The following is a 1,153,433-nucleotide window of genomic DNA, read 5'->3' as shown; positions in this document are numbered from 1 at the left end:
GAGCACACCTCCAGCTCTATAACATGCATATAATAATGGACTCTCTTTCAGCACTTCATATGATATTCTGGAAACCACTTCCAGCTATATACGGTATTTTTCGCTTTATAAAACGAATGGTGTGCTTTTTAAATGTCTGACACTGATACATCGCCGGCTGCTATGCTGCACAGCGCGGCCTGCGATGTATCAGCGAGGAGGGGCTGGAGGCCGGCAACTGCTGTTTAACTCGCGGGGGGCCCGGTGCGGTGAGCCTAATTGTCCTAGACAGAAGAAAAAAATACATCTACCTAGTGGGTGTGCACTCCTTTATAAGGGGGTTAATTAGTCTGATTTACTAATAATTTATCTTCTGTCCTAGACGGGAGGAGCAAGACATTAACCCTTTGTGTTGTGCTTCCTGTAGGACGATAAGATAAGGAAAATGTAAATATTGGTCTGCCAACCCACCAGCTATACAACATATTGTCACTGGATATAAATGACATATTCCAGTTGTTTCAAAGAAGAAACATTGCTTCAGTAATGTGCAGTCTCAGGCCGACATTATTTAAATAAAATGGAGCTAATGCTTTGACAGACTTGTCATATTGGCACAATATTCAACAGAATAATCAGCCCTCGTGGCTATTAGCAGTTAACATCTTGTCCTATATGTGGTCTCCTTTATCATCAAGGAAGTCATACAACTTACCCTAAGGCCTCTTGCACACGACCGTATGTATTTTGATGTCCACAAAAAACAGATCCGCAAAAAAATACGGAAGACATCTGTGTGCATTCCGTATTTTGCGGAACAGAACAGCTGGCCCCTAATAGAACAGTACTACCCTTGTCCTGATGCGTAAATACGTTCGTGTGTAGGAGGCCTAAGAGGAAAAGATATGACTGTTACAGAGGGAGCGCAACTTCGCTCCACTAGATCATTCCGTGCATCTCGGGACTCCTATCTGCGAGCATGCGCACTTACTATTCTGCCCGTGGAGCGCATCTGCGTTCCACTAGTAGGAGGGGTGTGTATTCCATGTGACCTCCAACAACATGACTTATTTACACCTTCCTATAGCGGGCACCGTCACAAGCGCTGTGAACCTCCTTGAACGCCGGTGGCACAACAGGGACACCTGTTGCCAATTATCATGGGTCATTACAGCACATATAAAGGACCTTGGGGCACATAGACATTCACCCCCGAGAAAGCCGGACTTCACCAGCGATACGCGTGGGGCATTATTTCTTCACCCAGGCCCACCTTGGTAGTCCTTATACCTTTATCTTACTCAGGTACTTGGCGTTTTGATGCCATATTATCACTTGTCATTTATCTATTGTGGATTCTATAGTGCATCTTTGCTGTATATTACTGGATACTGTTATTTTGGTCTAAACACATTGGGCCAGATTTATCATTACTCTGACAGCTCACTCCACTTTCACATATGGCTAAAGTCAGTTTTTGCCAAGTCAGATTTATGAAGGTCCCTTTAAGACTGTGATAAATGTGGTTTGCCCATAGTCGGATTTAGGATTTGTAAATGGTTTCAAAAAGTCGCATCTATGTAAAAAGTCGCATTTGTTATGCTTTTTTAAAAGTCGCATCTGTGGGGAAGTCGTATTCTAAATGCATTAAAAAGTCGCATCTGGGGAAAAAAAGTCGCATTCGAAATGTATTGAAAAGTCGCATTTAAGGAAAAAGTCGCATTGGAAAGGCATTAAAAAGTCGTACTTTATTATTTATTCCTATGTAAAAGTCGCAAAGTCTTATATTTATGCTTAAAAAGTCGCATAGACATATATAAATGAGGAAACAGTCGCATTTATACCTTCATTCCCTGAGGTACATTGAAAGAGAACATGGCAAACATGGATCCATCGATGATTAATGATCTGTTTGTCCAATTTCTCCAAAATTATGCCCCACAGCTTAGCAGACATGTTAGTAATAATTCAAATCCGGAAGTAACAGCATCTACAAGCCAAAGTATTGTCCCTACAACCAATGCTTCAACAATACCTGATTTAGAAGAATCCGAAAATAGAGATTCCTCAGACAATCAGGTGCCTGTGAATACAGAAGAAAAGCGAAGGGAAAAAAAAAATTCACCGCTAAAGAAAAAAAAATATTAGTTGAAAAGGTAAATAAATGGGAAAAGTTTGTTATTTGGACAAAATGCAAGAGTATATGTAAATATATTACATTGAAAATATATGTAAAAATGGCTAGATGTGTGCCTTTGAAACATTCTTTATGTCATGAGTTTGTGGGGCATTCACTGGCGGAGAAAGGGCACATTCATGTGGTGTGTAATACTAATCCTACAAACATTTTAAATTTAAAAAAAAAATCAAGTCTAAATTCAATGGAGATAAAGTAGCAAAAAAAGTATTGGTGGTGGCTACTCTCCTATATAGCCTATGGTGTGGTGCTGCAAGTCCAGGAAGAGGACACCCTACCTCTCTAAATAAAGTGGAATTTGAACAAAAGTGTATGGACGAGCACTCTACCAATTGGCACACATTTATTGTAAATAATAAGATATAAATAGCTAGCAATATAAAACATATAAAACAGCACAATAAAAATGCAAATGCAAGTACATCAGTATAACCACAATGGGGTAATTGGTTGTAATCAATGTCCAAACACTCCTATGACAAAGATGTCTACATAGGAATTATCACTGAGTACCACTGAGGAAGGGAGAGTGATAATTCCCGAAACGCGTCTGGGTTTTACGCCATATACCTGTCGACATCTTTTCAATTGCATGGCCATGCAGACAGGACTTTGATATTTGTAAAACTAAATATCAGAAAAAATTGCAGTTCGGAATCATCGGACGGAATGCAAGGAATACGTCACTACCGGATCATACAGGAAGTGACGCAAGTGCTACTCCGCGAGTATTGAACGCGGACACCAAACAGAGCAACGTATGACACCGGCCCCACATACCATCCAGTGCGCTCTACCCGCATTGCAGGCAGTGGCGTCTCTAGCTTTCAAATTTTGGGGGGGCACACTGGGGGCCAAGACAAAAGTAGGGGGGGCAGCTATAACAACGATACATTTACACAAGTACGCTTAGAAATGCTGCAATACTTTACCCAATACCTAAAACCGCAACAGGGAAGAAAAGTCCAGCTGTCTGTGGATGACACTTTTATAGAGAGGGGGATCTGTGGATGACACTGCTATGGGGGGGATCTGTGGATGCCACATACCGTATATAGCATCTTATGCTATATGTGTCATCCACAGATCTACCCCATGACAGTGTCATCCCCATTTCCCCCTCCATAACAGTGTCATCCACAGATCTCGCTCCCTATAACAGTGTCATCCACAGATCTCCCTCCCCGCCTCTCACAGGAGTGTACATATATAAAATAAACATATTTCACATGAAAACGTACAGTTACTTGGCTTGGCCCTTGGGGATCTCGGACACCACTTCAACACTTGGCCGGGGGCTCGGCGGAGCTGATGTTGTGTTTTATCCTAATGAGAAAGATTTCATAATAAGGATTTGGAGAAGGGGCAGAGGGATAGCAGAGCAGAGAGATGCTGGTGCTGCTACTAGGGGGTCATACCATGGGGGAGTAATAAAACCCACCATAATGCCCCCCAGTAGAAATAATTCTCCTTATAATGTGCAAAACATACCCCCTTATGCCCCCAGTTGAGCTAATGTCCCCCATAATGTGCCAGTATAAAATACCCCTATATAGTGCACCAGTAAATGCCTCCATAGTGCTCCTCTCCCCCCTTCCTGCTAGTGCCCCCCATAATGTACCAGTATAAAATGTCCCATATATCGTGCCCCAGTAGATGCCCTCAGTGTCCCCCATAATTTGCAAGTATAAAATACCCCTTCTTAGTGCCCCCCGTAGATGACTCCATAGTACTCCTCTCTCCCCTTCTCCATAGTACCCACCATAATGTGTCCCAGTATAAAATGCTACTGTACAGAGCCCCCCATATAAAACACCCCTTCTTTGTGGCCTCAGTAGATGCCCCTATAGTGCCCACCAATAATGTGCCAGTAATAAGTGCCCTCAATAACGTGCCAGTAACAAGAGCCCCCCAATGTGCCAGTAATAAGCCCCCATCACGTGCCAGTAACAAGAGCCCCCATCATGTGCTAGTAATAAGCCCCCCATCACGTGCCAGTAATAAGCCCCCATCACGTGCCAGTAATGAGCCCCCCATCACGTGCCAGTAATGAGCCCCCCATCACGTGCCAGTAATAAGCCCCCCATCACGTGCCAGTAATAAGCCCCCCATCACGTGCCAGTATTAAGCCCCCCCATGTTCCAGTATTAAGTCCCCCATCAGCATGTGCCAGTATTAACCACCTCAGCCCCCAGTGCTTAAACACCCTGAAAGACCAGGCCACTTTTTACACTTCTGACCTACACTACTTTCACCATTTATTGCTCGGTCATGCAACTTACCACCCAAATGAATTTTACCTCCTTTTCTTCTCACTAATAGAGCTTTCATTTGGTGGTATTTCATTGCTGCTGACATTTTTACTTTTTTTGTTATTAATCGAAATTTAACGATTTTTTTGCAAAAAAATGACATTTTTCACTTTCAGTTGTAAAATTTTGCAAAAAAAATGACATCCATATATAAATTTTGCTCTAAATTTATTGTTCTACATGTCTTTGATAAAAAAAAAATGTTTGGGTAAAAAAAAAATGGTTTGGGTAAAAGTTATAGCGTTTACAAACTATGGTACAAAAATGTGAATTTCCGCTTTTTGAAGCAGCTCTGACTTTCTGAGCACCTGTCATGTTTCCTGAGGTTCTACAATGCCCAGACAGTACAAACACCCCACAAATGACCCCATTTCGGAAAGTACACACCCTAAGGTATTCGCTGATGGGGATAGTGAGTTCATAGAACTTTTTATTTTTTGTCACAAGTTAGCGGAAAATGATGATTTTTTTTTTTTTTTTTTTTTCTTACAAAGTCTCATATTCCACTAACTTGTGACAAAAAATAAAAACTTCCATGAACTCACTATGCCCATCACGAAATACCTTGGGGTCTCTTCTTTCCAAAATGGGGTCACTTGTGGGGTAGTTATACTGCCCTGGCATTCTAGGGGCCCAAATGTGTGGTAAGGAGTTTGAAATCAAATTCTGTAAAAACTGACCAGTGAAATCCGAAAGGTGCTCTTTGGAATGTGGGCCCCTTTGCCCACCTAGGCTGCAAAAAAGTGTCACACATCTGGTATCTCCGTATTCAGTAGAAGTTGGGGAATGTGTTTTGGGGTGTCATTTTACATATACCCATGCTGGGTGAGATAAATATCTTGGTCAAATGCCAACTTTGTATAAAAAAATGGGAAAAGTTGTCTTTTGCCAAGATATTTCTCTCACCCAGCATGGGTATATGTAAAAAGACACCCCAAAACACATTCCCCAACTTCTCCTGAATACGGAGATACCAGATGTGTGACACTTTTTTGCAGCCTAGGTGGGCAAAGGGGCCCATATTCCAAAGAGCACCTTTCGGATTTCACTCGTCATTTTTTACAGAATTTGATTTCAAACTCCTTACCACACATTTGGGCCCCTAGAATGCCAGGGCAGTATAACTACCCCACAAGTGACCCCATTTTGGAAAGAAGAGACCCCAAGGTATTCGCTGATGGGCATAGTGAGTTCATGGAAGTTTTTATTTTTTGTCACAAGTTAGTGGAATATGAGACTTTGTATGAAAAAAAAAATATATAAAAAAAATCATCATTTTCCACTAACTTGTGACAAAAAATAAAAAATTCTAGGAACTCGCCATGCCCCTCACGGAATACCTTGGGGTGTCTTCTTTCCAAAATGGGGTCACTTGTGGGGTAGTTATACTGCCCTGGCATTTTCCAGGGGCCCTAATGTGTGGTAAGTAGGTAAATGACCAGTGAAATCCAAAAGGTGCTCTTTGGAATATGGGCCCCTTTGCCCACCTAGGCTGCAAAAAAGTGCCACACATGTGGTATCTCCGTACTCAGGAGAAGTTGGGGAATGTGTTTTGGGGTGTCTTTTTACATATACCCATGCTGGGTGAGAGAAATATCTTGGCAAAAGACAACTTTTCCCATTTTTTTATACAAAGTTGGAATTTGACCAAGATATTTATCTCACCCAGCATGGGTATATGTAAAAAGACACCCCAAAACACATTCCCCAACTTCTCCTGAGTACGGCGATACCAGATGTGTGACACTTTTTTGCAGCCTAGATGCGCAAAGGGGCCCAAATTCCTTTTAGGAGGGCATTTTTAGACATTTGGATACCAGACTTCTTCTCACGCTTTGGGGCCCCTAGAATGCCAGGGCAGTATAAATACCCCACATGTGACCCCATTTTGGAAAGAAGACACCCCAAGGTATTCAATGAGGGGCATGGCGAGTTCATAGAAATTTTTTTTTTTTGGCACAAGTTAGCGGAAATTGATATTTTTTATTTTTTTCTCACAAAGTCTCCCGTTCCGCTAACTTGGGACAAAAATTTCAATCTTTCATGGACTCAATATGCCCCTCACGGAATACCTGGGGGTGTCTTCTTTCCGAAATGGGGTCACATGTGGGGTATTTATACTGCCCTGGCATTCTAGGGGCCCTAAAGCGTGAGAAGAAGTCTGGAATATAAATGTCTAAAAAATTTTACGCATTTGGATTCCGTGAGGGGTATGGTGAGTTCATGTGAGATTTTATTTTTTGTCACAAGTTAGTGGAATATGAGACTTTGTAAGAAAAAAAAATAATAATTCCGCTAACTTGGGCCAAAAAAATGTCTGAATGGAGCCTTACAGGGGGGTGATCAATGACAGGGGGGTGATCAATGACAGGGGGGTTGATCAATGACAGGGGGTTGATCAATGACAGGGGGGTGATCAATGACAGGGGGGTGATCAATGACAGGGGGGTGATCAATGACAGGGGGGTGATCAATGACAGGGGGGGTGATCAATGACAGGGGGGTGATCAATGACAGGGGGGTGATCAATGACAGGGGGGTGATCAATGACAGGGGTGGTGATCAATGACAGGGGTGGTGATCAATGACAGGGGGGTGATCAGGGAGTCTATATGGGGTGATAACCACAGTCATTTATCACGCCCGTGTAAGGCTTCATTCAGACGTCCGGATGCGTTTTGCGGATCCGATCCATCCATCAGTGGATCCGTAAAAATCATGCGGACGTCTGAATGGAGCTTTACAGGGGGGTGATCAATGACAGGGGGGTAATCAATGACAGGGGGGTGATCAGGGAGTCTATATGGGGTGATCACCACAGTCATTGATCATGCCCCTGTAAGGCTTCATTCAGACGTCCGGATGCGTTTTGCGGATCCGATCCATCTATCAGTGGATCCGTAAAAATCATGCGGACATCTGAATGGAGCTTTACAGGGGGGTAATCAATGACAGGGGGGTGATCAGGGAGTCTATATGGGGTGATAACCACAGTCATTGATCATGCCCCTGTAAGGCTTCATTCAGACGTCCGGATGCGTTTTGCGGATCCGATCCATCTATCAGTGGATCCGTAAAAATCATGCGGACATCTGAATGGAGCTTTACAGGGGGGTGATCAGGGAGTCTATATGGGGTGATCACCACAGTCATTGATCATGCCCCTGTAAGGCTTCATTCAGACGTCCGGATGCGTTTTGCGGATCCGATCCATCTATCAGTGGATCCGTAAAAATCATGCGGACGTCTGAATGGAGCTTTACAGGGGGGTAATCAATGACAGGGGGGTGATCAATGACAGGGGGGTGATCAGGGAGTCTATATGGGGTGATAACCACAGTCATTGATCATGCCCCTGTAAGGCTTCATTCAGACGTCCGGATGCGTTTTGCGGATCCGATCCATCTATCAGTGGATCCGTAAAAATCATGCGGACATCTGAATGGAGCTTTACAGGGGGGTGATCAGGGAGTCTATATGGGGTGATCACCACAGTCATTGATCATGCCCCTGTAAGGCTTCATTCAGACGTCCGGATGCGTTTTGCGGATCCGATCCATCTATCAGTGGATCCGTAAAAATCATGCGGACGTCTGAATGGAGCTTTACAGGGGGGTAATCAATGACAGGGGGGTGATCAATGACAGGGGGGTGATCAGGGAGTCTATATCGGGTGATAACCACAGTCATTGATCATGCCCCTGTAAGGCTTCATTCAGACGTCCGGATGCGTTTTGCGGATCCGATCCATCTATCAGTGGATCCGTAAAAATCATGCGGACATCTGAATGGAGCTTTACAGGGGGTTGATCAATGACAGGGGGGTAATCAATGACAGGGGGGTGATCAGGGAGTCTATATGGGGTGATCAGGGGTGATTAGGGGTGATCAGGGGCTAATAAGGGGTTAATAAGTGACGGGGGGGGTGTAGTGTAGTGTAGTGGTGCTTGGTGCTACTTTACTGAGCTACCTGTGTCCTCTGGTGGTCGATCCAAACAAAGGGGACCACCAGAGGACCAGGTAGCAGGTATATTAGACGCTGTTATCAAAACAGCGTCTAATATACCTGTTAGGGGTTAAAAAAAACACATCTCCAGCCTGCCAGCGAACGATCGCCGCTGGCAGGCTGGAGATCAACTCTCTTACCTTCCGTTCCTGTGAGCGCGCGCGCCTGTGTGCGCGCGTTCACAGGAAATCTCGCGTCTCGCGAGAGGACGCGCCGGCGCGTCCAGGAGGAATGAATCAACCACCTCCAGGACGCGTCTGTGCGTACAGCGGTCCGGAGGTGGTTAAGTCCCCCCCCATCATCATGTGCCAGTTTTGTAATAAGCCCCCCCCAATGTGCCAGTAACACTATTGTAAAAAAAAAACAAAAAAATAACACTTATACTTACCTAAGTGTCAGCGATGCGATGCAGCCTCTTCCTGTGTCCCACGCTGTAATGTAAGGCTCAGGCGGCACGATGACGTCATTGCGCCGGCCTCTGATAGGCTGCCTGCAGCCAGGGGCGTACATAAAAATCACTGGGCCCCATAGCAGGAATCTAAATTGGGCCCCCATTCCCCTTTTATAGCCCCTCCCTTTGTTCCATGAACTATTCTTGCTGCTGCGTTTTATAATTTATGCCATCAGGGCCGGAATGGGATTACAAAACAGCCCTGGCACACAAAAGAGGTATAATAGATGCAGATGTATATTATATACAGCAGTGTACAGTTATGTGAGGTACGCGGTATAATAGATGCAGTGTGTACAGGTATATAGTATATTCCCTAGTGTTCTGATATGTGAGGTACAGGGTATAATAGATGCAGTGTGTACAGGTATATAGTATATACAGCAGTGTACTGATATGTGAGGTACGGGGTATAATATATACAGTGTATACAGTATATACAGTAGTGTAATATGTGAGGTACGAGGTATAATAGATGCTGTGTGTACAGATATCAGTACACTTCTGTATATACTATATATGTGAGGTACGAGGTATAATAGATGCAGTGTGTACAGATATATAGTAAATACAGCAGTGTATTGACACCTCGTACCTCACATATCAGTACACTGCTGTATATACTATATATCTGTACACACTGCATCTATTATACCTCGTACCTCACATATATAGTATATACAGAAGTGTACTGATATCTGTACACACAGCATCTATTATACCTTGTACCTCACATATCAGTGCACTGCGGTATATACTATATATCTGTACATATTGCATGTATAATACTGTGTAATATATGCAGTGTGTGTGCATGTATGTGTGTGTATCTATATATATATATATATATATATACAGAGCAGTATATTGATGTGACACATAGAAGGTATAATACTGTAGATGCAGTGTTTATAGAAATATGTGGTCAGTTATACATTATAGTCACTGTGAGGTACATGAGGTAGTGGTAACTGTCTGAAGTAGTATACATGAGTGAGCAATGAGTAAAAACAGGGCATGGAGGGGAGGTAAATGATGAAAAGTGGAGGACCTCCTCTTACCTCTCCATTCCAGTCTGTATGGATCAATGCAGAGCTGCTTGTGAACTTTTAATACTTGCTGTTAGGGGTTGAAGGACCTGTGATGATGTCATCACAGGTCCTGGCAGATGTACCTTTGAAACCTAGGAACTACACCATTTTTGGTGCAGTTCCTTTGCTAGATTCTGCAGGACCTGTAATGTTGAAAATTATGTCATCACAGGTCCTGGCAGATGCACTGTTGTAACCTGGGAACTACACTTTACACTGTGCAGTTCCCTTACAGGACCTGTGATGACATCATCAAAGGTCCTTTAGCTTTAGAAAGGTAAACAGGAGTAATTAGGGGGCGGGGCCTCTCCTCCACTTCGGTGCCTGCCTGCAGCCTATCAGAGGAAAGGGAAGGGACACGCCTCTCCCTCCTCTGCCACAGGCAGTTTACAATAGAGATGAGCGCAATGGAAGCGCTCATCTCCCTGTGCCCGGCGGCGGCTGCTCACTTGGAAGGGGGGGGGGGGGTCATTTTAGTTGGGGGGGCACAGCATGATGTAGGGGGGGCCGTGGCCCCCCCCCCTGGCGACGCCACTGACTGGTTATTCCAGCTAAATATCCACTTATACAAAAAATAGCAATCCATGTCCTTACTATGTTTGGTTCTACATACACTTGTGAATCTGCATTCTCCACTATGAATCTGGTGAAGAACAGATACCGCACTCAGATCACAGATGAGCATTTACACCAGTGTGTTCGAATGGCAGTCACCCCCTTTGTACCGAATTTCAAAGGGCTGGTGAAAGAGAAAAAATGCCAATTTTCACACTAAAAACAATTATAAATCTTTATGTAAATAGTTATACAAAGTTTGCAAGACATTAAATCTTTACGGTTGGCGTTAAGCTCGGACCTTCACCTGACTGCAGACCCAGGTATGTGGACCTTTAATAAAACTAGTTGAGTACCCCTGACCTAGTGTATCAGGACACAGGTCCCTGCCTAGATCTGAGGAAACTCAATCGGCAATATAGACTTCCTTCACGGAAAAAAGTTTAGTTCCGCTAGAACAGATTTGTGCTGCGGCTTCTTGGAGCTCCCACAGCACTTTCGTCAAACATCGCCTAGACTCCAGGCGCTCTGAGGGGGTGGCATTCGGACGCACCATTCTGTCTGCCGCCCTCTCATAAAAAAGAGGTATTGAGTACCTATTAGGTGGGACCCTCCCAATTTGTCCGTGTTACTTGCTAGGTCCCCACTTGTGCTGCTGGTTAGGACGTAAGGGAAGCGTTAATTTTAACGTAAATTTATTTTCCCTTAGTCCTAACAGCAGCACACAAATTTCCCATCCTTGTTTTAGTTCCTACTTGATAATAAAGCACTGGGATGTGGGCAGTCTGCCCTTTATAGGGGTGGGTTTTACTAATTATTTAATTAGTGCTTGGTAGGGAATTTATTTTCAACAAAAATTCCACCTGTCCTACCAGTTTCACAGGGGAGAACTCCCCACTTGTACTGCTGTTAGGACTAAGGGAAAACAAATTTACGTTAAAATTAACGCTTATCACTGTTGTGATACGTGTTTAATGAAGCAAGCTTCAGATAGTACATAGTACACAAGGCCAAAAAAAGACACCTGTCCATCCAGTTCGGCCTGTTATCCCAAGCTAAGAAGCTTTATAAAGATTTGGTTCCGAGGTACTAGTTAGAACCAAAGGAGAGTTCGGGTTCAAGTTTTAAAGTGGTTTTCCACGTTAAAAATCTATTACCAAAATGAAAAACTATCTTTAGCTCATCGAAGCCCATACATTCTAATACTGTAGAGATGAATTACAGTATTATACCTAAGTTTTGAACGAACCAACTTCGGATGACGCATCCGAAGCTCACTTTGCTCAACACTAATGGCGAGGTGATCAAAAAATAGCTGTTCTGGCATTTTTATTTAGTTTTTTTTCCCACATAAAGCCATTTTTGGAAATAAGTTTGAGTTGCCATATTCTGAAAGCAATTTTTTTTTCTGGCGATGGTCTTATGTGAGAGCAGCCTTTTTAGGATGAAATGATATTTTCATTGGTACCATTTTCGGGCACACATGCCTCTTTGATCGCTCGACATTAGGCATTTTGTAAGGAGAGGTGACAAAAAAAAAAATTAATAAAATAATGGCTGTTCTGGATTTTTTTTTTATTTTTTTTTACAGAGTTCACCTGACGGGGAAGAAAGAGCACAATATATTTTTAGAGCCAGTTACAGACACTGTGATACCTAGTCTTTTTTTCCAAAAAGTTAATGGCTTGGCAGGGGAAAAAGGCGCTTGAAACTTTAATTTAGGCCTCATGCACACAACAGTTTTTCGGGTCCGCATCAGAGCCGCGGTTTTTGCAGCTCGGGTGCAGACCCATTCACTTCAGCATAAGATGCGGACAGCACTCTGCGTGCTGTCCGCATCCTTTGCTCCGTTCCGTGGCCCCGCCCAAAAAAATAGCATGTCCTATTCTTGTCTGTTTTGCGGATAAGTATAAGCATTTCTATAAGCTTCCGTTTTTTGCAGCTCTGCGGACCGCAAAAAACTGAACGGTCGTGTGCATGAGGCCTTATAGAAAGCTTCCCCCCCCCCCCCCTTTTTTTTTGTCCCAATAAGGAACTTCACATTTTGGTGGGGGGGGGGGTCTAATCCCTTTTACAACATGGTAGAATACATGCTGTGATGAACTGCATTGGAACTTTCAGTTTTGCACTGATTGCTGGCCTAGAATACTCAGGATTCTGTAGCCTAATCGTATCACAGGGTAGACAATGGGTGAGAAAGGGTGTCCCATCCCTCTGCAAACCCAGTCTCAGCTTTCAGCAACAGCCAGACCCGTGCCATTTATCAGCCAAGCACAATCAGCAAACCAAGTTAATTTCTCACAGCGCTGGCCATGTATAGCACTGGTTGATTAAGAGTTCATCCTATCAGGTGTGCTGTTGTGGAGGTCACTGGGGAAGTGATCTTTTGTACAGATATCACAATCAAAGTTTCGGGGCAGCAGATTGCGCCGTAGCCATTTATTACATGTAAATTCAGCTCTTCATCTCCACTGAGGAGCAGACGATCGGGAAGGAACCCTTCCTTCCCAATAATTGTTTGCATGATGGGCACATGCAAAAGGGCCGTGAAGTCTCAGAATCTGACTACGGCCTTAGACCATTATCTCGGGTAATACCGCAGATAATCAGTCTAGACCAGGGATGCTCAACCTGACACCCTCCAGCTGTTGTAAAACCACAACTTCCACCATGCCCTTCTGTAGGCTTATGGCTGTAGGCAGTCTGGGGATGAGAGTTGAAGTTTTGCAACAGCTGGAGGGCATTGGGTTGAACATGCCTGGTCTAAACCACAATCTTACCTTCCTACTAACCCCCTCCATCCGCTGTCAGTTTAAATCTGTACTGAACTACTAAAGCAAACATTCTTCTCCATTAAACTGGTACAGCACAACAGCCTGGACCATGTTTTTTTGCATAGCTTTAAGTGCTGACAGCAGGGGAATGGGGGTAGCAGGAAAGAAACTGGAGATCTGCACTCTTTATGGGCAGTACTACTCATGTTTTGCTGCTGATAATAGTCCATAATTGTGGTGACCCACCTCCCTTTAAATACCTACTAGATAACCAGATGTCCCTTTATTATGGCTCAAAACACATATGGCGAGATCAAAACTAGTGGCAAGGAAAACTGGATTGTTGCCTATATCAACCAGATTCCACCTCTCATATTTAAGAGCTCCAGTGGAAAATGGAAGCTGGACTCTGGTTGCTATGGGAAACTAAGCTAGTTTTCCTTTCCACCTGCTTTGATAAATCTCCCCTATAGTTCAGGTTTTTTTACTCCTGAAGACTCCCTTATGCAGTTTTGTCGGCCAACTATCCAGTTTTTGGCAGACTAGGCAACAGACCAACATGTGTGGGGAACTCCTAAGACTACAATTACATGAGTCCAAAACAAGGTGTGAATATACAAAACAATATATATAATATTTGTCATTTAAACACTCCTTTTAAGATCCACTCCCGATCTTAGCTTTCAAAACTGCATGCTGAAACCTGACTGGGGGCAAGTGGGTTTCATAGTGTCTGGGAGAAAGAATCTTCTATTCTGAGAGTAGCAGACAAAAAGGCGTGACAGGGTTCCCCCCACTCCTTATTGACAACACTAGAGATATGAAATTTGCTTATTTTGAAATTCAATCACACTTAAGGTGAATTGCAATTTGGATTCCATTACCACAGACCATAACGCAAATCTATGATAGAATGCCTTTAGAGGCATTCCGTCATAATAGAAGTCATGGGCTGCAAAATGGATCCGATTGAATGCAGAAGGGATTTCTTTCATGACAGCTGCTGTATCAGCTAATGCAGTTTGGGCTGTACCCCTTCCAACTTATATAAAATGCACCATACTGGTATGCAGTCAGTTTTCACCAGTTTGAGCAAAGTTAATGGTCTCAAAAATACAGCTCAAACAAAACCCAGTTATGCCAAATAGACTGCCGCAAAATAGTTTATTAATCTGACCGACGGAGTAACTGACAGATTAAGATATTGTGACGCTTGTGAACTCTATAAAGAAAGGCTAAGAACAAATCCTCCAAATAAGTGACTTTGACCAAGAAAAAAAAAAAAAAGTTAAAGGCAAGTGTTTTACATCAAGTGGAAAGTCACATGAGGCTGAGTAAGCGATTAAGTGTAACATACAGCAAGTGTCACTGATGTCAAGGAACGGGTATTTGAAATACAACTTTATTATGATCTAAACGAAAAGATATGGGAATGACAGTAACAAACAGGATTCACCACTGGATATTGTGTGATGTGACTGTAGCAGTCTTAATATTGGAAATTTTAGGGAATATCTGCAGTCCCAAACAGCTAAATATGCAGGTCCAAAATATGAAGGATTTATTTAGTTTGTTTAACTGCCACATTCACTCCGAAGCCCATTCATCTCCTTCAGCATCCCAAAAAGATTAAGCATATGCTCTGTTCAGCTAGATAATAAGGTGGCAAACACGCTGCACCACTGACATCACAGGACAGTTGCCTATAAAACTAGACTTCTGACTCTGGGCTCCACTTCATTCACCTCACAGATCATCATCTTCATCTGGCAGTGCTGTGGTCTGGGCAACCTGGTGATTAAAGGGGAGAGGGAAAAAAGGTTACTTGTGATTTGTCCAATTCTGCGTAGGTTCAACAAGATATTAGTTTACACAGAATTAAAGGGACCGTTCACAAATACACAACCTGCCTCCCCTACCAAGAGGACACTTAATGGGGGATAAGTATTTTTATATGGGCATTTAGTAGGACAGGCATTTTCTATTTACTAGTGGCATAAAAGACATCACTAAATAGAAAATTCAGTGTATTCCAATGTAGTGCTGCCTATATTGGAGCATACTGTGAACAGGCCGTTCACAACAGTTCCTGCCATCCCCACACAGGGGAGCCATTACAGTTCAGATGCCATAATCAAATGCAATCCTGGTAACTGAAGGGTTAAATGTCTGCAATTGGTATCGCCGATTACAGACATTAGCCTCAAGTGTCTTCTGTAAATTAAAAATTAAAAACAGAAAACTGGCAAACTTCCCCCATACATTTATGGCAGAGGTCTGGAAAAAGGCTGAACTCACCTGTAGATCGATCTCATATTGTGCTGCAAGTGCAGGATCCATAACCACCTCTGGTGGTGCAAGAGCAGGCATGGCTACAAATTCAAGGTTAGGATCACCTATCAGTTTTCTGGCAAGCCAAAGGAATGGCTTTTCAAAATTGTAGTTACTCTTTGCGGAGATATCGTAGTACTAGAAAGGAGATAAGTATATTTGATAAGTTACAGAACAGGACAAACCGAGGACAACTGCAATATGGGGGGGGGGGGGGGGAGAGAGAATCTCATTGAAGTTCTAAAATAAACCAACCTGAAGATTCTTCTTCCTATGGAACACAATGGACTTTGCTTTAACTTTTCTGTCCTTGATGTCCACTTTGTTGCCACACAAGACTATGGGGATATTTTCACATACTCGTACAAGATCTCTATGCCAGTTAGGTACATTCTTGTATGTGACTCTTGAGGTAACATCAAACATGATAATGGCACATTGAGCTATAAAAAATAAAATAAAAAAATTTAAGTGTTAAAGGGGTTGTCTCATCATAGACAACGGGGGCACATCGCTAGGATATGCACAGTCTTATAAGTGTGGGTCCCACACCTATATTGAGAACTGAGCCCCGCTAGGTGGTGGCTTGAGAACTCCGGTCCAGCCACAACCAAGCCGGCTCCCCATAGAAGTGAATGAGCGCGTCCCCGCACATGCTGCCCCTTCTCCTATTCATTTCCATGGGAACAACAAATAGCCGAGTCAACGCTTGGCCATTTGAACCTGCCCCATAGAAAAAAAATAAAGGACGGCTGCGCATACACAGAGCGCCCTCCTTCACTTGCGGGGCTCTGTTCGACATGGGTGCAGGTCCCATTGGTGACAGTTTTATTACTCCAAAATAGAGACAATGGACACAGTAAAAAATAAATTATTGGAAGGGTGCACAATGTAAACTGTAGTGAAGCCTCTTACCAGTGATTTATAAGCTTCATTCTGAGCCTCATGTGTCACATAGCCACCAGTGACTTCCCAGATAACAGCATATTGTGGACAGGAAGTCGGTTTCTCTATGTATTTCTATGGGAACTTCAATGTCAGTCTCAGGAGTGACTAGAGAAGTAACTGACTTCCTATGCTGCATTAGTTGGAGATCAGACTGTCCTGTCACAGCTGATGATCAGAACGAATGTTAGAGTCAAAAGTAAGACGACTACATGTACCCTTCTAACAGGTCAGAAGAAAAATTGTGACAGTCTTTAAAGGGTTAAACTCATCTCATACATTGGTGGTATCTCTTATCTAAACACTACAGAAGTGGGTCCCATTACCATCTCCAGAACAGGACCTCTAGAGTGAAGACAGCACTGCGCATGCTCTCCATTCACTGCTGTAGGAGTTCTGGAAAAAGGTCCCATAGTAGTGGATCAGATCACTGCATAGATGGCCACCTCTCCATTCACCACTATGGTAATGATTGAAATAGCAGGGCTCCAGCTTAGCTATTTTCCCAAGCTCCCATAGAAGTGAATGTTGAGTCGCCTTCACTCTGTGGGGCCTGTTCTGAATATAAGAGCAGGACCCAGCTCAGCAACCTGCAACATATCCTAGCAATGTACCACCAATATCTAAGAATAACCCTTTATGACAGATAAAGATCCATGTCAAAAGCATTCAGAGTACTTCAAGCTACTGCTCAACTTGATTGTACCCCAATTATTCCCCTCACCCATGCGACTAGGATCTCCCATTCAGGACAGGAGGTGCCCGAGGAGCTCTGGCTCCTACCATTGCTTGGTGCTCACCTCAGGAGGTCTGGGTCTACTACACTGTAAAAGGGACCATCCCTGGCGGCGTGCTTGGGAGTCTGCTTCAACAAGTCTTAGGCCGGCCTTTGCTGCCTCTTGGGTCTCCAGGTCCTAAAGGCTATGGTTAGATCAGCTGGAGTTGCATATTAAAGGGTTTCTACCACCTCATTTTGACCCAATTAGCTCTCAGACACTAGTGATCTGCTAGTGTCTGACCTACCTAACAATGCTATTCTCAGACCTGTGTGTGGATCCGTTTCACTAAAAAACTAATTTATTAATATGCTAATGAGCCTCTAGGTGCTATGGGGTGTCTTCTCAGCACCTAGAGGCTCGGTCTACTCACATTGTATGCTGCCCCGCTCATCCATTAAGCCCGCCCATCTCCTCTTGAATGCCATCCTCCATCTGAGCCAGCGGATGAATTTTCACGCCTGCATTCTGCGCAGTGAATGTCTGACCGCTGCCTGCACAGACATCTCGGTCATCGGCGCAGTGGAGATGTCTGTACAGGGAGCTGTCAGACATTCACTGCGCCGAATACAGATGCGCACGCGCGAGAATTTATCCGCTGGCTCAGATGGAGGATGGCATTCAAGAGGAGATGGGCGGGCTTAATGGACGAGCGGGGCGGCATACAATGTGAGTAGACCGAGCCTCTAGGTGCTGAGAAGACACCTCCATAGCACCTAGGGGCTAATTAGCATATCAATAAAAGTTTGTTTTTTAGTGAAACGGATCCACACACAGGTCTTAGACTAGCATTGTTAGGTAGATCAGACACTAGCAGATCGCTGGTGTCAGAGCCAATTAGGTGGTAGAAACCCTTTAAGGACAAAGGACCTAGAGAACAATTACTATCTTCCCTTCCTACCTTTTCTAAAGCTGCAGACTTCCTGGTGGACGCCTCTACTGATATGATCCGTTTTTCTGCCAGAGCAGCTGCCATGTCTAACGCAGCTAGATGGGATATCTGGCTTAAAAATAAAATTCGTATGGAGATGAGAAAATAAACTGTAAATCTCCTCTTCCAGGATTGCAAGCTTGGATTTGGAGGATGCATATAACCATGTTCCAAGCCTGCTTCCTCCCAAAAGTTTAAAAACAGCAGTCTGGGTCCAGGGAGAGTTACTGCATCTCCAATAGAGCACTAGGGTCTCTTAGGCTCCCAGAGTCTTTACCAAAGTAGTAGCAAAAGTAGTGGCTTTTGCAAGACTGTCTGCTGCCCTGGTACTTCAGTTTGCTAAAGTTGGCAGTAGAGCCTCAGTGGCCCCTTCCGTTGAAGGATGATCTTCTGCACCAGGGTCTGCTAGTCCATTCCAGCCTGGAAATTCTCCATCTCGGGGTGAATTTTTTAAAGGGAAGTTTGGTCTAGAAGGGAGATTATCCACCAAAGTAGTCGCCACTATGCTGAAGAGTAGGAAGGTGGTTCTCATGAAAATATAACAAAGTTGTGTTTTTTTTAGCCTTTTTAGGACACAGCCCAGACCCCTTTAAGTCTCCTGAATTTGCAAGCATGGCTAAACAGGAATCTTAAAGCATCTATTGAAAGTCCAGGTAGCTGCTTTAAGTTATTTCTTTGATTCCAGATTAGCAGATCATCCATGGATTAAAAGATAGTCGGTAGCATCAAGAATGCACCCTTCTTTCAGACCAGTGTCTGAACCATGGGATTTGAATACTGTTCTTTCAGCCCTACCGCAAAAGCAGTTTGAACCATTAAGTGGGATTTCTATTAAAATGCTTACTTTCAAAATGGCCTTCCTTTTAGCTATGACATCTGCTAGACAGGTTTCAGAAATTCAGTCCGTCTTTCCTCCTTATACTACCATTTTAGAAGACAAGGTGATTAGGCCGCTTCCATCATTTCAGCCTAAGGTGGTCTCTGATTTTCATAGAATTTAGGATGTGGTTCTTCCCTCCTTCTGTCCAAGTCCAACCAATATATTGGAAGAAAGATTCCATTGCCTGGATGTCAGAAAGTGTTAAGCATTTTAGGCTACTTTCACACCTGCGTTCAGGTGTCCGCTAGTGAGCTCAGTTTGAAGGGGCTCACGAGCGGTCCTGAACGCAGCCATCCAGCCCTGATGCATTCTCAATGGAGGCGGATCCGCTGAGAATGCATCAGTCTGCCAGCGCTCAGCCTCCGCTCAGTGAGCGGACACCTGAACGCTGCTTGCAGCGTTCGAGTGTCCGCCTGGCGGTGAGCGGATCCATCCAGACTTACAAAGTTAGTCAATGGGGACGGATCCGCTTGAAGATGACACCATATGGCTCAATCTTCAAGCGGATCCGTCCCCCATTGACTTTCAATGTACAGTCTGAACGGATCCGCTCAGGCTACTTTCAGACTTAGAAAATTTTCTAAGTATTAATGCAGACGGATCCGTTCTGAACGGATGCGAACGTCTGCATTATAGGAGCGGATCCGTCTGATGAAACAGACGGATCCGCTCTGAACGCTAGTGTGAAAGTAGCCTTACCTAGACTCCACTTCATTTTGGAGAATAGATGAGAATCTCCTTATTCGGTTTTTGGGTAAAGCTAGAGGGTGCAAAGTCTATTAGTGTTATTGCTAGATGGGTAAAGAACTATTTCCCTGGCTTATTCTTCTCTTAACCAGACTCCTTTGGGGCTCATTCCACCAGATCTGTGGCAGCCCCCCCTCCCCCCCAATTTCTTTATCTTAGTTTATTCTCGCATGGGTGCTGTGAACACAATTACACTTACCGGTAATTGTCTCTTGAAACCCATGCGACTAGGACCGCCAATCCAGGACAGGAAACCTGAAGAGATAAAATGGTTTACACCCCCCACCACACCTCAGTGATATATATTTGTTAGTTTCTGTTTTCAACCTAGTTGGCTGGTACACCTCCAGCGGTCTGTTTATTAGAATCACTGAGGTGTGGTGGTGTGAACCATTTTATCGCTTCAGGTTTCCTGTCCTGGATTGGCGGTCCTAGTCGCATGGGTGCCATCATGGGTTTTAAGAAAGACAATTACCGGTAAGAGTAATTGTTTCTTCCCCCTTCAAGAAGAATACTGAATATGGCTTGTGTTGGAGCATACGAGTATTGCCTTCTCATGCAGAACAGAGATCTACAGAAAATACTGCATATGTACAGCGTTCCCCCTGAGATGTCAAAAATGTCTCTATCCGAGTATGGTATATTGTGTTTGTGTTACTTATACAAGACTAGAGAACACTAAACACAAACTAAAGATTTAACATGTTATGTTAGACTTCACATACGTCAGACAATTAAAAACACAAACAGGACTCCTAAAAACCTTACCCTGAATGTAGTAACCATCACGAAGACCACCGAATTTCTCCTGACCAGCAGTATCCCAAACGTTGAATTTTATAGGACCTCTGTTGGTATGGAAAACCAGTGGGTGGACTTCAACACCAAGTGTGGCTAGAATTGGAAAAAATAAAATAAAAAAAAGTTTGAATTTTAGAAAGTCAAAATTATTGCCTTTTCCTTCAATTGACATTGTAATTCTACTTTAACATGCAATGCACCAGCACCTGAGCGCCGCACACAACAGGCTGTGAGTAAAGTCATTAATGCCATCTAAACAGCTAATGACCTGACAACTTTCAAACAAGACGAGAGTGCGGATTAGGTCTGGATGTGTTGTGAATGCGTTCAGTGAAAAATGTGCAATTTTGCCAACAAAGTCATTCAGTTTGGTCTGCGGTAGTTGTTTTTATTGCGCAGGTGCAATGCACTTTAATGCGCTTTGCACACACACATGATAAAAACTGAAGGTATACAAACATCTCCTAGCAACCATACATGAAACACATAGCATCCGCACTTGCTTGTGGATGAGATTTTCACACAGCTCCATTCACTTCTATGTGCCTAGTGTTGCGTGAAAGTCGCAGAATATAGAGCAAATGCGGCTTTTTTCACACAACACAAGTGATACGTGAAAATCACTGCTCGTGTACACAGATCCATTGAAATGAATGGGCCCGGATTCCGTGCAGGCTCAGTGTTTGCATCACGCATTGCACCTGCACGGAAAACTCACTCAACTTACAAAGACAAAGTTAAAGCCACCCATACACATATTTTTGGGGAGAGGCAGAAGACTCAGGCTTAGTTCACATCATTGCTGCGTTCTCAGTATTCGCTCCCCTGGATGAGCTACTTTGTACAGTTTGTCATTCGATGGGAGAAGTAGAAAAATAGGACTTTCTTCTGTCAAAAACTGACTTCTGATGAAATGGATACATACTGAGCACGCAGTAGAAATATATAAACCACAAGGCCTAGTAAAAAAAGGACTAGGCAGGCTTAATTTCAAAATGCCTGATCCTGTGCCCTCATGGTAAACAAGGCATATGACAGAACAATCTCTGCATTCTGTGCCTATGCCAAGCCACACTACAGGTTGTGCAGTGGGTACATCTTGATATCCTCAGAATGTCATCAATAGTTGGTGGGGTCCAACTCCCTGCCCCAATCAGCTGGTTGAAGAGATGGTGCACCGCCTCCTCTTCACGTTGGCTCACCCATCTCAGCAGTGCAATTGCTCATCCCTTTGACTTGGAACGTGGTGAGCACTTACAGTTCGTCAACAGAACTGCCCGCTGGATCTGGATGCAAACTGATATAGTAATTTGTAGACGATCTGGATCAGTCTGACAAATGCATTGAAATACCAGATCAGTCTCTCCAGTGTCATCCGGAAAAACTGACCCAGCATCATTTTTTTTTTTTTTGCATTTTTAAAAAGAACACTTAATGTCGGATCCGGCACTAATACACTTCAATGTAAATTAATGCCGGATCCGGCATTCCGGCAAGTGATCAGTATTTTTGGCCGGAGATAAAACTGCAGCATGCTGCGGTATTTACTCTGTCCAAAAAACGTAAGAGGGACTGAACTGATGCATCCTGAACGGATTGCTCCCTATTCAGAATGCATGAGGATAAAACTGATCAGTTTCCCCCCGGTATTGAGTTCCTGTAACAAAACTCAATACCGGTAAACAAAAACGCTAGTGTGAAAGTACCCAATACTGCACAGCAGCTGAACGGGAGAGGATCCGGGAGTCCCCCCACATTGAACTATCCTAAGGAGAGGTCATCAATGTTTACCCGCTGTACAATCCCTTTCACAGGGTTTTCCCACTACTGGTGGAACCTTCACTACTGGGGCTCCCCTCTGCACCAGTTTGAATAAAGCTCCCTCGATAGGTCAGATCAAGCGTTCTGACAATGAAGCCAATTCCTTCCCTATTAAATAATGCTCACATGCAGAAGATACATTTAAAGGGGATTTCCATGGACACTAAGGGCAGAATGAAGTATATAAATACTCCCCATCCCCTGAGTACACTACTGGCCAATCAATGGCTACAGCCACGTCCACCTCAACCAGCTAAGTGTCCAGGGCCAGAAATGATGAGCAGCATCAGAACGGCAGAGAGCATTTTATACCCAAAATACCACTGGAAAACGTAACCCCTACATACACATTACTCAAGGAATGCAGTGCTCATCACAACCCAGCAGCGGCCATTTTATGTCAGACGCTCCAGACCCTCCTGGTTAGAACTCAATTCTGCTTACCTACGTATTTCTTCTCAAATTCACCAGTCAAGTGACGTTTTACAAAGGTTGTCTTGCCAGTACCACCATCACCGACCAAAACAAGCTGGAAAATACAAGAAACACCGTTAGAGGGGTTTGGGCCATTTTAACCTTGCCCCAGAACATGGCACACTTGTAAAAACTGATACCTGTCGCTTGGCAATCTTGTGGACGGGACCATGTGCACTGCTGCAGCCAGTGAATGACCTCAGCAGCCAGGCTTGGTGGCACCACATGAGAGGCCAGTGATTAGCTGCAGTGGCACACATGACCCGGTAGTAAACAATGGGGACCAGAAGGTTGCCGAGCCTGGCCAGGGGATAAAAACACTCACTACTGAAAGATTGAGTAACTTACCTTAAACTGAACTTGAGGTTCTCCTTGGGCTGCCATGGTTTTTATCTGGTTAAAAGAAACAAATTTGCATGTGCAACATTTAGATTTCAACAGTGTCAGCAACATGAGAAGCAGCATTGAGCCCTATATAAGAGGCCTCATTCAGAAGACAGTGGGTGTGGGGCACACCACCCCCAGGACACCCACCACCATGTGCACACAGAAGCCCCCTGATGACAGATCCCTCTGGATCGGGGCAGGAAGGCTGTAACCACCGCTTTGTGCCACACCACCCAGATGCCTCCAGCTCCCCGGGGTGCACCGATCACCAGGGAGGCTCCTGAAGTTCCCTCTGCCCACGTGATGCCAGGTTCTCCAACGCGGAAATTAGAGGGATACAAAGGAAACGGCCGACACTGACTGAGGGCGAGGACACCCCAAACCCCGGGCCAGACAAGGAGGAGGGGGCTCCCGCCATTCAACAGCACATGTGGAGGATGAGCGGGCACTAATGGCGGCTGCGCGCTTCCTGCTCTCCCCCGTCCCAGGCCTGACCGCCCGGTGCCCACGTTACAGGCTGCCATTGTTCTCCGCCCGGGGATAGAAGCGGGCGGCGCCCACAACATGCAGAGTCACGGGCAGCCCAGGCCCGACCACCCCGCACAGCGCCGACCCCAAGCCATGAAGAGGAAAGCGCGCCAACAGCGCTCTCCTCCCCGCCCCCTGTCAGGGGACCCTGCACCGCCGTCCGGTCCAACTCACCAAACAGGATCCCCCCCAGAGCTACGCCAGTCAGCTAGGGGCAGATTACACTGCTGCTATACGTAGCGGGCGAGCGGTACGACTAAAGATGGCAGGGATGAGCGGCGGATTGAGCGCTAAGGCCGGGCGGCGCCTTCCGCGCAGGAGCTCTTACCTTCCAGAAGCGTCTGTGAGGCAGCGAAAGAAAATGGCGGAAGCGGGATTCAAATAGCAGGGCGCGCACTGGGTGGGAGGGGCGATGACGTGGGAGGGGAGACTGACGTCACTGCAGCCAGCACTGCGGCGCGCGGGATCCAAAAGGGCGGGAAGGTTTTGTTCGAAGCACGAGAGGATTCATTCCATTTCCTGCGAGTTTCAGAAAGAATGGCCGGGAGCGCAGCGTGGTGTGCGTGTAGTGAATGCTACCACCAATGTCTTGTCTGATAAATGATTAAGACTTGAAAGTTATGGAAAAATGAGGCGATAAAGAGCCATATTTACTGATGTGTATACTGACTTTATTTTGGGCGTAGGTTTAGGGCTCATTCACACCAGTCAGTTTGCTGTCTGGATGGGATGAGTGTAGGGAGCACAAAGCATGGGGACTGACCCCAGACCCATTCATGTCAGTGCAGGTTTTCACACATTCAGGCAAAATGGCATCAGAGGTAAGCCACCTCCGTCACTCCGGCTGTTGTGGAACTACAACTCTCACCATGCACACTTGCTCAGCTGTTCTCAAAAATCACCTAGAAGAGAATGGAGCATGCTGGGAGTTGTAGTTTCACAACAGCTGGAGTGCCGAAGGTTGCTCATCCCTGTGTGTTCTTCATGCAGCTCCACAGGAGCGAATGGGGCTTGTGTGAAAAATAAGACATCCGGAAGCAATGCGTTTTCTGCTGATGATTTCAAAGAGATGGAAATTGTTGTTTTTCACGCACGTAAAAATTGCTTCTAATCCGGAAAATAAAAAAACATACACTGAACGCAGTCGCAGAAAGACGGATTGAACTTGTGTGCAAAACCATCCGTTTTTCCTGGACAGATCCTGACACAATCTGTACAGCTCGTGTGAAAGCTCTAAATCATCTGCACCTAACCTGACAGGGGCCTAATAGCCGACATATTCAGCCTGGTGTACAATCCTGTCTCTAACTTAGGGGTTAAGTAACCTCTGGAACTACAGATCCCAGCATGGTCCATTCACTTCCTTGGGAGTTCAAAGAACAGCGGAGCAAGTGTGCATGTTGGGGTTGTAGTTTCATAACAGCTGGAGGCTGCTTACTCAAGACCTAAGCCAACTAATAGCTGGTATGGCATACCTCCCAACCGTCCCGGATTGCAGTGGCTGTCCCGGTACGGGGAAGCTATGTCCCGCTTTATGGCAGCTGTCTCTGTCTCTACGTCCATAGGAAGTTCTTTGCGGCGCATTTGTGCCCAGCCGCGTCCCAACTGCCGGGTCCTTAGACACGCCCATCTCATTAGTATTCACTTCGCTGGGCGGTATTTCTCAGTCCCCGACATTCGGAGATCATGCGCATGCGCCCGGCACCCTCGCTCGCCGGGATCACATTGCGCCAAGTGAATACTAATGAGATGGGCATGTCTAAGGACCCGGCAGTTGGGACGCGGCTGGGCACAAATGCGCCACAAAGAACGCCCCTTGGGCAGAAAGGAGAGGTGATTATAAAGATTATTTTTAGCGTTTTATAATGCGCACAGGGATAATACTTATATGAATTGGGAACTTATTATAAGACCTAGGGGGGCATATAAAGAGCTAATTATGCTCAGAAGGCCTGTCAGTGTCCCTTTAAAAGCAGATATGTCTCCAAGCCCATGAGATGGTTTTCATACTGACGGTTTTACCGCTGGTCCCGATTCAGCCAAAGTACCCTCTGCTAGAGCGCTCTTTGGCTAAATCAGACACAGGGAGACAGATGACAATCTATAAAAACACACACACATCCTAAGATAAAATGTCCGCATAATAACATTTCCACAACAGGGGAAAGATGATGAATTCTGTTTTATCCATGTTAAGTTTTAGAAAGCGAAAGGCGAAGAAGGATGATATAGAACAGTAGTGGCGAACCTATGGTACAGATGTACACCCGCACCCTGAAAAAAGTCTATGGTGTACCAATATGCCTTCGACTTCTCCTGCTATTCATCAGAGCAGGGTGCACTATGAACAGCACAGGCAGCGTACTGAATGTATGCAGGCTATTATAGCTAAATGATAAAGTACATGGAAGATATACTATACTGGACTATAGTACTGCCGTGTTGGCACTCTGCGATAAATAAGTGGGTTTTGGGTTGCAGTTTGGGCACTCGGTCTTTAAAAGGTTCTCCATCACTGATATAGAAGACAGACATTGTGGGATTCTTGTCTCCTTTGCTGGCTGGATTTATTTTTCCATCACGTTATACACTGCTTGTTTCCATGGTTACAGACCACACTGCACTCCATCAGTGGTGGTCGTTCTTGTGCACTATAGGAAAAAGCATCAGCCTCTCTGGTGGCCGGGACCATGGGACTGCACATAGGCTAGTGCTTTTTCCTATATTGTGTAAGCACGACCACCACTGATGGATTGTCCTATATTGTGCAAGCACGACCACCACTGATGGATTGTAGGGTGGTCTGTAACCATGGAAATGAGCAGTATTATAATGTGATAGAAAAATGAATCCAGCCAGCAAAGGAAGCAATATGGACAATAACAAAACATTAGCAAGTGGCTTGTATTAAAGGGTTTCTGTCAGCAGGAAAATGGTTATTAAAAGTCAACTGAACATAACTATATTAGTGCCATCTCACTGCCTGAAGCCTTTATTGAGAAAAAAATAACTTTTATAATATGCAAATGAGCCTCTAGGTGCAGGGTGGCGTTGCTCCGTTCTCCCACCTCTGGCCACGCCCTGCTACACTTGATTGACAGGGCCTGACAGCGCTGGTCTCCTTTTGCCTTGCTACATGATAAATGCCACTTACTGAAGTGAGACAACCCCTTTAAGGGGACTGGCTGGGATTAGGTGTATAGTTATGTTTTGGGCGGAGTTAGAGGTGTGGCCTAATGTGTAAAAAATCTGCCGCTTTGTGCACCGCACAATGTGTCCCTCTTAATTCGTTTACAAAGTTGGGCGGTATGGTATGGAGTTACACCAAGGTGTATCAGCACCCTTTTTACCATCCAGTCTGAGCCCCTGGGAGAAATCTGGTCAAGGTCTATTCAGACATTGTAAGTGAACGCCATTTATAGGATTAGTAAATCTGCCCCATCTCTGGCACTCTCTCTTGGTCACCATAGATATTGCAGCTGTAATTACAGCTTCTCTGTGCCATTCACTTGAATGGGATGGAGTGTAAGTACATCTGCTCCTTCCCATAAAGTGAATGAAACGGAGCAGCTGTAATTACATTGCTGACAGCGAGCAGGTAAAGAGAACGCAGCGCTGCGAGAGCCGCCTTCTTTTTCAAACAGCCGATCCTTCAGTAGAGATGGGTGAGGACTTGTATTTTTGTAGGGTAAGTTTGTTATTTACAGCATCCACATTGTTGGTTAAAAATATATCATTTATTTATTTTTATATATATATTTATTATTATTTTTTTTTTTATGAGAAAGCATTTTTAAAGGGTTTTTCCCATGACAAACACATATACCCTATCCATAGGCCAGGGGATAAGTGTTCAACCTCTGCTAATCACTAATATACCATATTTTTCGGACTGTAAGACACACCTTTTTTCCCTTTCTCTTGCTACTGGGTTTGTCTTACAAATACTGACGGTGTGGCCTAAGGGTACGTTCAAATGGGATGGATACGCTGTGGATTTGTGTTCACAAAGTCCACAAGGGTTTACAGCACCAGCAAAGTCAATGAGATTTCTTAAAATCACTGAAAAAAAAAAAAAACACACTATGAATGATCTGCGGTACGCCTTATAGATCTGCAGCATGTCAATTTATGCAGTGGATCTCTCCCACCTAGCAGTGTTGTCGTTTACGTCACTGGCACAAATGGGCAGGCTTTAGTGCTGCCCTAGACGTTTTAAAGGCCAGCGGGCTCACTGCTAATCAGAAGCCTCTGCCTAGCTTTTCCCATGGAGAGCCCAGTACGTAACTAGATCTCCAAAAAATGCCTTTGCCCTGCGCAATTCAGTGCAGGGTAAAGGTTAGCATCGGAGCACAAGATGCTCCGATGCTCATAAAAGGGGGTCAACCTGGGTGAAAATGGGGATATGTCCATGTTCAAATCTATGCTAACATGTGTAGAGTAAACCTATCCCAAAAATGGCACTATGGAATACCAATATACACTGCCTGTCCAAAAAAAAAAAGCGACACCTGGATTTAACTAAGCAAATAGTTATGAGCCTCCTATTAGATAATTACTGCATGGGCGATTATCTTTCAGCTGGCAACAAGTTATTAAACCCCAACTGGTGCAATGAGTTGCTTCTCATTTCTTAAACAACCATGTCAAAAGACACATCTCGTGGTCGTGTAAAATATGTTAGTCTGTTTGAGAAGGGTCAAATCATTGGCATGCATCAAGCAGAGAAAACATCTAAGGAGATTGCAGAAACGACTAAAATTGGGTTAAGAACTGTCCAACGCATTATTAAAAACTGGAAGGACAGTGGGGACCCATCGTATTCAAGGGAGAAATGTGGCGGGGGAAAAATCCAGAATGATCGTGATCGGCGATCACTTAAATGTTTGGTGAAAATCAAATCGAAGAAAAACAACAGAACAAAGGGCTATGTTTAATTTTTGATTGAAATGTCTTTATTACAATCAGTCGTCATACATACATACTTTAGTACTGTGACGCAGCACAGGCCACGAATCAGTACATAATAAATGACTCACAATCGTCTTTGCGAGCATGGCATTGTTATGTAAAGCACAGGCTAACCTACACTATACATCGCAATGAATGCTACACTAACATACCTATTCAATCACAAAACCTTCCAACAAAGCATTTAGACAGTGATGTGGGAAGGAGGGGGTAGAGGGGGGATCACATGCCCTTAGCTTTATTGAGAAGACAAATACAAACGGGGGAGAGGGGGAAGGAGAGGGGTTTAGTCCTCTTCTTCTTCGTCGACGTCCAAGATGTTGTAGTCCTGCAGCATACTATGGATAAGTCTGCGGCACTCCAGGACGGACTTGTTCTCCCTCCTGAGAATGAGACGGTTCCTAGCAAACCAAATAGCGTCCTTAAAACAGTTCATAAGGCGCCAGGCCTCCTGGATGGCTCCAACAGTATGAATCCTAGGAAATAGTCCGTACAGCACCGAAGTGCATTGCAGGCTGTTCCTGGGCACAGAGTCTTTGAGTTCATGTTCCAGGGCGTCCAACAGGCGCTGCGCAAAGCGGCACTCCCAAAACAGGTGGTAAGATGTTTCCTCCACGAAAGGGCACCTGGGGCAGTACCAGGTTTTGCACAGATTGCGGGCATGCATGAATGACCGTATTGGCAGTCCGCCCTGAATGGCCATCCATGACAAGTCCTTATGCCCGTTGGTCAACCTGTTTGACGACACATTAGTCCAAACTGTCTCTACGGTGTCGTCCTGGATCCCTGGAATTGACTCAACCACATCCTTTGCTCTGATGAGTTTGTGGATAGTTTTTGGCGTCCACAAGTCGGGCTTGAGGCCCTTCAGTTGGTGTTCCCTCACAAACCTGATGACGTCCCCGTAGAACCAGGGAGCGTGCCAGTTGTAAGGGATGGAGCTGTCCCACTTGTCCCAGCCCAGACCCCTCCAGAGGGGCAGGAGGAAAAAGCGAGACATAGCCTTGCACGCAGAGCCGTTAGCAGTTCTCAGAGTCCGGCGAACGCTGTCACAAACAAAGGCGATCCGCAATAAGGTGGGGAGGTCCAGTATGCCCTTTCCGCCCTTGCGGGGCTCTTTGTACATGATGGCTCGCTTCACTCTGTCCATCTTAGATCCCCAGATGAAGCGAAACACTGTCCTGGTGATGGCCCTGGAAACGGTGGCAAGAGGGGGCCATGCCTGTGCGGTGTATTGTAGCACAGGCAAAACTTCATTTCGCAGGACGAGTGCTTTGCCTTCAATCGTGAGGTGTCTAAGGCTCCACAGTCCAATTCTTTGGTTGACTTTGGCCAAGCGTTCTTCCCAAGACTTGAGGGCTGCGCCTTCCTTCCCGAACCAGACTCTTTTGATGAAGCCCGACAAAGGGCTATGTTTAATAGTGAAAGTAAGAGCATTCCCACACGCACAATGCGAAGGGAACTCAAGGGATTGGGACTGAACAGCTGTGTAGCCGTAAGAAAACCACTAATCAGTGAGGAAACCAGAAAAAAAGGCTTCAATTTGCTAGGGAGCATAAAGATTGGACTGGAGCAATGGAAGAAGGTCATGTGGTCTGATGAGTCCAGATTTACCTTGTTCCAGAGTGATGGGCGCATCAGGGTAAGAAGAGAAGCATATGAAGTGATGCACCCATCATGCCTAGTGCCTACTGTACAAGCCTTTGGGGGCAGTGCTATGATCTGGGGTTGCTGCAGTTGGTCAGGTCTAGGTTCAGCAACAGTATGTGCTCCAAGAATGAGGTCAGCTGACTACCTGAACATACTGAATGACCAGGTTATTCCATCAATGGATTTTTTCTTCCCTGATGGCACGGGCATATTCCAAGATGACAAATTGTGAAAGAGTGGTTCAGGGAGCACGAGACATCATTTTCACACATGGATTGGCCACCACAGAGTCCAGACTTTAACCCCTTGAGAATCTTTGGGATGTGCTGGAGAAGGCTTTGTGCAGCAGTCAGATTAAGAAAATTAATGCAACACTGGATTGAAATAAATTTTATGACATTGCAGAAGCTTATCGAAACAATGCCACAGCGAATGCGTGCCATAATCAAAGCTAAAGGTGGTCCAATGAAATACAGTGTGTGCCCTTTTTTTTTTTTTTGGTGGCGACTTATTTTTTGGACAGGCAGTGTATATAAGTATATAAAAATAGTCTTTATTAAATTAATTACAAGTATACACTCACCTAAAGAATTATTAGGAACACCTGTTCTATTTCTCATTAATGCAATTATCTAGTCAACCAATCACATGGCAGTTGCTTCAATGCATTTAGGGGTGTGGTCCTGGTCAAGACAATCTCCTGAACTCCAAACTGAATGTCAGAATGGGAAAGAAAGGTTATTTAAGCAATTTTGAGCGTGGCATGGTTGTTGGTGCCAGACGGGCCAGTCTGAGTATTTCACAATCTGCTCAGTTACTTCACGCCCCCCAAGACCCAACCTGCCATTGAGACCTTCATTACCCTTATCCAGCGAGACATGTCCCAATTCAGGAAAAATTTAGCTATGGACAAATACAAATTTATGGATAACTGTCATGGTCTTACCTTCTTGCTGTTCTCCTTCGTTTGACATGTGCTGGCGGCCATCTTGGTTTCTGGGTTTCTTGTAGCCTTCCACCCTGCGGCTCCTCCTTCCCACTGGGAGGAGCTGGATGCCTAGCTCATATATATAGGAGGTCTGTGGCTTCAGTTCCTTGCTTGGTCCTCCTGTGTTCACATGCTTCTAAGACTGCTGCTGCTTCTGGTTCCTGATCCTGGCTTCGTCTGACTACCCTGCTGGTTCCTGATCCTGGCTTCGTCTGACTACCCTGCTGGTTCCTGATCCTGGCTTCGTCTGACTACCCTGCTGGTTCCTGATCCTGGCTTCGTCTGATTACCCTTCTGGTTCCTGATCTCTGGCCTCTCAAAGACTCTGCTTCGGTTTCACCATTCGTTTGGACTTTTGCTTTACAGCTTTATTTTCAATAAAGCCTTCTTATTTTCACTTATCTCTTGTTGTACGTCTGGTTCATGGTTCCGTGACATTAGGACCAAGCCATGAGTTCTGACGGTACAGGGCCATCCTCGCTACCCATGCTGGTTGCCAGACTTGATCAGCAGGATCACCTGTTGGGTCGGTTCGCTGTGGCGTTGCAAACCCTGCTTGAACGCACGGCTCATTTCGCTCCCGTTGCCGATGGGTCGGTTGTCGCTCCTACTGCCGCTCCGGTTGTTGCGCCAGAGTCTACCCCGACACCTGTTGTTGCGCCTGCGGTGTTTCGGGGTATGAGCGGTTCTGCCCCTCTTCCACAGCGCTTTGGGGGAGAGCCAACTCAGTGCCGAGGTTTCCTTAACCAGGTGGGCATTTATTTCGAGTTGCTGCCACATGCCTTTCCTACTGAGAGATCAAAGGTGGGCTTCTTGATCTCGCTGCTCTCGGACAAGGCCTTGGCCTGGGCCAGCCCTTTATGGGAGAACAACAATCCGGTGGTTGCCGAGTTTTCCGGTTTTGTTGCTTCTCTTCGGAAGGTATTCGATGTGCCGGCTCGTGCTGCCTCTGCTGCGAAGCTCCTTATGTCCATCAGACAGGGTTCACGATCCGTAGCTGAATACGCCATTGAGTTTCGTACCCTGGCAGCAGAGGTGGGCTGGAATAATGAGGCTCTGGTCGCTGCTTTCTCTCATGGTCTCTCGGATGCCTTGAAGGATGAGGTTGCAGCTAAGGACCTACCAGTGGAGCTCGAGTCTCTTATTTCTTTCCTGATTTTGATTGACACCAGACTCAGGGAGAGACCGTGCCTCCCTCTCCTCCCATGCCTCCTGGGGATGACTTGTCTGGGGGTGAACCCATGCAGCTGGGGTTTGCTCGCCTGTCCGAGGGGGAGAGGGTACTCCGGAGACGCGAGGGTCGATGCATGTACTGTGGTCTCGGTGGGCATTTTCGGTTGGCATGTCCGAACCGTCCGGGAAACGCTCGTACCTGAGATCCTGTCGGGGGCAGATCTTGGGTGGAGTCTCCTCGTCCCCGGTTTCCCGTGTTGACAAACCACTGATCACTGTTGTCCTCTCCTGGGTCGGGGGCTCGGTGACGACCCAGGCGTTGGTGGACTCTGGTGCTGGTGGTTTGTTCATTGATAGTGTGTTCGCTGCCGCCAATTCCATTCCTCTGCAGGCTCGAGGTTCCCCACTGGCTCTTGAGGCGATAGACGGCAGACCCCTTCTGTCGTCACACGTGACTCATGAGACCCTTCCAGTGGGGATAGCCATTGGTGCCGTTCACAGAGAGTCGGTCTGCCTCCAGGTTATTTCGTCTCCACACTACTCGGTGGTCTTGGGCTACCCCTGGCTCCAGAAGCATAATCCGACTTTCGATTGGAGATCGGCCGAGATCCTCTCGTGGTCACCGCAGTGTGGGGCTAGTTGCATCCATGGGTCTGTCAAGTTGCTGTGTACTTCCTCGGACTCTCTGTTGCCTCCTGAATACGAGGAGTACCGGGATGTATTCGAGGCCATCCGAGCTTTTGAGGCCCTAAAGTCCGCTTTTGTGTCGGCTCCGATTCTGTCGCATCCCAACCCTGGGTTGCCCTTTGTCCTCGAGGTGGACGCGTATGAGACGGGAGTAGGCGCCCTTCTGTCTCAGCGTAGAACACCAGAGGGTCCTCTGCTTCCTTGTGGGTTTTACTCCCGGAAACTGTCTTCCGCGGAGTGCAACTATCAGATTGGTGACAGGGAGTTATTGGCCATCGTGCAGGCCCTTAAAGAATGGAGGCACTTGCTCGAGGGTTCGGTGGTTCCGGTTCTCATCCTGACGGACCATAAGAATCTGACCTACCTTTCTGAGGCCAAGAGATTGACACCACGTCAGGCCAGATGGGCTCTGTTCTTGTCACGTTTTAATTACGTGGTCTCCTACCTACCCGGTTCCAAGAACATCAGGGCGGATGCCCTATCACGGCAGTACTCCGAGCTGTCCAGGGAGGAGTCGATTCCGACTTCGGTCATACCTCCGAATCAGATCCTGGCCGCCATTCGCACCAGCCTGACCTCTCCCCTGGGTGAGCAGATTTTGGCGGCTCAATCTGGTGCTCCCTCTGGGAGACCCAACGGCAGATGTTTTGTGCCTGAGGAGTTGCGCACTCGGTTGTTGCGAACCTACCATAACTCCAAGACCGCGGGGCATCCTGGAAAGAATCAGCTGTCCTGGGCTGTTTCACGTCTGTTCTGGTGGCCTTCCCTACGTTCCGACATCGCCGCATATGTAGCGGCATGCTCCGTTTGTGCCCAGAGTAAGTTCCCTCGGCACCTTCCGTTGGGCCTTCTGCAACCCATAGCCACCGGGGAGCGCCCATGGTCACACCTGGGGATGGATTTCATTGTGGACCTCCCTGCATCCCGAGGCCATACGGTCATTCTCATGATTGTGGATCGGTTTTCCAAAATGTGCCACTGTGTTCCTCTCAAGAAGTTACCCTCTGCACAAGAGTTGGCCACGATTTTTGCCAGGGAGGCCTTCCGGTTGCACGGGTTGCCCAAGGAGATTGTGTCGGATCGGGGGAGTCAGTTTGTGTCCAGGTTCTGGCGCGCCTTTTGCTCCCAGTTGGGGATTTATCTCTCCTTCTCCTCGGCCTACCACCCTCAGTCCAATGGGGCCGCAGAACGATCCAATCAGGCCTTGGAGCAATTCCTTCGTTGCTATGTCTCCGATCACCAAGACAATTGGGTTGACCTTCTGCCTTGGGCTGAGTTTGCCAGGAACACGGCTGTGAACTCTTCCTCTGGGACGTCTCCCTTCATGGCCAATTATGGGTTCCAACCTGCCGTGTTACCGGAGGTATTCTCTCCCCAGGATATTCCGGCTGTGGAGGATCACCTTTCCGTCCTACGTGCTTCTTGGGTACAGATCCAGAAGTCCCTTGAGGCCTCTGCGCAGCGCCAGAGACTCCAGGCTGATCGCAGACGAGCGCCTGCTCCTTCCTACCAGGTCGGAGACCGTGTATGGCTGTCCACCCGCAACCTCAACCTTCGAGTGCCCACTCCCAAGCTGGCGCCTCGCTTTGTTGGTCCCTTCCGAGTGCTTCGCAGGGTAAACCCGGTAGCCTATGCCCTTGCGCTTCCTCCTGGCATGCGGATCTCTAACGTGTTTCATGTCTCCCTGTTGAAGCCACTGGTGTGTAATCGTTTCACTTCCTCGGTTCCTCGGCCTCGTCCGGTCCGAGTGGGCAATCATGAGGAGTATGAGGTGAGCAATATCCTGGACTCACGCCTGGTCCGCGGTCGGGTGCAGTTTTTGGTCCATTGGCGTGGTTATGGTCCAGAGGAGCGTTCCTGGGTTCCCTCCGCAGATGTCCATGCTCCTGCCTTGCTCCGAGCCTTCCACGCACGCTTCCCTCAGAAACCGTTTTTTGCTCCGCGGAGGAGGGGCCCTTGAGGGGGAGGTACTGTCATGGTCTTACCTTCTTGCTGTTCTCCTTCGTTTGACATGTGCTGGCGGCCATCTTGGTTTCTGGGTTTCTTGTAGCCTTCCACCCTGCGGCTCCTCCTTCCCACTGGGAGGAGCTGGATGCCTAGCTCATATATATAGGAGGTCTGTGGCTTCAGTTCCTTGCTTGGTCCTCCTGTGTTCACATGCTTCTAAGACTGCTGCTGCTTCTGGTTCCTGATCCTGGCTTCGTCTGACTACCCTGCTGGTTCCTGATCCTGGCTTCGTCTGACTACCCTGCTGGTTCCTGATCCTGTCTTCGTCTGACTACCCTGCTGGTTCCTGATCCTGGCTTCGTCTGATTACCCTTCTGGTTCCTGATCTCTGGCCTCTCAAAGACTCTGCTTCGGTTTCACCATTCGTTTGGACTTTTGCTTTACAGCTTTATTTTCAATAAAGCCTTCTTATTTTCACTTATCTCTTGTTGTACGTCTGGTTCATGGTTCCGTGACAATAACCTAGATAATACGGAGAGACAAGCTCTTTCGACTCTCAGACAGAAGAAAGACCTTGTTCTTAAACCAGCGGATAAGGGAGGAGCTTTGGTTGTCATGGACAAACATAAATACATAGACGAAATTAATCGTCAACTTAATGATCAATCTGTATACGCTAAACTATCCAAAGATCCGACTAAATCGGAGACAGAGAAAGTACAATCAGTACTACAACATTACCTTGGACTCGGGGTAATTGACGAGTCGGTGGTCACCTTCCTATCTAAATCCAACCCCACTATGCCTGTCATCTATATACTACCCAAAGTACACAAGGATCTTTTGAATCCCCCAGGCCGACCAATAGTGGCCTCTACTGATTCTGTTCTTTCACCTCTATCCATTCTGCTGGAAAAAGTCCTGACTCCCATAATTCGAGGCACTAAATCGTTTTTACTTGACACATCCTCTTTCCTAACACTACTTGACGATCTACCCCCATTATCCGCAAATACCTTTTTAGTAACATGGGACGCAGTAAGTTTATACATGTCCATCCAACACTCGAAAGGCCTACACGCAGCCTGCAAACTACTTTCCTCACAGGACATACAACCCAGCTTAATTGACTTTTACATGGATTTACTTGAGCTTGTTCTACTGAGCAATTCTTTCCTTTTCCAGGATAACTACTACCTACAACAACAGGGTACCGCTATGGGGTCCAATGTGGCGCCTCCCTATGCAAATTCATATATGGCAGATTTTAAAGAGACCCATGTTTACCCACACTCATTGTTTCGTACACAAGTACTTACATGGAAGCGTTATATTGACGATATTTTTTGCATATGGGAGGGCCCACTGGACTCCTTGCTTGAATTCCACACATTCCTCAATTCCATTTACCCAGAACTGCAGTTCACTATCCATTACCACTCTGATTCAATCAACTTCCTAGACACCATGGTTACTAAACTGCCTACCGGGTCCCTTACTACAGATCTATACAGAAAGTCAACAGATCGTAACAGCCTACTGCACTTTTCCAGTTTTCACTCCTCAAATACTAAAAAGTCACTCCCACATTCTCAATTTGAACGGATACGCCGCATAGTCAAAACAGTCCCACTTCAACAAACCAGAATAACAGAAATGAAACAGCGATTCCTAGCGCGAGGCTATCCTCAACATTTTCTCCATGAAACAACTAAACCCAGATCAGTTAAACAGACAGGAGTAGCTAACAGGATACCTTTTGTTCATTCCTTTCATCCAAGTGCCAACAAGATAATCAATAGTATTAGGACCCACTGGCCCCTTTTACAAAAGGCCTACCCAGATATTGCTGAGTTTAAAAACCCTATATTATCTTGTACACGCCGTCCCAAGAATCTACGGGACCTAATTGTGAAGGCTGACATAGGCCTGGCTAAGACCACCCTGAGACAGACATTTATGCAGAAACAAAAGACAGGAACATTTCCCTGCATACATTGTTTCCAGTGCTCAAATGTATTGAAAGGACCCCAATTCTATCACCGACAGTCAGGTAAAAGCTTTCCGATTCGCGGCTTTTTCACATGTGAAACCAATTTCGTCGTATACCTGTTAATGTGTCCCTGTGGAAAGATATATGTAGGAGAAACAACTCAAAAGATATGTGATCGTGTATGCCAGCACAAATCAAATATCAGACGTAAAAATCTACTACTTCCAGTACCGGCACATTTTGAGTCAGCAGGTCATAATCTATCGCAACTAAAATACCTTGTAATTGAACAGGTGACACCAAGTAGGAGGGGAGGTGATAGAATTAAATTGTTAAAAAAGAGGGAAGCATACTGGATCCATACGCTTGATAGCCTGGAACCCAAAGGATTAAATAGGGAATATGAAATTCACAGCCTTATCTGAATCATCAATTATACACAGTACTATGTACGGAGATACAATATTATGAACCACGCAATGATATCCATTATTCAGTACCTAATATGCTCTCCCTTTCTTTAACATACAACATTTTTATTCCTGTTTTTCACTATATTCATAGACCCTCTTATGATAGGTCCGTCTGGGACTTATGTACCTCTATACTGTATATCTATGTATGTGGTAGCATGTGGAGATGCAATTTCCACCACCATCTCATTTATCATGTCATTCCTTTTTAGATGAATTAATTACACTGCCCTTCACATCCTGGAGTCATCCATAGTATATTTTTCACGTTATGGTATGTTACATGTATATGTCTTATGTCCGTACGTCGTATGCCCATATTATCTATGTTCATGTACCTTGTGTCCATATATTCTACTTTCCCCCTATATCCTTTCCTATGTACGCCCTGTCTTTTGTCTACTTGTACCCTTCAAACCTTCACTTTCCCTCTATACTAAGCGCTGGGACTATGTGCGCTCCAGATATCCCCTATAATCATAACGGTGCTCAGAGCGAGGCTTGACACGCACTAGTACTGTCTGCGCACGCGCAACACTAACATCTCAAGCGAGGCTTGAGGTGCATCTATGTAACACATACCGGATCTTATCCCGAACAGAACCGAGGCTTGACATGCACCGGAACCTATTGCGCATGCGCATTACCCCTTATTACCGGATGCGCTCCCTTAAATAAGGGCACGCGTCCTGAGCTACACAGGCGCTTCCCAGATAGTGCGATTGCACTTTTACCCTGACGCCAACATCCTGGATATCTACCCCAAAGCGGCAGAAGGTAGGATATATTCCAACTCTATAGTATTAGCTATGTATACCTGTTTATAGGCTGGTGATTGCAATACAATCTTCCCTGCGTACTAGGTACATATGATGAGTAGCCAAACTATATATCCTGTTATCATTACCATCCCAATCCCTCCCTGCTCCATCCCTCTTCCCTCCTCCCAATCCTTCTCATTTACCCATGGATCCGCCTCCAGCTGTTCCATATACTTGTGTTCCTTTTCAACATAAGGATATCTAACCTTAGTTCTACCGGGTGACTGAACCATATTATCATGACAATGCGTGTTTTTCACTCCTGTAACGCTGCTGTTGCTCACGGATTATCTAAGTACACTATGGACTCCTTTTCAAATGGACATTATACCCCTTAACATGTTCTCCATTGAGATAGCCTCACCATGGGACCTGACCACAGTACCTACACCAAGGATGTCTGTCTGACTAGGGACGGATATACGGATATGTCCGGCCACTGACTGACAGGTGGACAAGATTACAGAACCTTCTGGACTCCAATTATTGCTTTATACCTGTGTCTTATTCCATGTTACTTGCCATGGTACATTATGCAAATATTTATATGTAAGATGTGATTACATTGCTCACTTTATTTTTACCTTTTCTTTTCCTTTTGCTGTAGTCTGATGAAGGCCAATGTGTGGCCGAAACGTCACAAATTGTACACAGCCGCAAATATCTATTAAAGAATTCCTTTTTTGCAAGTTTTTATATTCTTACTGCTCAGTTACTGGTATTTTCACGCACAACCATTTCTAGGGTTTACAAAGAATAGTGTGAAAAGGGAAAAACATCCAGTATGCGGCAGTCCTGTGGGCAAAAATGCCTTGTGGATGCTAGAGGTCAGAGGAGAATTGTCACGGCTGAGGATGGGGGAAATCCTCAGCCGTGTGGAGCCCGGTGATGTTACGGCTGCTTGGCCATGAAGACAGGATTAGGGAGCAGGTCACCTCCTAAACGCATCCCTAACCTGACCCTGGCTCCTAGCTACATGAGCCAACCTTGATGGTAGGAGGGCCCATGCTCCGGAACCTAAAAGTCCCTGCTAGCCCTCAAGATGACCCTCACCTAGGAGCTGAGTAAGACAAGCCCACTCCTCCTAGACACGGAGGAGCAGGAGTCTCAACGGCCAAGCTGCAGGAAAAGGGGAGACATAAACAGCTCTATGGATATGGCAGGTGAACAAAGAGTTCCACCTACCTGCCACAGCCTTGCTGACTGGATCCCTGTGTTAGCAGGGTGCAGATCACAAACGCATCCCCACACAGGGACCCAGATCCATAGCTGCACAAAATCACATATAAAACATCACACGGACATCACACATAACTAGAAATAACTTAAAGCGACATTATGGTTATGACCACAGGGGTGGCTCTTACTGGCAGGTAATAAAGACATGAGGCTGCTCTCAGCTAAGCATGGCTGAAGCAACCTGCAGGCCTGCAAAAGCAGTGAGGCTTTATAGGCCAAGAAGCCACACCCCACAGTCGGACACACCCAGTGCACACACACACTAGGAAGGAGATTAACCCTTCCAACACCAGGGAAGGGAAAACACCACTTAAAGGAGATGTGCACACAATAACATAAAAAGGAAGTGCACACATACACACATAACACAAAACCGCATGCACAACGTAGCGAGCTGCAATGGCACAGCTCAGCCTGCTACGCTGCCACATACACACTGTTGCCAGCGGCAACCACAGGTGAGGCAAATACCACAGCCCTCACCTGTGATTGAACACCAAAGAAAACCGCTGACAACCGCATGCGGTTCAGGAGTCACGGTCATAGCCATGGCCGTGACACTCCCACCCCTCAAAGCCCCCCCACCAAAAAAAGACACGTGAGGGACTCACACAAGGGGATGAGAGAAGGGGACGTCCACTCTCAGGACATGGTTCCCAGAAAGTCGCTGTCAGCTGCATCCTCTCCCAGCACACAACACAGCCAGTCCGACGAGGCCTGCAGCCCGCACCAGCGACACGGAAAAGGAACCACTGAGAGTGGACGAGGGGACTCTCCACTCACGTCCCCACTCCAGTCGCTGCCAGCAGACACTCCTAACCAGCACGCAGCCGGACCACTTACGGAGTGCTGCCAGCAGACGACCAGAGATGGGAACATGGAGAGGGACGAGGGATCCCCAACACGGACACGGAAGGTAAGGTGGCGGGGAATAAGCCACCAACCGTGCCGTTAACGGAGAACCCCCAGGAACGCTCTCCCTCCGGAGAACGCGCATGCAGGCCACAAGGATATGGCACTGCATGCTGCACCCTCTTTCGAAGGTGTGCAACTCGCACACCAAACAAACACCCTAGTGCTATAAAATCAGGGGGACGCCAAACGAGGCAACGGTGAAGGGAAGGCGGGGAAACGCCACTCACCGCGCCGTCAGAGGCGAAACCCCCAGAACGCTCTCCCTCCGAAGAGCGCGCATGTAACCCTTCCGCAGAGGGCGGTACATGCTTCACCCTCTTTCGAGGGATGCATACTCCCACCCCTCAAAGCCCCTCCCAACAACAAAAGGGGAAAGTTGGTGAGGCATAAGAAACAATGGGAGGGGGGGAGGGGAAAGACAAACAAAAAGGGGACACCAACACGGACAACGGTGAGCTGGGAATGGCGGGGAATGCCACTCACCGCGCCGTAAATGGTGAGCCCCATAACGCTCTCCCTCCGGAGAACGCGCATGCACCCCATCCGTAGATAGCGGTGCATGCTTTACCCTCTTTCGAGGGAGCGCCACGTAAGAAGCGACTGTGGTCATACTGTCACGGCTGAGGATGGGGGAAATCCTCAGCCGTGTGGAGCCCGGTGATGTTACGGCTGCTTGGCCATGAAGACAGGATTAGGGAGCAGGTCACCTCCTAAACGCATCCCTAACCTGACCCTGGCTCCTAGCTACATGAGCCAACCTTGATGGTAGGAGGGCCCATGCTCCGGAACCTAAAAGTCCCTGCTAGCCCTCAAGATGACCCTCACCTAGGAGCTGAGTAAGACAAGCCCACTCCTCCTAGACACGGAGGAGCAGGAGTCTCAACGGCCAAGCTGCAGGAAAAGGGGAGACATAAACAGCTCTATGGATATGGCAGGTGAACAAAGAGTTCCACCTACCTGCCACAGCCTTGCTGACTGGATCCCTGTGTTAGCAGGGTGCAGATCACAAACGCATCCCCACACAGGGACCCAGATCCATAGCTGCACAAAATCACATATAAAACATCACACGGACATCACACATAACTAGAAATAACTTAAAGCGACATTATGGTTATGACCACAGGGGTGGCTCTTACTGGCAGGTAATAAAGACATGAGGCTGCTCTCAGCTAAGCATGGCTGAAGCAACCTGCAGGCCTGCAAAAGCAGTGAGGCTTTATAGGCCAAGAAGCCACACCCCACAGTCGGACACACCCAGTGCACACACACACTAGGAAGGAGATTAACCCTTCCAACACCAGGGAAGGGAAAACACCACTTAAAGGAGATGTGCACACAATAACATAAAAAGGAAGTGCACACATACACACATAACACAAAACCGCATGCACAACGTAGCGAGCTGCAATGGCACAGCTCAGCCTGCTACGCTGCCACATACACACTGTTGCCAGCGGCAACCACAGGTGAGGCAAATACCACAGCCCTCACCTGTGATTGAACACCAAAGAAAACCGCTGACAACCGCATGCGGTTCAGGAGTCACGGTCATAGCCATGGCCGTGACAAGAATGGGCTGACTGATTCAAGCTGATAGAAGAGCAACGTTGACTGAAATAACCACTCGTTACAACCGAGGTATGCAGCAAAGCATTTGTGAAGCCACAACACGCACAACCTTGAGGCGGATGGGCTACAACAGCAGAAGACCCCACTGGGTACCATTCATCTCCACTACAAATAGGAAAAAGAGGCTACAATTTGCACGAGCTCACCAAAATTGGACTGTTGAAGACTGGAAAAATGTTGCCTGGTCTGATGAGTCTCGATTTCTGTTAGGACATTCAAATGGTAGAGTCCGAATTTGGCGTAAACAGAATGAGAACATGTATCCATCCTCTGATGGCTACTTCCAGCAGGATAATGCACCATGTCACAAAGCTCGAATCATTTCAAATTGGTTTCTTGAACATGACAATGAGTTCACTGTACTAAAATGGCCCCCACAGTCACCAGATCTCAACCCATGAGAGCATCTTTGGGATGTGGTGGAACGGGAGCTTCATGCCCTAGACTTGCATCCCTCAAATCTCCATCAACTGCAAGATGCTGATCTATTAATATGGGCCAACATTTCTAAAGAATGCTATCAGCACCTTGTTGAATCAATGCCACGTAGAATTAAGGCAGTTCTGAAGGCAAAAGGGGGTCCAACACCGTATTAGTATGGTGTTCCTAATAATTCTTTAGGTGAGTGTACATGATAAGACAATTTGGCAGAGATAGACATGATGTAAAAATTGATACAGACAAAGACGTGGCTAAGACGCCCCTAGCAAGATAAGTCACCTTAAGAGGAAATGTAGGAGTATATCCTGCCACAACCTCCCCAAATATGCTACTGTTACCTATAGTGGCAAAATTGCACAACTAGTATGAATCAAATAAACCGCCTTGATAATTGGTGATGAGTCATCTGTAGGAGGTCACAAACCCTAATGCAGTGTCACAAATATTATGTACAGATGACACCAAAATACTGTTTTGCAACCTCATTAATCCATCACAATCTCTAGTGCACCATTGTAACTAAACAATGATGTCAAACGTGCAATTCCACAAACAATTAACCCCACATAGACACAGTAGCCTAGGGTTAAGAGTATCTACTCCGCTGTAATCACATAAATAAGGACATGATAAGTCACTGCTAGGACTACGCCTCAATCACCTGAGAGATCAGATATGAGTCTGTACACGAGGCGGCCCTGCTGGCCACGCCCCCTGCACTGGCTGAGCTGCTGTCTGCTCTCTCCCTGGATTCTTGAGGAAAAACATTAAAAGGTTTCTGTCACCAGAATTAACCCTATTAAACTCGCTGACAGTGATGTGCTGTCAGCTGAACCTAACTAGTCTATTCCTACTTTTATCTATGCCCCCATTGCTGCAGAAATATAACTTTTATAATATGATAATTAGCCTCTAGGTGCAGGGGGGCATTGCCCCTGCTCCTAGAGGCTCCGTTCTCCCACCTCTGGCCACACCCTGCTACATTATATTGACAGGGCCAGGCAGTGTTGGTTTCCTATTGCCGGCTCTGTCTGCCATGTAAATCTCGCGCCTGCGCCGTCCCATTCAGTATTCGGCACAGTGAGTGAAGGGCACTCGACGGCTTACTGCCTGCGCCGAATACTGAACGGCTCGAGATTTCCCCAGGGCCGGCAGTTGGAGTTGAAGGCTGCCTGGCCCTGTCAATCTAGTAAAGCAGGGCGTGGCCAGAGGTGGGAGAACAGAGCCTCTAGGAGCAGGGGCACACGCCCCCTCCCCCTGCACCTAGAGGCTAATTAGCATATTATAAAAGTTTGATTTCTGGAGTAACAGCATAGATAAAATTAGGAATAGGCTAATTAGGTTCAGCTGACATTAGCAGATCGCTAATGTCCGCTAGTTTAATAGGGTTAATTCTGGTCACAGAAACACTTTAACCCCTTCAGTAGCACAGACTCAGGGCTGAAGGCTTTACTGAGTAGCTGCAGGCAGTGAGGAGACAGATGCTGGACATAGAGCCGACAGACTAGAGCAGTTCTGCAGAGCATTGCACAAGAACAGGTAGGGGGGAGATCCTGTGTGTATGAGCAGTGTCACTGTACTGTCTTGTAGTCCTACACATATAACATGCTGCTGAGTCTCCCAGCAGGCAGACATATCGCTCAGGGCAGCAATCACTCCCTTAGCAGAGCAGGGGGAGGGGCACAAATATTCATGATGAAAACCTCAGAGATTGTTGTTATTGCAGGTAAACAAAGGGCCAGAAGAGAACCAGGGAAATGAGAAAATTTATAATTTTTGGCCTAAAACTTGCTTAGCTCAGTTATATATTGCAGCCCATCAGATTTACAGTGCTATATTTAAATTTTTTTTCATAACTCAGACAACCCCATTAAGGGTTTGTTCACATGTCCGTATGTGTTTTGCGGATCCGCAAAACACGGACACTGGCAATGTGCGTTCTGCATTTTCATAGAAAATGCCTTTTCTTGTCCGCAATTGCGGACAAGAATAGGACATGTTCTATTTTTTTGCGGAACGGAAGTGCAGATCCGCAAATGCGGATGTGGACAGCACATTCTGGCCCCATTGAAAATGAATGGGTCCACACCTGTTCCACAAAATTGTGGAATGGATGCGGACCCATTTTGCGGACGTGTGAATGGACCCTAAGACTGTCTTGAAAAATGTCTTAATAAATGTCCCACTTTATCTCCACTGCAAAAAATCACTGTCCATATGAATACTTGCAGCCACTTGCTAATGATTTCTTTTTCAATAAGTACTCTTTTTGGTTTTTAAAAAGTAAAAGCCACTTTTTTCCTCATCAGAGAAAGGCCTTATGCACACGGCCGTTTCGTGCATTGGGGACCGCAAATTGCGGTCCCCAATGCACAGACAACATCCAGATCCGGCATGTTCATGCGTTTTGCTGTGGTTTTGAGATCCCATGGTGAATCTCAAAACCAAACAGCAAAAACACACATAAGAAAGTAGCCTAAAATGGAAATGGATGGTTCACTCTTTGGAAAAAAGTCTTACTACAAAAAAGTCTCCTTACTGAATACAAGCTTTGGTCAAAGCCACAGTGCCCCTCCCCAGCCCAACTCCCCTTTCTTAGAACTTACAGCTATAATTTCATTCCCCAACCAGACATTGAGTAGCCTCAAGTGTCCCACACTCTCAAATTTCAGAGCCACAACAATCCACCCTAGTCCACCCCCTTAGTAGTTGGAGCCATACCTCTTCCTAACTTACCCCTTTCTTATTAGTTACAGCTATAATTTAATTCTCCAGCACACACCGAGTAGCTCAGTAGTCAGACACAATTCCGACAGCCCAAACCCCTCTCACTGGTTACAGTCATGGCCTCCAAAGCACCCCTTCTTCAGATATCACAGCATTAGTAGTTACAGCCACAATCATCCGCCTCGTAGTAGTAACAATTGAACCCCCCCATTGATAATATCACAGTTGCTGTGTGTTTACTGTGCCTTGAAGGAAGCTTCTGTGGATGGTACTGAGTGTAGAGAAGGATCCTGTCAATTCTAGATTTGGCACTTAGTAGAAGTGCTCATCCACTGAATATGAAATGTTCATGGAGCAAAACTTAGTCAAAGGGTCCAAAGTTTTAGTTGGGATGGTTTAAGCAGTTTTTAAACTAAAGGGCCCATGAGCTTTTAGCTATATCTCTGATAACCTCAATTATAGAACACGAAATAGGTGGCATAACATATCATCTGAAATTATAGACGTCTTTGTAGCTATTCTATACATCTCCTCAGAATATTGCGTGCACCTAATTTGTAATATACACCGTGGACCACTATGATAAATTTGGCACTTCTATAAACCCCTTTTGCACTGGCTACATTTTAGGATGAGTAAATCTGACAAGGCTATAAGCCAAACCAGAATCTTCTCCATAAGATAAAGAGACCAGCTACTACCAATAGATGACACTAGGGAGAAGTTTTCCATCTTCCTGGGTGAGATCGGCTTTGCATATCTTTTTTTCTGGCCTATAAAAGACTCCCTATGCCAATATCCCCCTCAGGCACTCTCACACAGCCAAACAGTATTTTGCCCTGAAATCATCTGGGGTAAAAACCGTGAAACAGTTGTCTGCAGATAAGTTACTTTTCTTATGAAGGAGATTTCATGGTTTGGATTTTATTTTTAGTCATGTTGCAAGGTCTTTTACAGGCTTGTCCATTTCTAGAAAGAAACGAGACAACACTGGGGATTAGCCTGAAATACAGAACTGACCAATACTTACCTAGCAGATCCAGTGCAAGAACTCTGGACCAGAAGACATCAGAAGATATAAAGGAAACCCAGTAGTCCCGGGAGAGTGCTGGAGGTGCGGGTTACATAGGGGTATATTGCTTCATATCTTCTGGGACTGCCCCAAGATACGCCCTTACTGGACTGGAGTAGGCACCCTCCTGAGTGATATTTTTGCAGTGGAAATCTAACCTGACCCTCTGTCCTTCCTGCTTAATGTGGTCCCCATTCAAGTTAAAAAACACTCACTTAAAGGGAACCTGTCACCAGTTTTATGGTGTCCTAACTAAGGGCAACATAAATAAGTGATTGATTCTCTTAGCAAAATGCTGGGTCACTTTCTTTAATTGACCCAGTCAATCTGCCAACATCTTGTATTGAAAAGCTCCAGCTGATAATGATGAGTCATGAATATTCATGAGCTCCTGACTCTCCCCGCCCACCTGCTGCTGCATGACAGTTTGTTTCCATATGAAACAGCAGCAGGTGGACGGGGGAGTGGCTATAGCTCTGAATTAAATATACGCTGGACTCAATGACATCACGACGGACTCCAATCAGCTCATTAGCATGTGGCATCTTTGTGTGTATATTATGAGATAACCATCTGTCACACCAGTAAGTGAATACATCTAAGGTACTTTTTAGTAGTTAATGATTGTATATAATTAGTTAGATTATAATCAAATATCCACATGACAGGTTCCCTTTAAGTTATTACTATTGATACTAACGGCGGCTCGTTGTCTAATCTCCTGATGTTGGAAAAGCCCCGAACTGCCACGGGTTTCCGATTTGTATGCTAGGATGACAGAGGTCCGAACCCTGGAATACTCCACAGCTATGTTTCAGGACAAAATTGTACTCTTCAACGCCATATGGGATCCCTGGGATGATTATTGGGCTACGAGGCAGCCTTAACGATCTTGTGAGAATGATGTGTGTGTCCCCCCCCCCCCCATTCCATTGTGTCACTGTCTTTATTTGTGTTGTCTCTCTGATATTAGTTTGATAAAGTATTTCTTCTTGAGAGGCACTGGGCTCTCGGGTCCCTGAGGTGCCCCCCCCCCTACTACTTGATCTTGATGTCTTCCTGTTCTAGGATATGCTGCTCAGTGGTCCTATATTGGACTGATTAAAGACAGACGCAGTTTTCCTCTGTAAACTTTATTGTTATATTGTTGCTCGACTTTTCACTTTCTATCATTGAATATTATTGAATGTCGTTAGTGCTCAGTCAATGTGAATGTGATGCTTTACATGTTTCACAGAAAAAATGTGGGGGGTTGAGTCCGCACAACCCGCCTGTAGGTGCAGATCACTATGGCGAAATACATATACAAACAGAAAATGCACATGTGGTCGCACACTACATCCAGCATTCTGCCCTGCCTCCATGCTGGATTGAGACATTGGTGTACATTTCGGCCAAAGCGTAATAAGCCACTCACCGCGTCAAGGCCGCGGTGAGTGGCTTATTACGCTTTGCCCAAAATGTACACCAATGTCTCAATCCAGCATGGAGGCAGGGCAGAATGCTGGATGTAGTGTGCGACCACATTTGCATTTTCTGTTTGTATATGTATTTCGCCATAGTGATCTGCACCTACAGGCGGGTTGTGCGGACTCAACCCCCCACATTTTTTCTTTGTAGCTTATATTGGAGGCGTGGCGATCTCCTTTGAGTCCTGCACACCTGACCAGTCAATCTGTCCTGGAGGCTGGTTTTAAAGTCAGTATAAAACTGAGTCTGCTTATATAGAACCTACCAGTAGCCATTTGGCTCCAGGAGAAGTATATGGTGGGCTCAGCATGCATGTTGGTACTTGCATCCCTGGATCCGATGAAAGCTGTAATGGCACCGGACGGGGTTAAAAGCAGAGTGTGCTTGGCTTGCATGCTGACCTGCATTCCCTGGACTTTATGTGGCTGTCATGGCCCATAAACAGGTAGGAACAAGAGTTAGGGACCACTCAAATGAGACGGCCTTGACGCGGTGAGTGGCTTATTACGCTTTGGCCAAAATGTACACCAATGTCTCAATCCAGCATGGAGGCAGGGCAGAATGCTGGATGTAGTGTGCGACCACATTTGCATTTTCTGTTTACATGTTTCACCCTTTACTTTGTACTAATGTGAATGAATCTATTGTAGATGTGCTTTGTCATTTCTATAATCTTTAATAAATAGGAAAACTGTCACCTGCACTATGCTACACTCATTGGCAAGGGTTTACTACATTTGTCTGAATTTAGTAAAAGTGTTTACAAATTTGCCACCTAAAAAAGAGGTCTTTTTGGTTAACAATCCTCCGTAGCTGTTGCCTTACTTTCACAACCTCTGACTCAGTAGTTGTAAGTAGGACCATTTTAGTCTTGAAGTAATTAAAGGATAACTCATATTTTCACTCAAAATTCAATTTTCATATAGATTCGTAATCCATAATCACTAATTATTGTGTTCACATACCACTTGTTTAATAATATTCCGTCCATAGCAACCACTCCTCACAAGACTTCTTTCTGATTATGTTCTCAAGATGGCCACCGATGCCCTTACCCTGAGGCTTAGACCTCCCTCCCTAACTACCCAGAATTAATTTGGCTCATCTCAGGAACGCGCAGCCTCACCCCAACCAATCGGCTTTCTCCAGACTTAAACACGCCCTCTTGCTCCTGAGTAATTGCAAATTTTTATAGCGAATATTCTAATTGCAAATTTTTATTGCGAATATCGGCACTATCCCGGTCCGATGGGAGCCCGCACGCAGCATTCGGGACTGCCCACTACTACGTCCTCCGTCTTCTGTATATAGAAGATAGGAGACGGAGGACACCAAGCAACGCTGTTTTAGCCGCACCACTAAAATGCCTGGGGGAGGAAAGAACATGCTGCAATTACTAGGTAATTCAATACCCATACAAAAGTATTAACTAGGGAACTAAGGTAAACTTAGTCAGACCAATCCAATTACATAAAAAAAAAATATGACAGTTACCCTTTAAGCTTCTGTAAAAGCAGAGTATAAAAGAGGCAAGTACCATGTATGATAAACTTCTGAGGATAAATTTCAGTGCCTCCCACTGGAATGAAAGTGGGGTTGGATCTTGTGAATGATGATCTACAATGGTGCTTTAACCTCTTAAGGACATAGGGCGTACAGGTACGCCCTTGTGTTCTGGTACTTAAGGACACAGGGCGTACATGTATGCCCTGTGTATTTTCGATCACCGCCGCGCGGCGGGCGGCGATCGGAACCCCGTGCCTGCTCAAATCATTGAGCAGGCACTTGGGGCAAATGCGCCGGGGGTCCGGTGACCCCCCCATGTATGCGATCGCAGAAAACTGCAGGTCAATTCAGACCTACAGTTTTCTGCGTTTCCGGGTTATTCGGGTCTCTGAAGACCCGATAACCCGGAACAGGATGGTGATGGTGGTGTGATTTCACCCCACCAATCACCATCCAGCGACCCTGAGTGGCAGATTCAAAAGAGGCAGGCGCTCCTCTCCTCCTCCTTTTGTGTTCTGGAGCCGGAGGAGAGAGGAGCTGCCTGCACGTGTGTCCGCCATCGCTGCCAGCACCCCGATCTGTGCCCCCGGGACCCGATCTCTGCCCCCAGGACCCGATCTGTGCCCCAGCACCCCCCATCAGGTACATAGGGAAAGTTTGGGTTAGGCAGGGAAAAAAAAGGGAACGTTAGTTTGTGAACTTTTATTGCATCACCCTAAGTTAGGGTGTCTGGGGTCCACAGCACACAGCTGTGTGACCCTAGACCCCCCAGGGGTGCTGCCGCTTTTTTTTTGTGTTTTTTTTGTGTACGCTGACTGTGGCCGGCACTCTTAGCGTCCGGCCACTGTTAGCGCATCGCACACCCCACCGCTGATCAACTTCGGACGGTTGATCAGTGGTTTAGAATTTTTTTCCACATCTTTTGCCCTTTTTTTTTAGTTAGTTATTTTTTTTTTCTGTTAGTTTTAGGGTGAGTTCGTGAACACCCGTGCCCCCACACACACGCACACCAAATAAAGAGTTACACACACGCACATACACACGCAGACACACACTCCCCTATGGCCCGCCAGACGTTCTCGGCCGAGGAGGCATACGCCCAGCTTGCCTCCGACTCCGAGAGTCCCAGTGAGGACGAGGATGACCTCACATTCCTGTTGTCATTTGCGTCCTCCTCATCATCTAGCGATGATGATGAGCCCCCAAGGCGGCGGAGACGCCGCCAGGCGGAGCAAGGGGACCGCCATGTTAGGGACCCTGTGGCCCACACTAGTACGAGCAGCTCTGGGGCTCGTACTGGTTTCCCGGCCCACCAGTTAAATCCACCGGAGCACCCTGCCGGTGAACTTGTCTGGTGTAGCCCAGAGCGATACGAGCCCGTGATTCCTGATTTTGTAGGCCAATCAGGAATCCAGATTTCCACAGTGGGCTACACTGAATATGACCTTTTTGTCATTTTTTCAGTGACCCACTGGTAAATCTGATGGTGGAGCAGACAAATCTGTACGCCCAACAGTTCGTCGCTCAACACCCGGGCTCCTTTTTGGCCAGGCTCGGTGGCTGGACGCCGGTCAGTGCAGCCGAAATGAGGAAATTTTGGGGCCTCGTGCTGCATATGGGCCTGGTCAAGAAACCCAGTGTCAGGCTGTACTGGAGTGGGGACGTCCTATACCAGACCCCACTTTACAGTACGGCCATGACTCGCTCCCGGTGTGAGGCCATCCGGAAATGTCTGCATTATTCCGATAATGCAGCATGTCCCCCCCAAGGTGATCCTGCCTATGACCGTCTGTATAAGATACGGCCGGTCATCGATCACTTTGGGGCCAAATTCATGGAGGCCTATGTACCTGGAAGGGAGGTCGCGGTTGATGAGTCTCTCATTGCGTTCAAGGGGAGACTCATTTTCCGCCAGTATGTGCCCTCCAAGCGGGCGAGGTATGGCGTGAAACTGTACAAAATTTGTGAGAGTACCTCAGTGTACACTTACAAATTTCGTATATGCGAGGGGCGAGATTCCCGGATTCAACCCCCAGAATGTCCCCCCACTCTGGGTGTTACCGGGAAACTTGTGTGGGACCTTATGTACCCACTGCTGGATAAGGGTTACCACCTTTAAGTGGATAACTTTTATACCAGTATCCCCTTGTTCCAGTCCTTTGCCGCCAGATCCACGTCCGCTTGTGGGACCGTGCGGAAAAATCAACGCGGCCTCCCTGCCCACCCCCTCCAGGTACCTATCCCCAGGGGTGAGACCCGTGCCCTTACCACTGGAAACCTGTTGCTGGTCAGGTATAAGGACAAGAGGGATGTCCTTATGCTGTCCACAATTCATGGTAACGGCATCACCCCTGTCCCTGTGCGAGGTACCACGGCAACGGTCCTCAAGCCCGATTGTATCGTCGACTACAATCGGTATATGGGAGGAGTTGATCTCTCGGATCAAGTCCTCAAGCCATATAACACCATGCGCAAAACCTGGGCATGGTACAAAAAAGTTGCGGTCTACTTGGTACAGGTTGCCATGTACAACTCTTTTGTACTATCCCGAAGCGCTGGCAGCACAGGGACATTCCTCCAGTTCTATGAGGCAGTCCTCTCGGCCCTGATCTTTTCGGACCGGGAAAGAGCAGGCCGGAGTACCTCGGGAACTGTAGGCGCCCGGATCGTCCCTGGCCAACACTTTCCAGGTGTGGTCCCCCATACTGGAAAGAAGGGACGAACCCAAAAAAAGTGCAGAGTGTGTCGCAGGAGGGGGATACGGAAGGACACCACTACTCAGCGCGACACGTGCCCCGATCATCCGGGCCTCTGCATTGATGGTTGCTTCAGGGAGTATCACACTTCCATGGAGTACTAAATTTATATCTCAATTTAGCACTGACATCGGATAAAAAAAACTGGTTCTCAGACTTGAGACACCCAAAAAAACTAAAATAATTTATTAAAAGTAGACATATTAGGTATCGCCGCGTCGGTAATAATCTCCTCTATAAAACTACCCCATGACCTAACCCCCCAGATTAACACGGTCCAGAAAAAAAAAAAAAAGGCGCAAAATATTTTTTTTTTCACCTTACATAATAAAAAGTTTAATAGCAAGCGATCAAAAAGTCATATAGCCCCCAAAATAGTGCCAATAAAACCGTCGTCTCATCCCGCAAAAAATAAGCCCCCACATAAGATAATCGGATAAAAAAATAAAAAAAATTGACACTTAGACTTTTTTGTATCAAAAAGGATAATATAGTCAAAAACCTAAATAATTGTAAAAAAAGTAGACTTATTAGGTATCGCCGCGTCCGTAAGAATCTCCTCTATAAAAATATCCCATAAACTAACCCCCCAGATTAACACGGTTAAAAAAAAAAAAACTGTGCCAAAACCGCTATTTTTGGCACTTTTCCATTTCAATCAGTTTTTTCCGGTAACAAAACAAGGGTTAACAACCAAACAAAAGTTTAAATTTATTACTCTAATACTGCAGTTTACAGAAACGCCACATTTGTGGTCGTAAACTGCTGTATCAGTAAAAGGGAGGCCGCAAAAGGAAAGGACCGACATGGTTTCTGGAAGGCCGATTTTGATGGCCTTTTTTATTGACACCATGTCCCTTTTGAAGCCCCCCTGATGCCCCCCTAGAGTAAAAACTCCCTAAAACTGATCCCATCTAAGAAACTACACCTGATTATCTGATTATACAAACTTTATTAACCCTTTAGGTGTTCCTCAACAGTTAATGGCAAATGGAGATGTAATTTCAGAATTTCAATTTTTGGTAACCTTGCCTCACAAAAATGTAATATGGAGCAACCAAAAATCCTATTTACCCTAAAAATAGCCCCCAAAAAAATGCCACCTTATCCCGTAGTTTCCAAAATGGGGTCACTTTTAGGGAGTTTCTACTCCACGGGTGCATCAGGGGGGTTGAAACAGGACACGGTGTAAATAAACCGTCCATAAAAATCAGCCCTCCATAAACCAAACGGCGCACCTTTCACTCTACGCCCCGCTGTGTGGCCGTTCAATAGTTTACGGCAACATATTGGGTGTTTCTGTAAACGGCAGAGTCAGGGCAATAAAGATACAGTCTTGTTTGGCTGTTAACCCTTGCTTTGTTAGTGGAAAAAATGTGTTAAAATGGGAAATTAGGCAAAAAAATGAAATTCTCAAATTTCATCCCCATTTGCCAATAACTCTTGTGCAACACCTAAAGGGTTAACAACGTATGTAAAATCAGTTTTGAATACCTTGAGGGGTGTAGTTTCTTGGATGGGGTCACTTTTAGGGAGTTTCTACTCCAGGGGTGCATCAGGGGGGTTGAAACAGGACACGGTGTAAATAAACCGGTCCATAAAAATCAGCCCTCCAAAAACCAAACGGCGCACCTTTCACTCTACGTCCTGCTGTGTGGCCGTACAGTAGTTTACGGCCACATATTGGGTGTTTCTGTAAACATCAGAGTCAGGGCAATAAAGATACAGTCTTGTTTGGCTGTTAACCCTTGCTTTGTTAGTGGAAAAAATGGGTTAAAATGGAAAATTTGGCAAAAAAATGAAATTCTCAAATTTCATCCCCATTTGCCAATAACTCTTGTGCAACACCTAAAGGGTTAATGACGTATGTAAAATCAGTTTTGAATACCTTGAGGGGTGTAGTTTCTTAGATGGGGTCACTTTTAGGGAGTTTCTACTCCAGGGGTGCATCAGGGGGGTTGAAACAGGACACGGTGTAAATAAACCAGTCCATAAAAATCAGCCTTCCAAAAACCAAACGGCGCACCTTTCACTCTACGCCCCGCTGTGTGGCCGTACAGTAGTTTACGGCCACATATTGGGTGTTTCTGTAAACGGCAGAGTCAGGGCAATAAAGATACGGTCTTGTTTGGCTGTTAACCCTTGCTTTGTTAATGGAAAAAATGGGTTAAGATTGAAAATTAGGCAAAAAAATGAAATTCTCAAATTTCATCCCCATTTGCCAATAACTTTTGTGCAACACCTAAAGGGTTAACAACGTATGTAAAATCAGTTTTGAATACCTTGAGGGGTGTAGTTTCTTAGATGGGGTCACTTTTAGGGAGTTTCTACTCCAAGGGTGCATCAGGGGGGTTGAAACTGGACACGGTATAAATAAACCGGTCCATAAAAATCAGCCCTCCAAAAACCAAACGGTGCACCTTTCACTCTACGCCCCGCTGTGTGGCCGTACAGTAGTTTACGGCCACATATTGGGTGTTTCTGTAAACGGCAGAGTCAGGGCAATAAAGATACAGTCTTGTTTGACTGCGAACCCTTGCTTTATTAGTGGAAAATATGGGTTAAAATGAAAAATTTGACAAAAAAATGTAATTCTCAAATTTCATCCCCATTTGCCAATAACTCTTGTGCAACACCTAAAGGGTTAATGACGTATGTAAAATCAGTTTTGAATACCTTGAGGGGTGTAGTTTCTTAGATGGGGTCACTTTTAGGGAGTTTCTACTCCAGGGGTGCCTCAGGGGGCTTCAAATGGGACATGATGTAAATAAACCAGTCTATAAAAATCAGCCTTCCAAAAACCAAACGGCGCACCTTTAAAGGGTTAACAACGTATGTAAAATCAGTTTTGAATACCTTGAGGGGTGTAGTTTCTTAGATGGGGTAATTTTTGGGTGGTTTCTATTATGTAAGCCTCGCAAAGTGACTTCAGACCTGAACTGGTCCCTAAAAATTTAGTTTTTGTAAATTTCTAAAAAATTTCAAGATTTGCTTCTAAATTTCTAAGCTATGTAACATCCCCAAAAAATAAAATATCATTCCCAAAATAATTCAAACATGAAGTAGACATATGGGGAATGTAAAGTCATCACAATTTTTGGGGGTATTACTATGTATTACAGAAGTAGAGAAACTGAAACTTTGAAATTTGCAAATTTTTAAAATTTTTTGGTAAATTAGGTAATTTTTTGTGCAAAAAAAAATTTTTTTTTTACCTAATTTTACCAGTGTCATGAAGTACAATATGTGATAAAAAAAAACAATCTCAGAATGGCCTGGATAAGTCAAAGCGTTTTAAAGTTATCAGCACTTAAAGTGACACTGGTCAGATTTGCAAAAAATGGCCTGGTCCTTAAGGTGAAATAAGGCTGTGTCCCTATGGGGTTAAAGTTGTGAACCCCTCAGAATTATCTATATGTCTGCATAGATGTGATCTTGAATTACATCAGATCTTCCAACAAGTCCTAAAAGTAGATAAAGATAGTCAAATCAAGTAAAAAATCCTGCACATCGGCGTGGAGGAATTGTAACCCCTTTCCCATTACAAAACAGCTTTAGCTCTGTTATGTTGGTGGCTTTCCTCCCATGAACTGCACGTGTCACATCGTTCCACAACCTGTTTATTGGATTACGGTGAAGATTTTGATTTGGCCATTCAAAAACTAACTTTATTCTTCTTTAACCATTCTTTGGTACAATGACTTGAGAAGATAGTCTTGATGCATGACCCACATTCTTTTGAGATGCAGCTCACAGACAGATGTCCTCACATTTTCGTTTAGAATTTGCTGGTATAATTCAGAATTAAAGGGGTTATCCAAGACCTGTAATGCCACCCCATATGCCTGAGCCCCTCACAGAGGTTGTACTTACCTCGCTCTCCAGGTTATGATTGAGGGCAATGCCTATTTAAAGAGGACCTTTCACCTTGAAAAACATTGTGAACTAAGTATGCTGCCATGGAGAGCGGCGCCCGGGGATCTCACTGCACTTACTATTATCCCTGGGCGCTGCTCCGTTCTCCCGTTATCCCCTCCGGTATCTTTACTCACTAAGTTATAGTAGGCGGTGTCTTCCCTTGTCCTGTGGGCGTCTCCTTCTCCTAGGCTGTAGCGCTGGCCAACCGCAGCGCACAGCTCACAGCGTGGGAGAAAAAAAACTCCCAGGCTGTGAGCTGTGCGCTACGATTGGCCAGTGCTGCAGCCTAGGAGGGGGAGACGCCCACAGGACAAGGGCAGACACCGCCTACTATAACTTAGTGAGTAAAGATACCGGAGGGGATAACGGGAGAACGGAGCGGCGCCCAGGGATAATAGTAAGTGCAGTGAGATCCCCGGGCGCCGCTCTCCATGGCAGCATACTTAGTTCACAATGTTTTTCAAGGTGAAAGGTCCTCTTTAATGATCATCAAGCTAGCATGCATGCTTGACAAAGGGGGTGGACCCCCGAAACGTAGCTACATTCTTGCTAGGCACCACATGTGCTGAACCTCAGAAGAACCCTTCTGGAGTTGAGTTGGGAAATCAACGTTTTTGCACCATTGTGGTTCTGTTGTGTGATTAATGTTTATGCCTCCAATGATTTGATTGAGCACTGGTTTTGTTTATTCCTAAGTGTGGCGGAAGATTAATATTTAAAAAAAATGTCTTTTGAAGAAATATATAAATGACTTAGAATGTTACTGATACCTTTGGATTTATTGATGAGGAGAGGTTGTGTATTTTGCATGGGGCCGAATTGGCCGGATTGTCCTTTAGCAAAACGAAGGAAAACATTAAGATTGACTATCCACACAAATTGGAAGCATTAAGAAGGAATTGGGTTAATGCTCCATGCCTCGACTCTCACGGAATATGTTAAAGTAAGGCCTCATGCACACGACCGTTGTGTGCATCCGCGTCCGTTCCGTCATTTTTCACAGTTTAGCGGAGGTCCCATTCATTTCTATGGAGCTGTGAAAAAAAACTGATAGTCCTCCATTTTTTCTCTGCGCCCGTGATCCGTGATTCCAGTCCGTCAAAAAAATATAACCTGTCCTATTTATGTCAGTGGAAAACGGAGGACGGACCCATTCAAGTCAATGGGTCCGTCAAAAAAAACGGATGCACAACTGGTATGTCATCCGTGTCCGTGTCCGTTTTTGGTGCAATAAAATTACACTTTTCATTAATTTTCATCATTTTCAGACAAAAAAAAAGGAAGACACAAGGAAACACAACTGAAGCTAAATCGGACACGGACCACTGAAGCCAAATCACTGACAGTGAAAAAACACTGTCGTGTGCATGAGGCCTTAAGCTCATACCAAGAGGACTCCGAAGTCCTGAGCTTCCCATGCTGATAAAAGATGATGTGACATATATACAAAAATTGTATGCTTTATGCATTTAATTTATTTTATGTTATTGACTAGGGCTGCAGCTATCGACTATTTATGTAATCGAGTATTCTATCGATTAATCCAACAATGAATCGAGTACTGTAATAACAAAAAACTAATTAAAAGAATGTTTTTCTTTATAAAAACTCATCAGACCCCCCCCTCCCATGCAACCAGGTTCCCCCATGCCATCAGGCTGCCCGCCCCAGTGCCATCAGGCTGCCCGCCCCAGTGCCATCAGGCTGCCCCCCAGTGCCATCAGGCTGCCCCCAGTGCCATCAGGCTCCCCCCCCTAGTGCCATCAGCTGCTCCTCAATGCCATCAGGTTCCCCTCAGTGCCACCACCTGCCCCTCCAGTGCCATTAGCTGCCTCCTCAGTGCCATCAGCTGCCCACCCAGTGCCATTAGCTTCCCCCCAAGTGCCATCATCTTCCCCCCGTGCCATTAGCTTCCCCCCCCCAGTGCCATCAAATTCCCCCCAGTGCCATCAGCTGCCCCCTCAGTGCCATCAGCTGCCCCCTCAGTGCCATCAGCTGTCCCTCCAGTGCCATCAGGTTCCCCACAGTGCCATCAGCTTCCCCCCAGTGACATCAGCTGCCCTCCCAGTGACATCAGCTGCCCCCCAGTGGCATCAGCTGCCCTCCCAGTGACATCAGCTGCCCCCTCATGCCATCAGCTGCCCCCCAGTGTTATCAGCTGCCCCCTCAGTGCCATCAGCTTCCCCCCAGTGCCATCAGCTTCCCCCCAGTGCCATCAGCTTCTCCCCAGTGCCACCAACTGCCCCCCAGTGCCATCAACTCCCCCCCAGTGCCACCAGCTTTCCCCTAGTGCCATCAGCTTGCCCCCCAGTGCCACCATTTTCCTCCCAGTGCCACCAGCTTGCCCCCAGGGCCTCCAGCTTCCCCCCCCCCCCAGTGCCATCAGGTTCCCCCAGTGCCATCAGGTTGCCCCCAGTGCCACCAGCTTGGCTCCCTGTGCCACCAACTGCCCCCCAGTGCCACCATCTCCCCCTCCTAGCCAGGTCCTCAGCACCAGTGAAATAAAATAATTACCTTTTCTGTAGGGGCGGCACTCCACAGCTCGTCCATCTTCTCCGCACGCTTCACTGTCATTCTGACGTCACACAGCGTCATGTCATAGTGCGCGCTTACATGCACTATGTCCTGACGATGTGTCAGAAGGAAAGTGCAGTGCGTGGAGGGTTGGCGGGTGACCATGGAGCGGTGAGTAATAGCAAGCGCTTCACTCACGCTCCATGGTCACATGACACAAACGAATGCTCAATGCAAAACATTTGCATCGAGGATTTTTTGTGTCGAATTACTCGATTCAAGTGATTGTTTCAGCCCTACTATTAACCATTCAACATCTGCAAACATCAATTTCGACCGTGCAAAAAGAAATTCAGTCACTGGAGAATTAATTTAAATCTTGTTCTACAATTGAGATAGAAAAAACACAAGATGATCTTAATGAAAAAAATGGAGAAATTAAAGATGTCTATTCTTGAAAGTAAAATTATTATTTTTTTAGCAGGATTATGTTCACAACAGAGTATACACATGGGCAGAGGAACGGAAATGGAAACAGAGGAGATTGGCCAAAATAGTGTCCATATCTGCTGATACATCATTGAGTGAATCTGAAGGTGCAAGTGGAAAGGGTGGATGAATGACATTGAGATCTTCTAAGGGTCCATTCACACGTCCGTTATAACACTCCATTTCCGTTCCGATTTAAATCGGAAAGTTTTTTCGGATCCATTAATTTCAATTGCCTCTGCAAAAATGTGGACACCAATCATAGTGCTGTCCGAATCCGTTACGTTTTCCTATTTTCGAGTATGCGGATCCTGAAAAAAAATTAAGCTTGTCCTACTTTCTGTCCGTTTTTCGGGTCCGTTGTCCATTCAAGTCAATGGATCCGCATAAATGCGGATGACATGCACAAAAACCATCCAAATGTCATCCGATTTTGCGGATCCGTTGACAGGAAAATGGATGGAAAAAAAAACTGAATAACGGAAACACGGAACGGATTCGGAAGCACTTTAGTAAAAAAACAGAAGGTTGTACTGAAAAACGGATTCGCAAAAAAAAGGAACGTTTATCTGGAAAGGTAAAAATACTGACATGTGAATGGACCCTAAAAAGAACAATACCACACAAGGATTTTTACCCACAGATGTGTCATCAGAAGAGATGGATATAAACAGCAGCGGATCTGTGACTCAGAAGACAAGAAGAAAAGTGAAAGGGAAAACCCGGGCTCAGAAGTCCAGAGTAAGGGTCCATTCACCGGCAATGTGCAATTTGCGGACCACAGATCGCCTGCACTATAATAGAAAATGCCTAATATTGTCCGCAATTGCAGATGCGGACATGTTCTATTTTTTTGCGGAAACGGGAGCACGGATGCGGATCCGCAAATGCGGATGCAGACAGCACATTCCGGCCCCATTTAAAATGAATGGGTCTGCACCCGTTCCACAAAATTGCGGAACGGATGGGGACCCATTTTGCGGACCTGTGAATGGACCCTAAACTGGCAGTAAACATATCCTCTAGATTTCTAACATCAGGTGAACAGTTGGTATTAGATAAAGGATTGGGATTTGTTCCAACTTTTTCACTACAGTCATTTGATTTTTTTGGTTGATTTTCATAAGTTTTGTTGTAATTTACAGATCAAAATGTATTTGGCTGATAAAGGAAAATCTTGTGTAGATAGGAGTACAGAAATCCTGGCGAAGCTGCGGACTAAATCTAGTTTTGATCCTGCAATTGACTCACATGTTATTGTCGTTCCAGCAGTTGGTTATTAATGAAGTACTCAATAAGGGTCCATTCACACGTCCGTAGAATGGGTCCACAAGGTGCAGACCCATTCATTCTCTATGGGGACGGAATGGATACGGAGCGCACACTATGTGCTCTCCGCATTTCCGGAGCGCGGCCCCCGATTTCCGGTCGGCGGCCCTCGAAAAAATAGAACATGTCCTATTCTTGTCCGCAATTGTGGACAAGAATAAGCAGTTCTATGGGGGTGCCAGCCGGGTGTATTGCAGATCCGCAATGCACTACGGACGTGTGAATGGACCCTAAATGGGATAGGTACAGCAGTGACAACAGATCTAATTTTACATAGCAGGAAAAACAGGCAGTGGAATCTTTGATTGAAGATAGTTCTATTATCATAAAAAAAAGCAGACAAGGGAGGTGCTACTGTGGTGTGGGATAAAAACCTCTACACTGCCGAGGCTCTATCCCAATTATCCAATACTAATATATATCTTAAGTTAACAGGGGATCCCACTGTACAGTATAAAAAAGAGATTAATTCCCTGTTGGACGAAGCGTTTCAACAGGGTGTCATTAGTGATACTCAAAAACGGGTTTTGATGAATGAAAACCCATGAGTTCCAGTGCTGTACCTGTTGCCAAAGGTACATAAGAACCCCCCAGGACGTCCTATTATCTCAGGAGTGGGGTCCTTATTGTATCCTTTAGCTGTATTTGTAGACCATTATTTGCAAGATATTGTATGTCGATTGCCAAACTGTCTACGTGATACCAGCGATTTTCTGAGTAAGATCCAGAACATTAATGTAGAGAACGTGACTTGGTTATGCACTTTGGATATTAAAAGTCTTTACACTAAGGACCTTAAGCGGTTAAGTGACTGTGCGACTGTATGGTGTTCCTCATTCGGAACACAGCCTGTCCAGTAAAGGTGTCATGTCCCTTCCAGCGGAGAAGTCTGCTGATCCTCCCAAAGCCCTCAGCCTGGTAAGCCTCCTCCTGGGTGAAATTTCTTATGTAGCACCTTTTTTTAGTGTGGGGGTGTTGAGTGTATTTTCACCTTTGTTCATGGTGGAGGTTCCCATGTTTAAACAAAAGCTCCCTTCTAAGAGATTGTTTTTTTAGATTTCAGGGCAGAGATGCCAGTAAAAGAAGAAATGTGCTATTTGCAAGAAGCAATTAGCCACCCATATTAAAAAGCCTTTTTGTCAAAAATGTACAAAGTCATGTCAGATGAAGCTCCATCTTTGGTTGAGAGTCTGAAATCCATCATAAAAGAGGAAGTAAGCTCTGCTATTGATGCAAAGATAGCTTTAATTCCGCAAAAACCCTCTACATCCAGATCTAATCCCGAAACTAAGGTGGATATGGATTTTGATTTAGACAAGGGTGAAGTTTCATCTAATGCTGACTTGGCCTTATCTGATGATGAATCTGGAAGGCCTTTATGTTCTATAGAAGAGACTGATTCGTTGCTCAAAACAATCAGAGCTACTATAAATATAGAGGAGTCTAAAGAGCCACACTCTATACAAGTCCAAATGTTTAAAGGTCTGGGGGAATAAAAGAGGCAAGTTTTTACTGTCCATGAAAACATAAAAAAGCTCATTTTTGAGGAATGAAAGGATTCAGAAAAGAGATCGGGCATTTAAAAAATCTTTAAAAGAAAGTATCCGTTTAATGAATCTGATTCGGCTCACTGGGATAAAACCCCCAGAGTGGACACCCCTATAGACAGGATCTGTAAGAAATCATCCTTACCCTTTGAGGATGTTGGGCTCCTTTGAGACACCATGGATAAAAAATGTGAATCAGTTCTTAAAAGATCCTGGGAAACCTGTACGTCCATGCTAAGACCCAGTATTGCGGCCACTTATAGTGGATATAAAAATTCTACACACCCCTGTTAAAATGTCAGGTTTCTGTGCTGCAAAAAAATGAGACAAAGATAAATCATTTCAGAACTTTTTCCACCTTTAATGTGACCTATAAACTGTACAACTCAATTGAAAAACAAACTGAAATCTTTTAGGTAGAGGGAAGAAAAAAATATAAAAATAAAATAATATGGTTGCATAAGTGTGCACACCCTTAAACTAATACTTTGTTGAAGCACCTTTTGATTTTATTACAGCACTCAGTCTTTTGAGTATGAGCATGGCACATTTTGACTTGGCAAGATTTGCCCACTCTTCTTTGCAAAAACACTCCAAATCTGTCAGATTGCGAGGGCATCTCCTGTGCACAGCCCTCTTCAGATCACCCCACAGATTTTCAATCGGATTCAGGTCTGGGCTCTGGCTGGGCCATTCCAAAACTTTAATCTTCTTCTGGTGAAGCCATTCCTTTGTTGATTTGGATGCATGCTGAAGTTCATGTTCAGCTTTCTAGCAGAAGCCTGAAGGTTTTGTGCCAATATTGACTGGCATTTGTAACTGTTCATAATTCCCTCTGGCTTAACTAAGGCCCCAGTTCAAGCTGAAGAAAAATAGCCCCAAAGCATGATGCTGCCACCACCGTGCTTCACTGTGGGTATGGTGTTCTTTTGGTGATGTGCAGTGTTGTTTTTGCACCAAACATATCTTTTGGAATTATGGCCAAAAAGTTCAACCTTAGTTTCATCAGACAATAACACCTTTTCCCAAATGCTTTTGGGAGACTTCATATGTGCTTTTGCAAAATGTAGCCTGACTTTCGTCTTGCCACTCTACCCCTTAGCCCAGACATATGAAGAATACGGGAGATTGTTGTCACATGTACCACACAGCCAGTACTTGCCAGATATTCCTGCAGCTCCTTTAATGTTGCTGTAGGCCTCTTGGTAGCCTCCCAGACCAGTTTTCTTCTAGTCTTTTCATAAATTTTGGAGGGACGTCCAGTTCTTCACTGTGTTCCATGGTATATCTAATGCCTTGGAAATTCTTTTGTACCCTTCTCTTGACCGATACCTTTTAACAATGAGATCCCTCTGATGCTTTGGAAGCTCTCTGTGGACCATGGCTTTTGCTGGGGAATGCGACTAAGAAAGTTTCAGGAAAGACCAACTAGAGAAGCTAAACTTTATTTGGGGTAAATCAGAGGTACTTTAAATGATGTCAGGTGTATGCAGACTCCTATTTAACATGATTTTGAATGTGATTGCTTAATTCTGAACACAGCTACATCCCCAGTTATAAGAGGGTGTGCACACATATGTAACCACGTTATTTTTTTTTTTTTTTGTTTTCTTCCCTCCACCTAAAAGATTTCAGTTTGTTTTTAAATTGAGTGGTACAGTGTATAGGTCACATTAAAGGTGGAAAAAGTTCTGAAATTATTTATCTTTGTCTAACTTTTTTACAGCACAGAAACCTGACATTTTAACAGGAGTGTATAGACTTTTTATATCCACTGTGTACTGCTAGGACCCTTTCATTGTGGTTATCCCAGCTTTAGAAACACTTAATCTCCGGTACTGCAAGAGAGGATATCTTGTCCTCTATGCAGTTTTGAAACAGGCCTCCAATTTCTTGGCAGACGCATCAGCGGATCTGGTGAAACTCTCTGCTATATCTGTCTGGTTGAGATCTTGGTCAGGGGACACTACCTCTAAAAGTAGGTTATGTGGTATCCTGTGAAGGGGACAGACTCTTCGGATCAGCACTGGATGATATACTGGAAAAAAGGGGTTCCCGACAGAATCCAAATTTTTCCATCAACGCCGTTCCTTTTGTAATCAAAAAAGGAGTAAACCTGTTCAAAAGAAGAAAGATAGTTCAGGTTCCTGGCAGCCCCCACGAGAGGCAGAGGTAGGGGTTTCCTATTCAACCCTGATAAGTCCGCTAAACAATCTGGACTATGACGCCAGAGACCCAGTGTGTGTGTGGGGGGGGGGGATTAAAATGGTTCATCTCCGCTTGGGAAGATATTTCAATATCCCCCTGGATTCTAGAGATCATTCGTTTAGGCTACAAACTAGAGTTCTCTTCTCCCCCTCCAGAAAGGTTCCTAATAAACAAAAGACTGAAGGAGGAAGATCATCGGCTTCTGGAGTCTCAGATTTTCTTGTTGCTGGAAAAAGAGGTAGCTATCCCGTTCCCGGAGGATCAAAAGAGGATGGAGGTTTTACTCCCCAGTTTTCCTGGTAAAAACCAAACAGCTCTTTCAGGGCTATTATCAATCTAAAGTACCTCAAAAAGCACATCACATACAAGAAGTTCAAGATGGAGACAGTCAAATCAACTATCAATCTGTTTTCACAGGACTATTTCATGATAACACTCAACTTAGCAGATGCCTACTACCATGTGCCGATACACGTCAGTCATCAGAAATATCTGAGATTTGCTGTCTTCCTGAAGAATCACCTGGTTGATCTGCATTTCCAAGTTCTCCTGTTCGGTCTCTCATCTGCCCCCAGGATCTGACACAATACATAAGGGACAATCCATACATAGAGAACAGGTGCAGGGAAAGGCGGCATCCACAGGAGGAAGACACAAGGGCAGTGATTCAACATAATATCCAATATCAATCATAATAAAGTGCAAAGTGCCAAAATTATCAAACGTATGTAACACAGAATCAATTACCCATTATGTGCTTCCACCGAGATGGCGCCAGCCCCGAAGGCCGTTTTGGCGAACCTTCGTTTGGGGGTTTGCCGAAACGAGGGTCTGGGCTGGCTCCATCCCACATATTACAGACTAGATGTTGTTGCTAATAGGGATCTGTCCTTCGGTCATAAGGTTTTGTTCGCATTGTTCCCCCTCTATTTGTTGATTCCTTTGTTAATCCTCCTGTTTAGTGCCATTGGGGAGGCGTATGGAAAAGATGATAATTACACTAAATTGGATTTTCCATTTAACCTCCACAATGGCACTCGAGATTCCCACCCTAATTTTACTCTTTTGTGAATATTATGAGAAAGTTTTGTTGTGTCTCTTTTTTTGTATTCTTTCTCATTTAGCATATTTTGTGTTCCTGGATATTTACTGGACATGGTAAAGGGGAGGAGGCTTTTAAACTTTTACTCTCCACATTGTTTCCTGTCCCTGGGAGGTGGGATACCCTCCTGTTTAGTGCTGTTGTGGAGGCTAAATGGAAAATCAAATTTCTGGTAAGTGTAATTATAATCTTTTGAACAATGTCGCGTCTTGAGTTGTCCACATACCGCACATATTTTAACATGGGTGAGGTATGTGGATGACGTGTCCTTGTTGTGGACGGGAAGTGATATTGAACTGTCAGAATTCGTGTTGTATTTGAATTCTTGTCATCCACTGATTGAGTTTGCATTATCTAAGAATCAGAACAGTATACAGTTTTTGGATGTCGAAATAAAGAAAGAAGGGCATAGCCTCCCTACTGCATTATATGCCAAACCCATTGATAGGAATAATTTGTTGAGAAGAGATAGTTATCACGCCCCTCAGGTATTCAAAGAAACACCCAAAAGTCAGATGACACGGGTTTGGTGTATATGCAGCAGCGATAGTAAATATAAGATAAATATATTAGAAATGATTGAGGAATTTGTGGCCAGGAGGTATAAGAGAGATCAGTTGATATAGTTAGCACAGGAGGTGGGTGAAACACTAGAGAAACACTTTTAGAAAAGAAAATTAAAAATAAAAAGGATGATAAAATATCGTTTTGTTCTACCTATGATTCACATGCTGCGTTAATTCTACGAGCGGTTTTGAAGCATTGGCATGTTCTGGCTCAAGATACTAAGTTTGGAGGTTGCTTTAAAGAGAAACTCTTCTTTATGTATAGAAAAGAGAAATCTTTGGCCAATCAATTAGTTAATGCAGACATAGCTCCAAAAAAGATAAATAGACAAACGTTTCTGTCTGCTAGAAAGCGGGGAACTTTTCCTTGTCTTGGGCGTCAGAGTCGCAATGGTATATTATTATGGGTGAGTATATACTACATCCACTTTAAGGTTCTAAAATCGAAATAAAGGGGCTTCATACGTGTGAGAGTAAGAACATAATCTATATGTTGAAGTGTCCCCGTGAAAAAGTTTATGTGGGACAAACCTCTAGATCGGTAAAGGTGAGACTAAATAAGCATCGATCTACTAATCAGAACGGACTCTTCTAAAGAACAGCAGCTTAAGAGCAGTAAACAAGAAAAATCTCCTCCTAAGAGAAAGTTTGGAGAAACCACAGTAGCTAGACTTTTTTTTAAGCTAGACATAATATATGTGCAGTCGCGTACCATGCCCAGAAGCAATGAGCGCCAATACAGATAGAAGCGCTTATTGCTGGAGCGCTGACGCCCACATACTGCGGCAGGGCACGGGAGAGCATAGTTCCCTGCCTGTTCCGCTGCCGATCACCGCCATAGGATTCAGGCCTAGTAGGCCTAAGGCCTATGTGGTAGTGAAATCCTTGCTCAGGCGTGCGCGATGATGTCATCGCACACGCCTGTGTCGGGACGCAGCAGCACAGTGAAGTGTGCGCACCTTTCTCTGCGAGCAAGCGCCTGAACATAGGTGAGTATTTAGCTTTTATTTTTATTTTTTTATGTGCCAACTTTGGGGGACACAGGAGGACATGTGGGGGCGAAATATTATGGTGGGATACTGTGTGGGGGCAAATTATTATGGGAGGGATAACTATGTGGGGGCAATAATTATAGGAGGGATTTCTATGTGGGAGCAAATTACTATATGGGGCAATGTGGGGGAAACTACTGTGTGGAGCAAATTACTATGTGGGGCAGTGTGGGGGAAATTACTGTGTGGGGGAAACTACTGTGTAAGGGACACTACTGTATGGGGGCAGTGTGGGGGAAATTACTGTGTGGGCGCAGTGTGGGGGAAATTACTGTGTGGGCGCAGTGTGGGGGAAATTACTGTGTGGGCGCAGTGTGGGGGAAATTACTGTGTGGGGGCGCAGTGTGGGGGAAATTACTGTGTGGGGGAAACTACTGTGTAAGGGACACTACTGTATGGGGGCAGTGTGGGGGAAATTACTGTGTGGGCGCAGTGTGGGGGAAATTACTGTGTGGGCGCAGTGTGGGGGAAATTACTGTGTGGGCGCAGTGTGGGGGAAATTACTGTGTGGGCGCAGTGTGGGGGAAATTACTGTGTGGGCGCAGTGTGGGGGAAATTACTGTGTGGGGGCGCAGTGTGGGGGAAATTATTGTGTGGGGGGCAGTGTGTGGGAAATTACTGTGTGGGGGGGCAGTGTGGTGGAAATTACTGTCTGGGGGGGCAGTGTGGGGGAAATTACTATATCGGGCAGTGGGGGGAAATTACTATATCGGGCAGTGGGGGGAAATTACTATATCGGGCAGTGGGGGGAAATTACTATTTCGGGCAGTGGGGGGAAATTACTATTTCGGGCAGTGGGGGGGAAATTACTATATGGGGCAGTGTGGGGCAAATTACTATATGAGGGCTGTGTGGGGGAAATTAATGTGTAGGGGAAGTGTGGGAGAAATTACTGTATGGGGGCAGTGTGGGGGAAACTACTGTGTAAGGTACACTACTGTATGGGGGCAGTGTGGGGGGAAACTACTGTGTAAGGTACACTACTGTATGGGAGCAGTGTGGGGGAAATTACTGTGTGGGGGCGGTCTGGGGGAAATTACTGTGGGGGCAGTGTGGGGAAATTACTGTATGGGGAAGTGTGGGAGAAATTACTATATGGGGGCAGTGTGGGGGAAATTACTGTGTGGGGGCAGTGTGGGGGAAATTACTATATGGGGGCTGTGTGGGGGAAATTACTATATGGGGGAAATTGCTGTGTGGGGGAAATTACTGTGTGGGGGAAATTACTGTGTGGGGGAAGTGTGGGGGAAATTACTGTGTAGGGGCAGTGTGGGGCAAATTACTATATGGGGCAGTGTGGGGCAAATTACTTTATAGGGGCAATGTGGGGCAAATTACTTTATGGGGGCAGTGTGGGGGAAATTACTGTGTAGGGGCAGTGTGGGGCAAATTACTATATGGGGGAAGTGTGGGGCAAATTACTATATGGGGCAGTGTGGGGCAAATTACTATATGGGGCAGTGTGGAGCAAATTACTGTGTGGGGGCAGTGTGGGGGAAATTACTGTATGGGGGCAGTGTGGTGCAAATTACTATATCGGGCAGTGTGGGGGAAATTACTGTATGGGGGCAGCATGGGGAGCGTTGCTATTGGGGAGGCACTGTAGGGGCAATTCTATTATTTCTGGGGACACTATACAGGGATTATTGCCTGGAGCACAATATAGGGTGTTATTATTACTGAGGGCACTCTAGGGGACATTATAGCTGCTGTGGACACTATAGGGACATTTGGGGTAATTTATCAAACTGGTGTAAAGTAGAACTGGCTTAGTTGCCCATAGCAGCCAATCAGATTCCACCTTTCATTTTTGACAGCTCTTCCTGAAATGGGGAGGATGGGGAGGTTCATGGAGAAATTGAGAAATCTAACGTGTCTATGTTGCAAACTCTGTAGAGACGAGATGCGACTGAAAGAATTTGTCATGGCGGTCTAACGAAGGAGAAGAGGAAAGAGAAGGTCTACATGACAGGAGATGTCCCTGGATGTAAGAGGTATGTGGTCAAGTATTGGGGGGCAGGGGGGGCTGCCAGAGAAAGGACCCCCCGGGTTCCAAACACCCTAGGCACGCGACTGTATATGTGATCTATATACAATACTAGAAGAGGTTATGTGCAATGATAACACTCTGATGGAGAAGAGGCTACTACAGAGAGAAGTATATTGGAGAAGTAGACTTGATGCTTTGAGCCCAAAAGGGTTAAATGAGAATTGTAAGTTTAATGTGTTTTTATAGGACCATGTTTTGAGGTAAGCTATTACTAAGTGCTGTTTAACCCCTTCAATTCCGGGCCTGTTTTCACCTTCCTGCCCAGGGCATTTTTTTAAAATCTGACATGTGTCACTTTATGTGGTAATAACTTTAAAACGCTTTTACTTATACAGGCCATTCTGAGATTGTTTTCACGTCACATATCGTACTTCATGACAGTGGTAAAAATGAGTAAAAAAAATAATTTTTATTTATAAAAAATAGCAAATTTCCACATTTATATTTCTCTACTTTTATAATAGATAGTAATACCTCCAAAAATAGTAATTACTTTACATTCTCCATATGTCTACTTCATGTTTGGAACATTTTAAAATTGACATTTTATTTTTTTGGGACGTTAGAAGGCTTAGAAGTTTAGAAGCAAATCTTAAAATTGTTAACAATATTTCCAAAATCCAAATTTTTCAGGACCAGTTCAGTTATGAAGTCACTTTCTGGAGCTTACATATTAGAAACCACCCATAAATCACCCCATTTTCGAAACTACACCCCTCACGGTATTCAAAACTGATTTTACAAACTTTGTTAACCCTTTAGGTTCCCCACGAGAATTAAAGGAAAATGGGAATTAAATTTAAAAATTTCACATTTTTTTAAGCAGATTTTAAATTTTTATCTATTTTTTCTTCAACACATTAAGGATTAACAGCCAAACAAAACTCAAAATCTATTACCCTGAATCTGGGGTTTACAGAAACACCCCATGTGTGCTCAAAAACTGATGTATGGGCGCACAGCAGGCTTCAGAGTGGAAGGAGCACCATATGGCTTTTGGAGAGCGGATTTAGCTGGAATGATAATTGGGAGCTATGTCACACCGTACAGTGGAAACCCCCAAAAAGTGACCCCATTATGGAAACAACACCCCTAAAGGAATATTTCAAGGTGTGTAGTGAGCACTTTGACCCATCGAGCTTTTCACAGAATTAGGAAACGCTTGGCTGTAAAAATGAAAAATTACAATTTTTTCCCAAAAAAGTTGCTTTACACCCAAATTTTTCACTTTCACAAGGGGTAACAGGACAAAATGCACCCACATTTTGTTCCCCGTGTCCCCCCGAATACGCCAACACCCAATATGTGCTCATAAAATGATGTATGGGTGCATGGCAGGGTCCAAAATGGAAGTAGCGCCATAGGGCTTTTGAAAGACAGATTTTTGCAGGATTTGTTTTTGGGAACTATGTCACATATAAAGACACCGTGAGGTACCGCTAGAGTGGAAATCCCCAAAAGTGACCCCATTCTGAAAACTACACCCCTCAAGAAATATTTCAAGATGTGTAGTGAGAACTTTGTCCTCAAAGGTAAAACATGGAATTGGCTGTGAAAATGAAAAATTTAAATTTCTTTCAAGAAAAATTGACTTTGGGCCCAAATTACTCACTTTCAAAAGGGGGAACTGGAGAAAATGTACCCCCTAATTTATTGCCCATTTTCTCCTGATTACAGTAATACACCATATGTGCTTGTATACTGCTATATGGGCATACCACAGGGGTCAGAAGGAAAGGAGCACCAAATGGCTTCTGGAAGGCAGATTTCATCGGAATAATTCACAGGCGACATCTTGCAATTGAACACACCCTGAGGTAACCCTAGAGTGGAAACCCCCAAAAAGTGACCCCATTCTGAAAACAACACCCCTAAAGGAATATTTCAGGTGTGTAGTGAGCACTTTGACCCATCGAGCTTTTCACAGAATTAGGAAATGCTTGGCTGTGAAAATGAAAAATTTAACTTTTTTTCACAAAAAAGTTGCTTTACACCCAAATTTTTCACTTTCACAAGGGGTAACAGGACAAAATTCACCCACATTTTGTTACCCATTTCCCCCCGAATACGCCAACACCCAATATGTGCTCATAAAATGATGTATGGGTGCATGGCAGGGTCCAAAAGGGAAGTAGCGCCATTGGGCTTTTGGAGGACAGATTTTGCAGGATTGGCTTTTGGGAACTATGTCGCATATAAAGACACCCTGAGGTACCCCTAGAGTGGAAATCCCCAAAAAGTGACCCCATTCTAGAAACTACACCCCTCAAGGAATATTTCAAGTTGTGTAGTGAGCACTAAGGCTGGGTTCACACTTGAGCGTTTTACAGCGCGTTCAAACGCGCTGTAAAATGCTCAACACATGAAAACCAATGCTTTCCTATGGCCCTGGTTCTCACTTGAGCGTTTTACAGCGCGTTTGAACGCGCTGAAAAACGCCCTACGCTCAAACAAGTTCTTGAGCTTCTTTGGGGCGTTTTGACGCGCGTTTGTGGCCATAGGACACTGCAGTCAATCACACAAACGCGCGTCACCCACACCCACATAGCTGCTTTACACCCACATTTTTCACTTTCACAAGGGGTGACAGGACAAAATTTACCCCACATTTTGTTCCTCATTTCCCACCGAATACGCCAACACCCAATATGTGCTCATAAAATGATGTATGGGTGCATGGCAGGGCTCTAGATACAAACAGCTAAATATGGATTTTGCTGACCTGAATTGGCAGACATGGATTTTAGCTGCCATGTCACATTTAAATAATTTCCTGAGGTCCCCAGAAATAAAAAAAAAACAAGAAGTGACCCCATTTTGAAAAGGTGGAAAGGGTACTTTTTAAGTGGTGGAAAGGGTACTTTTTATCAAACAGGTGTCTCACAGAAGGCAGAAATACTAGAGAGAGGATTTCAAAGCACACATTTGTAAAAATAAAAAATTATTAGCAGACTCCAATTTTTCATTTTAACAAGGGGTTAAAAGAGAAAATGCACCCCAGTATATGTTACCCATTTTCGCCTCATTTTGCGAACACCCCATATGTGCTCTTAGCCTGCTGTATTGGTGCACAGCAGGCCTCTACAGGCAAAGTCCAAAATATGTTTTTTGCAGGCCTGAATTGGCAGACATGGATTTTAGCTGCCATGTCGCATTGATTTTTTTTTTCCTGAGGTCCTCAGAAATGAAAAACCCCAAGAAGTGACCCCATTTCGGAAACAGCACCCCCGTATGAACATTTAAGTGGTGGAAAGGGTACTTTTTCCAAACAGGTGTCTCACAGAAGGCAGAATTACTTGAGGCAAGCATTTCAAAGCACATATTTGTAAAAATTAAAAATTACTAGCAGACCCCAATTTTTCACTTTTACAAGGGGTTAAAGGAGAAAATGCACCCCAGTATATGTTCCCCATTTTCTCCCCATTTTGCGAACACCCCATATGTGCCCGTAGCCTGCTGTATTAGCACACAGCAGGCCTTTACAGGCAAAGTGCAAAATATGGTTTTTGCAGGCCTGAATTGGCAGACATTTATTTTAGCTGCCATGTCGCATTTAAAAAATTTCCTGAGGTCCCCAGAAATGAAAAACCCCAAGAAGTGACCCCATTTCGGAAAGAGCACCCCCGTACGAACATTTTAAGTGGTGGAATGGGTACTTTTTACCAAACAGGTGTCTCACAGAAGGCAGAAATACTAGAGAGAGGATTTCAAAGCACACATTTGTAAAAATGAAAAATTACTAGCAGACCCCAATTTTTCACTTTCACAAGATGTTAAAGGAGAAAATGCACCCCAGTATATGTTCCCCATTTTCTCCCCATTTTGCAAACACCCCATATGTGCCCGTAGCCTGCTGTATTAGCACACAGCAGGCCTTTACAGGCAAAGTGCAAAATATGTTTTTTGCAGGCCTGAATTGGCAGACATGGATTTTAGCTGCCATGTCGCATTTAAAAAATTTCCTGAGGTCCCCAGAAATGAAAAACCCCAAGAAGTGACCCCATTTCGGAAAGAGCACCCCCGTACGAACATTTTAAGTGGTGGAATGGGTACTTTTTACCAAACAGGTGTCTCACAGAAGGCAGAAATACTAGAGAGAGGATTTCAAAGCACACATTTGTAAAAATGAAAAATTACTAGCAGACCCCAATTTTTCACTTTCACAAGGGGTTAAAGGAGAAAATGCAGCCCAGTATATGTTCCCCATTTTCTCCCCATTTTGCGAACACCCCATATATGCCCGTAGCCTGCTGTATTAGCACACAGCAGGCCTCTACAGGCAAAGTGCAAAATATGTTTTTTGCAGGCCTGAATTGGCAGACATGGATTTTAGCTGCCATGTCGCATTTAAGAAATTTCCTGAGGTCCCCAGAAATTAAAAACCCCAAGAAATGAACCCATTTCAGAAAGAGCACCCCCGTACGAACATTTTAAGTGGTGGAATGGGTACTTTTTTACCAAACAGGTGTCTCACAGAAGGCAGAAATACTAGAGAGAGGATTTCAAAGCACACATTTGTAAAAATGAAAAATTACTAGCAGACCCCAATTTTTCACTTTCACAAGGGGTTAAAGGAGAAAATGCACCCCAGTATATGTTCCCCATTTTCTCCCCATTTTGCGAACACCCCATATGTGCTAAAAGCCTGCTGTATTGGTGCACAGCAGGCCTCTACAGGCAAAGTGCAAAATATGGTTTTTGCAGGCCTGAATTGGCAGACATAGATTTTAGCTGCCATGTCGCATTTAAAAAATTTACAGAGGTCCCCAGAAATGAAAAACCCAAAGAAATGACCCCATTTCGGAAAGAGCACCCCTGTACAAACATTTTAAGTGGTGGAAAGGGTACTTTTTACCAAACAGGTGTCTCCCAGAAAAGATTATGTAGTGATTGTTGGAAAGTGGGTATGCAAGTGAGGTGGACTATATCAGAGATATGGAAATATTACAGGGCACATAAAGGATGAAATAAAAAATCCATGGATGAGTGGTAGGTTCGGAAGCATTCTTTCATGCAGAGGCCTGGTTTATCAGGGCAGGTGTCGCACTGATAAATGGTGTCCTTTCGTATTCCCCTTTTGTACCAAAGCCAACATCTTTTTTGGGTCTTTCCCCTTTTTGCTGTTTGTGGCACTTCACCAGGGAAATGTTGTCCTGGTACAACACGGGCACCATGACCTCCTGAAGTACTCGGGCCCTCCCCTTCCTGACTTTGGAAAATTAGGGCCTTGATTACCGCCTCTTGGAACTGAAGGAAAGTTCCTGTATGGCCTGCAGTTCAATGTAAAATGTACGCATTGTACATTGCCATCTGTACAATGTATACTGCAAGCTTTTTGTACCACACCTTAGTTTTACGCATGGCACTGTAGGGCTTCAGAACTTGATCGGACAGATCAACCCCTCCCATGTGCCTGTTATAATCAAGGATGCAGTCTGGCTTGTTGACAGGGGTAGTGGTACCTCGCACTTGGGCAGGTGAACTGGTGTTTGTGTGAATGGTGGTAAGTACCAGGACATCCCACTTGTCCTTGTACTTAACTGCCAGCATGTTCTCATGGCGGAGAGCCTTACTGTCACCTTTTCGGAGTAGTTACCCTACCAGGGATCTAGGGAGCCCTCTCTGATTTTTTTCACACTGTGTCGCAAGCCACGGTACCTCGGGCTTTTAGGGACATAAATAGGGGGATGCTGGTGTAATAGTTATCTACATAGAGTTGATAACCATTATCCAGCAGTGGGTGCAGTAAGTCCCACACAATCTTGCCATTAAGTCCTAGGATGAGGGGCATTCAGGGGGTTGTATCCTGGAATCTTTCCCCTCATAAACCCGGAACCTGTAGGTGTACCCGGAGGTACTTTCGCACAACTTGTACATTTTTATTCCGTACCGTGCCCGCTTGCTGGGTAGGTACTGGCAAAATTTAACCCTTCCTTTAAAATGTACAAGGGACTAAATATGCTAATTTATTTTTCTGCGGTGAACACCTCTGTAAATTTTGAGTTGAGGTGCTCCAGAAGGGGTCTTATTTTGAATAGACGGTCAAAATTTGGGTCATTTGGGGGAAGGGGGGCACTGTGCATTATCATTATAATATAGGAATTTCAAAATGGATTCAAATCTTGGGCGGGACATGGCCATATTGTAAATTGGAGTGTGGTACAAGACATCTGAACTCCAATATTGTCTCATTATTTTTTTTTTTACCAGGCCCATATGCAGCAACAGTCCCCAAAACTTCATAATGTCTGCTGCATTTACAGGGGTCCAACCTAGGGGTCTAGCATATGAGGATGTCGGGTTTTGAGCAATAAACTGCTGGGCGTACAAATTTGTTTGGGTCACCATCAAATTCATGAGATCGTCAGAGAAATAGATTTTGAAAAAATCTATTTCTGTGAAGCCCGTGCAGTCAATCTGATGGAATTTGGGGCTCATAATCCTCAGGCAGTGTGGTCCATAGGGGATCACTGGGGGGGGGGGGCTACTTCATCTCTCCTTGGGGGGGGGCCCTTGAGGGTCCCTCATCACCGGATGACGATGATGATGAAGGAGTAGAGGAATGTGGCATCCTCTTCTCCCTCACTTGCAGACTCCATTTCAGAGGCAAGGATGGGGTATACCTCTTCAGCGGAGTACATTCTCTGGGATGAATTGGACATTTTTATTTTTATTGGTGTACAGTACAGCCCAAAAGTTTGGACACACCTTCTCATTCAAAGAGTTTTCTTTATTTGCATGACTATGAAGGCATCAAAACTATGAATTAACACATGTGGAATTATATACATAACAAACAAGTGTGAAACAACTGATAATATGTCATATTCTAGGTTCTTCAAAGTAGCCACCTTTTGCTTTGATTACTGCTTTGCACACTCTTGGCATTCTCTTGATGAGCTTCAAGCGGTAGTCCCCTGAAATGGTCTTCCAACAGTCTTGAAGGAGTTCCCAGAGATGCTTAGCACTTGTCGGCCCTTTTGCCTTCACTCTGCGGTCCAGCTCACCCCAAACCATCTCGATTGGGTTCAGGTCCGGTGACTGTGGAGGCCAGGTCATCTGGCGCAGCACCCCATCACTCTCCTTCATGGTCAAATAGCCCTTACTATCAAAGTTTGCCCAATTTTTCGGCTGACTGACTGACCTTAATTTCTTAAAGTATTGATGGCCACTCGTTTTTCTTTACTTAGCTGCTTTTTTCTTGCCATAATACAAATTCTAACAGTCTATTCAGTAGGACTATCAGCTGTGTATCCACCTGACTTCTCCTCAACACCACTGATGGTCCCAACCCAATCTATAAGGCAAGAAATCCCACTTATTAAACCTGACAGGGCACACCTGTGAAGTGAAAACCATTTCAGGGGACTACCTCTTGAAGCTCATCAAGAGAATGCAAAGAGTGTGCAAAGCAGTAATCAAAGCAAAAGGTGGCTACTTTGAAGAACCTAGAATATAACATATTTTCAGTTGTTTCACACTTGTTTGTTATGTATATAATTCCACATGTGTTAATTCATAGTTTTGATGCCTTCAGTGTGAATCTACAGTTTTCATAGTCATGAAAATAAAGAAAACTGTTTGAATGAGAAGGTGTGTCCAAACTTTTGGTCTGTACTGTATGTAAAGTGAAAAGTGTCAGGGGGGTGTAATGACCGGCGTCACGCAAAGGGAGGGAAATGGGAAGGCCCTGTCCAAGGGAGAGGGAAAGATGGTGACCCCTGACTCACCTTGCGGCTGATTAAATGGCCAAAGAGAAAAGGGGAGAAGGCGCTCATAGGTGGTGGTTGACAAGATATGTTGTTATTTGTTCCCAGCCAGGGTGAGTGGTTGCTACTCACCTTGGTTAGGTTGTACTTTTGGTAGTACAGTTCTGGTGGAGGTAAAATCGTGGGGTGATGTGGGTTGGTGCAGCCGATTAACGTCCAAGTTGACCATGGGCGGGAGCCAAGCCGCCACTTTGGTGCGAATTGTGGTGTATGAGGAGGGGGCTCGTCTGCACTGGGTTCATGCAGTGAGCGGGTGAACACAAGGCGCAATTCACAACCCAGTTGAGGATACGAAGTATTTTTTATTTTTTGATTAGCAAAGACGACGCGTTTCGGGGTACGCAGACCCCTTTATCAAGTCTAAAAAGAACAACACAAAATTTGATGGTATATTATGTATAAAAATACAATTAAAAATGAAAATGAATGTAAATATATAAAAATATATAAAAATATGAATGGACGGGTCCATAAGTATAAGTGGACGAATCAGTGGATAAAATAATTTTGTTTGGTTAAAACAAAGACGAGAAAGTTGTATATGCATAAATATAAATATAAGCTTGCGTATAGAGCGAATAAAATGATATAATAATAAGGGATAAATGAATAAATACATATATGCAAACGGATGTGAATTTCTTAAAATCTGAGCAGGTGTATGTGTATGTGGTGCTGGGTGGTTCTATTTGGTTGTATGGTCTGAGTTTCGACTAGGGGTGATCGATGTATACAGGGAGTGCAGAATTATTAGGCAAGTTGTATTTTTGAGGATTAATTTTATTATTGAACAACAACCATGTTCTCAATGAACCCAAAAAACTCATTAATATCAAAGCTGAATATTTTTGGAAGTAGTTTTTAGTTTGTTTTTAGTTTTAGCTATTTTAGGGGGATATCTGTGTGTGCAGGTGACTATTACTGTGCATAATTATTAGGCAACTTAACAAAAAACAAATATATACCCATTTAAATTATTTATTTTTACCAGTGAAACCAATATAACATCTCAACATTCACAAATATACATTTATGACATTCAAAAACAAAACAAAAACAAATCAGTGACCAATATAGCCACCTTTCTTTGCAAGGACACTCAAAAGCCTGCCATCCATGGATTCTGTCAGTGTTTTGATTTGTTCACCATCAATATTGCGTGCAGCAGCAACCACAGCCTCCCAGACACTGTTCAGAGAGGTGTACTGTTTTCCCTCCTTGTAAATCTCACATTTGATGATGGACCACAGGTTCTCAATGGGGTTCAGATCAGGTGAACAAGGAGGCCATGTCATTAGATTTTCTTCTTTTATACCCTTTCTTGCCAGCCACGCTGTGGAGTACTTGGACGCGTGTGATGGAGCATTGTCCTGCATGAAAATCATGTTTTTCTTAAAGGATGCAGACTTCTTCCTGTACCACTGCTTGAAGAAGGTGTCTTCCAGAAACTGGCAGTAGGACTGGGAGTTGAGCTTGACTCCATCCTCAACCCGAAAAGGCTCCACAAGCTCATCTTTGATGATACCAGCCCAAACCAGTACTCCACCTCCACCTTGCTGGCGTCTGAGTCGGACTGGAGCTCTCTGCCCTTTACCAATCCAGCCACGGGCCCATCCATCTGGCCCATCAAGACTCACTCTCATTTCATCAGTCCATAAAACCTTAGAAAAATCAGTCTTGAGATATTTCTTGGCCCAGTCTTGACGTTTCAGCTTGTGTGTCTTGTTCAGTGGTGGTCGTCTTTCAGCCTTTCTTACCTTGGCCATGTCTCTGAGTATTGCACACCTTGTGCTTTTGGGCACTCCAGTGATGTTGCAGCTCTGAAATATGGCCAAACTGGTGGCAAGTGGCATCTGGGCAGCTGCACGCTTGACTTTTCTCAGTTCATGGGCAGTTATTTTGCGCCTTGGTTTTTCCACACGCTTCTTGCGACCCTGTTGACTATTTTGAATGAAACGCTTGATTGTTCGATGATCACGCTTCAGAAGCTTTGCAATTTTAAGAGTGCTGCATGCCTCTGCAAGATATCTCACTATTTTTGACTTTTCTGAGCCTGTCAAGTCCTTCTTTTGACCCATTTTGCGAAAGGAAAGGAAGTTGCCTAATAATTATGCACACCTGATATAGGGTGTTGATGTCATTAGACCACACCCCTTCTCATTACAGAGATGCACATCACCTAATATGCTTAATTGGTAGTAGGCTTTTGAGCCTATACAGCTTGGAGTAAGACAACATGCATAAAGAGGATGATGTGGTCAAAATACTCATTTGCCTAATAATTCTGCACGTAGTGTAGAAAAAGAGTTTTTTCAAAAGACAAATGTATTTCTGAATGTGTATGTGAGTATGTCAGAGATACTGTGTATGGGTCATATATTGTATAATAAGTACCTGTATCCTTGTCACCGTAGGCTAATTGGAGGTCACTTTTGTTGGAGATCCCTTATTTGGGGGGTGTATGGCGGTCCGCACTGCTGTGATGGGTGATAAAGTAATGTTTAGTAGGGTGGCGTTTGTATATAGAGATGGGAGGGACAGAATCAGCAAGAGGTTCCTATACAGTAAAGGGTAAGTGAGAGAGATTCTACTGGTTGGGCTGTGTTGCATGGTTTGTTTAATGGTACAGGTGGGAATAGTTTGCTGCTACCCCTGCTACCCATTCACGCCCCCCAGCAAACTATTCCCACCTGTACCATTAAACAAACCATGCAACACAGCCCAACCAGTAGAATCTCTCTCACTTACCCTTTACTGTATAGGAACCTCTTGCTGATTCTGTCCCTCCCATCTCTATATACAAACGCCACCCTACTAAACATTACTTTATCGCCCATCACAGCAGTGCGGACCGCCATACACCCCCCAAATAAGGGATCTCCAACAAAAGTGACCTCCAATTAGCCTACGGTGACAAGGATACAGGTACTTATTATACAATATATGACCCATACACAGTATCTCTGACATACTCACATACACATTCAGAAATACATTTGTCTTTTGAAAAAACTCTTTTTCTATACATCGATCACCCCTAGTCGAAACTCAGACCATACAACCAAATAGAACCACCCAGCACCACATACACATACACCTGCTCAGATTTGAAGAAATTCACATCCGTTTGCATATATGTATTTATTCATTTATCCCTTATTATTATATCATTTTATACGCTCTATACGCAAGCTTATATTTATATTTATGCATATACAACTTTCTCGTCTTTGTTTTAACCAAACAAAATTATTTTACCCACTGATTCGTCCACTTATACTTATGGACCCGTCCATTCATATTTTTATATATTTTTATATATTTACATTCATTTTCATTTTTAATTGTATTTTTATACATAATATACCATCAAATTTTGTGTTGTTCTTTTTAGACTTGATAAAGGGGTCTGCGTACCCCGAAACGCGTCGTCTTTGCTAATCAAAAAATAAAAAATACTTTGTATCCTCAACTGGGTTGTGAATTGCGCCTTGTGTCCACCCGCTCACTGCATGAACCCAGTGCAGACGAGCCCCCTCCTCATACATCACTTTGCGGCTGGCACCTGACTGCCCTGACGTCCCTAGACGGGTTCCTCACCCGTACGCCGATCACGTGCCTAAACCCTGGCTTTCCCTAAGATGAGCCCTATGTAGTGAATGGGGCGGTTGGATCACTAGTCCGCACCACTGACACTAAGAGGAAAACACCAAGGGGAGGACAGACAATACAGACAAACATATAATCCCAGGTGGGCGACAACAGCAGACCACCAAAGCCCAACAGGGATCCGGAGGGTAACGTTCTGGAACAACAACCAGGGAACACAGCTACACAGCTCCAGGGGGTAGGTATAGAAGTCAAGGCAGGAAGCTCTATATCTGGCAACCAGAGAAGGGAGAGATGGGAATATAAGGAGGTTGGGATTGCTGGACAAGAAACAGCTGAGGAGGAGAAGCTACGGATCCCTGAGTGAGCCAAAAAGGATTGCAAGGCAAACCCAGAAAGCTACCATTAATAAACAGCACTGTCTTTAGACATAGAGCGCGCGGCCACCCGCTGCGACTTCCTGACCCCGGGTATAACGGAGTCAGGCGTGGCTCTTGACACCCTCGTGACAGGGGGTGTATATAGTGATTTAACACGTGAGGGGGCTTGTAATGAATTGATTAAAATAAAATTTATGATAAGGAAAAAAAGAGAGAAAGTTTTAAGGACTCTATACTGACAGGGAATGTCCCACAGGATTGGCGCATGGCAAATGTGGTGGCAATATTCAAAAAGGGTCCAAAAACTGAGCCTGGAAAGTATAGGCCGGTAAGTTTAACATCTGTTGTGGGTAAACTGTTTGAAGGTTTTCTAGGAGATGCTATCTTAGAGCATCTCAACTGAAATAAGCAAATAACGCCATAACAGCATGGCTTTGTGAGGGATCGGTCATGCCAAACTAATTTAATCAGTTTCTATGAGGAGGTAAGTTCTAGACGTGACAGCGGCAAATCAATGGATGTCGTATATCTGGACTTCTCCAAAGCATTTGACACTGTACCACATAAAAGGTTAGTATATAAAATGAGAATGCTCGGACTGGGAGAAAACGTCTGTATGTGGATAAATAACTGGCTCAATGATAGAAAACAGAGGGTGGTTATTAATGGTACACACTCAGATTGGGTCACTAGTGGGGTACCTCAGGGGTCAGTATTGGGCCCTATTCTCTTCAATATATTTATTAATGATCTTGTAGAAGGCTTGCATAGTAAAGTATCAATTTTCGCAGATGACACTAAACTGTGTAAAGTAATTAACACTGAAGAGGACAGTATACTACTACAGAGGGATCTGGATAGATTGCAGGCTTGGGCAGATAAGTGGCAGATGAGGTTTAACACTGACAAATGTAAAGTTATGCACATGGGAAGGAATAATGCAAGTCACCGGTGCATACTAAATGGTAAAACACTCGGTAACACTGACATGGAAAAGGATCTAGGAATTTTAATAAACAGCAAACTAAGCTGCAAAAAACAGTGTCAGGCAGCTGCTGCCAAGGCCAATAAGATAATGGGTTGCATCAAAAGGGGCATAGATGCCCATGATAAGAACAAAGTCCTACCACTTTACAAATCGCTAGTCAGACCATACATGGAGTACTGTGTACAGTTCTGGGCTCCTATAAACAAGGCAGACATAGCAGAGCTGGAGAGGGTCCAGAGGAGGGCAACTAAAGTAATAACTGGAATGGGGCAACTACAGTACCCTAAAAGATTATCAAAATTAGGGTTATTCACTTTAGAAAAAAAGACGACCTAGGGGATTTTTTATTCCCCTAAAGTGGGGAAAATTGGCTTCTACCTCACAGTTTTTTTTTTGCCTTCCTCTGGATCAACTTGCAGGATAACAGGCCGAACAGGATGGACAAATGTCTTTTTTTGGCCTTATGTACTATGTTACTATAAGTGAAAGAATAAGATAAAAATTTTGAAAAAAAGGCTCCCAAAAAAAAAAAAAGGCACTAAACCTGAGCAGACGCAGTCAGTAATTGACAGTACTTACCGGCGCTCAGCAGGTGCAGGACCCACGCACGCAGACGGCACGTGTGTGGGTTCAAAAACCTAAACTAGTACTAACTAAAATTGACATATATATCTGTATGTGTGTATATATATATATATATATATATATCCAACAAAGAAAAAACAGCAGCACTATGTGATGAATCCTGGTGCAAATTCCTCAGACCACGGGCAATGTAGTCATCAATGGTAGTAGTTATATACAGAGCTTTGTTTCTGGTGGAACGCACCGGAACGGCGTTCCGCCACCTTTTGACATCGCAGCCTGCCATGCTCCAGCATCGCAAGCTGCGATGTATCAGCGGGGAGGGACTGGGAGGAGGAGCTGGGGGCCGGTGCGTTCACTGTGCTCCGGCCCCGCCGCTCCAGTACAGTTATAAAATGTGTAATTCAATTAATAATGATTCATGCTGCCCCCTCTGTAGTATAACATTCAATATATCCTACTCACAGGGCTACTGTTATATCGTAATGCAGGCCGGCCGGGCAGACGAGCGGCAGCGTGACTGACTGACGTCACGTGCCTGCCCGGCCTACTTTATGAATGAAGTAGGCGGCGCAGGCACATGACGTCAGTCAGTCACTCTGCCGCTCGTCTGCCTGGCTGGCCTGCATTACGATATAACAGTAGCCCTGTGAATAGGATATATTTAATGTTATACTACAGAGGGGGCAGCATGAATCATTATTAATTGAATTACACATTTTATAACTGTACTGGAGTGGCAATGGGGGGGTCTGTGGATGACACTGTTAAGGGGTGGGGGGGGGTCTGTGGATGGCACTGTTATGGGGTGGGGGGGAGTCTGTGGATGGCACTGTTATGGGGTGGGCGGGTCTGTGGATGGCACTGTTAAGGGGGGGTCTGTGGATGGCACTGTTATGGGGTGGGGGGGACTGTGGATGGCACTGTTAAGTGGGGGGTCTGTGGATGGCACTGTTATAGGATGGGGGGGTCTGTGGATGGCACTGTTATAGGATGGGGGATCTGTGGATGCCATCCACAGATCCCCCATAACAGTGCCATCCCCAGATCCTCCACCCCATAACAGTGCCATCCCCAGATCCCCCATTAACAGTGCCATCCCCAGATCCCCCATTAACAGTGCCATCCCCATCTGGGGGGTTTCTTTGCTGGGCTGGACTTTTATAGCCCCCCCAAATTTTACTTGCATCCCTGTTCTCTAAAGGGGCGGTTTTAGGGGGCTGTCCTAGGGGTGGGTAGGGGCGGGGCCAGGGGAGGGGGGTGAGTTCCACCACCTTTTCTCTGAGAAAAAAAGCCCTGGTTATATATATAAAAAGGAAACTATATGGCAGCACCACTTCACGATGGTAGTCAAGGATGCTATGTCCCAGGGTATAACTTCTTACCCAAAAATGTAGAAGGAAACGGACAGCACTTCCAAATAGAAAACCGTAATTTATTCAGCCACAGTGGCACAGTGAGGCAACGTTTCGGCTCAAACACAGAGCTTGAGAAAGGCTCTGTGTTCGAGCCGAAACGTTGCCTCACTATGCCACTGTGGCTGAATAAATTACGGTTTTCTATTTGGAAGTGCTGTCCGTTTCCTTCTATATATATATATATATATATATATACAGTACAGACCAAAAGTTTGGACACACCTTCTCATTCAAAGAGTTTTCTTTATTTTCATGACAATGAAAATTGTAGATTCACACTGAAGGCATCAAAACTATGAATTAACACATGTGGAATTATATACATAACAAACAAGTGTGAAACAACTGAAAATATGTCGTATTCTAGGTTCTTCAAAGTAGCCACCTTTTGCTTTGATTACTGCTTTGCGCACTCTTGGCATTCTCTTGATAAGCTTCAAGAGATAGTCCCCTGAAATGGTTTTCACTTCACAGGTGTGCCCTGTCAGGTTTAATAAGTGGGATTTCTTGCCTTATAAATAGGGTTGGGACCATCAGTTGCGTTGAGGAGAAGTCAGGTGGATACACAGCTGATAGTCCTACTGAATAGAATTTGTATTATGGCAAGAAAAAAGCAGCTAAGTAAAGAAAAACGAGTGGCCATCATTACTTTAAGAAATGAAGGTCAGTCAGTCAGCCGAAAAATTGGGAAAACTTTGAAAGTAAGGGCTAATTGACCATGAAGGAGAGTGATGGGGTGCTGCGCCAGATGACCTGGCCTCCACAGTCACCGGACCTGAACCCAATCGAGATGGTTTGGGGTGAGCTGGACCGCAGAGTAAAGGCAAAAGGGCCAACAAGTGCTAAGCATCTCTGGGAACTCCTTCAAGACTGTTGGAAGACCATTTCAGGGGACTACCTCTTGAAGCTCATCAAGAGAATGCCAAGAGTGTGCAAAGCAGTAATCAAAGCAAAAGGTGGCTACTTTGAAGAACCTAGAATATGATATATTTTCAGTTGTTTCACACTTGTTTGTTATGTATATAATTCCACATGTGTTAATTCATAGTTTTGATGCCTTCATAGTCATGAAAATAAAGAAAACTCTTTGAATGAGAAGGTGTGTCCAAACTTTTGGTCTGTACTGTATATATAAAAAAAAGGAAAATAATGGCGGCACTGGAAGAATAACACAAGGAGGGTGCTATGTCCAGGGATGTAGCAGCTTACCCCGTCAATAGAAGATGAAAAAACGGACAGCACTCCAAGTAAAAGCTGGTGGTGTTTATTCACCCATGTGGATGGCAACGTTTCAGCTCATGCAAGAGCTTGACAAAGGCTTTTGCATGAGCTGAAACGTTGCCATCCACATGGGTGAATAAACACCACAAGCTTTTACTTGGAGTGCTGTCCATTTTTTCATCTTATATATATATATATATATATAGCAGAAAATAATTCCACGGCACCTCCAAGGCATAAAATAAATTCAGGCTTTATTCACTAGACACGTGACGTTTCGATCCACCTCCTGGGATCTTTTTCAAGCAGTGACAAACATACTAGTGCATTGTGCATATTTATACAGCTTCACATCATTAATCAATCAAAGTGCTGATTGTTCCAATAAAGAAAATATAGCAAAATAATCATCCAAATACATCATATATCAATTTATAACGTGAACAAAGGTATTGACATAGAATACAGCGTATGTGCTTAAGGCTTCATTGCCAAATAAAACGGTCATAAATGCATATAACAGTGTATGGTCATCATAATCATAGGTGCACACATCTGTGGATGACTCGATAATTGTATATTTAGTGCAGGTGTACCTTAAAAACAGGCAGGAGGAGGAAGGTCCTAGAGCGGGCGCGGGAAGGGGTCCACATGGGTTTTGGCGTGTAGGTCAATCAACTGCGCATGTCGCAGGACTTTTAGAAACATTCCGATCACGTGATTCCATGTCCGGTCACGTGATCATGGCCACTACGTTCATTATCCAAGTATCTGTAAGATCCGACGTCATGCTTTCCACCTATCTAACAATAGGATACCATTGGTCACTGTCTACACTGAGGACAGCATGCAGATTCGACAGATAGTCTCACGACATTGGCCTATCCTGAGAAGTGGACATGAGGGGATTGAAGAGTTCAAACTTCCTCCCCTCATGTGATATAAACGAGCAAGAAACTTAAAAGACAAATTGATACATACAGACATCGGCCCACAACGGACGTCTGGTCAAACATTTTTACGCTGTCCTAAATTAGGAAGCTTTCCTTGTTTAAACTGTGTAAACTGTCGGTATATGCAAAAAGGCAGTTTTTTCTTCATCCCATGAAAAATACTACATTAAACATTTCCTGACATGTGAATCGACCTATGTGGTGTATATATTGTGGTGCCCATGCCAATTACTATATGTTGGTGAGACGACGCTGGATTTTTTAACATCTATGTTTATCTTTTTATTTCTATCTCCTTGCAGTTAAGTGATGAGGATGTGTCCTGATTGTGAAGGGCGAGTGGTGGAATGTGGCACGACGGGATTAAGAAGGCGTTGAAACAACAATATAACTATCTACTTTCCGCATGAGCAACTGTAATCCTTGCTGTTGCTGATCGCTATGTTAATTTGTTCCAACTTTGTACTACTATATACCTTTTTATCTTGTAGCCTATGGGCTAGAATATGGGCCTGTTTGGCTAGACGTCCATTGCGGGGGGGTCGGGCTCTTGTGGTTGCGTGGTGGCCCCGGCCGGATGCGCGGCATGATGATGGTCCTCTGACCTCTATGACCACTGCGTTGCCATGGGTTATTCTGTGATATCGGTGATTGGCTCTTTAAGTGATAGGCGGTTGACACAACCTACTTTTACCATATAGGATAGAGTTATTATCCCCATAATCTAGAGGATGAATCCTCCTTTTGATCAGGTTGGCATCCAGGGATGGCGGTCGCCCGACAGGGATGATGTTCTGACTTGTGATCGTGTGTTACCAGCACAGGATACACTAGTCTGACTCCTCGTACGACTAGGGGAACTGCTAATTATATGGATACTATGTATACCTTTTTCGCTATATATAGCTGACAGTGTAATGATTGTGTACACATTACTATGGACATAGAGGGCCAATAGGACCTTATTATAGTTGTGCGGCGGTATTGCTGCTTTTGACATTCATTACACTGTAGGATTCTGCTAGTCATTGTTTGACACTTGGAGCTGATCCCGATGCGCAGTTTCTTACCTATGCCGCGGGTGGTCAGACATGATGCTGTGCGCCAGGTGCAGTGGGGTCAGGATGCACCCTTGGGCCGACTCTCCCGTATGATTGTACGTCGCGTCTCTATAGAGATGCATGCGTTCCACAAGCCTTTGGAGCGCATGACATCTGACCTAGTTCAATGGCGTGAAGGCCTACGCAGACGTGTGCGTTCCACGGTGGAACGCATGACGTCGGATCTTACAGATACTTGGATAATGAACGTAGTGGCCATGATCACGTGACCGGACATGGAATCACGTGATCGGAATGTTTCTAAAGGTCCTGCGACATGCGCAGTTGATTGACCTACACGCCAAAACCCATGTGGACCCCTTCCAGCGCCCGCTCTAGGACCTTCCGTGGAATTCTTTTCTGCTACGTATTTGAAGGGAGATCGCCTTCACAGCCGTGGGCACTCTGTCCATACTGTACATACAGCGGTGCTGCCCAATTGCCATATTTGTTATATATATATATATATATATATATATATATATATATACTTAGCAAATAACGAGGCAGCACTTCCAGCTTTTGGTGACAGGGTGACGACCCCAAAACTTTATTCCCAGCAACGTTTCGGCCTACTCAATGAGGCCTTTGTCAATCTATACAACAGTGCTTGCTATTGGGTATATATACCCACCAATCAATACACACTCAGTGCAATCAGTTAAAACACATGTTATCAATAGGGTCACAGGATCTTCCATAACAACATTATCACATGACATTCAGTGTCTAATACATGTTAGTGTCAAATCAATATTTGACATATACACGATCTATAAAACAAATCAACAGTGATCATTATACAATCTGAATTCGGTTCATGTATACATTACGGTTTAATATACAACAAAAGTGTCCCTTGAGTGCAAAGTCCAAAGTCATAAGTGAAGTGCAGACATGCTCTGTGCATCAAGGGTTAAAATTCCTTATTCGTGATGCAGCTGCATCATATCAAAAGTTAAAAATTAGTGGAGCTTACCGCCCATGGACCCGCCGAGTCAGCCAGCGCTGGCGTCCCCCCATCTGCAATGCACATGCGCCGGGCCAGACGTCTCTCACCCACCTCCCGAAGCAGCCACGCAACCACGCACACTCCCTGGAACGCACCGTCACCCAGTGGAGCGCATCGTAGGCGCAGCAGCGGAGGGAGGAGGGCAAGGACATGTGACACGGCCGCACTAGCACCGCATCTAGGGGGCGTGTCAGTGGCCATGGTAACACAGGGTAAATATCCCAGTGCGGCGAACGGCAGGGGCATCCAGACGAACACATCGTGCACAATAGCTATGTCAGTCTTCATCTCAGTGTGCAGGGGGGCCAAGGGACGGCGACATATGGCACCCGGTTCCCTGACCAGACATGCCCATGGCGCCCCCTTCAGCCATCCCCCACATTGAGAGACAAACTAGTGCTGCTCCAATGGGAAAAACCCTTCCCATCTACATGCACTTAACTGTGGTGTGCCAAAACAATGCCGTCTGGCATCCAGGTTCAAGGCCAGTACCATGGCATCCAATGCCACCATCGTAATTGTGCAGATCAGGTCAAAACATCATAGTATGCACCATGTGACTCGTCCAAGAACACACCCGCCGTTTTCGCCAGTTCTTCATACGATGGTCACTGCTTCGCTAGCGTACTCAGGGGGTCCACACGCGGCACCATCCACCAAAATAGACAAAGGGTCATTAGGCTTGTCCAAAGAATCTCTGAAACAAACGAAAGATGTATGAAAATACGAAAAATACAATAAGTTCAAAGTTGGCACTGTTGTATACCCTCCTCACCAGACAAGACGTATCAGACCCCCCACGTTCGATAAGCTAACTACACACTCTCTATCCACATAATTCCCATCTACATTCTGCATTAAGGCCGTCGGGCTTAAGTGAGCGTAACTTATGGATCCACATAATCTCACGCTGCTTCAACAATCTTTCCCTGTTACCTCCCCTTTTGAGTGGAGGAATGTAATCTATCACCCTAAACTTAAGGTTCTTTTCTCTGTGCCCAGCTTCAACAAAATGCTTAGGCACAGGGAGGTCCTTCCGTTTTTGACAAATGGAATACCTATGATAGTTCATTCTCGTCTTCACGTCACAAGTAGTTTCCCCAACGTAAAAAAGGTTGCAGGGGCAAGACAGGAGATAGACGACAAATGAACTATCGCATGTTAGGAAGTGTCGTATTTCAAACTGCATGTTTAATACTGGGTGCGTGAATTTCTCCCCTTTCAGCATATAACTACAATTCACGCAGTTCAAGCACGGATAACATCCATACTTTCTGCGACCTATATAGGTCTGGACAGAGGCCCTGTCTCCAGCTACCTCTGCTCTGACCAGTTTGTCTCTCAGGCTGTCAGTTCTCCTATATGACATTAAGGGGGTTCAGCAAATTCTTTCACGTTGGCAAAATTACTATTCAGTATAGGCCAATATTTCTTGATGACATCTACTATCTGGTAGCTGCCCTCAGTGTAAGTAGAAATAAATGGTACTCGAACTTGGTTGTTGACTCTCTTGGGGCCCTTAGGCTCCAGATCGTCCAAATGTCTCTGGACCAATTTTTTGGGGTACCCTCTATTGGTGAATTTATCAGCCATTTCTGATAATCTCTTAATCCGTAATTGTGGATCTTTCACAATCCGCTGCACTCGGAGAAACTGACTCTGTGGCAGTGATTTCACCATGGACCGCAGATGGCAGCTCTCAAACCTCAGTAGTTTGTTGCAATCTGTCGGCTTAGTGAACAGATCAGTCACTAGTCCGGTATCCTGCTTCTTAACATGAACCTGCTCGGTGGAGTGCGTAAGAGTAAATTGGATCTCAGTATCCATTGTGTTCAAAAATTCATGGAACTTCGCCAACTCATTCTCAGTGCCGTCCCAGATGACAAAAACATCATCTATGTATCTCCACCACCCCAGCACATGGCTGAAGTGGTGGGACACATAGACGTGTTCAGCCTCCAGGCCCGACATGAAAATGTTGGCGTAAGTCGGCGCCATATTAGAACCCATTGCGGTTCCTCGCAATTGAAGGTAGTAGCCATCTTGAAAAGCAAAATAATTATATCTGAGCACTACACCGAGCAGTGTCAATAATGAACTCTTTACATTCATTAGTGTACTGTGTTGGAACCAGACACTTTCTGACTGCCTCCACACCCCTATCGTGATTGATAGAGGTGTAGAGGCTAACCACATCAAAAGATGCTAGTATAGTACTCAACGTCATTTCCACGAGTGCAATTCTGTCCAAAAAATCGCTTGTGTCCCGTATATATGATTTAGCTGAAACAGCAAACTGCCGGAGGATCTTATCTAAAAAAAATCGCTAAATTGGAGAACACAGACTCCCTCCCGGAGACAATAGGTCTCCCCAGGGGGTTCTGTATACTCTTGTGAATTTTAGGTAACACGTATATCAATGGTGTCTTAGGGTGTGCAACCAGTAAAAAGTTATACAGAGACTCATCAATCAGACCTCCTATCTTAGCTCTGTCTAATACCCTGGTGATGATTTTGATCACCTCAAATTTGGGGTCATGATTAAGCCGTCTATATATTAGAGTGTCCCCCAGTTGTCTCTGAATCTCAGAGATATACCATTTGGTGTCCATTACAACAACGGCTCCCCCCTTATCGGCGGGCTTCCCCGTTAGGGACCCGTTGCTGCATAGTTCACCCAAGGCCTGTATCTCTGCAGACGTCATATTTGGATGTCTGAGACCACTAGTTTGCAAAGAACCCTTTAAACCTTCAATGTCTGTCCTCACTGCATTGATATACGTGTCTAAAGCTGGACATTTTATCTGTGGCGTGAAGTCACTCTTAGCATGTAATCCAACACTACGAAGAGAGAGTTCACAACCATGTACATTATCACTACTAGTCGACTGTTTATTAGCTTCAGAGAACCACACCTTCAATTTCATGTTTCTAAAGAACTTCTGTAGGTCAACTTCAAGTTGAAACCAGTCTATACCAACTGAGTGGCAATAGGATAGACCTTTAGATAAAAGATCAGTCTGTGCAACTGTCAGTATATGGGAAGATATATTTACCACTACTGATTTCTTTTCCTCGTGGGCCGGCTCCTTGCTGTTCGTTGATCTTTTTCTCCATCTGTATTGTCTTTGTCCCCCACGTCTGGTCCTTTTGGATCCAGGGTTGGGCCTAAAAAACGATCATCTCGCCGTTGCTCGACTTGTGTGGATCCCACTTCCGCAGCTGGTGCCATTCTATTCGTAAAATTACTGCTGTTTTTCTTGATGTTGTTAATATTACCATAGAAGGGTTGACGTCTTTGGCTTCTTTGTTCCTGCCATGTATACACGTTACCTCGTCTGTAGTCTTCCTCATCTCGTAGCCATTTGCGTCGTTTAATCATCTCCTGCTCTTTTCTGAATTTATCCAGATAAGCAGAACAACTGGTTAAATATGCATCATAGTCCTGTACAGGGAGGGCATTCTTCAACCTGTTATCAGCCTTTTCAAGCTGCTCACGTGTCGCTCCCAATTCACGTTGGAGAAACTCCAAATTGAGCAATATCACATCCAAGGCGTATTTATTGGAGATCTGCGTGAATTTGTGCGCAAATTTGCTGTTAGCTGGGAACAGACTAGGCTTCAATTGGGAGCGCATCCCCCTTGGAATTCTGTGCGACTTATAGTACTCAGCTAAGGTCGCTAGATGCAGTTCCATTGAGGCCAGCCGTTTCCCATCAGCCTCATAGCCTTTCTTAAGCTCTGTAACAGATGGAGTGGATAGAAATGTGCAGTCGCTCACCAAATCGTGGAGAATCCTCTCCTCGTCCTGCCTGGTGTAGGAGAATACATCGGGGGGGTCTCGCTCAGATGGATCCGGCATCTTCCATATATTGAGTGCTAAGCTGCTAAGTCCTTATATAAAATCACAAATACCGCAGCAGCAGAGTCAGACCACGTGCACTGGGTGCAATTCCTCACAGAGGTAGGCTTCTCCTCCACGATACGTACTTAGCAAATAACGAGGCAGCACTTCCAGCTTTTGGTGACAGGGTGACCATATAAAACTAGCTAGCACTAACTGATTTCTTTAAAAAAAAAAAAAAAAAGGCACTAAACCTGAGCAGACGCAGTCAGTAATTGACAGTACTGACCGGCGCTCAGCAGGTTCAAGACCCACGCACGCAGACGGCACGTGTGTGGGTTAAAAAATTAAAAATACTACTAACTAAAATTGATATATATATATATACAGTACAGACCAAAAGTTTGGACACACCTTCTCATTCAAAGAGTTTTCTTTATTTTCATGACTATGAAGGCATCAAAACTATGAATTAACACATGTGGAATTATATACATAACAAATAAGTGTGAAACAACTGAAAATATGTAATATTCTAGGTTCTTCAAAGTAGCTACCTTTTGCTTTGATTACTGCTTTGCACACTCTTGGCATTCTCTTGATGAGCTTCAAGAGGTAGTCCCCTGAAATGGTCTTCCAACAGTCTTGAAGGAGTTCCCAGAGATGCTTAGCACTTGTTGGCCCTTTTGCCTTCACGCTGCGGTCCAGCTCACCCCAAACCATCTCGATTGGGTTCAGGTCCGGTGACTGTGGAGGCCAGGTCATCTGGCGCAGCACCCCATCACTCTCCTTTATGGTCAAATAGCCCTTACTTTCAAAGTTTTCCCAATTTTTCGGCTGACTGACTGACCTTCATTTCTTAAAGTAATGATGGCCACTCGTTTTTCTTTACTTAGCTGCTTTTTTCTTGTCATAATACAAATTCTAACAGTCTATTCAGTAGGACTATCAGCTGTGTATCCACCTGACTTCTCCTCAACGCAACTGATGGTCCCAACCCCATTTATAAGGCAAGAAATCCCACTTATTAAACCTGACAGGGGACACCTGTGAAGTGAAAACCATTTCAGGGGACTACCTCTTGAAGCTCATCAAGAGAATGCCAAGAGTGTGCAAAGCAGTAATCAAAGCAAAAGGTGGCTACTTTGAAGAACCTAGAATATGACATATTTTCAGTTGTTTCACACTTGTTTGTTATGTATATAACTCCACATGTGTTAATTCATAGTTTTGATGCCTTCAGTGTGAATCTACAATTTTCATAGTCATGAAAATAAAGAAAACTCTTTGAATGAGAAGGTGTGTCCAAACTTTTGGTCTGTACTGTATATATATAGTAGCTGGCACAAAAAAAAACACAAGTTTTGAACAGCACTTGCCAGTCACAGCTCACAGACAGAAAAAATGGTGCAGAGCCCAAAAAAAGCCAAAAAAAGAAAACCCCCAAAAAAGGACGGAGAGGGGGGTTAAGGGGGGACAGGGACAGGGAATGGGGATCTGAAACAGCTGCAGATGAGCAAAAGATCACTACAGCTGTTCCAGATGTTGTTTTTTTTCTTCTTCTGAAAAGCTCTGAAGGAAAAGCACTGATTTATGTAGTAGGTCCACAAGTCCCAGCCGACAACGAGCAGCACAGAGGGGCACAGGTCCTCTCTGCAAGCAGTCAGCAAGCTAGAATGGCTGCCTGCAGAGAGGCACCAACGGTTCTTTCTGCTGCATAGAGCTGCCATTGGCTGGAGCGTTGTTCCAGCCAATCGCAGCGATGGGAGGGGACATCAGCTGGCAGTTCGCCTAGCTTTGCCTTACTCTCTGCATGAGCTCTGTCAGTCACAGCGAAGGGGCAGGGAAGGGGGTGTGGTTACCGTGACTTGAAGCAAGGAGGCCGCTGCCTCCTTGACTTCAAGCATGTGTGGAGAAGCGCAGGGGATAAAAGAACATTTTTAGTACTTTTGCTGCATCTGCCTTCAGGAAGAAAGGCATCATCAGAAACACACTGCGGGCTACACGCAGGTACTGCTGGCAGCTTGGGATGGTTTTGGGAAGTTCCCTTTAAGAGCTGATGGAGAATTCAGTGATCTGTTACATAACTGGTGGGACTGTATTAAAATAAAACACTTTCGGTCATGTATTTTCTATAATTTCTAAAAGTTGTAAGAAATGCATTGACCCTACCCCAGAGTTAGCTCTACTGAATGTTAGATCAGAAATCATGTCAGGGAATGCTGATGGATTGTGAACATAATTTTATTTCTTTGTGCCTGTAAAGCTGAGAAGATCCAATCGGTGGAAGAAGTGACTTACATGACATACTGGCTTTAACAGATCATATCTGTGAGCAGTAGGTAGCTTCTAAAGGTCCCTTTACACGGGATGACACAGCAGGGGATTGTCGGGGAGCATTCATTTAAGCGCTTGCTCATCAGTGGAGGAGACCACATCATTTTTGTAACCGCATGAATGATCTATTACCCAGTGAACGAGTGTTTTGCTCGTTCATTGAGTAATCGGTGCCACCTTTACACCGCCTCTGTACGCTCGTTAGTGATTATCTGCGGGATTCTCGACCTCTGTATAGGGCCCTTTAAGGTATTACATAGCCCTCCATTTCTCTTCTGGATGATAATGAATTGATATCAGTACGCCCATACCAGTCATTATTATCATCAATAGTATCTCTCTGTGGCTGTGGCCTGAGGCGCTCAGACTGGCATGGGCTCATAGTAATGAACTTCTGAAGAGGATGAAGGGGAAGGAGATTCAAACAACCTTGGACATGTCTGAGGGAATGGAGAAGAACACTCACCAGTACGTGAGAGGAAGATATCTTGCAAGAAGTGTGGACTTCCAAGATGACGCTGGGCTTCAGTACTGTCATGTTTGGCCATTTGGTGATCTGCTAGAGGAGCAGTATCAGCCAGCCGAGTCTGAGCTCTACGAGGAGCTTAGGATTTTGTCAGATGGTACTATGGCTCTTCACTGCATCTGCAGATCTTGTGTTGGAAAGGAATCCAGCAGCAAGTATAGCTTATCCAACATGCCTCTGGGCTGCAGTCTTCCAGCAAGTGATTGATGGAAGTTTCGGGAGTTGCCTCCCCCCCCCCCACCACCACCACCACCACTACCAATCATATATTGTAACTATCCAGAGGATAGGACATCAATATTGAACTCCAGGAAAACCCTTTTAATATTTTTTTGATTAATGTAAACAATGAAAATCATATGACTGTACATTACAATCTCTTTATAACAAAGCTAGAACCAGCCCTGTACATGCAATTGCAAAATAATTCAGATCCAGGTGCTGGTTTGAAAACTGTAGAATATTTTTGGTGGAAAAACCCCTTTAAAAGAACAAACTTGGCAAAACTGATGACAGTTGCAGTTGCCATACAGGGAAAGTAAAGCTAATTCCAGCTTCCATAAAAAATTTAAATCTAACTTTATCACAAATTAGTTTAAAAAACAGTATGGTATGCATTAACAGGCACCAAGCTTCTCCGCTTACACTTCAAGCCCTTCCCTTACGAGCTCTTAGTCATAGCTATGTGATAATCATAGCTATTTTGGTACTGTAATTGGATTTAACATTGCTACTACTACCCAGAAACCAGCGTCCCTTCCATTCACTTGATTTTTTACTCTGTCCTAGAGCTCGCCACTGTGGCGTGCCTAGGGTGTTTGGCACCTGGGGCGGGTCCTTTCTCTGGCACCCCCCACCAATACTTTAAAAAAATTGCACACAGTAGTTTTGGCCAGATATGTACCCTCTCATGGTAGTTATGCCATCACTGTACAATTTTCACAGTAGTTATGCCACATTGTGCCCCTTTAAAGTACTTATCCCTCTCTGTGCCCATTTCAAAGTAGTAATGCCCTATCTGTGCCCCCTTAACATTTGTAATGTCTTCTCTGTGCCCCTTCAGAGTAGTTATGCCCTCACTGTGCCCCATAACAGTAATAATACCCTCTGTGCCCCTTCATAGTAATAATGCCTACTCAGTGCACCATAACAGTTATGTCCACCTACTTTACAAGAGTAATGCTCTCTGTCCCTCCTTCACAGTAGTAATGCCATCTGTTCTCCCTTCATAGTAGTAATGCCCATTGTGCACCTTCATAGTAGTAATGCCCATTCTGCCTCTTAATAGTAGTAATGCCCATTGTGCCCCCTTCATAGTAAAATTGCCCACTGTGCCTCCTTTACAGTAGTAATGCCCATTGTATCCCATTTATAGTAGTAATGCCCATTGTGCCCCCTCCATAGTAGTAATGTCCATTGTGCCCCCCTAATACTAGTAATGCCCGTTTTAGTAGTATTGCCCTTTGTGCCCCCTTTGTAGTAATAATGCCCTCTATGCCCCCTTTCAGGGCCATCTTTAATATTGATTGGACCCTGGGCAAAAATTTACTTGGGCCCCCTAGATCCCGCCTTCCCACACCCTAGCATGCAATCACACCCTCTACCACAACACACACACACACACACACACAAAAAAAAAATCCACACACCTGGTAGAGTCCAGTGAATTACTGTAAATACTTCCAGTTCTGAAGACTCCAGCGGCTCAGGATCAGTGCTCTGGGCAGCTGGGCTCAGGCTGGAAGTGGGCACCGCTCTGCAGTTCAGGAATGAGACCGGGGCTTGGCTCACCCTAGTGTTACAGTGCACCCCAGCACCCCACAGTATGCAGTATAGCACCCTATAGTATACAGCACCCCACAGTATACAGTAGAGCAGTATAGCACTCCACAATATACAGCTCCCCACAATTTACAGTAAAGCAGTATAGCACCCCACAGTATACAGCAACCCAACGATATACAGCACCCCACAGTATACAATAGAGCAGTATAGCACTCCACAATATACAGCTCCCCACAGTATACAGCACCTCACGGTATACAGCACCTCACAGTATACAGCACCCCAAACTATACAGAATACAGCATCTCACAGTATACAGCACCATAAACTATAGAGAATACAGCACCTCAATGTATACAGTATACAGCACCCCAAACTATACAGAATACAGCACCTCACAGTATACAGCACCCCACAGTATACAGCACCCCAGGTATACAGTAAATCAGTATAGCACCCCACAGTATACAGCAACCCAACAGTATACAGCACCCAACAGTATACAGTAGAGCAGTATAGCACCCCACAATATACAGCCCCCCACAGTATACAGCACTCCATAGTATACAGTAGAGCAGTATAGCACCCCACAGTATACGGTAGAGCAGTATAGCACCCAGTATACAGCACCCCATAGTATACAGTAGAGCCGTATAGCACCCCACAGTATACAGCACCCCATAGTATACAGTAGAGCAGTATAGCACCCAGTATACAGCCCCCCACAGTATACAGCACCCCACATTATACAGCACCCCACAGACCCCACAGTATACAGCCCCCCACAGTATACAGTAGAGCAGTATAGCCCCCACAGTATACAGCACCCCATAGTATACAGCCCCCCACAGTATACAGCTCCCCACAGTATACAGTAGAGCAGTATATCCCCCCACAGTATACAGCACCCCATAGTATACAGCACCCCACATTATACTGTAGCTTACAGTATCTTAGTATAACAGCCCCTGTCACCCTTTCCTGATGTAATCTTCATAAAAAAAGCTCCACAAGTCTGGCAAACTTCTCCTGCAGCAACACTCCTGGTAGACAGGACCTTTGATGACCTCATAGCCATGTGACCAGTAATATTGCTAGGTTACTGGTCACATGGTGATGATGTCATCTAAGGTCCTTAAAAGAATCACAGCTCTCACAGTTCGCTGCCTGGAGTGCCGGCAGGCATGGCACCCCCCTGTGTAGCTGACAGCCTGACACCCGGGGCAGTGGCCAGCAGGGCTCAAGAGGCAGCTGCCTTGGGCCCCCCAGGAGCAACTGGGCCCGGGGCAGCTGCCCCTTTTGCCCCTTGTTAAAGATGGCCCTGCCCCCTTTGCAGTAGTAATAATGCCCTCTGTGCCCCCTTTGTAGTAATTTTGCCCTCTGTGCCCCATCCATGGTAGAAATACCCTCTGTGCCCCCACCATAGTAGAAATGCCTTCTGTTAAATAAAAAAAAAACACAGTACCTACTCACCTTGTCCCGTTCCTGAAGCTCACAGTCCTCTCCCCGACAGACACAGATCGCTCTGTAGCACTTTGTGGGCGGAGCTTATGCAGATTTATGGGCTGCAGGCTCTGCCCACACAGGCCGGTAGCGCGATCTGTGTCTGCAGGCTGAATGGTGGAGCGGGGAGAAGTCTTCCTGCTTCACCATTCAGTGTGGGAGAGACACAGCGCAGGGAGCTGAGTGACAGGACCACAGCTCCCAGCGCTCCTGCAATGAACGCTTCCATCTATATTGATGGAAGCGCTCATTGCTTCTAGGCTCTGGCACCTCCTGATAGCCGACATATTGATTAATATGGATGATTTCAACCAAAATGATTGTTTATGAAGTGAAATATAACAATGAACAATAGTTTGGGCTGACCGATCATTATCTGGAAAGAAGTCAGACATATTTGACCTTTTGGTCTGATAGTCGCTAATCCACAATCTTTCCATATAAGAACATTCCCAGTGAAAGATTGTTCGTCCTTCGCCCAGTGTCACTGAACATGTATGGCCAATCTGAATGAATTACGGCCAGTAGAGACTAAAATGTGTATAGCTGCTTCTGCCTAATAATCATTCGCCAGTCCCAGGAAATAGTTAAGGATGGATCATGTGACTATTTAACCTACACTGACTATCTTTTTGGCACTGCTCAATTGTTTTTGTGCCTTGTTAACTTTGACATTGGGATCTTATACCATGGCAGTCAGCATGTGAGCTACCACTCGCAACACCATCTTGATTGCTGCTATACCTTTTTAGATTATTGTCCTTTATCATGTGTTGCTGTAATTATTTGTATTTAATTACTTAATAAAACTTTATATATTCTTTGTATATTTTGTGTATGTGTATCCCTATGGGATAGGGTTTGCTTTCGGGTTTCATCATTATTCTGATGTCACATTTGACACTATACAGCATATCCCAGGGGTGCCAGGAAGAACAGTAAAGGGAATAAAGTGTATTTATATACATGCATGGGTGGGCCTTAGCACATAATAAAAGGATGGCAGCTGCTGGCATATAGTGGCTCTCATATCTCATAGGTCATTGCAGGTTGGCACTTCCATAGCAAAGGACATATAAGATAAGATACATCTTTGCTACTAACATCTCTGTCTCAGGCTGTACACTGCGTGCAGAATTATTAGGCAAATTAGTATTTTGACCACATCATCCTCTTTATGCATGTTGTCTTACTCCAAGCTGTATAGGCTCGAAAGCCTACTACCAATTAAGCATATTAGGTGATGTGCATCTCTGTAATGAGAAGGGGTGTGGTCTAATGACATCAACACCCTATATTAGGTGTGCATAATTATTAGGCAACTTCCTTTCCTTTGGCAAAATGGGTCAAAAGAAGGACTTGACAGGCTCAGAAAAGTCAAAAATAGTGAGATATCTTGCAGAGGGATGCAGCACTCTTAAAATTGCAAAGCTTCTGAAGCGTGATCATCGAACAATCAAGCGTTTCATTCAAAATAGTCAACAGGGTCGCAAGAAGCGTGTGGAAAAACCAAGGCGCAAAATAACTGCCCATGAACTGAGAAAAGTCAAGCGTGCAGCTGCCAAGATGCCACTTGCCACCAGTTTGGCCATATTTCAGAGCTGCAACATCACTGGAGTGCCCAAAAGCACAAGGTGTGCAATACTCAGAGACATGGCCAAGGTAAGAAAGGCTGAAAGACGACCACCACTGAACAAGACACACAAGCTGAAACGTCAAGACTGGGCCAAGAAATATCTCAAGACTGATTTTTCTAAGGTTTTATGGACTGATTAAATGAGAGTGAGTCTTGATGGGCCAGATGGATGGGCCCGTGGCTGGATTGGTAAAGGGCAGAGAGCTCCAGTCCGACTCAGACGCCAGCAAGGTGGAGGTGGAGTACTGTTTTGGGCTGGTATCATCAAAGATGAGCTTGTGGGGCCTTTTCGGGTTGAGGATGGAGTCAAGCTCAACTCCCAGTCCTACTGCCAGTTTCTGGAAGACACCTTCTTCAAGCAGTGGTACAGGAAGAAGTCTGCATCCTTCAAGAAAAACATGATTTTCATGCAGGACAATGCTCCATCACACGTGTCCAAGTACTCCACAGCGTGGCTGGCAAGAAAGGGTATAAAAGAAGAAAATCTAATGACATGGCCTCCTTGTTCACCTGATCTGAACCCCATTGAGAACCTGCGGTCCATCATCAAATGTGAGATTTACAAGGAGGGAAAACAGTACACCTCTCTGAACAGTGTCTGGGAGGCTGTAGTTGCTGCTACACGCAATGTTGATGGTGAACAGATCAAAACACTGACAGAATCCATGGATGGCAGGCTTTTGAGTGTCCCTGCAAAGAAAGGTGGCTATATTGGTCACTGATTTGTTTTTGTTTTGTTTTTGAATGTCAGAAATGTATATTTGTGAATGTTGAGATGTTATATTGGTTTCACTGGTAAAAATAAATAATTGAAATGGGTATATATTTGTTTTTTGTTAAGTTGCCTAATAATTATGCACAGTAATAGTCACCTGCACACACAGATATCCCCCTAAAATAGCTAAAACTAAAAACAAACTAAAAACTACTTCCAAAAATATTCAGCTTTGATATTAATGAGTTTTTTGGGTTCATTGAGAACATGGTTGTTGTTCAATAATAAAATTAATCCTCAAAAATACAACTTGCCTAATAATTCTGCACTCCCTGTATAGCAGCTAGCCACGATACAGCCAGAGGGAGTCAGGTGAGTGAAAATTGCATATACCTGCTCTCACTCCCACTCTAAAACTTCTGTCTCTGGCTACATTTTGCTGCAAACCTGGTCTTTTTTAAAGCTTAGATTCTTTTTCTTAGGGTACTTTCACACTAGTGTTATTCTTTTCCAGCATTGAGTTCCATCCTAGGGGCTCAATCCCGGAAAATAACTGATCAGTTTTATCCTAATGCATTCTGAATGGAGAGCAATCCAATCAGGATGCATCAGGATGTCTTCAGTTCAGTCTTTTTGTCTTTTCAGGACGGAGATAAAGGGTACTTTCACACTTGCGGCAGAGGATTCCAGCAGGCAGTTCCGTCGCAAACGGATGGTATTTGTCAGACAGATCCGTCTGCGGATCCGTCTGACAAATGCATCGAAATACCGGACCCGTCTCTCCGGTGTCATCCGGAAAAACGGATCTGGTATTTTTGATTTTATTTTTTTGCATTTTTAAAGGTCTGCGCATGCGCAGACCGTAAAACCGGATCCGTTTTGCCAGAACACCTAATGCCGGATCTGGCACTAATGCATTTCAATGGAAATTAATGCCGGATCCGGCATTCCGGCAAGTGTTCAGGATTTTTGGCCGGAGAGAAAACTGCAGAATGCTGCAGTATTTTCTCCGTCCAAAAAACGTAAGAGGGACTAAACTGATGCATCCTGATGCATGCTGAATGGATTGCTCTCCATTCAGAATGCATTAGGATAAAACTGATCAGTTATTTTCCGGTATTGAGCCCCTGTGACGGAACTCAACACCGGAAAAGAAAAACACTAGTGTGAAAGTACCCTAATACCGCAGCATGCTGCGGTTTTATCTCCATCCAAAATTCTGGCAAAATGGATCCGGCATTGCGGTCTGCACATGCTCAGACCGCAAAAAATTTGAAAAAAATAAATGCCGGATCCGTTTTTCCGGATGACACCGGAGTGACGGATTCGGCATTTCAATGCATTTGTCCTTCTGACAAATGCCATCAGTTTGCATACGTTTTGATGGATCCTGCAGACAGTTCCGGCGACAGAACTGCCACTTGCCTTGTCGCAGCTAAGCTCTGTTCACTTAAATGGAGGATGGCTTAGCGATGAAATGGAACATGGATGACGTCGGCATCATATTTGCATAAAGCGTAGCAATTCTATAACGGAGGATTACTAAGGTATTGTGGGCTACTTTAAAAAATCGAAACCAGATATAAAATAGTGTGGGTAAAAGCTAGTGCAGTATGATTTCTATTGTGGTGGGTGAAAACTGGTGACAGGTATCCTTTAAAATTCTCTTTTTAAATTTCCACATTGTCTTCAACAAAAGCTTAAAATTGTCTTGTCTTTTAGTTTCAGATTGTCTTCACCAAAATGTTTTAAATTTGCCTTGTTGCCTATTATTTATAAAAAGAAGACATCCCTGCCTTGTACTGTTATGTAGTGGACAACGTGGGCAACTCCTAGGAATTGCCGTTGTGCGGCAAGGTATCTGCCACCATGGACATGTGGAGCAGCTGTTATGGCAAGGGACAGTACTTCTCTTTCACGGTCCACTGCGTCAATGTTTTGCACAGGTCAGTTCCTATTGACACCTCCATGTTTGTGTCGGTCTGGTTTCACGGGCAAGGTAGTCAGTGACAATGGCAGGGACGTGCATTTGAGGGAAATAACACATGCTCCCTGCATGGTGCAAGTGATAAATGTAATAGTACTGCACTTTTTAAAACAGTATCATGGCTTGCAGAAGGTGCTGGCCACGTGCAGGAGAGTGTCTTCACGTTACAGCTATCCTTATGTGGAGAAGCCCCTCCTGGACTTGCAGCGACTGAACAGTCTGCCTTTGCACTGTTTCATCTGCAATGTTCCAACTGACTGGAATTCCACCTTGCACATGTTGAAGGGTCAGTACAAGCAGCATAAAGCAGCCTATGATTACATCATTCACAAGACCACTAAAGTAGGGTCATGTGTTATTTTAAGCGCAGGCAGTGGCAGCTCATCAGGGAGGTATGTTATGAACTCAGGCCCTTCAAAGAGGCCACCATATTTCTGAGTAGGGACAACAGTGGCATCAACAATGTCATCCCCCTTGACATTTACATTAAAGCAAATGCTCACGCTGAAGCAACATGGGATGGTTGAAGAAGATCGGCTTCCACATCTTACTCACTACCCTGTAGCTATTGTGGACCTCAACAGACAAAGTCCTATAGAAGAGGATGAGTAGCTATGACTGGAGGAGGAGTTGGTGGCGCAGAGGGGACATGCAGTTTTCTCAGGCACAGCTAGGAGATGATGATGATGACAACGACACTGGCCATACCCAACCAGGGAGTGTTTCCTTGATGCTGAGAGAGAGGCAAAATTGGTGTTTTACGAGGATGCGCACTGTACCCAGCTTGCCACAGCTTTCGGTGAGTGGACACCTGTTGCTCGGGTATCTAACCAGGAGTCCCCTCACTGAGTCAAGTAGCAGAAGTCACTGCAGCAGCCAATTCCGTTTGATGAATAAGATGGAACAGTTTTTTCTATCACTATTTTAGCCTGATTGTCACGAACAAGCGGGTGTGAACTCACTGTGCCTCGTGTCCTAGCTCCTTTAAGGTTGTTGTCTAAGTGAACCCCTCGATCCTCACAGTACCCCTGATGGTGGGAATAGACGTTCCTGAGGGGAACACCAGGTTGCTACCTCTTGAGGAGGATTGGCACATGAGGCAGCTGGTCCAGGCCAACCAGGAGGTACCTGAGCAAGGTACCAGAGGTACAGGCATTGTCAGCAGGCTGAGTCATAACCAGGAGCAACAGTGCAGGACCGAAGAATGGCAGAGGTGAAGTCAAACAGGCAATAGGCCAGGGCAAGCAGCACAGGTACAGATCAGGCAATCTGTGTCGGCAACAGGAGAGTCAATGCAAGGAGGCAGGGATCAAACAGGTAGCAGAGTCCAGGAATACAAGTACGAGTCAGGAACACAAGCAGATATCAGGAACCTTAGCAGGACATAAGGACCTTGACACTGAGGCACCTGGGAAGGGTGCTGAGCCATTTATATATGTGCAGGAGGGCTAGGATTGGTCAGCGAGGTCACATGACCAAACCCATAAAGCACAGTAAGTGACGCGTGCCGGCCCTTAAGGAAGTGCTGCAGGGAACAAGAAGCAAGCATGCTGTAGCCAGGGCTGAGAGGAAACTGTGGAGCGGATCCCAGAACTGTACCTACACAGACAGAGCCCAGGACTGCAGCGGTGAATGGGAAGCATTGGCAGCAGATCACCGCTGAACACGGCACCCGGGACTGCGGCGGTAAACAGTGGTGCACAGCAGCCGCTGTTACACTGATACACATCAGCACCATCTGAACAACCAGGTTCAGCCCTAGGTTCAGGGGCTATTCATTGCCAGCACAATCATGCCGCTGTCTGTCCATAATGCTTCATACTGTATTGAAGATGCTCTCCCCTTGCTGCCACTACTACTACCCCTACACAGACACACATTTCCTGTCAGGTTCCATAGTGTACTGCTGATGCCACTGCAGCTATTACTGCCACTACTACTACCCCTACACAGACACACATTTCCTGTCAGGTTCCATAGTGTACTGCTGCTGCCACTGCAGCTATTACTGCCACTACTACTACCCCTACACAGACACACATTTCCTGTCAGGTTCCATAGTGTACTGCTGCTGCCACTGCAGCTATTACTGCCACTACTACTACCCCTACACAGACACACATTTCCTGTCAGGTTCCATAGAGTACTGCTGCTGCCACTGCAGCTATTACTGCCACTACTACTACCCCTACACAGACACACATTTCCTGTCAGGTTCCATAGAGTACTGCTGCTGCCACTGCAGCTATTACTGCCACTACTACTACCCCTACACAGACACACATTTCCTGTCAGGTTCCATAGTGTACTGCTGCTGCCACTGCAGCTATTACTGCCACTACTACTACCCCTACACAGACACACATTTCCTGTCAGGTTCCATAGAGTACTGCTGCTGCCACTGCAGCTATTACTGCCACTACTACTACCCCTACACAGACACACATTTCCTGTCAGGTTCCATAGTGTACTGCTGCTGCCACTGCAGCTATTACTGCCACTACTACTACCCCTACACAGACACACATTTCCTGTCAGGTTCCATAGAGTACTGCTGCTGCCACTGCAGCTATTACTGCCACTACTACTACCCCTACAAAGCAAGACTCTCCTGCCGTGTTTGTCAGGCTTCATACTGTGCTGCTTCTGCTGCCACTACCATGATCCCTACATAGCTGCACATCTCCTGCCTTGTCCTTGAGGTTCCACATCCACACTGTACTGTTGCTGTTTCCAGAAGAGATCAGCCTCATCTAGGGAGGAATTCACATTAGAAACTATAAATATAACACATGAAAAGTAACAAAAGCAATGTATAAAAATATGATAGGTCTGATCTTTTGTTAAAACCCAGAGGGATTCTGGTATCCAAAGTAAGACTCCAGAAGGCGTCTCTAAGGTCTTCTGTTTCTTATTACGGCCCCTTCTAGGGCAGTTTACTTTTTTCAGGCCTGTCACCTGTAGTGTTGAGCGAACTTGTGTTTCAAGTTCGGCGTCTAAAGTTCGGGGTCGGGTTATCGAAGAATCGCATTATGGATTCCGCTACCACGGACCATAACTTATGGTCCGTGGTAGCGGAATCCATAACGCGATTCTTCGATAACCCGACCCCGAACTTTAGACGCCGAACTTGAAACACAAGTTCGCTCAACACTAGTCACCTGCAATGTATCAATATTTTCTTTATGTTAGAAAGCTTCAGATAGGCTGCAGTTATTAGGATTCATAATATACGAAATAGGTTCTGCAGTGTGCTTCCTAAGCGGTCTCAAAGTACATCCCACGTATTGGACCCTGCAGGAAATGCATGCAGTGACCTGAACAATGCCAGTACACACCCGGAAGCACGCGCTTCTGGGTTTTTGCTCTCCCAGATGTCGTGGTCGCATTTAGGCCTGGGTCTCTGCTGTGTGAAACAAAATGAGCGTTTTATCTATGCTGGAAGAATTAATTTTGGATTTTACGTTGGTACCTGTTCTAACTCAGGATTTTTCTTCTCTGCACAGATGTCTCATTTGTTATATCGCATGGAGTGGTGAGCTGATTATACACTTTCTTTTTCTTGTTTGTGCTTTGCCGGAAATGCCTCTCTTATCCCACGCACTCTCTCCAGCTCTTAAAAGGCCAGTGCATGCACCCTAACCTTCCCCAGCCAATGGAATGTGACTGAGCAATAGATTCTAGTATGCTAGTTTTCCTGCAAAGGTGTGCCATTAGATTATTTGCCTGTTCCATGTAAAACTTCTGCCGACTTCTGGAATTTGACCCTTCGCTGCTCTTGCCTGATCTCGGCCTGTCCCTAACTATGGTCTTGCATGATCCCTTGGTGCTCTGCATCCGTGTCTCTTGACCCTTGTTGTTCAGCAGTCACTTGATCAGAGAATAATCTAAGAGGTATTGGCTATGTGGTTCCCCTGCAGAGTCCAGATCCTTACAGAGGGCTTAAAATGTGAAGATCTGGGAAGCTACTTAAATAAAACCCTTATGAGAAGCCCCAAGTCAAATTTGTTAATATGATTTTTTATTTTAATTTGTAATGTAGGTTTTATTAGTGCATAGGAAAAGTTGTCCTGGCTACCAGTGATGCAAAATGTCCAAACACCCCTGGCAGTAAAAAGGGTTAATCCTTTGTAGAGCTGTACAGTGTGGTTTGAAACAAGCAGAGCATTACATTAGAAGAAACAGTTTTTGAGCATATACAATTTGAAGATGTCATTGGAAGAGTTCTCTGGCCTTATAACCTTACAATCATATTTACTCTGCTCTGTAATTAAATTAATGTCAGCATAAAAATAAGCTGTTCTGCGCAGAGGTGTATAAATGTTGCATATTAATATTGCTGACGTCAACTACTTTCCATTCAAAATCAGATCATATTTCTGAATGTTAGAATGCCTCCTATATTAGGCCAAGATATTGTATTAAAATGTATTTATGAAAAACGTACTAAAATACCTGGCTGTGACGCTCTCCGATGTGATTGGATCGCGGCACAGCCAGGGAGAAGGAGACGCCCATTGAGAAACCCTGGCGTCTACTCCTCCCTGTACCGATGCTCAGAGGATTTACATACTTAGCGTGAAAACTTCAGAAGGGTGCAGCGGGGCTTAGGGGCGATGTTTAAAAAAAAAAATGGGTGGCAGCATCAGCAGGGGGTACCCCGCAAGTACAGGTATTTAGCTCCTATAAGTAAAACAGATGCAGGGCTTTTTTTCTCAGAGAAAAGGTGGTGGAACTCACCCCCCCTCCCCTGGCCACGCCCCTACCCAACCCTAGGACCACCCCCCTTACCCGCCCCTAAGACCGCCCCCTACCCACCCCTAGGACCGCCCCCTCTACCCAACCCTAGGACCGCAAGTAAAATTTGGGGGGGGGGGGGCTATAAAAGTCCAGCCCAGCAAAGAAACCCCCCAGATGGGGATGGCACTGGATCTGGGGATGGCACTGTTAATGGGGGGATCTGAGGATGGCACTGTTATGGGGTGGAGGATCTGGGGATGGCATCCACAGATCCCCCATCCTATAACAGTGCCATCCACAGACCCCCCCCCCCCATCCTATAACAGTGCCATCCACAGACCCCCCCACCCCATAACAGTGCCATCCACAGACCCCCCACCCCATAACAGTGCCATCCACAGACCCCCCCACCCCATAACAGTGCCATCCACACCCCCCCCACACCCCATAACAGTGCCATCCACACCCCCCCACCCCATAACAGTGCCATCCACAAACCCCCCCACCCCATAACAGTGCCATCCACAGACCCCCCCACCCCATAACAGTGCCATCCAGAGACCCCCCCACCCCATAACAGTGCCATCCACAGACACCTCCACCCCATAACAGTGCCATCCAGAGACCCCCCCCACCCCATAACAGTGCCATCCACAAACCCCCCCACCCCATAACAGTGCCATCCACAGACACCCCCACCCCATAACAGTGCCATCCACAGACCCCCCACCCCATAACAGTGCCATCTACAGACCCTCCCACCCCATAACAGTGCCATCCAGAGACCCCCCCCACCCCATAACAGTGCCACCCACAAACCCCCCCACCCCATAACAGTGCCATCCACAGACACCCCCACCCCATAACAGTGCCATCCACAGACCCCCCCACCCCATAACAGTGCCATCCAGAGACCCCCCACCCCATAACAGTGCCATCCACAAACCCCCCCACCCCATAACAGTGTCATCCACAGACACCCCCACCCCATAACAGTGCCATCCAGAGACCCCCCCACCCCATAACAGTGCCATCCACAAACCCCCCCACCCCATAACAGTGTCATCCACAGACACCCCCACCCCATAACAGTGCCATCCACAGACCCCCCCCCCACCCCATAACAGTGCCATCCATAGACCCCCCCCCACCCCATAACAGTGCCATTCACAAACCCCCCCACCCCATAACAGTGCCATCCATATACCCCCCCCACCCCATAACAGTGTCATCCACAGACCCCCCATTGCCGCTCCAGTATAGTTATACAATGTGTAATGAAATTAATAATGATTCCTGCTGCCCCTCAGTAGTATAACATTCAATGTATTTGTACTCACAGCCGGCTACTGACATCGTAATCCAGGCAGGCCGGGCAGAGGAGCGGCAGCGTCACTGACTGACGTCACGTGAGTGCGCCGCCTACTTTATGAATGAAGCAGGCGGCCCAGGCAGGTGACGTCAGTCAGTGACGCTGCCGCTCGTCTACCCGGCCGGCCTGGATTACGATGTCAGTAGCCGGCTGTGAGTACAAATACATTGAATGTTATACTACTGAGGGGCAGCAGGAATCATTATTCATTTAATTAAACATTGTATAAGTCTCTACTGGAGCTGCGGGGCCGGAGCACAGTGAACGCACCGGCGCCCAGCTCCTCCTCCCAGTCCCTCCCCGCTGATACATCGCAGCTTGCGATGTCAAAAGGTGGCGGAACGCCGTTCCGGTGCGTTCCGCCAGAAAAAAAGCCCTTAACAGATGAAAGGTCCTCTTTAAGTACTGATTGGTTCTGTCCCCTTTAATATTATCTTCTATATTTTGTGTAATGATATTCCTTGTAATATAGTGAGTTAGGAATAGTTAGACATACACAACCTCCATGGTGCTAAGGCTGCAATCCTGAGTGGTTACCTTAGAGACATGCATGTTGCACACTAGACATCCTTGGGAGGAGGGGCTGAAGGGCAAAAAACCTGGTTTTCACAGACATTTAATTGGCATTCCATTGAGGAACTTCATCCAGGTAGAATGAATTGATTGAAACACTATTTCTTTCTTGTGATACCCTGGGGTTTCGACCATGTGATACGACATGGCGACCAGAGTCCCACCCATATTGTTTGGGTAGTCCAGTGAAATTTATTATTTACTTTTGCTACTTTGTATGTGATTTGTCTGTTTTACCTTATATTCACACTTAGTAAATATATTTATTCACTTAGCCTGCGTAAGCTTATTCATTCTCAAATCTTTCGAATTCATGTTATAAAACAAAAACATTTATGTTTTTTTTCTGAGTTAAAAGCAGAATGGGGGGCATTTAAAATAAGGGTGAGGGTATACTTACATGTATCTCTTTCTCCAGCATTGTTGTCTGCGCAGCGGCACCTGTCAGTACATAATATAAGAAGGTGACTAACCCATATTATCAAGAAATGGAACCTCCCCAAATGCATTTTAGTTATAATACTCTTTTCCTAGAAGTGGCTCTCTCTTAAAGGGGTTGCTCATCTTTAGGCCTCATGCACAAGACCATATTTTTGATCCGTATCCGATCCACATTGTTTGCGGACTGCACACGGACCGGTTCATTTCTATGGGTCTGCAAAAAAAACGGACAGCACAAAGAACTCATTCGTGTGCTGTCCGCATCTATGCAGCCAGGCCGCAAATGATAGAACCTGTGGCTTTTTTACAGTGGATCCCACGAAAATTGCTCTGCATGGGAGACACGTCACTGCTGCATCCGGTGATCGGCTGCAGCGGTCATGTACCCTGCATCAAACAAGATGTTGATGCAGGGAGACCCGGGACCTGCAGAGCCAGTGGGGGAAGTGATGGAGCCGAAACATAGAGGCGGGGATCAGGTACGTATGATCACCACTGCATGTCCAGCCATGCTGTGGGGTAGTAGAAACATCAACCCCTTTCAGACCATCTCCCATTTAAAGGGGATTGTCAAGTAAGAAAGTTTGAAAGTTATCGGTGGGGGTCTGATTGTTGGGTTGGGGGTCCTATGTTCAAATCCTGATGGTTTAGGAGCCCGTGCATGCACCCTGCTGCTTCATCCATTCTCTATAAGACTGTTGGAAATAATCAAAGGCGCCCTCAAGTCATATGTAGACACTTTCCTGGAGGAGGGTTGCTACAAACATGCTCCTGCACACTAGATTTGGAGAAGGCCTCTGGATAAGACATGGAACAAGGAGATACTATTAGGGACCGTTCACACAGTGGATTTTGCCCCCAGAATTTTGGTGCAGACAATAGGAGGCAGCACTGCAGTTCATGGCTTGGCGGATAAAGGGGTTTCCCAGGCTTTTAATATTGATGACCTACCCTGATGATAGGTCAGATCGGCAGTTGATGAAGAGAAGGTACGCGCCTTGCACACGTGCAGTCTCTTGTCTCTCTTCATGCTCGCTGCTGCTATGTCTATGGCAAGCAGGAAGAGAGACAGGAGACAGCATGTGCACGGTGTGCCTTCTATTCATACAGCTGATCGGCAGGGGTTCTGGGTGTCGGACCCTCGCCGAACTGATATTGATGACCTATCCTGAGGAGCCTGGAAAACCCCTTTAAAAGAAGGAACCGTGTCAAGAAGGGATGTGTCTGCAGCATCTGAAATAAATAACTGTAGCAGAAACCAGATTTAGGTAGCATCAAAATCTTAGGTTATAGCCCCCAAAACCAGGTATTTATTATAAAATAACAGTCACAAACTATTTAATGACAAATAATCATGAATCAGTACCAATATAGATTGAAAGTCATCAGAACCTGTCGTTTTCAGTGAGACTGGACAGCAATCTCATGTGTTTGGGGTGTTACGACCCCCGATGTCGAAGGAAAGCAGGACTGGGCATGCTGGATCTTAAACCAGTCTGGCAGTGTAATATTTACATCTCCACATTGTAAATCCATGTATGCTTTGCCAAGTCAAGCATGCAAGTCGAGAGGAATATCTGTCAGCTGAATGACCACTGAGCCGACAGCTATTGAATGAGCGTAAATGTGATGAAACTCTGGCAGGCAGAAGAAGAAATAACCCCCTCCAGATATATTCCTTGTTCTAATTCACCTAGAACCTCAGTGTTGCAAGGCACAAGGCCTAGCCAAAACAGCAGAAATAATCATTAAATTATTCCCACTGAGAATATGAAAAAAGAGGGGGGGGGGGGGGAATAAAAAGTATGGAATCAATATTGTAGTAGTTAGCAGTATTTCCACTAGAGGGCGATGATAACCACAGGCAATTTGTTTTGAACTTGAGAAAGTTGCAAAAAATTGCATTTAAATAGCTTCATCATATTCCCAAAGCCATGATAAAAATAGAAATAATGTTAATTACAATAAAATAATAATACAAGATTATCTGACCATGTTCCCATAATGATAATCAGATCACATCAAACTCAGAGACAGGGTGCCCTCATAATGTCACAATATTACCCCTACAGACAGTGACCAAGAGTATAAACCCCATAAAGAAAGCCAAAGAAGCCCCACAGAGAGTTGCCTACTAGAGATCTGGGGGAGAAGGCTGCAGCATTAAAACACAGCCTTATCCAAAACGACAGCCCGAGTGCTTGTATATGCCAAGGTAATGGGTCAGTGAAAAAAACTGAAAGTACACGGATGAGGTCCATGTCCGGTCCTTTTTCCCTGATGTTTGCTAAGAAATCTTGAGTGTATATCATTAAGTTATTTTTTTTATCGATATGATAAACTGATCCTGATACCACACAGACAGAAAACAAAACTGCAGGGTGAGGTGAATTTTTAACCCTTTCACCCCCAAAGTTTTTTAGCGTTTTCGTTTTGCGCTCCCTGCCTTTCCAGAGCCATAACTCTTTTATTTGTCTGTTCACATAGCCAAATGAGGGCATGTTTTTTCAGGACAAGTTGTACTTTTCAGCGCCACCATTTAATATTGCATATAATAAAAAAAATTCCAAATGGGGTGAAATTGCAACAAAAAAGCTGTTTTTCAGGTTTTTTTATTTACGACATTCGATGTGCGATAAAACTGATTAGTTACTTTTATTCTACAGGCTAGTATAAATCTGGCGATACCTTATATGTATAGTTTTTCTTGCGGTTTGATAGTGATAAAAAAATAAAAAAATAAAATTTTCGCCATATTTTGACCCCTATAACTTTTTTGTAATTATGTGTATAGAGCTGTATGGGGCATTATTTTTTGTGGGGCGATTTAAACTTTTCATTGATACCATTCTGGGGTGTGTATGACTTTTTGATAACTTTTTATAAAATTTTTTTATAGAAAATGAAGAGACCAAAAATGGCGAATCGGCCATTTGGACGCTTTTTTCCGTTTTGCTGTTTGCCGTATGGGGAATATATTTTTATACTATGGGCGTTTTCGCACATCGCGACACCCATGATGTGTATTTTTTTTTTTTTTTTTAGTTCTTTTATTTTTATTTTGGTAAAGGGGAGTGATTAGAATATATATATATTTTTTTAAACTTTTTTTTTAACACTTTTTTATAGTTCCCATAGGGAACTATAACAATCAATCATCTGATTGCTATTATCATAGACTCCAATGCACTAACATTGGAGTCTATGAAGATTCTACTACTTTCCTATGGAGCCCTATTACAGGCAAGGGCTCCATAGGAAATACTATGCAGCAGCCTCCTGTCATTCATAAAGACAGGGGCTGCTGCATACAAGCTCCGGCTCCTCCGATCGCCACGGAAGGGGGGGGGGGGGCGGAGCACCTCCTAAAGCGAGCGCTTTCGGTTTTCAGCGCGCTCAGATGCATCTGAGGGGTTAAATGTCCGAAAATGGTGCCATCTAACCCCTTCCCTCCCTCTTTAAAGATGGCGCTCAGGAGCGGGCACCATCTTTAAAGAGAGAGGGAAGGGGTTAAATGGCACAATTTTCAAGTACATCTGATATATTATCTAACTTTTTTTTTTTACTAATGACCTATGCTCTGGTCAATAGTATCTGATCAGTGGGGGGGTCAGACACCCGGGACCCCCGCTGATCAGCTGTTTGAGAAGGCACCGTCACGCACAGTAGCCGTGGCCTTCTCGCAGCTTTCTCTAGGCCGTGTGACATCATGTTTATTGGCCACATGGCCAAGGTGCAGCTCAGCATCAACCTTGTTGAGCAGGGAGAAGGCTGCGTCGGAAAAAACGGATTCAAGTTATATAAAATATGAGATGTACCTGAAAATGGTGCCATTTAAAAATTCGCCTCACCCTGCAAAATAAACAAGACCTTTTATGGCTATGTTTCGGAAAAATAAAAATTCTAGACATTTAAACTGCAGAGATGCAGCTTAGGCAGGGTGCTGAGTCTCCTTAAAGAGACCATTCTTGGATGGAGACTTACTGGAAGTGATCCATGGTATGGAGACTTAGGCTAGGGCTACACGACAACATGTGTCGCGCAACATTTTGTCGAACCAATGACAATTTTAATAATGATAGTCTATGGCAGTGATGGCGAACCTTTTAACCACTTAAGGACCACAGGCTTATACCCCCCTAGTGACCAGGCCCTTTTTTACAAATCGGCGCTTCACAACTTTAACGGTTTATTGCTCGGTCATGCAACTTGGCACCCAAATGAATTTTACCTCCTTTTCTTCTCACAAATACAGCTTTCTTTTGGTGGTATTTGATTGCTGCTGACATTTTTAGTTTTTCTGATATTAATCAAAATAGACCGCAATTTTCTCAAAAAAAGTGTATTTTTAACTTTTTCTGGTAAAATTGTTCAAATATAATTACATTTCTATACAAGTTTGTGTCAGAATTTATTGTGCTACATGTCTTTGATAAAAAAAAATCCAATACGTGTATATTTATTGGTTTGCGCAAAAGTTATAGCGTTTACAAACTATGGTACAAAAATGTGAATTTCCACATTTTTAAGCAGCTCTGACTTTCTGAGCACCTGTCATGTTTCTTGAGGTGCTAGAATGCCAGGATAGTATAAATACCCCCCAAATGACCCCATTTTAGAAAGAAGACACCCCAAAGTATTCGCGGAAGGGCATGGTGAGTTCATGTATGATTTAATTTTTTTTCACAAGTTAGCGGAAAATGACACTTTCTGAGGAAAAAAAATAAATAATAAAGTTTCCATTTCTGCTAACTTCTGGCAAAAAAAAATTAAATCTCCCACGGACTCACTATGCGCCTCAGTGAATACCTTGGGGTGTCTACTTTCCGAAATGGGGTCATTTGTGGGGTGTGTTTACTGTTCTGGCATTTTGGGCGGGGCTAAATTGTGAGCAACCCTGTAAAGCCTAAAGGTACTCGTTGGAGTTTCGGCCCCTTTACGCACCTAGGCTGCAAATAAGTGTCACACATGTGGTATCGCCGTACTCAGGAGAAGTAGGGCAATGTGTTTTGGGGTGTATTTTTACGTATACCCATGCTGGGTGAGAGAAATATCTCTGTAAATTGACAACTTTGTATAAAAAAAAATTAAAAGTTGTCATTTACTGAGATATTTCTCACACACAGTATGGGTATATGTAAAAATCACCCCAAAACACATTGCCCTACTTCTCCTGAGTACGGTGATACCACATGTGTGACACTTTTTTGCCGCCTAGGTGCACAAAGGGGCCCAAATTCCAATGAGTACCTTTAGGATTTCACAGGGCATTTTCACGCATTTGGATTCCAAACTACTTCTCACGCTTTAGGTCCCCTAAAATGGCAGGGCAGTATAAATACCCCACAAGTGACCCCATTTTGGAAAGAAGACACCCCAAGGTATTCCGTGAGGGGTATGGTGAGTTCATGTAAAATTTTATTTTTTGTCACAAGTTAGTGGAATATGAGACTTTGTAAGAAAAAAAAAACAACTATTTCCGCTAACTTGCGCCAAAAAAAAAAATCTTCTATGAACTCGCCATGCCCCTCACGGAATACCTTGGGGTGTCTTCTTTCCAAAATGGGGTCACTTGTGGGGTATTTATACTGCCCTGGCATTTTAGGGGCCCTAAAGCGTGAGAAGAAGTCTGGAATCCAAATGCCTAAAAATGCCCTCCTAAAAGGTACTCAATGGAATTTGGGCCCCTTTTGCGCACCTAGGTTGCAAAAAAGTGTCACACATGTGGTATCGCCGTACTCAGGAGAAGTAGGGCAAAGTGTTTTGGGGTGTCTTTTTACATATACCCATACTGTGTGTGATAAATATCTCTGTAAATTACAACTTTTTCCATTTTTTTATACAAAGTTGTCAATTTACAGAGATATTTCTCTCACCCAGTATGGGTATATGTAAAAATACACCCCAAAACACATTGCCCTACTTCTCCTGAGTACGGCGATACCACATGTGTGACACCTTTTTGCAGCCAAGATGCGCAAAGGGGCCAATGAGTACCTTTAGGATTTCACAGGGCATTTTTACGCATTTGGATTCCGTGTGGGGTATGGTGAGTTCATGTAAGATCTTATTTTTTGTCACAAGTTAGTGGAATATAAGACTTTGTAAGGAAAAAAAATAAATAAAAAATTCTGCTAACTTGTGCCAAAAAAAAAATCTTCTATGAACTCGCCATGCCCCTTAAAAGTGATTTTTATAGCGCCCCAGCGATTTTACAGTGTTTTTGCAGTGATCAGAAAAAAAAAATATTCTGTCACTGCGGTGGGGCGGACTGAACGCAAGTGTGCGCACGGGCGAACACTGCGTTTTTTGTAGAGCCTAAGTTGACCTTAATGTACTGATATAGATCTGATTGCGATCAGTCTTGATCACTTACAGATACTATATAGTACTAGTGCTGATTAGCGACAGCGATGACGCTAATCAGTGACTAATCAGTGACTGCGGTGCGGTGGGCGCTAACTACCTAACAAGTAGCTAACTAACTGACAGTGATAAGGGACCCTTAGGCCCCATTCACATTTCCACAATTCTGTTCCGCATTTTGCGGAACGTAATTGCAGACCCATTCATTTCTATGGGGACAGACTTTGTCCCGCTCGGATCCGGAATTGCGGATCTGCACTTCCGGGTCCGCACTTCCGTTCCGCGAAAATATAGAACATGTCCTATTCTTGTCCGCAATTGAGGACAAGAAAAGGCATTTTCTATATAGTTCTGGCAATGTGCGGATTCTTAAAATGCGGAAAGCACATTGCCGGTGTCCGTGTTTTGCGGATCCGCGGACGTCTGAATGGAGCCTTACAGGGGGGTAATCAATGACAGGGAGGTGACAGGGGGGTGATCAGGGAGTCTATATGGGGTGATCAGGGGTTAATAAGTGACAAGGGTGTGTGTGTGTAGTGTAGTGTGGTGCTTGGTGCTACTTACAGAGCTGCCTGTGTCCTCTGGTGGTCGATCCAAGCAAAAGGGACCACCAGAGGACCAGGTAGCAGGTATATCAGACGCTGTTAACAAAACAGCGTCTAATATACCTTTCTGATACGATTTTTAAAACATCTACAGCCTGCCAGCGAATGATCAGCGCTGGCAGGCTGTAGTTTAACTTCAGAGCTGCGCGCCGCGTTCACGCGAAATCTCGGGTCTCACGAGATGACGCCAATAGGCGTCGCTGAGACCTGTCCATTTGATAATCAGTCTGTGCATCATACATAACGATGTCTATGGTTGATCCGTGCATCCGCTTTTTGCCCTCCGTATTCGACTGACCCTGCTCAGATGAAAATTATTTCATATCAGTGGTGAGTGAAAAATAGACCAAACATGGATGCCATCCATGTTGTCTCAGTGTTTTTCACGGACCCACAGACGATAATGGGCATGTTTGCTCCACATCATGGACCATAGTAGTGCATGTCTCTGTGAGTTTTTCACTGACCAAAGGGCAGTAAAAAAAAAAAAGACTCATATGTGAACAGACACATTCAAATCAATGGGTACATGTGCTGTCTGCGAAAAAGGCAGACAGCACATGTCAGTGAAAAATGGAAATGCCCAAAGCCCCGTTCAAAAGACTGTATTTTTAGTTCGCATCTGATCCGCATTTTTTGTGTAACATCCTGAAGTATGTCACTAAACTTCTGTTCCCCTGCTTCATAATGTTAGGTATATGCATAATGTCATCTGTTATAAGTTTGCATAATTTTCCCCATAATGTGCATTTTCCAGGTCTGTTGCATTGTATTTATGCTGTAATATTCATGTACACCAGCAGGTGGCAGCAGTATGTAGCAGAACCAAGCCAGTTAGTATATCTAGACTGGAACAGACCATTCCAGGCTAGCTTCCCCCTATCTGAGGAGGTGTGGAATGTTCCCACTTCCTGCCTCATGGGGAGGAAAGAAAGTTCTAGTTAGTGTACCAGCCACCCCGGCTAGGGGAAGGCTGTGTTAGTAGGAGCTCCCAGAAACAGGGATCCCAAGACAGGGTCGAGCTTCGGCTGAGGCCAGGATCCCTCTTCCCAGCCTGAGTCATCTACCTCAGTGCTGGTTGACAAGCAAGCAGCCACCTCCAGATCTACAGAGCTCCAGGAAGCCATTCCCTGCGAGCAGAACTGTGAGTGTTTAATCCAAAGTCCAGGAGAAGCCAAATTCCTCCTTCAGCTAGTCAGGCCCATATCAAGCAGACCATAGACAGAGCAGAAGACAGATACCTGCCAGATTCTTAAAGGCGTATGTACTAGATGCAGAATATATAGATATATAATTCCTGCCACATATTGCCAACACCTGCTGGGACCTAAAGACTAATGCTGTAACATTGTGTGGATCTCAAGCTGCATCTTATAACACCAAGTAAAGACAAGTTGGACCCTATTCTCTGTGTGGAATTCCATCATTCCTACATTACTCCTATTTACAACACTAAATTTTGTTGCATGTGAGCCAGGATACAGGAGTCCAGCCGTACTACAGGTAGGAGACACCGTTGACACAATACAGAGACAATATCCCCCTCTGGCATTCCTTACCTAGTACGTGTGCTCATACCATCTTAAAGGGCCCTTTTACAGTACCTGCGCAAGCTGCAACTGGCGTCACGAACTTAGTTACACCTAAATCTGACCCACTGCATAGCAGCCCCAATGACCCAGTGTCCTGCTCATTGCATCAAGTGGCATCACGAACAGGATCGGATTGTATTGTGTGTCCATCCCTAAACAGCAGAACCGCATCTAATTGCACCAAAAAACGGACTTAAACCGCATGCTGCATAGTATAACAATCAGGGCTGAAGATTGTACAGAAATTGCTTAAAAAAGTGATTGTCTTACTTGCATTGCTGTGCCAAAGAGAGCGCTGCACGTGCGCTACAGCATTCAAATAGTTAAATTCGGCATTGTGGAATTCGCCATATTCGTTTAAAATGGCGCCCTGTCTTTATGCCCAAAGACAAAGGAACCAAAGAACGCCCTCTCAGGAGCGCGAAAATGCTGTCTACGCCCCCCAGAAGCGGGAAAATCCAGCGACACCCCCTCCAGAAAGGCGCGAAGATGTCGAATACGCCCCTTCAGGAGCGGGAAAAATCGAGACTGCCCACCATGAACTTTCTATTGTGCACCGAGGTGATAAAGTCTCCACCCCCTGGGCTGCACCCTCAGAACCTGCTATTTGCCAGAAGGAAGAAGAGGCCAAGATGGCATTTCCCCAGCCTAAATGGAATCAGATGACGATATGTGGTGAAGCTGTCTATGAGGAGCACCCACCGGAGATCCATGTCTCCCGAATAATAAAGAAAGGTGGATCCTCGATATTTGCTACCATGCTGGAGGCTGTGGATTCCTCCCCGGCCAAGGCCGAAGCACCACTCACCTTGCCCAGCATTCCGGAGGAGACCGCCGCTGAAGTCCAGGCTCCTGCTGCCAAGAACTCAAACCTGATGGAGTTCCCGGAGGCCGTGGATCCCTCCGCCAAGTCAAGTGCCACCGCGGAAGAGGACGTGCCTGCCGGAATGGAAGTTGACGTCGAGCCGTCCACCGCAGAGGCCGTCGCTGACGTCACCAGCATCCAGTCTGCGGCGCAGATGAAGATGGAGCTACAGGATCGGGACCAGGAGACACCGGAACCGGCCGCCCGGCCGCATCGTCAGGTAGGAGCAACCCCGCTCCGTGAGGCCCAGGCCCAGGCCCGGTCCGTGTCCGTCCCACGGCCAGGTCCTGAGACCCCAATACCTGCCGTCAGGCCCAGGCCTGCATCGCGTCCTGCGACACCTGCCAATGTCACCGGACCCCAACCTGCACCGCTGTCTGTGCATCCTGGTGCGGTGGAGGCGGCTGGAGATTCCACTCCACCGCCCAGCTACGCCAAACTGAGCAGCCTAAACCCTGACGTGCCCCACGAGATTACAGCTTTCGCCCAGACCGCATGGGAGTACAAGTCGGCGGTCGAGGAGTGGGCAAAGCAAGTAATAGATGACCCCCAACCAGGCGACCCCAAGTTTGCCAGGAGGACTGGAACCGTCCTATGGTTTTCAGTAGAAAGAGGCGTGGATTTCCTCCAGGACAATCACTCGGGCACTGAGGTGTTTGTAGGCCGCCAGTCCGTAAAGAGACACTATTTGCCCCAGGAAAGGCATAACTTATATATTGGGGACCAGGTGGAATACACGCCCATGAGGTCCATGCAGGGACTCTTTGCAGCCAGAGTGACCCTGCTCCAGAAACCTCTCTCCCCTGCTGCCATCACCCCAGAGACCTAGCAGGAGGATCCAGGCTCTGCAGCTAAGACCAGATGTCTGCAAGAGACCCCAGACGTCCGGCTGGTCTTTAAAGAGAAAGCGCAACCAGCCCCTGCACCTTTAATTCCTGACCTTTCACCGCCACCAACCCTGAGGGTAGGACAGATAAACAACAGCGTCCTGACCTTCAATCCCAAGGTCCAGCCCTGCTTCATGCCACCCTACATGCTCCCATGGAAGCAGCCACAGGCTAATGTTCCAGCACTCCCTGAGCCTTTGAAGCCCAAAATTCTTCCCCTTCCTGCACCGGCTGTGGATCCCGGTCTGCAGCAAGCAACGGCTACGTTCTCCAGGTTGGCTGTCCAACCAATACCTACAGTCACAGGTAGAGGCCGCTGGCGCACTACAATCAACACTACCCTAAGTCACCAGCAGAGGCAGGAGTTACCTCTTATGCATTTTAGCAGCTCGAGTAGTGATGAGGAGCTGGACACCTACCTGTAGGGTGTCTTCACTACAGAAAATATACAAGTGACATTGTTTGGGAGCCACGCCATGGACTGATTGCCTGACGGGTGAGGACCTGTTGGCATTGTTGTGTATTTTAACCCGTTCTGTTCCAGGTTGCCATTGTTTGTCCTCATCCAGATGGTCATGTCAGTTAGGACTCCCCCCCCCTCAGCACTTAACCCCTCAACATCCAAGTTCAGTGTTTTATCCCCTTTCTCAGGTTACCTGATAGCCTGTTACTGCTATTCTTTTATTAACTTTTAACCCTTTAGATTACAATTAACTTTTGCCCTGTGGATTGCAAAGAACTTTTATCCCTTTCCAGAGGATTCTACTTTAACCACCTCAGCCCCTATGGCTTAAACACCCTGAAAGACCAGGCCACTTTTTACACTTCTGACCTACACTACTTTCACCGTTTATTGCTCGGTCATGCAACTTACCACCCAAATGAATTTTACCTCCCTTTCTTCTCACTAATAGAGCTTTCATTTGGTGGTATTATATTGCTGCTGACATTTTTACTTTTTTTGTTATTAATCGAAATTTAACGATTTTTTTGCAAAAAAATGACATTTTTCACTTTCAGTTGTAAAATTTTGCAAAAAAAACGACATCCATATATAAATTTTGCTCTAAATTTATTGTTCTACATGTCTTTGATTAAAAAAAAATGTTTGGGTAAAAAAAAAATGGTTTGGGTAAAAGTTATAGCGTTTACAAACTATGGTACAAAAATGTGAATTTCCGCTTTTTGAAGCAGCTCTGACTTTCTGAGCACCTGTCATGTTTCCTGAGGTTCTACAATGGCCAGACAGTACAAACACCCCACAAATGACCCCATTTCGGAAAGTAGACACCCTAAGGTATTCACTGATGGGCATAGTGAGTTCATAGAACTTTTTATTTTTTGTTACAAGTTAGCGGAAAATGATGTGTTTTTTTTTTTTTTTCTTACAAAGTCTCATATTCCACTAACTTGTGACAAAAAATAAAAAGTTCTATGAACTCACTATGCCCATCAGCGAATACCTTGGGGTGTCTTCTTTCCAAAATGGGGTCACTTGTGGGGTAGCTATACTGCCCTGGCATTCTAGGGGCCCAAATGTGTGGTAAGGAGTTTGAAATCAAATTCTGTAATAAATGGCCGGTGAAATCCGAAAGGTGCTCTTTGGAATGTGGGCCCCTTTGCCCACCTAGGCTGCAAAAAAGTGTCACACATGTGGTATCTCCGTATTCAGGAGAAGTTGGGGAATGTGTTTTGGGGTGTCATTTTACATATACCCATGCTGGGTGAGATAAATATCTTGGTCAAATGCCAACTTTGTATAAATAAATGGGAAAAGTTGTCTTTTGCCAAGATATTTCTCTTACCCAGCATGGGTATATGTAAAATTACACCCCAAAACACATTCCCCAACTTCTCCTGAATACGGAGATACCAGATGTGTGACACTTTTTTGCAGCCTAGGTGGGCAAAGGGGCCCATATTCCAAAGAGCACCTTTCGGATTTCACTGGTCATTTTTACAGAATTTGATTTCAAACTCCTTACCATACATTTGGGCCCCTAGAATGCCAGGGCAGTATAACTACCCCACAAGTGACCCCATTTTGGAAAGAAGACACCCCAAGGTATTCGCTGATGGGCATAGTGAGTTCATGGAAGTTTTTATTTTTTGTCACAAGTTAGTGGAATATGAGACTTTGTAAGAAAAAAAAAAATCATCATTTTCCACTAACTTGTGACAAAAAATAAAAATTTATAGGAACTCGCCATGCCCCTCACGGAATAACTTGGGGTGTCTTCTTTCCAAAATGGGGTCACTTGTGGGGTAGTTATACTGCCCTGGCATTCTAGGGGCCCAAATGTGTGGTAAGGAGTTTGAAATCAAATTCTGTAAAAAATGCCCTGTGAAATCCGAAAGGTGCTCGTTGGAATGTGGGCCCCTTTGCCCACCTAGGCTGCAAAAAAGTGTCACACATGTGGTATCTCCGTATTCAGGAGAAGTTGGGGAATGTGTTTTGGGGTGTCATTTTACATATACCCATGCTGGGTGAGATAAATATCTTGGTCAAATGCCAACTTTCTATAAAAAAATGGGAAAAGTTGTCTTTTGCCAAGATATTTCTCTCACCCAGCATGGGTATATGTAAAATGACACCACAAAACACATTCCCCAACTTCTCCTGAATACGGAGATACCACATGTGTGACACTTTTCTGCAGCCTAGGTGGGCAAAGGGGCCCATATTCCAAAGAGCACCTTTCGGATTTCACTGGTCATTTTTTACAGAATTTGATTTCAAACTCCTTACCACACATTTGGGCCCCTAGAATGCCAGGGCAGTATAACTACCCCACAAGTGACCCCATTTTGGAAAGAAGACACCCCAAGGTATTCGCTGATGGGTATAGTGAGTTCATAGAAGTTTTTATTTTTTGTCACAAGTTAGTGGAATATGAGACTTTGTAAGAAAAAAAAAAATCATCATTTTCCACTAACTTGTGACAAAAAATAAAAAATTCTAGGAACTCGCCATGCCCCTCACGGAATACCTTGGGGTGTCTTCTTTCCAAAATGGGGTCACTTGTGGGGTAGTTATACTGCCCTGGCATTCTAGGGGCCCAAATGTGTGGTAAGTAGGTAAATGACCTGTGAAATCCGAAAGGTGCTCTTTGGAATGTGGGCCCCTTTGCCCACCTAGGCTGCAAAAAAGTGTCACACATGTGGTATCTCCGTATTCAGGAGAAGTTGGGGAATGTGTTTTGGGGTGTCATTTTACATATACCCATGCTGGGTGAGAGAAATATCTTGGCAAAAGACAACTTTTCCCATTTTTTTATACAAAGTTGGCATTTGACCAAGATTTTTATCTCACCCAGCATGGGTATATGTAAAATGACACCCCAAAACACATTCCCCAACTTCTCCTGAATACGGAGATACCACATGTGTGACACTTTTTTGCAGCCTAGGTGGGCAAAGGGGCCCAAATTCCTTTTAGGAGGGCATTTTTAGACATTTGGATACCAGACTTCTTCTCACGCTTTGGGGCCCCTAAAATGCCAGGGCAGTATAAATACCCCACATGTGACCCCTTTTTGGAAAGAAGACACCCCAAGGTATTCAATGAGGGGCATGGCGAGTTCATAGAAAAAAATAAAATTTGGCACAAGTTAGCGGAAATTGATTTTTTTGATTTTTTTCTCACAAAGTCTCCCTTTCCGCTAACTTGGGACAAAAATTTCAATCTTTCATGGACTCAATATGCCCCTCAGCGAATACCTTGGGGTGTCTTCTTTCCAAAATGGTGTTATTTGTGGGGTGTTTGTACTGCCCGGGCATTTGAGGGTCTCCGCAATCATTACATGTATGCCCAGCATTAGGAGTTTCTGCTATTCTCCTTATATTGAGCATACAGGTAATGAGATTTTTTTTTTTCGTTCAGCCTCTGGGCTGAAAGAAAAAAATGAACGGCACAGATTTCTTCATTCGCATCGATCAATGTGGATGAAAAAATCTCTGCCAAAAAAAGAAAAAGGAGGGGAAAGGCGTCTGCCAGGACATAGGAGCTCCGCCCAACATCCATACCCACTTAGCTCGTATGCCCTGGCAAACCAGATTTCTCCATTCACATCAATCGATGTGGATGAATAAATCATTGCCGGGATTTTTTTTTTTTTATATATACAAAGTGTTTGCCAAAGTATATGAACACCGCCACCTCCTCAGCTCATATGCCTCGGCAAACGTATCTTTTACTGCAGAGGAGAAATCTCGTCTTGCAGCGCCGCATACACCGACTTGCGTGTAATCTGACAGCAGCGCAATGCTTCTGTCCGAATGCACATCAGTGCTGCAGCTAGTCGATCGGTTGGTCCACCTGGAAGGTAAAAAAAAGAAAAAACCAGGCCGCAACGCAATAAATTTATTAACTTTAGAACAGAACATATTAACTTCTTTTTTACTTACCGGTAATTTTTTTTTTTTGTTTAGTTTTTTTTTACCTTTATAGAACAAACCTCTCCTTCCCCATGGGACAATGTGCAAAGCGCAAATCGCCCAAAGATGTGGCGAAGTACGTTATGCACTTTATCCCAGGTGAAAGGAGAGGTTTGCAGCAGCTGTGAGTAAAAGGGCCCTAATAGCCCTGTGTGCCTGTCCTGTGAGATGCAATCCCTATGCTAGGTGTACCTGTGTGTGGTACTTCCAGAAACACTCTCCTAAGCATAGGGCAGGGTGGTCAGGACAGTCAGGACAGAAATAGCGGGTGTCACGCCTTATTCCACTCCTGCTACAGACACATTTTTTTCGGGGTGGCGGTTGGGTTGAGGTACCAGCAACGACACTGGGGAAATGTCGCTCGTGTAGACGGCTAACTACACTGGTGGATGGGGCCACGGAACCTTCTGGATATAGGAGGTTCTCGATGTTCTCTTCCTGGAATTTGATGAAGGATCGTGTTCTCCCAGCCTTACTGTAGAGAACAAAACTATTATACAGCGCCAATTAAGTTAAATATACAGACACCTTCTTATACCAGCGTCTGGTTCTACGGGAAACTAAATAGGGAGCCAACATCTGGTCATTGAAGTCCACCCCTCCCATGAGCGCATTATAGTCGTGGACTGAGAGGGGCTTTTCAATGACACGGGTTGCCCTTTCAATTTGGATTGTCGTGTCTGCGTGAATGGAGGAGAGCATGTAAACGTCACGCTTGTCTCTCCATGTCACCGCGAGCAGTTCTTCATTACACAAGGCAGCCCTCTCCCCCTTTGCAAGACGGGTGGTAACGAGCCGTTGGGGGAAGCCCACGCGACTAGTTCGCGCGGTGCCACAGGCGCAAATCCGTTCTAGAAACAAATGCCTAAAGAGGGCCACACTTGTGTAAAAATTGTCCACATAAAGATGGTACCCCTTGCCGAATAAGGGTGACACCAAGTCCCAGACTGTCTTCCCACTGCTCCCCAGGTAGTCAGGGCAACCGACCGGCTCCAGGGTCTGATCTTTTCCCTCATAGATCCGAAATTTGTGGGTATAGCCTGTGGCCCTTTCACAGAGCTTATACAATTTGACCCCATACCGGACACGCTTGCTTGGGATGTATTGTTTGAAGCCAAGGCGCCCGGTAAAATGTATTAGGGACTCGTCTACGCAGATGTTTTGCTCAGGGGTATACAAATCTGCAAATTTCGGGTTGAAATGGTCTATGAGGGGCCGAATTTTGTGGAGCCGGTCAAAAGCTGGGTGGCCTCTGGGACGGGAGGTGGTGTTGTCGCTAAAATGCAGAAAACGCAGGATGGTCTCAAATCGTGTCCTGGACATAGCAGCAGAGAACATGGGCATGTGATGAATTGGGTTCGTGGACCAATATGACCGCAATTCATGCTTTTTAGTTAGACCCATGTTGAGGAGAAGGCCCAGAAAAATTTTACGTTCGGAAACTTGGACTGGTTTCCACCGGAAAGGCTGGGCATAATAGCTTCCCGGGTTTGCGGTTATAAATTGTGTGGCATACCGGTTTGTCTCTGCCACGACTAAGTCCAAGAGCTCCGCAGTCAATAACAGCTCAAAAAATCCCAGGGCCGAACCGATCTGAGCTGTCTCAACCCGAACTCCAGACTGGGCGGTGAAAGGGGGAACTACTGGTGCGGCTGAAGTTGGTGACTGCCAATCAGGGTTTGCCAGAACCTCAGGGATTCTAGGGGCTCTACGGGCCTGTCTGTGCGGTGGCTGCGACGGGGTAACTACTGCACGTGCCACCGTACCAGCTTCAACTGCCCTTCTGGTGCTCGCTACTTCACCATGTTGTACGGCAGTGCTGGTACTAGGTCCAGGAAGGGCTGCGCTGCTGGTGTATGCCTCACCACGTGATCCGGCAGCGACAGCCCCACTCTGCTGCTCTTGAAGCGGATCCTGCGCAACCTGTGGTCTAGCGACACGGGGCCTGGTACGCCTGGTTCTATCAGGGACCTCCACCTCCTCGTCCGAACTTTGGGTCAGAGAGCCACTGCTTTCTACAGGTTCATATTCTGACCCGCTAGATTCGTCAGATGAGGGTTCCCATTCCTCATCCGACTGGGTCAGAATCCTGTAGGCCTCTTCAGAAGAATACCCCCTGTTTGACATTTTGGACTACTAAATTTAGGGGTATTCCCTGAGACTACCCAAGAAAAAAAGCAAGCCTGTCTTACAAAGGGGAGGCTAGCGAAGTACCGGAGGCCGCTGCGGTTGATAAAAAATATCAAAACTGATTTTTTTATCGCCGCAGTGCGTGTAAAGTGAATGTGCAGTGATCAAAAAAAAATAATTTTTTGTCACTGCGGTGGGGCGGGCGTGGGTGAACGCACGTGTGGGCGACCGATCAGGCCTTATCGGGCAAACACTGCGTTTTGGGTGGAGGGCGAGCTAAGGTGACACTAATACAATTATAGATCTGACCGTGATCAGTTTTGATCACTTACAGATACTATAAAAGTACAAATGCTGATTAGCGATACGCTAATCAGCGAATAAAAGTGACTGCGGTGCGGTGGGCTGGGCGCTAACTGACGCTAAACTACCTAACCAAGGGGCCTAAACTATCCCTAAAACCTAACAGCCAATACTAGTGGAAAAAAAAAGTGACAGTTTACACTGATCACTTTTTGTCTTTCACTAGTGATTGACAGGGGCGATCAAAGGGGTGATCAAAGGGTTAATTGGGGTGCAGGGGGGTGATCTGGGGCTAAGGTGTAGTGTTGGTGCTACTCACTGTGAAGTCTGCTCCTCTGCTGGATCCAACCGACGAAAAGGACCAGCAGAGGAGCAGAGAAGCCATATAACAGATCATATTTACTAATATGATCTGTTATATTGCTTGTGATTCGATTTTTTAAAAATCAGCAACCTGCCAGCGACGATCATTGGCTGGCAGGTTGCTGATGCAATTCTCCTTGAACTTTTGCCGGCCCGCGATGCGCATGCGTGGGCCGGCTGTGACCGAAATCTTGCGTCTCGCGAGAGGACGCGCCGGCGCGTCCAGGCGGAATGAAACAACCACCTCCAGGACGCGTCGCTGCGTTCGGCGGTCCGGAGGTGGTTAAGCACTTCCAGGAATAAGGTTCACTCAAGTTATTGTTGAGCCTATCCTTGCACTTATAAAATTTGCACTATTTTATCAAATGTTTGCAACATAAAAGCTTGCATATAATTGCCATGCTATTTAATAATTTATGCCATTGTAACCAGTTTACAAATGTTATATAACGTTCAAGATATCCTGCCCATTGTGTGTATTATCTTTCCAGGTGCCACAATGTGAATTTATGCACTATTCCAAATGATTGCACTTAACCATTGCACTTAACAAAAAATGTAGCCACTTACCTAAAGTATGCCTTTTTACAGCTCTTGTTCACCCCCCTTATACGGACTGTCATCAGATGGACGTTGTACATCAATGGCCTACACCCGGTGATGTATACCCACAGGTACCCAGGGTAGGACCAAATGGTAAGTCCTGACAGGTCTAGTTTCACAGGTACCCCTGCTGCTTTGGGAATCGCTAGAAGCCCTAGGCTGCTCCTTCCCGCTTGTTAAATGTTCCGGATTGTTCCCATCCGGAGGTGTCTCATTCCAGGAGCGCAAGGGATTAAAGACCCTCCTCCTGTGACATTGCCAGAAGACACGGAGACGACGCATACCTCCCCTTCTGAGCCTTTTTGCCTAAGGTAAGGCGCCTCAAACCTTAGAGCCACTACTTAGCTTCCTCATAGACATCATAGTGATCGTGCTATAAGCCAAATTTCTTCAGGCTATGATGCAGGGAAGGGAATACAGGATAAAGCCACCCTTTCATTTGCGGGCATTCCATTACATAATGGCGGGATTACGGAGTAAAGACACCCCCATGCTTTCTTTGGTGTTTAAAGGATCCAGAACATCCAAAGTCAGTCAGTAAAGGTTTTGCTTTGTGCAGTTATAGGTTACCTGGTTATACCAAGATAAGGAAACTGTGTGTTGGACACCTTATGCTAGCGGGCAGGAACCTCGAGGAAACCGTATAATGTTTTGTCTTTGTATGTCATTATATGTAAATTCATGCAGCACTTTGTATTAATTGGGTACCCAGAGCTCACTCCTCCCCCGCCTATCTTGCGCCGAGGACGGCTTCACTTAAAGTAACGGGGTATGTAACATCCTGAAGTATGTCACTAAACTTCTGTTCCCCTGCTTCATAATGTTAGGTATATGCATAATGTCATCTGGTATAAGTTTTCATCATTTTCCCCATAATGTGCATTTTCCAGGTCTGTTGCATTGTATTTATGCTGTAATATTCATGTACACAAGCAGGTGGCAGCAATATGTAGTAGAACCAAGCCAGTTAGTATATCTAGACTAGAACAGACCATTCCAGGCAAGGTTCTCCCTATCTGAGGAGGTGTGGAATGTTCCCACTTCCTGCCTCATGGGGAGGAAAGAAAGTTCTAGTTAGTGTACCAGCCACCCCCTGTTGGGGTAGGCTGTGTGAATAGGAGCTCCCAGAAACAGGGACCCCAACCTGGGATCCAAGCCTCTGCTGAGGCCCAAGATCAACTTTCCCAGCCTGAGTTCCTTACCTCAGCTGGATGACAAGGAAGCAGCCAACTTCAGAACTATCAGATCTCCAGGACGCCACCATCATTCCCTGCGAGCAGTCCTGTAAGTACAGATTCCAAATACAAGGAGAAGATAAGTACCTCCACAGCTAGTCAGGCCCAAACCAAGCAGAACATAGACAGAGCAGAAGACAGATACCTGCCAGATTCTTAAAGGCGTATGTACTAGATGCAGAATATATAGATATATAATTCCTGCCACATACTGCCAACACCTGCTGGGACCTAAAGACTATTGCTGTAACATTGTATGGATCTCAAGCTGCATCTTATAACACCAAGTAAAGACAAGTTGGACCCTATTCTCTGTGTGGAATTCCATCATTCCTACATTACTCCTATTTACAACACTCAATTTTGTTGCATGTGAGCCAGGATACAGGAGTCCAGCCGTACTACAGGTAGGAGACACCGTTGACACAATACAGAGTACATGAGCTATAACATGTATATGTATGTCTGCTCTACAGTCCAGCAAAAAAGATAGAACATGTCCTATTCCTGTTTGTTTTGCCAAAGAGAATAGGCAGTTACATCTGGTCCACAAAAAAACGGATGCAACACAGATGTTATCCATCATTTTTGTGGATCCGCATAATGCCTCATTCACACATCAGTGTTTTTGTGAGTGTTTTCTATCAGTGGTTGTGAGCCAAAATACAGAAGGTATAAGGGAAAGATCTGCACCTGTTCTGTGTTCTGGACCAACACTTGGTTTTGGCTCAAAATCACTGATGGAAATCACTGACTGAACACTGATGTGTGAATGAGGCTTATACATATGAATGCACCCTGATACTGATGACTCCCGGCACCCCACTCTTCCTAGGCCGCTGACGTCACATACATCAGTCACATTCCCTAGCTTTACAGCCGCTATACAACGGATGGTGATGTGCTTGGCGAGCTGAGAGGAGGCCACAGGGCTCTCTGGAGCTCCACAGCCTCCTCAAACAGGACCCCCACTGATCACCTACTGAGGGTAGGTCGTATGTATTAAACACTCGGAAAACCCCTTTAAAGGGGTTATCCAAAGTCTAACACATGCCCCCCAATGCCCGGGGCCCTTATATAGATTATACTTACCCCGTTCCCCGGCACCCGCGTTGCTCCTGACCCCCACAGGGCCGCTGCTGCATCTCCCCTACCGCGTGGATCAAAACATCTGGAGACAGGGGAGCAGCCAATAGCAAGCCGCAATGGGGATGAGCCTCCCTAGCATCGCGGGAAATGCAGTGGCGGCCATGGAGCGGGTCAGGAGCAACGCAGGTGCTGGGAAGCAAGGAAAGTATAAAGCCTCATGCACACGACCGTTGTTTTGGTCCGCATCCGAGCCGCAGTTTTTGCGGCTCGGATGTGGACACATTCACTTCAATGGGGCCGCAAAAGATGCAGACAGCACTCCGTGTGCTGGCCGCATCTGTTGCTCCTTTCCGTGGTGCGCAAAAAAGAAATAACTTGTCCTATTCTTGTCCGCGCTTTGCGGACAAGAATAGGCATTTATATTAAAGGCTGTCCGTGCCGTTCCGCAAATTGCAGAACGCACACGGACGCCATCCGTGTTTTTCGGATCCGCGATTTGCAGACTGCAAAACACACCACGGTCGTGTGCATGCGGCCTAAGTAATAGGCTGTTCATATGCCTATTTCTGAAGCACCTGTTCTACTTTTATAGAAGTCAGATAAAGGGGGAGAGGCAGAGGGCGATTTTTTCTTTTTTATTTAATCCCATTTTTTTACTGAAAAATTTCAATTTAAATAGAAAACAAAAACTGTCAAGTTGTCAGAAATGCGGAGAGTGGGGCTTGGAAGTGTGGGACGGAGCCGTACTGGGTCACACACTGACTCCGTGCATTCCCTGACAGCCGGGATTTCTCCTCATTCCATCCCCTCAGGCTCTCGGTGTAATCCCGCTCTGCAGCGCCCTCGTGCGGTACAGCCCACACTGACATGACCACGCCTACTCATCCTTCTCCCTTGCCGAGCTCCGACTTGGCAAAAAGAGGAGCAGAGAACGCGCATGCGTAATTGCCTCTGTCCCCCCTCCTGCTGCTCCCAACAGCGGTGGTTGCTGTGGTACCGGGCGGAGGGAAGTAGGCGGTAACCCTCCGGACAGACACCGGTAAACAAGCCTCCTGGCTGAGCGGAACGTTCGGGCATGAGGGACCGGCTGACTGAGCTGTCAGCGGTAAGTGCTGCAGAGGAGACGCTGGGAAGTAACGGTTCTGGGAGGGAGGGCGGTGGAATGGACGCGCCCGTGTGGGGTGACTGTTGTGTGCGGTTATGAGGCGTTATTTTTGTGCAGTGTGCGACATGTGCATAGGACTGTCTCAGCAGGCTGCAGCATACAAAGTCCATGGGAGGTGGCAGGACTGTGCCCGGGACTTCCCGAGGTGTGGCGCTGCCGGCCGAGTGTCATTGGGCTGTGTTCACATCTGTCATGGAACTCGCCAGATCGGCTCCCGTTCAGTCTGAGCCCTTAGTCCAGCGCTGCACGGCGACGTGTATTGTGCGACAGCGAGCTTGCGACTGTTTTCGGACAGTGACTTGGCGGTAGACGCACAGAATGGGCTCCTTTCACAGAATAGGGTACTTTCACAGAATAGGGTACTTTCACAGAATGGGCTCCTTTCACAGAATAGGGTACTTTCACAGAATGGGGTACTTTCACAGAATGGGGTACTTTCACAGAATGGGGTACTTTCACAGAATGGGGTACTTTCACAGAATGGGGTACTTTCACAGAATGGGGTACTTTCACAGAATAGGGTACTTTCACAGAATGGGCTCCTTTCACAGACTGGGCTCCTTTCACAGAATGGGCTCCTTTCACAGAATGGGCTCCTTTCACAGAATGGGCTCCTTTCACAGAATAGGGTACTTTCACAGAATAGGGTACTTTCACAGAATAGGGTACTTTCACAGAATAGGGTACTTTCACAGAATAGGGTACTTTCACAGAATAGGGTACTTTCACAGAATAGGGTACTTTCACAGAATAGGGTACTTTCACAGAATGGGCTCCTTTCACAGAATGGGCTCCTTTCACAGAATAGGGTACTTTCACAGAATAGGGTACTTTCACAGAATAGGGTACTTTCACAGAATGGGGTACTTTCACAGAATGGGGTCCTTTCACAGAATGGGGTACTTTCACAGAATGGGGTCCTTTCACAGAATGGGGTCCTTTCACAGAATGGGGTCCTTTCACAGAATGGGCTCCTTTCACAGAATGGGCTCCTTTCACAGAATAGGGTACTTTCACAGAATAGGGTACTTTCACAGAATAGGGTACTTTCACAGAATAGGGTACTTTCACAGAATAGGGTACTTTCACAGAATAGGGTACTTTCACAGAATAGGGTACTTTCACAGAATGGGCTCCTTTCACAGAATGGGCTCCTTTCACAGAATAGGGTACTTTCACAGAATAGGGTACTTTCACAGAATAGGGTACTTTCACAGAATGGGGTACTTTCACAGAATGGGGTCCTTTCACAGAATGGGGTCCTTTCACAGAATGGGGTCCTTTCACAGAATGGGGTCCTTTCACAGAATGGGGTCCTTTCACAGAATGGGGTCCTTTCACAGAATGGGGTCCTTTCACAGAATGGGGTCCTTTCACAGAATGGGGTCCTTTCACAGAATGGGGTACTTTCACAGAATGGGGTACTTTCACAGAATGGGCTCCTTTCACACTTGCGGAACTGCCCACCGGATCCGCCGATCTGGATGTGAGACTGAAAGCGGATCCGGATCCGTTTCACAAATGCATTGCGAGAACGGATCCGTCTCTCCGCTTGTATTTTTTTCACAGTTTGCGCAGACCGGAAAGAGGGATCCGTCCTTCAGGTGTTTCTTAATGCCGGATATGGCACTAATACATGTCAATGTAAATTATTGCCGGATCCGGCATTCCGGCAAGTGTTTTGGAATTTTGTGTCGCGCGACAACCGTAGCATGCTGCAGTATTATCTACGTCCTGAAAAGGCAAAATGACTGAACTGAAGACGTCCTGATTAGAGAGGAGCGAACTTCTGTTTTAAGTTCGGCGTCTAAAGTTCGGCCTCCGGTTAGCGGAGGATCCCGATATGGATTCCGAATTCCGTTGTGGTCCGTGGAAGCGGAATCAATAATGACCATTATTGATTCCGCTACCACGGACCACAACGGAATTCGGAATCCATATCGGGATCCTCCGCTAACCGGAAGCCGAACTTTAGACGCCGAACTTAAAACAGAAGTTCGCTCCTCTCTAGTCCTGATGCATCCTGAACGGATTTCTCTCCATTCAGAATGCATGGGGATAAAACTGATCAGTTATTTTCCAGTATTGAGCCCCTAGGACGGAACTCAATGCCGGAAAAGAATAACGCTAGTGTGAAAGTACCCTTACACTCTCCCTTTCTGCTATTGAGATCCGTCATATAAGCGGGAGAAAAACCCTTCTGTTTTGTCCCCCTTCATTGTCAATGGAGGAGAAAACTGAACTGAACAAAACTGAATCCGTTCCGTTCCATTTGGTTGCATGCCCACCGCGATGTGATGCGGAGCAAGACGGACACACAGTGTAAGTTAATGGGGACGGATCCGTTTTCTCTGGCACAATAGAAAATGTATCCGTCCCCCATTGACTTTCAATGGAGTTCATGACGGATCCGTCTTGGCAATGTTACAGATAATGTGACCGGATCCGTTCATAACACAAGCAGGCGGTTGAATTATCAGTAACGGAAGTGGTTTTGCTGATCCATGACGGATACAGCAAAAAACACTGGTGTGAAAGTAGCCCGAGTCGCTTTTCGCCCGCGACTTCCATTAAAGTCAATGGAGTAAAAGTCACGTGATTTATGACCTGCCCCACAATGTCCATCAGGGGTGGATTTTCTGCCACGGAGGCGTGGCGGTATGTTGTGTGTCACATTACAAGGCCATTGCCCATCGTTAGGAGCAGTGACGCCTTGGGGCTCATGCGCACCACCGTTGTCTGGGTCCCCATTTACTTCAATGGGGCCACAAAAGATGTGGATGGCACGCCGTGTGCTGCCCGCATCCGTTGCTCCGTTCCGTGGCCCAGAAAAAATTAGAACATGTCCTATTCTTGTCCATTTTGCAGACAAAATCAGGCATTTCTATCATGGGCTGCCCGTTCCGTGTTTCAAGTTGCTGACTGCCAAACAAGTCGCGGTCGTTGACGGACATACGGATGCAGAAAGCACACAGATGATCCACGTCCGTTCCACATATGGGTAGAATATGTCCTATACCTGAGCCTGAGGCCTAAGACATGTGTGCTCTGCTTTGTCCCAGGTACAGCACCACACCTGTCCATGTCTGGTATTGCAGCTCGTCTCCATGGAGTACATGGGGCTAGGCTGTAATGCCACACACAACCTATGGATGGGGGGGAGCTGTGGAGCCATGTTTTTCTCAGTTTGTACAATCTTCTTAAATGAATTGTCCAGCTTTTTTATCCCTTTTTTAAGGTTCATCCCCAGGATGAAAGATTCGGATTGTCCCCAGTGTAATATTGAGTAGAACAGAATGAGGGGGGAACGAATCATTCTTCGCACATTCAGTTCCCTGTGTAATCAGGCCAGTGCAAACGAGCGCCGATGGATGCGTGATCAGGCAGTGTATACTACACAGACCGGTATCGGAGGATGATACTGTACTGTATTTACTCAGCTTTATTCCAAATTTGGAGCAGTTTTCACTGTAATTGAAATTATGTGACCCCCCCCCCCCCCCACCTCTCGTCATACTGCCCCCTTTGGACAGCGCTCCCATCCATAACATAAATGGCTGCAGACTGAGGGGTACGTGACCATCATCGCACCTCCCCCATAGACCTGCACCACGTTTCAATGAAGGAGGCATGGTGACGCAGCTGGTCGCAGCCATTTTGGAGTGGCTTTAGTTATTGTGAGAAAGGCCTCAGACTTGTAATAAGGCTGAATGAGGAGGTGCCAGATGGTCCTCCGTGGGGGCCTTCACATGCCGCAGGTAGTTGACAGGGGCCTGCAGAAGTCCACGTGCCACCAGAGCACTTCCATTCAGGTGACTGATTTTCATTCCCAGAAATTTGCTGCATTAGAGGGTATTATTGGGGGTCATTTACTAACATCACTACTCCTGTTTTTGCAAGACTCCTTTTTGTGATTCTTTGTCACACGGGCATTTTTCCGCTGTCCTTGCCACTTGGGAGTGGTGGGGGCCGGGCAGAAAAGAGGCTTGAAAATGACCCCGGTCAGAGGCTGGTGCACTTTTCACTCCAGGTGCACGGGCTGGTCACTTCATAGACTCCTCAACATTGCAAGCCCGTGTTCACATCTGCGCTGTGTTCCGACAGAGGAACAGACTGCCGGAGTTCCCTGTATCCGGTACAGCCCGATACCAGCGCGCACTGCTGGGTCCCCATTCACTATCATGGCGGGGCCAGACACAAAATGCCGCATGTAGTACTTTCTGTCCATCTGAAAGCCGGCACGTATCCTGGATACAGTGAACTCCTCCACCAGAACAGACTGCCGGAGTTCACAGCGCAGGCGTCAGTGCACCCTCACACCGGGTTCACATCACTGTTTAGCTTTCCCTTCTGATCTGTCAGAAGAACATAAAAAATGGGTTCTTTTATTCAGTTTGTGTCACTTCTGAGATTAGTTATTTTTGACGGGTGGGAAAGTACTTTTGCAGGACTTTTTCCAACGTCAAACAGACAGAAGTGACACAGAGTGATCCTCATGGATGCTCAAATAAAGAAGCCATTTTTTTCTGTTCTTCTGATGGATAAGAAGGGAAAGCTAAACAGTGACGTGAACGAACCCCAAGATGGCAATCTCCGTGGGCAATGCCATGAAGAGGCCTTCACAAGGGAACGTCCCTCTGGTCCTACTCTTGGCATTCTGATGTGAGATGACACAGTGTACGGTAGCTGATTCCTCCAGTCTTCATGTCCGGTACACAAACAGCTCAGCGTTACATTGTTTTGGTCATGGAACCAGTGGTTCGGCCATTTCTCCAAAGTGTCCCAGGAGCCGTATTTCAACCAATCAAGCCAGACCGCATGTTGCTCGTGCTACTGTGAGCAGCCTGCATGGCCTAAACGTGCTACCATTGCCTGCAGTGTCTCCCATCAAGCACATCTGGGGCGGCATTGGTTGACAATTACGTAGGGAGGTGCCAGCTGGAGATCTTGATGATTTGGGGCTCAAGCTCTTTTGGCGTGGCAGAACATTCCTCAGACAACCATTGATAACATGTCAAAGCGTGGCAGTGCGGGTTTATCTGTGAGTGGCGCTCATACTGAATACATTGAGAGATTTTTAACCTGTCTATCCATCCTGTGATTCCCATAATTCCATGACGTTTCCTTCTTGGAGTTGCAGTTCCAGTGTTGAGGAGCGTGTGTCTCGGTAAAAAATGTTTTCTGTGACAATTGGAAACTGACCTGAGTAGAAGGAAAAGGAAATCCTTTGCTAGAGGAAATTGTTTGCTTTGTCCATCTGTTTACATTCAGTTCAATAGTTTTTTTTAGTAGTGGGAGGAAAAGAGGGTTACAGACCACAGATACACTTGTCTAAAGCTGCTCGCTGTACGCAGGCACAGGAGGACTGGGCATGTTGTGTACCTTATGCTTTCTTGTGCAGAGTGATAAGGCACTAGGGGACCCGTCACCGCTCCTGACATGTCTGCTGAAGTAACTGCTTGCATTCTCCATCTAATAAGTCAGGAGCATTATTCTTATGACTCTGTGATGTGCCATTCCTTTATTATTCCTGCTAGAAGTTCTGAAAGAATTGCTAGCAGTTTGCAATGAAGGTCCAGATGGGTGTTACCAATTAGGTGTGTCCCTGCTCAGTCTGACAGTCGCAGCACTGACTGGATAGTGTCAGACTGTGCATGGAAAGACATGTCAGGAGATGCTATGCGTTCTCATGGTATGATTAATATATATATATATTTTTTTACCGTCTAAAAGAAAAACAGTTTGCTGCCCATGGCTGCGCTGTAATTGGTTTCTATGGGTGACAATTCTTGATAAACCTGTGGCCGATGGTTCAGCATCCCTTTACACACTCCAGTATTGAGCATACACGCTCCTCCCGTTCTCAGCAGTGCCAGTCTCTGCCCAGGACAAGCTTCAGAGTCATTGGTGCCATGAGATGTGGAAATAACCTAAAGCTGTTTGACTATACAGCAGTCTGCAGTTTTCAGCCGCAATACATGTTGAATGCCACAGATTGTGTAAAAAAAAAAAAAAAAAAAAGAAATCTCTGCGTCTCAGTCACTTATCTACCAAGACTCCTCTGCACCCTGGAGAACAAAGTTCTGTCTCTTTTCCCAGAGTGTGGGGGAGGGGCAGTAATCGATCATGTTTCACTCCTAGCCTGTAGGAGTCCTCTTTGGGGGCTCTGGTCTCTCCTCAGCCAGGATACACATCTGTGTATTTTGCCTCTGGTGAAAAATCTGAATCTGAAGAGATGTATACAGTGAATGTGTACTCACAGAAGGGTGTCCCCGCCTCCCCAGGACAGGAAACAACGTAGAAGCTCAAATTTAAAAGGCCCCCTCCCTTTACCTGCTTCAGTTGTTGTTTCCTGTCCTCAAGGGATCGCGTGGGAACCGCTTCTGCAGTGTCGGGAGTACAAATGAAGTTTTGCACGGCTTGTCAGTTTGCCCCATTCGGGAGGGTCTGTGCAGGGGACGGGGATTGAAGAGGGCCTGGCGCCTCTGTCCCGTTCCTTTTGGCGTAAGCCCTTCAGTGAAGGCAGCCCCGGCATCCGCTTCCCCGGTGACGGTACCTGGGGAAGCAAAGGATCGCGCCTGCATGCGCCTAACAGGACGGAACTTCTGGGCAGAGTTGTGCTTTGCCAGGTCTCTGCGCGTCACTTCCGCCAGCACATAACGTCAGAGACCTGGCGGATATCGGAGGAATGTCGGGAGCAAGGAATGCAGTAGACAGCGTCCTGCATGTGCAGCATGTCCGCTCCCTTGGACGTTCCTGACATGTCCCGCAGACCTGTGGATCCTTCTGCCGCCCAAAGCCTGGTAAGCCTCCTCCTAACAGTTGTGTCTCACATGTTACCTCTATTTGGGGAAGAGGGAGCACAGTTATATTGTTTCTCTCTCCCACTGGTGTTGGTGCTAGCCTTCATTTAAAATTCTTAGTTGCTAATTCGGCCCAAAATTCTTTCTTACTTTTATAGGGCAGGGAGGCCAGCACCCTAATGACCTCTAGGGGAGATTTGGCACGGAGAAAATGTGCAAAAAATCCCTGCTGTCTAAGTCTAAAAAGACGCTTTGTCCTAGGTGTACAGACAAAGTAGTAACTGAAGAATCGCCAACCTTCCTAGAATCAATAAGAAATATGATCAAGGAGGCAGTAAAAGCGGTGATAGATGCAAGATTACCACCAGGTTACCCCCAACCGTCAACCTCACAGAGATCACAGATAGCAGAATTCCCATGTGATCCAGACTTCGATGAGGGTGAAATATTTTCACAGGCAGAGTCAGAATCTTCTGAGGACGAATCGGGGAAGCCTTTTTGTATTCCCGAAGATACGGAAAAATTATTAAAAACAATAAGAGCTACTATGAACATTTAAGAACGTATAGGAATCTCAATATAGTTAAAGTTCCCAAGATCGACGCTCCAGTTGCCCGCATATCAAAAAAGACTTCTTTACCTTTTGAGGACATGGGTCTTTTCAAGCAGGCATGGGAGACAAACGCAGCTATGCTGAGGCCAAGTATAGCGGTTAGGCTACTTTCACACCTGCGTTAGGTGCGGATCCGTCTGGTATCTGCACAGACGGATCCGCACCTATAATGCAAACGCTTAGATCCGTTCAGAACGGATCCGTTTGCATTACCATGCACAAAAAAAAATATATATTTTTTTTTTTGTTCATGATAATGCAAACGGATCCGTTTTGACTTTACATTGAAAGTCAATGGGGGACGGATCCGTTTGAAAATTGAGCCATACTGTGTCATCTTCAAACGGATCCGTCCCCATTGACTTACATTGTAAGTCTGGACGGATCCGTTTGCCTCCGCACGGCCAGGCGGACACCCGAACGCTGCAAGCTGCGTTCAGGTGTCCGCCTGCTGAGCGGAGCGGAGGACAAACAGTGCCAGACTGATGCATTCTGAGCGGATCCGCATCCACTCAGAATGCATTAGGGCTGGACGGATCCGTTCGGGGCCGCTTGTGAGAGCCTTCAAACGGAACTCACAAGCGGAGCCCCGAACGCTAGTGTGAAAGTAGCCTTACCTGTACCTCCAGATCATTATCGGTCTGGTTAACCCAGCTGGAGGAACAACTGGCGGCAGGTATCCCCAGAGAGGAGATCCTGGCCTCTATCCCTATTTTGAAGAAGGCCTCAAATTTTTTTGTCAGATGCCTCGGCGGATCTAGTAACGCTCTTGGCTAGGTCTGCTGTCTTATCAAATGCCATTCGTAGAGCTGTATGGCTCAGAACCTGGCCCGGGGATGCTACCTCGAAGATTTGTCTGTGCTCCATTCCGTGTGAGGGGGATAAGTTGTTTGGTTCAGCCTTAGATGACATTTTGTAGAAGGCATCAGACGGGAAGAAAGGTTTCCCTTCAGACTCAAGTTTTTTCCAACAGAGACTGTCCTTTAGGAGCCAAAAAAGGATCAGATCAGAGGCGGGAAGACATCTCTAAAGATGGCAATCCTCAAGAGGAAAGGGGAAAGCTTTTTTGTTCACCCCAGAAACCACTGCAAAGTCTTCACAATGACGCCATATTTAAGGTAGGAGGCAGATTAAAAGATTTGCCTCAGCCTGGGACAACATTTCTACCTCCCTTTGGGTAAGAAATACCATAAGAGAAGGTTACAAGCTAGAGTTCGCTACTCTTCCCAGAGATTTCTACACCAGCAACAAGCCTTTGAGTCGACTAAAAAAACAGCAGGCTCTGGAATCGGAGATAATATTGCTGCTACAAAAACAAGTCATAATTCCGATACCAAAAGATCAGGAGGGAACAGGGTTTTATACTCCAGTCTTTTTAGTTCGAAAACCAAACAACTCTTAGAGTAATAATAAACCTGAAAAGGTTGAACAAGAGCATAGCCTACAAAAAATTCAAGATGGAGACAATCAGGTTAAAGGTAAATCTCCTGACTCAAGACTCCTACATGGTAACTCTCGACCTTTCCAATGCATATTACCATGTGCCCATTCACAAAAACTATCAGAAATATCTCAGACTGGCGATATTTCTGAAATGAGAGAAGCGTCACTTTCAGTTTCAGGCCCTTCCCTTTGGGTTGTCCTCAGCCCCCAGAATTTTTTTCAAAGATCATGCCAGAAGTGACAAGTCACCGTCACCTTCACCTTCAGGTATCTTAATCATTCCGTATCTGGACGATTTTTTATTTTTTTTTGCAGCTCCGTCCCTCCAAATTCTCCAGTTATATCTACAGATTGTTCAAAATAAGTTGCAGGAATTGGGCTGGTTACTAAAAGAAAAGTCAGACTTAGTTCCCAGCAGAGAGAAAATATTTTTGGGGGTCAAGTTAAACTCACACAATCTCCATGTCTTTTTTTCCCTCTAGAAAAACAGATTTCTCTATCTCCAAAGATCTCTCTGTTTTGCAACTCCAGAACAGTATCCTTCAGAGACATCATGACGCTTTTAGGCCATTTGATGTCCACAATTCCAGCAGTGCAGTGGGCCCAACACCACACAAGGCCACTACAATCATTTCTCCTGGAGAACTGGGATGGAAATCAGAATACCCTAGACAAGAAGATAAAAGTTCCTTTTAAAGGTAAAGCAGTCTCTCCTGTGGTTAAGAAGAAATCTTCAGTCAGGAGTATTTGGGCGACACACATATCAAGTCGTTATTTCTACCGACGCCAGCAATCACGGATGGGGAGGCAACACCAAAGATCAGGTAATACAAGGAGTTTGGTGTAAAAAGAAAAATGGCAGAAGCATCTTCAAATCTAAAATCAACTGTAAAATCCCATCATGTAAAAATTCTGTCCGACTATTCCACCGCTTTGAAAACCAAAAGAACAAACAAGTAGAAAAATTCTGCTCCCTCTTCTTAAAGGATCAGCTGTTTTTTGTGGGCACTCTCAATACCGAGAGTGCTGATGAAGGCGATAGAAGAAAAAGTGCAGATGATTCTGATGGCCCAAAAGATCCTGGTTTCCCCTTCTTTCCGACCTCATAGCTGGGGAATTCTGGATTCTCCCATCATATCCAGGCATGCCTCAGGGTCCGGTATCTCATCCATGTGTGTTTCAATTACTCCTAACAGCTTGGAGACTGAACAAGCTATATTGAAACAAAAGGGTCTGTCAGATCCTGTAGTATCCACCCTTCTGTTGAGTAAAAAGGACACTTCGTCCAAGATCTACAGAAGAACATGGAAAGCCTTCTTAAAATTTGCAGGAAATAAATGGTGTCACTATCGAGATCCGGATATTCCCCTAATACTGGAATTCCTACAAGCAGGTCTAGATAAAGGGCTCAGACCAAGCACCCTTAAGATGCAAGTTCTACAAGATCTACCCCTAATAAGACGATTCCTAAAAGGGACAACAAGACTATTTCCATTTGTCCACTCTAATATACCTCCTTGGGATTTAAATCTGGTTCTTGATGTTCTGATGGATACGCCCTTTGAACCCTTACAGAATATTCCTCTAAAACTTCTGACATTTAAAACCACCTTTTTATTGGCAATTACATCGGCTAGAAGAGTTGGGGAAATCCAGGCCTTTTCCTGCAGACCACCTTATCTCTGTCTTAGAAGACAGCATTATTCTAAGGCATACTCCGATGTTTTTGCCAAAAGTTGTTTCCAGATTCCATCAACAGCAGGAGGTATCTCTACCTTCCTTTTGTCCAGATCCATCCTCAGAATGAGATAACAAATATCATAATCTGGATGTAAGAAGATGCATACTAACTTACTTAGACGTCCCCAAAGAATTCAGAAACTCTATCTTGCATCTCCATGGTCCATCTTCTGCAGTATCGGGGTCACCATAAAGGATCTGCAGCAAGCAAGACTACCATCGCAAGATGGATAAGAAATACCATTTGAATTCTGCTACATTCAGAAGGACTTGACTCCCCCTAAAGGGATAAAGGCACAGTCTACTAGGGCAATTTCTGCCTGATGGGCAGAATATGCCTCTGCATCTGTGGATCAAATATGCAGGGCAGCCACTTGGGCAAACCCTAGTATTTTTTTCAGACATTACAAACTGGATGTACTCCATATTTATGATTTATCTTTTGCCAGAAAAGTATTATCTGCGGTAGTCCCACCCAAAAAAATCGTTTTTTCTCTGTTACTCCTTCTGTGAGTGCCGTTGTGGAGGCGGCGGGGAAAAGAGTTAAATTACTCTTACCAGTAATTTAATTTTCCAATAGCCTCCACAACGGCACTGGAGTTTTGTTGCACCCCGTGTGTCATCCATTTTCCACATACACTACTAGGCTGTAAATTAGTTTCCAGAGCATCTCCTACCAATGGTTTGTGAAAATCACTGACAGAACTCTGATGCCCTCTTTGTTCTGTCAGTAGTTTGCATGGACCCATAGACTTAGTCCACATCACGGAACACAGTATTGCATGTCTCCGTGTAGTGGAAGTAAACGAGATCAACTAAATAAATCAATGGGTACGCGTGTTGTCCGTAGAGAGCGCACACAGCACTCTTCTGTGATCCACTAATGTGTGAGAGAGGCCTAAGACTGGTTTGGTCTGACTCAAAATATTGGGCCAAATTTACAATTTGCATTGTTTAATTTGTCTAAATCTGCAATGTGGGCGATCTCAAATATATTCCCACAATAACGATATTAAGAAATGTATAGCAATGATGATATAAATCACGATGGATACCTATTTTAAAGCAAAAACACTTGGGACCACAACAAGACATTATACTCTATAGATCGGTGAGCTACCAGGAGACATTATACTATTTGAAGGCTTTAACTTATAGCCCCATACTTTATAATGTCTCCTTGTTGCCCCCATACAGTATACAGTAATGTCTATTTGTTGCCCCCATAGTATGAGGGCCATAAGGGGATATTATACTGTACGGGGACAACAAGGAGACATTATAATGTATGGGTCTTGTACAGTAAGATGTCTTTGGCATTGCCCCCATACATTATAGTTGTCTTTTTGTGGCACTGATGCCCCACACCATGTAATAAGGACTGAGAACATGGATTTAGAAATGAATGTGGACCAAAAATACGGTTGTGTGCATGAGGCCTTAAAGGGTTTCTATCACCTGAAAAATGGTTATTAACCTGGCTGACATTAGCAATGTATTAATGTCAGCTGAACATAACTATATTAGTGCCATCTCACTGCCTGCCGCCGTTATTGAGAAAAACTAACTTTTATAATATGATAATTAGCCTCTAGGTGCAGGGGGGCGTTGCTCCTGCTCCTAGAGGCTCTGTTCTCTCACCTCTGGCCACGCCCTGCTACATTTGATTGACAGGGGCAGGCAGCATTGGTCTCCTACCTCCCTGTCTGCAGTGTAAATCTCGCGCTGTTCAGTATTCGGTGCAGGCGCAGTGAGTGAAGGGCGCTCGCCGGCTGCCAGCTTTGGCGGGGTTTCTTCAATTAAGATGGGAGAGGACAGCCTCTCCGTGATCAGGTGGATGAGATAAGTATAATTTTATTTTATTTTTTTAACCCCCGAGCACCTTAATGTGACAAGGGGTGGCAGTCATTGCACCTGCTCCATACAATGAAAAGCGGTTCGTGACGAAGTTAGGCAAAGCTGCCGAATCAAATTTTTCAAAACTTCGCTCATCACTAGTAATAGTGCCCCCTACAGTACCCCCAATAGCAACCCTAATAATAGTATTGCCCTCCATATTGTGCTGAATAATAATGCCCCCACAGTACCCTCAATATTAATAATGCCCCCATAGGGCATTAATACCCCCCTATAGTGTTCCCATTTATATAATGTACTACCCCACAGTATAATGACCCCATATATAATGTGTAAGAATGTATAATATATTCATATCTAATGTGCTCTCCCACCAGTATTTCGCCCAGTAGTGCCCATAGATATATAAAAAAAATATAATAAAATTATACTCTCCTTTGTCCATCTGCGATGCAGGCCACTGCTTTCTTCAGGCCACAACGCCTGAGTTGCCCCTTCCCGGTGCAGGCAGTTTCAATGACATCACTGCAACTAGGGTTGTTTCGATGCCAAAATTTTGATTCCTTTTCGATACTATAAAAAAGTATTGCGATACTCGATACCATTCGATACCACACATAAAATAAAATGCCCAAAAAAGCCGTGTACATTCCGCATTTTATGGAACGTCCGGCCCATAGCGCCACCAATGATAATTAATGTTTAATATACAAATACAGCCGGCGACAGAAACACATTGCCAGCACCCAACCTCTGACAGGGTGCTGCGATCAGCTGCAATTAACCCCTCAGGTGCTGCACCTGAGGGGTTAACTGCCGTGGATCGCAGCGCCCTGTCAGAGGCAGGGTGCCGGCAATGTGTTTCTGCCACCGCCTGCATTTGTAATGTATTAAACGTTAGTTATCATTGGTGGCGCATTGGCCACAGCCCCTCCCCTCTGCGCTCTCATTGGAGGCAGCAGCACAGGGGGGAGGCAGAGACTGCTTCCTTCTTCCCTGTGCTGCTGAGAGCAGCGCGATCCATACTCTCTGATACTGGGCTGTGCAGTAGCACAGCCTAGTATCGGTAAAAGACAAATCCCGGTATCGTATCGATATCGAAAGTTCGATACCCGAAACAACCCTAACTGCAACCTCCTGTGATGTGTTCACGTGCCTACTTCATCGAGCCACCCATGACCCGGCACAGGAGGCCTGTGGGGACGGGAGCTTAAGGCTCCCATGCCCCGTAGTGAACTGCTGCCCCCCTGCCTCATGGCAGAATCAGGTGTGACGTCACAAAAATACTATGGTAATTAAGAATCTACGATATTGCTGTTTCTTAAAGGGAACCTGTCACTGGGATTTTGTGTATAGAGCTGAGGACATGAGTTGCTAGATGGCCGCTAGCACATCTGCAATATCCAGTCTCCATAGCTCTGTGTGCTTTTATTGTGTAAAAAAATTGATTTGATACATATGCAAATTAACCTGAGATGAGTCCTGTATGTGAGATGAGTCAGGGACAGGACTCATCTCAGGTTAATTTGCATATGTATCAAATCGATTTTTTTACACAATAAAAGCACACAGAGCTATGGGGACTGATATTGTGGATGTGCTAACGGCCATCTAGCAACCCATGTCCTCAGCTCTATACACAAAATCCCGGTGACAGGTTCCCTTTAATACTGCGGTACATCATATATACTGGTATATTGCCTAACGCTAGAACAGATGCAGATTTTTTTATTTATTTTTTCCTATGGAAAAACCACAGTGTAAGGGCTCATTCAGATGGCCGTATGCGGTCCGCAAAAATGCCGATCCGTTATTTTGCGGATTAGATGCCCCGTTCATTTCTGTCCTGTTCATTTCTATAGGGCCCTTTTTCTTCCACTGCACGGCTCAACAAAAAAATTAAACCTGTCCTGTACTTGTCTTTAAAATCAGGACATGGCCCTATTGAAGTCTGCTAGCATTTCCTGCTGCTCTATGACATTGTCTGCCTACCTTTAAGTCTTCTGAAATAATGACCCCTAAATCTCTTTCCTCAGATACTGAGGTTAGGACTGTATCACAGATTTTATATTCTGCTCTTGGGTTTTTACGCCCCAGGTGCATTATTTTGCACTTATCAACATTAAATTTTAGTTGCCAGATTTTTGACCATTCCTCTAGTTTTCCTAAGTCCTTTTCCATTTGGGGTATCCCTCCAGGAACATCAACCCTGTTACATATCTTTGTGTCATCAGCAAAAAGACACACCTTACCATCGAGGCCTTCTGCAGTTTCGCTGATAAAGATATTAAACAATATGGGTCCCAGAACAGATCCCTGAGGTACCCCACTGGTAACAAGACCATGGTCTGAATATACTCCATTGACTACAACCCTCTGTTGTCTGTCCCTCAGCCACTGCCTAATCCATTCAACAATATGGGAATCCAAGCACATCGCCTGTGAGTACAGCTCATTACAGCGGAGGTCAGGCTTAGAGGCACAGCATTATAAATCGTTACAGCTGAGGTCGGGCAGAGACGCACAGCATTATAAATCATTACAGCTGAGGTCGAGCAGAGACGCACAGCATTATAAATCGTTAGTGGAGGTCGGGCAGAGACACAGCATTATAAATCGTTACAGCGGAGGTCGGGCAGAGACGCACAGCATTATAAATCGTTACAGTGGAGGTCGGGAAGAGACGCACAGCATTATAAATCGTTACAGCTGAGGTTTGGCAGAGACGCACAGCATTATAAATTGTTAGTGGAGGTCGGGCAGAGACACAGCATTATAAATCGTTACAGTGGAGGTCGGGCAGAGACACAGCATTATAAATCGTTACAGCTGAGGTCGGGCAGAGACGCACAGCATTATAAATCGTTACAGCTAAGGTCGGGCAGAGACGCACAGCATTATAAATCGTTACAGCTGAGGTCGGGCAGAGACGCACAGCATTATAAATCGTTACAGCTGAGGTCGGGCAGAGACGCACAGCATTATAAATCGTTACAGCTGAGGTCGGGCAGAGACGCACAGCATTATAAATCGTTACAGCTGAGGTCGGGCAGAGACGCACAGCATTATAAATCGTTACAGCTGAGGTCGGGCAGAGACGCACAGCATTATAAATCGTTACAGCTGAGGTCGGGCAGAGACGCACAGCATTATAAATCATTATAATGCTGTGCAGTCTGGGAAATCGCCCCGCCCACACGGAGTGTGTTTCCTGCGGTGAACATGCTTGTTTGAAACTGCCTTTACGACTGCCTCATCAGAAAAGCGATGCCAAACGTGTTGTATATTTTTGTGCAAGCCCCATTATGCACATTAATTTGCAACTTTTTGCCTGTATATGCTGCACTTCATTTTTATCCTCAATTTCTTTAACAGGTGGGAGGATCGGCGCCTACCCAGCTTGACAGATTTAACATTCCTTACACCAGATAATTGGTATACATTGCACCTGAAGGCTATGGCAGCTGGTGCACGTCGTCATGTCTCTTAATAAATTCAGCACATCTCACTGCAGCACAGATAAGATCAGGACATATAAAACAGCAGTCTTCAGAAATTCCTCACTGGCCTTTCGGGCTGCAGGTGACTGGATCTAAGGGTGTATTCACACATGGCGGTTACTGTGCGGTTTTGCTGTGCGGTTGCGACGTTTACAGGTGGAATACATTTATTTCATATGTTTCACCTGTAAAAATTACAACCACTTTAAAGTTTCTTCAGTGTTCTTCTTTGTACAGGTTTAACCCCCGGTAAAAGGACATCGTTCACGTGTCGGAGTGGTTCTGTCTCCAGGAAACGTGGTTGAGTTTCTCTTGTAAATGCTCCGATACTTCCTCCTCTAATTCATAACCTATTTTGGAGCCTCATGAAAAGAAGCCATAATGATGTTGTAATAGGAAATCAATAGTCCCCGCTGGCTTCTAATGCAGTAGAAAAATGACAGCTTGCCCCATAACCCTGCAATTACACCGGGATGTGCAACGCTTACATGATCATTCTCCTACGTATAACGGTACGGCCTTCTCACGCCGGATGTGTCGCCCTATATCCACCCATGTGCTATCGCATCTACAGTATAAATTCTTGATCAGAAGATTTTCTTAATTTCCTCTTATATTTTTTTTAATCCTGTAGTTAAAGGGGTTTTCCAAATGTTTTATACTGATAACCTATTCTGAGGATAGGTCATCAGTGGGATGAGATTCCGACTCCCAGCACCCTCCACCCCCCCGATCAGCTGTTTAAACAGGTGTATTCCTCCTGCTAGCGCTACGGCCTCCTCGCAGCTTACCACATGCAGTGTTGTCCATTCAATGGCAGATGTACTTGGTATCGCAGCTCTTGGAAATAGAACTGAGCTGTGGCCTCTTCAAACAGCTGATCGGCAAGGGTGCTGAAAGTTGGAACCCTCCTGGGGATCGGTCATCAGTATAAAACATTTAGACAACTCTTTTTTAAAAGGGTTTTCCAGGCAGAAAATATGGAAAACTGAATCGTACCTCAGCTAATCTTTGATCCCCCTGATGCTCCCGTTCCGATGCTGCCCCATACCTCACCGCCCTCTACTTCCTGTCCAGCTATGACGTGTCAGAGGACATGTGATCGCTGCATCCAATCACAAGCTCCTGTGTGAAAACATCCCCTCTGGAAGAGGAAGCAGAGGCTGGTGGGGGAGTATTCAAGTACTTTGAAGCCACACAAGATCTTCACTGTACAGAAAACAATTATTTTCTTTCTTTTTGTCAGTGCTTTGGTTAATTCTGCAACTTTTTAACTTTTATACATTGCTGAAAATAGTACAAGCCTGAAGTACAGTGACATCTGTGCTTGTACGTTCTGGTGATTAGAGGGATAACGTGTTTTATGTAGCAGGTTCTGCAACTTAAAGCATATTTTTTTTTAATATTTTTTTTTTCCTTTCCGTTCTCTGCTCCTCGTGGAATAAATCACCACCTCAGCAGTTGTTGTGACGAAGTTAGATTTTCCATGTTTTCTTATAATTTTATACAACAATGCTCAATGGTGTTTTCTTTTAGTCCAAATTTCCACCTTGTTGATTGTAAGCTGCATGCAGAGTTTGGCTTGCTCAGACACGACTTGCCGCTGTATTTCCCAGTGACACATAAAGATGAGGCCTTGGGGAAGGACATTCCATTCAGTAACCCTCACTTCATTTTCTCCCAGCTGTTTTTCTTCTGTTTTACTTCACTTGACAAATGCAGCGGAGTCTATAAGAAATAAAATATCCAATGGAAAACAATAGGATCCACTAATCCACTACATGTTATTTTTAGTCTTGTGGCAAAAGAAAAACCATATAGTTGTCAACACAACCTTAGAATGGAGGCAAACACTGCTGACAGAAAAGTAATAAAGTCACGTTTTCCCCAACAATATGCACTCAATACCCCATAAAGTGAAATCAGAATGTTAGATTTTTTTTTTTTTATTGATTAAAAAGGAAAACCTAAAATTTGGCAAAAGTATTCAAACCTTTTGATGACACTTGAAATGTAGCTCTGTGAGCCTCCCATTTCTTTTGATCATCTTTGAGATGTTTCTACACCTTGATTGGAGTCCACCTGTGGTAAATTCAGTTGATTGGACATGATTTAGAAAGACATATACCTGTGTATATAAGGTCTTGCTGCTGCAATGCATATCAGAGCAAAAACCAAGCCTTGAGGAGGAAAGAACTGCCTGTAGAGCTCTGAGACAGGATTGTGTAGAGAAGGGTACAAAAAAATTATGTTGTGCTGAAAGTTCCCAAGAGCACAGTGGCCTCCATAATTCTTAAATGGAAGAAGTTTGGAACAACTAGTACTCTTCCTAGTGCTGGCCATCCCTCCAAACTAAGAGAGGTGGCCAAGAACCCAATGGTCACTCTGGCTGAGCTCCAAAGATCCTGTGTGCAGATGGGAGAAACTTTCAGGAGGTCAACCATCACTGCAGCATTCCAGCAATCTGAACTTTATGCCAGAGTGGCCAGAAAGACGCCTCCACAGTAAAGGACTCATCATAGCCCACCTGGAGTTTGCAAAAAAGCAAGGACTCTCTGACTGTGGGAAACAAGATTTTCTCGTCTGATGAAACCAAGATTGAGCTTTTTGGCCTCAATTATACGCATCATATCTGGAGAAAACCAGGCACTGCCCAATACCATCCCTACAGTGAAGCATGGTGCTGGCAGCATCATGCTTTATTTTTTGTTTTTTGTTTTGTTTTTGGGACAGGGAGACTGGTCAGGGTTGAGGGAAAGCTGAATGGAGCAAAATACTAAGATATTCTTAATGAAAAGCTGGTCCAGAGTGCTCTGGTTCTCAGACTGGGCTGGAGGTTTACCATTCAATAAGACAGTAACCCCAAAGCATACAGCCAAAACAACACAGGGGTGGATTAGGGACAATTCTATGAATGTCCTGGAGTGTCCCAGCTGAAGCCCTGAATTAAACCCAATCAAATATCTGAAAATGGTTGTCCCATCCAGCCTGACAGAGCTTGAGAGGATCTACAGAGAAGAATGGCAGAAAATCCCCAAATCCAGATGTGCAGATCACATGGCATCTTGCCCAAGAAGACTGGAGGATGTAAGCACTTCCAAAGTATTAAGCAAAGGGTCTGAATACTTATGTCAATGCAAGATTTCAGTTTTTCCTTTTCAATAAATTGTCAAATATTTTGAACATTCTGGGGGTCATTTATCAAACTGGTGTAACCTACAACTGGCTTAGTTGCCCATAGCAACCAATCAGATTCCACCTTTCATCTTTCACTGTTCCTTTGAAAAATTAAAGGTGGACGCCGATTGGTTGCTATGGGCAACTAATACAGTTCTACTTTACACCAGTTTTTTTACTTTTTATTTATTTTTATTTTAGCACAAGACTGCAATATAACAAAATGTGAAAAAGTGAAGGGGTCTGAAGATGCACTGTGTATTTTATTGGGTAACTCAGTGGATTACTGAATTTTATTTGCATGCTGTTACAAAACTAATCCAATTCGGGTGCTGATTTGAAAAAATGACCATTTACCTGCCGAACAATCCCTTTAACTATACTTACTGGAGACGCAGCTCTTTATAGCACCTCTGTAAATAGTTACTCACACCATTCTTTTTCAGCATTTTTTATTTTTTTTTTGTCTTTATTTCCACAGGCTAAAGCATCTGAGGAAGATGGGGATTCAGTTGTCATTATTGAGAAGGAGCAGTTTATGGATGACTTTTACCATCAGGTAGGGAAGAGCTTTAATACTATGATTGTATTGAATCATTGTTCTTTAGACATGCATGGAAGTGTTTCTGTTGCTCTAAACTAGTTCATGGAAATCGGTTAAGATTCACTTCACAACAAATGTCATAGCTTAGGCTGCAATACAAAATCAAACACAATGTAACAGCACTTTGCAAGCACAGAAAATATGAATTAATGCTATACTCACTATATGAAAAAACCTGAGGTACTTAGCAAATATGTTGATCAAAATAATTTTTGCCCATCCACCACGGCAAAGTGACCTCTTTTGAATGGGAACCGAAACTAAATGCTACCTATTTTGGTGCCAACCAGCCTCTGACGGGCCCACTTTTATGGGCCTACTTTATTAATGGGGTTGTTATGGTGGCCTATCCTCAGGATAGCTTATTAGTACAGGAGGACCGGTAAGCGTTCAATGCAGATTTCCCCAGGCTCTGTACTCGCTGCTTCCTGGTCCTCAGCCGCTCGCTGTACTGTGACTGCGCACAGCGTGAGGACGTTGGCGCGCTGTGAAATCACACTGTGCAGTATCTGATCACAGTACTGGAGAGGTAAGTTGATTTATTGTTTATTTCTGATCTCTGAATGGGGATCTGATCTGAATGTCTAAATGGGAGTCTTAACATGGTGGTCTGATACCTTGATATATGTCAGAAATTCATAACTGGTGTAGATTTGCCTTTCTTGCACATGGACTGCTAGAACATGCGCCAAATTTATTTAGCTGCCTGTGCCTAGGGGTGGGCGATATATGCGATATGGACGATATAATAAGGCTGGTTTCACATGGGCGTTGCGGATTGGGGCCGGATGCGTTCAGAGTGCGTTCAGTGAAACTCGCACTATTTTGCAAGCAAGTTCAGTCAGTTTTGTCTGCGGTTGCGTTTAGTTGTTCAGCTTTTTCCGCGCGGGTGCAATGTGTTTTGATGCGTTTTTCACGCGCGTGATAAAAAACGGAATGTTTACAAACAATATCTCTTAGCAACCATTCACGCAGCCCCATTCACTTCTATGGGGGCCAGGGCTGCGTGAAAAACGCAGACTATAGAACATGCTGCGATTTTCACGCAACGCAGAACTGATGCGTGAAAAACAACGCTCATGTACAAAGCACCATAGAAATGAATTGGTCAGGATTCAGTGCGGGTGCTAATCGTTCACGTCACGCATTGCACCCGCGCGGAAAACTCGCTCGTGTGAAAGGGACCTAAATCTGTGCAACGATACAGATTTTGCCCATATCGCATATATCGCCGGACCGCGATATGACCACGGAGCGGAAGTGAATAGACTAAACTTCTCACTGCTCCGTGACTCCGGCTCCCGACTCCGCACCGCGCTGTACTGTAGTGGCCAGGGCCTGGCGTGCACACAGCGTCAGCCCGCTCGCTGACGCTGTGTGTGACGTCAGGTCCTGCAATGCATGCTGGGAAGAAGACGCGACACCTGCGGACTGCCGACTCGCCGAGCACCCTGCAGGAAAGGTAAGTATAGCGATTCTTCGGGGGGAGAATAATCTATTTTCAAAGGATGGCCATGGGGCTGATCTGATGGCACTGGTTCTGGGGAACATGTAATGTCTGAGGCAGATGATGAAAAATGCCATGGGGCTTGGGGGCTGATGGCACTGGCTCTGGGGGACATGGCCAGGTATGGGATATGGCTGGCATATGCAGGCTACATTTGTATTTAGGCATATTAACTATATTCATTGGGGGCGCAGTGGCCACCGCCCCTTCCTTCTACTCTCCCTCTTCTCAGTATTATATTAATTGCGGCCCCCCACCACACGATTAAATCATTGGTAGTAGTGGCCCCAGGCTGGCAGCTTCTGATCGGAGCCCCAGCAGTGTAATTGCGGGGCTCGGATCAGTTACCATGGCAGCCAGGATGCTACTTAAGCCCTGGCTGCCATAGTCGGCTCCCTGCTGCTGTGTGCACTATGCACAGGGCAACAGGGAGAGTGTGAAGTCCTATTCCCTCTAATAGAGCTCTATCAGGGTGAATAGGACAAGGGCTCTAGCCCCTAAGGAGACTAATGGTTATTAAATAAAAAGTTGGGGGGAAAAAATTATAGAATATATCGCACATGCTTAAAATTATATCACAATATAGATTTTAGGCCATATTGCCCACCCCTACTTAGGCTGTGCCCCTCAATAAATTTGATGCATGTTATTCCAGTGCACTTTTTAGTAATCGAAATAGAAAAAAGTAGATGGAAACAGCATGTCCCCTTTTGTAGTAGTGTTTGTTCCAGATTCAACATTCAAAAACGTACACAGATATGCCTCACCTTCATCATGCACAGGGATGCGACCCACCTCCATCTTTTTCTGATTAGGCATTGTGTTCTCCACTGTTTATTTTCACTCTCTATGTAGATACCAATTCATTGTATTTTGATTGGCCAACCACGACAATGACCCCAGTGATGTCATGGGGTCAGGGTGATGTCATCATTTGGTTATTAAAGGATCTTCAGCCGAAATGTTTAATCTGGTCTCCATCTACTTTTTTCTATTTGGATTATCTGATGAGCCTCATTCTCAGGTCAGTGTTTTGGTCCGTTATTTCCATCAGTGATTGTATAAGGTATAAGGGAAAGATCTGCCCCTGTTCTGTGTTTAGAGCTGCACCTGGTTTTGGTTCAAAATCACTGATGGAAATCACTGACCAAACACTGACGTGTGAATGAGGCATTACTGTCAGAAAGTGAACCTCTTTCCCAGGAGACATGCACCCACAAATTTGGCCCTAGGACTGCTGTCCTTTCTACAACTACTTGCACTTCTTTAATAAATGTGGAGCACCAGCCCAAAATAGGACCTTTCACAGGGAGTACCGTCCGCTGATGCTGCCAGAATTTTTCTGTTTTTGAAAGACCCCTTGTCTGCCCTGCTGTGATTCCCCCGAAGTGTTGGCGCCCAAAATGTTAATGCGTAGCATTGGTACAGGGAGGAGGAGACGGCTGTGTTTCTGAGTGGGCATCTCCTTGGCTGCAGTTCACCTTCACCCTGGCTGTGACCGGCTACATTGTAGCGCTGCATAACTTCCCATTTCACAAGCATATCATGGAAGATCCTCTGGAATGTAAACTCTTTCCTCCTGTAGCATGCCTTCATGTTTGACAGTGGTGGCTCCATATTACTTCAGATGTATGAATGCAAAGCTTCTGATTTACATCTGAAAGTCAGAAGCTGTGTGACATAACTCTTTCAATTTTTATTATTTGCTTCCTTAGGTAGAAGAAATAAGGAATCACATTGCTAAAATATCAGAAAATGTCGATGAGGTGAAAAAGAAGCACAGCACTATTTTATCGGCACCAAACCCAGAAGAAAGTAAGCGCTTGTAATGCACGTACAGTTATCAACTCTGTGCTGGGAGTTGAATTTTATATATTTTTATACGGAGCTCCAGAGCCCCATGCCTAGTCCACATACTGCATTCTGTTATTGAGTTGAATATATAACGGTATACATTCTGCTCCTCAGCGCCTTCTAGTGGTGGCAGCAGGTTATCTTTTATACATACATCTAGGCAGGGCATTTGCAGCTATGTATAAGCGAAATGGAGCATAAACGGCCCCATATAATGCATGGACGGCTCATGTCCGCCAGAATTGTTAGCAGCACTCTCTTCTGGCTCACACAGGGAGGTCCTGAGGGGCCATGTCTATACCACATAATAGGGCATATGGACACAGCTTGTTTTTATAAGACAGTCCCCTTAAAGGGTTTGCGCCACTTAAAACATTCTACAGTTTTCAAACCAGCACCTGGATCAGAATATTATTATTGCATGTATTTACAAATTTAGTATAGCCAATGAAATCTATCCGTATAGCGCCACCTGCTGTATGCTCTTTTGGGAATTTCTCTGTCCACCACACGGAGTTGGACGCACACGCTCGGTTCCGTCAACTACAGCAGATAGGACATGCATCTTGAGAAAGAACATGTCCCCTGAGCTGCCAGCTTGAAATAAATCTAGCAGGGCAATTGGAGCAGTGAATGGGGCGATCTCTGGATCCATGTCAGGTACAGGGCTGGTTCTAGCTGTGTTAGAGATTGTAAATATTATTATTATTATTTTTTTACATTAATCATGGGATAATGCCTTTAAGGTGTCACCTATTTAAACGTGTGTCCCCATAATACATCATATTAATTTCTAGGGGTATTTTATAGAAATAATGAGGAAGGGCGAAGAGAATTTGAAACTGGGACGTTGACAATAACAGGAAATAGCAGAATATAGCTGTAACCAGATTTCATCAGACTTTGTCACATTTTTTTTAATGTTAGTTACTATGCTCCCGCTGAATGCCTCTGCAGCAACTTCCCAACTCCCCTTCGTTAAGACATCAGTATGTGGGTGTCTGTTTATATACAGCAAACAAAGCTGCAGTTTAAAGCATTGTGGATAGAGCAGTAGGTTGATTTTAGAATACCTCAGACTCCAGTTAGACCTTGCAGATAAGCTGCAGTCATAGATGGTAACTGTGCCTTAAAGGAGTTATCCTGGACAATAATATTGATGACCCCTCTTTATCAGATTGGCAGAGCTCTGACTCTTGGGACCCACATAGGAAAACACATGTAGAGCTAAAAAAGAAAAAGTGCACATCCAGTGAAATGGCTCCTGGTGCAAAGCGGATACAGTAGCTGTTTCTTTGTCTCTTGGAATTGCTGAGGCAAGGTTTTTCTGAATAGATGTGGCAGCTATGTTTTTATGCACGTATAGTGAAGAATTTTGGGATTGTGTTTTTTTCCAAATCTTGTTTTTATTGTGAAGTTTTAAGTTGGAACAGTAAAGCAAAATAGTTGTGTATACAGCATGAGATCTGAAATGACATTATCATCAGAGGTCGCTAGTAACTCAATCATACAAAAGGACGTATTATCGAGGAAAATAGAAGCACATGGCAGTTGTCCTATACTGAAAATGGTCATTCAGAAGCACACAGTACAAGATATTCTTTGTATAAGGAAAGAAAAAGAATTAAAAGAGGATAGAAGGAAGAGAGAAAAAAGAAACCGCAATACCCACCTGGATAGGGTAGGAACAGACTAGGGATCGACCGATATTGACCTGTGAACTGTCAGGCCGATAACTTTTATACCGATATTCTGTGCATTATCATTTTTGAGAAAAAAATTAAAATTCCTACACAAATCTGCTGTTAAATGAACCTGTTTTATAATATAAATCTAATGCAAACAATTACGCCCAGAGCTTTATTATAATATATAGTGCCATATCCAGCAGCTCCCCCCCTCACTGACTACCATGGCCTGCTTGCTTGTTATCATTTAGTATAGTTGCTTTATTAATTTATAATTTACATTTATAATATACTAGTGCCAAATGCCAATTTCCACCACCCCTCCCCACCTCAGTGACTAAGTGAGTAACTACTCCAATAAACAACATAGTATTAGACGAAAGAAAAGAAAATAACCTTTTTAGTAGACCAGAAGAAAAGGTGGCAATTTGGCAAACCAAGTGGTCCAACTGGGCTGGCACACAAGCGGCAGAGCAGACTTGGACGGCACACGGCACTGCAGCCACTCCTCCAGACAGCATTACTTCAGGGCCAGGACTTCAGCTCCTCTCCAGAAGTCCCGCGATTCGTGCACACGCCTTGTTTTGCCACGCGGAGCCACGAGACTTCGAGACAGCTAAGGGCGCGCGCCCCCCCCCCAGACGCATTGTCAGCAAGGTTAGTTGCCGATACCGATAATTTTGAAAATCATGAATATCGGTCGATAACTTCGGTAAATCCGATAATCGGTCGATCCCTACTACAATAGAGGAACATCATCGGAAGGTAACTGAAGACAAGCCTGCCAAACATGATTGGGTACCTATTCAGCTGGGCATATTCTATCCTGGACAGAGTCCTATTCAGAGACGCCTCCTGCAAAGTGGCAATAAGGAGTCCGCAGTCATCACCTGAGTCAGATGCATATTAAGGCTACTTTCACACTAGCGTTTTTTGCGGATCCGTCATGGATCTGCAGAAACGCTTCCGTTACAATAATACAACCGCATGTATCTGTCATGAACGGATACGGTTGTATTATGTCTTCCATGACGGATCCGTCTTGAACACCATTGATAGTCAATGGAGGACGGATCCGCTTTTTATTGTGCCAGATTGTGTCATAGCAAATGGATCCATCCCCATTAACTTACATTGTGTGCCAGGACGGATCCGTTTGGCTCCGCTTTGTCAGGCAGACAGAAAAACGCTGCAGGCAGGTGTCCGCCTCCAGAGCGGAATGGTGACTGATCGGAGGCAAACTGATGCATTCTGAGCGGATCCTTTTCCATTCAGAATGCATTAGGGCAAAACTGATCCGTTTTGGACCGCTTGTGAGAGCCCTGAACGGATCTCGCAAACGGAAAGCCAAAACACGAGTGTGAAAGTAAACTAACAGAGGAGGACCAACGGAGAAAATGGTCTCTACCCATGTCTAGTGGAAACATCGGGTTATCAAATAAGGGAGTCCTAAGGCCAGGCTGATAAGAGAGACCCTTTTTGAATAAAGAGCCTCTCCCAAATCTGCAGGGCACATGAGGTCAGTGGAGAGAAATGAGCGAGCGAGGGCCTATCCAAAGGTGAGATCCATGGGAGGGATCGTAAATACAATGGGCTAATCTTGGCTTCTATATTTACCCATTGATGATGAGTTCAAGTAAAGGAGCTGCTTGATGGTACACCTGGAAGACTGGTCCCTCCCCTGGACTTCGGTCAGACAAGGGTTGAATGACCTATACGGGGTCTCTATGATCCACAGACAAATTTTCTAGTCAGACTCTGCAGACTTTTAAAAATTGCATTTGGTAATGAGGTCGGTAAGTCTGATACAGATAAAGAAATCGTGTGATGTCCATCTTAAGTACATTTATCCGACCAAACCAAGACAGCTGTGACCTGTCATAGGATTTAATGTCTTGCGCTGTATAGTGCAATAAGGGTAGATAGTTCAGTGTATACAAATCAATATACTAGAATGAGCCTGTACCCCCAGATACTTAAAGGGAATCTGTCACCTGCTTTTACCATTTAAAGCTGTCACCATTGCCATGTTCACTAAAGTACCTTATTTCCTGGAGTGGTCTTCTTACTTTATTTTGTTTTGTCATTTTGATAAAAAAGCTCTTTTTCTGATATGCTTATGAAAGCTCTAAGGTGCCCAGAGGGTCTTTTTTTTTCACTCTCTGGAGCCCAGTGCAGTGCCCAGCCCGCCTAAATTTGAAGCCCAAGAACGCCTCCTGATCCTCAAATCGAGTGCCTATCCAATCTAATTTTTCTGCTATTAAATTTTTAGTGACTGTGAGGGTAATAAGTCACGATACGAGCACCGGTACCATCCACTTGGAGGTAGAGCCACCCTAAGATTTTTCTATATGCCTCCTGATCCTGAAATAACCTCCCACAGCCCCGGCAAATGGTTCCGCCCTCTCACCACGTAATCTTCTGCCTTCAAGAAATGCCCCGTTCTTCTTCCTGTCGGCCGCCAGAAATCTTGCACAGGCGCAGTACCGCAACAGCCTCAAAAGTCTCACTGGGCATGCGCCGAGCCCAGTGACGTAATCTGAGCTTGATGATCGCGCAGGCGGTACTGCGCCTGCGCAAGATTTCTGGCGGCCGACAGGAAGAAGAACGGGGCATTTCTTGAGGGTAGAAGATGACGTGGCGAGGGGGTTATCCCGGGGCTATGGGAGGTTATTTCGGGATCAGGAGGCGTTCTTGGGCTTCAAATTAAGGCGGGCTAGGCACTGCAGGGGGGTGTCACTGGGCTCCAGAGGGGGGAAAAAAACGCCCTTCTGGGCACCTTGGAGCTTCATTAGCATATCGGAAAAAGAGCTTTTTTTTAATCAAAATGACAAAACAAAATAAAGTAAGAAGACCACTGCAGGAAATAAGGTACTTTAGTGAACATGGCAATGGTGACAGCTTAAAATGCTAAAAGCAGGTGACAGATTCCCTTTAATAGCTTTCTGGTGCCTACATTAAGTTTCAACTGCGTGACCAACTTCAATGGTAAGGTTAGGTTAAGGGCTCCAGTTTTGGAATAGTTTACATTGATATTACTAAGGGTCCCAAACCTGTAGAATACTTATAACAGAACAGGGAGAGAAATTAGGTGATTGGTGACGCAGAGCAATAAGTCATCGGCATAAAGGCCCGATTTGTGATGATGTTGACCTAATGTAATTCCTTGGGTATTGAGGGAGTTATGAATTTCAACAGCCAGATGTTCCATAGCAATGACCTACCGCAGAGGGGACAAGGGATAGCCCTGTCTAGTGCCATTAGTGATGGGGAAAGAGAACCATTTACCCTAATCCATGCAGAGGTATAGAGGGGGTATATTTTATGTAGAAAAGTCGAGCCAATACCTATTCGAGGGCAGCGCGCAGAAAGGTCCAATTGACCCGGTCTAAAGCTTTTTCAGCAATGACTGAGATCAGGCAAGAGGGGATGGCATTTTAAAGGGCACGGGAAATCGTTATCACGGTTTTGTTAGTATTATTCCCAGCCCCTCTCTGGGGTATAAATCCAGCTCTGTCAGTATGTATGATTTTGGGTTGGTATTGTGGAGCGCATTTATCATTGCTGAAGGTTTAAGGAGGCGCCGGCCGCCACATAACTTCTGCATATCCACCGCCGATTCTAAACGTAAGACCGCTTACTTGCTGTCTTACATTTAGACCAATTTCTGCGCCTAAAACACAAAAGTGGCATATATCTGTTTGTAAATGACCCCCTGTGTGTTTTAAAGAGCATTTGATGCATTTCATGGTGCACAACATATTTCCAGTTCATTTGATGTTGATTTTATGAATACCCTTCCGCTTCTATTATTTCAGAAACAAAAGATGAACTTGAAAGTCTTAATAAAGAAATAAAGAGTATTTCCAATAAAGTCCGAACAAAGTTAAAGGGTAAGTCCAGCACCACATGTTGTTTGTGCAGTGCAGCTGTCTTGGTTCATATCTACGCTTGGATTTCCATTTTTCTGCTGCCTCAGTGAAACAGAAAAATGAAAATATCGGCACTGCCAGATCACACAAATGATGTCCATTGACTATAATGGGGCCTGTCAGTTTTCTGTCACAGTGGTTGTTCTTATTCTGGAAAAATAGTGCAGTACTCTGCGCTTTTTTTCCCCCTCTTTTTTTTTTTTTTTTGTGGCAGAGCCTCAGACTTAGATGTGAACCAAGGCTAATAAACCTGTTCTGATGTAAAGGTTTTAGTGTAAATACTTTACTGTCAGAATTTTTCATTTCTGTGATGCTTAAAAAGGGTACCGGACAACGCTGACAATTTGCCTGCAGTTGTGCTGAATATGTAACCATTGACAGAGTTTTAGCATAGTCATGGCCGGGTACTGTAACATCCTTTTTCCAGGTGTCTGAGAAATGTGTTGACTAATGTGAAAGCCACACTTCCCTTTTGTGGTAAGTCAGTGACGCGTTTGGATCTTTCAGTGTTGATGGTCACCCCTCGCTTACAGAATTCATCTGCAATGATAAGATTGTATAGAATAGATTGTGAAAATCTAACCGTGGTGTTTCCCGTAGTGACAAATCCACCTTTAAACTGGAACTATTGTCTCTGGTTATTTTTAACCCCATAAGGTTATTTTTAACCCCATACATCTACGGCGCTGGTGGACGTTACTTAAGGACCAGCGACGTACATGCACGGCGGGCTGATTGGGCGGGTCCAGGAGCTGCAGTCACTGATAGCCGGACCCCTGCTGTATGCGACGGCATCCGCATTAACCCTCGCACTGCCCCCGTCAGTGCTCACCGTGGCACATGCAGGTGCCTTCCTTAGGCATCGTGGCTGCCTTCCGTGACAGACCGTGAGATTCAGCCCTCTGGATCTCACAGGCAGGAAGCTGTAAGTGTACTACAGTGTGTCATACACTTACAGCCAATGCATCACAATACAGAAGTATTGTAAAGGGAATCAGACCCCCAAAAGTTGAAGTCCCAGATTGGGAAAAAAGTAAAAAAATAGTTTTACAAAAAAATTTAGTTTCAAGTAAAAAAAAAAAAAAAGCGTCCTTTTCCCAAAATAAAGTAAAAAAAAAAAATGTAAAAAATAGGGGGAAAAAATAAAAGTAGACATATTAGGTATCGACCGGCTGTATTAAAATATCACATGACCTAACTCCTCAGGTAAACAGTGTCAAAAATTTTTTAAATAAAAACTGTGCTAAAAAATGAAAACTTTTTTTGGTCACCTTACATCACTAAAAGTGCAACACCAAGCGATCAAAAAGGCGTATGCCCCCCAAAATAGTACCAATCTAACTGTCACCTCATCCCGCAAAAAATGAACCCCTACCTAAGACAGTCGCCACAAAAAAAAAAAAAAAAAATATGGCTCTCAGACTATGGAGACAGACAAGATGCCGGCAGCGTGAGCAAGTGGATTAAGGTGAGTTAAATTTATTTATTTTTTTAACCCCTCCAGTGCTATTTTACTATGCGTTCTGTATTCAGAATGCTATGATTTTCCCTTATAACCATGTTATAAGGGAAAATAATAATGATCGGGTCTCCATCCCGATCGTCTCCTAGCAATCGTGCGTGAAAATCGCACCGCATCCGCACTTGCTTGCGGATGCTTGCGATTTTCACGCAACCCCATTCACTTCTATGGGGCCTGCGTTGCGTGAAAAACGCACAATATAGAGCTTGCTGCGATTTTCACGCAACGCACAAGTGATGCGTGAAAATCACCGCTCATGTGAACAGCCCCATAGAAATGAATGGGTCAGAATTCAGTGCGGGTGCAATGCGTTCAACTCACGCATCGCATCCGCGCGGAATACTCGCCCATGTGAAAGGGGCCTAAGTATCGCCGCGTCCGTAAGAACCTGCTGTATAAAAATATCACATGACCTAACCCCTCAGGTGAACACCGTAAAAAAAAAAAAAAAAAAAAAAAAAAATAAAGTGTCGCCTTACATCACAGTGTAACAGCAAGCAATCAAAAAGTCATATGCACCCTAAAATAGTACCAATCAAACCGTCATCTCATACCGAAAAAAATGAGCCCCTACATAAGACAGCTGCCCAAAACATAAAAAAAACTCAATTTAAAAAAATGCTTTATTATGTAAAACTGAAACAAACAACTAAAAAAGTAGTCATATTTGGTATTGTCGTGACCGTAGCAACCTGCTGTATAAAAATACCACATGAGCTAACCTGTTAGATCAGTGCTTCTCAATTATTTTCTGTCATGCCCCCCCTAGGAAGAAGAAAACATTTTGCGCCCCCCGCGCGACTGTAAATAGTATCATTTGTCTATAAAATTGTTATAAGTACACCTCTGCATAACACTGTATCCTTATTAACCTATAAGAGAATAAAAAAAGAAAGAAATGTGGATCGGACACACACTTATGGGTGGATCTGTGGATGACGGACACTTATGGGGGGATCTGTGGATGACTGACACTTATGGGGGGGATCTGTGGCTGGCACTGTTACAGGGGGATCTGTGGCTGGCACTGTTATATATGTGCCATCCACAGACCCCCACCCCATAACAGTGCCATCCACAGTGCCCCCCCAGCCCATAACAGTGCCATCCACAGACCCCCACCCCTTAACTGTGCCATCCACAGATTCTGTGTGCCCGCCGCCGCCGTTTAAAGTTATTAAACATGCCCCCCTCACTCCTAATAGTACCGTATATCCGAATTTCTTCTGTATAATGCCGGCAGGCGGCCGGCGCGTCCCTCAGTGACGTCACTTGTCTGCGCCGCCTGCTTCATTCATAAAGTGGGGGGGGTATGTTTAATAACTTTTAATTCAATAATACATTTTATATTAGTATACCGGAGGGAGCGGTGGGGCGGGGCTATAGTACAGTGACTGCACCGCCCCACCGCTATTGCCGGCCCCCAGCTCCTCCTCCCAGTCCCTCCCCCGGCCCCCGCTCCGTACATCGCGTTCAGCGCCTGCGCCGGCCTCTGATCAGACGGGAGATGAGCGCTTCCACAATGGAAGCGCTCATCTCCCTGCCGCATATTACACTGCGAGCTGTCGACCGCCCGGTGCCCCTGTTGCTATGGCGCCCTGTGCGGCCGCACAGCCCGCACACCCCAAAGGCCGGCCCTGAACGAGCCCCTCTTTACGGAGCCTGGCGCCCCCCCTGGGGGGCGCTCCACTATTTGAGAAGCACTGTGTTAGATGAACATTTTAAATAACAAAAAATAAAAACGGTTCCAAAACAGCTATTTTTTGTTACCTTGCTTCACAAAAAGTGTAATATAGTGCAACCAAAAATCATATGTACCCTAATATAGTACCAACAAAACTGCCACTGTATCCCGTAGTTTCCAAAATCAGGTCTTTTTTGGGGGGGAGTTTCTACTCTAGGGGTGCATTGGGGGGTCTTCAAATATGACATGGCAACTTAAAATTATCCCAGTGAAATCTGCCTTCCAAAAACCATATGGCGTTCCTTTCCTTCTGCGCAATGCCATGTGCCCGTACAGCAGTTTACTACCACATACCACATATGGGGTGTTTTTGTAAACTGCAGAATCGGGGCAATAAATATTGAGGTTTTTTTTGCTGTTAACCCTTGCTTTGTCCATGATTAAAATGGAAAATCTGCCAGAAAGTGAAATTTCATCTACATTTTCCATTAGTTATTGTGGAACACCTAAATGGTTAAGAAAGGTGTAGTTTCTAAAATGTGGCCATTTATGGGTGATTTCTATTATGTAAGCCTCACAAAGTGACTTCAGACCTGAACTGGTCCTTACAAAGTGGGTTTTGGAAATTTTCTGAAACATTTCAAGATTTGCTTCCAAACTTCTAAGCCTTCTAACGTCCCCAAAAAAAGAAAATGTAATTTACAAAATGATCCAAACATGAAATAGACATATGGGAAATGTAAAATAATAACTATTTTAGGAGGTATCCCTATCGGTTTTAAAAGCAGAGACATTTAAATTTAGAAAATTGTGAATTTTTCAAAATTTTTGGTAAATTTGGTATTTTTTAATAAATAAAAATGAAATATTTGGACTCAAATTTACCAGTGTCATGAAGTACAATATGTGACGAGAAAACAGTCTCCGAATGGATTGGATAAGTAAAAGCATTTTGAAGTTATCACCACGTATAATGACACATGTCAGATTTGCAAAAAATTGCCTGGTCCTTAAGGTGAAAAATGGCAGGGTCCTGAAGGGGTTAATATACTGTAGGGACAGATGTAAAAAAAATTATAATTATTTTTTAGCAAAAGATGTTTCTTTGTACTAGAAAACATGGTGTAGAGAGTCTCCTTATCGAAGCTCCATCTGAGTCTTGCTAAGGAAAGTTTGTCTTCAGATGTACTGAGCGCTGAACATAGGTTTCCAGCCTGCCTCTTGTTACTATTCCAGTCCCTGACTATGTACATGTGTCCTAACTATCACTGCCCATCTCCTTGCCTATCTGACTTGTTACACACAGACGTCTTCAGCGCTCAGTAGAACTGAAGACAGATTCTCCTTAGTAACACTAAAGAGATTTGCTAAGATGTGTCGTGCTTGTGCAGTTCACCGCCAGGCCTGGGTATCCGCACTGTTCTGACCACTGTAGCATCGGCATCACTCCCAGCAGTGCGCGTGCGCCAGCTAACTGCCTTCTACTAGGACTAAGTATAGCTGGCTGCCGGGCCAGGCGATGAACTACGCACGCGCAGGATCTCGGCTGGCCAGATGTGGGCTTAGGGAGGAGAGATGCACGCAGAGGGGCCTGGGCACTTACTCCCTGAACGCCGCCCCTGGGCACTTGCGAGCCCTCATTTGCAGATTATTAAAACCACTTGTTGCTCTTTATGAACATCAGAAAAAAAGAAGAATACCATTTAAATGTTTAGTTGTGCTACAGCATCATGTAAGCAGCGCAGACTGCGACATTTTGGTGACAGACTCCCTTTAAAATATAATAACTTTACAGGAATGGTTACTGGTGGCAACAGTGCCATGCAGTTGGCTGGTTGTGCCTCCCACTGCTACTGGTGAATATATGGATATGCTTACCCCACAATGTTGGACCCCAGCTAGTTGATTTAAAACAAGGCTTCTTGATTTGGGTTAATATTTTGAAAATATGTTAATGTGTCTTATCAAAAAATTACTTGTATGGTTTGTAGCGTTGAATTTTTAGAAATAACTCTTCATACGTATAATTTTTTTGTAGCTATTGAGCAAACAATTGATCAAGATGAGAATGCCAACAGGTCTTCTGTGAATTTAAGAATAAGAAAATCTCAGGTAAGGTTCACGGTTGAAAAATTGGAGCCAAGAGTGTGAGATCTGGGGTAAAAAGGGTTCAGGATTTTGAAAAGCGTGCTGTTCATGACCACAAGGTGGACATATACGTACTTTTTTCACACATATACACACAGAGTAAATATCCTTTTGATGAATCCGATTCTGGAATTTAGGATCACGCCCCTAGGATAGATGTGCCTATAGCAAAGGTGTCTCGTAGGTCATCACTTCCCTATGAGGATTTGGGTATGTTAAAGGATCCCATGGGTAGGAAAATAGTATTTAAAGAGTACATGGGAGTTTATTTGTTCATTATTTAATATTGCAGCTCCCTGTATGGCTAGGGTCCATTATTCTTTGGCCTTATCATTTATAATCTCATATTAGGGATAAGTCGTCTAAAGAACAGATTTTGAGCGCTATTCCAAGTATTTCCAAGGCGGCAGATTTTTTGGCGGACAAGTCAATGACGTTTTGAGACTATTCTCGTTCCTCCTCTCTGGCCTATTCAGCTTTTAGAGCCCTGTGGCTCAAGAATTTGTCGGGCGATGTTGCCTCAAAGGCTAAGCTTCGTGGTATCCCTTGTGAGGTATAACGCTTACTTCCTTTTTGGATAATATCCGTGAAAAAGCAGGAGATAAGAAAAATGGGTTCTTGCTCCTTTCATAGGCCATATGGTCCCTTTCGTCAGAACAGGATGTTCAGTAAGGAGAAGGAAAATAAGTGGAGATCTTCTGTGTCCAAAAACAGAGGTTTTCTGTTTAAAAGCCAGGCTTCTGGGTCGGGAATAACGCCAGGATGAGGGGAAGATTAACCTGGATAAAAATATCCAACTCTTGGATTCTAGATTCCTTGACAGGAGTTCAAGCTAGAATTCAAAAGTCTCCAACTGGAAACATTTTAGCTGTTATTTATGTGTTGGGGTCCATTTACACTGCAATGTGCGCTACGCACAGCGGCAAAGTGCGCTACGCATTTTGCGGACCGCATATTGCCGGCACTAATAGAATATGCCCATTCTTGTCTGCAATTGCAGACAAGAATAGGACATGTTCTATTTTTTTCGGGAACGGAATTGCAGACCCTGAAGTGCGGGTCCGCAATTCCGTGTCCGGGCAGTACATCATGCTGCCCTATAGAGCCCAGGCCTAAAAAGAGTCAATCTACTTGAGAAGAGTCCTGGTTATTCATAATCTCCTGCTCTCCCCTCCGATCTGCGGGTGATTGGCAGTTCTCTACTAGAGAGAAAGGGAGAAAACTAGGTAGAAGCCTATCAATCATCAGCAGGTGGGCAGGAGAGCAGGAACTTATGAATAACCAGGACTCTTCTCAGGTGGCCGGGACTCTTTTCAAGGCCTAATCTGCAATGATTGTGATGTTGGTTCTCTGCAACCACTTACTTTTAACTTTTAAATGACAGAACTCTGAAATAAACTCACCTGTCTCTACTTTATTCTGCCGTTAGTATGGGCAGCACAAAGTTGATGACAGGTTCCTTTTAACAACCCCTTTAACCCAGTAACATGATTGCATTGGTCAAGGTCTCCAGTATTTGTAGTGAATACCCCTGTTTCTCCTCTCTATACACAATGAAAGTGTTTTGTCTTCTTATTCCTCAGCATACAGTATTGTCCAGAAAGTTTGGGGAAGTTATGATTGCATATAATGAAACCCAGATTCAGTTTCGAGAGCGAAGCAAAGGACGAATACAGCGTCAGCTGGAAATAAGTATGATGCCACCTAACCTAGTGTCAGAATGCTCAGAAAATGGTTAAAGGGGACCTAAACCTTTTGTGAAAGCACAATGGTGCAGCAGCCCTTCTCGGAGCCCTCTCCATTGTTGGGTTTCATCTGCTTTGTTCGGCTTCTCCAGCGTGCGGAATATGGATTCCCAGGACATTTTGTGGATCTGTATATCACATGCTGGAAATACTAAACAGAGCTGAGCACTCTGAGATGTGCTGCCGCACAGCCATGCTACACCAAAGGTTTAGGTCCTAAACATATCTGCACATATTTTTTGATGTTATTATAATACTGTTTTTTTTGTTTTTTTTTCTAGTGAAGCATATAATTAGTTGATATTAAACCTGTTTAACTAATGTGTCCTCCTTCACATGGCTTACAACTATCCCAATGATAATAATGAGAATGTCCTTGCCGGGCCAGCGCTGTGCTCCCTGGTGTAACTAGGCTGTAGCACTTCTGGATCACGTGCCGTACATTGCCTGTTGTGTCTGCTTGACTGCGCAGGCACGACCCGCGTACATTGTGGATTGTATTCAGGTCTGGATCAAGTGCTCAATGTACAGCAAGTGATCCAGGAAGTGCCGGGGCCCAATTACACCGGGGAGCGCAATGCTGGCTTGTTTTTTTTTTTTTTTTTTTAATAGGCTTTTTTTTTTTATTTTGAAAATCAAGAGTATACCAATTATAGACCATAGTAGGAAAAACAGTATCGGTCATTACAAGTAGGTTACATATCAAAATCATTGCTCACCCATTAGATTGGTAAGTCCATTGGTGGTATTCCCCCAACTGGCATCCACATTCAAACACCATTCACACACACATTCACCCGGGAAGTGACTTGGACCATTCCTAGCTGATTTAGTTCAACATTCCGAAACCGAATTTGCACTTAACCAAGTGCCCCAAATTTTCTGGAATTTCTCCGGAACCCCTCTATCTTCATACGTTAGTTTATACATGGGAAGGGCCTTGTTAATAATTTTGATCCAGTGCGACACACTCAACTTTTTGGGGGGCTTCCAGTTGAGTAGCATCGACTTCCTTGCATAGAACATCAATAGCCTATACAAAATTCTATCGTATTTGGTTTGAAGAATGTCATTAACCAAACCTAACAAGCTAACTTCTGGTGCAACCACCGCTGGGTGTCCCAACCTAGCGTTAAGATACCTGTGCACCTCCGTCCAGAACTCCTTAATAACTGAACATTCCCAAATCACATGAAACAGAGTCCCTCTCCCCCATTGCACCGTGTCAAGTATCCGAATCAAGTCTGCGCATACCCACAAGACGCACAGGAATGAGGTATATTCTATGTAACCATTTGTTCTGAATCAGATGATCCCTTGCACCAATCACTGACTTTCTCCAGGAGGCAGTCAGCTCTTTCTCATGTGAGGTCTCCAGTATAGGTATGTCCACCCGCCACTTGAGAAAAGCTTTCGCTAGCAGCGAAGGTCGGGATGAGATAAGGAAACCATAGAAGGACGAGACCATTTTGTAATGAGTCGCCCTTCTGGCTATCTTCTCCACCGCACCATATTCTAATCTCAGGGGGCCGCTCCCAAATTGTGCTTCACAGGCATGCCGCAGCTGCAAGTACCTGAAAAAGGAAGCCGGCGGCAGATTATACTCTGCCTGTAAAGCCGAGAACGTTTTAAAGACTCCCTCATCATAGAGCTGGGTAAGGTATTTAATACCTGTCTTTGGCCAGAATACAAAGTCAGGAAGAGCAGATAATTCCACTAGTTCAGGATTACCCCATAGAGGCATCACTGGAGACTTAACAGTGCTCTGTTCGGCTCTCCTCTTTCCTACCACAAAGACATTCCATGAGCGTAGTAAGATGCTTCACCTGAAACTTCCCTGCTCGATATACCAGGTTCGGATATATCAGGGCTGCCTCCAACACCACCGCCGGATTGTGCGAATCCGCCTTGATCCACCATAATTAAGTTGAGTCGCTATATAATATAGGTACATGTCAGGCAGTGCCAGCCCCCCTCTTTCATATGGGGCTCGTAAAATATCCCTAGCTATGCGGGGCACAGACTTATTCCATAGGAAGGGTGATATCAAACGCTCCAGGCTCTGAAAGTGAGATTTAGGCAACATTAGTGGAGCTGCTCTATACAAGTACAGCAGCTTGGGTAGGAGCACCATCTTATAGCCATTAAACCGTCCAATCAGAGAAAGTGGTAGCGCCTCCCAGGCCTTCAATTTCTGTGTAACATACTTCACTACGGGCTGCACAGGTCTTAGTTGATATGTTTTGGTGAGGAATGTCATCTACTAGGTACAATGCCGATTTCGACCAGTTGACTCTGAGTCCCGAATATGAACCATAGGAATCAACCGTCTGCAGAAGGGCTTCGAGCAAGGGACCCACATCTCCCAAGTAAATCAACATGTCATCTGCGTATGATGAGATTCTTTCAGAGATACCCGCAATCTCCCACCCCCGTATCACAGGGCTGTGTCCAATGCTGATCGAGAGAGGTTCAATCACCAATGCAAACAGGAGAGGTGACAATGGGCACCCCTGTCTGGTGCCCCTCTGCAGAACAAAGGGTCTGGATAGGTGCCCATTGACCCGGACTCTGGCTGTCGGACGCGTATAGAGCATGTGCAGCCATCGGAGGAAGGATTGGGGGACCCCTAACCTCTCCAGCACCGCCCACATAAACCCCCACTCCACAGAGTCAAATGCCTTCTCGTTATCTATTGACGCAATTGCCCTACTGCCTGCATTGTCGTGCGTTACCTGAAGATTAGTGAAAAGACGTCTCAAGTTTATATCTGTCGCCTTCCCGGGCATAAAACCCGATTGATCCATCCCCACCAACATCAAGATGACCGACTACACTTTCGCCAAAATTTTGCCAACACTTTCGCCAAAATTTTGGCATCCGAGTTAATAAGTGAAATGGGTCTATACGAGCTACACTGATCCGGTGGCTTCCCTGCTTTATGTATAACCACTATGGTGGCTTCGGAAAATGAGACTGGTAGGGATCCACACTCCAGAGCCTGTTTATAGAGGTTGCTGAGTCTTTTGCTCACCTCCTCGACCTGAAATGTGTACCACTCCACCGGGAAGCCATCCAGACCAGGAGTCTTACCCTTTGCCATTGACATAATGGCAGTTTGAATTTCTAGCGGGGTAATGGGGCCATCCAACGCCTGCCTATCTGCATGTGCGAGCCTTGCCATAGGGACGGTCTCTAGAAACCGTGAGATTTTTCCTGCAGTTCTATTAATTTTGGAGGTATAGAGTGCCGAATAATAGGTAGCAAATTGATTACAAACCTCTTCCGGCGAGGTAAATATATCTCCCTTCTCATTTCTAATGGCAGCCAGCAATGCTGGCTTGTTAATGACAATCTCATCATTAGCAATCTGACAACTGTACGCCACATGAAGGCGGACATATTAGTTAAAAAAAATGCCAGATATCCCATTTAAGGGTGAGCTCCCAAGACAGTCAAATTGTGTTTTAATATTACTGCTGCTGCTGTAAAACCACAGCATTTTGCCACAATTTTGCAAAAATCATAGCAAAAAACGTGAGTTATCTGCAGTGTGTGAACTCTCCCTTGGAGCAGAGCGTCAGGTACAGTAATTTGTACAGATGGCTGGAATAGATGTTTGTGCACCAGCATCGCTCCATAGACCAACCTAAAGACCATTTCAGCAGATTTTCTGTAGAGAATTAATTTTCTCTACAAAACCATTTTACTAATCCGACATTAAAGTCAGTTCTGTGTTAACGTGACCTCAAGTCATTTATTTACTCTTTATGTATCTATTAACTTGGCAAACCCTACAGTTCTTCATGCGGGATCTTTTCTTGCAGAGCTCTCACGTGTGGCCGGCTTTGGTCCTTGAGATGTTGCTCTGTTTTCTGAGACAATCCAACAAGGCTCCCTCTGCATGGGTGTCCTTGCTGACAATTCAGCAATAGTAAGCGAGGGGCTGCTAGGTGACAGTCGCACCATTTGCTCTACCTCTTGCCCTGGAGATTAGTGCAGAGGAGGAAGTGGAGTCCATTTCGCATGAGAAGGCTTACTTCACTCAGCTTCCAACAGGAAAGAGCTAGAGCGACAAAGTTCACTAAGCCCAAACTTCCTTTTCTCTTCCAGCATGCAGTCACATGCACACAGTACAATAGATACTAGTGCAGTATCCCACTTCCCCACCTCCCTTTTCAGTGGTGATTGTATTACACTGCATAGTTTTTAACAGATGAGGTTTTTAAACCTTTTTGTAGAAGCTGCATACATGGAACCACAAACTGCTGGAAGGCTAGGAGATGGCCCTTTCTCCCAGTAACATCTGTTCACATGCGCTAATTTGTGCAGGAGAGTTATAACTAGGGTTGTCCCGATACCACTTTTTTAGGACCGAGTACAAGTACCGATACTTTTTTTCAAGTAGTCACCGATACCGAATACCGATACTTTTTTTAAATGTCATGTGACCGTTTTGGGGGATCTGTGGATGACGCACTGTCATGTGGGGGATCTGTGGATGGCACTGTTATGGGGGACCTGTGGATGGCACTGTTATGGGGGATCTGTGGATGGCACTGTTATGGGGATCTGTGGATGGCACTGTTATGGGGGATCTGTGGATGGCACTGTTATGGGGGATCTGTGGATGGCACTGTTATGGGGGATCTGTGGATGGCACTGTTATGGGGGATCTGTGGATGGCACTGTTATGGGGGATCTGTGGATGGCACTGTTATGGGGATCTGTGGATGGTGCTGTTATGGGGGATCTGTGGATGGCACTGTTATGGGGATCTGTGGATGGCACTGTTATGGGGGATCTGTGGATGGCACTGTTATGGGGGATCTGTGGATGGCACTGTTATGGGGATCTGTGGATGGTACTGCTATGGGGTGGGATATCTGTGGATGGCATTGTTATGGGGTGGGGGGATCTGAGGATGGCATTGTTATTTGGTGGGGGATCTGTGGATGGTGCTGTTATAGGGGATCTGTGGATGGAACTGTTATGGGGAGGATCTGTGGATGACACTGCTATATGTCATCCACAGATCCCCCTCATAACAGTGTCCCCCAATACACCGGGCCCCGCCGCTCACCGAAGTATTTATAAACGTGAATCCTTATCCTGTTGTTAAGTTGAACTAACGCTGCCCTCTCCCATGTTCCCCTGTATCCCCCTGTATCTCCACAGCACTTACTTAAGCTTCCATAGCAGGCAGAGCGGACGGCACCAGTAACGTCACTCACTGACGTCGCGCGCCTGCTCCGCCTGCTTCACTCATAAAGTGGGCGGAGCAGGCGCTCTACGTCAGTGAGTGACGTTACTGCTGCCGTCTGCTCTGCCTGCTATGGAAGCTTAAGTAAGTGCTGTGGGGATACAGGGGGGACATGGGAGAGGGCAGCGTTAGTTCAACTTAACAACAGGATAAGGATTCACGTTTATAAATACTTCGGTGAGCGGCGGGGCCCGGTGTAAGAGTACAGTGACTGCACCGGGCCCCGCCCATAGTTACGCCCATAGTATTCTATTTATGTATCGGGGCGGGGTATCGGCGGCTGAGTACCGCCGAGAAAACTCGGAATCGGTCCCGATACCGATACTAGTATCGGTATCGGGACAACCCTAGTTATAACAATAGGTACATGACTGGAGCAGCCTAGAGACTTAGGGTACCTTCATACGACCGTATGTATTTTGTGGTCTACAAAATATGGATGACGTCCGTGTTTCAAGTGTTTTTTTGTTTTTTGTTTCCCCTATACCTATATGGACATGGAAAGCACACAGATGTATTCCGTGTGCTTTCCGTAACTGTATGTTCATTCGGCAAAAGATAGAACATGTCCTAATTTTGGCCATAAATGTGCACTACGGACTCCTTGAAATCAATGGGTCCACAAAAAAAACCCAGATGCAATACAGACGTCATACAGTTGTGTGACTGCACCCTAACTAAAGATTCTTTTATATGGGCAGATTTCTGGCCTTCAAGGTGATTTTTAAAGGATAACTGTCACATTTAGACAAATAAATACCGGATCCATTTTGCCGGATGACATCGGAAAAACGGATCCGGTATTTTAATGCATTTTTCTGACTGATCAGGCATTTTTCAGTAAGGCAAAACGGTGCACATTTCAGAGTGGCCTTTCATTGTTGGCAGTCTAAGGCACACCTGTGCAATATTCATGCTGTCTAATCAGCACCTTGATATGCCACACCTGTGAGGTGGGATGGATTATCTCGACAAAGGAGAAGTGCTGACTAACACAGATTTAGACAGATTTGTGAACAATATTTGAGAGTAATGGGTCTTTTGTGTATGTAGAAAATGTTTCAGATCTTTGAGTTCAGCTCATGCAAAATGGGAGCAAAACCGAAGTGTTGCGTTTATATTTTTGTTCAGTGTATATACCTGCTGCACGGTCCTCCGTGCTACCTCCGCAGTCTCCATCTTTTGATCCCCACACTGTTTACATCCTGCAGTGCATGGTCAGATGGTCCGCTGCAGCCAATAACTGTCTTCAGTGGTGACATGCTATTTGTGGCCACATCACTGCTGAAGCCCTTTATTGGCTGCAGCGGAGCATGTGACCATGAGGGAGGCAGTTTGGAACAGGTAAGTATGAATCTTCTGTTCCAGGAAACAGGCTCCGGGCACTTGTTTAAAAATCGTTATTACAGGAAGCCCCCATTTAACAAGCACCAGTCAATGATGTAGATCCTTGTTTAAGGATCTTTTTAAAAAGCCAAATAATTGCTTGAGTGATCGGCTGCAAGAAGGCTCGACTGTTTCTATTATTGTCAGTGCACATCCCCTACTACTACTATTACTACTCACTAAAGATCATTCTTAGGCCTCATGCACACAACCGTTGTTTGGGTCTGCATCCGAGCCGCCGTTTTGGCTGGTCGGATGCGGACCCATTTACTAAAATGGGGCCGCAAAAGATGCGGCCCCGCTAAAAAAATATAACATGTCCTATTCTTGTCCGCGCTTTGCGGACAAGAATAGGCATTTATATTGCCGGCGCCCGTTCCGCAAATTGCGGAATGCAACACGGGCGGCTTCCGTTTTTTGCGGATCCGCGGTTTGCGGACCGCAAAAAACGCAACGGTCGTGTGCATGAGGCCTTATATGAATCTCTGCTGGTTTGTTGGCTGCTTGCTGGGCACCTTTTCACTGGGCGGTGATTGGGAATGAGTTCTTGCAATTGTGAGCGTTCCTCTGATTATTTGCCCTTGTAAAAGGCTGTGATCACACTTGCATTAGTTCTTTTCTATCTGAATTCCACTTTTTGATGACCACAAAGTTAATTAAACTATTCTATCAATTACCAAAAGGAAACCTGACATTCATTATAAATAACCCATCCCAGAACTGATCCATCATATCCACAAGTGGAATTATGCCAGTCCATTAGAGGTGAAAATATATCAAATGTAATAAAGAAAAATGCACAGTTGTCCCCAGGTCACAGACGAATAACATTCCTTATAAGAAATCTGGCTCTCATGACAAATTTTCTTAAAGCAGATTTCTTATCACAAAATAAAGGGGATGTATCGGTCTGCTGAGCTTTTATACCCAAGGGCACCGAATAATCTAGCTAAATCAGCGAAGACAGAACACAGTGGATGTTGAGTCCCCTATAATTATGAGAATTTCTCTGCTTCTTCCCATGCTTCTACAAAGCAGGCGTCAGTCATTGGCAACAGACGGTGGGAGAGGAAGGGAAGCCCTCTGTATTGGGTGATCCAAATTCATCCCCATACAGAGGAGATGATGTATGATTGTCTTCACACAGTCATTATTTGCCAGCAGCACATCCCTGAATACACTGACAATGATTGTATGTGTCTCGTAAAAGATGTGATCAACTGACGAACAGCACATTTACATGGGGCAAATATTGGAAACCAGTGAAAGAACGCTCATCCATTAATCCTTCACCTATGTAAAATTGCCTCTCTCATATCTGACTTCTCTATAATAGAGAGTATTTAGCACTAAATAAGTTTGTGGGTATTTTTTCATTTTGTTTTTAGTCATTCTGAATTTTTGCTTGTCTTTGAGTGTTAATCTTTGTTTTTCCAGCTGGAAAAACAACCACAGATGATGAACTGGAGGAGATGCTGGAGAGTGGGAACCCGTCAATATTCACATCAGATGTAAGTGTTGGGACTGGGTTACAAGATCCATTCAGCAAGCAATGGTAAAAGTTAGCCTTCTACAACTGATCTCTCCTGGTTTAGATTATTTTAGATTCTCAGATCACGCGGCAGGCGTTAAATGAGATTGAATCAAGACACAAGGACATCATGAAGTTGGAATCAAGCATACGGGAGTTACATGACATGTTCATGGACATTGCAATGTTGGTGGAGACTCAGGTGATTTTTAACTTTATTTTATTTTATACATTCTGTGCTATAGAGAAGCCGATTAGTTGCCCAAAAATCAGAGCTGGAAACTGCTTAGGACAACTCGCTGCCCCTCATGTACTAGCTTCGGTAAATCTTCCCAAAGATCATGTGTATTGGTAAGACTTGAAGTTACACGTACTTGTATATTAGAAATATACATGTTAAACATTTTTTGTACAGGATATGTCCTCTTTGTCCTGTATTTCTCTGTATATTTTGGAAAGAGTATAACGACCTGATTGGATGGGATTGCTGAGACTTTTATCACAAATTTTGCACATCAGGGTATATATAATAATAGCTTTCAATATTAACAGTTCAAGCAACCTCTGGTTCACATTATCTGGGGAACGAACAGAATACTTATATAGTGACGCTCTTCAACTTTTTAGCTGCAGATCTACTGATTCCCGAGCTCTTCTTCTGTCATCCAAGATGGCCGCAAAGCTTTTCATAATACCTGATTGGCCAGTAATGCCCACAGTCTTTGACTAACAGATGCCCAGTATGCACCAGAGAAGCGGTTTGGTGATCTTGGATGACAGTAGAGATCAGGAACTCATGGATCTGCAGATCAGCTCAACTGACAATAAGAAAAGGAGGGCACCAGATAAGTGTTTTGTTCATTCCAAAGTCAATGTGAATTTTTGTTTTCTTGAACCAGACAGTCGCTTTAGGCCACTTTTACATCAGCGTTGTGCTGTCCAGTTTTGAGATCTGGCACAGGCTCTTAAAACCACAGCAGTTCAGTTCAGTTTTGTCCCCATTCATTGCCAATGGGGATAAAAGTGAACAAACCAGAATGCATTCCATCCCGATTTGTTGTGTTCCCATGCCAGACACAAAATCGCTGCAAGCAATGTTTTTGTGTGCGGCATGGGAAACTGAACAAGCCAGATCCGGTACCAAAAACCATATAAGTCAGTAGTGCCGGATCTGTGTTTTTTTTTGGTTTTTTTTAGGACACGATTCCGATTTCTTAATTTTCGATATAATACAATCGGATCCATTCTGAACGGATGCAGCCTGTTGTATCATTATAACGGAAAGGCTTTGCTGTGGTTTTGAGACACCCTGCCAGATCTCAAAACCATACAGCACAAACACTGATGTGAAAGTAGCCTTAAATGTCATGATAGACTTGACAGTGTTCACACACGTTAGAGTACTTTCACACTTGCGGCAGAGTATTCTGGCAGGCAGTTCCGTCAAAACGTATGCAAACTGATGGCATTTGTAAGACTGATCAGGATCCTAATCAGAAAAAAAAAAATCCTGATCAGTCAAAAAGACTGAACTGAAGACATCCTGATGCATCCTGAACGGATTGCTCTCCATTCAGAATGCATGGGGATAAAACTGATCAGTTCTTTTCCGGTATAGTGTGAAAGTACCCTTAGGCCTCATGCACACGACCGTTGTGTGCATCCGTGGCCGTTGTTCCGTTTTCCGTGATTTTCTGCAGATCCCATTGACTTTCAATGGATCCGTTGAAAACTCGGAAAATGCACAGTTGTTCATCCGCAGCCGTGATCAGTGTTTTCTGTCCGTCAAAAAAATAGGACCTGTCCTATTTTTTTGACTGACACCGGTTCACGGACCCATTCAAGTCAATGGGTCCGTGGAAAAAAAACGGATGCACACAAGATTGGCATCCACGTCCGTGGCCGTAGGCTACTTTCACACAGACGGATCCGCAGATCACAAGATTGGCATCCACGTCCGTGGCCGTAGGCTACTTTCACACAGACGGATCCGCAGATCCGTCTGCATAAAAGCTTTTTCAGAGCTGAGTTTTCACTTCGTGAAAACTCAGATCCGACAGTATATTCTAACACAGAGGCGTTCCCATAGTGATGGGGACGCTTCAAGTTAGAATATACTACGAACTGTGTACATGACTGCTACCTGGCAGCACCCGATCTCTTACAGGGGGCTGTGATCCGCACAATTAACCCCTCAGGTGCCGGATCTGAGCGGTTAATTGTGCGTATCATAGCCCCCTGTAAGAGATACAGTGCTGCCAGGCAGGAGGGGGCACACCCCCCTCCCTCCCCAGTTTTAAATTCATTGGTGGCCAGTGGGCCCCCCCTCCCTCCCCTGTATTACTGTACATTCATTGGTGGCCAGTGCGGCCCCCCCCCCCCCCCCCCCCCCTCCTAATTAAAATCCCTCCCCCTCCATCATTGGTGGCAGCGGAGAGTTCCGATCGGAGTCCCAGTTTAATCGCTGGGACTCCGATCGGTAACCATGGCAACCAGGACGCTACTGCAGTCCTGGTTGCCATGGTTACTTAGCAATTTTTAGAAGCATTATACTTACCTGCGAGCTGCGATGTCTGTGACCGGGCGGGCACTCCTCCTACTGGTAAGTGACAGGTCTGTGCTATAAGCAATGCGCCGCACAGACCTTTCTCTTACCAGTAGGAGGAGTGCCCGGCCGGTCACAGACATCGCAGCTCGCAGGTAAGTATAATGCTTCTAAAAATTGCTAAGTAGCAGTAGCGTCCTGGTTGCCATGGTTACCGATCGGAGTCCCAGCAATTAAACTGGGGGGGGGGGGGATTTTAATTAGGAGGGAGGGGGGGCCCACTGGCCACCAATGAATGTACAGTAATACAGGGGAGGGAGGGGGGGCCCACTGGCCACCAATGAATGTAATACAGGGGAGGGAGGGGGGGCCCACTGGCCACCAATGAATTTAAAACTGGGGAGGGAGGGGGGTGTGCCCCCTCCCGCCTGGCAGCACCTGATCTCTTACAGGGGGCTATGATATGCACAATTAACCCCTCAGGTCCGGCACCTGAGGGGTTAATTGTGCGGATCACAGCCCCCTGTAAGAGATCGGGTGCTGCCAGGCAGCAGGGGGCAGTCATGTACACAGTTCGTAGTATATTCTAACTTGAAGCGTCCCCATCACTATGGGAACGCCTCTGTGTTAGAATATACTGTCGGATCTGAAGTGAAAACTAAGTGAAAACTCAGCTCTGAAAAAGCTTTTATGCAGACGGATCTGCGGATCCGTCTGTGTGAAAGTAGCCTACGGACGCGGATGCCAATCTTGTGTGCATCCGTTTTTTTTTTTCTCTGACCCATTGACTTGAATGGGTCCGTGAACCGTTGTCCGTCAAAAAAATAGGACAGGTCATATTTTTTTGACGGACAGGAAACACGGATCACGGCCGCGGATGAACAACGGTGCATTTTCCGAGTTTTCAACGGACCCATTGAAAGTCAATGGGATCTGAAGAAAATCACGGAAAACGGAACAACGGCCACGGATGCACACAACGGTCGTGTGCATGAGGCCTTAGGGTTCTATCACTCTAGCGTTTTTTTTTCTAGCATAGAGTTCCGTCACAGGGGCTCTATATCGGAAAAGAACTGATCAGGCATATCCCCATGCATTCTGAATGGAGAGTAATCCGTTCAGGATGCATCAGGATGTCTTCAGTTCAGCCGTTTTGACTGATCAGGCAAAAGAGAAAACCGTAGCATGCTATGGTTTTATCTCCGGCGTAAAAAAAACTGAAGACTTGCCTGAATGCCGGATCCGGCATTTTTCCCCATAGGAATGTATTAGTGCCGTATCCGGCATTCAAAATACCGGAATGACAAGCGGAGAGACTGATCCATTCTCGCAATGCATTTGTGAGACGGATCCGCATCCGGATCCGTCTCACAAATGCTTTCAGTCACAGCCAGATCGGCGGATCCGGCAGGCAGTTCTGACGACGGAACTGCCCGCCGGATCACACTGCCGCAAGTGTGAAAGTACCCTTAGCCCTCAGTCACACACTTCTCTCTTCTGCAGGTTGTTGATTTTGTTTTAATATTTGTAATTATTATGAGGGGAAGGCAAAAAATATTATTAAAAAATCTGTACATATTTCGTTTTCTTACAAATACTAGTCTTACAGAGGTTGATGGGGCTGCATAAATGAATAATAGGAAGCGTTACCAGAAAAATGGCTGCCTCTCTATAACCTTTCTTAACAAATTGTTTAATGCTCTGTTATTTGCTGCTGGTTTTATCCCCTGAAGGACAGAAATCGAGGTAAAAGATTCACATGTCATCTGTCAACGTTTGCATTTTCATTCCAGCACATCCAAGTGACATAAAACATGCATTCATCTATGTTTGATGCAGTCACTGCCATTCGTATGCATGGATCACCAAGCGTCTGGGAGTTCTGGGGATTTAGAGTCGAAGCCCAATTCAGACACTTTATTTTATTCTGTCAGCGCTCAAAGTTATATGGCAGAGGTGCTAAACCTTTCCGCTATTATGACACCATGCACGAGTTACTTTGTGCTGGTATATTGGACAATAAGGGATACATGAGAATAGTTCTATTGCCCTTCACAAAAAGCACATAATCCACTGGGATCTGCATCTAATTCAAGAACAGGGGTCTCCGTCATCTTGGGAAGTCATGGTAATAACCAGTATAACTTCATTCCTAACGTACAGTGCATTCAGAAAGTTTTCAAACCCTTTTTTACTTTTTTCCACATTTTGTTATGTTGCAGTTTTGTGCTATAATGAAAAAAAAGCTAATTTTTGCCCATCAATCTGGACCCAATACTCAATAATGACAGTGAAAACAGATTGTCAGAAATTTTTGCTAATTTATTAAAAAAGGAAAACCAACATTTTGCATGGTCATTGTCCTGTTGGAAGTGAACCCTTAGCCCAGTCTGAGGTCCATAGCACTCTGGATCAGGTTTTCATTAAAGGGATTGTTCGCTTTATTTATATTGATGACTAGGGATGAGCAATTCGTATAAAACTTTGTTGTAATACTGTATAGAGCAGAAGCTCCGTACAGTATTAGGAATGTATTGGCTCCGATAACACTTCACAATAACTTCAAAAATTAATTTGTACTGTTATAAACAATTTCCGAAACTCTGGTTCGGTTCCAAGGTACCACTTGGAACCGAAGTCGCGAGACTTCGCAAAGTAATAACTTCGGCTCATCGGAGCCAATACATTCTAATACTGTACGGAGCTCCTGCTCCATACAGTATTAGAACGAAGTTTTCTCGCCCATATTCCTTGTGGGACACAGGAAACCATGGGTATAACTCTGCTCCCTAGGAGGCGTGACACTAAGTGAAAGCTGTAAGCCCCTCCTCCATCAGCTATACCCTTCAGCCTGGAGAAGAGACTGCCAGTTTTTTGCTTAGTGTCCAAGGAGGCAAGACACCCCCTGCTTATGCAGGGTTGTTTTCCTATGATTTTTTATTTTTGCGTTATTTGTTGTTTTTAATTCGGTTTTTTTCTACCTACAGGGACAACAGAGGCGCATTAGACCCCTCTGTTTCTCCCGGGGTTGAGTTGCGCCAGTGCCGGTAATTCCGCACTGCCGCCTCCCCCACAGAAGACAAGGTGGACCAGGGCAGCCTCGCTCCCCTGCGTCCCGCCAGCTCAGGGTCGCCCGCACGCCAAGTCCCTCCCCCGGCTTCCTGCCACTGCGGTGCCAGGAGCTGAAGGGGCGACCCCGCTGGATGGATTGAGGGCGAAGACAGCGTATGGTGAGACAGGCTGCTCCAGCCTCCCCTTCCTCCCTCCCACCGCTGCTACAGGCCTCCTGGGCTCCCATGGCCACTGTTACTACATGGCCACTGCTACATCGTGCGCCCACCCCTCCCCCCCCCCGGGCATATATCGGGACCGTTACCGGGCAGGGGAGTTTATCTGGGCAAGTCCTTGGCAGGGACGCTGCCTTCAGGGGACGGCTGCAGGAAAAAAGCAAGCCGTCTGCCACATCCAGGCGCGGAGGGGGCCGCTTTCTTGGCGTGAACGGCGCCATTTCAGGCCGGCACTTCATCATCCTTGGGGGTTAAAATCATTTTGCCGCGCGCGCGCGGCTCTGCTTCAGAGCGGCAGAGAGGGGGCGGAGCTTCCTACATGCGCTCCGCTACTTCCGGGTTCATCGCACAGTGCTGCGTGGAATCCTCTCTGCAGTGCGATCCGAAGCCGGTGCTGCTGCCTCTCCTCCACAGCCTCCTCAGTCTGTTCCCCTTACCGCTGCCGCTTGCATCATCCGGGTCTGGTAGGACTTTTAACCCCCTCCGTGCCACAGTACTGTCGCTTGGGTGTTATCCCCGTTCCTTTCCTTGGGGTCTCCCACTTTAAGTGCAACATCTTTGTTCCACCATGTCAGACCCTTCTACAGCCGCCAAGCCTTGGTACCATGCCTGTACTGCTTGTAGGGAACCCTTTCCCCGGGGGCAGTCTGATCCGCACTGTACTGCATGCCGAGCTCCACCGCAGCCTCAGTCGCCCGCTGTGTCGCTCCCTGCTGCCTCTGACCCGCCTGACTGGGCTAGATCCCTGTCCCAGGCCGTGGAAAGCCTCACTCATGTCGTGGGCCGCCTAATAGACAGGCCACCTACCCCGCAGGACGCCTCTCTGATTGTCGCGCCCTCCGGGTCCACTGCTTCTGCCGCTGCAGCGGGTTCACTCTCTTTTAGTGACCCCTCCCGAGCTAGGCACTCTCAGAAGCGTATTAGAGTAGAGCGAGCCTCCTCCTCGGATGCCTCCCTCTCCCCGCCACGCGTGCGCACCCAGACGAGCCTCTCCTCTCCAAAGGATTCGCTCTCTGAAGGTGAATTGGCGGTTTTCAGATTTGGAAATGGACTCGGCCCTGCCGTCCAAGCTAGCCTCAGCGATGGGTCAACTCATCTCTGATATTCGTGACACCTTTAAGGTGCAGGATGATCCCCCTAGCTCGGACGCAGCTAGCGTCTCATTTATCAGACCCAGGCAGGTCTCAAAAGTCTTTCCAATCCACTCTGATTTCTCCTCTGTGGTGTCTAAGGCTTGGGCTCGCCCGGACGCCCGTTTTGTCAACCCCAAGAAGCTGGACATTTGTTATCCTTTTCCAGCCGATGTCGTGGCCACATGGTCTTCCCCACCCAAGGTGGACCCCCCTGTGGCCCGGCTGTCAAAGAACACGGCCATCCCTGTTCCCGACGGGTCCTCTCTTCAGTCAGCGGAGGACCGTCGCATGGAGACCCTTTCTAAGGGCATTTTTGCTGCCTCCGGTTCTGCTCTCAGACCGGTTTTTGCCTCTGCTTGGGCAGGGAAAGCAATCTCTGCTTGGGGTGCGCAGCTGGAACAGGAGTTGGACTCGGACGTCCCCATCCAGGACCTGCGTTCCTTGGCCCAGCTTATTGTTCGGGCCGGGAATTTTGTTTGTGAGGCCTCCCTTGATGCGGGAGCCCTTATTGCACGCTCCTCCGCCCTGGCAGTTTCCGTCAGGAGGGAGCTCTGGCTGAAGGTTTGGAAAGCGGACGCTGCCTCCAAACGTTCCTTGGCGGGGCTACCGTTTGCGGGTTCCCGCCTTTTCGGGGTCCGCCTAGACGAACTTATTTCGGAGGCCACGGGTGGTAAAAGCACCCATCTTCCTCAACCCCAAGCCAGGGGCGCCCCCCGCGGACGCCCTGGTGCGTCTCGTTTTCGGGCCTCCCGCAGGGCCTCTGGGGCTCCCACCACAGCTGCCGCTTCGGCTCCTCCCCAGGACAAGCATAGGAAGCCGTTTTTTCGGGCGCAGCCCTCCTGGCGCAAAGCCGCAGGCTGCCCGCACACCCGCAGCAAAGCAATCCTCTGCCTGAAGGCGCGCCCCCACCCACCCGGGTGGGGGGCCGGCTCCTCCTTTTCAGGGACGTCTGGTTGCCTCACGTCTCCGACGCCTGGGCCCTCGAAATTGTGTGCTCCGGATACAAAATCGAATTTGCATCCTTCCCTCCAGATCGGTTCTTTCGCTCCCGCCCGCCACGGGACCCGAAACGCGCGGTTGCGTTCTCCGCGGCCGTTCAAGCCTTACTGGACAGGGGGGTGATTACCCCCGTTCCTCTAGAGGAAAGGTTCCAAGGGTTCTACTCGAACCTCTTTGTAGTTCCCAAGAAGGGAGGTTCCGTGCGGCCCATTTTGGACCTCAAAAAGCTCAACCGTTTTCTCCTCCTTCGACGGTTTCGGATGGAGTCCCTCCGTTCCGCGGTGGCTTCCCTGGAGCAGGGAGATTTCATGTCTTCCATCGATATACAGGATGCCTACCTCCATGTTCCGGTAGCCCGGTGTCACCATCGCTTCCTCCGATTCGCCGTGGGGGACCTCCACTTCCAGTTTAGAAAAGAAGATGGCTTCGGCAGCATTCCGCAATATCAAAAATACTTTAATCGTACCTCCAGACACAGATGGCAACGAACGTTTCGACTGTGTAACAGTCTTTGTCAAGCCTAATGACACAAAATCTGATAGGCATATATATACCCCCCTCATATAAAATACACACCCCGTTACATCATTAGTGCAGATCACTACACAATAGGATACACATGTTCATACTTTAACTCACAGCTAACGACATGTCCAACGAACTCGTGTAGTTCTCCTCGGCGTTCCCTTATCTGTAATGCGCAGTCGCGTCTCAACCCATCTAAAACCCGGAAGTATCATACGTCGCCATGGCGCCCAGAGGCGCACGTGTCTCTAGCCAATGAGCTGCCAGAGGGCCTCACTGACGTCACAGACTGCGCGTCAACCTCGTAACACTCACCCAAGAGCGCACATCCGTGCGTCGATGGCGTGGGTCACATGAGGTACGCAGCCAGTAACAACATCGCGCAGGTACCGGCGCCATGACAACGAAGACGCCACGATCCACGCTGCTTACTGTGGAGTAAATATGTGCTATCCGTATCCAAAATGAACTGGTTTGTGCAACATATAGACAACACAGATAATAGCCCGATTACAGAGGGACATCAAGCCGGACTGTACATATTCATGATCATAACAGGTATAGGGCAAAAACATATCATAGCAAGTACAGATAGCAATACAAACAGTGTATCCCATGTATACTTCACATATGGATCATCATCATAGCACTTTGACATATAAATTTGGGGACCAATCCCCCGGTGGATGCGCTACATATAGGTTAAAATCATAATGTCCCTATACTAAGAGGACAAAACAATGACACACATCAATCGATGGATGAGACATTGAACTCTAGATTCAAACCAAAGGGTTGACCTCATGAGTGCTGAGGATTTTACAGTATACAAAGACAAGACCACACAACATATTGCACGACATAAGTTGGAAGTGGAACACGTCAAGAGAGATAAGTGGCATAGAGACTTAGATGATTACCAGTCTGGCAAAATATACAACTGGCAGTCATCTCAGCCACAAAGGTTTAATAGGCGTAGACGGGGTAAACGCTTTGATCAAGGCAGATTTGGCTTCAGCACTGGGGAATCTGATTCCGCTGACGAATCAGGTGCGTCTAATTTTTTAGGCCCAAGCAGAAAAAGAGGGGAGGGCGATATAGAAGGGGTGGTAGGAAACACCACCGATCCAACAAGAACCCTTCCCCCAATATCGATAGAGGCCCCCACCCATATCCAGGGGAGAGTAACGAGACGCGGACAGCGGAAATGATGAACCTGGTCGTGAACATCTCTTCCTTCCAGCTTGACAAAGCACAAATTAGTGTGCTAAGCCGTGGCCTAACATTCTGCCCTACAACATCAAGGGACTGGTTCGAGTTTGAGCTCGACTTACAAAAGTTCTTTAGACGCTTGAGACTGAAGGCTTTTTTTTCAGTTAGAAATATTGATGTACCTATTAGTCAACTTGATGTTTCCACTGATACCTTAATGTGCAAAAACTTCGATTTACGCAATAAAAGTCACTTTACTCCACCGCAAAACAACCATGTGATTGAAACCTACATCAGCTTTGTCAGGAAACGGATCGAGCAATTGAGGGTGGAGGGAACCCACCAGTTCAAACACAACCTATCTCAAGATGAGAGGCGGGCTGTTCTTGAACTGGAACACAACAAGCAATTGACGATCAAGCCAGCTGACAAGGGGGGCGCCGTGGTCGTGATGGACACCTGTAAATATATTGATGAGATCAAAAGACAGGTAGGAGATATTAATGTCTATGAGATGTTGGGCAAGGATCCGAGGTGGGACATAGCAGATATCATAGGGGTGTTATTGGATGAGGCTCTTAGTCAAGGAGTCATTGACGATGAACTAAACAGCTTTCTGCGGGTGAGCCATCCGATCACCCCTGTGATATATGTATTACCAAAGATCCACAAGAGTCTTGTGGATCCCCCTGGCCGACCTATAGTGTCGGGCAGGGGTTCCATCTTTAATCCTGTATCCATCTTTTTGGACAAAGTGTTGCGGATCCACGCGACCACGGCTCCCTCCTATATCAGTGATACTGGCCATTTCTTGACAAAGCTGAATTCACTTGATTTGCCGGCGGAGTTTTTGCTTGTGAGTTTTGATGTTGTATCCCTGTATACATCCATTGATCACTCTTATGGTCTAAATGTCGTCGATGTGGCCCTGGCCGGCACAGGGCTCTCTCCTGGGGCGCGCCGGCTGATCCTCGCCCTCCTGGAGGTGGTCCTGAGGAGGAATTATTTTCTCTTCGGGGACACCTTCTACCAGCAAAAGCGGGGTGTGGCGATGGGGTCCAATGTGGCCCCCACCTACGCAAACATCTTCATGGCGGAGGTGGAGGATCGGCTGGTGTATCACTCCACATTTTTTGAGAGAGTCCTGTGCTGGTGGCGCTACATCGACGACATTTTCTTGATTTGGACGGGGACTGTGCCTGAGTTGGATGAGTTCCATGCGCACCTGAACTCTGGGGTCCGGGACCTGCAGTTCACCGTGATGCATTCTGCCCGTGAGCTGCAGTTCCTTGACGTCCGAGTTCAGGTGCTCAATGGAAGGATCTGTACTGATCTCTTCCAAAAACCTACAGACAAGAACACCTTGTTAATGTATGACAGTAGTCACCCTCAGAATATGGTAAGCTCCCTTCCGTGGAGTCAATTACTTAGAGTACGTCGCATCGTATCAGATGACACCCTCTTTGAATTCAGAGTTGATGAGATGTGCGATAAGTTTAGTAAGAGAGGTTATCCCACCAAATTGATTAACCGTACCAAGCATAGGATTACATCTATGGAACGTTGTTCCACTTTGGTAAAGAAACCACAGAAACATGAGACCCCCCGAATTCCATTTGTATCCATCTTTGGGAGTGATAGCGGCAATATAGCCACCATCCTACGTCAGGAATGGCAGATCCTGCAGAAAGGATTGCCTACAGTCACTGAATTTTCAGTTCCCCCAATGATGGCATACAAACGGAGCCCCAACCTACGGGATAGATTGGTGAAAGCGGATATAGGGGGTAAGGACATCGAAAGACAGAAAAGACTAGCACCAATGAGGAATGGTAATTTCCCTTGCCTTTCCTGTTGCAACTGTGGTGGCATCATGAAAGGCGACGGTTTTACACATCCCTATAGTGGTAAACGGTTCAAAATCAAGGGTCACTATACATGTAAGTCCACAGATGTGGTTTACATGATACAGTGCCCATGTAGCTTGATCTATGTGGGTGAGACTACGATGGAATTGAGGGAAAGAATTAATAAACATAAAAGTACAATAAGAACAGGTGCACTCGACAAACCGGTTGCCAAACACTTCATTGATTGCAAACATTCTATCAATCAATTGAGATTTCGGGCTATTGATAGCGTGGGATATTTGAGAAGGGGTGGGGACAGGAAGGGAATCCTGAGGAAAAAGGAACTTAAATGGATCCATACCCTTAGGTCCCTTCAACCCTTTGGTTTGAATCTAGAGTTCAATGTCTCATCCATCGATTGATGTGTGTCATTGTTTTGTCCTCTTAGTATAGGGACATTATGATTTTAACCTATATGTAGCGCATCCACCGGGGGATTGGTCCCCAAATTTATATGTCAAAGTGCTATGATGATGATCCATATGTGAAGTATACATGGGATACACTGTTTGTATTGCTATCTGTACTTGCTATGATATGTTTTTGCCCTATACCTGTTATGATCATGAATATGTACAGTCCGGCTTGATGTCCCTCTGTAATCGGGCTATTATCTGTGTTGTCTATATGTTGCACAAACCAGTTCATTTTGGATACGGATAGCACATATTTACTCCACAGTAAGCAGCGTGGATCGTGGCGTCTTCGTTGTCATGGCGCCGGTACCTGCGCGATGTTGTTACTGGCTGCGTACCTCATGTGACCCACGCCATCGACGCACGGATGTGCGCTCTTGGGTGAGTGTTACGAGGTTGACGCGCAGTCTGTGACGTCAGTGAGGCCCTCTGGCAGCTCATTGGCTAGAGACACGTGCGCCTCTGGGCGCCATGGCGACGTATGATACTTCCGGGTTTTAGATGGGTTGAGACGCGACTGCGCATTACAGATAAGGGAACGCCGAGGAGAACTACACGAGTTCGTTGGACATGTCGTTAGCTGTGAGTTAAAGTATGAACATGTGTATCCTATTGTGTAGTGATCTGCACTAATGATGTAACGGGGTGTGTATTTTATATGAGGGGGGTATATATATGCCTATCAGATTTTGTGTCATTAGGCTTGACAAAGACTGTTACACAGTCGAAACGTTCGTTGCCATCTGTGTCTGGAGGTACGATTAAAGTATTTTTGATATTGCGGAATGCTGCCGAAGCCATCTTCTTTTCTACACGTATACGATTTGGCCTGATGGATCAAGGGCCTACGGTTAGGCTGCTGCATTGACATAGACGCATTATCCTGAGACCGCACAGTGCTGCTTCTACACTACTATTTGTCTCTCCACTTCCAGTTTGTCGCCCTTCCCTTTGGGCTGGCAACAGCCCCCCGGGTGTTCACCAAGGTCCTGGCCCCGGTTTTGGCCTTACTCCGTTCCAGGGGTGTTTTTCTGCTACCGTACTTGGACGATATCCTCATCAAGGCTCCGTCCCTTTCTCAAGCGGTTGCCAGCGTGGATCTCACTCTAGAGACTCTGACGAGGTTCGGTTGGGTCATCAACTTCCCCAAGTCCTCCCTTCCCCCCTCCAGACAACTGGTCTTCCTGGGAATGCTTTTAGACACGGGAGCGGCGGAAGTACGTCTTCCCTCGGAAAAACGTCTGATCCTCCGTGGGGCGGTTCGGGGTCTCCTTCTCCACCGTCGACCGTCCTTCCGCTTCTGCATGCGGGTCTTGGGGCAGATGGTTGCCTGCTTCGAGGCGATCCCGTTTGCGCAGTTTCACTCCCGCCCTCTCCAACGGGCGATCCTCTCCTCCTGGGACAAATCGCCGCAGTCTCTGGATCATCCCTTCCATCTATCGCCTCCGGTGAGGTCATCTCTCCGCTGGTGGTTACAGTCCCCTCTTCTGGGCAGGTCTTTTCTGCCACTCAACTGGTTGGTGGTTACAACCGATGCCAGTCTCTTGGGCTGGGGAGGCGTGTTTCCTCCCCGATCCGTCCAGGGCATTTGGTCTCCATTGGAGTCCAAACTCTCGATCAATGTCCTGGAGCTGAGAGCGGCCCTTTTGTCTCTACGACACTGGACTCATCTGTTGAAGGGTCATCCAGTTCGTGTACAATCGGACAACGCCACGGCTGTGGCGTACATAAACCACCAGGGGGGCACTCGCAGCGCTGCTGCAATGAGGGAGGTCTCCAGCATTCTCCGTTGGGCGGAAGCCCACGTCCCGGCCCTATCGGCAATTTTTATTCCAGGGGTGGACAATTGGGCGGCGGACTTCCTCAGTCGCACCACTGTCGACCCCGGCGAGTGGTCTCTTCACCCGGAGGTATTCGAGGCCATTTGCCTTCGTTGGGGCATACCGGACGTGGACCTCATGGCCTCCAAGTTCAATCACAAGGTCCCCGCCTATCTGTCCAGGGCCAGGGATCCGGGAGCTTGTGGAGCCGACGCCCTCGTTCTTCCTTGGCGAGGCTTCGCGCGTCCATACATATTCCCTCCCATCCCACTCCTGCCCAAGGTCCTTCGGAAGATCGCGGCGGAAGGCGTCTCGGTGATTCTGGTCGCTCCGGACTGGCCCCGCCGGTCTTGGTATGCCGACCTCATGCTGCTCCTGGCAGACGCGCCCTGGCCGCTGCCCGCCAGGGAAGATCTTCTCTCTCAGGGACCGATCTTCCACCCGCGTTTAAGGTCCCTACGTTTGACGGCGTGGTTGTTGAGACCACCGTCCTGACACGTAGGGGTTTTTCTGCGGACGTCGTCCGCACCATGATCCGTGCCCGCAAGCCGTCCTCTTCTAGGATCTATTATAGGACCTGGAGGACCTATTTGGGGTTCTGTGCCGATCTGGGGATTCCTCCGCTCCGCTTTTCTCTCCCCACCGTTTTGTCCTTCCTGCAGAGCGGACTTGCCCAAGGTCTGGGTCTTAGTTCTTTGAAGGGTCAGGTGTCTGCGCTGTCCATTTTGTTTCAGCGCCCACTGGCCCCCCTTGGTCCTGTCAAGACCTTCCTTCAGGGCGTGGCTCACGCGGTTCCCCCGTACCGGCCTCCGGTACCGCCCTGGGACCTGAACCTGGTTCTCTCAGCGCTCCAGGCTTCTCCTTTCGAGCCTCTGCGGACGGTTTCCTTGCGACTTCTGTCCTGCAAGGTTTTTTTTCCTTGTAGCCGTCACCTCTCTTCGGAGGGTGTCCGAATTGGCTGCACTCTCCTGTCTGGAACCTTTCCTAGTGTTCCACCAGGACAAGGTAGTTCTTCGTCCGGTCCCTTCCTTCCTTCCTAAGGTGGTCTCCGTCTTTCATCTGAACGAGGACATCGTTCTCCCCTCTTTGTGTCCTTCCCCTTCCCACCCTAGGGAGAGGGAGCTTCATCGCCTGGACGTTGTCAGGGCGCTCAAGGTTTACCTGGAGGTAACCAGCTCTTTCAGGCGTACTGACTCGCTCTTTGTGGTTCCGGAGGGGTCGCGCAGAGGGTTGGCGGCATCCAAAGTTGCTATCGCCCGTTTTGTCAAGATGGCTGTTACTGAGGCTTATCTCGCCAAGGGCAAGGTTCCGCCCCTCGGTGTTACCGCTCATTCCACTAGAGCGGTCGGGGCTTCCTGGACTCAGAGAAATCGGGCTTCTACGGAGCAGATTTGCAAGGCGGCCACTTGGTCCTCCTTGCACACCTTCACCAAGTTCTACAGGGTGCATACTCATGCGTCGGCTGACGCTGCTTTAGGCCGTCTGGTGTTGCAGGCGGCAGTTGATTGATGCCTCTGGTGTTGGTCTAGTTTGTTCTGGTCCCTCCCTTCTGGGACTGCTCTGGAACGTCCCATGGTTTCCTGTGTCCCCCAAGGAATATGGGCGAGAAAAGGAGACTTTTGTATTACTTACCAGTAAAGTCTCTTTCTCGCTCTTCCTTGGGGGACACAGCACCCGCCCTTCATTTGGGTTTACAGTTGTGGTTCCGGCTTGGTTGCCCCCGTTGGGGCTTGACGGTTCTTTGTTCCGGTTGGTGGTTATCTTTCACTACTTGGACACGCAACTGGCAGTCTCTTCTCCAGGCTGAAGGGTATAGCTGATGGAGGAGGGGCTTACAGCTTTCACTTAGTGTCACGCCTCCTAGGGAGCAGAGCTATACCCATGGTTTCCTGTGTCCCCCAAGGAAGAGCGAGAAAGAGACTTTACTGGTAAGTAATACAAAAGTCTCCTTTTATGCGAATCGACTTCGGATGTTTCATCCAAAGTCTATTCACTCATCCCTATTGATGACCTATCCTCAGGTTAGGTCATCATTATCAGATCTGATAGTTGACATAGGCCCTGGAAGGGCTGAAACGCATCCTATGTAACAACAGATGTGAAATGAAATAAAAGCATATTGAGTGCCGGCATTATCCACTCTTAATCAATATCAGATCGGCAGGGGGCTGTCTCCCTACATCCCAGCCAGCTGTTTAAAGAGAAAGCAACACTCGTACGAGCACTGCCTTTATTTCCCGTCCCATGGAAGGGAATGGGATAGCTTAGATGTAATTACACCTGCTCACTGCTGTAGTTGCAATGGCGATCAGGTTGACAGTGCTTACACGAACGCTGCGTTCTATTCAAACAGCTGATATGGGGAGGTGCTGGGAGTCGGGGCTCCCCCGCCGATCTGAAATTGATGACCTATCCTAAGGATGATACTTAGAATTGAGGCCAAAAATTTCAGTCTTCGTCAGACCGAACAATCTTGTTTCTTACAGTCTGGGAGTCCTGTAGGTGCTTTTTTGAAAAACTCCTGACGGACTTTCATGTGTCTTACTGAGGATAGGTTTCTTTCTAGCCAATCTGCCATAAAGTCCAGATTGATGGGAGTGCTGCAGTGATGGTTGACATTCTGGAAGTTTCTCCCATCTGCACACTGGACCTTTAGAGCTCAGTCAGAGTGACCATTGGTTTCTCTTACCAAAGAGGTTTTCCCTCAATTAATTAGTTTGATGGGGCGGCCAGCTCTAAGAAGAGTCCGGGGTATTCCAAACTTCTTCCATTTAAGATTGGTGTAAGCCACTGTGCTCTTGAGAACTCTCAGTGCCACAGAAAGTGTCTCTGAGCTCTACAGGCAGTTCTTCCCCTCTCATCGCTTGGTTTTGGTTCTGATATGCATTGATGGCTGCAAGATCTTATATAAACATGATGTCTTGCCAAATCATGTCCAATCAAATGACTTTCACATGTGGACTCCAATTAAAGTGTAGAAACATCTCAAAGATGATCAAGAGAAATGGGAGGCCCCAGAGCTAAATTTCAAGGGTTGTGTCCATCTAAAATGTAAGTTTTTTTCCTTTTGAATCAATGAGCAGCAATGTCTTCTGTTCTCACTTTCTCATTATGGGGTATTGAGTCCAGACTGATTGGGAAAACTTGAATTTCTTTTTTTTTTTTTATTTTAGCACAAGGCCACAACATGACCTCTCCAGAGGTGACAAGGCTTCTTCAGCATAAGAACTGTGAATCGGGGGCCTAGTCTACCTCAGGACGTGGTCAGTCACAGCAGGAACAGTGGACATTTATAAAAAAAAAAAAAAAAAGGCTTAAATGATATCCTAGAACTAAATAACATTAATGCTTATAGAAATGTGTAGGAGTAAAGTTCTCACTCTGCTTCCCTTAATTCCCCACAATATAGTTGCACAGTATTGGAGAAAGCGCCAGCCTCTGTGGTGGCCGAGACCGCGCAGAGTCCAGCCTTTTTTCATATTGCAGGGTGGTCATAAAACCATGGAGCAGTGTGTAATGTAATGGAAAAATGAATCCAGCCAGCAAAGGAGGCAAAATGGACATTCACTTTCTCTACATGATGAATGCCACTTGCTGAAGTGACACAACCCCTTTAATGGGTAGACTCCTTTAAGTCTTATTGGGCAACAGTTTTCTGTAACTTTGAACTCTCTTGTCACAGGGCGAAATGATAAACAATATTGAAAAGAATGTGGAAAATTCTGTTGATTACATTGAACATGCCAAAGAAGAAACCAAGAAGGCTGTGAAATTTCAGAGCAAATCGCGCAGGGTAAGTTCATAAACGTATATTGAAGAACGCTGGACCTTTCTTTATCAATAGCCACTAATCGGATTGCATTGCTCTCAGTGGCTCCTTGATGAGAAGCACACTTACATACCTTCGCTGAGCTGTAGTAACCTTTGTATTAATTCACTTTTTTTATGCTTACAGAAAAAATGGATCATTGCTATTGTAGTGTTGGTGGCGATTGGCATAATTGCCTTGATCATAGGTTTATCAGTTGGCCTCAAGTGAACCCTTGGTTGCCTTTGTAATTCAGCCTCTGCCCATGAGGCAGTAAGTAACCCATTTCTTTTCTTTTTTCTGTTCTCCTATTATACCATCAACCTGGAAATGCATAATATAGGATTGCTGGCGCAGTGCTTGCCAAACTGGTTTAGGCTACTTTCACATCAGCATTTTTGGTTTTAAGATCCAGCAGAAGATCTCAAAACCGGGCCAAAACTGTTCCGTTGTGTCCCCATTCATTATCAATGGGGACAAACCTGATAAGTATGCACCAGTTCCGTTTTGTGACTGGACACACAATCTTAGCAAGCTGCGGTTTTGTCTCCAGTCTGTGAAACTGAACAAACCAGATCCGGCATTAAAATCCATGTAAATCAATGGTGCCGGATCCGGTATTTTCATTACAGAAAAATCTGGCACCTATTGACTTACAATGATTTTAATGCCGGATCTGGCTTGTTCAGTTTCTATTTAATACAACCGGATTTGGACAAAACAGATGTATTAGGCCTCATGCACACGACAGTATTTTTTCACGGTCCGCAAAATGGGGTTCCGTTGATCCGTTTTTGTTTCCGTGTGCCTTCCTTGATTTTTGGAGGATCACCAGACATGAAGGAAAGTGAATAAAAATCTAAGTCAAGTTTGCCTTGCAAATGATAGGAAAAAAATGGACGCGCGGATGACAATCTTGTGTGCCTCCGTGTTTTTTCACGGATCCATTGACTTAAATGGGTTCGCGAACCGTTGTCCGTGAAAAAAATAGGACAGGTCATATTTTTTGGACGGACTGGAAACACGGACGTGGATGACAAACGGTGCATTATCCGAGTTTTCAACGGACCCATTGAAAGTCAATGGGTCCGCATAAAATCACAGAAAACGGAACAACGGACACTGAACACAACAACGGTCGTGTGCATGAGGCCTTAAATGAAACTGAAGTGTTTTATTCAGGTTTTGAGATACTCTGCCGGATCTCAAAACCAGAATAAACAACGCTGATGGGAAAGTAGCCTTATTTAAAGGGGTGTCCTTATGGATACATTCTATAATTGGGTGACGTTTTTCGTAAAGCAGGTTGATTGTATAAGTGAACATTGCAGGTGTAGAGTACGCTTGTACACAATGGCTTGGGACAAACTTGTGCACATCCTTCTGGTTACAGCCTCACAGTTGGTCGGTGTCTGTCTTTAAGAAACCACACTTGTCTGTGTCACATCAATATGACACTGGAAATTCCCTCTTTGGTGATCTAAGATAATAAAAGAATGCTAAAGGCGCGTTTAGACAAGCAGATAATTGTTACATTTCGAAAGCTAACGATATTGGACGTTAATCATGTAAATGTATGTAGCGACTGAACGCCTACACTAAAACGCTCATTTCACACTTGTAATATAAATTATTGTGTAATCTTTTGACAATGTGAACGATGTAAAAACAGGCGTTTTATGTAAATCGTTGCTGTCTAAATACAGTGAACAATCCTCAACTAAGCAAGTAAACCATTCCACGCCACCAAATTTGTAAACGATAATCTTTGCATGAAAATGCTTATGTCACCGGCTTTAATTTGCTAAAGGTGATTGTGTCGTTAATCTGCTGAATAATTACCTGCGCATCTAAATTCACCATTAAGGCGCATTTCTACTGTGGATCTTGAGGTAGATACTTTGCAGTTTTTCAACGTGGATCTGTTAGGTTTTCTGCAGCAAAATACATCCTTTGTAGATTTACCCCTAAGGGCTCATGCACGTTGGATGCTTTGCGGTCTGTATATTGCGGATTTGTAAAACACTGATACAGGCCGTGTGCATTCCGTATTTTGTGGAACGGAGCAGCTGGCCCCTAATAAAAATAGAACATGTCCTATTATTGTCCGCATTACGGACAAGGATAGTGCTGTTCTATTATTTATTTATTTTTTGCGGAACGGACATACGGAAGCGGAATGCACACTAAGTAATTTCCGGTTTTCATATTTTTGCAGCCTCATTGAAGGGTCCTGTATATAGACAGAAAAAAACAAAACAGAACGAACGCAAAAAAAAAAAAACAACGAACGCAAAAAAAAACCATTCGTTTGCATGAGCCCTAAGGCTGATTGACACAACCATACTCTGACCAGGAAACGCAGTCCATGGGTCAGCTGCTCCTCTGCCCTGACTGCATCATAGTGTTTTCTGATACAGTTGGGTCCTATCTGATCACTGGTCTAGTGTTGGGAGTACAGTAAATTAGACCAGCGATCAGATATGAACGGACAATCATAAAACACTACCATACAGTAAGTTCTGGTCAGGAGAGCCTTGGTCGCTCAGGGAGAGGCGGCCGACTCATGGACCGTATTTTCCATACCGAGCTCGCTCGTGTGAATCACTCTTAAACGGAACCTGTCACCATGAAAATGCAATGTAAGCTACAGACACCATGTTATAGAGCAGGAGGAGCTGAGCAGATTGATATATAGTTTTCTGGGAAAATATTCTGTATGATTTTGTATTTTATACATTTATATTCCTGCTCATTCTGGGCTTTGAAGTCAAGAAGTCAATCCTATCAGTGATTAAAATGTTTGACTGAATCTTTTACCACAAAACTATATATTAATCTGCTCAGCTCCTCCTGCTCTGTAATATGCTGATTGCAACTCAGACACCACATTCAATGTGACCGAATCACTGCTTTTGATGGTCTGCTTTTTCAGTTGCTTATGGTCAGATTTCATTTCAGTGATCTGATTGCCCTTTTAGTAGCAAACAAGCTGTGAAACTGAACATTTAGGGGCAGATTTTCTAAATCTATAGATGGTGTAAACTTCGACAGTCTAGCCCTGCAGCACATTTATTACAGTGTCTCATGCTGGTGATTCATCTGGTACACGGACACTTTTGTCTCACCCTGTACCAGCTATTGGTTGGCTTAGGTAGAGACAGAATTTTACACCAGAATTGTGGCACAATTTTTGGAGCAAAACCTTAGGCCATTCCCTTTATCCACAAAGCCTTGCCCCCTTTCCAAGTGGGTCCAAAAAATTGGAGAAACCCTGGTTGCACCAAAATTGCACTAAGTTGCTCCACTTTTTGGACAGATTCTAGGCGCACTTTAGTAAATCGGGGGCCCTTTGTGACCTCCGCTGTATATGTATGGTGGAAGTTGTGCAGCAGGTGCCATAGCCGCTGGGTTTCTGCTTTTTCAAACAGTAGAGACCCGCTGCACATGTATGCAATCAGCCGGCAAATGTGACCACTGGTGACAGATTCCCTTTAGGCCTCTTTCACACGGGCGTCCTGGATTTGCTCCAGATGGGTTGCGGGAAACCCGCAATGCATTTTGCACCCGCGTGATAAAAAACTGAATGTGGTACCCAGACCCGAACCCGGACTTCTTCACTTAAGTTCGGATTTGGGTTAGGTGTTGTGTAGATTTTATTATTTTCACTTAACATATTTATAAGGGGAAATAATAGCATTCTTAATACAGAATGCTTACTAAAATGTCGATTGAGGAAAACTCGCCTGTGTGAAAGGGGCCTTAGTGTCATAACTGTATCTACATATACAGGGCTCAGACCTTTATATTTGTAAACCCTACTCACTGCAGTGACATGCCGTTCTTGCACATGTGACCCCTTCGGCCAGTGATTGGCAGCTGCGATCATGTGACCTCATCATTTCCCATGTGGCCCAAAATGGTCAAGTTTTTTTTTTTTTTTTTTTTGTGTGGACACCGTTGTATGTTATCTCTATGTCAGATATTCTGACCATAGGAAAAGCCTCTCATCTATTATTAAAAGGAATTAACCTTGTAAGATGGTTGCCCTTAATGTCTCCTCTGCTTCCCCACCATCAACCTTCTTGGGTTCCCACCACTGCGATGTGTCCACCAACCACTGCTGGCCAGAGTGGACATTTTGTCTGAAGTGATATTCCATGGCACCAAGTGGCCACCACGGTTATGTGGTCATCTTTATAGAGTATATGTCATTGCATCACAGTGGTGGGAAACCATGGAGTCTCAGTGGATCAGAAGCTGGAAGCGAAGTACTGTCTATTACAGGGTTTTATTCTCATTAAGGAAAATTTTCACTACTTTCCTTGCTGTAAAATCCCTACCCCCATAGCCACGATAATGCAAATGTTTTACCTGCTTTCCAAAACCCCTGGTTTTATCTAGTTTTCTTGATCAGATGGACTGCTTTTCAGTATGGCTTCAGCCTAACACAAGCATATGTACAGTGCAGAAAATATCCACATGGACTGGAGAGCATGCTGCATACTTCCACATGTGAAGCTGCCATGGATTGCCCGCAGACGTTCAGCCGGTTTTACCTATTAACCTGTGGGAAAAAGTCTCTCCAGTAAATGAAAGCTTCAATGAGAATGTATTTTTTATGTTTAGAAATATTTAAATTCAGTATGTTACCAGTATGTTATGGGAGGGCAGCATAAAACGGTGATGGAGCAGGGTCCCAGAATCATTGGGGCACAGGACCTTTTGTTAAAAAATTCATGAGCAGCGGCTCCACTTGCTTCTGGATGATTGACCCCTTTCATTTTATACGGTGTCTAGCTGGGAGCTCATAAATACTCTCTCCCCCACCCCCAAAAAAATAAGGAAGTGACCCTGCATTTGAATCGGGGCCTCTGTCACCATTGTATGCTGCCCTCAGCACAGATTCCCTTTAATGGCAATGTAATGTAGGCATTTCCAGATTCCCTTGTGTGCTAAAATGTCTTTATTTTTCCCTTTCAGAAAATGATCTTCATTATCATCTGTGTAGTCATCTTGCTGCTAATTCTTGCAATCATCCTGGGTACAACTTTGTCATAATGATTCCACCAAGAGAAACATCTGCCAGACCATCTCGGCGTGCCAGCCTTGCGCCCTTTATTTAGGTTCTTGGTGGCCGCAGTGACAAACAAAACACCTGGTAGTTTTCTTTGTATAGGTCCTTCTCTACAAAGCAGGAGTGGGGTAAACGGCCGAAGACTAAAACGCTAGCTTTTTATCATGAGAGAAGTGAAGTACAGGGTCATCTGTATAAAATCTTAGCAGGATATACTCACCAGTTCACATAACAAAGAAATTTTTAGGTTAATATATTTTTGTCATTCTATGTATATTTATTTAGATCTAAGGCTGTGTTCACATCTGAATTAGGTCTTCCACTTTCCTGTTCCTTTATACAAACAGAAAAATGGAATTCAAGCCGTGATAGATCCGTGGCCCAGCGGATTCCATTGACTTAGAATGAGGTCTATCGGGTTCCGTCACTGAGTCCGTTGCCGTGCCAGAAATAAACAGCACTGTCAGATGTAACAGAATCGGCATCATAGCGGTTGTGAACACAGCCTAGCGGCATTATTGTAATCATGTTATGGTTTGTTCTTTACAGTCCATTGCAACTGCAAACCTCAAATGCTGCTGCACCCAGTGTTAATTTTGTATATTGCACATTACTGTATTTTAGGGAATAATTATGGGGTTATTTGTCCTCCCAAACAGATTATTTTTTTTTTTTTGTGGACTTATTACATTTTCATAGAATTCAAATTTTAGCATGACATTGTATACAGAAGTAATTTTAGTTTTTTGCCCCCTCTGGAACACATTTCAGTCCATTAATACTACGTCTGCACTTCTCAGTGCTGTCTGTTCCTATTGTTTGCCTGTGATATGATTCACTTAAAGTGATTGTGACGAGTTTTAGCGCTTTGGGATAACTATATGGTAACAGGTCCTGTTCCCGTCTACATGGAAAGGCAGGTCACAGATTCCCGCCGCCTCTTCTTTCATCTGTATGGTGCTGACAGAGACTGAAGTGCCGTACTCGACGTCTCTTCGATGGTCCTATACAGAATGAATGGAGCAGCAGCACTGTTGGGCAACCTTTTATTCCATTTGTGATTTGGTGGGGGTCTCGGGTCAGATAGTTATCCCCTATCTTGTGGATAGCTTTAAAACTTGGCACAATCTCTTTAAAGTTGTTCTGCACATTAGATAGATGTTGGCAGGATCAATCGACTAACTCATGCTTATGGAGTCTCTCGACTATCCTCTTCTGTCTCATGTCAGGGGGGAAGGTGGAATTGGACATGTTCAATTAAACCACAGCCTGGTAGATCTAGCAACTGCTTTTTCCCCTCTCCCCAGTGAAAGAAAACAGTTTATAGTGGAGTTGGGAAGAATAGGCATTCGGCTAACCTATGGCCGGCTTTAGAGCTTTATCATTTTCTATTTTAACATATAGTGTTAACGTATTTTGCGTACTTTTCTTTTTCCTGCTGTGAGCACATTGTGCCTGCTTTGTTTTCATATATTATTTTGCAGCCAAAAGGCTTCCATGAGAAGAAAAATAGCTGTAAAAGGAAATTAGTTGTTCCACCAACCACTACAGTGCCTTGCGTTGGCTCATGGGCCTGTCACTGGTTTGTCACCTTCAATTATTGTTAAAATAGACATCTTTTAGGATAACACTACTGTCTTCTAGTGCAAGCTATCAAGTACATTCAGTTATATGTTGGGGGGGACAGTCTCCCAGTATCTGCTGAGACATGGACAAGGCAGGTTGGATTTTTTAGTGTGATCTTATTGTATCGGATCCAGCTACTAATGAAATGGCATGAACGCCTAGCCAGAGCGCACAGTGTCCGTCCCGTGCTGTACTGACCGTGTGGCATCAGAGACTATCCCGTAGTTTATCTACTATTTTGTGTTCCGGCAATGTAAACTCTACTGCATCATGCAACGACTCTTGTCCGTGTATATTACGTAACTTTCCATGGACATTACGTAGAAGTTTGGGTCTGTGACATAACAGGGGAAAATTAGCATCTACATTATCAAAGTTAAAGGGGTTGTCTCATCTCTCCGTTACTAAGGCTGGATGCGACACAGTTCTGACCACCTCCAGGCCGGGAAACGGCACTGAAACGCCATAGCTTGTTGTGCTATGCTGTTTCAGTACCTCTCATGCACGCTAATGAGATCTGCTGTTTCCCAGACAGGAGGTGGTTGGAACGGTGTCTCATCTTGCCTTAGTAATGGCGAGATAAGACAACCCCCTTTAAAATATTGTAAAACAAGCTGTCACTTTTCCTCAGTATGGCAGCAAGCAGTTCAACTAGCGGTGTATATTCACCTCCTCACCTTCCTTATTGTATTGTGCAATACAGACAGAACATGGATCTGTAGATGTTGAAGATGAGCCATAATGGCAGACGTGCAAATGGGCCTAACATTAATGCCCTTTACGCTTGATAGTATACATGAAAGGGCAGATTTATCAGTACTGTGTCTGGGACCAGTTTTCATTAAAGAAGTTTTCCAGTGTCTAGATATTGGTGACCTGTCGTCCGAATCAGTCATCAATTTCAGTTTGGTAGGGTTCGAACACCAGACACCCCCACGATCAGCAGTTTTCTGGCTGCTGGCGCCACTGGACACAACACATTGTATGCAGCTGGAAGTAGGAAGCTCTGTCCATTGTGTTGTCTCCAAATTTTGAGTTGGGGTATTTCTCCCCTGACCCCCCCCCCCCCCCCCCCCCCCCCCACGTGCCCGCGATCAGCTGTATGGGGAGATGGTGCGCACGTGCCGTCTCCCTTCTCTCATCCAGTCCGCTGCTGCTGTCTATGGTCTTTGTCATAGACAGCGGCGAGCAGGAAGAGAGATGGGAGACGACTGATCGTGGTGGGGGGAGTCTCCCCGTACAGCTGATCGCGGGGGGTGTGTCTGGTTAGGACCCCCGCCAATCTGATATTGATGACCTATAGTAAGTCAATATAGTAAAAGCCCAGACAACCCCTTAAATAAATGTGTTTTAATGGTAAAAACATAAACAAAATAAACATAACTACATCAAAAACTGTGGAAAAAGGCATGTATATTTTTCTGATACAGTTTCCACTATACCTGAACTGGCAATATATGCTTACGGTATGTGAGGTTACAGGCAGTTAGGTTACCTTCAAGTGTGCCACAGATGCAATGGAGACGCAGGTAATTTTGAAGAGAAAGCAGCGCTTGCTTCAAACAGCTGTGCCGGCCAATGGGCTCATACATTTGAAGATGGAGGCTTCAGGTGTTTGATAAATATGGTGGTAGTCTCCTGAGATTTTTTATAGTCTAGACACGTTGATAAATCTGCCCTGAGTTTAACAATATCTATCTTTTATTTGTAGCAACATTTAGGGATTTTTTATTATTAAATATGTCATAGGATTATTTGTTCTTTTTATAATGCACATTTGATATTATGTAAAATAACTATTATTTGTTAAGCTTTATTTGATATGAAATGAAGTAAGGTTAAATACTGCAGTGCAGATGTACCTGGAATTGACCGGTTACCCCTTTGAACCGGTATGATATTTCCTTGGGTCAGCTGTGTGGGTTGCACCTTTTTAAGCACTGCCTTTCTTGGGGTAGGTTCACATGTGGTGCATTTGCTGTGGATTGTCCGTCACAGATTTGCATGGAAAATCCACAGCATATTACATCACCAAGAAAGTGATTTTACAAAATCTCATCTATAAGCTGCAGAAAAAAAATTTGCAACCTGACCTGTGCTGTGGATTTCACTGTGAAATCTGCCCCATATCTGCAGTATTTTTATGGTATGACTTCAGCAGCAAACTTTGCATTAGGGCCCATTCACACGACCGTATATATGTGTCCGCATCCGTTCCACTATTTTGCGGATGCTGTCCCATTCATTAACAGGGCCGCAAAAGATGCAGACTGCACACTGTGCTGTGCGCATCCGCACTTCCTTTCTGTGGCCCCACAAAAAAAGATGTCTTGTTCTTGGCCGCAGTTGCAGAAAAGAAAAGGCATTTCCGTCATAGGGCTGGCTATTCCATTCCGCAAAATGCGTAACGCACACGGCTGGTATTAATGCTCTGTGGATCCGCAAAAATGGATATGGTCGTCTGAATGAGACCTCAGTATGTGAATTTTGCTGCGGCAGAATTCCAGCAGAGAAAGAGCGGACCCATCCCATGTGTACCTACCCTAAAACATTTCAAAGGTGCGTAAACTGCAGTTGTAATTTTTTTTCCTTTGTATGTAAAGTTTTTCTAAAATTCAGTGAGATATTTAAATGTGAACATTTACAATCCTGTTTTAATGAAGGGTTATTCCATTATTTAATTTAAATTGACATATACAATCCAATCATGGATGACGATCATTTTATCTGATCTCCTAGGTAATATGGGTTTACTGCACTATTAACAGTGGAAACATGGGTGCTTTTAACACTATATCAAAGTCTAAAAGACAGACAGTTGTCATGCCAAAATGTTTATTAATAACCTTATCATGGTATCACTAATATCAATGAACATGTATGTGTAAGCTGTTTGGTAGGTTATTATTGTGCCTTGCGTACCACTGAAGTGCACATGTAATGCATTTTATCTCATAGACAGTAAGCCTTAGAACACTTCCTATAGCATTCACACTAAGGAATGTACGCCAGAAAACTGTTATTCCACTGGCCTCAGAGTTTTAGTTCCCATGCATGAAATGGGTGAGAAAGTTGTTTTCCTGTTTAATGCAACAGACCCCTCTTTTTAAAAGGAACCTGTAACCAGTCTGCAGGCGGCATGTTATAGCGCAGAAGGAGCCGAGCAGATTGGGGTTTATAATTAGTGTTGAGCGAAGCGAGCTTCAGATGCTTCATCCGAAGTCGCTTCATTCTTAACTTTGGAATAATACTGTACGGAGATTAGTCTCAGTACAGTATTAGAATGTATGTGCTCCGATGAGCCGAAGTTATTCACAAAGTCGTTGAATAAATTCAGTAATTGATTTTTAAAGTGGAAAGCCACTGTAAAACTTGAACAGAGTTCGGTTTCAAGTTTTAAAGTGGTCTAACTTCGGCTCATCGGAGCCCAATCATTTGAATACTGTATGGAGACGAATCTCCGTACAACTTGCTTAGAATGATGGTACGCCCAGAATGATCAGGGTTTGAAATAAATAAAATGTGAGTAAGACAGCGTTCACACTGCATTTTAGCCCTTTGGGGGGTGAACATTTGCATACCTGACTATTCACTTTAATGTGGGAAAGTCCATTGGATGAATCTTTTTGACTTGGTTTCTGTTCGCTTGTGTCTTTTTTGTGGTGTGGTAGACTACTCTAATTTGTCCTCCAAAAAGGATGGACGTACACAGAAAATAAGTCAAATGGAGTACAAAAGTCAATCCTCATTGAAGTGAATGGATCCATCGCGGCACACATGTTAATACCTTTGTCGGGGATTCAAATTTATACTCCTAATGGAAAGCAGAGTGGAGGGCTAAAAATGTTAACAATGCTGCCTGCGGGTAGGAATGGACATGTACAATTATTCTACATGACATTCCAAGGTAATACAGGATTGTGCCTTCACAGGGGAGTAGTCGCCTCAGGTTTGGGTCAAGGTACTTTCTTTTCAGCACTAACTGGGAGATTTATGTTATTCATAGCAACCAATCACTGCGCAGCTTTCATTTCACATAGGGCTCTTGAAAAACAAAAGCTGTGCTGTGATTGGTTGCTGTGGGCAAGGAAGACAGTTTTTTTTTTTCTTTGATACAGTTTCATGAATCTAACTAAGAGTTTCCACTTTGAAAGAATTTTAAATGGGTTGTCCTATAAGGACAGCTTATCCTCCATTTCACTGGATGGGTTATAAGATCTGATTGCTGGGGCCCCTGCTGATCACGAGAATGAGGGCCGTTCTCCCATGTTGGAGTAGAGCAGCATCCACACGTGCACGCTGCTGCTTCCATTTAGCTCTGTGGGGCTGCCAAAGATAGTCAAGTAGTCGGCTATCTCCGACATTCCCGGTGAATGGTGGACACACATGTGTCTGACACTCCATTCAAACAAGGAGCTGAGGGGTCCCAGCGGGTGGGCTCCCACTAAACAGACACCTATCCTCCATCCTTTGGATAGGGGATAAGTTGTCTTCATGCTTTAATGCGCTGTTTTCAGGTCCCAACCATTAACTTTAACCATTAACATTTCATTGTCATTTCAGCAGCTCCTTTTAGTGTATATACCTATTATAGATTTTACTCTTATTTTATAGTTGCTTATTTGAGAACAAGTGGCCCTTTTGTGTACTTATATTGGTAGGTGTATTTGTAAAGGGCTGGTGTCATAATGGCAAATTCCTTGGATTCATGTGTAATAGATTCCTTTATTTCCAGTCCTGGCTGTATTTTGCAGCAGCACCATGTTTTAGAAGATTGTACACATTTAGAACGGCCTAATTCTGTGAAATGTGATGCTTTGTAAACTGTGAGTTTTAGGGGATTAATTCAATTTGATTTATGTACTAATACATTTTCCTAATAAAAATGCACTTTACTTGCAAACAAAGCCTGGTTTTCTTTCCTGAAAAGTAAATTGACAACGGATAAAATTATTGATTCATAAGACCTTCTTCTCCAAGTATACCTACAGGATCTATTTAGTCCTTTAAATCTTAAGGAATAATGTTTTGTCCTCACAGGATGGCAATTCTGCAGTTTTTTTTCCATCCAGATTTGTCGACAGAAAATCCACTATACGGAATACAGTAGCAGGAAAGAGGATGAGATGTTAACAAATCTCATCCACATGCTACAAAAATTGACCTGTGGGGCATGTGAATTTATACTGCAAACTTTTTTTTTTTTTTTTTTGCAGAGTTCAATAGGGAAGTCAAAGGAGGTCATTTATCAAAGACTGGCTTTTATAGCCCCTGCAATGCGAAGGAGGCGCAGGCCTCGTCATAAATTAGGCTCATCTTCTGGCAGTCCTTGCACCTGGAGTGAAAACGACGCCAGTTTCTGAGTCGTTTTAACGCCTCTTTTCTGTTTCATTCTCCTTGATGGCCCTACCTCGATCGATGACCCTCCTCCCTGATTTGAGGTCTGCAGCTAAGAGAGGGTACTTAAGGTAGTGGGAATAGTGTGTATCTCCTCTAATCATGTCTTGGCTGGGTAACCATACCATGGAGGGCCTATCAGTACTCGGTTATTGTAAGTCTCTATTTCTATGGGGATATTTAGTTAGCTGATGGGTTGTGACTAATCCTTTTTCTTTTTTTTTTTTTTTTTACCTGTGTCTTTCCTCTGTATGTACAGTCAGGTCTGTAAATATTGGGACATCGACACAATTCTAACATTTTGGGCTCTATACACCACCACAGTGGATTTGAAATGAAACCAACAAGATGTGCTTTAACTGCAGACTGTCAGCTTTAATTTGAGGGTATTTAGATCCAAATCAGGTGAACGGTGTAGGAATTACAACAGTTTTCATATGTGCCTCCGACTTGTTAAGGGACCAAAAGTAATGGGACAGAATAATAATAATAATCGTGAATCAAACTTTCACTTTTTAATACTCAATTACAGCCTGAAGTCTGAAAGGCATAGACATCACCAGACGCTGGGTTTCATCCCTGGTGACGCTCTGCCAGGCCTCTACTGCAACTGTCTTCAGTTCCTGCTTGTTCTTGGGGCATTTTCCCTTCAGTTTTGTCTTCAGCAAGTGAAATGCATGCTCAATCGGATTCAGGTCAGGTGATTGACTTGGCCATTGCATAACATTCCACTTCTTTCCCTTAAAAAAACTCTTTGGTAGCTTTTGCAGTATGCTTTGGTTCATTGTCCATCTGCACTGTGAAGCGCCGTCCAATGAGTTCTGAAGCATTTGGCTGAGTATGAGCAGATAATATTGCCGGAAAAACTTCAGAATTCATTCTGCTGCTTTTGTCAGCAGTCACATCATCAATAAATACAAGAGAACCGGTTCCATTGGCAGCCATACATGCCCACGCCATGACACTACCACCACCATGCTTCACTGATGAGGTGGTATGCTTAGGATCATGAGCAGTTCCTTTCCTTCTCCATACTCTTCTCTTCCCATCACTCTGGTACATGTTGATCTTGGTCTCATGTGTCCATAGGATGTTGTTCCAGAACTGTGAAGGCTTTTTTAGATGTTGTTTGGCAAACTCTAATCTGGCCTTCCTGTTTTTGAGGTTCACCAATGGTTTACATCTTGTGGTGAACCCTCTTTATTCACTCTGGTGAAGTCTTCTCTTGATTGTTGACTTTGACACACATACACCTACCTCCTGGAGAGTGTTTTTGATCTGGCCAACTGTTGTGAAGGGTGTTTTCTTCACCAGGGAAAGAATTCTTCGGTCATCCACCACAGTTGTTTTCCGTAGTCTTCCGGGTCTTTTGGTGTTGCTGAGATCACCGGTGCGTTCCTTCTTTTTAAGAATGTTCCAAACGGTTGTTTTGGCCACGCCAAATGTTTTTGCTATCTCTCTGATGGGTTTCTTTTGTTTTTTTCAGCCTAATGATGGCTTGCTTCACTGATAGTGACAGCTCTTTGGATCTCATCTTGAGAGTTGACCGCAACAGATTCCAAATGCAAATAGAACACTTGAAATGAATTCTGGACCTTTTTATCTGCTCATTGTAATTGGGATAATGAGGGAATAACAGACACCTGGCCATGGAACAGCCTAGATGCTAATTGTCCCATTACTTTTGGTTCCTTAACAAGTGGGAGGCACATATGCAAACTGTTGTAATTCCTACACCGTTCACCTGATTTGGATGTAAATGCCCTCAAATTAAAGCTGACAGTCTGCAGTTAAAGCACATCTTGTTAGTTTCACTTCAAATCCATTGTGGTGGTGTATAGAGCCAAAAATGTTAGAATTGTGTCCATGTACCAATATTTATGGACCTGGCTGTAAAGAGTGAGAAAGACCGCTCTCAAAACAAAAGCAACCCATAGTAACAAAAAAGACATTTGTCCATCCAGTTCGGCCTGTTATCCTGCAAGTTGATCCAGGGGAAGGCAAAAAAAACCTTGTGAGGTGGAAGCCAATTTTCCCCACTTAAGGGGGAAAAAATTCCTTCCCGACTCCATTCAGGCAATCAGAATAACTCCCTGGATCAACGACCCCTCTCTAGTAGCTATAGCCTGTAATATTATTACACTCCAGAAATACATCCAGGCCCCTCTCGAATTCTTTTATTGTACTCACCATCACCACCTCCTCAGGCAGAGAGTTCAATAGTCTCACTGCTTTTACCATAAAGAATCCTTTTCTATGTTTGTGTACAAACCTTCTTTCCTCCAGACCCAGAGGATGTCACAGTCCTGGGGATAAATAGATGATGGGATAGATCTCTGTACTGTCCTCTAAAATATTTATACTTCGTAATTAAATCTCCCCTCAGTCGTTTTTTTTTCTAAAGTGAAAAACCCTAATGTTGATGTAGTTGCCCCATTCCAGTTATTACTTTAGTTGCCCTCCTCTGAACCCTCTCCAACTCTGTCTGCCTTGTTCACAGGAGCCCAGAACTGTACACAGTACTCCATGTGTGGTCTGACTAGTGATTTGTAAAGTGGTAGGACTATGTTCTCATCACGGGCATCTATGCCCCTTTTGATGCAACCCATTATCTTATTGGCCTTGGCAGCAGCTGCCTGACACTGGTTTTTACTGCTTATTTTGCTGTTTATTAAAATTCCTAGATCCTTTTCCATGTCAGTGTTATCAAGTGTTTTACCATTTAGTATGTACGGGTGATTTGCATTATTCCTTCCCATGTGCATAACTTTACATTTGTCAGTGTTAAACCTCATCTGCCACTTCTCTGCCCAAGCCTCCAATCTATCCAGATCCATCTGTAGCAGTATACTGTCCTCTTCCATGTCAATTACTTTACACAGTTTAGTGTCATCTGCAAAAATTGATATTTTACTGTGCAAGCCTTCTACACAGAAAATGTGCAATTTTTTTTTGTGAACTTTGAGCTACTTATGTAAATAAGTTGTACCCCCCTTTAAAGATGAGCTAAAAGATATTAGACAAGAAATGCAGTTGGTTATGTCTGAATGTACTGTATCTGAACCACGTCTGTCGACTTCTAAATTTAGGTATAGTAGAGTGGATATTTCAGAATCTTCCTTGTCAGATTCTGAAGACCCATCTAAGAGTATTGATTGTGATTCTACAGATTCCTCAGGCTCTTATTCTGAGTACAAAACATACTTATTCTCGTCTGATAATACTAAAGAACTGATGAAACTATGGATGAAAAAAATAACAGGGACAGTCCAAGATTAAATTTTTTCTGGGCTTAAAGAAAGAAGGAAGTTTCTTCTTTTATATAGAAACCTTCATTTGTTAAGAAGGTATGGAAGGCACCGAATAGGAAACTTTTCACACTAAAGGTTGTATTACACAGCCTGATGTGGGGTTTAATCTCCTCCGCAGCATGGGAAGGAGCAAACGCTATGCCATCGCCCATCCCGGCTAGTGGTTAGCTGGTGGCAGATCGCTATTAGACACCACGATATGCCACTTGCAAAGAATTTTTTAATATGTCAAAAGATTGGGGTTGCCAGATGATCGAGCAATTAGAGGCAGTATTAAACTGCCAGATGATTGCTAACAAGCGTTCATGCGTACGCTCGTTAGCTATTATCTAGCAAAAAATCAGGCAGTGTAATACTGGCTTTAGAACTGTTAGACGCAGATTTTCACGAGAAAGATTACGTTTTGCTTATAAATGCAAAGCTGGTGAAAAACACTAATGCTCTTCCTTTTGAGGACATTGGATCTTTTAAAAGATCCCATGGATAATAAAAAGTAGACACTTGTCTTAAAAGATCATGGTAGACGGCGGACCCATTAATTAACTTCAAGAGTTCTGAGGCCTGTAAGCAATGACACCAGAGATTGGGTGGGAGGAAGACTGAAGTATTTAATAGAGGATTGGTAAGAAAATTACTTCAAATCCCTGTGTGACAAATATAAGAGAAGGAGGATACAGCATCTCAGTTTGTCTTCCTCCACCCATTCCAGTATTCAAGATTACCCCAGTTCAAAAATCTCCACAATTACAACAGGTGTTAAAAAAAAAAAAGTGTCAAAAAAATCAAATGGGTCTAATCGTCTCATAATATATCTGAAGAATCTCAACAAATTCATAAGATGAGTCAAAGTGGAGATAAGCTCCACAATAAATGTTAAAAAAGCAATTTCATGGCTTCTTTAGACTTTCAAGAAGCATACTACCATAGTATAGCTGAAGTGGACCCTTCTTCATTTTTTTCATTACAAATGCTTTCTTATTGAGATTACCTCCACTCCAAGAGCTTTTACAAAAGTCATGGCTGAGGTGGTGGCCCATTTGCGAAGAAAGAACATAATTGGGATCCCTTAGTTGGACAACCTACTGATATTAGGCAGTTCAGTATTTGTTCTGTAGAACAGTGTGTTTCCGACATATCCGCTCCTTTGCAAGTTGGGATGGATAATAAACTGTTTCCATCTTAACCACCTCCGGACCGCTGTACGCACAGACGCGTCCTGGAGGTGGTTGATTCATTCCTCCTGGACGCGCCGGCGCGTCCTCTCGCGAGACGCGAGATTTCCTGTGAACGCGCGCACACAGGCGCGCGCGCTCACAGGAACGGAAGGTAAGAGAGTTGATCTCCAGCCTGCCAGCGGCGATCGTTCGCTGGCAGGCTGGAGATGTGTTTTTTTTAACCCCTAACAGGTATATTAGACGCTGTTTTGATAACAGCGTCTAATATACCTGCTACCTGGTCCTCTGGTGGTCCCATTTGTTTGGATCGACCACCAGAGGACACAGGTAGCTCAGTAAAGTCCCACCAAGCACCACTACACTACACTACACCCCCCCCCCGTCACTTATTAACCCCTTATTAGCCCCTGATCACCCCTGATCACCCCATATAGACTCCCTGATCACCCCCCTGTCATTGATTACCCCCCTGTCATTGATCAACCCCCTGTAAAGCTCCATTCAGACGTCCGCATGATTTTTACGGATCCACTGATAGATGGATCGGATCCGCAAAACGCATCCGGACGTCTGAATGAAGCCTTACAGGGGCATGATCAATGACTGTGGTGATCACCCCATATAGACTCCCTGATCACCCCCCTGTAAAGCTCCATTCAGATGTCCGCATGATTTTTACGGATCCACTGATAGATGGATCGGATCCGCAAAACGCATCCGGACGTCTGAATGAAGCCTTACAGGGGCATGATCAATGACTGTGGTGATCACCCCATATAGACTCCCTGATCACCCCCCTGTCATTGATTACCCCCCTGTCATTGATCACCCCCCTGTAAAGCTCCATTCAGACGTCCGCATGATTTTTACGGATCCACTGATGGATGGATCGGATCCGCAAAACGCATCCGGACGTCTGAATGAAGCCTTACAGGGGCATGATCAATGACTGTGGTGATCACCCCATATAGACTCCCTGATCACCCCCCTGTCATTGATCACCACCCCTGTCATTGATCACCACCCCTGTCATTGATCACCACCCCTGTCATTGATCACCACCCCTGTCATTGATCACCACCCCTGTCATTGATCACCACCCCTGTCATTGATCACCCCCCTGTCATTGATCACCCCCCTGTCATTGATCACCCCCCTGTCATTGATCACCCCCCTGTCATTGATCACCCCCCTGTCATTGATCACCCCCCTGTCATTGATCACCCCCCTGTCATTGATCACCCCCCCTGTCATTGATCACCCCCCTGTCATTGATCACCCCCCTGTCATTGATCAACCCCCTGTCATTGATCAACCCCCCTGTCATTGATCACCCCCCTGTCATTGATCAACCCCCCTGTCATTGATCACCCCCCTGTCATTGATCACCCCCCTGTAAGGCTCCATTCAGACATTTTTTTTGGCCCAAGTTAGCGGAATTATTATTTTTTTTTCTTACAAAGTCTCATATTCCACTAACTTGTGACAAAAAATAAAATCTCACATGAACTCACCATACCCCTCACGGAATCCAAATGCGTAAAATTTTTTAGACATTTATATTCCAGACTTCTTCTCACGCTTTAGGGCCCCTAGAATGCCAGGGCAGTATAAATACCCCACATGTGACCCCATTTCGGAAAGAAGACACCCCCAGGTATTCCGTGAGGGGCATATTGAGTCCATGAAAGATTGAAATTTTTGTCCCAAGTTAGCGGAACGGGAGACTTTGTGAGAAAAAAATAAAAAATATAAATTTCCGCTAACTTGTGCCAAAAAAAAAAAAATTCTATGAACTCGCCATGCCCCTCATTGAATACCTTGGGGTGTCTTCTTTCCAAAATGGGGTCACATGTGGGGTATTTATACTGCCCTGGCATTCTAGGGGCCCCAAAGCGTGAGAAGAAGTCTGGTATCCAAATGTCTAAAAATGCCCTCCTAAAAGGAATTTGGGCCCCTTTGCGCATCTAGGCTGCAAAAAAGTGTCACACATCTGGTATCGCCGTACTCAGGAGAAGTTGAGGAATGTGTTTTGGGGTGTCTTTTTACATATACCCATGCTGGGTGAGATAAATATCTTGGTCAAATGCCAACTTTGTATAAAAAAATGGGAAAAGTTGTCTTTTGCCAAGATATTTCTCTCACCCAGCATGGGTATATGTAAAAAGACACCCCAAAACACATTCCCCAACTTCTCCCGAGTACGGAGATACCAGATGTGTGACACTTTTTTGCAGCCTAGGTGGGCAAAGGGGCCCATATTCCAAAGAGCACCTTTCGGATTTCACTGGTCATTTACCTACTTACCACACATTAGGGCCCCTGGAAAATGCCAGGGCAGTATAACTACCCCACAAGTGACCCCATTTTGGAAAGACACCCCAAGGTATTCCGTGAGGGGCATGGCGAGTTCCTAGAATTTTTTATTTTTTGTCACAAGTTAGTGGAAAATGATGATTTTTTTTTTTTTTTTTTTTTCATACAAAGTCTCATATTCCACTAACTTGTGACAAAAAATAAAAACTTCCATGAACTTACTATGCCCATCAGCGAATACCTTGGGGTCTATTCTTTCCAAAATGGGGTCACTTGTGGGGTAGGTATAATGCCCTGGTATTTTAGGGGCCCAAATGTGTGGTAAGGAGTTTGAAATCAAATTCTGTAAAAAATGACCAGTGAAATCCGAAAGGTGCTCTTTGGAATATGGGCCCCTTTGCCCACCTAGGCTGCAAAAAAGTGTCACACATCTGGTATCTCCGTACTCAGGAGAAGGTGGGGAATGTGTTTTGGGGTGTCATTTTACATATACCCATGCTGGGTGAGATAAATATCTTGGTCAAATGCCAACTTTGTATAAAAAAATGGGAAAAGTTGTCTTTTGCCAAGATATTTCTCTCACCCAGCATGGGTATATGTAAAAAGACACCCCAAAACACATTCCCCAACTTCTCCTGAGTACGGAGATACCACATGTGTGGCACTTTTTTGCAGCCTAGGTGGGCAAAGGGGCCCATATTCCAAAGAGCACCTTTTGGATTTCACTGGTCATTTACCTACTTACCACACATTAGGGCCCCTGGAAAATGCCAGGGCAGTATAACTACCCCACAAGTGACCCCATTTTGGAAAGAAGACACCCCAAGGTATTCCGTGAGGGGCATGGCGAGTTCCTAGAATTTTTTATTTTTTGTCACAAGTTAGTGGAAAATGATGATTTTTTTTATATATTTTTTTTTTCATACAAAGTCTCATATTCCACTAACTTGTGACAAAAAATAAAAACTTCCATGAACTCACTATGCCCATCAGCGAATACCTTGGGGTCTCTTCTTTCCAAAATGGGGTCACTTGTGGGGTAGTTATACTGCCCTGGCATTCTAGGGGCCCAAATGTGTGGTAAGGAGTTTGAAATCAAATTCTGTAAAAAATGACGAGTGAAATCCGAAAGGTGCTCTTTGGAATATGGGCCCCTTTGCCCACCTAGGCTGCAAAAAAGTGTCACACATCTGGTATCTCCGTATTCAGGAGAAGTTGGGGAATGTGTTTTGGGGTGTCTTTTTACATATACCCATGCTGGGTGAGAGAAATATCTTGGCAAAAGACAACTTTTCCCATTTTTTTATACAAAGTTGGCATTTGACCAAGATATTTATCTCACCCAGCATGGGTATATGTAAAATGACACCCCAAAACACATTCCCCAACTTCTACTGAATACGGAGATACCAGATGTGTGACACTTTTTTGCAGCCTAGGTGGGCAAAGGGGCCCACATTCCAAAGAGCACCTTTCGGATTTCACTGGTCAGTTTTTACAGAATTTGATTTCAAACTCCTTACCACACATTTGGGCCCCTAGAATGCCAGGGCAGTATAACTACCCCACAAGTGACCCCATTTTGGAAAGAAGAGACCCCAAGGTATTTCGTGATGGGCATAGTGAGTTCATGGAAGTTTTTATTTTTTGTCACAAGTTAGTGGAATATGAGACTTTGTAAGAAAAAAAAAAAAAAATCATCATTTTCCGCTAACTTGTGACAAAAAATAAAAAGTTCTATGAACTCACTATCCCCATCAGCGAATACCTTAGGGTGTGTACTTTCCGAAATGGGGTCATTTGTGGGGTGTTTGTACTGTCTGGGCATTGTAGAACCTCAGGAAACATGACAGGTGCTCAGAAAGTCAGAGCTGCTTCAAAAAGCGGAAATTCACATTTTTGTACCATAGTTTGTAAACGCTATAACTTTTACCCAAACCATTTTTTTTTTTACCCAAACATTTTTTTTTTTATCAAAGACATGTAGAACAATAAATTTAGAGCAAAATTTATATATGGATGTCATTTTTTTTGCAAAATTTTACAACTGAAAGTGAAAAATGTCATTTTTTTGCAAAAAAATCGTTAAATTTCGATTAATAACAAAAAAAGTAAAAATGTCAGCAGCAATGAAATACCACCAAATGAAAGCTCTATTAGTGAGAAGAAAAGGAGGTAAAATTCATTTGGGTGGTAAGTTGCATGACCGAGCAATAAATGGTGAAAGTAGTGTAGGTCAGAAGTGTAAAAAGTGGCCTGGTCTTTCAGGGTGTTTAAGCACTGGGGGCTGAGGTGGTTAAAGGGCAATATTTTTAGCAACTATGTTAGAATCGGTATGTCACAAAAGCCTTCTCCCCCTCAAAAGATTGCCAAGATCCGGAATCTATTAGGAGATTTTCTTGCTCAACTTTTTTTATTCTATCCAGGAGGCCATGTATCTTCTAGGAACGTTAACTTTCTGTATTTTAGTGGTAAATGGTCTCAGGCCTACGGTAAATTGTTCATTCGTGGATATTTAGGTTTTTAGTGGTGGTGGAGAGATTAAAACCTATAGTTAGAGCAACGGTTCCTCCCTGGGATATAAATGTACTTCTGGTGGGTCTTTTGAAACTATGATGCTTAAATATCTCGCTCTGAAAACACTTTTTCTGATGGTTGTAACATCTGCTCGTAGAGTAAGATTAATCCTCTGAACACGGGTGAACCTTTCTTTAGAATCTCAGAATATAGGATTGTGTTAAAATTGGATCATTCCTTTTTAAAGTTGTCTCAAGTTTTCACAGTCTAGAAGAGATTGTTCTTCCCTCATTCTGTGTAAAGGAGATTTTTCATAGGCTTGATGTGAGACGTTCTGTTCTATCTAGATGCTACTAAATAGTGGAGAAAAGTTATTTGGCTGGATAAAACTTTCCATTTGTAAATCTTTGAACAAGGAGGTTCCAGAAAAGTTAAGAGCACACTCCACTAGGGCTGTGTCAGCATCTTGGGTAGAAAGGGCAGATGCATCCATGGAACAAATTTGTAAGGTGGCGACATGGTCAAGTCGTCATACGTTTATAAAACATTACAGAATAGATGTCCGCTTAAAACAGGATTTAGCACTCTGCAGGCAGGCTATAGACCCCTCCCCCCAGTTGGTAAACTGGTATATTTCACGGGAATGCCATCATGGAGGACTAAATGAGAAAACTGGATTACTCTTACTGGTAATTTCCTTTTCCTGAGTATAACCCCACCCAAACAAATAAAAGGAAAAAGTCATAATATTTTGACTCTCTCTCTCTCTCTCTCTATATATATATATATATATATATATATATATATATATATATAATATAGTACAGACCAAAAGTTTGGACACACCTCATTCAAAGAGTTTTCTTTATTTTCATGACCTATGAAAATTGTAGATTCACTCTGCGGTCCAGCTCACCCCAAACCATCTCGATTGGGTTCAGGTCCGGTGACTGTGGAGGTCAGGTCATCTGGCGCAGCACCCCATCACTCTCCTTCATGGTCAAATAGCCCTTACTTTCAAAGTTTTCCCAATTTTTCGGCTGACTGATTGACCTTTATTTCTTAAAGTAATGATGGCCACTCGTTTTTCTTTACTTAGTTACTTTTTTCTTGCCATAATACAAATTCTAACAGTCTATTCAGTAGGACTATCAGCTGTGTATCCACCTGACTTCTCCTCAACGCAACTGATGGTCCCAACCCCATTTATAAGGCAAGAAATCCCACTTATTAAACCTGACAGGGCACAGCTGTGAAGTGAAAACCATTTCAGGGGACTACCTCTTGAAGCTCATCAAGAGAATGCCAAGAGTGTGCAAAGCAGTAATCAAAGCAAAAGGTGGCTACTTTGAAGAACCTAGAATATGACATATTTTCAGTTGTTTCACACTTGTTTGTTATGTATATAATTCCACATGTGTTAATTCATAGTTTTGATGCCTTCATAGTCATGATATTCTGTCATATTGCTTAAACACTGAAATTTGGTGGTAGTATGTGTGTGTATGTGATTTAGACTGTCCAGTAAGACACTCGGGAGGAGTCAGATTTATTCTTCCTGTCCCTACATGGTTGGAGGAGGGTAAGGTTAGTGCCTTCGTGATGAGCTCATAAACAGCAAATTACCGGTAAGATTAATCCAGTTCTTACGCCTGCTTCCAGGAGTAAATGTGGATAAATTTTCCGGGCCAGAAACCTTGGCCACTGCCACTCCCGATTTTTGTCACGACAGCATAAAAACGCCCGTGCAACAAAATTTTGTTGAACAGGCATTTAACCCCTTCACGCATTATGAATTACCTGTATGTCATAATGCCTGAGGGGATATATAAAGCGGGCCCGCTCCATACACGGCAGGTGCTGGCTGTATCATACAGCCAGCACCTGTCCGCACTGACAGGAAGCGGCATGAGCACCGCCTCTGTCATTTAACCCCTCAGGTGCTGCGATCAACACTGATTGCGGCACCTGAGAGTGAAGGCAGAGGGATGCGGCTCCCTCTGCCTTCCGATTTGGAGCCCCAGCAGTGAAGCGCTTCAGGCCTACCATGGCTTTCTCCATACTGAGCTATGCACGAGGCATAGCTCAGAATGGACAGTGTGAAAATCCTATTCACCCTAATAGAGATCTAGGGGATAAAAAGATCCCATGTACTAGGCACCTATTAAAAAAAAAAAAAACACCAATATACAAAAAGTTTAAATCACCCCCCTTTCCCACTTTTACATATAAAAATATATAAACAATAAAAAAACATATTGGATATATCCGCTTCCGAAAATGTCAGAACTATTGAAGTATAAAAAAACATTCCTGTACGGTGAATGCCGTAACGAAAAATAAAATTGAGCAATTAAATAAGTGATCAAAAAGTAGTACGTACCACATATTGTTAGAACTGACCCCTTGTTGTAGGTGGGTACAACTCAAGTAGGCCAGGACATCCAAAGTGGGCAGGGCCGGCAACACCATAGTGCATCACAAAATACCACCCCCAGCAGAACCAAATACCACAGTGCAGCACAAAATACTGCCTCCTCTGCTGCAGTGTTCAACTGTATCGCTATCCTGCAGCCCCATTGGAGCGGATGGTTCTGCATACGGGCCGCAAAACCACGGAACAGACACAGAAAAAATGTGTGCATGAGCCCTTAGGCCTCATGCACACAGCCGTGTTCCGCGGCCGAGAGCGGTCCGTGGTAACCCGGCCGGGATTCCTTCTGACAGCAGGAGCGCACGGCGTCATTGGTTGCTATGACGTTGTGCGCTTCATGCAGCTGCTGCTGTACAGTGATACACTCTTATGATCTATACGAGTGTATCACTGTACAGCAGCGGCTGCATGAAGCGCATGACGTCATAGCAACCAATGACGCCGTGCGCTCCTGCTGTCAGAAGGAATCCCGGCCGGGTTACCACGGACCGCTCTCGGCCGCGGAACACGGCAGTGTGCATGAGGCCTTAGACTGTGATAGAGGAAGGGGGGCCATGTAAAACTTGAGCAGCACTGAGATATGTAAGAGAGGACCTTCGTTATCGTGCCAGTTGTTTAGGCATGGATTATATCCTTTGTGCAGGAATAGAAGTATATAAACTGTACTTCTGTGTACATTTCTGTAAATGGGGCAGGGGGTTGTATAAACCAACTTATAATTAGGCTACCTGAACACGACACGGATTACTTACGTTTTTCCCGTGTGGATTCGTTCGGAGACACCGCAGCATAATAAAGTACTAGAAGAGTCTAAGATTAGACAAATCTCATGCACACTTTGCTTTTCTTTTCCTCTCGGAAACTGTCATCCAGATTTTGAAATCCCCAGCATGTCAATTTGTAATTTTTTTGTGTGTGTGGGGATGGATGCATTGCAAAGGGTGACATCTGCAGAAAAACAGTGGTGTGAATTTGGTACAGAAACACAAACCCCCATGGAAATCTGTGCGGATTTTCCGTGTGCAGGTTGCCTTATTTGCCTCTGATTAGTGCAGGTTAGACAATGACAATCCTGAAAACTTTTTAACAACATTGTCAATAGATGGGCAATTCTTTTCCTGGGTCAGTTTGCATTGGATCATCATCCCCCGTCTCCCATATTTACGAGCCTCATAAGCCAGTACTAAAATTAGAACTGGCAAATTGCCTTCTACAAAGGCAATGGGTCAAACCTTGCACCTGTGAAGTAGCTCAAGCCTGTGTCATTCATACTGATTGGACCTGAAGTCCGACGCCACAAGTCAACTAACTAAATAGACTCCTGCTTTGGTGTGTTGGTCTATATGCAGTCCTGTTTTTACACCGTTTGGACTGAGTGAGGTCAAGACTCGCTACAATTTTTTTTCCCTCCAGGAATGGACAAGACTGAAGATCTGGTATGTACTGACTGTGAATTCTGTGTCATCTGCTCCAGCGGAATTGTGTCTAGTAAATAGCCTGGTGTAGAGGACACGTGCTGTGACAAACGTTAGGCAGTGTGATCTGTATTTCAAGAGGACCCGTCGCCTCTCCTGACCTGTCGGTTCTAGTAACTACAAGCATTCCCCATGTAATAACAATTCTGGAGCATCTATTCTTATGAATCTATGTTGTGCCATTCCTTCATTATTTCTACTAGAAGTTATGAATGAATTGTTGACAGCTTGCAGTAAAGGTACAGATGGGTGTTACCAGTTGGGGTGTGTCCTAGCAGCACTGAGTGGAGAAAGTAAGACACGCCCACTACTGGTAACAACCAGCAGTGCCTTTACTACAGACTGCTGGCAATTTACTTGTAAAATTCGAGCAGGAATAATACAGGAATGGCACAAAATAGAGACATAAGAAGAGATGCTCCAGAATTGGTATTACATGGGAAATGCAAGTAGTTATTACAACAGACATGTCTGGAGAGGTGACGGGTCCTCTTTAACGCCTTGAGGACCCAATGAAGTTTCAGAATTTGCGTTCTGGTGGTCATAACCTACTTGCATAATGATGTATGAGGATAGGCTACCTGCACATGGGTGTCTATTTACAAACAGAATTTCCATGCTGATTTCTCTGCACCCAAATCTGCATGTTACGTGGATTTTGATGCGGATTTTCCTTGATCTCTCACTTGGCATTGCAAAGGCTGAAATCCACACAAACAATTGGCACGCTGCGGATTTCAAAATTTTGTCAAATCTTATTCACTTTACTGTATTACGCTGTGTTTTTCCTCATGAAAATCTGTGCGTAATCTACAATGTGTGCAGGTACCCTAAAGGTGCGATTTTCTGACACATTAACACTTGGGGGACATTTATAAAGACCAGCGTTTTACACGACGGTCTTAATCTCTACCCTGCTTGCTTTAGATGACTTTTTTTGCACCACTTTTCTGGAGCAATGGGGATGAAAAATGTCCCCCTTAATCTATACTAATAGGTAGGAAAATGATTCTGCCACAGGTTTTATTTATTATGATCGGTATGTATGTTTATACATGACATGGACATATTATTACGGTTATGAGGATCCGAAATATTTGATATGTTTACGATTTTATTAAACCGTATTATGAAGTTGTTGCTATATTTTTATTTAATGTACATTGTTTCAATACAGTGCTCCTTCAAGTTACAATATTAATTTAAAATGAAGATTTAAAGAAAAAAAGGCTACTTTCACACTAGCTTTTCTATTTTCCAGTATTGAGATCCATCATAGAGTCTCAATACAGGAAAAAAAAAGCTTATGTTTTGTCCCCATTCAATGTCAATGGGGACAAAACGTAACTGAACAGAACGAAATGCACCAAAAAGCATTCCTTTTTGTTTGGTTGCTTTCCCATACTGGAGAGCAAACCGCAGCAAGCTGTGGTTTTCTTTTCGTCATGGGGCACAATGTAAGTCAATGGGGACAGATCCGTTTTCTGTGACACAGTAGAAAACAGATCCGTCCCCCATTGACCTTCAATGGAGTTCATGACTGATCCGTCTTAGCTATGTTAAGGGGGTCATCCGAGAGTATAAAAATGTCCCCACATACGCCGGGCCCTCCACATTGAATTTACTTACCCCGCACTGCTGTTTCTCCCCGTGCACAGATGAAAACAGTGGTCGGGGGGGATGTTGTGCAGCCAACGGCAGGCGGGGACGGGACAAGCCTCCCTAGCATCGCGGGTGATGCTAAGGAAGCTGGTCCCCGCCTGCCATTGGCTGCTCCGCCCTCCCCCCGACACCGGATGTTTTCATCCATGCACGGGGAGAAACAGCAGCGACGGTGCGGGGACCAGGAGCGGCTCAGGGAGCAGGGTAAGTATATTCAATGTCGGGTGCCCAGCATATGGGGGGACATTTTATACACTCGGAAAATCCCTATTAAGATAATATAACCAGATCCATTCATAACTGATGCAGATGGTTGTATTATCAGTAATGGAGGCGTTTTTGCTGAACCCTGCCGGATCCAGCAGAAAACGCTAGTGCGAAAGTAGCCTTAGGCTACTTTCAAACTAGCGGCAGCCTTCTCCGGCAGGCTGTTCCAGCGGGTGAACAGCCTGATGGATCCGTGCTGTCGCTAGTCCGCTCCGGCCCCATTGACTATAATAGGGGGGTGGAGTTAACTATAATGGGGTTCAGTGGAAGTCTGGCCACTACCCAACAAATGTGCTGGGATTTGGCCAGAAAAAAAACACTGCATGCATCGTTTTTTGTGGGGCAGTCCACTCCGGAAAAGCCTGCCGGAATGTCGTACCGCATATGTGAAAGTAGTCTTAGATGGAACAAGTCCTTACATATACCAGTCAGGAATAGATTCTGGAAGCTGTAAACCACTTTCTATGATGAGGACAGGGGTTTTTTCAGGGTCATATATAGCACACAATGTACCAGAAGGGTAAAATGGAGCCGCCCTCACCTGACATCCAAAAGAGCATCTTGGCACAGAGGGCAATACATAACTGTGCAGTATAGAAGAGCTACTAGACAACCAACAAGTGTGTATCTTACAAGAGAAACGGTCATGTTGATCGGTTGGATTGGCGTCTGAGGCATTGTATGTCAAGTCTAGTTTCCACTTGCGATGGCCCGGAAAAAACCATTGAAAGTTGAATATATTTTATCCTGAGGTCATTTTATCGTGAGGGATCACATTCTGGAATGGTGTGAAAATGATTTCTTCCAGTTTTTAGTAATAGTGGCTGATTTTTCACATCATCATTTCTAGTGCTGCTTCATTGGCGAGAGTGAAGCAAGTGTTTCTGTTTAGCCTGGAAATGACTTTGTATACCTGGATGGAGATAATCTGTATTAGCTGATGAAAGGGCACAGCTGAATCTTTTCTAATACGCGGCTCCACCCCCTGCTAGGGATAATAGCATACTGCAGGCTGTGATTTCATTCTGCATGGAGCCCTAGGAAACATCTCCGTTTAGAGATGGGTCCACTGATTATATTCTTGTAGAGATTTGCAGTGATGGTGGAAGTTGAAAAAAGTTGAATCCTCAGCATCTGTACGGAATCCCTTTCCAGCAGAATCAGATGCATTGTACATCTGTAGATCAGAACTGTGAGTATTAGAAACCAGCAGAAAGGTTTTAAACTATATATTAAAGGCCGGCTACATGACATTATGGCATCTATAGGCATCCTGCAGAGTGGATTTTATTTGCTGTTTGTAATGATATTCATGTCCTGTGATTCTTAAATAGTTAACGGGTATGGCATTTTACTTTTTGTGGTCGTTACAATTGACAGTGATTTTTACGATTTCTGTAGTAGTCTAAAGGTATATTCACACGAAGCAGATTTTTATTTATTTTTGCAACAACGTCTGCGATTATACCACTCGTGATTGGGGCTTGAAGAAACTCGTGTATTTGTTGCCAAAACAACCATTCAGTCGCAGAAATGTGTACAACAAATGAATGTTCCCCAGGACTGCTAGCAGTTACTTACTCATATTACAGACACCTTCTAACGGTAAAGTCCCTTTTAAAAATGTTTTTTTTAATTTATAAGTAAATGTACTGCATTTGGCACATAGCCTAGTTTTAGCATTAAGGAGCGGTAACCTTTTCCACCTTGTATTACAGCTGTTTGTTTTCTCTTCAGCATCACTGTATGAGATGCAAATTTTGCAGGACTTGTTTTAGGAACCATTTTGGGGGGCATATAATGTATTGAAGCTGCTGTGAAACTACAACTCCCAGCATGCACACTTACTCGTCTGTTTTTGTAACTCCCATAGAAGTGAAAGGAGAATTCTGGGAGTTGTAGTTTCAGAATAGCTGGAGTGCAGGAGGTTGCTGATCTCAGGAATACGGAATGTCTCTTGTGGTGGAGTCCCAAACCATTCTATTCAGCCTCAGCCGCAGGATCACTCCCACTGATAGTAGAGGTAACACTTTTGGTAGGCAAGTGTCTACTACAGAGATAGGTACACCCAACTATTCTTTCTTCTAAGGAAGTTTACGGGACACTAGAACCAGAAAATCATTCTTCAAAAAATACTGTAAATTTTTTTTCTAAGAAGTGTACCTGAGAATAAATCTTATAGTAACTCCTTTCATGTGACTTGGGCAAGTTACATGTCCCTGGAGCAGGCTGGTGACAGCAACAAGTTCTTGCTTCAGGCTAGTTTCATGCTCGAGAAAATGTTCTCTTTGACCCTAGCTTTTGCCTAACTCTCCTTGGCTCTGCTGACCTAAACTCACTGCATCAGTAATCTATGATGCTGTGAGATCCAGCCCGACCATGAGTCTACTGTCCTGTAACTCACCCTATCGTGTGTAAAGCATAGTAGATTCACCAAAGGAGCCAAGTAAAAAATTTTTTTATTGTTTGCCAAAATAAAATCAAGATTATTACATGTAAAATAAGGTAGCATTTATATTAGACTGCGCAGTAACTGCCCACAAAATTTACACTATGATGTATACTGACTAGGGATGAGCGAACTTCATACCACGGACCATAACGCAATTCCATGATGGAATGCATAACAGCCTTTAAAGGCATTCCGTTATTCATTCAATCATAAAAGAAGTCTATGGCCTGCATAATGGATCCGTCCAGTTTTCGTTATCCTGCATAACGGAAACAGGACGGATCCGTTATGCAGCCTATAGACTTCTATTATGACCGAACGAATAACGGAATGCCTTTAGAGGCTTTCTGTTATGCATTCCATCATGGAATTGCGTTATGGTACGTGGTAACTGAACCCATAACGCAATTCAGCATATACCCCAACCCGAACACGAACTCTAACTTCAAAATATGAAGTTCACTCATCCCTAATACTGACCCACCTTCTTTTATAGGAGTGCACTGAATCTCCCATAGACTGCAGTGTTAAAACATTGCAGTCTATGGGAGAAGTGATCAGACAATCGCATGTTAAAGTACCAGAGTGGGGGCTTAACATAAGCCTAAAAAAGTAAACTTTTTTTAAAACGTTAAAAATATTCAAATCATACCCTTTCCCCATTTTAAAAATAAAAAAAATAAAGATCATTGGTATTGCCGCATCACAAAATGCTTTAACTCAAAAAATCCAAAAGCATTTAACCTACACAGTGGACACCGAAATATAAAAATATCAAAATGGTTTATTTGCCATTATTTCACTGCATCGCCTTTCCAAAAACACTTTAATAAAAATCAAAAAGTCATACACATTTCAAAATGGAATCTATAAAAACTACAGATAGTCACACAAAAAATGAGCCCTAACACAATTCTTTAGACATAATTTTACAAGTTATAGGGGCTAGAAGATGACGATTCCAAGAAAAGAAAATATTATTTTGCAAAGTTAAGTGCTAAAACACAAGAAAAACTATAAAAGTGTGGAATCTCCCTACTTGTAATGCCCTGCTGAATTAAGCCAGTTTGACCACATAGGGAATGCCATAAAAATAAAACCCATAAAACTGTGGCGGAATTGCATTTAAAAAAAAAAAAAATTTCCAATTCCATTCCATTTGGAGTTTTTTTTTCAGCTTCACTCAACGTCATGGGGCCAATTAGAAAGTACAACTTGTCCCGCAAAAAGCAAGCCTTAATATGAATATGTGAACAGAAAAAAATAAAAAATAAAGTTATGGCTTCGGGGAGTAAAAAATGTAAACGGAAAATTGGCCTGTCAGGAATGGGTTAAGAGACATTGAAGATGTAAATGAGGACTTAGAAGGAGAGAGTGGGGAACAAAGATTTGTGTGCACCTTGGAGAGTGGGGAACAAAGATTTGTGTGCACCTTGGTGACCAGAGACTATCTATGGCCTCCAAAAGTCTCAGATGGTTGCATCATCTTTAAGTAGAAAAAGCAGCTCTGGAGCACAAACCAAGGAGTGACTAGAATATGTCCAAAAATACACTAATGTGTTACAAAAGAGTAGAACAAAGAGGTGAACTGCAAAGCAATATATAGAGTAGAATATACGTCTGATATGAGTACAGTATATAGCAACGCTGCACAAGAGTCTCGCATCCATATTGGAGTCTGACCCTTTCAATGTCAGTATATGTAGAAGTATCTAAAGCTAAATGACTACTTAGCACTGATTTGTTTTCATCTTTTACTCTTTATTAGCAATGATGTAGTGTATTCTATTATTCCACTGCAGTTTTATTTTTCAGGATAGGTTACCAGCTGCTCCTGCTATGAGTAATGTGTTGGACTAGATGCCCTAGTGATGCTGACAATACCGGAGCTATTTTTAAATCTATACTGCAATCTGTGCAGTCTATGCGGTTCTCTTGTATCAACTTCAAATGGAAAGTTCTTTTTATGTGTCTCATTATTTCTGCTGTAAGAATATCTGCAGAAGGTTTTCCCACAAACGCCATGTAGTTTGCATCTATCTGGGTAATTAAAGGGGGGAAAAGCTGGATGAACGCAGAATCTACCTTTCATGTATATCGCCCTCCTCCCAATATTAATACTGAGCTGTACTCGGGAACTGTCATGCTCAGTAGACTACAAGCAAAGGCGAACTATCTGGAATGAGTGACTGGTGGAGGAGAACTCCATGGCTTCTATAGAAGCAAAGTATTTCAGAAGAATATTTAATTAACTCAGATCTAGGATGTGTTATTTTTGTGTTCCCTTTATTTTTTTGAGCAGTGTATTTTGGCCTTTACATAGTGAGCGGTGCAGTAATGAAAGGCATGGATATGTTACTTAGACATTGTATATTGAGTGCCTCAGGTACTTCACACCTGGTTCTTTCTTGATGATACATACAGTTGCAAGAAAAAGTATGTGAACCCTTTGGAATGATATGGATTTCTGCACAAATTGGTCATAAAATGTGATGTGATCTGATCTTCATCTAAGTCACAACAATAGACAATCACAGTCTGCTTAAACTAATAACACACAAAGAATTAAATAATACCATGTTTTTATTGAACACACCATGTAAACATTCACAGTGCAGGTGGAAAAAGTATGTGAACCCTTGGATTTAATAACTGGTTGAACCTCGTTTTGGCAGCAAGAACTTCAACCAAACGTTTCCTGTAGTTGCAGATCAGACGCGCACAACGGTCAGGAGTAATTCTTGACCATTCTTCTCTACAGAACTGTTTCAGTTCAGCAATATTCTTGGGATGTCTGGTGTGAATCGCTTTTTTGAGGTCATGCCACAGCATCTCAATTGGGTTGAGGTCAGGACTCTGAGTGGGCCACTCCAGAAGGCGTATTTTCTTCTGTTTAAGCCATTCTGTTGTTGATTTACTTCTATGCTTTGGGTTGTTGTCCTGTTGCAACATCCATCTTCTGTTGAGCTTCAGCTGGTGAACAGATGGCCTTAAAGGGGTTATCCCATCTTAGACAATGGGGGCATATCGCTAGGATATACCCCCATTGTCTGATAGGTGCGGGTCCCACCTCTGGGACCCGCACCTACAAGGAGAACGGAGCGGAGAAACTTGAGGAGGGCGCACTGCGCATGCGCAGCCGCCCTCCATTCATTTCTATGGAGCCGCCGAAAATAGCCGAGCGCTGGCTCGGCTATTTCCCCTCACCCATGACGGCACCCCATGCGACCAGGGACCTCCCATCCGGGACAGGAAACCTGAGAAGATAAAAGGTTCACACCCCCACCAAGCACCAGTTCAGGTTTCCTGTCCTCCGGATAGGAAGTCTCTGGGAAGCTCACGTTGGATTTCACGTTGGTTCTCACCTACAGCCGGGGGGAGGCCTCCCCCAGGTGGCGTCATGCTCTCCGGGGCTGCTGCCTACAGTCTGGGCCTCTTCCCCCACATTCCGGCGCTGGCCTGAGGGAGCCGCTGTGGCCGTGTTCAGGCGGCTTCCCTCCTTGCTCCCGGGTTGCCCGTCTTCCTGCGGCGTCGGAAGGGGCGTCTGCGCATGCGCACGCCCCGACGCGGGGGGGCGGGGCTTGACCCGGAAGTCGGGTTGAGCGCCGATGTGTGCCCTGGCGCGTCTTTTAAAATATAAATGGGGCAGAGGGGGGGAACCCAGCCGGCTGATGTGGCACACAGTGTGGTGCTGAAGAGGCTCTTTGTGGTCCAGCAAGATGTCAGAGCCTGCAGACGGACGCGCCGAACCCCTGGAACCCTCAAGGCCCGCGAGTCCGGTACCAGTCCTGAGGAGTGGGGGCTAAAGAAGGTGGTGAGATATATCCTTTTTATTAATGGGATGTTATCTGCTTGATTTGTGTAGGTGGCAAAGCCCCCCAAAAAAGCGGCCTCAAAGACGAAGCATAAGGAGTGTGCAGGATGTAAGGTCCCCCTAGCTTCCTCCTATTCTAAGCCATTATGCTCCCCATGTATTGATAAGTTGGTGGCAGAGGAGTCACGGAGCCTTTCCAGGAATATGCGATCTTTAATAAGATCTGAAGTGAAAGCCTCCCTAAAATCCTTAACTACGAATCGCCCGCAGTCTCCGGGAAGATCTCCGGATATGAGGGATTCAGATATAGACCATTCTGACGCGGAGGAAAAAGAGGCAGGCCAGTTACTCTCTGATGATAATACTTCGTCAGCAGAAGAGGAAACAGGGGGATCCCTTTTCTCGCCTGAAGATACCCAAAACCTCCTTAAAGCGGTCAGAGCGACGATGCAGTTAGAAGAGGTGAAACAGGCTAGATCGACAGCAGACGTTGCCTTTCAGGGGTTAGGTCCCAGAAAGCAGAGAGTTTTTTCCATTCATGAGAATGTGCAGGCATTAATTAAAAAGGAATGGAAGAATCCTGATAGGAAGTTTTTTATTCCAAGTTCTGTCAAAAGGAAATATCCCTTTGATGAAAAGGTAGCAGCCTGTTGGGACAAGGCCCCTATTGTTGATGCTCCGGTGGCAAAGATTGCCAAGAAGTCTGCTCTACCGTTCGATGACCTGGGTAACCTATCTGATCCTCTGGATAAAAAAGCGGATTTTTATTTGAAGAAGGCCTGGGAATCATCCTCTACCTGCTTGAGGCCGGCGGTTGCAGCGTCATGGGTCTCTAGGTCACTACATATCTGGCTGGAACAACTGGAACAGCATCTCAGTGAGAAGAAACCAAGAGAAGAAGTTTTGGCCTCTCTTCCCACCTTTTTTAAGGCTGTTGATTTTTTAGCCGATGCCTCCACAGATATAGTTAGGTTCTCAGCCAGATCATCCGCCTTATCCAATGCAGCTAGAAGAGCTATTTGGCTGAAGTCCTGGAAGGCGGATCAGGGTTCTAAGGCTAGGTTATGCGCTATCCCCTGTGAGGGTGACAGGCTCTTTGGGTCTTCCCTTGATGATATACTTGAAAAGGCCTCAGATAAGAAAAAGGGTTTTCCAGCTCCTCAACGCCCCCCCTTTTTTCGTAGATACCAAGGCAAAAGGTTAGGCAGTATGATAAAAGGGAAAAGGATAGATTTCCTAAGAAATCCGGAGGTTTTCTCTTTAAACCCCAAGATCAAAGGCCCAAAGATAAGCAATGACACCGAATCCCAGGTAGGGGGAAGATTATCTCTTTCTCCCAGCCTGGAAGAACATAACCAAGAACGGCTGGATCCTGGGGGGAATTGGAGAGGGGTTCCGGCTGGAGCTTCTGACCCGTCCCCTGGACTCGTTCAGGCTAACAGATTACCCCAAGGATCTAGTCAAGAGACAGGCCTTAGAGTCAGAGGTCCTGCTGCTTCTGCGAAAAGGGGTGGTTGTCCCGGTTCCGCAGGCAGAGAGGGGCAGGGGTTTTTACTCTCCTCTTTTTTTAGTAAAAAAACCCAATGGATCCTTTCGGGTAATCCTGAACCTGAAGAAATTAAACAAATTCCTCAGCTACAAAAAATTCCGCATGGAGACCATAAGGTCGGCCATAGATCTCCTATCAAAGAATTGCTGGATGGCGACTCTGGACTTAGAGGACGCGTACTACCACGTGCCAATACATGTGTCCTCCCAAAAATATTTGAGGACAGCAGTCTGGGTTCAGGGGGAATGTCTACACCTGCAATACAGAGCCCTCCCCTTTGGGGTTTCTCAAGCCCCCAGAATCTTCACAAAGGTGATTGCGGAAGTAGCCTCCTTCCTAAGGTTGTCAGGGGTTCCGTTGCTGCCATACTTGGACGACTTCCTATTTATTTCCCAGACCAAAGAGGGCTTGATTCAGAACATCGAGGTTTCCTGCGCCCTGTTAAAGAGCCTGGGCTGGAAAATAAATTGGAAGAAGTCTTGCCTAACACCATCCCAGAGTTGTGTATTTTTAGGTATTCTTTTAGACTCCCGAGTAGAAAAGTCTTTCCTCCCGTCCGCCAAGATATTCTCCATCAGGGAGCATGTTTGGGATCTTTTCAGATCCTACCTCTGCTCGTTCAGGAGGGCAATGGCAGTGCTGGGCCACCTGACAGCAACCTTTCCAGCGGTCCTATATGCACAGGCTCATACAAGGAAGCTACAGTCATGCATCCTGCGCCAATGGGACGGCTGCAAGCAGTCGTTGGACCGGATTTTCCACTTATCCGCAGAGGCGAGAGTGTCTCTTCTTTGGTGGACTGTGACAGAGAATCTCTCAGCAGGAGTACCATGGGCCTTTCAGGATCCCATTGTAATAACAACGGACGCCAGCCCGTGGGGTTGGGGGGCCCACTCGGAGAACAAGGGTTGGCAAGGGAGGTGGGATTTAAACACCAGGAAAGCCACCTCGAACTTCAAAGAACTGAAAGCAGTAGAAATGGCCTTAAAAGCGATAGCTCCAGACATATCCTTCAGAAACATAGTTCTATACTCAGACAACTTGACTACAGTGGCATACATCAACCATCAAGGCGGAACAAGAGTTCCTTCTCTGGCAATACTCTGTCACCAGATCTTTCAGCTAGCAGAACAGAGACATCTATCCCTGTCGGCAGTCCACATAAAGGGGAAAGAGAACATAGTAGCCGATTTTCTGAGTCGCACCCAGCTAAAGCAGGGGGACTGGTGCCTAAACTCAGAGGTCTTCTCCCAGTTAACGCAGAAGTTCGGCCTCCCTACGGTCGACCTATTTGCCTCCAGAAAGAACAGGAAAGTGGAAAGGTTCTTCTCCATAAATCGTCTGGACGATCCAACAGCTTTAGATGGATTAGCACAGAACTGGACTCAGGAGGAGGGTTATGCCTTCCCTCCGTTTTCCCTAATTCCGCAGGTCCTGAAAAAAGTCCAGAGGGAGAAAGCAACGATTACCCTAGTGGCCCCAGTGTGGCCGAAAAGGTCCTGGTACTCCTGCCTCCTAGACCTAGCAATAGCCCCCCCTTGGATTCTCCCCCCTCGGGAGGATCTATTATATCAAGGCCCGATCCTGCATCCCAGTCCAGAATTTCTGCATCTGGCAGCATGGAGGCTGAGAGGGGGATTTGGTTAGGTCGGGGTCTGTCCCAATCTGTAGTTTCCACCATGTTGGGAAGTAGGAAAGACACCACGGCCAGAAAATGTAATAAAATCTGGGAAGTCTTTTCCTCCTTTCTAGGGATCAATCCTGACCCCTTCTCTCCTCCAAATGTCTCTAGGGTCCTAGATTTTTTACAAGCTGGCTTGGATAAGGGGCTTAAGGCTTCCACCCTTAGAGTACATGTGGCAGCCTTGAGTTACTTCTCCCAGCTGGCCCTGCATCCTTGGGTTAAGAGGTTTCTGTCGGCGGCCTCCAGGATCTGTCCTTCGATAAGACCCTTGTCCCCTCCTTGGGACCTAAACACGGTCTTGACGGCCCTGTCACAGAAACCTTTCGAGCCCCTGTCAGACTTGCCAATAGATATGCTCTCTTTCAAGATGTCCTTTTTACTGGCCATTACTTCAGCTAGGAGGATCTCAGAGATTCAGGCTTTCTCGGCCTTTCCTCCTTATACCCAGGTCTTGGATGACAAAATTATCATTAGGCCTCTCCCGTCTTTCCAGCCAAAGGTGGTTTCGGACTTCCATAGAAGTCAGGATGTTGTCCTTCCATCTTTTTGCCCTAATCCCTCTAATAGTTTAGAAAGGGAGTATCATTGCCTGGACGTCAAAAGATGTCTGCTTGCTTATTTAGAGTCTACCTCGGCCTGGAGGTTGGATGAAAACCTCCTTATTCGGTTTTGGGGTAGAAATAAGGGGCAGAAAGTGTCCACGGCGGTTATTGCTAAATGGGTTAAAAGGGCCATTTCCGAAGCCTATTTAGCGCAGGGTCTCTCGCCCCCTTCAGGGTTTGGAGCCCACTCCACTCGAGCGGTAGCTACGTCCTGGGCCGAGAGGGCGGATGCCTCCCTGGCCCAGATTTGTAGAGCAGCAACTTGGAGCTCTCAACATACCTTTTTAAAGCATTACAGGCTCCAACTTCACACGGATTCCGCCTTTGGTAGGAAGGTGCTTCAGGCGGTTGTCCCCCCCCTAGTTCTCATTAATAGTCTATCTCGCATGGGGTGCCGTCATGGGTGAGGGGAAAACAACATTGCTTACCGGTAATTGTTTTTCTCGATACCCATGACGGCACCCCCGAAATTTTCCCTTCCCTATAATTAAAGTATATAAAAAAATAAATAAAAAGCTTTTAGTTGTCCTTTATTAGGTTATATGCGGAGTAGCCCGCTACTTCCTTATTGGTTTCTGAGAGTTTTCTCTCTCAAGTATTGAAGAGATATAATGTACCGTATTGGATCTCTCTCTCTCCTTTTCTTACGTGTATTCACCTCCGGAGTACTGTTTATTACTATCACTGGTGCTTGGTGGGGGTGTGAACCTTTTATCTTCTCAGGTTTCCTGTCCCGGATGGGAGGTCCCTGGTCGCATGGGGTGCCGTCATGGGTATCGAGAAAAACAATTACCGGTAAGCAATGTTGTTTTCCGTCAGCCCCATAGAAATGAATGGGAGCGGTGGCCGCGCATGCTTGGTGCGCTCCCATTCACTTCAATGGGAGAGGCGGGGAGCTGCGCCTGGTGGTGGACAGACCCCGGGAAACCCGGGGTCCTCCAGCCACAACTCTCCCCGGCTCCATTCTCCTTGCGATATGCCCCCATTGTCTAAAATGGGATAACCCCTTTAAGTTCTCCTGCAAAATGTCTTGATAAACTTGGGAATTCATTTTAACTTCGATAATAGCAATCCGTCCAGGCGCTGACGCAGAAAAGCAGCCCCAAACCATGATGCCCCTACCACCATACTTCACATTTGGGATGAGGTTTTGATGTTGGTGTGCTGTGCCTCTTTTTCTCCACACATAGTGTTGTGTGTTTCTTCCAAACAACTCAACTTAGGTTTTATCTGGCCACAGAATATTTTGCCAGTACTGCACATCCAGGTGCTCTTGTGCAAACTGTAAACGTGCAGCAGTGTTTTTTTTTTGGACAGCAGTGGCTTCCTCTGTTGTATCTTCCCGACCCTCTCTAGGATTTTTCTTCACCTCATTGAGCAGTCTGCGCTGTGCTCTTGCAGCCATCTTTACAGGACGGCCACTCCTAGGGAGAGTAGCAGCAGTGCCGAACTTTCTCCATTTATAGACAATTTGTCTTACCGTGGACTGATGAACAGCAAGGCTTTTGGAGATACTTTTATAACCCTTTCCAGCTATATACAAGTCAACAATGCTTAATCATAGGTCTTCTGAAAACTGTTTTGTGCGATGCATCATTCACATCAGGCAATGCTTCTTGTGAAAAGCAAACCCAGAACTGGTGTGCGTTTTTATAGGGCAGCTTTAACCAACACCTCCAACCTCATCTCATTGATTGGACTCAAGTTGACTGACACCTCACTCCAATTAGCTCTTGGAGATGTTATTAGTCTAGGGGTTCACATACTTTTTCCACCTGCACTGTGAATGTTTACATGGTGTGTTCAATAAAAACATGGTAACATTTAATTCCTTGTTTGTTATTAGTTTAAGCAGACTGTGATTGTCTATTGTTGTGACTTAGATGAAGATCAGATCACATTTTATGACCAATTTGTGCAGAAATCCATATCATTCCAAAGGGTTCACATACTTTTTCCTGCAACTGTATATGAGCATTGCATGTACGTTTGACCTTAGCAACAATAGTCAGACGGGATCACCTTTAAACATTCTGCAGCAGTGGATAGTAATAGCCATCTATATTATTCATACAGTATTTCTATTCTAGGCACGAGGCTTTTATTCACACCTCTGTCTACGCAGATTGTTGAGTGGCGCTGCCCTAAAAATTTACTATAGGGTCTTCAGCTCTTGCTTTTAACCAGTTATACCCTATTAAGGTTTTTTTTGTTTTCTTTTTAAAGGGAACCTGTCGCCTGGATTTTGGGAACAGAGCCGAGGACATGGGCTGCTAGCAGATCCGCAATACCCAGTCCCCATAGCTTTCTGTGCTTTTATTGTGTAAAAGAAAAATACGATTTGATAGATATGCAAATTAACCTTAGAGGAGTCCTGTCCCTGAGATGAGTCCAGCGTGAAGGAGCCCAGCTCCGCCCCGCATCCTCCGAATCTCCTCCTTGCTCCCCAACGTCACAAAGCTAGAGCGCCGTAATATCACGATGTGCGAGCTAGCGCATGCACAGTTCGTTCCCTGAGGCTGATGCCAGCACAGGGAAGATTACGGTGCTCTAGCTTTGTGACGTCGGGGAGCAAGGAGGAGATTCGGAGGATGTGGGGCGGTGCTGGGCTCCTTTACGCTGAACTCATCTAAGGTTAATTTGCATATCTATTAAATCGGTTTTTTTGACACAATAAAAGCACACAGAGCTATGGGAACTCGATATTGCGGATGTGCTAGCGGCGATCTAGCAGCCCATGTCCTCAGCTCTATTCCCAAAATCCAGGTGACAGGTTCCCTTTACTGTTTTTATATGCAGTGATCGTATGAATTTTTTTTAAACGTTCAATCTGTTAGGTCTTATGTGATTTTATTGATTAGTAGCTCCACTGATCCCTAGAATGGCACAACAGTGCACATGCTGAACCGAACTTGAGATCCCCATTATGAAGATTGTGGGAATCCCAGAGGCCCTCAGTGGTCATTTATTTATTACCTATGCTGTGCATAGATTAATACATGATTTGATGGGAAAACCACTTTCAAGGACTTTACAATAGCATGAAGAAAAAGTAAGTTATGTCAGCAGGTCAGCATTATACCCATACAACAGTAAAATTAGCAATTTTAATGCAATCATTAAGATTCAGTTATTTCCAGTCTATACAACAATTGACAAAAAGCTGATATTGAAGAGGTTCTCTGAGCTTTTAAGGCCCCTTGCAGACGAGCGTTTGTCACGATGCGAGGGCAGCGCAGCTCCCGGCCTGAACTCCCAGTGCTGCCGGGGGTCAGATAGCATTATATTGATTTATGATGCTATGTATCCCTTACAGTTCTGTAATCTATTGTATAACACTGACCTAATACTGACAGTCTTATTCAATACATTCCAGAACTGTAAGGGTTACATAGCATCATAAATCAATATAATGCTATGTGACCCGGTCAATGCTGGGAGGTCAGGACAGGAGCTGCACTGCAGCCTCGCAGCGTGACAAACGCTGGTCTGCAAGGGCCCTAATATTGATGACCTATCCTCAGGATTGCGTGGCGAGGGTCCGACACCCGGCAATCTGGTGATCAGCTGTATGAAGAGAAGACGTGCGCTGTGCATGCTTGCCTTCTCCCTTCTCTCTTCCTTCTTGCTGCTGCTATGTCTATGGCAAGCAGGAAGAGACAGGGGACTGCGTGTGCCTTCTCTTCATACAGCTGATCGGTGGGGGTGCCAGGTGTTGCAAAGGATAGGTCATCAGTATTAAAATCCTGAAAAACCCCTTTAACCACCTAACTGGTTTCCCCAAGTCCAGCTCCGGCTGTGGGAAAAATAGCTAACTGTTCTGCCTGAGCTGGGCTGCTTTAGATGCTGCTATCTCCTGAAGCCCCCTCAGGCTCCTGGACCCGATAGCGACTGCTACCTCTGCACCCCCTATAGCTACGCCCCTGCTCCTGAATGGTAGCAGTAACAGAGGAGAAATCAAGTCGGGAATAATCGCAGGTAAAACCTGCTTTTACTTTTACTTTCACTTTCAGCTGCATACACAGCATCCCGATTTCTATTGGTGATCTTTTCCCATGTACTGACAGCTTGTATTGTCTGAAAGCTTGGAAAGTCAGCTTTCAAACAACACAAAGCCCATATCTCTAGCTGGTACCAGAGATATGAGCAGCTAAAGCAGCTGCCCCCCACCCTCCCCTTCAGTGCAGAGAAGGAGAATGAGGGAGCAGTTACATAGCTGACAGGCTGCAGGGAGAGAAAAAACTGTAGAAATGTAGTAGTATCATCAATGTAGTGACCCACATAATAAAACTGTTATTTTTACCACACAGTGAACGCCGTAAAAAAAATAAAAAACACAAAATAATTAAAAAATTAACATTTTTTAATCTTTCCCCTAAAAATAAATTAAAAAGTTATATATACAATATTTACCCCCAAATGGTTCCTAAAAAAAACTATAACCAATCCCACAAGATAAAATAAAAAAATTTGAAGAAAAAATGTAAAATTATGACTGCTAGAACACAAAGACAAAACATTATTGGTTTTTAAGGCTAAAATTAATGATGTCACTAAGGGGTTAAAAATGCAATAGTGTCCCCTGAATTGTGCACCGACAAGATTTACTGCAGACACACATTAAAAATCTACAATAAAAAAGTGACCTTTTTGGGAGAGTTTTTCTAATTTTAATGTGCCTGTTGGCTTAACCTATGTCGCATATCTACATAGAAAATGTCACTGGTTAGTAAAACGGACAAGTCAGGAGCCTTCTTTAACCCCTTAAGGACACGGCCATATTTCACCTGAAGGACCAGGCCATTTTTTGCAAATCTGACCAGTGTCACTTTATGTGGTGATAACTTTAAAACGCTTTTACTTATCCATGCCATTCTGAGATTGTTTTTTCGTCGCCTATTGTACTTCATGACACTGGTAAAATGAAGTAAAAATTTTTATTTATTTTTTTATAAAAAAAAATACCAAATGTACCAAAATTTGGGAAAAAATTAGCTAATTTCTAAGTTTCAATTTCTCTACTTCTATAATACATAGTAATACCTCAAAAATAGTTATTACTTTACATTCCCCATATATCTACTTCATGTTTGGATCATTTGAGATATGCCATTTTAGTTTTTGGGGATGTTACAGGGCTTAGAAGTTTAGAAGCAAATCTTGAAAATCTTCAAACCCAATTTTTAGGGACCAGTTCAGGTCTGAAGTCACTTTGTGAGGCTTACATAATAAAACCCACCCTAAAATGATCCCATTCTAGAAACTACACCCCTCAAGGTATTCAAAACGGATTTTACAAACATGATTAACCCTTTAGGTGTTCCACAAGAGTTAGGCCTCATGCACACGACAGTTGTTTTTCTTGGCCTCCGTTCCATTTTTTTTGCGGATAGGATGGGGACCCATTCATTTCAATGGGTCAACAAAAAAATGCTCATAGTTCATCCGTTTGTGTTCCGCGTCCGTTGTCCGTGTATAGTGCATGTCCTACTTTTTTCACATTTGCGGACAAGGATAGGCATTTTTTACAAGGGATCTGTGGAATAAAACGGATCCTCCCAAAAAAAACAGATGCCGCATCCGTTTTTTTGGCGGACGCACAATTTTCGGACGCAAAAAACAACTGTCGTGTGCATGAGGCCTTATTGGCAAATGGAGATGAAATTTCAGAATTTTAATTTTTTGCCAAATTTTCCATTTTAATCAATTTTTTCCAGTAACAAAAAAAGGGTTAACAGCCAAACAAAACTCTATATTTATTGCCCTGACTCTGTGGTTTACATAAACACCCCATATGTGGTCGTACACTACTGCACGGCCACACGGCAGGGCGTAGATGGAAAGGAGCGCCGTGTGGGTTTTGGAAGGCAGATTTTGATGGACTGGTTTATTTACACCATGTCCCATTTTAAGCCCCCCTGATGCACCCCTACAGTAGAAACTCCCTAAAAGTGACCCCATTTTGGAAACTACAGGATAAGGTGGCGGTGTTGTTGGGACTATTTTAAGGGTACATATGATTTTTAGTTGCTCTATATTACATTTTTGTGAGGTAAGGTTACCAAAAAAAAGAAATTCTGAAATTTCATCTCCATTTGCCATTAACTGTTGAGGAACACCTAAAGGTTTAATAAAGTTTGTAAAATCAGTTTTGCATACCTTAAGGGGTGTAGTTTCTTAGATGGGGTCACTTTTATGGAGTTTCTACTCTAGGGGTGCATCAGGGGTTCTTCAAATGGGACATGTTTTAAAAAAAAAAAAAAAAAAAAGGCTATCAAAATTTCCAGAAACCATATGTCGTTCCTTTCCTTTTGCGCCCTGCCATTTGGTCATACAGCAGTTTACGACCACATATGGGGCGTTTCTGTAAACTGTAGAATCAGGGTAATAAATATAAAGTTTTGTATATCCCTCACTATCCCTGCCTAAATCCGCCTATCCCTACCTGTCTCTACAGACTACAGTGCCTGATGGCACAAAAAAAATCTCTTTTCCAGGGCAGCACAGCTGAAGCTCCTCTCTCCCCGCTCCATGGACCAGTATGGGCGGGGAGAGGAGCTCCGGCAACTCAAATTTGCTGCTCTGCCCGCCCAGCCTCTCTGCCAGCCAATCAGATGCGATCCTGAGAGGTGGCGTGACCGCCACCCCTCAGGATCTAAGGACGGTAATTGGTGGTGTATTATCACACCACCGATCACCGTCCTTTCCGGGTTATCGGGTCATCAGAGACCCGAATAACCCGGAAACGCAGCAAACCGCAGGTCTGAATTGGCCTGCAGTTTGCTGCAATCGCCGACACGGGGCATTGTCCAATGGTGCCTGCTGAATGATTTCAGCAGGCACCGGGTTCCGATCACCACCCGCCCTGCGGCAGTGATCGTAACTACACAGGACGTACCGGTACGTCATGTGTCCTTAAGTACCAGGACATCATGCCGTACCGGTACATCATATGTCCCCAAGAGGTTAAATCATCTGCATTGCCAAGATCAGGACAAGTGGACTGATCTTGTGTAGATACAGTTTTGCCAGTACCTATGTGTGATGCATCCTGTGTATATCTGTACATGTGCTACCTATATCTAAACATGTATAACGAAAGGCCTGCTGCTGGCCATCCGTGGCACAAAGGTGTCAGAAGTGATGAAATAATGTGATGATTAAAAAGTGGTGGAAGGACATTTTGAAACTTGCTAAGAAATTCATGCAAGAGCTAAGTGGTACAGAGATATATAGTACAGCATTAAGGGAATCTGTCAGCAGTTTTGACAATACTAAACTGCTGACAGCTCTGTATTGATAACCAATTACTTTGAGCTGATTGAGAAAGGGTCCAAAGACAGACCCTTGGTCACCTGAACAGATATTGATTATGGAGGTGCAATACCTGAAGAGGAATGCATTTGAATAGTTATTAATCATTAAAAGATCAAATTCAGAATCCTAATACAGTACTGTTCTATAAGTTTAGATGAGACTTAGAACCACACATGTCTGGAAGTGGAGTGAGGGGTATTACCATCTCAGACATGTTATATTCACCTGATATAACATAAATGCAAAAAGTGTGTGTCCCACCTCTGGAGATCAGAGCCTCCCAGACCCACCTGGTGAGGTGGCTGCCTCAGCCTACTGCAGAATGAATGTGATGCTTTCTCCATTCAATTTTATGGGCGTTGTGGAATTAGTCAAGCCTTTGGACATTTGCTAATTTTTCTATACTTGAATGTGGCAGCCAAAGATGTTCATACATCTAAGATATAGAAATGCATTCATTTCACATTCAGGTTGATCTGAACTCTTAGGTTAATAGTTGGAGTGAGCATAGTTGCCTGTTTCCGTATCTCCCTTTTACAATAATTACAGGTAACTATACATGTACAAACATTATGTCACTACCAGAGCTTTGGGACGTTCTCACAGCTCTGTTTCTCCACCCCTGTGATGATGTCACTACTAGAGCTGGGAGGACTTCTCACTGCTCTGTTTACTTTTGGTTTCCTTCCTCCCAGCTGTTCCTCATGCGTTTGATTTCCCTCTCTTTATATCACCCCTCCTCCTATTGTAGGGCGTGGATTATAGTTCTCATTTCAGTTGTAGCTCTTGCTTTAGTATCTTCACTTGTAGCTATCAGTTCACTGGACCTGTGTTCTGCTGCAGCAAGCACTCCGGATATTGCCAGCTGTCCTTGAATCCGTCTTCTCTGCGGCTGCAACACCTTCAGCTAAGTGTACAGACATTGTTGTGTACCTGATTATTTTCTGACTGGATCTGAGGTGGCCACGGTTCCCTCCATATACTGAGTAGGGCACCGGTGGCCGTGCCCCTTCCACTATTGTAGGGGTTACAGTGGTCATCAGTCTTAGGTACGTGGGCATGCCTCGTTCCGCCATTTGGATCCGGGCATGTGCTTAGCAGCATAGGGAGAGCTTTGAGGGTCTGACAGGGGTCACCCTTTATCCTCCCTATTTTTGGTCCGGTCAGTAGCTCTTTTACTGTGTATACTATTGTTGCTCACATAGAGCCGTGACATTATAATCCACCAAAACCGTCCTTTTTTGACATGGATCCGCTTTCTGGCCTGGTTGACCGCATGCAGGGTCTTTCTTTGGAAGTAGCGGATCTCCGCCAATCTATGACTCAGCTTCAAGCATTGGGCTCTGCTCCGGCTCATGGAGTCTGTTGCGAGCCAAAGGTCTCACTTCCGGAAACGTTCTCCGGGGGCAGTGAGAATTTTGTTCGCTTCAGAGAGGCATGCAAACTCCATTTTTGCTTGTGTCCCCACTCCTCTGGTAAGGAGGAGGCGCTTGCAGCCTTTTCTAAGATTAAAGAGAGTTTTGCGTCTGCTCCCGTCTTGGTGCATCCCGATGTTTCCTTACCTTTTTATTGTTGAGGTGGATGCTTCCGAGGTGGGTGTGGGTGCGGTTTTGTCCCAGGGCCCTTCTCCTGCCAAATGGCGACCCTGTGCCTTTTTCTCTAAAAAACTCTCCCCGGCAGAGAGAAACTATGATGTGGGAGATAGGGAGTTGTTGGCCATCAAGTTGGCTTTCGAGGAATGGCGCCATTGGTTGGAGGGGGCCAGGCACCCTATCACCGTTTTTACCGACCATAAGAATCTGGCATACTTGGAGTCGGCCAGGCGTATGAATCCGAGACAGGCCAGATGGTCTCTGTTCTTCTCCAGATTCAATTTTGTTGTTACATTCCGACCTGGGATAAAAAATGTGAAGGCTGATGCTCTCTCTCGCTGTTTTCCGGGAGGAGGAAACTCCGAGGACCCGGGTCCCATTTTGGCGGAGGGGGTAGTTGTTTCTGCTCTATATTCCGATTTGGAGGCCGAGGTCCAGGCTGCCCAGACTGAGGCACCTGCCCGTTGTCCTTCTGGGAAGTTGTTCGTGCCTCCTGAGCTACGTCACAAACTCTTTAAGGAGCATCATGATACGGTTCTTGCTTGTCACCCCGGGAGTAGAGCCACGGTAGATCTCATTGCTCAGAGATTTTGGTGGCCGGCTCTTCGTAAGTCGGTGGAGGGTTTTGTGGCTGCTTGTGAGACGTGCGCTCGCGCTAAGGTCCCTCGTTCACGGCCTTCAGGTTCCCTTCTCCCGTTACCCATACCTTCCCGTCCTTGGACACACCTGTCCATGGACTTTATCACGGATCTTCCTCGTTCCTCGGGGAAGTCGGTGATCCTGGTGGTGGTGGACCGTTTTAGCAAGATGGCTCATTTCGTACCTTTCCCTGGTTTACCCAATGCTAAAACGTTGGCGCAAGCTTTTGTCGACCATATTGTTAAATTGCACGGCATTCCCTCTGATATTGTTTCCGATAGAGGCACGCAGTTTGTGTCCAGGTTCTGGAAGGCTTTCTGTTCTCGCCTGGGGGTTCGGCTGTCCTTCTCTTCTGCTTTTCACCCGCAGTCGAATGGTCAGACTGAGCGCCTCAATCAGAATCTGGAGACATATTTGCACTGTTTTGTGGCAGAGAACCAGGAGGATTGGTGTTCATTTCTCCCTCTTGCTGAGTTTGCTCTGAACAACCGTCGTCAGGAATCTTCTGATAAGTCACCATTCTTTGGTGCATATGGGTTCCATTCGCAGTTTGGGACATTCTCGGGAGGGGCTCTTTCTGGTTTACCTGAGGAGGAGAGATTTTCCTCGTCTTTGTCTACCATTTGGCAAAAGATTCAGAGTAATCTTAAAAAGATGAGTGAGAGGTATAGGCGTGTGGCTGATAAGAGACGTGTGCCTGGTCCGGACCTGAATGTGGGTGATCTGGTGTGGTTGTCTACAAGAAATATTAAACTGAAGGTTCCCTCCTGGAAATTGGGTCCCAAGTTTATTGGGCCTTATAAAATCTTGTCAGTCATCAATCCTGTTGCCTTCCGTCTTGATCTTCCACGGGTTTGGAAGATACATAATGTATTTCACAGATCTCTCTTAAAACCATATGTCCAGCCCACGGTACCCTCCTCTTTGCCTCCTCCTCCGATTTTGGTTGATGGCAATCTGGAGTTTGAGGTTTCCAGAATTGTGGACTCTCGCATTGTCCGCGGTTCTCTTCAGTACCTCGTTCATTGGAAGGGTTATGGTCCTGAGGAGAGGATGTGGGTTCCGGTGTCGGACATTAAAGCCACTCGCCTCATCAGGGCATTTCATAGGGCTCATCCTGAGAAGGTGGGTCCTGGGTGTCCGGAGTCCACCCGTAGAGGGGGGGGGTACTGTCACTACCAGAGCTTTGGGACGTTCTCACAGCTCTGTTTCTCCACCCCTGTGATGATGTCACTACTAGAGCTGGGAGGAGTTCTCACTGCTCTGTTTACTTTTGGTTTCCTTCCTCCCAGCTGTTCCTCATGCGTTTGATTTCCCTCTCTTTATATCACCCCTCCTCCTATTGTAGGGCGTGGACTATAGTTCTCATTTCAGTTGTAGCTCTTGCTTTAGTATCTTCACTTGTAGCTATCAGTTCACTGGACCTGTGTTCTGCTGCAGCAAGCACTCCGGATATTGCCAGCTGTCCTTGGATCCGTCTTCTCTGCGGCTGCAACACCTTCAGCTAAGTGTACAGACATTGTTGTGTACCAGATTATTTTCTGACTGGATCTGAGGTGGCCACGGTTCCCTCCATATACTGAGTAGGGCACCGGTGGCCGTGCCCCTTCCACTATTGTAGGGGTTACAGTGGTCATCAGTCTTAGGTACGTGGGCATGCCTCGTTCCGCCATTTGGATCCGGGCATGTGCTTAGCAGCATAAGGAGAGCTTTGAGGGTCTGACAGGGGTCACCCTTTATCCTTCCTAGTTTGGGTCCGGTCAGTAGCTCTTTTACTGTGTATACTATTGTTGCTCACATACAGCCGTGACACATTATTACTGGGACTCCCTGCTAACTCCCATTAATTAGACATTTATGGCCTAACCAAGTGATATACCATAATTATCTATAGTAGGAAACCCCATTTTGTGCTCTATGGTCATGTCTGAGCGAATTATTTTTATTTTTTTAACAGTCATTTGTTCATTATTAAACTAGAAAGCTGTAATTAAATTTACTTTTATTTTTCATGGTGGGCTGTAAAAACACAGTAAATTTCCAACAATTCACAGGAAAACAAACTTGACTGCAAGGTGTGAATGTACCCTAAATTGTTTAATACACTTAATGGGATAGCTTGGGTGGAGGCTATAATGTTCTAAGTACATTTACTTGGTGGCTCCATTTAGTCCTCTTGTTTTGATAAAGGGGTTTTGCCATCTGGGACACTTATGGCATATCACTAGGATATGTTAGAAACGTTGGATATGTGTGTGTCCTATTCCTATCCTCCGAATGGTGTCCATAATTAAATGGATAGCAAGCCAAGCATGTGCAGGCACCTTCCATTCCTCCAGCATTGGCTCGGCTATTTTCAGAAGTCCCATAGTGGTGAATTAAGGGGAGACCACGATTGCGTGGCTTGCTCTTTTCACTGCTATATTATTTCTGAAAGTGGCTGATTGCACTCGCTTGACTATATTTAGAAGTCCCATAGTACTGAAGGGAGCTGACACTGTGCATGCGTGGTGTGCTGTCAATTCACTTTGAAAGATAGGAGTGGGTCCCAGAAATCCTACCAATATGCCATAAATGTCCCAGATGGGACAATTCCTTTAAGTGCAAATACAGTCATAGCGTTTTATCTATTAGATAAATACCTTATGTTAAAGTAGTCTCTGCTAGTGACAAATCTCCTTTAAATTTTTCAAATAAGACATGTCACTTAAAATGTCAGTAGGAATCTTTTCTGAACTCGTCACTGATGCCCTGATCACTCTTTAACCACCTCAGCCCCCAGTGCTTAAACACCCTGAAAGACCAGGCCACTTTTTACACTTCTGACCTACACTACTTTCACCGTTTATTGCTCGGTCATGCAACTTACCACCCAAATGAATTTTACCTCCTTTTCTTCTCACTAATAGAGCTTTCATTTGGTGGTATTTCATTGCTGCTGACATTTTTACTTTTTTTGTTATTAATCGAAATTTAACGATTTTTTTGCAAAAAAATGACATTTTTCACTTTCAGTTGTAAAATTTTGCAAAAAAAACGACATCCATATAGAAATTTTGCTCTAAATTTATAGTTCTACATGTCTTTGATAAAAAAAAAATGTTTGGGTAAAAAAAAAATGGTTTGGGTATAAGTTATAGCGTTTACAAACTATGGTACAAAAATGTGAATTTCCGCTTTTTGAAGCAGCTCTGACTTTCTGAGCACCTGTCATGTTTCCTGAGGTTCTACAATGCCCAGACAGTACAAACACCCCACAAATGACCCCATTTCTGAAAGTACACACCCTAAGGTATTCGCTGATGGGCATAGTGAGTTCATAGAACTTTTTATTTTTTGTCACAAGTTAGCGGAAAATGATGATTTTTTTTTTTTTTTTTCTTACAAAGTCTCATATTCCACTAACTTGTGACAAAAAATAAAAAGTTCTATGAACTCACTATGCCCATCAGCGAATACCTTGGGGTCTCTTCTTTCCAAAATGGGGTCACTTGTGGGGTAGTTATACTGCCCTGGCATTCTAGGGGCCCAAATGTGTGGTAAGGAGTTTGAAATCAAATTCTGTAAAAAATGACCTGTGAAATCCGAAAGGTGCTCTTTGGAATATGGGCCCCTTTGCCCACCTAGGCTGCAAAAAAGTGTCACACATCTGGTATCTCCGTACTCAGGAGAAGGTGGGGAATGTGTTTTGGGGTGTCATTTTATATATACCCATGCTGGGTGAGAGAAATATCTTGGCAAAAGACAACTTTTCCCATTTTTTTTTTTTATACAAAGTTGTCATTTGACCAAGATATTTATCTCACCCAGCATGGGTATATGTAAAAAGACACCCCAAAACACATTCCTCAACTTCTCCTGAGTACGGGGATACCAGATATGTGACACTTTTTTGCAGCCTAGGTGGGCAAAGGGGCCCATATTCCAAAGAGCACCTTTCGGATTTCACTCCTCATTTTTTCCTGAATTTGATTTCAAACTCCTTACCACACATTTGGGCCCCTAGAATACCAGGGCAGTATAACTACCCCACAAGTGACCCCATTTTGGAAAGAAGACACCCCAAGGTATTCCGTGAGGGGCATGGCGAGTTCCTAGAATTTTTTATTTTTTGTCACAAGTTAGTGGAAAATGATGATTTTTTTTTTTTTTTTTCATACAAAGTCTCATATTCCACAAACTTGTGACAAAAAATAAAAACTTCCATGAACTCACTATGCCCATCAGCGAATACCTTGGGGTCTCTTCTTTCCAAAATGGGGTCACTTGTGGGGTAGTTATACTGCCCTGGCATTCTAGGGGCCCAAATGTGTGGTAAGTAGGTAAATGACCTGTGAAATCCGAAAGGTGCTCTTTGGAATGTGGGCCCCTTTGCCCACCTAGGCTGCAAAAAAGTGTCACACATCTGGTATCTCTGTATTCAGGAGAAGTTGAGGAATGTGTTTTGGGGTGTCTTTTTACATATACCCATGCTGGGTGAGATAAATATCTTGGTCAAATGCCAACTTTGTATAAAAAAATGGGAAAAGTTGTCTTTTGCCAAGATATTTCTCTCACCCAGCATGGGTATATGTAAAATGACACCCCAAAACACATTCCCCAACTTCTCCCGATTACGGAGATACCAGATGTGTGACACTTTTTTGCAGCCTAGGTGGGCAAAGGGGCCCATATTCAAAAGAGCACCTTTCGGATTTCACAGGTCATTTTTTACAGAATTTGATTTCAAACTCCTTACCACACATTTGGGCCCCTAGAATGCCAGGGCAGTATAACTACCCCACAAGTGACCCCATTTTGGAAAGAAGAGACCCCAAGGTATTCGCTGATGGGCATAGTGAGTTCATGGAACTTTTTATTTTTTGTCACAAGTTAGTGGAATATGAGACTTTGTATGAAAAAAAAAAAATAAGCATTTTCCACTAACTTGTGACAAAAAATAAAAAATTCTAGGAACTCGCCATGCCCCTCACGGAATACCTTGGGGTGTCTTCTTTCCAAAATGGGGTCACTTGTGGGGTAGTTATACTGCCCTGGCATTTTCCAGGGGCCCTAATGTGTGGTAAGTAGGTAAATGACCTGTGAAATCCTAAAGGTGCTCTTTGGAATATGGGCCCCTTTGCCCACCTAGGCTGCAAAAAAGTGTCACACATGTGGTATCGCCGTATTCAGGAGAAGTTGGGGAATGTGTTTTGGGGTGTCATTTTACATATACCCATGCTGGGTGAGAGAAATATCTTGGCAAAAGACAACTTTTCCCATTTTTTTTATACAAAGTTGGCATTTGACCAAGATATTTCTCTCACCCAGCATGGGTATATGTAAAATGACACCCCAAAACACATTCCCCAACTTCTCCTGAGTACGGCGATACCAGATGTGTGACACTTTTTTGCAGCCTAGATGCGCAAAGGTGCCCAAATTCCTTTTAGGAGGGCATTTTTAGACATTTGGATACCAGACTTCTTCTCACGCTTTGGGGCCCCTAGAATGCCAGGGCAGTATAAATACCCCACATGTGACCCCATTTTGGAAAGAAGACACCCCAAGGTATTCAATGAGGGGCATGGCGAGTTCATAGAAATTTTTTTTTTTTGGCACAAGTTAGCGGAAATTGATATTTTAAATTTTTTTCTCACAAAGTCTCCCGTTCCGCTTACTTGGGACAAAAATTTCAATCTTTCATGGACTCAATATGCCCCTCACGGAATACCTGGGGGTGTCTTCTTTCCGAAATGGGGTCACATGTGGGGTATTTATACTGCCCTGGCATTCTAGGGGCCCTAAAGCGTGAGAAGAAGTCTGGAATATAAATGTCTAAAAAATTTTACGCATTTGGATTCCGTGAGGGGTATGGTGAGTTCATGTGAGATTTTATTTTTTGACACAAGTTAGTGGAATATGAGACTTTGTAAGAAAAAAAAAAATAAATTCCGCTAACTTGGGCCAAAAAAATATCTGAATGGAGCCTGACAGGGGGGGTTGATCAATGACAGGGGGGGTTGATCAATGACAGGGGGGGTTGATCAATGACAGGGGGGGTTGATCAATGACAGGGGGGGTTGATCAATGACAGGGGGGGTTGATCAATGACAGGGGGGGTTGATCAATGACAGGGGGGTTGATCAATGACAGGGGGGTGATCAATGACAGGGGGGTGATCAGGGAGTCTATATGGGGTGATAACCACAGTCATTGATCACGCCCGTGTAAGGCTTCATTCAGACGTCCGGATGCGTTTTGCGGATCCGATCCATTTATCAGTGCATCCGTAAAAATCATGCGGACGTCTGAATGGAGCTTTACAGGGGGGTGATCAATGACAGGGGTGTAATCAATGACAGGGGGGTGATCAGGGAGTCTATATGGGGTGATAACCACAGTCATTGATCACGCCCCTGTAAGGCTTCATTCAGACGTCCGTATGCGTTTTGCGGATCCGATCCATCTATCAGTGCATCCGTAAAAATCATGCGGACATCTGAATGGAGCTTTACAGGGGGGTGATCAATGACAGGGGGGTGATCAGGGAGTCTATATGGGGTGATCACCACAGTCATTGATCATGCCCCTGTAAGGCTTCATTCAGACGTCCGGATGCGTTTTGCGGATCAGATCCATCTATCAGTGCATCCGTAAAAATCATGCGGACATCTGAATGGAGCTTTACAGGGGGGTGATCAGGGAGTCTATATGGGGTGATCACCACAGTCATTGATCATGCCCCTGTAAGGCTTCATTCAGACGTCCGGATGCGTTTTGCGGATCCGATCCATCTATCAGTGGATCCGTAAAAATCATTCGGACGTCTGAATGGAGCTTTACAGGGGGGTAATCAATGACAGTGGGGTAATCAATGACAGGGGGGTGATCAGGGAGTCTATATGGGGTGATCACCACAGTCATTGATCACGCCCCTGTAAGGCTTCATTCAGACGTCCGGATGCGTTTTGCGGATCCGATCCATCTATCAGTGGATCCGTAAAAATCATGCGGACGTCTGAATGGAGCTTTACAGGGGGTTGATCAATGACAGGGGGGTAATCAATGACAGGGGGGTGATCAGGGAGTCTATATGGGGTGATCAGGGGTGATCAGGGGTTAATAAGTGACGGGGGGGGGTGTAGTGTAGTGTAGTGGTGCTTGGTGCTACTTTACTGAGCTACCTGTGTCCTCTGGTGGTCGATCCAAACAAAGGGGACCACCAGAGGACCAGGTAGCAGGTATATTAGACGCTGTTATCAAAACAGCGTCTAATATACCTGTTAGGGGTTAAAAAAAACACATCTCCAGCCTGCCAGCGAACGATCGCCGCTGGCAGGCTGGAGATCAACTCTCTTACCTTCCGTTCCTGTGAGCGCGCGCGCCTGTGTGCGCGCGTTCACAGGAAGTCTCGCGTCTCGCGAGATGACGCGTATATGCGTGACTGTGCGCAGGGCTGCCACCTCCGGAACGCGATCCTGCGTTAGGCGGTCCGGAGGTGGTTAAAGGGAACCTGTCATCATCTTTGTGCTGCCCATACTAACGGCAGAATAAAGTAGAGACAGGTGAGCTGATTTCAGCGGTCTGTCAGTTATGAGTTAAAAGTAAGTGGTTGCCGAGAACCAACATCACAATCATTGCAGACTGGGACTGGAAAAGAGTCCCAGCCACCTGAGAAGAGTCATGGTAGTTCATAATCTCCTGCTCTCCCTGCCCACCTGCTGATGACTGACAGTCTTCTACCTAGTTTTCTCCGTTGCTCTCTAGGAGAGAACTGCCAACCATCAGCAGATGGGCGGGGAGAGCAGGAGATTATGAATAACCAGGACTCTTCTCAGGTAGATTTGACTCTTTTCCAGGCCCGGGCTGCAATGGTTATGATGCTGGTTCTCAGCAACCACTGACTTTTAGCTCATGAGTGACACACCGCTGAAATCAGCATTTCTGTCACTAATTTATACTGCCCTCAGTGAGGTCTGCGTAAAGTTGATGACCGGTTCCCTTTAATCGGCCAGACCCCTTTGGCATTGATCAAAGATTTCTGTCACTCTCCAGTCATTAAAAGCTTTTGATTTTAAAATGCTAAAATGTGCAAATAAGGGTTTTCTATGTGTTGTATTTCATGGGCTTTGCTTGTAGATAACAAATGAATGAAGATAAATCTCCACTTGTTATCATGTTTAATGAAATGAAAGACCTAGTTCATAATAGCCGTACATAACTTCTTCCCAAAATTAAGTCTAGTACAAAATGTGCAGCCTCCTTAATATCCAGCATTATTCGAGTAGAGTAGATGAAGCATAGGATACACTGTACTGTATTGTACAGTATATACAAATCTACGTGTGGGAGTCTTTCAGAAGCAGAAAATATTGGCCTTGAACATTTCCTCTCTCAAACACCTTCACTTTCTACAATCCTGACACTTAAATGGTCACTACCTGTTCACACACCTTTGCATAAATTAAGTGAGAAGTCCGCTGTGACATATTTGAGGAAAGAAGTTTCTGAATTACAGGAATTTACAGCCACCTACCAAGAGAAATGTTCTCAACTACACACTCTGGTGCATGGCCAACAAAGGTATTATTGAATTGCGAAGACAACTTTTTGGATGTGTGTGACGCAGATAGAAATTCACACATGCCATTATCACAAAGTTTATTGGTGATCATTGCCATTTCCCAGGTTTCTTTAAAGGGGTTATCCAATACTATAAAAATGTCCCCCATAAGCCGGGCCCCTCACAGTGAATATACTTACCCCGCTCCTGGTCCCCGCACTGCTTAGGAGGCTCCTTTCCCTCCCACCCCTGCCATTAGCTGCTTCCTCCAACACCAGATGTTTTCATCTGTGCACGGGGAGAAGCAGCAGTGGCGGTGCAGGGAGCGGGGTAAGTATATTCCCTGTTAGGGGCCCTGCATATGGGGGACATTTTTATAGTATTGGATAACACCTTGTAGACCCTTGACGTACTAGTACTACATGGCCTCCAGTGCCCTAGTATGTCAAGATGATCGGGCGGGCACTCGTAAATTTTGGATTTGTTTTTATACATAAAGGTAAAATATATCTACTCAAATTTAGCCTGAGAGAAAAAAAAACCTCTCAGGCTATGAGCTGAGCGCTGCGATTGGGAGAAGGAGACGCCGGCAGGCTCAACTGGGTGGAGCCGAACATATGAAGATACCGGAGGCTATGCCGGGAGAACGTAGCGGCGCCCAGGGATCACAGTAAGTGCAGGGAGATCCCTGGGCGCCGCTCTCCATGTCTGTATACTTAGTTTAGATTTTCTCTTCTAGTGAAAGGTCCTCTTTAAGTACAATGTGTCATGAGAAAAAAAATCTTAGAATGTCTTGGATAAGTAAAAGTGTTCCAAAGATATTACCAAATTGACACATCAGATTTGCAAAAAATGACCTGGTCTATAAGGTGAAAATGGCCTCAAGGGGCCATTCAGTGCTGTATATATTATCAAATGCAACCTGCTACATTTACAAGTATTAAGACTTTTTTTTTTTTTAGCATAAATCTCCTGACAGATGAATCTCTTGCATATGGGCCTTTCACTATGTGGAAAAGGATAGTGTTCTATTGAACCATTTGGATGTCTTTATCACTGTCATGAGTCAAGTTTTTGATGACCCTAATCATTGTTCCATAGCTGAAGCCAAACGGTATAATCTGCGGTAAGGAAAACCTTCAGTTGTTGAATATACAGTAACAAAGTGCAGAATTCAACTGTTGGGTAGCTGATGCTATTTAGAAGCTAGCAGCCCAGAAAAAACTGTTTCAGCAAGGACTTTCTGAACAAGTACAGGGTGAACTGTCCATGGTGGAAACCCCAGTTGATTTGCAGAACTTGATTCAATTGTTTATCAGAATAAATAAGAGGCTTGCTGAAAGAAGAAGGGAAAAACTGTGGGCGTGTTAGAATAGACCTGCCTATTTTTTCAATCAAACAACCCATCAAAATACTGACTCTTTTTAAACCATATAAACCTATGCAGATTGACATTCGGAAACCCCGTACTACAGCAGAAAAAGTGAGATCATTTACAGAAAATCATTGCCTTTGTTGCAGGGAATCGGAGCATTATGCTCTAAAGTAGTCAAACAAGACCCATAGAACGATTGCTGTCACTGATGTCAAAGAATGGATCAAATCGGAAACATCTGGACAATCAGACTCGAAAATAAATTCTATTTTTCCTTTAGCACTGGGTGATGTCAATATATTAGTAACATAGTCTCATTTAGTTGTACCAATCCACATCTGCACTGAAACACATGAGAGTTCTTGTTCTGCTATAGTGGACTCTGGGGCTGGAGAAAATTTCATGGACATCCGCTCACAACCTCAGGGCTCCAGATGGCGACCAAAATGGTCGCCAATGCGACTTAGAATTTACAAATGGCGACAAGAGTTTTTAGTCTTGTCGCCATTTGCGACTAGACCCACCGCCGCAGCTCTGCCATTGAATACAGCGGCGGGGCACAGGAGATGATAGTTCTCTGCCCACCGCCGAAGTTCTTCTCAGCAGCGCAGTGGAGAAGGAGTCTCTCCCTCCCCCCTGTGCTGCTGCTGCCGAAGAGAAGAGAGACTGGAGGGGCTGTGGCCATGCCACCAATGAAGATAACTGACCTGTTAATACAAATACAGGAGGCGGGTGCCGGAATCAAATAGCCGGCACCCGACCTCGATGACAGGGAGCTGCAATCCGCTGCAGTTAACCCCTCAGGTGCAGCTCCTTGTCATAGAGGTCGGGTGCCAGCTATTTGACTCCGGCACTTGCCTCCTATATTTGTATTAACAGGTCAGTCATCTTCATTGGTGGCGCAGTGCGCCCCCCCAACACCCCAGTATAATAAACATTGGTGGCGCAGTGCGCCCCCCCAACACCCCAGTATTATAAACATTGGTGGCGCAGTGTGCCCCCCCCAACACCCCAGTATAATAAACATTGGTGGCGCAGTGCGCCCCCCCAACACCCCAGTATAATAAACATTGGTGGCGCAGTGTGCCCCCCCCAACACCCCAGTATAATAAACATTGGTGGTGCAGTGCGCTCCCCCCAACACCCCAGTATAATAAACATTGGTGGTGCAGTGTGCCCCCCCCCCCCAACACCCCAGTATAATAAACATTGGTGGCGCAGTGCGCCCCCCCAACACCGCAGTATAATAAACATTGGTGGCGCAGTGCGCCCCCAACACCCCAGTATAATAAACATTGGTGGTGCAGTGCAAATGAGGGGTAAAAAATAAAAAAAATATTAACTCACCTCCTCCAATTGATCACGTAGCTGCCGGTCTCCTGTTCTTTCTTCAGGACCTGCGGTGATGTCACTGAGCTCATCACATGGTCCATTACCATGGTGATGGATCATGTGATGAGCGCAGTGACGTCACCACAGGTCCTTTTCCTCACAGATGAAGACCGAAGAGAAGCCGGGCTGCGCGAACAAGTGGATTAAGGTGAGTTAAATTTTTATTTTTAACCCCTCCAGCCTTATTGATACTTAGCATTCTGTTTTAAGAATGCTATTATTTTCCCTTATAACCATGTTAAAAGGGAAATAATAACATCTACCCAACCTTGAACCCAAACCTGACCTTCGGTGAAAAAGTTTGGTTTTGGGTACCACAGCAATCGTTATTGCACTGTTAACAAAACCTGGAAACATGGTGCTGGATTGATGGATCACCACTATGATCTGGGCCTGTCGCTCATAAAACTGTGCAGCTTCACATTCTCTTCAAGCCTGATCATCATGAAATCATTTTTCTCTGATGGTTCCCAGTGATTTTGGGTATTTCTTGGCTGTCTACTCACAGTCCATCCATAAACTGGGAAACACGCAGTATACAGTTCAATTTTGAATTTTGTCAGCTAAATTGTTTGTCTAAACCTGTTTCTTCATTGCCTCAGAACTCATCAATACCTGAACTTTCCACTTGATACCCCCATGATAGAGAGAATGTCAAGATGTCTGTAATAAAGAAGAATACAGATAAGCTACCTCCACTTCGTACATATGATTGTCTAATAGAACTGTTACCTGTTGCTAAAATACCCTTTGCTCATATTTACTCTATTTCTGAACTAGAACTGAAGTTCTTAAAGGAATATATTGATGAGCATTTAGAAAAAGGCTTCTGTTGACCATGTACAGTATGTCTCCAGCTGGGTCACCTTTGTTTTTGTGGAGAATAAAGATTCCACCTTATGTCCCTGCATTGATTATAGGGAACTTAATAATTTCCCAGTAAAAAAAAAAATATTCTCTCCTTTAACCATTTCGCTACCAGTGCCGTACATGTACGGCGCTGGAGTGAAGTGCAAACATGGTGCCCTCTCGCGCGTGTCATGGCCGGCAGGTCTCCATTCACAGTCATTAAAGCCTTTAGAGTGTGATAACGGTATCTAATGGGTGAAAAACCCGGAAGGTCACGCTTCCGGGCTTCTTACCAGCATCCTCTGCAGACAATGAGGATGCCGGTAATTGGTTTCAGTCCGCTGGGTCTCTCTGAAGAGACCCAGGGTATTGAAGCTGCAATTCTTATTTTGGCCGGCAGATGGCAGGCCACCATAAGAAATTAGCAATTCTCCTCTCATCATGAGTCTAAAAGACCAATGAGGGTTCAGAATTAAAAAGAGAATAATGGGTATTGTAGACTCAAATGCAAACTTCAAACCCATAAAAAAAAGTTTAAAAAACAAAAAAATATAGAAAACATGTTAATAATATAACTTTAAATCATACCCCTTTCCATAGAATAAAATACATAAATAACAAAAAATATAAATATCATGGGTATCATCACGTTCGAAAATGCCCATACTAATAAAATATAAAAATATTTGATGAATGGCGCAACGGAAAAAGGATCAAAATGGCCAATTTGCAATTTTTTCATCGCTTCTCTTACCCAAAAAAGTAAAATGCGATCAAAAAGTCACACACACTCCAAAATGGTATCAATAAAAACAACAGATTGTCCCACAAAAAATTAGTCCCACACAGCTCAGTAAATATAATTATAAAAAAGTTGTGGGGGTCAGAATATGGTGATATAAAAAAAAGTTTTTTCAAAGTTTTAAATTTACTTTGTACACTATTTAGACATAATAAATTATACATATGTGGTATCGTTGTAATTATACTGACCCAGAGAATAAAGGATACAGGTCAGTTTTGGCGCAAAGGGAACGCCGTGGGAACAAAAGCCGTGAAATGGTGAAGGAATTGCATTATTTATTTTTCCAATTCCCGCTTCCCACTACATTGTATGCCAAATTAAATGGTGCCATTAGAAAGTACAACTTGTCCCACAAAAAATAAGCCCTCATATAGCTATGTGACTGGAAAAATAAGGAAGATATGGAAGAAAAAGAAAAACGCAAAAACAAAAAAATCTACGGTATCCTAAGGGTTAATCGGAGAGCTACTTGAAAGACTTCGTGCAGCTAAAATATTTGCTGAGCATGATCTCAGAGGAACCTATAATCTCTATGAATTCGTTCAGGGGATCTATGAAAGACTGCTTTGCGGGCACGATATGGACACTTTGGATATCGTGATGTCTTTTGGACTTTGTAATGCTCTAGCCACTTTCCAACACTTTATCAATTATGTTTTCAGGAACTTACTGGATCAATTTGTTATTGCCTACTTGGATCTTAATCTTTTCAGAAAATCTGAATCAGCATGGCAAAAATGTCTGCACTGTTCTACAAATATTTCTAGAACACCACTTCTATAATAAGCTTGAGAAATGTGAATTTGAGCAGACTACCATTTAAGGTCTAAATATGGATCCCAGTAATATCAAGGCTGTTGTCAATTAGCCAATTCCCAAAAATGGAAAAGAAGTTCAGAGATTCATTGGTTTGCTAACTTCTATAGAAGATTTGTAGGAAATTTTTCCAAGATCATTGCACCAAATCACATTAAATAAAAGAAAACTGTGCCCTCTGCTTGGACAAAAGAGGCTCGGGATGCTTTCACTAAATTAAAGACTCTCTTTACTTCAGCACCCAAAATAATTCATCCAAATCCAGAGTTGCCATTTACTATTGCAGTTGATGCATCTGATTTAGCTGTAGTGACTGTCCTGTGTCAGCAGTCTGGAGACAATGTGGTTGGACCCTTTTGCTTATTTTTCTTGTCAAATCTTCTCATCTGAAAGAAACTATCATTTTGAAAATGGAGAACTGCTAGCAATTAATATGCATTTTCTGAGTGGAGACATGTTATGGAGGGAACTACTAATCCTATAACGGTGCTTACTGATCATAGAAATCTGGAATTTATCCTTTGCACCAGAAAACTGTCTTGATTGCACTACCTCCTTCCAAAGTAATGAACACCATTGTAATTGTTCTAAACTGTCTCACAAAGATGTCCCTTTTCATTTCAACTAAGAGACTGTTGAACTTATGATCCAGAAAGTATTCAGATGTTATGGAATTCCTAACAATGTGGTTTCAGATCTAGGCGTACAATTTACTTCAAAATTTTGGAAAAGCTTTTCCTCTGTTCTGAGAATTGGAATACATTTGTCATCTGCTTTTCACCCTCAATCAAATGGACAACCTGAAAGAACTAGCAAAACTCAAACTTGAAACTTGGACAGTACTTATGATGTTTCAGAAGTTATCTTCAGGATGACTGGACTAATAATATGCAAAAAATGCTCTGAAGGTGTCCATAACCTTAGGGTACTTTCACACTAGCGTTTTTCTTTTCCGGCATAGAGTTCCGTCCTAGGGGCTCTATACCGGAAAAGAACTGATCAGTTATATCCCCATGCATTCTGAATGGAGAGCAATCCATTCAGGATGCATCTGGATGTCTTCAGTTCAGTCTTTTTTTACTAATCAGAGATAATACCGCAGCATGCTACGGTTTTATCTCCGGCCAAAAAACTGAACACTTGCCTGAATGCCGGCATTTTTTTCCCTTGGAATGTATTAGTGCCGGATCCGGCATTTTAAAATACCGGAATGCCAGATCCGTCCTGTTAAAAATAAATAAATGCTGGATCCGTTTTTCCGGATGACGGATCCGGCATTTCAATGCATTTGTAAGACAGATCAGGATCCTGATCAGTCTTACAAATGCCATCAGTTGGCATACGTTTTGACGGATCCGGCAGGCAGTTCCGGCGACAGAACTGCTTGCCGGATCACTCTGCCGCAAGTGTGAAAGTAGCCTTAGTAGTGCCCTTTTACAGTTTTTTTTTAATCCATTCTAAAAAGTATAGTAATAAATATGTAGTTTATATTACTGATTCACATTCACATGTGTCTGACTAATGTATTTTCCCATATGGGACATAAAAAATGGATAGAATTAATAAGATCTTGTTTAGGATGTTCTCAAGAAGCACTTCATTCAAGAATGCGATCCTTGCCTTTATAATGGACATGTGCATGATTAACTCGAGCATCTTACCCCCACTTTATCATTATTGAACAACTGCTTTTAGTGAAAGGGAAAATATTGACCGATTGTTTAACTGTCATTGTAATGTGTGCACAAGGCTAATGTATTTACACTTAATTCCTATTACTGCACATATATCCTGCACAACAAGTATACATTTCTGGTTCACAATATTGATTGCCTATCCTCAGAAATCAGACTGATAGGGATCTGACTCTTGGCACCCCACAAAAAAAAAAATAATAATGTGTGTCTGTATATATATATATAATATTTATTTATGGCTATCAGAAAATGGTGACACAAAAACATGATTTTTTTTTTCCTTTTAAAAATGCTTTTATTGTGTAAAACTGAAGAAAAAAAAATTAAAACTGCCAGGACATTTTTTGGTCGCCTTGCATTCCTAAAATCATAATATCAAGAGATCAAATAGTCTTATGTACCCCAAAATGGTACCAATAAAAACGTCATCTCATTCCACAAAAAAACAAGCCCTCATTCAAGAAACAAGAAAAAAATATATAGCTTTCAGAAAATGGTGGTGCAAAAACATGATTTAGTGTTTTCAAAAAATGGTTTGTGTAAAAGTGGTAAAAATAGTAAATTGGTATCCCTGTAATCGTAATGACAAGCAGAATAAAGATGTTATTTTCCCATACAGCGTACACTGTAATAACAAAACCCAAAAAAGAATGGCAGAGTTTTTGCCTTTTTTCTTTATCCTGCTTCCCAAAAAGTAAAATAAAAAGATCAAAAAGTTGTATGTACACCAAAATGGAACCAATTATGGCAACCTGCAAAAAAATAAGCCCACACACAGCTTTACTGAGAGAAAAATAAAACAAAAAACATATGGTTCTCAGAAAATGGCTGTATTACTACCCCAGAGGCTGTTCAAAAGCAACATGGTGCCCATAAACCAATCCATCAAAATTTTCACTGCAGAAGCCAAAATTTGGTCTTTCCCTTCTGAACCCCCCAGTTTACCTCCACATTCATGGCATTTCAGTACCCAGTAGAACCTTCCTAACAATTTAAAGGGTGCGGAGTATGAAAGATGTAGAAAAGCCATATCTGTGTAATTTTTTTTTATTCTTTGCTCATTCATTTTTTGCAAAACACCTGAGTTGTCAAAATGCTCACTCCACTTCTTGTTAAATCGCTTGAGGTATGTAGTTTCCAAAATAGGGTCACTTGTAGGGGGTTGCCACTGTATGGAAATGCAAAAGTGATGTAGTGCCTGAAAACCATTGCAGAAAAATCTGTGCTCCAAAACCCAAAAGGCGCTCCTTCTCTCCTGCCGTGTGTCCATACAGCAGCTTATGTTCACATTGATGGCATCCACCATTTATAGAATCTGCCTATCAATTCTAGTAGTGTGGTGAGAGTATTAGATGGCACGAGTAGGGCACAACATATTGTACACTGTAATGACATTTCTGTGGAAAACTTGCAGATTGTACTTCGCATGGTCCACTGTGAATTACTTTGGTGCCTCTACCATCATCAGCACAAAATAAGTAAATAGCCACATTGGGCCTCAAAGAGAGCATGGTGCTCTTTTACTCCTGAGCCCTGTTATAGGTTCGGGGAAAAGATTAGGGCCAGATGTAGGGTGTTTCTAAAACCAGGAGGCACAGCAGAATAATAAGAGGACTTGCTTTTCACACTGGCATACACTGGGTGCAATATATTGGCATTGAAATGGCATCTGTGGAAAAATTGCAATATTCACTTTGCACCATCTGCTGTGAATTAATTTTTGCAAACACCTGTGGGTCCTAAAGGCTAGCTATACCCCTAAATTCTGTGCCAGCCAGTGCTCTATAAATGCACATGGTTTTCTTTCTCTTCTGAACCCTGCAGTGTTCCCAAAATCAGTTTTAAATAATTTGAGGGATATAGTTTCTAAAATGTGGTCATTTATGGGTGGTTTCTATTACGTAAGCCACTCAGTGTCTTCAAAACTGAATTGCTCCTTAAAAATTTCTCTTTTGGAAATTTTGTTGAAAATTTGAAAAATCGCTCCTAAAATTCTAAGCTTTCTAATGTCCTAAAACATAAAGTAGAGAAATCCACAGCACTCGTCCAATTCAGTGAGTGGTTTTTTATTCAGTAGTTAAGCAGCATACAGTACATAGCGATGTTTCGACCCTCAGGTCTTTATCATGCTGCCTAACTACTGAATAAAACACCACTGATTGAATTGGATAAGTGCTGTGGATTTCTCTACATTGCTGTTCCTACTGGGATCTCGAGCCAGGACCCCTCACCGTGTGCACCGCATTGCCCTGGATGCATACCAGGTGACTTAAACATTGAATATGGATTTATCCCACTAAGGGGCTTGGAGAGGCTTTTTTTTTTTGTTGTATCTAAAACATAAAGGGCCATTTACAAAAGTCGATATATGGTCAATGTTAATTAATAACTATTTTATGAGGTATCACTGTCCTAAAAGCAGAGGAATTAAAATTTAGAAAATAGCAAATTTTTCCAAATTGTCTGCAAATTTGGGATATTTTTTAACCCCTTAACCCCTTAAGGACACAGCCTTTTTACACCTTAGGACCAGGCCATTTTTTGAAAATCTGACCAGAGTCCCTTTAAGTGCTGATAACTTTAAAACGCTTTGACTTATCCAGGCCGTTCTGAGATTGTTTTTTCGTCACATATTGTACTTCATGACACTGGTAAAATGGAGTAAAAAAAATAAGTTTTTTTGCACCAAAAAATACCTAATTTAACAAAAATTTGGAAAAATTTGCAAATTTCAAAGTTTCAGTTTCTCTACTTCTGTAATACATAGTAATACCCCCAAAAATTGTGATGACTTTACATTCCCCATATGTCTACTTCATGTTTGAATTGTTTTGGGAATGATATTTTATTTTTTGGGGATGTTATAAGGCTTAGAAGTTTAGAAGCAAATCTTGAATTTTTTCAGAAATTTACAAAAACTCAATTTTTAGGGACCAGTTCAGGTCTCAAGTCACTTTGCGAGGCTTACATTATAGAAACCACCCAAAAATGACCCCATCTAAGAAACTACACCCCTCAAGGTATTCAAAACTGATTTTGCATACGTTGTTAACCCTTTAGGTGTTGCACTAGAGTTATTGGCAAATGGGGAGGAAATTTGAGAATTTCATTTTTTTGTCTAATTTTTCATTTTAACCCATTTTTTCCACTAACAAACCAAGGGTTAACAGCCAAACAAGACTGTATCTTTATTGCCCTGACTCTGCCGTTTACAGAAACACCCAATATGTGGCCGTAAACTACTGTACGGCCACACAGCGGGGCGTAGAGGGAAAGGTGCGCCGTATGGTTTTTGGAAGGCTGATTTTTATGGACCGGTTTATTTACACCATGTCCCATTTGAAGCCCCCTGATGCACCCCTAGAGGAGAAACTCCCTAAAAGTGACCCCATCTAAGAAACTACACCCCTCAAGGTATTCAAAACTGATTTTACATACGTCGTTAACCCTTTAGGTGTTGCACAAGAGTTATTGGCAAATGGCGATGAAATTTGAGAATTTCATTTTTTGGCCTAATTTTCCATTTTAACCCATTTTTTCCACTAAAAAAGCAAGGGTTAACAGCCAAACAAGACTGTATCTTTATTGCCCTGACTCTGCTGTTTACAGAAACACCCAATATGCGGCCGTAAACTACTGTACGGGCACACAGCGGGGCGTAGAGTGAAAGGTGCGCCGTTTGGTTTTTGGAGGGCTGATTTTACTGGACTGTTTTTTTGGCACCATGTCCCATTTGAAGCCCCCCTGATGCACCCCTAGATTATAAACTCCATAAAAGTGACCCCATCTAAGAAACTACACCCCTCAAGGTATTCAAAACTGATTTTACAAACTTTGTTAACCCTTTTAGGTGTTGCACAAGATTTAATGGAAAATAGAGATACAATTTCAAAATTTCACTTTTTTGGCAGATTTTCCATTTTAATATTTTTTTTCCAGTTACAAAGCAAGGGTTAACAGCCAAACAAAACTCATTATTTATGGCTCTAATTCTGTAGTTTACAGAAACACCCCATATGTGGTCGTAAACCGCTGTACGGGCACACGGCAGGGCGCAGAAGGAAAGGAACACCATATGGTTTTTGGAAGGCAGGTTTTGCTGGACTGTTTTTTTTTACACCATGTCCCATTTGAAGCCCCCCTGATGCACCCCTAGAGTAGAAACTCCAAAAAAGTGACCCCATTTTAGAAACTACGGGATAGGGTGGCAGTTTTGTTGGTACTAGTTTAGGGTACATATGATTTTTGGTTGCTCTATATTACACTTTTTGTGCGGCAAGGTAACAAGAAATAGCTTTTTTGGCACCGTTTTCTTTTTGTTATTTACAACATTAATCTGACAGGTTAGATCATGTGGTAATTTTATAGAGCAGGTTGTCACGGACGCGGCGATACCTAATATGTATACAATTTTTTTTATTTCTGTAAGTTTTACACAATGATTTCATTTTTAAAACCAAAAAAATGTTTTAGTGTCTCCATAGTCTAAGAGCCATAGTTTTTTCAGTTTTTGGGCGATTATCTTAAGTAGGGTCTCATTTTTTGCGGGATGAGATGACGGTTTGATTGGCATCTATTTTGGGGTGCATATGACTTTTTGATTGCTTGCTATTACACTTTTTGTGACGTAAGATGACAAAAAATGGCTTTTTTTACACCGTTTTTATTTTAATTTTTTTACGGTGGTCATCTGAGGGGTTAGATCATGTGATATTTTTATAGAGCCGGGCGATACGGACGTGGCGATACCTAATATGTATACTTTTTTTTTATTTATGTAAGTTTTACACAATGATTTCATTTTTGAAACAAAAAAAATGATGTTTTAGTGTCTCCATAGTCTAAGAGCCATAGTTTTTTCAGTTTTTGGGCGATTATCTTGGGTAGGGTATGATTTTTGCGGGATGAGATGATGGTTTGATTGTTACAATTTTGGCGTACATGCGACTTTTTTGATCACTTTTATTACCTTTTTTGGGAAGTAAGGTGGGCAAAATTTCAATTTCATCATAGTTTTTTATTTTTTATTTTTATGGTGTTCACCGTTTGGGTAAAGTAACATGACTGTTTTATAGATCAGGTCGTTACGGACGCGGCGATACCAAACATGTGTAGGGAATTTTATTTTTTTCATTTTTTATCAGTGATAAATGTGTTTTTTGATTTTTACTTTTTTTTTCACTTTTATTCACTTTTTTTTGACCCAGACCCACTTGGTTCTTGAAGATCCAGTGGGTCTGATGTCTGTATAATACAGTACAGAACAATATATATTGTACTGCACTGTATTTTACTTACACTGAACAGATCTATGCCTTTCAGCACAGATCTGTTCAGCACCATGGACAGCAGGACGCCTGAGAGGCGTCCTGTTGCCATGGGAACCTTCCCCGTCTGCTCAGAACTTCGCAGACGGGGAAGAGTAAGGAGGGGATCTCTCGGGGGGCTGTCTGGGGGCTCTCTCCCTCTCCATCGGGGGGCTGCAAAGGCACAGCAGCCCCCCGATGGGAGAGGGAGGGAGCTCCCTGCGCTGTTAACCTTTTTCATACAGCGGTCCGTACGGACCGCTGTATGGAAAGGGTTAAACGGCTGACATCGCATCGCAGATGTCAGCCGTTTATACCAGGGTGCCAGCAATGTGCTGGCACCCTGGTATACCCACTGAACACCAATGAATTTTCAAGGGGAGGCGGGCGGGGGATCGCGATCCCGCCTGCCGCACCGCCCGCCTCCCGCACCGCCCACACCGCCCGCAACCCTCCCCCTGCACCTCCCGCCACCATAAAAATCATTCGGGGGTGCAGGGGGGGTGAATAAAACTTCTTTTAGGCATATAAAGTTTCTGATCCCCGCGGTCAGGGACCGCGGGGACCAGAAACTGCAGAAATCGCAGCAAACCGCAGGTCTGAATTGACCTGTGGTTTGCCGCGATCGCCGACATGGGGGGGTCACGGGACCCCCCCGCGCATTTAGCCTAGGTGCCTGCAGTGATCGGAACAACACATGACGTACCGGTACGTCATGTGTCCTTAAGTACCAGGACATCATGACGTACCGGTACGTCATGTGTCCTTAAGAGGTTAAGGACTCAGCCCTATTTCACCTTAAGGACTTGGCCATTTATTGCAAATCTGACCAGTATCACTTTAAGTGCTGATAACTTTAAAACGCTTTGACTTACCCAGGCCGTTCTGAGATCATTTTTTCGTCACATATTGTACTTCATGACACTGCTAAAATTGGGTCAAAAAATTATTTTTTATTTATAAAAAATACCAAATTTACCAGAAATGTTTTAAAAATTGCAAATTTCCAAGTTTCAATTCCTCTACTTCTATAATACATAGTAATACCTCCAAAAATAGTTATTACTTTACATTCCCCATATGTCTACTTCATGTTTGGATCATTTTGGGAATGATATTTTATTTTTTGGGGATGTTACAAGGCTTAGAAGTTTAGAAGCAAATCTTGAAATTTTTCAGAAATTTTCAAAAACCCAATTTTTAGGGACCAGTTCAGGTCTGAAGTCACTTTGTGAGGCTTACATAATAGAAACCACCCAAAAATGACCCCATTCTATAAACTAAACGCCTCTAGGTATTCAAAACTGATTTTACAAACGTCGTTAACCCTTTAGGTGTTCCACAAGAATTAATGTAAAATAGAGATACAATTTCAAAATTTCACTTTTTTGGCAGATTTTCCATTTTAATATTTTTTTTTCCAGTTACAAAGCAAGGGTTAACAGCCAAACAAAACTCAATATTTATGGCCCTGATTCTGTAGTTTACAGAAACACCCCATATGTGGTCATAAACAGCTGTACCGGCACACGGCAGGGCGCAGAATGAAAGGAATGCCATACGGTTTTTGGAAGGCAGATTTTGCTGGACTGTTTTTTTTTAAACCATGTCCCATTTGAAGCCCCCCTGAAGCACCCCTAGAGTAGAAACTCCAAAAAAAGTGGCCCCATTTTAGAAACTACGGGATAGGGTGGCAGTATTGTTGGTACTAGTTTAGGGTACATATGATTTTTGGTTGCTCTATATTACATTTTTTGTGAGGCAAGATAACAAGAAATAGCTGTTTTGGCACAGTTTTTATTTTTTGTTATTTACAACATTCATCTGACAGGTTAGATCATGTGATATTTTTATAGACCAGGTTGTCACGGATGCGGCGTACCTAATATGTATACTTTTTTTTATTTATGTAAGTTTTACACAATGATTTCTTTTTTTGAAGCAAAAAAAATCATGTTTTAGTGTTTCCATAGTCTGAGAGCCATAATTTTTTCAGTTTTTGGGTGATTACCTTGGGTAGGGTATTTTTGCGGGATGAGATGACGGTTTTATTGGCACTATTTTGGGGTGCGTGTGACTTTTTGATCGCTTGCTATTACACTTTTTGTGATGTAAGGTGACAAAAAATTTATTTAGCACAGTTTTTATTTTTTACTGTGTTCATCTGAGGGGTTAGGTCATGTGATATTTTTATAGAGCCGGTCGATATAGACGCGGCGATACCTAATATGTATACTTTTTTTTTTATTTATGTAAGTTTTAGACAATAATATAATTTTTGAAACAAAAAAAAAATCATGTTTTAGTGTCCATATTCTGAGAGCCATAGTTTTTTCAGTTTTTGGACGATTATCTTAGGTAGGGTCTCATTTTTTGCGGGATGAGACGACGGCGTACATACGACTTTTTTTTATCACTTTTAATATCTTTTTTTGGAAGTAAGGTGAGCAAAATTTAAATTTCATCATAGTTTTTTTTTTATTTCGCTAATTTTTATTAGAAAATTAGAGCATACAACATCTTCCACAGTGTCATATTACAGTATAATTTGCTCATCACATTACAAGTATTCCATAGTTTTTATTTTTATGGCGTTCACCGTGCGGTTAATATAACATGACCGTTTTATAGATCGGGTCGTTACGGACGCGGTGATATATAACATGTATAGGGAATTTTTTATTTTTTTTTATTTTTAATCAGGGGATAAATGTTTTTTTTAATTTTTTACATTTTCCCCCCACTTTTTTAACATTTTTTTTTTTACCCAGACCCACTTGGTTCTTGAAGATCCAGTGGGTCTGATGTCTGAATAATACAGTACAGTACACTATATAGTGTACTGCACTGTATTTCACTCACACTTTGTCTGAACAGATCTCTGCCTTTAGCACAGATCTGTTCAGCACCATGGACAGCAGGATGCCTGAGAAGGTGTCCTGTTGCCATGGGAACCTTCCCCGTCTGCCACAACTGAGCAGACGGGGAGGGAGGAGGGCTCCCTCCCTCTGTCACCCCATCCTGTCCGGGGGCTGCAAAAGCACAGCAGCCCCCCGATGGGAGAGGGAGGGAGCTCCCTCCCTCTTCACCTCTTCCATACAGCTGTCCCTACGGACCGCGGCATGGAAGGGGTTAAAATGGCGGACATCTGCACAGATGTCTGCCGTTTGAATCGGAGTGTCAGCAATGAGCTGACACTCTGATTCAACCGCTCGGCCATCCTGAAAATAAATGGGGGGCGGGCGGAAGATCGCACACCCGCCCCCCACACTGCCGCACGCCTCCCGCCCTCCTCCCGCACCGCCCGTAATCCTTCCCCCCCGCTGCGCCGCAGGCACAAAAACACAGAGGGCTGCAGGGAAGGGGGGGGGGTTAACTTTCAAAAATATGGGCACTTTGAGGTTTCTGATCCCTGCGGTCACGGACCGCAGGGATCAGAAACTTGCATAAGCGCTAAAAACCGCACGTCTGAATTGACCTGCGGTTTGTAGCCATCGGCAATGCGGGGTGGTCACAGGACCCCCCTAGGCATTGTCACAGGGTGCCTGCTGAATGATTTCAACAGGCACCCTGTTCCGATCACTGCCGGCCGTGCGGCAGTGATCAAAACTACACAGGACGTACCGGTACGCCCTGGGTCCTTAAGGTCTCGGGAAACAGGGCGTACCGGTACGCCCTAAGTCCTTAAGGGGTTAATAAATATGAAATAAATTTTACCACTACCATGAAGTACAATGTGTCATGAGAAAACAGTCTCAGAATGGCTTTGATAAGTTAAAAGATTACAAAGTTATTACCACTTTAATTGACACGTCAGATTTGCAAAAATAGTCTCTGTTAGGAAAGTTAATCATGAGTGTCAGGAAGAGGTTAAGTCATTAGTGAAGCCCATTGCTGATGGGCAATATATAAATGCTAACAGTCAACAATCCAGTTCATCCCAAAAGTATTTGATGGAGTTTATAGCAGAGGTGGCTAGTCATATTCGACCACATCAAACTTAAAAAAATAAATAAATATGTATGGACCCTGCTACAGGTAAGACCTCTGCCATTGTGTGGATGCACGCAAGGATAATGTCCATTTAACTTAAATATATCAATCTTTTAGTCTATTAACATACACCGAACATCCATAACATTAAAACTACTTTCCTAATGTTGTGTGGGCCACTCCTGTGCCACCAAATCTACTCTGATTCATTAAGACCTGGACTCCATAGGATCTCTCAAGGTGTCTGCTGGTATGTGGCATGAAGACTATGGCAGCAGATCTTTTAAAGTGACACTAAACCAGAATTCAAACTAATAAAAGATCAACACACACAATTTATTATAATCTCCATGTCTTCCCACTCCTCCCTATCAACCTTTTGATGCTAGTGCATGGGATCCAGCAAGTTTAGGAGGGTGCTGGGTTTAGGAATCATACTTTCTCTACACACTGAGAGTGGCCATTTTTTGGAAGGAATCTCTTATTTGGCAATAGTATGAAATAAATACAGTGCCTGCTATAGTACAGTAGTAGTATACACAGTAACACCAGACAGCTGTACCTCAAATATTGACTAAATAGGGGAGCATTGTGTACATACTACTGTATGTACCAAGTGTGGCCTCCATTACAGCTGTTACCCAGCATTCCCACACTGTTGTGTTCTAAATTTGCCTAGTTATTTAGTGATAAAACCAATATAAAAAACAACCTTTAGGGTGCTGGGAAAGCTGGGTGACAACACTCAGAAGCTGCTTTGTTGACCACAAGCTGTATGCATTGCTCTGTTTACCCCTTCAGGACCCTGCCATTTTCCCCTTAAGGACCAGGCTGTTTTTTGGAAATTTGACATTTGTCAATTTATGTGGTAATAACTTTGGAACGCTTTTACTTATCCAAGCCATTCTGAGACTGTTTTCTCATGACACATTGTACTTCATGATAGTGGTAAATTTCAGTCAATATTTTTTCATTTTTATTTTTGAAAAAATCCCAAATTTACAAAAAAATTGGAAGAACTTTCCAAATTTCTATTTCTCTGCTTTTAAAACAGATAGTGATACCTCATATAATAACTATTACTTTACATTTCCCATATGTCTACTTTATGTTTGGATCATTTTGTGAATGCCATTTCTTATTTTTTTCAGCTTTGACCGTGGCATACATTGGGTTAATACGCTAGTATCTGTGTTTTCAACGGCGTATGCAGCAGGGGCCCAGCCGTCAGTGACTGCTGGGTCCGTGCAGCTGATCGGGTGGGCGCAGCTGCTGAACCCGCCCAATCAGCCCGCCGTACATGTACTGGTCTTCAAGTCACGTCCACCAGCGCCATACATGTATGGCGGGGGTCCTTAAGGGGTTAATGATAATATTTATGTATATAGCGCCACCATATTTCACTGCGCTTTACAATTTAGGTAGATATGATATGATGGATTGCAGCAATGTGTGTATTTTATATAATGAAAAAGCCCATCAGCAATTGTCATATAGCATTCTCACTAACCTGATTTGCTGTCTAGGAGCCTGGAAAAGCTGGGTAGGAATCTCTGTGAAAGTGCAATAGACAAATGCAATGACAATTTCTCAATATTGTCAAATAGCTAAGCAGAATTACCTTTCAGACTAACATGGTGTGTGGAGCTGTAGCCAGACTGCTGAATACTAAAACTAGTTAAATCAATCCCAGATTATGCCATTACATGTTATATTTGCCTTTCAGGGTCCTTGGGCAGTTGGGTAACACACCATGTGAAGCTGTAATAGGGTCTTTTAAATACAAAATCTACCTAAATAAAACCCCAAAGTGTGTGCACGTGAAACCCGTGAGCATTGTGGGTTAAAACGTGTCTGGGGTCTGAATGGCAGTAGCCAAAGAGCAAACATAGCGCCTTCCTTAGACGACGAGAGGACTTCCCATTGTAGGGGCTTGCTTCCCCCAATAGCCAATCCAGTGAGTGGAGGCATGGCTTTGCCAGCCAGCGTTCCCTCCCAGCTATGGTCTGCAGAGATTAAGGGTTAGAGCTGGGATAGAACAATGCTATGTTACTAAAGGGACCTTAATATCTATCCCTTGGCTTGTACTGTATCTATCAAGCAGCACCATCCAGTGATGGTGATTACTTGTGACGTGCAAGGATGGGTGGTACTGTAGCAATGCAGATGTGGGTGCAAACAGTACACTGTACTTTACTGGGGCAGTTAGGTAGATGATTCACACAGGGACTCTCAAATGCAAGCACATTCTTTATAGATGGCTTTAGGTTGAGTGTATGGGAGAATAGGTAGTTTACTAGTCCCCTCTGAGAATCTCTACAAGCAATGCAAGCCCCTCTCATCCGTCCAAAGAGTGTTTGCATACTCTGTGCCTAAACTCCTGCTTGGTTTTCCCAACATGGTCAAGGGGGCAATCACATGTAGTCAGGCATACCACTCCACTAGCTTGACAATTCATAAAATCTCTGACAACTTCCTTATTCGTCGATGCACTTCTGAATGTGTGAATGTCTTGTTCACCCAAATCTGTTAGAAAGTTATCACCTCGTAATGGGGGAGAAAAATGGCTATGCACCCAGTTGGAACTATGTAAAGTCAACACGTCAATTGATGCCAATAATGTGCTGTTATTCCTTCCATCTTGAGCAACAAGTCAGACATGCGGTCAGGTCCATTAATATTGGGACATTGATACAATTATAACATTTTTGGCTATATACACCACCACAATGGATTTGAAATGAAACAAACAAGATGTGCTTTAACTGCAGACTGTCAGCTTTAATTTAAGGGTATTTACATCCAAATCAGATGAACGGTGTAGGAATTACAACAGTTTTCATATGTGTCTCCCATTTGTTTAGGGACCAAAAGTAATGGGACAGAATAATAATCATAAATCAAACTTTCACTTTTTAATACTTGGTTGCAAATCCTTTGCAGTCAATTACAGCCTGAAGTCTGGAGCGCATAGACATCACCAGACCCTGGGTTTCATCCCTGGTGATGCTCTGCCAGGCCTCTACTGCAACTGTCTTCAGTTCCTGCTTGTTCTTGGGGCATTTTCCCTTCAGTTTTGTCTTCAGCAAGTGAAATGTATGCTCAATCGGATTCAGGTCAGGTGATTGACTTGGCCATTGCATAACATTCCACTTCTTTCCCTTAAAAAAAACTCTTTAGTTGCTTTTGCAGTATGCTTTGGGTCATTGTCCATCTGCACTGTGAAGCGCCGTCCAATGAGTTCTAAAGCATTTGGCTGAATATGAGCAGATAATATTGCCCGAAACACTTCAGAATTCATCCTGCTGCTTTTGTCAGCAGTCACATCATCAATAAATACAAGAGAACCAGTTCCATTGGCAGCCATACATGCCCACGCCATGACACTACCACCACCATACTTCACTGATGAGGTGGTATGCTTAGGATCATGAGCAGTTCCTTTCCTTCTCCATACTCTTCTCTTCCCATCACTCTGATAAAAGTTGATCTTGGTCTCATCTGTCCATAGGATGTTGTTACAGAACTGTGAAGGCTTTTTTAGATGTCGTTTGGCAAACTCTAATCTGGCCTTCCTGTTTTTGAGGCTCACCAATGGTTTACATCTTGTGGTGAACCCTCTGTATTCACTCTGGTGAAGTCTTCTCTTGATTGTTGACTTTGACACACACACACCTACCTCCTGGAGAGTGTTCTTGATCTGGCCAACTGTTGTGAAGGGTGTTTTCTTCACCAGGGAAAGAATTCTTTGGTCATCCACCACAGTTGTTTTCCGTGGTCTTCCGGGTCTTTTGGTGTTGCTGAGCTCACCAGTGCGTTCCTTCTTTTTAAGAATGTTCCAAACAGTTGTTTTGGCCACGCCTAATGTTTTTGCTATCTCTCTGATGGGTTTGTTTTGTTTTTTCAGCCTAATGATGGCTTGCTTCACTGATAGTGACAGCTCTTTGGATCTCATCTTGAGAGTTGACAGCAACAGATTCCAAATGCAAATAGCACACTTGAAATAAACTCTGGACCTTTTATCTGCTCCTTGTAGTTGGGATAATGAGGGAATAACACACACCTGGCCATGGAACAGCTGAGAAGCCAATTGTCCCATTACTTTTGGTCCCTTAATAAGTGGGAGGCACATATGCAAACTGTTGTAATTCTTACACCGTTCACCTGATTTGGATGTAAATACCCTCAAATTAAAGCTGACAGTCTGCAGTTAAAGCACATCTTGTTTGTTTAATCTCAAATCCATTGTGGTGGTGTATAGAGCCCAAAAATTTTGAATTGTGTCAATGTCCCAATATTTATGGACCTGGCTGTATCTCTGATATATAACTGTAGAGCCTGCACAAAAGGATGCAATATCTCATCCAGATAAAACCCCAGATTTTGATTAATACTGCCAACACCAGATACAATAGGCCTACCTTTCAAGTGTTTCAGCCCCTTATGTTTCCCTTTGGTAAGGCATAAAACGTGGCCGTAACTGGAAAAGTCTTAAAAAGAAAATTGAACGCCTCCTTACTAATAATTATGTTACCCAATGCCTCCAGAAGAATTCACTTTAACTCTTGTAGAAATGTAGGGCCTGAATAAGATAGGATTGCCATGTTCTATCTAAATCAGAGATTACTGACCCTGAATCTTGCTGTAGATTAAACTATAAACTATGATTACAATCGAATCTACGACAAGATTCAGGGTCAGTAATTTCTTATTTAGATAGAACATGGCACAAAAGTTTGATGACTTGCGTTCTATTACTCGCTGTTAAATTGAATCTACCTGTTTTTTTTTCCAGAGATGGTATTGGCTGAGAGTTGGAGGCTGGGCTCCACTGTACTCATCTAATCAATCCCTGAGTGTTCCCAGCTTGTCCCCCTCTCTTGTGATCTTTCCTCTTTCTTATTACCCTTTTCCAGTACCCCTCTCTTTTTCACTTATTCTGAAGAGAAGATCTCTGGAATAGTATTTTTGGAAAGGGACTTATTTAGGAAGGAGTAATGGTTGTTTCACACAGCACGATTTGCAGGCTGATTATCGGAATGAACATTCGTATGAATGCTTGGTCCTGATATTACAAAGTTATAAAAGTTCCGTAGGCGGCGCTCACCTGGTCAGTCTTGCAGTGAAAGCACGGACGGTGCTTGGAAGGGGCACCAGTTGCAAACTGTATGAAAATAAGACGGGATGTCCAGCTTTCCAATAAAGTTGTTCTTTATTCCAAAATAACACAGGATAAAAAATAATCCAACACGGCAAGCAGGTCTACATGTTTCGGATGCTCTAATACTGATCCTTATTCATGACACAATGGTTGCTGAATGGCCACATACTTAAATAGCTGAACTTCCTAGCACTCGCAGGTGGTTTGGATTAGCAGGAGTGGACACACAAATTGGGTTCCGCCTACTCTCCAAATGCCATGTGAGTATAGGAGCAAAGATACATATAGAAATAAAAAGTTGGATATGTCAAAAAACACAAACTGTTTTCAAAGTATATCTGAGCAAAGATCAGTAATGCAGGATTAAATCATGTTTGCGATTTAACCCTGCTGGGACTCGGAAACCCATACAAAAAATCCAGTAGGACTCCCTGTTAAGGAGCTTACGCTTATAGTCACCACCTCTGGCAGGAGGATTAACCCTTTCTAGGGCCTGAACCTGAAAACCTGCGGTATCTCCCTGATGGGAGACCGCAAAATGTAGACTGGCCGCTGAAACATTTCTCTCTGGTATGTGGAATGTCTGAAAGGTGTTTACAGATTCTGACTTTTAAACTATTGGTTGTGCATCCAATATATTGCAAACTACATATAGAGCAAGTAATGCAATACACCACATGGTTCGTGTTGTAATTTACATATTGTTTGTTAAGGAGTTGTGAGTTGCTGTTGAAACAACTACTGAACCTGTTTTAATGTAATTGCAGCACGTACAAATGCGGTGGCCGCATTTAAATGTGCCTTTGTGTCTCAGCCAAGCACTTTTTTCTTTTTTACTGGTGTCACTATCAGTGAAAAGACTTGGGCTAATTTTTTGCGCAATAGTCGGTGCACGACGTGCAATGCATCTGACACCTGCTGAGCTGATGTCAGACGGATACTGGAAGCCTGTGCTAGCATTTCTCCTGCGGTGTTGCTATTAGTGTGTGAAGAGTGGGAGAAAAGGGTTGCATTGACAATCCAACACAATGGGCAGCACATTGAACACATTTTATAAGTGGTCAGAAACTTGTAAATAACTCATGAAAGAATAAAGTTACGTTAAAACCAAGCACACCATTGTTTTTCTTGTGAAATTCCCAATAAGTTTGATGTGTCAAATGACCCTCTTCCTATTGAAAAAACAAAAGTTGGATTCAAAATGGCCGACTTCAAAATGGCCGCCATGGTCACCACCCATCTTGAAAAGTTTCCCCCCTCACATATACTAATGTGCCACAAACAGGAAGTTAATATCACCAACCATTCCCATTTTTATTAAGGTGTATCCATATAAATGGCCCACCCTGTACTTTTAAAACAGTTTGTGTTTTTTGACATATCCAACTTTTTATTTCTATATGTATCTTTGCTCCTATACTCACATGGCATTTGGAGAGTAGGCGGAACCCAATTTGTGTGTCCACTCCTGCTAATCCAAACCACCTGCGAGTGCTAGGAAGTTCAGCTATTTAAGTATGTAGCCATTCAGCAACCATTGTGTCATGAATAAGGATCAGTATTAGAGCATCCGAAACATGTAGACCTGCTTGCCGTGTTGGATTGTTTTTTGGATGTGTGTTATTTTGGAATAAAGAACAACGTCTTTTTTGGAAAGCTGGACATCCCGTCTTATTTTCAAACAGTTGGTCTTGATATTAGACTCATGTAAAGGTGCCACTGATTACCCGATGAATGAGCGAAGTGATCTTTTGTGCTAACCCCCGTAATCATCGTTTCTCGGCAGCAGGCGGTGCTGTGTGAATCGCAATCTGATGCCCAGAAAGAATGAAGAGGCTCATACAGTGGAGGCAATTGCTGCATGTAAATGTGCTTTAAGCCCTTTTTTCTTTAAATTTCTGTCACGCACAAATTGTTGGTGCTTCCTCCCTCTGATCATTTACAGAAAATGTTTAACTGTACCCTGCAATATGGAATCATTTTTAGTAAACTGAGGGTCATCCCTCAATTTTAATGCTTGCTCACATTGGTCATTTTTTTTATTTTTTTTATTTGCTCTCCCAGGAGGACTTCTCCTCTTCCAGAAAGATGTGCATGAACCTCAGTGACCTACCCGTTTCTTCTTCCATTTCCATTTATGTATTCTCTCTGTTGGGGTCAATGTTATTCTCGACCCTCCAGGGACAATCTTATTTTTAATGTAATGCTCCAAAAACTTTACCACCAACTGTTACAAGAATTTTATATCTTGAGGTTAATTCTTTGAATAAGGTTTTCATATTTGTAGTCATTCATTGTTGTATGTAATTTTTTTTTTTAATAGTGTTTTTTATTAATATAGATTTTTGTACAATGTACCACAGACATGCATGGATAAATCTTGTATATCAAGTTACAAACAAGATGCTGAACAAGAGCAAATAGCAACATAGAGAAATGACCATTATCCGTAGTTTACAAATAAAGCACTGAACAAAGCCTTTCCTCGTGCCACGTCCTTTTATAATAACTGTAGTCATCTGAATTGAAATCATTATCAGAAAGAAAACCCATGAAAACATTCACAGGCGATCACCTACTATAGATAAGAAAAGGCAAATAAAGGATAAAGAACATAAAAAAAAGATGCAAACAAGACAGACACAAGAACAATAGGAAGAGGGGGAGGACTTAAAGGGACACTGACAGGCCCAAAAAGCATATTTAGGTATATATATGACAGTACAGGTCTTATAAAGTGTATAAGAATCATCTAAGTATCCCCCCTGTCCACCTTATAAATAAAGTAAAATGAAGTTTTATAACCTGCTTGAATCGTCTTCAATCTGCCCAAGGGGCGGCGTTTCATCTCCACTTGCGCCCAGCCAGCCTCACCACAACTGCCGTTTGAAGCGCCGCCCAGCTCATCAATATTCACTTCGCTGGGCGGCTACTAGTGTCCCCTCACTGGCTGGGATCGCATCGCGCCTGCGAACAGTCTGATTCTCAGAGGCCGATGCAGTCTCTGCTTTATGCGCATGCGCAGGGCACAGTTCATAGTAGCGCTTCAGAGCGCTGCTCTGTTACATCTCAAAAGGGGTTAATTAGTGCGCAGGCGCGATATGATTAGTGAGGATTAGTGCGCCGCCCAGCGAAGTGAATATTGATGAGCTGGGCGGCGCTTCAAACGGCAGTTGTGGCGAGGCTGGCTGGGCGCAAGTTGAGATGAAACGCCACCCCTTGGGCAGATTGAACACGATTCAAGCAGGTTATAAAACTTCATTTTACTGTATTTATAAGGTGGACAGGGGGGATACTTAGATGATTCTAATACACTTTATAAGACCTGTACTGTCATATATATATACCTAAATATGCTTATTGGGCCTGTCAGTGTCCCTTTAAGGCAGAGAACCATATCCGTGCAACGTCACAGTCTAGTTAGCCAGAAGGAATCCCAGACATCCCATATGGTATCCTGCAATAGTGATGTCAGGTACTCCATAGTCCTGGATGCATGTTAAAAACATTCCAGGGCATACCGCTTTGCCATAATCCATCAACGTGTTTCAACTGCTACACAGTCTTGAGTCTGTAGTCATGAGTAAGACCTCATGCACACGACCATTGTTTTATTCCGTGTCCGTTGCGCCGTTTTTCGTGATTTTCTGCGGACCCATTGATTTTCAATGGATCTGTTGAAAACTCGGCTAATGCACCGTTTGCCATCGCGTCCGTGATCCGTGGTTCCAGTCCGTCAAAAAAATATAACCTGTCCTATTATTTTCACGGAAAACGGTTTGCGGACCCATTCAAGTCAACGGGACCTCTAAAAAACGCGAAGGCACACAAGATTGTCCGCACGTCCGCGTCAGTTTTTTTCCTATCATTTGCATGGCAAACCTATCTTAGACTTTTTTTTACATTCCTTTGTCTGGTGGTCCTCCAAAAATAAAGGAAGACACACGGAAGCAAAAACGGACATGGATCACGGAACAACGGAACCCCATTTTGCGGACCGATAAAAACAACTGTCGTGTGCATGAGGCCTAAGACTGTGTAACTGTTAAAAAGCATTGACGGATTCCGGCAAAGCAGTATGCCCTGGAATGTTTTTAACATGCATTCTCAATAAAGGTGAAAATACTTTTTAACCCTTCAGTGCTGGATGAACTGTTTACTGCATGTCACACGCAACTGGAGCAGTGTCCTGTGCACGGAGGCTTTATACTGCTATAGAAGCTGGCGTGAGTTCTCTTTTTTGTTCACTCCATAGTCCTGACCTCAGATACCCTGGAGTACAGATCAGAGATCTGCGGTGGGTCAGAGGGTTTCCAGTACTTGGCTATGAGGCAACAAGCTGGCGTCATCACCAGCAAGAACAAGTGGAGCTTGTGTTTCTGCATGGGTGTAGGTGTAATATTCAGCAGGTAGGAGAGGGGCTCCAGGGGAACATCACATCCTAAGAGGTCACATAGGATCAATTGAACATCGTGCCAAAAAGCAAGGATGAGCCCACATTCCCAAAAGATATGATGAAGTGTCCCCCTAGATCTTCCACACCTCCAGCACAGCCCTGAAACTGTTGGATTCATCCTAAGGAGGAGATTAGGAATACGATACCAAAATATTAAGGTTTTCTTTAGCTAAGTCAGAGAAGGATAACTTCGCCGCTCTCCTCCATATGAGGCACCAGGTGCTGTCCGGCAGAGTCCTCCCGGTGAACCATATAAGAGTGGCGGGGCATCCATTCCCAAAGAGGTACTAAAAGTATAGCATATATTTTATGCTTTTCATGCATATAATCCATTTCAGGAGGGTCTTCTTCTGCAAAGGCTTTCAAACGCCGTCGGAAGAGAGGCCACTAACCCTGAAAAAAACGTCTGGGGAAAATGCCTAACCTGGGTGTAAAAAAATAATAATTAGCTGTCAAGGGGAGTTTAATTTAGTTTGAAGTGATAAAAAAGACAACATCTCCCTTGCGAACGGGTCAACCACGTCTGAAAAAAAAAAAATCCTTCGTTGAAACCATGGTCTGCTAACAGACCCAGAAAACTATCTGGAAGGAGTGAATGACACAAAAATTATGTCATGAAGGAATGTGGTGAAGCCAATGGAAACTTTCTGCTACAGGTCTGCCATATGGATCTGGTCAGTGCCATAGGACCAAGAAGTACCCCGGCAGTGGAAGGGTCATAAGGGCTTCACCATAAGAGAGAATTGGGGTGAGCAGGAGCTAACCATAATCTCTCTATTTGCATACAAATAGATTAAATCGATACGGAAGCCCAGTGCGTATTCTTTTTCTGTGAATACTTCTCATGCCTCGGGTGACCTTGTGTCAAAATTTGGTTCCCCTCATAAGAAACTTGCCATACTTGCTATAAGAATCTAGAATAAAGTAGCCACAGATGGTCTGAAAACTGACTCCCGACAGAGAAAAAAGAAATAACAAATAAATGCTATTTGCTGAAGTGAGACAACCCCTTTAATGGAGTTCCTGAACTCTGAACATCTTTTATCTTTTTAATATAAAACAAGTAAAGGTTAAGTTTTATTTGTAAAACACACAGACCTGACTTTGGTAATGCATTAATGGGGTCGTCTCACTTCAGCAAACTGCATTTATCATGTAGCCAAAGTTAATACAAGGCACTTACTAATGTATTGTGATTGTCCATATTGTCTCCTTTGCTGGCTGGATTCATTTTTCCATCACATTATACACTGCTTGTTTCCATGGGTTATGTCCACCCTGCAATCCAACAGTGGTGGCCGTGCTTACACACTATAGGAAAAAGCACTGACCTCTCTGGTGGCCAGACGGTATTTTGGCTGCAGCAGTGACTGTTATCTCTGGAAGTGAGCAGTGTATATTGCGATAGAAAAATGAATCCAGCCTAATGAAGCAATATGGACAATCACAATACATTGCTAAGTGCCTTGTATTAACTTTATCCACATGACAAATGCCATTTGCTGAAGTGAGACAACCCCTTTAAGTAGAGGTTTGCCTACCAGGAGGCAGCTATCAGACAACCCATGGGTACTTTATGCTTGAAATCAGTGCAATATATTCTTGTAATGTCTGCCTGTCAATCTATCTTGATACAATGTCCCCTCCTTGTTATTAGGAGCCTTCCTCCTACTGTGATAACTGTACACGATACACTGAAAAGGATCTGCAGATGGTTATCAGTAAGTGTGCTCCCACCCACGTCCACAAGCATCAGCAAGCTTGCTTCATTGATGCTGCACGCTTTACTCATCAGGTATATAGAAAGAATACAGCAGTGCTGAGTCCATTCCCCAGTAGCTACGCATGCAGAGTCTGTGGCTCCTCCATCTGCTATGATGCTTTTGTTGGGCTGAAGAAGAGAGATCAACTCTTTTCTGCTCCTGGGATTAAGCACAGTCTTTATATTGTACAGATTTTTCTTTTTTGAATGTGTGAATAAGAACGCTTCATCCTGCAGCTGATGACCAGAGAAGGACCTGCTTCACGACCTGCACATCCAGGCTTCGGGGGCGCACAGACTCCAGTTCTTCAGTCGTTCATGTCCACCTCTTGGGTCCTTGGCAGTTACAGACACTTTCCTCACGGTGCTGTTTGTCAGAGAGATACTTGTTTTCTTAAAGGATATGACACCTTTTATTATCCTTTTTTAAGGAAATGCATGCACTTCTTGATTCTTTGAAAGAACAGAATAGACTTCTTTATATGGTGCATGCAAAGTCAACATTGTCAGTGAACCTGAGACACAGTGACCTATCATTCCACCTGGAGTCTTCATGAGAGTGTCTTCGGCAAGGTCTAATGGCCACTATCTAAACCGATGATCATTGGCTTCCAATACTTGCGGAGATCTGGAGCCCTGTCTGTTTTCCATGGAGTTTGGAGGTTTTCTTAAGTCATTATCAAAACACTGCTGTCATATCTTCATCCGCTGTTCTCCCTTTTTACCCTTCACTGACTTCTTAGAGTTACATTTTTCTCAACACTAAATGGGACAAGGTACCTATCACACAGAGGACACCAAAAAGGTATGTTCTTAATTTGTCTTAATAAGGACTCATTTAAACTACTGTATATCTGTGTTCGTATTCATTTTGATGGGGCTGCAAAAGCTGTACTTCAGTCCCGCGGCCCCGTAAAAAAGATAGAGCATGCCCTATTCTAGTCTGTTTTTGTGGACAAGAATAGGCATTTCAATCATAGGGCTGTCCTTTCCGTTCCGCAAAATACGAAACGCACACGGCCGGTATCCTTGTTTTGCGGATCCGCAATTTTCAGACCGGAAAACGGATAGGTAGTCTGAATGAGCCATTATAGTCTCCATACAGAACTGCTGGATATAGCGGACATAGTTGGTCGTTGTCAGTGAGCTGGTGGGAGTAAAGATTAAAAGAAGCATAAGGTTATGTGGTTGGAAGGCGGAATGATTCACCAGTCACCAAGCAATAAACTTCACAATGATATGGAGATAATTAGTCTTAGGTTCTGGGAATGTACAGAATCAGATCTATTCCATCTGGAGATAACAGAACCCTGACACAGCAGAATACAATGCTGCTATGACTCTGGTTCTGCTCATAGGTCATGATACTTTAATGTTTCTGTATTCTCTGTTGTATTGATTTTGCTTATTTTTCGCCCTTGCTTAGTAACACATTACTGTCGGTTTTATATACTCTTCTCTATTATGTTTTACATTGTATCCAAATAACAAAATAATGTTTCACTCCTTTTTCTAGATTTTGACATTTCTAGTGTATTGTGTCATTTGTCTTTGTTGGATCTAACTGTCCTGACATTCCGTTCCAGGAGAGGAGCAATGATCATGCTGTTACTCTCCAGGAGGATTTGCACACTGAAACCAAGGCTGAAAAGACAAGAAGGGACAAGGAGAAGAAAAAGTTGGTGAGTAATTATATGTGTAAACCAGTAAAAGTAATAGGATGAGGAGGAGCGGTGGTACTAGTTTAACGATGCGTATCTAATGTCTTCTCTCAATATGTTCTCATAATCTCTAATTTTTCTGCTGCGTCTTAAAGTGTACATAAATCCAAAGGTTTCATCCTTGGTACACCACACACAATCCCATATGTACACAAAATTTTCTATCATCGTAGAAAAATGTTTACATTATCTGACATGTTAACCCCTTCCTGACATGGCGATTTTCTGTTTTCGCATTTCCATTTTTTACTCCCTGCCTTTTTCATTTTTCTGCTAACATAACTATATGAGGGCTTTTGCTGGATAAGTTTAATATTGTGATGGCACCATTTAATATTGCATAAGATGTAGTGGAAAGCTGGAAAAAATGCAATTCTGCCACAGTTCCCTTCATTCTCTGGGTCAGTATACTTATGGTGATACTATATTTGTACAGTTTTTCTTGTGTTTTAATACTGAAATTTGTTTTCTTCTCATTGCCATATTCTTACCGCCATACCTTTTTTAAGTTACGTCTACGGAGCTATGTGAGGGCTTATTTTTTGCAGGAGGATCTGTCGTTTTTATTGATACCATTTTGGGGTGTGTATAACTTAAATTTTTTTGTAGGAGGTGTAATGATAAAAAAATTGCACATTGGCCATGTTGATTTTCTTTCCGTTACGTCATTCACCATATGGGATACATTTATTTTGTATTTTAATAGTAGTGGTGTTTTCGAATGCAGTGATGCTTATGATGTGTTTTTTTTATTGTTTATTTAAATTTTGGGAAAGAGGGGGTGATTTGAATGTTTATATAGTTTTTATTTTTATTTTATTTTCCTTTTTTTAGCACTTCGAATGGACCCAACATGCAATTATTATATTGCAGTTTGTATAAAATAATGGAATTTTATTAATTACCATATACAAACATTGGTATTAGGCCCCCTGCACACGAACGTGTGCTTCCCATTGCCACATTGCGGACCGCATTTGCATATACGCAATACACGGGTGCCGTTCCGTAGGCATTCCGCATCACAGATGCAGACCCATTCACTTGAATGGGTCCGCAAATCCAGAGATGCGGAATGGTGAGGAATGGAAGCACGGAATGGAATGCTACAGAAGCACTACTAGTGCTTCCGTGGGGTTTCGTCCCGTACTTACGTTCTGCAAAAAGATAGATCCGCTGCGGCTGCCCCACGGACTGTGTTTATGCATTGCAGCCTGCATTTAGCGGGCCGCAGCATGACCACGGGGTGCACACGTTCGTGTGCAGGGGGCCTTAGGGATGAGGTAATCGACTTTGAATGAAACATCCGAAGTCGATTGGCATAAAACTTTGTTAGAATACTGTACGGAGCGAGCGCTCTGTACAGTATTAGAATATATTGGCTCCTATGAGCCGAAGTTACTTTGCGACGACTTCGGGTAATAACTTCAGAAATTTATTTCTACTGTTAAAAACCTTTTACCGAACTGTGTTTCGGTTCCAAATGGTACCTTGTTTTTGGAAGAAAGCAGCCATTTTTTCTAGTCATGTACAATTCCTTTAAGTGTCATAAAAATGTGTGTTGTTCATCCTAGTCAGAATTACGGATTGATTGGTGACTTCAATAACGCAATCAGACCATCAGAAATTCTGCTGCGGAAAACCTACCCATATGGATATACCCTGCTACCAATTTGCAGTAGATTTCACCTCTGCAGGACAATTTCAGCTGCCGATTTTTATTAAATTAGGCCTGTATTTTTTCGAGAAAACTGAAATTTTTCTTCCGTATATAAGTGTGCAATTAAGTCTACTGCTTCTTCCTATTCTACCTTGTATGTGTATAAACATTTGCAGGCATCTGCCCCTGTTGAGGCAAAATTTTAGCATGCATGTTTAAAACAAGCCACGGTTTCTTTCAATACTACCGTTTGTGTCTATAAACATGGACAGGCATCTGCTCCCCATTAAGGTATAATTTTTGGACTGCTACTTCAGAACAAGCCACTGTTTTTCCCGATACCGCCATGTGTGTTTAAACACTCGCAGGCATCTGCCTCCAACGAGGGACATTTTTTTGAATGTTTATTAGTTTAAAAAAAGCATAAATCCAACAGAACACTGTTTATAAACAAGTTGTTTTTTTAACCCCGTCAGCCATGCGTTCACCCATAGTAGTGTCACTGTCATCATTTACTATTTTACTATTGCTATCTTTGCGCTAAAGAGCTTGAAACTGGGGAAGGGGGGGGATTTGAAAAACTAAAAAAGGAGGCAAGTGAAAAAAATTATCCTATGAGACCTCAGAATATTATATAGTAATTTTAAGGCCAATTAGAGAACTGACTCAACTTTAGAATCGGACTTGAAACGAATTTCAAGAACTTTGTTCATCTCTAATTGACATTACTGCCATTCTTTTCATTCCTTGAGCTTGGTTGTTCTTTTTCAATAATTCCAAATATGAGTCTTTGGGACTGGACGAACAATTTATATATGAAGGGGAGGAGGAAAAAAATCCTCCCTCTGGGCACTGAAAATAAATATAAAAAATATTATGTACCGTAATTGGTTTAAAGCCAGATGGAACCCCAACAAGATTACCTGGCTTCAAAGTAGGTCACAATCCAGAAAGATATATATATATATATTTTTTTCTAAAATGTTTTTGATCGTAGTAATGTGATACAGGAGCAAAATAGAAAAGTAATTATTTCTTCTGATGATAACATAATTAATACTTGTAGCAAATCATCTTAAAATACCCAGTACTATTAAGTGTTAAAGCAGGCACCATGCCATTCAGACGGGTCTGCAAACTCATTGCTCCCCATAAACTGAACAAGTGGGTAATGCATATGGAGCCACCCACATCAATCTGTCTTAGATAATGAGAATGTATCTGCATGCATCCCCTGCCAGGGATTTACTTTTACTAGTCACGCTCTGCCTTGTTGGAGTGGGAGTTGGGAAGACATTATTTCAGATTTTCATTTGTATTTCAGGAACATGTTGATGATGCAGTATAATCCATTTCTGTGCAGAATATATCCTCTATTTATTTACATAATAAGGTCCACATTTAGCATCTTCTCCAGAGGAATGTGTTCATATAGAAATTCTGTACAGCAGGGGTGGCCAACCCGAGGCTCACGAGCCGCATGCAGCTCCTTGCACCTTCATTTGCGGCTCGCAGGGGAGTGGTGCGGCCAGCTCTTACTCTCCTCTCTGCAGCTAGCAAATTAATAATCTGCAGCAGCAGCGCTTCACTTACGTGCTGCTGCAGACAGTAACATCCGGCCTGGGTCCTGCCCCCGTCAGCTCCGTGGTGGAAGGCTGGAACATGGCGGAAGAGTGGAGAGGACTCAGAGTGCAGAGAGCTGGCACGTGACTCAGTCACTCACCCCACGGTCCCATCTGTGAGTGTGTCTGTGTGTGACCTAATGCCCGCCCCCAGTCTTCTCAGTGCCAGCCCAGCAGCCAGATTCATCAGACCGCAGGCTGTGTCTGTGGGGGCGGCAAGAAGTGGCGCAGCAAGCAAGGAGGACCTGCTTCCAGCTCCAGCAGCAGCCAGAGTGAGCAGCAGCCAAAGCTCCATCCATAGTAAATTTAAATGAATGTTAATGATGGGCAGCAGGGCAGGGCAGTGGGCACTCAATCAGAGCAGCAGTGGCAGAGAGACTCACTGAGGCCAGAAGCAGCCATTTTAGTCCGATTACAGCCACTCTGCAGCTTTGGCTCTAATGTGACTGAAATGGCTGCTGCTGGCCTCAGTCTCTCTGCCACTGCTGCTCTGTTTTTTTTTTCACAGGTACCACTGCCCAGCACACCAAGTGTGTTTGAGCATATGGGCGGTCGTCTAAGCATGGGGCGGTCATCTGAGCATGGGGTGTCATCTGAGCATAGGGCGGTCATCTGAGCATGGGCGGTCATCTGAGCATAAGGCGGTCATCTGAGCATGGGGCAATCACCTGAGCATGGGGCGGTCATCTGGGCATGGGGCGGTCATCTGGGCATGGGGCGGTCATCTGAGCATAAGGCGGTCATCTGAGCATAAGGCGGTCATCTGAGCATGGGCTGTCATCTGAGCATGGGCTGTTATCTGAGCATAGGGCGGTCATCTGAGCATGGGCGGTCATCTGAGCATGGGGTGTCATCTGAGCATGGGCAGTCATCTGAGCATGGGGGGGGGTCATCTGAGCATGGGCGGTCATCTGAGCATGGGGTGTCATCTGAGAAATATTAAAACACATTGTGAAAAACAAAGATTGCCAAAAGTCTCACTAAAGCTGTTTACACTACAGGTAGTAGTGGTTTAAATACACTTTTAAATGTTTGAAAACGTAATTGCAATAATACTGTTGTGTGCACACATATTTGTGTAAATGTATAGCTTGTGGCTTCTGGCAGTCATACATTTTTTTTTTCTGGCTCTTTGTGTCTGTAAGGTTGGCCACCCCTGCTGTACAGCATCATAGCTAACCTGCCACAGTTAACCCAACAATAGTTGTCCTCTACTGTTTGCATTTTCCCTGGGGAACCAGTAGTTAAAAATATATTTTCTTTGAATGAGGATCATATTATCATCGAGCCATCTTTTCCCTCCTATGCTGATTATCTGCTGGTATCTGTGGCTTCTGCTCTAGGTGAAATGACTCATACTTTTCATACAGTTCTAGAATCTCTGAACTTGTTTCTAAGTCCAATTTGTGTTCTATTTCTGGCTGGAAGAATATGAACTTACTTCTCTGGCTTGTCAGTCTTCTCTCATAAGATCCAAATCCATTTATCCACAGATCTTTTATCTCAAGTGAAAGATCTCTTATGCCAGGGTATTGGCCTATATTTATACATCTAGACGTCACTGAAGACGTCTGTAGGCATCAAAATCTTGCATGCCGCACATTATGTTGCCTTTGGTCCATACATATGTGTCATATATCTCAAGTGTTCTGTCCATCCATCATGTATATCAGGGGTGGCCAACCTTACAGATACAAAGAGCCAGAAAAAAAAAAAATGTATGACTGCCAGAAGCCACAAGCTATACATTTACACAAATATGTGTGCACACAACAGTATTGTTGCAATTATGTTTTCAAACATTTAAAAGTGTATTTAAACCACTACTACCTGTAGTGTAAACAGCTTTAGTGATACTTTTGGCAATCTTTGTTTTTCACAATGTGTTTTAATATTTCTCAGATGACTGTCCATGCTCAGATGACCCCCCCATGCTCAGGTGATTGCCCCATGCTCAGATGACCGCCTTATGATAAGATGACCGCCCCATGCTCAGATGACCGCCCTATGCTCAGATGACCGCCCTATGCTCAGATAACAGCCCATGCTCAGATGACAGCCCATGCTCAGATGACCGCCCATGCTCAGATGACCGCCCATGCTCAGATGACCGCCCATGCTCAGATGACCGCCCATGCTCAGATGACCGCCCCATGCTCAGGTGACCGCCTTATGCTCAGATGACCGCCTTATGCTCAGATGACCGCCTTATGCTCAGATGACCGCCTATGCTCAGATGACCGCCCTATGCTCAGATGACACCCCATGCTCAGATGACCGCCCATGCTCAGATGTCCGCCCTATGCTCAGATGACACCCCATGCTCAGATGACACCCCATGCTCAGACGACCGCCCCATGCTCAGATGACCGCCCCATGCTCAGATGACCGCCCCATGCTCAGATGACCGCCCCATGCTCAGATGACAGCACTATGCTCAGATGACCGCCCCATGCTCAGGTGATTGCCCCATGCTCAGATGACAGCCCTATGCTCAGATGACAGCACTATGCTCAGATGACCGCCCCATGCTCAGGTGATTGCCCCATGCTCAGATGACAGCCCTATGCTCAGATGACCACCCATATGCTCAGATGACACCCCATGCTCAGATGACCGCCCCATGCTCAGATGACCGCCCATGCTCAGATGACCGCCCATGCTCAGATGACCGCCCAATGCTCAGATGACCGCCCAATGCTCAGATGACCGCCTTATGCTCAGATGACCGCCTTATGCTCAGATGACCGCCTATGCTCAGATGACCGCCCTATGCTCAGATGACACCCCATGCTCAGATGACCGCCCATGCTCAGATGTCCGCCCTATGCTCAGATGTCCGCCCTATGCTCAGATGTCCGCCCCATGCTCAGATGACACCCCATGCTCAGATGACACCCCATGCTCAGATGACACCCCATGCTCAGATGACACCCCATGCTCAGATGACACCCCATGCTCAGATGACACCCCATGCTCAGATGACACCCCATGCTCAGATGACACCCCATGCTCAGATGACACCCCATGCTCAGATGACACCCCATGCTCAGATGACACCCCATGCTCAGATGACACCCCATGCTCAGATGACACCCCATGCTCAGATGACACCCCATGCTCAGATGACCGCCCCATGCTCAGATGACCGCCCCATGCTCAGATGACCGCCCCATGCTCAGGTGATTGCCCCATGCTCAGATGACCGCCCCATGCTCAGGTGATTGCCCCATGCTCAGATGACAGCCCTATGCTCAGATGACCACCCATATGCTCAGATGACACCCCATGCTCAGATGACCGCCCCATGCTCAGATGACCGCCCCATGCTCAGATGACAGCCCTATGCCTAGATGACCGCCCATATGCTCAGATGACCGCCCCATGCTTAGACGACCGCCCATATGCTCAAACACACTTGGTGTGCTGGGCAGTGGTACCTGTGAAAAAAAGGCAGAGCAGCAGTGGCAGAGAGACTGAGGCCAGCAGCAGCCATTTCAGTCAGATTAGAGCCAAGGCTGCTGAGTGGCTGTAATCGGACTAAAATGGCTGCTGCTGGCCTCAGTGAGTCTCTGCCACTGCTGCTCTGATTGAGTGCCCACTGCCCTGCCCTGCTGCCCATCATTAGCATTCATTTAAATTTACTATGGATGGAGCTTTGGCTGCTGCTCACTCTGGCTGCTGCTGGAGCTGGAAGCAGGTCCTCCTTGCTTGCTGCGCCACTTCTTGCCGCCCCCACAGACACAGCCTGCGGTCTGATGAATCTGGCTGCTGGGCTGGCACTGAGAAGACTGGGGGAGGGCATTAGGTCACACACAGACACACTCACAGATGGGGCCGTGGGGCCGTAGGTGGGCACATCAGCGGCTGGTGGCAGGAAAAAGCACTGCAGCTTTGCCTTCTCTGCCGGAGGAGGAGGCGGAGCTGCAGTGAGTGACTGAGTCACGTGCCAGCTCTCTGCGCTCTGAGTCCTCTCCACTCTTCCGCCTTTTTCCAGCCTTCCACCACGGAGCTGACGGGGGCAGGACCCAGGCCGGCTGTTACTGTCTGCAGCAGCACGTAAGTGAAGCGCTGCTGCTGCAGATTATTAATTTGCTAGCTGCAGAGAGAAGAGTAAGAGCTGGCCGCACCACTCCCCTGCGGGCCGCAAATGAAGGTGCAAGGAGCCGCATGCGGCTCGTGAGCCTCGGGTTGGCCACCCCTGATGTATATAATGTTCTACTGTTTCAGAGCCCTAATACTCAAAATGTTAAAGTCCTTGACTGCTCAGTGAAGTTGCTTTGTTGGTATGAGATGAAGGTAGTCACGATTCAAAAAAAGAATGATAGAGCAATAGGTATGACTCCCATTTGTGTAGACATTTTGTCTAAGTCTGGGCTGCCACGCTCAGGTACACACACACACTCATTCTGCAAGGACCGGAAGAGCATGTGTATAGAAGGAGGTGCAGGCATTTTGTCATGGCTTGTTTGAATGATGCCCAAAGTCTGGCCCAGCAGCACCAGGCACCATAGTATTTTATTGTGTTCAAATTGATGTCAAGATAAAACATAAAGGCAAACAACTGTTAATAATATATAATACAAAGTAGAACGCTAATTTTCAGGATAGAACTCTTCATTATATACTAATGGTTAAAAATGTTTCCTTCAAAGACAAGTTACGCCTCTAGACTTCCTCCCCTCTTCAAATCCAGCAGTATTAAAAAAAAAAAAAAGTTACATTATCTCAGCAGCACTCCTCAATTAGAAGCAATCCCATTTACAGAGCGCTTACTGCATTTGGAAAAACATATGTTTGCATATATTCCACATCCTAACATCCACTTTGATTTCATATCCCAGGTTCATTCAAGAATACAACCCCCAATTTACAGTTATATCACTCACTTGCTTTTACTACTGTGTAACTGTCATTCTTTTTTTTTTTGTAATGTATTGGGGCAGTGTTGTTAACCATTTTTGTAATATACTTTAATTACTGAAATCGCACATTTCTGTTAGAAAATAGCTCTAAAATGGCCCATTTTGTGCATATGGTATATGGAAGAGAGGCGGTGAGGACAGCAGCAGTCAGTGTGGAGCGTGTCTCTACAGTTTAAAGGCTATGTACACCATTGGTCGCAATTTTTTTAAAATTTTGCCTTGTACTCATTTTGAGCTAAAAACTATTTTTCCATTGGTCTTTATTAAAAAATATTGATCCGTTTTCCCTGCACAGGTTTGAGTTTATCTAGTAGCTGGTTCTGAATTTGTCAGGCAGGGAGCTGATGGGCTCCTTATCTCTGATCTCTGACAATATTAACACTCATTATAGCTCGGTTCTTATTTTACTGATAAGAATGTGGCTTAAATAAGTGTTTGACCTTTTAATAATTTACAAATAAGGGTTATAAGATGACCTGCACAAAGTGAAAGTACCATTCACACACCTAGAAAAACAGTTAATCCTTTGTGAAAGAACGGCTCAATAGTTGTATTAAAGACCAATTGAAAAAATTATTTTTATCCGAAAATGAGTAAAATAAAAACATTAACAAATTGCCTCCGAAGGTGTATATAGCCTTTCAGGAAACAGAAGACAGTGAGCGTTGCTAATGCACAAAGTGGTTCAAAATGGTCAGTGTCACTGACAGTTACACTTTATATTGAATATTGTATGGCCCTTTTCTTCCTCTTGCCCCATGAAAAATATTCTACATTTTTCAAACCATCATCTGGATCTTAATGCTTTTGTAATTGGATGCAATAAAAATGCTGTTTGTTTTTTATTTTTCTGTCCACCACAGTAACATCACTGAGGTGGTCGCACAGGCTCAGTTCAATGTTTCAAATGCCACCAACTGTATCTACTATTAGAAGCTATGCCACTTACAGCAAAAGAGGTGCAGCAGAAAGGACACACCCCATGAGCTGCCAGTAGTTGGAGCAATGAATGGAGAAATCTCTAAATCTATGTGAGATACAGGGCTCGATGTAACTTTGTTAGAAAGAGATTGTCATGTACTAGACCAGGGATGGGCAAACTGCGGCTCTCCAGCTGTTGTAGAACTACAACTCCCAGTATGCCCGGTCTGCCTACAGCTATCAGCAGGGCATGATGGGATTTGTAGTTTTACAACAGCTGGAGAGCCGCAGTTTGCCCATCACTGTACTAGACTATGTATGATTTTCCTTTTTCCGGTTAATCATGTGTTAGAAGGCCTGCACTGCTGTATCTGGTATAGTATAGATATCTCTTACATTTCGCCAGCTCTGTTAAATATAAAAGATACTGGCCTTGCAAATTCTGCCGTCAGCCCTTCAGAGCATTAGCAGATGTGCTGTGCTTGTGGATTTGTATCCTAATACATTTTCTCGTTCTGCTGCCAGTACAACACTTTTTGGGACACTCCTGTAATAATAGGTGAGTTTCCAGGCGAGGCCTGACCTTTACCCATTATATTGTGGCTAATAGGATGGTTGGCAGGTTTTGTCAGAAGCCTTATTACGAGGGAAGTGCCTGCATATACAGAGAAACCTTCCACACAGTAGACCATTATGGATGTTAACCTACTGCTAAAACCCAACTTTTTAGCTTTATACGTGTAATGTGGAGCTTCCGTATTTTAGTAAGCTGCCGGTTTTCTGTTATATTGAGTATGTTATTACAGTGCAGGCAGCATGGTGGCTCAGTGACTAGAACTGTTACCTTGCAGCACTGCGGTCCTTGGATTGAGGCCATGAAGCTTGTATATTCACCCTGTGTTGTATGGGTATCCTCTGGGTGCTCCAGTTTCCTCTCACATGCCAAAAATATAGATATGTTAATGTGGAAATTGACATTGTGAGCCCAGATGGGAATAGAGACTGATGTAAATGATGACAGTCTCTGTACGGCGCTGCAGAATATGTAAGTGCTATATAAATAAAATTAAAAGATCGGTAAAGTAAAGAGTACATTTTCCAGCAGACCTATGGACCGATATTACAAACTTGTCTTCTAAATGTTGCCCTATTACGGTAACCCCTGACCATGGATCCTATAAGGGCATATGGACATCATGGAGAGGTTCTTTTTTGGATAGGATTACAGAATTAGATGTAATAAAGCCAGAAACGTTGCGTCTAAACTGCATATTCCTCCCTCTGGTAGTTTTTGTTTTTGATCCTAATTTCAGGTACATATTAGTTTGACGGCCCCTTAGATCATTTAGAATATAGAAATCAATTTCATTTATCTTATTATAGGTTCTGCTAAGGCCCCATGCACACGGCCGTTGTTTTGGTCCGCATTTGAGCCGTAGTTTTGGCAGCTCAGATGCGGACACATTCAGTTCAATGGGGCCGTAAAAGATGCGGACAGCACTCTGTGTGCTGTCTGCATCCGTTGTTCCGTTCCGTGGTCTGCAAAAAATATATAACATGTCCTATTCTTGTCTTGTGTGCCTCCCGTGGCCTACAGTGGGTCCGCAATACACTGGCACCGGCCGTGTGCATTCTGCATTACAGATCGCGGAGCCATTTACTTGAATAGGTCCGCAGTCACGGAGATGCGAAATGGAGGCACGCATCGAAAACCCCACGGAAACACTACGGAGTGCTTCCGTGGTGTTTCTGGCCGTGCCTCCGCACCACAAAAAAGTAGCGCATGCACTATTTTTTTGCGGTGCGGACCGTCTGATGCGGATCACGGACCCCATTCAAGTGATTGGGTCCACGATCCGCATGCTCCTGCCCCACGGTCTGTGCCCGTGCATTGCGGACCTCAATTTTCGGTCCGCAGCACGGAGCCCTTACGTTCGTGGGCATGAGCCCTTACAGTGTTTTCAACAAGATTCTATCCCAGATCACCATTGCATCCAATAGTCTCGACAATTAACCCCTAAACCCATTAGTCACGGACTACCCTCATCCTAACAAGCCTCTCCGTAGACCACCACTTTTCTAACTGCTATGTCAGCTTGGGTTTTATCCCACTCAGTTTTGAACCAACATAATTTTCATAATTCTACTTACCTAATTCATTCTCACTCATGCCCTTCATCTTGTAGCACCATCTGAGGATTTGCTCATTGCTCGGTCCATTCTATTCAAATAATAATTATTAAATTATTAAAGTAGATTTGTCACCATAGTATGATGCCCTATTTTGAATCAGCATGTTACTGGAGCCACTCTGCTGTACTGGTAGCCCAAAGGTACAGAAGAAATGTGCCATTTGGTTAAAAGCAGCAAACACGAAAACCAGCTGACCCTGTATTCATAAAGAGAATGCTACTCTGCCCCCCAAACTCCAGCCACCTCTTCCCCCCACAACTGACTGATGGACAGATCTGCTTATATACACAGCAGCCATCAGTCATGGTGAGGCAGGAGGACTCATGACCAGTAGTCTGCTGTATTCTGTGTGTCTCCATTTTCCAGACAGCTACATATACTATATTTATTGGAGTCCAAAGGTACAGTGGACCTGTCTCCGTGTTATGCTGACCTGACAGTGGGCATTATATTAAGGTGACGGAGCCACTATTGTGGCTATTTTTCACTTTAATGGTTGTATGTCTTTGTGAAGTTTGGTGAACTGATTTATCGGTGCCTGCCTGTGACATGAAGGAAACACTACAGAAAATATCACAGCATTTGAACTGCTCTATTGATAGGCAGAGTACAGAATTTCAGTGTGCCAGCTATAATTGTTTGGGCACGGCTACCAAGTTGATCATTACATTAGTGGCTCTTGGCAGCTTCTGTGCTGAGTCGCGGTGGATAAATTAATGATTACGCCAAAGAACAACACAGCAGAAGTGAAAAAGGAAATGCAGACTGAAATATGAAAGAGATGTAATGCTTTCATAGGGAAGTTTTCATCCCATACTGTTTTTGAGAAATGTGCCAAACGTATAGTCCACTCTCAAATATAGCGCAAATTGTGCAATTATGTTTACCAGGCATTCACAGAATGATAGGATTGTCCATCTATTCCATCCACAATAAATATAAGAGGAATGATTTATAATTCAGCACAATGCAAGTGTACTTAAAGAACCCCTCCCAAAATGTTTACAGACCTATAAAGCTAACTCACCCCAATATTCTAGCAGTGTGATGTGCTTCATCCTAGCTTAGGCTACTTTCACACTGGCGTTTCTGGGTCCGCTTGTGAGATCCGTTTCAGGGCTCTCGCAAGTGGCCCAAAACGGATCAGTTCAGCCCCAATGCATTCTGAATGGATAAGGATCCGTTCAGAATGCATCAATTTTGCTGCGTTTGGTCTCCGTTGCGTTTTTTAGGCGGTCACTGAATCGCAGCTTGCAGCGTTTTGGTGTCCGTCTGACTATGCGGAGCCAAATGGATCCGTCCTGACTTACAATGTAAGTCAATGGGGACGGATCCGTTTTCACTGACACAATATGGTGCAATTGAAAACGAATCCGTCCCCCATTGACTTTCAATGTAAGTCAAGATGGATCCGATGGAATAATGCAAACGGATCCGTTCTGAACGGATACAAGCGTTTGCATTATCGGTGCGGATCCATCTGTGCAGATACAAGACGGATCCGCACCGAACACAGGTGTGAAAGTAGCCTTAGTTACATCCATGCATTTTAAACCCTTTCATTATGGCAGCTCCGAGTCTGACCACTAGTCCAGAACTTGGACAAATGGATTTATTTTCAGGGCCCAGGGAGCAGTGAGTTTAGTGCTCCTAGTCCTAGAACAGGTATTACTCACCACTCCCTGTTATTCTTCTCTGAGGGCCTGTGATGCGCTAAGTCCTGGGGGCACACAGCTTCAGGACAGGATGTAGTGCATGTAGCTATATTCTACTGTATGATGAGAAATGTAGGCTACAACAGGTATGCCCTATACCCAAGGGTATAGCTTTGTATTTTCCACCTTCGAAGAGCATAACTTTTTTATTTTTCTTATTTTTCGGTTCAGTATAGCCATACGAGGGTTTTTTTTGTTTGTTTTTTGCAAATAGTACAAAAACCTTTTTTTTTTTTTTTTCAGTCAATGGAGCTGTGTTTGGGCTTGTTTTTGTGGCCTGTAGTTTTTACTGGTTATTATTTTGGTTGCATGAGGATATCAATGTACCAGAATAAAGGACCCCAAAATGATACCATGTGGTATCACAGAGGAGGGAAAAATGTTAATGTAAAGATATATTGAACACAATTATGTCACTTTACAAGGATAATTCTTGTAACTTATGATCCATAGACACCACTTACACTTGAATGGAGCTGGGACCCCTTAGGCTTGTTTCACACAAGCGATATTGGGTCTGTTCACTGAAAAACTGATGGTTTCGCACACAAGTCTAAACAGTTTTGTCTGTGATTGCATTCAGTGTTTTACTTTTTTCTTCGAATGGATGCAGTCAGTTTTGATGAAATTTTCACACTTGTGAAGAAAAAAACTAAAGAATTACAATCTATATCACCCAGCAACCATCAGTAAAAAATGCATTGCATCTGGATGCCTTGTGTTTTTCATGCAAGCCCCATTCACTTCTATAGGTCCAGGGCTGTGTGATTAACAACGCTCATGTGCACAGACCCTTTGAAATGAATGGGTCAGGATTCAGTCCAGATGCTATCCGTTGGCAACATGCATCACATCCGGATGGAAAACCCGCTTGTGTGAAAGAGGCCTTAGCTGTTGGGCTCTGTCTTCCTCCTCAGTATCCGGCCAATAAATGATCATTATGGTATATGGTGGATTTGCCATGATATTCATTGATGGTCTCTCATTATGTATGTAGGAATTTTTAATATTGTCTCAATACTTATTTATCATGTCATTTCAAGCTTCATTTAAAAATTCTACCATAGTGTTTAGTTTTTTTTAGCAACCTAGTCACAAAGTGTCATTTAGATTTTAATTAGGCAATCCTGGCTGTAATGCCGGCCAAACACTAGAGATTGTAGACATTGTAAAGGGCCAGTTTTGGACCTTTTTGTGACATAAACATGGCAGATGCTGACCAGAGGCAGAAATGTGGAAAAATTGATCTGCTATGCTTGATTTTTTTTCTGTTGATGCCGAGTGCAGTTGGCAAAACTTGGAAAGTTGCGTGTGCCTAATAAGGGATGAGCATCAGTAGAAGGGCAGGCGAGGTCACAGAGCCTAGCCAAGGTCGCTCTCCCAATTTTTGTCAATATATTGTTTTAACTTGTGAAGAAATGGAGGACTAGCTCATTGTCTGGATGTTACTGACAATCACCTCATTCAAAGGGAATGTGTCATGAGAAAATATTCCTATTTTTCTAAATCACGCTTTTATGTGAAGCACATTTTTAAAGAATTTCAGTATATAAATTTAAATAAAAAAATCCTGCAGTTTTCCCACTGGCCACTAGGCCTAATAATAGGCACCACTTCTTGGTCTGTACAGATCACTTTACTGCAGTTATCTCCTTATCATTACAGGCAGGATTAGAATGACAGATATCATCTCTGTGTATAGATAAGACACGTGATCCTCCATTCACAATAGGTGATTGTCAAAGCTTATGTACTACTTGCTTGGAAAATGACCTCTGCACAGATCACAGGGCATGCCTAGAAAAATGTCCTATAGAAGTCAATAAGTCAGCTCCAGACCATTGTGTCTATGGCCCATGTGACTGCTGTAAAGCAATTCTTTAAACACTTTCCAAATGCTGTTAAGAACAGCTCAGACAAGATGGCCACCCCCATAATCATGTTCAGGAAAGAGAATAAATACATCTGTAATCAGAAAATAAAAACAGATTAGGCTATTTTCACATCTGTGGCACCAATTCCTACAGGCTCTTCCAGCAGAGAACAGGTTGCCGAAGTTCTCCGTATCTGGCACTGCTGGATGCTACCAGAATGCCCTCCGACCCCATTAACTATAATTGGGTTCGGCGGAGATCTGGCTCCAATCTGGCAAAAATTCAATGAATTGGCCAGACAGAAACCACTGCACGCAGCAGTTTTTGTCTGGCCTATGCTGGGGCATTCTATGCCAGAACAGCCTGCTGTAAAGCGGAAATGTGAAAGTAGCCTTAGAAAAAAGGACATACTGTGCTATCTGGTTTTAACTGGTGACACATTCCCATTCCCTAAGGCTAGGTGTAGGCACAATGGGAATGTATACAATGTATGCAGTGCTTCTAGGGGAGTAGAACATCACTGCAAGGTGGAACACGCCTCAATTATTTCCAAATCTGAAAGCAAAAACCTCAGTCCGCCTCTGTATTAAACTGGAGATATACAGAGGTGCAATAAGTTCCATACAGATTTACGTATTACTGACCCATACGGAACGGATACGGAAGACATACAGATGCATTCTGTATGCATTCCATTTTTTTTGCGGAACCATTGACTTAAATGCAGCCACGGAACGTGATTTGCGGGCAATAATAGGACATGTTCTATGTTTGAACGGAAATACGGAAACGGAAGGAATAAGGAGTACCTTCCGGTTTTCTTTGCGGATCCATTGAAATGAATCGGTATACGGAGCGCAAAGAATGGAAACGGGGAAAAAAAACGTTTGTGTGCAGGAGGCCTTACTGTAATGATGGTTTCTTTGAATGTGCACTGTTGCATCACAGGCAATAAACGTCTTTCACTGTTTTCTTACTTTTTTATAGCAAAAACCTGCCAACAGTAAAGTAGCGAGTACAGCAAAGCAACCAAACCAGAAAGCTAACAGCAAGGACTCTGAAAAGCCCAATGCAGCGAAAGTCCCAAAAAGCAGGGTAAATGGTTGTGGCTTTTTGCATGTTCACTAGTAATGAATTAGAATGGTACGCATATATGAATATGGTACATATCATCCACAATGTTATCCAGTAAAAGCTAATTAGGGTTTCAAAATCTCATGCGCATGGTGCAGAAAGAGTGGAAACTGACCTGCAGTGCGGATTTTGAAATCCACAGCATGTCAATTATTTGTGAACTTTACCTGCAGATTTCACCCTTTGCTATGCAGAGGATGAGATCTGGGGCAAATTTGCTTGATTTTGGTGCAGAAATGCTGTGAAAATCCTCATATGCTACACTGCTGTGCGCATATACATAACTTCTGCACCCTAGCACTAAAATGAAGCTGCTCCTACTAGAAAATGATTTCAATCAATGGAATTGGGGAAAATACATTGTAGTTTGGATGCTTCAAATCAATTCATAATGAACCAGGTCCTGAATTTCACAAAAATTTGTCTGAAAACGAACCTCATTAGCCAATCAGGGATGGTATCAGGCACGGAGATGTCTGTGCAGAATGAGCAGATGACATTCTGGGTTTTGCTGTTGATGAGGATGAATGGGCCTATGCAGTATCTAACGATTTTACATAGTATACAGAGATACAAGCAAGCATCTATTCATACGTAATAGGGAGGGTATAGGGAAAGAATAGAACAAAATAACTGTGTAGAATACTGGGAACATTTGTCAGGGAAAGCTTTGACGGAGTGGAGGGCTGGAGGACAGTAGTTAATAATACAACTGCTGAAGAACCTTATTCTAGCAGTTCTGCGTTATAAAACCAAGAATTTGTTTTTAAATTTATATAGAGAAAAAGCTGTTTTTTTCCTCCAAAATCTCAAGTTGATAGGCTTATTGCCAGCACAGCACCCCAATAGTATTCTGCTGCTAAGTAATTGCACCGTTTTTTAAAGATCAAAGTCACAGAACCACCACCAATGAAATGTACCCTTTTATTTCTTATTCAGTAAGATAACCCCAAAAATGTGTAATATCAGGCTACAGACTCTCCGTGCTCCATAAAGCCCTACCTAAAAACAGAATGGGCACCCCGATGAGGGTGATCCCATGTCAGGAACCTGTTAGATGACCTTAGATGGCCCTGATCTGGGATAGAAACCACCATCAAATCAACATCAGTTTTCCAAAAAGTGCCAAATGACACTAACATATAATATATTCAGATATGACTGTATAGATCATATATGCAGATGTTAGATGTTCAGGTATAAAAATATAAACCACATAAGTAGATGAAGCCAAGATGCCTGTATATTGTTATAATACACGGTAAGCCCGATAGATCACAAGCAAAATGGGCCAAAAGCCCCAGAAAAAGTAATGCAGATCACATTTTTAAATGGACGTTACATGGAACCTATATGTTGTAAATATCACAGAATCCAAAAGAAATTAGACAACCGCCATACAAAGTGGCCTACTAGTCCCAACGCGTTTCCCTGCAACATTCAGGATACAGTTCACCAGGGGACAGTCAATTCAACCTGTTATGTGGTTATTATATAGTATGATAAAAGATATGGTAAGTTGATTAAACTGGTTATATGGTTGTTATATAATGTGATGAAAATAATAAATCCAAAAGCCAATATTTACTTGTGATCATACATAGTTTGAACGGTATAGGTAGGGTCAAAGCAGACCAGCAAATACTTCTCGCCACACTCAGATACCACATAGCGTTATGTACCCACTAGTATACAAACATATGTATCTCCTACAGATATAAGAAGTATATGGCTGCATAAAATATAATGGCTGTGAGGTTCTGTAAAGCTGATGTGTTGCTTGGGAGGATCAAAAGATTCATATGAAATCAGATAACTGCAACAAATTGCCAGCAGATATCTGGTGTCACTGGATCAGTATACTTGCATGCCACTCAGTAGTTAGGTGCCAGTAATTATGTCACTTATGGTAGGTGCCTGGTCCTGGTTGTGCCATAGTTGTGCTGTTCAGGTCAGGATGCTGAATGCCCCAAATAAAGGACAATTTTTGGAGGCTTTGTATTATGAAAAAGTATAACACATGTGACGGTGCTGTGTGTTTTTAAACATGCTATTTGTTAACACCGTCAACTATGTTTTTACTCATAGCTATGTATGTCAGTGTCACTCTGACATTATTTGCTATTGATATCATTGCATTACAGGGCTTGGGGATGGGGGAGAGAAAAATGAAAATATACATAAAAAATTAACAAAAAAAAAGGGTCCTAGGGGGAGTTATATACCAATTTTCTGGACAATTGGAGCAATTTTGGTTCGGGAAGAATTGATTCAGGCGACCCTGAAATGAACCGAATCTCAAAAGGTTCGCTTATCTCTACTTTGAAAGTTTGAGAAATATTATGCATTTGTGGGTTATGCTTTGTTAAAGGAAACCTGTCTTGTTAAACATGGTGTCTCCGCCACAGGCAGCATGTTATAGAGCAGATTGATATATAGTTTTGTGGGAAAAGATTGATTTAAATTTCTGCTCATTCTGGACTTTGGAGGTAAAGGTAGTCCTATCCGTGATTAACAGCTGTCCCTCTGCCACAGCTCAGGAGGAGCTGGAGTGGAGGATGAGGGTGGTAGTGGCTCTGGCCTCAACAATTTATCACAAAAATGTATTTATTTGGCTATCCTCTTGCCATTGCTCCCTTGGACCGGGACAGTGACAGGAGGGCACACTCTGGTTGTAGGGCTCCTGCCTGATGGTAGTTGGGGTGCCTGTGACGTTTTCTGTATGGGTGCAAGGCAGGGTGTGTGGAGTGCAATGCAATGGCCAGAGTATGGTGTAGAAGTAAAAAAAAAAAAAAAAGGCCAGAGGTATAAGAATAAATGTCTCTCTTTAGTACAAAATTGGGTTTTTAGTACATCTAGTTATAGCAGACCCAGGTCTAACTGTACACAGTGCAATTATCTCCCAGATAACGATGTATGGATTTAGGCCAGGATGGGAGTTATGGCCCCTTTTTCCTCTCTATCTTGCTATAGTCTCTTTCAACAGAACCTATGGTGGGAAAAAGTACTCGTGCAATAATGACCATAGTGTCCACTGAAGGATACAGAGTTTTCGTGATACGACTGGCCAATTGTATCGTGTCCAGGTGTGAAGGTGTCGTGTCCAGGTATGTCTTAACAATGTCCCCTACAGCAGTAAAATCTTGGCAGCTTTAAATAGGTTGCCTTACTGACTCCAATGTTCAGCAATGCAATCCCTAAGTTCTCAATTTCTCATCTTTTTCTTTCTCTCCTTCTGTAGATGATGCAGAGATCGATGAGTCTCTGTAGGTTTCTGGGCCTGAGAAGAGGGAGCATGAGGCAACATGTCTCTCTGTCTCTAAACTCTCACTCTCAACTCGCTAAATAAGCTGGGGGCGGATCTGGATCCTCACCCAACCTCCTGCCAGGGCTGAGCCTGTGCCATCCATACACAGCAACACTGGGCACAATACATAGCATAACATTGCAACACATTAAATAACAAACCATTTGCAGATACCCCCTGCTCTGGGGTACTGGGCCTCTATGACTGATGACTGGGACTACAGAGAGAACTGTCAATCACTAAGGCCTCTTTCACATGGGCATTGCGGGAAAAGGTGCGAGTGCGTTGTGGGAACATTGTAATGCGTTTTGCACTCGCGTGAGAAAAATCGGGCATGTTTGGTACCCAAACCCGAACTTCTTCACAGAAGTTCAGGCTTGGGATCAGTGTTCTGTAGATTGTATTTTTTTCCCTTATAACATGGTTATAAGGGAAAATAATAGCATTCTGAATACAGAATGCATAGTAAAATAGCGCTGGAGGGGTTAAAAATAAAATAAAATATTTAACTCACCTTAATCCACTTGCTCGCGCAGCCCGGCATCTCTTCTGTCTTCATCTTAGCTGTGTGCAGGAAAAGGACCAGTGGTGACGTCACTCCGGTCATCACATGGTCCGTCACATGATCTTTTACCATGGTGATGGATCATGTGATGGACCATGTGATGACCGGAGTGACGTCACCACAGGTTCTTTTCCTGCACACAGCTAAGATGAAGACAGAAGAGAAGCCGGGCTGCGCTATTGTACTATGCATTCTGTATTCAGAATGCTATTATTTTCCCTTATAACCATGTTATAAGGGAAAATAATAATGATCGGGTCTCCATCCCGATCGTCTCCTAGCAACCGTGCGTGAAAATCGCACCGCATCCGCACTTGGTTGCGGATGCTTGCGATTTTCACGCAGCCCCATTCACTTCTATGGGGCCTGCGTTGCGTGAAAAACGCACAAAATAGAGCTTGCTGCGATTTTCACGCAACGCAGAAGTGATGCGTGAAAATCACCGCTCATGTGAACAGCCCCATAGAAATTAATGGGTCCTGATTCAGTGCAGGTGCAATGCGTTCACTTCACGCATTGCACCCGCGCGGAAAACTCGCCCGTGTGAAAGGGGCCTAATAGCATTGTCTTCTTGACTTCCAGCCAAGAATGAACAGAAATGTAAATGTATAAATGTATAAAATACAAGTTATACTAAATGTATAAATATATAAAATACAAGTTATACTAATCCTTTTACCACAAAACTATATATCAATCTACTCAGCTCCTCCTGCTCCATTACTCATGGTACCTATAGCTTACATTTCATTTTCATGGAGACAGGTTACTTTTTTTTTTCTTTTATTTAATTTAAATCTTTATTGTTTTTTACATCATACAAAAAAAGTTATAACAATCTTTTAGTTACATAGCATTATATACCCTCCCCACCCTCCTCCCTTATTCATTGTCTACTCCCTCTTGAAAAGAGGAAAGAAGGGAAAAAATATATAAAAATCCTCACACCTCTTGCCCCTCTCTCACCCCTACACCCCCCCAGCCCCAACCAGCAACACCCATCGTCTCCCGGGGAGTAACTATATTAGCCATTTCTGCCATATTCTAACAAATCTTTGTTTTTTCTTAATATTTGCCAGGTGAAATTCCTCTCTAACAAGTGAGATTTTAGTAAACTTCTCCCATTCTCTGACCGTGGGAGCCACACTGCCTCCCCCAAGTTTGGATGCAATTTCCCAATGTTGTGGGGCCTCAATTTTATCACCCCCAGTATACATGTCTCAAATTGGCTGGGGACTTTAAACCGATGGTGTTGCTCTATTCTGTCATTGACCTTTCCCCAGAACTCTTGAGTCTTTATACATGTCCAGAGTATATGGACATCGTCCACCCCTACCTCTCCACATTTTAAACAACAAAAATGTTTAGGTTTATAACACTTCGCTAATATCTTAGGGGAGTAGTACAGGTGGTATAATATATTAAATTGGGTAATCCTATGGGAAAAGTTCTTAGAAACCCTATTTTTTTCCTTTATGGCCAATTCCCAAAACTCTTCTTGCTGGGGATTTATGTCATCTTTCCATTTATACATTAAGCTATTGGCTGCTTTTTTCTTAGTCTTTTGATGCAACAGACATTCATATATTTTAGAAATTAATTTCCTCCCTGCTGTTATCCTGGAGATATTAATTAACGGCTGCGGAAGGGTATCAATTTGTGTACCTTTTTCCTAGCGAGATTCGCAGTGCTTGTTTTAATTGCAGATAGAAAAACCTCAGGTCTATATTGCCCGAACCATCCTCATTTTTAAGATCTTCATATAGTATTATATCCCCCTGTCTCCATACCTGGCCCAGTCTGTAGACACCACGTTTCCACCAAAGTTTCTGCTCAATTGACTTTAATTCTGTAAGGTGTATATTGTCCCATAATAAGGTGTCAGCATGGGGTCCAAAGTACACTTGCCTCCTTCCAAACCCCATCAATTCAAATAGCGGTATCTTACTACATCCCTGTTGTGCCAAAATTCCTGCTTCTATTAATTGGAAAATAGTACAAATGTCTAACCTATAATTTATCCCTGCAATCATGGACTTATATCTTTGCGTATTACTCCACATTATCATGTTTTTATATGGCCAGCGATGAAATAAAGTTCCAAATCTGGGATGGATAATCCGCCCTCCCTCTCTTGGATATACAATATTTGTGCTTTTATCCTTGGTTTTTTCCCTCGCCTTATCAAATCCATTAAATGGCTAGCTATTATTTTAAATATTTTTTGGGGGATTATTACCGGAGAATTCCACAAAATATAATTACCTTTAAAGGGAGTTTGTCACCAGGAAATTCACTGTTAAACCAGGCACAATTCCTCGTAGGGCTAGCTCAGCTAAATGTAATAATACCTTTCACTTAGCAATCCATTGCTTCATTCTGGACAAGTAGTACTGCCTCCTACTTGAGGGGCAGTTTAATGCTTAATCATCTCGTCTGACCCTGTCAATCAGGATGGAGAGACATGGGCTGCAAGAGGAATCAGGGTGCACATAATGACTTGGGCCACCCTATTTGCACTTAATGGATGAAAAATAATATTTCTCCAGAATTAAGCAACAGATCGCTAAGTGATAGGTCGCTACCGGGCCCAGGAGCCTGAGGGGGCCCAAAGACCATTCTTGTGCTGCGTAGGGCGACACCGGTATTATAGTAAAAGTGCATGCTGGTCAAGTTACAACTCTGGCTAGAGGGAAGGGGATAGGTCAAGAATTTGTCATGAGGGGGTGCCGTTTCAATTTTTGCCTCAGGAAGCATGAAGGCTATGTGCTTCCCTGCCTCTGGTCACAAAGCACTAAGGGAATGGGGCCTAAGCTGAACTCTTGAACCAGGGCCCATGAGCCTTTAGCTACGCCCCTGGCTGGACCTAAAGGCATTGTGCCAGGTTTACCAGTGATTTCCCTGGTGACCGACTCCTATTGGAAAGACGACTTCTCGGTATAATTTCAGTTGGTTTATACTCTAAAATACCTTTCCTCTCTTTTTAGATATTTAAAAGGATACTTAAAAGGCTTTTGCAGGATTTTATAACTGATGACCTATCCCCAGTATCTGATTGGTAGCGGTCTGACACCTGGGACCAATCATATGTTTAAGAAGGAAACGGCGCTTACCAAGCATAGCACATTGTATAGTGGCTGTACTTGGCATAACGCTCAGTCCCATTCATTTGAATGGGGCTAAGCTGCACCTAGTCGATATGACCGATGAACCTGGCCTAGGAAAAGCTGTGAGAAGGCCACGACCTGTAAGTGCTGCTGCCCTCTCGAACAGCTGATTGGCGGGTCCCGGGTGTCGTAACCCCCACTTATCAGATACTCTGGATAGGTCATCAGTATTAAAGTCTCAGAAAACCCTTTAATTTTTGCCCCAGTATAAGGCCTCATGCACATGAACGCATGCTGGCCGTTCCGTGAATTGGGGACCGCAATTAGTGGTCCCCAATGCATGAGCATCATCCGTGTGGTTGCCACAGATAGACCCAGCCCCATTCAACTTGAATGGGTCCGTGGTCCAATTTTTTTTTTGCGGTGCGGAGGCAAGGAGAGAAATTCCACGGAAGTGGGATGGGTCGGCATCTGTGATATACAGCCGGTGCCTGTATATTGCGGACCTGCTGTTTGCGGGCTGCAATACGGGCACAGCCGGGCAACAGCAGTGTGCATGAGGCCTAAGTCATAGTTCTATTAGCAACAGAAGTGGCACTTCCAAAAGTAAAAAGTTAAATTATTTTGATTGTATGTTGTCAATTGTCTGTTTTTGTGCCTATAATTTTTTTAATTTACGGTATGTTTACTGTACGTTTGAGAAGTATGGGTATATATTTTATTGTATTAAGCATCACATTTTGGAGGCTCCTAACAATTTAAATAAATATTTCCATGGCATGGAATAAAGGACTCTACAGAGGACTCTATATCATCCAGTAGTTGTATATAATTATAACTGCCCTTTCAGGTGTTTATAAGATGTTGTAAATAGCTGATGGTCACATTCTTTCCCTCCATTTTAAATGACCGTTATGACGTGTCAAATCACTAGTAGAACTACAGTTTAGCTAACATTCTCAGGACTCTATAGCAAATCAAAGTATTAGCCACCACCTGTTCACAATGGGTTGAATTGCCACAGTATTGGTAGCAACATCCATAGAAGTTCAATTTAAACATCCGAAGATTTATTATGGTGCACTATTATTCTAGAATGACAACATATAATCTCAATATTGAAGATTATTACTAGTAAGTATCCCTGTCATTAGGTACCTACTACCTAGCATATCATTCGACAACTGGTTTTAGATTAAAAATTCAAAAGCTAGATTGGTATGTATTGGAACAGACCCTGTCCGGGCCCACGTGGTGAGTGGTATACTGGCTTGTTTATTTTATGTCCAGCAACTGGTCAGTGGTATGGTCACAGTCTGTTACCCAGTGGTCAGTGGTGTATTCAATGGCCTGATCACAGTAGCGGTTATATTTCAATAACCTGCTCGTCATCTTAAGTCCCTGTGAGGTCTTTGACGACTGAAACTAATACCTGTTGCCTAGTATCTTAATCATGCCAGAAACTGGAACGGATGACATTACTGAATGGGCACCGTGATATTACTTCATAGGAGACAAGATGGACTGACTGTCACTTTGTTCAAGAGTTACAAGAGGAAGCAATCTGAACCTATAGCTTTGACTGGATTTAGAGTCTACATTCTTGTCCTTGTCTAGATGGGTTGAAAGTTAGGATCCCTCTGGGAGCCCACAGAACTGCTCTCTTTGTAACTGTCCCTCTCTGTCAATAAATTCATTAACGAGAATTTTCCCAAACATAGTAAAATCATTTCCAATATCCTGTTATCCTAATAAAAATTCCATTTAGCTGTTGCCTTTTTAGTTTCTATGAGACTAGGACTAGGTTTTGACATAACCAGCAAATTTAACATCCGATGAGAGACTTCTGGTGGAGCTGTAAAGGAGGTCCTGTTTCTTGTCACCCAGATTTCTCAGGAGCAGATGTAGTGAAGAACGTCTGTAGGGACCTCGACAGCAGAAGACATTCCATCATGGTGTATTCTCTGGTGATATTATCAATATTGTGGGGAAATTCTCACATACTGGAAATTGTGTGGATTCCCTGTTGTCTAATTACTGGTTTTCAGCTTCTGACACCATAGTTCTTTTTCTATGCCACAAATTGCCATTGGTTCTTTAAAAGAAGCAGTGATAATTATTGTTTAATCTTCCCCAGTACTTGAAATTCAAATGCCTTACAGCAATTTAACATCAGTCAGCCTTGTATTCTACAATTTGTGTGTTTAGCATCTCATCAGCATGTGCCATTATGGAATAAACCACATTACCCTTTTGATCTAGTTTCTGCTCACTCAGGTTCCCAGTAATATCTGTGACTGTGACACTACAGTTCTGTGACCTGGGGTTAATATCCTGTAATTTTTCCTGACCCACAGAGGGCTCGGTTGTATGCCACTGATCAGATATATGGAGCCGGAATACCCAGCAGTGTAATGTACACAGCAATACTTTGTACATATACGTGTAGAAAGTATTGTAAGAATATTCTCATATATTTTATTAGAAAATACTGGAGTAGTTGATGGGGTCATTTAGTAAAGACTGGCTAGTCTTAGTACAAAGTCAGCTGATGTAGGATGCAACCAGTTTAAGGGCTATTCTAGTTTTGTGATATTGATGGCCTATCCTCAAATGAATAGCAAATGTTTGAAGGGACCATGGCGCTCACTGGATTGTTGCATCCCCTTCAATGTTGCAGTCACCATTGTAGTGGCGGTGCAGGGTAATTACAGATTCCTCTCCCATTCACTTGAAGGGGAGGAACAACTGTAATTCCAGTGCACCGCCATTACAATGTAGATGGCATACAGGCAAACACTGAAGAGTATGCAGCTCTCGCATGAGTGCTGTGGCCCATTCAAAAAGCTTAATGACAAGGATACTGAGAGTCAGACCCCGCCAATCAGAAATTGATTGTTTATCCTGAGAATAGGTCATTGATTTCATGAAACTAGAATACCCCTTTTAGAGGCTCAAGATTCTTAATAAATATGTCACATTTGTGATGCTGTGTGTCAGAAGGAGCTAGGAGATGGCATGCACTTCATTTATACTTTACACCAGTTTTCCAGTATAAATTATAGTAAATGTGCCAGGCCACGATAGCTCACCTCTTTCTGCTAACCTCTGCCCACATTTAAGAAAGTGGACTTTTGCATACAAAAAAACCTAGGAGATCATTTATGATACTGAAATACGCCTATATTAGGCGTATTTCAGGCGCAGATTGTGGTGCAACGGTTGGCTTCTCCCCCTCGCGCCAGGTCTAAAAAAGTGGACATGGCGTGGGTGGGGAAGGGGACGGACTGGTAGGTTTACCTTTTTACCTGATTTCCCTATTTCAGGCATAGAAAAAGGTCTAAATGTAAGACAGCTAGCAAGCTAAGCTGGCTCCTCTCTATACTTCGGCGGAACCACAGCCAGCTTAGGGGCTTATTAAGACCGGTGTCTAAAACACTGGTCTTAATAGATGTGCCCCATAGTGTACAGATTTAGTAAATGACCCCCGATGTATATATGTGAGTGCTGTATTGTAACAGCTTTCGTGGTGTAGGAGTTCATGTGCTTAAAGAGGACCTTTCACCGATTCTTACCCTATGAACTAACTATACAGATATGTAGAGCGGCGCCCGGGGATCTCACTGCACTTACTATTATCCCCGGGCGCCGCTCCGTTCTCCTGCTATGCCCTCCGGTATCTCCGCTCACTAAGTTATAGTAGGCGGAGATACCAGTCCTTAAGTTATGGTAGGCGGAGTCTGCCCTAGCGCTGGCCAATCGCAGCGCAGAGCTCACAGCCTGGGAGGTTATTTTCTCCCAGGCTGTGAGCTCTGCAATGCGATTGGCCAGCGCTAGGGCAGACTCCGCCTACCATAACTTAGGGAACGGAGATACCGGAGGACATAGCAGGCGAACGGAGCGGCGCCCGGGGATAATAGTAAGTGCAGAGAGATCCCCGGGCGCCGCTCCACATGTATGTATACTTAGTTCATAGGGTAAGAATCGGTGAAAGGTCCTCTTTAAGTATGCTGTGTTTTCCATGTTTGGTGGTGTCACAAAAGTTTATAAAAAGCCAGCCTTTCTACCTTTAAAGGTTTTCTCCGGGAATTAAAATACTTAAATATTACTTTATTACTTCAGATATATTCCTAAATACCTTTCATTAGTTATAATGGCTTGTTTTGTCTGGGGAGCAATCATTAGGAGAAATAAAATGGCCGCCGTCCTATAAGTACACACAAATCCTGTCCTAATGACACAGGAGAACAAGTTATATCAGAACACTGAGCTAAAGAGCTGACTCATCTTACACTCCGCTCTGTGTGTCAGTGATAATGATCCTGAATTCAGATGATAAGATCTTCAGCTGAGTCTCTGAGGGAATGGAGTTCATGAGGAGACATGAAGTACAGAGAGGATGGACAGGACAGACTGTAGTAATGGAGACTGTATACAAGAGCTGCTGCTCATTAGCCACATCCCCACCCTTCTCTCTGTACTTCATGTCTCCTCTTGAACTCCATTCCTACAGAGATTCAGCTGAAGATCATATTAAACGGTATTCAGGATCATAATCCCTGACAAGTAGAGCAGAGAGGAGGATGAGGCAGATCTTTGACTCAGTGTCGTGAAGTAGCTTGTCCTATTGTGTAATTAAAACAGGTTTTCCCTACGCCTCCACAACGGCAGTAAACATGGAGATTATCCCGCCTTCTCAGGGACAGGAAAACAGCTTTGTGGATCAGCCCATATAAGGCCCCCTCCCTCTTACCTCTCCAGTTGTTTTCCTGTCCCTCAGAAGGTCAGGACTTGCCGGATCAGTCACGCGCCCAGCCTTTTCGGTTTGTTATCCCGGCTCTGGCCGGAGGGCTGAGGCAGGGGATAGGGTCGCGGAACTCTACAAAAAGTTCCTCCTTCCCTGTGGTTTAAGCCCAGCGTTGCTGGCCACCCCGGGCTTTTGGATCCGCGTCCAGTGCGGACCGGCCCTGTTCTGCGAGCCGGGGGAGCGTTCCTGGGCCTGGGAGCGCTCCCCACACATTTCCCCTATGCGCGCCGGCAGTTGAATTCTATGTGACGTCGGAGGCCGGAGCGTGACGCGAGGGGGGGGGGGGCGGAGCATAATGTCGTCATCAGTGGGAACCAGGAAGTAAAAGAGCGCGGCTGCCGGCGTTCCAATGCAGCTCCTGCGCTCTTCTCCTGAGAAAGATGTCCCAGCAAGCTGACGATTCGCCCAGGCGGCCCACAGATTCCTCCAGGCCCTCTAGCCCGGTAAGCCTCCTCCCATTACTAAATAACAGGGTGCCTTATCCTGTATGGGGGTCTCCTTGGTGGTGGTTCTTTACCCTTCTCTTTTAGAGACTAAGGATAAAACTTTCCTCTCAGGGTAAAGAATCCTCAAAAAAGGATCCACCTTTGAAGAAAAAATGCGTAATGTGCAAGAAATCGCTGTCTGGTACATACAAGAAATCATTGTGCCAAAAGTGTTGTGACAAGGTTGTGTCAGAGGAGACCCCATCTTTAATTGAAAGTCTGAAAACCATAATCAGAGAAGAAGTGGGTGCAGCTGTAGAAGCTAAGTTATCTACATTGTCTCCCAGACCATCTACCTCAGGAGCCGTAGTCTCTAATGTGCAGGACTCTGACCTGGATGAAGGTGAAATTTCCTCTGGGTCTGACTCTGATATTTCAGATCAAGCAGGCGGTAAACCTCTCTGTTCAGTTGAGGAGACGGATTCCCTACTGAAAACAATTAGGGCTACAATAAACCTGGAAGAGCCCAGAGAACCCCTTTCAGTACAGGACCAATTGTTTGCTGGATTAGGGGACAAGAAAAAACGAGTTTTTCCCGTCCACCCTCACATCCGAGCATTAATACACTCAGAATGGAGAGACCCTGAGAAAAAACAATCCGCCTCTAAGCGGTTAAAGAGAAAATACCCTTTTGCGGAAGAAGATTCTGTGGCCTGGGATAAGACCCCTAAAGTAGATGCCCCAGTAGCAAGAATCTCCAAAAAAACTGCCCTTCCATTTGAAGACCTCGGCCTTCTTAAAGATCCGATGGACAAAAGATGTGAAAACCTCCTTAAAAAGATGTGGGAATCCTCTATGGCCACTCTAAGACCAGGGATCTCTGCAACTTATACGGCGAGAACCCTGGGCCTTTGGTTGGGACAGTTGGAGGAACATCTAGAGTCAGGCACTCCACGAGAAGACATCCTAGCTTCTATACCTATGCTAAAACAGGCCGCTAATTTTATGGCAGACGCGTCAGCAGACATAGTGAAGCTTTCAGCCAGATCTGCTGCCCTCTCTAACTCTGCTAGAAGAGCAGTATGGTTACGCACCTGGTCCGGTGACACAGCCTCCAAAAAACAAGCTGTGCACTCTGCCATGTGAGGGAGATAGGGTGTTCGGTACGGCCTTGGACGACATTCTAGAGAAAGCTTCAGATAGAAAAAAGGTCTTTCCTACAGAATCAAAATTTTTTCAACAAAGGCGGTCCTTTCGGTCCCAGAAGCGGGGTAGGCCGGACCAAAAAAGAAGGGACACTAGACCAGCCTGGCAGTCCAATAGGGGTAAAGGCAGAGGGTTCCTGTTTAACCCTGACAAATCGGCCCACACCTCTACTCAATGATGCCAAAAGCGTAGTGGGAGGAAGACTGTCCCAATTCTATCCTGCCTGGGTAAATATCCAGGCCTCTCCATGGGTTCTGTCAGTCATAGAAAACGGGTACAGTCTAGAGTTAAAAACCTGCCCACCAGACAGATATATGGAGAACCCTCGTCCGGGGGAGATAAGCCAACAAACTATGGATCATCAGTTGAGACTTCTGCTGGAGAAAGGGGCCATCATCCCAGTCCCAAAGCAGGAACAGGGGAAAGGGTTTTACTCCCCGATCTTCTTGATAAAGAAACCAAACGGATCGTTCAGATTAATAATAAACCTGAAAATGTTAAACAAATACATCATATACAAAAAGTTCAAGATGGAAACCATAAAGACAGTCATCAGCCTGATCCCAAAAAGCGGCGCCATGGTAACATTAGATTTGGCAGATGCCTACTACCATATACCCATCAGAAAGGAGGATCAGAAATTTCTGGGACTGGCGACATGGTTCAAGGGAGAGCTGTGCCACTTCCAGTTCCGGGTACTTCCGTTTGGTCTCAGCTCAGCCCCAAGGCTTTTCACAAAGGTCATAACAGAAGTATCCAAGTTCTTTCACCTAAAGGAAATTCTATTTTTTCCGTATCTAGACGATTTCCTAATAGCAGCCCCATCATCGTATCGGTTACTCCTGCAGCTCCAGACAATCCGGACCACACTTACCAACCTGGGGTGGATAATCAATACGGAAAAATCCTGTCTCATACCCTCAACCCAGATAAACTTTCTAGGAGTACTGTTGGACTCGGAGAAAATGATCTCTTTTCTTCCTCTGCAGAAACAAGATTTCCTGATCAGGACAGTGAGAAGATTTCAGAGACAGAGCTTGGTCTCTTTCAGAGAGATGATGGTCATCCTGGGTCTAATGACATCCACTATCCCTTCAGTAAAGTGGGCACAGTTCCACTCAAGGACCCTCCAATCATTTCTCTTAAGGACCTGGGACAAAAAACAGACATCCTTAAACAAGAAGGTAAAAATCCCTCAGGCGGTAAAGACATCCTTGAATTGGTGGGCAGATCGGAAAAATCTTTTGAAACGAGTACCCTGGAGACCATCAGACCAGGTAGTTATTACTACAGACGCCAGCCAACAAGGATGGGGAGCCCACATGGAAGAGAAACTAGCTCAAGGCCAGTGGGGTCTTGTTCTGAAAAAAGCCTCCTCCAACAAGAGAGAATTGTCCGCGGTTTGGGAAGCCCTGAAAACATTTGCACCCTCCCTCCTGCAGAGGAATGTAAAGATCCTGTCGGACAACTCTACAACAGTGGCGTACCTGAACAAACAGGGCGGCACAAGAAGCCTATCGCTAGCCCTGGTGGTGAGAAAAATCTTCAGTTGGGCAGAAAAGAATATTCAGTCCCTTTCAGCAGCCCATGTGAGAGGAAGAGAGAATCAGGTGGCGGACTTCCTCAGCCGGGACCAGCTAAACGCAGGAGAGTGGATGCTAAACCCTCAGGTATTCAAGCAGATCTGTTCCAGGTGGGGAACGCCGAAGATCGACCTGTTCGCCAGAAGAAAAAACAAACAGGTTCCAAATTTCTACTCTCTGGCAGTAGAAGATCAACCCTTAAAGGTGGATGCGCTCTCGGTACCCTTGCCACCAGTCCTGTTATATGCATTCCCACCATTCTCCCTCATACAGTGGGTCATAGCAAAGATTTTGGAAGAAAGAGTACGAATCATCCTGATCACTCCATTTTGGCCCCGCAGATCATGGTTTCCGATCCTGAAGATTCTAGCAGGAGAACAATTCTGGATCCTCCCTCCTCGCCCAGACCTTCTACTTCAGGGTCCGGTTTCTCATCCTCAAGTCACCCAACTCCGTCTGACGGCCTGGAGGCTGAAAGAAACATCCTGAGGAAAAAAGGTTTCTCCGGGAAAGTAATCTCCACCTTACTTCTTAGTAGGAAACCGGTCACCTTGAAAATATATCTAAGGGCCTGGAAATCCTTTCTACTCTTCGGGGAGGATAAATACGACCCGTCAGGAGAACCTCAGATGTCCCTCATACTGGACTTTCTCCAAGCAGGGTTGGATAAAGGCCTCGCAGTAAGTACACTAAAAGTTCAGATAGCAGCCTTGAGTGTATTTATGGACTGTAAACTGGCTAACATGGAAATAATAAAAAGGTTTTTTAAGGCGGCCGTCAGGATTCGCCCTAGGTTAAGATCCCTAGTGCCTCCTTGGGACTTAAACTTGGTACTGTCCAAGCTTATGTACCCTCCATTTGAGCCAATTACAGATATACCCTTAGGAATTCTTACTCTTAAGACATCATTCCTGCTAGCCATCACTACGGCCAGAAGAGTAGGCGAAATACAAGCCTTTTCTATCCTGCCTCCATACCTTTCCATTTCAGACGACAGGATCACGCTAAAACATGCTCCAGAATTCCTTCCGAAAGTAGTCTCTAAATTTCACTGCCAACAGGAAATTATCCTTCCCTCCTTTTGTTCTCAGGCAAAGAACGAAAAAGAGAGACTTTTTCATAACCTGGACGTCAGGAGATGTGTCCTCCAATACCTGGAAGCCACTAAGGAGATTAGGAAGACTAATCAACTTCTAATTCAATACCTGGGCATGTTGAAGGGAAAAGCTGCCAGCAAGACTTCAATATCAAGATGGATCAAGTCCTGTATCTATCTAGCCTACCAGACAGAAGGTGTTCCTCCTCCACCGTTTCTCAAAGCTCACTCTACCAGGGCCCTAGCCACATCCTGGGCCGAGGGTGCTTCAGCTTCCTTAGAGGACATCTGCCGTGCAGCCACATGGTCCAATCCATGTACATTTTTTAGACATTACAAATTAGATGTTTCTGCAAATAGGGATTTAGCCTTTGGGCGGAGGGTCCTATCTGCAGTTGTCCCACCCTAGGCTGTTATCCTATGTTACTTCCTCCATGTTTACTGCCGTTGTGGAAGCGTAGGGAAAAGACTTACATTACTCTTACCGGTAATCGTTTTTTCCCTTTAGCCTCCACAACGGCAGGAGGAATTCCCCCCCCCAAAAAAAAAAAAAAAATCTACTATATATAGATATACATTATTTAATACGTATAAATACTTATATGTGTATATTCTATTGATGAAATATATATGTTCTTCTAAGTTAGAGCAGACTGGCTCTGATATTTGTTACTTTTGTTCTTTATTAAACCTTCCTTGCATTTATCTCTGAGTACTAGGTTACTAACTGGAGAGGTAAGAGGGAGGGGGCCTTATATGGGCTGATCCACAAAGCTGTTTTCCTGTCCCTGAGAAGGCGGGATAATCTCAATGTTTACTGCCGTTGTGGAGGCTAAAGGGAAAAAACGATTACCGGTAAGAGTAATGTAAGTCTTTTGTGCATACTAATAGGAAGACATGCATTTTATTTCTCCTAATGATTGCTCCCTTGACAAAACAAGCCATTATAACAAATGAAAGATATTCTGGAATATATTTATAATAAAGTAATATTTAAGTATTCTCATTTTCTTAAATACCTTCAAGGGTACAGCTCCATGTAGCTAAGCCACTCCCCCCAGAGGGAGCCAATGGCTGCACAATTTTACCGCTCATTGGTTGCTAAGGGTGGTATGACATGGCCGCATGTGGCCAGCCTCACTGTCAGACCATACCCTAATAGTAGTTGGACATAAGCTAATGTGTTGAGCTGAAGCCCACTGTTTGGTCTGCAAAGTGTTCAGCAGGAGGGGCTGAAGTGGTGCTTTAGCACTTATTAGATATTGCTGGTTCTGGTGGGAGTCAGCTGTGAGGTGAATCTTGGTGACACATTCTAGCTTGGTCATGCTGAAATCTCCAACAGCGTACTGCCTCTTTATCAGTGAAGTTCTATGGACTGCTACATGTGGGCTTACAGTTTGCAAAATATTGCTGAGAACACTCTTGCGAACTGGAAGAGAGAGAGCTAGCTCATTGTGATGACTTTTTAAGAACTGAGCCTCTCCAAACCTGAGAAGGTTAATTGTACTTCTCTCATGATTGGATGGCTGTTAAGCCCAAGTAGATCAGACTTTGTTGGCTGCATCATTAGTAAAGCTGACCAGTTGCTGCAAATTTATCATGTCAGAACCATTCTTCTTGCTCTGATGCCACCTGTGCCACACTATACAATTGAGGAGAGCTGCCCCTGAGCTCATAGATGAGCGCCACCAAAACAATTTCAGCCCTTTTCTAGAAAATGTAGCCAATATAGGCAGTGGCTGGGTTTGTAATGGCCCCAATGCTACACTGGGTCCCCCAGAAACCGTAGAGGTGTCACCACATGTTGCTACTCTCCAAAGGGGATGTAAGGCCCCCCCATTGTGAAATAAGTCCACAGAGTCAGGGTCTACAGTAAACCAGAGTGCTTTATTTGAGGAACTCAAGTGTATAACAATACAGGCAAGGCTTCTCCTACCTGGCAAAAGTAGGTTTTGTGCTGAAGAAAGTCAAGAGCTAGCTGTCCCTTTCTCTCTCAGAAGGCTGGTACACTTCCCAAAGGGTGGTGGCCCAAGGTCTGAGGCTCAGTTGTCCGGCTGGCTCCCTGATCAGAAGGCTGTTAACTCAGGGTCTGTGGCTCAGCATCTCATTCTCTTCTAATGTTCACTCATGCAGTCTGCCAGAGTTTTTTCTACTAAACACTGGTCCCTATCTGTAGACAACTAAGGGCTCTGACTGCTCTCCTGATATACAGTTTCAAGCTAAACTAAAACTTTTTAAATGAAGGTGTGGAGTGAAGAAGCATAGCCTAAACAGAAACATTGTTGCAATTTCTGTTATAAACTTTTATAGAGTATCAATGCAACACTATCAAAATTATTAAGCTGTTTTTCCAGACATAAACAAGTCTTCAGAAGTAAACAACAGAGCTAAACCAGACAGTCAAAAGGACAGTGTGTTAGTTTTTTCTCTTCAAAACTTTGCATAGTCCCTTATAGTAACTTCGGAAGATTTCTAACTCCTCAGTGTATAGGTAGGAAGTCCGGTATTAGATGGCTGTTCATTAACCTTTTCCACAGTGCAGAGCAGAAACTGTGCAAATGAACATGGTATATTACAATAAACATATAAAATGCAGTTCAATAATATAAAACAGTATATCCCTTCCAAGTGCCCTAAAGTAGTGCGTTGATAGCTTTGTGTAGTAGCACAACGGGCAAATGTCCGCAGTCCAAAGTATACTTGCTCCAGGGCACTACATATATAAATGATACTCATTGGCTAGTCTAATAGAATATAAAATAATTATTACAGTGAGAAACATTCAAATTAGTAGTGTTCATATGAGAGGGACATCCCCTTAGTAACAATCAGAATGGGCCACCATTATGGTTTGCAAACAAAAGGTTCTTCTGAAGTGTTGAGTTCTTCACAGGATCTTGCCATCAGTATAGACACACCACAGTAATAGGCATCTGGGCACTTGGTTCCAAAAACACAAAAGTGACTTCAAAAGGACATACTGTATTTTGAAGGCCAGAGTTACAGAATATTGAATTGGTTTATGACTTATGTAACCTGGAACAAAATCAACCATAAATGATGTACTGTGTATGCATTTCTGTTTTCACATAACTAATATAAAAGGCTACTTTCACACCTCTGCTTTCCCTTTCTGCTATTGAGATCTGTGATAGAATCTCAAAAGCGGTAGAAAACGCTTCAGTTTTATCCTCATTCATTGTCAATAGGGACAAAACTGAACTGAAGGGAACAGAGCGCACCAGAATGCATTCCGTTCCATTTCATTGCGCTCCCAAGACACAAACAAAAGTGCTTCAAGCAGTGTTTTTTAGGCCTCTTTCACACGGGCGTCATGTTTTTGGCCCGGATAAGATGCGGGTGCGTCGCAGGAAAATGCATAGTACAATAGGGCTGGTGGGGTTAAAAAAAATAAAAATAAAATTTAACTCACCTTAAGCGACTTGTTCGCGCAGCTCGGCTTCTCTTCTGCCTTCATCTGTGAGGAAAAGGACCTGTGGTGACGTCACTGCGCTCATCACATGATCCATCACCATGGTGATGGATCATGTGATGGACCATGTCATGAGCACAGTGACATCACCACAGGTCCTTTTCCTCACAGATGAAGGAAGAAGAGAAGCCGGGCTGCGCGAACAAGTGGATTAAGGTGAGTTAAATTATTTTTTTATTTTTTAACCCCTCTAGCCCTATTGTACTATGCATTCTGTATTAAGAATGATATTATTTTCCCTTATAACCATGTTATAAGGGAAAATGATAATGATCGGGTCTCCATCCCGATCGTCTCCTAGCAACCGTGCGTGAAAATCGCACTGCATCCGCACTTTTTTGCGGATGCTTGCGATTTTCACGCAGCCCCATTCACTTCTATGGGGCCTGCGTTGCGTGAAAAACGCACAAAATAGAGCATGCTGCAATTTTCATGCAACGCACAAGTGATGCGTTAAAATCACTGCTCGTGTGCACAGCCCCATAGAAATGAATGGGTCCGGATTCAGTGCGGGTGCAATGCGTTCACCTCACGCATTGCATCCGCGCGGAATACTCGCCCGTGTGAAAGGGGCCTTAGTGCGTCATGGGATACTAATCAAGACGTATCCGTCATGAAACACAATGTAAGTCAATGGTGACAGATCCATTTTTTTAACACGAAAAAAGGCGCATCAGGCGCTGATTGATGTACAGTGGATTTAGTGACGGATCTGTCTTATTCATTTGGGATATAATACAACCGGATCTGTTCTGAATGGATGCAGACAGTTGTATTATATACTGGATTCGTTTTTGCTGAACTCATGACAGATCCAGCAAAAACGCAGATGTAAAAGTATAATAAATGCAGAAATCTTGCCGCTGTAGTCACTGCCTCTTTTTACACGCAGAAATCATAATATGTCTCATTCACACGTGATTTTCCAACAGTGATTTTGAGCCAAAACCTGGTGCGGCACTAAACATAGAACAGGTGCAGATCTTTCCATTATATCTTATCTCTGTGTAGCCAGGGCCGGTACAAGGCAGGGGCCGAAGGAGCGGGTGCCCTGGGCGCTACCATTTGCGGACAGGAGGGGGGCGCAGGTGAAGTGCCAGCCACGGCCCCCCCTACATCATGCTGTGCCCCCCCATGTGCCCCCCCAACTAAAATGACCTCCCCCCCCAAGTGAGCAGCCGCCGCCGGGCACAGGGAGATGAGCGCTTCCATTGCGCTCATCTCCATTGTAAACTGTCTGTGCCAGCGGAGGTGCAGGGGAGGGAGAGGCGTGTCCCTTCCCTTTCCTCTGATAGGCTGCAGGCAGGCACCGAAGTGAAGGAGAGGCCCCGCCCCCTAATTACTCTTGTTTACCTTTCTAAAGCTAAAGGACCTTTGATGATGTCATCACAGGTCCTGTAAGGGAACTGCACAGTGTAAAGTGTAGTTCCCAGGTTAGAACAGTGCATCTGCCAGGACCTGTGATGACATCATCTTCAACATCACAGGTCCTGCAGAATCTAGCAAAGGAACTGCACCAAAAATGGTGTAGTTCCTAGGTTTCAAAGGTACATCTGCCAGGACCTGTGATGACATCATCACAGGTCCTTCAACCCCTAACAGCAAGTATTAAAAGTTCACAAGCAGCTCTGTATTGATCCATACAGACTGGAATGGAGAGGTAAGAGGAGGTCCTCCACTTTTCATCATTTACCCCCCCCCCCTCCATGCCCTGTTTTTACTCATTGCTCACTCATGTATACTACTTCAGACAGTTACCACTACCTCATGTACCTCACAGTGACTATAATGCATAACTGACCACATATTTCTATAAACACTGCATCTACAGTATTATACCTTCTATGTGTCACATCAATACACTGCTCTGTATATATATATATATATATATATATATATACACACACATACATGCACACACACTGCATATATTACACAGTATTATACATGCAATATGTACAGATATATAGTATATACCGCAGTGCACTGATATGTGAGGTATGAGGTATAATAGATGCTGTGTGTACAGATATCAGTACACTTCTGTATATACTATATATGTGAGGTACGAGGTATAATAGATGCAGTGTGTACAGATATATAGTATATACAGCAGTGTACTGATATGTGAGGTACGAGGTGTCAATACACTGCTGTATTTACTATATACCTGTACACACTGCATCTATTATACCTCGTACCTCACATATTACACTACTGTATATACTGTATACACTGCATATATTATACCCCGTACCTCACATATCAGTACACTGCTGTATATACTATATACCTGTACACACTGCATCTATTATACCCTGTACCTCACATATCAGAACACTAGGGAATATACTATATACCTGTACACACTGCATCTATTATACCGCGTACCTCACATAACTGTACACTGCTGTATATAATATACATCGGCATCTATTATACCTCTTTTGTGTGCCAGGGCTGTTTTGTAATCCCATTCCGGCCCTGATGGCATAAATTATAAAACGCAGCAGCAAGAATAGTTCATGGAACAAAGGGAGGGGCTATAAAAGGGGAATGGGGGCCCAATTTAGATTCCTGCTATGGGGCCCAGTGATTTTTATGTACGCCCCTGGCTGCAGGCACTAGGCCGGCAGCCTATCAGAGGCCGGCGCAATGACGTCATCGTGCCGCCTGAGCCTTACATTACAGCGTGGGACACAGGAAGAGGCTGCATCGCATCGCTGACACTTAGGTAAGTATAAGTGTTTTTTTTTACAATAGTGTTACTGGCACATTGGGGGGGCTTATTACAAAACTGGCACATGATGATGGGGGGGACTTTATACTGGCACATGATGATGGGGGGGAACTTTATAGTGTCTGTGACTTTCAAAGTCCCACAGTCCTTTGTTCTATTGCTTTAAGTATATTCTTGTTTTGAAACAACATTGATTCTTTCTTAAAAACGGGGGGGGGGGGGGGCAGTTTGCCATCTTCGCCCTGGGCACCAAATGGCCTTGTCCCAGCCCTGTGTGTAGCCTCCAATCCTGTCTTTGGCCCGCAATCACTGATGAAAATCAATGACCAAAACACTGATGTGTGAATAAGGCCTCATGCACACGACCGTTGTTTTGGTCCGCATCCGAGCCGCAGTTTTTGCGGCTCGGATGCGGACCCATTCACTTCAATGGGGGCGCAAAAGATGCGGACAGCACTCCGTGTGCTGTCCGCATCCGTTGCTCCGTTCCGTAGCCCCGCCCAAAAACTATAACATGTCCTATTCTTGTCCGTTTTGCGGACAAGAATAGGCATTTCTACAATGGACCGCAAAAAACGGAACGGTCGTGTGCATGAGGCCTTAGGCTACATTTACACTAATGTATTTTGTTGCCATGTCCGTTCCGTTTTTTTTGTGGATAGGATGCAGACTTGTTCATTTCAATGGGTCCGCAAAAAATGCGAACAGCACTCTGTGTGCTGTCCGCATCAGTATGTCCGTTCTGTAGCCCCGCAAAAAAAATAGAACATGTCCTATTCTTGTCCGTTTTGCGGACAAGGATGGTCATTGTCACAATGGATCCGCAAAAAAAAAATGATTGCGGACCGCAAAACACATACAGTCGTGTGAATGTAGCCTAAGGCCTCTTTCACATGACCGTTTTTTTTTCTGTATACGGTCTGTAAACGGAACCATTCATTTCAATGGTTCCGCAAAAAAACAGAATGTACTCCATCTGCATTCCGTTTCCGTATTTCTGTTTTTCTGTTCTGTTGAAAGATAGAACATGTCCTATTATTGCCTGCAAATCACGTTCTGTGGCTCCATTCAAGTCAATGGGTCCGCAAAAAAAACAGATCACATACGGAAATGCATCTGTATGTCTTCCGTATCCATTCCGTTTTTGCGGAACCATCTATTGAAAATGTTATGCACAGCCCAATTTTTTCTATGTAATTACTGTATACTGTATATACCATACGGAAAAAACGGAACAGAAACGGAAACAAAAAACGGAACAACGGATCCGTGAAAAACGGACCGCAAAACACTGAAAAAGCCAAACGGTCGTGTGAAAGAGGCCTAAGGCATAAGACCTTCAGTATGCAGCTTGTATGCAATTATCAGAAAAGAACACTAGATGGCAGAGTTGTACATATAATTGTTGAAGAATCTATCCCAAATCAGCACTCTAACATAGTAACATAGTACATAAGGCTGAAAAAAGACATTTGTCCATCCAGTTCGGCCTGGCATCCTGCAAGTTGATCCAGAGGAAGGCAAAAAAAAAACTGTGAGGTAGAAGACAATTTTCCCCACTTTAAGGGAATAAAAAATTCCTTCCCGATCCAAATCAGACAATCAGAATAACTCCCTGGATCAACGACCCCTCTCTAGTAGCTATAGCCTGTAATATTATTACACTCCAGAAATATATCCAGGACCCTCTTGAATTCCTTTATTGTACTCACCATCACCACCTCCTCAGGCAGAGAGTTCCATAGTCTCACTGCTCTTACCCTAAAGAATCCTCTTCTATGTTTGTGTACAACCTTCTTTCCTCCAGACGCAGAGGATGTCCCCTCGTTATAGTCACAGTCCTGGGGATAAATAGATGATGGGATAGATCTCTGTACTGACCCCTGATATATTTATACATATTTATTAGATCTCCCCTTAGTCGTCTTTTTTCTAAAGTGAATAACCCTAATTTTGATAATCTTTCAGGGTACTGTAGTTGCCCCCATTCCAGTTATTACTTTAACAATGATATACTAAAATAATACCTTTCTTATTAATATCATATATTAGCCACAAAGGACTTTCTATTGCTGACCACAGTAATATCTTACCAAACAGTGATAACTTGTATACTGGCGATGGCGTAACTGGAAATGACTGGGCCCCACAGCAAATTTTTGAACAGGCCCTTCCTCCCAAGCAACTTCTTCGCAACCCCCACTCCTGTGGCAAGTAAGTCGATGCCCAACACCCGCTCCAACTCTTTACTACAGTGTCACTGTATATAATGTCATTGTATAATACTGTTGAGGGCAGGGCTGCCATGAGGGGGGTACAGCTGATACTCCAGTAAGGGGCCCGGACCCCGAGGGGAGGGGGGGCCAGCCGGTCCCAAGCCTTTTATTTTATTTTTGTGAGTCAGTCAGTGAGTGATAGGCCGCGTTGCTATAGGTAATCCGTATCCTGCAGTAACTTTAAATCAGCGCTCATCTCTTTACTACCTTACACTAAGCTCCGGTAACAGGCAGTGCGGGCTGCGCTCACTCACTGACGTCACGCGCCTGCTCCTCCCACTAGGCGACGCAGGCGCGTGACGTCAGTGAGTGAGTGCTGCCGCCCGTACTGCCTGTTACTGGAGCTGAGTGTAAGGTAGGTAGTAAAGAGATAAGCGCTGATTTAAAGTTAGTTACTGCAGGATACGGATTACTGTTTATAAATGTATACTCCTGTGAGCGGCGGGGAGGGGGATCTGTGGATGGCGGCACTGTTATAGGGAGGGGGATCTGTGGGTGGCGGCACTGTTATAGGGAGGGGGATCTGTGGATGGCGGCACTGTTATAGGGAGGGGGATCTGTGGATTGCGGCACTGTTATAGGGAGGGGGATCTGTGGATGACACTGTCATGAGGTGGATCTGTGGATGACACATATAGCATAAGATGCTATGTACGCTATGTGTCATCCACAGATCCCCATAACAGTGACTGGAGAAGACCTGCTGATAAACACACCTAGGCCACCACCAGTCAAGGTAAAAACTTACAGTTGTCAATAATGTAATGTAGTGTAGGGCGTCATGTAATGTTTTGAGGCCAAAATGGCACAGATGACCACCAAGAATATCTAGAATATCTAAAATTAGCTGGTCAAGTAAAATGTTGCATGCAACAATCATTAAATAGTTGGCCTACAAAAAAGGATTGGGTCAAAGGGCATGGTCAAGGGGCGGCAAAATGAGCTTTCGCCTAGGGTGGCAAAAATCCTTGCACCAGTCCTGTTCGCGCGCCGCCGCCTGCCAGTAAATTCTGGTTTGTAGGTGCGGCGGGAAGTGGAAGCCTTAGCGAGGAGTAGGAGGAACCAGACCGAGGCGAGACCAAAGACCAGAGTCCACAGACTGGAGCGCAGACTGGGGTGGGTCCTTGGGGGTGGAGGGGGGCTGGGAGGCGGAGTCAGGACGGATTCTAAAGGGACGGAGTAGGAGCGGGCCACGGGAGGGGGGGGCCCAGGCCTTGAGCTGTGTAAGGGGCCCCAAAATTTCTGATGACAGCCCTGGTTGAGGGAGCCCTGACAATAAAATCTTTTGGTTCCTCCTCCTGGATGGGCCCCTTTTGAGTTTGGGGCCCAAAGCAGCCGCCTCCCCTGCTTTCCCTATAGCTACACCACTATATACTGGATTAGTCCTCATTTATACCGTATATTTGTAAGCAATTAGTGAAAAGGGGGCCTCTTACTCCGTTGGGACATGTTCACATGTGGCAGAGAAAATCTGTTTTGGGTCTCTTTAGGCAGCACGTTCAGATCAGACCAGATCCCTAAATTTATTCAAACGTCATATCAGACCCCAATATACTTACTGCCCTGATTCCCCTTGCCTCTTCTCTTCTTGGTAACCCCTTCACTCCAGCTGCTTACATCAGTCAGCATCAGGCTCCACACAGAAGGTCCGTTCTCTGGCTAGTGTCATAAGCGACCCTTATTTAAACCCTCTCAGACAAGGTCCTTGTGTGCTGAGCAGGGACCCGCTTGTGACAGTGGGCCCTATACACTATAAATTTTTCCCCTGGAGTATACAGGTCCTTCATTATTTTCTGTAATGTACTGATAAACATTAGACTTTCATATATTTTAGATTCATTACACACAACTGAAGTAGTTCAAGCCTTTTCTTGTTTTATTATTGATGATTTTGGCATACAGCTCATGAAAACCCAAAATTCCTATCTCAAAAAATTAGCATATCATGAAAAGGTTCTCTAAACGAGCTAATAACCTAATCATCTGAATCAACTAATTAACTCTAAACACCTGCAAAAGATTCCTGAGGCTTTTAAAAACTCCCAGCCTGGTTCATTACTCAAAACCGCAATCATGGGTACGACTGCCGACCTGACTGCTGTCCAGAAGGCCATCATTGACACCCTCAAGCAAGAGGGTAAGACACAGAAAGAAATTTCTGAACGAATAGGCTGTTCCCAGAGTGCTGTATCAAGGCACCTCAGTGGGAAGTCTGTGGGAAGGAAAAAGTGTGGCAGAAAACGCTGCACAACGAGAAGAGGTGACCGGACCCTGAGGAAGATTGTGGAGAAGGACCGATTACAGACCTTGGGGGACCTGCGGAAGCCACCGTGTACAGGCGTGTGCAGGAAATGGGCTACAGGTGCCGCATTTCCCAGGTCAAGCCACTTTTGAACCAGAAACAGCGGCAGAAGCGCCTGACCTGGGCTACAGAGAAGCAGCACTGGACTGTTGCTCAGTGGTCCAAAGTACTTTTTTCGGATGAAAGCAAATTTTGCATGTCATTCGGAAATCAAGGTGCCAGAGTCTGGAGGAAGACTGGGGAGAGGGAAATGCCAAAATGCCTGAAGTCCAGTGTCAAGTACCCACAGTCAGTGATGGTCTGGGGTGCCATGTCAGCTGCTGGTCTTGGTCCACTGTGTTTTATCAAGGGCAGGGTCAATGCAGCTAGCTATCAGGAGATTTTGAAGCACTTCATGCTTCCATCTGCTGAAAAGTTTTATAGAGATGAAGATTTTATTTTTCAGCATGACCTGGCACCTGCTCACAGTGCCAAAACCACTGGTAAATGGTTTACTGACCATGGTATTACTGTGCTCAATTGGCCTGCCAACTCTCCTGACCTGAACCCCATAGAGAATCTGTGGGATATTGGGAAGAGAAAGTTGAGAGACGCAAGACCCAACACTCTGGATGAGCTTAAGGCCGCTATCGAAGCATCCTGGGCCTCCATAACACCTCAGCAGTGCCACAGGCTGATTGCCTCCATGCCACGCCGCATTGAAGCAGTCATTTCTGCAAAAGGATTCCCGACCAAGTATTGAGTGCATAACTGAACTTAATTATTTTAAGGTTGACTTTTTTTGTATTGAAAACACTTTTCTTTTATTGGTCGGATGAAATATGCTAATTTTTTGAGAATTTTGGGTTTTCATGAGCTGTATGCCAAAATCATCAATATTAAAACAAGAAAAGGCTTGAACTACTTCAGTTGTGTGTAATGAATCTAAAATATATGAAAGTCTAATGTTTATCAGTACATTACAGAAAATAATGAACTTTATCACAATATGCTAATTTTTTGAGAAGGACCTGTATAATAGTACATGGGCTAACTGAATAGGACTAATTTTAGCATGATTGATGTACCCCGTGTGATCACCTACTGTACTATTCTACAGAAAAAGCTGTTGGCAGGGCCCCTAACAAGAGCTTCATCAAGTGTACTATGCCTAAAGTTAATGTCCACCATTGTGTCCTTACATGCAAAAATCTGGACTGATTATTTTATAGTATATTTAATTGAAGGAGCTCTTTTTCTTACTTTATAAATTCCCTTAATTTCGCATAACTCTCGCCACTAGGTATTGCTAGCTGCCAATGAATTTGTAGAGCTGCTATTGCTTTCAGTAGAAGTGGTATGCAATAGGCTGTTGTGTCCTGCCTGCAAGCTGTCTCTCATCTCTGCTTAAAGGGGATAACCCACAAATACCATTTATCACCTATATACAGAGTAGGTGATAAATGTTGGATACCAGTGGTCGGAGCCTCAGTATTCTCAAGAAAGGCAGTCCACTGCCCACAAGTGCTGTGCAAATGAGCATTAACTGCAGAAACACTCTACAGGACAGCATGGATATTGAAATGTTGCAAAACACGTCTGGCTGTCTACAAAGGGTTAACAACATTGGTTTCTTACACTGATGGCTGCATTGGTCCTATGTAAAGTCTACAGTTGTAAAATGTTTTGAGACTGACACAGATGCTGGTTTTTACAAAGTTAGGCCGAGTTCACACGAACGTGTGTGACCCGTGCCTGTGCTGCGGCCCACAAATAGCGGGCCGCAATGCACGATCGCCGGCCGTAGGTCAGCCGCATCGGATCGCGGACCCATTCACTTTAATGGGTTCGCGATCCGGCCGTTCCGCTAAAAGATAGGACTTGTTCCATCTTTTTGCGGAACGGAAGTACGGGACGTAACCCCACGGAGGCACTCCGAAAGTGCTTCCGAGGGGTCCCGTCCCATGTGGCCGTTACGCGATTCCGGATTTGCGGACCCATTGAAGTGAATGGATCCGCATCCATGATGCGGAATTCACACGGAACTGTGGCCGTGTATTGCGGCCCGCGATTTGCGGGCCGCAATACGGCCACGGATCACACACGTTCGTGTGAACTTAGCCTTATTGTCAGATGTTTCTATGGTATACTGAAGAACAATTATAAGCATTTCATGAGTTGTTTAACTTTTATTGATAAATACATCAAGTTTATGGAAAGACTCAATATTTATTTTGATGCTTCAAAATTGTGAGCCCACTCCCTTGGATGGGAAGCAACCCCACACATAAATACCTTTACGCCAGTTGGTGCATCTGCACACACAGTGGGGTGAAAGTTTTTAGAGGATGGCCTGGCCTGCCAAGAAGAGCAGCAAAGAAGCCACTGATCCCTAATAAAAACATCAAGAACAGACTGACATTCTGTAGGAAGTACAGGGATTGGACTGCGGAGAATGGGGTAAAATTATATTCTCTGATGAAGCCCCTTCTGGCTGTTTGGGACATCTGGAAAAATGATTGCCCAGAGGAGAAAAGGTGAGCGCTACCATGAGTCCTGTGTCTTGCCAACAGTAAAGCTTCCTGAGACCATTCATGTGTAGGGTTGCTTCTCATCCAAGGAAGTGGGTTTACTCACAATTTTGCCTAAGAACACTGCCCTGAATAAATGGTATCAAAGGATCCTACAAGAGCAACTTCTCCCAATGATCTAGGAGCAATTTAGTGATGAACAGTGTGTTTTTCCAGCATAATAGAGTACCATGTTACAAGGCAGAAGTGATAAGTAAGTGGCTCAGTGAACAAAACATTGAAATTTTGGGGAGAAAACTCCCAGATCTCAATCCCATTGAGAACCTATGGTCAGTCCTGAAAAAGTATGAGCACAAACAAAAACACAGAAATTGTGAGGAGCGCTAGGCACTGGTTAGCAAGAATGGGTTGTCATCATTTATGATTTGGCCTAGAAGCTGATATCCAGCATGCCAGGATGAATTGCAGAAGTCTTGAAAAAGAAGGGTCAAAACTGGAAATATTGAGTCTTTGCGTACACTTGATGTATTTGCTAATAAAAGATAAACAAAACAAAAAAATATGAAATGCCTATACTTGTAATTCAGTATACCATCAAAATATATGACAAAAAGATCTAAAAACACTGAAGGAGCAAACTTTTTCAACCAAAATTTGTCAGCCTTAAATCTTCTGGCCACGACGATATAAACAGATGGTTGCAATGACACAGATCACTTTAGCTTTTTTTTACTGGTGCAGTTAAGTGTCAGTGACTCCTCCATGATGCAGGGGTAACTTCAGTAGGTAGAGTGTAGACCTTGATCAGACTGACTGTGGTATCTTTCACCTCTGTTGGAAACTGTTTCTTGGACTTTGGGTCTACATATGGACTCTTTTCAGGGTGATGACCTGTACATGGAGCCCTGGATTGCTGCAACAGTGCCCATTTATCACTAAAGCCCTGTCCAGTGTCAACATACACACCTCCCATGGTCATAGTGCAGCAAGCCCCTGAGGAGCCGGTGCAGAGAATGGGAGCGGTAGTGGCCCTAATGAGATGTTGTGCCACAGTGTGCTCCCTAAGACCGTTGCTCCCTGGGGATCGGCGCAGTAGAAATATAAATCGAAGAATGAGGCCAGAAGTGGACGTATAACTGTCTCTTTTTACTATGTGCAAAATATAACTATTGGTAGATCCAATAACTGCAGATTAAAAGTACAGTTTCGGGCACCAGTTAAGAAGGTATGAAGGCAGGTTGGATGGCTGCAAATGGGAACTTGTGGGTAAAGGTGTCCACTGTAAGGTTCAGACTTGAACTTTATCTGGCCTAGTGATAGTTTTGGGTGATGGGTGTCTGAGCTGTTATCCTTCACCTTGCAGCAGTGTATGTAATTCAGGATTTTGCTGTTCACTCTGCTGTCTTATCTCTCTAGTGTTTTATTGAGGAAGGATTAAGTTAGTCTCTCTGGAGAATCTTTCCAAGGAGCGGGGCTCTGCAATGTGTTTCGTCTCCCATCAAAGACTACTTAGAACTCCACCTCCTGGCAGGAAGCAGTACCAGCCCACTCCTACCAAGAGAGAATGAACAAGGTGATTAGCCCGGTTCCTGACAACCTTTGCCATCCACTTCTCCTCTTACTGGATTATACGGCCACAGCAATGAAAAATACATTGCCTTACATATAAAACCATTGCAGATACCTCCAGGCAATAGTAGTCAGGGCCAGTCTTATTACTGCTGCTAGTTTAAATGTCAGAATAAGGATATAAATGTGTAGTATTAGGTAGAGGAAAGCCGTTGCCATTTAAATGACACATGAAAACACAAACGGTATAACAGATATATACATTGCATTACCTGGTCCTGAAAACCAGAGCAGGGACCACACCTCACTCTACCGCTGTACAGTGCCATCTTGCCATCTCATGCACTGCACTAAGCTGTATGATGAGAGTAATTGGACATTTGATGGTACACTGAGGTTAGGTTCGCACAGAGTTTCTTCAAAGAGGATTTGAGGTACAGTTTCCAGGCAGGTTTTTCAACCAAAACCAGAAGTGGATTTAAAAGAAAATATAAAGAAAGGACTTATACTTCTACTTCCTGCTGGATTTACTTCTGGCTCTTGCTGAAAGGCCTGCAGCAAAATCTGTCTCAAAACCAACTTCACAAAACTCAGTGTGAACCTACCCTCGGGCGGAACATTTTATGAGGGTAATATCTGAAGTCAGTTTTGCTTGAGTTTGAGTTGGCTACTTAGGGCCAAATTTATCAAATGTCACACCTTTTTTGGTAAATTTAGTGCATCTTTGTGTGTATGTTTGCGGTAAAATCTGCCACTGATTCAGCAACGGAAAACTTGTGTTTTACTGCTACTGAATCCCCATTCAAAACTCCATCAACAATTTCCCATTGACTTCAATGTAAAAAGCTTGACTGTTTCCACAAGTCCTTGGTCTCTTGGTAAAGTGTGTGTAAAAACTCTAAAGCCACCACCAAATTACAAAGCTGCCACCAAAAACGACCTGTTTACTGATTCTGCTACTGCTCTGAAACTGATGTAGATTTTATCCGTGTGAACATACCCTGAATCTGACACTTATGTCTATAAATGCTTCTCCTGTCTTCTACACATCCCCTATAGGAGTAAATTTGCAACTTTTAAAAAAAAGTTATAAATCTTAAGCGAAACGCCTTAATATGTCTGAGCACATCCACCTTCCCATCCATTTTTCAAAGCCAGAGCGAGTTATATAATTTTTCTGAAACTAAGCCCAAAAAGTCTCAAAAGCCCTTTTTTGAGACTTTTTAAAGCCAGAATTCTGGAGTGCATTGCTTGATAAATTCCCCCTAAATGTTTGGATAGAGGCTAAGTGTAACGGTCGCGTACACACACACACAGGGGGGAGGGAAGTGACCACTGCGCTCCACCCTTACCCCTGGTCCTGCCTACTTGCCTCGCGAGTCCTAATGACAGGGGACAACTGGACGGCAATCCCTAACTTGGAGTAAGTGTAGGGATGACAGACAGACAAACAACAGGACGTGAACGGACCGAGTCAATACCAGGAAAGCTACAAAGTACAAATGGAGCAAGCAGAGAATTGTCAGGAGAAGCCGGGGTCATAAATACCAGGAGAGACGTGAAGTACCAAAGGAGTCAGCAGAGGATCGTCAGGAGGAGGCCGGGGTCAGAATACCAGGAGAGCAGCAAAGTACACAAGGAGCAGGCAGAGGATCGTCAGTAATTCAGCAGGAGGTAAGTACGCCAGGAAAGACCAAATCACAGGTGGAACCTAAATTAACAGGCAACCTGTGGCCAGCAGGCTGCCTGTATTTATAGTGGGGAGTGAGAGTCATGTGATGTGGCCAGCGTCACATGACCGACAGACCAACCAGTCGAGCACCGAGTGATCAGCTCGGCGCTCAAGGCAGACTTAGGAGCAGGGAGCCACCCAGCTAGTAAAGCCGCCCTGGGAACGAGGTAAAACACAGATCCTCGTTCCCGAAGCTAAGCAGCAGGTCTGCGGCTAATGGGGGACCGAGTGTACCTTCGGAACCCCGTTACACTAAGCACTAAACCACGCTTCTCTTTGTCTTAAATGCTGGGGAATTACAGTTTTTTTCCATCCACTGAAGTGGAACTAAAAATGAGAGATTACAATACTCTGTCTGAAGTCATAAAAAATGTACGATCATACAGAACATAAAAATAGTATTGCTCCACTTAAGTATGCAAAAAGGCACTTGTTACAGAGCACCCCGCTGTTTAATACCCTCTATATTGAATTAATGAGAACATAAATTGTTGGTGTGTGTGCACCGCCATCAGCCTTTACGTGGTGACTAGCGGATCCTAGGCCTTTTACACATGATGGTCATTTGCATAAGTAGACACAAGTAGGTCTATGACCTGTGAGCCACTGGGCTAATGAATCTGGCTAATCTTTTCTATCTATGAACTTAATATTACTAAGCCACAAATATAAGAAGAAAAACCATAATGGCCCATATTCACTATTTATCTACAATTTTAACACAAAATGTTCCATCTAGTGTTTTGGACAGTTTTTTTTTTCCTTTCGACATGCTCAACAAGAAGACATGGCTTAGCAGAAAGGAGACATTGCATAAAATGTGCTTTTTGGTCCAACACTTTTTGTGTAAAAATCTAAAAGAAAGATAACTAAAAGTTAGAAAGTCAGTCTATAGATGCACCAAATTTATCAGATTGCATGAGCTACAGTGATAATTCTGGAGCATATTAGACTCCCTGTCGATATCTACCCTGTCTTATGTCTAACTTCTACAAGGCCACTGTATACAGTACGGAATTCAGGCAAAACCAAAAAAAAGGTGGCTATCGGCCATTAATGAGCAGATTAAGTAATATTTGCTGGAGAAAAGAGTTCTTCATATGCCAGTAAAACACTTCTACATCCCTGTCTTGAGGTCCCAGCATACCCTGGTATGGTTCTAAGTGCATAACAGAGGGCAGAGGAGAAATCTTTTAACTTTTCAAGGCCTTATTCTATACATCAGTTTTCTCAACAGACAGCACATGTATCCATGGATTTGAAAGCATTTATTCATATACGCTTTTGAGTCATGCACTCCTATCGTCCATGGTGCAAACCAAACATGCCTGTTAAAGTCTATGGATCTGTAAAAACCACTGACAGAACACAGATGGCATCCATATTTTGTCACTGGTTTGGAAATCCCCTTTTTAGTACCCTCACGGAGGGAAAAAACAGACACACAAATCAGCATCCAACCCTTCGCAGACATTTTCACCGATGAAACATTGTTTTGTTACAGACATGGACGGGAGATGTCTGTGAAGGGTCCGTTGCTAATCTGTATTTGCCCTTTGTGGATGACTATTTTTAGGCAGTCAAAATGAATGGAGAGCACACCGAGCAAGCACAGCCATCGCTCCTTTTTCTTTCTATGGGGCTGAAGGTGGGACCCGCACCTATCAGACATTGGGGCATATCCTAATGATATGCCCCCAATATCTGAGATGATATCTGGCCTATGGACTTCAGGATCCAGCTTTTTTATCTCTATCTTTCAAAAGCCATAACTTAGAAGGTTTTTTTGCTAGACAAGTTATATTTTCTAACAGCATCAGTTTTGGATACAATTAATATCATGTTATACATTTGAAAATTATTTTTGTAGCAACAGTGTTAAAAAAGCACTTCAATTCTGCCATTGTTTTTTGTTTTGTTTTTATAATGTTTTTATGACGTTCATCCTGACATAACTTTATTGTGCAGATCACTATGATATATTAAAGTACCACATTTTTATAGTTTTTATGTTTTCCTACTTTTCCACAAAAAACTTTTTTCTTTTTTTTTTAAATAACATGCATAACCATAACACGAAGCTGTGTAAGAGCATTTTTTTTTCATTGGTGCCATTTGGTACTGTGGGGATTCACTCTGGTAGTTAGGCTAAGCGGGCGCAGTACAGAGGCAAAATACAAGTTCATAATTCAAATTTCAGTGTTTATTCACACATGGTGCCAAAAACAAAACGCCACTTTTGCAGTGTTGGTGTTACTTCACACCCAATGGCAAGTTAATATAACAAAAAGTCACCTTGGTGGCAATTCTGCCTCAAAGTCCAAATACAGGCTTTCGGTGGCCTGTTCCCCTGACACACGGGGCTCGGCTCTCCAGCCCAGCACGGGCCTCAGATCCCAGCACACAGACATGGCTTCTGAGCCCAGCTGCCAATTTAAGGACAGCCAGGTGCTTCCAAAACCCGAACCAGCACTTAAAATCCTCACCTGGATCCTCAGCCCAGCAGCAGATGCTGGGAGGAAAATACCTGTTTTCCCAGACTAAACCTCTCACTTTGTCACATACCCCCCCCCTTGTTCAACCCTGAGGGGGTGAACACAAGCCAGACAGTGTACCCGGGGCAGGGCATCCGCGTTTCCCTGTAACCGGCCTGCCCTGTGTTCCACCGAAAACTTAAAGTTGACCCGGGCATTTCAGTGCTTGGCCTGGCTCATCCACTTGAGAGGGGAGTGGTCAGTCACCAGGCGGAATTTTCTCCCCAATAAATAGCGGAGAGACTCGAGTGCCCACTTGATAACCAGGCACTCTCTCTCCACTATACTATACCGGGTCTCGGCTGGGGTGAGCTTACGACTGAGGAAGACAATGGGATGCTCCGCCCCATTGACTTCCTGAGACAGTACAGCACCGAGGCCTACTTCAGAGGTCTTTTGAAGTCGGGCGTCACCAAAACCGGGGACCCGCACAGGGCCGACTTCAAAGCGGAGAAAGCCTCTTCTGCCCGATCATCCCAGCGAACCATCATTGACTTGTGTCCCTTCAAGAGCCCTGTCAATGGCGCAGCCGCCGTAGCAAAGTGGGGGACAAACCTCATGTAATAGCCAACCATTTCCAGGAATGACTTTACTTGCCTAGTGGTGACAGGTCAGGGCCAATTTCGTATTGTCTCTATTTTGTTCACTTGGCGCCCAATGACATACCCCAGGTACTTAGTCTCCTCTAATCCTATCGCACATTTTTTGGGTTAGCAGTTAGTCCAGCTTTCCTAAGGGGTGCACTTTTGGTAGATGACTTTCCCAGTCGGTACTATGAATAACAATATCGTCCAGGTAAGCCGAAGCGTACCGGCGATGTGGACGAAGTACAATGTCCATAGGATGTTGAAAAGTGGCAGGGGCGCCATGCAGACCAAAGGGTAACACCTATATTGGTTTAGCCTTTCTGGTGTGATGAAGGCAGTTTTCTCTTTGGCACCTGCCAGTACCCTTTCGTGAGGTCCAAAACAGAAAAATACCGGGCTTGTCCTAACCTCTCGATAAGATCATCCACCCGGGGCATGGGATACGCATCAAATTTGGAAATCTCGTTCAGTTTACGAAAATCGTTACAGAACCGTAACGTCCCATCTGGCTTGGGTATTAAGACTATAAGACTGGCCCACTCACTTTTAAACTCCTCAATGACACCTAGTTGCAGCTTTAACTGCACTTCCTCCGAGATGGTTTGTCGCCAAGCCTCGGGTACCCGGTATGGTTTTAACCGGATTTGCCAGGAAAGGGCAAAACGCGCGTCGAGGTATAATCCTGTCCAGACATCCGGTGCTTCCACAAGTTATGGGTAACTAGTGCACTCCTATTTTTAGCTATAGTATTCTTATGTGGTTGTTATTTTGTTGATATGCTACCGTTGCCGTGTCCTTGCTCGGTATACACCTTATACTCGTGACCTAGCCTTCTCTTTATCATTGCAGGCTGGCCACTATTATTTTTATGGGCTGGTAGACACAGCATGGGCGGTAGCTTATATGATATCAACTTAGGATATGCATTTTGCTATACAGTATGTTACTCTGGTTAATCTTACATAAGATGTACCAGTGTGGTTTAACACTTTAGATGTTCTGGTCTGTTCCCCTGTCAGTGCAGTGCATGTGAGGGTGGGAACCGTTGCTCTGATACACGGGGCGTCCCTTCCTCTCATGACCAGGTGCCTTATGTTATTGTAAATTTATCTCATGTATTAATAAAGCTACATATATTTTATATGAGAGTTCTCCTCCTTTTTTTGTGGGGTTATTGGTTTGGTTTTTTGGTCGTAGTTATTTACGCTAGACCCCAGTGTATTGTATGCACTTTGTTGGAGTTCTCTTATTGGTTGGTCTAACAATTTAACCGGACTTTGGCCTGAGGTTCCGTGACAATGTCATGCTGGATTGTGGAAGTGCGTCCGGGGAGGTCAGAGAACACATCCGTGTTCCGACTAATGAACTTCCTGCCGTCCTGAGCCTGTTTAGAGGAGAGGCTGTCAGCAACTTTTACGGCAGCAACCTCTTCCCTTGCATCAGACAAAGGGGCCGGAACCTCTTCCCCTAGAAAACCCGGACACGGGCTGTCTTCCGTAGAGGTCTCCCTATCCTTCCACGGCTTAAGCAAATTAGCATGGTAGATCTGTTCCGGCTTTCGCCGTCCTGGCTGGCGTACCTTGCAGTTCACATCTCCAACTTTATCGAGTACCTCGTAGGGCCCCTGCCATCTAGCCAGGAACTTACTGTCCACGGTCGGTACCAGAACCAAAACCCGAGCACCCAGGTTAAAGATCCGGACCCGAGCCTTCAGATTATAGACCCAACTCTGGGCTCGCTGAGCTGCCTCCATATGCTCCCTAACAAGAGGCAACACTGTCACTATCTGTTCTTGCATCTGGGTAACGTACGCAATAACACTTTTATACGGTGTGGGTTATTGTTCCCATGCCTCTTTGGCTACATCCAAGAGACCGCGAGGGTGTCTGCCATATAGCAGTTCGAAGGGCGAGAACCCAGTAGAGGCCTGGGGTGCCTCTCACACTGCGAACATAATATAGGGCAGAAGAAGGTCCCAGTCCTATCCATTTTTAGCCACCACCCTTTTTGACATATTTTTTAATGTTTGGTTAAACCTTTCTACCAGATCGTCCGTTTGCGGATGGTAAATGGATGTCCATAGCTGTTTTATGTGCAGCAGTTTATAGAGTTCCCTCATCACCTTGGACATAAAAGGGGTCCCCTGATCGGTCAAAACCTCTTTCGGAAGTCCTACTCGGGAAAACATCTCCATTAACTCCTTAGCTATGAGTTTGGCCGATGTACTGTATGTCGCAGTGGCACCGCCTCCAGGTACTGAGTGCCGTAGTCTAGAATGACTAAGATGTGTTGGTCCCCTCTGGCGGACTTCGGTACAGGGCCAATGAGATCCATAGCTATTCTGTCAAACGGTACCTCGATAATCGGGAGAGGAACTAGGGGACTACGGAAATGTGGCTGGGGGCTAGTTATCTGGCAGGTCGGGTAAGACTTACAAAACTCTTCTACCTCTCTGAATATGCTGGGCCAGTAAAACCGCTGTAGTATATGATCCTGTGTTTTATGCAACCCCTGGTGACCCCGAGAACGTGCTGGTGGGCTAGATCTAAGACGAGTTTGTGATAAGCCTTGGGGACCACCAACTGTTCAATATGCTCACCCCGTAGTTGGTTTACCTGATACAGCATACCCTGATGAACCACAAAACGGGGAAACACTGACTCAGCCCCAGGTTGTTGTGGTTCACCATCTACTATTAAAACATTCTCCCAGGCTCGGGATAGGGTTGGGTCCCGGTGTTCTGCAGTACCAAAATTATCCCTGGAGACATTGAGGTCTGCCAATTCAGGACCCGGTGGCTAGTCCTCCACGTCTCCCACCATCACACTCAGCGGGGTTGTCTCCCCCTCTTCCAACGAAGTGGCGGTCACCCCTACCGCTGGCTCTTCGGCCTCGGGTTCCCAGGGTTGTGGTATACCCCCGGAGCAAGGCCACTCTGCTGGGGTTACCCCTGTCTCATGGGTATCGGTAATTCTCGTAGAAGGCCACAGTGCAGGGAAGCCAGGGAAGTCTCTCCCTATTATGAGTTCATAATGGAGATTTATGGCGACAGCCACCTCGTGGGTCCACCGTAGTTAGAGACATCAGCTCGGTGGGGTAGTCTTTTAAGTCTCCGTGGATGCATATCACCCCAACTTTCCGGCCAGGATACTCAGTGGACCGCACCAGGGTAGCCCTTACTAGGGTCACCAGACTCCCTGAGTCCAGCAGAGCCTCCGCCGGAGTGTCTCCCAATTCCACCTGGCACAAGTGATCTAGAGACTCTGGGGTACCTGTTGCACACAGCCTCCTGGCATATAGCGACTGAAGGTAGCCATAGTTAGTGTCCATCGGCTCAACCCGATGGGGACAGTCAGCCCTTACATGGCCAGGCTCCTGACACCGCCAGCAGACTATTAGAGCCAGGTCCGCCGTGGGTACATCCCGGGCGGGTTTTATCGGCTCAAATCTCCGGGCCTGGGGTGGAGATTTCCGGGGTTTGCCGACTCCCCTCCCGAGAGAACCCTCCTTTAGATTCCTGGTAGCTTAATAGTGTTCCACCAGGTCCACGATTTCATGGGCATTGCCAGGAGACACCTGACCGATCCAGTGCTGGAGAGAGTATGGCAAAGCCTTCCAGAACATATCGGCTAACAGACGATCCAGCATAGCAGTGGGACTCAGCACCTCAGGCTGTAGCCATTTTTGCAAGAGGTGAAGTAAGTTATAATACTGGGGTCTTGCAGGCTCATTTAATTTGAACCCCCACTGATACACTCGCTGGGCCCGGACCAACACATTCACCCCCAGTCTTGCCAGAATCTCACCCTTGACTTTCTGGTAGTCGGCCGCTTGATCGTCCGGCAAGTCAAAATAGACCCGCTGGGAATCGGATGCCAGGAACGTAGCGACGAGCTCAGCCCACTGGTCTCGGGTTAGCTTCTCACTTGTGGCCACCTTCTCATACATCGCCAGGTAGGTTTCGACGTCATCTGCGGGTGTCATCTTGGGGATTGCCGCACGGACCGCTTTCCGGGCATCGTGGACGCTCGGGGTTGCTCCTGCCGTCTGCAAAGCCATCACGTGTTGTAGCAGCAGCTGGTTTGTTTCTTGCTGCTGCCTGTTAGCCTCCTGCTGTTGCAGATTTGTTTCTTGCTGCTGTTTGTTATCCTCCGCAAGGGCCTTCAATAGCGCCTCCATTTTGTCAAGGGTCACGGGTTGAAATTTAGTGGGTTTAACCACCTCAGCCCCTATAGCTTAAACACCCTTAATGACCAGGCCACTTTTTACACTTCTGACCTACCCTACTTTAACCGTTTATTGCTCGGTCATGCAACTTACCACCCAAATGAATTTTACCTCCTTTTCTTCTCACTAATAGAGCTTTCATTTGGTGGTATTTCATTGCTGCTGACATTTTTACTTTTTTTGTTATTAATCGAAATTTCATGATTTTTTTGCAAAAAAATGACATTTTTCACTTTCAGGTGTAAAATTTAGCAAATAAAACGACATCCATATATAAATTTTGCTCAAAATTTATTGTTCTACATGTCTTTGATAAAAAAAAAAATGTTTGGGTAAAAAAAAATGGTTTGGGTAAAAGTTATAGCGTTTACAAACTATGGTACAAAAATGTGAATTTCCGCTTTTTGAAGCAGCTCTGACTTTCTGAGCACCTGTCATGTTTCCTGAGGTTCTACAATGCCCAGACAGTACAAACACCCCATTTCGGAAAGTAGACACCCTAAGGTATTCGCTGATGGGCATAGTGAGTTCATAGAACTTTTTATTTTTTGTCACAAGTTAGTGGAAAATGATGATTTTTTTTTGATTTTTTTTTTCTTACAAAGTCTCATATTCCACTAACTTGTGACAAAAAAAAAAAACTTCCATGAACTCACTATGCCCATCAGCGAATACCTTGGGGTGTCTTCTTTCCAAAATGGGGTCACTTGTGGGGTAGTTATACTGCCCTGGCATTCTAGGGGCCCAAATGTGTGGTAAGTAGTTTGAAATAAAAATGTGTAAAAAATGGCCGGTGAAATCCGAAAGGTATTCTTTGGAATGTGGGCCCCTTTGCCCACCTATGCTGCAAAAAAGTGTCACATGTGGTATCTCCGTACTCAGGAGAAGTTGGGCAATGTGTTTTGGGGTGTCATTTTACATATACCCATGCTGGGTGAGATAAATATCTTGGTCAAATGCCAACTTTGTATAAAAAAATGGGAAAAGTTGTCTTTTGCCAAGATATTTCTCTCACCCAGCATGGGTATATGTAAAATGACACCCCAAAACACATTGCCCAACTTCTCCTGAGTACGGAGATACCAGATGTGTGACACTTTTTTGCAGCCTAGGTGGGCAAAGGGGCCCACATTCCAAAGAGCACCTTTCGGATTTCACCGGCCATTTTTTACACATTTTGATTTCAAACTACTTACCACACATTTGGGCCCCTAGAATGCCAGGGCAGTATAACTACCCCACAAGTGACCCCATTTTGGAAAGAAGACACCCCAAGGTATTCCGTGAGGGGCATGGCGAGTTCCTCGAATTTTTTATTTTTTGTCACAAGTTAGCGGAAAATGATTTTTTTATTAATTTTTTTCCTTACAAAGTCTCATATTCCACTAACTTGTGACAAAAAATAAAAACTTCCATGAACTCACTATGCCCATCAGCGAATACCTTGGGGTGTCTTCTTTCCAAAATGGGGTCACTTGTGGGGTAGTTATACTGCCCTGGCATTCTAGGGGCCCAAATGTGTGGTAAGTAGTTTGAAATCAAAATCTGTAAAAAATGGCCGGTGAAATCCAAAAGGTGCTCTTTGGAATGTGGGCCCCTTTGCCCACCTAGGCTGCAAAAAAGTGTCACACATCTGGTATCTCCGTACTCAGGAGAAGTTGGGCAATGTGTTTTGGGGTGTCATTTTACATATACCTATGCTGGGTGAGAGAAATATCTTGGCAAAAGACAACTTTTCCCATTTTTTTATACAAAGTTGGCATTTGACCAAGATATTTATCTCACCCAGCATGGGTATATGTAAAATGACACCCCAAAACACATTGCCCAACTTCTCCTGAGTACGGAGATACCACATGTGTGACATTTTTTTGCAGCCTAGGTGGGCAAAGGGGCCCACATTCCAAAGAGCACCTTTCGGATTTCACCGGCCATTTTTTACAGATTTTGATTTCAAACTACTTACCACACATTTGGGCCCCTAGAATGACAGGGCAGTATAACTACCCCACAAGTGACCCCATTTTGGTAAGAAGACACCCCCAGGTATTCGCTGATGGGCATAGTGAGTTCATGAAAGTTTTTATTTTTTGTCACAAGTTAGTGGAATATGAGACTTTGTAAGAAAAAAAAAAATCATCATTTTCCGCTAACTTGTGACAAAAAATATTAAATTCTAGGAACTCTCCATGCCCCTCACGGAATACCTTGGGGTGTCTTCTTTCCAAAATGGGGTCACTTGTAGGGTAGTTATACTGCCCTGGCATTTTCTAGGGGGCCCTAATATGTGGTAAGTAGGTAAATGACCTGGGAAATCCTAAAGGTGCTCTTTGGAATGTGGGCCCCTTTGCCCACCTAGGCTGCAAAAAAGTGTCACACATGTGGTATCGCCGTATTCAGGAGAAGTTGGGCAATGTGTTTTGGGGTGTCTTTTTACATATACTCATGCTGGGTGAGAGAAATATCTCGGCAAAAGACAACTTTTCCCATTTTTTTATACAAAGTTGGCATTTGACCAAGATATTTATCTCACCCAGCATGGGTATATGTAAAATGACACCCCAAAACACATTGCCCAACTTCTCCTGAGTACGGCGATACCAGATGTGTGACACTTTTTTGCAGCCTAGATGCGCAAAGGGGCCCACATTCCTTTTCTGAGGGCATTTTTAGACATTTGGATCCCAGACTTCTTCTCACGCTTTAGGGCCCCTAGAATGCCAGGGCAGTATAAATAGCCCACATGTGACCCCATTTTGGAAAGAAGACACCCCAAGGTATTCAATGAGGGGCATGGCGAGCTCATAGAAATTTATTTTTTTTGGCACAAGTTAGCGGAAATTTATTTTATTTTTTTTTTTCTCACAAAGTCTCCCTTTCCGCTAACTTGGGACAAAAATTTCAATCTTTCATGGACTCAATATGCCCCTCACGGAATACCTTGGGGTGTCTTCTTTCCGAAATGGGGTCACATGTGGGGTATTTATACTGCCCTGGCATTCTAGGGGCCCTAAAGCGTGAGAAGAAGTCTGGAATATAAATGTCTAAAAAATTTTACGCATTTGGATTCCGTGAGGGGTATGGCGAGTTCATGTGAGATTTTATTTTTTGACACAAGTTAGTGGGATATGAGACTTTGTAAGAAAAAAAATAATAATTTCCGCTAACTTGGGCCAAAAAAATGTCTGAATGGAGCATGACAGGGGGGGTGATCAATGACAGGGGGGTGATCAATGACAGGGGGGTGATCAATGACAGGGGGGTGATCAGGGAGTCTATATGGGGTGATCACCCCCCTGTCATTGATCACCCCCCTATAAGGCTCCATTCAGATGTCCGTATGTGTTTTGCGGATCCGATCCATGTATCAGTGGATCCGTAAAAATCATACGGACATCTGAATGCAGCCTTACAGGGGGGTGATCAATGACAGGGGGGTGATCAATGACAGGAGGGTGATCAGGGAGTCTATATGGGGTGATCACCCCATGTCATTGATCACCCCCCTATAAGGCTCCATTCAGATGTCCGTATGTGTTTTGCGGATCCGATCCATGTATCCGTGGATCCGTAAAAAACATACGGACATCTGAATGCAGCCTTACAGGGGGGTGATCAATGACAGGGGGGTGATCATGGAGTCTATATGGGGTGATCACCCCCGTCATTGATCACGCCCCTGTAAGGCTCCATTCAGACGTCCGTATGCGTTTTGCGGATCCGATCCATCTATCAGTGGATCCGTAAAAATCATGCGGACGTCTGAATGGAGCCTTACAAGGGGGTGATCAATGACAGGGGGGTGATCAGGGAGTCTATATGGGGTGATCACTCCCCTGTAAGGCTCCAATCAGACGTCTGTATGTGTTTTGCGGATCCGATCCATGTATCCGTGGATCCGTAAAAAAACATACGGATGTCTGAATGGAGCTTTACAGGGGGGTGATCAATGACAGGGGGGGTAATCAATGACAGGGGGGTGATCAGGGAGTCTATATGGGGTGATCAGGGGCTAATAAGGGGTTAATAAGTGACAGGGGGGGGGGTGTAGTGTAGTGTGGTGCTTGGTGCTACATATTGCTGAGCTACCTGTGTCCTCTGGTGGTCGATCCAAACAAAAGGGACCACCAGAGGACCAGGTAGCAGGTATATTAGACGCTGTTATCAAAACAGCGTCTAATATACCTGTTAGGGGTTAAAAAAATCACATCTCCAGCCTGCCAGCGAACGATCGCCGCTGGCAGGCTGGAGATCCACTCGCTTACCTTTCGATCCTGTGAACGCGCGCGCCTGTGTGCGCGCGTTCACAGTAAATCTCGCGTCTCGCGAGATGACGCGTATATGCGTGACTGTGCGCAGCGCTGCCACCTCCCGAGGCGGTCCGGAGGTGGTTAATGCAAGACAAAAAACAACAACAATATTTCGGCGCTTGCCCGCATCCTCCACCAATTGTGGGGATTCGCTCTGGTAGTTAGGATAAGCGGGCGCAGTACAGAGGCAAAATACAAGTTCGGAATTCAAACTTTAGTGTTTATTCACACATGGTGCCAAAAACAAAACGTCACTTTTGCAGTGAAAGTGACGTTGGTGGCAGTTCTGCATTCGAAAGTTCAAATACAGGCTTTAGGCGGCCTGTTCCCCTGATACACGGGTCTCAGCTTTACAGCCCAGCATAGGCCTCAGATCCCAGCACACAAACATGGCTTCTGAGCCCAGCTGCCTATTTAAGGACAGCCAGGTGCTGCCAAAACCCGGACCGGCACTTAAAATGCGGTCCGGTATTTGACGTCATCTGGCTGTAAATCAGCCCAGCAGCACATGCTGGGAGGAAAATACCTGTTTTCCCAGACCAAACCCCTCACTGTGTCACAGTACATATAACCTTTGAATTATTTTCTTTTTTTTTTTTTACTTGGTTTTGTACACTTTTTTCCCCAAACAATTTTACCTTTTTTTTTCTATGTCCTAGTAGGGGACATGAGATCTTCACAGCATGTGGATCAGATTTGTGAAAATGTTGTACTTCACTGCTATAGATTTTCTGCACACAATTTTATTGTAGAAATTCTGCATCATTTACACTAGGTGTGGCCATACTGTATCTTAACCTCTTCAGGACACATGACGTACCAGCACGGCATGTTGTCCTGGTACTTAAGGACATATGACGTACCGGTACGTCATGTGTATTTCCGATCACCGCCGCCCTGTGGGCGGTGATTGGAACAAGGTGCCTGCTCAAATCATTGAGCAGGTCAATTCAGACCTGCAGTTTGCGGCTTTTACATGCGGCGGTTGCGGTCGGCAGTGCCATCGGGTCCCCATGGGGCTGTAGGGGGGACTCGAAGGCATGGAAGGCAGTGCGATGCATAAGGAAGGCATCGGTGCTGCCTTCCGGTGACGAGCCTGTGAGATCCAGAAAGCTGTATGAGTAATACACATAGTATTACTCATACAGCCAATGCATTCCAATACAGAAGTTTTCCTCCCAAAAAAATTTCAAGTAAAAATAAACAAAAACGTCATTTTCCCCAAATAAAGTAAAAAAAAAATTGGTAAGAAATAGAGAAAAAAAAAGTAGACATATTAGGTATCGCCGCGTCCATATCGACCGGCTCTATAAAAATATCACATGACCTAACCCCTCAGATGAACACCGTAAAAAATAAAAACGGTGCCAAAACAGCTATTTCTTGTTACCTTGCCTCACAAAAAGTGTAATATAGAGCAACCAAAAATCATATGTACCCTAAACTAGTACCAACAAAACCCTATCCCGTAGTTTCTAAAATGGGGTCACTTTTTTGGAGTTTTTACTCTAGGGGTGCATCAGCGGGACTTCAAATGGGACATGGTGTCCAAACAACAGTCCAGCAAAATCTGTCTTCCAAAAACCGTATGGCATTCCTTTCCTTCGGCGCCCTGCCGTGTGCCCGTACAGCAGTTTACGACCACATATGGGGTGTTTCTGTAAACTACAGAATCAGGGCAATAAATATTGAGTTTTGTTTGGCTGTTAACCCTTGCTTTGTAACTGGAAAAAAAAATATTAAAATGGAAAATCTGCCAAAAAAGTGAAATTTTGAAATTGTATCTATTTTCCATTATTTCTTGTGGAACACCTAAAGGGTTAACGACGTTTGTAAAATCAGTTTTGAATACCTTAAGGGGTGTAGTTTCTAGAATGGGGTCATTTTTGGGTGGTTTATATTATGTAAGCCTCAGAAAGTGACTTCAGACCTGAACTGGTCCTTTAAAAAGCTGTTTTTTGTAAATTTCTGAGAAATTTCAAGATTTACTTCTAAACTTCTAAGCCTTGTAACGTCTTCCAAAAATAAAATGTCATTCCCAAAATGATCCTAACATGAAGTAGACATATGGGGAATGTAAAGTAATAACTATTTTTGTAGGTATTACTATGTATTATAGAAGTAGAGAAATTGAAACTTGGAAATTTGCAAATTTTTCAAGATTTTTGGCAAATTTGGTATTTTTTTTATAAATAAAAATAATTTTTTTTACTCCATTTTACCAGTGTCATGCAGTACAATATGTGACAAAAAAACCATCTCAGAATGGCCTGGATAAGTCAAAGCGTTTTAAAGTTATCACCACATAAAGTGACACTGGTCAGATTTGCAAAAAATGGCCTGGTCCTTAAGGTGAAATAAGGCTGTGTCCTTAAGGATTTAAAGGGATATTGCGCTGACTATGAGATCGGTTGGGGTCCTACCACTGGGACCCCCACCTATTAAAAGAATGGGGGCCCCATACCTTCTTCAGGCCCCTTGCTGCTCCCCTAAAATAACCGGAGCTGCCAGTTCCACATGCAAGTGGCCGCTCCATTCATTTCTATGGGAGCTCCGGAGATAGTTGAATACGGCTGCTCTGGTCATTTTAAGAGAGCAGCAAGGGACCTGCAGGGAGTCTGGGGCTTCCTGTTCTCGTGATCAGTTGGGTCCCAGCGGTAGGACCCCCACCAATCTGACAGTTATCCCCTATCCTGTGGATAGGGGATAACTTGTACCTAACAGAATACCCCTTTAAGGGCTCATGCACAGGAACGTATTTTCTTTCCGTGTCCGTTCTGGTTTATTTTGCAGACCGTAGGCGGAACCATTCATTTCAATGAGTCCACACAAAAAACGGAACTTATTCCGTGTGAATTACGTTTCTGTATGTCCGTATTTCCGTTCGGCAAAAAAATAGAACATGTCCTATTATTATCCGTATTACGGACAAGGATAGGACTGTTCTATTAGGGGCCAGCTGTTCTGTTCCACAAAATACGGAATGCACACGGATGTCATCCATATTTTTTGCGGACCGCAAAATACATATGGTCGTGTGCATGGGCCCTAAGGGTGAGGCGATACTGTGACCTTTTGTAGTGCGACTCATTGATTTTACCTATTAAACTACAGCTGCAGTTCAAATGAATGCACTGAGTTAAATGCAATGTTGTGAACTGCAGCTGTCATTCAGTAGTCAAATCAATCAGTTGCTCTACAAAAGCTTGCAGTGTAGCCCAGGCCTTACACTGATTTTGTATTATGATAGATATGACACTTATTTTCATACTTTGCATGTCGAAATTGCTTTATGTGTGTGATTATTATATTTTTTTGTCTAATACCCTGACCTTGACCAGTGCTCCCATAAATATAGCCCCCAAGGCAGCTATTCAGGGGTGCATCACCAATGAGGCCAGGGGAGGCCGCACTAGGTAGGGGCAATAGAGGGGCAGTCGAAGGGCTACTCGTTTCAGTTTTCGCCTCAGGCAGCAGAAAGGCTAGGTGCACCCCTACAGCTATGATTGCCAGTGTGGTGTTAAACAACAACAAAAAACACATCCTCCACACTGTCCACTCTCATACTATTCTCTATGACCGTGGGATGTGGTTGGTAGAATCTAATATGCCAAAATTTCCCTAGAGAACTGATGCTCACGGGTGCCCTAGAGCCCCACACTCCGGTTTAATGGCAAATATAGAACTAAACAATAACAAGTTCAAGGGTCAATGACGGCAAACATTGCAAAAAAAATAAAGTGAATCCAGTATGTCTCATTGGGCCACAAGTTGAACTTTCATGTTTTATAGTTGTGCAGTATTTTTCCAGTGTTTCTTCCCTACACACAGATCTGCATTTTGCCGCATGATTGGTTACTATGGTAACTAAAGACACTTCAGATCTTTTTGCACCCAGTGGAGTACATTAGTTTCTCCGATCATGATATACAATGCTCTATATACATTTTAGCTGTCATCTACAGGTTTTCAGTTTTAGGTTAGTGCCGACTTTAAAAGATAGCAACAAATAAATTTGTAGCAAATTGTACACTATAAATATACAGTGTGTATGTGTGTGTATATATATATATATATATATATATATATATATATATATATCATTCATTCAGAAAGTCTTCAGCCCTTTCACTTTTATCACATTTTGTTATGTTGCAGTCTTGTGCTAAATATTTAAAAAATCCAATCCCCCCCCTCCTATCATGCTATGCTCAATACCGCTTAATGTCAATGTGAAAACAGAATATTACAAATCTTTGCTAATTTATTGAAAATGAAAAATGAAAATATTGAATTGACCTAAGTATTCAGATTCTTTATGGTACAACAAAATCCACAGGTGCACTTTTGACAAAGTTGCAGTATCTGTGGACTATGCTGCAAATTTTGTTGCAGATTTTTCAGGGAACAGAACGCAGTTATTGATGCGCTTTATCGCCATAGGCTAACATAGGCTAACATGTTTATGTTGTGGATTTTGTTGCAGAAAATTCTGCAACGTGTGAGGGCACCCTAACTCTCTACTAAGTTGCAGCACCTTTGGCAGTGATTACAACCTCTAGCCGTCTTGAGTGTGATATCATAAGGTTTGCACACCTGGATTTTATAAATATCCTTCTTAAAGTCCAAAAGAATCAATGCTTTCTTCAACAAATACAAACAATATAAGCCTTTTTCCTCAAGCAAATTTTACATAAGGGGAGATTTATCAATTTTGGTGCAATTTGTGCCATAACCACCGGCGTTGCTATATGGGTCACAGCAAAACCATTGCAGTGGTGAGCAGATGTAATTACAATAATGGCGTCCCCATTCACTTCTATGGGACGGCTCTGTAGTATTCACTTGAACAGACTGAGCCGTCCTATAGAAGTAAATAGGGACACAATACTTGTAATTATACCTGCTCACCACTGCAATTGCTGCAGCGAGCAGGTAAACAGAGCAGAGAAAGCAGCTCTCTTATAAGCGTTGCCTTCTCTTCAAACTGATCGGCGGGGGATAGGTCATCAAAAGTAAAAAAGAGGACAAGCCCTTTAACAGTAGGGCTGGAGGGAAGGGGTTAGGTTGAGAATTTGGCAAGGGGGGGCCTTTCAATTTTTACCTCAGGCAGCAGAAAGGCTAGGTGCTCCCCTGCCCCTGCTCTTCTCCCACAAACTGGAATAAAAATGTGCAAATTTTTGGAAAATTTTGCAAATCTTCACTACATTTGAGTTATTAGGCTCTGTACAACATTTTCTATATTTGCTCTCAACTTTCACCACTTTCATCTCCAGCTCTAAATGTTATGGCCAGGGGGGTAGCTAAAGGCTCATGGGCACTCCAGCCCTACTGTTTAAAGGGCTTGTCCTCTTTTTACTATTGATGACCTATCCCCCCCACCGATCAGCTGTTTGAATAGAAGGCAACGCTCATAAGAGAGCTGCCTTCTCTGCTCTGTTTACCTGCTTGCCACAGCAATTGCAGTGGTGAGCAGGTGTAATTACAATTATGGCATCCCCATTCACTTCTATAGGACGGCTCAGTCTGTTGTAAGGAATAAAGGTAGAACCTGTTGCTCAGGCAAGGGGTGGGAAACACAACACAGAACATAAAACAACACTGATGAGCTCATTAGACATGCAGGTGCATACCGAAAACATGGATTATTAACCCTTGCAGTGTTGAAGAGAATAACATAATATACAGGAAGATACTGTGCTCACAGCCAGGAGACCTCTAACTCTGTAATTATTTACAGAAAAAAACCTATTGCAGTTTTTCTACCATATATAAGTGCACAAATGTACTTTACTACGTCAATAGCAGTTTTTAGTTTCCTTGCAGCCAGGGGATGTCCAATTAGGCCTGTATTTTTTTTTCCAAAAACCTGTTGCATTTTTTGTACTGTGCCCAATTAAGCATATTTTAGTGTGTCAATCACAGTGTATAATTTGATCACAGCCAGGGGACATCTAATTGGGCTTGTATTATTCCCCAAAAAACGTATGCAGTATTTCTAGCTTAACCCTATATACGTGCACAATTAAGCATATTTTAGAAACATAGAAACATAGAATGTATCGGCAGATAAGAACCATTTGGCCCATCTAGTCTGCCCAATATACTGAATACTATGAATAGCCCCTGGCCCTATCTTATATGAAGGATGGCCTTATGCCTATCCCATGCATGCTTAAACTCCTTTACTGTATTTACAGCTACCACTTCTGCAGGAAGGCTATTCCATGCATCCACTACTCTCTCAGTAAAGTAATACTTCCTGATATTACTTTTAAACCTTTGCCCCTCTAATTTAAAACGATGTCCTCTTGTAGCAGTTTTTCTTCTTTTAAATATTCTCTCCTCTTTTACCTTGTTGATTCCCTTTATGTATTTAAAAGTTTCTATCATATCCCCTCTGTCTTGTCTTTCTTCCAAGCTATACATGTTAAGGTCCTTTATTCTTTCCTGGTAAGTTTTATCCTGCAATCCATGTACTAGTTTAGTAGCTCTTCTCTGAACTCTCTCCAAAGTATCAATATCCTTCTGGAGATATGGTCTCCAGTACTGAGCACAATACTCCAAATGAGGTCTCACTAGTGCTCTGTAGAGCATCATGAGCACCTCCCTCTTTCTACTGTTAATGCCTCTCCCTATACACCCAAGCATTCTGCTAGCATTTCGTGCTGCTCTATGACATTGTCTGCCTACCTTTAAGTCTTCTGAAATAATGACCCCTAAATCCCTTTCCTCAGATACTGAGGTTAGAACTGTATCACTGATTTTATATTCTGCTCTTGAGTTTTTACGCCCCAGGTGCATTATCTTGCATTTATCAACATTACATTTTAGTTGCCAGATTTTTCACCATTCCTCTAGTTTTCCAAAATCCTTTTCCATTTGGTGTATCCCTCCAGGAACATCAACCCTGTTACAAATCTTTGTATCATCAGCAAAAAGACACACCTTACCATCGAGGCCTTCTGCAATTTCACTGATAAAGATATTAAACAATATGGGTCCCAGAACAGATCCCTGAGGTACCCCACTGGTAACAAGACCATGGTCTGAATATACTCCATTGACTACAACCCTCTGTTATCTGTCCCTCAGCCACTGCCTAATCCATTCAACAATATGGGAGTCCAAGCACAAAGACTGCAATTTATTGATAAGCCTTCTATGTGGGACAGTATCAAAAGCCTTAATAAAGTCTAGATAAGCTATGTCTACTGCACCTCTGCCATCTATTATTATAGTCACCCAATCAAAAAAATCTATAAGATTAGTTTGACATGATCTCCCTGAAGTAAACCCATGCTGTTTTTCATCTTTCAATCCATGAGATTTTAGATGCTCCACAATCCTCTCCTTAAGTATGGTTTCCATAAATTTTACCACTATTGATGTCAGGCTTATTGGCCTATAGGTGGCCGATTTCTCCCTACTACCTTTCTTGTGAATCGGCGCAACATTTGCTAATTTCCAATCTTTTGGGACGACTCCTGTTACCAGTGATTGGTTAAATAAATCTGTTAATGGTTTTGCTAGTTCACCGCTAAGATCTTTTAATAGCTTTGGGTATATCCCATCAGGCCCCTGTGACTTATTTGTATTAATTTTAGACAGCTGACTCTTCCTCTGTAAAGACACATGCATCAAAAGATTCATTAGTCTTCCTTCCTAACTGAGGTCCTTTTACTTAATTTTCCTTTGTAAAAACTGAACAGAAGTATTCATTGAGGCAGTCAGCTAGTTCTTTATCTTCTTCCATATACCTTCCATCTTTTGTTTTTAATTTTGGTAATTCCTTGTTTTAGTTTCATTTTTTCATTTATGTATCTGAAGAATGTCTTATCGCCTTTTTTCACTGACTAAGCTAATTTCTCTTCTGCCTGTGCTTTAGAAGCTCTTATAACTTGCTTGGCCTCTCTCTGCCTAATCTTATAAATTTGCCTGTCATCCTTTTTTTTTTTATATAATTACTAAATGCTATCTTTTAGTTTTTAATGATTTTGGCCACTTCTGCTGAGTACCACAGTGGTCTCTTCCTTTTTTTGCTTTTATTGACAAGCCTAATGCAATTATCTGTTGCCTTCAGTAGTGCCACTTTTAAGTAGTCCCATTTCTCCTGGACTCCATTTAAACTGTTCCAATCTGATAGGGACTCGTATATCACTAATCTAATTTTAGAAAAGTCTGTTTTTCTTAAATCTAAACCTTTTGTTTTTGTGTGGTGTGACTCAGTAACTGTACTTATAGTAAACCACACTGACTGGTGATCACTAGATCCCAAGCTTTCTCCTACAGTAATATCAGATACCAAATTCCCATTTGTGAATACTAAATCTAAAATGGCCTCCTTCCGGGTTGGCTCCTTAACTACTTGCTGTAGAGATAATCCCAGTAGGGAATGTAGAATATCTGTACCCCTGGCAGAACTAGCTATTTTGGTTTTCCAGTTTACATCAGGAAGATTAAAGTCTCCCATAATGATAACTTCCTCTTTCAATATCATTTTAGCTATTTCCTCAACTAGTAGATCATCTAATTCTTTGACTTGGCTAGGTGGCCTATATATCACACCTACACGAGTTACCTTATGATTATCAAGCTGCAACGTAACCCAAACTGACTCTAAATTGGTCTCGCTAACTTGTATTAAATTCGATTTTATGCTATCTTTCACATACAGGGCCACCCTTCCCCCTTTCTTGCCTTCTCTGTCCTTCCTATATAGAGAGAACCCTGGTATTGTTATATCCCAGTCATTACTCCCATTGAACCATGTCTCAGTAACAGCCACTAAATCTATATTCTCAGATGCCATTATAGACTCAAGTTCATTGATCTTATTCCCTAAACTGCGAGCATTTGTAGACAAGACTCTGAGCAGTCATTTCTTATCCTATGTGCTACTGGCATCTTCTGACATTGTTCCGGGGGGCAGTCGGACTGCTGGATTATCACTCTTTTGCCCCCCTTTCATAGTTTAAATGCTCCTTAGCAAATATTTTGAACTGTTCACTGAGGACATTCGTTCCCTTGAGAGAAATATGCAAACCATCTTTCTTGTACAGTTCTTTTCCATTCCAACGAGAGCTAACATGAGACACAAAGCCAAACCCTTGGTTCAGACACCATTCACCAAGCCATACATTGAATTCCTTAATGCACATCTTCCTGTCATGTTGAAGGTTATGCACAGGCAAAACTGCAGAGAATGAAACTGTCACAGGGGTAGCGTCACGGGTATAAATATAGAGCAGAGGTGCACCCCCTGAGCTGCCACCCGGTCCCCTGTCCCTGCCTACTTGCAACACCCGCCCTAGGTGACGGGGCGCAACTGGGCGACAGTCCCTGACCTGAGTAAGTGCAAGCAGAGAGATAGAGACAGCAGGGAAGCAGACAGCCAATGAGAGGTAGCACTCGAGCGGACAGAGAGGTGGAACAAGCAAGGTACCACCAAAAACGGAAGGGCGAGGCGGGTCAACTAGCCGGGGTCAGTCCAGGAGGTCACGTCAGTACAAGAGAAGAGGCAAAGACAAAATCCAAAAGCAAGCCGAGGTCAAAATCCGAGAGGTAGCGTCAAGGTTCAGGGAGCAGGCAGAAGAGGTGTCAGGAAGCAGATCAAGGGTCAAATGCAAAGGTAATCTGAATAACAATAATAATACACAGCGTAAGGGACCAAAATCACAGGCAACCTGTAGCCAGCAGGTTGCCTGTATTTATAGTGGGGAGTGAGGGTCATGTGACGTGGCCAGCGTCACATGACCAACAGACAAACAAGTCGAGCACCGAGTGATCAGCTCGGCGCTCAAGGCAGACCTAGGAGCAAGGAGCCTCCCAGCTAGCAAAAGCCGCCCTGGGAACAAGGCTGAACACAGATCCTTGCTCCCGAAGCTAAGCAGCAGGTCTGCGGCTGATGGGAGACCGAGTGCGCCTTCAGCGCCCCGTTACAGTACCCCCCTTTTACGAGGGGCCACCAGACCCAAGCCCTTGGGTACAAATCTCCCAGGATGCTCATCAAGAAGTTTCATAATGAGCCTCGGGGCGTGGATCTTAGTAGCTGGGACCCAAGACCTCTCCTTGGGTCCATAGCCCTTCCAGTGGACCAGGTATTGAAAGGAGTTCCTAACCTTTCTAACATCAATAATTCTAGAGATGATGAATTCCTCCTGACCTTCAACCTCCACAGGAGGAGGAGGTTTTTTAACCGGAACCACTGGTGACACATATCTCTTAAGCAACGACTTATGAAACACATCATGAATACGAAAGGAGTCGGGTAGCTTAAGTCTAAAGGACACTGGGTTAACAACTTCAATAATATTGTATGGTCCAATGAAACGCGGAGCGAATTTCCTAGAACACTGTTTCAAAGCAAGATTCTTAGTCGACAACCACACCTTATCGCCAAGTACAAAATTTACCCACTTGGAACGTCTCTTATTGGCATGTTTACACTGGGTTTCCTGGGCCTTTTCCAGGTTCGTTTGAACCTGTGCCCAGACTGTGCACAGTCTAGAGGTAAAAGAATCTGCCTGCGGGTTGAGTGAGGATACAGAGGGACTAGAACAAAAGCGAGGATGCAAACCACTGTTACAAAAAAATGGAGACACCCCCGTGGAAGAATTAACTCAATTGTTAATAGCGAATTCTGCCAACGGGAGGTATCTCACCCATAAGAGTTGATTATGTGATACATAGCACCTTAGAAAAAGCTCCACTGCCTGATTTAACCGTTCTGTCTGCCCATTGGTCTGTGGATGGAAAGCAGACGAAAAGGATAAAGAGATGTCGCATCTTCGACAAAAAGCCCTCCAGAAACCAGAAACAAACTGAACGCCTCTATGAGAGACAATGTTCTCAGGGACACCATGCAGACGTACCACATGTTCAATGAACAAGGATTCTAAGGTCTTTGCATCAGGGAGCTTACTTAAAGGAACAAAGTGCACCATCTTGCTAAAACGGTCAACCACTACCCACACCACTGATTTCCCCTCAGAAGGGGGCAGATCAGAAATAAAATCCATGGAAATGTGAGACCATGGCTTGCAGGGAATGGGTAGTGGTTGTAGTTCACCAGCGGGAAGTGTTCTCGGGGTCTTAGACCTGGCACAAACATCGCAAGCCAAAACGTAAGACCGTACATCCTTAGACAAAGTGGGCCACCAGAAAGGCCTCAGCAGCAATTCCTTAGTGGCAGCAATAACTGGATGACCAGAGAGCACGGAGTCATGACATTCACACAATAATTGAAAACAAAGGCACTTAGGAACAAATAACTTATCTGCCGGTGTTTGTGGAGGAGCAAGTAGCTGAGCCCGTTGAATCTCAGAGAAAAGATCCGCAGAAATTGCTGCCACAAAGATGCTTGCCGGCAAGATGGGTTCCGGGGGGGTGTCAGGAGGTTGGACGACATTAAAACCCTGTGATAAGGCATCCGCCTTAATATTTTTACTTCCTGGTCTGAAAGTAACAGAAAAATTAAAACGAGTAAAAAACAGGGCCCATCTGGCTTGTCTAGGATTAAGGCGTTTGGCCGCATCAAGAAACACTAAGTTCTTATGATCGGTGAGGACAGTAATACGGTGTCTAGCCCCTTCTAAAAAATGCCTCCATTCCTCAAATGCCCATTTTATGGCCAGTAATTCGCGGTTTCCAATATCGTAAGGAGATCCGAAGGAGAGAACTTACGAGAGAAGAAGGCGCATGGCCTTAAATTAGTGAGGTTAGAAGACCCCTGAGAAAGGATGGCCCCCACACCATCCTCTGAGGCATCAACCTCCACCACAAAAGGTTCCTTGGTATCGGGCTGAACCAAGACTGGAGCCATCTGAAAACAATTTTTAAGGGTATCAAAGGCCCGACAGGCCTCCAACGACCAGTTTACCAGATCAGAACCTTTTTTAGTTAAGTCAGTAAGGGGCTTGGCAATAACAGAAAAATTCTTTATGAATTTACGGTAAAAATTGGTGAATCCTAAAAAAGCGTTGGAGTGCCTTTTAAGGAGGATGGTCTTACCCAGTCTTGGATAGCCTGAACCTTACTGGGATCCATTTTAAATGAATGAGGAGTAAGAATATAGCCGAGATAAGGAATCTCTTGAACTCCAAACAAACATTTCTCTATTTTAACGGACAGATGATTCTCCCTGAGGATTTTAAGAACCAATCTGATGTGAGACACATGAGAATCCCAGTCAGGTGAAAAGACAAGAATATCATCGAGATAAACAATCATAACTTTTTCCGATGAGTTCTCTAAAAATGTCATTAATGAAATTCTGAAACACAGCTGGGGCATTGCAAAGACCGAATGGCATAACAAGATACTCAAAGTGTCGCCCTGGAGTATTAAAGGCAGTTTTCCACTCATCTCCCTCCTTAATACGAACTAGGTTATACGCTCCTCTCAAATCAAATTTAGAAAACCACGAAGCACCCAAAATCTGGTTAAACAAATCAGGAATCAACGGGATGGAATACTGATTCCTAATAGTGATTTAACTAAAAAGAATCCTGCTCCCAGGGGAGAGGTGGAGGGCCTAATATGTCCCTTCTTGAGACTCTCCCGGATATAGTCTTTCATGGCCCTGTACTCAGGACCGGAAAGATTATAAATCTGTCCTTTAGGAAATTTGGACTCGGGTACCAAGTCGATAACACAGTCATTAGACCTATGGGGAGGGAGAGTATCTGTCTCAGTGGTGGAAAAAACATCTGAATAATCAGAAATAAAATGAGGAATAATATCTGATGAAACCCCAGCTTGAACTACGGTTAAGCTTGAACTACAATTAGGCCCCCATCTCTCTAACTCGCCCAAACTCCAGTTAATGACCGGATTGTGTTGCTGAAGCCAGGGCATACCAAGGACTACCTGAACAGGAAGATTCTCTAAAACAAAGAAAGAGCATTTCTCTGAGTGGCAGACCCACACAGACAGGGTAACCTCCAGAGTACGGATTCTTACCGTGCCCCCTAGCAGGGGGGTAGAATCGATGGCGACAACCTGGATCGGGGTAGACAATTCTAGTATAGGAATTCCCATTTGTTCAACAAATTTGTAATCAATAAAACTAAAAGCTGACCCTGAATCCACAAAGGCATTTCCTGACCCCTTTAAGACTCCAAAGGCAATAGAAATCGGCAACAATAATTAACTTCTTACCACCTCCGGGAGTACCTTGTCCTTGGATCCTTCAGACTTGGATGACTTTCCAGTAGGTGGAGCTTTAGGACACTGACGGATCCAGTGGTAGGGATCCCCACACTAAAAACAAGAGCCCCGACGATGGCGTAGCTCTCTTCGCGTCATCCCGAGTTGCATGGGCTCGTCTGAGTGGGCCTCCATCTTGGGTTCAATGGGGGAAACCTCAGGTTGAAGAAGGGTATGAGGAGAAAACAAATGCTCTCGCTGTCTCTCTCTGATCCGCCTATCTAGTCTGATGGCTAGCATCATGGTCTCCTCTAAAGAGTCAGGACAGGGATAACAAACCAACATGTCTTTTAACTTCTCAGTCAAGCCTGCCCTAAATTGACATTTGAGCACTGGTTCGTTACAACCCGAGGGAACGCACCACTTGCGGAACTGCGTACAATAATCCTCCACGGGATGATTTCCCTGATTGAGGGCCTTAAGATTGGATTCTGCCACAGAGGCTCGGTCTGGTTCATCATAAAGAACCCCTAACGCCTGCAAAAAGAGGTCCACAGAATTAAGACAAGGGGAATCCGGAGGCAAAGAAAAGGCCCATTCCTGGTGGTCCCCTTGAAGCAGGGAGATGATAATACCAACCCTCTGTGGATCAGGACCAGAGGAGTGAGGACGTAGTCGAAAATAAAGTTTACAGCTTTCCTTGAAAGCTAAAAAACTTCGACTGTCACCCGAAAACCGATCGGGTAATTTAATGTGTAGTTCTACCTGAACGGTGGCGGGAGCAAGAATGGGGGGAGTTCGGATGGTCTCCTGAACCTTTAGTCTCTCCCCAAGTTCCTGTACTATTTGAGCAAGACCCTGCACATGTTCGGTGAGGCTCTGTAGAGGGTCCATGCTAATTAAGGCCTGTGATTCTGTCACAGGGGTAGCGTCACGGGTATAAAGATAGAGCGGAGGTGCACCCCCTCAGCTGCCACCCGGTCCCCTGTCCCTGCCTACTTGCACCACCCGCCCTAGGGGACGGGGCGCAACTGGGCGACAGTCCCTGACCTGAGTAAGTGCAAGCAGAGAGATAGAGACAGCAGGGAAGCGGACAGCCAATGGGAGGTAGCACTCGAGCGGACGGAGAGGTGGAACAAGCAAGGTACCACCAAAAACGGAAGGGCGAGGTGGGTCAACTAGCCGGGGTCAGTCCAGGAGGTCACGTTAGTACAAGAGAAGAGGCAATGACAAAATCCAAAAGCAAGCCGAGGTCAAAATCCGAGAGGTACAGTAGCGTCAAGGTTCAGGGAGCAGGCAGAAGAGGTGTCAGAAAGTAGATCAAGGGTCAAATCCAAAGGTAAGCTAAATAACAACAATAATAATACACAGCCTAAGGGACCAAAATCACAGGCAACCTGTAGCCAGCAGGTTGCCTGTATTTATAGTGGGGAGTGAAGGTCATGTGACGTGGTCAGCGTCACATGACTGACAGACAAACAAGTCGAGCACCGAGTGATCAGCTCGGCGCTCAAGGCAGACCTAGGAGCAAGGAGCCTTCCAGCTAGCAAAAGCCGCCCTGGGAACGAGACTGAACACAGATCCTCGCTCCCAAAGCTAAGCAGGAGGTCTGCGGCTGATGGGAGACCGAGTGCGCCTTCGGCGCCCTGTTACAGAAACAGTCGATGAAACCTCCCGTAAATCATTACCAAGTGTGTCAAAAGCTTCCTTCACCTTTGAAACCTTATTGCAAGCCAGATAATTTGTCCCAAGATGGACAATAACATCCACCTCCCTTTCCTGCTTTGCTTGCTAACAATATTAAGGATACATCGTCTGTCCCTGCTAGCGGTGGCACCAGGCAGACAAAACCATTTTCCTCAAACTTCAATAGTGAATCAATAGTACTGTATAGTTTGGTCACATCCAGGAGATATCCAAATATCCCTTTATTTCTAAAAAAAAAAAAAAAAAAACTGTTACAATTTTTCTACCATACATGTGTGCAATTAAGTGTATTTTAGTGTGTCATTTGGAGTGTGTAGTTTGATCACAGTCAATGAACATCTAATTGAGCCTGTGTTTTTTTTGTTAGTTTTTAAACCTGTTCTCTTAAGGCATACTGTTTGGATGCTTGTTCAGGACAAGCCACTGTTTCTCCCAATACTACCATTTGTATGTATAAACACAGGCAGGCATCATTTTTCGGCTGCTTATTCAGAACAGGCCATTGTTTTTTCTGATACCAGACTGTGTGTTTAAGCACCAGCAGTCTTCTGTCCCCAATAAGGCAACATTTTTGGAACTTTTTTTATTTTAAAAAGAATAAATTCAACAGCGTAATGACATTTTTAAACAGGCTGTTTGTTAACACCATCAACAATGTGTTCACCCATAGCAATATATTAGAAATGAGCAAATTAATTCTCATGAATCAATTTATCTCATCAGTAGGACTTCTTCACCTGTTGGGGGGGGTTGTCTATGCAGTCGCGGCGCAGGCAGGAAATATCAGCGGCGCAGGCAGGAAATTGTCAGGGCTGGGCTAAATCAATTTGCGCTTCTCTGTTATATATGTCACTCTCGCTCTGACATTATTTTTTCTTGATGTCTTCATGTTAAAGAGCTTGAGAGGATAGGCATTAGGAGAGAGTGAAAAAATGATTTTTAAAAAATCCTAGGAAACCTCAGTGTCATACACCAATTTTCCAGCCAAGTGGAGCACTTTTGATTCAATTTTTTTATTCAGTAGCATTGGACCTGAGTCAAATTTCAAGAAATTTGCTCACTTATAGTCCCAACCCTTGCAATTTTCACCAAAATGAGGCGTAAACAGAAAATAAAATGTACACCAGTGGGTTTAAAACCCAAAATTGATTTAAAACTAAGAGTGAATTCTAATCAAAGTCATAGACCTTTATTTTTCGTTTTTGGACACAGCCAAAGAATAGACTGATTCACAATGATGATTCAACAATCGTTTATCAAATGATGGTTGTGGTTCGTACAAAATGATCAAATTTGGACAAATACCTTTAAAGGGAACCTGTCATCAACTTTATGCTGACCTCACTGAGGGCAGTATAAATTAGTGACAGAAATGCTGATTTCAGTGGTGTGTCACTCATGAGCTAAAAGTGAGTGGTTGCCGAGAACCAGCATCATAACCATTGCAGCCCGGGCCTGAAAAAGAGTCAAATCTACCTGAGAAGAGTCATGGTTATGCAAAATCTCCTGCTCTCCCCACCTATCTGCTGATGATTGGCAGTTCGTTCCAAGAGAGAAAGGGAGAAAACTAAGTAGAAGCCTGTCAGTCTTCAGCACTTACTTTTTATCTTATAAATGACAGAACTCTAAAATCAACTCGCCTGTCTCTACTTTATTCTGCCGTTAGTATGGACAGCATAAAGTTGATGACAGGTTTCCTTTAATGAGGACTTGTCACCACAAAATGCAGTGCAGTCTTAAAGCACCATGTTATAGAGCAGGAGAAGTTGAGCGGATTGACATATAATGTATATTTTTGTGGGAAAAGATTCAGTAAAACCTGTAATTTCTCTGCTTTCTTCACTTTCTGTGAACATCTATTGGTTCAGGGAGAAGGTGTTATCAGTGACTGACAGCTTTCTCTTATGCACACTTATACACAGAAGGCTATCAGTCACTGATTACCCCTCCCTCCAGTACCAATGTCATTTACAGTGCTAAATTACAAGTTTTACTGAATCTTTTCCCACAAAAAAATATATACAGTGGATATAAAAAGCCTACATACCCCTGTTAAAATATCAGGTTTCTGTGATGTAAAAATATGAGACAAAGATAAATCATTTCAGAACTTTTTTCACCTTTAAAGGGAATCTGTCACTAGCATATTAGCAAATTTCTTTTTTTTATTTATCCATGTGTAATAAAGTACCTTATATCCATATGTCTTGTTCTTCTTATTGTGAGTCTTGTAATTTCTTCAAAAAAACGCTTCTTATGATATGCAAATGAAGCTGTAAGGAGCCCAGAGGGGCGTTATTCTTTCTCCACGGTGCCCAGGAACGCCCCTCTGAAGTGCCGTGCCCGCCTAAATTTGAAAACTAATAACTCCTCCAAGTTCAGCTAAATCGCCTCCCAGAGGCGAGGCTAAGTGCTCTCCCCCCCCCCCCCAACCCCCGATCCTCCTCTCGCCTGCAACCGAAATCCCGCGCAGGCGCAGTGTCGGCGATTTAGCTGGCTGAGGAAACAGCGAACACGTCACTGGGATCGGCGCATGCCCAGTGACGCTGTTGAAGCTGTTGCCCTCAGTAGTCTTATCATAGCGCAGGCCCAGGAAATCGCCGGCACTGCGCCTGCGCGGGATTTCGGTTGCAGGCGAGAGGAGGATCGGGGGTGTTTGCCGCAGAGCGCGGCGCGGGAGGGGGGAGCACTTAGCCTCGCCTCTGGGAGGCGATTTAGCTGAACTTGGAGGAGTTATTAGTTTTCAAATTTAGGCGGGCACGGCACTTCAGAGGGGCGTTCCTGGGCACCGTGGAGAAAGAATAACGCCCCTCTGGGCTCCTTACAGCTTCATTTGCATATCATAAGAAGCGTTTTTTTGAAGAAATGACAAGACTCACAATAAAAAGAAAAAGACATGGATATAAGGTACTTTATTACACATGTATTCATAAAAAAAATTTTTTGCTAATATGCTAGTGACAGATTCCCTTTAAACCTATAAACTGTGCAACTCAATTGAAAAACAAACTGAAATCTTTTAGGTAGAGCGAAGAAAAAATATAAAAATAATATGGTTAAGCACACCCTTAAACTAATACTTTGTTGAAGCACCTTTTGATTTTATTACAGCACTCAGTCTTTTTGGGTATGAGTTTATCAGCATTGCACATTTTGACTTGGCAAGATTTGCCCACTTTGCAAAAACACTGTGCATCTCCTGTGCACAGCCCTCTTCAGATCACCCCACAGCTTTTCAAGCATATTCAGGTCTGGGCTCTGGCTGGGCCATTCCAAAACTTTAATCTTCTTCTGGTAAAGCCATGCCTTTGTTGATTTGGATGTATGTTTGGGTCGTTGTCATGCTAAAAGATGAAGTTCCTCTTCATGCTCAGCTTTCTAGCAGAAGCCTGAAGGTTTTGTGCCAATATTGACTGGTATTTGGAACTGTTCATAATTCCCTCTATCTTAACTAAGGACCCATTTCCAGCTGAAGAAAAACAGCCCCAAAGCATGATGCTGCCACCACCATGCTTCACTGTGGGTATGGTGTTCTTTTGGTGATGTGCATATCTTTTGGAATTATGGCCAAAAAGTTCCACCATGGTTTCATCAGACCATAACACCTTTTCCCACATGCCTTTGGGAGACTTCAGATGTGTTTTTGCAAAATGTAGCCTGACTTGGATGTTTTTCTTCGTCAGAAAAGGCTTTCGTCTTGCCACTCTACCCCATAGCCCAGACATATGAAGAATACGGGAGATTGTTGTCACATGTACCACACAGCCATTACTTGCCAGATATTCCTGCAGCTCCTTTAATGTTGCTGTAGGCCTCTTGGTAACCTCCCAGACCAGTTTTCTTCAAGTCTTTTCATCAATTTTGGAGGGACGTCCAGTTCTTGGTAATGTCACTGTTGTGCCATATTTTCTCCACTTGATGATGACTCTCTTCACTATGTTCCATGGTATATCTAATGCCTTGGAAATTCTTTTGTACCCTTCTTCTGACTGATACCTTTCAACAATGAGATCCCTCTGATGTTTTGGAAGCTCTCTGTGGACCATGGCTTTTGCTGTGGGATGCGACTAAGAAAATTTCAGGAAAGACCAACTAGAGCTGCTGAACTTTATTTGGGGTTAATCAGAGGCACTTTAAATTATGGCAGGTGTATGCTGACTCCTATTTAACATGAGTTTGAATGGGATTGCTTAATTCTGAACACAGCTACATCCCCAGTTATAAGAGGGTATGCACACTTATGCAACCACAATTTATTTATTTATTTTTTCTTCCCTCCACCTAAGATTTCAGTTTGTTTTTCAATTGAGTGCTACAGTTTATAGGTCACAATAAAGGTGGAAAAAGTTCTGAAATGTTTTATCTTTGTCTAATTTTTTTACATCACAGAAACCTGACATTTTAACAGGGGTGTGTAGACTTTTTATATCCACTGTATGTAAATCTGCTCAGCTTCTCCTACTCTACAACATGGTGCTTTCAGATTGCATTGTGCTTTTTGGTGACAGGTCCTCTTTAATCTCTCAAAAAATAACGTTTTGCAGATGACCATTGCATTTGAGACATGACTTGGCTTCTTGTTGTGAAGATAGTAGGAACAAGACTGCAGATCTAATTGCTGTAATTCACAAATATTGTTATGTTGAACATGGTGTCTGAGCTGAAGGCAACATTTTACAGAGCAGGAGGAGCTAAGCAGATTGATATATATAGTTTTATGGAAAAATATTCATTAGAACTTATAATTTATTCAATAGATCACTGCAAATGGTGCACCACAATAGTATGCAACTGACAATACAAGGCTAAACCCTCACACTGATGTAAAAATGAGATTTTAGCTAATATATTTCTGTCAGGAACATATCGGAGCCCGCGCACCCCGCCAAGGTATCTCAGTGTAGTCCGAGACCTACCGCTAACCTACCTAAAGTGTGTGAACACACTCCCACATGCCTCCAAAGTAAGATCACTAATACAATGGGAAGAGGGAGGAGGCTGCGAGCCCCACCTATAGCAGGCCATGTGACACAGACTACCAGGTGCACTAGAATGTTACCAACGATAAGCGTCCGTACATTCAATACATATCAAGAAAAATCACAGAATAGAGTTGCCTAACTGGGAGGAAATGCTCAAACCCCAAATACTGAAGCATATTTATAACCAGGGTATCAGATCCTCTACATTTGACGGCAATCCCCAGCAAAAATGCATACAATGGAGGATGCTGGCAGCGGACCACATGTACCACAAAAACATCCTACACAAGATGAAATAATGTGTGGATGAAAATATAAGAGTAAATAGATCACTGCAAATGGTGCACCACAATAGTATGCAACTGACAATACAAGGCTAAACCCTCACACTGATGTTAAAAAATGAGATTTCAGCCAATATATTCCTGTCAGCAACATATCAAAGCCCGCGCACCCCGCCAAGGTATCTCAGTGTAGCACGGGACCTACTGCTAACCTACCTATAGTGTGTGAACACTGTCCGATAAGTGCCAAGTTCCGACTCATAGCCAAACTCCCACATACCTCCAAAGTAAGATCACTAATACAATGGGAGGAGGGAGGATCAATGGATCACATGTGGAGGATCTGCTCCCCTGGTTATAAATATGCTGCAGTATTTGAGGTTTGAGCATTTCCTCCTAGTTAGGTCACTCTATTCTGTGATTTATAATTTATTCATTTATATCTATGACTGTGAATACAAAGATAGCTGTCAATCACTTATAGGACCGCCTACTTGACGTCAAAGCCCAGAATGAGCAGGAATGTAAATGAATAAATTATAAGTTTTACTGAATACTTTCCCATAATTCTTTATATCAATATGCTCAGTTCCTCCTGGTCTATAACATGTTACCTGCAGATTATTTTGCATTCTCATGTTGACAAGTTCCCTTTATGGGTGCCTTCATGTGTGCACTGAAAATCAGTTCCATTTATCTGAATGGGGTTGTTTTGGTAGTAAGCACATGGATTTTCTGCAAGCCCCATTCAGGTGAATGGAACTCATTTTCAGTCAACAAAATTTGCTGCATGTGGAGGCACCTTAGAAGTTTAGACTTCTGTGTCTTTCAGGTTTCCCTAAGTGAAATCAAAGCCAACTGCAAAGTAGGATCCACCATTGAAAATAGCAGATGGTCATAGCAGCAGAGCATGCATAAAACACTATACCATAGAAGCCAATGAACATGTCCAGTTTGTAAGTTCCTATGGTTCATGTTTAAAGTATATCTGTAAATGTTGTTCACTGCAACCAAGGCAAGATGGCAAGTATGTACAGATAATAAAAGAAAATAAAAATACAATCAGAAAATAAAAACTAATAAAACATGTTTTAATATGTGGATATAGAGAGTAAAACAGGCCAAGCCTCTGTTCACACAGGCGTTATGTTTTTTGTTTATAACAAAGCCATAACAGCTATCCAAAATCAGTTTTGAAATGGATATCGATAAACTTTCATGAACCCTATGACATTTAACTAAATCTGTGTATTCTAGTATTTTTGACAAGAATAGAGCTCTTCTGTTCCTGCTGCCAAAAGTACCATAGCAGCTGATAAAAACACCAAAACCTAATGTAAATGTGAACAGAGCATAAGACACATTAAAGAGAGTTTGTCACAGCCTCAGGAAGTTGACTGTTAATCCAGACACAATGCTCAGCTGAATGTAATGATACCTATCACCAGGGCTTTTTTTCTCAGAGAAAAGGTGGTGGAACTCACCCCCCCTGGCCACGCCCCTACCCACCCCTAGGACCGCCCCTAAACCCGCCCCTTTAGAGAACAGGGATGCAGGTAAAATTTGGGGGGGCTATAAAAGTCCAGCCCAGCAAAGAAGACCCCCCGGATCAGGATGGCACTGTTAATGGGGGATCTGGGGATGGCACTGTTAATGGGGGATCTGGGGATGGCACTGTTATGGGGTGGAGGATCTGTGGATGGCACTGTTATGGGGGATCTGTGGATGGCATCCACAGATCCCCCATCCTGTAACAGTGCCATCCACAGACCCCCCCCCCATCCTATAAGAGTGCCATCCACAGACCCCCCCCCCCCCCACCCTATAACAGTGCCTGAACTAGCAAAACCATTAACAGATTTATTTAACCAATCATTGGCAACAGGAGTTGTCCCAGAAGATTGGAAATTAGCAAATGTTGTGCCGATTCACAAGAAAGGTAGTAGGGAGGAATCGGGCAACTACAGGCCAGTAAGCCTGACATCAATAGTGGAGAAATTAATGGAAACCATACTTAAGGAGAGGATTATGGAACATCTAAAATCCCATGGATTGAAAGATGAAAAACAGCATGGGTTTACTTCAGGGAGATCATGTCAAACTAATCTTATTAATTTTTTTGATTGGGTGACTAAAACAATAGATGGCGGAGGTGCAGTAGACATCGCTTATCTAGACTTCAGTAAGGCTTTCGATACTGTCCCACACAGAAGGCTTATCAATAAATTGCAGTCTTTGGGCTTGGACTCCCATATTGTTGAATGGATTAGGCAGTGGCTGAGGGACAGACAACAGAGGGTTGTAGTCAATGGAGTATATTCAGACCATGGTCTTGTTACCAGTGGGGTACCTCAGGGATCTGTTCTGGGACCCATATTGTTTAATATCTTTATCAGCAAAATTGCAGAAGGCCTCGATGGTAAGGTGTGTCTTTTTGCTGATGACACAAAGATTTGTAACAGGGTTGATGTTCCTGGAGGGATACACCAAATGGAAAAGGATTTAGGAAAACTAGAGGAATGGTGAAAAATCTGGCAACTAAAATCTAATGTGGATAAGTGCAAAATAATGCACCTGGGGCGTAAAAACCCAAGAGCAGAATATAAAATCTGTGATACAGTCCTAACCTCAGTATCTGAGGAAAGGGATTTAGGGGTCATTATTTCAGAAGACTTAAAGGTATGCAGACAATGTCATAGAGCAGCAGGAAATGCTAGCAGAATGCTTGGGTGTATAGGGAGAGGAATTACCAGTAGAAAGAGGGAGGTGCTCATGCCGCTCTACAGAGCACTAGTGAGACCTCATCTGGAGTATTGTGCTCAGTACTGGAGACCATATCTCCAGAAGGATATTGATACTTTGGAGAGAGTTCAGAGAAGAGCTACTAAACTGGTACATGGATTGCAGGATAAAACTTACCAGGAAAGATTAAAGGACCTTAACATGTATAGCTTGGAAGAAAGACGAGACAGAGGGGATATGATAGAAACTTTTAAATACATAAAGGGAATCAACAATGTAAAAGAGGAGAGAATATTTAAAAGAAGAAAAACTGCTACAAGAGGACATAGTTTTAAATTAGAGGGGCAAAGGTTTAAAAGTAATATCAGGAAGTATTACTTTACTGAGAGAGTAGTGGATGCATGGAATAGCCTTCCTGCAGAAGTGGTAGCTGCAAATACAGTGAAGGAGTTTAAGCATGCATGGGATAGGCATAAGGCCATCCTTCATATAAGATAGGGCCAGGGGCTATCCATAGTACTCAGTATATTGGGCAGACTAGATGGGCCAAATGGTTCTTATCTGCCGACACATTCTATGTTTCTATCCACAGACCCCCCCCTTAACAGTGGCATCCACAGACCCCCCCCACCCCATAACAGTGGCAGCCACAGACCCCCCCACCCCATAACAGTGCCATCCACAGACCCCCCCACCCCATAACAGTGCCATCCACAGACCCCCCCACCCCATAACAGTGCCATCCACAGACCCCCCCCACCCCATAACAGTGCCATCCACAGACCCCCCCACCCCATAACAGTGCCATCCACAGACCCCCCCACCCATAACAGTGCCATCCACAGACCCCCCCCACCCCTTAACAGTGTCATCCACAGACCCCCCATTGCCGCTCCATAACAGTTATAAAATGTGTAATTCAATTAATAATGATTCATGCTGCCCCCTCTGTAGTATAACATTCAATATATCCTACTCACAGGGCTACTGTTATATCGTAATGCAGGCCGGCCGGGCAGACGAGCGGCAGCGTGACTGACTGACATCACGTGCCTGCCCGGCCTACTTTATGAATGAAGCAGGCGGCGCAGGCACGTGACGTCAGTCAGTCACTCTGCGGCTCATCTGCCCGGCCGGCCTGCATTACGATATAACAGTAGCCCTGTGAGTAGGATATATTGAATGTTATACTGCAGAGGGGGCAGCATGAATCATTATTAATTGAAATACACATTTTATAACTGTACTGGAGCGGCGGGGCTGGAGCACAGTGAACGCACCGGCCCCCAGCTCCTCCTCCCAGTCCCTCCCCGCTGATACATCGCAGCCTGCGATGCTGGAGCATGGCAGGCTGCGATGTCAAAAGGTGGCGGAACGCCGTTCCGGTGCGTTCCGCCAGAAAAAAAGCCCTGCCTATGACTTAGTGATCTGCTGTTTAATTTTAGAGAATAAGTACTTTTAATCAATAAGCAGATGATCAGTTAAACGGGTTATCCCATGACTAATGTAAAAAAATTAAAATCAGATATCATATAGCACGATAATGTCTCTCTAACAAAGCTAGAACTAGAGAAATAGTGGGTAAATTCAGACTCCAGCACTCACTTTTTTTGAAGTATCAAGTTCTCCATCTTTATTCAGTAATTGTGCACAGACAATACAGGACTCAAATTCTCTCTGGTGTAGGCTGTTGACGCGTTTCGAAAGAATCTTATTCGTAACAGACTGTTACGAATAAGATTCTTTCGAAACGCGTCAATAGCCTACACCAGAGAGAATTTGAGTCCTGTATTGTCTGTGCACAATTACTGAATAAAGATGGAGGACTTGATACTTCAAAAAAAGTGAGTGCTGGAGTCTGAATTTACCCACTATTTCTCTGTACCTGATCAAGGAGGTTGAAAAACCAGGACACCGAGCACGCGGATACATCTAAACCGCAGATATAGTGAGCTGGTATACCACTTTACAAAGCTAGAACTAGCCCTGTACCTCACATGGATCCAAAGATCTCCCCATTCATTGCTCGATTGCTAGATTTATATCAATCTTAACAGCTCAAGGGGAGTGTCTTTTTTCCTGCAGGTAAGGGTGTGTGTCACGGATGTAGTAGGGGAGAACACCAAAAGACAACAAGAAGGAAGGGGAAAGACACTAGGCCTCACCGCTAGGTAAGGAAAAGGGTCACCACCTATATAACCCTGGCCCTAACTCCTATCCGTATGGGCACCTCTCGATGGTAGAGATACCCATACACAGGAACCTAGAAAACCCTGGTGACCCTCAGATGCCCTAAAGATAATGACAGGGCAGAGACCACCCGTTCCTTCCTTGGTGAAGGAACTAGCGTCTCACTGAGGCCTAGTAAACAACCAGGGGGGGATACAAAACACAACAAGCGGAACACTTAACTCCTGAGGATGATGGATGAACAGGACTCCAACAAGAACCACACTCCAGCTCTTCCAAAACCAAATGAAGCTATCCCAAGCAAGGAGTGATGGGTAAAGTCAGACTAAATAGGGCGCGGTAAAGGTCACATGATCCACACCTGAACAGGAGATGCGGACATACCAGCAACACACAGACAAAGTGAACCCAAAAGAGGCTGTCAGATCACTAATGCGTAGATAATCTTTCAGACCTTCTGAGACCTGTCACAGATGTGACAGTGTGTGTCACAGTTCTCCCTATCACAGTTCAGAAGGCAGTTGAAAGATTAAACTGAGCATGTGCGACCTTGTCAGTGAGCAGGTCAAAGGAATTAGAAAGAAGCAAACTGCAGGTGGCGCTATACAGATACATTTCATTGAATAACTCAGTGGCTATACTAAATTTTTAATTAAGTGCAATTACAAAAGTATTCAGATCCAGGTGCAGGTTTGAAAACTGTAGAATATTTTTTTCATGAGGCAACCCCTCATGAAGTGCACCAAGGTATGGCCCATGCCACTCTGTGTACCCATGCGCCTCCTCTTCAAGACCCTCCCTCTCCTTCATTTACAGGGGCAAGTTCCTGCACAGTCATTTTGCCTTACCCAGTCAATCAAGAAGGAGAGGGAAAGACTGGCAGAGAAAGCAGGAGGAGCAAAGGTGCACAGAGTGGCTTGGGCCTGACCATGGGGCATTTAACTGCTCTTTCGAATATGGATTAAGACTACATTTTTCCCAAAACGAAGCAGTATATAGGTATCATTACATTCAGTTGAGCTACCTTACAAGGCACTGTGCCTGGTTTAACAGTGAATTTCCCCATGACAGACTCCCTTTAAAAGGCTTGTGAAAAATGCATTTCTTAGGGGAAACTGCCAGGAGCCTGATAATAATATACAAACCGGATTCCAAAAAAGTTGGGACACTAAACAAATTGTGAATAAAAACTGAATGCAATGATGTGGAGATGGCAAATGTCAATATTTTATTTGTAATAGAACGTAGATGACAGATCAAACGTTTAATCCGAGTAAATGTATCATTTTAAAGGAAAAATAAGTTGATTCCAATTTTCACGGTGTCAACAAATCGCCAAAAAGTTGGGACAAGTAGCAATAAGAGGCTGGAAAAAGTAAATTTGAGCATAACGAAGAGCTGGAAGACCAATTAACACTAATTAGGTCAATTGGCAACATGATTGGGTATAAAAAGAGCTTCTCAGAGTGGCAGTGTCTCTCAGAAGCCAAGATGGGTAGAGGATCACCAATTCCCACAATGTTGCGCAGAAAGATAGTGGAGCAATATCAGAAAGGTGTTACCCAGCGAAAAATTGCAAAGACTTTGCATCTATCATCATCAACTGTGCATAACATCATCCGAAGATTCAGAGAATCTGGAACAATCTCTGTGCGTAAGGGTCAAGGCCGTAAAACCATACTGGATGCCCGTGATCTCCGGGCCCTTAAACGACACTGCACCACAAACAGGAATGCTACTGTAAAGGAAATCACAGAATGGGTTCAGGAATACTTCCAGAAACCATTGTCAGTGAACACAATCCACCGTGCCATCCGCCGTTGCCAGCTGAAACTCTACAGTGCAAAGAAGAAGCCATTTCTAAGCAAGATCCACAAGCTCAGGCGTTTTCACTGGGCCAGGGATCATTTAAAATGGAGTGTGGCAAAATGGAAGACTGTTCTGTGGTCAGACGAGTCACGATTCGAAGTTCTTTTTGGAAATCTGGGACGCCATGTCATCCGGACCAAAGAGGACAAGGACAACCCAAGTTGTTATCAACTCTCAGTTCAGAAGCCTGCATCTCTGATGGTATGGGGTTGCATGAGTGCGTGTGGGATGGGCAGCTTGCATGTCTGGAAAGGCACCATCAATGCAGAAAAATATATTCAGGTTCTAGAACAACATATGCTCCCATCCAGACGTCATCTCTTTCAGGGAAGACCCTGCATTTTTCAACAAGATAATGCCAGACCACATTCTGCATCAATCACAACATCATGGCTGCGTAGGAGAAGGATCCGGGTACTGAAATGGCCAGTCTGCAGTCCAGATCTTTCACCTATAGAGAACATTTGGCGCATCATAAAGAGGAAGGTGCAACAAAGAAGGCCCAAGACGATTGAACAGTTAGAGGCCTGTATTAGACAAGAATGGGAGAGCATTCCTATTTCTAAACTTGAGAAACTGGTCTCCTCGGTCCCCAGACGTCTGTTGAGTGTTGTAAGAAGGGGAGATGCCACACAGTGGTGAAAATGGCCTTCTCCCAACCTTTTGGGATTTGTTGACACCATGAAATTCTGATTCAACATATTTTTCCCTTAAAATGGTACATTTTCTCAGTTTAAACTTTTGTTCTGTGATTTATGTTCTTTTCTGAATAAAATATTAGAAGTTGGCACCTCCACATCATTGCATTCAGTTTTTATTCATGATTTGTATAGTGTCCCAACTTTTTTGGAATCCGGTTTGTAATAATAAAAGCACTTAAACACACATTACCAGCCCTCTCTGATCCAGCGTCATCAGTCCCTCCTCTTCTCGCGGCTGCAGCCAATGAAGTGTTGTTTTGACTGCAACAGTGACAACCCTACACTGCAACAGCAAATCGCATGAATAATAGATTGACAGCAGAAAAAGACATCATGGTCCATCTAGTCTGCCCTTATGTTATTACTTATCTTAGGATAGATGTGTTTATCCCAGGCATGTTTAAAGTCACTTACTGTAGATTTCCCAACCATATCTGATGGAACAGCAAACAAAATATGGCAGCACACTGTTATACATACAAACAATAGAACTAGGGATTATAGATGGGCTGCCATATTTTTTTTTTGCTGTTTGTATGTTAGCTTTATGGATGTGCACCTGTGACTTTGATTGTGCTAGAATTTTCTTGCAGTGTGTTTTGAGGGTAGCTTCCTCCTTTTAGATGAAGCACTCCCTGCCCATCTGCCCAGGGCTTCTAAGCAGGGTATAAATATAGTTGTTTCCTACACCGCCCTGAACATTGTAGGCTTAAAGGGAACCTGTTGTAGTGTCCCACTACGTAAAGGTGGGCACTACTAAGGGTTATGTTTGCTCCCACCTCCTGTGGGAGAATGGTGTTTTGTATTGCATTGTAATGCCATGTTAATTCCTGTGTACCAGGCCTGTTAGGGATGTAGTTTCTCCTCCCAAGCTGTAAAGGGAGCTAGGGCACCCCCTAGTATATATAGTTAGGCCCAGACAGGAAAGGGGCAGTGTAGTATATTCCAGGAGGTTAGTGAGTACAGTCTAGCCTGCCTGAGGGTCCTGAGCAAAAGAAGCTCAGAAGTTGCTACCAGGAGAAGAGTCTACCTCCTGAGAAAACTAAGTTCCTACAAAGGTACAGTGCAGAGCCAAGTTTATTCCAGTCAAACAGAGAGCTGAAGGGCAGAAGGATATATTTAAAGCAAGGAGACATATACGAGAGGAAGTTTTCCCTAACCAAGGATAAAGCCAGCAATAGGGCATACGGGCCTTGGAGAAAGACAGACAGGATTCTGAGGAAAAGTGCAGCCTGATCTGCAAGTGTTAAACCCGCTGAGTATCTTGCAAGAACATTGCCTGCCATTTGATGTAAAGCCTGCCTGTATTCAACATTTTACCTATGGAACTAACTGAAGACTGTATATAGTTGGACTGTTTAGTAAAAAGAAGTTCTGGTTCACTACAACTTTGTGTACCTCAATTATTCCTACAACAAATCGGTGTGCCACCGTTACCGGCACTGGCGTCACGAACTTTAAGGGATCTTGCCACAGGCACACTAAATCTACAACGCCCAGGGCACCTCACCTACCACCTGGCCTGGTCCCTATACACAGAGAGTGCCCCAGAGGATCCATGTGCCAGCCTCTCCATCACTGCTGTACGCCTGCCCAGGGTATATAAAAACTGTGAGTACCAAGAGCAACCCTCGGTTTGTTAACTACCCCTGTGACCTCACATTCGCTCACCCTGCAGGGCTGCGTACTGCACTGTCACCTGGATTTTGGGTATAGCGCTGAGGACATGGGTTGCTAGATGGCCGCTAGCACATCCGCAATACCCAGTCCCCATAGCTCTGTGTGCTTTTATTGTGTGAAAAAAACAATTTGATACATATGAAAATTAACCTGAGATGAGTCAGAGCTTGAAAATATGACTCTTCTCTGGTCACACAAGTAAGATATGACTCTTTTATGTTAATTTGCATAAAAGGCAGGAAGTACAAAAATGCATAATACTTACTGAATTTGTCTGCAAATGAAATTAAAAGTGTAATTTATATGTTTAGGGTAACACAATGAACATTTAGAAACGCTCAGTGAGGGTAGCATAGTAGAGGTGACAGGTTCCCTTTAAGTGAGGCCCAGGAAAGGCAGTTCTGTTAGTGTTAGGTCCCCATCTGCAGAAGCCACCTTGGCTTTGGTAGATGGGCTCAACACATATTTGATCAAAAATGTGTGCGAAGAGCTTCAATTTTTCATGGAGAGTACCAATGTACACATAATCCAGAATAATCTCTAATCCCTAGTTCTATTGTTTGTGTGCTGCCATATTTTGTTTGCTGTTTGTATGTTAGCTTTAAGGATGTGGACCTGTGACTTTGGATGTGCTAGTCTAAAAATTTTTCGCAAACCTGATGTTCCAAGCCTGAAGTAGTCTTCTGGTGTAAAAATAAATCTTCCCCCCAACCAACTTTAGATTGTGCTGTGTTGTGTCTTGTGTTGTGTTTTTAAAAACTCCTCCGGAACCCTATTTATGACTTTAGCATATTTAACCCCTTAGGGACCCATGACATACCGGTACGGCATGGTTCCCGAGTCCTTAAGGACCCATGACGTACCGGTACGTCATGTATAGTTCCGATCACCGCCACCCGGCGGGCGGTGATCGGAACCCGGTGCCTGCTCAAATCATTGAGCAGGCACCTCGGCTAAATGCGCGGGGGGGTCCCAATTCAGACCTGCGGTTTGCGGCATTTACCTGGTGCGGCGGCGGTGGTGCCATCAGGTCCACATGGGGCTGTAGCTGCATCTGCACTGCCTTCCGGTGATGAGCCTGTGAGATCCAGCCCTCTCCTCATACAGCTTCGTATGAGTAATACACACAGTATTACTCATACAGCCAATGCATTCCAATACAGAAGTTTTGGAATGCATTGTAAAGGATTAGACCCCCAAAAGTTCAAGTCCCAAAGTGGGACAAAAAATAAAGTGAAAAAAAAGTTGAAAAAATAAAGTTTTCCCCAAAAAATGTTTCAAGTAAAAATAAACAAAAACGTCATTTTCCCCAAATAAAGTAAAAAAAAAATTGGAAAAAATAGGGGGAAAAAAATTATACATATTAGGTATCGCCGCGTCCGTATCGACCGGCTCTATAAACAGATCACATGACCTAACCCCTCAGATGAACACCGTAAAAAATAAAAACTGTGCTAAATAAACCATTTTTTTGTCACCTTACACCACAAAAAGTACAACAGCAAGCGATCAAAAAGGCGTTTTCCCACCAAAATAGTACCAATCTAACCATCACCTCATCCCGCAAAAAAATGAGCCCCTACCTGAGACAATCGCCCAAAAAAATAAATAAATATGGCTCAGCATAGGAGACACTAAAACATCATTTTCTTTGTTTTAAAAAAGCTTTTATTGTGTAAAACTTACATAAATAAAAAAAAGTATACATATTTGGTATCGCCGCGTTCGTATTGACCGGCTCTATAAAAATATCACATGACCTAACCCCTCAGATGAACACCGTAATTTTTTTTAAATGAAAACTGTGCTAAATAAACCATTTTTTGTCACCTTACATCACAAAAAGTGTAATAGCAAGCAATCAAAAAGTCATATGCACCCCAAAATAGTGCCAATCAAACAGTCTCATCTCATCCCGCAAAAATCATACCCTACCCAAGGTAATCGCCCAAAAACTGAAAAAATTATGGCTCTCAGACTATGGAAACACTAAAACATGATTTTTTTTTTGCTTCAAAAAAGAAATCATTGTGTAAAACTTACATAAATAATAAAAAAGTATACATATTAGGTATCGCCGCATCCGTGACAACCTGGTCTATAAAAATATCACATGATCTAACCTGTCAGATGAATGTTGTAAATAACATAAAATAAAAAAGGTGCCAAAACAGCTATTTCTTATCTTGCCTCACAAAAAGTGTAATATAGAGCAACCAAAAATCATGTACCCTAAACTAGTACCAACAATACTGCCACCCTATCCCGTAGTTTCTAAAATGGGGCCACTTTTTTGGAGTTTCTACACTAGGGGTGCATCAGGGGGGCTTCAAATGGGACATGGTGTAAAAAAAAAAACAGTCCAGCAAAATCTGCCTTCCAAAAACCGTATGGCATTCCTTTCCTTCTGCGCCCTGCCATGTGCCCGTACAGTAGTTTACGTCCACATATGGGGTGTTTCTGTAAACTACAGAATCAGGGCCATAAATTTTGAGTTTTGTTTGGCTGTTAACCCTTGCTTTGCAAAAGTAAAAAAAATATTAAAATGGAAAATTTGCCAAAAAAGTGAAATTTTGAAATTGTATCTCTATTTTCCATTAATTCTTGTGGAACACCTAAAGGGTTAACACAGTTTGCAAAATCAGTTTTGAATACCTTGAGGGGTGTAGTTTCTTAGATGGGGTCACTTTTTATGGAGTTTCTACTCTAGGGGTGCATCAGGGGGGCTTCAAATGGGACATGGTCTCTATATTCCATATATGTGGAACACCTTAAAGGCTTAACAAAGTTTGTAAAATCAGTTTTGAATACCTTGAGGTCTGTAGTTTCTAGAATGGGGTCATTTTTGGGTGGGTTCTATTATGTAAGCCTCGCAAAGTGACTTCAGACCTGAACTGAAAAATTTCAAGATTTGCTTCTAAACTTCTAAGCCTTGTAACATCCCCAAAAAATAAAATATCATTCCCAAAATGATCCAAACATGAAGTAGACATATGGGGAATGTAAAGTAATAACTATTTTTGGAGGTATTACTATGTATTATAGAAGTAGAGAAATTGAAACTTGGAAATTTGCAATATTTTACACATTTTTGGTAAATTTGGTATTTTTTATAAATAAAAATGAATTTTTTACTTCATTTTACCAGTGTCATGAAGTACAATATGTGACGAAAAAACAATCTCAGAATGGCCTGGATAAGTCAAAGCGTTTTAAAGTTAACACCACTTAGGGCTGTTTCACACGAGCGAGTCCATTGCGGGAATCACGCTCCGTGTGTGAGTGTGATCCTCCGCTCTGGACTTGCAGGAGCACACGGCATTATCATGATTTATAATGCTATGTGTCTCTGCATGGCCTTTTTTCCACAGAATCATAGTGACATAAAGCTGTCAGTATGATTCTGTAGAAATAAGGTCAAGCAGAGGCACATAGCATTATAAATCATGATAATGCTGTGTGCTCCTGCAAGTCCAGAGCGGAGGATCGCACTCACACACGGAGCGTGATTCCCGCAATGGACTCGCTCGTGTGAAACAGCCTTTAAAGTGACACTGGTCAGATTTGCAAAAAATGGCCAAGTCCAGAATGTGAAATAGAGTCCTTAAGGGGTTAAAATGTTTCAATCATGTCTCCCCTTTCCCTACTTTCCACAAGGCTTAAGATTAAGTTCTTTAAGTCTCTCCTGATATGTTTCATGCTTCAGACCCTCCATCATTTTTGTAGCCTGCCTGTGCACCTGTCCCATTTTATCCAGATCTTTTTATAGGTGGGGTCTCCAGAACTCATACAGTATTCCAGATATGGTCTCACTAGTGCCCTATACAGTGGGATCACAATCTCTCACCTCCTACTAGTTATACCACTAGCTATACAGTCAAGAATCCTACCTATAACACAAATTTGTGTCATCAGCAAAGAGAGAAACTTTGCCTACCAACCTTCTTCTGTGTCACCTACAATTTATATATATATATATATATATATATATATATCAAAAATAGGACCCAGGACTGACCCTTGAGGTACCTACACCACCTGTAACTTGTCTCTCCTCAGAATGTATACAATTAACAACAACACTCTGGTCTGTAATTTCCAGATTCTTCTCTGCTACACTTATTGTGGATAGATAAAACGCTGGCCATTCTCCAGTCTTCAGGAACATTCCCTGTCAGGAGGGACTCATTAAAGAGGACCTTTCAATGGTCCTGACATTACATTATTAGTACCTTGCAGTGTAGGGCATGATGAGCAGATGTCCGTGCACACATTTTTTTTCAGAGGCACTGCTCCATTCCCCCGCTGTGCCCCCCGTTCTCTTTTGACGCCCTCTATGCTAATTAATAGCAACGTTGAAGGGAGGAGCTGCCCAATCACAGCAGAGCGGGTCACAGCCGGGAGAAGAAAAAGCTCACTTCCTCCCTGGCTGTGACGCGTTCTGCTGTGATTGTGCCCCTTTAGAAACATGGCCATCTCCTCCTCCCTGTACCTCTATTAATATTAAACGTATATGTTGCAACAATTCTATTAACAGTTCCCTGTTTAGTTTGCATGCAAATCCAAAGAGTTGTCTTCTAAATTGCTGTAGATTTAAGACTGCCCTTTGCATAAATGACAATTCCACCACCTCTTCTGTCTACTCTGCCTTTCCTGTACAGATCTGGCTATTTCCCAGTCATTATAATTAATGAACCATGTCTTAGTTATAGCAACCAGATCCAATTTATCCCTAGACATGATCGCCATAGGTTTGCAGCACTTGTTTCCTAAGTTCCGAGTGTTTGTACACATTGTACAGATGCAGCCGAGCGAAACTTGATGGCTAACGCATTAAGTAAAGAATGGCAAGAAAATGTTAACTGACTCTTCAATGGATTTTAATGGCTTTTGTCACAAGATAACCGAGATAACACTGTGATGTGTAGAGTCAATTTTAGCGCGGCTACATCTGTATGTGGAACATTACTATTATGCCTTGGATTATTCATGACAACATTAGCTGCATCTACTAGACAAACAACTACATTTTCGCCACTACTGTCACACTGCTTCATCCTAACTAGCTGGAGACGGAGAGCATCCTCATCTCTTAACCTTCTACTCCCTACTTCTGGTTTAAGTACTTTTGTACCTTAATGTGATGGATGCAAATGATCATTCTTGTACAGTTTCATAGTAGACCAACATCATAGCTAACATACCCAAAACCTTCAGTTTTACACAGCTGTCTTAACCATGCATGTAACTCAGAGATATGTTTCTTAATCTAATTACAGACTGGCAAAACCAGTGCATTTCCTAACTCAACCCCTTTAATGGTAGAATCACCAACAAGAAGATGCCTTCTCTTCCTGATCATTCCATCAACTGCACCTGGCTGGTTTATGTCATTATTTACCTCTTGTAAGACAATCTTTCCCTTAGAATTCACATGGTGAGCCCTGTTTAACCAGCAACTTTGTCACATTCTTGGTCAGAAAGTACAGTATAGGACTTATATAATGATGGGCTAAACTTAGCATGTTTATGCTCCACAACTCACAATCTCCCAGAGGCATCAGTTGTCTACTCTGTCCTTTTTCTCTGAGGGCTTTGAGGGAAAGATGATTGATTGCTGTGCTCTTTACAGCACTCACAGGCTGAGAAAGTCTTTTAACTTCGTGAGACTGCTGAAGCCAGAGATTGGCTGCAGCGATGTACAGGACGTCAGCCCTGCAGTCAAAACATGATGTCACTGGCTTTGACCCAGAGAAGAGGAAGGAGCAGTGGTGCTATATCAGTGTTGAGTTTAAAGGGGTTGTCCGACCATATATATTGATGACCTATCCTCAAGATAGGTCACCAGTATCTGATGGGCGGGAGTCTGACACCCACGCCGATCAGCTGTTTAAAGAGTGCCGCTTCCTGTTCATTACACTGCACTTCATCGCGGAAGTGCAGTGCAAGACAAGTACTTGCTCCATTCAAGTAAATGGAGAGAGTACTTGTAATTACACTATGCTGCCACTCCACAGCAGATGATGCGTAGTGTAAAGACAAGGAAGTGCTGTCTCCTCCTCAAACACCTGCTGATCTGATATTGATGACCTATCCTGACGACAGGTCATCAATATATATGGCCGTACAACACCTTTAAGGGCTTTTATTATGCTCCTGGCAGTTCCCTTAATGAAAATATGTTGGACAACCTGTTTAACCACCTCAGCTCCCCTAGCTTAAACCCCCTTAATGACCAGACCACTTTTTACAATTCTGCACTACACTACTTTCACGGTTTATTGCTCGGTCATACCACTTACCACCCAAATTAATTTTACCTCCTTTTCTTCTCACTAATAGAGCTTTCATTTGGTGGTATTTCATTGCTGCTGACATTTTTACTTTTTTGTTATTAATCGAAATTTACCGAAATATTTGCAAAAAAAAAAGTCATTTTTCACTTTCGGTTGTAAAATTTTTCAAATAAAACTACATTTCTATATACATTTTTCTCTAAATTTATTTTTCTACATGTCTTTGGTTAAATAAAAATGCAATAAGTGTATATTTATTGGTTTGTGTAAAAGTTATAGCGTTTACAAACTATGGTACAAAAATGTGAATTTCCGCATTTTGAAGTAGCTCTGACTTTCTGAGCACCTGTCATGTTTCCTGAGGTTCTACAATGCCCAGACAGTAAAAACACCCCACAAATGACCCCATTTCGGAAAGTAGACACCCTAAGGTATTCGCTGATGGGCATGGCGAGTTCATCAAAGTTTTTTTTTTGGCACAAGTTAGCGGAAATTTTAAGTTTATTTCTCACAAAGTCTCCCTTTCCGCTAACTTGTGACAAAAAGTTCAATCTTTTATGGACTCAATATGCCCCTCAACGAATACCTTGGGGTGTCTAATTTCCGAAATGGGGTCATTTGTGGGGTGTGTTTACTGTTCTGGCATTTTGGGCGGGGCTAAATTGTGAGCCACACTGTAAAGCCTAAAGGTACTCGTTGGACTTTCGGCCCCTTTACGCACCTAGGCTGCAAAAAAGTGTCACACATGTGGTATCGCCGTACTCAGGAAAAGTAGGGCAATGTGTTTTGGGGTGTCTTTTTACATATACCTATACTGGGTGAGAGAAATATCTCTGTAAATTGACAACTTTGTATAAAATAAATTTAAAAAGTTGTCATTTACAGAGATATTTCTCACACACAGTATGGGTATATGTAAAAAGACACCCCAAAACACATTGCCCTACTTCTCCTGAGTACGGCGATACCACATGTGTGACACTTTTTTGCAGCCTAGGTGCGCAAAGGGGCCCAAATTCCAATGAGAATCTTTATGATTTCACAGGACATTTTTTACGCATTTGGATTCCAAACTACTTCTCACGCTTTTGGTCCCCTAAAATGCCAGGGTAGTATAAACACCCCACAATTGACCCCATTTTGGAAAGAAGACACCCCAAGGTATTCCGTGAGGGGCATGGCGAGTTCCTAGAATATTTTTTTTTTGGCACAAGTTAGCGGAAAATTATTTATTATTTTTTTTCTCTCACAAAGTCTCATATTCCACTAACTTGTGACAAAATTTTTTTTTTTACATGAACTCTCCATGCCCCTCACGAAATACCTTGGGGTGTCTTCTTTCCAAAATGGGGTCACATGTGGGGTATTTATACTGCCCTGGCATTTTAGGGGCCCTAAAGCATGAGAAGAAGTCTGGAATATAAATGTCTAAAAAAAATTTACGCATTTGGATTCCGTGAGGGGTATAGTGAGTTCATGTGAGATTTTATTTTTTGTCACAAGTTAGTGGAATATGAGACTTTGTAAGAAAAAACAAAAACAAAAAAATTAATAAAAATTTCCGCTAACTTGTGGCAAAAAAATAAAAAATCTTCTATGAACTCGCCATGCCCCTCAAAAGTGATTTTTTTATAGCGCCGCAGCGATTTTACGGTGTTTTTGCAGTGATCAGAAAAAAATATATTTGTCACTGCCGTGGGGTGGACTGAACGCAAGTGTGCGCACAAGATCAGGCCTGATCGGGGTGAACACTGCGTTTTTTGTAAAGCCTATAGAACATGTCCTATTCTTGTCCGCAATAGCGGACAAGAAAAGGCATTTTCTATATAGTTCTGGCAATGTGCGGATCCGCAAAATGCGGAAAGCACATTGCCGGTGTCTGTGTTTTGCGGATCCGCGGTGTCCGTGTTTTGCGGATCCGTGGATCCGCAAAACACATACGGACGTCTGAATGCAGCCTTACAGGGAGGTGATCAATGACAGGGGGGTGATCAGGGAGTCTATATGGGGTGATCACCCCCCTGTAAGGCTCCATTCAGACATCCGTATGTGTTTTGCGGATCCGCGGATCCTTGGATCCGTAAAACACATACGGACGTCTGAATGGAGCCTTACAGAGGGGTGATCAGGGGTTAATAAGGGGTTAATAAGTGACGGGGGGGAGTGTAGTGTAGTGGTGTTTGGTGCTACTTTACAGAGCTACCTGTGTCCTCTGGTGGTCGATCCAAGCAAAAGGGACCATCAGAGGACCAGGTAGCAGGTATATTAGACGCTGTTATCAAAACAGCGTCTAATATACCTTTTTGGGGTTAAAAAAAATCGCATCTACAGTCTGCCAGCGAACGATCGCCTCTGGCAGGCTGCAGATCCACTCGTTTACCTCCGGTTCCTGTGAACGCGCGCTCCTGTGTGCGCGCGTTCACAGGGAATCTCGCCTCTCGCGAGATGACGCGCTGGCGCGTCCAGGAGGAATAACAGGGCAGCCGCCAGGACGCAATCCTGCGTACGGCGGTCCTGAGCTGGTTAATGTGTCTTCAGCTGACTTCACACTTCAGTTATTTGGTCAGTTATTTCCATCAGTTATTGTGAGCCAAAATCAGGTGCAGGTCAAAAACACAGAACAAATGCAAATTTTTCTATTATACCTTATCTCCGTGTAGGCTTCATTACTGGTTTTGGCTCCCAATAACTTATGATAACTAAATAACTGAATTATGAACTCGGCCTTAGCAGTATTAAGGTGTGGAGCATGTGATGTTGAAATTTAGAAAAATCTATATATTTTTTTGTTTTTTATAATATGTAGCCTTGGGGCTTGTACCTGATAAGTCAAGTTTAATCAAGACCATAAACATTTTTCTGCCTATTAAAGCTTAAATTGATATTAATTGCCATTGATCAGCTTCAGCATGTTACACTGTGCAGCCCAAAGTAATTAATATTGATTAGCCAACATACGTATGAGAATTTATAGTAATGTGTTTCTGTAAGCGTGAACATTTAATGCATGCGTGACCTGTACGTTATAAGGCCAGTTATAAAGGGGGGGAAAAAAATGCTTTCAATAAGGATCTTTTTTTATTTTTTATTATTATTATTATTATTATTATTATTATTATTATGTAATGATGTTTTTCTGATGTTCTGAAGGCTGTAAATTTTTCACTGGAGAAGCTGTATACTCCTCACTCATATCTGTGAAAAACAGATATTTTTGAAAAGCAACGTTACAATGTGATAAAGTTTCTATTTTATTACTATATATATATCCAATTACATTCCTACTGTTGTTGAATATATATCCTTATGTGGATTTAATGTATACAGTTGGAGGCCTCAGGAGCAAGTTTGGGATAGCCAGTCTCATATACTGCTAGGCCTTTTTTATCTCCTGGAACAAAGATTAAGTTTGACCGGACACCTAAAACTCGTATACAGTATGTTATATTTGCCATATTGCATATGTAGTTTCCACTTCTCACATAAAGCCTGCTATACTGTGCATCTAAGTACTCATTTGGCGGGCTAATAAACTGAGCCCGTTAATTTACTATCATATTAAAGAGGTTATCTCCTAAAGACATACCTCTGTTTATACAGTATGTCCTAAATAAGGTGTCACATAGGAAGTACTCCTGATTGGCATGGAATAAGGCAGGTGTACAGCCAAACGCAAATTCCCCAGTAAAATCGCCTGTTTGCCAGATGGTTTAGGAAGGTGGCCCCATGTTGGCCGGCTGATTGCTGCAGCTGCTTCCATCTGAAAGGGGGATGCACAGGGATTGTCTTTAAAGAGAACCTATCACCATGAAAAGCTCTTGACTTTCCCTGACAGATGATGCCGAGGGAGAAAAGGATCAGGTGAAGTTATTTTTGCACAATACTTTTTGGGCTTTTTCACACGAGCGGATGCCGTGCGAGTTATCTGCTGTGTGAAAGAGAGCCAAGCCCCGCTCTGGACAGCAGAGACACGGAGCAGTAACCTGACTGATAATGCTCCGTGCCTCTCTGTGATCTTTTTACTACAAAATCACAGTGAGATAAAGTTTTCCCTGTGATTTTGTAGTAAAAAGATCACAAAGAGGCACGGAGCATTATCAGTCATGTTACTGCTCCGTGTCTCCGCTGTCCGGAGTGGGGCTTGGCTCTCTTTCAGGCAGTGGATTCCACGCATGGGATCCGCTCATGTGAAAGAGCTCTTTTTCTTCCAGGAGATAAGTCTCCACCAGAGGTGTCTGCCAGTGGCCTCCTCCTCTCTCGCCATTGAATACACATATGCATTAGGCCAACGTGGGGAAGTTGGGAGAGAGTGCTGTCAGACAAACGATCTTTTGGCTGCTGAATGCATATGGTTGCCTTAATCAGACAAGAGATAGCCACCTTCCTAGAGTACTACTGGAAACATTTTCTGCTGTATAGCAGCTGGAATCCTGCAACAGCTCTTACTATTGGGCTCCATTCACACGTCCGCAAATGGGTCCGCATTCGTTCCGCAATTTTGCTGAACGGGTGCAGACCCATTCATTTTCTATGGGGACGGAATGGATGCGGACAGCACACGGTGTGCTGTCAACATCCGCATTTGCGGAGCGCGGCCCCGATCTTCAGGTCCGCAGCTCAGCAAAAGATAGAACATGTCCTATTCTTGTCCGCAGCTTGCGGACAAGAATAGGCATTTCTATAGGGGTGCCGGGCAGGTGTGTTGCGGATCCGCAATTTGCGGGTCCGCAACACACCACGGACGTGTGAATGGAGCCTTATAAAGATGCAGAGATAAGCTTTGCCTTTACTGTCTATACAGTAAAGATGGATTTACACTGCACAACCTGAACGCTTGTTCCTCCTAATCTGCCCGTGTAAAGGTGCTGCCGACCACATGCTCGTTCATCTGGTGAAATGATCCTTCATGCAGCACGGTAAATCATCATTTTTGGGCAGCAGATCGTGCTGTGGGAACAGTGATATGCTGCCCAGAAACAATGAGTCTGTATGAGGACTAATGACTGCAGTAGCCATCACTTGTCCCCATACAGTGGAGGAGATTGCTGCATGTAAATACAGCTCTTTCCTCCACTGACGGCAGGCAGTTATTGGGGAAAAAACGCTTCCTTCCCAATATTTAACTGCTCACTCTGCATGTCTAAATGCACCTTAGCACAGCTTGTTCATTAAGGACCCATGCGCCCAACCATATTTTTCTTCTTTGTGCTATCTGCATTTTTTGGATAACTCTGACTTATTTTTGGGGCCATGCAAACATCCATATTTTTTGTGGATCCATCTCACCAAATGGCTGTTTTGCAGACAGGAAAAGTCCTTTCTATTGATGAGTGTGAGAAAAATGTGGAATATACACAAAAGGTATCCGTATAGATTGAGGATCCGAAATATGAATACAGCCGTGCGCATGAAGTTTTATGCAGGGCCTTCTTCACTTTACAATTGCATGCTCTATTGGGCACTGAGGCCAAGTGCAGTCCAACAAGAGTCCTTATGGTGTAGCCCGAGAGAAGTGTTCAACATTCTCTTCATGATGTATACAGCATTACAATTCACAAGTGTTGTGTAGGCAACCTTACCAGCAAGGCTTCCTCAAATGTTAATCCACTCTGGGTCCAAATGCATGGTTCTAGTTTTGTTAAAGGAGTTTCCAGGAGTACAATATTGAACAGCTATGATAAGGATAGGTAATCAATATCTTATTGTGGTTATCAGGGCCATCTTTAATATTGATTGGACCCTGGGCAAAAATTTACTTGGGCCCCCTGGATCCCGCCTTCCCACACCCTAGCATTCAATCATGGCCTCCACCACAACACACACACACAAAAAAAATCCACACACCTGATAGAGTACAGTGAATGACTGTATATACTTCCAGTTCTGAAGACTCCAGCGGCTCAGGATCAGTGCTCTGGGCAGCTGGGCTCAGGCTGGAAGTGGGCACCGCTCTGCAGGAAGGAGACCGGGGCACTGCTCACCTTATCGTTACAGTGCACCCCAGCACCTCACAGTATGCAGTATAGCACCCTATAGTATACAGCACCCCACAGTATGCAGTATAGCACCCCACACTATACAGCACCCCACAGTATATATTAGAGCAGTAGAGCACCCCACAGTATACAGCACCCCACAGTATACAGTATACAGCACCCCAAACTATACAGTACAGCAGTATAGCACTCCACAATATACAGAACCTCACAGTATACAGCACCCCAAACTATACAGAATACCGCACCTCACAGTATACAGCACCCCAAAATATACAGCCCACCACAGTATAAAGCACCTCACAATATACAGTATACAGCACCCCACAGTATACAACACCCCACAGTATACAGTACCCCACAGTATATAGTAGAGCAGTATAGCACCCCAAAATATACAACCCCCCACAGTATAAAGCACCCCACAATATACAGTATACAGCACCCCACAGTATACAACACCCCACAGTATATAGTAGAGCAGTATAGCACCCCAAAATATACAGCCCCCACAGTATACAGCACCGTATAGTATACAGTAGAGCAGTATAGAACCCCACAGTATACAGTAGCTTACAGTATATTAGTATAACAGTCCCTGTCACCTTTTCCTGATGTAATCTTCACAAAAAAAGCTCCACAGTTAAGGCAAACTTCTCCTGCAGCAACACTCCTGGTAGAAAGGACCTTTGATGACCTCAGAGCCATGTGACCAGTAATATTGCTAGGTTACTGGTCACATGGTGATGATCTCATCTAAGGTCCTAGAGAATCACAGCTCTCACAGTACGCTGCCTGGAGTGCCAGCAGGCAGGCATGGCATGGCAGCACCCCCCCTGTGTAGCTGACAGCCTGACACCTGGGGCAGTGGCCAGCAGGGCTCAAGAGGCAGCTGCCTTGGGCCCCCCAGGAGCAACTAGGCCCGGGGCAGCTGCACCTTTTGCCCCTTGTTAAAGACGGCCCTGGTGGTTATGTAGCTCCTGGCTCCGTACCAATCAGCTGTTTGAAGAGGCTCCAGTAAGCTCTGCGCCCACTCACATACCAGACACAGTGCTGTACATTGTATAGTGGCTGTGCTTGGCATCGCAGTCTAGGCACCTATTCCCTTGAATGGGACTGAGCTGCATCTAGACCATGTGACCAATGAATATGACGTCACTGGACTAGGAAGAGGTTGCTGCACTCACCAGACTGCTGTGGCCTCTTAAAACAGCTGTTTGGCGGGGGTGTCAGGAGACAGACCCCAACTGATATGATATTCTACTTCTGGAAAACCCCTTTAAGGGTCCATTCACACGTCCGTAAGTGTTTTGCGGATCCGCAAAACATGGACACCGGCAATGTGCATTCCGCAATTTGCAAACTGACCATCGCCACACTAGAACAGAAAATGCCTAATCTTGTCCGTAATTGCGGACAAGAATAGGACATGTTCTATTTTTTTGCGGAAACGGAAGCGCGGATCCGCAAATGCGGATGCGGTCAGCACATTCCGGCCCTATTGAAAAATAATGGGTCTGCACACGTTCCGCAAAATGGCGGAACAGATGCGGACCCATTTTGCGGACGTGTGAATGGACCCTTACATGCAACAGAAAAATCCTGCACAGCAGAGGTTTGTTTAAAAAAAAAAAAAGGGCGCAGAACACACAGACGCGTTTCAGGCTGAACTAGGCCTTACTCAGAACCGGACTCAGTATATGCGATTTTAACATTGCTCAATAAAGCCTCCACAGTGCAGGATTTTCCTTGCACATCCAGCGCTATCAGTAACACAGAGTTTTATTTGCTGTACCTCTCCTCCAACTAACAAAAGTTCACTACGGCTCACTTGGAGAAAGTGTGTATGTATTATATAAACTAAATGAACACATTAAATAGGTTTTCTTATCTGAGACAACCCCTATTAAAATACAAGTAACTGCTTTGGCCACTCTTGGGAGACAGCTGATTATGTGGAAGCTGAAGCTAGCCAAGCATCACCCTGCGCCAGCTGCTGCAGGAATAATGTAGTACATACCAACTATTTGAATGGTCATCCATGTAATACAAGGATGACTCAAGTCTGCCAGAATGGGAGCGGCTCCCCCGCCCTATAACATCATATGCGCAGGTGTTGTGCAGGAGAAAACTGCTTTCATTTTGTTTTTTGGTGGGGTGGGCCCTATTCAGCCTCTGGGAAACAGACCCCACCTGCCTCCCTATCACAGCCATTTACTGTATAGGAGATGTGGCAGATCATATGCTTGGTTTTCTCCACTGAAGTCAAGTGTATGGGAAAAAACTATAGAAAGAATCCAGGCAGTTACTCCCGTATACTTTAGAAGAACGAGACACACACATACTGTATGGTTCCACCTCATCTCAGCTTGATAGGATCACTGGTAATGAAGGAAAGTGGGTGATGGAGGTTCCCTGGGTCTTGAAGGCTGCAGGGCACATACCCCACAAGCCCTTCCTATAAGCCATCCTTTAAACCTAAAGATTGGAATCATATCTAAGCATTATCTTTCCAAATAGAACGTCATTCATGCCTGTAATGGCACCAAACAGAAACCCCTTACAATCTAACACCAGTTTGCAACATAAAAGTCTAGTTTATAGATGATTATTAATGAATAATACTAGACATGTCATCTCATGCACTTTGGAAACTCATGCCAACTCTTCTTGTCCCTCATCCATTTCCATTTGTTCCTTTGTCCCATGTTAAATATGTCTACGTTATCTTCAAATCCGTTTTATTCTGTTTGCTCATACATTGCCTCTTGTGTAAATAATTTATAAGAACTGTCACGAAATGAAAGAATGTGGTTAAACCTTTGTTTCTTGTAAGAGGACATCTGTTCTGCTTACAATTACAGCAGAAGAAAACTTCTACAACACTGGCTAAGAAGCCACCAACTAGAGACATGATGAGATCAGTGAATGGCGGGCCGGCTCACTCAACCTGTCCAAGTAAAGAATCAGAGCGAGAAACAGAGATTCGGCTTTTGCAAGTTGAGTGCGATGAGCTAAGGACCAGACTTGGATGTCTGAAGGTAAAGCATTTACTCTTAATTACCCTCTCTAGGAATCACCTAGGCTTGGGCTTCAAATGGACTGCATGAGAGTAAAAAAAATAGCTGTTCTCTTCCAGAAAGTGTCACACATTTCACTTGAAACTGGCTAAGTTGCATTACCAGACAAAGGCTATAGACCGGCGCTGTTTTGGTTGAAAGCAGACATGTTTTTTAACCTAAAACAATGCCTTCAAATGTGCTCTATACCTTCATCTTATGTAAAGTATGGTAAACTACTGAGTTAACCTAGCCCTGCATAGTCCTGTATGGCTCTGAGCAGGTCTGTGCATAGGATATATCACTGAACAGCCTAATAGTTTAACTCCTGCCATCTGGGCAGGAAAGACTAAAAGTGAAATACAGATGTAGCATTAAAGGGGTTGGCCACTATATCAGTACTTTACATAACATTGTTGGAGGCAATGCTAATCTTTTTATAGTAAGCCACGCCCCCTGAGCCCCGCTCTGCCGCGCAGCCAGTTCGTCCATGGCTGCAAGCAACACGGAGGAGCTTTAGAGAAAGCTCGTCCATGCCTTTATTGTAACTGCACATGCGCTGCTTTTTCTAATCTGCCTAAGAGCAGCGCATGCCCAATCTGCCCCCCAGCGACTGCTCTGAATGACTAGTCTGTACAGACTAGTCAATAACACGATCCTAATGACGGTTGAAAGGTTCTGATCCACACAGTCCGTGACTGTGGGTATCAGAACCTTCTAAAATGTGTGTATATATAATATCTCCCCCACCTGTGGGCTCCAGCCCCCATTGTGCCCCCCTAATTTCAGGATGGCCGACTGCAACGCTGCAGATCCCCCTTCTCCCGCCCCGATCTGTTTCAGGATTGCCGGAGCAGTTAGCAGAGTGTCAGCTATAATATACAGCTCACACTCTGCTTGAAACGGCCGACATCGGTGTTGGCACCGATGTCGGCCGTTTAACCCCTTCCATGCTGCGGTCCATAGGGGCCGCTGTATGGAAGGGGTTAAGAGATGGAGGGAGCTCCCTCTCCTATCGGGCTGCTGCTGTGCTGTGGCAGCGGCCCGATGCTTGATGGGTTAACAGAGGGAGGGAGCTCTCTCCCCATCGGGCGCTGCGCTGCTGCGGCAGCGCCCCAATGGTTGCCTGTTGTTTCCTTCTCATATGTATTTCCCCATTATGGGTGTGTGATACTTACATGTTATTTTTTATGAGGGAACATTTTGGGTGTATATTTGCACATGCACTTTAATATTATTACCATATTGGGGCCCATGCATTTATGCTTTTCCATATATGAATTGATGTTTTGGGGGTATCACTCTATTAATTACGGTTCCCTTTTATTGGGATATTGTATTTATATGATCCCTGTTATTTTCCTCATATATGTATATTAATGCAATCTCTTCAGGGGTAGTCGACACTTTACATTTGGTGTATCATGTCTAATTTTATTTATATTACTCATGTATTTAATAAAGTATATTTTTTTTATTTAAAGCCTGTTTATCCTCAGTCTGTTCTGTGTAGGTATATTCATTATATACTGAGTAGGTTTTGGTTAGGGTCTTTGGTAGTGCCCTGTATTATATTTGGGCTCATATTTGATATTAATGTTTTGTAACCTGTATGTGTTAATCTATAAAAATAGCACATGATCTAACCTGTCAGATGAACACTGTAAGAAAACAAAAAATAAAAACTGTGCCAGAACAGCCATTTTTTGTTACCTTGCCTAACATAAAGCATAATATAAAGTGATCAAAAAGTCATATGTACCCCAAAATAGTACCAATAAAACAATCCTCTCATCCTGCAAAAAATGAGCCCCTACATAAGACAATCGCCCAAAAAATAAAAAATATGTCTTTCAGAAAAAGGATACAAAAAAAAATGCTTTCATTGTGTAAAACTGATATTAGGTATCGCTGCATTTGTAACGACCTGCTCTATAAAAATATTACACGCTCTAGCCCCTTCAGGTGAATGGCGTAAAACAATAAAATAAAAACTGTGTCAAAACAACCAATTTTTTGGGACACCTTGACCCATAAAGAGTAATATTGAATGATCCAAAAATTATATGTACCCAAAAATGGTACCAATAAAAACATCAACTCTTCCCGCAAAAAATGACCCCGTACACAAGATAATTGGTAAAAAAAAAAAAAAGAAAAAGTATAGCTTTCAGAAAATGGTGACACTGAAAAAACATGATTTGTTTTGTTTGGCCAGGGATGTCATGTGATCACTCCTCTGAAGATGCATGCTGGGATTTTTACTTTCACTTTGCATCTGCTCCGCCCACACAGCCTCTCATCAATGGGAGCATGATATGCTGAACACATTAGAAAAATTATATGTACACAGTATATCTCTCATGATACAAATACCTTGTGGCTTTAGTTATTATCTGGGACCCTTTTTTTTTTTTTTTTTATGCGTATGGTGGCCAACCCCTTTAAAGTAATTCCTGGTACATTAAAGCCTCATGCACACGTCCGTGGAACACGGACCGTGTGATACCGGCCTGGATTTCTTCTGAGTGCAGGAGCGCACGGCGTCATTGGTTGCTATGACGCCGTGCGCTTCCTTCTGCCGCCGCAGTACAGTAATACACTGGTATAGATCATAGAAGCCTGTCTCGCTGGCTTAGTTTAGGTGCAAAGCTTGTTACACTGTCAAGTTAACACTTTAGCCCACTGATGTTGGTGCTCGCTAGATCTGTACCTTTATTATAATTGTCCTATGTTTTTTGTCCTTTTCCCAAATGCAAAAATTATGATTTCTTATGCCTTGCTTTTTTATAGCCTCTATTGTGTTTTAATACATTTCCATCTCTGAGGTGTCTGCTTGCTGTCAGTGAATTTAGACCATTCTCATTTAGAGGCTGGAATACCATCCTGACCTTACTTCTTACCTACTCTGATACCTTGTAATTAATCTATGTTATGTGAACAGGACTAGTTCAGCACTGTCTTCATTTCATAGGCAGCAAGTCCATGTCTTGAAGAACTGATGGATTGTACCTATCTCAGAAACAATGCATTCAAAGGGGTTTTCCTACAACTGCCATATATTATACAGTATCAGCACTTGGCGATCTCCGTCAGTCCATAGAGATTGAATGGGGCAGCGCCATTCAAACTTCTTCTGAATGCAGCCATGCAGTGAGGAGGAACCAGCAGGTTAGGATGGCCATTCTACTGATCCTGGAGGCCCATCCATGAAGCCCCCAGGACCTAACCTGTGGATAGGTGATAATAAATGTCAATTGTGGGAAAACATCTTAAGAATCTGCTAAATGTTGGGGTCCTGAAAAACCACCACAACTGCATTTTCTTGTGTGACAAATCTCCCTATATGTATATGAGCATCTCTGAAACCAATGATCATTTCTATTACCTCTTTCTGTCACCTTCAAAATCAGTATGCATACTTTCATGAAGGATGGGTGCCCAAAAATAGCCGTACCTTTCTTGTCAAAATCCGGTTCCTCTAATCCTGTGAAATGGTTATTTTTATTTTTATGCAACTAAATTGTTTGGTGCACTGTGGGCAGGGCGGCTCCATTCAGGGCACCCGGCTTCCCCTGCATCATTGCTATTAGCTTGGAATTATCAGGGACTGTCCAATCTACAAGTGGGGGAGGTGATTGGCAGCATTATAGCAGAGAGATAGTGCACCCAACAGCCCACAGTGCACCTAAAACCTTTTTGCATGAAGCATTTCCAGTATTAAAGGACTAGATTTTCACAAGAAAGGCATGGTTATGTATCAGGGCACCTATCCTATTCTGTAGGTGACATACTATTCCCATAACAGGTCTAATTGACTTGGCACTCTTCCATGGGAATGTATTGTGGTTGTATAGTCTACCTCTATGACCCACATTATACAATTGAAGGTGCCAGGTCAGAAATCTGTAACCCTAAAGGAGGAGCAGCACAATGTGAAAACAGTGATACAAAGCTGAATAAGAGAATGTGGAAAATCAGCAGCACCCACTAAAAGCTCACAGGCTTGAAATGCAGTTTTCAATTAAAACATTACAATGTGGTAAAAGGAAATCCTTTGAATGGTGATGATGATTTTCAGTATTTGGGTTAAACATTGTTGTCATGTCTAAGGCCTCTTGCACACGACCGTATGGCTTTTTCAGTATTTTGCAAAATATGGATCCGCAAAAAATACAGATGAAGTCCATGTGCATTCCGTTTTTTGTGGAACAGAACAGCTGGCCCCTGATAGAACAGTACTATCCTTGTCCGTTATGCGGACAATAATAGGACACGTTCTATATTTGAACAGAACGGAAAAAACGGAAATACGGAAACGTAAGGCATATGGAGTACCTTCCATTTTTTTTGTGGATCCATTGAAATGAATGGTTCCGTACATGGTCAGTCTAAGGAATGCAAAAAACGGAACGTAAACGGGAAAAAAAAACATTCGTATGAAAGAGGCCTAATACTGTAGGACAGAGTTGTAAATGTATGCCGGACGGTTTCCTGGTGTAAATATATTGAAAAATGTCAGGCTGTGGTTGAATGCCATACTGATGAATTCCATGTGCCACTTTCAGTTGCAGAGGCTCCTCATTTAGTCCTCTTTCACACATCAGTGAATCATGGATGTGTGTTGTCCGTGGTCTCCAGAGACAGCACACGTATCCATAGACTTTAATGTGTGTATTCACACATTAGTGGTTTTCGATGGACCATTGGCCCGTCGTGACACAACGGAAGCATGCCCTAGTTGTGTCCTTGATTACGGATTTCTCACACACATTATAGTTAGGGATGAGCGAATCGACTTCGGATGAAACATCCGAAGTCGATTCGCATAAAACTTCGTTCTAATACTGTACGGAGCAGAAGCTCCGTACAGTATTAGAATGTATTGGCTCCGATGGGCCGAAGTTATTGCTTCGCGAATAACTTCAAAAATTAATTCATACTGTAAAAAAACATTTCCCGAACTCTGGTTCGGTCCCAAGGTTTTTTACAGTACAAATTAATTTATAAAGTTATTACGCGAAATCTCACGAGCAATAACTTTGGCTCATCGGAGCCAATACATTCTAATACTGAAATCGTTGAAAGTCCAGTAAGCAGTGTTTTTTTTACTGTTTTGGTCAACTTGTCATTTTTATTTCTTATCCAGGAGGGATTAATAGGTCAAAAGCCAAGTGATGTAGAGCATTTGCTGAAGCAGTCCCAGAAGGAGCTACTGTGGCTGCAGAGACAGCTGTCATTCATCTCCAATGGAGGTCCACCATGCATCCTGTCCCCGAACAAGGTACGACTGCCATCCTGATGAGTCCAAAATAATCATGTGTTATTGCAAAAGTGTAATACAGTTTTCATATAACTAGTGTTGGCCTATGAAAAAATAGCACACATCGCTGCTGACTTTGATTTTTAAGACCCATTAATATTATGCTGCTTAAGGGGCACAATTTATTGCAGCCATATATCAGGGATACTAACAATGGTCTCAGGAGAAATAAGGACTTTGATGTACGGCAGAAATAAATTACAGTGATTGCTTATATTCCAGGTTATTAACATCCCTCTAAGAGATCTACTGTACTTAACTTACTGTGAGCTCTGGATTATTGCAAATTAATTGCTGGGCCCAAAATAAGTCTCCAGTTCATATCTGAGGATATTACATCAGTGAATTACTGATGCCACAACTCCACTTCTCTGTATTACCTCAATATACTGTATTTATGCTACTACTTTTTCATTGAGTTATTGCACCTGATGCATGCGCATACTTGTAGTGTTATTACTAACGTATACATAAAAGTTCTATTCTGGTCCCATCCACCCAAAAAACATTGTTTCAATAGGTTTCTGACTTGTCTAGGTTAAGTTCAGCAAACTGCAGACAGGCAGCAATGTTTCTTTTGGAGAGCAGCAGCTTCCTGGTTCCTGCTATGTACACCATTATTGTTCAGTGTCCTCCTGATGGTGGACTCATGAATATTAACATTAGCTATTGTTCTAAAGCAGAGATGCCCAACCTGCGGCCCTCCAGCTGTTGCAAAACTACAAGTCCCAGCATGCCTGGACAGCCTATAGCTATTACGGAATGCTGGGAGTTGTAGTTTTGCAACAGCCGGAGGGCCGCAGGTTGAGCATCCCTGTGCTAAAGGCCTTTAGTTGCTTAGAGGTTACCTTGGGTTCCAATGTGACCACACAGACTATTACACCCCTTGCTTTTGACGTGATCTTTGTTGGTTGACCATTCCTATGGAGTGGAATTTCCTATATTTGTACATAATCAGTCTGACTGTGGATTGGTGGAGTCCAAGCTCTTTAGAGATGGTTTTGTAACTATATCCAGCCAGATGAGCATCAACAACTCTTCCTCTGAGGTCCTTAGAAATCTCCTTTGCTCTTGTTTTGCTCATGTGTTGTAAAGGTGTGACTTTGATGGTAGAAGTAGCAGTAGTACATATAGCAGAAAAAGCACAGTTCCAGAGTATATCACATCACAATCTTCTCTCAGTAACAGTGTAGAGGTAACAACAATGATGGCAGTTATAATACCGCCAAGTCTGACTCCAAACACTTTGCTGTCTTCCTAAGATAACCACAGGCATACTATACTGTCCTTAACTTCTCCTGCAGTTCCTGGGCTGAGGGTTCCAGAAACCTTAGCTACAGATGGCCAATCCGTCTCCAAGTGTGGTAGGTGCCAGAGGCAATAATCCTTTCCACAGCAGCAAAGCCTTTCTGCCCTAAATGAGTGAATACCGTGCTGTCTTAATCTTGCATGGCCTGGTTCTGGACCTTCTAAGATGACTGAACTCTATCTCAGGGGACTTCTGATAATATAATAACTTCCTTGGCAGCTGAAGTCTCAGAGACACAGGCTTATCAATTCACCACTTAGACCCAGAGAAATGAAGGGTATTAGATCCTTCTGTTGTATAACTGGCAGCCCTGAGACTGATAGTACCCAAGTTACATTTATCCTATAAACTAAATTATAAAATCATTCTTTATTAGTTGAAATTAAAACTCAATCCAAGAACCAGAGGTATGCCGCCACTGGAAAGGACATTCTTAATTAAAACTTTTAACTTATTAAACTTTTAATTTCATTAACAAAATGGTAGGTGAAAAGATGATAACCAATGCTCAAGTAAAACAAATTATACAATCTTACCCTGAAAGATGGTAAATGGTATTCTGGCTAACTGAGAGTTACGATGGGATGATGGTGGCTGCCCCTATTATTCACTAAAACCCTGATCTTCACTAGGTCTCCAGGTGGGAAATAGTGCCCTATGTAAACCTGGATTTTCCATATCAGCTGCCTACAGCAGAGCCCTATCCCAACACCAAAGGTCAAAAATAGCCTGATCCACCCTTCAGTTAGTACAGTAAATATAGGTCACATGAGGTCCAACGCATTTCACCCGCACAGTAATGTGTGGCCTCATCAGGGGACCTGCAGCAAAGGGAATGTATTGTGAAGATACCTGTTAGAATTTAGTAAAAGTCCACACCTCATGGGTAACAGATAAAGAAAGTATAGTGGTTCAGCAATGAATAGGTTAAATACAAAACCTACCATATGTCCTAGTGTAGCATATTAAGACTTAGACCTATTAAAACCAGTGTAGTATGGGATTGTAGATATCCTATTCCTTGTCTCTGCCTCTCTGTAACTATCTGCGTGTGGATTGTTCTCACATCACCTTTTACAAACTCTAGTCAGCTAATAAAACGCGCTCATACACCGCCCCCTACATGTTTCACCAGATCCCTGGTGTCTTCAGGGGCATATGGTCAATGACACGCATGTGTGGGGGCATGCACTGGTTTAAATAGCCTCTGTTCTGCATCACTGCAGGTATCCACCTATCATAGACTACCACATATGTGATGACGTCCTTACTCCCCCCCCCTCGATTGCATCACTCCTCACATTCACCCCTCCTTTACTCCATCAACACACCTCTCTTCCAGAGATCCAGTCATGTTTCACTACTAAGTCCATGTAGATCTACCCCTATAATGCTCTAACCAATTATCATTTCCCACTACTCCCATCCTTTAGCTCCTCACTGAGATTAGTAGACCGAGCCCTGGCATATGCTTGCGTATTTTATTGACTGAGAAAACCCAGACACAAACAAACAAGATAGCTGGCTAGTGATGAGCGGCAGGGGAAATATTAGAATTCTTGATATTTTGCGAATATTTGGGTGAATGTTCGTTATAAATTAGCGAATTTGAGAATTCGCCATTATTTTCTTGATTGCGAAAATCGGCAATGTAATATGCACATATTGCGAGCGCATTACAGGCGTGGGTCACTTTTGCTACATTTTTCAAGCTGCTAGAAATTTCCTGAGACTGGAGAAAATGGTTGGCACGGCAGAACATTAAAATAGCTTTATATCCAGATAGAGGGCTCCAATATATTTGCGATTGCGCAAATTGGCAATTAATGATGTGCATATTTTGGTGCAATACGTGCAACTTCACATTTTAGCAGGTCTGACTACATATTACTGATTGGTGCACTAAGTATTGTTGTAAACTTGTGACTTCACAGCACTGCGTATGTCTGTAGCATGTATGAATGGGCAGCAGTACCTAACACCCTGCACTGCAACTGATACACTATATCACTCTGTAACCTACACTGACTATCTCCCACTAACTATCTGTATTATATACAGGTTCTTCTCAAAAAATTAGCATAGAAACATAGAATGTGTCGGCAGATAAGAACCATTTGGCCCATCTAGTCTGCCCAATATACTGAATACTATGGATAGCCCCTGGCCCTATCTTATATGAAGGATAGCCTTATGCCTATCCCATGCATGCTTAAACCCCTTCACTGTATTTGCAGCTACCACTTCTGCAGGAAGGCTATTCCATGCATCCACTACTCTCTCAGTAAAGTAATACTTCCTGATATTACTTTTAAACCTTTGCCCCTCTAATTTAAAACTGTGTCCTCTTGTGGTAGTTTTTCTTCTTTTAAATATGCTCTCTTCCTTTACCGAGTTGATTCCCTTTATGTATTTAAAAGTTTCTATCATATCCCCTCTGTCTCTTCTTTCTTCCAAGCTATACATATTAAGGTCCTTTAACCTTTCCTGGTAAGTTTTATCCTGCAATCCATGTACTAGTTTAGTAGCTCTTCTCTGAACTCTCTCTAGAGTATCTATATCCTTCTGGAGATATGGCCTCCAGTACTGCGCACAATACTCCAAGTGAGGTCTCACCAGTGTTCTGTACAGCGGCATAAGCACTTCACTCTTTCTACTGCTTATACCTCTCCCTATACATCCAAGCATTCTGCTGGCATTTCATGCATATTGTGATAAAGTTCATTATTTTCTGTAATGTACTGATAAACATTAGACTTTCATATATTTTAGATTCATTACACACAACTGAAGTAGTTCAAGCCTTTTCTTGTTTTAATATTGATGATTTTGGCATACAGCTCATAAAATCCCAAAATTCCTATCTCAAAAAATTAGCATATCATGAAAAGGTTCTCTAAACGAGCTATTAACCTAATCATCTGAATCAACTAGTTAACTCTAAACACCTGCAAAAGATTCCTGAGGCTTTTAAAAACTCCCAGCCTGGTTCATTACTCAAAACCGCAATCATGGGTACGACTGCCGACCTGACTGCTGTCCAGAAGGCCATCATTGACAACCTCAAGAAAGAGGGTAAGACACAGAAATAAATTTCTGAACGAATAGGCTGTTCCCAGAGTGCTGTATCAAGGCACCTCAGTGGGAAGTCTGTGGGAAGGAAAAAGTGTGGCAGAAAACGCTGCACAACGAGAAGAGGTGACCGGACCCTGAGGAAGATTGTGGAGAAGGACCGATTCCAGATCTTGGGGGACCTGCAGTGGACTGAGTCTGAAGTAGAAACATCCAGAGCCACCGTGTACAGGCGTGTGCAGGAAATGGGCTACAGGTGCAGCATTCCCCAGGTCAAGCCACTTTTGAACCAGAGAAGCAGCACTGGACTGTTGCTCAGTGGTTCAAAGTACTTTTTTCGGATGAAAGCAAATTTTGCATGTCATTCGGAAATCAAGGTGCCAGAGTCTGGAGGAAGACTGGGGAGAGGGAAATGCCAAAATGCCTGAAGTCCAGTGTCAAGTACCCACAGTCAGTGATGGTCTGGGGTGCCATGTCAGCTGCTGGTGTTGGTCCACTGTGTTTTATCAAGGGCAGGGTCAATGCAGCTAGCTATCAGGAGATTTCGGAGCAATAAAAGAAAAGTCATGCTTCCATCTGCTGAAAAGCTTTATGGAGATGAAGATTTCATTTTTCAGCACGAAATGCTTCCATCTGCTGAAAAGCTTTATGGAGATGAAGATTTAATTTTTCAGCACGACCTGGCACCTGCTCACAGTGCCAAAACCACTGGTAAATGGTTTACTGACCATGGTATTACTGTGCTCAATTGGCCTGCCAACTCTCCTGACCTGAACCCCATAAAGAATCTGTGGGATATTGGGAAGAGAAAGTTGAGAGACGCAAGACCCAACACTCCGGATGAGCTTAAGGCCGCTATCGAAGCATCCTGGGCCTCCATAACACCTCAGCAGTGCCACAGGCTGATTGCCTCCATGCCACGCCGCATTGAAGCAGTCATTGATGCAAAAGGATTCCCGACCAAGTATTGAGTGCATAACTGAACTTAATTATTTGAAGGTTGACTTTTTTTGTATTAAAAACACTTTTCTTTTATTGGTCGGATGAAATATGCTAATTATTTGAGATAGGAATTTTGGGTTTTCATGAGCTGTATGCCAAAATCATCAATATTAAAACAAGAAAAGGCTTGAACTACTTCAGTTGTGTGTAATGAATCTAAAATATATGAAAGTCTAATGTTTATCAGTACATTACAGAAAATAATGAACTTTATCACAATATGCTAATTTTTTGAGAAGAACCTGTATATGAGCTAACTAACTATCTAATGTCATGACACAGCAAAGCACAGAGAACAGCAATGACACTGCTGTCTCTCTCAGATCTGCAAAAAAACTGCAGAAAATGGCTGCTGGGGAGGTTCTTATATAGTAAGCGGTAGGCAACTTTCCAATTGGTTTCTAGGGATGTTGCTAAGCTCAGACAAAGACTTTGCAGCCTTCTCATTGGCCCACAAGCAAGAAGCAGAGAGGGATCATGGGTTCAGATGAAAAAAAATCTAGAATATTCTTGAATATGAATTTATAGCACTATATTCTAAATCTTCGCGAATTCTCAAAGTGGCGATATTCACGAATAAAATTCACAATTCGAATATTCGCACCCCACACTACTGGCTATATAGGCACGTTCAATCAGCGGCATCATGCATTGAGTCAAATTTTAAGACATCACTGGCTTCTGCTGCTGATGGATAATGACCTCAAGGAAGTACACTGCTCAAAAAAATAAAGGGAACACTTAAACAACACACTGTAACTCCAAGTCAATCACACTTCTGTGAAATCAAACTGTCCACTTAGGAAGCAACACTGAGTGACAATCCATTTCATATGCTGTTGTGCAAATGGGATAGACAACAGGTGGAAATTATAGGCAATTAGCAAGACACCCCCAATAAAGGAGTGGTTCTGCAGGTGGTGACCACAGACCACTTCTCAGTTCCTATGCTTCCTGGCTGATGTTTTGGTCACTTTTGAATGCTGGCGGTGCTTTCACTCTAGTGGTAGCATGAGACGGAGTCTACAACCCACACAAGTGGCTCAGGTAGTGCAGCTTATCCAGGATGGCACATCAATGCGAGCTGTGGCAAGAAGGTTTGCTGTGTCTGTCAGCGTAGTGTCCAGAGCATGGAGGCGCTACCAGGAGACAGGCCAGTACATCAGGAGACGTGGAGGAGGCCGTAGGAGGGCAACAACCCAGCAGCAGGACCGCTACCTCCGCCTTTGTGCAAGGAGGAACAGGAAGAGCACTGCCAGAGCCCTGCAAAATGACCTCCAACAGGCCACAAATGTTCATGTGTCTGCTCAAATGGTCAGAAACAGACTCCATGAGGGTGATATGAGGGCCCGACGTCCACAGGTGGGGGTTGTGCTTACAGCCCAACACCGTGCAGGACGTTTGGCATTTGCCAGAGAACACCAAGATTGGCAAATTTGCCACTGGCGCCCTGTGCTCTTCACAGATGAAAGCAGGTTCACACTGAGCACATGTGACAGACGTGACGGAGTCTGGAGACGCCATGGAGAACGTTCTGCTGCCTGCAACATCCTCCAGCATGACCGGTTTGGCATTGGGTCAGTAATGGTGTGGGGTGGCATTTCTTTGGAGGGCCGCACAGCCCTCCATGTGCTCGCCAGAGGTAGTCTGACTGCCATTAGGTACCGAGATGAGATCCTCAGACCCCTTGTGAGACCATATGCTGGTGTGGTTGGCCCTGGGTTCCTCCTAATGCAAGACAATGCTAGACCTCATGTGGCTGGAGTGTGTCAGCAGTTCCTGCAAGACGAAGGCATTGATGCTATGGACTGGCCCGCCCGTTCCCCAGACCTGAATCCAATTGAGCACATCTGGGACATCATGTCTCGCTCTATCCACCAACGTCACGTTGCACCACAGACTGTCCAGGAGTTGGCAGATGCTTTAGTCCAGGTCTGGGAGGAGATCCCTCAGGAGACCATCCGCCACCTCATCAGGAGCATGCACAAGCATTGTAGGGAGGTCATACAGGCACGTGGAGGCCACACACACTACTGAGCCTCATTTTGACTTGTTTTAAGGACATTACATCAATGTTGGATCAGCCTGTAGTGTGTTTTTCCACTCTAATTTTGAGTGTGACTCCAAATTCAGACCTCCATGGGTTGAAAAATTTGATTTCCATTTTTTTATTTTTGTGTGATTTTGTTGTCAGCACATACAACTATGTAAAGAACAAAGTATTTCAGAAGAATATTTAATTAATTCAGATCTAGTATGTGTTATTTTTGTGTTCCCTTTATTTTTTTGAGCAGTGTATTTACATCTAGTCCCTCGATTACTTACAAAAGAGGTAGAAACCTTTGGGACGAATTGGTCCATATCCACTTTTCATCCACAACGGTTAATGGTGGAACATGGCTGAAATCAACAGTGACTGGTTCACCACCCTGTGGTAGATGCTCATTCTGTAGTTACATGAAGAAAACAAAAGTATTTATTAATCCAGTGGATAATAAGAAATATATTATTCAACAGTTCTTTAATTTCCAGAGTACCGGGGAGTGTACATAGCCCAATGTACATGCCCGAAACTGTACATCGGCAAAACTATTCAAGAACTGAGAAGACTTATTTCAAAACACATTAGCTGCATTAACACCAAAGCAGATACACCCCTGTCAAGACATGTGAGATATGTGCATGGAAGAGATGCAAGGTGCTTGACTTTCTGGGTAGTCATCTAAAAATAACAGTTGGGACCAAGAAGAGGAAACCTAGATAGGATCCTGCTACAGGAAGAAACGCGTTGGAGTATCACCTAGACAGCCTCAATCCCAAAGGCCTAAATGAAGGCTTTTTCCTATGCATCTTTTTTATAAATGGACAAGCACCACTTGACCTGGGAAAAAGTAGTATCGAAATTGATGACCTACAACCCAATAGGGACCATTAAGTGTGGTTGGACCATTGGTAGATAGTAGCCCATTTCAAACATAATCATTCTAAGGATGACTTAGAAAAGTAAAATACTTACCATAGACGTCCTGTGGGATTTCCACTTAGTAATATAAAATATGCAAAACACTATTAAGAAAATAAATAAATAATAAAAAGGAATATACCTAATACAATATTAATTATCATATAAAGAGCTAAAAATATGACTGTTCTCCACCCTCCAAAATTTTCCCCTCCCTGCTATCCTAATCCCTCTCTCTTATGTATATCCAATATGGGGTGAAGGATAGGACTGAGACAATCTGATATACAATACACAAAATGATACCAAATATAGGAATCAGGACAAATAATAGAGTGAAGGCTCATGCATAAACTATTTTACACCCCACAAGAGAGACACTAGCAAAGGCAAGAGATAACCTGCTCTACTTAGTCTGGAGACATGCGCAGATGCAGGATGAGAGAAGGATCGCTTTCCACCTAAGTCTGGTGACATACACAGTTGGGATGGGAGAGCGATCGCTCTGCTCATAAGTCCAGTGACATGCGCAGTTACAGGACTAGTACCTTCAAAACATGAATGAGTGAGAGGCGGAGGAGGAGCTGAAGGATGGGAGTAGTGGGAAACTATAGTAGGTTAGAGCATTATAGGGGTGGATCTACCTGGACTTAGTAGTGAGACATGATTGGACCTCTGGAAGGGAGGTGTGTTGATGGAGTAAAGGAGGGATGAATGAGAGAAGTGATGTAATCGAGGGGGAGGGAGTCATCACATATGTGGCTGTCTATGATTGGTGGATACCAGCAGTGATGTCATTGGCTATATACCCCTGAGGACACCAGGGATCTGTGAAACACGTAGGGGTGGTGCATGAGCACATTTTATTAGTGGACAATCGTTTGTGAAAGATAATATGAGAACAATCCACACGCAGATAGTTACAAAGAGGCAGAGACAAGGAAAGCGTAGGTGATAGCACATGAATGATATCTACAATCCCACACTACACTGGCCAACTGGGTTTTAATAGGTCTGAGATTGAGTTTAAATTTGAACTTATAAAGAATGATTTTATAATTTAGTATTATAGGATAAATGTAAATTGGGTACTATTAGCCTCAGGGCTGCAAGTTATACATCAGAGACAGAGGTTCTCTGAACATGGCCTAGCATTCAGGAGCTTCTACATGTACGTCTTCTCCTTTGCTTTGATAGACTCACACTCTCTACTACAGGGGTAGGGTAGGCAGGGCCGGTGTTAGGATGGGCCAAATCGGGCAGTTGCCCAGGGCCCCCATCTTCTAAGGGGCCCACCTGCTTCAGTGCTGCTGTACATATAAGAGAAATCATTACCACAGAGCTGCTCTGGGAACTGACAGCTCCGGACACTAGCAATGAGCGAATCGACTTTGGATGCTTCATCTGAAGTCGATTCGCATACAACTTCATGGTACCGTGGAACCGAACCCAAGTTCGGTATCAAGGTTTTTTACAGTAATATTTAATTTACGAAGTTATTACACAAAGTCTTACACGAGACTTTGCAAAGTAATAACTTTGGCTCATTGGAGCCAATACATTCTAATACTGTACGGAGCTCCTGCTATGTACAGTATTACAACAATGTTTTATGCGAATCGACTTCAGATGAAGCATCCGAAGTCGATTCACTCATCCCTACTGGACACCAGCATCACTCTTCTACCAGAACTGTAGGACCTGCGATGATGACACATGCAGGAGGCAGAGCTCAGCAGAGAAGAGGGGATAAAGGACCTGTAATGACCTCACCATCATGTGACTAGAACAGGAGGCAGAGCTCAGCAGTGCAGTAAAGTAATGAAGAAGAAGAACAGTGATGCATGGGAAGAAGTGAAGAATGGATTCAATGTAAAAGCCAGGGAAATGCTGGGAGTTGTAGTCCTCTACTCTTATACCTCCTGTTATGTAATATCAGAGTACATTACATGATGAGGTATGAGGAGAGGACTACAACTCCCAGCTTGTTATGTAATATCAGGGTACATTACAACATCCTGGATATGCTGGGAGTTGTAGTCCTCTTCTCTTATACCTCCTCTTATAATGTACTCTGATATTACATAATAACTGCTTGGACATGCTGGAAGTCATAGTCTTCTTCTCTTATACCTCTTCTTGTAATGTACTCTGACATTACATAACAACGGTTTGTACATGCTGGGAGTTGTAGTCCCATGACCATCCTTTTATACGTCCCCCTGTAATGTGTGGACATGGGGGGAACAAAGCAGGCACAGTATTGGGGGTAGCTTCAAGAGGTTCTCCAGGTTTTTTCATATTGATGACCTATCCTCAGGATAGTCATCAATATCAGATTGGTGGGAGTCCGACACCTGGCACCCCCGACGATGAGCTATTTGAGGAGATGGCGTGCGCTGTGCCCACGTGCCATCTCCCTTCTCTCTTCCTGCTTTGCCGCTGTGTGTCTATAGGACAGCAGCAGTGAATGGCACCCGCCAGCTCCTCAAACAGCTGATCGGCGGGGGTGTTGGACGTTGGGCTGTGTTTTTAGCACACTTTTGATTTTGCCCAGGGCCACATTTTGTCTAAAACCGGCCTTGGGGGTAGGCAACTTCCGGCACTCCAGCTGTTGTGAAAATACAACTACCAACATGCAAACTTCCTCTGCTCTTCTTAAAACTCTAATAGAAATGAATGCCGAATGCTGGAATTGTAGTTTTACAACAGCTGGACAGGGTGGACTAGGTCCATTACCCTGGTAACCTAAACAGTCTGTCAATTTGTTAGGGCTGTATTACACCAACAGATTATCTGACAGATTTTCTGACCAATCAGTGGTCAGATGGCCAATTACACACACAGATCTTTTGTTATACACACTAACTATTGGTCTGATTGGACAGATAATGGTTAGATAATCTGTTGTGTAATACAGGCCTTAATTGTTCATTTGCCTTATACATTGCTATTGAATATATAAACATAATAAAGCATTAACTCTTTGGCATTAATTACCCCTTTGCACTATTCCTACTGGGTGCTGCACACCCACTGACTCCAGATTTTCATCCCATTGACTGAAAACACCTGTTTCTAATTTCACCTTCAAATTATCTGCTGACCAATGACAATTATTTGTTTGATTTGGTTATATTTATCTAATTTTATGATTTGTGTGAAAATCTAATAAACGTCTATTTGGCAGCCAATTTCAGTTTAAGAAGCACTGTGCTGCATGTTACACCATCGCTTTTAGAGACAGATTCTAGGGCCACAGTTTAGGATATTCTAGATAGAGGAGCCTATAGATTATTCGGGAATCCATGTCCTCCGGGACAAGAAAGAGGTTCTCATATCTACCTGCATGAAACGGCAGATCAATTTACCAAAGCTTGTGGCTCGCATAGTGAAAGTAAGTACCTTCACAGAGTTTGCTGCAAGAATATTGTCCTCTGTGACTGCAGCTTCGTTAGAGGCATTAGCAGAGCTATATATTCTGGTCCTGACCATGGTAAGACATCTTGGAGAACTGTGACATCCTAAATGACTTTAGTTACTAAATTTGACTTGAAGTGAACCTTCTCTGCCTGCATCAGGGGGACTCAGCTTTAAAAGCATTGCCCAAAAGCAACATACAATGGGCCAAGAGGGGGAATTGCATAAAATAACAGAAAGCCATTACTTACATGTTAAAGAGCCTTTTAGTAGGATCAACCCTATGAAACCAGGCATACTGTCTGGAAGAGTTGATCCTGCTGATCAGAATCTTCTTTGTGTTATGAACATCGATTGTGGCATTCCTGAGAAAAAGCACTGCTTCTTCTGTGCTCCCCGCCGGTCTTGTGTTATTGTGCAACAGTGTAGTCACCCCACGAGTCCGTTGCAGCCAGTCACAAGCATCAGCAGACCAGTCTTCTGTGGTCTGTGGTCTGCTGTGGTTGTGGCATGTGGGTAGATGGCGCGTGATCAGCTCTGTGGACACAAATGGAGACCAGCGGAGACTATGAAAGCAGTGGGGGGATTAATATGCTGAGTCCTGTTATTTTCTTGTATACCATTCCTTGCCTGTAGAATTTTTTTTTGTATCCTGGACAACTCCTAAACGCAATCTCAACTTTTAGGAATATCTGCATAATACCTGTGCACATCTGACCTATCTCTTGATACATGCTCGACCTTATTATGGCATAGTCACAATATAATCGCAGTCTTGGGGGGGGGGATTTTTGACACATTTACAGTACCAATATTTGCACCACATTACACAAAAACAGCTATTCCAGCTCCTTGCTAATGTAGATTTCATTTTCTGGTGCATGGACCCAGGGTTGCCACCCAGAATTTTATCCCAAAATCGTGGACAGCCAACACAAACTGGACTGAATTATAAAGATTATAAGCAATACATGTCTATAGCTCAATTTATTGATAATAACTCACTATCAGTATTAACTGTGAGCTGTAAAATGATAAATACCACCAAAAAAATCTAGTCAAGTACCACCAGCCTGAGAAAAAAGTCACGAACACAGGAAAAAAAGTCACCTATTTTTATGGACTGTCCAGAAATCTCTGGACGGTTGGCAACCCTGTATGGCCCTCCCCACTTCTGGGTAGCGGCACATGCACAGTAACCACTCTCAAAGCTGGATTTGAGCTTTGGCAGCAGTGCGGGCAGGAAACGGACAGGGCTGGGCATGCAGCAGGTGGGAGCTTCTTCACCTGTGGGGTCAGCTTCCCACAAGTGAAGACATCTTTAATACAGTGTACCTCCATAGTGCTTCATCTAGGAGCTTTCTACCAGCTCTAGCCCACTTATGTAGATTCTGTTACTGTTCTATCTTTTGGAACAGAAGGACAATAAAGGGGCAAACAAAATGGTAAATGGGCGCAAAATTCCAGGCCTCTTTAGTGTCATTTGCCTTTCATTACCGCATTAGGGCAGCTAACTATATTGTAGATTCAATGGGGTGGGTCCCTTGTTTTGTGTATGTGCCCTGGCCTATGGTTTATTTACCACTACCACGATGTATTTGTGTCTCGTTCCAGTCCAGGCCATTTGTGATGAGAAAGCTATAAAGGGGACTTTTAATATTATCCTAATAGAATTTGAGCCACTTTCTGCCAGATACAAATGGCTACCTCAAAGCATTAGTGCAAGATGAGACTGGTGGGGGTCTGATACCCAGCACCCACACCAATCATTTGTTAGTGGCAGCCTCAGGTTCCACAAGTAACCACCACATCTCCGTACACTGTCTAGTGGCTGTTCTTGGTACTGCAAATTAAGCTCCAATTCAAGTGAATGTCATTTCATGTCAATTTATGCACAAATTCTGCAAGGATTTTTTTCCACAGCCTGCGGATAAGATATGTTTAAATCACCCCCCCCCCCCCCTTCCTGGTACCGTAAAACACCATGCATTTTCTGCCTGCAGCAGTGGAAAATCCACATCACATTTTCCACATATGCACCCTATTGGTCCCCAGACTACAACCCCTTAACAAATGCAGACCCAAGAACAGACCCTCAAACATGACCCATTAGATACAAGACCAGACCCCCGAATAAATATAGTACCAGGCAATCCTACTAAAACTAGAACAGATCCCCAAACCCAGACCAGACTCCCTAAATAAATACAGACCTAGAGCAAATCCCTTAAATAGAGACAAAATGGGATAAATTCATACCCCCTAAATACTGACCCAGGGCAGATCCCCTAATTAGATTCAGACCTAACAGCAGACATCAGAACCTATACTTTTACATAGCACCCCCCCCCCCCCCCCCCCGCCCCCCATCCCAACCATCTTTCTGCTCTGTTGTAGCTTGAGGACCTTAAGAAGTCATAGAAGTCCCTGAAATTTTGTTGTGTTTTATTTTTGTGGCAAAGATTATAACAAAAATCCACAATGTGTTTTAAAGGGAATCTGTCATTAAATCCATCCTATTAAAACCAGCTTACATGTCTGATGAGCCCTTGCCAGCTGAATCTAATGTTTTTGCTACCTTGTCGCTCTGTGGCCTTATCACAGAGAAAGCAACTTTTTAATCATATGGCAATTAGTCCTTGGGTGCAACAAGGGTATTGCCGTTGCAACGCTCATTCTCTACATGCAGTGCCACCAGCTCTTTGACTGACACGGTAAGACTTATTGACGCCCATGAAGTTTCGTGGCAGCGCAAATCCCTGTGATTCTGTGTTCATCCTACATAAGGTATGAGGCTTGCTGGGCACTTGGCGAGCTCCATCCCTGTACTGAGCATTCACAGACACAGTGGCAATCGCGCTACCCCGAGACTTCAGGGCCAGGCGTGAATAAGTCTACCGTGTCAGACAAAGAGGTGGTGGCATGGCATATACAGAGTGAATGGCGCGACATGGAATCAAAAACATAAGATTCAGTTGGCAAGTGCTCATCAGCATGTAAGATAGTTTTAATAGGATGGATTTGATGACAGTTTACATTTAAAGGGATTTTCCCAGACTTAAATACTGATGACCTATCTTATGGATATAGATAAATGCAGACGGTATCAGCAGCATCTCACATCATCGACTTTTATTCGGACTTCAAAGCAACAATACACATAGCAGCAACGTTTCGGCTGATATACAGCCTTTGTCAAGCCTATTCACATTGTGTTACATCCACGTATTTATGGTAAAAACAAGTGCGCCACCCCCATCCAGATTATCCAATTACAGGCAATGGTATAAACTGACCAATGAATATACACATTTCTTCAACCCCTCTTTAGCCTAATATGTCTCACCTGAATGTCAACCAATCACACTATAAGTCAATCCCATCATCGCATGACGTCTGACATCGCTGTGCACCATGTGTAGATCATAACATCCATTACAGGCGTCCCTCACCGCTATGTGCGCATATATGCACAGCTGTCCAATTACTCACGTCATAGTCTGTGTTCCCTACGATGCGTCCGTGGGTCCGCCTCTCAGTGTCACGTCGCTCCGTCCTCTGCTGTCGACGTCAAGTGCTCTCAACTACATCATCATAGCGCCGACGCGCAACTATCTGACCTCTCAGAGGGCATCCCAATGATGCCACGGCAACCCACAGCGCCATCGGAGGCATCCAAGTTTCTACAGAAGCCCCACAAATATAGACTGCGATCCACCACCTATATATGAGCAGCCCAAAGTGATCACAATCCACACTATATAATATAGATTGTAGGACAGTGACACCACACTACCCACACAATTATTCCACATGATCCAGCAATGTCAGACCCACGAGTGCAATCAGGGCACACTATATATATCCCAATATCCAGAGGCACTATATATATCCCAATATCGAGAGGCGCTATATCCAAGTACATGTGAGCATCATCGTCTGCTCCGCCGTAACGGCAAGACAGAATTACCATATACCCTCCCTCAGATAATCATGGATGGGGAAAAGGCCACTGTATGTAAAAGCAATATACAAAATTGTACACCCACAAAGACATTACACAATTGTGGGTGTACAATCAATTGTGGAAACATTAAACTCAATGTTTAATCCATAAGGTTGGAGTGACTTCAAATTGTGTATCCATTTGAGTTCTTTTTTCCTCAGAATCTTATTCTTATCACCTCCCCTTCTGAGATACCCTACACCATCTATTGCCCAAAAAACGTAATTCATTTATGGAATGTCCACACTCAATAAAGTGCTTTGCTACAAGTTTATCAATCAAGCCTTTCCTTATTGTACTCTTGTGTTTATTGATCTGCTCTCTTAATTCCATAGTTGTCTCACCAACATATATGAAACTGCATGGGCACTGTATCATATAAATGACGTCTCTAGATCTACACGTGTAATATCCTTTCAACTTGTATATTTTACCACTGTATGGATGTGGGAAGCTATCACCTCTCATGATGCCACTGCAAATAATAGAAAGTTGACTGTAAAAACTGGCAGATAAGGGGGGTGCCATGGTCGTGATGGACACGGATAAGTATTTGGGTAAGATTACCAGACAGTTGGATAACGGTGAAGTGTATGAGGTCCATATGAAGGATCCCAAATGGGATATAGCGGGCATCTTGGGAGTGATGTTGGATAAGGCTGTAGAGGATGACATCATTAATGATGATTTAAGTAATTACTTACGTGTCAGCTATCCCATCACTCCCGTGATATATGTGCTGCCGAAGATCCACAAAAGTTTGGTGGATCCCCCTGGCCGACCTATTGTGTCGGGCAGGGGTTCCATCTTTAACACTGTCTCCATATTTCTGGATAAGATCTTGCGTGTCCATGCGACCTTGGCCCCCTCCTATATTAGGGACACGGGACACTTCCTGACTAAATTGAGTGAGATCATACTGCCTAAGGAGTTTTTGCTAGTTAGCTTTGATGTTGTATCATTGTATACATCCATTGACCATGCATATGGGCTCAATGTCATTGATGTGGCCCTGGCCAGCACGGGTCTCTCTCCTGGGGCGTGCCGGCTGATCCTGGACCTCCTGGGGGTTGTCCTAAGGAGGAATTATTTCCTCTTTGGTGACACCTTCTACCAGCAGAAGCTTGGGGTGGCCATGGGGTCCAATGTGGCCCCGACCTACGCTAACATCTTCATGGCAGAGGTTGAGGATCGACTGGTATATTGTTCGAAATTTTGTGAGAGAGTCCTGTGCTGGTGGCGCTACATCGATGCCATTTTTATGATTTGGGAGGGTACCACTTTTGAATTAGATCAGTTCCACCAACATTTGAACTCTGGTTTCCGAGACTTCAGTTCACTGTGACTGCTTCAGACAGTGAGCTGCAGTTTTTGGACGTTAGAGTTTATCTGCAGGAGGGTGTACTTAAAACCGATCTCTTTCAAAAATCTACTGATAAAAACACACTGGTTGACTCGTTGCCATGGAGCCAATTATTACGGGTACGCCGGATTGTGTCAGAAGATGACATTTTTGAAAAACGTGTTGATGAGATGTGTAGGAAGTTTACAAACAGGGGATATCCCAAGAGATTGATTGGACGCACTAAAAAGAGAATCTCAGACATGGAGTGTAAGGGCACTCTAAATGTGAGTTCACACAATAGAATAGAGACGAGAATCCCTTTTGTGTCCGTCTATGGAGAGGACAGTGGCAAAATTGGCACAATCCTTAAAGAAGAATGGCAGATCCTGCATAGAGGTCTGCCTACTATCAAGGAATTTGAATTACCTCCCATGATGGCATATAAAAGGGGCCCCAACATTCGTGATCGAGTTGTGAAGGCAGATGTCGGAGGGAAAGATCTGGATAGACAACTACTCTTGGCCCCTAAAAAATATGGGGAATTTCCTTGTCTCTCATGCTGCAACTGAAGTGGCATCATGAGAGGTGATAGCTTCCCACATCCATTCAGTGGTAAAATATACAAGTTGAAAGGATATTACACGTGTAGATCTAGAGACGTTATTTATATGATACAGTGCCCATGCAGTTTCATATATGTTGGTGAGACAACTATGGAATTAAGAGAGCGGATCAATAAACATAAGAGTACAATAAGGAAAGGCTTGATTGATAAACTTGAAGCAAAGCACTTTATTGAGTGTGGACATTCCATAAATCAATTACGTTTTCGGGCAATAGATGGTGTAGGGTATCTCAGAAGGGGAGGTGATAAGAATAAGATTCTGAGGAAAAAAGAACTCAAATGGATACACAATTTGAAGTCACTCCAACCTTATGGATTAAACATTGAGTTCAATGTTTCCACAATTGATTAAGTTGTTGTTGTGTAATGTCTTTGTGGGTGTACAACTTTGTATATTGTTTTTACATACAGTGGCCTTTTTCCTATCCATGATCATTTGAGGGAGGGTATATGGTAACTCTGTCTTGCATGTACTTTTGGCGGGACGGTATGTGTCTACAGATGTGCTTTACACTTTGCTTTATTTTGGGCCCCCTCTTTTGGTCTCTACATTAGGCGCAGTGCGGCGACACCAGGACCTACTATAGAGTTAAATTTGGCACCTCCCTGGATCACCCACTTATCTCTGGACCATGCTCTAATCAATTATTTTGTGGCTCATAACCGGCATGTGAATGTTGATATACCTATATACATACACATAGATATAGTGTCCCCCCTTAAGACTAACCTATACTAATATAGAGATATAAATTCCTTTACAGGTTCCAACTATACTCTAGAAATCTCCTGACCTTTGTGTTACTCTGCATCTGACCTTTATCTCCATTGGTCCCCTCTGGTATATGATGTCCAAGCATTATTACTTATTATATATATTTTTTTTTCTCTACATAGTATTATTTTGCTCTATCATTATATGCTTTGTGGATTCTTATGTCAATATACTCTAGTACAATTTTCTATATATCCATGTATATAAAATATACAATATATGTATTACAATTATTGTCTTATTTTAGGCCGTGAACAAGGTCTCGGGAAGAGACCGAAACGTTGGCCTTAAGTCCTATTTTTGTGGATGGATAAATAAATAATTAACTGCCTAACTCGAGTGCCGCGGTTTCATATTTCTATATACTGACTGTCATTACCGCTGAGCACCGGACCATTGTTAAGGAGTGCCGTCCAAACAACTTTTGCATGGTCCTGGCTGTCAGACCTACACTAATCAGGTACTGATGACCTACCCAGAGGAATGCCCAAAGCAGTTTTGCTTTTGTTTTTGTCACAATTCATGTGATAAACTATGATAAAACTGCAATTTTCATGACCTCTTTGTGCACTTGTCCAAGACGCTGTTAGTAATACGGACCTGTAGATGGAATATGCTGCCCAGGACAGCACATTAAAGGGAATTTTTTAAATCACATTTTTATGTAATGTATTTTTTTATTTTAGGTGTTTTATTTTTATTTTTACATGTCACTATATATATATATGTGTGTGTGTATATATATATATATATATATATATATATATATATATATATATATATTATATATAAAAACAGTGATGGCCAGTTCGCCGTGTTCGCCCGCGAACACATGCGGGCTGCCATCTTAACTCACAAGCCCAGCGATGCACAGGTAAGCCCTTACCTTTGCCTGTGCGCGAGCTGGTCTAAAATCAAATGCGGTCTCCGGGAGCAGGCAGTTCCGAGAACAGCCCGATGAAGGCCCCAGACCTGACTTGAGAAAGGTTCTGTGAGAGAACCGAAACGTTGTCAATATTTTATATGTGTGAATAAAGAGCACATTTTATCTTTCAAGGAGTGCTGCGGATCTTCTTTCTTATCTTCCGTCCTGAATCGAGGGTCTACCGCCTGCACCCTGTGATACTGCTGAAGGGAGTGCTGCCAGATTTTCCTTATGGATATATATATATATATATAATGTATTTAATTCTGCAATTGTCAAACTGGCCACTAGGCCTAGAATATGTTAAAGGGGTATTCCAATCACATACAATGGGGGCATATAGCTAGGACAGGGGTGGCCAACCCGTGGCTCTTGCGGTGGAGATGGGAAGCAGCTGCGCAGCCTAAGGCTACATGCACACGACCATGGTGTGTTTTGCGGTCCGCAAATCGCGGATCCGCAAAACACGGATGGCGTCCGTGCACGTTCCGCAATTTGCGGAACGACGCGGTCAGCCTTTAATATAACTGCCTATTCTTGTCCGCAGATCGCGGACAAGAATAGGACATGTTATATTTTTTTTGCGGGGCCACGGAACGGAGCAACGGATGCGGACAGCACACGGAGTGCTGTCCGCATCTTTTGCCGCCCCATTGAAGAGAATGGGTCCACATCCGAGCCACAAAAATTGCGGCTTGGTTGCGGACCAAAACAACGGCCGTGTGCATGAGGCCTAATAGAGAACATGGCATGCGCCACTCTCAGCGCCTACCATGTTCTTTTCACTAGCACAGTGGAGAAGGAGGGAGTCCCTCCCCCTCCACTGTGACACGGCTGACGATGCCACCAATGGGGAGTTAGCAGGGAGGAGAAGTGGAGCGGCTGTGTCCACTGAACCACCAATGAATGTAATAAATTAAAGTATAGGAGGCAGCGGGTGCATTCGGCGGTATCACATACCCGGCCTCAATAACAGGGCATGCGATCTGCCGAACCACGGAAATGAACCCCTGAGATGACGCATGCCCTGTTATAGTTATGGCCGGACTGAAGGGCATAGCCTTAGGGGAGGGCATCATGACGGGGGTTTGGTTTAGGGAGACCCCTGGTAGTGGGTTAGGTGGAGTTAGTGGGGATGGGAGGAGGAATCTGGGAAAAGGGGGATTGGGTGGTTTGAGTGGAGGGGTGGGGTCAAGGGGTTAAATAGGGTAGCAGTGAAGAGGACAGGGGCCATTTTGTGGAAAATCTGAGGCGAACTGGTACCTGTACTCGGCAGCATGGACCAGCTTGAGGAGACCATCGCTCGATTGCGGGCAGCGGCGGAGGTCTGCGGCGCCGAATGGATCGAAGCGCAGGTGCAGCAGATGCTCCAGGGGGCGGCAGAGGCTCCAGCTGGGCCTCAGCCAATATCCATCCGGCCACGGCGGGCCAGGCCGCCGGCGCGCTACAGCCCGGAGGCGTCTAAAATGTCTCAGCCCCCCACCAAGGCTCAGCGCCGAAAACAGAGCCCCTCTAGGGACCCTCCACGCCGTGGGGTCAGCGGGGACCGCTTCCTCAAGTACTCCCCGGCGTGGGAGGAATCCGGTTGGTAGGCGGAGCCTGTGAGGTGGCCGGGCCCGGTCACCTCGGCCTTCAATGATGGACGGCGGGGGAGCGGGACCTGGTGCGGGGGTCTCTAGCCCAGGATCGGAGGCTGAGACCTCCCAGCGTGTGCAGGGCGGCGGGAGGAACGGGGCTGCTGCAGTTGCCATGTGTCCGGCGGCAGGCCCCTGTCTTCGGCGGTCGGGGTACAAGGAAGAGGAAGCTCCGCCCACTCTGCTGCAGCCTGTGAAGATGGATGTCCTGACGTCTCTAGCCTGGGGCTGGCTAGGGGACTGGATGAAGAGGCGGCAACGCGGAGGAGTGATCTACTGGATTCCGGATCTTCGGCTGGTGGGGACACAGCACCCAGGCAGCCAGGTGAGGCCTCTTGGGGAACTTTAGCACAGATTGGTGGGGGGGCTGGGGGTGTTGGGGGGGCCCCCTGTAGATATTAGCAGGGGTTTGGGACAATTGTTAGGTGGGCTAGCGGGTTTGCTTGCGGGCTGGGGAATGGGGGGGCGTCATTACCAGCGTGGGGGGTGTCTGGTTTTTCTGGAGGAGCGAGTGGGATTGGGGGAGCCAGTTCAGGTGTAGGGTCTGCGGTAGCGTCAGTGCAAACGCAGGCGGGGGGTGCGGCGGAGGACGAGACGGTGCGGATGAATGATAGGGCGAGAGGGGAGGTATATGTCTGCTTTGAAGACCCTTTGGGGGCGCATTTAAAACAGGAGGTGAGGGAAAAGATTTGGAAGGGGGAGTATGTGGAAATTTTTTCTCTGCTTCCCTTAGACAAGTTTAACTTAGATAGGGTGAGACGGGATGAGGGTAAGAAGGAGGAGGAAGAGAAGCGGAGGTACCGGCTGATACCGCGGACGTTTACAAACTGGCTGCAGGCGTTCGCGATATTAGCAAGCGTAATTGGGGAGAAGGCGCCGGAGTGCTGTTCGGCGTTATTTTGTTATTTAGATGCTGTTGGGGAGGCGTGAAATAAAGTGGGACCACAAGGATATCGCGCTGTGGTTAAAGGTTACTGCGCCGGTGAGACAGGGCCAGTCCTTTTGAGGGGATGCAGGAGGCGGAGGGCAGTCCAATGTCACGTCGGCATCAGCGAAAGGGCTTTGTTTCGCATTCAATGATGGGACATGCAAATTCGGAGCGAAGTGTAAATTTAAACACGAGTGCTCGGTGTGTGGAGGGTCGCACGGGGCAGCGCGGTGTTTTAGGGGTAACAGACAGGGGGGGGGGGGGATTTTAATAGCAAAGGGGGAGACGCCAGTACGTCTGGGAAGGATGGGCCCGTTTCTAGATAGATATCCGGATAGGGATGCGGCAGCCTTATTGCGGGAAGGTTTTTCGGTTGGTTTTCAGATACCGTTCGTTCAGGGTGATGGGATGTTGGTTAAGAAAAATTTGAGGTCGGCGTTGGAGCATCCGGAAGTGGTGGCGGAGAAACTTAGCAAGGAGGTCAGTCTAGGCAGGATGGCGGGCCCTTTCTTGGACCCACCTTTGCCGAATTTGCGAGTGTCGCCGTTAGGGGTAGTTCCAAAGAAGGAGAGGAATAAGTTTAGGCTTATTCATCATCTGTCTTTTCCGAAGGGCTCGTCGGTCAATGACGGTATAGACCCCGCCTTGTGTTCGGTGGTTTATACCTCATTCGATGCGGCAGTGCAGTGGGTTAGGAAATTTGGAAGGGGGGCGCTGTTAGCAAAGACTGACATCGAGGCTGCGTTTCGGTTGCTGCCGGTTCACCCGGATTGTGTGCATTTGTTGGGGTGTTTTTTGGGGGGGGAGTTTTTTGTGGACAGATGTTTGCCGATGGGCTGTTCCCTGTCCTGTGCGTACTTTGAGGCGTTTAGCTAATTTTTGGAATGGGCGGTGGCGGATTCGGCGGGTTGTGAGTCTATTATTCATTACCTAGACGATTTCCTATGTATTGGTCCGTCGGGGTCTAGGGTGTGCGCATTGTTGTTGCATACATTAGAGTCGTTGTTTGGGGTTTTTGGGGTCCCGTTGGCCTCAGATAAGACGGTTGGGCCGGTCACGGAGTTGAGTTTTTTAGGGATTGACACAGTTAGGATGGAGTGTAGGTTGCCCTTAGATAAGTTGGAGGATCTGAAAGGGGAGGTAGCGAGGGCGTGTCGTTTAAAAAAGCTACAGTTGAGGGAGCTTCAGTCGCTGCTTGGAAAACGTAATTTTGCGTGCCGGATTATGCCTATGGGGAGGGTGTTCTGTAGGAGGTTGTCTATTGCGACGGCGGGGGTGGTCGCACCGCATCATTATGTTCGTTTAGGAAAAGAGTTGAGAGCGGACTTGAAAGTGTGGGGTTCCTTTTTAGATTGTTATAACGGTCGCTCTCTGTTTATGGGTGATGTGGTGAATTCGTTTGATTTTGAGTTGTTTTCGGATGCAGCAGGGAGTGAGGGTTTTGGGGTTTATTGCTGGGGGCAGTGGTGTGCGGGTCGGTGGCCTGACAGCTGGGTAGAAAGGGGTTGGGTGAAGAATGTGGCGTTGTTAGAACTTTTTCCCATTGTGGCGGCGGTGGTTTTGTGGGGGGAAGTGTTCCGTAATAGAAAAGTTCGGTTCCACTGTGATAATTTGGGAGTGGTGGAGGCGATAAATGGGTTGTCAGCCTCGTCAGGATTGGTGGTGCGGTTGTTACAACAGTTGGTGTTGGAGTGTCTGTTGATCAATGCATGGGTGGTGGCGGTGCATGTGCCTGGTGTAGATAATGGTATAGCTGACGCTCTTTCTCGTTCACAGTGGGATCGGTTCCGGCAGTTGGCTCCAGACGCGGAGGAGTTTGGGAGGGAATGCCCGAGTTGTCTATTGGAGGTACTGGAAGAACGGTAGCAAGTCTCATTCAGGCATCGCTGGCGCCTAGGATGTGGGAGTTGTATTTAAAATCGTGGCAGTACTGGGAGGATTGGTGCAGTAAGTTGGGGGTTAGGGAGGGGGACCTAGAGGTTCCTATGTTGTTGTTTGTGGGTCACTGCAGGGAGGAAGGCTGGTCTGTAGCAAAAATGAATAGTTGCATGGCCGGATTGGCGTTCGGTTTTAAGTATAGACAGCGGCCGGATGTGACTAAGTCATTTTTGGTGATGCGGGCGTTGAAGGGGTGGCGCAGGGCGGGAACAGGGAGTGATGGCAGGAGACCTGTGTCCTTCGGGTTATCGTTAAGACTTGGGGAGCAACTGGGGGAGGTGTGTACTTCCGCCTCGGAGGTTCGTTTGTTCCAATTAGCTTTTGCGTTGGCGTTTTTTGGGGCATTACGGGTGGGGGAATTGGTTAGTCCAACGGTGCGTAAGGCAGGGGGGTTGCAGAAGACAGATGTGGAGTTATTTCAGGACAGGCTAGAGTTCGTTATTCGCCGGTCTAAGACAGATGCGGAAGGTCGGGGGCGGAGGGTAGTTTTGTTTGGGGTCCCGGAGTGCGCTATGTGTCCGGTATTGAGCTTGCGTGAATATTTGGAAGGTAGGAGGAGCGATACGTTACCGTTGTTAGTGCATGGGGATGATTCTTTTTTGTCACGTTTTCAGTTTGCGGCGGTTTTTTCGAAATGTCTGGTTGGGTTGGGTTTGGGGCCTGATGGGTATTCGAGTCATTCATTTAGAATCGGGGCGGTAACGGAAGCGGCGAGGTGGGGGTTGGGCGATGAGATTATAAAAAGGATTGGGCGGTGGGAATCTGTTCGGTTTCGATCATATATTCGTTTGCATAGCTTGTAAGGGGACGGCCGGGGGGGCTGGTAGGTGGACGGTTTATGTATGCAATGTTATTATTGGTTGGTCTTGGTTTGTTTCTTTACAGATGCAGTGCCGGCCCTAGTGTGGATCCTCGGTCATTCTTATGTCTTTTGGGGGGCTGTCCGGGCAGCGGTTCGGCCGGATGGTCAGCAGCTGGGGTTCTCGAGGTCCGTGGCGGTGGTGAGATGGCTAGGGCGGAGAGGTATGGTTTGGGCCGGGGTGTTGCCGGAGATTCACAGGTTTGTGAGGCAGGATAGGGCACCCGAGGTGTTGGTTTTGCATGTGGGAGGTAATGACTTGGTAGCGTGGCCATTCAGGGAGTTGTTGCAGGGCATTAAGTTTGATTTGCTGAGGATATGGGCGTTGTTCCCACGGATGGTGACGGTATGGTCTGATATAGTTCCTAGGATGGTGTGGAGGGATGCATGGTCCGTGGAGGGTGTGAACAGGGCCCGTGTTAAGGTAAACCGGTAAATGGGTCGGTTCATGGCCAGTAATGGGGCAGTGGCAGTGAGGCATATGGAGCTTGAAAAGGGTGTGGGGGGGTTTTGGCGGGCTGACGGAGTGCACTTAAATGCGGTTGGTTTGGACATGTGGTGTTTGGCAATCCAGGAGGGCATTGAGGTGGCCTTGCGTTTGTGGAGGAACGCTCAGTCTTAAGGCGGTCAAGTCTTCGCGTCGGTGGCGGGGGGAGGTCCTTGAAGTTGGTCATATTCACAGAGGAGGATGCTGGGAGGGCTCCATGGTGGGGGCTGGACTCCCAGTGGTGATGGATTTTAAAGGGGCCATTCAGTGGTGCTTCTGAGCTGGAGGGCAACGGCTGGAGGCAAGATGGCTCACTCAGTATGGTTTTTGCAGTTATTTGGGGGCTTCAAGGACCTCCCCTCGGGGGGGGGGGGGGAAATTGTTATTTATAAATTGTTATGTTTATTTGTTAATAAAAGACGGCTGCTGTGGCCGATTTATTCCAAGATCGGTGTCTGTGTGCTATTTGGGGACAGGTTGAATTGAGAGATGGGTGGAGTTAGGTTCGGGAATGTGGTAAATATAGGGGAGTGTTAGGGGTCGGACGGCAGATAACCAATACCCCTGTCATGAGGCCGGGTATGTGATACCGCCGCCAGCACCCGCTGCCTCCTATACTTGAATTAATGTGTTAATTACATTCATTGGTGGCGCAGTGCGCCTCCCCAGGATTATAAATTCTAACCATTGGTGGCGCAGTGGCCCCCCCCCCCAAAGTATTAGTATCATTGGTAGCAGTGGCCAGAGGGTCCCCTCCCCCCTCTTCATTGGTGGCAATTTCGATCAGAGCCCCAGCAGTGTAATCCTGGGGCTTCGATCTGTTACCATGGCACCCAGGACACTACTGATGCCCTGGCTGCCATGGTACGCTCCCTGCTGCTGTGTGTACTATGCACAGGGTAGCAGGGAGAGTGTGAAGTCCTATTCACCCTAATAGAGCTCTATTAGGGTGAATAGGACAAGGGTTCTAGCCCCTAAGGGGGCTAATAGTAAATAAAATAAAAAAAAGTAAAAAAAAACACCATAATACTAAGTTTCCCTTTCCCAATTTTACATATAAAATTTACAAACAATAAAAAATAAACATATTACATATCGCCATGCCCGAAAAAGTGTGAACTATTAAAATATAAAAAAATATTTCCTATGCGGTGAACGCCGTAACAAAAAAAAAATTACAACCCCGCGATGTATAGCTCCTGGTAGTCATACTTTTTTTCTTCTGGCTCTTTGTGTCCGTAAGGTTGGCCACCCCTGCGCTAGGATATGCCCCCATTGTCTAATAGGTGCGGGTCCCTCTGGGACCCGCATCTACAAGGAGAACGGAGCGGGGAGAGCTGTTGCTGGAGGACCCCGGATTTTCCGGGTTCCGTCCACCACTAAGCGCTGCTCCCATAGAAGTGAATGGGAGCACACGCGCGGCCCCTGTTCTCATTCATTTCTATGGGGCAGACAGAAATAGCCGAGCCAGTGCTCTGCTATTTTCGGCGACCCTATAGAACTAAATGAAGGGCGGCTGCGCATGTGCAGTGCGCCCTCCTTTCATTTACCCGCTACGTTCTCATTGTAGGTGCGGGTCCCACCTCCTAGAGATATGCCCCCATTATCTGAGATGGCAAAACCCCTTTAAGACTCCCTGTCTTTTGAGAGCAGCTGTATGGACTATAGACATAATGGACAGAGGGGACCACATTGACCTTTATGGGAGAGTTTTCTAGGCAGTGATTTGTGCAGAGGTCAGGAGGGAGCTGATACGCTGTGATATCATCTATTGTGAATGGATTCTGTCTTATCTATATAGAGGTGTTACTTGTCATTGTGATTCTGCCTATGGAGATAATGATAATGCTTACTGGTAAATCACCTGTACAGAACAGGAAATCATGACCTATTATTATGCTTAGTGGCCAGTGCGAAAATTGCAGGATTATATACATTTAAAAAAAAAAAATACAGTGTAGATAGTGACATGGGGAAAAAACCTCACTGAAAAATCAAAAAAAAAAAAGTTTAACATAAAAGTGTGATTCAAGCAGTAGGTCATTTTTTGATGACACATTCCCTTTAAGCTGACGGATGTGCTTTTAGTCAGTTTTCCCATGCCATGTACTTACACTGCAGCTTGGTAGTGCCAGTTTGCCATGTACACACGTATACACATATTTGTTTCCAATAATTTCCCGCTCATTAAAACTGCATTTATTGTACAAGCAGCAATCTTTCCATCTGTATGAAGAATTGGTACTGGTCATAGGAATGTTCTTTCCCAGTAATCTGCCCATATTGTCTTCTGTCATGCAGCAGCCTGGTTAGGTACTGAGGAAGAGCTTCTGGAGGGCGATTCTCCTAGATTCTCCCTGACTTTCTCCCCTCCCCTTCTATTGTTCATCCTGATGGCCACTTATCAGGTTACAACACTCTGAAGAAGCTTTGTTGTTTTAAGCCCTAACGAGTCCGACATAAAAGAGAGGATGCAGAGACCTGCAAGTAAGAAGATGCAAGAACCTGTAACAATCCCTTGAAAACCTCTGCAGTCCTGACTACATAGCTGCAGGGCCCTAACTCTTACCAGGAGAGAATGGGGAAAAGCAAAAGAAACACTGTGGAGGGGACCCGATTGTGCCCTCTTCTAACCTAGCCCTAACCCTGATTGCCCTCCCCAGCTACTCCCTTACTGTGAGGGCTTACAATCTACAAGGGAGGGGGGGGGGGGGGGGGCAGTTTGGAAGGAATAAAGAGGAAGCCACAGAGAAGGATGTTGCATTGTCTAGGCAGCAGGACCGCACTGCCTATAAGGCACTTCTGGCAAATGCCTGAGCCCCAAAAGTAGTTGTCCCTGCACATACAACTGTATTGCCATCCTCAGGACGGCGATATAGTTAAATAGTGTGGTGGGAACCAATGGTTCCTGTCCCTGCCGTTCACTATCATAGGCACTAGCCCTGAAGCCTGTGAAGTAGCACATCGGATTTCTCTCAGGGGGTCGCAATGATGTCATCGCACCAAGATGCAGGCGGCACAAAGTCTTTATAGCAGTCACCTGCATCGGGACATGAGGAAGTTGGAACTCAGGCTGCAGGCTGGAAGAGGCCTGTAACCTGCTTCGCAAATTAAAGCAAGGAGTTGGACTTTCTGTCACTTTTGGGGACACTATAGCTACTGATAGCATTATAGAGGTCCTATAATAACTACTGGGGGCACTATAGAGGGGCCTATATTAACTACTGGGGCACTATAAAGTGGTCTGTAATAACTACAGGGGACACTATAAAGGGGCCTATAATAACTACTAGGGCACATAATAACTATGGGGGGCGCTATAAAGGGGCCTATGATGACTACCGGGGGCACTATAGAAGGGCCTAGGATAACTACTGGGGCACTAAAGAGGAGCCTATGATAACTACTGGGGCCACTACTGAGGGGCCTATGATAAGTACTGGGGGCACTCTATAGGGGCTTATAATAACTACTGGGGGCACTAAAGAGGGCATCTGATAACTACTGGAGGGCACTATAGAGGTGCCTATGAAAACTATTGGGGCACTATAAAGGGGCTTATAATAACTACTGAGGGCACTATAGAGGGCCTATGACAGCTATTGTGGGTACTATAGAGGGGCCTATGATAACTACTGGGGGCACTATAGAGGGGCCTATAAAAACTGTTGGGGGCACCATAGAAGGACCTATGATAACTACTGGAGGCACTATAGAGGGGCCTTATTAGTGGTGGGCATTTTTATTGGACACAATATGGAGGGCACTACTACCAACAGGGACACTCTCAGGGAGCATTATCACTGTAGGAGGCTTAATTACTAAAAAGGGCACTCTGGGAGAGAATTACTTATTGGGAGTGGGACTTTTGGGAGCACTATTACTATGGGGGGGACTATCTGTATGGCACTATCATTTTTGCATTATAGTATCTGAGGGCGTTGGGGAGAATGGCAGGCACATTATTGGGGGTAGCAGCAGGATAACACTGTTGGAGCACCAGGAGGGGGAGGATAATGGAAAAGTAAGGAATATAAGATGTATGTGCCAAACTCTACAGAAATAAGACGTGGCTGATAGATGTCATCATTATGGTCTGCTCCCAATGGAGAAGATGAGGAAAGAGTACATCTACATTAAAGGAAAAGTCATTGTAAGTAATAGGTATGTAGTGCTGTATTCTCCTGTATGTTTAGTAGTGGTGAATGCTAGGTGGGAGATGATGAGGGCATGCACTAGTATTTTTGCTGATTTAGGGTTGAGGAAAGAGCAGATATCTGCAATGTTGAAACTAGCAGGAGGTGGAAAGTGCTTTGATGTGTGGTTTGAAGGACAGGGCCGAAATGTTATCCCAAGGTTGTGGATGCGTGAGACTGGGCTAACTACAAATCATTAGTCTGAAGAGAAGGCTGAGATAGTACATTTTCTACATGTGTAGAGTTTTAGAAAGCTACATGCTACCTCATTTGTAACTGTATAACAAAGCTGGAACCAGCCCTGTACTTCACATGGATCCAGAGATCTCCCCATTCATTGTTCCAATTGTTCTGCTAGATTTATTTCAGGCTGGCAGCTCAGGAGACGTGTCCTTTTTTTGTCCTTGCTTTGGGGTGTGTCCTTTCTGCTGTAGCTCTATCCCTGTTACTGTGGCAGCTTCTAACTAAGGTATGGCAGTTGAAAATGTATTCCACCTCAGGGAGATGGACAAGATATAACAAAAACAACGAACAGCAGGTGGCGCTATACAGATACATTTTATTGAATAGCTTATTGGCTATACTAAATTTATAATTACATGCAATTACAAAAGTATTCAGATCCAGGTGCTGGTTTGAAAAATGTAGAATATTTTTTATGGCACAACCTGAAAGATATACTATATTGATATATTGAGATGCTTTATGCCTACGTGAGACACCAGTAAGGTATTGAATGGTGATGTCACACGTAGCTTATGGTATAAGAATCCAGAAAGCAAATGATGAGGCAGACAAAGGCCTCATTGAGCTGGGCTGAAACGTTGCGACTGGGGAAATAAACGGGCCTAACACCCTTCACTGATATTGGAGTGCTGCCTCATCATTTGCTTTCTGGATATTGTCTGTGGACTTTTGCCTAAAGTTCAGGTGGGATTGCACCCAACGTCACATTGACTGTGCTGCTGTTACTTTTTGTTTTTTTGTGGTACAAGAAGAGACACGTGTTTGAGACATATACCCTCATGCAGGATGCTGAGGGGGGCTTCAGCTATGTAACAGGTAAACTGCACAATACACTGTACTTCACTATATTATACGTTGGTGACAGTGTATATGGCTGCTGCCATATTGAAGATGCTTCCAGTAGTGTGTTTGCTTTATGACAGTAGAAATGGATGTGAGTTACTTTACAGAAAATGTTTATAGATTATTCCAATCTCCAGGAAGTGGTTAGGTACAGCCCCCTCCTCCCGAGACTAAGGTGCGGCATACAATACCTTATGTTGTCGTTCTGCATTAACTAAGCCTCCAGCAGTACAGCAGAGCTGTCATCTCATTACAGGGGTTTTCCCACTAACAATACTTAAACAGGCTACATACATGATATAGATTTCTGCCAAATACTTGCTCGGTGGACAACTATCTCTCCTGATCATCCCATACACATGCATGCTCTACTTGGCTGAGCATGCATATGCTGAATAGGGAGAAGGGAGAAAAAGTGTTATCGCAGCAGCTTATTTCCTCTCTAACAAAAAAGATCAGTCAGGAGGGCACCGTACACATTAAATGGTATCACCACCTTTATCCTCCATTCTCAGGATAGGAGATAGGTGTCTGATCACTGAGGGTATGACCTCTGGGACCCCTATCAATCATGAGAACGGAAGTCCAGATTCCATGAGAATGGAGCAGTGGTGTGCATGTGTGACCACCTCTCCATTCACTTCTATGGTACTGTTGGAGACAGAGTGAGTATTTTTAGGGGAAAACCCCATTTACCTATCCTGCCCTCTGCTGACTCTGCCCCAGGCTACACAGCAAAGCTAACAAGTGACTTGCAGAAAACAGGGGAAAAAAATATGCAGCCAAGGTAAAAACATACACATTTTAAAGAAGTTTTAAAAACTACATAGATAGTGTCATAAAATGTAGAAACCACCTCAAAATATGTATGTATAACAGAAATGTGCATCATTAGACAAGATGGAAATTTCTTTCACTGGGACTCTTACAAAGCTTCTCAGTGACTGAAACCTTGGAGAAAGTTCTTAAGGCCCCTTTACACTGCTCGATGGAACAGATGATATACATGCAGTGATCCCCTCCACAGTATGTGGAGGAGCATTCACTAATGCTATCGCTCGTCCCCATACAGAATCATTGTTTGCAGCAGATTGCTGTTTAGATGGCACGATCTGCTGTCCACAAACGATAATTTAGGTGACCGTGCCAACGATCTATTACCCAATGAACAAGAGTTTTGCTCATTCATTGGGTAATCGGCGTCACCTTTCAATTGGCCGATTATCACTAACGAGAGTTCGTATGAACGCTCGTTGGCAAAAATCTGCACGAATACTGGGCAGTGTGAAGGGGCATTTAGAGTCTAAAGACTGCTTTACCCCTTTGTTTTTGGAAATGGTAAAGGTCCCAATTTGTACATAGTAATTTCGGAATATCGAAAACAGCAAGGAGGCCATAAGTTCTTCATTTATTGTATTGCACAAAATTGTAGATAGAAAATAATGTAACATTTGATTCAGAATAGTCACCTAACAAAGTGAACAGACGGAGTTCTTTTATGAGCAGCTTCATCTGTGTGTGTAGGGTTAATATTTGATATGGCATGTACAGTGCATGTTACATGAACAGCCTGGGGTTGAGGCGGTATTAAACTGTCCACTCTGCAGGACCCATGAACGTCACCCCTCTGTAGGTGTTTATGGCAGGTGATTGATGTAGCATATGATCTTGACCAAGAAAGAGCAGTATAATTGGTAATAATTGAAGAGTATTATGCAAGCTGCATATTCCCTATGGCTTTAACTTCCAGTCTTGGTGAGAGTCCAGAATTATGCATATCAGAATTCAGCGTGTGCATGTGAGGATTGCAGTATTTCTCCCCCCAGGGAGCACCCTCCTATATTTCCCTCTAACAGTTGCTAGGCAGCTGACACTTACACTACATTTCAGAAGGCTTCTCCTGATATGTTAGCATACATGGCTTATAAATGGCCTGTTACCAAAGCATGAAGTAGCAGGATCCAGCTCTGCCTTTCTACCTGTATTATTATGTTTAGACATCTGGAAATGGCTCTATTCGGCACAATGCATTATTATGCAAGGTTCACAGTGGTTCATGTGTGGTGGAGGTTCAGATTCCGGCAAAAATGTCCACTTTTGGTTTCCATTATGTCACGTATCAGATTCTTAATTTTTTTTACATAAGCAGCAGATGGGAACCTAGACTAGTTCTAACAGTAGTAACTTGGTTACACATGGTTCAAGAAGCGGAAATGTTGTTTCAGTGCCAAGAATAGTACAACTTTTTATTTGATTTCATACAAATTTCCCCAATACCTTATTTGTGCGAATGAATGTTCATCTTCTCTTCTGGTTTTACCAGATTATAATATGTTGATCAGACAAATTGGTGATGTTTTTATTTTTGACTTGGATCTATCAGATTTTTGGATTTGTTCTCCATAAGCTGCTGTAAATGGGTTTAAGGGTTTGTTCCATCAGGACAACCTCTGTCCAGGTCCCAGGACCTATGAATGCCATAGAGGGATCTCAACAATCACCTCCCCATCAAGAGATCTGCCTCAAGAAAAGGGTTGACTTAGGTGGACAATTTGTCTTTTGGCTTGGAACACACTTCCATCAGATACGCTTGGGAAATCTATAGTAAGTGGCTACCAGATGTTCAGCAACGCTTGCTGCATATGAGACTCCGCAGAGGTGCAGTGACCATCCGTCTCCTTCGAATGAAGTTGCATCAGTAGAAAAGACTTCAATTTCCATGGCATTTTCAGAACTGGATCTCCACTGATTGTCAAAGAGTTGCCTTCTCAGACGAGTCACATTTTCTGCTTCATTAAACAGATGGACGTTGATGTGTCAGGCGAGAACAAACACTCTGCCACCATGGCTGGAAGACCACAAGCTGGTGGTAGCAGAGTTATGGTCTAGGGAATGTTTTTGTGGCATTCTCTTGGGCACACTCATCCATGCGCAAGCACTCTCAACCCATTTGGGTATGAATCCATCCTTGCAGATTATATACACCCACACATGCTGATTGTCTTCCCTGGGATAGATGGGATTATCCAGCAAAATAATGCAACACTTTACAGGGCAAAGAAATGTCCGATATTGCCTGGAAGAGCATGACCAAGACTTTCAAGTACTACTCTGCCCCACTTATTGTCAGACTTAAATCCAATTGAGCATCTGTAGGACCACCTCAATCGTTATGTTCGCTATATGGATCCTCCTCTATGCCCCCCCCCCCCACCAGCTGTGGGATGCATTGCAGTCGGCATGGCTCCAGATATCTGTGACAACATACCGGGACCTTATTGAATCACTCATATAGCTGCTGTCCGTGCTGCACATGGAGGCTACTCTGGATAGCTGGGGTCATAATAATATGACTCAACGGTGTATATCCATGCCTGGTTCCTTATGTGCCTGCTTGCCTTGGTATGGAAGTAAAAGTAATCCTACAAAGAGTAAAGAATGATGACATGACTTCCCATATGCTTCCTGGGAGATAAAGCATTCAGTACAATTGAAGCATCTGTCAGGCAAAAAAACAAAAATAAAACAAGTACCTACCACATAATAAAAGACATGGAGTTAAAGGGTCTGGGCTTTTAATATTGATAACCTATGCTCAGGACAGGTCATCAATTTCAGATCGGCGGGAGTCTAACACCCATCACCCCCGCCAATCAGCTGTATGAGGAGACGGCACACGCACATGCCGTCTCCCGCTTCTCTTCCTGTTCACTGCTGCTTTGCCATATACAGCAGCGGTGAGCAGGAAGAGAGATGGTACTGGACCCCCCCCCCCCCCCCCCCCGCCAATCTGATATTGATGACCTATCCTGAAGATAGGTCATCAATAATAAAAGCACAGAAAACCGCTTTAAAAAATTGTATTTTAATAGTGCACCTACAGTTTACATGGTATTTTAATATTTTAATGGAAATGTGTCACCAAAATTTTTATCTGCCTGTTCAAACCAGATAGCGGCACATATTCTTTTTTTTAATCTGTTTTCATTTCGCGATTGCAGATGTTTTATTCCGTTCTCTTAACATGATTATGGGGGCGGCCATCTTGCCGAGTTGTTCTTAACAGCATTAAAAAAATTGCTTTACGGCAGCCACATGGGCCACAGACACAATGGTCATGAGTGGACCTCATTGACTTCTATGGGAGAGTTTTCTAGGTTCTGTGACCTGTGCAGAGGTCATTGTACAAGGAAGGAATAGATAAGCTCTGACAATCGCCTATTGTGAATGGTGGATCCTGTCTTATCTATACACAGAGGTGATATCTCCTCATCATTACAGGCAGGATTAGAATGATATATAACTGCAGTAGAGTGATCGGTACAGAGCAAGAAGTGGCGCCTATTAGGCTTAGTGGCCAGTGCGAAAACTGCAGGATTTTATGTTTTTTTGTTTAATTATAGTTATTGACATGGAAAATTAAAAGTAACATCATCAAAAATTCTTTAAAAATATGATTTAAATAATAGGTCATTTTATGATGACACATTCCTTCGAAGACTGGAGATTCACTTTCACTATTTCACCACATATTGAAAGTGATACTAAGGCCTATTGCACACGACCATATGGCTTTTTCAGTGTTTTGCGGTCCGTTTTTCACGGATCCGTTGTTCCGTTTTTTGTTCCCGTTCTGTTTTTCCGTTCCGTTTTTCTGTATGGCATATACAGTATACAGTAATTACATAGATAAAATTGGGCTGGGCATAACATTTTCAATAGATGGTTCAGCAAAAAACGGAACGGAAACGGAAGACATACGGATGCATTTCCGTATGTGTTCCGTTTTTTATGCGGACCCATTGACTTGAATGGAGCCAAGGAACGTGATTTGCGGGCAATAATAGGACATGTTCTATGTTAGAACGGAACGGAAAAACGGAAATACGGAAACGGAATGCATACGGAATACATTGCGTTTTTTTTGCGGAACCATTGAAATGAATGGTTCCGTATACGGTATGCAAAAAACGGCCAGCAAACGGGGAAAAAAAAACGGTCGTGTGCAGGAGGCCTAATGCAGAATATACTGTGAGTATCCATCTACCAAAAAGCTGAGTTTGTGTTTTGGCACAAGTCATCATACTACGGTAGCTGTGGATTTACATAGGACTGCATGTTCTTATGATGTGTCACAAAGTCAGCGTGTGGGGGTGTAAACTATAACCTGCTACATCTCTGTATTGTCAGGAAGGAAACCATTCCATTTTAATATGTTTAATTAAATATGCAACAAAGAATATAAAGTGCAGAACATAATATGCTCACAAAGTGTGACTAATAAATAAATGCATGCAGAAAAAGACACAAACGGGTGAAAATGCAATATGACTTGTGCTATTACTATAGCGCAAACCTCCTCTGCAGCCCTCTGTCACAATCTCTAACATTAATACATAACATTAGCAGAATTCACAATTTATAAAATATATTGATTTGAACGGCACAAGGGTTCATGTCCTGAGAACTCCCTGTAAATTGATGTCAAAAGGGAGGGGGGAAGCTGGTTATACATCTGCTATCAGTTTTCCAGCACAGGGAGGGTTAAAAATATCTCTTTGAAAAAAAGGTTTGTGGGTTTGGGCTGCTCCAGGTAATCCCTGTTAATACCCTTCTGCATAAGAGATCCTAAGCTCTTCATTGGTTGCAGCATACTGTAGATTGAAAAAAAAAAAAAAATCTACCCATTTTTGCAATGGGTTGGTCCATGGAGTGGGCCATGTATGATCCCTTAGAGTAGGTGGCTAGAGGTGGAGGTGCAGCAAGGTGTTGAGGAGATGAAGGGGAGGTTGTAGGGAGCTAAATGGCTGTGTGCATCTACAGCAAAGGCCACAGCTGGGAGGCATAGAGGGGAAAGCCATCTTGTGTGTATCCCAGAGAGAGGGAGGAGGAGAAGGAGGGACGGGCTACTGTCTCATAGGCTCTGGCAGCTGCTGCATGCATAGTGCTTCTTCTTTCACTGGCTTTCAGCAGTCATGAATCATTGTGAGCCCAGGACCAGCATAGCTAGCACACCAGATCTGCTGCTGGTGTCCCTGTCCGCTTGGATCTAAATGGACACAAGACAGTGTCTCCTCTGCAGCACATCCTCCTCTGCAAGGTAAGATGTCAGCTCTACACCATGCCTTTCCGCCTGCTGCCACTGTCTCAGCATTGTGCTGGAGCAGTGGAAAGTTGCTGGCATGCATCTTGCCATCACCATTATGCCCCCATCCAGACCTGTGGCAGGGGCAACTAACTTGCTTGGCAATATTCTAGCCTTCTACAGGCATCAGTAGTGGTGCATGGCAATGTGATTAAAAGCTCTGCGGCACTTAGGGGGTTACACTATTAAGATAAGAAAGAATGATCTACCTGGTTGAAATTCGAGGGTCGCTCACCCCACCCCATATCCGATATTACAGTATGTCACATATGGATAGCGAGTATTAGTGGCACTCGCATGAAATAGGTAAACCCACGAGTGACCTTGAGCATGCCATTTTAGCTTCAATGAGGCTTTAGAACTAGACAGTAGTGGTGTAGGAAGGGTTAATGACGTGCACGATAGACTACAGCTCTGAACATACGGGCTTTGCATGTGAAACTCCTTGATAAAGGCCTTACCCCTAAACCTAGTCCTGTAGCTGGCATATTCGGGCACAGCGCTGAGGAAATCCCTGATGGCAGCTGACCTGCCATCTTCAGTGACCGGTTTCCTGCCTCCTTGTCCAGTCCTGGGTGAAGCAGATGTGATAGGTTATAGGTAGAAATGTGAGCTGTATACAGATGCGGTACTCTATGACAGCCCCATATACCGCACGTGACTGCTCCAGACCTGTATGGGATGTACCTGACCACTGGTCCAGGAGCCTGCAGTATCAGCCTTCAGATCCCTGCGTCTAGCTGTACAAATAGAGAAATGCTGGGCTTTGACCAATAGGCACCAGAGAATTTGCCGAGCGAATGGGTTTTAATGTTGTGCCAAGGCAGACTGCAGTGTCTGGGAATGTTACCTCGGTGTAAAGTTAGATATGGGTTTCCCAAAGGGATGTTCTTGAATTGGGACCTGACAAATCTAAACCAGCAGACGGGGTCTCTGACAAGGTAGTGATAATGCAGTCCAGCGAGGGCTTTTTAAGGTTCATAGATTGCTATCCCTGATACTATTTGGTTTTTGGATGTGGTACAGATGCAGCAGAGTTAACATAGTCACAACACGTTAACTAGTATTTCCTGGTATTCTGAAGTTTACAGCATAGTGCGGGCGAAAAGGTATATTACATGGTTCAAATTTAAGATGTGCACCGATTTAGTAAACTTTTTTTATATACATAGAGAACATTTTTAGAGTTACTTCTGCCCCCAACCCATTTCATGTATACACCAGGATATACCGTACTCCTGAGTCCTGACCTATACTTCTGATGTATGCAACTATATGCCACCATAGTTTAGGTATCTGTCAAGCCCACAGAGGTCTTTGGTTTCATTCGGTGTATGTGCTGGGATATGTTGGCAGTGTATATGCAGAGGATTTATTAACCATAAAGTCGGAGAGATAGCTTTCAGGGATATTGGCAATTTTGCTGTTTTGTTTCCTTGGTCATTTTTGCAAACCTGACAGCATTCTCCATAACCATATTCTTTGTCTCTTTAAACTTCTCAGCTACAAACTCTCATTTTATTACTAATAAAGTGACAGTTTACCATTAGTTCCATAGACCACAAATCAATATGGCTGCCTTTTTTTATATTTTTTGCAAATAAATACATTTAATGTTCTACTGAAGGTACTTTTACACTAGCGTTATTCTTTTCCGTCCTAGGGGCTCTATACCGGATAAGAACTGATCAGTTATACCCCCATGCATTCTGAATGGAGAGTAATCCGTTCAGGATGCATCAGGACGTCTTCAGTTCAGTCTTTTTGCCTTTTCAAGACGGAGGTAATACCGCAGCATGCTGCGGTTTTATCTTCGTCCAAAATTCCAGAACAGTTGCCGGAATGCCAGATGCGGCATTTTTTCCCATTGTCATGCGAGTGTTCCAGCAAAACGGATCCGTTCTTGCGGTCTGCGCATGCTCAGACCGCAAAAAAAGTGAAAAAAATAAATGCCGGGTCCGGTTTTCCAGATGACACCAGAGAGACGGATCCGGCATTTCAATGCCTTTGTCATACGGATCAGGATCCTGATCCGTCTGACAAATGCCATCAGTTTGCAGGTGTTTTGACGGATCCGGCAGGCAGTTCCGGCGACGGAACTGCCTGCCGGAAACCTCTGCCGCAAGTGTGAAAGAACCCTGACACATTCATATCTAAAGAAGCAAATTACCTGACAACTAGTACCACACATTTACTTTTTAAAAGTCAATGTCACCCCTGGATAACTGTTGCCCACCTCTGTACCCATAGTTAAAATGGTATAGCTTTTTCTGTAAGTCCCTCCACTGACTGCTTATCACTCAGAGAATCTACTTCAAAATATTCCGCTTACAGGGGTTTGCTGTAGTATTATTTTTTAAAAGCAGGGAATCGATTACAATAATAATTTAAAAAAAAGTTTTTCTGACCATCCCAAACCCCTTCTGATCCACAGCAGCAGCTCCTATTCACTCCGCCACTGAAGCCATCACATCATATTTTGACTGTAGTGATGTATCCGTAGACTGCACGTGACTACTGCAGCCAATCACTGGCCTCAGCGGAATACGTTATGGGACTGCAGAGGCCAGTGATTAGCTGCAGTGGTCACGTCCGAAATTTGTGCACAAAAGCTGTGTTTTTGCCACACATTTCGATTCAAGTGCTACAGATTTCAAAGCGGAAATTCTTTTGCAGTGTGTGTATATAAGATTTTAAAAAAATATATATATCATCCACTTTGCCAATAATGAACACACTGCAGATTTTCAGCACACACCACATGTGGCTGCATCCCTTTAAAGGGGTTCTCCGGGAATTAAGAAAATGAAAATACTTAAATATTACTTCATTATAAATATATTCCCTCTGGGGAGCAATCATTAGGAGAAATAAAATGGCTGACGTCTTCTTAGTGCACACAAAACTTGTCCTAATCACACAGGAGGACAAGTTACTTCACAACACTGAGCTCAAGAGCTGCCTCATCCTCCTCTCTACTTGTTGGGGATTATGATCCTGAATACAGATTATAAGATCTTTAGCTGGATCTCTGTTGGAATTGAGTTCATGAGCAGATGTGGCTAATGAGCCAGCAGCACTTGTATGCAGTCTCCATTACCACAGCCCCGAATTACCACAGTCTGTCCTGTCCATCCTTTCTGTACTTCATGTCTCCTTATGAACTCCATTCCCACAAAGATTCAGCTAAATATCAAATTAAACTGTATTCAGGATCATAATCCCTGACAGGCAGAGCAGAGAGGAGGATGAGGTAGCTCTTTACCACAGTGTTGTGAAGTAACTTGTCCTCCTGTGTGATTAGGACAGGTTTTGTGTGTACTAATAAGATGGCGGCCATTTTGTTTCTCCCAATAATTGCTCCCCAGACAAAACGAGCCATTATAACTAATGAAAGGTATTTAGGAATATATTTATAATTAAGTAATATTTACATATTTTCATTTTCTTAATTCCCAGGGAACCCCTTTAAAACCTTATCCAGTTCTGCTGTGGCCTACATACAATACCACCCTACATACAATATCTGCTCTTCTCCCCTCAAGACTTGTTTCATACCATCCTTCCTTTCGACAACTTTTTCCCATAGTAACCCCTTTAAAAATAAGCTTTATACCTAAACTTTAGGCCACAGGACCCTACGCAGGTTAGAAGAGTACACCCTGATATAACAGCACATTATACTGTCACTCAGATGGATGATAGAGATTCTTCAAGGTAATAGTAGCATGTCGTCATAAAGAAGCGACTACAGGGATCTCAAGTCTCCCGGAGGTTCAGGGAGTCTCCCGCTATTAGATAGCGGCTCCCTGACACCCGCATGTGAAACAATATATCCCGAAAGGTTTACTGATAGCAGAGCAAAGAGATAAGAGAAGTGACAGATGACACAGAGTTTAGATTACAGGTTGAATTAACCCTTTAGGGTCAAATTGGCTTCTCAAGGAGATATATATGTTAAAGGCATCCCTTCTTCTCTCTCATTCACTAGCTATATAACTATTGAGAGAGATGGATTTTTTAAAAATACATTTACACATTTAACCCTCCATTTTAATTATATTATTTACCCCAGTGTTAAATTCACACCCCCTGGATGCTTGTTTTTTCCCTACAGTGCGGTAGATAATTGCACTCAGTGAGTCAGCAAGTGAATCGAAGCATCAGCACATGCGCATTGCGCAACCTAAGCTTCGGTTCACTTGCTTCTTGTCAGCTCAGCGAATGAACCGAAGATTCGATTCATGAACCGATTCATGTGAAAGATCCGAACTTCCCATCTCTAGTTTACTCGCAGTAAACCTTTCCGCAGTAAACCTGTAGCAGTGCCCCCTTCTCGGCGCGTGCGCACAGTGCAAGAAGAAGCCGATGCCAGCAGTCCGCAACGGCGCATCAGGCTGAGCCTGTGCGCACGCGCGGGATCTCAAAGCGGGAGGAGGTGGAGGGAGGGAGAGGCGGCACTGAGGAGTAGAAGGCGGCTCTGGGCACGAACGGCGATGCGTGCGGCCGGGCAACATGCATCCATAGACCTCCCCTGCTTGGGCACCTTAATTCAATGATTGACAGGTTAGTAAAACCTGTTTTTCCACAGAATAAGGCCACCTTAGAAATCAGAATGCTACCCTGGACATGAGCAGATGTTTAGCTCACAGGGCTTATAGGTGGTGACAGAATCCCTTTAATCATATACATAAATATGATAATTTGGGGCAGGGTAATGAGCCCAGTCCTCCACACCATAGAGCAGTGTGCAGATACTGCATATGTTTGGAAAATGTAATAAAAAGTTTGTGAAAGAAAAAAAAAAAAAAAAACTCCCTGAAATGAGAAGTGCACCTCCCTGAAATTAGTTTTTGCAGGTTGGGATGTCTGCGACTATCACAATCTGAAGAAAAATAACAGTCTTTTCATCTTTAGCATCACAGCTCTTCTTATGACCAAAATAAGAAGAAAGAGTAAAATACGGTATCAGCCACTATTTATAGCAAACTCAAGCAATTATAGCATTATTGATTTCAGACTTATCCTGCTCCATGAAGAGGGTACATGCCTTGTAAATATTCCATTTGCAGAAGAGAAACATTTGAACATTAAAGAACATTGTGAAATATCTCCTCTGTAGAAAACGTTTAGGCCTTATTCACATGTCAGTGAATGGCGGACATGTGCAGGCCATGTTCTCCACAGACAGCGCACGGATCCATTGAATTCAGTGTGAGTAGACAGACTGCTTTTTCTTTGAACCAACAAAAATAAATAAAACATGGAGACATGGACTACTGTGGTCCATTTACTGGACCAAACCTGCCCATTCAAGTTGATGGGTCCATGAACATCATGTGTAGCATATGGATGACATCCGTGTTCAGTCTGTTTGGTAGGAGAAGATTGCTAGGAGATGCTCTGGAAATTCCCTCTTTGGCCTAGCAGGGCACAGTAGCATGCAGCTCAGTGCCAATCTACCACATGTGTATAAAGAATGTCCATTTTCTGCCCTCAGAGAATCAAAGAACAAAACTAAAGCAATATGGAACTTTTTGTCATAGATGGGAAACTGACATGTGAATAAGGCCTTAGGCTGGATTCACACAGAGCATGGAAATACTGTCCCGTTTATAATGTGCAGTCAATTACCACCTTTTTCAGCCGAAGATAGTTCCTTCCTTACCTATATATATCAATCACCTTACAAATAAGGCTACTTTCACACTGCCGTTTGGTGCGGATCCGTCATGGATCTGCAGACAGATCCGCACCGATAATACAACCGCATGCATCAATTCAGAAAGGATCCATTTGTATTATCTTAAACATAGCCAAAACGGATCCGTCTGGAACTCCACTGAAAGTCAATGGGGGACGGATCAGTTTTCTATTGTGCCAGAGTGTGTCAGTGAAAACGGATCCGTCCCCATTGACTTACATTGTGTGCCAGGACGGATCCGTTTGGCTCAGTTTCGTCAGACGGACAAGCAACGTTTTGGTGTCCGCCTCGAGAGCCGAATGGTGACTGATCGGAGGCAAACTGATGCATTCTGAGCGGATCCTTTTCCATTCAGAATGCATTAGGGCAAAACTGATCCGTTTGGACCACTTGTGAGAGCCCTGAACGGATCTCACAAACGGGAAGCCAAAACACCAGTGTGAAAGTAGCCTAAGACATAACATAGTGAACCACCTTCAGCAATCAGGATTATGTGTAAGATAAATATACTCACAGGGTTTGTTTTTATCAGAGCCTTACAGATATCTGTACATTTGCCGAATTTACAACATGGCCGCCAATAGTTATATGTGCCTGGTGGAAATGAAATACCCAGTACGATAACGCCTATATATATGACCAGATAGGGTATAAGTATAATTAAAATCATCAAAGTTTATTTCATATGTTAAAATGTACATAATGGGGGTCATTTATCAAACTGGTGTAAAATAGAACAGGTTTAGTTGCCCATAGTAACCAATCACATTCCACCTTTCATTTTACACAGATGTTGTCCAAAATGAAAGGTGGAATCTGAATGGATGCTATGGGCAACTAAGCCAGTTCTACTTTACACCAGTTAATCTTCTGCAGTGGAAATATTCTTACTACCCTAATGTTAGTGAATCTTGTCAATTCCCGACCACTATAGCTGCACATATCTGAAGGACCTGATGGACTCTGGTTTTAAAGGGGCTCTCCAGGCTTTTAATATTCATGACCTATCCTCAGGATAGGTCATCAATATCAAATTGGCCCGACATCCCACACCCCCGCCCAGGGCCGGCGTTGGGAGGATGGGCAAACTGGGCAATTGCCCAGGGCCCCCATCCCTAAAAGGGCCTCCTGCTCACTCCACAGTCACCACCACACATTTTTACCATTCAGCTGCTAGCCCATCCGCCAGATATGGAAGAGAACAGGCGGGCTGCAGCTGATCAGAGCACGGCACCAACTTTCTCGATTTTTTTGCTCAGAGAGGCACTGCAGGATAGGATCAATTCAGCTGAGACTGCACTCCTGGACCACCCACAGCATCACCCACCTGACCAGGCTTGCAGCATCAGGTCAGAAGAAGTTGACAAACACAAGTGAAGCAAGGAGAAGTCAAGTGCGAGCAACAGTGCAGGGGGAACTGAGGGCTAAGAATGTACACTGAAACACTGTGGGACAGGTATCAATTGTTTTTAAAATAAATATATACAATGGTCTAGCAACCGTAAGAACATACATGCACGGCAGATGTCAGGTCTTTGAAGATGACGCCCGCTCAGGAACTGAATTGGCGCTATAATCACAGAGTGCCTGCTGTTTTTATACAACAGACACCGGGTAGCAGAGTCTGTTCACAGACCGTTAACCCCAATTGTGACCACAGTATCTTGGCAGCCAAATACTGTGAGTGCTGCATTCCAGCGACGGAATGGCTCTCCATGATGTGATCGCAGGAGCTCTTAGGTGGCTATGGCAACCTCAGCCTTCTGAAGGCTCTGAGGTGTGTCATAGCGATGTTCCTATCAAGCCCGGTCTCTGGCAGGGCTCCATAGGAACATGGAGGGGTCATTTATTAACCAGAAATACGCCTACATTAGGTGTATTTCCAGTGCAGATTGTGGCGCAAAAATCCTTTGCAATGCAATCTGTGACTTTTTCCTGCTCACGCCAGGTCTAAAAAAGTTGGCATTTGGTGTAGAAAATGATCTAAATGTAAGACGGCAAGAAAGCTGTCTTGCATTTAGAAGCGGAGGTGGATTCGCCAAAATTATGTGGAGACCGGCGTGGATGCACCACCAGCTATAGGAGATATTAAAACCAGCGTCTAAAAATTAATAAATGACCCCCATAGGGAATCTCCCATAGGCCACAATGGTACATCATTGCAGTCTATAGGAGAAGCTATCAGACAATTGCATGATCAAAGCTATTAGGCCCCTTTCACACGGGCGTCATGAATTTTGGCCGGATAAGATGCGGGTGCGTAGCGGGAAAATGCGCAATTTTTCTGCGCGAGTGCAAAACATTTTAATGAGTTTTGCACGCGCGTGAGAAAAATCGGCATGTTTGGTACCCAAACACGGACTTCTTCACAGAAGCTTGGGTTTGGGTTAAAAAAAAATACAAAATAATTTAACTCACCTTAATCCACTTGTTTACGCATCCCGGCTTCTCTTCTTTCTTCTTCTTTGAGGAAAAGGACCTGTGGTGACGTCACTGCGCTTATCACATGGTCTGTCACATGATCCATCACCATGGTGATGGACCATGTGATGAGCGCAGTGATGTCACCACAGGTCCTTTTCCTCCTGGACAGCAAAGAAGAAGACAGAAGAGAAGCCGGGCTGCGCGAACAAGTGGATGAGGCGAGTTCAAAAAATTTTTTTAACCCCTCCATCCCCATGCTATAAGGGAAAATAATAATGATCGGGTCCCCATCCCGATCATCTTCTAGCAACCACTTGCTTGCGGATGCTTGCGATTTTCATGCAGCCCCATTCACTTCTATGGGGCCTGAGTTGCATGAAAAACGCACAAAATAGAGCATGCTGCGATTTTCACGCAACGCACAAGTGATGTGTGAAAATTACTGCTCATCTGCACTGCCCCATAGGAATGAATGGGTCCGGATTCAGTGCGGGTGCAATGCGTTCACCTGACGCATTGCACCCGCGCTGAAATCTCGCACGTGTGAAAGAGGCCTTAGGGGGTAAAATAGAAATAAATGTAAAAAAGTTTAAAAAATATAATAAACAACAATACAATAAAAAAATAAAGATCATTAGAATCACACATATAAAATAACTTATCCTGTACTGTGAACGACAAAATGGGCGATTTGCTGTTTTTTGGTCACTTCACCTACCCAAAAAATAGAATAAAAAGTGATCAAAAAGGCATACACACACTCTAAAATGGTATGCAAAAAGAAAAAAAACGACACATCACTGCACAGTAAATGAGCCCTAAGGCCCCTTTCACACAAACGCTACGGTTGGGTCCAGATCTGTTCAGGAAAAAACTGATGATATTTTTCTGAATTGACTGAATGTGCTGGATGGTACAATATTTCAGAATTTGGGGCCCCACTTTTACATTTGCCCAGGGCCACATTTTGTCTAAAACCGGTCCTGCCCCCGCCGATCAGTTGTATGAATGGAAAGGCGCGCTGAGTGCACGCGTGCCGTCTCCCTTCTCTCTACTTGTTCGCCATAGACATAGCAGCCCTTCGTATAGCTGATGGTGGGGGTGCAAGGTGTCAAACCCCCTCTAATCTGATGATAGATCATCAATATTAAAACCCTGGAGAACCTCTCAAAGGCTTCTTATGGTGGAAACAAGTGGGGGCACCTTGTTTTTTTATATTTCACCCAGAGCCATATGCATGTAATCCGTGAATCAGGACGGTCATTGTACGGTGTGTTTATGGCCATCTGAATATTCTACTTGATTGTCAGTTCAGTGATGTTAAAGGGGGTTTCCAGAAGTACAATATTGAGGATCTAGCCTCATGATAAGTTATCTGATTGTTGGGGGCTTGACTCCTGGCATCCCTGCTGATAAGCTAGTAGAAGAGGCAGGGGAGCTCTAGTAATTGCTGCCGCTTCCTCACGCCATAACAATCAGAGCGCCACCACCGTGCATTGTATAGCATTGTATAGTTTCTTTGCTCAGTATTACAGCCCAGGTCCTTTCACTTGAATGGCACTGAGCTGCACATAGGCCATGTCACCAATGAATGCAATGTCACTGTCCTAGGAAGAGGCCGCAGCGCTTAGCAGAGTATCATGGACTCTTCAAACAGCTGATCTGCAGGAGTTCAGATATCAGATATGGAAGATAGGTCATCAACAGTTACTCCTAGAAAACTCCTTTTAAGGTCCTCTTAGGACAATCCTTGTCCGTATGACATGATAGGGCATGTACCTAGTATATTAAATGATCTGCCGAATGCTCAACTGACCACAAAACATTTTATGGGCAAGCTGGCAACAATAACCAAATTGTTTTAGTGCTCTCAGGGGTGGACTGAGAGTGATCTGGTAACCCATACATAAACCCGCACAACACTTAATGCATTTGAAGAGTACTTATTGCTTTTGATTGCACTAATTGACCAGGAGGCTGCTGACCCCCCTGGACATGGCCCCCAAGCCCTGCCCTAATTCCCAAAAGCTGCTTGTACTTAAAGCTATATTAGTATTCATGTCGAATCAAATCCCAGGAGCCAGATTTTTTATATTAGTTTTTTTATTCCAACTTTTAGTTTTTCTCGTATTCAGTAGCTTAATCCAGTAATAAATCTTCACTCAACACTTACATTTTTCAACACTAACAGTAGGTACCCCCAGACACTTCCCACTATCAGTGCCTTAACAGCATCCAATTACAGGCTGGCGTGGATGCCCTCTATGCATTTAAAGGGGTATTCTCATCTTATCAATAAGGGTTATTTTAAATCTTTTCCCCCCATTGAACACTTCTTGCCATACATGTCATTAAAAATATCCTACCATTGCCATGAAAATTCATCCTTTCTCTTTCCAGTGTTTATTCGCGCTTCCCAAGGATACGGCCACATCTCGTCTGCCGCATCCATGGGCCGCACCACAGCGTCTGCGATCCTGCGGCTGGCCTGTGGAAGAAATTGTGAACGCGCACGTCGGCAGCTCTTTTGGGCGGCCGCGCATGCGCAGAATCTATCTATCGCGTCTGAGATAGAGCCGCGCATGCCCGGCAGCGGAGGGTGCGGACAGACATCGGAGGGGACATGGACACAGGGGGCGGACAATTTGAATAAGAGGGGCACAGGAGACACCTTTATCGATTCAAGGAACTAATTTGGACATCAATATGGAGTGGAGGGGCCAAAGGGGAAGCATTTATGTAACTATATTGAAAGGAGGGACACAGGGAAAAACTGTATAAAATGTAGGGACACAGGGAACAACTGTATGAAATGGATGGACACAGGCAGGGCCGTCTTTAACAAGGGGCAAAAGGGGCAGCTGCCCCGGGCCTAGTTGCTCCTGGGGGGCCCAAGGCAGCTGCCTCTTGAGCCCTGCTGGCCACTGCCCTGGGTGTCAGGCTGTCAGCTACACAGGGGGGTGCTGCCATGCCATGCCTGCCTGCCGGCACTCCAGGCAGCCTACTGTGAGAGCTGTGATTTTCTAGGACCTTAGATGACATCATCACTATGTGACCAGTAACCTAGCAATATTACTGGTCACATGGCTATGAGGTCATCAAAGGTCCTTTCTACCAGGAGTGTTGCTGCAGGAGAAGTTTGCCTTAACTGTGGAGCTTTTTTTGTGAAGATTACATCAGGAAAAGATGACAGGAACTGTTATACTAATATACTGTAAGCTACTGTATACTGCGGGGTGCTATACTGCTCTACTGTATACTATAGGGTGTTGTATACTGTAGGGGGCTGTATACTGTGGGGTACTGTATACTGTGGGGTGCTATACTGCTCTGCTGTATACTATGGGGTGCTGTATACTGTGGGGGGCTGTATATTTTGGGGTGCTATACTGCTCTACTATATACTGGGGAATGTTGTATACTGTGGAGTGCTATATACTGTATATTGTGAGGTGCTTTATACTGTGGGGGGCTGTATATTTTGGGGTGCTGTATACTGTGAGGTGCGGTATTCTGTATAGTTTGGGGTGCTGCATACTGTATACTGTGAGGTTCTGTATATTGTGGAGTGCTATACTGCTGTACTGTATAGTGTGGGGTGCTGTATTGTGTATAGTTTGGGGTGCTGTATACTGTGGGGTGCTGTATACTGTGGGGTGCTATGCTGCTCTACTATATACTGTGGGGTGCTGTATAGTGTGGGGTGCTATACTGCATACTGGGGTGCTGTATACTATAGGGTTCTATACTGCATACTGTGGGGTGCTGTATACTATAGGGTGCTATACTGCATACTGTGGGGTGCTGGGGTGCACTGTAACGCTAGGGTGAGCCATGCCCCGGTCTCCTTCCTGCAGAGCGGTGCCCACTTCCAGCTTGAGCCCAGCTGCCCAGAGCACTGATCCTGAGCCGCTGGAGTCTTCAGAACTGGAAGTATATACAGTCATTCACTGTACTCTACCAGATGTGTGGATTTTTTTGTGTGTGTGTGTTGTGGTGGAGGCCATGATTGAATGCTAGGGTGTGGGAAGGCGGGATCCAGGGGGCCCAAGTAATTTTTTGCCCAGGGTCCAATCAATATTAAAGACGGCCCTGGACACAGGGTACCACTATATGAAATGGATGGACACAGGGGGCAACTATATGGAATGTAGGGACACAGGGGACAACTATATGAAATGGATGAAGCTTCACAGACACTGCAGGCTGCCAGAGTAATGAGTCATACAATCCTCATGAACGAGCGCGCAAGGACTGAGCTCTCTGTGTGATGTCATAAGGAGGCGTGGCTGGCCTTCACTTGAACTGCCTAAGCCCGCCCAGCCTTAGCAGCAGGAAACCAGGAAGTGAAATGCAGAGCTTCTGCAGGTGAGGATGAAATAGCAAGATGAGAATACCCCTTTAAGTATTGGCAAACAATCTCAGTTTTTTGGTTTTACATTTTTTATTGATGACTTTGAAAGCGTATATACTAGCCACTAAAAAAAGTCTGACTGAGTTGTGCCAACTCCTAGCGAGTTTTACAGTATGTTTCTCTCCTGCCTTGCATGTGATGGAGAAAGGAAACATCTGACAATGCATCATACTATAATGTTTACTGCTTTGTAACCATCAAGATGACATTTTGGCCAGATGCTACTTTCTCCACCATGAACGGCTGGAGACAAGCACTTTAATGGGGTTTTCCAGGAGTATGTAAATATGGCAGTGTACTTTCACACTAGTGTTTTTGCTGGATCCGGCAGGATTCCGCAAAAACCCTTCCGTTACTGATAATACAACCATCTGCATCCATTATGAACGGATCCATTTGAATAATTTGTAACATAGCCAAGACAGATCTGTCATGAACTCCATTGAAAGTCCGGATCGGTTTTCCGTTTTCTATTGGGGTCTGTCTTCACATCCCATGACGGAAAGAAAACCACAGCTTGCTGCGGTTTGCTCTCCAGTATGGGAACGCAACCAAACGGAATAGTGTGAAAGTAGCCTTATTCAACCGAGCACATCACAAACTCTCCCCTGAATTTGTGATACCCTATCTGCTTTGTTTTGATTTATGAGCTGTTATCTCGGGATGTAACAGAGTTTGGGGCATTGTGGCTGAAATGTCTTTACACATGTCTAACTACTGCAGAAGAAAATATGTGCAAAGGTGGAAGGTTATGAAGTTTTAGCACAAGTCAGACATGTAGTTTCAAGCTCATGGGTTACAGCATAAAAAAAATCTAAAGCAGGGTCCACCTTCTAGTCAATATGTATTGCTGTGTGCAATAACGTTACATTGTGCATGACCAATGTACATCATAATAGTATAAAGTAAGTCATCAGTTTAAAGAAAGATTCATTCTACAGTTATTACATTTTTGTGCAATTATCCCACCTGTGTTGTGTCTAAGGTGTGACAGAGAGGTCTCATAGTCCCTTGAGAAGACATGTAAGAAGACATCTTGACCATTTCAGAAGATCATCTATTTACAACCCTAAACATATAATCATTCGCCTGATCTGCTAGTTTACCGTAGTTTGGAATTCTGATGATCAAATCATTTTTTGTACTAATCTGGCATATGACTGACTGGCCACATTGTGGCTGATCTTAATCTGAAAAGGGTTGCCTTGCTTCACCAAATGCCATTTATCATAAGTTAATACAAGCCACTTACTAATTGTGATTGTCCATATTGTTTCCTTTGCTGGTTTGATTCATTTTTCGTCACATTATACACTGCTCATTGCCAGTGGCTACGGCCACTGCTGCAGTGCAGATACAAGGTGACCAGGATGGGAGCTGCTGTGCATGTGGGCCTATGTGCTCTCCCATGGTCCCAGCCACCAGAGAGACCAACACTTTTTTCCTACAGTATATAAGCACGACCACCGCTGATGGATTACAGGGTGGTCGTAAGTCCTGGATATGAGCAGTGTAGAATGTGGTGGAAAATTTAATGAAGCCAGTAAAGAAAACAATATGGACAATCACAATACATTAGTAAGTGCCTTGATATAACTTCTCTACATGATAAATACCATTTGATGAAGTGAGACAACCCTTTGAAGGGGTTGTCCAGGTTCAGAGCTGAACCTGTACATATCCCCATCTTCGCCCCTCCGGCCCCCCTGATATGAGCATCGGAGCATTTCATGCTCCAATGCTCTCCCTTTCCTTGCGCTGGATCGCGCAGGGCAAGGACTTTTTTCTTTATAATAACACACTGCTGGGTGGAGGTTTACGGTCAGCAGTGTTCCTGGTGATGTCACTGGCCCTGATGGGCGGGATATAGCACTGCCCTAGCCGTTTTACAGGCTAGGGCAGCGCCAAAACCCGCCTATTAGTGCCGGTGAAGTCACCGGGGCTCACTGCTGGCTGGAAAACTCTGCCTAGCAGTCCCCATGCATGATCCAGCGCAGGGCAAAGGTGAGCATCGGAGCATGAGGGGGCTGCCTAGGTGAAAATTTGGGTATGTCTGAGTTCAGCTATGAACCCAGACAACCCCTTTAAGTGTATAGCTAGCATAAAACTGGTTAGTGTCTACGCTCAGTATAGCTATGATAGTCTGTTATGGCTAGGGTATTGAAAAGATTCGTTCAGACTGATGAAATTCTGCTTCTTGGGTTGGAACACTTTTTTTCATGTTTAGCTCTAAAGCAGTCTGGCAGGCTGTTCTGGCAGTTTCTCGCTGAACCGCTTAGACTATAATGGTATCCAATGAGAATCTGGCCACTCCCTGGCGTAAATGCCAGAATTTGACCAAACAAAAATCATTGCATGCAACAGTTTTTGTCTTTCCAACTCCTAGCATTTATGCCAGTAAGCAACCAGATCCCCGCCGATTCCCATTATAGTCAGTGGGCTCTAGCAGTGAGCGGCCATATCCAGCAGGCTGGATCCAGAGAACCCAGGTAGGCTATTGCTCGGCCGGAACAGCCAGCTGTATTGCTTTAGCACAAGTGTGAAAGTAGCTTAGTCAGTAACAAGAAAAATACGTATGGGCCAATGCAAATGCGTAATTTCCCACAATAGGAGCAACTGTATAACAGGTAATAATTGGTCATATTATAGGATATATATTTCTATGTATACCTATTCTCCGACAATTTAGTTAAAAATACTTTGGTATTATTATTATTATTATAATAATATCTGATTTGCTCTGGAAGTGGGCAAAACAATATACAGTATCTGAAAGGTATGAGAAGTGGATCAGGAGCAATTAACTAGTTCCTGGCAGAGCTATTGCAATGCATTTGTAATAATTTTGGAGTTGTTCTCTTATATGCAGTTTTTCATGTTTTATATAATGTGCAATGCTTTTATTTTGTATAGATTTCTTCATTTCAAAAAATGATAGATGGGTCTTGATACCAGAAGACCATATTCTAAGTGTGCTCCAGTTGATAAGGAAACAGGCAAGCACTTAAGTACTTGTCTCCAAGAAACGCATTGTAGTGACTGTCATGTAACATCTGCTCATCCTCCGATAGAAAGGATGTTTTCAAAGGAGCACTAACCGCCAATTAAGTTACAGCTATTATCTGTATAGAATATAGAGAAGGGCACATTTTCCCCATGTACAGCCATATAACGGAAGAATAAAAGAGATTACAGATGTATCCATCCGTCACAAAATGTACTTGAGCAGAGATGTACACATACCTTTCATTATTATACTGGCTTATGTGACCTAACCCTTTGCCCATAAAAGTTTCCATAACTGTATCAAACTGAAGATCTGGATATAGAACAGTGTTTCTAAGGGTACTTTCACACTTGCGGCAGAGGATTCCGGCAGGCAGTTCTGTCGCCGAAACTGCCTGCCGGATCCGTCAAAACGTATGCAAACTGATGGCATTAGTCAGACGGATCAGGATCTGATCCGTCTGACAAATGCATTGAAATGCCGGAACCGTCTCTCCAGTGTCATCCGGAAAAACAGATCCCGCATTTATTTTTTTTAAAACGGAACAGTTTTGCCGGAACACTCGGGGCCGGATCCAGCATTAATGCATTTCAATTGGAAAAAATGCCGGATCCGGCATTCCGGCAAGTGTTCCGGAATTTTGGACGGAGATAAAATCGCAGCATATTATCTCCGTCCTGAAAAGGCAAAAAGACTAAGCTGAAGACATCCTGAACGGATTGCTCTCCATTCAGAATGCATTAGGATAAAACTGATCAGTTCTTTTCCAGTATTGAGCCCCTAGGACGGAACTCAATACCGGAAAAGAATAACGCTAGTGTGAAAGTACCCTTAAGGATACCGATATGTGTTGATAAAAAGTTAGTGTTCATGAACATCTGCCATGTTATGCTAGTAATATTAACTTGAAACTTGTTACCTTTAGCATATTGATGAGCTACTATCAAAATCAAATAATCTGGTGCCACAAGCATATGTAAAGAAGTGTGTTTTATTGAGACCTTTATTTCAAAGGGGTTGTCTCATTGGAGACCAGTGCCACCCCTTTCAAAATGCAGGTCCAAGACGATCAGCTGATCTCTGTGGGTGTTGGGACCCATGGCAATCAGAACAGGGGAAATATGTTGTATTACATGGTGGGTATTTGATGTTATATTAGAGCGGCTTGAGTCCACTAGAACAGGCTTGTACAGAACCCCTCTCCATTCTGGCTCATTAGGGGGTTCTGAGCAGTAAAGCCCTATACAATGTGCATAAGCCTCCATAGCTGCAGGGCTTCTGCAGCTCCGTACTGCCAGTATCTTCCTCTTCCTGCAGCTGGAGTAGCAATGGCCAGCCCTAATTTTCCCCAGTCAATGGCTGGTTATCCTGGTGTACTTTAGGCATTTTCTCCTGTGGGTGGGAAGTTGTCTTTGCAATATGTTCCAGTTCACTTGTTTCCTGCTAAGGTGTGCTGTGTTCATTTGCCTGCTCCGTGTACATGACCTCCACCTATTTTCTGTTCTGACCCTTCACTGCCCATCCGGATTTCAGCCTATTTATCAGATTATACATACTCTGCCTGGAAACCTCAGTGTTCCACACTAGTGTCTCTTCATGACCCCTGTGAGTCAAAAGTCTACTCCAAGAGGTAGAGGCCTGGTGGTTCCCCTGCAGCAAAGTCAAGATCCCTGTTCATGGATTAAAGGGTGAGTCAAGTCACCTGGGGAGTTAATTAGATAACACGGTGAGGACTAAGCCCAATCCAGATCTGACATAGTGGGTCCCCACACACTTTGGTAAAAGGTTATATAAACTGGTGAAGTCTTAATGAGATAACTCCTTTGATTCAGTGTTCCTCAAGCAGTGGCTTGGGAGCCACATGTGGTTCTTGGACCCCACTGCATGTGGTCTCCAACTGTTGGCAGCTGCAGATACTATTATGCACTACTTAAACCTGGGATGTCATAGCATTACAAGAGCTTTTGAGAGTCAAAACCATATAAGTGGCAGTGAACACAAGGGTTATAATCATATCTCTCATACCTCATCTTGAATAGGATTTTTACATTTCAATATTCAGTGTGACTCTAAACCACATCTTGTTGGAAAGTGGCTGGCAGCCTACAAAGTGGTAGGAACCCCTGCAGAAAGACTACAGTGTATATCAGTACTTCGTCTTTGCTTCCACTGTTTTTCTTTTTGCTTTGATTTCAAATCTACTAGACCTTGACATTTAGGAATATCCCACATGCAGCTATAACTGTAAAGATGTCACCTATTACTTTAGCCAGAGGTTCATACACTTTTTGTTAAAGAGGTATTCTGGCCAGAAGCCTCTATCTCTTAGATTGTGGGGAAGACCGTGCTGCATTTAAACTCCTCCTCCTAGCCAAGGTCTTGACCAGTGGCTAGTAGGGATGGTAACCACAAATGTGCCAGTGGTGGGAACCACACCAATCTAGCATTTATCGCCTCTATCACCTAGACCTGGCTCTCTTGTTCACTGCTTGCAGTGTCTTTCGGAATTGACTTGCAATTCAGTTATCTTACATATGCATTTTTCAGACAACCATTTTCAGGACAGCATTTACTGCACAGATATCGCTAAATTTAAGAGGAAAATAGTGGAACTGCAGGATGTAACATTGCAGTTACACCGGTTCCCTACTGCAATTGTATTTAAAAATAAATGGGGCACAAACATTACTTAAAATTCCATTAAATATAGGATCTACGTAGACTGTTAGTGTTAAAATACTGTATGTATTAGCAATATGAAGTTGACAGATTGTAGATTCTGAATCAGTTTAATGCCTACATTGGGTTGTTACTGCATTAATACATTGTGGGTATAGAAACCAGTGTTTTGTAGGTTAATGTTGAATTATTTATGACCTATTCACCAGACTGCTATATAGCCACTAATGTTCTCATGTTCTCCTTTGTCACCTTGGACTTCCAGCCATAAAGAGCTTGAAGTGTAAGTGGTATATTTAGATTTTAAAACCTGTTTAAAATGCAGAAATGATTAGAACATCCATACTGCATGAAAGTAGATTTACTTTTGGGAAATTTGCATTTTCCACATCTTGCAGGTTAAAAGAAAGCTAAGAGGCTCTGTCCACATCTAGATATGTGACCATATTCAGTGTATGGACCAAGAGAGCTCCTGAGGCATGTGGCAAACATAGCCTTAGGCCACCATTCACCTGAGGTAAAAAGAGTTTCTATTTGATATTCTTCTGGCTAGTATGCATTAGTATACCATTATTCTTTCTTTTAATGTATAGGAAAGTGCAGCAACATGTGATTTTCTATAAACTAAACCACCACAATACCCACACAATATAATTTTTAATATTGTAGTCAATGGACGACATGTGCCACTGCATGGATATACAGGGGCAAATATTGGAGCCCTCCATTGGAGGTATATGTACATCATGGAATACTTTTATCATATACATCAAACTTGAAAACCTTGGGTCCAGGGGTGGATTGGCCATAAACATTACAGGGAAATTTCCTGGAGGGCCAGTGCGCAGGGGGCCGACTGGGTCCTCCTCATGGCCTGCCAGTGGAAGTTTTTGGGGATGTATTTTGTGCTGCTGGCAGTATTTTGTGATGGACTGTGGTATTTAGCTCTGTTGGGGTGGTATAATGTGCCACAATATGGTATTACTGGCCCAGCCTTCCATCAATTTGGACCCAAGTACAAAACGGGGCCACTTTTAGTATTTTTTCCAGGGCCACTTTTATTTCCCAGTCCGTCCCTGCTTGGGTCTCAAAGCAAAATCTCTAACAGCCCCCAGCTATCACCCAGAGAAGTATATGGGCGCCTTTAGGTTTTAACTCTTCCAATGTTCTCGTGTGAAAACAAATGCTAAGCTGATTTTAATGGTATAAATATTTGGGCTGAATGACCACTTTTCTTGGTGTGCTTATGAAGGCCAGCTTCCCATCTTAACAATTTTATAACAATTTTCCGTAAATACCAAGTAACTAATCTGAAATAATCAAAGAACTTTATTAATACATGTTAAATCATCTTAAAATGAATCACAATTGCGGCATACATATACAGCAAACAAGAAGATACACTGGACATGTAGTGATAAAAACTTCATATCTCACATGAGCTTAGTACATCATGATATAGCGCCTTATCCTATCAACCTAACTCATACAAGGCAGAACACATCAATAGAAGGTTTGAGGCAACCTCTAAATGTAAACCAAAATTAGAATCAGATGGTACAAGATCTAAGCATAACCCATAGTGAGTGTGTAATGAAAATACAGACCAGTGTGGCTCCAACCCCGACGTACGTTTCGCCATTTATCCCCATTTCATTTTAATTTGAGGTCATTAGAAGGGTGTGTTATCCCCTGAGGAAGCTTAAAGGGTTTCTGTCACCCCAATTTTCCCTATTAAACAGGCTGACATTATAGATGTGAAAATGTCACCTGAATTTAACTCTGCATTTCTTTTATTTAGGTATGCCCCCGTTTTCGTGTCATTTTAACTTTTATTTTATGCAAATGAGCCTCTAGGAGCAGGGGGAGCGATGCACCTGCTCCTAGAGGCTCCGTTCGCCCACCTCATTTCCACGCCCTTCTGTCTTGATTGACAGGGCCAGGCCAGCGTTGGCTCTCCTACTGGCCCAGTCTGCCATGTAAATCTCACACCTGCGCCGTCCCATTCAGTATTTGGCGCAGGCGCAGTGAGAAAGCCGGCTGCTCCTAGAGGCTCATTTGCATATAATAAAAGTTAAAATTACACGAAAATGGGGGCACACCTAAATAAAAGAAATGCAGAGTTAAATTCAGGTGACATTTTCACATCTATAATGTCAGCCCGTTTAATAGGGAAAATTGGGGTGACAGAAACCCTTTAAGCTTCCTCAGGGGATAACACACTACTAACTACTAACCTATTTACACCCTGCTAATAACCTCAAATTAAAATAAAATGGGGATTAATGGCTATACCATAACCCACATGTCTCTGCTCCGTTTGTAAGGCGTGCGTTCCAGTGTGGAACACATGATGTAATTTCCTCCCTAGACATCAATATAACACAATGCCTGCTTGATATAGAAAATACATTCTCTATAGTGATTAAAGATAAATTCAGGGGAGAGGAGGCATCCTTTGCCCCAAGTCTATAAAAATATAAAACATTTGGCCCTCCAAGAGTCTGGGCTAAAGTCCCCCGGACCGCATTCGGCCTTGGAACGCATAAAGGAATAACCGGGAGTTCCGGTATGAGTTTCAAGGCGGAGCGCCCACTAAGATATCGCGAGATCACGCCTCCATAAGCCAGGGACACTAATATACACTCACCTAAAGAATTATTAGGATTATTAGGATTCAACAAGGTGCTGATAGCATTCTTTAGAAATGTTGGCCCATATTGATAGGATAGCATCTTGCAGTTGATGGAGATTTGAGGGATGCACATCCAGGGCATGAAGCTCTCGTTCCACCACATCCCAAAGATGCTCTATTGGGTTGAGATCTGGTGACTGTGGGGGCCATTTTAGTACAGTGAACTTATTGTCATGTTCAAGAAACCAATTTGAAATGATTCGAGCTTTGTGACATGGTGTATTATCCTGCTGGAAGTAGCCATCAGAGGATGGATACATGTTCTCATTCTGTTTACGCCAAATTCGGACTCTACCATTTGAATGTCTCAACTGAAATCGAGACTCATCAGACCAGGCAACATTTTTCCAGTCTTCAACAGTCCAATTTTGGTGAGCTCGTGCAAATTGTAGCCTCTTTTTCCTATTTGTAGTGGAGATGAGTGGTACCCGGTGGAGTCTTCTGCTGTTGTACCCATCCGCCTCAAGGTTGTGCGTGTTGTGGCTTCACAAATGCTTTGCTGCATACCTCGGTTGTAACGAGTGGTTATTTCAGTCAACGTTGCTCTTCTATCAGCTTGAATCAGTCGGCCCATTCTCCTCTGACCTCTAGCATCCACAAGGCATTTTTGCCCACAGGACTGCCGCATACTGGATGTTTTTCCCTTTTCACACCATTCTTTGTAAACCCTAGAAATGGTTGTGCGTGAAAATCCCAGTAACTGAGCAGATTGTGAAATACTCAGACCGGCCCGTCTGGCACCAACAACCATGCCACGCTCAAAATTGCTTAAATCACCTTTCTTTCCCATTCTGACATTCAGTTTGGAGTTCAGGAGATTGTCTTGACCAGGACCACACCCCTAAATGCATTGAAGAAACTGCCATGTGATTGGTTGACTAGATAATTGCATTAATGAGAAATAGAACAGGTGTTCCTAATAATTCTTTAGGTGAGTGTATATGTGTTACATAATGGAACACAATCAGCAAAATCGCGATTCGTTATCCACCCTGGAACGCAAGCCCCTACATTACAGCAATCTGAATTCTCCAGTTCGTATGGCATAAAGATGAAAATACCTTATGCAACCGCAATACTAACAATGTGAAAACTAATAATATTATATCATGAACGACATGATTATAAAGAAAACAATATTAATACTGATGAATAATTACATAAATATAAATATTTAAGTATATTACTATGTAAAGCCAAATAGACATAATAAAGTGCCAAGTGACATATTATTGGTGTATGCTATTTGTTTGGAACCACACACAGACTTATGTAGTTGGAGCCAGTAATTAGTTTTTTGGGGGGAATTCTCCATACATGTCAAATATTCATCTATGTGACTGTATACTATTCTCTGTGCTAACCTTGAATCCACATCTGTATTCTTGAAGGTAGGCTCAGACTGGCTTACAGGGGTGAAGATAAATACCCCTGTGGGGCCCCAGTCTCCCACAAACTGCAGAAGCGGCACATAACACTGTTTATACAGTTAGGCAATGTACAGCATCTCAGCCAGCCTATTGTTTATATAAAACTGGGTAGATAATTTAAGAGAATACCCAGTTTATTATCATAAATTTATCAGGTGGCTGAGATGACTTCTAGGTACAGTGGCAGGCCAGCCAGCCTCTTTCCCCAGGGTCCTGCCTTCTCTAGGTTGCTGCAGGGACCCCCATAACTAATCATCCTGTAGCATCTTGTTGCTGTGTGAGCAGGTAATATTTGAATGATGGGCCCCTAAAATAAATTTTACTGGTTGAGCCTAGGCACTCCAGTCCGACACTGCTTGAAGGTATCGTATGCTTTAGTAGGTTTTAGTTTCCTCTGGAATATAACATACTAGTTTACCAGTGAATTCTGAAGGCTGAACTTGTAAAATAACAGAAATATACATGAGATATGAATGAAGCATTTTGTGCAGTGGATTAGTGACTAAACTATTCAGAGGTATAAGCTCAGCCAGTTTTACCCATAAAAGATTTTGTTTCTCCATGACAACTTTTCAGTCTGAAACCAGCCCAGATGGCACTACCATTTGCAGATCCAGCACGTTCTTCCTGCACACCATGTCCTGACTCTGTACTCAGTCAGGACACAGCACAGCAGGCTCCCAGAGAAGACCAGGGAGCGGTGAGTACAGCAAGCACCAACAGCGCTGTATTCACTGCTCCACAGTGCTACTGTGTACTAATGAGAGCTTCTGTAATGGAAGCACTCATTAGTATTCGCTTCAAAAGATGCACAGCCATTTTCCTCCATCTTTTGGGGAAAAAATTCTTATGGAGTGAAAAATATGATATATCACTTTCATATAATGAAAACGATTTCTTTAATTTCATATATCCAATGAGCCTATTATTGGTGAATAATTGCTCCATATACTTAAAGGATTAGTAAAAAGGATTAGCTTTTTTCCCCCCAGAATCGGCACCATTGCTGCTGAGCTATGTCTGGTATTGCATCTCATCCTTTTTCAGGTGCAAGGAGTTTTTCCGCAATACCAGACACAACCCATGGACAAAAGTGGTTCTTTTTCTGAAAACAGAAGCGACCCCTTTTTTAGAATCCTGGACAAGCCCTTTAACATCAGGACTCTTCCAAAACGTATGACTATCTTATCAAGTTCTTTTAAATTTCTACTACATCTATGCCTGGTATAATTGAATGGAAACATTCTTGTGTAGACCCAGATCCTGAAGGTCCATACTGATTTTGTCTAACTGGCATGTGTACAGCTTGTGCGTAGTTGTGCTCTTCCTTGTTACAAGTCCTGCACACACCATATGGACATGATCAGAAGATTTTGAGTGGACAGCTCCACTGGGGTTTAGTCACATGTGACAGATTTGTTCCTTACTTTTTTCAGCTGTCCAATTAATCTGAATGGGGCTTGCAGAAATCTGTGCACATGCTGCAGAAACAACCCCATTCAGATGCACTGTGTGGAACTAATTGTTTGTCGTAGAAAGGTCTACAATAAACCTGCTGTGTTTATATACTGGCCTACCCTTAGCATAGGTTATTAATATCAGATTGGTGTGGTGTTTGACTCCTGGCACCCCTGTTGAACAGCAGTTTTCAAGATCTGCCCCTCTGGGGTAGGTCATCAATCAGTAAGTCCTGAAAAATACCCTGAAAGAGGTTTTCTGGTTTGCATAAACATCCTTTAAATTAATTATGTTATGTCCATGCAGCTCTTTCTTATTTTCTGTAGTGTTATGTTCATGGACATGTCAGAGCAGCAACGGGGGCAGTGATGGGAGAGTGTCTATGTAACTAGTTGGGTGGGAGAAGCTATAAACTAGCTGGATGGTGTTGGAGCTGTGGCAGGGAAAGGAGTGGTGCATCATGGGTTTAGTTGGATAAAGCAACAGAAAGTTCTACATACAGGATGGATACAAAAAGAGTGATTTAGGGTACTTTCACACTAGCGTTTTTCTTTTCCGGCACTGAGTTCTATCCTAGGGGCTCAATACTGGAAAAGAACTGATCAGTTTTATCCCCATGAATTCTGAATGGAGAGAAATCTGTTCAGGATGTCTTCAGTTCAGTCACTGAACGGCATTTTGGACAGAGGAAATAACGCAGCAGTGCTGCGGTATTCTCTCCGTCCACAATTCCGGATCAGTTACATTAATCTACATTGAAATGTATGCCGGATCTGTCCTTCCGGTCTGCACATGCGGAGACCGGTAAAAATGTGAAAAAAATATATAACGGATCTGTTTCTCCAGATGACATGCGGAGAGACGGATCCGTTCTTGCAATGCATTTATAAGACGGATCCGGATCCGTCTACAAATGCTGTTCGTTTGCATGCAGGCAGTTTGCCGGCAGGGAGTTCTGGTGACGAAACTGCTTGCCGGATCACTCTGCCGCAAGTGTGAAAGTAGCCTTACATGGTGAAAACAGGACACGAGAGTCCAAATTGTAAAAGAATAAGAATGGGGGAGACGTACATGAGGTAACTCTTAAAAAGTATAGCAGTCCTGGAAATCCCCTTAAAGGGGTTATCTGAGATTGAATCACACCTCCAGGCATGGCTGACCCGTGGTGGTGATGAGGTGGTGGGGCTTCACTACACACGTGACACAAGGGGAGCAGGTCCCATGTTGATGGATGCTGATTCCAGGGCAGAGGGGAGCGGAGGTGCTGGTCTGGGAGCCACACAGACAGAATCCAGCAACTGGGACCAGGTGAGTATCATCACCACTGCAGGTCGTCCACGTCTGGAGGTCTGATTTAGTCTCAGATAATCCCTTTAAGCTATTAAAAGAAGTCTTTTTATTCAGGGTATGGCCCGATGGTGCAGCTAGAAGCATGCAGCCAAGCTATGCCCACTTGCAGCTACCAATAACTGCACCCTTTTGCTCTAAAATAGTGTGACCGTTGGTTGCTGTGGGCGGACCTGTTTTGGCTGCATGTGGCCAGCCGTACCATCAGGCACCACCAGTCAAGGAGCTTGAATTTACTTGAATTTTGATGTCCTCTCATTCGTTCAGCAGAACCGAATAGGGGTCACATGACACACCTGCTTGTTGCCCTGATTCCTATGAAACTAGAATAGCCCTATTTCTCAGTTACCCATGATGTTGTGTGTGGGGGAGGACATTAGTTCAGTTTTCATAGAACATAACACAGATGCCCAATTTAAAATTAATATCTGCTAGTGATAAGGAACAAAAACTGAAGATGACAACAAGACAATCAAAGAAAATAAAACCCCTAGAAAATTAACTAGAAAAGGATGGACAAGCCATATTTGCTATTTTTTGTTCTAGGTAAGTAAAAGTTAAAGGGGTTTTCCGGGAATTTAGAAAATGAAAATACTTAAATATTACTTTATTAGAAGTAAATTCTCAAATACCTTTCATTATTTATAATGGCTCGTTTTATCTGGGGAGCAATCATCAGGAGAAACAAAATGGCCGCTGTCCCATTAGTTCACACAAAATCTGTCCTGATCACACATTGGCAAGTTACTTTACAACACTGAGGTAAAGAGCTGCCTCATCCTCCTCTCTACTTGTCAGGGAGTATGCTCCTGAATACAATTTAATATGATCTTTAGCTGAATCTCTGTGGAATTTAATTCATGAGACATGAAGTACAGAGAGGACAGGACAGGCTGTGGTAATGGAGACCGTAAACAAGTGCTGCTGCTCATTAGCCACACCTCACCCTCCTCATCTTCTCCATTCCCACAGAGATTCACCTGTATTCAGGATCATGATTCCTGACTAGCAGAGCAGAGAGGAGGATGAGGCATCACTATGGCTCATTGTGGTGAAGTAACTTGTCCTGCTGTGTGATTAGGACAGGTTTTGTGTGTACTAATAGGATGGCATCCATTTTATTTCTCCCCAGACAAAACAAGCCATTCTAAGTAATGAAAGGTATTTGTGAATATATTTATAATAAAGTAATATTTAAGTATTTTCATTTTTTTTTTAATTCCTGGAGAACCCCTTTAAATGGGTCCCTTGAGAAAGTTCTTACAATAGTTCTCAAAAATTCTATATCCTTATCATAGATACATAGCATATCCTGATAAATAATACCATATTTCTGATGAATGTTCTCTGCCCTTCCTAATCCTAATTTGCAGCAGTATCCTCCACGCTGCCTTGTTTCAGTCTGTGACTTAACATATGGAAGCCTCACTCAGCAGGCGACTTAATTGGTTTGTCCTTGCTTTTCTAGAACTGGCCCAATAGCTGCCAGCTTTAAGTTTCAGAAAAATTGTTTCTCCCACACACGTGGCTACGCGGATAGAAGAGCAGCCAGACTACAATAACAAGAGTTTTCACTCAGCAGTGTAAAACAAAACATGTCTAATTCCAAGAGGATGCAGTGCCAGTTCTGACACATTGTACTGTACCGCCAGTGGGCTGGCAAAAAAATGGTCAAACGTGGTTATTCTCTAATTCATGGTATGCACATTTCATGGCTTCATCGCGTGAACGGTTAAATTCAAGTTTGTGGTTAAAACACTTCCAGAAGAATGGAGCCACGACATAAATAATACATGAGTGGCTGTACATTTCTTTACAGGACCTACATGTGATGCTTTATATGACTTGTCCACCTGTTTTGTGCCATCTTCGTGAAGGAAATTGATTTGTCTGTGTGCAGAATGTTTAGTTGTACAGTGCAGGACTTGGGTTAAGAGTAAAGGTGGCCATAGATGCTCCAGTAGTAGGCAGTTACCAAGAGAATTGCGTGCAGGACCATAATTACAGTAATTACCCTAGACCAGGGGTGCACGTTTTCTGGTTGGGGGCCACATTGTCAGACTGAACCAACGACAAGGGCCAAAAATAAAATTTAAATAGGTATTAACAACTGAAATACTGTATTTATGGCATATTGAACATACAGTATATAACATTAATATCTAGTTACAGTTCCAGGACTCCAATCTAATGGAAGAATTCATGAAAAATACATTTGAGCAGTCACAAAACATGTCTGTTACCAGATGATTGGGGGCCGCACAGAATAGTAACAAGGGTCGCATGTGGCCTCCGGTCCGCAGGTTGTGCACCCCTGCCCTAGACAGACTAAATATAGCTTGAGAAAGAGGGAGGTCCCTCTAAATGTTGCATAGCGGAGTGCTATTGCTCCCTGTCTTGAATAAGCTACCAGAGAAAGGGATACCGACATTTAGCCATTCCTTATCATGCAGAGGTCACCAGATCCCAGTCATTGTCAAGCCGTAGAGCACGTTCCTCCCAAACATGTTTCTGCCATGTTTCTGTAACAGCTTGCTCTGAGGTCACAAAAATACTGTCACATTCCTGACAAGTAACAGTTGGCATCTTATAGTTTCTTCACATATAGTATTGGAAAATAGACCACCTGAAAAACTGAAGAGCATGTTGTGTTGAATCAAAAAGGCAGTAGGACTGGTTCCACAATGTCCTGAACATACCAAAGTCAGTGTTTCCTACATGAATATTAGACAGGAGCTAGCATGGTAGATAATGGCGCCCCACACCATGACACCTATAGTTGGTCCTCTGTTTCTCTGCAGTATGCATGATTTATTTATTTTATGCACTTATATATCACTACTATATTCTGTAGCTCTTTACTAGTGTTGAGCTCGAATATTCGAATAGCGAATATTAATCGCGAATATCGTAACTTCGTAAATTCGCGAATATTACGAATATAGTGCTATATATTCGTTATATCGAATATTCGTCATTTTTTTACATCTGAAAACATGATTCCTCCCTGCTTCTGGCCCACAAGCAACTTAAGCAGGGGGGAATCATATGGAAAATAAAATGACCAATATTCTAAAAAAACGAATACATAGCAATATAGTGAATATATTCGTTATTTAGAATTTTGGCATTATTTTTTTCCTATCTGTACAGTTGTTCGCATACTCCTCCCCGACATGCGTCCCCGTCACTATGGGAACGCCTGTGGGTTAGAAAATACCATCGGATCTGAGTTTTCCCTGAGATCTTGAAAACTCAGATCCGATGGTATATTCTAACCCACAGGCGTTCCCATGGTTACGGGGACGCTTGTCGGGGAGCAGTATGCCAAAGTGGAATAACAGTACACATTGGAAAAAAAAAGACGAATATTCTAAATAACGAATTTATTCGCTGTATTGCTATAACTTCGTCTTTTAGAATATTACGAATATTCTAAAAAACAAAGTTATAGCAATATAGCGAATATTCGTAAAATACACATATAGACTTCAATTTAGCTAATATAGAGCTATAGTATTTTTTTTTAATAGTGTACATATTTTCCAAAACTGAAGTTCAGAAGAGGCAAAAAAAATTTGACAAAAAAAAAATAATGATTATACCACTATATTAGCTAAATTACAGTCTATAGGTGTATTTTACGAATATTCGTAATATTGCTCTAACTTCGTCTTTTAGAATATTCGTAATATTCTAAAAGACGAAGTTATAGCTATATATAGAATATTCGTCAAATACACATATTAGCCTAGTCATAGTCATAGGAACGTTGCCTTATACTGTCAAAAGAAAAATCGCAATACGCGAATAATTAAATCGTGTATTATTTGCGATAAATAGAATAATGACGAATATTCGATTTCGACGAATATAAGACGAATATTTGCGAAATATCGCGAAATTGAATATGGCACCTCCCGCTCATCACTACTCTTTACAGACATTAGCATCCAACTGTCTCCAATGGGGCTTACAATCTAATTTCCCTATCAGTATGTCTTTGGAGTGTGGGAGGAAACTGGAGTACCCGGAGGAAACCCACGCAAACACAAGTAGAACATACAAACTCCATGCAGATGTTGTCCTTGGTCAGATTCAAACCTAGGACCCCAGCGCTGCAAGACACCAGTTCTAACCACTGAGCCACCGTGCTACCCCATGAAGGCAGTAGTCACTGTCCAGCCCTCCTGCAAACTCTGATACAGCTGCTCATTGTGGATATACTATCTACTACTGATGATCCCTGACCAGGGGCATACATAGAAATTGCTGGACTTCATAGCAAGAATCTAAATTTGCCCCGCATGCCCCATTCATAGCCCTTCCCACTACCTATTCCTGGCCAGTATATACAGCAGTGTACTGATATGTGAGGTATAAATTACAGCTCGTATCTCACATATCAGTACACTGCTGGGTATACCACATACCTGTGTCCACTGCATCTATTTTACTGTATAATAGATGGAGTGTGTGTATATGTATATATATAGTATATAGAGCAGTGTACTGATGTGAGAAGTACAAGGTGTAATAGATGTAGTGTATACAGATATATGTGGTCATCTATATATTATGGTTATTGTGTGAGTTACATGAGGTAATAGTGGTTGTAACTGTCTGTAGTACTATATATATATATATATATATATATATATATATAGTAAGAAGGTACAAGGAATCATTGTAGATGATAGGTATGTGTCGCCGAGGTTCCTGGACTCTGTGGAATGAGAGCCAGTGTTCATGTGTCAGCAGCAGTTGCTGTGTGACATCTTGCTATCTAGTATGGCTGTAAATTGCTGATCAGGAACGGCTCTTACTGGGAGTAGTCAAAGTGCTGGGTGGGTGACTACTCCCCACGGTCCAGGCCTGGTTTTGACAGGTCTATAAAAAACAACCAGCAGTGTCAGGTGGGTGGATTACTGTGAACCTGCAACTAGTGTGAATAAACACTGCAGTTTTTGAGTTACAAACGTGTTATTGCTTCTATACTGCACCCGCTTGTCCTGTCTACCAATATATATAAGATATGAGTAAAAAATGGGAATGGGGTGCAAATAAAGAGTAAGGAGGACCTGCTCTTACCACTCCATTCTAGACTGTTGGGGATTTAAAGACCTGTGATGTTGCGCTGTGCAGTTCCTTTACAAGATGTATAGGACCTTTGATGATAATGATGACATTGCAGGTCCTGGCAGATGCTCCTACCTAACCCGGGAACTACACCATTCTTTGTGCAGTTCTTTTACTAGATGTACAGGACCTTTGACATTATCACAGGTCTTTTAGCTTTCTCCACTGACGTTAGGGATACTATATTGGAGCTGAACAGTAATGAGTGTAAGTAGGGGGAGGTTCACTGCGGGCTCCTTTTCCCTATGGGCCCCATAGCACCTGCGTGGTCTGCCTCTATTGGAGATACGCCACTGTATGACAATAAACACGACCACCTTCCACATACAGCTAAAGAGTGCAACTTCTAGCTGTTACTTTTGGCATCTGTCAGGTGAATGGGAGCCTATAGGTACGGTTGACATATGAGCCATGTACTTTCCTGACACACCCAACAAGCAGACACTATTACATGCAATATGAAAAAGCCTAAAGCATATTACTGCCGGCAATGACTATTCGAATTGAGCTATTGTTGCAGTTTTACAACTTGTGCAGAATGGATTGTGCTGTGTAGTGCATGGCTTGTGCCCTATGGTGTCCGGCCTTGCCCCCCTAATGATTGTGCCATGTACAGATTAGCACTCCACCTCTTAGGCTACTTTCACACTAGCGTTCGGGTGTCCGCTCGTGCGCACCGTTTGAAGGGGCTCACGAGCGGCCCCGAACGCATCCGTCTGGCCCCAATGTATTCTCAGTGGAGGCGGATCCACTGAGAATGCATCCGCCTGCCAGCGTTCAGCCTCCGCTCCGCTCAGTGAGCGGACACCTGAACGCTGCTTGGGGACGGATCCGCTTGAAGATGACACAATATGGCTCAATCTTCAAGCGGATCCGTTCCCCATTGACTTTCAATGTAAAGTCTGAACGGATCCGCTCAGACAACTTTCACACTTAGAAAATTTTCTAAGTTTTAATGCAGACGCATCCGTTCTGAACGGATGCGAACGTCTGCATTATCGGAGCGGATCCGTCTGATGAAACATCAGACGGATCCGCTCCGAACGCTAGTGTGAAAGTAGCCTAACTCAAATGTCTTAACTCATTGCGTTATCTTGAGACAAAAGCCATTGAAAAGCTATTGAAGGTGTTTGCTTAGATTAGATAACACAATTCAGAAATCTCAGAAAACAGGAGTGTTACTCTACTCCATCCGTAGCCTGTGCACTACAAACCTTTCCCCAAATTGTTCTATTAAACCTGTTCACTGCAGTCTTCTTTCTGGCTCCCTACCACTCAAAACACCAACCTAAGCAATGGACTTTGTGGCAAATATGGCCATAAGCCTGGGAGAAGAGAACAGTGGTGACCCTATTTACATGTATAAATACACATGTGGTCAATACAGAAAACTGCTGCATGATTAAATTTATTTGTTCAAGGACCTGCGATCATTCGTTACACGTGAAGGAAAGGTGATTTACACATCAATACAGGAAAGGGTTATTTACAGTTAGAGTAGTCAAACTATGGAATGCCCTACCCAGAGAGATAGAGCTGTATGAAGGAAAAGGATGAACTTGACGTGTGTCTTTTTTTCAAACTAGACACAATGGGCCAGACTTATCATTAGCTCAAGTCAGAATAATGGAGTGAAAAAGTCGCAAATTTTTGCGCCATCTTTAAAACTGCGCAAAAATTTGCTACTTTTTTCTGCTCTGCACTATGCTCGCCAGTTTTCTGAAAGTGGGCGTGTTTTCTTATGTCAATGAATCTCTAGACAGATTTACTATTGCGACTATTTAAAAAGTCGCAAAAAAATGCGCAATTTCACTCCAGTGAGGATCATGCTTATCTTATGCGACTTTTTAATAGAACATGCGATTTTTTCGTAAAGACGTGCGACTTTTGTAAAGCCGCTTACTGACGGATAAACTGCTACCGTCAAACCACATTTATTACAGTCTTAAAGCGCCGATCATAAATCTGACTTGGCTAAAACTGACTTTAGCCATATGTGAAAGTGGAGTGAGCTGTCAGAGTAATGATAAATCTGGCCCAATAATTTTTAGGAGATATCTATTGCATTGCTCTGAAAGTTTACTAGATCTTACTAAAATTTCTTGCCTCTGATTTCCAGAGTGGTCTGTACTGTGTAGTAGATTGAATAACATAACTCCTGCGTCTCCATTTAATGTCAGAGGTACATGGAGGTGTACAAAGGCCCCATAGCCAGCTGTGGGTGCAGCATTACAGCTCCTGCAGCACAGATCTGTGATAAAGACAAAAATTCACAAAATATATCACAGTGATACATCTTTGTAATATAAATTTGGCTAAATTTATACTACATAATGTATTCATTTGGCACATCTTGGTGCATCTTAGGTTATACCACCTTCCCCACCAACTCATGCCTCTCCTATGTTGGGCAAGGCACAAAAAATATGTCTAAAACCCATAATAATTGTGGTGCAAAGCATGTACTTCTGGGGAAGGGGGGGGGGGGGGGGGGGTAGTGCAAATTAAGCCTGAAGATCACCTTCACGGTTTACCAGTTTTAACAATGTGTCTTCACGTTTTGAGAGGTGAAATAATTGTGCAGTAGTGCCCAGGAAGAAAATACCTCCGGTATGCAAACACTTTTCTCACATGTTGAATTGACAAGACAAAGACTGGTTTGGTAAAACACATTTCTGGTTTGAATAATGTAAACCAAGACAACGAGCTCTGAGCACATACACCTCTTTTTGAAGGCCTGTTTTTAGGTGGACCAAGCAAAACGACACCATCTAAGACATAAAAGACAATATCCATCTTTTCCATATTGCAGATAAACTGAGCTGTAAATTTGTTCAACACATTCAGAATGGGAGGGGGGCAGGTTCTCACTCTTGTGAGCACATCAGAACAGCTAATGCTCTATTGCTTCATTTAATAGGGACACATATCTGATAACTAGGATGTATTGCGGAAAGGATATAATCGTACGGCGCATGCAGTATACCCTAGCGTCACCCTTGGGGTAAGTATAATCTATATGAATGGGCCAAGGCATTTGGGGGCATGTTTTACATGTTGGATAACCCCTTTAATTGAATAGGTCATAGATATATAAGCAGTGAGTGTTGGACATTTGATAATCCCCTGAGCAGTGATGGTCAGTTCTCAGTGGAGAACACCTCTTCCGCCTGATCATCCCAGCAAACCACCGAAATCATACTAGCCAATCAGGAGCTGACTTCCAGCAATTCTAGTAAGAAACAGAAGCTTCAAACAATGCTCGTGCCACTGACCTACATCTGATACTGAAAAGTAGTGTTAGCAACAAGTGAGAAGAATAAGGGAAGAACCACAACAGCAGTTATAACAAATTAGATGCAATCACCTGATGATTGAGTGTTTGCTCGTTCATTGGTTGACTGGGAGCTCATTTACCTGGGGAAATTATCAGGAACATTTACAATGGCCTATAAAAGTACAGTTCCAACTTAAACTAGTCTTCAAGGTATAATGCCAACATGATTTTCATGGACGTTTTACACTGTAGGTTCCTGTAAAGGATCACCTCTTATTCGGGGGTCATTCTCACAATGATCTTCATCGACCACAGGGTTAGGGGCCAAACATTGCTTTTATTTGGCACCTCAGCAAAATCAAAACAAACAATACCAATAAAACACCTGCCCGGCTGGGCTCTAACTAAACATGAGGATTCCCTACCTCACTGAAAGCCCCGTTCACACACGGGAAGAACATGCGGCTTTTCCCAGCCTAACAATCCAGCACTTCCAGGCTGTAACAAAGTCCAGTACCTTTTAGGGGATTGTGGCCCAGAAGTCCTCCTGACTCTGGCCTAGCGACTGTCGATTCCAAGACCTCGTGGAGTCCCCCAAAGTTCAAGCTAACACCTAGCCCCGTGGCCCCTCAGCCAGCTCGGCTGAGCCCACTTGTACAGAGCCTTCCCAGGCCTCTGCTGCACACAGACCCTTCCTCCTCCTAACAGTCTGGACTGGGCTCTTATCCCAGACTGATTGTTCCACCTGGTGCGGCCTCTGACCTGCTGATTGACAGCGAAGAAATGGAAACTCCTGCCATATCTCTCCCCTAGCAGCCGTGAGGCCTGTCACTGCCTCACAGTTCCCTCTTGAAAAAGTTTTGTAAAAGCGATTGAGAGTCCTTAGAGGTACTGTAGAGATCATCATCTACTGTATAGTTAGCGTATTTTATATGTTGTAGTAGGCTGACACTTTGCTATATGCTTAACAGATATACCATTTTATGAGTATAAAATGATTCATCTATCTTCTTAACATAAGACATGGGTGTTAGAAAAGAAGGCAATTTATTTAGTTTTTTTTTATACTGTATGAAGGAAAGATCGGTCTGCATGGTAGCATTCTTCTGGGACCACATCTGAATAGAGAACTTAACTGCAGAATATTCTCCACTCCTTGAATGAACTTTGTGCAATTCTTTAAGGTGAATTGATGAGCATTGACTGCCTGAAGATCAATAGATTTGGCTCTGAATTAAGATTGATTAGTCCCCTTTGTAATGACATCTGGAACAGATAGCCCCTAATATCAAACATGAGGCATTCAGCCCCTGCCCACTATTTCCCTAGAGACTGGACTATTTCACAAGCATGATCATTAGTTACTAAATTACTGTGCTGTTTTATTGAGTAGCAAATACTAAATCCAACCATAAAGGCATCTAGAAGGAATAGCCTGTAGGTGCACCACACTTGAATGAAATGCACTATACTAAATGTCACCTATCTGGTAGTCTGTTGGTCCTCCTTTAGCCTTCAGAACTGCAACAATTAATTGAGCCATAGATTCCACTAGGTGTTAATATTTTTCTGCTGGAGTATAATTGAGATGGTCACAGCACTCATCTATAAAATGGCTATTGTTGGGTACTCGTCTTGTTCTCACCCTTTCTCCACCTTAGGATCAATATCTTCCAAGTATATATAATATAGACAGCACTCCAATGGTTTGGTGAAGTAATGTGGATTTTTATTCAGCCAGACATGGTCGTGCACATCAGTACAGTTTTAGCAACATTTCGGGCTATTTGAAGCCCTTCCTCAGGCCATATATGGACTGCATATGTGGACGCCGAAACATTGCTAAAACTGTACTGATGTGCATGACCATGTCTGGCTGAAAAGAAATCCACATTACTTCACCAAACCATTGGAGTGCTGCCTATAATATTTTTCTGCTGGAATATTGGCCCATGTGGACAGGATAGCTTCTTGCAGTTTTGCCACAAATTAGTTGGAGTTACTGACATGCTCTGAACATCCTGTTCCTATCCTGTCCTACAGATGCTCTGTGGGATTATGATCTGGGGACTGTGAAGGCCAGGGATGCAAGTGTAACGCCCCCGAGTGGTGTTACCTCTAATGGGCTAGCAAAATGTCATCTTATGTGTTTCTGTCCAAGTTCTATACACTGTGTATTCCTAATATCTTTTGCAACTTATGTTCATGTAATATGCCTGGTTCACCAGCAGGTGGCTGCATTTCTGGCAGAGCTATCTTAGATAGAATGGAACTTACCATTCCATTCTAACCCCCCTCTGGAGAGAAGTGGGCTAGTCCTACTTCCTGCAGGAAGGATGGGGACCAGTTAGTTCCATTGTAGTTTACCCCCTGCAAGGGAAAGGGTGTGCAGGGGCATGTCTCTCCTGGAGTTCCTTGGCTGAAGATAAGTCCTACTACAGTGTGAAGTGCAGCATATAAAGAAGAAGTTACTGAGTCAGCTTGTCAGTACAGCAGAGTGAGCGAAGGATAGAACAGAGTTGAGTTGCCTACTAGTTTAATGCTAAAGCCTGCTGGAACCAAGACAAAGCTTATAACTGTTGAAAGAAATGTTTATTCAAAGTAAAGCTGCTGTTGAACTTCATCTCAAGGTCTGGACTCAAGTTCTTTCCAATCCCTCAATTATTCCCCCTTTTCATTGCTTCGGAGCCAAAGCCTGGGGTCCAGCGGTATGCAGGTAGGAGCATCGTGACACACATAAAGAGACATTTTTAGGCCGCAACATACCACTCGGCATTTCCTAAACCTGGGATGCGATATAGGAGGGACCTGGGGGGAGGCGCCCGTTGCACAAGCAAAACTTGCTGCCATGTTTCTGGAACCAATCCATGCCTATGACCCTTGTAGCATGGTGCATTTTCCTGCTGAATGTGTCCTTCAACTTAGGGTAAATAGCTGCCATGAAGGAATGAATGTGGACAGCCACAATGCTTACAGTGTAGGTACACCATACTGTCCACAGATATCGGAGGACCCAGAGTATGTGAAGAAAACATTCTCCACATATTATTCCACCTGCACCAAACTGAACTGTTGGTCCTTGAGATTGACACTTCATCAATTCATACTGCTTATGTCAGATTCTGACCCTCCCATCAGCAGAAAAACATCTCCTCTAACTAGTAGATGTTTTTCTGCTGTTTATTTATCCATTTTGTGCTCCTTTGGCCATTGGAATTTTGCCTTTCCATTTCCCATAGTCAGCATAATCACTTGAGCTGGTCATCTACTGTTATAACTTACAGTCAGGTCCATAAATATTGGGACATCGACACAATTTTAAAATTTTTGGCTCAATACACCACCTCAATAGATTTGAAATGAAACGAACAAGATGTGCTTTAACTGCAGACTGTCAGCTTTAATTTGAGGGTATTTACATCCAAATCAGGTGAACGGTGCAGGAATTACAACAGTTTGCATATGTGCCTCCCACTTGTTAAGGAACCAAAAGTAATGGGACATAATAATAATCATAAATTAAACTTTCACTTTTTAATACTTGGTTGCAAATCCTTTGCAGTCAATTACAGCCTGAAGTCTGGAACGCATAGACATCACCAGACGCTGCGTTTCATCCCTGGTGATGCTCTGCCAGGCTTCTACTGCAACTGTCCTCAGTTCCTTCTTGTTCTTGGGGCATTTTCCCTTCAGTTTTGTCTTCAGCAAGTGAAATGCATGCTCAATCGGTTTCAGGTCCGATGATTGACTTGGCCATTGCATAACATTCCACTTCTTTCCCTTAAAAAACTCTTTGGTTGCTTTTGCAGTATGCTTTGGGTCATTGTCCATCTGCACTGTGAAGCGCGGTCCAATGAGTTCTGAAGCATTGGGCTGAATATGAGCAGATAATATTGCCCGAAACACTTCAGAATTCATCCTGCTGATTTTGTCAGCAGTCACATCATCAATAAATACAAGAGAAGCAGTTCCATTGGCAGCCATACATGCCGACGCCATGACACTTCCACCACCATGCTTCACTGATGAGGTGGTATGCTTAGGATCATGAGCAGTTCCTTTCCTTCTCCATACTCTTCTCTTCCCATCACTCTGGTACAAGCTGATCTTGGTCTCATCTGTCCATAGCATGTTGTTCCAGAACTGTGAAGGCTTTTTAGATGTTGTTTGGCATACTCTAATCTGTTTTTGAGGCTCACCAATGGTTTACATCTTGTGCTGAACCCTCTGTATTCACTCTGGTGAAGTCTTCTCTTGATTGTTGACACACATACACCTACCTCATGGAGAGTGTTCTTGATCTGTCCAACTGTTGTGAAGGGTGTTTTCTTCACCAGGGAAAGAATTCTTTGGTCATCCACCACTGTTGCTTTCCGTGGTCTTCCAGGTTTTTTGGTGTTGCTGAGCTCACCAGTGCGTTCCTTCTTTTTAAGAATGTTCCAAACAGTTGTTTTGGCCACGCCTAATGTTTTTGTTATCTCTCTGATGGGTTTGTTTTGTTTTTTTCAGCCTAATAATGGCTTGCTTCACTGATAGTGACAGCTCTTTGGATCTCATCTTGAGAGTTGACAGCAACAGATTCCAAATGCAAATAGCACACTTGAAATGAACTCTGGACCTTTTATCTGCTCATTGTAATTGGGATAATGAGGGAATAACACACACCTGGCCCTGGAACAGCTGAGAAGCCATTTGTCCCATTACTTTTGGTCCCTTAACAAGTGGGAGGCACATATGCAAACTGTTGTAATTCCTGCACAGTTCACCTGATTTGGATGTAAATACCGTCAAATTAAAGCTGACAGTCTGCAGGTAAAGCACATCTTGTTTGTTTCATTTCAAATCCATTGTGGTGGTGTATAGAGCCAAAAATGTTAGAATTGTGTCGATGTCCCAATATTAATGGACCTGACTGTATCTGTGCTAAGGAACCACAAGTTGTGTTTTTGGACAAGTTAATTGGAGCATCAATGTTGTATTTGGCTGCAATTTGCTTGATTGTGCACCTCTTGTTTGTTAGAACAATTCTTGACATCCTCTTCTGAACACTTTCATTGAAGTGTTGTCTACATCCACAGTATCCCCTTTTCATGGATGGTTTTCCTTAATCAAATCATTCTTATGCATTTATCACCATTGAACGAGAAAACCACATATGGTTGAAATTTTTTGAAATATTAGCCCCAGCTAGTCTAGCACTGATGACCATGCCTTGTTTAAAGGGGTTGTCCGAGTTCAGAGCTTAACCCGGACATACCCAGAATTTCACCCAGGCAGCCCCCTGACAAAGCATCAGAGCAGTTGTGGAGTTACGGTGATGAACCGGGCTCTCCTTCAGGCTGCCAGGCGGAGGCTTCCGCCTAGCAGTGAGCCTGGTGACGTCACTGATGGGCGGGCTTTAGCGCTGCCCTAGCCTGTAAAACGGCTAGGGCAGCACTAAAGACCGCCCATCAGAGCCGGTGACATCACCGAACACACTGCTGGGCGGAAGCCTCTGCCCGTCAGTGTGTTATAATAAATAAAAGAGCCCTTGCTCTGCGCGATCCTGCGCAGGGCAAGGGAGAGTATCGGAACAGGAACTGCTCCGATGCTCAAGTCAGGGGGGGGCGGCCTGGGTAAGATTATGGGTATGTCCGGGTTCAGTTCTGAACCGGGACAACTCCTTTAAAGTCTAATGTGGATTCACACGGAAACTGATCCGCGGAAACTGTGTTTACCAGATTTTAAGTTGCCCTTCAGGGTCTTGTGTCCATACAGTGAAACTGTGAAAGGGCAGGTGCCTCTAATAAAGTGGTTATTCAGTGTATATATTCCATTATTTTGGGTCTTTCTTGAGGTTCTGCCTGGTACACCAGCTACATAGATATTCCTTAGCATAAGGAAACATTGTCCGCTCTGAGTTTGCTTCTCTAGTGTATTTAGGCCAAGAATATAATGCATACAGATAGCGATGCTCTCACAACACTGTCCTATAAATATTTAAAGAGGAGTTCAGCTTTCAGGTCCAGTCATTGGTGACAAAGTCTCAAGCTTTTTGACCTTTTGTTAACTTGCAATGTGAAATATGATTCTCGCAAGTCTGCTTTTTGCCATTTTCTATGAGAAGTTTATTCATAATTGTCTGAGGGCAACAAGATAACTGATCAGAACAGATGTGATCCATTATGCGCACATTCACTAGATGACATACAATTGCTCCATCAGAGATAATGACTAGCTTATTATTAGAAAGTGAGCAAAGAAAGAAGAAGTCTGGTTATTTAGTAGAGGGATTTTTTTGAGCATTTTTTGTCAGGAAATGTTGGTTGAAGCAGATTTTGCAGTGGTGAAGTAACAAACTTAATATAAATGTAACAGCTGTTGCTGAATGGAGCTGCCTGTCATGTTGGATATGGAATTAAGTCAGATGTTCTGCAGGAGGTCAGTTTTGTTTCAGATAACAGCTGGTAATCACGCAGGCAGGCTCTTAATATCTCCGCCAGTCGCAGACTTTTGGAACATCATGTATTTACTGTACCTGGGAACAAGAGGGGTGATTAGTGGCCTCCGTGTCTGTCACATTATTCTTATCTGCAATACTGGGTTGCTTCTAGGCTACTAGTCAAGGATCAGGTTCATTTTACTTATGAATATGATGGTCTAAAATGACTTTATCATTTTACAAGTTTTCCTGTATACCCAGCTAATGTACTGCTATCCTCTTTATACCCTTTCAGTGCCCCGCAATCAATTGGCATATATTTGAAGAGTAAAAATGGTCAACCAGACATGTGCACTGCTTGGCTACCAACTGATTTGTCTTAGGTCGCAGAGTTTCAGAGACTTTTTGTTATTTACCCTTACCGCCATGCAAGGTTGTGGAATATTGTCCGTTTGCAATAGCTGAACGATGAGCTGGATTTCTCATACTGCAGTTCAGAGGCAGTAGGTGAGTATCATCGTCAGATAAAGCAAGAGTTGAGGCTGCTGGTGTCAGGGCAGGCAGTGTGCAAGGGAACAAGTTTAGGATGTTTATAGAGTTGTCTTGGCTTTTCGTTCAAGGGCAGATGTCAGAGGAAAGAAGGAATAGCCATGCTGGATTTCAACATATTTGACCCTTTGTTCCCAAGCTTTCTCCTATTTTCTTATTTAAAACATATGCACACTTAGTGCATATTAGGCTGTGTTCCCACCTGCTTCAAAAATACTGGACCAAATTCTGCATACAAGACTATTTTGTCAGTTAAAATAAGGGACTCCTGAATGGAAACAAGACGAAAGCCCATTATAGTCAGTGGGGTCTGTCCGGGCAATTTACCTCAGTTATGTGCCTGATGTAGTGCAGACATGAATAATCCCTTAGTGAGTAAATTGGAAGGATAAGCTGTTAACTGAATGGGTATGACCATCTTCAAACCTACCTGAGTTTTCAAAAAAGTTTGCTTAATGTCTGTGCATATTTGTACAATTATAACTGTAAAGGTATAGCTCTTTTTTGGGCTTCCCTAATGTCTTTTTCAGCCATATTATTCCCTGTTTCAGCTGCACAGCCAGATGCATTTCTCTCACAAGCAGTGGCGTATCAATTCTGTGGAATCTGCCAGCACTGTACAGTTGTGAATTCCTTTCCCGTACTTCCCACTATGTTTGTTTTAGTGGCAATGACTTTACAGCTTTTTTTTCAGGTGGTATGCAGGCCTATTTTTCAATGAAATGATTTAGAAATTTGCTAGTTACACCATTCTTTATTAAATTAAATGAAATTGTGTCAAAGTACTGTGACTCTTTGAATCCACACATTTACAAGTGATGTGCAATCCTCAGGATAGACTATCCCTATCTTATTGGTGGGCATCTGACACCCCACACCCCACTGATCAGCTCTTCTGCAGTAGCTCCGGCGCCAGAAGTTAGTGCCAAAACTACACAGCTCCGTCATTTGTGTAGTGAACTGAACTGACTCCTTCAGCGCTATTCCCATTAAAGTAAATTGGAGAAACACTGCAGTTACCAGCTGTGTTCACTACACAATGGCCGGAGCTTTGTAGACCATCCATATTGAAATATCAGAAAAGCCCTATTAGGTTATCATTATGGCCATCTTAAAGGGCTTATCCAACAAAAAGCATTACTATGCAATAAATAGAGCAATGCAAACAAAGTATTATTGCAATATACGTGCAATTAAAATATCATTCTTTTTTATGTAGATTTTGCTCTGGTAGCATCACCTGCTGTTTATCCTTCTGGTCCACCTTCTCCCATTCATTTGTGGACTAAAATGTTAAGTAACTTCCCTGCTCTCTTCCCTTCCTCTCAGTGCTGGCTTAGTGATCTAATAGTGAAGTGTCCCAGACACGTCTCATTAATTCTTCATTACTTCTACATTCATAAATATATAGCTATATTTCCCTCTAGACAGTAGAGAAGGAGATTAGGGGGCCACTACGTACCTTATATATATATGGGGTGGGCACAGGGCCACACTACTCACCTGACTTCTGCTCCTGTTGTCCCAGTGGTCCACACCTGCTTGCTTGTGCTTGTCTGTCAGGTCTTCTGGGCAGGCCTTTAATGTGAACACTTCCTGGCCCTTAAAAGGCCAACACTCATACACGCTAATCATCACCAGTCAATAGATGGCTAACCTGGGGTATTTAAGGCACTTATACCGATGGGAGGGTGCCTGAGCTATAGGTAGTCTAACTTACTAGTTGCCTGTGACAGTCTGTCCGTGTACCAACTTTTGCTTGTTTACCAGTTCTGACCCTCTTCTGCATGACCTGAGCTATGCCTGACCTGATTCACACAAACTCTGCCTGTCCTAATTTCTGCCTGTTACTGACTACAAGTAAAAACTGATTCATTCTTTGCATCAGTGTTTTTTACCCCCGTAGGTCAGCTGTCAACCACACAGGGGCTACTCCAAGAGGTAGCAGCCTGGTGGTTCCTCTACAGCAAAGTCCAGATCCCTGTACAGGGGTTAAAGGGCGAATACCAGTGGACTGCCAGAATAAGACTGTTAGCCCTGTCAAACTAGTTGGCTGATTCTGTGGTTCAACACCCACCGCCCATGACACCCTTTAAAATGATCAATAAGATGCTTGTTGTTGGCCTCAATTGCTAAATATTTGACTTGAAAACTTGTTCTCCAGGTCTAGAAAGGCAGACTAGTCATTTTTTTCCCTTCATTTTCCAGGATAGGTAAATGGGCCTGAGAATATCAGCCTGATACAGATTTCCAATTTTATAGGCTGGTGCTCCAGGCTGTAGCATTTTCTCTTCTACTGAAGATCTCAGTGATATGTTGGAATGATGGCACAATAGTGAGACGCTCAGGTACTGCCACATTCCGGATGCCTGAGCTTTATGTCTGAGCTCATCCCTTCCCCCTGCATAGTGCCAAGGATTTAGTGACATGTTGAGATAATATTAAATAGCCAACCTGCTCTGTGCACGGGTTATGAATAAATAAAAGACACCAGGGCTTAGTAAAGTAACAGGCCTCTTGCCTGAGAAAAGCTGCAGTAAACAGGTGCATAAAATAAAAGGATCAATAATAAAACTGCAGTAAAATTGTGTATGTCACAATATTTTATTGGCTGTTAACGAATAATGGATGAGATTTATGGACTCTTTACTGACTACCGCTTAGAGTAACATACTGAATATATTTTAGTTCAATATTATGCTATGACTATGTTCACACGACAAAATTTTATTCATATTCCATCCAGGTTTTGGTGCATAATACGCATGCACTCCACATCCCATTCTTGTCAATCGGGTGTCTGCAACCCTGTTCACATGCATAGGAAGATTTCCGCATAGATTTCCATTATTTTGTTTCTCCTGCAGAAACTTTTTTCAGGAAGAAAATGTGAGGTCATCTAGTTTGCTAATGTGTGCAAACCTGCATCACATCCGCAGGAAACATCCAATTGTCCAACCCAGAGTTCATGGAAAGTACATGTCGGAAGTACTGTGTCGTGTGAACATGTTTTTAACATATTGATGGAGATCTCCAGTGATTACATGAATAGACGTTGATTAATTACCTATATATATATACCTTTTATTTTTGATGTCATACATTACATTTTCATCTCAACTCTTGCATTTTTTTCAACCAAACCAATACGTTGCTTCTCGGAGGAGATTTATTGTCTCCCTTGTGCCAGAAAATTGGCTTTAAAAAATCGCGAGCTATATGTGTTTTTTTAAATGGGGGGGGGGGGGGGGGGGGGGTGGCAAATGCGGAAAATGGGTGTAGACAACAGTTGAGACAAATTTATCTCATTTACGTCAGTTTTCTGGTACAAATTAAGCCAGAAATCTACAGCATCTCTGAGATGTAGTTTAGGTGCACAGACTGCTGGAGCATGCGCCTAATTCATGATGAGGCATGTACCTCCAGCAGAGCAGAGGATCTGAAGACCAGCGCAGAAAGCACCGGTCTTGATTACTTCCATAATGAGTGGTATAGTTTTTTTTATTTTTGAAGATATAGTATGCGGAGGTATACCAGGGGTTCACTCAGCATACAGTTAGGTCCATATATATTTGAACAGAAAAAACATTTTTCAAATTTTTGTTCTGTACATTACCACAATGGATTTTGAACAAAACAATTCAGATGCAGTTGAAGGTCAGACTTTTCGCTTTAATTCAATGGGTTGAACAAAATGATTGCATAAAAATGTGAGGAACTAAAGCATTTTTAAAACTCAACCCTTTCATTTCAGGGGCTCAAAAGTAATTGGACAAATTAAATAATTGTAAATAAAATGTTAATTTCTAATACTTGGTTGAAAACCCTTTGTTGGCAATGACTGCCTGAAATCTTGAACTCATGGACATCACCAGACGTTGTGTTTCCTCCTTTTTAATGCTCTGCCAGGCTTTTACTGCAGCGGTTTTCAGTTGCTGTTTGTTTGTAGGCTTTTCTGTCTGAAGTTTAGTCTCTAACAAGTGAAATGCTCTATTGGGTTCAGATGACTGACTTGGTCATTCAAGAATATTCCACTTCTTTGCTTTAATAAACTCCTGGGTTGCTTTGGATTTATGTTTTGGGTCATTGTCCATCTGTATTATTAAATGCCGACCAATCAGTTTGGCTGCTTTTGGCTAGATTTGAGCACACAGTATGTCTCTGAAAACCCTAGAATTCATCCGGCTGCTTCTGTCCTGTATCACATCATCAATAAACACTAGGGACCCAGTGCCACTGGCAGCCATGCATGCCCAAGCCATCACACTGCCTCCACCGTGTTTTACAGATGATGTGGTATGCTTTGGAACATGAGCTGTACCATGCCTTCGATATACTTTTTTTCTTTCCATCGTTCTGGTAGAGGTTGATCTTGGTTTCATCTGTCCAAAGAATGTTCTTCCAGAAGTGTGCTGGTTTTTTAAGATTTTTTTAAGCAAAGTCCAATCTAGCCTTCTTATTCTTGAGGCTTATGAGTGGCTTGCACCGTGCAGTGAACCCTCTGTATTTACTTTCATGCAGTCTTCTCTTTATGGTAGATTTGGATATTGATACGCCTATATCCTAGAGCAGTGATGGCGAACCTTTTAGAGACCGAGTGCCCAAACTGCACCCCAAAACCCACATATTTATCACAAAGTGCCAACATGGGAATTTCCCCTGAATACTACAGTCCAGTATAGTATATCTTCCATGTACTTTTCGCTTTAAAAGCCTGTTTACACTCAGTGCGCTGCCTGTGCTGTTCATAGTGCGCCTGAGCTGATGAATGGCAGGAAAAGTCTAAGGCCTCCTGCACATGACTGTAGGTGTCCCGTTGCCATATTGCGGACCGCATTTGCGGATCCGCAATACATGAGCACCGTTCAGTGTGCATTCTGCATCACGGATGCGGAGCCATTCACTTTAATGGGTCCGCAAATCCGGAGATGCGGAATGGTGCCGAACGGAAGCACGGAACGGAACCCTACGGAGTGCTTCCATGGGGTTTCATCCCGTACTTCCGTTCTGAAAAAAGATAGAACATGTCCTATCTTTTTGCAGATCGTGGACCCATTAAAGTGAATGGGTCCGCGATGCACTGCGGCTGCCCCATGGTCGGTGTTCATGCATTGCGGCCCGCAGCACGGCCACGGGGTGCACACGTTCGTGTGCAGGAGGCATAAGGCATAGACTTTTCCAGGGTGCAAGTGCCCACAGAGAGGGCTCTGAGTGCCGCCTCTAGCACCCGTGCCATAGGTTCGCCATCACTGTCCAAGAGAGTGTTGTTCATTTGGTTGGCTGTAGTGAAGGGATTTCTCTTCACCATGGTAATTATTCTGCGATCATCCACCACTGTTGTCTTCCATGGGTGTCCAGGTATTTTTGTATTGTTGAGGTCACCAGTGCTTTGTTTCTTTCTCAGGATGTACCAAACTGTAGATTTTGCCACTCCTAATAGTGTAGGCAATTTCTCGGATGGGTTTCTTCTGTTTTCGCAGATGAAGGATGGCTTGTTTCACCTTTATGGAGAGCTCCTTTGACCGCATGTTTACTTCTTAGCAAAATCTTCAAAATGCAAGCACCACACCTCAAATCAACTCCAGGCCTTTTATGTGCTTAATCTAGAATGAAATAACAAAGGAATTGCCCACACCTGCCCATGAAACAGCCTTTGAGTCAATTGTCCGATTACTTTTGGTCCCTTTAAAAACAGGGTGCCACATGTAAAGGAGCTGAAACTCCTAAACCCTTCATCCAATTTTAATGTGGATACCCTCAAATGAAAGCTACAAGTCTAGACTTTATGTACATGTCCATTATATAGCTATAACTTAAATATGTTTTAGTAAACAGGCAATAAAAACTAAATTTGTGTCAGTGTCCAAATATATATGGACCTAACTGTATGTACCAGGAGCGTACGCTGGTCATAAGTGAGAGGAGCCTAAGTGGGCTGACACACGTTCAGGCTTTTTGACCCAGTTTTTTTATCCAAAATCAGGCGTGGATCATAAGAGGACAGAAAGTATTAAGGACTGATATACCTTCTCCACTGTTTTTAATCAACTGCTGGTTTTGGCTTCAAAAACTGCATCAAAAAACCTGAACGTGTGTCAGCACCCTAAGATTTTTGGCCGCATATGCTCACATTTATCCAATGTTTATGGGCAGCTTTTATTCTTAATTAAATGCTGGTATTATTTTATCAGTTAAGGCTCATTCAGACGGCTGTATGCTGTCCTCAAAAATGCGGATACGTTTTTTGCGGACAGTTCAGCATGTCCGCAAAAAACGGATTGCATTCCGTTTTTTTGCTGATCCATGGACTTCAATAGGGCCATGTCCTGATTTTCACGGACAAGTATAGGACATGTTTCATTTTTTTGCTGAGCCGTGCAATGGAAGAAAAGGGCCCCATAGAAGTAAATAGGACAGCATCTAATCCGCAAATAAATGGATCCGCATTTTTGAGGACAGCATACGGCCATCTGAATGAGCCCTTAATCTAATTGTTGTGGTCAGATGAAAACCATGCCTCACCACTTTACTTCTTGAAAAAAAAAAATTGGACAATGTAATCCCAATGAAAATCAATGAGCAGATATTTTTTTATCCTGAAGCCTATCCCTCAGCTGTAGATCATTTTCAGTCATAGAGGGGTAAATTGGTGCTGTGTTTTTGCAGTAACTTGCTGACCTGGAATGGAGTTGCAGATATTAAAATTGATAGAAATGTCATAAACTTGACCTGTGGTATAGTCTCAATTGACAAACTGTTCTGTTTCAAAGTTTACCAAAATGCCAAATGCAAAAAGGTCAGCGAGTGCCCCCATTCTCTCACTGTGTAAAATAATGCTCAATGTAAAAAAAAAAAATTGTAGTATTTGCTTAAAGGGGTTGTCTAAGGCTACTTTCACACTAGCGTTCGGAGCGGATCCGTCTGATGTTTCATCAGACGGATCCGCTCCGATAATGCAGACGTTCGCATCCGTTCAGAACGGATGCGTCTGCATTAAAACTTAGAAAATTTTCTAAGTGTGAAAGTTGTCTGAGCGGATCCGTTCAGACTTTACATTGTAAGTCAATGGGGAACGGATCCGTTTGAAGATTGAGCCATATGGTGTCATCTTCAAGCGGATCCGTCCCCATTGACTTACATTGTAAGTCTGGACGGATCCGCTCGCCTCCGCACGGCCAGGCGGACACCCGAACGCTGCAAGCAGCGTTCAGGTGTCCGCTCACTGAGCGGAGCGGAGGCTGAGCGCTGGCAGGCGGATGCATTCTCAGTGGATCCGCCTCCATTGAGAATGCATCAGGGCCAGACGGATGCGTTCGGGGCCGCTCGTGAGACCCTTCAAACGGAGCTCACGAGCGGACACCCGAACGCTAGTGTGAAAGTAGCCTAAGTCATATAAAAGCTTGCTTAGCAGCGTTAATGTGATAAAATAACAAAAGAGGCTTTCTCCCCTGCCACTTCCAGCATAGCGCTCCAGCCCGGAAGATGACGTCCGCACTGCAGGACTGGTGCAAGATGCTGGAAACGGCAGGGGAGAAAGAAGGTGAGTATCTTTTGTTATTTTATCACATTTACAGCTGCTGCCTGAGTTTTCATTGAATTCTGACAACCCCTTTAAAGACGCAGCTGCAGCCAGAAGTAGATAGAAAGGTCCAAAACTTACTTGGACATGAACAGAGAAAACTGAACTTAGGCCTCTTTCACACAACCGTTTTTTTTTTTTCCGTTTATGGGCCGTTTTTTGCGTTCCGTATACGGACCGGATAAGGAACCATTCATTTCAATGGTTCCAGAAAAAAAACGGAATGTGCTCCATATGTATTCCGTTTCCGTATTTCCATTTTTCGGTTCCGTTGAAAGCTAGAACATGTCCTATTATTGCCCGCAAATCACGTTCCGTGGCTCCATTCAAGTCAATGCGTCCGCAAAAAAAACGGAATACATACTGAAATGCATCTGTATGTCTTCTGTATCCGTTCCGTTTTTGCAGAACCATCTATTGAAAATGTTATGCCCAGCCCAATTTTTTCTATGTAATTACTGCATACTGTATGTGCCATACGGAAAAATGGAACAGAAAAACGGAAACAAAAAACTATACAACGGATCTGTGAAAAACGGACCGAAAAATACTGAAAAAGCCATACGGTCGTGTGAAAGCGGGCTTATTTGTAGCCATTTCTCAGTTCAGTGTCTGATTGCTTCCTCTACTGGTCCCCTCATCTGACAGAACTAGGGTCAGGAAACCCTTATTCTCCAGATGAGAACCTTAGAATTGGGATTTCCACCTACTTGGCATTTATGACATAACATGTGGATATCCCATATGTATCTAAGGTGGAGAACAACTTTAACTTGGGTCCAGATCACAAGCATTATTAGCCTAGACAGATCTGCATCTTATTGATCCACCCCAATGGGTGTTGTGTAGGTGACTATACTGATTGCCACACAGATGAAAAAAGGCACAAAGAAAGCTATTAGGATTATATACCAGCTCCAGTTATGTCTGAACCATTTGCAATTTTATCTGAGAAATTAATGCCTGAATACCTCCATTAGTCATTTCATTTGTTTTACCTAATGCATCTACTCCTTCTTTCTCCCAGCAGTTGAGAAATGATCTCCAATGCCTACCACCATCCGTGCAACACAGAACATACAATCAGATCCCTCTCCTAGAGGAGAAAAGCAGCTCATTCAAATCTCATGTCACTTCAGTGTCTCCAGAAAAGGTGCAGTGGAGCTTTCTAGTAAGTTTCTCAATTAACTCCTCTAACTAGCCGGTTCAACCCTATCCCTGGTTCTGGGCTTATCATTTTGTCAGATTTGAATCTGCTATCCTGTCAGAACTTTTTTTTTTGTAAGGAGGAGTAGAAGGGTTTTTGGTAACATCAATTCTCCTCAACCTCAACAGAGAAAGAGGAGACAAGTAGCTGCCAAACACGTCTGTCTTCAGCTTTTCCCATGGCAGAACAAAAGGATTGGACTTGTTGGAAACCAAGATGCCTGTTCCCCTCTACTCTCAGTGACAGCTGTAGTATACAGCAAGGGGACCATTACCTCTGCCATTCAGAACAGAGGGAAGCTCCACCATGGGCACTTGAAAGAAAATCTGTTTGAATAAAATTTCATATTCACACTACCCCTAATTTTGAAAAAAAATCTCCACAAAAGGTATATTTGTACTGTTCTCCCCAACCCCTACCTAGTGCTGAAGACACTGGCATGATCAAACCTGCAGACAGGCTCTCTTGAAGGACAGACCATCAATTTTAAGGAAAATGCAAATACCATAGTGTCACGCTGGCCAATCGTAGCGCACAGCTCATAGCCTGGGAGTCCCAGGCTATGAGCTGTGCGCTACGATTGGCCAGCGCTGCAGCAAGGGACAACCCTAATACAAAAACTCCGCCCCGTACAAAAGTGGGAGCTGCACACACCGGAGCCTATACCGGGCGAACGGAGCGGCGCCCAGACATACTAGTAAGTGCAGGGGGGCCCCTGGGCGCCGCTCTGCCCACTGATATAGTTAGTTTTTAGTTTTTAAACTAGTGAAAGGTCCTCTTTAAGAATATATTTGTTATTTGTGCAGTTTTTCAGTATACTATATTTCTAAATTTACTGGCAGATGATCAGCCAGCCATCGGTAATGACCGTTCCAATAATTGGTCCATGGTAATTCTTGTTTGTCAGTTGATTAAATCATTTTTGCAAACATGAAAATGCTTAGTGGTCGGCAGCACATCTCTCCATGTAAATAGGGATGTGCTGCCACATAATGTAGATGAACTGTTATAGTACCGATCATTCATCGGCCTGTGTAAGGGTCTTTTTATTAAAGGGGCTGTCTGGGTTTTCATCCCTCCGGCCCCTCTGACATGCGCATCGGAGCATCTTATGCTCTCCCTTGCCCTGGACTGGATCGCGCAGGGCAAGGGCTGTTTATTTATTTATTTTTACCGCTAGGCGGAAGATTCCCATTGCCGTTTTACAAGCTAGGGCAGCACTAAAGCCCATCCATTAGTGCCGGTGACGTCACTGGGCTCACTGCTAAGCGGAAGCCTCTGTCTAGCAGTCCCCATGGTTAGCCCGGTACGTCACCGGATCTCCAAAAAATGCCTTTGCTCTACGTGATTCAGCGCAGGGCAAAGGAGAGCATCAGAAAATGCTTCAATGCTCATATCAGGGGGGCTGGAAGGCTCTGAACCCGGACAACCCCATTAAGCCTGATTCCAGCCATAACATACGATGATCGGTGATAAAATCAGTTGATCGACTCTCATTTAAAAGGCTTTTACAAAGTGCATGGAGGAAAGCAAATGATTGTTACTACGATCGTTCATCCCTAGTGCTTTTTACCGTACATTATGTTGGCAGCTCATCCCTGCATACATGGAGAGATGTTCTACCAACCAGCGAGTATTTTCATGCTTGCATAAACGATCCGATCATCCGACAGGCGAGCCTTTGCTTGTTTGTCAGCTGATTGCCCGCACACTTACGTGGGACAGATATTGGGAATGAGCGTTCATTTGACTGCAAGTCTTTTAAACGAGTGCTGATTGACTGGTTTTATCGTGTATTGGCTCTTGTTGTGACCTGGAATCAGGTTGTGTAAAAAAACAAAAACCTAGAGCTACAGTTTTATATTCTCTGGATCATTGTTACATCTGTCATCAGTCTTTCTGTTTTAAGGTACAAAGGTGAAGCTACAAAAGACTCATCTCATTTATATTACCATGACACCTCCATACATTACCCAGACATTGAATCTGCCTCCCTACACCAGGAGCATTGTTAATAATCCTTCATTAATCTGCTCGCACATAAATAAGGCAGAGACCACATTCATGCTCCTCTTAGTTACTTAGTAACGGAGGTAAGTGCCTTCGAACGTAGCTGCCGATAAATAGGTGGCACAGGGCAGAACGGAAATATGTCCAGAGCAGCGGACAGACGAGATATGCTGCCGTTATTACACAGCAGAAGGATTGGATGGCTATATGAGATTGACAGCAAATAGTTAAAGGGGTTTTCCAGGATAACTTTACAGATATGCTTATGAGGTTGCTTACCTTTAGTACATATTTCCTGTCTTTTTTATTGTATTTTTTCAGTTTCATGCATTTTTACCATGTGAACCAATCCCTTTGATTTGTTTCCATCCTGTATGTAGCACTTCCTGTTGCTGTATCCAACCAAACCCATGATCTCCATCACCCCTAACAACGCCCCACCACCCACCTAGTTACATATCCCCCATCACTTCTATTAACACCGCCCAGCTAGTTTATAGCCCCTCCCATCCAGCTAGTTACATAGACACTCCCCTATCACTGCCCCTAACAACACCCAACTAGTTTATATCTCCTCCCATCCAGCTAGTTACATAGACACTCCCCTATCACTGCCTCTAACACCACCCAGCTAGGTTATAGCCCCTCCCACCCAGCTAGTTACATAGACACTCCCCTATCACTGCCTCTAACACCACCCAACTAGTTTATATCTCTTCCCAACCAGCTAGTTACATAGACACGCCCCTATCACTGCCTCTAACACCACCCAGCTAGTTTATATCTCTTCCCAACCAGCTAGTTACATAGACACTTCCCTATCACTGCCTCTAACACCACCCAACTAGTTTATATCTCCTCCCACCCAGCTAGTTACATAGACACTCCCCTATCACTGCCTCTAACACCACCCAGCTAGTTTATAGTTACTCCCACCCAGCTAGTTACATAGACACTCCCTTATCACTATCGCTAATACCACCCAGCTAGTTTATAGCCCCTACCACCCAGCTAGTTACTTAGACACTCCTATATCACTGCCCCTAACAACCCCAAGCTAGTTTATAGCTCCTCCCGCCAGCTAGTTACACAGACACTCCCCTATCACTGCCCCTAACAATGCTCATCTAGTTTATAGCTACTCCCACCAGCTAGTTACATAGACACTCCACCATCACTGCCGCTAACACCACACAGCAAGTTTATAGCTCCTCCCACCAGCTAGTTACATAGACACTCCACTATCACTGCCCCTAACAACACCCAGCTAGTTTAAATCTCCTCCCACCCAGCTAGTTACATAGACACTTCCATATCACTGCCCCTAACAACCCCCAGCTAGTTTAAATCTCCTCCCACCCAGCTAGTTACATATACACTCCCCTATCACTGCCTCTAACACCACCCAGCTAGTTCATAGCCCCTCCCACCAGCTAGTTACTTAGACACTCCCCTATCACTGCCACTAACAACGCTCAGCTAGTTTATAGCTCCTCCCACAAGCTAGTTACTTAGACACTCCCCTATCACTGCCCCTAACACCACCCAGCTAGTTCATAGCCCCTCCCACCAGCTAGTTACTTAGACACTCCCCTATCACTGCCACTAACAACGCTCAGCTAGTTTATAGCTCCTCCCACAAGCTAGTTACTTAGACACTCCCCTATCACTGCCCCTAACACCACCCAGCTAGGTTATAGCCCCTCCCACCCAGTTAGTTACTTAGACACTCCCCTATAACTGCCTCTAACACCACCCAGCTAGGTTATAGCCTCTCCCACCCAGCTAGTTACATAGACACTCCCCTATCACTGCCCCTAACAATGCTCAGCTAGTTTATAGCTCCTCCCACCAGCTATTTACAGAGACACTCCCCTATCACTGCCCATAACACCACCCAGCTAGTTTATAGCTCCTCCCACCAGCTAGTTACAGACACTCCCCCTAACAATGCTCATCTAGTTTATAGCTCCTCCCACCAGCTAGTTACATAGACACTCCACTATCACCGCCCCTAACACCACCCAGCTAGTTTATAGCCCCTCCCACCCTGCTAATTACATAGACACGCCCTTATCACTGCCCCTAACACCACCCAGCTAGTTTATAGCCCCTCCCACCCAGCTAGTTACATAAACACTCCACTATCACCGCCCCCAACACCACCAAGCAAGTTTATAGCCCCTCCCACCCTGCTAATTACATAAACACGCCCCTATCACTGCCCCGTTGCAGCTTTGACACACCAATGAACAAGCTTCACACAAATTAAGAGAGAGCTACATGGACATGGTCATGTGACCACAGCCCAGAATGGAAGATAAGAGCAAAAAAGATAAAATAAATATGTTACAAAATTAAAGCAACCTTCATAAATGGTTAATAAAGGATCATGGAAAACCCCTTTAAGAACCCGTTAAGAGATGCTACAGCTCAAGGAGGTGCGGTCACCTTTCCTGACATGTCTGTTTTATTACATACTTGTATTATTTGGGGTGTGGTGTGTCCCTGTACAGTCTGACATTGTCCAATCAGTTCTGCCAGGCAGATCTTTGAGGGTTTGTTAATTTATTTTATGCACTTATATAGCGCTACTATATTCCTCAGCGCTTTACAGACAGTAGCATCCATCTGTCCCCAATGGGGCTCACAATCTAAGTTCCCTATCAGTATGTCTTTGGAGTGTGGGAGGAAAACGGTGTACCCGGAGGAAACCCACGCAAACACGGGGAAAACATACAAACTCCATGCAGATGTTGTCCTTGGTTGGATTCGAACCTAGGACCCCAGCTAGGACTGATCTTCATTAATGAGCTACAGGGCTCCAGATGGTGACCAAAACGGTCGCCAATACACCTTAAAATTTGCAGATGGCGACAAGACTTTTTAGTCTTGTCGCCATTTGCGACTGTACAGCCTACATTCTCTTCTAGCACAGTGGAGAAGGAAGGAGTCCCTCCCTCTCCACTGTGACGCGACTGCCACTACCTATAATGGGGAGATAGCAGGGAGGAGAAGGGGAGGAGCTGTGGCCACTGCGCCACCAATGAATGTAAAACATATTAATACAAGTATAGGCAGCGGTATCACAGACCCGGCACCCAGTCTCAATAACAGGGCATGCGATCTGCGGCAATTAACCCCTCAGGTGTCACATCTGAGGGGTTAAATGCCGCAGATCGCATGCCCTGTTATTGAGGCCGGGTACTGGGTCTGTGATACCGCTGCAGATACTTGATTTAATGAATTATAGGACGTTTCATGGGTCCAGAGAATATGAACGTAGAGCTCCCTGGCTCTGAGCTGTGATTGGGAGAAGGAGCGCTGCTGTCAGGGAGAAGGAGAGACACTGGCGTCTCCTCCTCCTTGCTCTGAATGTTGAAAATACCGGGGGCCACAGCAGGCGAACTGAGCGGCACCCAGGAATAATAGTAAGTGCACTTAGATCCCTGGGTGCCGCTCTGTGTAGCCTGCTACCAAGTTTATATTCTTTGGACCCATGAAAGGTCCTCTTTAATTACATTCATTGGTGGTGCAGTGCGCCCTCCCAAAGCCCCCTCGCCCACCAATTATCACTGGCCACAAGCCCCCCCCCCATTGTTATATGGTGGCCACAGGGTCCCATCCCCTCCATTGGTGGGAGTGGCAGATTACACTGCTGGGGCTCAGATCGTTACCATGGCAGCCAGGACGCTACTGAAGTCCTGGCTGCCATGGTCAGCTCCCTGCTGCTGTGTGCACTATACACAGGGCAGCAGGGAGATGTGCGAGATCCTATTCACCCTAATAGAGATCTGTCAGGGTGAATAGGACGAGGGATGAAAAAATCCAGGTTCTAGTCCCTAAGGGAAGAAATGGTTATTAAATAAAATACGGTATTTAAAAAAAAAACACCAAAAAAAACACCCAATTTTACATATAAAATTTACAAACAATAAAGAATAAACATATTACATATCGCCACGTCCGAAAAAGTGTGAGCTATTAAAATATAAAAAAAATATTTCCGCTTGGTAAAGGCCAGAACAGAAAAAAAACTCAAAACCGCGCAATTCGCCATTTTTAGTCACCTTGTCCCTCAGAAGCTATCACTGGATGTGAGAGGTATGTAGTGCTGGCTCACTACTGTGACCTGCGTCTCATCTTCTCCAAGTCCTTTTTTTTTATTTTTTTATATACATTCAAAAATTTGGCGACTAAAAAATGTAATTTGGCTCCCTAATTTTTTAGTTTAGGAGCCGATGGCTCCTGGTAATTTTTTTTAGTCTAGAGCACTGAGCTAGCTACTTTAATGCTATATGTTTGGTGTGTGTATGATGTGTTGTAATGGCTCAGAATAAGAGTGACCATACACGACTCCCTCCAAGAATGGCATGTTTGGCCGATAACGCACTGTAGTGTTGGAGTCTGTCACCAGCGACCTCCCTATCCAACCGTTTGCAGAGACATATAGCTGTGGTTCTCCTGATTAAAAAAGTATTTCTTTTTCAGAACTGAATTATGTGTAGGTATCATTAAAAGCATAATCCACCTATAACGGGAGGATGGAAGAAGCTGCGATTTGTCCTCATTATGAATATGTTCTAATAGCAATTATGTCCTAAATTTACATCTTCCAGTAATTATGAGAGGAGAGCACATCAGAACGGGCCGTATTAGTCTGTATTAAAAAAGCTTAACCCTAACGATACATGTGAGAGTGTGAAGTGCATTACATACTGGTAATTATGGGAACTTAATATAAGCCGCACTCATGAATTCTATTAGCACACAAGGTATTGTAAAGGGAGCTTTCACACATATTAAACCCTGTATTAGATGTTGCATGAATTGCAATTCCATAATATTATATTATCAGACGCATTCACATTACCAGCAGCATTGTGACAATAGCAGCAGCAGCAGAGATTTAGGTAATTTCAAATCCTTGGCGGTTTTCTTGCAGTGTCCTTATGGCAGTGCAATGTCAGTTTATAGGCTGTACTACACCAGTCTGTGTCTGTTTAAAGGGGTTTTTCAACCCCTATAATGACCCCCACCCAATGCACGGGCCCCTTATATACATTATACTTACCCAGTCCCTGGCACCCGCGTATACCCATCGACGAGGGGGAGCAGCTAAAAGCAGGCCACGATGCTGATGAGCCTGCCTAGTGTCACCCGCGATGCTAGGGAGGCTTGTCCCTGTCACGGCCTGCTATTGGCTGCTCCCCCAATTGCTGGATGTTGTGATCTACGCAATGGGGAGATGCAGTGGCGGCCGTGCAGGGGTCAGGAGTGACCGCGGAGCAGAGTAAGTATAATCTCTATGGGGGGGGGGGGGGTCATTATAGGGATTGGATAACCCCTTTAAGGGTCTGCTGGGCAACAAGGCATTTTAGGTTTTACACAGCACTCCTTGTGTCCTGTCAGATTATCTGCACAAGTAAACTGCATTTTAATATAATTATCTATTAGAGAGTTGCTATTTATGCAATTGCCAAATATACTTTAAAGGGCATCTGTCACCACATACCACTATGTGGTTGGCAGCTGTCCATGTGCGCTTGTCAGACAAGTCCCATGTCCTCTCTGCCATCTTCATGCTTTCCGTCAGTCCTAAGAAAAAAGATTGTTTATAATATGTAAATGATATGCACCCAGAGGCTCCCCCATCTTCTTTGCTGCGCCCCCACCTCTGTGATGTACCGGCCAGGCAATCCCTGAAGTCTCACTGGGCAATCTACCTTTCCTTTACTGCACATGTACCAAACGCCATCCTGCGAGACTTCAGGGACTGCCTGGCCGGTACATCACAGAGGTGGCACAGCATAGAAGATAGGGAGGAGCCTCCGGGTGCAACTAGGTGTAACGGCACCTCTTTGCTCCCAGGGCATAATTTACATATTGTAAAAAGTCTTTTTTCTTAGGATTGATGGAATAGACATGAAGATGCCAGAGAAGACTCAGGGCTTGTCTTCGGCTATCTTCACTTATATCAGTTGTGCCCGGACAGTTTTTTTTATGATATGAGACGGACACAACTGATATATGTGTACTGCATGTCAGTGATAGCACCGTAAAGAAAAACTGAGCATGCCACGTTTTTCAGTCCGGCGATATTTGACATTCAGCATCACAACGGATGTGCCAGATGAATCTGCATGATCCAATAGGAAACTAAGGGATCAATTCTGGCTCAGTTCCCCTCAGGCGTTTTTTCCTTCACGTTGGGGGGGAACCAAACTGGATACATGGACATATGTATAGGGGGCCTTCCAAGCGCGGATGGACAGCTGCCAACCGTTTCACATAGCGTTCTGTGGTAACATATGTAAAGACACCCTAGAGATCATGATAAGTGTGTAATGCTGGGTTTACACGACCCGATTGTCGAGCAGATTATCAGGGATGAGCTTACCTACAAACGCTGGTTCATCGGGTGAAACAGTCGTTTGTGCAGGCGACTGCATTTAATGCAGCACTTCACCCCCAGGGAACGAGTAGCCAGTTGTCAGGAAGAAACGCTTGGTTCCCAATAATCAGCGGCTCCGCAGGCCGTGTAAACCCAGCTTTACACTCATTAACACACTGAAGCCTAGCCAGCAGATTAAGTTAACAGATTTTTCTCCTTTTGCCAATAGTAAACAAAACGGATAACAATAATTTATAATAATTCTAGTGTCTGATTCTGAAGGGTCATCTGCCTCTCCACTCATTATAAAAACACACAAATATGGGTCCGCGCTAACAGCTGTCAGTCTTGGGGAATATTCACATGTGGTCCCTTTGCACAGGCAGTTTTTTCCTCTCCTTCGTTACTGGCTTCCTTGGTCCCAGTACCGACCGACAACAGAAACCTTTACTCCTTCAAAAGGAAAATGGACATAGTACAGACCCGCAAACAGATCGGTTCACCACCGCGCTTTATTGTACTTACACGGTTAAAACTTGTCACATCGCACATAAAATTGGTACTCTTGCCCCTGGGGGTGAACACTTTTTTTAGGCACTCAAAGAAGTTTTAGTTCTTCTTGCAGATCCTTGAAACACTGCCGGTCAGTGGTTCTGCCCATGACCTGAATTACTGTATGCCTGTGAGCACAGAGCCTCTTGGAAACCTGATTAAGTCATTAAATGTCAGACCAGCCGGGCCTATAAATGAATTCCTAATCTAAAGGCCCAGTCTACACAATAAAATTTCCGCCAGGAGGTCTGTTCTGTAACAAAAAAAAGAAGCAATTACATTCCCTAACTAAATATTCTTCAATATGTTCCTATACTTGCTGACCATGACTGTCTAAATCAAATTAATCTCCTTAATAAAGGCCATTTGATTTGGATACAGCGATGTCTCTTAATTTATTGGAGTCTCTGGTATTAAATAGGATTTACCATGGCAGAAGTAGTAAGGCTTCCCTGATATTTTTGAGGCTTTTAAGACGTAGCAGACTAGGCGTATGGCTGTGTCAATAGAATAATCTTTTTGTTAATCACTAGAGGTGATGGACAGCTCCTTTGAAGTCTAGCATTTTCATTCATAGGTTTCAATTATACACAGTACGTAAAAGAGTGATGGTCAAACTTGACCCTCAGATCCCCTAACAGTGCACATATTCCCAGGGGCATAACGATTGGGCCCGGTGGGGGGAGGGGGCCAGTTGCGCTCACTAGTCACACATGAAGCAGGTGGTCGCTACGTTAGTCACTCTCTGCCCACCTTCTTAATGTGTGACTAGTTTTAGTGTGGCAGCATCGGGGCCTGATGCTGGAGGCCTAGAAACTGGAGAAGTGCATATTATGCAGGTAAGATGATCGCTGTGACGGGCATTAAGTACAGTCAAAATGCTGGACCCCATTACATGAAGACTGTGGGCAGTTGGGGACACTACAAGGGGCTGTGGGAGGCACTACTGGGGACATCATTGGGGCAGTGGGGGACACTACTGGGTGCAGTTGGGCACACTACTGGGAACATTACTGAGACAGTGGGGGCACTACTAGGGGCCGTGGGAGGCACTAATGGGGGCAGTGGGCGACACTACTGGGGGCAGTGGGGGACACTACTAGGGGCTTTGGGAGGCACTAATGGGGGCAGTGGGGGACACTACTAGGGGCTGTGGGGGGCACTACTGGGGCCATTACTGGAGGCATTGGGGACACTACTAGGGGCTGTGGGGGGCACTAGTGGGGTGCACACCTGGGGTCTGTGTGTCACGGTCCCTCCCATGACAGAGGTGAGAAGATCAGAGAGACTGGCGGCACATGAGGGTATCTGACAGTCTCTCTGTTTTCTCCTCGCAGTGTTGTTTTTTTGCTTAACCACACCTCTTGTCAGGTGCAGCTTGTAGTCATTACTGAGGCCCTATTTAGTTCTGACTCACACTGCTTACCATGCGGTTGATATTTCCTGCTGGAGTTGGTTGAGCTGGAGTGTTGTTCCTTTGGATCTCCTGCTCCTCCATTCTGCTTTAAGCTACTGTAAGTGCATTTTATGGTTTGCTTGTGTTAGTTGTTTTCTAGGCCTCAGGGAGACGCTGGTTCCTTCATCTGGGAAGGAACCAGTAGTCTCATTCAATGCCACCACTACTAGGGATTACCAGGGTCTCCAGGGCTTAGGTTCCGGTGTATGAGTATTCCCACCTTCAGGGTCTACTCATATTGGCAGGAGTCAGGGAGAGGTCTAGGGATTCCTTGGAGGTCATCATCCCTCTCTCTTAGCTTTGAGGCCTAGACGCTTGTCTATTTACTTCTGTGTTTCATCTGGTGTTTTCCCCTCCCCTATATCTGTGACCCTGTGGGGGACACTAGTAGGGGCTGTGGGGGCACTACTGGGGCAGTGGGGGGCACTACTGGGGACATTACTGAGGGCAGTGGGGGACACTACTGGGGGGCAGTGAGAGACATTACCTGGGGCATTACTGGGCGATCAGGGACCAGGGGTGTGACAATTGAAGACACAGATGGTGCGACCGGGCATGGTGTGGGGGAGGGGCCCCGATCTAAAGTTTGCCATGGGTCCCATACCACTTTAGTTACGCCACTGCATATTCCTCATTACCAAGGAGGTGTATAACTGTATGTATTAGTAACCCTAATGATCTCAGCTCGGAGTCTTGAAGAGAACTGGAAATGTTCATGTTGGTAGATCTTGAAGTCTGGATCTGGCTACCGCTGACATGAAACAATGCTAGTGTATCACAGTTGGTCTCTGCACAGATAGCCCTGGAAACTGATTGGAAATCTGTTAACATACAGTCATTCGTAGGCATAGGACAGAGATCCATCTATATAGATAGGACCACCTTTTTTTGGAACTGCTGTTTTTGTTAATTAGGTGGGATTTTTCTTTGCCTTTCTAGCTTCTTTTCAAAGACACAGGATGTGTCTTTATGGGGAAAGAGGGCAAAAACGCAAGTGGTCATACACTCTGTTTGCCTAAAATGTCCAGAAAAGACATACAACACATGCAGTTAAAACACAGGTGCCCTACAAAATACGGATGCACTTATTCTGGGGTTTTTACAGCCCAAAAAGGCAAGTGCAAATTTATAAGGACCACAAAGGTGTTTCTTTCTTACTCTGGAGGGCTCATCTTGTCTGTACATCACACAAATAATCCATTGACTTTAATTAGCACCGTGTAATGCTTCTTTTCATCTGTGGGGTCACTGCAGGAGAATTGAACACTTCTTGTCAGGTTCTCCCACAAATTATTGCATAGGTCCCAGCAAAAAGACATCCTGTAATGAACTTAAAGGAGTTGTCTACTTTATTTATATTGATTACCTATCCTCAGAAAAGGTGGTCAATATCAGATCGGCAGGGGTCTGATTCTTGGCACCCCCACTGATCACCTGTTTGAAGAAAAGGCTGTGCTCCTACAAGCGCTGCCTTCCCTTCATTGCTTATGTGCTTGCCATCGCAACCACAGCGGTGAGCAAGTATAATTACATCTAAGCCATCCCGTTCACTTCTATGGGACGGCTCCTTCCTTTTCAAGTGTATAGGAAGAGCCATCCCGATGAAGTAAATGGGACAGCTAAGGTGTAATAACACCTGCCTGCGGTTGCGACGGCGAACAGGTAAAAAAAATTAAGGGAAGGCAGTGCTTGCAGGAGCACAGCCTTCTCTTCAAACAGATGATCGTGGGGGTGCCAGGAGTCAGACCCCTGCCGATCTGATATTGATGACCTGTTCTGAGCGCGGCCTTCTCTTTAAACAGCTGTATGGAGGGGGTGTCGGGAGTTGGACCCCCGCCAATCTGATATTGACCTTTCCTGAGGATAGCTAATCAATATAGATAAAGTGGACAACCCCTTTAATGGAGTGTCACCAAATTGATACTAGCTTAATTTCAGTTTCTTTTCTACAGTTTTTTCCTAAACTGAGTGACTTTATAGGTTCCGCATTATGAACAGACTTTATTTTCAGAAAAGTGTGAAAAGTTTACTATTTCAAGTGATAAACATGTAATGTGCACTAAACTTAACAGGACGACAGTGGAATGAGTGACGGCAAGTGACCCAGTTGCTTCATCCTGTCATGACCCTGTGTGCAGTTTATCAATCACAAGATCAGCACGGCAGCGACGTGTAACAGTGGCAGACATTTTTATCTCATGTGAAGTGTTTTTTGCCACTTCCTCCACTGTCTCTAAACTTCACTTATATTTCAATGTAGTTTGACTTCTGTTACCTTTTATGCCATTTCATATTTTACCCATACTTTGCAAGTGGTATAACAACATGAAAAAAAAAGTAAATCAATAAAATTATTCCAAGACTAAAGAATGAGAGGATAATTTATTAAAACTCTCATAATTATTCTGATGACCTACTGGCAACATGTGCTTCATGAATAGGATTCGGCCTCTGGTTTTCAGAAAACCACATTCTTGTGTTCCTGTTTTGCTTTCTTTGAGACCATTTAAAGGAAATCTGTCCCAAGTGAACTACCTATCCAACTATAGAAATATAGCTGCGGTTCACCTGCTTCAAACAGGGTTGGGTTTATCTTTTGATTGTTCTTTTGGATAGGGAGGTCGCTGGTGAACGATACTATTTAAGCCCCAATAATGCAGCTGCCTGTTTAACAGTATATGTCATGTTTTGAACCATTATGCAATGATTTCTTTGGACCAGTTAACCAAAATACTTATCCAAAAAGTTCCTAATATTTGCGATCAGCATGAGCCACCAGATTATTAAAAGTCCAAGGAGCCAATACTTAAAGAGGATCTAATAAGATTTTACAATAGAACTGCATATATTATTTACAAACCGGATTCCAAAAAAGTTGAGACACTATACAAATCGTGAATAAAAACTGAATGCAATGATGTGGAGGTGCCAACTTCTAATATTTTATTCAGAATAGAACATAAATCACGGAACAAAAGTTTAAACTGAGAAAATGTACCATTTTAAGGGAAAAATATGTTGAATCAGAATTTCATGGTGTCAACAAATCCCTAAAAAGTTGGGACAAGGCCACTTTCACCACTGTGTGGCATCTCCCCTTCTTCTTACAACACTCAACAGACGTCTGGGGACCGAGGAGACCAGTTTCTCAAGTTTAGAAATAGGAATGCTCTCCCATTCTTGTCTAATACAGGCCTCTAACTGTTCAATCGTCTTGGGCCTTCTTTGTTGCACCTTCCTCTTTATGATGCGCCAAATGTTCTCTATAGGTGAAATATCTGGATTGCAGACTGGCCATTTCAGTACCCGGATCCTTCTCCTACGCAGCCATGATGTTGTGATTGATGCAGAATGTGGTCTGGCATTATCTTGTTGAAAAATGCAGGGTCTTCCCTGAAAGAGATGACGTCTGGATGGGAGCATATGTTGTTCTAGAACCTGAATATATTTTTCTGCATTGATGGTGCCTTTCCAGACATGCAAGCTGCCCATGCCACACGCACTCATGCAACCCCATACCATCAGAGATGCAGGCTTCTGAACTGAGCGTTGATAACAACTTGTGTTGTCCTTGTCCTCTTTGGTCCGGATGACATGGCGTCCCAGATTTCCAAAAAGAACTTCGAATCGTGACTCGTCTGACCACAGAACAGTCTTCCATTTTGCCACACTCCATTTTAAATGATCCCTGGCCCAGTGAAAACGCCTGAGCTTGTGGATCTTGCTTAGAAATGGCTTCTTCTTTGCACTGTAGAGTTTCAGCTGGCAACGGCGGATGGCACGGTGGATTGTGTTCACTGAAAATGGTTTCTAGAAGTATTCCTGAGCCCATTCTGTGATTTCCTTTCCAGTAGCATTCCTGTTTGTGGTGCAGTGTCGTTTAAGGGCCTGGAGATCACGGGCATCCAGTATGGTTTTACGGCCTTGACCCTTACGCACAGAGATTGTTCCAGATTCTCTGAATCTTTGGATGATGTTATGCACAGTTGATGATGATAGATGCAAAGTCTTTGCAATTTTTCGCTGGGTAACACCTTTCTGATATTGCTCCACTATCTTTCTGCGCAACATTGTGGGAATTGGTGATCCTTTACCCATCTTGGCTTCTGAGAGACACTGCCACTCTGAGAAGCTCTTTTTATACCCAATCATGTTGCTAATTGACCTAATTAGTGTTATTTGGTCTTCCAGATCTTCGTTATGCTCAAATTTACTTTTTCCAGCCTCTTATTGCTACTTGTCCCAACTTTTTGGGGATTTGTTGACACCGTGAAATTTTGAATCAACATATTTTTCCTTTAAAAAATACATTTACTCGGATTAAAGGTTTGATCTGTCATCTACGTTCTATTACAAATAAAATATTGACATTTGCATCTCCACATCATTGCGTTCAGTTTTTATTCACAATTTGTTTAGTGTCCCAATTTTTTTGGAATCCGGTTTGTAATAGATCTCCTAGACCTGATGAGGCTGGTGTACTTATTCATACCAGATACTTTATATTTTGCATGTGCAGGAAATACAATACGCAAAGGATTTATATGGTTAAAATGGCTCTCTATTGCCCTTTTGGCCATATCCTACATATGTTGTCCAAGCTAATTAAATATATGTGGTTGGGGTGTTGGTGAATGTTTGTTTATTTCCAGTCTACTTCATATATGTGGTCTAAAGTAAATGGATATGTCCCTATAGACCTATGTTCATGGCAGTTTATATGTCAGCGTTCCTCCTGGCACATGACATTAGCCATTAGCAGTGCGTGTTTTATAATCCTTACAATAAGGGTCCATTCACACGTCCGCAATTCTGTTCCGCATTTTGCGGAACAGAATTGTGGACCCATTCATTTCTATGGGGCCACACTATGTGCTGTCTGGATCCGCACTTCCGGGTCCGCAGTTCAGTTCCCGAAAAAAATAGAACATGTTCTATTCTTGTCCACGATTGCATTAGGCATTTTCTATTATAGTGCTGGCTATGTGCGGACCGCAAAATGCGGAACACACATTGCGGGTGTCCGTGTTTTGCAGATCCATGGATCCGCAAAACACATACGGATGTGTGAATGGACCCTAATACTGATGGTGCCAATGGTTTGACTTCTTGACTTACACATCCTCTGTATAATATGTTCAGTACTGCACAAAGAAAAAGATAAAATGATGAGAGGTTGGGAAGATGATGAAATCTATCTTGGATCAATTATTAATTTAGTGAATTCATTACCTTCTTAAATAAAACTAGTACTGCTGATTTTTTCTTCTGACCCGTTGTATTATTTATGCCTCATGAATGCTGTGTTGTTATTAGCAATTGATATCTTATATACATGGGGAATGTAACTATGAAGATTTATGGAGTCTATGGGTTTGTGTTTTAAATCCATATTCTTTAATGAAAATTAAATTGGTGTGGATAAACTGACCTATATAGGGAAGATTTATGCAGAGTCAAAAAATTAATAATTTTTTTTGTTCACCACTAAATCCAGTTGTCCTCATCATACAGAAAGGTTTATAGGTTTTCCAAATGTGGGTCCTATCTTTAGCTATATACTTCTCTTACCTTTACATTCAGTGTAGGAGAGGTACATTTTCATTGCATTGTTAAAATCAAATAAATAAAGGAATAAAACAATCTTTATCAACTAATACACCGATCAGTCCTAACATCAAGGCATAGATTCCACAAGATCTCTGAAAATGTCCTGTGGTATATGGTACCACCAAGATGTTAGCAGTAGCTTATTTAGTACTGTAAGTTGTGAATTGAGGCCTCCATGGATCAGAGTGGTTTGCATTAAAGAGGCCAAATCGGGGGCATAACTGCAGCGCTCCTGGCTGAATCACCTCCACCTTAAGCAATTTGAGCCCACATAACCCAAAATCAGAAGAGAGAAGCAGGGGACTGATCCCTTTACCCCTAAACCAGAAAAAGCGCAGTCTGACATGCACAGATACCTTCAAAAGAAACATGCTTCCCCGGCCTGGAGACCTAAGATGGTGCTGAAATGCGCTCCTCCGCCTTCCACGAGGGGAGACTCAGATGAGAAAAGCTTAGGGGTGCTCTCAGACGCGGCTGGTGAGTCGGACCATTCACATATCTCTAAGTCCTTCGTAACCAAGGCCCTCAAAAAGGCTATCACCCCAGTGATGAGAGACCTGGCGGACATAAAGTCTGACATGAAACACCTGGGACACAGTGTCCTCGCTGGATGACTCCCAGTCAGGGCTTATACAACACACCGAGATGCTGGAGACAATCACCCTCTCCTATCGAGATCATATAAACCACACTGTCCTGCAGATTGAGGACCAGGAGAACCGTAGCAGATGGAAGAACATTAGGCTTTGGGGCCTACCCAAGACATTTGGCGCAGAGGCCATCCCACAGGATGCTATCAGAGGAAGAAAGAGCCCAACAGGTTATAATTGAGTGCATACATAGAGCCCTTGGGCCCAAGCCGATACCAGACAACCCCCCTAGAGACATTATCTGTGGACTTCTCAGCTATTTGGATATGGCTGCTATATTGCGAGCCGCCGAGAAGCTAAAGAAATCTCCTATGAGGCGGTGCACATACTAATATTCCAAGATCTAGCAGCCAGCACCCTGGCAAAAAGACGCATCCTGGAGCCCTTCACAGAAGCTCTCAGAGCGCAACACATCCCTATATGCTGGATCTACCCATTTGAACTTGCTTTTATGAAGGGAGGCCGCCAGATCATCATACGTTCTCCTGAGGACCTTGAACATGCTTGGGAAAAGCTAGAAATTCCTCCTATGAGCATTCCATCCTGCCTTCCCATATCCTCTCCAACTGATTTCTCGAAGCTACCTCAGTCACAGGTCTGGTCAGTGGTTGGAAAGAACAAGCTGCCCAGAAGACAGTCTACAGCTACAGCCTATGTTCCAACCTGAGAGCCTGATTCGCTATTTGTTTCTTTTCTCTCTATTTTTCGCTCTTCCTCTTCCTCATTTACATTGTAGACACTCTGGAACACCAGATATGCTGCTGATCTCCTTTTTCTATTAGGAACCTAAGTTCTAGGACTGACCATTGATGACCTGCACGCTTGAATAACTTACCATCAGAATCTTTCTGATAAGTACCTGTTATTTCACATGTAGAGGTGGAGGTGCACAACAGTCGCCTTATGAGGCACGCACCTCCCACTCCACAAGAGGACCCCCCTAGGGCTCCATGGGCCGCTACTGGTGGCCTGTGTGTCCCGGAGGCGCTCCTCTTCCTCACATCCATGTTTTTTACACACTCACTAAGTTCCTTTATGTTCTTTTGGTTTACTTTGCATTGTACTTTTGTTAAATGCTTCAGGTGTCTAGTGAGAGGGCTACGCCAGCACCCTACCTTACTCCATTTAATATGGCAACTATGAATATTGTGTCCTTTAATGCTAGGGGCTTAAACACACCGCAAAAGCAAAACCAGATGTTTAGACTCCTGTGGGAAGAGGACAGATTTCCTATTACTCCAAGAGACACATTTTCGCCATAGACACATTCCCGCGATGCCTACCAGAACGTACTCTTAATGGTACCATAGTACACACTCCTCAGCATCTAGAGGTGTGTCCATTGCGGTTCATTGCTCCACACCTTTTAAAATGTCATCCCTCATCACAGACCCTGAGGGCAGATACCTAATTGTGATAGGCACTCTGGGTGGCCAAACAATAACTATAGCTAATGTTTACACCCCTAACATCCGCCAGATTTCATGGCTCGTGAAGACCCTTAGCCTCATTAGAACTTATTCAGTTAGCACACTATTACTTGAAGGAGATTTCAATGTAGCTTTAGATCCCTACTTGGACTTGAGCTCCACTTCTCAATCGACCTCTAGGACACTTCTTATCCGATTAAAAATGCTGCTCTCAGATACGGCTCTGTTAGACGCATAGCGCACAGTTTATATAGATGACAAAGACTTTACATTCTATTCCAATACACATGGCACCTATCACCGCCTAGACTATATGTTTGTTCCTGTACATTCTCTCCCTAACATTGTCTCTACCCAAATAGCTTAGATAACTATTTCTGACCATGCCCACGTTTCTGTAAAACTGCATCTTCCCGACCTGCCTCCTAGAGCTTGGACGTGGAAACTTAATACTACAATCTTAGATACTCATCCAACATACAATCCCTAACCCAAAACTAGAATTTTACTTCCGGACTAATGAAGATCAAGCCATTTCCCACCCTATTTTGTGGGAAGCCCACAAGGCCTTCATCATGGGAGAATTAATTGCATTGGGCAGTCAGCTTAAAAAACAGAGAGAGAAAGAGCTGACATCCCTACTTAGCCAAATTACCCATCTGAAGAACACTCACAAAATCTCTGACTCAGCCCTTCACTATGAGAAATTTGTTTTTCTTAGACGCCAGTTCAAATACTTATTGAATATAAAGTCTGCAAAGACCCTCCAATCCCTATGTTATAAGTATTAAGCTCATGGGGACAAGGGAACTAGGGTAATGTCCTCTTTGTTGAAAAAACAGAGAACCAGAACCTTTCTCTCCTCTATAAAAACCACTCGAGGCTCAAGAGTTACTTCCACCCCCTTGATAGCACAACAGTTGCATCAATTCTACACATAACTTTATAACCTACATCCACTTACTAGGGATGGCTCAGACACCTCTGACCACTCTCCCATAGATGACCTGATTACTTCCTTCCTACACAACATACAGTCATGTCCATAAATATTGGGACATCGACACAATTCTAACATTTTTGGCTCTATACACCACCACAATGGATTTGAAATGAAACAAACAAGATGTGCTTTAACTGCAGGCTATCAGCTTTAATTTGAGGGTATTTACATCCAAATCAGGTGAACGGTGTAGGAATTACAACAGTTTGCATGTGTGCCTCCCACTTGTTAAGGGACCAAAAGTAATGGGACAATTGGCTTCTCAGCTGTTCCATGGCCACGTGTGTGTTATTCCCTCATTATCCCAATTACAATGAGCAGATAAAAGGTCCAGAGTTCATTTCAAGTGTGTTATTTGCATTTGGAATCTGTTGCTGTCAACTCTCAAGATGAGATCCAAAGAGCTGTCACTATCAGTGAAGCAAGCCATCATTAGGCTGAAAAAACAAAACAAACCCATCAGAGAGATAGCAAAAACATTAGGCGTGGCCAAAACAACTGTTTGGAACATTCTTAAAAAGAAGGAACGCACCGGTGAGCTCAGCAACACCAAAAGACCCGGAAGACCACGGAAAACAACTGTGGTGGATGACCGAAGAATTCTTTCCCTGGTGAAGAAAACACCCTTCACAACAGTTGGCCAGATCAAGAACACTCTCCAGGAGGTAGGTGTATGTGTGTCAAAGTCAACAATTAAGAGAAGACTTCACCAGAGTGAATACAGAGGGTTCACCACAATATGTAAACAATTGGTGAGACTCAAAAACAGGAAGGCCAGATTAGAGTTTGCCAAACGACATCTAAAAAAGCCTTCACAGTTCTGGAACAACATCCTATGGACAGATGAGACCAAGATCAACTTGTACGAGTGTGATGGGAAGAGAAGAGTATGGAGAAGGAAAGGAACTGCTCATGATCCTAAGAATACCACCTCATCAGTAAAGCATGGTGGTGGTATTGTCATGGCGCAGGCATGTATGGCTGCCAGTAGAACTGGTTCTCTTGTATTTATTGATGATGTGACTGCTGACAAAAGCAGCAGGAGGAATTCTGAACTGTTTCTGGCAATATTGTCTGCTCATATTCAGCCAAATGCTTCAGAACTCACGGCGCTTCACAGTGCAGATGGACAATGACTCAAAACATACTGCAAAAGCAACCAAAGAGTTTTTTAAGGGAAAGAAGTGGAATGTTATGCAATGGCCAAGTCAATCACCTGACCTGAATCAGATTGAGCATGCATTTCATTTTCTGAAGACAAAACTGAAGGGAAAATGCCCCAAGAACAAGCAGAAACTGAAGACAGTTGCAGTAGAGGCCTGGCAGAGCATCACCAGGGATGAAACCCAGGGTCTGGTGATGTCTATGCGTTTCAGACTTCAGGCTATAATTGACTGCAAAGGACTAAGTATTAAAAAGTAAAAGGTTGAGTTATGATTATTATTCTGTCCCATTACTTTTGGTCCCTTAACAAGTGGGAGGCACATAAGCAAACTGTTGTAATTCCTACACCGTTCACCTGATTTGGATGTAAATACCCTCAAATTAAAGCTGACAGTCTGCAGTTAAAGCACATCTTGTTGGTTTCATTTCAAATCTATTGTGGTGTTGTATAGAGCCAAAAATGTTAGAATTGTGTCCATGTAGCAATATTTATGGACCTGACTGTAGATATCCCCACATTGTCGAAAGAGGACCGGACCCAAATGGTCGTCCCCATATCCAAGACAACCGAATCTAAAAACAGATTTGAAACACATTAAGAAGGCCAAATCAATGCATAAAACTCTTTGTCATGTTCCTCAAACCATTTCTGAACAATGTTTGTGGGGTTCATTATCCTGCTGAAATATAGCTAGATTCAAAGTAGCATTCACATGAATGCTAGGACCCAAGGTTTCCTAGTAGAACATTGCTCAGAGCATCACATGCCTCCACCAGTATGCCTTCTTCCTATAGTGCTTTCTGGTGCCATCTCTTCTGTAGGTAAGCAATGCACATGCACCCAACTTCCTCCTTCTGTCATTGCTCCATGGTCCACTGCTCACACTCATAGACGGTGGACAGGGGTGAGCATGTCACTCAGACAGGGTGAAATCTGTGATGAAATTGACATGCTGCAGATTTCAAATCTAGGAAAACAACAAAAAATGTCCAGCACTGAGATGAATAAAAGTCTTCAATCTTTATTCCATAAATTTAAAAGAATACAATTCTTCACATGGACAGCGGTAATGCTACCAACGCGTTTCGATCTATCAGATCTTAATCATGGTAGGGGTCAAATGCAAGTATAGTACTCTTATATACCTGTAATGAAAATGGCTCCACCAACCAGGTTGGAACTGCCATTACCTCACAGGTGGTTGTGATATCAGCCATTCCTTGCATTTAACCCCTGCTGTTCACAATTACACATACCGTAAAAACAATGTCATATAAAATAAAATATATGTGCAACAAAACATCTGACACCCAGTTAAGCTTTCATGAAGCAAATCCAAACATCCACAACTCAGTATAAAAAGAAAATTGCCCTTTATAAACGGGAATATTGCATGAGCATATATAAACAATCATTGCTTTGGGAAATGACATTATTTCTCTGACTCGGGCAGGATCCACGGAGGCACATAAGCATATCAGGGCCACTATATTGAATTACATGACATTTACAGCAATTCATCTATACCCCATACATTTTTCACAAGATGAACAATGGCGAATGACCTCAGGGTGTTTTAAATATTATATTTTATTTTTGTAGGCCAATCAGTTAGTAGTGATACATTATTTCATGCTTCATATTTAGACCATTAGGGGCTATTGAGTTGCATTGAAATATCCAATATGCCTCCCTATTATGCAGTAGATCTTTGACATTGTTACCCCCCCCCCCCCCCCCCCAACATATATATATATATTTTCCATACCAATCACTTGCAGCCCCATTAGTGAACCTTTATGTGCCTGTAAAAAATGTTTGGATACAGTTGATATGTTCCTATTTGTTTTTGGATTAGTGATGTCATTAAGATGTTCTAAAATGCAGGTTTTTAGTTTTCGTGATGTGCAACCTATATATATATTTTTTTTACAAAGAGAACACAGGATCATGTAAATGACAAATGTAGTATTGCAATTGATATAATTCCTAATAGTGAAAGATGCAGTGTCATCTGCGTTTGAAAACTGTTTACTTAATACTACATGTCCGCATGTACGGCAAGGATGTGAACCACATCTATAAAAGCAGGTACTTTGTAGCCAAGTAGCCTTGTGTGTTTTTATGGACTGGAATAAACTTATCACCCAGTTTAGGGTACTTTCACACTAGCGGCAGGGGACTCCGGCAGGCTGTTCAGGCGGGTGAACACCCTGTCGGATCCGTCCTGCCGCCCCCATTATAGTCAATGGGGACAGAGCGGCAGTCCGGGGGCACACGTGAGCTAGCGGCAGGACGGATCCGCCTGAACAGCCTGCCGGAGTTCCCTGCCGCTAGTGTGAAAGTACCCTAAACTGGGTGATAAGATTTGTCCTATCGATGGGGGTCTCCTATAAATAACATCACATCCCTGTTTTATCAGTCCCTTTACCGTAGCATCATCTTCCAAGATGGGCAAGTATTTATGAACAATATCTTTAATCTGATTGAACTGATTGCTATATTGGAGAATAAGCAACGGTTTACTTTTAAATCTTGTTGTTTGCAACTCTGCTTTTTTATTGATTTTCATTAACAAGGTTGATACATTTTTTTTTGGAGACTAACTGTCTGGCATGGCGTAGGGACCAATTTGTATAACCGCGCATTTTTAGCCGTTGGGTCAGTATTACTGCCTCCTTCTCATATTGGGTAGGATCAGAGCAGTTGCGCTTAACGCGCATTAATTCGCCTATGGGGATTGCTTTAATGGTGTGTTTTGGGTGTGAACTGGCAGCATGTAAGATTGTGTTACCTGCTGTTGCTTTTCTGGGAGTGGAAGTGACTATTAGTTTCTCCTCCATTCCACACAGTGTTAAATCCAGAAAGGAAACAGTATGTGGATCTTGATTGCAAGTGAACCTCAGATTATAGTCATTTCTGTTTAAATGATTCACAAAATCTGATATGGCAGACACATCGCCCCGCCATATAAACAGAAGGTCATCAATGTATCTGCCATACCAGAAAAGGTTATCAGAAAAAACGGATTTTCATTGCCATAAATGGCTTGATTCTCCCAATGATTATAATCTGAGGTTCACTTACCATCAAGCTCCACAGACTGTTTTCTTTCTGGATTTAACACTGTGTGGAATGGAGGAGGAACTAATAGTCACTTCCACTCATAGAAAAGCAACAGCGGGTAACACAATCTTACATGCTGCCAGTGTGGTAATTGCAATTCCAACCTGGTTGGTGGAGCCATTTTCATTCCAGTACTATACTTGCATTTGACCCATACCATGATTAACATCTGAGAGATCGAAACGCGTTGGTGGCGTTACCGCTGTCCATGTGAAGAATTGTATTCTTTTAAATTTATGGAATAAAGATTGAAGAGTGCTGGACATTTTTCATTGTTTTCCTGGATTATACTACGGTCTGGACCGGGTCCTTGCATGAGAGGTAATATTGGGGAGTGCTGGCTTACTTTTTTGATCTTCACTGTGAGATTTTAAATCTGCACCACAGGTCAATTTACGATACATTTTTTTTACAGCGGGTGCATGAGAGTTCTCAAAATCTCATCAATTTTCTGGTGTTGCATAATTCTGCAGGTTTGCCACAAAAAATCCACAATGCTTGCGGATCTACCATGTGTGAATATAACCTTAATGAACAGAAAATAGAACAGTAGCAACCAGTGTCAGGTAGCTGCCGCACAGGCAGTGGGATGCATAAAAATAGGCATAGATGTACATGATGCAGCACTGCTGATACTACTAACAATGCTTCCTTTATGTATGGGAGGCATGATGCCTCCACACTCACAAAACAGAGGTGCCATGGACAAAGCCTGGATCCTCGCTTCATATGTCTAAATTACAATACAGGATCTTAGGGAATTGATTATATTGTAGTTGCTGAGACAGTAAAGTGGTTCCAAAGGTTAAGAACATTTTGTGAGAGCTGCTGATAGATAGGGCTCTTCTTGCACTGTATTCACACAGACTGCAGAAGCAGAATACAGAACTTGGAGACTTTGAGAATTAGCAATTCAAAGCCAAACGAATTGACTCTGATCCAAATTTCAGGAAAAATTCAATTCACCATGATGACAATTTCCTCGTGCTTCGTGGTAACAAATCTATTTTCCCTGAAATGGCGGCAAAAAAAACCCTCATACATTTGCTCGTAGAGAGGCCGCCACAGCAATCTTGATTGAAGAAATCACTTCAAGCAAATGGATAAGGTATGTTTTTTTTTTTTAAAACCCCTGAAAGGCCTCCATTTTAACATCAGATGCCACGATCAGCAATGAACACGGCATCTTAGGGGTTCAATAATGGGGGCAGCGCAATCTCTGTTCCCTGTCATTGTGCCCACTACTTACAAAGAAATGCGCCTCATGACAAAGTAATTCGTAACAAATCAAATTTCTTTGTGAAATTTGGCGAAGCAGTGGAATCAAATTTTTAATAACATTGCTCATCACTAGTGGGAATGACTTTGGTCTTAGCACTTATTCATTTACCTCTTCAGGAGAATCGTGTGGATGCCTCCATTCCTTTCCCGCTTCGTAAGATGCATCTCTCCCATACATATAGAACCTTCCTCATTTCACATTTATTAAAACCATTTCAAAACAATGCTTTCTATGATTTCGTGCTTGGTGTGATACTTATGTGGTTCTCCATTGCGTTAGGTATGCATTGATATGTGACATTTTGTGGGCTTCTTTTGTGTCTTCCCTGTTTTATGTATCTGTTGTTGTCGTTATTGTCTGACATACGGTAGAAGTGATCTCCTCAAACCACCACAGTACTGCTTTACAGCAAATACCATGGCAGAAACCACCATGTTTTTTGCAGTCTAGGCTTGAATTTAATTGTGAGACACAGATCTACATGAAATGCATTTTATTACACTACATAAAAGCTCCAAAATCTTGAGGGATACGGCAAACAACGGTTTGAAAGAACTAGCATATTTTTTAAAACTGTGATTTTGTAACTTTGCATCCTATTATGAATGTGCGTGGCTGCTGAGATATTCTACTGCAGCGGCAAAATAGCATCATGCATGATACATATGAAGGTTATGGGAGAAGAAAGGTCCCAACAGTATGATCCTCTGGTAACTGGATATGAAGTGGATTGATCTAGACCTGGGAACTGCTTTAATAGAGAAGACAATGCCTCAGGTTGGGAAACCTTCGTGGACAGGCTGCTAGAAGCGACCATCTGTTTGTTTCACCACAGATGGTTGAAGTAAATTAAAAAAGTATTGATTTACTATTTATTCTGACTTGGCCTGGGCCACCCATCGTGATCATAGTCTTTAAGATCAGTGCTCATGGTTTGACAACTAAATATTAATAGATGGGCCTCAATGCAAAATCTGTAGCAGGGATCAACCTACAGTGTGCCATTTACTGTACAATATCAGTACCTTTCTGTCAGAGGAGCCTTTGGGCTCCCTTGGGCACCTGGGCTGTGGTGTTATTTCTACCTGGGCACCCCCTATCACATTGCCTCTTTATGTGTTCTATATAAGGCGAATTCCAGCACAAACCAATGTAAATTGTTGCCAAAATCTTCAACCACTGTTGGGTCGTGTGTTGGGTCAAGAAGACTGGGCATGTTGAATTTCAAAATGACTGTTCCCTTGTTCTCAAGGTCAATAATTCGCTCCCAAAGGTTTCTTTCAGCATGGCTTGCTCCCCTCTCTCGATTCAGAGCACTTGTGGGCTCAGCTGAACCGAGTGAGCTGGTGTACAAGAAGGTTGGGAGGAACCGCCAAACGAGCAATCAGACGTCAGCTATCTAATATATATGACCAGCTTTAGAATAATGTTCCTGTTCTGAAGAAGAGGTTAAAGAGAACCTGTCACCATGAAATGCCTTGCAATCCACAGCCAGCATGTATTGGAACAGGGGGAGCTGAGCAGATTGATATATAAAGGAGTTTTGTGGGAAAAGATTCAATAAAACTTGTATACAATTAAATCTCAGCTTTTTCTGAGCTCAGTTTTACACTGGACCATCTTATCAGTGACCGACAACATTCATTGTGTAAGTGTGTATACATAGATAGCTGTCAGTCACTGCTAAGACTTGCCCCATGTACAACTATGCTCAGAAAAAGAAGACACTTAAATTTATAAAATACAAGTTTTGATGAATCTTTTCCCACAAAACTGTATACTAGTCTGCTCAGCTCCTCCTGCTCTATAACATGCTGCTGCAGATGACAAGGTTACCTTTAAGTGTGGATTTTTTTCTGCTGGATATGGCATTCCAGAGTTGGTGGCTGTTCAGTAAGTTTCTTCTGGCTTATCTGTCTGCAGATCTTTTTAAATATGGAAATCAGACAGCATTAGTGGCAGCAGTAGAATCAGGTCTTTGCCAATTCTTTCGGTAGGGTGCCTTCTGTTCTACCCGTGATTGTTTTGTAAGAGCAGCACATTATCATGCAGAGATAAAATTATGGGAATTAAAAGAACATTTGTAAAGTTTTGACACTTGAAATAAAGTCTACTTTGATCTTTGCCTAATGCCATAAGTTATGCAAGACGCAAATCAGGCTCTAATTTGGAAGATAAAGGAAAAGCACAAATTAATTATTCTCTTTTTATGGGTTATTTTTGTTTTATTTTACAGATTTTAGTCCCAGAACTAATATGTGTAAATGACTTCTGCAGTTAAAGACAAGGAGATTAAGATCTAGGCGAGAGATTCATTCTCACTAATTGCGCAGTGGGTTGTAACCAGGCTAGGATCACATGTACAATTTACGGCACATGATCCTGGAAGTACAAGGAGCATATAAGGAGTGGGAGCGCAGCTCTGGCCTGGTTAAAAAAAACATTTAAAAAGTAGCGATTAAAAAGTTGTTACTGTAATAAATGTGGGATAAAACATTAAATAAAAAATGATCGGAGAACACCTTTAATCTTAACGCTAGAATTAACAGAGCTATGAGTCCGGTGTATTTATCAGCGACTGACAGGCTGATAGGTGGCGAGAGGTCACGATTAGAGATGAGCGAATTTCATGTTATGAAATTCGTTAACGCTTTGTTTAGTGGTAAAATCAGAATTGCGTTATGGATTCCGTTACCACGGACCATAATGCAATTCTATGACTGAATGCGTAACGGAATGAATAATGGAATGCCTTTAAAAGAATTCCGTCATAATAGAAGTCTATGGCCTGCATAATGGATCCATCCTGTTTCCGTTATGCAGGAGAGGACTGGGTTTTGCAGCCCATAGACTTCTATTATGATGTAATAAACGGAATGCCTCTAAAGGCATTCCGTTATGCATTCTGTCATAGAATTGCGTTATGGTCCGTGGTTACGTAAACCATAACACAATTCTGCTTTTACCCCCAAACGAAGCGTGAACGAATTTCAAAATATGAAATTCGCTCATCTCTAGTCAGGATAACTATATGTAGAGTATATTAATCCAGGATTTATATTGGCCAGGCAGAAGGCAGAACACCTTTTGTGCCATCTTGCTTGTTAGTTGCATGTATATACGGTGATATGCTGCCCTTACATAGGGGTATTTTAGCGTCACAATATCGATAGCCTGTCCTTAGGATAGATCATCAGAATTAGTGTTGATCACGAATATTCGAATTTTGAATTTTTATCGCGAATATAGGTACTTCGAAAATTCTCGAAAATTTCGAATATAGTTATATATATTCGTAATTTCGAATATTAAATTTTTAAAAAAAATTATTTTTTTTTTTTTTTTTTTTATCAGTACACATGATCCCTCACTGCTTCTAGCTTGTGGGCCAATAAGAAGGCTGCAATATACTTGACTTTAGGAGTAGTAGTGTTTGCGAATTTTGCTCTATATTCGTTTTTTTTGAATATTCGCTATATTGCTATATATTCTTGTTTTAGAATATTACGAATATTCGAAAAAACTAAGTTATAGCAATATAGAGAATATTCGAAAAAAATCGAATAGAGCAATTTAGCTAATATAGTGCTATAATTTTTGTCTAATAGTTGTAAATTGAAAAATTCGCAATAAAAAATTTGAATATGAAAATTCGAATTCCGAAAATTCTCATATTACACAATCATTATCTTTCCGATTTTTTGAGTAAAAAAAATAGTGAATTTTCGAATTTGCGAATTTTCGACGAATATTCTACTAAATATTCGCGAAATATCGCGAATTCGAATATGACCCCTGCCGCTCATCACTAATCAGAATTAGACCAGTCAGGGTGCCGCAGCGTCATGCCATCTGCTATGTAGACGGTGTGTGCAGGTATACACTGAGGAGGCTGCAGTGCTCGCACAAGTGCTGCGGCCCTTTCAAACAACAGATCCCCGGGGGTCTGAAAGTAGGACCCCCACCAATCTAATATTAAAGACCTATTGGCTTATCCTGAGGATAAGCAATCAATATTCTAAGGCCATAATACCCATTTAAAGGAGGTGTCTGGCAGATAAAAAGGCTCCGAATGGGATAAAAAAAGTTAACAAAACAATACTTTAAGGCGATTTTTGAGAAGGAAGCGTTTACATGCAACGATCTCCTCCACAGTATGAGAATGAGTGATGGCTATTGTGATCCCTCGTCCCCATACAGCTGCATTGTTACTGGGCAGCAGATCGCGGTTTAGACAGCACGATTTGCTGCCCAGAAACGATGATTGGTGGTGCCTGCATGAATAACAGGATCACCCAATGAATGATCGTTTTGCTCGTTCATTGGGTGATTGGTGGCACATTCATATGGCCAGATTATCGGAAATGAGCATTCGCAGAAATGGTCGTTCCCAATAATCTGGACAATTATTGGTTCATCTAAATCGCTTCTGTTCTGACACTTCCATGGCCCCCTGCTGGTCTCTGCTTCCTGGTCGCCCCTCAACACACAGCAAAAACTGCCCAGCCAATCACTGGTCACAGTGGTAATCAGCCTCAGCTAGTGATTGGCAGAGTGGTCTTCTCCTGTGTGTAGAGAGACCGTCAGGGGATGTGAAAGTGTTGGAATTAGAGCGGTGGGAGATCAGCAGGGTGAGTATTGCTTCTTTGATTTTTAACCCATTATGAGCCTTTTGTAAAAGAAAAATGCACCTGACAGACAACCGTTTTAAGTTGACAGATCCATTTTAAGTGTTGGTTCCTTGTGCTTGGTGCCTGTGCATTACAGTGATATTGGTAGTTTATGGTAAACTTTAATTAAGATAATTATTTGTTACCACCCTCCATCTGTTACTCTCTGCGGGAGGCCAGTATCACCCAGAAATGTATTTTCTGTCTCATTGACACTGATTTCGAAAATTGGTAAGCATAATCAAAATAGGAACATGCCTGAGGATAGTGTAATAATGCACAATTCATATACATGGGTTATTAATCAAATTGATAATGGCTGGAATTTTGAATCTGCCCACCTCTAGTGATATTCTTCAATTGTTTTTTAGTTATGTAAGTTCTGTAAGGAGCCAATATACTCATATTTACAAATTACATACAGTATATTGTCAGGTTTGAGCATTTCTGTAGTGAAAATGTGAATTACATAAGTCCTGTCAAGCAGTAGTATAACTCCGGTTTCTGAGGTCATTCCTTGTTCATACTGAATATTACAGTCGAAGCAGAAAGCCTGGCAGCTACAAAGCACTTGTAGATCTAATCAAATGATATTAGACATTAATGAGCTAACAGTAGAAAACAGGCAGCATCATGATGTCCTGCTATTATCTCTGTCCAGTGGCTTCCTATAATTAGGGTACATGATTGTGGACTGTCTAAAAGGTCAGCCTATACCAATTTCTGTCACCCATTGTGCCTGACAAACGATGACCTGTGGCAGATAAGTGCCAAATTGTTGACCTGCTGTGGTGAATTGTTTTGATTATTGTCGGGTACTGTAGTTGAAATCTGCAGATCTGCATCCCATCATCACGGCAAAAACAGAATTACTCCATAAAAAGTAAACTTTTATTGTTGTTATAAAGCTCCCAAAATGAAAACGACCACAGTAAAACACCCTACAGTATCCCTACTCTCCCTGCCTAGGAGCAGAACTGCTGCCCTAACAAAGGCGATCCCACTGTCTTCTCTGTTCTCCCTGTATTACCCTGATCTTACTGGGTTATCCAGGAAGAAGACATAGGGTCGCCTACAGGTTCAGGGAGTGGTAGAAAAAAATCACCACTCTTTCCCCAGCTCTTCTATTTTCCAGACCACTCCTTTCTCAACTATGTTATGTCCCAGACCACTCCTTCCCCAGCTTGACTATGTTCCAGACCACTCCTTCCCCAGCTTGACTATGTTCCAGACTATTCCTTCCCTAGCTTGACTATGTTACAGACTACTCCTTCCTCAACTTGACTATGTTCCAGACTACACTTTCCTCAGCTCTGCTGTGTTCCAGACCCCTCCTTCCCCAGAGCTACAGTGTTCCAGACCTCTCCCTCCTCAGCACTGCTATGTCCCAGACCACTTCTTCCCCAGCTCTGTATGTTCCAGACTACTCCTTCCTCAACTCTGTTATGTCCCAGATCACTCCTTCATCAGCTCTACTATGTCCCAGACCACTCCTTTCCTAGCTCTGCTATGTTTCAGACAACTCCTTTCCCAGCTCTAGTATGTTTCAGACCACTCATTCCTCAGCTCTGCTATGTTTCAAACCCCTACTTCCCTAGTGATGCAGTGTTCTAGACCCCTCCTACCTTAGTGCTGCAGTGTTCTGGACCACTCCTTCCAAAACTCTGCTATTTTCTTCCTCCCCAGCTCTGTATGTTCCAGACTACTCCTTCCTCAGCTCTGCTATGTCCCTTACCACTCCTTCCCCAGTTTGACTATGTTCTAGACTACTCACTCCCCAGCACTGCTATGTTACAGACCACTACTTCCTCAGCACTGCTATGTTCAAGACTACTCCTTCCCAAACGCTGCTATGTCCCAGACCACTTCTTCCCCAGCTCTGTATGCTCCAGACTACTCCCTTCCCAGCTTGACTATGTTTCAGACAACTCCTTCTCCAGCTCTGCTATTTTTCAGACAACTCCTTCCTCAGCTCTGCTATGTTTCAGGCCACTCCCTCCTTAGCACTGCTTTGTGTCAAACCACTCCTTTTCCATTTATTTTCAGTCAAAAATTTGCTTTAACTAGATTTAGCTTGTAGTGGGATCATTTTTTTATACATCTCTGCTTCTTGTTTCTTAATATTACTAGATGATAGAGCTGATGTCCCCGCTATGATTTATCACCAGACGTATTGATAACTGGGTGTAAACGACTCATTGTCCTTCCTCGGGCCCATTTATAGTAGTATGGCAGCATAGGTTATGTAATGTTGGCAGGCATTTGGCAGTTCCTCTTGGTGACACCTATTTCTATGTAGTAAGAGAGATACCACCGCACACTCAGCGTTATCATGCAAATAAAATTATTTTATTCTGACATATCCTCCAATGGGTACAAAAGTAATAACAGAAGAATGCCTATATTGTGACTCCGAGTCTGACGTTTCAGTCGCTTCAGACCTTGGTCACATAAGTCACTAATGAAAAAAACATGAATACATTAGTCAGAGCCGGGTAAAGGGTTATGTTCTCTAAAGATATAGTCATAGGGCTTGTTATAGATGAGACCTATTTGTTAAAAAGATAGATATTAGAAGATATGGGTCAAAGCCTCTATAAATGCGTCAATGAGTGGCTGTAGAGAGGAGGGCTATGAAGTGTAACCAAAGCTGGGAAAGCAGGGATTGTTGGGGTGTTCGGTGTGCACAGATTAGCACTGTAGTATATTGTCATATAGCACAGATTAGCGCAGTAGTACGTTGTCATGTAGTAAATTGTCATGTAGCACAGATTAGTACAGTAGTAAATTGTCATGTAGCGTGGATTAGTACAGAAATATGTTGTCATGTAACACATAATAGTACAGTAACACGAATTAGCATAGAAGTATGCTGTCATGTAGCACAGTAGTATATTTCAATGTAGCACCAATGGCACAGTTGTTATATAACAGATATCATAGTGGTGTGCTATCATGTAGCACAAATGGATAATAGCAATAGCAATGTAGCCGAAAGTAATGCAGATAAATAAATAAAAGCAGTATGTTGCTGGGGGCAACCCCAGTGCCGGCAGAGGAGCTTACCAAGAGTAAAGTGCAGGATATTAGGAGGACCCCCGTGGGACAGCGGGAACGCGCTTCGGGGGGTTGGCTGCGGGCCAGTGTGTGGGAGAGAGCGCCCGAGACAGCGTCTAAGAAGATGCAGTGCGCCTGCGTCACGTGCGAAGTCTCTTGTGAGGCTTTTGGCGTGAAATGGCTAGGCGGGGATTCACTGAAGCTGGCGCGGCCATGCTGCGTGTGGGGCAGGATAAGGGAAAGGAGGAGATAACAGCAGTGTGGAACTAGTGAACGGTGTGTGAATGTAAGAAACAAGGGGGAGGATGTGAACAGAGGGGACATGTTGGTAAATGTGTATAGTGGTGTGTGTGTGTGTGTGGGAAGCAGGGGAAAGGGAAAGTCATGTAGGGGGAAAAAAGGAAAAGAGAAAAAAAGGAATAAGAGGGAAAAGTATTGAAGAAGGTTGGTGTGTGTGGAAAAAATGAGTGAAGGATTAAGTGAGAAAAAGGATTAGGAAGAGGGCGAAAATGTGGAAAAGGAGAAGAGGAGTGAAGAAAAGAAAAATGCTGATAAAATGAATTAAAATAGAAATAAAAATAGTAATAAAAAGAAGGAAAAAATTTAACAAATGAAATAAAGAGAGGAGAGTGTGTTGTGTGGATAGTGTAGTGTGTGGAGACTGGGGGAAGAGAAGAGGAAGAAATCCGGACTGGGGTGCATACTACCTCTAAGGTCCAACGGAGGATCAATAACATAGTAACATAGTAACATAGTAACATAGTACATAAGGCCGAAAAAAGACATTTGTCCATCCAGTTTGGCCTGTTATCCTGCAAGTTGATCCAGAGGAAGGCAAAAAACCCTGTGAGGTAGAAGCCAATTTTCTCCACTTTAGGGGAATAAAAAATTCCTTCCCGACTCCAATCATGCAATCAGAATAACTCCCTGGATCAGCGACCCCTCTCTAGTAGCTATAGCCTGTAATATTATTAAGCTCCAGAAATACATCCAGGCCCCTCTTGAATTCCTTTATTGTACTTACCATCATCACCTCCTCAGGCAGAGAGTTCCATAGTCTCACTGCTCTTACCGTAAAGAATCCTCTTCTATGTTTGTGTACAAACCTTCTTTCCTCCAGACGCAGAGGATGTCCCCTCGTCACAGTCACAGTCCTGGGGATAAATAGCTGATGGGATAGATCTCTGTACTGACCCCTGATATATTTATACATAGTAATTAGATCTCCCCTCAGTCGTCTTTTTTCTAAAGTGAATAACCCTAATTTTGATAATCTTTCAGGGTACTGTAGTTGCCCCATTCCAGTTATTACTTTAGTTGCCCTCCTCTGAACCCTCTCCAGCTCTGCTATGTCTGCCTTGTTTACAGGAGCCCAGAACTGTACACAGTATTCCATGTGTGGTCTGACCAGTGATTTGTAAAGTGGTAGGACTATGTTCATATCACGGGAATCTATGCCCCTTCTGATGCAACCCATTATCTTGTTGGCCTTGGCAGCAGCTGCCTGACACTGGTTTTTGCTGCTTAGTTTGCTGTTTATTAAAATTCCTAGATCCTTTTCCATGTCAGTGTTACCGAGTGTTTTACCATTTAGTATGTACGGGTGACTTGCATTTTTCCTTCCCATGTGCATAACTTTACATTTATCAGTGTTAAACCTCATCTGCCACTTATCTGCCCAAGCCTCCAATCTATCCAGATCCCTCTGTAGTAGTATACTGTCCTCATCAGTGTAAATTACTTTACACAGTTTAATGTCATCTGCGAAAATTGATACTTTACTATGCAAGCCTTCTACAAGATCATTAATAAATATATTGAAGAGAATAGGGCCCAATACTGACCCCTGAGGTACTCCACTAGTGACAGTGACCCAATCTGAGTGTGTACCGTTAATAACCACCCTCTGTTTTCTATCACTCAGCCAGTTACTTACCCAGTTACTTACCCACATACAGATGTTTTCTCCCAGTCCGAGCATTCTCATTTTATATACTAACCTTTTATGTGGTACAGTGTCAAATGCTTTGGAGAAGTCCAGATATACGACATCCATTGATTCGCCGCTGTCAAGTCTAGAACTTACCTCCTCATAGAAACTGATTAAATTAGTCTGACATGACCGATCCCTCACGAAGCCATGCTGATATGGGGTTATTTGCTTATTTCCGTTGAGATGCTCTAATATAGCATCTCTCAGAAAACCTTCAAACAGTTTACCCACAACAGATGTTAAACTTACCGGCCTATAGTTTCCAGGCTCTGTTTTTGGCCCCTTTTTGAATATTGGCACCACATATGCCATGCGCCAATCCTGTGGGACATTCCCTGTCAGTATAGAGTCTGCAAATATCAGAAATAAGGGTCTGGCTATGACATTACTTAATTCCTTTAGGATACGGGGGTGTATGCCATCCGGTCCTGGCGATTTGTCTATTTTGATCTTTTTAAGTCGCTGATGTATTTCTTCCTGGGTCAGACAGGACACTTTTAATGGGGAATTTATTTTTGCATTCTGCATGTCATCTGACAATTTATTTTCCTCAGTGAATACATTGGAGAAAAAAATATTTAACAGCTTTGCTTTCTCCTCGTCGCTCTCTGCGACTCCCCCCTCATTACTCTTTAAAGGGCCAACACCTTCAGATTTATACTTTTTAACATTTATATAATTGAAGAACATTTTAAGGTTAGTTTTACTCTTTGGCAATTAATCTCTCGGTCTCTAGTTTGGCCGCTTTTATTTGTTTTTTACATGTTCTATTTTTTTCCTTATAGTTTTTCAGTGCTTCCGTGCTACCCTCCTGTTTTAGTGTTTTATATGCTTTCTTTTTGTCATTTATTGCTTTCTTTACAGTTCTATTTATCCACATTGGTTTCTTTTTGTTCCTTAACCTTTTATTCCCATACGGTATGTACCTCTCACAATGAGTTTTTAGGATGTTTTTAAAGATATCCCATTTTGTGTCTGTATTTGTGAGGACTTTGTCCCAGTTAGTTTGGCCTATGGCCTCTCTTAGTTGGCTAAATTTAGCTTTTTTGAAGTTTGGTATTTTTGTTCCTCCCTGTAGAAACGCTCTTTTGAATGATAATTGGAAGGTTATTACTTTATGGTCACTATTTCCCAGGTGTCCCCCAACCTGCACGTCTGTTGTTCTGTCAGGTCTATTGGTTAATACTAAGTCCAGTATGGCCGTCCCTCTAGTCGGGTCCTGAACCAGTTGGGAGAGGTAATTGTCTTTGGTTATTGCCACAAACCTATTTCCCTTATGAGATATACAAGTTTCAGTTTCCCAGTCTATATCTGGGTAGTTGAAGTCCCCCATAATAACCACCTCATTATGATTTGCCGCCTCGTCTATATCGTTTAGTAGTAGATTTTCTGTGGACTCTGGTATATTTGGTGGTTTATAGTAAACTCCTATTAGTAATTTATTGTTGTTTTTAGCTCCATGTATCTCTACCCACAGTTCATGTCCCTCACTGATATCTTCTCGGACTGTGGGCTTTAGACAGGACTTTATATAAAGGCAGACCCCTCCCCCTCTCCGGTTTTGACGATCCTTTCTAAACAGACTGTAACCTTGTACAATGGGTCTGGAAAGTAAAACGTAGAACATTAGTCATGGTTAACAATCAAATAGACTCATCATAAGGAACAAGGATTAGATGTATGGATTAAAGTCCCGGTTAAGGCCTTTGGGATGTAGGCTCTGTAGCGTGTAGATCCAATATACTTTGCGTTCTTTTAGTAGACGTACATGGTTTCCACCGCGTCGTGGACGTTGTACCTTTTCAATGACCTGAAACTTAAGTTGGGCAATGCTGTGGGGGGTTTTATTAAAATGGTCAGGGATTGGGAGCCAGTTCTTCTTGCATATAATCGTGGACTTGTGACTCATGATACGATCACGCATGGTTTGCATGGTTTCTCCCACGTAGAGGAGTGCGCAGGGGCATTTAATAAGATAAACCACAAACGCTGAGTCGCATGTAAAAAAAATATTTGATTGGAAATTATCTGCCTGCATGTGGGTGTGTGATATAATCACCCTTGATTATGCTGGAATAGCAACAGCAACAGCAATGCAAGCAAGGAAAAGTGACATGGCGTTGAGTCTTTAGGAAGGTTTGTCTTGGTTGTAGTGTCTGGCTTCCATTGTCGGCTTTAATGAGTTTGTCTTTAAGGTTTGGAGGTCTTTTTAAACACATTAGGGGTGGGGTTTGAAAAGATTATATCATGGGGTAAGTATTTTTAAGAAGGGGCCAGTGTTTACGGATAGTGCGTTGGATTTTAGGCATAAGGTGATGATACGTATGAAGAAAAGGGACCCGTTTAAGTTTTTTTTTCCGTTGGTTTTACGGAAATGGGTGTGTGAGACATTTCATCGTCCAGTAGTTTCTTAGGGTAGCCTCTGATGGTGAATTTATCGGCCATGCTTTGTAGTTGTGTCTGTCGGGTATGTGGGTCAGAGACAATGCATTTGACGCAGTGAAACTGGGATCTTGGAAGGGAGTTTTTAGTAGAAGAAGGGTGACAACTGGAATAATGTAGAAGACCATTGCGGTCAGTTTGTTTTGTGTAAAGGTCGGTGTTGATGTTGCCCAAATCATCCTTTATAATTCTTGTGTCGATAAAGCTAATGGAGTGAGAGTCATGATTTAAGGTGAATTGTAGTTCCGGTCTAGGGTGATTGAGTAGACATGTGAATTCGGATAAGGAGGTTTGGGATCCATTCCATATGCAGAAAATGTCGTCATTGAATCTGAACCAGCATGTAGTATGTTGTTTAAAGAGCTCAAGGGGGTATATGTATGACTCCTCAAAGTGGGCCATGTAGCTATTAGCATAAGGCAGGGCCACGTTTGTGCCTATGGCGGACCCTCATGTCTGTAAGTAGAAGGTGTCAGCATAAAGGAAGAAGTTGTCTCTTAGGACAATGTCAAGTAGTTCAAGGATTAGTTGGATGGTATTGTGATCATGGGTGGATTGTTCTAAGAGGGATTTTGTGGCAAAAATACCTTTATCGTGTTCTATACTGGTGTAAAGGCTATTAACGTCAAAGGTGACCAGGATACTGTCTGGTGTAATGGGTGCAAGGTCTCTAAGTTTTATTAGGAAATCATTTGTGTCCAGGATATACTGTACATAGGATTTGGCTTTCCTGGGTGAGGGGAGTGAGGATCTTCTCTAGAAAAATTTAGATGGGAACTAGAATGGAATCTGCTAAAGCAACTATGGGACGGCCTGGTGGTTTGTATAGAGACTTGTGGATTTTGGGTAGAATGTATATGACAGGAGTTATGGGATAGTGATTAGTAAGAAAATCTGCATTTTTTTTGTCAATTGTGCCACATGTAAGGTGTTTATCGAGTATGGCTTGTATTTTTGAACGGGTAATTGGTGTGGGATCAGATGTCAAGTCAGTGTATGTTTTTGTATCGGAAAGCTGACGTTCTTATTCATCCTTACCGTATAGTCTCTTGTGTTTAGGATAACCTATTTCTATGTATGTATCAATCCTTTTCCTACTAAATGGCCTCACGCCCTCCTGCATCTCTGTGTGTCAGGAGGGAGGAAACGTTGAACATTCTCCTCCTAGAAAATCCCACACGGAATTCATTTCTCTCTTGCCGCTGGCACTGAAAGGTCAGGACCAGCGAGAACATTCATTTTAATCTATGCCTTGAAATGACCAGAACATCTATCTGCTTTGAGCTAGTGACAATAAAGGAGGAAGATGTGAACACAATGGTGTCCATGCAGTGTAAGTTGTGCGGTATGTAGTATTTCTCAGTGGAGGGTAAGTCTGTAACTTTCAGCATGTCATCCAATTGTGATGTTATACTTTTTCCGCTTCCACAAATGAACATTTATTATAGATCATTTCATTCCTGTATTTGCATATTTAATATTGGTTTGGGTTAAATGAATATGGTTATTAAGCATGTATTCTATTTTATTAATGAACGCTCCTCCTGGGTCTGCTATGTGTGCATGTGGCACATCACTTATCACAATGCATAGGATGTACCTAGAGGATGGAAGGAATTATTCTTTGATATTCAGTTGGTTATAGTCATTTTCTGCTTATCTTTCATTATATGTCACTTTAGCCCTTTCTTAGTGGCGCCAGCCCAGTGAAAGGCCTGTCGAGGTTTCCATAATGAAGCGTTTTTACATTTTAATTGAATTTGGTTGCTTTGTTTAATACAAGAGCATGTACTCTTAACTCAATCTCTCAATACCACGAGCGACCTCAAAGCCTTGCCATGCCATTCAGTGAGAGCGCTCGCTCTTCAGATACATCGGGAAACATTTATGTGGCATATTTATCACTTATATGCTGAGGGATATGTATGTAAGTATTTCTGTAGTTGGTTAGTTTAGTTTTTTTTTTTTAATCAATGTTGCAGATAGAATTTTTGAACAAGTACAGTATAAAAATGAATAGCACAAAATAATACACCAAAATAATTTTTTTGTTTCTAAGAAAGCAGTTGGGTGGCACCTTTCGTTAGTTATTCTAGATGTATGTACAGTCTTTAGCCTCATTCAGATGTCTGTGTCCCTTCTTAAAGGGGTTTTTCCACTTCAGCAAATGGCATTTATTATGCAGAGAAAGTTTCCATGGTTACGACCACCCTGCAGTCCAGCAGCATGGCCGTGCTTGTACACTATAGAAAAAAGCACCAGCCTACGTGTGGCTCCCACAGTCCCGGCCACCAGAGAGGCTGGCATTCTTTCTTATAGTGTGCAAGCACGACCACCACTGCTGGATTATAGGGTGGTTGTAACCATGGATAATGTGATAGAGAAATGAATCCAGCCAGCAAAGGAGGCAATTTTGGCAATCACAATACATTAGTAAGTGCCTTGTATGAACTTTCTCTACATGAACAATAGATGCAGACACCACACATGTAGCATTAACATAGAAATTAACTGGTCCGCATTTGATCTGTAAAAAATGCAAACCGAAAATACGTTTGTGTGCATGAGGCCTAAGTGTGTATACATATGTACATAGCTCTCAGTCACTGATAGTTGACCGGGGATGGTGTTAAAGGGTTGTCTCACTTCAGCAAGTAGCATTTATCATGTGGATAAAGTTAATACAAGCCACTTACTAATGTACTGTTATTGTCCATATTGCTTCCTTTGCTGGCTTGGTTCATTTTTCTATCATATTAAACACTGCTTGTTTCCATGGTTACAACCATCCTGTAATCCAGCAGTGGTGGTCGTGATTGCACACTATAAGAAAGAATGCCAGCCTCTCTGGTGGCCGGGACCGTGGGAGCTCACGTAGGCTGGTGCTTTTTTCTATAATGTACCAGCACGGCCATGCTGCTGGACTGCAGGGTGGTCGTTACCATGGAAACTTTCTCTGCATAATAAATGCTATTTGCTGAAGTGGCAAAACCCCTTTTATTCCGTGAGAAGGTAGTCAGTGATGGATCCATGTTGGGACTGTGTATCTGTTTTTTGCCAGTCCGTGTGTCATCCGTGTTTCACTGACACTGAACAGCTGAAAAATAATTTTCAAGGCATCTCTTCCTAATGATCAGTGAAACATGGATGAAACACGGATGTCATGAGCCCTTAATTAGGAAGCTGTTTTTTCAGATGCCTCAGTAGGATGCAGTTGACATGATGCATGTCTTATGAAAGTCAGATTAATGTGGGCAGCCGCCAATGGATTTCTGCCTTAACGGTGCTGATTTCCATAGGGTTTGTCTTACACATTGTCAACACCTTTTTCTGACTGTTTCCCTATTATATCATAAGCCTGTCAGAGACAGCAATTTCAGGATCTCCATCTGCATAAATAAAGAAGAACGTGCGGATGTACCTTTTGTATGTGTGCTTGGATTGGCTTATGCATGGCTAGTTCAAAGCGTGCCGGAGTTTTCAAAATAAGTTTGCATAAAGTGAGGCCGGACGAAGCGGCACGCTTCAGGGGAGGCCGGCATGAGGGGTTTTGTGAGCAAGGGTCAGGGAAGGTAAGGGTTAAGTGGATGAGTGCAGGAAAAGGGGGGAGGAGCTAGAAAGGGGCGGGGAGCGGCAGGCTGAAGTAGTGGTGAGGCAGGTCAGCGCCCGCCATTTTAGGAGCAGAGAGCCAGCATCTGGCAGAGAGCCAACATCTTCTGAACTGCAGCATCGGATTCAGCAATGGCAGAAGCAGTGGAGGTGATGCTGCGGCGCTTGAGGGAAGCGGCGGACACCAGGGGCAGCGACTGGCTGGAGCAGCAGGTGACCGCATTGCTAGGGGGGGCGGAGGTGGGTACGTCTAGCCCTACTCCAGCAGCTACACGGCCGCGGCGGGTACGGCCGCCGGCGCGCCTGAGCCCTGATTTACCCCCCCGGGTCCGGCGCCGTGTCAGGAGCCCCACAAGGGACCCTCCACGCCGGGAGCATTCTAAGGCTACTGCGACCTCCCGGCGTGGGAGGAATCCATATGTCCGGCGGGACCCTCCAGAGGCTGTGGGGCCTTCCCCTCAGCCCATCGCGGCAGCAACAGGGGAGTCAGGACCTGGTTCTGCAGGATCCCCTCCTGTCCCCAGGAGTCGGAGGCCTGCTCAGCGTGGGAGAGGTAGTGGCAGCAGAGGCAGCAGCGGGGCTGCGCGGTCGGCCAGGGCGGCCCGGCGCAGGCCCTTACAGGATGAGCCCCTTTCAGTGGCACACGAGGCTGCGCCTGTAGGTGCCAGGGACGGGCGCAGGCCTTGCCATGATGCGCTTCTTACAGAGGAGGAGGACGAGGCTGTTCTGGACGGCTCCCCGCCCCAGAGCAGGCCTCTTGGGCATGAAGACAGGCGTGCAGATGCTTATATGGAGGACAGGGAGTTGCGCAGGCCATTTCCTGAGGGCGGACAGTTTGCTACTGGTCCTGACACCGTGGAAGACAGAGTGCGTCCCAGAGCCATTCCTAACGCACCCAGCAGTGATCCGCCTGGGGTGCTGCCGTCGAACAGCGCAAGTACCCATCAAAGGAACGTCGTGGATCCAGGAGTCGTCCGTCAGGAATCAGGACCTGCGGCTGCCGGGTTCACAGCACCCGGGCAGTTAGGTGAGACATCACTGGGAACACTGTTATCTATATTTAATGTGGCGCCTGGGGCGGGGGGGAGCAATAGTGCTATTATCGGTGGTTTGGGGCGCTTGCTGTGTGGTTTAGCTGGGGTTAGTCAGGATAGGGGGGCAATGGGGGCTACCCCCTTAGCAGCGTGGGGGTTGGGGGCAGAAAATAGCAATGTACCGGCGACCGCTAACAATAGTAATGTAGCAGTGGCCAATAGCACAGGTGTAGCCGAATCAGTGTCAGTGCAGACGCAGGCGGGAGGTGAGGAGGATAGGCCCAGATTAGATGACGCCGCAAAAGGGGAGGTGTATGTTTGCTTTGAGGGTCCCCTGGGAGCGCATTTGAAAACGGAGGTGCGTGAGAAAATTTGGAAGGGAGAGTATATAGAAATTTTTTCGCTGCTTCCGTTGGAGCGGTTCAACCTTGATGTGGTAAAAAAGGACGGAGTAAGAAAGGAGGATGATGATAAGCGTCGCTATCGCCTTATCCCTAGGTCATTTAGTAATTGGCTACAGGCCTTTGCTATTTTGGCAAGTGTGATTGGGGAGAAGAGTCCGGAATGCTGTTCCCCTTTATTTTGCTATCTGGATGCTATTGGGGAAGCCTATAGAGTGTATGGGGGTTCCGGGTGGTTACGGTATGACGAGCAGTTTCGTCAGAGGAAAGCAGTCCGTCCTAATATGAGATGGGACCATAAGGACATTGCGTTATGGATGAGGGTGACAGCGCCAGGTAGGAGTGGTCAGTCCTTTCGGAGTGAGTCAGGGGTTGGGGTACAGCAAGGTACAGGGACGCCCCCAGTTGGAAGAGGATACTGCTTCCTTTTCAATGAGGGAAGTTGCAAATTCGGCCAAAAATGCAAATTTAGGCATGAATGTTCCGTGTGTGGCGGGGGCCATGGGGCTAGCAGATGTTTTAGAGGGGGTAGACAAAGGGGGGGGATAGTTTTGCAAAAGGGGCAGACCCCAGTGCGAGTGGAAAGGATGGTGGGGCATCTAAATAGATATCCGAACCAGGAGTTAGCTGAATTTTTGTATTCAGGGTTTAAGTTCGGTTTACATATACCTTCACACCCGTTACCAGTCTTAGAGAAGCGGAAGAATTTGCGCTCGGCATTGCAGTTCCCGGACATAGTGACAGGAAAGTTAGCTAAAGAGGTTTCCCTAGGGAGGATGGATGGTCCGTTTGTTACATCACCCATCAGTAACTTGCGAGTTTCCCCTTTGGGTTTGATCCCTAAGAAGGAGCCTAATAAATTTAGGCTCATCCACCATTTATCATTCCCTAAGGGTGCGTCGGTCAATGAGGGCATTGACCCGGAACTTTGTTCTGTGGTTTATGCTTCCTTTGATGCGGCTGTGGAATGGGTAAGGAAGCTGGGTCCGGGTACCCTGTTGGCAAAATGTGACATTGAAGCGGCATTTCGGTTGTTGCCAGTTCACCCGGATAGTTTGTATTTACTGGGTTGTTTTTGGAATGGCGCATATTTTGTGGATAGGTGTTTGCCAATGGGCTGTTCAATATCGTGTGCATATTTTGAGCGTTTTAGTTCTTTTCTGGAGTGGGTGGTGGTTCAGGAATCAGGTTGTCACTCTGTCATTCATTATTTGGATGATTTCCTGTGTTTGGGGCCGGGGGGATCTAGGGTTTGTTCGTTGTTGTTATCCACATTACAGTCTGTTTTTGAGTGTTTTGGAGTCCCGTTAGCGGTGGACAAAACGGTGGGGCCGGCTACTGAGCTAAGCTTTTTGGGTATTGTCATAGATACACAGCGGATGGAGTGTAGGCTACCAGTAGACAAAGTGTCAGATTTAAGAACAGAGGTGGCGGCGGCATTGACAGCAAAAAAGATTCGTCTGCGGGACCTGCAGTCTTTGTTGGGCAAATTAAATTTTGCATGCAGAATCCTACCTATGGGCCGCATTTTTAGTAGGAGGTTGGCTTCGGCGACAGGAGGGGTGGTGTCTCCCCACCATTTTATTAGACTAGGCAGTGAGTTGAAAGGGGATTTGAAAGTTTGGGATTCCTTTTTAAAACAGTTTAATGGCAGAGCATTAGTTATGGGGGGGGTGGTTGATGCGTTTGATTTCGAATTGTTTACGGATGCTGCGGGTGGAGCGGGTTTTGGGGCGTACTGTGAAGGGCAGTGGTGTGCGGGTCGGTGGCCTGAGTCCTGGGTACGAAAAGGGTGGGTAAAAAACGTGGCATTGTTGGAACTCTTCCCCATTGTGTTGGCAGTCACGCTCTGGGGGGAGAAGTTTCGGCACAAGAAGGTTCGTTTCCATTGTGACAACTTGGGAGTTGTGCAAGCCATCAACAGTGTAACGGCTTCTTCCCCCCCAGTTATTTGCCTATTGCAGCAGTTGGTTCTCCGGTGCTTGTCCCTTAATGCTTGGGTGTTTGCGGTGCATGTGCCTGGTTCCTCTAACTGTATAGCTGACGCACTTTCTCGTTTTCAGTGGGAGCGGTTTCGCCAGCTGGCCCCGGAGGCGAGTCAGGTCGGATTGGTGTGTCCAGAGTCGTTGTGGGAGATCCTGGAGGTACCGTAGCTTGTCTGTTGCAGGCATCATTGAGTGAAGGCACGTGGAGGATGTACGATAGGGCTTGGAGTAGGTGGCAGCAGTGGTGTAATGACCTAGGGGTCGAGGTACTGGACGGGGAAATTCCGTTGTTACTGTTCATTGGCCACGTGAAGGATCAAGGTTGGTCGGTTGCCAAGATCAATGGTTGCATGGCGGGCTTGGCTTTCGGATTCAAGTTGCGGAATTCCCCGGACATTACTAAGTCCTTTTTGGTCCGACAAATTTTGAAGGGTTATAGAAGGTTTCAGCGTGTCAAAGATTCCCGCCTACCGGTGTCCTTTTCGTTATTGTTACAGTTAGGGGAGCAGGTAGCTGGAGTGTGTCGCTCGGCTTGGGAGGTGAGCTTATTTAGACTAGCCTTTGCTCTGGCTTTTTTCGGAGCCTTTCGTTTAGGGGAGTTAGTGTGTGCAAGTGTGCAGCGGGAAGGGGGTCTGAGGAGTGAGGATGTAACGTTATATGACGACAGGGTGCTGATTTATCTGAGATTTTCAAAGACGGATCAGGAGGGGAGGGGTCATTTAGTCTCATTGTTTGAGGTGCCGGGATGTCTAGTGTGTCCAGTACGGTGTTTGCGTGATTTTCAAGGAAGGGCAGGGGTCGCGGCAGGCCCGATTCTCAGACATGAGGATGGCTCCTTTTTATCGCGATTTCAATTTATAGCGGTATTCAAGAAATGTTTGCGTAATCTAGGAATGGACTCTGGCAAGTTTACGGGTCATTCCTTCAGGATAGGTGCTGCCACGGAGGCTGCTCGCTTGGGGGTGCGAGATGAAGTGATTAAGCGTATTGGGAGGTGGGAGTCGGAGCGTTTTCGGCTGTATGTGCGTTTAGGGGCAGTTTAAGGCTGTGTCTAACCATGTTTGTCTCGTTCTTTTTTCAGGTGATGCCCCGTTATTAGTTTGGATCCTGGGCCATTCGTTCGTGTTCTGGGGGGCATTACGAGCGGATGTTCGGCAGAATGGGCGGCAGCTGGGGTTTGATCGGGGGACAGCCATAGTAAGATGGATCGGACGCAGAGGTATGGTGTGGGGTAGTGTTTTGCAGGAGGTTCATCGGCAAGCCAGGTTAGATAGAGTCCCAGATATCTTGGTGTTGCATGTTGGGGGAAATGACCTAGGGGTCCGACCTTGCAGAGAGTTGATCAGGGATATACGTTTTGATTTTTTGCGTTTGTGGTCCCTCTTCCCGTCAGTTGTCACTGTGTGGTCGGATATTGTCCCCAGGAAGGTCTGGAGGGAGGCGAGATCGGTTGAAAGGCTGAATAAGGCTAGGATTAAGCTGAACAGGGTGATTGGGCGGTTCTGTGCCAAACATGGGGCGGTGGTGGTGAGGCACCCCGAGTTGGAAGCAGGAACAGGAGGCTTTTGGAGACAGGATGGAGTCCACCTCAATGCGGTGGGCATTGATTTGTGGTCACTGGACTTGCAGGGAGGTATTGAAACAGCCCTCCGGGTGTGGCGGAACGCGCGAGCTTAAGGGCTGTCAAGCTGCGCGTTGTTGGCGGGGGGAGGTCATAGAAGCTGGGGCTACTGGATGGTAACGGTGAATGAGAGGGCCTCAATGGTGGGGCTGGACTCTCAGAGTTGGGGCACCTGGTTGGCTTGGTATGGCGTCCGTCAGTTGGTGTCCCCGAGCTTGTGGTACGCGGCTGGGGGCAAGATGGAATTGCCGTGGTGGTTTGTGGTCGTTTAAGGTGCAGTTAGGCGGCTTCTAGGACCTCCCTCGTCAGTTAGACATGTATATATTTATATATATATGTCATTGTTATATCAAGTGTTATGTTTATTCATGTTATTTATATTATTTAATAAAAGACGGCTGCTGTGGCCGATTTAATCCAAACAGTGGCTGTGTGTGGTTATTGGGAGAGGAAATGGGGAAGGTTAGTTAGCTAAATGATGGGGTAGTGGACCCGAGCGTAGCCAATAACCCTACTCAAGTGAGGCCGGACGAAGCGGCACGCTTCAGGGGAGGCCGGCATGAGGGGTTTTGTGAGCAAGGGTCAGGGAAGGTAAGGGTTAAGTGGATGAGTGCAGGAAAAGGGGGGAGGAGCTAGAAAGGGGCGGGGAGCGGCAGGCTGAAGTAGTGGTGAGGCAGGTCAGCGCCCGCCATTTTAGGAGCAGAGAGCCAGCATCTCCCTCCCTCCCTCCCGTAGTGTGTACTTGGATGTTTCAGGGCGGCAACGGTATATTATAGAGGGGATGCATATATAAAAAAAAAAAAAAAAAAAAAAATGTGTATTTTATAAATAAATAAATGTATAAAAAAAAAAAAAAAAAATGGACAAGGGGTGGTGGACGGAGTGTGTCGTTAAGTGTTGCGTTTGTCGCAGCAGTCGTGGCGGGGGGAGGTCATAGAAGCTGGGGCTACTGGATGGTAACGGTGAATGAGAGGGCCTCAATGGTGGGGCTGGACTCTCAGAGTTGGGGCACCTGGTTGGCTTGGTATGGCGTCCGTCAGTTGGTGTCCCCGAGCTTGTGGTACGCGGCTGGGGGCAAGATGGAATTGCCGTGGTGGTTTGTGGTCGTTTAAGGTGCAGTTAGGCGGCTTCTAGGACCTCCCTCGTCAGTTAGACATGTATATATTTATATATATATGTCATTGTTATATCAAGTGTTATGTTTATTCATGTTATTTATATTATTTAATAAAAGACGGCTGCTGTGGCCGATTTAATCCAAACAGTGGCTGTGTGTGGTTATTGGGAGAGGAAATGGGGAAGGTTAGTTAGCTAAATGATGGGGTAGTGGACCCGAGCGTAGCCAATAACCCTACTCATGGCTGTGCTTCTTTGCACAATCATAACTGCGAAGGAACAGGTCTTTTTTTAGGCTTTCCTAATGTCTTTTTCAGCCACATTATTCCCTGTCTCAGCTGCACATCTAGATGCATTTCACTCAGAAGCAGGGGGCATATCACTTCTGTTTAATCTGCCAGCATGGTACTAATGTGACGTCCTTTCCTTTACTTCCCACTATGTTTCTTTTCAGTTCTAGAGCTCAAAGATAAGGATCACACTTACAGAAAGGCAGGAGGCTGCTGTTAAATCAGGTTCAGAAGCTGTGCTAGCTCTGACCCCCCCCCCCCCCCCCCCCCCACACACACACACTTCCTTTGTGCTGTCTTTTGAGTCTTGGTTACAAAGGACAGATCTTGCCTGCAAATTAGGTGGAATTGAGACCCTAGTGGCTGTGACTTTACACCTTTTTTTCAGGTGCATGCAGGCAGATTTTTTAAATGAAATGATTTAGAAATTTGCTTTTCACACCATTCCCTATTAAATGAAATTGTATGAAAGTACAGGGACTCGTTAACAAATGTAAAAGCATACAAAAGGTTATGTTGTATAAAATATTAGTAAGTGAGGATGAAGGAGCATAGCTGGGCAATGAGGCAGTAAGAGTACCTTCACACGTGGCAGATTTTGATTAATCAAGGCCTATGTCCTGTGTCAGTATAACACCACAGGCTGCCGTTAGGACAGCACTGGTGTACCCTAACAGCAGGCTTGCTGAGCAGACAGCCCAGGGGCCCTTCATAGGTCCTCATTGCAGATGCCTCCTCCATTCTCCGATCGGGTCACTGGGAAACCTGGTGATCTGATCATAGGGGGAGTCCTCTTTCACCATGCCTCGGTATGGAATGCGGCAAAAGGTTGACAGCTGGGATCGTAGCTTCCTCTGACGCTGGCTGTGAAGAAGGGACCTGTGCTAAGAACTGAAGCCTTTAGTAGATGTGCTCCAGAAACCGCTAATCCCCTCTACTGCAGCCACGCTGCAGACTGAGGCCCTGCACTGCTTGTCGTCAAAAGACAGTGGGTGATTGTTAAAGGGTTAATAGTGTGGAAACTGCAAATTTGCAGTTCTTTTCTCAGAGTAACGCAAATAATCAGACTCGGTCATCATCCTTTCTTCTCTCTATATATAAATATAGGTCCAAGCTGTATAGAAAATTGAGAATAATTGGTACACTCATTTTTTGTACTTTTTAAACTGTATGCTGTAGCAATGCAGGCAATATAATTATATAGCGATTCTATATAACAGCATAATTGCATTTCATAGTCTAAAAGAGAACTCTGAGCATGGGAGCTGTAATTAGCCTTGCTGTATTCAGGAAGAGATCTTCATAATAGGTAGAAAATTAATACATGTACTTATTTGCTGCTCTTGCGGTTTTCTTTCTCAAGATCCACCTCTTCAGAACTGCAAAGCATTAGGATAAGTCTTTCCTTTTTCAGCTGCATGTGAAGCTAAATAGCTAATATTTCCTTCATAGTTATATAGCGATATCTCTTACGTAATAATTTCAGAGGTTGTTCTTCTCAAATCTAGAAGTATCTCGCCATTCACTAGGTCATTACCAAGGTAAACAAATATTCTCTTGGATGCGTGTTCTTAAAGGGGTTGTGTCACTTCAACAAAAGGCATTTATCATGTAGAGAATGTTAATACAAGGCACTTGCCAATGTATTGTTAATATCCATATTGCTTCCTTTGCTGGCTTCATTCATTTTTCAATCGCATTATACACTGCTCGTTTCCATGGTTACGACCACCCTGCAATCCAGCAGCGGTGGTCATGTTTGTACACTATAGGAAAGAGCACTAGCCTATGTGCGCTCCCACGGTCCCGGCAACCAGAGAGGCCGGTACTTATTCCTACAGTGTGCAAGCACAGCCACTGCTGATGGATTGCAGGGTCGTCGTAACCATGGAAACGAGCAGTGTAAAATGAATCCAGCCAGCAAAAGAAGCAATATGCACAATCTCAATACATTAGTATGTCTTAGTAATGTCTTATAATAACTTTCTCTCCCTTTAATGAATTGCAGCACTTGTAAAACTATCCTCTACTAGTATTTTATGTTACTCGCACTGCATCAGGTTCCTTTTAACTACAAAGTGATGCAATACAGAAATTTGCACAGGGTGCACCACTGTGTGAAACCAGTTGGTAATGGGGACCCAATGTAGGATGCTTACCATATGGTTACTTGATAGCCAGCGTATCGTTGGGATGAACCGAAGTTCACACCAGGCGTCCACTTCAATTGCCGCTCACTCCGCTGGAACTCAAATTTCTGAACTTAGAATGGAAATGATAAAATAAAAAAAACAATAAAGGACTGTGGGGCACTAATCAGGGACTAATATGAGGCAATAAAAACAAGGATTCAGAGGGGATCACCCCTCTTGCTCAGACCTGGTTCAGAGGAAGAATGGAGATCCCCTTTGAAATGCGTGACCCTGTATATCATTTTTATTGCCTAATAAAACACTGTTAGTCCCTCATAAGCGCCTCGCAGTCCCTTTTTGTTTTATCATTTTATCATAACCACAAAGTAATGTCAGACAGGCATCCATTTAGGGTTTCAGACACTGTGATAATGACTAATTCTGATGTATTCAGTGTGATTGCTAATTATACCCCTGGCAGGACAAGTTATTTTAGTGTTGAAATTGACTAAGGGTGCCATCTCTCAGCAAGTGAGAACATGTACCTTTGTAAACATGCAGTATGTATATTTGATAGATTTATCAAATATACACACATGATAGGTCTCCCATTAAAGGAGTTGACATCCTTTTTTTTTTTGGGCAAATCCTCCTGGCCAGACCTGCAAAAGTGCAGTAAACTTACCTGCTCCCTGCCACTGGGGCACACCTTCTTTGCTACTCGTCCTCAGCTGCCTCGCTCAGGTTCCCCCGTTAACATCTGCTTTGATATCGCTGCAGCCAGTTACTAACTGCAGCAGTGACCTGCTCCCCTTTGGTCAGGTCAGTTGGTCACATGACACAAGGGGGCAGGTCACCACTGCGGCCAGTGATTGGCTGCAGCGGTGTCAAAGCAGGTGTTAACGGGGGAACCTAAGCGAGGCAGCCGAGGACAGTGAGCAAAGAAGCTGCTACCCAATGGTGCGGCGCAGGTAAGTATGCTTCCCTTTTGCAGGTCTGGCCAGGTGGATTTGCCAAAAAAAAACAAAAAGGTGGCGAACCCCTTTAGTAGGATAAATATTGTGAGCATATATGACTTTGTACCTAAAAAGGGGCTACTTTTAGGTACAAAGTAAACCTGTCTGTTTACAAAGGTACATGAAGTGGAATACAAATGTGGGTTCAGAAATGTCCTTTTGTGAATCTGCTTGTGCAAACTAGAGACTTAATTAAACATCAGATTTATATGTTTGGAGGTTTGTTTCCAATCTGGCGACAAGGGGAGTTCTTAAAGAGGACCTGTTCCATCCTCACAGAAGTTCAAAAGGCTGCATACTTTCAGCCAAATCAGGTGGCCTGGTAGCAGCCTCAGGTGGGCAGTGTTAATGGTTCAGGTGACATTACGTTGACACTATTCACTGGGGACCACCTACCTGACAATTCACTGCTATAAGACACTGAAATGAATGGCATCGATAGCATCAGCTGGAGAATTTAGAAGTAAAAAAGGAAAACAATGCAGTAATGATCTGGTTGCAAAAGTATTCAGTATGTTGAACTTCCATGAACATGTGACAGGTTCTTCTTAAAGAATTGGCACACTATGTATACAAGAACATTGCATACTTGAATCCATGGAAGGGCATGGCGATGATGAAACTTACTGTACTTACACAAGGTATAGTAAAGTACTGACAGTTGTGCCTTGTGGCTTATATGATCCATGTGCTTCATGGAAAATATCACATATCCAGCAATGGACTGAAAATATACCAGACAATGCTCTGAGGTCTGACGAATTGTGAATTCTGTTCTGGACCATAAAACAAGCTGTCATTCAAGATTAGTCTGCTTTGGCTATAGCCCTTAGTCAGTCATGATTCATGGCTTGTTATTGGTTGGGCATTGACTTACAGGGTAGCTGCCTACAGGTGGCATATTTCTTCAGGAGGAGGACTAAGTTGCATACCTCCCAGGAAGCATTTATCTAAGACTTCCTACTCTGGGCGGATCTCCACAAGGAGAAACAGTACCCCCAAGTGCTAAGAAAAGTAATGTATTTAAAAATATATACATTTTCTTCACAGCTTACACTGATGTTCATGGAAATTGATGATTCATAAAATATTTTGAATCCCAAAAAAAGAGGAAATAGACCTTAAGATTACTTTGTGGATAGAAAATGCCCTCAGCCTCCAGACTCACAAGTCATGAAGGTGTATGTCCCTTACTGATTTGAGGCAGATTTTCATACCCTAAAAACCAGGAACCTTAGTCATTAAACACATCTGGTAGTTATATGTGAAACTCAAGTTGCAAACTGGAAAGAATATAAAAGGATTTGCACAGTGTCTTGCTTTCAAATTAGAAACTAAGCTCTCATGTTGAAGAAAGAAAACAGCAAAGCTCAAATCATTGCCTTTAATGAAATTTGACAAACTGATTGATTTGAGTATCAGGCACCAGATTACAAGCATTGTATCCCAGATCCCTTCAAAGGCTTTTCTGAGAGATTTTTACTGATGACCTACTGTATTCCCAGGATAGGTCATCAGTATCTGATATGTGGGGGTCTTTCATGCGGGACCCCCACCGATCAGCTGTCTGAGAAGGCACCAACGCTCACAGTAGCACCGCGGCCTTTCCAGCTCACCAAGCACCGCGCCATACATTATATAGCTTCACTTCAATGGGGCTGAGCTGCGCCTAGGCCATCGGACCAATGAACGTGTGGTCACTGGCCTAGGGAAAGCTGCAAGAAGGTCGCGGCACTACTGCAAGCTCTGGTGCCTTCTCAAACAGCTAATCGGTGGCGGTCTTCGGTGTTGGACCCCCACTGTTCAGATATTGATCATCAGTAAAAATATCTTGGCAAAACCCCTTTAAGAGACCCACAACCAAGCGGCAGGTCTGTGACTCATGGTGAGGTATACTTTTGGCCATGTCTGAATATTGCTGACATTTTATTTTAGCTACCCGGTAAATTACAGTGGCAGAAAAGGACACCTCCATGATACAGCACAATGTTGTGCCAAGAAATGATGCCAGTCCTTGCCAAGTCCAGAAGTAATTATTTCAATGGATAAGCATATGGGGTTAAATACTGAGGATGAGCATATTTATCTATCTCATATCTATCTATTTATCTATATCTATCTATTTATATCTATCTCATATCTATCTATATCTATCTCATATCTATCTATCTATCTATCTATCTTATATCTATCTATGGATCATCTATATTCTATCTATCTCATATCTATCATCTATCTACCTATCTCATATCTATCTATCTATCTATCTATCTATCATATATATCTATCTATCTATCGATCTATCTACAGTGCCATGCAAAAGTATTCACCCCCTTCAAATTTTTTTGTGTTTTGTTACATTACAGCCCTAAGTTCAATGTTTTGTTAATCTGAATTTTATGTGATGGATCAGAACACAATAGTCTAAGTTGGTGAAGTGAAATGAGAAAAATATATAATTAAAACTATTGTTTAGAAATAGAAAACAGAAAATTGGCATGTGCGTATGTATTCACCCCCTTTGTTAGGAAGTCCATAAAAAGCTCTGGTGCAACCAATTACTTTCAGAAGTCACATAATCAGTGAAATGATGTCCATCTGTGTACAATCTAAGTGTCACATGATCTGTCATATATACACACCTTTTTTGAAAGGCCCCAGAGGCTGCAACACCTAAGCAAGAGGCATCACTAACCAAACAGTGCCATGAAGACCAAAGAACTCTCCAAACAAGTAAGGGACAATGTTGTTGAGAAGTACAAGTCAGGGTGAGGTAATTGATGATCCCCAAGAGCACCATCAAATCTATGATAACTAAATGGAAAGAACATGGCACAACAGCAAACCTGCCAAGAGACGGCCGCCCACCAAAACTCACGGACCAGGCAAGGAGGGCATTAATAAGTGAGGCAGCACAGAGACCTAAGGTAACCCTGGAGGAGCTGCAGAGTTCCACAGCAAAGACTGGAGTATCTGTACATAGGATGACAATAAGCTGTACTCTCCATAGAGATGGGCTTTATGGCAGAGTGGCCAGAAGAAAGCCATTACTTTCTGCTAGAATCAAAAAGGCACGTTGTGAGTTTGCGAAAAGGCACGTGGGAGACTCCCAAAATGTATGGAGGAAGGTGCTCTGGTCTGATGAGACTAAAATTTTACTTTTAGGCCATCAAAGAAAATGCTATGTCTGGCGCAAACCCAACACATCACATCACCCAAAGAACACCATCCCCACAGAGAAACATGGTGGTGGCAGGATCATGCTGTGGGGATGTTTTTCAGCAGCTGGGACTGGGAAACTGGTCAGAGTTGAGGGAAAGATGGATGGTGCTATAGACAAGGATATTCTAGAGCAAAACCTGTACCATGATTTGAGGCTAGGGCAGAGGTTCACCTTCCAGCAGGACAATGACCCCAAACACACTGCTAAAGAAACACTTGAGTGGTTTAAAGGGAAACATGTAAATGTATTGGAATGGCCTAGTCAAAGCCCAGATCTCAATCCAATAGAAAATCTGTGGTCAGACTTAAAGATTGCTGTTCATAAGTGCACACCATTCAACTTGAAGGAGCTGGAGCAGGTTTGCAAGGAGGAATGGACAAAAATCCCAGTGGTAAGATGTGGCAAGCTCATAGAGAATGATCCAAAGTGACTTGGAGCTGTGATTGCCGCAAAAGGTGGCTCTACAAAGTATTGACTTTAGGGGGGTGAATATTTATGCAAATTGACTTTTTCTGTTATTATGTCCTATTTGTTGCTTGCTTCACAATAAAAATAAAAAATAAAAACACCTTCAAAGTTGTGGGCATGTTCTGTAAATTAAGGGCTCTTTCACACTTGCGTTCTTTTCTTCCGGCATAGAGTTCCGTCGTCGGGGCTCTATGCCGGAAGAATCCTGATCAGTTTTATCCTAATGCATTCTGAATGGAGAGAAATCCGTTCAGGATGGATCAGGATGGCTTCAGTTCCGGACCGGAACGTTTTTTGGCCGGAGAAAATACCGCAGCATGCTGCGCTTTTTGCTCCGGCCAAAAATCCTGAACACTTGCCACATGGCCGGATCCGGAATTAATGCCCATTGAAAGGCATTAATCCGGATGCGGCCTTAAGCTAAACGTCGTTTCGACGCATTGCCGGATCCGACGTTTAGCTTTTTCTGAATGGTTACCATGGCTACCAGGACGCTAAAGTCCTGGCAGCCATGGTAAAGTGTAGTGGGCAGCGGGGGAGCAGTATAATTACCGTCCGTGCGGCTCCCCGGGCGCTCCAGAGTGACGTCAGGGCGCCCCACGCGCATGGATGACGTGATCGCATGGATCACGTCATCCATGCACATGGGGCGCTCTGACGTCATTCTGGAGCGCCCCGGGAGCCGCACGGACTGTAAGTATACTGCTCCCCCGCTCCCCACTACTATTATGGCATTCAGGACTTTAATAGCGTCCTGGGTGCCATAGTAACACTGAACGCATTTTGAAGACGGATCCGTCTTCAAATGCTTTCAGTTCACTTGCGTTTTTCCGGATCCGGCGTGTAATTCCGGCAAATGGAGTATACGCCGGATCCAGACAATGCAAGTGTGAAAGAGCCCTAAATGATGCAAATCCTCAAACAACCCATGTTAATTCCAGGTTGCGAGGCACCAAAACATGAAACAAGTCAAGGGGGTGAATACTTTTGCAAGGCACTGTATCTATCTATCTATCTATCTATCTATCTATCTATCTATCTATCTATCTATCTATCTATCTATCTATCTATCTATCTATCTATCTATCATCTATATATCTATCAACCTATCTATTATCTATCTATCTAATATCTATCTATCATCTACACTGCTCAAAAAAATAAAGGGAACACAAAAATAACACATCCTAGATCTGAATTAATTAAATATTCTTCTGAAATACTTTGTTCTTTACATAGTTGAATGTGCTGACAACAAATTCACACAAAAAAAAAAATGGAAATCAAATTTTTTAACCCATGGAGGTCTGGATTTGGAGTCACCCTCAAAATTAAAGTGGAAAAACACACTACAGGCTGATCCAACTTTGATGTAATGTCCTTAAAACAAGTCAAAATGAGGCTCAGTAGTGTGTGTGGCCTCCGTGTGCCTGTATGACCTCCCTACAACGCCTGTGCATGCTCCTGATGAGGTGGCGGACGGTCTCCTGAGGGATCTCCTCCCAGACCTGGACTAAAGCATCTGCCAACTCCTGGACAGTCTGTGCTGCAACGTGACGTTGGTGGATAGAGCGAGACGTGATGTCCCAGATGTGCTCAATTGGATTCAGGTCTGGGGAACGGGCGGGCCAGTCCATAGCATCAATGCCTTCGTCTTGCAGGAACTGTTGACACACTCCAGCCACATGAGGTCTAGCATTGTCTTGCATTAGGAGGAACCCAGGGCCAACCGCACCAGCATATGGTCTCACAAGGGGTCTGAGGATCTCATCTCGGTACCTAATGGCAGTCAGGCTACCTCTGGCGAGCACATGGAGGGCTGTGCGGCCCTCCAAAGAAATGCCCCCCCATACCATTACTGACCCAATGCCAAAGTGGTCATGCTGGAGGATGTTGCAGGCAGCAGAACGTTCTCCACGGCGTCTCCAGACTCTGTCACGTCTGTCACATGTGCTCAGAGTGAACCTGCTTTCATCTGTGAAGAGCACAGGGCGCCAGTGGCGAATTTGCCAATCTTGGTGATTTCTGGCAAATGCCAAACGTCCTGCACGGTGTTGGGCTGTAAGCACAACCCCCACCTGTGGACGTCGGGCCCTCATATCACCCTCATGGAGTCTGTTTCTGACCGTTTGAGCAGACACATGCACATTTGTGGCCTGCTGGAGGTCATTTTGCAGGGCTCTGGCAGTGCTCCTCCTGTTCCTCCTTGCACAAAGGCGGAGGTAGCGGTCCTGCTGCTGGGTTGTTGCCCTCCTATGGCCTCCTCTACGTCTCCTGATGTACTGGCCTGTCTCCTGGTAGCACCTCCATGCTCTGGACACTACGCTGACAGACACAGCAAACCTTCTTGCCACAGCTCGCATTGATGTGCCATCCTGGATAAGCTGCACTACCTGAGCCACTTGTGTGGGTTGTAGACTCCGTCTCATGCTACCACTAGAGTGAAAGCACCGGCAGCATTCAAAAGTGACCAAAACATCAGCCAGGAAGCATAGGAACTGAGAAGTGGTCAGGTCACCACCTGCAGAACCACTCCTTTATTGGGGGTGTCTTGCTAATTGCCTATAATTTCCACCTGTTGTCTATCCCATTTGCACAACAGCATGTGAAATTGATTGTCACTTAGTGTTGCTTCCTAAGTGGACAGTTTGATTTCACAGAAGTGTGATTGACTTGGAGTTACATTGTGTTGTTTAAGTGTTCCCTTTATTTTTTTGAGCAGTGTATATATCTATCATCTACCTATTTATCTATCTATCTGTCTATCTCTCTCTTTTTTTTTATATCTATCTATCTATCTATCTATCTATCTATCTATCTATCTATCTATCTATCAAATCAAATAAGCTTTATTGGCAGGACTAAATACATTTTAGCATTGCCAAAGCGGTTGGGAAATAATTGGGTAGGGTTGGGGGTTGGGGACACGTCCAGGGTGGGGATAAAGGAGTCCATGGCATATTCTCTCAGTCTATGGCAGGCAGTAATATATTGTGCTGCTATGGCCGCTCTGTTCTCCACTTCCCCCAGCAGTATGGAGAGTCTCTCTTCATCCTCCATGGAGGGGAAGTCTGGGCAGAGATCAGACAGTCTCCTGAAGTGAGTCTCCCTCACTACTGAGTATTTGGGGCACCGCAGCATTAAAATGAGCCTTATCGTCCACAGCCTCCTGGTCACACTGCTGGCACAGTCTGCTCTCCCTGGGCATGTGCCTCTGTCGGTGATGCCCGGATTCAAAGAGCAGGCTGTGGGCGCTCAGTCTGTAGCGGCTCAGGATCTGTTGGTCTCTTGGATTGGGGAGTTTCTCCAGATATGGGGCCAGTTTGTAGTCCCTCTGCAGGCTCTGGTATACTGTCAGCTTCTGTGATGTTCGTATGTAGTTCCTCCAGACGCTAATATACTCTTCTTTGCTCTTGTGTATCGTCCTCTGGATTTCCCTCTTTGCCAGGCTATATTTGTTGGTGGCTTGGGCAGGCTGGGTTTGGGTGAGTTGTTGCAGTGTTTTAATGGGGCTTCTTGGTGTAGCAAGGCTTTGTGATGGTAGGAGCTGGGACTGCTGCTATGCAGATGGGCTCTGAATGATAGCGCCCTCTTCTGGACAGCAAAGTAAAGTGGGAATCTGCCCAGTTCTGCTCGACAGGCACTGTTTGGGGTGCTCCTGTGGACCTGGAGGACGTGTTTGCAGAGTTCTAGGTGGAATAGTTCTGTTGGCCCAGAGTCCCACTTTCCCCGTTCTGGGTATATGTCTGGGCCCCAGACTTCGCTGCCATACAGGAGGATTGGGGCGATGATGGTGTCAAGAATTTTAAGCCAGACGGTCACTGGTGCTTTAAGTTGATACAGACCCCTTCTGATAGCATAAAAGGTTTTGCTCACCTTGTCTTTCAGTGTTTCCATAGCTTTCTTAAAACTCCCTGATTGGCTAATTTCTAGGCCCAGGTAGGTGTAGCTGTCAGTTTCTGAAAGTGGACAGTTGTTTAGCAGGAAGGGAGGACACTGGCTACTTTCCATTTTCTTTTCTGAAACACCATGATGTTGGTTTTCTTTGGATTGATGGGCAGAGCCCATGTGTTACTGAACTTCTCCAGGATTTTCAGGTTATCTTGGAGACCTTTCTCGGTTGGTGATAGTAGCAAAAGATCATCTGCATAAAGGAGAAATTTCACCTCTGTGTCATGGAGGGTGAGATCAGGTGCTGTGGAGGACTCCAGAGCCGCCACCAGCTCATTGATGTAGATCAGGGGTCTCCAAACTTTTCAACAGGAGGGCCACATTGAAGATTTTACAAGTATTCGGGGGCCGGAAAAAAAAATCAGTTATGTATTAAATTAAATGTATATATTTTACATGGATCGTTTTTGTAATCAGCATGATATGACTGAGAACAAAAGAGAAAAAACTTTAGCAAAACAACGCAAAGACACCCGTGTCCCTATCAGCGGTGTCCCCATCAGCACAGCAATGTCCCCATCAGCACAGCAATGTCCCCATCAGCACAGCAATGTCCCCATCAGCACAGCAATGTCCCCATCAGCACAGCAATGTCCCCATCAGCACAGCAATGTCCCCATCAGCACAGCAATGTCCCCATCAGCACAGCAATGTCAGCATCAGCACAGCAATGTCAGCATCAGCACAGCAATGTCAGCATCAGCACAGCAATGTCAGCATCAGCACAACAATGTCCCCATCAGCACAGCAATGTCCCCATCAGCACAGCAATGTCCCCATCAGCACAGCAATGTCCCCATCAGCACAGCAATGTCCCCATCAGCACAGCAATGTCAGCATCAGCACAGCAATGTCAGCATCAGCACAGCAATGTCAGCATCAGCACAGCAATGTCCCCATCAGCACAGCAATGTCAGCATCAGCACAGCAATGTCAGCATCAGCACAGCAATGTCAGCATCAGCACAGCAATGTCCCCATCAGCCGTGTCACCCTTAAGCACAGCAATGTCCCCATCAACGATGTCCCCATCAGAACAGCAATGTCCCCATCAGCGGAGTCCCCATTAGCAGCTGATAGGGGCCACCACTGATGGGGACACTGCTGTTGGGGACGCGGCTGATGGGGACACCATTGATGGGGACACCCGTGTCCCTATCAGCGGTGTCCCCATCAGAACAGCAATGGCCAAATCAGAACAGCAATGTCCCCATCAGAAAAGCAATATTCCCATAAAAAAAAAAATATTCCCATCAAAAAAACAATATTCCCATCAGAAAAACAATATTCCCATCATGGGGACACCCACTGATGGGGACGCTGCTGTTGGGGACATTGCTGTGCTGATGGGGACACCACTGATGGGGACGCTGCTGTTGGGGACATTGCTGTGCTGATGGGGACACCACTGATGGGGACACCATTGATGGGGACACCCGTGTCCCTATCAGCGTTGTCCCCATCAGCACAGCAATGTCCCCATCAGCGGTGTCCCCATCAGCACAGCAATGTCCCCATCAGCGGTGTCCCCATCAGCACAGCAATGTCCCCATCAGAACAGCAATGTCAGCATAGCAATGTCCCCATTAATGATGTCCCCATCAGAACAGCAATGTCCCCATCAGCGGAGTCCCCATTAGCAGCTGATGGGGACACCACTGATGGGGACACTGCCTTTGGGGACGCGGTTGATGGGGACACCCGTGTCCCTATCAGTGGTGTCCCCATCAGAACAGCAATGTCCCCATCAGAATGGGGACGCTGATGGGGACATTGCTGTACTGATGGGGACACCATTGATGGGGACACCTTTGTCCCCATCAGCAGTGTGCCAATCAGCGGTGTCCTCAGCAATGTCCCCATCAGCACAGCAATGTTCACATCAGCAGTTTCCACATTAGCAGCGTCCCCATCATTGCTGATGGGGACGCCGCTGTGCTGATGTGGAAACCGATGATGGGTCACCGCTGATGGGGATACCCATGTCCCCATCAGCGGTGTCCCCAGCAATGTCCCATCAGAACAGCAATGTCCCCATCAGCAGTGTCCACCGCAACATCCCCATCAGCACAGCAATGTCCCTGTCAGCGGTGTCCCCAGCAGCATGTGTCCCCATCACCGCTGATGGGGACACCTCTGATGGGGACATTGCTGTGCTGATGGGGACATCGATTATGGGGTTACCGCTGATGGGGACATTGCTATCCTGATGGGGACACCATTGATGTGGACACCCATGTCCCCATCAGCAGTGTGCCAAACAGCGGTGTCCCCAGCAATGTCCCCATCAGAACAGAATTGTCCCCATCAGCAGTGTGCCCATCATCGCTGATGGGGACACCTCTGATGGGGACATTGCTGTGCTGATGGGGACACCATTGATGGGGACACCCGTGTCCTCATCAACGGTGTCCCCATCAGAACAGCAATGTCCCCATCAGCACAGCAAAGTCCCCATCAGCAGTGTCCCCAGCAGCACAGCAATATCCCCATCAGTATGTGTCCTCAGCAGCTTGTGTCCCCATCAGCGCAGCACAGCAATGTCAGCGTTCCCCATTGTGTCCCCATCAGCGTTGTGCAACACTTGCCTCCGCTGTAGCCGGCTTCTGCTCCTCTTCTTTTTTTTTTCTTCTTGGACTCCTGAGTCCCGACTCCCGCCCGCTGCTACACACGTGGATTTGTTATTTCAAACAGCGGGCGGGAAGAGGGGAGGTGCCGCACCTGTGACGTCACTGGTTGCCGGGACATCGGCGGTCCCAGCAGCCAATCAAAAAGCACAGCGTGACAGCATGGGCGGTTGTGCGGCTTTCGTTCCTGCAACCTGTCAGCTGCGGGCGGGCGCGGAATCGAACACACAACACAAGCGTGACAGCATGGGCGGTTGTGCGGATTTAGTTCCTGCAACCTGCCAGCTGCGGGCGGGCCGGATCGAACGCACAAGCGGGCCGGTTGTGGCCCGCGGGCCGGGGTTTGGAGACCCCTGATGTAGATGTTAAACAGGGTTGGACTGAGGCTGCAGCCCTGTCTGACTCCTCGGCTCTGCCGGAAATAAGCCGTTCTCCATCCCATTTACCTTCACGCTGCATCTGTTCTCAGTGTAGGAACTTCTGATTACATCATAAATTTTTCCTCCTATTCCGCTTTCAAGGAATTTTAGGAATAGGCCCAGGTGCCACACTGAGTCAAAGGCCTTCTTAAAGTCCACAAATCAGGCATAGATCTTTCCATGCTTTGTATTGTGGACATGGCTCTTGATGAGGCTCTGCAGGGTGTAGATGTGGTCTGTGGTGCAGTGGTTTGGTATGAAGCCTGCTTGGCTTCTGCTGAGGATGTTGTGCTGGGTGAGAAAGCTGAGGATCCTCTTATTCAGGATAATGCTGAGGAGTTTTCCCAGGTTGCTGCTGATGCTTATCCTTCTATAGTTGGCTGGGCCGTACCTGTCTCCGCCCTTGTGTATGGGGGTAATGATGCCCTGGTTCCAGCTCTGGGGGAAGTAGCTGGCACTCAGCACAACATTGTAGAGTTTAAATAATGCGGGCTGGATACCTGGCGGGCTGTATTTGATGATTTCTGGAAGGATCCCATCTGGGCTGCTGGCTTTTTTACTCTTTATCACTGAGATCCTCTCTGTTATCTCTTGCAGTGTGATCGGTATGTCTAGAGGGTTTTGGAAATCTTAGATTTTTTCCTCAATATCCTTCAGCTTTTTCGTGATTTCTTTTTGTTCTGGGCTTTGGTCCTCCCTCGAGATGGCAAAGATCCTTGAAGTACTGGAGCCAGATGTTGCTGTTTTGGATGTGGAGGTTGGTGTTCTTGCTGGTTTTGTCCATGTGCTTCCATAGTTCCCAGAAGGAATTATCCTGGAGAGCATCTTGGAGTTGGAGCAGAAGGACCGGCTTTGCACGGGTATATTTTATTTATTTCATTTAATGTTTGTGTGTTGACAGTATCACCTATAACAGTGACATCTACAGTACCCCACCCTTTTAACAGTGACCTCCACAGCCCCACACCCTTTAACATTGACCCCCCACAGTGCCCCGCCTCCTTAAAATTGGACCTCCACAGCAGCTTACTCCCTTAAATTTGACCTTCACAGCAGCCTGCCCTTTTAACCGTGAGTTCCACAGCACCCCTCCCCCTTGACAGTGACCTCTACAGCACCCGCCCCTTAACACTGACCATAGGTTACAGTACCCTTAACTGACCTCCACCATTCCCGGCCCCCTTAACAGATACCTCCAAAGCGACTTCCCCTTTAACATTGACTGCCACAGTACCCCGCTCCCTTAACAGTGAACTCCACAGTCCCCTCCTCCCTTAACAGTGACCTCCATAGCACCCGTCCCTTAAACACTGACCTCCACAGCGGCCTGCCCCCTTAACAGTAACATCCACAGCGCCCTCCCCTTTATTAGTGACCTCCACAGTATCCCGTCTCATTAACAGTGATTTTCACAATAACCCACCCCCTAAACAGTGACCTCCACAGAGCTCCATTCCCTTAAAATGTGACCTCCACAATACTCCGCCCCCTTAACAGTGACCTTCACAGCACCCCGCCCCTTAACACTTACCTCCATAACGGATCATCCCCTTAACTGTGACCTCCACCCTTCCTTGCCCCTTAACAGAGACCTCCACAGCGCCCACCCATTTAACAGTGACGTCCAAAGCGGCCGCCCCTTTATTAGTGATCTCCACAGTACCCCATCTCCTTAACAGTGATTTCCACAACACCTCACCCCTTAACAGTGGCCTCTACAGCAATCTGCCCCTTAACACTGACTTCCATGGCGGACCGTCCCCTTAACTGTGACCTCCACAGCAACCTCCCCCCAGGGTGACCGGTTTTAGGCCGGACAGTCCGACCTTCAGACTCCCTGTAATCCGTCCGGCGCTGGGCCTGGATGGACACAGGGATGCCCTTTTGAACAGCTCACTCTCAGAGAACAGCACTGTGCTCTCTGAGTGTGAGCTGCAGGGAGAAAGTCACCCTCCCTCCCACCCCTGCAGCTGACAGAAGTTGATTTTTACCTTCATTTTTTAAATTCCTGTCGGCTGTGGAGTGGGAGGGGACGTGACCTAACTGGGTTAGGGGCATGGTTTAGCGGGACCTGGGGATGAGGTTTTTAAGTCCGTCTTTTGAGGGTGGCCTGAATGGCCACCTTACCTGCCCCCTAAACTGTCACCTCCACAGCACTCCGCTTCCTTAACAGTGTCATCCACAGCTCCCTGGGCCTTTAACCCCTTAAGGACCGGGCTCATTTTCACCTTCAGGACCAGGCCATTTTTTGCAAATCTGACCAGTGTCACTTTATGTGGTGATAACTTTAAAATGCTTTGACTTATCCAGGCCATTCTGAGATAGTTTTTTCGTCACATATTGTACTTCATGACACTGGTAAAATGGAGTAAAAAAAAATTATTTTTATTTAAAAAAGATATCAAATTTGCCAAAAATTTAGAAAAATTTGCAAATTTCCAAGTTTCAATTTCTCTACTTCTATAATACATATTAATACCTACAAAAAATTGTTATTACTTTACATTTCCCATATGTCTTCTTCATGTTAGGATCATTTTGGGAATGACATTTTATTTTTGGGGGACGTTACAATGCTTAGAAGTTTAGAAGTAAATCTTGAAATTTCTCAGAAATTTTCAAAAACCAACTTTTTAAGGACCAGTTCAGGTCTGAAGTCACTTTGTGAAGCTTACATGATAGAAACCACCCAAAAATGACCCCATTCTAGAAACGACACCCCTCAAGGTATTCAAAACTGATCTTACAAACGTTGTTAACCCTTTAGGTGTTCCACAAGAATTAATGGAAAATAGATACAATTTCAAAATGTCACTTTTTTGGCAGATTTTCCATTTTAATATTTTTTTTTCCAGTTACAAAGCAAGGGTTAAAAGCCAAACAAAACTCATTATTTATGGCCCTGATTCTTTAGTTTACAGAAACACCCCATATGTGGTCTTAAACTGCTGTACGGGCACACGGCAGGGTGTTGAAGGGAAGGAATGCCATATGGTTTTTGGAAGGCAGATTTTGCTAGACTGGTTTTTTTGACACCATGTCCCATTTGAAGCCCCCTGATGCACCCCTAGAGTAGAAACTCCAAAAAAGTGACCCCATTTTAGAAACTACGGGATAGGGTGGAAGTTTTGTTGGTACTAGTTTAGGGTGCATATGATTTTTGGTTGCTCTATATTACACTTTTTGTGAGGCAAGGTAACAAGAAATAGCTTTTTTGGCACCGTTTTTTTTTTTGTTATTTACAACATTCATCTAACAGGTTAGATCATGTGGTATATTTATAGAGCAGGTTGTCACGGACGCGGCGATACCTAATATGTATACTTTTTTTTAATGTAAGTTTTACACAATGATTTCATTTTTGAAACAAAAAAAATCATGTTTTAGTGTCTCCACAGTCTGAGAGCCATAGTTTTTTCAGTTTTTGGGCGATTATCTTGGGTAGGGTATGATTTTTGCGGGATGAGATGATGGTTTGATTGGTACTATTTTGGCGTACATGCGACTTTTTTGATCACTTTTATTACCTTTTTTGGTAAGTAAGGTGGGCAAAATTTCAATTTCCTCAGTTTTTATTTTTATTTTTTTATGGCGTTTACCGTTCGGGGAAAAAGTAACATGACCGTTTTATAGATCAGGTCGTTACGGACGCGGCGATGCCTAATATGTGTAGTGTATTTTATTTTTTTAATTTTTATTCAGTGATAAATGTGTTTTTTTTTATCTTTTTTCACTTTTTTAAAAAAAAAATTGACCCAGACCCACTTGAAGATCCAGTGGGTCTGATGTCTGTATAATACAGTACAGTACACTATATATGTAGTGTATTGTACTGTATTTTACTTACACTGCCTTTAGCACAGATCTGTTCAGCACCACGGACAGCAGGATGCCTGAGAAGGCCACAACTGAGCAGACGGGGAAGGGGAAGAAGGGGGGCTCCCTCCCTCTGTGACACCATCCTGTCTGGGGGCTGCAAAGGCACAGCAGCCCCCCGATGGGAGAGGGAGGGAGCTCCCTGACTGTTAACCTTTTCCATACAGCGGTCCGTACAGACCGCGGTATGGAAAGGGTTAAACGGCTGACATCACAGCACAGATACCAGCTGTTTATACCAGAGTGTCAGCAATGTGCTGACACTCTGGTATACCCACTGGACGCCAATGAATATTCAAGAGGAGGCGGGCGGGGGATCGCGATCCCGCCTGCCGCACCGCCTGCAACCCCCCACCTGCACCACCCGCCGGCATAAAATCATTCAGGGGTGCAGGGGGGGTGAAAAAAATCTTTATTTTGGGCATTTTAACGTTTCTGATCGCGGGGATCAGAAACTGCAGTGAGCGCTGCAAACCGCTGGTCTGAATTGACCTGCGGTTTGCTGCGATTGCCAATACGGGGGGGTCACATGACCCCCCCCGGGCATCCTGTTCCGATTAACCCTCGCCGCAATCGCGTTTTAAACCCATGACGTACCGGTGCGTCATGTGTCCTTAAGGACTCGGGAAACATGCCGTACCGGTACGAACAAAAATGGCTGGGTTGTTATGGAACTCTGGTGTAAAACTGTATGTATGTGGAGACTAAGGGCCTTCGAGCTTCTATTGGCTGATAAGGGTCATGTGATCATGTGTATGGCAGTTGGGATATGAAGAGAAAGACCTGCAGATTTCTATTGACTAATGTAGGTCATCAGATGTGCAATATCAGAATTTTTTGGAAACATCTCAGGAACGGTATGTCCTAGAGAGCTGAGACCCGGTCTAAAACCTTCCCGGACACCTGATGTACCTGTGTGCCTAATTTTGTGATTGTAAATGCGAAGGTGCGGAGTACTTTAGCGGACATACGTGTACATACACACATACACTCAACTTTATATATTAGACTAGTAAGAACAGAAGAAATGTTTTTTTCTGGAATCTGATAAAAAAAAAGTTGCAGTTCATAGATCTATTATGCTGGTCATGGTTCTATAATTAGTAGTTAAAAGGGTTATCTCATGAATTTTAACCAGTTTTTAAACACATTTTGAAGGACTTTTCTTCCTTTTCTGTGGGTGGGCTACAGCTCAACAAGCACCTGCATCTCCCATGGTGCATTGCAATTAGTTCTAATTAATCCCTTTTTCAAATACATATATCCCAAAGCAGGGGCATTGCTAGGGTCTCAAAGGATCCGGGGCCCAAGCCCTAATAATTATGACCCAGTTCTCTAAGGCTACTTTCACACTAGCAGTAGCCAGCCACCTTCAACATACAGTCCCATGTAAACAACATCACCCCCTCAACATTCAGTCCCATGTAAATAACATCACTCCCTCCCACAGTCACTATCAATATACAGTCTCATGTAAATAACATCACTCCCTCTCCCATCCACCATCAATAAATAGTTTCATGTAAATAACATCACTCCCTCCCACAGCCACCATCAACATACAGTCCCATGTAAATAACACCATCCCCTCTCCAGTCTCCTCCAACATACAGCCTCATGTAAATAACATCACTCCCTCCCCAGCCTCCTCCAACATACAGTCCCATGTAAATAACGTTGCCTCCTCCAACATACAGTCGCATGTAAATAACATCACTCCCTCCCACAACTGCCATCAACATTCAGTCCCATGTAAATAATATCGCCCCCTCCCCAGCCTCCTCCAACATACAGTCCCATGTAAATAACATCACTCCCTCCCACAGCCGCCATCAACATAGAGTCCCATGTAAATAACATCACTCCCTCCCCCAGCCACCATCAATATACAGTCCCATGTAAATAACATCATTCCCTCCCACAGCCGCCTTAAGCATACAGTCCTATGTAAATAACATCGCCCCCTTTCACAGCTAACTCCAACATGCAGCCTCATGTAAATAACATCACTCCTGAACATTTAGTCCCATGATAACATCCCTCCCTTCAGCCCTAACATACAGTCCCAGTTAAATAATCACAACTCCCAGCATTGCTCTGCCTCTTCCTTTACTTACCTCTACTCATGTAGCAGACATCACCGCAGCTTCTTCTCCAGGACTTTTCCTCCTCACTGCCGTCATCTCCTGCAGTGGTCGCATGATGGTGACATCACCGCAGGTCCTTCACAACCACTGCCTGTTTTACTGGTCACATGACCTGTGATGTCACCACAGGTCCTTCAGCTCTTCCAGTGCATTAGATTCAATTATATTGCTCTCCTGAGGATAGCAATACAGTTGTATTTATCTGGCAGTCAGGACATTCGGGGCCTGTGACAAAACATCCAGGGCCCAGGCCCCGAATGTTTTAGCCTAGCAACCCCCTGGCCCAGAGATACATATGGTTTATAATGCTCCCATAATTTCCTTCTCTTCAATCTAGACAGGGAGATTGACTGAATGGAAGTGTCTGGGTAATTTCACCTGCTTCTGAGATCTCTACGCTGAGGGGAGGAGAGCGGAGCAGGAAGGCTTCTACGTATGTTAGTCCATATCGGACTGCAGGACTCCAGAAGGATAAACGGCAGTAATACCGTGACTCAGTAATACCTCATTTGAAATGCCCTATTCATTCCATAGTAATATTTTTCATGGGATAACCTCTTTAATGGACCTTAATACTCACTGTTCATAATATATCATTATTCAATGCTATTGCTGTCTGCACAATGGAAATGGAAAATTCTGGTACACAGTCCTAATATATCTTCTTCCATTCATGTTGTGCTCCGTTTGACTTCTGCTTTACCACTTTTTACCTGTCATAGTATCAGGGAAAGTCAGCAGCAGAAAGCAATTCCATGCTGTCAATTTAAAGGGACACAAAACCTAAACGCTTTCCTACCTGCACTTGGATGCGATCTGTTGAGGTCTGCTAGTAGCAATTTCAAGCTGCAGAGAGGCTAACCATAGTATTCTCCAACAAGATATTTGATGGGAAGTCCAAAAAATCCTGGTCTTCATCCTTGATCAGTTCATTATCTCCCACATCCATAATCCTCAGAGGCTCGCAAAACATTTATGTACCTACATGATATATTCAGTATTAAATTGTAAACTGTTGTGGCCTGTGGACAGGAAGGACTAATATTTCGTAAAGGGAAGATCCACATTTGCAACCAATTTTTTTTATTGTTCCAGTGCATCTAAAGTAAAACAAAATGTGACTTTGCAACTAATTTTAAAGTAGTTTTGTGTCTACAGCTCCTATTAAGACCTATGTGTTTCCACGGTAACAAACTGTACACAATCCCTGCAAGGTTGTATCCTGCTGTTATATTGTCATTTCTCAGTCCCCTACTTTATGCTAACCAATATAAAAATGTATATTGGTTATAAATGGTGGACAGATTGTGAAGATGACTGCAGTATTAGTGTTATATGGAGAATTCTGTGGATGTTGTTTTGTGAGGGTGTTTTGTCTGTGAGAGGGTGCTCTTAGTATGTTAGGGTGCTTATTCTGTGTTTGGATGGGGATGGTGTAATATGTTGCCTGCCCTTCAGCTGGGAGTTACATACCATATACCAGGTGTGGTATGATCACTGCTACTATTGGGTAACGGCCCTATGTCAGGGTGATGTTGGGGTGATAGGGTAAATGTTCTTTAACCTGGTGATATTGGGTAACTGCCCTGTGTCCGGGTGATGTTGGGGTGATAGGGTAAATGTTCTTTAACCTGGTGATATTGGGTAATTGCTCTGTGTCTGGGTGATTTTGGGGTGATAGATTAAATGTTCTTTAACCTGGTGATATTGGGTAACTGCTCTGTGTCTGGGTGATGTTGGTGTGTTAGAGTAAAGGTTCTTTGTCCTGGTGATATTGGGTAACCGCCCTGTGTCCAGGTGATGTTGGGGTGATAGGGTAAATGTTCTTTAACCTGGTGATATTGGGTAATTGCTCTGTGTCTGGGTGATTTTGGGGTGATAGGTTAAATGTTTATTAACCTGGTGATATTGGGTAACCGCCCTGTGTCCGGGTGATGTTGGCGGTGATAGAGTGAATGTTCTTTAACCTGGTGATATTTGGTAACCGCTCTGTGTCTGGGTGATGTTGGTGTGTTAGAGTAAAGGTTCTTTGTCCTGGTGTTATTGGGTATTCTTTGTCTGTGTGTGGGCGATCTTGGTGTGTCAGGGTGTCTGTTCTGTGTCTGCACAATGGTGTTAAGGAAGAGAGTTAAACGGCACACCTCTAAGATGAGGACGGTGCTCAGTGGTAAAATGGATACATATAAATCTGGAAAAAAACACGGCACTCTAAAGTTCTATTATATGAACTTCTTATTTATTTTGTTTTGTTTTGTTTTCAATCCATCCGGATAAGGTTATATTGTAGCCACTGGCCAAGGTTTCAGTCTAAACCTAGACCTTGTTCATGGCCTGGTTTTATATATGGACAAGAATAAAGAATATCAAAGAAAAAACTTTTAGAATGCTGTCACGTAGAATAATGCTTAGTAGTTATAAAATGTCACATGATTCCAAAGCGACGATTATAATGTAATTAGTACACAATAAAGAACATGGTTATTGCATTGTAGAGAAATTCACGGAGCGATTCATGGTTGATATTAATATCTTATCAGGTAAGTTAATAGCATGTCCCGAGGTAATGGACTTGAAGCCGTCTTGGAGCAAGATGATAGGGACGGTGAAGATCCCTGTGGGTTCGAAATGAACATGATATACCAGCAGGTAAGTGTCACAAGTATATACAGACAATGGGTTAACTGCCCTGAGTGGATATGTGAAGTAGATTTCCTTATAGTAAAAAAAAAACTCAAAAGAAACTAAAAACAAAAAAAACCTCTAATATTTACATCAAATAGTATCAATTCTTTATATCAGTTATCAGCAGAGTTGTCATAATCAGGTAACAGATATTAGGTGGCATATGTGTTGGAGGTGTCAGTAGTTTAGTCAGAAGCATAGATAGCTTAATACTGACGTGGGTAGTATGTATATGGATTGTAATAGAACTGTAAAATAAAACTCTCCGGGTGAGTAGCTTGTAGTAAAAAAAAATATATATATATTGCCTACAGGGAGGCGTACATTGTGAGGGTCACTAGGAAATAGAGAGCCCTAGAAGGTAAGTGCCACTGAAAAGTAGGGGGCATCACATGTTAATAAGCAATAATATATTAGTATAGATAGAGGGTACTGGCTGTAGATGCATTGGTGGCCAGTGGGTACATACCTTAGTCATGGTAGCGATTAGTATGCAGGATAGCGTGTATACGCCATTCAACTGCCTGGATTTTATGAGAGCGGCGATGTGGCGCCTGATGTCATCGGGCGCATGCGCAGTAGAGTTCTGAGACACAGTATGGAAACTGGCGTACTGTGGCTTATGTATGATTGGTGTTTGGTTGTATATGGAATATGGTGCTTATATGAAAAGAGGGAGAGTGGCTAAACCTTACAGCGATAAGAAGCAGCCTCGATACTGTCCTGAAAAGAGAGTATGTGTATGTATTTCTATGTTGAGAAGAGAGCAATGCCTATAGTTATAATGTTATCATGTAGTATGGATTTGTCTTGTGATATGTAGGATGTTGGGGACTACATGGATCTGGAGATAGTGGTGAAATCAATCATATGTTCAATAAAACTTCTATTTGGGACAGGGAGGATAATGTGACATAATTGCAGATATTGATAAATTGGAGTAATATAAGGGTTGGGATATTACAGTTTTTTTCAATCATCATTAATCTACAGTCTATAATCTTTGGTCTATACTTACTAATTGAATAAATACTACCTGGCTGACTGGGATCATTTCGTCTGTGGAAAATAAGAGTAAATAGGGTTAATAACAAGGAACATCATAGTTTTAGTAACACGAGCTATACAGTTATGTAATATAGAGATCAATAGAATATGATGATTAATCATGAAATGCAGAAGTCAAAGTCTCCATTCAATCCCGGTGGTGTAAGAGTGTTAAGTTCAAATATCCAATGTGCTTCACGTTGTTTCAGGCGTGCAGTCCGGTTGTCTCCGCGTCTTGCGGGAGGTACTTGTTCCAGGATTTGAAATTTGAGTTGGTTGATTTGATGCATGGCGGAAATAAAGTGGTGTGGAATAGGTTGTTGCACAGTTGAGGCATGGGTACGTTCCTGTTTTTCTGGGTGCCAGTGTAGTTTGTTTTATCACGGGTTTGAGAGACCCAGTGTCTATCTTTAAGATTCTGTGGTCTTTTGTAGAACATTCTGATGGGATTTAGAAATTCTGTAATGCCAGCCAGTACCCTCTATCTATACTAATATATTATTGCTTATTAACATGTGACGCCCCCTACTTTTCAGTGGCACTTACCTTCTAGGGCTCTCTATTTAATAGTAACCCTCACAATGTACGCCTCCCTGTAGGCTATATATTATTTTTTTTTACTACAAGCTACTCACCAGGAGAGTTTCATTTTACAGTTCTATTACAATCCATATACATACACGCCAGTATTAAGCTATCTATGCTTCTGACTAAACTACTGACACCTCCAACACATATGCCACCTAATATCCTGATTATGACAACTCTGCTGATAACTGATATAAATAATTGATAGCATTTTTTGGGGTTTCTTTTGTTATTTTTTTGACTATAAGGAAATCTACTTCACATATCCACTCAGGGCAGTTAACCCATTGTCTGTATATACTTGTGACACCTGCTGGTATATCATGTTCATTTCGAGCCCACAGGGATCTTCAACGTCCCTATGATCTTGCTCCAAGACGGCTTCAAGTCCATTACCCCAGGACATCCTATTAACTTACCTGATAAGATATTAATATCCTACATCAACCATGAATCGCTCCGTGAATTTCTCTACAATGCAATAACCATGTTCTTTATTGTGTACTAATTACATTATAATCGCCGCTTTGGAATCATGTGACATTTTATAACTACTAAGCATTATTTTACGTGACATCATTCTAAAAGTTTTTTCTTTTAAATTCTTTATTCTTGTCCATATATAAAACCAGGCCATGAACAAGGACTAAGTTTAGAACGAAACGTTGGCCACCAGGACAAAGAACATTTACTCTAACACACCAACATCACCCAGAAACAGAGCAGTTACCCAATATCACCAGGTTAAAGAACATTTACCCTATCACCCCAACATCACCCAGACACAGAGCAGTTACCCAATATCACTAGATTAAAGAACATTCACCCTATCATGCCAACAAAATAAATAAGAAGTTCATATAGCAGAACTTGGAGTGCCGTAGTTTTTTGGGCAATGGTGTTGTCATAGGGTAGCAGTTCTTAATCTAGTGTTACTGGGTGACTGCTCTGTGTCTGGGCAATGTTGATGTGGTAGGGTAACTATTCTTAACTCGTTGTTGTGTAACTGTTCTTTATCTGGGCATTGTTGGTGTCATAGAGTAACTGTTCTTTATCTGGGCAATGTTGGTGTCATAGAGTAACTGTTCTTTAAACCAATGTACGGCTAAATGCAAATATTACCAGACCCCACTTTAAACAAATTGATGTGGGAAGGCCCCTGCAGCAACATCAAGAAGGCAAGTCCCTAGAGAAAGAGGAACATGGCTTTCCTGCCTCTGTGTCTAGAAGTCATTTCAGCCACCCAGTGTATCTATAATAATGAACAGAGTAGTTTTTTGCATCTACAAAGAGCCTACCTAATTCAGGCTAGTTGAGATGCTGTATGCTGTCTATCTGTAAGTAGTGCAGTCTGTGTGCCATGCCATGTGCCACTTGTGCACGGGGTGGGAAACGGGACCTACGGGGGGAGTCTGAGCCTGGTAGCATTTGTACAGTGCTTCATACACTAATGGTATGCAGTTTTATAATCAGGGAACAGCAGACTTTTCCCGGGGGCCCTTGCAGTTAAATTCTTAAGCCGGCAGACAAGTAGGTAGCACCGTGTCAGTTACCCAACTTATGGCACCGTAGCGTTTCAAGTCTTTTGCATTGCAAGTGCTTGAGACTGATTTAACCCTTGTCTGACAGATTCTGCCAATCCTATACTATTCATGCTTTTTCTATATTACGGTATTACAATCTTTCCAGAAACAGTTGTGCTGCATTGTAATAGTAGAACGTGTGCATTTAACATTCAGATGTTTCTGCATAAAACCTTACTGTCATAAGGATTTGAGCAGATATTGTCTCTCTGGGCATTTTACACGGTTCTTCCCAGCCTGGAAAAAAAAAAAAATTCTCTCAGAGCATCGGCTGACCTAGTTTCCTACCAACAAGTAAAATATTCTACATGCTGACGGTGAAGCACGTGTGAGGATTCATTCTATTTGGTGATATAATTATTTATATGAAGACCATTGTGATATTACTCTGCCACAAGACTGCCGAGCCGGCAAATGGACAGGGAAGGCCTTCAGAATGTTTAGATTGGGTTGGAAGACTGGTATGGTGGAAACTGCTTTGCAATGTAGAAATTTCATGCCATACTCTGCTCGATGCAGCATGTAATAGCCGCAGATAAATTCTAAGACTTCCATCTGCAATGTAGACAATAATTGTGCTGTAGATAAGGATGCTATTTTTACTCCTCATCTTTCAGTACATTTAGCCGCATAAATGTCTGGCAGAAAATAATTTCCTGTGACATAGGAACAAATATTCTTGTGAGCCTGATAATGAGGGAGCTGTTCACTATAAATTAGTGCTGAAATGGCTCTGGCATTCTTCATCTGCAAGTAAAGTTCAAGGCAAAGGGCAGTTTTAGGTCTTCTTACCCTTTCATTATTCGGTTTACAGCATGAGCGACATAGTCATTGGGAAATACCTCATGTAAACCTGATAACTCCTGGCATGGTGGATGGAATAGTGCAGGAACCACACAACTTATCTGTAGTTTTCATAAATTGGATTACCTCAACTCGGTCAATTATGGTGCTCACAAAAATTAAGAAATCCAATCTTATTCTACCCATTGTCGATAACATAATGTGGATTAGATAAAAAAAAACTCTCTCTCTCTTTCTGTCTCTCTCTCTCTCTATATATATATACATCTATATCTCTTAAAGGAATTGCTCACATCTTTTAGTGAGTAGAAGAAATTGCAATAATAAGTGTTAAGTGCAAATTTAACCTAGGGAGCAGAATATTTTAACAAACCTTTGATCTGAAAAGAGGGATTATACATGAAAGGATATTAGTAGATTTTCCCTGGTGGAAATATTTTAGCTTTTTTTTTTTGCCTTCACACAATATCTGCGAAGTCATTTGGATGTGTTCTTCGTAAAGCAGGGTGAAAGGTGTTACAGGAAGATATACTTGGTGAAAGGGGAAAACATAGAACACAAACAGATGCCTTACTCCAGGCAATGTGGAACTTTGTTACCCAGGCAGTATTGTCACATTACATTAATCTACACAAATCATCCTCCTCCTGTGTATCTTCATATCCAGCCCTTTACACATATGCTTTGAGAGATAGCAAGGCTTTTGCACGCTGGAGACTGTGTGTGTTCCCCTCTCTCATGCCTGACCGGAGGATGCAGCTTATATATTATAAGGTAAAGGGGTGCTTGATTTAAGGAACTATGTATGGAGGCGAGGATCTATCACTTGTATGATGGGCAGGCTGTGAATTTCTAGCTGGACTCCACTTATGTGGTGCTGGGTTTTCTCATTTCCAGTCTGCTGTGTTTTTATTGAGCGGTGACTTGTATGACTATTACTGTATGTATATGTATGAGTGGCCCCAAATCACTAAAGCGTGACTGTTTAATGGAATAAATCTTCTAGCCCTCGCTTGTCGTCGTTTATTTGATTATCAATATGTATATATACACTTGAGTACTGCTCAATACACAGCATGAATCTTTTCGACCCACAGAATTTCTTAAAGATTTTTTATATTATGAAATGGGCATCTAGAGGTCAGTTGCTGTGGTAAGGGTTAATGAGCGACTCTACTAATACGGTAGACAATCCTGTTATATGACTAAAATCATACATATGTATATTCCGGAATATATTCACAAATCTTTGCGTTGTCCCCATGAAGTGTTCTTCTATTCTGTGCAGTATTTTCTTATGGTGACCTCCAATACAGATAACAACCCACTGTATAGCAGCCATTTCCGTATCCATAGCATGTCACCCACCTATCTGTACACACTGACTGTTATGGCAGTGCCAGCCGACTGTTGCCCTGTGCAGAACCTTCTATTTACTTTTGGTGTAATATAGTGCCCAAATAAATTCAGACATACAGTGTACAAATAACACTGCCCAATCAATAAACTGTATCCGATACATCATTCACAGGTTTGGGCATACATTGACAGGCCATCAGTTGCACTCACTCCAGTATAGACAGACGTTGTGCCCTGTATGAACGCTGGGGGGATTCTCTCTGGTAGTTAGGACTAGCGGATGCAGTATAGGGGCAAAGTACACAGTTCTTTAATCAAACAGCGCTGTTTATTCACACATTGGTGTATAACAAAATGCAGATAATTGGAAGTCCATAAACAATAAAAGTCACCTTTTCTCCTGGGTGTTAATTCACACCCTGTTAGCAGTTCAGCCTCATCAAGTCCATAGGCGGCCTGTTCGCCTTTAGAGGGGCCTGAGTCCTCCAGCCCAGCTCAAACCTCAAATCCCAGCACAGACCTCAGTTCACAGCACACAGACTCCTGAGCTCCACTGTCAGAGGGAGGTAAAGCCACACACCTGGCAGTGCTGGCTGGTCTTTATGCCTGGCAAAACCTGGCCTGGAACATGGGGAGTAGTCACCCACCCAGCACTTTGACTACTCCCAGTAAGAGCCGTTCCGGATCAGCTATGACAGCCATGCTAAATCTCAAGGTGTCAGTTAGCAATAGCTGCTGCTGACACATAAAATACCAGCTCTTACTTCACCAAGGCCAGGAACCTCGGTGACACATACCTTCCATCCACAATGATTCCAGGTACCTTCTTACACTGCATATGTCACGCACCTCTAAGGTAGGCTTTGTGGGCAGCGGTAGATTTCTGCAGAGGTACATTCCCTCCCCTTCCATAGTTATTAAGCCTATTTTTACATGCATTGCCATCTGATCTTCAGTCCTGTCTTTTTATTTTATTTTATTTGCATGACATTTTAACTCTCCCCTAGGATACATCCTGTTAAACAAAGCGAGGCACAGAATAGCATTTCCTTATTAACAGCCCTAAAATGCCATTGTAATGTCCAAAACTGCCACTGAAAGCACCAGAGACATGTCTGACTTAGGGTGGCCATACACATTAGTATAAAACAGGTGATTTTAAACAAAAAAAAATGTTATCCGGTGGAATTTAACAACAAACGACCATTTTAGCCGACCTTTGACAGATCATCATCGTCTGTTGTAAACTGTCGGCAGGTTGTCAGAAGAAAAACCTTTAGTTCGAAGTTCATGGATGCCCAGTTTCACTGAATATGTATGGCCAGTTTAATCCACTGTAACGACCAGTGTAAACTGACATGTGTATGGCAGTCGGCGGCCTACTTCAGTGTAATGTGTATGGCAGTCGTCAGCCTACTTCATTGTATGGCCAACTATAGGAGCAGAGTGATAAGTAACAGGAAAGCTGGCTGCTGCAGCTCTTCTGAATGCCAATGTTCTCAGCCGTGCCAAGCTGCAAGTCCCTGTGTAACAGGCTGTACTGAAGGACACGGACACCTAGCTTACCTAATCCTTTCTGTCAGTTGTCAGTGCTGAATTATAGCCCATCTCAGTTTGTATCTCCTGCTAGGTTGAGAAATATACTGCATTAAACATATCATTAGGCATTAATGAACTAGGGAGCTGTATACCATACTAGCTGTGCTTCTTGTTAAAGAGGACCTGTCACCACATATGCAGTGCCGTCTGCAGGCAGCATGTCATAGAGCAGGAGGAGCTGAGCAGAGTGATGTATAGTTTTATTTTTCCAATTAGTCTTCCGATTATTTGCCTTATTTTTTAATATGTGCCTATATTTCCATTTATGAAACTTAACTTTTATTGTGCTGATAATTAAAATTATCAGTGTGTCGCCTCGTTATTCTTAATCTTATATTCTAGCACTATTATCCTTAGTGCTGTAGAGATATGGTGAGAGTCTGGTAGCCACGCACTGTCTCCAGGCTCTCAATCCTAATTTACTTTATTTCTACCACATAAGGTTAATCATTTTCTCCCTAACATTCAGGCGGCACTTCTGTGCTAAAAAGAGTCCCTCAAACACTGCCCCCCGACATGTTTCACCAGCTGTTCTGGTGTCTTCAGGGGATCGGACAGTGAGCGTTTGATGGGCGTGGCACGGATCTTTTATAGCTTCCTACTATGATGTCATTGCCATTGTCCTATCAAATATAGCGACACGGTTTATACAAAACTATTATTTCTTCTTTGCGCTACTATTGGTGCCAATATCTTACTTCTCCTCCCCTAATTACCTCCTCCTCCTTTCGAATAACGTCCATACTTGTCTCGTTAGCTCCACCAATTCCCGCGCATGTCCGCGAACTTAGAGCAATTGACATTGCAGTGCGCTCTCTGCGCACACTCCAGAACTTAGAGCTGCAGCTCTAGCTTTTCCCTTTACAGCGTAAGGTAATTTTAATGGGAATAGTTTAATGGTCTAGAAAGAGATTTAATAATCAGCACAATAAAAGTTAAAACGAAATATGGGCACATATTAAAAAATAAGGCAAATAGTAGCCGGAAGACTGATTGGAAAAATAGTGTAAAGTGCCTTTATATGTGTCTGAGTCTAAACTATGTAGAAAAGATGTATAGTTTTATGGAACAAGATACAGTATGTATACCAGGGAGGTGTTATCAGTGATAGTATTCCCTGTGTAAGGCCTCATGCACACAACCATATGTATTTTGCAGTCCGCAGATTGCAGATACTGTCCGTGCTGCATCCACATTTTTTGTGGTCCCGTTGACTTCAGCAGGTCTGTGATTCGCATTTTGCAGCCAAGTATGCTTTCCACAAAAGGATCGAACAAGCCAGTGCTGAAGGATGAGAACATTACACAGGCCAATGTAAATTGAATGCGGGAAGAAAAATAACTACCACAGTCGTTCTGTTGATTATCAGCAGTGCATCCCTAATTACACAAGGATGCGCTGCTAATAATCCAGCATCATTTATCCTGATGAAAGATGTCCACCAACCGATGAACGAACATTTGCAAGGCTTTAGTAGAGCAGAGGGCATAGGCAAGAGCAGCGTTGTGTGCTCCTGCCTGTACAGTGCTCACTGCGGCCCCACATGAAATCCATACACCCGTACACTGTCAGGGGTGTACATGTATGGATTCCAAAGTTCTATAGGCACCTGACCGTTAGGATCCTACTAAGTCACTAAAACAGTAAAATAAGTTAATAAAGTGTATTACAAAAATGAATTATGACCCATTTAGAATATATTTTAATAAATCTATAGACTTTAATTCTGCATGTCTTTCAAACTAAATGTGCAACCTTTTAAACTATTTTAAATTGCAAATCATTTCTATCATTCAGGGCTAATAATTTATATTGAGACACTAAATGCTCCAGATGACTGTACAGTCTTATTCTCGCTATTGGTGAGAGGTCAGAAAACACTGAGCTCTTATGGGGCAATTTGCAGCTCGGCATGTAGTAAATTGATAGGTTGAGTACAAATGGAATTGGGCAGATGTCCACTCAGCAGCGTTAGAGAAAGCGGTGACTTAATCATCTAGACTGGCAAACAATCTATCCAGGGTTGGCAACTCATGCTGGTAGTAAAATGATGACTTTACGGTAAGCCAGGATGCACACAGCTGACTGCATTCCTTGATCATGTTTATTGGAAACAATTGAAAATATATAGCAGTGTGTGTGTGTGTGTATATACACTGCTCAAAAAAATAAAGGGAACACAAATATAACACATCCTATATCTGAATTAATTAAATATTCTTCTAAAATACTTTGTTCTTTACATAGTTGAATGTGCTGACAACAAAATCACACAGAAATAAAAAAATGGAAATCAAATTTTTCAACCCATGGAGGTCTGGATTTGGAGTCACACTCAAAATTAAAGTGGAAAAACACACTACAGGCTGATCCAACTTTGATGTAATGTCCTTAAAACAAGTCAAAATGAGGCTCAGTAGTGTGTGTGGCCTCCACGTGCCTGTATGACCTCCCTACAACGCCTGTGCATGCTCCTGATGAGGTGGCGGACGGTCTCCTGAGGGATCTCCTCCCAGACCTGGACTAAAGCATCTGCCAACTCCTGGACAGTCTGTGGTGCAACGTGACGTTGGTGGATAGAGCGAGACATGATGTCCCAGATGTGCTCAATTGGATTCAGGTCTAGGGAACGGGCGGGCCAGTCCATAGCATCAATGCCTTCGTCTTGCAGGAACTGCTGACACACTCCAGCCACATGAGGTCTAGCATTGTCTTGCATTAGGAAGAACCCAGGGCCAACCGCACCAGCATATGGTCTCACAAGGGGTCTGAGGATCTCATCTCGGTACCTAATGGCAGTCAGGCTATCTCTGGCGAACACATGGAGGGCTGTGCGGCCCTCCAAAGAAATGCCACCCCACACCATTACTGACTCAATGCCAAACCGGTCATGCTGGAGGATGTTGCAGGCAGCAGAACGTTCTCCACGGCGTCTCAAGACTCTGTCACGTCTGTCACATGTGCTCAGTGTGAACCTGCTTTCATCTGTGAAGAGCACAGGGCGCCAGTGGCGAATTTGCCAATCATGGTGTTCTCTGGCAAATGTCAAACGTCCTACACGGTGTTGGGCTGTAAGCACAACCCCCACCTGTGGACTTCGGGCCCTCATATCACCCTCATGGAGTCTGTTTCTGACCGTTTGAGCAGACACATGCATATTTGTGGCCTGCTGGAGGTCATTTTGCAGGGCTCTGGCAGTGCTCCTCCTGTTCCTCCTTGCACAAAAGCGGAGGTAGCGGTCCTGCTGCTGGGTTGTTGCCCTCCTACGGCCTCCTCCACGTCTCCTGATGTACTGGCCTGTCTCCTGGTAGCGCCTCCATGCTCTGGACACTACGCTGACAGACACAGCAAACCTTCTTGCCACAGCTCGCATTGATGTGCCATCCTGGATAAGCTGCACTACCTGAGCCACTTGTGTGGGTTGTAGACTCCGTCTCATGCTACCACTAGAGTGAAAGCACCGCCAGCATTTAAAAGTGACCAAAACATCAGCCAGTAGCATAGGAACTGAGAAGTGGTCTGTGGTAACCACCTGCAGAACCACTCCTTTATTGGGGGTGTCTTGCTAATTGCCTATAATTTCCACCTGTTGTCTATCCCATTTGCACAATAGCATGTGAAATTGATTGTCACTCAGTGTTGCTTACTAAGTGGACAGTTTGATTTCACAGAAGTGTGATTGACTTGGAGTTACATTGTGTTGTTTAAGAGTTTCCTTAATTTTTTTGAGCAGTGTGTATATATATATATATATATATACACATTACACACACACAGCCATTTTACAGAAGGGGTGAAAAGGACAAATGTATTGGATCCTTCACCATCCAGAGCTTCCATCAACTTATGTTCCCCTTTAGACTCCATAGTCAGGGATTCATGCTGACCGCAGGACTGAACATCGAATTATCTCACCCTTTTCAGTTTATTTCTATCTTTATACTAGCACTTTTTACAGTCACTTTATAGCAGCACTATTGGGGCGCTCTATGGTGGTATTTTGGGTATTTTAGCCATTTTACAGTGGTATTAGTTGGGCGGTCTGTATGCTACTATATGAACCTACAGTAATAACTAACTACTTAATGGTGATTTTATTGAGTTACTGTATTGCTATTAGCAACTACTTTATGGCAGTATTGTTATGGCATATTTTTAAAAAACTACTTTATAGCAGGTTTTGTTTTTTTCCAGGGGGGGGGGGGACTTTCAGGGATACTACAGTATTTTTGATGCTGTAAAGTAAACCAAATAATGCAAAGGAAATGTGTTTGAGCTTTTAATTAGTGTCTAATCAGCATGTAAAACAATGCCTATAAAGGTGAGCAAAATAATGGCAAAAAAATATAATTTTGAATTTATCAACACAGAAAACATTGCTATGTACCATGTTTTCCCCCAGTCAATAAACTAGTGATTATCATAAAGAGATTGAATTACTGTGACCAAAAATCACCAATTATCTAATACAGTGATTCTCAACCTGCGGTACGCATAACCTAAGGTGTACATGCAGCAGTTTTATTCCGGACAATTCTGGACATATTTGCCAGGTTGCAGTCGGCTCTCTGTCAGTCACCATTATAGTTAATGGGGCCGACGGGCATTTAGGCAGTGAAGCTAGCCTTATGCATGAGGGGCTCCCAACATTCAACCATATCGCTGTCCTCATTACTGCAATTCAGTTGAATGCTGCTGCGGGGCACAGGAGCAATGTCTCTTTGCCCTGCTGTTCACTCTGATAGGCCACATGCAGTAGGCCTGAGGCCTATCAGAGACCGATGCAGGCGGCGTGATGATGTTTTCATCATCATCATCATGACTGCCTATACTGGGCTGCAAGCAGTTCAGGACACAGACCGGTAGAGGTCTGGCACCCCATCAGAGACCGCGGCATGGAGGTGAGTATTATGGGGGTTTGTTTTGTATGGCAGCATGCTGTTGGGCCGCTATAGGGGGTGAGGAGTCATTATTATAAATGGAGTGGAACTATGGGGACATTAGTAATACAGGCTGCTGTATAACAGTGCAGTTTTGTCTTATGGCACTTATTATAGAAGGGCATTTTTGTTTTATGGCACACATTATAAGAAGGCATTAGTACTAATGGGCGCACTATAAGGGGGCATTAGCACTATAAAGGGGCATTGTTCTTCAACTTGTGGCACTATAAGGGGGCATTAGTACTACAGGGGCACTATAAGGGTCTTTTTTTTTCTACTGGTACCAATATAAGAGGTCATTAGTACTACAAGCAGCACTATAAGGGGGTCATTTTTTTCTATTAGGGACACTATAGTGTGGCATCTTTTTCTACTGGCATATAGGAGGGCATTATTACTATTTGGGGTATTATGGTGAACTTTACTACTACTGGGGACACTATAACGTGAATTGTTACTACTGGGGGCATTATAGTGGGGATTTATACTACTGGTAGACCGTGGGGAACATTATTACTTCTATGAGCACTGTGGGGGCATTATCACTTCTGGGGCACAATGGGGGACATTATTACTATTTGGGACACCTATTACTAATACGGGCACTCTGGGAGTTAATTATTACTATTGGTGGGATTTTTGGGAGCACGTTTACTGTGGCGGCACCCTGGCACAGTATCAGGTTGCCACAATTACTTTGGGTGGGGTGGTGGTGGTGGTGGGGCACTATGCTTACAAAGCTGCTGGGTGCAATTATTTTTTAGGGCACTGTGTGGCAATATATATTGAAGGGGATACCATCTAGGTGGTACTAGTATTTTCAAGGGGACCATCTGTATCTGCAGTATAATGTTGGAGAACACAGTATTATGGGTGGCAGGATGGAATGTTCAAAAGGTGGGGAGGATGATGGAAAAGTAGGAACCTAAGTAGTCTGTGTGACAACCTTTGCAAAGACAAGGCATGGCTGAAAGAAGCCATCATGTCATATTGGTCTGAATGCAGAAGATGAGGAAAGAGAGCATCAACATCAGAGGAGACATCATTGGATGTAAGAGATGTGTAATACTGTATTCTCATATATGTTTGGTAGTGCTGTAATTTAAAAATTAATGTGATGTTTGTCATTTTGGCAGTATGATTATTGCTGCAGGCTGTGCTATTCTTTCTGTCAAATATGAAGGAACATAGGCTTAGAACAGAGCCTAAGACAGCAGTGTGAGAATAGCCTTTTTTGCTAACATTTATCACTTGTTCATTTCCTTGGGGGTACATGGTTCGAACCTTGTCACTAGGGGGTACTTGTCATGAAAAGTCTGTGTGACAACCTTTGCAGAGACGAGACATGGCTGAAAGAAGCCATCATGTCATTCTGGTCTGAATTGAGATGATGAGGAAAGAGAACAGAAATATCATAGGGGACATCATTGGATGTAAGAGATATGTAGTACTGTATTCTCCTATATGTTTGGTAGGGCTAAATGTAATTTAAAAAGTAATGTGATGTCTGTCATTTTGGCAGTATGATTAATGCTGCATGCTGTGCTAATCTTTCTTTCAAATATGAAGGAACATAGGCTTAGAACAGAGCCTAAGACAGCAGCGTGAGAATAGCCTTTTTTGCTAACATTATCACTGTTCATTTCCTTGGGGGTACTCAGGTTCAAACCTCTTGTCACTAGGGGGTACTTGTCATGAAAAAGTTGAGAACCACTGATCTCCTGTAAAACTGTATATACCTTCTTCTTTAAAAGGTACCAGAACATGTACTTCACATCTACATTGCTCTTTACTGTCTTTTTCAAGTATGGTGATCCAAGTTCTTTTAACAAAACTGCCTGTCTGAGTATAACTTGTGTCATTTTTCTCTAGGAAAATGAACTAAAAGATGCAGTTCAAGATAAGAGTCGCTTAAGTCTCCAGTATGCCAGCTTATCCCACAGGGCCTTGCAGTATGACCAGGTAAGTTTTTTTTTTTCTGATTAATTGTATGAAATTGTTCTTTGTCTTCATTAACGCTGTTATGTGTGATGTGTGCATATTGCAGATCAGCAAAATTAAGGAATTTTAAAATGGAAATGCTCTTCTATCAATTATAAATGAAAATTACATTCACTAATAATGGTTTGGCTGGGGTTACACTTGCTGTCACACAACTATTTTTAGGGCTGTGATTTCGCTGTCAAATAGCACAACCAAATGCACAGGTACCTACCCAGAAAGATTGTTGTGATGTGATAGCCACTTAGGCTACTTTCGCACCTCCTGTCTGAATTCTGGCAGGCTTTTCTGGGAGAGAGCAACACACCTCACAGCAACACAGTTGTGATGACTAAAACCCATTTTTAGTCAGCTTATCTTACTATAACAGTTGTGATGTCATAGCAGTTATCTGACACACAAACTTGTGATATAACCTTTATTAAAACCCACGTGTGATGTCACAACAGCATAGCTGACTGAACCTCACTTTCTGGTGTTCAGACCACCAGCGATCATCAACTGATGTAATTTCCTAGTGATGTGCCATGACTTTATCAATGGGAATCCCTCTTAAAATAGCACTTCCCAACTACTATACTTTAATTTTGATAATACTTAGTTGGGAAATAGTAGCAGTATAATTTTTACATAAAGCATTTTTCAGCTGATAAAGTAGTATTTGGCTAAAGGAGCATAACTGAGCATCACGATAGTGGTCATCAATATCAAAGTCCTAAAAAACCTCTTTAACTCCTTCCCAACTTCCGAATGTTGGGTCTTTAAAGGTCGCACCCGCTCCAGAGCAGAACAGTCACCATAGCCGCTGGTTTTCTGCTGTGTGTTTTTCACACAGTAGATACCCAGGGCTAATGTCTGTGATCAGCAATAATACCGATCTCAGACATTTAATCCCTCAGTTAAAATTTTTTAAGTATTAAAACAGAAGAAAAACTAAGTACAGATGTAGCCAGCAGGTCTGGTGCAGCGGGGTGTCTGGCGTCTGAGCCTCTTCCGACGTCATGACATCACTTCCGGTGGCACGAGGCTGGAGGGGGAGGGCACCTTTTCTGGCTGGATTAGGCTTTTGGGCCTACAGTTAAAAGGAGGCCAAGGCGCGCTACAAATGGCAGCAGGAGAAGGCAGCCAGCTCTACATTTGCGCACACAGTGCTGTGCAGGATCCAGTATCTGGACATAATGTCGGAGCCGGGTGATTCAGGAAGCGCCAATCCCTTGGAACCCTAGAGGCCCACAAGCCCGGTATTGGACCTAAGGAGTGGGAATGTTTTCCTCTTCAAATGGTGAGAAATATCCTTTCCCCAGTCATCTCCATGACACCACATCCTGAGATTGACTTCCTTCTGATTGGACAGGAAAAACACAGAGAGGTTAAAAACCCCACACCCTCCCTCCATCGCCTGTGTTTTTCCTGTCCCTTTAGGATAGGAAGCCGGAGAGGTGCATGGAGCTCTAGCTGGGCTCATCTGTTTTTCTTCCATGCCAAGGTCGGATCTGCAGGGCAGCTCTCCCTCCTCCTTTGGGTTAGGCCTGGGCTCGGGCGCATTGCGATATGCCCCCCTGCGAAGATCCCCTTTGCGGCGGTCCAGGGGGACTTAATGCAGAGGGGAAAGAAGATTATGGCGGATCGGCACTAGGACGTGTCCCTTCCGGCCGGCAGGCGGGTCACGTCAGACGCAGGGGGCGGAGCCAAATCATCTTGACGTCATCAACATGCGCCGCAGGTCCTGGAAGGGCAAAGGAGACTATAAAAGCCCACAGGATCTGCAGAATGGCGCCCTGCACAGCGTGGCTTTTTCCTATTAGGAGTGCGCCCCTGGAAGCAGTCGGGAGTCAAGATGAGCAACCCCCTCACGCCGGGCTCTGGAACCGAGCCTGCAATAAATCCAGGGACTGTGAGTAGCCTGCTCTCAGGCACATGTCTATGTAATGCTTGGTTGGTCTGCTCATCCTTCCCTCCCTTACCTTTCTGGGAGAAAAGGATTCAGCTACTACCACTAAGAAAGCCAGAAAATGTGGTATCTGCTATAAACGACTGTCCAATACAGGGTCTAAACCCCTTTGTAAGGAATGCACATCCAATGTCGTTAAATCTGAATCTTCCAGCTTCCTTGAAGGAAAAACGCAGTCTTTCCAGTACCAGATAGTGTCCAGAAGTTGATACGTTCTGAGTGGGAGAAACCAGACAAAGGATCCTTTATTCCAAGGAGGATTAAAAGGCGTTACCCGTTTAGCCCAGATGACTGCACTGACTGGGAAACCATCCCTAAAGTAGACGCACCAGTAGCTAAGGTGGCTAAACATACAGCTCTACCCTTTGAGGATTCAGCACAACTAAAAGATCCGCTAGATAGGAAAGCAGAAAGACTTTTAAGAAAGACCTGGGAGGCAACAGCGGCCCTTCTCAAACCAGGAGTAGCTTCAACCTGTGTAGCCAGAACATTAAACTTATGGCTAGAGCAACTAGAAATCCACCTAGTCAATAAAACGCCACGCAACCAGATATTGGAGAGCTTGCCCTTATTGAAGATGGCAACCTCTTTTTTAGCAGACGCAGCAGCAGAGTCTGTCAAACTGTCCGCTCGGACAGCCGTTTTATCCAACACGGCGAGACAGGCTTTATGGCTTAAAGCTTGGTCAGGAGACATTACTTCCAAAAATAAACTAATCGCGCTCCCCTTCCACGGTCAATACGTCTTTGGATCAGACCTTGACAAAATCTTAGAGAATGCTACTAATAGGAAAAGTGGATTCCCAGAAGAAAGATACAAACAAAAAAGACAGTTTTTTCGTGACCGACACTATCAACCCGAAAATAAGAAAGATAAAGGGAAGTCCGGAAGGTGGAGCTATGCAAAAGGAGGCAGGGGAAGAAATTTCCTTTTCAACCCGAAATAGAGCAGAATCCTCCTCCACCAATACCAAACAATGACGCCATACCAGTAGGGGGAAGGCTCAGCTCCTTTCAAAAATCTTGGGAGCACATAACAAACAATGCGTGGATATTAAACATTGTAGAAGAGGGTTACAGAATAGAGCTACTCTCTCCCCCTCCACAAAAATTTGTTATTACTACCCTTCCTACATGTCAAATTGGTACCTTAAAAAACGACATCAAAGATTTGTTAAGCTTGGCCGCAATAGAACCTGTCCCAGAAAACCAGATAGGACTAGGATTCTATTCCTGTCTCTTTATTGTAAAAAAACCAAACGGGAAATCCAGAGTGATAATATCCCGCCCGCGCATGCACACTGCATGGAATAAATGGAATGATGCTGCTGCCCACAATGGTTATCACAGTGCGCATGCGCCGGCGGGATATCGGCCAGTACACTGGATGACGTAAGAGGCTTACAGGGCGGGCCAAGCAACAGGCTGGGGAGGGGTTATGTAAGAAGAAGGAAGAGCGGCCTGGGCACTTACAGCCCGAACGCCGCCCCTTGGCACTTGCGAGCCCTCATTTACATATGAATAAAACTCAGTTTTTGCCCCTGGTGAACATCCAAACAAAAAGACAAAGGTACCGTTTGACTGATCTATAGTTATGCTATAGTGCTATGTAAGTGGTCTATAAGGGCAAATTGTGATGACAGACTCCCTTTAAAGCTTTGGTGAGATCAGAAGTTTAGTCATCTATTAAGTCCCTCAAACTGAGTCGTCCGAGATCACCAGAGAAAGATGGTTACAATAGAGACACTGATTCTGATATTTCTGGGGAGGATGATGATATGTAATCCAGCCAGAACTTATCGGATGATTTCTCTTCTTCAGAAGAGGATACAGTGGGGAGGGCTCTGTTCCCATCTGAAGATACAGAACCTTTATTAAAAACTGTTAAGGCCACCATGTAGTTAGAGGACGTGAAACAGCCTAAAGCAATAGCTGATCAGGTTTTTGAGGGCCTGGGTCCTAAAGATCATAGGGTTTTCCCCGTACATAAAAACATGGAAGCTCTTATTAGGAAGGAGTGAAAGAATCCTGACAGAATTTTTTTTATTCCCGTTACAGTTAAAAGAAAGTATCCATTTGATGAATCGGTTTCTGACGTTTGGGACAGGGCCCCCACAGTGGATGCTCCTCTAGCTAAGATAGGCAAAAAAATCAGCTCTTCCATTCGAGGATCTAGGCTGCCTTGGAGATCCTTTGGATAAAAAAGCTGATGTTTATCTCAGATGAGCATGGGAATCAACATCAACCAGTCTTAGGCCAGCTAAGCTGCCTCTTGGGTCTCTAGGGCCTTAAAATTATGGTTAGAACAGCTGTGCAGAGATTATAGTTAGGGTTGGATAGGGATAGATTTTATATCTACCCAGCCTCCCAACCTCTGTCACCCCAGAGATACCTATGAATACCTGTACCATCCCTGTTAGTTTATCTGTTCTATATTTGTGTTGTTAGGCGAGAGCCACTTTGCCACATCTTGGTTATTATCAGGGTTCCTTTGTTGCCCTGTTACCCATATTATATAAATAAAGGTAATTTTAGAAGCACGTTCACTCTTCTTCCTTATTTACTCAAATCCAGTAAATACGTTGAAAGAGAAATTTCATTGTCTGGATGTTAGAAGATGCTTGTTGCTTTAATTAGATTCCTCGGAATCTTGGAGAATAGATGAGAATCTCTTGATCTAGTTTCAGGGTAGATTCAGGGGTCTCAAGGCTTCTACTAGTGTCATTGTTAGGCCTCTTTCACACTTGCGTTGTTGGGATCCGGCATGCACTTCCGTTGCCGGAGGTGCCCGCCGGATCCGGAAAAACGCAAGTGTACTGAAAGCATTTGAAGACGGAACCGTCTTCCAAATGCTTTCAGTGTTACTATGGCACCCAGGACGCTATTAAAGTCCTGGTTGCCATAGTAGGAGCGGGGAGCGGGGGAGCGGTATACTTACAGTCCGTGCGGCTCCCGGGGCGCTCCAGAATGACGTCAGAGCGCCCCATGCGCATGGATGACGTGATCCATGCGATCACGTGATCCATGCGCTTGGGGCGCCCTGACGTCACTCTGGAGCGCCCGGGGAGCCGCACGGACGGTAAGTACACTGCTCCCCCGCTCCCCACTGCACTTTACCATGTCTGCCAGGACTTTAGCGTCCCGGCAGCCATGGTAACATTCAGAAAAAGCTAAATGTCGGCTCCGGCAATGCGCCAAAACGACGTTTAGCTTAAGGCCGGATCCGGATCAATGCCTTCCAATGGGCATTAATTCCGGATCCGGCCTTGCGGCAAGTGTTCCGGATTTTTGGCCGGAGCAAAAAGCGCAGCATGCTGCAGTATTTTCTCCGGCCAAAAAACTTTCCGTTCTGGAACTGAAGACATCCTGATGCATCCTGAACGGATTTCTCTCCATTCAGAATGCATTAGGATAATCCTGATCAGGATTCTTCCGGCATAGAGCCCCGACGACGGAACTCTATGCCCGAAGACAATAACGCAGGTGTGAAAGAGCCCTTAGGTAAAAAATGCTATTTCCCTTGCCTATTCTTCTCTAAACTTGTTTTACCCCAACGAGGTCCGGAGCACATTCAACTAGAGCAGTTGCGGCCTCTTGGACAGAGAAGGCGGACGCTTCTTTAGCTCTGATTTGCAGAGCTGCCATCTGGATCTCTCCCCATACCTTTTTTAGACACTACAGACTGCATCTTGACTCAGATGCAGCCTTTGAGGGGAAAGTACTACACGCTGTAGTCCCCCCGCAGGTTTGAGCTTATAGTTTATTCTCGCATGGGTGCTGTCATGGGTGAGGGGAAAACAAAAATTACTTTTTTGTTTTTCTTGAAACCCATGACAGCACCCCAAATTTTCCCACCCTTATATATAAAAATAAAATAAAATTGTGTTATACATAAGATGTAATAGAAGGGATATAATCTACCAAATTGGTTCTCTTCTCTTCTGCATTGTCTTTTTTTTTTGTTCCAAGCCTTTTCTTTGGTGGTTGGCACGTTTCCAGAGGTCTGGTTATTAGAATCACTGAGGTGTGTTGGGGGTATGAACCTTTTTATCTCATCAAGTTTCGCATGGGTGCTGTCATGGGTTTCAAGAAAAACTATTACCGATAAGAGTTATTTTTGTTTTCCATCACATTATATACTGCTTGTTTCCATGGTTACGCTTACCCTGCAATCAGTGGTGGCCGTGCTTGCTCACTATCGTAAAAAGCACTAGCCTATGTGCAGTGCCATGGTCCTGGCCACCAGAGAGGCCAGCGCTTTTTCCTATAGTGCACAAGAACAACCACCACTGCTGGATTGCAGGCTGGTCATAACCATGGAAACAAGCAGTGTATAATGTGATGGAAAAATTAATCCAACCAGCAAAGGAGGAAATATGGATAATAACAATACATTACTAAGTTGCTTGTATTAACTTCCTCTACATAATAAATGCTATTTGCTGAAGTGAGAAAACCTCTTTAACTATCTAGTTTAGCTTGGCTGCATATGTAATGTGCAATACCAATGTGGTATTTCTGTGAACATACTGACCCGGAGAATGAAAGGAACAAGTCAGTTTTACCACATGGTGAACTTTGTAAAAGCAAAACACATAAAACTATGGTGCAATAAAAAAAATTTCCAATTCCACCCCATTAGTCATTTTTTTCCAGCTTCCTACTACATCATATGCAATATAAAATGATAATATTACAAAGTGCAATTTGTCCCACAGAAAACAAGCCTTCAAATAAAAAAATAAAAAAGTTATGTCTACGGGAAGGCAGGGAGTACAAAATGAAAATGAAAAAACAGTTGCAGAAAAGATATAGTGAGAGCATACTGCCAAAATCCCTGGAGGAGAGAAAGCGGAGGGTGGAAGTGGTAGTTCCTCTTCCTGCAATAGTTAATCACAGTTGCAATTCTCACACTAATGCCCTGTTGGGCCAGGGCGTGTTAGGAGGGAGAAACGTTTCTTCCCTCGGGGAAAACCCTGATTTTCGGGCTCCTGTCTGATGGTAGATGGGGTGCCCTTGATGTTATAGGTTTGGTGTGACTTCAAGGCAGGAGGTTTAGGGTGCAATGACTGGCGTATGGTGCAGGAGTCAGTAGCCAGACCAGATGTAGAAAATAAATATGTCTGTTTACTAAACTGCAGAATGAGAGTTGTAGTACATAATGATATCAAGGCACAATTCCAAGGAAGGTCACAGCGCAGTATCTTCTCAATAGCATAGTATATAGGCAAATTTCAAACATGATGATAATAGGATTAGTGGTACTTGAGCTCCTTCTAAACACTTTGCAAAATTTCTAGAATGATCACAGGTGTGCAAAACTCTCAAAAATGTGGTAGGTGTCAAAGACTACAAACCATCCACATGAACAAGTCTCACAATCAGTTCTGCAATTCCTGGACTGAGAAGACTCGGTCTTCAAACAGTCAGACAAACCATCACCAGTGTGAAAGCTGCTGTTAACTGTTAATCTGTCCACAAAGAGCAAAGTCTCTATCTCAGCCATAAACAACAATTACCTTGCTAGCATGCACAGCCTTGTGATTCTGGTTAGCCAATGAATGGCCTCTCCAGCTTTCCCTCAGGTGTTTTTCTCTCAACAGAAATTATGTTTCTCCGGGAGCTAAACTAGTATCTGCCCTGAATGGCAGGCAGAGCTAAAATTCTTGAAACACAGATAATTATAATTTAATCAGTTCACCTCCATCCACTATGTTGGTGCATGAACACAGGGCTCCCAGTTCATATATGGAAAATATAAGTTTGTTCAGCACTCAGATAACATCCTGCATACTTTATTTAGTCTTGAAACATATAGAAATATTTTCAATCAATTACGCTAGAGCTAAAACTCTCCAGTGGCTGATGAAATACTCACTGGAAAGCTCCTCCCTCAGAAGGGAAAGCCAGTTCCCTCTGCTGAGTCAGGGCATAATTAACTAAATAATGCCACACAGATAGCTTTTGGGAATACATACAAAGCATAATCACATTAAATAACAACAAATCAAGAACAGTTTTCAAGTACCCTGTTCTGGGATACTGCAATACTACTCTGTAGCAAATGCAGACTGAGCCTGGATTTTTAGATCTTCCCTTACAGAAATCTGTAACAATACATTTCTTATAAATATTGTTGGCTTTCTCCTAGCAGTGACCACATATCATTATTCTATGTAGCATGCTGGTGCAGACTGTGCTGTTGTAAACTGCACTGCAATGTCTGCCCTGATTCTTAAACAAGATGAAGCCCACAGAGTTGTCACCTTGCCTCCCCCAAATAGGACTATATGTGGTAGTGAACCTCTTAAGTAGAAGGCATATTTCTTGTTTGGCATATTTCTGTGGATAAATAGTCTTTAAAGGCTATGTATACTTTTGGGGCAATTTTTTATGATTGCATTGTACTCATTTTTAGATAAAAATCTTTTTTTTCAATTGGTATTTATTAAAAACATGGAGTCCTTTTTTCTGTGCAGAGCTGAGATGCTCTGGTGTCACGGTGGGGTGTGGGGGAAACCCCCCCACCGTACAATGTAAACGGATAAGAGATAGCTGCTAGGCCAAGAAGCCAGGAAAAGGGAAGCAGGTCACCTCCTATAGCATCCCTAATCCTCTCCCTAACTACTCACTGTATGGGTGGACCCCAATGGTAGGACGGCTCATACCCTGGAAACCTAGGACCCTGAGTCGCCCTGATAATCCCTCAGATAGGAGCAGGGGGGAGACGTCCTATTCATCTAAGACACGGAAGAACAAGAGTCTCTAAAGACCTAATAGCAGGGAAAAGGAGAGACCATACACAGCAAGATGATCGGCAGGTAAGAACACAAGACAACACACTTACATGGCGAAGTCTCCACGACTGGAACCCGTGCATACGTACAGGAGCCCTAACACCAAACAGGATGCTGTACCAGCAACTCACACAGGTATCCAGAACACCAGACTTCGCCCTCATGCCGCAAGGTGCATGGCAGCCCCAGGCAGCGCTGCATACAGGCTAGTGGTTCACCCCTCCGAGAAACTAACCTCTTTCCGGAGGACACAACACACAGGGAAAACGTCTTACATACATGCAGAGACAAACACCAACAACAGCCCAGACATGTAACAACAATCAAGATGTACAACGCACCCTGAACATAAACCCACACCTAACAGACAACAAGTGAGGTAGGGTATAAGGAGCATACAAAAGGAAGACAATTTATGTCCAACAAGCAGGCCCTCAAGGACTGAGCAGAATCGCCCAGGAAAAGGAGCAGAGCTCCAACACCAAACAAGGCTGGAGTACCACTGCCCCTCGCTCACCAAACCGCAGGGAGACACACCTTAAAGGGGGAATGCACGTGCAAACCGACAACAACACGGCAACCAGTCTGCACGGCAACCGCGTCACCGTCAAACAACAATATGACCATGACATCTAGTAGCAGCTGTTCCATCAGTTGGGGAGCCGACGGGCTCCATATCTCTGCTCTCTAACATTATAAACACTCATTATAGCTCAGTTCTCATATTACTGAAAAGAATGTGGCTTAAAGGGAACCTTGTCACCTCCCAAAACCATCCCAAGCCACCAGCAGTACCTGCGTGTAGCTAGCAGTGTGTTTCTGATGATGCCTTTCTTCCTGAAGGCAGATGCAGCAAAAGTACTGAAAACGTTGTTTTATCCCCTGCCCGGCGCGCTCCTTCACACATTCTTGAAGTCAAGGAGGCAGCGGCCTCTTTGCTTCAAGTCACGGTAACCACGCCCCCTTCCCTGCCCCTTCGCTGTGACTGACAGCTGGCAGTTCGGATGCCTTTGCCGAACTCTCTGCATAAGCTCTGTCAGTCACAGCAAAGGGGCAGGGAAGGGGTGTGGTTACTGTCACTTGAAGCAAGGAGGCCGCTGCCTCCTTGACTTCAAGCATGTGTGGAGAAGTGCGCCGGGCAGGGGATAAAACAACGTTTTCAGTACTTTTGCTGTATCTGCCTTCAGGAAGAAAGGCATCATCAGAAACACACTGCTGGCTACACGCAGATACTGCTGGCGGCTTGGGATGGTTTTGGGAGGCGACAGGTTCCCTTTAAATAAGTGTTTATGACCTCTTAGTAGTTTAAAGATAAGGTTTATTAGATGACTGGCACAAAGTGAAAGTACCAGTCACACATTTAGAAAAACCGCTAACCCTTTGTGACAGAACGGCTCAATATTTTTTATAAAGGTCAATTAGCAACATAGGTTATAAGGCCGAAAAAAGACACCTGTCCATCTAGTTCAGCCTGTTATCCTGCAAGTTGATCCAGAGGTTCAAATAGTGAAAATATTTTAGCCAAAAATTTATAAAATGCTATCATAAACAAAAATTGCCTCTGAAGGTGTATATAGCCTTTAAGAAAGGTTCTATTTGTTGAAGGTGTAGTCCGGTTATAACGACTTATCCCCTATCCTATTAGATCGATGGGGGTCATATTGCTTGGACTCCCACTAATCACGAGAACAGGCCAAGTCGAGCGCAGTGCTTGGCTATCTCCAGTGCTCCCATAGAAATGAATAGGGCGGTGGTGCGCTTTTCTGACCAGTCACTCCATCCCTTTGAGGGGGGCCACACAGAGATCCTTTGCCGACTATGGGAGATTCAATAGTTACATAGTTGATGGGATTGAAAAAAGACATAAGTCCATCAAGTTCAACGAAGGGATAGGTGGGAACGCCAATCCTAGAAGGAAATGAAACTCAGATTTCTACACCTTGGTTTTTTAGCATTTATATATTTAAAGAATTTTTTAAGATTTGTTTTGCTCTCTTTTGCTACCTGCTGTTCGTTTTGTATTTTTGCTAATTTTCTTTTCTTTTTACAGATTAAGCCCTTTGTAATCTTCAAACGCTACAGCTGACCCCTCAGATTTGTATTTTTTAATGCTCTTTTTTTTCTTTTATTGCCCTTTTGCCTGTAAGCCATGGGGGGTTTATTTTAACCATTCATACTTGTTACTTAAAGGAATATTTTTTTTAGTGCAATTACTCAATGTGGATTTAAAACTCTCCCATTTATCCTTAGTATTATTATGTGACAGTAGCTGCTCCCAGCTATGCCCTGAAATACTGCCCTCAACCCAGGGAAATTAGCCTTTTTAAAATTGTGTGTCTTTGCTCTGCCTGACAGAGTTTGCTTCTTATAGTTTAGGGGGAATATAATTATATTGTAGTCACTATTACCTAGTGTTTCTCGAACAGTAACATTTCCAACAAGCTCTGCATCATTAGAAATTACCAGATCCAACAGAGCATTGCTTCTAGTGGGCGCTTCTACAAACTGGCCCATAAAGTGGTCCTCTAGCAAGTTGAGGAATTTTCTCCCCTTTGCGGTTGAGGCAGAATCATGACCCCAGTCAATGACTAGGAAGTTAAAATCTCCCATTATGACCACTGTACCAGCCTGTGCAGCCCGCTCTATTTGGTTATACAGTTGCGTTTCTATCTCTTCTGTGATGTTAGGGGGTCTATAGATTACACCAAGTATACATTTTTCAGTGTTTGTATCCCTTTGAACTTCCACCCATAAGGTTTCCACATCCTCACCCACAATTGCCTCTTTCACACTGGTCTTCAGATCACTCCTCACAGGCACACGCCACCTCCTTTTCTATTGAACCCTGTCTTTCCTAAATAGTGTAAAACCCTTAATATTTACAGCCCAGTCATGCGAAGAATCCAACCATGTATCAGCCGCTCCAACTATATCTATGTGTTCTTCTAGTACCATAGCCTCCAGCTCCCCTATTTTTCTAGCTAGACTTCTGGCAAATTACCATACTATTACCTGTAAAGTGAATATCTGGGATTTTTGGGTTACCTTGGTTGATGTTTGTATGTAACAGGTTCTTGTTACCAGCAGTTCTATTTTACATCGGTGTATAGTTCTGCCCAGTCTTCTCCCTACTTTCCTCACTAACCCCAGCCCCCACTAAATCCCCACTGTCCCCTCCTATATCCCACTTTCTATCTACACTGACTACCCCCTTATTAGTATGAGTCCCCACCCTCCCCCCAGATCCTAGTTTAAAAGCCCTCCAGCCATCTAACCATTTTTTCCCCCAGGGCAGTTGCACCCTCCCCATTAAGGTGCAGCCCATCCCTACTGTAGAGCCTGTAACCGACAGAGAGGTCATCCCAGTTCTCTATGAAACCAAACCCTTCCCTCCTGCACCAGCTTCTGAGCCACTTATTTAACTCCCTAAGCTCCCGTTGTCTCTCTGGTAACACTCGTGGCACTGGTAGTATTTCTGAAAACACTACCTTGGAGGTCCAGGACTTGAGCTTCTCTCCTAGTTTCCTAAAATCATTTTAAGGACCTTCCATCTCCCCCTGACTTTGTCATTGGTGCCAATGTGTACTATGACTGCCGGGTCTTCCCCAGCCCCACCCAGAAATTTGTCAATCCGATCTGCAATATGCCGAACCCGAGCACCCGGAAGACAACACACTGTTCGGCATTCGCGGTCTCGGCAACAGATGACCCTGTCTGTCCTCCTAATAATAGAGTCCCCTACCACCAGCATCTGTCTAACCTTTGCTGCACTCCTTTTCCCATGCTTCCTGCAGCGGTCATTCTCCTGGATGCTAAGAGAAATGCCCTGCTGAAATGTTGCTGGCCCTGGGCTTTCATCCCTATTATCAGGCATATTTACTAGGGCGTTCCAGCTCAGGACTAGCCTCCCTGGCACTTTTCCCTCTACCTCTTCTTCCTACATTAACCCAACTGCTGACCTGATAGTCCTAATCTTGCCCTCCTCCTCCCAACTCCATTTCACTGACCCCAGTCAGTGCCTGCATAGTGAGGTCTAAGCCTCTCTCCAGTTTTGCAATGCCCTTAAGTATTTCAAGCTGCTTATTTAGATCCAAGATCTGGGCTTCCAAATATGCAACATGATTGCATCTAGTGCAAATGTATTCAACCTCAAATGGCTCTTCAAGGCACGCATACATTGTACAGGACACACACTTAGTAGCATTGTCCATGGAGCACATGTTTAAATGGGGATGAACAGTAAAGAAGGAAAATAGTAAATATGTTAGAATTCGACCCTCTCTGCTGTAGTTGGAGGACTATCTAGAATCAAGCCAACAACACACAAGGGAAATCTATGAAACCTTAGTTTCTTGCTCCTTGTCTCAAGCTCCGGTTCTTTAAACTCCACTTATTAACAAGCCCACTTAGTACAGCGAGCCCAGGTAGATAATGAACGGCCGGCATCCCCGATCGCCACTCAGGGGAGCCCATCAGGACCCGGGAGTTCCTTGCTGCCAGAGAGCTGATTTAAATGCTGTTGTCAAAATTGACCATGGCATCTGAAGGGTTAAATGTCTGAGATTATATATGCCTAATAGACAGTATGGTACAGTATAGACCTAATAGTCAGATACCTATGGCAGACATGAGGACAATAAAATTAAATGGCGGAGATGTGAACATTTGATAATAGCGTTTGTTTGAGGTTAAATTATTTGAGAAACAGGGTGAGATTTGTGAAACTGTCTAAAATATAAACTGTCATTGCATATAACAACCAATTACAGAATAGTTTTCCCTTCTTATACGGCTCTTGAAAAATAAAAGCTGGGCTTTGATTAATTGTTCTTGCCCATAAAGGCAATTTTGCTTTTAGACAATTCTCCCCACTGGGTGTAAACTGTGGTGTGAATGGAGTCTGACACGCTTGCTTTGTACAGACCTTCACTTAAGTAGAACCCCTAAGGCACGGCTGGCCAACCTGCTGCTCTCCAGCTGTTGCAAACCTACAACTCCCAGCATGTGTAGACTGCTTACAGCTATCAGCCTACAGCAGGGCATGGTGGGAAATGTAGTTTTACAACAGCTGGAGAGCCGCAGGTTGGCCAGCCCTGCCCTAAGGCCTCTTTCACACGAGCGTGACGGATTAGGTCCGGATGCGTTCAGGATACGTTCAGTGAATCTCGCACTATTTGGCAAGCAAGTTCAGTGAGTTTTTTTCAGTGCGAGTGCAATGCGTTTGGATGCGTTTTTCATGCGCATGATAAAAAAACTTTCCTAGCAACCTTCAGTGAAAAACGTATTGCATCCGCACCTGCTTACGGATGCAATGTGTTTTTCACTGAAGCCCCATTCACTTCTATGGGGCCTGGGCTGCGTGAAAAACGCAGACTATAGAACATGCTGCGTTTTTCACGCAATGCAGAACTGATGCGTGAAAAAAAACGCTCATTTGCACAGACCCATTGAAATAAATGGGTCAGGATTCAGTGCGGGTGCTATGCGTTCACGCCACGCATTGCACCCGCGCGGAAAACTCGATTGTGTGAACGCCCCCTAAGAGACTGCAAACAAGTACTTTCACTAAGTAAAACCCAAGCTTCTGTGTTGTAGTTTATTTGCTACAAGTGTTATAGTAAGAAAACCTATCATTTTCTATTGTGTTATTTCATATTGTATTATTTCTTTAGTAGCACTTGATCTTGATCTAGTCTATAATTTTATCGTTAAAGTATACTTATGAGTATAACCGCCTGGTAGAACAAAGCCAAACTTTGTACAGAAATATGTTGCATAAAGGTTTTAACCTCTTGATTTTTGTTTCACTCCCTGCCTTTCCAGAACCATATCTTTTTTTTATTTTTCTATTCACATAGCTGTATAAGGGCTTGTTTTTTTGCAGGTCAAGTTGTACTTTCTAATAACACTATTTAAGATGTCATGGAAAGCTGGAAAAGAAATGAAATTCTGCCAGTTTTACTGGGCTTGTTTTTTTGGTGTTTCCTATAATAATACAACATTGCCACATTTATACAGTTTTTCTTATGTTAAAATAATAAAGCATATTATTTTTTCTTTTCATTGCATATTCTGACCCCATAACTTATTTTTTTTTATAGTCACGTCTATGATGCTGTGTGGGGACTATTTTTTTTGAGGGGCAATCTGTATTTTTTATTAATACCATTTTGGAATGTGTTCTGAATTTTGATATTTTTTAAATCTTCTTTTTTCCTTTTTTTTTTTTTACCACCCTAGGGATCTAGAATATATGATCTTCAGATCACTTTTAGCTTGCATTGCTGTGAATTAGCGCTGCAATGTAAGCTCCATTTGCTGTTATCCTATGGAGCCCTGCCACCTTCAGTCCTCCATAGCAACTAGAGCTCTGATACACTAGGTTTCTTCAGAGAGCCCCAGCACATCAGAGCAAACAAACGGATTCCTCCAACCGGTGCGTGCCATTCCGATTGGATCCAGGTTTTCAGTGCTCAAGTGCTGTGGTCACATTTGACCACAGCATCTGAGGGGTTGAATTTCTGTGACTGGCATTATTGCTGATCTTAAACATTAGCCCCAGGCCTATGCTGTTTCAAATAGCAGAAACCTGGCGGCTGTGGCCCCATATATATATACAAAGAAAAAGCCTCACCCAATACTGTATAAGGGAATGTATACACAAACTATGTAGCCTACAGATATGTTCCCTGAACAGGAAAAAAAAAAACATACCCATCAAAAGTATCAAAAAAAATCAATTTATTAAACAAAATCAGAAAAATATATAAAACACTATAAATCGGGGATAACAGTGTCAGAAATAGGTGACCTTAATGACCTTAATGCTCTGTGGAAACACAGGCCTACAGTCCTACTGCCCCTGGAAAGAATATATTACATGCCCCAAAAGAAAAAGGGATAACAGGTGAAACCAGATAATAAATGCAAGTAATAAATAACCAAGCCTATATCCAGTTACATAGTAATATACAAGAGGGATGTCCCATGATGAATAAAGGCTGGAAAAAAGAGTCAAGCAACTATAAATATTAGCCCCCACTGGGCTCACCTGTAGACATGATCAGGGGAAGAGAGCTGTAGTATAGTTAGGTAAATGCCTTGACGCACATTTCGCTCTTGTAGCTTTGTTAGGAGGTGAAAAATACAGAGACATGGCGTCATTACACCGGACTTTGGCGGTGGACCGCAAACCACCTCGCCATCAGCGATCCAGTCTGCCCTCAAAGGCCTAACATGGCGCCGCCATGTGACGCGCTCAACCAACCTATCAGGCGCACATAATTCCGTTGCCACAGGTACAGGTAAACATAAGTTAACGCTGGGCATAGCCCACATAACTTAAATATGGATAGCGATATTAGTCCATAAGGGACAAAACGCTCCACTAAACGCTCCCATATATAAACAGAAGGATTCTGCCGTACATATACGGCGGTGGTCATCTAAGGGTTAAAGGGATTCTAATCACTAAGAAATTCACTATTATACCAGGCACAATGCCTTGTAGGACTATCTCAGCTGAATGTAATGATACCTTTCATTTAGGCCCAATGAACTCGACCAAATCTGTTTTACTGTCCGCAAATCGCAGCTCCGCAAAACATGGATACTGGCCATGCATTTTCCCGCCCTATGTTAAAAATGTTCTTGTCCGCAATACATACATAGAACTAGTGGGATGCCCAAAGTACAGTACATAGGGAGGTAGGATTACTAGTGGGATGCCTAGTGTACATAGGGAGGTAGGGTTACTAAAGGGATGCCCAATGTACATAGGGAGTTAGGATAACTAGTGGGATGCCCAATGTACATAGGCAGGTAGGATAATTAGTGGGATGCCCAGTGTACATAGGGAGGTAGGGTTACTAGTCTGATGCCCAATGTACATAGGGCGGTAGGATTGCTATTAGGATGCTCAGTTTACATAGGAAGGTGGCCATGTGTGTCCTGCATTTTACTGTTCCGCACGTCCCGCCCTATGTTAAAAATGTTCTTGTCCGCCATACATAGATAGAACTAGTCGGATGCCCAAAGTACAGTACATAGGCAGGTAGGATTACTAGTGGGATGCCTAGTGTACATAGGGAGGTAGGGTTACTAGTGGGATGCCCAATGTACATAGGCAGGTAGGATAATTAGTGGGATGCCCAATGTACATAGGGAGGTAGGGTTACTAGTGGGATGCCGTATGTACATAGGGAGGTAGGATTACTAGTGGGATGCCCAGTTTACATAGGGGGGTAGGATTACTAGTGGGATGCCCAATGTACATAGGGCGGTAGGGTTACTAGTGGGATGCCCAATGTACATAGGGAGGTAGGGTTACTAGCAGGATGCCATATGTACATAGGGAGGTAGGGTTACTAGTGGGATGCTCAATGTACATAGGGAGGTAGAGTTACTAGTGGGATGCCGTATGTACATAGGGAGGTAGGATTACTATTAGGATGCCCAGTTTACATAGGGAGGTAGGATTACTAGTGGGATGCCCAATGTACATAGGGTGGTAGGGTTACTAGTGGGATGCCATATGTACATAGGGAAGTAGGATTAATAGTGGGATGCTCAATGCACATAGGGAGGTAGGATTACTAGTGGGATGCCTAGTGTACATAGGGAGGTAGGGTTACTAGTGGGATGCCCAATGTACATAGGGAGTTAGAATAACTAGTGGGATGCCCAATGTACATAGGCAGGTAGGATAATTAGTGGGATGCCCAGTGTACATAGGGAGGTAGGGTTACTAGTCTGATGCCCAATGTACATAGGGAAGTAAGGTTAATAGTGTGATGCCCAATGTACATAGGGAGGTAGGATTGTGTGGCAAAACCAGCCACATTGAGAACTGTTGGACTGTATTTGTGACAATCCCCCCCCCCCCCCCATTTATTCCAAGTTGCCACTGTGTTTTGGATATGTTATCCTCAAGTTATACTGGTTAAATTGGTATAAGTTTTATGTATGTAACCTGTAAACTCACAAGGTTGTAAAAATGTATAAGAGTAACTTTTCAGCTTAGGAGATAGTTGAGAAGATACAGTGATTGACTCAATTAGCTCCAAACAGAGGGGAGGAATATGCTGGGTGGGTTTCTATTGTCCCATTGTGTAGTAACTTTTCAGTTTAGGAGATAGTTGGGGAGATACAGTGATTGATTCAATTATCTCCTAGACAGAGGGGAGGAATATGTGTGGGTTGTAACTACAATGTTATTGCTTAATGTATGATAATGTGTGTGTCCCTCTCCTTCATGGGAGCATGTAATAAAAAGGGCTGCAAGCTAGCGGCCAGGCAGTTCACCTCCAAGCTATGTGTCGTCTAGTTCTTGGAGGGATGGGATATATACACGCTACCTGCATTTCATTCTGATTGTTCCTGTCTACCAGCGGAGATACTGCACTTCACCCTGCCTCTCCGCTACAATTGGTGGCAGCGGTGGGATATGCCGGGAAGGCAGTGTGAAGTGCAGGGAGAGGAGAGCAGCGTCCTCCCTCCCCAGCGGCAGTGTGAAATGCAGGGAGAGGAGAGCAGCGTCCTCCCTCCCCAGCGGCAGGCTGAGGTACAGGGGGCAGAGGTAGTTGTTCCTGCCCCCCAGCAGCAGAGTGATATGCCGGGAAGGCAGTGTGAAGTGCAGGGAGAGGAGAGCAGCGTCCTCCCTCCCCAGCGCCAGCTGAGTTACAGGGGGCAGAGGTAGTTGTTCCTGCCCCCCAGCAGCAGAGTGATTTTTTGGGAATTGGGAGCCCAGTCTCCATTCCCCAGCGGCAGAGTGTCCAGCAGGGAATAGAGAGCCCAGTCTCCTTTCCCCAGCAGCAGGACACTGTATTGGGAGCGGAGACGGTCGGTCGCCCTCCCCAGTGGCTGGAAGTATGTATGGGAGAGGAGCTCGTTACCCCCTCTCCCCAGCGGCAGCTTAACGCACCAGGGGGAGACAGTAACCCCCACAACAGTGCAGATGGGACCGTGGTCTCTGCACCTACAGCACAGGGGGTAGAGACAGTCGGTCTCCCCCTCCAACAGCCAGACTCTAAGCCAGGGAGCAACACAGAGACCGGGAGTACCAGCTTCCAACATAACCTTGGTGGACTCACTGAACAGAGACAGGCTACCAAATGCAACAGGTCCAGTATTGGGTTGTGGGTGGGCTGCCAGACTAACTCAGGTACCGACCGGCGTGAGGTCAGGTATCTGGTTAGTCTTCCCTGGGGGGGGAGATGTGTGGCGAGACCAGCCTCGCCACTGGGTTTTGGAGAGGCCTGTTTATCCGCCTCTTGCCCCAGGATTATGGGCCATATGCTAACTTTTGAACCCCTGGGCCGGTTCAGGTGAATTTTGGATGGGTTTGTCCCCAAGTTATACTGTTTAAATTGATGTAAGTTATATGTATGGCCAATGTAAACTCACAAAGTTGTAACAATTTATAATAAGTGTAACTTGTCAGCTTGGGAGGAAAATGCTGGGTGTGTTTCTATTGTGCCATTGTCCCATTGTGTGTTTAAATGGTGATGTCTGTTCTGTTGTCCTCACATGTGTATTGGCGATCTCCCTTTGTCCTCAGAGATAATTGGATTGCCCCTCAGGTTGTCTCCGGGACAGAGAGGAGGAGACCATGATGCATTGTGGGGATATGTTGTATTTGATAAAGTATATTAGTCGGATGCACAGGGTGGTAGACACACCAAAAAAGGGTGCTCTCAGTCTTACAGCGTCACCCCGCTGTTAAAAGAGAATAAAATGTAGAGAAAATGACTGGGCACACCTAAGGATATTTAGTTACTAATGTTTATTAGATAAAAGGACAAATGGTATAATATAGTGGATAATATAAGATGTATACCTGCGACAGTAAAGTAATATAACGTGTGTATATTGGGCAACACTTCATATATTATTCTATATATTTGTGGTTGTCGTGCGCATTAATCACTGTAGATAGCGGTACAGCCTGTGACCAATAGCTCCACTCCAAATACAAATAAATAGAGTTGATGCATAAAAGACAACCTTACATAAAAGCAACAATGTATATCAATTAAAATACAGTATAATTTAGGCAGAAATGGTCTATATAAAGGTGTTAGTCTTGATAAAAATATAAGCCGCGAGCCTAGGATGAAATATAATATAGTATGATACACTAAAATATGGACTAAAATATAGAAGTTCACTGTCCTGGAATGGTCATGAGAGTCCAGGTAGAGCAAATGTCAGTAGGGTATAACAAAACTAGCCCTGATAGGGCAATGTGCAGTTTCTCGTGAGTAATATCTTACTCCGTAACTGACTCGGCGGCGTCCCGCTTTCAGTCAGAAAAGAATCCAGCAGTGAGATGGTAAATAAGTTTAGGAACAGTCTTACCGGTGTTGGAGGTTCCTCACATATAGAAGGAGCCTCTGCTGGCTATCGAAACTTTGCTCCCGGTTTTTCGATATGATTAGGTAGAACCCACAGTAGGTGTTTTGGGTCACCTGTTGGTTGTAAACTTGCTGCACGCGGTCTCGCTTGTTTCAAATGCGGTTGCGATGTCACAGCTCCGGGTAAAGGTTCCAGACCAGCTTTGTAAAACGGTGCGGACTTGTTCCTGAATAGGATCAGTGTGGTTCACTCACACGAGGTAGAACTTGGGGGGTCAGACCAGACGCGTTTCGGGGCTAGAGTATCCCCTTCTTCAGTGGCTAGCTATGTTGTATTTGTCCTATGTCACGGTCTTCATTCTGGTCCTCTGGGGGTGTGAACGATTGGTTGCTGTAGTTACATTGTAAGTGTTGTAAATTACTGATTGGTTGTATTTCAAACCCCTGTGGGCAGTACTATGTTTGTGGTTTATGAATAAAAGAGGCTGTACGTGAAGTACAGTCAGACCACTGCTTGACCCTCAACACGGAGCCTTGTCTCGTTATTGGGGGGATTCACTGTATGCTGTTAGAAGACCGATTGCCAGAAGTGTAAGCTGATTCCTGTTCGTCTGCTAGCAGCTATTCGTGAGGTTCCAGTTTGGAGTGCTACTTTGTATCCAGTTCGGGAGGTTGGTGTCCTGCAGTAGCTGTGCCTGTCTCTCAGAAAGGGGCTTATAGCCTAAACGGATTTTAACCCCTTGTCTGCTGAAACGGTCCGTTACAGATTGCTATTAGGATGCTCAGTTTACATAGGAAGGTAGGATTACTAGTGGATTCCCAATGTACATAGGGAGGTAGGGTTACTATTGGGATGCCCAATGTACATAGGGAGGTAGGGTTACTAGTGGGATGCCGTATGTACATAGGGAGGTAGGATTGCTATTAGGATGTTCAGTTTACATAGGAAGGTAGGATTACTAGTGGATTCTCAATGTACATAGGGAGGTAGGGTTACTATTGGGATGCCCAATGTACATAGGGAGGTAGGGTTACTAGTGGGATGCCGTATGTACATAGGGAGGTAGGATTACTAGTGGGATGCCCAATGTACAGTCGTGTCCAAAAGTTTTGAGAATGACACAAATATTAGTTTTCACAAAGTTTGCTGCTAAACTGCTTTTAGAGCTTTGTTTCAGTTGTTTCTGTGATGTAGTGAAATATAATTACACGCACTTCATACGTTTCAAAGGCTTTTATCGACAATTACATGACATTTATGCAAAGAGTCAGTATTTGCAGTGTTGGCCCTTCTTTTTCAGGACCTCTGCAATTCGACTTGGCATGCTCTCAATCAACTTCTGGGGCAATTCCTGACTGATAGCAACCCATTCTTTCATAATCACTTCTTGGAGTTTGTCGGAATTAGTGGGTTTTTGTTTGTCCACCTGCCTCTTGAGGATTGACCACAAGTTCTCAATGGGATTAAGATCTGGGGAGTTTCCAGGCCATGGACCCAAAATGGAAACGTTTTGGTCCCCGAGCCACTTAGTTATCACTTTTGCCTTATGGCACGGTGCTCCATCGTGCTGGAAAATGCATTGTTCTTCACCAAACTGTTGTTGGATTGTTGGAAGAAGTTGCTGTTGGAGGGTGTTTTGGTACCATTCTTTATTCATGGCTGTGTTTTTTGGCAAAATTGTGAGTGAGCCCACTCCCTTGAATGATAAGCAACCGCACACATGAATGGTCTCAGGATGCTTTACTGTTGGCATGACACAGGACTGATGGTAGCGCTTACCTTTTCTTCTCCGGACAAGCCTTTTTCCAGATGCCTCCAAACAATCGGAAAGAGGCTTCATCGGAGAATATGACTTTGCCCCAGTCCTCAGCAGTCCATTGACCATACTTTCTGCAGAAGATCAATCTGTCCCTGATGTTTTTTTTGGAGAGAAGTGGCTTCTTTGCTGGCCTTCTTGACACCAGGCCATCTTCCGAAAGTCTTCGCCTCACTGTGCGTGCAGATGGGCTCACACCTGCCTGCTGCCATTCCCGAGCAAGCTCTGCACTGGTGGCACTCCGATCCCGCAGCTGAATCCTCTTTAGGAGACGATCCTGGCGCTTGCTGGACTTTCTTGGACACCCTGAAGCCTTCTTAAGAAGAATTGAACCTCTTTCCTTGAAGTTCTTGATGATCCTATAAATTGTTGATTGAGGTGAAATCTTAGTAGCCACAATATCCTTGCCTGTGAAGCCATTTTTATGCAACGCAATGATGGCTGCACGCGTTTCTTTGCAGGTCACCATGGTTAACAATGGAAGAACAATGATTTCAAGCATCACCCTCCTTTTAACATGTCAAGTCTGCCATTTTAACCCAATCAGCCTGACATAATGATCTCCAGCCTTGTGCTCGTCAACATTCTCACCTGAGTTAACAAGACGATTACTGAAACGATCTCAGCAGGTCCTTTAATGACAGCAATGAAATGCAGTGGAAAGTTTTTTTGGGGATTAAGTTAATTTTCATGGCAAAGAAGGACTATGCAATTCATCGGATCACTCTTCATAACATTCTGGAGTATATGCAAATTGCTATTATAAAAACTTAAGCAGCAACTTTTGCAATTTCCAATATTTATGTAATTCTCAAAACTTTTGGCCACGACTGTACATAGGGCGGTAGGGTTACTAGTGGGATGCCCAATGTACATAGGGAGGTAGGGTTACTAGTGGGATCCCTTATATACATAGGGAGGTAGGGTTACTAGTGGGATGCTCAATGTACATAGGGAGGTAGGGTTACTACTGGGATGCCCAGTGTACATAGGGGGGTAGGGTTACTAGTGGGAGTCTGTATGCACATAGGGAGGTAGGATTACTAGTGGGATGCCTAATGTACATACGGAGGTAGGGTTACTAGTGGGATGCCTAATGTACATACGGAGGTATGATTACTAGTGGGATGCCCAGTGTACATAGGGAGGTAGTATTACTAGTGGGATGCCCAATGTACATAGGGAGGTAGGATTACTATTGGGATGCCCAGTGTACATAGGGAGGTAGGGTTACCCCTATCTCCCTAAGTACATCGGGCATTCCGCTAGTCTACACCTCCCACTACCTGCTAGGTCAAGGTGTTTAAGGGCCAGATTCGAAGATAGTGGGATTACTCTTATTACGGTGGCTATTCCGCCTTAGGTAGGGCAAGTTAGGGACAGTTCCCCCGACACAGTCTTTTATTTTTTGTAATCCAGCTTTACTCTGAGAGGGGATGTGTCTTTCATATGGCCCCCTACACTATCCATACACCATCTAGATAATCATTAACGGGGCATTTTATACTCAGGACCAAGGGGATCTTACTCCTTCCTGGGATAACTGATCTCTTATGATCCCCTGTACTTAGGTACTACTTATATTTTAGTATATTAATAAAGGTTACAGTATATTTTAGGGAAGGTTCTGTTTTTTCCTTTTTCTGTGGTAAACTTAGAATAGACAGTTTTTTTTGGGGCTTATAGACAAAAAATTGGTGGATGGACAATGTTCTGTCTTCATACACGTTCACACAGTGTGCAGTCTGACATTCAGCATAAACCATTCCTGTCTTCCAAATAAGAGGACTGTTCTTTGTTGTCTAACTTCTTTATTGGTAAAACAGGAGTATTTGATTGGTAAAACTACAAGAATACAAATAGCATGTATAAGTATTAAGCATAGAATTGCATGCACTATAACATTAACAGTCATCAGTTAAAGCATATAGTAAAATGGCTGCCTATACATAGGATTGCATGGCTAGTTAACAGTTATAACTCCCTGAATAACAATGATAACTAGCTGAACAGCTCTGCATAACATAATATCTCTGAAACAAAGGTAGATCTCTCACCAGATATGCTTTTACAAGGATGATGGAGTTTGAGAAGGAGACATGCAGAAGGACAGCTCTGCTGATGTGCCCTGGAGACTGGAGGCTTCTCTTTCCCAGGATGCTTTTCACTCCCACAATGCTTTGCACCACCCGCAATGCAGCAGTCTTTGTAACAGGAAAAACAAAGTGTAATACAACTTAACATCGCTAGACGGTGCTATAACCACACTAATCGCTACAGAAATACCAAGGCTCTAGCAGACGTGATCTGTACTCTTTTTCCCTAACCCTGCTGATTTTCAAACTTACATACACCAGAATAGGTCCATACACCAGAATAGTAAATTTGTCCAATATTAATTATGTCCAATTTTAAAGGGGTTATCCAACCCCTATAATGCCCCCAAAATACTCTGGCCCTTCATACTGGTTACACTTACCTTGCTCCCCAGCATCCGCGTCACTTCTGATGCCCGCACGGCCACCACTACATCTCCCCGTTGCGCGGATCAAAACATCTCTCCTTCACAGCCTGCTTTAGTCTGCCCCTGCCACCCATCGCCAAAAGTTTTTATCCGTGCAATGGGGAGATGCAGCAGCGGCCGTGCGAGCATCAGAAATGACATGGGTGTCGAGGAGCGGGTTAATTATAACCAGTATGAGGAGCATGGGCATTTTGGGTAGCATTATAGGGGTTGGATAACCCTTTTAAGACTGATTTGTAGTAAACTGTAGCACTATTAGTAACTCTGCCCCAATGTTCCCTACTGTTTTGGGATGTGCAATGACCGGGCCACAGGGAGTGTAGTGAGTGCACGGTGAGAGTGGTGATAATGTGCCGAATGGGTGCAGTAGTTTTACTCACTTTTCTGTCGCTCCCTGTGCCGGTGTGAAGTGGCGGGGAAGACAGCACTAAATCCTCTGGGGCACTCTCTGTTGCAGGGAACACCAGCCAGGTGGAAGTTGAGGTGCCCTTGATGGTAGTGGGTAAGCTTATGGTGCTTTGGTGGCTGGGCCCCTGTGTTTGTGACGCCAGCACCATGAGGTGCAATTAGGAGATAAAGTAGAATGATGAGAGAGGCATTAGTTGAACCAAACAGGAACTTTACTGGTCTTGAAAAGGTTGTCTGAACTATAGTCCATAAAGAAATGTTAACACCCAACTTTGTATTTAGTTGTCAGGCTGTGTCCAGGTGCTTTTAGGCTTCTGCCGGTCACTTGGTGCTCTGGAGTCAATAAGCTGAGACTGCTCTAATCTCCACAAGTTCAAGTAGATTAACTCCTGGGGCAAGGCCCAAGAGAACAGAGAAAAGTATGTCTCCTAGACTCCTCTCCTCCCTCAACTCCTCTCTCCTAATCTAATCTCTCTAATTTCCTGTGGCTGACCTATATAAATGGTGTTATAGTGACCTGTAGTGTTGGTAGTGTGTAATGCATTTACCAGCCTGTAATAGGAATTTATCAGCATTGAACAAGAAAAAGACCATGATTAGTGCAAGATGACATGAAAGGGCATATAACAATTTGGAGTGGCCCATGCACACATAAGTGGGACATTACAGATGTCCAGAAGACTCCTGGAAGAAGAGGAAAACTATGTTTCTCCAAGAGGAGGAGGCATTTCTCCCACACAGGGGCTCCTCTATTTTCCCAAGCGACAGACTTCTTGCTGCCAAGTCGATATCCTAAACTCATCAGCTATAAAACTATAGTGTAGGCAGTCAGAGGAGAGCCATTTAGCCTGAGAGTTTTTGCTGCTAGGCAGCGACAAGTGGCTGGGGTTAGCAATATCAACTGGACAGTTGTAAGACCGTGAACCGGGGAGGGACCCCCAGGATACAGAGAAGTCACAGACGAGGAAAGCAACAACACACAGCTTTTTGCAAAAACAGAAACTTTACTAAAATAATAATATAAACATAACAATGTGAAGGTGCACTAAAGATCTTATACCCCGGGCCCACAGTAAATGTCCCTGTCCGGTTGGACAGATCTATCGTGATAGTGTGCACAGCAGATCCTGCAAGTCGATGCTGTGCCGCAAAAGAGAACAAACCTAGCCGATGGCGTAGACAGCAGAGCCTACAAGTCAATACTGTGCCGCAGAACAATTCTGTAAAGCCTGCCAAGCATGCAAGTCCTAACTAACTAAATAACTAATTGCAGACCTAGACTTAGTCTCTGATTCTTCAGTCTCCACTAATATACTGCGTTGAGTAAACAGATTTACTGACCTGCGTCCGTTCTGTGTCAGAGAATCCCTTTTAACTTAGATGGCCACCAGTCCCTTATCGCAAACGCGGCCTTTCTTGGTAGATAGACTTCTATCCAAACACTGTAGCAGTCCTCCTGAAATGATCCCTCTTCCTAAGGGCCGGATCTAGGTAAGGGACAACGACTAGTCTCCCCCCACTGCGTCCCCAATCACTCCAGGACACTAGGCTACCAAGATGGAACCGGATTCAGTCTCACACAAAAAATACTTCCAGCATGTCGGATCTCTCACACTTCCTGGTTCTTCAAGCAGCATGAGTCATCCTCTACTTTGCATATTTAAATCTAGCAGTCACTTAGCTGTAACAGAGAACCAGCAGCCTCCTGTGACTGAAATGCAAAATGACAATCTCAAAGTTTAACTATGCACCAGCATCATACAGGAAGAGCTGTTCCACAATCTCACATACCACCCCACTAGAGGTTGTTGTTCTCGGGAACCACCCCCATACAAACTCCTTCTGTGCATAGCGCTGGGGAGGCACACCAGCATCGGGCCACGATGACTGTCTCAGAGTGAGGGGCTCAGAAGTACTGGGGACATCAGGCATATCTGTCAGGGGAGGAGCTACTACTTGTTCAGCACTCTCTCTGGGTGGAAAACCTGCCACAGCCGGGGCCTCTGTCGGTACCTGGGCAGGGACAACCCACCATTCCTCCTCCTCTGAGGGGTTTCCTCTGTACTCTGAGCGTGAGGAGGCATATCCTCAATGCACATTGGTTCGTCAAAATTACAACGTGTCAGCATATTACGGTGCAAGTTTCGTGAGGGTCCCCCAGTGCCTACTGGCTCTACCTCATAGACTGGAATGGCAGGGTCTACCCTCCTTTTCACTGTGTATGGGACCGCCTCCTACCGCCCATCCAACTTCCCAGGCGGCTGTTTGGCTTTGACCATCACCCGGGGCATACCCATCCCTCTGCACTGGTCTCGGGTTGGCGTGTACCACTTGCCCCAGGCGCTCCCCCACAACCTTGTGGATAGTTGTCAGCCGGCGGCGGTGCTCTTGCACCCAGGCGGTGGTACTTCTCGGTGGTGGCTCCATCGGGTCGGGCATATGGAGGTCTTCAATCTCCCATCTGGCTCTCCCAAACATGAGCATATGTGGAGAGTATCCGGTGGTACTGTATACCCTGTTGTTATAGGCCCACATTAGTTCAGGTAGGTATTTGGGCCACCAAGCCTTTTGGCTATCCTCCAGAGTCTGCAGCATCTGGAGCAAGGTGCGGTTAAAGGGTGTGCACGCCCCGTTTCCTTAGGAGTGATACATCTGGTACAGTTCGTTCATTAGAGTACCCTGGAAACATGACCCCTGGTCCGAATGTATTCTCCATGGACACCCGAACACCAGTATAAAGTGTTTGCAGACCGGTTCAGCAGCCGACTCAGCTGTCTGGTTTCTGGTGGGTACAGCCACTGCATACTTTGTGAAGTGATCTGTCATGACTAGACAGTACGAGTGTCCCAAGGTAGAGTATCCAATCTGCACATAATCAATCATCAGAAGCTCTAGGGGCGCTGAGGTCCGGATGGCCTGGACAGGAGCCCACTGTTTAGTACTCTTACTCAGCCCGCAGGGTTGACACTTAAGACATGCCTCGGCCACCATGTCGGCCAGATCTGGACAGTATACCAGCCGTTGGAGCCACTTGAACGTTTTGTCGATCCCGAAATGGGCTCCCCTTTCATGGGCTTCTCTGGCAGCTTCTGGTCCCAATGACATGGGGATGACAATCTGTTGTCGGTACTGCAGCTCTAACTGTAAGTATATGGTCCAGCACAGGAGGCCCTGGGTAACGGTCAACTTAACCCACTGCCTAAACAACTTTTGGCCCTCTAGGGTCAGTCGGGCTCACTCTTCTGGCCGTAGCCAGATCTTAGCCCGAACCCATTCCTTCACTTTCAACATGTCCGGGCAGCCATTCTTGGTTCTCTCCTAATAGGCCAATGTCTTTCCCAGCACCAGAGACATCCCGGACGCCACCCCACTTGAATGTGCCATGTCCTGGAACACGGGTAATGGTCAGGCGTTTCAGTGTCCTCCAGCTCCTCATCTGTATTCTGAGCTGACAACCCTACAGGGACTCGGAAGAGTGCGTTGGTGTTGCTGTTCTCCCTACCTGACTGAAACTTGATGTGGTATTGGTACTTAGAAAGGAGAGCCAACCACCTCTGCTCAAGTGCACCGAGTTTGGCATTCTCCAGATGTGCTAACGGGTTGTTGTCCATCATCACGGTCACGTCTACACCTGTCAGGTACTCCGCGAACCTTTCGGTCATGGCCCACACCAGTGCCAGTAGTTCCAAATTAAAGGAGCTGTAGTTATCAGGGTTGCGTTCTGATTCCCTCAGAGACCAGCTGCCATAGGCAATGACTCTCTCACATCCATCCTGGACTTGGCATAACACGGCCCCCAGACCATGTAGACTTCCGTCGGTGTACAACAGAAATGGGGTGTTGAACCGTGCATAAGCTAGAATCGGGGCACTGATCAGCACCTCCTTCACTGCTTAAGAGAGAAACAACGGTGTAGTGAGGCGCCAAAAAACAGGTAACTGGTTACAGGAAGGGTGTGTGTATAGGGATGGAGCAGCTCACCCCAAACCATCTCGATTGGGTTCAGGTCTGGTGACTGTGGAGGCCAGGTCATCTGGCGCAGCACCCCATCAATTTCCTTCATGAACAAATAGCCCTTACTTTCAAAGTTTTCCCAATTTTTCGGCTGACTGACTGACCTTCATTTCTTAAAGTAATGATGGCCACTCGTTTTTCTTTACTTAGCTGCTTTTTTCTTGCCATAATACAAATTCTAACAGTCTATTCAGTAGGACTATCAGCTGTGTATCCACCTGACTTCTCCTCAACGCAACTGATGGTCCCAACCCCATTTATAAGGCAAGAAATCCCACTTATTAAACCTGACAGGGCACACCTGTGAAGTGAAAACCATTTCAGGGGACTACCTCTTGAAGCTCATCAAGAGAATGCCAAGAGTGTGCAAAGCAGTAATCAAAGCAAAAGGTGGCTACTTTGAAGAACCTAGAATATGACATATTTTCAGTTGTTTCACACTTGTTTGTTATGTATATAATTCCACATGTGTTAATTCATAGTTTTGATGCCTTCAGTGTGAATCTACAATTTTCATAGTCATGAAAATAAAGAAAACTCTTTGAATGAGAAGGTGTGTCCAAACTTTTGGTCTCTCTATATATATAAATCTGGGGCATACAGGGACAGCACAATATACACTCACCTAAAGAATTATTAGGAACACCATACTAATACGGTGTTGGACCCCCTTTTGCCTTCAGAACTGCCTTAATTCTACGTGGCATTGATTCAACAAGGTGCTGTTAGCATTCTTTAGAAATGTTGGCCGATATTGATAGGATAGCATCTTGCAGTTGATGGAGATTTGAGGGATGCACATCCAGGGCACGAAGCTCCCGTTCCACCACATCCCAAAGATGCTCTATTGGGTTGAGATCTGGTGACTGTGGGGGCCATTTTAGTACAGTGAACTCATTGTCATGTTCAAGAAACCAATTTGAAATGATTCGAGCTTTGTGACATGGTGCATTATCCTGCTGGATACATGTTCTCATTCTGTTTACGCCAAATTCGGACTCTACCATTTGAATGTCTCAACAGAAATCAAGACTCATAAGACCAGGCAACATTTTTCCAGTCTTCAACAGTCCAATTTTGGTAAGCTCGTGCAAATTGTAGCCTCTTTTTCCTATTTGTAGTGGAGATGAGTGGTACCCGGTGGGGTCTTCTGCTGTTGTAGCCCATCCGCCTCAAGGTTGTGCATGTTGTGGCTTCACAGATGCTTTGCTGCATACCTCGGTTGTAACGAGTGGTTATTTCAGTCAACGTTGCTCTTCTATCAGCTTGAATCAGTCGGCCCATTCTCCTCTGACCTCTAGCATCCACAAGGCATTTTTGCCCACAGGACTGCCGCATACTGGATGTTTTTCCCTTTTCACACCATTCTTTGTAAACCCTAGAAATGGTTGTGTGTGAAAATCCCAGTAACTGAGCAGATTGTGAAATACTCAGACCGGCCCGTCTGGCACCAACAACCATGCCACGCTCAAAATCGCTTAAATCACCTTTCTTTCCCATTCTGACATTCAGTTTGGAGTTCAGGAGATTGTCTTGACCAGGACCACACCCCTAAATTAATTGAACTAAATGCATTGAAGCAACTGCCATGTGATTGGTTGACTAGATAATTGCATTAATGAGAAATAGAACAGGTGTTCCTAATAATTCTTTAGGTGAGTGTATATATATATGTATGCATTAACTGGGGCATACATACATATCTCTCTCTCTCTCTCTCTCTCTCTATATATATATATATATATATATATATATATATATATATATCTGGGGCATACAGGGACAGCACAATATATATATATATATATATATATATATATATATATAGTGTAATAAATGGCAGCACCAACCTTTAAATTTTTAAATTGGGTGCAAGCTCCAGTAGGAAAAGCGTCCCAGGATAATATAAATAAAAAATAGAGCAGCACTCCGATATGGTGAAAAAGAAGACTGTTTATTCACCCAGTGGTGACGCCGCTGGGTGAATAAACAGTCTTCTTTTTCACCATATCGGAGTGCTGCTCTATTTTTTATTTTTATATATATATATATATATATATATAAAAAATACTGGAGCATATATACATATTTATACAGGGAGTGCAGAATTATTAGGCAAGTTGTATTTTTGAGGATTAATTTTATTATTGAACAACAACCATGTTCTCAATGAACCCAAAAAACTCATTAATATCAAAGCTGAATATTTTTGGAAGTAGTTTTTAGTTTGTTTTTAGTTTTAGCTATTTTAGGGGGATATCTGTGTGTGCAGGTGACTATTACTGTGCATAATTATTAGGCAACTTAACAAAAAACTAATATATACCCATTTCAATGATTTATTTTTACCAGTGAAACCAATATAACATCTCAACATTCACAAATATACATTTCTGACATTCAAAAACAAAACAAAAACAAATCAGTGACCAATATAGCCACCTTTCTTTGCAAGGACACTCAAAAGCCTGCCATCCATGGATTCTGTCAGTGTTTTGATCTGTTCACCATCAACATTGCGTGCAGCAGCAACCACAGCCTCCCAGACACTGTTCAGAGAGGTGTACTGTTTTCCCTCCTTGTAAATCTCACATTTGATGATGGACCACAGGCCACGCTGTGGAGTACTTGGACGCGTGTGATGGAGCATTGTCCTGCATGAAAATCATGTTTTTCTTGAAGGATGCAGACTTCTTCCTGTACCACTGCTTGAAGAAGGTGTCTTCCAGAAACTGGCAGTAGGAATGGGAGTTGAGCTTGACTCCATCCTCAACCCGAAAAGGCCCCACAAGCTCATCTTTGATGATGCCAACCCAAACCAGTACTCCACCTCCACCTTGCTGGCGTCTGAGTCAGACTGGAGCTCTCTGCCCTTTACCAATCCAGCCACGGGCCCATCCATCTGGCCCATCAAGACTCACTCTCATTTCATCAGTCCATAAAACCTTAGAGATATTTCTTGGCCCAGTCTTGACGTTTCAGCTTGTGTGTCTTGTTCAGTGGTGGTCGTCTTTCAGCCTTTCTTACCTTGGCCATGTCTCTGAGTATTGCACACCTTGTGCTTTTGGGCACTCCAGTGATGTTGCAGCTCTGAAATATGGCCAAACTGGTGGCAAGTGGCATCTTGGCAGCTGCACGTTTGACTTTTCTCAGTTCATGGGCAGTTATTTTGCGCCTTGGTTTTTCCACACGCTTCTTGTGACCCTGTTGACTATTTTGAATGAAACGCTTGATTGTTCGATGATCACGCTTCAGAAGCTTTGCAATTTTAAGAGTGCTGCATCCCTATGCAAGATATCTCACTATTTTTGACTTTTCTGAGCCTGTCAAGTCCTTCCTTTGACCCATTTTGCCAAAGGAAAGGAAGTTGCCTAATAATTATGCACACCTAATATAGGGTGTTGATGTCATTAGACCACACCCCTTCTCATTACAGAGATGCACATCACCTAATATGCTTAATTGGTAGTAGGCTTTCGAGACTATACAGCTTGGAGTAAGACAACATGCATAAAGAGGATGATGTGGTCAAAATACTCATTTGCCTAATAATTCTGCACTCCCTGTATATATATATATATATATATATATATATATATATATACACACACACACACACACACATACACTGGGCCCACATACACCCACAAAGAACACATGGGCAAATACTGGGCCCATACAAATATATACGCGGGGATATATTTATATATAATGTAACATATATCCCCACTGGCCACTCAAGGCTAATATATATGCATATATGCATATTTTAATGGAGACATATATACATATATATCTAAATCTCCCCCCTTCCCTCTACAGGCCCCTTGTCTGAGCAGGTGACACACTAACCATGTCACTGCTCATCATTGCAAGAGGTTGGCAATTCTCTTCTGCTCAAAGTGCAGAGTAGTTTCTCAATCATGGTGCAATGGGATAATGATGAAATATTGGGGCTGCACTTGGCTTCACTTTTGCCTCCCTGCAGAGAGGGCAGCATAGCCTTGGGACAGCAGTACCACTCATGTTTTTAGAATGCTGCCACAGTGGATGGAACTGTGTAGTTCTATCCCTGATTTCCATCACCAGAGCTAACGCAGAAAAGCTATGGTGCGGGGTGTTGGACCCCACTTTTCAGATATTGATGGTGAATCCTGAGGATTGGCTATCAATAATCTTTTAAGACTGCCTTTACACAGCAAAAGTTTGGTCAGTATTGGTCTTCAGGGTATTAGGTGACATCTGTTATATTTAGTATGATGATTAATGTTTGTAATTTTATTTTAGCCCATTCTCTTCCATGTGTATTTGTATATCTTCTGTAAACTAAATAGGACAGTTGGTAACTGACAGCCATTGTGGTCTCTGCAGAAATGACTGCTATTTAAGTTATATTTTGCATTTTCCTCTGGTATAATTATTAATGAGTTCAAGAAATTCGTATTGGGTCCTGTGCTAATGAATCGAGCAGAAGATTCGATTCGGGAACAAATAAATTTGACTGGAATTGCTCAGATTGCTCTGAAAAATTTAGTTTGGCACTCTGGGGTCTCATAGTACTCATATATTTTTTCTGTCTTGTCTTTCTTTTTAAAACTTTTATTTTTTTTCTCTCTCTCTTTTTTTAACGCAAAGACAGCATTAGTAATGTCAAAGTGATAGTGACATATAGCTATTGGTAAATGCACGGTTGACAGAAAACCTTCAACAGGTTTTTGGGAAACAAATTGTGCAATTGCACAATGTATGCAACCAAAATACATGATACTGGTGACACAGGAAAATATGCTTGTTGTACACTTGTTAACAGGTTTTTTGGGGAAAAAAGCTGACTCCTGCATATAAAAAAAGAACTTTAAAAACTGATGTGCAGTGCAACACAGTCTGTATACAGCTTGTGTGAACTAACTCACCCTATCCTATCCCTAGTGATAAAACCTGTCTTTCCATAAAGTAATTCAATCTACCTAACTACAGTAAATATATTTCCCTAACACTGTCTCTGTAAGATCCTAAACTGACTGTTTTGGGTGTCAATGCTGTATCAGTGGCTGAGCTCAGAATGGTGCCTCTGCTTGGGACCTTATATAGAGTCTAATAGATAAGTCATTATTGACCCTCCTGAGGTGAGGCTGACTGCTAAGCATTAGGGTCCATTCACACGTCCGTAGAATGGGTCCGGATCCGTTCCGCAACGTTGCAGAACGAATCCGGACCCATTCATTCTCTATGGGGCCGGAAGAGATGCGGACAGCACACAGTGTGCAGCCCCCGATCTTCCGGTCCGCGGCTCCCGAAAAAAATAGAACATGTTCTATTCTTGTCCACAATTGCAGACAAGAATAGGCAGTTCTATGGCAGTGCCGGCCGGGTGTATTGCGGATCCGCAGTACACTACGGACGTGTGAATGGACCCTTATGTGAAAGTCCCCACCCAGGGTCATGTGATCCTCCGCCTTCATATTCCCTGCCATTTTTCTCTCACTAGTGCACTGAATTTAATATGTAAATTGAAGGGCCCAGTTTTACATAATTCATCTGAATCACATCACCAAAACATCGAGTTTGTTTAGAACTAGAATTTTTGGGAAATTCATAAGAAATTAAATTACAAGTTTAATTTCAAATTCAGAATCAAGTCGCTCACTTCTGTTATTGAGCATTATATTATTATTTTTTGGCTGTTTTACTTTTCCCCTCTATTAGAGACGAGCGAAGTTATGAAAACTTAGATTTCTGCTGCTTTGTCGAATTTCACAAAGAACTTCTCTTTGTGATGAATTACTTAGTCACAAAGCGCATTTCCTTGTAGGTAGCAGGCGCAATGATGGGGAACATTGATTGGACCCCCCTTCATCATTGAACCCCTCAGATGCCACGTTGATCGCTGATCACGGCATCTGAAATGAAAAATGAGGGCTTTCAGGGGTTAAAAGTAATAATAATACTCACCTCATCCATTTCAGCGTGAAGAGGCCACCGGCGCCATCTTCATTAAAGATCCCGTGCAAAATCTTGCGTGGTGCGTAATGACTCTGGCCGGCGTGATGATGTCATATGCCACGGCGCATGAAATTTCGCAAGGGATCGTCAATCAAGATGGCCGCAGCTGCCTCTTCAAGCTCAGACGGATAAGATGAGTATGTTTGGTTTTTTTATACGCCATTTCAAGGAAAATTTATTAGTTACCCACGAAGCACGAAGAAATTCGGCTTTTTCGGCAAATCGAATTTTCCCTGAAATTCGGATCAGAGTCCACTTCTGATACTTCGATTCGCTCAACACTATCCACTATTATTTTATATGGGGTATGATTCATGGTAGCATTTGTGCGATATTTATTGAAAGGTTGTTTTGTAGTCATTAATGTTTTGTAGGTTCGCTATTTCTCATTGCAAGAGCCACACAATTTTATTAGGTTGCTGTATTTGATTGATGCTTAGACCAGAGTACACTTCGAAAGCATTTCAGTCTGCTTTGAAGAGAGGCATCATGACAAAAATATTTAAAATGTTCAATTTACTTTTGAAGCATAAACACTTCCAGACAGTTTCCACACTAAATCATCATACGCCATTATAAAAATTAAAAAAAATGATCTTTTCAGCACCATTACCACCCTATATATGCACCATAACTGTATTTCTTGTAATGAGCATGTCTATTGGAGGTGGTAACATCAGAGGAGGAGGGTGGAGGCAGCGACAGCAACAAAGAGCAGAAGCAATTTAATGCCAGAACCTTCCAAAAATCTGGCAGGGCCAGATCTGATTCTATGGTCAGCTTGGGAACTGGTGATATCGCTTATACTGTGGGCGCAGGCCCAAATGTGCCAGACCTAAGCCAAGTTTGGCTGCCGCTAGCTCTGTGCCAGTATCTCTCATCTGGCAGTTTTTCTCCCTAGTCCTGGAAGACAAAAGCATTGCCATGTGGAAGATCTGCAAGATTAAGATATGCTATGGGTGTTCAAACACAAACGTAGGCACCACAGCTCTATTGCACAACATGAAGCAGCATCACAATTAGGGAATAAGGAAGTGGCCGCCAGCTCGCGCTACAAGAGAGTCCTCCTTTTCCTTTGTGGCAACAGCAGTGGCATTAGGCCACCCCTCCCTGGTCCTCAGCAGTTATGGCCAGTTCGCAGTGTTCGCCACCCTTACCTGTGCCTGTGCCGCGAGCCGGTCTGAAACAAATGCGGTCACCGGGAGAAGGCAGTTCCGAGAACAGCCGCCGAGGGCCTTCATCGAACTGCCTGCTCCCGGTGACCTCATTTGATTTCAGACCGGCTCGCGGTACAGGTACAGGTAAGGGCTTACCTGTGCATCGCCGGACTTGTGAGTCAAGATGGCAGCCCGCATGTGTTCGCTGGCGAACACTGCGAACTGGCCATCACTGGTCCTCAGTGCTACCTCCCATTGAGATGAATGGTAGGCAGAAAGGACACGGCTGCTGGCAGGTTTTCGGCAGAATTCCAGCTCTGCTTTCTGCACCGAAATTCAGCTGTAAAATCCACCCTGTGAGCATCCCCTAAGCTAAAAGCTAAAAAGTCAGAAAGATTAAAAAAAACACCTACAAACGCCAGTTGGAGAAAAATGTTTGTCCTGTATTTCCATAGCTAATATCTTAAATTAGTGTTTTACAGCAAAAAATGGAACTAAAAATACAAAAGTACAAAAAATAGCCAGCAAAAACCTACATATGAACCGACACTTAAGCTGGCAGTGGGCCACCTTATCCAATGCAGAATATAAGGTGTATTTTTTTTATTTTTTATAAAATCATACTATTTAATGAAAAAACTCTTTAGTAATTAGGTGTATAAGTTTTCAGTTGAAGACATTAATTACCTAAAGCATGTCTTGTTTGTAGAACATTGTATTGTGAGTTGCCTGCAACAATATCCATAGTTACAGAAGTCCATGTGTTTTTTCTAAGTGACCACAAAGAAAACAACAAAGATAATAATTTCCTTTGAAAACTGATCAATATTGCAAACAGATTTTATGCTGAAAGAAAGATTTGAAGTCCATGTCTTTGAAGTAAAGAATCTAATACTAAGTTATGTAACTAACAAGCTTACAGTGTCCTCCAGCCTCAGATATTTACCGTTTGGCTTCATTGCTACTTAATGCAACAGACAGTGTCAAACTTCCTTATCCAAGGAATATGAAAAGAACAAGAAAAGAATGGGTGAAGCTAAATTGCGATTTTGCAAGTTCTCCCACTTAGAAATCATTGAGGGGTCTGAAATTCACATTGTAGGTGCATTCCCACTCTGAGAGACAGAATAAAATAAAATAAATCAGGAAATCACATTGTATGATTTTTTTTATAATTTATTTGTCTTGCACTGCTGAACATAAGTATTTGAACACCTGAGAAACAGCAAGAATTCTGGCTCTCAAAGACCTGTTACTGTGCCTTTAAAAAGTCCACCTTTACTCCACTCATTAATCTAACTTAGTAGCACCTGTCTCATCTCTTTAAAGACTCCTGTCCACCCCACAGTCAGTCAGATGCCAACTACTACCATGGGCAAGACAAATGAGCTGTCAAAATATACCAGAGACAAAGTTGCGGACCTCCACAAGGCTAGAAAGGGCTACGGGGGAATTGCCAAGCAGCTTGGTGAAAATAGATCAACTGTTGGAGCAATTGTTAGAAAATGGAAGAGGCTAAAGACTATTGTCAGTCTTCCTCGCACTGGGGCTCCATGCAAGATCTCACCTCATGGGGTATCACTGATGATAAGAAAGGTGAGGAATCAGTCCAGAACTACAAGGGAGGAGCTGGTCAATGACATGAAGAGAGCTGGGACCACAGTTTCAAAGGTCACTGTCGGTAGAACACTACGCCGTCATGGTTTCAAATCATGCATTGCACTGAAGGTTCCCCTGCTCAAGTAATCACATGTCCAAGCCCGTCTGAAGTTTGCCATTGACCATCTGGATGATCCAGAGGAGTCATGGGAGAAAGTAATGTGATCAGATGAGAAAAAAGTAGAACTTTTTGGTCTAAACTTCACTCGTCGTGTTTGGAGGAAAAAGAAGGATGAGTTGCATCCGAAGAACACCATGCCTACTGTGAAGCATGGGGGTGTTAACATCATGCTTTGGGGATGCTTTTATGCAAAGGGGACAGGATGACTGCACTGTATTAAGGAGAGGATGAATGGGGCCATTTATTGTGAGATTTTGAGCAACAACCTCCTACCCTCAGTCAGAGCATTGAAGATGGGTCGTGGCTGGGTCTTCCAACATGACAATGACCCAAAGCACACAGCCAGGATAAACCAGGAGTGGCTCCGTAAGAAGCATATCAAGGTTCTGGAGTGGCCTAGCCAGTCTCCAGACCTAAATCCAATAGAACATCTTTGGAGGAAGATGAAACTCCATGTTGCTCAGTGACAGCCCTGAAACCTGACAGATCTAGAGGAGATCTGTGTGGAGGAGTGGGCCAAAATCCCTGTTGCAGTGTGTGCAAACCTGGTCAAGAACTACAGGAAACGTTTGACCTCTGTAATTGCAAACAAAGGCTTCTGTACCAAATATTAACACTGATTTTCTCAGGTGTTCAAATACTTATTTTCAGCAGTGCAAGACAAATACATTCTTTAAAAATCATACAATGTGATTTTTTAATTCTGTCTCTCAGAGTGGGAATGCACCTATAATGTGAATTTCAGACCTCTCCATGATTTCTAAGTGGGAGAACTTGCAAAATCGCAGGGTGTTCAAATATTTCTGTTCTTCACTGTATGTGATAATTAACCTACCATTAATGCACCAACAATGAATTTGGCAAGTTTTTAGACCCTTTAAGGCTACTTTCACACTAGCGTTCGGAGCGGGTCCGTCTGATGTTTCATCAGACGGATCCGCTCCTATAATGCAGACGTTTGCATCTGTTCAGAACGGATCCGTCTGCATTATAACTTAGAAAATTTTCTAAGTCTGAAAGTAGCCTGAGCGGATCCGTTCAGACTTTACATTGAAAGTCAATGGGGAACGGATCCGCTTGAAGATTGAGCCATATGGTGTCATCTTCAAGCGGATCCGTCCCCATTGACTTCCATTATAAGTCTGGACGCTCGCCTCCGCACGGCCAGGCGGACACCCGAACGCTGCAAGCAGCGTTCAGGTGTCCGCTCACTGAGCGGAGCGGAGGCTGAGCGCTGGCAGGCGGATGAATTCTCAGTGGATCCGCCTCCACTGAGAATGCATTAGGGCCGGACGACTGCGTTCAGGACCGCTCGTGAGCCCCTTCAAACGGAGATCACGAGCGGACACCTGAACGCAGGTGTGTAACTTTTTCACATTTTATTATGTTGCTGCCTTGGGCTAAAAAAAAATAAAAAATCAAGACTTTCTCCCATCAGTCTGCATTCAGTGCCCTGTAATGAGAAAGGGAAAACCGAATTTTAGAAAAAATGTTTATTTATTAAAAAGGAAAAACTAAAATTTCACATGGACATAAGTATTCAGACCCATTGCTATGACACTTGAAATGTAGCACTGGGGGCCTCCCATTTCTGTTGAATCTATACAAAGCATCACAACTGACAATGCATATCAGAACAAAAACCAAGCTATGAGGAAGAAAGAACTGCTTGTAGAACTCAGAGACAGTATTGTGTGGAGGTACAAATCTGGAGAACGGTACAAACATTTATGCTGAACTGAAAATTCCCAAGATCACAATGGCTTCCATAATTCTTAAATGAAAGAAGTTTGGAAGAATTAGGACTCTTCCTAGAGCTGGCCAACCCACCAAACTAAGTAGTCGAGGGGAAGGGCCTTGATAAAAGAAGTGACCAAGAACCCAAATGTCACTTTCGCTGAGCTCCAAAGATCCTGTGTGCAGATGGGAGAAACTTCCAAAAGGTCAACCATCACTGCAGCAACCCACCAATTTGAACTTTATGGCAGAGTGGCCAGAAAAAAGCCTCTCCTCCATAAAAGACACATGAAACCCCACCTGTAGTTTGCCAAACAATACCTAAAGGACTTTCAGACTGTGAGAAACAAGATTCTCTGAAATCAAGATTCTTGGCCTCAATTATAACGTTCTGTGTAGAAGAAGTCAGATACTGCTCATTACTAGTGATAAGCGAAGCGAGCTTCTGGTGGCTACGTCCAAATTCAATTTGTTAAAAACTTCAGATTAATACTGTAGATCTGTCTCTGTACAATATTAAAATGTATGGACTCGGATCAGCCAAAGTCAGGTATTCGTTAAGTCACACGAGACTTCGTTGAATAACTTCGGTAGTTGATTTTTAAAGTGGAAAACCATAAATGACTTCGGCTCATCAGAGCCCATACATTTTAATACTGTACAAAGATGGATCTCCATACAGTATTAATCTAAAGTTGTGAACTAGGCGACTTCCTAAGCTTGCATCGCTCATCACTACTCATCACTACCTTCCCAACACCATCCCTACAGTGATACATGGTGGTGGTATCATCATGCTGTGGGTGGTGTTTTTCAGCAGCTGGGACAGGGAGACTAGTCAGAATTGAGAGAAAATCTGAATGGAGCAAAATACTGAGATATTCTTAATTTCTGGATCTCTGACTGGGCTGAATATCTCTGGAAAGAGCTGAAAATGGCTGTCCACTGATGGTCCCCATCCAACCTGACAGAGCTTGATAGGATCTATAGAGAAGAGTGGCAGAAAATCCCCAATCCAGGTGTGCAAGCCTTGTGACATCATGACCAAGAAGACTGGAGACTGTAATCACTGCCAAGGTTGCTTCAACCAAGTGCTGAATAATGGGTCTTTCTCAATCACTCATTTACTCTCTATCTATCTTTATCATTTGCCCGAAGCAAATCACAAGAAGTTTTTGGGGAAATTCGGGACAAATTCAGAATCTGTAGAATCTATTTGCTCATCTCTAGTCTGAAAATTTGTTAATGTATATGCAAGATTTTAGTTTTTCATTTTCAATAAATTAGCAAACATTTGTAATATTCAGTTTTCACTTTATCATTATGGGGTATAGAGTGCAAAATGATGAGAAAAGACTTGAATTTTATTTTATTTTAGCACAAGGCTGCAACTTAACAAAATGTGAAAAAAGTGAAAGGGTCTGAAGCTTTCCAAATATACTGGTTTCCTCCTACACTCCAAAGACTTACTGATAGGGAACTCAGCCTGTAAGCCCCATTGCAAATAGTGTGATGCTAATGTATGTAAAGCGCTGCGGAATATAGTAGCGCTATATAGGTGAGTATAATAAATAAATACTGTATTTTTGTTTTATAAAAACTATATCTAAAATGTAAGCGATTTCATATGGTTATAAGGAATGCAACTGTAAGTATGGTATGACCCATAGCAGTCCAGGAGCGCTGTATTATGGAGCCATAAAACATAGATTCCAAATATAGCCTTGTGCCAGTGGCTTGGCTAGAAATGACTGGTCCCCACAGCAAATTTTTGAACGGGTCCCCTTCACCCCCATCAACTTCTTTGCAACCTTCACTCCGGTGGCAAGTGAGACAAGGCCCAGCAGTCGATCTATCCGTTTCCTACAGTGTTACTGTATATAATGTCATTGACTAATACTGTTGAAGGGGCCCTGACAAAAGGGGCCCCTCCGGAGTGGGCCCCTTTTGATTCGGGCGCCCAAAGCAGCCGCTTCCCCTGCTTCCTTTATTGCTAAGCCCTGCCTTGTGTACTGACCCTTAGAAGAATAGCTAGCATTTCCTTCCTAGCTTTTTTGACGTTTCCGTGCAAAGGCCATAAATTCTTCATTGTTTTCTGTTCCTCTTTGTGCTGCTTTGGCTTGTCCTTTTAAATGACAGCTATTGTACATCACTTACTGTTCTTTTATATTGTCTATATGAGGACAGACTATAAATTATTGACCTTAGCTTTCTGCAGTGCTTACTCTTTTCTGTTTTACTGCAGTAATCACTATTATCTGAAGCAGGGAAACCAGACAAATCCTGGGTAAAAATGCACTTTTGTGATAGCTTTGGTGATCTCCATTTTCCAGGTTTTCAATCTGTTCCAAGGAGGACTTCTTACTTTTAAATGTTCTATTTAGGGAATAGTTGTTTGTAGTGTTTCATGGTTTTCAGATTCATATATGGTAGTAGCATTCCAATTATAGGAGCAATAAAAGGGTGCAGTTGGTCATTGGTGAACGACTCAAAAATGTTCCTTAGCCTCATGTCACTTCTACAAGAGTAGTCTTCAATGTCCATTACTTTTACAGATTATCTGTCCAGGTCATCATCAGTAAATTCCACCTTATTTACCAGGTTATTGTGAGATCTGGCAAAGTTCTGCCATTTTCACTTTCACTTCATTATGGCTCATGCATTGTCCTAGTGCTTTAAGATCTTATTGCAGGTCAGATATCAGAGCTTTAAAGTCTTTTTGCTGAGAGGAACATCAAGTGTAGGCTCATGCAACCTTCAGTGAGAGAAGCCTCGATAGAAAGTCAGGCAGCATCTGTATGTTCCATACCTATGAGGAGGGTTCAGAGTATAGGGGAGGCTGCAAGCCGTTTTGAATTTTGGCATCTTCAGTGAGTTTCAGTTGCTGACCCATAATTTCTTTTCTTTCACCACAGATATAGCTATACTGGTGCTATTTTATATGCATTAAACTCAACTGGCCCCTTTCATAGAAGGCATTGAGGTGACTACAATGATGCTATTAGTTGGGGAAATTCTACTGATTGTTTCACTATGGGCATGCTGTCATTCTATTGGGTGCTATTTGTGTACCAAGTTAGAGGAGCATTATTTATTTATACAGTATGACAGGCTTATATACACAGTTCAGGTAGAAACCTATAGATAGAAGTCATAGTCTGCGTTGATCATCTAGAAGAACATGATTGTGCCAACAAAAACCAAGGATAAGGACATTAAGTCCATGGAAAACATAGGTCAAGGCAGGTGGAACATAAACATGATAGCAGACTACTGTTGGTAGTCTTGATCATAGCTATTCAATAAAATAAAAAAATAAAATGAAAATGTGCGGCAAAGTTATTTACAGAACTGTTGATCTTTTGGTTTACTTACAAACTAATCTTTTTGTACGACACTACACCAATATACAAAGTTCAGTATTGCCTAAAATTAAAGGTGTATCCGGTTATATAACTGTATCCTCTATCCACAGGATATGGCATAACTATTAGATCAGTGGGGGTCCTCCTGCTGTACTCTGCTATCTTCGGAATGCCCACAGAAATTAATGGAGCAGCCGCGAGCATGCCCGACCAGCCTCTCTGTTAATTTAGGAAGGTTCTTCTGGGTATTAGATGCCAGTTGTAGGACCCCCAGTGATCAAATAGTTATCCCATATCCTGTGGACCTTACTGACTTTATAGATCTGGAATATCCCTTTTCTTGATTATAGAAATATTACATCATTTCTGACTTGATATTTGGAGCCTATAAATTGTGTAAGATCAGTACAAATAGTTATGTCGGCATGAAAAAATCTTCATATGTAGACCAGTGTTGTTGTTATTATTATTTTTAAAGGGAACCTGTCACCTCCAAAACACATTTTAAATCGACATCTATCTGGACGATCTCCAAAGCATTTGACACTGTACCACATAAAAGGTTAGTATATAAAATGAGAATGTTCGGACTGGGAGAAAACGTCTGTATGTGGGTAAGTAACTGTCTCAATGATAACCAACAGAGGGTGGTTATTAACGGTACACACTCAGATTGGGTCACTAGTGGGGTACCTCAGGGGTCAGTATTGGGCCCTATTCTCTTCAATATATTCATTAATGATCTTGTAGAAGGCTTGCATAGTAAAGTATAAAGCATTTTCGCAGATGACACTAAACTGTGTAAAGTAATTGACACTGAAGAGGACAGTATACTACTACAGAGGGATCTGGATAGACTGGAGGCTTGGGCAGATAAGTGGCAGATGAGGTTTAACACTGACAAATGTAAAGTTATGCACATGGGAAGGAATAATGCAAGTCACCTGTACATACTAAATGGTAAAACACTCGGTAACACTGACATGGAAAAGGATCTAGGAATTTTAATAAACAGTAAACTAAGCTGCAAAAAACAGTGTCAGGCAGCTGCTGCCAAAGCCAATAAGATAATGGGTTGCATCAAAAGGGGCATAGATGCCCGTGATAAGAACATAGTCCTACCACTTTACAAATCGCTAGTCAGACCACACATGGAGTGCTGTGTACAGTTCTGGGCTCCTGTAAACAAGGCAGACATAGCAGAGCTGCAGAGGGTCCAGAGTAGGGCAACTAAAGTAATAACTGGAATGGGGCAACTACAGTACCCTGAAAGATTATCAAAATTAGGGTTATTCACATTAGAAAAAAGACGACTGAGGGGAGATCTAATTAATATGTATAAATATTTCAGGGGTCAGTACAGAGATCTATCCCATCATCTATTTATCCCCAGGACTGTGACTGTGACGAGGGGACATCCTCTGCGTCTGGAGGAAAGAAGGTTTGTACACAAACATAGAAAAGGATTCTTTACGGTAAGAGCAGTGAGACTATGGAACTCCCTGCCTGAGGAGGTGGTGATGGTAAGTACAATAAAGGAATTCAAGAGGGGCCTGGATGTATTTCTGGAGTGTAATAATATTACAGCCTATAGTGACTAGAGAGGGGTCGTTGATCCAGGGAGTTAGTCTGATTGCCTGATTGGAGTCGGGAAGGAATTTTTTATTCCCCTAAAGTGGGGAAAATTGGCTTCTACCTCACAGTTTTTTTTTTGCCTTCCTCTGGATCAACTTGCAGGATAACAGGCCAAACTGGATGGACAAATGTCTTCTTTCGGCCTTATGTACTATGTTACTATGTTACTATCATTACCTTAGAGTAGGCTTGAAGTCAAGGGGGCAGCGGACTCCTTGCTTCAAGTCAAGCTAAGCCCACCCCTTACCTGTCCTCCCTTCACTGTGATTGACATCCTGCTGTGAGGCTGGGATCGTACAAGTCTCGCGCATGCACAGTGCGCTCCTTGTCAGTGCGCGATCCCGTCTCCGACTCCCGCGCTCAGCCGGCCGCTTTCCTCTCTACGCATGCGCCAAGCTTTTCCATCATGCGCGCGCGCGTGGCGCATTCGCAGACAGAGGAAGGGGGCCGACTGAGTGCGGGAGCCGGAGACAGGATTGCGCAGTGACAAGGAGCGCACCGTGCATGCGTGAGACTTGCACGATCCCAGCCTCACAGCAGGATGTCAATCTAAGTAAAGGGAGGATGGGTAAGGGGCGGGCTTAGCTTGACTTGAAGCAAAGAGGCCGCTGCCCCCTTGACTTCAAGCTGACTCTGAGGATAGCGAAAACACAGATTAAAACAGCGTTTTTATAAAGTATACAACAACCAGTGGAGGAATGAAAAACAGGATTAGGAACACACTGGGGGCTACTGTAAGGTAATGGTGTCTGTTTAAAATGTGTTTTGGAGGTGACAGGTTACCTTTAATTTATATTACCAATATCAATTCTGATTATTGTTCCAATAGAATTTTTGGAACAATCAAGGTTGGTCTCTGCTGGCAAGTGCGTGTTTTTCTTTTTTGTTGTATAATGCCTAAAATGTAAATATATAAGATATTCATCACATACTATTCATAGTCATCTTACATTTTGGCTGTGAGTTAAAATGTCCTGTCTGCAGTCTGAAGCTTGTCTGTAAAGACCTGTGAGTTCCAATAAGAAATTTACTATCTTTTTAATTATTATGTATGTATTAATCTACAATGATCCTTGAAAGTTTGTGAACTCTTCAAAATTGTCTATTTCTGTATCAATATGACCTAAAACAACATCAAATTTTCACAAAAGCCCTAATAGAAGATAAAGATAACCAAATCAAACAAATGAGTTATAATATTAGACTTGGTTATTTATTTATTGAGAGAAATGATCCAATATTATGTATGTAATGGCAAAAGTATGTGAACCTTTTTTTTTAGTATCTGGTGTGACCTCCTTGTGCTGCAATGACTGCATCTAAACTTTTCTGGTAATTGTTGATTAGTCCTGCACATCGGCGTGGAGGAATTTTAGCCCATTCCTCCATACAAAATAGCTTTAACTCTGTTACGTTGGTAGGTTTCCTCCCATGAACTGCTCGCCTCATGTCATTCTACAACTTAGATCCGGACTAAGATCCGGACTATGATCTGGCCACTCCAAAACTTTATTCTTCTTTAACCATTATATGTCAGAATGACTTATGTGCCTAGGGTCATTGTCTTGTTGCTTGACACTCTCTTGAGATGCAGCTCATGGACAGACGTCCTGACATGTGTTGGGATGATCCAAAATTCATTTTTCCATCAATGATGGCAAGCCGTCCAGGCCCAGGTGCAGCAAAACAGGCCCAAACCATGATACTACTTTATTCTGGAATGCAGTGTTTTCTCTCCTCCAAACTGAGGGGGTCACTTATTAAGACCGGTGTTTTAGATGCCAGTCTTAATAGCCCCTATAGCTGGCGGTGGATCCGCCGGAGTTATGTAGAGGTGCTGGCTTCTACATAACTTCAGCGGATGCACCGCTGCTTCTAAATGTAAGGCAGCACCCTAGCTGTCTTACATTTAGACCATTTTGTGCACCAAAACCAGGCGTAGAAAATGGTAAATGAGACTGGCCTCCCGGCCCTTCTCACGCCACACACACTTTTTTTTTTATAATTGTATATTTATTAAAGAGTGAAGAAATGACAAAGCATATCCACAACAGATCTATGCACATTAGTACAAAGTATGAGGTATAACATGTGAAGCATCGTATTCACAGTAACTTAGGCATTAATAACATTCAGTAATATTCTATAACAGAAAGAGGAATGTCAAGCATTAATATGACAATAAAGTGCACAGAAGAAAGATAAACTATGTCTGGCTTTAATCAGTCCATTATAGGACCTCTGAATAACAACAAGACAAGACAAACGACAAGGACAAAGACACAAAAGGGTGGAGGGGGGGGGGGGATACACAGTTCTCGCCAGCTCTCTAAGGATGTCTCGTAGCCCAGTAATCGTCCCAGGGCTCCCATATGGCATTGAAGAGAGCAATTTTGTCCTGAAACATAGCTGTGGAGTATTCCAGGGTTCAGACTTCCATCACCCTAGCATACAAATCAGAGACCCTTGGTGGTTCGGGGCTTTTCCAACATCGAGGTAGACAACGGCTGCTGTAAGTATCATTAGTAGTAACTTAAGTAAGTGTTTTTTAACTTGACGAGGTACCACATTAAGCAGGAAGGACATAGGGTCAAGCTGGATCTCCACTGCAAAAATGTCACTTAGAAGGGTGCCCACTCCAGTCCAGTAGGGGCGTATCTTGGGACAGTCCCAATAGATATGAGGCAGTGTACCCCTATGTAACCCGCACCTCCAGCACTCTCTCGGAACTACCGTATTGATTCTATGGAGGAGGTCAGGAGTGTGATACCAATGCATCAAAATTTTATATTGGTTCTCCTGATGTAGGACCGCCATTGAGGATTTCGCTGCCCTCCTCCATATAAGGCGCCACAGTGTGTCCGGTAGAGTCTTCCCCAGGTATTCCTCCCACCGTACCATGTAGGAGTGCCGTTGGACCCGATCAGGAAAGGGGGTCAGTAATATGGAATAGATTTCAGAAATCAGACCCTTCGTGTGTACCCCTTCCCTACAAAGGCGTTCAAAGGCAGTCGGGAGGGAGACTGTAACCCCCGAGAAAATGGACCGGGCAAAGTGACTAATTTATTAAAAGTAATTAGAGGAGGAGGGAAGATCATATTTGGTCTGGAGGGTTGGAAACAGCAAAAAGTCCCTAGTGAAGGGGTCTACAATATCTGCAAACCTGAACACCACTCGTTGAAACCATGGTCTCGTCGTAGTTGCAGTAAGACTAGTGGGGAGCTTAAGGTGATATAGAAAGGAGGTTATGGCGGAGTGGATAGACACTAGAGGGAACCGACCACTACATAGCTGCCATATATATCTAGTGCAGGCCATGGGTCCTAAAAGATCCCTATTTGGCAGGGCGCCATGAGATCCTGACCATAGCATAGAGTTGGGATGAATCGGGGCTAGCCAGAGTCTTTCTATCTGGACCCAGACAGAGTACGGGTGCAGAGAAGCCCAGGCCGTGACATAGCGTCACTAAAATAAAGTGGCCTAAATGGGAGGAAATGCTCAAAAACCCCAAACACTGTAGCGTGTTTATAACCGGGGGAGCAATTCCTCCGCATGTGATCCGTTGCTAGCGGCAATCCCCAGAAAAAAATGCATACAATGGAGGATGTCGGCAGCGGACCACATGCACCACAAAAGCATCCTACACAAGATGGGATAATGTGTGGATGCGAATATAAAAATACATAATTTACTGCGAAAGGTGCACCACAATGATATGCAACTGACAACACTGGCCAATCCCTCAAGCTGATGTTAAGAACTGAGACTTTAGCGAATGTATTCCAGTCAGGAACATTTTATGCATTTTTTGCTGCGGATTGCCGCTAGCAACGGATCACATGCGGAGGAATTGCTCCCCCGGTTATAAACACGCTACAGTGTTTGGGGTGTTTGAGCATTTCCTCCCATTTAGGCCACTTTATTTTTGTGATTTTTCTTTCTATGTATGGAATGTGCCATTGAGCAATGCTGGTAACATTCTAGTGCACCTGGTAAGCTGGCAATGAGAATTACACAGTGTACAGAGCCATCTGCTTTGGCTCTGTATACTTCTAGTCTCCTGTGCTGCTGCTGCTGCCCGAAGCAGCTGGTTGGTGAGAGAGCCCGATGTCAGACCCCCACTGATGTTTTATTGATGACCTATCCTGAAGTTAGGTCATTAATATCTGTAGCCTGAAGAACCCTTTTAACCCTTTCGCCCCCATCGTCGTACATATATGGCACTGGTAGGGTCTTTAAACATGGTGCCCGCTCGCGCATGTAGTGGGCAGCATAGCCAGTGGATCTCTGCTGTTACAAACAACCATCAATAACCAGCGAATGGCGCAACTGAAAAAAGTATCAAAATCGCTGATCGATTCACCATTTTCTCTTACCCCCAAAAATTCTATAAAATGTGATCAAAAAGTCACACACACTCCAAAATAGTATCAATAAAAACTACAGATCATACCACAAAAAAATGAACCCCCACACAATTCGGTAGACATAACTATAAAACGTTATGGGGGTCAGAATATGGCGATGTAAAATTTTTTATTTTTTCTAAGTTTTCATAGTTTTTTCAATATTAAAACACAAATAAACTACACATATGTGATATCGTTGTAATCGTACTGACCCAGAAAATAAAGGGCACAGGTCAGTTTTTCAGCATAGAGAATGCCGTAGGGAAAAACCCCATAAAACTGTGGTGGAATTGCGTTATTTTTTTCTTTCCAATTACATCCCATCCCATTTATTTTTCCGCGCTTCCCACTAAATTGTATGCCATATTAAACGGTGGTAAGTACAGCTTGTCCCACAAAAAAACAAGCCCTCGTATGGCTATGTGAATGGAAAAATAAAAAAGTTATGTCTTCAGGATGACAGGGAAGAAAAATGAAAACGCAAAATTGAAAAAACCTCCAGTATCCAAAGGGTTAACAAGGTAGCATTAAAACAATGTACAACCTCCTATCTTTGTCATCAGTTGGTCCCAGATGATTAGAGCACAAAATGAAGGCGGAAACCTGACTGGACATAGACATTTCTTCCTGTTTTCTTTTGCATTCCTGTTGATTAATCCCCCTCACTGTATATATGTAAAATACTACTTGGCTGGAGTCTTTGAATTTATTGTATATATGTAAATGTCATTATAATAGCTGTCTATTAAGCTTTATTTATTCAACCCCCCCTAAACCCTATATAATACAATATGCAAATGCTGGAAACGTCAGAAAAATAAAAATTGCTCTAATGATCTTATATTATAGTCAGTATGTTTCAATAGAAACTACTTCTGATCAAAGTTAATTGGCTGCCTACTATAAAGCCTCATTCACACGTCCGTGTCCGTGCTCAGATCCGTGAGCAGGTGGTCAGTGATGCATCTGTCCGTGAAGGATCTGTGTTAGGTCCGTGTGTCTGTTTTTTGCTGTCCGTGTTGCATCCGTGTTTCACTGACACTGAACAGCTGAAAAATAATTTTTCAGAAAGCATCTCTTCTTAATGATCCTTGAAACACGGATACAACACGGATGGCATCCGTGGTTTTCATGAACCCATAGACTATAATGGACGTGACGGATCCGTGAACACGGACAAAATAGAGCATGCATCGTGCTAAAAACACTGACCCGCGTACAGTGCTAAAATACTGATGTCTGAATACACACATTAAAATGAATGGGGACGTGCGCTGTCCGTGGAGAACACGTACAGCGCATGTCCGTGAAGCACTGACGTGTGAATGAGGCTCAACACTGACAATGCGCGTAAAGAAAGCTATTTTGAATAAAGCAGAGTTTGCAATAGACCTCTTCGTCTAATACGTGCTTGTTTATATATATTTTTTTAGCTTTTTGCATTTCTAAAACCTATTTATATGTATGAAGAAAGCCAACAGGGGGAGATTAATCATTTTCTTCTGCCGTGTGTTAGCATATAAAAATCACAGACTCCATGTTTGCGCCTTTCTAAATACCGCAGTGACAACATTTCATCACAAGTGTAGATTCTGTGCCACCCTTGCCACTTTCCGTAAAAGAGATATGTTGAGAGGGAGGGGGCAGGGCCAGTGAGTTCAGCACATTCATATTCATTTATGGCAGCTCCGAGCTGCTGTAGATTTCAGGCTAGGTCGATGGACTGTCGGAGTATGCATCTAATTTATGAAGAGGCCTGCACCTCGCCATTGGCAGTGTGTTAACATATCATATTTACCTCATTAAAGAACCAGACCATCACCTAGAGCATCCAATCCCTCATAGATTGTAAGCTCTTGTGAGCAGAGCTGATGTAAAATAGAACAGGCTTAGTTGCTTATAGCAACCAATCAGATTCCACCTTTCATTTTCCAAAGGAGCTGTGATAAATGAAAGGGGGAATCTGATTGGTTGCTATGGACAACTAAGCCAGTTCTACTTTACACCATTTTGCTAAATCTCCCCCCTAGTGTTTTAGTTGTTTATTAGCCTATCATTTTGTGACGTCTTTTGATTTGTACATGAACCCTCTGAATTGAAAAAGTGCTGTGGAATAAGATGGCGCTATACAAATGATTATTATTCGGAGGCTCGTTACTGAAGACTTCTCCTCGCACCTCTGAATTGATCAACATTTCTTTAAATTGGTTCGGGTTTCTAAAGAAAAAAAAGCTGCTGCAAAGTGATGGCCAAACAACATCACAACCACTTCCACAGACATGTTGTCCCCTACCAAACGGGGCAAGCCGTGAAAGACAATAGCAAGAGCCGCGGAAATCCATTACAGAAACGCGCCCAGCCACTATTGAAACCACTTTGTGCCACTCAGACAGTGATGTGTTTAGAGGGGAGAACATTTTGAAGGATTATCCTGAAGCAAAATATTTCACAGCTTGACAGTAATTGCATTTCTTGTTTCATGTTTTCCCTCTTTCCAAGCAATTGATCTTAAAAAGGGGAAATGAAGTGTTGATGACTTTTAATAAATTAACCTTTTACTGCCAGTTACAAATTGTTTGCATCTTCCACAAAGCATTAGTTACAAATTGATTTTTGAGACCATATTTCTTTTGCGCTGCAGGATGGCTTTTTTAAGTACATTTACACCTTTTTCAGACAAGCGACAAAATCACAGCCCTATTTTGCTCAGATTTTCACACTAGGCGAGATTTATCAAAACTATTGCAAAGGAGCTTATTTGCCCATAGCAACAGTGGCGTAGCTAGAAATGACTGGGCCCCACAGCAAATTTTTGAATGGGGCCCCCCTCCCCCAGTAATTTTTTTCACAACCCCTTCCTTTCATGCCGCCCTCATTCCTATGGCTAGTAAAGATCGCCCTCTCAGACCAGGCCCGGTAGCTTTTACATCCGTTATCCGTCTATACTGTCACTGTATATCATTTCATTGTGTAATACTGTTGAGGAGGCCCTGACAAAATCTTGTAGTTCTCCTCCTCCTGGATGGTCCCCTTCTGGGTCAGGGCCCCAAAGCAGCCGCTTCCCCTGCTTTCCCTATAGCTATGCCCCTGGCAACCAATCAGATGACACATTTAATTTTACAAAGCCGTTATGGAAAATGAAAGGGTCAAGCTGATTGGTTGCTATAGACAACTAAGCCAGATTTCTTTTGCACCAGTTTTGATAAATCTCCCCCATTGTGTCAGTGAAAAATGGATAATATACTGATGCCATAATGATGCAAAAAAAAAGAAGAAAAAACAGAATGCAGAGCAATGCGGATGCAGAGTCATGCTTTTAACAGACAGAACAGGGGCAAGTTCTATATCGTGCATCTGAATTAACCCTTATTTGACAGTAAATGACTGCAGGACAGTATATTGTATACTGTATGTGTCACTGTACATCATAAGTAATGTAGTCGCAGGTGACTACATTATATTACCAATTTGTTTTGAGACAGAAAATGTGAAATCTAGAATTTATATGAACTATGGGGGACATTTATTAAGAAAGGTGATTTATACACTGGTCTTAAACCCTCTGCACTGCCAACAGATGCACCAGACGCAGGCCTCTACATAACTTTGGCTCTTGCTGCCACTGGGCGTGCAACATGCATTAAACTACGCCAGCTCCCTTGCTGGTTTAGTTCAAGGCCATTTTAAACTGATTTTAAAATGATGAATGAGACGGGCCGGCTGGTCCGCCCTCTTCCCCGCCTGTTTTGCTGCATCTGGATGAGAATAACTTGCCATCATTGATGGAACAATGAATTCTAAATTATACCAGCAAATTCTAAAGGAAAATGTCAGGACATCTATCCGTGAGCTGAATCTCAAGGGAACATGGTCATTCAGCAAGACAACTACCCTAAGCACACAAGTCGTTCTACCAAAGATAGTTAAAGGGACTCGGTCAGCATGGTCAAACCTATTCCTATTAAGGGTGAGTTCACATCACTGTTATGGATGCTGTTATTGTTTTGCGTTATAACATGGAAAATGATAGAAGTCAAAACGGAAGCCTTTAAGAGGCATTCCGTTTTGACCCATCATAATCGAAGTCTATGGGCAATCATAACTGATCCATTTGGTTTCCGTTCTGCATAATGGGAACCAGACGGATCCTTTATGCTTGCCCATAGACTTCTATTATGACGGAAAGCAAAGCGGAATACCTTTTAAAGGCTTTCGTTTTGCATTCTGTCGAAGAATGGGCAGCATAACTGATCCGTCCTGGTTTACATTATGTAGGACTGGACTCCTGCATAATGGAAACCAGGACGGATCAGTTATGCTGCCCATAGACTTGTATTATGAAGGATCAAAACGGACTTCCAAAGACTTCCATTTTGACTTCTGTCTTATGGATTCCATTATTTTCCATTATAACCATGTTATAACAGAAAACAATAACGAAATCCATAACGGTGATGTGAACTCACCCTAAAATGTTGATTAGACCTGCATATCAGCTTGGATGAATTTTATCCCAGTCCTCCATACATATCAGCTTCAACTCTGTTATGTTGGTGGTTTTCCTCCCATGAATTGCTTGTTTCATAGGTCCTCCCACAACATATCTATTGAATTAATGTCAGGACTTTGACTTGGCCCGTCCAAAACGTTAACTTTATTTTTCTTTAGGGACCCTGTGTCAGTATGATCATCCTTATTAAACTAGGCCTATTGCCTGAGGATAGGTCATCAATATTAAAAGCCCAGACAACCCCTTTAACCATTTGTATCACAGATGGCGCATAGTTAATATTTCAGTAAACATCCAACAACTTTAACAGTGAACCATTGGATTAACTTTGGCGGTGGACCACAGTATTAAACCCTTTAGCAGTGAACCAGTGGGTCACTGCACTTCCCCATTGACTTCTATGGAAAACCACCATCTAATTTGCTTCATAGAAGTAACATGTGGTCAAGGACAAAGTGTGCAAATGCTCAAGTTCTTTACATCGAAGTTAATGGGAAACTTGTGATGGCATTTTGAATGTGGATAGCGCTGCAGAAAACGCCAATTTTCTACTGTAGAATCATTGGCAGATTTAGCCTGTGTAAAGATAGATTAATGCTTTTAGTGAATTAATATAATGTATTAAATGGTAATAATATAATGGATGCAAACTTTTAACTATGAGATCGCCCACTTCCAAACATTGGTCGGTTTGGGGTTGGGGCATTGTCATTTGGGGAACCAATTTTCATAGTAGGAAAAAGTGTTTGTGATGTTGAACAATAATGACTATAATAAATTGCACTTTTAACTGTAAGATCCAGATTCATCTCAGCTCCATAGGATCAGTGACATTTGAACAAATTAGTTATGGAAGTGACATCTACATCTGAATTATTAAATAGGATTAGGCACATATGAAAAAAAAAAATTCTCAACATCTTGTCATTTGCCACATCGTTGTTTTTGCACTGCCAGCCCCCTTCGGTCGAGTTCATCCATGTGTATAACCTTTTAATGCCTGGAGGAGTGAGAGGGTAGTGATCACTGACTTGAGTGCTCTTCTCTATTCTCTCCATCTGTTCAGAATGCTGAGCAGAATACTCCTACATGCATAGCACATCACCACTGCTTTACTGCAGAGGAGGTGACATGAATATCAGACTGTTCAGTTCCAAGCACTTACCAATAGCAATGCAGAAATGTACAGTAAGATAAGAAAACTCATGCACACAAGGCTCCATGAAGTCAATGACTCTGCACCAGGGTGTCAATGTGCATTTCTTCTAGTGTCTGTGATTTGCGGTACGCAAAATAAACATTGCTGTGTGAATGCACCCTAACTTTGAAAAAAGATACAAAGCTTTATTCTAAATTTCATGTATAATAGACCAAATCTGAATTTAATTATTTTTCACTGTAAACTTTATTGTTAACCAATTCCCTACAGCGTATAAATATATATACGTTGGTGGTAGGGCCTTTAAAAAGTGGGAGCCATAGCTGCCGGGTGCCTGCTGTTTCACATAGCAGACACCCGGGGCTAATATCTAGTATTGACAATAACGCTGATCGCAGACATTTAACCCCTCAGATGCCCTTCAGATACCCAGAAGCACATCCTTCCCTGGCAGGAATGCCTTTCCCTAGCTGAGATCATGGAAGACATTCCTAAATAGTAATAGGCCTTAATCTGTACAAGGCTTCTAGACCTATTACTGGTATATTTCAATGCAGGCATGTAGATGGCAGCACTGCATTGGAATATACAGAATTTTGTATTCAGTAATGGATAACAATGCCTAAAAAATAAAAATAAAGGTTTTCAAAATATACAAATTATAATTACCCCCATTTCCCCAACCCAAAAAAATAAACATCATAGGCATATAGGTGTGCAAAAATACAAAAATGCCCGTTCTATTAAAATATGAAAATGTTTATCCCATAAGGCACATGGTGTGACAGAAAAAAAATTCTAAATGACCTAAATTGTGATCAAAAAGTCATACACACTGTATGTTGCGTTTTTTGTCTGGCCGCATCACCCGCCCGTCCCCATTATAGTGAATGGTCCTGGGGCGGACTTCTGGCAGCACATGTGTGCAAATGTTACTACGGATCCGGCAGGGGAACAGCCTGCCGGACAAGCCTAACACCAGTGTGAAAGAAGCCTAAGTAAACTGATAAAAGAAAAAAGTCATAGAAAATATTTTAGTAGGGTTATATTGGTAATCTTTTTGAGTTATGACATTTAAAGTATGTCACAACTATTCAATATAGAGAGACACAGTTGTAAGTATAACCCCTAACCTTGGAAGTGCAGTATTGGAGCATGTGATCCTACTATTTTTAATGTCCTTGTAATCTTTGAGTTTTCATTGTTTTATTATCTTAATAAGTCATACCTACCCAGCAATAGGGAAATTCTTGCAGATAGGGCACCAAGTCTACCTTTATGTTCTCAATGCAATCACCTGGCAACCCCACATGCGAGTAACTTGATGCCTGTACTGCAGACTACTGGCTAGTAGTGTTGGGCACGAATATTCAAATCGCGAATTTTAATCGCGAATATCTCCACTTCGGGATTTTGTGAAGATTTTGTGACAACTCTCTTTTTTATAATTTTTTTTGGCATAGTAAAGAAATGTACATAACATTTGATAGGGTGTTGACATATCCAGCTGGATCAAATGAAAAATTCTGAGAGTTGTCTTTGCCTTCCCTAGTCTTTGCGAAACCCACCTGTTCAGCATTTATTAGTGAAGGGAGATATTGATTAAGGCGATTTGCTAGGACTTTAGCAAATATTTTGCTGTCTACGTTGAGTAGGGAAATCAGACGATAGCTACCGCACTGCTCTGGATCTTTCGCTTCTTTGGGTAGAATCGTGATATGTGCTTCTAGTGTTTGCGGGGGAAATGTATTCCCTGTAATCAGAGAGTTGATGGTGGAGAGCATGTGGGGAGAAGAATATCTTGGAATGATTTGTAATATGTGGCTGTAAGTCCATCCGGACCTGGGCTTTTACCGGAGGGAGTTTCCTTTACTGCTGATTGTATCCCAGGGAGGGTTTTAGGTGTAGCTAAGTGGGCACATTGTGATTCATCTAAGGAAGGCAGAGACAAGGTACGTAAGAAGTTGTTGATATCCTGTTGTTGAAGGTGAGAATCTTCCTTAGATTCTCCAACCTTCAGATTATACAAGGCTTTATAGAATTGTCTGAAGTGTTCTGCTATGTCTTTTGTGTTGTGGACTGTTGATCGTTATTGGCCCTAATGGATTTAATAAAGGTACATTGCATATACATTTTATGTTTGGCATAAAGATAAGCTTTAGAAGCTTTTAAGTTGAGAAGCTGTAACAGTTTTTCTCTCTGCACAGCTAATTCTGCTTTTGTGGCGGTGGCCAGCGTTCTTTTATATTGTTTTTCTAAGGTTTTCTATTCTTTTAAGGGTAGTTTCCATTTCTTTATTCTTACATTTTTTGAGGTAGGACCATAGTGAGATCAGGTCTCCACGCACTACTGTTTTATGGGCTTCCCATATTATAGGTTGAGGTGTAGTCATGGGTGTGTTTTGCTCGAAATAGTTGTTTAGTAAGGTTTTGATACGGGCTTTGTGTGACGGGTCTTGGAGAATCGTCTTGTTGAGTCGCCATTTAAAAGAGCGGGCAGGAAGGGATTCTATAATTATGGCCAGGGAGACCAGGGCATGGTCTTAGATGGCAATATTGATGATTTCGCCATTTTCGTTAGGTGTGTGGAGATGAGGAAAATGTAGTCTAATCTCTGATAGGAATTGTGAGTTTCTGAGTGATATGTGTAGTACCTGCCATGTGGTTATTTGTTCTCCAGGTGTCTATAAGTCTGCAGGATGAAAGAGCTGTTTTTAATGCCCTTAGTTTCTTATAAGAGATGTGGAGATTCGGGTTGGAAGAATCCAATAGAGGGTCGAAAGTGATGTTGAAATCCCCCTCCAAAATGCAAACTCCTTCCTGAAAGGATTTAAGGCGTTCAAGGGCCTCTTTCAGCCATGGCACTTGATGTACGTTAGGAGTGTATATGCCTGCAAATGTAACTGGTGTGTTGGCAATCTGGCCTTTCAGAAACAGAAATCTACCTTTGTTGTCGGTAAGACTAGCTGTCATGGTGAAAGGAAGCAATTTTTTGATAGCAATGGTTACTCCCCTGGTCTTGGAAGCTGAGTAGCAGGAGTGAAACCATTGATTGAAGAATGTTTTATTCAGTGAAGAAGGCTTACCCCGTTTGAAATGGGTTTCCTGGAGTATCGCAACATCTGTGTGCAGAGATCTAAGGAGTTGAAGTACTCTGGATCTCTTGGTAGATGAGTTGAGTCCCCACACATTCCATGACACCACATTAACAGCAGACATTTAGCCTACTTCCTATTAAATAGAATAACAATAATGAAGAATAGTTTAAACACAGGTTGTAGTAGCACAGTAAGAACAGAACAGTGCAAGAATGAAAAATAACAATACTAACAATGTTGGGGTGTAAGACTAGGTTCTCTTTTCCTGTCCACGGGACACCTCAGGTGGATATACTGCCGATGGCAGTGAAAGATTGGTGATTTAGAGCTGCAACCCAGGGAGGGGTACAGTTGGGTACACCTATTATTCAGAATAGGGAGTAGTAGCGCCATAGCTACTATAGATAAAGCTCATGGTGGATAGGTAGAGGTGCGGAGGGTAAGTGGAGATGGGAGAGATGGAGAAGCAGTAGGGTAATTTAAGAAGGTATTGGATGTCCAAGAAATGTGGTGAAAGAAGTGTGTCTTGGTATTCCAGGCTGTTTATTTAGATATCAGCCCGGTTTGCCGCGTGCCTTTTTCGGGTCTTCACTTTCCACTGGGTCATCTAGGAGAGGTTTGGCAGTTCAGCCACATCAGAGATGGGGTCCCCAAGAAGGAGCCGTTGAGGGGTCCAGCTTAAGAAGTTGTAGATAGGAAGTAGATTTGTTGTTGTTCGCACTACTTTATGGGTCCCTTGGTAGGTAAATGCGATCCCGAACGGAAAGAGCCATCTATATGGAATGTCCATTTTCCTTAGGATGTCCAAAAAGGGTTTTAGTTTGCGTCTTTTGGTCAAGGTGACCTGTGACAAATCTTGAAAGATTTGTATGGGAGAGCCCTCGAAGGACAATTCCTGACCATTTCTAGTCGCTCTTAGAATCGTGTCCCTGTGGTGCGAATTAAGGACTTTACAGATTATGTCTCGCGGAGCTTCCCCTTCTCTGGGTTTTGGTCTTAGTGCTCTATGTGCCTTTCAAGGGTAAAATGGTCTCTCATGTTTGATGGCAGGAGAGGTTTCAGTATTTCACTAGTAATGTCCATCACAGATGATACAGGGACAGACTCCAGCACTCCTTTCAAACGAAGGTTATTGCGTCTCCCTCTATTATCTTGATCCTCTACATATGAAAGCAAATTATTGAGGTGATGTTGGCAGTGAAAGAGGGCCGCGGCAGTAGCTTCTCCAAAAGATACCAGAGATGCTTGGTTCTCTTCTAATTGTTCCACTCTGCCTCCAATCTCTCTAATATCTGCTTTTATGTCTGAAAATTCTTTGAGGACAGGAGCTATTGCTGATTTAATGATCTGTTGTAAAGTTTGTCGTGATGTTGAAATAATGGGGTCTCCCTCATGGCATTCTTCAGCACGCAGGCTCTCAGGATCTGTTAGCTCTGTGGCGGCAGCCATTTTCTGGTCAACCGCATGACTTGGTTGAGGGCCTGAATGCTTTTTATGTAGATACAGTTGTGTTCAAAATTATTCAACCCCCAATGCTGTAAAGGGTTTTAGGGAATTTAGTGTACATTTGTAACTGTGTTCAGAATGAAATCTTACAAGGACTTTTTAAAGAACCAAATGCATCTAAAATGACATCAATTGTTTCTGTAATACAGTATTAAATGTTTTTTTTGTGATTTCTTCATTGACACAATTATTCAACCCCTTAAAGACTACCACTCTTAAGAACAGAGGTTCATTCAAGTGTTTTTGATCAGGTATTGAAAACACCTGTGGATGTCAAATAGCAGCAATCAAGCATAATAAGCACCAATTAGGCAGATTTAAAAGGAGTGTGATACTCAGCTCCTTCTAGACATTTACTGGTGTGTTTACAAACATGGTGAAGTCAAGAGAATGATCCAGGAAGACAAGAGAAGAGGTGATTTCTCTTCACAGGAAGGGCAATGGCTATAAGAAGATTGCAAAGATGTTAAACATACCAAGAGACACCATAGGAAGCATCATTCGCAAATTCAAGGCAAAGGGCACTGTTGAAACGCTACCTGGTCATGGCAGAAAGAAGATGCTGACTTCGACTGCTGTGCGCAAAGTGGAGAAAAGTCCCCGTGTGACTGCTGAGGAACTGAAAAAAGATTTGTCAGATGTGGGTACTGAAGTTTCAGCTCAGACAATAAGGCGCACACTGCGTAATGAAGGCCTCCATGCCAGAACTCCCAGGCGCACCCCCTTGCTGTCTCCAAAGAATAAGAAGAGTCGACTGCAGTATGCCAAAAGTCATGTGGACAAACCACAAAAGTTTTGGGATAGTGTTCTGTGGACTGATGAAACAAAATTAGAACTGTTTGGGCCCATGGATCAACGCTATGTTTGGAGGAGGAAGAACAAGGCCTATGAAGAAAAGAACACCTTGCCTACTGTGAAGCATGGTGGGGGGTCAATCATGCTTTGGGGCTGTTTTGCTTCTACAGGTATAGGGAAGCTTCAGCGTGTGCAAGGTACAATGAATTCTCTTCAGTACCAGGAGATATTGGATGAAAATGTGATGCAGTCCGTCACAAACCTGAGGCTTGGGAGACGTTGGACCTTTCAACAGGACAATGATCCCAAGCATACCTCCAAATCCACTAGAGCATGGTTGCAGATTAAAGGCTGGAACATTTTGAAGTGGCCATCGCAGTCACCAGACTTAAATCCGATTGAGAACCTCTGGTGGGACTTAAAGAAAGCAGTTGCAGCGCGCAAGCCTAAGAATGTGACTGAACTGGAGGCTTTTGCCCATGAAGAATGGGCGAAGATACCCGTAGATCGCTGCAAGACACTTGTGTCAAGCTATGCTTCACGTTTAAAAGCTGTTATAACTGGAAAAGGATGTTGTACTAAGTACTAAGATTGAATGTCACTTGGGGGTTGAATAAAACTGATAATGATGTGAGCACAGAAAAGACATTTGTGGTTATTTCATTATAAATGTTATGTTATATTTGTCTGACTTACAAGTGCCTCTTTGATTTAATTGTAAACAAGATGACTGAAATGATCAAAATCAATGTCAAACTGGCCAAAACACTAAATTTCAGTGGGGGTTGAATAATTTTGAACACAACTGTACTTCTCCATTTCTGACTGTGACTGTTTTATTGTCTTGGAACCCGTTCCCTCTGGTTTCCCCACTTTCACCATAGTGGTCAGGATTGTGGTAAAGGGTAAGGAGAGGACACACGGTGGGGGTGCTATTATAAGGCTCTGAGCACTTATCTCCTGACTTCAACCCCTATACATTTGGGTTGGTTTTTTAGCCATAGACTGGTGGAGCCTGGGGTCTCGGAGCAGTACTAAAGGATTTATTTGACCGCATCTCTGTGCTATCCCGACCAGCTAGAGCCAAATCCCTCACCTTTATAGGAGGCCCAGCAGAAAAATATGACTCTTGGGTAGGATATAGCAGCTTGGGAAGTCACCTCGGGTTTCGGCAGAGATATTGTGGCTGGAGAGGTCTCGGTAGTTGTCACGCTGCACGCAGTCTAGGCCTGGGTGGACTCCCGGTTGCTGCGGAATTTCAGGAGGGCTGAAGGAGTCCTCGAGTGCTGCGCTGCTCCGTTTAGACTTGCAGCAGGTCTCCACTGGCCTGGACTGGCTCCGGAGGTAAGACGCTCTTTTCGTGTGCATACGCGTCTCTCCCTGTATCTGTCCTCCACAGGACGTACCTCCAGTCTCTTTTTCTTTGCCGCTGTTCGGCCTGGCAGTGGTGTGTTGCAGCACTCGTGGGCCTTGCGCTGTAGTCTCAGGCGACTTTTCTTCGCCGTTATTCTCTCCGACAGATGTCCCCCAGCAGGTTGGTATATGACATATGGGGTTTGCTTGCTGTTTTCGGCCTCTTCAGAGCATTTGCTTGGTCTCCGATACGAGTGTCGGAGGCTCCAATACTTGAGGCCGGGGCTTGAGTCGGGTGGTAGGCCGCAACTTGCGTGTTCGCCCGAATTTCTTCTTGGGCGGTTGTAGAGTGGTTGGGCCAGCCACTGGTGTTATTTGGAGGCCAAATCAGGCTGGATGTTAATTTTTAGAGCCTTGGATGGCTATAGATTAATAATTTCCCGGAGGAGCTGAGTTTCATGCAGCCACTCTCCAGCACGCCAGGCCACGCCCCCCTTTTCACGAAGATTTTGAATACAGTGCTATATATTCGTATTCACGAATATTCTAGATTTTTTTTTTCCGTCATTAACCTCCCTTCTTGCTTGTGGGCCAATGAGAACGTTGTAATGTCTTTGTCTGAGCTTAGCAACATCCCTAGCAACCAATAGGAAAGTTGCCTACCCCTTACTATATAAGAACCTCCCCAGCAGCCATTTTCTGTAGTTTTTTGCAGTTCTGAGAGAGACAGCAGTGTCATTACTGTGCTCTGTGCTTTACTGTGTCATTACATTAGATAGTTAGTTAGTTAGTTTATATATATAATACAGATAGTCAGTGTAGGTTAGATCGTGACATAGTGTAGCCGATAGGTTCCAGTGCAGGGTGTTAGGTAGTGTGATAGGTTCTGCTGTCCATACATACATGCTACATACATAGTGCAGTGATGTCACAAGTTCACGACAATACTTAGTGCACCAATCAGTAATATGGAGTCAGACCTGCTAAAATGTGAAGTTGCACATATTTCGCAAAAATATGCGCATCATTTATTGCCGATTTGCGCAATCGTGAATGTATTGGAGCACTCTATCTGCATATAAAGCTATTGTAATGTTCTGCTGTGCCAACCATTTTCTCCAGTCTCAGGAAACTTCTAGCAGCTTGAAAAATGTAGCAAATTCGACCCACACCTGTATTGCTCGCGCAGTACGCGCATATACACGAATATATGATGAATATTCGCCCAAATATTCGCAAAATATCCTGAATTTGAATATTGCTCCTGCCGCTCATCACTACTGGCTAGTTCTTGTTGCTGATACTGTCACTCACCCCTAGTCATCATGTTATTTCATTCATCACTACATTATTGCACAAAAATGCATTAGCTGAAGCGAATGATAACTCATGTAATAAGGTGGTCTTCACACATTGCAAATTTTGTTGCAGAAATTTCTGCAGCTGAAAATCAGTTTCATTTATCTGAATGAGGCTGTTTTGTCGGAAAGCACATGAATTTCTACAAGCCCCATTCAGATGAATGCAACTGATTTTCAGTCACGGAAATTTCTGCAACAAAATCTGCTGCATGTAAAGGCTCCCTTAATCTATTTGTTTCTGTGATAATACAAGTTTATTGAATGTTATAAAACATATTAACATAATTGCTTTGAAGAACTATTATTTAATCCTATATAGCTTAGTGTCCTGAAAAGACTGCTGAAGACTACTAGATGAGTAGTAGAATGTACATACTGTAATAAGGCATTTGTATCCATACAATAGGACACACTGACAAATCAGATTGATAACTGTGTAGTTTAGAAAAAGTTTAAATATGTTTATTGCTTATTTCAGGTGAAGTTGGACTATGAGCAACTTCGAGAGACTCTTGCTATAGTCACCAAAGAACGAGATTTGGCTGTGAAGGAGAAATATCAGCTCCAAGCCAAACTGGAGAACTTAGAGCAGGTCCTAAAGGTGAGCAAACAAATGTATGTCAGAACAACCTTTGTATTCCTCCTAAACTGATTATATGTATGATGAATTTATCTGAAATGGGACTACTGTATATTAAACAGTTTTGTGAGATTAGGAACAGTCTCACTGTTGGACATGAGTTGTTGCTGTTGCTCAGCAGCATTCAAGCTGTTTCTGGAAAAAGCAGTCATGTTTTTCTAATTTTTTTTAAAGGGGTTGACCACTCTCTGGTTACTGTTGACCAGTGTGTTTGTAAGATGACTATATGATACTTACTAATATAATGTTTGATATTTTGTACCACTTTCTGTATTTCATATGTTGTGTACACTTGTTGGCTAAGTCTTTTGTGCTGTCAACACGAAGGTCCTGTCCATATAATGGAAGAGGCAGAGCGATGTGTTTGGTCCATTGGCGGCCATCTTATGGACAGGACCTTTATGTGGACAGCATAGAACATTAATCCAACAAGAAGACATGGCTTATAAAATATAGCGAACGGCACAGAATATCAACAAAGGCTGTATTGGTCAACAGTAGCCAAAAAGTGGCAAATCGATTTAAACATTTTGTAAACACATCATTCTACATGTTGTTCCATGGTTTTATGGAAACATTCATGTAATGTGTTTAATATGAGTTATTTTGCTATATATGACTCTAAATAGTTCCTTGAAATCCTTGGCAAGAATATAATGTTGAATTCTACCATTATTAATACTTATGAGAATTTTTTCATTTTATGCCAAATTTGATTCCTCAGACAACTCTATAGCTCACATAGGTCTCATTTTATAAAAATATATATAATGTATGTTAGCAACTGCTTGAGGTTTATGCTATTTTACCATCTTATTGCCATCTTATTGTATGCAATTTTGAACAGAATTTATTTGTATATTTTATTCAGAATGTTGATCTTTGGTTATGTATTTTTACAGTGTGGCAATTTGGTCTATGCCTTTTAAAGTGGATCTGTTGGCTCTCCTGACATGTCTGTTTTAGTAGTAGTTCTAATTATAGCATCTGTAACTTGATTAAGTTGTTAATTGTAGGTTAACTTTTTTAAGGGATGGGGATGTGAAAAAATTTTGTAATTACTTTGTTAGGCAAAGGTGTTTCTCTGTGTGAGAAAACAGGGTGTAAAGAGTCATCTTATCAAAGCTCTAACTGAGTATTGCTAAGGAGAGTCTGTCTTTGGTCTTCAGCGTTCTACTGAACACTGAAGATGTCTGTGTGTAACAAGTCAGATAAGCAAGGAGATGGGCAGTGATAGTTAGGACACATGTACATAGTAAGGGACTGGAGTAGTGGCAAGAGTCAGGCTGGAAACCTCTGTATGTTATACACAGGTGTCTTCAGCGCTCAACAGAACTGAAGACTGAAGATAGACTTCTTAGCAACACTCAGAGCTTTGATAAGGAAACTCTTTACACCTTGTTTTCTAGTACAAAGAAACATCTTTCCCTAATAAAGTAATTACAAAAAGGTTTAACACCTCTGTCCCTACACAATATTAAAAATAACCCGAAACGACGGTGACACTTTAAGTCACTGAATTTCCTTTAGTACAGTTGTGTTGCTTCAGCACCAACATTGTGTGATCAATGGGGTCCGACCACTGAGACCCTGCAGATTGTTAGAATGGTGGTGCTAGGACCAAGCTGAAAAAAACCTAGTTGAACCAACAGATGACAAATAGTCTAAACACTTTTCTAGAGCTGCTTTAGTTTTTGCAGAGATGACAGTGGTCAAGCCCCATCTATCGAACACTGATGTCATATCCTAGTGAGAGACATTCAGTGTCTGTGCAGAAATAAATCATTTACCACATCAGGAGAAATTACCTGAACCTAACAAAATAAAGCAATATCTATAGTAGTAGGGCTTAAATTATTGTGCAAAAATAAGAAAAGGACAGAAAAACATTATATATATCTGGAACATTTCTGTAGGAAAAAGCAGAACATTATGTATGTCCTTGAGGTATATAATTGGCATGTGCCTTGGAACTCAAAAGGTTAAAATATAATTGGTTGTTATTCTACACGGGGTATATAAAAGTAATTATATTTTTGTTAAAAGGTTCTTAGGATTCCCTGTTGGGAAGTGACGTTAGTAATGAATTATATATGATCCTCTAAGAAAATGAAAGGAAAGTTGAGGCAGTGATGGGGAGAGGAGCAAATGACAAAAACACAATACTAAATGATAAACTGGAATGTGCTCTAAATACAAATGGATTAAATACACACAGAGGATTCTCTCCAATAAATAGTCTAGAAAGAAGTAAGCAATGCTAATAAATAAAATCTAACTGGAAGTCCTTGCCAAATGGAAATCCCTTCAAAGCAGAGGCCTGAAACCCTTGTGATCATGTGCCACATTTATATCTGGTTATAGACCACATAAATCATATGTTACTATGACTAACCCAGTATTACAGATCGGGCTGAACTGGAACACCAGAGAATCCTCAAATACAGTGGGGGAGACTTCACAAGAGCTGCATGTATTCTGCCAGTCTTGATATCCCCTGTGCTGCTGGAGGATGCGTCTAATTTATGACGGGATGCCCGCCTTGTCTTAAATTAGAAGCATCCTCATGTAGTCCGTTTGCCATCTTGTAGCCGTCGTAGATTTCGGTCTTCATTTACGCCAGAAAACTGATTTAAATAAAAATAAATGTGCCCCTGTCCTCCCTCACCATGCCCCTTTTTGGAAAGTGGCGAGGGTGGCGCAGAAACACCACTTCCGACAAAATTGTAGTGGCATTTAAAAAGTCGTAAATAAGGGATCTAGGACTTTTTAATGCCAGAAAAGTGGCAAAGTTCACCAGCGTGTGTGTAGGTTTTAACATGGTGACCTTATGAGTCATACCACAGTCTCATGGACCACAACAGGGCCTTTGAAGTCCAAGTAGGTATCTGACTTTCGAACAGATTCTCACTGGTAGAATTCATCACGGGTCTTGTATTAATTCACAACTAACCTATTAAGCTTTACTGAGCTAGTACTGGAGGTAAACATGTCCTGTGTAGCTCTAGTATGGGCCCTCAATATTATGGAATTTCCTCTACTAGGTCTAAGACTTTGCAGCTTTTGTCGTTGGCATACAGGTAGTATAGTAAGTGCAGTCACTGATGGTCTGGGAGCCACAAGTGGACAACAATTCATTTGAGTTTTGCTCTAAGTATAGCGTCGATAAAAATATTAAACCCTTTTTTTTTTAGTATTTCTGATCCTACATTTTACTGCCTTGGAGCCCTACTTCTGTGGAAATCTCCTTACTGAAGCTTTAGAATTACACAGCAGGCTTTCTCCCCATGCAAATCAGATTACTCAAGGAAAGGTTCATTTAAACCAGACCTGGAGAGTGAATTTTCTTATAATCTGGTTTGTCTCCATATGTTAATAAAGGTTTGTAAACTTTGCCGTTAACTATTTGAATATCTTTGGCCAGAAACCCTTTGTTTTTCTGTATATATTTATTTGTTCATCTGTCTTTCTTCGAATGCTATAAACAGTTTAAAGAGGACCCCGTCTCCACTTCTGACATGCCTGTTTTAGTAACTACTTGCATTCTCCATGTAATACCAACTCTAGAGCATCTATTCTTATAACTCTATGTTGTACCATTCATTTTTTATTGCTGCTAGAAGTTTATTAATGAATTGCTAGCAGTCTGTATTAAGGGTACAGAGGGGAGGTAACAAGTTGGGGGGGGGGGGGTCCCTGCACAGTCTGACAATGGCAGCACTGATTGGATATTGTCAGACTATGCAGGGACACCCCCTCAACTGCTAACACCCACCTGTACCCTTACTGTAGATTGCTAATAATTCATTCAAAACTTCTAGTAGGAATAATACAGGAATGGCACAACATAGAGTCAGATGTTCCAGAATTGTTTTTACATGGGGAATGGAAGTAGTTATTAAAACAGACATGTCAGGAGTGGTGACAGATACTCTATAAGGCCAATTTACATGGGCCTACTGAGCAGGCAATTATCAGGAGCAAACCTTTCGTTTACATGCAGCAATCGCCTGCACTGTTTGGGGACAAGCAATCACTACTGCATGTCATTGTTTTTGGGCAGCAGATCCCTGATTTTGGGTGCTGCCTCAATGATGCTTTCATCTGATGAATATTTACTTATTCATCTGGTGACTGGTGGCACATTTACATGGGCCAGTTATTGCTAATGAATGTTCATACAAATGTTCATTCTGAAAAATCATCCCAATAATCTGGCCATGTAAAAGGGCTATTAGTAGCCTTCAGATTTGCTAGAATCCACTTCAAATTTTGTCATTTGCACATCATTTCTTTCTAGTCTCTCTCCCTCTCTGTTAAACCTTAGAGCATCATATTCTACTAAGGAGAAAGTGAAGCTCAACTGAAATAAATCTGAATAGCATTTAGACAGGGGTGGACTTTACTACCACAAAAACCAAGGAAATGCTTGGGGTCCCAGAGATCCGAGGCCCCCTACTCACCTCAACCACTTGTACGCATGGGGACATTTGCTCCTCAATGGAAGCAACAAGACCTGCATGATGACGTCACATGATCACACTGGGAGACAAGGTCCTGCTGCCTACAGTGAAGAGCGAGTGTCCCGCACATGCAAATGGTTGAGTTATTATTATTATTTTTTTTAATTGTCGGTACTACCCGGCCATTATATATGTGAGAAAATACTGTGTGTGTATGTATATGTATATATATATATATATATATATATATACTGAGGACACTATGGGGCATGTATGCCTCTGGCTGCACCAGGGAGGCCATTTATAATACTGGGGGCACTATTGGGGGCCATTTATAATGCGGGGGATACTATGGGTGCCTATTTATAGTACTGGCGAACTATGGGGGTGATTTATAATACTGGGGGCACTGCATGGGTTGGGCTTTAAAAAAAAAAGCCTGTGAAATTAATCTGTTTTTAACCACCTCCGGACCGCCTAACGCAGGATTGCGTTCCGGAGGTGGCAGCGCTGCGCAGAGTCACGCATATACGCGTCATCTCGCGAGACGCGAGATTTCGCTCAAAGCCGGCCCGCGCATGCGCATCGCGGGCCGGCAAAATTAAAAGAAGTATTTCGTCACCAGCCTGCCAGCAACGATCATTGGCTGGCAGGCTGGCGATTTTCAAAAAATCCAATCCAAAGTCATATAACAGATCATATTAGTAAATATGATCTGTTATATGGCTTGTCTGCTCCTGTGCTGGTCCTTTTCGTCGGTTGGATCCAGCACAGGAGCAGACTGAACTGTGAGTACACCAACACTACACCTTAGCCCCAGATCACCCACCTGCACCCCAATTAACCCTTTGATCACCCCTTTGATCGCCCCTGTCAATCACTAGTGAAAGGAAAAAAAGTGATCAGTGTAAACTGTCACTTTTTTTTTTTCACTGGTATTGGCTGTTAGGTTTTAGGGATAGTTTAGGCCCCTTGGTTAGGTAGTTAGCGTCAGTTAGCGCCCACCCCACCGCACCGCAGTCACTTTTATTCGCTGTTTAGCGTATCGCTAATCAGCATTTGTACTTTTATAGTATCTGTAAGTGATCAAAACTGATCACGGTCAGATCTATAATAGTATTAGTGTCACCTTAGCTCGCCCTCCACCCAAAACGCAGTGTTTGCCCGATCAGGCCTGATCGGTCGCCCACACGTGCGTTCACCCACGCCCGCCCCACCGCAGTGACAAAAAATATATATTTTTTGATCACTGCACATTCATTTTACACGCACTGCGGCGATAAAAAAATCAGTTTTGATATTTTTTATCAACCGCAGCAGCCTCCGGTACTTCGCTAGCCTCCCCTTTGTAAGACAGGTTTGCTTTTTTTCTTGGGTAGTCTCAGGGAATACCCCTAAATTTAGTAGTCCAAAATGTCAAACAGGGGGTATTCTTCTGAAGAGGCCTACAGGATTCTGACCCAGTCGGATGAGGAGTGGGAACCCTCATCTGACGAATCTAGCGGGTCAGAATATGAACCTGTGGAAAGCAGTGGCTCTCTGACCCAAAGTTCGGACGAGGAGGTGGAGGTCCCTGGCAGCACCAGGCGTACCCGGCCCCATGTCGCTAGACCACAGGTTACGCAGGATCCGCTTCAAGAGCAGCAGAGTGGGGCTGTCGCTGCCGGATCACGTGGTGAGGCATACACCAGCAGCGCAGCCCTTCCTGGACCTAGTACCAGCACTGCCGTACAACATGGTGAAGTAGCGAGCACCAGAAGGGCAGTTGAAGCTGGTACGGTGGCACGTGCAATAGTTACCCCGTCGCAGCCACCGCAAAGACGGGCCCGTAGAGCCCCTAGAGTCCCTGAGGTGCTGGCAAATCCTGATTGGCAGTCACCAACTTCAGCCGCACCAGTAGTTCCCCCTTTCACCGCCCAGTCTGGAGTTCGGGTTGAGACGGCTCAAATCGGTTCGGCCCTGGGATTTTTTGAGCTGTTCTTGACTGCGGAGCTCTTGGACTTAGTCGTGGCAGAGACCAACCAGTATGCCACACAATTTATAACCGCTAACCCGGGAAGCTATTATGCCCAGCCTTTCCGGTGGAAACCAGTCCAAGTTTCCGAACTTAAAATTTTTTTGGGCCTTCTCCTCAACATGGGCCTGACAAAAAAGCATGAATTGCGGTCATATTGGTCAACGCACCCAATTCATCACATGCCCATGTTCTCTGCTGCTATGTCCAGGACACGATTTGAGACCATCCTACGTTTTCTGCATTTTAGCGACAATACCACCTCCCGTCCCAGAGGCCACCCTGCTTTTGACCGGCTCCACAAAATTCGGCCCCTCATAGACCATTTCAACCTGAAATTTGCAGATTTGTATACCCCTGAGCAAAACATCTGCGTAGACGAGTCCCTAATACATTTTACCGGGCGCCTTGGCTTCAAACAATACATCCCAAGCAAGCGTGCCCGGTATGGGGTCAAATTGTATAAGCTCTGTGAAAGGGCCACAGGCTATACCCACAAATTTCGGATCTATGAGGGAAAAGATCAGACTCTGGAGCCGGTCGGTTGCCCTGACTACCTGGGGAGCAGTGGGAAGACAGTCTGGGACTTGGTGTCACCCTTATTCGGCAAGGGGTACCATCTTTATGTGGACAATTTCTACACAAGTGTGGCCCTCTTTAGGCATTTGTTTCTAGAACGGATTTGCGCCTGTGGCACCGCGCGAACTAGTCGCGTGGGCTTCCCCCAACGGCTTGTAACCACCCGTCTTGCAAGGGGGCAGAGGGCTGCCTTGTGTAACGAAGAACTGCTCGCGGTGAAATGGAGAGACAAGCGTGACGTTTACATGCTCTCCTCCATTCACGCAGACACGACAATCCAAATTGAGCGAGCAACCCGTGTCATTGAAAAGCCCCTCTGTGTCCACGACTATAATGCGCTCATGGGAGGGGTGGACTTCAATGACCAGATGTTGTCTCCGTATTTAGTTTCCCGCAGAACCAGACGCTGGTATAAGAAGGTGTCTGTATATTTAATTCAATTGGCGCTCTACAATAGTTTTGTTCTCTACAGTAAGGCTGGGAGAACAGGATCCTTCCTCAAATTCCAGGAAGAGATCATCGAGAACCTCCTTTACCCAGGAGGTTCCGTGGCCCCATCCACCAGTGTAGTTAGCCGTCTACACGAGCGACATTTCCCCAGTGTCGTTCCTGGTACCTCAACCCAACCGTCACCCCGAAAAAGATGTCGTGTCTGTAGCAGGAGTGGAATAAGGCGTGACACCCGCTATTTCTGTCCTGACTGTGCTGACCACCCTGCCCTATGCTATGGAGAGTGTTTCCGGAAGTACCACACACAGGTATACCTAGCATAGGGATCACATCTCACCAGGACAGGCACACAGGGCTATTAGGGCCCATTCACTCACAGCTGCTGCAAACCTCTCCTTTCACCTGGGATAAAGTGCATAACGTACTTCGCCACATCTTTGGGCGATTTGCGCTTTGCACATTGTCCCATGGGGAAGGAGAGGTTTGTTCTATAAAAGGTAAAAAAAACTAAACAAAAAAAAAAATACCGGTAAGTAAAAAAGTTAAATGTTCAGTTAAAAAAGTTTAAAAAAAGTTTCTATGTTCTGTTCAACAGTTAATAAAGTTATTGCTTTGCGGCCTGGTTTTTTCTTTTTTGTTTTGTTTTTTTTACCTTTCAGGTGGACCAACCGATCGACTAGCTGCAGCACTGATGTGCATTCGGACAGAAGCATTGCGCTGCTGTCAGATTACACGCAAGTCGGTGTATGCGGCGCTGCAAGACGAGATTTCTCCTCTGCAGTAAAAGATACGTTTGCCGAGGCATATGAGCTGAGGAGGTGGCGGTGTTCATATACTTTGGCAAACACTTTGTATATATAAAAAAAAAAATCCCGGCAATGATTTATTCATCCACATCGATTGATGTGAATGGAGAAATCTGGTTTGCCAGGGCATACGAGCTGAAGTGGGTATGGATGTTGGGCGGAGCTCCTATGTCCTGGCAGACGCCTTTCCCCTCCTTTTTCTTTTTTTGGCAGAGATTTTTTCATCCACATTGATCGATGCGAATGAAGAAATCTGTGCCGTTCATTTTTTTCTTTCAGCCCAGAGGCTGAACGGAAAAAAAAAATCTCATTACCCGTATGCTCAATATAAGGAGAATAGCAGAAACTCCTAATGCTGGGCATACATGTAATGATTGCGGAGACCCTCAAATGCCAGGGCAGTACAAACACCCCACAAATAACACCATTTTGGAAAGAAGACACCCCAAGGTATTCGCTGAGGGGCATATTGAGTCCATGAAAGATTGAAATTTTTGTCCCAAGTTAGCGGAAAGGGAGACTTTGTGAGAACAAAATCAAAAAAATCTATTTCCGCTAACTTGTGCCAAAATTTTTTTTTTCAATGAACTCGCCATGCCCCTCATTGAATACCTTGGGGTGTCTTCTTTCCAAAATGGGGTCACATGTGGGGTATTTATACTGCCCTGGCATTTTAGGGGCCCCAAAGCGTGAGAAGAAGTCTGGTATCCAAATGTCTAAAAATGCCCTCCTAAAAGGAATTTGGGCACCTTTGCCCACCTAGGCTGCAAAAAAGTGTCACACATGTGGTATCTCCGTATTCAGCAGAAGTTGGGGAATATGTTTTGCGGTGTTATTTTACATATACCCATGCTGGGTGAGATAAATATCTTGGTCAAATGCCAACTTTGTATAAAAAAAATGGGAAAAGTTGTCTTTTGCCAAGATATTTCTCTCACCCAGCATGGGTATATGTAAAATGACACCCCAAAACACATTCCCCACCTTCTCCTGAGTACGGAGATACCAGATGTGTGACACTTTTTTGCAGCCTAGGTGGGCAAAGGGGCCCACATTCCAAAGAGCACCTTTCGGATTTCACAGGTCATGTACCTACTTACCAGACATTAGGGCCCCTGGAAAATGCCAGGGCAGTATAACTACCCCACAAGTGACCCCATTTTGGAAAGAAGACACCCCAAGGTATTCCGTGAGGGGCATGGCAAGTTCCTAGAATTTTTTATTTTTTGTCACAAGTTAGTGGAAAATGATGATTTTTTTTTTTTTTTTTTTTTTTTCATACAAAGTCTCATATTCCACTAACTTGTGACAAAAAATAAAAATTTCCATGAACTCACTATGCCCATCAGCGAATACCTTGGGGTCTCTTCTTTCCAAAATGGGGTCACTTGTGGGGTAGTTATACTGCCCTGGCATTCTAGGGGCCCAAATGTGTGGTAAGGAGTTTGAAATCAAATTCTGTAAAAAATGACCAGTGAAATCCGAAAGGTGCTCTTTGGAATATGGGCCCCTTTGCCCACCTAGGCTGCAAAAAAGTGTCACACATCTGGTATCTCCGTACTCAGGAGAAGGTGGGGAATGTGTTTTGGGGTGTCATTTTACATATACCCATGCTGGGTGAGAGAAATATCTTGGCAAAAGACAACTTTTCCCATTTTTTTATACAAAGTTGGCATTTGACCAAGATATTTATCTCACCCAGCATGGGTATATGTAAAAAGACACCCCAAAACACATTCCTCAACTTCTCCTGAGTACGGGGATACCAGATGTGTGACACTTTTTTGCAGCCTAGGTGGGCAAAGGGGCCCACATTCCAAAGAGCACCTTTTGGATTTCACTCGTCATTTTTTTCAGAATTTGATTTCAAACTCCTTACCACACATTTGGGCCCCTAGAATGCCAGGGCAGTATAACTACCCCACAAGTGACCCCATTTTGGAAAGAAGAGACCCCAAGGTATTCGCTGATGGGCATAGTGAGTTCATGGAAGTTTTTATTTTTTGTCACAAGTTAGTGGAATATGAGACTTTGTATGAAAAAAAAAAAAAAAAAAAAAATCATCATTTTCCACTAACTTGTGACAAAAAATAAAAAATTCTAGGAACTCGCCATGCCCCTCACGGAATACCTTGGGGTGTCTTCTTTCCAAAATGGGGTCACTTGTGGGGTAGTTATACTGCCCTGGCATTCTAGGGGCCCAAATGTGTGGTAAGGAGTTTGAAATCAAATTCTGAAAAAAATGACCTGTCAAATCCGAAAGGTGCTCTTTGGAATATGGGCCCCTTTGCCCACCTAGGCTGCAAAAAAGTGTCACACATCTGGTATCTCCGTACTCAGGAGAAGGTGGGGAATGTGTTTTGGGGTGTCATTTTATATATACCCATGCTGGGTGAGATAAATATCTTGGTCAAATGCCAACTTTGTATAAAAAAATGGGAAAAGTTGTCTTTTGCCAAGATATTTCTCTCACCCAGCATGGGTATATATAAAATGACACCCCAAAACACATTCCCCACCTTCTCCTGAGTACGGAGATACCAGATGTGTGACACTTTTTTGCAGCCTAGGTGGGCAAAGGGGCCCATATTCCAAAGAGCACCTTTCGGATTTGACAGGTCATTTTTTTCAGAATTTGATTTCAAACTCCTTACCACACATTTGGGCCCCTAGAATGCCAGGGCAGTATAACTACCCCACAAGTGACCCCATTTTGGAAAGAAGAGACCCCAAGGTATTTCGTGATGGGCATAGTGAGTTCATAGAAGTTTTTATTTTTTGTCACAAGTTAGTGGAATATGAGACTTTGTAAGAAAAAAAAAAAAAAAATAAATCATCATTTTCCGCTAACTTGTGACAAAAAATAAAAAGTTCTATGAACTCACTATGCCCATCAGCGAATACCTTAGGGTGTGTACTTTCCGAAATGGGGTCATTTGTGGGGTGTTTGTACTGTCTGGCCATTGTAGAACCTCAGGAAACATGACAGGTGCTCAGAAAGTCAGAGCTGCTTCAAAAAGCGGAAATTCACATTTTTGTACCATAGTTTGTAAACGCTATAACTTTTACCCAAACATTTTTTTTTTATCAAAGACATGTAGAACTATAAATTTAGAGCAAAATTTCTATATGGATCTCGTTTTTTTTGCAAAATTTTACAACTGAAAGTGAAAAATGTCATTTTTTTGCAAAAAAAATCGTTAAATTTCGATTAATAACAAAAAAAGTAAAAATGTCAGCAGCAATGAAATACCACCAAATGAAAGCTCTATTAGTGAGAAGAAAAGGAGGTAAAATTCATTTGGGTGGTAAGTTGCATGACCGAGCAATAAACGGTGAAAGTAGTGTAGGTCAGAAGTGTAAAAAGTGGCCTGGTCTTTCAGGGTGTTTAAGCACTGGGGGCTGAAGTGGTTAATGGCCTTTTTTCAAAGATGTTAAAAACTGATACAAAATGGCCATTAAAAGCCGACAGTTTATCTGTTTTTAATGGCTGTGTTCTTTTTTTACTGTTGTGTGAGTATACCCTAAAACTTTTTTAATGATGAAATCCGAAAGCTTGTTGACAGATGGAAAAAGTGTATTGAAAAGCAGGGAGAGTAGGTCTAAAAATGATATATTTGTCTTTTTTGATAGTCGATTAAAATAAATTGAATAGTCAGAGTGCATACATTTTTTACCTCACCCTTGTAAATACAATATAATAATTTAAAAAAATGCCACAAAGGTGCCCATAATTTTTAATGAAGCTGCAGAAGAGGAGTGTAGTTTTATATAATATACAGCTGCTCCATTTCAGTCAAAAAACAGTATTAAATACTAACATTACCTAAACATTCTAATATATACAGTGTATGTCCGCTAAAGGAATCCGCTCCATCGTATTTACAATCACGAAATTTGGCACACAGGTACATCAGGTGTCCGGGAAGGTTTGAGGTTTGTCAGCTCTCTAGCACGTACCATTCCTGAGATATTCTCAAAAAATGCATTAGCCAATAGAAGCCTGCAGGTCTTTCTCCTCATATCCCAATCGCCATACACACGGTCACATGTCCCTTATCAGCCAATAGAAGCTCGCAGGCCATTAGTCTCCACATACACACAGTTTTACACCAGGTTTCTGTAACAACCTAGCCATTTTTCTTCACTGCTGTAGGTCAGCTTTAAAGGGTAAGGGCGCTGTGGATTAAACTGTTAAGGGAGCGAAGTGCTGTGGAGGTCACAGTTAAGGGGGCAAGCTTCAGTGGAGGTCATAGTTAAGGGGACGGTCCGCTATAGAGGTCAGTGTTAAGGGGCAGATTGCTGTAGAAGCCACTGTTAATGGGGTGGGGTGTTATGGAAATCACTCTTAAGGAGATGGGGTACTGTGGAGGTCACTAATAAAGGGGCGGGATGCTATGGAGGTCACTATTAAAGGGCTCTGTTAAGGGGGCAGGGAATGGTGGAGGTCACAGTTAAGGGGAACGGTCCACTATGGAGGTCAGTGTTAAGGGGCGGGGTGCTGTGGAGGTCACTGTTAAGGGGCGAGTTATTGTGGAAATCACTGTTAACAAGACAGGGTATTGTGGAGGTCACAAATAAAGGGCCGGCCACTGTGGAGGTAACTGTTAAAGGGGTGGGATCTGTGGAGGTTACTGTCAAGGGGGCGGGGGACTGTAGAGATCACTATTAAAGGGGCAGCTGCTGTGGAGTTCACTGTTAAGGGGGTGGGTTATTGTGGAAATAACTGTTAAGGAGACGGGGTACTGTGGAGGTTACTAATAAAGTGGCGGCTGCTGTGAAGGTCACTGTTAAAGGGGAGGGCGCTGTGGATGTTACTGTTAAGGGAGCAGGCCGCTGTGGAGGTCAATATTAAAGGGGCAGCAGGGTACTGTGAGGTCACTGTTAAGGCAGTGGGGTACAGTGGAGGTCACTGTTAAGGGAGCGGGGTACAGTGGAGGTCACTGTTAAGGGAGCGGGGTACAGTAGAGGCTACTGTTAAGGGAGCGGGGTACTGTGGCAGTCACTGTTAAAGGAGCAGTCGCTGTGGAGGTCTCTGTTAAGGGAGCCAGGAACGGTGGAGGTCACAGTTAAGGGGACTGTAGCCTATGTTCAGTATTAAGAGGCAGGTGCTGTAGAGGTCACTGTTAGGGGCGGGCCCCTGTTGACATGACTGTCAAGGGGGAGGGGTGCTGTGGAACTCACCGTTAAAGGGGAAGGCTGCTGTGAAGGTCAAAGTTAAGGGGATGAGCTGCTGTGGAGGTCCCCTTTTGAGGAGACGAGGCACTGTGGGGGTGTCAGTGTTAAAGGGTGGGGGGCTGTGGAGGTCACTGTTAAAGGATTGGGATACTGTAGATGTCACTGTTATAGGGGATACTGTCTATCTTTTAACGACACACACAAACATCAAATGAAATAGATGAAATATACCCGTGCAAAGCTGGGTCCTTCTGTTAGTTGGACCTAAATTCCGGTGTGCTCTATAGTCAGCCAGACTTAAAACCCAATGGAAAAGCTAACATTTGGCAACTAAGCCCAACAATTTTATTACACAACACAAGTGTTAAATCAGAGTCCAGATAGACTTCCTTCTCGGGAAATCTACCAGCCAGGGGCTAACAGATCAAAACCAACCTATTTCACTGGTAATCTTGAATCTGAAGGAGCTAGAGAGCTTTGCAGTGCCTCTTATTGTAAGACATCCTGCACTGTAAAGATTTATCTTATACTTTAAAGTGTTGATTCATAGTCACTTAAATGTGCTGTATATTTATTAAAATCCAATCAGTGGCTCCTTAGGAATCAACTATAAGCTGTTACTTTGGATTCATTCTCCCGTAAAGAGAACCTCTCACCTCTTCTAACATGTCTGTTTCAGTGCCTACTTGAATTCTCCATCCCATGCAATGCCAGTTCTTTTCTTATGACTCTGTGTTGTACCATTACTCTATTATTTCTACTAAAGGTGTATGAATGAATTGCAAACAGTCTGCAATAGCATCCAACTGGCTATTACCATTTGGGGGCCCGGTCTCTATACAGTCTGACATTATTTAGTCAGTGCCTGCAGTATCAGAATGTGTGGAGACAGACCCCCAACTGCTAATACCCTGTTATACTTTATTGCAGACTGCTGGCAATTAATTCATACACTTCTAGTAGGAGTCATAGAGGAATGGCACTAATTGTGGAGCACATCATGCAGTAGTCCATATAAAGCTATGTTTACATCACCTTTGGGATGTATGTTTAGCATGGTAAAGCTACTGATGTACAAGCTAAACGTGTCCTTAGGGTCACATTGGTATGGCAGAGGCCAAAAGAGTGTCCCTTCAGCTTCTATATAGACAGTATGTGTAAGTATATAGAAAAAAATATGTAATTCTGTACAATGGTATACACTACTGTAACAAAAAGCGTACATTCAACATATACAGTAAATTTCTTTTACAATGGGTCTCTGTGGGTAATTTATGGTACTATATGGCATCCATCAGAGGCATCCATTTCATGTATACCATACGTCCTGGTGTATAAGTTAAACAAAGCCTATAAATATGGCATGCACAGAACCTTAAAGGGGATGTGCAGTGATTTATATTGATGACCTATCCTCAGGCTAGGTCATCAATATCTGATCAGCGGGGGTCAGCAGTTTGATGAGGAGGCATTGCTCAATGCGAGTTCCGCTTCCTGTTCTTTACACTGCACTTTGTCTCGGAAGTGCAGTGTAATGACGAGTATTTGCTACATTCACGTAAATGGAGCAAGTACTTGTAATTACACTATGCCGTCACTTCTCAGGAGACGATACTCAGTGTAATAACATGGAAGCGGTGCTCGCATGGATCGCCGCCTCCTAGTCAAACAGCTGATTGGCGGGGGTGCCAGGTGTCGGACCCCCACCAATCAGATACTTATGACCTATTGTGAGGATAGATCATCAATTGAAATTGCTGCGCAACCCTATGATGATATTATGTGATATCTAGAAGTTGTATGAAATAACATTTCTGTTGGCGCTCTCTTCCAAGAAGCATCAGAGCATTCTGCTGTGAAAAGGGAAATGATGCAAATTACATCTGTGTATAAATGTATCAAAATCATCTAATTAAAAGGGTGCCTACATATACAAACTGTCCCTACCATAGAGTCATCTGAAGTGTAACATTTACCAAACCCTTAATGTGTAATAATCATCCAATAGCGCCCTGTGTTGTTCTCCAGCTGCATCCACTCTACTGTACGTGACATTTCTAGGCTTGGAACAGTTAAGGGGCTGCTGAGTTGTCACTGAGGAGCTCCTGAATCCTGATGGAACAGAATTCTTAATCTAGAGTTGTTGGGAGTTCATGCTATGAGCTGTAGGTAGTTCCTTGATGGTATGTCTCTCGTAACCTACGTTCACCGGTTGCCGTGGTGACTGGCTTGAGAGGTAATCAAGATGCAGCTCATGCTGGCTCCTCAGGAAAGACTCTCAGATAATAGAGCATTAATAAAACCAGTAACGATAAGACACTCTAGAGCTTGTCCAGTCTTCTTCAGATCTGTATGGATCAAGGGTTATTAAATCTAATGTAGTCCTTTTTTTGTTGATTTTTAGTGGTTAGTAACCTATTTCTTTTAATTATTCTTTATTTTATTGAGTTTTGTACAAACAAAGCAAAGATTTACATAGTGTTGCAGGTAGAAACACAAAAAATCTCAAAAGAACATATAACATAGGCTGCCAGTGAACAGTGAGTAGTCTACATATATAAATTATTAAGAGTACGTTGTTGCGTGTATAGATCTGCATATATGCAAACTTCTGAACCATCTGTCTCATTATGAAACACAATTGGTTGAAGTATTTAATAGGTTTTGTTGTTCAAGTAATGTCAATGACTCCCACTTGGGGGGTTATGGGAAAAGAGGCACCCAGAAAAAGGAGGCGAGCTGCATGGACAAGGGAGAAAGGTAGTAGGGGAGATGAGGATGCCACTTTGAGAACAAGGTGGGTTCACAGTTTCTAGGTCTTAAAGGATTCGTTATGGTATGTTAGTGTCACGAAACGGCAGGACAGGAAGTGACTCCTCTGCACCAGAGAGGCGATGGCGCGGGTTGTACTAGAGGACCGGTTCTAAGCAGTTACTGGTCTTCACCAGAGCCCGCCGCAAAGCGGGATGGATTTGCAGCGGCGGTAACTACCAGGTCGTGTCCCCTAGTAACAACTCGACCTCTCTGGCAACTGATAAGGCGTGGTACACAGGGAGAAGGCAAGAGCGTAGTCGGACGAAGCAGCGGTCAGGGCAGGCGGCAAAGGTTCAAAGGCGAGTGGACGGTAGCAACGGGTACGGCAACAGGTAAGGCAAACTAACATCATAGGGAACGCTTTCTCTGAGGCACAAGGCACAAAGATCCGGCAGAAGGCTGTGGGAGGAGAAGGTATAAATGGGCAGTGCACAGGTGCAGCCTAATTAAGTCAGCACTGCCTCTCACAACCTTAACCCTTAATAACCCCTTTGGACCAGGCACCAATCACTGGTGCACTGGTCCTTTGAATCTAAGAGTCCCGGCGTGCGCGCGCCCTAGAGAGCGAGGACGCACACGCCGAGACGCTGGAGTGCTGCCTGGGGACATACGCTGTGAGCGCTCCGAGACCAGCAGGGGACCCGGAGCGCTCAGCGTAACAGTACCCCCCCCCCCCCTTTGGTCTCCCTCCCTTTTTGGTACCGAAGAACTTGCGGATGAGACTGCGGTCCAGGATGTTCTCCTCCGGCTCCCATGACCTCTCCTCAGGACCGCAGCCCTCCCAGTCGACCAAAAAAAATATTTTCCCCCGGGAGATCTTGGTCGCCAAGATCTCCTTGACAGAGAATATATCGGAGGTACCGGCGTCAGGGGTGGGAGAAACAAGCTTGGAAGAAAAACGGTTAAAGATAGCAGGTTTAAGAAGGGAGACATGGAAGGAGTTATGGATTCGGAGGGAGGGAGGAAGATGGAGCTGATAAGAAACTTGATTGATATGACTCTTGATTTTATAGGGTCCCAAGAAACGAGGGCCCAACTTGTAACTTGGGACCCTAAACCGGATGTACCTAGAGGAGAGCCACACCTTGTCACCCGGGCGAAATTCCGGTGGAGATCTGCGTCTCTTGTCAGCTTGAACCTTCATACGGGCGGAAGCCCTGAGGAGAGCAGCGTGGGTTTCTCGCCAGATGGAGGAAAAATCCTGTACAAGACTGTCAACGGCAGGTACAGAAGAAGGAGTGGGAGACTGCGGCAGTGGTGGAAGAGGATGACGGCCAAAAACTACAAAGAAAGGAGACTTGTTAGAGGCAGAGGATTGTTTGTAGTTGTAGGAGAACTCCGCCCAGGGAAGTAGATCAGCCCAGTCGTCATGGCGAGAGGATACAAAGTGACGCAGATAGTCACCCAAAATCTGGTTTACCCGTTCTACTTGGCCGTTAGATTGAGGGTGGTACGAAGAAGAAAAGTCCAATTTGATCCCGAGCTGGGCACATAGAGCCCTCCAGAATTTGGAGACGAATTGTACCCCACGATCCGAGACAATATGTTTGGGAAGGCCATGGAGACGGAAGATGTGTTGGAAAAATTGTTTGGCCAACAAGGGTGCAGAGGGTAGACCGGGCAGGGGTACAAAGTGAGCCATCTTGGAGAAGCGATCCACCACGACCCAAATAACGGACTTGCCATGGGAGGAGGGAAGATCAGTAATAAAGTCCATGGCGATGTGAGACCAGGGAACTTCAGGAACAGGTAGAGGCAAGAGGAGACCCGCTGGTCTCTGGCGAGGCGATTTATCCCGGGCGCAAATCATACAGGCCTGGACGAAGTACGAGACATCTTTCTCCAGAGAAGGCCACCAGTACCTTTGGGAGATTAGTTGGAGAGACTTTAGCACCCCTGGATGACCGGCAAAAGGGGAGGCGTGGCCCCACTTGAGAATTCGCAGCCGCTGATGTGGAGGTACGTAGAATTTGCCAGGAGGAAGAAGGCGCAGGTCCACGGGAGCGACTGTAATAAGGCGTTCTGGATGGATAATATATCGAGGTGTTAACTCGTCGCCCACCACATCAGAGGAGCGAGACAGAGCATCTGCCCTAATGTTCTTGCAAGCCGGACGGAAATGGATCTCAAAGTTAAAGCGGGCGAATAACAGAGACCAACGAGCCTGACGGGGATTTAATCTCTGAGCAGACTGGAGATAAGCCAGGTTCTTGTGGTCCGTGAAGATGTACACAGGATGTGTGGCGCCCTCAAGTAAATGTCTCCATTCCTCCAGTGCCAATTTAATAGCCAGCAGTTACCTGTCCCCAATGGAGTAATTTCTCTTTGCGGAAGAGAATGTTTTTGAAAAGAAGCCACAAGTTGAAGTCTTGTCCCGGGAAGACTTCTGGGTGAGGACGGCTCCGGCTCCCACCCAGGAGGCATCCACTTCAAGAGAGAAGGGCTTGGTGGAATCTGGTCTAGAGAGAACGGGTGCAGAGGCAAAGGCGGATTTCAGGGACTGGAAGGCTTCCTCGGCTTGGGAAGGCCAGGATTTGGGGTTAGCTCCTTTTCTAGTGAGGGCCACGATAGGAGCTACCAGAGTGGAATAGTGAGGGATGAATTGCCTGTAGTAATTCGCAAAGCCCAGAAATCTTTGTATGGCTCGGAGACCAGAGGGACCTGGCCAATCCAGAACCGCCGAGAGTTTGGCTGGTTCCATTTTAAGTCCTTGGGTCTGAGATAATGTATCCCAGGAAAGGCAGGGAGGTCTGTTCAAATAGACATTTTTCAAGTTTAGCGTATAGGCGATTTCTCCTGAGACGAGTAAGAACTTGTTGCACATGGACCCGGTGTTGATCCAAATTGGAGGAAAAGATGAGGATATCATCCAGGTATACGACCACGCAGGTGTAAAGTAAGTCCCTGAAAATGTCATTGACGAATTCCTGGAAGACAACAGGTGCGTTGCAGAGGCCGAAGGGCATCACCAAATACTCAAAATGGCCGTCCCTTGTGTTAAAGGCGGTCTTCCATTCGTCTCCCTCACGGATACGGATCAGATTATAGGTCCCTCGGAGGTCCAATTTAGTGAAGATCTTAGCCCCTCGGAGACGATCAAATAGCTCAGAGATTAGAGGCAGAGGGTAACGGTTCTTGATGGTAATTTTATTAAGACCTCTGTAGTCAATGCAGGAGCGGAGGGAGCCGTCTTTTTTTGTCACGAAGAAAAAACCGACCCCAGCAGGAGAAGAAGATTTTCTTATGAATCCTCTCTGTAGGTTCTCACGTATATAGTCGGACATGGCAAGAGTCTCGGGAGGTGAGGGAGGATAAATTCTGCCCCGAGGTGGAGTAGAACCGAGTATCAGGTCGATCGGGCAATCATAGGATCGGTGAGGAGGAAGAACCTCAGCTTGTTTCTTGCAGAAGACATCCGTGAAGGAATGGTATGGCTTGGGCAGCCCAGAAGGCGGAGAAACTTGCGGGTTCTGTTTGACCAGAACAGGCTTGAGACAGCGGTCCGAACAGGAGGAGCCCCAACGCAGGATCTCACCGGTGGACCAATTCAGGACAGGACTATGACGTTGAAGCCACGGCAGACCCAGGAGGAGTTCGGAGGAACAGAAGGGAAGGACAAAAAACTCTAAAGTCTCGGTATGAAATATTCCGATGTCCATCTGTAGAGGCTGGGTACGGAACTGCACGGTGGCTGAGAGTCTCTCACCGTTAACAGTAGAGATGAAAAACGGCTTGGGTAGACGGATTACTGGAATACGGTACTTGTCAACCAATGAGGCGTGAATGAAGTTGCCAGCTGAACCGGAATCCAAGAAGGCGGCTGCGGAGAAAGAGGACTTGGAAGAGATGATCAACTGCACGGGTATGATGAGACGTGGAGAGGAAGAATCCACACCTAGCAACGCCTCTCCCACGCTTACTAGGTGCGAGCGTTTCCCGAACGCGGTGGACGGAGAGGACAATCTCTAAGGAAGTGCTCGGTACTGGCACAGTACAGACACAGGTTCTCATTTCTGCGGCGGCTTCGTTCTTGCGGAGTCAAGCGTGACCGATCCACCTGCATGGCTTCCACGGTGGAAAACCCAGTAGCGGGTTGAGGTGGATGCGGAAAAACGGAAGCCAGACGAGGAAAGCATCTAGGACGAGCTTTTTCCTTTTCAAGGAGGAGTTCCTCCTGTCTTTCGGGCGAAACGTTTGTCTATCCTAGTGGCCAGCAAGATGAGGTCACAAAGAGTGGAAGGAAGCTCACGTGCAGCCAGAACGTCCTTTACTTCACTGTTAAGTCCTTTCTTGAAGGTGGCACAAAGGGCTTCATTGTTCCAGTTCAGCTCAGAGGCCAGAGTGCGGAACTGAATGGCATAGTCACCCACGGAAGAACCTCCTTGGGTCAAATTTAGTAAGGCAGTCTCTGCGGAGGTAACCCGGACAGGCTCCTCAAAAACATTCCGGAACTCTAGGCAGAAGCTCTGGACTGATGCGGTGGCAGGATCTGCGCGGTCCCATAGTGGTGTAGCCCAGGCCAGGGCCTTCCCGGACAGTAAACTGAGAATAAAGGCTACCTTGGCTCGCTCAGAAGGAAACTGGTCGGACAGAAGCTCGAGGTGGAGAGAGCACTGCGACAAGAACCCACGGCACTGCTTAGGATCTCCATCATATTTGTCTGGTAGGGACAAACGGATTCTGGAACCGGTGGTAACTGCAGGCGGAGGTGATGCAGCAGGAGCAGATGGAGGAGCTGGCTGTTGCAGAGAAGGCAGGAGCTGCTGCAACATAGCGGTCAACTGGGCCAGCTGTTGACCCTGCTGGGCCACAATGGTGGTGAGGTCCTCCAGGCTTGGCAGGGGAACATCAGTGGGATTCATGGTCGGATCCTACTGTCACAAACCGGCAGGACAGGTAGTGAATCCTCTGAACCAGAGAGGCGATGGCGCGGGTTGTACTAGAGGACCGGTTCTAAGCAGTTACTGGTCTTCACCAGAGCCCGCCGCAAAGCGGGATGGATTTGCAGCGGCGGTAACTACCAGGTCGTGTCCCCTAGTAACAACTCGACCTCTCTGGCAACTGATAAGGCGTGGTACACAGGGAGAAGGCAAGAGCGTAGTCGGACGAAGCAGCGGTCAGGGCAGGCGGCAAAGGTTCAAAGGCGAGTGGACGGTAGCAACGGGTACGGCAACAGGTAAGGCAAACTAACATCATAGGGAACGCTTTCTCCTAGGCACAAGGCACAAAGATCCGGCAGAAGGCTGTGGGAGGAGAAGGTATAAATGGGCAGTGCACAGGTGCAGCCTAATTAAGTCAGCACTGCCTCTCACAACCTTAACCCTTAATAACCCCTTTGGACCAGGCACCAATTACTCGTGCACTGGTCCTTTGAATCTAAGAGTCGCGGCGTGCGCGCGCCCTAGAGAGCGAGGACGCATACGCCGAGACGCTGGAGTGCTGCCTGGGGACATACGCTGTGAGCGCTCCGAGACCAGCAGGGGACCCGGAGCGCTCAGCGTAACAGTTAGCCAAAGCTGTCAGATATTTAGAAAGGTAGATATGTGTCCCCTGTCCCAGCTGACCATCTCTTCCATAAGGAATATTTGCTGTATTTTATCTATCCAGCTTTTGACAGTGAGGGGTTCACTATCTCTCCATCTGGTGGGAATGATAAATTTAGCAGCCAATATTAAATGTGTAGTTAATTTGTAAATAGAGGGTGAAAATCCATCCTGTGGCATCCACAGCAACACAAGGGCTGATTGGAGGTGAATGTTGGATTTACAAATTTTGTTGATGGTAAGTTCGACCTCTCTCCAAAAGGGGGCTAATTTTGGGCAAAACCACCATATATGAGACATGGAGCCTACTTCGTCATGACATCTCCAGCAAGTGTTAGTGGGCATGAGATGTGCTCTATACAGAAAGTCAGGAGTCCTATACCAGCTAGACAATATTTTGAATGAGTTCTACTGAAGGCGTACACACCTGGAGAAGCCTTGTGAGTGAGACAAAATAAATTTAGCTTCTTCTTCTGAAATGGTTAACTGAAGTTCCCTCTCCCAGACCTTCAAGAATAAGGGCCTCTCTTTAGAGGTTTCAAGTATTAATTGGGAGTAGAGGTGTGATAGACATTTGGCAGGAGGGGTTACCGGGTGTAATGTATAGTTTTCCAGCCAAGCTGGGTCAGTACTATCCATGGCTGTAGTTTTTCTATATTTTTTGCATGTGATTTTTAAGTCAATCTCCGCCAGGGATGAGAATAGTGATTTTGGTATATGTGGCGTGATTTTTTTTAAGAAGACTAAGAGGTCAGGGGCTTGCAACAGGTCAGAGACTCTATTTCCTGAGAGGGCTAACCAAAACTTTTGACAGTCACTGTTACCTAGTTTCAAGAAGTGGGGAAGGGTAGAGAGTGGTGCGAGTGGGGAAAGCTTGCTAAGGGACATCTGCAATGCCTTAATTTTTCCACAATAATAAATCATATTGCAGCTGAGATCACTAATTAAGGATTTCTTCTTTAAAAAACTGGGTTTAACCCAAAGGAGATGTAAGGCTTCTTCTCCCATTAGATTCTGTTATATATCAACATATAACTTATAATTATTGGGTCTGGCCAAGTCTGTCCACCTCTCTAATTGTATGGCATGAAGATATGTCTGAAGATCAGGAAATGTGGATAGGCCAGTCGGGGTCTTTTCATAGGAAGTTACTAAAAAGTCCACGAAAATCTAAAAAGAATTTGTTGGATAGTGGGATGGGCAGGCATCTTAGAGTGTATAAAATCTGTGGAAGGACATATGTGGTCAATAGGTTCTTCAGTTTGAAGAGCTGTGAAGAGTCAGATAGGATCATAATTCCCAAGTGCTTGACAGCTTCTTTTGGCCATTAAAAGGAGGAGAGAGAGTCCAGCTCTCCCACATGTTCATTGAGAGCAGAGATGTTCAGTATCTCAGATTTATCATAGTTAACCTTAAAGTTGGAGATCTCCCCATATTCCTTAAATAGCTTCATAATCTGTGGCAGGGCCTCTCTAGCATTTGTTACTAACAGCAGAAGGTCATCAGCAAAGGCTGCTAACGAATGAGTTGTATGTCCTACTTTTAAACCCTTAATCACTTCGGACGACCTGATTCTGCTGAGGAACATTTCTAGGGTCAGGATAAAGAGCGTTGGAGAGAGAGAGAGCAGCCCTGCCTTGGTTAGTAACTTATTTTGAGTTGATGCGTCACTTTGTTATATGTTGATTTAATAGACGGAGAGAACTGGATCGCGTTAATGAAAAATCCTCTAATTCATCAACCACAGGTCTTTTTATAGGGGGAATCCAATGGTTATTCTCAAAGAGAACAGTGGCCATTCTTATGGGTTTGTGATTACTAGGCAGTTATGAGTGTATCTTTCTTTTTTGTGTTTACTCACGTGGCTTCAGTAGTCATGTAGTTCATATACAATATGTTATGCTGTAATATATGAAATATTGGACACCAGTAAACTTCAGTGGAACATCCTGACGACCCACAAAGCACCACACACACATTGGAGCACAAATCTACAGTATCATTGCTCCACAGCTTTGCTCTCTCGTGAGAGTCCAAAAATCTTAAAATGGCAGTTCCACACTAGAATTTGAGATGAAAAGTTTCTGAAGCATAATTTTATGAGTGTTATCTTATTAGGAGATTATAGAAATGTTTGGGATTAGCAGAAATTCTAGCTAGATGCTGAGTAAATGTTCATGCTGTGTGATAAAACCATCTGGTGTGGTTGCCAAATGTTGATTTTTTTTTTTTTTTCCTTTGGGTTTTCATTTGGCTGACAAGAAGCACACAGAAATTCACACATTAGGTCTCGAGATGTCTTGGTCTCTCTTGTATCCACTGTTAATGTGAGGATTTATTCTACCCTTTGGCTTAAGGTAGCCATACACATTAGAAGTTTGTTGATGGTTGAATAGCAGTTAACCATGTGGTGAACAATTATTTTGCACACACCGTCATACACATTTTACTCCATATTGACCATTACAGTTGTTCAGCAGGCCATACAGTACATGTTTGATGAAAGCGGGCGAAGAACGAACAGCCTCCCTGAAGCATTTTTTCAAAGAAAGATCATTTTTCTATCAGAAGAAAATTTCCACAGGTCTGACTTCTTTGCAGGCCATTATGAGCTGTCCTCATTGGTCGCCTCAGTTGAAATAGTCTGTTTTGACCAATGAGTGTGGTCACCTTTACATTAAGCAGTTATATATCATATTTATCTAAACTTATCTTCTGCATTTTGATCTTGAGGTCTCTCTGCTGCAAGATATCAGAGTACACAGTGGGTTAAATGCACTGACACTCATTACGTGGGATGTCATGCTACAGATGTCTGATCCACAGAGACAGGAAGGACATTTGTCATGCATGAAATGTGTAGTTTTCCACTGTTTTTAAGTGTTTTAATCAAAGGCTGTCAACAATATCAGGTGCCAGCTGGTTATTATGTACAGATAATGCCTTTAATCAGCCACTTTTACAACCACAGCCTAGCATTCCCGGTTTGCATAGTTTGCCCTATTACTCTCTGGTTACTCACAGATAAAGGTGTGTTTCTGCCTGTCTTCATAATTTAGTCCATAATTATCTCAACAGCGGCCTGACTGGAACAAAAGCAAATGGTATTCACCAAGGCTTTATAAGTCTCCTCTGTTATCAAGATTAATTTAAAAGCTATATTAAACATGGGTTTGATCAATAACTAAGGACCTTTTCCTGGTTTGTGTCTTCTGTTGACTTGGATCTTATAGCTTTATTATACTTCTCCAAATCTTCCAGGTATATACAGCACATGTATAGAAATACTCATGGGCCCCATGTATCAAAACTGTCACAAGCTGCCCAAAGCTAAAAATCAGAGAGCATGATTGATTGTTCTAGGGTAGTTAACAAAATAAAAGCTGAATGCTAGCGGCTAATGCTGAATGATAAGCCTGGTCCACCTATAGAGTAGTCTGTTTATACCACCTATTAGTTGCCTTACTTTGGGCCAGAAACTTGCAACAAAATTCCTGACACAACTTTAGTACATGGTTGAAGCCACACCCCTTCCTAATTAAGCCACACCTATTCATTGCTAAGACATACACCCTTTCTGGGCGCAGCAGAAAAGGTGTCTAAAACCCCTAAAAAATATGGTGTAAGGCTTGTGTGGCAGAATAATGGCACATTTGCAATAGTACATCTGCTGCAATAAGAAAAATTTTGCCAGACATATGCCAGAAGTGAGTTACGGTTCTGTTACATCTTAAATTCCAAACCACGTGTGAGGACTGAGTGTGCATCTGTGTCTCCATCAGGCTGCATTTCTAGCAGTATATACTGCAAAAGACAGACACTGGACTATCTAACACCTGGGGGACTGTAATTCTCTTCTTCTGAGGCTACCATATATCCATCAACCGTCTAGTCCTGTGCTCGGCTTATTATCCTTTGCTGCTACATACCAAAGGACTATTATACTGTTACATTGAACTATCAGGAAAGGTACAGGCCTGGCCGATTCTCGTCATGTTTGCCGGGTTGGCGGCCAGGTCTCCTCTAGTCCCCATTACAGTTATCCGTTAGGCAGTAACAAATGCGTCAGGCTGTTCCCGGGCAGTTGCGGGAACCAGAGCAGTGTAGGAATGGCAGTGGTGGGGCATCAGTGAAGGTGAGTCTGGCTTATTTTGCATTTCAACCCCCTGTGATCCATGTATAGTAAGCATAATACGGCTGGACAACCCCTTTACATTTTGGTTATTAGATTGTATCATTTGGAAAAAAGAAGTCTTTTTATTGGACTAGCCAAGGTATATAAAAATTAGTTAAAACTGGAACTCTTTGTGTATTTCTTCGGTTGCTGTCATTTTTAACGTTCACTCCTGATATGCAGGACAATTAGATTGATGCATTTGATATTCTGTGTTCATCCAAACAGCATATGCGAGAGGCTGCTGAGCGGCGGCAACAGCTGGAATTAGAGCATGAGCAAGCGTTGGCTGTTCTCAATGCAAAACAGCAGGAGATTGAGCTTCTACAAAAGGTAAGAGGCCACTTATGTTGCCGCCTCTCTGTCTAAGTAACTTTAAAGGACAGTTTCAGCAGAAAGGGGTATTTTTTTAACTCAATATTCATAGAAATTTGTTTTTAAATTTGAATTTTAGCTGTTCTTCTTTTTCATTTTGGCAGTACTATGCTATTGTAAATTAAATATACAATATCATCTTTTTGTAATAGTCAGCACAAATAGATAGAACTCCTATATAGATAGGGAACCCATTATCGGTTTTACTTCTGCTGTGAGGGGAAATGTTATCAGCTAGTAAAATAGTAGATTGCATAATTGGGATAACAGTTTGACTGTTCTATTGTTGTCTTGATAGACCTAGACACAGACGCCCACAGATGAGCATTGCACTTGTTATGTGATGCTGTAATTGAGTTACTACAGAGGGGCTGTAGCTGGTCAAAGTAAATAGTCTGAAAAAGTAATGCAAGGCTGTTTGATTTGCAAAAAAGTCCAGACAAAGAAGGAAGTTAAAATGGTTGTGCCATAAACTACTTTTCACTCTAAGGTTTATTTTCATCTAGTACTCTAGCGCTCATTCCTCCTTGGATTGTTTTGTTTGTTTTTATCAATTTTTTTTCCCCATATTTGCCGTATTTGCAGTTTTCTCTTAGGCTTGCTTCACATTTATCTGGCGATCCAGTTCAGTTCCTCTCCAGCGTGAAGTAGAAAACGCTTGAGTGAAAATGAAGTTAGAACTGATCCCATAGTTTTCTATGGGATGGTTCATATTCATCTGGTGCTGATGTCAAACAGCGCCGGACAGAAAAATGCTGCATGCATCAGTATATAGATACTGGATCTATGCATTGAGGTGCCCATACACATATATCAGTTGTGTCTGGCTACTAGCCTGAAGTAACTGGCCAGATACAACTAATATATGTGAAGGGGACCTTATCCCCCATGCTTGAATCCAACTTCCAGGTTTGTCATGTGAGTGCTGTCCCATCATGCCTTAGGGCAGTGAGATGTATGCTGCCACCAGAAGGACATGTGACACTAACCAGTTAATTGTCTACCTCCACATATTCAAAATGTTCTGTGTAACTGGATTGATAACAGACGCAACTTGGGCTAATGTCCATCCATCATTTGTTAGAGGAAAATTCATCCTTCTTTCTATCTCTGTCATTATCTGTCTATTGCCTATCGATCTATTCATAACTGACATGTAACTGGCACTGCACATAGAGGAGTGGTTATTGAAGGGAAGGAAAAGACATGCTGTGAGCATGTGCGTCCTGTATTACAGGGTTCTACTACAGGACGTAACCAACAGCAACTGAAATCAAAACTGATTTCCCACAGGGCGCAATGGTAGTCTGATAACGTTAGAATAAGGCAGCTTTGATAAATGGTGGTATTTGGGCAAAGTGATTTAACAGCGATATCTGTTGGTCGGGACAAGTGGCACAACCGCTTTAAAGAGCCAGGACAGAAAGTAGAATACACAGGCCCGCAACTGTTCCACGGAGCACCCCTTGCGGAAATCTCCCCTGCCAAGGGGTAAGTGTACCTCAGTATGGTGCTTTTTTTAAGAAAGTGCGGACGACGAAAGAATAGTAGTTTGCAACCTGTGCCACACCAAAATGAGCCGGGGCACGAACACTAGCCACCTCACCACTACTAGCATGATCCGCCACATGGCATCCAAGCACCGTAATAAGTGGGACGAATGCCTGGGTCCACAATCTGTGTCTGCGGGTCACATCACTACCTCCTCTTCCCCTATGGTACGTGCTGGCCAATCGCCTGTCGAAGGCGCAGGCGAGGATGCCTCCCGCCCTGCACGTGGACCTGCGCAAGCACCATCAGTGACTACATCCACTTCCCTGTACCAGCGCAGCGTCCAAATGTCCTTACCCCAGGCATTTGAACACAATACCCAGCCACTTACCCACAGTCCATAGCACTAAATGCGCACCTTTCAAAATTACTGGCCCTGGAAATGTTACCATTTAGTCTTGTGGACACTGAGGCCTTCCGCAGCCTGATGTCGATGGCCGTCCCGCGGTACTCTGTCCCCAGCCGCCACTATTTTTCAAGGTGTGCCATGCCCGCCTTACACTAACATGTGTCCAGAAACGTCACACGTGCCCTGACAAACACAGTTACTGTGAAGGTCCACTTAACTAACAGACACATGGACAAGTGCATTTGGCCAGGGTTGCTACATTTCCCTGACGGCACACTGGGTGATCATTGTGGAGGCCGGGAGCGAGTCGTACCCTGGGATAGCACAGGTCCTACTGACGCCGAGGATTGCGGGCCCTAATTCCATCAGGGTTTCCGCCAGCACCAACCCCCACTTCTCCTCCTCCGCCTCCTCCTCCACTTCCACCTCCGAATTATCCGCGTGCAGCACCAGTCAGCCATCAGCCAGTAGCTGGAAGCAGTGTAGCACTGCAGTGGGGAAGCAGCAACAGGCCGTGCTGAAGCTGATATGCTTAGGGGACAAACAGCACACCGCCGCAGAGCTGTTGCAGGGGATAAGAGACCAGACTGAGCTGTGGGTCTCGCCACTCAACCTACAACCAGGCATGGTTTTGTGTGATAATGGCCGTAAATTGGTGGCGGCTTTGGAGCTCGGGAAGCTCACACACATCCCATGCCTAGCCCACATCTTAAACTTAGTGGGTCAGCGGTTTCTCAAAACCTACCCCAATTTGTCTGAGCTACTAGTGAAGGTGCGCCGTGTGTGTGCACATTTCCGCAAGTCATCGACAGCTTCAGCCGGTCTGTCAACGCTGCAGCAGCGCTTTAACTTGCCAGCTCACCGGCTGTTGTGCGACGTGAGCACGCACTGGAACTCGATGTTCCACATGTTGGCCAGGCTTTGTGAGCAGCAGTGGGCAGTAGTGGAATACCAGCTGCAACATGGTCATCACCTCTCCAGTCAGCTTCCCCTAATCAGAAACGAGGAGTTGGCATACATGTCTGACCTCTGTGAGGTTTTAAGAAACTTTGAGGAATCAACACAGATGGTGAGCGGCGATAACGCTATTATCAGCGTAACCATCCCACTTCTGTGTCTACTCAAATGCTCGCTGCTTACAATTAAGGACGACGCTTTGCATGTGGAAGAAGTGGAAATCTGGGAAGAAGACATTACACAGGGTGATAGCCAGACCACCTTCCATCCGTCTTCTCAGCGCGAATTGGACGATGAAGAGGAGGAGCAGGAGACGGTTGCCTCCGCTACAGAGGGTAGTACAAATGGAATTTTAATTCCATCTGTTCAGCGTGGGTGGGCAGAAGAGGAGGAAGAGGATGAGGAAATGGACAGTCATCCTCCTGTTGTTGAAGTCTTGCCTGTTGGTACTCTGGCACACATGGCTGACTTCATTTTAGGCTGCCTTTCCCGCGGCCCGCGCGTTATACGCATTTTAGACAACATGTATTACTAGGTGTTCATCCTTCTCGACCCCCGCCACAAAGAGAACCTCTCATCTCTCATTCCTCAGGTGGAGAGGACGAGCAAAATAGTGCAATACCAGAAGGTCCTTGTTGAAAAATTGCACCAGAAATTTCCATTTGACAACGCTGGCGGCAGAGTCTGTACTTCCTTGGGCAACTGAGGCGGGGAGACAAGGGGAACACACAACAGTTCCAACAGAGGCAGGGCAACACTCTCCAAGGCCTGGGACAGTTTCATGACACCCCGCAAGCACCCTCACCATGATGCACTGCCTAGTGTCACAAGGAGGGAAAAGTTTTGGAAGATGGTGAAGGAGTATATAGCAGAACGTGTCAGCATCCTCAGTGATCCCTCAGTGCCTTACAACTACTGGATATCCAAGCTGGACACGTGGCACGAACTGGTGCTCTATGCCTTGGAGGTGCTGGCCTGCCCTGCCGCCAGCATTTTGTCTGTGTATTTAGTGCTGCTGGTGGCATTATAACAGATAAGCGTATCTGCCTGTCAACTGAAAATGCTGACAGATTGACTCTTATAAAAATTAACAAGGCCTGTATTGCCCCAGACTTCTCGACTCCACCAGAGAAAAGCGGATGAACAAAGGCACTTTAAATGTGTTGTTTAATGTACTCAATACACTGTATTCCCATGCACCCCTTCCACCACAAAAAAGGTTATATGGTTAAATCTTCCTTTTCTCATCCTCGTCCTCTTCTATCATATCAACATGCTTATTCGTCGCATATAATGCCCTCGCATATCATTTTTTACAGGGTCAGCTCACCTGCAGGCCCTCACATATAATGTTTTACAGGGTCAGCTCACCTGCAGACCCACGCATATAATGTTTTACAGAGTCAGCTCAACTGCAGGCCCTCGCATATAATGTTTTACAGGGTCAGCTCACCTGCAGGCCCTCACATATAATGTTTTGCAGGGTCAGCTCAACTGCAGGCCCTCACATATATGTTTTACAGGGTCAGCTCACCTGCAGGCCCTCGCATATAATGTTTTACAGGGTAAACTCACCTGCAGGCCCTCGTATACAATGTTTTACAGGGGCTGACTTCATGTTAGGCTGCCTTTCCCACGACCCACGCGTTATATGCATTTTAGGCAACACGGATTACTGGTTGTTCACCCTTCTTGAGCCCCGCTACAAAGAGAACTTCTCATCTCTCATTCCTCTGGTGGAGAGGACAAGCAAAACGGTGCTATACCAGAAGGTCCTTGTTGAAAAATTGCTCCAAAGTTGATAAGGCAGACATCTAAATGGATCGCCATTACGGGGTCGTGCAATCGCCTTGAAGTTATCTAGAGTCAACAAAGCGGCAGCAGGCCCTCACCTACAAGTCCAGTCTCAGTAGCCAAGAGTCTGGTCAACACAATCCTCACCATGACGGCACACTGGGTGAACGTTGTGGAGGGCTGGAGCAAGTCGGCTGCTGGCACCAGACTTGCCCTCCAATAGATCCTCATTAACGGAAAGTGTACTCATTCCAATAACAGGGCCTCTTGTTATTTATCGTCACTACCTCCCCGAGTTGGGAGTGGGTAATTGCCGCGTGCCTGCTGCCTTACTTGGACCCTTGTGCTTTAATAACTTGAACCACCCTCTCTGGGTGGTTTACAATTAGGGAAAAAAAGGGTCAAGGCAATAACAGCCAATCTGATTTCAGCCATTGACCTCCCTTGGATGTGGTAGCCGTTTCTCAGGCTTCCTCTCCGGCATCGAACCCTGATTCCTCGTTACCCGTGATCACCATGGTAGGAACAGAAAAGAACATCGAAAGTTGATAGGGCAGACGTGGACGTGCAATCGCCCAGAGGTTTTCTAGAGTCACCAATGCGGCAGCAGGCCCTCTCCCCTAATGTTTTAGATGGTCAGATCAGCAGGCCCTTGCTCCAAATGTTTTTGAAGGTCACCAGCAGGCTATCAATAATAATTTTTCAAGGGTGTGCATGATGCCCTCCTTTATGTGTAACAAAAGGTGTTTTGGAGTGCCGTATCCTTGTAATTTTTGGCAGCCCATTCACTTAGTTCATAGGCTTTGTGAGTGTAGGAGTCCCACTACCTGAACTATTATACCACAATGTAAATGAGGCCCTCTATTATGTGATATACAGGTTGTATCGGAGTACCCCTTCCTTGTAATTTTTGGCAGCACTTGCACTTTATATACAAGTAAATATACAGAAAAGAATGTTTCTTAACAATTTTTCCTCTAAAATTCTTTTTTTTTCTCGGTTTTGTGCGTATTATTGTCAGTCTGTAAAAGTGGCTTACTACTCGGACAACATGGTTCCCAGCAGCGACCTGGGAGTCCAAGATGGATCGAGACATCCTCCCCATGCTGTTCCTGGACCATTTCGGTGGTGTTTCCATCAATTTCTGACCTTTTCCTATGAACCAGGCACCCTCCCCTCTTCAGAGCAGGGGGTGCCTGGTTTAATGCCCGGTTTCTCCCATTGACTTCCATTATACTCCCGATGTGTTCGGCCAGAGCACCCGAGCACTTTGGTGCTCGATCAACACTAGTCAATAGTAGGGATGAGCGAACCCAAACTGCAAAGTCCAGGTTCAGTGTTTGGGTGATTTTATTATTTTCCGTTATAACATAGTTATAGCGGAAAATTAATAGCATTCTTAAGGCAGAATGCAAAATAATATGGCTATTTAGGGGTTAAAAACAAAACAAAAACCTACTCACCTCATCTAATTGATTGCGTTGCAGCAGTGTCTTCTATCTTTATTCTGCAAAAAAAGGGGGTTAGTCAGCACCTCCCAGTGCGCAGGTGCATGCTGCCATGCACCCTGCAATGCAGCAGTGCACTCCAGAGAGTCGTGCACTTCTGATTAGCCTGTCTGCCCCATAGGCTGATTTTAATTAGTTTCAGTATAAAGCTGTAGCCTGCTCTCATTACATTCATTGGAAGCTGTCTGGCACAATGAAAGGTATAGAGTGGGCTAGGCATGCATGTTGGTACCTGCATCCCTTGTAATGGAGGCCATTATGGCACCAAAAATGGAAAAAGGCAGAGTGGATCCAGCATGCATGTGGATCCAACACTCCCTGAATTTTATGGCGGCCATTATGGCGCATAACAGGTAGTATTTAGTGTTAGGACCCGTCTAACAGAGATCGCCTTGACGTACGGCAGACGGGCTCAGATGGTTTTGTACAAAATGCATTGGCCAAGTATCACACTTTATAAATAAGCGTAGCATTAGCACTATAATTTTTGTGACTATGGCATTGTTGTACTTTATCTGATTTGCAGGGTGCTGCTGCATTGTCTCTTTTTTCTATCTTTATTCAGCAGGACCTGCCAAAGGACCTGCATTGACGTCACTGCGCTCACCACATGGTGAGACCGGTGATGTCATCGCAGGTCCTACTGAATGAAGATAGAAGGATCTGCGATGACATCACTGCGCTCATCATTATTCATAGGATAATCTCTTTAAATAGGACAAATTGGTATGTACTGTAACCAGGCCCGCTTCAGTCATACGGTGAGATGAGAATTTCGTCTCAGGTGGCAACCGACTCTCAGAGGGGCAGCAATTTGCCGCTGGGCATGAGAGCCTCTGGCTCTCATCACTGTTGTTCAGCCTCATAGGCTTTAGGCCAGGAAATAGCGGTGATGTAATCGTGACTGCCTGCCTTGCAGACAGAGGCGGAGTACAGTATGTGACACAGGGGAGTATTTTTTTTCCCCAATATATATATGCATGGAACTACTCAGGGCACTACAGGGGCAGAATAATATATATGGGGGCATTATACTCAAGGGGGCGAGAATTATATATGGGGGCACTATACTTATGGGGGAGAGCATTACATATTTGGGGGCACTATACTACTAAGAACGGGAAAGCATTATATATATGAGGCACTAAGCTACATGGGGAGAGAGCATTATATATATGGAGGAACTATACTATGGGGGAGGTGGGAAGAGCATTATATGTATGGGGGCACTATAATATGGAAGGGAGAGCATTATATATATATGGGATACTATACTACAGGGGGCATAGCATTATATAAACGGAGGCATTGTATTACGTGGGAAAAGCATTATATGTACCGAGGCATTGTTCTATGGGGTGAGAGTATTATATATACTAGGGCCGTATATCACCGGGGGGCATTTTGTATACAGGGCATTGTATAAATGGAAGCATTGTACTACAGAGGGTAGAGCATTATGTAAACAGAGGCATTATACAACAGGGGGGTGCATTATATATGCTATCACTGCAGGGGGCATTATACTACAGGTGGGAGAGCATTATATATACAAGATTATTATACTACAGGGGAAGAGCATTATATATACTACCGCTGCAGAGGGGGCATTATACTACGGAAGCAATATTGGGGGGAGAGCATTATATATACTACCACTATTATACTTCCGGGAGGAGGGGGCTGATGAGAGGAGAGTTATAATACAGGTCGGAGGTGTACAGGGGACACATTGTAATACAGGCCTGAACACTGCAGGGGCATTGTAATACAGGACAGTTGCTGCAATTTAGGACAAGTCCCAAATTAGGGGACTTTACCTGGTTGCCTGTGGGATTCGAATAAGTTCCCCTCGTGCCAGAGAATGCGGTCAACCTAAGAATCTAACAGGCAGACACCTGCCAGGCAACGCCCGTAGAGCCAATTTTTAGTTGTACATTGGGGGTCTAGTCACCACCCTTTAGCTATCATTTTTAATATGACCAATCAAAATAATTTAATAAAGTAACCAATCAGGAATGAGAAGACAGAATACAGAAGTTAAAGGGAACCCGTCCCCGGGATTTTGTGTATAGAGCTGAGGAAATGGGTTGCTAATGGCCGCTAGCACATCTGCAATACCCAGTCCCCATAGCTCTGTGTGCTTTTATTGTATAAAAAAAAACAACGATTTGATACATATGCAAATGAATCTGAGATGAGTCAGGGACAGGACTCATTTCAGGTTAATTTGCATATGTATCAAATCAGTTTTTTTACACAATAAAAGCACACACAGCTATGGGGACTGGGTATTGCGGATGTGCTAGCGGCCATCTAGCAACCCATGTCCTCAGCTCTATACACAAAATTCCGGTGACAGGTTCCCTTTAATTCAGACAGCTACGTGCTAAAATATAAGATCTAAATGTATATGTTCTGAAAAATTGCCAAATGTCTAATTCTTGTGTCTTAATATCATGCTTGCTCAAGCGGGTACTTCCTATTTGCAATTCAAGCTTTATTTATTGTTCCTATAAATGATAGTTTCATAATAGGTTAGAGAAAAATAACGGGTTTTTTACTTCAAAAGTACTGGTACAGAAAAGGGGGAAGAAGACAAAATTGATATCTTGATGTTACTCTCGAAGTACAACTGTTTTCAACTAAAATCAATTTCTCTCACAAGGCCAGATGACTACAGTGGACATTTTAATACAGGGATAATTATAATACAGGAGACACTACAGGGGTGACATTATAATACAGGTCGGAGAACTACAAGGGGATGCATTATATGTACTGAAACTACAGGGGGCATTATAATACAGGGTACACTACAGGGGGTCATTATAACCACAGGGGGCCCTGCATTGGGGCTTTATAAATACTGTGGCTACTACGGGTGAGACATAATAACTACTGGAGACACTATGAGGGTTTTATTACTACTGGGGGCTCTAACGGGTGCCTTATGGAGGGGCTTTGTTACTGATGGGGCACCACAGGGGTCCTTAATGCCCCATGGGGGCATTATTAATATTGGGGGTACTGTGGGGGTATAATTATTGGGCACAATATTGAGGGCATTACTATTAATGGAGTTGCTATTGGGGGTACTGTAGGGGGCAATATTACTATTAAGGGCAGTCTGTGAGCTATTGGGGTTATTTTTGCAGTATAGTGTTTGAGGGTAGCAGCAGGATGACAATGTTGGGGCACCAGGAGAAGAGGAAGAGAGAAAATTGAGGAACCAGAGATATCTGTGTGTCAAATTCAGATGCAGCTGAAAGACATTATCATGGAGGTCTGATCTCTGAATGGAGAAGATGAGGAAAGAGGACGTCTATATCAGAGGAGACGTCACTGGATGTAAGAAGTATGTGGTGCTGTATTACTCTGAAAGTTTTGTAACACTGTATGTAATGTTCATTTGCAACGTGCTGCCCCCCAGGGCCGATTGTGTCCCAGGTTTAGTGGAATTCCGACTGGTGTGGTGCGGCCCTTGATAGTATCTGTGTGTGTCACGGTGCTCCTACCTAGATACAGCCGATCCCCAGGGTTAGGCTTCAAAGCAATAAAGGGGGGATATTTAATGGTGGAGGTGGAGAATAAATATTGAGTCCAGACCTTAATAAAGTTCAACAGCTTTACTTGGGAAAACTTGCATCCAAACAATATTAAGGCTTTCTCTTGGTTCCAGCAGGCTTTGGCATGAACTGGCAGGCAAACTTGATAACTCTGATTTCTCTCTCTGCTGTGCTAAATTCGGCTTAGGTTTGGTTACTGGACTTTTGGTCGGTTCTGCTATCCCTGGATTGGGGTGCATTTGGCTGTTGTCCCCCTCCTGACACTCAGTAAGTAAATTAGCAAGGAGTCAGGGGGCTCTATGAGCTACATCCCTTTGAAGAGACTCCTGCCGCAGCCGGAGAACATTTTCCCCTTGATGCTACATCTTTCATGTCCTCTTGGCTCCACTATAGAGTCTAAACTGGAAAAAACTAGAACTGCCACCCCTCCCTTCTGGTAGGAAGCAGGACTGGCTCCCTTCTGCCCCAAGGGGGGAGAATGGAATGGTGAGTTCCATTCTGTCTAAGGATAGATCTGCCATATACGCTGCCACCTGCTGGTGAACCATGCTTAGTACATGAGCAAAACAGTTGCATAACAATATTATCACTGCATAATGGTGAAGGACCTGGAAATAAATACATACAAAGATGGCATTGTGGTTAGCAGTTAAAGACAGCAGCACGGTGAAGAAATGGTAATACCGCTCTGGGGTATTACACATCTAGATATGTCTATAAGGCCTCATGGACACGACCGTATTTCTGGTCCAAATCCTGTCATCTTTTTTGGAGGATTAAATGGGGACCCATTCTTTTCTAAATCCTTGTGCTGTCTGCATCCATGTGGCCGTGCCACAAATTATAGAACATGTCCTATTCTTGTCCATTTTGCAGACAAAAATAGGCATTTCTACAGTGGGCCACCGAAAAATGCACACTGACCGGATCTGTGATTTGTGAACTGCAAAACGGATATGGTTATGTGTAGGAGACCTAACAGTAGGGCTGGAAGGAGGGGTTGGATAAAGAATTTTGCACATAGGAGGGGGGTGCCATTTCAATTTTCCCTTCAGGCAGCAGAAAGGCTAGAATCGGCCCTGGATGTAACTGGCAGCAGAGACAATCATATCATAGCCAGAAAACTATCAAGTAAAGCTACTGTGATGCTTCTAATGTTGTATCCTTGTTGTGTGACATTAGTATCTATTCTGCTGGTTGTGCAGGTATTGGAGCACTGATACAGAGGGAATCAATGCATCAATCTAAATGAATGAGATCTGTTGATGGAACATCATGATCTGTTTTTTCATAAATGATAAATTATTCTTTGGGGAAAAAAACTACCAGCAGGATCTATTAAACCAGGCATATAGGGGCAGCACGGTGGCTCAGTGGTTAGCACTGGTGCTTTTCAGCACTGGGGTCCTAGATTCAAATCCGACCAAGGATAACATCAGCATGAAGTTGGCATGTTCTCCCCGTGTTTGCGTGGGTTTCCTTCCACACTCCAGACATACTGATAGGGAACATAGATTGTGAGCCCCATTGGGGACAGTTGGATGCTAATGTCTGCAAAGCGCTGCAAAATATGGCAGCGCTATAAATAAATATTGCCTGTTAGGGTTGATCCTGCTGTGTGTGAAAATCAGTTGTGTTGCTCCTGAGAAAAAATACATTTATTCTTTATATAAATTAGGGTTTCAGTGCACAAGGGGTGTCAATGAAGAACTGTAAAGTAAATGCTGGACCAAGTGCACAAGCTGGTAGCTGAGGCCAGTTGTGTAATCACAGCCAACATGCTATGTGCAATTTTAAACTCCATTTAGTTATTATTAAGGTTAAAAGCGTTTTAACGGAGCTAAATATTGGTCAAAGACAAAGTAAACTCATTCTCATTCTGTTTCCATGCAACCATGAGCTGAGACGGGCATTGATTTTGCTTGTGTTGATAAATGGTGCAGAGATTTCTAATCTGATATTTCTTATACTGCTTTATTGGTGTAGGACAATAAATGCTTTATATCTGTACTGTCTGGGGAAGAAATGACAGTCCTTATCTTTGAGGAAGGTATGACAGATGTTCTAACACCTGAACTGTTCTGTGCAGTTCTGAACAGGGATTACTCTCCCCTGCAAGTTAGTAATTTGCCGTTGTACACTCGCATGCTGAAATTGATACCATTAACTCACATGTTAGGGTTCCTGTGATTTGCATATTGCTAAATGACCCCAATGTTCCGTTCTTTTCTTTGTCTGAAGGCCCAGGTCGAAGCCAAGAAGGAACATGAAGGTGCAGTTCAGCTACTAGAGGTGAGTAACAATTTAAAAACTTTTGTCTGAGCGCTGTAGCTGAGTAATTATAGGGCTGCTAGCTCCATTGTTAATACTGTAATGCCATGCCTTCAGCTGTTTTCTGCTTTTCATTCTGTTCGTCTTTGCTTCAATCTAGGGTAGAGATTAGCAAATATGTAAAAATATTTGGAGTCTTTCCTTAGGCTAATTTCCAATCCCTTAACTGTAGATCACAGTAGATGCTAAACCAGGGATCAGGCATTTCTGCCTCAATTGTCTAATATCAGAGAAATACGACTCTGCAAAATAAAATCTGCCTATTATATAAACTCCTGCAGAGCAAATAATTTCATAATAGGGTATATAATAATATATAATCAGTGCATCGTTTATTACGCATTATTTATATCGCACCATATTGCATATTTCACAGCACTGTGTATACAATACCCTGAAAGTTATTTTAAGGTGCAAACCAGGCAATACACGTATAGCACGGGTGACACATTTACAGATGTAATTGCTGCAAGGGTACAGGCATGATACAAAGGTACCAGAGGGCAGATTTATGTATAGTACCAATATATGCATGTTTATTTCTCCCCTCACATGTTCTGACTTTATCTATATTGATGACCTATCCTCGGCTCATGACCTAAGCTCAGACCCACAATGTTAATCAGACCTGAGCTCAGAGCCCCAATCAGACCGCAGATCAGACCCCCAATGTTAATAAGACCCCCAATCAGACCTGAGCTCAGACCCCCAATCAAACCTCAGATCGACGTCTTACATCGTGAGGTCACAGAGCGCAACAACGTCCTCACGCTGCGCACAGGTCACAGCACAGCGTGCAGCAGCCGAAGACCAGGAAGTGGTGAGTACAGAGCCGGCAGAGGGAGCATTGTATTCACCACTTCCCGGTTATCCTGTACTAATGACTGAGCGCTTCCATAATGAAAGCGCTCATTAGTATTCACCCCATAAGACACACTGACATTTTTCCCCCACTTTGGAGGGGAAAAATTGTGTCTTCTAGGGTGAAAAATCTCTTATGTACAGGTGAAACTTTTAATATTGTGCAAAGTTCATTTATTTCAGTAATGCAACCTAAAAGGTGAAACTAACATATGAGAGACTCATTACATGCAAAGCGAGATATTTGAAGCCTTCATTTGTTATCATTTGGATGATTATGGCTTACAGCTTATGAAACCCCAAAGTCACAATTTTGAGGTACCCTTTGCTCAGGGGGTATGGATTAATTACTGACTAGAGTGTGACACTTTGAGCCTAGAATATTGAACCTTTTCACAAAATTCTAATTTTAAGCTGCATTAATGCAATTCCTTTTAATTTGCATTACTGAAATAAATGGACTTTTGCACGATATTCTAATTTTTTTGAGTTTCACCTGTATATATCTAAAGTGCATTTGGGACGTCTTCAGACCCTTTAACTTTTTAAAAAAAAATTAAGTTGTGGCCTTGGGGTTGAAAAAATAAAAAAAATTACATTTTCCCCATTTATCTGCATTTAATTCCCCTTAATGAGAAAGTGAAAACAGAATTTTAGAAATGCTTACAAATTAATTAAACAGAAAAACTTAAATTTCGCATGGACATAAGTATTCAGACCCCTTACTATGATACTTGCAATTTAGTTCTGGGAGGCTGTCTTTTCTCCTGATCATCTTTGAGATGTTTCTAAACCTTGATTAAAGTGCCAAATTCAGTTGATTGGACATAATTTGGAAAGGCACATCTCTGTCTATATAAGGTCTCACACCTCACAATGCATATCACAGCAAAAACCAAGCCATGATGAGGAAAGAATTGCCTGTAGAGCTAAGAGACAGTATTGTGTTGAGGCACATATCTGGAGAAGGGTACAAAAAATTTCTGCTGAATTGAAAGTTCCCAAGAGCACAGTGGCCTCCATTGTTCTTAAATGGAAGAAGTTAAGAGGAACCAGGACTCTACCTATAACTGGCCACCCCGACAAACTAAGTAGTCGCCGGAGAAGGGCCTTGGTAAGAGAGGTGACCAAGAACCCAATGGTCACTCTGGCTGAGCTCCAAAGATCCTGTGTGCAGATGGGAGAAACTTCAAGAAGGTCAACCTTCACTGCAGCATTCTACCAATCTGGGCTTTGTGGCCGAGTGGCCAGAATGAAGTCTCTCTTCAGTAAAAGACACATGAAAGTTTTGGGGGGGGGGGGGGGGGAAAGCACCTAAAGGACTCTCAGACTGTGAGAAACAAGATACTTTTGTCTTATGAAACCAAGATTCATCATTTTGGTCCCACTTTTAAGCATCATTTATGGAGGAAACCAGGCACAGCTCATCACTTGCCTAATACCATTGCTACAGTGAAGCATGGTGGTGGCACCTGTGGGGGTGTTTTTCAGCAGCTGGGATGGTACAGTGGTCAGGGCTGATGGAGAGCTGAATGGAGCAAAATACTGAGAGTGTGCTCTGGAGGACCTCAGACAGAGCCGAAGGTTTACCTTCCAACGAGGGGCCCACCCTTGCCAGTGGTACACCGCCAATTATATATTGCCATCGTCAGGACGGCGATACAGTAGATGCTGTGGCAGGGCATGGGAGTGATGGCTCCCTGCCCCGTCATTACCTCTGATAGGCTTCAGGCCTAGTGCCTGTACCCTATCAGAGGCAGGCGGTGCAATGATGTAATCATTTTACACCATCTGAGCCGGGCAGCATACAGGTCTGTGGAGTCGGGCACATAAGGGGGAAGATTCTTGTACCGGCACACAGTATACACAAGGGGTCATTTTTTGCACTGGTATGTCTTATGAGGGGGCATTTTTTTTACACTGGCACACATTATTAGGGTATTTTTTGTGCTTGTGCACATTTTAAGGGGGTATTTTTTGTACTGGCACACATTGTAAGGAGGTACTTTCTTGCACTGGTGCACAATATAAGGGGGCATTTTTTGTACTGGTGCACATTGTAAGGGGGAATTTTTTGTAGGTCTCTTCCGGCCTGTGTCCTGACAAGGAGTATTCTTGTACTGGCACACATTATAAGGAGGTATTTTTTGTATTGGCACACATTATAAGGGAATATTTATGTACTGGGAGACATTAGGGGGCATTTTTCTACTGGCACACATTAAAGGAAGAATTATTATTACTGGGGACTATGGGGAACATGATTACTAGTATAGGCATTATTACTATTGGCGCCACTATTAATACTAAGGGCACTTTGGCAGATAAGTATTTCTATTGGTGGAACTTTGGGGAGCACTATTACTGTGGTGGGCACCCTGGCACAGTATCAGCTTAGCACAATTATTTTTTGGGGACATTATGTTTACACTATTAGCATCAGGGACAGTATTTGCTGGGCACAGTTACTTTTTAGGGCACTATGTGCCAATAATTATTTAAGGGGGCACTATCTGTGGGGTAGTATTTTCAGGGGGACTGTTTCTGTAGTACAGTATTGGGGAGCACAGTGGGCACAGTATTGGGGTTGCAGAATGAGGTGTTCAGAAGGTTGATGGAAAAGTAGGAAACTAAGTTGTCAATTTGTCAAACTGCAGAGACAATAGATGGCTGAGAGAAATCATCATGGTAGTCTGGTCTGAATGAATAAGATAAAGAAAGAGTACGTCTACATCAGAGGAAAAGTCACTGGATATAAAATGTATGTGTATTACCCAGTATGTTTTTAAAAGTGAGGCTGGAGAGAAGGGTTTAGATTGAGAATTTGGCATGGGGGGGGGGGTTAAATTTTTGCCTCAGGCAGCAGAAAAGCTAGGTGTACCCCTGTTCCTTGCCACAAATCACTGAGGGAAGGGGAGCCCAAGCTGAACTCTTGCACCAGGGCCCCTGAGCCTTTGGTCACCAACAAGACAGTGACCCTAAGCACACAGCCAAGACAACACAGGAGTGGTTTGGAGACAACTTTGTGAATGTCTTTGAGCCCTGACATGAACCCAGTTGAAAATCTGTAGGGAGACCTGAAGATGACTGTCCACCGACGGTCTCCATCCAACCTGACAGAGCTTTAGAGGATCTACAGAGAAGAACAGCACCCAAATCTGGGGGTATGAAAACCTAGTGGCACATACCCAAGAAGACTGGAGGCTGTAATCACTGCCAAAGGTACTTCAAATAGGAACTGAGTAAAGGGTCTGAATACTCATGTCGCTGCAATATTTCAGTTTTTCTTTTTCAATAACTTAGCAAATAATTTTTATTTTAACACAAGGCCGCAACATAACAAAATGTGAAAAAAGTGAAAGGGTCTGAAGACTGAAAACTTTCCGAATTATGTGTATATAGCTACATTCATTCCCATGTGCTTTCTGCATCTGTATGTCTGTGCCACAAAAGATAGAACATGTCCTATTCTTGGCCGCAAATGCGGACCATGGACCCATTGAGGTCAGTGGGTCACAAAACAATTATTGATGTTACATACATGTTATTGCCCCCCTGGTGTTCTTCTGATTTCATACTCAGAACATCCAGCTCATGTTGCTTAATCTAACAGATGTAATATGTAATTGTGAGACAACCCATAAATATTTTACAGCTTACTTGTCAGCCGTTTTGGAGAGAGAGAAAGCTGTATAGAAGCCTGTAAAGGTTGCTGCTTTAGAGACATATGGAAGCCTCTACTGAGGATAGAGTAACAGGAGTTTGTGTTTGTTTCCACTGCCCTGCTGCCAGTAGCATACCTGCAATGTAGGCAGACAATGCGACTGCTACAGGGCTGGGGGGAGGCTCTGAACTTCTATTGTAATTGCATAAATGCCTTCCTATAAAGTAAGCTCCCTTTAGTGGTGGCTGCAGTTAGACAGCTTTGTAATAGAAGGGAAGCAGGAGATCTATCAATGTATTTATACAAGTTTTCTGGTGTACTTTAAATATTGAGAAATATGGGGGGACATTTATTAAGAAGACCAACATTTTAGATGTCGGTCTTGATAGACCCCTAAGCTGGCAGTGGTTCCATCGAAGTTATGAAGAGGCCTCCGCCAGTTGTAAATGTAAGACAGCTTCCTAGCTGTCTTACATTTAGACCTTTTTCTACGCCTGAAACGGCTGTCTTACATTTAGACCTTTATCTACGCCTGCCGGCCGTCCACGCCTCACCTACTTTTTTAGACCTGGGTGAGTGGGGAAGTTGCAGATTGCGGCACGTATTTCAGCTTAATAAATAACCCCATGGTGCTCAAGATAAGATCATTAATTTAGAAGCACTTCTTCCACAGTTTATGACATAAAAGTGGGATAAAGTGGTTGAAGCCAAAGACATTGCATTTTACGATGAGAGTGACTGTCATATGCATAATAGAAAACTGGGTGGGGCCCATACTAAGCTTTGCTATGGGGACCTATGAGATCTCTGTACGCCCCTGTCTGCTTGCCTTGTGTAGGCCACAGAGTTATTTACCTAAAATACTGAATAATGCCATGGAATCCTTATGGCTCTGTGCTGCCATCTCTGGGGTTAGTCAGTACACAGCTATAAACAGCTTGTATGAACCCAAATAAGAGCCACCTCTAGTGGGGGGGCAAGAGTTGTATATGTATTTTATACATCTGTTTGTGTGGGGAACCCCTTTATGAAGGAAGCATAAAATGATGACAGATACCAGGTAAAACACTAGATCACTTGACTTAGTCGTTTTGATAAAATCAATATTGAGCAGCTCCAGTGTGAGCTGAGCTCTGAAGTCCACTCAATAAAATAGACAAGCTCAGTAGTACTTTCCCCCACGTCACCGGACCTGCGTCACGTCAGTGGGTCACATGACGCATGGGGGATACACCACTCCTGCAGTTGGACCGGAGAGCAGAAGTGGGTGACCAAAGAAACTGGAACCCTGCTGCAGGGAGCAGGGAAGCATGCCTCTGTCTGCAAGTCCGGCAGCATGGGTGGGTCAGGCTGAAAGGCAACCGAAGATCCGAGCTTTAAAGAGGACCTTTCACTAGAATAAAACATCTAAACTAACTATACAGACATGTAGAGCGGTGCCCAGGGATCTCCCTGCACTTACTGTTATACCTGGGCGCCGCTCCGTTCTCCCGTTATAGCCTCCGGTATCTTCATAGTTAGGCTCCACCCAAGGGAACCTTCCGGCGTCTCATTCTCCCATGCTGTAGCGCTGGCCAATCGCAGCACTCAGCTCATAGCCTGAAAGGCTTTTTTTTCTCTCAGGCTATGAGCTGAGCGCTGCGATTGGCCAGCGCTACAGCATGGGAGAATGAGACGCCGGCAGGCTCAACTGGGTGGAGCCTAACTATGAAGATACCGGAGGCTATACCGGATAAGCAGGGAGATCCCTGGGCGCTGCTCTACATGTCTGTATAGTTAGTTTAGATGTTTTATTCTAGTGAAAGGTCCTCTTTAAATAGGTGCACTATTTTTGCTGTATAATGTTGGATTCCATTGGTGGTTGCTGCCTTATTGTTTATGTGTTACATTTATTATTGAAAGTGCATTGCTGCACCAATGATGTGATCTTCACTCATTTATGTCCCCTGGGATTTGCTTTCATCACTTATAAGGGACATTATCATATATATTAACACTGATTTCCTCCCCAGAACACAGATGCTAATAAATAAACACAGTCCTATCTGCTTATTCCCAGTCCAAAATCTTCTGGACAGATGAGAAAAGAATTAATCTGCACCCACAATTCCTGTAAATGTGGCTGATATTTATATACTGATGTATTAAATGATTTGTCTCATCTCAGATATTGATGGCATATCACTTGGATATGCTATCAATATCAGATAGGTGGTGGTCCAACTTCTGGGACCCGCACCTATTTCCAGAATGGGCCCCTGTAAAGTGAAGGGGAGCACACAGCACAAGCACGGCCACCCTCTATTCCCCGAGGGACCACTTGTGCATGTCAGTGATGCTTACTATATTATGTCTGTATGAGTGTATATTTGGATAAGCTGGGTGTACTCCTGCAGTAGTTTCATATAGAGGTATACTAAACAAAGCGGTAGTATATGATAGTAGCATACATCATGCTGGCTTTCTCAGGCTCGCCGCCGTTCTGTGATGTACTGCAGTGTTTCATGCATGCAATACCAGGTGATAACTTTTCTTTTTACTTTGTGTATTAGAGAAGTTTTGTTCTTTTATGTTGGATTTGTACATTGTTTGATATTGTGTTTTTGTCTGAACCTATTGCTTTGCCTTTCACCCAGAACACTTTGGACAGCATGCAGGTATTTGAAACGTGTGTTTCTGCCTGTGCCTCCTCATCTGCCCCTGTGCATGTCTCCTGTTGTTGAATCATTCTTACTATAGAACGCATGTGGCCAGAAATGGGCTCTGGGAGAGGACGTCTTGTGCCCAACAGAATTCCCACTGCCATTTACATTGTTTCAATAAATGCCTTCAAGCCAATATGGTTGATTTTGGCATTGACGGGCTTCCACTAACTGCACTATCTTTTTTTTTTATAAACTTACAGAACCAGTAGTGCTCTAATTGGTACTTAACCCCAGTCTCCTAGGTTGGCCCATTATAACAGGTTTGTGCCATCACTATTCACAAGACTGAGCATGCCTTTTGCATGGTCTTTAATTATAATAAACTAAAGACACAACTTTTTGGCTACATGTGCATGTTACCGTGGATTGGATGCCGAATAGATGCTGAGATCCTGTTTAGTAATGGTCTGGTGTTCGAGATATTGCCTTCACCACCCATTTTAGCATTTGAATAAAGGCAGTGTTACTATTTAGGTCTCAGCCTCTGGGCATAAGCTTTTCTTTTATTGGCTGTTCATTAAAAGCCATTGGCGGTGGTGCACAGCTTGTAACCTTTAACCACTGGTTGTCGCTCCTGCCCTTTACCAGGACCACAACAGGTGCAGAGCAGAAACACCTATCATCCCAAATGAACCCTTCTGTGCAGAGCTGAATGACTCCTTTTGTTTGGCTAAATGTAGCCAGTCTTACAGTATCCGAGTAGGTTACATTATTTGAATCTCCCTGTCTTCTCTTATTCATTCTATTCTGGATCTAATTCATTTCCAGTGCTTTCACATTTCCAGATACCAAAATCTATCATTTAATCCTATTAAAGACGTAAGAAAAAAGCTGTAAGAATGGTTCAACAACCTTTTTTATTAAGTGCTTGAATTCAGATCACCTGCAAATAATGTCTGCACATGTACATGGCTATTTTTGCCACAAAGCTGAGAATCGTGACTCGGCTACAGTCACTACCTGTTCTTGCAAAAGCCTGTCAATAGTGTTGAGCTAACTTGTGTTTTAAGTTCGGCGTCCAAATTTCTGATTTGGGTTATCGAAGAATCCTTTTATGGATTCCGCTACCACGGACCATAACGGGATTCTTCGATAACCCGAACTTTGGACACCGTACTTAAAGCACAAGTATGCTCAACACTACCTGCCAATTTAGTGTGCATCCATATGTGCGGTTTTGGCCGCATGATTTTTGAGTAACTTTACAGATGTCACCCAAAGTGGTTGTAAAATATGGGGGAGGTTTATGAACCTCCATTTTTGTTCATCGCAACCAATCACAGCCCAGCTTTAATTTTTCAAGGACACAGTTTCATTTATGTGCACAGTGGAGTTTATTTCAAGTAGATCAATGAGTCACTTGTTGGCCGCTGATTCTTCTGCCATGAAGATCCCTTACATAAATAAGTTCTCCGTACGGTTAGAAGGAGCCTATATCATCTCTACACCTTGTAAAATACCCCAATTAACAGAATGTGGGCAACTGTTATTTTACAATTCTACAATTTTATCTTTCTCACCTTTTAATTCTAACAAATAGTGAACTAAAGAAAACCTCATTCAGTTTTCTGGAGCAATAAATTATTACAAGTTAACAGTAATTCTCTAAGATTTAGTACATTATAAATCTTATGAAGTGAATCTGTCACCTCTGGCAAGCGCTATTAAACACAGTAATACATGAATATTACTGTTGTCGATGACCAGATCACTAATTTATATGTTGATACTGACCCCCATTCCCCACACTGGGAGGCACTGAGAGGAATTTTCCTGGAGTCCTCTCGGTGTATTCCAGGGCTGATTTTTGAGCACACCGCGGGGAACAGGGGTGAGTATGAACATACATATTGTTCTGGATGGGAGTTATCAGCAGAAGTATTATTCATGTATAACAGCACTTAACAGTTCATGCCGGAGGTGATAGATTTAGTTTAATGACTAACAGAGCCAGTGTGAGCAACAAGAAAACCTTGACAGTTTGCGAGGGCTCATTGTGCTGGTCAGGCCCATTGTCATCTAGGTAGACATGCTGTCCACTACTGGTGCCATGGGGTGGTAGACAGATGGCCCACTTTGATTCATCTATGACTGTTCTCCCAGGGTCCTCATATACCTGCACCTGGCCTGGATGCTAAGGTTATGGATAAAATGAAAAATAAAAGGTTACAGAACCATTTCTACTCAAAATGTCCAGTTATGGTGACCTGAATTCAAACAACTCATGCTATTTTCTAGAGGTCGTAGCACAGAGTACATGATGTCTATGTAGAATAGCTGTAGACTATTTGAGGACTCTATGTGTGTTAATGTATTTATTTTGTTACTGTTAAATGTCTAGGTGTTTCAGATCTCGCTGTCATTCCGGTTTTACTTATATCAAACTTTTTCACATCAGTAGTCTATATTGTATACTGAAGTCCACTGGATATCTGTATGCAACCCATTGCATCACATGAGAAAAGGGTTTTCTGGGGAGATTTTTTTAAAATAAAATGTCCATAAAGGTTTGAAAAAAACTAAGCCATCCTCTCCCTCCCCGATCTCCCACCACTGTCGTTCTGCCAGCTCTGGTGCCCACTTCTTTTCCCTTCCTGGTCCTGGAAATGCCAAGAAAGCCCTGCTCAGCCAATCAAGGCCTAAGTGCTGAGCCACTTAAGGCAGTGATTGGCTGAGCGGTCTCTTCCTAGCATTTCCAGGAAGTGGAGAGCAGCATTGGAATCACAGCAGTGGAGGATCAGTCAGGATAAGTAGGACTTATTTTTTATTTTTTTATTCTTTGTGACCCTTTTTTTAAGATCTCCCTGGAAAACTCCTTTAACTAAAGACTTTCAAGGGGATATATGAAAAAAATAGCATTTTTCTTCCAGAAAAAGCACCACTTATGTCTATGCCTGTGTCTATGTTACAGCTCAGTCCTGTTCCCTTGAATGGACAGAAGTGGCACTTTCTCAGGAAAAATGCAGACCTTTTTCTCATCTCTGACAGCTCCTTTAAGCTGGTAATTTTAGATCGTATACTAGATTCCCATAACCTAAATATATTGACTTTTTTTATTAGACCTTTAATAAACCATTGCTAGGAAGATGCTTTTGCTAGCAAGAAATCATGATGTAGATAACAGATTTAATATAAAGTGACATACCAATATGGTTCTATGCTAGCAGTTTTAATTTAAATAAAATGTACTAATAACCACAGTAAAGAGAACCTGTCAGCTCTCCTGACATTTATTGTAGTAAGTACTTGCATTGCTCACAATATTAAATTCTTCAACATCTGTTTAGCTGCTCCTCTGTTATTCCAACTAGAATTGTATGCCACATGAGTGCCCCCAACTGGTAACACCCAGTTTTCAATTTATTCATAAATTTCTAGGAGAAAGAACAGAGGAACAGGGCAATACAGAGCTCCATGTAAAGATGTTCCAGAATTGTTATTTTATGGGGAACATGTGCTTGTACTAAAACAGACCTGTCAGGAGCGGTGACCGGTCTTCTTTAAAAACCCAAAGATTTTATAGTAGTATTTCAGTAGTCCACTGGATAGGTGGGGAACCAACTGCTCTGACCCGAACCGATCACCAGTGCCCAGCTATTTTTGTCAGTGCTATAGACTTTGAATGGAGTGGTAGGGCACGATTGCCCATTTCTTCAATCAAACATCTACTAGCCGTGGTCCTGCGACTGGGGAGGAATGAGACGCCAGTGTCCCCTGTTCGAGTGATCAGTTGGGGTTCCAGTGGTCAGACCCATACCTATGTAGCATTTATAACTTTAGAAATGGAGTACCCTATTATTCATCCTATTCCATATTTGTAAGCTTGAAATCTCCTTTATTAGGATTTATATTACATATAGTCACACTATTTAATCTAACATGCATTGCCACTATTCTCAGTATTCCTTCCTAGTATATTTCATCCCTATTGAAGCCACACATATTTTTTTTCAAGTCTTGCAAATTTAATATATGTACAGTACCATCTGTCAGCAGTAGTGACATTCATTTTTGGGCCATTAAGATGTAGTTAAAAAGTTAAACTCTCGGAGGGAGGTTCCTTGAAAGTTATTCACTTTGTTCAAAGAACTGTATATTTTTGTAGGCCAAGGTTCGAGAGTTGGAGGAGAAATGTCGAACGCAAAGTGAACAGTTCAATCTCCTTTCTCGGGAGCTGGAAAAGTTCCGTCAACAAGCTGGAAATATTGACTTGTTGAGTGGCAACGCAGTTTGTAATTCTGATGTACCTGGCTCCCCCAATAAAGCTTTTGTCCAGTTAATGAATGGAATAGCAACTACCATTGGCAAAGGTGAGTCAGAGAAAAACGATAGTAGAGAAGTTGGACAGGGAGTAAACCTTTAACATGATCTTTTTTGTTAGGTGACCATTGTCATTGCCTACCTCAAAAAGACTCTTGACATCATAGTATGTTCCAAATAACTTAAAATGGTAAAAGTACAGCATATAATTGTGTTAAGAACCAGTTTTATACACTGGCGCCCATCTTAGTAGTGCCAGATTTACACCGCAGAAGCATGTAAGTGCTGATAACCTGCTGCCTTATATTTGCTCCATATTATTGAAAAGAATCAGTCAGTTCTCCGGACCTTTCTGTTTTAGTAAATACTTATATTCCCAAGCAATAATAATTCTAGGTCATCTTTTCTCATAGCTCTGTGTTATGGTGCTCCTCAATTATTCCTTTTAGGAATGTATGTGTAAATCAACAATTGCTTGCTACCATTCCCCTTGTTAAAGGGGAGAAACCCACGCCCAGCTGATAACACCCTATTTTTATTTTATTCATACATTTCTAGGAGAAACAGAGGAACTGTACAACGTACTGTACAGTTCTTCTGTAATAGAGAATTGAATTATTTACTAAATCTGAAATATACCAACCCATAGAACCATATGATCTCATTTCCATTCTATACAAGCACTAGATTCCGGATCTTATGTAACATGGATGCTAGCACGTTGCCATTCTCTTAGCTCTTTGAGTATCTAAAACATAAATGCACATCATTTATATACAGGTGAAACTCGAAAAATTTTAATATCGTGCAAAAGTTTATTTATTTCAGTAATGCAAATTAAAATTAGAATATTGTGAAAAGGTTCAATATTCGAAGCTCAAAGTGTCACACTCTAGTCAGCTAATTAAAGGGGTTGGCCACCATAAGTATAAAAAACAATAAAGTGCCCCAGACAATAACTAAAGCCAAGAGGTATTTGTATCATGAGAGATATACTGTGTATATATAATTTTTCTACTGCATTCAGCATATCATGCTCACATTGATGAGAGGCTGTGTAGGCGGAGCAAATGCAAAGTGAAAGTAAAAATCCCAGCATGCATCACGGCAAGCATCTTCAGAGGAGCGGTCACATGACATCTCTGCCTACTTGTGATGCCATAGTGACAACAGCACCTCAGGTGTCATCTCATCAGTCCTCCAGTCAAATAACTACATAGAGAAATCAACATAATGATAGCAATCCTACATTCCCAGCATTGAATAAAGGTTACTGCTTTTCCCACAATGTGATATATATAAAATACATACATGTGTGTGGATATGTACATAGGTGTACAGGTTGTGTGTGTGTGTGTGTGTGTATATATATATATAATGTGTGTGAAGATGGAGAGATATCTATCATCATTTACTGTATCTATTTACATCTCTATATCTATCTATATCTACTGTGGTGGAAGGTGTGTATATCTCACCCAGATACCTCAGCTGGATGAGATAACTGAAATCCAGAAAGCTGCAGTGTAGTTTGCTGAGACAGGTTTGTTTAGATTCTGTTCTGGGTTTCTGCTGTTTTAAAGAGCCCCAGGGCTAATGTCTGTGATTGACCATAATGCCGATCGCAGACAGATGCCATGGTCTTTTGTAACCACAGTATCTGAGGTGGCTTTCCCCAAGAGTGCTGCACCAAATATAGTGGCCCGCAATGGCAGTTTGCAGATGTGGACCCATTCACTTTAATGGGTCTGCGATCCGCAAGATACTCTGTATCTTGCAGATTGCAGAACCATTCAAGTCAATGGGATGTTTTCTGTCCGCAATAAGGGAACGGGGCAAACACACTTGTGTGCATGAGCCCTTAGGGCTCATGCACACAAACTTTTTTTTTTTCCGTTCCATATACGGGCCGTGTTTGGATTCCGTATACGGTCTGTATACAGAACCATTCATTTCAATGGGTCCGCAAAAGATGCGGACAGCACTCTGTGTGCTGTCCGCATCCGTTGCTCTGTTCCGTGGCCCCGCAAAAATTATGAGGCATGTCCTATTCTTGTCCGTTTTGCGGACAAGAATAGGCATTTCTATAATGGGCCTCCTGTTCAGTTACGCGAATTGCCGAAGGCACACGGGCGGCATCCGTTTTTTGCGGATCTCGGACCGCAAAAAACGGCACAGTCGTGTGCATGAGCCCTTAGACTGCAAATGTTAATTCACAGCAGTCTATAGAAAAAGCAATCTAAAGATCGTTTGTTCAGATCCCTTCGGAGGGCTTTTAAAAAAATAAGGAGAGCATTTTAAAATTTTTAAATTAAAATCATCCCTCTTTCTCCAAAATAAAGATAAAAATAAATATAAAGTAAAAATATAAATTATCTTTGGCACAGCCACTTTAAAAAAAGCTATCACTATTAAAAGATGTATCCCATAGGGTGGACGGTATAACTGAAAAAAAAATGGCCAATTTGACTTTTGTTTCATTGCTTCATTAAAAAAAAGGATAAAAAGTGATCAAAAACCCACTCACCCACACACTCCAAAGTGGTATAAATAATAAAACTATAGATCACAACGCAAAAAATGAGCCCTCAGTCATCAACGTAGACATAATTCTAAAACAGAAATGGGGATCCGAATATGGAGATGCAAATAAAAGAATATATTTTTTTGAAATTATCTTTTTCAGTATTAAAATAATTTGCAAATGTGGTATCACTGTAATTACACTGTGGCAGATTTATTTATTTATTTTTTACATTACACCCCATCTGGATTTTACATTTTTACACCACATCAAATTCAAAAGTAGGTGGTGCCAATAGAAAATACTGTTTGTCCCGCAAAAAAACCCAAGCCCTCATACAGCTATTTGAATGGAAAATTATAAAAGTTATGGCTCCGGGAAGGCCAAAAGTAAAAATTTGAAAATGGCCTGGTCCTGAAGGGGTTGTCCTTCCATATATATTCATGACCTATCATCAAGATAGGTCATCAATATCTGATAGGCAGGGGTCCGATACGCGGCACCCCGCCGATCAGCTTTATGAAGAGGAGGCGGTGCTTCCTGGTCATTACACTATGCGTTGTCTCCTCTGGAGCAGAGACGTGATATAATTACAAGCACTGGCTTCAGTCACCTGAATGGAGTGAGTACTTCTATTACACTGCGCTTGTGAGACGACAAGCAGTGTAATGAAGAGGAAGTAGCACTCACATGGAGCACTGCCTCCTCTTCATCCAGCTGATTGGCGAGGATGCCGGTTGTCAGGCCCCCACCGATCAGATACTGATGACCTATCCTGAGAATATGTCATCAATAGATCTGGACGGTCCCTTTAACCCTTTCAGGACCAAGCGATTTTTAGCAAATCTGACATGTGTCACTTTATGTGGTAATAATTTTAAAACGATTTTACTTATCCGGGCCATTCTGAGATTGTTTTCTCGTCACATATTGTACTTCATGACAGTGGTAAAATTGAGTCAAAATATAAAATTTTTATAAATAAAAAAAAATAGCAAATTTATCTAAAGTTTTTTAAAATGTGCAAATTTGCTAATTTCAATTTCTCTACTTTTATAATAGATACTAATAATTCCAAAAATAGTTATTACTTTACATTCCCCATATGTCTACTTCATGTTTGGATCATTTTGTGAATGCCATTTTATTTTTTAGGGAAGTTAGAAGGCTTAGAAGTTTAGAAGCAAATCTTGAAATTTTTCTGAAAATTTCCAAAACCCACATTTTAACCCCTTAAGGACTTAGGACGTACCGGCATGTTTCCCGAGTCCTTAAGGACCCATGACGTACCGGTACTTTTATGTGTATTTCCGATCACCGCTGCCCGGCGGGCGGTGATCGGAACCCGGTGTCTGCTCAAATCATTGAGCAGGCACCTTGGCTAAATGCGCGGGGGGTCCTGTGACCCCCCCGTGTCGGCGATCACCGCAAACCGCAGGTCAATTCAGACCTGCAGTTTGCGGCTTTACCTGCGGTTTGCGGCGACGTGTGGCGGTGCCATCGGGTCCCCATGCGGCTGTAGGGGGGGCCCGATGGCATGGAAGGCAGCGCGATGCCTAAGGAAGGCATCGCGCTGCCTTCCGGTGACATGCCTGTGAGATCCAGCCCCCTGGATCTCACAGGCCGGAAGCTGTATGAGTAATAGACACAGTATTACTCATACAGCCAATGCATTCCAATACAGATGCATTGGAATGCATTGTAAAGGATTAGACCCCCAAAAGTTCAAGTCCCAAAGTGGGACAAAAAATAAAGTGAAAAAGAAAGTTGAAAAAATAAAGTTTTCCCCCCAAAAAAATAAAAGTTTCAAGTAAAAATAAACAAAAACGTCATTTTTCCCAAATAAAGTAAAAAGAAATTGGTAAAAAATAGAGGGGAAAAAAAGTATACATATTAGGTATCGCCGCGTCCGTATCGACCGGCTCTATAAACATATCACATGACCTAACCCCTCATATGAACACTGTAAAAAATAAAAACTGTGCTAAATAAACCATTTTTTTGTCACCTTACATCACAAAAAGTACAACAGCAAGCGATCAAAAAGACGTTTGCCCACCAAAATAGTACCAATCTAACTGTCACCTCATCCCGCAAAAAATTAGCCCCTACCTGAGACAATCGCCCAAAAAATAAAAAAACTATGGCTCAGAATATGGAGACACTAAAACATTAAACATTTAAAAAAGCTGTTATTGTGTAAAACTTACATAAATAAAAAAAAAGTATACATATTAGGTATCGCCGCGTCCGTATCGACCGGCTCTATAAAAATATCAGATGACCTAACCCCTCAGATGAACACCGTAAAAAATTTAAAATAAAAACTGTGCTAAATAAACCATTTTTTGTCACCTTACATCACAAAAAGTGTAATAGCAAGCAATAAAAAAGTCACACGCACCCAAAATAGTGCCAATAAAACCGTCATCTCATCCTGAAAAAATCATACCCTACCCAAGGTAATCGCCCAAAAACTGAAAAAATTATGGCTCTCAGACTATTGAAACACTAAAACATGATTTTTTTTGTTTGCTTCAAAAAAGAAATCATTGTGTAAAACTTACATACATTAAAAAAAAGTATACATATTAGGTATCGCTGCATCCGTGACAACCTGATCTATAAAAATATCACATGATCTAACCTGTCAGATGAATGTTGTAAATAACAAAAAATAAAAACTGTGCCAAAACAGCTAATTCTTGTTATCTTGCCTCACAAAAAGTGTCATATAGAGCAACCAAAAATCATATGTACCCTAAACTAGTTTCTAAAATGGGGCCACTTTTTTGGAGTTTCTACTCTGTGAGTGCATCAGGGGGGCTTCAAATGGGACATGGTGTCAAAAAAAACAGTCCAGCAAAATCTGCCTTCCAAAAACCGTATGGCATTCCTTTCCTTCTGCGCCCTGCCGTGTGCCTGTACAGCTGTTTACGACCACATATGGGGTGTTTCTGTAAACTACAGAATCAGGGCCATAAACATTGAGTTTTGTTTGGCTGTTAACCCTTGCTTTGTTAATGGGAAAAATGGATTAAAATGGAAAATTTGCCCAAAAATTGAAATTCTGAAATTTAATCTCCATTTGCCAATAACTCTTGTGGAACACCTAAAGGGTTAACGACGTTTGTAAAATCTGTTTTGAATACCTTGAGGGGTGTAGTTTCTTAGATGGGGTCACTTTTATGGAGTTTCTACTCTAGGGGTGCATCAGGGGGGCTTCAAATGGGACATGGTGTCAAATAAAAACAGTCCAGCAAAACCAGCCTTCCAAAAACCGTATGGCATTCCTTTCCTTCTGTGCCCTGCCGTGTGCCCGTACAGCGGTTTACGACCACATATGGGGTGTTTCTGTAAACTACAGAATAAGGACCATAAATATTGAGTTTGGTTTGGCTGTTAACCCTTGCTTTGTAACTGGAAAAAAATTATTAAAATGGAAAATCTGCCCAAAAAGTTTAATTTTGAAATTGTATCTCTATATTCCATTAATTCTTGTGGAACACCTAAAGGGTTAACAAAGTTTGTAAAATCAGTTTTGAATACCTTGAGCGGTGTAGTTTATAGAATGGGGTCATTTTTGGGTGGTTTCTAATATGTAAGCCTCGCAAAGTGACTTCAGACCTGAACTGGTCCCTAAAAATTGGGTTTTTGAAAATTTCTGAAAAATTTCAAGATTTGCTTCTAAATTTCTAAGCCTTGTAACATCCCCAAAAAATAAAATATCATTCCCAAAATGATCCAAACATGAAGTAGACATATGGGGAATGTAAAGTAATAACTATTTTTGGAGGTATTACTATGTATTATAGAAGTAGAGAAATAGAAATTTGGAAATTTGCAATTTTTTTTACAAATTTTTGGTAAATTTGGTATTTTTTTATAAATAAAAATAAATTTTTTTGACTTTATTTTACCAGTGTCATGAAGTACAATATGTGACGAAAAAACTATCGCAGAATGGCCTGGATAAGTCAATGCATTTTAAAGTTATCACCACTTAATGTGACACTGGTCAGATTTGCACAAAATGGCCGGGTCTTTAAGGTGAAATAGGGCTGAGTCCTTAAGGGGTTAAGAACCAGTTCAGGTCTGACGTCACTTTGTGAGGCTTACATAATAGAAACCACCCAGAAAGACCCCATTTTAGAAATTACAAACCCTTCAAGGCATTCAAAACTGATTTTACAAACTTTGTTAACCATTTAGATTCTCCACAAGAATTAAAGGAAAATGGAGATGAAATTTTAGAATTTCACTTTTTTGGCAGATTTTCCATTTTAATCCATTTTTTCCAGTAACAAAGCAAGAGATAACAGCCAAACAAAACTCAATATTTATTGCAATGATTCTGTAGTTTACAGAAACACCCCACATGTGGTCGTAAACTGCTGTACGGGCACACGGCAGGGTTCAGTAGGAAAGAAACGCCATATGGTTTTTGGAAGGCAGATTTCACTGGGATAATTTTAAGTTGCCATGTCACATTTGAAGACCCCCTGATGCACCCCTAGAGTAGAAACCCCCCAAAAATTACCACATTTTGTAAACTATGTGATAAGGTGGCAGTTTTGTAGGTACTATTTTAGGGTAAATATAATTTTTGGTTGCTCTATATTACACTTTGTGAGGCAAGGTAACAAAAAATAGCTGTTTTGGCACCGTTTTTATTTTTTGTTATTTACAATGTTCATCTGACAGGTTAGATCATGTGGTATTTTCATAGAGAAGGTTGTTACGGATGCGACAATACCAAATAAGACTACTTTTGTTGGTTGATTGTTTCAGTTTTACATAATAAAGCATTTAAAAAAAATAATAATTTAATGGTGTCTCTATATTCTGAAAGCCATAGTTTTTTTTGTTCTTTGGGCGACAGTCTTATATAAGGGCTCATTTTGGCGGGATTAGATGACGGTTTGATTGGCACTATTTTAGGGTACATATGAATTTTTTAACACTTGGTATTGCACTTTTTGTGATGTAAGATGACAAATAATGGCTTTTTTTTTACACACTTATTATTTTTTATTTTTCGGTGTTCATCTGAGGGATTAGGTCATATGATATTTTTATACAGCAGGTTCTTACGGACGCGGCGATACCTAATATGTCTACTTTTTTATTTATTTAAGTTTTACACAATAACAGCATATTTGGATAAAAAATAAATCATGTTTTAGTGTCTCCATATTTTGAGAGCCATAGTTTTTTTTATTTTTTGCGCGATTGTCTTGGGTAGGATCTCATTTTTTGCATGATGAGATGTCGGTTTGATTGGTATGATTTTGGGGTGCGTATGACTTTATGATCGCTTGCTATTACACTTTTTGTGATGTAAGGTGACAAAAAATTGCTTTTTTTACACCGTTTTTTTTTATGGTGTTCACCTGAGCGGTTAGGTCATGTGGTATTTTTATAGAGCAGGTTGTTACGGACACTACTATACCTAATATATCAACTTTTTTGTTTGTTTGTACATTTAACACAATAAAAGCATTTTTGAAACAAAAAAAAAATCATGTTTTAGTGTCTCCATAGTCTGAGATCCATAGTTTTTTTTATTTTTTGGGCGATTATCTTAGGTAGGTGCTCATTTTTTGCGGGGTGAGGTGACAGTTAGATTGGTATGATTTTGGGGGGCATACACCTTTTTGATCGCTTGGTGTTTTACTTTTAGAGATGTAAGGTGACAAAAAAATGTGTGATATTTTTATAGAGCTAGTCGATACGGACGCGGCGATACCATAATTTTTTTTTACTTTATTTTGGGAAATGGACACTTTTTTCATTTTTATTTTATATATAAAAGCTATAAGAATTTTTTTTATTTATTTTTAAACTTTTTTTTAACTTTTTGTAAAAAAATTTTTTACCCAGACCTACTTGGTTCTTGAAGATCCAGTGGATCTGATGGTTTACAATACACTTCAGTACACTGTATAGTGTTCTGCAGTGCATTATCACTCACAGTAAGCCTTTAGCAGGAGCCTGATCAGCTATACCAAGGCAAGCCGGATCCCTGTGAAGGTTGCCATGGTAACCATCGGGACGCTGCCACAGCAGCGCAGCACCTGAAGGGGGGGGGAGCTCCCTCCCTCTGTTAACCCATCAAGCATCGGCCGCTGCTACAGCACAGCAGCAGCCCGATGGGAGAGGGAGGGAGCTCCCTCCATCTCTTAACCCCTTCCATACAGCAGTCCCTATGGTAACAAGCAGAATGTGAGCTGTATATTATAACTGACACTCTGCTAACCGCTCGGCCATCCTGAAACAGATCGGTGCGGAAGGGGGATCAACAGCGCGGCCGCCGGTCATTCTGAAATTAGGGGGGCACAATGAGGGCTGGAGCCCACGGGGGGGGGGGGGGGTGATATTATATATACATACATTTTAAAAGGTTCTGATCCCCACAGTCACGGACTGTGGCTTTGCTGCAGTTGCTTACTTAATGCCCTGTCAATCTAGAAATGTCTGCTCTGTATATGTTATATTTCGCTCTACCAGGTGTTCTTTCCACAGGCCACTTGTAGGTTCAGGTATACCATTCCTATAAATTAGGGGTAGGAAACCTCTGGTACTCCACCTGTTACAAAACAGCAACTCCAAGCATACTCCATTCATTCACACGGTAGTTTTGAGAACTTCTGAGCTAGAGTGCATACTGGGAGTTGTAGCTCACCTGACCCCTGCTATAGATAATTCTAGTCAGCGTCGGACTGGGATGCTTAGGGCCCACAAGTAAAATTTATTCTGGGGCCTGTTTTAAAGCCACATGCAAATATTAACTGCTCGCACATGGTTAATTATGGGGGCCCCTGCAGTGGCTTTGAGAAGGCAGGTCTATGATGAAAGAGGATACTTGATGGCATGCCTCTGTACCTACAAGTCATCTCAGCCATGCTAAACTTGCTAAAAACTCCCTCACTTTGCTGGTACTGTACAATGTTGCCAATTTTCCACACAAAAATGTGCAAAGGCAAATCCAGTCACAGGTAACAGGGATTTCAGGGAGGTTTACTAGCATTGTTGTGGTATTGTACTTGCTATGCAACTGCCTTCGACTCGAATCTGGGTTAGATGATTGCTTTACTCAGTCTGGTTAATTTAGAGAGGGGTTTTTGATCAGTTAACTTTCCTTGAAATTCATGTTTTCTGATCTTTCGTGGCTGGGTGTAGCGTTAGTGCACTGTGTGATCTGTAGTCCTTCTGATTTTCATTGCTGCCATCCTTGTCTGGTTACTGAATTGAGTTTCTAATTTGTCTCTGGCTGTATTACTGGATTTATATTACAGATCAGGGTCAGTTTCTGTCAGTGTCATTTATTTCTGTTCACCATCATTCATCTGCTCGTAAACCTATATATCATCACCATCTTCCATCTGATCAATTGCTATTTGCTGGACTACCATCTCCATCATCCTTTTTGCTATCGTCATTCAATTTCTGCTATCTATAAGTGAGCTTACTTCTGTGTACTTGTCTGCCAGTGTTGATACATGCTTCATGATTTTATTCTTGCAGCCATCTAGTTGTTATCCTTTTCAGGACTACTGTAAGTCCTGAGGGTATCTGAGGCCAGGGAAACACAGTTAGTACCCAGGAAAGGCAGCTGCTATAGGTGAAGTCCGGTTCTGCTGTCTTGGGAACAATCGGCATCACTCCAATAACTTAGAAAAGTGTTAGTGTCTATGAATATTAACAACAGTCATGTCTGGCAATAGGGTTGGGAATTCAATAAACTGTAGTGAATTTAAAACTTAAATTTTAATGTTTTATTTTTTTTGCAATTTGTTCATTCTCATCCCACTAAATTTATCGTCATTTTTTCAGATGACAATTACCTGACCAATCCAGAAACAATAAAATCTTCCCATACTGTGGCTCAAATGTAATGGGGTTGACCAGAATTATAAAGCAGCTCTACATCTGTCCATGAACCCTATCATCACTCTAGTGTAGTCTTCCCAGTGCAAAACTTGTGTGCAAAGTTGTGTTTGTCATAGTCGCCAAAAAAACATAATATTCCAGTCTTCTCCAAAGTTTGTGTTCATCTACAAAAATATTTTGAATATAATTGAGAAAGACATGGGCCTGGCTCACAATCTCAATTCTAGCTCATCCCAACAGTGTTTGAAGGGGTTGAGGTCAGGCATATGTGCGGCCTGTCCAGTTCTTGCACAACCAACTCACCTAACCATGCTTTGATTTATGCACTGTGTCACAGTCATGCTGGAACAGAAAAAGGTCTTCTCTAAAATATTCAGTCAAAGTTGAAAGCATACAGTTATCTAAAATGTCTTGGTATGCTGAGGCATTAAGATCTTTCTTTCACCAAACTTTTTAGTGCATGGATGCAGGTAACATTCTCCTGGCATTTTGCCTAACCCACACTTGTCTATCTGACTTGCAGATGGAGAAGGGTGATTCCACAGCTCCCGAGTCCAGTGGTGACATGCTTTACACCACTCCATCTGATGCTTGGCATTGTGCTTGGTAAAGCTTGCATGCAGCTGTTGGCCATGGAAACCCTTGCCATGAAGCTCCTGGCCCACAGTTTTTATGCTGATGTTAATGCCACAGGAGATATTAAGCTCTGAAGTTATTAAGTCAGCAGAGCATTGGTGACTTTGAATGCACCTCATCACTCAGCGACCAACAACACTCAAAGTTGATGATGTAATATCTGAGGGAAGAAATTTCATAAACTGACATGTTAGTAGAAGTAGATCAGCATATAAACAAAATACAGGCAGATGTGACGCGTTTCGGCTAAACAGCCTGATGCGTCATATCTGATTGTATTTTGTTTATGGCAATAGAGTGAAGATTTGTTAGCATCAAAAAGTGAGTGCTGATCCACTTCTTCTACTTGGATGTATGGGCCTGCAACCCAGGGTATGAGCAACACCTTCCAGAGTGCCGACTGATTACTACTGTTCATATATTGTATCTATTTCTTTACATGTATTTTTGACATCTATGGACTCTGTGGGCCAATATCTGGTATTATTTGATATAATAGCGCTGTTATGTCTCTCTCGCTCTCTCTGTGTGTGTGTGTATATATATATATATATATATATATATATATTGGGGATTTGCTCTGGTAGACAGGCTTGCGGACGCTGTATAGAGGCAACGACAACGTTTTTAACTTAAACAGTTCAGTGTTTATTCACACATAAGGATAAGCAAAACAAAAAGTCAGTTTCAAGGAAAACAGTCACCTTGAGTCTGGTGTTTGTTCACACCATGCAGCAATGCAGAAGTCCTTGGACTCACGCCAACAAGGTAGCAGGCCTTTACACAAGCCCAAACTCCCAGGTCCCAACACAGAGACTCACAGAGCTTCACTGTCAGAGAGGAGTAAAGTCCCACCACCTGACAGTGCTGCCTGCGTTTTATAGCCCAAATCAAGACCCGGCCTGGAACGTGGGGAACAGCCACCCACCCTGCACTTTGGCTGCTCCCAGAAAGAGCCGGCCTGGATCGGCTTTACAGCCATACTAAATAGCAAAACCATGTCAGCCAGCACTAGCTGCCGCTGACATATGAAATTACCGGCTCTTACCTCACCCAGGCCAGGAATCTCGGTGACACATACCTTCCGTCAATGACGGACCCTTGCGCCTTCCTACTATATATATATATATATATATATATATATATATATATATAAAGAAAAAATGGCGGCACTGATAAGCCAACAATGAAGTAGATGCTATGTCCAGGGGTATAGCTCCTTACCCAATGTAGTAGTCAAAGAAACGGACAGCACTCCCAGTAGAGAATAAGTGTGGTTTATTCACCCATGTGGTACAGTGAGGCAACGTTTCAGTTCATACATAGAGCCTTTCTCAAGCTTGAGAAAGGCTCTATGCATGAGCTGAAACGTTGCCTCACTGTACCACATGGGTGAATAAACCACAGCTTATTCTCTACTGGGAGTGCTGTCAGTTTCTTTCACTATATATATATATATATATATATATATATTCCCCATCAGTCTGTACTGTTTTAAAAAGTGAATTTGACGATTTGAGAATAAATAGGCTTAACAGGCTTAGTGCTAAAAAAAAAAATATTTAATAAGTGTGATTAAATATAAGTTAAAACAGACACATCACATACAGAGTAGTAAAAGTAAATAATCATCACTGGCAACCATATACAATATGGGAGGGACTCCAAGGTGCCATGTCATAGCACATGGATGACACCTCAGGGATTTACAAGAAAGAAATAGTGTTACCTGGATGAAGTTCCTCAATGGACAGGGCAACTGGTCAGGGTTATGGGAAAGCTGAGAGGAGCAAAGTACAGTGATATTCTTAATGAAAACCTGATCCAGAGTGCTCTGGACCTCAGGCTGGGCTGAAGGTTCACCTTCCAGCAAGACAATGACCCTAAGCATACAGCAGGTAACACAGGATTGGCTTAGGGACAAATCTGTGAAATTTGTTACCTTACCACTTTGACATTACTTATGCTGAGAGAGGGGTTGAATATAGTCCTAGCAGACACCAGAGTGTCATGTGCAACTTTTCAGGGCAATTGGGGCACTTTCGATTCAGACGAATCTGATGACCCATTTGTTGGAGTGAGCCCAAAACGAATTTCAAGAAATTTGCTCATCTAACATAGTAACATAGTATATAAGGCCGAAAAAAGACATTTGTCCATCCAGTTCGGCCTGTCATCCTGCAAGTTGATCCAGAGGGCGGCAAAAAAATTCCTTCCCGACTCCAATCAGGCAATCAGAATAACTCCCTGGATCAGCGACCCCTCTCTAGTCACTATAGCCTGTAATATTATTACACTCCAGAAATACATCCAGGCCCCTCTTGAATTCCTTTATTGTACTCACCATCACCACCTCCTCAGGCAGAGAGTTCCATAGTCTCACTGCTCTTACCGTAAAGAATCCTCTTCTATGTTTGTGTACAAACCTTCTTTCCTCCGGACGCAGAGCATGTCCCCTCGTCACAGTCCTGGGGATAAATAGATGATGGGATAGATCTCTGTACTGACCCCTGATATATTTATACATAGTAATTAGATCTCCCCTCAGTCGTCTTTTTTCTAACGTGAATAACCCTAATTTTGATAATCTTTCAGGGTACTGTAGTTGCCCCATTCCAGTTATTACTTTAGTTGCCCTCCTCTGGACCCTCTCCAGCTCTACTATGTCTGCCTTGTTCACAGGAGCCCAGAACTGTACACAGTACTCTATGTGTGGTCTGACTAGCGATTTGTAAAGTGGTAGGACTATGTTCTCATCACGGGCATCTATGCCCCTTTTGATGCAACCCATTATCTTATTGGCTTTGGCAGCAGCTGCCTGACACTGTTTTTTGCAGCTTAGTTTGCTGTTTATTAAAATTCCTAGATGAAGGAGCTTTCTTATAGTTGTTACATGCTATTTTGTTGTTTGGGCTCAACCTTTCTTTACAAAAACTGGCACCTAATACTTATGTGGTAAAATACAATTTTTTATGCAGGTCATGAAAGTCCCACTGGTAGCAGGTCCTTGATTTCTGAGTTTATTCGCCCACTTCAAATTACAGGGGACAAGCCAGAACTGCTGTCCGTTAAACCCACTTTTCTCTCACGATCCCGGTCTGGCAGCCCAAGGCACAGGTTTGAATCAGACGTAAGTCTACTCTGTTGGTCAAAGATATTAATGATGAATTGTCAGTTATTTATTTTATCATCTACAGAACAAACTCTACAATAATGCTTCTTTGTGTCATTTTTTTTTCAGATGGATAATGAACAGAATACGAATACCTCAAAGCAAAGATACTCTGGGAAAGTCCACCTTTGTATTGCACGCTATAGGTAATGACCCCAGTTCCAACCTGTAAATATATATAGGCTCATCTACTATGCTGTATATTATTTTAGACACTGCAATAACGCAAAGGATGATGCAAGCCGAATTTTCAGAAAATTATACAAAATTATCTTTATTATCAATGATTGGAATTACAAAAGTAATTGCAAATTTGTGGTGCACAGATATTGCAATTAAAATATGGTATTTGTGCAGCTCTAATGAGAATATAAAGCTGCAAAATGAACAAGTAGCTTTCTAACTAGGGCTAACAATAGAACCCTGGTAGAAAATCTGAGCCGTTTTAGGCCGCCTTCACACATTCAGATTCCATTAGTGAAGTGCAAATTCACTACAAATCCAATAATGATAAGTTAATAGTTAATAATTCCAGATCACAAGTTACAAACATGTAACAATTAAAATAGACCATTTTCCTAAACTCTAAAATTGCCCTTCTGGTGTAAGGGTTCTAGAGATTTCTGAAAGAATTCCCATATGATGCAAGTAATAGAGTAATACTCAGTTCTTACCACATATGAGTTTGCCATTGGTAACACGACAAATATATTTTTAGTTCCAAAAAAATTTAATTTTTGGAAATATATTCTGCCAAGAATGATGTCTATTCACTTGCATGGCACAATGTATAATGAATTCTGACGGGAGTTGTAGTTTTGCAACAGCTGGAGGGCCGCAGGTTGGGCATCCCTGCTCTAGAACATTATGACCTACACTAGTATGTTTAGCTGATCCAATACATGAGCCTTTCATTCTTGTATTTTAGTAATATAATTTATAAATGAATCTCCATCTTTTTAGCTGGAGTGTTGCCCCCCGTCACTCCCGTGCTTCTAGTTAGTTGAGGTAGCTCTATCTTCTTCTAATATTACAACTTTTCCTTCAGGTCTGCAAGAACCAAAGTAGTGTTGCAGAAGACATGGTTAGACACCTTGCTTTGCCGTTCTAGCTCACAAACTATTGTATTTGTGCCATACTTTGAGTGCCAAAGAAGTGGGATCAAGGGTTTACAGTGATTAACTCACCTCGAGACTGAGTTTTAAAAAAACTGAAAGAATATTAACTGTACTGACCAAAATGGTCACTGTGTGCCCAAAGTCATTGCTTCATGTGGGCTGTTGCTTCTTCTTATGGTGTCAGAAAAAAGATATGGTGAAACACGGTCTCGCCACACATTTGCCATTTTGGTTTAGTACAGTTGATTACAAATATATTTCAGTTCCACTATACTGTAGTGCAGTTTGGGTAATAATCCCTCTTGTATTATTTTGTAAGCTTTACAATGCTTGGCTAGCCACCTTGTGGTAGTACTAGCTTTGGGTGTCTATATACATACATGTGACCAGATGGCTACTGCTTTTCTCTTAGGTGTGTCCTATTTTAACCTCCATCTATTTCTCCTATTTTTATATGTAGCATTTCAATAAAGTTATCTGTATGAGATGAGATTCGATCTGCGTGGTTCCTTTTTTGTAGGTGTTGTAGTGTAAGTGGTCACACTCAACTTCCCGTTAACCATTTAAGGTTCATTTTGAATAGGTTTAGTTATTGGAGATGGAATATGGAAATACAGTATATTAGCTAAAGATAGTTTGGTAATGTAATATAACTTCTCTATTTCACACTTTCATTTTGTCTCAGTTATAATCCATTTGATGGACCAAATGAAAACCCAGAGGCAGAACTTCCACTGGTGGCAGGAAAATACCTCTATGTTTATGGAGATATGGATGAGGATGGGTTCTATGAAGGTATTTCAGTATTTCGATTTTACACTTCATATGCAGTCAAGGACAGCTGAATAACTGCTTGTGTCATTTTTATTTTCCTTATGAAATTAATTTACTTAAAAAGGACCTGTAAGCTCTCTTGAATTGTCTGTTTTTGTAACTACTTGCTAGACATTATGAATTAATTACTAGTGGTTTGCAATAAATTCCGAAATGTTACTAGTTGGAGGTATGTCCCTGCACAGTCTGGCACTGGCAGCGCTGATTGGGTAATGTCATTCTGTGCAGGTACGCATCCCCAACTGGTAACACGCATCTGGACCTTCATTGCAAACTGACAGCAATTAATTCATAGCTCCATGCAGATATTGTTCTCGGTCAGATTTGAACATGACGTCACCAAAGTGGTAGATAGAGTTCCCACCTAAAAAAAAAAGTTACTTGTATATGTGATTACCCCTGCTTTGCTCAAAAAAGTGCATACATAGTTTAGCACAGTCTACATGAGAGATTAGATGACATTTAACCATATCTGTATTTATAACACAGGAGAATTGCTGGATGGCCAGAGGGGACTTGTACCTTCAAATTTTGTGGATTTTGTTCAAAATGAAGAATTTCATGTGTCCAACACCTTAGCCAGTGAACAGGAAGAAAATTTCCTCAATCGCTCAGCTCCTCTTCTTCAAGGAGAACACAAGCTAGAAATTACCCTACCGATCCACATAGAGTCCAGTGTGCTGAACAATGGCACAGGGGCCATGGAAGTGAACATTGATGAGATTGGAGAAGACATTGTGCCTTATCCTCGGAAAATAACCCTTATCAAACAACTCGCCAAAAGTGTTATTGTGGGCTGGGAGCCACCACTAGTGCCACTGGGCTGGGGTACAATCCACAGCTATAATGTGTTGGTGGGAAAAGAAGTCCGTGCAACTTTGAGCTTTGGAAGCAGAACCAAATGTCTACTTGAAAAACTGGATCTTGCCACAGTTACATACCGTATATCAATTCAGACAGTCACAGATCGGGGCACCTCTGATGAGCTCCAGTGCACTTTGTTGGTTGGGAAAGATGTTATTGTTGCTCCTTCCCATCCTAAGGTGGATAATATTACCCCAATGTCTGCTGAGCTTTCATGGCTCCCAAGCAACAGCAATTATAGCCACATTATATTCTTGAATGATGAGGAATATGACATTGTTAAGGCTGCAAGTTACAAGTATCACTTTATCAACATAAAACCCAACACAACCTACAAAGTCAAACTTCTTGCAAAGCCCCACCAAATGCCATGGCAGCTTCCTTTGGAACAGAGGGAAAGAAAGGAAGCCTATGCAGAGTTTTCTACTCATCCATCAGGTCAGTTATGTTATATTTATGCAACATGATGTGTTTAGGTTAAGCAAAGACATAGATTGAGCTGAGTAATTCATTTGTCATTGAAATTCTGTGTAACTTATTGAGTTACCTTAACTTTGTGAATTACCTCAGTATGCAACCATTGTATGGCACTATGGTTTGAATCTTTATGCTTCTTATATATTAAAATATATTTATATATATATATATATATTTTAATATTTTTTAAAACTTTTTTTTTTTTAAGTCACCCTAGGTGATTAAAACATGCAACCATTTTATTGCAGTTTGTATTCCGTAATGGATTTTTATCCATCACAGAATTCAGTATATTCCAATGCAGCTATTTGGGATACAGCTGAATATTTTAAGATGGTTTAAAGAGAGCTAAAGCAAATTTATTTTGAAGGGGTTTTCCAGGATCAGAATAATGATCCCCTACCCTGAGGATAGGCCATCAATATCAGATCTTTTGGGGGCCCAACTCTCAACTCCAGCATACTTTATCTACCCTCCATCTACTTACTGTAAAGGGGTTATTCCACGAGTGAGGTAAAAAATCAGCCATCAAATAAAACATGACAATATCTTTCTAACAAAACTTAGAACCAGCTCTGTACCTCATATGGAACCAAAGATCTGCCCATTCATTTCTCTAACTGATCTGCTAGATGTTCTTTCTGCTGTAGATCCTTCCCTGAAACTACCACAGGTTCTAAAAGAAGATATGGCTGGTGCAACCATATTAGTGAGGTGGGCAAGAAATAAACAGCAGGAGGCACACTATGCAGTTACATTTTATTGAATAGTTCAATGGCTATACTAAATTTCTAGTTATATGCAGTTACAAAAGTATTCAGATCCAGGTACTGGTTTGAATTTTTTTTTTCATGGCACTAACCCTTTAACCCCTTAAGGACCGGGCTCATTTTCACCTTAAAGAGGACCTTTCACCGATTCTTACCCTATGAACTAACTATACAGATATGTAGAGCGGCGCCCGGGGATCTCACTGCACTTACTATTATCCCCGGGCGCCGCTCCGTTCTCCTGCTATGCCCTCCGGTATCTCCGCTCACTAAGTTATGGTAGGCGGAGTCTGCCCTAGCGCTGGCCAATCGCAGCGCAGAGCTCACAGCCTAGGAGGTTATTTTCTCCCAGGCCGTGAGCTCTGCAATGCGATTGGCCAGCGCTAGGGCAGACTCCGCCTACCATAACTTAGGGAACGGAGATACCGGAGGACATAGCAGGAGAACGGAGCGGCGCCCGGGGATAATAGTAAGTGCAGTGAGATCGCCGGGCGCCGCTCCACATGTCTGTATACTTAGTTCATAGGGTAAGAATCGGTGAAAGGTCCTCTTTAAGGACCAGGACATTTTTTGCAAATCTGACCAGTGTCACTATATGTGTGAATAACTTTAAAACTCTTTTACTTATCCAAGTCATTCTGAGATAGTTTTTTCGTTACACATTGTACTTCATGACACTGGTAAAATGGAGTAAAAAATTTCATTTTTATTTATAAAAAAATACCAAATTTACCAAAAATTTGGAAAAATTTGCAAATTTCCAAGTTTCAATTTCTCTACTTCTATAATACATAGTAATACCTCCAAAAATAGTTATTAATTTACATTCCCCATATGTCTACTTCATGTTTGGATCATTTTGTGAATGCCATTTTTTTTTGGGGGACGTTACAAGGCTTAGAAGTTTAGAAGCAAATCTTGAAATTTTTCAGATTTCTAAAACCCACTTTTTTTAGGATCAGTTCAGGTCTGAAGTCACTTTGTGAGGCTTACATAATAGAAACCACCCAAAAATTACCCCATTTTACAAACTACACCCCTCAAGGTATTCAAAACTGGTTTTACAAACTTTGTTAACCCTTTACAGTTTCTGGAAGGCAGATTTTGATGGACTGTTTTTTTGACACCATGTCTCATTTGAAGCCCCCCTGATGCACCCCTAGATTAGAAACTCCAAAAAAGTGACCCCATTTTAGAAATTACGGGATAGGGTGGCAGTTTTGTTGGTACTATTTTAGGGTACATATGATTTTTGGTTGCTCTATATTTCACTTTTTGTGAGGCACGGTAACAAGAAATAGCTGTTTTGGCACAGTTTTTATTTTTTGTTATTTACAACATTCATCTGACAGGTTAGATCATGTGGTATTTTTATAGAGCAGGTTGTCACGGACGCGACACTACCAAATATGACTATATTTGTTTCTATGACTATGTTTGTTTCAGTTTTACATAACTAAGCATTTAAAAAAAAAAAGATTCTTTAGTGTCTCCACATTCTGAAAGCCATAGTTTTATTTATTTTTTGGGCGACTGTCTTGTGTAGGGGCTCATTTTTTTTGGGATGAGATGACGGTTTGATTGGCACTATTTTATTTACGGTATTTACCTGAGGGGTTAGGTCATGTGATATTTTTATAGAGCAGGTTATTACAGATGCGGCGATACCTAATATGTATACTTTTTATTTTTATGTAAGTTTTACACAATGATTTCATTTTTTAAACAAAAAAAATCATGTTTTAGTGTCTCCATAGTCTGAGAGCCATAGTTTTTTCAGTTTTTGGGCGATTATCTTGGGTAGGGTATGATTTTTGCGGGATGAGATGACGGTTTGATTGGCACTATTTTGGGGTGCGTATGACTTTTATGATCGCTTGCTATTACACTTTTTGTGATGTAAGGTGACAAAAAATGGCTTTTTTTACGCCGTTTTTATTTTTATTTTTTTACGGTATTCACCTGAGGGGTTATGTCATGTGATATTTTTATAGAGTAGGTTATTATGGATGCGGTGATACCTAATATGTATACTTTTTTTATTTATGTAAGTTTTACACAATGATTTCATTTTTTAAACAAAAAAAATCATGTTTTAGTGTCTTCATAGTCTGAGAGCCATAGTTTTTTAAGTTTTTCGGCGATTATCTTCGGTAGGGTATGATTTTTGTGGGATGAGATGACGGTTTGATTGGCACTATTTTGGGGTGCGCATGACTTTTTGATAGCTTGCTATTACACTTTTTGTGATGTAAGGTGACAAAAAAATGGCCTTTTTTTCACCCTTTTTGATTTAAATTTTTTACGGTATTCACCTGAGGGGTTAGGTCATGTGATATTTTGATATAGCAGGTTATTACGGATGCGGAGATACCTAATATGTATATTTTTTATTTATTTATGTAAGTTTTACACAATGATTTCATTTTTGAAACAAAAAAAATCATGTTTTAGTGTCTCCATATTCTGAGAGCCATGTTTTTTTTTTTTCACGGTGTTCACCTGAGGGGTTAGAACATGTGGTATTTTTATAGAGCAGGTTTTTACGGACAAGGCGATACCTAATATGTATAAATATTTTTTTTTTTACATTCAACACTATAAAAGCATTTTTGAAACAAAAAAACATCGTCTGAGAGCCATAGTTTTTTTTTTTTTTGGGCGATTGTCCTATGTAGGGGCTCATTTTTTGTGGGATGAGGTGACTGTTTGGTTTTATTTTTGGGGGCATATGCCTTTTTGATCGCTTGGTGTTGCACTTTCAGTGATGTAAGTTGACAAAAATGGCTTTTTTTTTACACAATTTAAATTTTTTATTGTGTCTATCGGAGGGGGTGGATCATGTGATATATTTATAGAGCCGTTCGTTACAGACGCGGCGATACCTAATATGTGCGGTTTTTCTTTTTTTTCAATTTTTTATTAGAAAATCAGGGGAAAGGGGCGTTTTTTTTTTTTTTTTACCTGAAGCTTTATTTTTTTATTCAAAACACTTTTTTTAACTTTTTTTTAAAAACTTTTTTTCTGTCCCACTCTGGGACTTCAACTTTTGGGGGTCTGATACCCGCTGCAATGCATTACAATACATCTGTAGTCATACACTAACATCTGAGTCATACAATACATCTGAAAAAGAACTGTGTACTAACTCGTACACAATGTGATACCTCTTGGCGCAAAACCACAACTGCGAGTGACGTCTTTTTAAAAGTTATTTATTCATTCGAGTGACTCGAATGAATAAATAACTTTTAAAAAGACGTCACTCGCAGTTGTGGTTTTGCGCCAGGAGGTATCACATTGTGTACGAGTTAGTACACAGTTCTTTTTCAGTATTCTACATCACTCCTCTGGAGTGCTGGCAACTCCAAGGATTGAGAAGATAACGGCAGCATACCCCCCTTTGATCGACCCTCTCTCTCCCCCCTCCGCCTTTGCAAGTGTTGTACTGACACAAGCACAACACCAGAAGGTGAGTGTAATAATTGAAACAGTACACTCTCTAAATCTGATACCAAAAACTACTACCCTATGAGCGCCTTGTTGCCCGTTTATTTTGCCATAATTGCACAATACATCTGAGTCATACACTAAGGCCCCTTTCACACGGGCGAGTATTCCGCGTGGATGCGATGCGTGAGTTGAACGCATTGCACCCGCACTGAATACTGACCCATTCATTTCTATGGGGCTGTTCACATGAGCGGTGATTTTCACGCATCACTTGTGCGTTGCGTGAAAATCTCAGCATGCTCTATATTCTGCGTTTTTCACGCAACGCAGGCCCCATAGAAGTGAATGGGGTTGCGTGAAAATCGCAAGCATCCGCAAGCAAGTGCGGATGCGGTGCGATTTTCACGCACGGTTGCTAGGAGACAATCGGGATGGAGACCCGATCATTATTATTTTCCCTTGTAACATGGTTATAAGGGAAAATAATAGCATTCTGAATACAGAATGCATAGTAAAATAGCGCTGGAGGGGTTAAAAAAATAAATAAATTTAACTCACCTTAGTCCACTTGATCGCGCTGCCCGTCTTCTACAGAACACCGATCCCAAGCCCAAACTTCTGTGAAGAAGTTCAGGTTTGGGTACCAAACATGCGCGATATTTCTCACGCGAGTGCAAAACGCATTACAATGTTTTGCACTCGCGCGGAAAAATTGCGGGTGTTCCCGTAACGCACCCGCACATTTTCCCGCAACGCCCGTCTGAAAGAGGCCTAACAGGTTGCCTAGGAGACCCAGCCTGAGGCTGGATCTCCTCGGCTCCCGTAGAAGGCAGGTCCAGATGCCGTGCAGGGCATTAGGCAGCCTCTGCACGGCATCTGGCTGCCTTGTCACGCATCGGGTCCCCGCCACAGCAGCTCGGGGACTCGATCACTCACCCGCCGCAAACCACTTCTGTGTCGCGGTCAGCGCAGACCGCGGCATAGAAGTGGTTATTCCGCCGGCATCGCTGTAAACAGCGATGCCGGTCGATACAGAAGGGGCCCGGCTACTAGAGACTGCTGGACCCCTGCAGTGATCGGGCGCGCACCGCTCCGGTGCCCACCCGATAATTCCGCTGTGCAGGTACGGCGTTCTGCATTAAGGGGTTAATAGTGGTAGTGCAGGGTTCTGCAGCTTCAACCCTTTCAAGTGAAGATTCAGTGCTTAGTGACTTTTTTATTTGCCAAACTATGGAGACAAATATGTTGATTGCACATACATGCCATACATTGATCTATTGGTTCTCAGCGACATTTATGAACATCCGGCACTTAGTATACATTTTGATCAAAATGCATAGACCCACTCATCATGTCAAGGTGGCATTTTTTCAGTGGGTCCCTCTTCTCGCCGCCTGTAGGTGCGGTGGTCACCATGTGGAGCTGTGCCATATTAGAGTAGGGACTCATTCAATAGAAGCCACCTTGATGTGATGAATGGACCTATGCAATTAAAACGTATATTAAGTGTCTCGTGTACATGTTTATAAATTATGCTGGGAAGCAATAGATCAATGCATGGCATGTGGATGTTCGATCCATATCTTTTTCTCAATAGTTTTTATTTTATTTTTTATTTGCTCTACTAATATGTGATGCAAACAATGTATGAAGTGCGTGTAATTATATTTCACTACATCACAGAAACAACTGAAACAAAGATCTAAAAGCAGTTTAGCAGCAAACTTTGTGAAAACTAATATTTGTGTCATTCTCAAAACTTTTGGCCGCGACTGGTCTGTACTGTTTGCACTTTGTTAGAGTTCCAGGTAGCTAAGTGACTATTAGAAAAGCAGCTGTATACAGATATATGATGTTATTTAGATGCTCCGATTAAATATTGGATGTTGGATGTGATTATTCTGCTCTTGCCAGCAAACCTCTGTCTGGTGAATGCTGATGTTTGTTCATCTCGGTTAATGTCTAGACTAGACTTTTTCTGCATACTGAAATTTATAACAAGCATCGCTAGTGACACTTCCAAGTTAAGTGTTGTTAATTGGCACATTTTCTAGTCACTGTAATTGATTCTTTTTTGGGCTTTTTTATTTTTTTTTATTTTGATCATTTTCTTGGAACATCTCAGCACTGCTTGGTTAATTGAGGTATTATCACAACCAAAAACAATTACAGAATTTATTTGTCAGCCAAGTATGGAATCTAGCACAAGTTCATGCACCACACGGCTCTTCAGTAGGGAAAATACCATTATCTTTTCACAGAAAGTATAAAACTGCACATCCCAAGAAATGTGGGTAATTGTATGAACAACTTTTATCTATTTATATCACAATTAATAACATTCTGGAAATACGCAAACGTATGGGTGAACACATTGGGGACATATGCAATGACATAGACACCCCGGTGGCGAGACATATCATGGCGGCCGGACCTCAGCCGTGGCGTTTATGGGCATCGAGCATGTCCCGAAACCTCAGCGGGGGGGAGACTGGGATAAACGTATACTCCAAAGGGAATGTTGGTGGATCTTCAAATTGAATACCACCAACCCCCATGGCCTTAATGACCAGCTACAGTTTGGATGCTTCCTTTGATGGGGTCACGTTCTAGACCTGCATTTGCTTCAGCCTGTACTATACTAAGCTGGTCTGGGGCGGATGAGCGCCATCCCGCCACCCATAAGCGTCAGACATAAGCCCAAATATACCCTCCTGATAAGTGTATGACGTCTCATTACCTACATACACTTTATTTCCTGATACCTTTTTAACATTGTTGTTTATCACCCCCATTTGTGGGTTAGGAGTCAGTTACTTACTCACTCCTCAATACGGTCCCTTCTAGTAAATGTGGTTTCCCTGCCTTTAATGTCAACCCTGTTGTCCTTCACTGGTGGGGTCTTTGACCATGACCCCACCTAAGTATATATGTGAGTGGTTTTGTAGTAGCTGGGCACTGATACGTTGTCCAGCTCCACCCACTTTGAGTAACTGAGCGCTTCGTTGTATCTGCCCCCTGCAACAGGCTTCCCTCGGGTAGCAGTGCGTATGGCCAGACTGCACTGACATGTACCGATGTAACGGCGGTATGTGAGCAACAAGAGCATGCACAGAAAATAGAGCTACTGACCGGACCCAAACTAGGGAGGATAAAGGGTGACCCCTGTCAGACCCTCAAAAGCTCTCCCTATGCTGCTAAGCCCATGCCCGGATCCAAATGGTGGAAGGAGGCATGCCCGCGTACCTAATACTGATGACCACTGTAAACCCTACAATAGTGGAAGGGGCACGGCCACCGGTGCCCTGCTCAGTATATGGAGGGAACCGTGGTCGCCTCGGATCCAGTCAGAAAACACACAGATACACAGCAATGTCTGCACACTTAGCTGAAGGGCTGCAGCCGCAGTGAAGACGGATCCAAAGACAGGCTGGCAATATCCGGAGTACTTGCTGCATCAGAACACAGGTCCAGTGAAAGGATAGCATACAAGGGAAGATACTCAAGCAAGAGCTACAACCCAAATGAGAAATATAATCCACACCTACAATAGGAGGAGGGGGAATATAAAGGCAGGGAAATCAAACGGAGGAGGAACAGCTGGGAGGAAGGAAACAGAAAACTCCTCCCAGCTCTAGTAGTGACATCATCACAGGAGTGGAGAAACAGAGCTGTGAGAACGTCCCAAAGCTCTGGTAGTGACAACCGATGGCAGTGCGCCAACTCCTGCGCTCACGTGACACATGCCGCAACACGTGATGCTTGCTTGTCACACCCGCGGCAATGTCCCGTGCGCGCATGCGCGGACTAATCTCCGCCTCTCCCCTTCTTTGAAATAGAGTCAGCGCGCCAAACAGCGCTGCCAGATGCTAGCCTGCTGACATGACACATCTCTTCTCACGCCGGCTCACCTAGATTATCGCCATACGCACTCTAGGTAGAATGTAAGTAGATACACTATACACTTTACTCTTTATGACCTTTGGTGCATTGTTTGCAGGTCCTTTTTTAATGGGGTCTGCCGGTGCATCTCTATGTGTATTATAATTAGCATAAGACGGTTCTGTTTAGAGGGTTTTCCCTTGTACCTTTGTGTGTTACAGGTGTTCCTGGATATTTGCCATACGCACTCCAGGTATACTGTGAAAGTACGCCACATACTACCAAGTTGCCTGAGCCAGTCTGCCCTCTCCTGCTTAGCAATACTTTATTTACACTTTGCAGTTGAGGTCAGCTCCAATAGTGTCACCCCTTGTCCCCTGACGATTCATGGGGTTTATTGTGATTAACCCATAGGTATGTTCATTTGATGAAACGCGTAGGGATAGGTGAATATACCAACTCCATTACGTTACGTTTTTTACTACTACTATACCAGGTGTCCATCCACAATCCAATCACCCCGGCAGGGTCTTACAGGGACCTTAGACCAGGGTAAGGTTCCGGACAGGACCACCCCTTGCGGGGCACGGATCCCTTGTTAGGGCATTAGGGTTTTAACAGGTCAAGTAGGGTGCAACAGGGGCAGTTTACCTCCCTGAGGCTCTCTGCGACATATGACTAACTACCCGAAGACCTCCCCCTAAAAAGGACACCTGACTCAGAATCTACGATCTGGAAAAGACCTTCCTTTCCAACGACATCCTGTGCTCGGTGAATAGCGCAGCTTATGAATCTTCACCGGTAAGATCTTTCCTTGTTATCTTACCCACAATAGGCACCGTCATAGTCCTTGCATAGGTCCACAGGACTCTGACGTTAGTCTTCACCATTACGTGTCTCCATTCGACTCTTGGGGTCCACATATCTAAGGTTTTGCAGTTCTCATCTTTTCAGATGTTTAGTCAGACCCAACACCCCCATAACAAGAGTCTGACTGTGGGACCCCACCTAGCGTGACCCGTTTCACCACAGGATACATGCGTCTAGGGTCCCGACTATGTCTGTCTGTTTATGTTTGTAAGGGGTCATTCTTCCCTGTTTTTGGGATATTGTAATTTATACCATTAAAAGTTATATTTTAATATGTCACTGCCCCTTTGATTTTCAGATATTTACGTTTTTTAAACAGTATTTGGTAAGAGGTGCGGTTGCACCATTCTCCCTTGGAGGGACAACTCTCCCTTTTTTCCGGGATATTACCTTGATGGCTTATCCTTAGAACCCCCACCAATCAACAGAACAAAGGGGTTTGTGATGCTTCTGGAGTACCCAGCATAACATTGCGTCCATAGTAGTGAGGCGGTATCTGTCATTTTAGCACCAATACTATCTGCAACCATACTTATGTGGACATCACTGCTCCTTCATTCTGCTGATTGGTGGGACTCCCTACAATCATACACTGCTCAAAAAAATAAAGGGAACACAAAAATAACACATCCTAGATCTGAGTTAATTAAATATTCTTCTGAAATACTTTACATAGTTGAATGTGCTGACAACAAAATCACACAAAAATAAAAAATGGAAATCAAATTTTTTAACCCATGGAGGTCTGGATTTGGAGTCACCCTCAAAATTAAAGTGGAAAAACACACTACAGGCTGATCCAACTTTGATGTAATGTCCTTAAAACAAGTCAAAATGAGGCTCAGTAGTGTGTGTGGCCTCCACGTGCCTGTATGACCTCCCTACAATGCCTGTGCATGCTCCTGATTAGGTGGCGGACGGTCTCCTGAGGGATCTCCTCCCAGACCTGAACTAAAGCATCTGCCAACTCCTGGACAGTCTGTGGTGCAACGTGACATTGGTGGATAGAGCGAGACATGATGTCCCAGATGTTGTCAATTGGATTCAGGTCTGGGGAACGGGGGGGCCAGTCCATAGCATCAATGCCTTCGTCTTGCAGGAACTGCTGACACACTCCAGCCACATGAGGTCTAGCATTGTCTTGCATTAGGAGGAACCCAGGGCCAACCGCACCAGCATATGGTCTCACAAGGGGTCTGAGGATCTCATCTCGGTACCTAATGGCAGTCAGGCTACCTCTGGCGAGCACATGGAGGGCTGTGCGGCCCTCCAAAGAAATGCCACCCCACACCATTACTGACCCAATGCCAAACCGGTCATGCTGGAGGATGTTGCAGGCAGCAGAACGTTCTCCACGGCGTCTCCAGACTCTGTCACATCTGTCACATGTGCTCAGTGTGAACCTGCTTTCATCTGTGAAGAGCACAGGGCGCCAGTGGCGAATTTGCCAATCTTGGTGTTCTCTGGCAAATGCCAAACGTCCTGCACGGTGTTGGGCTGTAAGCACAACCCCCACCTGTGGACGTCAGGCCCTCATATCACCCTCATGGAGTCTGTTTCTGACCGTTTGAGCAGACACATGCACATTTGTGGCCTGCTGGAGGTCATTTTGCAGGGCTTTGGCAGTGCTCCTCCTGTTCCTCCTTGCACAAAGGCAGAGGTAGCGGTCCTGCTGCTGGGTTGTTGCCCTCCTACAGCCTCCTCCACGTCTCCTGATGTACTGGCCTGTCTCCTGGTAGCAACTCCATGCTCTGGACACTACGCTGACAGACACAGCAAACCTTCTTGCCACAGCTCGCATTGATGTGCCATCCTGGATAAGCTGCACTACCTGAGCCACTTGTGTGGGTTGTAGACTCCGTCTCATGCTACCACTAGAGTGAAAGCACCGCCAGCATTCAAAAGTGACCAAAACATCAGCCAGGAAGCATAGGAACTGAGAAGTGGTCTGTGATCACCACCTGCAGAACCACTCCTTTATTGGGGGTGTCTTGCTAATTGCCTATAATTTCCACCTGTTGTCTATCCATTTGCACAACAGCATGTGAAATTGATTATCACTCAGTGTTGCTTCCTAAGTGGACAGTTTGATTTCACAGAAGTGTGATTGACTTGGAGTTATATTGTGTTGTTTAAGTGTTCCCTTTATTTTTTTGAGCAGTGTACAATTAGCCTAAGGTGGTCTGATGTATTTGGTGATCTTCAGTCTTATCTACTGTGCAGTGTTTGAATGAATTATATACATACTAACTAAGTAGAAAAATACCTTTGGAAATAAATAGTCTTGATTAATAATATTCTACCTTTTTGGGTTTACAATTCTTATGCAGATCTATGTGTCTCCAAACAATTCCAGTGCATAGTTTTATCCAATAGTCCTATGTTACTCTGCTTCCTTTGCTTGCTAAGTTCTGGACAGTAGAACAAGGGCTGATGGAAGAGAATAACACAGAAACTGCTTAGTAGATTATACAGGGGGTTTTGGTGGCAGAAGTACATATTTCCTGATGCCCTCACTGCAAATGCAAATGTATTAGCTAAGCTTAAAGGGGTTGTCCGGGTTCAGAGCTGAACCCAGACAGCCCCCCTGACTTGAGCATCGGAGCAGTTCATTCTCCGATGCTCTCCTTTGCCCTGCGCTAAATCGCGCAGGGCAAAGGCATTTTCAGGAGTTTAATTGATGAACCGGGCTCTCCATGGGGCTGTCAGGAAGCCCGGTGACATCACTGGCACTGATGGGCGGGCTTTAGCGCTGCCCTAGCCAGTAAAACGGCTAGGTCAGCTTTAAAGCACGCCCATCAGGATGCTTCCATCCAGCAGTGTGTTATTGTAAACAAAATGGTCCGATGCTAACGTCAGGGGGGCTGCCTGGGTGAAAATATGGGTATGTCTGGGTTCAGTTCTGAACTCCTTTGAATGTCATGAATACAACAGCACATAATTTTGCTGTAAGTGATGAGAGGAGTTTCCTATTGAGACGAGATGTTCTTCAGACTTATTAAAGGGGTTGTTCACTCTCTGGTTACTTGTGACCAATGTGTATGTAAAATAACTATATTGAATTGCTAATTCAGTCTTTGTTGATTATCTGTGCCACTTGCTACATTTTATAAACTATGTCTACTTCTTTGGCAAATCTTCTGTGCTGTCCACGCAGAGTTCCTGTCCATAATATGGCCCCTGATGGAGGAATATGTGACCGGACACATCCCTCAGCCTCCTCTATTCAAACACACTGCACCTGCAACCCAACTCCCAACAGTACAAGGGCAGGTGCAATATATCTGATTAAAGGAGACATGGAGGTGATTTGCCTTGTCACATGACCCTCCATCAGCAGCCATTTTATGGAAAAGACCTCTGTGTGTACAGCATAAAAGACTTGGCAGACAAGAGGGCGTACCTCCTGAAATATAGAAAATGGTGCAGAATTTCAACAAAGGCAGTAACTTATAGTCATCTTAAAAACACATTAATTAACAATCACTAGAAGTTGACCAACCACTTTAAGGGTTTCTTTACACACAGGTGTGGTACTGAGGTTTTTTGGGGGGCCCCAAAAAAAAAAGAAAAACACCTCAAAGAACACCTGACCATTGTTATCACAATTTAAGCGATTCTCATCTTCTTTGTGTGGTGCGATACTGCTTTTATAATGAGACCAGACACACAAGTTGGTTTCATGAAAAGATCTTCTCATCCCCCTGAGCAAGAGAGCTTTATTCAAGATACATTCACTTAAATAGCAGACATGACATCACAAAAGGGGTGTTCCTTAAGTAGAGACTATTGGTTCCTTAACTTGATAGGAGTGGTTTCAGCAACTTCAACTCTGAGTTCATAGATAGATTTGAAAACTGCAAATAGCATTCAACCTTCTGCCTACAGTTGTCTTAGAAACAAAGAAATGTACAGAAGTTCACACATCTGGTTAGCTGCCACCTTGTGGACAAAAATGTGTACTACAGGATGTTCGCAATATATAAAAACCTATCTCACACCATCACCATTTTTGTGTCATTTATTGAGGTCTTTTTGACCATATAATACATTTTAGCACCTGTCTTTTTTTTGCATGCCTAGCATTTCTTTAGACAGAAGTATGTGTCCCCTGTAATGTCCCATCCTTTATAGAGCTGTATGGGGAAAAAAAACATTAGATAAGAAAAAAAAGCGTCATTAAACAAATCCCAAAACACATTTGTTTTTGAAGATGTGAAAAAAAAAATATTGAAGCTCTATGGGAGAAAAAGAGGATGTTATGATTTGTGAAAAAAATGTCACAACAAAAGATGCCTGTTTGTTCTGCATTTATTATTTCCCATAGACTTCCATAAAACTTCTGGTGCTGCAAAACGGCACAAAAACGCAACCCTCACCCCCCCCCCCCCAAAAAAAATAAAAAAAATAAATGTGTGTGTCTTTTGGAAGTTCCTCTGCTTTTAGAGTCTGGCCTCTGCATATGTGCATATAAGAGCTCTATACCTGCTCATGGTTGCAGAAAGTTATAATACTACACCTATAGATTTCTATGGTGTTTTATAGTGCCTACATGCCCTTCATTAGGATTTTCAGTATATCTCAAAATCTGAAGCATGTCGTAATATGTCGTATATATTTGGCAGATTATAATAGGGGCATTCGGGACGGCAGCCCCGGGCCCGACATCGCTGGGGGGCCCAACGCTGACCCAAACGCCCACATACTGCTCCGTGCTTGGGAGCACTAAGTTCCCTTTCACCCCCCCCCCGCCGATCATCACCGACATAAACTTCAGGCCTTTTTCATATATTTTTTTTGTGTGCCAACTTTGGGGGGGCATTACTGGGGGGCACAGGAGGACATATTACTGCAGGTACAGTGGGGGTAAATGACTACATGGGGCAAACTACTTCATGGGGGCAGTGTGGGAGAAAATTACTTTGGGGGGCAGTGTGGGTGTAAACTACTTCATGGGGGGCAGTGTGGGGGCAAATTACTTATTGGGGGCAGTCTGGGGGCAAACTACTACATGGGGGCAGCGTGGGGGCAAACTACTACATGGGGGCAGTGTGGGGCAAACTACTACATGGCGTAAGTGTGGGGGCAAATTACTTTGGTGGGACTACTATGTGGGGGCAGTGTGGGGGAAAATTACTATATGGGGCAGTGTGTGGGAAATTAGTATATGGGGCAGTGTGGGAAATTACTATATGGGGGCAGTATGGGGGAAATGACGATATGGGGGCAGTGTGGGGAAAATTACTATATGGGGCAGTGTGGGAGAAATGACTATATGGGGGCAGTGTGGGGGAAAATTACTATATGGGGCAGTGTGTGGGAAATTACTATATGGGGGCAGTGTGGGGGAAATTACTATATGGGGGCAGTGTGGGGGAAATGACTATATGGGGCAGTGTGGGGGAAATTATTATATGGAGGCAGTGTGGGGGAAATTACTATATGGGGCAGTGTGGGGGAAATTACTATATGGGGCAGTGTGAGGGAAATTACTATATGGGGCAGGGTGTGGGAAATTAGTATATGGAGCAGTGTGGGGGAAATTACTATATGGGAACAGTGTGGGGGAAATTACTATATGGGAACAGTGTGGGGAAAATTACTATATGGGGGAAGTGTGGGGGGAATTACTATATGGGGAAGTGTGGAGAAAATGACTATATGGGGCAGTGTGGGGGAAATTACTATAGGGGGCAGTGTGGGGGAAATTACTATATGGGGGCAGTGTGGGGGTAATTACTATATGGGGCAGTGTGAGGGACATTACTATATGGGGCATTGTGAGGGAAATTTCTATATGGGGCAGTGTGGGGGAAATTACTATATGGGGCAGTGTGGGGGAAATTACTATATGGGGCAGTGTGGGGGAAATTACTATATGGGGCAGTGTGGGGAAAATTATTGGTTGCTATGGGCAACAACGCCAGTTCTACTTTACACCAGTTTGATAAATGACCCCAATTATGTCTACTAGGGTCACTATTTTTCAGCAGTATAGTACTTGGGGCACTGGGGAGCACAACGAGCACAATATTGGGAGTAGCAGCAGGATGTGTAGTGCCCTGGAGCAGGGAGTACTTTAACATTTGGACATTTGCCTATATCCCCTATGTAAAGTTAAAAGTTAAAGTTGCACTGTTTAATACTGTGTAACGGCATTTTATATATATGTTGTGATATACACTCACCTAAAGAATTATTAGGAACACCTGTTCTATTTCTCATTAATGTGATTATCTAGTCAACCAATCACATGGCAGTTGCTTCAATACATTTAGGGGGGTGGTCCTGGTCAAGACAATCTCCTGAACTCCAAACTGAATGTCAGAATGGGAAAGAAAGGTGATTTAAGCAATTTTGAGCGTGGCATGGTTGTTGGTGCCAGACGGGCCGGTCTGAGTATTTCACAATCTGCTCAGTTACTGGGATTTTCACGCACAACCATTTCTAGGGTTTACAAAGAATGGTGTGAAAAGGGAAAAACATCCAGTATGCGGCAGTCCTGTGGGCAAAAATGCCTTGTGGATGCTAGAGGTCAGAGGAGAATGGGCCGACTGATTCAAGCTGATAGAAGAGCAACGTTGACTGAAATAACCACTCGTTACAACCGAGGTATGCAGCAAAGCATTTGTTTAAAGACGACCATGTTTTGGAGGGAAAAACCCAGACTTGTTTACCACCAAAAAGCAGACAGCCTGACCTTTTAACCCCTTACCGACCTTTGACGTACTGTTACGTCATGGGAACCACTGAGTTCCCGCAATTTGATGTAATAGTACGTCATAGTGATCGCGCGGGCACCACGACATAGAAGAGGTTTGTGTCGGGTGAGGGAGAGCATCGAGTCCCCGCGCTTCTGTGGCTGGGACACGATGCGACACAAGGCAGCCCGATGCCATGCAGAGACTGCCCAATGCCTTGCATGGCATCGGGAACTGCCTTCTACGGGAGCCGAGGAGATCCAGCCTCAGGCTGGGTCTCCTAGGCAACCTGTTAGTGTATGACTCAGTGTCATACACTAACAGGCAATGCATTACAATACAGATGTATTGTAATGCATTGCAGAGGGGATCAGACCCCCAAAAGTGAATGTCATAAATAAAGTAAAGTAAAAAAAAAGTTAAAAAAAAAGTGTTTTGAATATAATTAATAAAGTAATAAAATTAATAAAGTAAAAAAGAAAAAAAAACGCCCCTTTCCCCTTATTTTATAATAAAAAACTAACAAAACCCACACATATTAGGTATTGCCGCATCCGTAATGACCGGCTCTATAAATATATCACATCATCCACCCTGTCCGATAAACATCATAAAAAAATAAAAATAAAAACAGTGTAAAAAAAAGCCATTTTTGTCACCTTACATCACAAAAAGTGCAACACCAAGCAATCAAAAAGGCGTATGCCCCCCAAAATGGTATAAATAAAACCGTCACCTCATCCTGCAAAATATGAGCCCCTACCTAAGACAATCGCCGAAAAAAAAAAACTATAGCTCTCAGAACATGGAGACACTAAAACATCATTTTTTTTGTGTCAAAACTGCTATTATTGTGCTAAAGTGAATTTTTTTAAAAAAAAGTATACATATTAGGTATTGCCATGTCCGTAACAAACAGCTCTATAAAAATATCACATGACCTAACCACTCAGGTGAACACCGTAAAAAAAATAAAAACTGTGTAAAAAAAGCCATTTTTGTCACATTACATCACAAAAATTGCAACAGCAAGTGATCAAAAAGACGTACGGTATCCCCCCAAAATAGTACTAATCAGACCATCACCTCATCCTGCAAAAAATGAGACCCTAGCTGAGAGAATCAGTAAAAAAATAAAAAAGCTATGGCTCTCAGACTATGAGACACTAAAATATGATTATTTTTTGCTTCAAAACTGCTATTATTGTGCTAAAAAAAAGTATAATGACCTAATCCCTCGGTTAAACGCTGTAAAAATAAAAAATAAAAACGGTGCCGAAACATCCATTTTTTTGTTACCTTGCCTCACAAAAAACTTTATATAGAGCAATAAAAAATCATATGTATCCCAAAATAGTACCAATAAAACTGACACCTTATCCCGTAGTTTCTAAAATGTGGTCACTTTTTTGAGTTTCTACTGTAGGGGTGCATCAGGGGGGCTTCAAATGGGACATGGCATCTAAAAACCAGTTCAGCTAAATCTGCCTTCCAAAAACCATATGGCGTTCCTTTCCTTATACGCCCTACAGCAGTTTACGATCACATGTGGGGTGTTTCTGTAAACCGCAGAATCAGAGTAATAAATATTGAGTTTTATTTGGCTGTTAACCCTTGCTTTGCTACTGGAAAAAATTTATTAAAATGTAAAATCTGCCAAAAATTCTGAAATTTCATCTCCATTTTCCATCAATTCTTGTGGAACACCTAAAGGGTTAAGAAAGTTTATAAAATCAGTTTTATATACCTTGAGTGGTGTAGTTTCTAAACTGGGGTCATTTTTGGGTGGTTTCTATTATGTTAGCCTCACAAAGTGACTTCAGACCTGAACTGGTCCTTAAAAAGTGGGTTTTGGAAATTTTCCGAAAAATTTCAAGATTTGCTTCCATACTTCTAAGCCTTCTAACGTCCCCAAAAAATAAAATGTCATTTTCAAAATGATCCAAACATGAAGTAGACATATGGAGAATGTAAAGTAATTACTATTTTTGAAGGTATTACTATCTATTATAAAAGTAGAGAAATAGAAATTTGGGGATTTGCTAATTTTTAAAAAAATTTGGGAAATTTGGTATTTTTTTATGAATAAAAATGTTTTTATTTTTACCACTGTCATGAAGTACAATATGTGACGAGAAAACAATCTTAGAATGGCCTGTATAAGTAAAAGCGTTTGAAAGTTGTCACCACATAAAGTGACACATGTCAGATTTTCAAAAAATGGCCTGGGCAGGAAGGTGAAAACAGGCCCGGGGTTGAAGGGGTTAAATGTCTGGTTTTAGCTCTGTTGTTATGTCTGGAAACTTGTTTTTGTCTGGAAAACCTGCTGTGTCTTTATCATTAAGTATCATTGAAGCTCTAATGTAAGTCTATACCATACGGGAGCTGAAACAATGTATCTGTTTGTGCTGAGTTTCTCCACTCCACCACTCCCACTAGAAGGTTCTAGTCTAGCAAAAACTGTATATAAGGATAGCAGTCAGAGCCCCTAGTGTGCTGCAGTTAGGGAACAGTGCTTGGAAGAGGAGACTCTGCCAGACTACTCATCGATCAGAAGAAGAGGCTGAGATGGGGATTCGCTGCCACAGACCCTGGATCACCAGCCTTGGACCAGGGTACCAGCCTTCTGAAGAGAAAGAGGGACAGCTAGCTCAATCCTTTCCTCAGCATCAAACCCTTCTTCTGCCAGGGAGGAGACTAGAGAAGCCAGCCCAATGCCTCACCTTTATTGTTTTGTACCTGAATTCCTCCAGTAAAGAAGTACCCTGGTTTACTGCAGACCCTGACTCTCTGGACTTATTTCCCATTGGGGTGCACCACGCCTTACCATCCCTTCCGGAGAGCAGCAACACATGGTGACACCATGACAGTGTGTCTCATCTTCTCCTCCATTTTTGCTGTGGATTTCACTAATTGCAATGCATAGGGTCAAAGCTGAAACAATTCCAATGCAAAATCTAGGGCAGGTCACTTACAATTTTTCTATGGAGTGTAGTGGGTTAAATATTTTTGAGTAGTTAGAACCATATTATAGGATTTGACATTCTGTGTGTTATTCAGGTTACACCTTCAAACATGTATTAGACAAGTGTTGTACTATCATCTGTGTTTTACTCACAGGTCCTCCTATACCACCTGAAGAGGTTGCTGTGCATCCTGGACCTACACCCATTACACTGCTGGTTACATGGAGACCACCCGTACTGTCTCCCACCGGAACCTCTAATGGAGCACATGTCACTGGCTTTGCTGTGTATTCTAAAGGGCAGAAGGTAAGTACTGGCTAAAGTGATATTTGTGTTACAGTGGTTCACAAATGGATTTTACATTTATTCATGCCAGTGTAATAGGTTGCATCGAATTTGGTGGAATTTGTAGGTACCTTGGAGTTTCAAAGCTTAGGCATTGTATGATACAACATTCTTCAACTTTGTAATGTACCTTTGTAATGTACTTTGTTTCAATGCCTTAGGCCGAGTTCACACGAACGTGTGTGACCCGTGCCCGTGCTGCGGCCCGCAATGCACGATCACCGGCCGTAGGTCAGCCGCATCGGATAGCGGACCCATTCACTTTAATGGGTCCGCGATCCGCCTGTTCCGCAAAAAGATAGGACATGTTCTATCTTTTTGCGGAACGGAAGTATGGGACGTAACCCCACGGAAGCACTCCGTAGTGCTTCCGAGGGGTCCCGTTCCGTGCGGCCGTTACGCAATTCCGGATTTGCCGGTGCAATGCGTTCACCTCACGCATTGCACCCGCGTGGAAAACTCGCCCGTGTGAAAGAGGCCTTAGGCCTAGTTCACATGAACGTGTGTGATCCGTGGCCGTATTGCTGCACGCAAACTGCGGGCCGCAATACACGGCCACAGTTCTGTGTGCATTGCGCATCACGGATGCGGACCGATTCACTTCAATGCCTCGGCACTGAATCCGGACTGATTCATTTCTATGGGGCTGTGCACATGAGTGGTGATTTTCACGCATCACTTGTGTGTTGCGTGAAAATCGCAGCAAGCTCTATATTGTGCGCAAGTGCGGATGGGGTGCGATTTTCACGCATGGTTGCTAGGAGACGATCGGGATGGGGACGTGATCTTTATTATTTTCCCTTATAACATGGTTATAAAGGAAAATAATAGCATTCTTAATACAGAATGAAAAGTAAATTAAGGATGGAGGGGTTAAAAAATAATAAACAAATTTAACTCACCTCATCCACTTGGTCGCGTAGCGGATCTCTTCTTTCTTCTTACTTCAGGACCTGGGTACAGGACCTTTGATGACGTCACTGCGCTCATCACATGGTCCATCACATGGTCCATCACCATGGTGATGGACCATGCGATGAGCGCAGTGACGTCATCAAAGGTCCTTTACCCACGTCCTGAAGAAAGAAGAGGAGATCCGCTACGCGACCAAGTGGATGGGGTGAGTTAAATCTGTTTATTATTTTTAACCCCTCAATGGACATTTTACGAAGCATTTTGTATTAGGAATGCTATTATTTTCTCTTATAATCATGTTATAAGGGCAAATAATAAAATCTACACAACACCTAACCCAAACCCGAACTTCTGTGAAGAAGTCCGAGTTCGGGTCTGGATACCAAACATGCCGATTTTTCTCACGTGCGTGCAAAACGCTTTAAAACGCTTTGCACTCGCACGAAAAAATCGCACATTTTCCCACGACGCACCCTCATCCTATCCGGCCTTCACACGCGACGCCCATATGAAAGAGGCCTAACTGTTTTCAAGATCTCTTCTTGCTGTAAGTGAATGGAGATGTTATCATTTACACTCAGAGGCCAAAACTGAACTGTCCAGTAAGGGTTGTATACAATTGTATCCAGTCTAGACAATCCTCTGTAAGTAAGGCCCCATTCACACCAACCGTAGATTTGGTCCGCATCCGATCCGCATTGTGGACCCGTTCACTTCAGCTGTCTGCATCCGTATGTCTGTTCCGTGGCACCCACAAAAAAAACAGAACATGTCCTATGCATGTCAAGGGACATTCCTTTCCGCAAAATGCGAAAAGGCACACGGCTGGTATCCGTGTTTTGCAGATCTGCAATTTGGAGAGTGCACAACAGGCTACGGTCGTGTGCATGAGCCCTAAGGCCTCTTTCACACGGGCGTTGCGGGAAAAGGTGCGGGTGCGTTGTGGGAACATGCGCGATTTTTCCACGCGAGTGCAAAACATTGTAATGCGTTTTGCACGCGTGTGAGAAAAATCGGCATGTTTGGTACCCAAACCCGAACTTCTTCACAGAAGTTCAGGCTTGGGATCGGTGTTCTGCAGATTGTATTATTTTCCCTTATAACATGGTTATAAGGGAAAATAATAGCATTCTGAATACAGAATGCATAGTACAATAGGGCTGGAGGGGTTAAAAAAAAATAATAACAATTTAACTGACCTTAATCCACTTGCTCGCGCAGCCCAGCTTCTCTTGTGTCTTCTTCTTTGCTGTGTGCAGGAAAAGGACCGGTGGTGACGTCACTCCCGTCATCACATGGTCCGCCACATGATCTTTTACCATGGTGATGGATCATGTGATGACCGGAGTGACGTCACCACAGGTCATTTTCCTGCACACAGCAAAGAAGAAGACATAAGAGATGCCGGCTGCGCAATCAAGTGGATTAAGGTGAGTTAAATTACTTATTTATTTATTTTAACCCCTCCAGCGCTATTGTACTATGCATTCTGTATTAAGAATGCTATTATTTTCCCTTATAACCATGTTATAATAATGATCGGGTCTCCATCCCAATCGTCTACTAGCAACCGTGCGTGAAAATCGCACCGCATCCGCACTTGCTTGCGGATGCTTGCGATTTTCACTCAACCCCATTCATTTCTATGGGGCCTGCGTTACGTGAAAAACGCACAAAGAGGAGCATGCTGCGATTTTCACGCAACGCACAAGTGATGCGTGAAAATCACCGCTCGTGTGCACAGCCCCATAGAAATGAATGGGTCAGGATTCAGTGCGGGTGCAATGCGTTCAACTCACGCATCGCATCCGCGCGGAATACTCGCCCGTGTGAAAGGGGCCTAAGGCTGATTTCTTATCATGTTTTTGTCTTACATTTACATACTTACACATTGGGAAAAACATGAATGCAAAAGCATAGTACACCTAGCTTTTCCATCCTGCAGAGTCCAGCAAAAAAAACATCTACAGGTGAAACTCGAAAAATTAGAATATCGTGCAAAAGTCCATTTATTTCAGTAATGCAAATTAAAAGGAATTGCATTAGTGCAGCTTAAAATTAGAATTTTGTGAAAAGGTTCAATATTCTAGGCTCAAAGTCTCACTCTAGTCAGCTAATAATCCATACCCCCTGAGCAAAGGGGACCTCAAAATTGTGACTTTGGGGTTTCATAAGCTATAAGCCATAATCATCCAAATGATAACAAATAAAGGCTTGAATTATCTCGCTTTGCATGTAATGAGTCTCTCATATTAGTTTCACCTTTTAGGTTGCATTACTGAAATACAAGAACTTTGCACAATATTCCAATTTTTCGAGTTTCACCTGTATATAACATGTTTTTTTTCACCATGGAACTCTATGGTGACTGATGCCACTATGTGGCATCCATCAGAGGGGTTCGTTTAAACTTTATATGTTTTATGTATCCTTTAAACATAAGACAAAAACATGATGTGAACCCAGCCTTAAACAGCTTGGACTCCAGAATGATAAATGACAGTATACCTACTCTGATACATTGTATCACCGAGATGTGTGCAGATATGTTTCGCTCACAGAGGATAGCCTAGATTGCAGACAATAGCATTCATCTTTCAGCTGAGAGGAAGACACAGGCTAGGTTCACATGGTGTATTCTCTGAGCTGAAAAAACCCCTCATGTAGAATCTGCATAGTGTTTTGTACATGTGGTTTTTATCTGACACAGTTTTTGCCACAACTTTCATTCCTGGCCATTTTCAATAGGATTATACACGCGGATTCCGCACAGAATCATCGATGTGATTTTTTAAAACTGCCAAGGGAAAAAAAGTACTGTATGGACAAAAATGCCGATTTTTCATTGAAATCAAATGGAAAGTTCTGAGTGCGGTTTGGTTAGCATTTTTTTGCACGGAATCCTTGTCAAAATCCTCGTCCAAAATACTTTGTGTGAACCTAGCCTTAGTGTGCATTCACGTATGCGGCACAAACTCCAGTAGTCTGAGGAACAGACTACCAGAATTTACCGTATCCAATATAGTCATATACTGCCGCACAAGGAGGAAAACCTAGGGTGTATTCACATACAGTATGCAGGTCCAATAGTCTGTTCTGGCAGAGGAACAGACTACAAAGTTTACCGTATCCAGCACAGCCAGATACTGACACATAACGCCGAATCCCCATTAGCTATAATGGGATCTGATGGGGACCCAGTTGGTTTCTGGCATAAATCTCAGCCTTCGGCTCGACAGATAACATCCATGCAGCATTTTTTGTCTGTCCGAAGCCGGCATTTACAGTATGACAAAACTGGCCAGATCCATGTTGGATCCTATTATAGTCAATGGGGATACTGGGATGGGAGGCAGTATCCGGCTATGCCAGAACAGACTACTGGAGTTTGTGTCGCATTTGTGAACCTAGCCTAAGGCCTCTTTTACACGACCGTATGGCTTTTTCAGTCTGTTTTTCACTGATCCGTAGTTCTGTTTTTTATTTCCGTTGTGTTTCTGTTTCTGTTCCGTTTTTCCGTTCCGTTTTTCCGTATGGCATATACAGTAATTACATAGAAAAAATTGGGCTGGACATAAAATTTTCAATAGATGGTTCAGCAAAAACGGAACGGATATGGAAGATATACGGATGCATTTCCGTATGTGTTCCATTTTTTTTGCGCACCCATTGACTTGAATGGAGCCACGGAATGTTATTTGCGGGCAATAATAGGACATGTTCTATCTTTCAACGGAACGGAAAAACGGAAATACGGAAATGGAATGCATACGGAGTACATTCCTTTTTTTGCGTAAACATTGAAATTAATGGTTCCGTATACGGAACGCAAAAAACGGCCCGTAAACAGAAAAAAAAACGGTCGTGTGAAAGAGGCCTAAGGGAAAGGTTTATGAAAACAGTCTTTAAAAAACAAACTCTTTGTTGCCCATAGCAACCAACCACAATTAAATTTTTTAACAAATAATACAATTTTTCAGTTTTTCTTTTAGACAGTTAGTTTCATAAATCTCCCCTTAAAGGGGCTGTCCACCCTCCATCATTGTAACTATACCCAGGGGTGTGCTGTGCCCCACTGCTTTGTACCAGTGTCCTGACTCCGTTCAACAATATTATTGTCCCCAGCCTGTAAATTTCCAGATGCAGCCAAATACTGGCCTCAGCAGTGATATGTCCCCAAGCAGCAGTGATATGTCCCCAAGCAATTGGGGGAAAAAAAACATAATTCTGCCATAGTTATTTTTTTTATTACGCCATTTACTATGTGCTAAAAGTGACAAGACATCCTTATTCTGTGGGTCAGTATGATTATGGGATACCAAGTTTGTATAGTTTTTATAAAGTTTTGCTACTGACACCCACAACCTTTTTATATTTCTGTATGAGCTGTAGGAGTTGTTTTTTTTTTTTTTAGAGGACCAACTATACTTTTTACTGGTACCATTTTGGGCTTTGTACAACTTCTAATCAATTTTTATAAAAAAAAATTCGGGAAAATAAATTTTCAGATGCGGAGATATGGTTTACTTTTTTATTGTTTATTTATTGTTTATTTTTATATGCAAAATTGGGGAAAAGGGGTAATTAGAATTTTGACTATTTTTGTTGTAGGGACTTTTCCTTAAACTTTTTTTTTTAATTTCTTACTGTACATTTTTGTTCCTGTTAGGGGACTTGTACAATTGTTCTTCTGAACACTTGACCCATAAACTGCAATCAATGGCAACCATTCAGAGCCCTGCAATTTTACTGCAGGGCTCCAATTGCAGGACAGAGGGAGCCCCCTTCCTCTGTCTAACCACACAGATGCCACAGTTGCTATCGACAGTGGCATGTGAGGAATTAAATTACTGGGATCGGCATCATCGCCGATCCCTGCACTGCTGACTGGTGTATTATGCCTCCAGAACTCGCCATGTATGAAGCGAGCCCGCACTTTGACACACTCCATACAACCTCTTAACGCTTATGACGTACAGTACATGCACGTGATATAGTATTAAGGGCTTGAACTCAAAGTACACTGTCGGAAAATGCAAAAAGAACACCTGGAAAACAATGCAGTTGAGCTGAGTATAAACTGCTAGTGGTGCTTGGTCAATGAACTCACAACCAAGGTGGGGCACCCTCTATTGTGGCTATCATAAGTACTAAGACAGAACTTGCTTCCATCACTGAACACTATTGTTTGCCAGTGTCATGGTGTGGGGCGCCATCATCTACCATGGCCCTTCCCGGTAGGTATTTGTGGAGGGAACATCCTGATATCAGTCCTACTGCCTTTTTGACTCAGGAGACATGGTGCTCCAACCACATAATGCCTGCCCACACACTGCCCGTACTACACAACATGCTCTTCAGGGATCCAGCAGCTTTCCTGGTCAGCTTGATTGCCAGATCTCTCCCCCATCTATAATGTCTGGGACTGGATGTTGCAACGGATCTCCAATGTTCAGCAGTCAATATTTACCTGAATAACAGATCCAAATTGAAAGAGCTTGGAATGACATACCACAGGAGGATATCCATCATCTGTATGACTGTTTTCATGCCACCCAATACTTATGTGACTGTGCCTCAAACTTCACATTAAAGGGGTTGTCTCACTTCAGCAAATGGCATTTATCATGTAGAGAAAGTTAATACAAGACACTTACTAATGTATTATTAATATCCATATTGCTTCCTTTGCTGGCTGGATTCATTTTTGCACAGTATAGAAAAAAGCACCAGCTCATGTGGTCTCAGCCACCAGAGAGGCCAACGCTTTTTCCTATAGTGTACAAGCACGACCACCACTGCTCGATTGCAGGGTGGTCTGTAACCATAGAAACGAGCAGTGGATAATGTGATGGGAAAATGAATGAAGCCAGCAAAGGAAGCAATATGGATAATAACAATACATTAGTAAGTGCTTTGTATTAACTTTCTCTGCATAATAGGTGCCACTTGCTGAAGTGAGACAAGCCCTTTAAGTTTTCCAGGTGTTCATTTTTCATTTTCCGGTATTTTATATTCATTAGAGAAAATTTTCATGTGGATTTAAACCTATGGATTGAAAAGAGTGAAATCAATTGTGAAAATTTGCAGTTTTTCTGCAACAGAACGAGCATGCTTGAGATTTGAAAATCTGTGGCATGCTCGTTTTTCAAGACATATTTTTTCTGCTACCTGTGGATGGGATCTTGAAACCCTATCCACATGTATTCAGCAAATGTATGGCAAATCCGCCAAGTCTGGACCCAGAATTAAGGTAAAATAGGAAGAATACCTGGTAGTTCTTAAAGGAGTAGTTTAGGACTTTAGTAATTATAACCTATCCTTAGGATAGGTCATCAATATTGGATTGTAGAGCCTATCAGCTGTTCGAAGGAGCTACAATGCACTGGAATATACAAGTTAATGGAACTGAGCTTGCAGTACCTTTCCTGGCCACTACACAAGTTGTTCTGCAAAAAGCTGATCACTGGGGTTGCAGGCAGTCGATACAAGCAAAATAGCAATTTCTGACAGAATATGCACTTAAAGAAAAGCAAGTGGCCCCAATAATCACAGGACAGGCCTTTTACTCAGAGCACAGTACACATATTAACCCCTTTTACACCCCTTTTGCAATCCTCAGTACACACGCATGGAGCAGTTGCAAGGTCTGTCAGGCTAACTGGGTCACTGTCTCTGGTCACCACCAACTTCTTAGTATCAGGTTTAGGCCAACTCATATTATAGTCTCCAGGCCAGAGGTGCTCAATGCCACTTTGCATTATTCAGAGTGACCCCATCCAGAACATACACTCACTCCAGCATGCCCAGCTAGTGACAGCAGTCCAGAACAGGTCCCCTGTGTAGGCGTCAGTCCATAACTGCCCCATCGGATCTCAGGGTCTCTACTTCTCTGAAACATGGATTCTCCTCACAGATAACTAATAATAGCAGCTGTGCTTGGCGATGTAGCTTTCTGAGTGACTGATCATGAGGCGCTCTATCCTTTCTTAGTTATCACCTGGCCCCGTACAGGACGCAACTCATGCAGCACAACGCTGATGTGGCCACGTTTGTCCCCTGACCTTAACCATGAGTCATCAGAACAGGCCACCTGGTTCCATTACTCCATTGTCCACTTTTGATGCGCGTGTGCCCGTTGTAGGTGCTTTTAGCAGGGCAAGAGGTCGACATAGTTACTCTGACCAGTTGCCAGCTACGTAGCCCCATACATAACGCGGTGCAAGTACCTTTGTATTATACTCTATGTATATGTGTGTATATATGCTCTTTTATGGGAGCAGACCAGATGGATAGCCTTCATTCCCCATGCGCATCAATGAGCCTTGGGTGCCTTCTCCAGTTTTCCTTCTTTGTCCAACCACTGCATACTGAGAACACCCCACATGAGTTTCTGTTTTGGAGATGCACTGACCTACTGTAGTTTAGAGATTACAGCTCCTGTCAAAGTCACTAAATTCTATAAAAGGGATCTCCAGGCTAGAATAAATATTGGTCAGTAGTTTCAGTTGCCAAAACGTGTCAACTTGTAATATACTTTATCTACCTATGAAATCTCATTTGATATATCAGAATGCTAGTTACATAATAGCATCCACTGCAACAGAAGTTCCTTATGCTCTCATCACATCCATGACTCTGCTCTACAGTCTTCTAGTCCGGAGAGTCTCAGAGGTCATCATCAGCATTCTAATTTGGATGGGCGGTTTCTCTGAGTTCCCAGAAGCCGTCCCCAAGTAATGGTGTATGCACTCTGTCCAGCCCTCGTCAGAAGAATGCCGAGCAGAGCCATAGATTGATATGAGCGTAAGGAGTTTCTGCAGCAGGATTATGTAACCGGCATTCACAGGGAAATAAAGTATATCACAAATTGACATGTATAGGCAAACTGAAACTACTGACCAATACTTAAGTCAGCACCAAGATCCCATTTAAGCTTGCTCCTTTTCTTGCTTCCAGCACATCAACTTCAAGAACTGACTGTTCACTTGCTGCCTTTGTCACAAGTCAATTATTTTTCACTTCACCTTTCAGTGTTTTTTATGCTCTGGCTGATCAGTGTTTACTGCTATCTATGTAATTATAGCTCATTATCTGATGACTGGATTTCTAGAGGGTCTTAACAAGCCCTCTAGTGGCGAACAAAGGGTATAAACCCTTCACCTTGCTTATCAGTATAGTCCTTTCCAAATGATGACATTGGTTTTGGATTTACCCCAACACAATTTACTGGCACCAAGAGCCTTTTATATTCCCCATACTTTTCTCACTGGTATGAGATTTAAGTGCAATCATGAGTGTGAAATGGCAGTAAGTAGTAGAAGAGCTTTTAGATTGACACTGTAGTGCATATTTCCTACTCATGGACAAATCTTTTATATACAGTACTGTTAAAATTATAAAAAAAAGTATAAGCCTATACTGCTGTCAGGGCATGATGAAGAGCCAAAGGTTGGAGACAATTGACTTAAAATGTATTATCTATTGCGCTGCGCCATTGTTTTCTAGTAAATCTACAGATTTGCCATTGATATTAATGAACCAATATTCTAGCTAGTTTTTTTGCCTCTTAACCTTCTATTTTGTTGTCTGTAAACACAGGTGGCAGAAGTTGTGTTTCCTGCAGCAGAAAACATTGTAGTGGACCTCATGAAAATACTCAATTTGGATGCCAATGAAGTTACAGTGAGGACCTTGTCAGCCCAAGGGGAATCTGAAGACTCATGCACTGCTGTCATTCCATCTGATTTATTGATGACTCCAGCACAACAACATCCAAGGACTATGTCCACATGCAAGCCATTAGCTACGGCTGGTGTATCAGATACCAAAGATGAACATGTATGCCCACACCGAAAACTGGATGATGCTTGGGACCATTCCCATATAGTGTCACCCATCCACGGGCATACACTGGAACCTCCAACATCAAATTTTCATAGTCCAGGTCATGGTAGAAGGTCTCCGTCTCCTCAGCGGATACTTCCACAACCTCAAGGTGCACCTATTTCTAACACAATGGCCAAAGCAATCGCAAGAGAAGCAGCGCAAAGGGTTGCAGAGAGTACCAGGGTAATGTATGCATTCACTTTAGACATGCTCTTTTAGCTTTTTTTCTTTCATAATCTATGCACAGCTTCTAAGGAAAAATATCTTTGTACATGGAGTTTGACAGAACCTGTATGACAGCCATAAGAGAGGAGCAGGCAAAGTATCTGTATCACTAGAATTGATGTAATCCACCTTATTTCAGGGGGTGAGCTTACTTAGAACTTCACTCATCGTAAAATATTCCTGTGCGGACAGTTCTGACTCATGCTATGGATGGGCTTTTCATTTCCATGTCCTTAACATTTTCTGTCACTCTAGTTTCCATATTTGTCCAGGCATCCATTAGTTAGCAGGATTAGAGGGTGCAAATTATATCGTACATTTGCATATGTTAATTTCAGTTTCACCCACCTCAGAATGAGAAGAGGAACCTGTACAGTGAGAGGAGCAATGCAGTACATGATATCTCAGATGAAGAAGAGGATGGCTATGATTCTCCACGGATCAAAAGAAAAGGGGCTTCTGTTGATGAGTTCCTGAAAGGCTCTGAGCTTGGTAAACAGGTACTTTTTGAAGTTTTCTACATATGCTAAAATACTGAGAAATGGGATTAAATATCTGTTATTCCCTATGATACATTTTTATTTGTGTTAGCTGCAAGCTGGACCTAAAATGCAATGTATACAGGGGTGGACTGGGAACTTAAAGTGGCCCCATGTTGTAGGTGTTTTCAAATTGACAGAAGGCAGAGCAACGCAATTCAGCCGGGACAACACAAGTAGGGCCAGCAATACTGTAATCCAGCACACAATACTGCCCCTGCAGAACCAGATACCACAGTGGAGCACAAAATACCACCACCCTCGCTGCAGTAGAATTCAGGAGGGCACCTGCAGCCAATGGCCAGGTCCATAAGAAACTGATGCTCCTACATTAATTAATGTTGAGAACCTCAGATCATTATGTGCCTGGGCAGTGACCATGAGAAGGGCTCAAGCAGCCCCCCTGGGCACTAGCCCACCATAAAATTTACCTCTATGGCTAAAACCCGGTCTGTCCCTGAATGTATATCCTAGAGGAGTAGACATGTGTGATACTGCTTTAAGTGTGATTGTTGGTTCTCTATCACCATTGATAGACACAAACGCAAAGGCACATGGTCAAGGGGGCCCAATGCACAGCCCAAAAAAAGCGTGTGAGAAGCATCTGAATTTTATTTACCCAAATAAAGTGTATTATGACTATAGTGGTTAGTAAGAAGCACATAACTATTGGTGTGTGGGTTATTGAAAATTGAGACCTGCGCTCCTGAAATTAGGTGCCAAGTTTGGGGCTTGTTACAATCAATAATTATATAGAAGAAATATCCATGGCACATCAGACGAGACAATTTGGTCTTCAGCCCCAGCGGTAAAAATCTATGGCTGAAGGCAAAGTAGTCTTGTGGTAGCAGTCCAGGCACCAGAAGCCTGCTTCACTTTCAACCCCAGGCTATTACCTCTGAAGAAGGTCTTATGTGGCCGAAATATCCAGTTTCATATATGGCACATAACAGGTAGAATTTAGTGTTAGGAACCCGTCTTACAGAGATCGCCTTGACGTGCGGCAGACGGGCTCAAATAATTTTGTACAAAATGATTTGCCAAGCATCTCTAATTTATAAGTATAGCTCTAGCAATTATTATGCATTTTTGTACTTTATTTGGTTTGCAGAGAGCTGTTGCATTGAATGTTTTGTTTTACAATGAATCTTAACTACTATACCTGGATCAGACCTGAAAATTTGCACAAATAAAGCAAAATTTTCACTTTAAAGGGATTGTGCAGGCAGTATATATTGATGACCTATCCTCGCGTTGTCTCCCTTACAGTGGCGGCATAGTGTCATTACAAGTACTTGCTTCATTCAAGTGAATGGAGCGAGTAGATATATAAACCGTTTTTTAGTAGAGTAGTGTCTGGTTTATTGCTGTTTAGTATGTGACTATATTATTATCTTAATATGGCACTAGGGTTTGTTTTGTCCATGCACCTTCACTATCTGTTGTCCCACTAGCAGACATTGTGTGTCTTTGCACAAGTCACAATATGTTTTGTACTTGGATGCACATCATTTTGAAATCTGTTACGTTATACCACCATTAGCTCCTGAGGAACTCTTCCTTGTAGGGTGGAGGGAAATGAATCCGACTTTGTCCATCTTTCAACTTATAGACATTGTTTATCTATATGATTTATTCGTCATTTTCATGTTTTGTTACAATCAGTTTTTTGTCTACTGCCACTTTAGTCTGCCCTGCCCACTATCTTGTATCACTTCTTACATTATTCTCCCTGTAATAGATTGATCTGTAGGGGTTAACAGTATAGATTCTGGATAGTGGGATCTTATCATGGTGGGCATCCCGCTGTTGACAGAAAAATGTAGAGACTACTTAGAAACAAGATCATCTTTTCCTCATGAGTGTACAGTATCTGCCGAGTCTGTGTGCATACACCATAGTATCTTGCTATATCTTTTTTAGCTTTTGTGTTACTATTAAATTTTATTGGATAGTTATTTTCTGTGATTTGCTAAATTCAGACGATTCGATGATATGACACTGTTCTGTCTGGTGGCTGCCTGGCCAGTGCCTGTGATTTATAGAATATTGTAAACAAAGGACTAGTGATTTTGTGATCTGTGCCTACAAAGTTGTGGTAGGTTTCCAGTACCAGAAATTGGCCTATTTTGTCTAGAAAGCAAAGGTCCATTTAAATTAATGGAAGTGTGCTTAGAATATTGTGCCACATTTCTTTAAAAGAGTTGTCTGGTTTCCTATATTAATGACCTATCTTCAGCATAGGTTATCAATATCAGATTGGTGGGGGTGTGACTTCCAGCATTCCTGTTGATTAGCGTTGTAAAGAGAATGCAGCACTCGTGCAAGCAATGCCTTCTCTTCACTGTTTACCTGCTCGTCTTCGACATTACAGCAGTGAACAGGAGTAATTGCAGCTGCTCTGTCCCATTCCCTCGAATGGGGTGGAGCAAAACTATAACTGCTCTTTCCCATTCAAGTGAATGGAACAGAGGAGCTGTAATTATACCTGTTCACTGCTATGATGCCAATGGTGAACACAGGACGAACGCTGCATTCTCTTCAAACAGCTGATTGGCTGGGGAGCTGGGAGTCGAACCCCTGCCGATCTGATATTGATAACCTATCCTGAGGATAGGTCATCAATGCAGGAAACCAGACAAATCATTTACTGTCAGCAGTTTCAAAGGGGTTTTATCTCTCAACAGAGGCCCTCTGGTTTAGGTAATCAGAGAAGACAGACCAATGCCACCTTCTCACATGTACACATTTGGAAAAAATTGTTGGTAGCCTTCCGTTAAAGAAAGAAAAACCCACAATGTTCACTGAAATAACTTGAAACTGACAAAAGTAATAATAAAAATTTAAAGAAAATCAGCTAATTGCTTTTGAATTGTGTTTCAACAGAATAATAATAATAAAATAAAACTAATCAAACTGGTCTGGACAAAAATGATGGTACCCCTAGAAAATATTGAAAATAATTTGACCATAGGGACATGTTAAACTAAGATGTGTCCTGCAATTACCATCACAGTAGTCTTCAAACTTGTAGTCAGTCAGTTTGATTATTTAAAGGGTGAAAAGTAGTCCCTGTGCTATTTGGTATCATGGTGGTACCACACTAAACATGGACCCCAAAAAGCTAAGGAAAGAGTTGGCTCAGGAGATTAGAATTTTTTTTATAGACAAACATGTAAAGGCTATAAGGCCATCTCCAAATAGCTTGATGTTCCTGTTACTTCAGTGGTACATACTATTCAGAAGTTTAAGGTCAACAGGACTGTAGCCAATCTCCCTGGATGTAGTCACAAGAGGAAAATTAATGACAAATTAAAGACACAGATAATATGAATGGTAGCCAGAGAGGTCAGAACAACTTCCAAAGAGATTAGAGATGAACTCCAAGGTCAAGGTACATCAGTGTCAGATCGCACCATCCGTCGCTGTCATAGCTAAAGTGGACTTAATGGGAGACGACTCAGGGGGAAGCCACTGTTGAAAGCAAATCATAACAAAGTGAGACTGGAATTTGCCAAAACGCATGTTGACAAGCCACAAAGCTTCTGGGAGAATGTCCTGTGAACAGATGAGACAAAACTGGAGCTTTTTGGCAAGTCACCTCAGCTCTATGTTCACAGACACAAAAATGAAGCATACAAAGAAAAGAACATTGTACCTACTGTGAAACATGGAGGAGGCTCAGTTATGTTTTGTGGCTGCTTTGCTGCATCTGGCACAGAATGTCTTGAATCTGTGCAGGGTACAATGTAATATTCAGACTATTAAGACATTTTGGAGCAAAATGTACTGCTCAGTATCAGAAAGCTTGGTCTCAGTGACAGATCATGGTCACGGGTCCTCCAACAGGATACTGACCCAAAACACACAGCTAAAATCATCCAAGAATGGCTAAGAACAAAGCATTGGACTATTCTGATGTGGCCTTCTCTGATCCCTGATCTAAATCCTGTTGAACATCTGTGGAAGGATCTAAAATGCAGTCTGTAGCAGTGCAGTTTGTCACGAGAAGTGGGCCAAATTACCTGTGGACAGTTGCAGAAGTCTCATTGAAGGGTAAGGAAATCGCTTGATTGTAGTGATTGCCTCAAAAGGTTGTGCAACAAAATATTAAGTTAAGGGTACTATCATTAGTCAGGCCAGTGTCATTAGTTTGGTTTATAAATTATTCTGTTGACCCACAATTCAAAGGCATTGTCTGATTTTCATTAGTTAAATTTTCAGTAAATTTTTATTTATTGTTACTTTTGTCAGTTTATTTCTGTAACCGTTGTAGATTTTTCTGTCTTTAACGGAAGGGTACCAACAATTTTGTCCACATGTGTATGTATTAAGAAATTGTATTGGCTAGGTTTCTCAGTCTTCACATACACCACAGACCAGAATACTCATATATTTTTGACCTGCTTTCTTTGAGTTGAGTGAAAAGTCAGATTCCTGATTGATTTCTTCTACAAAAGCATGCCTTGGAATTATGATAAGGACCACAAATAGATAGTTAATTCAGATGTAATGTGTAAAACATCTGCCTGTTAAAACATTTATTGAGAATAAGCAATTGGGAAAAGGGAAGCTTAATTGGTGGTAAATTATCATGGTAGTAATTGTGTAATTCAATTAGGAATATGTAACATTTGTCAGGATTTTAAGTAGAGATTAGTCACAGCATCATGATGAATTTGATTTAGAAATGAACTGTTTGACAATCAGATTTACTGATAGTGGTGTTGGAAAATTATATTACTAGAACATCTAGTACCTTTGTTTCTGGGGAGCAGCTTGATATTTAGATGCAGACAGATGTCACTGGAATTACATGAACTGGAGGCAACTATTAAGTTATCATGACCTACATTAAAAGACATAGCAAGCTGTGTACATAAGTGTACTGCGAAAGTCAGGCGTTATGTACAGAGTGCCAGGCTTGAAACTGGAATTTGAAGAGGAATTCTACTATTCCCCCTCATTGAAGCTGAACCCTGCTGGCACTACACTACCATGAGCAGCTTCTACACCCACCTATTTTCTCTTTCCCTAGAATACTACAAACCCTTGCAGGCAGTGTCTACCTCTATACCAGTCTGTCACTCAGATAGTTCATTTTTTATTATACTTGGTGTTATATATGTATGTAATCCATTATAATATGTACAGCACCCTGGAATTAAGGGTTCTTTAAAATAAATAATATTTAGCTCATTAAAAACAATGGATATTTTTTATTCTCATTTAGTTGCTTACATTTTTGGATTCTTAGCGCTACATGCACTGACTTTATTTGTCGACGCTGTTTTTATGCACAATAGTTAAAGGGAACCTGTCACCGGGATTTTGTGTATAGAGCTGAGGACATGGGTAGCTAGATGGCAGCTAGCACATCTGCAATATCCAGTCCCCATAGCTCTGTGTGCTTTTATTGTGTAAAAAAAATGATTTGATACGTATGCAAATTAACCTGAGATGAGTCCTGTCCCTGAGATGAGTCAGGGACAGGACTCATCTCAGGTTAATTTGCATATGTATCAAATCGTATGGGGACCGGATATTGCAGATGTGCTAGTGGCCCTCTAGCAACCCATGTCCTCAGCTCTATACACAAAATGATGCTACTTTCCACACATATATGTGCTGTGATTCATTTAAAGGGGTTTTTACGAGACTTTAATACTAATGACCTATCCTCTGGGGTACTACGGCCCCAGAGAAATATGAGCTTTTAAATTTATGCAAATGAGCCATTCAAGCACCAGGTAGTAGGCTTATGCAGGTCGAGCACTGCTCCAGCGACGTTCCCTGGTGCTCGACTATGACGGCCCTCTGCTTTTAATCATGCCCACCTTTCCATTAGATTGACAGTGCTAGACCTTTCTGGTCTAGCACTGTATCCCGCGCCTGTGCACGCCCTTTGTAGAACGACATGTCAGAGCTTTCAGTGGCACCACTTCCGGGTGCAGTGACATGACGGCGCATTGTAAATATTCACTCGTTGGATGAAGATGAAGATGTGTGCACACATCATTCTACAAAAGGGAGTGCGCAGTCGCATTTGAGGCAAGAGATCAGGCAGGCTGTCCCAGCATTCTCTGGATCCGGCATTGCCAGACGGTACCGGAATGCCTACTGGCCCCATTAAGTATAATGGGGTACGGCGGAGTCCCACCTGCTACACAGCAAATATGCCAAGAATCGGCAGAACAAAAACTGCAACAAGCAACATCCAGCAATGCCGGATGCAGAGCGCTTTCTGCCGGAACATCCTGCCGGATCTCTTGCTGCAAATGTGAAAACTGGCCTAAATCAAGCTACACCCTGGATAAACATGCATATGAGTGAAATAATATATGTGATATTTTTTCTTAAACATAATATACACACATATATGTGACAACCCTAAGAACAAAGTGACTCCAATTGTGAGAATGCCATGGTTCCGTGTGGAACCCAAATGTCTTGTGAACTTGGGTTCGGTTCCAAGGTACCACTTGGAACCGAACCCGAGTTCAGGAAAAGGTTTTTAACAGTAGGAATAATTTTTTTATGTTATTACCCGAAGTCTAGGCTTATCTGAGCCAATACATTCTAATACTGTACGAAGCGCTCGCTCTGTACAGTATTCAAAAAAAGTTTTATGCGAATCGACTTCGGATGTTACAAATCTACTTGTGAACAATGGCCTTGATTTATCACACCGTCACTCCGGAATTCTGGCATCAAAAATTTGCAAAAATACTGTAGGGCTTTTCCAACTTTTTACACTCAATTGCGCAAAATGTTGCGACTTTTTGCATTTTTGCACCACTCACTCCAGTTTTGTAATGTGGGTGGAACAGTGGGTGTGGTTAGCAATGTTAATGAGTTTCACTCCAGATTTATCATCGAGAATTTTTTTAAAAGTCGCAATCTCACTCCAGGAGGTGGGTGGAGTAGGAAAACTGGAGTAGCTTCTCTAGACAAAAGTGTTAGGTTTAAGGATAAGACAGATTTATCAAGTAACATGAGACATTTGATAAATGTAAAAGTACTCCAACGCAGACTCAAGAAAAAATGACTTCAAATTTTCCCCTCATGATAAATTCCCCCTACTGTGTCGAAATAATGCAGTTATTACGTTAATCTGTACCCAGTGATAACTAATGGGAAAAAAAAGAGAAGAAAAAAGAGTATTGGTATGCAAGAATTTGTTTTGATGGGACACTATTTCTTATAGTATCCTGTAAATAACAGTTTCTCGTTAAGGACTCTCAGGGCCAAACTTTGTAAAGTATTGGAATCATGTCTGAGTAATTGAGGAACTGGATCCTCCCCGGTGTTGGACTGTATAACTTCAAGAACAAAATCTTTTAACCACCTTCCCCCGGGCTTACCTGCATGAGATTGTAAGGCGAGTGCTGCCACAGTTGATAAGGTCTTCTGTTTTCTTGCTGCTGTCAAAATGATGGACACGTGTTGTTGGTCTCTTTTCTGTAATTCTTGCGTAGTGTGATCTACATAAACAAATCAACATACACTACTCACAAAATTTTTTGGATTTTTGGAGTTTCAGGATGAACCTGAAATGCACTCTAATCTTTACAGGTGAACTTAATGTGACCTTCTCTAAACTTTTGAATGCACATGTCGTACTGTTCAATGTTTCAGTACTTTTTGCACAACTTGCTTTTCTCTAACAAGGAGCTTAACGGCAAAATTCACAACAGGTGTTTGTTAGATAATTCACACAATACATTTCCTGATTTAATTAGAATTGGTATTTAAACAGTCCTCCTCATCATGCTGTTCATGTTTTGACATCATGAGACCAAGACGATACCTAACAGTTGATCAACAGTACCTCGCCATTGCGAGGCTTCAAGCAGGATGTTCTCAGATGCAAGTGGCCACTGAGCTTAGAGTGTCACAGAGTGTCATCACAGGTTGCAACAGACATACAGAGAGACTGGAAGAGTCACAGAAAGGCATAGAAGTGGATGTCTTTTGGCCACATCCCACACTGATGACCACTTCATTGTGAACAATGCCCTGCGGAACCGGATGATGAATACCACACAACTCCAGGCACATTTAAAGGGGTTTTGCCAGTTCAGCAAATAGCATTTATTATGCAGAGAAAGTTTCTATGGTTACGACCACCCTGCAGTCCAGCAGCATGGCCGTGCTTGTACACTATAGAAAAAAAAGTACCAGCTTACGTGAGCTCCCACGGTCCCAGAGAGACTGGCACTTTTTCTTATAGTGTGCACCACTGCTGGATTACAGGGTGGTTGTAACCATGGAAACAAGCAGGTTAAAATGTGAGAGAAAAATGAACCAAGCCAGCAAAGGAAGCAATATGGATAATAACAATACATTAGTAAGTGGCTTGTATTAACTTTCTCCACATGATAAATGCCGCTTGCTGAAGTGAGACAGCCCTTTTAGACCACCCCAGGTCAACTATCAGTGACTGAAACCTATGTACATATGTATACACGCTTAGGCCTCATTCACACGAACATATTTTCGGGTTGCATTTTTTACGGATCAAATTCAAACCCATTCATTTCTATGGTGCCACAAAAAAATTTGGACAGCACACATATAGCATCCATTTATCATGTAGAGAAAGTTAATACAAGGCTCATACTAATGTATTTTTATTATCCATGTTGCCTCCTTTGCTGGCTGGATTCATTTATCCATCACATTATACACTGCTCATTTCCATGGTTACAACCACCCATCAATCCATCAGTGGTGGTCGTGCTTGCACACTATAATAAAAAATGCCAGCCTCTGTGGTGGCCCTGGACCATGGGAGGTCTCGTAGGCTGGTGCTTTTTTTTATAGTGTACAAGCACAGCCATGCTGCTGGAACGCAGGGTGGTCGTTACCATGGAAACTTTCTCTGCATAATAAATTCTATTTGCTAAAGTGGCCAAACCCCTTTAAGGGAGGTAAGAGGCACCCAAGTGTCATATCAAAACATTCAAAACCGTTTACATCAGCCTAGTCTGCTTGTTAGATGACCTGTAAAGGTACCTGATCACACCACCAGGCAAAGGCGTCTTCGTCTTGCATGGGCCAAGAAGCATCTGTGCTGGACAAGGGACCAGTGGGACCCAGTGCTGTTCACTGATTAAAAAAAAATGATGGCCGCCAATGATGTTGGAGACATCAAGGAGAGCGCTAGGTATCAGCTACTGTTGTCACCAGATGAGCCTTTGGTGGTGGTGGTGTTACAGTGTGGGCAGGTGTGTCTAGTCAATACAGTACTGCCCTACACTTTGTGAATGGTACAGTGACAAGCCCATACTACTTGAACAACATCATTAATCCAGTCATTGTGCCTCTACATGAACAACACAGGCCTAATTGATGACAATATGCCAGCTCATCAAGGTTACATCATTAGGGAATGGCTGCTGGAGACTGGGGTACCTCAAATGGAGTGGCCTGCACTTTCTCCAGATCTGAATCCCATTGAAAAGCTGAGTCGCCGTGTAGAGGCTTGTAGCTCTGTATCCAAGAACCTCAATGACCTGGGGGCTGCCCTTCAAGAAGAGTAGGATGGCATGCCTCAGCAGACAATAAGTCGACATGTGAACAGCATGAGATGTCGTTGTCAAGCTGTAATTGATGTTCAAGGCCACATGACAAGTTATTGAGACACTGAGATTTTTTGTGGGGTATACCCACCTCTGTTGTTGGCTTTTGTTTCAATAAATTGTATGAGATGCGGAAATCATCACTGCATGCTTCTATATAAATGCCCTACTTTCATGAAATATCACTGAAGCATGAACTTTTTACGTTTTCCATAAATTTCAACTGAAAGCCAAATATCTAAACTTTTTGTGAGTAGTGTATGTGGTCAGTTAAGTCCCCAATACACACAGAGTTCCACTCCCCGTTTCACAATCCAACAGCCTGTGTATAGCAGGAACAAGTATATAGCTAAATCTTCAATACTTCTTTTTTATATATATATTTAAAATTTTTCTGAAATAGCATGATACATGGAAGTGTTTATGAAACCTGAGTCCATACGATCTCTTCAGACCTCTGAGGCAGATGATGATTGTCGGCATTTCCATGCATTCTCTCATGCAATCTGCTCAGCGTCCTCCTTCTAGGGCTTATTTTTACCAGCGACAGGCGTGTACAAAGCAGTCATCATGCAACATTTTGAGGGCATGCCCTCTTTCTCAAACGTCATCATCATCATCACATCTACCCTTCCTTTAAAGGCTATGTACACCTTTGGGGGCAATTTTTTTATTTATTATTGCATTATACTTATTTTGAGCTAATATGTGCTCTCTCACATTATAAACACTCATTAAAGCCCAATCCTTATCTTACTGATAAGAATGTGGCTTAAATAATTGTTTATGACCTCTCAGTATTTTAGAAATAAGGGTAATTAGATCTGCACAAAGTGAAAGTTAAAGTACCAGTCACACAGTTAGAAAAACAGTTTACCCCCTGTGACTGAACAGCTCAATATTTTTAATAAAGGCCAATTGAAAATATGATTTTTAGCCAAAAATAAGTTGAATGCAATCATAAAAATTTTTTACTCCAAAGGTGTACATACTGTAGCCTCTAAATGTCTAGTCGCATGTTGCAATTTAATTTAATTCCTAATATTATACAAAATAACTACTAAAACCTTAAAAATAATGACAATTTCAAACTGTAAAATTTCTCTGACCCCAAATTACAGAATTACACTTAAATTACAGAGTTCATTCAAACCATTTGGATTCAGTGTCTCTAGATGCTGAATCCAAAATTTTTCTCTCTGCAATAGGATCCTGGCATTAAACCCCTTCCTTACATACTACAAAATCTGCCATCTTAAAGAGCTTGTCTGGGATGTCTGGTACATAGCCCCATTTTCAGCCCCCCTGATATGAGCATCCGAGTATTTCATGCTCCGATGATCTCCTTTGCCCTGCGCTAAATTGCACAGGCCAAAGGCTTTTTTTGGTGATATACCGGGCTCTCCATGGGGACTGCTAGTCGGAGGCTTCTGCATAGTAGTGAGCCTGGTGATGTCACCGGTACTGATAGGCAGGCTTTAGTGCTGCGCTAGCCTGTAAAATGGCTAGGGCAACAATAAAGGCCGCCTGTCACTAGCAACACTGTTAGGCGGAAGCCTCCGCCTAGTAGTGTGAAAATATGAACAAACAAGCCCATGGCCTGCGCGATTCAGTGCGGGGCAAGTGAGAGCATCAGAACATGAAATGCTCCGATGCTCATGTCAGTGGGGCGAAACCCAGACAACCCCTTTAATTCACTGACATTATGATGTTTTTCAAAACAATGTTTTGCTGCACCATTTTCAGCATATTCTGCCTGTTCTGTTTTTTACACATTTTGGGGGTCATTTATTAAGATAGGCATTTTAGATTCGTTTTAGAGGCACCGGCCTCTACATAACTTCGGCACATCCACCGCCAGTCTAAATCTACGACAGCTTCCTTTCCCTGTTTTAGGCGTAGAAAATGATAAATGAGACGGGCCTACTGGCCCGACCCTTCCGCACCCACGTCACTTCCCCTTTTCTAGACCTGGCGTGAGTAGAAGAAAGTAGCAGATTGCAGCGCAAATAACCTCGCGTCGCAATCTGCACCAGAAATACGTCCAAAATAAGCAAATTTATGTTAGTAAATGACCCCCTTTCTCTTTATATGTTTTTGTAGATGATTTTTGTTCATTTAATCTTATCTTCATAGGCCTTTATGTCTGCCCCACATAAACCTTTCCATGGGGACATTTTAACTTATATATTACAGATTTTTGTATCACATGTACAGAGATGTCTCAACTGTATTTTCTTCCCACTCAGCAGGTGATGACCGAACTCACCTTTAATAACTGAGGTTCAATGCTGGCAATTTAGGTTTTTAATCGCAACTATCTTATTCTTCACCTTTCTTTTTGTTACTTATGTCAATATCTATTCAAGATTGTTTAAATCTCCTCTGTTTGCCGATCAATGATAAAGACAAAAATATATTTTCAAAATAGTTTTCACATATTCTGTTGATTTTCATTTTATTTTATTTCAAATAGCTTCCCACTTAATTTATTTTTATTCTTTAAAAAAAAAAAACTCAGGTGTACTGAAGATCCTCTCTATTCTTGTCAACTGACTCTTTGGAATACTGTCAAATACATGAGGTGCATGAAAACTACAAAAATGAAGATTATTCATATCTGTGTCTTTTATATCAAATTTTCCATTACCTCTTAATAATATCACATTCAAAAAGGATATAGAATTCATATCCTATTCTGGAGTGAATTTTATTTTCTCATCACACTGGTTTAAATAATCAAAAATTGGGGTAACTTGTTCCACATCATCCACAAATCTGAGCCACAAAACAATGTGACTCATAATTGTGCAGCAAACCCCCGAGGAACCGGTGCAGAGGACAATAGTAGTGGCCCTGATGTAATGTGATAGTGTCACAGTGACCTACCTCAAGCCATTGCTCCCTTGGGTTCAATGCAGTGAAAAAGATTATATGAAGGAACCAAGTACAGATTGTGGAACATACTGAGTGCAAAAAACAAGTAGCAGCACATTCAGCAGCAGTTCATACAGAGTGCAGTTTCTTTCCTCCCAACGTACCACTTGGAACCGAAACAGTAGAAACTAATTTCTGAAGTTATTACCCGAAGTCCCGCAAGACTTTGCAAACTAATAACTTAGGCTCATAGGAGCCAATACATTCTAATACTGTACGGAGCGCTCGCTGGCTCGCACTGGCTGGTAGTGTGGCAGAAGATGACACTCCGAATTGGCTAGCTGAAGCTGCCTCTCTCTGGATTCCCTTCCTTATGGCTTCACTCTGGCACCTGTAGCTGTAGTTGTCCAATGTATGTTGCACTTTGCAGGCTTCTAGCTATGCTTGTCCTGAACTTTCGTGATGGTGTCTGAATGTGTTACCCACCACTTTGCAGCGGAGTCTTGATAGCCTGGTTACTTGATCACTCTGCTGACTTCAATATGCTGTAGCTTACAAATCTTCCGCGGCCTAGGACGCTGCAGTCTCCCTGCGTTAATAATGTCCTCCTAGGTGAGCCACCTCTGTGGTCCACCTGGCCTGGAGGAGTGGGAGATGGATTGCATGTTCCCTCACTTTTCACTCTCCTCATTCTTAGACTGAGTCTCCCTAGCTCAGCCCCTCCCTTGGCAGGAAGTTGAAATTTAATTACTCTCCTACCAAGATAGGAGGAATGGAATGGTAAGTTCTATTCCTGTTACAAAACACTGCCAACCGTACCCCATCTGCTGATGTACAAAGTGTAGTGCATGAAAGGTGACATAACATGAATATTACGAAGCATTACACTACTAACCTCCAGGTCCTGCTCAATCATATTCATATGATTAATATGAATTCTATATCCTTTTTGTATTGCAAACCGTATTGCAAACCTAGCAATTAACTATTTATTAACTAATGTCTAATTGACAGCTAATGAAAACTGACAATGGAACATGTAGGGCCAGCATGGTTTGAGATAGACAATAATTACTCGCTAGCAGCCTAGGGACTTTAATAGAAATGTCAGTAAGTTAAGAAATAGGCTTGCACCAGGGTTGTAAGGTTACAGTCAAGGAAAGTGGTAAACATCCTACTTTTTTTCTTGCAACATAGTACCCTTTCTCTGTAAAAATCAGAGAGGAATACATACGGTACATAGGCCCTGATTCATAAAGACTGTCCTCTGCTATGCCGGTCTTGAAGGGGCCTTGTGCTGCTAGAAGAGCCATGTAATTTTTTCCGTAAAATTGCTGAGAGCAGCGTGGATTTGCAATTTTTCTATGCCAAAAACAGGTGTTAAGGGGAATAAAGATTTCCCACCCTATTTTAGGTCTGGTGCTACAAGCTAATTCGTTGGTTTATACTTAAGTTAAGGCATCAGTTAAGGCATCGATTTGCAAAGCTTAGACATTTTAATGCATACAAATACATTTATGTTTTAAATAGAGCTCTCTAGTTTTGTCAGTGACCTATGGGGGTCATTTATTAAACAGAAATACGCCTAAATTAGATGTATTTCTGGCGAAGATTACGGCACAAAGGAGTTTCGCACCTAATCTGCAACTTCTCCCGACTCACGCCAGGTCTAAAAATGTGGGCGTGGCATGGGTGGGGACGGGCTGGCAGGCCCGTCTTATTTACCATTTTCTACGCCTGTTTTATGTGTAGAAAAGGATCTAAATGTAAAACAGCTAGGGAGCTGTCTTACATTTATAAGTGGTGGAGGATCCGCCGAAGTCATGTAGAGGTCAGAGCCTCTACATAACTGCGGCAGATCCAAGGCTAATGCAGGGCTTTATTAAGACCGGCGTCTACAATGCCGGTCCTAATAAATGACCCTCTATATTTTTTGTAAAATAGCACAATTGGACATCTGCTATAAATTTATAAACCATTTAAGGGTACTTTCACACTTGCGTTTTTCTTTTCCGGCACTGAGTTCCGTCAAAAGGGCTCAATGCCGGAAAAGAACTGATCAGTTATATCCCCATGCATTCTGAATGGAGAGTAATCCGTTCAGGATGCATCATGATGTCTTCAGTTCAATCTTTTTGACTGATCAGGCAAAAGATAAAACCGCAGCATGCTACGGTATTGTCTCCGGCCCAAAAAGCTGAAGACTTGCCTGAATGCCGGATCTGGCATTTTTTTCCATAGGAATGTATTAGTGCCGGATCCGGCATTCAAAATACCGGAATGCCAGATCCGTCCTTCCGGTCTGTGCATGTGCAGACCGAAAAAAAGGAGAAAAAATTAATTCCGGATCCATTTTTCCGGATGACACTGGAATTTCAATGCATTTTTCTGACTGATCAGGATCCTGATCAGTCTTACAAATGCCATCAGTTGGCATACGTTTTGCCGGATCCGGCAGGCAGTTCCGGCGACAAAACTGCTTGCCGGATCACTCTGCCGCAAGTGTGAAAGTAGCCTAACTCTTATAACAAAATACAAAATAGTTATGATGCCCTTGACCTGGTTGGATTGTGTTTATGAAATTTTTTGTTAAAATTGGTTTGGGAATATGCATATGTGGTACATTTACATTATTATACAGGGAGGCCCTTCTCCAGTGATAGTATGACAACATGAACAAGCAAGTGGATTGTTTTTTTTAATTACCCACAAGTCAGAAAAAAGGCTGAAAGTGGTCCCTGTTCACATCTATGCATGTTTGGGCACAAGTGCACTAGCGGCAGCACGGATCCGACAGTCTGTTCACCCGCCGGAACAGCCTGCCGGAGTTCCTTGCCGCTAGTATGAAAGTACCCTTAGCAGACACTTTCTGTTTTACATTTCCCCACAGATAATAATCACATGTGGACAAGTCTGGGGAACGTGGTGGCCATAACCCCTTGCTCACAGTTCGCTCTGTAAACAGTTAATGAACCCATGCCAGTGAGTTCCCCGAGTTGTGGCATATTGCCCCATCTTGTTGGAAAAGAAGGATTTTTTTTCTTTTGGTGTTAGTTGGTTGTAAAACTGTTCAAAGTAAATTGCGGTATTCACAGTTGATTTGAAGAGAATTGGACCTACTATTTGTGTTCCTGACACTGCTCACCAAAGGCCACTTTTCTGGTTGTGAAGAGGTGTTTCGTTAGTCCAATAGAGATTTTCAGTGGACCAGTACCTCGTATTCTGGGAATTTACGCGACTTGATAAATAAAGCTTAGGTGGAGCATGAAGTACAGCAATAGGTCCAAATGTCTGTCAGCAATCATAGTCAGCAACCAACAGTAATTTTTGCTTTTAGCTTTGTGCTTTGGACAACTAAGACAGATTTACTATTAGGCAGTTTGATTTGGAGATATTGGAATCAGGCTACTTTTCGTGGGCCACCCTGTATAATGGTACTGATCACAGAAATTCACTATTTTGTTTGATCTTATCTATCTCCAAACTATGACTGAACAAATTGTATTTTGGTCTTAATAAAAATTGTACTTAGAAATATCATGAATTTATAACTGGTGTTTCTTTACATCTGAACTGAACAGCCTCATTACTGTCCTGGCGATGACTATCATACTGAAAGCAGTAGGGGCTCTGATCTATCAGACATCTTGGAAGAAGATGAGGAGGAACTTTATTCAGAGATGCAGCTAGAGGATGGAGGCAGGAGACGTGTCAGTGTTACTTCTCACAACACCCTTAAGGTAAGAGGACTAGTGATAAGCAAGTAGCTGGATTGCGTTTCCAAAACCTGCACAGTATTTTCATAAGCTACACTATGAAGACTGCAGATATGGCTTCTTATAAGAGGTGATCATAAGTAGGTGACGTCTTCCTTTATTATTTGTTCAATATAAGCACTTTGGTGAGGATATTATTGAAGAATATTCAAGTAAACATTAGTTGTCTCTTTGATGATTAACATTTCTAAAATACAGTACCTATAAGCAAGGGGTAACTAGTGCACAAAAAAACATTTCTTTGCATGTTCACATTAGTAAATCTGCAGGATATCTGACTGAATAAATTAAATTTCATATTCAGTAGAACTCTGCCATTTAAACTTACTGTAACTTAGATGGTGTACTGGCTCTCCTTAAAGAGGTTGTCCGGTCCCAAAATCATTTCTTTTTATGTGCTCCTAACACCCCTCTCCATCCATACATGTGCCCCCAATACCTGTTTTTCATGTCCGAGCTTTCCTTTCCCCCCTGGAAGACATCACATTATCCTGGCAGATCTGTTTACTTTCTCCCCTTCTTGTTTTGTTGAATACATAACTTTATTGATACACAAGCCTGGCTGCACTGCACAGTGATGTCACAGGCTGGCCACGCCCCCTACTCCATCTATAACTCCTGTGTCCATCCTTCTGCACACAGACATGATTCTACTTCTCACTCAGTATCTAAATCCCATCGCTGACCGTCCACAGGCTCTTCCCTCACCATCTCCAGAGTGTAATAAACAGCTGGAAGCAGCAAGCACATCCAAACACATCTGTATCTAATCCTATCCTGTGTGATACAGCCTGCTGAGCAGTGTATCTAAACTCATCACTGACCATCCACGGGCTCTTCCCTCACCATCTCCAGAGTGTGATAAACAGCTGGAATTAGTAAGAACTTCGAAACACATCTGTATCTAATCCTAAAATGTATGTGTGCAATACTTCCTGCTTAAGAGTGTATCTAATCCCATCTTCTATGATACAGACTGCTGAGCTGTGTATCTAATTCCATTTTGTATGATACAGCCTGCTGAACTGTGTATCTAATCCCATTTTGTATGATACAGCCTGCTGAGCTGTCTATCTAAACCCTTATGCACACTACCGTATCCATTTATCTGCTAAATAAGGATACTATCCGTGTGTGACATGCATTTTTTTTGCAGTCCCATTGATTTCTATGGGTTTTAGATCTGCATTAAGAGGACCAGAATAGGACATGTTCTTTTTTTTGCAGGACTGACATACGGATGTGGAAAACACATGGACTTCATCAGTGTGCTTTCCACATCCATATATCAGTACAGCAAAAGATAGAACATGTCTTATTCTGGTCCTCATAATGCAGATCTAAAACCCATAGAACTCAATGGCTCTGGAAAAAAAATTGCATCTCACACAGGCAGTATCCTTATTTAGCAGATCTGCTACTTGGATAAAGCAGAAAGGATACGGTCCTGTGCATGAGGCCTAATTTTATCTTTTTTGGTCCTGACTGCTGAAGGGTTTATCTCGGGCCAACATGTGTGATACACGTGAGATAAGACCATGATCAGCTTGGGAAACACGATCCGCGTGTCGCCACATCTCCCAGGCCAACAGCACTCTCCTGACCGAACTGACGATATGACAGTAATGTATGATACGGCCAGTCTCTTATCTGGTCAGGGGAGCCGAGGTTGGCCTGGAAATTGTGGCTGACACATGGACTGAGACATGGATTCCTGGGCCGATCACAGTAGTTTGCATGATCCCTATCACTTATACTGATCTGCCATAACAGTGACATCCACAGTGCCCCCATAACAGTGACATCTAGACCACCCCCATAACAGTGACATCCAGTTCTCCCATAACAGTGACATCCACAGATCCCACATAAGTGTCATCCATAGTGTCCCCATAACAGTGACATCCACAGGCCCCCATAACAGTGACATCCACAGGCCCCCATAACAGTGACATCCACAGGCCCCCATAACAGTGACATCCACAGGCCCCCATAACAGTGACAGCCACAGATCCCACACAACAGTGTCATCCACAGTGCCCCCATACCAGTGACTTCCACAGTGCCCCCATACAAGTGACATCTAGAGCACCCCCATAACAGTGTCACTGTTATGGGAGCACTGTGGATATCACTGTTATGGGGTCACTCTAGATGTTATCTACAGTTCCCCACAACAGTGCCATCCACATTCCCCTATAACAGTGCCCCCATGTGCCATCCACAGTGCCCCTTGTGCCTTTCACAGTGCCACCAAAGTGCTCCCATGTGCCATCCACAGTGCCCATGTACCATCAATAGTGCCCCTAATGACATCCACAGTGCCCCATGTTCCATACACAGTGCCCCGAAAGTGCCCATGTGCCATCCATAGTGCCCCCAATGACATCCTCAGTGCCCCCAAAGGGCCATCCACCTTGCCCACAAGGGCACCCATGTGCCATCCAAAGTGCTCCCATGTGCCATCCACAGTGCCCATGTGCCATCAATAGTGCCTCTAATGACATCCACAGTGCCCCCAAAGTGCCCATGTGCCATCCATAGTGCCCCTAATGACATCCACAGTGCCTACAAGGGCACCCATGTGCCCCCCATGTGCCATCCACAGCTCCCCCAATGACCTCCACAGCATAGCTCAGTACAGGCTTCACATAGAAGCCTGTACACTCAGAAGATAGCTGCCGGTACCGGCACATGCACAGTAGTGTGCAAGCGACGGGACCGAGGAAGGCCGGCAGGAGGCGGTGACGTCAGTGATGACTTTCCGTCTCCTGCCTCAGGCAGGAAAAGAAGAAGACGGTGCTGGCCCGGAAGACTTGAAAATGCTTTAGGAGCGGTCACGTGACCGTGAAGAGAATCATAGGAAGGGCTGCGCTGTGGAGGGCAAGTATTGGTGTAATAACCTTCCCTCCACAGGTAATGAAGATAGGCAATTTTCAAGTAGGGGCCGGAGAACCCCTTTAAGGAGACCAGCTGCCTATGGAGACTTTTTGGAAATGCTCCAAGGAAAAATAATATTCAAATAGGTATCTCTCAGGGAAAGAGAATCCTACTCCATACTGATGAGGGGCAAACACCTCGAAACAATTGTCTGTGGATGGATATATAGCTTGGCTTAAATGAGAGAAAATAAACTTAGGCACGCCTTGAGATTTGTGTTAAGTATTGTGCTTGTTTTTATTTGGTTTTCATATGCAAGGCAACTTTCGTGTGTACATGTGAAATTTCGGTCCACACGGACCTTTTTCAAACACTAGTTGCTATGAAGAAGGAAGATGTAGGTAATAGCAGTGTGGAAAGGTGTGTTCACACCATATGGGGTGCTATATAGCTTGGCTATTATCTCTTGCTATGTTCCAAGGCTTGCTAAAAAGTTGAACCTTGACTCAAAGGGAGCCACTTCTAATATGTGGCACTAGTGAGACAGTTATCTTTTCTTGGGAAATACCACTTTGTAAACCATTAAAACTTAAAAAGCTAAAAAGCAATACCATGTGTTAAACAAATCGGGTATAAAACTTGTATGAAAGAGGAAGAAAAAGACCAGGGAGTCCACAAGAGGAAGTTCTCACTATCAATGCATTAGGTCTATTGGTGTATTTATGAGGACACCCACGCTGATAAAGGTGATTATATACCAAAACCTAAACCTGTTACACCTTAGTACACAATAAACCTGGTAAGTTAGGGATACAGATGTTGCATAGCATGACAGGGTTACAAACGTGTCTGTAGGGACACACAAGTATCATGCAATACAATATCTGTGAGGTTTAGGTTTATGCTGTGCTTGGGTTATCTTCACCATGGTACATGAGTTGCTCTGTACCATAAATAGTACTGTTCTGTATAGTCGGTCATTTATGGTTTGTAATGTTTCTCCCTAATGAACCGTGGCACTTCACAGGAAAACATACGACAGGCATTGATTTACTAACTAATGTATATTCTACTTATGACTTACTAACTAATGTATATTCTACTTATTGTATTTTGGTACATAGATTTTAGGGGGGAATTTATCGATGAAGGGAGTGTTTGAAGTCAGTTTAGCATGAGTCTTCGTTGGAGTACTTTATGCCAGATTTATGAAATTTCCCATGTTTGATAAATTTGGCTCATCCTTAACCCTAACACTTTTGTCTAGAAAAGTTACTCCAGTTTTCCTACTCCACCCTCCTACTAGAGTGAGATTGTGACTTTTTTGTTAAAAAAACATCTCAGTGATAAATCTGGAGTGAAACGCATTAACAAAGCTAACCATGCCCACTGTCCCACCCATATTTCAAAAAGTACAAAAAGTTGCCAAATCCCCGTTTTGCGACTTTTTGGAGCCAGAATTCTGGAGTGTGGGCACGATAAATCAGGGCCATGATGTCTTGCATCTATTTACTGTACTTTGTCTTTGCTGTGTGCTATAAGGTATATTTCTAATTTATCAGGTTTAGTGTATACTGGGGTGCAATAGGCTCAGGTTCTTGTACAGGATCACATGGGTAGACCTTGATAGTGTTTCCTCTTCGGCTCCGTCCATCTCCTGTTGTTGACTCCCGTGTCTTTTCATTTCATTGCAATATCCGTTTGTACAACTTATTTGCTTATCACGTATTGTTGCTTTTAGCTTTTCATTTAGAGGTTACGTTTTTTATGGTAGTCCTTCCTTTGAGATTTATGGGTGTTTTGACTCCCATTAACTGGGTATCAGCAATCCGGTGGCTGCCAGGTCAGGACTGTAATTCCAGTTAAGCTCTAATAGAGCAAAGAGAGACAGAGAGAGTGGGTACATTCAGTGATAATCAATGAGTGTCAAAATCATGCTCCAAAAACTATATATGACAAAACCAACAGTAAACACAAAAGAAATTGCACATCAAAAAATAAAATAAATAGCAATTGTAGATCTGTATGTAGATAAGATATACAGTACATTGTGGTGTCCCATCATAAGGTAACTTTATGGTTTGGGAACCCAAATAGTAAGTAACTACACCAGAGTAAGATGATCACAAAAAAACTAACTCTAAAGGCTAAAATAGAAAAAAATATGGATAATCCAGAATGACACACAAGAAATGCACATCAAATAAATGTCAGAAATACAAATAGCAAAAAATATTCAGCTTGAGTCTTCATTGCTTCAAATTTATGAAACGTACAACATTGTTAAATAAATTTGGCCCATTTAAAAAAAAAAAAAAGTCTAGAGATGTTACTGTTTTTATGCCACAGCTTAATGGAGTGAAATTGTGACATTGGTGCAACATTTTAGTGACGTCTTAAAAAGTCACATTTCGTAAATTTGGAGTATACCTCATGAATATAAGCTAATCTCTGTTTACTTCTCAAGAGTGGTGAGAGTGGCATCATAAAAAGTCCAATATTTCTGTGCAAAAATATTTGCGACTTTTTTATGCCATAAAACTGGCAAACATCCATTGATAAATTCGGCCCAAAGTTCCCAGTATAGGGGTTCACTAACCACATCCTGCCCCATACCTCAGGCATCTAACCTTCTTTAGATTTACATTTCTTGCGTTTTATAAAAAAATTGCCTTATTTTTCTTCTCTTTTTGGCATTTATCGTTGTTTTTACTTTGCAATCTAATTTATATGTCTTTTGCTTGGTTCTATCTAGTAGAATTCACATCACAAGAGAAAACAGATCTCCCTACCACCACCGCATTGTTTAATTCCTTTGGCCAGAAGACTTTGAATGAGCTGGTGTTTCTGGTTAGAGAAGACCGCAAAGATTTGGGCATGACAACAGCTTGTCACATGTTTGCCTAAAAACACCAGTTGCATAGTCTTCCTTGGCTTGTGGAGTTAAATAATGGTACTGGTCAAAGTACAGTGCTGCGTAGCTGTCTATTTTAACTTTCTGTTAATATTTAGCAGCTCTTTCAAGTATGAATAAATGATGAATGACTAACATAAATGCAGTAATTTTCTTTTTCCATAGAACATATCCTATAATTATTTTCTGGGCACAGAAATGCACAATAAGCTTTTTTTGTGTTTGAATATGCACTGAAGTGTAAAACAGCTTGTTTGCAGCATGGAAATTTTTGTATAAAAACTATATGAAGTTGACAGTGCTATAGACATCTCATGTTCCACTGTACAGTATGTTGTCTCTGTACTGCACCATATTACAAAGATATTCTCTACTAGAAGCAATGCACCTAGAACAAAACAGTTTGGCATCATGGGGAGCATGCCAAAATGTTTTACTGAAGACTTGTTTGCCTCTGGGTGAAATCATGGGTGTGATGTTACTACTCTGTACAAGAGCCCTTTAAGTGGTTTTCCAGGATTTATATTGATGGTCTGTCCTCAGGATAAGTCATCAAGATGTGATTGGCAGGGGGTCCTGATCAGGTGTTCCCGAGTAGTTTCTGCTCTGGAAATAGGTGCCAAAAGTGCACGGCTCTGTCCACTGTGTAGTGGGTGGAGCCAGTTACTACAGAACTGCTCCCATTTACTTGAATTTGGGCAGCACTGCAGTAAACGGTCCATCCACTGCGTATTATATGGTCTGTGTAGACCTGGTGTCTACTTAGAGTGCAGGAGCTATTCAGGAACAGCTGATCGGTGGTGGTACGAGGTAGACCTCTGCTGATCAGATATTGCCAACCAATTCTGAGGACCAGTCATAAATATAAAAGTACAGGAATAACCCTTTAAGTCACATACCCCTTGTTAAATTTGCCACTGGAGGATTTTTAGATATGTGATCCTTAGTTATTCAACAGTAGAATAGAGCTTTATTTGTCAGGTGTAAGAGAAATGCATTAGTCATTTGCAGAAGTCAAATGTATTTCTGTTGTTTCCTTGCTTTGCACTCCAGAGCAGGAACAGGGAACAAAATAAAATCTCAGGTAACCATCTTCATTACCTGATTCCTCATGTAACAGAACCCATTTATTATGTGACTAATGGTCTGTTCCACTGTGAACTTCATGGGGAGCCGGAGCAGAGGATGGGATTGTAGTGGCTCTGTCTATATGAATTGTCACAGTGGCTTTCCTCAGGCCGTCGGTCCCTGGGGTTGTGCATGGAAGGAGGGTTGCCCTTTCTTCCTTTGGGGCAATCCCTGTAGCTAGGGCTCCTACCTGATGGTAGTTTGGGTCCCCTTGATGTTGGTGGTCATAGGGGTGCAAGGCAGGGTATGAAACGGTTTAATGGCCAGCGTGTGGTGTAGTAGGAGTCAGTACCCGGGCCAGGTTTAACAGAACAAATGTCATTTTTTTACTTGAATGCAAAATAGGAGTTTAAGTACATCCAACAACAGTCTGTACTTGGCGCAAATTCTCCGCAGATATCTGTGCATGAGTTAGGCAATGTTGGAAGCAATTGCCCTCTGGTTACACTATCTTGCTAAAGTCTCTCTCACTGAAATCTCTCGCTGGTGACTGTATCAATAACCCCTGCAGTGGCATCATCCAGGTTCAATGATTCTACTGGCCATGTCGTTCCTTAGGTGTGTAGGGTGTCTTAACCCCTCCACAGCAGCAGGTTCTGGAAAACTTTCTGCTGCTTACTTTGCTAAATGACTCCTTGCTTGGTCATGCAGATTCTACAATTTTGTCTCTCTTTTTCTCTTGCTGAAGCAGAAGCAGAGGACCCCATGGAGGTCTGTTAGTCTCCATACTCTTGAAGCTGGAGGGCTGATGAGAGGAGCACATAGTGTTTGCTCCATATTCCCTTCAAGCTCTCCCTCAGACTGACTAGAACACTCTCTAGAGTTAGGGCTCTTTCACACTTGCGTGGTCCGGATCCGTCGTGCACTCCATTTGCCGGAGGTGCCCGCCGGATCCGTAACACCGCAAGTGAACTGAAAGCATTTGAAGACGGATCCGTCTTCAAAATGCGTTCAGTGTAACTATGGCACCCAGGAAGCTATTAAAGTCCTGGCTGCCATAGTAGTAGTGGGGAGCGGGGGAGCAGTATACTTACCGTCCGTGCGGCTCCCGGGGCGCTCCAGAATGACGTCAGAGCGCACCATGCGCATGGATGACGTGATCCATGCGACACGTCATCCATGAGCGTGGGGCGCCCTGACGTCACTCTGAAGCGCCCCGGGAGCCGCACGGACGGTAAGTATACTGCTCCCCCGCTCCCCACTACACTTTACCATGGCAAACAGGACTTTAGCGTCCTGGAAGCCATGGTAACCATTCAGAAAAAGCTAAACGTCGGATCCGGTAATGCGCCGAAACGACGTTTAGCTTAAGGCCGGATCCAGATTAATGCCTTTCAATGGGCATTAATTCCGGATCCGGCCTTGCGGCAAGTGTTCAGGATTTCTGACCGGAGCAAAAAGCGCAGCATGCTGCGGTATTTTCTCCGGCCAAAAAATGTTCCGTTCCGGAACTGAAGACATCCTGATGCATCCTGAACGGATTTGTCTCCATTCAGAATGCATGGGGATAATCCTGATCAGGATTCTTCTGGCATAGAGCCCCGACGACGGAACTCTATGCCGATACACAACAACGCAAGTGTGAAAGAGCCCTTAGCCTCCCCTTAGCTTCCGCTTAATAGGGCTGAGCCAAGATACTAACCCTAGCTATGCCTATCCCATTCATACGAATACTGAGTATATACTACAGTGCATAGATTAACATTATAAAACATTACAGTACAGTAAGTTACCAAGATTTGCAGATACCCCTTGTACTGGGGTGCTGCAATTATTACTGCTATAGAGTGCAAAGCAATTATATATTTTTTAAATGGTATGTACGGCTGGGGCTACATGGTGACATGTTGCACAATAGCAAGTTGCAGGTGAGTCACGTAATTTACATGTCAGTGGCATAAACGTCACATATGATTTGCAACCTGCAAAACCAAATCCATCAGGTCTGCATTTTTGTGACTGTTGCGTCACAGTATGTTGCTTGTTGCATTGCAACACCATTGACATCATTATATACAACACAAAAGTTTTGTAACATGTGTCTCCGTGTAGCACCAGCCTAAGGCTTAACCAACACAAAAAATGGTAGCCAGCTGTTACTTTTTGGCAGTAGTACTGTTTGTATTTACACGCAGCAAGGTGTTCTTTTTAAAGCAGATTAGTCAACTTAATACACTGGTTCCAGTGTATTCTTTTATTGCACTTAGTGCCCAGTGACAAAATATTTTTTGGCCTGTTTTGGCACAAAAATTGTAAAGCTGACATATACGAGGTCCTAGGCACATATGAAAAGTTTGTAAATAAAAGAAGGTTGAGAGATCCACTCACCTCTATTCCTTCTGGGTAGGTGCACCAACCAAAATTTGAGACACCCCTCAAAATTTAATTTAAATGTGAAAAAATATGGATGGGCACTCGTATATGGAGAAATAGGACACAATTTATTCATAAAACTTATAATAAAATCACAATGAAATCACAAAATATTAAAACAACAATATAATAAAAGACACTGGGATAAAACACAATTGAAGAGATTGATGGGTATGCCGTTTGGGCAGAGGCTGATAATTCCGAAAAATTCTCACTGTAGGTTCCCCAACACGGATCCGTTGGATCCTAAAAATTTGGTTTGGGGAGAGGATAAATGGCATAATCAGCCTCTGCTTACTTCGGTAATATTTCTCCTACAAATTTCATATAATAATTATCGCACCAATCTTTAAAAGCACACCTTTTTTGGTGATATAATCGGTCCTATACTTGAGTAAAAAGCACACACATGTGCTTAAATGCCGCTGAATGTCCTGTATCAATACAACATGTATCCGAGGATTAATATACAGGTAGCGCTCCACATATGTAATATTTCCTCTGCGTTCGACACTCTTTACAAAATGTATCCGGTCTCTTTTATATTCACAGTATACTGTTGCAATTCATCAAAGTTTGATTGCTGAATAAAGAAATCTTTAGTATATGACTAGGTACAGTTCGTTACTTCCCCTTCTAATATCTTGATGCGATGCCTCATAAATTTTTTACCCACTTATGTGGGCTTACCTTTGCCTGTATTCTTGACTTACTGGGACTTGCGAAAGGATTTTTGCTCCGTACTGTGTGCCGGCGTCCCGGCAAAGGAGTTAGTCGCGTCCCACGTGTCTCTCACAGCTGATTCCAAGATCCACCCTGGTGTGAGGATCACGTACTCACGATTTCAGGCGCTGGTAGATGACGTCTTGAGGTATTTTCTTATAGAGTGGGGAGATTCCTTTTTCCTTTATAGTGCACTTGTGTCCATAAAAAGCGGGGTATTTGTCCAAAGTTCTATGCCAGACGCGTTTCGGGGAGACGCTTTCCCCTTCCTCAGTGGCATACCCCGATTCTGTGATTGATTACGTGTTGGAGGGAGTGGACCACAACCTACACCACAATCATTTTTTTCTTTTCTGAGCAATTCTATCTACTGAAGAGAGGAACCGCCATGGGTACCAGGTTTGCCCCCAGTTATGCCAACTTGTTTTTGGCACATTGGGAGACTAGCAACATTGACCCCTGAACTGGGGGCGGACCTGGTCCTATGGCGGCGATATATAGACGATATTATTTTCATTTGGGGCTGAACAAAGGAAAACCTTGATAAATTTGTTAGTAAAATCAACGATAATAGGAATAATCTGAAATTCACTTCCAATATTGGCAACGAAAGGGTTGAATTTCTGGATATTAAAATTACACGAAGAGAAAATAGATATGTGTGCAACACATTCCATAAATCTACGGCTAAAAATGTGTATAATCCTTTTCCAAGTTCCCACCTGCCAAGTGGCTAACAAATATTCCCTTCGGGCAGTTCCGCCGACTCAAGCGGAACTGCACGAAGGATGAAAAATTTGAGGATGAGGCCAATACTATGAAAAACCAATTCAAAGAAAAAGACTATCCAGAATCTATTATAAATGAAGCCCTTGTGAAGGTAAAAAATCTAGACAGGAAGACCTTCTTTGAGCCAATACAGAAAACAAAACGGGAAGAAAATGTGGGTTTTCGAATTATTTTGCCATACAACATCCAGACAAGGCAGATTGAGCATATTATAATATCCCACTGGCACCATTTACACAATGATAAGATTATAGGGACGCTCCTGCCCCCAACTCCTAGAATAACATACTCAAGGGCCCCAAATTTAGGAATTTAAGTAGCCCCTTCAGTGAAAGAGAGACTTAAAAAAGGCCTAACAACAAATTGGCTCCAACCAAAAGGCTTTTTCAGATGTGGGAAATGCCTAGGTTGTAAGACCTAGGCATTGATCCAGTGGGAATATTTGTTAGCCACTTGGCAGGTGGGAACTTGGAAAAGGGATATACCCATTTTTAGCCGTAGATTTATGGAATGTGTTGCACACATATCTATTTTCTCTTCGTGTAATTTTAATATCCAGAAATTCAACCCTTTCGTTGCCAATATTGGAAGTGAATTTCAGATTATTCCTATTATCGTTGATTTTACTAACAAATTTATCAAGGTTTTCCTTTGTTCCGCCCCAAATGAAAATAATATCGTCTGTATATCGCCGCCATAGGACCAGGTCCGCCCCCAGTTCGGGGTCAATGTTGCTAGTCTCCCAATGTGCCAAAAACAAGTTGGCATAACTGGGGGCAAATCTGGTACCCATGGCGGTTCCTCTCTTCAGTAGATAGAATTGCTCAGAAAAGGAAAAATGATTGTGGTGTAGGTTGTGGTCCACTCCCTCCAACACGTAATCAATCACAGAATCAGGGTATGCCACTGAGGAAGGGGAAAGTGTCTCCCCGAAACGCGTCTGGCATAGAACTTTGGACAAATACCCCGCTTTTTATGGACACAAGTGCACTATAAAGGAAAAAGGAATCTCCCCACTCTATAAGAAAAGACCTCAAGACGTCATCTACCAGCGCCTGAAATCGTGAGTACGTGATCCACACACCAGGGTGGATCTTGGAATCAGCTGTGAGAGACACGTGGGACGCTACTATCTCCTTTGCTGGGACGCCGGCACACAGTACGGAGCAAAAATCCATTCGCAAGTCCCAGCAAGTCAAGAATACAGGCAAAGGTAAGCCCACATAAGTGGGTAAAAAATTTATGAGGCATCGCATCAAGATATTAGAAGGGGAAGTAACGAACTATACCTAGTCATATACTAAAGATTTCTTTAGTCAGCAATCAAACTTTGATGAATTGCAACAGTATACTGTGAATATAAAAGAGACCGGATACATTTTGTAACGCAGAGGAAATATTACATATGTGGAGCGCTACCTGTATATTAATCCTCGGATACATGTTGTATTGATACAGGACATTCAGCGGCATTTAAGCACGTGTGTGCTTTTTACTCAAGTATAGGACCGATTATATCACCAAAAAAGGTGTGCTTTTAAAGATTGGTGCGATAATTATTATATGAAATTTGTAGGAGAAATATTACCGAAGTAAGCAGAGGCTGATTACGCCATTTATCCTCTCCCCAAACCAAATTTTTAGGATCCAACGGATCCGTGTTGGGGAACCTACAGTGAGGATTTTTCGGAATTATCAGCCTCTGCCCAAACGGCATACCCATCAATCTCTTCAATTGTGTTTTATCCCAGTGTCTTTTATTATATTGTTGTTTTAATATTTTGTGATTTCATTGTGATTTTATTATAAGTTTTATGAATAAATTGTGTCCTATTTCTCCATATACGAGTGCCCATCCATATTTTTTCACACATATGAAAAGTTGGTACAAACCCCATACTAGAAACAAAGAAATCTTTAAAGAAATCATTAATTTCAGTCTTTTGTGAAGCTGACAGTGTTAATACAGCTAGTGTATTATGTGTAAAATCCAATTAATAGCATGGATGAAGAACCAACACTTTTGGGTAATGTATGTTCTACTGTAACAGAATTTTGAATTCAGCGCAAATAAGATAAGCAGGAGCTCCACCATGTGGACCATGTTAGGAAGCATCTAGTACCAGATACACAAGTAAACAGTGGTGATGTTGTTCATGACAGAATAATGGAGTAAGTACATGAAGGCACATCAACACTCAAAATATGTACACTATGCTGATGTATGTACCAGTTATTATTTTTTAACGCCGGGCCAGTCTTACTCAAGTTGTGAACGATTTATGAAGTTCCAGGTAAAGTGAGGTGTGGTACAAAATAGACTTTTTTATACACCACTTCTATTCAATAATATATGTTATATATTATTATATGTAATCATATATATTATATACACCGCGTTTATACAGTAATAGTTGAATGTATGTTGTCTAATAGTCATTTTATTTGAGACATAAAACTACTTTGCCAGTAGCAGGATTCCCTGGTTTTACCAGGACAGAAGATTTGTTCATTTTATTCTATATTATTTCTTTACCTTTTGGAATGCACCAAATGAACAAAAATGCACCCAAAAAGACATGTAACTGGAAAGTGCTTGACAGGTGGCCTTGCCTAATTCTTGCTGTACAGGTGAAGTTTTGTTTCTAGCACTAATATTGACAGCATCCTGACTAGCTTTAGGAGCTAACAGTTCTCATCCAATGTGTGCTGCATCCAAGCGTCACAATGGCTGTCTGTGTGCAGCATCTACCCTTGCATGGTCCTATTCTTACTATAGCATTGATATGCCAAGCTCTCATTGTTTGTACTGATCTTATGTTCTCTGACACCAGCCAAGCTCCTAATCATGTCTTTATTTTCACAGATTCCCATTCAGAGCATGAACTTTTCCTTCACAGAGTAAACTTGCATGCCTTATGTTTTCCATTGCCTCTAAAACTAACTCTGTCTTTATTTTCTTCTTTCTCTTCCTCTACTTCTTTTTCCATTTTTTTGTGTTTTTCATGTGTTTATTGATACTGTCATTTTCAATTCATTGCCGTCGGTCCATTCTCTTTTGTTCTATTATGTATTATCTTTTGGAGTGCTCTAAGACTAGTGCCACAGAGCCTTCTGTAAAGGAGCAGCTGGAATATTCCCCTCAACATCCCCACTTTAAAAAACTGTTCAGTATTCCTGAAGTGGCAGAGGAAGAAAGCGGAGAACATTCAGAGGTCTTGCACAGAGGGAACTCTATAGGCATGGTTTATAGAGCAAGAGGAACCATAGGTAGAACTAATAGAGTTTCAAGGGCTAGTTGTCCAGATGGGAGACATCAGAGTCCATGGCAGTACTCAAATAATAGGTTTAATGGGGCTCCTCCATGCTCAGATGATTTTACATGTGAAGGGAGCAAGCTTGGAACTCTCTCCAGGAGCCCAGACAGCGGCTTGGATTGTGGAAGTGAAGAAGAGGAAGCACGTTTTCATTACAGAAAAGGCTGCAACACTATTGCTAGAAATACCACACAGGAGCTGCAAGAAAACCCTGTATGTCCTAGAGACACAAAGCAAATGTTGATGCGCAGGAAAACCCTCACCAGGCAAAGCAGCGTGGAGGAGGATTTTGGTGATATCAGTTCAGGCTTTGTAGATAACACAGACGGGTCCAAGTGGCAAAATGAAAACCTCAAACCGCTGCCATGTGTCAGGAATTTAAATAACAGTGACAACCCATGTCGGAAATCAGATGTGTATCAGAAAAACTGTAGCACGACAGATCTCAGGCCTACGCACAGAGACACAGAAGACTCTCCGGTGTGTTAAATAAAAAGCTCCTTTCGCCAGTTGCTTGCAAAATCATTTTTTCATTTGTACATTTATTTTATTTGAATTCCTATTTTATTATGGGCTTCCATCTGGGATCTGTTTGCTGATCGCTTGTAATATGTTCTGTCTTAGATCTGTTAATCAGCAATGCTTCACAGGCTCTGGGCCAAACTGTCCTTTTTGTTTGCTTGTAGTTGCAAGAAATTGCTGTTATTCTGTTTGTCTGTTTATTTAAGAGAAATATATATTTGCTAAACTTTATTTCAAATTTATTTTAGTTGACAACTGAAACTTAATTTTAATTAAGGGTTAGCTGAAGGATACTTTTTAGAACCTTTAAATGCAAATTGAAGCCTACTTTACATTTTCTCGTATTGTCTCACTAGACAATTCAGCGTTCAGGTGTCTGTCTTTATCTGTATATAATTTATACGAGTGTGTGCCCATTTTCTTTTCCATATATTTTTTCAACAAAGGCAAGTTAAGAAAAAAAAAAAAAGAAGTATATATATATATATATATATATATATATATATATTGAAGATCATCTATACTTAAGAGTAGTGGAGTAGTGGGCTGGGGATATACTCATATACTCATCTGTTTTATTTAAAGAAAATATGGTTATTACGTGAGCTTAAGTGCACACATGCACATGGCTACCCATATAATCTGGCACACATAGAAGTTATTGTACCTCTATGTGCCCCATCTGGAGAGTGTCTGCTATGGAGGTATTCTCCTGTAGAAGCATTACTTCTACAAATTACTTCTCTTTCTGGCTGCCATGACCTGTTCTGTAGCCGATACTGTCAAAGAGTGGACAAAGAAATCCTGTATTCAAGTTTTTTTGGTTGTGTAAAAAAGTGGCATCCTGAATAGAAGATAAATGGACCCAATTATAGTTGATGGGAGGATCTGTGAGGCCTTTAGTTATGTGCAAATGCAGCACTTCCATTAATTTAGCTGTTCTGATCCTATAACAGGGCAGAACCATGGAAATTACTAGCTCTGGTGTGAACCTAGTCTAAGTTGTGATTTCCCATTTGACTTAATAGTACCTCTTGTATACTATCCTATTAAAGTCAGTCTCAATTTGCTGTCATATAATTATATTGCCACAAAGCCAAAAACAATACATTTTCTTCAATATGCACGATGAATTCTCTAGACGGTTTTAGGTTAAATAAATTGACAAATACATATACAAATAGGAGGTGCATTGTAAAATATAATAAGTACATTAAAATAAGAGAAACAAGTTCATAGCAAAACTTTGTAATGAGAGTTAGAAGGACAAAAACTAAAAGATGAAGATATTATGATATTACAAGGAAGATATTAGCACTTACTGTAGGTATTTCACTTTCTTCAAACCCTTCTTTTATGGCATGAAAGTCTTTACAGGATAATATCAGTCAAATCCTCCATTCTGAGGGATTTATCTCTGGCATCTTAACCATTGGTGGATATATATGACCCTAAATCTCTCATATATTTTTAGCAAAGTGCCAAGACAGATTAGTAAAAAGTAAAGTACCAGGTCACCTGTACATCTGGAGAGGAATTATTTTTTTCTAGATTTGAGTGTCATGGTGCTCTTGTTAGCTCTTGGTTATTTTGAAGCCAATGAAGTTAGTGAAAATAATACCACATCTTTTTGTGTTCTTTGTAGGGCAGAGAGATTAACCCCTTAAGGACGCAGGGCGTACCAGTACGCCCTATTTCCCGAGTCCTTAAGGACTTAGGGCGTACCGGTACGTCCTAACTTTAAAACGGGATTCCGGCGCTGCGGGGGTTAATCGCAACGGGATGCCGGCTGAAATCATTCGCAGGGGGGGGTCATTTGACCCCCCCGTATCGGCGATCGCAGAAAACCGCAGGTCAATTCAGATCTGCGGTTTGCTGCGCTTTCTGCAGTTTCTGATCCCCGCGGTCAGATCAGAAACTTTAGTGTCCCTAAAATATAGATTTTACACCCCCCCCTGCACCCCTGCATGATTTTTTGCCGGCGGGTGGTGCAGGGGGGGGGGGGAGTTGTGGGCGGTGGGGGCGGTGCGGGAGGCGGGCGGTGCGGCAGGCGGGATCGCGATCCCCCGCCCGCCTCCTCTTGAAAATTCGTTGGTGTACAGTGGGTATACCAGGGTGCCATCACATTGCTGACACCCTGGTATAAACGGCTGACATCGGTGATGCGATGACAGCCGTTTAACCCTTTCCATACCGCGGTCCGTACGGACCGCTGTATGGAAAAAGTTAACAGTAAGAGGGAGCTCTATAAATTATAAGTTCCTGCGCAAGCGCAGTATATAGGTCTCTAAAAAAGCAAGATGCGAAAATATAAAAAAGGCCCAAAAACCTAAGTATAGACGCATGCTCAGTAATGCTGTATCTGCGACCATTAATTTAAAAACTATAAGTTCCGACGCATGCTCAGTAACATCATGCCTTTGATTATCAAACCAAAAGTTCTGGCGCATGCGTAAATGTAATCTCGGAAATATAGTTATACATAAAAAGCGATTTGAAACATCTAAGTATGGGCGCATGCACATTAATGTTATTTTTGACCACTGAACTACAAGTTCATGCGCATGCGCAATACACAGGTATGGACGCAAGAAGCGACTGCACGACGAAAACCAAGGTTGAATTTCTAAGTGTAGGCGCATGCTCAGTAACACTGTCTTCTCGATTATCAATTGAAAAGTTCTTGCGCATGCGCAGTCCGTAATTCCGCGTACTGGACGCGATGATATGACGAAAACACAGCAACCAATGCCTAGATTGGGCCACTAGACCATCAATCGAGATGCTTTAGCAGCGATTGGCTGCAATACATTCAATGACCCACCCATAGAGGTTAAAAGAACACTGTCGCAAAGCATTCTTGTTGATAGTAGCTCCTTTCCCCTGATGAAGCCACGGTCAGTGAAACATGTTGGGGGAGCTCTAGCCTTGAAATTTTAGATTAAGTTAGCCAGGGATCCCGTCGCGGAGAGGAGTATCTGCAGACCCCTCTGAACCGCGACCACAAATGGTGGAGAGTCGTGTCTAAGATAGTTAAAGATGAAAATAATGATTAGAAACGACTGACCAAGTGACCTCTAAACATAAAATTCCATCAAGAAAAAAACATATCGCTAGAATATTAGGTAAAAGGTTGATGGATGTATGTTAGGGAGGCAGAATATATGGGTGATTTGAACCCTTAGCTCTGCCCCGGAACCCTGCTATACCTAGGATTTTAAAGTTTTCCTTTGTTCTCCCGTTTTATGTTATATTTTTAACCAAAGAAAATAAATAAACGTTATGTTTTAAGTTGACCAGAAACGGGAGCTTACTAGTCTAGGCAACTAGACTATTTGAATTATATAATTAGATTTTCCTGGGTCTAAAGGGTCTTTGAAATTTTTTACTGTATTATACAGACATCAGACCCATTGGATCTTCAAGAACCAAGTGGGTCTGGGTAAAAATTTAAAAAAAAAAAGTAAAAATCAAAAAACACATTTATCACTGATTAAAAATGAAAAAAATAAAATTCCCTACACATGTTTGGTATTTCCGCGTCCGTAACGACCTGATCTATAAAACGGTCATGTTACTTTCCCCGCATGGTGAACGGCATAAAAATAAAAAAATAAAAACTATTAGGAAACTGAAATTTTGCCCACCTTACTTCCCAAAAAAGGTAATAAAAGTGATCAAAAAAGTCGCATGTACGCCAGAATAGTACCAATCAAACCGTCATCTCATCCCGCAAAAATCATACCCTACCCAAGATGATCGCCCAAAAACTGAAAAAACTATGGCTCTTAGACTATGGAAACACTAAAACATGATTTATTTTGTTTCAAAAATGAAATCATTGTGTAAAACTTAAATAAATAAAAAAAAGTATACATATTAGGTATTGCCGCGTCCGTATCGACCGGCTCTATGAAAATATCACATGACCTAACCCCTCAGGTGACCACCGTAAAAAAATAAAAATATTACGTCACAAAAAGTGTAATAGCAAGCGATCAAAAAGTCATATGCACCCCAAAATAGTGCCAAACTGTCATCTCATCCCGCAAAAAATGAGACCCTACTTAAGATAATCGCCCAAAAACTGAAAAAACTATGGCTCTTAGACTATGGAGACACTAAAACTTTTTTTTTGTTTTAAAAATGAAATCATTGTGTAAAACTTACATAAATAAAAAAAATTGTATACATATTAGGTATCGCCGCGTCTGTGACAACCTGCTCTATAAAATTACCACATGATCTAACCTGTCAGATGAATGTTGTAAATAACAAAAAAAAACGCACAAAAAAGTGTAATATAAAGCAACCAAAAATCATATGTACCCTAAACTAGTACCAACAAAACTGCCACCCTATCCCGTAGTTTCTAAAATGGGGTCACTTTTTTGGAGTTTCTACTCTAGGGGTGCATCAGGGGGGCTTCAAATGGGACATGGTGTCAAAAAAAACAGTCCAGCAAAATCTGCCTTCCAAAAACCGTATGGCATTCTTTTCCTTCTGCGCCCTGCCGTGTGCCCGTACAGCGGTTTACGACCACATATGGGGTGTTTCTGTAAACTACAGAATCAGGGCCATAAATAATGAGTTTTGTTTGGCTGTTAACCCTTGCTTTGTAACTGGAAAAAAAATATTAAAATGGAAAATCTGCCAAAAAAGTGACATTTTTAAATTGTATCTCTATTTTCCATTAAATCTTGTGCAACACCTAAAGGGTTAACAAAGTTTGTAAAATCAGTTTTGAATACCTTGAGGGGTGTAGTTTCTTAGATGGGGTCATTTTTATGGAGTTTCTACTCTAGGGGTGCATCAGGGGGGCTTCAAATGGGACATGGTGTCAAAAAACCAGTCCAGTAAAATCGGGCTTCCAAAAACCATACGGCGCACCTTTCCCTCTACGCCCTACTGTGTGCCCGTACAGTAGTTTACGGCCACATATGGGGTGTTTCTGTAAATGGCAGAGTCAGAGCAATAAAGATACAGTCTTGTTTGGCTGTTAACCCTTGCTTTGTTAGTGGAAAAAATGGGTTAAAATGGAAAATTAGGCAAAATAATGAAATTCTCAAATCTAACCCCCATTTGCCAATAACTCTTGTGCAACACCTAAAGGGTTAACGAAGTTTGTAAAATCAGTTTTGAATATCTTGAGGGGTGTAGTTTATAGAATGGGGTCATTTTTGGGCGGTTTCTATTATGTAAGCCTCGCAAAGTGACTTCAGACCTGTAGTGTTCCCTAAAAATTGGGTTTTTGTAAATTTCTGAAAAATTTCAAGATTTGCTTCTAAATTCTAAGCCTTGTAACATCCCAAAAAATAAAATATCATTCCCAAAATGCTACAAACATGAAGTAGACATATGGGGAATGTAAAGTCATCACAATTTTGGGGGGTATTACTATGCATTACAGAAGTAGAGAAACTGAAACTTTAAAATTTGCAAATTTTTTTAAATTTTTTGGTAAATATGGTATTTTTTATGCAAAAAAATTTACTTTTTTGACCCAATTTTAGCAGTGTCATGAAGTACAATATGTTACGAAAAAACAATCTCAGAACGGCCTGGATAAGTCAATGCGTTTTAAAGTTATCAGCACTTAAAGTGACACTGGTCAGATTTGCAAAAAATGGCCAAGTCCTTAAGGGCTTAAAACACGGTCAGACCTCAAAAGAACTGGTTTATAAGTTATTAAAGTTGGTTACATAGGAAGTAATTTCAAAGTGATTTGTTGCCTGGAATAGACATCTCCAATACTGTAGTGTAAACCAGAGTTGGTCAAGTGACCCATCGTTGATTTAGTAGGCTTTGTAATAATCAACGACCTGCAGAAGTCTAGCAGAAAGTGAATATTCCTATTGATTCGGATGAATTACATAGTGGAGTGAAGGGGTTAATAACAGACTTTAAATCTAAGGGTACAATTGTCAAAAATGTTGCTGGCTCATAGGGAGATAAGCATCAAAACATAAATTCTTTAGCAATATGGAGCACATTTCTCTGAACAGACGTCTGGTGGTTCACACAGTGTCTGGCTTCAGCCCTTAAAGCCCTACATCCGCTTAAGTAGTAAAGCATGCAGCACTCCATCCCTCAATGAAAGCTAGGTCAGCTCTACATTTACCAAACACTGCAACATTTTGAATCATGACTTGAAAAATACTCATAAGACATAAGTTGAAACTAGGGTTGCACCAGGAATCTGGATACTTTTTCGATACTCTGATACCCGACTTGATACCATACCAGGTTTGGCATTTTTTCGATACTTAGCTGTGCTATTGCAAAATGCAGCATTCGCCTTGTGCTTATAAGTGGCTGCACAGTGGAGAAGGAGGGAGAGCAACCCTCCCACCTCGCTGTGACCCGCCGGCCACTGACAGCAATGAAATAACAGTGGCCCGATGGGGGAGTGTCAGGGAGAGAAGGAAGGGGAGAATAGGAGGGCAGGGGAGAGGGAAACTAACCACTGTCCTCGCGGTGCTGGATCCTGATAAGTTAACCCCTTCCCGAAGTAATTTCCCGACAGACGCTGTACAGGCACGGCTAGCTGGTTGGGCGGGTGCAAGAGCTGCATCCGCCGGATCAGCGGCAGGGCTGTATACACCGGCATCCTGTAGTATAGTAGAAAGTGTAGTAGCAAGCAATTAAAAACTGCAATGTACCCCACAATGGTACCACTGAAAATGTCCCCTCTTCCCGGAAAAAGTAAGCCCCCACACAAAATGATGGTCAGAAAAATAAAAAACAATATGGCTCTCAGAAAATGGTTACACAAAAACAGGATTCTGCTTTTCAAAAATACTTTGTGTAAAGTAAAAACGTAAAAAAAAATATATATATAAAGTTGGTGTTTGCTGCAATAACAAATCCCAAAAAGCAATGGCAGAGTTGTCGCCTTTTCTTTATCCTGCTCCATAAAGAGCTAAATAAATAGAGATCAAAAAGCTGTATGTACCCCAAAATAGAACCAATTATAAAGCTCAGCTGAAAGAAAAATTTGGTGGGTTTATTTATCAAGCTTAAATACGCCTATATTAGACGTATTTCAGGCGCAGATTGTGGTGCAACAGCTAGTTGAGCCACAATCTTTGACTTCTCCCTGCTTATGCCAGGTCTACATAAGTGGATGTCATGGGTGGACCGGTAGGCCCCTCTCATTTACCATTTTCTAAAGTCTAAATGTAAGACAGCTAGGAAGCTGTCTTACTTTTAGAACTGGTGGAGGATCCGCCCGACCATAGGAATTTATTAAAACCGACGTTTAAAACGCTGGTCTTAATAAATGTGCCCAAAAATGTATGGTTGTCAGAGAATGGCTGTACTGGTCTCCAGAGGCTGATCAATAGCAACATGGCGACCGTAAACCATTCCACCAAAATCTGCCCTCCAAAAACCATATGGCTCTCCTTCCCTTCTAAGCCCTGAAGTGTGCCCATACAGCAGTTTATGACCACACATGGGGTGTCTCTGTAGACTGCAGAATCAGTATAATATATATTGAGGTTTGTTTGGCTGTTAACCTTTTCTGCCTTACAGAAAAAAAAAAATTTAAATTTCACCTCAATTTTCCTTTAATTCTTGTGAAACATGTAAGCGTTCATTCACACGTCCGCAACTGTTTTGCGGTCCGCAAATCGCAGATCCGCAAAACACGGACACCGGGACAGCACATGGTGCGGAATGGATGCGGACCCGTTTTGCGGACATGTGAATGGACCCTAACGGGTTAACATTTGTAAAATGAGTTTTGAATAACTTGAGGTGTGTAGTTTCTAAAATGGAGTCATTTATAGGTGGTTTCTACTATGTAGGCCCCACAATGTCACATCAAAACTAAATTGGTCCTTAAAAAAGTGGATTTTGGAAATTTCCTTAAAAATTAAAATTAAACTTAAAAATCTGAGCCTTCTAATATCCTAAAAAAATAAAATGACATTCACAAAATGATGCAAACATAAAGTAGACATATGAAGAATGTTAATTAATAACTACTTTATGATGTACAGTATCACTATCCGTCTTAAAAGCAAATAAATTCAAATTTTGAAAATTATGAATTTTTCCAGATTTTCTGTCAATTTGGGATTTTTTTAAATAAATAAAGGTAAAAGATATTGAGTCAAATTTACCTTTAACATAAAATACATTGTGTCACAAGAAAACATTCTCAGAATCTCTTGGATTAGTAAAAGCATTCTAAAGCTATTACCACATTAAATGACGTGTCAGATTTGCAAAAATAGGCATTAAAGGTCCTTTAATTTATCAGCATCCAGGAAGATCTTGCTGCAGGAGGTTTCCTGCAGTTTTATAGGTATGTGCTTTAGGGCTCATGCACACGAATGTTTGCTGCCTGTTGCCGTATTGCAGACCGTATTTGCGGATCCGCAATACACCGGCACCGATCCGTGTGCATTCTGCATCACGGATGCCGACCCATTCACTTCAATGGGTCTGCAAATCCAGAGATGCGGAACGGAATCACGGAACGGAACACTATGGAAGCACTACAGAGTGCTTCCATGGGGTTCTGTTCCGTACTTCCGTTCTGCAAAAAAGATAGAACTTGCTCTATCTTTTTGCGGAACGGACAAATGCAGACCCATTCAAGTTAAATGGATCTGGATTCATCCCCGCGGCCTTACAGAGGTTGCCCGTGCATTGGAGACCGCAAATTGCGGTCCCTAATGCACGAAACGGCCCACCTACGGCCGTGTGAATGAGCCCTTATTCTGTGTGCATGTATTAATGTGAGGCCCATGATCTTATTGCTTTAGTACCTCCATGTGCCTCACATTATTAGCGACTCCCATCATGTACCCCAAATATTAAATGTGGTTAATCATGGTGTCACTTGCTATTAATACAAGGCACATGGTAGTTTAACATTATTAACACTATATGCCTCCCATTAACCCTTTAAGTGGTAATGGCTTGCACCGCATTATGCGTAGGGAATTGTACCGCACTAAGCCTGCTCCATAAGTGGCTGGTGCCGGCTGTATAATACAGCAGACACCCAGCCACAATGACGGGAAACAGTGATCACACCGAAACTGGTCAATTAACCCCACAGATTTCACGTTGAACAGTGATCGTGGCATCTGTGAAGTTGGGCAGACAGATGCTGCCTTCAAATTGTTACCCATGCAGTGAAATTGCGGGGCTCTGATCAGTTACAATGACAGGGCTTTCAAAGTAATCTGCCTGCTATATTACTATGTGCACGAGGCACCGCTAACCAGGGAGCGCTTCAGAATCCCATTCATCATGCTAGGTCTGTATTATGGTGAGTTGGAGAAGGGATCAAAAGATCCCAGGTTCTAGCCCTCTAAGATGGCTAAAAGTTATTAAGTAAAAAAATATAATTATTAAAAGTTTAAATCACTAACCTTCCCAATTTTATATCTAAAAATATATACAATTAAAAAAAATAAACATATCAGGTATTGTTGCTTCCAAAAATGTCAGAACTATTAAAATATTTAAAAAAATGTTCCTGTGTGGTGAACGCTGTAACATAAAAAAACAATAAAACACAATTTTTTGGTCTCCTTGTACCCCCCAAAAAGTTGAATAACAGTGATCAAAAAGTTTTATGTACCCCCAAAATGGTACCAATAAAAACTAGTTTTTCACCCAAAAAAACAAACCCTCATACAGCTCTGTAGAGTGAAAATAAAAAAAGTTATAATTGTCAGAAAATGGCGATGAAAAGAAAATTTAGATTTAGTTTTAAAAAGTTAATTTTTTTTAAAAGTAATAAAACAAATAAAAACTATACAAGTTTGGTATCACCGTAATCATATTGAGTCGGAAACAAAAGGTTAATGTGTGGGTATTTTTTGTGGGGTTTTTTTGGGTGTGGTATCGTGGATCGCAATACTTTTTCTTGGTATCAAAACCGAAACCAAATTTTGGTATTTTGACAACTCTAGTTGAAACATTAAAAATGTTTGGAATGAAGTTGAGCTACAGTAGCTTTTATTGCAAGAGGAAGTGCGGCAGTTTCTTTGCTAGCAAAAAAGAGTTGACTACCAGTAGGTAATTTGAAACCTTTTCTGCCAAAAATGTATCTTTAATGATGAAATATTAAATATGATGTTAAGTTTAAAAACATCTGCATTGGAAACTGTATACATCTGGTGCAGATTATGTTATGAAAAAATCCAGACGAAATACTGCAGCATACTGCTCCAGTAAAATGCTTGGCTCCTTGACAGAAACCCAACAGAACTCGTTTTAGTCCATGGGTCCATTAGGCACTGTTCATTTCGTCATATGGTGGATTCAGAAAACATAGCCTTACAAGTCATTGTCCAATGCAGAGAACCCCTTTAACCCCTTTCCGAAATCCACTGTACATGTATGACGCAGCAGGAAGTGACTGACAGCCTTATATGTACTATTATTGACAAACAGCAGATTAACTTCACCCCCCACACCCCCGATCCCAGGAGATTAAACCCTGAGACTGATGCATGTATGGAGTTTGCAGAGGGAGGGGGCTACTTCTCTGAACCCATCAGCTCCTTGCGCTGCGATGACTGGGTACCAATGGTTGCCATCGCCCCTGGAAGTCTAAAAGGCAACTGTCAGTGTAATACTGACAATTTCAATACAGTACAATACAAAATGTATTGTACTACATTGAAACAGGGATCAGACCCTGAAAGTTTGAAGTCCGATAGGAGGATAAAAATAAAAAGTTAAAAAGTGTTTTCTGAAAATAAAAAAATACAAGTTTCAAGGGAAAAAAATACCCTTTCTCCTTACTAAGCCATTTACAATTATAAAAAAATAGACATAGCAGGTATCAAGTTCATAATGACTAGATCTATAAAAATATCACATAATCTGCCCTGTCAGGTGAACGCCATAAAAAAAGTAAAAATGAAAGTGAAAATACCAAGTCATTAATTTTTTCAAAAATGTTTTTATTGTGTCAATCTGAACAAAAATAAAAAATAGACATATTTGGCATTACTGCATCTGTAATAACCTGATTTATAAAAAAATATTACATGACCTATCCCATCAGGTGAACGCCAAAATAAAAACGATGCCCTTTTTTGGTCACATCAGCTCACAGAAAGCATAATATCAATCAATCAAAAAGTCATATCTACCTCAAAATGGTACCAATAAAAATGTCATCTTACCCTGCAAAAAATGAGCTCTTACACAAGACAATCACCCCAAAAAATTTAAAAACATGGCTCTTAGAAACTTGTGACATAAAAACATTATTTTTTAATTTTCAAAAATGCCTTTATTGTGTAAGACTGAACAAAAATAAACAAATTTGGTATCACTGGGTCTGGCTCTATAAAAATATCATATGATCTACCCTATCAGGTGAACACCATAATAAAATAATGCCAGAAAAGCCATTTATTGTTCAGAAGCAACATGATGCCCGTAAACCAATCCATCAAAATCTGTGCTGCAAAAGCCAAAAGATGGTCTGTCGCGAACCCTGCAGCATACCATACAGCAGTTTACATCCACATTTAAAGCATTTCAGTACCTTTTAGAGCCTGACTAACAAGTTAAAGGATGCGGTGTGTATTACATGGCACCAGCTGGACACAATATATTCAGCACTGAAATGCAATAACTGTGGAAAACTTGAAATTTTCACTTTGCATTCATCTCTGCTAAATATCTATGGCGTCGATATGCTCACTCCAAAATGGGGTCATTTCTCTGGGACTCCATTTATTATTTCTCCAGAGCCCTGTTGTATGTCCAGACAAAAGATTAGCACCACATGTGTTTATAAAACCAGAAAGCATGGCATAATAATAGGGCTTGATTTTCACACTGGCATACGCTGGGCTGAACATATCGGCACTGAAATGGCATATCTTTGTAAAAAGTGTGATTTTTACTTTGCAACATTTGCTGTGAATTAGTTTTTGCAAAACACATGTTAGGTCAAAATAGTCATTACACACCTTAGTAAATTTTGTGAGGGTGTGGTTTCTAAAATTGGGTCTCTTCTTAAGGGATGGGGTCCTTTTTTTAATTTCACCTTAGAGCCTCTACAGTTGTCGGCTAGTGTTGTAAAAATCTCCAAATTAGGCCTCAAATGAACATGGTGCTCTTTCTTTTCTAAACCTTGCAATATGCCTAAACAGCAGTTTACAAACACATATGGGGTGTTGATGAAATGATGTGGGGTCTAAGCACTCACAACACACTTCAATAAATTCTAAAATGGGGTCACTTTTTGGGGGGTTCCACTGTAGGACTACCTCAGTTTGTGTTCAAATGTGACATGGCACCTGAAAACTATTGGGGCTAAAGCAACATTGCAAAGCAAATTCTATGAAACACCTATGGGGTCAAAGAGCTCAGTAAACCCAATAAATTCCTTCTTGGGACTTTCCACCATTGGGGTTTCCCAGGGTCTCTTCAATTGTGACATGGCACCCAAAAACTATTCTAGCAAAAACTATATGGTGCTCCTTCCCTTCTAAGCCCTGAGTTGTGCCCATACAACAGTTTACAACCCTTGCTTTGTTACAGGAACAAATGGATTAACCCCTTAAGGACACAGCCCTATTTCACCTTAAGGACCAGGCCATTTTTTGCAAATCTGACCAGTGTCACTTTAAGTGCTGATAACTTTAAAACGCTTTGACTTACCCAGGCCGTTCTGAGATTGTTTATTCGTCACATATTGTACTTCATGACACTGCTAAAATTTGGTCAAAAAAGTTAATTAAAGTTAAAAATTTTCAAATTTCAAAGTATCAGTTTCTCTACTTCTGTAATACATAGTAATACCCCCAAAAATTGTGATGACTTTACATTCCCCATATGTCTACTTCATGTTTGCATCATTTTGGGAATGATATTTTATTTTTTGGGGATGTTCCAAGGCTTAGAAGTTTAGAAGCAAATTTAGAAATTTTTCAGAAATCTTCACTTTGTGAGGCTCTTCACTTTGTGAGGCTCACATAATAAAAACCATCCAAAAATGACCCATTCTAGAAACTACACCCCTCAAGGTATTCAAAACTGTTTTTACAAACTTTGTTAACCCTTTAGGTCTTCCACAAGACTTCATGGCAAATGGACATAAAATGTAAGAATTTTTATTTTTTGGAAAATTTTCAAATATAATCCATTTTTTCCAGGAAAAAAACAAGGGTTAACTGCAAAACAAAACTCAATATGGGTTGCCCTGATTCTTTAGTTTGCAGAAACACCCCATATGTGGTCGTTAACTACTGTTTGGCCAAACGGGAGGACATAGAAGGAGGGGAACGCCATATGGTTTTTGCAAGGCAGGTTTTGTTTATACCATGTCCCATTTCAAGCCCCCCCCCCCTTGCACCCCTACAATAGAATTTTCAAAAAAGTGACTCCATCTAAGAAAGTATACCCCTCAAGGTATTCAAAACTGGGTTTACAAACTTTGTTAACCCTTTAGGTGTTCCACAAGAGTTAATGGCAGATGGAGAACCAATTTAGAAATTTCTATTTTTTGGGAAATTCTCCATTTTAACCCATTTTTTCCAGCAATAAAGTAAGGGTTAACAGCCAAACAAAACTCAATATGGGTTGCCCTGATTCTGTAGTTTGCAAAAACACCCCATATGTGGTCGTAAACTACTGTTTGGCCAAACGGGAGGACATAGAAAGAGGGGAACACCATATGGGTTTTGGAAGGCAGATTTTGCAGGACTGGTTTTGTTTATACCATGTCCCATTTGAAGCCCCCCCTTGCACCCCTAGAATAGAAATTCCAAAAATGCAACTCCATCTAGGAAAGTACACCCCTCAAGGTATTCAAAACTGGATTTACAAACTTTGTTAACCCTTTAGTTGTTCCACAAGAGTTAATGGCAGATGGAGAAACAATTTTGGAATTTCTATTTTTTGGAAAATTTTCCATTTTAACCCTTTCTTTATTACTGTAAAAAATGGGTTAACAGCCAAACAAAACTCAATGTGAGTTTCCCTGATTCTATAGTTTGCAGAAACACCCCATATGTGGTCGTAAACTACTATTTGGCTAAACGGCAGGACATAGAAGAAGGGGAACGCCATATGGTTTTTGGACTGGTTTATTTACACCATGTACCCTTTCAAGCCCCCTGATGCACCCCTAGAGTAGAAACTCCATAAAAGTGACCCCATCCAGGAAACTACGGGATAAGGTGGTTGTTGTTTTGGGACTATTTTAGGGGCAAATATGATTTTTGGTTGCTCTATATTACACTTTTTTGAGGCAAGGTAACAAAAATGGGTGTTTTGGCACCGTTTTTATTTTATATTTTTAACGCTGTTCATCCGAGGGGTTTGGTCTAATGTTATTTTTATAGGGCAGATTCTTACGGACGCGGCGATACCTAATATGTCTACATTTTAGAATTTATCTAGATTTTACACTATATTATCATTTTAGGAACAAAAAAAAATTATTTTAGTATCTCCATAGCCTGGGAGCTAAATTAATATTTTTTTTTAGTTGGGCGACTATCTAATGTAGGGGCTCATTTTTTGCGTGATGAGATGGCGGTTTTATTGGCACTAATTGGGGGTGCATATGACATTTTGATCGCTCGCTATTACACTTTTTGTGATGTTAGGTGTCAAAAAATGGCAGGGGGGGACTGGGGTCTGGGGTCTGAAAGCTGGAACAAAAAAAAGTTTAGATAAAAGTGCTTTTTTATTTTTTTTTCCTAACTAACTTTTCCCTTCTATCCCTGCCTAACGGTGCCTCTCCCTCACTGACCCTAACCTACCTGGAGGGCAATGGGTGCAGGAGGGTGATGGATGATGATTAGGGGGGACTCAGGAGCTGGTGCTGGACGGTGCTGCAGGGTGCTCGTGCAGAACAGGAAGAGGAGGGGAGAGAGGAGCGCAGGAAGTTTGAATCTCGCGCCTCTCTCCCCTGCACCAATCAGCACCCTGGACAGCAGCATTCAGTACCACGGCCAGCTCCGCCTCTCCAAATCTTCGGACTGCGATTGGTGGTGTGTAATCATGCCACTGATCGCAGTCTTTTTCCGGTTCATCGGGTCACCGGAGACCCGAATGGACCGGAAACGCAGCAAACCGCAGGTCTGAATTGACCTGCGGTTTTCTGCGATCGCCGATACGGGGGGGTCAAATGACCCCCCCCCGGCATTGTTACAGGATGCCCGCTGAAGGATTTCAGCGGTCATCCTGTTCTGATTAACCCCCGCACCGCAATCGCTTTTTAAAGCCATGACGTACCGGTACGTCATGTGTCCTTAAGGACTCGGGAAACATGCCGTACCGGTACGTCATGTGTCCTTAAGGGGTTAAAATAGAAAATCTGAAGCAAAAAAAATGAAATTTCACCTCAATTTTCCATTAGTTCTTGTGGAACACCTTTAACACAGTTTGTAAAATAACTTTTGAATAATTTGAATGGTGTAGTTTCTAAAATGGGGTCATTTATGGGTGAGTTCTAATATGTAAGCCACTCAAAGTGCCTTCAAAACTGAATTAGTCTTTAAAAAAGATGGTTTTGGAAATTTTCTTGAAAATAATAAAAAACATTTTTATTACATTTGCAAAATGATGCCAACATAAAGTAGACATATGATGAATGTTAAGTAATAATTATTTTATAAAGTGTCACCATCTTAAATGCAGAGAAATTCAAATTCTGAAGATTGTTAATTTTTCTAGATTTTCAGTAAATTTCAGATTTTTTAATAAATAAAGATAAAACATATTGACTCAAGTTTACCATTAAAATGAAAAACGATGTGTCACGAGAAAACATTCTCGGAATTGGTTGGATCGGTAGAAGCATTCTAAAGTTATTACCGTTTAAAGTGACACATGTCAGATTTGTAAAAATAGGCTCTGTCAGGAAGGTGAGAAATGGCTGCCAGGAAAGGGTTAAAGGAGTTTTGTAGCACTATATATTGATGACCTATCCTTAGGATAGTGTAAAAACTAAGAGATCATGGCGTATATGCTGCCGACTTCTTTATTGTTACACTATTGAATTGGAACGGCTGTTTTGGATCTATGGCTGATGGTCGGCAAGTGCATTTCTGTGGAGATCTTGAGGGATATTGATGCTGCTTTCATTCGGTTATATTTTCTCCATCCTCACAGTTCTGACAATTGCTCCACTGGAGGCGACGAATAGTGTAATGAACAGGAATCAGTGCTTACGTGGAGCACCACCTCCTCTTCAAACAGCTGATTGGTGCGGGTACCAGGTGTTGGACCCCCGCCGATCCAATATTGATGATCTGTCCTGAGGAGAGGTCATCATAATATATTGTTGCACAACCCCTTTAATGGTAAAACCCACAAAGATATTGTAACCAACGCGACTGGATTATTATAATCATTTTTGGTGTGTTCATGTTTCAGTCATGTACAAGCTCCCTAAAAACATGGAACTTGTGCTTACCAATTAATTGCATGATATACTAGTTCCAATAAAAAAAAAAACCAGTACAGCAACCCCATGTTTTACAACGACTGCCCTTTATTTGCCATTGTAAACTAACAATGTGAACTTGGCAGTGGCGCAATAATTTTGATTCACAGAATAACTTTAAAAAAAGCATTTGGGTGGAATTGTGTCTAAAGATGCCATAGGTATTCAGTTCTATAGCAGAGATGTGTCAAGGATTCTATTGAGTGGTGGAGGTAATATTACAGTATTTTCTCTTTAGAGCTATGTATCTGGAGTAAGCGAATGTCGTTAGAGATCTCTGTAGTCATCTTATAGCATTTTTTTTGTCAATTGAAATGCCATTAAAGTGTGATTGATGCATATATGTAAAATTCCTGTGTAAAAATATTAATAGCTTTGGGGATGAGTCAAAACCTCAACCGTTTCAGTTAATTTGTATGCAGTTTGTTAGAAAAAAGACAAAAACAAACAAAAAAAACACAATAAAATATAACTTACACGTGAAGACTCTTTTTAATCCATTTTAAAGCAGTTGGCCCATCTGGGACATTGCTGACATATCACATGCGGCATGCTCTCCATTCACCGCTATGGGACTGCCGGAAATAGCCAAGCACATGCCAGGCTGCTGTCAGTTCACTTTGGGGGTCCCATTCTAGAGATAGGCATGGATTCCAGAGGTAGGACCCACACCTATCTGACATTGATGGTATGTTTCAGATGGGCCAACCCCTTTAATCTGGGTTGGTCTAGCTCAAGGTGTACTGTGAAATCATGTCTGTTCTGCATGCTAGAATGCTGTATATTGTCTTGAACTATTAAACTGGAAAGATTGATTTCCATTGAGTCAGTGTACTGTGTCTGTTTAATCATTTTTGTGTGTTGCATTGACCAGAAAGCACAATTGCGTGTATACCATTTATGTTACTCTAGTGATGATATTTCACATTACAGGAAAGTTCTAGTTAAATATATGCCATCCAAGTAGCATTCCATATTGTTGTCACATACTGATATCATTCAGCTAACCTTTCAGTTAAAAGTAGTTTGGTTGCCTCTAGAGCTTCTGCTTAAAGCTGTCATTTCTATTGTTATATTCAGCACCAAAATGTGGATAATACAATTTTTTTTGTGTTTATGCTTAGCTTCTAGGCAATCACTCTACATTGGGAAGAACCGAAAGAGCTGATCATCCCATACGAAGGTTTTCTCATGGTAGCATGGTGCAACAAAGACCTCGACCTATAATGGTCCCATCTATTGGTTAGTTGGATAGACTGCTCCTTTATGTATAATGTATTTTTGTTACCTTATTTACCAAAAGCGCAGTAATCTTCATCTGTATTGGTAGATATATACACTCACTATTTCTTCAATATATTTGGTCAACTTTTGCTTGTAGAGTATATTATTATTATTAGAAATTTTCCAGTTCTGAAATACACAGCAGCAAGCTTAATGGATTCACGCATAAGCCAAGGAAGTTGTGTTAATACTACTGTACATGGGTACACAACTTTCTGGTTCCCGAGACCATAATGTCAGGTTCTGCTACTGTACAGTACTTCAAGGGGCTAAAATAAAAATGTTAGATGCTTAAAATGCTGACAGTTTACAGACCTGTAGTATGGTCTGTGGCTGACTTTTTCTTTTTACTCTGGATGGCACTATTAATAATGAGGGGTACGCTGTTGTCTAAGGGGGTTTTGTGTTATAATACATGTTTTAACCTCTGGCACCTTCCCCTGTTGGCCATCCCACTCCTGCCAGAAAATGACAGTTTTCCTTAACTACAGAGGAAAGCACCAATTGGTTAAAACTGCTGTCAGATGGTTACAGGTATTGTTTGTGTAGCTCCCATGGTGAGTTTGGATAGGTTGGATAGCCAGGCTCTCTTGTAGGCTCAGGGGTCACAAGGGGACTTGGTTTCTGAGAGGGGCAGAGACAAAAGGTAGTGGGCTTCTGAGCGGCGTGGAAGTAGACCAAACGGCAGGAGAAAACTTAGACTTTGTGAGGTGAGGACGTGGTTAAGACACAACCTTGCAAGAGGCTGTGGGTGGCAGAGTGGGTGGCAAGTGCTGAATTGGAGCTCTTCACAGTCATTGGTCATTACTGCCACACTTAGTAACCAGTGAGCACTTTCCCTTAATACAGGGCAAAGCGCCACACACACATAACTATTAATTCTATAACAGGCATCTGTATTAACCAATAAGCACTCTCTCGTGTAGTAAAGGAAAGTGTTCATTGGTTGGTTACCCATTGGCACCTATCACACAGTTTTAGGCTAGGACTGTGTGACAAGCTCCTGTATTAACCATTGAGCACTTTTTTTTTTTTACCATAAAGGAAAGCACTCATTACAGTCCTGCAGGGGCTGGCCTGACAGTGATCAGACACAACTGATCTTCTACCTGTGTGATCAGCTGTGTCTCTGTTTGCAGGAAAACAACCTCAAGTAGAGGCAGTATGGGCCATACATTACTCACAGACTGCAATCTTGTGTTATTAATAGATTACGGCAGATAAATTCCCCACAGATGTACAGGAGCCATTTGTGACAGCAGACTGATGACATCATTATGAAACCCCCTCTTTCAAGAGCATGTATACCATGTTTGGCCCTTGAAGTAGAGGGGTTAGCCCTGTTTGGAGCCATCCACATTGCTATAGTGCATAAAGAACTTATGCAGTTTTCCCCTCTCTAGGAAAAAAAACATTGTTTGCAACCAAACAATCGTCTTAAGGGCCATTAGTAGGAGAGAAACCTAGGTCCTTCAGCAGGTGGGGGTAAAAGATGAGGACAAAACCCAACAGTGTAACGGTGTGGCATTATGTCCTTTGCTATTGAACTCCTCTTTTCCATGTGCTCAGCTGCCCTCATGGTGTCTATATTTGTTTGCTTCCCCGACATCCAAGGAATGTATGTTTCTTCCACAGTTGCAGCTTGCACAGCTGTACATAAAGGTTTGCAAAAGATATACCATTTCCTTTAATCTTTAAAAAACACTTTGGGGCTAGGAAAATTTACAAATCATCTGCAAGTTAGGGTCCATTACTTATTCAGAACCTAAATACAATAAAAAATATAATAAGCTTTTTGACCAAATTTCCAGTAGTAGACTACAAATTAATGATCTGAAAATGGATATAATTTGCAGGACTGTCCCATCAAACAGGGTATTCTTGAAAAAACCTAAACTGTGTCCACATGGCAAATATACTTTTTGTCTTGAAAATAGTGTCCATTACCACCACAGCCTGATGCTTGTAGGCCATGTCGTGTTTTAGTCATTTTAAAGGACTTGTCCAGCATAGTTGTTGAGACACTGTGTGCCCCCCTCTAAAAAAACAACACACTCATCTGCCTGCAGTCCTCTGTGCCCACTCCACTGCCCCATTTTCCCCCTAGTTATAACAATAGGGGTTGTCAGCTCCTAGGTCAGACAACCCCTTTAAATATCCTACCCTTTTCAGGATAGGTCAACAATATGAGATCAGTGGAGTTCTGACTCTCGAGATGCTGCCAAACAGCTGTGCAAAGAGGTTCAGGTGAGCACTGCAGTCTTCGGCCTGTGGCATCATGTCCATTGGTCACATGGTCTTTCTGCAGCCCAGCACCATTCAAGTGAATGAGATTGAGCTGCAATACCAAGCATAGTTTCTATACAATGTACGGCACTCTGCTTGGTATACTATGAAGAGGTCATGACCCCTTCAAACAACTGATCTGTGGCAGTGCTGGTAGGAGAGTTCATCAATATGTAAGTCCCATAAAACCCCTTTAAAGGGCATCTGTCAGCAGATTTGTACCTATGAAACTGGCTGACCTGCTGCATGTGCGCTTGGCAGTTGAAGGCATCTGTGTTGGTCCCATGTTCATATTGCATATATCAAAACGTCGTTTATCTCGGTAATACAGACACACATGACCATGGGACCAACAATGGTGCCTTCAACTGCCAAGCGCACATGCAGCAGGTCAGCCAGTTTCATAGGTACAAATCTGCTGACGGTAGTGCTGTTATGAAGTACATCCTGAGAAGGCTTTTATCAGTGTTTTTATATTTTCCATTATCATATTTTATTTCACTGTATGTGACTAGCATTAGATTTCTCTTTGCATTTTAATACCTTTTATGCATAACTAAATCCTATCAATTGTCTGTGTATTCATAGGTCATTTAGTCTAACCCATTATAAGTATAAAATCACTCTTTGTGTATTTACAATTTACATTGTGTTTAATATGACCCACTATTACACTTAATTTAAGTAATGACAGATAAATTAACAATGGTGTATGTCTTAATGTTGTACTTAATGTTGTTCATCCACACATTTACATGGCTCCATTTTCATTCCAAGTTCATATAACATAAACTCATTCACATGTTTAGTTTAAATAAATTAGTATTTAGAGGAATTAGAATGACCAAACTTTAGTTTGTATCACACGTCATTTGTAATAGAATATGCTTCTTGGCCAGGATGTTATCAATTCGTTTGTTTAAAAAATTGACCCAAAATGACATTTTAACGTTTGATTTTGTAACAGTGCCAAATTCAAATAGCTGTACATAAAGATCTACATTTAAACTAAAGCGTAGATCACTGTAATACTGAAATATCTGTCCCTCCTAAAGATGCAGATACAGATTGTGCAGCTTAAAGAACAAGTCTGGTTGAATTTTCTGATATGGCCCATTTAACAATGATAAGAAAATATAGTATAATATAGTATAGTATAAGCCATGTGTAACTTGGAAGTGCTCATCTCACATAAAAGATAGACATACTACAGACTGAACATTAATGCAAATTATGTTAATCTAACTTTGTACCGCGTAATTAGATAAGGCACAAAATCTTATGTAGAGACAGTTATATTTTCGACAGTACTTGTTTAAACTATTCAATGGCTGCTTCCATTGCGTTTGGGCTCAGTGGCATCCATGATCAACTTAAATAAGGAATATTGTGTATAATCACTTATACATTACAGTTTTTTTCGGCAGGATTTTAAAAAATACATTGTCCTACTGATCACTTGGCACAACATAGCCATTCCATCCTCTTGAGTCATTCCAGAAGTTTGTTGAAGCCCAAGTGTGTTGTCGCAGAGTTCCATGTCTGTATGTTATTCTATGAAACCTAATAAAACAAAGCCAGAAGTGACATGTTTGTCATTTTCAACTGGTAAATTTTATCTATAAAAAGTTTCACCTAAAAAACATTGTAAAGGAACATAGTAACGTGTTCTCCTGTAACATCATCAAGATAAGAACTTGGGCTATACTTTTTGTTCCATGAAAAATCTTTATAGAAATCTGTTGCTTTGGCTTTGCACTATATTCACATATTCAGGTTCTTAGGAGCTTAAAAAATTAAATACTCCTTTACCAACTTAAGATATATAAAATATTTGCTTGGCAGGCAATATTTTTTTCAGCAAATTTATAACTCTCTACTGGGAAGAGAAGCCATTGTTGTAATGGGTACCAGTCTCCGAGGTCCTCTCTTCCAAACTCAAAGGGCATGTTTAATAGCTACTTCCCTTTTTCTCCATAGAAATTACAGTGGACAGTAACAGTGAAGGTGGTCGTTCTCGGTCAGGTAGTGAGGGAAATATTTCACCCGTAAAAGAAGAAACTTATTATCGCAGCATTGGAGGACACAGGAAGTGGTCTCTACAGCGTACCAGGGCCTCTGAGGATAGATACGGTATGCAAAACATAAAAATTTCCTCGTTTTTTAACCAAAGAATGGTTTCAAATTCTTCAAGCTTTTATGTCTGGGCGAAAACGGGTGTCAGGTTATAATTTGGACTTTACCAGACATGTCCTGATGGTTCTCAGCAAATTCAGTAACTTTATAATCCAATTGTCAGTAAAGAGATCTATGAAGCATCTACTACAGGTAGCTTCAGAGAGTCAGATATTTTTTTCAGTATACCCTTTTAGGCTTAAAGCCTGGATCAGGTTTTTCTTGGCTCTTACTGTGCTGGATACATAGCCACCCATTTTGCATGTAATGCAGCATGTGTGTAGGCCTTACAGTGCACTTCTCTGTCCATCCCGGCACATTAGGTTCTGCAAGCTTAGTACAAAGAAAGGTAGGATAGCACCAAGTTCATGTTCATCCTTGCCATCCAGCCATACTGTATGTGTTGTTGTGTGACTTACTACATTGCATGATCATCAGCTTCTACTTAAAATTCATTTGTGACGGTGCCTGAATTTGTGACAACTGCAAAAAATGATTGTGTGTTCTTTAGATTGTGCTTGTCTTTTGTGGCACAGGTATGTTGTTTGAAAATACATGTGAGCTATACAGCCAGCTTTGATGAGCAACACATGGTACCATTGCTAAGCCTTCAATCGCCTTGAAAGTTGGCTAAGTGATGGAGCATGCAAAGACTGTTGTATATGTTTTTTGAAATTTCTTTAGATAGTTATGGAAACCGGGAAAAGATGTCATCTGAGATGTACGAGGAATCTGAAACAGATGGTGGGATGGATGATTATCCAGTACGAATATTTGTAGCACTGTTTGACTATGACCCAAGAACTATGTCACCAAATCCAGATGCTGCAGAAGAAGAACTTCCCTTTAAGGAGGGACAAATAATTAAGGTGAATTATTGCACAATTGCTGCCTAATTTTGACAAATACCTTTCATTACCAGAGTGTTTTGGGCCTTCAAAAAAAAAAAAAATATGTCATCGATTAGAATACTGAATTCTGTCAGTGATTTTTTATTTTATTTCTTAGTCTGTCCAATTGTTTTTACATGCAGGACAAAATTAATTATTTAAAATTGGAATGGAGATCAAGTTATGTTTCTACATCTTATTTAGGAAAAATAGACAGCAACAAGAAAAGTTCAGATTACCACATTTTCATGCTTTCACCCCCTCTCGACCTTCCCTGAGCCATAATTGTTTTATTTTTCTGTTCACATAGCCATTTGAGAGCTTGATTTTTTTAGTTAAAAGTTGTACTTTCTAATGGGACCATTTTACTGGGAAGCTGGAAAAAAATCCAAATAGGGTGGAATTGGAAAAAAGCAAAAAATTCTGCCATAGTTTTATAGGTTTTGTTTTTAAGGTGTTCCGTATGCAGTACAACAGAATGCATTAACTTCATTCTGTGGGTCAGTATAATCATACTGATACTACATTTTTATAATAATTCTGGTGTTTTAATAAAAATAGATATCAACTTTAAAAAAAAGTCACCATACTCTGACTCCCATAACTTTTTTTACATCTTTGGAGCTCTGTGAGGTCTCATTTTTGCAGGGTGATCTGTAGTTTTTATGGATACCATTTGGTGGTGTGTATGACTTTTGGATCACTTTTTATTCTATTTTTTGGGAGGTGGTTGGCCATTTAGATTTTTTTAAGCACTATGCTATTTACCGTACGGGATCAATACATTTATATTTTACTAGTTCAGTCATTTGGGGAAGCGCTGATACTGTTGCTCTTTAATTTTTTTATTATTTATTTTACTTTTAAAATGAGTGTGGGGATTTGCTCTGGTAGACAGGCTAGCGGACGCAGTACAGAGGCAACCACAAAGTCTTTAACTTAAACAATTCAGTGTTTTATTCACACATAAGGAAAAACAAAAAGTTACGGTTTGCAGTCTTGGTGTTTATTCACACCATAAAAAGTTCACAGAACTAAAGCCATCACCTGGTCAGCAGTTTTTCCACCCGCAGTCCACAGCAGGCTTTAGGGCCTGTTTCCCAGCAGGCGTCTCTCAGTGAGATGTGGCTTCTTTCACTCCCAGGAAAGTTCTCAGTTCCCAAACACACAGAGACTGACAGCGCTCTACTGTCAGAGAGGAGAAAACCACACCCAGCTGAGACTGCTGGCAGGGTTTATTATATAGGCCAGTAAAGACCCAGCCTGGAACGTGGGGAGAAGCCACCCACCCAGCACTTTGGCTGCTCCCACTAAGAGCCGGCCCGGATAGGCTTTACAGCCATACTAACAGCAAACAGCTGCCGCTGACACTTGAAACTACGGCTCTTACCTCACCGAGGCCAGGAACCTCGGTGACACATACTTTTCGTCAATGACGGACCCTTGCGCCTTCCTACATGAGAAAAGACTGTTATTTGAATTTGTATCTTTTTAATTTTTTTCTAATATTTGTAAAAACTTTTTTCATTTTTTGACATTTGTCTTTAGTATTCCTAGTGGACTTTAACATGTCATTGATTACTTCTTTCATAGACTGCAGTGATTTACCATTGCAGTCTAAGGGAGAATCATTACACTCCTAACAAGCCCTGCCACAGGCAGGCCTTGTTAGGAACTTTGCTATGACAGGCGTTGGAGCCTTTTTAAGGCCCGAGGCTGCCATACAAACCTTTGCTTCAGCGATCTCAGTGCACAGAAGCCAAGCAGCCCCCTGGAGCACAGTATTCCCAGGAAAACACCACTCAGATGCCGTTATTGCAATGGACCACGGTGGTTGCAATAGTCTGGGTTAAAAGTTTATGATTAGTGTTATCACTGATCATGGACTCTGTCACCAGATGTCTGCTGTGTAAAATAGCAGGCACTCTGGGGGCTATGGTGCCTGCTCACCTCCTGAGAGGACGCCATTTTTACAGATCCGTCACATAAATCTGCATGGAAATTCATGCAGGTCTTATGTGCGTTCACCCACACTTGTGTGCAGGCGGCCTTAGAATCATGCATAATGTATAATATCAGAGAGTGGTGGTTTGGAGAGGTGGGCCTTTATTTTTACACTATGGGTGCATTATCTATTTGTTCTTTGCTGTCCCCATATACCGATCCACTGATTAAAGTGCCCTGACTGTAACAGCTCATTAGATTACTGTTATCAGTAATCTGTAAGACAAAAATGCTTAGAAAATGCAGATCCCTTCTTTTCTGTATGTTTTTAACTAAACTTTGCACAGGGAATCCTTGTTACATCATTATTAATATCATGCGGTTCCCCAACAACTGCCCAAATGAAGCAGTGCTTTTGCATTTGGGAACACATCACTCATACAGTCAGGTCCATAAATATTGGGACGCCGACACAATTCTAACATTTTTGGCTCTATACACCACTACAATAGATTTGAAATGAAACGAACATGATGTGCTTTAACTGCAGACTGTCAGCTTTAATTTAAGGGTATTTACATCCAAATCAGGTGAACGGTGTAGGAATTACAACAGTTTGCATATGTGCCTCCCACTTGTTAATGGACCAAAAGTAATGGGACAATTGGCTTCTCAGCTGTTCCATGGCCAGGTGTGTTATTCCCTCATTATCCCAATTACAATGAGCAGATAAAAGGTCCAGAGTTCATTTCAAGTGTGCTATTTGCATTTGGAATCTGTTGCTGTCAACTCTCAAGATGAGATCCAAAGAGCTGTCACTATCAGTGAAGCAAGCCATCATTAGGCTGAAAAAACATAACAAACCCACAGAGAGATAGCAAAAACATTAGACGTGACCAAAACAACTGTTTGGAACATTCTTAAAAAGAAGGAACGCACCGGTGAGCTCAGCAACACCAAAAGACCCGGAAGCCCACAGAAAACAACTGTCGTGGATTACCGAAGAATTCTTTCCCTGGTGAAGAAAACACCCTTCACAACAGTTGGCCAGATGAAGAAAACTCTCCAAGAGGTAGGTGTATGTGTGTCAAAGGAAGCAATCAAGAGAAGACTTCACCAGAGTGAATATAGAGGGTTCACCACAAGATGTAAAACATTGGTGAGCCTCAAAAACAGGAAGGTCAGATTAGAGTTTGCCAAACGACATCTAAAAAAGCCTTCACAGTTCTGGAACCACATCCTATGGACAGATGAGACCAAGATCAACTTGTACCAGAGTGATGGAAAGAGAAGAGTATGGAGAAGGAAAGGAACTGGTCATGATCCTAAGCATACCACCTCATCAGTGAAGCATGGTGGTGGTAATCATGGCGTGGGCATGTATGGCTGCCAATGGAACTGGTTCTCTTGTATTTATTGATGATGTGACTGCTGACAAAAGCAGCAGGGTGAATTCTGAAGTGTTTCGGGCAATATTATCTGCTCATATTCAGCCAAATGCTTCAGAACTCATTGGATGGCACTTCACAGTGTAGATGGACAATGACTCAAAACATACTGCAAAAGCAACCAAAGAGTTTTTTAAGGGAAAGAAGTGGAATGTTATGTAATGGCCAAGTCAATCACCTGACCTGCATCCGATTTAGCATGCATTTCATTTGCTGAAGACAAAACTGAAGGGAAAATGCCCCAAGAACAAGCAGGAACTGAAGACAGTTGCAGTAGAGGCCTGGCAGAGCATCACCAGGGATGAAACCCAGCGTCTGGTGATGTCTATGCGTTCCAGACTTCAGGCTGTAATTGACTGCAAAGGATTTGCAACCAAGTATTAAAAAGTGAAAGTTTGATTTAGGATTATTATTCTGTCCCATTACTTTTGGTCCCTTAACAAGTGGGAGGCACATATGCAAACTGTTGTAATTCCTACAGCGTTTACCTGATTTTTATGTAAATACCCCCAAATTAAAGCTGACAGTCTGCAGTTAAAGCACATCTTGTCTGTTTCATTTCAAATCCATTGTGGTGGTGTATAGAGCCAAAAATGTTAGAATTGTGTTGACGTCCAAATTTTTATGGACCTGACTGTATGTGTTTAGGTTTTAAATTTTTTCCAGATAGCACCAGAGTCATTGCGTAAATGAATGGGCTTTGGGTACAGGAGCCATACTATTATCCTGTTAATTTATGTGGGCAGGGTGGGGTGTTTAAGAACTAAATAAACCTTATATTAATTTAACTATTATATAAACATAAAGTTTAACTGTCGATTCAGCCAAGTTTCCTGAGTGTTCGGTCAGTGATTTCCAGCCAAAACCAGGTGCGGCTGTAAACACAGAAATGGTGAAGATCTTTCCCTTATACCTTATGTCTGTGGAGGCTCCAATCCTGGTTTTGGCTCACAATCACTGATGGAAATCACTGACCAAAACACTGATGTGTGAATAAGGCTTAGGGTCCATTCACACGTCCGCAATTTCGTTCCGCATTTTGCTGAACGTAATTGCGGTTCCATTCATTTCTATGGGGCAGCACGACGTGCTGCCCGGATCCGGAATCACTTCCGGGTCCGCAATTCCGCTCCCGAAAAAAATAGAACATGTCCTATTCTTGTCCGCAATTGCGGACAAGAATAGGCATTTTCTATTAAGTGCCGGCGATGTCCGTGTTTTGCGGATCCACCGATCAGCAAAACACACACGGACGTGTGAATGGACCCTAAAGCTGCTGTATCTGTGTAGATGAGCAATAACACGAATTATATGACTTGTATGTAGCAGTTTTTTTTTCTCTGCAATCTGTTTGCAATTCTATCTTTTTTCTGAGCCAGTTGGTGGAGTCTATCTGGAATCATGTTTGCCCATAGACTACATGGATAGACAGGAAATCCTGCTCCCTAACTCTCTGTAGCACACCCTCAGAAGCAGCAGCAGTGGCAATGGAAGACAACCCACAGCAGAACGACGCAGTTTAGATGTAAATCAGCAGCGAAGTTTGACAGTAAATCACTTACAAAACAACCCTCCTTTCTCCTCTTCCCATCTCCATATATTTCTATGTAATCTAATACTTCAGTGAGCTGACAGAAAGTATTGAAAATCACAGAGAAATCCATAACCATTTTATTTTGATACTTTAATTTGCCGTTGAAAACAACAAAGTTCAATCAATGCTTTGCTTGCTTTTTTATATTTAAGAAACATGCATAAAGAGATGACAGACGTAAAAATACTGAGTGCAGTACACCACTGGGAGATATATATCATGAGTATGACCAAAACGGAAGTAAAAGGAGCTATGTACATTACCAGCATAGCACTTGGCACTTTACATGTGTTGACGCCCATTCAGTGGTTACTTTTAGCATTCCCTCCTTTTACTTCCGTTTCGGTCATACTCATGATATATATCTCCCAGTGGTGTACTGCACTCAGTATTTTTACGTCTGTCATCTCTTTATGTATGTTTTTTAATATATTTCCAATAAAATTGCCTTTTAACTACAGCTGTTTAGTCTCAGTGTTTTGTTGTAGGTTTTCTAGTATAAACATTAGCTACCTGGATGAACTCCATGAAATATAGTTATGATTTGTTGCTATTTATTGCTTTTCTGCTAAAAAAAACTGACTTCCGCCTTTCCAAATTGTCCTCAGGTATATGGTGATAAAGATTCAGATGGTTTTTACAAGGGTGAAAGTTGTAGTAGATCTGGGTATATTCCCTGCAATATGGTGTCTGAAATTCAAGCTGATGATGAAGAAATGATGGACCAGCTTATTAAACAAGGATTTCTACCCTTGAATACTCCAGTGGAAAAAATTGGTAGGTAATAAAATCTTTTCTTAACACCTGTTGGCTGGCCTCCCTAGCTGCAGCCGCTTCTAGCTTTATTACTGCCAAGTCCTGGGATACTAATTCTTCAGTGGCATCTGGTATTTGCATGTCTGGTGTATCCCTTTTGTTTGGAACTAACAACCTGTCTGTACTTCAAGAACATTGCTGCCCATCGCAGTTAACATCTGGTTCATGGTTTGTTATTACTCTGAAGTAAAGAACGGACCTTGGCTATTTGCTGTTTGGACAGCACTTTTCTTGACCCTGACATTATAAATCTGTACATTTCCAAACATTCCCAGTGTTGGAGACATCATCTGCTTTAATTTGCTCCACTGTACTGCTTAATTAACTATTGCAATGACACTAGACTGAACAGTTTTTTTTTATTACTCCACACTTTCCTTATCAAGAAGCTGGCAAAAGTTTGCAGTTTTTTTTTACAGCGCCCAGAACCAGAAAAAGCATTTACAAGTAACTGAATATATATTTTTGGATAGTAATATGTCTTATTAGACCCCATGATTGTCACCCCCTAAAAAGAGGATTTAAATCTAAAACTTCATTTCTGTCAATTGCTTCCAGTTACATGCACATATAGATGTTTTTCATAAAAATATGATCTTGACATTTTTAAATTTATTTGCTACTAAAACAAACATTAACTTGTCAGCTACATTTACTTTCCCAGCTGAACATTTCTAGATTGAAAGTAGAACTTTGAACAGCTTCATATGTTCTCCTCTTCTTTTATTTGTATGCATTCCTTTCCTGAAGCCAACTGTGAACGTTTCAAAGAGAGCTCTCGCTCTGTACACCGCAGATCCAGAAAGTCTAAACGAGGTCTGTGAAGAAACCCTAACTTTATTCAGTTCATAAACTAGCTGAACTTATTTGACGTGTCTAAACATAGCTATGTTTCTTGTAAGTTAAACTAACCAGCATGATTTGTCTTTTGAGCTTGCATCATTTGAAGTCATTTTGCTGTAGAATGTTTCAGAACATATGGCCTCACTAGCATTTGTACATACTGTGCCAAGACCATTGAACTACCTAATTAACTATTATTAAATGTAATTTCTAGATAGGAGTATGTGATTATCATCTTACCTCCTTGCATTTTAAGAGTATGTTGGTTAGCACAGTAGAATATTCATATATAAATAAAGCGTATTCATTGTACTGTAAAATATTCTGCTATAATTCTTTCTAATCCACTTGGTATTTCAACATCTGTTTGTTTTTAATTAAAAACCAAAGAGTGAAACCTTTCACCTGAGATCATGTCCAACTGACAACACTGATGTGTGGCTCATGAGGGTTAATGCACACAGTAATGCACAAAGCTTGTGTGGCTACTTCAGTACAGATCCTCTGTACTCTGATTTACAGGCACTAAAAGTGCCAGAATAGTGGTGCCAAAAACTTGTACATTTTTAGCACATTTATGTCACACTTTTCTGAAAAATGGGTGGGGCTTTCATAAGAGGGATGTGGCTTAAGTAGCCAGATGGATTTAACAAGATATACTCCAGAAATCTGCATCAACTGCAATTGAAATCAACTCCAGGTGTAGATTTCAGTTTTTGGCACAATGACCTCCTGAGATAGGTCAAAATTATGAAAGGGAACCTGTCCTTGGGATTGACATATAGAGCTAATTAAATATTCTTATTGTGCTTCCTGCAATCATTCCTACACTGTCTTTGTGTATGCTCAAAAGTATAGTATTCATGTAAAAAAACAGGCATCTCATGGAGTCATCGGGGTAGTGTGCTTCCTGAGTGGGGTCACAACTCATCTCTCTGCTCTCACACCCATCTAATTCTCCAACACCTGCCTCTTCCATACCATCCCTTTGTTTTGTGACTTCAGTGCCAGCCAAGCAAAAATTTGCACTGGCGCAGAAGACTTCCATGCACTGCTGCAATATGGGCATGCCTTTAAGACGTTTATGTCTCTTTTTTTAATGAAGATTGGAGTATGAAATGCCAGTTTTAATAAATTCCCCCTTTATGTACAGAGATAGTCCACCCTAAAAGCATTTCCTCTAGGACACAATACCTGACATCCTTACGCCTAGCTCATCAGCATCGGATCTAATTGGACCATGGGCTGTGTGACCCTGGTGTGAGACCAGGCCATAATAGCAGTCTGGGCACGACGTGGTCACCCTGTGCTCATCCTTGTTGTGGGAGCGCGGATCTGTAAATGCTTTTACGAGGGGCCACTGGACCCTTACCCAAAGGAGCTGGTTTGTCAGGGTGCATAGCATTAAATCTTTTGACTAACTGATCCACATGCACTTCTCTAGCCGCACCCAAGACCTTTTCTCTAGACCATAATCCTTCCAATGACTGCAATGCTGCAAAGCACCCTAAACCTTTCTGACCTCTAAGATCTTAACAATTTCGTATTCTTATTGCCCCTGTGCCTTGAGTGGAGCAGGAGGACTCTGTGATGGGATAAGTGGTGGAACATATTCCTTGAGTAAGGACCTATAGAAAAAATTATGAATTTTAAAAGAATCTGGTAATTTCAAACAGTAGGAAACTGGATTGATGACTTCTGTGACCTCGGAAGGCCCAATAAAATGCAGAGCAAATTCTCCTGAAGGTACCGTCAGACGCAGAATCTTTGTTGATAGCCAACACAAACTTCAGTCCCTGAGAATGTTTCCTGTTAGCCCTTTTTCTCTGTAAATCCTGGGTTTTTCTCAGGTTCACTTGAACCTGAGCCCACACTGTGCACAGATCCTCAGCAAGGACATCAACTTATGGGTTATTTGATGAAAAAGAAGAAAAAGAGCCCTGCTTAGGTGAAAACCATAATTACAAAAGAACAAAGAAGTGATGGTGGATGAATTAATATTGTTATTAATGGTGAACTGAGCAAATGCAATATGACATATAGAGCTAATTAAATATTCTTATTGTGCTGCCTGCAATCATTCCTACACTGTCTTTGTGTATGCTCAAAAGTATAGTATTCATGTAAAAAAACTAATTTGAAAATGTACTCAACATCATGACCAGGCATCTCATGGAGTCATCGGGGTAGTGTGCTTCCTGAGTGGGGTCACAACTCATCTCTCTGCTCTCACACCCATCTAATTCTCCAACACCTGCCTCTTCCATACCATCCCTTTGTTTTGTGACTTCAGTGCCAGCCAAGCAAAAATTTGCACTGGTGCAGAAGACTTCCATGCACTGCTGCAATATGGGCATGCCTTTAAGACGTTTATGTCTCTTTTTTTTTTTTTAAATCAGATATTTCTTTATTAACATTTTCCAGTCTTATTTTATCACATTAACATGATATTTTGTAGACCACAGATGTATACATTATCTGTCATATATAGTATATAATATATACATTCTATTACACATATCTACATAGGACATGGCATAAATCCACATATAGCCTCTGGTATCAAAAGTATCTTCAATGTGAGTACAATTATCCATCCTAAACAAATAAACCCATACCCCCCCCCCCCCCCTCCCTAATCCCTTTAAGGCAGGACACACTCCTAAAACATCTTCCTTAGTCATCACTCTCGGGGTGTCGGCACCACATTACTCTTAAATAAGCCATCTACCATCATCTAATTCCAATCAGCGATGTTCCATATAACATCCTAGTCCATCATCAATCTTCCCATACAGCCACATTCTAGTTCCAGGTAACCCCCTCACTATCAGGCTTCTATAAATGCCCCACACACCTGCCACCATCCAATATTCTATATATATCATCCATTCTCACTGCATTCACCTTGTCATAGAAAAAGTCCTTGTAAGTGCCAGCCAGGAGCTACAGCACCCAGAATTATCAATCCAGCTGCCCCAGATTGCTTCGAATTTGGACAGACACTTCCTTTTTTGATATACTCCTCTTTCTAGACGAATCACAATATTTAATCTAGCAACATATTCTGATATATCAGGAGGTATGGGCTGGATCCACTTTGCTGCCAATGTTTTCCTAGCTTGATATAACATTCTACCTATTCCAGTAGTTATAACAGACTGTAAATTATTATCTGGTACCAGGCCTAATACACACAGTTTGGGATCCAACTTAAAACTAGCACTATATACTTTGTTCACCAGATGTAGTATTGCTTTCCAATAAGATGACAGTGATGAACATGACCACATCATGTGTAGAAGGTCAGCTTCATCACTTCCACACTTCGGACAGGCTGGACTATTTCTGTAGCCTATTTTATGCAAGAACACTGGGGTCTTATATACCCTATGTATTAAATATAGATGGGATAACCGTGCTGCCTCACTAAGGGATAAAGTAGGGGTAAGTTCCACCGCCTCAGTCCACTGCTCATCCGTGAGTACCCCTAGATCTTTTTCCCACTGACGTCTACTTGTTAATGGATACCCTTTAAGAAAGTCCTCTAATAGGGCCTGATACACCCTGGAGATTGCTCCCTTCACTGAACCAGCTGCAACCACCATATTCAATGTCTGGCTTGACATAAATGTCACTGGGGCTATCTTAGATTGAGCTTCTAAAGCATGTCTAAGTTGTAAGTATCGATAGAACTGTGAAGAGGGCAGCCCATATTCAGAGCACAATTGTTGGTATTGTTTTAAAGTTCCTTTAAAATAAATATGGCTCAGATTCCATACCCCTTTTTTATTCCACTGGGAGAATCCATTCAGATTTTCCAATTCCTGAAGTGCGGGGTTATGCCATAAGGGCGAGATGTTCATCAATCCTGTCATCCCTAAAATACTCTTTGCCTTATTCCATACTTTCCTCATAAGAATCAAGGTCGGAATATTTCCCATTTCTCCTTTTATTTCTCCTTCAATGGCTACCAACGGGGGAGACCTATTTGCAGCCCACTTTATCAGCTGACCACTCTTCCCTCCCATGTCATCTATTACCCCCCACCCTTTAAAATGTTGGAGTTGAGCCGACAGAAAATAGAGCATAGGATTAGGCAAGGCCAGACCACCGGCTTCTTTATTCCTCTGCAGAATTTCATATTTTATTCTTCCTCTATTATTTTTCCAAATAAAAAATCGGAACAGCTGCTGTATTTTATGGAAGAAGTGCACTGGGATCCATATGGGGGAATTATGCAAAATATAAAGCAACTGAGGCATGAATATCATTTTAAGCAAATTGCCCCTACCGATCATAGAGAGAGGCAATTTATGCCAAACAGCAACCTTGCTTCTAAACCTCCCTAACAAGGGTATTAAATTACTAGGAATATAATCTGCAGGGTTCATTGACACAGTCACTCCAAGATATTTAAAAGATTGCACCACCTTGAGTTCAGAGAAAGTAGCATGAGTGGTATGCATTCGAGACGATACCGGGAGAATTACTGACTTATCCCAGTTTATACGAAGTCCAGACTGATCACCAAACTGCGATATTATAGAGATTATGGAGTCTATGGAATCCACCAGATTACCTACATAGATTAGCATGTCATCTGCATATAAAGATACGCGCTCCTCACTGGAGCCCCTCCCTAGCCCTCTCATCAGTGGAGTAGATCGTAAAAGGCACGCCAATGGCTCAATTGCTATTGCAAATAGCAAGGGAGACAACGGGCAGCCCTGTCTCGTCCCCCTCTCCAATGCAACCGAGGGTGATAATTGTCCGTTTACTCTAATTCTGGCTCTGGGCTCACTGTACAGAAGCTTGACCCATTTTAGAAAACTTATTCCAAAGCCCATCCTAGTCATGACCGCCCACAAATACTCCCACTCAACGCTGTCAAAAGCTTTGGCAGCGTCAAGTGAGATCACAGCAGCTTCACTATCCTGACCTCTCCTCCCCTCCAACTGCAGGTTTATAAACAAGCGCCTAAGATTCAATGCCGTGGATTTTCCAGGCATGAACCCAGATTGATCATCATGAATAATAGATTGAATGACCCTAGACAAACGATTAGCCAAGACTTTGGCCAGAATTTTCACATCCACCGTTAGGAGTGAGATAGGCCTATATGAATCTACGAGCGAAGGGTCTTTTCCCGGCTTGGGTATCACTACAACTATGGCTTCTCTCATGGAACATGGCAATTTACCTTCACCGTATGCATCTTTAAAAACCGTTAATAAATGTGGAAGTAATATCTCCCCATGCCTTTTATAAAATTCCCCAGGAAGACCATCGGCACCAGGTGCTTTTTCATTAGGCATAGAATTCAGGGCCATCTCCAGTTCCTCCAGGGTTATATCCTCCTCAAGAAGTGAGCTATTCTCCATAGATAAGGTAGGGACACTAATTCTTTCAAGATAACCAGCTCTATCAGAAGTAGTGGTGACCAGTCTGGACCTATACACCTCTCCAAAGTGGGTATAAAATTCTCCCAGGATATTCTCATCTCCTGTTATTAGTTGTCCATCTACTCCTCTGAGCGAGGCTATGCAGGAGGGACCATTCTGTGCTTTAGTTATTGTAGCCAACAGATGCCCCACACTTTCCCCTTCAGCAAAATACCTCTGGGCCATAAATAAACGTTTATCATCTGCTCTATTCTGTATATGTTCCCTCAAAAGCTTCTGAGCTTCCTTCCATTGTGCTTCATTAGACAACGTGGGTTGTGTTATATACGTTGTTTCCAGTTGCGTAACTCTATCTGATAGCTCCCTGTCCAGAAGACGACTTTTAGTTTTCCTAACACTAATGCGCTTAATGTATAAACCTCTCACAAACGCCTTCAGGGTGTCCCAAACCACCGCCCCTGAAGTCGAGCCTATATTAATAGTTAAAAAGTCAATGATAGCTTTAGATATATCAGTTCCTGTATCCACTATTGATAGCCAGAATGGGTTTAATCGCCAGATGGGTCTAGGAGCACATATGTGCCTCCCCACCTCCAGTGTAATCAACAGTGGAGAATGATCAGAAAGGCTACGTGGCAGATATAAAATCTCTTTTGTTAGGGCTACCAATGATGAGGATCCTATTGCCAAATCTATTCTGGACAGGGAGCCATGTGATGCTGAGTAGCATGAATATTGACGCCGATCAGGATATTTGGTTCTCCATATATCACACAGGTCTATCTCCCCCATCAGTTTCGCCAGAGAGGTAGGGGCAGCAGTGTATGTTCCCGACCCATTGTGAAATTTATCCAAAAAACCATTGAGATAGGTGTTAAAGTCACCTACAATTAATGTAGGAACTAACGGAAATTTAGAAGTAAAGGTAATAACCATCTTCATAATTTCAGCCGAATATGGAGGGGGAACATACACCGCCACTAAGATAATCCTAAACTGAAAAATACAGCAGTCTATGCATATAAATCTTCCATCATCATCAACGTACGATTCCTGAGCATTAAACGGAATAGCTTTATGCACCAAAATGCTAACCCCTCTAGCATGTGTGGAGTATGTAGAGTGAAATTCACACCCCACCCATGCTTTATGTGCTAGGTGTGTCTTATCGGCAGTCAAGTGGGTCTCAGATAAACATACAATAGCTGGCTGTATATCTTTTATAGCATGGAAAATAGCTGAACGTTTAGATGCCAAAGACATTCCTCTCACATTCCATGCACAAATATTAACGGAAGACATCATGGTATCTCATAAGCAAATGCAGAGTGTGGTGTCGACAACCCCAAGCAAACCTGCCCCTAGTAGTAATACTGAAAATATATCCTACCTTAACCCTCCCCCCTCCCAACTGTCCCCAAACTACCCTAAACATTCTGTCAGTCATGAACCCAATAAACAGGGGTACACCATAGACATTGAAAGTGAACCTAACCGTCATGGGTTAACACTAAAGGCACAGATGAAAAAAAATAAGTGCTTAGCTTATACCAGCGCTACACCCTGGATGCGCCAGTGTGTTGGCTCACCCAACTTCCCCCCCGACCACATATTAACCCATACAGTGTAGAACCAAACCAGTGAAAAACCAACATATAAAACCTTCCTTTTTAGAAAAGCATTAGATAACTCAATACTATTTCTAGCATTACTGTGTGTCAAATAAAGGACACAAGAAAAAACAAAAACAGTTCCATTGCGGATATCACCATCTCATCAGGTATTGTTGTCACGCCGATCATTATCATGAGTGTCCAGCCACTGGCTTGCCTCTAGCGGATCCTCAAACATATGTGTGGATCCATTCGCCACCACCCGAAGCTTTGCCGGATACAACATGGAATAAGGCCACTGCAATGATCTCAATCTCTTCTTTACTGCCAAAAATTTCGCTCTCCTCTTCTGTATTTCTGCAGAAAAGTCCGGGAACATTAGAACTCGGCTATCGCCAATTTGAATATCAGGGATATCCCTGGCTGCTTTAAGTATGGCATCCCGGTCTCTATAATGTAGGACTTTAATCAGGAGAGGTCTTGGAGGCGCCCCCGGAGGCGGCGGGCGAAATGGCACTCGATGTGCACGTTCTATTGCAAAGAGTGGGGATAACTTTTCTTTCCCAATTATGTCCACCAGCCACTTTTCCATAAATGAGACAGGGTCTGAGCCCTCAGTACGCTCCGGTATTCCAATTAACCGCACATTATTCCGTCTTAGACGGTTTTCCATATCGTCAGATTTGGATATGAGTAGGGATACGTTATGTATAACTCGTTGCAAGTCCCTTTTAACAGGCGGTAGCTGGTCCTCCATGTCGCTAACGCGACCCTCCAACTCTCCCACTCTTTCTTTAAACTGCCGCATATCTTGCCTTATCAGCAAAACTTCCTCCTTTAGGCCTCCCATATTGGTATTTAGGGACGTGAGGGCTGTGCTGCATTGTGCCACCATTTTATATACGTCCGCTATAGTGGGTTCAGAAATGGGCTCCGCTTCTGGCGGCAACTCAGGACCCACCTTCAGCTTTGTCACCGATGCATATGAGGCCTGATCCACGAACTCCTCTCCTCCAGCCTCATCGGACATCTGAGCATCAGGCTCCGGATCAGCTACTGCAGCTGCTGGGGTACGGGCAAACTTCCCCAGCTTCGCCGCCACATCAGAGATCTTAGCATTCTGCCCGGCGCCATTTTGTTTAGCCGGCGTGTCTGTGCTGCCGTCCTTACTCTCCTTCTCCCTCTGCTTTTGGCGGGTCATATCGAGTCCGGAGTAAACCCCAGCGTTCAGGGAGGCTTCCAGTCACGATCGGTCTCCTCTGAGGTCAGATAGGAAGCGGGTGAGCGATTATATACAGGATACTATCCAGGAGCTCAGCGCCATGCGTCTTTCTACATCGGCGGTTAGGCCACGCCCCTATATGTCTCTTTTTTTAATGAAGATTGGAGTATGAAATGCCAGTTTTAATAAATTCCCCCTTTATGTACAGAGATAGTCCACCCTAAAAGCATTTCCTCTAGGACACAATACCTGTTAACATAAGGAGTTCGATCAGGGGCGTAGCTAAAGGCTCATGGGCCCTGATGCAAGAGTTCAGCTTGGGCCCCCGTTCCTTCAGTGCTTTGTGGACATGGGCAGTGAAACATATAGCTTTTGTGTGCCTGAGACATAAATTGAAACGGGATCCCTAATGCCAAATTCTTGACCTAACCCCTTCCTTCCAGCCAGAGGTGTAACTTGAACAGAATGCACTTTCTATAATACTGGTGTCTTATGTGGAACAAAGGTCTTTGGGCCCCCTCAGGCTCCTGGGCCCGGTAGCGACTGCTACTTTTGCACCCCCTAAAGCTACGCCCCTGAGTTCGATGGACGTAGCCACTAAATTTAGTTTGTCCAATTCATATCAAATCCAACAGAGGACACAACTCAGTATGCCTCTGTATAAAATATGAAACATGCAGAGATACAGTAGAGGAATAGTGCACCTCTGTAGCTGCCCTATTACATTTCTCTTTTTAAAAACGGTACATTCCCCAGAACAATACACTACTTCCGATGACTTGTTTTCCAAAAGTGCATTCTGGTTCCATCCCTTCCCCAGATAATCAATGCACATGCAACCGGGTGTCCACATGATGTAAAAGAAAATTAGATTAATCAGAACAGGCCATCTTCTTCTATTGCCATTTTAGAGATGATATGACAGTTGTCTAGTTACCACAATTTGGCACTTGTCAAAGTCACTTAGATCCTTTTGCTTACTCATTTTATCTGCTTCTAACACACCACAGTTACATAAGTTCAACCTTTCATAGATCAATTATACAGCATTAATCGTTAGATTAATTCTAAACATTAATGACATTTTCTATTAGATAATCATCTAGCCCTTTTTAAATGAACATAGTGTTTACCATTACTACCTCTTTGGGTAGGGCATTCCACAGTTTGAATACACTAACAGTGAAGAACCGTTTCCCTTGATGTCTAAGTTGCTTTTCCTCCACATGTAATGGATATAGCCAGGTCCTTTGTAAAGTCTTTCGAAGAAGTAAATCAGTTCTTCGTATTGGCTGCACATATAGTTATACATATAAACATGTCTCACTTCTAAGGCATCTTTTTTTTCCAAGAAGTACAAGCCAGTAATATTTAATAGTCACCTACTGTTAAACCCTTGCCAGCTTTCCTTTATCCTTTTTAGAATGTGGAGCCCAAAATTTAATTCCATATTCAAAATGTAGCATAACAAGGTTTTTCTAGGAGTAATATTACATAGGTGTTTATTTTTTTTATGCACCCTAAAATAATGTTACTCTATTTAATCGATATGCAGCAATATAATTACTGTGGCCTAGGCGCATTAATTTACATTAATGAACAATAAATTTTATCTGGCATCTTCTTGCTCTAGAAATCTGTGCCTACAGGGTCCAAAACAGCAAATCCATGGCTGCTAACAATACAAACAATTTCTCCTTCTCATCATTGAAAGTTTTAATTTCTAAAAAAACATTCTTATTCTTGCTCCTTAATTGTGAGACCATTTGAAGAAAAAAAATTACTAATACAAAAAAGATATATTTGTGCCGTGTTAGCCAGTAAATAGAAGATAAAAAATACTGTAAATGCATGGTATCTCGACTCAAAAATGTCCTTTTGAGGCTTCCAACGTGTCCATCCCTCTATGTAGAGTTTGAACATATGCAGTTGTATCTAATAGCTTGACTGTAGAGTATGACTTTTTTTTATATGTTTGGGGTGGAAAATGTCCATTTGAGGCACGTTGTGCAGCCAGTTGGTTTCTGGTAAAGCATTGTTTCTATTTTACTGTTCTGTATCTTGATGATGGTATCCAAAATGTTTATTTCAGTAAAGGAGTAGTTAAGGGTTAAATTGATTGTGGGATGAAACTGATTGAAGCATTAATGGAATGTTTTTAGTTGTTATTCAGATCCAGTCCAGATGATTATTGCCATGGTAGGGAGCATTGAAACCTAGAAACCTCCTGCAAGACTGTCCCTACCTACTTGCATGACTACCCTAAATGGCAGAGCACAACTGTACGGCAGTGCCTGCTTAACTAAGTGCTGGGGCTTAAGAAGGAAAAGCTGAGGAGAAAACAAATGTAGTGACAGATACAGGGGGTTAACAAAGACTATGAGGCGGAGAAAACAGATGCCATAGAGAATACCTGAAGCAGTAGTAAGGCTAGCCAGGTCAAAACACTAGAGGTCAGATCAGGCTATAAAAAGCTAAGCAAGATAAGGTCAGGTTAGAAGCCAAGGTCAGGAATACCAGATTAGAGGAGCAAAGTAAATACCAAACCAAGGCCAAAGCCAGGAGAGCATGTCAGAAGTAAAGGGTCAGAGAAACACCAATCACAGTGCTTCCTGAATCAGCAGCGTAGAATGCAGTTGGTCCAGCTTATCATATGACTTGGCGCTGACGTCATCACTCCTGGGTCAGCAGCGTTGGATACCCACCTCACCTGGCGCTGACATCCTTACGCCTAGCTCACCAGCATCGGATCTAATTGGACCATGGGCTGTGTGACCCTGGTGTGAGACCAGGCCATAATAGCATTCTGGGCACGACGTGGTCACCCTGTGCTCATCCTTGTTGTGGGAGCGCGGATCTGTAAATGCTTTTACGAGGGGCCACTGGACCCTTACCCAAAGGAGCTGGTTTGTCAGGGTGCATAGCATTAAATCTTTTGACTAATTGATCCACATGCACTTCTCTAGCCGCACCCAAGACCTTTTATCTAGACCATAATCCATCCAATGACTGCAATGCTGCAAAGCACCCTAAACCTTTCTGACCTCTAAGATCTTAACAATTTCATATTCTTATTGCCCCTGTGCCTTGAGTGGAGCAGGAGGACTCTGTGATGGGATAAGTGGTGGAACATATTCCTTGAGTAAGGACCTATAGAAAAAATTATGAATTTTAAAAGAATCTGGTAATTTCAAACAGTAGGAAACTGGATTGATGACTTCTGTGACCTCGGAAGGCCCAATAAAATGCAGAGCAAATTCTCCTGAAGGTACCGTCAGACGCAGAATCTTTGTTGATAGCCAACACAAACTTCAGTCCCTGAGAATGTTTCCTGTTAGCCCTTTTTCTCTGTAAATCCTGGGTTTTTCTCAGGTTCACTTGAACCTGAGCCCACACTGTGCACAGATCCTCAGCAATGACATCAACTTATGAGTTATTTGATGAAAAAGAAGAAAAAGAGCCCCGCTTAGGTGAAAACCATAATTACAAAAGAACAGAGAAGTGATGGTGGATGAATTAATATTGTTATTAATGGTGAACTGAGCAAATGCAATATGATTAACCCAATCAGATTGAGAATGAGAAATGCAACACCTCAAGTACTGTTCTACAGATTGATTCATTCATTCTGTTTGATCGTTAGTTTCAGGATGAAAAGCTAACGAGAAAGAAAGATAAATACCTAATTTTGAACAGAAAGCTCTCCAAAATCTAGAGACAAATTGTACAAAATGCATAATATTTTCTGAAATGCCATGCAAGCATACAACTTGGTCAGTAAATAAAGAAGCTAACAACTTAACACTGGGTAATTTACTCAACCGTACAAATTGGCACATTTTACTGAAACTGTCCACAATTACCCATACCACAGTCTTGCCCTGCAAGGCGGGCAGGTCGGTAATGAAGTCCATGGACTCCTGGGGATGGGCAGTGGGGCAGTTCCCCAACAGTACGTGTCCTGGGTACTTTAGACCGTGCATAAATCTCACATGCTGATAATTAAGCCAAAATGTCTCTAGCCATAGTGAGCCACCAATACTGCCTAGAAACTATTTGTTTAGTATTAGTAATTCCTGGTTGACCACTCAATACCAAATTATGACACTCACTCAAACAGTTTACCTTCTAGGCAGTTCTTATCTTGGTTAATTCTGATCTCTGATTTCAAATTAGAGGAGATGAAAGAAACAATAATACCTGCAGGCAAAATGGGGTCTGGTTTGGATTTTGGCGGACAGATGATACAGAAAATTTGGGGACAGCTTGATGCTAATGCGCTGCGGAAATATGGTAGCGCTATATAAGTGCGTAAAATAAAATAAAAAACTAATAAAGCAACCAAAAAATAATGCACACCGAGCCTGTCTAGTATTTAAACGTTTGGCTGATTCCAAAAATTTTGAGTTCTTCTGATTAGTGTTGAGCGAGCATGATGCTCGGCCGAATACCAGTTCGGCTCCAGCAACGTTATGCTCGGCACATGGCGGTACTTGGCCGAGTACCGCATGTGCTCGAGCGCAATGCTCGAGTCTCCCCCCGCACGTTTCGCGGCTGCTAAGCAGCCAATAAACGTGCAGGTAAGTACTGCCCTCACTGTAATGCCAGTAACCATGTTGGCTACTGGCATTACAGTGATTGGCTGGCCAGAATGCATCATCGGGTGCTATATAGCACCTGATGATGCGTGTTCAGCTCATTCTAAGTCAGGGAGAGCTGATCATAGGAAGGGACAGAGAGTGTAGGGAGTGTAATTGAATTTAATTTTTCTTCAAAAACATTTCATAGACCCAAAAGTCCTTGTAAGGACTATTGTGTGTGACAGCAGCAATATATGTTTGTAGAGCAACCTGCGCTAAATTGCTCAGTGTTAGGGAGAGCTGTGCATAGGAAGGGACAGACAGTGTAGGGAGTGTAATAGGAAGATTTTTATACAAAAAACTTTTCAGAGACCCCAAAGCCCTTTTAAGGACTATTGTGTGTGACAGCAGCAATATATATTTTTAGCGCATCCTGCACAAAATACCATGTAATAGGCCTCTGCGGACAGTTAAATTATTCACGCCACATGTCCTGTGTAAATTGTGCGCATCCCTAAAATATCAGTGACATCCAGTGCACTTTTTCTGTAGACGGTGTCCGCTGCAGACAGTTAAATTATCTGCGCCACATCTCCTGTTTAAAATGTACACATCCCTAAAATATCAGTGACTTCCAGGGCAGTTTTTCCATATATGGTGTCTTCTGCGGACAGTTAAATTATCCGTGCCACATCTTCTGTTTAAAGTGTGCGTATCCCTTTATTTGAGATTTTTGTTCATTATCTATCAATGAGATACGATGTCTGTGTCTGTTGATACTTAATGTCCGGTTCTTTGTTCTGTTGCTATACACTGTTACTTTGTATCCTCTTTTATACAAGTACTAATCATCCTTTTCATATTTAATTATATTTCGCATGTGGCGGCGGCTAATTATGTGCCGATCCGCCTGCAGTCTTCTTGTCCCTTCTCTGTTCATAATTAATTCCCGCAAACACCTGCCTATGTCGTCCCTTCTTAATATTTTTTCTCCTGTCAGGGGAGACGCAGGACTTATTGTATCCAGCCTCTGTGATGTGAGGGGTGAAGGAGTTCCTCCCCGCTCGTGTCCGATTGGCTGTGCCTTCCCGGGGGCGTGTGTCCTTTCTCTTCATAAACCGGAGACTCGCATGGCCTCCACAGTGCTGATTTATGCTGTCACGCCACACTAGCATGGCAGCAATTATTTCACTACGAACTCTACAAACGTGCAAAGTTATGCTCCTGATGAGTCTGATAGATGAAACGCGCAGACCCTAGACGCTGTATTTGGGAGCTATAGTTAGTGGAGGGTGGGTGGAAAGGAGTGTTTAGAGAGCCTTTATTTGGTTTTGGTCGTTTACACTGGATCACCTTAAACAATATATATTTTAGGGTCAGATGTAACTGGCTGTTTGGAATCCAGCATAATGGTTATACACAGACTAATAGGTCTCTCACATTCAAGCATGTACCCACCACTCAGTCCTTTTAACTTGTCGCACCAATTAAGGGTCCAGGGTAGATACTAATCCAGTTATATACCTGGGAATTAAGCCTGACTAATATTAATAAAGTTTATTTGTTTTAGCGCCTCTATATTGTCCGTTATATTAGTGTTGAGTTGAGACGCATCCAGTTAAATACATTTGAGCAGTGAATTTTTGTATTAATTGGCTAGGGATGGCAGGTTTTCTTGCTAGTGGTATAAACAGATAACAATGGGACAGTGAAGCCAAATTATTTTTTCGGAGGCTCAATTACCTACTACGAGCCCTGTAGTGACTCTAACAGGGGCCTTCAAAAATCTCACTCATGCTTATAAAGAAAACATTAGGCGGTGTTGGTAAATCCAGACCCTGGACACATATTTAAAGAACAAGATAGTGCCTACAGGCCTTAGGATCCGACTACTCCCATCTGAGATCCCCTGAATTTAGTAAGAAATGGGAAACTGAATCCATAGAGTCCTCCCTTCGTCTTATGCGCCTCCTATTAGAGGAAGAAAAATCTTTCTTTGAATCTAGCACTGCATCTCTTCAGGAGCAGATTGACTCCATTAAAAAATTCTCCACACATACTGAGTTTTCTTGTACGGAGCAAACATTCTTTGTTCTTAAGGGATACCACCGACTTCAGGGAGGGACGTCTTTTTGATTACAAAGCCAAACCGGCGAGGGCCCTTGAGTCTGACACGGAGCCATCTTCCTCAGAAGGTGAGGTAGAAGCCGACCGTCATCTTCTAAGGGTCGTTCAAGCAGGGGTCGCTCACGAAGGGGTGGAGGCACACGTTCGAGGGACAGTTTTTTAGGCCAACAATCCCAAATTACTTGTTGAGGGAAAGGAAGGATCCCCAATAATGTGCCATAGAATACCAGCTGGTGCGTCTTCGGACGAATTGCAAATTGTAAATTTGTCAAATAGGACGCTTATGGAGGCAGAAAATAGTATTTTGAAAAAGGGCCTTTCCTTTGTCCCCACTCATGGTTTTGAACTATTTGGTTGGGTGAAGGACTTAAATCTCTTTGTGGGGAAATTAAAATGGAGGAAGTTTTTCTTGAATTCTGACAGGCGCCAATGCGCAGAATTGGGTATAGACATCGCAAATATATCGAATGTGAGGAATTTAGTGGATCTGATGTGTGAGAATGAGAGAACTCCAGGTGAAGGTCCCTTTACGTCCATGAAAATTCGCTCTCAGTTGAACCTTCCCATCAATGACACTACTGCAATGGATATTTTGTTTAGATTAGTCATTGATGATTTAGCAAAACTAGAGGGTTATAAGTCTAGCAATAACATTACCAAAGACGAATTGGAGGGCCTTCTATCTTTGGAGGATACCACCATAGTAATCAAGGCAGCTGACAAGGGAGGTAATATTGTGGTATTGGGACACCAGCAATATCTCAATATGTGTTTGGAGATCTTGAAGGATAGAAATTGTTCTGGGTTACTGTCAGATAATCCCACTGAACAACATTCTCTTGAGCTAAAAAACCTCCATGTTCCACCCTTAGCATCAAATCTCATAAGCAAGGCTGAGTATCAAGCCCTGTTACAGAAAATTTCCACAGTTGGCCTGTTTTTATAGTTTGCCCAAAATACCTACTTAAAGGCAGGCCAATTGGTCAGGTACAAATAGCCTTACTCGCCATATCAGCAATTATGTGGAGGTCCTTCTTAAACCTTTTGTGTCATCCCTGCCCTCCTACGTGAGAGATTCTATGGAGGTTGTTAACATACTGGATGGCCTCTACATCGAGGGCGAAACGTTGCTCGCTAGCCTCGACGTGGAGCCCCTGTATAGTTCCATTTCCCACATGGAGGGCATAGAGGCAATACGCTATTTTCTGCAGACAAGGGGGAGAGAGTTTAGACCTCACAATGAATTTGTCTTGATCTGCTAAAGTTCATCCTACATCACAACGTATTTCTTTTTAATCACCGTTTCTACCACCAGCTCAGGGGCGTGGTCATGGGAAGTCCATGTGCACCATCCTATGCCAATTTATACCTGGGCTGTTGGGAAAAGGAATTTGTGTTTGGGGATGAAATGACAGCATGGTCCTCTCACATTTCCTTGTGGCTTAGATATATTGATGACGTTCAGATTTTTTGGACTGGAACAGTTTGTAAAGGCCCTGAATGTGAATAAATGTGGTCTCTTTTTTACATCTGAGATCAACTCTATCAAAATTACCTTCTTGAATCTTGACATTATGAAAACTGAGGATGCTAGGATCCATACGAGCTTGTTACGTAAAACAAAACGGCAACAAATTACATTGGGATAGCTGCCATCCCCTCCCCCTCAAGAGAGGGATTCCAAAAGGGCAATACCTCCGCAATTATCGCAACTGTTCTTCAGTCTCAGATTTCAAAACAAAGGCTAGGGATCTTGAAAATAGGTTCCTCAGACGAGGATACTCTCACAAGACTCTTACATCAGCGTACCAACATTCTTTGGCGTGTACGCGAGAATCCGTTTTGAACCCAAGAGATAAACAGGTGCATGACGAACAGATTCATCTTGTAGAAACTTTTGATGCGGCTAATGGACCCATTCTAGACATCCTGTGTGGACATTGGAGCATCCTAACAATGGACACCAATATAAAACATCTGGTGGGGGATCATCCAATTGTCACCTATCGCAGAGGTCGCAATTTAAAGGGCTGTCTGGTTCATAGCTTTTTTCAGACTCTAGCCCCCAGCACCTGGTTGATAAATTCTATGCGGGGCACGTTTTGCTGCTGTGGATGCGTGGCCTGTGATTCTATAAAATTGGGTGACACGTTTGTTAGCACAGTCACTCGGAAATCTGTCAACATCAGATGTTTTGTCAGTTGCAGATCCTCTGGCTTGGTGTATTTGGCCACCTGTGTGTGTGGCTTACAATACGTCGGAAAAAGACGATTAGAGAATTTCGCCGGAGGATAGGGGAACATTTGAATGACATTAAGAAAAATGCTGACACCCCAATCGCGCGCCATGTGATCTCTTATTATCTCCCAAAAGATAATAAGACGATGTACAAGAGGCATTATTGTGGGAAAAAAAACATTTCTCAGCTTTTATTTACATTTGAGCAAAAAGTGTCCAGTCCAAAATTATTCATACCTTTCTCAATAATCAATAGAAAAGCCTGTATTGGCTATTACAGCAATCAAATGTTTCCTATAATTGCAGACCAGCTTTTTGCATGTCTCCACATGTATTTTTGCCCATTCATCTTTAGCAATGAGCTCCAAATCTTTCAGGTTGGAGAGCCTTCTTGCCATCAACCTGATCTTTAGTTCCCTCTACACATTCTCAATTGGATTCAAGTCTGGACTCTGGCTGGGACACTCCAAAACGTTAATGTTGTTGTCTTCTAACCATTTCTTCACCACTTTTGCAGTGTGTTTTGGGTCATTGTCATGCTGAAATGTCCACTGGTGCCCAAGGCCAAGTTTCTCTGCAGACTGCCTGATGTTGTCATTGAGAATCCCCATGTATTGCTCTTTTTTCATGGTGCCGTTTACTGTGATTAGGTTTCCTGGTCCATTGGCTGAAAAACACCCCCAAAGCATTAGGTTCCCACCACCATGTTTGACAGTGGGGATGGTGTTCTTTGGATTGAAGGCTTCTCCTTTTTTACGCCAAATAAAAGAAACATCATTGTGGCCAAACAATTCAATTTTTGTTTTATCTGACCATAACACAGAAGACCAGAAGTCTTCTTCTTTGTCCAGATGAGCTTTTGCAAAGGCCAAGCGAGCTTTGCTTTGCACGGATGCGTGCCTGGTCTGCATCCGTGGAACCCAGCAGTGTTCAGTGTCCGTTGGATTGTTTGCCTTGAGACATTGCCACCAGCAGAGCCCAGATTCACCAGGATGGCCTTGGTGTTGATCTTTGGATTCTTTTTCACCTCTCTAACTATCCTCCTGGCCAGCACAGTTGTCACTTTTGACTTCTGACCACGTCCTCTGAGATTTTCCACAGTGCGGAACATCTTGTATTTTTTGCTCAAATGTAAATAAAAGCTGAGAATTATTATTTTTTTCACAATAATGCCTCTTGTACATCGTCCTATTATCTTTTGGGAGACACCTATGTCATTTACCGTCAAAAAATTACTTGCTGGTTGAATAAAAGTAACTTTAAGTCAAATTTTGCCTGGGGTATGAATAATTATGGGCAGCACTGTACATGCTTGTGATGTGTATGGTGCAGCGTGTGATGTGTGTGTGGTGCAGCTTGTGATGTGTGTGGTGCAGCTTGTGATGTGTATGGTGCAGCTTGTGATGTGTATGGTGCAGCTTGTGATGTGTGTGTGGTGCATCTTGTGATGTGTGTGATGCATCTTGTGAAGTTTATGGTGCAGCGTGTGATGTGTGTGGTGCAGCGTGTGATATGTATGGTGGAGCATGTAATGTATGTAGTGCAGGGTGTGATGTGTATGGTGCAGCTTGTGATGTGTATGGTGCAGCGTGTGATGTGTGTGGTGCAGCGTGTGATGTGTGTGGTGCAGCGTGTGATGTGTGTGGTGCAGCTTGTGATGTGTGTGGTGCAGCTTGTGATGTGTGTGGTGCAGCTTGTGATGTGTGTGGTGCAGCTTGTGATGTGTATGGTGCAGCGTGTGATGTTTATGGTGCAGCGTGTCGTGTATGGTGCAGCGTGGGATGTATATAGTGCAGGGTATAATGTGTATGTGTAATGTATGTATTGCAGTGTGTAATGGGTACGTGTGTGATGTATATATGTGTGTGATGTATGTATTGCAGTGTGTAATGTGTAAGTGTGTGATGTATATATATGTGTGATGTATTTATTGCAGTGTGTAATGTGTACGTGTGTGATGTATATATGTGTGTGTGATGTATGTATTGCAGTGTGTAATGTGTACGTGTGTGATGTATATATGTGTGTGTGATGTATGTATTGCAGTGTGTAATGTATACGTGTGTGATGTATATATGTGTGTGTGATGTATGTATTGCAGTGTGTAATGTGTACGTGTGTGTGTGATGTATGTATTGCAGTGTGTAATGTGTACGTGTGTGATGTATATATGTGTGTGTGATGTATGTATTGCAGTGTGTAATGTGTACGTGTGTGATGTATATATGTGTGTGTGATGTATGTATTGCAGTGTGTAATGTATACGTGTGTGTGTGATGTATGTATTGCAGTGTGTAATGTGTACGTGTGTGATGTATATATGTGTGTGTGATGTATGTATTGCAGTGTGTAATGTGTACGTGTGTGATGTATATATGTGTGTGTGATGTATATATTGCAGTGTGTAATGTGTACGTGTGTGATGTATATATGTGTGTGTGATGTATGTATTGCAGTGTGTAATGTGTACGTGTGTGATGTATATATATGTGTGATGTATTTATTGCAGTGTGTAATGTGTACGTGTGTTGATGATGAAGGACCCTGATTTACTTGTGGTCTGAAACGCGTTACTGTAACCTGTGATGTCCTGTATTGGATTTTAATCGCACAATAAAGATTCCACCTTTTGCATCTTGGAAGCTGGATTTTTCTTGGTTTTGGATGTGTACGTGTGTGATGTATAAATGTTTGTGATGTATGTAGTGCAGATCTTCTGCCTCTGTGAGCTAGGAGATGATCATGTGACTGTGTTTGTATGGAAGGATAGGTTGTGCAGTGCAGGGGGCGGGGAAGGGCAGATTATTCACACCCACAAATATTCATGAGGGAGAGCTCATTGTTGTTACACACCCCCACAGCTTTTCTGCAGCATATAAACAAAGCAGGAATAACAGAACTATGCAAAGGTGTAAGTATTGGTAGATACAGTTGTGTTCAAAATTATTCAACCCCCACTGAAATTGAGTGTTTTGCCAGTTTGACATTGATTTTGATCATTTCAGTCATCTTGTTTACAATTAAATCAAAGAGGCACTTGTAAGTCAGACAAATATAACATAACATTTATAATGAAATAACCACAAATGTCTTTTCTGTGCTCACATCATTATCAGTTTTATTCAACCCCCAAGTGACATTCAATCTTAGTACTTAGTACAACACTCTTTTCCAGTTATAACAGCTTTTAAACGTGAAGCATAGCTTGACACAAGTGTCTTGCAGCGATCTACGGGTATCTTCGCCCATTCTTCATGGGCAAAAGCCTCCAGTTCAGTCACATTCTTAGGCTTGCGCGCTGCAACTGCTTTCTTTAAGTCCCACCAGAGCTTCTCAATTGGATTTAAGTCTGATGACTGCGATGGCCACTTCAAAATGTTCCCACCTTTAATCTGCAACCATGCTCTAGTGGACTTGGAGGTATGCTTGGGATCATTGTCCTGTTGAAAGGTCCAACGTCTCCCAAGCCTCAGGTTTGTGACAGACTGCATCACATTTTCATCCAATATCTCCTGGTACTGAAGAGAATTCATGGTACCTTGCACACGCTGAAGCTTGCCTGTTCCTGTAGAAGCAAAACAGCCCCAAAGCATGATTGACCCCCCACCATGCTTCACAGTAGGCAAGGTGTTCTTTTCTTGTTCTTCCTCCTCCAAACATAGCGTTGATCCATGGGCCCAAACAGTTCTAATTTTGTTTTATCAGTCCACAGAACACTATCCCAAAACTTTTGTGGTTTGTCCACATGACTTTTGGCATACTGCAGTCGACTCTTCTTATTCTTTGGAGACAGCAAGGGGGTGCGCCTGGGAGTTCTGGCATGGAGGCCTTCATTACGCAGTGTGCGCCTTATTGTCTGAGCTGAAACTTCAGTACCCACATCTGACAAATCTTTTTTCAGTTCCTCAGCAGTCACACGCGGACTTTTCTCCACTTTGCGCTTCAGGTAGCGCACAGCACAGTCGAAGTCAGCATCTTCTTTCTGCCACGACCAGGTAGCGTTTCAACAGTGCCCTTTGCCTTGAATTTGCGAATGATGCTTCCTATGGTGTCTCTTGGTATGTTTAACATCTTTGCAATTTTCTTATAGCCATTGCCCTTCCTGTGAAGAGAAATCACCTCTTCTCTTGTCTTCCTGGACCATTCTCTTGACTTAACCATGTTTGTAAACACACCAGTAAATGTCTAGAAGGAGCTGAGTATCAGTCCTTTTAAATCTGCCTAATTGGTGCTTATTATGCTTGATTGCTGCTCCTTGACATCCACAGGTGTTTTCAATACCTGATCGAAAACACTTGAATGAACCTCTGTTCTTATGAGTGGTAGTCTTTAAGCGGTTGAATAATTGTGTCAATGAAGAAATCACAAAAAAAAAACATTTAATACTGTATTACAAAAACAATTGATATCATTTTAGTTGCATTTGGTTCTTTAAAAGTCCTTGTAAGATTTTATTCTGAACACAATTACAAATGTACACTAAATTCCCTAAAACCCTTTACAGTATTGGGGGTTGAATAATTTTGAACACAACTGTAGATAATACAATTGGGTGGCTCTACAGGATAGGTAAGATGTATGGGTGCTACTATCAATAGATCCCCCCTATCAGTGAATAGTGGATTAAAATTGGAGATGGGCACAACCAAATATTCGGTTCACTTGGAAAATACAATATATTTATTCAACTTCGGAATATAAAAATAATACTAAAACATACAGTACAGACCAAAAGTTTGGACACACCTTCTTATTCAAAGAGTTTTCTTTATTTTCATGACTATGAAAATTGTAGATTCACACTGAAGGCATCAAAACTATGAATTAACACATGTGGAATTATATACATAACAAACAAGTGTGAAACAACTGAAAATATGTCATATTCTAGGTTCTTCAAAGTAGCCACCTTTTGCTTTGATTACTGCTTTGCACACTCTTGGCATTCTCTTGATGAGCTTCAAGAGGTAGTCCCCTGAAATGGTTTTCACTTCACAGGTGTGCCCTGTCAGGTTTAATAAGTGGGATTTCTTGACTTATAAATGGGGTTGGGACCATCAGTTGCGTTGAGGAGAAGTCAGGTGGATACACAGCTGATAGTCCTACTGAATAGACTGTTAGAATTTGTATTATGGCAAGAAAAAAGCAGCTAAGTAAAGAAAAACGAGTGGCCATCATTACTTTAAGAAATTAAGGTCAGTCAGTCAGCCGAAAAATTGGGAAAACTTTGAAAGTAAGGGCTATTTGACCATGAAGCAGAGTGATGGGGTGCTGCGCCAGATGACCTGGCCTCCACAGTCACCGGACCTGAACCCAATCGAGATGGTTTGGGGTGAGCTGGACCGCAGAGTGAAGGCAAAAGGGCCAACAAGTGCTAAGCATCTCTGGGAACTACTTCAAGACTGTTGGAAGACCATTTCAGGGGACTACCTCTTGAAGCTCATCAAGAGAATGCCAAGAGTGTGCAAAGCAGTAATCAAAGCAAAAGGTGGCTACCATGAAGAACCTAGAATATGACATATTTTCAGTTGTTTTACACTTATTTGTTATGTATATAATTCCACATGTGTTAATTCATAGTTTTGATGCTTCATAGTCATGAAAATAAAGAAAACTCTTTGAATGAGAAGGTGTGTCCAAACTTTTGGTCTGTACTGTATATGAAATCTGTAGGCGACAGCCAAAAGCAATAAAACAAGGAGATGAATGTTGTTAATTCACCAGGTAATAATGTGCAATGACACGAGCAATAGTCACATATATGTGTGGAAGAAAAGAAATGGACTCAAAACTCTACACTGCGTGCAGAATTATTAGGCAAATTAGTATTTTGACCACATCATCCTCTTTATGCATGTTGTCTTACTCCAAGCTGTATAGGCTCGAAAGCCTACTACCAATTAAGCATATTAGGTGATGTGCATCTCTGTAATGAGAAGGGGTGTGGTCTAATGACATCAACACCCTATATTTGGTGTGCATAATTATTAAGCAACTTCCTTTCCTTTGGCAAAATGGGTCAAAAGAAGGACTTGACAGGCTCAGAAAAGTCAAAAATAGTGAGATATCTTGCAGAGGGATGCAGCACTTTTAAAATTGCAAAGCTTCTGAAGCGTGATCATCGAACAATCAAGCGTTTCATTCAAAATAGTCAACAGGGTCGCAAGAAGCGCGTGGAAAAACCAAGGCGCAAAATAACTGCCCATGAACTGAGAAAAGTCAAGCGTGCAGCTGCCAAGATGCCACTTGCCACCAGTTTGGCCATATTTCAGAGCTGCAACATCACTGGAGTGCCCAAAAGCACAAGGTGTGCAATACTCAGAGACATGGCCAAGGTAAGAAAGGCTGAAAGACGACCACCACTGAACAAGACACACAAGCTGAAACGTCAAGACTGGGCCAAGAAATATCTCAAGACTGATTTTTCTAAGGTTTTATGGACTGATGAAATGAGAGTGAGTCTTGATGGGCCAGATGGATGGGCCCGTGGCTGGATTGGTAAAGGGCAGAGAGCTCCAGTCCGACTCAGACGCCAGCAAGGTGGAGGTGGAGTACTGGTTTGGGCTGGTATCATCAAAGATGAGCTTGTGGGGCCTTTTCGGGTTGAGGATGGAGTCAAGCTCAACTCCCAGTCCTACTGCCAGTTTCTGGAAGACACCTTCTTCAAGCAGTGGTACAGGAAGAAGTCTGCATCCTTCAAGAAAAACATGATTTTCATGCAGGACAATGCTCCATCACACGCGTCCAAGTACTCCACAGCGTGGCTGGCAAGAAAGGGTATAAAAGAAGAAAATCTAATGACATGGCCTCCTTGTTCACCTGATCTGAACCCCATTGAGAACCTGTGGTCCATCATCAAATGTGAGATTTACAAGGAGGGAAAACAGTACACCTCTCTGAACAGTGTCTGGGAGGCTGTGGTTGCTGCTGCACGCAATGTTGATGGTGAACAGATCAAAACACTGACAGAATCCATGGATGGCAGGCTTTTGAGTGTCCTTGCAAATAAAGGTGGCTATATTGGTCACTGATTTGTTTTTGTTTTGTTTTTGAATGTCAGAAATGTATATTTGTGAATGTTGAGATGTTATATTGGTTTCACTGGTAAAAATAAATAATTGAAATGAGTATATATTTGTTTTTTGTTAAGTTGCCTAATAATTATGCACAGTAATAGTCACCTGCACACACAGATATCCCCCTAAAATAGCTAAAACTAAAAACAAACTAAAAACTACTTCCAAAAATATTCAGCTTTGATATTAATGAGTTTTTTGGGTTCATTGAGAACATGGTTGTTGTTCAATAATAAAATTAATCCTCAAAAATACAACTTGCCTAATAATTCTGCACTCCCTGTATATGACAAAGCAGAATTGGATCTATTGCAATTGTTTCTCCAGAAATAATGCAGCAAGTTGATTATGTGCTGTGCGTGCTCACACTAGCATCACTCAATGTTCTCCCCAAGGTTTGTTAAAGTGGGGATATTGGATATACTCTTGCTCGTCCAATGATTTCTACAAATTGTTCATTCGTAGTATCGGCATCACAGGGTACTCACAGTTGATGTCACCAGACCACGGGTAATGTTGCACGCTGTGTGGCGTCCCACCTGTGTTCAGCGTGACTGCAGCTCTTTGCGTAGTGAGTCTCGTAAGTTATCACGAGATTTTTGGATATTCACCCTGTTGTACTTACCGGCTTTCTATCCTGGGGTCTGTGAATTGGTGGACAGCTGCTCTTGGTACTTAATCAGGCTGATAAGCACGATTTCCTGGATAAAGTTCTGTATGTTGTTTCAGTTGCGCAACTCTGTATTTGTTTCTTCAAAATATAATACTGGGGCACTTCATAAAACTTTTTTTCATTAAAACAAACGCGTTTCAGAGTGTATATAATTTCTCACTCCTTCTACACCACTGAAGGAGTGAGAAATTATATACACTCCGAAAAGCGTTTAGTTTTAATGAAAAAAAGTTTTATGAAGTGCCCCAGTATTATATTTTGAAGAAACAAATACAGAGTTGCGCAACTGAAACAACATACAGAACTTTATCCAGGAAATCGTGCTTATCAGCCTGATTAAGTACCAAGAGCAGCTGTCCACCAATTCACAGACCCCAGGATTGAAAGCCGGCAAGTACAACAGGGTGAATATCCAAAAATCTCGTGATAACTTACGAGACTCACTACACAAACAGCGTGCAACATTACCTGCGGTCTGGTGACATCAACTGTGAGTACCCTGCGATGCCGATACTACGAATGAACAAATTGTAGAAATCCGTTTTTTTTTTTAACGTGGACGAGCAAGACTATATCCAATATCCCCACTTTAACAAACCTTGGGGAGAACATTGAGTGATGCTAGTGTGAGCACGCACAGCACATAATCAACTTGCTGCATTATTTCTGGAGAAACAATTGCAATAGATCCAATTCTGCTTTGTCATATAGAGTTTTGAGTCCATTTCTTTTCTTCCACACATATATGTGACTATTGCTCGTGTCATTGCACATTATTACCTGGTGAATTAACAACATTCATCTCCTTGTTTTATTGCTTTTGGCTATCGCCTACAGATTTTATATATGTTTTAGTATTATTTTTATATTCCGATGTTGAATAAATATATTGTATTTTCCAAGTGAACCGAATATTTGGTTGTGCCTATCTCCAATTTTAATCCAAAGGTGTAAGTATGTTTTTTTTGTTTTTTTTTTCAGGAAATCAAGCTTAACTAATGTATACGTAAGCCCTGAGGAGTTTTATAATGTTTTTTTTTCCCCCATTACTCGGATAACCCCTTTAATGTCCAGTTCTTTGTTCTGTTGCTATACACTGTTACTTTGTATCCTCTTGTATACAAGTACTAATCATTCTTTTCATATTTAATTATACTTAATTATGTGCCGATTCGCCTGCGGTCTTCTTGTCCCTTCTTTGTTCATAATCAATTCCCGCAAACACCTGACTATGTCGTCCCTTCTTATTATTTTTTTCTCCTGTAAGGGGAGACGCAGGACTTACTGTATCCAGGCTGTGCCTTCCCCTGCCTCCCCGGGGTGTGTGTCCTTTCTCTTCATAAACCGGCGACTCGTGCGGTCGCCACAGTGCCGATTTATGCTGTCACGCCACAATAGCGTGGCAGCAATTATTCCACTATGAGTTCAACAAACGTACAAAGTTATGCTCCTGATGAGTCTTATAGATGAAACGCGTCGAGCCTAGGCTCTGTATGTGGGAGCTATAGTTAGTGGAGGGTGGGTGGAAAGGAGTGTTTAGAGAGCCTTTATTTGGTATTGGTGGTTTACACTGGATCACCTTAAACAATATATATTCTAGGGTCAGATGTAACTGGCTGTTTGGAATCCAGCATTATGGTTATACACAGACTAATAGGTCTCTCACATTCAAGCACGTACCCCACCACTCAGTCCTTTTAACTTGTCGCACCAATTAAGGGTCCAGGTTAGATACTAATCCAGTTATATACCTGGGAATTAAGCCCGAGTGTGCAAATTCTTGCAACGTGTTTTTGGATATATTCCCCAGATTTCTAACTAATATTAATAAAGTTTATTAGTTTAATCTATTAGTTTTGAGTTGAGACGTCTACCAGTTAAATATATTTGAGCAGTGAATTTTTAAAGTGTGCGCATCCCTAAAATATCAGTGACATCCAGTACACTTTTTCCGTATATGGTGTCCGCTGCAGACAGTTAAATTATCCGCGCCACATTTCCTGTTTAAAGTGCGCACATCCCTAAAATATCAGTGACATCCAGTCCACTTTTTCCGTATATGGTGTCCGCTGCAGACAGTTAAATTATCCGCACCACATCTCCTCTTTAAAGTGTGCGCATCCCTAAAATATCAGTGACATCCAGTACACTTTTTTTTGTAGACACTGCAAACTGTGACATTACCTGTGGTACCTGTCCTGTATAACGTTTCCTCATCACAAATACCGTAGTAAATTTTTTTGCACATACACTTCCAAATCCTATGCTACTGTAACGTGTGACATACTTTTAAGCATATTTCACATTTAAAATGAAGAAGGCGAGCAGTAAGGGACGGGGAAGTGGCCGTGATGCTGATGATGCATGCAGAGACCGTGGCCCTGGGCGCGGAGAAACAGTGCCTGCTGCCAGAGCACAAGAAAAACAATCATCCAAGATACATAGCTTCATGTCCCAGTTTGCAGGGCAGCGCAGGACACCACTCTTGAAGTCAGACCAGTGCGACCAGGTGGTCGGTTGGATTGCAGCAGATAATGCTTACAGTCGGTTAAGCACCACCCTGTCTTCCACCAAGTCCAATATCAGTAGCCAGAAGTCTGGTCAACACAATCCTTACCCTGATCCTCCTTCCTCCCACCATTTACAGTCTGGCCAAACAAGTGATCCCACACTTGGATATTCCGAGGACCTCTTTTCATTGCCATTACTTGATTTGGCCCTCTCTCCAAGCACGCTTGAAGAGGGACATGAGATCTTGTGCCCTGATTCCCAACCTCTTGAACATCCACAGTCACAAGAACATGACGGTGGGGAACGGCAATTAGTGTTTAATGAGGTGGATGATGATGAGACACAGTTGCCAATGAGTCAACTGCAATTACTGTCTCAAGAGGTTGATGAAGAGGATGAGACACAGGTGTCAATCACTGAAGTTGTGGTTAGGTCAACAAATCAGGAAGATGATCAGAGTGAGGAAGTAAAAGAGGAGGTGGTGGACGATGAGGTCACTGACCCAACCTGGGAAGGTGGAAAGCCGAGCGAGGACAGCAGTACAGAGGGAAATGGATCTGCAGCACCGCAACAGGTTGGAAGAGGCAATGTGGTTGCAAAAGGGAGAAGGCGGGCCACACCACACAGGCCCGCAACTGTTCCACGGAGCAACCCCTTGCGGAAATCTCCCTTGCCAAGGAGTAGATGTTCAACAGTATGCCGCTTTTTTTAGGAAAGTGCGGACGACAAAAGAATAGTAGTTTGCAACCTATGCCATACGTAAATTAGCCGGGGCGTGAACAGTAGCAACCTCACCACCACCAGCATGACCACATGGCATCCAAGCACCGTAATAAGTGGGATGAACGCCTGAGTCCACAATCTGTGTCTGCGGGTCACACCACTGCCTCCTCTTCTCCTGTGTTACGTGCTGGCCAATCCCCTGTCGAAGGCGCAGGCCCGGATGCATCCCGCCCTGCACCTGGACCTTCGCAAGTACCATCGGCGACCACATCCACTTCCGTGTCCCAGCTCAGCGTACAAATGTCCTTACCCCAGGCATTTGAACGCAATCGCAAATACCCAGCCACCCACCCACAGGCCATAGCACTAAATGCGCAACTTTCCAAATTACTGGCCCTGGAAATGTTGCCATTTAGGCTTGTGGACACTGAAGCCTTCCGCAGCCTGATGTTGGAGGCCGTCCCTCGTTACACAGTCCCCAGCTGCCACTATTTTTCACGGTGTGCTGTGCTCGCCTTACACCAACATGTGTCCTGTAACATCACACGTGCCCTGACCAACGCAGTTACTGGGAAGGTCCACTTAACCACGGACAGATGGACAAGTTAATTTGGCCAGGGACACTACATTTCCCTGACGGCACACTGGGTGAACGTTGTGGAGGCCGGGAGCGAGTTGTACCCTGGGATGGCACAGGTGCTACCGACGCCAAGGATTGTGGGCCCTACGTCGATCAGGGTTTCCGCCAGCACCTATGTTAGTGGCTCCAACCCCCCACTTCTCCTCCTCCGCCTTCAGTTTTACCTCCGAATTATCCGCAGGCAGCACCAGTCAGTCATCAGTTGGTAGCTGGAAGCAGTGTAGCACTGCAGTGGGGAAGCAGCAAAAGGCCCCGCTGAAGCTGATATGCTTAGGGGACAAACAGCACACCGCCGCAGAGCTGTGGCATGGGATAAGAGTGTTGTAGAAATTCGCTTGCATCAGACGCACATACCCAAGCTGCGCTAAAAGTGCGCTGAAGTACGCCAACCACAAATAATTTCCCCGTGCTTAAAAGCACGTGTATCAAGCTCTTTTGTGTAAGGAAATGTAACACTCTTTAAGAGTCAGACAAGGTGTTTCATCCTGAGCTTCTGTTCAGCACTCCTCATCCTCCTGCCCAGTCTCTTCACTTTTATTTTATAGCCACAAAAGGTGTAATAGAAAGGGGCAGGCCCATCACCCGACCACTTCCTTCATGTAACAAACATACAGGAAGTGATGATATACAGGAACATGAGAAACCACCATCACATAAAATAACATAGCCAGCTAACAAAACACTTGTATACAATTATCTCCCATTTTGGTCTTCATGGTGTCGTGTCTGTTCGGGCTTCGGTAACTTGGTCGATTAGACATCAGGAACATCTCACTCTGGCGTATAGAAGGAATGGAAACAAAAAAAACATAAGTACATGTCCTATTTCCTTTAGCCTGGATCCATTGAGCCCCTAGACCTCCCAAAGCTTTAAAAAGGATTCCAACCCTCACTAGTCATAGATACGCCTCTGCCCTGCTCCTGTCAGTATGGGCCTCACCCTTGTCAATGGTGTCTGCTAGCCAGGCACAACCTTTCATCTAATTCACAGAAACCCTCCTTTGGACGCTCTACTGTTGTTGATTCTCGGTGATCTCCCTCACTGCCTCAACGGTTACATTGAACATCTCATCCACTATAGACAAGAAATTGTTTAATTGATTCATAAGTCTAACTCCCCATCCCGTAAGGAACCAAGCCCAGGCCTTGTCAGAGCCAGAAAACAACTCCCTTCCAGCTCTCCCTGTCCTTCTTACCTCCTTCCACACCATCAGTTACTCCCAATCGGCTGCAACGTAAGATGCAGGGAAAAGCTTCACCAGGACACATGAACCTCTGGCATTAGTTGGAATTACCTTATAAGCGGCTAACCCGCATAGGAAATAGTACGGACCCGTCAACTCCACATAAGGACTTCTGACAGTCACGGGCCTCTAGTGATAACTGAATAGACTGGGGGATCGCTCCCTCAGTCTGCACGTCACACCCTTCTTTCCAGCAGATATAATCTGGTCTATGGGTGTTCTTAAAGAGATCGGGGGTTTCATTAGTAAGGTTGACTGTTATACCTTTCTCACAACTGGAGGATCCCACAAACTTATGCCCTTTACCACATCTATGGGCCGCCTAGCTGCCCGGACACCCATACAGGATTAACAAGCGAGGAGCCAGAGCTACTATTAAACCTATAGCTGATATTACCCTCTAGGAATGTATCGTTATGTGTTATCAACAAATGTCTCCTTGTGGCCCTTGCTAGTTTGAGGTGCGTTTCCCTCCCTAAAAACTAAACAAATAAATGAAAGTGATACTCTTCATTCTTTGACGTAGATGAGCAGCTTCTTGCAGTGACTGGTGTGGATCCAGTTGTCTCGTCCCTCGAACTTCAGAGAGGTTTGCGTCATCAGCAGCACCTGGTATGGCCTAAGATATCTCGGCTCTAGTCCCGTCCTTGGATGTTTCTTTAGCACGACCCAATCACCTGGTTGAATAAATACTGGTTTTTGAGTCTGGGACTGGGAGAGGCTCCCGAACCTGGTGGTGGACACCGGGTGATAACCCGTGGGGCGGCCTGGGGGCATCCCTGATGGAATAAAGGGCTACAGCGGAACATTCAGTCCATGGATCGGCCGTGATTTTTCTCTTCTTTGCAAAAGTCTGACCCAAGTACTGTCAAAGAAAAGGCAGTCGTGATGGTTCTCGACGTGATTCCCTACTGGGTTAGAAAATTGATGGACAGTTGAGAGATTAGAATGGTTAGTAAAAAAACAGAAAGAAGAGAAGCTGGATTCAACATGGTACATCGTCACAAGGTTAGATGGAGAGATGAGGGAGGGATGAGAGAGAGAGAGAAGCGACCCTGTCAGTGGTGGAGGTGGAAGTGACAGTTGGGGGACTCACTTACCTCGGGTACTCGTTGTGTTTCAGTAGGCCCGGGTTTAGTGAATCCAGCCTGTTTCAACAAAGTCAGCCCAGATAGAGCCTCCTTTGCTTCCTGCATCAGATCCCTAACCTCAGATCTCCCCTCAGGCCAGGTGTACATCACTCGGTTCTTCCGGATTGAAACGCCTTTTGTACGCCCTGCTAAATTATCACGATTGACTTTTGCAGCCACCATTGCGCTACCTCATGTACTGAGCAGCTGTCTGACCCCACAAGGGGACTATTTCTCCCCCCCCCCCGAACATGGATCTGCCACAACCCGTCCGTGGCTAACCAAGCCGTTACCAGTGTTGCTTATGTCCAGGGACACGCTTTTGACTGTATACGGAGGGTACCGCCCGGCTCCTTCTTACAGTACGTCTGTCCGACCCCGACTTTTACACAGCCTACGTCGGACAGCTAGAAATCTCGTGCACTGAGAGTGGCCTATTGCTACTCTCTATGCTATTTCCACTCCCACAGGGCCTTTAGGCCAGAGCTCCCTTTGCTGGATTCCCAGTATGCCTCCTAAAGGGCTATACACACAGCTGAGCTATGCCTGTGTTTGGCCAGCTGAGGCTACCCAATAAATGAGACCCGCTTTTCTCCAGCTCAATGTGGCTCCTCCAGTCAATCTCCTGCTGATAAAGTAAAAAGAAATACGGGGTTAACCTCTGGTTGTTAAAGAGAGAAGAGTCCTGGAGTGGAGAACTGTCACTTGGAAAAGATAAATAGAAGAAAAAAAGTATGCTAAGATCGAATATAGAACTGCAGAAAAAGGTAAATATAAAACTTGCCTCACTATACAAAGGTAAATCCTGTAATTAATCAAAAAAATACCCAAACAAAAATGACTGAAAATAAAACCGAAAAAGATGCCAAAATATGAAAAAGAAAAAAACTGAAAGAACCTGATTACAACAATAAAAACCTCAAAATAAAAATGGGTTAGTAAAAGAAAACCTGTAAAAAGGAGAGAGAAAACAATAACGTAGCCTTTTTAAGAATCAAAAACGCCCAAACAATAACATTAAAATAACACCACTGAAGCACATTCTCTAATAAAAAAAACTTCAGTTACAGGAAGTCTTGTTATACACATTGAGATTCAGTAAAAAGTTCATTTAAACCTAAAACCGAAACTCAAATACAAAAAAAAATAAAAAATTTGGAACACATACAATTGTATAGGACTGAATTAACACATCAAGTCTTGGAGGGTTTGTCTGAAACTGTAAACACTGGCAGGAGAATTTCTTCCTACCCAGTCATTGAAATGCTAATTTGCCCAGCCTCAAACCAACTTCAGATTCATTTTACCAAATAAGCCGGATTTAACATTACAAGGTCCCCAAAACCGGTTTCCAGGGAAAGGGAAAAGTTCCTCCATTTTTTTTAAATACAAACAGTAAAATGGTTTACAAAGACTTCAATAACATCTCTTCATTTCCCCTTCTCTAGCACACAAAATTAGAAACTCTGTTGAATTCCAGAAACCGATCTCTTTCCTCTCTAAGCTTCACATTTTCACATTTTAACCGTTCATATTGGGATTTAAAATCTGCTTCCTGGATCCATGACCTTGGCTGTCCCTGGCTTCTATGCCTTTACAAAGAACCATAGCTGGGACCATTACCCCACCTTGCTGATTAAACCGCTTTACTTCTAGGTGTGGTTCTGGGGTATTTAACATACCTGTGTCTGTTGCCATTAGTGACGTCACAATTTCTTGCAATGTGCTTAAATCCCCTGCATGCAAAACAACGAATAGCTTGTCTCCCTGCACAAAAACCTCTCTGGGCACATGGTGATCTGCCTTGCTGCACAACATTAACCATCCTAGCATGACTACATCCCACACTACCATCTGTATTGAGTCCTCTTACCATGGACTCATCTGAGGAATCTTCTGCCATTGTGTTAATACTTCCAACTCCAGGGTCAGACAAATTGTCCATCTCTGTCCCTGAGTCAGTTCTCCATAGACTTCTCAGACTTCTCCATACTTACAGCCCATACATTGCCTCTAACCGCAGAAACATTACTCTCTAACGGTTGTTTCAATGACTGGCTGCACTAAGCACTGAGAATGTTCAACTTCTGTCCTCCTGCAGAGAGCAGACAATTGCCTTACAGCATCCTGTGCGTGCGTCAGGCTTTCAGACAACCATTAATTTTCCTTGCGCAGCTCAGTATTACACCTCACAGTACATTCATATTCGGTGCTAGCTTCAGCTGCCTGCTGGACAAGAGTTCTCAATTTACCAAATTCCACTTTTAAATCTTCCAATTCTTCTTCCAAACTCAGCTTTAGCTTACAAGACTCGTGATATTTATCCGCTATCCACCCAGCCGCAAATATCAGAGCATACTTGCCTTTCCGTTTGCGCCATTTTCTGGTACCTATCAGGTTTGCTTCACAATTCTGAGCCTGCAGCCATGGATCAGTAGATCCCTGCATAGCTTGAAGAATGGCCGCCGTGTTCTTCAACTTTGCAACTTCTTTAAAAATGCTTTTCATTGTACAGGAATACAAACACCACAATGGTTGCTACAAAAAAAACAAAAAACACTGGTACCGATTTCTAGGAGTTGTCCCAATACTTTTGGCACACAACTACAAGCACCTCCTTTCTACACTGTAGTACCCGTATTAATTATGCCAAACAATTCTACAATTCAGTGTAACAGCCACAGATATACAAACATTAAGCAGAATAGTCAACTATAGGACAATTTCACTGCTAAACTGCCACTAATGTTCACACAATGATTCCCCTATCAGACTGGTGACTGAGCTATACCACAACCGATCACTCAGCCGATATCCAGCACAAAACTTACTAAAACAAAATCAAACTGAACATAGAAAGGTTACAAAAAGGCAAAATAACTATTCTGGACAAAACTGACATTTGAGGCAAAAACAAACAAATCGCTTTCCATAGACACCAAAACTAAAAGCTGAAAGTGAACTAGCTCAAACTAAAATGAATTCCTTGTTAAAACCTGCAGCACAAAAGTAACCAAGAGAAAAACCAAATTAAACAACACAGTTTCTCTATTCCCTGTGCCCCACCCCCGAAACCAGAGCAAACCTCCACTCTGATTTACAGGCTAACAGTATAAAAATCCTCTCTAAATGCTGTCTCTCCTGTACAAACACTAAAACAAAATGCTGCCTCTACAAACCAAAATCACCTCTTACAAAATCACAGTAACATAAAAGTTAAGAAGTTACAACAAAAAAACAACAACACGATACTTTGTACTGGTCAGCACACACATCACAATCTCACCATGCAATCTCTGTACAATCAGCTCAGATCCACCAAAAACTACACAATGGAGAAGCACTTACCTCGTCCTTACACAAAATGAGCGAAAACATTCTTTTACCAAACAGAAATTTCCTCTGACGTAGCAAACAAAATTAGTTTACTTTCTCTCCCCTTTTACCTGCTGTGCAGAGGAAAAAATCAGTCGGTTCCCTTGTTACACCTATCTCCACTTTGTTGTAGAAATTCGCATAGCACATGGACCGTTCTCCAACGAAGACCTCTGCGTTCGGCAGCTGTGTCTCCACATCCACAGGAAGATATCCACTCCAATGGTTTACCCTGACACTGAGAGACATGATGACAATACACAATATATTAAAAACACATCCTAATAAAATTTCCACAACAAGAGACCAGACTGAGCTGTGGCTCTCGCCACTGAACCTAGAACCAGGCATGGTTGTGTCTGATAATGGCCGTAACTTGGTGGTGGCTTTGGAGCTTGACAAGCTCAGACACATACCATGCCAAGCCCACGTGTTCAACCTTGTGGTTCAGCGGTTTCTGAAAACCTACCCCAATTTGCCTGAGCTACTGGTGAAGGTGCGCCACGCGTGTGCACATTTCTGCAAGTCACCGACAGCTTCAGCTGGGCTGTCAACACTGCAGCAGCGCTTGAAGTTGCCAGCTCACTGGCTGTTGTGCAACGTGAGCGCGCGCTGAACTCCACGTTCCACATGTTGGCCAGGCTTTGTGAGCAGCAGAAGGCAGTAGTGGAATACCAGCTGCAACATGGTCATCGCCTTTCCAGTCAGCTTCCACTATTCACAAGCGAAGAGTGGGCATGGATGTCTGACCTCTGTGAGGTTTTAAGAAACTTTGAGGAATCAACACAGATGGTGAGCGGCGATAATGCTATTATCAGCGTAACCATCCCACTTCTGTGTCTACTCAAACGCTCGCTGCTCACAATTAAGGACGATCCTTTGGATGTGGAAGAGGTGGAAATGAGGGAAGACATTACACAAGGTGATAGCTAGACCACCCTTAGTTCGTCTTCTCAGCGCAAATTGGACGACGAAGAGGGTGAGGAGCAGGAGACGGTTGCCTCCGCTATAGAGAGTAGTACCTATGGAAGTTTAATTCCATCTGTTCTGCGTAGGTGGGCAGAAGAGGAGGAAGAGGATGAGGAGATTGAAAGTGATCCTCCTGATGACGACAGCGAAGTCTTGCCTGTTGGTACTCTGGCACACATGGCTGACTTCATGTTAGGCTGCCTTTCCCGCGACCCGCGCGTTATACACATTTTAGACAACACGGATTACTGGTTGTTCACCCTTCTCGACCCCCGCTACAAAGAGGACTTCTCATCTCTCATTCCTCTAGTGGAGAGGACGAACAAAATGGTGCAATACCAGAGGATCCTTGTTGAAAAATTGTTCCAAAATTTCCATCTAACAACGGTGGCGGCAGAGTCCGTAGTTCCTTGGCCAACCGAGGAGAGGAGACAAGGGGAACACACAGCAGTTTCATGACACCCCGCCAGCACCCTCACCCTGATTTGCGGCCTAATGTCACAAGGAGGGAAACATTTTGGAAGATGGTGAAGGAGTAACTGTGCCTTACAACTACTGGGTGTCCAAGCTGGACACGTATCACAAACTGGCGCTCTACGCCTTGGAGGTGCTGGCCTGCCCTGCCGCCAGCGTTTTGTCTGAGCGGGTATTTAGTGCTGCTGGTGGCATTATAACAGATAAGCGTTTCCGCCTGTCAACTGAAAATGCTGACAGGTTTACTCTTATAAAAATGAACAAGGCCTGGATTGACCATGACTTCTCAACTCCACCAGAGAAAAGCGGCTGAACATAAAGGCACTTTAAATGTGTTGTTTATAATGTACTGAATACACTGTATTCCCATGCACTCCTTCCACCACAAACAAGGGTTTATGGTTGAATCTTCCTTTTCTCATCCTCCTCCTTCTCTTCCATCATATAAACCATGCTTATTCGTCACATATAATGCCCTCGCATATATGCCCTTCGCATATAATGTTTTACAGGGTCAGCTCACATGCAGGCCCTCACATATAATTTTTTAGAGGGTCAGCTCAGCTGCAGGCCCTCGCATATAATGTTTTAAAAGGTCAGCTCAGCTGCAGGCCCTCGCATTTAATTTTTTAGAGGGTCAGCTCACCAGCAGGCCCTTACCTACAATCTTTTACAGGGTCAGCTCACCTTCAGTCCCTCGCATATAATTTTTTAGAGGGTCAGCTCACCAGCAGGCCTTCACCTAAAATCTTTTATTGGGTCAGCTCAACAGCAGGCCTGCACATAAAATCTTTTACAGGGTCAGCTAACCAGCAGGCCCGCACCTCAAATCTTTTACAGGGTCAGCTCACCAGCAGGCGCGCACCTCAAATCTTTTACAGGGTCAGCTCACCTGAAGGCCCTTGCATTACATTTTTTAGGGGGTCAGCTCACCTGCAGGCCTGCACATAAAATCTTTTATAGGGTCAGCTCACCAGCAGGCCTTCACCTACAATCTTTTATTGGGTCAGCTCAACAGCAGGCCTGCACATAAAATCTTTTACAGGGTCAGCTGACCAGCAGGCCCGCATCTATTAGCGTTTTCAACTGAAATCTTGTCCACTTTTTGTGAGGAACCCAGGAAGGAGGGATATAAAAGGCAGCTAACACCCTATGCAAGCATTACCACTGAGGAAGGAGTAAAGCAACACTCCGAAACGCGTTTGGTGCTCAATTTATTGACTTGCATAGTGGGGACATAACTATAACCCACACTTACAGGATCGAGGAAGAGGCAAGCATCCAATCTTGCTGCACCCGAAAAAGGTCCATTAAATGTGCGTGACTCGATTACTATAGTGCCTGGGTTAACTATCGAATCTGTGTTCGAAAGCTACAACATGTGGGACGCCGAAGATTAAGTCCGATATTTTACAGCGGAATACTTGACTATTGCTACAGTGCCGATTAACAGAAGGCCGTGAATAAGCTAAGTAAAGATTCCCGATTATTTATTTGTTGAAGATTGTTCCCTGTGCCGATTTTAACACCATTTGAAAATGTGGGACGCCACAAAATGGTTTTAATCTAGACGGCCTAAGACTATACGATTATTTAATAGAAAATATCGAAAGTTCCCACAATTGCAGAATTAGGACACTAATCTGCTTATAACGTTGACCTGCGTTTTTTGTGGTATTGGACATTTTATTTGAAACCTCCCCTCCGTATTTTACACACATTGACATTGCTCGTTGATTTCCATTGTATGTCGTACTTGTTTTTATGATATGTTTTATGGTGTGTTGATATTGCTGTTTTTATTATTTTGATTGCCTATTTTAGACATGTTCAATAAATCGTTATTGTTTGGACTTCCATGATTCGATGCGACTCCATATGCTGAGTGCCCTTCTACATTTCTTTACTTCATATTATCCTACCTCTTGATTTGGGTGCATCAATTGCAGTTTGAGCACCATAGTAATCCTAAAGCAGGGTGAGCCACTAGTAGTAACTGTTCTCTGTGTTGAGAACTACAATTTGCAGGGGTTTCCTACAGATTATATAAATGGCATATAAATAACAAATATATTGTAGATATGAAATTTAAAATTTACAAAATGAAAAAGGAAGATTAGACTAGAGACAAATTTACATCTTTAGACTGACTGCCATGTGTTAACTGAAGCCTACCACAAGTTTACTAGAAAGTCAGAAGAGCTGTTCTTTGATAACAAGCAGCAAAGGCACCACTGAAATTAATCATCAGGTAATTGCCACATACAGTATATTGCAAGTCAATTGCACCTCAAAGACGAGGTTCAGAATCTTCTCTAAGGCCACTTTCTTAAAGCAAGCATCAGTATTTGTATTAGTATTTGTAAGCCAAAACCAACCATAAGTGGGTCCAAAATATGTAGGAGGTACAAATATTTCCCTGATAATTTGCTTTGTTTAGTTTACACTTCTGAATTTGACTTACATACTCTGACTAGAGATGAGCGAATAGATTTTACACAAATTCCATGCAAGTTTCGCAAAAATTCAGGTCAAATCTGAATCCGAATTTTTGGCAATTCGATTCGGGACAGGAAAGAAGAAGGAGGATCACAGATGGTGTGTGTATACACACCCGCAAGCACTTGCTGCCAAAACCTTTCTCATTTTAACACAAAAATCTTAGTCCTGTTTATTTTTAAAGAGGTTGTTCGTTACCACCAGCAGGTATAAGATTACCCATAGCCATATATGGGGCTGTCACATTAAAATGACTAAATCCTGAAATAAGTTGCATATAGACCTAGGAGACCACAGAGTGTCATCCACAAGTTTTAAGGGCAATTAGAGCTCTTTAAATTCAGGGCGAATTTATTTGGACTTGAATTGAACCACCTAACTGATTCAGCCAAATCGAGTTTTTTAAGAAATTTGCTCATCTCTCTGACCAAAATGCTTTACAGTGTGATTAAAGCCGCAGGAATTAGGAACAAAGCAATGAATGGAATGTTTTAAAAAAAGACTTTAACACAAGTTTGCTATAGCAAAATTTAATAATTTACTTGTTAATAGTTAACCATTACAAAACTGATAGATAGTGAGAAGTGATCCGACACTGTTATGTACATTTCATTTGGTGCTCAGATACCCACAAAGGTGTGCGTGAATGAAAATCAAACAAATTCAGCAGTCACATCAGAACCAGTCATATAACTACTGCACTCTTCCAGAGCTTCTGATATTCTTTAAAATCTTTTTAAGTATGGGCTCAACATGTTCCTGCATATAATGAAAAGTTAAAGGAGTTCTCTAGGCTTTAAAAAAATATGTCCACCACCTGCCCTGTTGTGGGAAGAGACTTCTGCCAGTACTTTTACTCCTTCCTCAGGTCCACCAATTCCTCTGTTTCCACAGTGTTCACACTGCCTGCGGGCTCTTCCGCTCAGGTCCTGGCTGGATGTTCCTGCATATAGTGGAAAGTTAAAAGAGTTTGGCCAGTACTTATCCCTCCACCAGGGCTGCCAATTCTGCTGTCTCCACAGTGCTCCCACTGCCTGCGAGATGTTCCTCTTAGGACCCATCTGGATGTGTTCTCTGGTCTTCCTGTTCAGCTGCATATACAGTGTATGCAGCTGAAAAAGAAGACTCAGTACATGCAGCTGAACAGAAAGAGCGAAAGAGTCCGCAGGCAGTGTAAGTGCAACGGAGATGGCAGAATCGTTTACCCACAACAGGACAGGAGGAGGACAGATTTTTAACCCCTTAAGGACACATGACGTACCGGTACGGCATGTTTCCCGAGTCCTTAAGGACACATGACGTACCGGTACATCATGTGTTGTTCCGATCACCGCCACCCGGCGGGAGGTGATCGATTGCAGCAAACCGCAGGTCAATTCAGACCTGCGGTTTGCTGCGCTTTCTGCAGTTTCTGATCCCCGCAGTCCCTGACCGCGGGGATCAGAAACTTCAATATGCCGAGAATATCGATTTTTCACCCCCCCCTGCACCCCTGAATTATTTTATGCCGGCAGGTGGTGCAGGGGGGGGGGGGTTGCAGGCGGTGCAGTGGTTATACCAGAGTGTCAGCACATTGCTGACACTCTGGTATAAACGGCTGACATCTGTGCTGTGATGTCAGCCGTTTAACCCTTTCCATACCACAGTCCGTACGGACCGCTGTATGGAAAAGGTTAACAGTCAGGGAGCTCCCTCCCTCTCCCATTGGGGGCTGCTGTGCCTTTGCAGCCCCCAGACAGGATGGTGTCACAGAGGGAGGGAGCCCTCCTCCTTCCCCTTCCCCGTCTGCTCAGTTGTGGCCACAACTGAGCAGACGGGGAAGGTTCCCATGGCAACAGGACGCCTTCTCAGGCATCCTGCTGTCCATGGGGCTGAACAGATCTGTGCTAAAGGCATAGATCTGTTCAGACACAGTGTAAGTAAAATACAGTACAATACACTATATAGTGTACTGTACTGTATTATACAGACATCAGACCAACTGGATCTTCAAGAATCAAGTTTGTCTGGGTCAAAAAAAAGTTAAAAAAAAGGGAAAAAAGTAAAGATAAAAAAAAAATACATTTATCACTGAATAAAAAATAAATAAACTACACATATTAGGTATCGCCGCGTCCGTAGCGACCTGATCTATAAAACGGTCATGTTACTTTCCCCGCACGGTGAACACCATAAAAATAAAAAAATAAAAAACTATGAGGAAATTGAAATTTTGCCCACCTTACTTCCCAAAAAAGGTAATAAAAGTGATCAAAAAAGTCGCATGTACGCCAAAATAGTACCAATCAAACAGTCATCTCATCCCTCAAAAATCATACCCTACCCAAGATAATCCCCCAAAAACTGAAAAACTATGGCTCTTAGACTATGGAAACACTAAAACTTTGTCAGATGTCAGATGAATGTTGTAAATAACAAAAAACGGTGCCTAAAAAGCAATTTCTTGTTACCTTGCCTCACAAAAAGTGTAATATAGAGCAACCAAAAATCATATGTACCCTAAACTAGTACCAAAAAAAAATTTTTAAATGAAAAGTGAAATTTTTAAATTGTATCTCTATTTTCCATTAAATCTTGTGCGACACCTAAAGGGTTAACAAAGTTTGTAAAATCAGTTTTGAATACCTTGAGGGGTCTAGTTTCTTAGATGGGGTCACTTTTATGGAGTTTCTACTCTAAGGGTGCATCAGGAGGGCTTCAAATGGGACATGGTGTAAATAAACCAGTCCAGCAAAATCTGCCTTCCAAAAACCATACGGCGCACCTTTCCCTCTACGCCCTACTGTGTGCCAGTACAGTAGTTTACAGCCACATATGGGGTGTTTTTGCAAACTACAGAATCGGGGCAATAAATATAGCATTTTGTTTGGCTGTTAACCCTTGCTTTGTTACTGGAAAAAATTGATTAAATTGGAAAATTTGCCCAAAAATCTAAATTCTGAAATTTTATCACCATTTGCCATTAACTGTTGTGGAACACCTAAAGGGTTAACGACATTTGTAAAATCAGTTTTGAATACCTTGAGGGGTGTAGTTTCTATAATGGAGTCAAACCTGAAGTGGTCCCTAAAAAGTGGGTTTTCGAAAATTTCTGAAAAATTTCAAGATTTGCTTCTAAACTTCAAAGCCTTGTAACATGCCCCAAAAATAAAATATCATTCCTAAATTGATCCAAACATATGGGGAATGTAAAGTAATAACTATTTTTGTAGGTATTACTATGTATTATAGAAGTAGAGAAATTGAAACTTGGAAATTTGCAATTTTTTTAATTTTTTTGTTAAATTTGGTATTTTTTTCTAAATAAAAAAGATTTTTTTTTACTTCATTTTACCAGTGTCATGAAGTACAATATGTGACGAAAAAACAATCTCAGAATGGCCTGGATAAGTCAAAGTGTTTTAAAGTTATCACCACTTAAAGTGACACTGGTCAGATTTGCAAAAAATGGCCTGGTCCTTAAGGTGAAATAAGGCTGTGTCCTGAAGGGGTTAAAAGCTTGGAGAACCCCTTTAAGAAATAAGTACTTAGCGCTAAATACATATTCTTAAAGGGGTTATCCCACGAAAAATATTCAACAGTTTTAAACCAGTAATCAACATAGATATGGATCCCTAATCAATGTATAAAATTATTCCATTTTTTCAAATTTTCAGGTGATTATTCGAATAAATATTCATAGAAATACTTTCACTAGTATTATTAGTTTGTTTGTACACTTGTAAGATATTTGAAGTCAAGTGAAAAGTGATTCCTTAATATAACCGGTCTCTTATAAGCTTCAATCTATGAATAAGCAAAATGTGCCGAGTCGAGGGCTTACCGTCCAGCTAAAAGACCGCCGGGTAAGATTACACTGACTCCATACAAGCGATCGCTTTTCTATTAAACACAGCGGGACGCCGCTGTATGCACTAGTAGCTATTTCAATATTTACTTGAACTATTGAAAGCTACATTGCTTGGAACTTTGGACACTTACGCACATGTGCTGATACTATGTTGCAGGCTTACTAAATTGCAGCTTGTCACTATTCCTAACAGGAGAACTTTTTGCTTATTCATAGATTGAAGCTTATAAGAGACTGGTTATATTAAGGAATCACTTTTCACTTGACTTCAAATATCTTACAAGTGTACAAACAAACTAATAATACTAGTGAAAGTATTTCTATGAATATTTATTCGAATAATCACCTGAAAATTTGAAAAAATGGAATAATTTTATACATTGATTAGGGATCCATATCTATGTTGATTACTGGTTTAAAAACTGTTGAATATTTTTCGTGGGATAACCCCTTTAAGAATATGTATTTAGCGCTAAGTACTTATTTCTTAAAGGGGTTCTCCAAGCTTTTAACCCCTTCAGGACACAGCCTTATTTCACCTTAAGGACCAGGCCATTTTTATACATTGATTAGGGATCCATATCTATGTTGATTACTATTTAATATAATTTTAACATTATTGTAGGACTGTCACTTCGCTTTTATCTGCTGCTTTATTGAACTTCATCGTATTTTATATCTATATTATTGTGCAATAAAGATCCCTTTACTTAAGAGAGTGCCCCACTTCCATTTTTATAATTATCCTACTTTTTCAGATTGGGTGTTGTCTGTCAGTGGGTGCACCTCTGTTGGATCCCCACCTCATTCTAGTGCGACATTATTTTATATTTATAGTTTTTAAACCAGCACCTGGATCTTAATACTTTTGTGATTGCATGTATTTTAAAATTTTGCATCACCACTTTAAGTTATTCAATAAAATGTATCTGTATAGCGCCACCTACTGTTTTTTTTCTCATATTTATTTGACCTGTTCACTAAGGCCGCACATGCTCAGACTCAGCCTTCAACTGCCTCCTGAACTGTGATAGGGAGAGCTAAGACACTCCCCTTGAGCTGTCAGCTTGATATAAATCTAGCAGAGCAATAAATATGGAGATCTCTGGATCCATGTGAGGTACAGGGCTGGATCCAGCTTTGTTAGAAAGAGGTTGCCATGTACTACGGTATATGATGTCTGATTTTAATTTCTTACATTCGTCATGGTATAGCCCCTTTAAATATGATGCAGCCCAGAGAGCAAAGTGGTACAGAAAGTGATATTTAACTGTGTTGATACATTAGTTGATGACATCGTATGACTCATGCTGAAGGGACCATCTTATTATGAGGTACTTTAAGAAGAAAGATCCAGTGTGTTGCAGAGAACTGTCATCAGTGCCCATTTCAGCTTTTATCTTCACTTTGTGGTCTTTTGTCCAGTTTGTTTGTTTGATCAAATATTTAAATGAAAGCCGAATGAATTAAGACTTGTTGTGCAATTTAAATTTATGAACTATTTTTTATTGGTACAGAACGAAACAGGAGAAGTGGGAGGCAACACTCTGTTTCTACAAGAAGAATGGTTGCTTTGTATGACTATGACCCAAGGGAGAGCTCGCCTAATGTTGATGTTGAGGTAAAGCATTCAATAATTCTGAGCCCACTTTTAGAAGAAAAAAAAAATTATGAATACTTTTAGGCTACATTCACACCACCAAGTCTATGGAGCTATTCACATAGTTGTTTTTTAAACGGTCAGTGAATACCAGCCGTAAAGAAACTGGACCCTATTAAAATCGACGAGCCTATTTTTAACAGCCATATAGACAGGAGTGCACCTGTCTAACGGCCATTAAAAACAGGTACAACGGTCTTTCAGGAGTTAGAAGTAAAAAAAAAGAATTACTGTATCTACTTAAATGTGTGGGTACACTCACTTCTCAAACTCAGCAGTAGAAACTGAGCTTCCACTTGAAAGTCAGGTCATGCTGCAAACAGTGTATGGTGAGGGTTTGAGGAGAGAGTGCCCCCATGCATTCAGGTTGATGAGGTGTGTATTTTATTTTATTTACATATTGGCACTGGTGCATCCATTTTCGGACAGCCAGAAAATGGATACGCAAATTGTTTAAAAATGGCCATAAAAAACTGATAGTGTGTCCATTTTTAACAGACTTTTTTTTCCCATTGTCATGTGGATGTAACCTTGAAGTGAATTCTTACCTAGTCCCTGTGCTTCACAGGTCCTCTTACTGGCCACCTCTACTCTACTGTGACAAGAGAGTGTGGGCATATGCTTATGAGTTAGGCTACTTTCACACTCGCTTTTGGTGCGGATCTGTCATAGATCTGCACAGACGGATCCATTCAGATAATACAACCGCATGCATCCGTTCAGAACGGATCTATCTGTATTATCTTTAACATAGCCAAGACGGATCCGTCTTGAACACCATTGAAAGTCAATGAAGGACGGATCTGTTTTCTATTGTGCCAGATTGTGTCATAGAAAACGGATCCGTCCCCATTGACTTACATTGTGTGTCAGAACGGATCAGTTTTTCGGTATTCTCAGAATGAAGTACCGCACACCGTTGTCGCTGGTGCTAGCAAAACACTTTGTTAGTCGTAATCTGTAGTAGAAAAAATTGCTGCACACAGCTAGTTCAATTTGCCATTGATTAGTGAAATGTATTATTTACAATTATTTCATGTTGCATACATGATCCAGTGGATGCCCATATATCTCAGTATTATTGCATGAGTACCGTACGCTTCGGCCTGTTTCGGCCTTCTTCAGCGGTATACGATCTATGATAATATAAATATCTTGTAAGTTACAAGAAATATGGACTGGATGTTTAAGAACTGCAAACATGTATTACATAAGGGTTGATGTTAATCATGGAAAAAAAAATATATATACATCAAATAATTGAAAATTCTTAGTTAAACTACATAGGTACACCAGAAGGGGGTGCTAAACACTCATAAAGGTAATTTCTCCTTAGTGGGGAATATTGTGAGGAGAAATAATACAGAAGATATTCCAGAGGCATCAATGGTTACTGGTTACTCAGTATCACAGAATAACATAAGGATCAGGCATGAGGTAACAGGCATCTAAGGTATATGATCGGTTCATATAAAAGGAGTTTACCTGGCAGTGACGGCGGGCAGGAACGCTGGATCACAGGTGAATATCCTGTGCGCGCTTTCCTTTAAATGTATGGGCTATTGCGAGGTCTCCAGTGCGTGACCCGGAAGTAACGTGATCGCGGCGACGCTACGCTGCGTTCCACCTGCGTGTCACGCAGCCTCCGAGCCACTGGGAGGCGTCGGGTTCGGCGTCCGGAAGTCACATGGCCCAGGCGACGCAGCGCTGCGTTCCACCTGCGTTCCAAGTGGCTCCGGCTTCCGGCCCGGCGTCTGTAAGTCACATGGGGCAATAGATAGAATGGCTGCCACATATTGATCGCCTGATCATATATTTTCTGAGATCTACAGATTTATATAATGAAATAAATGCTATAAAATAAAGGAGATTATGTTAATAATGGTATTAGTAATTTTAAATGACATAACAGGGGAAATGATTAATAGAATAGACACTATGGGGAGAATTTAGCAGTATATCGGCATTATATTGGAAAACTGAAAATAAAACTGGAAATAAAATAAAAATATTATATATAAAAAGATTTTTTTTTTATCATGAACAGTGGTGTTAGTGTGATATAACAAAGGGGTCTAATGGGAAGGGAGGATGATATCTCACCAAACTAGATGTAGGTAAATATCAGCGAGTTTGTAAAGGAAATGGAAAACAAATTAGTTACAAATCGGTTGCATATAATACAGTGCAGTATATACTTAAGCGTTTAATAAAAGAAGTCACATTCCCGATTTAAACCGTTTGGTGATAAAGTTCCGAGTTTATGGATCCAATAGGCTTCCTTCTGTCTAAGCAACAAAGTCCGGTTACCGCTTCTTGGTAAATCCACTTGCTCTAGTATTTGGAACCGTAATTGCGATACACAATGGTTTTTTTCTTTAAAGTCTTGTGGGACGGGTAACATGGTTTGTTCTTCACTGGAAAATGAAACCTACTTTAAAACGTAACTTTTATATAGGATATTAATAAAAATAAATCCCACAAAAAAATATATATATATACACTCACCTAAAGAATTACCGTATTTATCGGCGTATAACACGCACTGGCGTATAACACGCACCCTTCATTTTAAGAGAAATTTCAGGAAAAAAAATTAAATTTCAAATTGTACTGCTATGGGGTGGGGGGATCTGTGGATGGAACTGTTATGGGGGGGATCTGTGGATGACACTGCTATATGTCATCCACAGATCCCCCTCATAACAGTGTCCATTTCAAATTGTACTGCTATGAGGTGGGGGGATCTGTGGATGGAACTGTTATGGGGGGGATCTGTGGATGACACTGCTATATGTCATCCACAGATCCCCCTCATAACAGTGTCCCCCAATACACCGGGCCTCTGCTCACCGAAGTATTTATAAACGTGAATCCTTATCCTGTTATTAAGCTGCCCTCTCCCATGTTCCCATGTTCCCCTGTATCCCCACAGCACTTACGATTCATTCACACGCTTCCATAGCAGGCAGGGCGGATGGCAGCAGTAACGTCACTCACTGACGTCGCGCGTCTGCTCCGCCTGCTTCATTCATAAAGGGGGCGGAGCAGGCGCTCAACGTCAGTGAGTGACGTTACTGCTGCCGTCCGCTCTGCCTGCTATGGGAGCTTAAGTAAGTGCTATGGGGATACAGGGGGGACATGGGAACATGGGAGAGGGCAGCTTAATAACAGGATAAGGATTCACGTTTATAAATACTTTGGTGAGCGGCGGGGCCCGGTGTAAGAGTACAGTGACTGCACCGGGCCCCGCCCCTAGTTACGGACTCCAGCCCCTCCTCTCTCCCGGCTCATACAGCGCAATGAATATCGGCGTATAACACGCATACATGATTTGCCCCCTATTTTCAGGGGGAAAAAGTGCGTGTTATACGCCGATAAATACGGTATTAGGAACACCATACTAATACGGTGTTGGACCCCCTTTTGCCTTCAGAACTGCCTTAATTCTACATGGCATTGATTCAACAAGGTGCTGATAGCATTCTTTAGAAATGTTGGCCCATATTGATAGGATAGCATCTTGCAGTTGATGGAGATTTGAGGGATGCACATCCAGGGCACGAAGCTCCCGTTCCACCACATCCCAAAGATGCTCTATTGGGTTGAGATCTGGTGACTGTGGGGGCCATTTTAGTACAGTGAACTCATTGTCATGTTCAAGAAACCAATTTGAAATGATTTCGAGCTTTGTGACATGGTGCATTATCCTGCTGGAAGTAGCCATCAGAGGATGGATACATGTTCTCATTCTGTTTACGCCAAATTCGGACTCTACCATTTGAATATCTCAACAGAAATCGAGACTCATCAGACCAGGCAACATTTTTCCAGTCTTCAACAGTCCAATTTTGGTGAGCTCGTGCAAATTGTAGCCTCTTTTTCCTATTTGTAGTGGAGATGAGTGGTACCCGGTGGGGTCTTCTGCTGTTGTAGCCCATCCGCCTCAAGGTTGTGCGTGTTGTGGCTTCACAAATGCTTTACTGCATACCTCAGTTGTAACGAGTGGTTATTTCAGTCAACGTTGCTCTTCTATCAGATTGAATCAGTCGGCCCATTCTCCTCTGACCTCTAGCATCCACAAGGCATTTTTGCCCACAGGACTGCCGCATACTGGATGTTTTTCCCTTTTCACACCATTCTTTGTAAACCCTAGAAATGGTTGTGCGTGAAAATCCCAGTAACTGAGCAGATTGTGAAATACTCAGACCGGCCCGTCTGGCACCAACAACCATGCCACGCTCAAAATTGCTTAAATCACCTTTCTTTCCCATTCTGACATTCAGTTTGGAGTTCAGGAGATTGTCTTGACCAGGACCACACCCCTAAATGCATTGAAGCAACTGCCATGTGATTGGTTGACTAGATAATTGCATTAATGAGAAATAGAACAGGTGTTCCTAATAATTCTTTAGGTGAGTGTTTATATGTTTCAGATGACTGCAGATGATTATCTAGCGGAGTGTTTTTTCAAGGGTATGCAGGACCTAGGAACAAGTGATAATATTTGTTATTACTCTAAATTGCTTATAACCACTCACGGTTTTGATGCGCAGTATTTAGGATGTCTGTGCTGGATCCACGATCTCGGATTCCAAGGCTGCTGGTTCCTTTGTCAGGTTATAGGCATGGCCCTTCCACTGCAGAGAATATTCCGAAAATGTTCAGGATGGAAGCAGGGAAGTGAGAGATAATATCCCTATAGTGCTAAAATGGCCCTGCCTAAAAGTGGCGAAATCCCCTGCCTAACTGCGGGAGAATCACCCCCTAATAGAGCGACCCCACTTATCGGTGGCTGACCCTAGATACCTGACCCTATGAAAACTTCTTTCTCCCAAAACAAACAATTCCCGACGCTTTTCCTCTGTCACGTATGATGTGACAGAATCATCAGGGGATAAACAGATGAAAAAATGGCCTAATAGCCCCTAGCTAGATAGCTTTTGCTGGTCCTCCCAGATGTAAATGTGCAGTCCAGATAGATGTCCGGTACTGCTGCTTTAAATACCCCAAACTATTAAGATGAACCCCATACCGGTGTGTAGAATTGGCGTGAGTTCCAAGGAAGAGCTAAAGCGGAGACATCTTCCGCCGGATGTCGAGCCGTGGACCGCAAAAAACTCATCAGAACGCGTCCCGGAAGTGCGTCCAGCCAGTATCAGGGCATGCATCCTATCTATGGAGCGCGTCTAGTACGCACGTCCGGGCGCTGGTCGATAGCGGAGGTACGTCCACAGGAAGTAGACGCACACTGCGGCACGCTTGGAACGCATCTGGACAGCAAACCGGATACCCAAGCCGACCTATTTTGGATTATACAGGCCCGGTACTAATTCTTATGCCCAATACCAAAATAAAAACACTGCAATGGATCTTAATTTATAATTGGTACATTATTCCAGTAAACAATTCTCTATTTGCATATTATTATTCCAGATTTATCACCGGGGGTTATTTTCAGGTATTAAAGAACAGGGGATGGCCATTATCTAAATACATATTCATGGGAATGGTGTTTTTAAAGGGAAGGATGATTAATTACTCAGTTTCATCAAATTATCCATTGATAACCTTATTCACCACAGATCAAGTTTATTAGACCTTTTACGGTCAGATATTAGTCATTACTCTGACAGATCGGTTCATATTTTATACACAGGGGTCTCTTGGTGTGCTCCGAAAAAATATATTGATGCACTGAGGGATCAGCCAAAGCATCCAAAGGAAAGCATCTCATTGAGGCCCAGAGGGTTTGTTCTAGCCTAATGGTGGACTTATGTTTACTGATCCGATCCCGGACATGTTGTATTGTTTCACCAACGTACGCTAGTCCGCATGGGCATTTAAGTAAATATACCACATAGCTTGAGTCACATGTGAAAAATCCTTTCACAGGAAATGATCGTCCGGTGTGTGGATGAGTAATGTATTCGCCTTTGATTACATTTGAGCACTGTGCACAATGAAGGCAGGGGAAGGTTCCCCGTCGCTGGCTCCTAAGAGATAACTGTTTAGGTAGTTTTGTAAAACTGCCAATATCTGCCCTGACCAGTCTATCTTTAATATTCTGTGGTCTTTTATAGCATGTCAAGGGTGGTTGGTGAAATTCCTCAATTGTCGGGTACGCTTTTGTAAGTAATGGCCAATGTTTCCTCAGAGTTTGATGGATTTTGGGTACAAGGAGATGATATGTGGTGACACATGATATACGTTTTGTGATGTTAGTGCGGGGTAGACTTACTTGTTGCATATCGGTTCTGGCTGTGTCCAGAATATGTTGTGGATATCCCCTTTCTTGAAATTTACATATCATCCCATCTAATCTTTCCTTTCTAGTCTCGTCGTCAGATACTATTCGATTTACACGTATAAATTGGGATTTAGGTAGTGCATTTTTAGTGGCTCTGGGATGACAGCTGTCATAATGAAGAAGGCTGTTACGATCAGTTGGTTTTTGGAACAGGTCTATTGTGATATTACCTCCTGCGTCAAGTCTAATTGTTGTATCAAGAAAACTAATTTCTTCCTGGCTAATGTGTTTCGTGAAGCTCAGTTCTGGATAGACCTGGTTCAGGTCCTGCACGAAATCATGAATGGTGGACATGGGGCCCCTCCATATGCAAAAGACATCGTCAATAAATCTAAGCCAAATTATGGAAAATTTATTGAATAAGGGATGTGTGTAAACAAATTCTTCTTCAAATGTCATCACGTACACATTTGCATATGGAGGGGCCACATTGGAGTGCCTCTTTTCTGACCATAAAAGGTATCCCCAAACATAAAGACATTTTTGGTCAATATTATCTCTAATAATTTGAGACAAAATTCTTGTTGTGTAACCTCCAATGCCGAGTGTGTACGTAGTAATTTAGCAGTTGCTCTTATGCCTTTCTCGTGTTCTATTGACGTGTAAAGACTATTTACATCAAGCATCAATAATGTACAATTCGGTATTTTGTCTAATCTCTGTATCTTGGATAAAAAATCTGAGGTATCTAGTATGAAGGATTGTGAGTTTTTGATAAGCGGTGTAAGGATTTTTTCTATGTAGATGGCTAATGGTGAGAAGATGGAATCCGTGGAGGCCACTATAGGGCGTCCAGGGGGATTATTGAGATTTTTGTGGATATTTGGCAAGGTATAAAAAACTGGTATAATTGGATCATGTTTTGTAAGAAAAGTGGCTGTTTTGATATCAATGAGCCCCGAGCTGGAATGCGTTTGAATAATATTAGAAATCAGGCCCTGAATGTGTCTAGTTGGACCTTGATGTAGGACTTCATAAGTGGAACTATCTGTTAGTTGTTGCATAATCTCCCTCAGGTAGTCTGTTTTATCCGTTATAACTAAGCCTCCGCCCTTGTCAGCTGGTTTGATGATAATATCTTTGTGGTTTTGCAAAGAATTAAGGGCTATATGTTCCTCAGTGGATAGATTGTTTGTATGTTTGAACTGTCCTAGAGTGTTTTGACTAAGGATGTCCTGTATGCTTTTTTGGGCCAGGGATATAAAGGTCTCAACCGGATGTTTGTTACGTGGAGGCATAAATGAGCTTTTATTTCTTAATCCCAGTGTTTCAATAGATAATGGATTGGGTGAACTGATGGTAGTGATTGGTTTTTGCTCTGATGCGTCAAAATGGACTTTCAATCGTAATGTACGATAGAACCTTTGAAGTTCTTGTTCTAGTGTAAATGTATTGAAGTTTGGTGTCGGAGAAAATGATAAGCTTTTTTTGTGATATGTGAATCTGTGCTGGAGAAAGATTATGTGAGGAAATATTGACCACTAAGTTGTTCTCCTCACCTGGGATCTTGTTTGGATGCCGTTCCCCTTGGTCACTTTCTCCCACCTCTCCTAGTTGGCCTCTTCCTGGTCTGCCTCCTCTTCTCTGTCGTCCTAAAAAACGGGGCTGTCGTCTGTAGTTTCCAGATCTATCACTGTCTGATGAGGATCCTTGACCCGAATAGTATGGATATCTGTTGTCCCAGGATCTGTAACGCTGATTCCCTTTCCACTTGTATACAGTATCTAGTCGATAGTCTTCTGCGTCTCTTATGAATTTCTGACGTTTGGTTTGTTCCGTGATTTTTCTATAATCGTTAAGATGCTTGTCTGTTTTCTCTTTTGTTTTCTTCCACTCCTCCTCTGGCGCTGTAGATGTTAATGCCGCCTCTGTGGATGCGATCTTGTTGGACAGGTCTTGAATTGACTTCTGTAGTTGTTCAATAGTGAGCAGGATTAAGAACGGATCAGTTTGGCTCAGCAGCGTTTTGGTGTCCGCCTCCAAAGCGGAATGGAGATGGAACGGAGGCAAACTGATGCATTCTGAGCGGATCCTTTTCCATTCAGAATGCATTAGGGCAAAACTGATCCGTTTTGGACCGCTTGTGAGAGCCCTGACCGGATCTCACAAACGGAAAGCCAAAACGCCAGTGTGAAAGAAGCCTAACATTATCAACTCCTGTTCACCCACTCCAGAGCAACAACCAGGCTGATGTCTAAAATTAGGTGCCAGAATAGTCAAGAAGAGGAGCTTAGACACCAACTTTTTGTTGACAGCTGTGAAAGGTCCAATCCTGACTTTTTAACAGCTAGCCACTATTAGCCCGTATTGTGGTTGCTTGGATTGCAGTTTCATAGCAACAGTTAATCTTTAACCCTTCGGAGCTGCAGGCATTTTACATTTGTTTTTCCCCCCTCTCCCCCCGCATCCATAATCTTTCTGTCAACATAGCTGTATGAAGGCTTGTTTTTAGCAGGACGAGTTGTATATTTTAATGGTGCCATTTAAAGTTTCATATATAGCGCATTGAGAAATGATTGACAAATTACTGGTGTTGGAAATGGAAAAACATGCAATTTTAAGGTGTTTTCAAGCTGTTTATTGTGTAGTAAGAATGACTTGTTAAAGAGTAACTACACTTTTTTAAACTTTTGATACATCTGCCGAGCACAGCTTTGGCTCGCTGCTGAGCACGAGACTGTTGATGGCTTCAATAGAAAATCTAAGAGCTCATCCACAGTTGGCTCAGAGCTTCTGACCCCTCGTTCTAGCGATCGGTGGAGGTCTCAAAGCTGCCTGCAGCCGATAAACACATCTGATATGTCCCTATGACATATCAAAAATTGAAAAATGTGTAAATTTTATTTACGAGTCAGTATGATTATAGAGATACCACATTTTTATAGTTTTTGTTATGTGTTACTACTTTTAATTTTTTTTTTTAAAAGCAATAAAAAAAAAAAATTTGCCTTGTGTTACCATATTCTGGCCCTCATCCTTTTTTATTTTTCCATCGTTAGTGCTGTGTGAGGGCTTGTTTTTTGCAGGGTAAGTTTTAGATTTTAGAATACTTCTGTAATGCAGTGTTTAGTGATTTTACTATTATCCTGATACCCTGCATCTGGGGAATAGTTACATGGCAGGTTTGGGCTCCTTCAAAAGATCCTGGACTGTCATGACTACTGGTAGGTACCCTACAATCCGGTCCCACGTGGTAGGGGGGGAATAGTCTGGGGACACATAGCTGGCACCCGCCACATATCTAGTGGGCTCAGCTACTGAGCCTGCACAGTATTTCACCTGTGCACGTACGCTGTACGTGTATGGCAGATGTTGCCAAGGGGTTGAAAGATGGCTGAGCAGCCTCTTTATGCAGTAATGTGTTCCAATACATTATAGTAAGGCTTATTGCACACTAACGTGTGCGCTCCGTGGCCGTATTGTGGACCGTATTTGCAGATCTGCAATACACGGGCACCGTTCCGTGTGAATTCCGCATCACGGATGCGGACCCATTCACTTCAATGGGTCCGCAAGCCCGGAGATGCTGAATGGTGCGGAACGGAAGCACGGTACCCTACGGAAGCACAACCCTATCTTTTCGTGGAACGGCTAGATCGCAGACCCATTAAAGTGAATGGGTCCGCGATCCGCTGCCCCACGGTGGGTGTTCGTGCATTGCGGCCCGCAATATGCAGGCCGCAACATGGCCACAGGGCGCACACCTTTGTGTGCAAGAGGCCTAAACAGGACAAAGCGGATCTGTCAGGTCTGGTCAATTATCCTTTTTGAGGAACACGTTTGATATAGTGGAGAAACTGAGCTCAGAAATATACACTGCTCAAAAAAATAAAGGGAACACAAAAATAACACATCCTAGATCTGAGTTAATTAAATATTCTTCTGAAATACTTTGTTCTTTACATAGTTGAATGTGCTGACAACAAAATCACACAAAAATAAAAAAATGGAAATCAAATTTTTCAACCCATGGAGGTCTGGATTTGGAGTCACACTTAAAATTAAAGTGGAAAAACACACTACAGGCTGATCCAACTTTGATGTAATGTCCTTAAAACAAGTCAAAATGAGGCTCAGTAGTGTGTGTGGCCTCCACGTGCCTGTATGACCTCCCTACAACGCCTGTGCATGCTCCTGATGAGGTGGCGTACGGTCTCCTGAGGGATCTCCTCCCAGACCTGGACTAAAGCATCTGCCAACTCCTGGACAGTCTGTGGTGCAACGTGACGTTGGTGGATAGAGCGAGACATGATGTCCCAGAAGTGCTCAATTGGATTCAGGTCTGGGGAACGGGCGGGCCAGTCCATAGCATCAATGCCTTCGTCTTGCAGGAACTGCTGACACACTCCAGTCACATGAGGTCTAGCATTGTCTTGCATTAGGAGGAACCCAGGGCCAACCGCACCAGCATATGGTCTCACAAGGGGTCTGAGGATCTCGTCTCGGTACCTAATGACAGTCAGGCTACCTCTGGCGAGCACATGGAGGGCTGTGCGGCCCTCCAAAGAAATGCCACCCCACACCATTACTGACCCAATGCCAAAACGGTCATGCTGGAGGATGTTGCAGGCAGCAGAACGTTCTCCACGGCGTCTCCAGACTCTGTCACGTCTGTCACATGTGCTCAGTGTGAACCTGCTTTCATCTGTGAAGGGCACAGGGCGCCAGTGGCGAATTTGCCAATCTTGGTGTTCTCTGGCAAATGCCAAATGTCCTGCACGGTGTTCGGCTGTAAGCACAACCCCAACCTGTGGACGTCGGGCCCTCATATCACCCTCATGGAGTCTGTTTCTGACCGTTTGAGCAGACACATGCACATTTGTGGCCTGCTGGAGGTCATTTTGCAGGGCTCTGACAGTACTCCTCCTGTTCCTCCTTGCACAAAGGAGGAGGTAGCGGTCCTGCTGCTGGGTTGTTGCCCTCCTACGGCCTCCTCCACGTCTCCTGATGTACTGGTCTGTCTCCTGGTAGCGCCTCCATGCTCTGGAGACTACCCTGACAGACACAGCAAACCTTCTTTACACAGCTCGCATTGATTTGCCATCCTGGATAAGCTGCACTACCTGAGGCACTTGTGTGGGTTGTAGACTCTGTCTCATGCTACCACTAGAGTGAAAGCATCGGCAGCATTCAAAAGTGACCAAAACATCAGCTAGGAAGCTTAGGAACTGAGAAGTGGTCTGGGGTCACCACCTGCAGAACCACTCCTTTATTGGGGGTGTCTTGCTAATTGCCTATAATTTCCACCTGTTGTCTATCCCATTTGCACAACAGCATGTAAAATTGATTGTCACTCAGTGTTGCTTCCTAAGTGGACAGTTTGATTTCACAGAAGTGTGATTGACTTGGGGTTACATTGTGTTGTTTAACCACTTCAGCCCCCCTAGCTTAAACACCCTTAATGACCAGGCCACTTTTTACACTTCTGACCTACCCTACTTTCACCGTTTATTGCTCGGTCATGCAACTTACCACCCAAATGAATTTTACCTCCTTTTCTTCTCACTAATAGAGCTTTCATTTGGTGGTATTTCATTGCTGCTGACATTTTTACTTTTTTTTGTTATTAATCGAAATTTAACGATTTTTTTGCAAAAAAAAAAGACATTTTTCACTTTCAGTTGTAAAATTTTGCAAAAAAAAAACACATCCATATATAAATTTTTCCCAAAATTTATTGTTCTACATGTCTTTGATAAAAAAAAAATGTTTGGGTAAAAAAAAAATGGTTTGGGTAAAAGTTATAGCGTTTACAAACTATGGTACAAAAATGTAAATTTCCGCTTTTTGAAGCAGCTCTGACTTTCTGAGCACCTGTCATGTTTCCTGAGGTTCTACAATGGCCAGACAGTACAAACACCCCACAAATGACCCCATTTCGGAAAGTAGACACCCTAAGGTATTTGCTGATGGGCATAGTGAGTTTATAGAACTTTTTATTTTTTGTCACAAGTTAGCGGAAAATGATGATTTTTTTTTTTCTTACAAAGTCTCATATTCCACTAACTTGTGACAAAAAATAAAAACTTCCATGAACTCACTATGCCCATCAGCGAATACCTTGGGGTGTCTTCTTTCCAAAATGGGGTCACTTGTGGGGTAGTTATACTGCCCTGGCATTCTAGGGGCCCTAATGTGTGGTAAGTTGTTTGAAATCAAAATCTGTAAAAAATGACCGGTGAAATCCGAAAGGTGCTCTTTGTACTCAGGAGAAGTTGGGCAATGTGTTTTGGGGTGTCATTTTACATATACCCATGCTGGGTGAGAGAAATATCTTGGTAAAAGACAACTTTTCCCATTTTTTTATACAAAGTTGGCATTTCACCAAGATATTTATCTCACCCAGCATGGGTATATGTAAAATGACACCCCAAAACACATCGCCCAACTTCTTCTGAGTACGGAGATACCAGATGTGTGACACTTTTTTGCAGCCTAGGTGGGCAAAGGGGCCCACATTCCAAAGAGCACCTTTCGGATTTCACCGGCCATTTTTTACAGATTTTGATTTCAAACTACTTACCACACATTTGGGCCCCTAGAATGCCAGGGCAGTATAACTACCCCACAAGTGACCCCATTTTGGAAAGAAGACACCCCAAGGTATTCGCTGATGGGCATAGTGAGTTCATAGAAGTTTTTATTTTTTGTCACAAGTTAGTGGAATATGAGACTTTGTAAGAAAAAAAAATCATCATTTTCCACTAACTTGTGACAAAAAATAAAAAATTCTAGGAACTCACCATGCCCCTCACGGAATACCTTGGGGTGTCTTCTTTCCAAAATGGGGTCACTTGTGGGGTAGTTATACTGCCCTGGGATTCTAAGGGCCCTAATGTGTGGTAAGTAGTTTGAAATCAAAATCTGTAAAAAAATGGCCGGTGAAATCCGAAAGGTGCTCTTTGGAATGTGGCCCCCTTTGCCCACCTAGGCTGCAAAAAAGTGTCACACATGTGGTATCTCCGTACTCAGGAGAAGTTGGGCAATGTTTTTTGGGGTTTCATTTTACATATACCCATGCTGGGTGAGAGAAATATCTCGGCAAAAGACAACTTTTCCCATTTTTTTATACAAAGTTGACATTTGACCAAGATATTTCTCTCACCCAGCATGGGTATATGTAAAATGACACCCCAAAACACATTCCCCAACTTCTCCTGAGTACGGCGATACCACATGTGTGACACTTTTTTGCAGCCTAGATGTGCAAAGGGGCCCACATTACTTTTAGGAGGGCATTTTTAGACATTTGGATCCCAGACTTCTTCTCACGCTTTAGGGCCCTTAAAAAGCCAGGGCAGTATAAATACCCCACATGTGACCCCATTTTGGAAAGAAGACACCTCAAGGTATTCAATGAGGGGCATGGCAAGTTCATAGAAAAAAAAAAAATTTGGCACAAGTTAGCGGAAATTGATTTTTTGGGGTTTTTTCTCACAAAGTCTCCCTTTCCGCTAACTTGAGACAAAAATTTCAATCTTTCATGGACTCAATATGCCCCTCAGCGAATACCTTGGGGTGTCTTCTTTCCAAAATGGGGTCACATGTGGGGTGTTTGTACTGCCCTGGCATTTGAGGGTCTCCGCAATGCTTCTGTCAGAATGCACATCAGTGCTGCAGCTAGTCGATCGGTTGGTCCACCTGGAAGGTAAAAAAAAAAAGAAAAAAAAAGAAAAAACCAGGCCGCAACGCAATAAATTTATTAACTTTATAATAACTTTTGAACAGAACATATAAACTTTTTTTAACTTTTTGAACTGAACGTTAACTTTTTTGCTTACCTGTGATTTTTTTTAATTTTTTTTTTTACCTTTTATAGGACAAACCTCTCCTTCCCCTTGGGACAATGTTCAAAGGGCAAATCGCCCAAAGATGTGGCAAAGTACATTATGCACTTTATCCCAGGTGAAAGGAGAGGTTTGCAGCAGCTGTGAGTAAAAGGGCCCTAATAGCCCTGTGTGCCTGTCCTGTGAGATGCAATCCCTATGCACTCTCCAAAGCATAGGGCAGGGTGGTCAGGACAGTCAGGACAGAAATAGCGGGTGTCACGCCTTATTCCACTCCTGCTACAGACACGACATCTTTTTCGGGGTGACGGTTGGGTTGAGGTACCAGGAACGACACTGGGGAAATGTCGCTCGTGTAGACGGCTAACTACACTGGTGGATGGGGCCACGGAACCTCCTGGATACAGGAGGTTCGCGATGATCTCTTCCTGAAATTTGAGGAAGGATGCCGTTCTCCCAGCCTTACTGTAGAGAACAATACTATTGTACATCGCCAATTGAATCAAATATACAGACACCTTCTTATACCAGCGTCTGGTGCATCGGGAAACTAAATAGGGAGCCAACATCTGGTCATTGAAGTCCACCCCTCCCATGAGCGCATTATAGTCGTGGACTGAGAGGGGCTTTTCAATGACACGGGTTGCCCTTTCAATTTGTATGGTCGTGTCTGCGTGAATGGAGGAGAGCATGTAAACGTCACGCTTGTCTCTCCATTTCACCGTGAGCAGTTCTTCGTTACACAAGGCAGCCCTCTCCCCCCTTGCAAGACGGGTGGTAACGAGCCGTTGGGGGAAGCCCACGCGACTAGTTCGCGCGGTGCCACAGCAGCCAATCTGTTCTAGGAACAAATGCCTGAAGAGGGGCACACTTGTGTAAAAATTGTCCACATAAAGATGGTACCCCTTGCCAAATAAGGGTGACACCAAGTCCCAGACTATCTTCCCACTGCTCCCCAGGTAGTCAGGGCAACCGACCGGCTCCAGGGTCTGATCTTTTCCCTCATAGATCCGAAATTTGTGGGTATAGCCTGTGGCCCTTTCACAGAGCTTATACAATTTGACCCCATACCGGGCACGCTTGCTTGGGATGTATTGTTTGAAGCCAAGGCGCCCGGTAAAATGTATTAGGGACTCGTCTACGCAGATGTTTTGATCGGGGGTATTCAAATCTGCAAATTTCCGGTTGAAGTGGTCTATGAGGGGCCGAATTTTGTGGAGCCGGTCAAAAGCTGGGTGGCATCTGGGACGAGAGGTGCTGTTGTCGCTAAAGTGCAGGAAACGCAGGATGGTCTCAAAACGTGCCCTGGACAAAGCAGCAGAGAACATGGGCATGTGATGAATCGGGTTCGTGGACCAATATGACCGCAATTCATGCTTTTTTGTCAGGCCCATGTTGAGGAGAAGGCCCAGAAAAATTTTAATTTCGGAAACTTGGACTGGTTTCCACCGGAAAGGCTGGGCATAATAGCTTCCCGGGTTGGCGGATATAAATTGTGTGGCATACCGGTTTGTCTCTGCCACGACTAAGTCCAAGAGCTCCGCAGTCAAGAACAGCTCAAAAAATCCCAGGGCCGAACCGATCTGAGCTGTCTCAACCCGAACTCCAGACTGGGCGGTGAAAGGGGGAACTACAGGTGCGGCTGAAGTTGGTGACTGCCAATCAGGGTTTGCCAGCACCTCAGGGACTCTAGGGGCTCTACGGGCCTGTCTTTGCGGTGGCTGCGACGGGGTAACTATTGCACGTGCCACCGTACCAGCTTCAACTGCCCTTCTGGTGCTCGCCACTTCACCTGCACTGAATCCTGACCCATTCATTACAATGGGTCTGTGTACATGAGTGTTTTTTTTTCACGCATCAGTTCTGCGTTGCGTGAAAAATGCAGCATGTTCTATATTCTGAGTTTTTCACGCAGCCCTGGCCCCATAGAAGTGAATGGGGTTTCAGTGAAAAACGCATTGCATCCGCAAGCAAGTGCAGATGCAATGCATTTTTCACTGATGGTCGCTAGGAGATGTTGTTTGTAAACCTTCCGTTTTTTATCACGCACGGGAAAAACGCATCAAAACGCATTGCACTCGCGCGGAAAAAACTGAGCAACTGAACACAATTGCAGACTAAACTGACTGAACTTGCTTGCAAAATGGTGCGAGTTTCACTGAACGCACCCTAATCCGTCACGCTCGTGTGAAAAAGGCCTTAGGTTCTTTTCCCAGCTTTCCTATGTGACACTCAAATAAGATAGCACAGGAAACTGCACAGATTCTCTTTAACCTCCTAGCAGCCACATAAATTTTCCACAGTCACATTTATTTTTCTTTTGTTTCAGTTTTACATAATAAAGCATTTTTGAAATAAATCATGTTTTTGTGTCTCCTTGTTCTGAAAGCCATATTATTTGTATTTTTCGGGTGATTATCTTCTGTAGGGGCTCAGTTTTTGCGGCATGAGGTGACGGTTTGATTGGTACTATTTTGGGGTACATACTACCTTTTGATCGTTTGGAATTATACTTTTTGTATACTTTTTTTTTGCGATTTTCACCTGACAGGGTACATTGTTAAGACGCAGCGATACCTAATTTGTCTATTTTTTTATATTTATTTTGGTTTTACACAAAAAAAGCATTTTTGAAAGAAAAATAATTATGTTTTTATGTCTCTATTTTCTGAAAGCCATATATTTTTTTATTTTTTGGGCGATTGTCTTAGTTAGGATCTCATTTTTTGTGGGATGAGATTGGTATTTTTAGCACAGTTTTTATAAAAAAAAAATTATGGTGTTGACTGAATGGGATAGATCATGTGATATTTTTATAGAGCAGGTTGTTACACATGCGGCAATAGCTTATATGTCTGTTTATATTTTTGTTACAATTTTATATGTCTCTTTTTATGGGAAAGGGGCTTTTTTATTTTTAATTGAAACTTTCATTTTTTTACAGTTAAAAACACTTTCTTTTTTTTTTATCCCACTATTGGACTTCAACATTACAGGGTCTGATCCCTGTTTCAATGCAGCACAATACATCTGTATTGTACTGCATTGACTATCAGTGTATTACACTGAGTAATACACTGATAGTTTACTTATGTACTTATGATACCCAGCCTGGGGGCTGGGCCTCATAGGCCTTAGTAGCTGCCGGGCCCCAAGGCCTTTGAATGGCTTGGGGCTGCCATGGCAACCATTGGGTCCCCGCCACCGCAGCACGGGGGCTCGATGGATGAGGAGGAGCGCAAACCTCCCATATGTCATGGTCAGCGGTGACCGCGGCATATGAGGAGTTAATCCACCGGCATCGACAATATCACTGATGCTGGAGGATGCAGCAAGGTCCAGCTGTCAGTAACAGCCGGATCCCTGCCGCTTAACGCGGAACCGCACATGGGGCAGGGGAAGGACCGCAGGACGAGAATGCTCGTCCTGGGGCACTAAGTACCGACCATTTTGGACAAGCATTCTCGTCCTGGGTCCTTAAGGGGTTAAGGACCAACAATATATTCCCCCTTTGTGTTCTAGCAGTCATCATTTTGTCTTCTAAATTCTTGTTTTATTTTGCAGGATTAGTTGTAGGTTTTTTTATGAACCATTTTGGGTTGTATATAGTGTAGTAAATAACTTTTATTATTTTATTTTTAGGGGGAAAAATAAAAAAAACAGCAATTTTAACATTATTTTGTGGAATTTATTTAGGGTGTTCACTGAGTGGTAAAAATAACATAATCTTAGTATGTGAGTCAGAGCATTTAAGTGCTTTTCCCAAAGCCCTACTCTCCTCCTTCATCCTCATCCTCTGGCTTGGACATCTTGCATGAGTGCCGGTCACTGCCAGGCCTGTGCATGTACACTTTTAAGATCAGTGCCTATACTGATAGTGGGCAGACCAGGCACTCATGCAAGATCTCCAAGCCAGAGGAGGAGGACGAAGTAGGACACGAGGGCAGGCCAAAGGACTGCAAGGGGAGCAGTTATCTGGGCACATAGCGGAGGGGCCTGGGCACTTGTGGCCATAACTCGGCCCCTAGGCACTTACGACAGCTAATGTGCATAACTTTATTAAGTACTTTTTTTAATATCTTTATTAAAGGGAACCTGTCATCAACTTTATGCTGACCTGACTGAGGGCAGCATAAATTAGTGACAGAAATGCTGATTTTAGCGGTGTGTCACTCATGAGCTAAAAGTACCGTAAGTAGTTGCTGAGAACCAACATCATAATTATTGCAGCACATGCCATGAAAAGAGTCAAATCTACCTGAGAAGAGTAATGGTTATTCATAATCTCCTGCTCTCCCGCCCATCTGCTGATTATTGGAAGTTCTCTCCTAGAGAAAAAGGGAGAAAATTAGGTAGAAGACTGTCAATTATCAGCAGGTGGGCAGGGAGAGCAAGAATTCCTGAATAACCAGGACTCTTCTCAGGTAGCTGTGACTCTTTTCCAGGCCCAGTCTGTAATGATTGTGATGTTGGTTCTCGGCAACCACTTATTTTTAACTTATAAATGACAGACCGCTGATCAGCTCACCTGTCTCTACTTTATTCTGCCGTTAGTATGGGCTGCATAAAGTTGATGACAAGTTCCTTTTAAGTACTTTTTTCAAAACAAGAGAGGTACTATTTTAATGGGGGGCAAACGTTCTACAACGCGATCTGAGAGGTCTTAAACGGTCAGAGTAGGTGACAGACTCCATTTAACAATACAATATATGTGGATATTGTTTTGAACCCTATCTCAAGGCATGCTTGGGGTTTTCAGATTCTGTTGCAGAAGTGCCATGGATTACATTATTTCATCCTTTGCATTGCAGAGAATGACATATGTGGCTAAATTTGTGACAAAATCCACATGTAACTGGAGAAGTACAGTATATGGCAGAAAAACTTAGCTACATCTGGAAATGTGTATTAAATGGCAGAAAACAAAAATCTTTATGTTGGATGATGAACTAAGGCTTAATTTACACTCACAGTTCTGTAATGTGCAAGGCAAACATTGGTTAACTCTTTTATATCTGACCCTCTTGCAGGCGGAGATAACGTTTTGCACAGGTGATATAATAACTGTGTTTGGTGAAATTGATGAAGATGGATTTTATTATGTAAGTAGTACTTTGATAAATATGTATACTAAGTATCTTTACCGGATAATTTTCTACAAAGGTCAAGAAAAAGATACTGTCTAATATACAAGTTGCTTTTCATGTGAATAGGCACTGAGCTGCAGTTTGTCAGCATACCCACTACACAGTGGATGGAGCCTTTTGTTTGGGGAGTATTGCTACAGGACAATGATTCTTTCATATCCATATTCCAAAATCAATAACAGTTTTATTTTTCCATTTAGGAAGTGCTTATATTTTGAGGGATGACACAATTTTAATGGCACCATTTTTGGGTTGTATATAATGTATTAAAAACAAGAGTTTTGGGTATCACTTTGACGGTGTTCACCGCGCTGTATGGATAATAAGTTAACTTTATTCTGTGGATTATTACAATTAGAGCAATACCAAATGTTTACAGTGTTTTATATGCTTTACTATGTTTGTGTAAAAAAAATAATACATTTTGTATCACAACTTTCCAAAACATTATTGTAGCTTTATGAGGGGCTTTTTTGTTGTTGTTGCAGAAACTATCTTGTTCAATGGGTTTTCTTTGTACCATTTTGGGGTACATAAAATTTTTTATTACTTTTTATTCCAGTTTTAAAACAGTGATTCTGACATTGTTTTATAGTTTTGGATGCAGAGAAATCAATTGTGTTTCTTTTTATTTTTTAACACAGTAAAACATTATGTAGGATTTATCTATACACTTTATATTTTTTTTAGTCCCACCTTGGGACTCTGAAGACCACTGGCGAGCATAGCATCCCACAATTGCATTGGAGGGGTTCAGATGGTCTTACAGGGGAGCCTGCTCCATCTATAAAACCAGTTATGTAGGTGTCACAGTCAGTATTGGCCATGACATTTGACAGATTAAATGGCTGTATACCCGCACAGTTCTTGAAGCAATGCCTTTTGCACACATTGGGGCAGATTTATCATAGCGTATGCCAGGCTATGATAACCAGTTAGGGTACCTAAACTGAAATCTACTCCAGGCCCTGGCTGGTGTGGATTTCAGTCTTCTTCCTCACCAGAAAACTGGCATAAAAGATGATATATGTAGTGGAATCACAGGCCTTGCCCTCTTTTTGGGAAAGTGGTGAGGCTGGCAGAGTATACATTTTTGCACAAGTGCCATTGAAAAAGTTGCAAACACACAGCTTGCAACTTTTTCACACCACAAAAGTGGCATACCTACATGATAAATGTGGCCTATGTATTTACACGGCTTTACAGAAACTACATCCTGTTGGCAGCAGAAATAACATAATGTAATGAGTCCATCAGATTTATTTTCAGTTGTTTTTTTTATTTTTTATTTAAGTAAAACCAATCTTTTCCCTTAGAACAGTCTTATATCTTGTGAACAGGTTCTGACTGATGTTGGCATGATAACATCACACCGTTGAAGGATTTTATTCCACTACATTGCAAAAGTGCTCTGTGACATTGAGATCTGGGACACTAAGATACTGTACTCAAGAACTTTCTGTCAGGTTCACTTAGCTTGTTTGAGATAGTAAGAGAATTGTTTATTCAATTATCTTGCTGGAAGCAGCCAACAGAATATATGTGCATTGTGGTAATAAAAAGAGCGCATGCAAGGCCAGTATCAGGGTATATTCAGAAGCCAAAGATTTGCTAAAGAAATGTCTGCTATTGTCACATTCACTTTATTGGGATTTGCTGCAACCCATGAACATACTTTAGAAATTTCTGTGATAATTTTGCTGTGTGTGAACATACCCTAAGCTGTGTGACAGCATCATGCATATTTGGAATTTAAGGACCTAACATTTCCTGCACCATCACCAGCGTGAACTATTGATGGATGTTTTATCATAAATTCACACCAAATTCCTTTTGATCTTTATGGTAATGTTAAGATTTAGCCGAATGGAATGAATCTCAGTTTGGAGGGGCCACTAAGCTCTGTTGAGTATTATGGCTTCTTCATTATCAGTTGAACACTGTGGCCTCTACACATTAGGGAAAATATAAAGATACAAAAAAAGAGGATTATGGTACAATTTGAGGTTCCTGGTCCTGTAGATAGACCAGGTGACACGAAAAGGTACCTAAAGCAGAGGCGCCAAGGGGTGGAGGTGAAATTTTAATGGAAAAAATGTAATGGAGTTATACCCGTCCAAAGCTATGGATAGGGAAAGGCAGCACAAGTGTTTCAGTGGGTCAGAGATCAACCTTGCCCACTGTAGAGAAATAGAGGCGGTGCGGAGAATGAAGAGAGGAAAGGGAAGGGTAAGGTGAGGGAGGAACCCTTCGCACCCGTTAAAAAGAAGAAGAAACACGTAATAGGCGCCAAATCCCTTAATCACTATTAGTGATAAAGATTATATTCAATTTTTTGAAGACCTTCACCTGGGTCTATTCGAGGATAAAAACTTAGTGCATAATAAACAAATACTCCAATAGTGGTGTTAAAGATGGAGATTATAAAATCAAATACACTCACTTCACAGGGGGGTAGTCACCAGGATAAACTCAAGACACCTGGGACTATTTCCCCCCCGGCCAGGATCGCATGTAGGAATCTAAATGACTGAACGCAGCCTACAACAAGTGCCTTCTGGTCAATGGCTTTATTAATAATACGAGCCACGTATTATTAATAAAGCGATTGACCAGAAGCCACTTGTTGTAGGCTGCGTTCAGTCATTTAGATTCCTACATGAGATCCTGGCCGGAGGGGAAATAGTCCCAGGTGTCTTGAGTTTATCCTGGTGAATACCCCCCTGTGAAGTGAGTGTATTTGATTTTATAATCTCTATCTTTAACACCACTATTGGAGTATTTGTTTATTATGCACTAAGTTTTTATCCTCGAATAGACCTGGGTGAAGGTCTTCAAAAAATTGAATATAATCTTTATCACTAATAGTGATTCAGGGATTTGGAGCCTATTACGTGTTTCTTCTTCTTTTTAACGGGTGCGAAGGGTTCCTCCCTCACCTTACCCTTCCCTTTCCTCTCTTCATTCTCCGCACCGCCTCTATTTCTATGCCTCTACACATTACCAGTCCACAGCCCTGTCAAACGGTTAGTGTGTCTGGGTGACTAGAGTCGAACCCCCACCGACCTGATATTGATGGACCATACTAAGGATTAGCCATAATTATTAAAGTCCCAATGACCCCTTTAAAGCATTTATGTAGATCATAAATCCTCTTTATGTATACACTGCTTTGAAGTGATAAGCACATCTGTCCATTTCTCAAATATCTTGCATTTCTATTTGGACTATTAATAAAATTGCACCACATTCTGACTTTGTATATGAACATGTCCTTATATTAAAAAGATCAGAAACTTTAATTATGGTTATTGTATGTTTAAAGGGGTATTCTCATTCCTGCAGAATATGCCATAAATTTTCTATCAGTGCAGCACACATTCCTATCTCCAGAATGGGGCTCTGTTGCTACTCACCAGGAATGGAGAGGTAGTGATGCATGGCTTTCTTCATTCACTTCAATAAGCACTTCTGAAAATAGCAGAGTCAGCACATGGGAAAACCCTCTTAATGATAAATCTCAAGGAAATATTTCTGTAGCATTTTGAACAGGAACCTTTTTAATATAAGAAATGCCATTTTGTTCATGATTGCTGAATGTCTTTTAATGAATATCCTTGTAGGGTGAACTAAATGGACATAAAGGCCTTGTCCCCTCTAATTTTCTGGAAGAAGTGCCTGATGATGTTGAGGTTTACCTTTCTGATGCACCATCTCGATACCCTCCTGACACCCCTATGCGAACAAAAGTTAAGAGGGTAAGATGTTGTTCCTAGTTAATGAAAACAGAGGTGAAAATTCTGCCAAGTCTCCTTTCCACATCTTTAGCATGAGTTCGGGTTGCTTGTAATTTATGTACAAGTTGCAAAGAATGGGTGTTTTTTTTTTCTTCCACCAGTAGTGCCCGACAGGAAAAACACTGTCCGTGATTTTTACCCAAAGTTTGCACTGCGCATGCACAAAAACTCAGATATGCAGTGCAGACAAGGAGCTCTTTGACTAGGTTTTTAAGTCTAGCCAGGTCACTCGTAGCAACACCAGTGTGTTGGTAACGGGTGGCAGGTGTCTCCTGGCCTGCCTGGTGGTCAGCTCATCTGATGATAATTGTATCTCCTGTCCCGTGACCTGACTTGTGGGGAGTCCTGACTCCTGTGGCCATGAGGAATTGAGATTGAGAAAAGAACACCGGATCTGTAATGAGACTGATAGAGAGTGTGTATCTGTGTCTGACTGTATGTTTACAAAAGGGCAGCACAGTTCCAGAGCAGTGGAAAAGTGGAGACTGGAGAAAGCTGTCTACACTATATTACTGGTCACTATGTTATCCTTCTGGTTACCTTCCACCTTATCTTGTCACTTCCCCCCTTATCTTACTGGTCACTATCTGCCTTATTTTACTGGTCACTGTCCCCACTATTTTACTAGGCACTGTCAACCCTATCATAGTAGTCCAAGTCTAACAGCTGAGAAGGGGAGAAGTTGTTTGATATCGGTTAAGCTGTACTGACCCTTCTCTTTACAGTGGCAACAAATGTGCTTTATTATCACACACTCTTATTACAATGGCGCTGTATAAGAAATGATGCTACTATATGTACAAGGCCCTGCTGTCACGTGACAGCTGGGGGTAGGTCTGAAACAGATCTGTAACACCTCTCCCTTTTTGATCACTATGCGCATAGTGCTAAACAAGGACCAAGTATTCAACACATTAAGTTGTGGTTCCTAAATCAAATTGAATACACTATCAAGAAATCTTAAATGGGTATTCCCATCTGGACATTTATGGCATATCAATAGGATTTTACCATAAATGTCCAATAGGGGCAGGTCCCACCTCTGGGACCCGGTTCTATCTCAAGAAGAGGGATCCACTGTGGAGAGCAGGCCACGCATGCGTGGTCACCCAAAGCTGTAGGACTGGCTGGCTATTTTCAAAACTCCCATAGCAGTGAATAGAGAGTATGCTGCACATGTACAGCATGCTGTTCATTCACCAGGACCTTGTCCTTGATAGAGGGTGGGACGCACACTTATCAGACATTTGCGCCATATCCTATCGAACCTATGGCATGGGTGCCTGAGGGGGCACTCAGAGCTCTCTCTGTGGGCACCCGTGCCCTGGAAAAAGTCTAAGGCATACCAATATGCCTTAGACTTTTCCTGCCATTCATCAGCACAGGGCACACTATGAATGGCATACGAAATGCATTAAAGGGGTTGTCCGGGTTCAGAGCTGAACCCAGACATGCCTCCATTTTCACCCAGGCAGCCCCCCTGACTTGAACATAGGAGCAGTTCATGCTCTGATGTTCTCCTTTGCCCTGTGCTTAATCGCGCAGGGCAAAGGCATTTTAAGGAGTTCCGGTGACGTACTGTCCGCATCCATTGTTCCGTTCCATGGCCCGGCAAAAAAGATAGAGCATGTCCTATTCTTTTCCGCAACCGCGGACAAGCTTAGGCATTCTCTATATAGCGCTGGCCATGTGCAGTCTGCAAATTGCGGAATGCACATGGCCGGTATCCGTGTTTTGCGGATCCGCAATTTGCGCACAGCAAAACACCTTACGGTCGTGTGAATGCACCCTTAGACTGTAGTATTCAGGTTAAATTGCCAGGTTGGCACTTTGCGATAAATGAGTGGGTTTTGAGTTGCAGTTTGGGCACATTTTGTTTGCAATCTATTCTATTGCCTTTTATAGCATCAGAGACACAGGGCAGGACCATAGAGTTCTATATGATGACTATTTACCATATAAATTCATATTATGATAGTGTGCATGAGGCCTGCTGCTGAGGACATTACATAGAAAACATCAAAGTCATGGATGTGTGTATTCCACAATAGATCACACATTTTTACAAATTTCACAATCTTCTAATGTGCAAATCAACGAGTTATATGTCACTGCATACCAGTTTGTTTCTCTTTCATTTCAACATTTGTCTGCCGTCCTTTACACAAAAAAAGTTCAGTGTATTATTGTTTTTATGCCTTGCTATGTTTACAGTATTTTTGCACTAGTTTTTTTCATTTATTTTAATGCCATTTTGTTTACGGTACATATCTGAAATCCACCTTTTTTTTTTTACATTACTTTTGTTTATGTCATCACTGCTTTATTTTCTGTTTTGTCCTGGCTCATCTACTTTGGAACAGAAGAAGAGTGTACATTTCACACCTTAATGGGCAGTATAGCCTTCACGTAAGTGAACAACTGAAGACACCAGTGGTTTTTATACTGACACAATCCCGAAATGTTCTTTCAAATTAAAGAACAATGACGTTAAACCACCATGTCAGTGTATGAGAGCATTTTGTAACATGAACAATCTAGCTAATCGCTGCTGATAAAATTTTAAATTATGCCAAGAGTTCTAACATTAAATAACATGTTGAGAATTGGCGGTCATTGAACTTGTGCTTGACAGAACTATGTTTCAAACTGCATGTGCTGTTTCTAGCCTTCCCTGGTTAGTAATATTCCTTTTGACCTTTTCCTGTCCCAAAATGTTCTATTGTAAAGAGCAAATAAAAAAGAGAATGGACTTTTCACCTGCTAAAATATAGCCTACGTTCTGTCAAGGTACACAAAAACTTGCACCTTGAACTTGTGAATGTTACAAATCTCTCATATATAGAAGACATATACGTCTTTTAATATGAGACATGAGGTGTATGTTTCTAAGCCATTATACACAAATGTCAACTAGCTTTAACTACAGACTAGAAAATCCATCATGATTATGCCTCTTAATGAAGCCGTAAAACTCTATGGTAGTACTTAAAACTGAAGCATTATGTATTATATAAGACTGAAACATACAACTCGATTAGAGTACCTTACACACACCAGAAAGAACCATGGTATCTTCAGGTGTGTAAACATGGGATGTTTGACCTTTATTAAGTTTTAGATGACCTTGAATTTGAATCAGAATCAGACTGGAGCCTGCATAACCAAACACACAAGTAGCCTGAAGCTAGAAGCCAGTTTTTTCAAAATTCACCTTTGATATTGGTGCCACCTAGTGGTGTGATTTTCCAGTTATTCAACAATACTCCAAGAGTAGATATGAAAATTGGCATTGGTTGTGAAGAAAGGGCTCTAATCTTATTGTGATTTTGATTAAGGCTCAAGTAAATTTAGCTGTGTGACAACCCTTTCAATTTATTAATTGGACCATAAAATTAAAAGCTGTTTTTTTTTGTCAAAGGAATGCAAATGCAGGTCCAACACATGATCTGCATCTCAGCTCCTTATCAACTTAAGGTACATGTGCCTGTCCAACACATATGCAATTCTTTAACCTGTGTAAAATCTTAGGAGTCAACAGTAACCATTGCTAGACCCATGGTAGGGGGAACTAAGCACACTATTTTATGAAGTTTGCATCACTGAATGATTTTTGGGTGTTTATTTTATAGGCTCCATCCGAGAATACAAGTACACCAAGGAGAGCACCGTCACCAACAGTTCACCTTCATTCTGTGTCACCACCATCCTCCATGGGTTCAGGGAGCCCCATGAGAAGCAGAGATCGCGCGTCAAAGAAGAAAAAAGGTCTGCTATCCAAAGGAAAAAAGTTATTAAAAAAGCTTGGGGCTGTAAAATAAGATACCTCTGACAAACATTCAACTTCAGCTGAATTTTACATGTAAGGTTAATTCGGTCTTTAGACATAACGAGGGCATTCTTATCTTGACAGAAGGACCCTCAGCTATCTTTAAAACAGGAGTACTATGACCCACTTATTGCCTGGTAAGGCGACTGCTATATTTTGAATGGAGAGGTAGATGCAGATGAGCTTGGTTCTTTCCATTCACTTCTGTGGAAATCCGCCAAGCAAGCATGCTCAACATACAGGCGAATGGAATTCCTTACAGGTGAATGGAGAGATGTGCCAGCCAGCAGCCACCTCACCAGGCAGGACAGGGGGTGGTTATAGGTACAGTTCCCAGAGGTAGTACCTGCATTGATCAGACATTTCCTGTAGGAATGCCATGAATATATAGGAATACCCATTTAAAGAGCACCAGGTCTAAAGTAATCTAAAAAAGTAACTTCCAATTGATTATAAACATTTCAGAAATGGCTGTATACAGTATGTGATCAATAACCCACAAAGTAAAATCTGGCCCAGTATTCAAGCTTAGTTATTTTCAGCCATGATGTTTTTGCCTTACTTGATGCACAACGATTTGTAATGTTCAATAGATGTACAGAATATATTCTTTGTAGGTTTTGTGTGCATCCTGTTGTATTCTAATTGTATTGTGATTACAAAAATCATTAAGAAACTGAAAAAACAGGAAATTCAGAATGGTAGGTATTCCAGTGGATATGTATGTCAGCCCCCTTCGTAATCTGCTGTTACAAACAACCGGAAACCATGCAACTGGTATCTATCACAGCCAAGTAAATCTTGTAGTGTTAGTCCTATCAGCCTAATAAGATGAGCACACTACACGTCATAATTTCAGATTGGCATTCTCAAATGTACCATTATTGCAAAAATCCCTGTTACTATTTTGTAAGTACAGTCCATTTGTAGGTTCTTTGTACTCTTTATACATGATTTTCAGACTGCCTTTCTTTTTGTAAAATTAAGGTTTACAATTAAACTCTCCCCTCATCGTGTCTTCAAAGTGTACATAAATTGTAAAATAATGTTGTGCTAGAATGAAATTCAAGACTTACTGGCCTAAAAGTGATTAAAGTGTTGTGTGGGTGTGTGCATGTGTACATTTGATGTGTAAATTTTTTTATATAAATAAATTTGATATTTTGTACAAAGTCTGTGATTATTTGTCTATGAAACTACTATAAGTTCCAGCTCTGGTTGTGCTATGACTGCTGTCTGATATCCACCACATTTAATTCAAAGCAGTGTAGCAAGAATATGCCATGAGTGATGCATTAGGTCGGGGAATAAACTGAACAGGAAGCTTAGATGTATACAGTACCTTGGGCCTTATGACCACAGCTGTGTCATGGGTCAGAAGAATCTCCAGCATCTGTACCCAGTGTGCCTATGATTTCTTAGTGAGTCATTTTACATTAGATTCTATATGAATGTGACAGAAAAACAATTGGGGCATGCTCTATCAGAATGCAGTATATATGAAGCTATATTCCAGTTGTAGAATAGCCTCCAGGAAAGAAAGTCCCACAAACTGCAGCAAACTCAGCATGGCGACACATGGAGCCATACAGGTTGCAGTGTTACTGCATATTCTGTGTGCATGAGACCTTAAAATGTAAAGCAGTTTAGGTTAAAAGAAACTGTAATGTTGAACGTGTTGTCTAATCAATTGTAAGTTCATAAGCAGACTGATATATAGTTTTGTGGGAAACTGTGTATGGGGGCCTCCCAAATCTTCCACCATCTACAGATGATTGAGGTGATTGTGCAGGCTGGTTTCAACATCTTTCCTTATGTTCTCAGGGAGATAAGCCACTAACAGAGTTGTTTTGCAGTGGTTTTCTCCCCTCTTCCCTTTCAGAACATATACATGCTTGACTAAGTGTGCATTAAATGGGGGCTTCAAGAGGAAAAATTGTGAGCCAAACAAGCAATCTAAATTATTTAGGCAAGCCTTGAATGGGTCTCGATTAGTGTTGATCGAGCACCGTAGTGTGCTCGGGCTGAACACATCGGGCACCAGAGTGTAATAGAAGTCAATAGGAGAACCCGAGTATTAAACCAGGCACCCCCTGCTCTGAAGAGGGGAGGGTGCCTGGTTAATAGGAAAATGTCAGAGATTGATGGAAACACCACCGAAATGGTTCTGGAACAACATGGGGAGGATGTCTGGATGCATCTTGGACTCCCAGGTCGCTGCTGGGAATGATGTTGTCCAATTAGTACGCCACTTTTACAGACTGACAATAATACGCACAAAACCGAAGATGAAATTGATTTTAGAGGAGAAATTGTTAGGAAACAATATTTCCTGTATATTTACTTATATATAAAGTGCAAGTTCAGCCCAAAATTTTTTTGATTTTCAGAACTGGGGCCATGATTAAGAGGGACGGCCAGTGGCATCCTTATTGCGCCGCTAGAGGTGAAATTCGTGGACCGGCGCAAGACGAACCACAGTGAAAGCATTTGTCAAGTATGTTTTCATTAATCAACAACGAAAGTCGGAGGTTCGAAGATGATCCGACAGGCGATCCGGTGGCGTTGGGTTCCGGGGGGAGTATGGTAGCAAAGCTGAAACTTAAACTAATTGACAGAAGGGCACCACCAGGAGTGGAGCCTGCGGCTTAATTTGACTCAACACGGCTAACCTCACCTGGCCCGGAAAGGATTGACAGCTCTTTCTCGATTCTGTGGGTGGTGGTGCATGGCCGTTCTGAGTTGGTGGAGCGATTTGTCTGGTTATTTCCGATAACCAACGAGACTCCTCCGTGCTAATTAGTTACGTGACCCCCGGCAGTGAGGATTGTGTTGACTAGACTCTTATGGGAGAGGGCCTGCTGCCGCTTTGTTGTCTCTAGATAACTTCTGCCTGATCGCACGTCCCTGTGACGTCGATGATCCATTTGGATATCTACCCTATCAACTTTCAATGTTCTTTTATGCGCCTAACATGGTGATCACGGGTAACGTGGAATCAGTGTTAGATTCTGGAGAGGGAGCCTAAGAAACGGCTACCACATCCAAGGAAGGCAAGCGGGGGGCTCGCAAATTACCCACTCTCGACTGTCAGAAGAGGACACAGTCTATTGAAAAATGTAATTTTATGTCACAGAAATTTTTTAGAAGCGCACACGTTACACAGCAGATGTGGGCCTGCTAAGATCACCGTCAGAAGCGGACACCGTCTACAGAAAAACGGCACTGGATATCACTGATATTTTAGGGATGCGCACACTTTAAACAGGAGATGTGGCGCGGATAATTTAACTGTCCGCAGGGGACACCGTCTATGGAAAAACTGCACTGGATGTCACTGATATTTTATGGATGCGCACACTTTAAACAGGAGATGTGGGCGTGGATAATTTAACTGTCCGCAGGGGACACCGTCTACGGAAAAACTACACTGGATGTCACTGATATTTTAGGGATGTGCACACTTTACACAGGAGATGTGGCGGGGATAATTTAACTGTCGCAGAGGCCTATTACATGGTATTTTGTGCAGGATGCGCTAAAAATATATATTGCTGCTGTCACACACAGTTCTTAAAAGGACTTTTGGGTCTCTAAAAAGTTTTTTGTATAAAAATCTTCTTATTACACTCCCTACACGGTCTGTCCCTTCCTATGCACAGCTCTCCCTAACACTGAGCAATTTAGCACAGGTTGCGCTACAAACATATATTGCTGCTGTCACACACAATAGTCCTTACAAGGATTTTTGGGTCTATCAAACTTTTTTGTAGAAAAATTTAATTCAATTTCACTCCCTACACTATCTGTCCCTTCCTATGCACAGCTCTCCCTGACTTAGAATGAGCCGAACACGCGTCATCGGATACAATATAGCACCCAAAGACGCGTTCCAGTCAATCACTGTAATGCCAGTGGCCAACATGGCTACTGGCATTACAGTGAGGGCAGTACTTACTGCACGTTTTTTGGCTGCTTAGCAGCATCGAAATGTTCGGGTAGGAGACTCGAGCATTGCGCTGATCCACATGCGGTACTCGGTCAAGTACCGCCATGTGCCGAGCATAGGGAATAGCTATTTGTGGTCCCCAATGCACGGAACGGATGCACAACGTTTATGTGCAAGAGGCCTTAGGGTATGTTCAATTGCTTAAATTTCACATGGATTTTGGCGCATATTCAGCAGTGAAATTTAGTTTCCAGTGGGAATCTGCATTGAAGTTAATGTGGCTGCAATTCTTTTTAGTGAATAGGTCTGATCTGTGGGAGGATCCATAATGTGACAAACTACAAATCCACGGCAGATATGTGAGGTTCAGATTTCTGCCATGGTTTAAAGCCTCAGATCAGTATTTTGGCCAAGTGACATGGCCTTAGATACCAAAACCTCCAAAAGATGGTTTAAAATGTAATGCTCATAACATGCTACTTATGCCTGTGTCTGCATGCACAGATGCTCACCAAGGCATCAAAGTGAAAAGTGGTAAATTTGAGTCAATATGTCAGCTTTATTGATAAATAAAAAATTCTGAAAATTTTGAAAACTCTGCTATTTTCTAAATTAGATTTTTCTCTGCTTTTAAGACTGATAGTGATACCTCATAAAATAGTTATCAGTTAACCTTCCCCATAAGTCTTCTTTATGTTGGTATCATTTTGTAAATGTTAGAAGGCTTAGAATTTTCGAAGCAATTTTTAAGAAAATTTCCAAAACCCACTTTTTTAAGGACCAGTTTAGTTATGAAGTCACTACACCCCTCAAGTTATTCAAAACTGATTTTACAAACTTTGTTAACCATTTAGGTGTTCCACAAGAATGAAAGGAAAATTGAGGTGAAATTTAGAAGTTTCACTTTTTTGGAGATTTTTTTCATTTTAATCCAGTTTTTCATGTAAGGCAGCAAGGGATAGCAGCAAAACAAACCTCAATATTTATACCCTGATTCTGCAGTTTACAGAACCACCCCATATGTTGTTGTAAATTGCTGTTTGGGCACACGGCAGGGCTCTGAACCCCTGAAGTAATTTATGTAAGAGTGTACTGACCACTTTGACCTCACAGGGTTTTAATAGAATTTAAAAAAAAATTAATTTCCTTAACTAAAGTGTTGCATAAGCCCCCCATTTTTCATTTTCACAATAGGCAACAGGATAAAAAGCACCACAAATGTTGTTAAGCATTCTCTCCTGAACACGGCAAGACTCTATTTGTGGTTGTAAACTAATGCATGGACATATGGCAGGGATCAGAAGAGAAGGAGTGCTATATGTTTTTTGTGGCGAACAACGTGCAGAAAAATATGACACATTATCTTTATTCTGCTGGTCAGTATGATTACAGAGATGCCAATTTTATATACATATATATATATATATATATATATATTTTTTTTTTTTTATGTCTTACCACTTTTACACAAAGCATTTAAAAAAAAATCATTTTTTTGTCCCGATATTCTGAGAGCCATATTATTTGATTTCATTCATCTTGTGTTGCGGCTCCTTTTGTGTGGGATGATTCAATATTTTTATTGAATCAGGAAAAATGGAAATATCCAGCTCGAAGATAATGAAAAACTCTTAGCTTTATTGCGGTGTAAAATTGTCGACATACAGGACAAGTTCGATAACACGTTTCAGACCATAAATAAATAGCGGTCCTTCCTCATGACACTCGTCATGTGTCATGAGGAAGGACCGCTATTTGTTTATGGTCTGAAACGCGTTACCGAACTTGTCCTGTATGTCGACGATTTTACACCGCAATAAAGCTACGATTTTTTCATCATCTTCGAGCTGGATATTTCCATTTTTCCTGATTCATTGCAACGTATGCAGGTGCGTCATCCGTACTCGGTTGGTGGAGGGGAAGGTGAGAGCTGCTGTGTGCTTTAATGTAATGTTTTTATTAGTAACATTTTGGGTTACATAATACTTTTTGATCACTTGCTATTATGCTTTTTGTAAGGCAAGGTGACAAAAAATGTCAATTCCGACACTTTTTTTTTACAACAGTGACTGGGTAGATAATGTGCTATTTTGATAGAGCCAGTTGTAGCTGACTTGGCGATGTTTTTTTTTTTTTTTTACAATATTACACAATAAAGAGCATTTCAAAAAAATAATAATCATGTTTTTGCATTGCAATTTTCCAATAGCCATATTTTTTGTATTTTTCGGCCAATCATCTGTGGGGGCTAATTTTATGCGGGATGAGTTGACGTTTACATTGGTACCATTTTGGGGTACATGGTACTTTTTGATCACTTGCTATTATGCTTTTTGTAAGACAATGCGACCAAAAATAGCTATTTTGGCACATTATTTTTTTTTTACGGCGTTCACCTGATGGGGTAGATCCAGGCATGTGGGATTCAGCCTGTTCTCCGGATCCGGTTGTTAAAATTACAGCCGGATCGGAGAACCGTGTTACCGGCTGAGTCCCGATCTGGTGATCCGGTGGCGGGCAGCAGATGAGCGCTTCCACTGTGAAAGCACTCATCTCCCTACATTCAACTGTATCGCCATCTTCAGTACATCAATACAAATGAAAGCTGCAGCAGTGCAGGAGAGAGGCACTAGGCCTGCAGCCTATTAGAGGCCATCTCAGGTGGCGCAATGATGTCATCGTGTCCGTCTGAGCCGAGCTTCGTACTGCGCGGGACACAAGCTGAAAGTGGCACCTACTGGGGGCATGTTATACTGGAACATCATGGGGGACACTATGGGGCCATCTACTGGGGGAATTTATACTGGCACATCATGGGAGATACTATGGGGCCATTTATACTGCCATATCATGGGGGACACTATGGGGCCATCTACTGAGGGCATTTACACTGGCACATCATGGGGGACACTATAGGGGCCTCAACTGGGGGCATTTATACTGGCACATCATGGGTGACACTATGGGGCCATCTACTGAGGACATTTATACTGGCACAATGTGGGGACACTATGGGGGCATGCTATACTGGCACATTATGGGGGCACTATAGGGCATCTACTTGTGGCACTATATAGGGACATTTTATACTGGCACATTATGGGGGAGGGGAGAGGAGCACTATGTGGGCATTTACTGGGGCCATTATATTGGGATATTTTATACTTGCACACATTATGGGGGCACTATGGGAACCTTAGCTCAACTGGAGGCACTAAGAGGGGGAATTTTTTTGTACTGGCACACAGAATGGGAGCATTTTTGTACTAGTGCAGATTGTTAGGGAGGGATTTTTGTACTGGTGCACATTATAAGGGACATTGTTTGTACTGGTGCTCATTTTAAATGTGTAAGGCATCAGGGTTGCCACAGCAACCATCGGGTCCCCGTCGCCACAGCAAACCCCCTGTATGCCAAGGTCAGCCTGACTACGGTATACAGGGGGTTAATCCGCCAGCATCAATGTTTTCACCAATGCTGGTGGATACAGCAAGGGCCAAGCTGTTAATAACAGCCAGACTCCTGCTGCTGTTCACAGCAGCGCTTCTGGGGAAGTATTTTAACCCTATACAACAATTAGGCCATTCAGACTTAGTACCCAGCTTGACCCAGATAAATATTTACATATTGATAAAATTTAGCTTTTATTTAAACACGTTAAAACTCAACTAATTGTGAGATAATAAAAAAGGTGTTAAAAATGATGTGCACTCTCCCTGCCAAATCACCTAGGTGCTACTAACGATTCACTAGAAGCCAGTTCCATCACTGACTCACATTAAGGGTCCATTCACACGTCTGTTGTTTCTTTCCTGATCTGTTCCGTTTTTTGCGGAACAGATCTGGACCCATTCATTTTCAATGGGTCCTGAAAAAGCTCAATGTCTGATTTTTTTTTCAGGACCCATTGAAAATGAGAGGGTCCAGATCTGTTCCGCAAAAAACGGAACAGATCAGGAAAGAAACAACGGACGTGTGAATGGACCCTTAAGCCGAGACACCTATTAGTAAATGCTCTATTACGTTTACATGCTACGTTTGTCAGAACTAAGGACACAAACAAACAGATCACTAAAACCTAAAGCTGCCTCCTGACATGTTTCACCAGCTAAACTGGCTTCTTCAGGGGTTTTGGGCAGAGTTGAAGGAGGACACCGCAAGCGAGATCTAAATAACCTCTGTTAAAAGATTGACAGGTAAGTCAACAAAAGACTGAGAGGAGCGTCATATGAATAGGTGTTTCTATCATTCATAGTTACTAATACGGCAACAGAGTATCCATCCTCCGCTACACCGCTCAACCAATCGCAATGTGTGTGTGGGGAATTTCCTCATGATGTCCTGCGCACCGTCCCAATGCGCACAGACTTAGAACTGGAGAGTGCCGTGCTTGATAGAGAATGCGCACGTACTTAGAGATTTTTCTGATGGAAACTCAAGAGTGCGCAGGTCCTGCGCGGTAAGTGGGTGCGCATGAACTTAGAGATGAGTATGTAGAAAGAAGGAGGATAATATTCTCACATTGTCAAAACTAATAAATTACCAGGGGAAAAACAAAAAACACTCTCCCTTGTCTTTAAATACATAGACAGGAACCAGATTCCTGACTATCCACCAACAATGGTCCTCCATTGTTATGTGTATTTAGTGTTTTAACCTTAGGATGAGAATGCTCGTCCTAAGGCGTTAAGTACCTGCCAGTTAGGAGAAGCATTCTCGTCCAGGGTCGGTAACATGTTAATTATAGTTTGTAAAAACAAAGCAGACAGTATAACAAATCAACAGAGTAACATAGTCAACATGGTCATGGTTGCTTATACAGCAGAAAATCATAATAATCATAAGATCATTACACTGCGCAACTCAGAAAGAGCAACACACACTAGATTCAAACTGACCAGGAGGGAAGCACTAATTCCCAAGGGTTATGGAAGGTAGTAGATGGGGATGGACCATCCCTAGAGAGTGCAGGGGAAATAGAGCTGGGGTATGTTTATTCCAAGAACGCCAACGGGACCACAATGTATGGAATTTATAATGGGGGTGAGTCTCCCAACTGGAAAGCTCTTCCAACCAGTAAATATCTTGTACCTTCCCAATCCACTCTTGAAGGGATGGAGCCAACTCACTCCGGCAGTGCAAAAGGTGTTAATAATTGAGCTTCAATAATAAGCATGGTCAGCAGGTGTGACTTTGAAACTGGACAATGCTTATCTGGCAAATTAAGGGTACTTTCACACTAGCGTTAAAGTTTTCTGGTATTGAGTTCTGTCATAGGGGCTCAATACCGGAAAAAAACACAGCAGTTTTATCCTAATGCATTCTGAATGGAAGCGTTCAGTATGGATCAGGATGTCTTCAGTTCAGTCACTTTTACGCATGCTGCAGTATTTTGTCCTGACAAAATTCCGAAACACTTGCCTGATTCGGCATTAATTTCCATTAAAATTGATCCGGTAGCAAGTTTTCCGGAAAAACAGATGCGGTTTCCCAGTTTGCACATGCTCAGACCTTTAAACCTGTGAAAAAGATAAATACCGGATCCGTTTTTCCGGATGACACCGGAGAGACGGATCCGGTATTGCAATGCATTTGTCAGACGGATCCGCATACAGATCCAAATGATATCCGTTTGCATACGGATTGCCAGAACTGCCTGCTGCTTCTAACGCTAGTGTGAAAGTACCCTAAAAAGAACTAAGGTAGGTGTAAGGGAGATGGAGGTAGTGCAAATCTGATTAATAGCATCAGCTATGCCTTTCCATAAGTGGAAATACCCAAAAATCTGTAACGGTATGTTCTGATGTCCACTAGGCTTTGCCCATTTCCTTTTTTGTTTGGCCTAGGCGTTTAGGTTTATTGTTTCCTTATGCTTAGGTTTACGTTGGTATTACACTCTATTGTTTTGTTTGTTTGATATTATTTGGGCCTCATTAACCCGTTAAGGACCAGGCCTTTTTTTGAAAATCTGACATGTCACTTGTGGTGATAACTTTAAAACACTTTTACTTATCATTCTGAGATTGTTTTCTCGTCACATATTGTACTTCAAGACAAAGGTAAAATTGAGTAAAAATTTTTAAATAATATTTTTATTTATTAAAAAAAATGCCAAATTAACCAAAAATTTTGAAAAATTTGCAAATTTCAATTTCTCTACTTATATAATAGATATTAATACCTCTAAAACTAGTTATTACTTTACATTTCCCATATGTCTACCTTATGTTTGGATCATTTGGTGAATGCCATTTTATTTTTTGGGGACGTTAGAATGCTTAGAGCAAAAACCCACTTTTTAAGGACCAGTTCAGGTCTGAAGTCACTTTGTGAGGCTTACATAATAGAAACCACCCAAAAATGACCCCATTTTAGAAATTACACCCCTCAAGGTATTCAAAACTGATTTTACAAACTTTGTTAACCCTTTAGGTATTCCACAAGAATTAATGGAAAATAGAGATAACGTTTCTAAATTTTACTTTTTTGGCAGATTTGCCATTTGAATCATTTTTTTCCAGTTAAAAAGCAAGGGTTAACAGCCAAACAAAACTCAATATTTATGGCCCTGATTCTGTACTTTACAGAAACACCCTATATGTGGTCTTAAAAATGCTGTATGGGAACATTGTATTGCGCAGAAGGAAAGGAACGCCATATGGTTTTTGGAAAGCAGATTTCACTGGGATAATTTTAAGCTGCCATGTCACATTTGAAGACCCTCCGATGCACCCCTAGAGTAGAAACTCCAAAAAAGTGACCCCATTTTAGAAACTACAGGATAAGGTGGCAGTTTTGTTGGTACTACAGGGTGGGCCATTTATATGGATACACCTTAATAAAATGGGAATGGTTGGTGATATTAACTTCCTGTTTGTGGCACATTAGTATATGTGAGGGTACCACTAGAGTGAAAGCACCGCCAGCATTCAAAAGTGACCAAAACATCAGCCAGGAAGCATAGGAACTGAGAAGTGGTCTGTGGTCACCACCCGCAGAACCACTCCTTTATTGGGGGTGTCTTGCTAATTGCCTATAATTTCCACCTGTTGTCTATCCCATTTGCACAACAGCATGTGAAATTGATTGTCACTCAGTTCTGCTTCCTAAGTGGACAATTTGATTTGTGTTGTTTAAGTGTTCCCTTTATTTTTTTGAGCAGTGTATATATAAATATATATATACACAGTACACACCAAAAGTTTGGACACACCTTCTCATTCAAAGAGTTTTCTTTATTTTCATGACTATGAAGGCATCAAAACTATGAATTAGCACATGTGGAATTATATACATAACAAACAAGTGTGAAACAACTGAAAATATGTCATATTCTAGGTTCTTCAAAGTAGCCACCTTTTGCTTTGATTACTGCTTTGCACTCTTGGCATTCTCTTGATGAGCTTCAAGAGGTAGTCCCCTGAAATGGTCTTCCAACAGTCTTGAAGGAGTTCCCAGAGATGCTTAGCACTTGTTGGCCCTTTTGCCTTCACTCTGCAGTCCAGCTCACCCCAAACCATCTCGATTGGGTTCAGGTCCGGTGACTGTGGAGGCCAGGTCATCTGGCGCAGCACCCCATCACTCTCCTTCATGGTCAAATAGCCCTTACTTTCAAAGTTTTCCCAATTTTTCGGCTGACTGACTGACCTTCATTTCCTAAAGTAATGATGGCCACTCGTTTTTCTTTACTTAGCTGCTTTTTTCTTGCCATAATACAAATTCTAACAGTCTATTCAGTAGGACTATCAGCTGTGTATCCACCTGACTTCTCCTTAACGCAACTGATGGTCCCAACCCCATTTATAAGGCAAGAAATCCCACTTATTAAACCTGACAGGGCACACCTGTGAAGTGAAAACCATTTCAGGGGACTACCTCTTGAAGCTCATCAAGAGAATGCCAAAAGTGTGCAAAGCAGTAATCAAAGCAAAAGGTGGCTACTTTGAAGAACCTAGAATATGACATATTTTCAGTTGTTTCACACTTGTTTGTTATGTATATAATTCCACATGTGTTAATTCATAGTTTTGATGCCTTCATAGTCATGAAAATAAAGAAAACGCTTTGAATGAGAAGGTGTGTCCAAACTTTTGGTCTGTACTGTATATATATATATATATATATATATATATATATTTTTTTTACATCACCATATTCTGTAGTTTTTATTGATACTATTTTGCAGGGCTGTGGAGTCGGAGTCGAGGAGTCGGAGGCAGTTTTGGGTGCCTGGAGTCGGAGTCGGCAAAAACTGAACCGACTCCTACTAGATTTAAATTGGAATAAAAAAAATAAAAAAAAGCAAGTTTAAATGTCCCAATTCACATAAAGTTATAATTAATTACCGTATTTTTCGCCCTATAAGACGCACCTGCCCATAAGACGCACTTAGGTTTTTTAGGAGGAAAATAAGAAAAAATATATTTTGAACCAAAAGGTGTGCTTTTGGTGGGTTTTGAACTAATGGTGGTCTGTGGATGGCACTGTTATGGGGGCATCTGTGGATGGCACTGTTCTGGGGACATCTGTGGATGGCACTGTTATGGGGGCATCTGTGGGTGGCACTATTATGGGGGCTCATTGTGGGGGCATCTGTGGATGACACATATATAGCATCTTATCTTATGTGTCATCCACAGATCTCCCCCATAACAGTGTCCCTGTGTAGTGAATGGGGGCCGGCATCTGTTTCTGTAATGGCAGCGGTGCCCGGTGCCTGCTTCATTCATAAAGTGGGCGGAGCAGACGCGTGACGTAGTGCGTAGTGAGCTAAAACGAACACGTTAAGTGACCATGAAGAAGCATGCTTTTCATATGCTTCACTATATGGCACGCAACGCACAGTTAAGGAGCGGCAATACTTATACTATCCATTGTGTTGTGTTCCGTTGTTACAGGGAACGCAACGCCCATGGTTAACCTAGCCTCTCACTGATAACTGATTAAGTAAATATGTTTTTTGCAGGACTAGAGACTCTTGTATAACTGAAGGGAATGGATAGTCAATAGTTCAAGACAGAAGTTGTAAACCATTTGAAAAACTGCTGTCATTCAGCTAAGGCTATAAAAACTTGTAAACTCAGATTGTTAGCTTAAACTTTAAACATGACTATGGGATTCTACTAGGGAAATCATGTTTTAAAATAAATACCCCTTCCCCTGCCCCTTCCTGGATCCTCCCACTGCCCTATCTTCAGAAGAAGCTCAGCACACAAAGGAGAAAGCAGCAGCTTCCTAGCCAGAAGTTCTGTGGTAATGACATGTATGTTGCCTTTCTTTCCTTCAAGGAATTTATAAATACATTTGCATATTAAATACAGAGGAGTCGGAGTCGGAAGTACCAAAAACTGAGGAGTCGGACCATTTATCTACCGACTCCACAGCCCTGCTATTTTGGAGTGTGTGAGTTTTTGATCACATTTTATTAAATTTTGGGGGGTAAAAGTAGCAATGAAAAAATTGCAAATTGGCCATTTTGACCCTTTTTTCCGTTACGCCATATTGGAAAAAATATTTTTACATTTTAATAGTACGGCGTATTTCGTCACGGCGATATCCATGATGTTTAAATTTTTAGCTTTTTACATAATGATTTTTTATTATACGGAAAAGAGGGATTTAAACTTTTATATTTTTGCATTTTTTTATATATTGTTTTTTTTTTAAACTTTTATTATGATTTTGAAGCTCGCATTTGAGTGTACAAAATGCAATTTATTTGATTTATTCTGAACAATCATGGATTTTTAAAATCCATTTATTACTGACAATTGCTTATTTCTTATGTTGGTCAAAATAAAAATTGCAGCTTTGATACCCTCAGCCTCTTCAGCGAGATTAAGTTTATTGAAATCAATTACCGGCATCCTCACTGGCCGCAGAGGATGCCGGTAAGAAGCCCTGAAGCGTGAGCTTCCGGGTTTTTCACCCTTTAGATGCCTTGATCTCACTTGATCAGAGCATCTAAAGGCAATATTGCCAGTCGCCGTAATTAGCCGCAGCTCTCTGCTGTTTGAAACAGCCGAGACCCGCAGGCCATGACGCCCGCTGCAAGTGGGCGCCATGTGTGCCTACCGCTCTAGTGCTGTACATGTACAGCGCTGGTAGCAAAAGATTGAGATTCATTATTCTCCACACTGCTGACTTCTCAACGGCGTCAGACTGTACACTTTATGAATAGGGTGGCAGAGAACAGAGTATGGGCAGGAAAAACATTACTTTAGTGCCCCCAAGGTTTACTAAATGCTGGCATAGCACATGGGTACCTCAGTGTCGGACTGGAGTGCCTAGGGCCCACAAATAAATTTATTTTGGGGGCCCACTGTATGGATACATTCAAAGGTAGGTCCTGGGGAAAAGAGGATAACGGGCTAGCTTTCCTCTATACCTAGAAGTCATCTCAGCTCATGTCTATATTAATAAACTGGGAACTTTCTTTAATAAACTATCAAGTTTTTTTTATATGAACATAGGCTGGTTGAGGTGCTGTAAATTGAATATACTGTACGTATGTAGTGGAGCAAGCCTACTGTGTTATGTGCCACTTGTGCAGGGGGTGGGAGACTAGTGGCCCACTGGGGGATTCATCTGTACCCCTGTGGGCCAGTCTGAGGCTGGGTACCCTGTAACCATGTGCTATGCCAGGATTAGCTGAGCGGCTGGATGTGCAGGGTCCCACTCGTGTACGGGGGCACTGCAAAGTTTGTCCTATTCATGTTATTTGCATATTTCTGTGACTTAGCAGTAAAATCCCTGTTAATAGGCTGTCAGGTGCACTACACATATTCCCCCACTAGATGGTAATAGCACCATAGTCTATATACCACAGTTCAAGCCTAGTTAGTTGTGTGTTGGGGTAGCTGGAGTGAGGAGCAGGGGGAAGGAGAGGACCCCCTCCTCTTAGCTCTCTCTTGGGCTCCACGGCCCAGAGGAGCCAATTCGTTGTCTGAGTTGTCAAGCCAAAAAACAGGCAGAGGTGGGACCTTTTTTACCGTCTACTCTTCTGGAGTGTCAGCTGACTTTATCATTGCTATAGAAAAGTCAAAGAAAGGACAATAGGCATTATACTAGGCTTTAGGCACCTATGTACCAAAGTGAAGGTTTATTAGCTTTCGGCAGCCTCACTGTTACTTCAAAGACAGACAGGCTATCTGTTGTAGCACTTGGGTGTAGAAGATAAGGACCTAAACCACTGTTACTGAGATTAGCACAAGACAAAGAGCTAAGTACCAGTGAGAAGATACCTTTCATACTCTAGCAAGACTTGAGCCTGATGCAGGACTACACATAAAGCCTGTTATAAGGGATTTACAGTATTCCAGCTCCATATACATGAGAGACTGTTTATATCTGGATGTAAATTGCTGTCCAGACCCTGCTTACAGTAAAGTTATTAGTTGGATTCGAACCCCGATTTATTCTTCCACTACAATACTGCAACCACTCTCATCATTTTGCACCCCCAAGGTGCTGGCGTCACGATTTTACCTAATTCAGTGGCCCAGCCACACAAGCACCCAGAAAATCTAATCACCATCAAGGGCACCTCGATCACCACCTGGCCGGTGTCCCCTGTAGAAGAGTGTGCCCGGAGAATTTGGTGCTGTTCTCCCTTCACTGCAGCCCGGCCCAGGGAGCGTCAAAACTATGAGTAAAGAACTGTTATTATTCCTCGGTACACCGTCACCTCGCAAGTTATCCCCCTGTGGCTGGAGCGCTGCAGATGTGCCTGCTTCACTAAGCTAAGAATTCTTCAAGTCATCTCTTAGCTTAGCGAAGCAGGATCCCATTCCGCTCAGCTAATCCTGGCATAGCACATGGTTACTGGGTACCCATGCGCTATGCCAGCATTTAGTAATGCAATGTGTGTTCCTGCCCATATGCTGTACTCTGCGGTCCCATTCGTAACGTGTACAGTCCGTACTTCGTACACTGCTAACAAGTCAGCGAGGTGTAGAATAGTGAATTTAAAGAGGACCTTTCACTAGAATAAAACATCTAAAATAACTATACAGACATGGAAAGCGGCGCCCAGGGATCTCCCTGCACTTACTATTATCCCTGGGCGCTGCTCCGTTCTCCCGGTATAGCCTCCGGTATCCTCATAGTTAGGCTCCACCCAGGGGAACCTGCCGGCGTCTCATTCTCCCATGCTGTAGCGCTGGCCAATCGCAGCGCTCAGCTCATAGCCTGAGAGAAAAAAAAAACTCAGGCTATGAGCTGAGCTCTGCGATTGGCCAGCGCTACAGCATGGGAGAATGAGACGCCGGCAGGTTCCCCTGGGTGGAGCCTAACTATAAAGATACCGAAGGCTATAACGGGAGAACGGAGCGGCGCCCGGGGATAATAGTAAGTGCAGGGAGATCCCTGGGCGCCGCTCTACATGTCTGTATAGTTAGTTTAGATGTTTTATTCTAGTGAAAGGTCCTCTTTAAAACAGGCTTTAGGGGGGGAATATATCTAGTAAAAATAGAAAATCATTAAAGTATGTTAGAAAAAACATTTAGGGCATTTAACCCCTTAAGGACTCAGCCCTATTTCACCTTAACCACTACAGGACCGCCGTATGCAGGACTGCGTCTTTGCGGCGGCCCTGTTATTCTGGGTGGACGCGCAGGCGCATCCTCTCGCGAGACGCTAGATTTCGGGCAAAGCCGACCCGCGCATGCGCATCGCGGACCGGCAAAAGTTAAAAGACAAGTTCGTCATCAGCCTGCCAGCCAATTATAGTTGCTGGCAGGTTGATGTTTTTCAAAAAAACTAATCAAAAGCCAGTTAACACATTATATTTATAAATATAATGTGTTAAATGGCTTCTGTGCTCCTCTGCTGGTCCTTTTCGTTGGTTGGTCCCAGCAGAGGAGCACACATCACAGTGAGTACACCCAACACTACACTTAGCCCCCAGATCACCCTCCATCACCCCAATTAACCCCTTGATCGCCCCTGTCAATCACCTAGTGAAAAGGAAAAAAGTGATCAGTGTAAACTGTTAGTTTTTTTTTTCACTGGTATTGACTGTTAGGTTTTAGGATAGTTTAGGCCCCTTGGTTAGGTAGTTAGCGATCGTTTAGCGCCCAGCCCGCCGCACCGCACTCACTGATTCACTGATTAGCGTATCGCTAATCAGCATTTGTACTTTTATAGTATCTGCAAGTGATCAGAATTGATCACATTCAGATCTATAATAGTATTAGTGTCACCTTAGTTTGCCCTCCACCCAAAACGCAGTGTTTGCCCGATCGGGCCTGATCGGTCACCCACGCCCACCCCGCCGCAGTGACAAAAAAAGAAAAAAATTTTGATCACTGCACAATCACTTTACAAGCGCTGCAGCGATAAAAAAATCTTTCGATATTTTTTATCAATCACAGCGGCCTCCGGTACTTCGCTAGCCTCCCATTTGTAAGACAGGCTTGCTTTTTTTCTTGGGTAGTCTCAGGGAATACCCCCTAAATTTTGTTGACCAAATGGCAAACAAGGGGTATTCTTCTGAAGAGGCCTACAGGATTCTGACCCAGTCGGATGAGGAATGGGAACCCTCATCTGACTAATCCAGCGGGTCAGAATATGAACCTGTAGAAAGCAGTGGCAGTCTGACCCAAAGTTCGGTCGAGGAGGTTGAGGTCCCTGATACCACCAGGTGTACCCGGCCCAGTGTTGCTACACCACAGGTTGCGCAGGATCCGCTTCAAGGGCAGCAGAGTGGGGCTGACGCTGTCGTATTACGTGGTGAGGCATACACCAGCAGCGCAGCCAATCCTGGACCTAGTACCAGCACTGCCGTACAACATGGTGAAGTGGCGAGCACCAGAAGGGCAGTTGAAGCTGGTACGGTGGCGCGTGCATTAGTTCCCCCGTCGCAGCCACCGCACAGACAGGCCCGTAGAGCCCCTAGAGTCCCTGAGGTGCTGGCAAACCCTGATTGGCAGCCCCCAACTTCAGCCGCACCAGTAGTTCCCCCTTTCACCGCCCAGTCTGGAGTTCGGGTTGAGACAGCTCAGATCGGTTCGGCACTGGGGTTTTTTGAGCTGTTCTTGACTGCGGAGCTCTTGGACTTAGTTGTGGAAGAAACAAACCGATATGCCACTGAATTTATAGCCGCCAACCCGGGAAGCTATTATGCCCAGTCTTTCCGGTGGAAACCCGTCCAAGTTTTCGAATTTAACATTTTTCTGGGCCTTCTCCTCAACATGGGCTTAACCAAAAAGCATGAATTGCGTTCATATTGGTCCACGAACCTAATTCATCACATGCCCATGTTCTCTGCTGCCATTTCCAGGACACGATTTGAGACCATCCTGCGTTTCCTGCACTTTAGCGAAAACAGCACCTCTCGTCCCAGAGGCCACCCAGCTTTTGACCGGCTCCTCAAAATTCGGCCCCTCATAGACCACTTCAACACCAAATTTGCCGATTTGTATACCCCTGAGCAAAACATCTGCGTAGACAAGTCCCTTATACATTTTACCGGGCGCCTTGGCTTCAAACAATACATCCCAAGCAAGCGCACCCGGTATGGGGTCAAATTGTATAAGCTCTGAAAGGGCCACAGGCTATACCCACAAATTTCGGATCTATTAGGGTAAAGATCAGAACCTGAACATTTTCGTAAAAGTTCGGGTTCGGTGTTCGGTGCTTTCTTGGCACTTTTTGAAAGGCTGCAAAGCAGCCAATCAACAAGCGTCATACTACTTCCCCCAAGAGGCCATCACAGCCTTGCCTACTATTGGCATGGCTGTGATTGGCCAGTGCAGCATGTGACCCAGCCTCTATATAAGCTTGGGTCACGTAGCGCTGCACGTCACTCTGCTGATTCAAGCATAGGGAGAGGTTGCTGCTGCGACGTTAGGGCGAGATTAGGCAGATTAACTCCTCCAAAAGACTTCATTCTGTGATCGATCTCCAGCTGTGGATCATTGAAGTGCTAATATCGACTTGCTCACTTTTTTTAGGCTGCCCAGAGCATTTTTAGATCACTTTTTTCTGGGGTGATCGGCGGCCATTTTGTGGCTTGTGGTGCGCCAGCACAAGCTACCACCAAGTGCTTTTAACCATCAATAGTGTGGTTATTTTTTGCTATATCCTACATCAGCTGCAGGCTGAGCCTGTGTCACCGAAGTGCATTTAACCATCAACAGTCTGGTTATTTTTTGGCCATATACTACATCAGGTGCAGGCTGAGCCTGTGTCACCCAAGTGCATTTAACCATCAACAGTGTGGTTATTTTTTGGCCATATACTACATCAGGTGCAGGTTGAGCCTGTGTCACCCAAGTGCATTTAACCATCAACAGTGTGGTTAATTTTTGGCCATATACTACATCAGGTGCAGGCTGAGCCTGTGTCACCCAAGTGCATTTAACCATCAACAGTGTGGTTAATTTTTGGCCATATACTACATCAGGTGCAGGCTGAGCCTGTGTCACCCAAGTGCATTTAACCATCAATAGTGTGGTTATTTTTTGGCCATATACTACATCAGGGGCAAGTTGAGCCTGTCACCCAGCGCCTAAAAAATAGACCTGACATTTCTATTCAACCAAATCTGTACTGTTTTAGCTGGTCAAGTTATTTGTAGTGACCGTAAAAGCACAGTTTTTGTTCTGGGTTGAAAAACTATTCCCAAATTTGCCATTCTCAAAATAAGTAGTTTATGCTATATCAGGCCTACTTGAAATCTATCCCAAAAAGGATATCTTAGATTCAAGGTGCTGATAGTGTCATTCAGAAAAACTTAACACACACGCTACCGTGCAGATACAAGTCTAATTCTGTGATTAAACGTATACCTGTCACACAGCGCAAAAAAAAATAAAAACAGGCCTCACATTTCTATTCAACCAAATCTGTACTGTTTTAGCTGGTCAAATTATTTGTAGTGACCGTAAAAGCGCAGTTTTTGTTCTGGGTTGAAAAACTATTCCCAAATTTGCCATTTTCAAAATTGTGGTGAACGGGAACAATGAGGAAAACATCTAATAAGGGACGCGGACATGGACATGGTCGTGGTGGTGTTAGTGGACCCTCTGGTGCTGGGAGAGGACGTGGCCGTTCTGCCACAGCCACACGTCCTAGTGAACCAACTACCTCAGGTCTCAGTAGCCAGCAGAATTTACAGCGATATTTGGTGGGGCCCAATGCTGTTCTAAGGATGGTAAGGCCTGAGCAGGTACAGGCATTAGTCAATTGGGTGGCCGACAGTGCATCCAGCACGTTCACATTATCTCCCACCCAGTCTTCTGCAGAGCGCACAGATGGCGCATGAAAACCAAGCCCATCAGTCTGTCACATCACCCCCATGCATATCAGGGAAACTGTCTGAGCCTCAAGTTATGCAGCAGTCTCTTATGCTGTTTGAAGACTCTGCTGCCAGGGTTTCCCAAGGGCATCCACCTAGCCCTTCCCCAGGGGTGGAAGAGATAGAATGCACTAACGCACAACCACTTATGTTTCTTGATGATGAGGACATGGGAATACCACCTCAGCACGTCTCTGATGATGACGAAACACAGGTGCCAACTGCTGCGTCTTTCTGCAGTGTGCAGACTGAACAGGAGGTCAGGGATCAAGACTGGGTGGAAGACGATGCAGGGGACGATGAGGTCCTAGACCCCACATGGAATGAAGGTCGTGCCACTGACTTTCACAGTTTGGAGGAAGAGGCAGTGGTGAGACCGAGCCAACAGCGTAGCAAAATAGGGGGCAGTGGGCAAAATCAGAACACCCGCCGCCAAGAGACTCCGCCTGCTACTGACCGCCGCCATCTGGGACCGAGCACCCCAAAGGCAGCTTCAAGGAGTTCCCTGGCATGGCACTTCTTTAAACAATGTGCTGACGACAAGACCCGAGTGGTTTGCACGCTGTGCCATCAGAGCCTCAAGCGAGGCATTAACGTTCTGAACCTTAGCACAACCTGCATGACCAGGCACCTGCATGCAAAGCATGAACTGCAGTGGAGTAAACACCTTAAAAACAAAGAAGTCACTCAGGCTCCCCCTGCTACCTCTTCTGCTGCTGCCGCCTCGGCCTCTTCTGCTGCTGCCGCCGCCGCCTCGGCCTCTTCCTCCGCCTCTGGAGGAACGTTGGCACCTGCCGCCCAGCAAACATGGGATGTACCACCAACACCACCACCTGCGTCACCAAGCATCTCAACCATGTCCCACGGCAGCGTTCAGCTCTCCATCTCACAAACATTTGAGAGAAAGCATAAATTCCCACCTAGCCACCCTCGATCCCTGGCCCTGAATGCCAGCATTTCTAAACTACTGGCCTATGAAATGCTGTCATTTAGGCTGGTGGACACAGACAGCTTCAAACAGCTCATGTCGCTTGCTGTCCCACAGTATGTTGTTCCCAGCCGCCACTACTTCTCCAAGAGAGCCGTGCCTTCCCTGCACAACCAAGTGTCCGATAAAATCAAGTGTGCACTGCGCAACGCCATCTGTGGCAAGGTCCACCTTACCACAGATACGTGGACCAGTAAGCACGGCCAGGGACGCTATATCTCCCTAACTGCACACTGGGTAAATGTAGTGACGGCTGGGCCCCAGGCGGAGAGCTGTTTGGCGCACGTCCTTCCGCCGCCAAGGATCGCAGGGCAACATTCTTTGCCTCCTGTCTCCTCCTCCTCCTACTCAGCTTCCTCCTCCTCTTCTTCCACCTGCTCATCCAGTCAGCCACACACCTTCACCACCAACTGCAGCACAGCCCGGGGTAAACGTCAGCAGGCCATTCTGAAACTCATATGTTTGGGGGACAGGCCCCACACGGCACAGGAGTTGTGGCGGGGTATAGAACAACAGACCGACGAGTGGTTGCTGCCGGTGAGCCTCAAGCCCGGCCTGGTGGTGTGCGATAATGGGCGAAATCTCGTTGCAGCTCTGGGACTAGCCGGTTTGACGCACATCCCTTGCCTGGCGCATGTGCTGAATTTGGTGGTGCAGAAGTTCATTCGCAACTACCCCGACATGTCAGAGCTGCTGCATAAAGTGCGGGCCGTCTGTTCGCGCTTCCGGCGTTCACACCCTGCTGCTGCACGCCTGTTTGCGCTACAGCATAACTTCGGCCTTCCTGCTCACCGCCTCATATGCGATGTGCCCACCAGGTGGAACTCCACCTTGCACAAGCTGGACAGACTGTGGAAGCAGCAGCAGGCCATAGTGGAGTTTCAGCTGCTGCACGCACGGGTCAGTCGCACTGCGGAACAGCACCACTTCACCACCAATGACTGGGCCTCCATGCGAGACCTGTGTGCCCTGTTGCGCTGTTTCGAGTACTCCACCAACATGGCCAGTGGCGATGACGCCGTTATCAGCGTTACAATACCACTTCTATGTCTCCTTGAGAAAAAACTTTGGGCGATGATGGAAGAGGAGGTGGCCGAGGAGGAAGAGGGGTCATTTTTAGCAGTTTCAGCCAGTCTCTTCGAAGTGACTCAGAGGGAGGTTTTTTGCAACACCAGAGGCCAGGTACAAATGTGGCCAGACAGGGCCCACTCCTGGAGGACGAGGAGGACGAGGATGAGGAGGAGGCGGAGGAGGATGAGGATGAAGCATGTTCACAGCGGGGTGGCACCCAAAGCAGCTCGGGCCCATCACTGGTGCGTGGCTGGGGGGAAACACAGGACGATGACGATACGCCTCCCACAGAGGACAGCTTGTCCTAACCTCTGGGCAGCCTGGCACACATGAGCGACTACATACTGCAGTGCCAGCGCAACGACAGCAGAGTTGCCCACATTTTAACGTGTGCGGACTACTGGGTTGCCACCCTGCTGGATCCCCGGTACAAAGACAATGTGCCCACCTTACTTCCTACACTGGAGCGTGATAGGAAGATGCGCGAGCACAAGCGCACGTTGGTAGACGCGCTACTGAGAGCATTCCCAAATGTCACAGGGGAACCAGAGGAAGCCCAAGGCGAAGGCAGAGGAGGAGCAAGAGGTCGCCAACGCAGCTGTGTCACGGCCAGCTCCTCTGAGGGCAGGGTTAGCATGGCAGAGATGTGGAAAAGTTTTGTCACCACGCCACAGCTAACTGCACCACCACCTGATACGGAACGTGTTAGCAGGAGGCAACATTTCACTAACATGGTGGAACAGTACCTGTGCACACCCCTCCACGTACTGACTGATGGTTCGGCCCCATTCAACTTCTGGGTCTCCAAATTGTCCACGTGGCCAGAGCTAGCCTTTTATGCCTTGGAGGTGCTGGCCTGCCCGGCGGCCAGCGTTTTGTCTGAACGTGTATTCAGCACGGCAGTATCACGGTCGGCGTGGCTATCACATACGTGACACAGAGGGAGGGAACGAGGAAGGCCCTGCCCAAGTGAGAGGGAAGATGGTGACCCCTGACTCACCTGGCGGCTGGCACCTGGCTGCCCTGACGTCCCTAGACGGGTTCCTCACCCGTACGCCAATCACGTGCCTAAAGCCCTGGCTTTCCCTGAGCTGAGCCCTCGGTAGTGAACAGGGCGATGGGAACACTAGTCCGCACCACTAACTCTAAGGGAAAACACCAAGGGGAGGACAGACAACACAGACTCAACATATATTCCCAGGTGGGCGACAACAGGAGACAACAATAAGCCAAACAGGGATCCGGAGGGTAGCACACAGGAACAACAACCAGGATTAACCACTCCAGTGGGTCAGTATAGATGTCCAGGCAGGAAGCTCTATAACTGGCAACTAGAGAAGTGTGAGGGGAGAATATAAGGAGGTAGGGAGTGGCAGACACGAAACAGCTGAGGAGGAGAAGCTACGGATCCCTGAGAGAGACAAAAAGGATAGCAAGGCAAACACAGAAAACAATAACTAAGAAACACCATGATCTTTAGATATAGAGCGCGCAGCCACCCGCTGCGACTTCCTGACCCCGGGTATAACGGAGTCAGACGTGGCTCTTGATACCCTCGTGACAGTACCCCCCCTTTCACGAGGGGCCTCCGGACACTCAGGACCAGGTCTCTCCGGATGAGAGACATGGAAAGTCTGAATTAACCTGTTGGCGTTTACCTCTGACGCTGGAACCCACATTCTTTCCTCGGGACCGTAACCCCTCCAATGCACAAGATACTGAAGAGAGCGGCGGACCTGACGAGAATCAACAATTCTGGCTATTTGAAACTCCAGATTACCATCCACAATAACAGGAGGAGGTGGCAGCGGCGATGGTTCTAGAGGTGGAACATACTTCTTGAGTAACGATTTATGGAAGACGTTATGGATCTTAAAAGTCTGAGGTAGCTCCAGGCGAAAAGCCACAGGGTTAATGACGGCTACTATTTTATAGGGACCAATGAACCTAGGACCCAGTTTCCAAGAAGGAACCTTCAACTTAATATTCCTAGTAGACAACCACACATAGTCATTCACTCCTAGGTCCGGACCTGGCGACCGTTTCTTATCGGCCATGCATTTATATTTACCACTCATCTTTTTCAAGTTAACTTGCACCTTCTGCCATACCGATGAAAGAGATGAAGAAAACCTTTCCTCTTCGGGAACCCCAGAAGACCCCCCCTCTTTGAAAGTACAAAATTGGGGATGAAAACCGTATTCACCAAGGAATGGTGACTTGCCAGTGGACTCCTGATAATGATTATTTATGGCAAACTCAGCTAACGGTAAGTATGATGACCACAACTCTTGGTTTTCAGACACAAAACACCTTAAATATGTTTCTAGGTTTTGGTTGGTACGCTCAGTCTGTCCATTCGACTGAGGATGGAAAGCTGAGGAAAAGGACAAGTGAACCCCCAAACGGGAACAAAAAGCTTTCCAAAACTTAGAAATAAACTGGGTTCCCCGATCCGAAACCACATCGGAAGGGACCCCGTGAAGCTTCACGATTTCACTGATAAACACCTGAGCGAGAGTTTTAGCATTAGGAAGTGCGGGTAGCGCAATAAAGTGTACCATTTTGCTAAACCTGTCTACTACTACCAAGATAACTGTTTTACCCGCCGACAACGGTAAGTCAGTGATGAAATCCATAGACAGATGTGTCCATGGCCTATTGGGAATGAAAAGTGGCAATAAAGACCCTGCTGGACGTGTATGAGAGACATTCGCGCGTGCACAAGTAGAACAAGTAGACACGAAATCCATTACATCCTGACGCAACCTTGGCCACCAAAAACGACGAGATAAAAGCTCCAAGGTTGCTTTACTACCCGGGTGTCCAGCAAGTGCCGAATTATGATGTTCTTTTAATAATTCAAGACGCAGGTTTAACGGTACAAACAATTTCTCTGAGGGGCAAGAGGCCGGGGCGTCCCCCTGAGCCTCTAACACCTTTCCCTCTAGAACAGAGTGTACAGCAGAGACAACCACTCCTCTTTGTAAAATAGGTACCGGATCACAAACATTACCCCCTCCAGGGAAACTACGAGATAATGCGTCTGCCTTGGTATTTTTTGCCCCAGGACGATAGGTGATTACAAAGTTAAATCTGGTAAAGAATAGCGACCACCTAGCTTGTCTAGGGGTGAGACGTTTAGCCGATTCTAGGTACAGAAGGTTCTTGTGATCCGTAATCACCGTGACGGGGTGGATTGCTCCCTCTAAGAAGTGACGCCACTCTTCAAGCGCCAGTTTAATCGCCAACAGTTCCCTATTTCCAATATCATAATTCTTCTCTGCAGAAGATAATTTTTTGGAAAAGAAAGCGCAAGGACGCCATTTGCCAGGAGACGGACCCTGAGACAATACAGCTCCCACTCCCACCTCTGACGCATCTACCTCGACAATAAAAGGCTGGGAGACATCAGGTTGAATTAGAACAGGTGCCGAGGTAAACCTCTCCTTTAGAGAGGAAAATGCATCTTTAGCGGCGTCAGACCATTTGGAAAAATCCGTCCCCTTCCTAGTCATGTCGGTAAGGGGTTTAACGATCACTGAATAATTTTTAATGAACTTTCTATAGAAATTAGCGAAACCCAAAAACCGTTGTAGGGCTTTAAGGTTCTCAGGAAGATCCCAATCTAAAATTGCCTGGACCTTCCCAGGATCCATGCGGAAACCTGAAGCAGATAATAGATATCCCAGGAACTGTAATTCCTGAACAGCGAAGACACATTTTTCAATTTTCGCATATAATTTATTCGTCCGTAGGACCTGCAGTACTTGCCTGACATGCACCTCATGTGTTTTCAGATCAGCCGAATAAATTAAGATATCATCTAGGTATATGACTACAAACCTGCCGATGAGATGACTAAAAATATCATTAACGAAATGTTGGAAGACAGCAGGGGCATTGGTCAGACCGAAAGGCATAACAAGATTTTCATAATGCCCCTCAGGGGTGTTAAAAGCTGTCTTCCACTCATCCCCTTCCCTGATACGAATCAGATTGTAGGCCCCCCTAAGATCAAGTTTGGAGAACCACTTAGCACCCGCAATCTGATTAAAAAGGTCAGGAATGAGAGGAAGAGGGTATGGGTCACGGATGGTTATCTGGTTTAACTCACGGAAATCTAAGCAAGGACTCAGGCCCCCATCTTTCTTTTTAACAAAGAAAAACCCTGCAGCCACGGGTGAAGAAGAGGGTCTGATGTGTCCCTTAGCCAGACTCTCGGAGATATAATCTTTCATGGCTTGTCTCTCGGGACCCGAAAGATTATACAACCTGGACTTGGGTAATTTTGCCCCGGGAATCAGGTTAACCGGGCAATCATAAGGACGATGAGGTGGTAGTTTCTGACAACCCTTTTCAGAAAAAACGTCCTCAAAGTCCGAAATAAATGTAGGTAGGGAAGCTATGGAGGCGATTAAGCAATTGTTATTTAAGCAATTCTCTCTGCAATGCTCACTCCACTCCAATATCTCCCTGGCCTGCCAATCCACCACTGGATTGTGCGCTACCAACCAGGGAAGACCCAATACCACCGGAGAGGGAAGGCCCTCCAGAACGTAACATGAAAGACACTCATTATGGTGGTCCCCTACCCGAAGGTGTAAATTACGAACAATGTGGGTGAGGTTTCTCTGAGACAGAGGAGCAGAATCTATAGCGAATACGGGAATAGGTCTCTGCAGCGTACAGAGAGACAAACCCATAGTGCGGGCAAAATGGGCATCAATCAAGTTTACCCCTGCTCCACTGTCTAGAAAAACAGAAATAGACTCCGTCTTCACACAAAAAACAATGACCGCTGGCAACACAAATTGAGATGTTCGTATGGAGGAAACGTATACCCCCCGGCTGACATCCTCCGCACAGCCCGGGGTTAGTAGTTTTCCGACGGTCTTTTGTTTTTGAGAAAGGAGGGACAGACATTAATGAAATGACCCCTCCCCCCACAGAAAAAACAAGCCCCCCCCCCTATGGCGAATCTCGGGAGGACGGACCTGACGAGAAGTTCCGCCTAGCTGCATAGGCTCATCTAAGTCAGTACAGGCTGACTGTTGCTTGGGAGAGGTAACCAATTGCTCCGGAATTTTCGATCTCTCCCTAAGACGTCTATCTATTCTGATAGAGAGGGACATAACAGCATCAAGGGAAAGGGGGGTCTCATACAGCGCCAGTGCATCCTTAACCCTTTCAGATAACCCAGAGCAGAACTGACTCCTGAGAGCCGGGTCGTTCCACTGAGTATCCGTAGCCCACCTACGGAACTCTGAGCAATATTCCTCTGCTGACCGATCTCCCTGTAGGAGTCTCCGTAACTTCGACTCAGCCAGGGCGACTCGGTCAGGGTCATCATATATGAGACCCAAAGCCCCAAAAAATCCCTCCACTGACCGAAGAGCCTGAGAACCAGGGGGTAACGAGAACGCCCAGGATTGCGGATCCCCCTGAAGCAGGGAAATGACAATCCCAACCCGCTGTTCTTCATGACCTGAGGAGTAAGGGCGCAACTTAAAATATAATTTGCAGGCCTCACGGAACGTTGCAAATTTGTCCCTTCCCCCAGAAAATCTGTCGGGAAGAGCAACCTTGGGTTCAGTGACAACCTGGTTACCCATAGCAACCACTGGGGGTGCGGTCTGCTGCATTTGCTGCTGTTGTTGGAGAACAGACGCCTTCAATCCTGCCACCTCCAAAGACAGGCTTTGAAGCTGTTCTGCCAAGGCATCAATAGGATCCATATTGGACTCTAAGTAGAGAGAGAAAAAAAAACAACAAACAAAAAATTAAAAAAAAAATTTTTATTTTTTTTTCTCAAAAAGTAAGGGCCAGTTATAATATCACGGTCGGCGTGGCTATCACATACGTGACACAGAGGGAGGGAACGAGGAAGGCCCTGCCCAAGTGAGAGGGAAGATGGTGACCCCTGACTCACCTGGCGGCTGGCACCTGGCTGCCCTGACGTCCCTAGACGGGTTCCTCACCCGTACGCCGATCACGTGCCTAAAGCCCTGGCTTTCACTGAGCTGAGCCCTAGGTAGTGAACAGGGCGATGGGAACACTAGTCCGCACCACTAACTCTAAGGGAAAACACCAAGGGGAGGACAGACAACACAGACTCAACATATATTCCCAGGTGGGCGACAACAGGAGACAACAATAAGCCAAACAGGGATCCGGAGGGTAGCACACAGGAACAACAACCAGGATTAACAACTCCAGTGGGTCAGTATAGATGTCCAGGCAGGAAGCTCTATAACTGGCAACTAGAGAAGTGTGAGGGGAGAATATAAGGAGGTAGGGAGTGGCAGACACGAAACAGCTGAGGAGGAGAAGCTACGGATCCCTGAGAGAGACAAAAAGGATAGCAAGGCAAACACAGAAAACAATAACTAAGAAACACCATGATCTTTAGATATAGAGCGCGCAGCCACCCGCTGCGACTTCCTGACCCCGGGTATAACGGAGTCAGACGTGGCTCTTGATACCCTCGTGACAGGCAGGGGGCATCATTACAGACAAACGCAGCCGCCTGTCTACAGCCAATGTGGACAAGCTGACGTTCATAAAAATGAACCAGGCATGGATCCCACAGGACCTGTCCATCCCTTGTGCAGATTAGATATTAACTACCTCCCCTTAACAATATATTATTCTACTCCAGGGCACTTCCTCATTCAATCCTATTTTTATTTTCATTTTGCCATTATATTGCGGGGCAACCCAAAGTTGAATGAACCTCTCCTCTGTCTGGGTGCCGGGGCCTAAATGTGTGACAGTGGCCTGTTCCAGTGGTGGGTGACGTGAAGCCTGATTCTCTGCTATGATATGAAGACTGATTCTGTGCTGAGATATGGCCAGATTCTCTGTTACGGGACCTCTCTCCTCTGCCTGGGCCTAAATATGTGACAGTGGCCTGTTCCAGTGGTGGGTGACGTGAAGCCTGATTCTCTGCTATGACATGAAGACTGATTCTGCGCTGACATAAGGCCAGATTCTCTGTTACGGGACCTCTCTCCTCTGTCTGGGTCCTGGGGCGTAAATGTGTGACAGTGGCCTGTTCCAGTGGTGGGTGACGTGAAGCCTGATTCTCTGCTATGACATGAAGACTGATTCTGTGCTGACATAAGGCCAGATTCTCTGTTACGGGACCTCTCTCCTCTGCCTGGGTGCCTGGGCCTAAATATGTGACAGTGGCCTGTTCCAGTGGTGGGTGACGTGAAACCTGATTCTCTGCTATGACATGAAGACTGATTCTGTGCTGACATAAGGCCAGATTCTCTGTTACGGGACCTCTCTCCTCTGTCTGGGTGCCGGGGCCTAAATGTGTGACAGTGGCCTGTTCCAGTGGTGGGTGACGTGAAGCCTGATTCTCTGCTATGACATGAAGACTGATTCTGCGCTGACATAAGGCCAGATTCTCTGTTACGGGACCTCTCTCCTCTGCCTGGGTGCCTGGGCCTAAATGTGTGACAGTGGCCTGTTCCAGTGGTGGGTGACGTGAAGCCTGATTCTCTGCTATGACATGAAGACTGATTCTGTGCTGACATAAGGCCAGATTCTCTGTTACGGGACCTCTCTCCTCTGCCTGGGTGCCTAGGCCTAAATATGTGACAGTGGCCTGTTCCAGTGGTGGGTGACGTGAAGCCTGATTCTCTGCTATGACATGAAGACTGATTCTGCGCTGACATAAGGCCAGATTCTCTGTTACGGGACCTCTCTCCTCTGTCTGGGTGCCGGGGCCTAAATGTGTGACAGTGGCCTGTTCCAGTGGTGGGTGACGTGAAGCCTGATTCTCTGCTATGACATGAAGACTGATTCTGCGCTGACATAAGGCCAGATTCTCTGTTACGGGACCTCTCTCCTCTGTCTGGGTGCCGGGGCCTAAATGTGTGACAGTGGCCTGTTCCAGTGGTGGGTGACGTGAAGCCTGATTCTCTGCTATGACATGAAGACTGATTCTGTGCTGACATAAGGCCAGATTCTCTGTTACGGGACCTCTCTCCTCTGCCTGGGTGCCTGGGCCTAAATATGTGACAGTGGCCTGTTCCAGTGGTGAGTGACGTGAAGCCTGATTCTCTGCTATGACATGAAGACTGATTCTGTGCTGACATAAGGCCAGATTCTCTGTTACGGGACCTCTCTCCTCTGCCTGGGTGCCTGGGCCTAAATATGTGACAGTGGCCTGTTCCAGTGGTGGGTGACGTGAAGCCTGATTCTCTGCTATGACATGAAGACTGATTCTGCACTGACATAAGGCCAGATTCTCTGTTACGGGACCTCTCTCCTCTGTCTGGGTGCCGGGGCCTAAATGTGTGACAGTGGCCTGTTCCAGTGGTGGGTGACGTGAAGCCTGATTCACTGCTATGACATGAAGACTGATTCTGCGCTGACATAAGGCCAGATTCTCTGTTACGGGACCTCTCTCCTCTGCCTGGGCCTAAATATGTGACAGTGGCCTGTTCCAGTGGTGGGTGACGTGAAGCCTGATTCTCTGCTATGACATGAAGACTGATTCTGCGCTGACATAAGGCCAGATTCTCTGTTACGGGACCTCTCTCCTCTGTCTGGGTCCTGGGGCGTAAATGTGTGACAGTGGCCTGTTCCAGTGGTGGGTGACGTTAAGCCTGATTCTCTGCTATGACATGAAGACTGATTCTGTGCTGACATAAGGCCAGATTCTCTGTTACGGGACCTCTCTCCTCTGCCTGGGTGCCTGGGCCTAAATATGTGACAGTGGCCTGTTCCAGTGGTGGGTGACGTGAAACCTGATTCTCTGCTATGACATGAAGACTGATTCTGTGCTGACATAAGGCCAGATTCTCTGTTACGGGACCTCTCTCCTCTGTCTGGGTGACGGGGCCTAAATGTGTGACAGTGGCCTGTTCCAGTGGAGGGTGACGTGAAGCCTGATTCTCTGCTATGACATGAAGACTGATTCTGCGCTGACATAAGGCCAGATTCTCTGTTACGGGACCTCTCTCCTCTGCCTGGGTGCCTAGGCCTAAATATGTGACAGTGGCCTGTTCCAGTGGTGGGTGACGTGAAGCCTGATTCTCTGCTATGACATGAAGACTGATTCTGCGCTGACATAAGGCCAGATTCTCTGTTACGGGACCTCTCTCCTCTGTCTGGGTGCCGGGGCCTAAATGTGTGACAGTGGCCTGTTCCAGTGGTGGGTGACGTGAAGCCTGATTCTCTGCTATGACATGAAGACTGATTCTGCGCTGACATAAGGCCAGATTCTCTGTTACGGGACCTCTCTCCTCTGTCTGGGTGCCGGGGCCTAAATGTGTGACAGTGGCCTGTTCCAGTGGTGGGTGACGTGAAGCCTGATTCTCTGCTATGACATGAAGACTGATTCTGTGCTGACATAAGGCCAGATTCTCTGTTACGGGACCTCTCTCCTCTGCCTGGGTGCCTGGGCCTAAATATGTGACAGTGGCCTGTTCCAGTGGTGAGTGACGTGAAGCCTGATTCTCTGCTATGACATGAAGACTGATTCTGTGCTGACATAAGGCCAGATTCTCTGTTACGGGACCTCTCTCCTCTGCCTGGGTGCCTGGGCCTAAATATGTGACAGTGGCCTGTTCCAGTGGTGGGTGACGTGAAGCCTGATTCTCTGCTATGACATGAAGACTGATTCTGTGCTGAGATAAGGCCAGATTCTCTGTTACTGGACCTCTCTCCTCTGTCTGGGTGCCGGGGCCTAAATATGTGACAGTGGCCTGTTCCAGTGGTGGGTGACGTGAAGCCTGATTCTCTGCTATGACCTGAAGACTGATTGTGTGCTGACATAAGGCCAGATTCTCTGTTACGGGACCTCTCTCCTCTGCCTGGGCCTAAATATGTGACAGTGGCCTGTTCCAGTGGTGGGTGACGTGAAGCCTGATTCTCTGCTATGACATGAAGACTGATTCTGTGCTGACATAAGGCCAGATTCTCTGTTACGGGACCTCTCTCCTCTGCCTGGGTGCCTGGGCCTAAATATGTGACAGTGGCCTTTTCCAGTGGTGGGTGACGTGAAACCTGATTCTCTGCTATGACATGAAGACTGATTCTGTGCTGACATAAGGCCAGATTCTCTGTTACGGGACCTCTCTCCTCTGTCTGGGTGCCGGGGCCTAAATGTGTGACAGTGGCCTGTTCCAGTGGTGGGTGACGTGAAGCCTGATTCTCTGCTATGACATGAAGACTGATTCTGCGCTGACATAAGGCCAGATTCTCTGTTACGGGACCTCTCTCCTCTGTCTGGGTGCCGGGGCCTAAATGTGTGACAGTGGCCTGTTCCAGTGGTGGGTGACGTGAAGCCTGATTCTCTGCTATGACATGAAGACTGATTCTGTGCTGACATAAGGCCAGATTCTCTGTTACGGGACCTCTCTCCTCTGCCTGGGTGCCTGGGCCTAAATATGTGACAGTGGCCTGTTCCAGTGGTGGGTGACGTGAAGCCTGATTCTCTGCTATGACATGAAGACTGATTCTGTGCTGACATAAGGCCAGATTCTCTGTTACGGGACCTCTCTCCTCTGCCTGGGTGCCTGGGCCTAAATATGTGACAGTGGCCTGTTCCAGTGGTGGGTGACGTGAAGCCTGATTCTCTGCTATGACATGAAGACTGATTCTGTGCTGACATAAGGCCAGATTCTCTGTTACTGGACCTCTCTCCTCTGTCTGGGTGCCGGGGCCTAAATATGTGACAGTGGCCTGTTCCAGTGCTGGGTGACGTGAAGCCTGATTCTCTGCTATGACATGAAGACTGATTCTGCGTTGACATAAGGCCAGATTCTCTGTTACGGGACCTCTCTCCTCTGTCTGGGTGCCGGGGCCTAAATGTGTGACAGTGGCCTGTTCCAGTGGTGGGTGACGTGAAGCCTGATTCTCTGCAATGACTTGAAGACTGATTCTGTGCTGACATAAGGCCAGATTCTCTGTTACGGGACCTCTCTCCTCTGCCTGGGTGCCTGGGCCTAAATATGTGACAGTGGCCTGTTCCAGTGGTGGGTGACGTGAAGCCTGATTCTCTGCTATGACATGAAGACTGATTCTGCGCTGACATAAGGCCAGATTCTCTGTTACGGGACCTCTCTCCTCTGTCTGGGTGCCGGGGCCTAAATGTGTGACAGTGGCCTGTTCCAGTGGTGGGTGACGTGAAGCCTGATTCACTGCTATGACATGAAGACTGATTCTGCGCTGACATAAGGCCAGATTCTCTGTTACGGGACCTCTCTCCTCTGTCTGGGTCCTGGGGCGTAAATGTGTGACAGTGGCCTGTTCCAGTGGTGGGTGACGTGAAGCCTGATTCTCTGCTATGACATGAAGACTGATTCTGTGCTGACATAAGGCCAGATTCTCTGTTATGGGACCTCTCTCCTCTGCCTGGGCCTAAATATGTGACAGTGGCCTGTTCCAGTGGTGGGTGACGTGAAGCCTGATTCTCTGCTATGACATGAAGACTGATTCTGTGCTGACATAAGGCCAGATTCTCTGTTACGGGACCTCTCTCCTCTGCCTGGGTGCCTGGGCCTAAATATGTGACAGTGGCCTGTTCCAGTGGTGGGTGACGTGAAACCTGATTCTCTGCTATGACATGAAGACTGATTCTGTGCTGACATAAGGCCAGATTCTCTGTTACGGGACCTCTCTCCTCTGTCTGGGTGCCGGGGCCTAAATGTGTGACAGTGGCCTGTTCCAGTGGTGGGTGACGTGAAGCCTGATTCTCTGCTATGACATGAAGACTGATTCTGCGCTGACATAAGGCCAGATTCTCTGTTACGGGACCTCTCTCCTCTGTCTGGGTGCCGGGGCCTGAATGTGTGACAGTGGCCTGTTCCAGTGGTGGGTGACGTGAAGCCTGATTCTCTGCTATGACATGAAGACTGATTCTGTGCTGACATGAAGCCAGATTCTCTGCTATGGCATGAAGAGACTGATTCTCTGCTGACATGAAGCCAGATTCTTTGCTATGGCATAAAGAGACTGATTCTCTGCTGACGTGAAGCCAGATTCTCTGCTATGGGACCTCTGTCCAATTGATATTGATTAATTTTTATTTTTTTTTATTTATTTTTTAATTCATTTCCCTATCCACATTTGTTTGCAGGGGATTTACCTACATGTTGCTGCCTTTTGCAGCCCTCTAGCTCTTTCCTGGGCTGTTTTACAGCCTTTTTAGTGCCCAAAAGTTCGGGTCCCCATTGACTTCAATGGGGTTCGGGTTCGGGACGAAGTTCGGGTCGGGTTCGGATCCCGAACCCGAACATTTCCGGGAAGTTCGGCCGAACTTCTCGAACCCGAACATCCAGGTGTTCGCTGAACTCTAACCAAGAACTGCTCGCGGTGAAATGGAGAGACAAGCGTGACGTTTACATGCTCTCCTCCATTCACGCAGACACGACAATCGAAATTGAACGAGCAACCAGTGTCATTGAAAAGCCCCTCTGTGTCCACGACTTTAACCCCTTAAGGACGCAGGGCGTATCGGTATGCCCTATTTCCCGAGTCCTTAAGGACTCAGGGCGTACCGGTACGTCCTAACTTGAAATCAGTATTCCGGCGCCCCAGTGGTTAATCAGAACGGGATTTCGGCTGAAATCATTCAGCCGGCATCCTGTGACAACGCCAGGGGGGGTCATGTGACCCCCCCGTGTCGGCGATCGCAGCAAACCGCAGGTCAATTCAGACCTGCGGTTTGCTGCGCTTTTTGCAGTTTCTGATCCCCGCGGTCCCTGACCGCGGGGATCAGAAACTTTTGAGTGCCTAAAATCAATATTTTTCACGCACCCCTGCACGATTTGATGCCGGCGGGTGGTTCGGGGGGGGGTGTCGCATGCGGTGGGGGCGTTGCGGGAGGCGGGCGGTGCGGCAGGCGGGATCGCGATCCCCCGCCCGCCTCCCCATGAATGATCGTTGGCTTCTAGTGGGTATACCAGGGTGCCAGCACATTGCTGGCACCCTGGTATAAACGGCTGACATCTGTGCAGATGTCAGCCGTTTAACCCTTTCCATACCGCGGTCCGTACGGACCGCTGTATGGAAAAAGTTAACTGTCATCGGTCAGGGAGCTCCCTCCCTCTCCATCGGGGGGCTGCTGTGCTTTTGCAGCCCCCCGATGGAGAGGGAGAGAGCCCCCCGACAGCCCCCCTCAGCCCTGTGCTTACCCTTCCCCGTCTGCGAAGTTGTGGACCTCTCTCCTCTGTCTGGGTGTCGGGGCCTAAATGTGTGACAGCCCCCCGATGCTTTTGCAGCCCCACGATGGAGAGGGAGAACCCCCCCGACAGCCCCCCTCAGCCCTGTGCTTACCCTTCCCCGTCTGCGAAGTTGTGGCAGACGGGGAAGGTTCCCATGGCAACAGGACGTCCTGCTGTCCATGGTGCTGAACAGATCTGTGCTAAAAGCATAGATCTGTTCAGTGTAAGTAAAATACAGTACAGAACAATATATATTGTACTGTACTGTATTATACAGACATCAGACCCACTGGATCTTCAAGAACCAAGTGGGTCTGGGTCAAAAAAAATGTAAAAAAAAGTGAAAAAAGTTAAGATAAAAAAAAAACATTCATCACTGAATAAAAATTAAAAAAATAAAATACACTACACATATTAGGTATTGCCGCGTCCGTAACGACCTGATCTATAAAACGGTCATGTTACTTTCCACACACGGTGAACACCATAAAAATAAAAAAATAAAAACTATGAGAAAATTGAAATTTTGCCCACCTTACTTCCCAAAAAAGGTAATAAAAGTGATCAAAAAAGTCACATGTACGCCAAAAAAGTACCAATCAAACCGTCATCTCATCCCGCAAAAATCATACCCTACCTAAGATAATCGTCCAAAAACTGAAAAAACTATGGCTCTCAGACTATGGAAACACTAAAACATGATTTTTTTTTGTTTCAAAAATGAAATCATTGTGTAAAACTTACATAAATAAAAATAAAGTATACATATTAGGTATCGCCGCGTCCGTATCGACCGGCTCTATAAAAATATCACATGATCTAACCCCTCAGGTGACCACCGTAAAAAATAAAAAATAAAAACGGTGTAAAAAAAGCCATTTTTTGTCATCTTACGTCACAAAAAGTGTAATAACAAGCGATCAAAAAGTCATATGCACCCCAAAATAGTGCCAATCAAACCGTCATCTCATCCCGCAAAAAATGAGACCCTACTGAAGATAATCGCCCAAAAACTGAAAAAACTATGGCTCTTAGACTATGGAGACACTAAAACTTTTTGGGGTTTTAAAAATGAAGTTATTGTATAAAACTTACATAAATAAAAATAATTGTATACATATTAGGTATCGCCGCGTCCGCGACAACCTGCTCTATAAAATTACCACATGATTTAACCTGTCAGATGAATGTTGTAAATAACCAAAAAAAAAAAACGTGCCAAAAAAGCAATTTCTTGTTACCTTGCCGCACAAAAAGTGTAATATAGAGCAACCAAAAATCATATGTACCCTAAACTAGTACCAACAAAGCTGCCACCCTATTCCGTACTTTCTAAAATGGGGTCACTTTTTTGGAGTTTCTACTCTAGGGGTGCATCAGGGGGGCTTCAAATGGGACATGGTGTCAAAAAAACCAGTCCAGCAAAATCTGCCTTCCAAAAACCGTATGGCATTCCTTTCCTTCTGCGCCCTTCCGTGTGCCCGTACAGCGGTTTACGAACACATATGGGGTGTTTCTGTAAACTACAGAATCAGGGCCATAAATAATGAGTTTTGTTTGGCTGTTAACCCTTGCTTTGTAACTGGAAAAAAAATATTAAAATGGAAAATCTGCCAAAAAAGTGAAATTTTGAAATTGTATCTCTATTTTCCATTAAATCTTGTGCAACACCTAAAGGGTTAACAAAGTTTGTAAAATCAGTTTTGAATACCTTGAGGGGTGTAGTTTCTTAGATGGGTTCACTTTTATGGAGTTTCTACTCTAGGGGTGCATCAGGGGGGCTTCAAATGGGACATGGTGTCAAAAAAACAGTCCAGCAAAATCTGGCTTCCAAAAACCGTACGGCGCACCTTTCCCTCTACGCCCTACTGTGTGCCCGTACAGGAGTTTACGGCCACATATGGGGTGTTTCTGTAAACGGCAGAGTCAGGGCAATAAAGATACAGTCTTGTTTGGCTGTTAACCCTTGCTTTGTTAGTGGAAAAAATGGGTTAAAATGGAAAATTAGGCAAAAAAATGAAATTCTCAAATTTCATCCCCATTTGCCAATAACTCTTGTGCAACACCTAAAGGGTTAACAAAGTTTGTAAAATCAGTTTTGAATACCTTGAGGGGTGTAGTTTCTTAGATGGGGTCACTTTTATGGAGTTTCTACTCTAGGGGTGCATCAGGGGGCTTCAAATGGGACATGGTGTCAAAAAAACAGTCCAGCAAAATCAGCCCTCCAAAAACCAAATGGCGCACCTTTCACTCCATGCCCCGCTGTGTGGCCGTACAGTAGTTTACGGCCACATATGGGGTGTTTCTGTAAACGGCAGAGTCAGGGCAATAAAGATACAGTCTTGTTTAGCTGTTAACCCTTGCTTTGTTAGTGGAAAAAATGGGTTAAAAAGGAAAATTAGGCAAAAAAATTAAATTCTCAAATTTCATCCCCATTTGCCAATAACTCTTGTGCAATACCTAAAGGGTTAACGAAGTTTGTAAAATCAGTTTTGAATACCTTGAGGGGTGTAGTTTATAGAATGGGGTCATTTTTGGGCGGTTTTTTATTATGTAAGCCTCGCAAAGTGACTTCAGACCTGTAGTGGTCCCTAAAAATTAGGTTTTTGTAAATTTCAGAAAAATTTCAAGATTTGCTTCTAAACTTCTAAGCCTTGTAACATCCCCAAAAAATTAAATATCAATCCCAAAATGCTACAAACATGAAGTAGACATATGGGGAATGTAAAGTAATCACAATTTTTGGGGGTATTACTATGTATTACAGAAGTAGAGAAACTGAAACTTTGAAATTTGCAAATTTTTCAAATTTGTTGGTAAATATGGTATTTTTTTATGCAAAAAAATTTACTTTTTTGACCAAATTTTAGCAGTGTCATGAAGTACAATATGTGACGAAAAAACTATCTCAGAACGGCCTGGATAAGTCAAAGCGTTTTAAAGTTATCAGCACTTAAAGTGACACTGGTCAGATTTGCAAAAAATGGCCAAGTCCTTAAGGTGAAATAGGGATGAGTCCTTAAGGGGTTAATGACCAGATGTTGGCTCCTTATCTACTTTCCCGCAGGACCAGACGCTGGTATAAGAAGGTGTCTGTATATTTAATTCAATTGGCTGTATATAATAGTTTTGTTCTCTACAGTAAGGCTGGGAGAACAGGATCCTTCCTCAAATTTCAGGAAGAGATCATCGAGAACCTCCTGTATCCAGTAGGTTCCGTGGCCCCATCCACCAGTGTAATGAGCCGTCTACACGAGCGACATTTCCCCAGTGTCGTTGCTGGTACCTCCACCCGACCGCCACCCCGAAAAAAATATAGTGTCTGTAGCAGGAGTGGAATAAGGCGTGACACCCGCTATTTCTGTCCTGACTGCCCTGACCACCATGCCCTATGCTTTGGGGAGTGTTTCCGGAAGTACCACACACAGGTACACTTAGCATAGGGATTGCGTTTCACAGGACAGGCACACAGGGCTATTAGGGCCCTTGCACTCACAGCTGCTGCAAACCTCTTCTTTCACCTGGGACAAAGTGCATAATGTACTTCGCCACATCTTTGGGCGATTTGCGCTTTGCACATTGTCTCATGGGGAAGGAGAGGTTTGTCCTATAAAGGTAAAAAAAAATAATCACCGGTAAGCAAAAAAGTTAACTTTCTGTTCAAAAAGTTAAAGGGAACCTGTCACCGGGATTTTGTGTATAGAGCTGAGGACATGGGTTGCTATATGGCCGCTAGCACATCCGCAATATCCAGTCCCCATAGCTCTGTGTGCTTTTATTGTGTAAAAAACCCGATTTGATACATATGCAAATTAACCTGAGATGAGTCCTGTCCCTGACTCATCTCTCGTACAGGACTCATCTCAGGTTAATTTGCATATGTATCAAATCGGGTTTTTACACAATAAAATTACACAAAGCTATGGGGACTGGATATTACGGATGTGCTAGTGGCCATCTAGCAAACCATGTCCTCAGCTCTATACACAAAATACCGGTGACAGGTTCTCTTTAAATAAAGTTTATATGTTCCGTTCAAATGTTATTATAAAGTTAATAAAATTTATTGCGTTGCGGCCTGGTTTTTTCTTTTCTGTTTTGTTTTTTTTACCTTCTAGGTGGACCAACCGATGGACCAGCTGCAGCACTTATGTGCATTCTGACAGAAGCATTGCGCTGCTGTCAGATTACACAAAAGTCGGTCTATGCGGCGCTGCAAGACGAGATTTCTCCTCTGCAGTAAAAGATACGTTTGCCGAGGCATATGAGCTGAGGGGCGGTGTTCATATGCTTTGGCAAACACTTTGTATATAAAAAGAAAATCCCGGCAATGATTTATTCATCCACATCGATTGATGTGAATGGAGAAATCGGGTTTGCCAGGGCATACGAGCTAAGTGGGTTTGGAGGTTGGGCGGAGCTCCTATGTCCTGGAAGACGCCTTTCCCCTCCTTTTTTTTTTTTTTGGCAGAGATTTTTTCATCCACATTGATCAATGCGAATGAAGAAATCTGTGCCGTTCATTTTTTCTTTCAGCCCAAAGGCTGAACGGAAAAAAAAATAAAAAATCAAATCTCACCCAGCATGGGTATTACCCGTATGCTCAATATAAGGAGAATATCAGAAACTCCTAATGCTGCCCATACATGTAATGATTGCGGAGACCCTCAAATGCCAGGGCAGTAAAAACACCCCACAAATGACCCCATTTTGGAAAGAAGACACCCCAAGGTATTCGCTGAGGGGAATATTGAGTCCATGAAAGATTGAAATTTTTGTCTCAAGTTAGCGGAAAGGGAGACTGAGAAAAAAATAATAATCTATTTCCGCTAACTTGTGCAAAAAAATAAAAATAATCTTCCATGTACTCGCCATGCCCCTCATTGAATACCTTGGGGTGTCTTCTTTCCAAAATGGGGTCACATGTGGGGTATTTATACTGCCCTGGCATTTTAGGGGCCCTAAAGCGTGAGAAGAAGTCTGGGATCCAAATGTCTAAAAATGCCCTCCTAAAAGGAATTTTGGCCCCTTTGCGCATCTAGGCTGCAAAAAAGTGTCACATGTGGTATCGATGTACTCAGGAGAAGTTGGGCAATGTGTTTTGGGGTGTCATTTTACATATACCCATGCTGGGTGAGATAAATATCTCGGTCAAATGCCAACTTTGTATAAAAATAATGGGAAAAGTTGTCTTTTGCCGAGATATTTCTCTCACCCAGCATGGGTATATGTAAAAAGACACCCCAAAACACATTGCCCAACTTCTCCTGAGTACGGCGATACCACATGTGTGACACTTTTTTGCAGCCTAGGTGGGCAAAGGGGCCCACATTCCAAAGAGCACCTTTAGGATTTCACAGGGCATTTTTTTTTTTTACACATTTTGATTTCAAACTACTTCTCACGCATTAGGGCCCCTAAAATGCCAGGGCAGTATAACTACCCAACAAGTGACCCCATTTTGGAAAGAAGACACCCCAAGGTATTTCGTAATGGGCATAGTGAGTTCATGGAAGTTTTTATTTTTTGTCACAAGTTAGTAGAATATGAGACTTTGTAAGGAAAAAAAAAAAAAAATCATCATTTTCCACTAACTTGTGACAAAAAATGAAAAGTTCTATGAACTCACTATGCCCATCATCGAATACCTTAGGGTGTCTACTTTCCGAAATGGGGTCATTTGTGGGGTTTTTCTACTGTCTGGGCATTGTAGAACCTCAGGAAACATGACAGGTGCTCAGAAAGTCAGAGCTGCTTCAAAAAGCGGAAATTCACATTTTTGTACCATAGTTTGTAAACGCTCTAACTTTTACCCAAACCATTTTTTTTACCCAAACATTTTTTTTTTATCAAAGACATGTAGAACAATAAATTTAGAGAAAAATTTAAATAGAAATGTAGTTTTATTTGAAAAATTTTACAATTAAGATTAATAACAAAAAAAGTAAAAATGTCAGCAGCAATGAAATACCACCAAATGAAAGCTCTATTAGTGAGAAGAAAAGGAGGTAAAATTAATTTGGGTGGTAAGTTGAATGACCGAGCAATAAACTGTAAAAGTAGTGTAGTGCAGAATTGTAAAAAGTGATCTGGTCATTAAAGGGATTTTGTCACCTCCTTTTACGATTTTAAGCTGGCACCATCGCTATGTTGACTAAAGTAGCTTATTTCCAGGACGCTTCTTTTTACTTTATTTCATTTAGTAGTTTTGATGTAAAAGCGATTTGTATGTTATGTTAATTAGGGTCCAAGGTGCCCAGAGGGGTGTTTTTCTCACTCTCCGGTGCCCAGTGACGCCCCCCTGCAGTGCCCAAGACAGCCTCCTGATAGTCAAAACACCTCCCACAGCCCGGCAAACGGTTCCGCCCCTCCTCACATCATAATCTACCTTATAGATATGCCCCGTCCTCCTTCCTGTCTGCAGCCAGAAAACTCGCGCAGGCGCAGTACCGCCTGCTGCCTGCGCGATCATCAACGTCCTGAGGGCAACAGCGCTCAGGTCACATCACTGGGCTCGGCGCATGCCCAGTGAGACTTTTGAGGCTGTTGCCCTCAGGAGGTTTATGATCGCGCAGGCAGCAGGCGGTACTGCGCCTGCGCGAGTTTTCTGGCCGCAGACAGGAAGGAGCATATCTATAAGGTAGATTATGACGTGCGGAGGGGGCGGAACCGTTTGCCGGGGCTGTGGGAGGTGTTTTGATTATCAGGAGGCTGTCTTGGGCACTGCAGGGGGGTGTCACTGGGCTCCGGAGAGTGAGAAAAACGCCCCTCTGGGCACCTTTGACCCTAATTAGCATAACATAAAAATCGCTTTTACATCAAAACTACTAAACGAAATAAAGTAAAAAGAAGAGTCCTGGAAATAAGCTACTTTAGTCAACATAGCGATGGTGCCAGCTTAAAATCGTAAAAGGAGGTGACAGAATCCCTTTAAGGGTGTTTAAGCTAGGGGAGCTGAGATTGTTAAAGACTTGTCCATTTTTTGCAAATCTGACCAGTGTCACTTTAAGTGCTGATAACTTTAAAACGCCTTTACTTACCCAGGCCGTTCTGAGATAGTTTTTTCGTCACATATTGTACTTCATGACACTGCTAAAATTGGGTCAAAAAAGTAAATTTTTTTTAACAAAAAAAATACCAAATTTACCAAAAATTTTGAAAAAATAGCAAATTTAAAAGTTTGTTTCTCTACTTCTGTAATACCCCCAAAAATTGTGATGACTTTACATTCCCCATATGTCTACATCATGTTTGCATCATTTTTGGAATGATTTTATTTTTTGGGGATGTTACATAGCTTTTTTCAGAAATTTTCCAAATCCCACTGTTTATGGACCATTTCAGGTCTGAAGTCACTTTGTGAGGCTTACGTAATAGAAACCATCCAAAAATGACCCCATTCTAGAAACTACACCCCTCAAGGTATTCAAAACTGATTTTACAAACCTTGTTAACCTTTTAGGTCTTCCACAAGACTTCATGGCAAATGGACATAAAATGTAAGAATTTCAATTTTTGGGGAAAATTTTCCAATATAATAAATTTTTTCCAGGAAAAAAGCAAGGGTTAACTGCCAAACAAAACTCAATATGGGTTGCCCTGATTCTGTAGTTTTCAGAAACACCCCATATGTGGTCCTAAACTACTGTTTGGCCAAACGGGAGGACATAGGAGGGGAACGCCATATGGTTTTTGCAAGGCAGATTTTGAAAGGACTGGTTTTGTTTATACCATGTCCCATTTCACCCCCCCCCCCCCGTTGCACCCCTAGAATAGAAATTTCAAAAAAGTGACTCCATCTAAGAAAGTACACCCCTCAAGGTATTCAAAACTGGGTTTACAAACTTTGTTAACCCTTTAGGTGTTCCACAAGAGTTAATGGCAGATGGAGAAACAATTTTGGAATTTCTATTTTTTTGAAAATTTTCCATTTTAACCCTTACTTTATTACTGGGAAAAAATGGGTTAACAGCCAAACAAAACTATTGACCATTTCAGGTCTGAAGTCACTTTGTGAGGCTTACGTAATAGAAACCATCCAAAAATGACTCCATTCTAGAAACTACACCCCTCAAGGTATTCAAAACTGATTTTACAAACTTTGTTAATCCTTTAGGTCTTCCACAAGACTTCATGGCAAATGGACATAAAATTTAAGAATTTAAATTTTTTTGGAAAATTTTCCAATATAATACATTTTTTCCAGGAAAAAAGCAAGGGTTAACTGCCAAACAAAACTCAATATGGGTTGCCCTGATTCTGTAGTTTGCAGAAACACCCCATATGTGGTGGTAAACTACTATTTGGCTAAACGGCAGGACATAGAAGAAGGGGAATGCCATATGGTTTTTGGAAGGCAGATTTTGCTGGACTGGTTTATTTACACCATGTACCCTTTGAAGCCCCCTGATGCACCCCTAGAGTAGAAACTCCATAAAAGTGACCCCATATAGGAAACTACGGGATAAGGTGGTTGTTGTTTTGGGACTATTTTAGGGTAAATATGATTTTTGGTTGCTCTATATTTTTAATTCTAAAATTGTTTCTACATTCGCTATTTAGTTTTGTGGAACACCTAAACGGTTAACAAAATTTGTAAAGTAACTTTTGAATACCTTGAGGGGTGTAGTTTCTTAGATGGGGGTCACTTTTTTGGAGTTTCTAGTCTAGGCTACATCAGGGGGAGCTTCAAATGGGACATGGTGTCAAAAAAAAACAGTCCATCAAAATCTGCCTTCCAGAAACAATATGGCGTTCCCTTCGTTCTATGCCCTGCGGCTATATAGCCATTTACGATCACATATGGGGTGTTTCTGCAAACTACAGAATCAGGGCAATAAATAAGGAGATTTTTTGTGAAACTCACCTGTAAAATCTTTTTTCTCGTCTTTTCCATTGGGGGACACAGACCATGGGTATAGCTTAGAGGTATTAGTAAATACACTATGCAAATACAAAAGAGCTCCTCCTCCTCGGGCTATACCCCCCGACTCCACCAGGAGGAACTCAGGCGTTGCAAAAGCAGTAGGAGAAGGAGACAAGAAAAAATAATGGAAGCCATCGGACCAAGCCCATAAGGTCCAACCACAAACAGAAACTGAACTGAAAAACCCCTCCTGCAACAGGCAGAATGGGTGGGAGCTATGTCCCCCAATGGAAAAGACGAGAAAAAGATTTTGCAGGTGAGTTTCACAAAAAATCTCCTTTTCTCGTACTTTATTCCATTGGGGGACACAGACCATGGGACGTCCTAAAGCAGTCCATGGGGTGGGAAAAAATATCAGCACCGCCAGGAGGAACGTCCAAAGGTCAAACAGGAACCACAGCCTGCAAAACCCTGCGGCCAAAGACAGCATCAGTCGAAGCCAGGGAATGCAACTGACAGAACTTCGTAAAGATATGTAAGGACGACCAGGTGGCCGCCTTACACAGCTGAGATGCAGAGGCACGCTTGCGCCTTGCCCAGGAAGCCCCCACCGCCCAAGTGGAGTGAGCGGTAACCCGAGCCGGGGAAACGCCACCACGAGCGCGATAAGCCACGGAATAGCCGAATGGATCATCGCGCCACAGAGACCTTGGAGGCCGTCAGACCCCTACGAGGTCCCTCGGAATCACAAAGAGGGAGTCTGAACGGCGGACGAAGACGGATGCCGTTAGATACACCTTCAGGGCTCGGACGACATCCAAGGAAATCGAGCGTTCCTTGGGGTTCGACGGAGAAGGACAAAAGGAGGACAGCACAAGATCCTTGTTAAGGTGGAAGGGAGAAAACACCTTGGTCAAAAAAGGAGGAAACCGGACGGAGCACCACCTTTATCCTGGAGAAAAAAACAGAAAAGGCTTCTGGCAGGAGAGTGACAGGGAGAAAAGTCAGGGAGACCTCCCTTAGAGGCCCGAGGGGGCCGTCTGGAGGGCACGAAGGACCCATTTGAGATCCCAAGGCGGCAAAGGGGGAACGTACTGAGGGATCGAATGCGCCACCCCCTGAAGAATAGTCCTCACAGTACCCAGAAGAGCAAGGGACTTCTGAAAAAAAAAAAAAGACAGCCATCTTGAGTCCGGACTAAAGAAACGAGAGCACCACAGGGATGGAAAAACGAATGGGAGGGAAGTTCTCACAAAAGACAGGAAAGCCATCCAGGTACGATAGCAAAGCCGGGAGGAAGCCGGCTTTCTCACTCTGATCATGGTCCTAACGAGAGATCGGAGAACCCTTTCTCCTTCGCGATGGCGGTTTCAACCGCCACACCGTTAATAACGAAGAGACTGTAATATCCGGTGGAAGAGAGGACCCTGATACAGTAGATCCTCTCTGTCAGGAAGAAGCCATGGGGCATCCGCCAGCATCCAAGCCACGTCCGAGAACCATGTTCGCAAGGCCAATCTGGGGCGATGAGAACGGTCGGAATCCCTTCCCCCTCAATCTTGCGTAGACCCCTCGACAGCAGAGAAGTGGAAGGAAGACATAGAGGAGGCTGAAGACTTGCCACGGAGACACCAGCGCGTCTACCCCATACGCCTTCGGACCCCGGGCGCGAGCCAGGAACCTGGGAGCTTGTTGTTGAACCAATGATGCCATCAGGTCCACATCCGGACGGCCCCATCTGCCGCACACGTCTTCGCAGACACCCGGATGCAGAGACCCTCGCCTGGATCCACCTTGTTTCGACTTATAAAGTCCGCAGTCCTATTCCTGGAAGGAATATTCCTGGAAGGAATTCCGCTGACAACACCGGAACGTGTGACTCTGCCCACAGCAGAATTTTCCCCACGTCCCGCATCACTGTCCGGCTGCGGTCCCACCTTGATAGCTGAAGTAAGTCACTCTCAGTTCAAGGATGTTGATCGGGAGACGAGATTCCGTCGCCGACCAAACCCCCAGTACCGAGTGGGACCGGAGAACGCCACCCCAGTCCGGAGGCTGGCATAAGTGGTCCAGGAAAAGAAACGGGAGTAACGATCTTCCCGCCGTCAGGTTCATAGGGAACAGACACAAAAAAAGAGCTTCCTGAACCCACAGAAAAAAAAAACTGAATGCGCCACCTGCAGATGTAAGCGTACAGACCAGGAGAGGACTCGTCCCGAGGGAAAGATCTCCTGTCGCGGCGACAGAGTGTGAAAAAACTGGACATATGGTACGGCCTCAGAAGAGGCCACCACAAGACCCAGGACCCGCAGGTACTCCCGAAAGGAGAGACACGGGGAGCGCCAATTGGATCCAGAAGGCCTAGGAGTCTGAACGAAACCCTCTCTCGGTCGAGGCATCCAAAAAACATCCCCAGAAGGAGAGCTTCAGGGACGGGAGGAGAAGGATCGTGGAAGTCTATCAACCATCCGAGTTGTTACAGAGTTTGAACAGTGATCCGGATGCGGTTCCAGGTAAGGCCGCCAAGAAATGTCCTTGGTGCGAAGAAGAGCCATGAAAGGCGCTAGGACCTTGGTAAAGACCCTAGGGGCAGTCACTAACCCAAAAGGGAGGGCGACAAACAGATCGATTCCTGCGCTTGCCATGGGTGGCCGACTCTATGTGAGATTATGCGATCGGGCCATGCGGACAGGCGTCCTGGATGTCTACGGACGCAAGGAATTCCCCTGAAGAAGAGAAACAACGGAGCGGAGGGAAACCAATCGAAACCTCCGTATCCGCAGGAAAATGTTGAGCAGCTTCGGATCCAGGATCGGACGCAACGACCCCTCCTTCTGTGGAACGATGAACAGGTCTGAATAGAAACCTGTGCCCTGTTCCTCTGGAGTAACTAGGGTAATGAACTCCCTGGTCCAGAAGGGAAGAGACTGCCCTCTAGAGATCCGAGGCACGGAACGGATCCCCCAAAACGCTGGATGTAAACTCTATCTTATAACCCACCGTTACAATTCTTAGAGCCCAGGCGTCCTAAACATGAGCACTCCAAACCTGTTGATACGTTCAAACCACGAGGGGTGGGGGCGACCCAACCTGTGGAAGACTGCTTGGAAGTAGCAGGGAGTCCGACTGCGCCATTGGGCACCATGACGGCTGGGGCTTGAAGGGGGGGTTCCTGCGGGAGTCCTGTAGCCCCCCAGCGGCGGGGCAGCGAAAGGACTGGTACTGGAAACCGGAAGACCTGGTCCGAAAGGGACGCTTGGACGCAGGTGTGGAATGTGAGAGTTCTTGCCCCCTGTAGCGGTAAAGAAGAACTCGTCCAGCTGAGCCCTAAAAAACTTGGAACCCTCAAGGGGGAGGTTAGTAAGGGGACACTTGGAGAAGCGTCGGCCTCCCACACTATCAACCAGACCTCTATGTGCTGAATGACCGAGAGGGCTGCAATGCGGGCAAAGAGGGAACCAATATCCATGGAAGCCTTGCAAGGAATTTGGAAGACTGAGACACCTGGATGACTAATTCCGATGTGTCATTAGACGCATCATGTTCCGCCAGGTTCAGATGGTGGCGCTGCAACCACACCTTGAGAGAACACTGGCCCAACATGCCTGCCAGTGATAAAATGGCTCTGGAGAGAGAATCTAGGCGCCTGTCCAGAACGTCCTGCAGAGAGGAGCCGTTAAGGACAGGGAAGACCGTGATTCTGGATAGCCTGGACACTGGGGGATCCACCCTAGGGGAGAAGACCACCCCTCCACACCGCTCAGTCGTGAAAGGATGATCCTGTCCTAGGTTCTGGGTATGACCGCGGAAATTCCTCATGGATAGGAAAACGCGGCAACTTACGGCTTCTTGGACGGAAAAAAGGGGGGAACTCCCGCCTAGAGGAGAATCCCCTTGGAGCTTACAGGTGTCACGGACAGCCGCTACTAAGCGCTACACGTGGAGAGCTTAGGCTCCATGACCCGCTCCATGACCTCGTCCGAGCCGGACAATCCCCCTTCAGACCTGCGCTCCCTAGGGGGGGGAGAGTCATCTGAACTCACCTCTAGACGAGGGGGGAAAACTGAGTCATCCATGGATGGATGCTACCGCTCACGCTGCCTCTTTTTTAGTCAGGCGACCCCAGCGGGAACCACTGCGAGGAGACGGAGTGGTAGGGGCCACTGGATTGGCAACTGTCATACGGTCCAAAAAGGACATAGCTGCCTTGTGGACTCAGGCCAACATGGCAGATGCCCAAGCGGGTACCGCAGGCTCCGCTGGGACAGAAATAAACATCTTTTATTTTTTATTTTTTTAAAGGATGAAAGTGGTTTGAACTCAGAAAGTCTGGACTGGAGCAACAGCATTATCACTGAGCTACCAGCTTGCCTTAGGAGCTGGGTTGGGCAAGAAGGAGATCCTGTCCAGGGGCAGGGCAGGAGGCACAAACACCAGTGTTCTAAAAAAGGTAGAAAAAAACTCTCCATATAGGACTCCATTGGGGCCTGAGAAGGTGACTTGGCGTAGGCATGATAACAACTATGCAAAGATCTACAGTTGCAGTTAGAGAAAGAAAACCTTAAAAGTGTCTTCTAGGAATCGAACTAGCGATCGTTCACATCAGAAGCAAGGCATTTACCACACACACACACAGCTATGACAGCTGTTCAGAGCAGGGGAGAAGTCAGGAAGCGTGGGAACCTTTTTTGCAGGCGGAGGAAGATGCCGGAGCGAAGCGCTAGGCTCCGCCCCCCGGCCGCGTCATAGAAGCGAGAAAAAATTGCGCGCTCCACTCCCTGTGCTACATGAAAAAATGTCCCCCTGTGCCAAACACGGCGTAGCGGGGGTTAAAGAAGGTACGCATGCAGTTGCTGCACAAGATCCTCGTTCTGTCCGAGGCCTCCGACGGAGCGAGCGGTCCCATCTAACCCGCCGCTGGTGTGTGCTGCTGCAAGTTATAGAAGCGGCGTCATGCTGGCGCCGCAAGAGAAAAGTCATGCCGCATAAAAACCTTCGAGGGAGCCGTAGCTTAGAGGTATAGTAGGAGAGTCCCAGCAGGGAGATTAGCCAGTATAGTGCCTCCATACCCTAGAACCCCCGGACAGAGATAACACCCTCTAGTTCACCCAGGCGGCCCATAGACATAAGACAGGGGGGGAGGGAGCAGAGAGCATTGCAGCCCTACTTATCTGCTCCTGAAGTCTTCTCCCTCTGTTCCGTACCAGCAGGGCTCACCTCTTCAGACATCTGACTCACCTGAGATCAGTGCTCTGGATGGAGGGCAGCAGCAGGTGACCCGGAGGCTGGTGGGATGCCGGAGCTAACAGGTCGAGTCCGGATCCACTTATCTTCTTGGGGGGAAAAAATGGAGGCAGCCAAGCAACGTCCAAAAGACGGCGGCGGGCGCTCCACGGGGGAACAGGAAGGCGCCATGCCGACCTGTGTCCCCATCTAGAATGAAAATAACAAAAAGAGTAGAATCAGAGTGTCAACCTCCTTCACGAGACACTAAGCAAAGACTGAGTTCCTCCTGGTGGAGTTGGGGGGTATAGCCCGAGGAGGAGCTCTTTTGTATTTGCATAGTGTCCCTCCTACTAATACCTCTAAGCTATACCCATGGTCTGTGTCCCCCAATGGAATAAAGTACGAGAAATTTAGTTTTGTTTGGCTGTTAACCCTTGCTTTATTACCGGGAAAAAAGGATTCAAATGGAAATTTTGCCAAAAAATGGGTGTTTTGGCCCAGTTTTTATTTTATTTTTTTAACGCTGTTCATCCGAGGGGTTTGGTCAAATGTTATTTTTATAGGGCAGATTCTTACGGACGCGGCGATACCTAATATGTCTACATTTTCAAATTTATTTAGATTTTACACTATCATTTTAGGAACCAAAAAAAAAAATATTTTAGTATCTCTATAGCCTGGGAGCTACAGGTTTTTTTTTTTGGGCGACTATCAAATGCTAATTTTTTGCGGGATGAGATGGCGGTTTTATTGGCACTAATTGGGGGTGCATATGGCATTTTAATCGCTCGCTATTACACCTTTTGTGATGTTAGGTGACAAAAAAATGGCTTTTTTTTTTAACTCTGTTCATCAGGGGGGGAGGGGGGGTGGGATCGGGTTACATATTATTTTTATAGAGAAGATGGCTCTCAGACTTTGGAGACACTAAGCAGGCATCCTCAAACTGCGGCCCTCCAGATGTTGTAAAACTACAATTCCCACCATGCCGTGCTGATGGCTGTAGGTTGTCTGGGCATGCTGGGAGTTATAGTTTTACAACATCTGGAGGGCCGCAGTTTGAGGATGCCTGCACTAAAACTAATATTTTTTGAAAAAAAAAAAATAGTTTCCGTGTCTCCAAAGTCTGACAGCCATAGTTTTTTATGTTCTCTAGGGGACTGTTGGGGATTATAAAAAATTTAGTACTCCATGGAAGTGTGATACTCCCTGAAGCAATCGATAATGCAGTGGCAGGGGGGTCTAGGGTCTCAAAGCTAGAAAATAATAAGTTTAGATAAAGTGTTTTTGTTTTTTTCCCTAACTTTTCCCTTCTATCCCCTCCTAACGTTGCCTCTCCCTCACTGACCCTAACCTACCTGGAGGGTGATGGGTGCCGATGGGGGAGGATCGCAGGAGCCTGGTGAGGACGGGGGTGCAGGTGCTGAACAGGAAGAGGAGGGGAGAGAGGAGCGCAGGAAGTTTGAATCTCGTGCCTCTCTCCCTGCACCAATCAGCACCCTGGACAGCAGCCATCAGCACCACGGCCAGCACCGCCTCTCCCAAATGTTCATACTGTGATTGGTGGTGTGTAATCACACCACCGATCAGTCTTTTTCCAGTTCATCGGGTCACCGGAGACCCGAAACGCAGCAAACCGCAGGTCTGAATTGACCTGCGGTTTTCTGCGATCGCCGATACAGGGGGGGTCACATGACCCCCCCCGGCGTTATGACAGGATGCCCGCTGAATGATTTCCCCTGCGGCGCCGCAATTGCATTTTAAAGCCTTGACGTACCGGTACGTCATGGGTCCTTAAGGACTCGGGAAACAAAAAAAAAAAAAAACTTTTAATAAAGTTTCCACAGGCCATAAAAGCAATGTTTCTGCCTTAACCTCTTCATGACATAGGGCGTACAGGTACGCCCTTATGACCTGGTACTTAAGGACACAGGGCGTACCTGTACGCCCTGTGTATTTCTGATCACCGCTGCGCGGTTGAGCAGGCACCTCGGCTAAATGCGCGGGAGGGTCCCGTGACCCCCCCATGTCGGCGATCGCAACAAACCGCAGGTCAATTCAGACCTGCGGTTTGCTGCGCTTTCTGCAGTTTCTGATCCCCGCGGGGATCAGAAACTTTAGTATTCCTAAAAAATATATGTTTCACCCCCCCTGCACCCCTGAATGATATTATGGCGGTGGGTGGTGCAGGGGGGGTGTTGCGGGCGGTGCGGGAGGCAGGATCGTGATCCCCGGCCCGCCTCCTCTTGAATAATCGTTGGTGGCCAGTGGGTATACCAGGGTGTCAGCACATTGCTGACACCCTGGCATAAACGGCTGACATCTGTGATGCGATGTCAACCGTTTAACCCTTTCCATACCGCGGTCCGTACGGACCGCTGTATGGAAAAGGTTAACAGCTCAGGAAGCTCCCTCCCTCTCCCATCGAGGGGCTGCTGTGCCTTTGCAGCCCCCCGATGGAGAGAGCCCCCAGACAGCCCCCCTCCTTACCCTTCCCCGTCTGCTCAGTTCTGGCCACTACTGAGCAGACGGGGAAGGTTCCCATGGCAACAGGACGCCTTCTCAGGCATCCTGCTGTCCATGGTGCTGAACAGATCTGTGCTAAAGGCATAGATCTGTTGAGACAAAGTGTAAGTAAAATAAAGTACAAAACACTATATAGTGTACTGTACTGTAATCTACAGACATCAGACCCACTGGATCTTCAAGAACCAAGTGGGTCTGGGTCAAAAAAAAAAAGTGGAAAAAAAATAAAAATTTATCACTGATTAAAAATGAAAAAAATCTAATATTTCCTACACATGTTTGGTATCGCCGCATCCGTAACGACCTGATCTATAAAACTGTCATGTTACTTTACCCGAACGGTGAATGCCATAAAAATAAAAAACTATGATGAAATAGAAATTTTGGCCACCTTACTTCCCAAAAAAGGTAATAAAAGTGATCCAAAAAGTTGCATGTACGCCAAAATTGTAACAATCAAACCGTCATCTCATCCCGCAAAAATCGTTCCCTACCCAAGATAATCGCCCAAAAACTGAAAAAAACTATGGCTCTTAGACTATGGAAACACTAAAACATGATTTTTTTGTTTCAAAAATGAAATCTTTGTGTAAAACTTACATAAATAAAAAAAAAGTATACATATTAGGTATCGCCGCGTACGTATCGACTGGCTCTATAAAAATATCACATGACCTAACCCTTCAGATGACCACCGTAAAAAAATAAAAATAAAAACGGTGTAAAAAAAGCCATTTTTTGTCATTGTCACGAGTTGGAGGTCCCAGGAGAGACCACCGCGTCGTCAAGCAATACACGGGAATCAGGTACAGACACATAAGAGTTTATTGCACAAACATACATGGAAGGCAGCACAGACAAAACATGAGCTCTATGTACCGTCAGCACAGTGGGAGAAAACCCCCACTGCGCCACTGTCTAGTAATACTCCAGAGGGGCGTAACTAAGCAACTCCTGGTTTTCACTAGAGCCCTAGATGGTAGGGTTAGACTTAGCCGCAGAAAGTTGCCAGGGTCCACTCTGGAGCGTGACCTAGACAGTGACAGCAGGGACGAATGGACAACAGGTACCAGAAGGTACCGACGGCACATAGGCAAACATAACAGACAGGTAAATACAAAACAGGGCAAATAATAACACAAGCAGGAGTTCATGCAAGGGAGCAGGAGTGGCAATGAGCAGAGAAGGACTTGCTCCACCAGTAGTAAACTGCATGGCCTTGTCATGCCACTCTGCTGCAAAGGCTTGCTGAACACAGACATCAGAATAAACACAAAGTAACTAAAACAAAACTGACAGAACAGATAACAGAAAGGAAGACATCAAAATAGACGGGAAAGAGGACGCAAATGAACAAGTAGGGAAACCCACAGAGCACAGGCAGACAGACACGGATCCCATAGGTCAGCAGCATGGGAGAGAGAGTACAAAGCAGGAGCAGGACAAGACAACACACACCAGGAGAGCTGACACAGAACTGAGGAAACCTCAGCCTTAGGGCTCATGCACACGACCGTATGCCCTCCGAGACATACGGTCCGTGAGCTGGCCATATGTCCCGGAGCGGCATACATCGTGCGCACGGGAGCGCACCGGAGCGCACAGCATCATAGGTTACTATCATGCTGTGCGCATCGGGCCGCCCGCGGGGCTATTGTTCCGCACTCATAATATCATATGAGTGCGGGACAATAGTCTGGCGGGCGGCCCGATGCGCACAGCATCATAGTAACCTATGATGCTGTGCACTCCCGTGCGTACGATGTATGCCGCTCCGGGACATATGGCCAGCTCACGGACCGTATGTCTCGGAGGGCATACGGTCGTGTGCATGAGCCCTTATATACAGGTTCCATGGGTGCAGCAGAGAGACCACACCCATGGAGCAGACAGAGGATTAACTCCTAATAGGCACACAAGGGAGTTAACCCATAAAGAACCACAAATGACACAGGAACAGAACTTCAGCGAGGAGCGCCGAACAAGCAATGACGGAAGGTCACAGCCAGAGGTAAACGACTGTGACAGTCATCTTACGTCACAAAAAGTGTAATAGCAAGCAATCAAAAAGTCATATGCACCCCAAAATAGTGCCAATCAAACCGTGATCTCATCCCGCAAAAAAATTAGACCCTACTTAAGATAATCACCTAAAAACTGAAAAAACTATGGCTCTTAGACTTTGGAAACACTAAAACTTTATTTTGTTTTAAAAATGAAATCATTGTGTAAAACTTACATAAATAAAAAAAATTGTATACATATTAGGTATCGCCGCGTCCGTGACAACCTGCTCTATAAAATTACCACATGATCTAACCTGTCAGATAAATGTTGTAAATAACAAAAAAAAAAAACTGTGCCAAAAAAAACTATTTCTTGTTACCTTACCGCACAAAAAGTGTAATATAGAGCAACCAAAAATCATATGTATCCTAAACTAATACCGACAAAACTGCCACCCTATTCCGTAGTTTCTAAAATGGGGTCACTTTTTTGGCGTTTCTACTCTGGGACATGGTGTCAAAAAAGCAGTCCAGCAAAACCTGCCTTCCAAAAACCAAACGGCGCACCTTTCACTCTACGCCCCGCTGTGTGGCCGTACAGTAGTTTACGGCCACATATGGGGTGTTTCTGTAAACGGCAGAGTCAGGACAATAAAGATACAGTCTTGTTTGGCTGTTAACCCTTGCTTTGTTAGTGGAAAAAATGGGTTAAAATGGAAAATTAGGCAAAAAAATGAAATTCTCAAATTTCATCCCCATTTGCCAATAACTCTTGTGCAACACCTAAAGGGTTAACGAAGTTTGTAAAATCAGTTTTGAATACCTTGAGGGGTGTTGTTTATAGAATGGGGTCATTTTTGGGTGGTTTCTATTATGTAAGCCTCGCAAAGTGACTTCAGAGCTGTAGTGGTCCCTAAAAATTGGGTTTTTGTAAATTTCTGAAAATTTCAAGATTTGCTTCTAAACTTCTAAGCCTTGTAACATCCCCAAAAAATAAAATATCATTCACAAAATAATTCAAACATGAAGTAGACATATGGGGAATGTAAAGTCATCACAATTTTTAGGGGTATTACTATGTATTACAGAAGTAGAGAAACCGAAACTTTGAAATTTGCAAATTTTTCCAAATTTTTGGTAAATTAGGTATTTTTTAATGCAAAAAAATATTTTTTTTTACTTCATTTTACCAGTGTCATGAAGTACAATATGTGATGAAAAAACAATCTCAGAATGGCCTGGATAAGTCAAAGCGTTTTAAAGTTATCAGCACTTAAAGTGACACTGGTCAGATTTGCAAAAAATGGCCTGGTCCTTAAGGTGAAATAAGGCTGTGTCCCTAAGGGGTTAAAGGGAACCGGTCACCTCCAAAAACCATCTGAAGCCGCCAGCAGTACCTGAGAGTAGCGAACAGTGTGTTTCTGATGATGCTTTTTTTTCCTGAAGGCAGAGCAAAAGCTCTGAAAACGTTGTTTTATCCCCTGCGCTTCTCTAGACATGCTTGAAGTCAAGGAGGCAGCGGCCTCCTTGCTTCAAGTCAAGATAACCACGCCCCCTTTCCTGCCCCTTTGCTGTGACTGACAGCTGGCAGTTTGGCTGGCTTTGCCGAACTCTCTGTCAATCACAGCGAAGGGGCAGGGAAGGGGGTGTGGTTACCGTGACTTGAAGCAAGGAGGCCGCTGCCTCCTTGACTTCAAGCATGTGTGGTTTAGCTCACCGGGCAGTGGATAAAACAAAGTTTTCAGAGCTTTTGCCGCATCTGCTTTCAGGAACAAAACAATTGTCACAAACAAACTGCTGACTACTCTCAGGTACTGCTGGCGGCTTCAGATGGCGTTTGGAGGTGACAGGTTCTCTTTAAAGGGGCTGTCCGGGTTCAGAGCTGAACCTGGACATACCCTTCTTTTCACCCAGGCAGCCCCCCTGAGGCTAGCATCGGCGAGCATCTCATACTCCGATGCGCTCCCTTGCAAGGCCCTGCAGGGTCTCTTTTGTTTTCTATAACACACTGCCGTGTGGAAACTTCCACCCAACAGTGTGTTCGGTGACGTCACCAGCTCTGATGGGCGGGCTTTAGCGCTGCCCTAGCCGTTTTACTGGCTAGGGCAGCACTAAATCCCGCCCATCAGTGCCAATGACATCACTGGGCTTCCTGGCAGCCCCATGGAGAGCCCCGGTACGTCACCGGATCTCCAAAAAATGCCTTTGCCCTGAGCGATTTAGCGCGGGAGCATCGGAGCATTAACTGCTCCTATGCTCGTGTCAGGAGGGCTGCCGGGGGGAAAATGGAGGTATGTCCGGGTTCAGCTCTGAACCCGGACAACCCCTTTAACCCCTTAAGGACACAGCCTCATTTCACCTTAAGGACCAGGCCATTTTTTGCAAATCTGACCAGTGTCACTTTAAGTGCTGATAACTTTAAAACGCTTTGACTTATCCAGGCCATTCTGAGATTGTTTTTTCGTCACATATTGTACTTCATGACACTGGTAAAATGAAGTCAAAAAAATTATTTTTTTTGCATAAACAAATACCTCATTTACCAAAAATTTTGAAAAATTTGCATTTTTCAAAGTTTCAGTTTCTCTACTTCTGTAATACATAGTAATACCCCCAAAAATTGTGATGACTTTACATTCCCCATATGTCTACTTCATGTTTGAATTATTTTGGGAATGATATTTTATTTTTTGGGGATGTTACAAGGCTTAGAAGTTTAGAAGCAAATCTTGAAATTTTTCAGAAATCCAATTTTTAGGGACCACTACAGGACTGAAGTCACTTTGCAAGGCTTACATAATAGAAACCACCCAAAAATGACCCCATTCTATAAACTACACCCCTCAAGGTATTCAAAACTGATTTTACAAACTTCGTTAACCCTTTAGGTGTTGCACAAGAGTTATTGGCAAATGGGGATGAAATTTGTGAATTTAATTTTTTTGCCTATTTTTCCATTTTAACCCATTTTTTCCACTAATAAAGCAAGGGTTAACAGCCAAACAAGACTGTATCTTTATTGCCCTGACTCTGCCGTTTACAGAAACACCCCATATGTAGCCGTAAACTACTGTACGGCCACACAGCGGGGTGTAGAGGGAAAGGTGCGCCGTTTTGTTTTTGGAAGGCAGATTTTGCTGGACTGGTATTATATCACCATGTCCCATTTGAAGCCCCCCTGATGCACCCTTAGAGTAGAAACTCCATAAAAGTTACCCCATCTAAGAAACTAAACCCCTCAAGGTATTCAAAACTGATTTTACAAACTTTGTTAACCCTTCAGGTGTTGCACAAGATTTAATGGAAAATAGAGATACAATTTCCAAATTTCACTTTTTTGGCAGATTTTCCATTTTAATATTTTTTTTCCAGTTACAAAGCAAGGGTTAACAGCCAAACAAAATTCATTATTTATGGCCCTAATTCTGTAGTTTACAGAAACACCCCATATGTTGTCGTAAACAGCTGTACGGTCACACGGCAGGGCGCAGAAGGAAAGGAATGCCATACGGTTTTTGGAAGGCAGATTTTGCTGGACTGGTTCATGTCCCATTTGAAGCCCCCCTGATGCACCCCTAGAGTAGAAACTCCAAAAAAGTGACCCCATTTTAGAAATTACGGGATAGGGTGCCAGTTTTGTTGGTACTAGTTTAGGGTACATATGATTTTTGGTTGCTCTATATTACACTTTTTGTGCGGCAAGGTAACAAGAAATCGCTTTTTTGGCACAGTTTTTTTTTTTTGTTATTTACAAAATTCATCTGACAGGTTAGATAATGTGGTAATTTTATAGAGCAGGTTGTCATGGACGCGGCGATACCCAATATGTATACTATTTTTTTTATTTATGTAAGTTTTACACAATGATTTCATTTTTAAAACAAAAGAAAGTTTTAGTGTCTCTATACTCTAAGAGCCATAGTTTTTTCAGTTTTTGGGCGATTATCTTAAGTAGGGTCTCATTTTTTGCGGGATGAGATTACGGTTTGATTGGCACTATTTTGGGGTGCATATGACTTTTTGATCGCTTGCTATTACACTTTTTGTGACGTAAGATGACAAAAAATTGCTTTTTTTACACCGTTTTTATTTTTATTTTTTTACGGTGGTCATCTGAGGGGTTAGGTCATGTGATATTTTTATAGAGCCAGTCGATACGGACGTGGCGATACCTAATATGTATACTTTTTTAAATTTATGTAAGTTTTACACAATGATTTCATTTTTGAAACAAAAAAAATCATGTTTTAGTGTTTCCATAGTCTAAGACCCATAGTTTTTTCAGTTTTTGGGCGATTATCTTGGGTAGGGTATGATTTTTGCGGGATGAGATGATGGTTTGAGTGTTACAATTTTGGCGTACATGCGACTTTTTTGATCACTTTTATTACCTTTTTTTGGGAAGTAAGGTGGGCAAAATTTCAATTTTATCATAGTTTTTTATTTTTTATTTTTATGGCGTTCACCGTTCGGGTAAAGTAACATGACCGTTTTATAGATAAGGTCGTTACGGACACGGCGATACCAAACATGTGTAGAAAATTGTATTTTTTTCATTTTTAATCAGTGATAAATGTGTTTTTGGATTTTTACTTTTTTTTTCACTTTTTTAAACTTTTTTTTTGACCCAGACCCACTTGGTTCTTGAAGATCCAGTGGGTCTGATGTCTGTATAATACAGTACAGTACAATATATAGTGTACTGTACTGTATTTTACTTACACTTTGTCTGAACAGATCTCTGCCTTTAGCACAGATCTGTTCAGCACCATGGACAGCAGGATGCCTGAGAAAGCATCCTGTTGCCATGAGAACCTTCCCCGTCTGCTCAGTACTGGTCAGAACTTCGCAGACGGGGAAGGGTAAGGACGGGTCTGTTGGGGGGCTCTCTCCCTTTCCATCGGGGGGCTGCAAAGGCACAGCAGCCCCCCGATCGGAGAGGGAGGGAGCTCCCTGCGCTGCTAACCTTTTCCATACAGCAGTCCGTACGGACCGCGGTATGGAAAGGGTTTAACGGCTGACATCGCAGCACAGATGTCAGCCGTTTATACCAGGGTGCCAGCAATGTGCTGGCACCCTGGTATACCCACTAACTACCAACGATCATTCAAGGGGAGGCGGACGGGGGATCGCGATCCCGCCTGCCGCACCATCCGCACCACCCGCAACCCTCCCCCTGCACCTCCCACCAGGCTAAAATCATTCAGGGGTGCAGGGGGAGGTGAAATATATATATCTTGGGCATTATAAAGTTTCTGATCCCCGCGGTCAGGGACCGCTGGGATCAGAAACTGCAAAAAGCTTATCAAACCGCAGGTCTGAATTGACCTGCGGTTTGTTGCGATCGCCGACATGTTGCGATTTGTTGCGATCGCCCCCCCCCCCCGCATTTAGCCTAGGTGCCTAGGCACCTTGTTCCGATCACCGCCGGCCGTCATGTGTCCTTAGGGACTCGGGAAACATGCCGTACCGATACGTCATGTGTCCTTAAGGGGTTAAAGAGGACCTTTCACTAGAATAAAACATCTAAACTAAGTATACAGACATGTAGAGCGGTGCCCAGGGATCCCCCTACACTTACTGTTATCCCTGGGCGACGCTCCGTTCTCCCGGTATAGCCTCCGGTATCTTCATATGTTAGGCTCCACCCAGGGGAACCTGCCGGCGTCTCATTCTCCCATGCTGTAGCGCTCAGCTCATAGCCTGAGAGAAAAAAAAGCCTCTTAGGCTATGAGCTGAGTGCTGCGATTGGCCAGCGCTACAGCATGGGAGGAGACCCCGGCAAGTTCCACTGGGTGGAGCCTAACCGGGAGAACGGAGCAGCGCCCAGGTATAATAGTAAGTGCAGGGGGATCCCTGGGCGCCGCTCTCCATGTCTGGTAAGTTAGTTTAGATTTTCTATTCTAGTGAAAGGTCCTCTTTAAAGGGTTTCTACCACCTCATTTGGACCTAATTAGCTGTCAGACACTAACGATCTGCTAGTGTCTGATCTACCTAACCATGCTATTCTAAGACCTTTGTGTGCAGCCGTTACACTAAAAAAACAACTTTTATTGCTATGCAAGTGAGCCTCTAGGTGCTATGGGGGCGTCTTTTCATCACCTAGAGGCTCCGTCTACTCACCCTGTATTCTGCCCCGCTCGTCCCTCCAGCCCGCCCATCTCTAGATTGGATGAGATGGAGGCTGGCAATCTAGAGATGGGCGGGCTGGAGGGACGAGCGGGGCGGAATACAGGGTGAGTAGACGGAGCCTCTAGGTGCTGAAAAGACACCCCCATAGCACCTAGAGGCTCATTTGCATACCAATAAAAGTTGGTTTTTTAGTGTAACGGCTGCACACAAAGGTCTTAGAATAGCATGGTTAGGTTAAGTACACAGATGGCCAAGTTACCTTTCTCCCTCCAAAGTCACTGTTCGCTGACACAGCGCGACACCGCCCAAGCGCTCTACCTCAGCTCAGCCGAGAATAATGTCCGCAGGCTGTGGAACTCGTTTACATAAGTCACACTAAGTACAGATCCCTCCGCGCTCAAAAGAGCACCAGCAACTTAGCAAAAAAGTTTGTCAACTTGAATGGTGAAATTTTAATAGCTAGTGGATCTGTAAGTTAATTGACACAAATGTGTCTTCTTTGGAAGTGGTTTCACATTGTATCTCCATTGGAACTTTATAGTGCGCGGAGGAATCACTGTTTTGGGTGCTCAATTCTCCCAACAGTGCCCGCCAATTATTTTGGCCAATAGAAGAGCAGACATTTTCGCGCGCCTTTAGCTGATTGGTTGTCAAGTTGCCCATTAGTTAGCTGTCCTGCCCCACACGGAGATATGCTAGAAGAAGTAGGTTATGTCAAAGACTACTAAACCCGTGAATATGTGTGTGTATTGAGAAGTGTCTCCCGTTATACCTGTGATGCCATAATGGCTGGTGATAAATGTTATTTGCCCCCTTCTTCAGGTCTTTGTGCTGTAATAAGCAGCCTCTATATTTACTGAATGATCACATTGCCTGCTTGTTTCATGTGACAAGTCCTAATGATTTTCTGTGTGAAATAATGTAAGGGCCCACCAGAGCGTTTAGCTTGGGGGACACATGGGGGCAATGACCCCATATTTTTATGACAAATTTATTAGGGAGTTTGTGTTCTCTACCCCCCCCTTTCTCTCCCCATTTTCTTCCCCTTCCCGCCTTATTTTTCAGGTGAATTTACCTCAAGAAGAAGATTCCGGTTACAGCTGGTTTTGTTTATGTTTGATTTTCTGGATAGCAACTGAAGCCGAGCTGTTAATTGGTTGCTACCCGGTTGCTGGGGGAGATTTCCAGCTCTGTGATTTGTTCCTGCCTGCAAGGCGGGAAATTTGTCCCCTTTATATTTTAGGTTTGCCGCTACCTCAGGGCAGTCGTCGCGGATCTGGACAGCGCCGGACCAGGATGGAGGATTTGCTGCGTCAGCTGATCGTGAGAGCGGAGTCTGCCGGAGGAGAAGAGTGGCTGAAGACCTGCCTGCTGATGCCGCCGTCTCTACTGCCACCGCCATCGCCGCTGAGGACGACGTCGCCGCTGCCCCGGTTATCTGCTGAGGAAGTGAGGGAGCCAGAAGGAAGGGGACATGTTCCGGAGCTGCAAGAAGAAGAGCCATTAGTCGCCCTGTGCCGGGAGGAGGAGTTGTCTGCGCTGCCTCGCAAAAGAGCTCGCAAAACTAGGAGCGCTTACACTCCTCCCCCTCCACATGCAGGGCGCCGGCGCAGCAGCAGGGTCGATGGTGCGGCCTCTGGTGGGAGCCGTAGGTCCTGTAAGAGCGGCGTGTCAAGAGGACAGAGCATCGTTCCGCTTGGTGCGGCAAGTTCCAGCGCCACCAGAGGGCAGCATCATCAGCATCCGACTTCCCCAGAGATACGTCATCTGCAAGCGGCGAGTCCTAGGAGACGTCATCATCAAGCGGCCAGTGGAAGTCTGCCAGCACAGGCTTGTGCTTCTCAAAGCTTCCTGCAAGAAGACTTAGGGCCCCCTGTTGAGAGGCTCCCACCTCCTGTGGTTGAGCTGTCTCCAGGCCCCTTAAGCAGATCCCCTCATCAGTCAGCTGCTGCTGCTGGTCCAGTCCAGGAGGGACGTCCTGTTGGTGAGATCCTCAATGTTTTGTCTATGTCTGATTCAGCATTGGTAGCTGGTTTGGTTAAGCTGCTAGTGGATGTCACTGGCAGGCGAAAGGTTAATTCAGCTTCAGATGTCTGGAGCTCTAGTTCTGAGCAGGCTAGGTTGCCTGGGGTCGATTGTGTCAGTGTTTTACCCAATATTGAAAAAGGTGTTGGAGTTAAAGAGACTTGTTTTAAAGAAGCTCTAGCTTGTGAGGTTTCACCGCTGGGTTTTCATCTAAGTAGTAATGTTAAAGAGCGTGTGTGGCGAATGGAGTATGTAGAATTAATGTCATTATTGCCGTCAGCAAAGGAGCAGGTTGTTAAAAAGGATGATAGAGTGGATGAAGAAAGGAAGCGTTTTCTCCCCAGGTCTTTTAATAACTGGCTGCAAGCCTTTTGTGTTTATTCAGCAGTTCTTGGGGAGAAGCATCCTGAGCTCTGTTCAGGTCTTTTTCAGCATCTAGATATAATTATAGAGGCATACCGGAATTTTGGCGGAATGGCGTGGTTCCAGTATGACGAAACATTCCGTCAAAAGCTAGCGGTGCACCCGTCTCTCAAATGGGGGGTGAAGGATATTGGTCTGTGGGTGAATTTGATGTTGCCCCAGAAAGCTGCTCCAATTAAGTCATCTAATCCTTCACAGACCAATATGAGAAAAGGTGTGTGTTTTGCCTTTAACGAGGCCACTTGCAAATGGTTAAGTAATTGTCGTTTTAAACATGAATGTTCCTTTTGTGGAGGTACCCACCCCATGTCTCGCTGTTTCAAAAGGAACTCACAGTCCGGCCAGCAGCAACCGAATACCAGGGAGCTTGTTGCAAAAAGCATCGAGTCCAGTGAGGTTAGCAGAAATGCTACCGTGGCTCGTCCATTATCCAGATCGTCAGAAAGCTGAATTGCTTTTTAAAGGATTTCAGTACGGTTTTGAGGTGCCTCAGTTCCTGGGGGTTGGTTGCTGCTGGGTGGAGAATCTGAAGTCAGTATCTCTACATAAAGAGGTGGTTAGGTATAAGTTGCAGAAGGAGCTTGAGTTGGATAGGATTGCTGGTCCGTTTTTAGAGCCTCCGTTTGAGAACTTTAGGCTTTCTCCTTTGGGCGTTGTGCCAAAGAAGGAGCCTGGTGATTTTAGAATTATCCATCACCTGTCTTATCCTGAGAAAAGCTCTTTAAATGACATGGTGGATAAGTCTAAGGTCTCAGTGGCATACGCTTCATTTGATAATGCATTGGCGTTGTTACGGTCTTTTGGTAAGGGAGCGCTATCAGCAAAGGCGGACATTAAGTCCGCTTTTCGTTTACTGCCGGTTCTGCCATCAGGTTTTAATTCATTAGGTTTTCATTTTGATGGTTATTTTTATTTTGATAAATGTCTCCCAATGGGGTTTTCATTGTCTTGTTATTATTTTGAGGCTTTTTCGTCGTTTATTCAGTGGGTTGTTGAGTTTGATGTTAGAAGGGGAGGGGTTTTACATTACTTAGATGATTTCTTGTTTATTGGTTTTCCTGATTCTAACCTCTGTTCGGATTTGTTAGTTAGATTTTTAGACATTTGTTCTTGTTTCGGCATTCCTGTAGCAGCAGAAAAAACTGTTCCTCCTTGCGGATGTTTGGAATTTCTGGGGATAGTCATTGACGCGGAAAATATGGTTTTCAGGCTGCCGGTTGAGAAAATAGTAAAAATTAGGTCTTTATTAGTTTCATTGTTGGGTAGGAAAAAATGTAGTTTGAAGGAAATGCATTTTGAATTTTGCTAGTAGAGTTATTCCCATAGGCAGGGTTTTTTGCAGACGTCTTTATTTTTCTACTAGGGGTTTAGTGTCTCCAACTTCTCATATTAGATTGACTAAATGTTTGAAAGAGGATATGTTAATTTGGCTTGAATTTTTACAGGACTTTAATGGTGCTAGTTGTTGGCAAGAAGATTTTGTTGAATCTGATGCTTTGGGCCTGTTTACGGACGCTGCTGGAAGCCGTGGCTATGGGGCATTTTGGAATGGTAAATGGTCCGCTGAAGAGTGGCCGTCATCATGGGTGCTCAATGGTCTGACAAGAAATATTGTACTGTTGGAGCTTTTTCCGGTGATTGTAGCAGTGGTGTTATGGGGTGGTTATTTTAAGAATAAAAGAATTTTGTTACACTCAGATAATAAAGGGGTTTGTTTTGCTATCAATACTCTTTCTTCAAAGTGTGATGTAGTAGTTAAATTGTTGAGACATTTAGTTCTTTTTTGTATGCAGTATAATATTTGGATAAAAGCAAAGTATGTGGTGGGTTCATCTAATATTTTAGCTGATGCCTTATCTCGTTTTCAGTTTTTGAAGTTTCGGGATCTAGCTCCAGAAGCGGAGATGGAAGGGAGTCCGTGCCCTCATCATCTATGGGATTTGATATGGGACTAATAGGTGATGCTATTAAACATTCTTTGGCCCCAAGAACATGGGCGGCGTATGCTGCTGCATGGCAGGACTGGTTGAACTTTGTTAATTCAGTTGAGGTCAGTGTTAAAGGGGATGATTTAAGTTGTGGGTTATTTTTTGTGGCTAGTTTGCTTAAGAGGAATTTGGCCCCCTCGTCGGTAGCTAGGATAGTGGCAGGGGTTTCATTTTTTCAGAAATTGTATGGTAGTCGGCCGTTGTCATCTCACTTTCAGGTTAAACAGATGCTTAAGGGCTATAGGAGGGGCCTGCCGAACATAGATAGGAGGAGGCCAATTTCTATCCCATTGTTAGGAGCATTATGTAATACCCTGCCTAGGGTGTGCTTTGATAGTTTTGAGTCTGTACTTTTTCGCACTGCTTTCGTTTTAGCATTTTTTGCGGCCTTAAGGATCAGCGAGTTAGTTGCGGTCAGCCGTAGAGTTTGTTCTGGTTTGGACTTCTCTGATATTTCCCTGAAGGGTAATGTAGTTGAAATCTTTCTCAGGAGGTCAAAAACTGATCAATATGGGAGAGGTAGATTTATTAGATTAAATGCTTGGGAAGGTTCTGATTTATGTCCAGTGGCGGTAGTAAGGTCTTGGCTGGAGGTTCGCTCAGCGTGTAGTGGTCCGTTTTTAGTGCATGAAGATGGTTTTCCGCTCACTAGATTCCAATTTAGCTCTGTATTAAAGAAATGTTTGCTTGTATTGAATCTTGGTTCTTGTAAAATTTCCTCCCATTCCTTTAGGATTGGCGCGGCTACAGAGGCGGCGCGGGTTGGGTTAGATGAGTCAATTATCAAGAGGATTGGGCGGTGGGACTCTCATCGGGTTAAGTTATATGTTAGGCCAGATTTAATTTTACCAATCTGAATATTTTTCTATTTCCACAGGTAGTCACTTGGTGGTCTGGTTTGTGGGTCACTCCTTTATTTTCTGGGCTCAGAAGCGAGCTGAGAAGAGAATATATTCTGAGAATTTAACTTTTAATTCTGCTGACCTGCATGTTTTTTGGTGGGGTGTTAGAGGGTTGGGTTGGAAGAGAGTATTGTCTGAAGTCCGTAAACTATTAGTTAAATGGCCTGTTCCCAATCTCCTTGTGCTTCACCTTGGTGGTAATGACATTGGGAGATTGAAAACTTGCGAATTATTATGGGTGATGAAGAGGGATTTGTCCTTGTTGCGAAATATGCTTCCAGATACTACTTTTGTTTTTTCTGAAATAGTTCCTCGTTTAATATGGTCGGGTAAGGAGGGTATTTTTCTTGAAAAAATTCGCAAACGGGTCAATAGGGCATTGGAGAAATTTCTTCCTTTAGTGGGCGGGTTTAGTTATAGACACATAGACCTAGAGGGCCTCGTTCCTGGGCTCTATAGATCGGACAATGTCCATCTTTCGGATGTAGGAATTGATATATTCAATTTGGGTTTTCAGAATATAATTGAGAAATGGCTGAGGTGCTTTGGGGGGCCTCGCCTATGCTAGGCGTGGCTTGTGGGGCTGTATCGCTCAGCTGATGCTGAGTGGATCTTGGTCTATATGGATGGTTTGAAATTGGTATTTATTGTTATGGTTGATGGTTTTAATTATTTATTAATTTATTAAATTATTTATTGGTTTTAATTTTGGTTACCCTTAATAAAGCACTTCGGCCATTTCTATTCCACTAAGAAATATGTTGTCAGTGTTTTTATTTATATAATCACATATGGTTGAGAAGGAAGTGGGTCATTTGCCTCCATGTAAGGGCCCACCAGAGCGTTTAGCTTGGGGGACACATGGGGGCAATGACCCCATATTTTTATGACAAATTTATTAGGGAGTTTGTGTTCTCTACCCCCCCCCTTTCTCTCCCCATTTTCTTCCCCTTCCCGCCTTATTTTTCAGGTGAATTTACCTCAAGAAGAAGATTCCGGTTACAGCTGGTTTTGTTTATGTTTGATTTTCTGGATAGCAACTGAAGCCGAGCTGTTAATTGGTTGCTACCCGGTTGCTGGGGGAGATTTCCAGCTCTGTGATTTGTTCCTGCCTGCAAGGCGGGAAATTTGTCCCCTTTATATTTTAGGTTCGCCGCTACCTCAGGGCAGTCGTCGCGGATCTGGACAGCGCCCGCCCTCCCTCCCTTAAATTTTGCGCTACTTGTCGCTGTGCTTTATTAGAGGGGCTGTATCGCTCAGCTGATGCTGAGTGGATCTTGGTCTATATGGATGGTTTGAAATTGGTATTTATTGTTATGGTTGATGGTTTTAATTATTTATTAATTTATTAAATTATTTATTGGTTTTCATTTTGGTTACCCTTAATAAAGCACTTCGGCCATTTCTATTCCACTAAGAAATATGTTGTCAGTGTTTTTATTTATATAATCACATATGGTTGAGAAGGAAGTGGGTCATTTGCCTCCATGCATATTTCTATGGGTTTCTTCTCTTTTTAGATTGCCCCCTATACCAGTGGTGTCGAACCTTTTAGAGACCGTGTGACCAAACTGCACCCCAAAACCCACGTATTTATCGCAAAGTGCCAACACAGCAATCTAACCTGAATGCTACAGGCCAATATAGTATAACTTCCATGTACTTTATCATTTAGCTGTAATAGCCTGTCTACATTCAGTGCACTGCCTGTTCATAGTGCACCCTGCTGAATGGCAGGAAAAGTTTAAGGCTGTTTTCACACTAGCGTTTTGGCTTTCCGTTTGTGAGATCCGTTCAGGGCTCTCACAAGCGGTCCAAAACGGATCAGTTTTGCCCTAATGCATTCTGAATGGAAAAGGATCTGTTCAGAATGCATCAGTTTGCCTCCGATCAGTCACCATTCGGCTCTCGAGGCGGACACCAAAACGCTGCTTGCAGCGTTTTGCTGTACGCCTGACGAAGCGAAGCCAAACTGGCACAATAGAAAACTGATCTGTCCCCTATTGACTTTCAATGGTGTTCAAGACGGATCCGTCATGGTTATAGAAGATATAATACAACCAGATCCGTTCATGACGGATGCATACGGTTGTATTATTGTAACAGAAGCGTTTCTGCAGATCCATGACGGATCAGCAAAAACACTAGTGTGAAAGTAGCCTAAGGCATATCAGTACACCATAGACTTTTTCCAGGGTGCCATAGATTTGCCACCACTGCCCTATACCATCAGTCTAGCTGCATATAATGGGGCTCCACAGTAGGCAGATGGACCATATTAGGGTTTATTTAGACGTAGAGGTTGGGCAGTATTTAATGTACTGCAGTGTGCCCAAGACCTGCATTGCAAAAAAAAGAAAAGGCTTATGGTTTTAGGGCAAGCACAGTAGCAGCTAATGACAACCACTAAAGTAATTAGGAAAACCATGTGTGTTTTTTCCGACACTGGCAATAAATGGCTGTTATGTCTGAAGTTAGTTTTAGTGGACGATTCACGAACACTACTGTTATAAGTGGAGGTATCCATGATAATGAATTGATCAAATAAGGGAGAGTTCACATCACCATTATTTTTCTGTTCTGATCACTCCAAAAAAAAAAGGAACCTGTAAAAAAAAAAATGGATCCTGTCCATCCATTATGCACATTTGGCATCCATTTGAGCCATTTCCACCCGAGATCCATTTTTCAGATGGAAAAAAGTACTGCATGCATCTGTTTTTTTACAGGATCCATTTTTTCTGTTCTGACGGAGCAGAAGATTGGAAAAATAACGGTGATGCAGACTTTCCCTAAGGCTATGGCCAAATAATGTTTGTGATGTACACCGAAAAAACTGCCCACCCCACCTCTGATGTACTGGCTAAAGGTGGCCATGGGGTTACATTTGCCAGAGAGGCCAAAAGAGTGCCCTTTAGGGCTCATGCACGCGGCCGTTGTGCAGCCGTTCCCTGCATTGGGGACCGCAATTTGCAGTCCCCAATGCACGGGCAACATCCGTGCGGCGGCCAGGACAGATCGAGACCCATTCAACTTGAATGGATCCGTGATCCGTCTGCACCGTAAAAAAATAGAACATGTTCAAATGAATGGGTACGCATCTGATGCGGGGTGCAAACGGCCGGTGCCAGTGTATTGCAGACCCGCTGTATCCGGGCCACAATACGCCATGTGCATGAGCCCTTAGTCCTCTGTCTGGCTGGTATTTATAAGTCGGCTCCAGCGCACAGGTTTATTTGTAACCTGGTGTATTTTATTCTAACGAAAACAATATGAAAATTTATTTGTCAAATTGTCACTTGCTAATAATCGCTGAAGTAAAATTTTGGTGAGCCTTTGGTTTTTGTACATTTTATTTTTCTGTCTAGAGAGCTGAAGTTCTACTAGTACCATTTTGGGGTGGAAAAAAAAACAAAACATTTTGATTACCGTACTTTTTATTCAGTTTTTTGGGTTTTCTTTAGATGAGGTGAATATATTGCATATAAAAAAAATCTAAGGGGTAGATCAAGATATCCCCTGCACCCTCAGATAATATCCTTAATTTACGACGAGAAGTATAATAGGCTTCAGCTTCTCTGTTCATCGAATATTGTCGTCCTGCAGAAATAAAACCCTCACACAGTTCTGTCGAAAGAAAAATAAAAAAGTTATGGGTCTTGGAATGCGGTGATACAAAACTTTAAGGAGTTTTTATTGTGCAAAGGTAGGGATGAGCGAACCCGAACTGTATAGCACGGACCCGAACATTTTCGTAAAAGTTCGGGTTCGGTGTTCGGCGCTTTCTTGGCGCTTTTTGAAAGGCTGCAAAGCAGCCAATCAACAAGCATCATACTACTTGCCCCAAGAGGCCATCACAGCCATGCCTACTATTTGCATGGCTGTGATTGGCCAGTGCAGCATGTGACCCAGCCTCTATATAAGCTTGGGTCACGTAGCGCTGCACGTCACTCTGCTGATACAAGCGTAGGGAGAGGTTGCAGCTGCGACGTTAGGGCGAGATTAGGCAGATTTACTCCTCCAAAAGACTTCATTCAGTGATCGATTTACAGCTGTGGATCATTGAACTGCTGATATTCAATTGCTCACTGTTTTTAGGCTGCCCAGAGCGTTTTTCAGTCACTTTTTTCTGGGGTGATCGGAGGCCATTTTGTGGCTTGTGGTGCGCCAGCACAAGCTGCCACCAAGTGCATTTAACCATCAATAGTGTGGTTATTTTTTGGCCATATACTACATCAGGTGCAGGCTGAGCTTGTGTCGCCCAAGTGCATTTAACCATCAATAGTGTGGTTATTTTTTGCTATATCCTACATCAGAGTCAAGCTTTCATCAAGTGCATTTAACCATCAATAGTGTGGTTATTTTTTGGCCATATACTACATCAGGGGCAAGCTGAGCCTGTGTCACCCAAGTGCATTTAACCATCAATAGTGTGGTTATTTTTTGGCCATATACTACATCAGGGTCAAGCTGAGCCTGTGTCACCCAAGTGCATTTAACCATCAATAGTGTGGTTATTTTTTGGCCATATACTACATCAGGGTCAAGCTTTTATCAAGTGCATTTAACCATCAATAGTGTGGTTATTTTTTGGACATATACTACATCAGGGGCAAGTTGAGCCTGTCACCCAGCGCCTAAAAAATAGGCCTGACATTTATATTCCTCCAAATCTGTACTGTTTTAGCTAGTCAAGTTATTTTTAGTGACCGTCAAAGCACAGTTGTTGTTCTGGGTTGAAAAACAATTCCCAAATTTGCAATTCTCAAAATTAGTGGTTTCTGCTGTATCAGGCCTACTTTAAATCTATCCCTAAAAGGGTATATTAGATTCAAGGTGCTGATAGGGTCATTCTCAAAAACGTAACACACACGCTACAGTGCAGATCCAAGTCTAATTCTGTGATTAAACGTATACCTGTCACCCAGCGCCTAAAAAATAGGCCTCACATTTATATTCAGCTAAATCTGTCATTACTGGTGTGCCTGTATTAGTGTAATACGGTACCTAAATAGATAGCCAGATAGTGTTAGGTGTCTGTAAAAAAGGCCTGAATTTTAATTCAATACATTGGCCCGAATAATATTTTTCTTATTGTGGTGAACGGTAACAATGAGGAAAACATCTAGTAAGGGACGCGGACGTGGACATGGTCGTGGTGGTGTTAGTGGACCCTCTGGTGCTGGGAGAGGACGTGGCCGTTCTGCCACAGCCACACGTCCTAGTGTACCAACTACCTCAGGTCCCAGTAGCCGCCAGAATTTACAGGGATATTTGGTGGGGCCCAATGCCGTTCTAAGGATGGTAAGGCCTGAGCAGGTACAGGCATTAGTCAATTGGGTGGCCGACAGTGCATCCAGCACGTTCACATTATCTCCCACCCAGTCTTCTGCAGAAAGCGCACAGATGGCGCATGAAAACCAAGCCCATCAGTCTGTCACATCACCCCCATGCATATCAGGGAAACTGTCTGAGCCTCAAGTTATGCAGCAGTCTCTTATGCTGTTTGAAGACTCTGCTGGCAGGGTTTCCCAAGGGCATCCACCTAGCCCTTCCCCAGGGGGTGGAAGAGATAGAATGCACTAACGCACAACCACTTATGTTTCCTGATGATGAGGACATGGGAATACCACCTCAGCACGTCTCTGATGATGACGAAACACAGGTGCCAACTGCTGCGTCTTTCTGCAGTGTGCAGACTGAACAGGAGGTCAGGGATCAAGACTGGGTGGATGACGATGCAGGGGACGATGAGGTCCCAGACCCCACATGGAATGAAGGTCGTGCCACTGACTTTCACAGTTCAGAGGAAGAGGCAGTGGTGAGACCGAGCCAACAGCGTAGCAAAAGAGGGAGCAGTGGGCAAAATCAGAACACCCGCCGCCAAGAGACTCCGCCTGCTACTGACCGCCGCCATCTGGGACCGAGCACCCCAAAGGCAGCTTCAAGGAGTTCCCTGGCATGGCACTTCTTTAAACAATGTGCTGACGACAAGACCCAAGTGGTTTGCACGCTGTGCCATCAGAGCCTGAAGCGAGGCATTAACGTTCTGAACCTTAGCACAACCTGCATGACCAGGCACCTGCATGCAAAGCATGAACTGCAGTGGAGTAAACACCTTAAAAACAAGGAAGTCACTCAGGCTCCCCCTGCTACCTCTTCTGCTGCTGCCGCCGCCTCGGCCTCTTCCTCCGCCTCTGGAGGAACGTTGGCACTTGCCGCCCAGCAAACATGGGATGTACCACCAACACCACCACCTGTGTCACCAAGCATCTCAACCATGTCACACGGCAGCGTTCAGCTCTCCATCTCACAAACATTTGAGAGAAAGCGTAAATTCCCACCTAGCCACCCTCGATCCCTGGCCCTGAATGCCAGCATTTCTAAACTACTGGCCTATGAAATGCTGTCATTTAGGCTGGTGGACACAGACAGCTTCAAACAGCTCATGTCGCTTGCTGTCCCACAGTATGTTGTTCCCAGCCGGCACTACTTCTCCAAGAGAGCCGTGCCTTCCCTGCACAACCAAGTGTCCGATAAAATCAAGTGTGCACTGCGCAATGCCATCTGTGGCAAGGTCCACCTAACAACAGATACGTGGACCAGTAAGCACGGCCAGGGACGCTATATCTCCCTAACTGCACACTGGGTAAATGTAGTGGCGGCTGGGCCCCAGGCGGAGAGCTGTTTGGCGCACGTCCTTCCGCCGCCAAGGATCGCAGGGCAACATTCTTTGCCTCCTGTCTCCTCCTCCTCCTACTCAGCTTCCTCCTCCTCTTCTTCCACCTGCTCATCCAGTCAGCCACACACCTTCACCACCAACTTCAGCACAGCCCGGTGTAAACGTCAGCAGGCCGTTCTGAAACTCATATGTTTGGGGGACAGGCCCCACACCGCACACGAGTTGTGGGTGGGTATAGAACAACAGACCGACGAGTGATTGCTGCCGGTGAGCCTCAAGCCCGGCCTGGTGGTGTGCGATAATGGGCGAAATCTCGTTGCAGCTCTGGGACTAGCCGGTTTGACGCACATCCCTTGCCTGGCGCATGTGCTGAATTTGGTGGTGCAGAAGTTCATTCACAACTACCCCGACATGTCAGAGCTGCTGCATAAAGTGCGGGCCGTCTGTTCGCGCTTCCGGCGTTCACACCCTGCCGCTGCTCGCCTGTCTGTGCTACAGCGTAACTTCGGCCTTCCCGCTCACCGCCTCATATGCGACGTGCCCACCAGGTGGAACTCCACCTTGCACATGCTGGACAGACTGTGCGAGCAGCAGCAGGCGATAGTGGAGTTTCAGCTGCAGCACGCACGGGTCAGTCGCACTGCGGATCAGCCCCACTTCACCACCAATGACTGGGCCTCCATGCGAGACCTGTGTGCCCTGTTGCGCTGTTTCGAGTACTCCACTAACATGGCCAGTGGCGATGACGCCGTTATCAGCGTTACAATACCACTTCTATGTCTCCTTGAGAAAACACTTAGGGCGATGATGGAAGAGGAGGTGGCCCAGGAGGAAGAGGAGGAAGAGGGGTCATTTTTAGCACTTTCAGGCCAGCCTCTTCGAAGTGACTCAGAGGGAGGTTTTTTGCAACAGCAGAGGCCAGGTACAAATGTGGCCAGACAGGGCCCACTACTGGAGGACGAGGAGGACGAGGATGAGGAGGAGGTGGAGGAGGATTAGGATGAAGCAGGTTCACAGCGGGCTGGCACCCAACGCAGCTCGGGCCCATCACTGGTGCGTGGCTGGGGGGTAACACAGGACGATGACGATACGCCTCACACAGAGGACAGCTTGTCCTTACCTCTGGGCATCCTGGCACACATGAGCGACTACATACTGCAGTGCCTGCGCAACGACAGCAGAGTTGCCCACATTTTAACGTGTGCGGACTACTGGGTTGCCACCCTGCTGGATCCCCGGTACAAAGACAATGTGCCCACCTTACTTCCTACACTGGAGCGTGATAGGAAGATGCGCGAGTACAAGCGCACGTTGGTAGACGCGCTACTGAGAGCATTCCCAAATGTCACAGGGGAACCAGTGGAAGCCCAAGGCGAAGGCAGAGGAGGAGCAAGAGGTCGCCAATGCAGCTGTGTCACGGCCAGCTCCTCTGAGGGCAGGGTTAGCATGGCAGAGATTTGGAAAAGTTTTGTCACCACGCCACAGCTAACTGCACCACCACCTGATACGGAACTTGTTAGCAGGAGGCAACATTTCAATAACATGGTGGAACAGTACCTGTGCACACCCCTCCACGTACTGACTGATGGTTCGGCCCCATTCAACTTCTGGGTCTCCAAATTGTCCACGTGGCCAGAGCTAGCCTTTTATGCCTTGTAGGTGCTGGCCTGCCCGGCGGCCAGCATTTTGTCTGAACGTGTATTCAGCACGGCAGGGGGCGTCATTACAGACAAACGCAGCCGCCTGTCTACAGCTAATGTGGACAAGCTGACGTTCATAGAAATGAACCAGGCATGGATCCCACAGGACCTGTCCATCCTTTGTGCAGATTAGACATTAACTACCTCCCCTTAACAATATATTATTGTACTCCAGGACACTTCCTCATTTAATCCTATTTTTATTTTCATTTTACCATTATATTGCGGGGCAACCCAAAGTTGAATGAACCTCTCCTCTGTCTGGGTGCCAGGGCCTAAATATGTGACAGTGGCCTGTTCCAGTGGTGGGTGACGTGAAGCCTGATTCTCTGCTATGACATGAAGACTGATTCTCTGCTGACATGAAGCCAGATTCTCTGTTACGGGACCTCTCTCCTCTGCCTAGGCCTAAATATGTGACAGTGGCCTGTTCCAGTGGTGGGTGACGTGAAGCCTGATTCTCTGCTATAACATGAAGACTGATTCTCTGCTGACATGAAGCCAGATTCTCTGTTACGGGACCTCTCTCCTCTGCCTGGGTGCCTGGGCCTAAATATCTGACAATGGACTGTTCCAGTGTTGGGTGACGTAAAGCATGATTCTCTGCTAAGACATGCAGACTGATTCTCTGCTGACATGAAGCCAGATTCTCTGTTACGGGACCTCTCTCCTCTGCCTGGGTGCCGGGGCCTAAATATACTGTATGACAATGGACTGTTACAGTGGTGGGTGACGTGAAGCCAGATTCTCTGCTATGGCATGAAGAGACTGATTCTCTGCTGACGTGAAGCCAGATTCTCTGCTATGGGACCTCTGTCCAATTGATATTGGTTAATTTTTTTTTTTTTTTTTTTTTATTTTAATTCATTTCCCTATCCACATTTGTTTGCAGGGGATTTACCTACATGTTGCTGCCTTTTGCAGCCCTCTAGCTCTTTCCTGGGCTGTTTTACAGCCTTTTTAGTGCCCAAAAGTTCGGGTCCCCATTGACTTCAATGGGGTTCGGGACGAAGTTCGGGTCGGGTTCGGATCCGAACTTCTCGAACTTCTCGAACTTCTCGAACCCGAACATCCAGGTGTTCGCTCAACTCTATGCAAAGGTAGTAAATCTTAATCACTACAGGACCGCCATACGCAGGATTGCGTCTTTGCGGCGGCCCTGTTATTCTGAGTCTACACACCGGTGCGTCCTCTCGTGAGACGCAAGATTTCCTGTGAACGTGCGAGTTCACAGGAACCGGAGGTAAACTAGCTGATCTGCAGCCTGCCAGCGGCGATTTTTTTTAACCCCTAAAAGGTATATTAGATGCTGTTTTGATAACAGCGTCTAATATACCCGCTACCTGGTCCTCTGGGGGTCCCTTTTGCTTGGATCGACCACCAGAGGACACAGGCAGCTCTGTAATAAGTAACACCAAACACCACTACACTACACCCACCCTGTAACTTATTAACCCCTGATTACCCCATATTAGACTCCCTGATCACCCCCCTGTCATTGATCACCCCCCTTTCATTGATCACCCCCCTGTAAGGCTCCATTCAGACGTCCGTATGTGTTTTGCGGATCCGATCCATGGATCCGCGGATCCGCAAAACACATGCGGACATCTGAATGGAGCCTTACAGGGGGGTGATCAATGACATATAGCCCATATAGACGCCCTGATCACCCCCCTGTCATTGATCACCCCCCTGTAAGGCTGGCTCCATTCAGAGGTCCGTATGTGTTTTGCGGATCCATGGATCGGATCCGCAAAACAGATACGGACATCTGAATGGAGCCTTACAGGGGGGTGATCACCCCATATAGACTCCCTGATCACCCCCCTGTCATTGATCACCCCCTTGTAAGGCTGGCTCCATTCAGAGGAAAAGCGGAAATTTATTTATTTATTTATTTTTCTTACAAAGTCTCATATTCCACTAACTTGTGACAAAAAATAAAATCTCACATGAACTCACCATACCCCTCACGGAATGCAAATGCGTAAAATATTTTAGACATTTATATTCTAGACTTCTTCTCATGCTTTAGGGCCCCTAAAATGCCAGGGCAGTATAAATACCCCACATGTGACCCCATTTTGGAAAGAAGACACCCCAAGGTATTTTGTGAGGTGCATGGCGAGTTCATGTAAAATTTTATTTTTTGTCACAAGTTAGCGGAAAGGGAGACTCTTTGAGAAAAAAATAATAATAATTTCCGCTAACTTGTGCCAAAAAAAAAACTTCTATGAACTCGCCATGCCCCTCACGGAATACCTTGGGGTGTCTTCTTTCCAAAATGGGGTCACATGTGGGGTAGTTATACTGCCCTGGCATTTTAGGGGCCCTAAAGCGTGAGAAGAAGTCTGGAATCCAAATGCCCTCCTAAAAGATACTCATTGGAATTTGGGCCCCTTTTCGCACCTAGGCTGCAAAAAGGTGTCACACATGTGGTATCGCTGAGGAGAAGTAGGGCAATGTGTTTTGGGGTGTCTTTTTACATATACCCATGCTGGGTGAGAGAAATATCTCTCTATAATGACAACTTTGTATAAAAAAATGGGAAAAGTTGACATTTAGATAGATATTTCTCTGACCCAGCATGGGTATATGTAAAAATACACCCCAAAACACATTGCCCTACTTCTTCTGAGTACGGCGATACCACATGTGTGACACTTTTTTGCAGCCTAGGTGGGCAAAGGGGCCCAAATTCCAATGAGTACTTTTAGGATTTTACAGGGCATTTTTTACACATTTGGATTCCAGATTTCTTCTCACACATTAGGGCCCCTAAAATGCTAGGGCAGTATAACTACCCCACAAGTGACCCCATTTTGGAAAGAAGACACCCCAAGGTATTTCGTGATGGGCATAGTGAGTTCATGGAAGTTTTTATTTTTTGTCACAAGTTAGTAGAATATGAGACTTTGTAAGAAAAAAAAAAATCATCATTTTCCGCTAACTTGTGACAAAAAATAAAAACTTCCATTAACTCACTATGCCCATCAGTGAATACCTTAGGGTGTCCTCTTTCCGAAATGGGGTCATTTGTGGGGTGTTTCTACTGTCTGGGCATTGTAGAACCTCAGGAAACATGACAGGTGCTCAGAAAGTCAGAGCTGCTGCAAAATGCGGAAATTCACATTTTTGTACTATAGTTTGTAAACGCTATAACTTTTACCCAAACCATTTTTTTTACCCAAACATTTTTTTTTTATCAAAGACATGTAGAACAATAAATTTAGAGAAAAATTTATATAGAAATGTAGTTTTTTTAAAACAAATTTACAACTGAAAGTGAAAAATTTCATTTTTTTGTAAAAATTTCGGTAAATTTCGATTAATAACAAAAAAAGTAAAAATGTCAGCAGCAATGAAATACCACCAAATGAAAGCTCTATTAGTGAGAAGAAAAGGAGGTAAAATTCATTTGGGTGGTAAGTTGTATGACCGAGCAATAAACCGTGAAAGTAGTGTAGTGCAGAATTGTAAAAAGTGGTCTGGTCATTAAGGGTGTTTAACCACCTCAGGACCGCCGTACGCAGGATTGCGTCTTTGCGGCGGTCCTGTTGTTCTGGGTGGACGCGCCGGTGCGTCCTCTCGCGAGACGCGAGATTTCCTGTGAACGCGCGCACACAGGCGCGCGCGTTCACAGGATCGGAAGGTAAGCGAGTGGATCTCCAGCCTGCCAGCGGCGATCGTTCGCTGGCAGGCTGGAGATGTGATTTTTTTAACCCCTAACAGGTATATTAGACGCTGTTTTGATAACAGCGTCTAATATACCTGCTACCTGGTCCTCTGGTGGTCCCCTTTGTTTGGATCGACCACCAGAGGACACAGGCAGCTCAGTAATATGTTGCACCAAGCACCACTACACTACACCCCCCCCCGTCACTTATTAACCCCTTATTAGCCCTTGATCACCCCTGATCACCCCATATAGACTCCCTGATCACCCCCCTGTCATTGATTACCCCCCTGTCATTGATCACCCCCCTGTAAAGCTCCATTCAGATGTCCGCATGATTTTTACGGATCCACTGATAGACTGATCGGATCCGTAAAAATCATACGGACGTCTGAATGCAGCCTTACAGGGGAGTGATCAATGACTGTGGTGATCACCCCATATAGACTCCCTGATCACCCCCCTGTCATTGATTACCCCTCTGTCATTGATCACCCCCGTGTAAAGCTCCATTCAGATGTCCGCATGATTTTTATGGATCCACTGATAGACTGATCGGATCCGTAAAAATCATACGGACGTCTGAATGCAGCCTTACAGGGGAGTGATCAATGACTGTGGTGATCACCCCATATAGACTCCCTGATCACCCCCCTGTCATTGATTACCCCTCTGTCATTGATCACCCCCCTGTAAAGCTCCATTCAGATGTCCGCATGATTTTTACGGATCCACTGATAGACTGATCGGATCCGTAAAAATCATACGGACGTCTGAATGGAGCCTTACAGGGGAGTGATCAATGACTGTGGTGATCACCCCATATAGACTCCCTGATCACCCCCCTGTCATTGATTACCCCCCTGTCATTGATCACCCCCCTGTAAAGCTCCATTCAGATGTCCGCATGATTTTTACGGATCCACTGATAGACTGATCGGATCCGTAAAAATCATACGGACGTCTGAATGCAGCCTTACAGGGGAGTGATCAATGACTGTGGTGATCACCCCATATAGACTCCCTGATCACCCCCCTGTCATTGATTACCCCTCTGTCATTGATCACCCCCCTGTAAAGCTCCATTCAGATGTCCGCATGATTTTTACGGATCCACTGATAGACTGATCGGATCCGTAAAAATCATACGGACGTCTGAATGCAGCCTTACAGGGGAGTGATCAATGACTGTGGTGATCACCCCATATAGACTCCCTGATCACCCCCCTGTCATTGATTACCCCTCTGTCATTGATCACCCCCCTGTAAAGCTCCATTCAGATGTCCGCATGATTTTTACGGATCCACTGATAGACTGATCGGATCCGTAAAAATCATACGGACGTCTGAATGCAGCCTTACAGGGGAGTGATCAATGACTGTGGTGATCACCCCATATAGACTCCCTGATCACCCCCCTGTCATTGATTACCCCTCTGTCATTGATCACCCCCCTGTAAAGCTCCATTCAGATGTCCGCATGATTTTTACGGATCCACTGATAGACTGATCGGATCCGTAAAAATCATACGGACGTCTGAATGCAGCCTTACAGGGGAGTGATCAATGACTGTGGTGATCACCCCATATAGACTCCCTGATCACCCCCCTGTCATTGATTACCCCTCTGTCATTGATCACCCCCCTGTAAAGCTCCATTCAGATGTCCGCATGATTTTTACGGATCCACTGATAGACTGATCGGATCCGTAAAAATCATACGGACGTCTGAATGCAGCCTTACAGGGGGGTGATCAATGACAGTTGGGTGATCACCCCATATAGACTCCCTGATCACCCCCCTGTCATTGATCACCCCCCCTGTCATTGATCACCCCCCTGTCATTGATCCCCCCCCCCCCCCTCTGTAAGGCTGCATTCAGTCTTTTTTTTGGCCCAAGTTAGCGGAATTTTATTTTTTTTCTTACAAAGTCACATATTCCACTAACTTGTGACAAAAAATAAAATCTCACATGAACTCACCATACCCCTCACGGAATCCAAATGCGTAAAATTTTTTAGACATTTATATTCCAGACTTCTTCTCACGCTTTAGGGCCCCTAGAATGCCAGGGCAGTATAAATACCCCACATGTGACCCCATTTCGGAAAGAAGACACCCCCAGGTATTCCGTGAGGGGCATATTGAGTCCATGAAAGATTGAAATTTTTGTCCCAAGTTAGCGGAATGGGAGACTTTGTGAGAAAAAAATAAAAAATATCAATTTCCGCTAACTTGTGCCAAAAAAAAAAAATTTCTATGAACTCGCCATGCCCCTCATTGAATACCTTGGGGTGTCTTCTTTCCAAAATGGGGTCACATGTGGGGTATTTATACTGCCCTGGCATTCTAGGGGCCCCAAAGCGTGAGAAGAAGTCTGGTATCCAAATGTCTAAAAATGCCCTCCTAAAAGGAATTTGGGCCCCTTTGCGCATCTAGGCTGCAAAAAAGTGTCACACATCTGGTATCGCCGTACTCAGGAGAAGTTGGGGAATGTGTTTTGGGGTGTCATTTTACATATACCCATGCTGGGTGAGATAAATATCTTGGTCAAATGCCAACTTTGTATAAAAAAATGGAAAAAGTTGTCTTTTGCCAAGATATTTCTCTCACCCAGCATGGGTATATGTAAAAAGACACCCCAAAACACATTCCCCAACGTCTCCTGAATACGGCGATACCAGATGTGTGACACTTTTTTGCAGCCTAGGTGGGCAAAGGGGCCCACATTCCAAAGAGCACCTTTCGGATTTCACTGGTCATTTACCTACTTACCACACATTAGGGCCCCTGGAAAATGCCAGGGCAGTATAACTACCCCACAAGTGACCCCATTTTGGAAAGAAGACACCCCAAGGTATTCCGTGAGGGGCATGGCGAGTTCCTAGAATTTTTTATTTTTTGTCACAAGTTAGTGGAAAATGATGATTTTTTTTTTTTTTTTTTTTTTTCATACAAAGTCTCATATTCCACTAACTTGTGACAAAAAATAAAAACTTCCATGAACTCACTATGCCCATCAGCGAATACCCTGGGGTCTCTTCTTTCCAAAATGGGGTCACTTGTGGGGTAGTTATACTGCCCTGGCATTCTAGGGGCCCAAATGTGTGGTAAGGAGTTTGAAATCAAATTCTGTAAAAAATGACGAGTGAAATCCGAAAGGTGCTCTTTGGAATATGGGCCCCTTTGCCCACCTAGGCTGCAAAAAAGTGTCACACATCTGGTATCTCCGTACTCAGGAGAAGGTGGAGAATGTGTTTTGGGGTGTCATTTTACATATACCCATGCTGGGTGAGAGAAATATCTTGGCAAAAGACAACTTTTCCCATTTTTTTATACAAAGTTGGCATTTGACCAAGATATTTATCTCACCCAGCATGGGTATATGTAAAAAGACACCCCAAAACACATTCCCCAACGTCTCCTGAATACGGCGATACCAGATGTGTGACACTTTTTTGCAGCCTAGGTGGGCAAAGGGGCCCACATTCCAAAGAGCACCTTTCGGATTCCACTGGTCATTTACCTACTTACCACACATTAGGGCCCCTGGAAAATGCCAGGGCAGTATAACTACCCCACAAGTGACCCCATTTTGGAAAGAAGACACCCCAAGGTATTCCGTGAGGGGCATGGCGAGTTCCTAGAATTTTTTATTTTTTGTCACAAGTTAGTGGAAAATGATGATTTTTTTTTTTTTTTTTTTTTTTCATACAAAGTCTCATATTCCACTAACTTGTGACAAAAAATAAAAACTTCCATGAACTCACTATGCCCATCAGCGAATACCCTGGGGTCTCTTCTTTCCAAAATGGGGTCACTTGTGGGGTAGTTATACTGCCCTGGCATTCTAGGGGCCCAAATGTGTGGTAAGGAGTTTGAAATCAAATTCTGTAAAAAATGACGAGTGAAATTCGAAAGGTGCTCTTTGGAATGTGGGCCCCTTTGCCCATCTAGGCTGCAAAAAAGTGTCACACATCTGGTATCTCCGTACTCAGGAGAAGGTGGGGAATGTGTTTTGGGGTGTCTTTTTACATATACCCATGCTGGGTGAGAGAAATATCTTGGCAAAAGACAACTTTTCCCATTTTTTTATACAAAGTTGGCATTTGACCAAGATATTTATCTCACCCAGCATGGGTATATGTAAAAAGACACCCCAAAACACATTCCCCAACTTCTACTGAATACGGAGATACCAGATGTGTGACACTTTTTTGCAGCCTAGGTGGGCAAAGGGGCCCACATTCCAAAGAGCACCTTTCGGATTTCACTCGTCATTTTTTACAGAATTTGATTTCAAACTCCTTACCACACATTTGGGCCTCTAGAATGCCAGGGCAGTATAACTACCCCACAAGTGACCCCATTTTGGAAAGAAGAGACCCCAAGGTATTTCGTGATGGGCATAGTGAGTTCATGGAAGTTTTTATTTTTTGTCACAAGTTAGTGGAATATGAGACTTTGTAAGAAAAAAAAAAAAAAAGAAAAAAATCATCATTTTCCGCTAACTTGTGACAAAAAATAAAAAGTTCTATGAACTCACTATGCCCATCAGCGAATACCTTAGGGTGTGTATTTTCCGAAATGGGGTCATTTGTGGGGTGTTTGTACTGTCTGGCCATTGTAGAACCTCAGGAAACATGACAGGTGCTCAGAAAGTCAGAGCTGCTTCAAAAAGCGGAAATTCACATTTTTGTACCATAGTTTGTAAACGCTATAACTTTTACCCAAACCATTTTTTTTTTACCCAAACATTTTTTTTTAATCAAAGACATGTAGAACAATAAATTTAGAGCAAAATTTATATATGGATGTCGTTTTTTTTGCAAAATTTTACAACTGAAAGTGAAAAATGTCATTTTTTTGCAAAAAAATCGTTAAATTTCGATTAATAACAAAAAAAGTAAAAATGTCAGCAGCAATGAAATACCACCAAATGAAAGCTCTATTAGTGAGAAGAAAAGGAGGTAAAATTCATTTGGGTGGTAAGTTGCATGACCGAGCAATAAACGGTGAAAGTAGTGTAGGTCAGAAGTGTAAAAAGTGGCCTGGTCTTTCAGGGTGTTTAAGCACTGGGGGCTGAGGTGGTTAAAGGGTTTCTGTCACCCCATTAAACAGTTTTTTTTTTTTTTCATTAATAATAATCCCTATAGTGCGATCTCTTGATACATAATAAAATTAATCATTTTGATTCAGTAGATTTAGCTAAAAAACGATTTTTAAAATATGCTAATTACCTTGCTACCAGCAAGTAGGGCGGCTACTTGCTGGTAGCTGCCGCATCCTCCGTTCGTAATAACGCCCCCTCGGCATGCTGATTGACAGGGCCAGGGAAGGGAATCCTTCTCTGCTGGCACTGTTCGAATTCGAAATCTCGCGCCAGCGCCGTACCTGGCTTCAATCGGCGCAGGCGCACTGAGAGGCGGCCGCTCGCTCGACCGCTCCATCCTCAATGCGCCTGCGTCGATGACGTCATCGCATACACCCGGAAGAGAAGACGCCGGCGTCTTCTCTTCCGGGTGTATGCGATGACGTCATCGACGCAGGCGCATTGAGGATGGAGCGGTCGAGCGAGCGGCCGCCTCTCAGTGCGCCTGCGCCGATTGAAGCCAGGTACGGCGCAGGCGCGAGATTTCGAATTCGAACAGCGCCAGCAGAGAAGGATTCCCTTCCCTGGCCCTGTCAATCAGCATGCCGAGGGGGCGTTATTACGAACGGAGGATGCGGCAGCTACCAGCAAGTAGCCGCCCTACTTGCTGGTAGCAAGGTAATTAGCATATTTTAAAAATCGTTTTTTAGCTAAATCTACTGAATCAAAATGATTAATTTTATTATGTATCAAGAGATCGCACTATAGGGATTATTATTAATGAAAAAAAAAAAAACTGTTTAATGGGGTGACAGAAACCCTTTAAGCTAGGGGAGCTGAGGTGGTTAAAAGATACTATGTTTGGTATCACTGTAATCAAACTGACCCAAAGTATAAAGTTATCATACAAATTGTCTCCCACAATTGTCAAAACACTGTCTGAACTGCTGTTTAACCCCTTCCAGCAAAAGCCAGTTTGGATCAAATGGCAGTCCCTGCAAGCAGCGTTTTGGTGTCCGCCTCCAGAGCGGAATGGAGACAGAATGGAGCCAAACGAATGCATTCTGAACGGATCATTATCCATTCAGAATGCATTGGGGCTAAACTGATCCGTTTTGGGCCGCTTGTGAGAGCCCTGAAACGGATCTCACAAGCGGACCCAGAAACGCCAGTGTGAAAGTAGCCTAAGATTGTTGTCTCGTGACACATCCTACTTCATGTTAGTGGTGAATTAGAGTTGATATGTTTTACCTTTATACGTAAAAAAATCCCAAATTTACTGAAAATTTTGAAAAATTTGCAATTTTTAAAATTTGAATTTCTTTGATGTTAAAGAGGAGCTTTTATTGATATGAGTATTATAAACTTGTATGCCCACCAGATAGGTGAACGCCTTCACATATAAATGCTGTTTTTTTTTTTTTGTTTGTTTTTTAATGCTGCTCCGTGGGGACGCTGTGCCTCCCACTATTTTTGGTGCCTTATATGTTAATTTCCACCATCGGTACAGGGAGGAGACACCAAGGATTTTCAGTGAGCATCTCCTTCTCCCTGTCTGATGCCGTTCAATCGCATCGGAGTGTTTCACAGCCAGGGAGGAGGTGAGCTGTATTTTCTCACTGTGATGCTGTAATGACCGGCGTCACGCAAAAGGAGGGAAATGGGAAGGCCCTGTCCAAGGGAGAGGGAAAGGTGGTGACCCCTGACTCACCTTGCGGCTGGCACCTGACTGCCCTGATGTCCCTAGACGGGTTCCTCACCCGTACGCCGATCACGTGCCTAAACCCTGGCTTTCCCTAGGATGAGCCCTGAGTAGTGAACGGGGCGGTGGGATCACTAGTCCGCACCACTGACACTAAGAGGAAAACACCAAGGAGAGGACAGACAATACAGACAAACATATAATCCCAGGTGGGCGACAACAACAGACCAGCAAGGCCCAACAGGGATCCGGAGGGTAATGTTCTGGAACAACAACCAGGGAACACAACTACACAGCTCCAGTGGGTCAGTATAAAAGTCCAGGCACGAAGCTCTATATCTGGCAACCAGAGAAGTGGGAGATGGGAATATAAGGAGGTTGGGATTGCTGGACAAGAAACAGCTGAAGAGGAGAAGCTACGCATCCCTGAGTGAGCCAAAAAGGGTTGCAAGGCAAACCCAGAAAGCTACCATTACGAAACAGCACTGTCTTTGTACATCGAGCGCGCAGCCACCCGCTGCGACTTCCTGACCCCGGGTATAATGGAGTCAGGCGTGGCTCTTGACACCCTCGTGACAGATGAACTCTGCTGTGATTGGATGGCGTCACAAGCAGGCAGAAGGAGACGCCCGCTGAGAAACCCTGGCATCTCCTCCTCCCTCTACCAATGGTGGAAATTAATATATAAGGCGCCAAAAATAGCGGGGGGCACAGCAAATTTAGAAGGAAATTTTAAAACCCTGCGTTTAAAGGCTATGTACACCTTTGGGGGCAATGAGGTAAAAATCAAATTTTTTTCAATTAGTCCTTATTAAAAAAAATATGGAGAGCTTTTTATATACAGAGCTGAGATGCTCTATTAGCGGGATTTTAATTCTCTCTCTTCCGTCAGCTGTTGGGCTCCTTATCTCTGCTCTCTGACATGCTGATTTTTTATGTTAATACATTTTTTCTTGCAACACAGCAAGGGTTAACAATAAAATAAAACTCATTATGTATTACTCTGATTCAACAGTTTACAGAACTACCCCATATGTGGTGGTAAACTGCTGTAGGGGCAGATGACAGTGGTCAGAAGAAAAGGAGTGCCATATGGTTTTTGGAGGGCAGATTTTGCTAAAATGGTTTTTGGGCACAATTTTGTATCATTTTTTGCAGGAAGAGATGATTGGTAGCATTTTAGGGTAGAGTCGACTTTTTGATTGCTTGGCATTACATTTTTTGTGAAGGCAAGGTGACCAAAAATAGAATTTTTCCTGACTACGGCAGCACTCCATATGTGGTCATAAAATGCTGTTTTTTATGGGGTTCCTCATGCGGTATGTATGATATGATAATTTTATTCTGTGGGTTGATATGGTTATTAGAATACCAATTTTTTTTTGTTTTTCTACCTTTTCAGCATAAAAATGCTTTATAAAAAATAAATAATATTTTGCATCCCCATATACTAACAGCCATATGATTTTAATTTTTTCACCAATGTATCATTTTGGGATACATATTTTGATCACTTTTTATTGAATTTTTTGGGAGGTAAGATAACAAAAAGAGCAATTGTTTTTGAAATTTTTTTACGGCGTTATGCTTTATTTATTTGATTTAAAAAAAAATGCAATTTTTCATCAATTTTAAATGAGCAGATATGGGAAAAAACAATTTTTGATTTTATTGGAATTTTAACCCCTTAAGGACACAGCCTTATTTCACCTTAAGGACCAGGCCATTTTTTGCAAATCTGACCAGTGTCACTTTAAGTGGTGATAACTTTAAAACATTTTGACTTATCCAGGCCATTCTGAGATTGTTTTTTTTGTCACATATTGTACTTCATGACACTGGTAAAATGAAGTTAAAAAAAAAAAAAATTATTTATAAAAAAAATACCAAATTTACCAAAAATTTGTAAAAAAAATACCAAATTTCCAAGTTTCAATTTCTCTACTTCTATAATACATAGTAATACCTACAAAAATAGTTATTATTTTACATTCCCCATATGTCTACTTCATGTTTGGATCAATTTGGGAATGATATTTTATTTTTGGGGGATGTTACAAGGCTTAAAAGTTTAGAAGCAAATCTTGAAATTTTTCAGAAATTTTCAAAAACCCACTTTTTAGGGACCAGTTCAGGTCTGAAGTCACTTTGTGAGGCTTACATAATAGAAACCACCCAAAAATGACCCCATTCCAGAAACATCCCTCCAAGGTATTCAAAACTGATTTTACAAACGTCGTTAACCCTTTAGGTTTTCTACAAGAGTTAATAAAATGGTGATAAAATTTCAGAATTTAGAGTTTTTGGCAAATTTTCCATTTTTTTATCCATTTTTTCCACTAACAAAGCAAGGGTTAACAGCCAAACAAAATGCTATATTTATTGCCCCGATTCTGTAGTTTGCAGAAACACCCTATATGTGACCGTAAACTACTGTACGGGCACACAGTAGGGCGTAGAGGGAAAGGTGCGCCGTATGTTTTTTGGAAGGCAGATTTTGCTGGACTGGTTTATTTACACCATGTCCCATTTGAAGCCCCCCTGATGCACTCCTAGAGTAGAAACTCCATAAAAGTGACCCCTTCTAAGAAACTACACCCCTCAAGGTATTCAAAACTGATTTTGCAAACTTTGTTAACCCTTTAGGTGTTGCACAAGATTTAATGGAAAATAGAGATACAATTTCAAAATTTCACTTTTTTGGCAGATTTTCCATTTTAATATTTTTTTTCCAGTTACAAAGCAAGGGTTAACAGCCAAACAAAACTCAATATTTATGGCTCTGATTCTGTAGTTTACAGAAACACTCCATATGTGGTCGTAAACCGTTGTACGGGCACACGGCAGGGTGCAGAAGTAAAGGAATGCCATTTGGTTTTGGAAGGCAGATTTTGCTGGACCTGTTTTGTGACACCATGTCCCATTTGAAGCCCCCCTGATGCACCCCTAGAATAGAAACTCCAAAAAAGTGACCCCATTTTAGAAACTACGGGATAGGGTGGCAGTATTGTTGGTACTAGTTTAGGGTACATATGATTTTTGGTTGCTCTAAATTACACTTTATGTGAGGCAAGGTAACAAGAAATAGCTGTTTTGGCACCGTTTTTATTTGTTTTTATTTTCAACATTCATCTGACAGGTTAGATCATGTAAAATTTTATAGAGCAGGTTGTCACGGACGCGGCGATACCTAATATGTATACTATTTTTTTATTTATGTAAGTTTTACACAATGATTTCATTTTTGAAATCATGTTTTAGTGTCTCCATAGTCTGAGAGCCATAGTTTTTTCAGTTTTTGGGCAAATGTCTTGGGTAGGGTATGATTTTTGCGGGATGAGATGACGGTTTGATTGGCACTATTTTGGGGTGCGTATGACTTTTTGATCGCTTGCTATTACACTTTTTGTGATGTAAGGTGACAAAAAATTGCTTTTTTTACACTTTTTTTATGGTATTCACCTAAGGGGTTAGGTCATGTGATATTTTTAGAGAGCAGTTTATTACGGATGTGGCGATACCTAATATGTATACTTTTTTTTATTTATGTAAGTTTTACACAATTATTTCATTTTTGAAACAAAAAATAATAATCATGTCTTAGTGTCTCCATATTCTGAGAGCCATAGTTTTTTCAGTTTTTGGGCGATTATCTTAGGTAGGGTCTCATTTTTTGCGGGATGAGGTGAAGGTTTGATTGGTACTATTTTGGCGTACATACGACTTTTTTGATCACTTTTATTACCTTTTTTGGGAAGTAAGGTGGGCAAAATTTCAATTTCATATTTTTTTTTATGGCGTTCACCATGCGGGTAAAGAACCATGACCTTTTTATAGGTCAGGTCGTTACGGACACGGTGATATCAAACATGTGTTGGGAATTTTATTTTTTTCATTTTTAATCAGTGATAAATGTGTTTTTTGATTTTTACTTTTTTTTCACTTTTGTTTTACATTTTTTTGACCCAGACCCACTTGGTTCTTGAAGATCCAGTGGGTCTGATGTCTGTATAATACAGTACAGTACACTATATAGTGTGCTGTACTGTATTTTCACTTTACAAAGTCTGATTAGACTTCTGCCTTTAGCAGAAGTCTAATCAGCACCATGGACAGCCTCTGATCAGTACCATGGACAGCCGGACGCCATGGTACCCATCACTTGCTGCCACAGCAGAGCAGTGGGTGATGGGGAGGGAGGGGGGCCCCCTCCCTCTCCCATCGGGGGCTGAAAAGGCACAGCAGCCTCCGATGGGAGAGGAAGGGAGCTCCCTCCCTCTTAACCTTTTCCATACAGCGGTCCCTACGGACCACGGCATGGAAGGGGTTAAACGCATGGCATCTGATGTCAGGCGTTTCAAGCAGAGTGTCAGTAATGTGCTGACACGCTGCAAACCGCTCGGCTATCCTAAGAGAGGGGGCGGGCGGATGGATGATCGCATGCCTGCCCGCCCGCCCTCCCTGCTGCACACCCCGCACCCCCCCTTCAACTGCGCCCGCTGGCAGATAATAAAGAGGGCAGCGGGGGGGGGGTTAAAATAAAGGTTATTAAACATTAAAATAAAGGTTATTTGAAGTTTCTGATCCCCACGGTCACAGACCGCGGGGATCAGAAATTTCCGAAACTGCAGCAAACCGCAAGTCTGAATTGACCTGCGGTTTGCTGCCAACGCCGACATGGGGGAGGGGTCACAGGACCCCTCAGCGCATTTAGCCAAGATGCCTGCTCAATGATTTGAGCAGGCACAGGGTTCCGATCACCACCCGCCGGGCGGAAGTGATCGGAACTATACATGACGTACCAGTTCCTCATGTGTCCTTAAGTACCAGGACAACATGCTGTACCGGTATGTCCTGAAGAGGTTAATATTTTTTTATTTTTTTTATCAAGTCCCACTTGGTTCTTGAACATCCAGTGGCTCTGATTGCTGTACAGTGCACTGCAATAGTTATCTATTGCAATGCACTACTGTCAGTATCATGCCTCTGGTAGGGTCTGGAAGGCTTAGGCACATGGCAAGCCTGGATTCCTTTGTAAGGCGTCCGGCTGCCATGGCAACCATCAGGGCACTGCCATCGCAGAGCGGAGGCCTGATGGGGTAGAGAGGGAGCTCCCTCCCTCTGTTAACCCCTTACATCAGTGGTCGCTACCGACTGCAGCATGTAAGGGGTTAAATTTTAGGCATCTCAGCCATTCCAACATAGTGTCAGCTGTATGTTACAGCTGACACTCGCTGCTAATGGCCGCAGCTCCGTTCCTAAGCCACTGCCATCACAGCCCCACAGAGGTGTACTGCACAGAGGACTGCAGGGGGCATCCGGGGCACAAAGGGGGCAATGCCTGATTTCAGGTTCTGATCGCCAGAGTGAAACCGGCATTTTTACACTACCTACGCTCTGACTGGTTAGTTTGTACAGATTAAACACTCAGAGGGATCGCCGGCAAGGAAACACTCTGATTGGTCCCTTGTCAGCTTCTCTGTGTGAGCAGAAACTCCGGAGCTGTGATACTTTATAGTGTCACAGCCCCGGTTAACGGTACGCAAGATTGGTTTACATTACATGCAATCTGGACGTGCAGTTACGTCCATATGGAGGAGGGGTTAATCAATGAGTTATGTGCTCCCCAAAATGGCACCATTAAAAACTACAACTTGTCCGGCAAATGCCCTTATATGGATACATTGACAGAGAAAAAACATTATAGCTCTTGGAATCTGACGATGAAAAAAATTGCCTTGTCACGGTCATAATGGGATTAGATGCAGTAGTGAGAGTTTTCATTATGTGGGTGCATATAGTAGATGTTGTTATTGTTTTGGGGCACACGAAAACTATTATTAATTTCTAGGGGTACATAGAGGATAAAAATATTTTTAGGGGACACACAGGGGCATTATTTTTTTCTACAGGGCACACAAAAATGAGTAATAATTTTTAGGGGACATTATTACTTTCTAAGTGCCATACAATATGCAATATTACTTTGTAGAGTGTAAACAAGGAACATTATTTCTTTTCAGGTTGGCAAACGGTTGGCATTTTTACTGTGTGTTAGGCACAAGTGGGTCATTATTGTGTTGGGGCAGAAAGCCAGCATTATTAATGTCATGGGGCATCACTGTTTTGGAGGTACATGAGGGACATTATTACTTTCTACTGGACACAATGGGCATTATTATTTTCTAGAAGGCACCAACATGGGCATTACTTTTTAGGATCAATATTACCTTTGCAGGGCTCACTAGAAACTTTACTATAGCAGGCCTAGGAGCCTTCACAGCAGATGTCCGGAACGGGTTAAACCAGCCATTTTAGGACAAATACCCATGTCCATATGTCCTATTAGAGAATATACATGCCATAGATGGAAATTTCCTGCTCTGAACCGCACTCTGTGTGACAGAAAGCAGAGCAGCATTGTAAAGTCGCTTATAGCTCTGGCATATGCATACAATACATGGATGGCCTCTTATTTGATAGGCCACCATGAATGGTACATGTGCCCCGAAGTGGTTGCTGCTGGGGAACGTTACGTCTATATGCGGTTTCGTTTGTCGATAGTAGCTGATTACCAAAGGTCTGAAAAGCTGAACCAGTGACGATCTTCCTGTTTCATTGTAAACAGAAGTTGTCTTCATGAGACAACCCATTTATTATTTTGCAAATAACATGTGTTATAAGTTGTACGTGCAAGTGTTTGCATATATGGTTAATAGAGAATATTCCTAAAAACTATTTGCTGTCAGTATTTGAGGTCAGATGTAAATAAATAGCTGCACTATCATGCTCAACTAGATCAAACAGTTTGTGCGAATGATTCTTAATGAGAATGAACATAAAATAAAAATCTTCATTGGAAATTTCTCATCTTTGCAAATTAATCATTTTCTAATTAAGTCTTAACTTTGATGTATGTTGGTATAAATATCATTAGGCACATATAGCGCTAAAATAACTAAAAATGTAATAAGAGACTTCTGACCATTGTATCATTTGAATTATAATGTACATTTTCTGCATGGTATTTGAGAAACGTCATATGAGACATTATCAGAACCCCCTTCTAAACAGTAAGTGATTTTACAAAAATATTGCTCAAGTATATGCAGAGTAATTTCTCTGTGAATGATCAGCCATCTCAAATATGCCTAGTATTATTCCTGTAAGCCTGACAAGGGTATGACAACACGGAACGGCTGTGCTGCACCTGGGATGCGGCTGCCTTAGGTCAAGTATTGCAAGGCCAAACAAACCACACAATAAGGCTGCATTCACACGTCCGTGTGTGTGGATCCGCAAAACACGGACATCGGCGATGTGCGTTCCGCATTTTGCGGTCCGCACATCGCCGGCACTTAATAGAAAATGCCTTTTCTTGTCCGCAATTGCGGACAAGAATAGGACATGTTCTATAATTTTCGGGATTGGAATTGCGGACCCGGAAGTGCGGATCCGCAATTCCAGGTCCCATAGAAATGAATGGGTCCACAATTCCGTTCCGCAAAATGCGGAACGAAATTGCGGACGTGTGAATGGACCCTTACCCACAAAACGTAGCATACATTAACAATGAAGAAACAGTACAGTAGTAATAAGTTACTAGAAAGCAGCTGCGCATTGTATGGCCATGCAGTACTCGGCAGCAGGGAGGCTCCATGTGACTGCACACTTAAAGAAGCGCTCTGGGAAAAAAAGGTATATTTTCCTCTGCTTATAATGTCCATCCGCACAGGTCATTTTTTACTGATTGCCTTCTTCATAAATTATTAGCTACTGTTCTGTACCACTCTGACTCTCTTGACAAAGCACTACTGTAGAAATCATGCCAGTGTCTGCTAATGAGTTTTAGACTGAATGCAACAGATACTCATAATTCAGGAAGTGATCAGTTGGAAAAGTTACTGCACAACTATTTAGCTGATAGGTATTATAAATGGAGGAAAAGGCTAAAATCCTGGAGGACTTCATTAACCTTTCTATTCTACATCATCTGATGCAAATGACAACAGTGAACAGTCAGAGATCTTGGGAATCAAATAAAAAAAACTCACTGAAATATAATTACGGTAATATCACAGCTGGGTAAATGTGTAAAAGAGTGTCACTGAATAATGTACCCTTAAAACTTCACTTTTATTGATAATAACTAAAAAATACCCACATCAATAATAAGTGTGTGTATATATATATATATATATATATATATATAAAGGAAAAAAAGTGGCAGCACCGTCTATTGAGAAGATAAGGGGGTGCAGCTTGCCCAGTTGGGATTGAGCAAACCCAATATATTAAACTCGAAAAACGTGCAGCACTCCATAAAATAAAAATAGAAAAATGTTTATTCACCCAAACAGGACATGTGACGTTTCGGCTCTATGCTGGAGCCTTCCTCAAGCAGTGTATACAGACAAGTGCTCAGTATATATAGCAAACCAAATTAATGTGCTAATTCACAAAAATCACAGACAATCATATAATATCATAATAAAAAATGGATAAAAGTGAACTGTTTCAAATACTTAATGTATCATATGAGGGCATCATATATATCAAAGTTATTATAGTGCATGAAAAAATTAATCTCATGTGAGAAAATAGGTATAAATGTATAATTAATATAAATAGCATTATTGGTGCCATGTGCAAACAATGATTTAAAATGCTGGTGCTTACTAAATAATGTATCTGACGAAGCGTGAAGGAGGAGTGATGAGAATGGTGGTCGTCAGCTGCTTGGCGTGTATTCCGGCATGCCTACAGCGCAATTGCGCATGTCAGGATGACGTGTATTCTTTACTTCCTGATGCGACTGCCCTCATTTCTGTGCGGTTGCGCACTGCGGCTTAGAAGTGACGTCAGCCATTTTAGGTGAGGGAATAGCACATAGAAGGTCTGGCGCATGCGTATTTATGATAATGATACCTGATTCACACTGGTTGGGGATCCTAATGCACAGTTCAGTGCAACAAATGCGAGCGGATGGCTGTGAAGGGCTAGATGGGGGCAACCACAGCCAAATGGACATGGAGCCACCACCCGGGATCACGGACCAAATGCAAGCCCGCACGTCAATGCCGGGTCACACTGCATCCATGACCCAAACCCACATATCACCAACCTTACAGAGAGATCTCCTCAAGAAAGGGTCCACCGTCTATGTGTGAAACAGTGTATAATAATTAACATCAATTACAGGCATCATTTGCAAGTTGTTATAATAACTGAATGCCATCACTTGACATCACCTCATTCTTCCCCTCTCCACACTCCGTGACACATCATCTGTAATACATAAATATAAACATAAGAAAAATAATGTATTAAAAAATGTGAAAATTCATAAAGAACTTTACTTTGTCTGATACAAAAAAAATCACAAAAATACACAGAAACAGCGTTACAAATCAAGATGGAACCAAGGCAAGCCACAATCCTATATCGATACTCCAATTTTATAATCGACGTTCAGACCATGCGGTTTTAGAGAGTTAAGTGTGTGTATCCACTGTAACTCCCTTTTTTTTTTAAAAGGCTGGTTCTGTTACCACCTCTCCTGGGCATTGGTACCGAATCGAACAGGGCGTGGTGGCGGTACATAGACGACATCTTCCTCATCTAGACGGGCACTTTAGAACAATTATGTAACTTTTTTTTAAAAGGCTGGCTCTGTTACCACCTCTCCTGGGCTTTGGTACAGAATCGGTGATACATCATTTTATATCCCTTTCTGTGTGTTTAAAATCCGCAAAGTGCTTTGAAACCGGCAAATCAAGTCGTTTTTTTCTAATTGTGTATCGGTGACTGTTGAGACGCATCTTGAAATCGGTGGTCGTCTCACCGACATACAGTAAATTTAATGGGCATAAGAGCGCATAAATAACATAACTGGAATCGCAGGTCAGATAATGTCGTATCTGATATGCGATGCCAGTCATAGGATGTACAAAGGTTTTTCCTTTCATGATATACTTGCAGTTAACACATGCTGAGCAGGGAAAGCATCCTACGCTAGTTGTGGTTAATGTTGTCTGCCTGTTCGTTTTCAATGTACCCACATCAGCCTTAACCAACTGATCCTGTATGCTCTTGGATCTGTGGTATGACATTAGGGGAGGGGAATGGAATTCTTCAATTGTTTTATGACAACCTCCCAAAATATTCCAATGGCGTCGAATGATACTACCTATATCAACACTCTGTTCAGAATAAGTCGAGATGGAAGAAATCCTAACTGATTTAGAGTGTGATATTTTACTTGAAAGAGCATCATTCCTATCCAATTTAGTGGCCATTTCCTTTTTTTGTTGCAAAAGTTTAGTTGGATACCCCCGATTGCGAAACTAGTTGACTAGTGTGTTTAAAGTTTTTTCAAATGTGTTGGGCTCTGAGACTATGTGTCTGGCCCTCAAAAACTGCGAAAAAGGTAAAGATCTGACCATTGGTCTAGGATGGTTGCTACTATATGTCAACAACGTGTTCCTATCTGTAGGCTTGGTGAACAGATCAGTGTGTAACCTGCCTTCCACCAAGGTGACATTAGTATCCAAGAATTGCATCTCAGTGTAGGAATGAACCAATGTGAATTGAAGTGTACTGTCAATCTGATTAAGAAACACATGAAAGTTACATAATTGTTCTAAAGTGCCCGTCTAGATGAGGAAGATGTCGTCTGTGTATTTTTGTGATTTTTTTTTTTGTATCGGACAAAGTAAATGTTCTTTATGAATTTTCACATTTTTTAATACATTATTTTTCTTATGTTTATATTTATGTATTACAGATGATGTATAACGGAGTGTGGAGAGGGGAAGAATGAGGTGATGTCAAGTGATGGCGTTCAGTTATTATAACAACTTGCAAATGATGCCTGTAATTGATGTTAATTATTATACACTGTTTCACACATGGACGGTGGACCCTTTCTTGAGGAGAGGTTGGTGATATGTGGGTTTGGGTCATGGATGCAGTGTGACCCGGCATTGACGTGCGGGCTTGCATTTGATCCGTGATCCCGGGTGGTGGCTCCATGTCCATTTGGCTGTGGTTGCCCCCATCTAGCCCTTCACAGCCATCCGCTCGCATTTGTTGCACTGAACTGTGCATTAGGATCCCCAACCTGTGTGAATCAGGTATCATTATCATAAATACGCATGCGCCGGACCTTCTATGTACTATTCCCTCACCTAAAATGGCTGACGTCACTTCTAAGCCGCGGTGCGCAACCGCACAGAAATGAGGGCAGTCGCATCAGGAAGTAAAGAATACACGTCATCCTGACATGCGCAATTGCGCTGTAGGCAAGCCGGAATACACGGCAAGCAGCTGATGGCCACCATTCTCCTCATCGCTCCTCCTTCATGCTTCATCAGATACATTATTTAGTAAGCACCAGCATTTTAAATCATTGTTTGCACATGGCACCAATAATGCTATTTATATTAATTATATATTGATATCTATTTTCTCACATGAGATGAATTTTTTCATGCACTATAATAACTTTGATATCTATGATGCCATCATATGATACATTAAGTATTTGTCACAATTCACTTTTATCCATTTTTTATTATGATATTATATGATTGTGATTTTTGTGCATTGGCACATTCATTTGGTTTGCTATATATACTGAGCACTTTGTCTGTATACACTGCTTGAGGAAAGCTCCAGCATAGAGCCGAAACGTCGCATGTCCTGTTTGGTGAATAAACATTTTTCTATTTTTATTTTATGGAGTGCTGCCCGTTTTTCGACTTATATATATATATAGAAAATGATTGTAAAGGAGAAAGTTATCACAATCTAGTTCGCACACAACTAGTTGGTATAGGAGCGCTCCAGCTCCCATTTATTTCAAAATGAGGCTTGACACACTCCCGTCACTAACGTGCATGTGTTCCCCGACAGCCGACGCACACTTTAAAGGAGCCACGTGGCGCATTCCCTACAGTGCTGAGGCACATTTCCAGAGAGCACACGCTTCCCTGACTCTTTACCTCTAGCGGTACCAGGTAATTACTGACTGGGACCCTTGGTCAATACCTTTAATATCTTTTGACACATTTTCTCTTATACCTATTACTGTCAACTGCTCATCTCCTTAGTTTACATAGGGCTCATTTACTTTCTCACTAAAAGTAATGGATTTACAGTACTACAAGGATATAATATTATGAGTTAGGCTCTTTTTCTTATTATTCCTTTTACTCATATGGATTCAACCTATTGATTCTACAGCTGAACCCAACCTTGCTTAAATATTCGGATCCATGTAGAATTGGATTTAAAACACCAGGATAAAAATTGATCGGCCCTTTTGCCATTGTAACTATATGTCTATTTCCACTGACTTGATGTATTCTTATTTATTTACTTCATGTTATTAATTTTTCTGCTATAGTTTGATAAAGGCCAAGTGAGGCCGAAACGTCAGACGAGTTGTACAGCTGCATCCTTAATAAATACCCACGATCTTGCAACCACATTGCTGGAGTATTTTTTCGATTAGGAACCACAGAGATGCAGACACAAGACGCCACAAACACAGGCCACAGTTCACACACAAAACCGCAGCCAGTATGCAGCACCAAGCAACCAGCATATCCAGGTGTCAGCCTGCAGCCAGTACGCGAGAGAGCCTGCAGCCAGCCTGCATGACAACAGAGACAAGAACTGCAGAAATACAGACACAGGGAGTACACACATTCACAGGCAAGTTCACACAAGACACCACAGCCCCAAGCAACCAGCATACACAGGAGTCAGCCTGCAGCAAGTACGCAAGAGGGCATGCAGCTAGCCTACACAGCCACAACTGTCACAGTGAACCGCACCGTGACAAACTGTTAAAGGGAATGTGTCATCAGAAAATCACCTGCTGTTTAAATCACTTTTTTTATGTTGAACATATTTTTAAAGACTTTTTGATGCTGTTAGTTTTAATTTTCCATGTATTCCATATATTTAAACAAAAACATAAAAACCCGTAGTTTTCGCACTGGCCACTATGTCTAATAATTGGCGCCACTTCTTAGTTTATATAGATCACTTTACCGCAATAAACTCATTCTAATCCTGCGTGTAATGATATCATCTCTGTGTACAGGTAGGACAGGATCCACCTTTTACAATAGGTGATTGTCAGAGCTTATCTATTCTTTCTTTGTACATTGACCTCTGCACAGGTCACAGAGCATGTCTAGAAAACTCTCCCATATAAATCAATTAATTGTCAATGGGGACGAAAACCAAAATGCATTCCGTTCCGTTTGGTTTTGCTCCCATCGCGGAGAAAATAAGGCTGCAAGCAGCGTTTTTCTGTCTGCGATGTGGTGCGGGGCAAGACGGATCCGTCATGATACACAATGTAAATCAAATGGGACGGATCCGTTTTCTCTGACACAATAGAAAACTGATCCGTCCCCCATTGACTTTCAATGGTGTTCAAGATGGATCCGTCATGGCTATATAAGACATAATACAACCGGATCTGTTCATGATGGATGCATGTGGTTGTATTATTGGAAAGGAATTGTTTTTGCAGATCCATGACAGATCCACAAAAAATGCTAGTGTGAAAGTAAGCAAAAATAAAAAAAAAGAGATAAAAAACAAAGATAAAAACATCCTGTACAATATGATAACAAACATGCGGATGTCCCTGCCCACAATTATGAAAAAAATAATAATAATGCACTAACAAAATAGATGCAAGCATTACATATGGATCAAGCCCTGTTGTGCCTTTTCATAGGTAAATGCATTGATATCCAATTCATTCTAGTCAAGATGGATGTTCATTGCCTTTAAGAGCCATGCTCGACTATATTTGCAATTTTGTATGTCTTGAGCAGGCCAAAGTAAGGTCGCACAAAGGTTTATGTGTAAAAAGGTTTCTACTCTTCAGTGTTATTCTTCTCATTAATGTACCAGTCTGAGAAGAGGCCTCCTTGTCTGCTTTTAAATTTATGACGGGAGATAAAGATAAGCTCTATGCAGCTGGTGATAATTACCTATACAATTAGGTATTAATTAATGAAGCAAAATATATAATATTCATGTATTCATTTAATGAGCCTTAGTCCTTAGCATAAGACAATCAGTAGGACGTATATATATATATATATATATACAGTACAGACCAAAAGTTTGGACACACCTTCTCATTCAAAGAGTTTTCCTTATTTTAATGACTATGAAAATTGTATATTCACACTGAAGGCATCAAAACTATGAATTAACACATGTGGAATTATATACATAACAAACAAGTTTGAAACAACTGAAAATATGTCATATTCTAGGTTCTTCAAAGTAGCCACCTTTTGCTTTGATTACTGCTTTGCACACTCTTGGCATTCTCTTGATGAGCTTCAAGAGGTAGTCCCCTGAAATGGTTTTCACTTCACAGGTGTGCCCTGTCAGGTTTAATAAGTGGGATTTCTTGCCTTATAAATGGGGTTGGGACCATCAGTTTGTGTTGAGGAAAAGTCAGGTGGATACACAGCTGATAGTCCTACTGAATAGACTGTTAGAATTTGTATTATGGCAAGAATAAAGCAGCTAAGTAAAGAAAAACGAGTGGCCATCATTACTTTAAGAAATGAAGGTCAGTCAGTCAGCCGAAAAATTGGGAAAACTTTGACAGTAAGGGCTATTTGACCAGAGTGATGGGGTGCTGTGCCATATGACCTGGCCTCCACAGTCACCGGACCTGAACCCAATCGAGATGGTTTGGGGTGAGCTGGACCGCAGAGTGAAGGCAAAAGGGCCAACAAGTGCTAAGCATCTCTGGGAACTCCTTCAAGACTGTTGGAAGACCATTTCAGGGGACTACCTCTTGAAGCTCATCAAGAGAATGGCAAGAGTGTGCAAAGCAGTAATCAAAGCAAAAGGTGGCTACTTTGAAGAACCTAGAATATGACATATTTTCAGTTGTTTCACACTTGTTTGTTATGTATATAATTCCACATGTGTTAATTCATAGTTTTGATGCCTTCATAGTTATGAAAATAACTGTGAATAATTGTATCAAACTCTAGGATTCCTATGAAACTTTCAAGATTCCTCACATTTATTATTTATTGTTTTATATTTTTATATTGATATTTTAATCTTGAAAATTTGTTTAATAATATTTTATTATAAAAAGTCATTTTATAAGTGTTGGCAATCAGATATCAAGTTTATATTTCACATAATGATATATCACACCAATTGGGACATCTGGGCCAAAAAACGCATGTGTCCCCAAAAAACGCATAAAAAACGCATGGAAACTGCAAGAGGGAAAAAAAAAAAAAATATTTTTTTTTTTTTTTTTTTAAATCAAGGCTGTATAGAATTATCCCTTGATTATGTGGGAGGATTCCCTTGCAAACTGGGAGTAGCATGAACAACAGGTGTCCGAGATTTGGGAAGCAATCAAAGGAATGGATAAAAATGGAGGCAGAGCAGGCAGACACTTGACCACTGAGGAAGGGAGAGTGAATCTACCCGTAACGCGTATGGTGAAACAAGTGATGTACCTGCATTGAAAAGCCTCCGATAATACTGTATGGCCATACAGAAGAAAATCTCTACAGTAAAGGATTAACTATTCTTATCGTCGAAAGCTGCACCAAAGGAAATTGCGGAACAGAGTGGCAACTCCTGCGATCTTTGGAACTCCTGCGAAATTTAAACCAGCTTGCTGTATGGAGCGACTGAATAAGCCGGCAAATATTTAAAGCTCCATTGAAGCAATAGGGAGACAGCAGACGCTAGACGGTAAGCCAAACATCGATTTAAAGTTTTCTCCAATCCAAAGCTCATATCGAGCTTAAAAGGATATGCTATAAGAGACTTTTCACATTATCAGGATTCCTGTGGACACTTTATGAACATATTGCGCTCCCAGTGAATACACCTACAACATTTTCAGTGACAATCAGTTTCCCAAATTGGGATAGAGCGCTAGAAGATAATACCCCCTCTTTCCCAAATAACAGCATATACTTGAAGTTTCTTGGTGTGATATATATTATTGAATTTATCGACACTATTGAGTCATATGAATATAGTGTCGATCATATCTACCACAATATATGTGACTGTAATGTTGTATATTATTGCTACATTGTTCTTATAAATTTTATTACTTGTATTTTATGGGGATATAATAAATATTTTCTGCACATGTCAATCTGGTTGCCAAGTGTATGAGTGCTCGCTCATTACTCTATTACTACATGAAAATAAAGAAAACTCTTTGAATGAGAAGGTGTGTCCAAACTTTTGGTCTGTACTGTATATATATATATATATATATATATATATATTTGTTATTGTTATGAAGACAACATGTATCCAGTATATTATATATTTTTCTCATTAGGAGAATATTTGTCTCTAAAAGAGTGTCTGTAAAGATGTGTATTTTAGAACAATTAATCACATCTTTGGTATGACAGGCGTTACTGATATCTCTGTGATAAAACAAGGCCATTCATATCATATGGTCCATAAATCAACAATGTGAGAAACATTCAGAGACGCCTAGAGGTCTGTCTCTAATTGCTACAAGTGTCAGAATGAATCCCTATAGCTTTGAATTAAAGCTTCTAAGGTCAAATGTATAGAATATGTTTTATTCAGACTTATATAAGTTAACCCTTTATACTATGATGCAAATAGCTTACACAGCAGTGCCACCTAGGAATGAGTAGGTGACATTACAACAGTAGCAAAATTGCATTCTGGGTAATGTTATGATGTCACATTTTTTATCAATGGCCACGCCCATCCAACAATGATTGGAAAGTTCCAAACTAGGAAGGTGTGTCTAACTGATAAGTTTGTTATCATAAACCACAGAAAGAGGGTAAAGAAAAAAGGAGAAAAGACAAGTTGAGCTCTCTAGAGGGGTCTATCAAGATGAAAGCCATGGTGAGATGCGCTATGATGGACCACCCAGCTTTCCTAGGAGCAAAAGTGAGATTCCTACTAGGACTTGGTAAGAGACACAGAAAATTATATTTCATTTTATTAAGACTAATTTGATAGTGTGGGTGAAATTATACCATCTAGATTGGCGAATAAATTAATTAATTGATCATCTCCATATTGAGATGTAGTCTTAGGATATTGTGAGACTTCATTCTACCTGCAGAAGAATCAAGACTCATAATCTAGCAAAGCATTAAATGATTGCTTATAAATATATATATATATTGATAGAATATTCTTTGCCAAGCTAAGTGATGGATTCCCACAGGAAAGACTTGTTTCAAGTCCTTCCCATTTAAGATATGATCTAGCAAAGATTCTAGATCCCTGTTATTTGTCTTAATAGTCTTACCGAAGTCACATCTGTGAAAATAGTCCAGGATGGGGCGGAAGCATACAGTTATCTCTTCTAAGTTATATCCTTGAATGGATCTTGAAGTCATGTGATGTGTAGTTGGTTAGAGGGGGGCGGAATGTATTTAGCATTCCATATTGATGTCTAGGATTAGACATGCCCATCTTGATATCATGAGGTTTTCTCTAAACAGAAGTAATATATATAACTTATGTTCCTATTTTGATATCCTAACCAAATAATAGCTTGGTTATAATGTGACAAGTTATTTCCACTCACATGTATTGCATAAGCTTATAATGCTTTATATTAACGGTATATATATTCATTTGCATGTATCATTGTTTTTGTTTACTTATATATGTTTATAACCTTGTAACCAATAAACCTGTGTATTATTTTATAATGCAGAACTACATATTTATCATTAAAAGGGTTGTCCGGGTTCAGACATCCCTCCATTTTCACCCCGGCAGCCCCCCTGACATGAGCATCGGAGCAGTTCATGCTCCGATGCTCTCCTTTGCCTTGTGCTAAATTGCGCAGGGCAAAGGAATTTTTAGGAGTTCCGGTGACGTACCGGGGCTCTCCATGGGGCTAACAGGAACCCCGGTGACATCACCGGCACTGATGGGCGGGATTTAGCTCTGCCCTAGCCTTGTGCTAAATTGCGCAGGGCAAAGGCATTTTTAGGAGTTCCGGTGACGTACCGGGGCTCTCCATGGGGCTAACAGGAACCCCGGTGACATCACCAGCACTGATGGGCGGGATTTAGCTCTGCCCTAGCCAGTAAAACGGCTAGGGCAGAGCTAAAGCCCGCCCCTCAGAGCCGGTGACGTCACCGAACACACTGCCGGGCGAAAGTTACCGCCCGGCAGTGTGTTATTGTAAAGAAAAGAGCCCGTGCCCTGCGCGATTTAGCGCAGGGCACGGGAGCGCATCGGAGCATGAGATGCTCCGATGCTAGGCTCAGGGATGAAAATAAGGGTATGTCCGGACAACCCCTTTAACGTCATCTCTGAACCCGGACAACCCCTTTAACGTCATCTCACGTCAAAAAGAACTTATTATTATTAGGAAATAGTCGGACTCAGATGTGAATTGTATCGATTAGTTTGTCTACAATTCACCAGGTCCTGATTTTAAGAATTTATACAATTTAAAAAATTTTTTTTTTATGGTTAATTATTTTTATGACCATAATTAATAATTCTAATTGAATTATTACCCCCGACAGCCCTCATTCTGATATAATAAAATCTTATATTATTAGCCAAAATATTTTGATCAAAACACATCTGGGGGTAGGTGGGCACAGATGTGTTTTGATAATATTGGCTAAGAGGCTCAGATTTTATTATATCAGAATGTTATTTTGTTAGTGCATTATTATTATTTTTTCTCTAGTGTGAAAGTAGCTGTAGGGTACTTTCACACTTGCGGCAGAGTGATCCGGCAAGCAGTTCTGTCGCCGGAATTGCCTGCCGGATCCGTCAAAATCAACATTACCGGACATTTTTCATGCAACGGATCCGTCGTTCTGTCGACAGAAATTCAAGCCGGATCCGTCAATCCGTTGCATACCGTAGACACTTTTTGACGGATCCGTCTGCCGGATCCGTCGTAATAGCGGATCCGTCTGTTCCATTTTCTTCCGTTTTTAAATGGAAAGACGGATCTGGTATTCAAATTTTAGAGATAAAAAGATGCAATCTGTTAAGCAAATACTACAAGTGGCTATAAAAGAAAACCGAAGGTCACTTACCACTCAGAAGTTCCTTCTGCAGATTGCAAAGATGATGCCGGACCATATTCATTTTGGATTTCGGGCTCTAATTCTGGTTTCGTGCTGGAGAAGACGTCTTCGAGTCAGATGGCGTAGAAAGCGTCGCTATTGGGTGCATCCAATAACCTCTGCAAGAATAAGAAGGGGAGTTTTTGAAACTCTGTTTCCCGAATTGAGGGATTATCCTGAAAAATTCTTTAACTACTTACGGATGACGGTAGAAAGTTTTGATGATCTTTTACAACGTGTGTCACCTCACATTCAAAGACAAGACACCACTTTCCGCCGCTGTGTTTCCCCAGCAGAACGCCTATTGTTGAACATAAGGTAAAGTACATACTTATTATATATAGTACCAATTAATTTCTGTCTAAATTTTTTAAAGCTGCTCTTTGGTAGTGTGAAACTATAAAAGTTTTTTAACCAAAATGTTTTTAATTTTTCTGGGATCACTGTACAAAGTGCCTAATTTTGGCCACAATTGATGCTCAGCATTATTATTTTTAATTCTACATCTTGTATGTTAAAGTTTTAATCCATATAATGGTCATTAACGATGTAGAATGAACTGTGATCAATATCTGTCACCATGGAGAAGAAACCTTTATCGTTATTTATTTACAAAAAAATTTATTGGCCACATAAAAAATCTTGTCCAAATAAAAATATTGAAATAAGGTCCCATAGAATTGTGTCTAATTGATATACCTTGTATATTATGTTTTTTTTAAATCTAATACCCTAATATTTTAATTTTTTTAGGTTTCTTGCAAGTGGAGAAAGTTTCAGCTCACTCCATTTTCAATTTCGCCTTGGCATATCGACTGTTTCCATAATTGTGAAGGAGACATTTTGTGGGATCAACTGCATGATGAATTTATTCCACATCCAACTAGACAGCATTGGACAGAAATTGCAGAAAATTTTTGGGACATTTGTCAGTTTCCCAACTGCATAGGTGCGGTAGACGGGAAACATATTAGAATAATCAAGCCCCAAGGAACCGGATCAGAGTTTTACAACTACAAGAAATATTTTTCGATAATCCTAATGGCCATCGCAGATGCACAATATCGTTTTGTTGCCGTCGACGTAGGGGCCTATGGACGCACCAATGATTCAATGGTATTTAAAAATTCTTATATGGGCCATAGTCTATATAACAGACAATTTGATTTCCCTCTGCCTCAACCACTGCCAGGTACTGATGCCCCACCCATGCCGTTTGTATTGGTTGGTGATGAGGCCTTCCAAATGTGTGGAAATCTTCTGAAACCGTATTTAAAAAAACGCACATACAACTACCGCTTGACCAGGGCTCGAAGAATGGTTGAATGCACATTTGGAATTTTGGTCGCAAAATGGAGGATTTTCACCAAACCAATTCATATGAAGGTTGAATCGGTGGACGAGGTTGTAAAGTCTGCTGTTGTGTTACACAACTACCTCCTTAACCACCTGCCATCTGGGCCATTTGCCACCTTCTTGACCAGGCCTAATTTTGCAAAACTGACATATCTCACTTTATGTGGTAATAACTTTGGAACGCCTTTATTTATCCAAGTCATTCAGAGATTGTTTTCTCGTGACACATTGTACTTCATGATAGTCATAAATTTGAGTCAAAATATTTCACCTTTATTTATGAAAAAATCCCAAATTTACCCCAAAAATTGAAAAACTCACAATTTTCTAAATTTCAATTTCTCTGCTTTTAAAACAGAAAGTCATACCTCATAAAATATTTATTACTTAACATTCCCCATATGTCTACTTTATGTTGGCATCATTTTGGAAATGTCATTTTATTTTTTTAGGACGTTAGAAGGCTTAGAAGTTTAGAAGCAATTCTTCAAATTTTTAAGAAAATTGCCAAAACCCACTTTTTAAGGACCAGTTCAGGTCTGAAGTCACTTTGTGGGGCCTACATAGTGGATACCCCCATAAATGACCCCATTGTAGAAACTACACCCCTCAAGGTATTCAAAACCGATTTTACTAACTTTGTTAACCCTTTAGGCGTTCCACAAGAATTAAAGGAAAATGGAGATCAAATTAAAAAATTTCACTTTTTTGGCAGATTTTCCATTTTAATCCAATTTTTTCTTTAACACATCGATGGTTAACAGCCAAACAAAACTCAGTATTTATTACCCAGATTCTGCGGTTTACAGAAACACCCCAAATGTGGTCATAAACTGCTGTATGGGCACACGGCAGGGCGCAGAAGAAAAGGAACTCCACATGGTTTTTAGATGCTATGTCCCATTTGAAGCCCCTTGATGCACCCTTACAGTAGAAACTCCCAAGAAGTGACCCCATTTTGGAAACTAGGGGATAAGGTGCCAGTTTTATTAGTACTATTTTTGGGTACATATGATTTTTTGATCATTCATTATAACACTTTATGGGGCAAGGTGACCAAAAAATTGGTTGGTTTAGCACAGTTTCTATTTATTTATTTTTACAGCGTTCACCTGAGGGGTTCAGTCAAGTGACATTTTTATAGAGCAGATTGTTACGGACGTGGCGATACCTAATATGTATACTTTTTCTCATTTATTAAAGTTTTACACAATAATAGCATTTTTGAAACAAAAAAATTATGTTTTAATGTGTCCATGTTCTGAGAGCTATAGTTTTTTTTATTTTTTGAGAGATTTTCTTATGTAGGGGCTCATTTTTTGCGGGATGAGGTGACGGTTTTATTGGTACTATTTTGTGGGACATACGCGTTTTTGATCACTTGGTGTTGCACCTTTTGTGATGCAAGGTGACAAAAATTGCTTGTTTTGACACAGTTTTTTTTTTTTTTTTTTACGGTGTTCACCTGAGGGGTTAGCTCATGTGATATTTTTATAGAGCTGGTTTTTACGGACGCGGCAATACCTAATATGTATACTTTTTTTTATTTGTTTCACTTTAACACAATAATAGCATTTTTGAAACCAAAAAAATGATGTTTTAGTGTCTCCATGTTCTAAGAGCTATAGTTTTTTTTATTTTTTGAGAGATTTTCTTATGTAGGGTCTCATTTTTTGCGGGATGAGGTGACGGTTTTATTGGTACCATTTTGTGGGACATACGCAATTTTGATCACTTGGTGTTGCACCTTTTGTGATGTAAGGTGACAAAAATTGCTTGTTTTGACACCGTTTTTTTTTTTTTTTACGGTGTTCACCCGAGGGGTTAGGTCATGTGATATTTTTATAGAGCTGGTTTTTACGGACGCGGCAATACCTAATATGTATGAAAGACCTCACACAGCCCCTGCACTCTCCGGTCATGGCGGTCACATGACCGCCGGGCCGGAACAGGAAGCGCATAGCGCTTCCTGCTCTGCATACACAGCGCTCGGTGAGCGCTGTGTATGCAGCAATCCAGAAGGCAGGGACACCTGGGAACTGTCCCTGCCTTCTCTCTGGGTTGCCCTGCTGTCACTGACAGCGGGCAACCCGATCAGCAGCTGCACGATTAGCGTGCAGCTGCACTTTCAGAACGGACGTTTTAAAACGTGCGTTCAGAAATAGAGATCCACCCATAGGACGTTTATATCCTATGGGCGGACGGAAAGTGGTTAAAAAAGATCCACTCAATTTGGAACAGATACCGGAGGACAGCGAGATGGCAAGCATTGAAAGTTTTGGACCTTGGTCAAGTGTTGCGGTTTCACGGATGAGAGACTGTTTTGCGGATTATTTTTGCTCGGAAGCAGGAATAGTGGACTGGCAGGACCGATTTGTATAAACATTTTGCGATTAATTTTTAAATAACCGTTAATTTCTGTTTATTTGGCGGTTTATACAGTTTGTTGTATTTGTTTTCAATTGGATTTGTGGTTCAATAAATATTGTTTTTCAACATACTTGAAATTTTCATTAAATATATATTTTTTCCCACGATAGAGGAGAAACACATTATTGCGTTGCTACACTGACGATGTTATATTATGTGAGGCATGTTTATAGATACTCATTTTCAATCTTCCCACGAGAGAAGCGACACATACTTGTGTCGCTCCACTGGCGCAGGTAGATTTTGTCAGGCCTGTTATGTGGTGAGGTTTAATCTGCCCACGCTAGAAGAGCGAAACATACTTGTGTCGCTCCACTGGCGCAGGTAGATTTTATCAGGCCTGTTATGTAGTAATCTGCCCACGCTAGAGGAGCGACATATACTTGTGTCGCTCCACTGGCGCAGGTAGATTTTATCAGGCCTGTTATGTAGTAATCTGCCCACGCTAAAGGAGCGACACATACTTGTGTCGCTACACTGGCGCAGGTAGATTTTATCAGGCCTGTTATGTAGTAATCTGCCCACGCTAGAGGAGCGACACATACTTGTGTTGCTACACTGGTGCAGGTAGATTTTATCAGGCCTGTTATGTAGTAATCTGCCCACGCTAGAGGAGCGACACATACTTGTGTCACTCCACTGGCGCAGGTAGATTTTATCAGGCCTGTTATGTACAAACCGGATTCCAAAAAAGTTGGGACACTAAACAAATTGTGAATAAAAACTTAATGCAATGATGTGGAGATGGCAAATGTCAATATTTTATTTGTAATAGAACGTAGATGACAGATCAAACGTTTAATCCGAATAAATGTATCATTTTAAAGGAAAAATATGTTGATTCCAATTTTCACGGTGTCAACAAATCCCAAAAAAGTTGTGACAAGTAGCAATAAGAGGCTGGAAAAAGTAAATTTGAGCATAACAAAGAGCTGGAAGACCAATTAACACTAATTAGATCAATTGGCAACATGATTGGGTATAAAAAGAGCTTCTCAGAGTGGCAGTGTCTCTCAGAAGCCAAGATGGGTAGAGGATCACCAATTCCCACAATGTTGCGCAGAAAGATAGTGGAGCAATATCAGAAAGGTGTTACCCAGCGAAAAAATTGCAAAGACTTTGCATCTATCATCATCAACTGTGCATAACATCATCCGAAGATTCAGAGAATCTAGAACAATCTCTGTGCGTAAGGGTCAAGGCCGTAAAACCATACTGGATGCCCGTGATCTCCGGGCCCTTAAACAACACTGCACCACAAACAGGAATGCTACTGTAAAGGAAATCACAGAATGGGCTCAGGAATACTTCCAGAAACCATTGTCAGTGAACACAATCCACTGTGCCATCCGCCGTTGCCAGCTGAAACTCTACAGTGCAAAGAAGAAGCCATTTCTAAGCAAGATCCACAAGCTCAGGCGTTTTCACTGGGCCAGGGATCATTTAAAATGGAGTGTGGCAAAATGGAAGACTGTTCTGTGGTCAGACGAGTCACGATTCGAAGTTCTTTTTGGAAATCTGGGGCGCCATGTCATCCGGACCAAAAAGGACAAGGACAACCCAAGTTGTTATCAACACTGAGTTCAGAAGCCTGCATCTCTGATGGTATGGGGTTGCATGAGTGCGTGTGGCATGGGCAGCTTGCATGTCTGGAAAGGCACCATCAATGCAGAAAAATATATTCAGGTTCTAGAACAACATATGCTCTCATCCAGACGTCATCTCTTTCAGGGAAGACCCTGCATTTTTCAACAATATAATGCCAGACCACATTCTGCATCAATCACAACATCATGGCTGCGTAGGAGAAGGATCCGGGTACTGAAATGGCCAGTCTGCAGTCCAGATCTTTCACCTATAGAGAACATTTGGCGCATCATAAAGAGGAAGGTGCAACAAAGAAGGCCCAAGACGATTGAACAGTTAGAGGCCTGTATTAGACAAGAATGGGAGAGCATTCCTATTTCTAAACTTGAGAAACTGGTCTCCTCGGTCCCCAGACGTCTGTTGAGTGTTGTAAGAAGAAGGGGAGATGCCACACAGTGGTGAAAATGGCCTTGTCCCAACTTTTTGGGGATTTGTTGACACCATGAAATTCTGATTCAACATATTTTTCCCTTTAAATGTACATTTTCTCAGTTTAAACTTTTGTTCCGTGATTTATGTTCTATTCTGAATAAAATATTAGAAGTTGGCACCTCCACATCATTGCATTCAGTTTTTATTCACGATTTGTAGTGTCCCAACTTTTTTGGAATCCGGTTTGTACATCAGCTGAGAAAAAGGAAACAAAAATGAAAAAAATGAAAAAATAATAATATGTGGCGAAAAATCTGAATTTTATCTAACAGCGGACATCCAACAGCCACCGCCAAGACATGACTTATTGGATGTCCCAACAGGCAACCAACAGCTCGTATATGGGGGAGGCTCTGAAGTACATGAGAAAGTCAAGGACTATAACATTTGTGTGTTTCGAGATATATAGATGGGTCAATAGTGGAGGAAAGCAAACCCAATGTAGCATGGTGTAGGCAGGTGAGGTACCTTACATGGTTGCACCTATGGAGGTTATCAGTTTGTGGATTTCACCACAGTCCATTCTTGGGTCAGCGTAGATGGCTTCTGTTTCCCTGGAGATCTGGCTCCCTCTTGTGGCTGGAGTAAGGACCACCTCTCCAGAAGGTTTGCAGCTTGAGATGGAGAAAGTAAAATAAAGTTAGTGCCATTTCTACTGACAATAGGTTTCACTGGGAAACCCCAGCGATATGGGATTCCATTCTCTCTCAGGATTGTGGTATATTTAGCAAACTCCCTCCTCCTGGGTAGAGTTGCTGGAGAGTGATCAGCATAGAAAGAAACTTGTTTAAAATGCTCAGGAATGTCTTTTTTTCTTCTTGCTTCCCTGAGAACCTTGTTTTTAAAATGGAAGAAGTGAAGGCGAGCTAGTAGTGCAGTGGCTGTGCTTGCACATTATAGGAAAGAGTGCTGGTCTCTTTGGTGGCCGGAACCGTGGGAGCCCGCATAGGCACACATGCGGAGCAGCTGGTGTCCTGGCCACCTCATATCGAGCAGAGTATAATGCAATGGAAAAATGAATAAAGCCAGCAAAGCAGGCAATATGGACAATCACAATACATTAGTAAGTGCCTTGCATTAGCATTGTCTACATGATATATGCTATTTATTGAAGTGAGACAACCTCTTTAACTCCTGAGCCCTGTTGTATGCCCATGCAAAAGATTAGGGCCACATGTAGGGTGTTTATAAACCAGGAAGCTTAACAATAAGAGGCTTGCTTTTCACACTAGCATGCACTGTGCACTGAAATGGCATATCTGTGTAAACATTGCAATTGTCACTTTATTCTATCTGCTGTGAATCACCATACTTTTCATACTATAAGACACACCAGACTATAAGACACACCTAGGATTTAGAGGAGGAAAATATTTTTCATCACACCTCAAATCAGACCTAAAAAATCAGACCACCAAGCTCCATCAGACCTTTGATCAGACCCTCATCAGACCCCAGGCTCCTACAGCCTTAGATCAGACCCCTCAGTCTTCATCAGCCTCAGAACAGAACCTCCTTGACCTCAGATCAGACCCCCAACCTCCATCAGCTTCAGATTAGACCCCACCCTATCCTCCCTCAACCTCAGATCAGACCCCTATCAGCCCTTAAGTCAAACCCTCCATCAGATTCAGGTCAGACCCCAGCCTCCATCAGACACCCATCAGCCTCAGATCAGACCCCCATCAGCCTCAGATTAGACCACCATCAGACCTCAGATCAGACCCCCATCAGCCTCAGATCAAAACTCGCACAGCGTCAGGTCATAGTGCATGCATACATGCACTACGTCCTGATGCTGTACACAGTCAGGACATGGAGCCTGGAAGAAGACCAGAGAGGGTGAGTAGAGCCAGCGCAGAACTTTTCTCACCACTCCGCGCATCTCCTGCATGCTGATGAAAACTTCCATAATGGAAGTGGTCGTTAGCAGTTGGACTATAAGACGTACTGCCATTTTCCTTCACTTTTGGGGGGAAAATGTGCGTCTTATAGTCTAAAAAATACGGTAGTTTTTGCAAAACACATGTGGCGTCAAAATGCTCACTATACCATAAATGAAAAAAGGAAACTAAAACAAGGAATTACCAAATTAATAACAAAAGAAGGAAGGTATATGGAAGAAGATAAAGAACTAGCTGACTGCCTCAATGAATACTTCTGTTTAGTTTTTACAAAGGAAAATGAAGGAAAAGGACCTCAGTTAGGAAAGAAGGCTAATTAATCTTTTGATGCATGTGTCTTTACAGAGGAAGAGGTTCTAAGTCAGCTGTCTAAAATTAGTACAAATAAGTCACAGGGGCCTGATGGGATACACCAAAAGCTATTAAAAGAGCTCAGCGGTGAACTAGCAAAACCATTAACAGATTTATTTAACCAATCACTGGCAACAGGAGTCGTCCCAGAAGATTGGAAATTAGCAAATGTTGTGCCCATTCACAAGAAAGGTAGTAGGGAGGAATCGGGCAACTATAGGCCAGTAAGCCTGACATCAATTGTGGGGAAATTATTGGAAACCATACTTAAGGAGAGGATTGTGGAACATCTAAAATCCCATGGATTGAAAGATAAAAAACAGCATGGGTTTACTTCAGGGAGATCATGTCAAACTAATCTTATTGATTTTTTTAACCAAAACTCTTTTTATTGAGAGTGCAAAAGGTCTGTTCAAAAAATACGTATCAGTATATAGCCATGTGCAAATGGCAGCAGTAGAATGGATACAAATATTCTTACAGACCATATCATATCTACTAACATAGTGAGTATGAACAAATTTAGTTAACACAAAACAAAAGAAAAGACACGGACAAGAGTGGGGAATTGGGAAGAGGGGTAGAGTGGGGTGGGTAGAGGAGGGGAGGAAGTTCTTCCAATTCACTCGGGGTTGCGATACTTCTCCCAAGGTCGCCACAGTTTGAGAAATTTGGAACGTGTGCGCGTTTCCCAGTGGGCTAACTCCTCAAATCTAAACAGTTGGTCTGTTTTCTCGGTCCACATCAACATTGAGGGTGGCGAATCATTCTTCCAGAGGAAGGGTATCAACATACGTGCTGCAGTAAGAAGCATGGTCGGGAGGTCAGCCTTAGCAGGAGTAAGGGAATCATTGGGACACCAGAGGAGAACTAGTTTTGCATCCAAACGCACCTCAGAGGCGCATATCTGGTTAATTTTGTTCTCTATTTGAGACCAGAAGGGGCGTATTTTACTGCAGGACCACCATATGTGTGACAAGGAGCCGACTTCTGTTCCACACCTCCAGCACTGCTCCGGAACATCCGGGTTGAGCCTATGTAGGAATTCTGGTGTTTTGTACCAGCGGGTCAATAGTTTGTAAGAATTCTCTTGTATTTTGATGCATCGGTTGAAGCCATGTGAATGAGCTAAGATAAAGGCCTTCTCCGGCTCAGTCAATTGGATTTTGAGTTCCTTTTCCCAGGCAGACACAAAGTGCAGTGCTGGAGGAGCAGAAGAGAGCAGCTCCCTGTAGAGTGTCGAGAAGGGCTTTTTCGGTAACTCGGGAACACAAAGCTTCTTCTCAAGCCAAGTAGGTGTATCATTAGTAAGGGGAGGTAGCTTAAGGGCTTTAATATCACGACTAAATGCCCCAATAGAAAGGAAGGAGAGGGCTTTAACCTTCGGCAGATCGTGGATCTTGTCCCATGCCAAGTCCCCAGATGTAGAAGCAATATCTTGTAAGGTGAGGTCAGAAAGTATGCTCCAGACTCCGGAGGGTCTGAGTATATCGGGGTGAATATAGTTCTGTAGTAGATGCAGGGGAAGGTGGATATTAGGGAACCTAAGGTCTTGGGATTTATATAGTTTGGCCCATTCCACCAACATGCCTTTCCAAATGGGAGAGGCATATGCGTTATTCGGGGTGCATGTGCGGATTCCCCATAGGATAAGTCCTTCTTTGTAGGTGATAAGAGCACGCTCAAGTTGTACGCAAAGATTCGGGGGTTGGCGGGAGAGGAGAGAAAAGCACCTGTTCAGGAGCGACGCTGTATAATAAGTTTGGATGTCGGGCATACCAAAGCCCCCAAATCTCTTTTCTCTTGTCAATATTGAGTAAGCTATCCTAGAGGATTTGCCCGCCCACATGAACAAAGAGAACATACGGCGTATCTCCACAAAAAAGGAGCGAGGGAGCCAAATTGGTAGTGTTTGTATTAAATATAGAAGCTTGGGTACAATGAAGGCTTTAAGGAAGTTCTTCCTGCCTATCCAAGAGATGAAGGGGAGTTTAAGGGACTGTAGATGTGTTCTAATATCTTTGAGTAGGGGGCCGTAGTTAAGATTAAATAGGTCATCTTGGTTAGCTGAGATTCGTATCCCTAGGAACGTAATATCACGGGGGGCCCAAGCAAAGGAGGTGGTGCGTTTGAGGTTCTTGACTATATAGGATTTGCATGAAACATTCAGGGCCATGGATTTGCTATAATTAATTTTGAAATTAGAGATCCATCCGAACTCTTCGAACAGAGAATGGAGCCGTGGGAAAGAAATCGTGGGGTTGGTGGTCATAATTAGCAGATCATCGGCAAATGCTGCGGTGGTATGTATACAAGAACCCATCTTGATACCCTCAATGTCAGGGTCTTGTCTGATCTTGCATAGCAGGGTTTCCATTACTATGACAAAAAGAGATGGGGAGAGGGGGCATCCCTGCCTAGTGCCATTGGATATGGCAAAGGCTGGTGAAAGAGTGCCGTTGACCTTGACTCTGGCAGAAGGGGACGAGTATAAAGAGAAAATAGCCGCGATAAACTGATCGGGGAAGCCGAATTTCGACAGTGCCGCAGACATATACTGCCAACTGACCCTGTCGAAGGCCTTTTCCGCGTCTGTGCTGAGCAAGGCTAGCGGAGTTGAAGTGCTCCGCGCCCAATTCATGAGGTGGAGGAGGCGGACGGTATTTTCGTTCCCCTGTCTGCCAGAGACAAACCCAACCTGCTCCCTATGGATGATATCGGGGAGAATCTGCTGGATCCGCTGAGCCAAGATCTTAGCCCACCATTTTACGTCCGTATTAAGGAGGGAGATTGGGCGATAACTACCACAATTTAGGGGATCTTTGTTCTCTTTATGAATAATCGTAATGTGGGCCGAAAGCGATTGGGGGGGAAGTTGACCTCCGTTCAGAAGGTGATTACCCATGGAGCGGAAGTGGGGGATTAGGATATCTTGAAAATTTTTATAGTACGTAATGGAGAAGCCGTCAGGTCCAGGGCTCTTCCCTGAGGGAATAGAGGCCAGTACTTTCCGCGCTTCAGAATCTGTTATTGGGGCTACTAGCTGGGTTGCCTGGGACTGGGTGATATTAGGGAGATGTAGGGAGGAGAGGAATTTTTCCGTGGCGTCCGTGAGGGTATTAGACGACTGATTCGAGGGGGGTGGAAGATTATAGAGCTCCGTATAAAAGGTACTAAAGGCCTTCGCAATGTCAAGAGTGGACTTCAGGTGGGTTCCTTTAGCATCTTTGATAGCAGAGATAAAAGAGTCAGAGTGTTGTTTTTTAACTAGCGCTGCCATAAGTTTGTTCCCTTTATCGCCATGAGCGTACGATTTAAATCTGGAGCGTAGGAGCAGTTTGGCCGATGTTACATTTAGTAAGTTCTTAAGCTTAGTTCTTGCATCACTAAGTTCAGTGGCACAACTAAGTGCCTGTGATTGTTTGTGCGTAAGTTCGAGCGACTGAATTTGGGACATAAGGGTGGCAATGGCTTGAGAGCGCTGTTTTTTAACATGAGAGCCGAGGGCGATAAGTTCACCACGGATCACCGCTTTATGGGTTTCCCATACAATCGGTGGTGAGGGAGGTGTAAGGCCTGCATTATTCCGCTGGAAGAACTCGGTCAGTGAGGAAGCTAGTTTCTAGGAGTTGGCTTGGTCTAAAATGAGGGTGTCATTGAGGCGCCAATTCCATTCCCTTTTTGGAAGAGTAGTCAAGGTGAAATGTATAAAAATTGGGGAGTGATCCGACAGAGTAATATTACCTATTTTAGCACGCAGGAGCAGTTGGGCATGATTTGAGGATAAGAAGAAGTGGTCTAGTCTGTGGTATGAGGACTTGGCATGGGAGAAGAAGGTATAATCCCTACCAGAGGGGTTTAGAGTGCGCCATGTGTCAAACACACCTAATTTTTTCAAGGCTAGTTTCAAACGCCTTAGACGTACATGTGTAATAGCCGATTTCCCGGAGGTGGAGTCTAAGCTAGGATCTAGGGATACATTAAAATCTCCCCCTAAAATGACAATGCCTTCTTTGAAGGAGGATAGGAGCGTGAGGGTCTGAATCAGCCATTGGACCTGTCCCCTATTTGGAGCATAAACGTTAGCTAGTGTGATCTGGGTGTCAGCTATTGCGCCCTTCACAAACAAGTACCGACCATCCGGGTCTGAGGAAGAAGCCGAGACTACGAAGGGTAGTTGCTTGTGAATAGCTATGCTAACACCTCTGCTAGCCGAGCTATGTGTGCTGTGGTACCATTGCGAGAATTTTTTGGGTGGTAGGTTAGGTATCTTACCCGACCGGAAGTGGGTCTCTTGAAAGAATGCTATGGAGACTTTGTCTTTCTGCAGTAGAGATAGGATTTGTGATCTCTTACATGGCTCATTGAGACCTCTAACGTTGAAAGAAGAAACTATGACTTCAGCCATCCCCGGGCGGTAGTTGGGTACATTGCATATCAACAGTTGTAGACCAGTCGAGCGTGGAAGAAGGAGGGAAGGACACAGTGGGAGAAGGGAGGACACAGACAAAATGAACAAAACATCTGCAAATAAAGAAAAAGAGAGTTAAATGCAATAACCAGCATAAAACACAGAGAGATGAAAGCTCCACAGGGCGCCCGATGTTAAAGCGATCCTTTTTCATGACGGCGGACAGCCGGGATCCACCGGGCGGGGGGTCTCGTGGAGCACTTGAGGGCCAGAAGGAGGCCATCAGGGGGTAGGGTCGTGAACCAGGTTAGATGCTGGCTAAACCCCAGCTTCTCGGGAGGGGAGGGGGAGGTAATGTGAACTGTAAAACTTTAGCAATAACAAAGTCCCAAATAGAACGTAGAGGGAAAGTCTCTATCGTGCTGTAACAAGGGACGTCATCTGGGTGTCATCAGGGGTCACTGGCTGGGTGACCGCCGAAGGAAGTGCCCTTGTAGTGGGCTGTAGAATTGGTGTCCCATAAGCGTCATATCATCTCAGCGGTGCGGAGGAAATTCGGAAGTGGCGGGAAGAAGACGTTCCCGGTTGGGTCTGGGCGCTTTACCCGAGGTGACAGTGTTCCACTGGGCCGAGCTTGGAGGCGAGGGTATAGGCTCTCCCTGGTCGGCGGGCATCCAGGACGGTATCTCCATAGGTGAAATACCCATGTGATCCCAGGCAGCATTTAGATCCTGAGGGGAGCGTATAGTAATCTGCCTCCCGTTCTTCATAACGGCCAGGCCGAATGGGTAAAGCCATCTGAACTGGATGGCAGAGGCCTTGAGGGCATCTAGAAGTGGCCGGAGAATTCGGCGTTTCGCCAACGTAGTAGGAGCCAGGTCTTGAAAAAACAAGATCGGTGTGCCTTCAAATTCCAGGCGTTCTGCTTCTCTACTTGCCTTCAGCAGAGCCGCAGTGTCCACATAGCTTAGAAGGCCACAGACAACATCTCTCGGCGGATCAGAGCCTTTAGGCTTAGGTCTCAAAGCTCTGTGTATCCTCTCAATTGTTATTTTCGCTGCTCTGTCTGTTCCCAGAAGATTCGCAAAAATTTCGCATGCGATTTTTTCCAGAGCTTCCGATGCGAATGATTCAGGTAGGCCCCGGATCCGGATGTTTCGTCTGCGGCTGCGGTTTTCTTGATCTTCGATGCGAAGCAAAGCATCATTAAGCAAGCCATTATGCGAATTTAATGCCGCGCATATTTCTCCCTCGTGGCGAATAATCGCATCATGCGAATTTTCAAAGTCCGCCACCCGCTGCCCCATGCTGCGCAGATCTACCTTGATCTCTGCTAGGTCTTGTCGCAGGGGAGCCAGAGCGGAGTCCAGGACCTCCCGAAGTGCCTTCTTTGAAAGAGTTCCACTCCGTTTTCGGGCTCTGTAATCTGAGATGTCAGAAGCGCTTCCTGCTTCAGAATAGTCTTCTCCCTCAGATTGCTGAGATGCAGCCGGCGCCATCTTGGGAGTCTCAGCCACACGGGTCTTGGGCTGCTTCTTCAGGTATTGCTCCATGTCTGGCTGTTTGGAGCGGACCTGGGTGGTCTCTAAAGGGTCCTTGGTGCGGTCTCTCCCCGCTTTGCCCATTTGCGCAGGTAAAAAGGTGCTTTTAATGGGGTTAATCACCAGCTAGCTGGAGGAGCTCAGCAACAGGCAGCCATTCAGCAAGGCAGCCAAGCTCCGCCCCCCCTTATTGATTTTTTTGATTGGGTGACTAAAATAATAGATGGAGGAGATGCAGTAGACATTGCTTATCTAGACTTTAGTAAGGCTTTTGATACTGTCCCACATAGAAGGCTTATCAATAAATTGCAGTCTTTGGGCTTGGACTCCCATATTGTTGAATGGATTAGGCAGTGGCTGAGGGACAGGCAACAGAGGGTTGTAGTCAATGGAGTATATTCAGACCAAAGTCTTGTTACCAGTGGGGTACCTCAGGGATCTGTTCTGGGACCCATATTGTTTAATATCTTTATCAGCGAAATTGCAGAAAGCCTCGATGGTAAGGTGTGTCTTTTTGCTGATGACACAAAGATTTGTAACAGGGTTGATGTTCCTGGAGGGATACACCAAATGGAAAAGGATTTAGGAAAACTAGAGGAATGGTCAAAAATCTGGCAGCTAAAATGTAATGTTGATAAGTGCAAGATAATGCACCTGGGGCGTAAAAACCCAAGAGCAGAATATAAAATCAGTGATACAGTCCTAACCTCAGTATCTGAGGAAAGGGATAAAGGGATTTAGGGATCATTATTTCAGAAGACTTAAAGGTAGGCAGACAATGTCATAGAGCAGCAGAAAATGCTAGCAGAATGCTTGGGTTTATAGGGAGAGGCATTACCAGTAGATAGAGGGAGGTGCTCATGCCGCTCTACAGAGCACTAGTGAGACCTCATTTGGAGTATTGTGCTCAGTACTGGAGACCATATCTCCAGAAGGATATTGATACTTTGGAGAGAGTACAGAGTAGAGCTAATAAACTGGTACATGGATTGCAGGATAAAACTTACCAGGAAAGATTAAAGGACCTTAACATGTATAGCTTGGAAGAAAGACGAGACAGAGGGGATATGATAGAAACTTTTAAATACATAAAGGGAATCAACAAGGTAAAAGAGGAGAGAATATTTAAAAGAAGAAAAACTGCTACAAGAGGACATAGTTTTAAATTAGAGGGGCGAAGGTTTAAAAGTAATATCAGGAAGTATTACTTTACTGAGAGAGTAGTGGATGCATGGAATAGCCTTCCTGCAGAAGTGGTAGCTGCAAATACAGTGAAGGAGTTTAAGCATGCATGGGATAGGCATAAGGCCATCCTTCATATAAGATAGGACCAGGAGCTATCTATAGTATTCAGTATATTGGGCAGACTAGATGGGCCAAATGGTTCTTATCTGCCGACACATTCTATGTTTCTATACCCAATGGTAAATTCTGTGACGTGTGCGGTTTCTATATTATAGTCACTTCTTGGGGGTTTCTTTTTTAATCTAACCTCAGAGCCTCTGTAGTTCTCAACCAGTGTTGTATAAACCACCAAATGAACATGGTGCTCTTTCTCTTCTGAACACTGCAGGATGCCCAAACAACCACATAGGGGTTGTTGTCATATTCAAAAGAATAGGAGTAACAAATTGTGGGGCTATCTGGGGCTAAAGAAACATTTAATTGAGAAAAATATACCGTATTTTTCACCCTATAAGACGCACCTAGGTCTTTGCGGAGGAAAATAAGAAAAAAAACATTTTGAACCAAAAGGTGTGCTTTTGGTGGGTTTTGAACTAATGGTGGTCTGTGGATGACACTATTATCTGGGGTCTGTGGATGACGCACTACACTGCGTGCAGAATTATTAGGCAAATGAGTATTTTGACCACATCATCCTCTTTATGCATGTTGTCTTACTCCAAGCTGTATAGGCTCGAAAGCTTACTACCAATTAAACATATTAGGTGATGTGCATCTCTGTAATGAGAAGGGGTGTGGTCTAATGACATCAACACCCTATATTAGGTGTGCATAATTATTAGGCAACTTCCTTTCCTTTGGCAAAATGGGTCAAAAGAAGGACTTGACAGGCTCAGAAAAGTCAAAAATAGTGAGATATCTTGCAGAGGGATGCAGCACTCTTAAAATTGCAAAGCTTCTGAAGCGTGATCATCGAACAATCAAGCGTTTCATTCAAAATAGTCAACAGGGTCGCAAGAAGCGTGTGGAAAAACCAAGGCGCAAAATAACTGCCCATGAACTGAGAAAAGTCAAGGGTGCAGCTGCCAAGATGCCACTTGCTACCAGTTTGGCCATATTTCAGAGCTGCAACATCACTGGAGTGCCCAAAAGCACAAGGTGTGCAATACCCAGAGACATGGCCAAGGTAAGAAAGGCTGAAAGACGACCACCACTGAACAAGACACACAAGCTGAAACGTCAAGACTGGGCCAAGAAATATCTCAAGACTGATTTTTCTAAGGTTTTATGGACTGATGAAATGAGAGTGAGTCTTGATGGGCCAGATGGATGGGCCCGTGGCTGGATTGGTAAAGGGCAGAGAGCTCCAGTCCGACTCAGACGCCAGCAAGGTGGAGGTGGAGTACTGGTTTGGGCTGGTATCATCAAAGATGAGCTTGTGGGGCCTTTTCGGGTTGAGGATGGAGTCAAGCTCAACTCCCAGTCCTACTGCCAGTTTCTGGAAGACACCTTCTTCAAGCAGTGGTACAGGAAGAAGTCTGCATCCTTCAAGAAAAACATGATTTTCATGCAGGACAATGCTCCATCACACGCGTCCAAGTACTCCACAGCGTGGCTGGCAAGAAAGGGTATAAAAGAAGAAAATCTAATGACATGGCCTCCTTGTTCACCTGATCTGAACCCCATTGAGAACCTGTGGTCCATCATCAAATGTGAGATTTACAAGGAGGGAAAACAGTATACCTCTCTGAACAGTGTCTGGGAGGCTGTGGTTGCTGCCCGCACGCAATGTTGATGGTGAACAGATCAAAACACTGACAGAATCCATGGATGGCAGGCTTTTGAGTGTCCTTGCAAAGAAAGGTGGCTATATTGGTCACTGATTTGTTTTTGTTTTGTTTTTGAATGTCAGAAATGTATATTTGTGAATGTTGAGATGTTATATTGGTTTCACTGGTAAAAATAAATAATTGAAATGGGTATATATTTGTTTTTTGTTAAGTTGCCTAATAATTATGCACAGTAATAGTCACCTGCACACACAGATATCCCCCTAAAATAGCTAAAACTAAAAACAAAATAAAAACTACTTCCAAAAATATTCAGCTTTGATATTAATGAGTTTTTTGGGTTCATTGAGAACATGGTTGTTAGAAACATAGAAACATAGAATGTGTCGGCAGATAAGAACCATTTGGCCCATCTAGTCTGCCCAATATATCTGAATCCTATGAATAGTCCCTGGCCCTATCTTATATGAAGGATAGCCTTATGCCTATCCCATGCATGCTTAAACCCCTTCACTGTATTTGCAGCTACCACTTCTGCAGGAAGGCTATTCCATGCATCCACTACTCTCTCAGTAAAGTAATACTTCCTTATATTACTTTTAAACCTTTGCCCCTCTAATTTAAAACTGTGTCCTCTTGTGGTAGTTTTTCTTCTTTTAAATATGCTCTCCTCCTTTACCGAGTTGATTCCCTTTATGTATTTAAAAGTTTCTATCATATCCCCTCTGTCTCTTCTTTCTTCCAAGCTATACATATTAAGGTCCTTTAACCTTTCCTTGTAAGTTTTATCCTGCAATCCATGTACTAGTTTAGTAGCTCTTCTCTGAACTCTCTCTAGAGTATCTATATCCTTCTGGAGATATGGCCTCCAGTACTGCGCACAATACTCCAAGTGAGGTCTCACCAATGTTCTGTACAGCGGCATAAGCACTTCACTCTTTCTACTGCTTATACCTCTCCCTATACATCCAAGCATTCTGCTGGCATTTCGTGCTGCCCTATTACATTGTCTTCCCACCTTTAAGTCTTCTGAAATAATTACTCCTAAATCCCTTTCCTCAGATACTGAGGTCAGGACTGTGTCAAATATTCTATATTCTGCCCTTGGGTTTTTACGCCCCAGGTGCATTATCTTACACTTATCCACATTAAATTTCAGTTGCCAGAGTTCTGACCATTCTTCTAGTTTTCCTAAATCCTTTTCCATTTGGCGTTTCCCTCCAGGAACATCAACCCTGTTACATATCTTTGTGTCATCAGCAAAAAGACAAACCTTACCATCGAGGCCTTTTGCAATATCACTTATGAAGATATTAAACAAAATTGGTCCCAGTACAGATCCCTGTGGAACCCCACTGGTAACATGACCTTGTTTTGAATGTTCTCCAATGACTACAACCCTCTGTTGTCTGTCACTCAGCCACTGCCTAATCCACTCAACAATATGGGAGTCCATGCTCAATGACTGCAGTTTATTGATAAGTCTTCTATGTGGGACAGTGTCAAAAGCCTTACTAAAATCTAGATATGCGATGTCTACTGCACCTCCACCGTCTATTATTTTAGTCACCCAGTCAAAAAAATCTATAAGATTTGTTTGACATGATCTCCCTGAAGTAAACCCATGTTGTTTTTCATCTTGCAATCCATGGGATTTTAGATGTTCCACAATCCTATCCTTTAATAGGGTTTCCATTAATTTGCCTACTATTGATGTCAGACTCACTGGTCTATAGTTGCTCGATTCCTCCCTACTACCTTTCTTGTGAATGGGCACGACATTTGCCAATTTCCAATCTTCGGGACGACTCCTGTTACTAATGATTGGTTAAATAAATCTGTTAACGGTTTTGCCAGCTCACCACTAAGCTCTTTTAATAATTTTGGGTGTATCTCATCAGGCCCCTGTGACTTATTTGTCTTCACCTTAGACAGCAAACTTAGAACATCTTCCTCTGTAAAGATACATGCATCAAATGATTTATTAGTCATCCTTTCTAGTGGAGGTCCTTCTCCTTTTGTAAAAACTGAACAGAAGTATTCATTAAGGCAGTCGGCTAGCCCTTTATTCTCTTCTACATACCTTCCGTCCTTTGTTTTTAATTTAGTTATTCCTTGTTTTAATTTCCTTTTTTCATTTATATATCTGAAGAATGTCTTATCCCCTTTTTTCATAGACTGAGCTAGTTTTTCTTCTGCCTGCGCTTTAGAAGTTCTTATAACTTGCTTAGCCTCTCTCTGCCTAATCTTGTAGATTTCCTTATCTTCATTGCTCTGGGTTTTTTTATAATTACAAAATGCTAGCTTTTTATTTTTAATGATTTGGGCCACTTCTGCTGAGTACCACAGTGGTCTCTTCCTTTTTTTGCTTTTACTGACAAGTCTAATGCAATTTTCTGTTGCCTTCAATAATGCACCTTTTAAGTAGTCCCATTTCTCCTGGACTCCATGTAATCCGTTCCAGTCTGATAAGGACTCATTTATGACTAATTTCATTTTTGAAAAGTCTGTTTTTCTAAAGTCTAAAACTTTTGTTTTTGTGTGGTGAGACTCTTTCACAGTTCTTATATTAAACCACACTGACTGGTGATCACTAGATCCCAAGGTTTCGCCTACAATGACATCATATACCGAATCCCCATTTGTGAATACCAAATCCAAAATGGCCTCCCTCCGGGTTGGCTCCTCAACCACTTGTTGTAGAGATAACCCCAGTAGGGAATTTAGAATATCTGTACTCCTGGTAGAACTTGCTATTTTGGTTTTCCAGTTTCTATCTGGAAGATTGAAATCTCCCATAATGATAACTTCTCCTTTCATTGTCATTTTAGCTATTTCTTCAACTAGTAGATCATCTAGTTATTTAACTTGACCAGGTGGTCTATATATCACACCTACACGAGTTACTGCATGGTTAACAAACTGCAACGTAACCCAAACTGACTCTATGTTGGCCTCACCAACTTGTATTAGGTTAGATTTAATGCTATCTTTCACATACAGGGCCACTCCTCCTCCTTTTCTGCCTTCTCTGTCTCTTCTGTATAAAGAGTACCCTGGTATGGTTTTGTCCCAGTCATTTCTTTCATTAAACCATGTCTCCGTAACAGCCACTAAATCTACATTCTCAGATGCCATTATTGACCCAAGTTCATTGATTTTTTTACCTAAACTGCGAGCATTTGTAGACAGGACTCTGAGCTTATCATTTCTTAACCTCTGTGCTTCTGACCTGTTCTGGCATTGTTTCGGGGTGCAATTGTTGTTCAATAATAAAATTAATCCTCAAAAATACAACTTGCCTAATAATTCTGCACCCCCTGTATTATCGGGATCTGTGAATGACAGTGTTATGGGGATCTTTGGATGGCACTGTTATGGGGAGGGGATCTGTGGGTGGCACTCTTATGGGGGGATCTATGGATGGCGCTGTTATGGGGGGGATATGTGAATGGCACTGTTGGGGGGATCTGTGGAAGGCACTGTTATGGGGAATCTGTGGATTGCATTGTTATGGGGGCATCTGTGGATGGCACTGTTATGGGGCATCTGTGGATGGCACTGTTATGGGGCATCTGTGGATGGCACTGTTATGGGGGCATCTGTGGATGGCACTGTTATGGGGGATCTGTGGATGGCACTGTTATGGGGGCATCTGGATGGCACTGTTATTGGGGCATCTGTGGATGGCACTGTTATGGGGGCATCTGTGGATGACACTGTTATGGGGGAACCTGTGGATGACACATACTGTATATAGCATCTTATGCTATATATGTGTCATTCACAGATACCCCCCATAACAGTGTCCCTGTGTACGGTAAATAGTGACCCCAATACAGGGGGTGGAGGCAGGCAACTGGTGTTGAAATCTCGGCGGGGCCCGATGCAGTCACTGTACTCTATTACACCGGGCCCCGCACACACCAGTATTCATATGTAAACTGTAGGCAATCGATATGTAAACTGCAGGCAATCCATATATAAACTGCAAGGTAGTGCAATCCACATAGTGCTCAGTGTGAAACGCCCGTACTAGCAGGCACTGCAGGCTGGCCGGTCACTCACATCTTCACAAGCCTGCACCGCCTGCTTCATTAATAAAGTGGGAGGAACACTTCACTTTAACACAATAATAGCAATTTTGAAGCAAAAAAAAACATATTTTAGTGTCTCCATAGTCTGAGAGCCATAGCTTTTTTATTTTTTGACCGATTGTCTTAGTTAGGGTCTCATTTTTTGCGGGATGAGGTGACGATTTGACTGGGACTATTTTGGGGGGCATCCGCCTTTTTGATCATTTGGTGTTTGTGATGTAAGGTGACCAAAAAATTGCTTTTTTGGCACTGTTATTATTTTTTGTTCATCTGAGGGGTTAGGTCATGTTATATTTTTATAGAGCTGGTTGTTACGGACGCGGCGATACCTAATATGTATACTTTTTTTTATTTATTTCACTTTAACACAGTAATTACATTTTTGAAACAAAACAAATGATGTTTAATGTCTCCATGTTCTGAGAGCTATAGATTTTTTATTTTTTGGGTCTCATTTTTTGCGGAATGAGGTGACGGTTTTATTGGTACCATTTTGTGGGACATACGCCTTTTTGGTCACTTGGAGTTGCACTTTTTGTGATGTAAGGTGACAAAAATGGCTTTTTTTGACACAGGTTTTATTTTATTTTTTATGGTGTTTATCGGATGGGTTGGATCATGTGATATATATATAGAGCCGGTCGTTACAGATGCGGCAATACCAAATTTTATTTTTTTCTATTTAAAAAAAATAATTTCATTACTTAATTGGGGATTTATTTATTTTTTACATTTGAAACCTTTCTTTTTTTGCGTCCCCCATAAGCTCATTCAAGACCTCTGGGTGACATTTAACTTTACTTTTTTTTTTTTCACTTTTGATTTCTCCTGTAACTGGGGCTGACATAGTAGCCCCAGTTACAGGGGAAACACAGCTCCCAGAGAGGCTGTACAGCAGAATACAGTGCTGTACAGCCTCAGTGCAGGGCTGATTAAGGTCTATGGAAGACCCGACAGCTCCTGCACTCTCCCGGCCCCGGCGGTCACATGACCACCGGGCCGAGACAGGAAGCGGCATAGCGCTCGTTGAAAATCTTTAAAAAAAAAAAAATATGTTTAAATAATTTAATTCTTGTTCAACAAAGTTTGTAAAATCAGATTTGAATAACTTGAGTGGTGTAGTTTCCAAAAGGAGATAATTTTTGGGTAGTTTTTGTTATGTAAGCCCCTCAAAGTGACATGACCAAATTGGTCCTTAAAAGTGTTAGTTTTAGAAATTTTCTTGAAAAGTTTGAAAAATTGCTTAAATGCTCAGCCTTCTAATGTCGTAAAACAGAAAATGACATTTACAAAATTATGCTAACATAAAGCAGACATACGGTGAATGTTAACAACTATTATTATAATTATATTGTAATTTAGAAAACAGCTAATTTTTCAGCAACTTTGGGATTTTTTTTATAAATAAAGTTAAGCATATCGACCCAAATTTATTTCGGATCTGGTGCAGATTTTTAAGGTTGAAAACTGTGTATCCTACTTACTATCTGTATCCAATGAGATACATAAATTTCATCGCAGAGGCTAGTGAATAGCTACCATGGTCACGAGGCCAAGAATGTCATCACTCGGTTTGTGAAGGATTGGAAAAGCAGCGACAGAAGCCTCGGCGCTGGAACAGAAGGGCTTTTAATAGGTGAGAGGTTATTTTTTTATTTCATTTTTGGAGACAGACAATTCCTCACTCCTCACTCCTATTGGATACATAAATACTCCTATTGGATATATAAATACATGCACAATTCTGCATAACTCATGTTTTTGCAATGGTCTTTTCATGTTCAACATATACCTAAGGCTTAATGCACACAACTATATTATTATGCTATTCGCTTTTTTTGCGGTTAGCACATTGACCCATTTATTTCTATGCTGCCATGTACTCATCATTTTTGCGGATCCTTGTGGCCATTTTGCAAATTATAGAATTTGTCCTATTCTTGTCTGCATTGCGGACAAGAACAGTCCTTTATACTGATAGGAGTGAGAAAATTAGAAGGTATTCATTGTTCGCAGACCTAAATTCAGCACAGATACGTGTAAGATTTTTTTTGCATGCAGTTTTGGAAGCCAAAGCCAGGATTGAATTCAAAAAAGAGGAAAAGTTGTAGCTGTCCTTTATACTTTCTGACCATCTATGATCCACTTCTGGTTTTGGCTTCCAAAACTTCATGAAGAAACCTGACCATGGGTCTGTAGCCTTACACAGCCAGCATTAATTCCGCATTAGAACTGGCTGCTTTGTTTCTTAAGCTTTTTTTTATTGCCATCAATAGAAGCTATTGCTTTTGGACTTCTCATTTCAAACATATTATAGCCAGTACTTGTGAATTTCCATTGCTTATTAAATGTGAGATTTACCTATATTATAAATCTCATTCTTTTTCCACTATGACAGCAGGTAATAATTATAAGCCTTTCCTTTATACTTAGATTCTGCCGTATAAGTTATCTTGTAGCATTTTTAGAAGAAACATTACTTTGTAAAAAGTGAAAGAAGTGAATTGTGGGGGAACCATGCTGAATATTTCTCGGCCGTGTATTAGTTTGAATAGTCCCCCCTGCCTGGGATGTTGATGAATAATCTGTTGGCCTCAAGCTGAGTGCTGGACTCAAAGCCGCTGATATCCTATACCAAAACCAATCAACGTGTAAGAAACATCTATTTGAAACACAAATGAGACAGGGAGGTGGGAGTCCGTCTTTAAACAAGAGTTAAGGAGTAAAAGAAAGGCTTATGAAGGAGTGGGAAGAGAGCAGGAATTAAATTCCCAAATATTCTTTTTATTTCTTTATTATTCTTTTATTACGAGTTAGTTGTTATCTATCTTAAAGCAACAAAGAAAAAGGGCAATTAAAAAGATAAGTGTTCAGTGGATAGGCACTGGTTTTCACAATGAGCTTAAATCAGATGTTTTTTTCATAATTGGGTTGGGAATGAATTTTCTTTTTTTTTTTTCATGGAGGGCATATGTATAGACTACATTTATTGAATCTAGAAAAAGTTTGCATTGACTGATGTGTACTAAGTTATAATGCTTCAAATGCTTGCTTTGTTTGCTGCATATACTCCTACCCTGAATCAGTAATTTTGCTGCTTTTTATTTCAGCCCTGTCAGACTTTTCTCAAGCAGTGTTAGGCTTCATGCACACGACTGTGTCTGTATTGTGGTCCGCAAACCATAAATCTGTAAAATATGGATACCTTCTGTGCGTAATCCATATTTTTCTCACTCCCATAACTAGAAATGGCTATTGTTGTCCGCAATATGAACACAAATAAAACATGTTCTCTCATTTTCGGAACGGTCATACGTATGCGGACGTGTGGATGTCATCCATGTGCTGTCAGGTTTTGTTTGCAGACTAATAGAAATGAAGGGTCCATGTACAGTCCACAAAAAGTACAGATCAGACACAGATGCAAAATACAGTTGTGTGCATGAGTAATGTGTCTGCTAACACGGATAGAACAATGCAGTGTCCTTGAACTATGCTTTTAATAACACGGGTATAAAATGGTGTTATTGCCGTACAATACTTTTTCTATAATACAACGCATTAAATAGCACAGATATAATGCACTGAAAAAGAAAAATGCAGTTGCTCAGCATTTGCAGCAGAATGCTACAGGGGTGCTGTGCTGGAAATAAGCCTAAATAGAAACTAAAGGTTTTGAAAAACAAAAAACTGTCTCTTTGTTAATATACAGAAGAAAATGTATTTTTTCTTGCAGGTAGTTTTGTAATGCAAAATTACCAGGCTGAGCTGCTGCAGTAGAAAGCAGCAAGTTAGCTGTATTAAGCATAATGTGATTAGTCCCTCACTTTCGCAAATCTTTCCCTGATTAAATTTCCTAAAATCTACATAATTATATTTATCTATCTCTCCCTATAGTGGTCCTATTACACTATATTAGTAGTTTATGTGTATAATGCTTTTGTTGTCAGATACTCATACATTCTTTCAGGTCAGAAATATGGAGCTGGGTGCTAATATTTATGAAATCCGTGGAAAATGAATAAAAAAAACTGTGGATTTGTTTAGAATCTATTTGCTTATCTCTAATTTAAACAAATCCAAATAACAAATAGAGGCATCAGCTCTCCCTTAAACGCCTCATGGCAGATGTAGCCATGGCTGCAAGGATTAAATGTCTGAAATTAACAAAAAGGACACCACAATCATGAATAACACACACTGTTTAAAAAAGCATTTTGTTAGCTATCAGCATAAAGTAGCTGACAAGTTCCTTTTATTTTTGCTCTTGAATCCGGACATGAAGCAACTTTTTTATTCTTTAGTCATGGGTGTGCAGTGGCCCAGTTTGGGGTGGCCCCAGTGCTATGCTGGGTCTCCCGGACACTGTTGAGGTGTCACCATGTGTTGCTACTCTCCAGAAGGGATGGTAAGGCGTGGTGCACGTCTGCTTCTTTACTGGAGGAATTCAGGTGCACAACAATACAGACAAGGCATAGAGCTGGCTTCTCCAGTCTTCTCCCTGGCAGAAGAAGGGTTTGATACTGAGGAAAGGCATGAGCTAGCTGTCCCTGTCTCTCTTAGAAGGCTGGTACACTGGGCAAAGGCTGGAGGCTCAGGGTCTGTGGCAGAGTATCCACGTCTCACTGTCTTTTTCTGGTAGAGTCTCCTCTTCTAAGCACTGATCCCTAACTGCAGTACACTAGGGAATCTGACTGCTCTCCCTATATATTGTTTCTAGTTGAACTAGAACCTTCTAGTGGGAGGGATGGAGTGGATAAACTCAGCACAAACAAATACAATGTTACAACTCCCGTCTCCTATAGACTTGCATTAGAGCTTTAATGATACTCAGTGGCAATGACACAGCAGTTTTTCCAGGCAAAAAAAGGTTTTCAGACATAATAACAGAGCTAAACCAGACATTTAAAAGGTCAGTCTATCTGGTTTTGCTGGTAAAGAAGTCTGGCTTTTTTTCCCTCCAAAACATGCTCTTCTTTAACCACCTCAGCCCCCCTAGCTTAAACACCCTTAATTACCAGGCCACTTTTTACACTTCTGACCTACCCTACTTTCACCGTTTATTGCTCGGTCATGCAACTTACCACCCAAATGAATTTTACCTCCTTTTCTTCTCACTAATAGAGCTTTAATTTGGTGGTATTTCATTGCTGCTGACATTTTTACTTTTTTTGTTATTAATCGAAATTTAACGATTTTTTTGCAAAAAAATGACATTTTTCACTTTCAGTTGTAAAATTTTGCAAAAAAAACGAGATCCATATATAAATTTTTCTCTAAATTTATTGTTCTACATGTCTTTGATAAAAAAAAAATGTTTGGCTGAAAAAAATATGGTTTGGGTAAAAGTTATAAGCGTTTACAAACTATGGTACAAAAATGTGAATTTCCGCTTTTTGAAGCAGCTCTGACTTTATGAGCACCTGTCATGTTTCCTGAGGTTCTACAATGGCCAGACAGTACAAACACCCCACAAATGACCCCATTTCGGAAAGTAGACACCCTAAGGTATTCGCTGATGGGCATAGTGAGTTCATAGAACTTTTTATTTTTTGTCACAAGTTAGCGGAAAATGATGATTATTTTTTTATTTTTATTTTTTCTTACAAAGTCTCATATTCCACTAACTTGTGACAAAAAATAAAAACTTCTATGAACTCACTATGCCCATCAGCGAATACCTTGGGGTGTTTTCTTTCCAAAATGGGGTCACTTGTGGGGTAGTTATACTGCCCTGGCATTCTAGGGGCCCTAATGTGTGGTAAGTAGTTTGAAATCAAAATCTGTAAAAAAAGGCCGGTGAAATCCGAATGGTGCTCTTTGGAATGTGGGCCCCTTTGCCCACCTAGGCTGCAAAAAAGTGTCACACATGTGGTATCTCCGTACTCAGGAGAAGTTGGGCAATGTGTTTTGGGGTGTCATTTTACATATACCCATGCTGGGTGAGAGAAATATCTTGGTCAAATGCCAACTTTGTATAGAAAAAGGGGAAAAGTTGTCTTTTGCCAAGATATTTCTCTCACCCAGCATGGGTATATGTAAAATGACACCCCAAAACACATTCCCCAACTTCTCCTGAGTACGGCAATACCACATGTGTGACACTTTTTTGCAGCCTAGGTGGGCAAAGGGGCCCACATTCCAAAGAGCACCTTTCGGATTTCACCGGCCATTTTTTGCAGATTTTGATTTCAAACTACTTACCACACATTAGGGCCCCTAGAATGCCAGGGCAGTATAGCTACCCCACAAGTGACCCCATTTTGGAAAGAAGACACCCCAAGGTATTCCGTGAGGGGCATGGCGAGTTCCTAGAACTTTTTATTTTTTGTCAAAAGTTAGCGGAAAATGATGATTTTTTTTTTTTTCTTACGAAGTCTCATATTCCACTAACTTGTGACAAAAAATAAAAACTTCCATGAACTCACTATGCCCATCACAAAATACCTGGGGGTGTCTTCTTTCCAAAATGGGGTCACTTGTGGGGTAGTTATACTGCCCTGGCATTTTAGGGGCCCGAATGCGTGAGAAGTAGTTTGAAATCAAAATCTGTAAAAAAAAGGCCGGTGAAATCCGAATGGTGCTCTTTGGAATGTGGGCCCCTTTGCCCACCTAGGCTGCAAAAAAGTGTCACACATGTGGTATCTCCGTACTCAGGAGAAGTTGGGCAATGTGTTTTGGGGTGTCATTTTACATATACCCATGCTGGGTGAGAGAAATATCTTGGTCAAATGCCAACTTTGTATAGAAAAAGGGGAAAAGTTGTCTTTTGCCAAGATATTTCTCTCACCCAGAATGGGTATATGTAAAAAGACACCCCAAAACACATTGCCCAACTTCTCCTGAGTACGGGGATACCAGATGTGTGACACTTTTTTTCAGCCTAGGTGGGCAAAGGGGCCCACATTCCAAAGAGCACCTTTCGGATTTCACCGGCCATTTTTTACAGATTTTGATTTCAAACCACTTCTCACGCATTCGGCCCCTAAAATGCCAGGGCAGTATAACTACCCCACAAGTGACCCCATTTTGGAAAGAAGACACCCCAAGGTATTTCGTGATCGGCATAGTGAGTTCATGGAAGTTTTTATTTTTTGTCACAAGTTAGTGGAATATGAGACTTTGTAAGAAAAAAAAAAAATCATCATTTTCCGCTAACTTGTGACAAAAAATATAAAATTCTAGGAACTCGCCATGCCCCTCACGGAATACCTTGGGGTGTCTTCTTTCCAAAATGGGGTCACTTGTGGGGTAGTTATACTGCCCTGGCATTCTAGGGGCCCTAATGTGTGGTAAGTAGGTAAATGACCTGTGAAATCCGAAAGGTGCTCTTTGGAATGTGGGCCCCTTTGCCCACCTAGGCTGCAAAAAAGTGTCACACATGTGGTATCGCCGTATTCAGGAGAAGTTGGGCAATGTGTTTTGGGGTGTCTTTTTACATATACTCATGCTGGGTGAGAGAAATATCTCGCCAAAAGACAACTTTTCCCATTTTTTATACAAAGTTGGCATTTGACCAAGATATTTATCTCACCCAGCATGGGTATATGTAAAATGACACCCCAAAACACATTGCCCAACTTCTCCTGAGTACGGCGATACCAGATGTGTGACACTTTTTTGCAGCCTAGGTGTGCAAAGGGGCCCACATTCCTTTTATGAGGGCATTTTTAGACATTTGGATCCCAGACTTCTTCTCACGCTTTAGGGCCCCTAAAAAGCCAGGGCAGTATAAATACCCCACATGTGACCCCATTTTGGAAAGAAGACACCCCAAGGTATGGGGGGAATGAGGGGCATGGCGAGTTCATAGAATTTTTTTTTTTTTTACACAAGTTAGCGGGAATTTTTTATTTTTATTTTTTTTCTCACAAAGTCTCCCTTTCCGCTAACTTGGGACAAAAATTTCAATCTTTCATGGACTCAATATGCCCGTCAGCGAATACCTTGGGGTGTCTTCTTTCCGAAATGGGGTCACATGTGGGGTATTTATACTGCCCTGGCATTCTAGGGGCCCTAAAGCGTGAGAAGAAGTCTGGAATATAAATGTCAAAAAAAATTTACGCATTTGGATTCCGTGAGGGGTATGGTGAGTTCATGTGAGATTTTATTTTTTGACACAAGTTAGTGGAATATGAGACTTTGTAAGAAAAAAAAATAAATTTCCGCTAACTTGGGCCAAAAAAATGTCTGAATGGAGCCTTACAGGGGGGTGATCAATGACAGGGGGGTGATCAATGACAGGGGGGTGATCAGGGAGTCTATATGGGGTGATCACCCCTCTGTCACTGATCACCCCCCTGTAAGGCTCCATTCAGATGTCCGTATGTGTTTTGCGGATCCGATCCATGTATCAGTGGATCCGTAAAAATCATACGGACGTCTGAATGGAGCCTTACAAGGGGGTGATCAATGACAGGGGGGTGATCAGGGAGTCTATATGGGGTGATCACCCCCCTGTCATTGATCACCCCCCTATAAGGCTCCATTCAGATGTCCGTATGTGTTTTGCGGATCCGATCCATGTATCAGTGGATCCGTAAAAATCATACGGACATCTGAATGCAGCCTTACAGGGGGGTGATCAATAACAGGGGGGTGATCAATGACAGAGGGGTGATCAGGGAGTCTATATGGGGTGATCACCCCCCTGTCATTGATCACCCCCCTATAAGGCTCCATTCAGATGTCCGTATGTGTTTTGCGGATCCGATCCATGTATCAGTGGATCCGTAAAAATCATACGGACATCTGAATGCAGCCTGACAGGGGGTGATCAATGACAGGGGGGTGATCAATGACAGGGGGGTGATCAGGGAGTCTATATGGGGTGATCACCCCCCTGTCATTGATCACCCCCCTGTAAGGCTCCATTCAGACGTCCGTATGTGTTTTGCGGATCCGATCCATGTATCAGTGGATCCGTAAAAATCATACGGACGTCTGAATGGAGCCTTACAAGGGGGTGATCAGGGAGTCTATATGGGGTGATCACCCCCCTGTAAGGCTCCATTCAGACGCCTGTATGTGTTTTGCGGATCCGATCCATGTATCCGTAAAAACATACGGACATCTGAATGCAGCCTTATCAATGACAGGGGGGTGATCAATGACAGGGGGGTGATCAAGGGAGTCTATATGGGGTGATCTCCCCCGTCATTGATCACCCCCCTGTAAGGCTCCATTCAGACGTCTGTATGCGTTTTGCGGATCCGATCCATGTATCAGTGGATCTTTAAAAATCATACGGACATCTGTATGGAGCCTTACAGGGGGGTGATCAATGACAGGGGGGTGATCAATGACAGGGGGGTGATCAGGGAGTCTATATGGGGTGATCAGGGGTGATCAGGGGTTCACAAGGGGTTAATAAGTGACAGGGGGGGTGTAGTGTAGTGGTGTTTGGTGCTACTTTACTGAGCTACCTGTGTCCTCTGGTGGTCGATCCAAACAAAAGGGACCACCAGAGGACCAGGTAGCAGGTATATTAGACGCTGTTATCAAAACAGCGTCTAATATACCTGTTAGGGGTTAAAAAAATCACATCTCCAGCCTGCCAGCGAACGATCGCCGCTGGCAGGCTGGAGATCCACTCGCTTACCTTCCGATCCTGTGAACGCGCGCCTATGTGCGCGCGTTCACAGGAAATCTCGCGTCTCGCGAGATGACGCATATATGCGTGACTCTGCGCAGGGCTTCCGCCTCCGGAACGCGATCCTGCGTTAGGCGGTCCGGAGGCGGTTAAACCCTATCGTAGCTTTGGAAAATTACCAGCTTTTCATTATTAGCTAGAAGTCTCAAAAGTCTTTCAGTGTTCATTAACCTTTTCCACAGTGCAAACGAACAGGATATATATCACAACATACAGTCAGGTCCATAAATATTGGGACATCGACACAATTCTAAAAATTTTGGCTCTATACACCACCACAATGGATTTGAAATGAAACGAACAAGATGTGCTTTAACTGCAGACTGCCAGCTTTAATTTGATGGTATTTACATCCAAATCACGTGAACGGTGTAGGAATTACAACAGTTTGCATATGTGCTTCCCACTTGTTAAGGAACCAAAAGTATTGGGACATAATAGTAATCATAAATCAAACTTTTACTTTTTAATACTTGGTTGCAAATCCTTTGCAGTCAATTACAGCCTGAAGTCTGGAACGCATAGACATCACCAGACACTGGGTTTCATCCCTGGTGATCCTCTGCCAGGGCTCTACTGCAACTGTCTTAAGTTCCTGCTTGTTCTTGGGGCATTTTCCCTTCAGTTTTGTCTTCAGCAAGTGAAATGCATGCTCAATCGGATTCAGGTCAGGTGATTGACTTGGCCATTGCATAACATTCCACTTCTTCCCCTTAAAAAACTCTTTGGTTGCTTTTGCAGTATGCTTTGGATCATTGTCCATCTGCACTGTGAAGCGCCGTCCAATGAGTTCTGAAGCATTTGGCTGAATATGAGCAGATAATAATGCCCAAAACACTTCAGAATTCATCCTGCTGCTTTTGTCAGCAGTCACATCATCAATAAATACAAGAGAACTAGTTCCATTGGCAGCCATACATGCCCACACCATGACACTACCACCACCATGCTTCATTGATGAGGTGGTATGCTTAAGATCATGAGCAGTTCCTTTCCTTCTCCATTCTCTTCTCTTCCCATCACTCTGGTACAAGTTGATCCTGGTCTCATCTGTCATGGAAGAGCTGAGAAGCCAATTGTCCCATTACTTTTGGTTCCTTAACAAGTGAGAGGCACATATGCAAACTGTTGTAATTCCTACACCGTTGACCTGATTTGGATGTAAATACCCTCAAATTAAAGCTGACAGTCTGCAGTTAAAGCACATCTTGTTCGTTTCATTTCAAATCAATTGTGGTGGTGTATACAGCCCAAAAAAATTGAATTTTGTTGATGTCCCAATATTTATGGGAAAATAAGTAGAACCTAACGTGCTTTTTAAAACAATACCTTTATTATTAGCTGGGTTATGGAGCAAAAAAATTGTTTGCTCAAGTGATATCCTATATATAAGAGATAGATACTCCAAAAAATACTCCTACTATAGATAGGATAGTCTTTAGATAGGACCAATAGAACCAATGTTACCAAAGGCAGGGGGTAGTTAGGTTAATATATAGGAAATAAATATCTTTCCCTGGATAACCCTATGGGTCCAATAGCCTGTGCACAGGGATACTCCCTGATGGTGGAGGTACCCTGCCCCCGTCCCAATATTTATGGACCTGACTGTACATATAAAATGCAGTTACACAGTGTAAGTAAATGCAAATTAACCTTTTAAAGTGAAATAAAGTGAGGAGTTGATGACTTTGCATAGGGGAAACAGTTGCAAATGTCTACAAATGTTCAACTTCATAGTATCCCTGCTCCAGGGCACTACAGGTGATCCACTCTTGCCTTCAATATTTTGATAAGGAAAAAACCCGGTTCGCTGTCATGAAGCTGACATTCCTTTAAAGGGGTTGCCCCACAACAAATAGTCCAAATGTTTTCAATTCAACACCTGGATGTGAATATGTAGTATTCCACTAGGACACTACTAGTGATTAATATGTCTTAACATACACTCACCTAAAGAATTATTAGGAACACCTGTTCTATTTCTCATTAATGCAATTATCTAGTCAACCAATCACATGGCAGTTGCTTCAATGCATTTAGCGGTGTGGTCCTGGTCAAGACAATCTCCTGAACTCCAAACTGAATGTCAGAATGGGAAAGAAAGGTGATTTAAGCAATTTTGAGCGTGGCATGGTTGTTGGTGCCAGACGGGCCGGTCTGAGTATTTCACAATCTGCTCAGTTACTGGGATTTTCACGGACAACCATTTCTAGGGTTTACAAAGAATGGTGTGAAAAGGGAAAAACATCCAGTATGCGTCAGTCCTGTGGGCGAAAATGCCTTGTGGATGCTAGAGGTCAGAGGAGAATGGGCCGACTGATTCAAGCTGATAGAGAGCAACGTTGACTGAAATAACCACTCGTTACAACTGAAGTATGCAGCAAAGCATTTGTGAAGCCACAACACGCACAACCTTGAGGCGGATAGGCTACAACAGCAGAAGACCCCACTGGGTACCACTCTTCTCGAATACAAATAGGAAAAAGAGGCTACAATTTGCACGAGCTCACCAAAATTGGACTGTTGAAGACTAGAAAAATGTTGCCTGGTCTGATGAGTCTCGATTTCTGTTGAGACATTCAAATTGGTAGAGTCCGAATTTGGCGTAAACAGAATGAGAACATGTATCCATCATGCCTTGTTACCACTGTGCAGGCTGGTGGTGGTGGTGTAATGGTGTGGGGGATGTTTTCTGGGCACACTTTAGGCCCCTTAGTGCCAATTGGGCATCGTTTAAATGCCACGGGCTATGTGAGCATTGTTTCTGACCATGTCCATCCCTTCATGACCACCATGTACCCATCCTCTGATGGCTACTTCCAGCAGGATAATGCACCATGTCGCAAAGCTCGAATCATTTCAAATTGGTTTCTTGAACATGACAATGAGTTCACTGTACTAAAATGGCCCCCACAGTCACCAGATCTCAACCCAATAGAGCATCTTTGGGATGTGGTGGAACGGGAGCTTCGTGCCCTGGATGTGTATCCCTCAAATCTCCATCAACTGCAAGATGCTATCCTATCAATATGGGCCAACATTTCTAAAGAATGCTATCAGCACCTTGTTGAATCAATGCCACGTAGAATTAAGGCAGTTCTGAAGGCAAAAGGGGGTCCAACACCGTATTAGTATGGTGTTCCTAATAATTCTTTAGGTAAGTGTATTTCAAGATTCACAAGAGTATGCCTGAAGTTTATCAACCAAGGCTATGTCCTTTGCACTGTTTTCATTTATTTGGTGAGAAAAGCTGTTATGTGCCTTTTAAATATGTGTTGGGCATTGATTTCTGTGGAGCAGATCCCTGATATTTTATATTGAGAGCCTCTTTAGATGCTTCTGGAAGGGAGGCAAAACTAAAGTAGTTTAGGCTTCCCTGTCCAGTGGGTCAGTAGGCAGTTATAGATGAGTCTGTGAGGAGAAAACATGGGTTACAGCCTCACAACCAGAGCCAGGCCCAGCGTGAAAAAACACACATTTTTTTTTCTGCAGTATTTGATACATTTTTTGTCCCTTTTTTAACCTTTCTTTAACCAATGTGTGTTCACGTCATTACAAAGCTGATTTTGAGGCACACACACACCTGGCCATGGAACAGCTGAGAAGCCAATTGCCCCATTACTTTTGGTCCCTTAACAAGTGGGAGGCACATATGCAAACTGTTGTAATTCCTACACAGTTCACCTGATTTGGATGTAAATACCCTAAAATTAAAGCTGACAGTCTGCAGTTAAAGCACATCTTGAAGATCAGTTGTAGTGGTGGCTCACTCCCTATTACCTATGGTATGGTGCTACCAACCCAGTGGAGAGGACACCCTACCTCTCTGAAGGAAGAAAAGTAGAATGAAAAATGTGTTGGGGGAGCACTCTAACATAAAACACACATTTATTCTTTAAAATGATATCAGTCACATACAATCAATATAAAATGAAAATAAAAACAATTTGATTACAATATCCACAATGGGGCAACTACTGGGTGCCACTATGAGAGTCCATGGTACAAATGGAGATCTCTGTTACCATATAAGTGCATGTAATGCTTTTTATTCCTTGTGGAGCTTGAAGGTTTAGTGTTGTATCGACAACATAATCGACCAAAAAAATCGATAAAATAATCGCAATTGTTGTAAGTGTTGTTCCAGCTCTTTGTTTCCTTATGGGGCTAAGGAGGTTGGTCTTGTATCAAAAGAACAATCGTAATTACTACACGTGGTGTTAATACTTTCGAATATATTCTGATATAGTCCGAAAGTTCGTGGTATCGGTATAGACCGTGTTTGGTCAAGTTATAGCAGATGGTAATGTCGGCTATTCAGCCGCTTACCTCCTTCCTTCAGGGATTGTTCTGGCGTCTCCGCTGGTATTGCCGAGGGGCAAGCAGTGCGGGAAACTCCGGCGTCTTGCGTCGCACTCCTCGATTAGGTGTTCTCGAGTTCTGTATTAGCAAACTCTCGCGGGATCACGCTTACAGGATTTCCGGACGAAAGATTGTGTCGATGTCCCAATATTTATGGACCTGGCTGTAAATGTAGCAGTGCAATTGGAGCAATGAATTAAGAGAGCTCTGGATCCATGTGTGATACAAAGCTGATTTTAATTTTTTATGGTAATCACAGAATAACCCCTCTAACTGTGCCAAGATGTTTTGTTTTCATTCTTACTTGTTATGGATTCTGTTTCTATGCAGCTGTTCATCGTGATGAGGTCATCAAGGTACATACCTTGGGACAGTATGTGCGGCCACACATCTAAAACCGACCAAAGCATAACTATGCACACCCAGTCCCCTTAATGCCCCCACATAGTAATTATTCCCCCTTTGTGCCAGCACATAGTAATAGTGCCCACACTGTGCCCCGTTCACAGTAGTGATGCCCAAATGTGCCTCTTTCACAGTAGTCATACCGATATATGCCCCTCCACAGTAGTTATGCCCACATTGTGCCCCTTCACACTAGTAATGCTTACATTGTGCCCCCTTAAGCGTAGTTATACCCACATTGTGTGTCCTTTACAATAGTTATGCTCACATTGTGCACCCTTCACAGTAATTATGCCCTCTTTGTGCACCCTTCACAGTAGTAATGCTCAATAGTGCCCCCTTCACAGTAGTAATGCCTACATAGTGTCCCTCACAGTAGTTAAGCCAATATGTCCCCTCTTTCACAGTTGTAATGGCCACATTGTGCCCCCTTCACAGTAGTTATGCCCACATTGTGCCCCCTTCATAGTAGTAATGCTCACATGTGCCACTACACAGTAATTATGCCCAGATATGTGCCCCCTCACAGTAGTTATGCCCAGATATGTGCCCCCTGACAATAGTCATGCCCAGATATAATAATAATAATAATCTTTATTTAAATAGCGCCAACATATCCCGCAGCGCTTTACAGTTCAGGGGTTCATGTAAGAAACAGTCATTAATAACATAGCAACAGACATGTCAATTACAACAAGAGGAATGAGGACCCTGCTCGCAAGAGTTTACAATCTATGAGGAGATGGGGATGAAACAAAAGGTAGAAGTGCTAGTTTTGTACAATGGTCCAGTCATCGGGAGAATAGGGGAGCAGATATAAAGCTGCATGAGCCAGTCAGCAGACAATATATGAAGTGCTTCTGGGTGCGGTGGAGGAGTTTGGTGGAGGATCAGGTTAAGAAAATGATAAATGGGCTATGTGGGGAGGAGTTAGATCAGGGGATGTGATAGGCCAACCTAAAAATATGTTTTTAGGGAGCGCCTAAAACTGTGTATGTTGTGATTTAGTATGATTTCTAGGGGTAGGGCATTCCAGAGAACCGGTGCAGCTCGGAATAAATCTTGAAGCCGGGAGTGAGAGGTTCGGATTATGGTGGAAGTCAGTCGTAAGTCATTGGCTGAATGGAGAGCAGGGGTAGGGTGGTAGACAGAGATGAGGCAAGAGATTTAAGGGGTGCAGCACTGTGGAGAGCTTTGTGGGTGAGGAAAAGCATTTTAAATATGATTCTATAGTGTATGGGCACCCAGTGCAATGACTGGCAAAGGGAGGGGGCATCAGAGTAGCGGTTGGACAGATAGGTGACCCTGGATGCTGCATGAAGAATAGATTTGAGAGGGGAAAGTCTGGTGAGGGGGAGGCCAATTAATAGTAAGTTGCAGTAATCGAGGCGGGAATGGATCAGGGCCACAATGTTTTTGTTGTTTCCCTTGGTGGGCTAATTCTCAGGGAGGGCCATCTGAGCTCTTCTCATGACCGCCGGCTTGGTGCATAACAATATAATGTTCCCAGGTACTTATGTACCTGGATGGCAGCCACGGGTGCCTTCCTAAAGGATGGCAATACAGTTGAATACTGCTGTGGGTATGGGAGCCAATACCTCCCTTCCCTGTCGTTCACCCTCATAGTCTACAGACCACTAGGCTTGAAGCCTTTGAGGCAGTAAAATAGTGCAGGCATTTAAGAAGTGATGACATTATTGCGACCCCTGTGCCAGGTCGCAGGCAGCATGATGATGTCATCACGACTGTCCACGCCATGATGCAGGCGTCACAGACCACAGGCTGAAAGAGTTCTGTGGTCTGCACCACAGATCTTGGTATGGAAAGGCACTGTAAGCATTAGATTTTAGATTTAGTGTTAGATTTAGTATCAGACATTTTTTTTTAACTTGGGAGCATAAAGGACATTATATCGTCATTACAAGTGGCACTGTGGGCATTTTCAATAATGTCTGCACAATAGAGGGCAATGAGGGCATTTTTAATACCGGGACACTATAGTATAATGCCCCCTATAGTGCCCCAGTATTAAAAAGTGCCCTCTATTTGTACGTATGTACGGATTCCACTGTACTGATGGAATGGAACCACAGTAAGCACTGTACGGATTCCAGCACATTCCGCTTACCCATGTGCTATGCCAGAATTTAGCTGAGTGGAGCTGGCTCCTGCCTGATCCCGCCCCGCTCAGCTGAAAGCTCTGATTAGCACATCGTTACAGGAGAGCTTTCAGCTGAGTGAAGCCGCTACACTCAGCTAAATCCTGGCATAGCGCATCGGTAAGTGCTGGGCCAGGATTTAACCAAGATCAGTGTGCAGGGATGGGAGCAGCAATCCATACAGCGCTCGCTGCGGCCCCATTCCATGTCAGCAGGGTACAAATGTACTGATTCTAAAGCGCTTAGGAGAGCCGGAGTTCAGCTGTCTATTTCTTTAGTAAAAAAGCAAAATCCAGGCTTGGACTGGCCCACAGGAGTAGAGGTGAATCCCCCGATGGGCCATTGAGCAAGGTGGGTCTCTATCCCCCCACCCAATTCAACAGAGGTACATGTTACAGCGGATTGACTGCACTATATACAGATAGGCAGTGGACAGCATCTCAGCCAGCCTATGTGTCCATCTAAAAACACAGGTACATTTGTTAATAAACTACTCAGTTTATTATATATTGTAGGAAGGCGCAAGGGTTCCTGGCCTCGGTGAGATAAGAACCGGTAATTTTGTGTGTCAGCGGCAGCTAGTGCTCGCTGACACTGTTTTACTTAGGCTACTTTCACACTAGCGTTCAGAGAGGATCCGTCTGATGTCTGCACAGACGGATCCTCTCCTATAATGCAGACGTTTGGATCCGTCCAGAACGGATCCGTCTGCATTATAGTTTAGAAAAAATTCTAAGTGTGAAAGTAGCCTGAACGGATCCGTCCAGACTTTACATTGAAAGTCAATGGGGATGGATCCGTTTGAAAATTGAGCCATATTGTGTCATCTTCAAACGGATCCGTCCCCATTGACTTACATTGTAAGTCTGGACGGATCCGTTTGCCTCCGCACGGCCAGGCGGGCTGCAAGCAGCGTTCGGGTGTCCGCTTGCTGAGCGGAGCGGAGGCTGAACGCTGCCAGACTGATGCATTCTGAGTGGATCCGCATCCACTCAGAATGCTTTAGGGCAGTACGGATGCGTTCGGGGCCGCTTGTGAGCCCCTTCAAACGGAGCTCACGAGCGGACACCCGAACGCTAGTGTGAAAGTATCCTTAGTGTGGCTGTAAAGCCAATCCGGGCCGGTTCTTATTGGGAGCAGCCAAAGAGCAGGGTGGGTGGCTGTTCCCCACGTCCAGGCCAGGTTTTGGGCTGGGGTTTAAAAACCCAGCCAGCAGCTCAGCTGGGTGTGGTATGTTCCTTCAAGTGATAGTGGAGCTGTGGAAGCTCTGTGGTTTTGGAAGCTGAGGAGATCCGCCATACTGCAAGGCTGAGAGCCTGCTGGGAGTCAGGCGCCCTAAAGCCTGCTGTGGTCTGCCAGGTGATTTATGCTGTTCTGGGGACTCTTGCTGTGTGAACTAACACCAGGACCCTGTAAAGCATTGTTTGTTCTTTTCTGTGTGAATAAACACTGGAATTTTGTTTTTTCAACCCTGGTCTTGCCTCTGTATTGCGTCCGCTTAGCCTGCCTACCAGAGCAAATCCCTACAATATGTATCGGGTGGCTGAGAAGACTTCTAGGTATTGAGGCAGGCCAGCCAGTAACCTTCTTGAATTCAGTAAAGCTTTTTGAATTCACTGCAGGGACCCCCATCAGTAATCCTGTAGTGTCTTACTGCTGTCTACAGTTGTGTGAGCAGGTAATATGCATATAATCTGTGCAGTGGGCCCCCAGAATTAATTTTACTTGTAGGCCTTAGGCAGTCTAGTTCAACACTGTTCACCCTCCATGGAAACTTCAGTCAGGCAATCAGAATAACTTCCTAGATCAATGAGCCTTCTCCAGAATTCTAGTTAATGTAACCAAGTTTGCCAACCAGAATCTTTTTTTCTGGACAACTTATCCCAAAATCACAGACAGGCAACATTTTTTACAGACAAATTAAAAAACCATAATAAATAATGAAGATTATAAGAAATACTGTACATGTCTATAGCTCAATATACTGATATATGTCATTACCAGCATTTACTGTAAACTGTAAAATGATGATAATTACCACCAAAATAATCTAGTCAAGTACTACCAGCCTCAAAAAAAATCACAGACACTTCTATTTTTTTTTTTCACGGACACAGGAAAAAGTCTCCTATTTTTACAGACTCTCCAGAAATTTCTGGATGGCTGACAACCCTGACTGTAGCTTATAATATTATTACATCCCAGAAATACATCCAGGCCCCTCTTGAACTCTTTTAGTGAGTTCACCATCACCATCTCCTCTGGTAGAGAGTTCCATAGTCTGACTACACTTATCGTAAAGAATCCTCTTCTATGTTTGTGTACAAACCTTCTTTCCTCTAGATGCAGAGGATGTCCCCTCGTCACAGTCACAATCACAATCCTGAGGAAAAAATAGATGATGGGATAGATCTCTGTACTGACCCCTGATATATTTATACATAGTTATTAGATCTCCTCTCAGTTGTCTTTTTTCTAAACTAAATAACCCTAAATTTGACAATTTTGGGGGGTTTTGTAGTACACCCATTCCAGTTGTTTCTTTAGCTGCCCTCCGCTGAACCCTCTCTAGCTCTGCTCTGTCTTTCTTATGCACAGTAGTACATAGAGATTAGTGCAGGAAGGGGATAAGGAGGACTAGGTAGCTGTAATGATACGGCTTCACAATTCTCTCTATGATTGGGCAGAGTGACTTAGAAACCTTCCCCATAAATTAAGGGCCAGCATGTCTCCTCACAGACTATGTCTACCAGTCTGTCTACCCTCTTGTTTTAATGTAAAAAATGAAAATCAGACATCATATAGTACACGACTGTCTCTTTCTAACAAACTTCAAATGAGCCCTGTACCATACATGGATCCAGAGATCTGCACATTCATTTGCTATGCAATATTTATTTCAAGCTGGCAGCTCAGGTAAGTGCACTTTCTTATGGAGTGTGTCCTTTCTGCAGCTGGTAGCAGTTAAAGGATGGAAGTGAGCATGTATGTCAACCTCAGTGAGCTAGACAGAGGAACAGCTTTTCATATTGTGCATGCGCCAGTCGGCTGTCTTTAGTATAAAAAGCTGTTCCTCTGCCCATAATGGGCAGAGCAGTGCGCAGGTGCGGGCCAGTTCCCAGCCTGACTTCTCGTGACGTCCGCCGGCTGGAGGCAGAGGAGGAGGTAGTAATAGGACAGAAGGGCGGGCCAGAGGGCTGAACGAGGTGTGTTTTTCCGGGCATATCGCCCAGTAACGCAGCCCCTGGGCACCTTCAGAAGCTCATTTGCATACGTTTAAAAAGTGTTTTTTTCAATATCTGGACGAGGGACACATAAAACAAAGGTAACATTGTAATGAGGGTCAAAGAGTCTATAACCTGATCTGAGCAGTCTAAAACGCTCAAATTAGGTGAAAGACTTCCTTTAAAAAAGGCAAACAGGTGGTTCTATACAGATATATTTCAGTAACTCAGTGGCTATACTAAATTTCTAATTACAAGCAATTAAAAAAGTGTTCAGATCCAGGTGCTGGTTTGAAAAATGTAGAATATTTTTCATGGGACAACCCCTTTAAGAACTCCCTAATTAGCTGTCTGACCCTTTATTATGACAGCACTCTCAGCAATACAAGACTACATACTTTACATATTTCAAAAAGGAGTCATTGACAACACTTCCCATATCCCACTAATCATTGTCATACCCAAATCTCTGGAAGCTGTAGATATTGATTAATAATCCTGAGGATAGGTTGTCAATATCAGATCGTTGGAGTCTGAAACAAAACAGTGGATGGAGCTGGAAGCAGAAGGCCCTGTCCGCTGTGTAGTGGCTGTGCTGGTGTACTGCAGCTCGGCTCCGATTTAAACTGTAATCTGCAGTATTTCTAGCATAATTTTTATTTATTTATTGTTTCTATGTAATTCATTTGTTCTGCTATTAGCAGGCTCTGTACTGTACCATATTTGTCTCCTTCCCCATCTGGCAGCTGACAATATAGTCTTTTCTCACTTTCCCTGCAAAAGGAGGCTTCTCTGCTATACAGCCATGCTACTGCAGAGGCAGAAAGCAATTCACACTGACTGCTCTGCAGAGGATTACTATGTTGAGACCTGGTTGTGGAGCAGTCACTGAGCATGCATGTCCACCAGCACTCAGTAGATAGAATTGCATATGGCTATACACTGTAAACACCAGGGGACACTGTACTATGTAAGGCTACTTTCACACTAGCGTTCGGGTGTCCGCTTGTGAGCTCTGTTTGAAGGCTCTCACAAGCGGCCCCAAACGGATCCGTCCAGTCCTAATGCATTCTGAGTGGATGCGGATCCGCTCAGAATGCATCAGTCTGGCAGCGTTTGTCCTCCGCTCCGCTCAGCAGACGGACACCTGAACGCTGCTTGCAGCGTTCGGGTGTCCGCCTGGCCGTGCGGAGGCAAACGGATCCGTCCAGACTTACAATGTAAGTCAATGGGGACGGATCCGTTTGAAGTTGACACAGTATGGCTCAATCTTCAAACGGATCCGTCCCCCATTGACTTTCAATGTAAAGTCAAAATGGATCCGTTTGCATTATCATGAACAAAAAAAAAAAAAAAAAAAAATTTTTTTTTTTTTTGTTCATGGTAATGCAAACGGATCCGTTCTGAACGGATCTAAGCGTTTGCATTATAGGAGCGGATCCGTCTGTGCAGATACCAGATGGACCCGCTCTGAACGCAAGTGTGAAAGTAGCCTAAGGCTCAGTTCACACCTGAGCGTTTTACAGCGCGTTCGAACGCGCTGTAAAACGCATAACCGATGCAAAGCAATGCTTCCCTATGGGACTGGTTCACATTTTCGCGTTTTACAGCGCGTTCGAACGCGCTGTAAAACGCCAGACGCATACACAAGTTCGGGAGCGTTTTTATGGGCGTTTGTCGCGCGTTTTGGCCCAATAGACTTCAATGGGAACGCGCAACGCTTGTATTTTGTGCGTTTTTTACACCGAAAACGCGCGTTCGAACGCGCGTTTATGATTTTGCAACATGCTGGAAAAGGCACAACACCAGGAGCAAAGCACAGTTTTGGAGAGAAGCCAGCATGGATGAGTCTGTATGTGACACTGAGACCCTGATCAGGCTGGTGCAAGCCAAACGCTGCCTATATGACACACAGGATGGCAACTATAAAATTAGGAGCAGCAGGCAGCAGGCCTGGGAGGATATTGGTCAAAGAATCTGGCCAGATTGGGCAACTTTCACAAAGACAGTGAAAAAGGGAAAAGGTATTTCCATGTGTGTTGTAATGTGAAAAGTAAACTCCTTGTGTGCAGTGGTGTACCAACTATATGTAATAGCCCTGGCCAGCTCTACCTGCAGCCCTCCAGCTGTTGTCAAACGCCACCTCCACAAATGCTGGGCTGTATTTTACTTACTGGAGCCTGTGCAGGCATGCATGGAGTGGGATTTTAGCAACAGCTAGAGGGACGCAGCATCACCATCCCTGTTCTTGTATATGGGCACTCAGTGGCCTTAGTTTACAAAGAATGATGTGCACATTACATGTTGTATAGTGTCCCCTCAGCCCTTTAGTTTTTAGTACTGTCCTGGTTCACCCTCCCCACATTCTGGTACAATGCAATGGCCCAGTATGTTCAATTTGCAGTGGTTCCACTGTCTTGTGGCAGACTGCGCTCTTTCAATCCGCAAATGTAGTGGCATTTTGAAATGTAGGCCTAATTTTGGGTTGAGGGATTGGAATCCTAAGTTGTTATTGATATTGTGTACATTTTCAAAATCCACAGATTGTGGGCTATGGGTGGGCTGGCATATTTTAGGTGCTTCTGTTTATAACGTGGCAGTATTGGGCACCTTGATGGAATCCGTTCTTTCGCCCACATGGGCTTATATTCTACTGGCCGAGTATGGGGCACTTAAATGGGACACATGTTTTCGCCCACATTTTTTACCAGTGTTAACAGACGACTATTGATGGCCACTATAGGGGCATCCACAAGGGGCACTATATAGGTGAAAAAACACAAATGCACAAAAGTGCATTTCAAATTTGGTCATTTAGGCATAGTAATAAACCACCAAAATGCAAAATAAAATACAATTGAAACACTCTTTTCAGACGAAAAATATAAATTAACATAAACTTAGATGGCTTCCAATTGCCAGGGTAACGCCCCATGTGGTGATAAAAAATATTCGGTGAAGTGGTCCCGGACAGCCACACCGTGTCTGCTCCCACGCACACCGCTCGGAATAGGACTCTCCAAGGAATGGCTGAGGGAATCTTCAAAATTAAAGCCATCCCGTACACGTACAAAATTATGCAGAGCACACGCTGCCTTCACGGCCGAGATGGCGGTGTCCAATTTTAAATTAATCGGAGAATGGAGAAAGCGCCATTTGTTTGCTAAAATGCCGAAGGCGCACTCCACCACCCTGCGTGCCCTTGTCAGCCGGTAATTAAATACCCGCCTATCAATGGAGAGTCCCCGGCTGGAGTACGGCCTCATCACATGCTCCCCCAGCGCAAATGCCTCGTCCCCCACAAAAACAAAGGGCATAGCCGGATAAGTGGTCCCAGGCAGTGTGGTGTTCCCCGGGAGGTCCATCTCATTATTATTGAGCATTTGGCCAAAGGCAGAATGCCCGAAAACAGCTGAGTCTGAGCTGCTGCCGTAGGACCCCACGTCAATGTACCTGAAGCAATAGTTTGCATCACACACCGCAAAAAGAACAAACGAGAAATATTTTTTATAATTAAAAAATTGACTCCCGCTCCTGATGGGCTTCTGAACGCGGATGTGTTTGCCGTCTATTGCGCCGACACAGTTTGGGAAATTGCAGGATTCTAAAAAATTATCCGCAATTTGCAGCCAGTCCTCCTTCTGTGGTTGGGCCATCACAGCAGGATGAAGGACGTCCCAAATTGTCACGCAGGTTTCCCGGACGACCATACTGGCTGTGGACTTCCCGATGAGAAAGGCGAAGTGTAGACTGGTCAATGACTGTCCGGTAGCTAAATATCTGAAACAAATGTAAGAAAATAAAGAGACATTATTAATTTGTGTATTTTTTTTTCCTAAGTCACCACTATGAAAGGCAAATGGAAAAGCCTGAAAGACGCCTTTATCCGCCATAGGCGCAAACAAAGGGAGCAGAGGAGCGGATCGTCCCCAAGCGCACGCTCCAGTTACGTGCATGCCCAGCAGCTGTCTTTTTTGATTCCATGCACGGAAATGCGGAGGTGAGTCAAGGCCATACACATTGAGGAGAGGCTGTGGTATGACATCACATACATTCAATTTCATATGGGGAACATACTTACCTAGATTTTCCACTTCACAGCACCGATAGTAGCTGGGATTCCAGCCAGGCGCGAGTTGACGAAGAAGAGGACGAGGGCACAACAATGGACAGTGAGCCCGGACCATCTATGGGGCCAATGAGTCCTCCAGGCCCCCCACCCACTCCGAGTTTGGTGAGCCCCATGCAGCCTGTCCCAGCCGTCCCAGAAGCAAGTCAGCAGCCCAGACATAAAAGGAGGAGAACAGAGAGGCAACAGGACAGGCTAATAGGCTGCCTGGATGCCCTGGCACATCCTGTGCCAAAACTTTCTTCGGATGCCTATTTTCTCCTCAGTCTAGAGGAGAAAATGCTTCATGTGCCCAGAAATATGATCACAAAACTAAGGGATGAGTTGACGAAGACCATAGACAAATATTGCATCCCTTATGAGATCGCAACATCTAGCACTGCCCCACTGCAGGCCCCACTGCAGGCCCCACTGCAGGCCCCACTGCAGGCCCCACTGCAGGCCCCACAGCAGGCCCCACAGCAGGCCCCACAGCAGACAGCACTATATGGGCAACAATATGGGCCACAATATTGCCCCCAATATGGGCCACAATATGGGCCACAATATGGGCCACTACATCCCCAACAAGCACAACAACACCCTCACACATACCCAGCACACACATACACACAAAGTAACATACAACACCCTCTTGACACATGGCAGACACAACACACATCATACCCATATCCCTCTTCAAGCACGGGCCCAAGCACCTCCACCACCACTGAAATGCCACCCGCCAATCAGTCTCGCGGAGCCAGAGAGACACGGCGGGATCCCGAGGCAGAGTTTTCTGGCCCGCAATATGAAACCCTGTGAAAATGAGAAGAGGGAAATTCTCGGCCTCAAGGGTTTGGGTGACAAAAACGGTCACATATGTAGAAAATGCTTTGTAATATGTTTATGTTGATACCAAAAAAATGCTCCTTTGTTTAATTTTGAAATGTATGATGTTAATACATTCCCTGACGAAAAAAAATGGAAGGAAATGTTTGGAGTATTTTTGGAAAGTGAGGGGTAAAACATGGGCAAATGTGGATACATGATGCATGTATGGGATATGTATGCCACACGTTGTCAACATACACATCACATACCCCCCGCACAAACACTCATACATCCCAAACAACAAGAGAAACACGGCGAAACTCTGATCCTGGCACAACACACTGCAAATGGTTAAAATGGCCACAATAATAGGCGACTTACCGCAAAGTAATGACCAGTCTTTCCACTGGTGGGATGCAGTCCCGCATGAAGGTGTCCTGACGCTGCAAATGAGGGGATAACAGCACCAGGAGCTCGTCAAAGCTGGGAAACAATAAAATGTTCAGGGTTAACAATACAAAAAGCACAAAACACTTAGCTTAACCATTGAAAAAACATTGCAACAACATATACGTACTAACCTGGGGATGTACATCCTGGTGTAGTCAAAAAACTTGTCCTCATGGCCACGGAGTTTCGCATACAGTGCCCAGAACTGGCCCCTCTCCTGTCTATTGGCAATGACAGGATGGACCCAGAAGCGTCGCCCGCTGTCCCGCCTTCTCCTCAAGCGTTCCAGTTCGATAGCTGCAACAAGTGCCGCAACACGTCGCCGTCTAAAGCATTCCATGACTTCAAACCACACACTCTACCAACACACATGGAATTGCACACCTACAATGCCCTATGATTGGCCAAACTTCATATAGACAGGGATATTTGCTCATTGGACAACACTGCAGTCAATCACACAAACGCGCGTCAAACGCGCGTTTACTATTGCAAAAAACGCGCATAAAAACGTGCGTAAAACGCGCGACAAATATGCGCGTAAAACGCGCGTCTCAGAAACGCTCAAGTGTGAACTGAGCCTAAGTAAATCTCAGGTATCTTCACTACATTGAAAGAAATAACAAACATTTTTAACTTTTATCTAGACAATATATTTACTAGTGGGACAACGCCTTTAGGGTGTAAACTTATCCTACACTTTTATAATAGGGAATACCATAAATAGCAATGTTGACAATTATATGGACTACCATGATCTTCAAATGGAAAAATGCAATATTTCTGTAATGACCGGCGTCACGCACAGGGAGGGAAAAGGGAAAGCCCTGCCCAAGGGAGAGGGAAAGGTGGTGACCCCTGACTCACCTTGCGGCTGGCACCTGACTGCCCTGACGTCCCTAGACGGGTACCTCACCCGTGCGGCGATCACGTGCCTAAACCCTGGCTTTCCCTAAAATGAGCCCTAGATAGTGAACGGGCCGGTGGGATCGCTAGTCCGCACCACTGACACTAAGAGGGAAACACCAGGGAGAGGACAGACAATACAGACAAACACATACACCCAGGTGGGCGACCACAGCAGACCACAAAGGTCCAACAGGGATCCGGAGGGTAGCGTTCTGGACCAACAACCAGAGAACGCAGCAACACAGCTCCAGAGGGTCAGAATAGATGTCCAGGCAGGAAGCTCTATATCTGGCAACCAGAGAAGTGTGAGAGGGGAATATAAGGAGGTTGGGAGTGCTGGACAAGGAACAGCTGAAGAGAAGGAGCTACGGATCCCTGAGTGAACCAAAAGGGTTTGCAAAGCAAACCCAGAAAGCTACCATAAGGAAACAGCCCTATCTTACATAGAGCGTGCAGCCAACCGCTGTGACTTCCTGACCTCGGGTATAACGGAGTCAGGCGTGGTTCTTGACACCCTCGTGACAATTTCGTATGAAAATGCCAGCTCAGCAGACACCATCACACATGATGGGATCAGATACCACAGCTCTACAGAAAAATAACTAAAAAAATTATGTTTTCAAGTCCTAGTAAGGAAGACAGTTGCATATTAAAACTGGTGGCAAGGGACAAGGTAAATGTGCCCCACTGCCTTTAAACCATACAGGAATTGTTGCTGTCCGCGGCTGTATGAGCAGGTAATATTTGCATGTATCTGTGCAGTGGGCCCGCAGAATGAATTTTACTGGTGAGTCCTAGGGATCCCATTACCAAAGTATATTAGAAAATAATTTTTAGGACATTTCCAACATTTTTAAATAAAGTTGTTTATTTGTTTAGTTACTCTTTAAGAATAAAAGTAAGAAGATCCCTTAGGGTATGTTTACAGGTAGCGGATATTCTGAAGGTTTTCTATTGTGGAATTGCATGCAGAAATTCCGCAGCATTTTAAAGTACCAGTAAAGTGAATGGGGCACATTTACTAAGACCGTCTTTTTACGCCGGTCTTAATTTCGACCTTACGCTGCCGATAGATATGTCAAGGTGCATCTGTGGCAGGCATAGGTTTTCTCTAACATTTACGCCTGTTTCCAGCCCCTGGTGGGCATGGCGTTAAACCAGCCGTTTGACTAAATATTGTTGCAGGGCCAGTTAAAAAAGGGGACTTGCAACTATGTTATGCCTAAAATAGGTGCAAAACCCTTAGTAAATGTGCCCCAATGAGTTTTCACTCACACTCGGCGGAAATATTGACCTGTAGTGCAGATTTTAAGTCTGCAGCATGTCAATTTATGCTGTGGATTTTCAGTGTGAATTTCCCTATTTGAAATTCAAAGAGTGAAATCTATTTTAAATTGGTAGCATTTCTGTTGCAGAAAATCAGCATCATTTCGGTAAGGTATAAATTTACAATTAAATTGGCCATCCTCCTGACATCCCCATACACATTTCGGCTGAGCATGTATCTGTTCTCAGTGAGGAGAGAGGAGAAAGCCACTGCTAGATACTTCAGGCAGAAGCTTATATCTTGGTAGGAGAAAAGGATAGTGTGAAAAAATTCTGTTCACCTGACCCTTCTCTCCCTTGACAGCATCTGTTGCGAGAGAGTCAGGAGCTCACCACTTTAAGGATCTGCACTGGTCTGGCCAGTGCAAAACCAGTTGTAGCCACAAGGATCCAGTCCACTATCTTGTCAAGAGAAAACTTTAAGGGGTTGTCCCATTTTGCCATTTCCAAGGTGAGATGGGGCTAAACAATGGCCTCAGATTTCTGGGCTTATAGAAATAGCCTGGCAACCTGGGGCCGGTGCTTAGTCCCATCTTGCCATCGTAATGGCGACATGGAACAACGCCTTTAACAATGAGGACGATCAAAGGCACCTGTCTGAGGATAGAAAGCCTCTAACAACAAAGTATAGAGGCTTAAATACATTTCAGCATTTTTTTTTTGTCTTTGTATCTTTCATGTAACCAGTAAATTGTTCCCATACAATAAAGAAATACACTAAATTGCTTCTGTATGGTAGATATATTTGTCACAGATGAGAGTGAATCTTACTCAAATTTGAAAACAAAGATGTCTATCACTAGGTTCACTTCTCAACAAGTGGGATCAGTTTAACTACAGAACCTGCACCAGGTTGCAACAATAATTGCTTAGGCCCTGAGGAAACCAACTCCAAAATTTTCTTATGTTCTCAGGAGACAAAGATGAGAGACCATCAAAGGAAGAGCAACACAGCATGACTGTCATAAGCCTGAAGTTACAACTTAGACATGCAATAGAAAATACCACTGGTACCTCTCTAGTGCATAGCCTATAGTAATTAAAAACTTGATCCCTGCTGTTTTATCATCTCATTAGCAATGGGGGCACACGACTTTTATCCTTGTTTGTTAGGAATCAAACATAGCAGAGAAACTCTGATTATAAATTGATGAAAGTAAAGTTAAACTTTTAAATATGGGGAGTTTTTGTTCGCAATGTGTTGTTAGTTGATTAAAGAGAAGTCTTTTCTGTAGAATAATATTAGATGTCCAGCAGAGACCCATAGAGGTGGAAATGCCGGTTGCCAAATGGATTTAAAGTTAAAATAATTTTACAGTCCTTTGTATAATTCATGTTCTTAAAGTGACATAATTGGAATAGTATAGTGATCCCTAAACATACCATATTAATTCATTCCAGGATTACCATTATAAGTTGAAATTGATTAATCTCTTTTAACAAGGATGGGGGGGTGGGGGAGATGATGCGGGGGCAGACAGTGTAATAAAGTGTATTGGCCAGCATTATTAAGAGGGCATTATGGCTGCCATTGTTATTTAAGGAATTAGTTGGCACTGCTAGTGGGGCAATATGGCTGACACTCAAGGGCCCTGGTGCAAGAGTTCAGCTTAGGTCCCCCTTCCCTCAGTGCTTTGTTGCAAATAGTATAAACATAAAGTCCTCCAAAAATAATTGTGCTAAGCTGATACTGTGTCAGGGTGTCCCACTCAGCAATAGTGTTCCTCAAAGTCGCACTGATAGAAAGTATCTGCCAGAGAGCATAGTATTAACCGTGCCCCCAATAGTAATAAGACTCCCATCAGTGGCGACTCTACGAACAATATATAGGGGGGGGGCACATAAGATACCACAGTCATAAATTGGGGGGCACTAATAATATTCACGACTTAATCATACTACAGAAAAAAACCGAAATAAGTATATATAAATAAGATTGCAAAATACGAGAATATTGCGATATGCAGGGATACCTTTTTATTGTACTAACCTATTACTAAGGCCTCATGCACACGACCGTTTTTTTTTAAGGTCCGCAAAAACGGGGTCCGTAGGTCCGTGATCCGTGACCGTTTTTTCGTCCGTGGGTCTTCCTTGATTTTTGGAGGATCCACGGACATGAAAAATGAAAAAAAAATCTAAGTCAAGTTTGCCATTGAAATGATAGGAAAAAACGGACACGGATCACGGACGCGGATGACAATCTTGTGTGCATCCGTGATTTTTCACGGACCCATTGACTTGAATGGGTCCGCGAACCGTTGACCGTGAAAAAAATAGGACAGGTCATATTTTTTTCACGGCCAGGAAACACGGCTCATGGATGTGGCTGCCAAACGGTGCATTTTCCGATTTTTCCACGGACCCATTGAAAGTCAATGGGTCCGCGAAAAAAAACGGAAAACGGAACCACGGACGCGGATGCACACAACGGTCGTGTGCATGAGGCCTTAAAAGACAAGCTTTCAAGAGTTTTCCTTTCTTCCTCGGTATTGCTTCAAACCTGAGAGAGAGAAACACTCTTGAAAACTTTTCTTTTTAGTTTAAAGCAGTTTCAGCAAACACCAGGGCTGTGTAAATAATCCCATATGTTAAACATGTCACTAAAGAAGACCAATGAACAGATGCTCACAGGCTTAGGCCTCATGCACACGACCGTATTTTTTTGCGGTCCGCAAAACGGGGTTCCGTTTTTCCGTGATCCGTGACCGTTTTTTCGTCCGTGGGTCTTCCTTGATTTTTGGAGGATCCACGGACATGAAAAAATAGTCGTTTTGGTGTCCGCCTGGCCGTGCGGAGCCAAACGGATCCGTCCTGAATTACAATGCAAGTCAATGGGGACGGATCCGTTTGACGTTGACACAATATGGTGCAATTTCAAACGGATCCGTCCCCCATTGACTTTCAATGTAAAGTCAGGAGTTAATATACCATCGGATCGGAGTTTTCTCCAATCCGATGGTATATTTTAACTTGAAGCGTCCCCATCACCATGGGAACACCTCTATGTTAGAATATACCGTCGGATTTGAGTTACATCGTGAAACTCAAATCCGACAGTATATTCTAACACAGAGGCGTTCCCATGGTGATGGGGACGCTTCAGGTTAGAATATACTAAAAGAACTGTGTACATGACTGCCCCCTGCTGCCTGGCAGGTGATGCCAGGCAGCAGGGGGCAGCCCCCCCCCCTGTAGTTAACACATTGGTGGCCAGTGTGGCCGCCCCCCCCCTCCCTCCCCTGTAGTTAACTCATTGGTGGCCAGTGGGCCCCCCCTCCCCTGTAGTTAACTTATTGGTGGCCAGTGCAGCCGGCCCCCCTCCCTCCCCTGTAGTTAACTCGTTGGTGGCCAGTGGGCCCCCCCCTCCCTCCCCTGTAGTTAACTCGTTGGTGGCCAGTGGGCCCCCCCTCCCTCCCCTGTTGTTAACTCGTTGGTGGCCAGTGGGTCTTCTCCCCTCCCTCCCCCTCCTAATTAAAATCTCCCCCCTATCATTGGTGGCAGCGGAGAGTACCGATCGGAGTCCCAGTTTAATCGCTGGGGCTCCGATCGGTAACCATGGCAACCAGGATGCTACTGCAGTCCCGGTTGCCATGGTTACTTAGCGATTTGTAGAACCATTATACTTACCTGCGAGCTGCGATGTCTGCGTCCGGTCGGGAGCTCCTCCTACTGGTAAGTGACAGGTCCGGCCGGGAGCTCCTCCTACTGGTAAGTGACAGGTCCGGCCGGGAGCTCCTCCTACTGGTAAGTGACCTGAGGTGCGTCTTATCATCAGGTGCATCTTATAAAGCTAAAAGTACGGTAGGTTAATTCCCAACATCTACAGTTTTAGTCGTTTCCTAAAAACACATCTTTTTAGGCTGGTCTATCACAACCCCATTAGCTAACTCTTCTCCCCATCTCCCCCCTTCAACCTCATTGTTCAGAACCTGATCCATAATCCAGAAATATTCATAACAAGCCACAAACTCAAAGCACTACAGATAACAGCTGGTGACTGGCTCATTCAGCTTTATGTTTACTCTGCTATCTTACCAACGAAAATTGGGGCATCCAAAAATCCATCACTGTCAGTGTTCAAAGCTGCAGTGAAATACACAGGACTGCTATGCTGTTCTAAAATAATGGAGAGCACTCATTAACGCATGCACAGTAGTCACAGCAATGTACAGTATTTTAGCACAGCTCTTACTGCTCAAAGAAGGTGAATGGGGGGCAGTAGGAAAAAAAATTGAGATCTGGACTCCTTATCTGCAGTACTACGCATATATTACTGTAGATAATGGTCCAAGATCGTGGTGACAGATTGGCTGGACTACTGTACAAAACAAGCACTTTTTGCCTTTTATCTCACCACTATTTCCTTATAGATTGTACATTCTTGTGAGCAGGGCTCTCATTCTTCTTGTTTTAATTGTTGGTTGCTATGTAATATATGATATTTTTTTGTTGTTGGCGCTATATAAATAAAAATTATAGGGAGCCTTTATTAAGACCGATGTTTTAGACGTCAGCTATGGGCCTTCATTAAGACCAGCGTATAAAATAACGGTCTTAATAAATGTGCCCCAAAGTGTCTGTCTTGTTGGTCTGTCTGTGTGTTCGTTGGGTTAGTTCCAAGGAGGGCCAGGTGGCCAATCCATGCTCTCATGTGAAATCAAACTGTTATGGCCATAGTGGCCTTAAGCCTCCACTGGACTTGGTTTTACTTTTCAAGACTTCTCAGTAGGTCCTAAGAATCCCACTGAAGTCACAAAGATTAACTGCCATTTGCCGCCCCTCTTCAAGAGAGATGACTGAAAACTTTAATATGTGTCCAAAAAGCATGTGATGCAGTGGGGGGTGATTTATCTAAACTGGTGTAAAAGAGAAAATCAGGCAATTGCCTACAGGAACCAATCAGTTATCAGTTTCATCTTCCCAAGGCCCCATTGAAAATGAAAGTAGTAATCTGATTCGTTGCTATGGGCAACTGCTCCACTAGACCTTCCCAACTATTTAGTAAAATGCCAGATAAAAATATATAAAATAAAATCGGTCAAATTACTAATTTTGGATCCTGTATAGGCATTTGTATGCCTCTGGAGGACAGACAATCAGACATTCACTGTTATATAGTATAGGCGTCAAAAAACAATCACATGCATTGCCAGCAGTATTGTGTCAGTTTTCGGCTGTATATAAAGCCAGATACCACAATGTCTGCACATGGTCTAAGAAAGAAAACCAGGTTTATAAAGTATATTTTTCCAGTCTGACTATGGCATGAAAAATAATAGATGCTGTGTACCTGGCTCTACTGTTCCCTGGTGTGTAGAAATTTTTAGGCGGTGAAACCCTTGTTGCAAATGTTCAGCGAACAGGAGAGGGACAAGGAGGGATTAGGCCTCTTTCACACAAGCGAGTTTTCCATGCGAGTACAATTCGTGACATGAACAAAAGCACCCGCACTGAATCATGACCCATTCATTTCAGTGGGTCTGCGACGGAACTGCTTGCCGAATCACTCTGCCGCAAGTGTGAAAGTAGCCTAAGTTCGGTGGGCCATCAGTTTAATATAACTCAGATCCCTCCAGGATGCAAGAACTATACAGTCTTTAAAGTGGTTGTCTGAGATAATGAAATATCTCGGACAACCCCTGCCGCTGTTTAAAATTAAAAACTGTGGGGCACATTTATCACTCACGTAAAATGAGACTGACGTGTTTCATTCGGCTGTCTTTCTTTAGCCGAGTATCTATTGAGGCTAGTTTCACACTTCTGGTGTGAATTCCGTTGGGCTGTTCCACCAGACAATGTCGGGAATCATCCGGACACAAACCGCCACATGCAGCGGTTTGTGTCTGGCCGACTCTGCATTGTCTGCTGGAATGCGGTCATATCCCATTCTATAATAAATGGGGCCGTCACACATTTACTACTACCTATCTGACGTCAGCAGCACCTAGATCCTATATGGGCCATCTTTGTATACATTGACCCAACTATCACAAGGTGCACCCCTGGTAGTCGGAAATTATTATGTCTGATAGCAGCTGCAGGAATCAAGACCATCCTCTATACCTGGATCTACTCCACACCCCCACCGTTAAAGCTATTTATCGAGCAAGTATCCTTCTTAATGAAGATGGACTTGATGGAGGCATCTTCCTCTTCCAGGAAGAAGATCCATGTCAAGCAGTTCTTTACTTGCTAGGAAAACTTTATAGATATAGTTCCCCTCGAGGTCAAAAGGTCTATTCAGGAATGTTTTCAGCTCACCTCCTGGTATCAGACACGTGTTTTATTAGGCAATCCGCCAATCTCAGGGACATGAATTTGTCTGAAGGGTCACACACAGGTGATCATGTTGTGCTATTGTGTTCTACCCATCCTGCAGTTTGCTGGGTGTTAAAGGGTTTCTATCACTTCGTATGACATAATTAGCTCTCAGACACTAGCGATCCGCTAGTGTCTGCTCTGGCCAACCATCCTAATATAACAGCTTTTGGGGCAGCCGTTTGGCTAAAAAAAATTACTTTTATAAATATGCTAATGAGCCTCTAGGTGCTATGTGGGCGTCATTAGCACCTAGAGGCTCCGTCTACCATCATACACAGCCACCGCCCAGCGCGTCCCTCCAGCCCGCCCATCTCCTGCTGAATGCGATCCTCCGTGTGACGCAGCGGACGAATTCTCGCGCATGCGCCGTGCGCGGCTGTATTCGGCGCATGCGCAGTGAATGTCTGACCGCTTCCCTGCTCAGACATCTCCACTGCGCCTGCGCCGATGACGTCATAGTGCTCCAAGGAACAGGCGCAGTGGAGATGTCTGAGCAGGGAAGCGGTCAGACATTCACTGCGCATGCGCCGAATACAGCCGCGCACGGCGCATGCGCGAGAATTCGTCCGCTGCGTCACACGGAGGATCGCATTCAGCAGGAGATGGGCGGGCTGGAGGGACGCGCTGGGCGGTGGCTGTGTATGAAGGTAGACAGAGCCTCTAGGTGCTAATGACGCCGACATAGCACCTAGAGGCTCATTAGCATATTTATAAAAGTTATTTTTTTAGCAAAACGGCTGCCCCAAAAGCTGTTATATTAGGATGGTTGGCCAGAGCAGACACTAGCGGATCGCTAGTGTCTGAGAGCTAATTATGTCATACGAAGTGATAGAAACCCTTTAAGTTATGGTTTCTAAGTTAAGCTGTGTTACTAACCCCCCATAACCACTCCTTTCCCTCCCCCTCTCCTTTTCCCCTTAACTCCCTTTGTTTACTTGTATGAAAAAACCGACTAGTGTCAGAAGGTTGACATAGCAGCTCCAATATATCATCCTGATTGTCTGTCTTGGGACTTTTACTGATGACATGTCACTTAAAGAAATGTTTTAAAGTACTACTTATCATACCGCACTGTATGTACTCCTTTATTATGTCAACCTGAAATAAAAACATTTGAAAAAAATAAATGGGACCGGCGGGCATTCGATCGGCATCTGGCAGTGCTGGATATGGGGAATTCACGGAACAGCCTTGCGGAATTCACACCGCAGGTGTGAAACTAGCCTAAAAGTCGCAAAGCCATTAATAAATTAGACTAGGTGTATTTTCATTAGTCTGACCTGTGGTGGTGTTTTTCAGTTAGACGGGTTCATATTCACTTAGACTGGTCTAATATATTTGCGTATGAAAAAAGTTGCTTCTTTGCAGAGAAAAGTTGCATGTCTCCAGAAAGTGCAACTTTTAATGCAAAAACAATCTCCCTTCGCCACTCTAGCCCTGGAGTGGAGTAGAAATTAGACAGTTTTTGCGACAAATTCCATAAATAGAATGGAACTAGAATAGAACTCTAAAAAAAATCTAAATAGGTGAATAAGGCGCAAAATCCTCCAAAACAGGTGTAATTTCTGTAGTAAATGGGACAAAAAAAAAAGACAGCATTTTTTTGGGCTAAAACAGATGCAAACACTTTAGTAAATGTGCCCCTGTCGGTTTTCTTCTGTCTGAATATATTGGGGGAGGTTTATAAAAACTGGTGTGAAGAAAAATTGGGTTGGTTGCCCACAGCAACCATTCAGATTTCACCTTTCATTTTCCAAAGGAGCTCTGAAAAAACACGCAACGCAGGCCCCATAGAAGTGAATGGGGCTGCGTGAAAATCGCAAGCATCCGCAAGCAAGTGCGGATGCGGTGCGATTTTCACGCATGGTTGCTAGGAGACGATCGGGATGGGGACCCGATCTTTATTATTTTCCCTTATAACATGGTTATAAGGGAAAATAATAGCATTTTGAATACAGAATGCATAGTACAATAGGGCTGGAGGGGTTAAAAATTAAAAATTAAAAAATTTGACTCACCTTAATCCACTTGTTATAAGGGGAAATAATAGAATCTACACAACCTTGAACCCAAACCTGAACTTCTGTGAAGAAGTTCGGGTCTGGGTACCACATTAATTTTTTTATCACGTGCGTGCAAAACGCATTGCACCTGCGCGATAAAAACAACGGAACGCAATCGCAGTCAAAACTGACTGCAATTGAGTACATACTCGCGCGGGTTTGCCGCAACGCATCCGGACCTTATCCGGACACGCTCGTGTGAAAGAGGCCTTAGTCCTTCTCCTGGGTGGGCCCGTTCTGAGTTTAGGCTCTGTAGCAGCTGGTTCCCTTGCTTCCACTATAGCTACTCACGTGAATCAATCTATCTCTCTATCTAGATATACACTCACCTAAAGAATTATTAGGAACACCTGTTCTATTTCTCATTAATGCAATTATCTAGTCAACCAATCACATGGCAGTTGCTTCCATGCATTTAGGGGGGTGGTCCTGGTCAAGACAATCTCCTGAACTCCAAACTGAATGTCAGAATGGGAAAGAAAGGTGATTTAAGCAATTTTGAGCGTGGCATGGTTGTTGGTGCCAGACGGGCCGGTCTGAGTATTTCACAATCTGCTCAGTTACTGGGATTTTCACGCACAACCATTTCTAGGGTTTACAAAGAATGGTGTGAAAAGGGAAAGACATCCAGTATGCGGCAGTCCTGTGGGCAAAAATGCCTTGTGGATGCTAGAGGTCAGAGGAGAATGGGCCGACTGATTCAAGCTGATAGAAGAGCAAAGTTGACTGAAATAACCACTCGTTACAACCGAGGTATGCAGCAAAGCATTTGTGAAGCCACAACACGCACAACCTTCAGGCGGATGGGCTACAACAGCAGAAGACCCCACCGGGTACCACTCATCTCCACTACAAATAGGAAAAAGAGGCTACAATTTGCACGAGCTCACCAAAATTGGACTGTTGAAGACTGGAAAAATGTTGCCTTGTCTGATGAGTCTCGATTTCTGTTGAGACATTCAAATGGTAGAGTCCGAATTTGGCGTAAACAGAATGAGAACATGTATCCATCCTCTGATGGCTACTTCCAGCAGGATAATGCACCATGTCACAAAGCTCGAATCATTTCAAATTGGTTTCTTGAACATGACAATGAGTTCACTGTACTAAAATGGCCCCCACAGTCACCAGATCTCAACCCAATAGAGCATCTTTGGGATGTGGAGGAACGGGAGCTTCGTGCCCTGGATGTGCATCCCTCAAATCTCCATCAACTGCAAGATGCTATTCTAACAATATGGGCCAACATTTCTAAAGAATGCTATCAGCACCTTGTTGAATCAATGCCACGTAGAATTAAGGCAGTTCTGAAGGCAAAAGGGGGTCCAACACCGTATTAGTATGGTGTTCCTAATAATTCTTTAGGTAAGTGTATATTTGACTGTGTTTCCTTTTGGAAATACTTTTTTAAGTAGTGACATATTCTACCCATGTAGAATCACCTTTGACAGTGTAGTGCAGGCACCCGTGGATCAGTTGTATTGTACAGCTACACTAATATTTTCCATCCACTGTGGCTTTTATAGTGCAATTTGATGCCTGTGTTATAGTTTGGAATACATTACAGAACTACAGTAAACCACTTTTTGGTTTGCTGCCAGCAAAGTTAACCAAGTTCTCTTCAGAGCGTTTGAAGTTAGTAGGGGGTATGCTGGCTTGTGGTGCAAAGAAAGAATGATACTATAAGTGATTCCTTTTCATCCCTTTAACTTAATGAAATATTAATAGCATTGTAGTTTTTGTTGCTGGTTTAGCTAAAGTGAAAACTAAAACAAGAAATTTCCCACTCTTACTAGCAAATATGTAGGATTTTTTATTTCATTTATGGTGAGAAATCACATTTACAAGATCCATGAACTATTGATCCATGTGACATTCCTTTGCTTTCATAGTAAAGGGATATAGAACACAGTGATGTCACAGTGCAGGTGTAATGCACAAAGCAATGTCATAGTACAGAGATAACTCTTACAACGATATCATAGTGCAGACATGTCACAATAAAGAGATAATAAACCCAGTGATGTCACAGCACATTGCTAATGTGCACCGTCGTGTCATAATACAGAGATAATATACACAATAGAAGAATAATGTGCACAGGGTTGTCAGAGAAAATAGATAGTGCTTACTGTGATGTCACAATAATGGAATAATTAGTACAATGAAGTTACAGCAGAAGGTTAAGAAATCAAATTTACAAGTACCATCAATTTGAACACAGTACAGGGATAATGTGCAACATAATGAAAGGAGATGCAGGACTCAGGGGCATACATAGAAATCATTGGGCCCCATAGCAGGAATCTGAATTGGGCCCCCTAACTCTGTCCCCTACCCACCTCTATCCCATCCCTCTACCTGCCCTGGCTCCTCCCCTGCCACACCCCCGATTGCCAATAAAGAAATACAATGTATAAATAACCTATGGAAACCATTAGGCCCCTTTCACACGAGCGAGTTTTCAGCGCGGGTGCAGTGCGTGACGTGAGCGCATAGCACCCGCACTGAATCCTGACCCATTTATTTCAATGTGTCTATGTACATGAGTTTTTTTTCATGCATCAGTTCTGTGTTGTGTAAAAAACGCAGCATGTTCTAAATTCCGCGTTTTTCACGCAACCCTGGCCCTATAGAAGTCAATGGGGCTTCAGTGAAAAACGCATTGCATCCAGAAGAAAGTGCAGATGCAATGCTTTTTTCACTGATGGTTGCTAGGAGATGTTATTTTTATCACACGTGTGAAAAACGCATCAAAATGCATTGAACTCATGCGGAAAACTGAACTCAATTGCAGACAGAACTGACTGAACTTGCTTGCAAAATGGTGCGAGTTTCACTGAACGCACCCTTAACGCATCCGGACATAATCCGTCATGCTCGTGTGAAAGAGGCCTTAGGGATAAAAATTTTTTTTTTATTAACCAACTTAGTTGCAGTAACTAAAAAGAATATATGTATTTTCATTGGTGATGGACCATGTGATGAGCGCAGTGACATCACCAAACGTCCTTTTCCTCCCAGGTCATCAAAGAAGAAGACAGAGGAGAAGCCGGGCAGAGCGAACAAGTGAATGAGGTGAGTTGAATTTTTATTTTTTTAACCCCTGCATCCCTATTTTACTTAGCATTCTGTATTAAGGTCCCCATCCCGATCATCTCCTAGCAACCATGCGTGAAAATCGCACCGCATCAGCACTTGCTTGCGGATGCTTGCGATTTTCACGCAGCCCCATTCACTTCTATGGGGCCTGCGTTGCGTGAAAAACACACAATATTAGAGCATGCTGCGATTTTCACGCAACGCACAAGTGATGCGTGAAAATCACCGCTCATGTGCACAGCCCCATAGAAATGAATGGGTCCAAATTCAGTGCGGGTGCAATGCATTCACCTCACGCATTGCACCCGTGCGGAAAACTCGCCCGTGTGAAAGAGGCATAAAAGTGTTTTAAAGTTATTAACACATAAAGTGACACATGTCAGATTTGCAAAATTAGGCTGGGTCCTGAAGGTGAAAAATAACTGTGTCCCGAAGGGGTTAAAGCAGTTAGAGTGTACCTAAACTTTCAAATAAAGTTTATTAACCCTTATTGTAAGTGCTTTAAAATGACATTTTCTAAGACTTTTTTTCTCTATGAGAAATGGGTGCTGAATTCAGGTGCTATAGCGCTTTATAACCCGTACTCTCATACACCGCTGATATGACAGTGCTGTATGGGAGTAAGGATTTCACTGGGGCTGTAGTGAGCAATGTACAGCACACAGCACTGCTCCTGCCTGTCTGCTTTGGTAAAGCCGGGTATAGATGGGCTATGTCAGGCTTTAGCAGAGTGGGCACAAGGTGCCGTATGTATGCGAGCACAGCTGAGCGAGTGCAGGGCAGGGCTCACATACAGATCGCTCCTCCTGCCTGTGCCCACTGTGCTGAAGCCTGACATAGCCAATCCCCTTACATCTAAACTCTTTTTGCTGCTGATTCTTAGCGTGCCCTGTCCTCTATATGAACATCAAGCAGAGATCATGGGGTGGGGGAAGGCTGGAGCACACTGTCCTCGACATGATGAGCCTTATAAATTACATACAGAACACAGTGTGCCCCCCCAAAGGCTCTGCTTGCTGCTGCAGGACCCCCTCACTAACTATGCCACCACCATAAACTTTTTTTATGCACAGAGGCACAGCACAGGCACTCTACTCACTTTGTGAAGGCAGTTGCACAGGGGGGCAGCCAATGCTGGGGGATGCTGGAGTATGGTGGCAGGCTGAAAGCTCAAGAAGGCAACAGCCTGTGAGCAAGTCACTGCCACGTCCTGCCTGCACAGTTCTGTCTGCTGGTACGAGCTATACACTAACCAATCAGCAGCAGGAGCTGCAGCAGCAGAAAGAATAGAGCGAGTGCTAGCCTGGCTGCAGCGCTGGAAGGGTCAGGGATATCTGTGCTGGTATGTGCATTGTGTGTGCACACAGTGGGGAAGGGGCACCTGAGAAGAGGGGAAGCAGGTACCTGCGGAGCGGCATAATACATAAATAACTGCGGACATTGTAGGGTGCATGGCCTTGCATGTACTCTGCCCCCCCCCCCCTGCCACGGGCCCCATAGCAGTTGCGTGGGCTGCTGCTATTGGAGGTACAGTACAGACCAAAAGTTTGGACACACCTTCTCATTCAAAGAGTTTTCTTTATTTTCATGACTATGAAGGCATCAAAACTATGAATTCCCTTCAGGGACCCTTTGGACCCGGGATTTAAATTTTTAAGGTTCAGATAGCCTTACGGCTAATGGATTCCCGTTTAAGGTCTGATTTAAAACATAACGTTTACTTCATATTTTTTTAAAAATATACGGGAAGACAGAAAAGAAAAAGGTGTCTTAAAATTAAAGTGCTCTTGTGCTTAGCAGCAATGAGGAGTTTTATTTATTAATAATTACTGCTTTTGTTTGCAGTCTCTTTCCTTGGTGTACCTACTACTCTATCCTGAGGGATAAGTTCCTTATCTATTTTCCTACTCCGGTTTAGTAAGAGTGTGACGAGATGGCTGTTCTCTGTCAGCCCCACACCAGAGTAACTGAAGTGTCTATTACTCTATCCCTTTGTTCCTCTTAATGGATTGAGTGTTATCTGCACCTTGCTGTTTGTATCGGCTTGTCCAGTGTCTGCAGCGCACCGGGAGCCGAACACTATGCACAACCGCACTGTTTAAAACCTAACTTGCAGCTCCCCCGACATGTTTCGCCACAGATGTGGCGTCTTCAGGGGCAATGGAGCTACTATCAACAAGATCGCCATGTGAATTGGTGTTTAAGTATCGTATGGGTGGATCTTTCCCTTCCTATTTACCAATGGGCTTCCAGCGATCACATGATAGTCACATAGTTAGACCAATAGATTCCATTTTTGTGCTTGGTCAGTCGGAGGACTTACCTCCATTAGCCGTAAGGCTATCTGAACCTTAAAAAACTATGAATTAACACATGTGGAATTATATACATAACAAACAAGTGTGAAACAACTGAAAATATGTCATATTCTAGGTTCTTCAAAGTAGCCACCTTTTGCTTTGATTACTGCTTTGCACACTCTTGGCATTCTCTTGATGAGCTTCAAGAGGTAGTCCCCTGAAATGGTCTTCCAACAGTCTTGAAGGAGTTCCCAGAGATGCTTAGCACTTGTTGGCCCTTTTGCCTTCACTCTGCGGTCCAGCTCACCCCAAACCATCTCGATTGGGTTCAGGTCCGGTGACTGTGGAGGCCAGGTCATCTGGCACAGCACCCCATCACTCTGGTCAAATAGCCCTTACTGTCAAAGTTTTCCCAATTTTTCGGCTGACTGACTGACCTTCATTTCTTAAAGTAATGATGGCCACTCGTTTTTCTTTACTTAGCTGTTTTTTTATTGCCATAATACAAATTCTAACAGTCTATTCAGTAGGACTATCAGCTGTGTATCCACCTGACTTCTCCTCAACGCAACTGATGGTCCCAACCCCATTTATAAAGCAAGAAATCCCACTTATTAAACCTGACAGGGCACACCTGTGAAGTGAAAACCATTTCAGGGGACTACCTCTTGAAGCTCATCAAGAGAATGCCAAGAGTGTGCAAAGCAGTAATCAAAGCAAAAGGTGGCTACTTTGAAGAACCTAGAATATGACATATTTTCAGTTGTTTCACACTTGTTTGTTATGTATATAATTCCACATGTGTTAATTCATAGTTTTAATGCCTTCAGTGTGAATCTACAATTTTCATAGTCATGAAAATAAAGAAAACTCTTTGAATGAGAAGGTGTATCCAAACTTTTGGTCTGTACTGTATGCCACTGGCAGGACTGTTTCTTTAGTGTAACACCTTCAACAGTAAGGTACTCATCCCTATTGCATGCAGCTCCTTACCAAAGCACTCCAAGCACAAAAACAGATAATAGCAAAAGCATTCCTGTATGGAAGGAAAACAGGTCGCTACACCTTCCTGCCAGAGACATCCACCAGGAGCCGGAACAGAATCAGAAGACGCACATATAAAAAACTGGAGACTCTGGGTACTGTACTGGTATCTTGTAAAATTATGTTTTATTGATAAAATAAAAAACAAAACTGCCTGAGGAAGGTGGCTGTTTGGCACTGAAATGCATAGCTGTTTTTTTTTTATTATTATTTTTTGATCAGTAAAACATAATTTTGTAAAGTGCAGGAAACTGGAAGCAGTTTTTTCTTAGGATTTTACTGTAAATTTGGCAGTAAATAACAGATAAGACTTAGAACAGTGGAAAGTTATATTGGACAAATAACTCTGTCATTGGCTGTGTAAGGGAAGTTTCCCTCTCCCTCACATGTAGTCTCTCAGGGTTTTTAATGATCAGACATTTACACAGTCTTCAGCCACACACCTGTGTAAAGCTACTTGTCTCCTCTGGGTTGAAATGCCCGGTAACTTCACTTCTTTCAGTTATCGAAAGTTAAAGGGGTTAGCTGAGACAAAAAAATGTTCCCCATATGCCCGGCCCCTCACACTGAATATACTTACCTTGCTCCCCGCTCCCTGTGCCACTCCTGGTCCCCGCACTGCCGCTGCTGCTTCTCCCCGTACGCGGATGAAAACATCCGATGTTGGCGGGAGCAGCCAATGGCAGGTGGTGACGGGGATGAGTCTCCCTAGCGTCACCCATGATGTTAGAGAGGCTCGTCCCCTTCACCATCTCATGGATTAATTTCAGTATCGCAGGATATACACTCACCTAAAGAATTATTAGGAACACCATACTAATACGGTGTTGGACCTCTTTTGCCTTCAGAACTGCCTTAATTCTACGTGGCATTGATTCAACAAGGTGCTGATAGCATTCTTTAGAAATGTTGGCCCATATTGATAGGATAGCATCTTGCAGTTGATGGAGATTTGAGGGATGCACATCCAGGGCACGAAGCTCCCGTTCCACCACATCCCAAAGATGCTCTATTGGGTTGAGATCTGGTGACTGTGGGGGCCCTTTTAATACAGTGAACTCATTGTCATGTTCAAGAAACCATTTTTCCAGTCTTCAACAGTCCAATTTTGGTGAGCTCGTGCAAATTGTAGCCTCTTTTTCCTATTTGTAGTGGAGATGAGTGGTACCCGGTGGGGTCTTCTGCTGTTGTAGCCCATCCGCCTCAAGGTTGTGCGTGTTGTGGCTTCACAAATGCTTTGCTGCATACCTCGGTTGTAACGAGTGGTTATTTCAGTCAACGTTGCTCTTCTATCAGCTTGAATCAGTCGGCCCATTCTCCTCTGACCTCTAGCATCCACAAGGCATTTTTGCCGACAGGACTGCCGCATACTGGATGTTTTTCCCTTTTCATACCATTCTTTGTAAACCCTAGAAATGGTTGTGCGTGAAAATCCCAGTAACTGAGCAGATTGTGAAATACTCAGACCAGCCCGTCTGGCACCAACAACCATGCCTTCACCTTTCTTTCCCATTCTGACATTCAGTTTGGAGTTCAGGAGATTGTCTTGACCAGGACCACAACCCTGCATGCATTGAAGCAACTGCCATGTGATTGGTTGACTAGATAATCACATTAATGAGAAATAGAACAGGTGTTCCTAATAATTCTTTAGGTGAGTGTATAAGGGCAAACTTTATCTTCTTGTTGTAGAGATCCGATCATATTGGAGAGAAAGCTTTTTGGCGCAGAAAAGTCATTAAATAGCAACACCCGATTACCCCTTATCAAAATGGCAGCTTGTTTTTCCTTATAAGCTTTTAGAATATTGGAAGTAGTTTAAATACTTCACAATGGCTTGCCTGGGCCATTGACATGGGGGAGGGTTAGATATCTCTGCATGCTGGCACTGTTTCGATGGTCTCAAATCAGGGCCTACTCTGTGTGCCCGTTCAACTTTGCAGGAGGTCTGGATGCTGACAGTCTCAGGTATCTCAGTTTCACAGATGAGGGGCAGCTCATGCGGGTAGATGGATTCTGGAAGCCCCATGATGTGGCGTTTGCTCTGTCTGGAGCAATTCTCCATGTCGTCCACTTTCTATCCCAGACGCTTATTCTCTTGCTCTGCCGCTTTCAGGTCAGCTAGGGTAGCTGCTGCATCAGTTTCTATCAGGTGACATTTAGCATTTAGTTCCTCCAGTTGTTGCGTGTGCTTAGAGATGTCGGCCTGCATTTGCTGAAACAACTGGGTCACCGTTGTTGCCAGGGACTCCTGCAGGTCAGGTAAGATTCTTGCTGCAACCTTGATTGCTAGATGCCAGTAGTCCACTTGTGACCCATGCAGAGATTCTTCCACATCGGACAGCTGCTGTGCCTAAATACTGTTAGAGCCTTCTAGTGCCACGTGTTCTGCCATTGCAGGTGCTGCCATTGTGAGCTTGTTTGATTTGAGCAGGCCTTTCTGATTTGTATGGATTGCTAATTATATAGGTATCCCACAGAACCAGTGAGTGACGTTTTGCAGGGACTTCATCCCAATTTGAAGTGAATAGTGAAGTTCGTTGGGCAAGTTAGTACAAGGCGCTCACCGCTGGCTGCCTTCCATGGCAGCACCGCAACCGGAACTCTTTCAGACACATTTTGCCACTTGTCCGATAATGGAACATAGTTGAGTTAAAAGGGGACATGGCTTCGCAGGAGAGAAACATGGCTTGAATATGCTTTAATGCGCCAAAACGTGTGCCAACATTTTAGTGCATTTTTTTACTAAGCCAAAAATAGATGGTGTAAACGTAGAGTATGTAGCCTAGGTATGCCTAATTTATAATCCAGCATCAGCCACTGTGATAAATCTGGTGCAGTTCAAGATATTAGGGGTAATCAGGGGTGTAGCTAAAGGCTCATGGGCCCTGCTGAAAGACTTCAGCTAGTGTCCCCCTGCCCTCAGTGCTTTGTGGCCAGGGGCAGGGAAGCACATAGACTTTGTGCTGCCTGAGGCAAACATTTAAACGGCACCCTCCATGCCAAATTCTTGACCTAACCCCTTCCCTCCTGCCAGAAGTGTAACTTGACCTGCATACACTTTCTATAATACCAGATCTAAGCATAGCATGAGGAGGTATGATCCAGGTTTATTCTTATTTTTGGATATTTTATAGTTCCTTTCCTTTTTTTGCACTCTGGTATTAGCACTCCTCCCGTTCGACCAAGGTGATTTTAATTAGCAGGAGACTACATAAGGCCTCTTTTACATGGGCGTCATGTTTTTGGCCCGGATAAGATGCGGGTGCGTCGTGAGAAAATGCACGATTTTTCCGCGCGAGTGCAAAACATTTTAAAGCGTTTTGCACGCGCGTGAGAAAAATTGGCATGTTTGGTACCCAAACCAGAACTTCTTCACAGAAGTTCGGGTTTGGGTTAGGTGTTGTGTAGATTGTATTATTTTCCCTTATAACCATGTTATAAGGGAAAATAATAGCATTCTTAATACAGAATGCATAGTACAATAGGGCTGGAGGGGTTAAAAAAAAATAATAAAAAATTTAAAGGGATTCTGTCACCTCGTATAACACAAATTCAGATTTTAAACCAGTCATGCTCCACAGCTTACCTTGAATCGTCTGTGCTGTTTTTTATTGTAATCCGTCCAGCAGTTTTGCAGAAAAACGACTTTTATAAAACCCTGAAGGTGCCCAGAGGGGCGTTATGTTCCCCTTTGTGTGCCCAGTAACGCCCCTCTTACAGTGCCCAAAACGCCTTCCTCCAGAATCCCTAACCGCCCACAGGGTCTCATCCCTCTCCTCCCCCTCCCTGACGGCCGAGCGAAGTCTCGCGCAGACGCAGTACCCACTGAGGGCTGCGCCAGTGCGATTTGCTGGAGACTGAGGGCAGGAGCTTCATCGTCGTCACTGGGCATGGCAATGCAATGTATGCGGGGCTACCAGAGAAAGATCTGAGAGCTTTGCAACTCTGTCAAAACAGAGCCATCCGGCTCATCAAGAAACTAGACTGGACAGACTCTGTTACAAAAGCACGCAGGGAACTCCACTGGCTCCCAGTGAAAGAGAGAGTGCAGTTTAAGCTGTGCTGCTTAACACACAAAGCTCTCTACAAAACAGGCCCCATTTATCTGCAAAAAAAGATAACACGTTACCATCCTCCTAGAGAACTGAGATCCACCTCAGCCTCCCTTTTGTCGGTGCCAAGAATCCGCCTCAAGACAAGGGGGGACAGACGTTTCTCAGTATTAGCCCCCAAGATCTGGAACTCCCTCCCAGAACATATTAGAACTATACCAGATTACCTGGAATTCAGGAAGCTGGTTAAGACCTGGCTATTTGTGTAGGATGACGTAGGGGCCCACCAATATAGCCGTCCACAAGCGCTTCGATCGGATTGAGTTCCTCTAGAGCGCTATACAAGGACTTAGTAACATAACATAACATAACATAACATGTGCCGAGCCCAGTGACGTCCGATGCTCGCGCGAGACTTCGCTCGGCCGTCAGGGAGGGGGAGGAGAGGGATGAGACGCTGTGGGCGGTTAGGGATTCTGGAGGAAGGCGTTTTGGGCACTGTAAGAGGGGCGTTACTGGGCACACAAAGGGGAACATAACGCCCCTCTGGGCACCTTCAGGGTTTTATAAAAGTCGTTTTTCTGCAAAACTGCTGGACGGATTACAATAAAAAACAGCACAGCCGATTCAAGGTAAGCTGTGGAGCATGACTGGTTTAAAATCTGAATTTGTGTTATACGAGGTGACAGAATCCCTTTAACTCACCTTAATCCACTTGTTCGCGCAGTCCATCTTCTCTTATGTCTTCATCTTTGCTGTGCAGTAGGAATAGGACCTTTGATGACATCACTGGGCTCATCACATGGTCCATCACATGATCCATCACCATGGTCCCTGCACAGCTGCCGCTGATTCTCCCAGTGCGCATATGAAAGCATATGAAAACATCCGGTGTCGGGGAGGGGCAGCCAATGGCAGACGGCGAAAGGGACAAGCCTCTAGGGAGGCTCGTCCCCATCGCCGCCTGCCATTGGCTGCCCTTCCCCGCCCTTCCCCCCCCCCCCCGACACTGGATGTTTTCATCTGCCCACAGAGAGAAGTAGCAGTGGCTGTGTGGAGACCAGGAACAGCGCGGGGAGCCAGGTAAGTAAAATCAGTGTGAGGGGCCCCGGCATATGAGGGAATATTTCCAGGCTCGGATAACCCCTTTAAAGATGCACCAGAATTAAAGGGCATCTTTCAGTAGATTTGTACTTTTGAAACTGGCTGACCTGTGTTGGTCCCATGTTCATATGTGCCCGCATTGCTGGGAAAAATGAAGTTTTAATATGTGCAAATAATCCTCTAGGAGCAGCGGGGGCGTTGCCATTACACCTCTACAAATGCCGTGCCCTCTCGGCAAATGTCGTGCCCTCTTGGCAAATGCCGTGCCCTCTGCATTTTGATTGACAAGACCAGACATTTTCACTGCCTATCCCTGTCAAAAAGTAGAGAGGACGCCGCCGTTGCAGAGAGAGCAGAGCCTCTAGATGTAATAGCAATGCCCACGTTGCTCCTAGGGGTTCATTTGCATATGTTAAAACATCATTCAATGTAGGCACATATGAACATCGGACCAACACAGATGCCTTCGGGTTCTAAGCACACATGCAACAAATCAGCGACTTTAATTGGTACAAATCGACTTGTGACATTAGCTGAATTTGGTGCAAAGTATGCCAACGGAGACTGAAGCAAAACCAACTTTAAGACCTCTTTCACACGGGCGTCCCGAATTTGCTCCGGATGCGTTGCATGTGCATTGTGGGAAACCTGCGCGAGTAGGCACGTAATTGCAGTCAGTTTTGACTGTGATTGCGTTCCGATGTTCAGTTTTTTCCGCACGAGTGCAATGCACATGCATTCTTCACTGAAGTTCAGGTTTGGGTTAGGTGTTCTATTCATTTTATTATTTTCCCTTATAACATGGTTACAAAGGAAAATAATAGCATTCTTAATACAGAATGCTTACTAAAATGTGGCTTGAGGGGTTAAACAATAATAAAAAAAAATAACTCACCTCATCCTCTTGTTCGCGCAAAGGATCCTCAAAAGGACCTTTGATGACGTAAAAACTGAACATCGGAACGCAATCGCAGTCAAAACTGGCTGCAATTGCATGCCTACTCACGCGGGTTTCCCGCAAAGCACACGCGATGCATCCGGAGCAAATCCAGGATGCCCGTATGAAAGAGACCTAAATGTTACTCTCATCATAAACTTCGCCTAACCAGTCAGTTGATGATTAAAGGGATCAAGTACTATTTTTTTTATTTGGCTATTCCAGGGCCCTTTAATATTGATTGGACCTGGGCAACCCACCACAGATCATCCCCCACCCCCCTTGAACTTGTTCCGCAGATCCGCTACTTGCGGGCTGCGCGGACATTAGTTTAGTCACTTCGGTGCGCAATCCCGTCCTGCGGCGCGTCTCACACTTCTCGTAGGATCATGCGCCGCAGGACGGGATTGCGCACTGAAGTGACTGAACTCATGCCCGAGCAGCCTGCAAGTAGTGGATCAGCGGAACAAGTACAAGGGGGGTGGGGGGATGATCTGTGGGGTTGTCCAAGGTCTACTCCCATCAATATTAAAGGGCCCAAGCAAAGATTCTGCAGTGGTGAGGAAATTAAACATAACAGATATTGGAAAGTTACCGAATGTTGTATTATATAATGACTGCAGTCTGCAGTACTGCACTTCATTTGCATAAACCAAAACACCCCTTTAACCCCTTAGGGACTTAGGGTGTACCTGTACGCCCTGTTTCCCGAGTCCTTAAAGACCCAGGGCGTACCGGTACTTCCTGTGTAGTTTTGATCACTGCCGCACGGCCGGCAGTGATCGGAACAGGGTGCCTGTTGAACTCATTCAGCAGGCACCCTGTGACAATGCCTAGGGGGGTCCTGTGACCCCCCCCCCCCCCATTGCCAATCGCTACAAACCGCAGGTCAATTCAGACCTGTGGAATTTAGCGCTTATGCAAGTTTCTGGACCGCAGGGATCAGAAACCTCAAAGTGCCCATATTTTTGAAAGTTAACCCCCTCCCCTGCAGCCCTCTGTGTTTTTGTGCCTGCAGGCGCAGCGGGGGGGGGGAGGATTGCGGGTGGTGTGGGGGGCGGGTGCGCGATCTTCCGCCCGCCCCCCGTTTATTTTCAGGATGGCCGAGCGGTTGAATCAGAGTGTCAGCTCATTGCTGACACTCCGATTCAAACGGCAGATATCTGTGCAGATGTCCGCCGTTTTAACCCCTTCCATGCCGCGGTCTGTAGGGACCGCTGTATGGAAGAGGTGAAGAGGCCTTTGCAGCCCCCGGACAGGATGGGGTGACAGAGGGAGGGATCCCTCCTCCCTCCCCTTCCCCTTCTGCTCAGGCATCCTCAGGCATCCTGCTGTCCATGGTGCTGAACAGATCTGTGCTAAAGGCAGAGATCTGTTCAGAAAAAGTGTGAGTGAAATACAGTGCTGTACACTATATAGTGTACTGTACTGTATTATACAGACATCAGACCCACTGGATCTTCAAGAACCAAGTGGGTCTGGGTAAAAAAAAAAATGCAAAAAGTGAAAAAAAGTAAAAATAAAAAAATGCATTTATCCCTGATTAAAAATTTAAAAAAATTAAATTCCCTACCCATGTTATATATCACCGCGTCCGTAACGACCCGATCTATAAACCGGTCATGTTACATTCCCCGCACGGTTAACGCCATAAAAAATAAAAACTATGATGAAATTGAAATTTTGCTCACCTTACTTCCAAAAAAAGGTAATAAAAGTGATAAAAAAAAGTCATATGTATGCCAAAATAGTACCATTCAAACCGTCGTCTTATCCCGCAAAAAATGAGCCCATACATGAGACAATGGCCCAAAAAATAAAAAAAATATGGCTCTCAGACTATAGAGACACTAAAACAATTTTTTTTGGTTTAAAAAATATTATTGTGTAAAACCTTAATAAATAAAAAAAAAGGTACACATATTAGGTATTGCCGTGTCCATAAGAACCTGCTGTATAAAAATATCACATGATCTAACCGCTCAGGTGAACAACGTAAAAATAAAAAATAAAAATGGTGTAAAAAAAAGCCATAATTTTGTCACCTTACATCACAAAAAGTGTAATAGCAAGCGATCAAAAAGGTATATGCACCCCAAAATCATACCATTAAAACAGTAATCTCATCCTGCAAAAAATGAGACCCTAACTAAGACAATCGCCCCAAAAAATATAAATAAAAATGTCTCTCAGACTATGGAGACACTAAAATGTTTTTTTTTGTTTCAAAAATGATATTATTGTGTAAAACTTAAATAAATTTAAAAAAGTAAACATATTAGGTATCCCTGCGTCCGTAACAACCTGCTCTATAAAAATAGTATATTATCTAATCTGTCAGATGAACGTTGTAAATAATAAAAAATAAAAACTGTGCCAAAACAGGTATTTTTTGGCAAATTTTCCATTTTAATCCATTTTTTCCCATAACAAAGCAAGGGTTAACAGCCAAACAAAACTCAATATTTATTGCCCTGATTCTTTAGTTTACAGAAACACCCCATATGTGGTCGTAAACCTCTGTACGGGCACACAGCAGGGCGCAGAAGGAAAGGAATGCCATATGGATTTTGGAAGCCAGTTTTTGCTGGACTTGTTTTTTGACACCATGTCCCATTTGAAGCCCCCTGGTGCACCCCTAGAGTAGAAACTCCAAAAAGTGACCCCATTTAACCTCCTCCGGACTGCCTAACGCAGGATTGCGTTCCGGTGGTGGTCGATTTGTTCCTCTTCGACGCATCGGCGCGTCATCTCGCGAGACGCGAGTTTTCTTATGAACGCGCACACACAGGAGCGCGTGTTCACAGGATCGGGAGGTAAACGAGTGGATCTACAGCCTGCCAGCGGCGATCATTCCCTGGCAGGCTGTAGATGCGATTTTTTTAACCCCAAAAAGGTATATTAGACGCTGTTTTGTTAACAGCGACTAATATACCTGCTACCTGGTCCTCTGGTGGTCCCTTTTGCTTGGATCGACCACCAGAGGACACAGGGAGCTCTGTAAGTAGCACCAAACACCACTACACTACACCCCCCCTGTCACTTATTAATCCCTTATTAACCCCTGATCACCCCATATTAGACTCCCTGATCACCCCCCTGTCATTGATCACCCCCCTGTAAGGCTCCATTCAGACGTCCGTATGTGTTTTGCGGATCCGCGGATCCACAAAACACGGACACCGCGGATCCGCAAAACACGGACATCGGCAATGTGCTTTCTGCAGTTTGCGGATCTGCACATTGCCAGAACTATATAGAAAATGCCTTTTCTTGTCCGCAATTGCGGACAAGAATAGGACATGTTCTATAGGCTCTACAAAAAACGCAGTGTTCGCCCGATCAGGCCTGATCTTGTGCGCACACTTGTGTTCAGTCCGCCCCACCGCAGACTGCAAAAACACCGTAAAATCGCTTTTGAGGGGCATGGCGAGTTCATAGAAGATTTTATTTTTTTTGTCACAAGTTAGCGGAAATTGATTTTATTTTTTTTTATTTATTTTTTCTTACAAAGTCTCATATTCCACTAACTTGTGACAAAAAATAAAATCTCACATGAACTCACTATACCCCTCACGAAATCCAAATGCGTAAAATTTTTTAGACATTTATATTTCAGATTTCCTCTCACGCTTTAGGACCCCTAAAATGCCAGGGCAGTATAAATACCCCACATGTGACCCCATTTTGGAAAGAAGACACCCCAAGGTATTTCGTGAGGGGCATGGCGAGTTCATGTAAAATTTTATTTTTTGTCACAAGTTAGTGGAATATAAGACTTTGTAAGAGAAAAAAAATATATAATTTTACGCTAACTTGTGCCAAAAAAAAACATTCTAGGAACTCGCCATGACCCTCACGGAATAACTTGGGGAGTCTTCTTTCCAAAATGGGGTCACTTGTGGTGTATTTATACTGCCCTGGCATTTTAGGGGACCTAAAGTGTGAGAAGAAGTCTGGAATCCAAATGCCTAAAAAGGCCCTCCTAAAAGGTACTCATTGGAATTCAGGCCCCTTTGCACACCTAGGCTGCAAAAAAGTGTCACACATATGGTATCGCCGTACTCAGGAGAAGTAGGGCAATGTGTTTTGGGGTCTATTTTTACATATACCCATACAGTGTGTGAGAAATATCTCTGTAAATTACAACTTTTAAAAAAAAATTATACAAAGTTATCAATTTACAGAGATATTTCCTTCACCCAGCATGGGTATATGTAAAAAGACACCCCAAAACACATTGCCCTACTTCTCCTGAGTACGGTGATACCACATGTGTGACACTTTTTTGCAGCCTAGGTGCGTAAAGGGGCCGAAAGTCCATCGAGTACCTTTAGGCTTTACAGGGTTGCTCACAATTTAGCCCCAAAATGCCAGAACAGTAAACACAGCCCACAAATGACCCCATTTCGGAAAGTAGACACCCCAAGGTATTCGCTGAGGGGCATATTGAGTCCATGAAAGATTAAACTTTTTGTCACAAGTTAGCGGAAAGGGAGACTTTGTGAGAAAAAAAAAAAAAAAACAATTTCCGCTAACTTGTGCTAAAAAAATATATATTCTATGAACTCGCCATGCCCCTCACGGAATACCTTGGGGTGTCTTCTTTCCAAAATGGGGTCACTTGTGGGGTATTTATACTGCCCTGGCATTTTAGGGGCCCTAAAGCGTGAAAAGAAGTCTGGAATCCAAATGCCTAAAAATGCCCTCCTAAAAGGTACTCATTGGAATTTGGGCCCCTTTGCGCACCTAGGCTGCAAAAAAGTGTCACACATGTGGTATCGCCGTACTCAGGAGAAGTAGGAAAATGTGTTTTGGGGTGTCTTTTTACATATACTCATGCTGGGTGAGAGAAATATCTCTGTAAAATGACAACTTTGTATAAAGAAATGGGAAAAGTTGTCTTTTACAGAGATATTTATCTCACCCATCACGGGTATATGTAAAAATACACCCCAAAACACATTGCCCTACTTCTCCAGCCTAGGTGCAAATTCCAAAGAGTATCTTTACGATTTCACAGGGCATTTTTTACGCATTTGGATTCCAGACTTCTTCTCACGCTTTAGGGCCCCTAAAATGCCAGGGCAGTATAAATACCCCACAAGTGACCCCATTTTGGAAAGAAGACACCCCAAGGTATTCCGTGAGGGGTATGGTGAGTTCATGTAAAATTTTATTTTTTGTCACAAGTTAGTGGAATATGAGTCTTTGTAAGAAAATAAATAAATAAATAAATAATCATTTTCCGCTAACTTGTGCCAAAAAACTAAATATTCTAGGAACTCACCATGCCCCTCACGGAATACCTTGGGGTGTCTTCTTTCCAAAATGGGGTCACTTGTGGGGTATTTATACTGCCCTGGCATTTTAGGCGCCTTAAAGCGTGAGAAGTAGTTTAGAATCCAAATGCGTAGAAAATGCCCTGTGAAATCGTAAAGATACTCTTTGGAATTTGGGCCCCTTTGAGCACCTAGGCTGCAAAAAAGTGTCACAAATGTGGTATCGCCGTACTCAGGAGAAGTAGGGCAATGTGTTTTGGGGTGTCTTTTTACATATACCCATGCTGGGTGAGAGAAATATCTCTGTAAAATGACAACTTTGTATAAAAAAATGGGAAAAGTTGTCTTTTACAGAGATATTTATCCGCTAACTTGTGACAATAAATAAAAACTTCCATGAACTCACTATGCCCATCAGCGAATACCTTAGGGTGTCTACTTTCTGAAATGGGGTCATTTGTGGGGTGTTTCTACTGTCTGGGCATTGTAGAACCTCAGGAAACATGACAGGTGCTCAGAAAGTCAGAGCTGCTTAAAAATGCGGAAATTCACATTTTTGTACCATAGTTTGTAAACGCTATAACTTTTGCGCAAACCAATAAATATACACTTATTGCATTTTTTTATCAAAGACATGTAGAACAATAAATTTAGAGAAAAATTTATATAGAAATGTAGTTTTGTTTGAAAAATTTTACAACAGAAAGTGAAAAATGTCATTTTTTTGCAAACATTTCGGTCAATTTCGTTTAATAACAAAAAAAGTAAAAATGTCAGCAGCAATGAAATACCACCAAATGAAAGCTCTATTAGTGAGAAGAAAAGGAGTTAAAATTCATTTGGGTGGTAAGTTGTAGGACCGAGCAATAAACCGTGAAAGTAGTGTAGTGCAGAATTGTAAAAAGTGGTCTGGTCATTAAGGGGGTTTAAGCTAGGGGAGCTGAGGTGGTTAAGAAACTACACCCCTCAAGGTATTCAAAACTGATTTTACAAACTTTGTTAACCCTTTAAGTGTTCCACAAGAGTCAATGGCAAATGGAGATGAAATTTCAGAATTTCTATTTTTTGTTACTTTGCTTCACAAAAAGTGTAATATAGAGCAACCAAAAATCATATGTACCCTAAAATAGTACCAAAAAACCTGCCACCTTATCCCGTAGTTTCCAAAATGGGTTCACGTTTTTGGAGTTTCTACTCTAGGGGTGCATCAGGGGGCTTCAAATGGGACATGGTGTAAATAAACCAGTCCAGCGAAATCTGCCTTCCAAAAACCACACGGCGTTCCTTTCCCTCTACGCCCTGACGTGGGGCCTTAGAGTGGTGTATGACCACATATCGGGTGTTTCTGTAAACTGCAGAGTCAGGGCAATAAATATAGAGTTTTGTTTGGCTGTTAACCCTTGCTTTGTTAGTGTAAAAAATGGATTAAAATGAATAATTTGGCAAAAAATTTAAATTCTGAAGTTTCATCTCCATTTGCCATCAACTCTTGGGGAACACCTAAAGGGTTAATAATGTTTGTAAAATCAGTTTTGAATACCTTGAGGGGTGTAGTTTCTAGAATGGGGTCACTTTTGGGTGGTTTCTATTATGTAAGCCTCATAAAGTGACTTCAGACCTGAACTGGTCCCTAAAAAGTGGGTTTTTGAAAATTTCAGAAAATTTTCGAGATTTGCATCTAAACTTCTAAGCCTTGTAACGTCCCCAAAAAATAAAATGGCATTCCCAAAATGATCCAAACAGGAAGTAGACAGGGAATGTAAACTAATAGCTATTTTTGGAGGTATTACTATGTATTATAGAAGTAGAGAAATTGAAACTTTGAAATTTGCAAATCTTTCCAAAAATTTTTTGACTCCATTTTACCAGTGTTATGAAGTACAATATGTGACGAAAAAACAATCTCAGAATAGCCTGGATAAGTCAAAGCATTTTAAAGTTATCACCACATAAATTGACACTGGTCAGATTTGCAAAAAATGGCCAAGTCCTTAAGGTGAAATAGGGCTGAGTCCTTAAGGGGTTAAGCATGCCTTTAATGTGCAATTTCAACACAGTGGGCTTGTGCCCTGGATGTTTTTAGACCCTAGCAACGCCCCTGATGTGAATCCTAATCTGTGGTGTTTGGCTGATGCAAAATGTTCATCCCTAGAAATTCTGGAAAATGCTCTTTTCTTTTTATTGTATTTTATGCAACTTTCCTCCATTCTCTGATATAACATTACTTCCTCAAACCATTTCTCGAGGGTCGAAGGGACAGTGAATTTCCAGTGGCAAGGAATCACTGCCTTCACCGCTTGAATGAGATATTTGAGAAGTGAATTTTTATATGCAGGGATGATGAGGTAGAATACATATAGGAGAAAGGATTCTGGTGTGTTCGGTATCGGAAAGCCTGTTATTTTAAGAATGGCCTTATGGACAGAGTCCCAGAACTCACATAGGGCCGGCCATTGCCACCAAATGTGCAACAGTGTACCCTCCGATACCCCACACCTCCAACACCTATCTGTGACCAAGGGGAACCACTTATGTAGCAATGTCAGTACCCTGTACCACCGGGACAGGGTCTTATAACAAGTTTCCTATGCTCTTGTGGCTAACAATGCCTAGTGTGAAAAGATGTAACATCTAAGCCACTGAGAGGAGGTCAATTAAATACCTAAATCCTGTTCCCATTCTGCACAAAACGGTGGAGGTGAGTAAGATCTCTGCTGGAGAAGTAGTTTATACATAAAGAAAATGTCTCAGAACACAGCCGAATGGGCCAGACAGGCTAGCTCAAAGACTGTCAAATTCCTAGTAAGTTTATGAGAAACACGCATAGAGGTATAGAAGTGTTGTAGTTGGAGATATTCAAAGATGTACCTTTGTGTGGATAGTGTATCACCTAGTATAGAGGCCAGGCGTTTCAGAGAAGCCCCTGAGAGAACCTGGCAGAAACGAAGAGGAGAGATTGTGGTGCCTGTGAGAAAGGGAGCAGAGGAGGATCCTGGGGGGGAATAGGGGGTGGTCAGTAATGGGGCAAAGGGTCCCAAAGGGTCTACGAGAGAAGATTCTGAGCCAATGGCCCCTAGTGTTGCAAACATATGATTAGAAGCAAAAGAGAGAGAGGGTCGTAGAGTCCTTAAAACATTCCGCAGCCAGGGGAGAGCAGTCAACACGTAGGGCGATAAGTCCCTCGCTATATTAACCGACACTTTCTGGGAAGTAAGACGAAACATGTCGAGAAGGGCATAAGCCGTAGAGTGGTAATATAGCCTACAGTCCGGGGGACCAACCCTACCCGCATCCTTGGTGCGGGTCAAAACTTCCCAGCGTATTCGTGACTTACCAGGGGACCATACCAATTTCAGGAAACGTCTGCAAATCTGGCTCCAGAAGGAGAGGGGGATCTGGATAGGGATGATCTGCAGGAGGTTAAGCAGTTTGGGCAAAAGATTCATTTTTAATATACTGACCCGTCCAAACCATGAAAAGTCTTTCCGATGCCAAGAGTCTAGATCTTTTTGGAATCGAGCCAGAAGTGGGGTAAAATTATCTATAAACAGGTGCGACAAAACAGAACTTATTTTAATTCCTAAGTAAATAATGCCTATAGTAGGCCAGAAGAAAGGGAAGGAGGCTTTAAGTGAAGCAACTAAGGGAGACATTTAGGGCATGAGATTTGGACATATTGATCTTGAAGTTAGACCACTCCCCAAAACGAGCCAATTCCACCTGCAGACATTGAAGAGAGATACGCGGATTGGTAGTATTTAGTAATAGGTCATCCGCAAAGGCAGCACACTTATACTCTTGATTTCCCATATGGATGCCCTTATTATCACGATTATCACGTATCGTGGACAATAGATGTTCCATGACCAGAACATATAGTAAGGGAGACAATGGGCAGCCTTGGCGGGTGCCATTGTGGATGGAAAAGGAGGGGGAAAGATTTCCGTTAACTATTATCCTCGCCAACGGTGTTTGATATAAACTGAGTATTTTGGATGTGAACCAGGGGCCTAGACCAATGTGTGCAAGTGCACAGCTTAAAGAAGGCCATGAAATACAATCAAAAGCCTTCTCTGCATCAAGAGACAGGACCATGAGGGGTATATTATGAGTCTTAGCACCCTCAAGACACTAGACATTATCCATTATGCTGTCACTGGCCTCCCTTCCCGGCACAAACCCCACCTGGTCTGAGTCAATGAGAGATGGTAGGAAGACCTTCAGGCAATTCGCCAAAAGTTTTGCATATATTTTAAGATCAACATTTAAAAGAGAGATCGGGCGACAACTGGCACATAGTTGGAGATCTTTATCAGGTGTGGGGATGACCGCTATGTGAGCTTCAGTAGACTGTGCCGGAAAGGGAAGCAAAGACGACACCATGTTAAAGACCCGAAGAAGGAAAGGAGTTATGTTTTCTGAAAATACCTTGTAAAACCTAGCTGTAAACCTATCCAGGCCCAGACTCTTACCCCCAGGGAGGGATTTAAGTACATCCTGAAGCTCTCCGACAGTGAAGAGAGCCTGGAGGCTAGCAGATTTCTCTGCCCTCAACCGTGCTGCAGATGACAGGGGCAAGACCCTTGGCTCGTGCAGGGCCAGCAAAGTATACACAACAGAGTAAAAAGAATGGAAGGTGGATGCAATATCTGGAGTGGTATGCACTGGTAGACCATGTGAGGTTTTAATCACCGGGATATGAGAAGAAGCCATTTGACCCCTAAGGGTCCTGGCCAGTAGACGTCCACTTTTATTGCCTAACTCATAGAATTTGCTACAGCAGGTATGAATAATTTTTTCGTATGAGAGCTCCAGTAAACTCTTAGCTTCCAAACAAGGATCCTGAAGGTCTTGTAAAATAGATTGAGTAAGTGCTCACTTGTGGGTCAGTTCCACAGAGGCAACCTTCTGTAGGACGATAGAAAGAGTATGAGCCTTCTCCTTCTTGATATGGGTCCTATGTTTGACAAGAATGCCCCATAGAACACATTTAAAAGCTTCCCATTGCATGGGCAAGAGGGTTGCATCTGCTGAATGGTCAGCCAGAAAATCAATGAGGGTTTGAGACACATCGGCTGCACATACTGGATCAAGAAGGAGAGACTCATTAAGCTTCCACGTCCACTTAGTTTTGCATAGAAAGGAAGGTTGTAGAAAACAATAGATCGGGGCATGGTCTGACCACAGAATGGAGCCTATATCTGTAGATTCCAACCATGTAAGAGCTTGATGTTGGAGCAGAATAAAGTCGATACGACTATAGGAAGAATGCGGTGAAGAGTAAAAGGTGTAGTCGTCCCTGTCTGCAGGGTGTTGTATAGGTCAGGGGTCACTAAGCTGCAATTGCAAGAAAGCCTTCTTAACCTTCCTGATTGCCTGGTAAGAGATGGCAGCACATCCTGAGGAATTATTTAGAGTAGGGTCAAGTGTGAGATTTAAGTCTCCACAGAAAATAACTAGGCCGCTCAGCTTGGGGAGGACCTTGTCGACCAGGTCAACCAAGAAGGTAACTTGATTTTGATTAGGTGCATATACATTCAAGAATGTGAACTCTTGGCCACCAATACACATGGAGAGGATCAGATACCTGGCATCGGCATCAACCATACCATTCAGCAGTTGATAAGTCAAAGATTTGTGAATTGGTATGTCAACTCCCTTAGACTTGTTGAGCTTATTGTTAGCAAAATGCCAGGTTGTGTAATGATGATGCCAGATGCCAGGAACAGACCCCTCCTTAAAATGCGTTTCCTGAAAGAAAATGAGATGTACCTTTTGGCAGTGGAAGTGATGGAGAACTTGACTTCGTTTTTTAGGTGAGTTGAGGCCCCTTGCACGAATCGCACGAAAGACTGTAGAGTGAAAGAGAGTAGAAAAGTAGAAAAGTAGAAAAGAGAGGGGAGGAGGAAGTGGAAGTAGGGAAAGAAAAAAAAAAGGGGGGGAGGTAAAACTAAATCAGTAAATAAAGGAAAGTTTACGGAGTAAAGGGTCCAAAGACACAATCACCCTGGAGAGGTGTCCTTCCAAGAGAGTGTCTCAGACTATGTGAGGAAAGCGACAGTCAAGAAGAGGAGGTCCAACTGGCGCCCCCAACGAACAATTGTATTATTTCAAAACAAAATGGAAAAGTGTCACCTGCTACATGAGAAAAAAAGACCAGCTAAGAACTGGAGAAAGGGAAAAGAAAAGAAAAATGATAGTAAGAGAGAAAAAGGCAATGTGAGCAACAACTTCAGAGTGTCCTCAGGTCAGGGTCGATGACTGAGAATTCCGCAGTGGACCAATGGACCAGTGTCTGCGTCCTCTGAGGGAATGGCAGGGTGTGCCATGGGCGCCTTTTGCAGAAACTTGAGATAGTGGAAGTCTCTGTGGAGGGGTAGGGATAGGTGGGGTGAAGGTGGGCCACGGATCTATGTCCATAGGTGGTAGGTTGAGGCTATGAAGAAAACCTGGAAGGTCCGCGCTGCAGCATAGAGAGGCTGTATGACCTTTGTGGCCAGCTATCAAAGCAAAAGGGAAACCCCAACGATAAAGGTATTCCTCTGTCTTGTAGCAGAGTAAGGAGAGGTTTCAATGCTGCTCTTTGAGCAAGAATGTAGCGGGAAAGGTCTTGGAGGATCATGATGGGGGATCCTTCAAACGACAGAGACTGGTGTTTACGGGCCTTGAAGAGGATCTGTTCTTTCACAGCATAAAAGTGGATCCTACAGATGATGTCTAGGTCTTGAGCCCTCAGGTGCCGGTGGGCGCAGCGATTGGTGTGCCCTGTCAATTTCAATGGGGGTGGTACTAGGGCGCTCCAGAATGTTATTAAATATCGATAGGAGGGCGGGAAAAAGGTCATCAGCAGAAACTGATTCTGGAAGGCCTCTGATACGGAGATTGTTGCAACGTCGCGGTTCTCCAAATCATTCAAGTGTTGTTGAAGGGCATGAATTTGTGCTTCTTGAACCAGTGTGACAGCTTGAAGGTCTTTCACATCAGGGGACACCACCGTGTGGTCTTGAGCAATAAGGTCCACATGGTTAGTAAGGGTAGATAAATCTGTTTGGAACTGGGAGAATTCATGCTTGCATTCTTGTAATATATTATCAGCAAAGCTAGGAAAAGTCCTCTTTAGAGGGTAAGTAGCAAATAAGAGCACATAAATCCGCTATGGTAGGTGGTCTGGAGTTCTCATCAGATGCTGTTGTAAATGACCGGGCCTTCACAGGCAAATAATTTATAGGGTTTTGAGAATGGGAGGTGGTGTGGAGGGGCCCCTGGGCTTTGGGGCTTGGCAGATGGGTATCAGGAGAGCGTCCTGGTGACATGGCTCGGGAGCTGTCCCACGATGACCCAGTCGACCAATGGGGGGACGCCACTAGAGTGGGGCTAAGTGAGTCTGGCGGAGAGAGGGGGCCCATGGGATGCCGCTCGCGGTCATCCTAGGCCAAAGACAGATCCTGTTGGTGTTGGTATATGCCCTTGGCGTTCCCCAATTCCAGGGATCTAGGGCCTGGATGCTGTGATAGAGGGGTACACAATGCTGTAGTGCAGGGGTGGACGGACGAGCTCGGTAAGTTTTGAGGCCAAAAAGATTGTGCCCCTGGCCTCAGCGCAGAGCATGGGGGGTGAGAGGGGGCAGGAGAGGACAGTGGGGCAAGGGAGGTGGGCAGCAGAAGAGAAAAGGGGAACTTGTGGGCTTGCCTGGGGAGGTGCGCAGCTCTCGTCCATCGTCCTCATCTTCGTCAATGCCAGCTGGAGCCGCATCCTCCCGCTGGTCCTGCGAGAGTGGGTGCTGGCGGTTATTTTGCGCTTCATGCGTCAGAGAAGCTGCTTGGTTGGGCGGCAAGTCAGGCCCAGTAGGTGCCTCGCATTCAGGTCTAGCCGTGGGTGGTGCAGAGAGGAAGCGGCATTTCCTTGCATTCGGAGACCGGGTCCCATTCGGTCGGGTGGACACCTCGGCAAGCTGCGTGGAGAGGGAGCCGCCGCCATCTTGGGGCAAGCATGCCAGGTTCGGTGGCGTTCCTGGTTCAAGGTCGGCCTGCCTGGAGAAGTAAGTGCACAAGTCGCCCTGGGAAGCAGTAAGGGCAGCAGATGAACGGGCTCGACCCTTTTTAGTAGTTTTCCCCATCATTAAGAGCAGGTGAGGGCCTGCTTTAATCAGGGGTGCAGCGGAGCTCACATTGAGCATGTCCTCACACTTCCATCGCTGGCCACGCCCCCGAATGCTCTTTTCTTATGCTTATGGCTCCAAAACTTTATAGTGCAGCATTTTCATACGATTACAAAGCAAGATTTAAAATTTAGCTACATTTACTTAAATGTTTTTGTGAGCAATACAGTGTCAGTGGAGTAATGTCCTTGGTTAATTGCCAGCAAAATAATTTATGAATGAAAATACTCTTGTGCACACACCCACCCACAGTTACTGACATTGGAATAGCATACTCAGTGAGTTTTGTTCTAATGCAATTTAGTCTAGAAATATTAATATACTAGCTATGAAATATTAGTAGTGACATTGAAATTATGACTTTTAGTTGTATCATTGAAATGAGGAAATCAGGAAGTTCTCGACAGGGTTCTAGGGCCAAAGATTAAGGCCTCTTGCACACGAGCGTGCATTGCCGATCGTCGGCCAGTCGCATGCGGATCGTGACCCCATTCACTTGAATGGGGTCCGCGATCCGCCCTTTCCACAAAAGGATAGGACAAGTTCTATCTTTTTGTGGAACGGAAGCGCGGAATGGAACCCCACAAAAGCACTCCGTAGTGCTTCGGTAGGGTTCCGTTCCGTGCTCCCGTTCCGCATCTCCGTATTTGTGCACCTATTCAAGTGATGCAGAATACACACGGCTGGTTTCCCGTGTATTGCGGACCCGCCGTATGCGGGCTGCAATAAGGCCACGGGGAAACATGGCCATGTGCAAGAGGCCTAAGGCAAAAGGAAAGCCTGCAGATTTCTAAAATATCTGTAAGGCCTCTTGCAAACGACCTTATGTATTTTTCAGTCCGCAAAGAACAGATCCGCAAAAAATACGGATGATATCCGTGTGCATTCCGTATTTTGCGGAACGGAACAGCTAGCCCCTAATAGAACAGTACTATCCTTGTCCGTGATGCAGCTAATAATAGAACATGTTCTATTTTTTTGCGGAACTGAAATACAGACATATGGAAACGGAATGCACACGGAATAACTTCCGTTTTTATTGCGGACCGATTGAAATGAATGTTATAATGGAAAGCAAAAACGGAATCCAGAGCGCAGATGAGAACCCACCCTAAGTAAAGTCAAAGTTTAATTAAAAGAGGATTACCAATTTTACCTTTGGGAATATCGATAAAATATAAGTGTATCGCTAAAAAGGCATCTAATCCATTATACAGGGTGGGCCATTTATATGGATACACCTTAATAAAATGGGAATGGTTGGTGATATTAACTTCCTGTTTGTGGCACATTAGTATATGTGAGGGGGGAAACTTTTCAAGATGGGTGGTGACCATGGCGGCCATTTTTAAGTCAGCCATTTTGAATCCAACTTTTGTTTTTTCAATAGGAAGAGGGTCATTTGACACATCAAACTTATTGGGAATTTCACAAGAAAAACAATGGTGTGCTTGGTTTTAATGTAACTTTATTCTTTCATGAGTTATTTACAAGTTTCTGACCACTTATAAAATGTGTTCAATGTGCTGCCCATTGTGTTGGATTGTCAATGCAACCCTTTTCTCCCACTCTTCACACACTGATAGCAACACCGCAGGAGAAATGCTAGCACAGGCTTCCAGTATCCGTAGTTTCAGGTGCTGCACATCTCGTATCATCGGAAGGCAATCGTCTATGCTGTGAAGATACGAGATGTGCAGCACCTGAAACTACGGATACTGGAAGCCTGTGCTAGCATTTCTCCTGCGGTGTTGCTATCAGTGTGTGAAGAGTGGGAGAAGAGGGTTGCATTGACAATCCAACACAATGGGCAGCACATTGAACACATTTTATAAGTGGTCAGACACTTGTAAATAACTCATGAAAGAATAAAGTTACGTTAAAACCAAGCACACCATTGTTTTTCTTGTGAAATTCCCAATAAGTATGATGTGTCACATGACCCTCTTCCTATTGAAAAAACAAAAGTTGGATTCAAAATGGCTGACTTCAAAATGGCCACCATGGTCACCACCCATCTTGAAAAGTTTCCCCCCTCACATATACTAATGTGCCACAAACAGGAAGTTAATATCACCAACCATTCCCATTTTATTAAGGTGTATCCATATAAATGGCCCACCCTGTAGTTTGTGAGCCAGCCTGGTTTTCCAGGGTAAATTCAATTACAGTCATTGTCTTCCAAGTGCCTTTAACCATCAGTGGGAATTTTCTAAAACAAAGGGGTTGTAGTGCTGTCTCCTAGAGTCATGCTCATGTTTCTTCAGCTCCCAAATCCATTTGCTTGCTTTACTCAGAAGACATGAGGATGACCCACTGGGAGTCATGCACATGACTCAGTATGTATGAGAATAAACTTGTAACTTGTAGCCCTTGATATGCCCTGTATGTAAAATGGAAATAAAAGTTTAAGACTTAAGATTATGATTAAAGAGAACCTGTCACCACATATGCAGTGCAATCTTTAGGCAGCATGTTATAGAGCAGGAGAAGATGAACACACTGATATATAGTTTTGTGGGAAAAAATGTAATTTACACATTTATATATCTGTCTTTTCTAATTTTAAAGGGAGTCTGTCACCACTATATGACCATATACAGCGCTTACATGGCACTGTAGCACACCTATACATGAATGTAATGGTACCTTTAATAATTTTCTTTAGACATTCAGAAGCAGGAAAAACTACGTTCATTTCATATGCAAATGAGCACTCGCAAGTGCCCAGGGGAGGTGTTCAGTGTGTAGGAGCCCAGGCTGCTCTGCCTTTTTTAGCGTTACTCCTCCCCAGCCTCTTCCTTTGCCCGCCCTCCTATTCCCTTGTATCATCCCTAGGTCCGGGGCATGCACACTGCAATGCCCATTGTGGGCACGGCATCAAGTCAACTAGTGCGCATGCCCCGGCCCGGCGAAGCCTGAGCAGAGCAGCCTGGGCTCCTAAACGCCGCCCTGGGCACTTGCGAGTGCTCATTTGCATATGAAATAAACGTTGTTTTTCCTGCTTCTGGATGTCTAAAGAAAATAAAAAAGGTACCATTACATTTATGTATAGGTGTGCTACAGCGCCATGTAAGTGCTGTATATGGTCATATAGTGGTGACAGACTCCCTTTAAGACCACCCAATGTAGAGCTATCAGTGATTTACAGCTATCTCTGTATACACACACAGGGAATGTTATCAATCACTGAAAACACCTCTCGCCATGAGTGCTGTTCAAAAGTGTTCACAAGTTAAATTAGAAAAACCCAGGATATAAAAGTATAAATTACAAGTTTTTCTGCTTTTCAGCTTCTCCTGCTCTATAACATGCTGCCTGCAGATTGCATTGCGGTCTTCTTTAAGTTAAAAGCTGATCTACACTAGTGTCAGATCATTCGTCTGTTGGACCGGAGTAATCCTAATGTAACAAAGACATTGAAGAGGTTTAGAACCATCAGATTACAGAGCTTCTGAGTAGACCAATCAGATGTGATGATTTGCTAGAGCGTGAACACGTCAATTTAAGATGGCAGAATCTCAGATTTTATTTGTCCTCATATAATTATACTGTAGAGCTGAGTTTTTTTCAGTGTCCTTGTTACTTAAAGGGGTTATCTAGGAATTAAAGAAAATTGTCTACAAGCAGGAAATTGCATAAAGTGTAAAAAGAAATCGCCTGCAGCTTGAGCAACACCGCTCTGGTAGTTCCTGCCAGTCCTGCAATGATGACGACACATACATCATTCTTGTGAACACTGCTGCCAATCACTGACCTCAGTGGTGATGCTTGCATATATGGTACATGACCAGTGAGGTCAGTGATTGACTGCAACAGTCACATTAATTATGTATATAAGGTCATCTTGGTAGAACCAGTGAGGACCACTGAAGTGGGGACCTTGGAGAGGCAGGGGATTTGATGTGTAACTAATGTTTTTCTTTTATTTTATACCATTTCCTGCTCATAGGAAATTTTCTTCAAATCCAAGACAACCTCTTAAACTTGCTTAGCATTACTGGGAACATTTTGACAACTACATGGATAAAATGACTGAGGATACATGTCTGACTTGAATCTCTGGCACCTAATAAGTAAAAATGTTATACTATGCTTTAAACCTCAAATAGATTTGCATTTCAAAAATTCTATCAAAAATACCTCAATAAATATGGATATGCATATCAATGGCATACTCATGTATCTCTAACTCAGAACTATTAAGAAAATCCATCTTACCTGTCTGATCTTATTACACGCTTTTTACTCTTTACATAGGACTTTAGTTTTTCTCTTGATATTTCAGTATTATTGCTTTAAAAAGATCACAGCAGTGTGGTATAGTACAATTTAAACAGAATCTGTTTCAACCACTATGCCAAACAGCCAACTTCACCCGGCAGTAATGAAATAGAATAATTTATAGCAGCTTGTGAATTTTGACCGTTCTAAAAAGACATATTTAAAGAGTTTTCCCAACGGAAAGGAAAGGCTTTCTCATGGATGCACATATTTTATTTATTTTTGAATCCATTTGGATTTTTTTTCATTCAGATTTTTTTTTTTTACATTTCTTGATCCATAAGTAAACGACTTTGCACATGGTTCTGCACTTGTGGTTTGAAGCCAAACGACACTTACTTCTAGGCACACATTTATTTGAATGCATATGTACAGAAAAGGCAAAGCTGAATTGTTTACTTCTTTTGTGCGCCATTTCATTTTATGAGTTCACATAACATATCTAAATGATAGATGATAACATATTATAATACCACAATGAACAGCAGAAATTGACAAATTCAGCTCTGCTTCATCTGTATTCTAAATGCATGTCTTATTTACATTGTGTTGTATATATTTCTATATTCAAGAAACAGTAGAGGCAATAAAAATACAATTCTTTTTAATCTCCCAGGGATGGTTAGAATGGTGGCTAACCAAATTAATCTTTAACCCGAAGTGCATCTGGCTAGGTGTTCCATGTAACCAGGTTGTGCAGTTCTCTTGGTCTCCCTGCCTTAGGAGAGAGAGAAGGCATGTCTCTTTTGACATCCTGTGCAAGAAACAGCAAGTATTACAGGTTGCACTATAGACTGTGGTTTTGTTTAAAAACGGCTGGGATTAGCTCAGTAGTCAGGTACCAATATTTGTTTAGTTAGAGCCTAAACACTTACATCTAGAAATGTTACTTCAGTTTCCCTAGGCCACTCTTGTACTGGAGTGAGTTTTGACTGCAACTTCTGTGATAAATCTGAAGTAAAACTCAGTTTTCAAAATTTTTATGCAAGGGACCCTAATAAGTTGCAAATCCGATATTTTGCAACTTTTTGAAGACATAGGGGGTTCATTTACGCCTATATTAAGAGTTTGTCTAGTGCAGATTGCAGTGCAAAGTTTTTGTGGCACAATCAACGACTTTTCCCACTCACGCCAGGTCCAAAAAAGTTGGCGTGGCATGGCGGGGAAGGAATTTACCTTTTTCCATGCCTGTTTTAATTGTAGAAAATGGTCTAAATGTAAGCCAGCAGGGAAGCTGGCTTACATTTAGACCTGCGTTGGATACGCCAAAGTTATATAGAGGCTGGTGTTTTTGTGATATGTAACCTGTGGCAGAAAACTGGTAAGGAGGTCAGTCTAAAGGACCACTAAACCTCCAAAAATATAAAAAAAATATATACACACGTATAAAATAGTTTCATATGTATATCCCTGCAAGACTTCCAGCAAGCTGCAAAAGCAAAAAGCTGAAACTTTGCAGGCAGAGAGGAGCTCTGTCTTCCTTGTCTTCAGTATATTTGGCTGGAGGTTGACTAGATGCACCAGCATGATATTACTAAAATCAGACGTTCAGGAAAAAAAATGGTGGGGCTTAGCTCCCATTGACTTAAAGATTTTCCAGGAGTTTAATAGTAATTAACTATTCTTAGCAAAAAAAAGCCAGTGGAACTATTTATCAAAAATAGTATCAACTTTATTATAGTCATATATATAATATGTGGAAGAAAAAAAGGCAAGCTGGAAAAGGATATACAGAGAAGCAAAGGGCAACACCTCATTGGACAGCCATGTACCTCCGCAGAGCTATAATAGCACTTTCCAGATACCAGGCCATATACTGTGTCTTACAGTGACTGGTAGTACATCTCTTAATTAGAAGAGTATATGCGCAACAACTATGGTGGTAGTACATATCACCCACCCCTATAGGGGAATATGTTGTATGGCACTATAAATTAACCTGATAAAAATCACCAGGCAATGTGAGATCCACAGCATAAGCCCCAAGTAACAATGAAAGACAGTAAAAAAAAATATGAGCTATGCGCTGCGATTGGCCAGCGCTGCAGCAAGGGACACGCCTCATACAAGAAATCAGTCAGGGGAGCGCAGACACCGGAGCCTATACCGGGCGAACGGAGCGGCGCCCAGACATACTAGTAAGTGCAGGGGGACCCCTGGGCGCCGCTCTGCCCACTGATATAGTTAGGTTTTAGTTTCTACACTAGTGAAAGGTCCTCTTTAAAGTGAGGACAGCTGATGGAGCTGTTCATGTGATTTACTGCAGGCACAAAGACTCTGTACAATGACAATTTTTTTCTGTGCATGAGCCAGCCTTTTTTTCCGCCCAAAACCAAAAGCAGTTTATTAGTGTTTTATAGGCATATTCCCAGGACCACCAGCAGCAAATATTTCACTCCATATTCTGCACAGTTGCACCTTTTTCTTTCCAAAAACCTTTCCTATCATTATAATTGCTCAATTCACTACAGTTTAGTGCTTCAACACCAATGTGTTAATAGTAGGGCATGCGTTATTGTGCCTCTGTTAATTAAAAAAAAATATATATTTTGAATTTTGCTACCGTTTATGATTAAGCAGTTCAGTTCATTTAGTGTGTTTGTAGCAGGGCACGTTTAATTGTGCATGTGTTAATAACTCCCTAGATTTTTTAATTTTGCTACCATGTATGATTAAGCAATACAGGCCATTTTAGTGTGTAAACACCAGTGTGTTTGTGGTAGGGCACCTTTAATTGTGCCTGTGTAAATTAACAAAAATTTAAAATCTTGCTGCCATTTACAATTAAGCAGTTTTGGGCATTTTTGTGTGTCAATACCAGTGTGCAGTATGTTTGTAGAAGGGCATATTTAATTGAGCTTGTGTTAATTCCCTCGACCCCACCCCCCCAAAACCCCAAAATGCCATTTTTTTTACCATTTATACATGTGCAATTCAGTGCATTTTAGACCATCAATATACTAGTGTACAGTGTATTTGTAGCAAGGGATGTTTAATTGCAAACCTTTTGCAATTTTTCTACTGTTTACAAGTGTACAAATAAGTGTAATTTTAAAGAGTAACTAAACATATTAATCATTTTTAATATGTTGTCCCTAATCCCATAAAAAAAATGTATAATATACACTCACCTAAAGAATTATTAGGAACACCTGTTCTATTTCTCATTAATGCAATTATCTACTCAACCAATCACCTGGCAGTTGCTTCAATGCATTTAGGGGTGTGGTCCTGGTCAAGACAATCTCCTGAACTCCAAACTGAATGTCAGAATGGGAAAGAAAGGTGATTTAAGCAATTTTGAGCGTGGCATGGTTGTTGGTGCCAGACGGGCCGGTCTGAGTATTTCACAATCTGCTCAGTTACTGGGATTTTCACGCACAACCATTTCTAGGGTTTACAAAGAATGGTGTGAAAAGGGAAAAACATCCAGTATGCGGCAGTCCTGTGGGCAAAAGTGCCTTGTGGATGCTAGAGGTCAGAGGAGAATGGGCCGACTGATTCAAGCTGATAGAAGAGCAACTTTGACTGAAATAACCACTCGTTACAACCGAGGTATGCAGCAAAGCATTTGTGAAGCCACAACACGCACAACCTTGAGGCGGATGGGCTACAACAGCAGAAGACCCCACCGGGTACCACTCATCTCCACTACAAATAGGAAAAAGAGGCTACAATTTGCACGAGCTCACCAAAATTGGACTGTTGAAGACTGGAAAAATGTTGCCTGGTCTGATGAGTCTCGATTTCTGTTGAAACATTCAAATGGTAGAGTCCGAATTTGGAGTAAACAGAATGAGAACATGTATCCATCCTCTGATGGCTACTTCCAGCAGGATAATGCACCATGTCACAAAGCTCGAATCATTTCAAATTGGTTTCTTGAACATGACAATGAGTTCACTGTACTAAAATGGCCCCCACAGTCACCAGATCTCAACCCATGAGAGCATCTTTGGGATGTGGTGGAACGGGAGCTTCGTGCCCTGGATGTGCATCCCTCAAATCTCCATCAACTGCAAGATGCTATCCTATCAATATGAGCCAACATTTCTAAAGAATGCTATCAGCACCTTGTGGAATCAATGCCACATAGAATTAAGGCAGTTCTGAAGGCAAAAGGGGGTCCAACACTGTATTAGTATGGTGTTCCTAATAATTCTTTAGGTGAGTGTATTTTATTTATTAATTTTCTATTTTTACTATACTTTTACATCCCTAAAGCACCATTCAGTGTGCACTTAAAATTCAGATCTCCGTACACCGCTGACAGCTCATTTTATGAATAGGCAACAGCAGCGCAAGGAGTACGGGTAGGAGTGCATATTACTGCTCCTGCCCATGCTCCCTGGACAATTACTAACTCCTGGCGTAGCATATGGTTATCCTGAACCTATGTACTATCCAAAATTAGCTGAGCGGAGCGGGCTCCTGCTTCTACCTGCTTCGCTAAACTAATAGATTAGGTGATTAGAGACAACATATTAAAAATTATTATAAAACTTTAGTTACTCTTTAACTGTATGTTTTCCAGCAAAGACCAAAGACACATCGTTTTGCCACAGACTGTGTCTACTTGTGCCTTTTCTCAAAACAACTGTTGAAAATTTGATTGTAGAAATTCTATTTAGCACAGGCTAGTGTACCTAACCTCGCGTATTGGTCTGTTGGTACAGGCTGAAATGCTGTGCCTAAGGCTACTTTCACACTTGCGTTCGGAGCGGATCTGTCTGGTGTCTGTACAGACGGATCCGCTCCTATAATTCAACGCTTGCATCCGTTCAGAACAGATCCGTCTGCATAACTGTTTTTTTCAGATCTGATTTAACTCATTGGTGGCCAGTGTGGCCCCCCTCCCTCCCCTGTATTTAACTCGTTGGTGGCCAGTGTGGCCCCCCTCCCTCCCCTGTATTTAACTCATTGGTGGCTAGTGCAGCCGCCCCCCCCTCCCTCCCTCCCCTATATTTAACTCATTGGTGGCCAGTGCAGCCGGCCCCCCCTCCCTCTCCTATATTTAACTCATTGGTGGCCAGTGCGGCCGGCCCCCCCTCCCTCCCCCCTAATTAAAATGACCGACCCCCCATCATTGGTGGCAGCGGATAGTTCCGATCGGAGTCCCAGTTTAATCGCTGGGACTCCGATCGGTAACCATGGCAACCAGGACGCTACTGCATTCCTGGCTGCCATGGTTACTTAGCAATTTTAGAAGCATTATACTTACCTGCGATGTCTGTGACCGGCCGGGCGCTCCTCCTACAGGTAAGTGAAAGGTCTGTGATATAAGCAATGCGCCGCACAGACCTTTCACTTACCAGTAGGAGGAGCGCCTGGCCGGTCACAGACATCGCAGGTAAGTATAATGCTTCTAAAATTGCTAAGTAACCATGGCAGCCAGGACTGCAGTAGCGTCTTGGCTGCCATGGTAACCGATAGGAGCCCCAGCGATTAAACTGGGACTCCGATCGGAACTCTCTGCTGCCCCCAATGATGGGGGGTCGGTCATTTTAATTAGGGGGAGGGAGGGGGGGCCGGCCGCACTGGCCACCAATGAGTTAAATACAGGGGAGGGAGGGAGAGGGAGGGGGGGGGGCGCACTGGCCACCAATGAGTTAAATACAGGGGAGGGAGGGAGGGGGGGTGGTCTGCCCTTGCTGCCTGGCAGCACCTGCCAGGCAGCAGGGGGCAGTCATGTACACAGTTCTTTTAGTATATTCTAACTTGAAGCGTCCCCATCACCATGGGAACACCTCTGTGTTAGAATATACTGTCGGATCTGAGTTTCACGATCTAACTCAAATCCGATGGTATATTCTAACATAGAGGCGTTCCCATGGTGATGGGGACGCTTCAAGTTAAAATATACCATCGGATTGGAGAAAACTTTACATTGAAAGTCAATTGGGGGCGGATCCGTTTGCAATTGCACCATATTGTGTCAACGTCAAACGGATCCGTCCCCATTGACTTGCATTGTAAGTCTGGACGGATCCGTTTGGCTCCGCACGGCCAGGCGGACACGAAAATGCTGCAAGCTGCGTTCGGGTGTCCGCCTGCTGAGCGGAACGGAGGCCAAACGGTGCCAAACTGATGCATTCTGAGCGGATCCGCATCCACTCAGAATGCATTGGGGCTGTACGGATCCGTTCGGGGCCGCTTGTGAGAGCCTTCAAACGGAACTCACAATAGGATCCCCGAACGCAAGTGTGAAAGTAGCCTAACCTGGGGCAAGCTCAAGTAGTGGTACTGGTAACAAGGTCTCATGTGGTCATTTGTCTCTAGAATTCCAACTGTTGTTAGTGCTAATTGTTTTCAAAAGAAGTCATAAAAATTGTTTTCCAAAAACTGCATGTATCAGAGTTGTGTGCTTGATCTAACATACACTAGTCCATGTGCCTGTGGTGTTTAAAAAGCTGTCTAAAAAGTACATTACATGGTGGAGAATGTGGGGTGCTCCTATGAATTGTTGTTGTGCTGCAAGGTGCAACAGCTTGGAACAGCTGTTTAGTGATGGACGAACATCTGCCGAGACGGTTCACGAACGCGATCGCACAAACACAATCAAATGTTCGCGAACCGCAAGTTCGCGGCGGGTCCCATTCATTTTAATGGCAGGCGAACATGAGAAACCTCCAGGTCATATTTGCAGCCACAAAATACTTAGTAAATGCGCACACATAGTCCCACAACATGGACACTGACATACCAGAAGTATTAAGTGATTTTACGATCTGCAAGCATTTTTTTTTTATCGGCGGAATTTCGGCAAAGTATTAATCGCATCACATGCGTTCCGAAGGCGTGGCGTACAGGAACTGGTTTACACCGACTAGCAAATAGATGGATGCGATGGTTGGAGCGAAGTTCAACGAGGAAGAGGAAGAACTCCTGGTGACTGTAAGTAATCTTACATTAAAGTAGTGTATTTGATTACATTTCACCTGCATGTCTGAACAATCGCTTTATATGCATAAAGAGTATTATAAAAAAAATCGCCAGTGCGACCTTCTGCGATTAAAATTTTTCTTAAGTGCACCAAACTTCACATTTTATAAGGTCTCACTAGATATTATTGATTTTTGCACTAAGTATTCCTGTGACATTACACCCACTATGTTAGGTTACCCTGCAGAGTGGCCGAGCGCACGGCGTCATTGGTTGCTAATGCTAACTCGCTATGACGCCGTGCGCTTCTTGCCGCCACCACTGTACAGTAATACACTTGTATAGATCATACAAGTGTATCACAGTACAGCGGTGGTGGCCTGGAAGCGCACGTCGTCATAGCAACCAATGACGCTGTGCGCTTGTCCACTCTGCAGGACGGGTCTGTACGGTCCATAGTTTTGAATAAACAGGCCCGTGTGCATGTGGCCTTACTGTTACGGTTAGAAGATGGGATTGTATTACGACTGTATGTGGGTGGGGTCTGAGCAATCAGATACTGTCCAGCTACGCAGAGATGTACCTGTCTAGTGAAGTGACGGTATGGTATGGGGTGTACAGCTGGTTCGTCTCCCCAGGATGCACCCTGGGTAACTCTAAGAAAGTTAGTATACCCAGACTGGAATATACCATTCCAGGCTAGCTTCCCCCATCTGAGGAGGAGTGGAATTTTTCCAGATCCTACTTCAGAGGGTGGACAGAAAGTTTTAGGCAGTGTGCACCAGCCCCCCTGTTGGGGTAGGCTGTGTGAATAGGAGCTCCCAGAAACAGGGATCCCAACAAAGGATTCAGGCCTTTGCTAGGCCCAAAGCAACCTTCCCAGCCTGAGTTCCTTACCTCAGCTGGATGACAAAGAAAGCAGCAACTGCAGAACTTCTAGATCTCCAGGACAAAATCACCATTCCCTGCGAGCAGTCCTGTAAGTACAGATTCCAGGACAAGGAGAAGATAAGTACCTCCATAGCTAGTCAGGCCCAAACCAAGCAGAACATAGACAGAGCAGAAGACAGATACCTGCCAGATTCTTAAAGGCGTATGTTCAGATGCAGAATATATAGATATAATTCCTGCCACATATTGCCAATACCTGCTGGGACCCAAGACTAATGCTGTATAAATGTATGGATCTAAAGCTGCCACTTATAACATCAAGTAAAGACAAGTTGGACCCTCTTTTCTGTGTGGAATTCCATCATTCCTCCATTACTCCTATTTACAGCACTCATTTTGTTGCATGTGAGCCAGGATACAGGAGTCCAGCCGTACTAAGGTAGGAGACACCATTGACACAATACAGAGACAATATCCCCCTCTGGCATTCCTAACCTAGTACGTGTGCTCATACCATCTTAAAGGGCCCTTGTACAGTACCTGCGCAAGCTGCAACTGGCGTCACGAACTTAGTTACAACCAAATCTGACCCACTGCATAGCAGCCCCAATGACCCAGTGTGCTGCTCATTGCATCAAGTGGCGTCACGAACAGGATACGAATTGTATTGTGTGTCCATCCCTAGCAACAGAACCGCAGCTAATTGTGCGCAAAAAAACGGACTTAAAAATCGCATGCTGCACAGTATAACAATCAGGGCTGAAGATTGAACCAAAACCGCTTAAAAAGTGACTTGCTTACTTGCATTGCTGTGCTAAGGAAAGCACTGCACGTGCGCTGCTGCACATGCGCTGCTGCACATGCGCTGCTGCACATAAAGTGTTAATTCGGCATTGTGGAGATTCGCCATATTCGTTCCAAGATGGCGCTGCATCTTCATGCTGAAAGACAAAGAAAGCCAGAAACGCCCTCTCAGGAGCGCGAAAATGAGGAATACGCCCCCCAGAAGCAGGAAAATGTAGCTACACCCCCTCAGAAAAAGCGCGAAGATATCGAATACGCCCCTTCAGGAGCGGGAAAAATCGAGCCTGCCCACCATGAACTTTCTATTGTGCACCGAGGTGATAAAGTCTCCACCCTTTGGGCTGCACCCTCAGATCCTGCTATTTGGCAGAAGGAAGAGGAGGCCAAGATGGCGTTTCCCCAGCCTAATTGGAATCAGATGGCGATATGTGGTGAAGCCGTCTATGAGGAGCGTCCGCCTGAGATCCATGTCTCACAGATCATAAAGAAAGGTGGACCCTCAATATTCGCTACCATGCTGGAGGCTGTGGATTCCTCCCAGGCCAAGGCCGAAGCACCCCTTACCTTGCCCAGCATTCCGGAGGAGACCGCTGCTGAAGTCCCAGCTCCTGCTGCTAAGAACTTAGACCTGATCAAGTTCCCGGAGGCCGTGGATCCCTCCGCTCTGTCAAGTGCTCCAGCGGAAGGCGACGCACCTCTGAAGATGGAGGTGGATGTCGTGCCTGCGCCCGGGGAGGACGTCGCTGACGTCACTACGCCAGTCGACAACTCCTCGACCGCACAGATGAAGATGGTCTCTCCTGATGACATCCAGAAGGCACCGGAACCGGCCGCCCGGCCGCAACCACAGGTAGGAGCTGCCGCGCTCCCTGAGGCCCCGGACCGGTCCGTGCCCATCCATCCGCCACGTCCCGAAACCCCAGCACCGGCCATTAACCTTAGGCCTGCCACGCCACTACCGCCAACTGGTGCGGCGGAGGCGGCTGGAGATTCCACTCCGCTGCCCAGCTATGAGCAGCTCCGCAGCCTCAACCCGGAGGTTCCCCATGAAATCACGGCCTTTGCCCAGACCGCATGGGAATACAAATCTGCGGTAGAAGAGTGGGTGAAACAAGTCATTGATAACCCCCAGGCCGGAGACCCCAAGCTCACCCGACGAACCGGAACCGTCCTGTGGTTCTCTGTGGAACGTGGTGTTGGATTTGTGCAGGACAGTCACTCCGGCACCGAATTATTCGTAGGCCGCCGTTCAGTCAAAAGGCACTACTTGCCCCAGGCCCGGCATAATCTATATTCAGGGGACCAGATTGAGTTTACCCCCATGCGGTCCATGCAAGGACTTTTTGCAACTGGAGTCACCTTGCTACAGAAGCCACTCTCTCCTGCCATCACCCCAGAGACCTGGCAGGAAGATCCAGGTGCCTGCAAGAAACCCCAGACGGCCGCCTAATCTTCAGGGAACAGCCTCTACCAGCCCCTACACCTCTCATTCCGGGTTTGTCACCGCCACCAACCCTGAGGGTAGGACAAATCAATAACAGTGTGCTGACATTTAATCCCAAGGTGCAGCCGTGTTTTATGCCTCTCTATACGCTCCCTTGGAAGCAGTCTGCACAATCTGTTCCAGCTCTCCCTGCACCCATGCAACCAGAAATTCTGCCAATCCCCACACCGGCTGTGGATTCCGGTCTGCAGCAGGCAACAGCTACCTTCTCCAGGCTGGCAGTACAGCCTATATCTACAGTTACAGGTAGAGGTCGCTGGCGTACCACGGTAAATACTACCTTAAGCCACCAGCAGAGGCTAGAGCAAGCTCTGATGAGGTTCAGCAGCTCTAGTAGTGATGAGGAGATGGATGCCTACCTGTAAGGTGTCCCTATCATTAAAGAAAGTCAACAAATGACATTGTTATTGGGAGCCACTCCGTGGACTGCTACCTGACGGGTGAGGACCTGTTTGGCATTGTTTGTGTGCTATTTTAACCGTTCTGTTCAAGGTTGCCATTGTTTGTCCTCATCCAGATGATCATGTCAGTAAGGACTCCCCCCATCCGCACTTAACCCCTTACGTCCAAGTTGACAGTTTTATCCCCTTTCTCAGGTTACTTCATAGCTTGCTGCTATTTTATGACATCTTAACCCTTTGGATTACAATTGACTCTTTTGCCCTGTGGATTGCAAAGGAACTTTTATCAGATTCCAGAGGATTCTACTTTAAGCACTTCCAGGAATATGGACTCAAGTTATTGTTGAGCCTATCCCTTGCACTTATAAGATTGCACTATTTTAGAAAATGTTTTATTGCAACATAAAAGCTTGCACTTTATAACTTATGTCATTGTAACCAGATTACAAATGTTATGTAATGTTCAAGATATCCTGCCTATTGTGTGTATTATCTCTCCAGGTGCCACTATGTGAATTTATGCACTATTCCAAATGATTGCACTTACCAAAAATTGTAGCAACTTACCTAAAGTGTGCCTTTTCACAACTCTTGTTCTCTTCCCCTTATACGGACTGTCAACATACGGACGTTATACACCAATGGCCTACTGTCACGGGGTTCCAAAGGTGCACTCGGTCCCCCATTACTAGCTGGGTGGCTCCCTGCTCCTAGTCTGCCTTGAGCGCCGAGCTGATTACTCGGTGCTCGACTGGTTGGTCTGTCGGTCATGTGACGCTGGCCACGTCACATGACCCTCACTCCCCACTATAAAATTAATTATCTTTATTAATTGGTATATCAAACAAATTACAATACAAGAAAAAATACAAAAAAGAATAGTTTTTTTTTCCCTAATTCCCTACACCCTCCCCCCTCCCCCTACCTGTGGTGCGTCAAAAAAAAAAAAAAAAAAAAAAAAGGGAGAATTTTTTCTTTTTTTTTTCTTCCTTCAACATGAGTAATCAGGTCCTCCAACCACCCCATATCTTAGTCCACTTCTCCTCAGCTCCCCTCTGTTTATACATGATTTTCTCATAGTTTTTTACCTTATCAATTAGGTTTAACCATATATTTATATCTGGAGTATACCCAGCAAACCAGTTCCGACCGACCAACACTCTGGCCAACATCAATATCCTACCCAAGAGAATCTTTTGATACCTAGGGTTATTTATAATGGAAAGATCATTAAGCAAGAATACTTGTGGTTCAAAAGGCATTCGTATTTTTAGTTTATACATGATAAAGTTATTGATGCTATTCCAATAATTTTTAAGTTCTGGGCAGGTCCAGATCATATGGAGATAGTCCGCTCCTGAGGTGTCACATTTAGGGCAGTTAGACGTGTCTCTTAGTCCACATTTATTCATCCATAAAGGAGTGATATATAATCTGTGGCAAATATAAAATTGTACTAAAACATGGTTGAAGTTCTGGGATAGTGAACGTAAATTCCCAAAAATGTTCTCCCACCCTTCTACTTGTATGTTCGGACAATCCACCTCCCACGCTCTTTGTCCTGGTGATTGTATATCACTAAACCGTGCCTTGAGTAATAGCTTATAAATATTTGAAATCTTCATTCTAGACGGTGTCCCCCCTGCCCAATCATTCAGGAAGGATGAATTATCTATATCCAGCACCAGTTTATCGTCCAGACTAGATAGTGCTGAACGCAATTGAAAGTACCTAAACCATGAAAAGTTTTCTATATTATGTGTCATCTCTATAAATGGCTTAATCTCTCTATCCTTAACTACCTGTGAAATATACAAAATTTTATTCTTTTGCCAAAATGTGTCGGCTGCAATATCGTCTAGCCTTCGTAAGTGCACATTGTGCCAAAGAGGCGTGAATGTAAGTGAACCCTTTACCTTCAACCATGTCCTAGTAGTGGCCCACACTTTCAGGAATAGTTTTATAGTATCTCTGTAGCCCTGCTCATAGGTCTTCAGTAGCCCGGATTCTAAAAGGGTAAATATATTATTATGAGCGTGACTAGCTACCAACTTCCCCAACAGTGCGCTGTTTTCTGATTCGTAGCACATCAATAACTGGGCTGCAATAAAATACCCTTTGAAGTAGGGGAGATTTAAACCCCCGCACTCCAGTGATTTATACAAATATTCCAACTTTATTCGAACTCGTTTTCTTCCCCATATTAAATCATTAATTATTGATTCACTGGAAGGGGTATGGACCTGAAGAGAGATCTTGGGTACCTGCCAGGGAGGTTCATGCTCCTAGACTTGTTCGTAAATTTCATTTAGAACACCCTGCAAAGCCATCGCCTGAAGTCTTGGGTCCGGTGGCCCCTCGTAAAAGGGGGGGTACTGTCACGGGGTTCCGAAGGTGCACTCGGTCCCCCATTGCCCGCAGAACTGTTGCTTAGCTTTTGGAATGAGGTTCTGTGTTTGACCTCATTCCCAGGGCGGCTTTACTAGCTGGGTGGCTCCCTGCTCCTAGTCTGCCTTGAGCGCCGAGCTGATCACTCGGTGCTCGACTGGTTGGTCTGTCGGTCATGTGACGCTGGCCACGTCACATGACCCTCACTCCCCACTATAAATACAGGCAGCCTGCTGGCTACAGGTTGCCTGTTAATTTCTAGGTTCCTGGCTATTTGTTGGACTGCTGAATACTTACCTGATCCTGTTCCTGACCATCCTTTTGCCTGCTCCTCCTGTACTGCGCTTCCGTCCTGGTATTGTGACCTCGGCTCCCACCTGACTACTCTCTTAGGACTCCTCTTGTACTTCTCTGCTCTCCTGGTATTTATGACCCCGGCTTCTCCTGACAATTCTCTGCTTGCTCCATTTGTACTTTGCAGCTTTCCTGGTATTGACTCGGTCCGTTCACGTCCTGTTGTTTGTCTGTCTGTCATCCCTGCACTTACTCCAAGTTAGGGATTGCCGTCCAGTTGTCCCCTGTCATTAGGACTCGCGAGGCAAGTAGGCAGGGCCAGGGGTAAGGGTGGAGCGCAGTGGTCACTTCCCTCCCCCCTGTGTGTGTGTGTACGCGACCGTTACAGATTAACAGGCCCAATAACCACTGTATTATGAATCCTCTGGTGACCCTGACTGACCATGTCTCTAATCTGACGCAGAGGGTGCAGGAGTTAGGGGAAAAACTCAGTTCTTTTGAGTTAGGGCAAGGTTCTTCCACTCCTCAGGCCTCCAGTCCGCATTTTGAGCCCCAGATTAAGCTCTCAGAACCCTTTTCAGGAGACCGGAGGAAGTTTCTCTCTTTTAAGGAGAGTTGCAAACTTTACTTCCGTTTGCGCCCCGTGTCCTCTGGCCCCGAGAGTCAACGCGTGGGCATTATCATTTCCTTATTACAGGGTGATCCCCAGGACTGGGCGTTCTCTTTACCTGCTGGCACCAGTTGTTTATATTCTGTGGAGGGGTTCTTTCAGGCCTTGGGTACCCTCTATGATAAACCAGACAGGGCTCTAGTAGCCGAGACGGCTCTAAAGGCACTGGTTCAGGGCAATTTACCAGCGGAGGATTATTGCACCCAATTCAGAAGGTGGTGTGTCCCCTCAGGATGGAACGAACCAGCCCTGAAGAGTCAGTTCAGGTCAGGTCTGTCTGATAAATTAAAGGATCTTCTGGTCAGTTATCAACTTCCAGAGACCTTAGAGGAGATGATGACCCTTGTTGTCCGACTTGACCGACGGGTTAGAGAGAGACGACAGGAACAACAGTTCTCTTCCCAGATGGTGGTCCAGCCAGAGGCCTATCCCAGAGACAATGCTGAGGTCTCCACCGAGGAACCTATGCAGGTTGGCATGACCCGAGGGAATCTTCGCCGCAGACGTGGAGAATGCTTTTACTGTGGAGGTCCTGACCATTGGATCAACCAGTGTCCTAAGAAGGTCCTCTCTGTCAAGTCTCCTAAGACAAGGCAACCTAAAGACCAGGTACACCCTGAATTTTCAAAATGTAAGCTTTCGGTACCCATTACGATTTCTCTGGGAGTAGATAAATGGCCGGGTAAGGCCTTTATTGATTCTGGCTCAGCGGCTAGCTTTATTGACTCTGAGTATGCTGTAAGATTGGGTATTCCTATGTTTGCCTTACCAACTCCTATCCATGTCATGGCTATTGATGCTACTCCTCTTATTGGTGGTACGGTGAGCTTATGTACCTCAGAGATTTCTCTAACTGTGGGTGTTTGCCACTCAGAGAGATGTTTGCTTCTAGTCCTGGAGAACCTACCTGCTGAGGTGGTACTAGGGTTGCCTTTGCTCCGACTACATAACCCCACTATAGATTGGTCCAATGGGGAGTTGGTGAGATGGGGGCCTAAGTGTGACTCGTGCTTGTCCGTGGTACAGGCTGGGGTCTCAGTAAAGTCTGATACTTTACCCTCTGTTGTTAAAGAATATTCTGATGTATTCTCATCACCAACCCCGGAGGTTCTACCCCCCCCCCCCATAGACCTTATGATTGTACCATAGAGTTAGTAGAGGGGGCCAAGTTTCCTAAAGGACGAATTTATAATCTTTCTATGCCCGAACGCAAGGCCATGGAAGATTATATTAAGGAGAGCCTTGGTAAAGGGCATATTAGACCTTCTGTCTCTCCTATGGGGGCAGGGTTTTTCTTCGTTAAGAAAAAAGATGGTGGTCTTAGGCCATGTATCGATTACCGGAGATTAAATAAAATCACTGTCCAGAATAGATACTCCCTCCCATTGATTCTGGGGGCAACCTGGTTTTCCAAAATTGACCTGAAAGGGGCATACAATCTAATCCGAATCAAGGAGAATGGAAGACGGCGTTCAATACTCCGGTAGGACACTTTGAATATCAAGTGATGCCTTTTGGACTCAGCAATGCCCCAGCTGTGTTCCAAAACTTCATGAATGACATTCTTAGGGAGTACTTAGGTAAATTTGTTATTGTCTATCTTGACGACATTTTGATATTCTCTCCTGACTTCGAATCCCATGTGTCTCATGTTAAACAAGTATTAGAGGTGTTGAGGGAGAATCAGCTATCCGCTAAACAAGAGAAATGTGTCTTTGGTGTACAGGAGATTCTGTTTCTAGGGCATGTTCTGACTCCTCACGCCTTCAAGATGGATCCTGGTAAGGTACTAGCAATTAAGGAATGGGTAAGACCTTCATCCTTAAAGGCCTTACAACGGTTCTTAGGTTTCGCCAATTACTATCGTAAATTTATTATGAATTTTTCTGTAATTGCTAAACCGTTGACCGACCTTACTAAGAAAGGGGCGGATTTGGAGAATTGGTCTACTGAGGCCATTTCTTCATTTGAAAAATTAAAAGAGGCATTTAGTAGCGCTCCCATTCTGATCCAGCCTGATCAGGAGAGACCTTTTATTGTGGAGGTGGATGCGTCCGAGGACGGCGTAGGAGCAGTCCTTTCACAAGGTCCTGCTAGCCTCACTAATCTGAGACCATGTGCCTTCTTCTCCAGGAAATTCTCTCCCACGGAGAGAAACTACGACATAGGGAATAGGGAGCTGCTGGCCATTAAATGGGCATTTGAGGAGTGGAGGCATTTCCTGGAGGGGGCAAGACATTGTGTAACTGTTGTCACTGACCATAAAAACCTTATGTTTCTCGAGTCTGCTAAGAGGTTGAATCCCCGTCAAGCCAGATGGGCTCTGTTTTTTACTCGTTTTGATTTTTCCATCACGTTCAGGCCGGGAAGTAAAAATGTGAAGACGGACGCATTATCTCGGAGCTTCCAGGCTTTTCAACCTACTGAGGTACCACCTGAATCCATCCTACCAGCAAAAAATCTTCTTAGCAGCTCTTACCCAGGATATCTCGGCTCGCATTAGGTCTGAACAACATCTGGCACCGGTATCCACCCCAACAGATGAGTTGTTTGTTCCCGTACAATTTCGTCTCCAGCTGTTGGGTGAGTGTCACGATTCTGCCTTTTGTGGACATCCGGGTGTTGAGGGCACTAAGGATCTGGTTTCTAGATCTTATTGGTGGCCCACTCTAACTAGGGATGTCAAGTCCTACGTGTCAGCCTGTGAGGTTTGTGCCAGGTCCAAGACACCTAGGACTCGCCCTGCTGGTAACCTATGACCCCTACCCATTCCCAGTAGACCCTGGTCCCATATCTCGATGGACTTTATAACTGACCTACCGCTGGCGGAGGGTAAGACTGTGGTTTGGGTAGTGGTCGATAGGTTTAGCAAGATGGTTCATTTCATTCCCCTGTTTAAACTTCCGAATGCTAAAACCCTGGCATCTATTTTTGTGAGAGAGATTGTTCGTTTACATGGCATCCCGGAAAATATTGTTTCTGACAGGGGTGTGCAGTTTGTGTCCAAATTCTGGAGGGCCTTCTCTCAAAGATGTAAAATTTCATTGTCTTTTTCTTCCGCCTACCATCCTGAGAGTAATGGGCAGACTGAACGCCTTAATCAGTCTGTGGAACAATTCTTGAGGTTGTATGTTGCTGATGACCAGCAATTATGGGTCAAATTCCTTCCGTTGGCTGAATTTGCTTTGAATAACCGTGTCAATTCTTCTGCTGGGGTCTCCCCTTTCTTTTGTAACCATGGTTTTCATCCCCGTTTTCATTCTGGGTCGTCCGTCTCCTCCTCTAACCCTGAAGCGGATAAACTCTCCTCCGAACTGTGCACAGTTTGGGCCCGGGTTCAATCGAACCTAGAAAAGGCTCAATGTTCTCAAAAACTCAAGGCCGATAGGAGACGTTCAAGGGGGGTAAACTTTCAGGTTGGGGATAAAGTATGGTTGTCCTCCAAGAATCTATCTCTCAAGGTAACTTCTAAAAAATTTGCTCCTCGTTTTATTGGACCATATAAGATCACGGAAGTGATTAACCCAGTATCTTTTAGGTTGGAGCTGCCTGAGTCATTCCACATTCATAATGTGTTCCATAAATCTCTGCTTAAAAAATATTTTGAACCGGTAGTACCATCAAAAGCCTCGCCTCCGCCGGTTCTTGTTAATGATGCTGTCGAGTATGTGGTGTCTAAAATAGTGGATGTCAGGAGGGTGCGTAATTCCTTGCAGTACCTGATTCACTGGAAGGGGTATGGACCTGAAGAGAGATCTTGGGTACCTGCCAGGGAGGTTCATGCTCCTAGACTTGTTCGTAAATTTCATTTAGAACACCCTGCAAAGCCATCGCCTGAAGTCTTGGGTCCGGTGGCCCCTCGTAAAAGGGGGGGTACTGTCACGGGGTTCCGAAGGTGCACTCGGTCCCCCATTGCCCGCAGAACTGTTGCTTAGCTTTTGGAATGAGGTTCTGTGTTTGACCTCATTCCCAGGGCGGCTTTACTAGCTGGGTGGCTCCCTGCTCCTAGTCTGCCTTGAGCGCCGAGCTGATCACTCGGTGCTCGACTGGTTGGTCTGTCGGTCATGTGACGCTGGCCACGTCACATGACCCTCACTCCCCACTATAAATACAGGCAGCCTGCTGGCTACAGGTTGCCTGTTAATTTCTAGGTTCCTGGCTATTTGTTGGACTGCTGAATACTTACCTGATCCTGTTCCTGACCATCCTTTTGCCTGCTCCTCCTGTACTGCGCTTCCGTCCTGGTATTGTGACCTCGGCTCCCACCTGACTACTCTCTTAGGACTCCTCTTGTACTTCTCTGCTCTCCTGGTATTTATGACCCCGGCTTCTCCTGACAATTCTCTGCTTGCTCCATTTGTACTTTGCAGCTTTCCTGGTATTGACTCGGTCCGTTCACGTCCTGTTGTTTGTCTGTCTGTCATCCCTGCACTTACTCCAAGTTAGGGATTGCCGTCCAGTTGTCCCCTGTCATTAGGACTCGCGAGGCAAGTAGGCAGGGCCAGGGGTAAGGGTGGAGCGCAGTGGTCACTTCCCTCCCCCCTGTGTGTGTGTGTACGCGACCGTTACACCTACACCCGGTGATGTATACCCATAGGTACCCAGGGTAGGACCAAATGGTAAGTCCTGACAGGTCTAGTTATTTCACAGGTACCCCTGCTGCTTCGGAAATCGTTAGAAGCCCTAGGCTGCTCCTTCCCGCTTGTTTTATGTTCCGGATTGTTCCCATCCGGAGGTGTCTCATTTCCAGGAGCGCACGGGATTAAATACCTTCCTCCTGTGACTTGCCAGAAGTGTACGGAGACGACGCATACCTCCCCTTCTGAGCCTTTTGCCTAAGGTAAGGCGCCTCAAACCTTAGAGCCACTACTTAGCTTCCTCATATACATCATAGTGATCGTGCTATAAGCCAAATTTCTTAAGGCTATGATGCAGGGAAGGGAAAACAGGATAAAGCCACCCTTCTATTTGTGGGCTTTGCATTACACAATGGTGGGATTACGGAGTAAAGACACCCCCATGCTTTCTTTGATGTTTAAAGGATCCAGAACATACAAAGTCAGTCAGCGATGCATGCTTTGTGCAGTTATAGGTTCACTGGTTATACCAAGAGAAGGAAACTGTGTGTTGGACACCTTACTCTAGCGGGCAGGAACCTCGAGGAAACCGTTATATGTTTTGTCTATGTAATGTCTTATATGTAAATTCATGCAGCACGTTGCATTAATTGGGTACCCAGAGCTATTCCTCAACCGCCTAATATACGCCGAGGGCGGCTTCACTTAAAGTAAGCGGGTATGTAACATCCCAGAGTATGTCACTAAAACTCTGTCACCCAGCTTCATGATGTTAAGATGTGAATGTGTTAATATTCTATGTAATCTGACATTATATTTATCTGTATTTTATATATTTGCTGTAATTTCCATGTACACCAGCAGGTGGCAGCAGTATGTAGCAGATAGTCTGTAGGAAAGTTAGTGTACCCAGACTGGAATATACCATTCCAGGCTAGCTTCCCCCATCTGAGGAGGAGTGGAATGTTCCCAGATCCTACTTCAGAGGGTGGACAGAAAGTTTTAGGCAGTGTTCACCAGCCCCCCTGTTGGGGTAGGCTGTGTGAATAGGAGCTCCCAGAAGTAGGGATCCCAACAAAGGATTCAGGCCTTTGCTAGGCCCAAAGCAACCTTCCCAGCCTGAGTTCCTTACCTCAGCTGGATGACAAAGAAAGCAGCAACTGCAGAACTTCTAGATCTCCAGGACGAAATCACCATTCCCTGCGAGCAGTCCTGTAAGTACAGATTCCAGAACAAGGAGAAGATAAGTACCTCCATAGCTAGTCAGGCCCAAACCAAGCAGAACATAGACAGAGCAGAAGACAGATACCTGCCAGATTCTTAAAGGCGTATGTTCAGATGCAGAATATATAGATATAATTCCTGCCACATATTGCCAATACCTGCTGGGACCCAAGACTAATGCTGTATAAATGTATGGATCTAAAGCTGCCACTTATAACATCAAGTAAAGACAAGTTGGACCCTCTTTTCTGTGTGGAATTCCATCATTCCTCCATTACTCCTATTTACAGCACTCATTTTGTTGCATGTGAGCCGGGATACAGGAGTCCAGCCGTACTAAGGTAGGAGACAAAGTTGACACAATACAGAGACAATATCCCCCTCTGGCATTCCTAACCTAGTACGTGTGCTCATACAATCTTAAAGGGCCCTTTTACAGTACCTGCGCAAGCTGCAACTGGCGTCACAAACTTAGTTACAACCAAATCTGACCCACTGCATAGCAGCCCCAATGACCCAGTGTCCTGCTCATTGCATTTCCACCTCAAAGCATTAAATACTTTTTTTCCGTTTACTTGACTACATTTTTTTCTATACTATTATTTTTAAAAATGGGGATTATATGCTTGCATTTTTCTCTTGCAGCGGATGTTGGTTCGGGGCTACGACAGCACCCGATCCCACGCCGAGAAGCAGAAGATCGTGCGGCAGTTGGCCTATGAAATGTGGAGGGAAATGGGTCGCAAACACCGCCGTCTGGCCATTATAAAGAAATGGTCAGACATGAAGCGAAGACAGCCACATTTCATTAAAAGAATCCGGGACGAAAAATGCCCAGGTACATACGTAAATAACTTTTGTATTTTTTGCCAACACTCTGTAATGTATACAGTGCTAAGCAAAAGTATTCACCCCCTTGACTTTGTTCTTTTTTTTGTTGCCTCACCCCCTGGAATTTACATGGATTGTTTGAGGATTACCATCATGTAATGAGTAGAACATGCCCACAACTTTGACCTTCTTTTAAATTGGTTAATTGTAAAGCAAACAACTAATAGGACAAAATAACAGAAAAGGTCAATGTGCATAACTATTCACCCCCCTAAAGTCAATACTTTGTAGACCCATCTTTTGCAGCAATCACAGCTCTAAGACCCCCACTCCGATCTATTTGGTTGAGAGGGAACTATAAACCATGAATTTTTGGTGGAGTTTATAGGCCACATTTTTCGTATTCCCCATTAAAGTAGGATGGTGTGAATCCATAAACGCAATAAGGGTTAATTCTGCTCAGAGACTCCAAATGAATGTGTTGGTTTATTTGTCCCTTTGTCCTATTGTGTTAGTGATGGGATTAAGAAGTAGCCGACTCTGGTGTAGAGAATTATATCATCCTATGATACACTTAGGAGATAATCCCATCCCATGGGTCTCCTCTCGTTCTATTGTTCCATCAAGACACTGTGGAGGGGATGTCTTTTTTCATACTGTTAATTTTGGATTGAGTTATGCATCATAAAGCTGGCAGCCACTGCAATTATATATAGATCCCTCCATGTTGGAATATCTTTATATCAAATGTTCTTAAGATTTTGGAGTTGTTTATCTAAAATCTGAACATTTTGTCATCACAGACGTTCCTATTCCCTCCATTCGGAAAAGGCGACCGGTGGAGGTTGTGGAGGTAGAGGAGGAAGAGGAGGTGGAGGCCGGACCTTCCCAGCCTATTGAGCCACCCCCACCAGATGTGGGAGAAGTGAAGGAGGTAGAAAGTGCTGTACCCTCCAGCACCACCCCATCTCAGGACTCGGAGGAAGAGGAGATAATCACCATCCCCCGGCAGGAGGGTAAATATGTGCACATAGCAATATGATTATGTATCCATAACATGTACATAAACATTAAAAGGGCCAACAATGAGGCAACAACATACACTCTAGTAATACAAAAAAAGAAGACTGGCCAATAACTCTGAAACCATTGATTTAACAAATAAATAATATTAAACTCAATTGAATTATATCTGGGTCATTTGGAAATACAATAATTTATTACACATCCGGTACAAAAATATCCGGTACAAAAATAAAAACTTTTTGGCGTTCGCCTCTGGGCGATATAAAACAAGGAGATGTATAAGAAGTACTTCAATAAAATCACCATATAATACGATAACATACAGTGGCATAAAATGGACACCTTTAAAGAACTATGAAATCCAAATGCATGGATGACGGATATAGATTGAATCTTATATAATTGTCCCTCCAAGGATGAAACAATGGGTTGGTCGTATGCTGTACGTACTAACACTGACAATGTTCAGTGTATTAACCAAGGTTTCATAGAGTAGGATTATTGTATATAATTGTTCACTCTAACTTTGTCCCAGATCTCTGCAAAATGTTCTTTCACAATATCGGCATAGCAGGGTACTCACGGTTATGGTAACCAGACTGCAAATGGAGTTACACGCTGTGTGGCGTCCCACATGTGCTTAGCGTGACCGTTGTAGTTGATGCAGTAAGTCTCGTGAGTTATCACGAGAGTTAGAGTGTTCACCCTGTTGAAACTGCCGGCTTTCAATCCCGAGGTATATGGCTCTGTGGACAGCTGTTCCTTATAATTGATCAAGCTTGTAGGCAAGATTTTGTAGATAGAGTTCTGTATGATGTTTCAATTGCGCATAGCTGTAGTTTTCTTCAGAAAAAACACTTGGGTACTTTATAAATAATTCTTTCAAACCAAACGCGTTTCGGAGTATATGTGGCTTCCTACTCCTTCTTCACCACTGAAGTAGAAGAGGCTGGACGGTGAGAGCCTGGAGTGTGGCTTTGTGGGTTCTGACGGCGTTGCTCCCACTGGGCTCGGTGATGTGAGGCCAGGTGCCTTCTTAAGGCGGTCGTCCGTAGGTGAGTGTTGGGCTTACCGCGACCTATGCGTTGACTGCAAAGGCTGCAGATGGCAACACTATTGTCAGCATCTGACACATTAAAAAAAAGCCCACACTGCGGAGCCATGTGCCGGCGTCCTGGGAGTGCCAGATGTGACCGTACATGGTTGTTGGCTCGCTCCTGATACATTAGCAGTTTGGTTTGTCCCTCCTGTGCAATGTAAGTTCGGCCTGCTTCTCCTCCCTATCTGCTGGTCCATCTCTCCCTCTGAACTCCCCTCCTCTTCCTCTCTTGTGGGCACCCACGTTACGTCCATAGACACGTCTTAATCGACTTCACCTTCCCCACCACTAACGTTAGAGATCTCGGAGTAGGCAGCAACAGCGGGGACCAACCTCCTTGGGCTGATCTGGGTACTGTCGTCAGACTGCTGAGTGGCGGCTGTTGCACTTGCTACCTCCTATTCCTGATGCGATGCCAAGAATGGCTGCGCATCGGAAATGTCTTGTGATGGATCGGAAAATAATTCCTGTGACTCAAGTGGAGGATATATGGTGGTGGTGTTGGTCGTGGTGTCTTTGGGGGTGCACACAGCAGAGAGTGAAGAGGGTGCAGATAGAGAGGATGAGGAGGGTACAGAATTGGAAGGCTGAGTGAGCCACTCAACCAAGTCTGGTGCGTCCCTTGACAAAATTGAACGCACCTTCTGCAACTTTCCACTTTGGCTCCGGCATGGTGCTTCTGCCCTACCCCTACCACCCCTGCGAAAGAGCCTGCCTCTTCCTCTGCCTGTCATTTTTTTAATGACCCGGTGACAAAAGTCTATAGAGAAGCGCAGTGTATCTGGAAGAAGGTATATAACACCCTGCTTCTATATGTCGTTTTGGTGTCAACTGGTCTATACTCACACCAGTTTAAAAAAAAATTTTTTTTTTAAATGTTATCACTGTGTCTAGCAGAGGTAACGCAGTGAAAGCGGCTAAATTTCTCCAGTAGTGTATTAGTAGATAATACCCTGCTTCTATATGTGGTTTTGGTGTCAACTGGTCTATACTTACACCAGTTTAAAAAAAAATATATATTTTAAATTTTATCACTGTGTCTAGCAGAGGTAACGTAGTGAAAGCGGCTACATTTCTCCAGTAGTGTATTAGTAGATACAGGGAGTGCAGAATTATTAGGCAAGTTGTATTTTTGAGGATTAATTTTATTATTGAACAACAACCATGTTCTCAATGAACCCAAAAAACTCATTAATATCAAAGCTGAATATTTTTGGAAGTAGTTTTTAGTTTGTTTTTAGTTTTAGCTATTTTAGGGGGATATCTGTGTGTGCAGGTGACTATTACTGTGCATAATTATTAGGCAACTTAACAAAAAACAAATATATACCCATTTCAATTATTTATTTTTACCAGTGAAACCAATATAACATCTCAACATTCACAAATATACATTTCTGACATTCAAAAACAAATCAGTGACCAATATAGCCACCTTTCTTTGCAAGGACACTCAAAAGCCTGCCATCCATGGATTCTGTCAGTGTTTTGATCTGTTCACCATCAACAATGCGTGCAGCAGCAACCACAGCCTCCCAGACACTGTTCAGAGAGGTGTACTGTTTTCCCTCCTTGTAAATCTCACATTTGATGATGGACCACAGGTTCTCAATGGGGTTCAGATCAGGTGAACAAGGAGGCCATGTCATTAGATTTTCTTCTTTTATACCCTTTCTTGCCAGCCACGCTGTGGAGTACTTGGACGTGTGTGATGGAGCATTGTCCTGCATGAAAATCATGTTTTTCTTGAAGGATGCAGACTTCTTCCTGTACCACTGCTTCAAGAAGGTGTCTTCCAGAAACTGGCAGTAGGACTGGGAGTTGAGCTTGACTCCATCCTCAACCCGAAAAGGCCCCACAAGCTCATCTTTGATGATACCAGCCCAAACCAGTACTCCACCTCCACCTTGCTGGCGTCTGAGTCGGACTGGAGCTCTCTGCCCTTTACCAATCCAGCCACGGGCCCATCCATCTGGCCCATCAAGACTCACTCTCATTTCATCAGTCCATAAAATCTTAGAAAAATCAGTCTTGAGATATTTCTTGGCCCAGTCTTGACGTTTCAGCTTGTGTGTCTTGTTCAGTGGTGGTCGTCTTTCAGCCTTTCTTACCTTGGCCATGTCTCTGAGTATTGCACACCTTGTGCTTTTGGGCACTCCAGTGATATTGCAGCTCTGAAATATGGCCAAACTGGTGGCAAGTGGCATCTTGGCAGCTGCACGCTTGACTTTTCTCAGTTCATGGGCAGTTATTTTGCGCCTTGGTTTTTCCACACGCTTCTTGTGACCCTGTTGACTATTTTGAATGAAACGCTTGATTGTTCGATGATCACGCTTCAGAAGCTTTGCAATTTTAAGAGTGCTGCATCCCTCTGCAAGATATCTCACTATTTTTGACTTTTCTGAGCCTGTCAAGTCCTTCTTTTGACCCATTTTGCCAAAGGAAAGGAAGTTGCCTAATAATTATGCACACCTAATATAGGGTGTTGATGTCATTAGACCACACCCCTTCTCATTACAGAGATGCACATCACCTAATATGCCTAATTGGTAGTAGGCTTTCGAGCCTATACAGCTTGGAGTAAGACAACATGCATAAAGAGGATGATGTGGTCAAAATACTCATTTGCCTAATAATTCTGCACGCAGTGTAATACCCTGCTTCTTTATGTCGTTTTGGTGTCAACTGGTCTATACTTACACCAGTTTAAAAAAATATATATATATATATATATTTTAAATTTTATCACTGTGTGTAGCAGAGGTAAAGCAGTGAAAGCGGATAAATTTGTGCAGCACACAAATTAAATACACTATTTGAGTAGTATATTCTTAGATAACACCGCAATTATATATGTTGTTTTGGGGCACACTGGTCTTTCACACCAGTTTAGGTTTTCCTTTAAATTTTCTCACTGTGTGTAGCAGAGGTAAAGCAGTGAAAGCGGATAAATTTGTGCAGCACACAAATACACTATTTGAGTAGTATATTCTTAGATAACACCCCACTTCAATATGTTGTTTTGGGGGACACTGGTCTATCACACCAGTTATAATACTTTTTTATAATTGCGTTTGTTACTCTCTGTAGTTGTAGTATCACTGCAGAACCGATCACAAGTCACAATGCTGCACTATAAAAATCCACTATAATATGCTTTCTATATTAGAAAGTATATTATAAGTGTATTACATCCCTCTGTACTGCAGTGCACACCAATCAATAGTACACCTATACCAGTCCTTAAAAGGACTTTTGTGGCCCTATTAGCTACCGATTTGTGTCCCTAACAGTCTGTCCCTGCTCCACACAGCAACCTCTCACTACACTGGCAAAATACTGAATGTAAAATGGTGCCCAGATCAGGTCTATTTATAAGGTAGGGGGTATGTACATGTGCTGAAATGTCTCTGAATTGGCTGTCCTGTACCACCTGATGGATGTGTCATGGGTCAAAGTTCTCACAATGTAAAAAAATATGGTGCCGGCGAATATGGCCATATGTTCGCATGTTCGGCGAACCGCGAATGAGTAAAGTTCCCTGCAAAACGACCGCCGGGCGAACCGAAAGGCCATCTCTACAGCTGTTACAGCCAGGGACAGTTCTTTCAGGACACACTAGGTCAATGTTTTCAATGGCAGAGGTGATGTAATACCTCAGCAGCGGTCCTAATGACACCTCCATGTTTCTGCTGGTTTGGTTTCAACAGCAGGCTCTTATCCAGATCTCCTTCACAGCAATCTCAATGAGGATCCTTCCATCCCCAACAGAAACAGAGCAGGCCATTGCTTCCACTCCCATTCCCTCCTTTCATATGTGTACACTGAAGCACTGTCATGCTTTCTTAGGATTTATGAGCCTGGGCTAGAGATGAGCGAACTTCTGAAAAATTTGATTTTGCTGTTTTCGGCAAATTTCACAAAGAAATTAAATTTCTGACGAATTACTTTGTCACAATGCACATTCCTTTGTATGTAGCAGGCACAATGATGGGGAATGACGATCGCACTGTCGCCCATTATTGAACCCCTCAGATGCCGCGTTTATCGCTGATCACGGCATCTGAGGCTACAATTTTGGCCTTTTAGGGCTTAATCAGGGTAAAAAAAATTACGAGGTGTTCCGTTTTGCTCCGTCCTAATAGAAGTCAATGGGCAAGAATAATGAAACCGTCTGGTTTCCGTTATGCAGGACAGAAAAAAAAGTCCTGTCCTGTCGATGTCATACGTCACCCCGAGCGAGATTTCATGTGGTTTCTGCCCCCAAGATGGCCACAACGGCCTCTTTACGCACAAATGGAGGTGAGTATGTTTTTTTATGCCATTTCAGGATAAATAGATTTGTGACCACGAAGAACAAGGAAATTTTGTTGATTCGCTCAATGAAACAAGCCACACAGTGAATCAGTAGCTAATTTGCATCAAGCAACAAATTTCTCACTGAATGACTCCCCGCCAACTACAACTAGGCAAGGTGGTCAGTGACAATGGCAGGAACATTGTATCTGTGCTGAATTTGAGGGAAATAAAACACACTGAAGCACACCACCATCACAGCAGGCAAGAGTTATCTTGGTCTTTTAAATGTGAAATCTTTTTAAGAGCAACTCTAAGTGCACATATCAAACTATACCATAATGTAATATTATGGATGGAATCCACACTGTCATCACTGCCTACTGGCCATCACCCATTTTTCTTCTCTGCAGGTATGTCTATACTGAACATTACTGCTCCACCAAGCTTTATCCAAGTCTGATTGTCCACATAATTTATCTTTTCTTCTTCTCATTCCCTGGTATGTGTGCACTGAACATTAACCCATAGGATACCAGCACTGTATAAGTACAGCACTGGAACTGGGTCAGAAATCCCAGCGCTGTACAGGTACGGCACTCTGATCGGGCGGGCGCAGGAGCTGCGCCCGCCCAATCATCTGCAGGGGTCGGGCTGTCACTGATAGCTGGACCCTGCTGTATGTGCCGGCAGGGCCATCCTTTGGGGTGTGCGATCTGTGCGGCCGCACAGGGCGCCATGCCAACAGGGGTGCCCGGCGGCCGACACAGCTCGCAGTCGGTCTCTTACAGCAGGCCAGCCCGAGATTGTGTGAGGCGAGCCTGGCGAGCTGAGCCGCTGCAGCGGCCAGGTCAGGTTCCGGAGCGTGGAGAAGGAGCTTAGGGGCGCAGGCGCAGTGTCCAAGTGCTGCGCCTTCATAGAGAGCCGCGGAAGGATCCGCTCAATGTGTGAGGGTCGGCGGCCGGTGCTCTGCAGACAGGGAGGGAGCAGAAGACTTTAAATAGTGAGTACCTGTTCTTTTTTTTTTTTTTAACCAAATATCTTTCATTAAATGGGGGCAGGGTCTAATTAAGGGGGGCAGGGGATTGGATAAGGGTTACAGACACTGGGTATGATAAGGGGGCAGGGGACTGGATAAGGGTGACAGACACTGGGTATGATTAAGGGGGCAGGGGACTGGATAAGGGTGACACTGGGTATGATTAAGGGACAGGGGACTGGCTTTGGTTGACACTGGGTATGAGTAAGGGGGGCAGGGGACTGGGTAAAGGTGACAGGGTATGATTAAGGGGGGCAGGGGACTGGCTATGGGTGACACTGGGTATGATTAAGGGGGGCAGGGTCTAATTGAGGGGGCAGGGGACTGGCTCTGGGTGACACTGGGTACGAATAAGGAGGGCAGAGGACTGGGTATGGGTGACAGGGTATGATTAAGGGGAGCAGGGGTCTGATTAAGGGGTGCAAAGGGTTAATGAAGGGGTGCAGCCTGGGGATTGATGAAGGGGTTGATCTATACCTGCAGTACAGGGTTTTATGTATTATTCAGTTGATCGCTAGGTGGTATCTAGTGCAGCCCTATGTTATTTGGTATTTTGTTTATCTATGCTTTATTTGGCGCAAATGTTGGCGTGCTACATTTAGGAAATTCATATTATCTGTACACTGCTGCTGCGAATCTTGCATTTCTTTTGTATCTATACTTAAAAGGGCCTCTCTTTTAAATATATATTTTTTATTGTATCATATAGCAGCATTATGGGTCCCAATGGGTGGGGGGCGCCACAAGATTAGCTCGCAAAGGGCGCCTGAACACATAAGGCCAGCCCTGTGCGCCAGCATTGGTGAAAACACGGACCACGGCATGTTCGGTATCCTGACGGGTCCGCGTGTCCATTGGGTCCCCACGCAGCCCCCTGGATCTCATAGGCAGGAAGGCTGTAAGTGTATTACATAGGAGTTTATTACAAACCACCTAATATACCAGAGTCCACAGAAAATCTACTACTAAGGCCTCCTGCACACGACCGTTGTGTGCACCCGTGGCCGTTGTGCCGTTTTCCGTTTTTTTTCACGGACCCATTGACTTTCAATGGGTCCGTGGAAAAAACGGAAAATGCACCGTTTTGCAGCCGCATCCGAGATCCGTGTTTCCTGGCCGTGAAAAAAATATGACCTGTCCTATTTTTTTCACGGCCAACGGTTCACGGACCCATTCAAGTCAATGGGTCCGTGAAAGAACACGGATGCACACAAGATTGGCATCCGTGTCCGTGATCCGTGGCCGTAGGTTACTTTTTATACAGACGGATCCGAAGATCCGTCTGCATAAAAGCTTTTTCATAGCTGAGTTTTCACTTTGTGAAAACTCAGAACCGACAGTATATTCTAACACAGAGGCGTCCCCATGGTGATGGGGACGCTTCTAGTTAGAATACACTACAAACTGTGTACAAGACTGCCCCCTGCTGCCTGGCAGCACCCGATCTCTTACAGGGGGCCGTGATCAGCACAATTAACCCCTTCAGGTGCGGCACCTGAAGGGGTTAATTGTACTATCATATCCCCCTGTAAGAGATCAGGGCTGCCAGGCAGCAGGGGGCAGACCCTCCCCCCCTCCCCAGTTTGAATATCATTGGTGGCCAGTGCGGCCCCCCCCCCTCTATTGTAATAATAGGTTGGTGGCCAGTGCGGCCCCCCCCCCTCCCTCTATTGTAATTATTCGTTGGTGGCACAGTGTGCGCCCCTCCCTCCCTCTATTGTAATAATTCGTTGGTGGCACAGTGTGCGCCCCCCATCGGCCCCCCCCCTCCCTCTATAGCATTAACAACATTGGTGGCCAGTGTGCGGCCTCCCATCTCCCCCCCCCCCATCATTGGTGGCAGCGGAGTTCCGATCGGAGTCCCAGTTTAATCGCTGGGGCTCCGATCGGTAACCATGGCAACCAGGACGCTACTACAGTCCTGGTTGCCATGGTTACTTAGCAATAGTACAATAGTAGAAGATTCATACTTACCTGCTGCTGGCTGCTGCTGCGATGTTCGTGTCCGGCCGGGAGCTCCACCTACTAGTAAGTGACAGGTCTGTGCGGCGCATTGCTAAATGAACTGTCACTTACCAGTAGGAGGAGCTCCCGGCCGGACACAGACATCGCAGCTCCCAGGTAAGTATGAATCTTTTACTATTGTACTACTGCTAGTAACCCGCTGCCACCAATGATCGGGGGGGGGGGGGAGATGGGAGGCCGCACACTGGCCACCAATGTTGTTAATGCTATAGAGGGAGGGGGGGCCGATGGGGGGCGCACACTGTGCCACCAACGATTTATTACAATAGAGGGAGGAAGGGGGGGCGCACACTGTGCCACCAACGAATTAATACAATAGAGGGAGGAAGGGGGGGTGCGCACACTGTATCACCAACGAATTATTACAATAGAGGGAGGAAGGGGGGGGGGGCGCACTGGCCACCAATGATATTCAAACTGGGGAGGGGGGGGTCTGCCCCCTGCTGCCTGGCAGCCCTGATCTCTTACAGGGGGATATGATAGTACAATTAACCCCTTCAGGTGCGGCACCTGAGGGGTTAATTGTGCTGATCACGGCCCCCTGTAAGAGATCGGATGTGCTGCTAGGCAGCAGGGGGCAGTCATGTACACAGTTTGTAGTATATTCTAACTAGAAGCGTCCCCATCACCATGGGAACGCCTCTGTGTTAGAATATACTGTCGGAAATGAGGTTTCACGATCTAACTCATATCCGACAGTATATTCTAACATAGAGGCGTTCCCATGGTGATGGGGACGCTTCAAGTTAAAATATACCATCGGATTGGAGAAAACTCCGATCCGATGGTATAAAAGGGACTCCAGACTTTACATTGAAAGTCAATAGGGACGGATCCGTTTGAAATGGCACCATATTGTGTCAACGTCAAACGGATCCGTCCCCATTGACTTGCATTGTAATTCAGGACGGATCCGTTTGGCTCCGCACGGCCAGGCGGACACCAAAACGACTTTTTTTTCATGTCCGTGGATCCTCCAAAAATCAAGGAAGACCCACGGACGAAAAAACGGTCACGGATCACGGAAAAACGGGACCCGTTTTTGCGGACCGCAAAAAAATACGTTCGTGTGCAGGAGGCCTAAATGAGATAGACAAGGCAGCAAATCATAATGAGGTGGTTATTATGGGGGGACTTCAACTACCCAGATATAGACTGGGAAACTGAAAGCTGTACAGCTCATAAAGGAAACAGGTTCTTGGCAATAACCAAAAACAATTACCGTACCCAACTGGTTCAGGGCCCGGCTAGAGGGATGGCCATACTGGACTTAGTATTAACCAATAGACCTGACAGAACAACCTCGGAAATAGTGACCATAAAAAAAAAAAAAAATCTACAGAACACTGAACCCAAATCCGAACTTCAGTGAAGAAGTCCGGGATCGGGTCTGGGTACCACATTCTGTTTTTTATCACGCGCGTGCAAAACGCATTAAAACGCTTTGCACTCGCACAAAAAAAAACTGAACAACGCAACGCAATCGCAGACAAAGCTGACTAAAATTGCTTTCGCACTCGCACGGGTTTCCCGCAATACACCCGCAACACATCCGGCCCTCACCCACGATGCTCGTGTGAAAGAGGCCTTAGAGTTCAATCAGGTGTAAACGAGAGGGGAGAGTGCTAAAAGGGTCCTAAGGGTGCTGGCACACAGTGCAGTTCTGACATGCAGGTTGTTTCCACTAATAAACTGCCTAATTAAAAACTGGATCCTGAATGTATGTCAGAATGCATGTCAGAAAGTATAAATTTAAGTCACTAGGTCTTTCAGACCTTGGGTCTTTTAAATGCGACATCTTTTAAATGCGACTCTTTAAGTGCACATATCGAATTATACCAGAATAGAACCATGGGTAACTAAAGAAATAGTTATTGCAAACAATGGGGCACATTTATTAAGACCGGCGTTTTAGAATCCGGACTGAATATCCCCTATAGCTGGTGGTGGATCTGCCAAAGTTATTTACATAACTTAGGCGGATCCTCCTCCACTTCTAAATGTAAGACATCTTCCTTCCTTTAGACAAGCGTAGAAAATGGTAAATGAGACGGGCCTGCCGGACAATCCCCTTCCCCACCAACTCCATTTTGCTCCCTTTATTTGAAGTATACTCTGTCCACATCTACTCTACCTCCAACCTCCAAATGACTATCTACCAAGCGCTCTGCTGTTTCCTGGCTGGGAGGTGGTCGGGACTGTGTCTCATCTCGAGATGAGACAACCCCTTTAAACCTCTTGCTTGCTTTCTGATTCCCTTGTGTCAATCTACTATGTGTTCCCTCCATGATGCAAATGCTGCTGCCACTTTGTATAACACCACAAAAATTACAGCTCTTGCTTCAGACACCCCTCTCATACATAACAAAACAAAAAAAAATCAATAGAAGAAAACCCATTCTAAGGAGCACTTTGTCATATACAAACATTCCCTTGTCAACTTCAGGTTCGCGCTTGCTGCAGCAAAACAGGCTTATTTCACATCTCTCATATCTTCCCTGTCTAACAAACCTAAACAACTATTTAAAACTTTTAACTCTTTCCTCTGTCCCCCAGTGCCCTCCCCCTCACCTCTCATCTCAGTGGAGGACTTTGCCACATACTGTCACCGCCAGTTCTGTGAGAAGGTCTGACAGACGTCCTTCTCTACCTCTTGCATGATGTTCTTTGTTTTGGTTTCACTTTCTCATCTCATTTCCTTCTCCCAGGTGTCACCTATTTAGACTAATCCTCTTTCCTTTATATTCCCTCCCATACTGCCTCCCTTTGTGGTTTATACTACTTCCAGGATTAAAGTGTTCACTGCTGGAGGCTTCTGCTGCTGCTTGTTCAGATAAGTCCTTTCATGTATTGTGTTTCCTTTCTGGCTTGATTCTAGGTGACCCTGACTCCCTCCGTATGAAGTGCAGGGAGCCGGTGGTCGTGTCCCCTCACTTTTATAGGGTTTTCAGGTGTCACACAGTCTTAGGTACGTGGGCATACAATCGTCTACCTCTGAGACCCTTGTATGTGCTTAGCAGTCAGGGTGAGCTCTTAGGGTTTTATAGGGGTCACCTATATGCTCCTTAGTTTGGGATCAAGCCAGTCGGACGTTTATTCATAACTTCCAGCTATCTACAACATCATCTGTGACACATACTTTAAACAAAAGATTGACAACATGAGAGAAAGCTTCAACCTTCAGTCCCCACAGACCCCTCTACACATCTATTCAGTCCTCTACGACCAAAATTAACTTCTCCAACATTACAGAAGAAGAACATTCCACTCTACTCTCCAGATCACATCTCACCACCTGTGAGCTTGACCAGATCGCATCCCATCTCATCCCCAACCTCACCACAGTGTCTATCCCTGCCCTAACCCATCTCTTCAACCTATCTATAAACACCGGTGTCTTCCCTCTTGTTTTAAACATGCTACCATCACACCTATCCTCAAAAAGCCTTCCCTCGATCCACTTAATTGTCTAGCTATCTCCCCATATCGCTACTCCCATACTCTTCAAAGTTACTTGAACAACATGTCCACCTTGATCTGTCCTCCAACCTCTCTTTCTGTTCCGTATTTGACCAGCTACAATCTGGCTGCCAACCCCACCACTTTACTGAATTTGCCTTTACCAAGTAAAGAACAACCTGCTGACTTCCAAAGCCAAATTACATGACTCTGTCCTCCTCCTTGACCTGTCCTCTGCCTTTTACACATTTGACCACTCCCTTCTGCTACAAACTCTCATCTCTTGGCATCACAGACTTGGCCCTCTCCTGGATTACATCATACCTTACAGACTGGACATTTAGTGTCTCCCACTCACACAACACCCCCTCGCCTCATCCCCTCTCTGTTGGTGTCCCTCAAGGCTCTGTCCTAGGACCCCTGCTCTTCTCAATCTACACCTTCTCCCTGGGACAGTTCATAGAGTCTCAGGGCTTTCAGTATTACTGTTATGCTGACGACACGCAAATTTACCTCTCTGGTCCGGAAATTACCACACTACTATCCAGAATCCTACAATGCCTAGCCTCCTTCTTCTACTCTCACTTTCTAAAACTTAACGTGAATAAAACAGAATTTAAAATTTTTCCCCTATCTCATTCAGCCCCCTCATCAGACTTTTGTTTCGCAGTCAATGGCTATACACTCTCCTCAGTCATTCAAGTTCGCTGCCTTGGGGTAACCTATAAAAATATAAAATATCTTTCCTGTGCAGTGTACACCATAATGGAAAAAGAATAAAAAAAATGTGATTCACCATTTTTGGTCACCTTTTTGTGATCAAAAAGTATGCACCCCAAAAATGGTACCAATAAGAGCTACAGTTCATCCTGCAAAAAACAAGTCATCATACAGCTCTGTGGAGGGAAATATTTTAAAAAAGTTATGGCTGTCAGAAAATGACAATCCAAAGAAGATTTAGATTTTTTTTTCAAAGATTTAGATTTTTCTAAGTACTAAGTTTGGTATTGCTGTAATCATATTGAACCACAGAATAAGTACATGTCATTCTTAGCGCACATTGAATGCCGTAATATCAAAACCCCAAAAGCATTGTCAAAAGTTGTGGTTTTTTTTGTTTTTTTTTACCCCAAAAATATTTTTCTCTGACTGTAACCCAAATTTATACAATTTTTACTTTGAAATCCTTTCACAACTGCTTCCTAGCCCACAGGTCTTACTCTTATCTACAGATATCTCCTAACCACCCTATCAACTCCTCAGATTATTAAATCTGCCCACACTTTTGACAGATTGAAAAATTACTAAACCTATGTTTGTATAACATGATTAGTCTTTGCCATTTTGCTCATTACAAAAATGACTTCCTAGTTGGCCAATTTAGCCTGGCATGATTGCACGAACAAACCCACGGATGACTGCTCAGCCGAATTGCACTGATCATTATCTCATTGGTATTTTTTTCCATAATCTCCTATCCTGGGCTGTCCCCATTCTCTAGAATGCTCGTCATTATTACCCCTACCTTAAACCTCAAAGGGATTGTCTCACTTCAGCAGCTGGCATTTATCATGTAAACAAACTAATGTATTGTGATCGTCCATAGTGCTTCATTTGCTGGCTTGAATAATTCTTTCTTCACATTATACACTGCTTATATCCAATGGGTTCTGACCACTGCTGCAGCACAGATATGGAAGGTGGCCAGGGTAGGAGCTGCTGCACATGCATGCCTATGTACGCTCCCACTGTCCACCAGAGAGGCCAGCTCTTTTTCACCTAGTGTGCAAGTATGGCCACTGCTACTGGATTGCAAGGTGATCATAACCCCTGGATACGAGCAGTGTATATAATGTAATGGAAAAATGAATCAAGCCAGCAAAGGAGGCAATACGGACAATCACAATACATTAGTAAGTGTCTTGTATTAACTTTGTCTACATGATAATTTCCATTTACTGAAGTGAGACAATCATTTTAAAGAGGCCCTGTTACCTCGTCTCCCGTGCAGTGTGGAGCAGGGGCTTTGCTCTGACATGAGAGCTGGGCTCCTGCCGTAATGGCCCAGGACATTTAATACCTTAGATGCCCCCGTCAATTGCGACTGCGACATCTAAGTGGTTTAGAAGGAGAGAGCTCCCTCTGTCTCCCATCAGCAGCCCACAAATGAGATTGTGCGGTGCTGATGTCTGCACATGGAACGTGGAGAAAGGCTTTAACATGTGAGCCGCACTTCTGCTCTAACAGCCCGAACCTATAGGAGTGCTGAACCGGACCTTTTAACCATTTACATGCGGCAGGCAATAGGTCCTGCAGCATGTATGTGGTTAAAGAGGGAGCAGACTCCCCTCTGTCTCCCATCGACAACCCGTAAATGAGATCACGGGATGCTGATATCATTGTAGGCAGGCCAGGGCAGCCAATATCAGTATAGCACTGACATTAAAATACATTGCACTACAGCAGGGATCCGCAACCTGGAAATCCAGCTGTTCTGAAACTTCACACTCCCAGAACCCTTTGTCACTTCTACAGGAGTTCCAAAAACAGCTATGTAAGTGTGTATGCTGGGAGTTGCGTTTCCTGCTGGAGTGTCGAAGGTTACTGATCCGTGCACTACAGGAATAATTCCATGTATTTTAGAAGCAATCAAAAGATTGCCTTTTATAGTCCCCTTCTGGGACTATTAAATGGTTAAAAAAAGTAAAATCAAAATGGAAAAAAATTGCAAAAATAAAATCTCATCCACATATTTGGTATTGCCGTGTCCATAACGACCTGCACTACAAAATAATCATGTAATTTATCTTGAACTCTGTAAAAAAAGGTGAACTCTGTAAAAAAAAAAAATTGAATCTAACTTTTGTTTTTTCAATAGGAAGAGGGTCATATGACACATCAAACTTATTGGGAATTTCACAAGAAAAACAATGGTGTGCTTGGTTTTAATGTAACTTTATTCTTTCATGAGTTATTTACAAGTTTCTGACCACTTATAAAATGTGTTCAATGTGCTGCCCATTGTGTTGGATTGTCAATGCAACCCTCTTCTCCCACTCTTCACACACTGATAGCAACACCGCAGGAGAAATGCTAGCACAGGCTTCCAGTATCCGTAGTTTCAGGTGCTGCACATCTCGTATCATCTAAAGGCAATCGTCTATGCTGTGAAGATACGAGATGTGCAGCACCTGAAACTACGGATACTGGAAGCCTGTGCTAGCATTTCTCCTGCGGTGTTGCTATCAGTGTGTGAAGAGTGGGAGAAGAGGGTTGCATTGACAATCCAACACAATGGGCAGCACATTGAACACATTTTATAAGTGGTCAGAAACTTGTAAATAAATCATGAAAGAATAAAGTTACGTTAAAACCAAGCACACCATTGTTTTTCTTGTGAAATTCCCAATAAGTTTGATGTGTCACATGACCCTCTTCCTATTGAAAAAACAAAAGTTGGATTCAAAATGGCCGACTTCAAAATGGCTGCCATGGTCACCACCCATCTTGAAAAGTTTCCCCCCTCACATATACTAATGTGCCACAAACAGGAAGTTAATATCACCAACCATTCCCATTTTATTAAGGTGTATCCATATAAATGGCCCACCCTGTATTTCTCATTAATGCAATTATCTAGTCAACCAATCACATGGCAGTTGCTTCAATGCATCTAGGGGTGTTGTCCTGGTCAAGACAATCTCCTGAACTCCAAACTGAATGTCAGAATGGGAAAGAAAGGTGATTTAAGCAATTTTGAGTGTGGCATGGTTGTTGGTGCCAGACGGGCCAGTCTGAGTATTTCACAATCTGCTCAGTTACTGGGATTTTCACGCACAACCACTTCTAGGGTTTACAAAGAATGGTGTGAAAAGGGAAAAACATCCAGTATGCGGCAGTCCTGTGGGCAAAAATGCCTTGTGGATGCTAGAGGTCAGAGGAGAATGGGCCGACTGATTCAAGCTGATAGAAGAGCAACGTTGACTGAAATAACCACTTGTTACAACCGAGGTATGCAGCAAAGCATTTGTGAAGCCACAACACGCACAACCTTGAGGCGGATGGGCTACAACAGCAGAAGACCCCACCGGGTACCACTCATCTCCACTACAAATAGGAAAAAGAGGCTACAATTTGCACGAGCTCACCAAAATTGGACTGTTGAAGACTGGAAAAATGTTGCCTGGTCTGATGAGTCTCGATTTCTGTTGAGACATTCAAATGGTAGAGTCCGAATTTGGCGTAAACAGAATGAGAACATGTATCCATCCTCTGATGGCTACTTCCAGCAGGATAATGCACCATGTCACAAAGCTTGAATCATTTCAAATTGGTTTCTTGAACATGACAATTAGTTCACTGTACTAAAATGGCCCCCATAGTCACCAGATCTCAACCCAATAGAGCATTTTTGGGATGTGGTGGAACGGGAGCTTTGTGCCCTGGATGTGTATCCCTCAAATCTCCATCAACTGCAAGATGCTATCCTATCAATATGGGCCAACATTTCTAAAGAATGCTATCAGCACCTTGTTGAATCAATGCCACATAGAATTAAGGCAGTTCTGAAGGCAAAAGGGGGTCCATGTGGGGTGCTATTTATTTTTTCTAAATGGTCTCCTTTGTTTTAACCTGCAGATTATGTACAGTTAAACGTTTGAAGGACCAGTAGTAATGATTCGGATCCCTGCCACACATGAGGATGCTGGACAATTATGAATAGATGCATATAATAATTTTGTATAATGGATGAGACTATACACATTAGACCACCACTTTTGTTATATGTGTTCCCTGTCCTCACTTGGAGTTCTTGGACCTAGTTTGGTACATATTGTGCCTGGGTTCTGTCTGGGATGAGTTGCAGATTATTATTATAGTGACGAGTGGAACGTAAATGAAGTAAGCCCCTGGGAACGGGAGCCCTGCGTACTTTCAATAATTCCCTTTTGGACAGTATGGGATGAAGTCACCCGACATTCTCTTCGAATATCGTTTGAAGCAATATGTGTGGGGGCAAATACTTTCTGTCAGTACAACTTTACTCTGCTATTTTGAGTGTTGGCAGGCACGGCTATACTTTGCACTTGGGGACAAGTGCGGTATGGCCTGAGCCGCCTACAGATACAACTGACGGCATTTCGCGATGTCCGCAGATGTTGATGACCCCATTAATGCAAAAATGGAATCTGCTTCTTATGCCTGTTGGTCCACAATATCTTATTGAGATTTTTTCTGTTGTCCGGGAATTGCGGGTGTGGATATAAGTTTCTACCTTGGGGTGATGGAAGCTTGCTTTATTTTTATAAAGTTGGCTTTGTCTTCCTATAAGTAGAGACACAGATCCTGCGAAAGTTTTGTCTAGAAACTGCAGGACCTTAGTCATGTGATTCTTGCCATAGCAATGTTTACAAACAGGTCGCATGTGATTCCAATACTCCAGTCACCTGACTTTTGGATCAGCTGACCTGCAGATCAGGTGATACATTTGCTCATAGAAGATTGCCTACATCAAGCTGAATGCGCAGCAGCGCCGCGCAGGCACAGCTGTTCATGCACCACGCCAGATCTCCATGTGTCGCTCGGATCCCCATCAGGTTACAAACATTCAGCTATTGTTTTTTAATCATGTTTGTTATGAGATCACCTGGGTGTTAATGAATGTCTCAATTATTATGAAATGTGACTTAGAGTCTTTTTAGGTATATACACTACTGCTGAGATATATATTCTAGTCACGTGTATGTCTAACACAGGTCTCACTTGTTTTTTGAATCATGTATTTTTGGAATTTGATATATACTTTTATGAATTTTATTATGTTTTGTACTTAATTGATGTTATTGATTAATTAATATGCAACATGCTATATATATGCTATGTGCACTCCCCTTTTGTATCACTGCTTGAAAAAGGTTCCAGTGTGCGAACCGAAACGTTGTTATTTGGTGAATAAACTACATGCTTTTATGTAAGGAAGTGCCGTGGATTCTCTTGGATTATAGCTATTTGGAAGTTTGGATTGCTTCATCAACCGCTGGCACCCGCCATCATAGAAAACTGCTGTGCTGTTCACACTGGTTGGATATAGTGCTATCTATATACACTCACCTAAAGAATTATTAGGAACACCTGTTCTATTTCTCATTAATGCAATTATCTAGTCAACCAATCACATGGCAGTTGCTTCAATGCATTTAGGGGTGTGATCCTGGTCAAGACAATCTCCTGAACTCCAAACTGAATGTCAGAATGGGAAAGAAAGGTGATTTAAGCAATTTTGAGTGTGGCATGGTTGTTGGTGCCAGACGGGCCGGTCTGAGTATTTCACAATCTGCTCAGTTACTGAGATTTTCACGCACAACCATTTCTAGGGTTTACAAAGAATGGTGTGAAAAGGGAAAAACATCCAGTATGCGGCAGTCCTGTGGGCAAAAATGCCTTGTGGATGCTAGAGGTCAGAGGAGAATGGGCCGACTGATTCAAGCTGATAGAAGAGCAACGTTGACTGAAATAACCACTTGTTACAACCGAGGTATGCAGCAAAGCATTTGTGAAGCCACAACACGCACAACCTTGAGGCGGATGGGCTACAATAGCAGAAGACCCCACCGGGTACCACTCATCTCCACTACAAATAGGTAAAAGAGGCTACAATTTGCACGAGCTCATCAAAATTGGACTGTTGAAGACTGGAAAAATGTTGCCTGGTCTGATGAGTCTCGATTTCTGTTGAGACATTCAAATGGTAGAGTCCGAATTTGGCGTAAACAGAATGAGAACATGTATCCATCCTCTGATGGCTACTTCCAGCAGGATAATGCACCATGTCACAAAGCTCGAATCATTTCAAATTGGTTTCTTGAACATGACAATGAGTTCACTGTACTAAAATGGCCCCCACAGTCACCAGATCTTAACCCAATAGAGCATCTTTGGGATGTGGTGGAACGGGAGCTTCGTGCCCTGGATGTGCATCCCTCAAATCTCATCGATTTTTTCCATCTACTTAATCGTAGAATCATGGGACATTAACTATTCACCAATTGCATTGTATGGACTTTATTACCAGTTAATCCAAATATTATCTCATATCCCACTATTGTGTGTATTATATGTTTTTATATGTATTTTATGTTTTATTAAATTGCACTACTTACCAAATTTATTGCTCAGCGTGAACCTATATGTTTGAGTGCCGGTCCATTATTACTTAGATTCTTACTATTTTTGAAGGGGTGATTCTTATTTGGACCCAGGCACCAATCTGTGTATATAGAGAGTGAGCCGTTCCACCTTTTTTCATAAAATTGAAAATCGCCCGCGGTAGAAGGGGTTAAAGAGAACCTGTCACCATGAAATGCAATGCAATATGCAGGTGGCACGGAGGAGCTGAGCAGATTAATATATGGTTTTCTGGGAAAAGATTCTGCAAAACTTGTAATTTATATGTATAAATGTCTGGTGTTTCAGAATTTATGAGCACGCCGTGTAGAGCTATCAGTGGCTGACAGCTATATCTGAATGCACATACTGAGAATGCTATCAATCACTGATAACACCTCCCCATGTACAACTGAGATCAAAAACAGCAGAGATTTAAATGTCTAAATGACACATTTTACTGAATCGTTTCCCACAAAACCATATATCATTCTGCTCAGCTCCTCTGCTTTTACAACAATTATCTTTTAGTAAGGTCACTTCTGAGAATGAAGTTTAGGTAATTTATATTATATGAGGATATTGTGTAGACTCAGGAACACATTTTTAGATTGTGGCTAAAACATTTTTTATCTAAAGAGTATCTTTTATGCCTTTGTTTGAGAATATACTTGTACACTACAACATTGTGCTATTACAGGTGGTTTCATTTTTTCAGCAACACAAGGTAGATCTTGACAGCTGAACATGTAAAAGATGCAGCCTCATTTTTGCTCCTTTTTTGTATTCTCAGTTTCCTGTCTAGTGTAGGCTTTGAGGGCGGTGGTTGTGTGCTGCTGACTGAGTTTAACCACCTCAGCCCCCAGTGCTTAAACACCCTGAAAGACCAGGCCACTTTTTACACTTCTGACCTACACTACTTTCACCGTTTATTGCTCGGTCATGCAACTTACCACCCAAATGAATTTTACCTCCTTTTCTTCTCACTAATAGAGCTTTCATTTGGTGGTATTTCATTGCTGCTGACATTTTTACTTTTTTTGTTATTAATCGAAATTTAACGATTTTTTTGCAAAAAAATGACATTTTTCACTTTCAGTTGTAAAATTTTGCAAAAAAAAACGAGATCCATATAGAAATTTTGCTCTAAATTTATAGTTCTACATGTCTTTGATAAAAAAAAAATGTTTGGGTAAAAAAAAAATGGTTTGGGTAAAAGTTATAGCGTTTACAAACTATGGTACAAAAATGTGAATTTCCGCTTTTTGAAGCCGCTCTGACTTTCTGAGCACCTGTCATGTTTCCTGAGGTTCTACAATGGCCAGACAGTACAAACACCCCACAAATGACCCCATTTCGGAAAGTACACACCCTAAGGTATTCGCTGATGGGCATAGTGAGTTCATAGAACTTTTTATTTTTTGTCACAAGTTAGCGGAAAATGATGATTTTTTTTTTTTTTTTTTTTTTTCTTACAAAGTCTCATATTCCACTAACTTGTGACAAAAAATAAAAAGTTCTATGAACTCACTATGCCCATCAGCGAATACCTTGGGGTCTCTTCTTTCCAAAATGGGGTCACTTGTGGGGTAGTTATACTGCCCTGGCATTCTAGGGGCCCAAATGTGTGGTAAGGAGTTTGAAATCAAATTCAGTAAAAAATGACCTGTGAAATCCGAAAGGTGCTCTTTGGAATATGGGCCCCTTTGCCCACCTAGGCTGCAAAAAAGTGTCACACATCTGGTATCTCCGTACTCAGGAGAAGGTGGGGAATGTGTTTTGGGGTGTCATTTTATATATACCCATGCTGGGTGAGAGAAATATCTTGGCAAAAGACAACTTTTCCCATTTTTTTATACAAAGTTGTCATTTGACCAAGATATTTATCTCACCCAGTATGGGTATATGTAAAAAGACACCCCAAAACACATTCCTCAACTTCTCCTGAGTACGGGGATACCAGATGTGTGACGCTTTTTTGCAGCCTAGGTGGGCAAAGGGGCCCATATTCCAAAGAGCACCTTTCGGATTTCACTCCTCATTTTTTCCTGAATTTGATTTCAAACTCCTTACCACACATTTGGGCCCCTAGAATACCAGGGCAGTATAACTACCCCACAAGTGACCCCATTTTGGAAAGAAGACACCCCAAGGTATTCCGTGAGGGGCATGGCGAGTTCCTAGAATTTTTTATTTTTTGTCACAAGTTAGTGGAAAATGATGATTTTTTTTTTTTTTTTTTTTTTTCATACAAAGTCTCATATTCCACAAACTTGTGACAAAAAATAAAAACTTCCATGAACTCACTATGCCCATCAGCGAATACCTTGGGGTCTCTTCTTTCCAAAATGGGGTCACTTGTGGGGTAGTTATACTGCCCTGGCATTCTAGGGGCCCAAATGTGTGGTAAGTAGGTAAATGACCTGTGAAATCCGAAAGGTGCTCTTTGGAATGTGGGCCCCTTTGCCCCCCTAGGCTGCAAAAAAGTGTCACACATCTGGTATCTCCGTACTCAGGAGAAGTTGAGGAATGTGTTTTGGGGTGTCTTTTTACATATACCCATGCTGGGTGAGATAAATATCTTGGTCAAATGCCAACTTTGTATAAAAAAAATGGGAAAAGTTGTCTTTTGCCAAGATATTTCTCTCACCCAGCATGGGTATATGTAAAATGACACCCCAAAACACATTCCCCAACTTCTCCCGATTACGGAGATACCAGATGTGTGACACTTTTTTGCAGCCTAGGTGGGCAAAGGGGCCCATATTCAAAAGAGCACCTTTCGGATTTCAAAGGTCATTTTTTACAGAATTTGATTTCAAACTCCTTACCACACATTTGGGCCCCTAGAATGCCAGGGCAGTATAACTACCCCACAAGTGACCCCATTTTGGAAAGAAGAGACCCCAAGGTATTCGCTGATGGGCATAGTGAGTTCATGGAACTTTTTATTTTTTGTCACAAGTTAGTGGAATATGAGACTTTGTATGAAAAAAAAAAAAAAAAAATAAGCATTTTCCACTAACTTGTGACAAAAAATAAAAAATTCTAGGAACTCGCCATGCCCCTCACGGAATACCTTGGGGTGTCTTCTTTCCAAAATGGGGTCACTTGTGGGGTAGTTATACTGCCCTGGCATTTTCCAGGGGCCCTAATGTGTGGTAAGTAGGTAAATGACCTGTGAAATCCTAAAGGTGCTCTTTGGAATATGGGCCCCTTTGCCCACCTAGGCTGCAAAAAAGTGTCACACATGTGGTATCTCCGTATTCAGGAGACGTTGGGGAATGTGTTTTGGGGTGTCATTTTACATATACCCATGCTGGGTGAGAGAAATATCTTGGCAAAAGACAACTTTTCCCATTTTTTTATACAAAGTTGGCATTTGACCAAGATATTTCTCTCACCCAGCATGGGTATATGTAAAATGACACCCCAAAACACATTCCCCAACGTCTCCTGAATACGGAGATACCACATGTGTGACACTTTTTTGCAGCCTAGGTGGGCAAAGGTGCCCAAATTCCTTTTAGGAGGGCATTTTTAGACATTTGGATACCAGACTTCTTCTCACGCTTTGGGGCCCCTAGAATGCCAGGGCAGTATAAATACCCCACATGTGACCCCATTTTGGAAAGAAGACACCCCAAGGTATTCAATGAGGGGCATGGCGAGTTCATAGAAATTTTTTTTTTTTGGCACAAGTTAGCGGAAATTGATATTTTTTATTTTTTTCTAACAAAGTCTCCCGTTCCGCTAACTTGGGACAAAAATTTCAATCTTTCATGGACTCAATATGCCCCTCACGGAATACCTGGGGGTGTCTTCTTTCCGAAATGGGGTCACATGTGGGGTATTTATACTGCCCTGGCATTCTAGGGGCCCTAAAGCGTGAGAAGAAGTCTGGAATATAAATGTCTAAAAAATTTTACGCATTTGGATTCCGTGAGGGGTATGGTGAGTTCATGTGAGATTTTATTTTTTGACACAAGTTAGTGGAATATGAGACTTTGTAAGAAAAAAAAAAAAAAATTCCGCTAACTTGGGCCAAAAAAATATCTGAATGGAGCCTTACAGAGGGGTGATCAATGACAGGGGGGTTGATCAATGACAGGGGGGTGATCAATGACAGGGGGGTGATCAATGACAGGGGGGTGATCAATGACAGGGGGGTGATCAATGACAGGGGGGTGATCAATGACAGGGGGGTGATCAGGGAGTCTATATGGGGTGATAACCACAGTCATTGATCACGCCCGTGTAAGGCTTCATTCAGACGTCCGGATGCGTTTTGCGGATCCGATCCATCTATCAGTGCATCCGTAAAAATCATGCGGACATCTGAATGGAGCTTTACAGGGGGGTAATCAATGACAGGGGGGTAATCAATGACAGGGGGGTGATCAGGGAGTCTATATGGGGTGATCACCACAGTCATTGATCACGCCCCTGTAAGGCTTCATTCAGACGTCCGGATGCGTTTTGCGGATCCGATCCATCTATCAGTGCATCCGTAAAAATCATGCGGACGTCTGAATGGAGCTTTACAGGGGGGTAATCAATGACAGGGGTGTAATCAATGACAGGGGGGTGATCAGGGAGTCTATATGGGGTGATCACCACAGTCATTGATCACGCCCCTGTAAGGCTTCATTCAGACGTCCGGATGCGTTTTGCGGATCCGATCCATCTATCAGTGCATCCGTAAAAATCATGCGGACGTCTGAATGGAGCTTTACAGGGGGGTAATCAATGACAGGGGGGTGATCAGGGAGTCTATATGGGGTGATAACCACAGTCATTGATCACGCCCCTGTAAGGCTTCATTCAGACGTCCGGATGCGTTTTGCGGATCCGATCCATCTATCAGTGCATCCGTAAAAATCATGCGGACGTCTGAATGGAGCTTTACAGGGGGGTAATCAATGACAGGGGGGTAATCAATGACAGGGGGGTGATCAGGGAGTCTATATGGGGTGATCACCACAGTCATTGATCATGCCCCTGTAAGGCTTCATTCAGACGTCCGGATGCGTTTTGCGGATCCGATCCATCTATCAGTGCATCCGTAAAAATCATGCGGACATCTGAATGGAGCTTTACAGGGGGGTAATCAATGACAGGGGGGTGATCACCACAGTCATTGATCATGCCCCTGTAAGGCTTCATTCAGACGACCGGATGCGTTTTGCGGATCCGATCCATGTATCAGTGCATCCGTAAAAATCATGCGGACATCTGAATGGAGCTTTACAGGGGGGTGATCAGGGAGTCTATATGGGGTGATCACCACAGTCATTGATCATGCCCCTGTAAGGCTTCATTCAGACGTCCGGATGCGTTTTGCGGATCCGATCCATCTATCAGTGGATCCGTAAAAATCATGCGGACGTCTGAATGGAGCTTTACAGGGGGGTAATCAATGACAGGGGGGTAATCAATGACAGGGGGGTGATCAGGGAGTCTATATGGGGTGATCACCACAGTCATTGATCACGCCCCTGTAAGGCTTCATTCAGACGTCCGGATGCGTTTTGCGGATCCGATCCATCTATCAGTGGATCCGTAAAAATCATGCGGACGTCTGAATGGAGCTTTACAGGGGGTTGATCAATGACAGGGGGGTAATCAATGACAGGGGGGTGATCAGGGAGTCTATATGGGGTGATCAGGGGTGATTAGGGGTGATCAGGGGCTAATAAGGGGTTAATAAGTGACGGGGGGGGGGTGTAGTGTAGTGTAGTGGTGCTTGGTGCTACTTTACTGAGCTACCTGTGTCCTCTGGTGGTCGATCCAAACAAAGGGGACCACCAGAGGACCAGGTAGCAGGTATATTAGACGCTGTTATCAAAACAGCGTCTAATATACCTGTTAGGGGTTAAAAAAAACACATCTCCAGCCTGCCAGCGAACGATCGCCGCTGGCAGGCTGGAGATCAACTCTCTTACCTTCCGTTCCTGTGAGCGCGCGCGCCTGTGTGCGCGCGTTCACAGGAAATCTCGCGTCTCGCGAGATGACGCGTATATGCGTGACTGTGCGCAGGGCTGCCACCTCCGGAACGCGATCCTGCGTTAGGCGGTCCGGAGGTGGTTAAACAGGGAACCATACGGAGATAAAGACAGTTTGTTCACAGACCAGCAGGGGGGATTCTCGAACAGTCTGTGCTGTAAAAGGTCTGATCACTTCTTTCTTTTCTCTGTGCTGTAGAGTTGTTTATGTGCATATTTGGCTTTAAGCATTGTCATTAGCTTACTGATACTAATTTGCTACACTTTTTGAATGGTTTATTGTCCAGAAGTAATGCAGGTAAAATGCTATAAATTCTGAAAAAAGATATTTCATTGCAGAAAAAAGTCTAATTATGCTATTGTGATTGTTATCAGTTTTTTACCAGAAAATAGTTGTTAACAGCTTTCTTGCCTAACCCCTTGTAGGAACATAGAGGGGGACATGTATTACCTCCTGTATGCCAGAACACTAGCAGCAAAAACTCACTAAGGCTACTTCCACATTCGCGTTTTGTGCGGATCCGTCATGGACAGATCCGTTCAGATAATACAACCGTCTGCTTCCGTTCAGAACGGATCCGTTTGTATTATCTTTAACATAGCCAAGACGGATCCGTCTTGAACACCATTGAAAGTCAATTGAGGACGGATCCGTTTTCTATTATGCCAGATTGTGTCAGAGAAAACGTATCTGTCCCCATTTTGGCTCAATTTCATCAGACGGACACCAAAACGTTGCAAGCAGCGTTTTGGTGTCCGTCTCCAAAGCGGAATGGAGACTGAACTGATGCAAACTGATGCATTCTGAGCGGATCCTTTTCCATTCAGAATGCATTGTAATGCAAACTGATCCCTTTTGGACCGCTTGTGAGAGCCCTAAACGGATCTCCCAAATGGAAAGCCAAAACGCGAGTGTGAAAGTAGACTAAGTTTGTCGCACACTATGGTTTCCCAAAACTGCAACATTTTGGGGGGTTTGGAGACCTGCTCACCACTTTTTCAAAAAGTGTGCAGAGTGGGGCCGGCTTAGCCAGCCCACCACATTTGTTGTAATCTACGCCAAGAGACTTTCATAGATTATAGAAGAAATCTACACTCGCTGTCTAGCTGGTGTAGATTGCTGTTTTGATGCATGGTCCGTCACACATCCACAACATTTATAAACAGAAGTGTACCTCTTAATATTTGTGGCACATCTTACACTAGCGGGGGATAGATTAAAAGTCAAAGTGTAATACGCTGGTCTTGATAAATGTCCCCTACAATATTTACAAAAATAAAAATATCCACATCCAGCATTTCTTTCACCTATACCTTGATTCTTTTTTTGTTTCAAATTACAAGTAAAACTGAGCAATAGATCTCTGTGTTTCAGAAGATAAGTCACATAGGCAGACATACCGTCCATGCAGCCGGTTCAGCTGCACAGGGGCCCATCGTGGGAGGGGCCCGCTCGTGCTGTATTAGGCTACTTTCACTTCAGTCTGCTGGAACAACCTGCCGTAATTCACCGGATCTGGCACTGCTGGATGCAGACGGAATGCCTGCCGGCTCCATTAACTATAATGTCACAATCTGACAAAAATACAGAGAATTGGCGGGACACAAACCGTTGCATGCTGCGGTTTGTGTCTGGCTGATTCTCTACATTCTCTGTTGCATCAGATGGCCGGATCGTAGTGCCGCAGGTGTGAAAGTAGCCTTACCTTGTATGTTTTGTATTTCTTTATGTAATGTTAGGAGGGAATAGGTTAGGTTCAGAATTTGGCATGGGAGGTGGCGGGGCCCAGGCACATTCTTTGCACAGGGGCCCTCTGCTTTCTGTGTCCGCCCCTGATCAGTCATATCCTCAGAACTGTAGCCATGATTTTCTCCACCCTAGGCAATGGTTCAATGTACTTCCCTCATCCTATATCTAAATACTCTGGCCCAGCCACACTGGCTTGTAGCCATCCTTTCTGGTAACCAGCACCTAGGGCACATGCCTAGTTGCCATTCTTTTTCTACAACCCTGCATATGACCTTCTCCTCCTGACTATCCCGGACCTGGTTGTAACACAACTGGCTGGAGCAGAAGCCTAGTCTGAGGTAGGACAAAAAGATTGTTAAGCCCTGCCTAGTTAGCTAAGCTACACCCCTCAGTCATTCTCCAGCCGAAAAGGCCTAGTTTGAGCTTAAAGGTAATCTGTCACCACGCTTCTAGATGATTATCTGTAGTAATAAATGAGTAGTACTACACATTAGTAGTACATTAATACCGTTGCCTTGCTGTCAAAACTCAAACCTGTACTTTAAAACACAGTCTGGACTGCTGTGCCATGCCAACATAATAGGGAGGACTGCTGTGTGCTTGCATAGCAGCTCTGAATGTGTATTTCAAGGCAGCTTTAAGTGCTGACAGCCGGAGAACAGGGGGCAGCAGGAAAATAAAAAATAGCAGTCTAGACTCGTAGTAGTCCAAGATCCTGATGACAGATTCCCTTTAATTATTTATTCCAAAGGCCATAATTCTATTGTTTGGGAGATTTGTTTTTACTTCATTTACTGTTTCCCCACATTGCTCCATTACAGTGCAATGTGGGACGTGATGTACAGCACAACAGAACTGAGATACTGAGGTGTATATTATGGGACCCCATTGTACCTTTTTGACTTCCAGTAGGCATAAAGACATTTTATTCTGCTGGATTCTATATAAATCGGATGCTGTATGTGGGATCTATTTTTCTTTTTAAACAGTTTAAACAGTGCTGTTCATATACGCTGTTCAGATGCAGCTGTGTAGTATGGAAGCTCAGTGTCACCATAGTGTTCCATTCACACAATTCTGCCATGTGCATGATGGCTAAGGTTTCTACAGACAAGACAATAATTCTGTCAGTCCTTCAAGATTTAAGGTGACCTTCCACATAACATTTATTGTAATGGCATCTTCAGAAAAAGTGATAATAATAGTGATAATAATAGTAATAATTAGCATTTTGTCTATTCTGTCAAACCGATCAGATTGTGCTGAAGGGAATTTGTATCACCAGAGACTGGACACTTGACACTTGTCTTTAATTCACCTCAGATAACAGCTATTAGACCTTTTGTTTGACATTTTGCACCTCTGGTAACTTGACAATCTTTGCACTTTTGACACATGCAAATAAAACCTACGGTAAATTACAAAATATAAAAATCAAATCAACCCCCCATATCTGTAAGTAGACACCTGGCACATTGTAAGGATGCCAGTCAACACTTTACATACACAGGCACCTTCATGTACATAATTCTGTGGCAAAGTGCAATTTTTCTTAAAAAATTACATAAAACTTAATATTAATGGTTAAAAATGTTACCCAAGCAGAAAGTTATACACACCAATCCTCCTAAAAGTACAGTCAATGCTCAACATGTGCAGAGTTCATACATACCACCTAGTCCCAAAGTTACTTGCACGTGTCTTCATTAAATCATCAGAACTGTAAGGGTACGGCCACACGGTCAGGTTTCTTGATGCTGTTTAAGATGCCAAAACTGGGAATGAATTCAAAAAGAGAAGATAAATCTGTCCTTTACACCTTCTTTCCATGTGTGATCAACTCCTGATTTTGGCTTCCAAAACTGCATCAGTAAACCTGACCATGTGGCCATACCCTAAATACCAAAATCTGGTTTTAAGCAATCTTGTCCACTGCAGATGTCACTTGGTAGTTAAAAATCAATCAAAAGTTCTTCAAAAAGTCTAGGTGTAGCTTCAGCCTAAAAAGGCTGACAGGTGAAGGCTGACAGGTGAAGTGAATAAGAGTTCCCATCACTATTATTTTTCCGTTCTGATCCATCAGAAGAACAGAAGGAAATAAAACTGGATCCTGTAAAAAAAAAAAAAAGGATCCTGTGCATCAGTTATGCACATTTGGCATCTGTTTGAACTTTACTTTTTTTCCCATCTAAAAAAGGCTGATCTTAGATGGAAATGGCTCAAGTGAATGGCAAATGTGCATAACTAAAACACAGGATCTTTTTTTTAAGGATCCTGTTTGTTTGTTTTTTTCAGTTTGTTTTTTATGGATCAGAAGAATGGAAAAATAATGGTGATGTGAATTCTCCCTTACATTGATTATCTTATTACAATAACAATGACACTTTTTAAGGGTGGGGAGATATTAGGGTACGGCCAAATGTTCAGGTTCCTTGATGCAGTTTTGGAAGCCAAAATTCAAGAAAGTGAAGAAGTGTATATGTGTGTATCTCTGCTTTTATGATCCAATCCTGATCTTGCTTTCCAGAACTGCTTCAGGAAACCTGACTGTGTGGGCATACCCTTAGGCTAAGGCTACACCACAACATTTGTTGCGTGACTATTTGTTTCAGCAAATGATAGTCAATTGTGTTGCACTGCGACATGCTGCAACTAGAGCTTGTACTAGGCTTCTAGGATAATTTCTTGTATTTTACAATTCAGGCCAACAGATGGCAGCACTGAATTGTAATATACCAATCTTTGTATATTGTAATGGATAAAATCCCAATATTTATACAAATTGCAGTCTAATGATTGCATGTTGGGGTCCACTTGGGGGTCTAAAAAAGGTTAAAAAAAGTGTAAAAAATAAATAAAAAATATATAAAAATTTAAATCACCCCTTTCCCCAAAATTAAAAGATAAGTAAACAATAAAAAAAAAAATCATAGGCATCTCCTTGTCCAAAAACACCTGTACAATTAACCCCTTAAGGACCCTGCCATTTTTCAACCCAAGGACCAGGCCATTTATAGCAAATCTGACATGTGTCACTTTATGTGGTAATAACTTTAAAACGCTTTTCCTTATCCAGGCCATTCTGAGACTGTTTTCTCGTCACATATTGTACTTCATGACAGTGGTAAAATTGAATCAAAAAATTTCATTTTTATTTATACAAAAATACAAAATTTACCAAAAATTTAGAAAAGTTTGCAAATTTCCAAATTTTTATTTCTCTACTTTTATAATAGATAGTAATACCTCCAAAAATAGTTATTACTTTACATTCTCCATATGTCTACTTCATGTTTGGATCATTTTGAAAATGACATTCAATTTTTTTCCCCCCGAATACGTCAACACCCCATATGTGCTCAAAAAATTATGTATGGGCGCTTAGCAGGGCTCTAGAGTCAAACAGCTAAATATGGATTTTGCTGACCTGAATTGGCAGACATGGATTTTAGTTGCCATGTCGCATTAAATAAATTCCTGAGGTCCCCAGGAATGAAAAACTTTTCAGCAAACAGGTGTCTCACAGAAGACAGAAATAGGCTACTTTCACACTTGCGTTAGGAGCGGATCCGTCTGGTGTCTGCACAGACGGATCCGCTCCTATAATGCAAACGCTTGCATCCGTTCAGAACGGATCCGTTTGCATAACTATGAACAAAAAAAATGATAATGCAAACGGATCCGTTTTGACTTTACATTGAAAGTCAATGGGGGACGGATGCGTTTGAAAATTGAGCCATACTGTGTCATCTTCAAACGGATCCGTCCCCATTGACTTACATTGTAAGGCTACTTTCACACTAGCGTTTGGAGCGGGTCCGTCTGATGTTTCATCAGACGGATCCGCTCCTATAATGCAGACGTTTGCATCCGTTCAGAACGGATCCGTCTGCATTATAACTTAGAAAAATTTCTAAGTGTGAAAGTAGCCTGAGCGGATCCGTTCAGACTTTACATTGAAAGTCAATGGGGGACGGATCCGCTTGAAGATTGAGCCATATGGTGTCATCTTCAAGCGGATCCGTCCCCATTGACTTCCATTATAAGTCTGGACGGATCCGCTGAACGCTGGCAGGCGGATGCATTCTCAGTGGATCCGCCTCCACTGAGAATGCATTAGGGCCAGACGGCTGCGTTCAGGGCCGCTTGTGAGCCCCTTCAAACGGAGCTCACGAGCGGACACCTGAACGCAGGTGTGAAAGTAGCCTAAGTCTGGACGGATCCGTTTGCCTCCGCACGGCCAGGCGGACACCCGAACGCTGCAAGCTGCGTTCAGGGGTCCGCCTGCTGAGCGGAGCGGAGGCTGAACGCTGCCAGACTGATGCATTCTGAGCGGATCCGCATCCACTCAGAATGCATTAGGGCTGGACGGATCCGTTCGGGGCCGCTTGTGAGAGCCTTTAAACGGATCTCACAAGCGGAGCCCCGAACGCTAGTGTGAAAGTAGCCATACTTGTGAAAGCATTTCAAAGCACATATGTGTTAAAAAAATAAAAATTACTAGAAGACCCCAAATATTTTTTCACAAGGGGTTAAAGGAGAAAATGCACCCCAGGTTGTGTTCCCCATTTTCTCCCCATTGAAGAAACACCCCATATGTGCTTGTAGCCTGCTGTATGAGTGCACAGCAGGCAAACGGCAAAATATGAATTTTGCTGACAGGCCTTAATTGGCAGACATGTATTTTAGGTGCCATGTCACATTAAAAAAATTTCCTAAAGGTCCCCAGAAATAAAAAACCCCAAGAAGTGACCCTATTTTGCAAAGAGCACCCCCATATGAACATTTTAAGATTTGGAAAGGATACTTTTCAGCAGACAGGTGTCGCACAGAAGACAGAAATACTAGAGAAAGGATTTCAAAGCACACATTTGTAAAAATGAAAAGTTACTAGCAGATCCCAATTTTTCCCTTTCAATTTTTCAAGGGGTTTAAGGAGAAAATGCACCCCAGTATATGTTCACCATATTCTCCCCTTTTTGCAAACACCCCATATGTGCTTGTAGACTGCTGTATTGGCGTACAGCAGGTCTCTAGAGGCAAAGTGCAAAAACTGTTTTTTGCAGGCCTGAATAAACAGACATGTATTTTAGCTGCCATGTCACATTAAATAAATTTCCTGAGGTCTCCAGAAATGAAAAACCCCAAGAAGTGACCCAATTTTGGAAAGAGCACCCCCGTATGAACATTTTAAGGGGTGGAAAGGGCACTTTTGACCTAAAAGTTGTCTCACAGAAAAGAATATGGAGTGGTTGTTGGAAAGTGGATATGCAAGGGAAGTGGACTAAATCAGAGATATAAAGTGGAAATATTACAGGGAGCATAAAGGATGAAATTAAATTAATACTCCATGGATTTGTGGTATATTCTGAAACACTCCTGCATGCACAGGCCAGGTTTTTCAGGGCAGGTTTTGCAGTGGTAAATGGTGTCTTTCCTTATCCCCCTTTTGAAACACACCCTGCATCTTTTTTGGGTCCTTCCCTTCCTTGCTGTCTGGGGGACTTGACCTGGAAAATGTTGCCCTGGTACGACACGGGCACCATGAAGTACTGGGACCCTCCCCAGCCTGGGTTTGAAAAATTAGGGCCTTGATTACCACCTCTTGGAACTGAAGGAAAGTGTCACCGCCAGCTCTGTTAGACGTTCTTCGCTACCTCTTGCATGACGTTCTTTGTTTTGGTTTCACTTTGTCATCTCCTTTTCTTCTTCCAGCTGTCACCTATTTACACTAATTGTCTCCCTTTATATTCCCTCCCATACTGCCTCACTTTGCGGTTTATACTTCTTCCTGGATGAGTTGTTCACTGCTGGATGCTGCTTCTCTGGTTTCCTCAGATAAGTCTGTTTCCTTTATTTGTGTTTCCTTGCTGGCTTGATTGTAGGTGACCCTGACTCCGTCCGTATTAAGTGCAGGGAGCCGGTGGCCGTGTCCCCTCACTATTATAGGGTTTTCAGGTGTCACATAGTATAAGGTACGTGCAATCGTCTACCATAAAGACCTTTGCATGGGCATAGCAGTCAGGGAGAGCTCTAGGGGTTTTATAGGGCTCACCCATATGCTCCTTAGTTTGGGATCAAGCCAGTCGGATGTTTATTTATAAGTTCCAGCTTTCTGCAACACCATCCGTAACATTATAAACCGCCATAACCGTCTTAAGCATGTATCCGGTTTCAGCCTTGATGGACCGCATGCAAGGTCTTTCACTGGAGGTAGCAGATCTCCGTAAAACTGTGTCTCAGTTTCAGGTGACTGGTTCTGCTGGCATTCATGGAGTTTGTTCCGAGCCTAAGATCTCGCTTCCGGATACGTTCTCCGGGGGTAGTGAGAATTTTGTTCGCTTTAGAGAGGCTTTCAAACTCCATTTTTGCCTACTTCCCCATTCCTCTGGTGATGAAGAGCAGAGGGTGGGGATCATCATCTCGCTGCTCAAGGATAACGCTCAGTCTTGGGCCTTTTCGCTGCCGGTGGGGGCACGGCCCCTCCGATCGGTTTGATTAATTTTTTGTAGCCCTGGGGCAGATATATGATGACCCGGATCGTATTGCTCTGGCTGAATCTAAACTGCGTCTTTTATGCCAGGGTAAACAGTCCGCAGAGATATATTGTTCAGAATTTCGGAGATGGGCAGTTGATACTGGTTGGAATGATGCTGCACTTCGAAGTCAATTTTGCCATGGTCTTTCGGAAAGATTGAAAGATGCATTTGCTTTTCATGACAGACCAGCCTCGTTAGAATCTGCCTGTCACGGCTGTATGTGAGCAACAAGAGCATACACAGTAAAAAGAGCTACTGACCGGACCCAAACTAGGGAGGATAAAGGGTGACCCCTGTCAGACCCTCAAAGCTCTCCCTATGCTGCTAAGCACATGCCCGGATCCAAATGGTGGAACGAGGCATGCCCGCATACCTAAGACTGATGACCACTGTAACCCCTATAATAGTGGAAGGCGCACGGCCACCGGTGCCCTGCTCAGTACTGTATATGGAGGGAACCGTGGTCGCCTCGGATCCAGTCAGAAAACACACAGATACACTACAATGTCTGCACACTTAGCTGAAGGAGCTGCAGCAGCAGTGAAGACGGATCCAAAGACAGCTGGCAATATCCGGAGTACTTGCTGCAGCAGAACACAGGTCCAGTGAAATGATAGCATACAAGTGAAGATACTCAAGCAAGAGCTACAACTCAAATGAGAAATATAATCCACACCCTACAAAGGAGGAGGGGTGATTTAAAGGCAGAGAAATCAAACACAGGAGGAACAGCTGGGAGGAAGGAAACAGAAAGTAAAGACTTCATCCCAGGGGCGGAGAAACAGAGCAGTGAGAACTCCTCCAAGCTCTAGTAGTGACATCATCACAGGGGTGGAGAAACAGAGCTGTGAGAACGTCTCAAAGCTCTGGTAGTGACACTGCCATGTCTCTAGCTGTTCGTATTAACAGGCGTCTTAGAGAGAGAGAGGAGACTACTCCTTCCTGTCATATTCAGTCCAAGGACAGTGGGGCTGTCTCATTCAGTGCGCAGGGGTCTCAGTCTCTCTCAATCCCCTCTGAGGAGGAGGCCATGCAGCTCTCAGAGGAGGGTTTGTTTCTGTTGTGGGGGTATAAATCATTTGGCTAATGTTTGCCCCTCTAGGAGATTCATGGAGTTTTCTGAGGGTAATAAAAGAAAAACAAAAAGAAAAAAACCTCTAAAAACTTTCCATTTGCTACTATTGGCAAGGTTGATGCGGAAATTGAAGGTTTGCCATTTACTTGTAGTTCCCGTTTTCTCCGACCTGCCAGGGTGGCGCTAGATAGCAAGAACATTGTTTGTGAGATTTTTGTAGATAGTGGAGCCGCTGTCAATCTCATTGATAATCAATTTGCAATAACGCATGGTTTCCAGGTGTGCACTTTGGAAAAGGATATACCTGTTTTTGCTATTTTTTCCGCTCCACTTTCTCAAAGATCGTTAAAGGGCATAGTTCACAATATCCGTTTGACTGTGGGTGACGCTCATGTTGAGGATATGTCATGTTTCGTCTTAAGCGGATTACCTACTCCTCTAGTGTTGAGGCTACCCTGGCTCACTAAACATAACCCCACCATTAATTGGCAAGCAAGGCAAATAAAAGGTTGGAGTGAGTTTTGCAGAGAGAATTGCCTCATGGCGTCTCTTTCAGAGGTTTCTACCAAGACTGTGCCATCTTTTCTCTCAGAATTTTCGGATGTATTTTCCGAGAGTGGTGTCCAGGAGTTGCCCCCTCACCGGGAGTACGACTGCCCTATTAATCTCACCCCAGGCGCCAAACTGCCAAAATCATGTTTATACAATCTCTCCCAACCTGAAAGAGTCGCTATATATCTCTGAGAGCCTGAGAAAGGGACACATCCGACCCTCGAAGTCACCTGTTGCCGCTGGGTTTTATTTTTGCTAAGAAAAAAGATGGTTCTTTAAGACCTTGTCTGGATTTCAGGGAGCTTAACCGTATCACAATTCGTGTCCCATATCCGCTTCCTCTGATCCTGGACCTGTTTAACCAGATTGTTGGGGCTAAGGTTTTTTCTAAGTTGGATTTAAGAGGGGCATACAACCTAGTCAGGGTCAGGGAAGGGGACGAATGGAAGACGGCCTTCAATACCCCTGAGGGTCATTTCGAGAATTTGGTTATGCCCTTTGGTTTGATGAATGCTCCGGCCGTCTTCCAACATTTTGTGAACAGCATTTTTCATCATTTAATGGGGAAATTTGTACTGGTGTATCTGGATGACATTTAGATTTTTTCTCCTGATTTCAAGACTCATTGAGACCACCTACGTCAGGTCTTGCTGATTCTGCGGGATAATAAATTGTATGCTAAACTGGAAAAAAGTGTGTTTGCGGCTCCGGAGATTAAATTTCTTGGTTTTCTTCTCTCCGCTTCTGGTTTTCGCATGGACCCTGAGAAGGTCAGCACTGTGCTTGAATGGGAGCTTCCTGAGAATCAGAAGGCGCTGATGCGGTTTTTGGGTTTTGCCAATTACTACAGAAAGTTCATTTTGAATTTTTCCTCTGTTGTTAAGCCACTCACTGATATGACTAAAAAGGGGGTAGATTTTTCTTCGTGGTCGGTAGATGCGCTTAAAGCCTTTTCTAGTATCAAAGAGAGTTTTTCTTCCGCTCCCATTTTGGTACGACCTGATGTCTTTCTACCTTTTATTGTTGAGGTGGACGCTTCTGAGGTGGGTGTGGGTGCGGTCTTATCTCAGGGTCCCTCTCCAGGTTTCTGCAACACCATCCGTGACAGAAAGTTCCTCTGTGGCCTGAAGATTGAAATAGGATGTAAGAATTGCACATTGCCATCCGTACAATGTGTACGACCAGCTTTTTGTACCACACTTTAGTTTTTTGTGTGGCACTGTAGGGCTTCATAAGTTAATCTGCAAGATCCACCCCTCCCATGTGCCTGTTGTAATCAAAGATGCAAACTGGTTTGGGGACAGTGGAAGTGGTACCTCGTACAGCGCCATGGGAGCTGGTGTTAGTGTGAATGGTGGTCAATACAAGGACGTCCCTCTTGTCCTTGTACTTAACCACCAGCATGTTATCATGGAGGAGCGCCCTACTTTCACCCATTCTCAGTGGTTTCCCTACCAGGGATCTAGGGGGGCCTCTCTGATTTTTGCGCACTGTGCCGCGAGCCACAGTACCTCTGGCAGTTAGGGACCTGAATAGGGGTATGCTGGTATAATAGTTATTCACATAAAGGTGGTAACCCTTATCCAGCAGTGGGTGCAGTAAGTCCCACAAAATCTTCCCACTAACTCCTAGAATGGGGGGCATTCTGGGGGTTCTATCCTGGAATTCTTCCCTTCATAATCGCGGAACTTGTGTGTGTACCAGAGCTACTCTCACAGAGTTTGTATATTTTTATGCCATACCTTGCCGTTTGCTAGGCAGGTACTGGTGGAATCGAATCCTCCCTTTGAACAGTAATAGGCACTCATCTACACATACATATTTCTCTGGGTTGTACACCTCAGCAAACTTTGTGCTGAAGTGGTCAATGACAGGCCTAACTCTGAACAGACGGTCACATGTTGGGTCATTTTGGGGTGGGCACTGTGAATTGTCATTGTAGTGTAGAAATTTCCTAATTGACTCAAATCACTTCTGGGTCATGGTCTGACTGTAATTTGGAGTCTGGTGGGAAATGTCAGAATTCCAATATTGCCTAACGTTTTTTTTTTTTTATTACGCCCATATGCAGAACGAGTTCCCAAAACTTTATCATCTCTGCTGCATCTACTGGGGTCCAACCTTGAGGTCTAGCATATGGCGAAGTAGGGTTCTGATCAATAAATTGTTGAACGTATAAATTAGTTTGGGCCAGCATTAAATTTACTAAATCTTCAGAGAAGAAGATTTTGAAAAAATCTAGCTCAGTGAAGCCCGTACAATCTATCTGAATTCCTGAGTTGCCCACAAACTCAGGAATTTGGGGCTGATAATCGGCAGGGGGTGGGGTCCATGTGGGCTCACTCTGGGGGACGGGAAGGGACAGGGACGAAAGGTAGTTTAGGGATCTGGAACAGCTCCAAATGAAAAATAAAATCTGTGCAGCTGTTCCAGATGTTCTTCTTCTTTTCTTCTTTCTTCTTTTCAGCACGAAAGGGGTTAATTCGCTGGTTCCCAGCAAGCCAACAAGCAGCACAGAGAAGCACATAACATCTCTGCATGCAGTCACCAGCTAGAATGGCTGCATGCAGGGAAGTTCTGCCTCTTCCTGTGCAGCTATAGCGCTGCCATTGGCTGGAGTCTTGTTCCAGCCAATATCAGCGCTGGCAAGGGACCCAAAACACTTGTGTCCCTCGCCTGACCTAGAAGGAGACAGGTGCTGACTTGTTCATCACCGGTCACCTCCACATGACACATGACACCCTCCCGCCCCCCCCTGCAGCTCTGTATCGCAGCCGGAGCTGTGATGCGCATGCCTGAAGAATACAGCCAATAGCATCGATCAGGGCTGCAGGGGGGCAGTTCAGCATCAGGCTGCCCTTACCTGGCATGGCTGCCTGCCAGTTGGAGAAGGCATGGTGTTGCAATTCCCCCCCCGCGATTGTTCCCCAGAGCCCCGCGGACCTCGTGACATACATGTACGTCATTGGTAGTGATGGCCTTGCGGTTCGCCCGGCGGTCGGTTCCTGGCGAACTTTGCTTGTTCGCGATTCGCCGAACATGCAAACATATGGCGATATTCGCGCCCGCCATATTCTTTTACATTGTGAAGAACTTTGACCCATGACACATCCATCAGGTGGTACAGGACAGCCAATTGAAAAGTTTCAGCACATGGACATACCCCCTACCTTATAAATACACCTGATCTGGCCGCCATTTTACATTCAGTGCTTTGCCAGTATAGGGAGAGGTTGTTGTGTGGAGCAGGGACAGACTGTTAGGGACAAAAACACTATCAAATAGGTCCACAAAAGTCCTTTTAAGGACTGGTATAGGTGTACTATTGATAGGTGTGCAGTACAGAGGGGCATATTATAGTGGATTTGTATTGTGCAGCAGTGGTGAGCGGTTCTGCAGCGATACTGCAGCTACACAGAGTGACAAACGCAATTAGAAAAAATAATTATAACTGGTGTGATATACCAGTCGCCCCCCAAAAAACTGATTGAAGCGGGGTGTTATATACCAATAATATACTTCTATATAGTGCATTTGGGTACAGCAGAATTTGTTTGCGGTTTTGCTGCGTTCCCTCTGCTACACACAGTGACAAACGGTATTTGAAAAAATAATTATAACTGGTGGAATATACCAGTCGCCCCCCCCCCCCCAAAAAAAAAAAATTGACCTCACACAGCTCCGTAGACTTAAAGAGGACCTTTCACCACTTCTTACATGCTTATTTTAATTGCTACATGCGTTCCCCATGTAATAACAATTCTGGAGCATCTAGTCTTATGTCTCTATGTTGTGCCATTCCTTCATTATTTCTACTAGAAGTTATAAATGGATTGCTACTAGCCTTCAGTAAGGGAACAGAGGGGAGGTAACCAGTTGGGATTGTGTACTTGTACAAACTTATTATATCCAATCAGTGCTGCCATTCTCAGTCTGTGCACCTCCCCCCCCCCCCCAACTGGTTACCTCCCCTCTGTTCCCTTACTGAAGGCTAATAGCAATTAATTCATAACTTCTAGTAGAAATAATAGCACAACATAGTAAGTAATGGCACAACATAGAGACATAAGACTAGATGCTCCAGAATTGTTATTACCGTATTTTTTGCTTTATAAGACGCACCTGTTTATAAGACGCACCTAGGTTTTTGAGGAGGAAAATTAGAAAATAAATATTTTTAACCAAAAGGTGTGCTTTTGGTGGGTTTTAAACTAATGGTGGTCTGTGGATGACACTATTATGGGTGATCTGTGGATGACACTTCTATGGAGGGGATCTGTGGATGACACACTGTTATGAGGGATCTATGGATGACACTTATGTGATTATACCCCCATCATCCTAGAGAATACACTGATGTACTGTAGGTACTGTACATTGGTGTATTCTCAAGGATGAGGGGAGTTATAGTCAGATTAAATAGAAACACTATCCAGGGATCTGTAATTGGCATGTGTTTATATTAAATATGACTATAACCCCCCTCATCCATAGAAATCCACTCATATACTGCAGCACATGCGTGGATTCCTATGGATGAGGGGGGTTATAGTCATATTTAATATAAACACATGACAATTACAGAACAGTCCCTGGACAGTGTTTATATTAAATATGACTATAACCCCCCTCATCCATAGGAATCCCCTCATATACTGCAGTATCTGGGTGGATACCTATGGATGAGGGGGGAAGGAAGGGGGTGTTGTAGTCATAGACACATTTGCAGTCATTTTTATATTGCCCTGAGCTCCACTCACCCGGGGACTGGGTACACAAAACCGCTGTACACAGCAGGAGCAGAGCTGGGTACAGCGGGAAATTGGAAGGAAGCTGATGGAGGTGAGGGCAGCACCACTGCGCTCACCACTAATCAGCAGGACTAAAGAAGTGCGGGCTGACGGCAGCAGAGCGCATTCATTGAAGCTGCCAGCCCGCCCAACGGTTCATTCACCTTCTCCTGGTACGGAGATTTCAGAGACTTCCACTTGTGTTTTACCTCTTCTATCTCTTGAATCAGTAACTCTGGGCTTGTCTCCTCCGTTTTGACAATGTCCGCTTGAATTCAGGAAGGAAGCTCAGGACTTGCAGCTGGCTGCACAGCATCTAATGCTTTCTGCGTCGCTCCATGGAATCATCCACCAGGACTTTGGCTGGGATCTCGCCATCACCTTCTTCTTTACACCGCACGTCCAGACAAGTAGTTCGGGAGCAGGAAGCAGTGACAGGATGGCGGAGGGTTTTTGGATTCCCTCTCTAACCGCCCTTGTCTGGAGTCTGGACGTGCGGCGTAAAGAAAGGTGATGCGAGATCCCAGCCAGTCCTGGTGGATGATTCCATGGAGCGACGCAGAAAGCATTAGATGCTGTGCAGCCAGCTGCAAGTCCTGAGCTTCTTTCCTGAATTCATACAAGAAGCGGACATTGTCAAAAGGGAGGAGACAAGCCCAGAGTTACTGATTCAAGAGGTAAAACAGAAGTGGAAGTCTCTGAAATCTCCGTACCAGGAGAAAATTCAGTTCAGTTTACTATAATAGCGGGCGGGCTGGCAGCAGCGGAGCACAATAAGTGAAGCCGCCGGCCCGACAATCCCTGGTGCAGTCTTGTAAAGGAAGCGGCAGAAGCCTTTAGTGAAGCCGCCAGCCCGCCCAACAGTTTAATGGCAGGCTCAGGAGTTGTTAGTGAGAGCTCCTGAGCCACCTAATTTTAGTTCTATTCGTTTTATAAGACGCAGTGACTTTTCCCCTCCACTTTGGAGGGAAAAAAAGTGTGTCTTATAAAACGAAAAATACGGTACATGGGGAATGGATGGAGCTATTAAAACAGGCAAGTCAGGAGCGGTGACAGGTCCTCTTTTACTACAAAAAAGTTAGCTCAGAATATGGCTATGAAAAGAAAAAAAAATTGAAAAGCTATAAAAATGTGGTATCGCGTTAATCATACTGAGAATGGAAAATGAAGTGCACAAGTCAGTTTTACTGCAGAGCGAACACTGTAAAAACAAAACCCATAAAAGTGTGGCAGTATTGCAATTTTTTTGTAATTCTTCCACATTTGGAATTTTTCCCAGCTTCCCACTACATCCTATGCAATATTAAATAGTGCTAATAGAAAGGACAACTTGCATCTTCCAAGAGTGTGTATTCCAACGTGTACTAAAGTTTATGAGGGGAAAAATAGAACCAGTCTACCATGCACACAAACACTGAGACATTGTATAAAAGTCTGGAATTAGGCTGCTTTCACATTAGTGGCAGCCATCTCCGGCAGGCTATTCCTGCAGGTGAACAGCCTGCCGGATCTGTGCTGCCGCTAGTGCACGAGTGCCACCAGAGGTCTGCTCTGGCCCCATTCACTTTTATCTTCTGAAATCTAAAGAGTCAAATTAGAGAATAGAGGGTATTTGGATCCCTAGGTATTAGATACTGAAAGAACACCATTTAAAGGGGAATACAAAGAAACATGTGAGGCTTTTCCCACAGGTAATGACACATACAGGGCCTCCGTTTTGGTATAATTAACTTGACATTAAAGTCAACTCTCGGATTAGAGATATAGAGCAAAAGGTCATTAGCATAGAGAGAAGTAAGTGAGATATTTATTTCCACCAACAGGTAGCCCCATATATGCAAAACAGCATATATTTTTTTGAAACATAGTTTGAGACATGAACCCTGTTGTATAAGCTTTTGATTTACTGATTGATACACTTGTGTTTGTTACTTACCCCTCCCGTCACCTGTGCAGGTGATGGGAGTTGGTGATGATGTCATAAGGGGAGGAGTTATCCCATTATATATACTTGGTCATTTTGTATACCTGTACCTGTTGATAAAGGCATGCTAGCCGAAACTCGTCCTGGATTGAGGACCTCTTTTGATTTGATGCAATAAAACATCATATACTTGAAGACACGACTGCTGGGATTTTCTTTGAATGCTCAAATCATTGAGCAGGCACCTTGGGTCAATGCGTGGGGGGGTCCCGTGACCCCCCGTGCCGCAAACCGCAGGTCAATTCAGACCTGCGGTTTGCGGCTTTTACAGGTTGCGGCGGGCGGCGGTGCCATCAGGTCCCCCCAGAATATGGAGACACTAAAACATGATTTTTATTTGTTTCAAAAATTATATTATTGTGTAAAACTTAAATAAATAAAAAGTATACATATTTGTAATAACTTGCTCTATGAAAATATCACATGATCTAACCCCTCTGGTGAATACCGAAAAAAAAAAAAAAAAAATAACGGTGTAAAAAAAAGCCATTTTTTGTCACCTTACACGACAAAAAGTGTCATAGCAAGCGATCAAAAAGTCACACGCACCCCAAAATAGTGCCAATCAAACCGTCATCTCATCCCGCAAAAATCATACCCTACCCAAGCTAATCACCCAATAACTGAAAAAACTATGGCTCTCAGACTATGGAAACACTAAAACATGATTTTTTTTGTTTCAAAAATGAAATCATTGTGTAAAACTTACATAAATAAAAAAAAGTATACATATTAGGTATCGCTGCGTCCTTAATAACTTGCAAAATAAAACATGACCTAACCCCTCAGGTGAATTTTTTGTCACCTTAGATCACAAAAAGTGTAATAGCAAGCGATCAAAAAGTCATACGCACCCCAAAATAGTGCCAATCAAACTGTCATCTCATCCCACAAATATAATACCCTGCCCAAGATAATTGCCCAAAAACTGAAAAAACTATGGCTCTCAGACTATGGAAACATGATTTTTTTTGTTTCAACATAAATAATTTAAAAGTATACATATTAGGTATCGCCGCGTCCGTGACAACCTGGTCTATAAAAATACCACATGATCTAACCTGTCAGATGAATGTTGTAAAAAAAAAAAAAAAAAACGGTGCCAAAACAGCTAATTCTTGTTACCTTGCCTCACAAAAAGCGTAATATAGAGCAACCAAAAATCATATGTACCCTAAAATAGCACCAAGAAAACTGCCACCCTATCCCGTAGTTTCTAAAATGGGGTCACTTTTTTGGAGTCTCTACTCTAGGGGTGCATCAGAGGGGCTTCAAATGGAACATGGTGTCAAAAAACCAGTCCATCAAAATCTGCCTTCCAAAAACCGTATGGCATTCCTTTCCTTCTGCACCCTGCTGTGTGCCCGTACAGCGGTTTACGACCACATATGGGGTGTTTCTGTAAACTACAGAATCAGAGCCATAAATATTGAGTTTTGTTTGGCTGTTAACCCTTGCTTTGTAACTGGAAAAAAAAAATTAAAATGGAAAATCTGCCAAAAAAGTTAAATTTTGAAATTATATCTCTATTTTCCATTAATTCTTGTGGAACACCTAAAGGGTTAACAAAGTTTGTAAAATCTGTTTTGAATACCTTGAGGGGTGCAGTTTCTAAAATTGGGTCACTTTTTTGAGTTTATACTCTAGGGTGCATCAGGGGGGCTTCAAATAGGGCATGGTTTAAAAAAAACAGTCCAGCAAAATCTGCCTTCCAAAAACCGTATAGCATCCCTTTCCCTCTGCGCTCTGCCGTGTGCCCGTACAGCAGTTTACAACCACATATGGGGTGTTTTTGTAAACTACAGAATCAGAGCCATAAATATTGAGTTTTGTTTGGCTGTTAACCCTTGCTTTGTAACTGGAAAAAAAATTATTAAAATGAAAAATCTGCCAAAAAAGTGAAATTTTGAAATTATATCTCTATTTTCCATTAATTCTTGTGGAACACCTAAAGGCTTAACAAAGTTTGTAAAATCAGTTTTGAATACCTTGAGGGGTGTAGTTTCTAGAATGGGGTCATTTTTGGGTGGTTTCTATTATGTACGCTTCACAAAGTGACTTCAGACCTGAACTGGTCCTTGAAAAGTGGGTTTTTGAAAATTTCAGAAAAATTTCAAGATTTGCTTCTAAACTTCTAAGCCTTGTAATGTCCCCAAAAAATTAAATGTCATTCCCAAAATGATCAAAACATGAAGTAGACATATGGGGAATTTAAAGTAATAACTATTTTTGTAGGTATTACTATGTATTATAGAAGTAGAGAAATTGAAACTTGGAAATTTGCAAATTTTGAAACATTTTTGGCAAATTTGGTATTTTTTATAAATTAAAATGGATTTTTTTGACTACATTTTACCAGTGTCATGAAGTACAATATGTGACGAAAAAACAATCTCAGAATGGCATGGATAAGTCAAAGCGTTTTAAAGTTATCACCACATAAAGTGACACTGGTCAGATTTGCAAAAAATGGCCTGGTCCTTAAGGTTAAAATGAGCCCTCTGGATCAGGTATCTTGTTTGATTTGGTGATCTTAATAGTCATCTAGACTTCCTATTCAGAAAAGTGATCTTGCCTCAGAATAGATTCAAGGGAGACCATGTCAGTAATATAGTCTAATACGTGAGGCCCTTGTGCACGAACCAAGGATCAATTCAATTTATTGGGGACAGACGCTTGTATGAATGCTTGTTCCCAATAATTTTCCTGTGTAAGGGTACCACGAATCATCCGACAAATGAACACGCTCTCTTCTGATTGCATCTTTCATGCGTCATGAAATCATCATTTATGGGCAAGAAGAACATTGCCATGTGCAAACAGGGATGTGTTGCCAACAAACAACGAATCTGTATGGGGATGAATGATCGCATTAGCAGTTTTTTCATTCCAACACAGCAGCTCCCAGTCCCAACACGCGTTTTGTTTCTTCCAGAGTTGAAGAAACACAAGCGAAATGCATTTTGGAGCTGGGAGCTGCTGTGTTGTCTGTATACAGTACATACTTTATGCACTATTGCTTTTTACTGTTATTTATTTGTGTTCATCAGGGAATAGTTTTTAGCTTTAAAATGGATTGGTTGATGCTGCTTTGCACTAGGCACTTTACCTTTGTAGTTTGTTTATGATTTATTTTTATGCAGCCTTTTTAGCTCTCTTATTCCTTTTAACTTTTTCATCACAAGTTAAGATTGTTCATTAATCATATTTATATGTGTGGATTATACCTTATGTTTAGAATTTTTAACATGTGTCTGATGTAGTAGATCAAAAGTCCAATAAAATATAATTGATCCTCCTCCATCTAGTAACAAAAATGAGACTACATAAAACCTGCCTCTGTATTGTAGATCAGATGCTAATAAAAAAATTAAATATGTTATGCTATTTATAGGGGTGATGTGCGTTAAGAAATGTGTCTAGTGTGCAATAAGCAATTGTCAACTAGCAATTACATCTGAAGGATTTAGGGCAGGTAGTCACAATGCCGGTTAACCATATTGGACAATTCAAAATATATTCATGGTTTAAAGAGGCTCTCTGGTTCAAATAAAAACTTCACATTGGCGGGTAAAGCAGTGGCATTGCCAGGGGGGGCCAGAGGGGGCCACAGCCCCCCCTACATAACGCTGTGCCTCCCCATGTGCCCCCCCAACTAAACTGCCCCCCCAAGTGAGCCGCCACAGTCGGGCACAGGGAGATGAGCGCTTCCATTGCGCTCATCTCCATAGTCATCTGCCTGTGCTGCGGCGGGGCAGGGGAGGGAGAGGCGTGTCCCTTCCCCTTCCTCTGATAGGCTGCAGGCACTTGGCCGGCAGCCTATCAGAGGCCGGCGCACGCGGTGTGATGATGTCATCGCGCCGCCTGAGCCATACAGCGCGGGACACAGGCTGGAAGAGGCCTGCATCGCATCGCTGACATGGAGGTAAGTATGAGTGTTTTTTTGTTTTTTTTTACAATAGTTTTACAGGCACATTAGGGGGGCTCTTGTTACTGGCACATTGGGGGGGCTTATTACTAGCACATTGGGGGGCTTATTACTAGCACATTGGGGGGCTTATTACTGGCACATGATGGGGGCTTATTACTGGCACATGATGGGGGCTTATTATTGGCACATGATGGGGGGATTATTACTGGCACGTGATAGGGGGCTTATTACTGGCACGCGATGGGGGGCTTATTACTGGCACGTGATGGGGGGATTATTACTGGCACTTGATGGGGTGCTTATTACTGGCACGTGATGGGGTGTTATCACTGGCACGTGATGGGGGGCTTATTACTGGCACATGATGGGGGCTTATTACTGGCACGTGATGGGGGGCTTATTACTGGCACGTGATGTGGGGCTTATTACTGGCACGTGATGGGGGGCTTATTACTGGCACGTGATGGGGGGCTTATTACTGGCACGTGATGGGGGCTGGGCTCTTATTACTGGCACGTGATGGGGGTCTTTTGTTACTGGCACGTTATTGGGGGCACTTACTACTGGTACGTTATTGGGGGCACTTATTACTGGCACATGATGGGGGCTTATTACTGGCACATTGGGGGGCTTATTACTGGCATGTGATGGGGGCTCTTGTTACTGGCACGATATTGGGGGCACTTATTACTGGCACGTTATTGGGGGCACTTATTACTGGCACGTTATTGTGGGCACTTATTACTGGCACATGATTGGGCGCTTATTACTGGCACGTGATGGGGGGCTTATTACTGGCACGTGATGGGGGCTGGGCTCTTATTACTGGCACATTGGGGGACTCTTGTTACTGGCACGTGATGGGGGGCTCTTGTTACTGGCACGTTATTGGGGGCACTTATTACTGGCACGTTATTGTGGGGACTTATTACTGGCACATGATTGGGGGCACTATAGGGGCATCTACTGAGGCCACAAAGAAGGGGTATTTTATATGGGGGGCTCTGTACAGTAGCATTTTATACTGGGACACATTATGGTGGGTACTATGGGGAAGGGGGGAGAGGAGTACTATGGAGTCATCTACGGGGGGCACTAAGAAGGGGTATTTTATACTTGCAAATTATGGGTGACACTGAGGGCATCTACTGGGGCATGATATATTGGGCATTTTATACTGGTACATTATGGGGGGCACTAGGAGGAAAGGGGGAGAGAAGCTCTATGGGGGCATTTACTGGGGGCACTATATAGGGGTATTTTATACTGGCACATTATGGAGGACATTAGCTCAACTGGGGGCATTACAAGGGGGTATTTTTTACATTGTCACATTATAAGGAGAATTATTTCTACTGGGGGGCATTATGGTGGGCTTTATTACTCACCCATGGTATGACCCCCTAGTAGCAGCACCATCCTCTCCCTGCTCTGCTATTCCTCTGCCCTTTCTCCAAATCCTTATTATGAAATCTTTCTCATTAGGATAAAGCACAACATCAGCTCCACCGAGCCCCCAGCCAAAGTGTGGAAGTGGTGTCTGAGATCCCCAAGGGCCAAGCCAAGTACTTGTAAGTTTTCATGTGAAATATGTTTATGTTATACACATATAGCCTACACTGTGCCACACAATATACAGCATACCGCTAGACTGTGCCACACAATGTACAGTATACTGCTACACTGTGCCACACAATGTACAGTATACCTCTACACTGTGCCACACAATGTACAGTATACCTCTACACTGTGCCACACAATGTACAGTATACCTCTACACTGTGCCACACAATGTACAGTATACCTCTACACTGTGCCACTCAATGTACAGTATACCTCTACACTGTGCCACTCAATGTACAGTATACCTCTACATTGTGCCACGCAATGTACAGTATACCTCTACACTGTGCCACTCAATGTACAGTATACCTCTACATTGTGCCACGCAATGTACAGTATACCTCTACACTGTGCCACGCAATGTACAGTATACCTCTACACTGTGCCACACAATGTACAGTATACCTCTACACTGTGTAGTCTGTTCTATAAGCACCCTTGTTCTGTGGCGGCGGACAGAAAATAATCTGGAAGTGCCCCTCCCGAGACCAGGCTCTGGATCCGCCACTGGTCTGGACCGCTCACAGGAGTGTACAGTCGTGGCCAAAAGTTTTGAGAATTAGATAAATATTGGAAATTGGAAAGTTGCTGCTTAAGTTTTTATAATAGCAATTTGCATATACTCCAGAATGTTATGATGAGTGATCAGATGAATTGCATAGTCCTTCTTTGCCATGAAAATTAACTTAATTCCAAAAAAACTTTTCCACTGCATTTCATTGCTGTCATTAAAGAACCTGCTGAGATCATTTCAGTAATCGTCTTGTTAACTCAGGTGAGAATGTTGACGAGCACAAGGCTGGAGATCATTATGTCAGGCTGATTGGGTTAAAATGGCAGACTTGACATGTTAAAAGGAGGGTGATGCTTGAAATCATTGTTCTTCCATTGTTAACCATGGTAACCTGCAAAGAAACGCGTGCAGCCATCATTGCGTTGCATAAAAATGGCTTCACAGGCAAGGATATTGTGGCTACTAAGATTGCACCTCAATCAACAATTTATAGGATCATCAAGAACTTCAAGGAAAGAGGTTCAATTCTTGTTAAGAAGGCTTCAGGGCATCCAAGAAAGTCCAGCAAGCGCCAGGATCATCTCCTAAAGAGGATTCAGCTGCGGGATCGGAGTGCCACCAGTGCAGAGCTTGCTCAGGAATGGCAGCAAGCAGGTGTGAGCGCATCTGCACGCACAGTGAGGCAAAGATTTTTGGAAGATGGCCTGGTGTCAAGAAGGCCAGCAAAGAAGCCACTTCTCTCCAAAAAAAACATCAGGGACAGATTGATCTTCTGCAGAAAGTATGGTGAATGGACTGTTGAGGACTGGGGCAAAGTCATATTCACCGATGAAGCCTCTTTCCGATTGTTTGGGGCATCTGGAAAAAGGCTTGTCCGGAGAAGAAAAGGTGAGTGCTACCATCAGTCCTGTGTCATGCCAACAGTAAAGCATCCTGAGACCATTCATGTGTGGGGTTGCTTCTCATCCAAGGGAGTGGGCTCACTCACAATTTTGCCCAAAAACACAGCCATGAATAAAGAATGGTACCAAAACACCCTCCAACAGCAACTTCTTCCAACAATCCAACAACAGTTTGGTGAAGAACAATGCATTTTTCAGCACGATGGAGCGCCGTGCCATAAACAAAAGTGATAACTAAGTGGCCCGGGGACCAAAACTTTGACATTTTGGGTCCATGGCCTGGAAACTCCCCAGATCTTAATACCATTGAGAACTTGTGGTCAATCTTCAAGAGGCGGGTGGACAAACAAAAACCCACTAATTCTGACAAACTCCAAGAAGTGATTATGAAAGAATGGGTTGCTATCAGTCAGGAATTGGCCCAGAAGTTGATTGAGAGCATGCCCAGTCGAATTGCAGAGGTCCTGAAAAAGAAGGGCCAACACTGCAAATACTGACTCTTTGCATAAATGTCATGTAATTGTCGATAAAAGCCTTTGAAATGTATGAAGTGCGTGTAATTATATTTCATTACATCACAGAAACAACTGAAACAAAGATCTAAAAGCAGTTTAGCAGCAAACTTTGTGAAAACTAATATTTGTGTCATTCTCAAAACTTTTGGCCACGACTGTACATTTCTTCTAAACTGTAATCCGTATCATCTGACCTGCAGAAATCAGCACTCGCTCGGTAACAACTAACAGGCAGTGCCTGTAGGCTGTAGCCTGGCCCTGTTACCGAAGCTAGCTGAGTGGTTAAGGTACTGAGTGGTTAAGGTTAAGGTACTAGTAGAGATGAGCGGCCGCTTAATCCTGATTTAAAGTTAAAGTTACTGCAGGATATGGATTACAGTTTAGAAATGTCAAATGTACACTCCTGTGAGTGGCGGGGAGGGGGATCTGTGGATGACACTGTTATAGGGAGGGGGATCTGTGGATGACACTGTTATAGGGAGGGGGATCTGTGGGTGACACTGTTATAGGGAGGGGGGTCTGTGGATGACACTGTTATAGGGAGGGGGATCTGTGGATGACACTGTTATAGGGAGGGGATCTGTGGATGACACTGTTATAGGGAGGGGGATCTGTGGAGGACACTGTTATGGAGGGGGAAATGGGGATGACACTGTCATGGGGTGGATCTGTGGATGACACCTATAGCATAAGATTCTATATACGGTATGTGTCATCCACAGATCCCCCCCATAGCAGTGTCATCCACAGATCCCCCTCCCTATAAAAGTATCATCCACAGGCAACTAGGACATGTTGAAATCTGAGTGATTGTTTTTTTTTTTTTTTAAACCACAGACAGCAGGACTTTTCTTTCCTGTTGCGGTTTTAGGTATTGGGTAAAGTATTGCAGCATTTCTAAGCGTACCTGTGTAAATGTATCGTTGTTATAGCTGCCCCCCCCTACTTTTGTCCTGGCCCCCAGTTTGCCCCCCCAAAATTTGAAAGCTAAAGATGCCACTGGGGTAAAGAGAGATTACACTTGCATTGTGCTCTCTGTTTCATCTTTTAAATTGTTGATCTGCTGATTCCTGGAGCCCTCTTCTGCCACTAAAGGTAGCCCGCTTCTCAGAGTACCTGATACACACTATGATTTGGTAGTCTAAGGCACTTCTTCCTGCCCCTTGGCCAGCAATGGTCACATCACTGGCCAATTTGAGAGCAGAGCTTGACAAACAGAAGTGTCCTGGACTACTGATGCATAGTGTGCATTGGTGCAGTCTTCTTGAGTGGCAAAATAGGGACCCGGTAGTTAGCGTATCTGCTGCTGACTGTCATGGATTCACCTGGCGGAGTTCCCGTGGCAGATTCCGCCCCTTCAAGGCAGGGCTTCCAGCATCGTTTCGATACCATAGCAGCAAGCCATGGCAACTGATCGGCCTATCAGGGAACAGAAGCGTAGGGCAAATCAAAAGCGTAGGGCAAATCAAATCAGCTGCTGGCAACAAGTGCATGTGATTGGTCTGCTTAGCCTCACTAGCATGTATTGTATTTCTCTTTGGATTCTGGTATTCTGACTTTCGGATTGTCCCTGACCTTGCTTCTGACTGCCGTTTATTTCCTGACGTGATCTCCTGGCTCTGAACCCATCTGGTATTTGACTCTGTGTTTGTATTTTGTCTTGGGTCTGACGGATCTTTCTGGTTTTGGACTTTGCTCTTGGATTCTGATTCAGTCCTGGATTGCCTGTCTTTTATCTCTTATCCCTTTAGGTTAGGCCCCTGCACTGTCATCCAGTTGTAGGCCGTTGCCTAGGATGAATCCTCCAACTATTTAGGGACAGAGGTGCGGGTGAATTTCAGTGCTTCACTGTCCCCTACCATTACACTGACTAGGTGAAATGGAGGACATTTTTTTCCCACAAACAAAACTCATCCCCTATTCTGTGGATAAGGAATAAGTGTCTAATCAATTGGACCCACTACGGGACCAATGGTCCAGTCTTCCCATAGTTGAATAGATCGGGAGTCACACAATTTTGTTTCCTCTCCTTTGTTTCCATTTATCTCTTTGGGGCTGCTGGAGATAGCCAAGTTTATATAAAGGTTGAACTGTCTAAACAGCACTCTTCTGCCCACAAACAATGATTCTGTATGGGGATGAGCAATGGCATTAGTGATCACTCCTCCTAATACTGTGGAAGAAATCGCTGCTTGTAAATGCAACGGTCATTTCCTTCCCGACAATCATCTGCTCCATCAAGCAGTGTACATTGGGTCATTAGACACAAGGAGTGGACTCAAATATCCACACAAAAAATTACACTGAGAAAAGCAAACTAGGCAAGGAACAAGATACTAGAAATATACAAGGATTACTTGATTTAAATACATATAATTTATTTATATCCTGCAACCCACTGCATAAGGCAAAATATTTAAAGAAGGGCTAACCAATCAGGAACTCCTTCCAAAAGAACCTGGGCTACACCTGAGAGATCAGCTGATGGATCAGCAGTGAGAAAGTTGCATAGCAACTACAAAAAACAACATAACTGATTATTACTATGAATTCCCTATAATTTATTGAAAGATCAAGTATTTTTCAGCTTGAAAGTAATTAGTTGAACAAGTACAAGAAAATGGTTGTGATTATGGAATTGTATACCGTATTAGAGCACATAAGGTTCTGTTCTAACTACATTTTCCCTAATCACTCTTATATTTCAGTGTATCAGAAACAAATGTATGAAGATTGCAGTCATATATTGTAATAAGATAATATAATCCTTTACAAGTCCCACTGTGGGGAAATTCACAGTGTTACAGCAGCACAGAGAGTACCACAACAGGACAGAATAGACAGGAGGGTACAAAAACTCCAAAATAAAAGCATTGCAGTGACAGTAGGGTACAGATAGAAAGTTAAAATAAGGGATATAGATATCACAACATAAAAAAAATCTATCTCTGGATGGAATGATATCTGCAGGAACCCGGTAGACGATGAGTGCAGTATATCTCTGATTGGGTCAGTGTTGGTTGTACAGCCTAACAGCAGCAAGGAGGAATGACTTCTAATAGTGATCCTTCTCAGATTTGGGTTTAAGCAGTTGGTCACTGACGGTACTGCCAAATGCTATCATGGTCTCATGCATTGTTTGGGGGGTTATTCTCCAGCATGGAGATTAACTTGGATAATATTCTTATCTCACCAACCACCTGCACTGGGTCTAGGTGGCTCTCCACGGAGCTGGCCCTTCTAATCAGTTTGTCAAGTCTCCTCCTCTCCCTGGTTGAGATGCTGCTACCCCAGCAGGCCACCTAGAAGAGGATGGCTGATGCCACTACAGAATTGAAAAAGGCCATAAGAAGTGCCCTCTGCATTCCAAAAGCTCTCAGCCTACTAAGCAGGTAGAGCTTGCTGTGACCCTTTCTGTATAGTGCGTCCATGTTATCTTCCCAGTCAAGCTTATTTTTGAGGAGCACACCCAGGTACTTATAAGTGTTGACTATCTCAATGTCCATCCCCTGGATGTTCACAGGTTTTAGGAGGATGTCCACCACCATCTCCTTAGTCTACCCAGCATTGATCCCAAGGTGGTTCCGCTGGCACCAGTCCACAAATTCCTGTGTCAATTCTCTGTACTCTATGTCATTGTCGTCTGTGATGAGGTCTACTATTACTGAGTCATCAGAGAACTTCTGTAAGTAGCAGCTAAATGAGTTATACCTGAAGTCTGCAGTGTACAGTGTGAAGTGTAAAGGAGCAAGAACTATACCCTGAGGTGCCCCTGTACTACAGATCACAGTGTCTGGCATACAGTCCCGGGTTCTTACATACTGTGGTCGGTTTGTCAGGTAGCCTACGATTCAATTGTAGAGGTGGTGGTCCACTTCAACAAGATCCAGCTTGTCTCTTAGTAGCCCTGGCTGTATGGTGTTGAAAGCACTGGAGAAATAAAACAACTTTATTATAATATGCTGATAAGCCACAAATGTGGAAACATATACCAAATGTGTCGGCACAAATGTGTTGCTCTTGTACTTTTAAGGCTACAGATAGTTTGGGAACTCTTTATTTTTATTTAAAGGAATATTGTATACTAATGGTGACTCTACTAGTATAATGATGATTTGCCAAAAGACCAAAAATGAACAGAGCATGTCAATAAAAGATAAGAGCAGGATTTGCTGTGTGCCATTCTTAGGGCTTGTTCACATCAGCGTTTAGTCCTCCGTTCAGCTTTCCGTTATGACTTGCGTCCGTTTCAAAATTGAAACAGATTCATTCATAACGGAACGTTACGGACATATTTTGCTACGTTTTTAAACGGATACCATCTAACGGATACGTTAATAAACGGATTAAAAATGTCAGTTAAATGTCCGTTCAATCCGTTTAGTTACTCAGGTAACGGATCCGTTTTCCCTTTTTTTTTTTTTTCAGTTGTCCCTCCCCTATCTGCATGCTATATAAAAATGGTGCTATATTGTGACATCCAATTGCTGGAAGAGGAACAATGCTGCCCGCTCATGTCCTTTTTTCTGTGGACTATATGGTATGGAAACTTCGAAAGATGCGAATGTCATCCATGAAAAGGCGACGGCGATATTGGGTGCATCCTATTACATCATGCCGAATGACACGAGGTGTTTATTCGACCCTTTATCAAGAACTCAGAAAACACCCTGTCAAATTTGCAGAATATCTCCGTGTAAGTGTCGCAAGCTTTGATGACCTTTCCCAACGTTTACATCGCCGATTGAGACGGAAGGATACGAAATTTCGTCGAAGTGTAACTCCAGAAGAACGACTCATGGTCACTCTGCGGTATGTATGGTACAACTTTCCATTATTGCTTCTACTGTGTTTCAGAGCCTTTTTGTTTTGATTATTATTGTGAGTATATGATTAATCTCAAGAGACAACTTTTTATATATAGTAGTTACCTAAAATATGTAAATGTATCCAAATTGTATACCATTTTCCGTTCAACCGCTAGGTAATGTTGATCTGTTTGCTGTGAAGGATCTTGAATTAATGCTTGTGGGACAATCCAAAAAGTTGTTTTGCTGCATTTTTTTTCTTGCGAATAGTATTTGTGTAACAATTATGTTAAATTTTATTTTATTTTTTTGTAGGTTTTTAGCTAGTGGTGAAAGTTTTTCCAGTCTTCATTTTCAATTTCGACTAGGAAAATCTACAATATCTTACATTGTTAAAGATACCTGCCGGGCAATTTGGAATCTTCTGCGTGAAGAATTTCTTCCCCATCCTACTTGCTAACAGTGGATCAGCATAGCCGACAAGTTTTATGAGGTGACACAGTTTCTCAATTGTATTGGTGCAGTGGATGGGAAGCATGTGAGTGTCTTGAAGCCCCCACGTAGTGGATCCTCGTTTTTTAACTATAAAAAGTATTTTTCTGTGATCCTAATGGCAATTGTTGATGCAAATTACAAATTTGTGGCTGTTGATATTGGATCTTTTGGACGAACAAATGACTCACGTGTTTTTAAAAATTCTAATATGGGAAGAAGGCTGTACTCGGGAAACTTTGGTTTACCAGAGCCCAGTCCTTTACCAGGTACTACAAACCCTGCTCTTCCATTTGTTCTAGTCGGAGATGAAGCTTTCCAAATGTGTGGAAATTTACTGAAGCCATATGCCAGCCGTGGTCTAGACTATCGCAAAAGAGTGTTCAATTACAGACTGACTTGCGCAAGAAGAATGGTCGAGTGTGCTTTCGGCATATTGACTGCAAAATGGCGAATATTCACTCGTGCAATACAATTGAAAACAGATACTGTGGATGATGTCATAAAAGCATGTGTTGTGTTGCACAATTATGTACTGACCAAAGAGCCTTTGCCTACGGAGCCACTGTCATTAAATCCACCAGGAGATCACATAGAAACTGGCCCAAGATCAACAGTTGCTGTGAGTCGCATGCGAGATCAATTTGCAGAATATTTCATTTCTTCAGCTGGATCTGTGCCTTGGCAGGATGAACATATTTGACCTTATATATTCCTGCGTTGTTCTTCAAAAAAAAAAAATATTCTCTATTGTTTCTTACTGTTTGTTTATTAAATATGTACAGTTGAAATGTGTAATTTGTTATGTACATAATAGTTTATTTTATTGTTTGTTCTTAATATATTGTTGTTTATTGTTGAGTCAACCATGATGCATCGGTCTACCTACATTTATTGCCTTAATTCAGCAAAAGGTAAGCTATGCCTCTCCAACCATCTCCATATCCCTTGTTTGTCGTTTTGAGTCTTGACTGTATTAAAACCACTGACAAAGTATATTTGAAATAATAAAAGTATTTATTTAGATAAATACTTTTTTTAAAATATATTTTTATATTTTAATAATCATTTGCATAAGTTTACAAATAAACTTCCATAAAAGCATGTAGCTCAACACAATGGAAGCAGAATTCACATTAGAAAAGGATAAGATAAGCTCTACCGTACATGTAGGAATAACAAACTGTCCATTGTGAAAAGGTTGTTCTATCTGTGACTGTGATCCTCCTTTTTACCTGATGCAAGTGTACACCATTTTCACGATTGCACATGCTATGTGATAGCATCATCATACCAAGTTCAGAATCATTACACTACAGTATGCACCGCGAGACATGTCTTCCTTGAGCGGGCCAGAAGTTATATGGTGACATGGAACATGCAAATGGAAGTGCACATTATCAGTTATTTCAATGCTGCTATGCATGTCTTACCAAACACAGGGCTACTGTGCATCATCAATATGATGTAAAAAGTGCTAGACTACAGCTATGTGGGTGGCACAACATGCAAAGAATCAGTGTAATCACTGATGGTGTGTCCTCCAGTACCCCTTTAACCCCTTAAGGAGGCAGGGCGTACCGGTACGCCCTATTTCCCGAGTCCTTAAGGACTCAGGGTGTACCCGTACGTCCTAACTTTAAATAGGCATTCCGGCGCAGCGGGGGTTAATCGCAACGGGATGCCGGCTGAAATCATTCAGCCGGCATCCTGTCACAACGCCAGGGGGGGGTCATGTGACCCCCCCGTATTGGCGATCGCCGCAAACCGCAGGTCAATTCAGACCTGCGGTTTGCTGCGATTTCTGCAGTTTCTGATCCCCGCGGTCCCTGACCGCGGGGATCATAAACTTTTAAAATGCCCAAAATGCCGATTTGCACCCCCCCTGCACCCCTGCATGATTTATGTGGGTGGGAGGTGCAGGGGGGGGGTGTCGCAGGCGATGCGGGAGACGGGCGGTGCGGCAGGCGATCCCCCGCCCGCCTCCCCTTGAAAATTCGTTGGCTTCCAGTGGTTATACCAGGGTGTCAGCACATTGCTGACACACTGGTATAAACGGCTGACATCTGTGCAGATGTCAGCCGTTTAACCCTTTCCATACCGCGGTCCGTACGGACCGCTGTATGGAAAAAGTTAACAGTAAGAGGGAGCTCCCTCCCTCTCCCATCGGGGGGCCCCATGCTCACCCTTCCCCGTCTGCGAAGTTGTGGCAGACGGGGAAGGTTCCCATGGCAACAGGACGCCTTCTTAGGCGTCCTGCTGTCCATGGTGCTGAACAGATCTATGCTAAAAGCATAGATCTGTTCAGTGTAAGTAAAATACAGTACAGAACCCTATATAGTGTACAGACATCAGACCCACTGGATCTTCAAGAACCAAGTGGGTCTGGGTCAAAAAAATGTAAAAAAAAGTGAAAAAAGTTAAGAAAAAAAAAAATACATTTATCACTGAATAAAAATTTTAAAAATAAAATACACTACACATATTAGGTATTGCCGCGTCCGTAACGACCTGATCTATAAAACGGTCATGTTACTTTCCCCGCACGGTGAACGCCATAAAAATAAAAAAATAAAAACTATGAGAAAATTGAAATTTTGCCCACCTTACTTCCCAAAAAAGGTAATAAAAGTGATCAAAAAAGTCGCATGTACGCCAAAATAGTACCAATCAAACCGTCATCTCATCCCGCAAAAATCATACCCTACCCAAGATAATCGCCGAAAAACTGAAAAAACTATGGCTCTTAGACTATGGAAACACTAAAACATGATTTTTTTTTGTCATCTTACATCACAAAAAGTGTAATAGCAAGCGATCAAAAAGTCATATGCACCCCAAAATAGTGGCAATCAAACCGTCATGAGACCCTACTTAAGATAATCGCCCAAAAACTGAAAAAACTATGGCTCTTAGACTATGGAGACACTAAAACATTTTTTTGGTTTTAAAAATGAAGTCATTGTATAAAACTTACATAAATAAAAAAATTTTTATACATATTAGGTATCACCGCGTCCGTGACAACCTGCTCTATAAAATTACCACATGATCTAACCTGTCAGATGAATGTTGTAAATAACAAAAAAAAAACGTGCCAAAAAAGCTATTTCTTGTTACCTTGCCGCACTAAAAGTGCAATATAGAGCAACCGAAAATCATATGTACCCTAAACTAGTACCAAAAAAACTGCCACCCTATCCCGTAGTTTCTAAAATGGGGTCACTACTCTAGGGGTGCATCAGGGGGGCTTCAAATGGGACATGGTGTCAAAAAACCAGTCCAGCAAAATCTGGCTTCCAAAAACCATACGGCGCACCTTTCACTCTACGCCCCGCTGTGTGCCCGTACAGTAGTTGACGGCCACATATGGGGTGTTTCTGTAAACTACAGAATTAGGGCCATAAATAATGAGTTTTGTTTGGCTGTTAACCCTTGCTTTGTAACTGGAAAAAAAATATTTAAATGGAAAATCTGCCAAAAAAGTGAAATTTTGAAATTGTATCTCTATTTTCCATTAAATCTTGTGCAACACCTAAAGGGTTAACAAAGTTTGTAAAATCAGTTTTGAATACCTTGAGGGGTGTAGTTTCTTAGATGGGGTCACTTTTAAGGAGTTTCTACTCTAGGGGTGCATCAGGGGGCCTCAAATGGGACATGGTGTCAAAAAAACAGTCCAGCAAAATCTGGCTTCCAAAAACCATACGGCACACCTTTCACTCTACGCCCCGCTGTGTGCCCGTACAGTAGTTTACGGCCACATATGAGGTGTTTCTGTAAACGGAAGAGTCAGGGCAATAAAGATACAGTCTTGTTTGGCTGTTAACCCTTGCTTTGTTAGTGGAAAAAATGGGTTAAAATGGAAAATTTGGCAATTCTCAAATTTCATCCCCATTTGCCAATAACTCTTGTGCAATACCTAAAGGGTTAACAAAGTTTGTAAAATCAGTTTTGAATACCTTGAGGGGTGTAGTTTATAGAATGGGGTCATTTTTGGGCGGTTTATATTATGTAAGCCTCGCAAAGTGACTTCAGAGCTGTAGTGGTCCCTAAAAATTAGGTTTTTGTAAATTTCTGAAAAATTTCAAGATTTGCTTCTAAACTTCTAAGCCTTGTAACATCCCCAAAAAATAAAATATCATTCCCAAAATAATTCAAACATGAAGTAGACATATGGGGAATGTAAAGTCATCACAATTTTTGGGGGTATTACTATGTATTACAGAAGTAGAGAAGCTGAAACTTTGAAATTTGCAAATTTTTCCAAATTTTGGGTAAATTAGGTATTTGTTTATGCAAAAAAATTAATTTTTTTGACTTCATTTTAACAGTGTCATGAAGTACAATATGTGACGAAAAAACTATCTCAGAATGGCGTGGATAAGTCAAAGTGTTTTAAAGTTATGAGCACTTAAATTGACACTGGTCAGATTTGCAAAAAATGGCCAAATCCTTAAGGTGAAATCCTTAAGGGGTTAAATTACATCAGCAGGTACAATATTTTTTTGACAAACCCCATGTCTCTGAGTGTGTTCAGTCTTGTGCATGAGACATTATATCAAAGAAAATAGTAATGACATATGCCATTTCTATTCTTGTATTTGCATTGTTTTCAAGCAAGTGTACAATGGAGGATCACGATAGCGAGACAATAGCAATGGAACAACAACAGGTGGAAGACTGAAAAAGTCATCAACTTTGTGCAGACCACGCAAGGTGCTGAATAAGTGACAGTATATGGATTTGTGTACTGTGTTACTCACTCACAAATGGTAAACAAGAACTATCATCATAATCATTGCAGTCCATTACCGTAAAAGAGTTGAACCAACCTGAGTCTAGTCATGGTATCTAATCTCTGTGTCTCTGACCCATGTGCTGATGAATGGCATTTTTCTCCTTATTATAAGGAAAAATGACTAGCTGGAAAACTGTCAGTCATCAGCACCTTGGCCTGGAGATAAAGTAATCATGAATAATAAGGCCAATTACTCTTTTCAGGGTCCAATCTGCTATGATTATCATGTTAGTTCTTGAAAATCTAAATGTCCGAACGAGGAAATCAAACCACCTGCCTATATTTAGCAGCTTGTATGGGCTTCTGAAAGCTGATAAGTGCACAATAATTACACACATATCTGAAACATCCTTAAAATTAATCTAATAGTATAAAAGTATAAAACATAGAAAATTTTTCAGGTTCAACATCATTAAAGTGCAAAAATTGACACAGTGGTCAATATAAACCTTGTGAGGTACTTATTTATAAACTTCAAAAAATTGACACAGTGGTCAATATAAACCTTGTGAGGTACTCATTTATAAACTTCAAGAAAACATAATATATATTTTGTTAACTAGGGTGGTGGTTGAGTGAATGGAGCCTTTCCTGGGGCTGCAGTTGGGGACCCATCATCTTCTGCACTTTGGTCTAGGAGTGATTGCATGAACGAATGTTGCGGTCTGACATATTCACCCTGTTGTTGATGTTGTGGAGTATGAAGGGAATATGAATCAGTACCAGATTGGTATGGAACAGATTTGTTTGAGAAAGGGGTATTAAAAGTGGTGGGAGTGGGAAAAACTGAGGTGGAAACACTTTCGTTTATGGAGATTTTATTTGGAGTTGACATAGAAATCACATCTGGACTTGGTGTCTGTAGACGTGTTTGAGAACTACCAGTGCTTTTGGATTGGAAAGGTGTTTGTGCAGAGACATAGGAAGGTAGCTGTGATTGAGATTGGCTTAAAGTCTCTTGAAAGGTTGATGCAGGTTGATATCTGAGGGATGTGCTATGGCTTTGAGAAGGTGGAAATGCGTGAGACGTTGGGTATTGGTGGGACGTAGGTTGTCTTTGGGACGGTGGATGGCTTTGGGATGGAATAAAGTTGTGGGATGTTGATGGAAAGTTGTGTAAAGCTGGAAAGTTTTGTGCAGTGCCTAAGTTTTGGGCCTGTGGGAAGTTGTGGTATGGAGGTAAAGTGTTGGATGGGGGAAAGTTTTGGGACTGGCTAAAGTTTTGTGAATGGGGAAAGTTTTGTGATTGTTGAAAGTTTTGGGATAGGGGTAAGTTTTGGGACTGTTGAAAGTTTTGTGACTGTTGAAAGTTTTGTGACTGGGGAGCGATATGTGGCTCAGAGTATGAGTGAGCAGGAGGAGAAGTCATGGATGTTGGGTAGGAGGTGGCTGGGGGATACGACTGAGCCAGAGCACCGAAATGAGAGGGTGGTGGGTGTTTAATATTCCAAACAGTTTTGATCAATGTCACTCGACAATCGCAATTCTGCTCTGGAGTCATGTTGTCCATCCAATGACTTAACGTTAAGAGAAACTGCTGATTATGGTTAAGGGGTTCTGGACGACAAACTACCTCGACATGATTGATCATGGAAGTTAACTCTTGCTTATACCGAGTTTGCTCCTCCTCTATTTTTAATAAACAATCTCGGAAGATCAGTGCAAGATCCTCAAAGACTCTATGTGGTCTTCAAAGTGGCCTCGGCCTACTTAAAACTCTGCCAAAGGCAGAAGAAATGAACTGTCGAGTATCTTCAATCTGAGCACATGTCTCAGTTTGGCGGCCGCGCGACTCCAGAGCAGAATCCTGTGACTGAGATGGTAACGAAGTTTGATCGGTAGATCGTCCAGACAATTGTTCGGTTGATTCCTCATGTTCAAGAGGTTCTGCTTCAGGAGGGAGTGTGCTTGAATGAGTCCTAAAATAGATAGGGAAATAAAAGGTATAATTTCTATATTCATTATTGTTTTTTGCTTCTCTTTAGGATATTTAACTCACGTGCACTGCTGAAAACAACGTTGAAGAAATTGAAGATGTGGTGCATATTGGTAAGCTTTCCTCCGAGAAGGACCCGAACCACTTGGCGCCGTTCGTTCATGATTGAGGTCACACATAAACCTATCGCGTATTGACCTCCAGCGTGTTGATATGATTTCAGCTAGAAAATAAAGAACAATTATAATAACCGTATATACTGCTATATATATTCTTTTCTGTTGACATCGGATTGCATAAAAAACTGTTGCCCCAGGCAGTCCAACATTCTGCATTGTATATAACTGTTATTTTGCCCGGTACCTGAATTGGCTGTATCAGTTGTTGAAACCAAGTTTTCCGAACAGAAAACTTATGCTCACTTCACTATTCTTCCAACTAGAAACATCACTATCAAATCTTCTAAAACCAAATGATTTAACAAAAGGAATGAAATTAATGTACCACAATTATTTTGAGCCTGACGGCTCAAATCGTTTCCATGTGGGAACCACATTGGCATAGACCTCTTGCCATGGTCGACGAGTCGTGTTGTGGTCCGAGTGTTTGGGGTCTGTTTGGTCCAATAGAGCTGGCCTTGCTTCTACTAGCTGTATTAGCAGCTCACAGTGCATGATTGGGAGAAATTGCCTATCTTCCTCGTCCAATTCTTGCTGTCTACCCTATTTGGTTTAAAACAAATGTTATCATTACCTTAAAAAGCTACCTGCAATTCCAACTGCACTTAAGTGTTTTTGTTAAAACTTGTATAGCGAATATGTTGCATGTGCCACCACTGCATCTTTGGTTTTAATAAAAAACTAAAAAAAATTTTTGGGTTTCCTTGTGTTTGGTCTTTGGGTGTGAACGGCTATAAAGATATAGACTTGGTGAGCGGGTCATTGCTTTTAATTTAATATGAGAGTAGCCCCTGCTCATGGTATGTCCATTATGGAATAAGCAACACTTAAATTTTTGTTTGGGTAAAACCAATGTCTCCAATCCTCACTGTCATTTGTTCTAATAATAAAAAAAAATTGGGGTATGATGGCCACGTTATCTTAAAGGTGATATAAGATACTGTATACGGGGGGCAGTGTGGACAGCTCACATCATAGCACATGTGCCTACTCACACGGCCTACACGTCCACGACGACTGCCACGACCACGTTGTCCGCGACCACCACGCCTGGAAGTTCTTGTTTGAACAGGTGATGGATTTTCACTTTGCCTGTTTGTGTCCTAATAAATAATATAGTTATCACAAAAGACAATTGATTACTTTAGAGAACCTAAGTATAGATACTCACATCGTCGTCGTTATGACGTCTACTTTGCGGATTTTCAATGGAATGTGTACCCTCCTGTGTCTGAAAAACAAACACAGTTTTGGATTCATTGAAAATTGCCGTCTGCCTGCCCTGCAGCAACCAAAATGCCATATACACTCTTTCAAATCTTGTTGCCAATACATTGGCCTATCTATCCTTTTGCGGTGTTGGCAAATCATGTACCTTTCGAGTTTATATCCATTGTACCAATTATGGATGTGTAGAAACCAAAAAATCTAAATATAACATTCCACACTTACTGACTCCATTGGTTCAGGAGAAAAACGCAATTCCTCGCCAGCAGAGGATTCAGTGTCGGAGTGTCCCTGAAATATATAAATATGTATTGTGGTTCAAACATATTTATTATTTGGATCATTAATAATTTATTTTTATTTAAAGATTTTTACCTGCATGTGAAAGGATGGAGTACTTCGACTGCCAACCGAAGGAGAAGGCGAAGACATCTGAAAACGTTACAGAACCATTATAGACAAGAGCTTATAGACATATTTCAACATACACATTGGCACAAGATGCAACAAGGGTTAAAACAGGGATTAGTCAAAACACAAAATTGCTCCTCTGGTCCTTAAAATTATATCAACCCCCGATTGCAATTCGACTTTTGCCAACATCAACAGACCAGACTACATTGTGAATGACCCACACAATATCAGACGGCAGATTAGATCCTCATGACTCTCATCCGGCCCACGGTAGCCTTATAGCATTCTCCAGTAACCTTATAGCATTCCCCAGTAACCTTATAGCATTTCCCAGTAACCTTATAGCATTCCCCATTAGCCTTATAGCATCCCCCAGTAGCCTTATAGTATGCCCCGGTATACAAGAAATAATAAGCAGGTGGCTCACTCTGATTTGTCACGTAGGTGCGCAGGTTCAAAAAACACCCCTAAGTTCTGGTAGATATAGTTAGCATCCCCCAGTAGCCTAGTAGCACCCCCGCAGTAGCCGAATAGCATCCCCCAGTTGCGTAATAGCATCCTCCAATAGCCTTCCACAGTAGCATAATAGCATTACCCAGTAGCCTTATAGCATTCCCCAGTAGCCTTATAGCATTCCCCAGTAGCCTTATAGCATCCCTCAGTAGCCTTATAGCATCCCCCGGTAGCCTTATAGCATTCCCCAGTAGCCTTATAGCATCCCCCAGTAGCCTAGTAGCACCCACGCAGTAGCCGAATAGCATCCCCCAGTTGCGTAATAGCATCCTCCTATAGTCTTCCACAGTAGCATAATAGCATTACCCAGTAGCCTTATAGCATTCCCCAGTAGCCTTATAGCATCCCCCAGTAGCCTTATAGCATCCCCCAGTAGCCTTATAGCATCCACAGTTTCAAAATATTTGCCCCCAGTAGCCAAATAACATGTCCAAGTAGCGTAATAGCATCTCACAAAAGACTAATAACATCCCCCATGTGCCTAATAGCATCCACAGTTTCAAGATATTAGCCCCCAGTAGCCAAATAGCATGCCCCAGTAGATGATCAAAGTAAATACTTTTCAATTGCATCAATTCATACCCTTTTCTTGAGACTTTCTCCAACTTGAACATCAGCCTTCAGAAATGGTGAGGAGTAGCGCTCACGTGACTGTCACATGACACTCCCTTGTTTTCCTGTCTTCGTTTGTAAGTTCCTGTTTGTTCTACGCATGTTCAGAAACAAAAAAAAACGTACTATAGGAACGTTATGTCCGTGAATGAAAAATTTAACAATCCGTTTCTCATTTACTACAATGAACGTGAATGGACGCTCCGTCAAGAATCCGCTTTTCTGAACGTGGAAAAAAATCCTGCAAGCAGGATTTTGTTTTCCGTCTGAAAAAACGTATTCCGAACGTATTACCAACTAACGGAGTCAAACGTATGCATATATACACGTCAATTAGTTTCTATGGGAGGTTGAACAGATACGTTTTTAGATTTTTTTTTCTACTTCCCTACGGACTACAGGAACGGAGAGCTTGAACGCAGATGTGAACATAGCCTAAACCAGCGAGATTTTCTAGTTAAAAAAAAACACAGCATCCTGACTCCATTATACCTCTTGACATCGCAAAGGAAATTAGGTTTTGCTAAACCATTAGGATCCTTGTTACATGTAGCAGAGCCATTGACAATAATATCAGTAATGGGATTAAAAGAAACAAAAGCAAGTTAGGCTCTTTTTGTTCCTTGGATTTAGACACAAAGCAGCTAATCAACAAAAAAGGTCTGTAACCACATTAAGTTGAGACCCTTGAATTTTCAGAACTTATTCATGTATGAAAAAACTGGTAAAAGACATGTGAACCTCAAAAATAGCATTGCTGAGTGTACAGATATGTAAAATGCTTGAAAATACTATAAACACATTTGAAAATAATGATATCACTTCTAAAATGGAATTGTCTAAAAATTCCTGATATGGGAAAATGCATTGATTTGCCATTGAATTAACACAGTATTCAGATTATTTCAATTTATCCCCTATCCACAGGATAGGGGAAAACAGATCGGTGGGGGTCCTACAGCAGAGACCCCCCCACCGAACACGAGAACAAGTGCTGTACTCGGCTATCTCCGGAACTGCCATAGAAATGAATAGATCGACCACGGCCACTCCGTTCATTTCAGGGGAGCTGCCAGGGGTGAGGGGCCCCTGTTCTTGTGATTGGTGGGTGTCTCAGCGGTAGGACCTTCAACAATCTAATATGGATGTGGATAGGGGAAAACTTCTTTAAATGTGTACCTTCTACAATTATATTGCATGGTGTCAAAATTATTATATCAGATATGTGGGTTTATATGTAACGCAATATAAGAAATTCCCCTTATAACTTTTATAAGTGGATTTGGACGATGTATGACAAACATTTGCAAGGGGAAACTCGCATTCTTTCCCATAACAACTTGGTAAGGTCAGGGTATTCAGTTTTTTTCTCACATATTATTTGTGATTATAAGGCCTAATACATACAACCATATTATGGCTCCATAAAAAGTTGTATGGAGCCATAATACTTTGGCAAAATTTACTTACGTAGTCCCAATAACTATTTGTGTCTTCATATCTTAGCTTGGAGTTGTTGCTGCAATTGGTTAATGGTCTTCCCCTGTGCCAAGGGAAGTTGGCCGGCCTAACAATCAAAGACTCAGTCAACTTTGTTGTGTAATGGATTCTCTTTCAGGCGTAGTCAGTGGAACAATTTTATCGACTACAGCCTGGGAGTCTCTACCCCCCCAAACACCCAAATTTTAATACAACCAATTAGAAGCATTTATTAAAGCATCTAATCAGAAGTATATTGGTATAATGGAAAAATATATCTAGACATTACGTACAAGCACGTGATCCGAGGAACTTCAAAAAGCCCCTTTTCTAAATGTAGTAATATCTTGCTTTCTCAGCAGTTCCTTTATTTGCTCCAAGGACCAAAGTTCCTTATAAATCATAGTTTAAGAAAACACAGACTATATTACTTAATTCAAAGATATATGGAGGAAGTAGTCAAAATGGATGCTGCTTAACAGTGGCGTAAATAGAAATGTCTGGACCCCACAGCAAATTTATGAATTTATGAGAGGGGGAACATCATTGGACTGAGAGAAGCAGGATGTTTGTTTCTATTAATTGCCTGCCATATAGCCCTAGCTGTTAGAGGTGTTGGAAACAGGGTTTAGATGATGGCCCAGACAGATCACCAGTAGAATAGAAAGGATTGTTTGATCCGCCTACAAGCATGAGCATTTCTCACAGTTTCATTGTCTACTATCCAGACATAGGTGGCACATTTATTACATGCCTGCCTCTGCCCAGACCATATTGAGACACCTAGCAGAAGGAAATTTGGTGTCACAACACCCATTATGTGTCCTGCCATTGACATCCAGCCACTGTCATCTTCATTTGCAGTGGTATCATGAATGAGAAACCTGGACTGCTTCAGACTGGAACTATATTGTGTTTAGAGAAAAATCTAGGTTCTGTTTGGGATCTTATGATGGTCAGGTTTGAATATGGAGGTCCCATGTTGAGCTCTTCAATCCTGCCTTTGGTGTAGAATGACACATTATGCCAACTGCTGGTGTGATAATCTGAAGAGCTATTATGACTGTGAGTCACCCCATTAGTGATACTAGGGACACTAACAGCTCAGCAATATCTTCAGGACATCCTGACATATCCTTTCAATCTAATATTTTAATCACCTACATATATCATCATATAAAGTTTCTTTTGATTCCACCAACAAATTCTTTGTGCATTATTTTTTTTGTCAATAGGCCTGGGTATTTTCAGTAGCAGCACGGTTATCTCAACTGTCCTACTGTCTTACTATGAATCAGTGTAGATAAAATAAATCCACCTTGCGCATGTAGTGAGAGGGAGCACCTGCCTTACAAAATAAGTTGCTGCCTGTTTTCTGTTCCGTGTGTTGAGAATGTGTTGTATATATTTTTTTTCTCCATTTAGGATGGACTGGCTGGGTGGGAAATATAAACGTATTTCAAAATGCTTTAATACATGCAATATAATGATGTTGTGCACTAAAATGGTGGTTCTTCACCCAGTTTATGTCAGAGTTGGTAGCATAGAGGAAGGGAACTCCTAGAAGCTGAAAGCTGTCACAGTGAAACCACTAGGAAGTGGAGCTACTATGGAGCTGATCAAAGGTGTTGTCTCCCGCCAAATAGTGTTTGATGTATCCAGGGCCGGCCTTAGGTGTTCAGGAGCCCTGTGCGAGCTAACCTTGTGGCGCCCCCCCCCAAAAAAAAAAAAAAAAAACACTGCTTGTTGCTGGCATCATGGCATAGGCTGGCTGACTATCCAACCAAGTAGTTACCAGCCCACACACCCCAAAGGCCGGTGTAATGTTATACTTCCCTACTTCGTGAGATTTCCCTACCCTCGTCACTTCCGGTCACACCGGACATGACGTGAGGAGGTGTGCAGCGCCGCGCAGGCGCACAACGACAGGTTAGGGAAATTTCACAGCAGAGTGCGCATGCGCCAGGAGCCTCGCCGGCGGTTAGGGTAGGGAAAAACTATGGGCCAATGCGCAGGCGCAGTGATAGGATGGATGTTCTCAGCTGAACACCGGCTGACACTGCGCATGCACCGGGAGCCTCACCAGCGGTTAGGGAAGGGAAAAATTACGTATGGGCCAGTGCTTTTTCCCTACCCTAACCGCTGGTGAGGCTCCCAGCGCATGCGCAGTGTCGGCCGGTGTCCAGCTGAGAAAATTAGTTTCCAATGTAGTATTAATAACTAAACAATTAAATAATAAACATATTGCATTGTCTACTTACCACCAGGACAATAAGATGATCTGGACTCTGGCTGCAGTCTGGCTCTGGGGACTCCATTGTCACTCTCTTCCCCCCCCCCCCTTCCCTTGTCACTCTCATTATTCCCCCCCCTCTCCCTTGTCACTCTCATTATTCCCCCCCTCTCCCTTGTCACTCTCATTATTCCACCCCCCCCTCCCTTGTCACTCTCATTATTCCCCCCTCTCTCCCTTGTCACTCTCATTATTCCACCCCCCCTCCCTTGTCACTCTCACTATTCCCCCCCTCTCCCTTGTCACTCTCATTATTCCGCCCCCTCTCCCTTGTCACTCTCATTATTCCACCCCCCCTCCCTTGTCACTCTCATTATCCCCCCCCCTCTCCCTTGTCACTCTCATTATTTCCCCCCTCCCCCCTTGTCACACTCATTATTCCCCCCCCTCCCTCCCCCCTTGTCACTCTCATTATTTCCCCCCCCTCCCCCATTGTCACTCTCATTATTTCCCCCCCCCCTCCCCCCTTGTCACTCTCATTATTTCCCTCCCTCCCCCTTGTCACTCTCATTATTCCCCCCCTCCCCCCTTTTCACTCTCATTATTTCCTCCCCCCTCCTCCCTTGTCACTCTCATTCTACTCCCACCTCCACCTCTAGTGTAGCGTGGCCGAGCTCTGTTCGATCCGCGGTACAGGAGCATTTGTTTCCTGTACCCGGCCGGACTGACAGGAAGTGCACACTAAGTGAGCACTTCCTGTCAGTCCGGCCGGGTACAGGAAACAAAAGCTCCTGTACCGCGGATCGAACAGAGCTCGGCCACGCTACATTAACAGCACACAGCAGGCGCAGGCAGGATTCTTTAGAGCTGCAAGCGCTCAGCCTCAGCCGCTCAGGCGGCGGAGCATGAGGGGCGCCGCCGGTCGCCCGAACTTATATAAGCAACTTTTTTTTTTTAAACCGCAACGGGCGCCGGGCGCCCCCTGCTAAGTACAGGGGAGGGGGAGATGCAGGGGGCGGGGGGCCCACCCCGAGGGAGAACACAAGTGCCGCCTCGCCTGCCGCATATTACATTGCGAGCTGTCGGCCGCCCGGCGCCCCTGTTGCCATGTGCGCCCTGTGCGGCCGCACAGCCCGCACACCCCAAAGGCCGGCCCTGGATGTATCTGCTGAAGCTGCTGTGATGAGAGGTTAAGGATTGATGACCTGGTTGCACACTGGAAGTTAAGTCTTTTCTACAGTTTCTACTGAGAAGTTGGCTGGAGAGAGGGACAGGACGGTCTTGAAGTAGAGGCCTGGAGGGGAGGCACCTTGGAGGAGAAGTGCAGGCAACGAATACAACAGCCCCAGTTGAACATTGTGCATGAATTGAGTTTAGATGTCATAGTTGGTAAAAACCCTCATCTGTGTTGGTAATATTCTGCTCAAGTGTCGTGCCCTCAGTTTTTTAAGGGATTGTTAACCGCCAAGAACTGAGCCTCTTGATAGTACTAATTATAAACATTATTGGGGTCATTTATTAAGACTAGTGTTTTAGACACTGGTCTTAATACCCCTGTGCTGGTGCTTGATGAGCCTAAGTTATGTAGAGGCACCGACCTCTACATAATGTAGGCGTAACCACCGCCAGCCTAAATCTACGCCAGCTCCCTTGCTGGTGTAGATTTAGGTCATTTTCTATGCCTAATGGCGTAGAAAATGATAAATGAGATGGGTTGGCTGGCCCGCCCCCTTCCTAGCCCATGCTACACCCCCATTTTTAGAACTGCGTATGTGGCGTGGATGAGGAAGAAGTTACAGATTCGGCTGCACATCCCCTTTGCAACCGCACAGTCAGGTTTCTTGATGCAGTTTTAGAAAAGAAAACTGAAAAAGGAATTAATTCAAAAAAAGAGGTGAATCCATATATATCATATATACTTTCTCTTCTTTTATGATACACTCTTGATTTTGGCGTCCAATATTTATGAAGAAACCTAACTGTGTGGTCGTACCCTAAGTGGTCGTACCCTAAGTCTGTCGACTTAGGGTACGACCTAAGTCTGTCGATTTCTGCACTACTCCTGTGTTCAACATTTGGTGACATCGCAATTGCTGCAATACCAGGTGTGGCCTGCCAATGGTCTTCTACACGCGAAGCCATAATAGGGTTCATAGAGGTAAATGGAGCCTCTACTGTACCTCTGCAATTTCAGTGCTTCTAGGGGTAAATATCTCCTTCCACACAGAATCTGTTGCCAGTCTCCCCACAACAAGATCTGGTCATGTGGCTGCAGCCAATGACTGGATGCAGCGGTGACATGCCCCCCATACTTCATGTCACTTGGTCGCATGATGCATGGGGCACACATCACCACCAGATGTTGATGTGAGGACACTGGTGATCTTCAGAGGTGTTGGGTTAGCGAATGAGCTGAAGCCTAGTAGAGGGGATCAGTTAAGTATGATTAACTCCATAGGTTCAGCCATGCTAGGGAGCCTGCCTGAAAAGTCGCCGGGGGTTAAAAACCCATCTAAAGCCCATGCTGTTTAGTTTATAAAAGATTGCCCATACTGGATACAATTGTAGCAAACTCTCAGATTTTATAAATATTAGTTTTATACTCAACTCACAGACAACCCCTCTACTTTAAATGCTGCCATGGTGTTTAGCTGATGCAGCACCTGAGCTCCTCTTCAAACAACAGATTTTACCAGGGAATATTTGGCTAGCTATACATAATGGCTGCTATAGGGAACATGTCTGTTCAGGCAAATGGCCATCCATTCTAATACCTGGATGGCTAAAGTCCAACAGAATGAGAGCTTATGCCTATTAGTGTCTTATAATCTAGTGGGGTGTTCTTCTATGACGTCTAGTTATCCTAATAGAACATATAAGTAAGCTTTGACTCTTTCATCTAAAGTTTCATACAAAAGAAATGATATACGTCTTTCAGATATCCATGCCAATATCTATTTATCCTGCTTTGTTTGAAGTATTGTGATTTCTTTAGACCATTTGCAGACATGTTGAAACAGTCACTTTTTATCAGAGTCCTGAAGATCTCATCTTCCAGCCATAGCTTGTTTCAATATTTGAAGATTATATTATGTATTCTATTTTTATTTAGGCAGGTTCTAATGATTTACGTGGCCACATTGCCCAAGAATCCATTTGCACACACACTGATTCATCTACCAATTGTTCTTTCAGGAATTTGCCACATGAGGTTTGAATGCGCACAGTCTAGTAGTGACAGCAAGTAAAAGTAATATTTGCTTTTCGGGTCTTAAACATTGCACAGCTGCTCTGCAACTTACTCAAAGTCAAGTTTATAAAGAACATATTAAAACTGCAAACCATTTTAGAAGGCTCTCCTGTCTACTGCCGTAAAGAAAGCAGCTTCTGTCTTACAGTATGTCATTTAATCAATTGTAATCAAAATGATGTCATTCACGGTCTACAAGAACGGTATTGCTAGGAAAGTGCCTATAATAATAGCTAGCTACCATCCTGGACACCTTCAGGCAAAGTAGTAATTGCAGGATAGCTAATTTAGCAGTGTTACTTTTCCAGACTAAAGTTGGAGCTTAATGTATTACACAGCACAGCAGTTTATGTGTTGCAGTTTATAGTGCACAAGACAGAACCAACTTGGATATTCTGTAATGGCTAGACAGCTTCGGAAATATAAAGTTTTGTGGTGATTTATTTTTTTTTCTTTAGGAACATTTTGAATATATTGAGCAGACGTCAGGATCACCTCCTGTCTCCATGTTCTGGCCAATGTAATGTCTCACAATTAAGCTCTTTGTTTCTCAGTTATTTAAGGGTACAGCCCTTAATAACATTTACACAATGCTAGCATAAGAGACCTGCAGACTATTCCTGCCTACAGTCACTATTGATAAATACATTAGTTGACAAAAAAATAACACACCAAGAAGAAGTTGTTGGAATCAAATAAAACGTTATATATGTGAATGTAATGATGATATATGTAAGTGATTAAAATATTACCGCAAAAGGATATGTTTGTTGGGGAAAACTGTGCAGTTGAAAGAACACTCTAGTCCCCTTTTGGGCCACCTCTAGCCTGAATAAAGGATGAGATACAGTTGAGCATGGAGGCATACAGGTTTCATATGGTATCCTGTGCACATGTGCCAATGGATGTTGCAGCTAGGCCAGTAGATCCTGCATGCTCATAAGTTGCTGAAGCTGATGTCCCAGCTGGTCCCATAAATGTTCTAATGACCAGGCAGGCCAAGGAAGTTTTGCAACCAGCCAGACATTCCTGGAAAATCCTTGCTGTGTGTGGATGAACATTAACCTGCTGATAAAATGCTAGTTGGAAGCCCTGTTAGGAGAGGCAACACAGGTAGCTGCAGCATCTCCTGTACATACTGCTGAGCTGTTAGTGTCTACTAGGGGTGACTGACTGACGAATGCGAAGGATTCTAACATTATCACACCAGCCTTTGGGGCAGTGTGGTGCTCCACAGCAAAGGCAGGATTAAAGAACTCACCATATCACAAACAGAGCCTGGATTTGTTGCTAAAGACAACATGGTTCCAGTCCATAGCAGTCCAGGTTTATTGTTCATGACACTACTGCAAACGGAGGCAAAGCTGGCTGTCTGTCAAACGCAGGAAATCTAATGGGCACTCTGGCACCAAATGTCCTTCTACCAAGCGCCTGGAAATGGTCTGGGCAGAGACAAGTCTGTAACAAAGGTGCCACCTGTGCCTGGATGGTGGACAATGAAATGGTGGGAGCTGCTTGTGCTTGTCGGCGGAACAAACTATCCTCACTACTGGTGGTCTGTCTGGGCTGTCCAGAGCCTATTCACTGTGTGTGCATCCCCCCACGTAACCATTGCTCACAACAGCTCCTAACATCTAGGTGTGAATGGTTTAATTCAGCCCCTCTCTGTCAACTGGCCAAAATGTCTTAGAAACAAATAAACATAGAATGTGTCGGCAGATAAGAACCATTTGGCCCATCCAGTCTGCCCAATATACTAAATACTATGAATAGCCCCTGGCCCTATCTTATATGAAGAATGGCCTTATGCCTATCCCATGCATGCTTAAACTCCTCCACTGTATTTGCAGCTACCACTTCTGCAGGAAGGCTATTCCATGCATCCACTACTCTCTCAGTAAAGTAATACTTCCTGATATTACTTTTAAACCTTTGCCCCTCTAATTTAAAACTATGTCCTCTTGTAGCAGTTTTTCTTCTTTTAAATATTCTCTCCTCTTTTACCTTGTTGATTCCCTTTATGTATTTAAAAGTTTCTATCATATCCCCTCTGACTCGTCTTTCTTCCAAGCTATACATGTTAAGGTCCTTTAATCTTTCCTGGTAAGTTTTATCCTGCAATCCATGTACCAGTTTAGTAGCTCTTCTCTGAACTCTCTCCAAAGTATCAATATCCTTCTGGAGATATGGTCTCCAGTACTGAGCACAATACTCCAAATGAGGTCTCACTAGTGCTCTGTAGAGCGGCATGAGCACCTCCCTCTTTCTACTGGTAATTCCTCTCCCTATACACCCAAGCATTCTGCTAGCATTTCCTGCTGCTCTATGACATTGTCTGCCTACCTTTAAGTCTTCTGAAATAATGACCCCTAAATCCCTTTCCTCAGATACTGAGGTTAGGACTGTATCACTGATTTTATATTCTGCTCTTGGGTTTTTACGTCCCAGGTGCATTATCTTGCACTTATCAACATTAAATTTTAGTTGCCATATTTTTGACCATTCCTCTAGTTTTCCTAAGTCCTTTTCCATTTGGTGTATCCCTCCAGGAACATCAACCCTGTTACAAATCTTTGTGTCATCAGCAAAAAGACACACCTTACCATCGAGGCCTTCTGCAATTTCGCTGATAAAGATATTAAACAATATGGGTCCCAGAACAGATCCCTGAGGTACCCCACTGGTAACAAGACCTTGGTCTGAATATACTCCATTGACTACAACCCTCTGTTGCCTGTCCCTCAGCCACTGCCTAATCCATTCAACAATATGGGAGTCCAAGCCCAAAGACTGCACTTTATTGATAAGCTTTCTATGTGGGACAGTATCAAAAGCCTTACTAAAGTCTAGATAAGCGATGTCTACTGCACCTCCTCCATCTATTATTTTAGTCACCCAATCGAAAAAATCAATAAGATTAGTTTGACATGATCTCCCTGAAGTAAACCCATGCTGTTTTTCATCTTTCAATCCATGGGATTTTAGATGTTCCACAATCCTCTCCTTAAGTATGGTTTCCATTAATTTCCCCACTATTGATGTCAGGCTTACTGGCCTATAGTTGCCCGATTCCTCCCTACTACCTTTCTTGTGAATGGGCACAACATTTGCTAATTTCCAATCTTCTGGGACGACTCCTGTTGCCAGCGATTGGTTAAATAAATCTGTTAATGGTTTTGCTAGTTCAACGCTGAGCTCTTTTAATAGCTTTGGGTGTATCCCATCAGGCCCCTGTGACTTATTTGTATTCATTTTAGACAGCTGACTTAGAACCTCTTCCTCTGTAAAGACACATGCATCAAAAGATTCATTAGTCTTCTTTCCTAACTGAGGTCCTTCTCCTTCATTTTCCTTTGTAAAAACTGAACAGAAATATTCATTGAGGCAGTCAGCTAGTTCTTTATCTTCTTCTATATACCTTCCTTCTTTTGTTTTTAATTTGGTAATTCCTTGTTTTAGTTTCCTTTTTTCATTTATGTATCTGAAGAATGCCTTCTCGCCTTTTTTCCCTGACTGAGCTAATTTCTCTTCTGCCTCTGCTTTGGAAGCTCTTATAACTTGTTTGGCCTCTCTCTGCCTAATCTTAAATATTTGTCTGTCATCCTCGTTTTTTTTTTTTTTATAATTCCTAAATGCTATCTTTTTGTTTTTAATGATTTTGGCCACTTCTGCTGAGTACCACAGTGGTCTCTTCCTTTTTTTGCTTTTACTGACAAGCCTAATGCAATTTTCTGTTGCCTTCAATAGTGCCACTTTTAAGTAGTCCCATTTCTGCTGGACTCCAATGAAACTGTTCCAGTCTGATAGGGACTTGTATACCACTAATCTAATTTTAGAAAAGTCTGTTTTTCTAAAATCTAAAACTTTTGTTTTTGTGTGGTGTGACTCAGTCACTGTACTTATAGTAAACCACACTGACTGGTGATCACTAGATCCCAAGCTTTCCCCTACAGTAATATCAGATACCAAATTCCCATTTGTGAATACTAAATCTAAAATGGCCTCCTTCCGGGTTGGCTCCTCCACTACTTGCTGTAGAGATAATCCCAGTAGGGAATTTAGAATATCTGTACTCCTGGCAGAACTAGCTATTTTGGTTTTCCAGTTTACATCTGGAAGATTGAAGTCTCCCATAATGATAACTTCCCCCTTCAATGTCATTTTAGCTATTTCCTCAACTAGTAGATCATCTAATTCTTTGACTTGGCTAGGTGGTCTATATATCACACCTACACGAGTTACCTTATGATTATCAAGCTGCACGGTAACCCAAACTGACTCTAAATTGTTCTCGCTAACTTGTATCAAATTAGATTTTATGTTATCTTTCACATACAGGGCCACCCCTCCCCCTTCTTGCCTTCTCTGTCTTTCCTGTATAGAGAGAACCCTGGTATTGATATATCCCAGTCATTACTCCCCTTGAACCACGTCTCAGTAACAGCCACTACATCTATATTCTCAGATGCCATTATAGCCTCAAGTTCATTGATCTTATTCCCTAGACTGCGAGCATTTGTAGACAAGACTCTGAGCTTGTCATTCCTTAACCTTTGTGCTACTGGCCTCTTCTGGCATTGTTCCGGGGGGCAGTTGGACTGCTGGATTATCACTCTTTTGCCCCCCTTTCCTAGTTTAAATGCTTCTTAGCAAATACCTGGAACTGTTCACCGAGGACATTCGTTCCTTTGAGAGAAAGATGCAAACCATCTTTCTTGTACAGTTCTTTTCCATTCCAACAAACAGTTGATGCAACCTCCCGTATATCCTTTCCAAGTGTGTGAAAAGCTTCTTTCACCTTTGAAACCTCATTGCAAGCCAGATCGTTTGTCCCAAGATGGAGAATAACATCCACTTCCCTTTCCTGCTTTGCTTGCCTAACAATATTAAGGATCCGTCGTCTATCCCTGCTAGCGGTAGCACCAGGGAGACATCTCACAACACCATTCTCCTCAAACTTCACACCTCTTATGATGGAATCGCCCACCAACAGCTGCTTACTATCAATCCTCACCTTCTCCTTTTTGTCTTTGGCTGCAGTCTTACATACTTTAGGCATGGGAGATGATTGTTTCTCACCCACTGTGCTTGAGCCATCCTCCATGTTGCTCTTGCACTCTGAAAGTGCTGCAAATGAATTATGGAGAGCCACAGACTGTGGGACATGCCTTCTATCCACAACTCTCAGTCTACCAGAACCTACAGTAACCCATCTCCCTATTCTAGGGGGCCTCTGTGGCAGTGGCATTGCAATGTTCTCAGCCTGAGTTTGTTTAGTGGTTAATTTAAAAATCTCATATTTCAAAAAGTTAATTTCCTGCTGCATTATGGAGAGCTGTCTACAGATCAGACAGTATCCAAACCTCTGAAGAGTGGAACCTGAAATAAAAGCACAACAATTCCTGCACAGAACCAGGTCTGCCATTGTAAAGAGGGGAAAGATTTTAAACAAACATGTTCATGTACTTGTTTAGATTGTATCCAACTCCAGATTACCTCCTGAGTATCTCCTGAATATCTCAATGCTCTTGTAAATCAGCTCTTGGTAAGCAGTCTTGGAAAAGCAGCAAGCTATAATTCAAGTGTGTAGTAGAGGCATGTCTCGCAGTTAACGATCGCTTACCAAAGAGGTACACTACTCAAAAGTAGCCTCTGAGAGCCTTTTTTATTGAGCAGCAGGGGAAGCACTTTTAAGCTTCTTGTTGTAAGACCCAGTGTTTAATCAGACAACAACTGTAATTATTTATATATCTGCCTGAGACATAACTGCACGTCGAGTTTTGCAGCAATCCGACACAATAAGTGTTTGTAACTACCTTGAAAATGTATGAACAATTCAAACTTGTTTAATTCCTTAGAAATAGAAGGACATTAAGGGACATCTGTCAGCACATTTGTACCCATGAAACTGGCTGGCCTGTTCCATATGCGCTTGGCTTCTGAAGGCATCTGTGTTGGTCCCATGTTCAAATGTACCTGCATTGCTGAGTAAAATAATGTTTTAATATATGCAAATGACCCTCTAGCAGCAATGGGGCATTACCGTTACACCTACATGCAGCCCAAAATTGAGAGCAATGGTCACGTATGTTATTTATGATAAAAAATGACCCCTCACGTAAACCAAAACTTGCTAGACTGATCATAACTAATTTCAGGTTTGCTTACTGTTTGTAAGGGTGGGTTCACATGACGTTTTTCCCATCCTTTTAACTTATACAAACAACATATACGTTAAACGGATGCCTCAGACTGATGCCATACAGTGGCATCCGTTCACCATAGAGTTCCATTGTAAAAAAAACCTGTATACTTTTTTTTACCATTGTAAACAAATATGTTTTTTTTACCGGACTGTAGGATACAAGAATGTGGTGTGCTGCCTTTTTGTATCCTTTTTTTGTAACGTATACGTCAAACGGAGGCATGAAACGTCATGTGAACCCACCCTTAATGCCGTTTTACATGACTAGATGTAAAGACAGCAATGTGGAAAGGACCGGCACTCACACGTAGTAGCTTTTAGAATGCTGAATTTATTTGTCACATATCATAAGTGACGCATTTCGGCACTGAACGTGCCTTCATCAGACTGTACACACATATTAAATCATTCCTTTAAATAGACTGCCAAAATACAAAGGACCTGGCGTCATTAAAGAAACCCTGCCCCCAAGTGAAACAATAGAGAACAATTGCATGAACACATACATAAAAAGATGCATACAAAATTAATAGGTAGATAATACAAATCGTCTGAATAAAGTCCATGAATTCATAGTAATATTATGTTTCAGTTCCGCTAAGAGAGAAGCATATAGAGCAATATTAGAAACTCAGCTCATAGAAAAACCGCATACATTGTAATCATGGTTGAGGCCTCTTGGTTCCATCGTTTGCAACCGATGGATCCAATAAGCCTCCCTTTTTAGTGACATTTTATTTCTGTCACTTCCCCGGCGAGGTAGTGAGACACCTTCAATAATCTGGAAACGTAATTGTGCTATAGCATGTTTCTGCTGGTGAAAATGGTATGGTATGGGGAGTAGTACATTGCCCTTTCTTATAGTAGACTTGTGTTTACTAAGCCTAACTTACATTCTCATTGAGGTCTCCCCTACGTACAATAAGCCGCAGGGACATTTCAGTATAAAAATCACAAATCGACTATTGCATGTAAACATGCCCCGTACTGTGTCTCCGCCCTCCCTTCCATTAGAGCCACCTACCTTAGTTCATCGTCTGAACAGGCTGTAATCGGGCGGCCAAGGCAGGTTCTAGCGAAGTGCGCCGGACGGCGCATGCGCACTTCGCATAACGAGGCCGCTGCCAGGAGTGAACGATGAACTTAGGTAGGTGGCTCTAATGGAAGGGAGGGCGGAGATTTCAATTCAGAAGGCGGCGCTGGGCACCGAAAGGAGATGTCTGCAGCCGGGCACCCTGTATCGTGAGACGTCCCCTTGGACACATTTTGACGTGAGTGACAGGTTATATAAACCTGTTTTATATGATTATAGAGCCACAGGCGCATTTGATAAGGTCACTTTAGGATTTTGTGTATTAGTAGGTACCTCGCCATATGTTTAGGTTATAGGCCTAAATTCTGATGACAGAATCCCTTTAAGTATCACCCCCTTTATTAACCCCTATCCCACCAACGATATCAACCCTTATATCCCTGACCCCCTACCACTAACCCACCAACGATTTAACCCTTACACCCCTGAGCCCACACCCCTATCCCACCAACGATTATCCCCCCTGGTTAACCCCTGTTCATCCAAACCCCTACTCCCCTGAACAACCCCTGATTCCCCTGATTAACCCCTGTCCTACCTACCCACATGATCCCTGATCACCCCCATTATTTATTCCTCACCCCTACCCACTACCAATCCTCAACCTGCCCATACACCCCCCCCCCCTCGCTGTACCCCTATCGCTTGCAGGGTATTCACCCCTTGCATTGCTGTACCCTCTGTCAGCTATCCGTCTGTGCATTGCTGTACCCTCTGTCAGCTATCCGTCTGTGCATTGCTGTTCCCTCTGTCAGCTATCCGTTTGTGTCTGTGGCCTGCATACACCCCTGCAGTGCCACCGTTAACCCTCGTCTTACCCCATAGGGACAGTAAGTAGAACCAGGTGGGTGGGCTGCTAATATATATGTGTGAGTGTATTGTATAGTTAGTTTGTGGGTGGAATTTGGGAACGTGTAGTGTAGTTTAGTACTGTATATTTAGTGCTGTATTGTTAGTGTATTGCATGTGTAGTGTACTAGGTATTAATAAATATCCTGTTTTACTTGTAACTATCTGTGTAATGTGTAGTTATTGGCGATAGTTAGTTCAGTAAGGCGCATGCAGCTAGTTTAGTGATTAGCGTAAAGTATAGTGAAAGTATTGTACTGTTATATAAAGGTATAAATAGGCGGGGTCATCAATAGACGCCTCATCCTATTTATGAATATTAATTATCGATATTTGCATAAATATTGGTGATTAATATTCCCCCTTTACAGTCACTAAAAAGGGAGGCTTATTGGATCGGTTGCAAACGATGGAACCAAGCGGCCTCAACCGTGATAACAATGTATGTAGTTTCCTATGAACTGAGTTTTTAATATTGCTCTATATGCTTCTCTTTTAGCGGAACTGAAACATAATATTACTATGAATTCATGGACTTTATTCAGACGATTTGCATTATCTACCTATTAATTTTGTATGCATCTTTTTATGTATGTGTTCATGCAATTGTTCTCTATTGTTTCACTTGGGGCGGGGTTTCTTTAATGATGCCAGGTTCTTTGTATTTTGGCGGTCTATTTAATTGTCACGTATTTAGACACCATACCTCATCACCTGGTGACATTGTACTTCGTACCCACTACTGCTGGATGTACCACAAGTTATATTTTGCACTAAGTAAAGAGAAACCTTCATACTTTTCCTTCTGGCCTGATTTTTTAAAACCACCTTTCCACTGCATTGATCCACAGGGAGCAAGGGCCTGAGGAAGGACACTCTGCTCTGACTCCTCAGGGTCTTGCTGCAGTAGCAGCAATCAATTTAAAAGGAGTAGACAACCTCTTTTAGGTTTAGTAAATGTCCCTTTTGTATTATAATTTTCCTGTGTTTGTATTAGCTATATTTGATTGAGGACATTTGCCTATAAGCTGGGCTTGTTCACATGAAAGAGGTTATAAGTAAAGGTTCTTAACCCCTACCCGCATTATCACGTACATGTACGTGAGCGAATGTGGCTCCTTGCCACATCCTCACGTGCAGGTCCTGCACCCGCCCGATCCGCAGCGTGGGCCCAGCTGTTACTGATAGCCGAGCCTCTGCTGCATCCGCCGGCATTGGTGTGTGGGGTGATTCCGGCGGATTAACCCTTTCACGTGTGGTGGTCAGCGCTGACGGCGGCACGTGCTGCGCTGGCAGGGGGTCGATGGTTTTTATAATAAAAAAGTTTTAAGTAAAAAAAGGGTCCTTTTTCCAAAAGAAAGTAAAAAAATTGTCAAAAAATAGGGGGGGGGGGAGTTTACATATTAGGTATTGCCACACCCGTAATGACCTGCTCTATAAAAATATCACATGATTTAACCCCTCAGGTAAACGGTGTAAAAAAAAGCCATTTTACATCACAAAAAGTGTAATACCAAGCGATCAAAAAGTCATACGCACCCTAAAATCATACCAATCAAACCGTCATCTCATTCTGCTAAAAATTAGACCCTACCTAAGACAATTGCCCAGAAAATAAAAAAACTATGGCTCTCAGAATATGGAGACATGATTTTTTTTGTTTCAAAAAATGCTGTTATTGTGTAAAACTTTAATAAATAAATAAAGTATACATATTAGTTATTAACGTGTCCGTAATAACCTGCTGTATAAAAATATCACATAACCTAACCCCTCAGATGAACACCGTAAAAATAAAAAATAAAAAATGGTGTCAAAAAAGCAATTTTTTGTCACCTTACATCAAAAAAAGTGTAATACCAAGCGATCAAAAAGTCATACGCACACAAAAATCATATCAATATATCCATCATCTCATCCTGCAAAAAATGAGACTCTACCTAAGACAATCGCCCAAAAAATAAAAAAAAATATGGCTCTCAGAATATAGACACTGAAAAATCATTTTTTTTAGTTTCAAAAATGCTGTTATTGTGTAAAACTTTAATAAATGAAAAAAGTATACATATTAGTTATCGCCGCGTCCGTAATCACCTGCTGTATAAAATATCACATGACCTAACCCCTCAGATGAACAAGGTGTCAAAAAAGCAATTTTTTTGTCACCTTACATTACAAAAAGTGTAATACCAAGCGATCAAAAAGTCGTACATACTCCAAAATTATACCAATAAAACCGTCATCTCATCCTGCAAAAAATGAGATCCTACATAAGACAGTCACCCAAAAAACAAAAAAACTATGGCTTTCATAATATGGAGACACAAAAAAAAAAAAAAAAAATGCTTTATTATGTAAAACTGAAACAAACAACCCAAAAAAGTAGTCACATTCTGTATTGTCGCGCCGTAAAAACCTGCTCTATAAAAATAGCATGATGTAGCCTGTCAGATGAACACTATAAATAACTAAAAAAATAAAAATAAAAATGGTGCCAAAACTATTTTTTGTTACCTTGCCTCACAAAAAGTGAGAGCAACCAAAAATCATATGTACCGTAAAATAGTACTAACAAAACTGCCACTTTATCCGGTATTTTCCAAAATGGGGTCATTTTCTGGAGTTTCTACTCTAGGTCTTCAAATGTGACATGGCCCTCCAAAAACCATATGGCATTCCTTTCCTTCTGCGCCCTGCTGTGTGCCCGTACAGCAGTTTACGATCACAAATGGGGTGTTTCTGTAATCTACAGAATCAGGGTAATAAAATATTGAGTTTTGTATGGCTGTTAACCCTTGCTTTGTTACTGGAAAAAATGTATTAAAATTGAAAATCTGCCAAAAAAGTGAAATTCTGAAATTTCATCTCCATTTTCCTTTAATTCTTATGGAACACCTAAAGGGTTAACAAAGTTTGTAAAATCAGTTTTGAATACCTTGAGGGGTGTCGTTTCTAAAATGGGGTCATGTTTGGGTGGTTTCTATTATGTAAGCCTCACAAAGTGACTTCAGACCTGAACTGGTCCTTAAAAAGTGGGTTTTAGAAATTTTCTGAAAAATTTCAAGATTTGCTTCTAAACTTCTAAGCCTTCTAATGTCCCCAAAAAATAAAATGGCATTCCAAAATTGATCCAAAAAAGTAATATCTATTTTTGGAGGTATTACTATTATGAAAGTAGAGAAATTGAAATTTGCTAATTTGCTAATTTTTCAAATTTTTTGCTAATATTAGTACAATATGTGATGAGAAAACAATCTCAGAATAGCTGTCACAGGGCGCCGGCGACGTGCTTCTCCTCTCCTGCGCTGCCGGCGCCCTGGTGTGACATGGCGGCAGGCACGCACGCCGCGTCCCGCTGTAGCGCCAAGTCTTGGTTGCTGGGGGAACGGGGGGCAGAGCTCGCCAGTGCTCTCTGTGCGGCCGGCGTTCCCCATTCCCATGGTAATGGTCAAGGGGCTGAGCGCCGTGCTGGGCACTTGGCGCTCGGCTACAGACAAGGTGGGAAGTCATGTGGCGCTGGCCACATCACATGACTCCTGCCGTTCAGTATATAAACAGGCAACCTGCTGGCCAAAGGTGCCTGTGATTAATTGTCCTAGGCTATTTGCTATTGTGTTCCCTGCGCTATTTGGATTTTGACCCATGCCTGTTTTTGACCCGCTACTGCTTGCTCCTAGTTCCTGATGTGACCTCTTGGCTTGACTTTTGGCTTGTGACCTGACCTGTTCTTGTTCATTCCTGTGTACTGACGCGACCTCCCGGTTTTTGACCCTTTGGCTTGTATTCAGACTCGTCTTGTTGCTCCTCCGTGTTGACTCGACCTCATTGTTGGAACCCCGGCCTGCCAGACACCCGTACCCTCTTGGCCTAGCTTGGTCTATTACGGTGTCACCACTCCGCCCGCTATTCTTTCGCTGTCCTCTCTGTCTCTACCGCACTTATTGAGGTCAAGGACCGCCGCCCAGTTGCGCTCCGTTACCTAGGATGGGCAAGTGCAAGTAGGTAGGGACAAAGGCGTGAGTGGCAGACATGGGGTGCACATACTCCCTTCCTATGTGGCGGTGTGACAGAATCACAGTCCATACCTCATCATGGACCCTTTACCAAGTCTCACCGACCATGTACAAAACCTGGCGCAAATTGTTCAGGAACTGGGGGAGGTTACAGGCCAAAGAATCCGCCAGGACTAACCCAATACCTTCTCCGGCCGCTCTGCAGGCAGAACCTCAGGTCAAGCTGCTGGATCGGTTTTCAGGAGATTGCAGGTGCTTCTTGGCTTTCAAGGAAAGTTGTAAGCTATATTTTCGCTTGAGGCCTCATTCGTCTGGTTCTGACCAACAGAGGGTTGGAATAATTATCTCTCTCCTCCAGGGTGACCCTCAGGAGTGGGCATTCTCCTTGCCTCATGACTCTCCTTGCATTAGATCCGTTGACGCATTTTTTCAGGCACTGGGGGTTCTGTACGATGAACCCGACAGAGCGTCCATAGCCGAGTCGCACTTGAAGGCCCTCAGTCAGGGTGATCGGCCAGTTGAGGACTACTGCACGCAGTTCCGTAAATGGTGCGTACCCTCCGGCTGGAATGAATCGGCGCTCAAGAGCCAGTTCAGGTCAGGCCTGGCTGAGAATCTTAAGGAAATGCTGGTATGCTACCCCTGTCCTGAGAACTTAGAGGAGACCATGACTTTGGCCATTAGATTGGACAGACGTGTTAGGGAGAGACACCAGGAACATCTGTTTTCTCCACAGGGTATTTCCAAACCTAAATCCGCTCCTGTGGGACTCAAGTTGGAGGCACAGATGGACGAACCTATGCAGCTTGGTATGACCCAAAAAGAGCAACGTCGCCGACAGGACAACTGTTTCTACTGCGGCAACTCCGAACATTGGGTTCGTCAATGTCCCAAGATTCCTCCTTCTGGAAGATCATCCAAGTTTGAGGGATCTAAAGACAAGGTACTTCCGGAGGTGGTAAGAAAGAAGTTGTTGCTACCCATTTCTGTGGCCTTTGGGACCCTCAAGGGGTCAGGTAGAGCATTCGTTGACTCAGGTTCTGCCTTTACTTTTATGGATCTTAAGTTTGCAGTACAGGTGGGAATACCCGTGCTGAATCTGTCCACTCCTATCTATATTGTCACCATTGACTCCACTCCCCTGCTGGGAGGAACTGTCAAGCTTTGTAATCCTGAGATAACCTTGTCGGTAGGCGTGTGTCACACAGAGAAGTGTTTGTTTTTTATTCTCGATAATCTGCCCGTAGAAGTGGTCTTAGGGATGCCTTGGCTTCAGCTACACAACCCGGTCATTAACTGGACCATGGGTGAGTTAGAAAAATGGGGTCCCAATTGTAACTCCTGTTTGACCTTTGTCCAGGCAGGGGTTTCCTCCAATTCCATGTCGGTCCCTCCGTATATTGAAGAGTTCCAAGATGTTTTTTCCACCTCCGAGTTCAAGACTCTTCCTCCCCATAGATCCTAGGACTGCACTATAGATTTAGTGGCAGGGTCTAGATTTCCCAAGGGACGTATTTACAACTTATCTGGTCCAGAGCGCAGCGCTATGAAGGAGTATATTAGGGAGAGCCTTAAAAAGGGACATATTGGACCTTCTACCTCCCCCATGGGTGCAGGGTTCTTTTTTGTTAAAAAGAAGGACGGTGGTCTCAGACCCTGTATCGACTACAGAAAGTTGAACAAGATTACCATTAGGAATCAATATTCTATCCCGTTGATTCCTGACTTGTTCAATCAGGTCCTGGGAGCATCCTGGTTTTCCAAACTTGATTTGAGAGGGGCATATAACCTGATACGTATTAAAGAAGGAGATGAGTGGAAAACTGCCTTCAACACTCCAGAGGGGCACTTTCAGTATTAAGTTATGCCATTTGGACTCAGCAATGCCCCGGCAGTTTTTCAGAATTTTATGAACGACATCTTCAGGGAGTTTATCGGCAGATTTATGATCGCATATCTGGACTATATTCAGATTTTCTCTTCTGATTGGGATTCCCATGTCGCTCATCTCAGACTGGTGCTTGGAATCCTCCGGGAAAATCAATTGTCGGTCAAATTAGAGAAATGCGTGTTTTGAGTACAGGTGATTTTGTATCTAAGGTATATCCTTACCCCACACTAATTTAAGATGGATCCTAAGAAGGTTCAGGCGATTCAAGACTGGGTGAGACCATCCTACCTAAAAGCATTACAACGCTTTTTAGGATTCTCTTATTACTATCGTAAGTTTATCAAAACTTTTCTGTAATCACCAAACCTTTAACCGACCTAACCAAGAAGGGTGCGGATCTTGTCAACTGGCCGTCTGAGGCTCTCAAGGCTTTTGAGACTCAAGATGTGTTTTCAGAATGCCCAGAGGAACCCTTTGTAGTAGAAGTTGACGAATCTGAGGATGGGGTGGGGGCTATTATTTCTCAGGGATCTCCCAACCTCACTAATTTAAGACCCTGCGAGTTCTTTTCACGTAAATTCTCTTGCACGGAGAGGAATTATGACATTGGAAACCACAAACTACTGACCATCAAATGAGCGTTTGAGGAGTGGAGAATTTTTTTAGAAGGGGCCAAACACTGTGTCACGGTTCTTACAGACCATAAGAATTTAGTGTTCCTTGAAGCCGCTAAACGCCTTAATCATAGGCAAGCCAGGTGGGCCCTGTTTTTCCACACGTTTTAACTTCTCTATTACCTTCAGGCCAGGAAGTAAAATTGTCAAGGCGGACGCCTTGTCCCGAAGCTTTTGCGCTTTCCAGCCTCCTGAACCCATCCTGCGGACTCACATAATTTTGGCATCAGTATCTGCAGACCTCTCTTCTGAAATCGCTTCAGCACAACATCTTGCCCCTGCACCGACACCCTCAGATAAGTTATCTGTTCCTTGGCACTTCCATCTCCGGCTTTTGGGTGAGTGCCATGACTCTGTTTTATGCGGCCATCCCGGTATCGATGCCACAAAGGAACTCGTGTCTAGGTCTTTCTGGTGGCCCACATTTTCTAGAGATGTCCGTTCTTATGTGTCTGCTTGTGAGGTATGTGCCAGATCTAAAACCCAGAGAACTCGTCCTGATGGTGAATTACGACTTCTACCCATTCCGTGCAGGCCATGGTCACATATTTCTATGGATTTTATTACTGACTTGCCCACCTCCGAGGGGAAGTCAGTGGTTTGGGTAGTGGTCGACCGATTTAGTAAAATGATGTACTTCGTCCCACTGATTAAGCTCCCTAATGCCAAGACTCTACATCTTTGTTTATTAACCACATTGTCTGCTTGCATGGAGTTCCCAAAAATATTGTCTCTGACAGGGGTGTTCAGTTCGTCTCTAAGTTTTGGAAAGCCTTCTGTCAAAGGTGCGAAATTTCTTTGTCCTTTTCGTCAGCCTTCCATCCTGAGACCAATGGGCAGACGGAACGGTTGAATCAGGCGGTTGAACAATTTCTGAGATGTTATGTGTCCAACAATCAGCATCGGTGGGTGAGATACCTTCCGTTGGCGAAGTTCGCCATCAACAATCGGGTGAACTCGTCCACGGGGGTGTCTCCATTTTTCTGTAACCTGGGCTTCCATCCTTGTTTTAGTTCGAGTCCTTCAGTGTCCTCAATCAACCCGGATGCAGATAGTTTTACTTCAGAACTGTGTACAGTCTGGGCCCAGGTTCAAATGAACCTGGAAAAGGCCCAGGAGGTTCAGAGGGAGCAAGCTGATAAGAGACACTCCAAGGGGGTTAATTTTGAGGTCGGTGACAAGGTGTGGCTGTACACCAAGAATCTTTCTTTGAAAGGGGTGTCCAAAAAGTTTGCGCCGCGTTTTGTTGGACCCTACAAGATTATTGACATTATTAATCCTGTGTCTTTTAGATTGAAATTTCCTGACTCCCTTCGCATCCACAATGTATTTCACAAATCGCTGCTAAAGAGATACATTTCGCCGTGGTTCTTTCACAAGGACCTCCTTCTCCTGTGGAGGTAGAGGGCCAAGACGAATTTGTCATCTCTAAGATTATTGATGTCAGGAGGGTTCGGAATTCTTTACAGTACTCGGTCCATTGGAAGGGTTTCGGACCTGAGGAGAGGTCCTGGATACCAGTGCATAGGATGCATGCGACCAATTTGATAAAAAAATTCCACCGTGAACACCCGGAGAAGTCGCTCCCGCGGTCCTTGCAGGGGTTACTGTCACAGGGCGCCGGTGACGTGCTTCTCCTCTCCTGTGCCGCCGGCGCCCTGGTGTGACACAGCGGCAGGCACGCACGCCACGTCTTGCTATAGCGCCGAGCGGGGAGCCGCTCTGTGTCTTGGTTGCTGGGGTAACGGGGCGGAGCGCGCCCATCCGCATGCTTCTTCTCTGTGCGGCCGGCGTTCCCTGTTCCCATGGTAATGGTCAAGGGGCTGAGCGCCGAGCTGGGCACTCGACGCTCGGCTACAGACAATGTGGGAGGTCATGTGGCGCTGGCCACGTCACATGACCTCTGCCCTTCAGTATATAAACAGGCAACCTGCTGGCCACAGGTTGCCTGTGATTAATTGTCCTAGGCTATTTGCTATTGTGTTCCCTGCACTATCTGGATTTTGACCCGTGCCTGTTTTTGACCTGCTACTGCTTGCTCCTAGTTCCTGACGTGACCTCTTGGCTTGACCTTCGGCTTGTGACCTGACCTGTTCTTGTTCATTCCTGTGTACTGACGCGACCTCCCGGTTTTTGACCCTTTGGCTTGTATTCGGACTCATCTTGTTGCTCCTCCTTGTTGACTCAACGTCAGTGTTGGAACATTGGCCTACCAGCCACCCGTACCCTCCCTCTTGGCCTAGTTTGGTCTATTACGGTGTCACCGCTCCACCCGCTATTCTGTCTCTGTCCTCTCTGTCTCTACCGCACTTATTGAGGTCGAGGACCGCCGCCAAGTTGCGCTCCGTTACCTAGGACGGGCAAGTGCAAGTAGGTAGGGACAGAGGCGTGAGTGGCAGACAGGGGGTGCACATACTCCCTTCCTATCCGGCAGTGTGACAATAGCCTGGATAAGTAAAAGCGTTTTAAAGTTATTACCACATAAAGTGACACATGTCAGATTTGCTAAAAATTGCCTCGTCCTGAAGGTAAAAACTAGCTTGGTCTTGAAGGGGTTAGGCAACTGTCAGTATATATCTTGCTAAAAATGGATGCCAGCAAAGTGGGATAGAACTTTTCTCAATGGCAATGTTTTTCCTATCTTACTCTGTGGTACTCAATACAGTTTCCATCACAAAATATGTAGATCACAAAAATATAATAGTAGTAGTAGTGTTTGTGCTTTGTGTAAATTATATTTTAGTATAATGGATGAATTAAAGCCTACCTGCTGGGATCTACAGAAATCACTGCTTGCCTTTCAGAAGTCACATCAAAGATCATCACATAAAGAATTTAACAATTGATAATGTGCCTGTTTTCCATCTACAGGCCACATTTAGGTGCACCTGTGAGGCCTGGGACATATCAGCCAGTCTTGAGTGGGACTCGCAGACTCCTCCCTCCTCCCATTGCAAGCATGGCTACATGCTGGAGGTAACTGGTGAGCTGTTTGTGAGTCGGCCTTATGCTCCTGTAATTTGCCCACTGGCTCCTGGTATTGCCCATACGGCTCAGGTAGGAGAGTGTTAGGTCCCGGGCTACTTGAGAAACCTTGGCGTGGTGCCCGGGCTCAGACATGTTCTACACCGTAGGACATGTTGACTAATCTCTCAATTTTAAAATCAGTTTGAGGGTTTAGTGAGACTGCAGAGTGCACCTGTGTTTGTTATTTTGTTATATTGTTATGTTAATTATTACATCCGCACTTGTTACCTTGTGTAGGATGTCTATTGTGGTACTTGTGGTTCGCCGCGGGCATCCTCCACCGTATGCATTTTGCTGGGGATTGCCATTAGCAATGGGCCACAAGTGCAGGATTTGCTCCCCTATATATATGCACAACTGCATGTGGGTTTGAGCACCTCCTGCTAATGCTGTCTTCTTTAGTTTGTATATATAGATTCCTGGAGGTGTATAAACTCCAATTTAAATGTGCCTGTTTTCCATCTACAGGCCACATTTAGGTGCACCTGTGAGGCCTGGGACATATCAGCCAGTCTTGAGTGGGACTCGCAGACTCCTCCCTCCTCCCATTGCAAGCATGGCTACATGCTGGAGGTAACTGGTGAGCTGTTTGTGAGTCGGCCTTATGCTCCTGTAATTTGCCCACTGGCTCCTGGTAATGCCCATACGGCTCAGGTAGGAGAGTGTTAGGTCCCGGGCTACTTGAGAAACCTTGGCGTGGTGCCAGGGCTTAGACATGTTCTACACCGTAGGACATGTTGACTAATCTCTCAATTTTAAAATCAGTTTGAGGGTTTAGTGAGACTGCAGAGTGCACCTGTCTTTGTTATTTTGTTATATTGTTATATTAATTATTACATCCGCACTTGTTACCTTGTGTAGGATGTCTATTGTGGTACTTGTGGTTCGCCGCGGGCATCCTCCACCGTATGCATTTTGCTGGGCATTGCCATTAGCAACGGGCCACAAGTGCAGGATTTGCTCCCCTATATATATGCACAACTGCATGTGGGTTTGAGCACCTCCTGCTAATGCCAACCTGTCTTCTTTAGTTTCTCATCCTAAATACCTTCCCTTCAGCATTACATATGTTTTACCCAAAATTAAGGGTACGTTCACACTTGCAGCAGAGGATTCAACCTGTGGCAGAGGTTGCAATCCGGACGCAAACAGATGCATTTGTCAGACGGATCCGCATGCAGATCCGTCTGACAAGTGCATTGCAATACCGGATCCATCTTTCCGGTTGTCATCCGGAAAAACGGACCCGGTATTTATTTTTTTCACAGATTTAAATGTCTGTGCATGGGCGGACCGGAAGAACGGATCCTTCAATGCGGAAATTTTAATGCCGACCCCGGCACTAATACATTTCAATGGAAATTAATGCCGGATCCGGCATTCCGCCAAGTGTTCAGGATTTTTGGCTGGAGAGAAAACAGCAGCATGCTGCGGTATTTTCTACGGCCAAAAAACGTAAGAGGGACTGAACTGAAGCATCCTGATGCATACTGAACAGAATGCTCTCCATTCAGAATGCATTAGGATAAAACTGATAATTTTTTATTTCGGTATTGAGCCCCTGTGATGGAACTCAATACCGGAAAAGAAAAACGCTAGTGTGAAAGTACCCTGATTCAGACCCCAGACTAAAATCTCCAAAATGTATTCAGACCCCAAACTCAGACTCTAAAAATAATTCAGATTTCAGACCTCCAAAATAAATGTAAACCCCTGTTGTCTCCACAGCCCTCCTTCAGGCTTCCTGGTAATCTTTTACATGCTGGGAGAGCAGTCGAAAGATGCAGCAGAGAGGCAATGAACTAAAACTAAGCTCTCAATGACATTTATTTCCACAAGTATTGCTTCTTATACTGAAACTATATATTAGAAATTACTAAAGAATTAATGTACTACATTATTCAGTGCAGCTTTACCGATGGCATGCGTGTCACTATAAAACTTCTGTAGCCAGAATGCATAGTTGAAAATTTTAGCAGTAAGAAAAACTGACTTGCTTAACTCCAATTCCATATAAAAGATTATTGCCAGCAGTGTTATTTGAAGCCGAATGAATTACAAACTGCACCTATCAAACAGGATATTTTTTTTAGTACAAAAGGGGAAAAATCCAGGTTGGCAAATACAAAGTAGAACAGGTCTTTGACCCAGAGAAGGACGGGAGAAGGACAACACTTTCCTGGCTATGTTTAACTTTAGTAATGTTTTAACTTTTCATTTTCAAAGGGATACAGTCAATTCTGTGTAAATAAAGACTGAGCGGTGGGAATAAAGGCATCAGCAGGAAGTCCAGCAGAGCCCTGACCGTGTAGCAATAATTATCCACGCTGCTGGATCTAGAACATCTGAAAGCAAGCAACAAAATGTCTTAAAGCAAAAAGGGAAGTTAGAAGTATGAGAAATGTGAGCAATATGGTCCTCTAAATTAAGTGCTCTTACTGAAAAAGTATGAAATAAACAGTGAGAATTTAAAACTTCACAGTATTTTCTTTATCATTGCGCATATTCTGCAATATTGTACAGAGATTATCATCAGTCCTGGGTTCACAATCTAATTTCTCAGATAAGCACACACATTAGGGCCAATCAACTTATAACCAATATATTTTCGAGGGTGGGAGGAAATCTGCGAAAACCAAGCGAGAGAGCGTATAAGGCTAGTTTTACTCTAGCGTTATTACTGTTGCAG

The 1,153,433-nt window shown here is 43.5% G+C and overlaps 4 protein-coding genes across 18 annotated transcripts; 3 read left to right on the top strand and 1 right to left on the bottom strand.

Annotated features, from left to right (window-relative positions):
- Positions 1 to 14,739: 14,739 nt before the first annotated feature.
- On the bottom strand, positions 14,740 to 24,398 carry RAN (RAN, member RAS oncogene family). 2 transcript variants are annotated; one of them, XM_040416255.1, is made up of 7 exons: positions 24,315 to 24,398; positions 23,420 to 23,464; positions 23,042 to 23,126; positions 20,744 to 20,869; positions 15,952 to 16,139; positions 15,664 to 15,834; positions 14,740 to 15,156 (listed from the first exon to the last, which is right to left on the bottom strand). In XM_040416255.1, exons 2-7 carry the CDS (start codon positions 23,453 to 23,455, stop codon positions 15,112 to 15,114), a joined length of 651 nt encoding a protein of 216 aa, XP_040272189.1. In that variant the 5' UTR covers positions 23,456 to 23,464; positions 24,315 to 24,398; the 3' UTR covers positions 14,740 to 15,111. The 2 variants fall into 2 exon arrangements, with proteins under 2 accessions (XP_040272189.1, XP_040272190.1); XM_040416256.1 differs by having other exon boundaries at positions 24,161 to 24,323.
- A 106,739-nt stretch (positions 24,399 to 131,137) lies between these two features.
- Positions 131,138 to 200,758, top strand: STX2 (syntaxin 2). Its single transcript, XM_040416254.1, has 10 exons — positions 131,138 to 131,296; positions 150,971 to 151,048; positions 154,316 to 154,415; positions 159,961 to 160,035; positions 165,319 to 165,392; positions 167,012 to 167,120; positions 175,260 to 175,333; positions 175,418 to 175,555; positions 192,883 to 192,993; positions 197,992 to 200,758. Exons 1-10 carry the CDS (start codon positions 131,267 to 131,269, stop codon positions 198,067 to 198,069), a joined length of 867 nt encoding a protein of 288 aa, XP_040272188.1. The 5' UTR covers positions 131,138 to 131,266; the 3' UTR covers positions 198,070 to 200,758.
- A 76,000-nt stretch (positions 200,759 to 276,758) lies between these two features.
- Positions 276,759 to 850,583, top strand: RIMBP2 (RIMS binding protein 2). 14 transcript variants are annotated; one of them, XR_005776163.1, is made up of 31 exons: positions 276,759 to 276,876; positions 277,658 to 277,753; positions 293,690 to 293,797; positions 382,673 to 382,849; positions 388,017 to 388,151; positions 474,061 to 474,201; positions 557,469 to 557,558; positions 620,807 to 620,929; positions 647,218 to 647,322; positions 659,334 to 659,384; positions 666,585 to 666,605; positions 670,759 to 670,963; positions 684,945 to 685,096; positions 685,208 to 685,284; positions 686,942 to 687,051; positions 687,580 to 688,392; positions 707,228 to 707,379; positions 716,935 to 717,405; positions 717,801 to 717,947; positions 734,029 to 734,187; positions 766,444 to 766,561; positions 770,870 to 771,022; positions 771,749 to 771,933; positions 777,549 to 777,717; positions 778,507 to 778,572; positions 822,466 to 822,569; positions 841,736 to 841,807; positions 845,476 to 845,610; positions 848,013 to 848,058; positions 849,071 to 849,126; positions 849,282 to 849,413. XR_005776163.1 is itself a non-coding variant. In XM_040416252.1 (30 exons), exons 1-30 carry the CDS (start codon positions 276,838 to 276,840, stop codon positions 849,468 to 849,470), a joined length of 5,274 nt encoding a protein of 1,757 aa, XP_040272186.1. In that variant the 5' UTR covers positions 276,759 to 276,837; the 3' UTR covers positions 849,471 to 850,583. The 14 variants fall into 14 exon arrangements, 13 of the variants coding, with proteins under 13 accessions (XP_040272186.1, XP_040272179.1, XP_040272174.1 ...); XM_040416252.1 differs by lacking the exons at positions 848,013 to 848,058; positions 849,071 to 849,126 and adding an exon at positions 748,117 to 748,827 and having other exon boundaries at positions 849,282 to 850,583; XM_040416245.1 differs by lacking the exon at positions 849,071 to 849,126 and having other exon boundaries at positions 849,282 to 849,403.
- LOC120988652 lies at positions 516,767 to 519,915 on the top strand. Its single transcript, XM_040416253.1, has 2 exons — positions 516,767 to 518,265; positions 519,188 to 519,915. The coding sequence occupies exons 1-2, from the start codon at positions 516,898 to 516,900 to the stop codon at positions 519,203 to 519,205; spliced, it is 1,386 nt and encodes a 461-aa protein (XP_040272187.1). The 5' UTR covers positions 516,767 to 516,897; the 3' UTR covers positions 519,206 to 519,915.
- Positions 850,584 to 1,153,433: the final 302,850 nt, after the last annotated feature.

Source organism: Bufo bufo, chromosome 2 (assembly GCF_905171765.1).
Source record: "Bufo bufo chromosome 2, aBufBuf1.1, whole genome shotgun sequence".
Lineage (NCBI taxonomy): Eukaryota > Metazoa > Chordata > Amphibia > Anura > Bufonidae > Bufo > Bufo bufo.
This window is presented reverse-complemented; position numbering and strand designations above follow the sequence as displayed.

Coding starts and splice junctions, on each gene's coding strand:
- RIMBP2 (XM_040416252.1), top strand. CDS start 276,838: ATGGGACAAGGTACCTATCACACAGAGGACACCAAAAAG. Junction 707,380..716,934: donor TGTATTCTAAAGGGCAGAAG/GTAAGTACTGGC, acceptor CTGTAAACACAG/GTGGCAGAAGTTGTGTTTCC. Junction 748,828..766,443: donor GAGACACAGAAGACTCTCCG/GTGTGTTAAATA, acceptor GTTTATGCTTAG/CTTCTAGGCAATCACTCTAC.
- LOC120988652 (XM_040416253.1), top strand. CDS start 516,898: ATGGATGGTCCGTTTGTTACATCACCCATCAGTAACTTGCGAGTTTCC.
- RAN (XM_040416255.1), bottom strand. CDS start 23,455: ATGGCAGCCCAAGGAGAACCTCAAGTTCAGTTTAAG. Junction 23,127..23,419: donor AACCTCAAGTTCAGTTTAAG/GTAAGTTACTCA, acceptor TGTATTTTCCAG/CTTGTTTTGGTCGGTGATGG. Junction 20,870..23,041: donor ATTTGAGAAGAAATACGTAG/GTAAGCAGAATT, acceptor TTCCAATTCTAG/CCACACTTGGTGTTGAAGTC.
- STX2 (XM_040416254.1), top strand. CDS start 131,267: ATGAGGGACCGGCTGACTGAGCTGTCAGCG. Junction 151,049..154,315: donor TGGATGACTTTTACCATCAG/GTAGGGAAGAGC, acceptor TTGCTTCCTTAG/GTAGAAGAAATAAGGAATCA. Junction 154,416..159,960: donor GGCACCAAACCCAGAAGAAA/GTAAGCGCTTGT, acceptor CTATTATTTCAG/AAACAAAAGATGAACTTGAA.